General features: G+C 43.9%; 9 protein-coding genes, 3 long non-coding RNA genes and 1 other non-coding gene across 31 annotated transcripts; 7 read left to right on the forward strand and 6 right to left on the reverse strand.

Annotated features, from left to right (window-relative positions):
• Window positions 1-10,223: 10,223 nt before the first annotated feature.
• Window positions 10,224-263,165, forward strand: MDGA2 (MAM domain containing glycosylphosphatidylinositol anchor 2; the record flags this gene model as incomplete). Its single annotated transcript, XM_027795564.2, has 16 exons — window positions 10,224-10,370; window positions 39,343-39,517; window positions 76,221-76,417; window positions 80,110-80,242; window positions 97,357-97,626; window positions 118,238-118,567; window positions 131,914-132,207; window positions 176,695-176,964; window positions 207,126-207,274; window positions 230,147-230,324; window positions 238,820-238,840; window positions 243,828-243,983; window positions 245,096-245,254; window positions 251,760-251,890; window positions 257,251-257,356; window positions 258,101-263,165. Coding segments are annotated over 16 exons (2,805 nt in total), but the record flags the coding sequence as incomplete, so codon positions are not given.
• A 35,160-nt stretch (window positions 263,166-298,325) lies between these two features.
• On the reverse strand, window positions 298,326-843,086 carry FANCM (FA complementation group M). Of its 5 annotated transcripts, XM_055804735.1 has the most exons (24): window positions 842,467-843,086; window positions 841,608-841,780; window positions 839,841-839,918; window positions 839,002-839,160; window positions 815,225-815,356; window positions 814,307-814,439; window positions 812,325-812,453; window positions 811,730-811,831; window positions 806,702-806,895; window positions 805,777-805,983; window positions 802,656-802,890; window positions 797,473-797,630; window positions 796,675-796,833; window positions 780,323-782,084; window positions 778,102-778,181; window positions 777,914-777,982; window positions 777,238-777,375; window positions 774,493-774,649; window positions 773,428-773,531; window positions 770,822-771,382; window positions 769,718-770,102; window positions 767,927-768,218; window positions 767,310-767,462; window positions 298,326-298,335 (listed from the first exon to the last, which is right to left on the reverse strand). In XM_055804735.1, the coding sequence occupies exons 1-23, from the start codon at window positions 842,954-842,956 to the stop codon at window positions 767,315-767,317; spliced, it is 6,045 nt and encodes a 2,014-aa protein (XP_055660710.1). In that variant the 5' UTR covers window positions 842,957-843,086; the 3' UTR covers window positions 298,326-298,335; window positions 767,310-767,314. The 5 variants fall into 5 exon arrangements, 4 of the variants coding, with proteins under 4 accessions (XP_055660710.1, XP_055660718.1, XP_027651364.2 ...); XM_055804743.1 differs by lacking the exon at window positions 298,326-298,335 and having other exon boundaries at window positions 767,213-767,462; window positions 780,323-782,081; XM_027795563.2 differs by lacking the exon at window positions 298,326-298,335 and having other exon boundaries at window positions 767,213-767,462.
• Window positions 531,057-535,318, reverse strand: LOC114013925 (uncharacterized). Its single transcript, XM_055804910.1, has 3 exons — window positions 534,918-535,318; window positions 532,749-532,983; window positions 531,057-532,233 (listed from the first exon to the last, which is right to left on the reverse strand). The coding sequence occupies exons 1-3, from the start codon at window positions 535,173-535,175 to the stop codon at window positions 532,109-532,111; spliced, it is 618 nt and encodes a 205-aa protein (XP_055660885.1). The 5' UTR covers window positions 535,176-535,318; the 3' UTR covers window positions 531,057-532,108.
• MIS18BP1 (MIS18 binding protein 1) lies at window positions 738,440-765,819 on the forward strand. Of its 2 annotated transcripts, XM_013304147.3 has the most exons (16): window positions 738,441-739,045; window positions 741,958-742,083; window positions 743,293-743,798; window positions 745,527-745,603; window positions 747,572-747,702; window positions 752,154-752,241; window positions 752,654-752,814; window positions 754,000-754,166; window positions 755,119-755,227; window positions 756,806-757,634; window positions 758,545-758,717; window positions 761,186-761,328; window positions 763,485-763,648; window positions 764,294-764,378; window positions 765,017-765,074; window positions 765,284-765,819. In XM_013304147.3, the coding sequence occupies exons 1-16, from the start codon at window positions 738,517-738,519 to the stop codon at window positions 765,379-765,381; spliced, it is 3,444 nt and encodes a 1,147-aa protein (XP_013159601.3). In that variant the 5' UTR covers window positions 738,441-738,516; the 3' UTR covers window positions 765,382-765,819. The 2 variants fall into 2 exon arrangements, with proteins under 2 accessions (XP_027651366.2, XP_013159601.3); XM_027795565.2 differs by having other exon boundaries at window positions 738,440-739,045; window positions 765,017-765,819.
• LOC101923896 (heme-binding protein 1-like) lies at window positions 823,136-837,025 on the forward strand. The gene is made up of 5 exons (XM_055804888.1): window positions 823,136-823,472; window positions 829,763-829,854; window positions 831,135-831,276; window positions 832,647-832,830; window positions 833,278-837,025. The coding sequence occupies exons 1-5, from the start codon at window positions 823,247-823,249 to the stop codon at window positions 833,447-833,449; spliced, it is 816 nt and encodes a 271-aa protein (XP_055660863.1). The 5' UTR covers window positions 823,136-823,246; the 3' UTR covers window positions 833,450-837,025.
• Window positions 843,087-843,146: 60 nt separating the features above from the next.
• FKBP3 (FKBP prolyl isomerase 3) lies at window positions 843,147-848,028 on the forward strand. Its single transcript, XM_055804901.1, has 7 exons — window positions 843,147-843,308; window positions 843,388-843,489; window positions 843,565-843,675; window positions 844,011-844,146; window positions 845,140-845,207; window positions 846,819-846,916; window positions 847,786-848,028. Exons 1-7 carry the CDS (start codon window positions 843,195-843,197, stop codon window positions 847,838-847,840), a joined length of 684 nt encoding a protein of 227 aa, XP_055660876.1. The 5' UTR covers window positions 843,147-843,194; the 3' UTR covers window positions 847,841-848,028.
• Window positions 848,029-848,595: 567 nt separating this feature from the next.
• Window positions 848,596-864,860, reverse strand: PRPF39 (pre-mRNA processing factor 39). Of its 9 annotated transcripts, none has more exons than XM_055804818.1 (14): window positions 864,741-864,860; window positions 861,281-861,644; window positions 860,891-861,016; window positions 860,132-860,250; window positions 859,187-859,354; window positions 858,245-858,410; window positions 857,478-857,585; window positions 855,170-855,334; window positions 854,726-854,852; window positions 854,364-854,632; window positions 853,573-853,757; window positions 852,133-852,207; window positions 851,395-851,515; window positions 848,596-849,438 (listed from the first exon to the last, which is right to left on the reverse strand). In XM_055804818.1, exons 2-14 carry the CDS (start codon window positions 861,608-861,610, stop codon window positions 849,388-849,390), a joined length of 2,010 nt encoding a protein of 669 aa, XP_055660793.1. In that variant the 5' UTR covers window positions 861,611-861,644; window positions 864,741-864,860; the 3' UTR covers window positions 848,596-849,387. The 9 variants fall into 9 exon arrangements, with proteins under 9 accessions (XP_055660793.1, XP_055660797.1, XP_013159602.2 ...); XM_055804822.1 differs by having other exon boundaries at window positions 864,727-864,812; XM_013304148.3 differs by lacking the exon at window positions 864,741-864,860 and adding an exon at window positions 863,406-863,468.
• Window positions 854,188-854,272, reverse strand: LOC114013926 (small nucleolar RNA SNORD127). Its single transcript, XR_003557191.1, has one exon. It is a non-coding gene; the product is annotated as a small nucleolar RNA SNORD127 (small nucleolar RNA).
• A 410-nt stretch (window positions 864,861-865,270) lies between the features above and the next one.
• On the reverse strand, window positions 865,271-910,311 carry TOGARAM1 (TOG array regulator of axonemal microtubules 1). Of its 4 annotated transcripts, none has more exons than XM_055804774.1 (22): window positions 908,761-910,311; window positions 897,374-897,530; window positions 895,952-896,086; window positions 893,608-893,901; window positions 891,364-891,629; window positions 889,193-889,428; window positions 887,036-887,136; window positions 883,415-883,573; window positions 881,284-881,382; window positions 880,692-880,861; window positions 879,350-879,518; window positions 878,918-879,052; window positions 878,052-878,205; window positions 877,338-877,443; window positions 876,696-876,931; window positions 872,732-872,890; window positions 872,049-872,175; window positions 871,623-871,741; window positions 869,902-870,091; window positions 868,745-868,964; window positions 867,887-867,973; window positions 865,271-865,814 (listed from the first exon to the last, which is right to left on the reverse strand). In XM_055804774.1, the coding sequence occupies exons 1-22, from the start codon at window positions 910,234-910,236 to the stop codon at window positions 865,561-865,563; spliced, it is 5,049 nt and encodes a 1,682-aa protein (XP_055660749.1). In that variant the 5' UTR covers window positions 910,237-910,311; the 3' UTR covers window positions 865,271-865,560. The 4 variants fall into 4 exon arrangements, with proteins under 4 accessions (XP_055660749.1, XP_055660759.1, XP_055660741.1 ...); XM_055804784.1 differs by having other exon boundaries at window positions 878,918-878,995; window positions 879,350-879,512; window positions 880,686-880,861; XM_055804766.1 differs by having other exon boundaries at window positions 879,350-879,512; window positions 880,686-880,861.
• A 275-nt stretch (window positions 910,312-910,586) lies between these two features.
• On the forward strand, window positions 910,587-925,603 carry KLHL28 (kelch like family member 28). 3 transcript variants are annotated; one of them, XM_055804874.1, is made up of 6 exons: window positions 910,619-910,719; window positions 911,426-911,641; window positions 913,686-914,584; window positions 917,611-918,054; window positions 920,781-920,989; window positions 921,620-925,603. In XM_055804874.1, the coding sequence occupies exons 3-6, from the start codon at window positions 913,686-913,688 to the stop codon at window positions 921,781-921,783; spliced, it is 1,716 nt and encodes a 571-aa protein (XP_055660849.1). In that variant the 5' UTR covers window positions 910,619-910,719; window positions 911,426-911,641; the 3' UTR covers window positions 921,784-925,603. The 3 variants fall into 3 exon arrangements, with proteins under 3 accessions (XP_055660841.1, XP_055660849.1, XP_055660854.1); XM_055804879.1 differs by having other exon boundaries at window positions 911,426-911,583; XM_055804866.1 differs by lacking the exon at window positions 911,426-911,641 and having other exon boundaries at window positions 910,587-910,719.
• A 53,268-nt stretch (window positions 925,604-978,871) lies between these two features.
• LOC129783665 (uncharacterized) lies at window positions 978,872-1,005,781 on the forward strand. Its single transcript, XR_008745444.1, has 3 exons — window positions 978,872-979,531; window positions 1,002,637-1,002,767; window positions 1,005,518-1,005,781. It is a non-coding gene; the product is annotated as an uncharacterized LOC129783665 (long non-coding RNA).
• Window positions 979,527-993,469, reverse strand: LOC129783664 (uncharacterized). The gene is made up of 3 exons (XR_008745443.1): window positions 993,232-993,469; window positions 980,198-988,866; window positions 979,527-979,982 (listed from the first exon to the last, which is right to left on the reverse strand). It is a non-coding gene; the product is annotated as an uncharacterized LOC129783664 (long non-coding RNA).
• A 57-nt stretch (window positions 1,005,782-1,005,838) lies between the features above and the next one.
• Window positions 1,005,839-1,010,292, forward strand: LOC129783674 (uncharacterized). Its single transcript, XR_008745456.1, has 3 exons — window positions 1,005,839-1,006,699; window positions 1,006,787-1,009,002; window positions 1,009,213-1,010,292. It is a non-coding gene; the product is annotated as an uncharacterized LOC129783674 (long non-coding RNA).
• The last annotated feature ends 143,141 nt before the right edge of the window (window positions 1,010,293-1,153,433 follow it).

The following is a 1,153,433-nucleotide window of genomic DNA, read 5'->3' on the forward strand; positions in this document are numbered from 1 at the left end:
AGCATGAGTCTGGGGAAAGGCATTTTAATATTCTTATTTCATGCTAGCTCCAACCTTGTTCTGCTTGGTTGCACTCCGTTGGTTCATCAGTAAGTGCCCCATTATGGATGTGCTGTGCTGTGGACCTCAGCACGGCTTTGAGCAAGGTGTAGTGAAATTGTGGCGTTATCAAATTAACAGGTCCAGGTGTCTCCGCACCTCGGGGTGACTCTCAATGGATCTTGTTTCATTTGCTGCTGTGCTTGGCTGCAGGGGGCACAGGAGGTGCAGGCAAGCTAATTCACTACCAGCTTCTACTAGCAGCAAATGTAGCTTCAATTGTTACGGTGGGACAGGGGAAACTGCATGGACCGTAAGAAGAAGGTCCAGAGTTGGCCTACTCTGAACATTCTTGGTCCTGGGTGAGGTCTGGGGCTCACCTAGAGCTCCTGCTGTGTATCTGGATTCCCTCCTGCCTGCATCTGTGATTCATCATAGTCTCAACTTAATGAAACTTCAGGTTTCTGAAGAGGGACACGAACTTTGCCATGTTCTTTCCCGTGTTGTTTTGCGACCTGTGGCTAATTTCTGTAGCATTATATATACGTGTGTGTCTGCGCAGTTTAGGGGCTGAATCTATCTCCTTGGTGCTGCTTCTCATTAAGTGGGTTACCAGAGTTAAAAATACATTTCTGAAAGATGTTTTGTCAAAATGGGCAAATGGGAGAAATGGTTAAGAATTCAGGATTTGTTTTGAAGAGGTGGTTTTTAATGTGTTTGATTTTCATGTGCCTCTGCCATTTTAGGTGGGGGAAAGTCAATATATTACTGTACGCTCAGAACAGCCAAATAAGTAAGATGTGTTTACTGTTAGACTATAATACTGTTGAAACAGGTCTGGCAACATCATCTGTTTTGTGATGCCAGGAACAACAAAGTGTTGCTTCAATTAAGCCCGTCACTTGTAGATGATTTCTTTTCTTATTTTAGAAGATTCATTGAACCCACTGCCTGCAATCTGTAGGTTGCAAACTCCTCAAAGAGCAGTTCAGGGAGGAAGATGTAGTGTGGGAAGGTTTCCCTCTACACTTGTCTTTACAATTCCCCCCAGATCAGGGCCGTCCTGGAAAGATGCCATATTTATTGTGTGCAGAGGATATATCAACCTGGCATGTTGTGAACTAACCAAGAAATCATGACAGTGTCATTCTCTGAGCATGCTGGAATAAGAGGCTGGGAAGTTTAGAAGTACCAATTGCAGGGGCCACTATTTTAGTGCAGAAAGTATGGAATACACACTTGGAATACTTGCTCTAGGTGAACCTGCTTTAGCAGGCGATTGGTCTAGATGATCTCCAGAGGTTTCTTCCAACCCTGACTGATTCTGTGGCGTAAGAAAACATGACTACTGTGCTAAGCTTTAATTGCCAATTTAAGGGTGTCAAGCGGAAGCAAGACTTGCAAGACAATGTGTCTATGACTTTTTACTTGCAGCCAGGACTCAGTTTAAAAACAAAACGAAACAAAAAAAAAAAACCCCAAAACCTCCTTCTCAGTAACCCTGTCAGGAAATCCCATACCAGAGGGATGTTTTCTCAGTGCTGAGACTCAAGCAGTTCAATTTTTATGTCCAAGGTCAAGAGAGAGACTGTTGCTCTGAGTATGTCCCATGTGTGGTGCTAGTTGAAGTGGAGGTACCCGTGCTGTCCTCAGGTTCCTTTTGGAGAGTAACTTGGCAGCCCAAACCTGTGAATCTTACCAAGACATGTGCACGCTGGCAGTCCTACACCATGGAGAAGAGCAGTCTGTCCCCTTGAATTCAATTAGCTGACCTTTTGGTGGGTGAAAAAAAGAGCAAGATGTAAGCCTGGAGATAAATTCTTGCAAGAGCGTAGAGGAAATGTTTCTTAATTCTTTGCCTTGGCAGGGACACATGATTGTGACCCAGCAATGGCCGCTGCAGTGGTAGCCCTTTGCTCCTGTGGAAACAGCAGCAGGGATGGTGTTGCAGTGAGGTCTCTGTGATAGCTCAGCTGAGGTAGAAAGAGGCAGACTCAATAAAAGAAATGTTTATGCATTAGGAAAAGGGTTTTCTCTGCTGTGTGATGGTATCTCTGATATTCCAGGACAATCCACAAAAGTCCTTAAAAGAAATAAAAATGCACTAACATCAGTTAATTCCACATACAGAAGAGGGAGCTTGTCTTACAGCCATACGTACAGGAATATGTGGTGGTTGGGATCTTACAGAAGTCTTTCAAAGCTGGGCTCTCCCACCAGGGTGGGCATGGTGGTTGTCCTGGTAGACTGAGCAGAGAACAGACTGAGATGTCGACAGGGTTGCTCTGGGTCTTCCCTGGCTGGTTTGGGTCTTTTCAGTCCCTCAATGAAGAGTGCTCTTTGCTTGCCAACTGCTATGTGCTGCTAAACAAAAATAAAAGTTTTAGGACAGAAAAACACTGATGTAAAATAATTACTGAGTTGTTGAATGGTTAGGGCTAACTAGAAACCAAATTCCTGTGCTTTTAGGAGCTATTTCTTTGAGTTCATAGAAAACTGACCTGAAAAGAGCTTTTTGCAAAGGATGCTCTGTATTTGTGCATCCATAATTAACTGGAGGCTGAAGTCATCTGCTTTGGGGGTGCTGCCAGGCATGGAGAACCTCAGTGTTAGTCCCTCCCAAATGCCATTAGATGGAGAGGGACTTTTTTAAAAGGGCATGTAGAAATAGGACAAGGGGGAATGGCTAATTTAGATGAGATATGAAGAAGTCATATGAAGAAGCCAGAGGTGCTGGCCCAGGCTGCCCAGAGCAGCTGTGGGTGCCCCATCCCTGGCAGTGCCCAAGGCCAGGTTGGATGGGGCTGGGGGCAGCCTGGGCTGGCGGGGGGGGGGTCCCTGCCCGGGGAAGGAGGGTGGGACTGGGTGGTCTTTATGGTGCATTCCAACCCAAAGCGTTCCATGATTCTATGATACAATTCTGTCATCTCTGGCCGCAGTTATTTGCTGGTGAAAAGTTCCACTTACACAGAGGTTTGGTGAAGACCTTGTTGGAAAACAATGGTGAGAGGATTAAACTCAACAATGTCAGAACTTGGGTTCTGTAATTATTTCCTTTAATCTGAGCAATGATAAGATCTTTGTGATTTCTGGAACTTGTAGGATTACTGAAAATGTAATTAAAAATGAGGTACATAGGTGAAATAGATGACCCATAATGATTCTGCTGGAAAATGTAGAATGTATTTGTCATTAATAAAATGCTTCTCCTTTTCTGATTGCCTTCCATGGCTGCAGCCCTGGGCTTCCCGCTGTGGGGAGCAGTGTTGGGGCTGGAGTGGGGTACGTCTGCATGCTCAGCCTCTGCCTCTCCACGACAGGGCATCAGCTGGGGATGTACGTGGGCACCTTTGCTTGTTGTTTCTGTTGTGATACTCTGCTGCTTGGCATCAGGAGCCTTTCCATGTAAAACAAATCAGCAAGAGTGAAGCCCCCAGTGAATTTCATGCAGTTCTGCAGCATAACAAGGAGGGAATAACATACATATATATGTATATATATATTTTAGAAAGGGAAGATTTAAAGTTATTGCAAATGTGTTTGCAACTCTCAGAATTAAGTTTTTCCATACTCATATCAGCTCTTAATTCAGCTAATTGCAAATGAAGTAATCAGGAATCTCAGTGGTATTGCCATGAGAAGTGCACTGCCCTATGGCAATAATTCTCATCAATGCATTGTTTAGAGTATTTATGCTGCAGGCAACGTGGGATTTGTGATGTCTTTTTCCAACTGGAGGTTAGGCTCCGTCCGTTAATAAATTTATTATTGGCCCGACTTTTTTTTTTTTTTCCCTTCTTTCCAACTGTAATGTTCTTTGGGGGAAGGCGGGGAATGGGAAATGTTAAACAATTAGGTTTTATTAAATAAATATTTAGGGTATTGATTATATTCTTCATTTTGGATCCCAGCGAGACAAATGCCACGTAGCTAATACAGGAAACCTTCAGCCAGAGGCTGTGTGATGCTGAGCTGCGCAAGGGGCTTGCCCTAGTAAGGGCCACTTGAAATCAGTTGTGACATTCCTGGTTCAATCCATAATGTGCAAAGTGCTGCTGAGCAAGCACAGGTCTTCTTGTGGAAATTTTTGAAATTACTACAGTTGGTTAAAACTCTTAAATAGATTATTTCTCTCTTTTTTCTTCCTTTCTTTGTTCTCTCTCTTTTTTTTTTTTTTTAATAGCATTATTGCTATATGTTACTTTTCAGTAGCCTTAGTGATAAGTGATAGCAGGAGAACGTCCACAGTTTAAAAGGCTCCTATGTATCAGTACTAAATATTTCCTACCTACTTTCACTTTATGCACACGATAACATCTGTGGTGTACTCTCTTCTCCTGAGCTGGTCTTACTCACCAAACCAGCAAGAGAAGGATGAAGTCAGCTTCTTTTCCTCTTTGACTGGGCTGATTTTTGCCACATTGCTTAATATTCACCCATCTTCTGTGACTGAAACTGCGTTTCTGGAGCTCAGGAAGCCTGCTTGATTGATAGCACTAACATAAGAAGGCACCGAGCTAATTAAATCACGCTGCCGCTTCCCAACACCACTGTCACAGGCTGACCTAATTTTGACATTGCAGAGCTTATCGGCAGAGTATCTATTGAGTTAGGGGAACAATAATGCTGTTTCTAGGAGCAGATAGATTTATATCCCCCCTCCTTACATCTCATTACACTGCTGTTTATTGTTCCTCCTGCTGAGCAAGTATTAAAAACTTACGATCTATGGCTTATGATCTCTGTCTGTCGGTATCTGGTTCTGGAATGGTAGGTACGCTCCGGTTCAGAGAGGGGTGGGGGAAAGGCCATGATAACTCTTCAGGGATGAATGTGACCTGAGGTCCTCGTCTTTTTGGAGGACTTCTTTCTTATTTAAAATTTGGGATAGTGAAGTGGTCGCTGTTACATCTGATGAGCATGGCTGCTCTGCCCTCCTGCTAATTGCAGTGAGCTGCTGGGGGCTGGATGAAGCTGGCAGGGACCTCGTTTTGTGGTGGTGAAGCATGAGACCAAACTCCTGCGAAGGTTTTGTTTGTTTTCTTTGTTGTTCTTTGTCTGATGCATGCAAGTCCAGGCATATAAATCCAGGATGGGTTAATACGTAGCTGAAGAGGTGGCTGGGGACATGTGGAAAAGGGGGAGGAGAAAGGCTTCAACTTCCAGCTGTCACTGGAGGTATTTAAAAGATGTGTAGATGTGGCACTGGGGGACATGGTTTAGGTATGGATTTGCAGTGCTGGATTAATGGTTGGACTCGATGATCTTAAAGTTCTTTTCCAACCTAAACGATTTTATGATTCTGTGAAGACTGAGAAGCTGAGGATGCTTTCTGTGGAAGTTACACCCTCTTATAAAAAATCCGTTTAAGCTTTGGTCTGTTTTTAATTTGACAGTGTCATAAAGTGACACAAACAAATATCTCATGCCCTAGACACTTTTGAGATTAACTTAGAAATTGTGAATAAATACTTTTGAGATTCTGAATGTCTTCCATTTTGAGCAGTTAGGAAACAGTGCAATTGCAATCACATAGACTAAAACTTATTTTGCAATAGGAGCTGAAATGGTCATTTATTAATAAGATTACAGCAGTTGAGCTTTCCTTAGAAAAATACCAATTATTGTAAAGATTGTGATTGAGGTCAAGACAATTACCTGCACTTTGAATAGGCAGACTGGAGCACTTCAGTTGTCCAAGGTCTCTTATTTGCAACAGCTCCACAAATGTATTGTAAGACATAAAGCATCTCCTTTCTGAGCACTGTACTAACTCTCACTTGTTTGTTTGCTTTTTCTGTTTGACCAGCCTGGTTTGATAAAAATTCTTTTCTACTTAATCCTGCACTGCTTTCGAAAATTTTTATTCTGCACATTTCCCTTTGAAGTTAGCTAGCTATCTTCACAGCATCTGCTTTGTCCTTTGTCTTTTTTTTATTAAGTGTGCATACCTTCATAATAGGTACCTGCATACATATTCAGCTTTGGAAATTTCTTATTTTACAATCTCACAGAAGTTGTTGCAACTTCCCCCCCCCCCCCCCCCCCCCCCGGCCAGGTCTGTACTGTCTGGGGAACTTGTTGCAAGTTGAAACCAAATCGCTTGTGTAGGCGTGCATGTGCGTGCAAGAGACATATAAGGGAAATAAATTGAAATTGCTGGAAAAGAGCAGCCAATGAAGGGGAACTATGTAACGTCAATATATAAAGAGACATGGTGAAAGGTCAGGCTGGCACCATTTTTCATCCGAGAGAAGAAATCTCATGGCGCCACACAACTTCTTTGCAGCAGAAGCTAGGCAGGGTTGTGCTTGGTTTTGTTGTTATGGCTTTCCCTCCTGACCTGACACTTAGCTTCCCTTGCATTGTGTGTGCATGTTGCCAGGAACAGCACCATGATGGATTCTTTCATGCAATATTTACTGTGTATAATCACAAGACAAATTCTTCTAAAATGCCACAAACAAAATAAATGCCAAGTATATATTACTTTAATGTCTTATCTGGTATTAAGTCCTTGGAGGCATATTTCAAAAGTAGCTGTAATGAATATTCCTCCAGTGGACAGGGAGGTGACATTTCATAATTATGCAACGTCTTCTGAACCATAAGACTTTAAAACTTAAAGAAGTAAGATTATTTTTTATTTTCCTTTATTCGTTTGATCTCCTCTTAAAGCAGATATTTTTCTGCCATAATAATACACAGGGGGTTATTTTTTCTTTTCTGTATTGCCTTCCCAAGTCTAATGGAAATGGAGCAGTGGCATTAGAGACTGAAATAAAGGACACTTCAAATGTAATTTGAAGTTATATGAATATAATATGAATGAAAATGTAATATTAATGCAATACGGATTCAAAAGGCAGCAGGATGTTGGCGTAATGTTGCTGACTCTTCTAATTTTATAAGAAGTCTTATGATCTATGCTGAACCTTGTTTTACCTTTCTGCTCCGTGGTTCTTGCTTTAGCATTTCAGTATTTTGTACTTGTTTTGTGGGACACTGTAAAAGCCCCAGGCGTGGTCCAGAGCCATGCTGTACAGCGGCTGTGCGTGGCAGGACAAGGAGGATACTCCGTGGCCCAGGACATTGAACTCTTCAGGTGTGTGGAGGTGGAGCAGCACTCCTAGCACAGGGAAAGCCACAGTACAAGCATTAGTGCTGCTATTCTATTTAAGAAATAATAACAATAATAAAGAATTAACAGATTCTTTTAAGGTCAGAGTTTGACACATGGGGCTGACTCCTAAGCAAGGACATCTCTGTCCATGCAGGACAAACAGTGAGCTCCATGGGAAGAGCAGCCTGGATCTGTGGTACAAAGAGATGGATAGGTTTGATTTGTTTCTTCTAAGCAGTAAATAGCATCTTTAGCCTTGCAAAGCGACAGCTGTGTAATCACACAGGGAGTGTGCTGAGGCTGCAGAACAGTTCTACTGAGCAGTGGGAAAGCAGAGCTGAGGCAGCTCCTGTGTAGGGATATACTTGTCTGACTAAATGTGACTATGGGCTGAGCATTGTGTGTATATGCAGTCATTGTGTTGTACCTGGAAATAACTGATGCTAGGGAGCAATTTTTTCTGGCCTCATGCTGGGGTTTAACCCCGGCCGGCAGCTCAGCCCCACGCAGCCCCTCGCTCACTCCCCCCACAGCGGGACGGGGAGAGAACCAGAGGGTCAAAGTGAGAAAACTCCCGGGCTGAGACAAAGACACTTGAAGAGGCAAAGCAGAAGCCGCGCACAGCAGCAAAGCAAACCCAGGAGCTCCCCCACCGCTGCCCAGGGCAGGCAGGTGCTCAGCCATCCCCAGGGCAGCCGGGCTCCACCAGGGTGACGGGGGCTTGGGCAGACAAACGCCATCCCTGCCAGCGCCCCCCCTTCCTTCTGCTTCCCCAGCTTTACATGCTGAGCGTGACGCCGTATGGTCGGGGCCGTCCCTGGGGCCAGCTGGGGTCAGCTGTCCCGGCCGTGTCCCCTGCCAGCTCCTGGTGCCCCCCAGCCTGCTCGCTGGTGGGGTGGGCTGAGGCGCAGCAAAGCCCTTGGCTCTGGGCAAGCCCCGCTCAGCAGCGACTGGAACAGCCCTGTGTGCTCAGCGCTGTTCCCAGCACAGACCCCAGCCAGCCCCACGCGGGCGCCGGGACCAGCAGTCACTCCAGCGCACTCAGTTACTGGATTCTCGAGGAACCAGAATGCTTTATTTCAGACTATTGCCATGAGCAGGGATGCGTTGGTCTTTAACCTGTACTCCCCTTTGCTGGCCGGGGGCTGCCTGCAGAAGGGTGGAGAGGGTGAGCTGAGGGGTCTTTGAAACTCGGTGCCTGGTGGCTCAAGGGGCAGAACTTGCTGGAAGCTTTGCTGGAGCGCTCTGCTGCTGTTGGACCTTTAGCTGCTGGGCCACACCTGCACGATGGGAGGCTGTCAGCGTGGGGTGGCAAGGCTTTTTGCTTTTGTGCTCGCTTGTTAGTCTTGAGTGGCTCCACCGAGCTGTTGTCTCTGCTGATCTAGTGGTCTTCCAGACCTGTGCCATCTCGTACCGTTAGACTTGTGAGCACACCAGTAACACAGGAAACATTCTTTCCCTGCACGAGCTCTTCTGCCTGTGCTGTTGCTCTGCAGAGAGGCTTTGCTGAGGACACATTTCTTAAACACTTGTTGAAGAGGTTAACCTAGACAGGCAGATTGAAAAATGATCTAAATATAGTAGGCTGAGATGGATGGGGGCAGTGCAAGGTAGCTGGGAATATCAGGCTTAGTCATTACAGCCTGAAATAATTACTCTCTTCCTGTTCATTTAGTTGACCTAACACTGTCATGTTCAGGGTCCTTTGCTTGAGTCTCATTTTCTTCAGCCTCTGGAGATCAAAGGTTAGAAATCTGAATTATTACCAGGCTGGTATGACTTGTAGGTGCTGTGCAGCAGTTGATAACAGAATGAGCAGTGTCAACTGGGGGCCATGCGCAGGTTGGACCAGTAAGGGCATAGTGATGGTGGGGGGGCAGAGCGATGCACCTCAGGAATCCCATGTGCGCTTGATGTGGATGTTAGCTGAGCAATTGCAAGTTGGTCGAAGAACCAGTAGACTGGTGCCAGAAGAGGTGATGTGCAGCCCAGAGCCCTGAAAACAGAGCTGCATTTTTGGGGAGGGGGAGTACAGCTGTTGCAAGGGTCTTGGGGAGAACACATGGATGTTATCGCAGCAGCACAGGCCTCTTGCCCACGGGAAACAGGTCCAGGAGGCTTCAGGTCTTGTTGGTCTCAGCAGCAATTGTCCTGCTTGCTCGTTGTGATTGAAGACTTCAGTTAGGACTTCACGGTGTAGCCACTTCTACCGAACGGGAGCAGCCCAGTGACAAGCAGAGGGCAAAATACTGGGTCTTTAAAACTCACTAGAATTAAATTTTGTCTCTTCTGCTGTTTAGTTTATGTTACTTTATTTGGTAGTAGGAATGTAACTCAACTTTCTTATCCTATCGATCCGTGCTCTGGAAGTTTTAGTACTCGTGAATTTCATGGTTCAGAAATAAAGAAAACCCTAGCACCAGGAATGTGCTCTGGAAACCTGCCAAAACAGGGTTGTAATTTTTACCTGCTGTATTAGCAACGACATTGCCGTTTTCCTACAGGTACTACATGTAAAACAGGGTAACTTCCCGAGTTCAGGTTGCATATGCAAGAAAATTAAAGTAAAGGTTCTGCTTGAACTTAACCTCCGCCCCAAAGCCTGATGCCTCTGACAGCAATGGGATTTTTGGTATCGACTTTGAAAGGAAGCAGCATCAGTCCCTCTCTTTCTTCTGCTTAATTTTAGTGGTTTAATTAAGGCTTCTCATTAACATTATGAGTGCGATAATACATTTAGAGAGATATATAATAAAAAAGAGCAATAATGCAGAGTTCATTTGGAATTTGAAACAAAAATAACTGGAATGTAAATGAGTCTGTGAAGGTTTCATTCAGGGGATTGCTAGGTATTCATAAATACCGTGGGAACCTCTTCTGCTGCCGAATACGTGTGTGCTGAGTAAGCAAAAGAGTTTTTTCCACAGTGAAAATGCTCAGCTCCAGCCTCGGTCCTCCCAGTTAGGGGGAGGCAGGGGTCCCATGCTGCTGCAGTGGAAATGGCTCTGAGCAAGTCCCGGGGTGCAGGCGATGATGCTCACCTGGTTTCTCTCTCTGGGTCTTGCAGCCCCCCCCCACCGTGCGGATCGTGCACTCGGGCTTGGCGTGCAACATCGAGGAGGAGCGCTACTCGGAGAGGGTCTACACCATCCGTGAGGGTGAGACGCTGGAGCTGACCTGCCTGGTCACCGGCCATCCTCGGCCACAGGTGAGCCCCCCGCTGTGCCCGGTGGCAGCCTGCCTCTGGTCACTGCACCTTTCCTCAGCTCTGTCTCTGAGCCTGTGCAAGCTGTTTTCATCTTCCACTAAGGTCTAGAATGGTGCAGGGTGGTAGGAAGTAGAAATCAATGCGACAGGACCTGGAGATGGGGGATTTGCCCAGGCTGATGGTTTGTATTACCAAGTTGCAGAAGAAACAACAGCAGGAAAGTTTTTAACTTCTTTTGAATGACTGGCTAGAACTTGGTATTAAAATCACCAAGTCTATAACCAACTTTAACATGTGGTCCTGATGTGAGTGTTTGAGATCCGTGAAAGCTGGTAGAAGGAAAGGAAAAACAAATATGAGGACAGGGACGACTGAAGGTAGACAGTAAGCACGAGAGTGAACAGCTGGAGAGGGGGCACAGGAAAGCTCGGGGGAGTCTTGCTGTGTGCCTGAGTCTTGGACGTCATTGGAACCTCAGCACCGCAGCCCCATAGAAGACAAAAGTTAAACAGAAATAAATTACCTTTTTCAAGACCTTAACTCTATTTTATAGCATCCCATTCAAAGCCGAAGAGTCTTGTCAGCTTGTGCTACAGCTGCCCTGGTGTGTGTGTGTCCCACTCCCCCTTTGCCCAGGGTACCCCATTAATAGGTTATTTTAGATCAGGGCCTCTTAAGACCCGTGCAGGTGTAATGCTTTATTCCCTATCTGTTCTGCTTTTCCATTTCCACCTTTTCTTTTGCTCTTTGAACCAAACCCGCTCTCTGTTCCCTTAATGTGGACATTGCCACTTTCACTTCTGCTGTGTCCCCTCACCTTGCTCTGCTGGTAAACAAGCTGAGTACGAGAGCTGAGAATGCACCTGCAATTAGCTGAGATTACCACGTTTCACAGTGCATGCGTTTGTATGTGATTTTGAACGCTACAATACCTAGTAAGGATTTTCTTTGCAAGGTGGTGAATGAGTCACCTCTCTCCTGCAATCATGTGGGACAGGTGGGACCTGTGAAGTGCAGCTGGGGAAGGGAGGTTCACTGGGAGACCTCAAGTCTGCAGATGAGTGATGTTCCTCCAGGAAAGAGAGATGTGCCATTTATTCCATAGCGGTTTCCAATTTAATGAGAAGATTTTAAAATAAAGGAGTTGAAGTTTATCCTGTGCTGGTGCCAGGGAAGGTGTAGGTCAGGCCATCTCTTAGAAAACTCTACTGTAACTGCACATAGTTGCACTCTTCCAGCTGCAGTCACAGTTTAAAGCCATGTTGTAAAACAAGCCATTTTTCTTAGATTAAATGGTCGCTAGATTAAGTGATCTCTATCTAACCTTTGCCAGGTGAAGGGTAACAATAAAAAGGGTCTAAAAAAACCCAGACTGGGTGAAGTATCCGGATTTGATTTGTTTTGATAACACCCCATAAGAACAGTGATGTTTTAAAATCAGGTTGGTACTCTGAAGTTTAATATTCAGTGCCTCACAAGGTATGAAACGTATTTATTGCCCTGCTATTGTATCCTCCCCCATTGCTGGTTGTCCTCTATGCTCCGATGGTGCTCATGCGATGGGGGATCGGTGGCTTGTCGAATGTTGTCAGGGGAGATGCTGGGAAAATGCTGGCGGCTGCTGGTTGGAAGAGCCGAAAGAGAGACCTGCATGGATAACACACCTCGTTCGCAGAAAGCTGATAATAACATTTTAATGAAAGCAGAAAGGGAGCACGTCCCACCTTGAGGACATGCTGGTGCTTGCTAGGGGGTTTGTTATGGCAGAAGGTGCTCTTCAGCCGGGGGCGATGGGATCTGCCCCAGGCTGGCTGCCTCTCTGAAACAAGTCCATGTCTCTTGGTGTCTGTTAGTGACGTTGGATTCATTCTGCCTTCCCAAACTTTTCTTCTCCAGGCTTATTTAACCTCTTTTTAAGATCCAAAGCAACGGGCTCTGGATGTGCAGCCTTTTTGGCATGCTGTCTGTTTGGGTGGAGGCAAATAGCACGTTCATGCGCAGGCAGAAAAGAGCAGGATAAAGGTAGACTGACACTTCCAGTGAGCTTCCTTGAAGATGTTTCTTTCTTGGACCATCTCCATCTGCTCCAGCAAAGCTGACCAGCAGCCTGCGAGGTTTGTGCAGCTGAAATCGAAGGTCCCTCTCAAACCTGCCTGAGAGGCAGCTTCAGAGCAAGTGGGGCTGTTACCTGTCAGGCAATGCTTTGGACCAGTTAGGAAAGGCGCCGTCTCAAGCAGTAACAAAGCTTATGATGCTGCTGAATCAAAAAAACCCCCAAAGCTGTTCAACAAAAATGTCTTACAAGAAAGCAACCATGCTGCTGCTTTTTTCATAAAAATCTCTATTTTCTCATCTGGGATTCAGGATGGAAAATTGATTTATCTTCGTTTTACCTGTTTATAGATTTTCTTTGTCAGGCAGCACCTGGGTCTGCTCTCTCTCTCTCACGTTACAGCTCTCTGAGACTCGCAATATTTTTTGCAGATTAATTGCCTGAGAGCAGGGGGATAGTTTTGGTAGTCTCAGATGGGTGATTCTGCAGTGAAATACAGGAGGCTTGGCAGGGCTGCATTTGAACATTAGCCTTTTTATGACCTTCTTATTAAATTTCCATTCAATTTTAGTGCTCCAGAAAGTAAAAAAAAAAAAAAAAAATAAAAAAAATGGCCGCGGGGGGGTGGGGGCGGGGGCTTAAGACGCCGTGGCTTTTTGCATTGCCGTACTTAAACTTCAGCATGCAGCACTGTGGGAGCTGCAGCCCCTTGGACTGGTTCCCGTGAAATTTGGTTTCTCTCTAACAGGACTGCCATGAATCTCACCAGTGTTTGTGTTGCTTTTGTCAGCGGGGCTGCTGGGGAAAAGCAGCGATTGAGGTCAGGCAGGAGATCAGGGTGGATGTAAAATCCACAAGCGGGTGCTCACCCTTTCCAGCTGTCAGAGAACTACTCTTGCCTGCCAATAATTGCTCTTGGGTATTTTAAATACAGATAGCCCAAGATTTTTATTTATTTTGCTTGTGGAATACATTCTGCTTTAAGGTCTTGGTTCTTTAGGGGGAGGTCTGCAGTATGTTTCTGTTGTGACGAGGAGGCAATGGCTGGCATAAGGGGAGATAAGGCATTTATTTTTAAGCCTTCCTTTTTTATATGTGCAGAATTTATATATGAAACTGGACAATATATTACTGTTGGATTCTCATGTTCAGACAGCCTTCATATGAGATGGGTTTGAGAGGAAGTATCTGGCAAGATGCTTCCTATTCTTGCAGATGAAAGTGTTGAAAATATATTTTTATTTTATCTTTTTCTGCAAGAGACTTCCATCCACATTTTGTTGTAATTGCCAGTATTTTCAGTACTTCAATTTTTCACTGATTTTTGCACAGAAGGTTATCATATTCAGTTTGCAAATTGTATTGAAATTATTTTCAAAATGTTATTTTATCAGACCCTGGGAAGTGAGTTTAGAAAATACGTAATTATGTATCTATTTTACAAATACTTTTCAACTTACATGTGTTTCTCAAACTTTTTCCATTATATTGATATACATAGAAACCCCTTTTGTTTTAAACACTGTAAGAAGTAAGCAACCCTGGACTAGGCATTTATAAAATCCCCCGTCTATGTTCATCCCCCTTACAAAGGGATAACCCTTTGGCTAGTTCGGGTCAGCTGTCCTGGCTCTGTCCCTTCCCAGTTCCTTGTGCCTCCCCAGCCCTCTCGCCGGCAGGGCCTGAGAAACCAAAACCCCCTTGATTTAGTACAAACATCACCCAGCAACAACCAAACCCACCGTGTGCTGTCAGCATTGCTCTCACACCACATCCACACCACAGCGCTGCTCCAGCTGCTCGGAGCTAAATTAACTCCATCCCAGCTGAAACCAGGACACAGGGTTTTACCAGGTGATTTGGATTAATGAATTGCCATAGCCTGTTTTATTATTCTTCTTTAAAGTGTGAGCCTGGGATATACATGCATCCCCTGTTTCTTGCAGTAAACTCAGGTCTTGGCCAGCCACTGTCCTGTGCCACTCCTTACACTTCAGCAAGCAACTGGACAAGGGACTATTAGGAATTAAGTTCCTAAATAAATAAAGGCTGCTGGAAGTATTTTGGAGCAGAAGTGCCACACTAGGGTGGCAGTGGCTGATGCAGGGGGTGAGGATGTTAGCAGGGAAGTGGTGCACCTCTGCAGGGATGCTAACAGCAAGTTGCTCTTTGCATGTGCTGTTCTCTTGCCTGGTTTCTCTGCTAATTGCCTTTGCTTTGGCCATCGCAGGTGATGGCATTACATTGAAGCAGAGGTTGCCAGGTTCCACCCATAAACATGTGTGGTCCCCCTGCATGGAGGCAAGAGGTAAGCATGGGCTTCAGTCTTCTCAAATGTGCTGCTTCAGTAACGGAGCATTTGCTTCTGTTCGTGCTCAGTGAAGTAGGGAAGCTGGGCAGCAGTGCTCAAGTAAAAAGATCATTCAATATGTAAGGCTAGCGTGAGTAACGAGTTTTATTTCGTGTCCTTAAAGCGAAACTGTGGAAGTACCTTCTGCAAGCCTTCAGTTTTGGGAACAGCGTTTAAGAGCATTGAATGTTAAAGCAGAAAGTTCGTCTCGTCATTTGCAAGCTGAGTTTGGTAATTGAGTGCCTGAATAGCTGGGGTTTGGAGCTACAGGTAATTACATCTACAAAATTAAAATCTCTTTAAAATCATGCACTCAAGAAAGAATTTTTTTCTTGGTTTTGGGGCTAATTAGCTGCATTTACCTGCTCTCCTAAGCTCACAGTAGGTCTCCACAGCTATTGAGAGGCAGTTTGGAAGCCAAGTATCTAATGGTTAGTCCAAGAAAATCTCCTGACGTTTCCTCCTCTGAGTCCTCTGAAGGCTTCAGCCAGGTGGCAGGTAGGCATGTGTCAGACCTGGCGATGGGCTGGAGGAGATGCCAGCACTACAGGATGGGTCAGTTTAAGAAGCTGAGCCTAGAGGAGGACCCAGCTGAGCCCTCTGGCTGGCTGTAGAAGACATCAGGTCTTCTTGTCTGATGTTTGTCCAGTCGTTGCCTTCCTGTCAGCCTTAAAAATGCCCAGTGACTCTGGCTGAGAGGTGCCTGTGAGTCCGCCTCAAACCGCTGCTCAGAGAGTAGAGATGGTCCTCGGGGAGTCTCCAAAGGCTCTTCTGTGTGCTCTGCCACGCCAAGCACCTTTCTCCTCAACCTTCTGCATCCCATGGGCCATCGCCAAGGAGAGGAGACCTTGCTGATGCTCTGTCGCAGCCTCCTGTGCTGTAGGACTGTTGTTACCAGCACAGTGTCTGTCTGGTTTTCCTTTCTACCACATTAAAAGTTCCCCTGGGATATAAAGAGAGGAAAAACAGTCTCTGCAGATCTATCTTTCTCCTCTGGTTTGCAAGGTGTCTCCTGAATATCCAGGTTTTGTAGCTAGGACACATTTACATGTAAGTGTGCCTAGACATTAATGCCTGCCAGGGCGTGCTTCTAGCTCTGAAAACTCCGTGGGGAAGAGGACAGGGCTTGAGACCCCTGGAGCGAGTGCGCCTTTCTGCGTGAGAGGGCTTTCACCTTGACCTGGGCAAGCCCCTTCTGCTTGTGCCACGGGCCTGCTATGGTTTGGTGTTACCATATTCATTATTATTGTTATTATTATCCCCATTGGCATGAGGGAGTGTAGCAGGAGGACTGTAGCAGTGGGGAATCAGACCACGCTAGGTGGGACCTGTGTTTTCTTCTCCTTCTTTCACAGATTGGAAAAGGCAAAGAGAAAGTGATGCTCATGGGGCTCCTCTCCTAAGGGGACACTGATGGCTGTAAGGAAACGAAGCCGGTGGGGCTGGTGTGGGTGTGCATGCTGTGGTGCCAGGCCATTTGCTGCCTCCTTAGGCTTCTCGTGACACCCTGCATGACTTGAGGCTGCCCACAGTAGATATCTGCTGCCAGTGGAAGTCTGGGAGAGGGAATGAATGTTTCCTTTTTTTTTTCTCTTTATCATGTCAGTGCTCCTGCGTGCTTTACCAAAGTGCACGTTTATGCCTTTTTGTCTTTCCAGGCATTGCTTTTAACTTTGCGATCAATTGATGTAGTTCTGTGACAGGCTGATGACTTGCATGTGCCTCTTTGTGATCTGCTCCAAGTCATGCTGAAATGATGCTGCTCTATAGGGGCCTCTCTTTGAAAACGTGTCTTCAGATTTTCTCTTACTGGCTTCCCACCATGTGCCACAAAATTCTCCCTACAGTTAGTTACAGGCAGGTAGAGGCAGGGAAACCCCAGGTATTCAGAGTGGTGGTTGCACTCGCAAGCTGAAAACTGGTTTGAAACTTGTTCAAAAATGTGTTGGGGTCTAATCGATGTCAATAAGGCCTTCGGGGAGAATAACGGAAGGCTACGGTAATTATTGCCAGGGAAGAGAATTACAAACACTTGCACACTGTTGTTCCCCAAAACTTAGCCTCACTCCTAATTATACAGAAAGCTCTGAGCACCCCAACACATGATTGCAAGTCTACTTGTAGCCCGTGGAGTGATTGTGTAGCACTTGATATATCGCTGCTGTTCATAATTTGCAGCATTCTTATACACAGCACTCATCACTTGATCTATTAAATGTGCCATTAGTTGCCATAGAAACTAATTTTCCTTGATTAAGTTTTTAAAATGCCACATCCATACTCAGGTGAGGCTAATGGTGGGTGGGCAAATGCAGCCCTTTTTTCATAAATTACTGCTTTCAGGATTTTGCCCAGAGGTTGGTTTGGATTTTTGAACAAAATTCTGTGAAGCCCCTTGCTGTTTGGGGGTGAGGGCTGTGTGACGAGTCCTTCTCTGTCTCTGGTGGTCCATGTTGGATCGCTGGGGCTGGCTGCCGGTCCATCAGGGCAAGGGGCTGCAGTGTCACCCTTCAGACCCATCCATTTTCCAGACCCCAGCCCAGGAGCCAACTGTTGTGCTGTACCCGCCTGTCGGCTCAACAAGAGATGTCTAAGGATGTACTTATCCCTGTGACACAAGTCAGTCATTTGCTGCTTTATGTAGCTGATAGGTGACATTTTATTTGCAGTCGTGAGGCTCTCCTGCACAGCCTACAGAGGGATGCAGCTTACCCTTGGCAGCTCCAGTCTGTGCTGGGGGGGGGGGCATCCAGCCCATGGCAGCAACGACTGTGGCTGTACCAAGGTGACGACCTTGGTTTGGACCAATGTTTGGACCATGGGGACAGAGGAAGCAGCATCTTCTGAAAGAGCAGGGACTGGCTGGGATTTTGTATTCCTGGTTGTCCGCCAAAGGCCTTGTTTGTCCTGCATTATTTTTTTTTTGTTGTTTTGTTTTTGCTTTTTTTATCTGGGTGTTTTTTTCCCTGTGTCTTTCGCCTCTGTGTGCGGTCACACCTTGGGTGATGTTATCCTGTCACGAACGTTCTGAGATGCAAAATATGCTGAATGGAGGGAGGGTGATGCCCAAGTCCTTGTCCAGTTGCTTCACTGTGGCTGTAGGCTGGCAAGGGGCCAGCTGTGGGAGTGTTCTCTGTCCCCACCAGCATGGGCCGATGCTGGTGATGTGGTCCCCACATTTGCCCCCCTGCCCTGACCAAGCTCCAGGAGACTACACATGTAGTCTAGCCATCTGAGAGTTGTGTGCCCTCTGCCCTCAGCAAGCTCTGGGGTTGTGACTATTTTGGGGTTGCAACATGCCCTTGTGAACAACGAGGCTTTTTCTTTTTTTTGCAGAACCATAGCAGATTCCACCTCCTCACATCCTCCTGACATCCTTCTCCTCTGCAGCGCTATCGGACTATATTATTTTATCCCCTTGAAATCAAGGGGCTAAGATGTGCACTTATTGTTGGTTGTGTGTGAAGAGAGTGGCAGATAGCTTGGCTCTCCCAGGAAGTAATGCATGGGAGGATCTGCTTTTGGAAGACCCAAAATTTTCTCCCTGCCTCTGTTTTGCTGTTTTCTTTCCACTTGTAGGAGTGGAGTGCTGTGCTGATGGCCACTCTGTCAACAAGTAGCTAGTCCCCTTGCAGCTGAGAGCCTGCTAGGAGATCCCTTCTGCTTCCCAGGCTTGGTGGTTGCACACCCTGAGCAGAGCCAGGACTGCTGCTCCTCTGGGATGTGTGTGGCCCTGGGGACCTGCAGCCCGCCTGCTGGCAGTTTGGGTGGCCAGCGGGGGTGGTCCAAGTGGCACAGATGTTCTCCCATGGCAGGGGGGCACTGTCGGGGATGCTGAGCTGACTCACGCTGTGTGCCAGCTTGGTCAGAGTAGCGAGGTGCTGGGCACAGCGCCTGCCCTGCAGAAACGGAGGTGGTGGCTGGCAGGAGATGTTCTCAGCGTAGGGTTGGTGCTTTAGTCCCCAGAGGTGCCTGGGCTGACCTGGGCAAGCCACATTGGGTCCAGCCAGAGTTAGCAGGGCTGACCCATTTTGCACCTGCGTTGTTGCAGCTATTGTCCACAGTGTGTGGCACAGGGTTTGTATTGCAGATTTATACTGTAGAAGAAGGAATTCGTTGATTTTAATTATCACATAGTGCTGAGTGATACAATGGGGCTTGAATGGGCAGTGAAAGAAGCAATAGGCAAGGCAGGAAAGCAGTGATAGCACAGTGGGGGAAAGCCTCATGGTGCCTTGCATTTAATTTGTTGGGATTGTTTTTTTTCCTTCCAAAGCAAGCATGCTGAACCTAATAGTAAGAATTAGGTGAGATGGATGAGTCCCCTGCTGAGACATTGGCCAGCACCTTCCTGTGTGATGGGGTGTCTGTGTTCCCCAAACAAATGCAGAGCCTTTCTGGAGAAGCAGAAAGGAGCAAAGCTTTCAAATTTGGGAGGAGGATCAACAGGAAGAACATACGGGTAGATAAAGGACTAGCACATTTGCCCTTATCAGGGCAAACCCCTGGTGCTGAGACCCAGAGGTCAGTGTAGCCCAGGTCATCAGCAGCTTTTGCTCAGTATTCTAAGTTTGCATTCAGAAGCAACAGCAGGGAAGGAAACAAAAAGTTGAGTAAGACCATTCCTTGCTTATTGGAATTCCACCCACCCCCCATCTCATATGAGTGGCAGAAGTAAACCAAACTTCTGGAAGTAAATAGGCTTTTGGTGGGTCCCAGCATGTCTGTGGGGTCTTTACACAAAGCAACATGGGTTAGAGTGTGTCATACGCTCAGTTTGTGATGTTCTGGGATACACAAGGGTCTCAGTCCCAAGAAGCCTGGTGTAACTCCAGGAGTGACTTACTGGCTTGTCTTTCAGTGCTGTCCCTGGCTGTGGGTGCTGTGATTTCTGTCCCAGACTTTTTTCACATTTAACACTTACGTCACTTGTCAAACAGAGCAGAGGAGGCTTGTAGTGGGCACTGAATGTATCTGCAGTGCTCTACAGAAGGTGTGAGTTCAGATGCCTGTACTTTAGGAAGAAAACATCAAATAAACTGTTCATAGCCTCAACAGCAAAAATGGCATGTGAAGTTTAATTGCTTATTACTTTTAATGCTGAAAAACAATGAAGACACATGCCCTTCATAGCTAAATGTGGGCTTTATTGACTCAAACGTTTATGAGGTTTTTTTCAGCATAAAATGCAGGCTAATTTAGTCGTGAGTCAGGCTGGATTTTGTCAGGTGTTCACTGAACATTTGTAAAGTCTTCCCATGAACTGAGGAGTGTCATATGAAATCATCATCAATTTGCCTAACGAGTACAATTACTGTAATAAGGATATGCAGAATGCAATAGGAAAACAGCTGTTCCAGTGTAAGTAACCCCCCTCCCCACAAATTGCGTTCTTTGACCACATCAGCAGTTAATAAGAATTCCTATCAATTAAAATAGAAAATGTAGCATCCACTTTACCTCAGAGGAGCCTTTTATGTTTCACTTGCAGCTGATCAAAGAGGCTATCACGTGGGGTTTTTGTTTTGTTTTTCTGAAATGCTGCTTTTTATATTTCAATGGCTGGAGTGCCAGAAAATGTTAATTCTTTCTTTGCGTGCGCGCTAATAAGGTGAAGATAGGATTCTGTTCTGAAGCGTTAGAGGAGGCTACATTAATCACACTGAGTAATTAAGATGGTATGCAATGTAAATAGTGAAGGTGTGCCTATAATGTGCCACAGTTACATGTGTCTGATGATGGAGGTACCTGGCTGCTTGGCAAGGAGCGTGCTTTTCGGAGCTGGAAGGAGAGGTGAAGTGCAGCTCAGTGTGGTGCGCGTCAGCTCCAAACACTCACAGACGGGCTTTTGCCATGGTCTGTGATATCCCGATGTACCATGGGTGTTTGAAAAGTTACCTTTGCGTGCTTCTAAACTTCATTTATTGATATTGTCGACAAATATATTTTTGTCTCAATGCTTCTGTATAATGTGTCAATGCTAAATCTTAGGTAGCCTCAGCCGTGGGAGGGAAGCTTTCCCGAGGATGACTCTGGGAGCGTTGAAGTAAGAGCAAGCAGAGATGGTGAAACAAGTGAGGAAGGAGACAGGTCCAGAGTTGCTGAGACCCAGAAATTTGTGTTGAACATGGCATTGATGGTGAAGGTTATAAGAATTTAGGCTTCCCAAAAAGCAACCCAGGAGAAAACACAAACCCCTAAGGAAGACATTTTTCCCCTAAAATCTCTTTTGGACCTGAAGTCCTTGCCTAATAGCAATCTAATGGTAAAAACTCAGAGTTAAGTTGTAATTAATATGAGGACTTGGTGGAGTTGTCTTTGTCAGGTGGCAGTTACATAGCCTCTTCTCCCCCCTGCTGTGGAGCACAGGACTTGTAGGGAAGCAGGGGTGAGGAAGGGCCAGCGTCCTTGCTGGTCTGTGTGCCCCTGGGGCACACAGGCTTTCACTGGGACCCTGAGCTGGGTGCTGTGGTCAGCATGAGGACAGCTGGTGCCCTTCCTTGCTGGGGTCCCCTGAGCACTTCCATCTTCAGGATGGCAACAATCTTGTTCCCTCTGTAACTATTAAAATGTAATCTTGTCTTGAACAACATCATTTTGATATGGTAACTCAGCCGTACACTGCACGGAGCATGTAGTCCCACTGAATATTTTGTGAATGTGCCACAGAAAGGAATGTAAAGCCATTCACCCTATCATCTGCAGGAAGCTGGATTAAAAGACACGTGGTTTGCAAGCTGATAAAGAAATTCCTTGCTTGTTTTATTCCGAATAATTTGACCAGTTGTATCTTGGTGATTCTCCTGGTTCCAGGTGGCTGCTGTCTCTCAACAAGAAATATGTTGCAGGTTTCTAAATAGGGCTTGGAAGTGGTGGGGGAAAGAGGTCAGCTTAAATCAAGATAAATGCAGCATCACGGCAAGTGAAGTGTATATTTCAGTCGCACTCTCTTAGTTGAGCATATTGAGCCCAGGCTTGTTAAAGCATCAGCAATCACCGAAATGAGACTATCAGAGAATCACGTGGAGTTGGAAATGACATCCAGATTGGTGATTTTTACCATACCAGTTTCATATTGATGCTTGTGGAAGCTTAAAAGCTGCCTGAAATCCCCTGCAGAAAGTTTCCAATGAACACAGAACACGATCGGTAAAAAGCAAAATTGTCTGGTTTTGCTGAAATGTGGACACTTGTCCTCTGAAGGGATTGCATCTGTCTTCTCGCCTTCCTCTGGATCTTCCCCCCAAACTGTGCTCTGCAGTCTTTAGTTTCTCCCTGATATTGTCAGCTTTTGTCTTCCTTTTCCTTGACGGCACTTTAAAGGTAGGCTGTGGGCTGAAAGGAGGGAGCGGCGGCTCTGGGATGCTGCAGAAGTAGCTGGTTTTCCGTGACTGTTGAACATACCAGTCTCATAAGCAAAAATGAGGTGGGTGGCTTTGGAATGAGGTCTGTTGCTATGAGGTCTTTCTCGCTGACAAAGAATGTCTTTGGTGAGTAAAGAGATAATTTAGTAACCCAGGGAAACTAGCAGCACATGCAGATCTGCTGTGGCTGAAGCAGCAGTACATTCTGGTACCTGGTCTGCAAAAAGATATCTCCTAAAGAAACACTTGAAGATGGTTTTTGTGGAGTAAAATAGGAATCGTTCCCATTGCTGTGGACATAGTGAAGGACATGTTCTCCTACATCTGCAAGTAAAACCTCAGGGCAGTGAGCTCCTCGTATATATTCCCCTAGCAGCAAGAAGTGTTTGTGGCTAGAAAACACTTTGGGTTTGCAGCCCATTTGAGTTCTTCTCTAAAAATGAGATATGTCAGATCCCAATGTCCAACCGTATGTTAGTGCCTCTGAGGATGTGTGATAGGACTACAAACTTGATGCTGGTGTCTCCTATGCTTGATTCCAGAGTTTGTCTCTAATGCTGATGCCCATCAAGGGGAGATTTATTTAACACCAGTGTGTACTTCCATGACTGGCAGTTCAGTCGTTGAACATTAATGCTTGGCTGTACTTCAGAGCCTTTTTCTTACATCCCACTAAATGCAGGGAGCGGAGGGAAGATGGTTCTGTTAACATACTGTGGTTCTGTGTGCAGCGACCTTGGTATCTTGTTTTCCACATATCTGCATATGGTTGGGAAGACAGCACTGTCACAGCAGTAGCTTGGTGGCACCTGAGGACCAGGAACTATCCCCTGCACTGTCTGTGGCGTGGATTGAGGGCAGCTTCAGCAAGCTTGCCAGTGCCACCAGGCCGCGTGGTGCGGTTGACACGCTGGAGGGAAGGGGTGCGTCCAGAGGGACCCCGACAGGTGGGCTGTGCACACCTCATGGCGTTCAGCAAGGCCAAGTGCCAGGCCCTGCACGTGGGTTGGGGCAATCCGGAGCACAAGCACAGGCTGGGCAGGGAACGGATTGAGAGCAGTCCTGAGGAGAAGGACTTGGTGGGGCTGCTTGACAAGAAGCCCAGTGATGTGTGCTGGCCACCCAGAAAGCCAAGCGTACCCTGGGCTGCAGCACCAGCCGCGTGGCCAGCAGGTGAGGGAGGGGGCTCTGCCCCTCTGCTCTGCTCTGGTGAGACCCCCGGGCAGCGCTGCATCCAGCTCTGGGGCCTCCAGCATAAGAGGTGTTTGAAAAGTTACCTTTGTGTGCTTCTAAAGGTCATTTATTTTTATCAATGAATATTTGTTTTATTCTGAATAATTTGACTAGTTGTATCTTGGTGATTCTCCTGGTTCCAGGTGGCTGCTGGGGTGAGCCCAGAGGAGGCCACGAGGATGCTCAGGGGGCTGGAGCCCCTCTGCTGTGGAGACAGGCTGGGAGAGCTGGGGCTGTTCAGCCTGGAGAAGAGAAGGCTGCGGGGGGACCTGACAGCACCTGCCAGTGCCCAAAGGGGCCGACAGGGAAGCTGGGGGGGGGGGGGGGGGGGGGGATGACACGCTTCTTACAGGGGCATGGAGTGACAGGACAAGGGGGAACGGCTTTAAACTGAAAGAGGGGAGATTTAGATGAGATATTGGGAAGAAATTGTTCCCCGTGAGGGCGGCGAGGTGCTGGCCCAGGCTGCCCAGAGCAGCTGTGGGTGCCCCATCCCTGGCAGTGCCCAAGGCCAGGCTGGACGGGGCTGGGAGCAGCCTGGGCTGGGGGGGGATGTCCCATGGCAGGGGGTGGGAACTGGGTGATCTTTATGGTCTCTTCCAACCCAAACCTTTCTGTGATTCTGTGAATTACTGAGGTAGGCTCTTGAGATTGTTGCTTTTGAAATTTAAAGAAAGGAATGCTGCTTACAAAACCTCATCCACCTGAGGTGTCTGATATTGATAGAGTCTGACCAAATTAGGTTGTTTCTGGTATGATCGTTAAACAGCCCCTCTATGTTCCTTTCTGCGTGGTTTTTATCCTCTGCACTGCTGTTCTTGTAGATAGTGATATCCTAGGCTGAGCTCTCCTGCACCTCGGGCAGTTGGCAGGGGCTGTTTTGGGAAGTACTGGGTTTATTTGTGCTGTCATCCACCTGTGCACTGGGATCTGGATGCTCTGCAGAGCGCGAGTGGAGCTTACCAGGCTGGAAAAACCATATGCCTTCTGCTGAAGGATGCTCTGTAATTGAGGCTTACTCCCAAGTGGTGCTGAAGAGCTCTTGTTATGTCAGTTGTGTTAGGCTTCCCCCTTCACCCCCCCAGCCCCAACTTTTGGAGTCAGCGTAGGCAAATGTGGGGATTTTTTTGTTTGGTTTTGGTTTTTTTTTTGATAGGCTGTTCTGTATGTTAGTGAAGGCAAGAAAACTGAACCTGAAGAGGAGAAGTTGAACTTTAAATGAGCTTAACTATTTAATCTGTGTGTAAATGTTTGCCTTCCCAGCCAAAAGCAATTAAAAAGGAGACTCGGCTATCGCTGTCCTAATTCATGTGGTACATGCAAGGTATTTGCTCTGGTACTGTAGTACAAGTTGCACAGCACAGCTGCTGAAATAAAGCTAAACAGAACTGAGAAATGTTGCTGTCCTGATAAGTGTGGCTAAGCTGGTTGTCTTAGAGGTAGCTAAAAATTGCAAGCAGCTTTATAATCCTTTCCTAGGGTACAGCAGCATCTTCCATCAGAACAAACAGGAACAACTTGTGTGAGTTCCTCCCCCCCCCCCCCCCCCCCCCCCTTTTTTTTTTTTGTAGGCTGTTATTCTTTTTAAAGTCAAGAGCATAACTAGACACTAAACAATAAGTATTTTGAGATTATTCTTATTAGTGTGTTTTTACAGAAAAATCTTGCTGCACTGGGTGACTCTGCTCCTTAGTTTTGAGTGCTTTGACTTGTTCTACCTCTGCTTGAAAGGTATAACCTTGGTATAGTCTTGATAGGTCCTTATAAATAATTACAGCAACATTATAGGCTGAATCCTCTTACTCTTGCAGATTTCATGATCCACGAGATAAAAATAACAAGTGAGATTTTTTTTCTTCCTCATATGTCTATCAATCAAAATGATAAAGATATTTATGACTTGCACGTTTTAATGGTGTAATTAGATATAATTACATGTTCAAATGATTACACATATGAACACTAATTACATAATTGAGGACAATTATGCTAACTAGGTAAATACATAATTAACTAAAAATCTCTCGTAAAATCAAGGAAATTTGCACAACAGCCAAAGAAAGTAAAATCACAATAAAAAAATAAATAAGCCTTTCTGTCTGAGAACTCTAATGCTGTATGTTTGTGGAGAAGACCTGGCCATTTAACTTCTAGTGGGCTGAATTTAGTTCAGCTGCCTCTTCTATTTTTAGCCTCCCTGTAAAAGCAAGATGAACGTTAAAGCAAAAAGCTGTGCTGTAGTTGTGTTTGCTTTAGTCTCTGACGATGATTTTCTGACCTCTGTCAGGCTGGATTTTAGTGGTTCATTCAAGTGTGGTTTTTTTTTTTTTTTTTTTTTTTTTTTTTTCGTTGGGGAGGGAATTATTTTGTCTTTATAATTGTGAATTTTTAATATAGAAGGGAGCATAAGCTCAAAGCCAGTTAGGTTTTTTGTCTGTTTTAACGCAACAGTGCAACTTCAACACAGCGAGAACGGGCTCGCAGTGGCAGTGCTGCCCTGCTGAGGCTGCAGGATGGAGGTTCTTTAAAGCCTCATCACCAGCCCCTGCAATACCCTTTCTCCTGACACACCAGCTTGCCTTGCACCTCCTTCCAAACTGCAAAAAGTGGGTAAAGCTCATGCAGTAGAGATGTAGTGAGATATCCACAGCCTCGGTAAACTCCCCAGTGCAGAAGTGTGTTTGGGGATGGATCATTGCTGCATATCAGGCAGCGATGAATCAGTGGCTGTGGCCCTCTTCCCTCTGCTATTAACTTTTCCAGTTTTAAATATACCCTGATTTGAAGCTATTATTATCTTTGTTTCCCTTTGGATATCATCTCAGTTCATCGTTGCTTAATGTTGTGATGATTTCCTTAGCCTTCGCTCTACAGGTCCTTAATCCTGTCCCTTAATCCTGTCATTTTATTTCTAGTTGCAAGCTGAACCAGGTTTTTTTCTTTTTGCTTTTTTCTGAAAGTCTATTTGCAATTCTCTTGATATGTGGGAACTGTTCCCAGATCCCTTTCCTTGGCATTCGTGGGAGTCATTTAAAGGTATGCCAAGAAAGCTCAATAAGATATGAATGATGCTATTCGTGATTACTGGATTTTTCATAAATTTTCTTCTCATTGGATTCTGAATTGGAAATAAGCTAAAATCTCAAAGTCAGTAGGATTCAAACACACACTGTTTCTTTTTCCTGAATAAAGGTCTTGCCAGCGTCGTTCTCAACTGTGCCAGGTGCAGGGCAGAAGAGACTCAGTCATTTTCCAGTGTTGCTTGACATTGTTGTATAGTTTTTCACCATCTGAATTTTCACCAGTTCTTCATCCTCTGAAACAAAGGGGGAAAAACCCCTGTACACAGAAGCAAAAACATGGCAACAGGGGTGTTTTTTGGTGTCTGTCACAGGCACTTTTAAGCAGAAACCTGGGAACTTCCATCCTGACTGAGCCTGGATGTCCCATGTCCTGTCTCCTGGCCAGCACCTGGAGTGTATAGGTAGGATGTGCTTAACCTCGAAGCCTCTGCATGTCCGGTGTTTTGGAATCACCTGATCAAAAGGTTGTATCTCATGTCTGTGGTAACTAGGTATGGATAGATTTAATTCCCATGGATGAATCAGTTTAGAGCCCTGGACTTCATGTCATCATGGTAGTTAATAATTCGTGACTATTGGTTACACAACACAACTATATGTTGTAATTTGAAAGAAAATAAGTGTTATTTTAAAAAACCAAATAATCAAATGTTGCTGTTTGATAATTTCAGTCAAAGCCTCTGATTTCTCATGTTACAAGAAAACATGGGCTTGATGCGGTATCGGTGACTTGTGCTCAGTGGCTGTTGATCTTTTCTGGCCTTAAGTTCTGTTGATAGCATTTCATACCAAGCTGCCTTCTCAGCTGAGCTGCCAACCTCTCTCTTGTCAAGATTTCTTATCTTTTCCCTTTTCTCCCAGCTAACCCCCTTCCCAGTTCTCCCACCTTTTAAGCAAAATAAAATGTCATCTCCTTTCTTTGTCATCACAGCTAAAACAAGCTAAATCTCAGGATCTCACTCTCATTTTTAGCTCAATGAGATTGTAAGGCGTAATTCAGCAAGCAGGAGTGTTGGCTGCTTTGGAATGAAGATGCAGCACAGCTAATGTTACTGGATCACTGAGATTTAGGGTTTAATTCAGAAAGATGTCTGGAAATCAGGCAGGTGTGCATCTTTAGTCTCGGAGGGATGCAAGGCAGGGTGTTCTGTAGGAAGTGCTGATACGGTCCAATGCGAACATAAAGACAGAGCCAGTGCTCATCAGTTTTCAATATTTAGAGGGGATTTTTCTCAGAGTCTCTTCATGCACCAAGTCTGCTATCAGTGGTGTTTGAAATACAGCATGATTTTTCTGGATTACGTTTTATGAAGTTTTTAAAATGGGAACTAGTTTAAGTAAACACACTGATATTGCATTGCAGGAAATCAATAACCTCGGTGCTATTTGCAGAAGAAAATGTAGTGGAAAAAGAGCCATTTAAACCCAGCATTTTATGATGTTCAGTTAAGTGGATTTAATTTGTTCAAGCAAAGGTGGGCCAAAAACGTGTCTGGGTTACTGTCGGAGTGCACGGCGCGGTGTGGGTCTGCTGCCTCTGCAGACTTGAGCTTTGCTGGAGGAGGGGAAGCAATGCCAGGCATGCTGCTGCAGGAGCAGGGAATTAATGATCCACAAAACTTTGCACTGGAGCCCTTGGAGGTACAGGCATGTTCTGGAAACAAAGTTGGTTTTTTTTTTAGTTTGTGCACAAAAGGAAAACAAGTGCATTTTTCTTTACAGTTGTTGGCTTATCCATAGTAAGAGTATGTAGGTCTCTGCCTTGTAGCATTCACCATTTGCACAGAAATAGCTTTCTGTTGCAATTCTATTTTCACCACGCGTGCAGCCGTGCTGGCGTCAGCGGCTGCTGCTTCTGTTTTCTCATTTAGAGATATGTGTATTTGTGACACTTGCCAGTCAGTTTAAAGGCTGCATGTCTGCCCCAAAATATCTCCCCTAATGACTGTTGGAGGAAGTAGCCAAGATTTTTATTGCTGAGAAGCCAGAAGAGAAACGTTTCCTTCTGGCTTTATCAGTTTACTTGTAAGTCTCTGATAGCATTTTGGGTGTGCTCTGTAAAGCTGTTTCTCTTGAACGCTGGTTCTCCCTGGGGTCTTGCAGAGGAGTGAAATGGGTGGAAATGGAGAGAACAAAAAGCAGAAGTAATACCTGCAAGGATTGTTATAAAAGGAAAAAAAAAAAGCATCAATTTTAAACTGCCTGGGTTTCAAGATGGCTTTGTCACTTTGAAACGTTATTCTATTATGAAGAGTGTATTTAAAGCAGAAAAATCCTGTTTAGCAGCCACTTTTCCCTCTCACTGTTTAGACTCCAGTCTTCTGAGCTTAATGACAGAAACACATTTTTATGCCTTTTTGCTCTTGAGGGAGACATATAGTTCTGGGAGCGGGGGAGCTGATGGCTTCTGGTTTCCCACTGCTGCTTGTGCTGTGGTTGAATAGCAGCTCCTCAGACCTTCGTCCTTCTCTTCACACCCTGCCACATTCCTGTCCCCAAACTGGGCGAAGGCATCACCTCTGGGTGCCAGGAGGTGGGGTTGGTACCGCTCCGGCGTTCTGTTGTAACGAATCTGGGCAAAACAGGGCTCTGAAGGGTTGTGCAGAGAAGACCACCAGCCATGTAAGGCATTTTGCTTTCAAAACCAGGCTCAGAAGAGTTATTTCGGGTAAGGTTGGGTTTTTATGGCTTTGGATGCTGTGAGGACAATGCATTGGTTGTGGTTGTGCGGAAGTGCTGTGTGGTGGACATCCACTACCAGGTGATGGTTTGTGCTGCAGAGCTGGTGCCTGCTGGGGAGCACAAGGAGGAGGTTTCACATCCCTGGATCTGTGCTGGAACCACCAGCACCCCCGGCAAAGTCCTTTGGCACTGCTGACTTTGATTTAGTGAAATGTCTTGGTAGGTAGGGGCGGGCGTGTGTGTGGTGGTGGGGATTTTGTTTTGCACAAACATCTTGGGCTGAGCAATTGGAAAATGATTTTTAATCCATTTTATTACTGCCTTAACTTTGCCTTTTATGTTGAAAATTGATCTGCTATCAAATTTCAGTCCCCCATGTGTGTCTTAAAGATGTTGATTGCTTTTGCCTGATTTTTTATTTGATACTGCAAATTTGCTGAGTTTATCACTTGCATTCTTGAGCATGTTTCTCTTATTTTAATGAGTACTGTGGCTTTTCTCTATACCCTTGCCCGTTCTTAAATATCTTCCTGGGTTTATAACCCTCAGAGTAGGAATGTCGCCTTAGATTTTATTCCAAGAGCAATTTTAGGAGCTTCAGGTAGAGACAATGTAAAAGCGCTCATGTATCTGATTATTTTCTGCTTTATACAACCAAAAAAATCTCTCGGCTTTTGGGTTCGTTGGTAATTCAGAGGAGTGGTGGGACGGCATGGAGCACATGGTTAGCTGTGGTACCCATATCTCCAGACCTTTTTAGCAACCACAGCTTCTGAGAAGCACGCAGATGGTGCCTTACTAGGGAGTAACCTTTGCAGAGCATCACTGGAGACACTTTGTCCTTGGACCCAGTTCTCTTCCCAGGACTGGCCTCCAGGTCATCAGCTCTGTTAATGTAGCATTGCTTTCCTAAATCATGTGAGTTTGATTATCCCAGCCTTTCTTTTTTAAAACTGTAAGGATTTTAGGTATTTACTGTACCTGTATGGCAACAATAACAATTTATTCTGTCACTGGGGAAAAAAAAGAAAGAGTAGTATTATTTAGATTGTCCCGGAGGAGAAATAAGAGTCTAGATGTGAATTTCACAGAGTTCTCTGATGGTCTTGTCACCAAGCTGAGTTCTCTGCTAGTGGTAGTAGCTACAAGTTACAAAATGTCTTGCATTTCCCTTTAAACCAGAACTATAGTGAATGAATTTCCAAGCATTTAAGTTATGAACATGTGTTTATGGTATACCAACATCAGAAGGCCACCATAAACATTAATAACCAAGAATTCAAATGGTGCTTTGTCTACTTCATTCTGCCCTTAGATTATGTTCTTTATTATGAAGGTGAAAAGTTGTATTTCGTTTTGAAGCAAATTAATGCTGCTGCCTAAAAAAAGCTGAGAGAATAATAAAAATACAACATTCACAAATGTTGGATTGTTTCCTGAAACTCCTTGAATAATTTAGTTGTTGGACAGTAAAAAATTTCCCATCAGGAAAGTATAACGGTGCAAGACCTTTGAAGTACTATAGCTATTGACAATTTAAAAATGATACTGAACTCAGTAGAAACAAGGCTTCATGAAATTCATTGAACTCAGTCCTTCCCAGTTAATGCTGGGGAAGGTATTTTCCTGCCATGCAGAATGAAAAAAACTTCATCCTTCAGTGAGATATTTATAGTAAAATGTGTATCGATTATTCAGTATAAAAGTGCTAATTTTTGCAGCAGTGAAACACATCTTAAAGTCATAAGGAAAAACATTATAGTCAAACTAGAATAAATTGCTGCAATTAATCATTTAACAGGTTACTCAAAGATGTTTTGAGAAAGTACGTATCGATGTTTCCCCAGACACTACCTCTTCGTAAAGAAACACAGACTAATTCAACTAAGCAAGGTGCTGTAAGGAAGATCTAAAGAAAAATTGTTTTACCAATTTACCTAATGACTGCAATATTCCTGTCTTCAGGATCCATTCATTAATTTCCTCTTAAATTGTTCAGTGATCACTAAAAATTTCTTCACCTACATCCACCTAATCTTTAGGTTTTCAGACTCTGACTGTAAGAAATTGTTCCTCTGCGCTTTGAAAGCCAAATTCTTATTTTTTGGTGTTCATATGTCTTAGACCAGCGTGGCACCTAATTTTCAAGAGTTTTGATGATGACACGTATGTTTCTGGGTGGAACAACTGAGACATGAGCCTTCTAAATTTGAGAACAGTGAAGTGACCTTGCTGCCTTGAAATTGTAGCACCAGAGAAATTGTTTTTAAAAACACAATTTTTGTTGAGGAAAACCTCTCTGAAAGTCAAATGGACAAATAACATGAAAGACCAAAACAACAACAACAACAACAACAAAAAGTATATATTTTTGGGGGGGCATGTCCTTACCTAAAGCACACCCTTCCCTTACCGGACTCCACCATGCTGGTGGGTTCTGTGATTCTGTGCAGGTCTGGACTACCCCATCCCTGTGCCGGCTGCCTGGTGGCACGCCTGGGATGGATGCTGCTCCATCAGCTCCACGGGTGCTGAGCTGCGGTGTGCCAAAGTTCCACAAATACCTTTGCAGCATGTATATATAAATCAATATATATATATATGTATGTAAAAATCAGTGCCAGCTCTGAGAAGGAGTTTGTGGCACGTGTAGGACTTAGATTTGTTGCCATCTTTGGTCTTTTTTTGGGTGGCTATTCTGTTCATTCACATCTGGGAGATTTCTATTAGTGCTAATAGGAATTAAAACAAATTTGGACTGCTTAAGGTGTGTATATGTACCCTATTGCTACATAATAACCTGATTTCTGTCTTCAGACCTAAAACTGGAATTCAGGCCTGCTGTTTTCTTTAGTGGCAGTACGTGATCAACGTGTCATGTTGTACATGGCATGCAGGTTGATTGGCCTGAGGTGATGGGGGGATACGATGATGTTTCACATGATTGCTATAAAAGTTGCCTGACACAAGGAGCTGGATGTGCTGTGCTGTGCTGTTTGGAGGAGCTGTGTTTTGCTCAGAGTAGCCATGAGATGTGTCATATGTGTGCATAGGGTGTCAGTTCATACAAACCTCCTGCCTTTGGGGTACTACGTTACCCCAAAGGTGCTACGGTGGGGTTTGGGTACCATTGGGTAACTTGAGGTTAGGTATAAATCATCTGTCTTGCAGAAGTGCAGGAAGTTCAGAGATGAAGGAATAGCCAGCTTAGATATAGTTTTTATCACATTATCAGATGCTGAAGTCTTCGGTTACTCTTCTTGACCCTTTCATTTATTGCAGCAAAACCATTTTGGAGGCACAAGATTACGGTTTTCATCCATAGACTCCAGCCACAGCGCTCTGTGACTGCTATGTTTTGAGCTAAAGTGAACTATGAACAAAGTTCTTCTGTAGAACTTAATTGCTTAAACTGTGTGGTTTTAATGCTGATTTTCTCTGTAATTAATAACCACAGTTTTTCCTCTGCTGGAGAATAAAAGAAGTCTTTTTTTTTTTTCCTATGTGTTAAAGCAATCAAGCTGGAAAGTAACAATTTCTCTGTGATCTCTGGCACTGCATCAGAGCTGATCATGTCCTGCATGCTAACAGTTACTGTCATAGACTGCTTTTAGTTAGATGAGTAATAAATTGTGCTTTTGCATGCCAGCCTGTTGAAGCATTACTGCTTGTGTAAACATAAGCACACAAGTCGTCCCATGAAGGCAGACAGCATCAGTTGCACGCCTGGCCTGGGGACGGTGCTGTTTTCTTTCTTGTGTTTCTGTGAAGTTTGAGCGGTCCAAGTGTGGAGCAATGAAACCCAGTCTTCCGAGGTGCATGCATCCTAGCTATTGCAAACTTTAAGAAGTACATTTGGAAACCAAAGACTCTCCAGTCCTGCATTTGGTTTCACACTGATGAGAACTTTCTCGCCCTGCCCAAGATAGAGAGTCATCATTTTTTCACAGTAAGCAGGGCTGGCTTCGAGATGGCTGTTTTGCCACTCTAATATTCCACGTAAGAAGTTTTGAACAATGAACAATACTTTTACCTGAAGCCAGTTTCAAGCCCAGTATTTCAGACATGATCATGTGAAATAAATAGGAAGAGAATTTTTTCATACCACTGTTGCATATTCAGAGCCTGTAGCACTATCTATTCCAGTAACGACAAACGTTTTGTAACCTTTCTCTCACCGGGCATGCTGCATCATGCTGCCTCTGGTTTGCTAAAAATCAAAATACAGCATCCCCCTCCCGTTTCATTTAGGTACAGGGGTAGCTAATCCCATAATTTAGACATGTGTATGCTTTCCTTTCATGTATGGTGATAATGACCTGGTGAAAGTGTGCAAGATTTCCTTGAGTAAACATGTCCTTGCAAAAGTAAGTGCAAGGTGGTGTGCTCATGCTGTATCTCCTGGCTTGTGGGCATGATTGCAGGAATAGCTGTGACTTGTTTTAGGTGACCGAGGCAAGAATATTTAGAAATCCTTGGAGGTGTACCTTTGATTTGACTGTCCCTTGAGTCATCAAAAGGCCCTGGAGAAGTGTTTGTCTGGGCACAAGTGAGAGGGCACCTGTTCAGACAAGGAGCTGTTCAATCCACCTGGTGATGGTCCAGTACCTAAAGGGAATGACAGGGAAGCTGGGGAGGGACTTTTTACAAGGGCATGGAATGACAGGACAAGGAGGAATGGCTTTAAACTGAAAGAGGGGAGATGTAGATGAGATATTAGGAAGAAATTGTTCCCCATGAGGGTGGCAAGGCGCTGGCCCAGGCTGCCCAGAGCAGCTGTGGTTGCTCCATCCCTGGCAGTGCCCAAGGCCAGGCTGGATGGGGCTGGGAGCAGCCTGGGTGGGGGGAGGGGGCTCTGCCCATGGCAGGGGGGTGGGAAATAGGTGGTCTTTATGGTCTCTTCCAACCCAAACCATTCTATGATTTGTGCCAAGGGTGTTGAGCAGTTCTGTGCAGAAACCTTGGAAGTGAATTACTTGCTCTCCACTGTGAACCTGGGCCTGTATACGTCTCGAACAAAATCCCTCCCTGCCACTCCTGCAGTGGTGGTTTACATCTGCCCTGCTGTCATTGGGCTGTGTGACTTGCAGGAAGAGAAGGGGGAGCTCACTGAAAAAAAAGGCGGTTTGGGGTCAAAGCATGTTCCACTTGTCTTATCGCACGTAGGTACGAATGGCCTCCCCTGGAGTCAGGCAATGCAAACTTGGATCCAGTGCACTCTCCTGGAGTTTTCTTAGTTTCTTTTTGTGTGTGTGTGTGTTCTATAGAGTATTTTTTTTTTGTTGTTTTGTTCATTGTCCAACAGAGCAGCATATGACACTCTCTACAGGGCTGTGGTAGACCCTGGGCTGCCCCATTTCAGACGAGCTTGGGTACACCGCACAGGGCACTGAGGTCTGCAGCGTGGTGATGTCCCCACTGTAGAGAAGTAGGAGGTCAGGGAGGATGCTTATGTTCAAAACTGCTCCAGGTAGTTTCCTTAACTAAAGGAGCAGAAATCACTTTCGCTTTCATGGCCCCAAAAAAACCGTCTGCTGTGTACTGTGTTCTTGGTGTTGATTGTGAAGGTGGCAAGGGCTTCTTGCCTTCAGTAGCTGCTGCCCCAGTCATTGCTCTCCTAAGAACAAAAATAATAATGGAAAAATAAATTAAGGGGTTTTTTTCCCTTTTTTTGGAGGAGAGGTGGTGGGTATGTTTAAGATGGCTTTTTCCAAAGGCTCTGTTTGCATACAAAGGAGGACTTTAATCTGAGGCAGGGATCTGGGGATTATAACAGTGATCGGGAGGTTCTCCTCATCCATGTTTCCTTACTGATGTCAGAAGGCAGTGACTGCAGTCAGTGGCAGCGGGATGCAATACCAACCCCCAATGCGAGCACCGACTGTGTTTTAAGGAATGTATTTACTTACAGTTGCTCCGTTAGGCAGATTTTGGTGTTGTGTATAAGAAAAAGATTCTCAAAACCTCATTTTCCACCATTTCCATGGGAAAAAGAAAAGTTACCATTGCAAAATTGTTTTTTGTTGGGTTATTCTGGGGGGTGGTTGGTGGTGGTTGCTGTTTTGAACCAAGGAAAATGTTTTCAGAGTAAAGTTATTTTAATATTTATTGTTTTTGATGAAGACAGTATGTAAAACAGAAGTGTTTCATTTTTGTAATGTCAGAATTAAATATTTTACTTATTCTGCTGCTTATTTTTTGGGCATGATTACTTTGTTGAAGCTGAAAAAAGTTAGGCAAAATATTCCCAGAGATTGTTATTTTAATCTGTGTTTTTTAAAATGTAAAGTCTACAACTCCTACTGAAGTTGCAGGAAAGCTCACTGAGAAAACTGAAGCTGTAGGGTGAAATATGACTGTGCCTCTTAGGACATGTGCTTAAGCCAATAATACACTGTCAAAGATATTGATGGTTCGGGAACTTATGGGCATATACAAGTCACACAAGTACATCTGTCGTGATAGGGCAAGATGGGTCATAATTTCCTAATTTGTAAAAGTTGAAAAATTTTTAATTGAATTGTTCATAAATAATTTTTTTTCACTCCTGCATGTTTTGCAAGAAAGAAAGAAAAGGAAAGGAAAAAAAAAATAATTTGTAAATGAAGACCATAGTCATATGGCAGAGCAATGACAATGCATGGGTGGGATTCCCAAGCGTGCATTCGAGTAACAGTGAGTAATCTGGGAAATTGCATCCTTAGAAACTAGCAAGTGAGTATCTGCATAATGGATTAACATTTATTAGTCCAATTTGTGTATGCCATGATGTGCAGACGTCACTTTTTAATTAAAAATGCATTACAAGCAAGAATGGCTTTGAGTTCTTGGTGGAACAGTATTTATTTACTTCTCATGCTATCCACGCTATCTGAGTAGACACACAGAGCACACAGTGCTGCTTCTGCACTAGGAACTGTGAGATTTCAAACAGGAGCAGATTATGAATTGCAAACACCAATAAAGTGCATCTGGGTGAGCCATTGTTTTGTGCCAAGTTATTTGAAAATACTCTATCTGAACTGTGTGAATGTAGAATCCAATGCATTTTTTTTCTTTTCTCCTTTTTTTTCTTTAAGCTAGTCATCTAGAGGCTTTCTGAATCCTCTGCCATAAAGAATCGTGGATGATGCTTTGGGATTTGTGGCTGATACCTGCCACAATGTCCCACAAGCCCACAGTCCCCCTTTGCCACTGGTCCTCACTTTGAAAATGGGACAATGTCAGTGCTGTGGCAGCATCTGCTCTGAAGGTCACAGTGTTAAGCAGTGATGGGGGCTTGGACACTCGAGCCGTGAGGTGCTCCACCTCTGAGGATTGATTTGGTGGTTTCAGTCTTTTAAAAGTCGTTGGATGTCACCCCAAAGCATGAACTGCAGCTTGCAGTGAGTGAAAGCACTGAGGACCTCTCTGAAGGGGTGTTTGGTCTCAGACACCTGGCTTTCCTATGCCCAGTTTTTGATTGCTGCGTTAGCGTGGGGTTTGAGAGTCATCTTTCTTCACAGTGCATTCAATAAATCACAATGCAATATTGATCAGCGTGCTTTTGTGTGTATGTTGAGGTAAAGCTAAGGTAAATAATGAACTGAAGTTAAAGCAGAGGACATTCCTGGAGGATATCTTTTAAGAGAGAATCGAGTTGAGGTATTCCTTTTATTCTTCAGGGGTCTCTATATAAAGTACAAAATTAGTTAATTTAAATAAATTGCTCCCTTTTCCTCTAAAACATACCTGTATACATCAATTTTTTAAAGCTGAAATCTCTACTTTTGTTAATGGGAAAACAGCATCCTGTTAAAATTCCTTATAATAAAGAGATCAATATATCAATGTTAAGATGTAGTGGAGGTGGAAGGCTTTTGCATTGATAAAAATGATAAATCTCTGACAGTATCAAAAAAAAGCTGTGTAAGTTATGTAACATTACCAGTTCCATAGATGCTGATAATACTTCTAACACATTATTTAAGTTAAATGTTCTTTTGATAGGGCAGACTGCCTTCCACTGGAAACTTTCTGTGAGAGAGGAAGGGGAGGGAAAGAGAAGTCATAATATTAATTTTTTTCCAGTTAAAAATCAAGCTGTTTTTACAATTCTGATTACATAAAGGAAATAAAACACACAAGAGATTTAACGAACATCTTAGAAACGGTTTTAAAATACTTTAAATGTATTTAAGATATATATATGATGAAATTGTATTCTGCAGCATGCAGAAGCTGAGTGTGTGTTCCAAAATTATCCTGCAGCACATTTATATGGATGATTTAAAAAGCCCCGAAGCCAAGAGTTTAGAATAGAAGTACAGACAGATTGAGACTGGTAAATATAGCAGTGCTAATAGCGTCTCTCTCACATGCAGACCAAATGTTGTAGATGTGGAGTTCAGGCATATTTGCTTTATCCCAGAGCAGCACAACCATGTGAGAGTTATGCAGGTCACCGAGCAAGAGGGCAAAGCCAGTCGGGCTTATGAATTTAACAAGCCAGGAAGATAATGAAAAGTTTTTTTGAGGAATTGTTTGCTGTAATTTCAGCCTCTGAAGCCCACGCCTGCTCTTATTTCAAGGGGAGAGAATTTACATGTGTTACAGCTGGTCATGAGTTTTTCAGTTAAGAGCCTTTTGTAGAAGATCCGTCCTCTCCAGGTGGAGTTCCCGATGAGAGGAAGACTGACCCCTGACCACCTTGTGCTTTTCGGCAGGTGACTAGGATCCAGAACCTGGTCCTGGGTCAGGACTGAGAGTGGTGGAACTCAATTGTCTCTGCACCCTGGGGGAATGATCTCCCTCCAGCCAAGGTGACACGGCCACCTCGGTGCCCACCAAGGGCCACGTGGCTCAGCCATGGGACCTTCATTCACATGGGAGAGGGCTGGAAGCACAGCGTGCCCAGTGGGCACAGAGATGGGCACTTGCTACCGGTGGCAGGCATGCACTGCCTGCGCTGCCAAGGATGCGACGTCTGGTCCAGCTCAAGGTTGCTTGTAGACAGCCTGCCTAGCAGATCCCAATGGATCAGTGTGTAAATGCTGTTCTTTAAATCATGGCTGTACTCACTACTTTTGGACAATCTTTGTGGAGACTGTAGCTTGGGAACTAGGAGCCAAATATTTATTATCTTGTCTTGTGTCAATCTCATTTTATCAGTGACTACAGAATTGTTGGTCTTCATACTGGCATAGAATTAGTGGATAGGGTTGAGAAGAGACAGCTTTGGAAGCTTCAGAAGAAATATAAACGCCTGTTCATGCAAGCATCCCACTTGTGGCCTCTATAGGCAAGAAAAATGTACTATTTAAAAAAGCTGTTTTGGTCTGGAACTGAATGTTGCTTGTCCTGGTCATTGAATTAGGGTGAAATGAAAGAGGAGGAGGTAGCTGGGGAGTCTCTGGAGGTCTGGTGCATTTGATGAGACAGCTTAGCCCACTGAGTCATGCAGGCAAGGACTGGGGTCATCAAGCTTTGGGGTTAGCAATGGGCATATCCACCTCTGTGCACCTCTTGGTTGTAGTGGGCTGTTACTGGCATTTTTATGGCTTTGCAATTAAAATATTCTCTTTAAAAGTCTTCACTTTTGGAAAATAATTACCAGAGTAAAGAAATCTGTAAATGCTATGAATGACATTTAAAAAAGCAAACCACCTATTTGAATAAATACATGCAAGTAGTTTGTTGCAGTTCCAAGCAACTGATCGTTTGATTCCTTAAAATTGGATTGTACTAAAAGATAATCCATCAGTTGTTTTGAAGGTGCTTTCCAATGTGCCCTCATCTTTCATGAATACGATTTCAGTGAAGACTACCTACGTTTGGTGCCCAAGTACAGCCACTTTTTCTGGTGAGCTCTGCTTGTCGCTGTTCACAGGGAATTGTTCTGCAGCCATTCCAGTTGTGTGTCACTGATGGTGGCATAGAGTTGTTCTCTGTGTCTCTGCTAGTGGCATTGATTTTTTATAGGGTGTTTCCATGAAAAGTAATCAGTTATTTCTAAGAGAGGGTGATAAATACAAGATTACTATTCAGGGGCTCTTGGGTGAAGTGTTTGGGTGAAAGCGTGAGCTATTCAGTTTGCTGGAGAAGTTCCACGAGTCCTCCAACACAAAATCCTGACTGCCGCACATGCGGTTCTCGATTTTGTGAAGAGATCTGGACTTTGCTGACTTTTACAGACTTAAAGTAACAATCTTTTTTGGTGCTTGCTCAGATCAGGTGGACCAAAACAGCAGGAAGTGCCTCTGACAGATTTCAAGATTCAAGTGTCTTCAATGAAACTCTGAGGATATCCAACATTCAGCGGCACCAAGGAGGACGCTACTACTGCAAGGCTGAGAACGGCTTGGGTTCGCCAGCCATAAAGTCTATAAGAGTGGATGTGTACTGTAAGTAAACTGCTTGGGAAGTTCTTACTATGTTTTTTATTATCTTATAATATCTGGCGTTACAAAGAAGTGACCAGGTCTTTGTGAGTTCCGGTTTTAAGCAGCACTGTAGGGTGGATTCTGTTTCTTTTGGGAGTATTTATGGTCAAAAGACCTGTGGCTGCTTCCAGGGAAGTCAGGTGGGGCTGCTCACATATGGAGATACCTTTAAACAAAATCACAATGCTTCTGTAAGAAAGATGAAGCTCAGGTACGACTCAGCATTCTTAGATATCAGAGGAAGATTTGTCTGCAGCTTCCACAGGGTGAAGGTCTGGTACCTCACACAGCCTTTAATCTCTTGTACATTTGGTTGCATTTGCCCTCGAAACTGAGATGGGAGCAAATACAGATGTTATTTGCTATTCTGCTTTAATTGCTGTGGAACAGTTTTTTGTCTTGGTTTGGGTTTTTCTGCTTTTTGTTTCGGTGGTGGTGTGTGTTTTTGTTGTTGTTGTTGTTGTTGGGTTTTTTTTGTAATGTCAATCTCTTCATCTTCCTGTGAACCAGTTTGAAAAGCTGCACTTGAAATGTTGGCCAGTGAAAAATACTAAGTATTGGGATTACGATGGATTTGGCTACCAAAGCCAACAGAATAAGAGGAAACAATTGAAAACATCATACTGCAATAAATGCACAAAATGGAATAATAATAATAAAAATTAATAAAGCCCAGTCTGACTTGCACAGACTGCAGTGTCAGTGAGTGGGCTGGTCAGACAAAGTGTGGCTCTCGCTTGTACCAGGTAGTTGATTGCTGTAGGTTTAGTGGTAACCTTTGCGTCTGAGTCTGTAAATTGTGTGACTGGACTCAGCTGCTGGCAAGTGAGAAGACTGGAATGCCTCAAACAACTGTGGGTTTGTGTACACTTCAGATAAAGAAAAACTGTTCAAAATCTGTCTGACATACTCCAAAGAGAGAAAGTCTTTGCAATGTACATTTGGAGACTCTTCTAATGCGAGTAGTATCGTGTAAACAGATATGTGTACATGCCACATAAATAGTTAAACGAATAACTAGAACCTGAAGTTAACCCTTTAGTCTCTCAAGTCCTATGACTACACAGGCATTGGGCTTGTGTTTCCTCAAAAGTGCCCTCTCTCTGTCAGATGTATCTCAGGATCTATGTTAATTTAGAGACCCAAGTGGTGAAACGTTGTTGTGGATTAGTTATGGGATTGATTGATGGAGGGGGGCAACTGCCTTTTGGGGGATTTTCTTACCTAGTGTGCATTTAGCCTAGTGCTTAACAAGCTGTAACATACCAGTGCCAAATTTCTCAATCCTTTATGAACAATAACTGAATTAGGAAGTGATTGCTCATTATCTTGTTGGAGTCAAATAAGTGAACAGGCAACTGCAACAACTGAACACAAGCACACCACGCACAGCATTCCTTGTCACGGGGCTGGCGCGAGGTTTGTGGTGAGGAGCGCGCAGGATGCCTGGTCCAGGCAGCACTCAGCGGTGCCGGCTGTGGTCTCGGCACTGCTGCCCCTCTGAGCCCTCCACGCACACACGGCTGCTGAAGGCACGTCGTTCAGCCCTCTGTAGTTGTTCAATACAAACCCCAAGAGCAAACATTTAAGCCTCTTCTTTTGGATGCCGTTAAAGCATTTCTCTCTTAGCCCAGCACCCATGTGTTAAATTCTCCTTACTTCTTAATCTTAAGCATGGCTGTGAAACTGATGTTGGCAGGAAAAGCAGTCTCATGACTGGAATACTACGTGGTCTGAACAGGAAAGGCTGAGAGAGATTGGGTTTTGAGATCTGTATTTTTCTTGAATTTCATTCAGACTTCCTCCTGGAATATGGCTTTTTCTTGTAGCATATTTTGTTTAGCCATTAATATGTGGTTTTGGATTTGCTGTCTTGGATTTATTACAGGTTTAATTTTGTTTTTTACATCACATGCTGCTTGTTAATATACCTCAAATACAGATGATCTTTAATTTTGGTTTTTACATCATATGCTGATTGCTAATATACCTCAAATACAGGTGATGTATTTCTGAAACATGACAAACTTAAGGTCCCAGCTATGATCAAATCCTAGGTGATTTGCCTTTGTATGCAGACTCATATTTCACTGGGTATTTTCTTCTGTTAATGGCCAAATATTTGCAGACACACAGTATTGCTGCAGGAAGCTTAAGGTGCCAGTGAAGATTGGATCTAGCTGTGAAAAAGATAGAAAAAAAGCCCTGTACACTACAGAAAAGCTCATAAGAAATCAAAGTATTGGAAATTGAAATGTTCATGTCAACATTTCCAAGTAGCTTAAAATACTTTTGTCTTCTCTTAGTTGAAATTTTCTGGGTTGATTTTCTCTTTGTTGGGTATTTACTTTATAGATCGCATGTTGTGTGTGCCATGTCAAGAGCTCTGGCCAGTACTGACCAGGAGTGTCGGGATGGGTGTATTTTCCTGAATTGCCCATGAGACACCTTTGCTCAGAGACCCCCAAACGAGCCATAAGGATCACAAATACATAGCCAACATTTTCTATTCAAAATGGGTGGTTTTATTAGTGAACACGTATTTAGTAAAATTACATAGAGAAAGACAGTTTATTTTCAGATTTAGGTAACTGTCAAAAACAACCCTGTGGAAACCAGATGATGCTCCTTTTCGAAAGCAAAACTTCATCATTAAAGCAAGAAAGGTTTTTAATTTTTCAATGAAAGCCCCAAAAGAGTTTAACAAAACAAGTAAAATGTTTGTATTTCTTAAAACTGTGTAGCTGAAAAAAATGACATTGGAAGCATCTTGGCTTGTACAGCTAAAGAGAGAAAACAGTATTAAAGTTGTGTTCCACATTAGTTTTGGATCAGGAATGCTTCCTAAGGGCTAATTTAAGTCTTCAGCCTCTAATTTAAAATCTGAAAAGGCACTATATCTGTGTAGTTTGAAAATGCATTGCTCAAAAAATATCCACAGAAGATCTTTGTTTCCTCATTCATCTCCATTATTGACTTGCTGGCTGGTTGGGAACTTGCGATATCAACATTTGGATGTGAAGGCTCAGTCTCCCGTAATTTCCTGTTTTTCATTTTCCAGTTAGCTCTGGCGTTCAGCAGCACTTGGACCCACATTTGCTGCTACTGCAGTAATTAATTGTACAGATATAAGTGGTGAATGAGCCAGAGTGTTGGGCTGTGTGAGAGGAGAGGGGGTGGTTACATTATTTTTATGGACTGCAGTCTGGAAAAATGCTTTTAGTTTTGTTTTTGCAGGAAGGCTCCATCAGAATTTGCCACATGTTTTGCGTGTTGCTGCACGTGCCAGGCGGCTTGTCTGTTAAGGAAGTCTCAGAATACCATTATCAGTTACTCATGATCTCAGATGACTCTGACCAAGTCTTCTGACTGCATGCTCCGAGGTGTTCAAGAGGCTCTTGATGTGTCTTCTGTAAAGAAGATCTAAAGTAAAGCTCTTGGGTAGCTGCAGAGCATTTACAGAAACCTGGCTGTGGTAGGACACCTGTGCTTGTGCTTGGCCTGATAGAATCCCAGAATCCCAGAGAGGCTGGGGTTAGAAGGGACCTCAGGAGACTACCTACTCCAACCCCCTACTAAGGCAGGTCCTCCTGGAGCAGGTTATAGCTGTAGTTTGGGTCTTGCCCAAGATGTGGTTGGGAAAGTAGAGAGTGAACTGCGCTCCTGTGAATATCTCCATCCCTGTCTCTGTTTGGGACAATCTGCAAGGAGTGGGGGCAGGGTCTCAGTTGACAAATTGCATAGCAGGGTCCAGATGGAACCTTCATTCGGTATTTGGAAGTAAATAATATTAGTGTTCACAGATAGATGTGTCTTATTCCTTGATCTCTGCAAGTTCAATACAGGCCTAAAGGTTTACTTGGTATCATTTTCATGTACCCTGTAATTATGATTAACCACTTTGTAAAAACTATCTGGCTGTTATCCCAATTACACGTTGCTTGAGGGCGTAGTATCTTTTTCTGCTCTAAGAAGTTAAACCTCCAAACAGTTTATAACTACTTTCGTGGCTGAGGAGCACAGTTAAGGAGTTAAACTAAACTCATGCAATTATTTCAAAAATAGCCAGGGGTGTAAATCCTCTGCCGGACTGAAGGGAAAAAAGTGCTTCACAAAGAACTGCCTACAGTCAGATCTGTAACTGTGTGTTCTCATGGGCTGGTCTTGTTTGACATTAGCCTGCTAGATGACTAAATCTCTGAGAGCTCAAGGAAAGCCCTTCAGTGCAGCACTCCCATCAAGTTCCATTTAGTCGTGACACTGGTTTTAGTGGTGCCCCGTGGAGGAAAGGGAGTTTTGCTGGCATTTCCGCGGGTGGTGGTACCATACCTACTTGTAGTTAAAGCTGTCATGGATTATGATAAACTAGGCTGCAACCTCTCCTGTTCCTTTAACATACGCATATCTAAGTCAAACCTTGGAAAACGAGCAGTCCCTTTTGGTCTGGTGTCAAAATACTTGAATGCGACAAAGGTGAAGGCGGAGGGTGGGTGGGGGGGGTGGGTGCGGGAAGGGTGGTTTAGTGTTGCCAAAGTTCTCCCTTCATCTACAGCTACTCCTGGAAAGAGAGAGGAGTCCGTGCCTGTTCCTGGGCAGGCACAGAGTCTCCTTCCAACACTTCACGACACATCTTCTTGATTTTCTTTGCTAGTTTTTTCCAGGAAGATCTCCTTTTTGCTGTCTGGGGGAATGGGGCTGTGCTAAATAGGCAAGGAACAATCTCTTCTTTAGAAGACAACTTTCTGTCCTTACTTTAAGTGTCTAAGAAAATAGGCTTTTGCTCTCCCAGCTCTGGCTGAAGAGCCTGGTTTCTCACATCAGATTAAAACAAACGCACTCGGTCCCCTTGGCGGTGTATTCTCAGGAGGGAGGTTTCCATTCTCATTGAGCTACCAGAAGAAACTGCTTCATATATCCAAGCTGTATTCATCCTAGACTTGAACTCTTTTTCTTCTTTTTCTGGAAGTATCTCTTTAAAGTACATCTCATCTTCCCTCTTTGAAGAAAAAGCTTTTATACTTGACTCCTAGGAAAATTTTTGCTTGACTTATGGAGGACACTTTCTCCTTTTATAAGGAAGGAAACTTATGGTATAAATTATTTTTATTCAAAGAAGCAGAGCTCCTACAAGAAAACTTTTCTGCTTATTTCTGAAGGACAATTTGTAGAGGAATTATAGCGGAATGAAGGCAGGTTAATTAACATTGATAATATACAGCTGTGGGCTGGCTTCAGGGGCGGTGGGTTGGCTGATGTGGATAAGGTGCAGCTGTGGCTGGTTCCTGCTAAGGAGTTAAATAGCTCTAAGGGGTAAGAAAGAGGTGGACTGGATGAAGAGAGAGTGCCCCAGATGTAGGAGAGATCCTGGGGGGAGAAGAAGGGGGCCTGGATGAGGAGAGGATGGCTGGGATAGGCGTCTAAAGAAGGATAAAGCCAGATGTGGCAGAGGCAAGAAGTAGAGGGTCTGGCCTTTCGAAAAGGATGAAGAAACAGCACAGACAGTAGATGAACTCTTGAAACCTTGTGGGGCACTGGTGACTGTGCCGGGGCAAGGTGCGGGAACTAGTTATTGAAGTTAACTTGGTATGGGATGGTAAGAGCCTTGTTGCGGCCAGCTGGTTTTGGTAGTGCTGCAACACAATTTACCAGATTTTAAATTAAAAGAAGTACTGATTGCTTCACTGAAGATGTATTTTTGTATTCCTTTTGCTTCATGTATTCTTTTGGACACAAGGGCAGGCGGCACAGCTTGAGTAAAAGAAGGTGGAGTAAAAGGTGAGGTTTACATTTAAAAAATTCTGAAATCCATTTGGTAGTCAAGACGAAAAATGTTTATCAAACAATCAAACAGATATAGTGCACAGATAGGTTAAGCTTTTATCGCATGGTAGAAGAGAGACATGCATTATGCAGAAAGCATTGCTTGTTGTGAAAATCTGTAATTCCAGGACTAAAAGGTTGGTCTGGGGGTTTGGGGGAAATGACCATTTCTTTTGTTGTGAGATTCACATAAATCTTTGCTTGCAGCTCTCTTTCCAGAATCTGTCCCTTTACACAAGATTAGTTAGATCCAGCACAGGGTATTTCTGTTCACATGAAATAAGTGGAGTCCGTCCACCATCAACCACTTCCGTGTGCACTGGATTTTGGCTGCTTTTCCACCGCAATAACATTGCGGCAACTGATGCAGCTTATTTGCAGCACTCGGTTTCTCCTGTGGTGGGAATATGCCCTGGACTAATTCCATTGCCCTGTGTAACCCAAGTGCAGTAGGAGGGGGAAGGTTCCTGTAGCCCCCTCAGGTAGTTCCTCCCAAATACCTGCTGGTGTGCATGCGTATTTGTGGAGTCGTAGTTGTCTTAGATCTCTGCTTACCACCTGTGAGATTTCCCTAACTCTTTCGTTTCCAGGTTCAAATCTCTCATTTCATTTTTTTATTGGTTATTGGATGGTTTCGGCTTCTCTGATGGGTCTCATGGTGTGTGGCTGCAGCTGTTTTTTGCTGTCCGTTGCCTCTTTTGCCACAAGGAAGTTTGTGTTGTTGACAACTAGAGCATTTGCCCTGGGATAGCTGTGAACATCATCGGGAAGCATCAGGACTTTGAAGTCAGTGAGAAAGAGATGAAAGCAGGTCCTAGCTTTGGTCTCAGTTCCAAACCCTGTCTTGATGCCTCACATGTTACGGACCATTTTATTCTGAAGGCTACCCTTTTCATAGGTGTCATGCATGAAAGCTCATCAATTCCTGTCTCAGAATGGAGACTCTGATAAAATACCTCCTGTGGTTGTACCTGTCTTTCGGGCATTTTGATGCAACTCAGCCCTGGAGTCAGGAGGGATGGGACCTCCCAGCTTCAGCGTTCATGATGTGGGATTGACTGAAACATGTTCAGTGCTGACAGATTATTTTAGCAAACAAAGAGCATCGCAGCTTTCCTAGCTTGGGATGACACAAAATGCTGCCGATAATACGTGTCAAACGACAAAAATATCAAACTGCTAATCTTCGGTGTTCGAGTGTGTCGCCTAGTAGCATGTGCAATCACGAGTCTGCAAGAGAAGTGTTATTCAGAGGCAACACAGGGTCTGTAATTTAGAAACTGTGACGCTAATTTCCCTTATCAATCTGGTAAAGGATGTTGCAGGGAAATGTTGAGTGTAGTGCAGGGGGATTTCGTTGTGCTGCTCTCCATCTCTGCCATCACTGAATGGCAGTCATACCGCTCCATCCCCACACCCAGCGGTCCAAATTCACCCCTAATTTTCTGCCCGCTGCACAAATCCTATTGTTAGGTTGCAGAATCAAATGCGATGTTGATAATTATTTCACTCCCAATAATTGCTCTGTTGGGCCACTGCAGAAGTACTCTGCATCATGCCCAACCTCTGCTGCGATGCAGTGCCAGAGGGCTCAGACGTGCCTGTCAGGAAGCCACAGCTTTGCTTTATCTTTTCATAAATGGCGTATACACACGTGCACACACAACTAGTATGGTACGCTCACTTAGGTAGAGGAAAATAGATGTGATAATGAAGGTGCAGTACTGGGAATGGGAATTAGCTGAAGCTAACAGCTACTCCGCGCATTGCTCCATGTCCTTCTCAGCCCTCCCTGGTTCACCGCAGTCCTAAGGAGCCAGAGAAGCTGGGTTTAAACTTTTGCTGGGATGAGGAGGGGGTGGTGCTTTCTCCTGGAGTGCTGTTTTTGTCTGGATGAGATAATTGTCTGTTCTTCTTGAATGATAAGGCTGCCTTCCGATTCTCTCACCACACTGCCAGTACGTGGCCAAGTCTGCCTGACACTGAGAAGGAAAGAGCATGGGGAGTTTTATATGGAAAAGTATTTAAAAATGAGCTTTAACACTAATTCTACTGAAGCAATTAATGCGTAAGTTCACATGGAGGATTTATAACTGTGGGCTATCTATTTTATACATGCAACTTTGGTGATAAAATGGTGCTTTCTGGTGACTCTGGAAGTACCTCCTTAGGTAATTGCCATGTTTTGGTCTTTCAGCATCCCATGTTTTCTAGTTTTCATTCAACAAGAGTTGTAAAGAAATCTCTTTCCACTCACTCAGCTTTCTCTGTCCTAAATAGCCTCTGGATTTTAAAATATAGGCACTGTCAGCTTCCACTTCTGTAGATTCACATGTTATTGTTGCTGCTAGAATGGTTTTGAAGAGAGTGAATGATGCATGCATGGGAGTGGGAGCTCTGTCCTGACCACTATTGTATTCCTTGTTTATTTTCTTTTATTTCTGAGTAACACAGATGTAGCTGTTGGACTATTAATATTAGTATAATACCTGAGTAGCAGCTTAGTCCTTTTTTGCTCTGGGGTTCACAGGGGGAGAATCTGTTGTGATGTTGATGCTTTGGTACCTTCTGAGTGCGCTCAGAGCGCTGCTTGGGTGCTGAAGCACTGGGCTCCATGCTGTCTGTGATGGAGCAGCGTTGGTGCAAGGGGCTGGTTGCAGATGTGCATAGCACACATTCGGCTCCTGTTGTGCTTTGCAGTGGGGATAGTTCCTGCTTGGGCTTGGGTGGCATCTTAATCCCAAGCATTCATGGCACATATTTTCTGCACGCTTCCCTGCAGATGTTTATATCGGTCTCCTGGCCACAGCAATTAAGATGTAATTCAGGGATTGAAAATATACTTCAGCTGCTTCATTATTTTCTCTGCTGTCTATTTGACTTGTGTTCGCCTTGTACTGCCTGCAGTGAATCATGCGTTCTTACTGCAATGACATTTTTAATTTCCATCTCTGGTATATACCAATATTCATTGATATGTTACTTGATCTTCTTTTTTGGCCTTTCATTCATTAGAAGCCCAGTGACACGCTTAAATCCTCATTCACACAGTTGGATGAAAGACCAGAAATAATCAATGCAATTTTTTTTTAAAGAGAAAAATTAATATAAAGCAATAGCATAAGTATTGGCATATAAGGAAAGCAAATATATTCATCTTTCATCACTTTTTCTTTCATGATACAATAAAAGAAGACACTTTGAAATGAAATATTATGCAGATGGAAAGCATTTAAAACCTTTCCAATATTGATAATTGTAATCTTTCAACATGAGAGAAATATAAAGTTAATTTGTGTGTTTCCAGTTATTCCCCCTCTGAGGCCAAATTTGTGCACTGCAACATTAAAGCCTCTGAAAACAGCTGTGCTTGGTGGTTACTGGAAGAGGACCAGTAACCACCAGTCTTCTGGTGGACCAGAGGACCTGCAGATCTCTCTGCAGCACGCAGCCTGGTGGGGAGAGGTTAGGCTGGCTGAGGTGGGCAGCTCCGGCAGCGCTGTGCCTTGGTCTGCACTGGACCAGCACAGGACTGACAGCAGCTGAGGTGTCTGATGATGTCAGAGTCTTCATCAGACCCTCGTTCATTTCTTAATTCGCAAAACCACAAAGGTTTGGGTTCAATCCAGACTAAGTATAGGGGCTTTGGAGCTGAAAATGTGTTTGGAAAGTGAAAGTTTTGCTGTGGGAAGAGGAGAGGGGTGCAAGCAGCCGCTTTAGAGATGCCACGCTTGCATGCACGAGGCTTTGCTGTGGGAGCATCAGAGATGCTGCAGAAAGCTGGATATTGGTGTGGCCGGGTTGGTACTAAGCCGTATTATCGTGGCTTCTTGCACTGTTGGGTTTGGGCAGGTCTCTTGTGACTGTGTCCCTACAGCTCACCTGCATTAGCATCACTCTTGTCCTTGGGCAGTGAGCAGGCACCCTTTGCTCCATGGCTGGCTTGTAGCCACAGTGGGATTTTTGGGTGGTCAGCAGCCTAGGTGAGCCAGAAACAACAGGTGAAGCTATGGGCAGATGTACGAATGCCCAAACTCGCCACACGCTATTTTTGGATCCATTTGTTTTTATTTCCAGCACCACTTTGAAACTCTCTTCTGCTCAGAGAGAAAGGTGTGTGTAGCGTTCTGGGGGTCACTGGAACAGCAGCCAGGGGTGTGCTCACCAGCAGTACCCATGCCTTGTGTAGGTTGGCCACCACGCGACTGCAGCTTTGCTGCGAGCACAGTGAGAAGGTGATGGAGGAGGAAAACAACTGACCCCCAGTGCTGTCAAAGGAGATTTAAAACCCTCCACTCGGCACAGTGTCAGGTGGTGGCTGAGGGGACTCAAGCCCCTGCCTGAGAATTTCTGCAATGGCTGAAGCAACAGAGCAGTAAAAGAGGTAAACGTCTGGAAGAAATTGTGTCTTTCATTAAAAGAAATGTGAAAGGGCCAGATTTCCTCTCCCTATCATCGCTTTGGCTGTTACTTGCTCCTGCCTCTTCCATTATCCTGGGAGAACCTGCTTATCCTTCACGGTCTTTCTAATGAATCATTTGGCTGGACAGTTGGATCGTAAAAAATTATTCTGCCTAACGTTCGCCTGAGGAGTTGCAAGATTGCAGTGGAGGATGCATTTAGGAAGATGCATTTAGGAAGCTGAAGGGCAAATGATGGAATCTCACAAATAGATCAGAGGCTTCTTAGCAGCAGTTGGGTGAAATTAGGTTCCTGCTATGCATATGCACAGCTTCCACGAAAGTAAGGGAAAACGCCCAGACAAGGGTGGGAGTGTTGCAGAATTTCAGAGGGCAATGAAAAATCAGTGAGCTACCCTTTATTGTCCAAAAAGATGTTTGCCTCAGGCATACAGGCAGAAATGCCTTTTGTAAAGATTTGTCTTTGGTTTTCATGTGTGGTTTGGGTTTTTTTGTGTGTGGGTTTTTTTTTTTTATTATTTTGGGGCTTGTTTTGTTTTTTTAATTTCAGTGCATATATATATTTCATGAAGTTTTCTGTAACTTTTCAGCCTTTTTCCTTTTTTTATGGAAAAGTATTTATCTGAAGATTGAAGACTATACTTTTCACTGCACAAGACCTGGTTTATTCCTGCTTTTTATACAGTTGTGACACGTTAGTGTATAGAGGTTTCTGCTTCCCCTGACTGGGGAAATGTCATGTTCCTTGGAGTGTGTTGGTGCTGGTTTCAAGTTGAGGTTTTGCTCCCTGATGTGGGAGAGCAGAGTGAGTGCTCTGCCACATCCAAGCTCTCGTGGAGTTGTTGCAAAAGGAGGTCTCACTGTACATTTGCGTGTACGTTTCACCATTCATGTGAAAGCCACCAGAGTTGAACCAAACATTCCCCTTAAAAAAGTGGAAATCTAAATGATGTACACCTATTTTGCAGGAGCCTCTGACATCAGAGCTGTCCTGTTTCCATGTAGATTTGGATTTTTATTCTTGCTATCTTATATGTCTAATTTGGAAATTGGATATCAAATGCCTGGGAATCTTGTTCTTATGATTTGACCGAGGAGATGAGCAAGTTTGTGGTAGGTGACTGACAGTGGATTTTGGATTAAGACAATTTCATGAATGTTTTTGTTTTGCAGGCAACAGCAGAGCTGGTAAGATGGGGTTGGTGGAGGCATTAATTACTGTGATTGTACTTTGCCTGGAAGTCTTGTGAAACAGGGTGCTGGTGGTGTCTCTGAGGCTATCCTTGGTGGTGGTGCTCGTCATGGCGGCCTGGAGACTGTTTTAGCTAGTACTGGTAGAAATCGCTTGCACCTCTGCTGTTCACCCTAGATGTTTTCCTGACATACGTGGTGAAGAGCTGAGAGCGAGCATGTTGAAGAGGGTGAAGCAAAGCCTAGCACAGTGCACATGGACATTATTCGCTGCAGTGGTCCATGGCAACAGTGTGAAAAAAGTAAGGAAAGATGTAGCTGTGTACTGTGGAACAAGTGAGGTAGCTCTACCATAAAATATTAATGCAAATGTGGAGCGCTTACAGTAATTTCAATACCTTTTACTCCCCCAGCAGACACACTATTCAGACTGAATTAAATAGCTTTGCAGTAACTGTTAAATGTTATCAGTTCCTTACTAGCTTGTGTGCATTTTTATTTTCTACAACAAAAATCTTTATACAAGCGAAAGAAAAAAAAAAAAACAAAACCACAAAACAACCAAAAAACCTGAATTTGTTTGTGCTTAATGCTTGTAAAACAACGAAATACTTGTATGTTCAGAATTGAACCAGAATGATGAAATGATTTGCTGGCTTCATGAGCTGCAAAATTCCTGGTTTGTGGTACGCTTTCAAATCCAGTTTTTCATGGTCACCTTTATTGGTTTAATTCAGCTCAGAAAGGTCTGCTGGGCTGGAGAAGAGTTTTGTATGTGGAGGGGATGGGTGGGGGTGCTGGGAGCAGCTGGGTTCTCCTTTGGGAGACCAGGTCATTCCGGTCTGAACGCTGGGTGCCTGCATGGTGCAGCACAGAGCATCTCTGGTAGGCTGCAAGGAAGGGGGACTGCTGGCTGGCTGTGGGTTTTGTCTTTTTTAAAAAAATATTGTTTTATTTATTTATTTACATGTAATTTAATGTAATTTAATTTTATTTTTTTTTAACTTCCATAACGGCACATCTGATTTTCAGCTCTGTGTGAAACCCCCTGAGCTGACCAGCCATACAGAGGACTCTGAAAATGTACGTGTCCTTCTCCTAAACTGCATTTTAGCCCCTTGTTGCTACTGTTATGCCTTGCCAGGCAGCTTTGCATGCTGGTCTGTAGTGACTTACTGATCATAACAAAAAGGTCTATCTTTAAAACCTATTGAGAAATGGATATGCCGGGAAATGACCCTGAGCTGTGCCTGCTGCCCCAGGCACCACACCCGATTCCTTGCAGGTGTGTTTGAATTCAACCCCAAAGAGAAAAGGAAGATGATGATGTTTTGCCCCATGTGGCTGCCTTCACCTTCCCTCAGCTTCTGCAGAATTGGGCTTCTTTTCTAAAAGTCTTTCACTTTAGGGAGCTTGATGGAGCGTCAAGTTAAGCATACTGACAGAAGACCTTGTTGTCCAAAATAAGGGCATCATTTAGACAGTGTGCCAGGTCTGCATGTCTGTTTTTATAATGCAAACCATTTGCATACCTGCTCTTCCCTGGTTGAAACACACAACTGAAAATGCAAACCTTAAATGATGTTGGCTGGTGTTGAGAATTCCAGCAGCATGTTAATCTGAATCCTGGATGCTCCCAAGCAATGAAATGTATTGTGAACACCTAACGCTGACAGCGGGGAGAGGGCACGGCGGGGTTGCATAAATGCCTGTGCACTTAGCATGGGGCTGTTCGTATTTGATGTCTCGTTGCCCTGGTCAGCTGTTCCTGATCCCGTTGGGAGTAGGGTACGGCGTCTGTGTGCTGCTCTGCAGGGACGACAAACCTTGTTAGTGGAAGCGGAGAGAAAATGGTTACGAAGGGGAGGAGCCGCCTCAAACTTCTGAGACAGGAAAGAGGATGAGTAATATAGCCCAGGAATAGGGTGATACAAGCCCAGCTTACCATAAGCCACTGAGTCTACATGTGTGATTTGCTGTATTCATAATGTTTCCAGGATGGTTTGGTTTGCAGCAATTTTTCATCAGTCTCATGCCTTATGTCTTTGCTAATGTTTTAAGTGCTAGAGAGTCGAAGGACTAGAGAGTTAAGGAACAAGAGCTGAAAGTCAGAAGCACCGGTAATGTGGCAGCCATTGCCTGCATCATATTTTAATAACAAACCCCAAAATTTCCTGGGTGTTGGTAACACAGAACAAGGAAGAACAATTCTTGTGTCTGCTGCATTGGGCTGCAGCTGTGTGACTAAGCACCCCTGTGAACGACTGCTCTTCCAGACATTGTGGGGAGACGGTGGGATTACTATCGTTTTATCTGTTTTCCAGCACTTTTATTGCCAGGCATACTTGGGGTGAGGCTTGCATTTCCCATCACCTGCTTGCTTAGCAAACAAAAGAGCCAGAAGAATGTGAAACCCTGGCAGATGCTGTGAGGGGTCTGGTAGAAGACGGTCTGGTGGAAGACGAGGGAGGTGTGAGGATTTGGCAGATGAGTGAGACTTCAGGGAGGAGATCTGAAAAGCAGTGTTTCAGCAGGCTCTTGGAGCACAGCCTCCTGATTTCCCTGCATTTTTACACCAAGGTGTGTTTCAGGTGCTAATTGCAGCCCCATCAGGTGGGGACCACCGCAAGGTTTTTAGATACCCCTCCAATGCCAGCATGCCTGGCAGCTTCGTTCCAGCTCACCTTTTGCAGGCCAAGTGCTGGGTTTCATCAAAGCTGAATTTCCCGCTTCTCTTGTTTAAATATAATTTTAAATGCAGCTACTATTTTAAGACTTGGCAACCTGCTGACGGCATGATCTGAAATGATGTTGGTTTGCCTAATAGCTTGGGATTTTTATGCAGTAGGTATGGGGACTGCAGAGTCCCTAATAGCATAGTTTAGAGTTCTGATGGATTTTTAAATAGCCTTCCAGCATTAAGGCAGGCTTTCCTGTAATCTGCATTTTCCAGTAAAATAAGAGCCTGGTTACCTACTGATCTGCAGTTTTCAGGAAATCTATTTGTGCTCCTTCCCTCCCTTTTCACTCTCCCCTGTTTTTTGCCTTCATCATGCCATCGAGCTCCACACACAAGGTTGGTAGCATGACCTGTGGTGCTTAAGTGATACATTACAGGCAGCATCCCTGTGGCAAGGCCAGCGAGGAGGAGGAGGAGGAGCAGGAGGGTTATAGGGGCATTACATCTGGAAACCTTAGTCCATGCAGTTCCTTACAGATAATTGAAACTGCAAGCTAATGCATACCCTCCTTCCTTCTAAATAGCCTGCGCTGACAGTAACCCCTGTCAAAATGTACTTTGTTTGGGGGAAAAAAAAAAATCTTCATAAAATCCTCTCCTTGAAATAAAGGAGAATCAGGCCCAGAGAGCAGCGGTGGGTACATAAATGTCCCATGTATTTTATGCTTTGCTACTTACTGACAGGATTTTGGGGGGATTTTCTTTTTCCACAGTTATCTCTCAGTTTACACATACAAATACCTGGTAGGTCACAGGGATAGAACATACCCAAACTTGGAATGCATGCAGATTTTCCAAAGAAATTTCCTGTGTTCTCCACATTTACTTTCCTTCTGTAGAAGTATCAGTGTTGCCTGCGCTTAGGAAAACTACAGTTAAAGTTGTAACACACCCTCCTGTGATGCCCTAATACTGTGAGTTGGGAATTTGGAGCAACCCGTAACTAATGGGCTATAAGAGCATGTGTAGTGTCAAAATTTAACATGTCCCATTGTATCTTGCCCCAGTGTGTGGGAAGCACTGCTCATAAATTAAACAGCCAGTGATTAGTGAAAAACTGAAACGTTGCACAGCCAGGCTTTGAACCAGCTGATGTCTCACGTGGCTTTTTGTTAAAGAAGTGAGGTGACACCAAGCTGAGAAGGACTGCAAGGGGGCAGCTTTGACCTCAGAAACAGGTTGAACAGCTTTGAAAAGTGATGTGTGAAATGTGTTTTGGTAAGAAGGTGGCAGGACCTAGGTCCTTAGCTTCTGCAAAAGAAAATAGCTAGCAGGGAGGGACTGAGTTGTGGTGAGTCTGAATGTGCTGGAATTGTGCTGTACGGTTCTGGAAAGCAGAAATATTGCACTGGGAGGTGAGGGGATATTCCTGTAAGGAATTGAAGTAACCCTTCTGCTGGCGTGTCTCCTGGTCTGGGGAGTGCTGCATCATACCTCGGGGAAGGTGTGACTCAATGAAAAAGGTCAGAGGAGTGATGGATGAGCAGGAGAGGTTTCTGATGCAGGAGTAAAATGATTCACGTGGATTGTTCACAGCAAAGAGAAGGCCAAGGGAGGGTGCAGTAAATAAAAGCTTTCAGATGGGCAAAAGAAAGAAGATTTTGTTCCCCCCCCCCCCCCCCCCCCCCCCGAAGATCCCCAAGAATAAGACGGATAGTAAATAGCTTAAATTGCAGTGAGACATTTAGGTTAGACACAAGAAAAGCTGTTTGATGGTGGAGATGGGCAGATCCTGACACAGGAGCTCCTGGGGACAGGGAGCTCCTCAGGGACAGGCTGGAGGAGCGTTCCTCAGTGCGGGCAGTGCCGGAGCCAGTCCTGCCTCTAGGTACAGGGAAGGATGAGCCAGAGCCTACAAGAGCTTTTCTTGCCCTTTTTTCCATGATTTTGTTCCCAGCGTCAGTCCTGACCAGGGCTGTGATGCGGTTTCCTCACAAGACCATCACAGGCTGAGATGGCATTTCTGCAAGAAGGGTGAATGCAGACGATCCATTGGAACATGCAGAGATGAGGTAATTGAATAATTGAACTGGGAAAAAAAACCCAACCCCTCCCTTCCCCCCAAATACTCCAAACCCCCCAAACATAAGCATATATCGTATCGGATTATATTAAGTAATATGTTTTATGAAAATACAGCTCAAGAGAGTTGCAGAGAGGCTGCTGGTGTGGTTGTGGGATTTTTTTTTTTTGAGTGTGTGTGTGTATGTGAAATAATAATTAGTCTCTTTTGAAAGCAGAAAATGCAAACCAGCCCTGAGGCCATTATTTACTTTATCTTTGCATAAATTTGTCAATGATGAGAGGAATCTGTACATGTTATTGAAGCTTTGGACTTGAATTCCCATGTACTTAAGCTGCTCATTTGCTGATTATATTACTGCTGGATCGAGGAGATCTACTGAAATAAATTAAAAGAGTTGGGCCCACTGCGTTTACGAAATGGCACAGCCCAACACCAGTGCAGTCTGCAAGACTGTGAATGGCATGGGCTGATTTTAAATTAAACAGATGAACATGGAATGTGTTAAAATATCCCAGCAGAGAGCTTATTTGCCAGCTGTTTGATTGTTTTCCTCTGGCATTATCTGCAAAGCAATTACGCATGAATAAAAACTTCTCGAGATGCTTTCAAGGAAATATTGACCGCTAACATTTTAATTAAGGCACATTGAAGTAGAAACATTTGAATCAACAATAAGGACAATAGCAAAGCAGGTTGGGTTTCAAAAAAGGAGGCTTGTTTACCATTCTCCTAATAACACATCCAGTCTGTATCCTTGACTGAAGTGTCAGTTTAAACGAGCTATATGCATCCATTTCCCGCCACTTTGTCTTAAAAATAATAATAAAAAATTGAAGGACAGGCAATTTTAAAATAAGCTTAGCCCATCATTTGCATCGATAAACAAAACATATGTGTGCATTGGACTGTAAGTGCTCGTGGAGTGGTATGGGATGGCCCTCTTGAGTACACCCATCTCTTCACTGCTGGCAAGGTAATTCTGCAGGGCTGGAGGATCACTGGCATTGCTTTACACCGCAGCATTTCTCCATCATTCCTGCTAAGATGAGAAGGAAGCATACACTGAGCAGTTGTCTCAGGAGCTCGTCCTGGGGGTTACCTTATGCAGGTTTGTGCCCTTGCTTCAGTTTGGCCACAGACCAGTAAAGCTGGCACGGTGGGTTTGGGTCTGGTAACTGTGCTGAAGAGTTAATGGGAAAATCACACCTTTCCTTTGCAAGGAGAGGGATGGTTTGACTGATGAGTAGTCCAGTATCCACCCCCCCCCCCCCCAAAAAAAAAAAAAAAAAAACCAAACAAAAACCAACCCTGAACAACCAGCTGCTTCAAGCGCTGGCCTTGCACCTGGGGAAGATCATTGCCCCTAGATATTTACATGTGTTCCCCACATGGTAATTACCAGCAAAAAAAGAAATACACAATTTCCAGAAAGTCTTTAGAAAATTTCCTGCCCCATTTTTTTTCTCCCCTCCCCCAGCCCGAGGTATGTTCAGATACTGTGATGGGGAAAAGATAAAAAGCCTGCATGCCTTCAGTCCTCCCTCTGGCTTAAGCTGAGCCTTGTGCATCACATTGTGCCATTTATGTTGTACCCTGGCGCTTTTCTGAAGGTTCTCGTCCAGTGCAGTCATGTTTGGGGGACCATGATTCCAGCAAATCCTTGTCTTCCCCCCCTGCAGGCACATCCTCCCTTTCAAAAGGGAGATGCCCTCGTTTCAGCATTTTATCCAGTGATTTAATGGCATAAACTGTGTGAGCAGCCTTAGCACAGGAACAGGGAGGGACACAGACCTTCCTCTTCCAAAGGAGCTGGCTAAACGCTGAGCTACAGCCTCATGACGTTATTTTCTGGAAGGTGAAATCATTTTGGGAGAGTGCTGCTTGCCAGAACCACCCAGGGGCAGGGCAGGCTCCTGGGAAGGGGAGGTGTAGATCTGAAACAGGAGGAGGATCCTTTATTGTGATCCCACTTTTTGAGTAATTACTTCAAGCAATGGGTGTTAGATAACTGATTTATTGCTTTTGGTACCGTGTCCTGCAGGGGTTTCCAGGAGCTGGGCACTGGTAACACTGGTATTAGGAGATCCAGCCTAGAAGGGCTTCCCAAACTACGTGTGGCCCCCGCCAAGCCCTCTTGTTGAGTTGCCTCGTGGGCTTTAAGCATTTAGTAGAGAAGCCAGGTATTTGCGTCTGGGTTCTGGACTCCACAAGCCAGGAGGATGTAAGTGAAGCAAGTCTCAGATCAAGTATTTAGGCCTTAATTAAATGGAACAAAATGCTCTTTGAAGGCATGGTAGCATTTAACTTCTCAGGTCACAGAGGAACTTTTGAAAATTACCTGTGATGAATATAGATATTTATAAAAGAAATCTGAAAGAGAGTTTGGGAAGACTGCTGGTCACGCGCGCTGTTTTTCTTTCATCAATAGGATATGATGGGAAACAGTTTTCTTGGGAGCTACCATACCTGATCCATTTGTATGTGGTGGGATACGGGTGCCCACATGTAAATGTCTTTGCCTGAGCCAGTTATTTACATTCTTTTTATTTTTTCCTTCCTTCCTTCTATTTTTAGCACTGGGTAGAAAGGAATGGGCACTTGGAGAGTGCAAGTAATGAATCCTGATGCAGGCAGGTATTGTGTTTAGATGAGACTCACTCAACTGCCTTTTCCTTCTCTTTGCCCTCACCTGTATTTCCCTGCAAGTAATGTCAGCATCGCCTAGAAAAATCTCGGTACAGCATCTCTTAGTGTCAGTGGCAGCTTAACGTATAGTGAATGGCATCTCCTTTTTTAATAAGGTTGCAGTAGCTCTTGAACTAAACAGACAGACACCTGGATGTAAGAGGAGGAGTAATTCATCGTGCTTATATTTCTGTGACGTATTTAGAAGCAAAACAGCTGTTCATAGGCAATCTGCACAACTACTGCTACTTTGCGTGGCTCACGCACTCCAGCAGTTCGAGTCAAGGAGCATCACTTCAGTTTAACACTGCTGTGATGCTGGAGAGATGATGGTGCAGGATTGTTTCTGGAGAAGTTACTGGGAATTAAGGAAAATGAAGTTTATTAACAGCACGTGGAGACCACCTTCATGCTGTGTAACTTACTTGGTTAAGGAAATAGAGTTGCCCCTTGAGGGTGGCACTGGCACAGCACAAACCCATGCCAGCGTTCCTGGGCAGGAGCAGTGCTGGATGGACGAGCCTAGGGATGGATGCTTTGTTGAAGCATTTGTTTTCTAGTTCTGGAAGTTTGGGGTTACCTTTTTGGTTAGCAGCTTGCCAGAACTGAAAAAACTTACACCAGAGCAGAAGAATCTCGCAGCCCCGGTGCCTCATTGAAATTTATGCTGAAAATGTGAATGCACTTTGGGAAACACTGAGTAGAAGGCAACAAATATCCACCCTAACATGTAAAGATTCACAGGAAATCAATTACTAGGAAAAGGATGGGGATTTTTTTCTTCTGTTTTTGAAAGAATAAAAAAAAAAGACAAAAAAAGACAGCTCTGGGCCTGTGAGAATACTACCCCTTTAAATAAGGAAATCACAAAGTGCATCCTAAAGATGCTTTACTGGGTACCATTTGAAATTCAGCCTACGTTCTCCCCATCCCTCCCTTCCACACTGTAAGCCATTATTCACAGTATCTTCTTCCTTACTTGAGGAAATCCTCCAGTGGATCAGTCATCGTTGGATGGCAAATGTTGAGCTTTCAGCAAGGGGCTTGGAGTCCTATCAAAAGTGTTCAGCCACATCTAAATCTCATCTGTTTTTGACATGGGTGATTTGGTGATGACCTGATTTTTACAAGTATGGTCATTATTTTCTGAACTAGAGCAGGACTGGATTTAGCTTTTTAAATGAGCTGTTATGCATTAGTTGTGGACAGTGCAGGGGGTAGCAGAAGCTGAAAGTGATGATGTGTTTAATCAGTTAACTAAGATCTTCTGGAACCAAGCTGTGACCTTCTTAATGGCTTTTTTTAATGGGTTTTTTGGATGGGGAACACAAGAAAAACACATATGCCATCTTAAAAAAACCCTTTACTTCTTCAGAAGACTGATCTAGAATACTAAGGACAGTAGACTATCAATGGTTTAAAGGGAAGACTGGCTTTGTTTGCATGATTTTGGCCTCTGACTTCACTAAAAAGAAAAAGCCAAACCAAAAAGCCCTAAACGTTCCCCCCGCCCCCCCCAAAAAAAAATTTCAACAAACCACACACAAAAAACCAACAAACAAAGAAACAAACAGAAACATAATATTTTATCAGCATTTCTAACTTCGTTAAAATGATATATATGAAAAATACTAGCCACGTGCTTGGAACTATGATTGTATTTATTTCCATAACTTAATTATGAACTCAGTGAAAGCAGTCACCTTGAAGAAAGTCAATACTAGTGAAAAATAGTCTATTTTCACAGGGTTGCTTTTTTAATCCCTGTAAGTCAATGAAATCAGTATTTTGAAAGGAAACTTTGGAGCAATTAAACTGGCTAAGCATTTGAATTAACCTCTTATTTAAATGCATCAAGGGGCATATGGCTCTTAGTGCTGCTTCTTCATCCTTTCTGCTAACTACTCTGTCAACTCCCTCACCTCCCATTCTTGAAGTTTTCTTAGTGACTACGCTACTGCTTCCCCTTTCTCCTTTTACTTGGAAAATGCTGAACAAAGAATAAAATTCCATTAAAACAGTGCCATAACTTCATGAAGGTTGCAGTGCAGCCCATTAGTGTTTGCTGGCCATTTTAAAAATTATTCATTATTATCTAAGAATTTATTAAGCATTATTTAATCATATATAATTATTTTAAAACAAATTATGAGAATCAAATATTAACCTATCGCACGATTAATTTCATGTTAGACTAGGGCAGAGTATTTCAGTTGGAAGTGACCTACAAGGATCATCTAGTCCAACTGCCTGACCACTGCACTTGCTGTTAAAGCAAGTTGTTAAGGGCATCGTCCAAATGCCTCCTCAACACTGACAGGCTTGGGGCAGCAGCCACCTCTCTGGGAAGCCTGTTCTAGTGTTTGACCACCCTCTCGGTAAAGAAATGCTTCCTAAAGTCCAGTCGAAACCACCCTGGGTGTAGATTTGAACCATTCCCATGAGTCCTATTACTCGATACCATTCATAGTGTAAAGATGCAGTAAGATAAGAGGATCCATCATTCAAAAGCGTATGTGGATCCAAGTGTGTTTTTGTTTTTCAAGGACCTCTTGGAGATGGATTCTTGGGAAAACTTGGACATGGTACTGAGCAATGTGCTTCTAGTTTACCTGGTTTTGAGCAGGAAGGGTAGACAGGACAATCACCAGAGGTCTCTTCCACCTCGACTATTTGGTTATTCTGTAAAGTCTTGTAATTAGTGAATTACTGCAGAATGTATAGTGCGCTTTAAACTGGATTAATTTGTAGATTAAAAAAAAACAATGAACAGTTTTAGGAGATTTTAAGATGCCACATATGAAGATTTTTTTTGTTGATGGTTTTATATATATACACTTATATATATAAGCTTTCCCATATCTATATCTTCACTGATTACTCAGATTTCTCCAATTTTCTTGAATGAGAGGAAAGCAAAATGGCTGTGATACAGGGAGGATTAGAGAAACAATGAAATCCAAACTCCATTTACAATGTATGAGTTCTCAAAAAAAAATAAAATACTCCTATTCACAGTAGACCAAAGACGTTTATATGTTACCTCCTCTCTTACATGCTTTGCATGTAGTAGCATCAGTGGATCATATCTTAAGGGGCTGATGAACTAGATTCCCTGATACTTTGCACAGCATCAAAGAGAATCAATCTTGCAACCTGAAAGGCTTGTGCATGTGTATGAAATGTGCTGTTTAGCGTGAGAGACCTTCTCTTGGAGTCAGCTGTGGAAGTAAGAGGAATTGACATCATGACTTTCCATCTTCCCGGATGTGTAATCGTGCAGTGTGCCCATCATCTGTGATGGCTCTTAGCCCATGTCAGTGGAATGGGTGGAAAAAATAACTTTAAAATGTACACGTACCCCTCCCTTATTCTGAGCAGACAGATATTGAGCATCCTGATTGAAATTTTTGTTGACTTTGATTTGAAAGCAAATGAAAGGGAGTTGACAAACTCTACATATAAACCTCTTCCATTTACCATCTCTTTCTGGGAGGCAAATTTCCAAGCCAGCCTGTAAAGCAGGGTCTCCTTCCTGGCATGCACACTGCCAGGGGTTGTGTAAGCCTGGCCAAAGTCATGTGAAAAAACCTCAAGCACCCTAATAAATATGCAATTTGCTATTTTCTTACCCAAATAAGGTGTAGAAGAGCAGGAAACTTCATTCTGGGTCTGTGTGGCCCAGCAGAGCTGAGAGTTGCTGCCGTTGCTGTCGCTGTATAACTAAAAATCCCTGCTAGGGCGGTGACACAGAGGATGCTATAGGACTTAGCAGGATCCTTCTTGGCTTCCTTTGCAGAAGTTTTGTACAGCACCTATGTCATGCAAAGGTGCCTGTATAGGTCTTTGGAGGCTCCCAGCTGCTGTCCTGGGTGTTGGAGGGGCTGCCACAGCTGGTTTGCTAACGTTTCCCCCCTTTCCAGAGGTACAGCTGTAACTGTTCCTGTGATTTGGGGAGCTATTAGGGTAAGGGTGGCTGAACTGAAATGAGAACAAAGTGGACAACTTCTTGCATCTTGGGACAGTTGTCAGACAGAAGAGGAGTCTCTCTGTAGCAAATGCTAAGAGACTGCCAGAGCTCTTGTGGGGAAGTCGGTCATTCAGTTCTGTGTATATCAACTGATACCCAACAGTGGCATTAGTGACAATAATATCTATAAGGAGAGCATGAATAAAAATCTTAATTTTCTTCAGCTTCAGCGGCGTCATTTGTCAGCTTCAGTGTCATTCACTTTAGTATCAAAACGCTTGCAAGGAAAAGCTCAATTTAATTTTCTGAAGGATCTTCTTTGGCTAAGTAGCATTAATTTGGTAACCGTGTGTAACACATCAGTGTAGATAGTGCTGCTGATGCCTGAGTTTGGTCTTGCTGCATGCTTTTCGGCTCTCTTTGACAAGAGGAAATATAAATACACTTTCAAAGGTTTCTCATTCTTGGGAAAATATTTGGCAGATATTTCTAGTTGTTAAAAATTGAGAAAGAATGGTAAACCTCAAATTTGCCAACCTTCTTCCAGTAAAACAGTCAAATAGCTCAGAGTAAGGTAGTGAATACTGATTGGACTATGTGTTTTTCTTTAATTCTTCATCCTCTGGTCTAATTTGCTTTACATGTGTCCATTCCCAAGGGACATTTCAGTGTTCTGTGGCAGTTTCATAACAAGGAACCAGGTAATTTAGCCTGCCTTTGAAATTCTAGAAGAATCAGGAGAAAATTACAGAAGGTCTGTAGAGAACAAGTGAAGAGCTCAAAAGAGCTCTCTTTGAACCAGCGTTAGTTTGGTAGGGCATCCCCAAAAATCCCTTCCAAAAACTCGTAAGGAAGCGATAGTGCTGCTTTTGATTGAGCCTCAGCTGCTGCTATGGATTTGCATTGCACAGCAGGAACCTTCCTGCTCGTTTCCCTTTTCTCCTGCAGCTTTAGAGTTTTATTCTAGTACGTCCAGGCAAATATAAATCTGACTGCAAGGGAGGCATCTTTCAGGCTGTTGATTTTTGGGTTTGTTTTTTCTTTTTTTTTCCTGCAAATCATAATTGCATCATTGAATAGTGTAGGAAATATCTCTATTTTCTTTCTCTCTCTCTCTCTCTTTTCTTTTTTTCCCCAGAATGATTCAGCTTGGGTTTATAGGAGATTTTTTTTAATTCTTCAGGTGAGTCTTAGTCTGTCCTGTAATATCTGCACTGCATCTTTTGCAATCCGTTTAACTCTTGGTTAGTGACAGAACGGCTGAGATCCAAAGCCTCTTATGCCTCCCCTTATCTAATAATAATAAGAATTAAATTAAAATATCTAAAAATAATAATTTATAATAATAATTATTAAAAAACGCTTTTTATAACACAGCCATCATCCAGGGATGGAGCAGTGAAGTTGTGATTTTCTTCATTAGTTTAAACAACCCTGGAATAACTGCAAGGCTGCTGACATGGCGTCACTTCAGGATAGTTATGCACATATTTCCTGAAAGAGAGGAGATTCATTCCACCCTGTACGACTGCTGTGATATTTCGGTGCTTTCCAGGACTGGCTAAGCGATGTGACTTGCATCCGTCAAGTGCAGTTTGTCTGTTGATTACTTACCCCAAATAACTTGTCTATAATCCAGGGCTTGTTCTACCATGCTTTCATTTGCAATCGTTCCACTTACAAGAAGTCTCTGATTTGACTTGACCATTGACCTTGACAATACATATGCTGCACTTCTTGAATCCACAGTTTACTTTCCTGAAATATCACCAGAACACAGTGGTGCTCATTATCTGGGATTATAAAAGGTTTCTTTTGTGTGTGCTTGTTTCTTATGAAGTGGTGGATATCAGGAAGACACAGAAGGCACAAACCAGCAGTAAGAACAGACATTCAAAACCATTAGATTTTTTTTTTTCTTAAATTACAGCAATTTCAATAAAAGCATGTCATGAATAAAGCAAATTCAAGATCGAGCCTCTGGCTCCAAAAAAGGGGTTTCAAACTCTCATATTACTATTTTTTGTCAGTCTTTTTTGTGTTCCAGTGTGTTCCTGACACTCATCATTTTCTGGAGAGAGGGGGAAAAACCCCACTTTATTATGGTCTATTTGTAAGTGTAGGACCGGTGCCGGTTGTTTGCAGAAATTCAAAGAAACCTCACCAAAAAAAAAAAAAAAAAGTAATTAGAAGGTGGTTCAATGGTAGGACAAAGGTTTTTGGTTTCTGGAAGCTCCCTGGGCAGCCTGCAGAGGCAGCTCCAGCATGGTAGGACAGTGCGGGGCTGTGTCAGGAGCAATGCTTCTTTGCATCCATCGTCAGGAACATGAGCTGATCCTGGGGTTTAGTGGAGACCCAAGTGCTGTTGTGGGTTTGCAGCCTGTTGAGCTCCCCGTCACTGAGAAAGCAACATGTTACAATCCCTTCCCGGTTAAAAGAGTCTTCTTAAAGTGTTATCAAAAGACAATGGCAGATGCGGCGAAGTCAGTAGGCACCCGTTAGTGGTTCTGGCCTTTGCTTATATCAGGAGGAGTTAACTAGTACATGGAGTTGCATATATAAAAAAATAAATAAAATAGTGCCTTATGTGGCTATAAAGATGTCTGTCTGATTTGGCAACTGAAGGAGGAGTGCTTGTTCTGATTAAGAATGCCAGGGTCAAACCCCTCAAGGTTTCTGGGGACGAGGAGATCCTGCATTCCATAGGTGAAAATGTGAGCTTGAGAGCCTGGCATCGTGCTGACTGAACTCCCCAGGAGCCCTGGGCATTCATCTGAGTGCAAAATTTGAAGCAGGCCGGTAAAAGTAGTATGAACTTGTTTGCTGATTTAAAAAACCTATGCCATCATTGGGGTTCATTGGCCCCAAACCCTAGCATCCCCCAAGCCCTCTGTACAGCTCCCTGTGACCACCTGTGGAGGTGCAGACAGGCTGGTGTAAGCCATGCCTAGCTCGGGTCATCTGCCTGCACACCAGCACCCACCAGAACTGGCCCTGCCTGATGCGAACCGTGTTAGCCTGTGTTTGCCGTTGGGTAATTTAACTAAACCCAACTGTTTAGAATTAATTAGTGGAGGCTGAAAATGCAGCAGTGTAGCTGAAGTTGGGGACCACTTTCTCAGGTTGTTGCCTGTGCCTTTCCATCGCTTACATTCACTGTTTCGGGGCTATTTCTTGGAGTTTGGGGCTTCTGGAGGTTTAGATTGCACTGTTGCCATTTGCCTGCCTGTGCTGACACTGCTCCTCCAGCAGCAGGGCAGGTGGGAAGACCTCTGCTTTGCTTTGGAGCAGGAGCCCGAAGCACCGGCTTACCCAGCAGGCAGGGGAGTGCCGGTGGGAGCACCCATCCTGATGTGCCAGGGATGAGTGTGCAAAACCAGCTTTGGAGAGACTTGCAAAGGCCCAAATGTGTGTCTGGTAGCCCATTGCCATTGGGGTGCAGAGGTGTTTGCCCTCCCAATGTCTCCTCTAGACACCCGGGCTGAAATGCACAGTTCTCGCACGCTCTGATTTCTTGTGGTTTCAGAAAAGAGGACGACTTGCTGCTCTGTCTGGGTTGCATTTGTCATGTGCTGTCATTTGCAATGTGACTCGGAGACAGAGCACCGGGGAGAGACCCTGACTTGGGCTATCACCCACTGTCATCCCGCCTGAGAGGGATGCTCCAAGTCTGGCCGATGAGAGCAGGGGTTTGGCTGTGGCTGCATCTGCTCACTGCTGGCATTGAGATACGCTTTTCTGTCTGCAGTTCTGTTAAAGGTGTTACTGGGTTAGGGATGCTGTGAAAGGGGCAGTTTTTAAAAGATTCAAAGCTAGGATTATTTTTCCATTTGGTTTAAATATGTGTATGTTATTGTGTCAGTTATGGGTGAATTTTGTCATAAGAATAATACCCATATGGTACTACAGCTATGGCACTGGGGGGATGTATTAACAAGAACACTGACAGACACAGTTTGCATAAAAAAAGAGATAATGGATAGAAGAAGAATACAAGGAATCACAGGAATGGTGCTGGTCAGCAGGAGTAAGAGCAGCCACAGCACACCCACGCACCTGGCTGTTTCTGGGTGTCCAAAGACACAGACCTTTTACAGTAAACACGCTAAAATAACTGACTGATACATACTGACAACCTTGCTGGTTAAAATTAAGAAGTGAAGATTAAATATGCATGCATGCAGGAATGGAAATGCAAAATTTCTATTAGGATCAGCCAAGGAAGATTTTTATTTTCATGTTGAGCTCATTTCAATGATGTTTAATTAGCTCTGAATAGCAACTGAGGAAGTACCTTACAGATTTTATTCAATATAATACTCCTGACATCAGTATTTTTTTAACTGAAGAAAAAAGCTTATGATTAATTACAGAGTATTAATTCCATAATATTACCTGGCTGTGTATGCAGATTTTATTTTCCTCTTTGAAAAAACATATCTAGTAAGAGTGCTATAAGGTTATTTGAATGCCTTTTATGCTATTTCTTTTCTAAATTAAAACTGTCTCTAACACATGATAATAGCTGTAGCTAGATCAGTCTGAGATGAGTACATGTCAGATGAGGTTTAAGATAATTGATGCTGTAAATATCCCTCGAGTGGAAAGATAGACCGTATTAATGGCTTGAAAATTCCGTCTGTTTATAGGAATCTGATTTGAGCTGTAATAGAAACAGGCCTAGATTATATAAAGCACCGAGTTTATGGCTTAGGATGTCTTTCAAATTTGCTATTGCTAACTGGAATACCCCCCTTCTGCCACCCGCATGTATCTGAGAACTTCCCTGGCATATGTTTGTTTTGTAGGCAGCTTCTCTGGGAGATGTGCTTTTGCTGCTATTCTGAAGAGATGTAGTGTGGGTGGTCTGGTTACAACCAGAAGTGCACCCCTTCCCTTGGTAACACTTCTCTGAGGAGCAGAAGGTGCAGGGACAGGCTCAGCCCTGGGACCTGGCATGTGCAGGGCTACCAGGAGGGCTGCAGGAGGCATCCAGCCAAAATGCTCAAGGTCCTTCACCTGCATAACTACATGTTATATTTTTGAGAGTAGCAGAATTAATAAAACTTAGATTCTTACATATGTGTGTCCTTTCTCCCCGCACCTCCAGCTCCCTTCCCTGTCCCTAAGGCTCGCTGTTCCACGTGGTGTTCCCAGTGGCTCTGTGATGACAGGCTTTGCGGAGGGCACCCATGGGTGCTGGGTCTCAGGGTGCTCGCTGCGTGCCTGCTGACCACCGTGAGCTGAGAGTGCAGTGTTTCTCTCAGCTAATCTAAGCCTTGCTCCAGTGCCCACTTCTCCCCGCGTGCATACACCAATTTTATATAATGTGCTGAAGGTTAATTACCTTTGGGATCTGAATCCCCATTTGGAATTTTGCTAAAAAAAGCTAAAAAGGTTTTGGGGAAGGGAGGTTTGGCAGATAGGCAGTCAAATGCAATTACCTGGGGAAGCAAATCTTAGCTGCTTTTTGGGATTCAGCTGCATTTACATGCTATAATAATGTTTTGGTTTGAATTTTTGCTGTTAATGCAAAATTGATGGGCACCATCAGTATGGAGAGAAGCAAGATGTGGACTAGATGACCACCTAAGGGTCCCTTCCAAGGTGGATGGGATTTTAGCCTGGGTTTCTGAAATGGACTGGCTGCGGAATTTCTTTCAAGTTAGCAGAAAGACTTCACTTGTCCGAGTTCAGGTGCAGGCACTAAATATTCTGGACAGGTTCATTTTCCTCTTCCTTTTTGCTGTGGTTTTGTTTGATTTGTCATCTTCATTTGCCTCTGAGGAGATTCTTACATGCCCTCCTTTTTTCATCATCGACTTACCATTATTTATTTCCTCTAGTCCTGGCTTTCTTTTTATTTCTCTCCCCCTAAAATGTGTGTTTTGTATTCTGTTCAAGTAAAACTGGGAAAAAATACGGTCTTCTTTAAGAGCAGAGATTGTGAGAAAGTATGCAGAGCACTGTTGAGATTTCTATGCTGACATTTTTAATGGTAAAGAGTTTAAGGCTGGAAAATAAATGTGAATCTTGGAAGAGCAGAACGTATACGGAGTGGGGAGGAGGAAACCTGACACTTCCTGTTATATAGCAATGGACTATCAAATACATATTTTTTTTCTGTAGTAAAATGGTTTTGTGCTCATTTCAAAACATATGAAGTCTAGGAGAAGGCAATAGGAGAGCAATGGGTGTTATGAGGAGCCCCTGCTCTCCGTGGGACCGCTATTTGCGCTCGATATTTTCAGAATATAGTTTTTAACAGGGAGGAGTCTTTGTGAACTTTGTGAGGAGTCTCTGAAAGAATTTTACTGAAGCCATTGACTGGAGATGGATGTGGTCTAGTACTAGACTTTCTTAATGCAGTTTGATCTTCCTTACCTCCACAAAATTAAGTTTCTTTTGTTTAAAAAATGAAGGAGTGAGCATTAATTAGGTTTGGGATTATGCAACCAATAATTACTTACTTAACATATTAAAAAATCCTATTTGTAATGATTATTCCTAGTAATGTATCATGCATATCAGGTGGCCTTTAGTATTAGTGCCAGTTTCTCCTGGCTTGGTTGCTAAATCCTTTCATTCTTTTGTAATGTAATTTTCCGTTCTGCTTCTTTACAGGTACAAAGAAAATTAAAAAACAAGGTTACTTTAAACAAAAACCCAACTCAAAATAATAACCAGGCAGTTATTGCAGACTTTTTCCTCAAGCAATTGTATATATTAGGATAAGAATTTGTGTTGCTTGAAGACTGTCCATCTCCCGCGTGCTTCTATCTGAATCTCAGTTCGTAAGAGGAAGATAAATCACTGGAAAGTGAAAATCCTGTAGCGGAGTCATACGTCATGACTGCTTTTTTTAAACTGCTGTCCTGATACCCAGCTTTCCTTTCAACGCCTGCAGTGTGAGAGTGCCCTTAATGCTTTTTTCTTACATGCTTTGTTTGGGGGTAGTCATGGTTCATCAACATTTTTCAGAGCCATGTCTGGCAGGGTGGGGAACCAAAGTGTCCTGACACTCCAGTACGGTCTAGTGCAAGTGGAATTAAAAGACAATTTAAATAACTCAATTTTGTTATTCAAGTGTACTTGATTTAATGATAATGATCTGGAATTCTTTAATCTACTCTAATTAAATTTTTTCCCCATAAAATTTAATACTAGAATTGATCACAACATCAGTGTAACTTCACCTCTTATCTTACACTGCTATCTGGGTTTTTTTTGTTGGTTTTAGTTTGGGTTTTTTCCCCCCCTGTTGTTCTTACACTGGATGTAGTAATATGCCCAGGTAGTCTGTTCCTCTGTTCATCTGCTTTATCTTCAAAAAAATAAGTCTGATTCTTTCCAGTACTGAATTTGGCTTCCTTCAGGTTCCAATTATTGTTGCTTGTTGTATGTATTACCAGTAGCCAAAAGAGCTCTTTTGTACCTGCTGTTTTCCCACCACGGGGTACTTACATCCTATGGTAAAGTTACCATTAAGTCTTCTTTTCTGAGAAATTAAATGCGTCTCACTCTTTACATCTTTTACTGCAAGCAAAAGTCATAAGTAGTTTCTCCAGTGCGTAAGGACATTTCTGTTGCTCTTTTCTTTGCCCTTTAATTTCTTAATGTTGCTTAACAGTGGCTGACACCACATTACGATCCTGTACTCAGGTCACCAATTCCATATATGAAAGAAAATTATATCCTCGCTCTTACTGCATGCAGTGATCCCAGCAGTCCCATCTCTTTCAGGACTATGCTGAGAGGTCTTTGCTGGTGTCTTTTTCAGACCATGCCAGGGTACGGTCTTGCGCTCTTAACCTCTGTCCTGAGTTCATAGGTGTGCATTGCCCTGTGCAAGTGACCCACTCTTCGTTATTTGGAAAATCCACTGGTCTTTGTGTACGCACATGCACATACATATAGAAATTCAGTATCATATTTTCTGCTGTTAGTGCTGTAAAGGCAAACCCCTCGGTGCCAGCGTATCTACTGTCCAGGGACTCCACTGCTCATTCAGTCTCCTAGATAATGGGTGTTGGCTCCGTTTGGTGTCCTTGGATAAACCAAACGGTTGCTGCCCTCTTGCAGGGCTGTATGCCCTGTGCCATCCTCCTGATGTCATTAGGATATGATTGTACCAACAGTTTATGCAAGTTTCAATCAAGTATATTTATAACCTCATTAAAAGAATAAAGAAAACATTTCCTCTGTAAAACTACATCACCGAGTGTTTGTTACAGTGCTCCTCTTGGATCCCTTGTTGATGACTCCAACCCTCGATAAAGCACGGCAGGCAGAAATGGTCTCGAGCTGCGTAGAGTATTGTTGATTACTAAGGTCATTCTGTTTGTCCTTTTGTGTTTGAGCATGTTAACAGCCTTCTAGCATGTGTTTGATCTTCCCAAAATGGTACTGGAAATCCATATGAGCTCATCGGGGGTCTCGGAGGGTCACACTCTTAGCCTTGTGGGAGCAAGTGCTTTCTTATAGTATATGGCCTTGTAAATGATGCTTGCTTTCTACTGTGGTATCTGTACTGCACATGCAATACAGCACTGCAGATGCATAATAAATCTGTTTTAAAGGGCTGTAGACAGAAAAATACCTTTTTTGGAGCTCCAGGTAACTTGACTTCCCTGTTTCCAGCTTGTTTGGAGCCCTTTTGTCTCCACACTGCAGGTAGTAGTGGTTGGCACACAAGACAGCTCATTGTCCTTTCCACAAGTATTGCAAGAAATACATATTTGTTGAATTTGTGCACATTTTATGAATCATGTGTAACTGCTTTATATCATGCAGTACCACAAAGCAGTCCTTTATTAAAAAAAGCCAAACAAAACAAACAACAAAAAACCAAAAAGCAAACAAACAAAAAAACCCAAACCTGCGTAATTAATGATAGCTTGTGCCAGGTCAAGGAGGCTATAGTAAGGAAAATAGCATGAAAAACATTGTACGTTTATATTTAAGAACAACTTACGAGTTAGGCAGGCTAAATATATGCGTCATTGCTGTCTCCTTTCTGGGTGTCTTGATGAAGCACTTTCAATCAGTTTACCAGATGCGTGTTTTGTTATTATCCTGACTTCCAAGCATCGCTTGCTTTGAACATCTGAAGACAAAGGCAGCTAATTAACAAATGAAATCAGCAAGCTGTGTAGTCCCAGCAGCTGAAAAAAGATTTTATAGCAAATATAGTCTGTGATCCTGCTCTTCTGTTTGTCTGTGTGAAAGTCTCCCGGAGCCCAGGTGAGGGTTGCAGGAGATGGCCCGTGTTTCCTGCTCTCAGTGTGATGCCTCCAGTGCTTTGCGATTCAGCATCGCAAGGATATTAACAGCATCTGCTACACTTCTGTGCACCTTCCACACCAACATCCCTGACCCTCGTGGTGCAATTCATGGGGCATTGAGATTAGACCCATTTTGAACATCTTATGTTCAAAAACAGGGTTTTCTGTTTGTTTCAGAGCTTAGGGATGTGTGAAGGGAATTCTTCCAATACAGTGTTTAGCATGCCTGTGCCATCTGGGTTTTGGAAACTGTTTGGTTCAATTCAAAGATTAAAGACTGAAAAATTGAACCTAATGGTGGCATAAACCTCTCTGGAAAACATACTTCTGTAATTATTTTCATTTTGATTAATAGACTAACTATATAGCAATACCCATGATTTCAGTTTAATTTAAAGAATGATTAGTCAGTTAACTCTTCATAATTTGATCAACCCAAAATATAAAAAATTAGGGTTTTTTTTTATTTAGCTCTTGTAAAGCACTTCAGAAATTCATCTTGATGAGCTTCCTAATGCTAAATCTTTCTCCACTACAGTAAGGTCTCCCTGTCTCTTCAGTGATTTCCTCTCTTTCCTCATCCCAGGTTAATTTCTGTGCAGTATCTGAAGTCCAGGGCTTCCCTCCCAGACGGCTGAGTCTCCAACTATTCCAGTGCTGCTAGGGAAGAGCAAACACCCACAGATACTTACATGTATGCATAGAGCTTTAAGGAGTTTTTTTAAAGTCTATTTGGAAATTTGAATATTGATTAGTAACAATTCAATTAGACATTGAAACCGGACTTCTGGAGAGCTTTCATGAGTGGTCATGAATGCCATGGAGATCAGGTGTCTTTAAAACAGTTTTCCTAAGGGCAATGCATTTGGCAGTTGCATGCCTCCATTGTAATAACTCTGCAGAAGACCTCGGCAGTATTCTAAAAAGACGCATACTTGTATTATGTTTGCAGCTCTTGTGCTGCCTGGGCAAAATGCAGCCTTACATAACAATCCAGTAAAATATTTCTCTGACCCTGCCCAGTAGCGGGGCAGGCAGTTGAGCCTTCAGTGAAGTCTCACAATTGCAAGCATTATTTTGTCTCCTATTAGCGCTGCTTCTTTTGCTTTGATGCAGCTGTCGAGATCTTTCCAGCACTGCCGATGGAAACATCAGTCAAGTTCTGCAGCGCAAGTTTTCTACTATTTGACCATTATGAAATGCTTTGGCAGAGGGCTTGCTGCATTTGCATTCCCGACTTAAATTTCTTTGAGGTTTCCTTATATTCTTAGCAAAATCCACCCTGGGTCATAGTTCAGCGCCGTGCAGAAAGAGAGTCCCTGGTTCTACCTGTTGTAGAGGAGCACCGGTGTCAGAGGGGTGCTGCATGGGCCTGCTGCAAGGTGGCAGAGAGCACAAACGAGTGACGGCGTCACAGCACGTGGTATCATGGAATAATTTAGGTCAGAAAGGACCTCTTGTCCAGCCCCCTGCTCAAACTGGGGCCAGCTTCACCAAAAAGGTCAGATTGCTCACGGCTGTGTCCAGTCAGGCTTTGAATGTCTCCGAGGGTGACAGCCCGCGGCCTCTCTCAGCACTTGTCCCATTGCACGGGGACATTTGTTTTCACTTGTAATGAGGAGGAATTTCTCTTGGTGCAAGTTATACCTGTCGGCTCTTGGTCTTTTCCTGTGCACTTTGAAGAGTTTGCCTTCATCTTCTCTGTAACTTCCTGGTAGTCGGTTGAAGGTAGAGATTAGGTCTTCCTTTCATCTTACCTTCTCCAGGCTAGCCAAACACAGCTTGCCCAGCCTCTGCCTGTACGGCACCTGCTCCATCCCTCCAGTCATCTCGGTGGCCTCCTCTGCACTTGCTCCAGTATGTCCGTGGCTTGACCTGACAGATTGCTCAGGATGCTGTCTTACAGATATGGGGCAGAGGAGAAGGACCGTTTCCCTGGACCTGCTGGCCATACTCTTGCTGTTGCAGCCTGAGATGTGTTGGCCACCTCCTTTTCAGCTTCATCACCAGGACCTCCAAGGCTTCTTCTGCAAAGCTGTTTTCTGGCCAGTCAGCCTCAGCCTACCTCATGTCAGGGTGTTAATTGCCACTGTACCCTGGCAGCAGGCCTCACAGTCGCCTTAACTGCTGGTTTTAGGCTTTAAATGTTTTATTGTGTCTAGTTTTGAGTAAATTCAAAGCATCAAAATGAAGCTAAGTCAAAACTTGGACTTACTGCGTATTTCACCTGAGAGGATACAAGAGGATGCACCTTCATCTAAGGGTGGGAGATTTGGTGAGTGGTCCCCGGCTCAGTGTTGGAGGCTCTTGGCTGCCAGTCATCCTTGTTTGTGGTCTGGGGATGTGCTTTAATAAGCAGACCCTGGAAAGCATTCATGTCTGAAATGTTCCGTTTTTCATCAAAATACAGAGAACAGGTGTTTTGCCCTAGAAATTGAAGCAAGCTAATTTCCTCCTTTTTATTTTCTAGTGCATGAGTAGAAGATGTAACGTTTTGGCAATCTCATCCCTTTTCAAATGCTACTGCGATTTAAAATAACCTTTGAAACAAAAATGAAACCTCATTAGAAAATGCCATCCTAATTTGGAGCAACAGTTTCATAATTTGTTTCTGTGATATTAAATTAAATGTTTTGTAGAGTAGAACGAAGGTAACATTTACGTTAAATCCATGCACCATTACAAGGTATTATTGCTTGCATTATTCCAAATTTTAGAACATGTTTTGTTTCTAATTAATCCAGAGACTCTCAGACTTTACCCTTGTTATACAAATCAAAACGTAAGCATCTACAGAATATTTTTTTAAGTGCAAACTGCTTTTCAATGTGGATGTTTCTATTCAGTTTGTTAATGAGGGGCTTGCTTCAATAATCGCACATGCCTCTGCCTCACCTTCATTTTTTAAACACTGTCAAACCCCTGGATTGTTCAAGAACTGCTGCGCTGATGGTCCCTTTCACACATTATGCTGTGGTGGTTGCAGTGGTGTTCGAGTGGTACTTGGGGAAGGGACATAGCAGTAAAATGCAGGGGATGCTTTCCCCAAACCAGCTGTCCTTGTCTCCAACACCTTTGAAAAGGGACTAAAGCGTGTGGGCGCCTTGGAGTGTGACGGCGTTCCCTTTGACACCAGTAGGCATGCTAAGATTTGAGCACCTCATTTTGCATTTCTCTGAATCATGGCTCAAATACATCTGATCGATTGCCACTTGGGTAGTTACTTACACAAGGCTTTGCAAAAATAGGGTTAAATTTGTGGATGAGCAGTTAATTAAGCACTACTTATCTATATTTTGTTTTTAAGGAAGAAGCACTGCTGATAAGGTTCTGAAATTATTTCAGTCGAGGCTGAGTTGCGCGTGGGAATGTGGTGTTGCTGGGTGCTTGCAGATCAGATCGGTACATGTTTAATTAGGCAAATTGTTCCTGCTCTCTGTGGGTAACTTTTGGAGCCAAACCTGGACGTACCTTTGAAATGTAGGGGCTGGATTTAAAGAAGCAAACTCCCCTTGGCTGCCAGCCCTCCAGGCAGCGCAACTTCTCCCTGAAGTTCACCAGCAAATTCCTTACCAGTCATTTGGAAGCTGAGTGTCTTACTAAGTGTACTTACTAAGCACATACTTGTACTTAGTAAACATAGCCATTGTTTTTCTTGTTTTGTTTCTTCCCCCCCCCCCCCCCCCCGCCCTTTCTTTGATGTACTTGTTCCTTCAGAGAAAGCTCATAATAAACAATAGTAACAGCCTGCAAACAGGAATCTACTTGTTCCTGATGGAATAAAGCCCAAATAAATTAGTTAGGTGTACTTATATTCCAAAGGCTATCATTATTTCTTCCTTATGTAAGATGAGTGAATTCTGTTGTGGGGGTCTATTTTTCTTTGAGCTGATGCACTGGGAGTAATTATACGATATCTGTATTTTAATCAAGAGAAGTGTGTTCTAAAGCCTGTGATAAATTTACCTGCCTGAAGTTAAATGCATGTAACTAAAATAAGGGAATATGCATTAAGTTACTGTATTAAATTGCTGCTTTAAAGGAAAACAGCTACATGCACGTGATCTGTGTTCTAGTGGATCCTACCATTAGAATGCAAATTAGTCGGTCTATTTATTTCCAAAGCTTTATAAACTATTTTGTCTAAAAGACATTTAAATTAAAATCACAGATAAGAAGCAAGCAGTAAAGATGAAAACGAAATGAAACCTAAGTATTAGTTGAAACGTAACAGAAATGTGATTGGCATGATCATACATGACAACATATGTATTGATTGTTACATCCAGAAGCCTGAGTTGTAAATGAAGAGCCAGTTTTGGTAGGTGCTGTGCAAATGAAAACAAACTCTAAAACTGATTTTTGCTTCAAAAGACATAAAATGCACGTTTGTGGTTTTTAAAGCTGTATTGCCTGTATTTTGCTGTTGACTTGTGTGCAGGGCAATGCTTGTGCTTCCCAGTGCAGAACTGCCATAGAGTCGGCTGAAGCCTGACTTTATCTCAGTTGTTCTTTCTGTTTTTCCAGATCTGGATGATCCAATAGTAACAGTCCACCAGAGCATCGGGGAAGCAAAAGAGCAGTTTTACTATGAGAGAACGGTGTTTCTCAGGTGCGTCGCCAACTCCAACCCGCCTGTTCGGTACAGCTGGCGGCGCGGCCAAGAGGTGCTGCTGCAAGGGTCTGATAAAGGAGTGGAGATCTATGAGCCCTTCTTTACCCAGGTAGGAATGAAAGAACAGTATTTTGGTCCTTCCTTAGGCCACTTGCACCAGATTGTTTGTAACTGGATCTGCCTGCATTTATCCCCGCTGAGTTTGTGGTGTGGGTGAGTGGGCATGCCCTCCAGATAACGACACCCTGCCACAAATGCCCCTGTGTGTTATTATGAAACTTTCTAATATAAAATAATGTCTTTTTTTTTTTGTTTTGTTTTTTTTTGTAAAGTTATGAAATAGGAAATTATGGGAAGATGCACAGTGAGTGCTATCTATCTGCAGGATCCCGTCTGAAGTCCTTTTGCTTGGGCACTGCAAGCCCATACCTCTGATTTGACTGCTATTTCCTAATCTTCGCCAATACAATACAAAGTGATTCTGCACAGGAGTTACAGCCTAAAAAGCTTTTCAAGAAGGCTAAACTCTATGGCAACTCCGTGTGTTGTGGTTTTTTATGTGATTTTTTTTTTTTTTGTTATTATTCTGCCTTTCATTTCTTTGAATATAAGTTTTTGTTACAGAATTACACACTTAAAAGATGAGGGTGGCAAAAATGGAAAGGAATGCTTTTTTAAGTCTTCTGACTCTTGCTCACAGCCATGAAGGCAGACTGGGCCATCAAAAGAGTCTGTCAGATTAGATTAGATTAATTTATTGTTGGGACATTTTACAGTCTCAGAGTAAAAAAGTTGACATATCCTATTGTCTATGAACAAAAATGTGTGATGGTGTCTGCCAAAAAAAAAAAAAAAAAAAAGAAAGGAAAAAGGAGAAAAAATTGGTTTGGCAAATCTCAAGCAATAATGAGTAAAGACAGAAGTGCAAACTGCCTGGTAATTTGGTCTTCATAGCAGAAAGCAACCTGCAACTTTCATAAATAATTTTCAGCTAATGGTTTGAGAGCACCTTCAATTTTTCTTTTTATTGTACTTGACAGCTTTATATTGCTACCATGGCTTGGTATTTTACTGAGAAACATGTAGCCCGGAACCTTGCAGAGATGAGAATTAGATTACATAGTCAAGTCATTGGTCTTCTAAATGTGATGAGATTATTTTTAATTTAACATGTACGGACACAGTTTAGCAAATCTGTGGCTTGTTTCCTTGGACTCAAGTGTGTAAACTGAATTTTTTAGATTTTTTAATTAAAAAGTGAGAGACTTTCTTGATGTGGGACTTTTTGATTTATATTTCTATATGGAAATGTGGATGATTACCTTCCCTATCATCTAATAAGAATATATCTAACAAAATGTGTCACATGAAAGTAGATTCAATATTTATATATATATATATATATAAAAAATTTTTTTTCTAGGTTACTAGGAGCATTCTTCCTAGAATGTCAGTCTGGGCTGAGTTAATGAATAAATCAGGTTGTTATGTTGATAGTTGAAAGCTTATCCATAACCTTTTTACATTTATTGGAGGTCAACTTGAATTAGTGTATCTTGTCTGTGTGCCTACAAGATCTGATATGTGTTTATAAGAGAAGATACAATTGAAGGTTCAAAAGTCATAAACACCTACTGCAGATCTCTGAATAATTGGTTCAGTTCATGATAAGATAACAAACAGTAGGAGCTGATGTGAAGAGGGATAGAGGGGATTTGATTTCAGAGCATCAAGAGATACAAATTTAAGGTGGCATTTTTTTGTTCAGTGCTTCGAAGGCAGGTTATCAATCTGAAAATGACATGAAATCTAAATGAAAACAAGTCGTAACACAATTAAATTTTGTCACGTGTTTTACCCCCCAAAAAGTTTTTCTTACCAGTGTTTTTCTTGTTTTATTAAATCATAAAGGCACCTGGGAAACTGGGCATATCCAGCTAAATTCTTGAACTTTGAACAGGTTTTTCAATGAATACGGTAAAGTCAGTTACTTATTTTAGGTGCCTTGGGGAAAGAAATTTAACAAGCGTACACATTCTCATCTGTTGGGAGTGTTTGAAATACTAAACTTTTCAAAACAAAAATCTTGATGCAGAATTTTTTTCCTAAGAGTTGCATCATCCTCATTGCACATTGTAATTGCACAGCCTGAGTACAAGATTAAATATACTGTATTTACAATAATTACACAATTAGGCACAATTAGACTAATTATCCAAACCAATGAAGAAAATATATCAATTTTTACAAATCTTTGCATTCTGGGGGCATGATCCAGAATTCCCATTGTGAGTTTAACTTGGAGTCCAGCGCTGACGATTGAATTCATAGGATGTAGCTGCTCTGTGTTCCCAGAACTCAGTGACTTTGGTCGCTGTGTTCTTGCTAACTTGGATCGGGCATTTCTGTAGCCCAGATAAACCTCTTCTGAAAGGAGGGTGTTTAGCTTTGGGAGCAGCCTTTCAAAGGCTTGGTCTTGCAAACACTAAATCAGCATGTGCTTCATTTTAATCACATCGTTTCTGTGGGACTGATTACACATACAAAGCACTTCAGTTCCAATACTCCAAACATCTACCAAGCTTGATTTCAACGACTATTTCTTTTCTTGTCTGGCGAGCCATTATCTTTTTTTTTTTTTTTTTTGCTAGTTCTGTACATGCATTTTCACCGAGTACCATGTTTTTGCTTATATCAGCCTGGGCAGTTGGTGCACATGATATTGTTAAAAAAAAGAACAAAAAAGAAGATACGTTGCTCAAGCTGTGGTAATGTTAAAAGTCGTTCAACTTTAACTGGACACTGATAATGGATGTTTTCCAAAGTTTGCTCTTGTGATGCTTTGTGCGCCTGTTCAGAGTGCCTGCCTCCCTGGGCTGGGCTTCTGCCTTAGCCTTGTCTAAGCATAATGCATTTTTAGCTTATCACCGTCAACACAGGCAAAGACTTAAAAGCAAGCAGCTGGAGGAGGAGATTGAAAGCCCGAGGAAGTTTGTTATTTTAATGCCAGAACGAATAATGTGCAGGCTTTAGTACATATAGATTTATTTGATGTTTTTGCAGCCCTCCACGCTGTTGCGTCCTCCTGCCTGACACCCCGCTGTGTTTTGCTGTGCTCCCCATGCTTTCTTCCTCCCTGCACTGCCCCATGACATCTCTGCGTGCTCAGGATTTTGCGTTTAACTCGCCTTTCGGCTTTTTGTTACTTTTGTTCCTAGCAAGGCTGTAAGGTTTTACATTCATATTTCAGCAACTTACTTTTTCTCCTGAGCTTCTGGTTCTGCGGTGCCCATTTCACATAGTACTGCCGCAGAAATCTCACATTTGTGAGTTTTCTTTTGATTGTGTTTGAAGAAACTCCTTCATTTCATACCCTGTTCAGGTCCCTGCTCCATCATTTACACTGCTGGCTAAAAATAAAATCCATCAGCAGCTCATTTTCAAAGGAAAACAGCAGGATTTCTGTACCTTGTGATTTTTTTCATCATGTAGATTGTACCTTAAGATATATTATCCTGAATAATGCTGTGGCTTGCAAGACTCTGTTAAACCAATTTCTCCCTTACTGCTCTTTTCTTTTACCTTTAATATATAAGTGTGGCTATGGTTTTAGGTTGTGCCAGCTGCCTTTCTTTCAGGTAATTAAGTAAAAGATGTTTTCTGGACAGCTTCAACATCTGCTTCTAATGAGCCACCTCTGCGTCTTGCCTTTGCCTCTTGAAAGCCAGTCTCAGTGTTTCCTGCATCCCTGCTTGTTCCTCTGCCTCGGTCCCTTCCTAACACTCTCTCTTGCACGCGCAGGGAGAAACAAAGATCCTGAAGCTGAAGAACCTCCGACCTCAGGACTACGCGAATTACAGCTGCATCGCCTCGGTGAGGAATGTCTGCAGCATCCCTGACAAGATGGTGTCCTTCCGACTCTCTAATAAAACAGGTGGGCTTCCAGCAGCGACCCTCCACAGCCGTTGGATGTCCCCACGGTCATTCATGTTTCGGTGGTTTCTCTTGCTTGAAGCGTTTGCATACAGCAGTAAGAGCTGTTCAGGAGCCAGTCGGAGAAGACATTTTCAGGTGCTTTCTTTTTTCTCACCAAAGTTAGGATTTGAAGAGTTGTGATTTGTTGCTCTCAATTTATCGCTCTCTAGGGTTTGTATCAAGTTTCACATTTCCCCCCAGTGTCAGGGAGGTTCATTGTTACGGGTAAACTTCAGAGAAGATACTGCAGTGAGGTAAGAGGAAGGGGCACATCAGTCAAGGCTGGGCATAAAGTAAAACCAAATACTCAAATACATCAATTACATCTCTCAAGGCTTTGTTGAAAGCTAATTATTTTTGGGCAACATCATATTTTAGGAAAAAAACCCAACCTTTTCATATTCTTATATTGATTTCAATGATTGATTGTATATGATTGATTTCATGTATTCTTACATTGATTTAAACATCATTTCTTACATTGATTTATACAAAAATGTTTTCTTTCAGATTTAATTGGTTCAAATGAAAATATTCAAGCAGCTGTGTTGAATGCTTTGCAGGAGGATAACGAGCCATTTAGCCATAGTCTCTGACCAACCTGTCTCCACGTTATGGCATTTTCTGTGCATTTGCTCTTCTGGTTGGATTTGCCCCTGACCAAGCTAACAGTCAGTTGTATATCTCCCTCTCTTTGTGGCTGTATCACTGCTCTTTATTTTGAGAGCCTCTTGCCAGTGGTTGATCACAAGAAGTGGAATTGGGAGTGCTGGTTTCCAGGAGGATGGAAATTACAGATTTAAATTCTCCTAAAGGCTCTGTGTCCAGGATGTGCAGAGGAGGTGTCTGAAACGGTTTATAAACCTGATGCCAAAGAGTAAAGTTCTCAGCTTAGATTTCTAAATAATTAGAAATTTCAGAGAAGTGTTTTCTGGAGAGCAGTTCTGCAACAAATTTTGTAACAATTGAAGACTTCAGGTTAGATTACATTGGGTTATGCCTTAATAGCACATGCCTCAGGGCACTGAAAGCAGATTGCAAGTGAACAAAACAGTTGAGTCATTAATGTGCTGAGGTTGGCTAAAATGAACTATGAATTGTATTTGCACTTGCACATTTCACGCTATTTCTGTCCACACAGCTTTATTCCAAGGAGTTGCCTTCAGCTTTTTCTGAATTTCTGATTTGACAGCAGGGACTTAAGAACTGTGGTGTGTACCATTACTGTACACAACCAACTGCAAAGGAAATTCAGACCTCAGGTTTAAAGCTGCCACTGGCAGTAGAAGAATTACAGTCAGTTCCGAAAGTTATCTGGCAAAATTATTTGGAAGCCCTTAATTTACTCCCTCATTAATTTTGGCAGGAAAAGAAATATCATAATGTCAAGTTTGTCCCTCATTAGTTGCTCTGATTTCATACAAAAGCCTGTCGCCCACGGAGGGATGTAGCTGATAGTTGGGAGCATCTTTCCTCTCAGCACCGGTAATAACTCATCCACCTTTGTCCATGAGAGCGGAGTATGAGAGTTGTTACTGCCCCCATTTGTCAGCGTGATCGTTCTGCTGTGGGAGCCAGGACGGTCTCTGTTCATGTGGGACCTCGTCTGCAACAGAACTTTATTTGCATTACAGTAACGGGGGAACATCTAATGGCATAAATATTCTGAACTGAGGACAGGTGATCGTGATCTAATTTTGCAAAAAGAACAAATTATTCCCACCTTATGAATGTCATCTTTATTTTGGGAGAAGGGTGTCTTGCTACATAAGGAGGAATTGCTCTTCTGGAGTAATTTCCAAAGTAAAGAAGCCTGAAGAATTGCAGGGATTGACACTGTCTCATGAAGAGCTGGTTGTGACCATCATCAAGGGCAAGATTAGATGATTAAATATGTAATTACTGCAGCCATTCATTACAGACAATGACTGATGTGTTGGTGACTCTGAGGCAGAAGTTTTCTCATTTGCTGTCATATCATCTGATAAAGAAGCTCTTCTGTGGGACTTCAGCTGGTGTAACTTCATAGAAGTTGTACAAATTGTAAATCCAGAATAATCCAGCATAAATCCCAAGTAATGAAAATCAGAGCCTGAACTTGATACTCCGTTTCAGTATAGAGCACTCCTAGCCTGTCCACCTATTTTTAATTTAAAGCTGGAGACATATACTGAAGATACCTACCTAATGGAAATAAAGGGGAGACAAACAGAAGTGTCTGTAAGGTGACAAACATGCACGATATTTACTGTAATTAGTGTGGCTACAACTGAGTTTAAATTCAGCTGTAGATTGTGTGATCATAATGAAAAATTGCTTGCAGCTTGGCTATTCTGCATTTACCAGGTCTGTTAAGCATAACTGGTGTGAGAAGTTTTTGCTGAACTTGACTGTCACTGGTGAGAGCTGACCAAGGAGAATAGCTGAGGCTTTCAGCAGCTGTGGGTTTCCATCTCGTTCCAGCAGCGGTTTGGCTGCCTGGGTTCAGGCTTTTCTTGCAGGATACAGGGACCGTTGCATGATTTGTCAGGCTGCCTTTGATTGATTGACTTGTGGGCAAAGTCAGGAAGGTTTTTGACTGCTGTGGATGTGCACTCCAGCTTGGGTTGCTCAGGGACATCAGCTGTCCCAGCAGCCAGACGGGGTTTGTGAGGGTTTGCGGACCATCTGCGTGGGGGGGCTTGCCATTCACCTTGGTTGATGGACACGGTGCGTGCACGGCGGCTGGGAAGCTGCTGTGCTGCAGGGAGCACCTTGGCTCCCTGCTGGCCCTGATTGATCGCCACCGCACACTGATGCGCAGCAGGACTGTGCATGCTGTAACGAGCATTTGTCACATGTAAGGAGCATTGGCAGATTGTGCTCGAGGAACTGTGCTCAGCAGATGTGGAAAAAAACCCCAATGTCACTATTCCTGTATGCCTGGAAATCCCTCCTGCTCTGACTGTATCTTGCTACCATCCAGGGCCACCGAGGTTCTCACGTATGATAGTCAAGTCACCCGTTGAACGTCTGCTTGACGATCTTCCAATATTGTTAGAGGGTACTGCGACAGAGGTGCGTGAACGCTCGTTTTTGACTATTTCTCCCAAGCACTCTCAAATCTCCCTGCCTTCCCTCACCGAGTGCTATAGGTGGCTTGGGCACGAATGTAGACGCTTGTTCCAAGGAGAGCATTGCAGGTCCAGGTGCTCTGCTGCTGCTGTTCGTGCCATGGAGTCTTTCATACATCTTTATTCCTTGGTACACACCTGGGTTGAGAGGCTAATTTGAGGAACACCAGGTGTGTCTTCGGATGAGTCGTTCAGGTTTCTGTTCAGTGCTGCCTGCCAGCTTGTCCCTGTGACCTTTTTGTTTTCTGTGCTCACTCTGTCTTGCTGATTATTTGGCTGTGTGTCGTGGCATCGCCAAAGTAACGGTCCATTGCAGTGATAGAACCAATCCAAAGGCGTGCTTCTCCTTGAATAATTAGAGGTGATTAAGCTGATGCCATCAGATGAACATGTATTCATCAGTATACTTTGGGCATGGTGCAGGTTTGAAGTGTTACACATAGGTGTAATTAGGAATGCTCACACCCCCTTCATTCAACAGCAGTGCATAAATTACATCTATTCTGCGTGGGTCTGAAGTTTGGACACACCGTGGTCTATCTGTAGGTACTGCGGGAGTCAGAGTGCTTTGGCATCGTTTTTCAGACACACGGATTTCTTTGTTCCAGTGCAGACTAATTTAAAATACAAAAACCAGAGTGGATTTTGTAATGAGAGAAACTGAGAGCATCTCAGAAGCACGTGACTGTGCATATGCTGAAGCCCAAGATGACAATTAGCAGTAATATTGTACAGCAGCAGGTAGAGGCACTTGTTGAGCACAGACCCACTTTGTTTCTAAAGACAGCTATTACTCTGCAAATTTATTATCTAAATAGATGATAAGTTTGAAGGGAAGCAGAAACACTGTGAAGTGATTCACCTGCTGGCAGATTTCTAGTGAGTGGCAGGAGCAGAAATAGAAGTCAAGATGTGAGGAAGAACAGCGACTAATTTTGCAACTCTAATTTGTTTTTAGTAGACCGAGTCCCCTTAAAATCAGCACATAGATGTTAATTTGGGTAAGTTGATGAAAGCAGGAGTTGTAAAACTGAATGCAGCTGCTTTGCAACAAAATCAAGGGGTTATTTTGACAAAGGGGAGGAATCCTGACAACTTTTTCAGTGTGTGTGCTTGAATCCATGCTGTTGGAAGAGGAGCAGCTGTGAGGATGGGTGTCACACTGAGTCGTGACCTCCGTACTTTCTGTCTGCACTGCCCACTTTTGTTGTCTCACTGTGTCCGTGCTGTACTCAAGAAGAAATCAGACTGATCTGATTCTGGCTCCTACTCTACCCGTTGGGCTTTTCTTGGGGTTGCTACTGTCCTCTTTCTTCCCCAAGGCCTCGGAGAGATCGTGCATGGCACTTACACGTGTCTGTTCCCCGTTGATGTTTTTCACCCTCTTAGAGCTCTTAGTGTATTTATATTCCTGAAATCAGTGAAATTTTTCCTCCAATCCTCACAGTTCAGAACTGCAAGAAGCACAGAAGACAGCTGGTAGCAAAGGCAGCTGCTGGGTTGGGGGAGCACAGTGGTACAGGTTGTGTCTTCTCATGGGCATAGCTCCCCGACAACTTTCTCATCTGTTTCCACTTACAAGTGTTTTGGAATCACCACCTTGATTCCTCTATTATACCTTCTCATCCTTTTGCCTTGTCTTTAGTAAGACCTTTGATATGACCTCCTATAATTTCCTTATAGCCAAACTTGTGAGATGCTAATGATTAGTGGGAAATCGACTGGACCTTTGGGCTTGAAGGGTGGCGTGATGGAGAACCGGTGGTCACTTGCTCATGTCATCCACTGGGGATCAAAACCAGGAACAATACTGTACAATGTCATTATTAACACCAAAACCATGGAACCCAGTGCACTTTTGGCGAGTTCCTAGATACCAGACTGGGAGCAGTGGTCAATACAGGGGTCTTGACAGGCTGGAGAGAAGGGCAGACAGGAGTGTTGTGAAATTAGCTGAGGGAAGTGCCATGTTCTGCCCCTGTGGAGAAGCAACCACCCAATGTACCAGTGCATGTTGGGGACAACTGGCTAGAAAGCAGCTTTGCAGAAAGGGAGCTGGGTTGCCCTGAAGACAAGCTGAAGATGACCCAGCAATGTGCCCATGCCAAAAAGGCCAACAGCAAGCAGGGCTGTACTGGCAGGACTGCAGCCAGCAGGTGCAGGGCAGTGATCTGTCTCCTCTCTTCAGTGCTTGTGAGACTGCACTGGACTGCACTGTCCAGTTTGGGACTCCCTAGTGCAAGAAAGACATGGATGGACCAGAGCAAGACCAGTGGAGGCCACAAAGATGATCTGGAGCTAGAGCAAGTGACGTGTGGGAGGAGGCTGAAGGAGCTGGGTTTGCTCACCTTGGGGGCGATGCTCAAACTTTGACTGGATGAAGCCTGAGCAATCTGATCTAATCAGCATTGCTTCAAGCAGGGCTCTGACCAAAGGCCTTCAGAGATCCCTGCCGATGGAGATCATTCTACAGCTCTGTGATTCATTAGAAGGCAAAACACTGGTGTGGAAGTGGTTGTTTGAATTCAGTAACGTCTTCTCTCCCCAGCATGTCATTGTCTATGTAAGAGCTGATGAAAGCCCTGAAGACCTATCGCCCTTGCCTTGGCCTGGACCTTACGTTGGTCAGGAGATGCTTCTTTTTGAAGATGCTTAGCAGGAACAAGCGCAGTCTCCTTTAGAAATACAGTGGTTATGGTATTTCAAGCATAATTCTGCTCTGTGTCAAACATTAATTGTTGACAGATGATATCAAAATCTGTCACCAGTTTGCATGTGACTCACCATTTAACCTTTAGAGCTGGGAACGGTAACTTTAGATACAACTAACTCTGAATCGCACATCTGAGTGCCCAGATCTAATAATAACAACATGAATGGATCCTTTTAAGTTTGTTGTTTCAAAGCATCAGAGAAAAGGCATTATATTTACCCGTAAAGCCACTGAAATTCTGGGCTTCCTATAATATTTCTTCTAGTATAATTGAGTAAAAGCAAATAAAACTTTTATCTTGATCTACAGAGCATTTTTAATGGCACAGATTAATCTGAAAATGTATATTAGCAGCCAGTTCAGACTGCTTAGTGTGGGTGATTATTAATATGTAATATTGAGGATGGGTTTTGGCAGCTTCCAACACAGAAATAATCCACAACAGTAACTTCTACCAAGAAAGATGAGTATTTCAATACGTGACTTTTCAGCTGCATGACATAGTTCATTCAGATCACAGCTGAAGCTGGCATTCTGTCTGGGGCATGTGGTGGGAAACAAATTGAAAGAGGCTTAATTCACTTTTAATCCCTCCATTATGCATTAGTCTGTCACGATAAACTTGCTTTGTTTCCCTTCATTTAGACAATACAGTGTTAATAGAATTATCTCATTTCGAAAAAAAATATTTCTCTTAGCATCCCCTGGCATTCTCAGAGGGTGCGACAGCAAGATGTGATCCTGCATTAAAGAGGCTTGAAATCCTCTTACAAGAAATACAGGCAGCTGTATACTCAGAGCTGAGTACTGAAGGTAGATGGTTTTAATGCTATAGCATAAGGCAATATTAGAAAATAAAGCTAGGAAGGACCCCAGGAGGTTGTCTACCCCATTCTGCATGGCAGACTGCACTAGATCTAAACCTTGTCCCACCAATGTCCCTTTAACCTGGCTGCCATCAGCAGAGGTGCCCCATGGTTGGCAGGCAGTCTGGCCCATCGCTCTGGTCCTGTCCACCACGGCATGAAGAAATTATCCTCTTCCCCTTTGTGGCAACATTTTCTGTATTTGTGGATGGTTACCTTGTCCCATCTCTTCTGCTGGATGACTTGCCTAGCTCCTTAATTTTTGCCTGTGAGTCATACCATCTCCACCTCAGCTGTTCCTGTTGACCTCCTCTGTCCACCTTCTCGGTGAGGTTCAGTGCTTCAGGGCATGTCGAGTACTCCACAGCACCCGACCTCATAACCACGGGGTTCAATGCAGGGCTTGTTCCATACGTTTCCCAACTAAGTTCTTGTTTATGCATCACTGTATGATAACTCCCTTTTACCCAGCAGATACTGCTAATGTTGGCTTTGTGTCCAGATTGCCATCCACCATCCCTGAGGGTCCTTTCTGCACAGCTCCTCGTTAGCCAGTCATTCCTAATCCACTAATGGTGTGGGCGATTGTTGCTGTTGCAAGACAGGATTTGCCTCACCTAACTAGCGGTCTGAAAGCTTAGGTGTCTGTAGTACACCGCTTGTTCAGGGAGCATTGCACTCGGTGGAGAGAGGGAGAGAGATGGCTCTGAAGAGAAATTAATCCCGTCTATTTTTGGAGAGCAGGAATTGTGCTTTAGGGGTGCTTATATCTCATTGAGATACATGACCTCGGATTGCATGCCTGACTTTCGGGTGGTTGAAATTAGCTGAGATGTTTTTAAACCTACATGTACAACCGTGCATCTAAACATAGTGATGAAGGGGACAGTTCCATGATTGGGTTAAGCTGATTTAACACTGCTCTGCTGCTAAAGGGAGGATCCTGCTTTCCCTTCATACCCTCTTGATAAAATGTCCACAGAATGAATAGTTCATACAGTGTGGGAGCTGTGAGCTATTGTAGTCATCTCCAGAGCGTAACCACCGAGGAAGTGCTCTGAATAGCAAACGTATCCGCCTCCCTTCCTCCCTGTTGGAGCTATCAATGCCACATCTGTGCGTGAACGGCAACACGAGCAAAGTGCGAGTCATCAAAGTGCTGCTGCTGCTGGATGAAAAGCAGCCAGGCAAATCGGGAATAAAGAGATGAGTCATCAAAGCTGCATCCCCATTGGTTAAAAAAAAGAGGATTTCAGAAAAAGTTGGAGGAAGAAGAATAAAAAAAAAAAGGCTGTTGAGAATGGAGAGAGAGCACCGGGAGTGAGCTAAGGGTACCTGGGCTGGTGCTCCAAGCCAGCTCGTTCACGTATACGTGAACATATAAAGACCGAGTCCAGGTGAAAATGGAACTTGTTAAATACAATCTTATACTTTGCTTTATTTCTTTCCTCTAACTCCCCTCTCTGCTTCCCCTGCAGCCTCATAATTGTCCAGTTTTGATTGTATGCCCAGACAAAATGTTCCTGCACATTACTCAACTTTTAAGCCTCTCTATTTTGGTGGCAGGCTCAGGGGAAACTGGAAAATATGAGGATTTTTTAATCTCTGACCAGGTAGCATAATCAGAATGAGCAGTTCCTGCTGCTACATGGGGGACACCCCCCCCCCAGTCTGAGGTTACAGCACTAATGGGTGGCTCTGGCAATGGTGGAGGGCAGCTGCCCTGGGTGGGGGGAGCCACCCCTTTGTGTTAGAACAGGTCTGGGTGCTTTTGCAAAGGTGAGAATTCACCCTGTGTGTCAGCATAAAGCTGAGCATATATTACTTCAGAAATGCCATGTATGAAGTCAAAAAGGGACACGTGCTTGAAAGAATGGGGATTTGAGAACTTTGCTTTTTCCTGTGCCCCTGGAAGCACTGGAATTTTAAAGACGATGAAAATTATATGGGAAAAAGAATACATTAAAAATTATTAAAAAAATGGTTAAGCTATATGGCAAACTTATCTGGTTTCTGTATGTAAACACAACATTTTTTAGAACTGGAAGTCATTACAGCTGGAGTATTTTGGTGCTCTTCTCCACATGGATTGCATGTGGCACCTGAACAAGACACCACTGAAGTTAAGAGCTCCACGTGACCCGTCACTGCTTGACAGTGACTTTACAAAGACATGTTTTTACAGTGATTTTACAATGATTGAGCACTGGCAAAGGCTGTCCAGAGAGGTGGAGTCTCCATCCTCAGAGACAGTCAAAAAACATCTGGACACAGCCCTGGGCAACGTGCAGTAGGGGACCCTGCTTGAGCAGCTGGTTGGACAGATGCCCTCTGGAAGTGCCTTCAACCTCAACCATCCTGCGATTCTGTGATGAATTCTGCTCCTAAGCCTGCAAAGAGCTCATGTTTAACTGTCTCTGCATAATTTTTCTCCCTTGGCTTTTTTGCCAACTCATTGCCAAGACAAAAAGTGAACTGCCCTGGGAAGCATTGCCCCTTTCCAGCAGAGTCCGCAGCTAAGTTTGCATGTCCTGAGAGAACAGATGAACTGCTGGCACATGTAGGTGCATGGTTTGCTTGATAATTTGGCCCACCTGATTTTTTTATCCTGACTGGTTCAGTATGTGCTGGCATTTCTGCCTAGAAGAGTTTCTTTTGTCAGATCAACAAGTAGGACTGTCAGATAACAGTCAGAAGATTAAGCTTTCTCAGTAGCAGCAGGGGGGGTAAAGCAGAGAGGATGGGTGTATAAAAATAATTTCCATTGGTATATTCAGTTTTGGGGGTTTTTTTTTGGTGCGCTTTTTTGTTGTTGTGGGTTTTGGGTTTGGAGGCTTTTTTTGGGGGTGGTGGGTGGTGGTGGTGGTGGTTTGGTTTTTTTAAGGACTATTGATGAAAAGAAAGGATCAACCATATTGCAGCATGCTGTGGCTGTGTGATCAATTTTTTATTTTTAACCTCTAATTCAAAATCTGGACCTCAGCTGGGAATTATAATCTATTCTTTCTTGAACTTTACTGAGTAAATAAGTACAGAAGTGATACTTCCAGCCTAGCAGGGACCTCAAATGTTCTCTGGTTTTGCTCTGACTTGAAAGGGACTATTCATAATGTGTATAGCTTGGAGTACATGCATTGTATTCCTGCAAGAAATCACGGTTGTAAATGAAACAGATGCATACACACAGCGAGACGTATATATGAAAGTATAATTCAATTATGTTCTGTCACTTCAGTTCTGCATATAAAATAATTCACAAAACAGGAGGAAATAATGTCCTTTCATTTTTATTCATCATAGATGAGTGAGTTGTCAAGGACATGACTTTCTGCCTCTACTTTGATATTGCTATTAAAGTATTAGTTTTCTTTTGCATTTCCAGTAATCCCTAAAGCCAATTGTGACATGTTCTCAATACCATATACCCAGTCTAAATACATATATTTGTCTCACTGTAATTATAACACACGTTGGCATCAGATTTTTTCTGTATGCTACAGCAATGACAGATACCTTTTTCCTTCCACAACGGTATCTGTCTCAAATACGCATCCCAGGCAGCAGTACAGACTCTGCTCCTTTCAACTTCAGTGAACATCTGTATCGGATCATTGATTAGAAGATGTTTCCAGCCTCCCTGCCAATGATGCTGTGGCACCTCTGTTTCATCTAGAAGCATTTTATTGTGGAGCCGGGTTGTTATGTCGAAGGTGCTTGGTGAAGTGGCATTGTTAAGCATGTATCTTAGAGTGTTAATGATAACTTAATGACTGCTGGCTTTGTGCTGGCTCTGAGAAACTTTTGCCCCAGTTGTTAATCAAAACCAGCGTGGCTTTGCATGCTATTTTATTACTCCGTGAGGATTGGTATATGTTGTAGCCGCATTTTATAGTTAACCTCCATCTGTATGGCATCAGTGTCTAACTTGGGTGCACATGTTAGTACTAGGTAAAAAAAAATAAATATGGATGCAGTTCTGATTTAAATTCTCTGCAGTGGCTTGCCTCGCAGGGCTGTGTGTGGTGACCCGGTGTGCTTCCAATAGCACTTTGTCGTACGCACTATTGGGTTCACAGCCAGGCTCTATGGGCCTAGGAAATACATTGGATGCAGAAGCAGTACTTGCACACGAAAACTTCTGAATTGGAGTCCCTTTAAAAAGGATGCAGCTGCAATATGAATGGGGACCTGAACAGTTTCCCTCGTCATGAGTAGTGCCTTGTTCTTTGCGGGGAAGAGCTCGCAGTGGCACTGCGGCTGTCTTTGTCCCCTGGCAAACCAACCATGACTTTGAAATGTGGGGCTGGCGCTCAGGAACCCCTACTTCTAAAAGGCAGTAAAGAAGCAGAGCTCTTTTGAACACTGAGCCATTCTCATTACGATATCTAAATACGATGTTTGGAAAGCTTGTTCCATGCACTCACCCATGGAAATATTTACCAAAGCTTGCTATTATTTGATAATGAATTTTATTATTCCTATCAGAGAGTTGAGAGAAAGTTTCCACTGGGCAGGTTGCCTGGCTGAGTCTCTGCCAGTGCCCGGGTGAAGGTTCTGGCTGGGAGATGCTTTGCTTGCCAAACCTGCGTGGCCCAGCATTTGTCTAGTTGATCCTAATGGCTGGTGGTCATCTCAGAGAGACCTCAGCCAGGGTGAAGCTTTGGAAGTGGCTTTGGGGGTGGTGATACACTCCATTTAGTACTGACTCCTTTTGACAGGGATATTTTTGTTGCATTAGGAGTTCTGTATAAATTTATCAGATTTCATACATGAGCAGCTCCTGCATCTCCATCAGTTCTGGTATTGTGCAGCTGTGTTGGCTCTGATGCTTAATTTTCCAAACTGGTACTGAACTTTACTTAAAACCATAAAATGTCTTCCACTCTATGTGAAATTGAGGATATCGGTCCTGTATCCACGTCTGTGTGTCAGCGTGTCTCCGTGACCCAAACCACCGTGACCCAGGGTTTCATGGTATGAATAGGTGGAGCTCTGGGGCTAAACACTGAAAACCTGCAGACTGTTTTCCTTAAAAAATTCAGCCTGTTAAGGAGAGGAGATGAATAAGAAGGAAGGCAGCAAAAATACACAAATGACATAATGCGAGATTAGACCAAATGCAGAAGAATACAGCAGCAGAAAATAATAAAATGTATCTCTGAATTAACCCCTTCTGTTGAATTTTGTGGGATTCTCTTCAAGATTTAAGCAGAAACTGAGGAGCTTGTTCTCATGCCAGGAAGCAGCTGCTTAGCAGAGGAAAATTCTGGGCTGGTGTAGTTGTGCATCTTTTCTTTCAATTGCTCAGCTACCTGCTAAGTTCTGGGGGCCTTGGAGCACCTTGCTTTTGAAGTGACTTTCATACAAGAAGATTCCTGTGTGAAAGCGGTGACCAGCAAAGTACCTTTCTTGGTGAAACCAGATTTTGTAAAACTTAAATCATAAAATCAAGATTGGAGGCAAAACTTGGCTTGGCTTACTGTCACTACGATATGTGTCTTTTTGAATGACCTCGGTTGGGACCATGTGGAGGCTTGTTTGTAAGGATGTGAGGGTCTTCACGAGCCTCAGAGAGCTTAGGTTACCTTTCTGTGCTTTTTGAAAAATGAACAAGCAGAATGTCAGCACTGGCTCCAGCCTTGTTTCAGGAGAGCAAGCTGGGCTGTAGAAGTGGACGGGAGCTCGGCTCACACTTTGATGCCTGCTCCCACAGTTGGTGAGGGGAGCCGTTGGGTGAAACCATTTGTACCTTGGAGGCTGAAACCTGACTCCCCAAAGCAATATACATAGAAAAGGCAAACCCAGTGTATTCCAAACTTGCACCAGGAACACACAATTGCGTGTAGCAGCTTTTACAATAGTGTCATTTTAATAAGAGTTAGATCTTTTGGACAAGTCTTTATCTCTTCTTTCTGACTCAGTTCTGTGATTTCCTGCTGTCTAAAAAATATCACAGCTTGAGATGCTGGGACCGCATTGTGGTCTCATAGCTGGGGTTCAGTCATGCTTGGCTGCTTTGCAAATGCAAAGGATGTATAAACACATGTGTGTCCTTTTGAATCAGATCCTGTCTGTCTTGAACAAGAACCAGCAGGAGACATTTCAAAAAAGTGCATAAAAAGTGTGCAGTAGACAGATATGTGATAGTCTGCCCTCCCATTCCAGAAAAGGATACATTTTATACCCTGAAGCATGAGTTTTAATAATCCTTCAACAATATTTTGATATAATCATCCACTATTATAATTGCTCTGGATCATCTTGTCATCTTTATAAATGCCTACTCCATTTTTTAATCATGCTAGACCAAAAAAAAAAAAAAGTGTGGTGATGAATTACACAGTTCAGATTTATTCTGTATGTGTTTTGCCCCAAAAGTTTATAAATAAATAGAAGAAATCCATTTTAAAGTGAGCATTAGGTCAAAGCTTCAGTTTTCTGAAAGTGCAAGGATGTAAGTGGGTTTGAGAAACACTGAGATCAATGTAAGGTTGGCATGTGTGTTGTTAAAAACGGCACTTTCTGCCTCTTCCCATCTATAGGCTCCTGATGAATTTGTAAATCCTCATCCTAAAGGTAGGATTGATGTCACCCAGTCACCCATCTTCTGCCATCCAAATCTCACCTGTCTAGATTAAACTAATCTTTGGGCTCTGCCTGGAGTCTGCAGAGGGATGGATACCACAGGGGAAGATTCTTGCTGGAAGATAGTTCAAGGTAGATAAGAGGAATCGCCTTTTGGCAGTACCTCTTGCTGTCATCGAAACTAGAACAGGGGGAGATCTCATGCGACAGTGAGCTCCATTTCCCTGGCTCAAAGAGGAGCTAGTCCTAAACCTTTTGTCTTAACAGCTGTTTTCACAGAAAATCTAGAGAAATTCTCCAGCAGCACCGACCATCCCAGTCCAGGGCTTACTGTCCCTACTGTTAGATGGGGTTTTGTCATTGTGCCTTCATTGCTCCTTTCTGTGCTACAGCTTTGCATTCCCAGTCTGTGTGGAGAGGCAGCTGTTTGCAGCTGCATTGCTGCAGCATGCTGTGGGGACCAGTTAGAGGTGTGCCTCCAGTTTGGGAAGGGGAAGCATTTCTGGATGGAATCAAACAGGGGAGCTATCCAGTAAAGCAGACCAGCAGAAGACCTACATGCTTTTAATTAACCCAAGTCAATTAATACAGGTCTTCCAGCAGATGACTAAACTTGTGATTTAGCTCCATTTGTTTCCACATTTAGGTCCAGGTTGATGTAGAGAAGTGAATACAAGCACTCTCTAAATTAAAGCTAAAGCTTCTGCCACACCACCATGTCTGAGAACATTGCTGGGGTTGTCGACCATTTCGGATTTTTTGCCATTTGCCTCCTTCATTCCCTGTCTAACTCTCCCTGCTTCTCTCTTTCTGTCTCCCCGTTCCTTACTGAAACAGCCAGTCCGAGCTGTGATGAGAAACCACGGGTCTCCAGCTTGTGTTTGGCACATGAGCAGGTGGGTGTTGACCACCACCTTTCTCCATCCCTGGCTGGAAGGAGGACGGGTCAATGTTGATTGCATAGCGAGTGGAGGTTGCGCTGTCAGTGTGGGGCTGGTGGTGGGGCTGAGCATGCTTCAGCGGTAGAAGAACGAAGTCCAAGTGACCACCAGGAAAATTCAATTCTTTCCATTCCAAGGCCAGAATCTGGCAATGTGCATGTTGTATATGCCGATAATATACATATTTTACATATTACACATGTAAAATAAATACACATAATAATGTGTATGACAATAAATCAGCCAAACAGTGCAGTAGACCCAATTCTATCCTCATTTGCACCATAAAGCTGAAAATAAGAGGTTCTGTGTTATTAGTGTGTTGTGATATGTTGTGGATTATGTAAAGGATTTCAAGCTAAGAAATACCAAAACCATGGCTTGTTGTTGCTGTGGATTAATTTTCTATTCATAGTAGTTATTTGACCCTTTATATACTACACTGACTTTCATTTGCTGAAAACTATTAACAACCCTTCTGAATTTCTTAATGTTCTTTGGTGTAAATCAGGCTTCTAACAGTAGCAGCTGAGAGTACTGCTGAATTTTTGTTTCTGTTTGTCTAGGGGGTAGGCTGTAGTTAAGTGAAATGTGTGCTGTAAGTAAAGAGCTATTGCTGTATGCAAACCGTAATTTTCGTGTACTTATTGTTTCGAATGCTGTGATGAAAGGGATGTATCGCAGTATTTTTATCACATCAGCTGCTACCTTTGTCTCTCTACCTGAAGGGTGGCAAAGGGCCCCCTTTCATCCGGAGGATTACGAGGCCATTATGCTAAACAGCACCACCAGGCTGGGTTGACACTGTTGGAGCTTTCATCTTTTGTTCTAAGTTTTGAAGCATTATTTGTTTTTCTCTTGTTCCCTGCATCATGACTTGATGTTTAGTGAGAGCAGAGAGCAGCTCCTTGGCAGAATGGTTTAGGAAAAATCATTAAACTCGGGAGGGAGGGAGGGACGGAAGGAGAAAGAGGGGCCAGCTGAGTGCTACCCCGTGGCTGGCGATGACCCTACGGGTCTGGAGCTCAGTTCTAGCTGCACAGCAGGTACCTGGATCCCTGCTTCTGCCACCTTCACCCCAGCAAAATCTACTGAAGCATGAAGCATGACATACTGCCCAGTTTCATACCTCTAATCCCAAACCAGGGATTCATCAGCTGATGGATGCATCAACTGATGGAAGAATAAGAGGTCAGAGGATGTGAGCAAGGAGGCACTGACAGAGTTAGTGTGCAGTGCTGACTTGTTTTCTGTATTTTTAGCCACGCACCCAGTTTCTTCACCTTTAAGTTGGTCACGTGAACCCAGGAATTCATGCTGGGAAGTTTCTGCAGGGTTCACAAGGTGAGAGGAGCTGGAAGAAGGGGCCTTGCTTGTAAACCTCTGCTCTCCTGCCCTCTTAGAAGCGTTTCCCTGGCAGGGAACGGGTTGTCTGTTCTCTGTGTATTAGGACAGGTATAAATGATCTGTTTCCCATTTCTGTGCTTTGGCTTCTGAATGCAGAGAAAGCTAATTCCTCTTGGGTGAACTACAAATAAAGAAAACTCTTATTTTATAGTTGACTTTTGTATTTGCGTTCAGTGATTAGTGTGTATTCCTTTAATATTGAAATAAGATTCATAGATAAAGCAGAACACACAAGAATATATCTCTGTAATAATGAAGATAGTGATAAGATTTTTGGATGTAACATTTTTATTCCCTTTCATTTTTCATTGTCACGATTTCTGGCATTCTTTGCCCAGAATTTCAATCCTTCAACTTTATGTCTGTGTTTAGTATTGCTGGTTTTTCTGTACCAGCAGTATGTATTTACGTATTGGCGTATGTCTTCTGCAGTTTAGAGTATGCCTTCAAGCAAAGCCTGAATCCAGCAAGGGTGGATTCCTCAACGCAAATGACAGGGGATGTCACAGCTCAGATTGTGATTTTAAATTCCAGCATCTAAAATGAATTGCCCTGCTCTGTCCCTTCACACCGAGCATTTCTGTTTCTCTTCTTGCATTATATGCAAATATTTAATGGAAGAGGCAAGAAGAGAGAGTGAAATTTAATCACTTGTTTCTCCTTTCTGAGAGTAGCATCATCTTTCTGTTAGCCTGTGCTGCGATGTAGCTCAGCTGGTTTGGTGGTCCTGCCCAAACAAAGCCTCAGCAGCTGGTCATGGGATACTGGATGGAAATTAGTAGGGACCCAGGTCTGTACCTCTCGGGCATGTCTGTGAGGAGATGGAGCTGTGGCCACACTGTCTCTGGTGCTGAGCTGCAGGTTGCACAGCTTATAAGGGAAAGAAAAGCAGCTGTGCTGGATTCTTCAGTTTCTCTGTGTGCCAGGAGATGTTGTTGCAGGGGAGATGGCTCTTCCTGATTCAACAGACCCAACTCAAACTCTACAAATTCACCTCAGTTAGCAGCCAGGTCACAAGGGAGGGGGGTGGCTTAAGAGGGCTGGGTTTCAGTGGGTTGGATCTAATTTGAAGTGAACAACATGCTTTCCGTCCCAAATAAGAAGATTGTTACTAATTCCTTTCTTCCAGGGTTTAAAATCTGGTGTGCTGGCACCAGCCCCATACATTACCCCTTACTTCCCAAGCACAGCCACAGCGGCATTCATACATCCATCCTTGTCTGTGGTTTGACAGCAAGGAAGATGATGGCTGAGCAGGATGTGGTTTCGGGGTGGGGGTGGGGCATCAGGACAGGGGGCACCCTCCTCAGAGGGCACAGAGTTGTGTGAAGAGCGCTGTAGCTGACATGCCTTTGCTGATCTCCCTTGGCTTGAGCGTCCTTGTCAGGACAGAGCCACACCACAGACATCACCCTGCTACACCTTTCTCTTCTGCTTGTGTTTTGCAGCATCTCCTTCAATTAAGCTTCTTGTGGATGACCCGATAGTGGTGAACCCTGGAGAAGCGATCACCTTAGTCTGTGTGACGACAGGAGGGGAGCCGGCCCCCAGCCTGACGTGGGTGAGGTCTGCCGGCATCCTTCCCGAGAAGACAGTCCTGAATGGTGGCACTTTAACGATACCTGCCATCACGTCAGAAGATGCCGGCACGTACAGTTGCATCGCCAACAACAATGTTGGAAATCCTGCTAAAAAGTCCACCAACATCATTGTAAGAGGTAAGTCGAGCTGGCAAACTACTGACCTTTATCTTGGAAGATTAATTGAATCCGGATCTGACAGGATAGCAATAGTGGTGTCCTGTAGGTATTCCAGATGTGTTTCTGGTCATTTCTACTGATGTGTGAGATGAATTAGTGCTGGCCTCAAATAGCCAGTGGCTCTCACACTGGGCTCAAACCCCTGAGCTGGAACAAGGGTGGCGTGGTGCTGCTTCGAGTTGTGAAGATGCAGCAGCTCTCCCATCCAGGCTGGAGACAAACGATCGCCGAAGGACACTGTGTCTTGTGGGCATTACCTGTGCTGATCCCCTGCACGCACTGTCTTGGCAGTGAATGCATCCTGAGCTCCTGGAGATGTCATTACCTACTTCGCCCTTTTCTTCCTCCTCATCAGCTTGAACGTGTTATTGAAATTAAGGTTGTTATGCATGCTGTGAATCTGCTGCCATCAGACGACTGCTCCCTGGGTAGGAGCTTTAGATTAGTACCTATGCTTTAATTACACTAAATAGCAGGATAAATGTCTGTCTTGGATAAAAGTAAGAGAAGAGTGCTTGCAGAACAATTACTGCCAGGTGGAGAGAAGCTCTCCCTGGTTGTTTATCGCCTTCTGGATAACCCCAGGGAGCTGGGCAGTTGGTTTGAAGAAGGAGTTCGATTGGCTGATAGGCATCATCAAAGTGGATTAATCTACCTGAACCAAACAGTTCATCTGAAACTAATTTTCTATAATCTAATCTCTGAATGGTAGTGAAACATAAACTCCCACACTATAGGAACTTTAAATAATAGCATGTGATTAATCATACTCAGGAGAAACTGCTGTGTAAAGTGCCAGTGGTGTGAATATTTTATGAGAGCCATAACCCCTGTTCCCTTCTTATTGCCCAACATATCATGCTCTTCAGCAGGACGAGGGATTGGAAGCTATTTCTGTTCTGGGGGTCAGGCAGAGAGCATTGCATCAGCCTAGGTCTGCAGGAGTTTTATCAGGAGATGTCCACAGATTTATTTGAAGTATTGTATTTCCATTTGAATTTTTGACATTTAGCTTAGGGGTTTTGTTGTCAAGAGGCAAAAGCAGTCTTGTTTCAGGAACATAGCATCAACATTAATTTGCTGTGATTTACAATGATGATGAGGTTGTGAAGGGGAGACGCGAGTGAAACACACACTTGGAATAAGCCAAGGGAGAGGAGAGGCTTTGTGTGAAAAGAAATCTCAATATTTTAATTGACCCAGCAGACAGCACCGGAGAGCCCAGAGGAAAAGCCAAAGCCCCTAGCTCCCCGCAGACACAAATTTCATGAGTCATAGCATAATAATAATGTGCCCTCACATTTTTATTTATAGAAGACCATGCCTATGAGATGCCTAGGAGCTACAAGATGTTGAACAAAATATCATTAAAGCATTTGAGGTGATGCTTTTCTTTTTTCCTCTCTGCTGTGCGGCACTGCTAATTCTGAGAAGGGACCACAACGAGGAACAACCCATTAAGTAAATGAAGCACAGCTCCCTTCTAGCTCCAACATACTGCTACCTGCTATTATTTCCCCCTTATTATTTCTGTTAAAGGGGCAGAACTGTCTTTTAGGAAAAAAAACCACAACAACTTTGTTCCAGACTTGGTTGATTTATCTTTTCTAAAAGTGATGTTGAGTTCAGGAGTGAAGTATGAAAAAAATTTGTATCAGAGTTTTGATTTTACTCAGTGTATATATTTCTTAGCATTTTGTCTGTAGATTATTGCTTCTCTCTATTTAATTTTTTTGTTGTTGTTGTTGTGTATCAGGATTTTCCACAGAGAAGCTGAGGAGAAGAGAGTATTTATTTGAAATAGCATCTAAGCCTTGCAGGAGAAGCATTTAGTAAATGGAATTCGCGTCTCCTGTCAGGTGGACTACCAATCTCAGGATTAGACAATAATCCCCTAATCTTGCCCAGAAAGAAATGCAGCATTGTCTCAGATCATCATCAGGGCTCAGATGAATTTTTTTCCCTTTAAAATTCACTAAATTTCACTGTGTGTTTATCTGAACTTGCCTTTATTTTATATGCTTCATTCCATGGATGCTACCTTACCTTCAGCAGCTCTTGATTATTTTTCTGGCTATTTTTGTGGGTGACTACCCAAGTCTGTGACTACCTACCACACCTGACTTCCAACCCATTGTGAATATCATATGACCATCACACATTGAATAAGATTAAAAAAAAATCTAAACCCAGAGAGAATCCTTCAAAAAGAAACAAATAAAAGTAAATAAGAGTAACAAAACTAATTTATCCTTTTTTAAAGTCAGAAATTATGTGATCAGTAAGCAATAGAGGCAACAGGTGATGCGGTGTTTCAAGAGTGGATTCAGGCACTGAGGTGGTGACGTTGCACCGAGGTGTATTTAGGTCAGCTCTGTGCTCCTCCATCAATCTTTTTAGAGACCCTTAAAAAGTGGGGATAAATATAGTGAAATGGCAAAATGACCAGATATGATGGCTTGGCAGAATATATATCACCTGATAGATGGTGCAAAATGTGCCCACGTGGAAGTGCTGTGTAATGTGTTCTCTGTTTCTCCAGGGTGTAAATAACTCGTAATGTGTGTTCTCTGCTTCTGCAGGTTGTAAATAACTAAGTTTCTGCAGTTGCTGTGTGCTGCTGAAGGAGTGCTGGGATAGCAGGTGCCACTAATGATCTCAGCGCATTGCTTTTCATTTGTTAGCTCCCAGAATTTATCTGGAAGCCTCCTAATATGCATAAACATTTAATGTTCTCTGTTTTCCCACTGTTACTTGATTTCCTCCCCTTCCAGTGAGCTTTGGCACAGAAGGAGATGTTTGTTCTTAGAATAAAGAACAGACTAAAGCTGCCATTGTGGCGAGGAACCCATTTAGTCATAACTCTCTTGGGATTATTGTGGTTTTAAATTTTTTTTCTTCCCTTTTGACCTTATAACTTAAAAGGAATTGTAAATCCTTCCAACAAAATCATGCTGGGTGCTTGCTCCTCAGTTTGGATGAACACAGATCCCTTGCAAAACAACTGGCATTGCACACAGCGGCTGAGGGAAGAGACTCTCATACGCTGCCTACTTAAGCAGTTAAATTAATAATTTCAGATAAAACAATGTCCTTGTTTTAGGGTGCTCCTTTCTTAAGCAAGTCAGAAGCCGCAAGCTCTGCTCCCTTTTTCTCCATTCTGCTGAGCTGTTGTGTTATGCCTTTCCCTTTCAGCCGTCAGATAATGTTAATGAAGGTTTTACTGAGATGATAAAGAGAAATTGAGTACCACAGTGCCGTTCCCTAAGAGGTACAGACATAGTGCAACAGCTTTCATTTCCTCCATTTGCTTTGAACAGGAGCTCAGCAGAGGCAAATCAGTGACTGTGTGCTGTTTACCTGCTGGAATCTTAGTGAGGAAGCCTGTGAAATGCAGCTGTTTTAAAGAACGCAGTTATCAGCTTAACTGTACCCAAAGTTATTGCAACATATTTCATTCCATCAAAGGCATTGTCATCCATCAAAGTGTCATGGGTCAAACCAGAGAAAGAAGAAATGCTCCCTCATTTTAGCAAAGCTGGCTGCTCACCAATCCTAATTACAAAAGTTTCTTTCTAAGTATTTTCTTTAGATTAATGAGTTCTTTAAATGATTGTAAGTCTGCTAGCATTTGAGTATTGGTGGGTGTTCTCATCAGTGGCATCTTCACATCCTGCTCTCAGACTGATGATTAGAATAGTTTCCTGTAACATATTTCTAGGCAAAACCATTAGAAAGCAGAGGAAGCTCCATGGGAATCTTGGCTCCTGTCATTCTAGTGAAATTTGATGGTTTTAATCCTTCTCTTGAAAAAAAAAAATAATAGAAGAGGTGTCTCAAGTAGCAAATCTAACACACCCCTTGGATAAACAAAGTTCTCAAAAACCTCCATGCCTGATGTGTGTGGTTTTTGCTGTGCTCGCTTGGAGGGTGTTCTGTTTTTCTGACTTTTCCATGGCAGAGTGAAAAAGTGTTATTCTGATGCAATGGAAATCATTTGTCATAAAGGCTAACATGGGGAAAGGCTGTTGCACTTCTTTCAGAGTTCTTTCCCACCCAAAATATTTCTGTTGATTTGCTTTCATTATGAATGTGTCTCTGTATGCTCCTGTTGGTCTCAAGTAGAGGTAAATGATGATCAGTCTTCCTATGGATATTTTGTTTAATTCAAATGAGGAAAGACACACACACATTTGCGTTAAAATCAAACGCAAAACCTTGCTGACTCACGGCCCTTAAGCCAGCACACATGATGCTGTGGATATTTCTGCGTGTCCCAGGCATGCACAGCTGGGCAGACAGGGCATCCCATTATTGCCAGGAGCTTGGTATTTGGAGACCTCCCCTGGGACGTGCCCCCAGGCTCAGTTCTTTGCCCTGATCTACCATGGGAAGTTGTTCATCCAGCTTATCCCATGTCCCAGCAAACACCTCTAGCCTGAGGATCTTTTAGATGTTGCTGTTGGAGGTTGTTTTATTCCTTTAAAATTCTCTTTTCAATGCATATTTGGGGAGGGAAGCAAAAGGCATTAGAGCAATGGTAGTATTGGCCTTGTAATCCTTAAGATACTACATAAAAGCATGATCATCACAATACCATACAGATTTCGGGTGACAGTTGGAAGTGTCAAAAGAGGCAGGAATCAAAATAATCAAATGTCTACAGCTTCTGGAAAATTATACATTTTCAACATGACTCAGACTGGGTACTCAGAATTACGAGAGCATGGAAGAACAAATAATCCAAAGGCACTGCAAAGGAGAAAATGAAAAGAAAACCTCTCTGTAGGTACCGGTCTGTCAATGAAGAGTTAAAAGCTTTTGATGATGAAGAACATAAGGTGGCTCCTCCATCCAGTAAGAAAGCAAAAATGCTGGGTAGCATCTTTGAGGGAGACCTGTGCATCAGATTGGGAAGCGGGTAGAGCCAGAGAAATGTTTCACAGGTCTTAAAGTGTAGAGCACTGAAATGAACTGGCAGGGTGTCAGTGTGCACCAACTTGGATATGTTGCCTCATCAGCAACTTTCCTCATCATCTTCTTTAAATAGATCACTTCATCTCTTGCATTGTAGCTCCAAAATTTTTTTAGTGCCATTTGATTCTGACTGTGTCACTTTTCTCTTCTGTGAAGCAGAAACATAGTGTTGGGCTTTAATTTTTCAAAGGGGTGGTATTCCCTGTCAGTTTAAATATAAAATAATGACCTGTGCTCAACATTAGCACAAAAGTTTTTCTGAATAAAAAGCACTCTGGGGAAATGCATTTTAAGGCCAAGATTACTGGAAGTACCTATTCCATTACGACTTTAAAAACTGTATGTGAACTGTGTAGTAGTGTCTGCTAAAAAGAAGGCGGGGGGGGGGGGGGGAATAGAAAAGGCACAGATTGTGAAATGAATGAAAATTTTGTTGCTTTTGTAGTAGATTTAAAAAAAAAGATTAAAAGTCCTGTAATCTGGTATTACTGATGTCTATTCTCGCAAACCTGCTTACCCTTCTGCTTTCTTGCAACAGCTCTGTTTATCCCAGAGCTTTTTTTTCTTAGGAGTTTCCCATGTTGGTTGAGAGCAGTTGCATGAAGTAGAGGATAAAAATAAGTCTGTCTGGTTACACATCAGCACCTCTGCTGTCACCCCGCAAAGATTCCCAAATGCTGTTAATTGAAATGTGAGCAGAGCTCCCAGGGGCTGATGCCGAGTGCCAGAACAGAGGCAAGTCTCACAAGTTCCATCCAAATAGGTGGAAATAGGGTTTTGGCAGCATCCGTGACAGTCATCACCCGGCGGGTCACCCTGGCATCTGTGCAGCTGCTGGATGCTGGCCAGCGGCCCAGCCATGTGTCCGTCTGACATGCATGATCCGTAGCTGGCATCATCTGTGATCGTGGGAGCGCTGGTCAGGGATGCTGGCTCCAGCGTGCCAAGTCTAAAATGTTGGGTTTTCTGTGCAGCTAGCACAAGGACCTTTTCCCCACCCCCACCCCCTCCTTCTTTTCCCTCTCTGTATTCTGGGAAGGTCTCACAGCAGACTGATTATACTAGTGCTTATTTCATGGCTGGAGAAAGACGAAGGTCTTGGCAAATATCCATACACATAAAACGGGCACTGCTACACCACACAGGGGTGGCGACCGCTGCTGACTTCCTAAGGAGGCACTGCGCAGGGGTCGTGCGTGCTGCTGCGCGGCCGTGGGTGCTGCCGCCTGCGGGAGGCTGGCAGGGCTGAGCTCCCCGGGGTGCTTCTGTCGGGTGGAAATCTAGCAGCCCCTGCGCTGGCTTTCGGTAGACATTGATGGTTTTGGTTTCCTTGGGGCAGAGTAGAAAGCAAGGTGGATTTCACAAAAGTGCCAAGGTTTTGGAGTTGGTATTCTGGAATAGAACTGGAAGGGCCCTCCTGGGTCATCAAGTCCAGCTGTCTTTATCTCAGGCATCTACTTCTACTCATCTCACCTCCTGTATAATCTTTTTATTGTAAACTGACCAACACCACCTGCGATTTCGATAGCTTGCTTCCAGCACCCTCCCAGCTCTTCCCAGGAGTCTCTTCCCATATGTCACTGCTCTGACATGGAGATCCTCTCTCATTCCCATCAGAACATGCCTGTGGTGGGTTTGCCATCCCTTGAAAGCAGCTTTGCTGTGGAGTGGCATCAGACAAGCTCTGTGCAGCCTGCTCTGGGAGAATCTGCTTTAGCAGGAGGTTGAACTAGATGGTCTCCAGAGGTCCCTTCCATCCCTGACCATGCTGTGATGCTGTGAATGCCGTGCTGGGATGGAGGGCTGGGCTTTGCCTTTGCTCAAGCACTGTGGCAGCTGGGCACCTTCACCCTGCCAGGGGCTCTCCCTGTCCTCTCTCTTGCATTACACCAATGTGTATTTTTTTTTTATCATAATCATAAGCAATTTACTTAACTCTTTGTTGAAGCAGCACTTACCACCTTGCTTAGTGTCTGCTGTGTCTTGTTGGACAGAACAAACTAACTTCTTCCAGTGTGGGATTTAAATGGACCTTTCAAAAATGTTTGCAAATGTGCTTTGGGAGAGACCCATGCACTGGATGAGGATGAAAAAGTCTCTGTAAATGGGAGGCTGGGCACTGGCCTGATCTCCCACCCCATGCCAGCCCTCCTGGCCCACCTGTGGGAGCTGCAGGCATCTCCCTGGGACGTCTTCCAGCTTTTAAAGACGAGTACAGTTTAGTAAAAAGAAAAAAAAAAAAAAAAAAGAAAAGGAAAAGCCAGCCAATTCTGATTCTTCCATCGAGATGCACCCTGTGAATGGGATTTCAATGTGGAGATTTCAGCCTAGAAAACCTGATCTTACAGCACATCCAGCGTGTTGCTACAGTCATAAGTTACCAGTACGCTGTCCTAAAAGTTTACAACTCTGAGAATGAATGTGTAAAAAAGTTGAGCTTCAGAGTTTAATAAGTCCATTTATTTTTATTATCTGCAATAGCAGTCTCAGTCATGTGCTCTCTCTCCCAGGCTGGAGTGTATCACAGACAAGTTCATAAAACAGTTCCATATAAAAATGTAGATGGTTTATTGATTCTTCTGCCCTTTCATTAGGACTTCCCAGAATTATTTTTTTTTGTGCAGAAATTTTATTTTTAAATATGTTTTCTGCTCTGCAAAACATCATGTGGTGCCTGTTGGGCACCACATATCTATAAAGATGTATCAGAAGAGATTGCAAGCGGTTTCATTTCATCTCCCTCCTTCTGACCTTTGCATTGTGCCTGCTTCAGGTAGCCACGTTCTTTCTTCTCTGGGGGCAAGGAAAAAAATGAACCTTACTGTTGGTTGGCTAAAAATTATTAACTACTAACGCATGATGAATTATTTTGTCAGGGGTGTGGTGTCATAGTTTAATATTGTACTAGATCTTGGCTGATTAATACGTGATGAGATCTGTGTAGTCTTAACATCATTTTGGCAGACAAAAATGAGGGTTTTTTTGAATTTTTGTCTCATCTTGAAGGGAGAGGAAGAGAAGAGAAAAAAAAAAATACAGTGCACAATGTTTTGTTCTGATGTTACCAAGATGTTTTGGTGACCTTGAAATGTCTTTTTAGGTACTTACTTGTATTACATCAGGCAACTGTGAATGAGATTGGTAGGTCTCTGCCCAGTCTGACAAGTCATTTTGGGGAGTTTTATGGGTTCCCAATTAATTTTTGAGGCATTGAACTGCAGAATAAAAACAAACTGTGGAAAGGAAATGCATCCCATGTTGGAATAAAGCCAGGCTCTAATGAAATCCTGCAGTCTAATAAAGCTCTTGAGCCACACAAGAAGCAGGAGATGGGAACAATCCAGTGTGGAAGCCTTGGAAACTGGGGGTTTCCTCTAGGTTTTAGAAGAAAAGCAAGTACTATGTGCTGAGTTCCACTGGCAGTGTGTGGGCAAAGAGAAGAGGGAAGTTTTGTAATACATTACTTTGGGGCATCCAGGAAAACTCAGCAAGTCGTTTTTTTTTTTTTACAGCCTTGGCACAATAATTAATCTTTATAAAGGCATTGGCCCTGGAAAACACCCAGCTGTAATGTTCAGAGGATTTATAATTTGTTTGGCAAGTGCACAGCCCGCTGGGGATTGTGTCAACCTCTCTGGATTGTCTAATTTATATCCCAAATCTTGTCTGGCTTGTGATGAGACTTGTGAAGGTCCTGTTTGCCTGTGAGATGGGCAGTCTGTGGGATGGGGCAGCCCCGAGCCCACAGGTCTGGCCAGGATTGCATGCAGTATCTTGTTGTGGCAAGCTATAACAGTGTGGGGTTTTGTAGCATAGGAAATATTTTGGGGTTTTTCCCCTTTCTTCTGCTTAGGGTTTCAAAAAGTACTAAATGCCAGCTGCCAATTTACACCACTGCTTATTGACCAGCCTTTTTTTTTTTTTTTTTTGCTATTTCACCTTCGTGTACCCCCCTCCTTGATGTGTTTCAGTCATTATCTGCATCTGCTTAAAATCAGAGATGTCCTTGGTAGGACATCACAGTTTCTGTCCCCAGATCAGCTTTATACTGGTGTGAGCCCACTGGGGTGACTCCTGGTTTTCACAAGCAGGGGACCACAGGCAGAAGGTTGTGCAGTCTCCATCTCTGGAGGTTTCTAAGCCCTGAACACCCTGGTCTGAGCTCACATCTGGCCCTGCTTTGAGCAGCAGGTTGGGCTAGAAACCTCCTGAGCTCCCTTCCCACCTGAATATTTCTACCTATCTATATGTCTTTGCTCTTCTAATGATGCTTATTTCTCTTAAATATTTACTTCTAAAAGCAGTTAAAAAGATAAACCACGCTGTGTTTTGCATACTTTGATCAGTGCTTCATCCCCTTATTGGATCATATACTGAATAACTTGCAAACTGAAATCTTCTTCATTATGAAGAGGTATACACCTCCCCTTCCTTCAAAAGAAAAGCAGTGGAAGAAATAGGAGCTAATTAACTAGAGCACACGTAAAAAACACACCTGCCAAATGGCATCTCCAGAATAATAAATTCTTTTCTTTTAAAAATTAGAAGCATTTATAAAAATAGAGACAAAACCTGAAATCTTTCCATAGTATTTGCATTTAAATTGAAAATGTGAATGCATCTGGTCTTGTAAGTGCCAAATAATTACTTGATATTAAAAAGTTTGGAGATGCTCTAGTAGAAGATGCTTGACAACTTAATTGTTCTGATAGCTACAGAAAGTTAAGGTTTTAAAAAAAACTTTAAGCTAAAACCATGTTGACAGAAGCAAAATGAACTGTTGGTAAAATGCTGAGAATATGTGCCTTTTTTTAGCAAGGCTTCAAGTCTGACTATGGATAGAAAGGTGGCTGTAGGGAATGTTTAGGCAGCATAATTTTGTCACAATTATCTTGCAGACTCCTAAAGACCATATTTAAGAAATGTCAGTGTTGGTGCATTCTCCCTAAAAGCTCTGTGAATGTTTATGTAGTTATGCCATTTTTTTAATGTTCACCCTATGACCCCACCAAGGTGTACCCGTTCTGGTCGCTTGGCAGATGTATTTTCTGCTGGAGAGAGTTCACTTATATGAAAACATCAAATAGCATTATCTGCTGCTAATGCAGGTGAAACTAGCTCTGTGCAGAGCTTATGAGTGTGTTTATTTGATGTTAGACTGACTTCTAAATTCTGAGCAAAACATGCAGACCTCCTTTCAGAATAAGAAAGTTCCCGTATCTCAGCAGTGGACCAAGCAGTTATGGGGTTATAGAGATGAGCCATAAGGTAAGAGCGTTCCCTGCTAGAGAAGAAATAAAGCGACAGTATGATGCTGACCTTGGCACAGACCTGATCGGCACCCATCAGCCAAGAATGAGTCTGAGTAACAGAGTACAAAACGGATGCAACTGCTCTGCTGGCAAGCTGGCAAGACTTTGAGTATCTAATGCAAAAAATGCCGTGGGCTGGGGCTATGCAGAAGATGTTGAGGGTTCTGTCCCATCCGCCTTCTTGTCACCCAGTTTGGTGTTTCTGTAAGAGAAGAAAGTGAAGCCCATGGCTGGGCACGGGGTGGTCAATCTAGCAGTTTCGAGCTCCTATGAACTGGATGGAAGACAAAGCACATGGTGGCGCATTTCCACAATTTTGGTTTTTTTTGGGGGGGTTATCTCTTTGTTTGGTTTCAAGAATGACTAAGGAGGGTGACATTTCTTACCAAAAGACATTGAAATGTGTGCTGATTTGGTCTGTATGGTGAATCTCTTGCAGACCCTTCCAGGCCACATCTACCATGACTTATTGACTGAGACCCAGTTTAAACATGCCAGGGAAAGAACGGCTTCTTGTGATCTGTGGTGCGGGATGGTTTTCCAGATGGTTCAGAGACAAAAAGCGAAAGCTGGTTAGCAAGAGGGATCTGTTGCCTTGCAATCACTCTTTGATTAAGAAAACTAACAACCGCAAAACACTGTGGTTATAGTAGCTGAGTGTTAAAATAGCACAAAAAAATACCAAAGGTGAATAGTGGATGGAAGAAACAGAAGGACTTGCAGAAACCTCAGCATATCCAAAGGGAAGACCTCGGGCACCCAAGGCTGCTACTTAGGCAGCTCAGCTTGCGGCTGCTGTGCTGTCTAATTACAAGTGCTCAGTGTGCAGCAGCAGTGTGGAACTGCAGATGGAATTGTGAACTGCAGCTTTTCTGTTCTCTATCCATTATTGTAATTGGTCACCAGCAGATGTATGAGCCTTTAATCATATATTTTAGCCTTTCCTAAATGCATCTTTAAGAAATGCTGAATTTGGACATGCTTTTCCCCCCTCTGTTTATATTATTCCCCCAAATCCATTAACCTCATTTCCCTTACTGTTTGGAAAATTGACTTCTTGAAGCACCAGCTGGACACAGAGGTTTTATCCAACAAATTCACCATTTCAACAGCTGCATCCTGGTAGTAAAGCTTCCTATTCTTTATTGTCCAAGAGTCACACCATGCTCCAAACTCAAAACCACCAAGACATCATGAGGTCCAGTTTCATTAAAGAAAAGTTTTCTACCCCTGACCTAGGTACAGGTCGCTTCATTGAAGTATAACGTGAAGCTTGTGCCCAGGCTAGATCTTAGGTACGTTTGGACTTGAGGCTAAGCTGAGACATTAATTTGCATCATGTGGCAACGTGGCTGTGATGTTCACAGCAGAGTAGTGTGGCCTTAAAAAGCATCCAGTTTTTAAATGCATCCTCCTGTTTATTATCAAAATTTTCCGTACATGGTTGCATATCCATAGCAGCGCTGAGTATGACGGACGATAGTCATTCATCAGAAAGGAACAGAAGTCATTATCTACAGGACACTTCAGAGCAGGCTCGTCTGTGTCCAAAATTGATGTGCAGAATGTCCAGATGTTACAATCCAGATAAACTTCCATTATGGAGAGCTGTGATATCTGCAAACTTTGTAACGTGGAGTGTGATTTTCCTCTTCCATTTTCGAATTAGGCTAGAAGACTGTAACACTGAATGCTTATTTTTTGTTATTTTCCTTTCAAATGTTTTGCTGGTTGGAAAAAGCAAATTTGAGTTTTCAGTGTTTCTTATACACACAAAAAAATGTCAAAACATATTGTGTTGTAACAGAATGAAGTAAACCAGACTACACTGTGGTTTCACCAGTGAGAAAGATATTTTGGACAGTTGTTAAATTGTCTCTACTCAACTTAGCCGTTTGATAATGTAGTTTAAGGCTGTATCCTGCAGAATACTGAAGACAGTGCAGCTTTGTTGCCCATGGCCAAAATAAGCAGAGACTTTGTATTTCTTTGGTGTTTATGATAGGAACTTTTATTTTTACTTCTATTGATTTGATAGAGGTAGACATGCTAATGAAGAAAGAAACATCAGAGAAGGATCGCCATGAGTCTTTCTTCTGTGGGAATGACTTTTTTTATTTAGGGCAGAGATCCATTTGTGCTGGACTTTCACATAAAAAAAATAATAAATAGATCAGACAATATGGACTGCATTGCAGTTTCCAAGGTGTGGTACTGGGGCAGATTGTTTTGTGCATTCATTCATTTAATCATTCAGACAAACAAATCTGAAACCCAGCCCAATTGTGTAGATGTTGGAGGGTAGCTTTGACAGACAGTGTCTAAATTAATATTTGGTTTGTCATTTGCCTGTGTTGCAAGGGAATGTGGTAGGATACTCCCTGTCTCGTAGGAAAACAGTGTTAAAAACTCCTGGTCAGCTGGTGGTCCACGATCCCACAACTTAAACACGGATCTTTTTTCACTTCACAGAAAAGATATGAATATTAGGCCAAGTTTGTGACTGCTTTGCAATTAGTTACGGGTATCAATGTAGTACAGCAAAGCTCAAGTCACAGGAATGATGCATCACAGCAATGACATAAGCTGAAATATGCCTTTCTCTGTGGTGTTTGAGGTTGGAAACAGATTATAGCAGGGGAACATAATTCAGAATTCTTGCAGTAAAACATCACTTGATGTACCACATACACTTTTGTGTGCCTTTAATGACAGTGAGCCAAGTAATTTTATTTTTTCCTTATTTCTCAGTGATGAGATACTTATGATTCAATAGAGATCATGTCTTAGCTGTGGAATCCACCAAACCAGATTCAGGTGCTTACACCACATGTATTAAATACATCCGTTCTGTATGTTGAACTTGTGTATTTGACCGACTGCTGTATTTATTTGTTGCTGAAATTCTATATTACAAAGTTGGTGCCTTAAACCTGGACAGGCACAGGTAAGCTGTGGCTGATGCCTCCACAGCTGCAAGTAAAGTCAGTGAATTGCTCCTTGAAGGGAAGGAGGTTGAGTTTTTATTTTCCGCTGCAAAACCTGGGAGCCTAGCAAAGACTGCAAGTGTGAGCAACAGCATGCAGTGAGAAGAGTTCGCTTCTCAAGATGTCTTGACAAATTAGGAAAAGGGTTTAGGTTTATGAATACACTTTACAAGTCTTTTAGGGACTATCTAAAATCTTTGTTGTAAGGCTGTGAATCTTTTGAATTGCAGTTGTGTGAAAGCAGGATTGCTTTTCCCATCTGTCAGGCTCTAAGGAGATGAGGGACCTGGGGTGATTGAAGCAGGAGCTGGTGATAAGAGTTGACTTTCTTTACCCGCCACCTGCCTTATATCTTTCTCTCAAGAACCAATGAATCATCCCAGTAATCATCTTTTGGTACAGAGATCACAGCAGTAATGTGGAGAGTTGCTTCTCAGTCTTTTAAAGTAGGCAGCCTATGTCTGGATTAACAGGACGGAGTTTCTAGAGAATGAAGCTTGGGTTTGCAGCTCGCTTTCCAAGCAAGCTCTTTCCACAGTGCTTTTTTTCTTTCGATATGAAACAAAAGTCATGGCAAAGGGCTCAAGCCGAAGCACACACAAGGGCTATCATTCACTGCGGTGAACTTTGGATCAGATCTTTGGTCTTTTCCTTGCTGTTTATCTGCAGGCCATTGGCCTTAAAAATGAAGTCAACAGTCTTCCTAATTACCACAAACTCTTTTTCATGCATGCGTGAAGGAAACATCAAGGGGTCAGTAACATGTAAAGGACGGGGAAAGGATTGCTGCCTTGCCTGACCCAGGGGATACAGTTGAAACACAGAACCCACAGTGTTTTTGGCAGATCATGGAAGTGAGCTGGATCTGGAGGTGAAGGTATTGGCACTTACATGATAAAATGCCAGTGCTGGGTGCTCAGAAACAAGTGGCATTCTGGATGCGGGGTTCACCAAAACCCTAAAATTTACTTGTGGTGCTCCAGGACATACGCCAAGTCTTTACATCTGCTGGGCAGTTTTTCAGGCGACATTGTCCTCTTGTTCACTGGGAACAGGTTAAAACAAAATCACTCACGAGTCTTAACAAACTGTGAACAATCAAAATCAGTCAAAGACACTTCTGGTGAGTGCACGGAGGACGGACCTCATGTGGCATCCGACTGCTCAGTCAAGTTTAAAATCAGTAATTTGCACAGTTTGGCTACTTAATATTGCTGTTGCCGTGGGCTGCATGCAGACACAAACATCAGCAAACACCAAGCCAAGCGTTCCCCAATGTCTGCATCAGTTTAGGAAGCAGCCAGTGGCCAATAGTTACTACATCAAAGACTACAAATCATGCAGCAACTAGTATATTCAATTATGGTCTTTGGTGCTATTCACATCGTGAAATGTGTGTTGATGAGATACAAACATTTTGATACACTAAAAGAGCGTTTTGGGTTGATCATGGTGTTGGTGGTAAGGTATGACTTAACCTGATGAATACAAATAGACCGTAGTTGAGATACTGAAATGCATTTTATTACTTTGAAATGTGATTAATGAGGGGTGTGTGTGGCAAAAACAGTTTTCTGAGGAGTTTGAGGACAAAAATAGTTTCATCTTTATTTGATCACATCATAGTTCTTTGGAGAAAGACTGGCACTTTCCTGAGTCTTAAAGTACAGTTACAGACTTGTTTGCACATTTACTGCTATTTTGTATCCCTGTGTGTTGATGATGTTCTGAAGTCTCTGCAGGGCAGCAGCTGTGGTTAGCATATCTGCAGCACCATCTCCCACATTTTGCTGGTTAACCTTGTGTCTCATTTATTTGCTTTATCTAACGCCATGGAAACCTTCCCCTAGTGCCTCAAACGTAACATAATACAGTGAAAAGCCAGAGTCAGAATCCATTGCATGTTTCAATATACTTGGCATTATATAGGGGGATGCCTGTAAATTATGGTCCAAGAACCTACACGTGAAGATAATCCAAACCACTGTTTTATGGGGATTGACCACGGATGCAAACTTGTATGCAGGATACGTAGGAGAATCACTTTTCCATTGCCTGGTGGATTTGTACCAGGATGAGCTCAGGTCTTTCCAAGAGGTCAGTATATGACACAGAATGTAAATCAGTTGGATCCGAAGTCGTTTTGGAGACCACATCTAGCATATGCCTATCTAAGGTTCTACACATTCTTGCCTGCAAGGATCAGCTTTGTATTCCCATGATTTGGAAGGCACAGTCACTCTGGAGTGGTCTCCTGACCTCATGTCATTTTTCTAAGGGCAACCCTGTTAATTCTGGGTCTGAGACTAGCTTAACAGGGCCCTTCATTGCGGTAATATTTTTTTTCAAAGATCTGAGCAGGTTTACCCCAGCCCCTCTTGTGTCTGCTGGTCAAGAGTTCCCTGAACTCTGACTTACATAGTCATCTTCTCCATCTCAGTGTAACTGGAGAGAGGTTCATCTTCTCAGAAGGGTTTGTGACCTGGTGGGTCAGGAAATTTCCAGTATGTGAAATGATTTGGAGACTCATCAGTCTGGAGTGAGAGATCTAGGCTCTATTTCCCCTTCTCACAAAGGGCTCTGGCTCCTCAGATCCTGTAGCACTGTTAGCTGCTACTGACATTTTCAGGATTTGGGGAAGGGAGGTTGATTACTGCCTAGGGGTGGTGGCAGTACTGCATCTTGTGGTGCTTTCCATCACTGAAAACATTCAAGCCCACCAGGAACTTAAATGAGATGCGCTCTAGTTTTTGGGCTGCTTCTGAGCCAAATATTGAGCAACTTGGCACTATCACATCTGGAACCTTTCTGGCCATAGTCCCAGGTCCTAGGTCAGAGGGAAGCATGTCTGCCCATCATGGCCCCATGCTGCTGCCTGCTTCCACTGCCCTCCAGCTCCACTTGCCTGCAACTATCCAGCATCTTTGGGTACCTGTGGTTGGTTTCTTGGGTACCTCTTCCAGGTATGGATGGTGATTTTCATGTGCTTTAGTGGCACATCAGAAATTCCAAGATACATGGGTTAACTGTAGGCATCGCTGTGTTTGTTCTGGTGGCAAGTGAGATTAGGTATTCACAGATACGGATTGTTTAATGATCTTACTTAATTCTGAAAAGGCGTATTTTAAAGTAAATTTCTGCTGATTTCGTTGGCGACAGAAGATAATGCTGATAGCTGCATGGTTTGTGGAGTCTTGGAGAATGGGGTTATAAAACCAGTACATTGACTTTCAACCATAGGTTGTAGTTACACAGTTGTTGGACCATTTGATGTGGGGATTTCATGGCTGTTACTGATTAATATAGTGTGTACGTTTACATGGCTTAAGAGACATTAAAAGGAAGATGCTCAGGGGGCTGGAGCCCCTCTGCTGTGGAGACAGGCTGGGAGAGCTGGGGCTGTTCAGCCTGGAGAAGAGAAGGCTGCGGGGGGACCTGACAGCACCTGCCAGTGCCCAAAGGGGCCGACAGGGAACTGGGGGGGGCTTCTTACAGGGGCATGGAGCGACAGGACAAGGGGGAACGGCTTTAAACTGAAAGAGGGGAGATGTAGATGAGATATTGGGAAGAAATTGTTCCCCGTGAGGGCGGCGAGGCGCTGGCCCAGGCTGCCAGAGCAGCTGTGGGTGCCCCATCCCTGGCAGTGCCCAAGGCCAGGCTGGACGGGGCTGGGAGCAGCCTGGGCTGGGGGGCGGAGGGGGGGGGGGGCGGGGCGGGCAGGTCCCATGGCAGGGGGTTGGAACAAGATGGATTTTGAGGGCCCTTCCAACCCAAACCACTCTGTGAATCTATGGTTTGGGAGAAGGGAGGAGGAGGAGGAAAAGGAATAGAGCAAAGGGACTTTTCACTTCACTTCAGAATTTCTAGAAATTCCCTGAACTTTTTCCATGCAGGGCACTGAGTCACAGCCCCCATGAGCTCCTCGTATTTGGAGGTATGGAAAAATACTTAGCTCGAGTGTATGCTCTGCACAGGGTTGGAGTTTGCTGTGGCAGATCAGGACAGAGGATGATCCAGTCCGCTTATTTCTTGTACCCAGCACTCAGCCTGCATTGAACCAAACCGACAAGCACCAGCCACAAACCTTGCTTGGTTTTGTAGTTTGGTCCATGAGCCAGAGAGCCTTTCCTGGCCCACGGAGTAAGTGGCTTAGGGCCCACAGTTTGAGGTTCCGTACCCCTTACCTTAGCTTGTAGGCGGTATTGTAGCACGAGGCATCACAGAGGACACGTGAAAGTGAATGTGACTTCCCTATTAGACCTTGTCATTCCTTTATAGGAGTGAGAAACTGGTGAAATGGTCTGTGTGAGCACTTGAAACAAAGGAGAAAAAATCAGAAATAAAAATAGTTTATTGAGGTTATTATCAACTAATTTTGGTTGAAATGTGCTGCTCATCATGCGTATTGAGTTATTTTTAATTTTTTCCCTGTCTGAAGAATATTTGCATGATATATTTGCTGGTTTTTGTGTATGTAAGCATTGTTTGTTCTTCCATTTTGAAACAAAAAAGTTCGTCTTGTCTTTCATAGTTACTTGCTCTGGCATTTTTGAGCTGTCATACAATTTATGGTTCATCCTCTTGAACCAAAGCATGTGTTCATTCTCCTTCCTGGGGAACTGGCTGCATCTTTTAAAAGGGTTCGAGAGATGCTCAGTAGAGACTAGTGCATTTTGGTGCAAAAATTGAATCTTGATAAAAGTCACGAAACTTTCTTAAATAGATGCAATAATAATAAATTCTTAAAAAACACATCCAGCACTTGGATTCGTGAACACACATTTGCAACTAAATAGCAGCGTCCAGACAAACACTTTTTGAGCCATACCTGATCAGCACAGCAAATGTAACGGTGTTTTCATTCTCTGATTAAAAGGTCTGCCTTCCTCAGTGGAAGAAATTTCTCACCCCGTGTGTGAGGGGGCGTCCACAAGTAGCCAGATTTTATGCTGCTTTTCCCACATTGAAAAAAATCCCTGATTATTAATTAAACGTTAATTCCTTTCAAAGTTGTGAAAGTGCTAATTCAGCATGGCATTTGCAAGCTCCAAATAGCTGTTTTGTTCAAGGAGCTACTGAGCTAACAAAACTGAGTCTGAATTAGCATTTTCAACCTTGCAGAGATGTAAGGAGATGATGCACCGTGCTTTCTTAGCATGCTTGATGCCTCATCCATTCATTTCCATTTGGTGTTGTTACGCTTTCTGTACGCAGCAAGTGAAAAGTACATATTACACAAAGTATGGGATCCAGGGAAATTTTTAGCTTATAGCCTTTGCTGTTTGTGACAACGACACACTCCATTGGCTGTAAGCATGCAGATATATGAGGGCAGAGAGTGCTGCAAATCGGTTCTTTACTCAAATGTTCCACACGTGGAGCACTGTGCATGGATGGGGTGGCAAAGGGAATAGGGCAGCCTGGAAACTTCTCAAAGAAGTCAGCAGGATGACAAGACATGACAGATTTAAATATTTGTCTTCCAGTCCTTGCATTCAGCCTGGGTATTTGCTTGTAATGTTTTCAGCTGGTATTTTCATTCTGGGACTTTCCAATTGGAGATAGCATATATAAACATACATACATACTTAGGCGCACATACATAGGGGGAGAGGGATCTTGGGATTGTATAAGTAGCATTTTATATTCAGTACATCAAAATATATGTGTATTTGAAAGACTTAATGGATGATCCTGAAGCACTCTTCCAAAAATAAGTATCATACTGACAGTGCTTTAGAGCAATCACTTTATTGATGTAAATGGTGATAGTTTCTGGATAGTTTTATGCTCATTTAGAGTGATAAGAAAAATCAGATAACTGAGTTGCAGTATTATTTTGCTCTTGTGCAGCAGATTGATGAGAGAATGCTAGTAAAAGGTGCTGGTCTCACTGGGAAGGTGGTGGGAAATACCATTTTCCAGAGCTGCTGTGTCCCTGCATGGGTGTAGGGTGCTTCTGAAGCACCGAGCCTGCCTTTAAGATGGCCTCAAAAACCTCATTTGCCTTGGGGTTCCCATCTGAAACGATGAGACTACCTTATCTGCTTTGCTGTGGGTTAGAGAATTAATTGCATTTGTATTGCAGGCTTGAATAGTCTTGGATGCAGATAGAGATCCCTGGGATGCTCTGTGCCTCTCTAAATGATAACGTTCTCTGTGTGCAGCCTTCAGCCTCGGGTTTCTCCTGCACGTACAGGATGGGTTTTCCTCATCTGACAAGACGCAGCCAGGGAACTGCAACCACTTGATGATGATGGGCTCTCCTGCATGGTTACATCTCAGAAGAGCATCTCTTTTGCCTTTTCCCATTGAGCGTTGCCTTTCATCCCCCTTTACCTTTTAGAGCTGGCAGCAGTTTCCCCGCCGCTGCTTTGCGGTTTGGTGGGGTAAGGCAGCCTGCCTCCAGGCAGCTGCGGGGACAGAGGCAGCCCTCCAGGCTGCCATGAGGAAGAAGCAGGGTGTGTAAAATCAGGGCAGGCTGTAGCCTCAGGCATGTGCTTACCTATTCTTATTTAACCAGCTGGCACAAAGATACTTTGCATGGCCATGTTTGTTTCCAGATAGATTGGAGATGACACTGCTGGTTGTATTAGTGATGTTTGGTTGATATCTCTATTTTCTCTTCTCTCAGTGCACTGATAGCATGGAGGTGAGGAAGGGCTTGTAAATACCTCCAGAGACAGATAATAAACATTGAAGGCTCATGAATTATTTTGGTTACTCTTCAGTTGTCAGCAGCTCAGTCTAATTTAGTTGCTGGGACTTCCTATTTTTCATTTTGGAAATTACAAGTACTTTAGCAGTGTATACTTTATGATGAAATTTGTTTAGAATTTGATCCTACGAAAAGTTAACCCCGTGCTAAATGTGTGCATTGGAAGCTTCAGTGACTTGCTGAGCATCATAGAATCATAAAATAGTTTGAGTTGGAAGGGAGCTTGAAAGGCCATCTCGTCCAACTCTCCTGAAATGAACGGGGACATCTTCAACTCCATCAGGCTGCTCTGAGCCCCATCCGACCTGGCCTTGGATGTTTCCAGGGATGGGGCATCCACCACCTCTCTGGGCAACCTGTGCCAGTGTCTCACCACCCTCACTGTAATAAATTTCTCCCTTGTATGTAGTCTGAATCTACCCTCTTGTAGTCTGAAACCATTGCCCCTTGTCCTATTGCTACAGGCTCTGTTAAAATCATATGTAGGCATAAAGTGAAGCATAAGTCTCTGGAAAGTCTGAATATGCAAAATTTGTGCTTTATTATAGTAAACTTATTTTTTTGGCATATTTCAGCCTTAAAAAAAGGACGCTTTTGGATCACCCCTGACCCGTACCACAAAGATGACAACATCCAGATTGGGCGAGAGGTGAAAATCTCCTGTCAGGTGGAAGCCATCCCTTCTGAAGAGCTTACATTCAGCTGGTTTAAAAATGGACGTCCCTTGCGAAGCTCTGAAAGGATGGTCATCACACAGACTGACCCCGATGTTTCACCCGGCACCACAAACCTGGACATCATTGACTTGAAATTCACTGACTTTGGGACATATACATGTGTTGCATCTCTGAAGGGAGGTGGCATATCGGATATCAGCATTGATGTCAACATCTCCAGCAGTACGGGTAAGGAGGCTTTCTTTGATATCAGTTTTACTTTGATAAAGCCAAGCTATGGCTTTCCTTTACTCTGGGAAAAAGGGTGTATACACAGAGCACTTCTCACCACAAGGATATCCAAGCAGATATCCCTAGGTCAGGGGCTGAGTTGTTTTCATTAAAAGACAGAAACCTGAATAAGTGGCATGTGGTGCACTCTCCCAAGGAGACACTACTACCTGATTTACCCAGAGTTGTCTCTTTTACTGTCAGAAAAGTTATTGGCTCTGTAAAAAGACTTTGGCCTCTATTTAGGACTTCAGGGCATCCAGAGTAGGAAAAAACAGCTAGCAGGAAATTACAAGGAGAAACAGGAGGATATTATGTTAACCAAACTGAATTCATCCAGCTACTCCACTCTAACAGCAAGTGCCAAGTACGGAGGAAGGAGCTCTTTTTTCTTGAAGACTACGTGCTGCATGTTGGTGAATCATGCTATTCCCAAAAGGCAAAAAGTTGAAGGTACCTATTACATGTATTTCCAGATCAGTGATTGAAACGTCTGTCTCTGATGAGCTAGACCCTTGGCTATTACTTTGACTGATAGTAAGTATCTTGAACTATGAAGTAGGAATATGTAACACAATAGTACTAGCGTGCTTTTCTTCATCTTATTGCTAATAGCTGGTTTGTAACCAACAGATTTCATAGATTTCTCCGAGTAGTTTACTTTAATAACTTAAGGTAGTCCATGTTAATAAAATGAACTAGAAAACATTCTGAAGGCAGAATTATTTTTTTTTCTGCCAAAAATTAGCTACAAGGAAAAAAAACCAAAAAACAAAAAAGTTGTTGCTGTGTGATTTCTACAGAGAAGCATAAAAAAAGCATTTCTTGTTTCAGAAGACTATTTTATGTTTAAATGCGGAGCCAAATAGTGTCAGTCTTATATCTACTGTCCTTCCTGTCTTTTATATGAAGCGTTGTTGTGCTTTTCCTCTGATTGTGCTTGTTATTCACTGGGATAAGGTACATGGTGCATGCTATTTAGAAGTAAGACAGCAAAGAACACAGTGGGAAACATTTTTATAGCATGGAAGGAAAATGTTTAATAGACATCATCTGACCCCTTTTTACCATACACGTTCAAGTATATGTTTGCTACTTTTTCAGAGAGATTAAATGAACACTTTTGCCTCAGGGAATATAACCACAGTTCTGTTCTCCAAATTTTACAACATCAGTCATAATTTGCAAGTACACGTCATGTCTAAACAATCTTTCTTGCAGCTTTCATGATAAATTATTTTTTATATTTTAATACATGAACCTGCCCTCCATCTTCAGTATGATCCTGGTGCCATGGATCCTTCCTGAGCACCACAGTGTTTCTGACATGGGTCTGGAAGGTTTGCCCACTTAAAGGGTTTAATGAAGAGTAATGTGTACAACAGAGGCGTGAGACAGGATGGACCTGTGGTTTGGATAGGAGCCTGGGAAGCAAAGCCATGTGAGTGAGTTAGGGGCCACTCGAGCAAAATAGAGCTATAAGCCCGTGGGACTGGATGGGATGTATCTAAGGGAACTGACCGGTGTTACTTCAGGGCCACTTTGTTACCTTTGCGAAGTCATGGTTGACCTAAGCAGATTCAAAAAAGTCTGGGAAAACTGAAATTTTAGGCCATCTTCCAAGAAGGCGAGAAGGAGGAGCAGGGGAGGACAGGCCAGTCATCCTCACCTCAGTCCTGCGGAGCTCACAGAGCGTGTTCCTCTAGAAGCCATATCAATCCACGTGAAGGACCAGGAGGTGACTGGAAACAACCAGCATGGATTATCAGAAGTGAACTGTGCCTGACCCAGCCTGGTTGTCTGCTGTGATAAAAAGACTGTCTTTGTGGCCAAGGAGAGGGAGAGGAAAGCTGCTCGCCTTGACCTTAGTGAAGTCTTCAGCGCAGTCTTTTGTAGCATCTTAATAGCCAAAGTGCTGAAGCATAGTGTGGAGAAGTGCCCCGGGCATAAGATGTGTTTGGAAAATGAGATACAGAGAGTTTTGTTCACTAACAGATAGTCAAAACTTGTGTGTACAGAAGTGAACAAGCAGTCAGCATTTGCACAGTTCACCCTTGTGTGTCCCACCCTGAAACATAATGCACGCATACACAAATCTTGAGGGACAGGAGGAAAACACTAATTTTATTTACTTTAGTTAGGTCTTATTTTATTTACTATTTGTTTTCTTTCATGTTAGTGTTCAGGGATACTTGAGTATTTTGCTTCTTTTTGCTATATTTTGTAAGTATAAACAAGAAGTGTTTATTTTTACTGTTGGATAAATCTTGACATGATTTTGCACTGTTTTATGGACTTTTAGTTAACTTCAGAACGATTATGCTGGAGCAATGCAAGCATCTTGGGGAGCTAGTTGTGGAGGGCTGTTCCCTTGCAGTGGAACAGGCTGGGGCTGCCTGGCCAGGGGACAGCTCTGCGGGGTCCCTGTAGGCAGCAGGTGAACATGAGCAGCAGTGTGCCCTGGCAGCGATGGAGGACAATAGATTCCAAATCCAGTTTGGGACCGCCAGTGCAGGAGAGGTTTCAACAAACTGGTGAGTCCAGAAGAGGCTGTGAAGATGGTCAGGAGCAGCTGGGGGAAGGGGGCTTGTCCCCCTTGGAGAAGAGACAGCCCTGGGCCACCTAACAGCAGCCGTCCCCTGCCTGTACTGGGAAGGTGAGAGGCAACGGGAATGAGCTGAAATGAGAAGTTCAGACTGGATATAAGGAACAAGTTTTTCCCCATGATGATACCCGAGTGGGAAACAGAGTCATTATGGGTTCTCCAACCTGGGAGGTTTTGAAGACCTGATAAAGCCCTGAGCAGCCTGGCCTGACCTCTCCTCCAGCCATGCTTTGAGTTGGGGCTTGACCTAGAGACCTCCTGAGCTCCCTTCCTACAGCAGTTATCCCATGAAGTCTGTAGGGATAGCAACACTAACCAACAGATCCATGGACAAGGGAACAGCCTGTCTGTTGGCCCAAAGAAACATCTTCTTCAAGATTATTAATGCACATCTTACTAACAGGTAAAAACCTGAAAGGATTATTATACGGTAAGAGCCACATTCGGCGTGATGGATGGCAGTTGCATGGGAACTTTGTTATCTGCTTGCCACAGCGCAGCGGACAGTGACATTTGTGCAGTCATGCATTGCCCACAAACTTTGTTACCTGCTTGCCAGGATGAAGTGGACAGTGACATTTGTGCAGTCATGCATTGCCCATCTGGCAGACAGTAACCACAATATTATCTGTACTTGCTGGAGAATCATTTGGGAAATTGATAGGATTGATTGGAAACATCCATTAGGTCGTTGTACCTATAAAGCTCATCACAGTTTCTGCAGGCAGTGATGGATTATGTCAGCTCTTAAATTTACTATCCTATAGCACTCAAGAAAATCAGAAAGGGGGAAGAAAAACTAGTGTTTGGGATCAGCCTGATTTAGCATCTTAAAAAGAAATTCTGCCTGTTTGTGTTACTTGATTAAGTGGAAGCTGAAATAGTTTCAGTGTGTTTTTGAAGGTCATTATTGATTCATGAAGATTCATTACTGCTCTGGTAATTATGAACATAAGGCCTAGGCACAAACACATTTTCCAAATGCCAGGACTTGCACAGATATATTAATATCGTGCTGTGTCTGTTTGCTGGATTTGGGGAGAATTCTGTCTTCGTGATGTGCACGAGGTTCCTCCTGGAGCAACCAAGTGAGGTCAGAGGGGCTGTGTCACCTCGTAAGGAAGGAGGGAGATGCTTAGGTCACCTCTGTCCCTCCAGCAGACTGGAAGGGGACATGTGGCAGTGCAACCCTCTTGACATTGCACTTGTTTAGCAGGAATATTTTTTCCCTTGACATTTTGAACTTTCAGCAGGAAAGGCAGAGATTTGTGTCCCGAGTATCTTATATAAATGGACCTGAAGTAATCCCCTAGCAGCCTCCCCCCATCCCTATCTCCATAAAGTAGGTCACTGAATAGTGTGAATGAAGACTCAAATGTTGAATACTTGCCCTTAAAAAGCCCTGTCATCCATAAAACCAACCTTGGGCAAATGTTACTGAAAGACAGGATGGCTCTTCTGTGCGCATGTGCACATCATGGGGGATGTTAAAACAGCAACAAAAAACCCCCAACCCAGTAAAATACGCTTATGGTAAGCAAAAAAGAGGGGTGGATCAGGAGAGTGTGTTTTCCTTTGTAAGCAAGCTTTTTCTTTTTATATTGTATTCAAAGCAGGAAGAGTAAGGTTTTAGGTGATGGATGGCCTGCTCTGTTCAGTATGGGTTCTTATGCTATCTTTATCCCCCTAAAATCAGTGTCAATGCAGTAAGAGATGTAACATCTGTCACTTCTGGCTTATTCTCTCTTCATTTTCCCCCTGGAGGTAGCATTGTGCACTGAAGTGAGCTGTTATTTCGGGGAGGGGGGGTGGGTATTTTACTTTAACCTCTGGTTGCACTGTTCTGAATTGCTTTTCGAAGGGCTGGATGGAGGAGTTGACTGACACCCTTGGGCTGCAGGTGGTGGTCACCCCCTCTTTTCCTAAGGGAGTCCTTTTAACTGTTTCACTCCCACCCAGTGTAGGCACAAATACATGTCCTACATGGAAAGTACGTCAACCAAATTCTTCATCTCTAGGTGAACCTGAAGATGCGCTGAGCGTGTACCACCCCTGGTACCTTGGGGTAGGTACATCCCGGAGGGGGACATGGACTTTGCGCATGAACACAGGGCAGGCTGGTGGGCTCCAGGTCTCCTGTTCCACCTTGGAGGCTAGCCATGTTGACAGATAGATTCAGTTTTACGTAAGTGCTACCAGAGACAGGCAAAGAAATTCTCGAGGAACTGGTATATATGAAGCTGTGTATCCTCCCTGCAGTATAAGAGTGTTTCCCTGTTGAGCTAATAAGCTATCTATTAAATAATCAATTATTTAAACATCCAGGCTGATGTGTAAGGACATGTGGCCTTGATCTGTTTGTGAAGTATGTGTCCTCTGGTCATCTTATTCCTCCTCTGACGATACATAAAAGAGACATTTGTTTTTGTTCTGAATGTTTATTAAAATCACGGTACTACCTCTTTTTTGCATAGTGAAAAAATGTTTTTTGTGAAATAATTAGTGGCCTGATTAAGATATTTGTAAACCTTACGCACTGTCCAGAGTGATCGTTCACGGGCAACCCTAAGACACACCAGAAAATAGACAGAGGTTTCATTATTACAGTAAATTGATTATTTTTCTAAGCCATTATCTTAGGAGTTTATCTTTGAAAGGAATAGGTGAACAGAAGGGACAGATAAATGCTGGATTTTGTTAAAAAGCTTTTCTTTTATAGTTCTATTTTAGTACTTAATGTGCAGAGATTTTTCTTTTTAATTCGATCCCTGGGAGCTGCCGTCCCTTCCCATCACACAGTGCAGCATGGCTGGCCAGGCTGCTCGGCTGCCGGCTTGTGCAGGGAGGAGGGTGAGGACAGACCATCTCCTGCTCTGCAGCCCCTTCTCTCCTCAGCACCTGGTCCCCCCTGGAAATCCGACTTCTCTGGGAGGTGTTCATTCACCGCAGATGGACTTCAGCTGGGGTTCCGGGAGCAGACACCCTCTTTAGCAGCCACGTATTGCGGAGTCTCTTTATTCTTCTCTGGAGGGCTGTGAAGCTGGCTCATCATCTCGCGTTGCATATGGCTCATGGAGCTCCTCAGCATGAGTCCTGCGAGATCACTGAAAGCTAATTTGGCTAATTTGCTGCGGGCTGTGTATGTTCTGCGTTTAAAATGTTTCTCTTCAGAGTCTGACTGCAGATAAGGTGGTGTTTTAAGGTATTAGAAGTAGTTGAGCTATGAGTACTGATTCTGGAATTATTTTAATGCCTAAGTAGATGTCTTGTCCAAGCCCCCACCGTGAAATCCATGGTTGATGGTCATGTCTTCACTTGCAATTAGAGGTGGCTTGTGCCCAAGAAAACATGGGCTGTGGTGCTTTTTCTCCCCTCCTTTGCGGATGGGCAGGACAGCACACAGGCAACCAGAGCAATGAGAAGAGAAAGCGACCATGAAATCAAGACGTAATTTCCTTACAGGTCGCTCGATTTACCTTCCACATGAGTAACCAGGTAGATCCTCTTTCGTGGTGATGAAAGACCACGGAAAAGTTAAAGTAAATTCTCTTGACTTCAGCTGCTTTTCCAATCTTTTGCCTGGATCAGCCAGTCTCCCCCAGGGCCCTTCTTTTCTCACCTCTGGAGACCCTTTTAGTATATGCTCCCCAGTATACCCCAACACTTCTAAAATAAATGCATTTTAAGGGCACGCTGAGCAGTTCTAGTCTCTGTTTACAGAGATGTCTAGAGAACATGGATAATTGTCACTTGTGGCCCTTCAAAGGCTAAGTGATCTTGCTCAAATACGTTTTGTCTAGCAGCTTGCCTTCCTACACCACAGCTCAGTCTGCTCTGTCTTAGCAAAACCCTCCGTCACATAAGGAGTATGAATCGTGAACAGGGACCGAAATGCCTGTCTCGGGCAGAGGATGATTAATACTAGAGATTCAGACCTTCAAATTCATAAATATTGGAGAAGGAGGATAGGCAAATAACTTCACCTTTATCTCCTAGCCAGTACAGTGTGGATTCTTCAACATTCCTTACCCAGGCTGGTTTTAAATTACTTGAGCAACGTGACTTCCAACACTTCTTTTGGGAGATTATCTCTGAGTAATCTCCGGTACAGATTATTTCTTGATATGCAGCTCAAACACTCCTTTGCTCTGCTTGATCCTATAATTACTAGTTATTGCCATTAGTCCATTTTAAGCAGCCTGATCACAGTAGCCCACAACTCCTCCCAGCCCACAACCTCCCCATCACTGCTTAGACTGGTAGTCATTGCTTTAGGGCTAGGGCTTTCTTCTCTGTCTGTTTAAGGCTCCCAAGGAAATACAGAAGTGACAGTAGCCCCTGCCTCACCTCTGCTGTCTGTAACCCCCAGTAGAAAGCTCAGGGGTCGTGCTGCCTCCCCCAAGCCTACCATGGGGTCACCACTTCTAGGGGCTCCTTGTCCTTCTCACACTGGTCGTCTTAGAATGATCGAATCATAGAACAGTTTGAGTTGGAGTGGACCTTTAAAGGCCATCTACTGCAGCCCTCCTGCAGTGAGCAGGGACATCTTCAAGTAGATTAGGTTGCTCAGAGCCCTTTCTGCCCCTTTGAATGATTTCTCTGTAAGCAGATACTTGCCACTGCCATTGCGTCTTTGATAATTAAGCAAGCAAGGGGAGGTTTAAAATAGGGACAGTAACCTGACCCATCAGGACTTCAAAGATCTAGAGCAGACTAGAACTAGGTTGTGTCTACCCAGAATACACAGTGAATAAACACGTTAGGCATTTTGGATTTTTCTTTGAATTAGCTACTTTGGTCCTGTCCCCATTCTGCTATAGAAACAGTGACTATTCTGCATCAAGGATCCTATGGAATCGCAGTAGAACCACCACAGGAGATCAGATGGAAGGGTCTAGTCTGGTTTCCTGTCTCTGGTAACAGCCAGACATGTCTGCTTAGGGAGAAGTTTAACAAAATAAAGAATAGGATAAGAATACAATGATACCTTCTGCCATCTGACCTTCTGGTGAGTCAGCGACTTTGGGAGGCAAAGGTTGTCTCAGATCATTTTATTTGGGAGCCAGGAGTGGACATATATCAACAGTAGCCCTCTTATGCATGTGCCACTGGCAATTTCAAAGGATAATAGTATGTGGTTTTAAAGTAGATGCTACTAGTAACACTAGTAGTGTTACTAATGCTTTTGTTTTGCAGGTGATAACCCTCTACTTTTGGAAACAGATTTAACTGCTAAGAGTATTAACTTATTTTTTAAGCCACTTGCTGCATGAATAAGGTAATGTTTGTTGTTTCAAATACAGGATTTAGCTAATTTATTATTCTGCACAAGCAGGAACAGAACTGACCTTTATCTGCAGCAGGCTCTGTAGCTGGTGCTGCAGGAGACATGCTGATGCACCAGGGAGGAGGGCTGAGCCCCTCGAGGCTCTTCTTTGTGCCACAGCAGCACCTGTCGGGAGAGGGAGCCTGGCACAGCTGAGGGCACCCTGCTCACCTGCTTGGCACTTTGGATTGCTTGGCTAGCACCCCCCTCGGCTCACACCACTGTCAGCACCTTTGCTAGCACACCCTTGTTCATGCACCTTTGCTCTTGCACCTTTGCTCACACCCTTTAGCATGTGCCCCCTTGTTCACCTGCCTTGGCTCATTCATCTTGGCTTGTGCACCCTTGCTCCAGCATCTTTGCTTCTAGCGACAAGTGATAGTATGAGAGGAAACAGCCTCAAATTGTTCCAGGGGATGTTTAGGTTGGATCTTAGGAAATATTTCTTCACTGCAAGGGTGGTCAAGCACTGGAACAGGCTGCCCAGGGAGGTGGTGGAAGCACCATCCCTGAAGGTATTTAAAAGACGTGTGGGTGTGGGGCTTAGGGGCTTAGGGACATGGTTTAGTGGTGGACTTGGAAATGATAGGTTTAGGGTTAGACTCAATGATCTTTTCCAACCTGAATTATCCTATGAATCTATGTTTCTGCACCCTTGCTTGGGCAGACTTGCTGGGCCCTCCTCCACAGCAGGCTCAGCCACCTGGTCCCTGGTCCTGGGGCTTCCCTACATCATGGGTTGTAGCAAAGCAAGAAAAACTTCAAATTATTATTTTCTCCTCAGTTCTCTAGCTTTCCCCCTCTCCCCACCTGACACGCCTTCTCCTCCCATTTTCCTGATTTCTTTGAGGGCATTGCACTGATTTGAGTTTCTTTTGCAGCTTTTCTTAGCTTTATTGCTTATGAAAACAAGTCATACATGATCAGGCTGCCAGTGCCTGTCAGTTGCTGTGTCGCAATCCCACACACCCCCTGATATTTTTTGACCCTGTAGCTAATTTAAGCCAAATTTGACAGCAGAATAGACATCTCAGAGATAATTAAGTACCTGTGAGTCTGTGAAAATAAATAGATGGGTATAAAAAAGGAAAGCCTACCAAAACCCTTCCCTGAGCAAGGATTCAGTGCTGTCCTTCTTCCTAATTAGACAGTAGAGAATCAGCATCTGAGCTAAGGGGGACCTGTAGCCCTAACGGCTGTGATGGGGGCAGAGAAATAGTTTGTGGGAGCTCACTGTCTTGGGCACTGTCAGTCAAATGTGATCTATGAAAATTGCAGCCAGGTGGCATTTATGACATTGCCCATGAAATGATTTGCTTTAATAGATGGCCTTGTCCCTCCTCTCTCCTTCTCTGTTTCCAGAAACAAGAACATTAATTCATATAGTAAACCATAATAATATTTTGGCTCACTTATAATGTGACAGATACTGGTTGTGTTGCAAAATGCCACAGGAGAAGATGAGTCAGAGTATTTTAAGGTATCTTTCCATCTGGGATACTGATACAGCCTATCTTATCAGCCTGCCTGCAGACCTCAGAGTCCATGGTCCTTATCTTGGCAGCGTGCAATTTTTGCAGTACCGTTATCTTTATTTTTTCAGAAAGAAAACTGAGTTAAAGAGAGGGTAAATTACTTGCTCACAGTTGCTCAGGACCTTTTTGGCATGCATCTTCTCCTCCGCCCCCACCGCTGATGCATGTCCTATGCCATTCACTCTTCTTCCTCTCAAATGCCTCTAGAAACTACATGTGACTATAAGCAGGGTGTATTCTTTCCTGGTTTCTTCCTGACGTGATTCATACTTTGCTCTGAGTGTACAGATTTCTGAATTTCCCCTGCCTCTCGGTCTGAGATGCTGTTTCTTGCAGCTGGCAGGCTCCCACATCTGGAGCTCAGGGCTGGTGCCTTCCTGCATCCCCATGGTGCTGTGTGGGAAACAAGTCTTCATCAACCCCCAGTTGCACTTGGACATCTCTGCCCCCCTTCCTCTCTAGGTCCACCTCATGGGACACACTAAATTTGCCTGATTACTCCTCCTGTGACAAACTTAGTGAAGGAGAACGGGCATGTTGTGGGGAACAGCTCCTCAGTTTATTGTGTCCCATCCTTGTTTCAAGTGCAGGGCTGGGTCAGGTTCTGCACGTGAAGTTGGCTTTGCTGCCTCCTCTTTCATTTTTTGTCTCTTTTCGTCATGCCTTGCCTTCACAGGCAGCATCTGCACAGGACCCCTTGCTGTGCTGAAGACAAGTTTTGCTTCTGGCTCAGTGCTTCAGATGAGAAGTTACAGCCCTTGCCCCAGCCAGAAAGTGGATGATTTCTGAGGTGAAGACAGGGTGTGATTTTGTAGTCCAGACCTGTTGCTCTGATGGCAGTGTGAAACCAGCAGCCAGCAGAGCCTGTCCAGAAATAGGTCTACACAGAGAGACACCAAAGGGAAAACTCAAGTCCTGGACCCATCTGCACCATGGGGTTGCAGGCACAACTGTAGATTTCACTGTAGGCTGGTACATAGCAGATGGCAGGCCTTTTCCCTCTTGATAACAGGTATTTTGTCTTGAGAGCTTTGTCCCCATGGTCTTGGCCTCACGGTTCTCACGGTCAGTGAATCCTTGAGATGGGAAGAGGTTGCACTGCCCCAGGACAGCTGGAGGTGCCAGAGGGGCAGGGAGAGGGGAGCTACCAAGGAACCTGCAGCATCCACACCAACTGGGACATGCTTTGATCAAAGGGCATTCACAGCAGGGAGCAGATCTACTGCCCAGGGGGAAACAGGCAAAGTAAATATTTTTTTCACTGATCCAGACAGGGCTGCATATTATTTGCACTAAGTAGAGAAGCCACAAGCCAGGTGAGCTGGAAAAAGTGTTCAGAAGGCAGGCACTGCACAGTGTGCTTTCAAACCTTTCTCTTTAAACTGTATTTTCCTTCCTGGAACAATACCTTTTCCTCAGTTTGGTCTGTGTTTCCATAGAGCATTGCTTTAGGAAGTGGTTGTTCGGTATATATATTTGATGTGCTTGCTTTCAGTGAAGAAGGTGGAGGAGTGCCACCACCAGCACCTGGCTGATGCAGGTCCAGAACAAGTACGGTGTACTTCACGGCAAACGTGTGGGGTGTAGGGAGAGGGAAGAGCACAGGCTTGTGGAGAAGTGCAGTCAGAATATCTCAGAGAACAACAGAGCGGTGCTCATCTGCTCCTTCCGTCTCGTCCCTTGCTGCCTTCAGCACCCTTTTCCCTCTGTATTTTTTCTCTGAGCTCTGGTGGAGCGATCACAGGGCTGCTCTCATGCCTTTGTACCACCCTCCTTTCGCTGGGGTGGGTCACGTGTCCTGCAGCCCTTCCTCACCAGGGGCTTTTGGGCATCTTCGTGGGGGAGTTTTCCTCTGGTCTCCTTCCAAGCAATCCAGATCTCCTGGGCACTAGGCTGTGCTCAGGACTTGCTATGGCATAAGTTAAAAATAAGAATGTTTCACTAATACTGGGAATGTTTTATTAAGCAGGTTTTCTCTTTTTTCTTGTTTCTTTTTTTCTCCACCCCACCCTCTTTTTTTTTTTAAATATAAAATAATTTTTCCTTTACTTTCCTGTAGAGAAAGTTATTTCCACTTTTGCGTGTCCCATCAGATTCAGAAGGAGCTATTAAAGCCTTCAAAACAGCTGACAGGTATTTTGGGACCTATGAAAGCCCCTGATTTAAACCCTGATTCCTAGCAGGCTTGTCAGGTCTGTAGACACGAGCTAGATCCCAGGGGAAAACTGGAACTGTTTCTCACCAGTACAAGTCTGTTCTTTCTGTCTCTGGGGGCCTGAAAAATAGCCTTTGATTATTTTTTCCTGCGGACAGGAGTTATGGCACAGGCTGTATTTTGTCGGTGCTGGCATTCAGACAAAATAGTTGAGGGCAGGACAGCGTGGAGAGGTAACGCTCCTTGGAGGGACTGTTTTAAAACAGAAAGCATCTCTACATGATTCAGAACAGAAGACCCATAAGGCAGCTGAGTTTTCAGAAGGCATGGAAGGAAGGAGAGAGCAGGCAGTGTTTAAATCAGGCTTTTCCATACCTTCACCCACCGCACAGCAGCCCGTGCCCTCCTACGCAAGGGTCCACAGTGCTGAAGGCACCATGTGTGGAGATCACAGGCAGCTTCAGAAACGGTGCTTTTATCTGTGTTGTGCTAGGAGGGGAGTAAGAAATTGGCTATAAACCCAATATAGGTGTGATGAGGTGGGAATGATAATTGACATGGCAAAGCCATTCTTGTCAGTCTGGCGGAGCTTGCAGTGCTTTGTAATTATCCAGTGCTGTCATCTAAGGACTGAGGTAGAGGGGTTGCCTCTGATGGGACTGATGGTGGAAGCTCACTGGGATGCCCATCATGCAAACACCGATGCCTTTGCCAGGGCACCATGCCATTTCTGTCCTGATCAAACACCTTGCACAGCAGCGTCTCTTCCGTGGTGAGTGAGCTCTTCTCCTCACTGCCAAGGACTGGTGATTCAGAGCTGTGGCAGATAATTAGAAGAGGCACTGGGGGCAATTAGAAAGTCTCACTCTTGCAAGACTGTAGAGAGGAGGAGGGATGGGTCCTTGGGCATCGTCAGCTACTCCTGCTCCAAGGGGCTGTCTAACTGCAGCTGGAAACAGTTGTTCACATATCCCTTCTGGATTTGTTAATGCAAATCTCTATGAAAAAAATACCACTTTGATAACCTCCTGTGATAGAAAGACACCAACTGCATTTTGGTTTCAGGTCTTGAATTCTGAGCTGATTTCTGAATTGGCGTGATTCTTCCTCATTGTGTGGCCATTACGAGCTGGATAAAATCAGCAGCCAGTCTGCTATTAAAAAAAAAAAAAAAAAAGTTTTTAGTGCCAAACACCCATAAAGAGGAAAGCTGTAACTTGCAGTGATAAAGTGCGGGCTGCAACCAGTGGTCTGAATGCAGTGATGTACACTGGTACGGTGTGTTGGTGTGTCAGGGACACACAGGGAGGCAACTAAGTGTTGTAGTTGGGGCTGTTAAAACTTATTTTAATCGCTTCAAGCAGCTGAGGACCTGGTCTCCTAAGTACAGTAGCATTGCACGGTCATCCCTGGCAGTGCTCAAGTGCTAGATGGGGCTCAGAGCAACCTGGTCTAGTGGAAGGTGTCCCTGCTCATGGCAGGGGGGTGGGAACTAGGTGATCTTCAAGGTCCCTTCCAACTCAAACCATTCTCTGATTCTGTGATTCCAATATTTGTAGTCAATATGCATTGCTGTCTGTGTATAAATTACTTCTTGATATACAATTAGAACTGTAACAAGCAAGAAAGCCACCTGATGTCTATAATGCTAACTGTTGAATCATCTCTTTTTCTCCTTTGAAGTCCCTCCCAATTTGACTGTCCCTCAAGAAAAGTCACCGCTGGTCACCCGGGAAGGGGACACGATCGAGCTGCAGTGCCAGGTGACAGGGAAGCCCAAGCCCATCATTCTCTGGTCCCGAGCAGACAAGGAGGTCGCAATGCCAGATGGGGGAATGCAGACAGAGAGCTACGATGGGATCCTGAGGATAGTGAACGTGTCCAGGGAGATGACGGGAACCTACAGGTGCCAGACCAGCCAGTACAATGGGTTTAATGTGAAACCCAGAGAAGCTTTGGTACAGCTCATTGTACAGTGTAAGTAGACCATTATTTTCTTTCCGTGTGGTTTTGCTGAGAAAAAGAAGTTATTTCTCCCCTAAATACACAGCAGCAAGAGTTTTACGTTTGTTACATTTTTGGTGCTGTGTTGTTTTGCTCTGTAGTTCCTCAAGTCTATGATTTTAATGTGAATATGGAAGTAAAAATTACATAGGAGTCCCATTTATATATTTTTTTTTAAAAAAAGTGTGAGACAATCATTGTTTCCCAATGCACAGCTTCAAATTTCTTGACAAAGGAACAGGTGCAGGAGACAGGCGGGCATATTTCTATAAATGCAGATCTGATACTGATCTCATTTGTTGATACTGTGTAAAATGACAAAAAAACCCGAGAGAAAGCTGTTCGATCTTAGCTGATCTGCATGCAGATCTGCATAGCCTGCTCTGTCTCTGCAAACCAGCAGCACCAGGAGTGGGAAGGAAAACATAAGGGGAAATCAATTATTTTGGAACGGTCAGTGTTTATTATTGGAAAATAAAAAGTCTGGTTTGATACGGTTTATGGGGAATAATGAGCCATTCTTTGTTGCTGTGTATGATAAAGATGTTCACTAAGTGACTTTCATGTGTCTGTTGTATTGTTGGTACTTACTTTCACTTTTTAATAAACTGACTTGTGCAGCCCTCATTTATTCCAGTTTCAGATGCCCAAATACTATGGCAGATTTGCTTTCTAACAGCATTCTGTGCTCAGCACAACTGACCTCTTTTGGGGCCTCCAGGGATGAGATTCTGCAATATACATAGTTATTACTAATAATCAACTGATTTGTTTTTTCTGAGGTCTGTTGTATAACAAATTATTTATGCACTTGATTACATGTTGTGGTATCTGCAGTGCTTTCATCAGAGCTATTTACTGATGTGCTGGTACAGATTTTTATCAAAGCGTGCTCCTGTCCCAGCCAGCAGTCACGTGGATTAATGACACCAAGAGCCTCCTGAGAGAGAGCAGGCAAGCTGGAGCCTTCGCGCTTGGGTTTCTCCTGGTGGTGGGTTTGACTGCATTAGGACGGTTTTCTAAAGATTAGGACCGTATCTAGACTGGGAGCAGAGATGTCTCTGGCTCCCTCTCTAGAGATTGCAGAAAATTACTTGGATCTGAGATCATCCTCTGGAGAGGTCAGTCTTTCCCTACAGAGCATAAAAGGACCACGGGGGGATTAGTCTCTTCCTGATGCACTTTCAAAGCAGATGGATTTTAGTAGGGAAGACTGGCTCCTGTACAAATGGGCTGGACGAGCCTGCACAAGCTGCCTTAATTAAGAGCTGTGGGAGCACTGGGGAGCCTGTGCTGACACAAGAATTTTTACTCATGTCATTGGTACTAGGATCATGGTTATTCTGATGGTGGCTTTTGTGGGTATCATCACTTGGACTACTCCTGATGACACACAGTTTCTCTTAAGATCTCCTATAACAAGCCATCATCATTATAGGTGTTTAATTTTAGCTGCGCAGAAAAGGTGATTTGCAGAAGGTAAATGTCATGAGAAGGTCGAATATGAAAGACATAGAAGGGCAGAATATAGGATACATGCAAGAAGCCCCAAGTCTGTTGGGCAAAATGGACATGTCACCAGGGCACAGGTAATTGTCAGGGCTGATAGAGCTGGTGGAACTGTGTCCTGGGCCCTCACAGCTTGAACGGTGTGAGAGGAGAGGGGTGGGTGCTGGGGAAAATGCAGAGAGCAGCAACAAAAAAACATTGTGGGGGTTTTCAGTTGCTGCAGTTTATCGGGTGTGTGCACAGAGGCTGGATGTGGTATATTTTGGCTGCCATGGTTTTGCTGGAACGTGTCTTTGCCATCTATTGCAAGTATTTAAAATGCAAGAAAAGATTACTCAATATCATTGTATATTAAAGAAAATCAAGGTTGTGAAAACTTGCAGTGATGCTTCCCAGCCTGTTGCTCTTGGGACATTGTCGGACATCTTGGGAGGACAGCAGCAGCATGGCTGGTAGAAATGGTTGACTAAGACTAGTTCCTCTGAGAGCAACAGTGATGAGTGAGAAAGGTGACAAGGTGCAAGATTTTTGGGTAGCCTGGACACAAGAGTGGCCTGTGTGGTGACTGCAGGCCTTGATGATCTTGAATGGCAGAGAGGAAACGTGAATAATAAACTCAGTAAGTGCTGATTTGCAGAATCCCCTGTCAACAAGTATCACTCTGCAAACAGTGGAGCAATGGTCCTCATGAATAGGAACGTGGCTTCTTTCCCCTTTTCTATCACTGATTTGTTGTGAGAAGTAGAAAAGATTTTATTTTCTGTCCACTTGGATCCTCCATCTTAGCCATTTAGCTTATATTCTCTTTTTTGATCAGTGTACATCATCTTTTCCATATGTCTGTGCAGAATCCAGCATGGTTATAACATCCTGGTGTGGCTTGGTTGTGATGATGTGTGGAGGATGGACACATGCATGATTGACGTGTGGATGCTGGAGGCTTCTTCAAGTCATTCAGTGCATGTACAAGTACACATGTGGAGGGTATTCCTGGTAAAGCAAGAGGCTCAGCGGGAAAGCTCTGGAGGTAAATCCACTCCAGTAACTGCAAACAAACAGCAAACCCACAAAATAATGGCTGAGGCAAGCTGGTCGTCCCAACCCCTGTGTCAAGAATTTCTCATCTCAGTTCCTGGGAGCTTTATGAGCTCAGAGGAGCCCTGTTTCGTGTGGTTTTAGGTAATAAAATAAAACCCCATTTTCAGCCTTTTATGGTTTTCTTGGGTTTGGGGTTTTTTTAATCCTCAGAAGCTCAGTTCACTGGGGGATACTGGAAGAACAAGTACTCAGAAGCACTCTTGACATGGCTCTGTATAACAGCTGTGATATGTCCTACATTTTGCCATTTTGCACTGGAAGAATTTATTTCAAGTCTTTCACATCATAGAAACTCTTCTATTTACCCAGTGAGCTCTGCATTGTTTATCCTGGTCTCTGTTTCAAAGTTTTTAAGCAGATGCTGTTATTTTCTTCAGCAGGGAGGTAATCATGCGTTTCGTGTTAGAGAAGGGGATGGGTTGAGCCTGGGTCTTGGGGAATGCTTCGCAGGATGTGGATGAGGACTTCCCACCAGCTGCACTTCTTCAGGACCTGAGCCAGTCCTCAGTGGACCCAGCGGGATGACTCCTGCTGAATTCCAAAGGCTGGTGGATGCATTGCTTGGATTGCTATTATTTTACAATATTTTGTTTGCGGAAAAAAAACCAAACCCACCCTCTGTTTCTATGTATTTTTAGAGCTGCATTATCTGCAGCATTTCACATATTCTGAAAGAGATTAGAAGCAGCTGGAAAACAGTTATAATAAGCAGAAGTGTAACAGGTACTTACAGGAGATTTTTCTTTAATCTGTTCTTGTTTAAATTTCTACTCACTTTATTCCGACCCTAGCAAGTGACAATTTGGAGATGACTGGACAAAGCAGATATTATGCAATGCTTTGATTATTTTTCTTGTGGGAGGAAAGTATGTGTGTTCACAGCAACTTCAGTATCATTTCCATAACTAGCATAGCATTCATTCAGTTGTCATAAAAATCTGTTCTTTTCAGTAATTTTGTAATATTTATTTTAAATGCTTCTATCAGCTATAAGCAGGGAAAGATACTTAATGAAACATTTATATAACAACTCATTGATTTAACTCTGTATATGGTGTGTGGTATATCACCAGGTATGTTCGTGGACATTGGTAGGTGGGTTCTCTGGGGTGCCGGAAGAGTTTCTGCTTGTGAGAGTAGTACTTTCTGTCTCACCAAAGTGGTGTGTTACTCTGTTTTGCTCCACAGAGCAAATCTTTCAGTGGAACTACTGCTCTAGGTCATACCTGCTGGCTCAAACTGAGGAAAAATTAAAGATAAATTCAAATATAAAGGTTTTTTTTTTTTAATATGGCCCACTCTCAGTTCATCTGATGATTTTTAACAGAGTTTTTCTTTCCCTCTGCCATCGCTTTAACCCCATGCTCAGTGATGTGAGGATCCCAGGCTGTGAATTCTCTAGGAAAGTGGCTGGTTTCTGTGCTTTGTCACAGTTTGGCCTCAAGTTGTGGTTTAAGATATTTGATTTTACCTGTGTACCATCACATTCTGAAAACTGTAATAGGAAAATGAAAATGTGTGATGGGAAACCAAAGGCAGTTTGTAAAAGAAAACTCATCTCTCCTAGCCGTGGTCTGTTGGCCAAGACATGGTCAGTGTGCTTTTCAGTACACTTTGAGCCATGCAAACCTTGTAATGTCCTGAAGTGATTGCTCAACAGTAGAATACAGCAAAGAAAATCCTTGTTTTGAGGTCTAATTGAATAGGTCTTAGGAATTTAACTGAAATTTTATCCATCTGAATGTTAGGTATCTGTGCTCCCTGTGTGGCTATGTAGAGCGAAGCATCAATAGAAAGCAGCAGAGCCTGTCAGAAGGAAAGTGTCTGGGATGTTTTCCTTTGTCCCAGTTCCCTACCTGTAAAATAGAGACAACAGTTCCTACCCTAGAGGTTTTGGAGATGAGATTCTGAGGATGCTGCAGTAATGAAAGACATGCAATATCTGATTTGATCAATACACCTCATATCCTTTGCTTATTGCTGTTATTATCCTGAAGTGTTTTCTCTTAGGTGTGTTGGCACTCGTCACAAGCTATGAGCTTTATGGACTTTGATCTTTATTGTTTGGCAGATTTTGTGAGCGCTGCTAGCTTTTCTCTGAGAGATTAATTAGGATCATGGAAATACAGCACCAACAGCAACAAGAGCCAAACATTTCGGTGGGACTTGTCGCTGTTGTTACTGTGGTGTCCAGCTCCTGTGGGAGATTGGAGAAGACCTCCGGGTGAAGAACAAGAGTAAAAGGCCACTCAGTTCATTTGTTGCTCTTCTTTTCCTTTCCCTGCAGAATGAAAGAAGGAGAAAACTAGTTGTGATGCTAGGGACAGAGCTGAGGGAGGTCTGTCATCGTAGGTGACATCAGCATCAGCCTGGTCTGTGAAGTCCTGCTGGTGCCAGCAGAGATAGCATTTGGAGAGCAGAGATCTTCCCAGGACTCATGGCTGTTATCTTGGGGTCTCAGCCCTGGAGAGGAGCAGGCTGCACCAAACAGCCTGGTTTGCTATGCAGCCAGCTCCCCTTTGCAGGGACTTTCTGCCTGATTTTTACCCAAGACCAGGCTCTTTTGAATGTGCTCTCATCTATAGTACGGTCAACATGTGAGCCCTTCAGAGAATGGCATTTATCCTGTATCCTCCTTACAGATTTTGGGGAGCTTTTTGCATGGGGAAGGCCATTTTCTGGGTCCAGGGGGATCCCTTCAGCAGGTTTAAATGACAGGAGCAGTCTACTGGGAAGGCTGGGCTAACCGTGCAAAACCAGCCTTGCAAAGCAGCAGTGTCAGCGTTTAACTAGTTCGTCTCCCAAGTGTGGTTTGCTGCATGCCTGCGAGTGGGAAGGGGATGCTGAGTAGGGCAGAGGAGGCACCTATGTGACTGTCAGAGACCTGTGCTGGCTCACGGTGACTCAAAGCGCTTGTGCAACGGTGCTGTTGATATTGTTGGTTTGGTGCCGCAATCCACACTGCTCATTTCCTCCAAAACTGGTGCTCAAAGATCAAAGGTGCTGGTCCAGATGGAGCCCCAGCTCCTTCTGAAGCTTGTGCCTGCCCTTGGGGGCCCATCAGAAGCCCTACTGGCCATGAACCCTCCTGCCGTGAGCCCAGGAAGGTCTCTAGGATGTGGCTTCCTTGCTCCAAGTTGAGAGGGTGGCATCTGAAAAGGAAGGACGGTCCCAGACATGCTCCTAAAGGTGGCTTGTCCCAATTCAGTTCCAGAAGGGCACTGAGACAGAAAGTGGAAAGTGGGAATTACGTGCCATGACAGTGCTCAGAGCCCAGCACCCGCTTGGAGTGCTGGCAAATTTGGCTAAATAAAAGTTAAAAAAATCTAATAAATAAACACCTGCTGTTGGCAGACAGAATTCAATCCAGTAATAATTTAAATGCACCAGTTTTATTGCTGGAAGAGAATGCTCGGGAAATAAAAATGCCGTCAGGTACAATATAATCAAATGTTTACATCGTGTACCTTATCAAGTGATGATAGCAGGAAGGACAGAATCATTTTTCACAGTGGACATTGCTGCGTGTTGGGCTTGCGTTTTATATGCTCCAGTTTTACTTTGGTGCTACATAAAATATTGTTTATAATATAAAGTGTTTTCCAAATGCATTGGTCTCCAAGTACTTGTAAAGCCTCTTAAAACATCAAAGATATTTCATGGTAACCTGGTTGGCAGAGCAGTTGGCCGCATTGTGGTGCTCTGAATTTTCCTTTCAGTTTGAGTCCCAGTTTATGTATGTCATTCCTATTCGGTAATAAATTCTAAACAACTAATGAAATCACACTGAAGGGGAACGTTCTTCAGGGATTATATTTGAAATGGAACAGAGCTAATTAGTAAGAAATATGAGGCTGAATTACAATCTCAGGTGTATCATTGCAAATCTGGAGTGTATCAGTGGGGCATAAATTAGTTGTTCGGGTTTTACATTGGCAGGAGAGTTCAGAACTGGGTCCACTTTGCTTTAAATGACGACGTTATTTGCAGCTGAGGATGGTAAAAAATAATCTTTTATGCTTTAGACAGGCAATTTGGCAGCTCAGAAAAATTGCTGTATCTATCCTGTGACTGTCTAAATATGTGCCTGATGAAATATTTATATGTAAATATTGTATAAATAATGAAAATAATGAAATAAAAGGTAGTTGCAGAAGACAGGAATGAAGAGTTCTCCGTCCAAAGTAGAACTAGAATTAATGAGCTTAAAACTCATGGAGATTTAGGAAAGTAATTATGAGAAACTTTGTAACAGGTGGGGTGGTTAATCCCTGCAGTAATGTGCGAGGAGATTTACAGATGCCGGTCCGTGGATGGGGATTTTTTTGAAGCTCGGTGGACAAAACCCTTCAAGGAGTGGGGGTGGGGACCAGGATCGCTGCTCTAGTTTGGAGATGGTCACAGTGACTTTCAGCTCCGGACAAATGTGTCCTTTAATTCCCATGGCCGTGACAACAGCTCATTCCTTGGGAAGAATTTTGCACTCCCCGTTTTTCATTCATACTGCTGGGCAGAGCTGGGCGAGTTAAAGTTACTGTTTTGTGAGTGGGGATCAGCAGTGAGAGTAAAACTCCCAGAGAGTGAAACCTTCTAGATTTTCAAATCTGCTTATAAGATTTTAACTACGAGAATTCATTAAAGAGGGAATCTCCATAGGTGAGAAGAGTAATTGAAGGGGGAAAATGTCTTTATTTTCAAATAATCATTGAAATCTGTTTTTAGGAGGGTTGAAATGATAAAGGAAATCAGTATTTACATTTTACATCCATATGATTTACAACACAGTTACAGTTTTTTCTCTTTTTTTATGATTGAAGATTTGAGTGGAAGAAGCTGGTGAGTATTCAGGACAAGTGTTGCATAACCCGACACATTCCCAGACAGTTTGGCTTATTACTTTATGAACACCTTCCTCCTCTATAGGTAGGATTTGGGTTTGATTTTGGCTCTTTGTGGTGGGAGAGAGGGCAGGCTAAAAGAGGGTTAGAACTGGGCCATGCTGTTTTTATATGTGTGCCATTTTTCATGTCTTTTTGGAGTATGGGAATTAATAAATGATCTTAACTGCAAAACTTCAAAATAGATGTTGCTCCCAGCTGCCTTCATCATTTTGGTTTGCTTTCTGAAGTTGCTTTCTCCATCCTGGTGTGTTGTGTCAGAGGAACCCCAAATCCCTGGGGTGCAAGTTTTTCCCAGGGTTGCTGCCATGTGGCACGGGTACATGCTGCCTGCCTGACCCTAAAGATTCAGCCAGCCCTATGGTTGATATATATTTGGCCACTCCAGGTATTGATATCACCACCCTTGTGTTTAACCAATGGGTTGTTCCCAGCTCCTTAGTTCTTAGAGTAGAAATTTTCCAGAAAACTCTTTTAGTGCTTTTATGTTTTAAAACAATGGTCAAAATCTCTTCTACAAAACCCTCAGTGAAAGCTGATAGAGAAATATTTCAGTGTAGTGCATGAGCAATTACGGTTTTCTGTGTAATTTATCTGAACAGAGCAAGGGATGAAAAATTTATGGAAATAATTGATGGCTTGATCAGCAAAGCAAAATTCTGTGAGCTTTTTCACATTTAGCAAGGTCAAAGGCAATGTGTGTCAAGTGACCTGGAGAGGTAATGAATATGCAAACACTGGCAACATGGAAAATTGTAAATGAAATGAGATAATTTGAGGTTTTTTTTCTTATTTAATGTTAAAACTCTAGTCATTGCGAGATCCTCCTGAGATGTTTCTTTTTCTTGCTAGAAATTCCAAAAGACAGCATAGCAGCAAGTACCCCAGAACCTGAAGCATAAACACAGATGTTATTAGAAAAAAATGAATTATTCATGGCGGTTTATTTTTGACAATTAGTCGTGTAGAAGATAGTCTTACACTACAGAGCAGTTCACAGCAGGGTCTGAGGGCAAGACCAAAGACAGTCTTCTAGACAAAAAGGTTTTTGTTTTTTTAAGAAGTGAGAACTAGAGGAGGAATGGGAGTAGAGGTAAATGTTTGCATCTCTGTATTTTAAATATGAAGAATTAGAATAGGGTGTCTTTGAATGCTCTGCTTCTCCTGGAGATGGCATCAAGGATCTGAGTAAGTCAAACCAATAATCTTGGGAGAACACCACGTTTTAATACGTCAGTATTTCTTTCAGGTTTGTTCACAGAACTTTGCTCTCTCCTACCCATGGTAGCTTTTTGCTGACGCTGGCATATCGGTGCTTCCAGCTGTTTCAAGTTAGCTCCAGGAAGCTAGGCTATCCCCTTGAAACTCAAGATACAGAGGATCAGACTGAAGCAAAGAGCATCTGTGCTCTGTTAAAAATCTTCGGTGCACATAAACAACAGGTTGAAATGTGGTGGAGTTTGGGTTTGTTCCATGATGCAAGGAGAAAACTGCCCCCCCCTGCCCAGAGCACATGGATGCTCTGATCCTGAATGCCACCAAGCTGGACAAGAAGCCTCCAGTACCAATGTAACCCTCTGAAAGTCAGGAAGGTCTTGTACGTGCATCTCTCCCCTGTTGTACAGCGAGTGAGACCAGCACCTTCCCACGATGTTTCACTCTGCTTCTTCCCAACACGGGTTTTAGGTTGCGATAAATAGCCTTTGGTTGATGCCTTTTCTGATAGTTTTATGACTAATGCAGGCGGGTGGAAAGGTTTTGGAAACTTGTGGGGAATTGGATGGAGGCAGCACCACAGAAGCTGTGGAGGAGCGTGTCTGCAAACACTGCTAAATAAGCTCCCTGGCCTTTTGCAGATTTGGTATCCCTGAAGGTCTGGGACACCAAGGGACTTCTGTCTGACTCATGCTTAGGGCTTTTTGGGGGTTAGGATGAGGAGTTTCCAGGGTCACAGTGATGCCCCCTCCCACTTCAAGTGCTGCAGAGCTGCAACAGCTTGTGCTGATCTCGGTTGTATGACACTAATGTCATGATTTCTAGGAGGTTACACTGGCGTGGGAGCCTTCTTCCTAATCTGTAGCAATGAGGGGAGGGGAGGTACTGGGGAGATATGGTGTTAGTCCCTTCACTTGCCAACAGGCAACTCCTCGTCCTGACGGTGCTGTTCTTGTAGAGGGACCTTGTCAGAGGTAACCAGGAAAAGCTGGTAGGACCCATGTTCATTAGCATGTCAGCTTGCACAGCTGCAAGATATGTGGCAGCTCCTGGCAGAAACCAGAAAAACCTGGTTGTTTCCTGGAAGGGGTTTCATGGGCTTTTGAGAGTGGATGGGGATGTCTGCATGGACAGTGGCATGTCCATGGAGCTTTATTTCCTACATATGGTATCTTCAAGAGCAAAGGTTTTCTTCTGGTTTTCTATTGTATGTTAAGCCATGTTTGATTTTATAGGAACTGTGCTGTGATATGATAGCAGGGCCTGTAGTGACAGGGGCAAGGGGGAACGGCTTTAAGCTGAAAGAGGGGAGATGTAGATGAGATATGAGGAAGAAATTGTTCCCCGTGAGGGCGGCGAGGCGCTGGCCCAGGCTGCCCAGAGCAGCTGTGGGTGCCCCATCCCTGGCAGTGCCCAAGGCCAGGCTGGATGGGGCTGGGAGCAGCCTGGGCTGGGGGCGGGGGGGGGGGGGGTCCCTGCCCATGGCAGGGGGGTGGGACTGGGTGGTCTTTAAGGTCCCTTTCAAACCATTCTGGGATTCTATAAAAGACAGACCAGCTTTGCAATTAATAACTAGTTAAGAGATAGCAATCAGAGGGCAAATGTACACAGTGAGACTCTTTACTGGGGCTTGTGATGTTCAGTTAAATCTCCGGAAATTATTGTGAGAAGGTAAATAGCAGGATAAGAGGGAATGAAGGTAAACAGCAGAATAAGAAGGAATATCCCAGTTAGGGAAAACAAAGAAACAAACAAACCAAAACAAACCAAAAAAACGCACAAAGGTCAGCAAACATCACAGAGGAGCTCCAGCAGCTCTGCTGGAGAGGGCTGACAGTGGCTCTGGAGCTCCGAAAGCGGTGGCTGGGGAGGGTGTTCTGAGGTGCTGTGGCCACGGCCAGCCTGAGCAGGGAAATGCCCTTCTTGTAGGACAAGAACTGAGAGTAGCGAGGTCAACAACCAACCAACTCATGGAAGGATGAATTGGAATGATTAAGTTGGCCATTTGTCTATTTTTTTGCCATTGGCCATTTTAACTGAAGAAGGTGCTAAGTAAATACATTTCTTTTTTGTTGTCTTATATTACTTAGGAGACTTATTCCCATAATTACAAAAACAGGCATTTTAATGAAAACTATGGTTGTGAAGTGAAGCATTAAAACTTTTAAGATTATTTGGATTGGCATAGGCGCATAACTAATCCTGTCTGTGAATGCTGCTGTGTTACATCATGTACTTGGTTACATGCTTATTTATTTCGCTCTATAAATCACTGTCTTCCCGTTTAACTTGCAAATGCTGAACTTTGTGGCTATAAGCACCTCATAAAATAGAGTCTTTTAAGGCAGCATTCATATTTAAAGAAAGGTTGCCAGTTTCTCTGCACTCCCTCATGGCAGATTTTATTTATTTTTGTAAAAAATTCTTTATCTATTTTTATCTGCTTACTTATATTCTTTATTTATTTATTAACTTTATTTTTTTATATTATTGTAATTTTTATTTATTATTCAGGCATATTGTCCACTGCTGTTAGCATGAAGTTTTGCAGATGATTTTACTTGTAGGCAAAAAAATGGTGTCAGCAGGCACATTCCTTTTACTCAGCAGCAGGAATGGAATTAGACCTTGATTGTGCTGGTACATAATCAGGTTTTTCTAATGGAGCTAGTCCAGAGGACGCTGGGCTCATTACAGCCATCGCTGCGATGCTGTGAAAGCTAGGAGGATCTTCTGTCGCTGCAGAGAAGCGATCCTTTTTTTGTAGAACCTCATTCTTTGGGTCACTCCCATCAGACTGGAAAAAATCGTGTTGGCCATGTTGCATGAGATCCTCTCGTACTCTTCTCCTCCCAGCAGGGAAATCACGTTATGAGTTAAATCACTGAAGGCAATAGGAGTCTTGCCAGCAGCATCAGCAGAGGAAGGGTTTCAAAGAGCACAGGACATGTAGGTTGGATATCTGTGTCAACGTCTTGGTAGGGTATGGGTTTTACCCTCCTGCTCCCTGCACATTGCCTTGCTGTCCAGCTCCACTACCTGCTGGGGAGCATCATTCTGCTTGGTGCTCAGTCATGCCTGTTGTTATCAAGCAGCAATACTGCACACCGCTCTGACCTCAATTTCTTGCTGTGGGGACCACAGCCATCTGCTGCGGAGGGTCTTTGCGGGCCGGTGACAGCGTTAGTAAGCTGCATAAGTGGCTTTCTTGAGGAAAGTTTATGATAGAAAATACCACATAACAGGATTTCTCACGCCCTCTTCCTTATACTCAGAAGCTTTCCTTGTAATGAAAGGGAAATTTCACACCTTTCATTTATTATTTGGTCTGTAAATAAAATTCTGGAGAATAAACAAAGAGAAGGCATATCCTACATTTTTATTAAAGGAAATGTTATTTCTATGTAGTTCAGGCCCTTGAAAATATATTCAAGCCGTTCGCAATTGATACATATTTCTCACTTTTCCAGGCTCCTTTGTAGTTACCATGCCCATTAATACGTATTCTTATCAATAAAGCCATTATTATCCCTGTTTTAATCGACTGTTTCCCTCAAGGTGTAGCGGCTTATTCAGATTTATTTTATCATTCAGATTTATTATCGGTACAATTTCTCCTTTTTACTCTGTTTGTAACAAGTAATAGACTGTATCTATCCTCATTTCCCTGATTGTGGCAGGACTGGCTTGCAAACAGAGGGGGAGGGGCACAAGAGATGCCCGCTCCTCGTTAGCATGAAACAACAGGGGACTGACCTCAGCAACGAGGGATGGTTATTTTTCCTCTTGGAGGTCCCAGTTTGCACTGGAAAGGCCAACAGATGCAGTTTCTTCTGTAACTCGTTTTGTAAGGGTAATTACGATGTGTTCTGGATTGCAGCATAAAATCATGCCAAGCACTTTCATCGGTCAAGAAGCCCGTTATTTACTGAATTATCTCATTAGATGTGTGGTCCCTGCATTGTCTTTGGTACCCTCAACACACACTATTGTACTTTGAGAGCTATGGAGGAAAAACATAGGCATCGCTACGAATCTCCTCCATTGAAATCTTTGGTGGTACAAAAAGAGAGGCAGTTGGGTTTTATTATCCTTTTACAGCTAAGCTCTGTAGCTCTAAACCTGGAAAACCAGACGTCTCGCTGTAGTGGAGGGAGTTGAAATTGTAAAGCTATATTACCAGAAAAGACAATCTTCTCCATGTGTGCATGCATAGGGCTTTCTGAAATTGCCAGTGTCACGGCTGTGGTGCACTGGTGGAAGCTGCCCTAAAACAGCCCTGCAAGGCATCGGTGGAAACTACTAATGTTCTTCACCTTCCACATGCCCTCTGTCTAGCCCTGCAGCTCTTTATCATTCACACCCCCACGTGGAACTGTTTAGGCCCCTTCCTCTTCGTCCAAGCCTCAGTGGGTATGGAGAGCAGTTGTTCCTCTTTTGGTGGCTCCTTGCCTAGTTAGACTGTTGTCTTGCCAGCCTTCGGATTTCTGTACGATGTAAATGGTCCCATTTCCTGCAATTTTGCCTTATACGCCAAGTTGCTTAGATGTGATCACTGCTTCTACTTTCATCCATGCTCCCTGAGGTTGGCCACCATCCTCCTCAAGTGCAGCTCCAAGGCTGGGCACAGCTGTGCCCTGTTCTGGCTGTGGCTGCTGGGCAGAGGAGATGTGCAGCGGTGGAATGTAGTCCCATTCCTCCATCGCAGACTGATGCACAGCAGCATGACACTGCTCATTCCCGTTCAGCTGTGATCTGCTGTGCAGCCAAGGTGTTGTTTTGCAGACCCCCTTCCCACCTGATGGTTCTCCCTGCTGTCTTTATCCAGCTTTTTTTTCTTTGTCCAAGTAACTGGCTTGGATAGAGCTGGACCCCAGGGCTTTGGACCTGGCCAAAGGTCAGGGACCTCTGGCAAGGGCTGTGTCAGCATGGCTGTCTGAGGAGTTTTACACCACCCTGTGCTCAAGTTTTCCCACCATACCAGGCCACAATTGTGTGGCTAGCTTATGGCAATGTCAGGGCAAACGGCACCAGACACCTGGCTCAGGTGAAGGTGCAGGATATCATCGATTTCTCCCCAGCCACCTGTCTCTGTTACACTCTCAAAGAAGGAAATCAGATTATTTTGACATGATTTGCTGTTGACAAATCCCTAGTGACAGTGACTCATTTTAGTTTTAACTTCCAAGCGCTCACAAATTATTGGAGTGTTTGTTGCAGAATGTTTCTGGGAACTGGAGTTAAGGAGCTCTCCAGCTCCTCCTCCCACCCCACCCCACTCCCGTTTTCAAGGTAGGCACTGAGTTTGTCACTGGATCACTTTCATGTCCCTCACTGTTTCCCCACCAGTTTTCTCTACAGATTTCAGTGGTTAGTTTAGGTCAATGCTTGTCCAGCCCCTGCACTGTGAATATGTGTGTACTCTTTACATTCTTATAAGCTCATTTCTTCCTACAGGTGTGAATTATTTTTAACACCTGAGGAAGGTCAGCTCTTTTAGAAAATCCTACTGCACCAAAGCAATGAAAGAGCTTGCCTCTTCTGTGCCAAATATTATTTGTGTGGTGTGGCTTTAAAACTGGGCAAAAACGTATCATCTTTCCGATTAACTGCAAAGAAATTGCTGGTATTTTATAGTGCCACCAGGGAAAATAGAGTAACCACAAGTCGTTCACATGTGCTACGTATGTTTTTGTTCATACCCTTTGTGCAGACCTAGGTTGGCTTTTTGCTCTCCAGGTAGAGGTCAGAGCCTCTGATTTACACTCTTCTGTTTTTCTTCTCGAAAAAGATAGTTGACTGCAATGTCAGTGTCAATTCACTTGCAAGTCCTCTCTGTCCTATTCACCACCTCTGCCTCAGCCTGATTTGAAGTGGTCCTAGCTTTTTGTCTTTAATCACATAGAAATTAAAATTCATTCCAGGCTTTCATGGAGCCTGGAAGGCTCCAAATTTGTGACTCCTCAGGCACTGACTCTTAAACAACCAAGTCATCAGGTCTTGACGTTCCAGTTCCTGGAGGTGCTAATCATGGAAGTTCCCACCATCTCCCTCCGTGGTTCCATCTCTCCTTTTTGTTAGGCTCCTTGCAGGGTTGTAGTGCCCAAGTGTGAAGTTCAGCCCATGCATGTGCCCAGTTAGCTGTGCTTTTTGCCACTTCAGTCTTTAGCATCTGACTGCCTGAGCTGGGAATTCTGAACCAAAGTGTTGTGTTAGAGCTTGAAGTCCACACTGCAGTTTGCCAACTCATTTCTTTTCCTGATTACTCATGTCACAAGCCTTTTTGAAGCAAGCTACTGATTTTATTCACAGTTATCTTGTATGCTTTTGCTGTGTTTTGAGTACCAAAGCTCAAGATGAAAAAAGCCGCACTGGTGAGTTTTATTTTTTGTATATTTACTGTTTTCAGCTTCGTTAGGGGAGCAAACTGTCTCTTGTCTGTAATAGATTAGAGGTGAAAGAAGACAAAAAGACCTTATAATAAGCTCAGATAACCACAGAGGCCTCCTATAGTTTGGACATATCTAATTTTAAATTTGTCCCTGAATTTCTTTAGTGTGGCCATCATTTAGTGCATCCACAATTGTACTCACATTTTATTTGGACCAAAAGATTTATCTCTCAAAAGAACGAAGGGAAATAAATCTTGGCTTGAATAAACATCCTATTTCATTTAATATCACCAGCCTAGAATGAGTTTATTTTAAGTCCTTGTCTACTATACTGGTATATAACTTTAAGATACAAAAGCTGTGTCTCCTAGTAGTGAACATGGAGATAGCTCCAGTGATTTTTGTATTTTGTTCATATAAGCCAGAAGGGAATTTTGTCCCAGAGGTCAACAGTTGAATTAATATTTGCCTGGGAGAAAATTAATTCAAATCTTTGCTGGACTTCTGACTCGGATGCTAATTAGTCCAGGTGTTATCAGGTCTGTGACTCTCTTTAAAGTATTATCTGGCTTGCTAATTTCTGATCTCATGACCTCGGACGGGGCAGCCCATTTGCTGTCAGTTCGACATTTGACCACACTGAATTTGTTGGTCAAAACAAATGAAGAAGTTGAACCAGTAACAAAACCAGCCTGGTCTTCTCTTGGCTGTGCTTTTTGTCACCAGGTCACGTCAGTGACGAGAAGAAAAGTTCTAGAAAGATTGTTGACCCTTGCAGTGATTCTTCTGGATACACCTAGTAATAATTACTGGACCATACAGAGCTATAAGCCCATGAGCCTTTAATACTAATATTCTTAGCATCTCGTCGAGGCACTCGGTCTAACCCATGAGAGTTTGATCCTGGATCAAAACATCAATGTGATGCAGTGTGTAGGTGGCATGTAGACGTGCTGATGGTGAAAAGGCAAACTAGAATAGGAACACTGATGTTAAATGATCTACAGAAACAAATGAGAAACATCTCCCCTGGGTTGTGCGATCTGTGCCAGGTTGGATACTCACACAGAACAGATCGGTACATATCCAGCCATATTTCACTAATCAACTAATCACATTCCTTCACAGGAGCTCATACAGCTTTGTTACAAAAATTGGTAATTAGCAGCTTATTCCTCTTAGACGTATTATGCAGGGTGATTGCTGTGAACCATCTCAAAACTTTGTGCCCCTTCAGATATTGCTTAGTCTGGGACCAGTCCCTCATAAAGCCTTCTTGAAAAGAATTTGATAGTTGCATTTTTTTTTCTTTTGCAAAAGGAGAAATTTAGCAGTTTATGCCTACTTATAAGGGCGACCTTGATTTTCTTTGCAAATCAAGAAGCGTTTCTGAGAGAAAAAAAATCCTTGTCTGATATATAATCAGTGCCTGTCAGACTGAAATTCAGCAACGTATACTTGCTGATTGCTTGTAGCTAAAAAACACTCCCAGTTCCCAACTCCCTCAGCTAGCTGCGTGTGCTGATATGTATATGTTGTTATTGCACGTGTATGTACAGTAGTATCATCTTCATCACTTGACATACATGAGGACATACCTGCATGCACTCCCATGGGTGCTGTGCCACACGGCATGATTTGCATGCTGAGCATGTATAGGGAGACTGAGGTTGCAGGTTTGAAGTTACAGCTTAATCTTGCTGGACGAGGCTTGTTCTGTGGGGAGGAGAGTGTGTTCGCTGCTCTTTGCTGTGTTTGCTGTGGGGGAGCAAGCAACCTTTTCAAGCCAGCATCCACTTTCTGTACATACCGCATCTCCATCCAGTTTCTGATTAATCTGTGGAAGTATTCTGTACTTCAGGTGTCCAAAGACAGTATTTCCCCATTAATTGCAGCTACATTAGGATTTTTCCAAGTGTGTTGTCACTGGCATTATTGGAAAGAGGAGAATTGTGGCCTGACTGATCTTTCTAATTCTGGTATGCAGTTTTTAGTGAGTTATTACTAGTGATGGAGAGCTAAAAAGCTCAAGCACACATGTTGTATTAAAATAGGTGGTGGTACAGAATACAGAGGCTTTATTTGTTTCTTCATTTCAAAATCATTGCAGAAGCCACATTGGGCACCAGAGAATTGACACAGAAAAGAAGGTAAGAAAGTGCAAGAGAAACAGGGTTCATTACTTCTGCTCTTCATGCAGTGACTTGCTTCATCAGGGTATTATTTTTAGGCTTATGTTGAGTTCTCATGGGGTGTGGAGGAGCTTAGCCCTTCTATTGTAATGCAAAAGTGCTGACTTTATGGTGGTGGTGGTGCTGTGCCTCCCTGTTTCCATTGTGTAGCCTCGAATAATTGTGTTTCAACTGAAATTCCTCTGAATTTTAGTTATTAGAGTTCTTAGGTGGGCTGGCTGCCAATCCGGTAGTAGGACTTAAAGTATGATTGGAAGGGATTCGCACCACAAGTGGGACTACGGCTGCTTTAAGACAGCTTTGGCTCATGGAAACAGTTTATAGAGGAGGTTCAGGAAAGTAAGTTATGTCAGATGTTCAAAAGTGCTGGGATGAGGAAAGAGTGCCCAGGGTCTGCTTTGGAGTTGGGCCTTGCATAGGGTAAGAAAACATGGGACTCAAAGGGTCTTCATTTCTGCACATACTGGATTGGTGGAAGAAGCATCCAGATAACAAGGGTGAGATATAGCTCAGAATCACCTAAGCATGTCTGAAAATAAGTCAATACTTGGAAATGTTCTTCAGTGTTGGATGGCACTGTCTCAAGAAGAAAAAATAGGATGAATGACGTAAGTAAGAATGTGAAAGGAGAAATTACCAGAGTAAGACTCATGAAGCGTTACTTTTGAGTTAAATTTTGCTTGGATGAGGCATTCGGGGTGTCCATATTTTCACAAGAGCTGATTCAGGTCTCATGTCCTGCCGCGAAGTTTCCTAACTAGTGTTTGAGTCAGATGCAGTGAATGGCACAGATAGTCCCTGTATTAGAGATGAAGTAAAATAAATACAATCCAAGCAATAACAGGCCTGATCTCAAGCTTCTGCAAAACTGTCAAAGGAAAACGTAACTTCAGTGAAGAAGTTAAAGTAGCATTGACTGTAATGTTGGCTTGACAAAGATCAATAATATAAGAAGAACTGGTCATTTTAGACTGATAACTTTGAGGCAAGGGAGATGCAGAATATCCATTCATATTAACTCTACAAAACGGTGTTTTAAATGTATTTTGGTAGAAACAGTGAGTTTAGGTGTACTTAACAAGTGACTGAAAGGTCTGGCTCAGGGAGATGCAGCAACAGATGGTTTTTGAAAGAGAAATGATACTCTGAAAGGAGGAGTTCCTCAAAAAGCAGTCCTGGGGACAGTTATGGTTAGTCTCTTGGTGATGGCACAACATATAGGCATGTTTTGATGGAAGCTGCTGATGCCATATCGTAAGGTCCACATGCCCCAGGGCAGTTCCAGTTACTCACTGAAGTCGTGGGGTAGCCAGAAGCAACTTTACGCTATTCCTGCACTTTGTCCAGGCTTTTACTTCTGATTCTCAAAAGTAAAATTAATCAAAGCCTAGCAGCAGACAGATGCTGAGCCTCCATCATTCTGCTTGAACAGAAAACTCTGTGGGCAGTATTGCTCATGTAGAGGGAGGCAGAGTTCTCGTACAGAAAGGACCTCGGTGATTTCACAAATGCAAAGGTTGAAATGAAAGCTGCTGTTCTTTGGAGACCAAGGCGAATGTACTTCCTATGTGGGTTGGTTGTTAGTGTTTGGAACAGATGTAGAGAAGGGTCTGCTTGACTGCAGTAGTTGGTCTGGGGATCACTGAGGCATGGCTGGAAGGAAAGCCTGATCCTGTGGTGCACCAGCAGGCGTATGTTATGCCCAGTGCAGACAAGTATCCCTCTAAGCCGCTCTGTACGGCAGCATTGAGACGTCCTTGGTGCGTTTGAGTACATGTTCTTGACGGCTGGACACAAAACAGAACACGTGCAAGGCAGGGTTTGATATTACAGGAGGAGACCATAGTAATTTGCCATGTTTCGTCTTCCTGAGGAAAGACTAGATCAGTTTGTACTCTGAATGTACACCATGGGGCTGATAGAAGGAAAATAACACTTCAGAGCTCTAAAAGCTTAAAGCATTGATGTGGGAATACGTAGATACAAACTGGCCATAAATACATGCAGATTTTTAATTATGATAGCAGTGAGATTTATGGGGTGGTTTGTAACCTAGTTGACTACAGTAGCCGGCCAGTGGCTCGGTCACACAGTGTATTCTTCAAACTTATGTTCTTGTGATCCTGTGGGCAGGACCTATTTTAGAGGAGAAGCTTGTGAAACACTTGTAAATAAGACAAGATTTTACAGTTGGAAATGCTGCAAGAAACTGGGAGTTTTCTACAGAAATGATCAGGAATATCAAAGATGTGGTTCCTCCCTGTGTCTGCAGGTGTGCAACATGTCTGCAAAATCCATATAAAACGCTGGTCCCTTCCTGGGAAGCTGTTATACTTCTAATTCCAGTGGTGGAGAATCAAATGCTGTGGGCTAACCTCATGTCTCAATTGATTGGTAAGGTTTGTTTGTAGTATTTGAGTAAGATGAAGATGTGTGATAAAAGTCCATTCTTATCTTACGATCAAGAAAGGTTATGCTAGCCAAGAGGTTTTGAGAAAAGTATCCTAAGGCACATGTTGTGATGTAATTAATATCTGCTACATTTTCAAATTCACTGAAATTATGCAGTATCAGATCTTTCATAGGGATATGAAGCATATCAGCATTGAAATGCTGATTTCAATCAGGATTAAAGTGAGATGTTTTCCAGTTACAAATCCTGGAAGGTAGTTGGTATTTGTGTAATGGGCCTGTGGTTTGGCTGGTGCATCTCTAGTGGAAAAGAGAGTTAAGATTGGTGGAGTAGAATGGTGGGAAAAGCAAAGAAAACACAGGGGATTCAGGAAGGATGTGCCAGTATATTTTTCATAGCAATGAGGTAGAATGAACCCAGCAATACCACTAAGTATGCAGAGCTCCAAAATACATCCAACACAGGCCTTGGTGGAGTTCAGAAAGGAAATGAAAATAGAGAAAAACATATTTCTTCAATAACCTTGAAAATTCAATTTTTGAGATAAAACAGAGCCTGATAAAATTGGTTGAGAGGGTAGATGAACTAGAACGGCAGAGGAAACGGCTGGAAGAAAGAGAATAGCAATATATAGATTTACTGAAAACAAAGAGGCAATTATGTGTAAAACATTGGGAAAAAAAAAACCCATACTTAGAAGAAATAACATAAAATTTTATGGAATCCTGTGGGAGAAGGAAAACAATTAAATGTTGGGCTTTATTCCCTTCAGCATAAAAATTGCTGGACACAGAAGACAAATCTGTCTGTCCAAAAAACAGCCCCAGAAACAGAAGCTATAGTCTTTATTTACGCATTTATTTATTTATTTGTAAATTTATTTATTTATTTATTTCAAATTGCGTCTGAATAAAAATCCGGGCCCAAGTTTCACAAGTAGAGCCTGTTTTCACTTGAAAAGCAGTGTCTTATTAGCAGTCTTCTGAATGAGGATTAAATTATTCACAGCAATCAGCACTAGGAAAATACAAATGAACTCAAAAATAGGTTCTCTGCTGTTGTGTGGTGGCAGATCGACTCACAGGAGTTTCATTTCAGAGCAAGTGTCTGGTTTAACGCTAGCCATTAAAGTGCAGTCGTTTGGCCTCAGCCACATTTAAGACATGGGATATTGTGTGCTTCATTCTTTTTAGGTGCTCATAACTCTTTCTGTCCCTGTGGCCACTTGCCTTGCTGCCCCATGGCTGAGGTTTGGGGCTCGTCGCTCACACAGGGCTGGCTCTGGGGTCGCTGGCAGGTTCTGCTGCCTTCTACCTTGGGGGCTTGGGGTGATGCTCTGCTTTGGTAGGATCACAGCAACTGCATCCCTTTTGGGGTCCCCATGGAGGGCGTGAAGCACCAAGGTGTGAGACGCGGCTGTTTTGGGGAGGTGCCGGTGTAGCGGGGTGGCTGACTCGTACCTGCCTGGCTGCACGTTGGAATATTTGGGTTCAAATGGCGTTGCTGTTGTTTCTACGTGGCATCTGGTGGTTCCCCCCCCCCCCCCCCCCCGGATATTCATAGTTCAGTATCCCCAAGATCTACAGACAGGTGGAAAGCAGGAATCTCCTTTCTCCCTGTGTTGTGGTGGCCTATTTGCTGGCCAGGCTGGAGGCAACTCAGAGAAGGGAATGCTGAAAGAGCCAGCACCCAGCAAACACTGTGGCCTTCATTTTGTGCAAGGGCATTTTTCCTCATAAGGAACAACTGAACAAACAGACTTGAAGAGCTCATCCCACCATCACCAAAACAATAAAGAAAATTCCAGTGGCAAATGCCTCCCAGCATTTGCAGATGAGCAGAAGTACGATGGAAGTGGGAGCCATGGGCAATGGAGACAAGGGGCTGCCTTGTCTCTCACAGGAGGGAAAGCTGAGCTGTTGTTTGACTGATTGCTGCTAACAGCTCTGCCTCCTTGAGGGTGCAGATTGAGGCAAATGTTTTTTAAAATAAATCTGCAGAATTGTTTGAAGTCAGTTTTTCAATCTCAGTGTTTGAACCGGGGACTCAGCAGGCACTGACATACAGAAATCGTAGCCTACAAGACTGACAGAGCTGGGTTTCTCTGTTTCTGCGCCTTGTTATCTCAGACCTGGTAGACCCAGGTTTGTGTGTGAGGGGCCTGAGATGGTTCTTCTGCGCCCATTTGGGGGGCTGGGGACAGCTGGGTAGGTGCTTCACACACCAGCGCTGGTGGCTGTTTGCTGCATCCCAGTCCAGGATCTCAGATTTCCCTCTGCGAGGACTGTTTTGGCCCATTGCTGTCCCCACTGTCATTTCCTACCTCCATCGCTGGAGCTTTCTGTCAGTGTTTCTTGTGTTAAAATAATTTACTCCCATTTGAATCTCTCAGGTAAGGGAAGAAAGTGGTTTGGGGAGGTTTTCTTGTTGTGTTCCTGCTTTCTCTAGTGTCTGTTCTTTCCAAAACATATGTTCTGGTCAGCAAAAATGACCCAAATCCAGCAACTGGTTGGTTGTTGGGCAGACCTGTTGTATACCGGTCAGGACTGACTTGTTTTCCTCTTGGTGGTAATGATTGTTAATGGATACTGCAGTTCTGCATTCTAGCCGATGCATGTATTGTGATTGCATTTGCTTTGTTTTATTTTTAGGGAGCCTCACATTTCATTAGAGAGGGCAGCCGATACATTTTCTGCAGTGCGTGTTTTGTTTTGTTTTTCAATTGAATTATGGTATGTTCAAAATCACAAGCAGAGCTGTCATAGCCCCCAGCTCATTAGATGATCTAATACGATGTTTTCAGCGAGATATCTTGTCAAAGCAAAGACTGGCGGTGGATTAAAGTGTCACAAAAGCTTCAGAAACTGATTTTTGGGTTGGCTTTTCTTGGTTTTGTTTTGTTGCAGCTTTTTTTTATTTTGCTTTTTTTTCCCCCCCGATACTGTTGAAGAAGGACTCACACCAAAGCACAGGGTCGTGGTTAGGACATTTGCATGCAGTGTTAGAGACTAGTATTTTTAAGTCCATGCTTTACCTGATTTAAAGGGAGGGTTTGATCTCACACAGAAATCCACATTACTGGGCACCTTTTCTGAATGGTGTAATTAGTAAGTATGTATACAAGCTAGAGCAACAGCTTCTAATTCAATGCCTAGATCCAGCAGCGAGTTGAATCTGGGCTTTTACGATCTTGATGTGCACACTTAAAGGCAGTGCCAGAGCCAAGGTAGTTGTTTTAAGAGCCTTTCAAAACCGAAAAGAGCTATTTGAACTTGAATTGCTGGAGGTAGAAACAAGTGACTGAAATCTTCTAAAGCCAGATTTTCAGAAATAGATACCTGGGTTTTACTCTGAATACAGATACCGAAACATCCTCATAGCTTTGGGGGTCAAAGTTGTTTTGTTTGTTTGGCATGAGTGTTATAATCTCTAAAGTGTTAAGAGGCCACCATTTTCCATCATTTTTCATCCTGACATAGAGCAAATGCCAGCCTCAAAACACAGCATATTTTTCTGGGAAGGGAGCTGTTGTCTTCTGGGCAGGCCCATTAATTAGGTCCTATCTCTGAGTTACAGCAGCCTTTAACACAGCCTCTCTGAAAGCTGGCTAAGTGGCATCACAAAGTTTTCTTTGTCCTTAAGAAAATGCAATTACATTAAGAAATTGCTTTGAGGAGTTAAACAGCGGTGAAATCTCGAGGTGATCATTTCCTGCCTTTCAGTAAACACCACAGTGGTAAAAAATTAATTAGTGGGGACATTCCAGGAGTATGGAGATAGTTGAACTGTTCCATGCATCCAGACATCCAGATCTAACCCTGGGGGAGAGGAACAGGGACAGGATGGGGACAGGGTTCACTCTGTTTTTCTGTCGCTGTAGCTGGTACAGGACTAAGGAGCTGTCCTTAGGAAATGGAGGCTCAGGACAGCAAAAGAAGGGAAAGCTGGGATGTGAGGGATGTAGGATGCTTCCTTTGCATTCATCTCCAGCTTATATTTTATTTAATAAATGTGCTTCCCAGCTATAGATGTGCTTACAGCATGGTGTTGAGTCCACTGCTGTGCCATCTGTGTTCTCCTGTGGCTAATAAAGCCAAGCTTGTGCTTCAGTCTTCCCATCAGTGAGGACATTAATAAGGTCTTGATTCTTTCTCCAGCAACTTTTTTTTTTTTTTTTTCTCGTGAGAAGTGTATGAACTAAATATCTTTGAAGCAGCTTGCTTTCTGCCCTGCTTACTTGATACCGGCCAGTGAATTGGGCACTGGCAGCTGGCCTTATCCCTCTCACAAGCTCTCATGATCACCATTGCCTATTTGATGCAGTTATCGATTGCAGCCTGTCCTGGAGCAGTAACCTGGTTTACCGGAGCATTTATCCACATGCTTTGAAAGAAACTCATAGATTAGTATAATTTGAAGCACTTGCTATAAGAACTGGACAAGACTAGAAGTTGATTTTTAAAGTTCGTTCTTCCATGCTGCCTGAAAGAAGAACATTTCTCCTTCAGCTAGGTACTCTGCCCCCTGGCATGCCACTTAGAGTCACAGAATAATTTAGGCTGGAAGAGACCCTTAAGGTCATTGAGTCCATTTCACAGACACCGAGCCATGCTGAACTGTTCTGTATCTTCCAGATCAAATGAAAACAGGAAAGAGGGTGGGCTTAACTGTAAAAGTGGTGTAGCCTCTACCAATCTGATATTCAATCCATTTATGATACTAAATAATAAAATGATAAATGATACTAATTTCATGGAGCCCTTAGAAGGGGCAAGAACTGGCAGGAAGATGCAAGATGCGATGTGTAGTGGGACAACAGCATCCGTTCCCCTTTCAGGCCAGGGGACTACTTCAGCCCATCTTGTCCCTGATGATTAATCTTTTCTCAGCACATTGACATTCTGGGCTGTTAGTAAGCCACTGGTGAGCCACACTGACATTCTGTGGCTACTGCCAGGCTGTACAGCCGTGGGAGAGGGAGCCATCACTTGAACTGTCAGTTTTGCTGGGTTAAGGAGGGACCCTGCAGTTTAGAGGATAGGATTTTGCACCAATGCATGAGTCTGCAATTAGAAACATCTGCTGTGCTTGCACTTGCTGCAGGAGTTGCCCCTGGTTGCTCCCATCTGGGGACCTCCATCATGCCCTCATGTGCTGCCATTTCCCACAGCCTTCACAGTTTGCAGGACCTGCTTTGTCCTGAGGTCACCCCGGCACCCCCCATAAGACCCTTCAGGTCATGCCCTGCAAATCCCGGTCGCAGGCAAGTGCTGCCCTTAGCCTTCTCAGACCTGTTTATTTTTCAGTTGCTTGTCTGGAAAGTTCAACTTGTGAAGCTGGAGCAGCCTAGGCAGCAGTTATCCAGATATTCCTGAGTGAAAGGCTTGAGTGGGGTAGGCAGAGATTTAGCTGCGTCTGGAAAAAAATTGCACTGGTACTCCCGTGAGGCTGGGTCTAGAAATGAATCTGAAATTTCCAGTGAATGTACCAAACGGTTTTGGCCAAGATTTGGGGAGGAGGAGAAAAAAAAAAAAAAAAAAAAAGAAATTCAGACTAAATCCACATGTCTGTGAGAGGAAGTGATTTTCCTTTTCATCCTATAAAAACAAGCCTTCATTTGCACTGCCCTTCTCTCTCTTCTGCCCAAGGATTTCCACCCATTGTGCACCTTGAAGAGCAAGTATGATCAGCAAAGCACGTGGCATCTGGGGTGTTTTGGCAGGATTGAAAGGATTTTTCTATCTCTTCTTCTGAAGTGCTTGACTGAGGGTGTCCAGGGTGTCCATGACCAGTTCTCAAGGAATTTTGGCATGGACAAGTAATTAATTCCCCTTGTCCTAAGATTTACTGCTGCAGTTCAATATCTTCAGTGTTCAGCAGTGTAATTCCTGCAGCAGGATAGCAGAGAGCAGATTTAAGCATCTCTCCCATGAGCTATAGGCACCAAACACATGATTTCTCCACCTCTTCCCATTCGTGTGCCACCATTTAAGATTTGCTAAACATAGGGCAACTAATTCAAACTGGGTAAACGCACCCAAAAGCGGTCACTCTGCCTCAGCTGAGGACACTTCGTCCAGCTCTTGCTGCTCGGGAGGCACTGAGGAATGGTCCAGGGAGAAGGGGCTATCTGGGCTGAGAATAGGCTTGCTTTAATAAATTCCCATTTTCTCCCTGTCCTAGTGTGTCTCTGAGCTGCTCTCTTCTGGCATTAATTATTTTCTTTCTATTTGCTTTTAAACTTAGCAGACATTGTCTTTGTAACCTGCAAGACAATTTGCCCTCCAGCTTGGATCTATTCCCTCTCATTTTCCATGGCTATAACAGAGTCCCAGGCTAAGCCATCTCCAGGGTTTAAATCCCTGACCTCTGAATTTAAAAACATTGACTTTGGCTGCTAAAAAAATAGGGCCAGTTCAGGCAGCTTCAGTGAGACTGTAGTCTCTGATGTTTTTTATGTGTCCCAGCCTCTAAAGGGGATGGAAACCTAACCTGGCCCAAAGGTACAAGCATAATGTATCTTAATGCTATGACTCGTGCACACAAAATGGCCCGAAGTCTCCCAAGGACAGAGTCATCCTTGACAGAGAAAGAAATAAATTTGTTTTCTTATTGGTAATTCTTTGCTACAGATCAACAAAAGAAAACCCCATTTGGTTATAAAGTGACCTTGTCCACAAGAGAAATTAAGTACGTAGGTGAATAAACTGATACCTGTTTCAAGCCAAATAAAGATTGCTGCAAACACCATCCAGAGCAGCAGTAAATATTCTTTTTCTTGATTGTTTCTAAGTCCATACACCTGTTTTATGTTCACATTTCTATATTCTCTGCTCTCCTCAGACCACCTATTTGCCACCCCTGTCCAGGTAAAAAATGCTTCTTATTGCAAAACATTGTGCAGAAATCTCCCCTAGGTGTTTCCAGGTGTGCTGTGCTCTTTGCTCAGCATGTCTCTACTCTGCCTCCTCACTTTGCCTGTTTTTTCAGATTTATCCCTGTTGCGTTTTGTACCTGAAGCGGTAGCATCCTTCTCCATCACCTCCTGGGCAGTGCTGTGCAGCCAGGGCATGGCTGCAATGCGGTGACCCTGGCAAGGCAGTGGCAGCATCACTGGGAGCCCATGCTCCCACCATTTCTGGGGGATGAAGGTCACCCAGGGATGGCTGAGCTGCACTAGCGCTGGATGTGACTGGTGGCATGTCTCTAGTTATGGGATGACCAAGGCTGCTGGCTGCTCTGCCGGGCTGCCACTCCTCTGCCTCACACTGGAAAACTGCAAATTGCTCTGGGAGCGGTTGCAGAAATGAGGCGTTGTGTTTAAAATGCATGGTTAAATCATTTAGTCAGGGTTCCTGTATACTGCTGACCTAGGTGTCACTGACTGCATCAGTAACATGTCAATAGCTCAGCCTGGTGATAACGACAACCAGTGAATCCATTGCATGCTTTGAGGTTTTAACAGCCTTACTGTTAAAAGTCTCTGTCTTATGTCTACCCTGAATTTGCCCACACACATATCTCACCTGATCTTTCCTGTCTTACCTACAGTTCCTACGTATTGGAGTGCCCTTGTAGGGCACAGCATTTTCATGGTGTGGACATCCAGTCACATCTTTATCCCTGCTTTGAGAACTTAAATAGATCAAACTCTTTGTTTTTCTGCTTCTGCTAAGCCGAGTTGTCTCGCCATCAGATCGGTTTCCTGGCTGTTCCTTAGACTCTCCCCTAGCAACCTTTGAAACGTCGACAGTAGGAGTGTTTGCAAGCAGGTGTCGCTGGTGTTGCCCACAGAGTTATGTCTCCTTCCTTTCCCCCTCTGTCAGCTTCCACAGTGCTCAATGCTGCACCAGGAGCTCGTGGTGAAAGGCTTGTGCGCAGTGATGTCTCCGTTGCCTTTGCAGTCTCCATTCTGTAGGTACGGCCAGCACTTTTCAGAGACACTGGAGCATCTCTATCACCGATGCTACACCAGAGGAGCCATGACTTCTTCAGCCAAGTTTTGAAACCTCCATGAACGGGGACTGCACAACCTCCATGGGTGCCTGTCCCAGTGCTGCGCTGTCCTCCTCATGAAAAGATCTTCTGCAATGCCTCTCCCAGCCCAGAACAGACCCGAGGGTGGCAGCGGTGCAGAGCCTGGGCTGCTTGCACCATGCTCTGTTGCTCTCCAGCAGGTGCTAGAGTAAAATTTTGCAGTTCTGCTTTTGGCTGGAAACTTGCAATTTGGTTGAACAAGTCCAGCTTGCCAGTTAACTTAGCTCTGGGTATGACTGCATTGTCTGCTTTGTTATTTAATATTCATGTATTCTTTGTGTTGTGTGTCCTCTTTCCCAGTTCAAGGTTCCTGCATTCTTCCTGGTCATTGATTGAACCACTCAGGCTGTAATATTAATACTCATGGAATATAATTGAAATCACCCTGTGTACTGCTTCCCCAGTGGCATCCCTCCTCAGGCCATGTGTGTCCATCAGCTATCTGGTGTAGTGTTAACATATGCAGCATTATGGCATATATCCAGCGAGGGATCTGGGTTTTTTGTTCAAGAGCTGGAACTGCCTTGACGTGGGTGACTGGGAAAAGCTAATTCTGTTTAATTTATTCAAGAAAATAAAATGCATGAGTAGATTGTACTCTATATATATAACTTTTTGAATATAGTTTCTGAAAGTAACTGGAGGAAGATCCAGAAGCAAAACTTACTTTTTGAATCACTTAACAACCAAAATATGGTTGTGGAGTCATGTTCATTGTCTTTACGTTGAGCTAGGATGTCTCCTGCAAAAAATCTGTATCTTCCAGCCTAGAGTCAAATTATGGCTCTGACATAAAAATACTGAGTTAACTTCTCGAGGCATGGGGCCACAGCAGCTACTTGCACTTGTCCCTTCTGTTGTTGGAACCCTTGGATCTTGGAACATGTCTAGATAGTTTGTAGGCTCAAGGATCTCAGCATGTTTCATGCATCTAAATATTTCAGCTACAAATTAAAAATCAATATGACAAATTAAGGATTTATTTCTGGAGGATTTATTAACCACCAGGTGACTCAGAAGTCGCCACCACCATGGTTGGTGATGTGAGTTCAGCAGGACTCTCATTCAGCAGTCACGCAGGTGAGCTGGATCCAGCGCTATGAGTGATGTTATGCTAAGCCACCCAAAGTAGTTAATATGCACTCTATTCTAGTGATTCTGGGTGTAGATGCCTCTATCATTCATTTCCTCTTTGTCAATATTAACTGATGTGTTAGTGATTAAGTTCAGCCAAGGCATTATTGTGTCGTCATTAATCATGCCTACATCTGTCATAGAAGTCATTAGAAAGAACCCGTTGCAGCTATTTTTATAACCCATTTAATTTTCATGCAGGCATTGCATTTTAATTCTTGTAATGTATCTTCAGAATGATAAAAATTTGCATATCTGCATTCACTGAAGAGGATCTATTAGCCAAAGCACAAATAAAATGCTATTGCTGCCATGGGGGTTTCTGTAGGAATTGGATTCCAATGACCGTGTATTTATGCCTACATACATGTACTGCATTAAAAGGAATCGCTTTGCAGGTAGAATTACTACCCTGGACAATTCTAATTTGTTGGAAATTAAACATAAGTGGTTGATTCTGGCTGTTACATGACATAAATTACTAGCAAATTGCTCTGTAAGATTTCATTATAAAGTACATGCTGCTGTGAATGATTTGCTGCTTTAGTCCTGAACTTTGTTTGTGCCAGCACTTGAAGGACAATCGCAGAACTTAACTTTTGTTTTAAAGTCCCACAAATCTAGAATTGATGCTATTTACTTGTCTTATTTGGCTTTTCAAATCTTCTTTCATTTACTATTATCCAAAAGCCAAGCACAAAAGGCACTTGTTGAAATATGTTAGGATCTTATATCAATGCCACACAGTATTTTTAGTAAATGCAAAGCAACGTTAGGTTCATGAAAGCTTTTCCTGTGCTGGTGTAAAGCACAGTAGCACTACTGGCTTTAGCTGAGCAATAACAATGCTTAAATTTAGCTCCTGTGAGAATAATCGCCCTGAAATGTGATGATAGTTCCAAGGGGAAGACTTTATATTCATGGATTGTTAAGGCTGAAAAAAACTTCAGCACCATCTGCATAAAAGTTCTCTTGGCAAACCTGGTTTTAAACACTATTCCACTATGCACCATCAAATCATTCTGTGGCTAGTGAGTTGCACTAAAATTTGAAGGCTTTGGCCATTATCCTAACTTCAGTGAGAAGCAGCCATCCTTCCAGTATGAGTGCAGAATAGCTCAGGTACCTCTCACGGGCAACTTGATATTTTGGGGACTTTACCAAGATGCAGGAATCATTTTTCCTACTCCATAGCCTGTTTCTTGGCTGTTTCTTTTTTGGCCTAGGGTGGTAAGGAGGAACTCAAGGGAGAAAGAGAGCCACAAGTCATCTGTCTGCTGAGATGGCCAGAGATATGAATGTAATGGATCTGGCACCACTTCTCTGCTTGGAGCTGTAGGAGGTATTTAATCACTGAGGACAAGTAGAAATAACCCAGTGCTACGCTTTTCCTTATCTAGGATGGTGCCTTTGCATCACACCCTTGTGCTATGTTGGCCTCAAATCCAGTCCTGTGGCTCTTCCAGCAGCTTCCCTAGTTGTTTGCCCACCGTAGGCACCCTGAACAGTCTTGTGCTCTTGGGAAGAGCTTGAGCTGGCTGCTGCTCCTTGCTCTGAGCAGCTCCCTTGATTTCAGGCCTTTAGTGGATACAGTCAACAAGGTCAAGGACTCACTCAGCAAGCAACAGGCTGGCGACACTGGAAAGAAAATGCAGCTTTTCAGGGATGCGTGCAAGAGAAAAAAAAAAAAAGAAATAAGGGCGCCCATGTTGGAAGAGCTGGCATAGCAACCCATGCCACCGGTCATTCATGCTACAGCAGCATCGGGGAGGTCTGCGCACCGACTAGTGACCATGGTATGAAATGCTATGATATCATGGTAATGCTGTGAAAAAAAGTGTTTCCGAAGATTGTGGGATCTGACAGAAGAGGATGGGTTTCTTACAAGAGCTAGAAGATCATTATTCTTTCATGAAAGACTTAACCATCAGGAGATGGCCCTTCTGCAAAATTTTGCTTAAAAGAGGGCAACTTCCTCCTTATTGTTTTGTAGCTTGAATTTTCTACTGAAATATCTAATATTTCCAAAGAACTTTAACTAAAAATACAAAAGCGTAGAGCAGGAAGACCTATAATAGTCAAAACATGCTGGTGCTTCTCTGACCAAAATAAAGGAAATCGTATATATTGACAGAGCTTCCTGTCACTGAAAGACCAGACGGTGACCAGAAAAGTAATTTATTAAAAAACATATTGATTCAATATGAGTATTGGTGATGGTAGTTCTAAAGCCTGCCTTTGTCCTAAATGGATTTGCGTATGTGCTGAACTCGGGATGCAGGTGTGGGGCACAGCCAAAGTTTTATGGTTGGCACAGCGCCGCACGTTGTTGCTCCTTTGCAGCTCCCTGTTGGCACATTGCTCCTTTGCAGCGTGCATATGTGTGATGTGTGCCACAGCTCCCCTGATTCGCACTGTTTCGTCGTGTTTGCATTTCAGAGGGGTGGTTTGGGCAGGGCACCCTCCTCTCTACTCTGTACAGGTTCAGTATCGTAGGGCCTCCTCCTGCAAATGAAGTGCTTATTGTGTGACTGAGTAGCCTAAAAAAGTGATTTTGCTGCTAAATATTTCAAGGGAACTGGTATGAGTCACTTCAGGAGAGAGCGAGGGTGTATCATACCTGTCTGGATCACCGAGGGAGGAGAGCTGAGCGCCCTGGTTCAAATGCACCCGGCAAGGGAAGGTCTTTTACAATATTTACTGTTAGGCTTTTAAGATAGTTGCTCGGTACAGCAGATAGCAAATACTAAGTGAATATTAGCTGCTACTTGAGTATGTAAGTGCTAAAATGTGTTAAAATCTTCTTTAACCTTTCATGTGGTAGTTTGATTTAATGACTGTGAAGGTTAGTCCTTGCAATTAAATACTAGGGACTTTTGATTGAGGCAATATAATATTTAATAGTGAAATATTGAAACTTGTAGTTATTTTCCAGGTGACTTTTAAAGAGACAAATAATATGTGTGAATTAGGGGTCTCTTTATTTAAAAAATCACATTTGTACATAGACCACCTGGATGTTTATGTAATTATCTCTTAGAAAAGCATAGAGGAATTAATAGGAGTTAAACCAATGTGGTTTAGCAAACATTACTGCTATTTACATTAGTTCTTTTACATTTATGTGTTTGCTTTGCTTGTTTTTCAGTTTTTATTTTAACCTACCTAAAAAAAGATGCGGAAGAGAGATATTAAACTATATTCAACAGTACAAAAGAAATATTTTTAAAAGTCACACTTTTTTGCAACACTTAGTAGACTTTTCCTGCAAGGACTTCTGAAAATATACTTCTGAAATAGTATGATGGATTGGCCAGAGAAGGAGAAGCAGAGCCCTTTCTGGTCTTTGCAAGGCAGCAGGGTCTGGGGTTTGGGGGTGGGATCTGAGGAGAGAGTTCCTCCTAATAGCTGGAAGGGCACATCTCGTAGAGCAGGAAAAATAAGCAAATCGAGCACAGGGAAAGGGAGAGAGACAGCAAGTCTCATACCAAAATAATAACAGTTCTCATGTCTAATCAGGTAGTTATGTTGCCAGTTTCTTTCAAGTCACATTGAATCTTGAGTTCCTCCCTAGCCCAGGAGCTTGTATTCACTGATTAAATATCCAGGAGTCCTGTGAAGAGATTTGAATAGTGGAAACAATATAGTTTTAACAGCAGGGAAGGGGATGATTTGATCAACAGCAGTTTGGGTAAGGCTGGTCTGGAGGAATGAGATGTGACGAGACCGAGATGCAGCAGAAAGCCAGCTCTGGTAGCACTACTTTAAGATGTTGCTTTGAGTTGATCTCCACGTAGGTCAGCCCTTTGGTAACCGCGGGAAGTCTGCTCCAGGGAGAACAAGTAAGACAGATATGGAAGTCTTTCCCCATACCTGAATTTAAAACAAGCTTCCTGGGGTTTGACAGATCCCCAGTGCCGTTTTTTTCACAACTTGTTCATCCACTTCCGAAACAAATGCCCTGTTTCGTGATCATCAGTTGCTGGTGGGGAGCAGCTTTGAGCAGAGGCAACTCCCGTGGCTTACAGCCACGCACAGCACGGTGGCTGCGCGGAACGGGGACACGCGGCGTTTGTTTTGCATCACGACATTGTTGTGGGATTGCAATCTTTGATGGGTCCCTAAAACACTCTGAGACCAAACGTGCGGCTAGCAAAACGAAGTACAACTCAGACCTACCGGCAAAGGTGGCAGGTGATGTTTGTGTGCTGTATCTCCTCAGCTGGAAAAGGCTTTGAAGTAATTGCAGAGGTTTTCCTAGCTAGCTCTCGGCAAAGCATGCAGGGTGCACGGGTGTCACCAGTGGTCCCTGCTTCTCCAGAGATGTTTTTTGATCCTGGGGAGAGACAAATGTGGGTGCCATGACTCACCTGTGCAGCGGGAGGGACACCTGTTAAGGGTTGAGGCACTGCTTCCTTCCTGATTTCTTGTAAGGTAAAAAGTGTTGCCACAATTTTCTTCAAGATTTATATTTTCAGACATTACCATTTTCATTTCGCAAAATACAAGGAATAGCAGCACAGCCCACAGAAGGTCATCAAAAGAGTAGACGCTATTGAAAGACTGTGGATTATACCTACTTCATGGCTTTTTAAAGAAACTCATCATTATTCAACAATCACATTCTCGCTACAGCTAGTCAAATAAAGCAAATAATGATTTGCAGATATGTGGGAAAATTGATGCTGCAGCTTTGCTCCTAAGTTATTTCTTGTTTGTTTACTCATTTGAATATTTTTCACTTGCAAAAGTTTCACATGTTTTATAACAAATATTTAATCTTCTGAAATTCAGAGCTGCTGTGTGATGCTTGCTGCTTGTTCATTATTTTCAGAAAATTTATTGTCCTGTCAAGAAGCCAAACCAGGACAGAGGCATCAGCCAGGAATATCCCAGCAAATTTTCTGCAGCCAGCAGGTGCAACTTGAACCACAAAATCAAAGTTATCATATTCTTCAGAGTGGTGACTAGGGTTCTGTGACTGTAAATCCTTCTGCAAACTATGCACTAACCATGTGCTGTTGAAGCCAATAAAAAAAAAAAAAATTGCACTGAAATCTATGTAACTCAAAATCCACCTGACTTAACATTTAGACCTTGTTAGGTCTGAAATTTAGATTAGCTGGAAAACCTTAGACGCCACTGAAAGCCCAGTCTGGCGCATGCTGTCCCTTGCCTGGATGAAGTGTGAGAGTCAATCTCAGTCCTGTGGATAAGGCGGTGCTTTGTGTGCCAGGAATAAAACCCGAGTTGTGTCAAGTCTTTTAACTTCTTTGTTCGGGTGTTGTTTGTGTCTAGAAAAAGACATCACCTTCTCCCTGCACTAAATGGAGTTAACCAAAATTACCCACTGGCATGTCTCTGTAATAATGACCCTGAACGGTGACCCATGGTTTTGACTCGCAGCTCCATTGGGAGCATTCCCTGGTGCTCTGCAGGGGTCACAGCTCATTCTTATCTGAAACTCTGCTCTGCCAGACGTCCCCGGTGAGATACCTCCTTCTCTGGCTGGCTGGAAGTCAGAACAAGAGCGATAAATTTAAGAGATGTCCTTTTTCTTGCTGATTTTGCCCTGTTACATCCTCTTGGGTGTCAGACAGGTTTCACGTGACATAGTGGCGTCAGTGCAGCTTCCCCACCAGGCTGCTGTTACTTCAGTTTTAGTCTATTAAAGGGAGTAGGAAAAGCACCTAAAAAGGCACCTGCTTGCGATTTCTGCCTCGTGTGACCTTTTGCTGCTGTGAGCTCAAGCCTCCTCCTCTTTCACCTTTCCAGCTCTCAGTGAATGCCCTCCCCACGTGCCTTGACTAATTCAAACTGTTAATCATCCTGGAGCAGAAAATGTCGAGTGTTTTGCTGTGAGAATCTGTTGTTAGACCCGCTCCACAGGAGTGTTCCAGCTTTCAGTAACAAAGAAAACCACTATTGGTTTTAACCAAAACCATCTGAAAACTTCTGATGAGCTTCAGCTGATCCTGGCTTTCTAAGCAGCAGTTTGATGAAAAAGAAAATTATTTAGGGAAAGTCAATTTTCTACTGAGATGTTGTTAAGACAGCTCTTGTTGACCACTACCAATGAAAACTGCTATTAAACATTAATTTTACAATGGGAAGGAAAAATAAAAAAAGTGTAGTTAATATCTGCACCATCGTGTTTCTTTGGAAGGAGTTAGACTCAGGAGCTTGCCCATTTTCATATACCATTTCCCCCATACAATTCTCCAGAACTGGCACCCTGTAGGAACCTATTTGATGCTCACTGCATCACCATTAAATTACACCTTGGGCAAAGCGTTGCCCATCCCTGACGCCGTTCACATGAGGACATGTGTGAATGTGCTCCCTGCACTTTTGGGGTGAGAGTTAAACAGTCCTCTCTGCCTCTGGCATTGCTGGAAGGGCATTTGCTCAAAAGCTTAACTTATCTGTCAATTAAAGCATCCTCTGCGAGTGTCAGAAAGCATTCTCTTTCTCTGCAACTCTGCAGAAGTCCAGCTTCATTAGGAGAAAAAGCTATTTTAATATTTCTTTTTTTAAGCTAGAGAATAAAAGCAGATTTTTATTTGTCTGACCTTTTGTACACAGGTAGAGCTGATAAATTTACCGCTATAACCTAAAATAAATTGATCCAATTACCTGAGCGGCTGCAATATAATCCTCAGCATCCTCCTCCTGGCTTGCAGAGATCTGTGCGTGCTAAGGCAATGCCCCTCTCTTGTTTTCCTTTTTTCCAGAGTAATTACTGCTTATACACTGAATTTGGCAACACAGAGTATTGCTAGGCTCAGAGGAAAATATTTTTGTACTTGTTAGTGCCATCATATTTTATTTCTTAGCATGTTATCAGATAGTTGTAATCACTGTTGTGGCGGTGTCATGCTGTGTGGATGACAGGCTTGTTGCTCTGTAAAATGGGTCCTGCTCCAAAGGGTTCAAAATGGGAATGAACCAAGGGAGAGAAACATGGATGGATGTTGGTGCCCGGAGAGACGGACCTGACAGCAAACCAGAGGTGCTGGCACAGCCAGCGCAGGGCTCAGCATGCTCACTGTCAAGGTTGTGGGATTCAAGTTATCTATTCAGTTTTCTAGTTTTCTTTCTAGGTTGTTTGGGGTTTTGTTAAGTTTAAATGTGTGTCATTTCCTTATTTGAAAATACAACTTTTTTAATATTAATCAGATATTTATATTTTTTGGTGAAAATATACCTGAAATAGTTCTACCACAGGCAATGAACTATCTTCCCTTTTTCTTTTGTTTCTAAATAAAGATTTGAAAAATATTTTTCAGTAGTCTTACAACAAGAAAAGGATCTCTGAAAGCCACTTGATGAGGAATTCTGGGGTAGATGCTCAGCTGGCATCCGTAGTTGTATCTCTAATGAAACCCAAAGCGCCCTGGCTATTTGTGCCAGCTGGGCACCTGCCCCGAGTACTGAGGTGTTTCCTGCGTAAGAGATGTTTTCCAAGGACTGATGGGAATACAGTAATTTATGGTAAGATGGATTTTTAAAAACTGCCTGTTAGGATGTTTTTCAAGTGCCAGTGGTATAGTGCAATGATCGATAAACACTGTAAAGAGGGTGTTGGTCTGGGTGCTGCCTATCCTAATTAGCTCTTATCAAAGGTGTGCTTCAGAAACACAGCTCATTGCCTACCATTCTGCATGACAGTGATGGTCCCATAGGTAGCCAGGAGCAGCAGAGGTCCCCAGCAGGGTGTCCCTCCCTGCCCTGGCACTGCTCCTTCCTGACCACACCAAGGAGAAATACTGAGGCTTCATTGTTGTCCCTTGGTCAGAGAATCATTTCGGTTGGAAAAGACCTTTAAGATCATCAAGTCCAACTGTTAACCCAGCCCTGCCAAGCCCACCACTAAACCATGTCCCTGAGCGCCACGTCTACATTTCTTTTAAACACCCCCAGGGACAGTACCTTCACCATCTCCCTGGGCAGCCTGTACCGGTGCTTGGTCTGCTTGTTTGATCCGTCCTGGATTGTGTACATCCTGGGGCTGGTGCTTCAGGCTGGCCAGAATTACAGAAAACTTTGGTGCTGTCACATCCGGAAAGTGAATTTCCATGCAAATAGGGATTCCCCTTGGCATGCCGCGGATCGTTTTCTGCACATAAGGCTGGTTTGTGAATACATGGTTCCAGGTCGATTTTGCAGTTCTATTTTAATTTACGAGTAGATGTGCAAATGATTTTTTTTCTATTTCTGGACATAATGTTTTCATTTCACTGAAATAAATCCATTACCCAAGGTTGTAATATCTGTATCCAAGCTTTGGCTGGAAAATTAATGTTGTCATTTTCATGGGGATCACCACAATCATTATGTACTTGAATTCCCTAAAGCTCTCTGGCCATCTCGTTTGGTCTTCTCTGTGTCCTGGCTTTCAGGTTTCACTCAGTCACATTCGCATCCAACTCAGCAGCTAAGTAAAACTGCAATTTTGACTACAGTAGAGATTCCAGAAATGTATGACCTGATACTTTCACAATCTGGTCAAATTCCTTTGAATTTTCTGTCTAGTTATAAGACCAAGCAAGATCTATGAGCCCAGCACCGTAGGAGGATTCTTACTGCATCAGAAGAGTATCTTCATGAATCTTTTCTGCCAAATTCTTCAGCATTATTATGAACTCTCAATTTTTTTTCACAAAATAAAGACTACTTTATTTTTTTCATTTATTTAAGTATATATGCTTTTGCTTTCTGCAGGCCTCTGTGGGAACCAAGGGAATATTGTGTCCCATAATCTCAGTTTTGCCACCAAACCTCTTGTTAGTTATCTTTAAGCCGTAATGCTATTTATAGTTTATGGCACTTACTGTTATCTTTTTCAATTGTGTACATATTAGATTTTTATTTATCTAGAAGAATATAGTGTTTGTTTAGCTTTAAAAAGATACAGACAGACTGCAGTTGAGAAGCTCGGTTACCCACCTACTTCTGGAAATTGTTGGAGGCATTTTCTTGGAGATCATGCCCTACCTATACACAGGGATAAGAATAGCTGTAAATCACTTTTAAGAGTTGTAATGACTAAATAATTTACCTGTCCAGACTTGCATAGCGCTTCCATTGTTCCCATTTCTGAGTGTTCTTATATGGCACCAAGAAAAGACTGACTCATCGAGTCTTCGCAGGGTGCAAAGCAAGGGTGGCTCTGCAGCAGCTCCTAACAGAGCAGACAGGCAGGCAAAGGTGCTCCTCTGTCCCCTGCCTCCCCAGGCAAAGGGTCCTGGGGTCTGGGGGAGGCGGAGGGGGGGGCTTTGGTGGGTCTCATCATTGGAGAAGCACGGTGGAGGAGGGCTGGCAGGGTGGCTGCTGCAGGCAGAGCTGCCGTCTGCTCCCAGCCACACTGCCTGGCACATCCTTTGCCATCAGAAGGTTTTTAGTGGGTAGTTTGTTTTAGCGGCGCTGGGTCAAGAGCAGTTTAGTGGTCCCAGTTGAGTATTTATACAAATCCCTTGGAAGTGATCACTGTTGAAACGGGAATGCTCTCCAGCCCTTGGCGTCAGTCTGGCTGCTTCTCTGCGGTAGCCAGGAAGCTGATTTGAATTTACCTTTTGGTGTTGTTTTTTACTGCATTAAATAAAATGAAGTCAGGACCTGGAAAGCTTAAAGTGCCATTTCATTTTAGTTTTCAACTGTGTATGAAAATAATCCTCAGAATAACTGCAGGCACCCAGAAAGAACAGGTGGAGGATGGAGAGACATGGGAAAAACGACTGCGTAGGGCTGGAAATCGTGTAAGGCTTTGCCAGCATCGTAATGAGTCCTGCAGTGCAGATGAATAGAGTGATCTTTCCCCCGCATGTTTCAGCATCCAGTGATCTGCTGGAGGCTGTATTCCCACCACCGGTTTTAACTGCCACTCGTAGGCGTATCGTGCCCGGCCAGGTCTGACTCTGCTCTGACTTTAACCTCCAGAACAAAAAACCACAACGAGTTGTCCAAATGGCTGCAGCACTTTGTCTAAAGGAATAGTTCCTGACCTTTGCCTTAAACCTGCTGCACGACATCCTCACTGGATCTCTTCCTTTCGGTTAGCTCTGGACATCACCGTCTGTTTGCACCATTAATGAACACTGAGCTGTTCTCAGAGAATTATCCTGAGAAGCTCCAAGGTCTCCTTCTTGAAAGACACCACATGATTAGGCTCCAATAGCTTGGACTTCATTAAGAACTGGGATTTCCTTTGCAACTGATGAATCCGTTACGTGCATGGGGTTTATTACAGATTTACTCGGTACTCAGTATTCTTCCGCAGCTGCTCTGAGCCACATTCAGATTTAAATCCCCAATGATGCCCCCAGCATTGCAGTCCACTGTATGGCCTGTGAAGGTGAGCAGCACATGTCTTGGGGAGCCCACACCAACATCTGATTGACAGCTCAGGTACTGTGAACTCAGCAGCTCTTCTTTCCCTGTATCACCTGTCTTCAAACCCTTTAATAACACACAGTATGACCCCCATCCACCAGTGCACCCTAATCCATGGGAGCTTGGGTTGTTGTGTTTTGGGGTGTTTTTTTAAGAGGTTTCGCTAAGGGACCTTGTTACAAAAAGAAAAGGAAAAAAAAAAAAAGAAAAAAAAAAAAAAGAGGAAAAACAGAGCTTTACTGTCAAGTCTACTGCCTGCCTGCTATAGGGACTCCAGTAATGTGGCTTCTCTGAGCAGCTTTGCCAAGGAAGTCTGCAGAGTTGTATATCAAACAAAAATGCACAGACTTCCTTAAGTTTTAGGTTCAGAACAAATGGTATTGGAGGAAGGTAAAACTCATTAAAACACTTGAGTAGACATTAGATGTGTTATACTGGCTGTATTGATCTATACAAGCACAGATCAGACAGCAGACTTCCATGCATCTAATTCTGGTTTATTTACACATATATATTAATGAATATTTTTTTTTGTTATAAAAGCACACAAACCCCATCACCAACAATGTAATATGTAATACCTACTTTGTAACCTATAAAATACTCACTGATGTGCCCTGGGAGACAAAGTGCTGCCTCTGCTGGAAGTTGAAGAAATGCCGCACATTTTTCTTGAGAGTAATCTTCAGAGCCTGGGCATGTTATATCAGAGGCACAGGCATAGACACAAAATAAAAAAAAAATAAAATAAAATTGACTGCCTAGCCCAAGCCTTCATTACCAGGCAGGATACAAATCCTAGCAAGTGACTCTGTAACTTTAAAAAAAAAAAATAATCGAAGGAGAGAAGAAAGGCTGCCTTTTTAAGCTAGAATGACTCTGACTTTCCACTGCACATCCCTCAGGCAATAAAATAATTTACAGTATGTTTCAATCAGATATTGGAAACAGCGCTTGCTCAAATTGTCTCAGCTTCACTGGCATTTTAAATACATGGTGGTTTAGCACTGTTCCCCAGCTGGGAGGGTGTGAGTCCCACCTCCCGCATGGCTCGGTCCATCACGGGCTGGTCTGCAAGGTAGCAGTGTGGTCCCCTGCCAAACTAGACCCTCAGGCCTTGGGTAAGAGGGTGTCACAGACCTGATTTATCATTTATTGGTCTTGTTTTCTGTGGTACAAATCCTACCCCAAGAGTATTTAAAGGTTACTCCTTCTCTGTAGCTGACACATATAGTTGCTAGAATAGCATTCCTGTTGGGTGGATCAAAGAAAAAGTGGCCGTGAATACAACAGAAACGGAAGCAGAGGCATCAGGTTTTCGTATTTATTCTTGTTGCTGAAGCTGGGAGAGAGAAACTAATTAATTAGTTTAGCCTAGAATGCAAATTGAAGAAACCAAATCAGCAGGTGAAGTCTGTGCTCAAGGCCACACAGTCAAAATAAATTCAGTGGATGGTATGTTTTCTCCTTAACAAATCTTAAAGTCCATGATACGATCCTCACCATGAAGAGCAGCTGCCTAGTTTAAAACAAGCAAGCATCCTTGCTGTCATTTCTCTTGATAGCTAGGAAGCCTTTATTTTCTATTTTATAATCCTTGAGACAAGAATGTACTTAGGCTAAAAAAATCATTAAACATTAATATAAAGCCTTTTTTAACTTCAGACTGTTTGCTTTCCAAAGATAATTGTTTAGGAGAATGAACTGTACTCCCTTTGCGGCTTTTCCATGTATTTTTCAAAAACTAATACTAGAATTATGAAAGGTAGGAATAAGTACAGCAAAGTAAATTAAATCAAATTGGTAAAGCCTTAGGGAAGAGCTAATGCAAATGAATTAAAGACATGTAAGTTCCAAAAAACTACAGAGTAAGTTTCCTTCTGAGCATCATTACTCTCAGAACATGCCCAAGACACTAGCACCTTCCCTAGCTGTGAAGGCACTATCTTGTAAAAACAAAAAACAGAAAAATAAAGTGTTAGCTCTGGCTACTATCATATATTGTAGCATTTATCATCCTTTTCCTTTTCCATTAACCTTATTACCTCAAAAAGTGTAACTCTGAAATGAGCAAGCAAAGTTAATTTTCTTTTTCTGTCACTGGGTATCATCTGTTCATGGATAGATGGAAATTCTGTATTTTAAAGACTATTTTGACCTTAAAGGCAGGGAAACTTTCATTTAAAAGCTGTTTATAAGGTTAAAGCATCTTATAAGTAAATAAGCCAGGGGAACAAGAAAGAGGGGATGGAGTACCAATATAAGTTAAAAGTCATTAAAGCAGAACTGCCATGGAGAAGTGAACAGATAAATATTCTTCGCTGAATATGGTGCATCAAATAGAAACAGCAAAACAAAAGGGGATGTTATTACAAATTGTGGACACGTCTTGGGTATTCAAACAGTAAATGAGCTTGTAAGTAACGGGAGAAAATGATGGCCAAATCATCCATTAAAGGCTATTTACACATCACATAGCTTTCAGAAAGTTCCTGTCCCAGAGCTGTCCAGTGCCCTCTGCACTCTCCCTGGCCCCCAGGCGCTCAGGACCGGTGGAGGATTCCGGGCCAGGTGGGTCTTCGGTTAGATGCTGTTTGAGCATCCTTATGTTGTATTATTTTATAAGGTAATCTGCGTCCTGCTCAAAGCTGGTGATAATTTCACCTGGATTTAAAAGTGTATTTTGGTGCTGGCTATGAGGGTAAAGGCAGTAGGGTGGAAGAGGTTGGGGATATGGCAGCATCACAGCTGAAATGGAAAGAAAACCAGGAGAGCTTCTCAGGGTGGAGAAATGCCTGGGCAACAGCCAATATTAGTAAATTTGATTAGTAATTTATCTGATATCCACTATATGTCATGATTTAGAGGGTATTTGGAAAGTATGAACAATTGTAAAACAGGGCGGTTAGAGGAAGATATGATAATCTGTGAAAGGTAGGTCAGGCTTCACTAGCTGAACAGCTCTCCCTTCGAAGAAAGCTGAGATCTGACACATTTTCTTTCCCTAGAATAACTTTTATCTTTAAGCCAACAATTCCCTGCAAAGCTGCTGCCTTGGGATGCTATTAGTGAAGCAGAATAAGGTGGAGAAACTGTACAGTGAGGGCAGATGAAGATGCTATTGAGTTGTGTTGAAAGGGCAAACATCAGGTTGGAGAGAGAGAGACTGGTGGAATTTCTTACGGATTTATCTTCTTTTGTATTTTGTATTCTGTACCTGGGTGCAAAGAATAGTTGTACCGTAATGAAATTTTCTGATGACACAAAATTGGGGGGTATTATCAATGGAAAGAAGGCATGTGGTATTGAAGATTTAGGATTTCTGGCCTTTTATTTGCAGTTATTTGTGGCTGTACTGCAGTCCATGGACCAGTTAGGAATCTGGCTTCAAGATTATACAGAGCTATATGGTATTTAATCTACGAAAAAGAAAGGTCAGGCTTGGATCGATGGAGTTTTGAATCGGTAGTTTCCACATCATCTCTTCTTCATCAGTCATTTTTGGGGGAATCTCAGTCAGGAGCAATTGTCCTCAAAGTTAATATCTGCCATTACATCACCCTGTACCACTGAGCCCTGTATCCCACCTCTGATGCTATCCACCACTGCTGCCTCTCTGCTCACCTTGCTGCTGAATCATGGTTGTCTCCCAGTAATTCCAAACTTGGATCGTGATACAAGGCAAATGGTGATTATTGCAATGAGCTACAAATGCAATAGCTGGACGTCATGAGCTCTAAACATGTTGTCTTAATGTGACAGTCTTCAGCATTTACCTTAATTTCAAGTACTCTGTGTTTAGCTGGATTCTTGTCTAAGCAGGAGGTGGGGACCAGCGGTACATGTGCAAGTACAGCTCCTAATTTAGTGGAGCTGAGGGCATCTGTTCACAGTTTCCATTACGTCGGGAATTCAATATCAGGAGCCTGAAGGTTATTGCTATCTGTGATGGGGAAGCCAACCAATGAAGAACCTGAGGACAAGATGCCATTGGAGAGAGAACGGTGAAAGAGAGCTCCTTCTGAAAGGAGCACAACAATGACTCTGTGAAGTTTGTTCTCTTGTCAGGGCTTTTATATTTTTATGTTTTATGTCTGTGAGACAGCTCTTTTAATATGGATGCGGAGATTTCATGTATCTTAGTGGCACAGGAGGCTTTCAAGGTTTCTTCTTTCTCATGGGCTAAAAAATGAGCTGTTTTGTTTGGGTTTTTTTAAGGGGCAGAATGTCTTATTACTCACTGTTTTGGATACAAGTGCAAACACATGCACGTTTTTCACGTATGCTACTTGATCTAAATAACTCTGCTGACAAGAATTAAGTGCCAGCATTATTCTGTCCAGGTTACCCTTATACTTCTGCAATGATTGAAGTTATCAAACGGCAAATGGGAGAGTGAAGTTAGGTTTTTGCATACACTGTATGTTGGCTATATTTTATTTATTTTGTATTTTGCTGGAATCAAAAGTCTGTCAGTTTGTAGCTGCAAATCTGAATTATTTAAAATGCAGTTTAATTCAAGTTATGGGAAAACGGCCCATTCTGTGCTTACTGTAATGTCAAAACTACCACCTGAGTGGATAGAAAAGATTAATATATGATTATGTATTTGTTGAAGCCTGAAGGTAGCTGCTGGGATGGGATGTGGAGGGGTATCTGTGCTGCTTCATCAGTCCATCATCTGCCACTGCAAAGTCAGGTCCCCCACTGAACACAGAATCGCTGCCTCGAGTCTGTGCCACAGTCATTGCTGCCTTGTGCACTTCATCTGAACCAAGCCAGGGCTTTTATCTCTTTTGCTCCCCCTTCCTCTTTCAGAAAGTCCCATGTCTTGCAGTCTGTGGCTCCCCTGTGAGGTCTGGGAGGGCTGAACCTCCCGGGCTGCATGGGCACAGGACCTCTCGATGCATCTCGAGTGATAACATCAGCAAAGCAGCACGATGTCGTTAAGTACTCATCAGAAAACATCAATAAGCAGGATGCAATGCTTTGGATGTGTACATTTCTGTTACTAGCTGATTGGTATCTATTGAGATTGTGTACTTATTGTTATTGAGCTCTCCTCTCGTGGATGCTGGGTGATGCTGCGGTGCTCGAGCCTTTCAGCAGTGGCTGGTTAACTCTGTCTTTCATGCTAATTTGCTTACGAATCTCCTGCTCTCCCTCCTTGTCTCCCACAGACCCCCCAGCCGTGGAGCCCACCTTCCTGGAGATTCGTCAAGGTCAAGGCCGGAGCATCACCATGAGCTGCCGGGTCCTGAGGGCATATCCCACCCGGGTCCTCACCTACGAGTGGCGCCTGGGCAGCAAGCTCCTGCGTACTGGCCAGTTCGACATGCAGGACTCCACCGAGTACACCGTCAGCAGCCTCTCCCGCGACAGCTACGGCATCTACAACTGCAACATCATCAACGAGGCGGGTGCTGGCCGGTGCAGCTTCCTCGTGACAGGTAGGCTCGGCCAAGTTTTGGTGCGCTGAGACGGTGGACAGCGAGCTTCAGGCTTGTGTGTCGTTGGGTAATGTTACTCCTGCTTCAGCTAGGGAATTACTAAAGAGATGCATCCTTCAAAGTAGAGTCATGGCTGAAGGCATCTGGTTTGGATTCTGGAGAGGTTGGTAACAAAATAGGAGACTTAGCTTGTTTCACTGGTTAAAGATAAAGGATAAAGATTTTTATGTGCAAAATGTAAATATCCCTGCTCTGCAGGCATCTGTTGGTCTGCTTTTGAGAGAGGCCTGGGAGAGTCATCAGGCAGCAGATGTCTTTAGTTGAAATTTGAAATAAGGCCTGAATTTTCCTTTTCTTTCGGTACATTCAGCAAGCTCGGAGACTGGAGTGGGCAGACCACAGTCTCAAGCAGATTTGAGCTGCCCGAGTACAGAGGGGTGGTGAGCTTTGTTCCTTTTCTTAAAAAGCAAAGGACGGTGTGAAGTTAGAACACGAGATCACAGACTCAGGGAGGGTGTGCACCCCCTGCCATGTTCTGCCTGTGCTGTATAATTAATGCTCTGGATTTTGTGAAACTTTATATGTATTTTACCTTTAGTGTCTGGGATCTGAATGTTAAACTGAGTGTTTAGACAGGCAAGTCTTGATTCTTCTTTAGTTACCATGACTGGAAGACTCAGCTGCCTGATCCTGCAACACTCCGTGCCTGCAGCATGTGTGGTGCCCAAGCTGAGGTCCTCTGGTCCCTGGAATCCCATCAGCTGTAGGTCCCCATCTGCCTAGTCTGGTTGTCCAGGCACTAATTTAAATCACCGGAGGTAAAAAAGCATCTCTATTAAAAGAACCCTCTCCTCCCAAGGTCTGCGGTGGGTCAGGAGCCCCCTGTTCCTCTGCACCAGCTGTGAGGGGTGTCCAACCACCTGCTTTGTGTGGGCTGTCTCCAGCAGTCTGCATGAGCAGCCCCAGCCCCCCTAGGGATGTCAGAGCAGTAGCCCCATTTCATCTCAAAATCCCTCCTGTCAGCTGCTTGAAAAGGAGTGATGGGAAAAGAAACCAACAAGAAACTCAGAATATCTGGAGGAGAACTGTCTTAGAAGGAACCATCCCCCATTGTAGTTGAGATTTTATTCTCGTTAACCGACTTGCTCCGTCTACAACCAGATCTAAAAGAGGTTTTGCTTTTGGGGTTGCTGGAAGCTCCCTGAACCCTGGCAGCGCTTAGGAAAATGGGCGTTATTATCAGCTTCACTGCTACCAGCATAAGGGGCATGGATTTAATGGAAGAGCTGCAGAGCACCGCTTGGGGACCCTGTTCTGCACAAGTCCTGGGGACCAGGGTAGACCCTCTGTACACACCTGTTCTGGAAATAAAGGAAATAATTTGACTCAAACATCCAGTGTTTGCCAGTAAAATTTGGGTTTATAGGAAAAAAACGTGGGCCTGCTTTCATGTGGATACTTTTGCCTGCTTTCATGTGGATACTTTTTTTTTTTTTTTTCCCTTTTGAACCAAGTTGAACGGCATCTTGCTGGCAGGCATTTCATCGGGCCAGCGGCGCATGGCACAAAGGTGGTGGGAACACAGCGAGCACTCCAGTGACCGATGGCTCTGCTTCTTTCACAATGTAATCAAGCCTTTGGCTGAATTATCATTCAGAGCCTGCATGGAGGTATTTTCGCAACCACCAACTTCTCCAAATCATTGGAGTTTATTCCAAAAGGTGGCTCCAAAGGAAAGCAACGAAACAGTCTTTTTCCTCAAATGAGTAAATGCAGTTCAATTTGCTGTTCATCATGCTTTGGACCCGAGACTGTGGAAACCTATTCTAAGGCAATTATTTTGCCAAGACTGAGGCAATCTGAGTGGCTTTCTGTGATTTATTACCATGCCAAAGCAAGCCACATAACTGAAAATTAGTACTAAAATGGTTTTATTATATACTCTGCCTTGCGTCCCTCCGTGTGCCTTGCTCATTTTCAGTTTATACCATTATGCGAATTTATGCGGTATGGTTGGGTTGAGGATGCTGAAAGTAACATTTGGACTTTCACGCTTTCCTCAGTCCTTTAAGGTTAAAACTGACGTATTCAGTAAATATATTCTTTGACACGTGGAGTGGAAACTGCTCTCAGGAAAGTGCAGCAGCTGTATTCTTGTCCCAAGTCTCATCAGGACAGATGAAGTTAAAGCACTGGGGAACTTGAAATGTGTAGAAGAAAAATGACAAAGTGGTTAAAAAAGAGGCTTACATTTCACTGGGAATGTGAATATTGAAAAGAAATGGGTTACTTCTTAGACACACGCACAGAGAAAAAAGCCAAATAAATAACCCGGTGGCAGGAATCTGGCGATAGCGGAGAGCTTTTCTTTTGGTTGGAATAATGGGAGTTGTTGTAGCCCATTTTTTAGTCAGTTTTATTTCCAGATTTTCATGTGGTAGTGGTGTGCTGCAATGCTCACATTGCAGGGGCTGTGGAGAAGCATTGGTATGCTAAGAGAAAGGTTTTCAGTACAGTATTAAAAGCAGCCTGGATGAAAAGATTTCTACTGGCCCTAGAGTTTGCAAAACCTGTTTTTACTGCATTTGTATTTTGAGCCAGATTTGCGAAGATGAAAGCAAAATAAATCATATGTGGAAAAGGGGGTTAATTTATATCAGGTGGGCCAATCTGAGGCGGATTTAACCTGCTACTGTCTTAACAATAAATAAGAACACACAAGCAAAATTGTATTTGTGGGAAAGCAAAGCTGAATTTATGCTACTCACAGCTTCACTATCTGTATGTTTTATTCAGTGGCTGATAGCACATATCATAGCCAAAGAGCAACACGGCAGTGTGTTGTTAAAACCCTGCCAAGGCTGGAAGCAAAGAGAGGAAAAAAATAAAAATGTAGAGGATGTCATGAGTGGCAGTCACTCTTGAAGCCTCCATGCAGGTGGAGGAAGGATCTGAGGGCTGGAGGAAGAGGCTGGGTAAGCACGGGGAGGGTCCCGCTCCCCAGGGAGGCTGCTGGTGGGGGGTGGTCCTTGAGGGGCAGACCTGAGCCCTCCCTGGGTCACATCCTGGCTCCTGCCAGCCCAGACTGCCTTGGGGACACCCTTTTCACAGTACTTGAGCTTCCTCAAACTCAAGCTTGTTTTCCTTGTGTTTTCCAAGTTTCCAACATGCATGGGATTGGTGAAGCAAGCCCTCGCGTTGCTGTCGGGAGGGCTGGTGCTACAGTGGGGTTTGTTTAGCAATACTCGGCACACCTGGGGAGCTGCTCGGGATTAAGATTACCCATAATTGAGATTACCTGGCAAGTCTTGGCATTACACTTCTGTCTTCGGGTCTGGGAATTTTGGCAATCTTTAACCACTTGCGCTGAAATTTGCTATGCTGGTTGCTGCCGCAGGCTGTTCACAAAAGCTGCTGTCCAAAGATATTTTTTTATGTAAGGGAAACAATATTTTTTTTCATCCAGGTTAGGTTCTTGCAGCTGTTTAATCAGCATGTTTACAGGGGCCAGATACACATCCTTGCATGGTTCCTTAAGTTGCATTGTGAAATCTATCACATTCTTGGGTTCTGGCTTGACGACGCTACTTATAATTTGTGAGATCCTATTTAAATTAGTAATCATAACACTGGGTAGTACCTAACAAAGCTACTAATGGCATTAATTTGACATAGTTATTTTTACCAACTAACTTCTGATCCCAGCATTGAGTGAAGAACGTTTTGAAAATTGATTCTGTTTTTTTTCTGTTCTGTGGATTTATTTTTTTTTGCCACAAAATATTGCATTAATTAATGAGCCAATCTTTAATTATTTACTTACCCAGTCTTGTGTCACACTTTCCGTGCTTCTAGCCAAGAGCAACATCAAGCCAATCAGTTCATAATTATGTAGGTTATAATTGTTAACTACCAGCATGATCACAGCTTTCCCTTTCGTTGGAGCTTCACTGGTGTTGCTGAATTAAAGACAGAGCAGAGCAAACCTGGGGGCATGTGCATACCCACCCGTGTCCGCAGTCTAGCTGGGAGTGTCTGCTCAGTCTGCCTGAGGTTCTCCCACCCTCTGCCTTCCTTTCCCCCATGCTTTAGGAAATTGGAATCTGAGGAGCTGGGCACTGAATCATCCCTTCCGTATGATCCCAGCATCCATACCCAGTAGGAGCTGTGTGATTCCTCACGCAGCCTTGTGGGAGCATCCTTGCTGGAAACGTGTTCAGAAATTCCTGGCTCGGTGTTTCTTCTTTGCCCTTGGCACCATACGTGGTAGCACTGTGGTCTGTGTAACAGCGAGCTGAAATCACATGGGATTTGCCATCCAGCCTTTTGTGAAAGCCGGGATGCTTTTGCCACAGGGCATCGTCTTAAAATAAATTGCAGACACTTGAAATTGCAGGGTGTCGGGTTCTTCTCCATGGCCCTGTTAGCTGAGTTAAACAGTCTCCTGCCATTTAAAGTTTTATAGCTTCATTGATCTTTTTTTTATTAGGGGAAGGACTTTTGCGCTGAACTGAGGACAGAAGTGTATGTTGTTTGTAGCTTTCCATTGTGTTTTTTTCCCTCTACAATCTCTATGTGATTCACATAAAACAACAACCAAAAATCCTATTTTAGAAATCTTATGTGAAAGCAGATTCATTGTACTCTTTTTTTTCCCCTGCAGAATCCCAAAGTGTCAGGATTTTGCCAGTGAACTGTTTTCACTCTACCATTTTTTTTTTTTAAATCAGTGTGAAGGCAGCATCCCAAGCAAGTAACACAGTGCAATTGTCACAAGCTGAACTGGATGTGCGTTGGCTGGAAGTGAATTTCAGTGAATGTTTTCATTAACCTAGTATGCTTTAAAGCTGTAAGAGACCATCTTATCTTCCCGGTAGCACCAGCTGGTCACACACACTTGGTTTAGGGGAGCTGTCTAGGCAACTCATTTAATCGTAACTTAGTGGCAAGCCCAGGTCCTTAGCAGAAACACCAAAAAGTAGGATTTTGACCCATTTGATGTGTGTGCCAATTCATTTTGTGCTCATTTCTAAACAAAACTTTTAACCCAGAGTGGAAGCAAGTGTGGCCTGACTATTCCTCCTAACACTGCCACGTCCTCCAGTTAGCCCTGTGACGCTGCTCTCCTCCCCCCACCGAGAGGACAGATTCTGCAAAGTGAACTGTGAGCCTCAAACATGTGCAAGTAGCGGGTAATAATATGATTTTATGCTCTAATTGTTTGTCTGGAGAACCTCCCGGTAATCATGCTGTTATTTTACCCAGGGTATGAACCTTGCTAGCCGATAGCCTCTGGCTGGTGGTCAAAACCTTTCCTACGCCTGTTCGAGGCTGGGGGCTGTGCTCCTGAAGTCCAGGCTCTGCTGGCAGCTACTGCAGGCGAGCTCCATGCCTCTTTTCTCAAGAGAATTTGGAGGAAATTATGTCGACCTGTCCATGTGAAAAGGTTTAGTGTTGCCAAATGGGCTTCGTAGCTTCCTGAGCTGGGAGGTGACAGGATTCCTGCTCTGTTCCCTGCATCCTCCAGGATGGATGCACCTGCCCATGCTGAAAATACCCAGCCACTGAAACCATCAGCCTCTGCCTGGTTCTGACTTAAAGGAAGGCATCTACTCAAGTCTAAACAGATTCAAGAACCAGATTACAGTAATTTCATATATTGAGTCCTGTCTCTCACCCTGGCTTATTAATAGGAACATTTCCAGTTAATATTTTTCAGACTTAAAGCTGTGTTTTTCTCTCTCCTGCTAATATCCTCAATAAATATACCAGGACACTGACTGCATAGCTGGCTGTCCTGGGTTGATTAACACAAGGTGCCAATGAAAAATGAGATCTGGAAAAATATTTTCCAGTTTTTCTCTTCTACACTGTAAAGTGCTTCTAGATTAGCACTATATAGTGCTAATATTAGCATTTCTATATTAGCATTAAAAACCTGTTTGGTTGGGACAAAATGTGTGTGGTTCAGCTGGGAGTGCCCCTTTAATCTGAAAAATCAGAGGGGAATGGTAAATGGGAGTCACAGGTGTGTTACTGGGACAAGCCTGGGACAGTTCTTGGTCTTTTAGTAAGCTTATATGGAAAAGGCAAGTGCTGTGCTGGAAATACAGACATTTCCTTTTCTCAGAATAAATCAAATATTCTTCTCGGTAGACACACTTCTGTTTCTCTTATACACATTTCCCTCAGTGGGAATTAAGGAATTATATTTGCTTTGTTCTTTTAAATATTTATCTTTTTATTTTAATATGTGACATTTTTCCTCCAAACCGTTTACTGTCGATATTTTTGGCAGGGTAAAACCCTGGTTCAACTGAAGTCTAAAGAAAACTGATCCACTTTGGTGAATTCAAAATTTGTCATGTAAAGCCAGCACCAGAGGGCTTGAGGGTTTGTGGTTTGGGTTTTTTTAAATCAAAATGTTCCCTGTTTATGCTCTCTGCTCCTCTAATACTGTGATATCTCCCCAGTGCCTTCTTGCATCCCTTCTCTGTGTCCTCTCTGTTCGGGCAAGTCCCCACACAGGTGTGCAGGAGCCCTGCAGCAACGTGCTAGTGCCCGTTAGCCAGCTGCCATTAATTTTTAATGTAAAGATCCTCTCTTCAGTGTTATTATTCATGTTTGTGTATTTTGGCGCTTTTTTTTTCCCTACTGAGTTTGGTTTGTCATTTTATCATCTTAATGCAGAGCAGGGCTTGTCTTTGCAGCTGGCTGCCCCAGGGGCTGCTGCTGCAGGGCAGCACAGAGCGGGTCTTCGCCAGCGTTCTGCTGCGTTACGAGAAAATTCAATTTAGCCATTTTCCCCCTCAGAGTATTAGTTAGGCACTTGATCTCATTTCCCTCCAGCTGGAGTCAAATTTAGTGCTCAAACAAAGGGAGAGGCAGGAGGGTGAAGAGGGGAGGGTGACTGGAGGGAGGTCGCCCTCTTCTCTCCCCGCTCTCACCCGTCTCGTCCTCTCACTTCTCCGCTCTGTTCTCCCCGCGTGGCCCACGCTGGTTTCAGAGCATGGAAAACAAAGTCACATGAGGTCAAAGAAGGTCGGCACAAATATACCAACAACATACACACAAATCTCTTTTAAAATAGCTGACTTGCACTGTCAGGTACTTGGATGCTCCTGTCCTTCTGTATTCTTCCATTGCAGTTCTCTGCTCCATCTGCTCCCTGGCCCCAAATCCTCTATTTTACTTTCTTTGAGTGTTAGAAAAATTATCGATTTTTCTAATTCATTATCCTGTCGTAAAGATTTCTTTAAATAAAACAATTTAGTATTACTCTTTAGCATCCAAATAGTCTTGGAGCGTGTACGCAATTGTCTGAGGACATCTCTGCAATCAAAGTGCTGCTTGGACTCTGCCTGTGTTTGTACAGGTCATTTGTGACTGGCTGCTGGCTCTGGACCATGGAGCACTAACCTACTTACTGCTTTTAGATACTTCATCTGCCTCGAGATTAGCCATGACATTTTCCCGAACCGCTGAGATACTCGTGGTAGTTTGGCCCTGGGTCGTTCAGTGGTGCGTTCCCGTCTGTCAGCAGGCACTCAGATACTTTGCTTTAATGGCCAATTTTCTGACGGTTATCCTCTTGAAATCTGCTGGAGTGCAAGGCTGAGACTGAGGTCCAATTCCCTTTGCTCTTTATCTTCTTCTCTTGGGTAGTGTTATTGAGAGCCTTGGATTGAATTTTCATCTCCTTACTGCTGATTTACAGCCTGTACCAAGATGCTATCGCAGTGATGTCTGTTTTGGAAAATTGCTTTAAAACCATGCAAAAGTGGAGAAGAGTACATTTTCCCCGCCCCCCCCCCCCCCTTTTTTTTTTTTTTTTTAAGAATTCAATGCTGGCAAGACTAGCTGTCTTATTTTCATGGTTGTCAGCAAGTGCAGAGCCTGTTGACTTCAGTGGGATGTGTAAGTTGCCAGCAGCACGGAGATGTGAACCCATCCAGCGATGCCAGAGCGTACAGCCCAGCTCTCCTTCCTGAACAGGACACCCTGGAAGAACCTGGTGCATCACCAGGTTGGAGATACCCATGCACTATTTTGTGCCTTGGGCTGAGCTGTGGGGATTCACGGAAGGGATTATGTTGCTGCCCGTGTCTTTTGTTCAGGTGAGGATCCCACTGAAACGATCATGTTTGATTATCAGCTTGGATTTGGATGCATCTGTTCCCCAGAAAGTAAGAACATTTTAAATAATACCGTAGTGACAGACGGATGATTCCTTCCATGTGCTTTACTGAAGAGGAGAGTCCTGGCCATGGTCAAACCATGCCTGCAAGTTGGTGGTCTATCTGAGCTGTCTCTGGTACAGCCAGGACAGGTAATGGCAGCAGTGATGAAGGCACGGTCTCTCCACCCAGGCTCAACCCAAGCACTTGTACCGTGCTCTGTTCAATTTGATTGCTATTTAAATGGTTAAATTCCAGGTGCAAATACAAATATTTGGGTACTGGCAGGTGCCTTTGTCCATGTGTGCTTTGTTCTTGAGAAAGTCAGGTCCCAGCACACGGCAGAAATTTGGTGTCTCTCACTGCAATGTCACCAACCCCATGACCTCCTCACTGTGTGGTGTGGGAAAATGATGTCTGATGTCTCTGAGCTCCTGAAAACGGGGCAAGTTTAGAGATAGGTTAGATAAAAGGTTCAGGGCTAGGTGCGGTGTTATTTAGCAGCCCCAGACTGGTGTACTGGCATTTCCAGGTCCCAAGGTGTAGCAGCTAGATTTTCAGGCATGACAATGTCCCAGATTTTCTTCCCTATTTTCTTACAGTGTCACATTTGTATTTTGAAAACAGTTAAGTGCCAACGTTGCTTTGTTTTAATGTTTGAATGCATGACAGTGAGGAGAGCTTTTCTGAAAGCTCACCCAGAAAACACAATTTAACCATCAAATATGATTTCAAACAAACAAACAAACAAACAACCCCCCCAAATAAGTAAAAAAACTCTATGCCGGTTTTCTGGAGAAAATGCTGTTGGTATAAGTAGAGAATTTTGCCTTCTTCTTCTTCTTTGAGGGATAAATGTAAATGAGTGTGTTGTCAAGAACCTACTTCATGGCTGATATGTTAAACACATTAATTAGGTCAATAACTTCAGGTAGTCTTCAAATGCCAAATAAAAAGGAAGAATATCAGGCAGAGCATGGTCCCTTCTCCACGACACAGACCAAGGCAAAGTCCTTTTCTCCGCCTCGCTGGGCTGCTTTGCTAAGGACCAAAAATTATGTTTAAATGGTATAGGCTGTACAGAGGGTGGGAGGCTTTTGTAGGTGAACAACAGGAATATTTTTTCCGTGATATTTATTTTCCAGAGCTTGCACAGATTTCTGGAGGAAAAGGCTTTCAGATTTTAGATTCAAAAAGAACTGCCACCTTTGGTCGTGATGCAGTTTATGTCTTGACCAAAATCTGCTGTTGTTTACTCCGGTTTATTGTTCTGTGTGGGGTAGTATCTGCTTTGTGTTAAGCATTTCACACTTGAGCAAGAAGGAATATTTACTGCACTGAAAAAACTTAAAACTTTAATAAAGAGAAACTTTTCTTATATATATATGTATTTTTTAATAAAGCAAAGAAATCTTTATAAGGCACACAACAGAAAGCTTTTTAACCAAATTAGGAAGAAATTGAGGCCTTCAAAGATTAAGTCAAAGAGGTTAAACCTGGTAAAATGTAGTATGTTTTTTTTAAAAAATTGAGTTCAAAGAAAATGTAATCAAACATCAAAACAGCTTCCTTAGTGCAGTAAAAGTTTTTTTCCTCAACTGCAGAATTCATATTTGTGCTAATCTAAATAATTTATATGAATCCAGAAATGAAGTCCCATTAATCTTTTCAAACAAGGTTATTTTTTCCCTCAATCAAATCTGTGGCTAGTAAGAATACAGGTGTACTCTGGGAGGAGCCCTCTGGATGCAGGAATGTTTCCTTATGGAGCAGAGGGTTTGGTGAACGGCATAGTTATTTGTTAAATCCGCCTGAAATGCAGAAATATTGAGGATAAAAAAAGCCTAAATAAACCAATGAACTAGATCCAGGGCACTTCAAAAGGTTCATGCCTTCATTTTAGGAAGAATGTGGCCATGGAGTGCATCCCCCGTGGGAAGCACAACAGTGACAGAGGGAGGCCCTAACATCTCTGTCGTACTAGAAGTACCATATACAAAGGAGAAACAAAAACAGCAGGAGAGCATGAAAGTTCCTCTGTCCTCATCCTACCTTCTCCCCAAACAAACGCAACACACATCATGACATGAGAATTCACTCATTGCAGAGCTCAGATAAAGAGAGAAAGGGTTCGGCTGGGAAAGAGGAAGCAGCAGCATCTTTCCCCATCATCAACACTTCCCTCACTTCCAGGTTGAGTGTTTGGGACCTTGTCCTTTGGATGTTGTCTTCAACGCTGAATTGTTTCAGGAATCAGTTTTTAAGAGAAAAAGCAGAGGGAAACATCAATTTTTGCTTTATTTCAGTCAAAATTTGATTTGCATTTTCAGTTAAAATGCAAATCAGCAGTAAGTTATTCACTTAATCCTGATAATACGTGGAATCATAGAGTGGTTTGGGTTGAAAGGACTTAAAGACCATCCAGTCCTACCTCCCTTGCCCTGGGCAGGGCCCCCTCCCCCCAGCCCAGGCTGCCCCCAGCCCCATCCAGCCTGGCCTTGGGCACTGCCAGGGATGGGGCACCCACAGCTGCTCTGGACAGCCTGGGCCAGCGCCTCGCCGCCCTCACGGGGAACAATTTCTTCCCAATATCTCATCTACATCTCCCCTCTTTCAGCTGAAAGCCATTCCCCCTTGTCCTGTCACTCCATGCCCCTGTAAGAAGCCCCCCCCAGCTTCCCTGTCGGCCCCTTTGGGCACTGGCAGGTGCTGTCAGGTCCCCCCGCAGCCTTCTCTTCTCCAGGCTGAACAGCCCCAGCTCTCCCAGCCTGTCTCCACAGCAGAGGGGCTCCAGCCCCCTGAGCATCTTTGGTTTCTCCTCTGGGAGAGCCATTAATGTTATGCACAAACTACTTAAGTAGTTAATGTTAACTACTTAACATTAATTTTGGTGCTCAAATTAACTTTGTGCACCTCTTTTCAATATGCCAGTTTCTTTATTGCATCTTTTATTACAGTTCAACTCCACTGTTGGCTTCTGTTTGCTGGTATCAAGGTAGGTAGATTAGTGTGCCGACTGCCCAGACCCCTCAGAGGTGCGTTCCTTGTCCCCAGAACCAGCAGCACTATGTCAGCTGGCCGTGTCTGCCTGTTCCTGGCCCTGCTGGGTGTGCTCTGGTAGGCTTCCCAAAGTGGATTGCATCAGTCTTCCACCGTGGTTTTCATCTCAGGGCTGTGATAGTTTTCTCCATGCAGGAAAACTCCTAGCTCTTTTTGAGGAGCATCATTGACTCTCAGGTCAAGCATCACTGACTCTCAGGCATCAAGGGGAGCCCGACGCACCAGCAGTACCTGGCACACCACTCGAGGGTTGTGCTGGGATGGCTCCCTGCTGCCTCTCCAACAGCTTTTACCTCCCTGCAACTTTATAGGCCAAAAAAGACCCCCAGCCCTCCCACAAGGAGGTTCCTGAGAAGCAGCCTGGGACTGATCTTATTATCCCTGTCCCTCCAACAAGGCAGGCAGTGGTGGTGGTACAACAAGTCCCCTCCTGGGTGCATGAACAGCTGTTAGTAGCATCCTCTGGTGTTTTAAAATCTCCCTCTCCTCTCCATACATTTAAAAAAAATAATAAAACAAATCACACACAAAAAAAGAAACCAAAACCTCAAATGAACAGACTGATGGCAGTAGGATGTTAAATAAGTGCATGGGGCTCAGCTGTACCCTGACTCAGTCATAATTTAGCAGAACAGCAAACCAAGATGCCAGATCTTGTTGTTCCCAAAGCCCTGCACAATGTCGGGGGCATTTGCTTCTCTTGCCCATCCCCCCATTTTTCTGTTTCATCTCAAATTGGAGGTCATGGTATGCAGATGTCTAGAGGCAGCTTTCAGTGCTGCTGGGATTTTTTTGATACCAAAAAGTAGTGTGAAGATACTGGATGTATGCTGAAGACTTTTTGCTTTTTTTACTCCAGCATAATAAAATCATGTAAGACAATTCCAAGCCTCTGGCAGATACAGTAAATCAATGTAAGAAATTATCTCAATAGTGAGGAACCTTTTTGGCACTAAGATATTACTGACAAAACTCCTTCAGACCTTAGCATGTCCCAGTATAGACAAGTCATAAGGCATAAACCACGGACTATTAATAAGACTATTTTCTGACCAAAGAAAAGGTTTATGTCTTTTCCTAAACTGTCTTTAGTGTATTTTTTTGCAGTTAGAAATTGAGACTTAGTTAAAAAAATGCATTTATGTATGACTATGCAGCAGGATTGGCTAGAGGAGCAGTGCTGTTTTTCAAGGCACCTACTGCCAAAAGTGAGTGAACCACTTCAGAGTCTGGGCAACTCAAACACAATTTTATGCACTTGAAGCAGGAACGGTACAGAATGAAACAGAAATGTGGCAAGAATGAGAGGTAATAGGGGAAAAATGTGTAAAGGGGAGTAAGCTGGAGATTCATAACCTAAAATCCTGTTTGAAACCACACCTCACCCTTGGAGAGCATACTGTATTTTTCTTAAATAGTGCAGCCAAACGCTTGAGCATTGCTACAAGTCTGATGTTTTGATGGAATAACAGTCAGTTTAAATTAATTAAACTCCTCTGAAACCTTTTCTCCACACTGTATCATTGGCTTCTTCGCTATACAAAGACTAAGACCACTTTCGCAGTTGCGTGTTTTATTGATTTATGAGCTCTGATCTCAGGGATACGCTCCTGCCCAGAATCCAGAGCACAAAACAACTCTACCCCTTCTCTAGTTGCTTGTGTTTGATGAGGAAAATTATCCAACAAGCTCTGGCATTTAGAAGAGCAACTAAAGACTGAAGACATTTTTTTGTGACATGACTCCTGTCTTGTAGACTGTGTTTTTGAGTAGTTGGTGGATATGGTTACCTTGCTGGGAGACAGAGCATAGCTTATCCTCAGAAGAGTCAAGAGCACAGATGGAAGCCAGCAATTTGGATTTAAATTATCTGTGCATACAAAAATCTTTAAGTAGCATACTTTCTGGGTTTTTTTTTTCCCCTGGTTCTTAAGTTGCCTAGCCATTTTGAGAAATCATCAGCTTGCGATACATTACAGCAGGTTATCCTCAACTCTGAGCATGAACTACCTTTTTTTGGAGTCCTGTTCCCTGGGTGCAGGATTTCTGATGCCCAGCCCCCGCTTTCACTTGCCCACAGGCAAAAGCAGGGGTTTAGCTGAAGAAGAAACTAGTATATGAGAATCTAGGCTTCTTGAGGGCAAACTGGCATCTAGCCATGGACCAAAGCCTGCCACACACAGAGGTCTACTTGAAGCCTATTCAGGGACACAGAAGCAACGTGTTCTTATTCCAGTAAGGTTCATTCTCCTAAATGGGATGCAGTACTCGCAGAAAGGGTTTGAAAGGATGGAGATCTTCACCTGTGACTGTGACTAGATAGGGACCAACCCGTCCTTGTGCTTCCCTCCTTACTGTCTTGAGGACCAGGCTGCAACATGCCCATGTGCTACATCCTTCTGCATCAGCGAGGATGCATCTCCAGTTGCTGTCTGTCTGCTAAAGCTGGTATTCAATGCTGTCTAGCTCATGTGTGCCGTATCTACAGATCTGGCTGCTGCGAGGGAGGACTCTTTTGCCTGCCCTCTAAGTTTCTTTGATGGTCCCTTTGACCTCACTTCCCTATGAACGAGCCTTGTGAACGCACACTGTGTGCAAGGCTGATGCAAAATAACATAGACATTTTATGTTGTCTTGCAAGTTCACCTCTGTTCCATTTTGCCCACAAAACAGGAAAATTTTCTGTGAAAGGACAATGCAAAATGAAATGAAGAAACACTAGTATGATTATATTTGCTTCTGCACTAATTATGTGGTATGATATGTCTAATATAACAGTTACATCCAGCAAGTTAAACTCTGGGTCTCAGAAAGTCCCACTGAATATACTGAAGAGTTGTGGGTGGACTCTTACCTGTTTCGTTTGCTATCTGGTCTGTGAGGTTGTAAATCCAACATTGCCTTTTGTGTTTAGCTGTTCCTTGCTCAGGTTCATCTGATACTGCTTGCCTCTGTGTGACTCTCCAGGTTGAACTCTACCTTGTAGTTCACTTCCTAGCTGACTTGTCCTACCATTTTTCAATAGCATGGTAGTTCTAGCCAAGTTTTTCCTTAAAGTTATCTGAAAATGATGCAATGTTTTAAAATGGAGAAAATGGGTTGAAACCATGTTTTAAAAACCCAATTGCAAGCACACATATCAGTTTACAATCCCATTTCTGAGCCAGATCCTGGGCAGTGCTATGTGGTGGATCACACCTGATCCCATGCAAAGGTGCCCAAATGGCCAACACAGGCTGCCTGGTGACACCAGTGCTGGTGGCTGATGCCTGCGTGCCTTTCCTGCTCCCCAACACACTGGAGACCTCTCAGCATTTCAGGTAGGGTTTGGAGATGGTCCCAGCACTGTGTTGGTGTGATTTTATTCTGTACTGCAGAACTAGCTTGCTGGTGCTGTCACTGGGATCTGGGTGACATCCCTCTGCCGTCACCGACAGACCTGCCCTGACAGTCTTTGCTACTGGCTGCTCTCGCGAGAAATTCCCAAAAGTGTACACCTCCACTGCATCGCCTCACTGCACGTTGGTGGGGACACATCCTGACATGTGCCCTGGACTGGACTGTTTCTTCCCAATCCTTCCTCCTTAGAAGGAATTCAGATTACACATGCAAGCATTTTACATTATTTACATTTTTGTCTCTTTTTAATGCCACTGTGTGCAGACATGTTCATAACTGCTGTTCTACTTAGGGGTTTTGCCTGCATGCAGATGGCTTATAATTTGCTGGGAAAACTCCCATTAAAGATCTGGATGCCTGGATAAAGCAGAAGTGCACGGAGCAGCAGCAAGTAAGGACAGAGCCAGTGTTGGAAGCAAGCGAAATCCTTGATTTCTGTAGACAAGTTTCTGAGCACAGCTAGGATAGCTGATCCCTGTCAGACCTGTTTCTTCTGTTGTTTGTTTGTTTTTTTTAATTTTGTTTTTTTTTTTTCTTCTATTGGTTGTTTTGTTAGAATGGGCACAAGTACTCGCATGGTGCCTGTGGAGTTTGCTGTGTTTACAAGAGATGTCCCAGTCACTCTGCAGGACGTGGATGCTTTGCAAGTCTGGTTGCATTGGGAGTATCAGTGTCTTGTTTGACGGTGGTGGAAAACTGTCATGGGGAAGCTGAGGGAAGAAATGACCAGGTGTTTAATATCACTGATAGCTCAGTATGTTGTTTTCCCTTTTCTCGGTACAAATATATCTCACGTGCTGGGTCCTTCCAGCCTGGTGGAAAAAGCTCTCTGTTTTGGTGGGAAACTGAGTCTGAGGTAGGGCCTTGAGAGCCCATATGGAGCTGAGGCTCCTCTAGCACCCATGGACTGTTTGATTTAAATATGGAGAGACCCGGCAGAGTGAGTTATTTGAATTATTGCTAGAATTAATGTGTTTCTTTATGAAGACACCCATACAAACTACCTGTAAATCCTTGCTGTCTCTAGCACTGTTTCTCTAAGAAAGATTTGGTTACAAGCTGGCTATAAGTTATTAGCTATAAGTTATTAGCTTTCCAGTAAGTCTAAATGAATGTTACAGGCTATAAAATGACTATATAAATTACAGTCTCTCATGTAAAGCTTAATGATGGTTGTAGTAACATTTATATCTTTCCCAAGGATAAGAGAAAATTTCTTACTGTGTTACTGATTACAATAATCTCATATCCCAGTTTCATGTCTTGAGTCAAACTCGCAGTGTGTTATTTTATTTCCACCCCCCTGCAAAAAATGTCTTTGGTCTGAAACTTGAAGTGCTTTCCCATGCATATTGTTCCCTTGCGAGCATCACCTTGCAGTAGCACTGCTTCCCAAGGAAAATGCGTTGTGGAGCTGGAGTTGGGCATGGACCATCTCTTTCTCCAGGAGAAGCAGCACGTGTCCTCTTCAGGTTTGTTTTTTGTCTCTTGCTGCACTGTTTGCTTCTCATGAGTGGGACACATCTGTCCTCTGCATCTGTGTCTTACGCCAGTTTGGGAGCCTCAGCCTTCCGTAGTCCAGCCACAGCTTTCCCAGCTGCAGCAAGAGCTCTGCTGTATTTTCAGACTTCAGGAATAAGAAGTTGGGCTCTGTTTAGTTAAATATTAACTAGTCAGTGCTTACCTTAATTCAGAAACACATGCAAAAATGTCAGAATTTGTAATTTATCTCCTCACTTGTATATATTTCTCAAGTTTGCCAACCTAGGGACAGTCATGGATGGATGGGAACTCTAGGAAGTGGAAAAAATAGTCAAATACCATATGTCACCTATGTTCTCACTGTGTGGTCTTTAGAATGTCTCCTGGAGTATCACTACCATTTAAAAAAAAACTATTTTTCATTCATCTGCTAGGCACAGTAGGTATTTGGTTTTAATTAAAGACCTTGGAGGCTGTGGAGATTATAACAGTGCTACTGAGCCCGGAGTGTCTTCTAAAAATGTACAACAGCAAAGACCATTTCCGAAACACGCAGAGTATTGATGTTGTTTTGTTTCCCGCTGAACTCGCTCCTGCTGGTGGAGAATCTGAATTAAGAGGAGCTTTGCCAGCCCCCTCAGAAGCAGATTGCTGCCCTACCCCACACGCTTGACCAGGGCAGTTTAAACTGCAGGTGGTCAAATATGAAAGACAGTTCTTACTGTGTTAACAGGTTTTTTTCACCAACCTGCTGGTCCAAAGCCCAGTAGAGGTAGTGGACTCAGAGCCAGACACTGCCTTCTTGACAATTAATTTCCAAACTCGGCAGAGTTTGGAAATTTGGGATATTTATTTTTTGGAGTTCATCGGCAGGGCAGGCATTGCCAAATGTGACCTTTTAGCAAAGGTGACAAGGTGTTATTGCTGGATCTCAACCGTGCTTTTCCTGTCATCTAATAAGAAGAGAAAAATGAAGTTAATTAATTCCATCCTGAGGCTGAAGTATCTAATTTGAGGAGTGGAGGAAGGGGTTATCTGAGGTTCTCACGGTGCTTCAACCTTACTCGTTTTTAATGCAAGTCTGCCCTAGGAGAAGGAAAATAAAGTTAGTTCACCCAAAAAAGGAAAGGATTGTGAATGCAGCAGCTGATCGCACCACTTGAGAAGCTACTGCTTGCAGGTGCTGTCCGGGTTTAGTTGTGTTTCTGTGCGGTCAGGCCTGAAAGCCAAGCAAGGACCGGGTAAGCCTGGCCTGGTTCTCCTTTTGCAGTGCGATGCAGCTGATAGGAGGGAAATGACAGCACGAAGCTGGGTCATAGGCACAGCTTTTCAGCAGTGACCAGCCCCACACGCTCAGCATGAGCTGGAGCCCAGCACAGAGGCACTGCCATCTCCTGCTTCCTGGCCTGATGGCAAGCCGCACTGTAGGTGGCTACCGAGTTGCCATGCCAGGGCGATGGGAAAAGAGTTTCTCAGGCACTGGTGGATGTGGGCTCCAGGAATGTGTCTAAATGTCTGATGTCCTTTTGGTCTCCATGGTTTGCAGTGTTTCAGGATACTAGATTGTGGTCCCAGGTGAGGGAGGCGAGTTGCAGCCAGACATCCCCAAGCACAGCATCACTGCTGCCTCTCTGCTTCGCCACCACGTCCCAGGCTGTTTCAAAGGAGCCTCCAGAGACTGAATTAAGAATAAACACATTCCTTCTTGTTGACCACAGGATGCTTTGTGGAATAATAAAGATGAATGGTGCAGGTTTTGGAGTAGAAGGTTCTTGGTAGCTGAGCTATAGGGTATAGGTCTATATCTGGGGGCCAAACGAGTGACCCCAAGAGCTAGAGAACACAGAGCTGCCTCCCTGGATGATGTAAGTACTTGTGTGTGATGCTCTGGGCTGCTGATAGTTATTTTATGTTGGATAAACAGAACTGAAAAAAACCCACCAAGAATAAAAGGCATCTCTTCCATGGGCTGGCTGCTCTGCTGCTGGAGCAGATGCACCCTAGAGGTGTATTTTTGGAGAGCCTGGAACATGGGAGTGAAGAACATACTCCAGTTTATGTTGGAGCTGAACCAGACCCTCCCCATCCTGACTGCTGTGGTTGCTGCAAATAATTTCAGGAGTGGTTCAAGCCCACAGGGCCTGAAGAAACTTTACTATTTATCAGGGAGCCCTAGAGCATCGCCACTGCAGAGCTGACCCAGGGAGTGCCCAGGGAGGAGTAAAAGTCTGCATTTCAGTATTGCCTGTGGGAAGCAGGAGCAGTTCAGTTACTGGCTGGCATTTTGATTAGTTTCTTCCTCCAAAATGATTGATCGCTTGTCTGATTTGAAGCTATTGTGTGTTGGTTCCGGAGTGGATTGAAAAAAGCTGCAAGATAAAAGCTGCAAGTTTTATTTACCAGGAACTGGGGAGCCCATGGTAGGGAAGGGATGGGGGCGAGGCAGCTGCGTGCCTCCGAGTGACAAGAGGGGAGAGCTTGCCCCTGCCTAGGAAGTCCTGACAAGCTTAGGAAGTATCAGGTGAGCCTGGGTGAGGAGCAGGGCTTGAGCTGGGACCGATGGACAGAGCCATGCAGCATGGCCGTGGGGCAGGTGCAGACCTGCAGTACCCAGCAGCAAGGGGGGCTGCTCGGGAGTGGCATGCAGCGACAGCTCCAGTCTCACCCACAGGCTGGGGGGGCACCGTGGCAGCGGGATGGAGATGGTCCAGTGGCTGCTGCCTGTTCCTTGCATTGCTCCCAAAAGACTGCACAGAGCCATGTAGTCTCCCAATTGCAAATGTTTCTTCTGTGACTCAGTATTGCGTTCTGATCCTGAGATACGTGTTTTGCCAGGCACTGTCAGAGCTTGCCCCCCTTGTCAGAGGCCACCATTTTCTTTATGTGCGTGTAGTGACACGGTACTATTTACGATTTAATGACAGCCTCCTGCTCTCTGTATGACACCCCTTTCCTTACCCTACTCATCCTTCATTTATCAGGTCTTTAGCACTTACTGGCAAGTGACATGCTTTCCCCTTACACGCCTGCAATTCCTGGGGGATTTCTGTAGAGTTCACTTCAGCAACAGGTAAATTACCGCCTCCACCCTGAGCAGAGGCTTCGCTTTCTTTTCTGTTGAGCTGTATTTCACCTTGCTTCGGTAACTGCTTTCCAGTCAGGCACTGACACGTGTCCGCAAACATGCATGCATGGATGCATATATGTAAGGTATATGCAAGTGGGTGCATATGTGGCTACAAAAATTATTACAAGAAATTATGGGATGTCCCTATACACACGTGAGCTTGCAGAAAGCTCTCCGATAAAAAGGGGGCTGTGTGTGTGAATCAGCCAGCTTCAGAGACTGTTCTAAACTGGATTTATTTGTCACCCAAAATGTCATCACACAGGTCACGCCTTGTCATGCCCTGTTTGAAAGGAAATCCAGATACATTGTACCATGTTATAAACCTAATTTCAAATTGTATTGAAGCTTTTTGTCAACAAACATGGACATCTTAGGCCCAAGTGAATTGAAATGAAACTCTGCAACACGTTGTGTTTAGTTCCTGGTGAGATCTGGTCTCAGTGGAAAAAGGAATGATGCTTTTTACTGCGAATGCCGTGTCGGAAGGCGGAGGAACTGCAGAGAGCAATGCGAGCTCTTCCACGGCACAGCCAGCAGATGTCACGTTATTGTTGGTTATTGCTGGCGAGACATTTAATCACAGCGCTGTGGTCCTGGCTGCAAGTGGGAGGCTGGGGATCCCTGCGGGAGAACTGGGGGGAATGGGGAAGGAATCACTAAGGGCACATGGAGAAGGAGTTTCATGGATGAAATGTGTAGTATACTCCATGGCATAAACTTGTATTAGTTTAAGTGTTAACTGGGATGTGGGTTTACTGGTTCAAAGCAGACCATTCTGTCGCTGGAATGGGAACCTCTCAAATCATTTGAGATGGACAGAGTACACATACATTTAATTTTGTGCTCCAGTTAGGCATTTGAAAGTTCCGCTTGATTCCTAAATCGCTCCCTTCCTGCAAGTTGCAATATATTAGTAAATCTGTATACCTCTTGGGAAGAAACTTTTACTGGAAAGTGTGGGAAGGTGTCATTCCCATGTTCACGATGCTGGGAGCAGCAGGTACATGGTCATCTCTTCCTGCAGCAAAAGACTCCCTAGAAGAGCAGCCCCATAGACTTACTTTGTGGGGGTTATTTATTATTAATGCTTGCACTTGATTAGCTTTAGTACTACCATGCACTTAAATGCCTCTTCAGCTGCTCAGCCAAACTGTTCTGTTATGGCTTAGGCTGTCCTTTTCTGGAAACCAAAGCCCAAAGACCTTCCTGTGGGCAAACTGGTTTTGGTAGGGCAGGAGCCCCAGCTTATGGTCTGGTGTTCTGGGCTCTAGTTCAGGCTTTTCTTTGCAGCCTGCTCTGCCTTGTTCCTCTCTGACCAGCAAGTATCAGCATCAACTTTCTTATTCAAGCTACAGGTGCGGACTGTAGAACTGCAACTCTCAGGCTCTGCATTGAACTCCAAACAGTACCAGTCCCTGGAAGTCACTGTTTAGGGGGAATAAGGGAAGGAAGGCCATGTTTGCACTATTTGCTGTCAAACCTCAAGTTTTGGCCAAGCGATACCTTAGCAATGCTGTGCAGATGAAACCTGCAGCGTAATAGTGTGAACGGAAAGATCTGAGGCTCTACAGAAAATTCTGGATGAAATGTATCATCCAAAAGTAAGTGATGTGAGGCTGGTGGTGGTTGCAAGCAGGGGAAGAGGGGATCTGTGTCTGTGTGGCTGGAGAAGGGAATAAGGCAAGCTTTTAATTTGGTTAGGGCTAGACTGCTATGGAAGAAAAAGCACTGCTAATGTCCAGCGTGAAGCTGGTAGCATGTGAAATACAGAATATTGAAGAGGGCTGTAGGTGGAGCCTCTAAGTGGTGTAACAGGGCAGAGGACCCTAGAAAGCCACAGGGGGGACTAATCTGCGAAGCACAATGAGGTTTCAATAAGGAGAAACCTTGCTTTACTAACACTGTTATGGAAACTGGGGAGAACAAGGGTGTGCGGGTGGTTCTGGCACCTGACCAGCTGAAGTTTCCAAAAGGACTGAGGCTATATGAAGATGGACGTTCCCAAAAAATCGTAGGGAGAGCCTTGTGCAAATGTTGAAATGCATTCCTTTCTGCTGTTCATCCTGAACTGCTTGTGTATCAGCCACCTTCCAGCCTGGAGTGGGGCTGGGTGGGCACAGGGTCAGTGACGGGGGGAAGTCCAAAACAGGGGTGTGGAGAGCTGGAAGGTGTGGGAATATAGGGAGGCTGGAGGTGACGGGGATGATTCGGCTGCAGGATTGGGACCACGTTGGGAGGAGGAGCAGATCTAGGAGAAGACGTATGTTTCCTTTCGTATATGCAAATAAAGAACAAAGTATTTTCTCTTTCTTATTGAAAATCCTTCATAAAATATATATCCTGTAATAAAAGAGAGCACAGTAATGGGCAGCATTTTTCATAAACTCTGCGTCTCCCAGTATTTTACGCAGTTAAATATATTGTTTTGTTTAGGATTTATACTCTTCATGCATTTTAAAGATAGAAGGGTCTGGAGCTGTATTTGCCAAAAGGGGAAGCATTTCTAAATCTCTGTTTCTCTTTTATTTTTCCCTAAACATTTATAGCTTCTGTTATAAAGTGCAAGACACCCTGATCATCGCTTACACTGAACTCCTTGTCATGATAAGCTAAAGTGCATACGTGCTACCGATATGGAACAGAGGTGGCAAAGATGCTGCATTTGCAAACCATCTAACGCCAAGCAAATTAGCAGGAATAGATACGGAGATAAGGGGAACATAAACAGACATCACAAGGAGATGATTCCTTTAGTGCTCTGTCTGCGTGTCTGCTAAAGCTGTCACTGTTACTGGTGCTGTGCCTGCACAGTTACTACTGTTTGTTTCTGCATGACAAGCCAGTATAAACACTAACCTGGTACTCTGAAACTCCATCTGGGGTATGTAGTCAGCTGCTATAATTAGGGAGAGAATGTCGTTGTTCAGTTTATTGCCATTGCTTGAAATCAGTGGGTTGTGTTTGCACTCATTACAATTTAAATTTGCAGTGCATGTTCCTGATCTCTTACGTTACTTTGGAAACCATGTACTGGCAACTGAAAACGAAAGGAATTTTTTAGATTATTTTCCTGAGTTTCTAAGGGATAAAAGACTGAGTGATCTGAAAAGAACCATAGGAAGATCTCCTGTGCCTGGTCAAGGATCTCTAATAGGTACCAATTCAGGACCCATTTGAGTAAGTGCATCAACCCACTTCTGTTCAGGACAGTACTTCAGCATTTGCTGAGATCCCAGTGGTGCCACGGGATGCAGCACAAGTTTAGCAGTAAGCACTTGAAGTGGCTTTTCTGTTTGTTTTCTGTGAATCAGTTCCATATTGTGTTTCATACCATTTTTGACCTTACACTAGTAGAGAGTCGGGAGATAATATTTGAACGTGCTGCCTGGAGGAATTCAAATGCTGCACAACAGATGCTAATGACTGCAAAAGGGCTCTGTGAGTGAGAAAGTCTGTTACTGGGGAAGAGCACTGCATTTGTTCTGCCACGCTGGGACCAGTGAACGATTATGTTTGTTCCTCTTCCTGATCCAGTCTCAGATTCATTATGAAATAAGTAATTAGGAAGACTAGGCTTGTAACTTGATGACTCTTAGCCATCAGAAAATGATGATGCTTTAATACTGTCTGCTATAGTATGCTCTTTAATACGGATGAGCTGCCATCACTTCATCTATACATCAGAAAAACATGCATGTCTGCTTATGGTTTGGTCAGCTGTTGCACATTAAATAAAAGAATGATTGTTGTTTAGAAACATGTACAAAGGCATCGTATCAGTTATATTCAAATAAGCTTTTCCTTCTTGTGCGTTAGCAAGTGCCTGAGGAGGCCCTGCTGTAACCCATGCCATGCTGGCAAGTATTTCTGTAAATCAAAAGCAGGAGTGATGAGGCCTCAGAGGCAGTGATGGTACCAGAGCTGTGCAGGCAGTTTTGCAGACTGTTCTCTTACTAAACTTGGGGATTGTAGAATCATGGAATGGTTTGGGCTGGAAGGGAGCTTACAGGTCATCTCGTTCCAAGCCCCCGCCCCGGGCAGGGCCCCCTCCCCCCAGCCCAGGCTGCCCCCAGCCCCATCCAGCCTGGCCTTGGGCACTGCCAGGGATGGGGCACCCACAGCTGCTCTGGGCAGCCTGGGCCAGCGCCTCACCGCCCTCACGGGGAACAATTTCTTCCCAATATCTCATCTAAATCTCCCTTCTTTCAGCTGAAAGCCGTTCCCTTGTCCTATCACTCCATGCCATTGTAAGGAGCAACCACCACCACCACCACCACCCCAGCTTCCAATGGGATATTGCTGTTTGTCATGGGGAGTCTTCAAGCTAGAAAGGAAGAAATAGGCAGCGCACCTTGGCTACCTCGTTCATGAGGTGGTTGCAATGCCATAGCTGTGGCAGAGCTTCTCGTCCTTGAGAAGTGTCCCCAGCCAGCTCTGAGCCATTTCAGAGAGTCCCATCCCTGGGCTGGCTTTGCTCAGAGGAGGTTTGCCTGGCAGGAGAAGGTGTTCCCACTGTCCCCAGGGGAAATGGCATCCTCCTTTGCCTCTGCAGAGTTCACTGCATTCCTCTTCTCCCAAATCCCACTGTTTCCATGAAACCTTCAGCCAGGGATCATCTCCTTCCTGGCAGGCCAGGGTGCATTTCAGTGGGGTTTAGGCTGAGCGGTGCAGCCCATCCCCGTGGCACACACGTTTGAACAGAGCTTCTGCTTGTACAGTGGCAAGCAGTGCTGGTACATCTGTTACTGAAGGGAGTGCACCTAGAACAAATGCAACCAGTCAACAGAAAAACAATACACAGACTTCACATAAAACACCTCTATGGACATATTTTCCCAATTCAACATTGTTAAGTATTTTTTTCCATGGGTTTTCTCCACGTTGCTATACAATGACTAGTTTCTTCCTCATATCAATAGCTGTACAATGCCCTACTTACTGCTTGTCTGCAGGTGCCTGGTGCCAAATAGCAGAGCAGTGCTGGCACGTCCTTGTTGGTGCTTGTTCCTAAGATGCTGAGACCCAATGGTGAGCGCAGGGAAATGCTCCACTGGACCACCGCAGCCTCCACGCTCTGCTTGCGTTCAGAACTGATTTGCCAGCCACCACGTTGGTTTCTTCTGCCTGTGCACATCAGCGAAGCAGCCATGCTGCTTTTGGCACAGATGCTGTGTCATTTGAAGCTGGCTCAGATAACTGCTACTGCCTGCAGACAATAAGCCTTTTTTTTTTTTTTTTTCCCCCCCTAGGAATATACCTATTTAAGTTGTCCCTAGCTGGCTATCCACTAGTTGAAGTACTCTTCAACTGAGTAAGTCCTCACACTCAATACATCTTAGAAGCAGCTATATTCTTGTCCCACCCAGAAGACACATTAGTGTTTGGGAACTGCTACTCAGAAAGGACCTTGGGACATGTATTGCTTTGTGCCATGTTAATTAATCACAGTCATGTCCTCAGATCAATATTTCTTGAGATCTGGTATCACATCTCCCTGAAGTCATATTTCAGACTTCCATAGAAATTAATATGAAGCAAATTTTAACTCCAGTGATAGAGGAAGGAGAGAGGGACTCTCTTATGAAGCCTGTGGCTGCTGCTCTGGAAGAGGGTTTCTGGGCAGGATATTCCCCTGGCTGCTGATCCGCTGGGCATTAAGTAGAGATGCAGAAAAAGCATCAATAATGCCCAAGAAAAAAAGCTGTTTGGCCTCTTGAAATTAAAGACATAGGAAGGAAAAACTGCTGCTCACTGCGAATAATTACAGTCTTCTGCAGCATTTGTACAACTCGGGAGCTTCAGCCAGGCTGGAACATGCTTGTGAATTCCCATGAATGGGAGTGGAGAATTGGGTGCTGGGGTTTTTTTCTTCCCCCTGTGCTAAACTGAGGAGGGAGATAGCTAAAATCGTGAACAACCTCTGTGTGCCCAGAAGCACAGTTAGCCATAATTGATAATCGTAGGCTTCATATGCAGATGCATTCAGGTTGATGGAACAACAGCGACAAGTGCACAGGATGTGTCATTGTGCTGGTCACGCTGGGTGGCCTCCACAAGCGTGCTGGGGAGGAATTCACACTGTATTTTAGCAGTGTAATCTTCAAACATTCGGTCTGTGTATTTATGCATTTTTGTCTTGTACAGGGGCCAACCCAGATGAGCAAAACTGCATTCAGTATTACCTCTCCTTACCTGGCTCCCACACTCCCTGCATGCACAATCCCAACCTTCTTTATTTTGCACCTGCTATATATTCAGAAGGGGGGCGGGGGGGAGGGGGAACATGTTTTGTTAGTGATAGAAAGGAAAACAAACAATATACTCCACATCAAACTGTGTCATGTACCCTTTCCCTGGCAGAGCCCCAAGCATCACTGTTACTTGGATTCCAGCAGCGCGAGCACAGAGGGAGGGATTAATTAAGACTAGTACATGTTAATGGAGCTCTAAACCCAAGTTCAGATTGCCTTAACAGACACAAAAAATATCATGGCATTAAACTCACCTCCCTCGGGACCGGCTGGAGCATGTCAGTGAGAGGCTGCCCTTTCCAGGGATGCAGCATTCCTGGATCCGTAGAAACTGCCTGCAGAAGCTGCCCTGCCTTTGCCCCTTGACTGATGGCCACAGCATGCTGCTGCTCTTGCCAGCCCTCTCCTGAGAACCGAGGAGAGTTTCTCCATTTCCCCCTATGTATCTGAACTGGCACAGACCTGGGGTCCCTCCCAGTGCACCAAAATCCCGTTCCATGGGCCACAGCAGGGTGGTCAGTTGGTCACCGCTACCTCCAGTTAGCTGAAGCCTTGCAAGGTTTGGTCCCAGGGGCAGACTGAACTCCGCCTGCCTGTCCTGAAACGTTTCAATAAATATTTGTATGCTGCAAAAGCTACAGGGAGTGAGGGGAAGACCCTTTTTGTAGCCCGTGCTTAAAAAGGGCAAATGATGTGAGCCAGGGAAATATCGGAACAAAAGAAGAGGTTTTGCCTTTGAAAGGTGAGGGCGACATGGCTGCAGGAAGAAAGACAGGTCGATGTAGAGCTGGCAGCCCCAAGGGATGCCCCATTGGGGTATGAAGAACAACAGCCCTGTGCTCTGTGTGCTTGAGACATCTTTGCAGGTGGGGAATGTGTGATAACCTCTTCCAAGCATGGCCAGGGCTTGAAGCTGGCTGCTGAGCTGACCTGCTGCAGGTGCTTTCCTCCAAGCAAGCTGCTGCCTCCCCACAGTCAAGCTGTGCCAAGCCAAGGGCTATGGCTAGGTCTGTTACACCCTTCATCATCTCCTCATTTCTCTAGTGGAGGATAATCTCTGATGAACAGCATTGCCTTTGGAAGCGGCACGGTTGGGTGGTGGCAAGCTCAGGCTGTTTGTCCAGAGTGAGAGCAGACAGTTATGATGACGGGGGACACCTGCCAAGCCAAGGCAGACTGCCCACGTGTCTCATAGCTCCTGTGCTTCCAAAGGCGACGTGTGCTCTTTGTGTACTCTAAAACACTGCCCAGCTTTCTCATACTTCTGAAGTTAAGGTCTTAATGTTGTGTTGTTAGATTTTGAGCGTCTCCATTCACACCAGAAAGCTCTTCTGTTTGGAGGGATTTAGAGTAATGCAGCTCTTCATGGGTCCTCATTATTTCTCAAAAGGTGACTGTGTTGTTCAAGTGCACATATTGTGACAAGCATCTAATTATGGATCCTTTCTATAGACCCCCAGAGATGCCATTATGTCCCTCTGCAGTAGAAGGAGGAACATTATAATTTGCATGCAGCATGAGCTTTTCTCCATTATTTCCACTGCACATAAATAAGGAAAACAAATCTTACCGACCACTGGTCCTCATTGCATTTATCTTACATTTCGTTTTTCAAAACAGCAGTTTTGCTTTGCTTCTTTTCCTTGGATTATTGTTGTTTGCCACTTCAGCACTAGCATATCTGCTCTAGTCCAGTCTAATTGACGGGGCACATTCACAGTGCAATTTGCAAAAATATCTTGGCTAAAAGGGCTTTTCATCTTTTGAAAAGAAAAGCTTGGCTGGAGGAGATGATACACCTGCAGATAAAAGCTTGATCAATAACTACAAGATTGGTGTATATTCATATTATTTTTCCTTTGCACCTATTCTTTTTACTTTTTAATTTTGAATTTTAATGCGCTTTTCCCCTCTTCTCACTACCTTTCTGATGACTGAAATTGTCAGACTTCTAGGTCAACGTGCCTTCCCGTCCATCTCTATTTACATCTGTAGATTAAAATAGTTTTGAGGAGAAAATACCTAAATACAGTGTGTATTTTGGCACAAGCTCCTAATATCTGAATTAAAGGAGGTGTGTAATGAATGCATACCCATCTCATAGGTCGGCATGAGCAGGCAGACCACATCTTCCCATGAGACTGTCCTGTGTTTTTCATTGCATTTCATAATACTCCCACTGACAAAATCCCTGCAGAAATTGGATAAGGACAGAGGTTTAAGCTTTGGGAGGTGGAAAGACCTCATTCTGCTTCTGTTTTTCTCTAACGGCAAGTCTCTTTTAGACCTTCACAGGAGGGTAACTTCTGCAAATGTTTCGGTTTCCCATGTTTTTTTCTCTTTTTTACATAATCCAAGTGATAAAATGTAGCATTTAATGCAGCAGAGCCTGGTTTGTGTTTGCCCCCGTCCTGTTTCTAATAGCATTAAGCTCAAAAGATAGAGACTCCAGAGAAAGGAGGCAGAGCCAGTCAGGGCAGGGATGGACCTGTTCCATGAAAGCTCATAGAATCATAGAATGGTTTGGATCAGAAGGGACCTTTACAGCCCATCTAGTCCAACACCCTGCAGTGAGCAGGGACATCTTCAGCTCCCTCAGGCTGCTCAGAGCCGCGTCCAGCCTGCCCTTGAATGTTTCCAGGGATGGAGCATCCACCACCTCTCTGGGCAATCATGCCAATTTGCTGTGCTTCACCGCCCTCATCATAAAAACCGTCTTCTTTATACCTTGTCTGAATCCACCCTCTTTTACTTTAACACCATTAACCCTTATCCTAGCACAACAGGCCCGACTAAAAAGCCTGTCCCCATCTTTCTTGTAAGTCCCCTTTAGGTACTGAAAGACTGCAATGAGGTCTCCTCAGAGTCTTCTTTTCTCCAGGCTAAGCAAACCCAGCTCAGACCTTACCTCACAGGAGAGGTGCTCCAGCCCTCTGAGTATCTTCCTGGCCCTCCTCTGGACCTGCACCAAAAGGTCCATGTCTTTGCTGTGCTGAGGACCCCAGAGCTGGATGCAGTAGAGTGGAGTAGAGGGGGCAGAATCACCTCCCCTCGACCTGCTGGCCATGCTTCTTTTGATGCAGACCAGGATATGCTTGACTTTCTGGGCTGCAAGCACACATCGTTGGCTCACATACACTTTTCATCCACCAGTACCCCCAAGTCCTTCTCCACAAGGATGCACTCTTTTTTTTTTTTCCTTTTTTTTGGGTCAGTCTTTGACTTGGGGTTTTATTCCCGTTGTATCAATCGGGGCAAAACCTGGTGGTTAACAATGCTTCCTACGAATCCGGCTGTTAAAACTTGTTTCAAGTCAATCCAACCCTTTTTGTTTTAAGAAACAGAAGCAATGCTGCTTTGTTAGTATGACGCGCTAAAAAAAGTTCACTGCAAAATAACTTAAAAATAGAAAACAGATCTATGTCTCTTTGGCACATGCTGGTGTGTGCTCTAACGTTGTTTGACTTTCCTTTAGGACAAATCTACTGAGACTTTTTTGGGTATATTGGAATTGCATATTCCAGTAGAGTAAGGTTCCCTCAAAGGTTTTTGCAGACACCCCTGCCCCTGCCATATTGTAACCTTCATGGACTCAACTCATTTGCCTGTACAGAGGTGCCCTGTGGTATATGAGATGCTCTAGGATGGTACAGGCAGCTCCAGCTATGGCTCTAGCAGTTCCTGGGTCTCTTTAGCTCTTGTGTCATATCTTCTACCTGGTCTAGATGGCTCAGCTACCCTACTGCTTCTCAGATGCCACTGTGTGCCCACAGTAAGGCAAACAGATTGGGCACCGTGTCATTTTTGCTGTTAGAGACAAATTACTCATTGTGGGATACTCTAGAGGTGCAAAGGTAATTTGCACGTAAAAGTGCTACTAGTATTCATGGGTTTAAGTCAAAGGGAACTCAAATTTAGTGAAATCAAGCTGTGCTTTGTCATGTGTTCAGGCAATCATCCTTAGGTTTTTCACATTTATAAAGCATGAAGGCTATAATATTCTAGTGAAACACTTGTGTACCCAACATGCACTGTGAGATGTCAGTTCCCTCTGTTGTGCAAATCGGTATCTTCAGCTAAATAATGTACTGTAACAGCATGCACATCTGTGGTGTTATGAAGGACGGCTTATGTGCATTTTCACTTGGGAATTTGGAGGGAAGATGTGATGAAGGCAGCAGTTGTTGGCATTATCCATCTTGTATCTCCAGCTCACAGATGTCATTTTGTATTATTTGTGCCAGGTACAGCAGCTGTCACTGAGTCTTCCTCTGCTCAGTGTAGTGCAGATTGTTTCAATATCTCTGTTTTAGTCAGCTGGGCCATGAAAAATTAGTGCAGAGGCATGTTACATCGCTCCAGCTTCCCTCAGCTAGGAGTTCACTTAATTTTTCCCCTCCCATGCCCACACCTGGGCCACAGATGCCACTGAGGAGTGAGTTAAGGATAAAGGCAAACCATTACCATGAACCCTTTTAAGACATGGATGGAGGCAAATAACTCCAAAACATGTTTCTGGAAGAAGATGGTTAACAAAATGACTCGAAACACAGGGGGAGAGGGTGGTTTGCAGGCTGGGCCTCAACAGTTAGCTCCACAACTGGCTGCCTGATCATTTTCTGGTTTCTTTGTTTTCCCCATTTTTGTTACCATCTCCTACAGGCAAAGCCTACGCTCCCGAGTTCTACTACGACACCTACAACCCCCTGTGGCAGAACAGACCCCGCGTGTACTCCTACAGCCTCCAGTGGACCCAGATGAACCCCGATGCTGTGGACCGCATCCTTGCCTATCGCTTAGGGATTAGGCAGGTGAGGAATGACATTTGTTTGTGCAGGATGTGTCTTTTAAGTCTGCTGACTACTGGGCCTTTATTTTATTTTATTTTTTAAAATTTATTCTCATTTGATTTTACTTTTTATTTTATTAACTTTTAAACTGGTTTTACTTTATTTTTTTTCCTCCTGCTTTCCATCTTCTGTGAGTCAGGGTTGTTTCTTCTTCTGGAAGGTTTGCTGCCACCTTGCAGAAGTAGTCCTCCACCGCTTGCAGATCCTGGAAACTAATTTGCACATCTGCAGTGTGAAACGAAGAGACTAAAGAGCTGTTCCTCAGAGGGTTTTCAGACGCTGTGGCTCAAGATATGCTAGAAAGATTACATGAAAGAAACGTGGTGAAATTAAACTTTTTATCTCCCTCTATGTGTCTTATATCTTTTATTAGATCTTCCATATGTAAATAGGTAAATATAGGGATAGCTGGAGCTTCCTATGGAAACACGTGGTGATCCTTGAGAACCGAGACATCTTTCTTGACCAAATTAAAGCCGATCACAGGTGTCTTCATAGATTCACTATGAACTTTGCAATGGGAATTGAGACTCTTAAGAAAGCGTGGGACCAACCCACTTACAGAGGAATTGTTAACTTTACGTAGCCATCTCGATTAATTTTCTCTTTAACAGTTTTAAAAGAAGAATATCATCTGCCTTCTTTGAAGGTTATTGCTACAGAGCTTGAGTTTTTAATGGTCAAAGTGAGAGAACCGATCTGTGTGTTGCTTAAACTCCCATTAAATGGCAACACGTCTGCTCACTCCCCTTTGCCGGGCAAAGTCGTCTTTGTTTGCGCTTGCACTTCCCTACAGCAAGGCCCATACAAAAATCTCAGGTTTTTGTTCTAAGAAAACTGTTGTGCCATGACACTTCTTCACGATCCTGTCCAGAGTCCGTCCATGCCAAACAGTACAGGCGTGCCAGAGATTGACACTGACAGCTTTGGTTTTGGCATCGCTAGGCTTTCTTAAGGAAAAACATATCGTTTGGAAACAACGTGCCTTGCTGTGAACACCTCCTGGGCCACCACGTCCACCTCCGAGTCACATTTTAGCAGCTGGGCTGCCAGCCCTGGTCTGGCTGAGGCATGAGGCCGTGCTGTGGTGCTGTGCCGGTCGGGGTCGCAGGCCTCCCACCACCACTGGGACCACTGGGCATCCCCCCCCCAGCTCCTGCTCCCAACCTGGACCTGCTATAGTTGAATGAAGACATTTTGCTGCTTAGTCACAAAAATCTATCTGATACTGTTTTGGTCTTGTTCTACACTCTGCCACTGAGCTTGATATTCTTTTAATAATACCATAATTGATCAATTTAGAAAGTATATATTTGGTTATTCCATGTCTGAAATAATGGTTTGTGCAGCGAGAAAGAGATCAGGGATTAAGACAGATTCTGAGAGACATGTATTTTTGAAAATGCGAGTGCAGGAAGTATTTTGTTATCCTGCAGATCTCCTACAGGGATGAGCTTTGTAAGCTGCAAAATAAATACGCAATCTGAGCATGTTATTTATGCCGAGTGGATGGGGTTTCGCTTGTGTAACTTCTGTGGCAGTTAAGTTGACTGGGACACGTCCAGGGAAAGGCTTTGATACCTGGAGGGTGCTGGCTCTCCTGAACTGGGAGTTTGTCTCTGCCTGAATCTAACTGATTTGAAATGAAAATTGGTGGCTTTTAATACATGTTTATGCAGCTGTTTGCATCACTGAGCAGAAACCAGTTGTGTTATTCCCAGTACCTGAGAGGAATTATTAAATTAAAAAAATAATTTGCTGAAGTAAAAGAATATATAATGAAAATAATTGCGTTAGGATTTTTAGTTTCTTTTTTTTTCCATTTAATTTTAATTTACTTTTAATTATCTATTTATCTATAGTTACTTGACTCTAATTACCTTGACAACACTCTGTCAAGCTAATCAAAATATTTTCCTTTTGTCTATCTGAAGCCACATTTTAAACATGGGTGATTTAGAAGCTAGTGAGCGGTCCAGGCACACACATCCAGTGTTGCAGTAATTCCCCCTGAAACAAGGGTGGTAATTAATTTATTTTTATTTATTTATTTATTTTTACACCTACCTGTACCAGCTACCAGCAGATTGCCTTCTGAGCTGTTTGTGGCTAGATAGTTTGACTTAGCAATGCATTTTTTGCTGGATATTGCTATGGGTTTTATTTAACAACAAAAGCTGGGATGAGCATCCTTTGAGAGTGGCAAGAAGCACCGCTCGTGGCTGTGCAAAGTTCATCGCAGAAGCAGGGTGGGAGGGTTTCTTAAGTCGAAGTGAGGGTCTGGGCTAGAAAGCAGCCTGCAGCCCAGCGTGGTGCTGTTGTAAAAAGTGCTCTTAATCTCTGTTTTAATCTTCTAATGCATTGCAAAACACTGCCAGCGGGCTGTGTAGTGGGTCAGTGTGTTGGTATCTGCTTCTGATTCGATTAAGACCATTACCTTTATCTGATCAGTAAATTGTTTTTGTATTAAGGATGCTGCAATCAGAGTGCAAGCTCTCTTCCTCTTCACCTGACCTGTACCTGGCTGCTTCCCTTGAGACAGGCTCTAGGAAGTATTTTGGGAATGTTTAGTTGGTAGCCAGTTTAGGCTTGCTGAATTTTCTGTGGAATTGTTGAAGGCTGTAATATTAACGATGTTTTTAATGCCATTTTATAAAAACAAGAGCTTCTTATGAGAGCGGTTTAGCACCGTTTCTATATTTGCCAGGTTGTTGTAGGAAGCAACACAAAGGATGTGCTTAATAATGAAACTTTTAAAGGGCAAAGGAGCCTGATAATAGAATGTGACAGGCTAGAGATTTTCCTTAAAGACAAATTGTTCTGCTAGCGGTAAGTAGATTATACAGTACTATAACAACAGGAAAGAGTCTCCAGTGGCTGGCATACAGGGAGATTGTAGAGCTGGAGACGCCTCTGCCTTGACCAGCTCAGGCAAGCAGAGTTGTGAAAAGTTTCTGGCGACAGAAACTACTGGAAAGAAAAGTCCTGTGCCAGAGGTATAATGCAGGCAGAAAGCAGGTGGAACAGAGAGCCTGAAGCAAAGGAGCCGTGCCGTGCTGAGGGGGGTGTATGCACTGAAAATGATTCAGTTCTCCTTACGAAGAAGTACGAGCAGGAGGTAGGACCTCTTTCACCACAGATGCCAGAAGCAGTTGTTCTGCTGCTGGCACCTTCAGGGTTCTGTGGTTGCTCTGTAACATCAACAATAATTGTTTTAAGAACAAAACTAATCAATTTAAGAAGCGAATTGAAAATCTGTAAGAATCACTGCATTTATGTTTTGTGTATGTCTGTCATTAAGATAATTTTGTAGCTCGACCCCTCCCCCTTTATTTGAAGCTACGACCTGTGCGTGCGGCAGTGATGGTGAGCACAAATCTGTTCAGTGGAGTTTGTCCTGCTGGCATGGTAGTGTGTGACAGGTGCTCTGTCCTGGGAGAATCAGGGAGGAACAGGAATTATTTAGAGCTCTTTGCTTTCTGCTTAAGCCCAGACACTCCTGTTGTTGTGTTTGGGGGATTCGTTCTGTGCTTAATATTATTTTTTTAACAAACACAGGCTCTCTGTGTTTCTCGTTGATGCAGCACGTGGACAGTGGATTCCCGGTGCTGGGGTTTAATCTGCTTTGAGGATGCTGAGCTGCAGCATCTGCCAAGCCTGCTGTGACAGAGCACCTAGCCCCAGGGAGCGGGCATGGCTGTGCTCCTCTCTACCTGAGCAGTGAGAAATAACTGAAAAAACGAGGCACTAACTACATGGCCGTAGAGTTTACTTGTTGAATGACTGTAAGAGCTGCTGTTCATGCGCTGATAGTGCTCAGAGCCCTCAATCATGTCTTGAGGAGACGGCACAGTTCTGCATTATGCATCCAGGCCCTGTCCCTCCAAGGAGTTATTATGGATGTGGTCTTCTTCTCATGGAAATTTCTGGCTTGGTTCACTTAGGAAAAAAAACCAAAACAAAACACACTTTAGTTGATGAAAGATAACAGCAAGGAACCTGGTCTGATCTGCCATTCTTGTAAGACCAGTCTAGACAATTTTTGCAGGGTAAGAGGGACTTGAAGTGGTCAATCTGATTCCTGAAAGGAGGAAAGCCCTTGTGAGTTCAATGGATTCAGTCTATGGCCAGTTCTGCCACCAGCCTTCGGCAGAGAGATTTGGAAGGTGGCAGAGAAAGACCACAATGTATATAATACCTACTTCTCTTTGGCTACTGGCACCAAAAGAAGCAGAGATTAAAGTATTCCTTCCACATGTGTTCTCCTGCAGGTTGCCCAAATTTAGAGTGCATAAAGGTGGTGAACAACCATCTTGGTACATCTGGGGGCATGTGCAAGCACATCTGCCACCTGAGTTCCATGTGCCAAAGAAGGGAAAGAAAGAATTGAGCACATCCATTCTCCCACCCCCCAGGTTTTCAGGAGCTTTTTCCAGGCTGGAAATGAGAGAAGGACACACTCCTCATCCAAGAGCAGCACATTCTAGTACCTGAGAGTATCAGTAGCAGTTTCCCACGGCTGAAGGGAAAATCTCAATACAGATCTGAGCAGGAAAAAAAAAAAAAAAAGTGCTGCATCTAGCCTAAACAAAGGTTCATTTGAGATGCTCATTTAGGACTACCACAGTCTTGTGTGGCAGAGTAAGTTGGAAATTAGGGATACAGCTAGAGCAGGGTATAGTCAAGAGCAATAGATAAGATGTATGGTAGCATGTTGGCAGAGAATGGGGACAATAACGTGTCATGCTTGAAGATACAGATCTGAAAGCAGAGGAAGAACAAATGAAGGTAATTAATCTCAGCAATTCCAGCCTTCCAGCCTAGTCACGGGGAGGGTGGAGGGGGTGTGTGTTCTCCAGCTTCTTCTGCAGGACCATGTCCATACAGCAAGTACACAGCCTTTACCCAGCAGAGCAACTCCAGTTACCTCCTAGACCCTAAAGGGCCCACATTGTCTGTTGCAGTGACCAAAAGGGACAGTGTTATATTAAAAACACAAGGACTTTGACGTGTCTGTGTTCTGTGAATACAGTCTCAGACACACGGGCATGTGTTTGTACTGAATTAGGGCCCAGATTCCACCTTCTTGGTGGTGCTCAATAACCCAGTCCATTGCATGGCCCATTGCCTCTGTGGGACCATCTCTCTCTCCAGGCCACTTTCTCTGGGGCTTGCTTTAATTTTCTTAATATTCCTGGAGCAGCGCTGACAGATTCCACCCTGTATGAACCACCGGAACAGTGTTACACCATTTCTGTCAGATCCTGCTTCTTGTCACTAGAGTTAAAATAAAGTCATGTCTCAGGCATAAGAGAATAATTTAATGGTGGGGAAGCAGGACACAGGAGAAAATTATTTGGCATTTTAAGCATTGATTAAAAAGAAGTTGAGAGAAAATGCCAGAGCAAATGCTAGAGAAGTTATTTGAGAAAAAAAGCAGCGCTTGTTTTAACGATATATCAGGAAGCCAAGAAAGTGAAAAAGGGAAAGGGAAAGTCGTGACAAGTAAAGGAGTCATGAGAACAGAGAAGTGTCATTTTTCTGCCTACAGAGTAAAAATGGAAATAGATGAATGGAAATCATTATTTACTGAAGTATTTAGAATGAAAGTCACTTACGAGAAATTTGTTTATTTTAGCACACTCAAGGCCCCCACCTGATGGGTAGTAGTAATTCTCCAGATGTTCCTTCTGTCAGGATCATGGTGCTGTCATGACACATTCTACTGCAAAGGGAAAGATGTTTGCAAGCTGGTATTTTCATTTGGCTTGCTGGAGAACCTGTAAAATAGCTATACATCAAAATGTGTACAAAAATTCTATTCAGAACCATTCAAAAATAATTACATCTGTAGTAATTAATTTCAGGGGAGGAAGTGAGAGAGTTGAAAATTCACATATATATTGGAATATTTCTGATGTTGTTCTCGTTAAATATTCTAAGTCTTCTTCTACAGAGGCATATAAGCTGTCCGGAAAATTTCACAGCTTGGATTTCTTTTTGGAAGTCTAAACAAGGCTTTGCTTTTTTCCTGTTGTTTCTGCACTTGAGAAATGAGACTGAGAGTTTGGCAAAAAAAATGAGTGCAACATGCAAAGGCACGTTTCTTATTGATTTTCTTGTGTTTGGTAAATTGAATTAGAGAAGCAATGGTTCTGTTTTACAATTTTCAGTTTGCAATACTGGTACCTCCTATGCTTATTTTTCACAAGACTGAGGCTTGATTTTGAAAATAGCAAGCTGAGGGCTGTCATTTGAGATTTGTACCAAAGTCTTTTAATTGCTATTTAGAAAAGGTTACATCTCCCAGTCTGCAGATATATTAGGCAAACACTTACGTATAACTCTGAAAAAAAATTCTACTGATTCCTTCTTAAGGAATTCAGAGGAAAAATTTTACATGTAAATACATCTTTTTCTGTCACGTCCTGATGCTCTGACTTTGATTCCTAAGATGCTCCTGACCGTAACGGCTCTCCCTGGTCCGGGATCTGAGCTGTGTGCATCCAGAGTAGCTTGCTCTGGAGGCTGTGGGCTGTGTTTTCTACAGAGGCAAAGACAAAACATCCCAGGCAGAGCTGTGCCCGTTCACGTTACCACAAAATTTGGACCGTAAAACTAAACTCCCTTTCTTCACAGAAATTTACAGGCAAAACCTAACATATTCATTAAATGCAAGCAATTACTGCCTGCTGGGACTGCCTTGGCTCGATTTTTGTTATATAAGTATAAACTCCTGCTGTTTCATTGCTGACTTTAATACCTAATTCATATTAATGCTTTAGTCTGGTTTCTTAAGGAAACAAGATGCACCAGAATGTTGTAAACTTACTGCCTGTGATTTCTAAACCCAGGTCTTCATTTTGGTCACATCTGATAAGGAAGAGAAGTGCAGCAGGCAAGGAGAGTCCCACCAGTGTTTTGAAAGCATGGGGACCAGTCAAAGCGAAAAACGTAATTACAGAAAAAAAATGGAAGGGTATGATCATATTATTCAAAAAGAATAAAACGTGGACCTGCGGCAGGTTGTATGAATTCCCTAGCTTCATAGCCAGCTCTGTGGAACCCACTCCTGGGCTACTTTACATTTTCGGGCAATATCTAATCCTTCACTTCAGGGTATCTCAAGCATATCTATACATTTCTCTTTGTATATTTTATACATTGCAGGAACCAGAGTTCTCTGTTGCCAAGTCACCTTGACTTCTGCCAACAATGGCAATGTGGTAATTCCCTAAAGTCCAAATCCCACACAGAGAAGAGCTCTTGTGCCTGAAGCCGTGGTGTTGACATAACTTGAGGTTTTTGTTGCACGTTTCACTTCAGTGAAAAAAATACTTATTTGTACTCAGGTGCATATGCTCTCGCCCAAAATTGCCAAAATCAAGCCTCACACTCTGACCTCAACCTGTGCGCAGTGATCACACTCAACTTTATTTTGTCTCAGCAGAAAAATCTGCAATATCAATTGATTACTGATGAGAAATATAGCATATCAGTCAGACTTTGGGAAAGATGCAGGAGAAAATGGAGTGAACTGAAGAGCAATTTAGTGAGAGAAATTACTCAAGCTGGAGGAATTTGGTTTATTATATAAGCTATTTGCTGTTCACTATTTAAACTCTTGTGGTAGGGCTGAATCTCCTCTTCCTGCTCTCCCTGTGCACGTGCTGAAGCACGGCGCTGGCTTTGTGTGCTGCAGCCAGAGCATCAGGAGGAGCAGTTAAGTTCATAGAATCACAGAATGGTTTGGGCTGAAAGGGACCTTAAAGACCATCTTGTTCCAACCCCTCTGCCATGGGCAGCGACAACTTCCACGAGACCGGGTTGCTCAAAACCCCATCCAGCCTGGCCCTGAGCACTGCATCGCACAAATCATCCGCACCACCCAAACGAGGATGTGTTTTTCTTTAAAGTGTTGAGCCACCCCTCCAGCAGAAGCTGGGCCCTTGATGAGAATGTGCTCCACTTACAGCAGAAACAGCAGAAGAGCAGGCAAGGCGGGATGTGAGTTGTCATGACTGCTTTTTCACCCTGCTGCCATGCCCAGTGAATGCAAACAGTGGGCAGTCAGGAGTTCAATGCTGATCAGATCCAGGTTTAAAACTAAAAGTATGCCTTTTCCTAGAAATATCTTAAATTACTCTGTCATTATCTTTATATAAATTTCCATAATGTGAGACTGTTTAAAAATAATCTGTGAATGACAGTAATGGTTTTCTTGTTAGTATTGATTTCCTGTGATGCCATAGAGTTGTTCAGATATATTAAAGGATTTTCAAAAATGAAAACTAACAGAGAAACAAAGCAAGGAAACTTTGAATGTTGAAAATTTATATAAAACTTATGGCATATGCCCTTAGGCAAATGCATGATGAATAAGAGAGTGTCTGGCATGCAGCAGGCTTTCGGTCATAGCAAAATGTAGCATAGATAAATATTTGAAAAGGCCTTTGAGCGTTACAGAAACTTCATTCTGATGAAGGAGGCATGATTTTAGTGAAGATAGTTTCAGAGCAGCATCGATGCCTAAGAATCATAAATTGCATAGTATATTCCAGGTATCCCGTTAAAATATGTTAGGATGTCAGGATAAAACTTGGCAATAGTTGCACTTGCTCAAGGTGTAGGTCTGTTATCCCAGGTGTTTATCAGCACCCCAGATGAGCCATGGGCACTGAAGGAGAGGTGCAGCCCAAAGGGGAATGCAGGTGGCTAAGTGTCTGAGGCAAAGCTTGTTCCTCAGCTGTTACATTTTGTGGCCCCTCACGTACCATTCTTCCCTGAACTGATTGAGTTTCCTTGAGACTATTTGCACTTTTGATCTTTGTATCATCCCATGTCAGTGAGTTCACTGCTGCCTCTGCCCCTTGCATGGAGAGCGAGCATCTCCCCTAGCATGCAGCCTTCATGCACACAGGAGTAGCTTGAAGTACGCTATTCCTGACACTATAAAGTGTCCCAAAATCAAATAATGCCAGAATAGAGCTGTTTTCACCCACTGAATAAATACTGTTCACTGAATGAGCTTCACCTCTTTCCCTCTGACTGTTCCATAAGTGTCCTTATGTCTTCTTTGTTCTCTCATGTTCAAGACCTATTCTAAAGATAGATTCGCTGCGTTCTTCCTGTGTCGGCAGGATACACCCGTGCTTTATTTCATGGGCTGTGATGAACTTCTGTTCACAGCATTCCTCTGAGATAATTTTATCAACCTGAAACTTAGAGAAAGTTCAGAAATATTCACTGCTAGTAGGACTCTCTTTGGGAGAGGGATTTTGCCTCTGTGTATTTGAAGGCAGCATCAAGATTCACCCTCAGAGACACTTCACCTGAAATCTGGACATCTGGTGTCACTGAGAACAGATGCTGTCACCCTCATGCTAGACTTTTTTGTGCAGTGCTTCTCCTCACCACCCTCCTGAGGCATGTCTCAGTGTCCATAGACTTTACGTTTGGTCTCTTGGGCAAGTTATCCTCAAGTTCAGCGCTGCGGCCAGGGGACAGGAGGGTACCATCAGCTCTTGGCAGAATTACAGAGCATAGCCAAAGAGCTTAGATTCCAAGGGCTACGAAACTCAAACATGGAGTTTTGCTGCACAATACTTCACAGCAACAGAAGTCCTGTTGATGTTTTTTCTGTCAGCAGGGTATTGAGTATTTGCTGTATTTCTGGTCTTTGTTAACAAATGGAAGTGTTCTTGCGTAGCAAAGGCGGCTGTCACATTCCTTAGCATCTCCCTTCTGCACTGGGATGAGCAATTCTGACAACCTGTAAAGGGAATATTTATCTTCTGAGCTTTCTGATCTGTTTCTAAGGCCGCTCAGGTTGAATAAGTATCTGCACGTCTAGATGGTGTATGAACCGAAACTATTAAATTTGTTCGAGGTCTGCCTGGGTTTTCCCTAGCATTGTTAATGAGTGCATTTCCAAAATGAACACTGCAGATCATTAGACGTAAAAAAAAAATAAAAAAATGAGGTGAATTGACTACTTACCAGTGACCAAAGCTGAGGCTTCACCAATGTTAGCCCCTGTAAACAGCCTTAATGACTGTATGAGGGGCAACTGGTGCAGGACAGACCCCAGTACTAGGAACTCTGCAGATCAGGGCTTCTTGCTGGGATGCCCCCTTGTCTTCTACCCTCAGGTTTCTGCAAAACCAGCTCTTACCTTTATGTAGTCTTACCTTTGTATTGGTCTTAAGCTAATAGATAAGGAATCCTAGATGTCTGCTAAAGACCTGGATATTTTTTTACTGGGCATAGTCTCACTGTCTGTCACCATAAATTCTGTCCTTACTGAAAGAGGTATATGTAATTTAGGGGAAAAAATAATTGAAAAAAATACGTTTTGCCAATAAAACCAAGAAAGAAGTGCTACTATGAAATGCAATCTGATTCTGCTCCACAGTGATGTACTGTCTGTGTTCACCTGAGACCAGGAAGGATTTCTTTGTTTTTAAAAGTCCTGTGGAAATCTTAGTTGCAGTTTGGAGAGAAGAGATGGTAAATGAGATTATCCTTTTCTTAATAATGCGTTTATGTTGGCAGTTCCTTAAACACAGGTGTTGCTTGCTCCTAGGCGAGGGATGCTTGCAGCTAAATCAGAAAATACTAGCCAATGTACTAAGTACAGGCTTTCACCAAATAACGTGCATTACAAAAATTGTAAATTGTTGGGGTGAGAGTGATTTGTTCCTATAGACAACTGCTCCATCCATTCTTTTGTTGTTAAGCGTGTTCTTTATTCTCTGAAACATACGTATGTTTAAATTGAATACAAACCATATTGCCTTTCAATAAGCAAATGAACATCCTACTGCAATACATCTGTGTTTCTGAGCTGATTTAAAACATCACATTTACATTTTGAGGACTTCGTTAAACATGTAGTGGCTATCTCCTTTCCTCTGGTGCAGCAGTTGTCTTAAGCATTTAAGAAATGGTTTGTTGAAACATTCATATCTGACAGTTGAGCACTTATTTATGGGCAAAAATTCATTCTTACTTAAAAAGTTAAGCAAAATCAGTATGTTCACATTCCTTAGAAATGCACTTTGGCATCATGCACTTGTCTTATCACGTTATTACTCCTTGATCTATTTATGCACAGACTCATGTAGGTTGCTTAAAATGCAGCCCTGTTTTTCCAGTTCATTTACCAAGACAACCTCGCTTGTTCATAGTATTGACTAAGCAGCAAAGCGCCAGCGTGCCGTACTTTCAGAGGGTTGGGTTGGTCGCCTTGATTGCAGCTACAGTCATTAATTTGCCACAATGTAATTATTTTGCATGAAAAAAACATGGTCATTTGTGAACAGCTTTTAGACATAACAAGAAAATGAGTTAGTTCATCTGTTGTTTGAGATCCATCTGGAGAAGGTTGTAGCGTTGTGGGATACTAAGTTGTCCCCGCTGAAATATGAAATGTGTCTTGGGATAGATAGGTTCTTGATCACGGAAATCTAGTCGTTCATATAAACATGAAATATTTAATTTAAACTTAGGAACTTAATCTTGATGCCACTTGGATAATTATACCTCTTGTTGCCCTAATAAAAATAATGGTCTGCCTATTGCAGATAAACCTGCAGCTTAATACGCAAACCCATGTCTGTGCTGCTGGCAGTAGTGTTGCTGGCAGTGCCCGTCTCACCCGTGATGCAGTTGTGCCACATGCTTTGAAGTGTGAGAGTCAGCACCAGCCCAGTTTCCCAATACATGAACTTCAAATTTGGTGTCACTGAGGAGGGATGAGGAAACTTGCTCTGAAAACTAACCTTAATGTGGGTTAATAATTAACCGACCTCTTGTGAATGCCCAACAAAACAGGGATTAAAAATTGAAAAAACTCTTTTGGTAGATGTCTAGCGGTAGAAAAAGAGCAGGGCAGCCTGCTCTGCTGGGGCTGAGAACAGTGCAGCTCCTGTTTGATCCTGGAGATTTTAGTGAATTCATCTGTGAGGCAGCCAATTTTTACATCTTAAAAAATGGATTCTCTTGGTTTATTTCACATTTTAGCCTTTAAGGAGGGTAAAAAAATAAATAAAAAATACATTAACCTGAAGGCAGTGTCATCACATTCAATGTTTTGACTGATTTGAGTCCACCACATTAGAGAAGCGCAAACTGTGACCCTTACCAAGGGCAAAATCATGCTGCCTGCTTTCAGTCGAGGGGAGTTTCCACCATTCCCATTAAAATGCAAGCAGAGAGGGTACATCTCCTGTGGGTCAGGCCAAACGTGGCATGGTGGAACCTAACAGGGTTAGCACTTCATGAGTGATGGTAGCAATGAAGATACTCACTCATTGTGCTGTGATCAGGGCCACATATTACAGCCCTGAATGCATTTATATTACTGAGTTCCACAAGAAGAAAGATAATTATTTTTTTAAAAGTTTTTTATACTTGGCTTCTTAGGAGCATTCACATTTTTATTCAAACTGTAGATAACTGTGTTTCAAGAAGAGTTCCAAAACCATACAGAAAGCAATAGCACAGGCAGTTGATATTAGACACCAATATGATAATCAGGAAACACCAACTTGTCGTACTGCTCAGGTGAGCTTTGATCCTGGAGCAGAATAGACCTCAGCCACAGAGAAGGGAAGTGGCACTGGGGGTGCTATGGCAAGGTCTGGGAGCAAGCAATTGCCAGTCCTGAAGTGCCGAGGGGAATACTAGGATCTTTAAGGTCCCTTCCAACCCAAATCATTCCATTATTTTTATGATAACGCGGTCAGCATGAGGTGCAGCCTCTTTTCTGTGCAACCCTTTGGGCCCTGTGAGTAAAGTTATCTGATGGGTGCAACACCTCTGTCATTAATAGCTGACTGGTATTTGCTTTTTTGATTTAAATCCTGGAGTGAGGTTGCATTCAAACTAATCAGCAATAAAACTGGCATGTGCGACGCCATCAGAACACCTGTTCTGTATCACAGTGTAACTCAGGAGACTATAAATCCTCCTGCATGTAGCATTTATGGAAAAAGCAGTGCAGAGTACAGGAAGTTTCCATTTCTCAGGGTCACCATTGCACACAGCCTTTCATTTTTAACTATCCTGCTCAGCACTCGAAATGAAGGATGAGGACAACCTCGTATGTCTTTCATCATGGTGAACTGCATAGGTTTGGTCACCCTCTAGTTGTTTCTGAAGGTGCTGAGGTCTGCCAAGACATCGTCTGCACATAAGGAACTTTTTTCTGTCTCAGTAATAGCTCTCTGAAGAATATTATGACATTAATGTATTTCAGCTTTGGTTGTGGCTTTGGAATTAGTGACCCAGATTCTTCCAATTTTTTGTATTTCAAAGCATCCTTATACGTGTCCCCTGGTCAGCCCGTGGAGATGGCCAGGACTCCAATAGCTGCTTTCGTTAAATGGTCAATGATAAAGTGGAATTCAGTCATGGGAAGAGCCTGAAACTCATGAAATAAACTAGCAAATACATATAGCATAGCATGCATCAGATTAGGACCATAGGCAAAATCAGAAGTTTGTGGTAAAAGGCTGTGAAACTTCACATGTTGAATTGCCTTGACATTTTCTTGTTTGTTTTCAAAGTGCATACAAAAATGCTCCCCAACGTGGCTTTTTGTTTCTGTACTCCTGCAAGTTTATCCACCCAGAACAAATGCACTTTTGGACCTTACCTTCAAGCTCTTGCTTCACTGAGCACATGTTCCATTTTGCTTGAGCAGCTGTGAGGATCTGTGCTTTTCCGTACCAGCTCCCTAAGTGGGTGCCAGCAGTGGCTTCACCTGCAGCTGCTCAGAACGGTTCTGGTGCCATCTGGGTGTCAGGCAGAGGTGCTCCCTTTCCATAGCTTGTCTTTCACCAAAGAGGGATTCAGGTGGGTTTTGTATAAATGATACCAGTTAGTGCACCCCGAGTTGCACAAGCATTCAAGCAGTGATGAGCGAGTGCTTCCAGCTCTCTGATATTTACTGTCAGCAGGATGAAAGCGAATGAAACAAGTGAGCCTTTCCCAGAGCAGACACAAAGGGTATGTAGCTCTGATCTCCACGGTGGCTGCTCTGCTCCTCAGCAGGCAATAGACACGTTCCCTGCACCGCCGGCAGTGATGCAGCCACAGTGACCTAGAAAATGAACAGCTCTGCTTTAAAGAAGTAATAAAAAGTCAACCGGTACCTGTAAACCAGAGAGTAACTTGTTCAGGCTTGTTATTTGAAAGATTAAAGTTCCTGCCTTTCCTTTATTTTCCGTCTACAGATGTCTGCGGTCCCAGTCAGTTGATAATGAGAAAGTCTCTTCAAGCAGCCCGGAGCAGGTCACTTCTCCGTACGCTTCCTCCTGGTCACCGTTTGGCTTTATTGTGGTTTTAACTTCTGTTTTCATTCAGCAGCGTACAGGGTCAGACATATTCAAATCTATATTATGTGCTCGTGAAAGGGATTTCTGTGAAGGTTGCATGGTCACTGGCTGCAAACTGGAGTCTATAATTTCCTGCCTGTGCCGTAGCACAGTTCTCATACCCGTGCCTGTACAGGTATGCATCAAGTTTGCCACAAAGGAAAAAGTGAACAGGGATAAATTATATTGCCTTTCTGATTAAAGAAAGTCATACCTATTACAAATCCAGAGTTTACTCCTTTTCCCTGTGCGCAAGATCGTTCAAAACAAAGAAACAGCAACAGCCTTCCAGCTATGAAAAATCCTAGATTGGTTTCCTTAGCGAATGGACTGAAGTGTCCTAATTCCTATCTTAAAAGATGGTTTTGTTATCGTTCATTTGTATGGCGAAACAGAAGGCAGTGTATTTTGACTCCAAATAAGAGGTTGCTAGCAGATATTTGTGCCGTATTTTGATTTTCCTCTGATAAAAATGACCTCTCTTTTCTCCTGGGTTACGATTCTCCACCCTGCTGTTAAAACCTGAGCTGTAATACGTATTTAATGAGGACTTAACTGTTGGATCATCTAGCTTCCAGCTTTCACATACCAGCTTTCTTTAAATTGTTCCTTTCTCTTCCTTTTTCAAATATCAGGCCCTAAATTTGGATCGTGGACAGATGTTTCTGACTTCTGAACCACTCATCCATCAACTTGTAGCCCATAAAACCTGCGTCTATAACATTCTGCATCTTTGGACTCCCAGCTCCTAATTACTAAAGACTCGGGGACTTTTAGGTTCTTGAAAAAGAAAGAAAGAGAGAATTCTTTTTTTTTTTTTTTTTTTTTTTTTTTTTTTTAATGCTTTTATGCGTACCACATAAAACTAATTACACAACGTGGTAAACACAAAATAAGTAAAATGAATGGTTAGGAGCAAATACAGAATGAGTGTTAATATAATCCTGCAAGCAGAAAGTTGATTACATGCCTGTGATTGTTCTTACGGATTAGAAGTTGGCTAATTGCAAAAGATTGTGCCCACTGTTAAATGTGCTTCAGATACTCCGTTCTCCAGGCAGAAAAGAGGGGAACAGGAGGTTTATCGTGTCGTGGCCATTCCTGTATGCCCAGACTCCTGATGAAGGTAGGCTGAGCGCTGGGTGCTGGTGACAGCACTCAGCACAGGTCCTGCCCACGGAGAGGTGGCCCTGCGTTCCTCCAGCCCCATGACGGTGCCCAGCCTCGCTCAGGGTGCTTTGGCATGTCTGTGTCCCTGGCTCCAGCAAGCAGACCTGCTGGAGTGCTCACTCTGGGCTCAAACCTCTTGGTCCCTGTTGCCTCAAGAGCAGCTGGTGTCCGTGTTTGCAGGAGAGCAGGGAGCAGGTACCAGCTCAGCATAGAAACAAGCGTGAGGTATTGGCAGCTCCACTTATGGCATGTGAGAATATTAGAAAATAAAAGAGGAGTCAACAAGAGCAGTGTTACATGATGCACAGTGGAAAATAAACTGATGAGGAGCATGGCAGAACATGCTTTGCAGCTGACCTTGTTGTTTTTGCCCAATTTACAGATATTTCTCACTGTGAGTCATTTCAGGGCTGTAACTATCCTTTGAAATGAAGATGACACAGGAGCCACCTACCTCATAAGGTTTATGTTCAAAACCAGATAGCTCTGATTATATTGCTGGGCAAAATTGTTAAAGAAGAGCAGCCACTGGATTTCCGTGGCAGAAATAAGCTAAACACGAAATGGGAGCTTTCCCTCTGCGATGCGTAGATGGAACTATTTGCCCCTGAACTGAACAGCACTATTTTATATATATAGCTGCTAAAGAAAACTCTTTTTTTTATTAAGGAAAATCAATTGTTGTTGTTGTTATAAATTGTAAAGAAATTACCGTAAAGACTGCTACAGTTCTTAATAGGAGTATACAGTAGATTAATTTACATTATATTCAGTTATCATTAATTAAAGAGATGCTTCTCTGACTTTTAGAGTCAATGAAGAAATTTATAGTTGAAATCAATAGGCCAAGTACAATGGACGAAGGATGTGTTTATTTTTTATAAACATAACTGTGCATATAAGCAATCAATATTTAATCATCCCATAGGATTAATTTCTTCAAGAAATCTATATGTTCAAGTCATTTAGAGAATATAGTGTTTCTCAACAACAGGCACAGAATAAATACCCTTTCATTGACAGCACAGAGGAGATGTTTTCAGCCTGCTGCAATAAAACACTGTCACACTTTTACAGTCTTCTTTCTCTGAGGTCAGGGAAACACATTTTGCTTTTCTGTTAGCTTTAGGGAACAAAGATTTCCGAATACTCAAAGGTAACTTAAGAAAAAAGGAGTCTCTGTGAAGCCTTCTGTGCTCTGGATTGACTAAATGTAGGTATGCTTTGCTAAAGGTAAGGCACATGATAATGCTGATAAATGCTCCAGGACTAATGTGATTTCTCCTTAGTGCTTTACAAATATCCACAAACCATTGAAAAGCTGTTGTTTCAGCTTGGTCAAAGTAAATTTCCCAAAATGTATTTTCTCCTTATCTTTGTAAGGCAAAGGGCTTTGATTATAAGAATTTTTCTCCTTCAAAAATTCTTTTTCAAGCAAATCCTGATTCTTACTAATTCTAAAGCTCTGGACACATGAATTGACATGCAGGCAGAGGTGTTATGGTTGTGTGTTTGCTTGTGTGTTCTCTCTTTGAAGCATCAGTCTTGACTTTTTAATGTGAAAAAGCACAGGTGTGCACCATACAGGTGATTTCAAGGAAGCAGCTGATGGGGATTTTCTCTTTCCCATCCAAGGGAGCTGAGAGAGATGCTCGGATCTCTGGAGGCCAGCAGAGAGTGCTGCAGGAGCAAGGGCAGGGGGCTGGGGTGTTCTTGGTGCTTTAATGTCAACCAGCGAGTGGCCAAGAGCGTTGTGTGCCTCCCACGTGCAGGGCTTTGCAGAGCCTCTCCAGTTCCGTGCTAGGAGCCTCAACTGCCCCAGGGCATTGTAGGAACCTAAATCCTATTTTTAGGGTGTCTTGGATGTTTCAGGGTTGGTGTTAGGTGCCTCATCATCACGCAGACCTCTAAAAATATTCTATTAGAGACCCCTTGTTCCTCCACCTGGTTGCATGGCTTTCTGACTCCGTACAGATCCGACCTCCATTTTTTTTCAACTTCTCCTGTACCAGCAAGTAAAAAGCTCGACTGCTACGCTTATTTTCAACAGTTTCAGTATTTGTCAGCCAAAGGTGCCGTTGCTGTTTCACACCAGGTTCAGGAAGAGGCTCCGCAGCGGTGCCCAGGCTGCTAGCAGGGATGGGGCAGGGATGTCCCAGGCTCCAGGAGTGATGCCCCATGCCACCACTTCCCTTCTACTGCAACCGTGGGGTTTATTTTCCTGGTGGAAAGAGAAGGTTGAAAGCCGAATGTGGCAAAAGCTGTGCAGATACTGGTTTTCTTTATGTATTTGCTCAACAGCAGAGCTGAAAAATCAAGCAAGGGGGATATTTTGTGTCAAACCTAGTGACAATTTTGAGATTTTTTTTTTTTTTCTGGTTTCCATGGTGAAAGTAAGAATTAGGACAGCACTGGTGTTGATTGCAAGGCAAAAAGATATGTGTTGCTTCCTATGGAGAAATACCAATATCCAGCACTGGCTTAAGATGCATAATACTGAAATGAAAAATCAAATTGTTTTGCTTTCAGAATGAATAAAATAATGGAGCTTCTTTATTGCTTTTGTTTGTGTGGTGGTAGAAAAGAGTGATGCTCTAAAGCAGCAACTAAATTTGATAGAAATTCATGACTAGTTTTGGTAATTGTAAACTTTAAACATGAAGTATTAATTATTAAAATTATTTGCTGAAGTCTCAGTTTCAGAATTTCCTTATCCAAAGACAAGGTGTAATAGGGAATATTTTTGCAGTAGGAATCAGAAGCATCTCTAAAGCAAGGGCTAGCTCACTTCAAACAACCACTAGAAAGTCAGTAGTAGCTCACACATCTGGAAGCTCTGTTTTGTTAATACAGTACCCACAAATTTAATTGGCAGCCAACATGACAGCATAAAACATGTAGCTTAAGAAAACACTGATGTCTATTTCAAAAAAAGTGGGTTGGTTTTTTTTAGTGTTGAAATTTAGGAAATTTTCTCCAGAATTTTATGTTTCTCTGATTCTTGATCTTTGTGAAAGGGACAGACACAGGCATGAAATTATGTTTGGTAGTATACCGCTCACTTCTGGAGCATAGTCAATAGTTTTAGTCTTCCTTGTGAAGATTACTTGTATTCACCTCAAAAGTTTGATTTAATTAAAAAAAAATTAATCAATTGGAATCTATTGTAATGGAAGTAACATCAGGGAATTTTCCTTTAGGAGGAGCAGTAGCCTTTGTGAGGTCTGCAGAGCAGTGCATCACTCAACTTTTTTTGGGAGCTGTTTAGGCAAAACAAAATAATAATAATAATAAAAAAATAGACCTTAGGTTTCCATTTGTGGGCTGAAATAGTTGCATATAAATTTGTTCCCAATTTGTGAATTCTATAAGTTGCTGCTTATCATTTTCATTTTAAAATCAGCTATGTATTTCAGATAAAATATTCAGTCTTCATGATAAAGCTTTTGAGAAATTGTGCCAGGAACTGCACTAAGTGCCTTGCTGTAATCACTGGCTATAAAAATATAGTGAATTCAGCTCCTACCACAGTTTGGTAAGGCTAGAAATAATGGGTAGAATGGAGTTTTTCAGGATTTCTTTTTCTTTTTTTTTTTTTTTCAGTATGGCAGCCGGGGTGTGTGAATGAAAAGGTTTCACTTTGAGAAAAAAGTTCTCATCTACCTTGGCCATTTTTGCATTTTTTGATATACTTGAAGGACATTTTAAAAATAGCCATGTTGGGTTTAGAAAATGTAAAAGTTATGTTTAAGAAATAAAAACCCCCAAATACTTGCACATTTAAAATAGCAGCTCATTTTACTTGACTGGCTAGGTAACTTGGTAAATACACAAGCATTCACAAAGGCTCATTTGCAGCTTCTCCCCTGAGGGCAGCAGCTTTGCTGTGGGACGGCTTTCCAGTTTGACCATGCTAGGCAAGGCGAGCGTCTGTCCACAGGGCTCCAGCGAGAAGATCCATATGGGCAAATTCCCCATGCACTGCTTTAAAAATACAGCCTAAATCTTCCTGTAATTATCCTTAGTAACTTCTGTGCAGCACACTCATCACTTTGCTCTCAAGGACAACAGTCTACTCAAGACAAGGCTTATCCGTTACTGAGAGGGCTCCCTGACAGCTCGTGAAGGTGCACGGTGCCTTATGCATTATTCAACATATATGAAAGGTCCCAGTGTCCCCTCTGTTTGTGTCTGCAATGTTTTAAATGATCTGTGCATCTCTGTTGTGAGCATTTAGTGCAGATCAGAATTCAATTGCTGTTCTACCTGGCAGGCATAAGAAGCAGAAACACGTCCTTGCACCTTCACAGACTTCTCCACCCATATTGTCAACCACGTGCAGCATTTGTCACTCTGCTCCTGAGCGCCCGGGTTGCAGCCATGCCAGGAAGGTTTCCATGAGGTGGGAGCGGGAGAGGTGCATGTAGCATAAAAACAAGGCTGCTGGTAGGCAGAGCAGGGAACGGGAGGAACCGTTGCCCTGATGTGTTGTGAGCTGTGGGATGTCAAAATAACACGTTGTAAAATGTGAGTGAAGCAGGTTCAGTGGCATGTTCTTATTCATGGGTATCTAGAGACAAGGAGCAAAGACTTTTGTTAACACAGCCTGTACCTTGTGTTTCATCCTCTGCTGGTCTCAGTACTTAGGTACAAAGACCTGTGAAAGTTGGTATCTAACTAAATCTGTCGAATTGAAGTTTTTCATAAGCTCCACTGTGATGATCCTTTAAAGATACAATATAAATGCACATCTTTTCAGTATCTCTATTACCTTTAATAACTCTGTTGTTGCTTAGTGGCCTTGGGAGACCATTAACAGAGGAATGCTCCACAGTCCAGGCTGTCTACAGAGCTGTGGTGGACATTTCATTCGTATCATGAAGTGGGTCATTTTAATGTTTGCCACAGGGGAAGGGTGATGCGGTTGGGGCAGACACTCGGGTGATGCTGGTGATGCTGCTCAGGGCACACGCTGCAGACTGCTGAGCTGCAGCATCTCTGGGCTCAGGGCTCGCAGTTCCCAGCCTGTGCTGGTGTGCCCAGGCCCCTCAGCAATGCACTTAACTCTTGTCCCACTCTACACCCACAAATCTATCCAAAAGCTTTCTGGTGGGAGGGCTGGGGTGCAAAGGCAGGCGGCTGCTTTGTGCACGTGCAGGGTTTGTATTAACCAGCATACCCCTGCCTTGCACATCGGGCAGGCGGCAATATGGTTTTTCCTTATGGTAACCTGTTTTTACATTTTTAACCAAATCTGGGGGGTGGGGGGAGTGGGGGGAGGGGTTATAACGTTTCTCCTATGCATGACTTAACCCCCGAGTGCCCAGCCCTGAAGAGCCACTTGAGCCTAAGGCATGTGCAAGAGCAGAAAACTTGAAATAACATCTCAGATGTGCTCAGCATTGGTCTAACTCAAGCTCTGCAAATGCTCAAAGTGCAGGAAAACACACACTGACTTTGGGGGTAGCAAAGCAAAGCTGGTGTCTAGAGCTGTTCCATCATCCCAGCTTTCTTAAGAACTTCTCTTGCTTTGCAGTCTGAGTTTTATTTAATGGGCGTATAGCTGTACTTGTGTAACATGCTTTAATGATAAAAGTATTGACATCTCTGTCCCACTGCTATGAATTTGAAGGTTGGAGTCTATTAATATTGCTGCAGATTTAGTTTATGTGGATGAAGCATGGTAGATTTAGTACTAGCTTTCAGTGATTTCAGTGTACATGTTTATTGCATCAGCAAATTAAAGTTTTGGAATAAAAGGTTTTCTGTCCTTAATAAGCTCTGTGTTGGTGAACATGTAATGGGTAAGAACTTGAGCACACTGACAGGTGTAGTAAGCTTAGTAGAACATCTCATTTTAGCATCAGTGCACCTGTACAGTTGTCTTGGGACGTGTGGTAAATATTTAATGATTTTTCCTTTGTTTTCCACAGATAGTGTCTGTAATAAGGCAGAGTATTGGCAAGTAATGTTGCAATATCAAGTCACTCTGCTGCCCAAAATGTGTATGATTTCTGCTTATCTATAAACTAGTTAATGTTAGAGGCAATGTGGCACTTTTTTCTTGTGGCTCTGCCTTCGTAATTAGATTTCTTTTTCCTTTTCATTTCTTGGTAAAGCATTTGAATAAAAGACACTGGATTTTGATGCTGAAAACACTGTACAGTCTATAAAGCACAGAAATCTTTGCTTCTTTTTTTTTATAAAATGGTCTCTTGTTTGCTCATACTGACTTTCATTGTTCTCTGCAATCCATCCATCTTTGAGACTATAAGGATGGCTGATAATTATGCACTAAGGCCATTAATGGCTAAACTGTTTCTTTCTCACTCATCAACAGAAGTGGTAAGTGCTTGGAAATGAAACCGCATTTCAGCTTTTCAATGTGCTCTTATTCGCTTCAAATGATGCCTCAAATGATAGCTGTGAAACCTCGTTGCTCTAACGAGGAGGCAGCACCCAACTCATGGAGCCGTGGCTGTCTTACCCTGGTGTGCACAGTGGCAGAAAACACGTCTGCCACTATGGTTCGCCAGTATTTTTTAAAAATCATGGAGGGAATGGGGCTACTAGACAGGAGAAGCCAATTTACCGGGTTGGGTTTGAAGGCCTAGCGTTTGAGAGCTAGTAAATTCAGCATCACTAAGCTGACTAAACAAACAGAACAGCATTTGACTTTAAAGAAGAGAAGCGTTATTTAACATTTTGACAAGTAGGTTTTAAACAGAGGAGCAGATACGCAAAGAAATTTAGTCTACTGTAGATGGAAGAATTCAGTGGGATTTTGAAAACTGCTACAGCACCTGCTTGGATGCTTGGGCGCTTGCATGCCACCACACAGCGAGTGCTTAGTCCTGTGTGAGTGTGCTCACAAACCAGGTGCTGGAGTCTGTGATGAGCATCAGAAATCCTCCTGAACTGACTTAACGCCATACTTTTCCTGCATGCCCCAAATGGTGCTGTACGCTGCCTGCAGCCCTTGCTTGGGTCCGAGGTTTGGTGTGGGACCAGCATGGGCAGAAACAGGCAGATGGCAGACAGGCCTCTTGGTAAAACGGGTTTGCAATCTGTGATCTCCTCTGTTCGTTACAGAAATGCTCAGTAGTGGGTTATTTCAGGGAGGTTCGTGGTCTTGCTGTGTCTCTTAATTCTCCTGGGTCATTTGAAGGTTCAAGGAAGCACCAAGGGATGCACAGGTTGGCGTGTGCTCCTGTTCATTTCTAAGGTGAAGACAATTTCTGTCCCAAAAGCTCTGACATTTGTGTTCTTCTTTTGATTTTAGGCTGGACAACAGCGTTGGTGGGAACAGGAAATTACAGTGAATGGAAATATTCAAAAGGGAGAATTAATTACCTACAACCTAACTGAGCTGATCAAGCCAGAGGCATATGAAGTCCGTCTAACGCCCATCACCAGATTTGGGGAGGGGGACTCAACTATTCGGGTCATCAAGTATAGTGGTAAGCGGACCTTTGAGTATAAGCAAATACATTGCAATGCATTTTGCACCATTCAATCTGCAGTGCAGGGTATGGCCGCACTGGGTTGCACTGTGTGAACTGGTTACCAGTCCTGCAAATAATGCTGCATGGGACGAGGGTCGGCTTCCAAGAAGGAGAGTTGCAAGTAAAACTGGGTAGAAATGAAAGTCTCCACCTCTGGGAAGACTCACAATCACAAAAAAAAAAATTTGTAAAAAAATTCTGAACAGCCAAAATGCAAAATCATGTCAAAGTTTTTGTGAAATAATGGAAAAAATAGCAGAAATTAATGTTAGCTTTGTGAAATAGCTCAGTTCAAAACTCTGTCCTTACTTTGAACACTTTGAAGGGCGATGAGTTTTGAAGAAAAATCTGCAAAAGCAGTATTCTGACAGTGTCAAATCAGTGTCATGTTATCATCAAAATACTTTTTTTTTTTTTTTCCCCCATACGGAGCACTTTCCGAGAAGTTTTTATTTGAATGTGAATGATTTGGAAAAAAAAAAAAAGACCATTGCTACTCCTACGCAAGTGGATAAGGGCATTATACATTTTCCTCTAGAAGGTCATGACATGTCAAAGATTTGTCCACTTTAACAAGAAAAACACAGTATTCATGCATCCTTCTATTCAGTCTTCCAGCATTACCAGGAGTTAATTCCTAGACCTCTGAAAAATCCATCAAAATACCTTTCTTAGGGTATTTATTTAATGAAAGGTGAATCGCTTTCTTGTTTTTCTTCTGCAAAAAATTAAAATTACTGGCCAAGAGGTACCTTAGAGTGAAAGTGGCTCTGCTAAAGGTACCATTGTGCAGTTTGCAACGGGAATCTGATGTGCTGAGCAGGAAGGGTTTATAATCGAAAAAGGGAAGTGTGTGGTGGGGGGAGGGGTGGGGAAGGGATATCTGTAAACATGGAATCATGAAATGAATTTACCGTCTGGGGACAGAATTTTGTAGTAGGGTCTGTTGTGGTAGGTCTTTAAGGGGTAACGGTTTTAAATTGAAAGAGGGTTGATTCAGACTAGATATAGGAGAAATTTTTTACGCTGAGGGTGACAAGGCACTGGCACAGGTTGCCCAGAGAGGTGGTGGATGCTCCATCCCTGGAAACATTCAAGGCCAGGTTGGACAGGGCTCTGAGCCACCCGATGGAGTTGAAGATGTCCCTTCTGGGGGGTTGGACTAGATGGCCTTTAAAGGTCCCTTCCAACCTAAGCCATCCTGTGATTCTATCTAAGAATCTGTCACGCAGAACCTTGATAATCCCACAGAACAAAAGCCAGTGACACACACATCAAGTCACAGCTAGGTCCAATTGCTGCAGGAGCTGGATCCAACAGTAATTAGCGCTATGCAGATGCCTAAAAGAGCCCAAAGCTGGGAACTGACAGTCAGTGGAAGGGCAAAAGCAACGTACAGATCGAGAATTACTTTAAAGAATCATTATCAAATAATTTAATGTTGTGAACAAATCTGAAAAAAAATTAAATGTCTTGTGCATCATATGTGCAATTCTTCATGATCAGTGATTAGCTCAGCTCTACTCAATCTCATCATAAATTATTTTTATCACTGTATTAATATCAAGGGGAAAATTACATTAAGCAATCTCAAGTATCAATTCTAAAGAAGGTAATGGCACATTTCACTAAATGCCAGATCTGCTAATGATGGTGATGGATGAGGTTGCGCCTGTTACAGGAAAATGTTTGCAAAGTCTGCATTTCCCAAAGCTCATGAGAACAAATTCTCAGTCGAAGAAAGGACTCGTTTGCTAGATCTATGAACATACAAATGAGGAGAAGATGTCCACTCTGCTGCAACTCCTGTTGGACCTTGGCTTCTCACTGGACATCTTTACTCTTATAAGTTCCTGTTTCCTGACACTTAGCAGTAGATCAGTCTCTTCGGGGCTCCCCACATGCACAGGGGAAAGACCCAGGGCCTTCCTGAAGGTGATCAGAAGAAGCTTCATTCAGACATTTGGGATTTCTCTGCAGCCATCCCAATCTCTGCGTGCTGCCTGCGATAAGGAGACTTGTGTCCTCACAGCCTGGTCATGCCAGGCAGCCACTGCCCTCTTCCATGGACCTCAAAATTTCTCCCATGACTTAAATACTGATCAGTGCTCCTATAAGGAGAAACTAAACAACATTTAGGTCACTCAGTCACTACTGCTCTTTCTTGTTGGTGGTTGTACTCTGCCAAGTCTCAGGAGGTTGATTGAGGTCGTGGCTCTAGCTCACAACCATGCTGAGTTGGAAGTTTTCATGAAGCGTTATGTGATTTACATTTCTAGCCCCTGGCTGGCAGAAAGAACATTCCCATGCAGCATAAAAGGCATATTTTGTCTACTGAAAAATTTTATGCTAGAATCTGCCATTAGCACAGATGTGAAGAACAGCCCATTTCAAAGGCGCTGATGAGGTGCCAATGCAAAATCCAGCCGCCAGGAGAGAGGAAGCCGTTGCCTTGTGCCCCAGATGGAGAGATGCTTTCGGAGCAGTACGCAGTGCTATTACTCTGGTGCCGACAAATTCACAGCTTCAGAAATCATGAGCCAGATGCTAATCAGTAAGATAAACCTAAAGTGACTTCCCTTTGACGAGGGATTCCAGAACCGCTGAGGGTTTGTGTGCTTAAAATACGTATTTTTATCTCAGCATTCATCCAATGACTGTTGTGTCAGCAAAGTATTACCAGGCTAATTTTAAGGATGCTATAGCTTCAACTGTAAAATAATGATATCACATACATTATTGCAGTGCCATACTTATAATCTGAAATGCTAGGATCTTATAAAAGCAGTTAATGGGCTAGCAGGATGCACAGCAGCAGGCCTGCATCAGTGTAAGAAATAATTATAAAAAATACCCAGAAAATATAAGACATAATGTGAATGTTTCTTAAAAGAGAATTTTTTACATTTTTCTCCCATTACATTTTTTTTTCAGTTGTAAGACCTCAGGCAAGGATAAAAACATTTGGATTTTGATATCTTCAGTAGGATTTGTGTGTTTGTGTGTGTGTGTGTGTGTGTGCACGCATGTGCTTCTGTGTGTTCATTTTCTGTCAGTACTCCAGAAGCACACTGGCCTCTGGCAGTATCAGCCATTCTTTCTCATCCCACCACTTCAGGAATACTTTTTTTGGAGGATGAGGAGTCACAACCATGTCCTTTTAGGTCTTGAATCATCTCCAAGGATGGAGACTTCACAGCCTCTCTGGGCAACCTGTTTGGTGCTCCATGACCCTTAGAGTAAAGAAGTTTCTTTCCTAGGTTTAAAATGCACTGATGTATTTTTTTTATTGCTGGTGAGGATTCCGACTGCAAACATTTTTTGCCTTATTTTTTTAAACTTTAAGCAGACTAATAGGATTTCACCCCATTTTAAAGAAATGCAGCCAGTGTGAAAAGCAGATCAGACACATTGTACAGTTGCTAAAAATGGCAACAGTGTCTTTTGCCTTTAAGAAATGCATTAACTTTCATAGTTGAGTTTCATTTTTGTGCAAATAGAAGATAGAAAGGCTATGCACTACCTAGGTTTTACTTTGACAGCTAAAGCTTGTCTTCTGTAGCAGGACAATCTTGGGTAGGTACCACACAGAACTGATCTCCCTAGAATAGTTATAAAGTGTGTAAGGATCAAGGTGACATTTCCATGTGTTGGTTGCATTTGCTGCCTTGCTAGAAACAAGAAGGTTTCTCCAGTTTTCTTCCAGGGGTTGAATTACCCTCTGGACATGACTGTGTCTCTCCAGTGCCTTTAGAGACACTCCAATGGCACTCTTAGGTGAGGTGTCTAACCTCTAGATTGCTGAAGTTAAGCCACATTAATGCTACCTGTGAAATAATTTTTAATTAGGTTACATTCCTTTGTATGTGATGCAGAGCACATCACCTTTTGAATTAAACCCCACAACTGGAGATTAACATGGAAATTGCTAATATATGAATACAACAGCTTCCAACTTGCTAGCCTGCTGGTAGCCATCTGAAAGTCCAAAATAAGGAGACTATTACAGCAGGAAAACCTGAGCAGTGAGCTCTTTACAGTATACCCTGCCATCCCAAGTGGGAGCTGTAAATACAAAACAAAAATGCGGCAGTATCCAATCCCATGAATCAAAAACTTACCCATGGTGCAAGCATTTCATAGGGAAATCCCTCGCCTGCCATGAATTGTTCTCTCCTCTGCATGCCGAAAGGACAAAAGAAAAGAGCAATCATCACAGTAGAAGTGACATTGATAATTACAGCCAAACATCACTTGACAAATTATTTGGTAGATACATATGTTACTCTGCTAGTGAACACAGTCTGCCGAGTAAATATAAGCAGGGCAATTTAAGTAGCACTAATGAGTGTTTTGTAGGCTAATACAAGCCAGATATGTCTCATAGTAACAGCAGATATGTCTCGTGGTAACAGTTTAAATATTATCTCCATCACTTTACATAAATCTGTGTCAGCCTATTTGATATAAACTGACTGTAAAGTCCTCCAACCACTGTAATTAAATCTTCACCACTCACTGTTTCAGACAGGCACTTGTATTTAAATATTTTTTAAGTTAACCAGTGATTAAAGAAGCAGGTTTAGCTCCCTCCTATGGAAAAAGCCCACAACTTGTTACTACCATTGACATGAGGGTCAGCCCCTTGCGACAGCAGCAGGTAGATGATGGTACCCAGTCACTTTGTAGTACAGCTTGCTTATTTTCGTATGAAGTTCAGATACTCCACATATTCTGTAGGAAAGAAGAGTATGTAATTGTGGTTATTATTTATTGCTATTATACTTATTATTATATTTCTAGTGACAGAAAAATAAAATTGCTACCAAATAGGGCGTAAATGATAGGATTTATAAGTTTGCACCAGCATACGTTTCCAGTGTTATACAGTGTTATAAATAAGTTAGAGTAATTGCTGTTATAAGAATGCCTTGTCCTCACAGAGTACCAATATTTACAGTGAAGATTGCTTTGTCTGTGCAAACCAAGTGCTTAGAGATATGGACTCTTGATCTTGATTAAAGCTTTAGGGTGCTAGTTGTAATTACCACAAGTAACCAGTTCCCTGTGGTAAAAAACACAGCAGCTGATCGTCTAGCATGCTTCTGCTTACCTATGGCTTTATCCTCTGCACAGGTAGGAAAGCTTGCTTTGGAACTATTATTTTAAAAAAGAGACATGATGTTGCAGTCTTTGAAGGCCACCTCACTTGTAAGGTGCAAAAGCATCGGTGTTGGGAAGGATCTGTGGGAAATGTAACTGTCTTTGCATATATGCAGTTGCACCTAGCAGAAGAGCAAGCATTAAGAAAAAACATTCAACCCACATTTTTCAGCTGTGACCTAGACAAATACAGATCAGTGAAAAGTAAAATCAACCAATAAACTGAAATTCCAGCAGGTTTTATTCTTTGCTCACTGGAGGAATGGCAGGAAGACTCAGGGTTCATCCATCTTGGATCTAACCATGCTCAAACACTTCATGACACCTTGTTCTTCTCCTGAGATTCTCTGCAAGCAAAACCTTCCTCCCAGCACAAGCCAGGGCCAGCTGAGCAGAGCAGCAATAACCCTCTGAGGTGCACAGGTTTTCCAGACATTTCAAAGTCACCCTTGGGAATTTACTCCAACAGTCATCCATTAATTTCCCCTTCTAGCTAATTTAGCTTGCTACCTGTGTGTCATGCATGCAGCAACCTTCCCTTTCCACAGTGAGAGCTGGAGCCATTGCACGTTGTCTTACAGCAGCATGCTGTATTCCTCAGACGAGCGGGATTTCTGCATTTTTTTTTTCTTGGTTGTGGTAGTTGGTGTTTGGTTTGGGGTTTTTTGGGTTTTTTTTCTAGTTTATGACGTTAGATAAGTTCAGCCTAACTGCTTTAATCTGTTTTTCTGCTCTTGTCAATCCCTGTGAACTGAAGCTAGTTTGGCAAGAAGCCTTTTTTTGCGCTGCTGTGAGCAATCTGAATAGCATGACTCAGGGTTACACGCTGATGATAGTTTCCATAAAAACCCGTACGTTTAGTTACAAGTCAAGCATCACTAAACGTAGTTCCCAGCAATTTCAGATAATTCTAGGTTCAATCACTCAAGGATTTCACAAAATGAATGTTTCTCAGAGAATGAAAGGTAATTTGTTGGTAAAAGCTATGAAGTTATCTAATATAATGTAATGACTTAAGTTTCTTAAGAAGATTGCACTGGGGCAAATCACGGTTCATTTGTTTCAGAGAAGGCAAGATAAAATGGCAGCATCGCTAATTTAGAGCTGTTTCGAAAACTTCAGGTTGAATCTAGAGCTATGCAGGGTCTGTGACTGGTGTCTCAAACCAGTTCATGTCTGTAAACATGGCATGAGAAGGGCAGCAAGGACACATGGAGCAATGCTCATACTGGTGTCTGGCATTACCAGATGCACCCATTATTTGGAGATAAAAATGTATGTTAAGTTTTCTTTTAATAACATGCAACTCCAACTGTGAGCTTAGCATCCTTCTGTTTCGCTCATGCATAAGGACTGATAGCAGAAGGGCCATTTCCTAAGTCATCCATCCTCAGATTTACCCTTCTGCAAAAAGGTAGCACAGAACTGCGGAGCAATTTCTCATTCAAACCCAATTTCTAGTTTTTAGCATTGTACAGGTTACTGTGGACCTAAACCTGGGTAGCCATTCTGGTGATTAAGATATCTGCAGGTACTGCTGAGGCTGGACTTCCGTTCTGTTTCAGCCTACTAAGGTGTTAATGTAGTACTTAATGTACTTAATGAATAAAGTAGATGAATCACAAAGTCACAGAATGGTTTGGGTTGGGAGAGACCTTAGAGATTGTCTCGTTCCAACCCCTGCCCCAGGCAGGACCCCCCTCCCCCCCAGCCCAGGCTGCCCCCAGCCCCATCCAGCCTGGCCTTGAGCACTGCCAGGGATGGGGCACCCACAGCTGCTCTGGCACCTCACCACCCTCATCATAAATAATGTCTTCCTTATATCCAATCTAAACCTACCCTTTTCCAGTTTAAAAACATTGCCCCTTCTCCTGTTAGTACAGACTGTGGTAAAAAGTGTTTCTCCACCTTTCTTATAAGCCCCCTTTATGTTTTGAAAGGCTGTAGTAGGGTCCCCCCAGAGCCTGCTCTTCTCCAGGCTGAACAAGCCCAGCTCTCCCAGCCTGTCTCCACAGGAGCAATGGAAAAACACACTGCTTTCTAGTTTCTAGTATATAGAGAACATACTCCTTAAATGAATTTCATATGAAAATAAAGCACTGTGAATGTTGAGTGTTTTGTAATTTTGCCAAGGGTCTGTAAGATAAGAGCGCCAGTTTTCCCAAAGATTCCCAGTACCCAGCAGTCCTGCCATGTCATGCAGGGCATTGCACAGACCCATAAAAGTACAGACAGAAATAATATTTTTCAGCCAAGTAACCTCAAAGCTTTTCTGCATTGTTGGCAAAATTATTTTTGATGCCTCCCAAGGTGAGGTGTCAGCGTGGGCTCCTCCTGCCATGGGATGGGGAGTGGGCTGGGATGGGATGCAGGATGGAGGGGATTGCTGCACTGCTGCCCTCTGCCTCCCAGAGCCCGCCCCAGGAGGGCAACACCTGGGATCCAGCCATGCTGGTGGGTCCTGGTCACTGAATGTGTCCTCCAGCAGGCATGGGGGGGCGCCTGCACTGCTGGCAGCTTTTTAGGACAGCATGCTTCACCTTCCTTTGTCATCTTCTTAAACATCTTTAAAGTATATCCTCCCTAGAAGAGGGTTTCTGGGCCAGAAGACTCTCATGTTTTTTCGTGGTTGTGTCTCTTGGTCTAACGAGATCAAACTTCTTCTCTCAAACTTGCTGTGCTTATGCTTTCTGCTATTTAAAAGGAGAATTGGCAATTCTAAGAAGAATGCAAGTGCTGTCTGTTTCTTAAGACTAGTGTACAGATATCTTAAATTGAAGAATAGTATTATTCATTGAGTAGAAGGGTAATTTGTTATGTTAAGTATTCTTGAACAATGCTGAAATGAAATTTGTAGTGATGAATAAGGTCCAATGTGGAACCTCTGATTTTGATGAATTCATCCCTTCTGTAGGTTTTGTAGGATTCCTGTTCAAAGGCATTACCTGGAGTTTTGCTGTACAGCAGTCCCCATTCTTACAATATCTGTGCAAATCATCTAAGTTTGATGCTTAATTACAGCATATCATTCCCCAGGCTGCAGGTACTAGGGATGGAGCGTACACATCGTGGATGGGAGAGGCTATTGTTTCTCACTGAAACTGTTGTCTTTGGGTATCCAGGGAGGCACTCGGAAAGGAAGATGCCAGTTTTGCTGGCTGTCTCAGTGTAGGAGCCATGATCAAGGTCTTGAGTGGGAGGGAACAGTGGGAAATTTAGGATAATCTGCATATTGATGGATAAGAATTTCTTCCTTGTGCTAATTTTATTTTTGCTCTGTCTTCCAGCTCCAGTAAACCCACATCTACGTAAGTATTCTTCTGTTTTGTTAGCTTTTATGTGTACGAGGTACTGTCCCTGCACCCACTGTCCCTCACAGTTAAAAAGTTAATGATAAGTATTTCACTTCCAGTTGCAGCCTGTGGATTGCAGGGACCACCTTAGTTTTGTGTGCAACCTGGGCTGGTGGCTGAAGGTGTCATTCCTCTTGTTCTGCCAAGGTGCTAAAGGCAGAGGACATGGAGGAAGGAAAAATTACAGCTCCAGCTCAACTTTCTTTCTCACTGCCCCAAACAGTTCATCTAAAGGAAAATACTAATGTTCTAAAACTAACCTCCATTTCTGGGTGATGCAGCTCAGTACGTATGGGTGATGTCGTGGGAGTAGCTAAACACCTGAAAGTTCAAGTGTTGTGTAGGAGCTGTGTCTGCTCCTCAGCAGGTATGGTAAAAATATTGAAGAAGTCAGTTTATGAATTTTTCTGAATTCATTTAGCCTTGCATAAGAACTGCATTTGCAGCTCTTGAGTCATTTTGATACTTCCAAGGGTAGTCAGGAGATCATCTGCAGCTTTAAAACAAAAAGGATGTTTTATTCGTTCAGTACATAGAGGAATCATGGACTTCATTTGCACAAAGGAATGTGGAGACTAAAACTGTAACTTGGGTGTGAAAGGGTTTAGGCAAATTCACAGGAGACAGCTCCACAGGCATGACTGAAGATGCAAACTATGGCTCTGTATTTCGTGGTGTGCTGGTGCTCAGGCGCAGGGATGTTGCAGGGTAGAAAGGCTTGCTCTTACAGTGTGTTCTTACACTTTTCCATGGGCACCAAATCCCCAGAAATGCCACTGCCGGGAGCCTCGGCTGGAGCTTTAGTAAGTCCCAGTAAACCCACCCTATTCCTAACAGCCCCCACATCTATCTACTTTGTGATTTTCTTCCATGCCATAGCAAATGCACATTTTGCTGTCGCAATATATTCCACCGTTACTCTTGCCTTTAATAACATACACTAAAATGCCTGTATAGGGGAAGGGATTCAGCCTGTATAGGGGAGGGGACGTATGTGCCTGTCTAGGGGAGGGGGTTGAGCTTGCCATTACTGCTCTGTCGTGCAGCTGTAATCAGGCAGACCAGCTTCTCTCTCTCCATCCCTCCTACACCACGGCTAAGCCTTCCTGTACATTTTAAACTTATTTGCAGATCTTGTGCAAAGCATTCATAATTAATCAGGGCTTAGTTCAAAGCTCACGGGAACTGAAGGAACCACTCCCATTGACTTAAATGAGCAGTAGATGAGACCTTTGCTAATTAATATATTAAATATGTACTCTGTGATGTTAAGAAGAAAATGCATTGCAATCCCAAGTGCTTCACACTATAGTCCTCTGTGGTTTTAAGGTCTGAAACAGTCTTGTTTTCAAAATGTCTCTATAGCTCTCATAGGCACGTGGTAGACTCCAGGTAGCTTCTGAGTGGCCCTTGCGATAGGGAGCGTGTTAGCTCAAGGGACAAGAAAGCATCTCTGGTGACCTGGCCATCCTTTCCTTCATCTGCTTTCTGGGTCCGCCTCTCTGTACTGGTGGGGATGGGAAAGTTTGCCCAGCAGAACTAGAGGGTACCCAACGTAATTTCTTTCAGATGACCAACCTGATGGTAAAATTTTGGTTTGCTTTTTTCTTCCCCAAAGCCTTTTTGAGTGAAATCCTTTGACAGGGAAGAAATCTGGGTCTGCAAAAAACTTGTAAGCAGGAGAAGAGAGATTCTGTCTGCCATAACATAGTCAACCTCATCATTGTCCGTGCTTTCTACATAAGTTCTGTTGTTTTCTAAACCTGATGGGCTGAATTCTAATTTTATTTACACCATTGTGAATGAAGAGTATGAGCTGTATTCAACTGAGCAAGATACCTGTATTGGAAACTGAAGTTGCATTCTTCCTGCTTTAAATCTGTAATAATCATATTGTATAAATCCTTCCTTTTTATGAAATTTCTGCAATACATAAGCAAGTAGTGTCAAATGACTTAAACACGGAGATGTTGCCTCAGATCTACATTTTATTTTGTAACAGATAATATAAACCATTTAATGTAAACCCTAAGGATTTCATATCAATTAGTGCAACTAAATTTTATACCTGAATAATGGAAGATATTAGAAATTAGAGTCGTAGTGAACTTGAATTTTACAGAAATAGATGGGGAAAAAAAAATCACACTTCAATGAAGAGTGTTTCACCTGGAGAACAGTTTCAGATTTTGCCCTAATTTATTTAAATGCTCCTACTTCTTGCACAGGAAAAGTACTGAGGCAGTCCTGGGGAACCATTTCCCATTCTTATTCCTCTGTCATTTTAAAGAAGTGTTTAGTGCTAAGAATATTTAGCACTAACCTTTTCCAATGTTTTCCAAAAGGCATCCCACATGAAACCAGTGTTTTCCTGTTAAATAAATGGCAAACTTTTACTTGCCTTTTTCCATCTGGCCTGATTTTTTTTTTTTTTTTTAACTTGAAGAAAAATCTTTTGTTCTGCTGATTTGGAATTTCTTAATGAAGCTCTGAGGACATGGTGCGACATGCAAATGCAGCTTTTAAGGTACTGGAGGGGCAGTGTTAGAAACTGCTGAATGGCAGAAAATGCTTTCTGTTAATTCACTTTGCTGCAGGACTGGATCTGGCAGTCAGAATTTTTCTCCTTTAATTACTGTTTTTCCCTTTAATTTCATCACGCTGTGTAGAAAGAGCACCATTTTCGCTACAGGGAGGGCTTGTATAACTGGAGGTGGAAGCCAGAGGCACAAAATATAGTGTATGCCGAGTGAATTTGGAGCTCAAGTCACGTAAAAGGTAATCTTGGAGATGAGAGGCACAGCTGGCATTTTGTTCAGAGTGCTTCATTCGAGTCCTTGTGTCTTTCAAGAGCTTTGTCAGGGTCTTTATGTTCTCTTCCTGGCCTGTGGGATAAAGGTGGAGATGTTGGCCTGCATCTATTCACAGGCTCCTATCTGGGAGGACTTTGGATGAAATCTGCCCATGTGTATTCCTCGTGGCCTCGTTCTTTGGTTTTCTCATCTCGCAGGAGGAACCGCAATCAGACCTCTACTTATATTTCTTCTCTGTGGTGCTCATGATGGTGCTCCTCCATTGACTGATTTTTCTATATGGCTACGTCTTCATCATTCAACGTTCAGGATTTAGAAGAGCTTGCTTCCAGATCCAAACCAAGGTGCAAGATCCTGAAACTGGCTCCCCATCATGCCGATGGTTATCAGTTATGTTTGCCAGTTAAGGAAGTGTGCTTTAGGAAATTGATTCTCCTGAAGGCTGTAATAAAGCTGATAGATTTACTGAGAAATCAAGTCATCTCCTTGAGGTGCTAATAGCCACGGAAGCTTCCATGGACCGCGTTTTTGTGATAACCTGGATTATAGAATGGTGCTTTGTGCTGGCTGTTGTCCAGAGGGTACAGTTTTGGTTGCTCTTTGGATGAAGAGAAGCAGAATGAAGAAGACTTAGAAATCACTCCTAATGCACCTTGGGGTTTGGAATGAATTTTTCAAGCCTGCTTTTTCAGTCTGCAGTAATATCTGATTTTAAATAAGCTTCAGACCAGCATCCTTGCTTAGCAGTACATATCCAAGCTAAGCTCCGGGTCTCTCTGTCTTCACTGATTTACAGTGAAGCTCCAGTGGCTTAAGTGGATTTATAGTTCAGTGCAACCCCAAACCTGCAAACATTTATATACCTTCTCAATGTAACACAGATGAATAATCCCATGACGCCTGGTGTTAGAGCCCCTCATAACAATGAATATAAATTGCACCCCTATAAAGAAGGCCATAGCTGACACAGTATGCAGACAGCTGCATTCTCCCTAGAGAAGAGGGATTTGCTTGTTTTCTCAGATAAATCAATTGACTTTGCTGGAAGAGTAAACTCAGCAGGAACTGTTTGTGTGCATAAAATTAAGCTTTTGCACATTTTACTACATGGGGCCTTATTCTCTTCTGAGATGAAAATTGAACCTTGAAATTTTAATTTATTTTGGTTCCTAAATATCTGACAGTAGGACTTTCTCATCCCATCATAACCCAGCAGGTAGGATCACTGGACTGATATGTTTCACAGACCTCTGTTTCACAAAGGAGAGGATCCCAGTAATCCTCTCTGGGGTTCTTGGCATTTTTATTCTTTAGACATGAGCTTCTAAGCTTTTAGCATTTGACCTCAAGTACATAACAGAATTCATAGTGAAAATCTAGGAGATGTCTTCAGGACATGATACAGTCACCTGTCCTGCCCATATAGGTTCAGACAGACCTAAACATTCCTCCCAGGTGTTTATCTAATTGATTATTATAATCTGGTGATGGGGATACAGTGCTCTTCCTGAGCAATTCATTCATGTTCGTCACTGTCCTGATTTTTAGAGATTTTCTTCATGTCTATGCTGAAGTTGCTTTACTCTCATTTTAACCATTACTTGTTTCCCCATCCTTAGTGAAAAGAAGATTAGTTTTGGACATGTTGCTTGGAGAAAATGTTTTCATTTTGAAAAACTGCCATCCTCTTTTCCCTAATGGTCTTATCCCTAAACCAAAATAACCCACTTTTTATTTTTTCCCCAATGGGTCATGTTTCACAGACGTGCTGCCTGTTCTCAGCTTTTTAAAAATGCTGGCTGGGTAAGAAGAGACAGTGTCTCTAAGGGCAATTGTGTACATCTGAATACGTGGGGATGATCTGTATCATAGGATTTGAATATAATTTTAAGTAACACCAACACAGATTGATGACCATGATTTCCTTTTCATTGAGGTTACTGCAAAAAAAAACCAAACATATGCTAAAAGCTAGAAACGGACATAAAACAAATGTATGTCTGTTTTCCAGTGCAGTTAATAAGCATAATCCCACAATGTGTTTGTTATAATTGACAAGTGCTTTGACCAACAATCATAGGATGAATAGCTTCAGCCACTAAATTTCTGCTCATTTGCTGCCTTGGCAGGAGAGTTCCACTGTGGGTTTGAGGATGGTAACATTTGCCTTTTCACTCAAGATGACACAGACAATTTCGACTGGACAAAACAAAGCACTGCCACTAGAGACACAAAATACACCCCGAACACGGGGCCGAACGCAGACCGCACTGGCTCCAAGGAAGGTAAGCTCCAGCGGTGCGCCTGGTGCCGGCACTGGGAGCTCTGCTGCTCCGTTGGGGTGAGGGACCTGTCCAGGACAGCCAGCTCAGCCAGCTATGCTATTTTTCTTGACCATACCAAGAATGGGCATACTTCAAGGACTTATAACAGAAATCGCCGGTGCTGAGGCACGTGGCTGGTCCCTAAGCACAACCCGCTAACAGTGCCATTAACCATCTTGTATTGTTTCTGTTGTGCCATTTTCAAAGCAATTGCTTTCGTGTTATAGTCTAGTGGGGAAGCATTCTGGCACATCTTGAAATATTCTTCTGTTTTATTTCTTCTAAATTCTAACTTGGGCTCCCTCAGACTGTCACAATGAGGCGGGGTTTTGCCCCATTTTTACTTTGGGTGATGCTAAAATATGTAATTTCCAATCTGCTATCCTGGTTAACAGAAGCATGCCATCTTGACTGCAGTATATTTGCATTTGAAAAGTCAGACATATTGTGCCAAATTTATCAAGTACTGCGGTAACTCATGCTATTTCATTGTATGCATCCCGCTTGCACTACCAAAGGGGAGAAAAAAATCATACTGCATTGTATTTGCTTGGTTATATTAAGTAAATGGTATCTTTTGTTGGCACAGGCCAGGGTCAGAATAAATTAATGTTGTCTTCTTTCATGAAAGTGAGCTTTTGAACATGTGATTGGCACGGTCAGTTGAAAATGTTCGTTGAGAGGATTCCGTCAAGATATTTTCCCTTTATTTTACAAGTCCTCCCTGCTCACTCTTTATAGGAACAAACTGCACTCTTGAGACTGAAGTCTGAACCCCATCATAAAGATTTTTTTCTTTTCTTGTGAATGTACAATGTTACATCAATTTGAAGTTGTTTACAAGTACTGACCTGCTAGCCCTGATTTTACTCTTGGTAGAAAACACCTCTTTGAAGCAGTTGTGGAAAACACATGGGCTTAATGCAGAAAAAAGATGTCCCAGAAACCATGGTGATGTCAGATGAATGAAAAATGAACCAAGATGCTTGAGAGAACTGGTGTCTTCTTGCATCTGTATGTGTGTTGGATTTTGAAGACTGCAACCTAACAATTGCCATTTGGACTTCCCATAGGTTTCTACATGTACATCGAGACGTCACGCCCCAGGCTGGAAGGAGAAAAGGCCAGACTTGTTAGTCCTGTTTTCAGTGTTGCTCCCAAAAATCCTTATGGAGCTACGAACACAGCCTACTGTTTTAGCTTCTACTATCACATGTATGGACAGCACATAGGTGAGAGAAAGCCAATGACCTTGTCTTTTCACTTTGGGAAAAATAGCAGGAGAAATGTCCGCTTGTACGAAAGAAAAGCCCAGGAGGACTGCCAACACCTGCAAGGGCCAGTTGCAAGCAAAGCTAGCAAGAGAGGTGCCTGGTGGCATCCTAATTGCTGTAGAAACGTGTTTTTCACTAATCGGCACACTAGCAGGAGCCCCTGTTATAGCTGGAAAGTGGGTTTGTGTGTATGCGAGGTTTTGAGCAGGGAACTTTAGAGCCTGCAAACGGAAAAGGTGATGTTTGCAAGGACTTTGATACTAACACAGTGGTTTGAGTCACTCATCGCTAGATTCAGGCTTGAGCAATTAGCAGCAGTACTTGTGTGCTGGCGCAGCCTGCATACAATGCAGCAGCACACGGTTCTTTTGTAAAAGTTGTGAACAATTTGCTCACAAGCTGTGGGAGTATATATTTTCAAGATGAATCTGTAAGTCTATTTGTAGTCGTAGCTCTTTCAACGCACACACATTTAATTTCTTCATGTAGTATGAGAAAAAGGTGTGAGAAAATATAAAAGCATAAACGATAGACAGCCAATTTTTATAAATCCTCTAAATTCCTGTGGGGTGCTCGGTGCTTACCAGTGTGTCAAGAGGCTTTCCAGTACCAGGCTGACCTGACTTGATGTATTATTATATATACTTGAAGGGCAAACACATCCTCACGGTGCATTCTGGTGCTTGCTTCAGAAAACCTTCACCTGCCTCCAGGCAGAGATCAGATTTTAAACAGAGCAGACAAGTTTGCTTGTTTTTTTGTTGGTCGTCTCTGCACTGTGAGCATGCGAATGCAGTCCCAGGTCTGAATTTTCCTGGCTCTGTGTTGCAGTGAGTGCTTGGCTGTTTATTGGAAGGAAGTGGCTGAGCCATGCCACGCTTAGTGAAATAAATATAAACTGCCCTATATAGTCATGTACCAGGCTGTTTCTGGTATGACAGTGAAGAGCAAAGTTACAAACATGAAAGGTCAAAGAGTCTTTCTGGAATACCTTAGTGTTGGGATAAAATATAAGGAAAACAGCCGCTGAGGCTGACATCTGTCCACAAAACAATCACCTCTCATTGGTGCCGTTTTGGTTTTTCCTGGGGCTACCTTTTCAGCAAGTGTCTGTGTCCTTAGTTTTTCTTGCTGAGATCACCCTTTCCTGTTTATGTGTAATTTCTTGAATTGACATGTATAATGCTGGTGGATGAAGGAGCTGATCCACAGGTGAAGATGATATCCATGATGACTGGCGAACGTTCGTTACGATCCTTGTTACATAGGAGTTCACGGCAATGTGGACACCTAGTTGTCAAAAACCAAAATTGCTCACTATCAGTTTTGTTCCTTAATGCTGAAAAAAATGTTCAAATTTATCTACTTTTGAATAGCTTTGTACAAAATTACATATTATTCTGTCTTTAAAGAGCAGACTGACAGAAAAATAGTAAATAAGTAGCATCAACCATGTGTTTGAATGCACGCTCATACACATTTACTAAAATAAAAATTTTAATTCCTTATGACAGAATGTTATGAAACACATGAGAATGCAACATGCATACAGAAATAAATTATGAAATCAGAAAATATATACCATTTGATTACCCAGATGTGAACTCTGTCACTGAAATTATTCACATGAGGATAATGAAGAGAAAAGAAAAACCTTATGAGTGATGAAATTCTAAGACTTCGATGATTTAAGCACATGGTTATTGTACGAATAGCCATATTGATGAAGCTACTGCTTGAATCAGTTTTTAAAGGTTTGTGCTCTTAGAAATTACTTTGGGTTAGGAAAGGTCTTATTATAACACAATGACTTGCCCAGACAAAGCAAACCTTATCATGACACAGCGTTTCAGAAGATGTGTCCTTGTGGTAAGGATGGCCACCGGCCTCCTGGGCTGCATCAGGCAGACGGAGCCAGCAGGTCCCGGGAGGGGATCCTGCCCCTCTGCTCAGCACTGGTGGGACACAGCTGGGGTGCTGGCTCTGGTGATGGGCTCCCCAGTGCAGGACAGACATGGGCTTACTGGAGAGGGTTCAGCTCAGGTCCACAAAGCTGATGAAGGAACTGGAGTATCTGTCACCTGAGGGGAGGCTGAGAGAGCTGGGACTGCTCAGCCTCGAGAGGAGAAAGCTCAGGGGGATCTCACCAATATATATGAATACTTGAAGGGAGAGTGTAAAGAAGATGGAGCTGAGAGATGCTCAGGGACAGGACAAGAGGCAATGGGCAAAACCTGAAATAGAGGCAATTCTGTTTAAACATAAGAAAAAAAGGGGGGGGGGGGGGGGGGAGGGGGAGTTAACCGTGAAGGCAACCAGACACTGGCAGAGGCTGCCCAGAGAGTTTATGGTGTCTCTGACCTTGGAGTACCCAAAATACAATTGCACGTGGTCCTGGGCAACCTGCTCTAAACTACCATGCTTTGAGCAGGGGTTTTGAGGGGATGAAATCCAGAGGTGCCTCCAACATCAACGATTCCGTGGGAAATATTTAATTGGCAATGTTTTTTTTTCAGAAGAATCACATTTTATGAAGGATTAATCCCCCATGGATAATTCTAAATCTTATTGCTGAAACAGATTGACTGTTTATCACAAGCTGTTAGAAGCCTTGACCCTTCACCGCTGTTCTGGAGTTTGCAGATGACATACAGAAGGTGCTTCTTATCCCCATTTGGGAGTGAGCGCTGCCAGTCGGGGCAGCTATTGGCTGTAATGTGCGCTGTCAGCTCCTTGATTTCTTCACGAGAACAGGATAGAAGCTGCTAACTGAGACTCCCTGTATGATCTCTGTGCTGTGGGATCTCTCTTTTGAATAGCTGTGAGCTGCTGATTCTTGACCTGAATTAATTGAAAGCTGGAAGTGTCTTTCAGGGGAGTTTGGCTCAAATAAATTCCAGCCTTTTCTTTCCTTGGACCTGGGGACAGTGTGTTCATACAAGAAGCGTGGTCATTAACCTTTGATTTTTCATCCAAAGTCCTGTAACTTTATTCAGCAGACTTCATTACATCTCCACTGGATTGCTTTATTCTCCCAACTTATCCATAAGATTTCCAAGCAGTATTAGGGCTATTATTCCCATGTCTCAGGGGCAGAGTACTTTGTTTCTAGAACAGTTTCGGTGCTCATCAAAATGTTTTCTGCGTTTCCAACAAGGTTTTGAAGGCTCCCTAATGAAATGGAATATCGTCCTGGCATGATGCTCTGTTGCTGATGTGGAGTGGTCTTGGAGGCTTAGGGGAAAACCTGCTTCACCCTCCAGTCTTAAAAATGAGTGACACCAGTGACATCAAATTGAGAACATGCCTGTTGCACTATATTGAAAAAAAAGCGACAGCCTGCCAGTTTATCCAGTTCAGCTTCTGCGCCTGCTGTTTGGGTCTTTGGTGTCTCTGGAGAAGAGGCTGAAAATTTTTGTAGTGATAAGGAGAAGTACTTTGGGTGTCTTTGCAGAGAACAGAGCACAGATCTGAGATTAGCACTTAGGCTACAGCACAGCTCTGATGAGATAAACAAGGACCTACATCCTATGCCAGGGCAGTTAGATTCAGGAAGATAAAGTATGTCTTTACCTGAAATAGATGGCTCTTACTTACAATTCAGATTGCAATTCCTGACAGACCACACCGAGCTAACTGCGGGAGTGCTGGCTGCCAGAGAAACTGCAGGTGCTCCGCTCCACACCCTTCAAAAGCAGAAGGTAGCTTATCCCTAAAGCGTAAGAGAAATAAGTTCCCATTACTTGATTTGCAGCAAACAACAAGCCATTGTTGCGGAAGAAGAAGATGAAGAGTCACTGTCCTTATTGTGTCCCTGCATTAAGACAGAAAGAGGTTGTAGTTACATTAGAGCTGTCACCACCTTTTAAAACTGTATTTCAGAGTTCTCCATCTGCACCCCAAAATGGAGCATTTTCAATTGATGCTCCAAGAACAATGAGTTTTCTTGTCATTGGAGACCCATCACAAAACAAAAAGTGGAAGCAGAACATGCTGTCAGAGCACACTGAGGATGCTGTTTGTGTTCACACAGCGATGGTGCTCAAAATGCCACCTGTGTTGCAGCTGGTGATGTCTCCGGAGCACCCTGTGCTGTCATGGCAGAAGTAAACCTTATTCCTTAACTCACAGCTGTGACTCCTGCCTGCTGTTTTTGTCTCCTAGAGTCACTCCATTACCCAATTTGTCTGGAGTTTGGAGTAGTCAGAAATCTTTAGGTGAATCCTTGCTGGCCGTGCCTCAGTGTGAACCCTATAGCCAACCCATCCTCCCACACAGCATCAGCTTTGCAAAGGCCACATAACTTTTCCAAAAATTTTCTGGCAGAATTTCAAGGATAAGCATCTGTTGCATTAGTTAAGTTATTAGTAATCTGTATCATTAGTTAAGTTTTCAGCGATGCTTCGGGCAAGGATGTCTGCATATCTAGCGAAGAGGACCAGGCAGGAATATCCATACCAATCAACATGCTGGGCAGCGAATGAGCATACCTGGTACAGGAACGGCTATTTTGTATTTTAAGTAAGACTGATATCATTCAGCTATTAATTTGAAGAAATTTTGTGACACAGAGGGTCTGAGTATGCTGCGAACAATCTTACATCCCTATAACCTCAGCAGTGATGGAATTACATGCTTTTCATACCTAAATTATTCAGTTATTCCAAACAGCCCTGTGGTATGGGTTATATCAGCCTGCAAAAACAGGTGAAACAATTAGCCAGCAATTCATTTTTTTCTTGATATGGACATTGCTTTTTGTCTTTTAGAAAAATAATGTTACATATAACTCTTATTTTATAACTTAATGTAGTCTTGTCTAAGACCCTGCCTTTATTCAGACCGTAGACCCAGCACAGTTGTTGAAAAAAGTCTTGGAGAGAAGCAGATGGGAAGGAAGGGAGAACTGTTGTAGCTGAATAAGATAAACCTTGCCCAAGAGCTGCTGGTGCCGTTTGGAAGAGGGCTGAGGCGGAGCAGCTGCTTGCTGTATTGCTGCAACGTATTGCTGGGCTGGGCTGCAGGGCTGCTGCAGGGAACCCTCCTGAGCATTTTCCTTCTTGCAAACACTTTCTGTTTCACATCTTTTTCTTTTACCCGGTAGTGTGGATGCAGGCAGACAGAACGGCCTCGTTAGAAGCCGTGTTTCCTTTATGCTCCTTCTGCACCCTCCCCTGCATTTGAGAAATAAAACGCTGCAGTAGGAGGCAGGTGGGAGACATGGTACCGCCCAGTTGCTCCAGCGAGCATCGCTGCCCCCACCTCCTTCAAAGAAGATGTATGGCCTCATTCTGGGCACCCTGGTGAAATAGCCGTGATGAGAATATTTGCTGCTCCATTACACGTTTTGCCTTATGTTTTTCAAGGCACTGAGTTTTGCTATTGCTAGAAGTAAGAACTTTTTATTAGCAGTAGCTGAGTCACTGTGCAGCTGCCTCAGATCTGAGAGGTTTCATTGCAAATATAATTTGTACAAGCTCCCCAGCTGCCATGCCTAACACCATAAAAAAACCAGTAGTCTTATGTGAACTTGACCATCTGAACTTTCTTGAATGAAGGCAAATGCAGTGATTTTCATAGTACAAAGAGACGTCACTGCCTCACACATCTGCAGATAACAGTGGTGGGCAAGAAGGAACAAAATCTCCAAAACCCATGTGAATTACTGAAGTCTGCTAAATGAAGTCAATGCATTTGCTGTCTGTTGGCACACCAAGACCCTTGTTTCTGTTCATGGTCTGAGACAGTGCGATTAACCAGAGAGAAGGGCTGCTGAATGCGGACGGTCTGTTACCTGTTGCAAATAATGCCTGTGCTGGAACCAGTAACTTCATGGTCAGCGGTGGGGAAAGACCCAGGTCTATGAGGTTTTTCTCCACAGGGAGGGGCTTTACTGGGGTTATTTTGACTCGGAGGATTACGTTGTCCTTCAGAAATAGTCGTTAGCAGGCGTAAGGGCATCACATCTGTCTCTGAGATAGACTTGCAAGGCTCTACGGCACGCTTATTTAAATGGTGTACAGAGGAAGCAAAAAGCTGGACAGTCTTTATAAGCACAAGCTAAGGATAAAGCAATCCAGTTGCTTATTTATCCTTGGGTAAAGAGTTTATAAATGCCTGATTTACACTAAAGCACAGAAAAATATTTTCAACCCATCTTACCCTGGGAAGCCTCATGTCCTTCCTGAGGAGCAATGGGTGCGACCACCCAGCCCACAACGGCAGAGCACTCCCTGCGCACTGAGTTTACCTCTGCTGTGAATTCACATCACCAGTTCACAGTGTTCCCAAGATTAAAAGTTTTTGAATTTACAACAAGAAACTCGCCACATCCACTCAGCCCTAGCAGAGGCCCCTGCAAAGTAGGAAGGGGGTGTGAGTAGGGGGTTTCTGCCGTACCCAGCACAGCATCTGTGCTCCATGGGAAAGCCTAACCAATTCCAGTTCTCCACCTTTCTTCTAGGAAGCTTGAACGTGTACCTGCGTTTGAAAGGTCAGACTGCAATAGAGAACCCGTTGTGGTCTTCAAGTGGAAATAAAGGACAGCACTGGAACCAAGCCCGTGTTAATATAAACCCCCCAACTTCGTTTCAGGTAATGGCTTGTGCATCACACACCGGGAACAGGAGCATTTGGTTTTTGGAGGGGAGGGCCTGTGTATGCTGACCCTTTCCTTCTGACACAGGATTTCACAGCTTCATTTCAGGTCTGAAAGCTGCTTTATGGATAGATAATTGCTTTCTTTGCTTTAAATAGGTGAGCACCATAGAGCTTAATAATGCACATTTTAATGACAGAACAGTAGCTGTTTGCTTGAAGGCAAAGTGTCTTTCAGTTTTCAGAAGATGCTGGTAGCCAGTACAAAACATTTTTGAATTTCAGATTAGCGACTGGAATACAGAATTACTTTCTGTGAAAGAATATTTAGGGTCCATGCTACAGTGCCTGTGTTAGAGGTCTCTTGAAATACAAGCATTTTCTGCAGAAAAAGGAATGATCTCTAAGTCTTTGCCAAAGCAGCAGTGCTGCCTGCGCAGAGCTCCTGGCACGGCAGAGCTGCACGCCTCGTTCGCTAGGTACATGCAAGTTATGACAGGTTTTCACACATTTCATTTTTGGTTTGACAGTGAGATGCTGATAGACTCTTATGGGCAGTTCTCATTCATGCTATGAGCTGTTTGTAACTGGAACGGACCCAAAAAGGCAGCTGCTGTGAGCAAGCCCTCGTGTGTTTGAGGCTGGGAGTATCGTCATGGAAGATGGGAGTCACAAGCTGTGCCCTGCGGTGCAATGTTCACCAGGCTCCTCTGTCCCCTCTCTGTAACCTCCAAGTCCCCTGGGGGAGGTAATGGCTTTGGGGGAAAATTAAAAGTCATTCGGTGCGAGTCAAAACTGCTATCTCAAACATGCAGATTGGGATTCGCTTTATGGGTAATTACTGATCCTGACCCTTTGCTTTTATTCCCGTGCATGAGAGGCAACATCAGAGGAGAAATGTTTTGGTGCACGTGATTGCAGAGGCGTTGCATGGAGGGAAATTAGAAGAAAACTGCAAGAGGGGGATATGCGAGGTATAGCATTACATGATGTTTGAGTGGAAAAAAGTGGCAGAACCAGGGAGGAAGAGTGTGGAGAAGAGGGACACGAGTGTTAAAGTACACTCAGAGCATGGTGCCAAGCACAAGGGAGCTGATCAGAGTGGGTGAGTTTGCATTGGTGAAGTCAGGATAAGTCCAAGAAGTCTGAACGGTGAAGGAGAGAAAAATTATTTAGTATCTGAACATGAAAAGTGGACTGGTAAAGGGAGAGGAGAGGTGGCTGGGCAGCTGAAACCAAAGCAATTGCAGTGTTGTCTGAGAGGGATTCCCGAGACCTGGGACAGGCGTTAGCAGAGGTAGGGGAAGGATGAGGACAGCAGCCTCAGCTGGAGAGGGGCAAGGGCTTTGGCACCAGCAATGTGGAGGGGTGGACGAAGGAGATGGGGGGCAAACCCGGGGTCACCTCATCAGCATGGAGAAGAAGGCGTGGCTTTGGGTGGAAGGGAAAGCTGGGGTGTCTGCCTTGCAGGCAGCCATCCGGCGTAAGGCACTGGCAGAGCAACCGGAGACCGCAGCGAGCGGCTCCCTGTGCCCAGGGTGGGTGCTGCTGTCACTGTGGGTCTGAGCACCAGCCCTCACACGGGGCCCCGTTGCTTTCAGAAAAGTTACAGGAGCCACTTCTGCTACCGGTGCACCTTACTCGCATCACTTCAACACCATATTCGCTGGTGCCACTAGCTGGTACACAACATGGAAGCTCCTCTGCTCAGCTGTTTTTCACCTTTTACGTTGTTATGTTTAAAGGCTTCAGCATAAAATGAATGTAAAGTTGTGAAGCTCTGCACAAATATAACAAATAAATGTCAGAGCAGTTGGAACCTTAAATTACTTTTTTTAGCAGCTCTTGCATCAAGCACTTTATTTTCCATTTAGAAGTCTAAGTAGGAAAGAATATAAAGCTCCCAGTTAAATTTAAGGAGAGTGAATTGAAGTGAATCTTTGCAGTAAAACAGTACACTGACAAAGAAATTAAAACTTTTTATAGGTTAATTTATATGGGTAAAAGTGCAGCCCAGATTTGGTTTATACCTTCCTAGTCCCTGTAATATATAACAAAGCTTCTGTCTTGAAGAACTGAGAGGACTATGGTGCTTTGAATCAGAAAAAGTATCACCTAAGAGCTATCTATCTCAGTAAGATAGTCACTTATTAAGTATTTTTAAAGAATAAACGGGGGGAAAGGGAGGGTGTGGGAGCGATACATTGCATGCTGGCGTCTAGGAGGCTGTCAGTTTTAGTTCAGATTTGAGCAGGAGTGTTGCCACTGCCTTCAGCTACGCTGCCCTTGACACCTTCTTGTGTTGAAGACATTTTTGGCAGAAGAGGGACTGGTCTGACCCTGCCAGACCACCGAGATGTTCAGCCCCGTACAGTGAGCGTAAGGGGCTTACACCCTTGCCATCACACTGTCCGGCTGGGGACATTCATGAGTCTCCTCTGCTTCTTATTAGGAGACTGGCCAGGAAGGTAAAACCTGTCTGAAATCCTCTTGAAGAAGAACAAGCTGAATCCCCCGGGGACACTCGGGCTGGCTCTGGAGGCACTATAAGGGCTGATTTCCATTTCCCCCATTAAGAGAGCAGGGTGGCCGTTGCCCTGCGCAGAAGCCCCTGCATTCCTCTGCTAAAAGCAGTATTTTTAACAACAGCTTTGTAAAGTCACAGAGATGTAGGTAATGGGGTTTGCAGGATACTGATGGGGAATTCTGATCATCTGGCACCTCCTGCACATAGCTGTGAACTGCAGGCTGGATTGTGCTCTGTGCCTTGCCAACACTCATCTGTGGTGATTTGTTCTGAGCATGTGGCCAAGCTGGCTAATAGCAACCCGTCTCTGAGGCCCATAAAACGCACTGCCAAATGCAGATTTTAATTAAATGCTGGCCGTTGTATTTGTATAGAGTCCTTTTGTCTGGAAACAGTGTTTTTCATTATCAGGAAAGATTTGACTTTAAACTCCGTTGACTGGTTATATGCCTGCTGCCAAGGAGCAGGGGGAGAAGAGAAGACATTTTCCTCTTGAGCTGAATACTTCCCATCATCAGAGGTAGAGTTGAAAAATTGTCAGAGGGATAATGACTTGATACACTGTCTTCAGACAACAGGGTAAATTATGGAAAAACTTACTGTTTTCCCAATTACAGTTCCCTGTTGCATTAATATCCACCTTGTTATAGTAATTAACCTACAGTGTCACACTTCAATAAAATAACGACGGAGTCTCCTGCTCCAAATGCACAGCTTTCACATTTATTTAGTGCTCCCAGCACAGACCTCGCCGCCTCGCTTAGGACACAACAGACAGGCTGTAAATACATGCCTAGTATTGCCAGCTTACCGCTTCAGGGTCGGGCACCTGCTGGGGATGCTCGGCTTAGCAAAGGGGTGAGATGAGTCTGTGGCCAGGGTTGAGGGATGTGCCCTCCACGGAAAGGCAAGAGCAGAGAATTGCATGTGCAGTGCAGTGGCTGGTGGCGTCGTGCACCGTTGTGATACACTTCTTGGGTGATGCTTATCCAGCTGGACTTGTTACTGCACCCCTGTGATTTACAGGGTCATCTCCCACTGCCCTGAGTGTTTACTCATGATTTGTAATGAAGGGTATTCATTTCAGATGGGCAGCTCTGGTTGAACTGTATTAATGAGCAAAGAAATGTTGGAAGCTGCTGAAAGGTCGGATCTGCGTCCTGCTGAAATCAGTGACAACAGAGAGAGCCCATCTGAGTGCCACAGACATCTCCCTGATACAGTTAGATCATTATGAAGTGTAATTTAAATATTTTGCTGCAGGTGGAATTAATTTTTTTTTCAAATTTACTCTACCCCCAAGAGTTAATGTCTCCATTAGTGCCACAGCACATCCTTATAAAATTCATTGAATATCATGCATATATTGTTGCAGATTAAAGTTAAAGAACGCGTCATCTAAGTTAACCAAAAATATTTCAAAGGACTGAGGGGGAGAAAAAAAGGGAAAGGAGAGATAACTGTGCAAATGGTGCTGCTTGGGAAATATATTCCTTACATAATTTTTTCATCTCTTTAGAAGTGCTTTGATGTTTTCTAGTGAATAAATTTCTTGCAACACAGAATGAGTCCACTCTTCTGCAAAGCTAATTAAGCAGCAGTATGGCAGGACAGCACCACATCGGGCTTGGGGAAGGAGAGCGGCTAACTTGTTTCTTCACTACAACAGTAATCCATATCCAGCAACGAACATTACCGCAAATAACAAGCCACCCATTTCCATACAGGCACCATTTCCCTTCCCAGCTGTTGCAGTTGGGGTTCCAGGCTAGGAATATTTGACAGAAAGTGACTAATAGGACCTTGAAATCACAGGTGTCCATTTAGTGAAGATTAAAGCCTTAAAAAGGAATAAAATCTCTACCCTGAGCCCCTCTGTGATAAAACACACTGCAGTGTCCTCTGATAAATATAAAACCATTCCTAGAAGGGATCAAAGCTTCTAAACATGATGATGAGCCACTAAAAGGGCAAGAGGGGAGCGGGGATGTCATAGTCATCAATAGCTGCCACGGTTGGAGATCTGAGAGGTTAAAATCCATTGAGGTGATCATAGGAGATCACTGTGGGACCTCAAGGGATCCAAATCAAAGCTTCCTGACCCCTTGAGATAAATAAAGCTTTGTGTTATGGGTGAAATGATACAAACCTGCCTCCTAGGAGGTTTCTCCCAAGCTTTCATGGGCCATGGGAAGGTCCCCCTCCTGCTGCCTGCTGGGAAGTGCCACCAGCTGCAGGAGGGGGATCCCAGTGTGGGAGATAAAGTGGGAGGGACTGGCTGGGCCACCTTCAAGAGCTAGAAACCTCATTTTATGGTGGATTTTTTTGGCTCCTGTGTGTTTCATGAAATCTGTGCTCAAGTGGATGCTCAGTCCTTCAACATGTCGCAGATGCTGTCCTTCAAGCTGTGCCTCTGCCACTCACTTCAGGTGGCAGGAATTTCTGGGAAACACACCCCAATTCTCTTTAAAACTCTTTTTCCATTTAATCCTGCCCTTTGCTCCAGGAATTACTATATTTACCTAAGTACACACATTACAGTTAGCATAGTGGCAAAGCTGACCTGGAGACACCAGGTAGACAGCTAGGCAGATGACTAGCATCTCTGGTATTCTTCAGCTCATTTGGAGAAGTACAAGCCTCTATTGCTCACACATCCTCTATGTTCACCTTGCAAGTATGTGTGAGCTCAGTTGCAGGGTTTTTTGTATCATAGAAAGTGATTGTAAATGACTCCAAGCCCATCAACGTAGTTTAATGCCATGCAAAATGCAGCTGAACTTTTTCCATTTGTCACCCTCTGATCTGCTTCTACTTTATTTTTTTGCAGCTCATATTTGAAGGGATCCGGGGCCCCGGCATCGAAGGTGATATTGCTATTGATGATGTATCAATTGTGGAAGGAGAGTGTATGAAATCAGACCAACCAGCCAACAGTAAGTGGCTCTTCCACATGTGAGGGAGAGAATAAATTACGTCTTGTGCTTGTAAATTTGAGATAGTTTCTAAAATGGATTTTCTCCAGGAGAACAATATATCATTCGATTCAGTTGGAGAGGCTTAAAGTGAAACATTTTCCTTGGAAGCAAACTCTGGAGTCAAAATGTCTTTGTTCAGATAGGGAAATGCTGGTTTAGCACAGATGCAAGTGAGAGGCTGATGGGCATTAGGCAGAAGCGAGAGCAGTGGGCTGCGCTCCACGGTGGGGCTGGGCTGGGTGGCCGTGAGTCAAAATAGGCAGACAGATAAAGCAAAAATAAAACAATGTTCAGGGGGGGAAACCAATATGAAACTAATGAATATCAGTGTTGTGATTCCCTGTGGACTTTGTTTTCATCCCTCCACCCCCACGTGTGCGTTACAATACAGACCTTAACTACGCAGCCAGATGTTTTTTTATCCCAGCGTCTCCTGCCTCATTCAGTTGGCTCTTTGCAGGAGGTGACCTTGCAGACCGTTGTCCCTACAGAGACCGGGGCTCTGCCAGGGGAGGTTGGTGGCACTCGGTGTGATGAGTGGAGACAGCCTGGGTGAGCACCCTGTTGTCCTCCCCAGCCACCTCCGCGTTGGTGTGCAGGACAGGTTGTGATGGCCGAGCCCTTTGTCTTCTAAGCCTTGTAGCAATACTGACTGTGTCTGGGCAGCTCTTTAATTCTACCTTTTTTCCCCCCTCTTTGTAGATTTACGATCAGGTGCTGTTGGGACATTAGCGCATATACGACTTACCCCAGTTATCATCCTCATGTGTGTCTTAAGTCATCAGAGGTGACCTTATCCTGGGAGAGGCTACAAAAGATTCACCAGGCACTGGCATGAAGAAAGAGTCTTTGTAAAATGGACATTTAAAAACAAACTACCAAAGATTCCTCCACTGACTGACTCAAAAGTTAAATAAATACATAAATAAATAATAATAAAAAAAATTAAAAAGCACTGGGGACATAAAAGGCATCACGGGAGTGTAACTCACTATGAACCACGCGTGAGAACGATATCTGGCCTAAGTAAGGAAGAGACCTTCAGGTGCTTTTGTGGTCAATAATGAATACAGCATCATCTGGTTGAACTCTCGGAAAAGAGCTATAGAAACCCTTGTCAAAGCACAAAGTCATGGCTGGTTTTGTTTCAAATGAATAGTTTGCTTGTTACCATGGAAACCTAATGGCCTGCCAAAAAAAAAAAAAAAAAAAAAAAAGAAGGAGAGAGAGAGGAAATAAAAACAAGAGAGAGAGAGAGAAACACCTCACTGTAAACAGGGTATGTGAAGAGCTGGCATTCATTTTCCCTTCAAGAAGGTTTTTAGTATAGAGTTAAATAAATGTAGGCCCTTTCTACTTTGGCTGTCACCTCCCCTAGAGAATAACCCTAAATCAGAGCTGTTTTAAGACATTTATGTTTCATTTCTCATGGCTATGCTTGATAACTGTATGCTGTCTCCTTTTGCATGCATTACTATCCAGGATGTGCGACCTGGGCTTACATATTACACAGGCTTATCGGAGTTTGCTTGCGGCCACTCGAACACCCCTCTCCCCTCCCCAACTAAGTCATCTGTTCTAATCAAGTGAAGAAACCAAACCACCGTCTTTTATAAATTGCCATGGAAACCAAGTGCCTTCAATGAAACAAGCCTGATTTAAAAAAAATAAAAATAAAAAAATAAAATAAAATAATAATAATAATTTCAACACAGAAGCTTGCACTGCTAAAATGTGATTTGTGCAAACTATTTTCTAAACAAACTACGGAGCCTGGGTGTGCAGACTGCAGGCAAGGAGATGAAGCCGCTTCTGGAGATGGATGGACCTAAGCTGCTGCGTAAGCCCTTCTGGATGAGATATTTGTTGTTTAACCTTCCAGACAGCCATGGCCTTTCAGCTTATTATCCATTAGAAAATAGCTTCCGTTGGTCCTGGAAATGGGAGCAGCACTTTTTTGTTGTTGTCGGGGTTTTTTTTTTTCAGGTTATCAAGTGGGTCAACCAGAGGAAAAGGTCGTTAAGATACACTTAGCGCAGAAGGTGGTAAAACACAGAAGTGATTTTCTTACTCTAACCTCCATTCGCAAGGCAGTCGGCCCCGGCGTTAGCGGGACGGGGAGGCGTGCATGGGGGATGGCAGCGCGTACCGAGACACCAAGCAAACTGCAGAGCTCTGCAAACCTGGCGCCAGCAAAGCACCGAGGGTGCCGTGCCTCCGCCCTGGAGCCAGACTCTGTGCAGATCGCGAAAGATTATTTTGTTATTATAGCAAAATTAAAAAAATAAATAAATCCACTTTTACAGCAACAAAAAAGAAATAAAAAAGAAAAAGCAAGCTGTACAAATGGTTTTGAGCTACCCGAACACGTACCGTTAACCAGCCAGTTTTCCACTGTATTGTAAAGTTCCTTTACAGTTGGTTATGACAATTTGAAGACCTTTTTCCTTAAATTATCTCAGCTTTTAATTCATTTTACAAAAAAATACTTTTGTCTAAAGAATAGTATTATAATTATTATTATTATTCTGCGTTCTCTCGACACCCTAGGATTAAAAAACCAACCTGATATGCAAATAATTGGAGTACAAACATGAAAACACACAAACAAACAAGTATAATATTTGCAAATACGAGTATAAAAAGCACAACAAGATGCAGTAAAACAATGACAAGGCTTGATTTTTTTTTTATTCTGTAGAGAAATGTTTGTGCAAATTCAGTAATTCAACTGAAGAGATAATTTTACAGCTATGTTCAATAAAGCCTCTTTCCAGGTAAGGTATGCCAAGTGGTATGTGTGTTTGTTGAGCAATGTGCCCATGCGCCCCAGATGGGTGCGACTGGCATGGCTTGGTTTTTCCTTGGACAAACTGGTGTTGTCTGAAGGTGTAATGGTCCATACTCGTGATGCTCGGGGGCTGGAGCTTTCCAAGGACACTGTCGGCTCCATAGTTTGTAGGCAGTTTGTGGTGTCTGTAATTCCCTGTGCCACAGCGGGAAGGCTGCTGGGAAGATGGTGGGAACTCTTGAGGCTAGATGGACTGTGGGGTTTTTGAAACCCTTAAAAAAACCCAAATTTCCCACTGGCAAGCACTGGATTCTAATTGTGGACAGAGGACAGGTCGGGTATGGTGAGATCCTGGTGCAGAGTTTTGCTTAGGAAGTCGGTGTGTCTCCTAATTCAGGATTTGTGGAAACCAAACCTTCACATGTATCCTCCTGCTGATCTCTCGTGAAAACCACAGAACTGTGGGATCGTCCAAGAGGCTACTCTGTGGACGCTTTTGGCGTGGCTGTCTTTGGAGGGCCTGGCTTTTCCCGAGGCTGCTAGGGTCCCTGACAGAAGTGGATGCACAGGGTTTTTGCAGGAGACCTCCTGTTACATTTCCTATCCTGTCTCTGACCATCATGCGATCTGGGCAGCTTCTTTTTGCTCATTTTCTGGTTGGAGCAGCAGCTGCAGCAATGCTCCTGGCTGGAGCTGGGCTGGAGCTGGGCTGGAGCCGCAGTGGGCGCTGCAGGAGGTCCCCCCTGCTCAGGGGGTGGGCACGCACGCTCTGGCTTTGCCACACAAAGCTGATGACAAACCTTGTTCTGCTGTATTTTATGACACCTGATTTCATTGTCTTGATCAGATGAAATGGGGAATATGGAAAAAAAAAAAAAAGAGTGGCAATCTGTCGATCATTTTGAAGTGAAGCATGAAGTATTCCATTTCCTTTAAAATATTTTCCCATTTTTCCTTCAAATTCATCCCTTCCAAAAATAGACTCGAAGTAAACTGACATTTGGATTCCCATTGATCAGCACAGGCCAGGAGAAGCATCTTCGAAGCGCCGGGCAGAGCTCCAGCCACAGCGATGACGGTGGCGGTGCGACAGGGGACTCCGCAGGAAGAGAGGATTTGGAAAGCACCCTGCAATGTCCTCTCCTGCTCAGGCAGCTGTGATGAAGACAGCCTGAAGATAATGAAGTAGAGATTGTGCTTGCTTGTTTAGATCCCAAGCTAAGACTGCAAACTCAAATCTGTATTTCCTCTTTGTATTTTGATTTTTCTTTCCCTTGGTCAAGGACCACATTGAGTATTTGATAAAGGTTTTCAATTGACAGCCAAAGACCACAGATGTCTTCTTTCAAGGCAGGATAATCTGTTTGTCCCGAAAAGCCCAGATCTTTGTGTGAAAGGAAATTTATTCCCCTATTTCACTTCTATTCTGCTTTGCTGCAGAAGAAGGTGCTAAGAAAAGCTGGTTTTCTTTCAGTTGTTGATTTAGAAGTAGTGTTATCTTCCTTTACATTCCCAATATAAGCTACCGAAAAGGCAATGGGTTTTTACTTTGTCTGGGTCACAAATAATAATTACAAACTGAGATATGTATGTACTTCCTAGTCTTGATTTTTTTTTCTTTTCCATTTCAGTTGTGAAAATTAATGTATTTGTAAAATTTTTGGACTGGCAATCAGTCAAAGGGAGTTTGAAATGATGGCTCTTCTATGAAATGTGCTAAATCCTATAATTCAGTTCCTGGGTATCCAATCTAGTAATGTTTCTGATGTATTTTTAAATTGGACATCAAATACATAATTGTGCAAATGTGGACTTTGCAGCAACTACAGCACTTGGCTGTTGGGATTGGTGACCATCATTTCTGTGGGGATGGCTGTGGGAGTTAGCTGGGTGGAGCCCATGATAAAATTTCCATTTTTTTTTTAATTCTTTCTCAGGATGATCTGGAAGCATAAGGACATTATTGGCATAGTCCCCTTATATTGCCTCCCACAAAGCCATGCAAGTTCATTTCTTTCACAAAGCACGTAGTCTGAACGTGAAATCCCACATACGGTTATGAAGCACTTTGATCTCACTGTGCTACCAACCCATCACTTCTGCAGCTGGCTCCAGCCAGGCTTGGATCCTGGATGAGACACAAGGGAAGATAAAAGAGCATAGACTAAAAGGGGGCAAACACATTTCAAATCGCACTACAAATGCACATTTATGGTTTGAAGGCAGGAGCAGCTACCTGAGAGTCCATCAATGTGTTGATGCCTCATGTGATGAAGGCATGGACTAGTGGAGGATAAGGTGTCTCCACTGAGCCCATCTCAGATCAGCCAGTTTTTGCAGACTATTACATAAGGGCATGCTATTGTCAGGCCCACAGAAATCCTTGGAAATGGGAAATGTCTTCTTAATTTGGGAGAGGAGGAGCTGGTTCACCCAAAGAAGATGGAGATGCAGCTGGCAGTCCCTGAACGGCTGCAAGCCCCATGCCCAGGTACCGACCTCCACTGGTGCCAGAGCAGTTTCCTTCTTGACACCCAGCACTGGGCTATCTGCTGCGTTCACCAGTGTGAATTGCGTAATTTAGTTGGAACAGCTTTGGGGGCAATTGGGATTCCCAAACTTTAAAACCAAAGTTGATCAGTTAAAATATCAGCTTATCGTTGAAGTTTGTTCTCTCTTTTACTGCCTTGTAAGGTTAGTGAAATCCCTTTGTAGTGAGTAATTTAGTCAGAATGATCAGATTTTTTTCCACCCTTAGTGGAAGAGGCTCACATGCTTTTATTTTTGGAGGGTTTACTTGCTAGTAATTTTTTTGTCATGTATCAAAGGGTAAGTGAAACTCTCTTTCTCCCCAAGAAGAACTGTGATCCATCAGAAGAATGGCTTTATAGAGCAGTTCAATAAAAAAGATACAGTTTGGTATTATAAGCACTCTCTGCCTATATATGCTAATAAAGATATTGGGTGCCATCTGGATTAATTCTTGTATTTTCTCATAAAGCTATAAAAAGCTATAAAAAAGGTTATTATTACATTTCAAATATTTTTTTTTTCTTTGCAAAAAAAGCAACAGCACAGGAGCGTGCTCCCTCGTTTACGGCTGCCTCAACCCCGATGCCCGTGTCAGTCTCAGCAGCACAGAAGGAATTAAACCAGCACATACAAACCATTTGATTTCCCTTCATGCAAAGGAGCTTAACAACCCAGAGCTCATGCAATCCTGCAGTCATTGGACCTTTGGTCTTCAGTTGCTTTATGTCATCTTTCCCTAAGCCCCCAACTCTGGTGTCACCCCGTAGATCCCATGGGAATGCACCCTGGGACGCAGAGGTGTAGTCAGGGAAAGGTGCTCTGCGGGACTCAGGCTCGGGGGGGCGGGGGATGTGCTGGGCACACCTGGTACCGGCGACCACCCACCATGCCCCTGCTCACAAATTAGTCAATCTTAAAACCAATTAAAAGGTAGAAGACGCAGGACACATTAGATGATTGCCCCCTACACTGCTCATAAGGCTGTTGCAAAACTTGGCTGCTGCGAGGTTTGTCACCCTCATTCTTGTCGCCAGCATAAATGTATTCATGGCTGGCTGAACATTGTTTATTCTTGTGCCAGCAACATTAAAACATATTTTCCGCCCTTTCTGGTGTTAAGCTCCTCTCTGTACCCCCAGACCACCTTCAGGTCCCCCTTTTGGCTGTTTTTGGCCAGGTTACAATATTTATATCTCTGGGTTAGCAAAGATAAATAATAAAAAATAAAAGCTATCATTAACCCAAATACAGGATACTTGGGATACTACATGTAGGTGTGACTTACTAAAACACAATGTACTTTTCCTTTGTATCTGTCAGATTAAGGAGCTTTATATTTTGGGAAGTTTGCTGTATTTTCTCCCCAAAATAAAACATCCAAAGTCTGTGAAGAAGTCATCCCACTTAGATCTGAGTGTTTCCGGATAGCAAGTCCTTCAGAGGTTTCAGTGGTGACACTAAGACTTTTATTTAATAAAATGGCATCTTACCCATACCTCTCAGAGAAATAGTTGTGTTGTGTTGAGACTACTCTAGTGAGAAGAAACTCATCAAGTCTTCAGAGAAAGCAGTGATGCTGCACGTATGGGGAGTAATTCCCTCCTCCCTCTGTGCCCCTCCTCAAATGCCCAAAACCGTCCAAAACCATCCAAGTTCACTTGGTCATTTGCAACATTTTGTAACCTGCTGAGAGCAACCCTAGTACTTTAATTAAAAAAAACTGTGTCAGACAATTGACAAGAAACTGAAACATAAGTAGGAAGATTATGTTTGCGTTCCCTCTGTATATGTTTCTGCATGCATCCTGGTAGCCTCACCTAACGGTCTCTCCTAGCTGGTTCTTTGTATGACATGGTCAGGTTGAGTGTCACCTTATTGGAACTTACCAAGGATCAATGACAGGTGACTTGCAACCAGTTTCCTTCCATTTCTATTCTCTGTAATTTATTTTTTTTTTCCATTGAGAAAGAGACTTGAATGTTGGCAAGTGCTTGGACAAATTGATATGAATGCTTTTCTCACAGCTAAAGTCATGGCTGACAACTGGAGAAATATTTCTGCCGATTCCTTGGGATCCAGGATCTTTGCATGCAACAAGTCTTTGCGTTCTACAGGCTGGAGGTTTGCAGTCCTCCACCTGTAGGGAAGAAACAGGATCACTGCAACAACTGCAACTGTAAACTATTGACTTGTTTTTGACGTATATGACCACAAAAGAGATTGAAGAAACACACATTACTGCGAGTAAGAATTATCAGCCTCAGCAACTTCTCAGGAAAGATCAGATGTGCTTCTGCTTGCACACTACCAACTGCAAAGGGAAAACCCCTGTGTGTTTGTGTTTGTAAATATTATATAAATAACTGTAATTGTATGTATTTAATGTATATATAATGATTATTACATTTTAACGATCTCAAGTATTGTATATAGCCAAAACTTGGTCTCTTATTTTACTAGCACACCCACTGTAGATTTATTTTTTGTCATTGTTGTTAATGTATTGGTTAAATTACAAACTGGTCTCACTTTTACCTCAAAAGGTACATGTTCTTTATGTACGTTTTATAAAGAAAAAAAAAAAAGTCACTCGGTATTTTTTGTTACCTTTTCAATTGCCAGCAGTATTTTCTGTCTTTTCCTCTTTGGCTGCATGCTGCTTTGCTCCTGCCCCCCAGATCCACTGAAGTGAAGAGTGGAGGGCAGTTGGGAGGGACTGGGTTTGGGGGGCACCGTGTCTCACTCGATGTGCCTCTGCCTTCCTGAGAGATGTAAGAAAGGAGGACTCTCTCCCCATCCCATCCCTCCACCTCTTGATAGGTACTGAAAGATTTTGGTTAGACCACAAAGAGACCATGCCACCCCCTTCTCTACTGGGGCCTTTCCTTCCCTTGCCTGGGGCCAGCAGAGTAACAAGGCTTTACACAGCCGTGCAGACAGCTGAGGGCTGAAGTCCATCGCTTTGACTTTCCATAATGCCCACACAATCCCTGGGAAGAAATACAAGAGAAATGTGCGTGCTGTGCCAGACCAGGCTACTTCAGAGCACTCCTCCCCATGCCAGCCATGTGGGTATAGGTGTGCTGGGCCCACATAGCTCTCCAGGGTCTCTCTGCCATTGTGTAATGGTGTGGTGTGGCACAGCAACTCCAGATCCAACCCAGACCTTACTGCAGGAGTCGTCTGGATTTGTCAAGGTCAGTGACTACGTGGTCCACTGTGGAGGTCCCATCTGGACCTCGGCAATCATGGGGTTGATCCCCGTTCTCTGCTGCGTGCAGTACCCCAGGTATTTCCATTTCTTGTCCAGCTCTTTTGTTGAGGCTGCAGGTGGGGCCAGGAGCTACTTCAAGCTCTGTGCATGTACAGCCCGGTCAGGCACACTTTTCCCAAGTACAGTAAAGTGAAGAATTAGAAGAGTTATTTCTTCTTGAAGTATGGTATTAGCTCATTTAAGAACATAACGGCTCCAGGTTTTCACTGGCTAGCTACTACGTATTTTGAAAAGGCCTAAGTAGACCATTAAACTTCTCTGGTGTTGGGTGTAAATCAAGGCTAAAGTGCTGTGCTCTGATTTGGCTGTGTGTGTGTCCGTGCCATGCTGCTGGATAAAATGAATGCACAAAGAGCAAACCAGCATTGAAGAGGGAGCCCTTGCTTGTGGTTCCTTCTGCGGCTGTGTCGCATTGGTCTCTGTGAAGGTAAACGTTTTTACAATCCTTCAAAATGAGAAGTCTATTTTTATTGTAGGTGAAATGAGACTACAATCTACATAAATAAAAGCATACTTTGTTCTTGTTTTGTTTTGTAAATGCTGATATTTCTTTGCCCTTTTCAGTTATGGTGGTTGCCTCCATTATTTTCTTGATTAGATTTATGACTGTCAACTGTCAGCTTGTAACCACATGTTCAAATTAATTCACAGGATGAAACTCTGAGTTTCCAAACAAGTCTTGCTCTCCAGTGGCCTTCACAACAGACGGTGACAAACAGCAACACGCTGAAATTCACAGCATAAAAAAAGAAACGTGCTGGTCTCTTATTTTTCAGCTTAAAAAACTCCACTATCCCACTGGGTCTCACAACCAGAAACCTTTCTACATGCCCTCATCCTATCCTTAGGATATTTAGAACTCACACTGATGGGCTGAAGCACATTCTTAATTTCAGCCACATTGATCTGCTTCCCCTTCCCCCCATGGTAATCATGTCTTAGCTCCACATTGGGCCAAGAAGAGATCCAAGGGCACATACCATGGAGTATAAAAGCAGCCAGTAATACATATATATTACTTTCAGGAGTATTATATATGTATGCTGTATTTATACCCCAGCTAAGTAAAGTATCCACTGTCAAAAACACCGTTAAGTCTCTTGAACAGATTTTACCTGACTTATGGTTTGTGGCAACTTTTCACTGGGATCATTTCAGAGTAAAATTAGCTAGGACTGAGTGGCAAGCCTAGCCTGTAAGACAGACTGCATGTATAGGTCAATGCTTGCTCCTAATCAGTTGCTTATTTTTGTGGAGTTGGTGTATTAGTGCTCTGGACATGAGCAGCACAGCATGTCGAGCTGCCAGTACTGTCAGATCTGTCTCCCTAGGGAATGCCTTTTATTCTTGTTGGAGACTTTTTGGCATGTTGCCTTTTTTTTTTTTTTTTTTTTTTTTTTTAATGACAGGAGGACAGGGGCGTATTTTCAAGGATTAAAGTATTACTGTAGTGGCTGTAGGCCTGTCACAATCCCTGTTATTTGCTCTAATCCCACTAGAACGCAATGCTTCTCTCATATTCCTCAATTATGGAATGAAAATTAATAAAAAATAGCTATAAAAATGTCATTCTGATGGGGGGTGTAAATCCCAGTTTATTTTGGGTGCAGCAAAAATCTGTATTTCTGGTATGTTCAGTAATACTTGACGTTTTCAGCCTAACTCCTCAGGGAACAAGTGTTAGAGTCCTGTGATTTGGTTTTTGTACCTCTGTCCTTTCATTTTAACAAGTCCTGAATTTTTTGTCCCACTTCAAATGGGCTTGAAGGGCAGCCTTCACACAATAACAATTTGTTTATTTGGAGGTAGGGATTTTTTTGTAAATGAGTCGCCAGGTAAGGATGTTCTGTTACTGCTCCCCAAGGAGTGTGAATCTGTAGTGAATGTTTTTTGTGTGGGGAAGATTTAGTGGCCAGCAAATCATCCAGCCTGGAAAAATGCATTGAAAGGACGACAGGTTCTTGCAGAGGCTTGAAAATACCAGCAAGCGCAATCCTGCACTAGCTGAATTAAGGCAGGAAGGTACATCGAGGAAAAATGACGATGGAGAGGTGAGAACCCCTTCAGGTTTAAATATTACTTTAGTTTTTACCTCGCCCACCACCCCAATCACCTGCAGTCAGTGTAGTTACCAGCATCCAGTTCTTCCAATAGGGGCAGAGGACTGGATGCTGAGGACATGATCAGGCACTAAATACTTAGACTGCTAATTAGGCGCTAATAAGGCACCTTAATGACTCAAGCAGCCAGACTTTCAAACAGGCATGCCATGCTCCCAAGCACTGAGCCTGGGCAGGGTTTATGGTCTGGACACTTTCTGCCTTTCCCGTCTGCACAGAGAAGGGCAGAAGCAATTGTGAAAGGTCTCAGAGATGTTTTGTGTGGTGAGAGACACAGTCAAGTCTCTCCAGCCTGCAAAGGAGGCATTGAGAGAGGGTATGAGAGGTCTGTTAAACCTAGCAGGGTCTGGGAAAGAGGTGGGAATGATTGTTCATGTTTGTCATAATACAAAAAGAATCACTTGGCCTTGCAGTAGCTTTTCCTCCCGAGTTTGTCTCAATGTGCAACACACAGTATGTGCCGAGACAGTGCTGTCCTGTGGTGTAGTCTGGCTGCCCTGTCCTGCAATTTCCCACCTATTTCCTAGGAGATCCCACAGGCAGGCACCTTCTGGTATGAAATATAGAACAGAATATTTTCAGTTGTAAGGCAACAGGTAACGACACTGATCATCTAGTCCAACTGCCTGACCATTTCAAGGATGATCAGAAGGTAAAGCATGTTATTAAGGACGTGGTCTAAATGCCTCTTCAACACTGACAGGTTTGGGGCATCAACCACCTTTCTAGGAAGCCTCCTCCAGTGTTTGACCAACGCCACACTAAATAAATGCTTCTTAAATTCCAGTCAAAACCACCCTGGGTGCAGCTTCGAACCATGCCCACACGTCCTGTCACTGGATATCAGTGAGAAGGGCTCAGCACCTCCCTCACCACATCCCCACCTCACAAAGCTGTAGAGAGCCATGAGGTCACCCCTCAGCCTCCTGTTTTCCAAACCAGACAAACCCAAAGTCCTGCTCCTCTTAGGACATTCCTTCCAGCCCTTCCACCAGCTTTGTTGCCCTCTGGACACGTATCCTTCGCTTTCTGGCTTTCAATGAAAAAAGGCAAACAACAGCTCTTGCAAATGGAGTCCCGGACATGGACCAGGACATTCACGCTTTGAAACCTCTTCAGGAGCTCTCCTCAGGCTGATGAACATCTGGTAACAGGGGGTTCTGCCCTGCACATCCTCCTTTTTCCTCCTCTGATTATTATCATCTCTGCCCTTTGATCCTGTTCTTCTGGTTCACTTGTGAAACCACACTGATGCTCTCTTGCACCTTCCCTTCATTTCATTATGCTTAGAAAGACTCTTCCAAGGGGTGAATAATGTCCTTAGACTCACTTTTCCTTACAGAAAGTGAGAAATAAGACAAATAAAAATCCTGTTTTGCTTTAGAGGACAAATGTTCAAAAACTTAGTAATAAATTGTCTTCATTGCTAATAGGTAGTAATTGCATCCTGTGTGAAGGCACTGAGAGAGACTGACTGAGGCTTAAATAGCCTCTAAACCTCTTTCTAATTGTCATTATGGGTCTGGCTGCTCACTCAGCAAGAGGCTTCTCAGTGCAAATCCATTCCCTGCTGGGTTTGAACACAGACGAATACTAATATGGAGCTAACGCAGGGGAGATTGACCACTTGAAAGAAAAGAAAGTATTTGATTTAATTAAAAAAAAATCAAGAGCTCTTTTTAATTAAAGAGACTTATTTATCAGGATAACTGGCTGAAAGTGCAGTCTGACATTTTCCATTTGATGCAGTCTAGGGAACATCTGGGACAGCATCCCTTTGCGTGGTGTGGAACATGCATCCCTGGGTATTTGTTCGATATTGGGTATAATGAGCCTGCCTGATAGGAGCACTGGATGCAAATTTGATATTAGTGCTGTTACCAGTAACAACAGCATTATAATAACAATAGCAATGCTCTGCGGGACATAGGAGCTGTCAGGAAGAGAGGCAGCAGCTGTTTGCATTAGGTTTGACTCTGGATAACATAAGACTTAATCATCTCTCACAAAATAAAGGAAAATAGGAGGATGCTGTAGTTTTTACCTGTCATTGATTCTTTGTGGATAGGGACAACTTTCTGAAGTGGGGACTGACTCTGTGGGCCTGGGTACAGTGTGGACTGGTGGGTGGCTGCAGGTCTCGTCACTGTCCCAAAGCTACATGGCAAAGCTTGCACATCAGGAACTGGCTGTGAAGGTGCCATTTTCATCAAAAAGTGCTTTGGATGCTAGAGGACCACATGTCCCTGCATGTGTCAATGTTGAGAGAATTTGAGTGCTGGTAGTAGAGACGCCACACAGTTTAAATAGACTCCAGGTATGTCTATGAGAGTTTCAATACCAGACCAAGCTCACAGCACCCGTAAGAAATTAATGCAGATGTGCCTGGGTTTGGATACTTGGATTCAGTGTCTATCAAAAAGGGGGTCCAATTTCCTGCTTAGACTCACAGGACATTAGGACAAGGAAGACAAGTGGAGAACACGAGGAAATCTTTTATTTGCTACAGCAGCCCTTTCCTAGTAAAATTAGCATGTTGGCAAGAGTGATTCATCTTACAGTCTTTGTATTTTATTGGAAAACAGAGATTACTGGAGGAGGAGAACAAAGTTCTATGTGTTTCCTACCTAGAAAATAGGGCACTGCCATAAGCAAGCAGCAAGCATCAGGCTACTGAAAATCCATGGAAGTTTATTCCTATACTGCACAGGGTATCCAACCCCTTCTGGCCTCCTGTGGGACCAGCAGTGCCTCCAAAAGCCAAGAGTTGTGTTAGTTACATTAATCCTGGAAACAGGATGCAATTTGCCAGCAGTGTGTAGGTGCCAATACTGAAACAGCTTGCTGGGAGAAATGGTGAGTTTACCGCTGGTTTGGGTGTGTCAGCAAGGTTAGATTTCATCCTAAAAGATAGGCTTTATCCTGGGAACAGAAATCCAGCTACGGTCAGCCTTTGTGGTCCTCTTTGACTTTGGGGTCTGTGATCCTCCACAGCCTCCCACCCACCCTTCATGGGCAAGAGAGGAGAGAAAAGCCTGTCTTGCCCTAAGCATGCTCCAAATGTTTGAATATTGTGATTATAATCAAATCTCATGTCTCATGGCTTCAGGCAATTGCTTGCAGGTGCCAAGAAGGAATTCACCTCCAGACACAGCTGCTCACACTTGTTCTGGCTGTATTTGCTCGCTGTTAAGTTGAAGCAGCAGAGATTTGCCACAGCTGGAGATGGGCAGCGTGGTTGTGCAGGTTGTTCTTGTGACTGCTCTGTCGCAATGCCTGCCAGGCAGTTTGCATTCACATTAATAGTCTAAGTTGGGGTATTTGCAGGTCATGCAGTTTTTGACCAGGTGGAACTAATGGAGATTGTTTTGTTCTTTTCTGCATGCAACAGTCTGGCATGGGTCATCTCTTCAATTCCCTGCCCATGCATCCACGACGTGTTGGTCTCCTGTGGCACGGAACAGCTTATCCTTTTGCGAGGAATGAAAGATTTCCATTTACTTACTGCCATGAGAGTGGATATAGGGGCTTCCGATTAAGTTTAATGATCTATGACATTCGGGTTATGATCCAGCTGATCTAAGAATTTTGTCTGCACTTAAACTGTGTGAATTTTTTTTCTTACCATAGACACTAGTCTCATAGCAGAAGTATTTTTTTCAAATGAGTAATCAGGCAGGATTTTAGATTTGCTATGTGGTTAAAGGCAGAAACACCGTCAAACAATGTAAGGTGCCTTCCTGATGGTAACTCATTCTTTTATAGACCTGTAAAATGAGGCTAGCTAGCTAGAGCTCCTTCTAATGCCAGGATTTAAAACTCACAAATCCATCATCCTGCCCTGGGAATGGAGAGGTACACAGGACTGGTGTTTGTAGAGCAGTTGGCAGAATCTGGTTTTGGTGATAACAGTGTTTAAGTCACCTTGTGTGAAGAATTTATGGTTGCAATTCATCTGTTTCCATAAGCTGCTGTTATCTAATGACCACTATGTCTTATCGTAACATGGTGAAAGCTGAGCATATGAACACTCCAAATAAATGTGGAAGTAGCTGTCAACTTTATTGGGACCAGCCCCACCACTGTGCTCCTCCTCCTCCTTCCTCCACTCTTTCCTTGGAAGATGGTTCTCTGTCTACCCATCCACCACCTCCTGCACTGCTACCACTGCCTCTCCACCTCATTGGACATTGGGAGTCATTGAGGCTTGAAGCAATTTGAGGAGGAAGGGAGCTGAAGGCACTGAGATTTTTTTGGAGCAGATGGAGGCTGTGAGATCATTTCCAACAGGACTGAGTGTTTCAGGGAAAAGTCCAGGGAGTCTGCAAGTGAGAGGTTTGGCTGATCTGGGGAAGCTGGCTGGGATGCTGGAGCTGAAGGCAAAGACAGGAGCCTGGAGATGGGAGCCAGGGCTGATACCAGGGTGTATCCCTGAAGGGAAAGAACAGGTTGGCCAGCGCCTAGGTCCTAGGATGGTATGTGGTGATCAGGCTGCGGACTGGCACTGGTGCTGGCTTGCTCCTCCTGGCTAATCCTCCTTCACTCCCTGTGAGAAATGAGCACCAGCAGCAGTGAGAGGCTGGTGGGGGCTCTGGGTGAGGTTTCCAACCTGTACCTTCAGCCAGGATAGAATGAAACTGACCACATTCGTGCTGTCAGCTTCTGCCCTGGTCCAGTGAGGGTGTTGTGGTTGGATGTTCAAGGGCTTTATCTGATAGAGATGTTTGCACAAGATCCCAAAATTGCAATGAAAATAACCTCAGCCAGATACCACTTACTCCTGGAGTTGCCTGTGCACTCTAAACCTGTCCCTACCACCACACCTTGCAGCCTTTGCACACCATATATAATCCCTGAGCATGCCAAGAACTTTTGGAGTTTCTTCAGGTTTAGCCAGGCTTTTACCTCCAACCTGATCCTCTTCAGGGGATCTGTGGTGTGCAGCCTTAGTCCATACCAGAAATGCTGTGCTCCCTGCAAAGGCAGCTCTAGCCAATTCCTTCTAATGAATGCTTTTGTATCATACCGTATGGCTTCTCACCACAGTCTCTGCAACAGAGAGGCCAGATGAGTCCAGATGGTGGCTTTTCCCCTGATTGCATTTGGCCTGTTCAGCAAAAAATCACAAAATTTGCAGCGTTAAAGAGTGTAACTGCAAAAGGCAGCATGGCTCTGTCCCCTCGTGCATAGCAGGTTCAGCTGAGGCAGGGAGAGCTGCATGCTCCGTCCTCCTACTGCAGCCCATGAAGCAGTGCGTGGGCTTCGGTGAAAGGAGGGGGAGCAAACACTTTGGAGCTACGTGCCTCTTGCAGAGGTCCTCCTAAGCACATTTGCATGGCCCAAGCAGAGCACAGGTTCTGGCTCATTTTGCAAGATGATGGATAACATGATTCATAGGCACACTCCTTGGGACAACGATAATGTCTTCAGTGAAGGATGAAGAATTGGTACCTCAGTAAAACTTCCTTCAATTTTATTAACTGCATTGAATTCTTCCTTTTCTGATACGCAGAAGACCATGTTTTCTTGCTTTGTCATTCCTAATGAAAATCTTCTCACATCTGGGACATATATTATATACCCAGCTGGCATATTAAATGCGTTTTCTCTGTAATATGGAGCTGTTTTTTATTTAAGATGAAAAATTAATTGAACAACTAATCTTCCTGCTTCTGCTGTTGCCGTATGTAGTGAAATTTAATTTCATTACTAAAAGTACATGTTCCATTTCACTTTTTAAGTGGTATATTTATTTTTCTAATAAACTTTAATTTTAGTCCCTTGAGAAACATGATCATATTGAGATCCAGACTAAATTCTGCATTTTGCTTTGAGTTGTAGATGTTAGTCAGAATGTATTCAATTTATTGGTTCTTTCGATTAACCTTAAAGGAGACAGGACTTAATGAGTAATTATCTCTGGAAACATTTTATTTTTCTTTATGTATGCTAATCAGTTTTTCAGGCACACCTCCATGTGCTGGCTGCGTTGCTCAGTCTTCTTTTCATCTTGGTTACTCCAATCCAATGGAGAACTCATGTCAATTCTAATTATTCTAGCTTTGGACGAGTCTTTAGAGTCCTACCAGCACCCATTATGCTTCACTTTAAACTAACTTGGAAAATGCAACTGAAGTTCTTAATCCTGTCACATTTTTGCATATGCTCGGTTTTGCTCAAGTGAATAATCCACTAGAAGGGATCATGTTCATGTATTCATGTGCTTAAATCTTTGGGACCTGGGAACTTAAGGGTATATCCATCAGGCACCATATTTCAGAGAGGTCCAAACTGCTGACCTGACCCAATGTAGATCTAGAAAACGTGGTACAGCACAACTTTATTAGAGCTTATGTCTGGATGCAGAAAAAGGCTCGTTTTCTCTCTAGTGCCCCTGAACGAACAAACCCTGCTTCTTGGCTGTGCTGGCTTTTGTTCTCAAGATCTCTGCCTCCAGCTGTGAATTCTTGCTGAGAAACTCCAGTGCCTCCATGGTTTTGCTATCCTTTCCAAAGCCATCATACACAGCACTCTGGGATATCCACCAGTTTCTTGGCTTTCCTTTCTATGTATTTAGGACCAGAAGCCAGCTGAATTTTGTAAAGCTTCATCCCCCACCCCGCCTCCCCTTCTCTTTCTTTTAAGCTGAAAGTTATTGCATATTCCTTTTCATTTAGGCAGAAATTATCTTATGTTCTTTCCAATTGCTCTATTTGAAAATTCTTTCAAATGGATTATAATTGAGATCCAAGATTTTCATTTTACATATGAGAAAAGCTAAGATTAGCTCCTGCTGGAAATCATTGACTCCAAACTTCAAACCACATTTGTGGTATGAATCACAATTTGTTATGAGAGATGCAGCCAAGGGCAGAGGGGAGAAATGGAAATACTCAGGTAAGGAGTTGTCATGGAATTCCTGGACTGAAATACTGGATTTAGCTATGTCTCAACATCTAGCTGTAAATTCTTTTATTTCCTTTGGGAAAAAAACCCACTGGGTTTAAGCTGGAGAAGAAAAGAGTCCATATGCTCTCCCTCAGCCCTGTGTCCCTTGCTGAGCAGGCAGTGTAGGAAGGTACAGTGGGAATCAGGAGAGGAATTGATGCTTATTACATTTACAATGAAATATGATTTCCCAGCAAAGCAGAGCAACTCAGAGAAAAATGCATCGACTTGCTTAGTGCAGAAAGAAACCATGATTCATCTCCTGAAAATGCTCTGGGATTGTTAGAAAAAGCAGTGTCAACACAAGATGGATGAATGGGCATATGGTGCATAAGACCAGGGACGTAACTACTGCGGTCTGCTGGGCACTGATTAACAGCGGTCTGGAAAATTGTGTCCAGCTTGGGGCATTACAGCACAGGAAATATCCAGAGAAGCTGGATACCCTACAGGGCACTGACATAAATGAAAAGGCCTTTTAACACTTGGCCTTTCTTCCAAGGAAAGGTATGAGAATTGGCTCGGTATTGCTTGGAGGAAAGATGATGGAAGGGAAGTCAGTAGGAGGTGCCAGCGGACATCGATGTGGCACACCAATGAGCAGGGTGACCTGATGATCACTTGAGTAACAGTGATAGTTGTTCTGGATTAGTAACACTGTGAATCTTGCAGCATCTGAGCACTTGTTATAAAAGGAGTCATCCTCTTTCTCTGCCTGCGTCAACTGGAAAGCATGGGGCAGAAGGACTAAGGTGAGCACTGGAGGAGAGGTTGTGCATCATGAAGCCATTCCCAGCTGTGACAGTAAAATCACCAGAATGTTACCTCTGTGGAGAGGTTTCCTTAGGAGCAGGCTAGACCTGGCATGGTCCAGAGGCCCAGGTCAAGCCTAAGTGCAAGAGCTTCAGCAGATGTGTTTGGTGGCCAACTTGAGTTACGTACCACCAGGGGAGCTTTTAGCTGGTTTGAGCTTGGTGAGGTGCATGGCCATTCCCCAAAAGTCTTTTGCAGTGACAAGGTCTAGTTAGGAGTCTTCTAAGAGATGAGCAGTCAAGGGAGAGGCCTGATGGAAAATGCTAGTAAATAGTATTGAATTATTCCATGGGCTGTATCACTTTTAACTATTTTTTAGTGAATAAGTCTATCTGGTTTCCCAGCCAGGTCCTTTAATGGGATTTTCCTGTGCCCTTCTCCAGGGCTTTGCTTAGAGCTCTTTAGGAGGCGTGGTAACAATCTTCAAACTACCACATTTTTAATGATGAGTTCAATTGCCATACCCTAGAGGATATATAGCCCGTGAATGGAAACAGTTTTTTAATTTGTGTAAATCAAGGTAGCTCTTTCTTGCGTGAAAAATTCTCCATTACTCAAAGAGGAGACAACGGGAAGCATTTTCAAGGCCAGTAAGCCACTTAGAGAGACAAGTAGGCATAGCAGCTACTAAAAGATGCCCTGGAATTTTTGCTGATCTAAAGATATTTGGAACCAGCCAGCCACATAAGCAACAATTATTTACAGAAATCGAACATCTGCTTTTCCTTCTTTCATATTTTTTTTCCCTTTTAAAAGTCATAAAGAACTAACGATGAACCAAAAGGGAAAGCCTTGTTCAAACACACCACATGTCCTGAGGGTCTGAGGAGTCACCCCAGTTCCTTCAGCTGACCACATCCAGCGGTGCCAAATTTTGTCTGGAATTGCTTCCCTTTAATTTAAATGGACAACAGAGATTATGTGTGTGTTTTTCATTTCTTTAGGGCTGAGCTTCCTGAAGAGTGAATCCTCCTTGTGTGACATTTTAATCTAAGTGGCTTAAGTTTTAAAGAGAAATATTGTAACTTGAAGCAGCAATTTGAAGGACACCAGTTTGGCAACTTGCATGTCAAAGGTCTTATATTCCTCCATTACCTTTGAATACTGCCTTACAAATTGCAATTAAGACGTCTTCCAGAAAGGCATTTAGATTTTTAAATTTTTTTAAATATTTTAATTAAAATATAAAACTCTGTTATTACAACTTCAGCTTCTTTTGGGAAACAGGGAAGGATAAAGCTTAAGAAGTCTGAAGGAAGATGAAAAGATAATGCTATAAAAATGTATTATCTATAAAATATTTTTTTATTTTCAGAGATTAAACCCAAACATTTTCCCTGGCAGTTGATCTTTCTAGTTGATGACTCTCACTATTAAAAAGCTGTGATTTAATTCAGTGCCTGTTTTACCAGGTTCAGGTGAGGCTATCTTTATCTCTGCTTTGTTAAAAAGATCACATCTATTGTATGGCAGGAGGTTGGAACTAGATGATCTTTAAGGTTCCTTCTGACTCAAAGCATCCTATGACTCTCTATTCTCACTTACCATACACTTGAATCTTAGTACATCTTGGGTGTCTTCCACGTAAAGATTATTTCTGAGCAAAGTAAACCATCATCTTTAAGTCTGCCACGTTAAGGTGGCTTTGGTACAGTGAAATTATTCTATCACTGAAATGCAAAGAGTCACACAGCCATAAAATCTATGCATGTGAGAGTAGGACCAAATTCTCCAGTAGGTGGATGATTTAGTAACCATGAAATACTGATGAATCTGGGAAGAATACAGTTACAACTATGTCTGCCAGCTTCCAGCCAGACAGGTAGCTTATTCACTCTATCTACTTGCAAATGAAGGCAGCATAGTTCTGAATGTCTGTATTATAAATGAGAAGAATTTAAATTATTTACAGCTCTGTTTAAGAAACCATTGACCAGTTAAATCTGGAGTCGTTTCCCTTGTCCTCTATCTCTCTATTTTATGGGCAGCAGCTATGGTGTTCTTTTTATCAGGTGCTGTGGCTGTAGCCCAGACCTATGCTTTTGCACCTTAATTGTTTTGAGCTACCCAAGCTGGCTTGCTTAAAGCTAGGTGAGGGAACTTCTGCCTCTGCGGGACTGTGGATGTATGCAGATTTCTAAAGAAATTTATTGTTGACCTGCCAGACAAAGCTCTTAAGGAATTTATAGGTAACATATTCCTGTATGCACTGACTAAAAAAAGAAGCAAAAATATTGTTGAAGAGCAGAGCCGCCTTCCCTACAAAAGCACATTATGAATGAGTTGGAAATGCTGCATTTAACTAATGGACAGCTAGTAACAGCTTCCTGTACTATTAAGAAGTTCCACCTTCATCAAAGCCCCATATACCATTACACCTCAAACAAGAAGCTATACATTTGTGATCCAAACATAAAACTGATAATCTATTTTATTTAAATGTAGCATTCCTGCTAGGAAATAACTGCGTTTTTACATGCTGGAAACCAGATTAGTGGCTTGTCTGGTTTCATATCCTGTTATAAACTGTAGGAGATATAGAAAGAAATGCATTAGAAGTAAGATAAGGTATGTACAGGCTAGGTCAAATCAGCTTAAAATAACCCCAGATATTGCTGGGATTCTTTTTCCTTCCAATTTAGTACATATATAGAATGAGAAGGATTGTCACAGCACTCTCAAAACTAGCCAGGTACAACAAAGCTTTTACCATCCCAGGTTAACGTCAGTAAACAGTTCACACGCCTTGCCCCAGCACAGCCACCGGTTCCCCACAAAGTTTCTAAGGTTCATCTATTCTTCGTGCTGTTTCTTCACACTCTTCAGGCCAGTCCCTCTGCTGCCTTCTCCTCATCTCTCCTCCATCCAGGGCACTCTCTCTCCTCCCTCTGCTTCTCCCAGGTCTCTCTTCATCAGCTGCTCCTCTTCCCTCCCCCTTAGAGCTATTTAACTCCTTAGCAGGAACCAGCCACAGCTGCACCTTATCCACATCAGCCAACCCACCGCCCCTGAAGCCAGCCCACAGCTGTATGTTATCAATGGTAATTAACCCAGCTTCATTACTCGATAATTCCTCTACAAAGGAGAATATTTTGGAAAGATAAAAATACTTAAGTAAGATATAAGTTTGAAGCTGAAATACTTTGTTTAACAAAGGAACCTCTTCCAGAGTTTTGTATCAATTCTAAACCACAATGTTTGCGTTGAATAAGCCATGAAAATCCTCCAGCTGAGAAAAAAAAAAATAATTTTTAGCGATGTTTCTAAAATAGTATCATTGTCCACAGGCTAACAATGGGAGCAGTGGAAGATCAGAGACCTGATATGCAAACAGCCATCCTGTACCAACCAGGAGCAGTGCATTCCTGCTTCCCATCAGTGCCCATCACAGCCACGGGGCTGTGGGGGTTAGGGGAGAAGATGGACAGCTGGGAGAAGTCCTACCCTCTGTTATTAGGGCAGAGGAAAAGAGCACTTAAGAGCTTACTTGAGAAATAATTTGGAAGTGGTTTTGTGGAGGTTTCTGCAGTAAGACCTCAAAGAAGGGTGTTTTGGATTTTTCTTACATGGTGTTGTGTTTGTGGGCTCCACCTCCAGCCCAAAAGAACTGGTTTGGGTAACTCACAGTGCTTAAAACATTTAGTGTCCCTTTTATCAAATGGTTTGAATTGTACGGTTGCTGCTTTTAAAAGTGCCCTAGGACAGAAAGATCCTTGTTCCCTTGCAAAGTCCTGTAAGTGAATTAAATGGGTTGCAGATGCTTTGGATTGTGCCCTGCGGTCCTACAACAAAATGTTCATGATAACCAATGTGTGTGTTTGATATGTGCTGGCAACATGTGTTTTACTCACTTTTAATAGCTGAATTGCTAATGACACAGGTACACAGTTCTTGGTAATTTAGGTAGTCTTACAGTTCCTGGCTGACTGCTTAAGAATACCGGATTTTTTATTTTTCTCTCCAAGGTGAAGTTGACCTAAAAAAGAATTTAGCTTAAAAGTAGTAATCTCATACTCTCCAAACTCTGAATGGTGATAACTTACATTTTGTCTCCTTCTGACTATATTGTATTTATATAACTATCTAACTTGATTTAGTTTTTTAAAATTTAACTAACACCTTGGAAAAATTATTTTTTGTGCTATAAAAATAGCCAATGGGAATAGTCTGCCCAGCGTCAGCATGCTTTAGTGTTGAAAATACACTTAAAGTACTCCGTATTTTTTTGAAAACCCAAGTGTATAATTAAAAGCACAAATTATGTTAAAACCAAGATCAGTTGGTGTGATGTTCTGACTGTAAGAGGTAGAAAATAGCATTTATCTTTTCATCTTCCTTCAAACTTCTTAAGTCTCATCCTTCCCTGTTTCCCAAAAGAAGCTGAAGTTGTAATAACAGAAAGGGAATGAGCTGCAAAAATGAGGTTCTTTGTATGACTTGCCCAATTTCTCCGTTAATATGAAAGGTACAGGTACATATTCCAATATACATATAAATGCCATAGATTTTTCTTTACATAGCTTTTCCACTCCATTTTTCATTTTTGTCTTTTATCGTTGCTAGTTAGGTCTTTTTTCTGTTTTTCCTGCCTGTACATACAGAATCTAATACAACTGGCTCTACATGCTGAATGCTATGGCAAGAAACTTTACTAATACAAACAAGCAGCATACTGAGCAAATATAGGTTGCCCTGTAATCAGGCAGTTAGTTCACCAAGTTTTTCATTGTTTTGAAGTCAGTAGGCAATGCGACAGCAGTAAGACACAAGCAATGTGATCAGCAATCCCATCCAACCTAACCAAGTTTCAGAAAAGTTTATTGTCTTGAATGTGATCGGTCTGCTTCCATGTTCTTCCCAGTCGTCAGCTCTTTCCTTGTTCTTTCCCTCTCGCCTCCACAGTGTTTTTTATACACATCTGCTAGTTTTATTTAAAGCCATTTATCTCCTGGTGTCAGACAATAATTAATTAGATTTCTTTTTTTCCTGCTGCCCAGTATTCTGGTTGACTGATAAGGGCAAAACCTTTTATTCTTTTCTTTTAAAAAGTTTTTGGTGTTACAACTTTACTTTAGCCGTACACTTCTATTTCCATGAGACAAGCAGGCAGCAGCCTCCTGGTGCATGGTCGTCAGCACTGCTGGTGATATGGTAGTGATTTAACTGTGAACTTGATGACAAATCACTGTTTCAGACAGCAAATCACTGAACTGAGAACCCCCTGGAGTTCTGGGTACAGCTCTGGGCTCCCCAGGACAGAAAAGGTGGGGTCATACTGGATGGAGTCCAGCAAAGGGTCATCAAGGTGATGAAGGGACTGGACCATCTCTCATCTGAGGAGAGGCTGAGAGAGCTGTGACTGCTCAGGCTCAGGGGCATTTATCAACGTAAATAAATACCTGGAGGAAGGGTGCAAAGAAGACTGAGCCAGGCTCTCCTCATGGTGCCCAAGGACAGGATGAGAGGCATCAGGTACTAACTGAAACAGAGGAAATTCCACTTAAACTTTTTTTACTGTGAGGGTGGCCAAGCACTGGTGCGGGTTACCCAGAGAGGTTGTGGAGCCTCTGTCCTTGGAGATACTCAAAAGCCATCAGGACACACCCTTGGCCATCCTGCTATCATTAACCCTGCTGGAGCAGTGGATTGGGCCAGATGACCTCCAAAAGTCCTTTCCAACGTCAACTATTCTGTGAAACATCCTTTACGACAGAAAAACATTATTGTCAGCAATAGGGTTTGCTCTTGATATAGTGGATGTAAACTAAGGAAAGGATTAATTCCATGCAAATTCAGCTAAAAAAAATCATCTACTTACCTAGGCCTAGGATGTCATTGGGGAATGTGAGAGGCATTGCCAAAAAGTCCATTTAATTTTCTGCTTTGGACAGCTATGGCAATGTGGAATGAGCTGCCCACAGGTGACACTTGCTCCTGTTACCTCTACTGGACTAAAGCAATGCGAGCCAAAGCCAGCCTGAGGATTTAGCTGGACTTGGTCCGAGGCATGCTCCAGTTCAAACCCCCAGCTGTGCTCATGCTCTGCCGAGTTTTGCGCTCTGCAACAGGCTCTGGAAAGCTGAAATGTCCTAGAAGCAGCTCACCCCTTATCTATTGTTAAATACATGCACCTTAATTCTTGATTAATAATGATTTAGCAGTTCAAGTACATAAATAATTTACTGAATCCTAGTTGAGTTTGTAATAGCTGCTGTGAAGCATAAAACAGACCTGTACCGGGTACCCTGTGTGAAAAATGGGTCCTTCTGGGGACCAGTCTGTACTTCAGTGAGGCTTGTCCTCTGTTCTTGTAGTACTGTCAAGGAGTTATTTATCAGTGCTTTTTGGATGCCTTTAATTGTGATTTATCAGGTTCACTGATTCCAATGTTAATGTGATAATCTCTTTTAGGGTATATTTTCTCTATTCATTCTTGAAGTCCTTTATCCTCCTTTTCTCCCCACTTTCTCTCTTTCATCATTTATTTAATGCATCGGAATATTTAGATCTTTTACACTGCAATTGTGTCAGCACAGTGCTGTCTCTTTCAGCAGAGCTGCTAAACATTAGTCAACAAAACAACTATGGAAAAACAGAGAGTCTTCTGTTTAATCTCTGAAAAACTTTGTTTCCAAGTATGCATCGATATGAACTGTTTTCCTAATTACTTTTTGTTATGGCTTGAATCAAGAAGACTGATATTTCATTTATAACTACTTTAAATTACTCTGGATTGAAATCATTTCATCACTGACAGTTTTCTTGGCAAGCTTGGAGCATTTAAGTAATCTGGAAAGTTTTGTAAGGACAGCTTACTAGTTAATAATAATTCAGTTCCTGTCCCAGCTAACAAATTGTCTCTGTTTTGTCAAATAGTACATGTGTACATATTGGATCTGGATTCATTCCCTATTCCCGATGGTCAGGTCAAAACCTGAAAATTGCTGTTGTTTTCATTTTCTCAAGGGGATGTAGGGTTACACTCTTGGTCTTTCGGTGTTGTGTAGAAGTGTAGCAAGCTTTCATGTGGTGTACAAAGAAATTGCAAAGTCTTCTACTTGCTCTGTGACTCTTTTCCCCCACATGTTGTTTTTGAAATGCAATGGCTCTATTAAGTGAAATGTATGAAATTAATGTGAAATTAGTGAGAAGTGAAATCCCCTGGTGATGTGCTTCAAGGTGACTGTCATCTTGAATATCCATCCTTTGCTCAACACGGAGCTTTCCTCTGCAGAAATGACTGCCTCCCTGGGTTAATTGCCATGTCCCTGGGACAGTAAATCTAGTGTTCAGGCTGCCTGGAGAAAAGGCAGAACTTCATTCATGGAATAACTGTTCACTCTGCCATGAATTGAGTTCACTTAAGGTTAAATGTTTACCTTTTTACTAAGCCTTTAAACAACACAATCCCATATTAAAAAAAAACAACCAAACAAAAACCCACAAAAAAAACCCCAAAAAAACCAAAAACAAAAAAACCCCAAACACTTCAGGTTTAGCTCTGCTTTTGAATGTGCTAGTATAAATGTGCAGTGATGTGGCATCGGTGACAGAAACTGCATCTCCATGCCACTTGTCAGTGCAAGAGCAGAATCGGGCCTGTATCTTGTCTTCTGCTGTATGCTATTTTGTTTTCCTTTATATTGTAGTAGGCATGTATAAATTGCTTCCATTCTAATAATTTAATAGTCTGCAGCTAAGGAGCAGGGGAAAAATAAAGAACGTGTTGAAGTGATTTGGAAAACTAAAAACATTTTGAAGCCTGTGGAAATTAACTCACCCATGGAGTTTTGACAAAGTTTGTTTAAATACTGTCTGGTGGGTAGAGGCCTTCTAGTTATCCATGGTGAAAGGCCACAGCCTTCCATTGTATGATCATTTGGATTGATTTTATTGATATTGACTGATGGCTTTCACCAGTGGGAAGTGTCTAACCTGCTGAACAAACTATATAAAGAGAATTTGATTTGGCACTGGAATATTTCACCCCTGAATGCGTCTCCTTGTGTTGCTAATGCCATGCAGGCTACAGTTGAGGTTATTTATATGTTACTGTCATACAAATCAGTGCCTTTCACTCTGTAAAAATAATGCACCCATTAAAATTAGTACACCCTTAATGTCTTTGAGGGGTGTGGCTGTATCTTCGATCACCTCAAAAATCTTGAAGTTATACCAAGCTTAAAATGATGCAGGTCTAGAATTTCAGAAATAAAAACAATAGAATACACTTCCTTTTTTCCCTCTGTTTTTTGAAGACCTGGAACAAAAAGCAAAAACGCTTCAAACATGTAAACTATATATTAGCTACAAATTAAACAGATTTTTATTTCTTCATTGCTTCTGCTGCTTTAACCATCCTTTCAGAGTTAATGTAAGAGTCAAGGTAAGAAAAAATTTTCTGTGGGAAGTGTAAGGAGTAGCACGTGGAAAATCAAACTGCTGTGGGTTTGCCACAACAGATCAAAAAGGAAGGTTGCCATCTGCCATTGCCAATGTGCCTTCAGAGGAGACTGGAAGTTACAGGAGCACTTTGGGGAATGCAACTTTGCTCTCACCCTGGACAGAAGAGACAAAGTTTTGGAATAGTTAACAACCAGGGCGGGTTCTTCTGGTGGAGTTGGGTTGCCTTGGCCCATAACGCTTTCGATATAGCCTGGGCATCGCTATGCAGAATAGTGATGCTTTGACCTGCTTGAAGTGTTGTGTCTCTGGTCTCACTCTCCTGGAAGGCAGCATGAAATCAGATGCTGTGTCCTCTGGGAACAGCACTGGGACACAGAGACCTTCATAGCCTGCAGCTCTGTTTTGACCGCAGAACACACAAAATGATTAGTAAAGGGAAAATTAATTTTTCCATTACTAATAGATTTTGTGGAAAGAAAACCACTCCCGCAGCAGCAGATCCCCAAAACTAAACCCACGCCAACTGCTTTACAAGACCACAATAAAGATTTAACAGGCCTAACATGCTGTCCTCAACAGTGTCAATGAGAAATAACAAAGACAGAAATTAAAATGCGTGCGTGCTCCTGTTGCCTCAGAGTACTCCCTAGAGAGCTGTGGCTAGGAGACTCCAAGCCAGGTACCTCTCTACACTATAGCTCTCAATACTTTTCTTCTTTCGTGCATTTATCCAATTGCTCTTTGAGTCCGTGTTAACATTGGCATCCACAAGAACCTGCAGAAATGGATTTCACGGATTACCTATGTGGTGCATGAAGGAGAACCTTTTGCACCTGCTGTAACTCTGTCTCCCATCTGATGCCACTTTGCTCTTTTATTGGAAGTGACAAGAACAATTATCCCCTGCACAGTTTCTTCAGACCACTCTTGAATTTATAAGACTTCTGGCACGTGCTTCCTTCCAGGCTGAGTTTAGGCTATTTAATTATCCCCCATATGAAAGGCTCTTCATACCTTAATTCATCTCTGTTACTTTCTTTATGCATTTTGCGCTGTCCTTTTGACTTGATAGGTTGATAGAAATGAGCCTGAAATTAGGGTGTTTAAATGAGTCTGCATGTGTAAAAGTAAAGATGGTGAGCTTGGAATGGCTGATGGGTTTTGTTCTTTCAAAATTACTTAAATGAGTGTCATAGGCTTGATACCACAGAAATTTTCAGCCACTTTGTACAAAGACCACCAGGACTGGTACAGGCAACAGGTTAAATTTTCATCAAGAGTGTGGCGCATTCCTGTTCCCACCCAGAGCAGCCCATCTTCCCCTGCCTGTATTCGGATCAAGTAAATAGTTTGAGAAGTGGACATTTAAATTGACATAGTCTTCATGCTGAGCACCCCAAGACTGAATTTATGCTTTTCAAAGCCGCCTTCTCAGTGTTCTAGGAGCTGCTCTGTTAGATACTCTGTCTTGGGAATGGAGAATCATTTTTGTTATTTAATGCCAGAACTTTCCGCCAATTAGGCAATTTAATTAGCTGAAAAATTTTCGATGCGCTTGAACCCTTAGTAGGCAAGTAAACAATATGGGGTTTACAGTTTCCTTGACATCTTATTCTTCATGCAAGTGATGGAGATGCTGCTTTGTTTTGCTGCTTTTCCTCTTTTACATCTTTAAGAACATCACTTTCTAATACTAGAAAATGGATCTGAAAACTGATCAGAGAAAATGATGCTGTTTCTCTGTTGGGTCCAAGAGATACCTGTGCTGTACCACAGCAGAAGAGCATTGATGGATGTGCCAATAACACATTCTTTCTTGGAGCAGCAATAGTTATGACCATTTCCAGCAGCGTTTCTTTGGAAAGCGGGGCTGCTGAGCCCTGGTTGTGACCTGTCTGCTGGTGGTACCAGAACCCAGAATACTATTGTACCAGCCCTTGCTTTCATTCACTTGCACTAACTATGCCCGAAAAAAGCCCTGTCATGTCCCTTTTTGCAGTGTTTCAAATGAAACAATAGAATTTTTCAGTTTTCCATTTTAGCAAGAAAAAAATATCACTTTTTTCCCATTATTGATGCACATATGATTCCTTCTCCCTGTTATTTTCTTATGCCTCCTCAAGAAACATAAATATTTTCATCACCCCAATCTATAGATTAGAATTTGGGGATCCAGTTTTATCTCACAGGCCATGTGAGGGTAGTAAACATCAACTTTTGACATCCCTTTATAAAAATATTCAGAGTTTTAACTGAAGCAGATTAGCAGAATTGAAAGAACTTCCAATATCATAATGCCCCACTGTATTCTTTTAAAATGTTTTATAATTGACTGGAGACAGTAGAAAACTATTAATTAAGAGTGCCAGGTATTGATTTCAGCTTCTGATGCTTCTGAGCTGCTTCAGTAGCAAAAACGTCGTAGTTTCACAGAAATGATGGGAGGTTTGTAGCATGCTCAGAGCTGGGTATCAGCAGTGACACAGGTGCTGCCCGACCCATGGTCTGTGGGTCTGTGGCTCCATCTGTGGCTGCTTGGTGTCACATGAAATACTCTACTGCATTTTATGCAGTGCAAACTCCAATGTATATGTACAGCATTATTTCCTGATCGCCTTTGCTGGCACTGGCTTTACTCACGTAGCTGTACTTAGAACAGCTTTTTAACACATTTTCTAATTTACCAAATGACAGATTTAGTGATGCGTTGTGAAGGCAATGGAAAGCAGAAGGGATCTGAGCTAATAGAGAAAAATACCTCTCCCACCGCTGCCGCCCCTCCTCCGCTATTTACAGCAGGGTGACATGTTGACCTCAGCAATCCAGGTCATGTTCCCCAAATAGTAAAATGCCATCTTTAGCTTAATTTTGTTCTTTCCTGGGGATAAGGCACCTGAGCTGGTGCTCACACACTACAGCACTGTTGGTTTTTTTTACTTCTCCCCCCCCCCAACCTCTTCCTCAAAGGGCTCCTAGAGTTTAAAAGAAAAAAAAAAAAAAAAAGGGTTCAGGAGACTCAAATGTGCAGTTGCAATTTCTCACCTCTTCAGTTGAGTCAGCATTGCTCATCATCCCTCCAATATATAGAAAAAAAAACTGCAAAAGAGAATGTAGTCTGATGTTTACCAAAGGAGTGTCTACCTTGCAACTGACATAATGGAAAACAAATGCTTTTTAAAAGATTACTCAGCTTAAAAAATAATTTTATAGAATACAATATACTTCTTTCATTATTTTTTTTAATTAAAAATATATGGTTTTGTTTGGGATTTTCATTTAAAAAACATGTAAAAACATAAGCTGGAGTTGGATCATATACCATCTGACTTTTTTTTTATTATTATTTTTATTTTTTTCTGAGGTTTCCTTTCATTAAACGAGCTAAAAGAAAAGGATGGGTAATTTTTAGGAATATCTCAAATAGTGTTATGGAGGGGAAAGGTGTTTCATTCATTCTTAAAAAAAACCCAAAACCAACCAACTCAAAACCAGTTTGGTCAGCTCCTAGAAGAGCCATGTTTAGGGAACATCAAATATAGACTGTCCCAAACTCTGTTTATTTCTGTTCGTTCCCTATTCTAACTCTTGGTATTTATAAAAATTTCCAGGCTTATGCAACCACTACTATGTCCTACTCTATTTTTGTAATAGATTTTATATGCAGTGCATTATAGGATATGAATGATACAATTAATATCAATATGGTATGTAATGCATATATTTATTATGAAGCTACAACATATTGCAATGGAATGTAAAACAATACAATATTCTCTATTACAAGGCCTCCTTTTATGAAAGGAACTGTGTCATGCAGGAATGGCTTTTAAAGAATGCTCAGGCACCTCACATCCATTGATGTCGGGTTTGGGTCCACAAAATGGTATTTCAAAAGTAGGTCATGTCTCAAGATGCAGCAGGTTGCACGGGTGGGATCAACAATGGTCAAGAAAGGATTTCCCTTCACGACTGTTTAGTAAAACTTGCTGACCCAGCTGGATTAAACCTTTTTGCCCAGAAAGACCCAAATCCTCATACACACTTAATGAAAAAACTCTCCAGGTCATGCATATGCCTGCAGATCTGCCTGCATCTTTCCATGCCTGAGTTTCCTAGCAAATCTGCCTGTTAGGAACTTAATCCTTGTTCTTTTCACCACTTCTGACCAGATTGAAGAGGATATGCTGGACAAGCCTGTGTCCAGCCTGTTGCCATGGGTGCTTGCTTGCACCCAAGCCCAGGGAGCTGAGGGGGGGGGGTGTCTTTGTGCCAGCAGCTAAAATCACAGAGAGTGGATTTTCTCTTGATGCTTCTGAACCTGCCTTCAGCAAGGAGCTCCTCTTCAGAGGCCAGCACATCTTTCATGGTGGGTGTCAAAGCCTTTGCAGCGTGCGTGCTAACGCACTGGGATTTGGCCCCTTCTGACTGGTACTGTGTGACTGGTATATTTATTTAAAACAGTAAGATGTTGCAGCAGCTGGCACTTTATATAAATGTGTGCATTAAGAAATAAACCACCTTCTCTGTGAAGTTGCTTTTAGAAGCTCAAGATTTATGTATTTGAGTGGGATGCTTGTTACAGAGAAAGACTTTAATGTACCTCGGTAGAGCAGAGGAGCAGAATGCAAACAGAGGTCTTGCATCAAGGACGTCCTTGGAGCAGGGAACCACGAAACAAGTGTGTGCTGCTCACAAAGTAACGCAAGCAGCATGCCAATACGATTGGCATAGGCACAGGCCTATGATTAATGGCATTAGTTAGCACATTGGGAGAGGGCAACACGTCTTTCGGCTGCTTGGATACACAAATGGAAGATGCGAATGAAACCTCAGTGACGTGTTTTGGAAGTTGGGAAAAATTCATGGGTGTGAGTCGCTGGCTGCCCTCCACCAGGACTTGCTCCCAAAGGGAAGGTAAGCAGAAAACACCCCCATGTCACCAGGAAAACCCAGCTCCGTGTGGACACAGGCACCGCAGGTGTGAGCCAGCCCTGCTGTCCTGTGGGCTCTCCCTTGTGCCGGCAGGACCTGCCCTGCTGTGAAAGTGCAAGGCATGATGCATTGGGCATGCAATAACCTTCATTTCTTCTGATCAATATGGATTTCAATCTGCTTTATGTGCCAGGCATGAGGGTTTCATAATCTTTGCAAAACTCTCTAATGAAGGCTTTGCTCAAATTTTGTATCTTCACTCTTGTAACTTAAAATCTTGTTCTTCCTAACCTCATTTAGTTCTTTTTTTTCCACTGAGTCTTATCTGACAAATAATTTCTTAGGAAGACAATGCAGTTGTGCCAGAAAATTTTTTCCTTTTAGGGTAAGCTACTTTTCGGGCTAATTCAGTCTTTCCCCATCTTTTTAGGGTTCTCACAAGAGCCACAGTGAAAACTGAAGTGGCTCCCTGCCTGTTCTCCTAAACTGGTGGTTGTTCAACCTACGCTATTGTAAGTAAAATGGCTCCATCACAGAGCCTGAGTTATATTTAAATATTTGGACTTCCATTAATTCACTTGCTTCACCGAATTGTTTCCTAAACAAAGCAGTAATGCCAAACAAAAAGATCCATAATTTATAGTGAAGTCTTAGAATACAAATGGTGTCTTTTCCCTTTTTCTAAATTCATTCAACATATCTATTTTCCTTTGAATTGATTTATAAGAGTTCTTAGCAGACTTATATATAATTCATAAACTATTTCTATTTTTTATATTCCTTAAGCTGGTTTGATTACTTCTTTCTTATCTTTGATTCTTTCCTCACTTTCTCTGGCAAAAGTGGTGCTAGTTGCCATGGTAACTTTTCCTTCCTCCCAGTTTTTTTGATAGTTTGTTTTTCTCCTCCCCTTCCCTCCTCGAAGAAACTTTTGGTCCATTTGCAAACTTCTTCTCTGCACCCTGCCAGCTCAGCCACACCTTCGTGCTAAGCAGAGCCTGCAGGAGACAGTCCGTAAAGAGCATTTCCCAGGCTCTCTCCCAGCTTTGCAAGCCCCAGGGACACCACCCACACCCAGGTACCACTGGCTCTTTGCTGCGGCTGCCTGCCATGCACCTCACACCATGCGGCCAGAGGGACCTGGGACGGACCCTGCAGCTACACACCTGCCCCTATCCCCATCCCCAAACACCTTCTCTCCACCCAGGCTCATCCTCCATCACCATGCTCTCCAAAAGAAGATGGAGAAAACAAACAAATGGACAAAACCCCACAAAAGGTTAATGCTGGCACCTTTGTGTATAGCAGCTTTCCTGTGTTCCACCAGCCCAGTAGGTCCCAGCCTGTTCTTGAAGAGCTGAGCCATGGAGAGGGAAGACGTGGGAGAGTGCCCAAGCTTGTAAATTCAGGACTTAGAGGTCATCCTACGGTGTGTTGACTGATTGAGGTGGGTCGAGGAGAGCTCTGACATAGCACTGTCCTCTGGGTGCTATAGGGCTCTTCTAAGTATTCATTGCTGGGCAAGTCTCTGCTTCAGAGAGTGGCACTGGGTCTGCGCTGGGGTGCCCTGCAGCCTTGGGAGGGGGGTGGTAGGAGGGATATTTCCAGGTTCTGCTCATCCTTTGGCTCCCTCTGTCACTCTGCAGCCTGTCCTGGGCGCAGAGTGAGGATGTGGGAGGGTGAAGGGGGGATTGGCAAACCGTAGAGGGAAGGGTGATGTTTGGGTTCCTTCTGCTGGGGTCCACAGGGAGTGTGAGCCTCCAGGGATTCACCTGTGCTGGTGGCATGTGCTGCATGGGCTTTCTGCTCAAGCTGTGATGGGGTGCATGCAGGACAGGCAATGTCTCACGGTCACGTCAGAAAGACAGCAGCAGTAGGGCAGAAGTGAGCATGCTGTTTGTGTAGCTGTTTGGCTGAAATATGCATTTAAACATAAATAATTTGCAACAGCAAAGTGAGTGGAAGGAGCACATGAGATTCAGCATTTTGATTTTTTTTTAATACATAACTCTGTCATATTCCCATTACACAATGCTCCTTACACTAGGAGGTCCCACCCAAGGTGTCATTTGTTGGGAGCTTCATTTCTTTTGCTGGCTTTGCTCATGCAGTGGGAAAAATGGGAGCACTGGGAGTCCTCTGCTCTGCCTGTCTGTCACAGCTATAGTCTTCAGCTGAATTGGTATTTTTCAGACCAATGCATACAAATGACCACGGGTGCAGCCCGGGACCCTCCCCCATCCCTTTCTGCACTGACTAGAAATGACTGATCCTCTGCAGGGGAATTGCCACCACTATCCATCTGCTGCAGGGAAAAAAACACTTGGCTCACATAGTTTAAACCAAATCAGGGCTGAAGTGTTTTATTGATTTATTAACAACACTTAATTAACTGGCAATCAGTGAACGGCACATTCAGGATCACTATCGGTGATACCATAGGTAAGCCATGATGCTAGACGTTCACTAAATGGTTATAAATGCCTACAGATTTCTGAACACCGTCTTTAAGCCCAGGAAGCTGCATTTGCACATGCACACACACAGAGGACGTGTGTATACAAACCCCTCCTGAATGCTGTGTGCAACATGGAGACTACTCCGTGTGGCCTTGGAGAGGTCATGGTGGCAACTGGGCTGCTTCTGGTAGCATCAGACCAGTTTTTACCTCTTTCCTCTCAAGATTTTTTACCACTGTTACAAATGTTCATGCTTCTTTGCTCCCTCTTCTCAAGCTTCTTCATTTCCAAAGTCTCTTTGTGATCACCAAATTACTGTTTAACCCAGGTGATGGCTGTCTTCTTCCATAACATGGTCATCTTCGGGCCCCAGTGTGCTCCAGAACAGTGCATTTGCTCACACCCGTGTGGTCTGCACCCTTGTTGCCTTTGTGCCGAGTGTTTTGATCCACATCATTTGCCAAGGGTGGACCAGGGGAGCCCCGTCCACCCAGCCACATGCTCTTTAGGGGTGGAGGTGGACATCCAGCAATGGTGCAGCTTGCTCTGCAAAGTGCTCCTGCCTCCAGGGAAAGCCAAAGGAGTAAAGCTATTCCCAGGTGAGCACTGGTTTGTTCATGGCCACATGTGTTTCTCCCCTGGCAGACAAGGTAAGAACTGACATTCCTGCTCATAAGCACCTCATGACTTTGACCCCAGAGTTTCAGGTTTGCATGTCTACACCATGGCAGAGGTCTAGGAAGCCACAGAAGGTGAGTCCATTGGCAGCTCTACCAGTCTAGTATTTTGTTTGCTACTCAAGGTACTGCTTTCAGGTGAGATGCACCTGGTGAACAAAATTGTAAACACTGTGGAACAGAGCCAGAGTAACTTGTTTTTTATTTATTCTTGATGTAAAATTGAAGCTAGGCTTGAAACAGAAAAGTTCTGCTTCAATTAAAAAGCAAAACCAAACCCAATGAAATAAAACAGAAGAAGCAAAAATCAAATAAATGTTTCCGGTATTAATTTGATCATGAAGTTCCCACGAGTCTCTGGTAGCAGCCAATGGGGGAAAATAGGGAATGAAGTAAATTTTTTTCCCACATTATTGAATCTTAAAACAAAATGCAACATAAAATAATCACACTCCACCTTGTCATGTGTGTGAGGAATACTAAGATATTTCAGTCTGCATTACCAGCCTACGGAATTAACATATAAAGCCATTCACTATGAAACAGATAATCTGCAGCATGACCTTGCTTTTTCCTGCTTTAGGAGAGCAGACCAAGGGCCAATTTCTTTTGTGCTGTGTGCTGTTCTTTGGCATACATAAATAATGCATATTTAGAAGGAAAAGAAAAAGCTATTAGCAAACACACAGGCAGCAATCGGGACCTGCAGTAAGTGCATAATATATTCCTTCCATTTTTCTCCCAAACTAAAAAAAGATGGGGTGGGGGCAATGAATTTGCTCTAATGTTCAGTTAATTACTTCAAGCATTCCAAAACATGGGCCTTACAAATATTTGTGCAATACTAATTTAACATATTTAATTTATACCCTATTTAATAAATTCCTGTTGTAGTCTCTTATGACCTGGCTAACAAGCCAACACATGTCAGATGAGCAAAGATTCTGCTTTCTCACCTTGATGACTTAGTTTTTGGGGAATTTCTTTTAGTTGCTAAAGCAGCATCCATTGGCGTGAGTCCAGTGGTGAGAACATCAGCTCTGTTTGTAATTGATATTATTATTTATTATTATTATTAGCAATTATTATTGATTTATTATTATTATTAGAATATTTACTATTATTATTAATTACTATTACTATTGTTACTACTTGCATTTCTGTAGTCATGGAGGCTCTGCAATGCCAGGTGCAGAATGCTGTTCTGATTAAATATTCCTGATCCAAGGAATTCACAGCCTAAAAGGGAAGATAGAAGGCAGGAGAGGACAAAGAGACAAAAAGCCATGCCCAGGGTGCCCATAGCACCTTCTATATTCAAGGGAGCGATAAACCACCAGTGCATGTATGCCTGGGGCCGTGGCTTAGGCTCGGTGATGGGAGCCACACAACGGCTGGAGGTCCCATCTGTCCCAGAGTGCCTCTTTTCCTTACAAAACAGGGCTGTTTGCTTGATCTTACCCCAGATTTCTGTGAAATCCATGAAACCAGCAAATGTAATTTGTACAGGTATAATACCGTATATCTGGATCCGTATTTCTGGGTTGCTCGAAACAGGTTTCTGTGAGTACATAATATTTAGTGTTTAAAAAGGCACAGAATCTGACACTATTTTTGAGCAAGCATGGTTTATTTTGGAACAGAAGTTTGGCGGCTGTTGTGTGACTTCACCTTCTCCAGTTCAATTAATGCAATTTTAACCTGGCTTCCTAAAGAACTAACCCCACTCTGACAGCAGTCCCCAAACTCCTTTGTGTCTCTTTAACATATTTTTCAAATTTTTAGTCAACTTCAAACAAATGAGGCCATGATGAACAGGTATCAGGCAGGTCTATATGCTGTTCATGGAAATTTGTAGCCTACTTGCTCCTCAGTATTGCTCCATTACTGAGAATGGGTTGGGGTTTTATTTCACCCAAATTTAGGCATCAGAGTGCACTTGATGCCTTACACATTCATCACATCAAGCCCAGCTTCAACAGTTTCTGGTGTTCACAGAAGTATTTTTTCTCCACACCAATGAGGTAATCCCATTCCTCGTGGAGCAGCTGGGCTGACGGGAGGTATCCCTGCCATGCAGGTAGACCCTATTGCTGGCTGTTAGGCATTTTTTTCTTTTTCTTGGCTTGACTGATGGTCAGAACTGTGTGTAGGGGCAAAATTTCGTCTAGGGTGACTTGAGTAGTTCATGAGCCCTGTAGTGCTGGCTGGACCAAGCCAGGGTCTTAGACAGCAGTGCAATGGGTCTGGTGATGCACTGCGGGAGCAGGACATAAAAGGGGTCCTGCTCTCAGATCTTGCCCAGGCACCTCATCAGTGTACCTCAGCTCCGAGCAGAACAGAATTAACGTGTCTACGGTCTCTTTGTAGGCTGATGCAGAAGAGGTAAGTTGCTTACAGTTGACAATGGTTATAGGAATCTTAATTTGTATTCCAACGAGTGCAGCGGGGACTAGCGTCATGCTGTTCTGAAAATCCCATCCACAACGCACTTACTCATTCTTGCAGCACTTTCCTTTCTTCTACATTTTGGTTTGGAAGCTGGGGGCAACTCTTTCTGCAGGAGTAGAGGTGAAAATGTTTCCCTACTAAAATCTTTCAGCTTGGCTGTTATTTCTCTTTCCTTCATTTAATTTCATACTTTCAACCTCTTGTGCTTAAAAGTTAGCGTGTATATCAGCTCATATAATTTTAAATCTTTCTTCCTCCTTCTAGACTCTGCCTGGGGACCAGCAGGTAAGTAGGTTTGCCTCATTTCCTTCCAACTAATGGAAAACAAATGAATAGCTGTATATTAGAAATAACCCATATTCTACTCATCATAGAACATGCCTGTCATAATGTGACAAAGCATACCAAGAAGCACTGGACTTTATAAAAAGCTGGCAAAAGCAAAATTGTCCCAGAGCATCACATAATTCAGCAGTATCTGCAATAATGAAAATTTCAGTGTGCAGCAAAAGGCTTAGTTGCTGGACACTGCTGCTGCAGCAAAGCAAGATGTAATAGAGAATTGCAAAGGACAGGGAAATGTATGATTAACTGGTCTCAAAACCAGAACTCACCTGCTGTAGCATCAAATAATGCAGTAATTTTCCATAGACTCGGGTAGCTTGCTTTAAAGTCAATATGAGATGATTTTACGGAGGAAGGCAGGAAACAAGTAATCCGTCACCTGAAAAAATATGAAACTGCTCAAAATATTTCTGTGAAAGATGGTGGGTTTTTTGGAGTTTACTGTGAATTCATATTGAATTCATTCCGTAGTAGGCTTGCCAGAATATACACCCTGGGAGGAATGTGCTGGAATCTCTTATCCACCTGCTGAAATCCACCTCTGAAAATAGGCCTAGCTGCTGGGTATGAAGACCAGTTGCTGGGTTGAAAGAGAGTGCTCTGAAAGACAGTGGAAGGACTGGTATTTCAAATAAAAGATGTATGGCTGTGTACCAGTTAGAGCTGCTTAAGCTTTTAGGGAAGATAATAACGCACAGAGGCTGTTTGTTATAAAACCAAGTGTCATGTGTTCAGGTTGTTTTGTTGTTAAGAAGTGACAGCATGTAGTTTTACAAAAGACTGCTTTCAAATGCAGTATTCACAGCTCATTGCAGGGTGCCAAGTGGAGAGCTGTAGTAAACCAGCCCAGTCTGACCTATTAAATAAGGTAACAGCAACCTTCAGGCTAGTAACAAGACGGACAGACTCTGACCTCCCTTATGGCAATCTTTGGTCCTCATTGCAGCCACCACCCACAGCACTGACCCACGGGGTGGGAAGTGCTGCCAGGAAGTGTGGAGGTAGTACTCCACTTTTTACTGGGACCCCAGCAAGGCTGTACAGCTTCTATGGGCTGTCCCATGACAGCTTCTGCCCCCTGGCAGAAGATTGATGTGAGTTAACAGCAGGTCTTAAAATAGTGGATGGCAGTCAGGTTACGCCATCCTCCAGCTCTTCCTTCCAGGGTCTTTGCAGTTCGGATGAATCTTTCCTCTTTTACTGAATGACAAGGTCCTGAATCTTAAGCATATGACAGTCTCAGAAGCATCTACAAATGGCTATTCCCTCCCCACACAACACCATCACCTTGTTCTCTGGATATAAAATCACAGAATGACTTGGGTTGGAAGGGACCTTAAAGACCCTCTCGTTATAGCCCCCCTGCCCCAGGCAGGGCCCCCTCCCCCCAGCCCAGGCTGCCCCCAGCCCCATCCAGCCTGGCCTTGGGCACTGCCAGGGATGGGGCACCCACAGCTGCTCTGGGCAGCCTGGGCCAGCGCCTCGCTGCCCTCATGGGGAACAATTTCTTCCCAATATCTCATCTACATCTCCCCTCTTTCAGTTTAAAGCCGTTCCCCCTTGTCCTGTCACTCCATGCCCCTGTAAGAAGCCCCCCCCAGCTTCCCTGTCGGCCCCTTTGGGCACTGGCAGGTGCTGTCAGGTCCCCCCGCAGCCTTCTCTTCTCCAGGCTGAACAGCCCCAGCTCTCCCAGCCTGTCTCCACAGCAGAGGGGCTCCAGCCCCCTGAGCATCCTCGTGGCCTCCTCTGGGCTTGTTCCAACAGGTCCATGTCCTCCTTATGCTGGGGGCTCCAGAGCTGGACACCGTGCTGCAGGGAGGGTCTCACTGGAGCGGACCTTAACTTCCTTTTGGTGAATATATAATTTGGTGCTTAGACTCTATGTAGCCAGGCAGCAAAGTGGTGCTGAATTCACTATTGTGTCTGTATGTCAAAAAATATGTGCATACAGAGAATTAATGGATGAAGAAGAATATTCTATTGCTTTAGGCAGGGGATTTGTGTTCTGGAGAGCTGGACTCTGCCCCAGCCTCAGCTGAAGATCCCTCACCATCCTGGCTACTGAAGCAGTTGTGCCTTGGTGACCCAGTGCCAGAGGTACACGCTCTGACTTGTCTCTCTGAACCATGAGTACTTGAGCTGAAGCTGTCTGATACAAAGCATTTGGATAATATCTCGTACAGTGCAATACCAGCCATGGCTGGAGTTCAGTAATACAAATTCAGAATAAGAGCTTTGGGTGTCTGTAATAAGTAGTTGCTCAAGTAAAATTGTTTTCTTTGAGACCTTGTGTCTTTTTGCATGGTATGCCAATATTTTGCAGGCAAAATGCAAGGCTTAACCTCTTAAAACTGTACAGTCTGTTTTCAGAGATGCTAAGTTTCTGGACTTTCCATGGACCAGAAGGTAGAGAGGGCATGGCAGGTCTAACATCTGAAAAGCATGGCAATTCCCCAGGTGCCTAACTACATGGCTTTAAAAACCTTTGCTTTAATATCTTTCCTTCTAGCATTGCAAGAAAAACAGATCTTACAAATTTAAACTTAAATCTCATTAAGGTTTTGCATTGCTTAGGTGTTTTGAGGCATAGTTATTCATACTGGATAGTGCTAGTGAGAAGTCAGTAAAAGCAAACAGTTCACAATGGCTGCTGCGGGCTGTCACTGATGCTTCAGAAAGATGTGGAAGTATGGCCTCTCCTAGATCTTCATGAAAACTTCATAGCTGACGAGAAAGGAAAATTTTGTATTTGAAAATCAGAACTATAAAAGCTGGGTTTTGTGCTTCAGTGCAAAACAGAGCATTTAAAATGAAATTAAAATTGTATGCATTTTTTGCTTAAAAACAACCCACCGTAGGTCATTCTGTGTCAGAAGTATTTTACAAGAAATCTTCTCTTGGCCATAACTCTAATACCAGCTCATGATATATAGTCCATTCTGTAATTGCACTCAAAATACACACTAATCTTAGTTACAACACAACGTTTTTGCTATTTTCCCTTACAGATTACAAGAAAATAACACTGACATTTTGCACATGCCCTGATGACATTCGGCATCTCATAGGATTGGGATGAACAGTAAGTCTCAAAATCCATCCTTCATTGTTCGATTTTTATAATGCTCTTCAGCATTTTTGATTGGCATTAACAGCTTGACACTGCTAGGAGGGAGAGAGGAGCTTTCACTGTCTGTAATTATGAGACAGTAGATTTGATGCTGGATGAATCAATAATTCTATTTCAAGTGAATGCTCAAATTTGTAGCCTTTTATTCCAAGAAATATGACATATATTCAAAGAAAGCATCATTAAATAAAAGTAGTGATAATTGCCTGCCTCTTTTAAAAAAGAAAAAATAGTTGACCCTGCACATAAATTTTCCCTCAAGGAATCCATTAGTCTTTTTTATGTGTTTAGCACAGTTGGTAGTAATGATTCAAAGAATAAATGAACTAATAGCTTTATGCATGATCTGGGGTGACAGACCTGAAATGGCTGGGAAGAATTCATATAAAACCTGGTAAGTTTCATTTGCTGTCAAATGCTCTTTTGACTTTTATCATAGCATCACAGAACAGTTTGGGTTGCAAGGGACCTTAAAAATCTCCTAGTCCCACCCCCCTGCCACGGGCAGGGACCCCCCCCCCTCCCCAGCCCAGGCTGCTCCAGCCCCATCCAGCCTGGCCTTCAGCACTGCCAGGGATGGGGCACCCACAGCTGCTCTGGGCAGCCTGGGCCAGAGTCTCACCACACTCAACTTACTTATATCCAATCTAAATCTACCTTCTGTCAGTTCACAACCATTGACCCTTGTTCCACAGATCTTGGTAGAAAGTCTTTCTCCATCTTATAAGCTCCATATACATTGAAAGACCACCGTAAGGTCTCCCTTCTCTTCTCCAGGGTGAACAACTCCAGCTCTCTCACCCTTTCTTCACAGGGGAGGTGTTCAAGTCCTATGGTTATTTTGGTGACTCTCCTTTGGACCTCACTACATCCGCGCCTTTATCAGTCAGCTCCTTCAAGGTCAAGATCTTGTCACGAGATGAAAGAATTCTTCAAAATAACAGCTTTGGGGAGGCATGATGCTGCCGAAATCATCTAGTTCATCAATGCATTTCTTCAGGATGTCTAACAAAGTCCCCAGGGCCATTGTCACTGCTGTGTCCCTTCTCCCCATGCTGTGCAAGCCTCTTCAAGAGTGGAAGTTGCAGACTCTTTTCACGTTCTTTTCCTAGATGTTTATCTCAAGGGAAGTTATCTGTTATAATTGGGGATATTTGGCTGTAAAAGATCCTGAGACTGCTGAATCAACTAAATTCCCTCACTTGCACCAAACTGTCCTGTCCAAATGTTGTTTGCTATTTCTTTATCCTGGTGCTTATTTTCTTTATTCTGTACACTCATGCTCCAACTTAAACAAAGCAGAGCTGGTAACAGCTCCCAGGGGATGATAGTAGCTCCAAGGTAGATGGTCCTGGTATCATGGACCAGTTCAGGAACTGCACCTCCTATGCAGCTTGGGGCATTGCATTTTCTGCATCTGCTGCTGGTTTCATCAGCATTAAAAGGATGGGCAGACCCATGTGGAGAGAGCCTGGCTTTGTCTGTGGTAGACAGGCCAGCAGAGCAGCATGGCATTTTGCTCTGGCTGATTTTGTCTTGATACCCAGGCTAAGGAATGACTCTGCTTTCTAGCTCCAGCTGACATCTCCATATGGTTGCACTTGGTGGTGAGTGGATCAGATAAGGTCTGTGATAGTCAAGCTTTTCACAGGACTAGAGGCATCAGCTTACATAGGAAGGACCTCCAGAAGCCAGTCTAAAGCACCGGAGTGCTTGTTAGAGCAGAGATTAAAAAAGGTATTTATTGTTGCTGATACCAGATAAATATACTACTATTAACTTTATTCAGCAATTGTTCTTAATTTGCATTCATGATCCCTGCATCCAAATGATGAAATCTTTCTACTACTTTTCCCTCACTAAAGTGCATGTTTCCCTTTTTCTTCTCTGATTTCTAAGCATTTAGAAATCATATTTTCCATCATTGCATGAAAATTCAAGAACTAAAAGCTTTCTTCACATCCTAAATGAGAATTGAAAACGTGATGCTAAAACACAGTCCCAGGAACCCCCATGTCTCTAACAAGGGGATCAAATATAGGTGCATTCTGGCACTGCCGGGTCTGATGGACACACTGAGGAGGGTGCTGGGCTGACATCCTGGCCACAGCCTGTGGATGTGTCCCTTGGCACAGCTTGAGCTTTATGCAGTTTTATAGATTTATCTCAGCTCCACCAACATCTCCAGGAATTCCAAGAGCACAGTAACTTCTCTGGATTGAGATGTGCCCTATTAAATACAAAAAAATAGCTGAAGGAGATTCTGAAACAAGGGTGATTGAATGATGATATTTGCAGAAGCAGAGAAGCATACGGAGGAATGAAAGCAGATCATTTGCAGATTAGCAGTAAAATTTGTACACTCGAGGAATATATCAATACTCAGTCTGTCAGAGAGCTGAATTCTCCACTAATTAAAAGTGCAATACTTAGATGAAATTCCTCTAAAACCTAGAACTCAAGGAGACTTTGCTGCAGCCTCCGCAGTAATCATGGCACTTAACCCTGCCGAGCCATTGAGAGCAGAGGGAGAGACGTCTTCTTCCCCCCTTAGATGATCGGGTTTTCAGCCCATATTTGCCCTTGGTAGCACCTTAATTTTTAATGGTTTCTGAATCTAGGTGTGCACTACAAAAAAATTCAACAGCCATCAACCCTAACCACATGACAGTAAGGGAAGGAGGAAAATGCCTCTTCGATTAAAAGAATAATGAAGTATGAAAGAATCAAGTTCTTAGAATAAGCAGTGGAAGTTCAAAATGGTATTTTGGTATGGCATAAAACACATTACATAGCTGGCTGAATCCTTAAAGAGATGAATAGCTGTGATAGAAAGAATTTTATTATTGAAACATTTTTGGCAACTGTGTCCCTTCTTAAATCTCAGAGTGAAGGGATCTTAAATCTGAAAGGCTTTTTATGCCATCAGAATGTATGAAGGAGCACTTGCCACCACTGGGGAAAGAGTGAGGGACAGATCTGAGATTGCCTGTAGAAAACTAAGTTCAGCACTGGGTTTAACACCATCTTCTTCAATATATTCACCGGTATGTTTTGGGTACGGACAGACACAAGGAGAAACATTTATATATGAAGAAACTGATCCCTGTCTCCCTCTTACTCATTCCCTCTGGAAATTAATCATATTTCAATGGGCTTAAATTTTTACATTAAAGCGGTTGTTTTAGAACACTTTAAGTCACAGTAGCAAACAACTATAAATGCCTTTCAGCTGAATTAACTATTTTCTTCCTTCAAAGTTGGATGAACACTCTGTCCTTATCTCTTGCATGGAACAAAGGGTATAATCAGAGAGGACCCTTGTCTGACCTACTGCTGATGCTTCTGCCCTCCTGCAGAGTCCCTCTTTCTCATGGCTGTTATCCTGAGATGTGTTTACATGTAAGACACGTCAGATTTGTCATGGCATACTACAGAGGGTGTAGGAATGGCCATGGTTAGAACATGATTACAGGTAATTTGAAGCAGTATTGATTGGCTGGGTATTGACAGAACAAAGGGCTAAGAATTATTAAAGAGCAGGGTGGGTTACTTTCGTAACAGCACAGGTAACATCATATCTCTGGCTGTCTGGGAGATGCTGGCACCAAAGGAGAGGAGAGGAGATCCCCGAGGTGAGGAAGGTTTAGCCTGAGCACTAGGGAAAGCATGAAGTCAGATTGTGCAGTGTCCCAAAGGATCTGCTGTGTGAAAGCTGGAGAGCTTTGCAGTATTGACTCTCTTTCCCAACAAGAAAATGAATCGTTGAATATTGTTATTGAAGAGGAAATGACACCAAGTAGAAGCTCGTAACAAATAACTATCTGAATGGATTTACTGGAGCCGAAAAATTAACCACGGGAAAAAGATTTCTCAGTGCTGCAGCTTAGGCAGTGGATTCTCAGATGTGAAGGTTTTTCCTCTTTCTTTCTAGTGAGCTATGCTCAGTCATTATTCATTTCCAAGGTGTCCACATCTTCCATTCATAAATTCTTGTCAGGCTGTTTGATGCTATCTGCTGTGCTGAAAACATCCACCCTCTCCCCAGCCTCCAGCTAAAAAGAAAACTTAGTAGAGAAGAAATTTTAGTGCCAGTTGGAGGGATTTTGACCCAGACAGTTACTGCACAGGAGGGAACTATGCTGTGAGCTTACACTTATCAAAAACCTGCCCAGGGAAGGATTTTAAAAATGAACAATGCCCATGCTAATAGAGGTTGGCTTAGTAAGCTTTACAGAGTACAGTGAAGAGTTGCATTCACTTCATTATCAAATGTGTTTTTTTCTGGGGCCTATAGTACTTGTCCCACTCTTGCAAGCATAGTGCTCTTGTATTACAGTTAGAAATATGCAGATTTTCCTCCAAATTGTGTAAAATCTGAGGGACTCGCTTGCATTCCCATTACAAGTGGTCAGTGACCGAAACCAGCAGATCCTCCTCCAGCCGTAACAAGGTTCATAATCATTTCCAGACCGAAATACACCTCCAGGCTGGGGAGACGTCAGGGGGCCTGTGAGATGATGACAGACACATGCCAGTTGCCAAGGTGGCCCAGAATGGATCAGCCACAGTTTTTGTCTGGCATATTTGCAAGCTAAGCTACCTCCAAGATTTCAGCAGTAAAAAGGAGGGGTTGGGGAAAGAAAGGGACAATGAGCAAAGGGTTCTTAGAGGTTGCCTTTCAGAGCTCTCACTTGGCCAAATCTATGTTCCCCTCTAGTCTTGCTTATCTCTTCCTTTTTTTTTTTTAATTTTTTTTTTTCACTTTCAAGTTTGCTAAAAAAGGAAGGCAGTCAAAGGCCAAGGTGCTCATTTTTCTGTCTCCCCTATGACGAGCAGCAAAGTCATACAAATGATTGGCAGAACTGGCTTGGAGGTATTGGTGGAGAAGCCAGCCATGTATTCTGCTCAGCAAAGTTCATATGTCAAGATTTAAACAAAATGTTCATAGGAAAATAAGTTGATTCATCAGTTGCAGATAAATCTTTCAGATTTTTTTCCCTTCCCTTTTAACAGCACAAGGAAAAAAAAAAAAAAAAGAAAGTGTAAGAATATTTTTGTTCCTTTGGTGTATTATGAAAATAGAAGAGGGCTTTCCTCAAAGACCAGACTACTTGTCAAGAAAGATAAAAACTATGAAAGATGAGAGAGTCATGGGGCAGAGTTGTTGATGAAAAAATATATGATACAGTTTTCTCATTTCTGTCTCTGTACACACTGCATCCTCCATGAAATTATCTCTAGATTTGCTTCCCACTTTCCCTGGTCTGCCATTTGAAGATAAAGATTGCATTTCCCAGATTTTATCATCATGGCTGCATGGGTCTTTGTCTCCCACAAAAGGAATCTTCCCAGAGTTCAACAGCTCTTTATAATCTGTCAGGGTTCTAATTTAATATATTTACAGTTTATTTTGTAATGGCCAAGACACTCCTGGACTACTCTTCCTGCTTTTAATAAGCTTTTGTTTCTCAGCCAGATGAGTTCCCGCTGGTGTAATTCTTTCTTCCTGGGAGATGGAGGGTTAGGATGGGTACATGTTACAGCAAGGAAGATACTAACGGAAGTTTTCTATTTCATTCCTCAGTCCTTTTTGCTTCAGACACATGGTGACCAATTACTTTGATGAATTTGATTTGAGTAATCAAATCACTAACTGTATTGCAGTCCTGGAGAGGACTAGAGAGGTCCTGGAAAAGTAGAAAGCTTGTTAGTTATGTTGAACTGGAGCTCATGGCTCAACGGCAAAGAAGAATAATCATTGCTACTGGTTTGTTTGGCACAAGGCGACACAGACTGGGAGCTGAAGGGTCGTTGGAAGTTGTTAAACTTATGCTTTAGCTTGAAGTCACTGTGGTTAAGGTGGAGAGGAAGGAAACAGAGTCCTACAGTACCCAGTCCTGTGATACCTACACGGAGAGCTGGGAGAGCTGAGGTGAGGGCCACTGAGAGGAGACACAGGTGACGACACAATAGCACGGATATCGCTGTGTATTTTCAAAGACAGCTGTGAGGTTACACAGGGCAAAACCACTTTCTGAGCTTGGTGTGCAAGAGATCAGTAGAGCCACTGCTCTGAATGTATGCTTCTGTCGTGCAAGGGAACAGCTAGAGGACAATGAGAGGTGAAAGCAGGGAATAGGGGATTTAAAGAGGATACGAGGAAGATTGTGGAAGGGTGGACTGTTGCAGGGTTTAGGGACCAACAGGGAAAGTAGAAGAGAAACATCAGCATCTGTGAGTGAAAGAGAGACTCACCTGGTGATGAGAATTTTGTTAGCTACAAGAAACAAAACATTCAATCCAATGCACAAAGTATTCAAATCTGGTGCACAAATCTGAGTACTTGCTAGGGGATTCCTTTCTCTTACCATTGTTCTTCCTTACCTCAAGTTAGGTCTGGAACCTTAAATAATGTCTCACAATCCACTGTGTTATTTCTTCCACTGCTACCAACAATACTACATGAGGTTGTGTGATGAGCTGCGTCATTTTGCATCCTTGGACCTCAGCTCCCAGCTTATCTCTTTGTCAAACATTTCAATTATTTTAAAAACAATCACTGTCTTTTCTGTCAGTGTGTGTTTTTGTCCCCTGCTGTGCAACCCAGCACAGCAGGTCTATGTCCTGGTAGAGACCACACAGAGAAATGCCTTTTCCATTGCAATAGTATTCTCCTCTGTTCTAGCAGATACTGTTCTTCATGTTTTATTAAGGTTGGGCTCTAATAATTTGTGAACTGCCATTGCAGCTTTGCAAAATTAATACTTGCGGCATTTTTCTTGTGGTATAAATTTGATCACTGATTCCTTTCTACCTGCAGAGCTCTGGCCAGCAGAAGTCAGACAGCTTTTTCTATATAGAATATATATATATATATATCTCATTAGAGACCTTTCATTCGCATTGTGTCGTGCCTGAGCTTGAATCATTATTGCCCGTAGCTCAGTGCCTTGGAGGTTGCTGGTTTTAAACATTTTAACGCTATTTTGTTATAACTGTCTTCTAAACCCATGCAGTATCTGTACACAGAGCAGCACACACTGAGTAAACGTCATCAGTCCTAGTAAACAGTAAAATACTTTTTCACCTACAAAGGAAGAGCACCGGTATTGCAGTCATGTTTTTTTCTTGATCTGAACTGTGAAATTTTGATGTATCCCATGTTTGCAACTTTACCACTTGGTAGCATATTCTGCTATGCTGCATTTGATGTTCAGATCTCTTCCACTGCTCAGTGTAGCATGCTCAGTCCTGCTAGCAGGCAGCAATCTTCCAGGAGCTCCTGAGCACAGTGAGGGGCTCAGCTGCTGCTGGGGGGTGGGATGCCCTGGGACCCACCACACCCCTTGCCCAAAGCACATCCATCATTTCTCTTCCTTGGCACCATCGCTGAGAACATAGAGGGTGCTCCAAACAGGGGGGTGGATGGGTGAAGACTTTAAATGGCACTCAGCACACTGTGAAATGCGTTACTCTCAAGGAATGAATAATTGCCCTTTGCCCTCACCGGCATGTCTAATTGTTGCCTGGAAGACTGGAATGCCATAGCCTGGCCGAATTTCAAACATGCGTTTACAAAACCAAAATATATTTTAAATACCCCAAAGGCAGCACCAGGCATGCTGCTGCAGCTTGCTGAGTTAGCATTATCCACGTGTGTAGCACTCCTTACCTTGAGAACGTACTTTTCCTTTAGTTTCACGATGTTGTATTTCTATTTTGTTTCTCTGTACAGCAGGCTTGGTCTCCACCGGTATTTACGCTGAGCCATGACTCTCTCCTCCCTCACAATCATTTTGCTTTTTGGGAGCACGGTGATCACTGTTAGCTTTGCTCTCTGCATGGACTCACTGAACTGGGATACCTTTCCAAATTCCGAGGACAGTGCCAGACTTCTGCAGCGGTGCCTGCTCAGTTACCCTTCCTCTCTCCTGCTACTACAGTTCTCTTTGTTTCTGTCTCCATCACAGCATGGACAGATGGCTTGTTTATACCCATTTATTTTTGTTCTGATGTTTGTTCTTCCTCACTGCAGTTCCCAGGTAAGATTGCTGGTAGGGAATAAACTCATGGGCTTCCTCTCTGAACTGCAGACCATGCACTTGAGCTGAAGAAATAAAGCCAGTGGTGGTGTGCATCTGTGTGAACTACTGGCAGAGGAGCACAGAAAACTTTCATGCTTTGTCATGAAGTGTATCGTCCCCCTCCAGCTGGAATGGCTCCTGCAGTTTTGGAGAGACAAAAGGTCTCACACCTGCAACTAGTGGTGCCTGTGTGCAATGGGACATCCATGGTGGCTTCCCACACTGCTGTGTCATCTGCCTGTGCCGCTGCTTGCTGTGAAGCTCCAGTAATTGCTCCAGCTTTAGGCACCTTATAGCCTTACAGCCCACTCAGCGCCTACTCCTTAACATAAATGCAAATAAGTTCCTCTGAAAAGAGGTAAATCAATACTGGAGCAAACTGACTCTGCAACTGGTCAGTGCAACTTGAGAAAATCACAAACCCAAATGTTAGGAAAAAGTGCCAATATTTAAAACTACTCACATCAGAAATTGTCCTATTAAAGTTGAAACAGACATAAATTGGCCTAGTGGTTTTATAGTAGCAAATTGCAACAATAAAAAAAATCATTAAAAACTTATTGGATATGTCTAGGGCCACCAGTGTGCGATTGCTTGTCTTATTAACCGCGTTAATATCCTTTATATAACAACTTTCAATTTCAGCGACTGTAATTCATGTACGGCATACAAAGAACATGATTAAATACCGAAAGCAAAGTGTGGTTATTCAGAACTACTTCACTGCAGTCCCCACTGTGGCAGTGGTGGGACTCAGGCTGGACAGAGGGACAAGCTCGATGCAGTGGAGCCATTGGTCTCCCAGCCCTGCTGCCCCAGGAGCCTCTTCAGGAACAGCACAGCCTCAGCAAACGACAGGCTCCATTCTCAGGTCCCATCTAAAACACAGCCTTGGTTTCTACTGCAGTATGGATCTTTTTCACAACAACGTAACTCTGAGATACAGAGAGATTTCCTCGTAGAGGAAAGTCAGCACAGAGAAAATATAAATATATATCTAGCTGCTAATAATGTTTTAAAGTGTAGGGAATGGAATTCTAATAATTTAAAATAACAGCCTATTAATTTCTCCTCCTTTGACCTTCTTGTTCTATTATTTAACTAGTTTTAATATTTCTTCCCTCTGTTTGCTGGCTTGTTTCAGAAGTCTGCCTCATCTCTCACAGTGAATCCATCATTTTGGTTCAGGTCATTAATCTCTGCTTTTCCTTCAAAAGATAATACATGTTTAATGGCTGGGTAATGTAACAGACAGTAAGACAGAAGTATTTGACACACTTTTGAAGGACGTTAGAATAATGCTCCTCCAAATTCATTTAGATCTCTATATTTCATTTGTAAGATGTTCAATGGTCTTTCAATGATTTAATGGGTTTACATGCTCCATGGTTATTTTTGGAAGGGATATAAACCCACCTTCCTTAGGAAGTAAGTCAACAGTTTACAGAGAGGAATGAGAAAATGTGTTTTTCTTCCTAATCATTTTCCTTATTTGTTTATAGCAGGACTTCCAACTTTTTCTTCAGTACCTCTATGCAGTAGATGCATCTCAAAGCTGGCATGGTCAGAGTTCCCTCTGTGCAGCCCTTGCAGTGCAGAGGACACAGCTGGCATCCCATGGGCTACAGACAAGTGACTTGGGCAACTGGTATGCAGGAGGAATGTAGGAAGCTGGGGACACGAGCCACAGTCTGTACGTACATGCTGACCATCTTCTTCAGCACCACCAAAAGGAGTGCTGAAGACTTGCTTTAAACTGAAGTAGGGAAAGAAATTTGGGTGGGGATGCCCTGTCCTCTGGGTGGTGGGTTGGAAGGTAGAAGCTGTGGCTCCTCCTTTCACTCCCCAGCATATTGCCCATGCTCTGAGTGTGCCACAGCTCCCCAGACAAAATCACCCCCGCAGGACTGACTGGGACTTTCACACAGGCCAGGACACATCTGCCTTTATTGCCCACCTCAGCTGGGTGCTAGAGGGAGCACCATGACCGTCAGGATTCAGGCTGATCTGGGAAAAAAGTAGGAGCACTATTTGTTCCTTTCATTGAAGGTGTGGCAGTCCAAAAAACAAAAAAAAAAAAATGAGAAAACACTGGGACAGAGAATTCCTATTTCACTAGTGGCTGGCTGTCACTTGTAGAAAGAGGGAGGGGCGTTTCCTTTTCAGGGCTATCTGATATTTTAACCAAACACTACTTAAATTTCACAAAAGTAAGTGGTTGCCTCAATAAATGATTAAGGCTATGTCTGGGGTTAATAGCTAATGTGTAACTATTAATAAGTTTTCATGTCACTGTGCAGTTAAGCAGCATTTGGGGTTTTTTCCTTTCAGTTAAGGCCCATAAAACTGTACAATAGCCCCATGGCTCAGGAACATGGTAACAGTGAATCTGAGTCTTCTCTCATGGAATAGAATCTAGCTCTTGTCTGCATTAAAAAAAACAAACAAACAAACAAACAAACAAAAAAACCCAACAAAACCCAACAAAAACCCAAACCAAAAAAACCCCCAAAGAACCCAAACAAAAAATACACCAAGAAAAGCCCAAGAAAAAGGGGGAGAGGAAGACAGGAATAATTATTATGAAATAGATTACTTTTTCTATCCTTTATTTTAGAGAGAAGAAAAATGTTTCCCAGTTCTGCAAACGTACCTTGATCCCAGGTGGGGTGGTGGCAGGGGACAGCAATGTCCATGTCAAAGGTACAGAACTGAAGGCCAAAGGGTAATTAGAAATATCTTAAAAGTAATTTGGATGCTGAATTGGCTGCAAGTCCTGGGCATCTTAAGGAGAAAATATTACCATGGTTATTTCTCCTAAGGAAAACAACTATAAAGGGATGACAGGTCATAGATGTGAGGTCTCCACTGCTACTTTGGAAAAAGCCTGTAGCTAAATCTTTACATCTGCTGCAGTTTTTTAAGCTGAAAGGCAAAACATGGCCACTATTATTGTCACTGTCTGAACAGTTTATAGCTCAGGGAAAGCAGAAATCTGTAGCACCAGCTCATTTGTGGGGAGGTCTGAGAAACAAACTATGGCCGTGGCCACATCCCTCAGAAGGACCCACTGCTGCACCTTGATCCATGCTGTCCTGGGTAATACACAGCACCATGGTCTCGTGCCTCTTCTTGCCCTGGCCCTGGAGTTTAAATGTATAAAATCTTTGTGGTTGAGTGTAGAACTGGCCCAGCAGCGCTCTCTGGCTCCTGTTACTGAGCAAGGTGATGCCAACAGCCCTGCTCCTCTCCCAGCCTTCAGGAATGGTCCCCAGCGAACTCCTCAGGGCTGGTGCTGAGCCGTCCGCCTTCTCTACTGCCCTTTCCCACAGAATTTGGCTGGCACAGGTCTCAGGACCTTTGCGCTTTGGCAGCAGCTCTGCTCTTGGGGAAAGTTCAGGCTAGAGGCTGGTCCCTCACCTTACACAAACGCCGGTGCCTGCCCAGCCTGGATGAGGGCACATTCTACACCAGCACACCTTGGAAAGAAGCATCAACCTAATTCATGCCCTCACTGCTCAAGTTTTATGTCCGGTAATATCTGTCTGCCTCTGTGTTGATAAATAAGTAAAGAATTTGGCTGGCCAGCACAGTTTTTATAGTAAAAAAGTACCTAGTAGAGAAATAGTTTTCCCCAAGTTTCTCCAGCATGTATCAACTTTTCACTTGGGTATGAAAACCTGCAAGAACAGCAGCAACAATATAATTTAGTTTTCCATAATGGAAACCAAGCACCTGACTTAGCCACCTAGCACAGCCCTAACATTTTTCAAAATTTATTTACCCAAGATATAGTCTTTCCATACTTCTGATTTATCTCCTTAAAGAAATACACATCTTTGTTAAAATGGCCATTTTTCAAAAACAGGTGTGAATGTGAAACCAGCCATTTTCCCTTTAAAATATTAGATATAAAGGTATTCTAATAATAATTGATATCCTAATGGTGTTATGCTTATAATACTTTATTAAAATAAAAAAGACTTACTTACCAGACCTGACACACTGGGAAAAGGGAGCCGTACCACTGCACTTCTTTACAAAGGCAAAGTGACCCAGCAGACTACTAATGATATTAGAAGTAACATACCCAATTTCTGGCTGCTTCCTGAATTCTCATTTCTATGCAATATATTCTGTTTATGTATCTGATTGCTGTAGGAGAATCTGAAACATTTTAATCATCAAAAAGGCCTTTCGCCTTCATTTTTGCATTGACTGAGAGTGGGGTGGCACGGCTGAGGGTTTGGGCACCCTTGTTCCCTGTCTGCTGATGGGCATGTTTATCCAACTGTGCCTCTGAGCAACCACAGTGGATTTAGAAGTGATCTGATATTTTCAGTTATGCTGCTTTATATATATGTCATTTAGAACTTGTCTTCAATCATCCCCTTTTTTCTTTTTTTTTTTTCTCAGAGATGCTTTAACTCCAAGATAATGTGCTAATAATGTGCCTTGCCCATCTGCTCAGTAGGACTGCTTAGCTGATTTTTATCTATACATTTTACTTTTGAGACAGGGACAGAGGCAACAGACCTTGAGCAAAAGATACGGCACAGCAGAGCCTGAGACAAATGCCAGGGTGTGGAGATAGCACTGCGTGCGGCAGGACTGACAGCAAATCCCACCTCACCAGCTCCTCACTGTGAGCAGCTTTTACTCACAAGAATGGTTTAAACTAAAAGGACTATGATATTAGATGGCAGTGTGCAAGCCAGCAATGTGTCCTTGTGGTAAGGGTGGCCACCAGCCTCCTGGGCTGCATCAGGCAGACGGAGCCAGCAGGTCCTGGGAGGGGATCCTGCCCCTCTGCTCAGCACTGGTGGGACACAGCTGGGGTGCTGGGTCCAGCACTGGGTTCCCTGATACAAGACAGACACGGGCTTACTGGACAGAGTCCAGTCACCCGAGGGGAGGCTGAGAGTTGAGACTGCTCAGCCTGGAGAGGAAAAAGCTCAGGAGGATCTTATCCACTGCCTGATGGAGAGCAGTAATGGGGATGGAGCCAGGCTCGCCTCAGTGGTGCGCAGTGACAGAAGCAACAGGACTAAATTCAAAACCACAAGAAAATACACTTAAAAATATGAAAGAAAATTATCATAAGGGTGTTTGAACACTGGAGAAGGCTACCAGAGAGGCTGTAGAGTCTCCGTCTCTGGTGTGGTGGGTTGACCTTGGCTGGACACTCGGTGCCCACCAAGCCGCTCTATCACTCAGCAGAACAGGGGGGAAGAAAATAAGATGGAAAAAGAACCCCAAACTTGTGGGTCGAGATAAAGACAGTTTAATGAAGCAACAGCAAAAGTTGTGCATGCGTAAGTGAAAGAAAACAGAAGATGTAATTCTCCCCTTCCCACCAGCAGGCGATGTCCAGCCACCTCCAGGGAAGCAGGGCTGCAGTGTCTGTAGCAGTGGCTCCAGAAGACAAATGCTCTAAATAATAAATGCCCCCTGTCCTCCTCCTTTCTCTTAGCTTTTATATCCGAGAGCTGTCATATGCTATGGGATATGCCTTTGGTCAGCTTGGGTCAGCTGTCCTGCCCGTGTCCCCTCGCAAGATCTTCTGCTGCGGGGCGATGTTGGACAGACACCCCGATGCTGTGCAGTGCTGCTCAGCAGCAGCCAAAGCACTGGTGTGTTATCAGCGCCTTTCCAGCCCCTGCTACAAGCCCAGCACTGTGAGGGCTGCTAGGGAGCTCTGCCAGGCCCATAGACCTGGTTGGACATGCCACTGAACAACCTGTTCTCACTGCCCCTTGGATGGGTCAATCTCCAGAGCTACCTCCAACCCCAACGATTCCACAATCCTGTGTGTTTCTGTGAATATTTTTTTTTCAAAACAAATTCAGCCTAACTCTTAAATTTGACGGCCAGTTACTTTCTGTAACTCAATTTTGCTCCAAATATATCCATGTAGATGAAAGAGAATGTGCCTCTTCCTGGATTTATTAATCTGTCCATTTTACATTAGCTATCTGTGCAAAATGATGGACATTTCTTTTTTCAAACTTCTTATGGTGAAACATATGGTCTTGTACGTGATGTGAGAATAATTTCAAGTTTCTAAATTCTATCTAGACACAGACGTGAATACCCAATAGGAGCAAAGGAAATTTGAAAGCAGTTTAAACTAAGCCTCGGGTATAATAATCTGCAAATGAAATGCAAATTTCTCACAGCAGGAGTGCAATATACTCTTGTCTCAACAGGGGTACTATTTACTGTTGCTTTGGAAACGCTTCTGAGGGGAAGCATGGTCCATCACTTAGGCAGAGGGTAAAAGGCAGCTCATCCCATCGTTCTGCTCGGCTTCCAAACCTGGTTTTTGAAAGTGGGGTGTTTGCCCGTAAAGGCTGGGTTGTGCAGTAACTAATAATCATTATATTTGTATGGAGCCCTCCGGAAGCCTCCACCCACTCCAGGATCCATAGCGAGAGTCACAAGCACCTTTCACATCCCTGAGTTAAAATGCTCTTAGAGATGCCCTCACAACACTCGTGGACTGCACCACTGCTGGGTGATACATAAACACCACCACATTTATTTGCCAAACTATATATTATATAGCCAAACTATTGACTTATATTTGCCATCATTATTACACTGCTGCTGGGTCGCTGATTAGTGGCCTGATGGCTATTGCATCCACAAACATTCAGCCCTTCAGCCTTTGGTAGCTCGTGCTCTGCCTGGGAGCTTTACACCCTGCCACCTTTATGGCTGTATATAGGGATAATACATACACATTTCCTGCCTCAAAGCCTGCAGCCTGCAACGGCTACTAAGCAAAAAACATAACTAAAATTGTAATCTGCAGCTTATAGCCAATAAAAAGGAAATTCTTATCCTCCATTTAATTAATATTCGTACTAAGAGAATTGTTAAAATCTGGGCAGCTGTTATTGTCCATAGTTTCATTACTTTAAATGTTGATAACATTTGTCCCAGATACTGCAAATCCTTCTGATGCCAAAGCAGCTGTAAAGATTCTATCGCTGCTAATGTTCCCTTTTATCATTGCTCAAGTTAATGTTTAAGTCTGTGCTTTGTGTTACCCGCACTGGCAGGATGTGTTTCACCACTGATTTCTATGACCCCAGAATTCCACCTGCTAATCAGAAGACTTTAAAAACTTTTTTTCAGCTATTTGGTCAGCAGAAGCACATTTTCTCAGTAAGTGATCTTCACTCAGAAGGCGACAGAACTGAGGATATGCAGTGTGTGTGGCGATTTCCCCTTTATTCAGCTATTCAGTGCTAGATTTTAGCTCAGTTGTTGGGTCAGGCATAACAGTGAAGCTCAAACGCTTCTGGTTGAAGGATGTTGGACTCCTTTCCCTTAACTTGCTTCAGAAATGTGAAGAGAGAGAGCCATTTGTGAAGTGCTTTGTGATGCGATGAGGGAAACTGAGAGTTATTATTATTTACTATGGCAGTGAAATGACAAGCCCCGTGAGTACGGATGAGACTGAGGTCTACCATCTCATGAAAGAGAATCAATACTCTGTGTTCAGCTTTCCAATATTTTCATAAATAATCGGTTCAAGCATTCAGGGCAATCAAGCTCATTTCTTAAGTGTCATTAATCATCATTTCTTAACTGATCAGGCAGTAATGTCAAAAGAATAGTAGCAACAAAAGAATGCAGGGAAATATACTGTTGTAAGCATGTAGAAGATATTCTGAAGTTAATTTCAATTTAATTTAATTGCTTTAATGAATGTGACTGCCAGAATGGAAATAGAGTGCAGTTTTCTACATTTTCTTCTGAATCTCCCAGGTATCATAAAAATGACATTTTTCATTGTGCAGTGCTTTTCATGGCAGAGATTTTCAAATAAATAAGTGTGTTATGCCATCAAGTGTCATTAAATGTCATAAATCATGAGGACTGCTGGGTAAGACTGAAATAAGTAGGTAATATTCCGTAACACTAATTTATAAAAGACCAAGAAATCTACTAGTCCCTTGAAAATGACTCTATTGACACAAAATATTTTGTGTATAAGATAAAATAAGACAAATAAATGGTGAAGCAAGTCCTAAGGAGTTACAAAAATGACAGTGGAGTTCAACATCTTTAACTTAAGCTTCATGCTTCAGAATTTTCATTTATGTTAAATAGCATTTTTAACATGTTAATATCAATAATTATTATTGCAATTGTAAAGATGCCTTAGCCAAGACAATCAGGTTATCACAGCAGAGAGTGGAGTTACATCTGGCAGCACAAACTCTGTTCTAAAGCATCGACAGCCTCAGTGCACCAGACAGCCAAAGGCTGAGAGGTAGGAAATGCTGCTGTTCTCATTACAAGGGAAGGAAATTCATCCAAGATCAGAGAAAGGATATTTTAAATAGAATTAAAATTAAACCATGTTTCCAATGTTCAGGCTAGTATCAAAATCCAAGACCATTACTTCACATTGGATTTCAGAAACCTTAAATATTTTAAAGTTCAAGCTAACTAATAAATTAACATACACCACATGAAAGGAAAAAAGAGGTTACTTGGGTAAGTTATGTATGAGCACAAAAATAAGTCCTTTTACGCAAATAGTGTATATATTTCAAAAAGTTCCCTCTGGTGCTTTTAAGCAGTCCTGAGACATTGATAGCACTGTATCTTAATGGATGAGCAAGAGGAGGAGGGATGAAGAGCAGCATGGATTGGTTGCGTGCAGAGGAAGCCAGAAGCTCAGAGCTGGGTGTAGGTTGCCCTCTCTGAGTATGGTGGACAAGGTGGAAGAAGGTGCACGGTGATGCTGGATATTCCTCAAAGCCAGAGAAAAAGGGGAAAAGCTGGTTCTCTCTGCAGCTATAGGCTGAAGGAGGGATGCAGTACTTCTAGGAATGACTTTGAAACAGGAAGAATTTACTGCAAGTCAGATACATCTTTTCACTAAGGTGGGCAAATTGCTGAGGTGAAAGCCTGCAGCTGGGGTACAAGAATCCCAGGAGGAATTTCCCCAATAGAGAAATAACAACAGCTCCTAGTGAGGGTCCTGCTTGCAGGAAAAGGGTCCCTCTTAGTTGAGTGTTTTGTTACCTCTTTAAGTGATAATCGAGATGCCATTTTACCTTCTCTTGGAACAAACAACGTCCCATTCCTTGCCATAGTTACTGAGGAGCTCCCACGAGCTGGTAGCAGTGCCTCTCTTTATGGAGGCTCAAAATATTTGCAGCAGAGCACCAAGTACATTTCTCACCCTATGAAAATCAGGGTTAAGCACTTGCTCATACACATGTTTATATGGTGTTATAATGTGACAGGTTCTCTGCATGTGTCACTGCTCCATGGGCTGCACACTTAAGCCAGGATAGGCAACAGGGAGCCGTGACTCTGCAGCTTGCATGGGGTGGGGGGACACCAGGGTGGGCTCTGCCCTCCTGGACTGGCAGCACCCTGTCTGCTGAAAACTGCACTGAAAATAAGCAAACAGGCACGTATGAAGTGTCCCAGTCCTCCCTAGCAATGACATGCCTGGAAAAGCCAGAAGGAAGGGGGTCCTGGTTTCAGCTGGGATGGAGTTAATTTTGCTCTGAGCAGCTGGAGCAGCGCTGTGGTGTGGATGTGGTGTGAGAGCAATGCTGACAGCACACGGAGGGTTTGGTTGTTGCTGGTGATGTCTGTACTAAGTCAAGGGGGTTTCAGTTTCTCAGGCCCTGGCAGCAAGAGGGCTGGGGGGGGACAAGGAACTGGGAGGGGACCCAGCCAGGACAGCTGACCTGAACTGTCCAAAGGAATGTCCTGGACTATATGGCATCATGCTGAGCATATAAACTGGGGGAAGAAGACATGGGCAGAGAGGGACAAATGGACACGACATTTGGCATTATGGCATTTGTCTGCCCAAGCCCCCGTCACCGTGATGGAGCCTGGCTGCCCTGGGGATGGCTGAGCACCTGCCTGCCCTGGGCAGCGGTGGGGGAACTCCTGGGTTTGCTTTGCTGCTGTGCGCGGCTTCTGCTTTGCCTCTTCAAGTGTCTTTGTCTCAGCCCGGGAGTTTTCTCACTTTGACCCTCTGGTTCTCTCCCCATCCCGCTGTGGGGGGAGTGAGTGAGGGGCTGTGTGAGGCTGAGCTGCCGGCTGGAGTTAAACCACTACAAAGAAGTAGTGGCTGCATTTAATTCAAGTGAAAAAGCTTAGTGACAGGGTCCAAGGACAATTTAAAGAAAAAAAAAAAAATGTGACCCAAAATTTGCATGTGAGGAGGACCTATTTCTTGAACAAAATAACAGAGCAATTCTGGCTGTTATCCCTTTCTCAAATGAGAGAGGCTTTGGTGTGGGAGGACGGAAAGTAACCACATAACTGAGGAGGGAAATAACTGGACAGGCTGCCGGGAGTTTGTTTTCCATTTATTCCCTTGTAAATTACAGCCACCTCACCACTCTTACACTGCAGCAGCACCCTTCCAGAGACAGCATTTTCCTCTCTATCCTTTCAGTATTTCCCCCATCTTTTCCCCTGTTTCTGTCCTCTTCCCTGCGCTTTTCTTGCAGGCCTGATGGTGAGCCAAGACCCAGCTCAATCTTTCCTCCCCAAGAGGAAGGTGCTGGTGGAGAGGGACCACCCAGACTTACTAACGTCATGGAGCAGGAAAGGAGCTGGCGTTTTGATTAGCATGTGCTCAGGCCATTCAGCCACTCTGAAAACTCATCCATGAGCAGGCAGATGCTATGCTTCTACCCAGTATGACCATTTCTTTACACTCTTTAAGTCTGCTCTGTTAAAGCCAGATAACAGAGACGGTTGCAATCACCGACAGCTCAGAATGAAATCAGAAACTCTTTCCGTTTGACTAACAAGTGGCACAAGAAAACAGAAACCTTTAGTTAATATTCTTAATATAGAGCCTCTGAGCAACATTAGTTGTTCCTCTGTATAACCACTTAATTTTGATTTTAACTGTGCCTGTGTCTAGCCCCGATTCATTACCCTTCACATTCATTAGTCAATCATTTCCAGTTTGTTGTGCATCTCTTACCACATTCATCAGGGTAGTCACGCAGACTGATGGCTCTGTACTTAGAACCCTGTTCCCACTTCACAGTGGTAGTGTGATCGGAAGGTGTCCATCTTCAATAATATCATAATGTCTATAAATATGAACAGCAATCTTCCCAAAGGCAGATAATCCCTATCAGTGTAATGACAAGACAGATTTTTCCAATCACTTCAATAAATTATAGAAGTTTGAGAGTGATATGGTCATTGGAAAATACCTCTCAAAGGTACCTTGGGAGCTCTCCTTTTCCATCCCCCTGCTCTAAAATGGGATCTAAAGCTTCTAAGTAACCCTCAGGATATTTTTGTCAAACATAAAAAAAAATTCTTTCGTATCACCCCTAACAATGGTTTCACAGCCACACATTAGCATGTCCCAGATACCTTGTTTCATCATCTGCATGCTAAGGAAAATATTTAAGAGTACTAGATCCAGGGCATCCCTTTGCAAGACACATTTCACATGCCCTAAAATAGACCACTGATAACTAATCTGAGTGTTTCAGCTGATGGCCCATCAATAATGCAAGCTTCACCTTCATCATATTTCATTCATGAGAAAGTCGGGTACAACTATGTAAAAAGAGCTGCTAGAGGAAAACCAGTGACTCTTTCCTCTCTCTCCAATATACTCTTTTGATAAGAGAAAATTTGTTGACTTGACATTACTGCCTTTGAGAAAATCACACTGGATATTTTATCATCTTCCTCTTCTAGTGCTTATAAATGGACTGCTAAACAATGCTTCTGTGTCCTTCTTTACAGAGATTATGCCGGTAAGTCTATAGTTCTGTCTTCTTTTTTTTTTTTTCTCTTCTTAAAAAGAGGTCCTGTATTTGCTCTTTCCTGTACCTTGGGGACCCTACCAGCCCTTTTGGAGTTCTCCAAGGTAATCACTAATGGTTTAGAAATTGCTGCATTTAGTTCCCTAAGTACTCAGATGGATTTCACCAGGTCTTGATGAGTTGAATATTTATAACTCAGATAAATAATGTTACACTAATTCTACGTTGTGTTGCTGTTAGCTACATTAATATTAATTCTCAGGAGAACCTAAGTAGCATGCATATATTTTTTCCATGAAGATGGAGAAAAAACGGCTTTAAACACTCAAGCTTCCTTCTTGCTCATTGTTTCTTCTTGCCTATGAAATAACAAAATGACATTTTTCCTGTCTTTCATTACTTCTGGTGTCTTACTGCTACTTTGTCTTATGTTCTTTCCAGCTGTAACTCTCTCTTTCCTAATGTCTCCCTGTTCTCTGCCTTTTTGCTCTTGCTGTTCCTTTATTCTTGTCCCAGTGCTGTCAGGTGGTGAATGACTGCTTGCACAGCTGAGCGTTTTCCAGACATCCCATGGCAGCAGAGAAGTCAGACCAGGCCAGGGACCTGTTTGTCCCTTGTGGTGCAGAGGCTGTATGTGTCCAGCATGGGCATCTATCTCCACCATCACACAGAGGATCTCCCTCAGGCATGACCAGCCTTCCACATGGGAGCCAGCTCTGTTAAAACAGGCATTCGGGTGAAGTAATTGTGTTTTTTTCTGGACGCTCAGTTCCTTGGGAAATTTTACTTTGTAAGATTGTGTAAATCCATCTAGTTAAAAAGGGCTTTGTACAATGATCCCAGCGTCTTTCTTTTCCCCTTTCTCTCTTTTCTTTCCATGAACTATTAGTTAGAATGGATAACTCCATTATAGAAATCCCATAGTAAATATTTCCACAGGACATCATTGCTCCATTCCCACAAAGTCATTGAATTTGGCTTTCGAACTTCACTTGGCTTCTGAACAGCCTCATCCAGTCTGAACTCCAGCAGCAGATGCTTTTCCACTAGAATGAGTCTGGCTAGCAGCACTGCTCAACCAGCATTTTTATTAGATTGTGAAAGGTTTCTCCAGCCAAACATACTTGAAATTTGTACGAAGGGCTCATAGTTACCAAGCATCCATTATGTAAGCTAACTGAAGGAACACTCTTCCCCTGGGCAGGTTTTGAAAGCCAAGTCTCCGAAGACCTAAGCCCGGGAGAGAGTTGCCATGTCTCTTGTGTCACGACTATATGATATTAAAATATAATTTAAACATGAATCTGAGTGTTGCTTACTAATCTCAGTAATATGAGTAGTGCCATTTTTTATTTTTTTTTTTTTGCATTAATCTCTACATTTTAATGCTCAGGAGTTGGTGGGAAAGTTATTATGTATAATAAACCTTGTTTTGTATGTTTTAACATTTAAAGGAGGAATATGCTTCATATCCTGCAGGCATTCATCTATTAAAATGCCCATGTAATGGATCTGAAAGCTTTGGCAGGGAGAAGAATAGGATTTTTTTCCTTTCTTTGAGCAAGATTGGCCTATCCTGAAAATGATGGATCATTCAGAACACAGACTGGGAATTAATACCTAAGATATGGCTTTGTTATGGTTAAGTGAAATTTATCATGCTTTGCAGCAGGAGAAATCATTGTATTTCTTCTCACAATGCATTTAATACAGCTGGTAATTCAGGAAAGTAGATATGAATTCTCCTGGAACATGGAGACAAAAAACTTCTCTGCAGGTGACTGGTGACTGTTGTTTCCCCAAAGCTTGAAAGCAGACTGAGATGTTCACTGTAGTGAATCCATAGACGATCTTAGGCATAGAAAACATATAGCCAGAAAGCTCAGATGGATTTTTATGTTATTTAAGTCTAAATTTTGTCTGTATGTCATCATATTTGGACCTTTGATTAATTTAATTCTGTGTATTTCATGTTAATTTGGAGCAGCAGTAACCTAGCTGGTAAATGGGGACACCTGCCATCATGCCTCTGTAATAACAGGGGAACCACTCCTAGTATAGATTATGCATTCCGTCTCAGAAGAAAAGAACAGCAGAGAGAATACATATTCCTTATCTCCAAACCATGGAGATATTTCTAACCATTAACAGAAAATTTACTCAGAGATGTAACTGGATACATGTGGGAAGTTTTCAAATCATCTTTATTTGAAAGTTATGGAAAACTGTAGCATTTTCTCTGTGCCTCCTTCCTTCCCACTTTTCTTCTGTTGCTCCTTCCTTCTTACACTCTTCTTCCGCACTGGCATGGGTTATCCCTGGGCCACGTTCCCTTCAGGGTTATACGTGCTCTGCCATGGAGCTCCTGTTGCTCTGACCCTGCTCAAGATGCCTCTTACTGCACTTTCTTGATTTTTTTTGTTCACACACATTGCTGTCCCCTTCTGAAGCTGAAGGACATCAGGAAGAGCCATCCTGTCTACTTTATCTGACAAGACAGAAGAAGAACTAACAGTGACTGTCCCTGAGAATCAGTACTCTCACGTGGAGTTGGATACATCAAAAGGAAGAGATGTTGATAAGAGCAAAATTAAAAGTCCAAATTTATCACAGTCATGAAAGATCTCATGTCCTAAAGTGAGAGATGAGAAAGTCTCTCTGTGCCCAGACTAGAAACAGATGTTTTTGGTCCTCCTCAATAATAAGAAAGATGTTTCTATTCAGATATATTCTGAAAAGACATCTGAACAGACATATCTTCAGGAGAAGATGAACAAAACAATGTCTACATGAAAAGCCTTAGTTTGCTGCATCTAAAATCTCCCTCTGCCAGGTCAGGCTTCTCCTATCTCACATACATTTCCTCAAGGTTGAAGCTGACACTACTATTTGTAAAATAGACAGAGATGACAATGATAATATTAATGGACAATTGAATTTAATTTGACATGGGGTATTAGCAATATACACTGACGGTTGGTAAGAAGCAGTGGGTACATCATTGCCAACATAATCATAGCACTCGCTTGGACAACAAACCTCAGGATTTCCCAGGTTTTGGTCACATAACAAGGTGTCCGGTGCAGTTCCTTTTCTTCAGTAGGACACAAGAAAACAAGTGATAACAATTTCAATATAATAAAGAACTGTGATACCACAAATCCATAAAAAGTGATTATTGTGATGACATTCTATGCAAACTGATGGTTCTTTATAAGTAACAATCCATTTCTAGTTTATCCTAACTCACAGCTGTAAATTTTACTCCAAAAGGTTTGTAATTGTCTATTTTATCCCATTGCTGTCAAGATTGTTTTTCAATAAAATAGCAGATATTTGTTCAGAGCATGTAAGTTGTGACTGCTTTTGTGTTTTGAATATACTGCATAAATCAAGGATTTGAGAAAACGTGATTTTAAAAGGACTTTTTAAAAAAGAACACGATTACTTACAACTCAGGCTTAATATATTGTTCTATTTTCTTTTTACCCTTAGGATAACTTCACTCTTTGTACTGTAATTTGGTATTGAGGAATGGAATGAGCAAAGATGCAAGTTATTTAGCTATTCAGTTCTGCTAAATGAAAAATAATCACTTCCAACAAAAGAGGGACATTATTAGCTACTCATAACATGTACTTTTGCAGATTGTTATCATTCCAGTAACCTTTCCATTAACTTGTTTCACTGACTATCTAGACAGAAAGTGATCTCTGATTTTCTCCAAATTCATCAAGGTGCTCCTAGGGTAATCATTTCTCATTTATAGTTTGAGTGCTCTGCTCAGCTAGCACATTTTTCATGACTGACATCCGGCTATGAATCCTTACGGCTCTCCATAAGGTATCTAAAGGCAAAGAGAACTATGCACTGCGAGACACTCAAGGAGTTACAAGTCTATAAAAGTGCATTAACGCTTGCAATGTCATAGTGAGAGAGACATTGCAGACCTCAACAGTGTTTTATTGCATGTGGGCTTGGGTGTTCACTGTGATACTTTGAGAGTATTTGACAAAACGGACACCAGAGAGTATGGATAAACAAATCTCCTCTTCCAAACCTCAGAGCAATCTTTGGCATGATTAGCCCTGCCAATGTAATGCCAGGAATATTTATGAAACTTAGGAAATGTTCAAGGACATGCTCATACACAATAAGATCCCATGGAAGCAATGAAAATGGTGCAGGGCGAACCGCCCTCGTGGTTCAAAGGGAGCGTGGGATGACCGATAACAGAAGCCAAATGCAGCAAGGGCAAGGAGATGCCCAGTGGGCAGTGGTAGCATTTCTCAAAAATGAATTACAAGGCCTTTGTGGGAGGTAGATCACATGGAAAATGCAGATATATCCAGCAGGTATCTTTTTGCTGTTGTAAGTGGAACGAGTTTTATCTTTGTCAGCAAGACAGGTGAGAGATAGTATCTGCTGAAATCAAACATCTCAGATGAAAGGCTACAAGCATCCCAAAGGTTGAGAAGTTTTGTGAAGCACTACTTTGAAGAAACGCTGGGTTCATACTTAACGGTTACCTGTTATCCAGTAGTCTCAGTGCTTTAAAAAAGATGGAGATATGATCCAAAAGAAAACAGAGAAGCCAGCAGGGTTAATGATATGAAAGGTGGGTGGGGGGTTTTGTTTTATTTTTTTTTCTTTCTTTTTTTTTTCTTTTTTTCTGAGACCAACAAGGTAAGTCTAAAAGAAAGAATTAATACATATATAGGCAAAACTATGGTTTCATGGGAGGCAGCTTTGGTCATATATTTCTGTTGCCTTCTTATGGGTGTGTGTGTTAATGAAAACCAGCATACGAACAAAGCAGTATTGGATTGTTCAAAGGAGAGCATTCCCTGCTCTGCTGTCTCCAGTGACAGTAACACAAGAACCATTTGTGGACATGCAGCAGATAACATATCTCCTTTTCCTCTGATAAAATGGAGAATTACTGGTTCACACAGTAAGTCTCGCCCAAAGAGCTGGTAGTCTTCTCCAGAAGACCTACTGAATTTATTTCTCTGAGATCAAGTACTGTGGGGTTTTTTTTGTTTTGGTTTTTTTTTTTTTTTTTTCTTTGCAGTTTTATGTAGCTAAAATTGAATAACCCAGTTAGGAAAGAATGTGAGAAAAGTATATTGGGATGTGTTTATAATAGCTTGGTTATGAAAATCACTAATTTTGCTTAATTTTTAACATTAAAAGAATATGTGATACCCATGCAAAGTAGAAGAAGGGCAGATTTTTGAGTGTAATGGACTGTCATAGCTTGGGAATCTGAATTTCTTGCTACATTCATTTCCTTCTTTGGAAAGTCTTCGGATAAAGCAGAGATTTGTCTGTTTTTCGGGGGGAAAAAAAACCACCGAACAAACAAACAAGAACAACAAGCAAACAAACAAACAAAACCCCCCCCAACAAACCAACAACCCGAAACATGTAACACTAGGAAATCATTGTAACAACCCTACCTTCCGGCAATGATCACAATCAAATGCCAGACCCAGGGTTTAGCCATTTCCCAGTCTGTACTGGAAAACAGTGTTTGTCCCCAGTGATTGTTGCCAGATTATCTGCTTTCTGCAGATGGCTGAAGGGCTTTAGAGGATAGTTATAGGCTGCACATTTGACACATTTATGTGAAACTTGCTTAGAGATGTGGGATTTAAGGAATAGTGCAAAATGTAGGGGAAGTCTTAAACAAATACCTCCTGAAATAGGAATATCTGAAAGTGCTTAGGAGAGCTGAAGAGGAGCTTTTAGCAGATGTAGTGCCACAGAGATCTGCTTCACAAAGAAGCAGAGACAGTGTGCAGAGCTTTTTATCTTCCATGTAGCAAATGCATGGAGCAATACTCAATAAATTGATCAGACAGCTAAAGGTTAATACTTTCAAAGGTCTTAATAAGGAAATTAACAATTGTGTGCTTGAGGTATTTCAGCATCTTTCCTTTCCTACTTCTAATTCCCTAAAGAAATCACTAAAAGATGATTTTTAGACAACTGTCAGTGGGACTCAGCAGAACAGTTTTAATGACCAGCTCCTGCTTATACATGTATACTGAAGAGGCTAAACGTGGCTGAGGCTGGAGCCACATATATGCATGTGGATCAGCTGGAACTGCATAGCTCATAAATAAAACAGGAGTGAATATGACATTGTAGAAGATATATATCTCCTTTTTACTTGGTTTAGATTTATTTTTAAATTAAAAGAAAGAAAATAAAATCATCCAGTTAATTCAGCCAGGTGATGACTTCAGCAGAGATACTTAAAAGGAGCACCAACAAGCCCAACCAGAAGAAATGTGTTTTTTCTTCTACATACTTGCATCTTTCCTCATTTGTTTTTAGTCTTCTTAAAGCTAGGCTTCTGTATTCAGTTCATTATACCCTGAATTCGTAGCCTTTCCTCAGCACTCAAGCCTCCCCATACTAGAGTTTGAACAACTAAACAGGTGGCAAATAGAAGATAGATGGATAATTCTTGCTATTTCATGTTGTTGCCTGAAGCAACACGAATTTCTCCATCCAGCACATCAATGACCAGAGTGCCCCATAAATAAGGATCAAGTAGTCTCTCAGTATTAGGCAGTTTGCAACACTTCTGCCTTCTGGCTTTGTGTGGTATTCAAATCACTCCCCCAGCAACAAAACACCCAAGAAATTACTTTGCCTTCATGGCCCAGGACCATCACTGGATGCCAAGCTTCTTATAAAACAAAATTAAAAGAGCAACATTAAAGAATATAAGGGATGATCAGAAGAGAAATAAGAGACGTTAAAAAGCAGAGGCAAAAGGCAGAACATAAATCCTTTCTAGCACCTCGATTCAACCACCTGTCAGTAAGTAGTATGCTAGGACAGGACAGTCAAAAATTTATATTCAACTTGTTTGATCAAGAAGACTAGAGAGAAAAAGTTCCTGGCCTGCTGTGAGCCACAGCTGACGTTTCTCCTTGCCTTTGCAGCTGATGGTCCTAGAGATGCCACAGTGGCACTAGGCATGTGCCAGGATGCAGAGAAGCAAATCTGGCTTCAAAGTTGGCCATGTTTCCCAGAAGGCTGTTTAGCCATAGTCAAGATGTCCAGGCGGAGCAGGGACCACAAATTCATGATCCATATCTTCTTCCTGGGCTGCAGTGAGCCCCCTTTATCATCTGATTTCAGACGCTTGACCAGCACTACAGCATCCTCTGCAGAAAGCAACTCTCCCATTCAGTGACTGAAGCTGCAGCCAGATGCACAGGTCTGCTCTGCAATGTCTTGTGTTTGACCCAGGTCTTCATGCTGACGAACTCTTCTTTCCACTAGGTTATACTTCAATGTCCACGTCACCTTATCTTTTCCTAGTAAAGCTAAAGAGCAGTAAGTTGTGCTTTAAAAAAATATTTGATACCCTTTTAAAAAATCATAAAGCCATTAAGGAGATGGCAATAACATAAAATACTGAAGTGATTGACAAAAATCATAAAAGTAAGTCCAAGAAATCTTTGTGTCAGTCAAACACAGGCAGCTTATATATTTCCATGAAAACACCAATATAATTCAGCCTTAAAAGCAAATGGTTGCAATATACTCACTTTGTGATTTAAATACCTTATGCAATCAGAAATCAACCCTGTTGATTGATTTAGTTGATTACATATAAAATATAGTTTAAAAAAGCCTTTTAGCACTACAGTTTCACTCTCTTTTGATTCAAAGAGCTGAGTTATTTTTCCTTCAAAGAAAAAAACTCATATTTTCTCCTGCTATTTAAAATGATAGTTTAGTAGTATCATTTTTTTTAAAAGCCCCGCAAGCAAAACCAAAACCAAAACAAGCCCCTACGACTCCAATAAAGTTTCTCTATTTTGGCCTGAAAAGCAAGCAACGCACATTCATATTTTACACTTTTTACACTACTTGCCAGACATTTATTTACCAACTGGAGTAATATAATAATGCAGGGATACATTTTTCTCCAATCTATACTCTATGTTAAAATTAAATGAAAATCTAAAAATTCTGAACTGAAAATTTAGAATTGGCTAGAAATATATGTTTGGGTTTGTATGCATTTGCAATAACTACCCAAGCCAATTAGTGACTTTACTAAGTCAATCAGCTGCTTGGAGGGTTGGTGAATACAGAGGTAGATTGAGGTTATTCATATGTGCATATAGGGAGACAGTACTATCAGTTGAAAGTTTACAGCCATTTACCCCAGCAACTCCAGGTCCATGAATCCACCTAGCAGGGCTGAGGAGGACACAACGTGAGGAACAAGACCTCAGAAATTAAAAGTTGTTTCACCTCATTTCAAAGGAGTGAAAAAAATAGCGATCATATGATGGGACAAAATCAGAGGGTACGAAGCACAAGATGAGATATTGCAGACACAGAAACATCAAGAAATCACTGTTGAATATGTTAATAGTTAAACAAGAGCAAACTGGTCATCCAGCAATGGAAGTATGAAAACTTCTCATCTGTTAATGCAGGGAAGGTCAAGATTTGCAATGCTTTTCTATAGCTCAACCTCCACCAACCTCAATCCCTGCAGAAATACTGGGACACACCCTGAAACAAGGCATCGATGAAGACTTAGGAGATGTCAAGGCAGAAAAATCCAACATGGAATTCCCAGATCATGTCACAATGATCTAATTTCTTTCTATGACGTTGTTATAAGCTCAATGGATGGGTGAGAGGTATGATAATTTTATATTTTTATTTAGGAAAGCGTTGTACCTTGGCTTTTATGATACTTGTATAAGTAAAATGGAGGAATATGGTGCAGAGGAAAGTACTGCATAACAAATTAAAAAATGTTGGCAAAACATACATGTGTTTTCAGAAGTTCACCTGTAAAATGGAACAAATAGTTTCCAGTGGGGTTTTGTCTGCTGGCACAGAAGAAAACTTAAGTAGCAGCACCACTTCATTTTATCTGTGATGTATCCAAGTCTATTTTAACAACAATTCCTAGAGGTGGCCCATTTCAAGTTACAGAATGTCAGACCAGGTCTCCCATATGATAAATTACTTATTGTTTACTGTATACTGAGATTTCCACAGCTATGACACTACTCTGATATAATGACTGCTCGGTAATGCATTGCTTGACTCTTGTTAGATGTAGCTAAGAGCAAATAGATGACAAAGATACAGCCAGCAGAGATAAGATAAAAAAATAGGCTGGTGGATTGTCTCTGGGGAAAGTATAGTACCTTCTGTCCTGAATTACGAATGCTTTAAGGGTAAAGCGGGCACGCTTCACAAAGTAGCAATGTATCTTTTGCTGGTTTTCCAAAATCTCACTGCAATAGGAGAGAAGGAAATTGTGTGTGGTGGCTCTTCTCTCTGTAATACTTCAGCAAACCCCGAGCACTACAGCAGTTTAGTCAAGGTGCTTCTCCAGACCAGCCGTCCTGCACCTTTGGAGATACTTCCCCATGAAAAGCAAAAAAGCATGAAAAAAAGACAAACATCTGATTATTCTGGAGTAGATCCATCTGCCAGTCTATTCTGTGTCCTAGTGATAAAATATCATAAAGGTGATTGATTCCAGCTTTCACCAGAAAGGAAATTAGCTGTTAATGCTGGCCAATAGAGCAGCTTTGGTTTTATTTCTGGAAGCTAAATGCTTCCAGGCACTGTGTCTTGCAGCTGGAAATGCTAAACTATTTGTCTCGTGTTATCAACATCACCGAGGTGTGAAAGGAAACAACAGTGAATTATGACTATAAACTCAGGACCTCACAAATGACAGAAAGTAAATAATACAATTTTATAGCCTGCAATCTCACCACACCAGATATTCCTGAGAAATGTGTCTGAATAAAATAGGAACTAACCAAAGAACAGTCTACTTTCAAAATCAGAAAAAAAGAAAGAGAAAAAAAAAAGCTAGTTTCTTTTCTGAATGTTTCTTTACAAAATTCTGGTGCTTTTTCATGGCATTTACATGTCATGAGAAAATGAAAATACCAGAATATTTTGTTCTACTTGTGTTGCCTATGCTTACCTTTCTGATCCATTCTCAGATCCACTTAAAAAAAAGAACAAAGTATTTTTGGAAGAGATCACCATTGGTTTGGTTTTGCAGAATTTGGATAGAACAATTCCTTCAATATAAGACATTCTTAACAGCATATTCAATCTACATGTTTAGGAAAATTGTTGTAGTAGTCAGTATAATAAATTTGTGGAATCATTTTTTGCATAATTAAGAATGTTAGTAACTATTTCAGTAGCATTTTAAGTAAAAGTGTGCATTCCAATCAATCGGAAAAGAGCAAAAAGGTAATCCTTTGCTATTTATATTACAAAAGGCAGCATTTTTATTCTCTCTTTATTATAATATTACTTGCAAATCACTGCAGAATATGAAATCCACTTGTATTAGGCTTTGTACAACCATGCACTGAAACATAAAATGATGCCATATGAATTTAAGGATTTTTATTAAAAACAATATCAGAATTTATCCCCTTTTATCCTCAGCTGAAAGTTTTTTCTATCAGATAATGCAGTCTCTCATAAAAGCTAAAAATTTACACAATGACAGCTCTTTAAGGGCATCTGCATGTGTGTTCATAGAAAGCTTTTAAAGTCAAACTGGATAGCAAATTTCAGGAGTTTAAAATTGTTCTTCTTTTATCTCAATAGCTAGGGACTGCTTTCATATCTAACATATTTTGGAAAACAGTAACTGTTGACTTCATATAGTCCTGTGCTCCCTGTGCTCTTCATTTATAAGAAACTCCTTTGGTTTTGTTTCTAAGGACACATGGCAGCTGGCTTCATTGGGCAGTCATTAGAAAAACTTTTTAAACTTCCTAATTATGCTGTATTTCTGAAAGTAAACGGTCATATTCAAAAGCAAGAAGAAGAAAGAAAAACCCCAACCTTTTTTTACAGATTAGTTTTAATTTGCCTTTTTGCTACAGCTTTTTGGTGGACGTACATACAGTCTTGTAAGATGTCCTTCAAAATCTGCATTAGCTCATCAGGTGAGGAGCGATCATCCATGGAAAGGCAGGACAAGATGATGTGCCCAGGAGTTCATGAACTTCCAGGACAGATAAACTGATGAGGCCTGTAGACTAAATCTCATTTTCTGCAAGTGACACACACTAGATCAAAAAAAGCAGAGTATTTCACTGGCTTGTTATGAAAGATGCCAAAACCAGCCAAAGCTCAGAGCAGCTGCGAAGCCAGTGTGGTGGGAGCTGGCAGCCACTCACAGCCTCTCCTAGCTGAAAAATTCACTGGCAATAACGGCAATACTGTGGCTGTGTTTAACTGCATCCACGCTCCCATGGTCTTGGCAGTGATGTCTTTGCATGAGTCTCTGCCTTCTGTTACTGATTTCTTTCCTCCACTGACGTTACGGAGTACCTGGGAAGAGCATGGTTAAACCTTGGACAAGCAACAAATGTCAGTGCAAAGCAAACTGTATTCTGTGGCCTGAGACTTGTGAGAAGAAGCCAATGTGAGGACTCAGTACCACCGGGCAAGGTGACCTGGCAAGCCAAGGGGACACCCTTTGCTGCCACAGGGACAGGAGGAGGGATGGCAGGTTGGAATGTTCCCGTAGAGACTCCCGGTGGGGAGTCTGAAGCTCATTGTCTCTCAGGTGCTCAGCGAACTTTCTAAATGGTGAGGCATGCTCCTGTTCACCGTTTAATGGTCTGCAGGGGTATAAAAAGCAAAAGGGCAGAAGGACACCCCTATGAGGTTATAGGCTGAGGCTTATAAACCCTTGCAGTTCACTGGGGAGACGATAAGGCTTTTGTGACACTGCACAACGCGTGCCAGGTTCTGGGTGTGCAGCTGGTTTCCTTCCTCCTCTCCTGTGTGGTACATCTCGCTGTTTCAGTCATGGAAACCTGACAGAGGTGGCATCCACGGCTGGGCTGATGCATGCAAGAGGGGACCCCAGCTCAGAGAGGGGTGCTGGCAGAGGAGAACATGAAGCACTGAGCTATTCCTCAGTATTTCTGCTCTCACTGCAAATTCATAGACAGACCTCTTTTCTACTATGAAATTGCCTAATCGATTCTTAAACCTACCTGCCAATTTTTATCATCTGCAATGTTGTGAGACCAAGTTGTGCAAGTACTGTGTGCTGTGCGAGGAAGTGCTGCTTTTCCTCTGTCCTGAACAGAGCACCTTCTGCCTTCATTCCGCTGAGGCGTTCATGGCAAGATTGGGCCAAGCAGGTAGAAACACCCCATATGAAAGCGAAGAACCACTCCATAGCCTGCATTTCTGCTGCAGCATCACCCTGCGAGATGCTTTGCCACCGAATCTGTCCTTCCAGCCCAGAAGCTGCCTGTGTTGCTTTCATACTCCCTCTACATGCAGATTTGCCCTTAACCTTTTGGCAGGAGACAATCTAGCTAATGTTTACTTGCTTTATCTCCAACCCTTGCCTTGGTCTGCTTAGAGGACAATATTTGCCGCTTTTCAGGCCAGTGTTGGTTTTGTTGGTTGTTACCCTGGGGCGCAGGGAGTCACTGTGTTTGCAAGACTTCCAGCCTCCCCAACACACCTCAGCACAATGAAAACACTTGCTTTAAACAAATCAAATCCAGCACCCTGCTGCAATCACACCAGGGCACACAGGGTTCATCTGGTCTTGTCGTCGTGTTTGTGACATACAGGTCTTCTCTATTTTCTTTCAGTCCCATAGAAATTGAATACAAAGCAGAGCAGAGGCTCGCCACTGTGCATAGTATTCTATTATAAATCACACGGGGGGCGAAACCAATCTTCCCCTCCAACTATGCCAGCTTTAACAATGTCTAGAATAGAGTGAGAATGATTTTTAACACATATTTCTCATTTTGCATCAGCTAGCAGCAGTGTGTAACCAGTGCATGAGAGGTGTACGCAGCAGCCTGGTTGTCTGCCATGGAAGCTGAGCTTGACCCTGCCAAAGGTCTTCTGCTTACAGCTGCGTATTATGTGTTTTTCCAGCTTATATTAAACCTCTGTATTTAAAGGAAGAGAAATATATTCAAGAGGAAAAATGAATAACTTGACAAGTATCACAAACAGCAATGAAAAAAAAAAACATCTGCTAAAAGAACATTGTATGTGTTTGTGTGTGCACGTTTAATCAAGGCAAATGTTTCATTTACTGCCAATTGAAACGAACCCTTCAGTTCTGACATGTTTGAACTTGTTAAACAGTTATTTCTTTTTAAAGCAGCTGTGGGTTATTGGTTGAAACCAGTTGTTTGCCATTAGCTTTATCAGTTTCAGGAATTTGGAATTTTCTGGTCAAAAATATTTGGCTAAAAAAATAATGCATCTGTTGCATTTTCAGCAGGCATTAACAGGACTCGGTATCTCCAGATCACATTGATAGCTTCCCAGGCCTGGAACACTTTCCCTGCTGTTTCTAAACCTGAAAACATAAAGCTTTAACCAAAATCCATTCCCTTTCTTTTATTAGGAAGTTGGGATGGAGTCTGCAGTGTGGATGTGAGGACAGGGTCCTTCATAAAGATGGATTACCAGAACTAAGACTGAGTTACCAGACTAAGACTGATTAAGTTTCTGAGCTATTTTTTATTACCTTATTTACAGCGGAAAGAATAAAATTTGCTTTGCAGCTTCAATATTTGGAAATTTCTTTTGGAAGCTTTTAGAAATGACATTCTTAATTTTTCTGTATGTTCAGTTTTAATCAATTCAGTTTTTAACATAACTATGAAATCTATAAAAAAAAGATTAAAATTGTTTTCCTTGGAACAGCCAGGTGCTCTTCTTCACAGTGTTGGTTTAAAAACCTGTAGAATCAGCATGAAAAATATAAAGCTGGAGATTCTGAATGTTAAGTTTTACATATTTTTTTTTCACTACAAAATATAGAAGGGTAATGTCAAAATCTAAAAAGGAGAGTTTCTCCAGGACTTCAATGGAAAACAAAATCAGAATTTAGCATCATTCTACAGGAACCTGTGCTGTAAGAAACCCATGGGAAAACACCCATAATTAACACTTCTGTTTAGAAGAAAAAACCTGGTACTTACTTTCTACAATATTATCTCTAAAACCTCTCAGGAAATTGATTTCTTTATTTGGCAGTTCAACAACAACAAAATCCAAATAACAGTAATAAAAAACCAGACCAAAACTTAATGCATTTTTTTAACCACTTAACACAAGTAGCGGCACCCCAACAAACCCTTAGAGTCTCCTCAGGCAGCCAGTTGTGCTTCATTTATATTTCGCTCTTCCCTATTTGAAGTACATTTTGCAAGTCATGCAGCCGATAAGCAGCGCTATATTGGCCAACAGTAAAATAAACATTATACCATACAGATATCTAAATGTAATATCTTGGTAGGATTTTTTCAAGATAAATGGAATTGGATCAAAAGTAATAAAATAGCTATTCAAATAGTTGCAAGAATATTCCTACAGAATACTTTCCAAGCAGCCCAAGAGGAAACCTGGCAACAGAAGTCACATCATCAGCTGAGGAATAGCAGGAGCGGAGGAAGAATTGGGTTTTTTGGTAGTGAATGAGAGGTGGAAGATGAGAATTACAGTTTCAGAAAAACCCGGGGCACAAGAGCATATCCAGGAGAACTGCATCATTATGTTTTAAAAGGAGAAGCATGAAAGTCTTATCCCTATAACAAGTACGTGACCAGCTGAATTCTTTTCCAATTTTCATCCAGAATAACACAATTTTGCCTGCCTTTGCCTCTGTCATTCTATGTCTTCTAAATTGATCATAATCATTGTGGAAAGCTCGCTGTGTTACAGAGAGCAGAAAGGCATAGAAACCAGAAACAGAATATAAGGTCTTGGTCATCACCAATCAGTCACTATCTGAATGCACTACATGTTGTCATACTTCCCTGTTAGAGGTCCTGATGTATTTATTTATGGGCCACCACATGTATTGCGTGTTGAAATAGGTCTTTCTCCCTCGGTTGCCTGACATTGTGGGTAACACCACTGCCATATGATCTTTTAATGAGAACTAGATAGAAATTTCCACACCAAATAAGTGTGAAAGAAATCAGATCACAAACATTCAGGACCGCAGCTTTCGATGGCCTCTGTGCTACCGAGAAGACAACCTTGCTCTTGTGTCTTCCTCAGTTATGTGTGCACTTACCAGGTCACACGTATTTATGTATAGGTGTTCAGAGGTGGATGTCTCTACATAAATTTAGCTCCTGCAATCATCATCCCCATGTCAGTGGTAATTATTCAAAAGGCAGGTAGCCCTGGGATACTCAGATACGGTTTGTGCTGCATTTTCTTTGCACATAAAAGACTCTCTTGTTGCTCATCTGGTGGCACTGTATAAATTACTGACAGACTAATGACATGTGCCAGAGGGTGGGGCAATACATCATCAGAAATTTTCAGGTGCCTGTGTTTCTGTGCTGCAGAGCTAGCTCTGGTTAACGATCCACGCAGCGCAGCCTTTGGTCCCAAACCGAGCAGTCTGCCCCTCTGCATCCCAATAGCACTTGGACATTCGGTGACCTCATTGTCTTGCCTCCACCAGACAAATCAGGATATCCAGATCATTCTGAAGAATTCAAGTTGATCCCCAGTCCAGATGCATCCATGCATCTGCTTGCTTCGCTTCAGCCAGTGGTAGTTAGTTAATCATCAGAACAATACAGCAAAGTCACCAGTGAATTCTCCATTCTGTTAATTTTGTTTTCCAATCCTGTTTTTCCTCTATTCTCTGTTCATTGGAGCTTCAGCTATGTAGAAGACAAAGTGTAAGACTTCAGTGGTCACCTCTGATTTTATAACCCGTACATCTAAACTAGTGCCAGCAGTTTTTGAAACTCTTCTTATTTTTCCTATAAGACTGTTACAGATTCTTTTCTGCTTATTGCTGTCATTCTCTTGCTTTCTAGTGTTTGTCAACAAGAGCCTAATCTATAATTCAATTTAACTACTTTGATTTTCCCTCTTAATGACAGGCTGGTGAGAGACTGTGGTGTATCTGAGATTGGACAAAAATGTAAATTAGCTTAACGAAACCTTTCCTTTTAATTAGAATAATTGTTTTGCTGCATTTCTTACATTCATGAGGATATTCAGCCTATGGATAAGTAAATTAAGTTTAAGGGTATGTAATTCATACTGTATTTTTATTGGACTCTGAGTCATAACTCATTTTTAATCTTAATTAGAACTGCAGTTCCTCTAAACAAGCAAAATGTGTCATAACAATTTAACACATTATGGGGGTGGCCAATATATTTGGTGCTCAGAACACAGTGACATACAGCCTGGGTGAGAAGCCATCACCCTCTTAATCAGCAACAAATTTGTGGATCTTGATGTGCCAGGACAAACAAAGCTGCTGTCCCTGGGTAATGGCAGTAGCTGAAGCGCTGAGTGTTGAGTTGCAGTGGTGAAGGGTCAACAACTAGAACTGGCATGGTAACATGCCAAGGTAGAGCTACATCACCTGGAGATACCTTGTCACATTAAGCCAGTTAATAAACTCAAATAAACCAGAATCCTTTCTCTTTTGGCAGCTGCCAAAAGGCAGGAGGGCCATCATCCATGTTGCTCCGAGTGGTCGTTCAGTCTCCCCATATTGAGGCAGAAGCCTAAGGGGGAGCTAGGACCTAGGTGTTCAGGGGGATTCAGGGTTTGAAAAATGCATATTCCTTCACAAGCTGCTGAGTGTCAGCGTTAGGGTTTAACTGGAGACACAAAAGTTGTAACAGTGAGGGTCACAATACCTTGAAGATAGTGGTGAAGTTTCTGATTTCTAGGGAGTTTTTTTTGATAGGTGGGGGTATAGAGGACCAGAATATGACTTAAGCAACTGGGTCCCCCTCCACAGTCATCACAATAGACCCAGATCAAGGTCAAACTAGCTTTTAGTAAGCAATCCTCATGTTATCCTAGTGCTAGACTGTCTACTTCAGCATCATTAAGGAGCTCACAGAGTCCCAACAAAGCACGGTGGTGGAGCTGAGACACCGTAATTCCTAGGTCTGAATGACATGCTTTTGGCCTAAGGCTACATGTATTTACCCCGCTGTTAGTAAAGACACAGTTGTCACAGCACTATCAAAGCTATCAAGCTGCAACAAGGCTTTTACCACCCCATCCCAGGTTAACTTCAATAACTAGTTCCCATGCCTTACTCCAACACAGCCACCAATCCCCCACAAGGTTTCAACAGCCCATCTACTGTTTGTGCTGTTTCTTCATCCTTCAGGCCAGTCCCTCTGCTTCTTGCCTCTACAGCACCCTTCTCCTTGTTTCTCCTCCATCCAGGGCACGCTCTCTCTCCTCCCTCTGCTTCTTCCAGGTCTCCCTTCATCCAGTCCATCTCTTCCCTCCCCCTTAGAGCTATTTAACTCCTTAGCAGGAACCAGCCACAGCTGCACCTTATCCACATCAGCCAACCCACCGCCCCTGAAGCCAGCCCACAGCTGTATGTTATCAATGGTAATTAACCCAGCTTCATTCCTCTACACAGAGTGACATTTTATTTTGTGGACTGGATGTATTTGCAGCATTATGTGAACTTGATGCAGGTTGTGTCAGTCACAGCTCAAGGAAATCCTTGTGAGGGCAAGCTGGAGAAAGGAAGATGAGGTGCAACTAAAAGATCAGGTGGAGGATGGACATATTGAGACCTCTCAGACAATGTGAGCCCTGAAAGTGGCAAAGAGGAGGAGGAGGAAAAGAGCTGAAATAAGCACTTTAAATACCAGATCTTCCAGGAGAAGGGTGTTTCTGTGGCTTTTAAAAATTTTATTAAGTATTTTATAGAAAAGAAAATCTAAAATGTTTCGTTTGCATCCTCCACCCACCTACCCCCCTTCTTATTGTGTCATTGGAATAAAAAGAAGCAAAAGGAAGAAAAGAAGAAAAAAAGATTAGAAAAAAAAAAGGGAAAATGCCAAATAATAAAACATAACAATAATAAGAAAATTTCTTGCATGCTTTAAATGAAAATGAGATGGGGATTTTAATTTTCTTTTTTAACACAATAGAGAAAACTGATTTTGAAAATTTAAATTTTCTGTGGTAATTCATTACAGGTGGTTTGTTTTTTCCCAGCTCTTATCATACCTTAGAGGACATAGTGCTGTGCTAGTTAGTAACAAGAGTCAATAATATTGAATTTCCCACCTGTTGGTACAGAGATGCAATGCAGCTTTTGGACAATTAGAACAATAATCCATCTGTATCTTTTACTAACCAATTGTGTTATTTGGTAAAGAAATAATTTCCCTATAGCACAAACACAGTTCTTTTAACAAACTAGCTCAGAATAAACATTTGACAAGAGAACAGGTGGCTCCAAAAACAAGGTAGGTGGAATAAAGAACAGCAGACATTACACTGGATGAACTAGGAATGATGAGAAAGAAATGGAATTATTGTTTGAAACTGGTAACACAATTTCAGATTTCAGTTCTGTTGAAGCCTTTCTGCAGATGTAGAACTTAAATTCAGAATATCCACATACAGACCAACCACCCCCAACAAAAGTCCTGTGAAAAGCTTGCTGCAAAACATAAATTCAAATGATAGAAACGGTGCAGATCAGATGTGGTAACTTCGAGATGATGCTCAACAGAAAAATGGAGCGTTGCCAGCCCCGTTATTTGATCAGTGCTGCTTTGGGCACCTGTGGGGAACATCTTCTGGCTAAGGTGAGAGATGAGGGAACTGAGTTCAGGTCAACAATAGCATTGTATGTGCAAGTGGGACTGCTGGATGCTGCCAACATGAAATCTCTTACTGTTCATGACCTTTCAGTGATTGGGAAAGAAAAAAAAAGGGGGGGGGGGGGGGAGAAAGAAAAAAAAGGAAAAATAATTTGTTGCAGTCTTTCAAGTTGAACACTAAGCAGAGCAGAGAAATCTATTTTAGGAATACCAAAAAATCCCACAACATTTTAGGAAGATGATCAGAAGAAGAAAATAGCTGTAAAAATAACACGTGTTAGGTTTCTGTATTACAGCAGTACAATTGTTGAAGATCACAGTGAATAAATCCACGAAGGACCATAGCTGAAATGTTGCTAAGCAGCATCACAGTCTTAATCCCTGAAGTGGCATTTGAAACCATGACTGCCTCTACAAATTGCAAGAGGGCTTTCTTCCCTTCCCACCTTCCCAGCTCATTTTCATTCAGGGTGGTGGAGGCCACAGAAGTTATGTCTTCTCCCTAAACTGAGCTTTTGAGCTTTGTTCCCCAGGCTATTGTCAAAGTGCGAAAACATCAGCAGAGGTGAGCTGTCACGATGGATGATGACTAATGGCTGTCTGATGACCCATTCACAGACAGAGCATCCTCCGGTTGGTTTATCCCATCCGCTACTCATTAAAGAGAGAACTCAGGCAACAGCAAGTAGAAAAAAGACAGATACCTTACAAGATTTTGCACAAGTTATTTTAATTTGGAAGTGAATTTGCATGAGAAGGCTATGAACACCTGAGTGATTTCAATATGCAGATCCTTTGGGGAGTTTGACAGAAGAACTTTCAGGCAGACCTGGAAATTAATGTTTTAATACACTTAAAAGCTAATGCAAAAAACAGATGCTAAACACATTACAGTGACAGCTCGCAAACCTCTTCACTCCTGGTCTCAAATCTGGGACAATTCCCCTCCTCTTACCCTCTCCAGGTTCACGACACTGAGCCCTTGCAATAATAGGGGGAGCCCCTGCAATCATATTTTTTAGTTTTCTTTGCCTCCTTTATTTTTTCTTTTGTGCATGTTTCTTGGAAAACTTACCAAGGGAAGTGAGTAACCATGCAAAGGCTATGTCCTTCTTGCCAGTAGCTCCAACAAGTACCATGGGTCAAGGGTGTCCACAAAATAACCACTATGGCATCATATATATTAGTGTTCAGCTACTTGAATGTCATTGTCAAATCCTCTAACACAGCACACTGCACACAATAACTGAGCATGCTGGAGTGATGCTCTTCATTGGATGCTCTTCATTGCTTGTGTTGTGCCACGTTGCCCTGTGCTATGTGTATGTCCCCACACTGTACCAGCTGTAGCCCTTCTACAGCAGAGGACATAGCAGGGCAAGGGTCATTCTGTACCTGTCCTCATATTCTTTCCCTGTTGTTTGTATAGGAGACAAAACACAGGGCTAGGTGATTATTTGATTGGACTCACTATGGCAGAACTTATTTTTAATGAACAGGTGAAGTGGTCACACAAATTCATGGCACAGCATTAAGCACCTAAAATTTCTGGGGCTAGGAGGGAGGGTAACTGAAAGTATCTTAACAGGGACCATAAATAAACTAATGAATAGTTCCCAGTTGATCCCAAGCCTAGGAAGTCCTCCTGAAATTGGTGTTTGGGTGACCGAGGACAGGAACTGACCTTGCCAGCATGCGGTACTCTGAGGAGAGTTGGTAGGTCTCTGGTCCTGACAGGGTGATATAGCTCCCTCAAAACATAGTGTAAGCTTCTTCAGAGCTCCATCTTTCTCATATGAGTTGACTTATATGCTGTCTTTCATCACATTTCATTGCACGAAACATTAATCTACTGAGAGGAAAAAGAGATGCAGCAGCCTCGGTGGATAACTATATTCAGAACATGGATTTTGCTGAGCTTCAGGTTCCTACCAGGAAAGGAAATGCCTTACAAGGAGCATCCTGTGAAAGACACTGGAAAACTTGCTAAAATGACCAGCAACCTGAGGGATTTTTGCAAGGGCATCTGGGAGATAGTGCAGTATTTTTTACATCTGGCAACGAGAACCTTGAATGTTCCTCTTGAATGTTGTGCTGCATTGAAAGAGGTGAAGAAGGAAGGGAATTACAGCATTTCAAACCCTATGAAAACCAAACTGAAAAGATTAACTAGGAGTCCATAATCAACCCTACTGATAGAGCTTGCTTGTGGTTAATGCAGCTGTATTAACTTTACGGACTTCAAGCAAGGCCATGGAAGAGCACTCCCAGGAGCTCTGATGGGTGCTTTTGGCCCATGCAGAGTTGTCTCAATGTCATATCATTCAGAAATCATGATCCTTCAACCTTCACAGAATCCCACAGAAACAGTTTCTCAAAACTTAATTAATTTAATATCATGGCCTTACTATTGCATTTTAACTCTCACCCCTCCAATGGCACATCAGCAAGCTCTTCTAAGGCACAGCAGACTATAAAAGAACAATATTTCTTGTGCTTGTTTTATTTCTTTATGGACATACTGTCCATATGCTCTAGGTGTTGTGAGGATAACATAAGGACAAGAAAATTCATGTTCAAACATAACCAACATGCAGCAGTGAAACTCAGGCTAATCCACCTAATACCAGCACACCAGAGAAGAGAATAATCCATTCCCTTTTCCTTTGTAACTGTTATACCCCATATTCACATATATGGGACACAGATGATTTCAGGATGAGCACAGACAATACAAGGAAATAATTTGGATATTGGATTTTTTTCTCTCTTTTTTTTTTTTTTTTTTTTTTTTTTCCCAGAGAAATGCATCCTGACAGGTTTGAAGGGATGAGCAGACTGTATCAATATTCAGTAGGCTGAATAAGTGCTGCCGAGACACTTGGTCAGTCCTGCAAGCTCCCAGCCTCCCAAAGGGATTGCAGCTCCTGGGCACACGCCGAAGCCCCGGTCACTGCAGCCACCAGCCAGCCCACAGCTGCTCCAGGCACCGCTGAGCAGGGACTAATGAAGCAAACAAGGTCATGGCAGAAATAAAGTTGTTCCACGGTAGCTTGTGACCTTGAAGAAAGTTAAAACTCCAGCTCTGGAGAGTGCATAATTGAAGAATCATGGTACAGGCACAGCTTTAGCTTTAATGCATTCCCCCATCACTTCCCCCGTGGAAGCCCCCCTGCACCACAACAGTGACCTGAGCAGATGTGGCAGGATGCAGCAGGCATGGGTAGGATCTGCTCCTCACCTGTACAGGGAAACGGATGAATGCTTATCAGTGGGTATCATCTGCTTTCTACATAAAAAATAATCCCTTAAGTTCCTCCATCCTAGTGTCCTGTCCACAGGTGAGCGACAGCAGATGCTGGGGAAGACTGCCTGTGAGGGATCACCTCCGCCCCAAGATATTCTCCCTACTGCCATCAACAAGCAGTTTAAGCTATTTCCAAATCAACATTTTCAATGCACTCCAAAGGACCCACCTCCTGTGAATACGGCTAATCCTTTTTGAAAACATTGCTATTTTGGGAAACTCACTTTAACAATAAAGTCATAATTTAATTATTTATTGCATTATTGAGTTCAGCTGAACTCAGCATTTTGAAGGAAAGTCACCAGACGACTCCAGCTTGGGCACAAGACTGCTTTTCTTTGTGTTTGGGGTATTTTGCTCTGTTTGACATTTACCATGTCAGAGCTGTCATAGTTTTCTGTGCTTATCTGTGACAACCTGGGCTTAGGGCAAGATTTACGTGGTAAAAGGGAAAAGATTTTTTTTCTCCTTTCCTCATTCTGGGACATGTTGCTATAAAGAAAAAAAGGATTATGAGGATGCGATGGAGTATTTGATGCTTGTAATTCCTGCAGCATACAGATCCCTCTAGGGAGATGGGAAAGGGGTTCAGGCAGTCACTAATATTTTGGCTTAACATATGAGACTGTACTCGTTCAGTGCCTAGGGTGCCAAAATGAGATAGCTACTGCTGATCCCCAGCCCAAAGGTCCTCCTGGCCAGTGAAATGGAATAAAGAGATTATCCTTGTCCACTGCAGAGGCTCTGGGATCAGCTTTAGAGGGAGAAAGGTGGGCATGGAGTGTTGCTCTGGCCTCCTGGATGATGGCAAGCCACCAAAAGGTGTCTGCATCACTACTGCCTCTAGCATGGCTCCAAAACCAAGCTAGAATGCAACAAGAAATAACCTCCACAAAAGGAAAGCCCTCTCTTCCACAAGCAGAAACATATTTCAGCCATGCACTCAGTTTGAAATCCACACAAGCCTGAAATCTATGTGCTTGTCCATCAGTCTTCCACCGTGAATTAAGTTAGTATCTTTTAAATGAACTATGTTTAAGAAATGGAGATGAAACGGCCCTAACAGCACAACATTTTCTGGCACTGTCTGCTGTTTTTCATTATAAAAATCTAGGTCAAGATTATTTTAAAAGTAGCTTTCCAAGGGAGAAGTATCAATCAGACATAGAACATTTGCCTGAAAATAGCTAATATAAAATAGGTACAAAACTGCCAGATAAGCACAGGGTGCAAAAACACAGTTCCTGCTCTCAGTAATGTCCCAGTGGCTTCCTACCACATAAAAACTAGCTGTAATCATAAATTTTCCTTTACTTCTCTCTATCACACTGATGGAAAATTTATCCACAGCAGCATATTTACTGAATTGAAATTCTTCTCTAGAGTGGATGCTACATTGCCTTGGAGCGCGATAGGATTTAATTGAAGCAGCATGAGAGAGCTGATGAATGGGATGCTTGCCACAAGGGGACCAGAGCTGGGGCAGAATTTAAACGGAGGAAAAAAAACCCCTGCACTAAGCCATTCTTAGCAGGTAGCAGAGACAATTGAAGATCATCTTCCAAGTGTGTAGACCCAAAGCTATTTATCTCACACTGTTGACACTGTATTTCCAATCATGTACCAAAGTTCTCAGTTTAATTTGGTGTTATACATGTGCACGTGTGATGCAGATGATGCATGTACGAGACACATTCAAGATACTAACAGAGAATACCAAGACCTTGTGTAAGTCATGGAAGATGGGCAACACAAAGACTCCTTGCTTTTACTTTTCTTCTTAGGTAGTGCAGACAAGCTAGCTTCTCTACTGCAGTTCTTAACTCCGCCCTGTAAATGCCACGAAACATCTGTGCTCGTCTTCGGGACCAACTAGCATGTGGCATAAGGGTACGGTCCATTCAGATAGCCTTTGTATAAGACATACTGAAAAAAGGAGTACTCAGATCATGTTTATCCCTTTGCAGAATTTCTCTTAGGGATCTGCTGTTTCATCAGTTACCAGGTTTCAGAACAACCCAGGGTGAGCCTGAAAACATCCCTACCCAGTGTGGTTTCTGTGAGGAGCACAGGATCTGTGGCCACACAGTTGCTCTGGTTTGAGACAAAGCTGTTAGGTCCTTTCCCATGGCCATGGACATCATATCACTTTATTCATTATACAAGTCCTGCCTTCTTGGATTTACGCTGTGATCTCCAATTTGACTAGTAATGTGTCACTGCAGTAAATATTACACTGAAATCTCATTATATGGTCCCTAACATGTTTTTGTTGCCTATAAAATTAGGTGTTACAGGAAAAGTTCTTGTGTTTTGCTCATGTATTTGGTTTGCGTGGCCAGGTTTTGGTAGTTATGGGGCTACAGGGGTGGCTTCTGTGAGAAGCTGCCAGAAGCTTCCCCCATGCCCGATGCAGCCCATGCCAGCCGGCTCCCAGCCGGACCCAGCGCTGGCCCAGGCTGAGCCCATCGGCGGGGGTGGCAGCGCCTCGCGGGTAACGGGTTTGAGAAGGGGGAAGAACCCAAACAAGAAAACCGCAGCTGGAGAGAGGAGCGAGAATGTGTGAGAGCTGCAGCCCTGCGGACACCCGGGCCGCTGCAGGAGGAGCTCCCGGTGCTGGAGCAGAGATTCCTCGGCAGCCCACGATGAAGCCCACGGCGAGGCAGGCTGTGCCCCCAGCCCAGGGAGCCCACGGGGGAGCAGATCCCCCCCCAGCCCTGCAGGACCCCACGCCGGGGCAGGGGGTGCCCGAAGGAGCCGTGACCCACGGGCAGCCCGCGCTGGGGCAGCTCCTGGCAGGGCCCGTGGCCCCGTGGGGAGAGGAGCCAGGGCTGGGGACCCCGTGGGGACCCCGTGGGGACCCCGTGGGGGCGGCTGGGCCTGGGGGTCTGCGGCCCTGGGGGGGACCCACACTGGGGCAGTGTGTGAAGAACTGCAGCCCGTGGGAGGGACCCACACTGGAGAAGTTTGTGGAGGACTGTCTGCCATGGGAGGGACCCAACGCTGGGGCAGGGGAACAGGGTGAGGAGGAAGGAGCAGCAGAGACAGCGTGTGAGGGACAGATGACAGCCCCATCCCTTGCGCTGCTGCTCCATCACTTTATACAAGTGATAGCACAGCTTTATGGGCACTGGGCATCCAGCCAGAGCCAACCCACCACAGCTGGGCATGAGCCACGTCACCTGTCACACTCGCTGGGCATGAGCCACGTCACCTGTCACACTCACCTCATTTTGCATCTGTCTTCATGGTTATATTTTCTCACAGTTCTAAAGCAGTGCTAGTCTCCAGATTATATTATTTCTCAGAGCACCTTTTCTTCATGTGGCAGGTGATTCAGACAGAGCTTCACCACTATTTCCTCTTGATTAATCTTCTATGTAAGAGTATATTTGCTAATCCTGAAGAACCATGGAACACAGATCACCAGTTATTCTTGGCAGCTTCTAGACAGCCATCCAGGCTGGTCTGAAAGGGGGTTGCTCTCCTAACTAAGGACCAGATAAGGACCACATCAGCTTTGTTGAAGCTCCTTCCTCTTGGAGACCTTCAGTTCTGGGCACAGGGGGTTGCTAGCTTGAAGATTCACTTGGGTCACGTCTGTCCTGCCAGAAGCTGAGATCGATTTCTGCTGAGTCCAAACCTTTGCTTCACTCTTAGTACTGAAATAATTATGATAAATTAAAAAAAAAAAAAAGACTTTTCTTACTCATTCCTAGTCCAGGAACATGTATTTAAAATAAAAATTCAAACCACCTGGAATGTAGAGCCAAGAAGAGTTAGAGCTATAAATGGATTGAAAGAGGGAAATTGATAGTTAAGGAATCTGAATGTCTCAACTCTGTCTACACATTAATAACATTCATTGCAATTGAGGCATTTCACTTTTTTCTGTGAACACAACCTTGCTGCTTTTCTTTAAGGTCTATTTAAAAATATCTGTGTATTATTCTACCTATCTGTCTGACCTGAAAAGCCTGTTCTCAGTACACCCATTTGTGTCAGATGAATAGCAATGCTACATTATGTGACCATTCTGACTTAGTATTTATTATTTCTCATTGTGTATTTTTCTATCTAAAACATTTACATGGAAATTTGGTACAATTATTTATCCTGGAGCATGTGGTAGAGAAAAAGCTGATCTATTTATCTAAATGTTATGTGCTGTAGAAAAAATCATTCTCACAGCTGAAGCTTGGTTTCATAAAAGAAGATGGGTCATTTTATTTATTAATTTTTTCTTCTCAGCAGTTGCCCAGAAATTTAAAATGACAAAACAATTTATAGTACAATAGGCCAATTATTATGCTCCTGTAATAACTTGTGGTAGTGGGCATTTTATGGAAAGCTATGCTTTGGAGGTGTTTTTTGTGATGGCATCACATCAGGAATTATTCTGAATTTTGTCCACACTGTTGTCTTGAAGTATACTGACAGTATCGGTGGATTGAACTAGAGTTCTCCCAGAAGAGCCAGAAGATGCTAATTAAAATTCAATATTTTTTTCATTACTTTCACAAATGCAAATAATGTACTTTAAACACTTGCAAATAAGTGTTATTGATCCTTCTGAGTCAGAGCAGCTCCAGTGCCAATAGGACTCTTTGGTAGCCTTCCTACAGCTTAGAGATTAATTGTACTCAGATCCTGGTGGCCCTAAGGTGTCTGAGCCTGGTAACTGTCCATCCCTTGGAAGCCTCGCTGGCCTGAGGATGTCATTGTGCACAAAATTAAGGCTGGAGATATTTCTTATGGTTTACAGCATTGATTTAGAAAGGGGTGCGCTTCCCTGTGCAGCACGCCCCTGTAGCAGTAGCTGAACTAAGCAGCACTGGGCAGGAGCTGTGTTTCTCAAGAAAATCTGGAATGTAAAAAATATCTGGTTTTGAACAGAGCACAGACAAAGCTATTGAAGAGAAACTGTCGCAAGTCTGTTTGGTGTAGGCTGAAAACTGTATTTCAATAAACTGAAATCCTTTAATTCCCTGCCCCCCCCCACCCCCACCCCCCCCACCCCACCCCACCCCCCCGCCCCTGAAATACATATGGGAGCAGTCAGTTTGCAACAGAAGATACAGTTTGCAACCAAAGATACAATGTCAAAACCACTTCATTCTTGTGTGTTAGTTAACTTGCTTGTCTTCCAATAGAAAAAATAATAAAAATCAGCATACCTCCATCAATTACTTCAATTTCTATTAACCAATAGGAGGACAAATGCCTACTGGAAACTACTGATGTAAGCACACTTTCTCAGTTTTGCCCCATCCATGAGTGAGGTTGGAAACATTCTGTATACACTCCTAAACTACTCAAACTAAGAAGCTCTCGAGCAAACCCTACACCAGAGTGTGACTCTGAGTACAACAGCATACCTAGTCATGTCAGTGGAGTAATTACGCTGAACGTTATATATTACACAAATGCTTTCAGGCTTAGAGCCTGACTTTGGTAAGCACAAATTTGGCAACGCAGGTGGTGGAAGGCTGGGGTAAAAACACAGATGAGTCCTACAGGCACATTTGGGAATAGGTGGGGGCAGCAGTGCAAATGCACACTTGTACAATCTGAAGGATCCTGATATTTCATTTTTTTTTATTTTTTTAATTTTTTTTACTTTTAATTGGCTCTTTGATGCCCTTTCTGGCAGACAAGCAATGAACAGCTAGCCAGATTCCCCTTGTTGCAGCAGGGCTGCATCTAGGCACAAGCTTGGGAAAGGCTCCTTTTTACCACGTGGTTCCATGGATCAGGTCAGGCTGCTAGGATGGATGGACACGGCTGTAGGACAGGCTGACGCACAGGCAGTGCTGCTTGGGGGAGCAAAAGCCATGGAAAATGACAACAAGACCTGCTGGGCAGAGACACAAAAGGATTTAAAAAGAGTTATAGGGTGCTTGCTTCGAGGCTGCCTGCAGTCTGGGACCATTTTGAAGAGGATGTCATCACCTGGAAAGGCAGGGCTAATGAGCAGGACTCAAAAATGACAGACCGTCCCAGTACTTTCCAATGGGTTAGCTTTGTTAAAGTGGAAAAAAAATTACATATATGTGTGTGTATATATCTATATATATTTGCCTGAGTTAGAAGCTGGGGAAGTCATAACCAGCTCTGGAAAATTGCTGCTCATTGAAGCAGAGTTGTTAATGGGACTTGCAGCGATGCACACAGCTTGCTGCAGCTGTAGATGAAACACTGTACGTCAGCAAAGGCATTTATCTGTCCCAATGGTATTTTTTCAAATATGCAAAAGAAATACTGAAACCTGGTAAACTACAAAAGTTTGGGGAAGACCAAAACAAGTCTTTTCTAGTTGCAGGAACAGTCTCAGTAAGTCTGTGGGGGAAAATCATAAAGGTAAAGAAAACAGAGCTTGGAAATATTTGACAACTTAGATACAGTATATAAAAAGGTCTAAGTCATGGAAACATTTATAAAAAAGGCCTGACATATGCTTCTGCCTTGAATTAATTTGCTTTAATTGATTGGAGAATTTTATATTCCTGGTGGACCTCTGAGGTATTTAACAGTATTGTTCCATACAGGAGATGTTAGTAAGTCTAAACCATAATGTTTCTCCTCTGGTTCACTATTCAGCTGATGCTCTAGGCTTCCATGAAAACTTTTTTTTTCTTTTCTTTTCTTTTTTTTAAATTAAAAAGTGTTCTGCCGCTCTAAATTTCATTCCTACATGTTTTCATCTTGAAAACAGCAGGTGAATGTGAACAAGCCCAAGCTTATTTTTATTTCATAGTAATTCCCACATGTATGAGGTTTGCAAGGTAACATCCAGGAAACATGCTGATGCTGGTGTGCAGGAGACCTGTGGGCAAAAGTAGGCAGAATTTGGGAGAATAGGCAGAGTTTTAATTTTAAATTAGAACCATCTCAGTCCAACACCAGGGTAGTTCTCATTACAATTGGTAATTCTGGTTTCAATGGTCTAAACTCTTTTGTTCAACCTCAGATCAATCAAGTAAAAAATGAAGTCACACAAAAGTCAGATGAAATGATGATTTTTAAATAATTTATGTGCTCCTGCAACTATTTCCTTATTGGAAAATTAGGCTAATAAAAAAAAGTATTCATTAGACTCTACTCTCCAAACTAAACCAAATTACTCTAATGGTGACTTGCAGAATTTAGGTACCAACTGTTTTTAAGTGCTTTTCTTGTTGGTTTTATTTGTTTATTTTTAAGAAATAGTCATTTTGACCCAGCATATTTAAAATTGAAATGCACTTTCTTGATGAAGTTTGCTCCCAGCCCAGCAGGCTGATAAGCACCCACAGTCAGCTAAAGCATCCTGACCTGTGCTGGAAGCTAAGTGGAGCACTCCGTCCACCCAAAACCTCCAGAGTTGGTCAGGGATCAGTAGCTTGGAAGATTTTGTGAAATATAACCAGTTCTGGGTGAAGCACCCAGGGCGATCAGCAACAGGGCTTTGGCTTCCGTGGAGATTTGACAAATTATTCCACAAAAAAGAAGAAACTGTATCTCTAGGGGTTTTTTGTTTTGTTTTTGTTTGTTTGTTTGTTTGTTTGTTTTGGTTTGGTTTGGTTTTTTTCATGGGCATTTTATTCTCCAAAACAGAAGCTATATTTGCTATTTTGGGCAATGTTCTGAAGGGCTGAGGTGCTGCAGTGCCTGGGGTCATTCATGTACAGAGCTGTGCCTGCACACCCTGCATCTGGGTGGCTCCAGGGGTAAAGCCCAGGGTGCTGCAGGCGTGCTGGCAGGCATCAATCCTGCCCATCCCACAAAATCTCCCCGACTGTCCCTCTGGTGTTGTGGGTGAGGAGGACATGGAACTGCAACTCTACATAATGTCAGTCATGGGGTGAGGTCACTGAAACAGGCTGAGAAAAACTATCAGGCTAGCCAAAAAGTGACATGACTGCAGGTGTTCTTGTTTTCACTTGAGTCAAGTAAAAAAACCAAACAAACGTAACTACTTTTATTTGTAAGGATGGAACCAAACCCCTTAACTATTTCCCCCAGAATTTGTTTTGACTTACACAATAAAGACAGCTAGTCCTGCTTCAAAAACAAAAAGCAGATTGATGGATTTTAGACACTTTCACCATTTAGTAACCACTGAACCATTTTCAGAATCAGGGTTTTGGGCTAAATTTCCCCTGAAAGCTACTTGCAAATTGACGGTCACTCTGTTGCTAGCCCAGGGGAGATATGCCACTTGCAGAGGAAGGTATTATTGGGGATGAATGCAGAACACTTCAGGCGTTCAGGCTAACATTATGGTTTCCTATGGCAAGCGTTTTACTCCCTGGATGTCTGCTCTATCCATCCTCAAAAGGCAGGAATAAACATAGAGAAGCACAAAAAGAGCACTCAGGTAAGGTAAGAAGCCATAATTCTTGACTGACCATCCAAAAAGAATATTTTTTCTCCTGAAGATACTGCACTCAAAGAATACTGGTGGAAAATGAGACTTCTGCGAAGACATAAATGCACCTTTTCAGCTCAGTGCTGAATGATGAGTCAGAGCCTCGAGACTTTTCCCCCGCACACAGCCGCATGCCAAGGCTCGTGGGGATGGGCAGTCAGTCAGGGCGCCAGCCAGTTAAAAAACTGTACAAGTGAAGTCAGTAACGAAGGAGAAGCATTTCAGCTGAGCCAGGCTTTGGGCTGTGACTTAGAGAAGCAAAGCGAAGTGGTTCCAGTAATGATGGATTTTTCAGAGAATCAACTTCAAGGCACAATATGCAATTTGCAATAAATGAGTACAGTAAGAAACAATTAATAGAATGAGAGAAATATAACAGTACAGGAATTAAGGCAGTTTCTTCCTCTGAACAACCTGAAAAATGGCATAACCCAGCGTTGAGGACCGTGGTGTGTTTTGCCATGTGAAGTGCAGCTCCGTGCAAAGCGTCAGAGCTGGGGCCCCGACAGCGGGTGGCTGAGGCTGGCTGACCTCCCCAGGGCACAGCTGCATTGCAGGGGAGAGGAGGCTTTGTGACTCCAACCCATCACTCAGCACCGAACTGAAAAAACGCTGGCTGCACCTTTGCAGGCTTCTCATTTTCTGCACATCTTATTTCTGACTGCTTTATTCTTAGAAGAAAAGCTTTGTGGCTGAATCGCTTATTCTACATCCAAAGCACGTGCAAAGTATATTCCTCTCCCTTTCCTCAACAGATTTATAGGACCGCATTTCTTCTTTATTTGAAAGTTCATTTTTCACGGCGGATGCAGCACATGGGAGCCAGCCCCGGCAATTTACAGCTGGGGAGGTGCCGGGAGGTGGCAGTGGGCTCCCTGCCAGCTTCATAGGATGAAGGCCTTGGGGTGAGGGCATGAAAGCAATGCGGTGCCTCACCATGGAGGCAAAAAGATCCTGTGCAAAGCTACAGCGAGTCACTAACCGCCAAGCTAATCAAAGGTCCATGGCAGGTAAGCGTTTGGCCTCCTGCCCTGACTGGTGTCCTTCTCCCTCATCAAATTCCAGTTAGCTCCTTTCATAAAGTCACTTCACCTGAAACAAAAGTAGCCAGAGGATGGGGACAAGACATTGTGTTTTACTTTAAGCACAGAGAGGTTGGTTAAAAACAAGCTAATCTAACAGGTAATTCAGGGAGTAGTAGGGCTAGATTCAGTGCTTAAAGTACAAGAAGCTGCATGGCTTTGGCTGTATTGGGCTATAGGTAGCAACCCTTTATGCATATAAACCTGGATAGTTTCATTCATCTCCCTCAACTATTTATGCCTTGGTTCTGCCCCAGAGCAGAGCACAAGGAATCTCAACCAAGCCAGGAGCTGGTCCCTTGATTTGCTCACTCACCTCAGGTGCAGAACAACCGTAGGAGGTTTTTGGTGTAGCTAACAACTTTAGAAAATTTGTGTGTGTGTGTGTGTATACATAAATGTAAACCCTCCAACCCTACCCTTACTGAAATATGGGCCCATTCCTTACCAGGAGATGCGCTGCAGCATAGAGTTGGGTCGTAGTCCAGAGGAGTTTCTGCTGCTATCCCTGCTCCACATGTTGACAATAGGGAAACAGTAGTTTTACTAATTGAGCATGTCATGGCAGTGTACGAAAAACAACAGGAATGCACTCACATTTGTTGCTCTCCTTCTCCCCTTCTCACTCAATTAACTGTTGCAATATAAATGCATCCCTGCATAACACCAAAAGTTTAAGAAATGATGTACTGGTTCAGAGCAGTAGTTCACAGTATCCCACCTTAGAGGCTGTAAGGGATACTCAGGGAAGAGAATAACTCCTGCACTTCTCCAGGTAACTCAATCCACTTCCAACCGATCTTTGAGTGGCAGAGAATTCCTTCTTACCAATAAACTTGTCCCATTTCCCTTTCCAGATTCACAATGAATTTGAGCTTAAGCAAAGAAACAGTGAATAAGTATGTCAAGTTTTCTGCATATTTGATGTCCTACTTCTTAATAAGGTCTCTGTTCATTACATACGCTGCTGTGTGCTCTTCCTTTCTTACACTTATGTGGGATGGCACTGGGGCTCTGATCAAAGAGCATCCTGCAGGGATTGATGGGGGGTGGCTGATGGTCCACAATTCCAGCCTTTTCCTAACTGCATGACAAGACATTCTCTCTATGGAGAAACCATGCTGATGCCAGCCATGTATGCAGGGCAATAACCCTGACTTCAACATTGATATAGAGTCTGCTCAGTCATTTCCAGGTGAAAATGGCATTCGAACATGCTCCACACAACCCGTGAAGCACCTTGTGAAGCCAAGGCTGTCAGGGGTGAGAGCAGGTGTAGGATGTTTGCCATTTTCCTTATTGTCACAAACGATTGGCTTAGATCAAGTCGCTTGAAGAACCACCACCAAAGGTATGAGTGAAACAGTTTTAATGGGAATTTGTGGGAGTGTGACTTCACAAAGTTTGATAGCAAGGTTCACTCTATTACTTACTACATAGCTAAATCACACAAAGAAGTCTCAAATTAAAATTAAGCTGGAATAATTTACACAGAGGTTAAAGACATAAAAAGGTAAAGGAGACCCTTGATTTCTAAAGTTTTTAATAGAGCTTAGATGCAGCTAGATTCAGTCTTAGTCTCAGACTTGGACAACAGTTCACATCTAAAGAATATAAGAACTAAGGGAAAATCTGTTGAGAAGCCTCCCATTGAGTCATGAGGTTCAGAGTGGACCACCTTGCTTTCTAAACCCTTAATAGAGTTCAGGTGCAGCTAGATCCAATCTCAGTCTCATACTTGGTCAGTGGTTTATGTCTAAAAATACAAGGAATATTCACAGTTCAAGCTTGATCATAGGATTTTAGCAGCACTTAAATCATCGACGACTTTATCACTTACAAAGTGAATTGAGTAAGATTTACTTAAATTATAGAAGTGGCTTAACTATGGATTCAAAATGGTGATACTTATTATGAGGTTACTAAATCAATTCACACACACTTGCACACAGGCACAAAGGATTGGAAGTATAGCCATGTAGGTACAAAGATGTACCTGGTAAAAGTTCCCCTCGAGTTCAGGAAATACACACATCAAATGTCTTTGCATTTCACAACAAGTGAAGGTTTGAGCCTCAAGAAGCAGGAAAATCAGCCCAGGCCCAAGTGTCAGTTTTCAGCAGCAGCACGCCCTAGCACCACCAACTTAGGAGCTTGGGAGCTGTGGGAGGTGTCCCACTCAGAGGGAGATGCTATTTGCAGCCCACTGTGGTCCAGGAAAGCTCAGAGGGCCTCACTTAGGACCCATTTTTATCACTTTGGAGATAATTGTCTTTAGTCATCAGTAATTTTCCTTCATGGCTGCAGTTCGAGTTAGTAATTAATAAATATTTTCTTAAAAAATGTTATTGATGGTGGTATTGTACCACTCAGAGTCATAATAAAGAGTGTTCCCAGACTTGTTAAGAGAAATTATGTTCTAGATAAGGGATGCTCCAAGGTTAGCAGGTGTTGTGTTCAGGTAAGGGATGTTTCTGGTACAGCTAGTTCACTTTCCCACTTCAGCTGTTCAAGAGTTGCTAGTCCAGTCAAGGGATGCTCAGCTGTTCAACTCATTACACAGAAGCTAAGCCTAACAGGGATTCCTGAGACAGTAGAGTGATCCAAGGGAGGGGGCGAGATGCACCACCCCACTCATGTCGCACATGGTATAGGGCCCACCCCACCAGCAGTTCTGCAAGTCTGAGATCACAGGACTGTTCAAAAACCTTCCCCCTCTAGGAAGCTCCAAGATGCTATGAAATCAGAAGAGCAGCAAAGCACATTTTACAGTCAAGAATGAGATCACATGAAAATGGAAAGCCGATGTGCTATCATTAACCAGTTCGCTTGTAGCTCACATGTCCTCAGAGCATCCTCCGTGCCAGTGAAGTGATGCATAATCCATAGATCCCTGCATACGGTGCTGTTTTCAGGGGATATTCTCAAAGACGGGATTTCTACCCTAACCTGTGCGACCAGCAGCCTGGTGTGCAGCTGTGGCACCCTGGTGAATGTTGCAGAACACATGAACGAAGCCCTTTCAGGTCTTTGAGAGGGATATCCTGAATCATTTAGAAGTAGGCAGCATATCACTGGGTCTGGTGTTTTCTAACTGCTGCAGCTATTTTACCATTTAGACAGCTAAGAGCCACCTGACCCGCCAGCACAGCAGCTCTGGATTCATGCGTTGCGTCAGCCAGTGCTGTCACGCCGGCAGTTAAACACGATGCTCGGGGCAGCCTGGCATGGAAATCCTATGTCAGAGGCAGCAAGGCACGTGCCCCTGTCACACACACACCGCGCTGTCTCAGAAGCAGGGCAGAGGGGGCTGGCAAAGGCAAACCCAGCAGCAGATCCTGCAGGATTTCAGAGCTCAGACCATAAAAATGTGGTGCAAGCAGGATTGTCAGGCAGTGTAAACGCGCACTGCTCCGTGGAAGTCACAAGTGCTACCTTGAGTTATGTCAGGTGAGACTGTGGAGCTGCAGTGAACAGCTGCAGATAGAAACTCCTGAAGTCCTACCGCCGGTTGCAAAATACTTGATACTTAGGAAAGAGAAGAAAAACAGTGGTTCATTCTTGGAACATTTTTGGCACTTCTTTAAAGGAGTACTGGTTCTAGACACCAGAGGTAAAACTGCAAGCAGCAGATTAGTTTGAATTTGTTTAATAATTACTTATTAGATTATTTTTAATCTCTATCCCTTATCCATTTATTATTCTCAAATGGACAGCTTGAATTGAATAATTATATACATTGTAATATGCACTAACTTCAATGGGCAATTGGATTTGGGCTTCTCCACCACAGCTTTTCTTCCCTGTGTCACAGTGACTCAGATTAGGAAGGGAAATAATGTGGACAAGCTCACTCTTTTTTTCTTCTTCTTCTTCTTTTTTTTTTCTTTTCAGGCAGAGAGAAATTTAACATTCTGCATTGTGTAAAACAAAGCAAACTTATGAATCTCTGGCATTTCCATGCTGAATGTCCCACTGCCATCTACTGAGATGGTCTAAATGTCTTGGTTTAGAGAGGAATTACTCAGTTCATTTTAATTGCAGTTCACTGGATAAATTTATTGAGGTCACCTGAGTGGAAAGCATTCTGCTGCTCCAGCCCTGCCGTGAGGACAAGCTCTGCATACCAATCTTGCAGCAGGCAGGAATCGCTCCCCAGCTGCCCACAGAAGGGCTGGGAGACTGGCAGATAAATACGGGCTCTCCTGGAAGAAATGCGGGAAAATCATGTGCCTGGGAATTTGGTGAGGCTTTGGGGACTTTGTGTAGTAGAAGTGGTGCAGAGACCATGACTGGGCCGAAAAACTAAAAATATTCTATTTCAGTTCTCAATGACCTGAAAGTAAATATCTCAGTAAGATCATCTGTTTTTTTATTAGGAGGAGGGCAAAATTCCCAGAGACAATTTCAGCTCTGGAGAAGCACTTTTTCATTCAACTAAAATGAAATGCCTGAAAAAAAAAATCAGTCAAAGAAAATTATTCTTTGTAGCTGCCATGAGCGCAGCAGAAGAAGGGAATTGAACTTTAGGGTGGTGTTGTAGTGGATCAAATGTACGGCCTGGTCTCCTCAGCATTCAGCTTAATTTTAATATTCTTGTTGTTTTGGAATCCCCTATACATTTTTCCAAAGTATATTCATGCATTCAAAAGAAGAAGGATGTAGTAATGGAAATGGTATTTTGTGTGTTCACACAACCAATGTTATTTTATCACATATATATATTATATAGACTATTATATATAATATATATGATGTGTAATATTTATATGCAACATATATATTATATTTTATATATTATATAATGATACATCTATATGATATATAATATCATATAATCAACGTTGAATTGTGTTGGTTTATCCCAATATTAGATTGTGGTTCCAGGCAGCCTCCTGGGCTGTAATGAGAAACAACGAGAGCTCTGCAAACCTCCTCTTCAGAGGTGTAACAAGGCAAAAAGTGTTTTGGCTTTGTCAGGTCCCCTAAGTTGGCATGGTAAAGTGTATCTTCCCCACATGCAATCTGTTAGTCATGGCAAAAAGGAATCGTCATAATTAGCTTTTCTTTAGATGGTGCTCTGATTATTTAAGATGTAAGGAATTTTCCCTCACACATTATCCGCTGTTACCCTCCTCCCCCCATACAGCTAATATTCTGCTTAACAAAGCTGACACATAAACTACTTTGAATGGCTTTTCAGCTGTTAACATTGAGAACAACTTAATTAGGCATGGTGTATTGCAAATGACCTTGTGGATCTTGTAATGCTGTCTGTAAGGCTATTGCCATCCTGCAGTAGCCACGTGTTCCTCAGTACTGCTTTTTCTTTCACCTTTAATAGCTGTGAATATAATTTAATATGGAATAGCTATGTAATAATCTAAGTGCAGGCTGTGACTTGTTCAGCACAGTGAGGTGATTATGCTTTGGACTGTAAGACTTTTTTATGTAAATGCATGATTTAATTAGGAGATGTGGAAGAAGAAAAAAAATCACAACAGGAAAATGGTAAAACGATCTATGTGCAGTGTCCTCTCTGAAGGAGGATGATTTATAAGGCTGTTCTGGCTAGACACGTCTTGGCAGTCTGTGGTCCAGGAAACCAAAATAGCACTAAAGGGACAAAACCCTGAGTTTTGGGAGGAGGGGGAAGGAGGCTTAGAGGTCAGTGGTGTAGAGCCTCACAGGGAGAAAACTCCCAGCACACATGGAACTCCCTGAGAGCAACAATGTGCCCTAGGACCACAGTCTGCAAGCTGGATGACATACTGCCATCAGAGGGGTGGAAGAAGGACTTCCTAAAGTGATCTCAGAGGTCCCAAGACATAATGGCTAAGTATTTTTTTTTCTGATTTCATTAGATTCATATACTATGACTTCTATGTTGGGAAAGAAAGGAGGAGAGATAAATTACATGAGAAGACTGAAAATCTGTGTTAATGAGTGGTCTTACAACTCCAGATCAGCTTGACCTGCTTTTGGGAAGGGAGCAGTCTTCCTGATCCCTTGGGATCCTTTCCCAAGTGGCCAGGTCCTACATACAGAATTGTATTGCTCTGTGTGTGTGCGTGCTCTGCAACATCTCTCTTGCTAACCATGCTATTCACCCTGACCCCATGCTGCTCTGCATCAGCAAATTCCAGTTTTCTACATGACACTCTGTTGTTTCCTTCTTAAAAGCACACCACAGCCCTTGTCTTGGCTGGGTTGCTTCACTGTGATTCTTGTGCCATTTGTACAGTTCAAAACTTTGATCCTAACCTCAAAGATCTTACAGTCCTTCACAGCTGCCATCCACAAATTGTATGGGTGTGCTCTTTATTCCATCATGCAAGCTATTAAGAAAGTATTGAATAGAACTAAACTCAAGACTAAATCCTGAAGGAATTAATTTGAAATGTCCTCTGAATCTGACAACAAAACATCATGCTCACCATATGGCAGTTTCACATAAACCCCCCTTTTTTCAGCTTCTGAAAATGTCATCTGAGGCAGCATCAGATAGACACCTTATTAAACACATCTCACAGTAGCACAGCAAAAATACAGCATAGACACTCCTTAGATATTCAGAAATGACCTTATAATGACTCTGAGCAAAGGTTCCAAAGAGAGCAGTACGCAGCTAGGGGATGGGTGATGGAACCTGTGTGATTATCTCACCAGGTCTGACCCGAACCCAGACCACGTAGACCAGTGCTTTCCAAAAACAATGGGCCAAAGCTTATGGTGCTGCTGGCAGCATATCTTGAGGGTGTGTATTTAAAGCAAGAAGTACAAAGACAGCAGTTTTTAAAAATACCTCATTAGCTGTTCATGATTTCAAAATTGGCTGAATACCATCCTGATTAAAAGAATACAGAGGGCTATGGTATCATGGCAAAGGAAATAAATTAAAAGTTTGAAAAGGGATGTGACTGGATGAGGAAGCTGAGTTAGCAGTGAGTTGGAAAACCCTAAAAGGATTAAAGATAATAAACTGTCATTAGAAATATTAGGGCGAAAAAAACCCTCTCCAGTCCAGGTTTTGCATATAGATCATTGCTACATACAGACTGTAACTCTTCAAGTGGTGATGCAGGAAAGGAAGGCTTGCTCAGTAATGTTTCCATTTTCCCCTTTAGCATGATAGAGTAGGAGTTAAGAAAGGAAAATGAAACAAGCATTTTCATAACACATGTGAGTCTTAAAGGTACTAGCTGAGGATCACTTCTAATTTTCTCCATTTCAGGCACAGAGCACAAGCAGGTGTGGGGTGCTCTTGGATGGCTGGTCATACACGAAAAGTCAGAGTGATGTTCCTAGTAAGAATTTTACCAGTATCAGTTGTGCTAGTAGTGGGTTTTCCTTTAAGTGTAGGCCCTAGATCTCCTCACATCTCAACTAATCCTGTCTCCTCCAGAGTCTTCTATACTGGCACATCTCAGTGACCCTTTTTTAGTCTCATCAGAAGAAAAATGGTATACTTTACATGACTTTTCTGGGCTCTGTGCATATGCATGTGGGTGAAATGTAAAGGGCTATAATGGACAGGAGGTCAGAGGAGAGCTGATGATGGACAGGGACCATGTAAAACACCCTGAGGGCCTCTATGCTGCAATCATAGAAGCACAGAATCATTGAATCACGGAATGGTTTGGGTTGGAAGTGACCTTAAAAATCACCTAGTTCCACCCCCCTGCCCCGGGCAGGGCCCCCTCCCCCAGGCCCAGGCTGCTCCCAGCCCCATCCAGCCTGGCCTTGGGCACTGCCAGGGATGGGGCACCCACAGCTGCTCTGGGCAGCCTGGGCCAGCGCCTCACCAAAATTTCTTCCTTTTAAAATATTAATTCAAAACTGAGTGTGTTTATTTTCATGTACTCTAAGACTATCAATTGAAAATAGGACATAGGATGAAAAAGAAGCATGAAAGGACATGCCTTATGAAAAATATTATTTCCTTTTCTATTAAAAAATTGCTGCTATGGCTGTTCTGCATCCTTAGACAGGTAGTATTTTCCTCTCTTACAGGTTACTGAAGGGAAGTCAGTGTCCTACACTTTGGCATCCATGGAGAAGGGACTCATGGGTTCTTCTTGAATTCACACTCAGCCCCATGCAAGTACTGACAGCAAACTGCAGACACCGAGGGACAAAGGCTGTTGGAGGGTGTTGTTGGCATTTACTCGGTTACATCTATCTGGAAAAAAACATGGACACGATTGGATATATACGTTCAGAATTGCTTTGTAGCACTTTCTTGTCTGTGTACTTAGCATGGTGTTACTTCTGTGGTGTGTGCCTCCATCAGAATAATTTTGTTTACTTCCTGGGGATCCCTGCACTGTAAGCTGATACAGCTCTTTGGAATAAATTTGTTTACTCCAACATAACTCTTTCCCATCCTATAATGAATGCAGAAATGAAGGATAAACTAAGGATTCAGGAGATGATAATGAAGCAAACAAAAAAATCAAGAAATGTCATTTGAGCAACTCCCAGGCTAACATGCGTAGGATATAGGCAAGATAAAGTCTGAAATGCTAGATTTAATATATAAAATAGTACCAGAATACATATCTTGACAAACAATTAGTCTTGTTTGTAGTATGAAATGCAGTTTGCAGCATATTAAAATTCCGACAAGTTCCATCTGCTTAAACTGTGCTTCCTTATAATTTAATTACACAAGGTATCTGTGCCTGAGTCATTAACAGCATTATGAATAATGTGATTCATTAGCAGTGGCCTACATGTGCTGTTTGTTTCTTTTTTCTGTGAGATATGTATCAGTTACTCACAAAGATTTATGTTTTGACAATTGCCATCTGGGCTATTCTAATACAATTTTCCAGGACATATTTGTTCTATTTCAGTGAGTGAGGCATGTTGCAATCTTTCTCTGAGGTATGGGAACAGCTTTGTAAATGCTTAGACAGATGTGTAGTCCCACAATGTTAGTAGAGTAGCATTTTCTCCAAATAAAAATGCCTTTTTACAACCACAAGAAATATTCTCTGTTTCTGTTGGTACTGCTTCAGCCAATATTTTGACTCTTTCTTTTCCTGAGTTGGGATTGTATCTTTGCAGATAGGCAGCAAAATAAACAAATAAATAATCAAACAAATAGATCAACAAATACATAAAAAAATAAATAGCATTTTTGTGCACAGTCAGTATCAAAAAATAGGAAAAAATAGAAATTTCCTGAAAATATTTAATGCCAGGCATCTGCATAAAATAGGTAAACAAGTTAATGATTTCAAGAAAATCTTACCTAGTTCCCAATGTGACCTGTCCCAGTAGCATTAAGTTTGTATGGTAGGTTGTTTCTTTTTAGAATGATCCCTTCCAGTAATATAAATGTAATCATGTTAAGACCTCAAGGGCTTTTACAGGAGAGCTGGGCATCTCTTAACTGAATGTCAGTGGGGAATGATTGCTAACTAAAATCTTTTCATGGTATTAGGCTCTGTTCTCATACACATTTCCCAATCCATTTAGCATTAGTATAGGCCAAACCTCATCCAAGAAGACAGGTTTAGTCACTGGAAATAAGAAAAAAAAAGATGTTTTTCAGCATCTCACTGCTTATTTGCACTGTGTTATACTCTTCCCTAACCATTTCTGTGGGCTGTGGTCGAGGAAGGATGCTGCAGCAGTTAAATTTTGATCTGAAATAATTCAGTGAAGAAGAGCTTTACACAGGTAATCTGATTTTCTTTTCCATTGCTGACTAGAGATAATATGGCCAGCAATTAATATCTTTTCTAGTGCTATGACTGAATCATTGTAAGTGTAGCTGACCCCACATGAAACAGGGGCTGACCTCTGGTTCTCTTCCAGAGGGGGTTTTGGTCTAGCCCTGTACAACAGCTTGTAAAAGCAAGACAAATAGTATTATTTGATTGAGAAGGTGCCAGAGCTGAAGTTGGAGAGAATTTCTTCTTACAAGTTGTTTTGCTGATTGATTGGATACCAAGCAAAAATTACTTACAAATCAAATGCAAGAATAAATGCAGTTTATTATATTGTATTATAATAAAAAATAGATGCAATATGATAAAAGGAAACAGTAGTAGTTATTATGCACAATATGATAAAAGAGCGATAGGAACAGAGCATCAAAGCGTTACTGCAAAGCATTACAGAGGCTAAGGAAAGGATCCATCACCAGTTCCCACCTTAACATCACCCAGGCCCACACTCTGGCTGGGAGTCCGGTTGCAGCCAGCACCAGGAGCCTCTCGATAACTGGGAATTCCTACGCGGTGCATCTCCCGTAGGTGAGGCTTCTGGCCCAGTCCCAGAGCTTGCCTGCCTTAATACTCAGTGAAAAAACAAAATAGTTTACACACCTAGTTTACATAAATTTTTAAGTTTAGGCTAAGTGCAGGTGTGCACCATCTCATGATCCACAAGGTTCACACACACCAGGGACGTTGGCCAGGCACCTGAGAGCAGTGGAGTTACCGCCACGGCACAGCTGTACACGATACTATTGTGTGGATGGTCCTGCTCACATCTTGCTTGTTTGGGGGGCTCAGGACCAGCACCACCTGCTCATTGAAGTTGTCCTTGAGCTCCCTGAGCTCCCTGTCCAAGTTAAACGCTTCCTAATTAAAGACAAAGACTTTTTCATAAGAAGTAATTGATTTAATAAATTTTCACCACAGAAATAGAACCTTTTTTTTTTTTCCCTACAGCTAGTGGGGAACAGGATCCCCCATGCCTTAAGGCATAAAGACGTCTTAAACACAACTTTAGCCTGAATAGATGCACCATATTTTGCTCCTCACAAGGTAAATTTTTCAAGAATGGTGACAAATACCTAGTAAGAAGGTCTGAAGTAGCTGTCAGTCAAGCCAGATGGATGTTCTTATAGTGTCTGCTGCAAACACATCACGTACTTTTGACACATTTGAAAGGCAAAGTTGAAAGTGGAGACGGGAGAGCATGTGGATAGTCCCATAATTTGTCCCTGAAGTCCCCTGTTTCAAGGAGAGATACCGGTACTGCAAAAGCAGAGTGGATTGCTCAGATCCTCAGCAGTCTATAGTCTCAAGCAATTTCATGCCTGTTATTCTCTGGATATACTCATTAACTGCCAGGGGAGGTCCCCAGCAGTCGCATGGTCAGTCTGGGGAGCATTGCAAGAGGCAATGCTGTTGCAAGCGGTTTCAGATCGATTTTTTTTTCCTTTCTGGAAAAACCTGCACATTTGAATTGTTAGGGAATTAAGGGGTGACAAACTGGGTCTGAATCACCACAAATAATAATCTATTATTTGTTACGTAAATGCAACACTTGCTTCTTGCTAAAAATTGGGCAGTTTTCTGGTTATTCTTTAAAAGAGTAGAGCACTTTTGGAAAAAAAGAGCAAGTAACTGCTTTCCAGGAGCTGTCACACAATGGACAGCAATGACTTGAACCCATAACCTCTAAATTACTCTAAGTCAAATGTCTTGGCTGATCAGACAGGTTTTTTACATTTACCTGATGAACACAGCATCTGTACAGATAGTCTTCCAAGAACATCTCGTGTACGTGCTTTGAGAAGCAATGGAGAGAATGCAATAAATATGGTAACTAGCAGGTGATGAGGAATCCGATGAAAATAAATTCAATACAGCTATGAAGACTAAATGAATGTCTCAGTACATATATAAATCTTCTGCTCTTTATAATAAAGTCCTGCAAAGATTTATTAAAATTTATATGGCTTAAAAAATACAAAAGAACTGTAATAATAAGAGGGGATCACATATCATTCACATTTTAATAATGGTCAAATGAGTTGACTATATCTTTTCTGATATGATGAATATTACAGAATATTATATAACTAATATTTGTGGAAAAATTATGCAACTCAAAGATGTTCAGATGGTTCAGCCTTAAACAATAAAAATAAATCATTTTGTAGCCTTAAATATCTTTGGCATCAAGGTTTCTACTTTAAAAGTATGTGATTTCAGCTGTATTTTTATCATTGGTTTTTGGTTGGTTTTAGTTTGTTTTTTGTTTTTTTTTTTTTTGTTTGTTTGTTTTTGTGGAACAAAATTTATACAGGTGCACTTTTATGAACAGTGTAGTTTTGATTTTTTTCCCATACAGTGTAGATGTAACTCCGTCATGTTTATTCCCAGGGTGTGAATGCAGGGTTAGGACCAGATGTGAGCAATGAGCATCTGATCACAGCCATATGCAACAGGGACTTCCCTTAAAGCAAGAGAAGACAACCGCTGGCTGCACGGCACCCTGAGAGAGACCAAGGCAGTGCTCAGCAGCCCATGCCATCAAGACCATATCCAAAGAAATCACATATGAGGAGGCAGAAAGGGGAAACAGCAACGTAAATAGGGCCACAGTGAGTTAAGGTGTAATGTAATGAGTGTACAAATGGCGATGAAAATGTGTGGATGAATAATGGTTAGATCTTGTACATGTGCCGCTTGATAACAACAACTCCTGGAGTAGAGCAAGGATGGTAGAGCAAGTTGCCAAATACTCTAAAAAGACACCATTCAACTACAACGTGCACTACAGCTGAAAAAAAAAATTAATATAGATCTGTAAGGAAAAATTACTAGTTGAAAGTATCTCAGCAAATTGAAAGAGAGCAGCTCTCAAGCTCATTTTCTTGTGTCCTAATTGCTTTACCTGAAAAAATAGGGACAGGCCAGATTCTGCCCTCAGACACGAGGTTCAAGGACACATTGCTTCAGCTGGTCCCTTCCAGCTGCTCTTGTGTGCAGGTTCATCCAGGACTTTTGAGGAAACTCAACTCATCTTGGGCAGAAAGAGCAGGTCACCTTGCAAGCCTTTCTTTTCTGGAGGGTAAGAACTGACCAACCGACGTTCAGGCCATTTGATAAATGGTAACACTCTTGTCACCAAAAGAAGCTGATAATTGCAAACCTTCACTTACATACATCACAAACAGATTTGGATAAAAAAATAACAGTTATTAAGAACTGTTAGCAACAAGAAAGTGTACTGGATGTTTACGGGACCTCTTAATAAGGAAGAGTAAACAAATTGACTGAAGGATGGCTAAGTAGCTGGCAAGTGAAACAATGGGTTTTCAGTTTGCATTCCCATTTCAAATACAATGCAAAATTTCTTTATCCAAGGGCACTTGTCATGGGAGCTCAGAATGAGACCTTGACAGAGACTGAAGTCTCTAAGTAAGCTGTGGAAAAAAAAAAACCACAAAGAATTCAGGAACAGTAAACCCTCATTATAACAAGAAATAAAGTCACATTTCTTTGCTCTGGTGAGATAGGGTACACATGAGGACTACAATGCCAACTTCTTTAAAGAGGAGACGTATAAAATAAGCCATGGATATTAACATATTACATTAATATCAATGAATGCATATTGCAGAACTATCTCCGCCCAGCAGAGATAACTCTGCTAACACTTGTTTAAACATTTGAGAAAAGGGTTTTCCCTGTAAGATCTGAAGGTCATTAATACTTCTTTCTTCCTCAGAAAAGCATGAAAAACACAAAATCCAAGAGTAGGTCACTGCTTCTCTGCAATACTGATAGATGGATTTTCCAAATGTGATTTCTAGATCTGAGTATATTTAAATGTGTGATTTTGGCAACTTGCATACTTGAACAATAAAAGGCACCCAGTAATATCTGTGTATATGTTAATGGTATGTTCCTGTAATGTGTATTACATATGAACAAATTGAAGGGGCCATTTCACAAACCCTTGAAAAATTACATTATTTTTGCCATACAAAGATATTTTGAGTGCATGACTGTCCAGAAAAGAAGCTAACAACAACAACAAAAAATATTAGTGAAGACAGCTTCTCTGTACAGATACAAGGTTACAGACCACTCCAGTGGGAATAAGCACATGAGTTAATTTAATCAACATGTGAACTGTTTGCAAAGTTGGACTTCTTTTCACTGAATTTACCATGAAAGACATTTGCAAAAGGTTGCGCACACACAGATGAAGACAGGGATGAAGTTTCATTGAGTATTTGGCCAGGTGGCCTAATCCAGCAAAGAAGGTGCAAACCTTGTCAGAATAGCTATGGAAGTTTGTGAGGCTAGCCAAGAAAAACACGTAAGTGGTTTGGCTTATTGCAAAATCTTCTGAAAAGTTTATGGAATAATGAGGATCATGGTAGTGGTGTCAGGGTGATGGACAGTTTTACACTGGTACTTTCAAAAAGAGCTGGAGGTGGCTGGTCTGCAACCTCCTCACCTCCAGGAGGGGAGGCAGCAGGGAGGCTCAGCTCCTGTATTCATCCGGCTTGCTCACACAAGGCACATACTGGCACTGTGTTGTATTGGTTGCAGTGATGGTATGGACCATGCTAACTATATATTAAATACGTTTTTGAAGAGATTTCACAATGAAGTGCTAAAGTAGCAGGACATTAAACTCAATGATGCAGGAGTTCATGTGACACCTGTTATTGTTAATGCCAACCATTAATGAAATGCAGAGAAGACATAATCCCATTGTGCTGTTAGTGCTTATCCCACATGAGCCTTGGAAGCTGCTTGTGCTCCATTGTTCTTCCATGCTTTGGCATAATTGAGTTTTATAATTGTTGATATTAATGTTTTCCTGTCCTCCCTGACCTCTACCATCCCCAACGGACATGATCTGGGGCTTGGCATGACAGCCAAATATATTAGTTACATGGTTTATCCTGCCTACCTTCTTGATTAAAATCTGTTGATTAAAAGTCTTTACCATAACAGATCTGGAAAATGTGGTTGTTCTCTCCCTTCCCTTATGGGAGGAAGGACGTTTACTAAGCGCACTGTCAGAAACACCAGCTTTCCATGGCTTGACAGCCAAAACCCACAATCTTTTTCTAAATGTTTTCCTGTAAGAATGAATTAAAGGATCTGTGGAATGAACTGGCTGCCTTATTTCATAATAAGAAATTAAGAGAAAGTGCTGGATGGGAGCACCAAGGCCAGATGGGCAGCAGCAGGGAAGGGGATGCATTTGTGCATCAAACAAGCCAGGAGACTGGTCTTTTTTCCTGCTATGAAAGTCTTTAAATCCCAGTGATCATGGCATCTTCAGCAAAGCTAGGAATGACAGCTGGCAGAGGAAAAAGCAGCTTACAGCTTTCCACTGCATTTGGACCAGACTCCAAACCCAGCCTTAAAATTCCTTGCGGGTGGGCTGCTTAGCCCTCTCTTTAACACCAGCCCTGGCTCTGACGCATGGAGGTGTGTCATCTACCCACACCGCCAGGAACAATTGACACCAGGCCCTTCAGCTGATGCAGCTGAACACGGTCGTGACATGGACTGTATTGCAAACTAGGTCTCCCAACACCCCATATTTTCCCTGGGTGTGCATACGGATGCAGGAAGAACTGCAAATGCCAGGAGCACCACTGAGACTGCGGACTGCAGGGCAGCCCTCTGCCCCACTGGCCTGTTCTAGATGCTGAAGATTTTGGAAAAAATGGTGTAAGAAACAAGCCTAGCCTGCTCCAGGAACATCAAGCCTGTAGGGATATGACAGCTTCACTAGATCATCAACCAGCGGCCAAGGTTCACCATATCCTGTAGACAGAGTAAAAATCTAGTCATAATACAAATCTTTTACTAAGATAAGAAGCTGTATTAACCTGAGGCTCCTACTTGGTTTCTTTTCACTTTATCAAATAATACAAGAAAAAACCCCAACAAACCATCAATATTAAGTATTCAAAAATCAAATGTGGAAAGGAAAGTATTTTTGTTCATGGTCTTTTTCAGGTTTATGTTTCTCTTTACAAGATTTTGGAAACTGATACTAGTTAAATGTTATTCTTCTAATAAAAATTAATCCTTTAAAATGAAGTTCTGATCAGTAACTATTTTTCTCCAAGGCAGCTGGCAGCCTCAGGAAGATTCATCTTGGCCTAATGCTCAGAAACAATGCAGGACCTGAGCAGAGTTTTCCAACTGTAACGCTGGGAGTTTCCTTATTTATTATCTGTCATGCATTTTTTGCCATTGTTATTACTGCTGATTGCAAAGATTTTTAATGCCTTCTTCCTAATCAGTACTCTTTCCTCTTTATTTATTCATTAATGCCACATCCCATATTTATGATCTCAAAATTGTTCCCATGGTGACAAATAGGTAATGTCACAAAAGCTTGATTTAACGTAACTGCACAGACAGGGCAGGAACTCTGGTTAAGTGCAAATGTAATAGCTGCTGGTTACCCACAGATACCCTAATAACCAGTAATGAAGGCAAAGGAAATGTAGGCAATTCAACAGGTGTTTGGAATAATTAATCATAATTTTTAATCTTCCAAAGGTGGCAATGCTTTGTCTTCATGTGGAGCTGTAATACTGGTGTAAAGCTACTTCTGAGAGGCTGTGACATGAAAAGATTTCCATCTAGAGCTGTACCCTGTGTCTCTTGTTTCACATGGGGACATGAGCCAAGACCATCATCTCCTCGGCTGGTGAAGCTCTAGGAGGTAACTGTTCAGTGGACTTAACACGCAGGGGACCTGTGTGGGCAAATGCAGCCTAAAGGGTCAATTTAGAGCAGCCAACCACCCAGCTTTGGCTGCAGCAGCTGTGGAGTGCAGGGGTTGTCTCCCTGAAAAACTTTCTGGGTTTCTGTTTTGACTTAAGACATAAAGTTGTAACCCAGAATTTGTCATTGTCTTATTCTTTGAGGTCCTGAGGTGACCCCACTGTCTGCCCCAGCTCTCACAGCTGCTTCACTGCAAATGTCCTATGACTGCGGTGTCCTACAGCTAAGCCTGAGCAGCCACTGCTCCTGCAGAGGGGCTGAGCCACGAGAGCAAACACCAGCGCAGTACATCACTTCTCCGAACATGCCCCACTGGACATTCTTTCTTGTATTTCAAAAATCCATAATGTGTGTTCAAAAGAAGCATTGGAAAAAGAGTTAAGGAGGGACTGCAAAATTTTGGAAAAACTTTCCTTTTTAGTAAAAAATATTATTGAAGTTCCAGTTTAAGAGATGTACTGAGGACCTGCGTATTTGATCATGTATTGAATATCTTTCTACTCTGAGATTTAATGATATGTTGTAAGTTAAGCCAATGCTTTCTTACTTTCCTAAAGAAGAATATGGTGATATGGCCTACACAAAGAAAGATGATATTTGCCCAAACCCTCCTGTACTATGTACTCTATAGCATCAAAATACAACTGACTTACTCCCCTGTTACTACTCATTTATCAACCAGGGGCCTCCCCAGAGGTCTCCAGAAACAAGTAGGACAAAGCTCTCTCAAGCAGGTCCAGGCTCTAGCTTGGTGGACCTCTCTGTGTCACAGTTAACGAATTATTCTATATGACTAAAATGGAAACTACAAGGTGAGCTGAAGCTAATTAAAAAACATTGATCTGCCCTAAAAATCCTGCAGACGGAAACTGTTAAAATTTAAATGAAAATTGATTTTATGGGTGTTTTTTTTTTCTTTGTCACAGGAAAAGCAGTAAACAAAGAGGATTTGTAGGTAGCTGCAGCTTTTTTTTTTTTTTTTTGAGTATGTAGGCAAAGGACCTGTTTTTACAAAAGAATAACAAAACCCCATAGAAAGATCATTGTGTTCAGGACAGCAGAAAACCACAAGCTGTAGCACATGAGGATTGCACAGTTCCAGTACTTTTTTGGCACTGTAGCTCTCCTGATTCCCAGTTTTAAAAACCCACATCTGCTCCCAAGTTTGCAGTGTGTCAAAGTGGCCAGTACATACATTCTTGTATTTGTCAATGCTACCCCCCACCTCCCAATAATCAGTACATTTCGATATATTAATATTTGTGTATTATAAACTGCTTTTGCAATAGTTCTTATTCTGCTTTCCCACTTCCCTGGAGGACATGCTGTCACCTTCATGGTGATGAAACACTGGGTTTCTTTCCCATTTAAAGATGTAGGATCTAATCCTTTGCTATGAATGTCCTGACTTGTTCAGGGATTCAACTCAGCTGCATCAAGCTCCAAAAGGGACGTCAAAAACACACGTATGTGGCCAAAGGGTAGTATTCTATGGGTACTTTCTACAAAGAAGTGTGACTCAGTGGGTAGAGAAAAATGAACTATCAAGGACCAAAGCAACACCTGCAGATGGCACTTTTAAAATGTTAAGTAGCAACAGCAGGCTTCATGCATTTGCCTTAAGAACTGACCTATTAATATATTGCTACTGAGGAAAGGTGTTGATGAGTTACTTGTGGCAGAAAAATTCAAGCTAGAGTGTTCTGCATGGAGAAATCACTGGTGGGTGGGTTTGGTTTGTGGGTCTGGGTGTTTTGGGGTTTTTTCCTTTGATTTTTTTGCCCCCCTCTATGCATTCATTAACGTCAGCTTCCAGCAATTAATTTTGGAGCATTCACTTTGTATCTTTCAGAAATCAGCAGCTCTTGATCAGCAAGATGCTGACTGTTGACACCCTACCTTACGGTTTGCACTTTCCCTCACTGTGTTTGAACAGTTGCTATCCCTCCTCTTGGCAGCACATCTTCTGATGCTGCTCCACCAGAGTCAGCAAAGGGGACAGGCTGGCGAGACTCCAGGAGATATTGAGACCTTTGTAATGTGAATGCAATGCTAAAATAACAGTAATGCAGGAACAAAGAATCTGGACACAGTTATATTCCCAGTCTTCTGCATTGAACCCTCGTGATCTAATAGGTACTTAATTACCTTATAGAGTATTCCTGAATCGTTCATTCTAAGCAGACAGAAATTACTTTCAAAAAACTTAACATATTTCTATTTCTGCATTTAATACTCACGTTTATTCAGTATAACTGACCATGCATTTATACTGGAACTCTTCCTTTCACAGTGGAAGTTCCAGCATCCTCCTTGTGGGCCACAGTTTCCCCTCAGCAGCAGCGCCGATGTAAATCTGTATTAATTTCCACAAAAGGAATACAGCTTCTACAATTTTACACCGGTACAACTTTCCCTAATATCTTCTTTTATAGAAGGTGCCTTGTGTTTACAAAGCATCACAGAACGTGTGTAAATATCAAATTCAATGAGTTCTACATAATGAAGTGCTACAAGGGGGGACTGAAGGCAATGCTTCCAGTGCTCTTCATCTGGTGCCGAGGGAAGCCCAAAGAGACCATCTGTGCAAACACGCCGATGCACAGCGCTACCTATGCACCTTTCTTGTGTGATGGAGATAGTCCAGCTGTGCTGAATTCTTCTGAAGGAAGCCTGAGAAGGAAATACTGGCCCTGCTTCAGAGAGCAGTTCTGCTCACAACGACCATGCAAAATTTGTGAAATGATGGTGCTTCAGAAACAACCTGTCCACAACCCCCACTGTCCACAACATGCACAGCTGTGACGTGGGGAGGCCGCCTGGGAAGCTGGCATTAGATTTCTTTGCCCTCTCTCCCACACTGTCAATCAGCTGGTGGAAAATTTCACAGTGACTGATTTATTACCTTCTTGGTAACATTTTTTCATCTGAAGCTGTATTCCCTTCATGAATCATGCTTCTCAGATGACTGTGATTGCTTCAGGCTCTTTCACTGTCCCCCAGTGCCTTAGAGCAAACACTGATCTTTCCTGTCCCGGTCACTGAGGTACCATTACACATGGTTTACACCATGGCTGTGCATTAGATCAGAAGGGGAAAAGGCTCCTTCTAGGCTTCTGTCCCACTGTAGATGTCCCTGGCCTGTTCAGCATCTGGGAGAGAACTGGTCCTGTTTTAAACTACAGACGCACGTTTTAGGAATAAGACTCCTGATTGACCCAGGATATTCCCAGAGACCTTTCTTGCTTTTATAAAAGAGCCCATAGTGTGTGGTCTTTTCTTCAGTTCAGCTTGACGTTTCACTTTTATCCAGCCGTGTCCTGTACCAGTTCCCCAGGACAAGCCATGCATTTTGTTCCTTTGCTTTCCAGCACCTCCCACACCTGAGGAGCAGCTCAGCCCTCCCTCCCTCCTCCGGGAGTTGCTCCCTCCATTGAGGTTTCTCCATCACATTAATTCCTCTGAGGAAAATGCCAGAAAAAATTTAGGCAATTTTATTTGCTTAGTAATTTTCAGTTCACCATTCCACTGTTGAGCCCCGACCTAGCAGAAAGTCCTCATTAGTCTGCCTTGCTCATCTTCTATCCCCCATCTTAAGACAAGATGGCTAGCACTGTCTTTGTCAATAACAGCCTTTGAATGCTGATTTTTTAAAAGAATGAGATGGTCAAATATTAATTTTGCAATAACGATAATTGTGTCTGTCTAAAAGATCAGTGAGCTGAAATAAATATTATTTTGGTACATGTAGTTACCTGACAACTGAAGAGCAGCTGGTGATTAACATCTTGAATGAGCTTGTGTCTTGCCAGTGCCACCCTCAGTTCTGGATGGGACCATTCCATGATGCAGTTCATGAAGATAGAGTTCTGCACCTTTTAAACTCACAGTTTTGAAAATATTTTTTCTGCAACAATACTCACTGCCACTGGCCAACCGTCACTAAAGATAGTTAAGTCTCTGAATAACTCTTCCTTTAAGAAAGATTCATCTATTGTCTGATAGCTATGTTGTAACATTTTTTTGTGCTGCATATAGAAATGTCTGTTTGTTCCATGGTAAAAAAATAAAAGAAATTCAGAAAAAAACATTTTTTCTAAATTCTGACATGGATTTAAAAGAAACCTCTCTTCTTCACCATCCCATTTCTGTGCCCTTTCAGCACAGCAATGGACAACACCCGTCTACACAGGACTACATGACAGGCTGCAGCAGAGCTGGTGAAGAAACTCATGGGTTAAAGAGGACCTCGTGGCTTTGGCCAGTTATTAAAGTTTATAAATTAATGCTGTAATTCTGCAGAGGCCGTCAGTGCTTGCAAACAAGAAAATTTGGCTTTAAGTGACTTCCCATTTTCTTTTGTCACATCCTTCATTCCTTACTCAAGATTTTTTTGCAATATCCCTGGCAATTTACGAGAGTAAAACTGTGGACTGTGGAAGGTAGTCGAGATCTGGTTTTAATTTTCATTGCCCTAACAAACTGTTTAGCTCCTATCTGCTAGGCACATATGCACTCACACACTGTTATGGGGAAAATATGGGAAATGGAAAAAAGTGCTGAAGCATTACCAACAAAGCAAATCCAATACTTACAGATGATGACAAAAGACTGGTCCTGACTCTGCCACAGTTGACCTTGTTGTGGTCCCACTCCCCCACTTTCCAAACTGCTCTACTCGGCATTTTTCAGTGTATTTGGGCTTTGGCAGGCGACAAACTGGAAGTCAAACAAAATTGCAGTATCAGTGACAGATGAAGCCATGACCAGTACTGTATGAACCCATCTGCTGGAAACTTTGAGGCCACCAAATACTGTGATCATTTGAGGGAGACTTTCTTTCTATATCTATGCTGCACTTGGGTTCCTTTCTTCAATCTACTTATTAAAATAATGCCTCGGAGGATTAACTGGCGTGTGTACCCACCAGCTTAAGGCAGCTGGTGCTAGTTCTTAGTATATAATACACAAATGAGCCAAGTCCTATATTGTCCAGATTTTGTTTTATGTCCAATTCCTGAATCCCTTAACATTGCTTCTGACTGTAGGAAATAATTGACCAGCTGTTCTTCCATCAGATGCCACACTATAGGCTGCAACAACAACAACAAAGTATTTAGGAATATAAAAGATGTCAGTTAGCATAGAGAAATCATTAAACTTTCCGCGAGGGACATACATCCCAGTGTTTAGATCCAATTAAGAGTGTTCATGGTTGCAGAAGCTCTTTGGGCACTGACAGAGATTATAAACTGAAAACTGTTTGAGAAACAGGTAGGTTAGAAGAAGGGGAACAAGAAATGCAGGATTCATCCACATCATTATACCCACATCATTTGGTCTTTAATGCACACCTTGGGGATGAGCCAGTGAAAGACACTATCTAATGAGTCAGTCCTGAACACTGAGAGAGATGTGCCTGTCATCCCATGGGACTTTTTTTCTCTTCACCTTTTTTCATGTTTCTGTTGTTTCTAAAATGTTTGCTTTTGTAGAAGAAATAAAATGGGCAAAACTAAGATTTTTAATTACTTACTAATACTCTTGCATAAAGCAGTTTTAGAACTCAGCAGAGTCTTGGTTTATGGTTGGTGAGTTTTTTAGGAGTGGTGCTTGTCTCTAACTGGCAAATATGATACCCTAGATGGGTGGCACCACGAGCACAAGTCCTTGCCTCAACTCCTGCTCCACACCTTTCCTCAGACATTCCCATGGAGCCCATCTGAAAGCAGGAGCTCAGTTTGCTGCTGCCTGCAGGCCGTGTCTGGCAGTGAAAGTCTTGGAAAGGCCTCCTGGCCCCATGCTTTATTCATAAAAACCAGGAGAGAATTACAGGAATTACAGACCAAAGAAAAGCAAACGCAGCTTTGTCTAATCTTGATGCTTCTGTAGCTCTATCAGCTTCTGCCAAGCCCCTTAGGACTCCTGTTTGCCATGGGAATTAGAGGTCTAAATAAATGTTTGAGGAGCAGGGTTTAATCTTTCTGTTTTATGGGAAGGATTGTGCTCATCACCACCACTTTCCCCAAAACTTGTTTGCTGCCTAAGCTGCAAAGTCTCCAGCGTGAGAATCCTTCTCAGGGTGGATCGGGGCTGTTCTTTGAAACCACTGCAGTGCAGGTTGTCCTTCTGTGTGATTCATCCCCTCCCAAGGGACGTGTCTAAGGAAGGACATTTTTTTCTCTAGAAGCATCTTTCTGGTTGAGTATAGTGGTGAACTACTTTTAAACTATGTGCCTTAAAATGAAGTCTAGCAGTATGAATGTCACTCTTTGCTTTCAAAAAAATTAGGATACATGAACACTTACACCCTGGCGTCCTGGAGCTGCAGAGGGATTCAGGCACCCGCCTTCTTTTGAGGAAATAGGATGTAGCTGCTGATGGTTTCAGTTATAGCCAGGACATGCTTTGCAGAGGCACAGACCCCCCTGCACCACACAAACCCCTTGTAGGTAAGTAAGCATGAAAGGGTCTGAGCAACAAACAGGAGGTGAACATTGTACCTTCTCATTTGTCCAGGTTCTGCCATCACCAGTGACATCCTCACATATATGGCAACAGAGAAGCCCTTCCAGTCTTCAGGAACAAAGCAATTTCATAAAGAGGATGCTGTAGAGTGTACTCAAAGCATCTGCGCCTGGTGTTGAAAGTCACCATAGAAAGCGTGCAGTGGAAGGTGGGGAAACAAGGGTATGAATCAAACCTGCAGATTCATTTGCTTTGTTCCAGGCAGTGATCTGAACAAAACCCTCAGATGCCCCAAGGAGACCCCAAGGCTATCCTTGCCAGCCAGCTTCAGAGAAGCTGGCATTTCCATTACCACGTCCTGATGGGCAGCCCTGCTAATGTGCTTAGGGGGATTGACTGCAGCAGCTACGGCAAAATAAGTTGCTCTGCAGCAATTCTCTCAAAGCAGCTTCCCTGGTCCTGCTGTATGGACACTCCTGGCTGAAATAAATACAGTTCACTATAAGCAATTAGTGCACTTGCTACCTGAATGAACAAAGCACTGCCAGGGAATCTACCCCAGAAAGCTGCATGCCAGAGCCTTCTGTTGTCCACTTGCATGCCAATGAGCTCTGTGCAATGCTGGCAGTGATATAGGACCATATATGTCACTCTATACTGACTTTACATTAGTGGCCAAGCAAGTAACAACACACCTATCAATTACTTATTACACAAGACAAACAGCATGGTATTTCTGCAGGGTTTCCACACACCATGTGCCCAGTACAGGAATATTTACAGCAAAAAAAAGTTATTCCCATACTGAAGTGCTTTCAAGCCCAATAGATATGACAGAAGCTGGGAGAAAAGAGGAATTATTACACCCATTTTTCCCTTATAGAGTTGAGGACTAAATAGACTAAATGACATGCCAGGCATCCAGCAACAAAGCGCAAATCCTTCTGTCATTTACAGGCCCAAAATGGGATGCTGCCAGGATCCTCCTTTGAAACTAGTCCATTTAGAGACTGCAAATCACTGTTTATTCCAAGCACATGTTTTTGCCCGATATTTCTTTCTCTGAGACACTGGAAATCAGACCTCAGAAAGTGCCCAGTCAGCACTTCAATAATGAAGGTCACTTCTTTCTCTGACTCCTGTTCAAGGGGTCCCTGGGTACCATTTCAGCTACAGGCAGTTCAGCGAGCAGACATGCTTTTCTTTTTCCTTTTTCATTCAGTCTCTCTCTCTTTTTTTTCTTTTTGCAGTGTTTCATAGTCCAAAGCACCTGATTAATTCAGTACTCTCTGCATAGCTCTCAGGCAGCTGTATGATTAGCCTCTGAATGTATTTTAAGCTAATATGTGCCAAACTGCTGTGGTCTTCCATAAATTCTTTTATTACTATGAGAAGCAAGTACCCATTTAATAAGGACAGTGTCCATTAATTCTATGACCCAGAATGCCCCAACACCTTTTTCAGAAAAAAAAAAATAAATGCACCTTTCACCTTGGAATTTTAATAATAATAATACTTTTGCTTTTCCCACCCTTACCTTTGTGTAGAACGTGTTTCACTGTTAGAGATGGGACAGGGTATGGTTTCTCTCACACAACACCCCAGCCCTGCTTCTGCCAGTGTACCAGGCAAATCATTTCATCCTGTCCAGGGAAGTAGGCGATCAACCTATTAAACAGGGAAAAACACAAGTATAACCAACCAGCAGATGGTTTGGGAATGGAGATGCTCCTGCGTGTCAGAGTGTACACCTAAACCAGGCAGAGGAGGCAACTGAGGAAAAAAAGAACAAGAGTGCAGCCAGGTTAATGTGTTTCAGAAAGACCCAAATTGATGAGAGGAGACATAGGACAGGCAGTTACTCTAACCTTTTCCCCTCCCCTCTCCAAAATACTGCTGTTGGAGCTTCCTGCTTTGCAGAGTCTGCAGGCTGGGCCTCTGCAGCTGGCTTTAAATGTCTTTGTGGTGGGGCTTAGGTGTGACCCAGCTGCCAGCACAGTAGTGGCCATGCTTGCAGCTCAGTGCAATGTGACGATCCAGGCCCAGAGCTCTGCGAATCACTCGTGTTGCTAGGCTGAAAGAAAAGCACATGCTAAAGAACATGAAAATTCACAAAGGTGCTGAAAATCAATTCACCTTAAATCCCATAAATGCTGCAAGAAAACTTTGAGAGAGCTGATGACTCAGCTGAAACCTGGCTTTGGACTGCAGCATCTCCCAGGAGAGGGGTGTTTGCTGAGAGACCATTAGGAAAGACAAGAAAAGAACACAGCTTACAACAAAGCTTTCAAATGAGGATGAATGTGTTTATCAGTGGTCAGTGATGAACCTTTGATGTGCCTTGGAGGAGCACAGATCTCATGCATAAAACATAATCGCTGTACAGGGCCCTGATCTGGAGTTGTCATTTATGTGATGCATTTTGCACTTGCATCAAGGCACAACAAATCTGTTAGTGTTTATTCCAAAATACAAAAATAATCTTACATCTAATTTCTGGGACTACTCTGCTCACAGCCTCCCTCATACAGAAACCATTTGATTAGAGTAAATAAAATTATTCAAGAAAGATCTAAAGTATTCAGAAACTGTATGTAGAAAAACAAGGAGTAAAGATATGACAGATTTCTTATCTGGGAGAGGTACAGTTTTAGATTTTAAAAAAGTTTATGCATAATTCCTGACATGTTAGTGTTGCTAGACCTAGGTCACCCTTGCATTGTGCTGGGCTCATACATACAAAGGTGAAGGCTGAGATGACCCGAGAAGCTTATGTTATAAAAAGGTAAATAACAGAAATAAACAAGGCAAAGTAAACCCTGGTAACATTCCACAATTAATCTGCAAATTGAAACTCTATCCTCCAGAAATAGTCTTTCCATGATTTGAGGGCTCCTTGCTTTTGGGCCTGATTGTCTTTCTTAATCTTTTCTGGAGACCTGGATGTAGTGTTGCTTCAAGAATAATCCTAAAAAGTAGTCTACCACCCAGCCAGTACAGATTATGCTTAATCATCACTGTCTTAGATGTTTGGGTTTTTTTTCTCTTTTAGAAAGGGGGCTTTAATAAAAACAACTTCTAAGCTCTGGAGTTGTATTAACAAGCTGGCCAAGCAGGTCACATTTTGGAGGAGCTGCCACTTCTTCGTCCTCTCTGCACTCCTGGCTAGGTGGCCTGGATGGCTGCTTGTATTGCACACACCGCCAACTGATAGCATTTCTGCTTTGCTGTCTTCCTGCTCTCACTCTCGTCTCACGGACAGCTTTTTGCTCTAAATCATGTTTCACCAGGCCTCCAGCTGGAAACTGGGAATGGAAAAAGATCAGGGAGCTGATCCCTTCTTCAATGATTTCTCATAGAAGTTGGCACTTGCAGCTTCCATGGGATCCAACACTCCCAAGTGTTTGACCCAAGACTTGACTCTCAAGATTTCAAAGTGCGTATCAGCAGATAATACAGGTTATCATCAGTATTCTTGAAGGGTAAATATTGTGCACACACTCCAGGCCTGCAGTGGCTTTCCAACTCCCTTCCAGCTGTAATTGGAACTTGCCCTTTTGATCTTTCTCTTGCAGCTACAGTTAACTTGGCCATGCTCTCACGACACATGACTCATTGCTGTTGTTGAGTATCCTGTTTTAATGCTCCTCTAATTTAGTAAAGCTGAGGCAAGAGGCTAAATGAAGAGGATTTGTCTGCTGGAATTGCCAAAGGCTCTCGCTGAATCACATACCCTTAGCTGTAATAATCTCAAGTTTGCTGACATTTATGGATTTTATTTTTTATTTTTTAATTGAGAAGTGTATTTCAAAAGTATGGGCTGTGTGACAGATTTCTTGATTCCTGCAGATTTATGAGGGAAGGAGAGGGATGGAAATGTGATGGGGTAGAATTATAGCAAATATAGGAGGAAGAGTGAGGACATACTTGTTGCTCTGTTGTTCATTTGCTTTTTATGATGGTTTTTATTGCCTCTTTCTATGCATAATAAGTGAAGAGGTGTTAGAAGAAAAAAAAAAAAAAGGCAGAAAGACAGCCATAACAAGCATGCTGAGATGCTGCAAAAGATGAGAAAGAAGTACAACATAAGCACGTCCATCAAGAAATTTAAATTGTTTACAATGAATAAGGTAAAATCCTGGCATTGCCTTTGGCTTGTCCAAGGCCCATGTTGTGGGTATCTAATTATCTGCAGCCTAGAGGCTCAGCAATCAGAATGAGAGCCATTGCTGGAAATTTTCAGCTTATCCAACAAGTAGGTTACTTCTTGCTTTAATAAAAATAATCTATTTTGTCCTAGGTAGTACTACTCTGATTTAAGTGAAACTCCAGCAAACTACAGTAGAAGTGGCTTTTTTTTTAATTTACAATCATTCATAATGGAACTGGATCAAGTGGGAAAAAAAGGCCCTAAACTTTCCTGTTTCTTTAAGAAATTTGTCTAAACATATCATTTAGCCTTTCAAGAAAGGTCTGTGCCCTTTCTAATAAAATGGTAATTTTAAAGTGCTGACACTTCTGCTTGCTTCAGGATATTCCCCTAAAAATGATGTTTGAGCTCTTTAAAATGTTCCACCAGAATCTCCTGTTTCCCAAAAACATATTTACAATAGTGATTTCTTTGTGCTTAGAAGAATTACTCTTGATTTATTCTGATTGATTCTGATTCTGCTTTACATCTCATAATGTAAGAAATTGGTCTTTATTATTGGTAATTCTCCTGACAGTGTTGAGCTGATTCTTATTGCTGTTAACAGCCCAATGTGTAACACATTAATGGTCCACGGCTTTGCCTTAGGAAGGCCAACTAACGAACCGGTTGTTTATGGCTGGTAATGATTGATTTGTCAGTGATTATATTGCTTAATTCAACAGTGGCATGAATCAAAGATGACACTTCTTTCTTTTTAGTCTGTCACTTAGGCTTTAGTGCTCTTCATGGTAATGGCTGTTGAAGGATGTTTATTGTGATGGCCTTTCTCCACGTTTCCTTCTTACAGTGCTGCCATAAACTATTTTTTAGTGCATGTAGCTACGAACATAAACAGCTGATGATTGAATTGCACAGAGAAGGAAAAGGCCCCAGATACCAACCTCACCATGATACCGAGCTTGGACACAGTGCTACTTGTTCTTGGAGCACAGCCACGGGATCAGGTTCAACACGATGCTGTATGTCAGCACAGCCAGAATTGCTGTCCATAAGGGTGTGCATCTAGGCAGCAACAAACAGACTAATCCAACCTCGCTCAGGCTGCAGCAAAGTGGGATTAAACAAGTTAAATTACTCCATGGTGAAAGGTATACCTTGAGCAGCTCTTGAGGCTCAGCCGATGTGTGCCAATCCATTTAACCTCAACAGCTCAGTCAGGCTTCTTAGCAGCCCGTTATGTCAAAGTTGCTTTACACAACTTTGGTAGCCTGAAGATACCATAAAAGAGGTATAAAGTACAGGTTTATGCAGTTTCAGTCAGTTTAAGGACCATTTAAATCCTCATGGAGGTGTCAAAGGCACCCCAGTGCAGCATCACGTTAGGGAGCAAAAAACAACCCTACACTAGCCTGTTCCAGTGTATCATTAACCGGTAAAAGTCATTCCTCCAAAACACCCTTAATGACCACAAGTAGATGCTTCCCCAGCCACAGAGCTCCTGCAGCACGTGGCTTCGCAGCCCTAGTCTGGTGGGGGTGCTGGCATGCTCTTTCCCAGCTACATCCACCTCCAGGAGACCGACAGCTCCCTCTGCACATTCGGAAACTGGGGGGGCAGTGGGGATGACTTTGCCTGCAAGGTACAGCTGCAGCGCACTCAGATTGGTGCTCAGGTGATGTGCAATACCCAGTACTGATGCACACAGAGTTGTGCACTAGTGATGTGCAATACCCACTATTAATTCTGGCAGTCTGGGATTTCTGTTCTCACACTGCTCTGCTTGCTGGGCTGCAGGTTGATACTGCTGATTTCAGTAAGAAACTGAGGTCAGTGAAGACACACTTCTGTTACTTCTTCATTTACGAGCACCTGGATTCATGGAAGAATAAGGATGCCTGAAGAGTGACAGCCCTCTAGTCTTTATCTCCTTCCAAATCTTCCTCTCAAACACATCTCTCCATACGCAAGCCTGAGCACAGTGCTGCTATGTGGGGGCTGTGCTGCAGAGCAGCCTCGACCTCTCAGTCCAGAGAGAGGGGCTGCCAGGAGCATCCTAGATCTGTTCACATTTCCCTACCAGCCCCAGGGAGGGTATGCACAACATTAAAAGAATCTTCCGCTAGATGTGGCTTGGAGCAACCTGGGCTGGTGGCAGGTGTCCCTGCCCATGGCAGGGAGGTTGGACTAGATGATCTTTAAGGTCCCATCCAACCCAAACCATTCCATGATTCTGTGATTCTATGAAAAGGACCGGCCCAGAGCTCGAGAACTTTGCTTTACTACTTTCAAAGTGTTTTGCCTTCTGGACAGAATTACACAAATCTCATGACCAAATGTTGTTAAATTTCCTCCACATGACTGCAGGCGAAATGAAATGGCTATTTCACCTCTGAAGCACACAAAAAAAGCCATTTATCTCTGATGCAGGTATATAAAAGACATTACCACCTATGTATAGTCAAAATCTGACGTTCAAGTGCTTTTAGAAAATTTCTTTGCCGAAGTCTACAAAAAAACCTTTTTTCCAGTACTGTACAAGCCCAGATACACAGCTGAAAATTCTCTTCACCAAAATAGAGACCACAATGCTACCACTTCAGGTAGCCAGATTCAGTGATTCTGTTCCCTGCTGTCTCTAGACACCTAATTGCAAGATGATTAATAGCACAGTGAAAAAGACAGATTCTTCATTCCCGGAGTAGCACAACCACTCATATTTCAATTACACAAAATTGACAGAAAATAAAAATTCTTCAGCTCTTATTATTTCATAGACTAATTTAACTGAAATATTCATGAATTAGCCATGACTGAATCACTTTGGAGACTGCTTGTTTGTGGGAAAAAAACAATTTATTTCAGGCTTTTTTTGCAAAAATCCTCTTGTTCCTACTTTGCAAACTTCCAGATTTGATGCTACGTAGAATATTTGGAGAAAAAAGGATTTTGTTTAAAACAAACTTCCAGCAATGATACCACGTTGGCCAGTGCTAACTAATAACATGGCATCAGTAGGAAAATCACTACTTTCTGAACAAATATGTATCTGGAAATGAAATATTACATTTTCTCAGCTGTTTCTCTGTTCTTCTTTCAGTAACATATGCCTTAGAAAACAAGATTACACATTTACAAGCCTCAGAGGCACCTGATGAATTCACACTTCGCTCCAACCTGTTTCCCAAAGGAACATAACTGTAGACAGTTATAAGTTCAGCATATTCTTAAACTTGGAGACATGTCAGTCAGTCTGGTGAATATATATATATCCCTTTGTTTTAAAGAGGAATGAGATACTTTACAGTGTCTGTGCATATATGATTATATATAAAATCAACTCGTTCTTTTAAAAAAAATGTTTAATTATAGTGGAAATACTGAGAATGAAATGATACAAACTGATGAAATGCTGTGGTGAAACCAGAGATTTGTGATTTTTCTTTCCTGAACATAATTAAGATTGCTTAAATTCAGAGAATTTCATTAGGAACTCAATTTCAATTTGTTTATTAAAACTTACTGGAATTACAGAGGGAAACAAATACCTCTCCTGCAGCTGTGCATTTTGGCTTGGTAGATGTGAAGATTTGGACAGGGAGAGTGTTCAGGTGCTTCTTTAATGAGCTGTAAGCAAGCATGCACTATATGCAGGCTGGGAATGCCAGGAGAAAAAATGATACCAGACGTGTGCAGTGGCAAAGTCCCATCTTGTTTTCTGCTCCACTTTCAGCTACATTTACTTCACAGTGACATTGCCTACAGCGACTTTTAAAATTCCCCTCTGTTTTCACCCCCACCCAAACCCAAACTCCTGCAGTACTGCTACTCAGCTCAGTTTTGCAGTGAAGTGAAAAACTCACCCTGCTATCTACAGCAGTACCAAGTGAAAAAGGGTTTTCAAAGCCAGCCCTGACCTGGGACTTATCAAAGTTAGCATCCTATCTTGTACCAACCTCAGTCTGAGGAAGCAAGAAGATGCTGTGGCCAATTTTAGCTGGTTTAGCTTCAGAGAAGCCCACCTGACCTGCCAACAGCAACCCCCACCTTTCTGCTTGTGTTTGAAGGGCAAGGGGGGGGAGGCAGGAGTGTGCTGGAAGTCAACAGAGTGGGATGCATAAGAGCAGAAGCAAAGAGAGAAAACAAAATACAGTGTATTGAAGACAGCTGAACCAGAGGGACCACAAAGAAAGAAGGAAAGCTGGGGAGCTGGAGGGAGAGGCAAGAGGTAAAAAAACAGCAGGAAGGCAACCCAGGGAGAGCATAACCAGGAACAGAGCAGATCTATCCTGGCAGTGACAGCACACTGCATTATCCAAGGCTTGAAAATAGTCCAGGCAAAAATATATGGCACACCCAAAGGAGAGAAAGCAGGAAAGCCCGAAGGATCTGCACTGCTTTTATTTTAAAGGACAGTAAGACAAAAGGATGAAGTCCAGATCACCTGGCAATGGTAGATTGGATCTGTGATGCATTTAATTATTGTTAGGGCCCTGGGAGCACTAACATGCTTTAACGGTCCCTGATCAGCTACTGCCATGCCCATGTCCAAACATGGTCCATGGTGCTGCAGACCCCAGCCTGCAGATTGACTTCCCAGCTTGACCTTGGACCTACTCCATCACCACAAATTGTCTGATAGTTTCAGCTCCTGTTTAAACCTCACTCAGTGCCTTGTCCTTGCCTGACAATCACCAGATTGTCAATAGGAGCTGCTGCTGTCACCGTTGTGTCATCGCCCCATACTATGGTGGGACAGGCTGGCTGCTGAGCTCCCCACCCTGCCTGCCGTACTGCACTTGGCTTCTCATCATTTTGGGAGCAGCTGGCCCATGCTGTTCCCTGACACTGATGTGGGAAAGGTCTGGAAGCTGCTCACCTCACCCCCTTTGGACATGGGGTTTGAAATTGTGTCAGTTTGCTGTGGTGGCTGTACCACTTCTCTTTGCCTTCTTCCCAAGCTAGTAGAAGCTAAAAGCCTGAATGCAAGAAAACAGTGGCAAATATAATGTAAAACCACCTCTTCTGGAGTTAAGTACCAAAGCCAGCTCTCTCTCAAAAATCACTGCAGATGCTACGCACTTTTGTTACCCACGATCAAATACAAATAGCATTCACCTTAGATGCTGAGGTTTTTAAACCTTTTGGCTACAAATCTCTTCATCCTTCCAGTTAAATCTCTTCTAAGTTGCAGTTCAAGATTCTCTAAAAGACGTCTTCTAGCTAAATACATTAATGTGCATGCAGCAGAAATCTCTGAGTGCTGTGGGAGGCGAAGACCAATGAGTGTGGGCAACCTGGGTTAAGAAACATCCTCCCAAGCTACAGCTTTGCTTCAGAGCACCTCTGCAGAACTGGTTTCTCGTAAGTGGAAGCGCTGTCTGCTCCCTGCATCTGGAAGCTTGCCTGGATGGAAGCTCTCCTCTGCATCTCAGTTAGCAACAACACAAAATAATGAAACCGAAATGAGCTTTTGCAGCTATTCATTTCACCCACTCCTCCAGCAGAACCTGTGAAAAAACTGCAACACAGAAATCCTAAATCTGTGAAGTTCAGGGAAGGTGGGTAGCCTCCATTCAAGCCCGTACAGAACTAGACTGAGGAACCAAACTAAACTGGGAAGTGATTAATCATTGCCCATAGGTACAAAACTCCCACTTAGCAACTAAATGAGTTCTCTCCCTGAGCATGTAGCTTCTTCGTTGCTGAGATCGCCACAATGGCTTTTGGCCATCAGTCCACACACTTAAAATTCATTGACTTCTGCTGTGGAAATAGGACAGATAAAATATAGCCTTTGATTTTCAGGCTGTTTCCCTATTTTCCTGGGTCCCTGGAGCCCTCTGCCTTTTTCTATAGTGTTTTGTTGGTTTTGTTGATTTTTATTTTTTTTTTACTGTTTCTCCAAAAATCATGCTTTATTTATAAAGGACTAAAACAAACATTTGGAACCATTGTGGAAACAAACATCGAAAGGGTCACAGAGAGAAACGGCATGTGCTCCATCCTAATCAGTAGAGATACAACTCCTTTGTTTCTCCTATTGTATAAAAATACCTCTTTCGTCTCTTTGACCACAGTCACGGAACTGAAGCTTGTAAAGTGTCACAGGAGTCTGGGTTTTTTCCCCCAACCCTATAATATTTGATGTCTAGAAATAACTTGTTCGTGTCACAGAAGATAATGTCATGCAGGAAATGCAAGAGCAAAGACACAGGTGAGGAGGGAAGGTCTGGGGTGCCAGGAGCCCAGGGTATTGGCTCAGAGGCAGGAGCATACAAAGCACAGACATCTCATTCAAAGCCTCAGCAGCCCAGGCTGCCAGGGATGCTCATGCTGCAGGGCAAATCCAGCTGCTTCTGGCTGCAGGAACCAAAGGCAGTAGGGATAACAAGCTCGACTTCTTCTGTCCAAAAACCAAAGGGACTTCTGCCCCTAACTCCATACAGCCCTGGGAAGGATCCAGGCTTACAGTTTTTCTTGGCGCTGAGCACTGGTGTTATCACAAATTCGTCCATCCCAGCATACAGCAATGGGAGCTACCCAAAACTGGGGAACTTTAAAGCTCAAAAAGCAACACAGCCTCCATTCAGGAAAACTCAGCTACCACCTGCACAAAAGGTGAGGATTGTGCTCTGATATGGCAGCACTAGCAAGCATCTATTTACATGGGTCCTCAGCTGGCATTATAAAGACCGATATTTATTTTCCATCTACTAACCACACGAGTGGCTTGGTAGCATGGCCGACACAGTCCTGGAGTTATGAGACACACATAGTACATGTGCTCCCAGGTCTGTGAAGTGTTTCTTACCCCAAGACAGAGGTCCAGCATTCAACCCAGCTGTGATGGTTTTGGGTAAGAGCTCACTTGTGTCCCCTGCCTTTCTCTGGCATCGTCTCCCGGAAAAAGTCTTCTGTCGCATTAAGTCTCACTTTTGAACTGAATATTTACCAGAAAAGTTGCCCTCCATCCATGCTTAGATCAAATCCAACCCCTAACTAATTTTGAGTCCATATATAGGGCCAGTGGCATCAAAAGCACACTTAGTGAACGTTGTCTGTGGTTGAAGGAGCTCTAAGATCATGAGATTGTGATTTTTGCTTTCATTGACAGGTGGGAGCTGCAAGTTTGCTGTCATATAAAGCACCAGACTCCAGGTGAATCATCAGTTTTATTTCATGTCTCTCTGTGTCACTCCATCAGCTCATTTGCTGCAATACAGATAATATTTGCTATTCCTCTGAAGGCTCCATCTTCACCAGGAGCATGCCTGGGGAAGCTTAGATACTGGAAAATGAGTAAAAATCCAGAGTAATGCCTGAATTGTGAAAATTCGATGTAATTTTTCTCACCATCAAAGGGGGAGGGATAAAATCTGAAAGCATGTTTATAGAGCTGTTAAAAAGGACAGTATCAGACTATTAAAATACAGATTGGTGCTAAATCCCCAGGAAAAAGAGAGAAATCCAGGTATACTAGAACTAGGTCTAATCAGCAATATCTAATTAAAACTCATTGTAAGGTTTCAATGGGCATTAGCAATTATTTGAATTCAGTCTGGCATTTACAAGCTTTCATCAATGTATCCTTGTGTGCATGCAGGGATACATGTATATGAAAATCTACTGAATGTACTACCTGCACTCAGTACAGAGCAAGAACGCAAGGATGTTAAATAATTCTGATCCATCGGATTAGCTCAAATGAAGCTTTTGCTTTTGTATCATTCCATCTAAATAAGATCACCAGGGTGGGGGGAAAGTGGGAACAGATATGATGTGTGGCTAAAATGATGGTCAGGGAGGAGCTACTCAAATGACAAGCTCTGGCATCACAACACTCAAAGGATGGCTGCATGGTGGGAGTGGTGACAAAAGAACAGCCCCGATGACGATGCTTTGAACTTCTGTACACTGCAAGTACCAGAAATGTCTCAAAATCTCTGCTTCCTGTCTTGCTGGCATTAATTTTACATAGTTTCATCTTTTCAGAGCTACTCCCTTGTGTTTTTAACAAAACTCCTGTTATGTTTTATCATTTAAACCTATTAAGTCCACCTCAAAGCTGTATTTCATTTCTGCTCCTCTGCATCAGGCTGGAGATGGCAATAAGCACATGGCAGGACCGTGCTGGTGCTGGCCAGGGCAAGCCAGGTGGTGAGGAAAGGGAGAAGAAGGGACCAATGGGACTTTTGCTCTGAGCATGGGTGCTAAACTTTCCATGAAACCAGGGCTATGGTATCCCAAACACAGCGTGCAAAATTAGCATATGGTTTTCATTTGATCTCTTTGAGTCTCCATTTTTTTTTCATGTGTGAAGAGGAGAAAAAACATTCCTTTTCTCATCTCAGAGTTTTTTCAAAAAACACATCTACAAAGCACCTCAATCTTGTAGCAAGTGCTCAACCCCTTCCACTTCCAAGAAATTGTGAGCCATTTTCCATCTAGAGCCAGGTTTCAGTTCTGCCTAGTACATCGACATTGAACCCATGGACCTTGTGAACAGGATAAAATAAACCAGAGCACAGAGTTGATGACCTCAGGAAGAAGGGGCAGGCAGCTTGGGAGGACTACAAGGACGTTGTGAGCTTATTCAGGGAGAAAATTAGAAGGGCCAAAGGCCAGCTAGAACTTAATCTGGCTACTGTAATAAAAGACAATATTAAAAATGTTTATATAAATACATTAGCAACAAAAGGAGGGCTAAGCAGAATCTCCATCCGTTATTTGATGCGGGGGGAACATAGTGACAAAAGATGAGGAAAAGGCTGAAATACTTAATGCCTTCTTTGCCTCAGCTTTTAAGAGCAAGACCAGCTGTTCTTGGGGTACCCAGCCCTCTGAGCTGGAAGATGGGGACAGGGAGCAGGATGAAGCCTCCGTAATCCAATGGGAAATGCTCAGTGACCTGCTGCACCACTGAGACACACACAAGTCTATGGGCCAGGATGGGATCCACCCAAGTGTGCTGAGGGAGCTGGTGGAAGTGCTCATTGAGCCACTCTCCATCATTTATCAGCAGCCCTGGCTAACTGGGGAGGTCCCAGTGGGCTGGAGGTTAGCCAGTGTGATGCCCATCCACAAGAAGGGCTGGAAGGAAGATCTGGGGCACTAGAGGCCTGCCAGCCTGACCCTGGTGTCGGGGAAGGTTACGGAGCAGATCATCCCGAGTGCCATCACACAGCACGTACGGGACAGCCGGGGCATCAGGCCCAGCCAGCGTGGGTGTGTGAACAATTTATTTTATGATGGGATGATGGACGAGGGGATGGGGTGCACCCCCAGTCAGTTTGCAGATGACACCAGGCTGGGCAGTGCTGCCCTGCTGGGGGCAGGGGGCTCTGCAGGGGGGCTGGGCAGGCTGGGCTGATGGGCTGAGGCCAGGTGTGTGAGGTTCAACACGGCTCAGTGCCGGGTCCTGCCCGTGGGTCACACCAGCCCCAGGCAGCGCTGCGGGCTGGGGCAGGGGGCTGGGAACTGCCCGGCGGGGAAGGGCCCGGGGGGCTGCTCAATGGCCGGCTGGGCAGGAGCCAGCAGGGTGCCCAGGTGGCCAAGGAGGCCAACACACCCTGGCTGGTGCCAGGAACAGTGTGGCCAGCAGGGCCAGGGCAGAGCCCGTCCCCTGTGCTGGGCACTGGTGCGGCCGCCCCTCGAACCCTGTGTGCAGCTCTGGGCCCCTCACGCCAAGAGGGACGCTGAGGGGCTGGAGCGTGTCCAGAGCCGGGCAGGGGCTGGGGAAGGGGCTGGGGCACAAGGCTGATGGGGGGCGGCTGGGGCAGCTGGGGGGTCAGCCTGGAGAGGAGGAGGCTCAGGGGGGGACCTTATTGCTCCCTACAGCTGCCTGACAGGGGGCTGTAGGCGGGGGGGGTCGGTCTCCCAAGTAACAAGTGACAGGACAAGAGAAAACAGCCTCAAGTTGGCCAGGAGAGGTTTAGACTGGATATTAGGAAAAATTTCTTCACCAAAAGGGTGGTGAAGCACTGGGACAGGCTGCCCAGGGACATGGTGGTGTCACCATCCCTGGGGGTGTTTAAAAAGATCTGTATATGTAGCACTTAGGCACATGGTTAGCTGTGGGCTTGGTGGTGCTGAGTTAACAGCTGGACTTCGTAATCTTAAAAGTCTTTTCCTGCCTAAGTGATTCTATGATTTTATGATTCTGTGCTGAGTGAGCGCTGCCACTTCTGTATCCTTCAAAAGGTCCTCAGTGGAGGAAAAAGGGACTGTATCCTTAAATGCTGTGCCACAATGCACATCCCTCAAGAGGAACAGATAAAACCCCTTAATTCTACCCCTTGTGTCCTGAGGGACTGTCTCTGTAACCTTCACCAATGGCTTTTAAAACAGTTTCTGGATGATACACATGCAGAAATATAATCAAACACTCCTAGTAAACTAGTATGCCCTTTGCAAAAATAACATTTCCTTTATTTTCTTTTATTTACAAGGAGCTTGAACCAGCTATCCTACTCAAAGACCAAGCCCTCAGTCTCTAGAGAGCCACTGCTTTGCTTTCATGAGGCACAAAACTCCTGGGCTCCAGCAGAGAGTTATAGCCATTAGCTGCTCCTCCACAAAAAGCCAGCACAGAAAACATTAGAGCTGCAAGTCCTATTGATTTTACCAAGCATCTTGAAAGAACAATTAGCCTTTCTAACTATGCATCTTTCTTCAAAACGCATCTCAGTTGCTTTTCAAAGTTTGCTTTTAAAAATTAATGAATCAATGCAATTTTACATCTATTGACCAGTTTAAAATGTCAAGGTTCTAGTAGGAAAGAACACTAAAGAGATGCAAATCTCATTATGCAGGTACATAGGCACTGTTTTGTTGGACACTTGATTCTGAACACAGCTCTCAGCTTTGCTTCCTGTCTTTTTAAGTGTTATCTCCTCTAATTCTCTTCAGTGAACATAGTAGATGTCGTATGCATTTATAGTACCTTGGAAAATATCCTGGTGGTGTTTAGAAATGTGTGTGCTTATGTGCATTTCCAGTTATGGAGACAAAATCTGTCACACACAGCACTTATTATCTAAACAGGGGTTCAGCACTTAACTTCCATTCAGGGACATAAGTACAGCTACTTAAGACTGAATGCTACAAGTTCCTCAGCTAGCTCAGAGTCCTACCAGGATTCAGTCCTTATGGAGATCTCCATCTTGAACCAAGTTTTTTTATTCCCTAAGCGCTCATTAACAACATACCAGAGATTTCTTGCACCTTTTCCTCTCCCTAAGCGCTCATTAACAACATACCAGAGATTTCTTGCACCTTTTCCTCTCCCTAAGCGCTCATTAACAACATACCAGAGATTTCTTGCACCTTTTCCTCTTCAGTGTCTACAAGACAACAGGCAGTTTACAGATAAAACTCTGCTCACCCTGCACACACTGCAATATCTGGGAATAATAGAAAGAAAGCAACCAGCACGGTATATTCATGTCATTTTAAACCGGGGTTTTTCCCCCCTTGTCACATGTAGTTTCTGCCTACAGGGGTCCCCTTTGCTGAGGCTGTCAAGCAGCTGGCACACCATCACCTGCTGATTAACACAGGGCAACAAATCGGTTGGGAATGACAGACAGAATGGCACAACTGAAATACCTAGATTACTCAAGGACAGAAGCACCAATCCATGCAGATTTGATGCTGGAAAATAACCATGTTTTAAGACTTCAAATTAGTTAAATTACTGTTCACTTCAGTGGTAGTTTGCTTAATTGAAAGTACAGAAACTACCGCTACAGTGGTAGTTTGCTTAATTGAAAGTACAGACTGAAATTCTCAATAAAGTCCAGAGCTCTCAGAGTCCTAGGGCTACTCCACTGTGTTTGTGCTGGCTCCTGGCTAAAGTTGGTAAAGCAAAGGCAGAAAAGAAAAAAAACCCCAACCCTAAATTCTCTTTATTGCAAGGAAGAATATCCACATTAGTGGTGACAAAATCACCACTTCAGATACCTATATTCTTTGAACTGAAATTAAAAAAATAATAAACCAAGATCCAGTCAAACTACCAAGAAGCCGGTGAAATGATCTCCAGAAATTAAAGAGGATGCAGATGAAGGCAAAGCAGCTTCCAAGAAGATTTTGTGATGGAAAGAGCCTCAAGCCTACTCTCTTGCTTTGATGAGATTCCACATCTTTGCCCTTGAAAGATTTCTTCTAGCTCTCTCATTCCCCTCTGATATCTGCAAGTTTCATCTTCCCCTTAGCTGCTTTCTGCCCCTCCGTGGGAGCCGCAAGGGACATCCCTGTCCCATGGCACACCTGCCTGGTGGCCTGGTGAGCCTTGCTGAGAGGGAACTGACCTTCTCCACTATCAAATGCCTTTCAGAGACACAGGAAGCCCCACAAAAAAACCCCATTTTTTCTCCCAAAGGCATAGCCCATTAGCCACATGCAACCAGATTTTCCTGGAGACCATGAACCCCACATCTCTCTAAGAAAGGACCTGCCAAACTTGGACTTCCATCCTGAAGGTACGGGATGGTTAGGTTATTTTAAATTAAATATCCCCTCAATATAAGCAGCACTGTCACTAGGCTCATTCCTGTGCCCCAGAAAAAAGAGAGGGATGCCCAGCCAGCAGCGGCAGCGCTGGCTGAAGGCACCCCACTTCGAATGGGTGGCCCCTGCGAGGTGTGCAGAATACAGCGCAGCGGGTACAGCCTCCACACGCTGCTCTCTGTTTCCTAAAGAAACATCTGGCTGCCTTAAAACATAAGGCAATGAAAAGCTTAGGCTTCAGAACAGGGACAAAAATTCTGCATGCATCTTAATAACATGCTAAAGTGGCTCATAATTAGCTCATGCTAGGCACTGATGAAGAAAAAATCTTAAAGGAAGACTGAATTTTAAAAGAATTAAGGTGATAGGAATGATCTGCATTTATTTGTCCTATAGATTAGTTTGCTGACTACTTTTTTTTTTTTTTTTTCCTGGAGGGCCTTTTAATTATGCATAGAAATCTCATCAAATACAGATGAAGAAGGTCAGAACAATTAGTATAAAACAAACACTTCAGCATAATGCACCATAATGATTATTTTTACAACAATCAGTTAGCAAGCTCCAAGAACATTTGATGCATTTTAAACTAAGTCATTATCAGATTTTCCAAATAATCATAACAATCTGGCAAATCACCAAGATAAATTCTCCCTGTAAGGCCGTACTGTTTTAAGTAGCTGTTCTGGGGTGTCAAATTTGCTTCACATGCTGGCCTCACTGAAGAAACTGCAGCTTGGCACAAACGATGGTCAGAAAGGAAATACATAAGGATGGAGTAAAATGGTAGTAATGTGTACCTTCGGTTTACTGTTGCTGCCATTCTCCAATCTTTATGAGCCATCTCAAGTCCAAAAACTTCATATTTTCATGTTTTTGTTACAATACAGCTGTTCACATAAACCTGGTATGAAAAAATCCTAATCCTGGAGGATCTGCTGATCCTGGAGGGAGAGCCATGGCATCTCCATGCCATGGGCAGGGTCTGCTCAGCTCAGTCCTAGCTCTCTGCAGTGCTGAGCAGCCCGTCTGCTCTCAGCTGTAGTCACACAGAGAGGGACAAACAACATTTGCAAACATTAAAGCTGGTGTTTCTTGGCTTTTATTTTGAGATCATTTTCTACTATCAGATCTAGGTCAAATTCCTGCAAACCCAAATGTCATGATATGGGAATTCTGGCATTTCTAGGGCTCTGTTGCCCTAGATGCCTGCACAGATAATTTAAGATCTCTGTTATCCCTGCGTGCCTCCATCAAATGCACTCTGAAGTGTCAAATAGGACAGTTCAACAGGTAACAGCAAGAAGGAACAATAGGAAGCAGGATGGAAAATAAATAAAACATTAGGTTTCAAGTTTTAACCTAAGTCTTAACTTCACCAACTTCATGCTCTGCATTGCTGGAGACAGGAGCCCTCAGCCTGTGCTAATGAGAAACTGTGCTCCTAAAAGGTTTGTCAGGCTATAGGCTTCAAATTATAGTTCATTTTTAAGGAATGGTCATGGTTGTTTCGCTGTTAGCTGCCTGACTACCACACTCTCTACCACAGCTCGCACAGCTGCAGCTCCTTTCCCTTTTGCACAGACTCACCGTTGCTGTCCACACATTGTACCTGACGCTCTGCATTTGACACCACCTGCAGCTTCTTGGGAAGCACTCGGCAGGTCGGGGGTGACCAGGGAGGAAGCATACGCAGGGATGACATGCAATAAAATCCCCGGCAGAGGATTTCAGAGACAACAGGTATCAGAGAGACCTCGGAAATGGAGTCAGACCACCCTAGCTCTGAAGCAAGTCAACATCTGCTTTTGCGTCATGATGAATTAAGGGCATGCAGACTGGGGAACAGCTATGAAAACTGCCTCATTTTTTTCTGTCAAAACGCGGTTTCACTAAACCGGAGAACCACAATACTGCAGCTGGCAGTTCAGTGGCTTTTCCTAATGACACACAAACCCCTCTTGACCTCCCACCATGACCATTACTTCCCCGTGACCCTCATGGTGCTGCAGGTGGTACTCAGTGCTTGGGCATGATATAAAAATTATTTCCCTGGAGGAAATGGTCCTCTGCATGGTGGACTTGAGCAGTGCATGTGTGGGATCCATCACCAGTGCTGGGAGGGCAGCAGGGGCACAGGAGTCGCTGACCATTAGAAGAAACAAGAACACTTGTCAGGAAGGCAACAACCCCTTATTATGATGGCTTTCACTCCCCACCCACCTACCATGCATGCCGGACATATTTCAAATACCTGAGAATAACAATGGAAAATGCCTCGGTGATTCCAAGTAAACGGGTATTTGTATGTTATTAGTGTTACAGGAATGACATTTTTGTAGAGCAACGTTAAGAGCCAGATTGTGCCTGTAGGGTCTAATCCAGAGCACACTGGGAGTTAATGGGAGCCTGTCCATTCTCTACAAGGGATTGCATTGGGCTTTTAGAAACAGGGCTGTGCATTGAAAAGGCGAGGAGGACAGGGGATGGAGGGAGAGTGGGAGGGAAGAAGAAGGAGGGAGGATACCTGTGGATGCTCCCCAGACACAGCCCCATACCTGTGTGCCCAGTCACACCCCAGCAGTCACTAGAAGACCTGCCACTTCTGTTGCCTGTTTTTAGAAGTGGCTGAGGCAATGGCTTATAGACTCCCTGGCTGTTTGGAAAGCTGCAGTTGCCATTGCCCACATGTATGTCCCAGTCATGCATTTGCGAACTGCCTCCTAAGACATTTTATAGTTTGTACAGTCTTGGAAGAGTTTGGAATTAATTTATTATTGATTTATGCTACAATAATAGCAAGTCACCAGAGGAAATGCAAATAATTTTTCAAATGGATGCTGTAAATCTCCTTGATTAAGTCCATAGTTAAATTTTGGGAATGAGCTTATACTCTTGTTTATAACTGGCTCATTAGCCTTGATTTTGATTTTCATTAGCTGTGCACCTTAACACCATGGTGATAGTTTTCTTAAACAAAGATAATAAAGCAGCTGCCTACTCCTCTGCACAGTGCTCAAGAAGGGGCCAGCCATGAATCCTTCCCCCACACCTGGGAAGGAAGGGCAAAATCTTCTTGGCCAATTGCTAATAAACCATCTGACATTCACTGTGAAGGTTCCCTTGCTTCTGAAAATCTGGATTGTCCCTGCAGCCTCCTCGCTTTCCTTCTATGCTCCTCACATTCCCTCCTGAACTCCACCTCTGTGCCGGGCTGCTGCCCCTTACCTTTGCATCTCCTTAACAGCAGTAACAGGTAGCAATTCACGTATCAAACCTTGTGGCAGGTACTCACTCAAAGATGACGTATAGACTTCAGTTTGCAAGACCTCTGTCCTTTCCACAAGGCATGACATAAGGAGTACTTAGGGTATCTAGAGCTGAATCACATTTTCCACAAACAAGCAAAGCATCAAAGAGACATTCACATTGCCCTAAGGAATGTGCAGCTTCATCAGACCCCAGGAAAAGCCTTATGAAGTACCTCTGAGCACAACATACTCCTACTTTCAGAAATGCAGTGTATCACAGATGATTTCTGGTCTGCACTGCATGCAGTATACAGTCAACAGTAAATGATTTAGGATCTCCTGTAACACTCTTTACTATCAAGAAGACTCCTGTGAAGTACAGTAAAAATCAGCTTGGAGGGTGACATGGCAGCTCACAACCAGAACACCCTTGTGGAGACCAAGTCATTCCCAAAGTGTGGACACTCCGCAGGTTTCATAAATGGTCTTTCCCCTTGCCCTGATTTCCATCTCACCCAGAACTGACCCCTAGACTTTAATTTGTGGAAGTTTAGTCACCCACATTACACCTGCCTGGATGACTTGACACGACCAGCCCTGTAACAAGCAGATTTTTATTAACACAAATAGTACTTAAAGCACCATCCACCAGCTATACAGATTGCTAATGATTCTGACCTTGCTGAGAACTCATTACATTTTCCCCTAAAACATTTAGTGGCAGTAAATCTCACACAGCCAACATCTGGCAGAAGTACAGCTCTTCAAGCCCTTCAATATGCCAGTTCCTCTACACAGTTATGTTTGTAGAGGTAGATTAGGTGTATATATAAACCACACACATAGATATATATAAAACACACACATATATATATGTGTGTGTGTACTGTAGATGATGTGTATATATAAAACCAATCCAAGAAAGGAACTAATGTACCTGTTCCATGGAGAGCCATCACCAACAGCTGTATCTGTAAATGTAAATGCTGTGCTCATTGCTTCAGAAAACGAATTTCATAGACGAGCTCACTGGGTTAATGCCTATGTCATGTTCTTTTCTTACACACTTGGCATGTTTTTTATCTCCAGATCTCAGCCATTTCATTGCTTTGCCTGTTATTTTTGAAATACAGTAATGAGAACACTGAAAGGAAAGGTAAGCAGAGGACACTGACAGCCTCTAAACTGTGCAATGAGGAAGCAATCAATCCAGGTTTGGTCCACTTAATTTTCAGCCAACATAACGAGTACATTTGTTCTGCTGTTCTTTTAGGCTTTGTTGTCAAGGATACAATGATATCCTCTGTGTCAGAAGATGAATCTGTTATGAAGAACTACTTTTCATTGGCATTTACTCAATCAAACTTGACATGAAGGCAGCATCTGTCCAATAATTTTTTACTTAAGTAAAGTCATCATTTATAATATCCAGCTCGACAACAAAACCCATAAATCTTTCTGAAAGCCAGCTAGAGTGACATTGAATGCTACATACATTTTGTCTGAGAAATGTCAGAAGGAAGGGCTCTGTAGTGGTCAGGCACTGATATATTGTTTTATGATTGAGGTGAAGGGTTCAAATGCAGCATAGACAACAAGGGCAAGAATAAGTTTGTTGATCTATATGCACAGGACCACCATAAATGTGGCTACTGAATCTCACAGCAAAGGGGTGGGGTTGTCGCACCCAGCCTGTAAGCAGCACCTCCATCATGCAGGCTGCACAGCCAAGCCCAAACACTATTGTTCCATCAGCTACATCTGTAACGAGGTACGGTACAGAGCATACCTTCCCAAGTTCATGGGCATTATATCAAGCTGCTTCTGTGTAAAAAACAACAACTCTGTCTATGAGCTTGCCAACAGAACACCGCAAAGCTATAATCTTTCCATCATTCACTGACCACATGTTTGAAAATGAAAATATTAGATGCCCACTCCCTGCTCCTTTTTGATGGGATCTAGGAAGAGGTTTTCTGGGAAATATGTGGCTTGGGCAGCACTTAACCCTCTTGCTCCCACGGGTGATGGCACAGGGAGGCTGATACACTGTCAAAACTTTTTTCCACAAAAACATGTTTTTTGAGGCAGTCTTTCTCCACACCAGAAATGATTGAGAACTTTTCATTCTTAAGCAGTTCACAAAAGCACTGACAGTAGAATTTATCAAAAATATATCTTCCTAGCCAAACCTGATTGTTTTTTCAATAGACTTTTCAAAGAAGATTTAAGGAAACTGTATTGTATTTGGAGTGAAGTGACAGATACTGTCTCAGAGAAATTCTACCTTGAAAACTAATTAAATAAGCTGAAATAGAAGCACTTTCATGTGGGGTGGAAATTAATTGAAAGGCAGCATACAAAAGGTAATGATGAATATTAATGTGCTGAGTTGGTGGCAATATCTAATAGGGTGAGATTTTTGTCTACTGTGGACAGGGAAAAAATACTGAAAGACATTAAAACCCATGTGATTTCAATTAAGAAAAAAATCAGGTTAATACACACATAAGCTTGGAAGGAAACACGTTCAGCAGAAGTGTGAACTTTTAAAATGAGTAGAGATACTTACCATGGGCAGCCAAGATACAGCAGTAGGGGTCAGAGTGAGCACTGACCATCCACAGCTCTGGTCTCTCCTTAATTTGTGGCCATGTCCTGCCCATGCCGCTGAAAACAGAGCTGCTGAGAAGGACTTCGGTGGGTCCTGGGGACACCACAGACACTGTGTCTACCCTGCAGCCTGGAAGCATGCAAATGCCTCATGAAACTGCAGTCTGCAGATGGGGATGTGACATACCATGGGGGTTCAGGGACATCGCTCCTTCCGTTTTTCTTTCAATGTGATACTCCTGATTATGCACCACAGAAATGATTAACATACACATAAATACATGTTCTTCATGATAGAAGCTATAGTCAATTATTTCCCCTTTGTCAGAAGCTATTAAAGAAAAATACAAGACTGAAACCTTTTCTGTTTCACTCAATCGTGTAGGGGTTTTTTTGTTGTTTTGTTGTTGTGTTTTTTCTTCTGTTACTTTACTCTGTATTGTCACATGCACATACATGTATTTCCGTTGAATGAATTCCAAGGCACGTAGAAATTATGGTATGAGAAGAAGTTCCATTTTTACTATTTTGCATTACAAACATAGCTTAGCGCACACCTGAGTACAGAAACCTTTATACCTCAAAGATAACTTTTGCAAAACACTTGAAATCTTATCCTGGAAGATCTGGTAACACCAATTGCCTTAGAGGGGCAGCTGATTTCTGAGGGAGTTCACAGGTAAGGGCAGTCTCAGGTAGCAAGTTATTTTGCAGAATGTGGGCAATTCCAACCTATGAATTAGTAGGCGGAGAACATGCCTGGCCTTGCCAGGACAGCAGCTCTTGGCTGAGCTCTTCATATGCACAAGTGTTCAATTTTTCTATAAAGTGCATGGCAATAAACTCCCATAGCTGTCACCATAAGCCTTAAGACTCAGCTTGCAGGAACGAGTGTAGCACAGGAGTCTCAGGGCTGCGTTCGGCAGCCCATCACCGTACTATCTGTCACAGTATGGACCATCTCTGGGGAGACGCTTGGACTGGGCACACAAAGGATGGCCAAAAAAGCACAACCTGCACAGCCTTTTTCATCTAGAAGCATCTTCAGATCAACTGAGCCATGCTTGAACTGCGTTAATATCAAAAAAATTATGCACTCACATGTCTGCTTGGGCAGAAAGACCGTTTGTTTTTCACTTACTGCAATCACAGATGGAATAAGAAAACTGTTCTCAAACTTTTCCTGCCCTAAAAGCGGCCTACACATTGTGGGAAGGTACAAGAAACACTATGGCCATAGATATAGGTAACGGAGCCAGCCCAGAGACACTTGCATTCATTTTGAAGTTTTTCCAGAAAATTGGAAAAGCAGTTTAGGTAATAATTGAAGATCAGAGAGATCTCTTTGGTAGAAGATGAGGGAAATTAAACAAGGTCACGAGACTCATCAGTTCTCCAAACTGCTGAGACTTTTCTTTGAGCCAAGATATGTAAGGAGTTCAGAAACCTGCAACTGGAAAATACAAATTTTACATCTTTTGGGTTATGCTGGTACTACTATTGCTGAAAAGTAGAAGCTTATTCCAGTGGTGCGAATCACATCGAGAGATCACCCATTCATGGTAAGAAATATAAGGTAGCCCTCAGTCAAACACAGAAGGTCAGGCAGTTGGAAGCTTCAGGTGGAAGCTTAGAAATAATTTTCTAGAGCTGCTTGAAAACAAAAATGTTATTTCTCAGAAAAAAAATTACATTTTTTTTTCCTGTGCCCAAAGACAACCTAGATCTCCTGGAATGCCTCGTCCAGCATGGCCAAGGTCCTCACTGAAAGGTGGAAAGGCGGCACCATGTTCCCTGAATCTGCTGAGGAAAAATACTGAAGATGGTGAGGAAGGAGTGCGAGCTCCCAGAGCAGCTCTGTGATGTACAGCCCAAGCAAGTTTGCTGCTGAGTGCTTTTTGCTGGATTGTGCACTTGAAAACCTTGCGATTTGCATACCTCCATTTGCTAATTACCCACATGATGGTACTCCAGCCTGCTTTGGCACACCTCTGGCATTTAATGTCTTTAAATATTGACAGATGGATCATTGTCTCCTGTTACTCAGTGAAAGCTGGGAGCATAATGCTAAGCTGATTAAAAGAAAGGGGATCACCAGCTAAATCCATTTCTTCCTGTCTTCTAAATGTGGAAGTACCTTCTCATTGCTTAAGGGATATATTTTTGTAAAAGATCTGGCTCCTGAACTAGCAGTACAAACACTCCCTGGATGCTCTTGCAAGGAGCAGACTTTCCTCTTATTCTGCTCTAAGAGCTTTTCCCCCTCCTTATCCTGCTGTGTAAAAAGAACATTTTTTTGTCTCACCTTGCAAAAGAAAGAATAATTTTTGTTCTTTCTTTGGGAAAAAAAAAAAAAAGAAGAAAAGAATAATCAGCAAAGCCTGCTACTTAAAAGAAAAATTGTTTAGCACCTCAAGGTCCAAACTTAAAGCAAACTACGTTGTCCAAACCATTGCCTGTGCCCAGACTGGCTATTGATCTGAAGAGACAAAAGGGAAACACAGGCATCAGGAAATAAAGAGGCCGTTTGAACCTCACCCAACAGGTAAGTGGCAAACCCAAGAAGAGCAGCCAATGCTTCTGCCTCTGTCATGTTGTGTCTTGTTCCCTGGGCCAGATCAAAAGGGTATTTAAACTGGGGTTTTAGAAGCCTTTATTTTTATGCCTCAGAAAATTCTAATCTAATCACTTGTAGGGTTATGAGCCTAGAACTGTCTCTGCAACAACACCCTGACCTCAGAACAGGAGGTGCAAGGGAAAAATTTGGGAACTATTTGTTTTCTTTTCCTATTCACTTGTCAGTATTATACGTGCAGTGATCATAAGATTCTGCAGTAATCAAATGCATTTTGAGTGTAAATACACCTTAAACTGGAAGTTGATATCTATTGATCTCCGTGGTGGGCTCTATTAGGCCCAAAGTGCTGAGCCTGGCAAATGCCCATGCCCAATCTCATCTCCACTCTGAGCAAACAGTTTTACAGACTTTAGCATGTTCCGGTTTGCCAGGTTGCTCCTTGCATTAATTGACCCAATAAAAACTATCAAACAGAAAATTCCACTTTTTTTTTTTTTTTTTTTTTTTTTTTTAAAGTGGAAGCTTACAGTGTGCAGGTAAATGAAGTTGGAAAACAAGTCAAGGGAAACCAAAATTAACACCACTCTTCTAAGAACGTACAGGCATGAATATGTATGGTACTTTATAGATTTGACTGATGAATGACCTGTAACTCATCAGAAGTAATGGTTTACATTGAGTAATGGAGGTTCCTCTTTCAAGATGAAACATTAGTCACTTAAATGTCTTCCACATCACAGTGAAAATTAAACAAAAAAGCCTTTTTGCTATTTAACTTAAGTACTGTTTTCTTTACAAGCCTTTCAAAAAAACTGTTCCTGGTTTGAATATGTTGCCTCATCAGTCAAAATAAGTACTCTGACAGCTATTTCCTTGCATCTTTGGCTTTGCTCTCATTGCTTTGTCAGCCTTCAACAGCTGTTTGTTGAAGGCAGGGGAAGGGGCCCCATTCCCCCTTACCCAGGAGAGAGATCAGGACTAAATGCAGGCAGAGATGAATGAGCTCAGCCAAAGGAGCTGGGATACGGCTAAGACCCAGTTAACACCACGAGTGACCATGCTCTGGTTAGTCAGATGTTCTGGGTGTTCGTGGACCCACAGAGGATGAACAAACAATTCATTACCCATCCCATTATATACACCTAAAGAGTTGCAGGCTCCTTATTCACATTCATTCATATGAATGAATTCAAATGAATTCATATTCAGCCACATGCACATTTTGCCTTTCTGCAGTGGCTCAGCCAGAACAACACAACCAGAACTGCCTGAGCCTTTGCAAAAGAACAGCTTCAACCAGGCAATCAGTAAAAGAGATGTTCCTCCAGACTTGTTCAGCATTGGTAATTGGTCAACCCAGACTTTTTTTTTCTGATCAAAAAGTATATAGGAATTTTGTCCACTCAAAACCTTAATGAAATACTATGCATTTTCTCTGTTTGCTCTGGAGAGCGATGACGACGTCCCACCCAGTTTTCCTAAACAATTCAAGTTTTGGCATTTTAATTTAACGTTTATCTTTCGCTTTCTATTTGCCCCTTAACTTTACATAAAGCTATCCACATCACCATGTCTATTTGCCACCCACCATTACCAGTGCTTTAAAGCAAATATCACACTCCTCCTGAGCTGTCAGAGGAGGAGGAAAACAGGCAGAGAGCCTGGGGTGTCTCCTGCCTTCTCCATGCTCTGTACTTCTGAGCCTCTCATGAATCCTTCTACTCTAAATTATTATGACTAAGTTAGAAGATATGAAAAGGGTCCTTTATTGTTGCTACCATTCATTAAGTGAAATTGATTTTATAAAGGTAATTTTGCTAAGGAATTCACCAAAAATTGAAGAAAATATCATCTGAGGTCAGTTTTTCTACTCAGGTTTACAAAGCAGCACTGGAAAAAGCAACTGCATAATGGTTTATGCTGCATTGTATTGCATTTGCTATTTGATGCTCTGGTAACACTTTAACGGTCTTGAATGAGCATTTAATTTAGATTTAATAGGGCGGCTTCTCTGTTGTAATTAAATATCAATTGATTGTTAAAAGAGCACTTGCTAGATTTAATATATAAGAGATAAACCTGGTTTGCTATATAATTAACTCAGAACACAACAATAAAAGTGCAATTAAATTTCTAGAACACAGAAGTTGTAAAAAAGTTTATCAAGCTGGTGGACATGAGAGGAATTGAATAAAAATTATGTTAAAAATGGTGCTTAATAACGATCCTAAGAGCTCTTAATTAATTTGCTTAACCATCGTCGATTTTGACCTTTGATGTAGAGATTCCTTTGAGGTGGAAATCAAACAATGAAAGTGACTGTTCCCACTAGGCACACATGGTATCAAGAGGCAGTTTCCTTCAAACAGGTATAGAAAAAATGTCAGGCATCTAATGTAATTTTAATGGGTTTTTCTGCATTAATAGTCAGTGTTTATTGTATCTGCACTTTAAAAATTAAGCTTTTTAAATATTTAACTGCACCATAATTTACAAACAGGTAATTAATTCCATTCTATTTTTCTTTTATTTGATTTTGCCATTACTCCTACAGATTTTTTTTAATAGAGTCAGTTACTTGCAAATGGAACAACTGAAAAAAACCAACAGGCAGAGCAATGGTTTTGACTGTTAACCATGAAAAGCCACCCATATGAAGAGCATTAACCCTACATCAGAATCAGCCTCTGACAAACTACCTAGAGAAAGCTGAAAACAAACAGCACAAGCGCTTTAGAAATTCATCTCAAAGCACGTTTACACGGCTGGCATTGCACTGAACTTTTGTTACATATGTAAGGCCCCTCATTACTAAATTAAGATATTGTCTGATTACGAGACATCACCAAGACTCTCTTCGCAACTGTGCTGTCCACATGCATCTCGCAATATGCTTGTAAAGCACTGACCGCACCTGCAACATGCTTTCCTCCCCCCAGCATATGCTGCACACTGAAAAAAAAAACCAATAACGGAGCAGAATATTAACAATTTTGCTCTGTCCAGGGTCCTAGCACACACGACCCAACCCACTGCCTACCGTGCATCTTCAAACATTTTTCTTGCATTCAAATTTAAGGAGGCAAAGCTTTTCTCGATAAATGCCATTCTGGGATGCCCCTTATGAATTCTGTTGGTGTGTATCACATCGATGCATCAGCTATGTCATGACCAGACCCCATGGCTACAGGGGAGCAGGGATATGAATCAGCTGCATGTTTGGCAGGGCATGGTGGGAGCACAGCAAAGCAATGCCTGTGCCTACTCTCGATGACCTTCACAGCTGGGACCTGCTTGTCCCAGCCACAGCAATAGCAACCTGGTTTCATGATGACAAATCCCACAGAAATAGGCTCAAGTGCATTGGCATTTTTGTTTTTGGTTTGTTTTTTTTTTTTTCAGTGGGACTTCTTTTTCATTTTCTCTGAAATTACCTGTCAAAACCATTCCAGGTGTTTGACCAAAAAAAAAAAAGGTAAACCCAAGATTGATTTTTAAGTCACCTGTTTCCCAGAAAAGCCCAAGCCGGCAAAGTTTTATGCAATAAAAGTAAAATTACTAAAAGGAGGGAAATCTTTCGAGGTGCTGTTGCACTGTGCCAAGGGTGGAAGAGGCAGGAAGAAAACAGATTCTTAGGCCAGTGCGATGGGCAGACAGAAGGACATTAATGATGGCTCTTGTCACACAGCCCCTGTGGGTGTTGTGACTTTGGGAAGAAGGGTGGAACTTCCTTTTAATTCACATTATTTCCACTGAAGATGAGAGAAACACAGCCTAAAAAAGTGACTCCAGCGACAGGACCGCTGAGCAGTGGTAAGTGCAGAGAGGACAGCCTCTTCAATCACACCGTTTGGTTTTGTCCAGATAGTGCTTTCAGATGAGTCCGGGTAGAAATGAAGTGGAACATGATAATTTTTCTCACAGCCGCCATACCCGGGCCAGAGAGCTCCAGTTTTATTTACGTTTTAGAGGCGTAACAAGCCCACGTTTACAGCACACTGAAGCCAGCTTGGAGGATGCGGATAGAAGCAGGTTTACCCGCAGGCTGACTTTTATTAGAGCTCAAAAAGCCAGCGAGCAGGGAGCTGGGAAGCAAATATTGCTGCCTAAGAGACAATAGCACATTTCAGACCACGGTGAAAATAATGGAGCAAATTCATCACCACTTGAGCTCTGGCGGCAGCAGCAGCTCTTACTCCCCTGTACCCATCTGTTCCCGGTGGAAAGTTGCCTTTAGGAGTATTTGCATGGCTGAGACATTTGAGAGGAACCAACCACAGCAGAAAACATGGTAAATGTTGGTAAGTCAGAGGGCTGGCTGCAGCCAGACGTTGCAGTGCCGGTCTGCCTGCCCAATTTACAGCGCAGCACATTTCAGCGCTTGTGCCCGTCCACATACACCCACCGCAGTGCACCCCGCTGTCTGCTGACCTCCCTGCTGGCTCTGCTGGTAAGGACCAAATCATCAACCACTTCTGTTCATTATTGTTAAACAGACATGAGGGAGGTGAGATTTATAGAGATCACTTTTATTTGGCCAAAATATTCAGGAGTAAAGAGATAGTTTTTGGACCTGCTGTTAGAAAGATGGCTAAAGCATCCCGGTATCTCTGTTTCCTATGAAAAATGTGATTCAAGCAACCCCTAACCCCCTGGTCCTTTAGCACACACCCTCTTAGGGCAAGGAGCAGCTCTCACTAAAGCCTTACACATCGCTCACCGTGGTGAAGCCCTAAACTGGATAAAGCCTCTAAACTCTAACCTAATTCAAACATTGAATAATAAAGTTAAAATCTTCATTAAGGGCAAATATGTCCTATAATTACTCAGTACAGACAAAGGTAGAATGGAGAAATGTCCTTCTCGATGGCTGGAGAGAAAAACCTGGCAACTCATTCCTAAAACTCAGGAACAGCAACCACTAAATAACACAGGGGCAACTTGCTGTGGCAGGCAACTCTTTCTGCTTACATGGATGAGCTTTTTGCCCTAAATCCCTTCCCAGTCTCAACTATGCAAGGTAAAAACTGAAATGAAACAAAGCACTTACCTGGCATTACTTCTAGCACAACAGCGAGGATACACTTGGACATTTATATTTGAATTTTAGGTCTTATTGCATATCTTATTTCCCCCAAAATCCTTGTGGAAAATTAGCATCAACCTTCTGTAACTCACAGGGTACAATTTACCAATATGTAAATCTTACTTTCACATAGCTAAAAAATAGCAGAGCTTAAAGGCTTTGCAGCTGCAAACCAAACTGATCCAGCTCTCTGGAGAGTTAATGCAAAATCTCCCATTGACTTTTATAGGCATTAGAGCAGACCCTCGTCTGACTTTACAATCTACAAAGGGAAAATAACTGAGATTTCCAGAAAATTGGCTCAGCATTATTTTAACACTATAAATGTTTCTGCTCAGAAACAGTAGACTTTGCATGTTTTGTTCCCAATCCAAAGATAAAACTGTTCCCATAAAAAATACTTTGTTAAAATGCTTTTTGGAGAAGGTCCCATCCTTGAAAGGTCCATTTGCTAAGGATAGCTCAGAAGTGACTTTCTCACTTGAGATCATCTCATTTCCACCAGAGTGGTAATTGCTCATATCATTACTTTCTAAGTAGGCAGTAACTTTCTCCTTCCTCTCCTCATGCCAAAAGCCTTCCACTCTTGTCTTTATAGTTACTTCCCCCCCCCCCCCCCCCAACCTTTTATTACAGCAAGGAAGTATTTAAAACCCAAACATTTCTAGCATTAGCACAACAGGAAGGATATAGATCAAGAATATAGCATCCAGAAATTCTGAAAATTAAGGTGGTTCTTGTAAGTTATGCGGTGCTCCTTCTTCCCCAGGAGCAAGCCATGGTTACAACCAGGAGCTTCAGCCCTCTCCTCCAGAGGCTCAGGACAAGATGTCCTGCTACTCAGGCTCATCTGCGGGCAAGAGTGATGTGATGGGACTTTCCTCCTAATGAAAATATATGTACAGTAATTTGTTAGAATGTAGCAACTGGATCATCAAACTGAAATTTTAGTGAGACAAGACAGATAAAAATCTTAATTTTAAGAATACATGCAGGTATGCAACTACTCTGCCTTCATAGTGTATTTGTGCTAATTTAGAAATTTTTTTTTGCACCAGCTCTTACATTTAGTTTTCAAGAGAGAAACACCGCAATATCCAGGAGAACTTTTGCTGGCCAGACTCCAGGAAAACTCTCTCCCTCACCACTCCCCCCAACTGTTTGCTGTGAACATGTGCTATTTCCTCATTGGAATACCTGCATTTTGACACAGTAACACACCTTCACGTGTTGGACCCCACACCTGTGGCATTTTCCATTTCCAAGTGAAGTTCTGCAAATGCACAGACAGAAAATTAGAGCCCTACAAACCAGCCGGCGGCAGGATACTTCCCGCTGCCGTGCAGATTTCCTCCCTCACCTTCTCCTTTATTTAGAGCTCTGGAAATATTTTGTAAGTGGAGAGCTTGGCTGCAGCCTCTTTGCTAACAAGCACCTTCATTAGCATTCACTTTACATCAGCAGAAATGAAGCTTCCTTTTTTTTTTTTCTTTTTTTTTTTTCTTGCAGGAAGAACAAACAAAAGCTTTATTATTCTCTGCATTGTCTGCAGAAGTCAGACAACCCTTTGGCTTCAATAAAGATCAAACAGTAATGCCACATTCGAAGCAGGATTTTTGAAGCTATCAGCATCTCAGGCTTGTTGAAAACAGTGGCTGGAGAAAACTCTTTACAGAGAAGTCCTTTAAAGTGTGTGATGCTTGCAGATGAAAAACAATAGGTTGTTGAACATAATTTTTTGAAGAAACTGGGGGAAGCTACAGTAGGCCAGAATCTCCTGCTAAATAATCATCGTGGAAACCAGCAGAGGCAGGGATTCATTTTCAGGTATGGAGCTTCAGGAAATGAGCAGGAGGAGAAAGGCTGGGGTGTCCCTTGTCCTGGGGATGCACCGGCCACGGAGCCAGGCTGGTGCTTCGTCCTGATCCCATCCCACAGCCACCAGCTTGGGACAGACCAGATGTGAGAAACAGTGATCGTCAGCTCTACTAAACCCACCCTTACCACTTTGCTGGCTTTGGGCAGTGACACTTATTGCCGGGAAATAACAATTTATTTTCTTTTTTCTCTTTCTTTATATATTGCCACCTCTCAATCCTTGCAGGTGGAGGCGGACGCTTATTTTGTGCATATTCACACTGAACCCTGTGACATGAGAGATCAGGGGGATAAGCAGAAGATGTTTACTACCCTATCTCCCTTCCCAGCCTGCCCATGGCAGCTGCTGAAAACTCTTAGGAAATATTATCTAAAGGTGATTAAAACACTATAGTGACCATACTAGGTCACACCAAAGGTCCACCCAGGCTAAACTTCTGTCCCCAAGCATGGCCATGGCTAACCCAGCTTCTAGCTTGGACATCTGCTGTGCAAAAGGTGTGACAAAAGCCACTGCATATGCTACAAATCCCATTTAAACAACGTGAATTTCCCTTTGGAGAACAGTGGTTTTATTTACAACAAAAGTACTCTGAAAATCTTTCAAGACGACCATAAACACAACATGCATTCCCACTCAGAGGTAGACGGCTAGATGTATTTTGTTTCCGAAGAGGACTACTTCCATTAGGTTGGCTGCTAATTGAAGGGGTTTTTACATTGCTGGATTTACAAACAGATTTCTTGCTCCTACTGCTTTCATTGTACATCACAAAGAAAGCAGAATGTGTTCTTTCAAAGTCCTTAACAATTCCTTACAGCTCTGCAACATCTGAGATCACAGAGAAATAAAGCAAGAGCAAAGTTATAGCGAATGTAAATATTAGCAAGAGACCGCACTTCATCTTCCTCTTCTGTGGGGCTCCTGAGAGCAGACGTTGAGCAATGGATATACTGCTCTCAGTCGTCAAAACCCTGCAATTGCATACACCTGCATAGCAATTACCTGCATGCTGCACTGCATCATCCACAAACTCGCAGTGACAAAGGAGGCAGACTGGACTCCCTCTAATTTTTCTTCTATTGTCTCCAAAAGGTAACCACAAAACCTGATGAAATATATGTTGGTGGAGAACAGCGTAGGGACATCTGATGGCATTAACCCTTTAACAACCACACCTACACAAAACTTTTCTATGCTTTTATGCGCAAGCAATCTGTGTTTTATACTCCATTGACTGTTATTCTGTTCCAAGGACACAGTCAGTGCAGGAGGAATCACAGCACTAACAGACCAAGCAAAAAATGTAAATGTCCAGTTTCAAATCCCAAGCAGTACTTCTGCCTTTGGCGTGACTCAGTTGAGCTTCTTCACCATCCATTCTCTGCATCTGGGCTTATCTTTTTTGGACCCACATGACATTATATGAGCCTTGAAAATGCTAAAAATGTGGGTTTGCACCAAGGTATGACACGGTTTGACTCTTGGTATGGACACTGGGAGCACCCAGTCATCTCCAAGCTGGCCTAGTTTTTATGGGAATCAGGCTAAACAAGCACAGGACAAGGAGTTATCTCCACCTCTAAGTAGTGACAGTGCAGGTAGATCCTCAATCTGAGAAAATGCCCTACTTTCTTAGAGGAAGCAGTATGGCATAATGACATTAAGGAATAAGGAATAAGTCATAAAGGAATAGCTTTTGTAGACAATATACATATTCACTTTTCACAAAGTGATCTCTAAAACCTGCTTCATTCCACCAAGGTGTCACTAACCTCATATAGGTACCAAAGATTTTTCTGTTTCCTGTGCCTGATGTGCTGCCACTGATGTCCTTGTCTAGCAAATAATAAATAATGTTCAAAATAATAAATGAGTCTGTCTTCCAGATGGATATGCACAATGTGGGCACCCTTGTCTGCCTTGGAGATGTCTCAGCAAGCCATCTTAGAGTGGGGGGAAGCCACAGCCCTGTCTGCAGCATTTCCAAACATTCCCATTACTAGGACGTAACCCTGTGCTGTGAACCCCTTCCCTGGGGCTTCCACCCTCCATCACAGTGTAGACCAGAGTGACGACTTCTTGTGAAGGCTGTTCTGGAGCATAGGCTGGAAAAAACATGAGAAATGCAAAGAAGATTTTGAAAGCCCAAAGCGAGAAGTGACACAGGGACCTGCCTATGGCTAGGCAGGGACCATACCAAAAACTGGGCAGCCTGTGGGGCCACTGCTGCCACAGGGTGCCCAGTACGGAGCTTTTACGATGACCCCATCATCTGCCATTTCCCATTGACTGAAAAGCTGGGTCTGCACAGCTCCATTTCCAAACGTGCATTGCTGTATAGGCAAGCAAAGGGAATGATGATGAATTGACATCTCCCTCCTTTTGCCCTTGTGCATTCTGGTATCAGTGTTTTCTCTGCTTGGATTACACTGAATCCACAGAGGTATCCTTGGCACTCAGAGCCTCCTAAAATGATCCGTAGTGGGGAGTGATCAAGACAGAGGTATAGCAAAAGGGGAGATGCAAGAGGAATACCAGTCCTCCAAGGCATGGTACTTTTGAGAATTCCCATAGATTTACAGACTGTAAGACATCTCTTTGTCCTTAAATTAGTAAGATACCACCCCCCTTCAAAAAAAAGCAAAGACATAGATATATATAAAAAAATACATTTTTAAAAAACATATATAAAAATACCCCTGTATAAAGAGGGAGAGAGAAGCAGAAGGAAGAGCACAAAAAAAGACCATAGATCAAGATCCAGCCCAATAGCCATATTAAGCCTGTACTTGTCATGCCAAATCCTCTGCCAGCCTGGCACTAATATTAAGTAAGAAAAATCTGGCTCTTAGCAGCATGCATGAATGCTTCAATGACCTTAAGATGACATTAATTCGTTGCGGCTTCTTAAGGTAGATTTCAATTATTGCAGATTTTTTAATACCGATGGGGAAAACAGAAGCCTGTCAGCATTGGCTGATTTGAAACGTGATGTAATTATCATCAAGCCTTAGTAAAGGATTTTAAATTAAAGACAACTTGGTCTGTAAATACTTTGTGTCTAGATTATTGTTCTCTTTTCCTAATGGCTTTTGGCATAGGCCTTGTCAGTGGTTTATTGTACAACCCTTTGGCTGTGACAGTGTCTTCTATGAATAAATCATATACTTCACTAAGCACCAGACGATGGCAAAATGCAACAGCAGATGAAATAAGCAATAAAGAACCATTACAGCTGCCTGTTCTCCTCTGCAGGTTTACATCACCATCTGATTTAATTTCCTATTTGTAAAGCCGCAGCTCACTGCAATGCCGTTATGAAATAAAATCTTAAACGTTCACACGGGCACAAATGAAAAGTGAGGCACCTGCTTGATTACGAGGTATTTACTCCCTCAGCAATGTTGTTCAGCATCTTATTTGTACACTTGGGTCAGAAAGAGGAGGATTTACAGAGGATAAAATATCTTGGGCATGTTACTGCCACAACTGCAAGATTCTAGACCTGCTTGTATGCTGTGTTTTAGAACCGCTTTTATCACATAAATTAAATGTAAGCAGCAAGAAGAGGGGTTAAAGTATGTTAGACATGCATTTCTCTTCTGGACTTACTGGTAACACCAAGCTTACCTAGGTCTGGAGCTGGAAAAATGTAAATTGATGCTCCTAGGGAGGAGCAGCTCTACCCCTAAGCTCAGGACCTCGGCAAGCTACAAACATGCACTAGAAGCAAAAACATCTGTAACAGCTGTTCTGCAGACTTCTTGTGGAAATGTGGCGCTTAGAAGAACTGATTTTGGTCTCCAATTATTTTCCATGTTTGTCTTCCTAACTCTCCTTCATAAATGTGCGTGCCTGTAACTGTGTGGACATTTTTGCTGACCACATTTGTTTCAGAATGGCTCTGAGCAGACATGCAGCTCTGGTGTGCCACAGCCTGGCACCACTGTAAGTGTATTGGGTTTGCATAGCAAGGTTTTGGTAGCTGGGGGGTTACAGGGATGGATTCTGTGAGAAACTGCCAGAAGCTTCCCCCACGTACAATGGAGCCAATGCCAGCTAGCTCTAAGATGGACCCAATGCTGGCCAAGGCTGAGCTCATCAGCAGTGGTGGTAATGCCTCTGGAATAACATATTTAAGGGGGTGGGGGATGGACAGACAGACACCAAACTGCACAACAGCAATTACAGCTAGAGAGAAGAGTGAGAATATGTGAGACCGACAACTCTGCAGACCCCCAGGTCAGTGCAGGAGGGGCTCCAGGCACCAGAGCAGGGATTCTCTGGCGGCCCACAATGAAGAACATGGTGAGGCAGGCCATGCCCCCAGCCCATTAAGCCCATGGGGGAGCAGATTCCCCCCACCTCACTCCCCGCAACCCTGTAGCCCTGCAGGACCCCACGCTGGAGCAACTCATGAAGAACTGCAGCCCATGGCAAGGACTCACACTGGAGAAGTTGATGGAGGACCATCTGCTGTGGGAGGGACCCTTTCACAGCACTATCAAAACTAGTTGGCTGCAACAAGGCTTTTACTATCCCATCCCAGGTTAACTTCAATAACTAGTTCCCACACCTTGCCCTGGCACAGCCATCAATCCCCAACAAGGTTTCAAGAGTTCATCTACTGTCCATGTTTTTTCTTCAGCCTCTTGAGACCAGTCCACCCTGCTCCTTGCCTCTCCTGTGTCTGAAGTCTTCCTTCTCTGGCTCCTCTTCCAGCCAACCTCTCCTACATAGGGGAGGGAGTAGGGGGTCCTTTCTCCTCCCTCTACTTCTTCCTGGTCTCTCTTAATCCAGACTTTTCTTTACCCCATCTATCTCTTTCCTACCCCTTAGAGCTATTTAACAGCTTAAGCAGGAATCAGCCACAGCTGCACCTTATCCACATCAGCCAACCCACCGCCCCTGAAGCCAGCCCACAGCTGTATATTATCAATGGTAATTAACCCAGCTTCATTCCTCTACAGGACCCCACGGTGGGTGCGAGGAGCCCTCCCCATAAGGAGGAAGGAGCAGCAGAGACACCACGTGATGAACTGACTGCAGTCCTCATTCTCCATCCCCTGCACCCTTCGGGGGGAGGAAGAAGAGAAATCGGGAGTGAAGTTGAGCCTAAAGTGAAGGGAGAGGTGGGGGTAAGGTGTTTTTAAGATTTTTTTTTTTATTTCTCATTATTTTACTCTGATTTGATTGGTAATAGATTAAACTCATTTCCCCAAGTCAAGTCTGGTTTGCCTGTGACAGTAATCGGTGAGTGATGTCCCTGCCCTTATCTTGAATCACAAGCCTTTCATTATATTTTTTCTCCCCTGTCCAGCTGAGGAGGGGAGTGATAGCATGGTTTTGGTGGGCACCTAGCATCCAGCCAGGGTCAACCCACTGCAGTAAGCAGATTAAATTTTATCAACAAAAAATACGTCTGAAAAATCCATCCATTTACTCTGGTGTTTAAATAGACCTCTACATGTCTTTCCTCTACATTTCTTCTCCAGAGGAAAGTACCATCTATGAGATTCAGTTGTGTTGTCAAGAGAAAACAGTGGGGATAAATAGGAGAAAACGGATCCTAGACCCATGTTTGCTCATCTGCAGATTCGTGCCTTTACCCCTGCACACAAAGCATCTGCCAACCCATCAGGCAGTCAGGTCATCTGTCAATGCATGGAAATCTGGACTTCTCAGGCCTTTGCATGACATCAGAGTTGGATCTGGTGGGATGCAGGGAAAGGAAAATGTCAGCGTAGGGTTATATTCGCTCCTCCCAGACAGCATCTAGTGAAAGGCTGTGAGTTACCTCAGCACTAGAAAAATCACTTTTGCCAGTATTGCCTCTGCCAGGCTTCTCTTCCTCCCCACAATGAAGAAAAGCATCCTGAGGGAGCCTTGGCTGACACATCTGGCTTTATTATAAAGGCTCTGGTTCTGGTCAGGTTACTCAATTAGAACAAGCATCTGCTTCATTTGTCAGACTCGTGCAGCCCATTGCACACATGCTCCCCGGGCAACTGCATTTCCATACCCACAGTCAGCGGCGGTACTTGCAAGGGAGGGGTTTACCTGATTGCTAGACACAGCTGCCAACAGAGCCCTTAGTTCGCAAAGTGCCGGAAAAAATACCTTTTTTTTTCAACACAATATAGCTATGACCTGGTCAGAAGCCATGAATTCCTGCTGCAATTTAATGCTTACCAATGCAGAGGATGTTTCTGAACGCTGCCACTGCTATTTGCTTCATAGAAACCTTGGTGAGTATGAATGTGTAAAATTCCCAAAGAGATTCTGTACATAATTTCCATGTAAAGTCTCTGCAATGGTAAACTAGAGCTCTAACATTTGTCCAGGAAGGTATTTTGGGTTTACACTTAAAACACAAGCACTGACCTTTCAAAATATAATTTTTATCTAGTAAAGCTGAGATAGGGACAAGCAAATGGAAAGCTCACAGCTACATACTGATTCATATTTATTACCAGCTTCTGTTAAACTCAGAGAAAGAGCCTCAGCTGCTGTAAACAGAGACAGTTTCCCTGACAGAGTCCTGCTCTTTTTAGAGCAGTTTGGGGTCAGTCCTCTGCCCCAAGAATTAAGGTGACTCCAGATATAATTTTGTCCTTGATTGTGCTCACTGTTTTCCAGTCTTGAGCCACTCCCTCCCACTTCTTCACAGGTAATTGCTAATGATCACCTGGTGAGCTCGGTGAGAATGAAATGATACTACCAAACCAACCTTATGCTACTTTATTAAACATATTTTCCTTCTTTTAGCCTGAGTGCTTACCTTTTTGCTAACTGTGTTGGCTGTTGCTGTTTTGAGCAAAAACGGGAGGAAGAAGAAGCCCTTGTCACTTCAGCCACCTCTGAAGGCACCATCTGTGAGTCCCCCCTCTGTGTTCATCCAGTCATGAACCAGAAGATTCCTGGGCGTCCTCTTGCAGCTAATGCAGCTGCACTTCTGAGTGCCTTTCTACTTGATCTTTGCTTTGTGCTTTTGTCTTTGTGCTTTTTCCTCTATGCTTATAGTACTTTCCTACGCTTTGTTCTTCAGACAGCTGATCCACTTTTCGCTTTTTGTACAATTCCTTTTTGCTCAGAGTCAATAAAAGAGCTCATGATTTAGCCACCATGATCTCTTACTACCCTTCTTATTACTCCTCTGCATTGGGATGGATTGTAGCTGTGCCTTTAATAGCATTTTTAAAGAACTTTCCTGAACTTCTTTTATTTTCATTTGTGCTTGTTTCCCAAAGGATCTTACCAGCCAGTTCTGAGTTTATTGGACTTTGCCCTCTTAAGGTGCTTTTTTCCCCTTGGATTTTGGGAGGTGTGCTGGTTTGTTGGGGGGTTTTTTTGTTAGTTGTTGTTTGGTTTTGGTTTGTTTTTCATTTTTTTTTTTCTCATTTTCTGCACTTTCTATTCTTCTATAGCCTTCCTACAGTTTGTGACCTCTGTTTTTCATGGTCATGCTCATAAGTAACCCTCTACCTTCATGTTCCCAGCCAGTTTGTCCTGCTCAGAAGCAGAGCTGGCAGCTGCCTTTTTCTTATCCAACTTGCATATTTGGATATTAGCTCCAACACCTCTTCCTGGATGGCTCAACAGCCTTTCAGCAGCCAGCTCATCACATCCCCAGGACTGGAAATCTCTGCATGATTTAAGGTTTCATGCAAGCCAGAGAACCTGATCAGGGATTTATCAACAAACTTTTCGTTTTCAGTAAGTTTCTTCCCCGTGAGGGCAGCGAGGCACTGGCCCAGGCTGCCCAGAGCAGCTGCGGGTGCCCCATCCCTGGCAGTGCCCAAGGCCAGGCTGGATGTGGCTGGGGGCAGCCTGGGCTGGGGGGAGGGGGCCCTGCCTGGGGCAGGGGGGTGGGACTGGGTGGTCTTTAAGGTCTCTTCCAACCCAAACCATTCTGTGATTCTGTGACTTCACAAAGTTACATGTTGCTGGGGCATCGGCAGTCCCAGACACAGAGCATGGACAAAGGCAGTGAGCTCCAGGCATCCTCTCCCATTCCACACCCCTGTAGACTCCTGCCTTCGAACCTGGAGAGAAATAGAAAAATCCTACAGTTTTGCTGCCCCACATATGAATAATAACCGTGCAGATACATGCAAGCCTGAAATCTCTAAAACATTGATTTGCTGATGTATTGCAGAACTGAGAAGGGTTTTTTTGTGTGTTTTGAGGAGCTTGGGGGAGGAGGGTTGCTTGGTGCCAGTGGTATGTTTAAGTACCAAGCCACCACAAGGCGTACCCTAGCAAACCCTTACTCGTTACTAACAGCCCAGGGAAAAATTGACAGCATGTCAGCATCAGCCCACAGGCCAGTCTGCTAAGTATATGAGATCACAGCCCAGACCAGGCTTCAGAATCACTCGGTACCTTCTTAGGTACATAAGTAGGAAATTAATTCCTCCTAAAGTCAACTATTGTTTTGTTTTGTTTTCTACATTACTTCTACATGGTACTTTAAAACTAAGCAGTGGTTGTGTGGCTTAGTGGAGAGGAAGAGGGGAAATGGAAGAGAGGAAATCTCCATTCCCCCTCGAGGATCTATAGTTCTAATCCTCTCTCCACTACACTAAAAAACCAAAGCATTCAATGAGGAACAAACATTGGAGAATAATAGCGGATGAGGTCAATCTGTGCTAGTGACCTGATATACAGCCCTGGTTAAATGACTTTTTCTTTCTAAATGCGGCCTGCTGCCTGTGAAATGAGAGGCCTGCTCTCTGCAGGGAGCAGCAGTGAGGATACGTTATTTAGGGACCACGCAACGTGCCCGAGCAGTAAGTGTTACAAAGGTGCTCAAAGACTTCCCACATGAATTACTGGAAACGTCAGGATTTGGCATCAAAAATTTGAGGAAATGTTCCCACAAAATAAATTATTTCCAAAGGGAAGTGACCATACTGCAGTTAGGAGGGAGAGGAAAGGGGGGTCCTTCTATGGCCACATTTTAAAATTTGAAATTTTTTTTTGGTTTAGCTTATTGTTTATATTGCTCCTCTCTGGTGTTTCCAGAGCCACAAACAAAATTGTGTTCTCCAGCCACCATAGGGGAGATCACACTGCAAATAGGCAGCTGCAAATGGGATAATTGCTTACTTCTTGAAGACAACTTTTAAATTATTCCAAACTTATGACACAATTCAGCAGCTCCAGTAGGTTGTAAAGCAACCACAAAGAAAACAATGAAAACTCTAAGCAGACCTTAATGCATTTTCTATTCTGGGTGGCAGAACAGGAGTAAAGTTACTGGGCTTCTGCTCTTGGAAGACTGTGTCTTTTTTAACATGCCCTTATAAATTTTTAAGAGCATCTCATGTCGCTATGAAACACCAAACACAAAAAGTGCATTTGGCAGAAGCCTATGAATGTCAGCAAGATGTTAAGGATGACAAAATCAGTCACCTGTTTTAGTGCCTGCTGTTAATTCCAAAAGCTTTAAGTGCTGTAAGAGGTCAGGTATACTGAAGAAATGTTTGGTTTCCTTCTCAATACCAATTACAATATTAAATGCCCTTTGAAACATCAGGATCTGAGGACAGAAGGGAATTTGAAAAATGATGTATCTCGCATGAAGTGGCATAAACCAGAAACTTTTATCTGCTTTAAAGACATTGCACACAAATTACAGTTCCATAATTACTGGTTAAGAAATATTGTTTGGACAGTCACCAGAGCCACAGTTTTACAGTGCTGTAATAGGTGAATACAGAACTTTTCTCTTTGATTTTTGTAAGTGATTTTAATTTGAAATTACAGTTGTATCACAATACCCCTCTTTAAAGTCTTGTTACTTACTAATCTGGCTGTCTCTTGTCTTTCTCTTCCCAGCCATCACCAGACCCACTGTCAGCTCCTTCCCCTGCCCCTCCGAGCAGCTTGGTCCCTCAGCCCACCTCTGTCCCCTCACCATCCCACAGTCATGTTTTGTTTACAGGATACTGGAATCACAGCCCTGTCGAAGACCAGACACTGGGTCTAAGCATGCTCCTAAACACCAGTCCTGCTTTGATAGATCTGGACCTTCACCTCTTCCCCTGCTTCCCATCCTCTCTTTAACCCTGCTAACTCAGAGCTCCCTGTTCGTATTCTGAACTCACCCTTATTTCTCCTCCACTTTGCAGACTGCTGGATGAAGGTTTTTTTCACCAGTGTCTGCCTGCATCTTTAGGTACCTAATGACCTTCACAAATCTGGCCTGCAGTCACTTCATGCTTACATATCCCAGGGAAAGCCCTTTCTATTTTTTTTTTTTTTCACCTTGGAGGTTTTTAACCAATTGGAGTATCCAAGATATCCAACTTGCATATGAGTCCAGACCAGAATAACTCACAGAGGCACCTGACATACACCATTACATCTCACGCTTCCACATCACCAAACAGCCCAAGCCTACTCTTACCAAGGACAAATGTTTCCAGGGAATTTAAGAAGCCAATTAGACGGTTTTGTCACCACTGTTTAGTGGCTATGTGCTCTCTCTCTAGCCACGTTCCTTACCATTAATAAGGTAGACGTGACCAGCTTTGAAGCTCACACCGATTCATAAATCCTGCTCAGTAGCGGTGAAGCTGCTGAATATACAGATGTCTGATCAGGAAACTGCTCCTGTTGTCAGGAGGAGACAGGAGCCCCAGTTTAAGGTCTGCAAAAACTCTAGAGCTTCACGGGTTTTTTTTCTTTTTAAGGCAGTTGAGGCTTTACAAGAGCACTGCTTTCTGTCTTTATTACTGTTTGGCAGCACCTGTGATTGTGACTACCCTGAAGCTGCAGAGGGGATGAGCTCCAGACACTGTCACCAGCAGTATCTGTCATCTTTTAGTCACTCTGCCTGAACACGTAGGGAGCCTTCCCTGTAATCCAAACTGATAGTCCAAACCCATCATTTTAAATGGGGTCTGTATTATTTGGTCATGCATTTTCCTCTGGATCTTCTCAAATTCCCACTAGCAAACACTCAAGCCATTAAGTTTGCTTGACTAAATAAATGTTCGGCCCCGCAGAGCCACTGGCATACATTACAAGGCTATTTTACCTTCCTGTATACCCTGTTCATTTAATACGTTGAACTGCAAGGCTCCCAGGAAAGGGCTGGCACCTGGGTGCCTTCGGAAAGAACAGGCTGTTTCCATTTCCCTTTCTAGAGCTAGCTGCAAAAAGATGGACATTTTATTTTCTTTTTTTTTTTTTTTTTTTTGTACCTGATTGGGGTTTTTTGGGGTTGGTTTGTTGGGGGGTTTTTTGTTGGTTTTTTTTTTTTTGTACCTGGTTGTTGTTTGGTTTGTTGGGTTTTTTTTTGTATCTGTTAGAGCTGCAGCAGAGACAACTACCTAACCTGGATTAATTATATGGCTTTCTAAATGCTAACTCAATAATGAATTTGACCTCACCTCTGAATTCAGGAAACAACGGGGTCCTTGGCATCAGATAGTTTTTCTATTATTATTGAGAGGATCTAGCTGTGAGCAGGCGCACACACTAAGTGCTGTGAATACAACTGGGTAGGAGATTCCTCTTGCTGCACAAAGATCCCATCCTAAGTGAAACAGAGAAGTAGTGGGTGCAAGACCACTAGCCAAGCGCAGGGAGACTGGATGCATTGCTCAAGGCACAGCCTGGTGCTCAGTCCTTTGGGCCACCAAAGTACCTGAGAAGAAGCCCATGGATGGTGAAATTGCATTGACATTAACTCTCCTGCAAGGTGATGCTGATGCCAGGGATCATTTTGCACTATTTCTCATGTTTGAGCTTCAGAGACCAAGTCCTATCTACTTGCAAAATTGTGTTTCCAGGAAAGTTTTCATGACCCTAATCGGATCCCTAAGTTCAGAGTATGAAGTATGCGCAAAATTAACAAAAATGTCACGTGCTCCAATTAATTCAAACTTATATGAGCAATAAATGCATCATTTGCATTATTACTAACACATACAATTTAGAGGCATGTTTGGATATGAATCTAACATGATAGCTTGTGTAAGTTAATTAGATAATTGCTAAACATCCTAATTGATTTTTAATTACAGAGACTGAAGCTTGCAGCAGAGCCAAGACTGGCAGACTTCTCTGTCATTAGAGAACAAAAGGAACCTCAGCAATGCTTCAGCATCCCCAGACTCAGACGTGTCCTGTTTTCTGTACCTTTTTCTCTAACTTATTTATGAACCTACCAAGATTTCCCCATCCTCTGATTTTCTTACCATTTTTGAGATCTTCAGTCAAGAAAGAAAAAGCTTAAAAAAACTCCCAGGAGAAAGATATTTTCACATTTTAGCTTAAACTGTTTTCTGCCTATAAACGTAAGTTCAGGACCTAAAACAGCCACCTCCATAGGTCTACCACAAGGAATAGCTTACAGTTTCTGTTTTGATTTAGGTTTTACCAATTCTCCTGAGACTATACATATTCATCCTTTAGAAGTCATCTCCAGTTCTCGTGCACAAGCACAGTAATCAGCCTCCCCTCTGCAAGGAGCTGGAGGTGTATTTCATCAGAGAATCACAGAACCACAGACTAACCAGAGTTGGAAGGGACCACTGGAGATCATCTAGTCCAATCTCAGCATATGCCGAGTCTCCCAAGTTTAGGGCAGTGACATATAAGATACTGTGACCACTGAGGTCGCTGAAAAGCTTTCCTCTCCATCTTGCAGACCAGTCTTTAGGAGTAAAGATGCAAGGCACACGTCACCCTATGAGAAGAAAAGGCAGGGAAAAGCAGCTGCTGCCTGGACTGAAATCCCAGGCAGGCCAGTCATTGAGAAGCCTCCAGGGACATGCTTTTGGATGTATTGTGGACATGCATCTCCACGCACCTCCAGGAACAAGGATGGGGCCCAGCCAACAAGCAGCCAAATACCAAACATGAATATGTACCCTAACCGAGATGACCCTTGGTGGTGGGGCAGTGCCCAGCCTTCAAGGCATCCGTGCCATCTGCATGCTCCAGCAGGCAGCAGTGCCATGTTTTGCACTGCCATGCTGCAATATGATAAGGTCCCTAGGAAGGGCTTGGGGAGGAAGGTCCATAATGTAATGACCAGCAGCCCAATGATGAACTTGGGGTTCCCTTGCATGGCAGTTTCTGGCACTTCCATCCTCTAGTGCACCTCTTGTTCTTCAGAGGAAGCCTGGAGACCTCCTCACCTTTCCTGGGAAAGCAAGATGCAACCTCTAATCGAGCAAGGAACCCAAAATGGTGCCACTGTGAGGGTGACTTATCTTGCCCTGCCAAGGGTTACTGCTCCACCAAAAAGGCCCAACTTTTGGTATTCAGCTGGACGACAGGAGCAGGGTTTAGCCTTACCTCCCACCGCTGCAGCCTCACCCTATGAGGGAGGTGTGGAGCCCCCAGGAAGGATGTACAGCTCTCCTCAAGCTCACATGGTGCCAAGTAGTCCTGTTTAGAAAGGATCAAAATCACCATAGAAACAAATCGGTTGCTGTCTGTTGGTAGTCGTCGCTCACTTACCAAGTCCCCTCTTTCATTTGCCACCAACTACTGGAGATCTTCGAGTCCACCTTTGTGTCACCTTTGCTTTGGCAGTCATCCCAGTGAGATTCTTTTCCCGTCACTGAAAGCAAGGCTCTTGAGTCACACTCCTCACACATGAAATTCTCCCCTGACTGCACCATTATCTATGCAAGAAACACACATTTAAAAACAGCTCAAAGGCTTGCCTTTTGCAATACTCTGTGTGCATTTGCCCATGATATGTCACATTATTTTCACCTGTACTTGTTCAACAGATCCCTGAAATAAGGGCATGAGGATGGTCTTAGAAACATGGGCAGCTTTTGGTCTGCCAGCGTGTTTTGCAAGAGGGACCTGAAGCAGAACATCTTTTCCACAACCTTTCTCTACAACCCCTGCCTGACCGAAACCGTCCAGCATGTTAGAGTCTGCTTATTTTTTCCATAGAAAAAGGAAACTTTCTCCCATTTGCTTCTTATGAACTGAAGAGTGAGGTCAGACCCTGAGACAGCCCAAGGGCTGGCCAGAGGGAAGGACCTTTTCAGTGCAAAGTGCCTGGGACTGGCAAGTGAGCGGGAGAGTTCCTGTCAGCCAGGCTGCATTGGCAGGATCACGGCTTGAAGGGCCTTGAAGTTTGACTCAGCTTTGGTGAGCAGATGCATCTGGCTCTGGTTCACCCATGAGAGATGGAGTGCATCAGAATGAAGCTGCTAGCAGCTTCCTGGATTTCTGGCTGACAAAAGCCAATGCTGATAGTCCCTATTTGCCCTGGAGGTGCTGGCTGCTCCACGCTCCCACGTAAAAGTGATTTCCAGTGACAAGAGATGTACACACAGGGAAGCACGAGGGACAGAGAGCACATCAACAGAGGAAAGGGGAGAGAATTTGTATGGGCTTGTGCAGTTTCAGGAAAAAAATAAATACTCTCATGCTAAATATTGAGACAGCTGCAAAGTTCTCCAACAAGCCCAAAATCTGTGTAGAGGAACAGCATCTGTAAATAAAAACGTCTTTCTCTTCAAGGCTTAAAAAAGAAATCTCTGTTGAGAGCATCTCTGGACAAGCAAAGCGCTCTCCAGAGTGGGCAGAAGCCCCCAGACGAGCACCTCTCACCCCAAATGGTGCCTGATGCACAGTTTCCTGAAAACTCCTTAGGGTTGCTCCAGGCTATATCCTCCCTCCCTCCTCCTTTAGCCTGTGAATGAGATTTGGGAAGGGAAACGGGGGCTTTTGTCTTTCCTCAACAGCCCCATGCTCAGCACCTGCCTGATCACAGAGCTATTTCAGCCCAGAGACCACATCAGGATGAACCCTGGTGTGTCCATCCACTTACTACTCATCAGCTGCACTCTCACTGGCACCAGAGCAGCTATAGGTCTGGTTTTTACCTCTCCAGACAAATCACTGCTTGGGAAGCACAGCAGCAAGGCTGATTCACAGTACCAAGCTAAGCTCCTCGTTATGAAGATGCACTATCCATTTTTGTATGCATGTGGATTTCTCCCTGATGAACAACAATGCCTGCACTGAAGCTCACAGATGCTCAGTAAGGGATGCAGCAGCTACAGCGGGTCCTTCTCCCCATGGCAATAGGACTAGGTCCTCCTCTGCCTTGAATAGCTTGGGTATATTTTGGGACTGACCCCAGACTGAACTTTTTCAGACTGCAGCTCACTCCAGATTTCTGAGTCGTGAATCATGAAGCGACACTTCATGGCCGGCAATGGAAAAAGCCAGCAGCAGCCCAGCTGTTTGCTGTCCTGGGCTCCAAGCTGATATAGGGAACTGAGTGTACTGAGGGGTGTGTAGCTCCGAGCAAACCAGGTGAGATTTGGTGGTTCTGGAGAAGAGGTCCTGACATCTACTGGCTTGGCGTAAAGCCTTGGTGTCTAAATTTCTCCGATGTGTTCAGGGCAGCTCTCTTACAGCGTGGGAAGCCACCTGAGAATACACCTACTTTTCCTCTATAAATGTGTCATTTCTGGACTCCTTTGTGCTAGACCAAGAGGGATTATGAAACTTTGCTACTGAAAAGCAAACAGAAAAGATTTTGGGAGGCCTGATTACTACACACATCTGAGATTCTAAATGCATCTTAAAACATATTACTCCAATTCTGCAATCGCACTCGAGAAGGCAAATGTCTGACAGTACATTGACTATCTCATACTTTCGCTTTCCTGCATGCTTCCAAAAAGTACATTTCCAGAAGAAGCTCTCAAGTGCAAGAATCCAGTATTCATGTTCTAGGAACATTTTTCTCATTCTCATGTAAAAAGATTTCTTTCCAGTAAGGTTTCTCCCAGCTAAGTACCTTGGAGGAATAGCTGGTGGAAATGCCAGGAATCAGTCCTCAAATTATGCGTGGCCTTTCCTTGGGCTCCCAGCTCCCCCTACACCCACCCAAAATCCCTGTTTGCGCATGCTTCAGACCAGTTAGTTCTAGTTCAGCCACATGGACCACCTGGTGCACGTATGTGAGATTAAATCCAGTCATCCACCAAAACTTCCCTCGGATGACATGTTTCACCCGATGCACCACCTCAAAAAGGAAGAGGAGGTGAACATGACTCATGAGGAACTTGAAAGTTCACTGCTGCCCTCATCTTGCTATATGGGCTGCAGGATCCCTCCTAGTGGGAAGATATTTTTGCTATAGCTGATGAGGACACAGCATAGCTTAAAGTAATTAGTAACATACCAGACTCCAGTGGCCAGGAAGGAAACTTGGCTAGGATGCTCTTCTATAGCTGAAACACTGACTAAAAGTGTAAAAAGGCCTCCCAGGCCCTACAGGGATGGGTGCTTGATTCTTTTATTCTGTCTCACTCCAGCATCCCTCCACATTTCCTAGCAGCCACTTCTCCATATTGCCACTGTCCAGGCACTTCTGTCACCCTCCTTGGGTCATGACTGAACGTTTGTGTTTATGTAAATATAAACCTCTTCTGAAAACAAATCCTTACTTTGAACAAAGCAAACTAAATCTGCAGAGAGTAAAATGCTGCATTTTACCTTGAGCTACAGGATCAATCAACAGAAAGCAGGACTGAAAATGATGCTCCAGACTGTTCCTCAATGCTGTTTGAACCCTTGAGACTCATTGCACAGCTGTTTAGCAAAATACCCACACCCATATTTCACCCTCCCCTTTCCAACTCTGTACCAAACACCATTTACTAAAAGCTCATATTTATCTCCGCTCCTTCCAAACCCTACAGGCAGCACATATGACAACTCGCTCTCCTCCTCGTCTTTTTTGGCCACACATCTTTCCCAAGCCTCTCTGAGTTCAGCCTACCACAGCTGGGCACCAAGGCCTGATCACATCTGCATTTTGCATGAGGCAGCATCCCAAAACATGCAGATGCGATGGGTTGTGACACACTGTTCTGGCCAGCTGCTACACCGTGGATGCTCTGCACAGGGGTGGAGCTGGTTTGCAGGAAATTCACAGGCAAAAATAGCAAAGCAGTTTGCAGCTAGGAACAGAGAAAGCCGTTCTTTGCAACTTGATGTGGAAACAAATGATTTACACCATTTGTTGGTGCTGCGTGCAAGCAATGCATTTCCTGGCAATTCCCCTTCCACGCGAACACACTGGGTTGGATCTGGCAAGGCAGAAAGCTCAGCCACCTAAGGCGGCTGGGCTCGGCTGTTTGTCACTCTGCGAGCAGGGGTGAGCGCAGCTGGATATGGTTTTTTTAAGCTGTAGTTGAATAAAAACAAGTATTCATATCTCAGGCAGCCCAAGGGCACCAAGGGCTGTTGACTGATGGAAGGATGAAGAGCAGCAGTAGCAGCGAGCTAATGTAGCCAGGATCTCCTGCAGCTTTGCTGCAGGAAATGAGAGGAACATCCACAGCAAAAACACATTGCTGCTGCCCCCAGCCCACGCGCTGCCACAGCAAGGGGATGGGAAGCACCTCCTATCCCTATCAATTCCCTTTTTGTTCTTAAAAAAAAAGACAAGTTAAAGTGACAATCAAATGGACCACCTGTGGTTTATCTAGCCCACAGGCAGCTGGAAATGCGATGGCCGGGCGAGCGATGCTCAGCAGCCCTGGGGATGGTGCAGGATGCGCAGCTGCAGCCCCCACGCCTCTTCTCAGCTCCAGCTCTTTCAGTGGGAGGGCAGATGGGGGAAATTAAAGCTTGGGTGGGGGCAAGGGAAGCAATGCTAGCAGGGCTCCACCATGCAGCTGAAATCATGAGACAGTCAGAGCTTTATTACAGGGAAAATGAGCGCGTTTTGGGAGGCTTCAAAAAAATCATATTTCCACCTCAAGGGAAATCCTTTTGCTTTCTTTTATGGAAGACAGTTACCTAAAAAAACTTGCTTTATATATAGGAATGGGATCCTAGCAGGGTTTCTTTTTTGTTTAGTTTTGGTTGCCTTGTTCCAGGCTTTGGTTGTTAGGGGTTTTTTTGGGTTTTTTTGTTTGTTTGTTTGTTTTCTTTCTTTTCTTTCAGAACAGTACACTGCTTTTTGGAGCAAGACTGGGTAGAGTAAGACCCATCACATACCGTGCCGCAGGAAATCACTGGCAAATCAGAACAGCCACAAAACATTGGGAAAAGACCACTGTTGAATATTTCATTTGAAATTCTGCTCCACTGTGGCAATAGGAACTTTGAGCATTGGTTTCAATGAAAATGGGATTTCAACTTCAGTATTTAAAAGCCAGCTTTTAAAGATTACTAAAACTCCTGTGCCATGGGCAAGTTTTTCATAAACTGCAAGCAAGGCTGCCTTTACTGATGAATGAACAGCAGAAAGATTTATTGAGACAAGGTCTGAAACTCTGGCTGTTTGTCTGAACTGCCTGGATTTCACTCTGCCTGTGCTCAAGAGTGCCATCATCCTTGTCAAATTGCTGCCAAATACCAAAAGGTGTGGGATTAATTTGACCACCCAGGTTGCACTGACTGTTGTTTGGAAAGGAGATGAATCAGTACCCTGGCACATGCCGAGGTGTTCACATGGAGTATTGCACAAGTTCTGAAGGCAGGAAAGCCCTATGGAAAGGAGATCCACTGTGCCCTGTGACACCAGAGGTAAGCCCACTAGGTAACGTATATGCAGGATGGCTCAGACAGTTTCCTGAGTGGGAGGGATTTCCACTTCTTTTTTAGAAAACTGAACTAGAAAAGACTTCAATAGTGTAATTTTGTTTCATCAACATCACATAAATGTTATTATGCAGCTTCTAGAAAGGTTACTGATGTTTCTGGATAGATGCTGGCACATATAGACTTTTCTTTGATATTTTCCCGCTGTGTTTGCTCTTAACTGCTAGCATTGCATCATGTTAAATATTGTACAGGTAGAGGATATGGGAGATACATAAAAAGTTTGTAACTACACAAGAAGGTGCAAATTGCCAGACTAAGTCAGAATGAAGGTTCACCTTGCCCAGCCTTCTTCTGCCAGTGGCCAACTGTAGACGGTTGAGAGGGTTAAGGAAGATAAGGTGTACTGTGATAGCTCTCAGCACATCTTCTCAAGCTCCAGCACTCCTGTCTGCCATCCTCCTCAACCGGAGGTTGTACCTGACAGTTTAATTAACATACTTCAGACAGGGCATGTTATTGCTATCATTGAATAACTATAGGAGACCGACACCCCTATACCTTTCTTGTTTAACAGCTAAGCCCTCCCAAGCCTTAGTGTTAGATCACATCTGTAAAAAACACCTGAAATGATTAAACACTGACCAACAAGTGGATCTTAGCAAACGCTGGCAGCAGAGAACTGCGGAAGAGCTTCCTGGCAGCCTCAGCTAGACACCAGCATATGCTCTATATTCATTAATGAACTGGAAGTACAACAAACTAACAAATCCAGTCTTTTCTCTCCCTACACACTGCCAGGAAGACTTAAAAAACAGACGAGATAGTTATTTACGGCGATATAGTTCATGTAGTGATCCATGCACACAGAAACCATCTTTAAATAGAGCTGAGTATGTGCAAAGAGAGGTGATGCAGGTCGCCCCTGCAAGACTGGAATCCACCCCCTGAAATGACTGACTGCATAAAACACTTTCATAGCAGGCAAGAAAAATAACACGAGTTCACAGAGTGGTGCTGTAGCTAACAAGGCTGATGGGACAGGGGGCAGGGGCAGAAGGAGAAGAGCGTAGGGTAAGTCACTTCCCGGCAGCCTCTTGAGTGCAGCGGAGGGGAAGGACGCTGCCGTTTGCTGGGAGGTCTCTGGCTCGCTTTCCTGCTGAGCCTCCAAGATCCATTTTTGGGCTGAAGCCTAAAAACATTAAATAGCAGAACTGTAACCGGCTTTGCAGCTTGCTGTCTTGACATGGAGAAGACTTGTCCAAGAGGCTGAAAAATTAACACTCACTGGTATTTCTTATGTTAGGTTTGCCAAGGTTACTGCCTGGAGCTGGTAAGCCTTTCGGTTTACCTCTTTAATGTTTGTTTTGGGTTTTTTTGTTTGGTTGTTTGTTTTTTTTTTTTTCCACATGCTTGTTTTTGTTTGGTTTTGTGGGGTTTTGTTTGGTTGTTTTTTCTCTCCCTTCTCTGCAGCTATAACAAACAGTATCTCAAAGGAAAGGGGCCTGCTGGTCACCAGTCCCCATTTGTCACAGATACCCAGGAGGATGCCTAGTCAATGTGAGAGCCCAGTGCTCTGCAGACCAAAAAACTCTTATGAAGGGTGCATGTGACCCCAGTAAAGGAATGGGTAAGTCCAGGATGCGAGCACAGAGTGACAAAAGCTTAAGGCACAGTGAATGAAACAGAAAGAAGCCTCAGTGAAGTCAATGATTTGGCCCATGGTCATCCCTGGATGTGCCTAAATAGGTAAGAAAAAAAAATATTTTCTCTCTGTCTACATGACAGTGGTGTAGCTGAGAATTCAAAACTGAGTATAAGTCTTGTGCTTTTATTTCTAAAAGGAGACTGAAAAATTGGTGTGGAAAAGAACTACAGAAATTACTTAAGGACTGGGGAAAATGCCATGGTCTGAGAGCTCGATTGGAGAGGAAATGTGATTACACAGGATAAGTACCTCTATGGGGAGAAAAATGCCTGGTGCAGGAGGACTCCCTGCCATTCTAGTGAAGGCATAACAGGCAAATTAAAATGAGTAACCAGCCTGAATGTCTTAGAAGAGGCAGGAGCTGAGCACAAGCTCTACCAGTATTGATGGACCCTCCACTTTCCCTATCCAGGGACTGGGTGCCTCCTGGGTGATAACCTTTAAAGCAGAGAGCCACAAGGTCCCAGGGACCCCTGGGTGAAACTCTGACACCCAGGGCACTGAGAGGGTGATGAGACAGTCTGTCTGCTCCCTGAGTCCTCAGCGTTTGAAGTGGTTATTTACACAGGGGAAATGATGCACTAAAGTAGCTGTAAAACTAGGTAAGGCTGGCTGTTGGGAACAGCCAAGGCACCGCAGCGGGGAGCTTTGCTTCACCTGGAGTGATTTATCCTGGCAGGAAGAAACCGTGCGGCTGCTGGTAGCTAAGCTCAGTTCTCTTTGTGCAGAATTATATTTTCATCTTCATCTTCTAACCCGCATTTCCAATAAATACAGAGCCAGGAGAACCAGAGTAGGAGGGTGGAGACTGTTGGCTACACAATGAAGGCTATGTGATTTCCTAGACTCATTGCAAAGATATCCTCTCGGGTTGTAATGCTGACCCATCCAGCCCACCAATGAGGAAGAAAAAAAGTGTCATTAATTAATGTAACAGCGCAAGCAACAAGCTGAGAAACCAGCCACCACCAGCAACATCAGTCCCTTCTGTGAGGTGCTCAGAGGTGGTAAACACTCATTGATGAACAAACCCCGTGCATGGAATAGTGTAGAATATCTGTTTTTCTTTCTCCCTGCGCATTATAACCACGTCACACCTGAGCAGAAAACCTCATGGCTCTCCCTGCTGCTGTACCATGGCTATTATTGCTGAAACCCATCACAAAACACAATTTCTTTTGTGTTGACCAGTTGTTTTAAGCAGCGTTTCTACCTGGTTTTGTCTTCTCACTCACCTGCACATCTGCCCTTAAAATCCCTAAGGCAAGAACTTGCAAATGCTTCACTGTCTGAAGCTCAGTGGATCTCCTGAACTATCATCCCCAGAATGGCTTTTCCAGCTCAGGGGAGAAACCTGGCCTGCCCAAGGTGACATTTATGCTGAACTTTTGATGGCATTCAACAGTTGACTGTGTGTGGGTGAGCAAAGGTCTTTAACAAGTGTGAGTTGACTGTAAATTCAACATGCACATACTATACACGTTCATGCAGACACAGTTTTCAATGGGTGAATAACCTTCCTAAGCTTTTATCCTTTATTCTTTTATTTTCTTTAGGATTTATTTGGCAACACCCCTAAAACATACTAAATTATTTACCCCTGAGAAAAAAATATGAAATGCGAAAATCCAGCTACCACCATGTGATGTAGAAACATAAGACAAGGATATTTATAGGGGTTATCCTGAACTTTTCCTCTTTTGTTTGCAAGAGTCAAAGCTACAGTAGAGCTGCAGTTTTCAGAACAGTGCAGCAGTGGCATTCTGGCGCTCTCACATTCCTGAGGAGGCTCTTGTGGTATGAGATGTTTGACGTGCAAACTTGTATTTGTTAGGTGAAACAGCATAAGATGCTAGGATTTATAATTTTAAAAAAATAAATAAATGGCATTACTGATACAAAAGGTGCTTTATACAGTACAAACCCGACCTGTTCTTGCTGTTTGGCTGGGCTGCTTGAAATATGTTGATGACAGCTGATGACAGGGATAAGAAAACTGCTCAAGAGTACAGAGAGAGGTACGACCCCCTCTGCAGCGCAGCCCATGCACCATGGCTGCCCATGCTGAGCTCCCCAGGGAATTATTGCAGTGAAAAATGGGGCTGTTGCAGTGACTGATCAGCCGCTTTGAATGGTAGATTCATACTAGGGAGTAACAACACTAATGTAAATAATTTATCACTGAAGGATTTTATTAGAGCTATGAAATAAACTCCATTGTAAATGTTACAAATTTGTGAATTTTTGCAGGGCCATTTAGCAGGCACGCTGCCGGCAGCCTGCAGACAGCCCTCATACCTCACCAGCAAGGACAGCAGCCGTGAGCTCACTCAAGAGCTCTAGAAGGATTGTTGGTATAGACTGATTTACACCAGTAATGCTGGAAACATCCCCTGTGTCTTGAGGTTATTGCTGCTGACAGTGATGAACATGAGAAAAATTTAAACACACACTGATGCAAGAGCTCATGAAGAATAGAATGCTGCAGTTCTTAATATTGAAGGTGCTTTGACCTAAAGACCGTACCCTAGTTTTGCTACGCTATGGGTACGAGGTGGTGTCTTCAACATATCCATGACAGCCTACACCTTCACCTTCTGCTGGAGGAGACCAGCACTGAACAGAAAACACCTTCACATGGGGCACAACGACCGACAACACAGCTTAGTCCCTGAAACCCCCAGTTACTTCTCCTATCACTGTTGGTTAAACTCTGCATCACCTAATTCACCCTGACTTAGGTGGAAAGGTGCAAAATTGCTGATGTACATGGGCATTTCTGCTGCAGGAGGAACCTGAAATAGGATCCAAGAGTAGTGTGTTTCTCAGAAAAAGCAAAGTTGGAAGTTTTACAGTGTCAGGGTCAGGTTTTGAAGTTGAAGAAGATGTGAGAGAACAGAAAATAACTTTCCTTCTTTTTTTCCTCCTGTTAAATGTTTGGTTTCATTAGCCTTGAAAGACTCTTACCCAATTACCTATACAGCCATCTCTCACAACACTAATGTCACATTGTAAATTGGGCAATTTTTCATCCTTCTTCCTCATCTAATGCCAAACTTTTGCTGCTGTCTGGAATACCCTTCTGAGGGGATGACTCTTCTACGCCTCTTTATAAAATGGGTTCATTAGAAATATTTCTGTTTTGACAATTGAATTCTGATGTTGGAGCCTTAGGGTTCATTTTTAATTTGTGTAATTTTCCCATTTGCTAGTGATACCTACTCTAAATGTTTGTAAAATCCATTAATTTATCAAGGGGAAAATAATGCCCTAATAGGTATTTCTCATTAAATTTTTATAACGTGGGTTTTGGTTCTCTGGTATGGACAAAACTTTTAACAGAGAAATTACATATAGCAACTTTCTATATTTTGTATTAAAAAAAAAAACAAAACCACAACAAAACACCAAAAAACATATGTAAAGGAAGTATTTGAATTTCCACACTAGAATTCTACATAATCTTGCAGTTCTGGCAAAATGGTTTTGGGTAAATGTTTTAAATACAGAATCATACTAAATATCTGTCCGCCGAAGGAACTTAAAGCAAAAATCAGGGCTGCTGAGAAAGAAATTATTCAGTTGACCTCAATAAAATAACTTACCACTCAGGAACAGTTTCCTTCTAATCCCAATATTTAACAACTAGCTTATTCAATGGTACTTGGGGTTAATAAACCTGCAGAAACTGGGTTTAAACATCATAATTTCTTTTAATCCTGCTAAATTCTTAACCTCCTGCAGCAGTTACTCATATAATCTAAACCAGTACTCTGGCAGTGCTGAGTGCTGAGCAAGTACCTCTGATTCTTCATGTTTTTAACCAGGTCTAATATATTTAACAGCAGGTTTTGGTTGTTTGGTGTGGGTGGGTTTTTTGGGTTTTTTTTTTTTTTTTGTTATTGTTTGGTTAGGTTCTTTTATTTATTTATTTTCCCCTTTCCACACAAGATTTGATGTTGTGGTTCCACGATCATTAACACTGGATCCATACACTACTGCTTTATCCAGATGCAGTACCTTCCAATAGGACCTGTGATTAAAATAAATAAATAAATAAATTGCCCACTTTCTGATTTTCTGAAAGATTTATAAGGGCAGCAGGAAGAAGAGGGTGCATGATGCAGGCACAAAGTTAAATACATTTTAAGAAGTTATCAGAGCTAGCTTATGCAAGATGAGTACTCTTTACCTCCTGTGGCCAGTGTTTTCATCTGGCATTAAAGGTCCTCAAGTCAAATATGACCATGGCCTCATTCCCCTTCCATATAATACTAAATTTTGGTCTTGAATTATTATGTCATACTGCATAGAGCCATAAATGCATGCTTGTGCTATCGGCGTTGATCTATTTGGTCTTTTTGTCCCAGTGTACATAAGCACTAACTCAAGATACAAGCAGGGGAAGCCAGGTATGAGCGAGTCCACATCACTCAGACATTTCCTAGGTTTATTTTACAGCAACGCACTACAAAAACATGCAGTACCTGGCGTTCCTCTCTGTATCAGGTTTCCACCCCTGCTACCAGCCCTTGTGTATGTGCAGCTCAGCAACAGGGGCCCAGATGGTGGTATTTTTCACTCCTTTACCTGAGTCACATCTGGGAGCCAAAAGCCTGATGTTAGACCCACAGCTCTGGAAAATCTGCCTCATATCATTGAGTGCTCTTTCAATCACCAGCGGTCATTGGCTGCATCCTTCCTCGATGCAGGTCTGCTAGACTGCTTTGCTTCTCTCCTTGTAGAAAACTACAAGCCACAAAAAAACTCTCAAGAGCCTCATCCAGCTCTGAGACCCTTCATTCCTAAAACCCTACCAAACTTTCTGAAATTAAGCGTGCTACAGAGTGGGAGTGCAGACCTCCAGCACCTTGCCACTGCTTGGGGTCCTACAAGACTAAGAAATGGGTGACCTGGAAATGTCCGTTTAATCACAGAATCGCAGGACAGTTGTGGTTGGAGGGTGTCTCTGGAGGTTATCTGGTCCACCCCCCCTTGCTCAAACAGGGACACCTAGAGCACAGGACCATGTCCAGCTGGCTTTTGAATATCTCCAAGGGTGGAGATGCCACAGCCTCTCTGGGCAACCTGTGCCAGTGCTTGGTCACCCTCACAGTAATGAAGTGTTATGTTTCTTTTGTTCTTTAAAAGAATAAAGAGTAAGTTCAAGAAGCATAAAGTTGTTTTTTTCAAGTGGGACCATTTTCCTGAGTTGTTAGCTCTTTCAGAAAGCTTTGCACAACAGTTGTGATTGTTGTTCCATCTCCATCTGTTCCAATCCCACCTTCTGTACAGAGTTCCTCCATGAAGCCATTGCTCTCCTTCCCTCTCACTCTATGCTCCTGTGCTCTACAGCAGTTCAAAGAGCATCTATTCGCTCTTCCCTGCAGACCTCTCACTTCAGCTGACAGCTTTGCACATTGCAGGGGAGAGGAGCACAAAGCCAGCACTGAGAACCTGCTCAGCACTGCAGTGTAGAGATGTTCTTTTCCTTTTTTTTTTTTTTCTCCTTTTTTTTCTTGGGTTTTTTTTGTGTGGTTTTTTTTTTTTTTTGTTTGGGTTTTTCCTGTTTGGTTTTTTGGGGTTTTTTTTGGTTTGTTTTTGGGTTTGTTTTTTTTTTTTGTAGTAGCAAGGACTTTTCAGTTTCTCAGGCCCTTCCAGCCAGCAGGCTGGGGAGAGCACAAGGAATTGGGAGAGGACGCAGCCAGGACAGCTGACCTGAGCTAGCCAAAGGGATAGCCCAGACCATAGAACATCATGCTCCGTATATAAACTGGGGAGAGTTGGTCCAGAGGGGCTTATCGCTGCTCAGGGATGGGATGGGCATCAGTCAACAGGTGGTGAGCGATGGTATTGTGCATCACTATTTCTTTTGGTTTTCCTTTGGGTTTTATTCCTTTTTCTTACTACAATTGCTATTCTTATATTTTATTTCAGTTATCAAATCATTCTTACCTCAACCCACAAATCTTACCCTTTTCCTGATTCTCCTCCCCATCCCTCAGGGAGCAGGGGAGTGAGTGAGGGGCTGCATGGTACTTCATTGCCAGCTGGGGTTAAACCATGACACATGGTTACGCTTTGCTGGGTCGGAGCCTGTGCCGGGGAACACTCCACACAAAGAAAAAGCTACTTTCAAGGTCCCTCTGTGCATTGCCAGCACAGCAATTTTATTAGTCCACAGGACTGAGAGCCGGCTGGCCCAGACTGCAGCGTTGGGGCAATCCTGCATCGGGGCTGGCTCTCTGTGCCGGGGAAACTCTGCTGAACCAGAATAACGGCACTTACATTGTTTTGGCAGGAGGTTTTTATTCACCAGTAGCACCTGACTTCTCTCCCCTCCATCAGGCACCACTGTGCTTGATGTTTCCATCTGCACGCAGCACTCTGCGGGCTCATGGATTTTGTGAGGGATCCTGGTAACATGTATTTGTGACCCATCGCTAGCCACAGTTGAGCATTGATGGGCAGTGGAGAGGACAGATGGCAAGAAAAGGTAGCAAAAGGATGAAAAAGGAGGGTTATAAAAACAACAGAAAAGGCTCAGAAAAATATGGGAGTGCTTTCCTGGGGTGTAGGAATCTGTGTGAAAAAGTTGCTGTGGTCCAGCAGTCACGGAAGACTGGGATGCTCGTCAGGAGACTTTAGGACTTTGAGTTAATTGATCCCATTTATTAACTTGTGGTACTTGAGGTGTTTTATTTAAGCAAACATGCCTTTCCGATCCAGACCATGAATATTTGATCACATTAACCCATTGGTTCAAGATAAAACGTGTAGAGTCATGATAGATCATATATTTTAAAACAGTATATCTTTCCAAGCAATTAATAACCCATAATTCTATATCTGAATGCACCGATACTCTCTCTCTTTCTCTCCTAAGGTCCCTAGACTACAAGTATTTGGAATATGGATTGATGCCTAGCCTGCTGCTGGGGAGTACAGCCAAAGGGGCAGTTCAGCATAATGAGAAGATGAAAAAAAAGTCTGCAAAGAAGGAAGAAATACTGAAAGAAGTAACAGCTGAAGACAGGAGAGAAAAATGACTATATTTATTAGGCAAACTTGAGAAAATTTGTGATATGTATATGATTTTCCTGATCCTACTCATTTAGGACTTTTTCGCTTTCAAGCCTGAACTGCAGAGCTGTATTAAGTGGGTAAAGAAACATTTTCCTCCCTATCTCACTGGATTGAGAAGTGTTTGGATTCATATTACAGATTTTTGTGTTTGGTTTTTTTTTTCTCCTTCTCACATGTGGACATAAAGCTTTGGCAGAAAGTGCCTCCTCTCTCAGATTAGCCCTGTCAGGTCTGGTTTCATTATTAACCTTTTACTGAGTCCTCCAGGCAACGCTGGCACATGGGGACCCCTCTACCTTACAGCTGCCTTTGGCACATCACCTGGTTACAAGGCATTAAGGCAACAGGAACCTCTCTGTTGCCTCTGGTGGACTTTGCAAAATCCAATGGAGATGTTGAGGGAATAAATAATTTAAAAAAAAACAGGCAACGGTGTTCCTGAAAGTTGACCAAACTGTTGTTTTTTATTTGCATGGGTTACATTCATGTTGCTATTGAAAGGAGCAGCTGGAAACTAGAAATAGCCTTTCCTACCGATTTATCAAAGACAGGAACAGGAAAAGAGCAAACAGCATGGGGAATAAAAAAATAGGCTATTATCTACAACAGAGAATTTCTGGTATTTTTCAGTTTTGCTTGATGAAACTGAAGCCTACAGAACAGAGGAGGTAACTGCATTTACATATGCTATTCCAGTAACAATCTGGAACCAATCCAACAGCAAAAACTGCCCTGGCACAACCAGCACCCAATCCTGCTCAGGAAACTCTATACCATTCTCTGCAGTATTAATACTACTGCACAGTAACGTCTGGCCATCTGAAAAGCCATTTCAAAGAACAGTGGGGAAAATTTTTGGTCTAAGCAACAGTTTTGTTTTTATTTTTGAATTTTTTTCATTTTTCACGAATTTTCACAGATTTCACAAAAACAAAAAAAAATCATTTATTTATGAAAAAAATCTATATAATTTTTGGAGGTTTAAGAAGTTGTTAAAGCGATTGCTAACCCAAGGCTCTTTCAAGTATTACCTCAGAATTCAGTACTTCCTTTGTCACTGCTAAAAACCAAACAAACAAATATATCCTGTACATGTCTCATATCCATACTTCTTAACCTAGGCTTTGCTTATAGCAGTCTAGGTGGAAAAGTACACAGGATAACTAACAAAGAGGAGTATTTTAAGTCCTGGCATTACAGTCTTTTCTTAAGTATGCTGGGATTGACTGTGATTTTCTATGTGTTTATAGACTCTGGTTATAGAAAACCACACAGAACTTCTTCCCTAATTTCATTTCAGCTAAGCAGTGGAAGTTAATTTTGAAAGTTCGTAGCAGTATCTGTGTTCTAAGTAGATGTGCCCGAATCCTGTTGTAAATCATTAGCCATCTATCCAGGTCTGTAACACATTTGAGGTGCAGAGTTCAGTGGCTTTAACAGATGGCTACTTTTCTTACAAATTTCCAAATGCCATTATTGTTTTCAGTCTTTAATAGCCAAAATGGCAGTTAAGGATATGGAAAATTTGTCATAGAATGGAAAAGTACATATAGCCTATAGAATAATGATGGTATTCAGTGCTTATGGCACATAATGTTTCACAGTTTCAAAACACAGTGTTTACAAGTATCAGCTCAAGAAAGAAATATGCCTCAGGCCTGTTAAGCTCTACTGAACATAAATATGTCCAAATATTGCTGTTGCCCCATAGCTCCTGTCCAGCTTTGTCCTGGTCCTGCCCACACCAGCACCAGAGGTGCAGACACAAGTTGAGCTTTGCAGCAGTGGAATTTCACGGTGCCAGCCAGCACAGGGAGCGCCATGCCATTTCAAATGACACCCCTTTCTGGAAACAAAGAAAGGAAAGATAAATGCATGCTGAAGGCAGGGTTGCAAAACCTATAATGGTCCTTTGAACAGGAATTATGGCACATTAAGTTCCTAATGCGAGGAATGAGGCCAGGTTGGATGAGGCTTGGAGCAACCTGGTCTAGTGGAAGGTGTCCCTGCTCATGGCGGGGGGTGGTGGAACAAGATGATCTTTAAGGTCTTTTCCAACCCAAACCATTTTATGATTCTATGATTAACTCCTGTTCTTGGTTAATTACAGAATTTGTATTATACATTGTGATAAATATGACTCAGAAGAGCCCCAGGAACACCAGCTCACAGACAGTTCCCCAACAGGTCCTGGTTTTACAGCTTGATGGAGCTGCTGATCCCATGGAGAAAAAAAAAAATATTTGAATTATTTAATGAATACAAGTTGCCATCTCCACCAAGGGGACAGTCAGTGACTCAGACCAGAGAATCAAGTCAAGTCACCCTAGAAAATCATTTGGCTGTGTGAAAATATGTACTGAGTGTCCTAACCCAGAGAACAGCCTCTGTGGCCGCCCCCTCACCAGATCTGTGGACAGGTGCATTGGTGGTGGTTGCCCATTTCTGCCCTGCGGACTGGAAACACAAACACCACCTTGTCCTTCGGGCTCGCTCCCCTGCCTCGTACGCTGGTCTGCACGCAGCCATTGTTACACACTGCCTGCGTGTTAAGGACAGGGTACAACACTGGATTCACCCACATATGCTTCTTTCAAACACTGCTAAGGAGGGCTGGCTGTAAATAGCGCTGGGTCTGCATCATTCAGACAGGCTAATACAGACAGGCTCGAGGCTGAGTGTAACTGAGGGGATCCTTACCTCTACCAGCGAGCAGCCCTTCGCACCAACAGTCCAGCAAAGCCAAAACTCCTCTTAAGCATGAAATGAATGGCCAAATGCCTCCTTTCACACTCACATGCCAGATGCACGTTCCCAAGGAGGAGGAGGAAACCCATTAATGCAATTGATGCAGCATAGAAAAAAAAGCTTTAGGAAAAAAAAAACACCCACTGCTTACTAAACAGCTGTGTTGCTGTTATGTTAACAGTATGGCCGTGGCCCATCTGAACAGAACATCTCTGAATACCACCACACCTTCCACTGTTGCTTCACACGATCAGACACTGCAACATGGCAACATCTGCCCCACTCTTAAACGTTGTATGAGGATGTGCCCAGGACACTAGATGCTCCCAGCAGTGCACAGCTTTCCAGGCATGCTGCCTGAAGTACCAAGGCTGGAATAAGCTTTTGGATCTCAATGCATGGCATCCCACCTAGGCCAGCAGCTCCCCTGACCATGTCATCATCTATAGATGGCTTTGGATGATGGCTAGGGGGATGATAGAGAGAGGTTTTGAGACCTTTAGAAAACTGAAAATGAAGATATGTATTACAAATATCAATTTCTTCATCCTTAGAAAGGAGAAATCAAGAAATCAGTCTGGACTTACTCCTGTCTGAGCACAGCAGGAGAGGCAGAAGGCTGCAAACACTGTACTTCATCCTGACAGCAGCAACCAGACAACATTTGCACATCTGGCTCCTGATGGAGGAAGGCAGGGAATGTGCACAGGGCAGGAGTAATCACACTGCCAGCGTTTGATATTGCTTCTGCAGAGAAAGGGGAGAGGTCACTGCAAGTTTAATCCTGCAACGGAGGAAGGGTATTCGTGTTCACATATCAGAAAAAGTTATTTACAGACCCTTGCCTCTGCAGACTCATGAATGGGACTTGGTGGACTCATGCCTTCTAATGCAAGGGCTGAATCTGTGCTCGCTGAAGCAATGTTTTCTTTTCCAGCATGTAGCTGACTGTATGAGATCTCCTATGTCTCTTTTTCCCTGCAGTGTGACACTTAAAAGTGGGAACTGAGGCCAAAGTGACAAGCATCATCCTTATTCCTGGCTTTCACCAGGAGTTTATATAAACTTTTGAAGTATATATTTACATCACACAGTGCACAAAATGAAAAATAACTCAAAATACTCCATCTACCAGGTCTATATACTTCTAGACATTTCCATGGTTTTCCTATTGTAGCTCTGTAAAGAAAAAAAAAGGAAAAATTCAATCCAGCATCACTGGTTGAACTTACTAATCTCAAAGGTTATTTCCAACCTAAATGATTCTACACTTCTGTCACACAGAAGCCATATAACCTTTTGCACTGTATCAGGATTTGGGGATCGTTTAAATGGATTTTGGTATACAACCTTATTACAGACAAATTAAGTTTAATTATTTTGCATGGTAGAATAGAACTGAAGTTCTTGAACACTGAAGATATTCAGGTATAAACAATCAAAGAAAAAAATAAGTGAAGCCCCAAACTGTATCCAGAACAGCTTTGCTGGTGTCCCCAGGTACAACTGTTATGTAGTGGAGCTATGTGTAACATGAAGGAAAGTAATTTCTGCAAACTTCTTCACGGTTTGAAGTCAACCCCTATTACTTAAGGCCAGCAGATCAGGTCCTTAAAATCCAGCCTTCAGGTCCTTTAAAAAAAAACAAAAACGTCTTTAATTCTAGCAAAGGTGTCTGACTTTTTCAGAACAAGGATCTGCCTCTGCAGACTGTTGCCTGTGGTCATATTTCTGTGCCCTTCTGAACCCACAGGCAGGTACAGGATTTCCAGTTAGTGCATTTTCCTTCATGGATCCTGATGCAAAGAGTACAGGTACCTTATAACATATGGTGGATTGTACATGATTCCATACTATTTTACAAGCTTTTAAACATACTTTCAGACTTCCATAGCTTTAACACATAGCATTTTAATAGTACATATTCACTAAAGAATTTCTGATGCCCAGACAGCACTCCTCCCAAACCCCAAAATCTCTCTGCTCTTCCATGTGATAACATTTTCAAAAATACTCTTAAGAGTATATTTCTGAGTGTGTGGTACCACAGTTCAATCCTTTCCCAGAAGGCAGCTGACCGGGGCTGGGGGGGGGCAGAGGGAAGCCGTGATCCCCTACCCCAGCTCCTTTCGGCTGCACTCTGTACACAAGCCCTTGTCCTTGACGCACTCCTGAAAACGACACATTCCTTGGAAAAATATCTCATCTCCCAGTAGCTAAGCAGGCAGAATGCTTAACTGCAGTGGTGTATCACGGGGCAAGGGCTACCACGCAGCTTGGACACGGATGTAAATCTTACCCTGCTTTCTAATTAAAAGCACATAACTACTCACAGGGGTATCTAGGACCTGCCATGGCGCTGTCACACAGCAGGCAAGTTTAAGATGAATGATCTGAAACTCCTTTTTCAAGTGAGATTCATAGTGGGTCCTGCAGATTGTCGTGTAATTTTGCCACGGTGACTGGCCAAAGAATTACTGACCAATTTTAAGCCTGGAAAAGACATTAGATCATTCAGTCTGAACTCTTCTGTAGCACAATACATTAATTTTTACCCTGTTACTTTTGTACAGTGCCCAAGCTTGTGTCTGCCTACAGCACACATTCACGGTATCTTTGTCAAGCACTTCATTCCTTTTACCATACTTTATCGTTATATTTGCAGGTGACACACACTTGACCCCTTTTTTTTTATTAGCACATTAAACCTCGATCAGTCTTTTAAAAATTTCTCCACTATTGTAAGCTCTATTTGCTTACTTGATTTATTAGTCAATAAATTGTAGCATCAAAAATCCCCTCAGTCAATTGTTTTAGGGCACTTGGGAGCAAGCTATACAGCCCTGTTGATTTAAAACTACTTTTTATTTGTAGGTATTGTGCAGTATGTGTTGCACTGCAAAGAACAATAACTTCACACTAAATAAGCGCATCTGCTTCTCTCCAAGCAAAATCCAGAAGTAGTTCATAAATATCAGTATTAATAACCTTTCTATTTCCAGCTGGTAATAAGACAGCACCACTTTCAGGATTTCCTTCATTTTGGTAAAGAGGAAGCAAAAGGCAGTTGATCAAGGCCAGCAGATGAGCTGGCATTTAACTGAAGACACTAACAGGGCTGTAGCAGGGAATACTTAAGATGGAACAGCTTGAAAAGCCTAAAAGCTATGAAAACTCATTCAGTGTTCTGAAATATATGGACATAAAAAGATGCACTCTGAAAAGATGGCCCTGCTCACAAAAGCTTGCAATTTGAGTATGTTACAATCATAATGCATTAGCAAGGGCAGCCCCTCTCCCAGCGCTTCAAATGATGATGTGCCACCATGTGCTTCCTGACAGAGGACTAGCCATTTCCAGAAGTGATGAGATGGGCAGACTTTACCTAATTAACATTTTTCTTTCTTAGTGTAACAATAATAATAATAAAAGAATCTAAAATAATTCACAATAGATATTTTTCTCATAGGGACTTTATATATTCATAAGATTTAGACACAGATTTTACTGGGGCATATTTTGCTTATTTTGGGGAGTAATAAACTTTAATTCCTCCAAAACATAAAAGGATTTAACAGCAAAGGTTCTGATTGTCAAAAGCCACCTATAACTACATGTAAGACTATATATTACACTAATCTATTTAACATGAAAATTATCAGCACACACACATATCCCTTTGCACAACAATCTCTTCATTCCTCTCTGCTCAGTGTACAGAGTCATTAAACGCAGTCAGAAGGTTTCTAAAAATCCTTCTAGCCCCACGGTGCTCTTTCCCATCTATTCCCATCCATTTGTTCAAATGGCCTCAGGGCCACAAAATTCTCTCTGTAATTCAAGGAAGTAAATGTTGATTTACTGTGAAATATCTCCTGTGGCTCACTACCCTATAGCAACAGCAGCGTATTATTTATTCTGTTAAGTAAAACAAAGTTATTGCAAGATAGCAATAGAAAATTTACACTCTTTTCTTAAACATTGTTTTGTTATCCCTTGGTGCTCCACAGCTCCTGAACTTTCTTGCTGTTTAGCACATCAGGGCAAATGCCTGTTTACTCTAAGAGGCTCCACACCAAGTCTCTTCTGTTCTCATTCCTTGTCAAAATTGTTACTCAGCTAGTGATTTTCACTGCCTGCGAGCATTCCTCTGAACAAGTTATGCACAAAATTTCAACAATACACAATTTTTAAAACTTTTTATAAGTAGTGAAAATGAAAGCTAGTTCAAAATTTCCTGAACCTTCCAAACAAGTCACAAACTATTTGCAAGATCAAAAGCATTACAGTGAAAATAATACAGTGCATGTGGAAGCACAGAAGTGAGGAAGGAAGAGGAGTGCATAAGGAAGCTTAATAACTGTTAGCACCAGCACAAGGGAAGCGCAAAGTGAAATGATGCTATCAAACATAACCTTAAGGTACAAACACGAAGAGTGTTATGCCATGGAGATGAACAAAACAGGAGGATGGCACCTCTGGGAGCAATAGCATAGAGATGGATCTGGGAGCAACGGGTGGATATATTAGCATTACCTTCCCATGGGATGCTACAGGAAAAAGATGCCCTAATGTTCCTCTGAGATGGTAGGTACCAGATTCAGCATTTTGAGGCCTGAAATTCTCCTCCAACCTGCTCGCTGGGCTTATGAAACATTACCATACCACCATTTGAGTATAATGAATACAGCAGTAGTTGTATCTACTTAATATGATGTTTCGACAGCCTGTTACCGATCACCACTAATGTTATCAATGACAATGTTTTTAATAAAGTGGTATGAAATAAACTCAACGTATAAAAATAATAACAACAATATTAATACTAGCTCTGGCATAAACATAAGTTCATTTTTTGGAAAGGATTATGACCCTGAAACAGATTGTTCCTTGTAAGAGGATTTGGGTAATATATTTAACCTGCTGTATCTGGAACTCTCTTTTTGCAAAGTGGATATCACAAAATGGTGGAATAATTTCTCTTGGAAGGGATATCTGGCAGTTATAGTCCAACCGCTCAAAGACACAGACCCATATTTGCCAGCAGCACCTTCATCCTATTATTTTATATTTAATTCTTGATCTGTGATGCTAAATCGATCTTGTCTCCACTGAAACTCTGAGGTTTCCAAAGCACTAAGTTGGAGGAACTCCTGACTTGCAAAAACGTTTAGCACTGACCCTAAGGCACCCATCCCTCTGCTGGGCTTTGAGCAGGAAACTCAGCGAGCTACATCTTGCCTTGCCATCGATACATGGATCCCTTTTTCTTAATTGCCACTCCTTCCTCAACTTCGGTTGGCAGCGCTTACAAGGCTTAGAAGCAGAACATGGGAAGCTGTTTAAATTACAAGGGTTTAACTAATGCTTTCTTTATGCATTTTCCTATTAATCTTTGTAACCCCCCACTCAAATGTTGTGACATTGCAGGTATTAGACAGCCTGACCTTTATAACTACCCATTATTGACCAAAATATAACATTAACGCAAACCCCTGTTCTTTCACAGAGGGGAAACCTGCATAGTTAATTGTGAAGAAATGATTCTGTTGGAATGACTGGCTGCAGGTGCTTGTTACAGAAAAGATATTAGAAAATACTAATTCTTTTTGAAAAGAGTTACAGAATTGTAATTTATGAAGGCAGCATTCTTTTAACTAGTTGTAATGATGAAGTATTGTGTTCACAGCTTGAATGATAAGATGCCTGAAGGAGCTCTTCCAATTACGAACAGATTATATGTGCAGCGTTAGGGCAATGCCACTTTATCTGGAGTGATAGAAGATCAAATAAAGGCTATCAGAGCCTTACAAATACAAAACACTGAGGCTTGCAGTGCTGAGGGCTGATGATTAATAAGAGGTCTAAGTTGGAATTTGTAATTGTGAGTCTCTAATATAACAACATGAAAAACTGTAAACGTTGAAAGCAACTGTCATGCTTTAGGAATATCAAATTGCAGCTCAAACCTTGCTGTTTTAGGAGTGTTAAGTCGCAGCCCACTTTGCTGCTTTCACCTGTCTACTGACCCCCAGGGACTGTCACCTGGGGACTCGCCCAGGGACTCAGGAGCAGAGGCAAATGTCCCCCTCGCCTTCTGGCATACCTTTTCACCATGAGGGTGACCAAGTGCTGGCACAGGTTGCCCAGGGTAGCCGTGGGGTCTCCATCCCTGAAGATACTCAAAAGCTGTCTGGACACAGTCCTGGGCAACTGGCTTTGGGTGGCCCTGTTTGAGCAGGGGCTTGGACAAGATGACCTCCAGTTCCCTCCCAGTCTAAACCATCCTGTGATACATCTTCTGATAACTGACTTCCACCACACTCCATCAGAGGGAATAAGGCAAAAGGCAAATCTTGTGACAAACCTGTCCTTCTAAAGAACCACAGATTTGCATTTGATCATACAGGAAAATCAGTTCACCTGTGCCATTCTGTTTCTAGCAGTATTGAAGTCCTGGAGTCCAAATTTGGATTAGCTGCTTTCCAGGAAGATAATTTTTTTAGTGTACTTATATTTACAAGATTGAAGTAATTCAGAGAAAAGAACCACATCTTTCTTAAGAACCGTAGTGTGTTTGCTGTCATGACATCACATGCCAAAGAAGATCTGCAGGTTTCAGCCTGAATGTTACCATTAGTGAATAACACGGTTGTGGCAGGAATAAAGAAATAACACTCTTACATGCAGTCTTGAAACGCTTTTTCAAACAAGGGGCAAACTTTCAGTTTTGGGAGGACTTCTGCTTTGTTTGCTTCCTTCTCTAGCTTCCCTGGTGGTTGCAGTCATGGTAGGAGATGGGGCAGGGCAGGACAACTCTCACCAAGTTTCTTTAACCAAAGACAATTCCCCAAAGCCTGACAACCACCAGGGACGTTCACATCCAGACCTGAAAGAGGGGGTGCCTGCATGCTGATTGCACGTTGGTGATAGATATCTCTGCTGTAGCACTACTGCACAAGTATCAATAAAATGGACAACTTCGGGAGTTTCTTAATCTGATACATCAACAGCATCTTACCAACATCATCAGTTTGCAAAACCTAGGTGCAAGCTGGGAAAGATGCAAAAACTTCAAAGTCAAAACTTAATCCACGGTCATACATGGTCAGCTGGTCTAGCATTGCTAAGCCTCTAAAAGTGCATAAAATCTGGGTCAGTGTGGTGGGTTGACCTTGGCTGGACACCAGGTGCCCACCAAGCCGCTCTGTCACTCTCCTCCAGAGCAGAACAGGGAGGGGAAGAAAAGATGGAAAAAACTCATGGGTCAAGATAAAGGCAGTTTAGTAAAGCAAAAGCAAAGATCACATAGGATGCAAAAGAAAACAAAAGGCTTATTCTCTACTTCCCACCAGCAGGTGATGCTCGGCCACTTCCTGGGAAGCAGGGCTTCAGTATGTGCAGTGGTTGCTCCAGAAGACAAACATCTTAATAATGAATGTCCTCCTCACACACCTTCCTCCTCCTTTCTCTTAGATGTTTTATCCGAGCAGACATCACATGGTATGGGATATCCCTTTGGTCATTTTGCGTCAGCTCTCCTGGCTGTGCCCCCTCCCATGGTCTTGCCCACCCCCAGCCCACTGCTGCGGGGCGATGTTGGACAGACACCCCGATGCTGTGCAGCGCTGCTCAGCAGCAGCCAAGCACTGATGTGTTATCAGCGCCTTTCCAGATCCTGGTACAAGCCCAGCACTGTGAGGGCTGCTAGGGGAAAATCAGCTCCATCTCAGCCAGACCTGGTACCGCCAGCCACCTACAGCAGGTGGGAATTACTTTTCCTTCCCATACACATAGGCTCCAAAAACAGAAGCACACCTTTCAGACCTCACAATCTCCATAACATAGATGGTACTTTCAGACCTTGAAACTCTCTCAATAAATCCACTGCAATCCCTTTTATTCTGCGCCATCACCAAGGGCTAATAAGCCAGCAAATTTCAGATCCTGAAAGGTATTGACTAGCAAAAAACGGAGAGTCTGGGGCTCCTCTGAATCCAGCCAAGGTTACCCGTGGAGGAATACTAAAAAGAACAAACCACAAGCACTTTTAACCCCCCATTTATTTGGTATTGCTTTGAAATACCAAATACTTCAAAAGGTATTTCTATTAATTACATGAATTAATTGATTTTTATTAAGTACTCACAGGTGGCATATTAAACAGGTCTAGAGGCTTTGCTCAGAAAATCAAGCTGATACAGTTTATGAGTCCTGTGCAGCAACTGCACATACTAGTGATTCAGGAAGCCAGGTACATAATTACTGGCAGTCATTGTCTGTAATTCCTACACGCATACAGCTCACAAACCCTTCCTGTCTAAATCTGTCCTTTCCTTGTGTGTTAATTTCTTAGGAGGTCTTGATATTTGAGCTTCATGAATTTTAAAATCAGTTCTGCACTGAGCTGTACAAGCTCTGCACAGCCTTTCCCTGCACTCTGCATGCCCTTAGTGAAGGGAGTTGCATTGCGCTGCAGTTTATGATCTTGGCGGAGTGTGAGTCAATGTATGCATGCTCAACTGTTCCCCTGTGCTTAATGAAGGTCATAAAAACCAGTGAGAGCTGTAATATGTTCTTATTTGCATATCCAGGTTGAAAAATCCTGTTCACTTGTGTGCCTTACTGGCTTGTTGTACAGCTAATCAGGAGTACTAGAAAGAGGAGTTATTTTATTGGTCCAAAACTTGTACAATGAGAACAAAAAATGATCCCTCAAGGCTTTCCTGTCCGACAATTAATCTTCCTATAAGACTGCACTGATAAATAAATAAGTCTCACAGAGCTACTGTTCAAGGTCTTCTCTGCCAGTTATCCGCTACCTAAGTCCTACAACTTCCTGAAGGTGAATGCTCAAGAATATGCATAATTCACACACTATCTTAGTTTATCAGTATCACCATCACCCAGCACAGTCCCTTCCTCCCCTTGAAAATCTTTTCAGAGCCAAGTCTCCAAGAGCAGAGATGAAGAAAAAATACCCAACATACCAACATCATAAAAATCCCAATGTCTTCTGTGCCCGGTGTAGTGTCCATATAGAATGCCAACAGAAACAGAATATATAGAAGATAGCAGGAGACAGTATTTGCATTTTTGTTGTTTGTTGGCTTTAAGTATCTCCCAGCACAAGCTCAGGGTTTAGCCTCAGTTACAGACGGTGGTGTAGAAACCATCTGCGCTGCACAGAGGGACAAATAGGTAACAGTCAACACCTACAGCAGGAAATTCAAATGCATGAAAGCTAGAAGGCACCCCAACAGTGTCTCTTATAGTTGTGAACAAGTTAGGACAATGTGCTGTATTAAACCGTATGTTAGTAAAATTCTAAACCTGTCTTTCCAGAATTCCTTTGTCCACATGACTATAAAAGAGTCAGTGAACTTTTATAATACACCATTATTTTTACAAAGCTGTATCTTAGTGTTGATATGACTGTGGTGAGCACAGGCCTGGTTCTGTGCTTTACAACACAGATCACACCAAAACAGAACAAGTTTGAAAAAGTATCTAAGGTCAAAGCCTTGCAGCCACTTCCACCATAATTACAGATTTCATGAAGCGCACGATGCAAAGATGGCAGCCTGCACAGGGCTTCTGGGCAGGACCATACAGATATCGTACAACTGAAAACAAAACAAAACAAGCTCTAGAGCTCTTATTACATGGAGAACTGGACACTGAGGACAACACAAAGAGACTCAACATGGGCTCTCATCCTTACCTGAACACAACTTCACATCATGTAACTCACTCAAAAGGGAGTTTGTTTTAAAAACTTTCAGACAGTACAAAAACTCAAGGGGAACAGGATGAAGTCCAGGGTAAAAGCCTGTCCCTGCCACAGCATCATCTCTTGGGCCAATATCAAAAGTGAACTGAGTACAAGGGCCAGGAAGATCCCAAATAAGCTGAATTGAGATGAGCCATAGCTACCCAGCCAGTAGCTATGAGCCAGGCATCAAACCTTTTCAGACAGATACCACTCAGATTTGCCACATAAACCAGAAGAAAATACTAGAGAAGTTGCACTCCAACCATAAATGAGAATGTCATGCCTGTTGAATGCTTTGTGAATAACTTCCCATAGTAAAACGAATAAATAGGAGAGAGACCAATTTACTAAGAATATAAATGCGTGACTACACTTAAATTAACATGCTTCCACTGGTGTCGGTGAAAGGACATCACTTGGGATTGGCTGAAAATATGAACTCCTGTAACCAATGCAGAAGTCGCTTCATTTCACATAGAGCGTGTGCCTTGTCTCATCCCACCCTGTGAAGCCAGTACACCAGCGAAAGCGGAGCTGACCTGGAGCCAGGAGAAGGACAATTTCCATTGACCAGGACTGAACTTGAACCAAACCAAACAACACACAAGCTGCAGAGCAGGCCAGAAAGATCCTGCAACACTGCCGGTACAGGCAGCCTTCCCACTATGACTGATGGTAAAAGGAATGACACTGGAGAGCAACCAGCATATGTCCTGATGATATAAAGAGGGTCTGAACCATAGGACACAAAATAAATATATTCCTAACTGAATCCTTCTTGTTTCAATATAGCTGTAGTGGTAACATGACCTTACATGTCATGATGAGCAAGTAACACAGCTCCTAGAATAATAATATGTCTAAGAAATGTGTGTGTATAACAGTAGAGGCAGATAGAGTAGGCTTAAATGGAAATGTTTAACCTCTGAATAATGCATTGGAGAAATTCATACTGAAAGATGTGTAGGGAGCTATGTACTGATGTTTTTTTTATTTTAATGGGAGAAAACCTGGAGAAGATGTAGAAAAGAGCCACCACCATAACTCAAATATGAAAGCAAATATCTTATTTGAAGATACTCAAAGAATTCCTTGGTTTTGTTCATCAAAAAAGGAAAAACAAGAGGGGACGTTATAAATGTAAGCACTTTCATAGGGAGAACTGAAAAATGCTTTAATCTCACGAAGAAAGGCATGGTAAGAAGCAATGGTTGGACACTAAAACCAGGAAAATTATCTGGGGGAAAAAAACCCTCCTTTTTCCAGTTTTAAAGAACAATCATCACTGGAACAGACTACTCATCGCTGGAATGTGTCTTTCACATATGAAGCAAGAAAGCTGAATGTCACATAGCTAAACCCAGGCTAGGACTTAGCTAAATGGATCTGGAGGGTAGCTCACCCTGCCACTCAACACAAAGTGCCTCATGCTGCAAGGGTGGGCATACTCACGAGGTGAAAATGAGAGCAGGAAGGGATGTTCTTCACGAGGGAAAATGTCAGAATTGCTTTAGAAGCTAAATGAACCCTTTAGGGAAACCACCCAAGAAGTGGGTTTGCTGACACGGTTACTTTGTGGTATTCCTCTAAAAATTTGTAGTGTGCTCCAATTTGGAAGAACATGGAAATTGTTAAAGAAGGACACACAGAATCCGATACACTTAGACAAAAAATAAGAGTATAACGGAGATGCACAGAAAGCCTCTTCCAAAATCAGGCCTCTTTCTGGCAAGGTGCTACCAGAATGTGCTGGGCTGGGTGAGTTCCACCACCAGCAGGATGGGACTTTTTGTACGAGGAATGTCAGGAGCAGGTGGGGATGGGGTCTGGGGGAGGAGTTTATGAACAGCTCTTAACCAGCACTAACATACTAGTACAACCACGTGGCTCCTGGTAGAGATGTAAGACAGGAAGGTGGCACCTCTGCCCTGAGGCTGTTGTCCTACAGGGACCTTGCCTGTGGCGGGGCTCTTCAGCCCTTGAGGAGCCAAGGCTGCCCAAAGGCAAGCGTGAACCCTCACACCCTGTGATTCAAATTCTGTGCAGGCTCTTTGAAACTTCACACAAATTTATCTAAGGATTTCATGCCAAATTGGAAGAGTCAAGGTAAAAAAGGTTATGGTTTGGTCCATAGCTGTGAATATTCATTTTCACATCACCCTTCCCTTAGCATCCTAGTCTCAGCCCTGCTTTAGGGTAAAATGACGAGATTGCAACCAAGTGCTCGAAGGTTAAAGAACAGGCAGGTAATCCAGTAACTAAAAAAAAAAAAAAAAAAAGGTTTGTAAGCATGTGAATAAAGAAATATTAATGGTTACCATAAATGCTACAGATATGCAAGCAGATGCAGATAAGGGACAAAAAGAAAAAATGGCAAGTTTCCAAAGATAAACTCAGATATAACAGTGTTATTTCATATGGTTGTCTCCCTGATAAATCCACAGGGGGTGCGGATTAATTTTCAAAGCCCTGCTTGAGGATTTAGCTATGTGATTCCTTTTAACACTACAGCTAAATCCCTGCCCACTATTCCAAAAATCTCATGCCAGAAGTAAGCAGGGAGTGACAAAACAGTTGCAAGATACAGTCAAGGGGCAGAGAAAGATGTGAGTTACCAAATGCTATCTGTAAGTAAGGACTGAAAATGGAACTGAACTGCAAAAATATAAGCAGCAAACAGGAAAGGATTGTTAAAGACGTTACACTAATAATGGACTTTGTAGAAATGTTACATTAAGATCAGTGAGAGCCCACCAAGAAAACTAGGGGAAGATAATTTAGGACAGAGAATTGTTTGTATTGGGTTTACAAAGTCTTTTTCTGCAGTTTTTCTGTTCCTGAGAACGTCAGGTGTGTAACTTGCTCGGTCCTTCTGCCATGCGGAGGCTGGTGCGGTGCCGAAGAGGCAACACCCGCAGCGCCCCGGCACAAATGTTACTGCTTGTTTGGGGCAGGCACTAATCTGAGTTCATAAATCAAGCACTAATGAAGAGAATGAAATAGCATGCTTCTGAGCCACCAGCCTGGGTCACCAGGGCTATGCCAGGCACATGCCGCTGTTAAAGTGATTAAATATCCTTTAATGACCTTAAAAGTGTCACTCATGTAGCCTGCATGAAGCTGAAGGCAGACCTGCAGGGTCAAAGGCATTGACCAGCAGCCCTTCTGCTAATCTCAGATTGCACTAATACTCCTTAAATTAAGGCAAACCAGACCTGAAAATAAAATTGTCATATTCTCTCTCTCTCTCTCTCTCTTTTGTTAAATTACAGGTGGAGTGACAGTGTTGTTTTCTCGACAGGTATCATTACCCTTACCACAAAAGTTCAAGAGCCAACAATGTCATCTTGTTCTTCAATTTAAAATACTATTAGAAATAATTTGTTCCCAAAATGTAAGAAAATCAGAGTTCACAGTAATCACATTTCAACTTTGTTTAAAGTATTTCAGTCGTCTGAAATTAGCATTTCTAATAATTAATTACCAATTTCTTTCTATTTAATTTTCAGCAAATAAGAAAGAAGTCTCCTTTAAAAATACTAAAAAAAAAATTGCTCCAAGTCTTCACTTTCTAAAAATGCATTCTTCACTGAAACAAATGAGATTTTGTGATGTCATCTAGACTGTAATGTCACAAGAAGAATTAGCAAAGAGTGATACTGGAGAGGTGAATGTAAGAATGATGAGAAAAATTTAATTAGACTTGAAAAAGTTAATGAGAAGTTGTGTATAATACATGAAAAAAGCAGCAAAGATTTCAATAAGTGTAAGAGGCATTTCATCAAAGATTTTGCTGCTGACTAATTATAAAAGTAATTAAAATGGTGTTTGTACAAAGCCCCTATCTGGAGGAGAGAACAATAGGATACATAGAGGGATAAATGGATAAGAGTTTAAAGCAGAGACATTAATTAGAAAGTGAGAGTAAAGGATCCCCCCATTCTAACGAATTCTAGTTAATTGCTGCACCATCTTAAACCAAGCTTTTGCACTAGGAAGAAATGTTCAGCTCTACTTACATTGCTGAGGTTAATCTATTATAAGTTACTCTCTGAAATAACTGCAGCTACAGGAAGAAAATGAAGAAAAAGAAAACCAGATTGCACTAAACAGCCAAAATATATCTACTCCCTGTCAGAAACAAATGCAACTTTGAGGAAGAAAAAAAGATAAATTTGGAAGAGTTGCTAGACCACTGGGAGGATGTCGAGGAGCTGACGGGTGGCCATGACACCTATAGCTATTGCTATTCTGCTTGAGGCCAACCAGCTGGGTTGTTCAGCGCAGCCACAGCCCTCGGTGACACTCTCATCCCTGCAAGGTGACCATGCCATGAGCTGCTCTGGGCTCTGCCAGGACCGACTTCAATCTCTCCTCGATATTTCAGCACCTTGTTGGAGCAGTTTTGACTCCCAGTTTCTCTTGGGTCACATCCTCAGCTGAAGAAACTCCAGGAGCACAGAAGGCTAAGCCTTCACCTGCACCTTGAACTTGGAAGTCACTGTGTGTATTATACGGCACGGGCGTAACGTGTCCCCGACTACCACAGAAAGATGGTGCTCCTCAGAAGTCATAGACATTTCTGATCATGCCCTATTGCACAGGGCAAAGAATCAGTTCATGAAACACAGAGGTGGCACTTCTGCAGCAGCACAGAGAAAGGTTGCATGAAAGAGTCTTTTCCATCTTGAATGTCAGGATGCAGGAAAGAGAAACGCACATGCTGAGAATGCCTTTATCTAACACACCATGGCCCTGTGGCTCACGCAAAATGCAGCGAGAGCGCGGGGTCAGAGGGGAGCCAGCCCCCGTCCTGCTTTGCCAGGAGGCAGAGGGGCAAGAGAACTCAATCACACATGGTATTCGCACAGAGAACATACCTCCCTCTGCCCTGAGAAGGTCCTTAAAGTTTTCCCAAAGGTAAAACCATATTTAAGCGAACATAACACATGTAATAATGTCTACAGAAAACCAAATATTCAATGTGCCATACAAAGTGGAAATGCATGCCTCTTTAAAACCAAAACCTATTCATCTGTTCAGAGGTAGTCACTTCACAGCCCTAAACCCCCCAAAAGAATGATAATTTAAATTGCTTTTAATACATGAAACCATTGGAAGTTAGAAAGATTGCTTCAGCAGAGGAAGGGCAGTGAAGATGCCTCCTGCAAGGCTGTGAGCTCTGGTGTCTGCTGGGGAAGCAAATGGGGATGGATTTGGGATCATCAGGTGGTGGGTGGGACAGAGCATGCAGGATGGCAGAAAGAATATGGACCTCAAGCAATCAGACTGGTCAGGGTTGTTTGCATTATCCAAACAGAAAGATCCATGTTTTATTCTAATTAAAATAATAATAAATAAATAAAAAAAAGTTTTTTCCTTGAAGGGAAAATTCATTCAAAAATATTGTAAGTTAAAGGGAAGAATTATTGCCAGATGACAGTAGCAGGAGAAATTAGCAGTAGATGAAACACATTTATGCTGAGGTATGCTACAGAGAGCAATTTTCTGTAGCTGTGTTGTCGTATTTCAAATGTCTGAAAAATGAGTCTAGTGAAGCAAGAGAAAATTGAGGACATAAACACGGAGTTTCCCCACGGCGTTCTGCGGTGTTTAAGCCCAGCTCACTGGAGAGTGACTCACTACCCGCCCTGTGCCACAGCGAGCTGCTCAGTCAGCCAAACCCACCACCAAAGCAAACTCACGTGTCTTTATGGGATGGCGATAAGGTGGAGCAGCTAAAGGCCCAACATTCCGGGTTATTGGGAAAGGAATGCCGGTACCTCCTACCTGTTACTGCCGTGTCATTCTTACCAGAGCAGAAAGAGGATACACATTTCTCCAGCAAAATATATGAAAGAAAAACAAAAAGAGCAGAACCAACATTGCTTCTGTGAACATGCTTAAAAGCATAAAAACATTTTCTCTCTGTCAAAAGCTGAAAGCCTTCAGCTGTTTGGATGAAAGATACTAGTAAAACCATGTTATTTACCTAACAATTAATTCAGGAAGGTCGTTTAATTGACCTTCGTTGCTTGCTTTGTCATTAAAAACTTGGAATATGTATCACAGATCAAAGAAACGGTTCAGCTTAGCCCTGCCCGCGCCATCCCTGACCTTGCCTCTTGCCTCTCCCCACCAACCTGGAGTAAGCATGGCTCCTCACCTGCTGCCAAGCCAGGGAGCAAAAGGCATTATTCAAAGGGCCAGGAAGAAAGAAGAGAGGAGCACAAACCACAGATGATGTTTCCCTGGTGCTTTCCCAGGCACCTTCCACACACACCCCAAAGGCACCATCCCCTGGAGGTCCCTTTGCAAGCAATGGGCTGGGTTCTCTTCACTTTGAGTGTAATGGAAACGAACGTGGGGCCAGTTAACAATGGTCTGGGAAGTATGGCTTTGCCTGCAAGGCTAACAACTGCAGGTCAAGCCTGCAAGGCTGACAACTGCAGGTCAACCCGTAGACGTGGGTCAACGTGGCTCCAAAATTCATTGCAGGTGTAACTGGAGCAGTCAATATCAGAATAAGCCCTGGGGTTTCATTCCACCCAACAGTTCTTTGAATGCACCTGCCTCCCCATACGCATCTTCTGTGTACATTGCTCTCAGTACCCACTTTTTAATGTTACCTCTTTTCCCAGCTCCTCTGACTGTACAACACCTCACCCAAGGGGACCCAGCTGGTCTCAAATCCATAAGCATTGCCATGACTTCACAATGAAGATATCATCAAAGATGCAAGAATGGCACATGCCTGACCTGCTCCTCTGCTACCACATCACGCTGTCAGGAGCGCTTCCACCTTCTCAGTCTTTTTAAGATCTCCATAGCTCTTCCCAGCTCACGTGGGTGATGGGCATGCTCTCTCCAGTGTGGGATATTTAGGCTGTAGTGACCTCCTCCGATGTTGGGGGGGGGGGGGGGGGGGGGAGGGGGCGGGGGGGAAGTATATCTGAATCTGAACTAAACTTTACCTCAAACTTCTGAATTCCTGTGTGAAAACACAGTTCTAGCCTTTATTTCTTAGCACTAGAGAATTCCATAATACACCGCAGTCATACATAAAGTCATGAAAAAGGAAACAGCTTCCCACTGCAACTGAAATGCCTTGAGGTGGCACATATTCTAAACACAGAAAAAATGACAGCATGATTTTATTTTTTCTTTTTTATCTTCTAAACGTCCCTGACATCTTACAGGGATTTATTTATTAATGTCTATTATGAGCACACAGATAATACACAAGCACAGCATTCTTCCATATTTTACAAAACAAGGAAAAAATAGTCATTGCAGAAGCAGCTGCCATTAATTCTGCTTAAAGGGGAAACCAAAATGTCTGACAGCTTTAGTAAGTAAGAAAATGACAATCTGTACAGTAGTAAAGGTATGTAGTGCCTACTGCCAAATTGTCATCCTCTTTTTTCAGATCAGGAATACTCTTTATTATTTTTTTTTCCTGATAAGATGATAATGAGAAAAAACTTAACTTCCTAATTTTGTTCAATCACTTTGACACTTTTCCACTAGTTTCTAGAACTTGTCAGGCTCCTGCTTTTTCTCATGTAAGCAGCCCCACTACTTCACAGGGTATGGATTTACACTGGAAACCAGCAGTTCAGGGGTCACTTTTCATCTGATGCTCTGCTGCATGAGCCTAAGCGTATCGCTTTGTATCTTGTTACATTTCCATTATTTCCCAGAGTTTCACCTCAAGCACAAGTATGAAATTTATGATGGTAAAGTAGAAAAGATACCAGTAATTGTTAGAGCAGAGACTGCCTCTCTACCAGTATTTCTCTCTTTCTGGCTCATGCACTGGTCTTGTTCTTTCTCCCTGATGCCACTCAGTGTTTTCTCCTTTGCAGGACAGAGTCCCAGCAGATGTTCAAGCAGCACCACAGCCACGGGGCTTTCTCCCCAAGGTTTTTGTTCCAGGTATGTCTGAGCACCCAGATGCTCAGAGCTTGGATGAGGAGCAGGAGCTCTGAACTCCAGAAAAAAGGTGCTTATTCATTTCACCTACATCCAGAAACTACTGGTGGTCCTTAAGTATAAGTGGCCTGCTGCTGCTCTCTAAAGTATGGCTGCTTCACAGCTACATGACTTAAGTTTTTGGTGGAAAACAGGTGAGAAATCTTAGATGGAGATGCTGAGCAAGATGATGAAAGGGAGGAAGCTGATAGACCTGGTGATGCCAGAGGGAAGATGGAGGCATGCAACCATTGGCAAGGAAGCTGGGCTGTGCTGGGGATAATGAGGAGTGTCTGCAAGCAGGGAAGTCAGGGAGCTTTCTTAAACCAGCAAGAGACGACAACGGGAAGGAAAGAGGAAGATAGTGAGTGGTTGGAGCAGGGGAGCATGAAATAGGAAAGAAAACACAGAGCTGTTCAAAAGCAAAGGAGAAGCTGGAAGGGGAAGTGGAGAGAAACAGGGCAAATAGGAGACCAGGTTACCACCACTAATGCTATCGCCTAACCCAAAGCAGTGAAGCCTGGGAGCAATAGAAAGCTGCTGAAGATCAGTGCTTGATGAAAGGCCTGTGTGACAGCTGGGCATTACTGCACACAGCTCTGGTGGAGAGGGGAAGAGAAAGAAGAGCAGCAGGGAGAGGGGAACGATGGCAGACACGGTGGCGAGGATGAGCGTGGTAAGAGTGTTGAATGTGAAAACTAGACAGATTTCAGTGATTGGGGAGAACAGGAAAATTTAAGTAGGCAGAAGGGATGTGCAGAGCTGCTGGGGACCATCGAAAGGGAAGGACAACCAGGCTGAGAAGATGTACGCTAAATTTGTGGAGAAAGGGAAGGGAGCAGACAGGCTTTGGGTGAAGGAAAGAATAACACTGACTTGATGATATCACCTTCCTGCAAAATACATCAATAAACATGCTCCCCTGCTCTGATTTTAGGAAGCACATGTATCTTGAGATCAGGCAGCTGAGGTCAGTCTCCGTTGGGCTCAAGCTTGACTAGTTTATGAGACACATCTCTGATGTGGCTGCCTACGGTGGTGAGGTTGAACTTTATGACTCAGCAAGTCTTTTTCTGATCCTACTCCCAATCCTATTCCCCTACCCTTTTGAACATTTCCCAGCTATACACTTGATTGTCACATCTTCACGAACACACTTTGAACTCTCCAGGACTAGGCTTCTTCTGTGCTTCTGGGGTTATTTTCTCTCCTTCCAGCACGTTCAAACTAAACATGAAAAATTAACTGAGATGAGAAAATTATGCCGAAACTGACTTCAAAAGACCTCTGTTTCATAAGAAAACTAGAATTAAAGTTCTCTTACCATTTGTTTTTAGTAGATAGGCATTAGTACTGGGCAGAATGCCAGAATTACTGAGGTGTTTTGAAACAGTAAAACCTTTTACATTTCATGTAAATCACATTTTTCACATCTAAATTTTATGTCTTAGAAATCACTGGCAGACATTAAATCATTTTAGGCACTGCAATTAAAAACAGATTAATACTCAAGATGGGTTTCCTATCAATAAGCAACAAACTAAGAGAACACCGTAAGGACCAGAATAAAAATACAGTTGCAGGATGCAAAGGAAAATATTTAAATACATCTTCTTTCTAAGGGTTGCTATTTCTGCATGCAACTGTACAGCTCCTTGGATAGATTGGAGTATTCAAATGAGCTGCATGGAAGACAAAATGAAGCTCAGTTGCTTATTATTCACTCTAAGAGATTAATTAACAACCAAAATAGAATCATAGGAGGGGTTGGGTTGGAAGGGACCTTTAAAGGCCATCTAGTCCAATCCTCTGCAATGAGAAGGGACATCTTCCGATAGACCAGGTTGCTCAGAGCCCCATTCAGTCTGACCTTGAATGTTGCCAGGGATGGGGCACCCACAGCTGCTCTGGGCAGCCTGGGCCAGTGCCTTGCCGCCCTCACAGTGAAGTATGTCCTCCTAACATCCGATTTAAATCTACCTTCTTTTAATTTAACCCATTACCCCTTTCCTATTGCTACAATCCCTGCTAAAGTCTGTCCTTATTTTCCTTACAAGCCCCCTCTGGGCACTGGCAGGTGCTGTCAGGTCCCCCCGCAGCCTTCTCTTCTCCAGGCTGAACAGCCCCAGCTCTCCCAGCCTGTCTCCACAGCAGAGGGGCTCCAGCCCCCTGAGCATCCTCGTGGCCTCCTCTGGGCTCACCCCAACAGGTCCATGTCCCCCTTATGCTGGAGGCCCCAGAGCAGGACGCAGCGCTGCAGGGGGGGGTGTCTCACCAGAGCAGAGCAGAGGGGCAGAGCCCCCTCCCCTGACCTGCTGGCCACGCTGCTGGTGCTGCAGCCCAGTTCAAGCATTGCTTTTTGATTCCAATCTCCAGAAGAAAATATAGGAGTCTGGTCTATACTGTAGCATACACACATCAATAGTAAAGTGATAGACAACAGGCATTCTTGATTCAGTACCACTGTGGATACATAAACTTTATTATTTATAACCCACCAAAACACTTGCTGAAAACAGCTAAGCCACGTTCCTTAACAAAAAAAATAAAAAATACTTTGAATAACTGAGTTATAGGTCCCTTTGCATCTGTGTTTAAGTACCAGTAACATAAGGTGGGGTCTCAGCCATTCTGACAAACACTGGAGTTACTGCAGTACATAAATAATATCTAACTTTCTGAGAATAACAGCAGCAAAAGCAGTGTACAAGAAAGTCTGACTTATTAATCTAATAGCTCATGCCTGCTTTTCAGTTTATCAGTCTTAGAAATATTAGCAATTTATTCCAACGATCACCAAGAAAAGCATTTCTGCCTTTGCCCTGCTCCACCTGTAGGCTAAAGTTAATTAATGCAACATAGCAAGAAAATGATCAGGCTTTCTCTGCACCAGCTATGCATTTTCCCAGCTCAGACGGGGATTCAAAGACCACTCACAAATGTCCGCAGGCCAATCTGAGTTGGAGGAAAGGATGAAGCTGTCAGAGGTGAAAGATGAGTTGTGCTTAGTTCAACAGAAGTCAAAATGAGAAGAGCTGAGCAATATGCAGGTGGTGGATGTCAGCAGGGAAATGCTGGCTAGCTGTTCTCAGCGAAACCACGCTGAAGTGGTAAAAAGCCACCACTGAGCTCGTTAACTTTTTCATGAACTGAGCCCCACCTTTCAGAACTGTTGCTGTCTTGCTCACACTATTTTACCTAACACCACAGTGGATCAGCCCGGTGGGCTCCCCAGTCCCTCAAACCCTCAAAATCCCAGACTGGTGGGGGCTGGAGGGGACCTCTGGAGACCACCCAGCCCATCCCCTGCTCAAGCAGGGTCTCCCAGAGCGGGCTGCACAGAGATGTGTCCAGGCGGGTTTGGATGTCTCCAGAGCAGGAGACCCCACCGCCTCTCTGGGCAGCCCGTCCCAGCGCTCCGGCACCCTCACGGTAAAGACGTTTCTCCTCACGTTCAGGTGGAACTCCCCGTGTTGCAGCGTGTGCCCGTTGCCCCTTGTCCTGTCGCTGGGCACCGCTGAAAAGAGCCTGGCCCCGTCCTCTTGGCACCCGCCCTTAAGGTATTTGTAGGCATTGATAAGATCCCTCTCAGCCTTCTCCAGGCTAAACAGCCCCAGATCCCTCAGCCTGTCCTCATCAGGGAGATGCTCCAGTCCCCTCACCACCTTCATCCTCAGTCCCATGCTTTGCACGACACTGCCTGAAACCCCCTATTGTCTTTATAAAAGAAGTACCAGGGTTTTCAGATGTTTCTGCACTGTTCTCTTCTTTTAACCAAAAATAGGAGCACTAGTCTACTCCTAAGCACAGGACACCGATTGACTGCGCTCAGATAACACCTACACAGGAACTGGAAAAGGAGGTGCAAGAAACATTTTGGCAGCCAAGGTGATGAGGCCAGACTCTCTCAGAAGGAAACACACCCCACAAAAGTCATGATTCACAGTGTGCAAATGCATGGATCACATCCCATCTTATCAGCCAATGCAAGCTATCTCCAAATCCCTCTCTAGAAGATGACAAGTGATGGCAAGAGTTAATACCACAGGTGTTAAGAGTTAATGTCACAGGCAGAACTATGGTATACTGCCCATCACTGCTAAAGAGTCACAATAAGGATCACAAAACAACACGGGCATCACAGATGCATCACTTCAGTGGCATATGTATGGCACACTCCACTTCTTCCCTTGACCGTACTGAGTTGGAAAAACGCAGAGCTACTTGCTTATCTTTGGAGTTCAATTTTTCCTTGCATTCCTTCTTTTCAGAGCCCGTCTAAAATTGTGGTGGGTTGACCTTGGCTGGATGCCTGGTGCCCACCAAGCTACTCTGTCACTCCCCTCCTCAGCAGAACAGAGGGGAAGAAAATAAAGTGGAAAAAACTTATAGGTCAAGATAAAGGCAGTTTAATGAAGCGATAGCAAGAGTCACCTGCGCGGGAGCAAAGGAAAACAGAAGATGCAATTCTCCCCTTCCCGCCAGCAGGCAACGTCTGGCCACCTACAGGGAAGCAGGGCTGCAGCGTGCATAGCAGCTGCTCCAGAAGACAAATTCTGTAAATAACGAATGCCCCCCATCCTCCTCCTTTCTCTTAGATGTTATATCTGAGCAGACATCACATGGTATGGGATATCCCTTTGGTCATTTTGCGTCAGCTCTCCTGGCTGTGCCCCCTCCCATGGTCTTGCCCACCCCCAGCCCACTGCTGCGGGGCGATGTTGGACAGACACCCCGATGCTGTGCAGCGCTGCTCAGCAGCAGCCAAAGCACTGGTGTGTTATCAGTGCCTTTCCAGATCCTGGTACAAGCCCAGCACTGTGAGGGCTGCTAGGGGGCTCTGCCAGACACACACAAATACATGTGGAACGATTGATCTAGGCAATCTTTATTCCCCTCAGAGATGTTAGATTCAAATTCTGCTCTTATTTACATTGCATGAAATCCCAACAAACTCCAACAGGAAGATAATTTCTTCTCTAGATTTTCAATGAAGAACTCCAGGGAGTTTAGTTTTTTTTAACTTGACAACATCCTTCAAAAATACGAGTCTATCACTGCACCATAGTTCTGCCTCTACCACACCAGCCTTGGTTAGCAGCTGACATTACCAGGTCTGCTTCCACCAGATCTATAACAATGCCAAATTCTGAATTCATATTGAGTTGCCTGCCTGTAACCTAGAGAGGAGCATGGCACAGAGTTGTTTAAAGATAATTGTGGGAATGATTTGATATGACCGCAGATCCAGCATGAGTCTTTCCTCTGATCAAGAATGAAGTTTAAATCAATATTTTTTCCTGCACAAGAAAGTTTGACCAATTTCTCCCCCAGCTGGAAAAGGTAGAATAGCACCTGCAACAGTGACATCAGAAAATTTAGATACTGCATTTCCTAATTAAACTAGTGACTGGGTTGTAATGACTAAAAGATGTTTGTTTAAAAAAAAATAAAATTAAAAAAAAGGCACCTGAACTTTTTGAGCCCAAAAATCCCCTATTATTTCCTTGTGGATAGTTCCAGGGGAAAAAAAATAAAACAAATAAAAAAACCCCAAACACACCCACACACCCCCCCCAGCAAACAAAAACCCCCAAAACAACAACAAAACAAACAAACAAACAAAAAATGCTATTACAAGGAACAAAATAGCGCAGTTTAAATACTGGCGCAGGCAACTCCTCTCCTGGCCAAATGTCTTCCCTGTGCATCCCTATGGATATTTCCCCACAACAGAAACCCCACACCACTATTCCTTCACAGGGGTCTGTAACACTACGAGCAAGTAAATCACCGCCACAGCACTGTTGCTTCTGGCACAAAAAATACCCTCCCTCCCTCCCTCTCTCCTTTATTTTTCTTCCCAAACAGACCTGGCAAGATTATCTGAAGGTATACCATCTGGTAAATCCCTGAAACATTGTATTTACCTTCTGTGTTTCAGATTTCACTCCTCCTAACCTTCCAGGTGTTTTCTAGAAGTTGTGTCACCTTCCCTTCGACTAATTCAATGCAAATAAACTAGAACAGCATCTACATGTTAATTTCTTTTCAAAACAATTATCAGCCAAATCAAAGCAGACCTCTTACTTAGATGAACAAACGTAACGTTTCATCTTTCAGAAGATAGCATATTATATAATTCAATATTAATGAACTTTAATACATGCAGAGTTTTGCAGGGTTTTCTATTTGGTAACTGCATTTGGTTTATGGAACCTCCCCGAAAAATAAAACTTCCAAATTAAAGAAAGCTTTAATAGAATTTATAACTGGAACTCAATTATGACAAGCTATTTTTTATGCTTTGCAGACTAAGCTGATACTTTGCTGCCATTGGTTTATAAAAATAAATCATAAACTCTACAGAAATCATTATAATATATGCAATTACAATCCTCCAGACAGCAGTAAAGAAAAATATAGCAAGAAACAGAATTGTAATTATGGTTGGTTTTTTTTTCTGTCCCCAAGCCCCAGATATTGCATTCCTTCCACTTTTATCTCCATTTTAACAGCTGAGAGTTGCTCATCACAGTCGAAACACATACTGGCTCTCATGACAATCAGAAGACTTATCCAGTAGACCTTTAGGCACTGGCACAGTTTAACCATGAGTGTAGTGAATTCATCATCAATTAGAGCTCTTAGATTGAGCTTAGACATCTTTTGTAAGAGATGCACAAAGAATGGCTTTCGTGAATGTGCTGCATTAAGGAATCATCCCCAGTCCATGTAATACAAGAACAAGGTTCATGTATTTACCTTCTGTATTGGCCAACTTTGGCCAACTCCTTTAGCTTTCAAACCTAAAGACCACCTAAGCTGGTTTGAGTTGCCCCCCACCCACACCTCCTCCAACTACTGTGCCATCATCCACATATGTAAATCTCCTCCTACGCTTTAGTGTTTGAAAGATGGTCTAGATAACCACATAGTGGCAGAGGAAGTGAAAAGGAATTTTTCTGGGCATCAACTACCTGGCTCGAAGGTTTTGGCCTTTGTCTTCACCCATGGCCATTTTTACTATAAGAAGGCTCCATATACAGCTGACTGCCCAGGGTTTCTCTAAAGAGGTTTATGTAGAAAATCCAAGGACTGAAGAAGTTGTTGTCCTGAGTGGAATTAGCATGTGAAATGAAGTTTTGGAAGAAATCTGTGGAGATCAGCTCCATCCGTCCGCATCCTTGTCAAGATATTTGTACCTTCTTCCTTAAAATTAAGTTCTAAAGTGTTCCCTAATAACTATGAGGTTACATCTAGTTCATAAAGGCTTCTTCACTTTCATAAAAATTCCATAAATCATGACACCTAATAAACATTTAAGTTTACTTTTTGCCTGGGATCCTGGGGCTGTTCCTTATTTTCATATCACTTACCACTAATCACAAAGGTGGCAAATACACACATGCACACACACAAATTCCATGGACAAATGAAGAAAATTACATGTCTTATACCATCCTGCTCATCCCAGCATGGTATCCAGTAATGAATTCCCACATATCTGAGCCAGTCTTACAGATCACATAAGGCACAAATTAAAACAAAGGTGATTCAAGACATGTATTATTTGTGGTGGAAGAATAGCAAGCCAAATACCCCATTGGTTGGGCAATGTATTTAAAAGTAGCCTTCGAATCCATGAAACCCTCAAACTCCCTGCTTAATCAGACAGCTGACCTGATGAGATGGCTATGCTGCCTGCATAACCACTGAGTTTTCAGGGAGTCTGTTTTCACTGTTGTTTTTAAACAATGCTCAGCCAGGCTCACAAAAACATAACTGCATAAATAATCAGCTTCCTAGTTAAACAACTGCCCAGAAAGACTGCAGCAAAATTACAGCAAGTGCCTTCAGCACGCCTGAGAAAGACTGTAGGACACTGGGCAGGGGGGCTTCAGCAGATGGAAGTGCTGGAGCCCAGGACTGAAATACCCTCACACCAGATGCCCTCCTGAGGAAGCATGGAAGCTCAGGTGTCCCTCCCTATGTGAAAGGAAGGCATCTGTGCTCAGGCATGCAGTCCCCAAAGTGCAGCTCAGCTCCTGCGCCTGGATGATCTGCAAACTAGGTGAATCACCTCACTCCCTGAAGCCGGTCCCTACCTATCGCATCACGAAGGACCTGACCCCCACCAAACAAGTCAATAGGTAAAACTGAGTCTTCCTGCTCAGGTGAAACCCACCAGGTGTCAGTGTCCATCCTCCCTGCCCCACCTTGGCCACAAAAATGAGCTGGGGTCAGGAAGCCCCTTCTGCTGTTAGGCACCTTTGGGGGGCTGAGGTGAGGGCAAGCCCAGGTTTGGCTCTCAAGATTATTTCCTTTTTTTATTTTTTATTTTCCAAATCCTTAAAACCTCTTCCAGCAGCTCTGGCCCCATGTAGGGGACATCTAGCTGGGAACAGCAGATGGCTGTGACACACCAAGCTACAGCTCCTGCCAGCACTGCTACATCTCCCTTCTCTGCAGAGGTACATTTTCCCAGAGCCAGACACCAGTTTTGTTTTCACGCTTAAGTCAAACCGTAAACCAAGTAACCCCGCAGCCATTGCATGCAGCAGTGCTGCAGTCTTAGGAGCATTGGAGATGCAAACCAAGGGCAAGGCTGCAATGGAAAAACCACAGCTTCCCAGAGGTGACTGCCTTTACCCTTCCTTATTACTGCGTTGGCTCCACACCACCTCAGGCACCCAAAGCCCTTCACAACTGCCAAAAGAAAAGCCTCTGGCAGCAAAAAATCAACAAACCAAAAGCTTTCCCCTGGAGGTAATCTCAGCAGAAAATTCCCTGGTATCACTCTTGGTCACTCCTTATATCAGTGCTTCTGCTTTCATGTGTCGCTCATCACTATTTTGGAGTAAGGTGCTGCTGGGCAGCATCTTCCTTTCCCAGTCTTACTCTTCACAGAGAACTCATACACTCATTACAGTCACCTTGCTACTGTTCAGGTGGCAATAGAAATAGTGCAGCAACCAGCCTCACCAGCTGTGCCAACAAACAGTAAGCACAGTATGTCTGCAGGTCCCATAGCATCCTCAAGTCTACTGCTCTTCTGTAAAGAACAGAGGCAAATCTATAAAAACTCAGCTAACGACTATTCGATTATCCCTACAGATCATCACTTCTGCGTTCTTCTTCGTCAATATGTCTTCTACAGTACGTCAGCGCTGAGAACCAAGCATAACAGTCAACAGATCTTACATCTGGAAAAAATATCTCACTTCGATTATTGATGCTAGCAACAGGGTGGGAGAAGATGAGATGCTGTAGCCATACAACTGCATTATAGTCTCCGATATTTAGTAACTGCATTTTACTGTAAGGAAATATTCAACCATCTTAGACTGAAACTTTGCCAACATACATACTCTAAGCCCTCTAGCAAGGGAAGGTTTTTTCTGTACATCCCACAGCATCAAGAAATTCAGGTCAGAAGGAATCTAGAGAGGTCTCTGGTTCAGCTTTCACTCAAAGCAAATCCAACTCTGAAGTTGGATCTAATTTGAAAAGTAGGCCAGGTTGCTCAGGCACTTGTCCAGTTGAGTTTTGATCTCTGAGGCTGAAGGTCAAACGTTATCTCTGAGCCCCTATTTAAGCCTGTCCACTACCATGGTAGATTTTATTCTTCTAATATCTAATTAGCACTTCCCTTCTTGAAACTTGTTTTCCCTGTGTCACATCCCATCGCTGGGCAACTCCGAAAATTTGTCTGGCAGGACACCCAGATCCTTCTTGGCAGGGCTGCTTTCCAGCTGGCCAGCCCCCAGTTTATGCTGGTACATGGGGTTATCCCTTGCCAGGGGCAGGACTTTGCATTTAGCTTTGTTGAATCTCATGGGATTCCAGGTAGCCCATTTCTCCAGCATGCCCTGGCTCCTCCGAGAGGCAGCCTTGACTTAAAGTATTTCCTACAATCATACTCACATACATGTATCCTTTCTCCTTTCTTATCATTTGCTTCCTTTTTTTAGTTCTACATTTCGCTGAATAGTTCACTGTCAGAACCGCAAAACACCTAAATGTCCTTGCGTTGCAGAGACCTTTCCCTGGGATCCTTCCCCACATCCCCCTGCAGAAGGGCAGATGTTATTTCATCAAGCCTTTGGGATGCAGCAGCACCAGTTGGCAGTCACGTGGCTGCTGTTGGAAAGAAGTATCCACAATCAGCAAATGTGAAGCAGCAGAGCACTGTCATCATCCCCAGCATCTCCACGAAAGGCCATGCCGTGGTGCTGGAGTGTGCCCAGCCGACAGCGCGGTCCATGCCCGGCACCAACAGAGCATCGCTAAGTGAAGTGCACCAGGAGTTCTGCGGTTACGTACACAGTCGTAACCATGGTCTGGCAACTGCTGCTTACAACCACAAAACCTGCTGTTGGGTAAAACGTTTCTCCATGTCCCTGAACAGTTCAAAATTACGTGATTCCCCGAGGTGTGAAAAGGCAGCAGTAACAGCTGTATACATTAACACACCGGTTCTTTTAACGTATTTTCTTTGCAGGGAGAGGGTCGGGAGCAGAGAGTAAGGGCAAGCAGAGGACAGGGTGGGAGGGAGGAAGCCAGGGAATAATTTACATGGCACTGGTCAGCTGTATGAAATTTGCATTCAGCTAAACAATTACAGACAGATGATAATGCTGCAGAGAGCACAGCCTGGCAAAGAGCTTGGAGCTGAATTTAATTTTCAAAAGCAGAGGCAGTGGCATGCATCATTCTACAGTCTGGCCTTTCTAGCAACAAACACCCATATGGTCCAAGAGCGTGGGATCTCAGTCTACTAAAACTGTGGGTGACATGGCAGATGTCTCCTCAGTCTTTCAGCAAGAGAACCAACATGAAATGGAGAAACATGCTGAAGAGGTTTCTTCCAGCCATTTCCCCCTTTCCTCTCCTTTTCTAACGTGTTCTAGGAAGGTCCCACAAATGACAGTCTGCTCCTGACAACTTGCTGTGCAGGTAGAAAGCTCCTCCTTATATGTTTGCCAATAAGAGAACCAGTCTAAATCAGATTCACTACTCATCAGAAATGGAAAGAATCACTTGGAATCAGCATAAAGTGTATGCCAGGTCTTGCAGAGCTTTGCTATGCCATCTCAACACAGCTCCCACCTTACAGCTATGTGCAGCATACAACGGACCAGATAAGCACATGCATGCCAAGGACGTAAGCCCCGATACAAGTGGGAGTAAAATAAAGTAAATTAATTTTTCCATTCAGAAAGAGCAGTGTACAAATTCCTTCTTGCTCACGAAGGCAATCTATGGATGGCTCTCCAGTGTTTCAGGCTGCACAACTCAGACCAGCTATCAGTTTGCATCTCTGAAAAATATCTCTTATTCCTTATCAACTTCTTACCTTAAACAGAATACAAAGCAAAACAGCTTCAGTTAAAAATTTGCCTTTGCTGTTCTAGCAGCATGCACTTTTCCTAAGGGCATGTCATTAGCTATGAGTATTTCAGTCAGAGGAATTATATCCTTTGAACTAAACTCTTCTTGGAGGAAAAATATTCATTACAGCTTTCCACAGTGTCTATCCCCATCACATCCTAGGCTTGGTTTGGAAATCTGCACGCTACAGTAAAACAAACAAAAGAGGCAGAATAATAGCAAATAAGTTAGAATAATTATTCTGCCTACAGTAAATGACTTCCCCAATTACTCTTGGAGGCAAAATTCATTAAATCTGAACAACCTCGGAACCCGATTCAGTTGTTCACGTAAAGATGTTTAGTGCTGCTTGAGGCACCTTGGTCCATCAGAACCTGCTGTGGGATACAGCCCATGACCTACAGGAGACACCTGCCCTCCTGACACAGCTGCTGGGCCCCAGGCAGGGTACCACAGGGCAGCTCAAATAGTTATTTATGTTCAGGCATCCTTCCTCTCAGACACACTCATTTATTTTCAGTTCCTGAAGTGCATTCTTTTCTCAGCCTTCTCTCTTTTTGTACAGTGCTCTTTTTACAGTTGGACAAATGCTCAGCATGTATCTTGCTCTCATTTAAGCCCTGTTTTTTTAGTCTCCTCATTAACTCTGTACTTGTTTTAGTTTCCAAGGTGAAGGAGCAGCCACCTACCCTTCAGCTCCTGTCCCTGCCAGGTCACCATCAACATGAACAAGTCAACACAGTTCTCATACTAATCCCTACCTCTTTTCCTCACTACTAAATTTAATTACTGTAACATTCTGCTTATACTGCACCATAAGCCAAATTTTGAAATTAAATCCAAATTATATGCCCAGAAGTAGTTTTTTCTCTACTAAAAGGAAAAAAATAACAACCACCAACACCTCTCTATAATCTTCATACTATCATTCAAGTACATGTTTCAGTGATGCTCAAAGGATGTTTTCAAACATCTTGTGGATCAGGGAGTCCCGTGTTTGTTTTCTGATGAGTATCTCCAAAACCTCACTGCAGTGCAGAGAAGGGTAGAGTGATACTTCTGTTACAGGAACAGCTGCTGGAAAGCACTCAAGCAAATCACTGAGCAGTCAACAGCAATATCTAAGGGTTTAACGAGGTGATAGGCAGCACGTATTTGCTAAAACCGGAGTCAGTCTAACTGATGTAATTTCATTTGCTAACATTGCTCACTGCAATGAGTCTGGTGGCCAGAGGAGAAGTAGACAACTTTTCATTGTTCTAGAGGGATTTTTGGCAGCACCTCTTATAACAGCAACTACTTCCTCATTCCCTAAAGTACTATGGGAGAAAAACTCCATAAACTTTATTAAACTGACAGAGCAAGGGGAGGAGAGGTATAATTTCCTGATTTTTCTGATTCCGTTCTCTACTTTCCTAAAGGAGCTAGATAAAGAAACAAAAAAGGACATCTACAAACATCTGTGGAAGACAAGAAAGCAGGACATATCACAAGCAACTTTGGAGTCCAGGAACAAAATCTCAGCAGCACTGGCAGTTGAGAGAGAGAATCCAAAAAGGAAAAAGTGACAGCATGAAATTCAACAAGTATAACAGCTCTAGATTTGAGTAAAACTAAAATATACAGAAGGAAGATGATGGAGAACCTTTAGCTCATCATACTGCCACAAACTGTGGGGAGAGGGTTTGAAGAGATCATAAAGGAAAAGGAAATACCACTCTGAGCATTATTAATTAGACCGCTGGACAGCAAACACTGGAGGCAATTACTCGGTTCTGTGCAGCTCTGGTGAGGTCTGGAGCACACGGTCCAGTCATTAGCATCGCTCTTACAAAAATATCTAAAATAATTGGAAAGTGTCAAATAGAGAGAAGGCGACAGATTTAGAGAACGTAACTTCTGAGGCAAGATTAGAAAAATAACATAGGAGAATACTAAGGAAAATGGACTGCCAACATGTAAAACACACTGGTTAAAAGAAGGGTCATCGGCTCTTCTCCGTGCCCTCTAGCTTACACATTAAAGGTAATTGGAAAAAGGTTCATACAAGATTTAGAGGCAGTAATGGCAAGAAGTTTCTAACTAAAAGGTAGTAAAACGCTGGAATAGGTACCTTGGGACAACATGATTCCCCTTCGCTACAGGTTTTACCATCATTTCAGCATCTCTCAGGAAGGTCTGAGCCTCACCAGCAGCTGCCTTGAAGGACAGCTGCTCTCCATGCTTCCATCACCAGGAGGTACCACAGTCAAGCAGCACCACCGCTTCCCGGAGCTCGGCTGAAGTTACCTGGAAAAGGCAGAAAAACCTGGAAGTTCAGAGTTATCCTTTGTCCTTGACTGGCAGCAAAGCTGTCCCAGCCTCGTGCTCTGATTGCCATCCTGCACCTGAAATCTCCCTGATAATCCTAGTGCAGACCTTTCAAGTCAATCGTATTTTTCTCATCAAGCCAATCATTTCAAGAGATATACATCATGAAGGACAACAGTGATAAACCACTTCTAAATACAGATCCATACATTTGTAATGACATATCTAGGGGTTACATCTTTTAAATAAAAAGTCACGGTAACAGAAAAGCAGGAAGAGGTACTTCTTTTGCTTTAAAACATTAAATAATAATCTCAATATGCAGATTTTTAACACTTCTGAAAAAAGTTTCTAAGAAAACTTTTGTTAAATGAAGTTCTGAACTAAGACTGTGACAAAGCCATTGGTTTTGTTTGTTTTCACGCGTTCTAATTGTGTGTATGTGAGAAACATCTTTACTAAATTCAGGTATATGGAAAACCAATACTACACTATAGCCTTTCCAATATGCATCCATTATTTAAGAAAATAACAGTGAAATATTAAACATTTATAAGGTTTAGTTTTCTTTGCTCTTCTGACAATAATATATTAAAATTATACTACATTTGTACTATTGATTTCACTTTTGCCTGTACGGTAGATATAAAATAAATTAGTTGCACATTCAGTCAGCACAGGCTGAGAATCTAATTGTTGTACGGGTTGTGAAACAGAATCTATGATTTTCTCCAATACAGTTAAAAAAACCAACAAAAAACCCCACAAAAAACAACAAACACAACAAGCAGCAAAATGTAAGGCTCCAGTGATTTTGAAGTTTACATACACTACTTAAAATATGATAGAAATAAAACAATGTACAGCCGGGTTACTTTGTTATCTCACTATTGGTCTATTACAGCAGGGATAACGATGTCACTCCTGCATCTATAACAATAGTGTAAACCTGTCCTTATCATGAGGCTTAATTCTGAGTGGCTGATAAGTGCTGCTAAGAAACAAGCTCCAAAGTTAATGTGGTTGGTTCATTTTACTGCCAGAATTACTTCCTTTTCCACACTTTCAGCTCCTGTTCAGACCCTGCACGCATAACAATTTTTACTGGTTTAGGGACATCGTTTTTTAAATTGATTTTTTTCAAACCAATCCAGCCTCTGTAATGGTTGAATCAATTCACAACTGGGTGGCTCATATTGATACGGTGGGCAAATTAAGCCAATATCAAAAAGCCAGCACTAAATCCTTCAAGAACGGCCATGTGAGTGCTGCAGCCTCTCAGCTAAATCTGTTCAACATCTTTTAAAGCAGTACAATTTCAGATAGGGTAAGCAATGAGCCATTCTGCAAATCTTCCCTCTTCTACGTTAAATCCATGTCACTGTCACTCAGACACTTTTGCCTGGTCCCCTTGGAAACACATGGGCTGATCTAAACTGCAGTAGCTCCACAGGAGCTGAAGGAGCTAAGCTGGTTTGCAACATCAGAGGATCGGCTCCTGGCCATCCACGGATGCATTAATATTAGCTGAGCTACATGTACCAGCACTAATAAACCATTTTAAGTCTAGGAAGACTGCCTCACGTTTCTGGTCTAATGCTCTAAAATTTATACACACTATCGTCTCTGGGAAAAGGGACACAGTAACCTTTCAAAGACTAGGGAAAAAATACTAATCTAAATAAGAAAGAAAGGTTGTACCTACAATCTTTTAAGTATGTTAGAGACAAGCATATAAATTCAAGTGACCAAGGAAAGGCAATTACAGTGATGGATCACAGCCAATTCAATAGAGATGTGAAATACTGAGACAGCTCTCAAATACAAATTATTACACAAAATTACCCTCAGCCTACTCAAACTTCTCAGAAAAATTAGTCATTCACATCACCAGCATGTTTGGACCATCTGCCAGAATGGCTTGTTCCATCCTAACGGTAGCCAAGCACCACAGCATCATTATGCAGTTGCCATCTCAACCAGATGAGGGACAAGGGCTTCTCCACGTTCTGCAGCTGACAACTTCTCCCTGTCTTCCAGCTAAACCTCACCTGTGTGAAAGGGTAGCAATTAATTCCACGGGTTTGTTTTCCAACCACTGGGGAGTCTACAAGATGACCTAGGGGAGAAGGGGGGGAAAGAGCACTTGTTTCTGTGGGATTTCTGGGAGCTATGTACCACAGTAAAAGACAGAAAGCCTAGAATTGCAACTGGGGAATACATCCAGCTCTTGCAGTCTTACAAGCCAACCTTAGGAAAAGTCTCTTCATTACATCCCACTTTCCCAGTAGGAGTGTTGGATGTGCCCTTCATGATACAGCACTATTTTACATCTATCTGAAGTTTTCCAACTGAGTATCACAACAGCAAAGGAAATAATCTGTTAATTCCTGCAGAATCCCCATATTTTTCTCCAGAAGAACAAAAGTACAGAAGGAGCCCCCTGCTTGCAGACATTGGACAATGAGTCTTCTTGCTCCCATGGGAATTTCCTGTAACTCTGTGCTAGGTAGCACACACATAGCACATCTGACATTTATAAAAAGCATCATGTACATGCACAGCAGCTGGGGCTAGATCCTAGATCCTGCGTTTGAATCCTAGAACGTGGCACCGGCCAGACTTGCCTGAAAGCGTGGGCGTGCTTGGCATGTCTCAGGATCACAAACACTCTCTGCCAGTTCACTTTCCATGCTTTATAGAGGAAAGAGTATTTGGTAATTAAGAGGTGTTTATTCGACAACAGGAATGTAGGCAACCCATGTCTGTGATGAAAGATTCAAAATGCCACCCAAATTGCTTCCAGCTGCTGTCCTTCGGTGGAGGACAGGAATGAGTTTTATTTATTTATTTACTAAGATGATAAAGAGCTGGAAATACCAGTAGCAGTCACTGATGGATGAGGTCTTTGTGCCCTCCTTCCAGCCCAAGCAAATGCCCTTCCCTCTTTGCAAATCCAGCACAAGCAACAAGAGTAGCAGGGGGTTTTGACAGATGATCTAGTGTAAGACCACCAACTAAACTCATAGAAGTGCCTTCAGCAGCACAGGGACCAAGGAGTAGTCCTCCTCCTCTAACAGGATAATATGCTTTTCCCAAAAGAAGCAGCTGCATCGCTCCAGGCTGAGGGAAGAGTGATGGCCAAGGACCGATCCAGGCAGTGCAGCACAAGCCACGAGCCCCCAGAAGAGAGGCCAAGTTGTGCTCAAGGTGCCTCCATCTCCTCCTCCTTCTTACAGCAGAGCTACGCAACTCAGGGGTGTCATCCCACACAGCATCCTGAGACAGGACATCCTTCTTCAGGAGGGTGGTGGTAGCAACTGCCATGGCAGACCTGCTTCAACGTCCCTCTTCATAGCTGCGTTCTCCTCAGCCTTTTCCCTTCCCTTGTTTTTTTGTTTTTGTTTTGTTTTTGTTTTTTGTTTGTTTAATTTTTTTGTTGCCACTGGAGCAAAACACATATTTACAAGCTGCAACCGTGTGAGTTCTACCCAGGCATCTCTGTTGGTTTACTTTCTGTAAAGCAGGACGTTTTGCTAACACCATAATGAAAGGGATCTGAAAACACATCCTGGTAATAACTCTAACATCAAATTTCTGACATCAGATCAGAAGGCTTTCCATTTAAGAGGTGTTTCAAGATGTTATTTGTCAGGGAACATGGAGTACTGTTTTCTCAGCACCAGTAGACAATGAGTTGTTTCCTTTTTATAGAGTCCTACCTGCATTTTCTCCAGAAGGATGATCCACTGCAGCCATACAGCCATTACGAACCTGATCCAAAGTGAAATGAGGGAAACAGAAATCCTCAGAAACTTCAGTGGGCTGCAACTGAACTGTTAACATCTCAATCAGCTTCAAAGATTTGCTCAGCTTACTTTTCCTAATCTGCTGCAGTCACCGATATGGTCCTTGCTTTCCTAGAATCCTGTAGAGTATGCTCTCTTAAATTGACCTCAGCAGTTCCACCTTATTTTTTCCTCCTCAATTTTCAGTGTTTTCAGCAGCAAATTTACAAGCTTTGCTTTATATATTGCACAGTATTAAGCAAATGAGACTACACTTTCTTTCATATTTTTCTCATACTGAAATGTAAATAATCTTATGTATTTAAAATTATTACTAAATTAAATTGTATTACTCAGCACTGGTGGTTGCATGTTGAAGCATTTTGTCATTTTCCCAAATTCTTTCCCGTTTCATTACTTTAGACTAAAAAATAGTCCTGTGGAACACTTTAAGATCAACATAATTCCAAGAGTCAGATTTCTAGTATGAATTCTGACATCTAAAAATTCAAACTCCCAGGAGCATCTGAACAAACGTCTTTCCACCCCATCCATAGAAGGAGGTGTCAAACATTTTTTAGACCTGACTACCCTTGAGCATGCATAGACACAAGTGCAGGTAGTGAATCCTTGAAAGGCTTTGAGGGGAAGGGTCCCCTGGAGGTCTCCATGCCCCTTCTGTTCAAAGCTGGACCAGTGTGCTCAGGATCTCCCCTTGATATTTTGAAGATCTTCAGGGATGGGGACCATACAGCCTCTCTTGGCAACTGAGTGAGAAGAAATTTTTCCTCACGTCCAGCCAGGATTTTCCTTGCTGCAATTTGTCTTTTAGCATTCACCTTTGAGAAGAGTCTTGCTCCATCTTCTCTACCACTCAGCTTTAAGTGGGGTGATTGGATCTCTCCAACTTTCCTTTCTCCTGGCTGAACAATTTGATGTCATCCACAAACTTGATGAGGGAGTTCCCCATCATCCAACTTACTGATGAGAACGTATTGACATACTGATAAGTTCATTGACATACCAATAAATTCATATCAATATTTCACCTTGAAGCAATGCCACTCATAAATGGTTTCTACTTACACTTTAAATCACTTCTCATTAGATTTTGAGTCCAACAACACCTAGAAAATTTAAGTCAACAGGGAGGTGCTTGCTGAATCCTAATCATCTCTAAGCGGCCTTTGCAACAGACTTCCAGATTGCTTTCTTGGTTTTCAGTGTGTAAAATCTAACAGAGCAATATTTCAGGAGGTTAAATAACTTCAGGCTTTAATCCTGCTGACACTTGATCATGTTTACCTCCACATGTATAATTTCAATAAAGCAATCGACTTCTACATCAAGGAGCTAAAAAGGAGCTCCTTATCAAGGAGCATAAGTCAACACACTTCCCAAGCACATTCTTTCTGATAATCCCAAATAAAGACAACAATTACAAAAAGCAAATTCTGCAAGGAAAAATAAAAAGAATCTTAGAGGAACACTTTTAAAAGTTTATTTCTGTAGGTCCTGTAAATAGTCTATACAATACCATAACATATATAATTCTCTTGTCAGATTTAGGATAATTTTTATTTGTGATAACTTCTGTATGGGTTAATAAAACTTACAATATGACCCTGTTATTTTCAACTACTACAGAGAGTAAATTAGATGTTTATTCAAGCCAGTATCTCTGCAATGCTTGGCGTGCTATTAAATAAGGAATTTAGAGAGACCAGTATGTGTTGCTGAAAAAAAGAGAATGAACACATTTGATTAAGTGGGTAAATACCTTCAAAGGAATTAAAAATATTGGGTTCCAAAGGGTTCTACAATTCAGGAGAGAAAGCTGAACAGAAGCAAGGGTTTTAGAAGCATGAGGCCAGAGAAATTCATGCTATGCAAAGCATGCATTATTTCTAAGAGAACTACTAAAACTAGCCCAGCCTTTGAACCAAAATAAAAGAATACAATTAAACTCCTGGAACAAGCAGCCAAGCAGTAGCTTCTTTGGGAAAAGCCAGTTTTTCTCTCTATGCACTCTGCCTCAGCCAAAACCAAGCTACTGGTTGTGTTACAGGGCTTAATACATGAAATGTCACAACAGGACGTTTTTCAGGAGTCCTATTACATGATCTAATTGGCCCTTCTGCCTTCACACATAATTAGTTTCACATCCTGTCATGCCTATAAGGTAACAGTCATTTAGCAAAAAGTCATGGGGTTCAGAACAGCAAACAAGGGATACCTAGAAAAAAAAAAAAAAAACCAAACCAAAAAACCCCACGCAACATAGGAAAGAATTTTAAAGTATCCAAATGAGACACACAGCCTGTCCACAGATAAGCCTGAAATGTCTCAAGTCAAATTTACATGCAAATAGAAATATCCAATAGCTTTAACTAGGTGCCCACTGTAGACAGAAAGCACTGAAAGCAAAAAATCAATAATGAAACAGTTAGAGTACTATTATTATTACTGATAGTTTTAGATGAAAAAAAATGATTCATTACGTGTGAGCTTAGAGTATCTTCACACAAAATTGAAATGAACTTTGTAATGATACATTATACACAATTTCAAAAAAATAGAATGGTATTGAAATACAGAACTTACGTCTTTCAAAGACAGATACTTTTTTTCATACCACAGCAATTTGATTAAATCTGTCTGAAACAAAAAAAATGTTGTGCTAGACTGAAAAAAACCCACAATTTAGATGCAGAACCTGAGCTGTCTCCAAATGTTAGAGATCATAAACAGTCAGGATTTCATTCAAGAGATTATAATAAGGTGGTATTTAACCTACCAGGACTACCAGAGTGCAAATGGGCACAGTGAAAGCCATTTGCAGACTGGTTAATTACAGGTAGGATGTTTGATAACGCACCTCCAGAATTTCCCTCTCTAAGGGAGAATAATTTTCCCATAATCTTTGCAGACACTGAACAATAGGTGGCCTAGGAAAACCACCTGACATTTTAATCCTGTATTTTTCTCCAAATGACATAATAACCTAAATAAAAACTTCATCCGCAAGGAGCAGTTTTGAAGACTGCTATGACAGTACTAATATTAAGGAGAGGCACAGTCTGCCAAGGAAAGTAATCTAAATATTCTCATAAAAGCCCACAACAGACTGGGATGGAGCAGCAATAAAGCAGTGTTCTGTCATGTGCTTCCAGATTAAAGAGTCACTGCAACAAGGGACATGCCCTTTGTATTCTATTACTTTCCACATCCTCTTCTAGTGTCTGCTTTCAGTCCACTTAATACACAACACTTGAATAAACTTTAAATAAACATGAAAAACTTCAGAAATCGTTAGATCTTTGTGCTTCCAAAAGGAGGAACAGATTCTGTTGTTTAAAAGGACTCATCTCCATCCTAAACACATCCCATAACAAAAATCACGTCATTCATATCATCACTTTGCAAAGCATCCTTCTCTCGTGGCTACGTTTCATATGCTTTCACCGTTAACTTCTAACAACACAAAAGTGCAATTCTGAGCAAATCAATTATCTGTTGGAGGTTTCTCATTTTATTCCCCCACCTTTTATCACACACACACAGTCTTGGGTGGCGTTTAGGTAACTGGGAATGGTCCAGTTCAGCTGGGATTTTCAGCAAGTGACAGTATGCTTTAGGAGATGCAGGCGCTCGCTCAACTTCAGCACTGGCTTTCCCTCAGGAAAGGCATGCTATCCAACCTACTTCTAACCAAAAAAACCCCACATCCTAAAAAAAAGAAACCTAATTCAAGGATTAAGTATTTCTTCAGCATTCTTCATAATGCTATGGTGCTTGAAATGGCTCATTAGTGCAGAGGTCAAATTTGCTGTTAACCTGGTGAGAAAGGTCTGGCAAGCAAGTTAATTTTGAAGCAACGTGTAATGACCTTTGGCATTGCCTGCGAATCACTTAAAGGATGAGTGAGCAGGGGAAAATCATTGATGTCCCAGTATGCTCTCCAACAACCTATTCACACATGTGAAATACTTAGGATTTATTTCTGGCACTCCCAGAAAAATAAAGTTTCTGGCAGTTCTGTACTCTCCCCCATGAACACAGACACAATAAAGCACCATTGGAAGCATCCTATATAACTTGAAAAACTTTACATTCTGATCTAGATACAGCCCATCACTAATCTCTTCAATACTTTGAAAAGGTTTCAGGGTATATTTGGGCCACAAATGTGGTAGGATGCATCCTTAAGGGTGATAAAGTGCTTGCTGTGCATTACAGCTTGATAACAATACGATATACCAGTGATTTATTTCAGGCTGGGGGCTGGTGGATGCACTCTTTTATCAAGTTCATCACTATAATAGCTGCTCACCTTCTAACAGTACGCTAAACAATAGGATTGATTATTTTCACACTCTGTCCCCAAAGACACGCGTAGTAACACTGTCACATTTTATTTCAGAAGGATGTTTCAATGATCTGGGCCACAGCGCCCTTGCAAATGAGAAGTAAATCACTAACCCAGACTTTACGTTCTGCAGAATGTCAGGGTTGGAAGGGGATGGCAGCCGTGAGGCTCCCGCAGGATGGGAGCTCTGCCAGTGGGCAGCACTGGCCACCTCATTTCCTAGCTTGATGCAAACCAAAAAAGTTTTGCCTCTAGAACCATTATCAGGAGAAACTAGTCGACAGGGAATACAAAAGCAGGCAAAAACTGCCTAAGATTTGACTTATTTTCAGCACATGGCTTCAAACTGGGAGCATCGACTCTATCGAATGCTGCTGCTTGTAGGATTTCTTAATCCACAAGTTTAAGCATCACCTGTAGTACTGGGGGTTTGGATGTGCTAAACGACTGGCAGGTTGCCACAGCTCCATGGTACCGACGCCGAAGTGAGTTCCTTTAAAGGTTACACTGATGAGAAATGGCAGCAGGGTGGGAGAAATGTAGGAAACCAGAACTAAACTGACCCAGAGCACAAATGCAGTTTCCCACTAAAAATGATCAGGCACCTCCTTCCAAGAGATACCTAAACTTTTCTAAAGTAAAGAAACTGGTCAAGAGTTTTACTGCTTTGATAGGAAGAACATATTAGCTCAACATTTCAGTCTAAATGCATTAAAAGTTCAGCTCTTGAATAACTTCTGTTCTAATTAACAGCCCTTCTCCTTCCCCCTCCTACTTGGCAATACTACACTCCCCTGTAGCTTTTGATCAACCTCGTAACAGACGTCTCTCAAAAAAAAAAATGGGGGGTGGCATGGGGGGAGAAGTTGTTTGGGCTGAAACATTCAATTCTGAGCTTTCATGTGCAGCTATAAACACTGCAGAAAGTGCAAGTGTCTCACAAGAAAACAGCTTTGTGGTAGGGCTGCATTCAAGGAGAGCATGCGGGTGCGAAGTTATGGGTGCACGTGCTGTCTGGTTCTGCCTTGAAGTTAAATCTGGTCATCTTCCGATCACCAACTCAAACACCAGAAGCTTAGCAGCATTGTTCTCATATACTGAGAGCATTGGTTCCCTCAGATCTGCTACCAGTCATGGTCCCTCTTCCCTGGGGCCATGCTTGCTCAGAATTGATCTCCACCAATAAGGTGGTCCAGAAATGCTGAAAATTGCTACAAACTCATGCAAAGTCAGAAATGTTAGTGCCTACGGGACTTTGGACTGTTCTGTAAGCCCCTGCACTGCTCCTCATCTTTGCTTATCACAACTTTACATAGAGGTGAGGATCTAGAAAGGTCCATAGTTAATAAACCAAGATATCATTTGATCATAAAAGGCTCTCACATAAAATGAAAATCCTTTCCACGTTGCTGCCACATGGCCTTCACGGAAGTCAAAGCTGAACAGGTGGAAATTTTAACTTATAATGTCAATAGGAAAATCCTAAAAAACCCTCGAACATCAGTTCACAGTTTGAAATAGGGAAAACACCAACACAATGTTAGAGGAAAAACATAAATTCACTAAGTGTCCTGAAGCACTGGGACAGGGTCCAAAAAAGATGTGATCTCCACCCTTGCAGGTTTTCCAAAACTGACTGGGCAAAGACCTCAGCAACTTGATACATCTTTGAAGTTATCCCTGCCTGGAACCAGAGGTTGCATTACAGAGACTTCTAGAGGTACTTTACAATGTAAATTTATTCTATGGTTCTGCAGAAAATAAACAAACAAACAAATATATGGATGACAGGATCCAGATACAGTATACGATTCCTGTTACTCTCCCTTGTAAATTCTCTTTGCCATCATTGTTTACTGACACCTTAAACACATGCACATCTTGCAGCCCAGTCTCTGCTCTCTCCTTCCCCAAGATATAGATAGTGCAGTAAATCACAGCTAAAAGGATACTCAGCTGCAGCATAATTGGTGATTTAACTATATCTGGATTTTGTGTTTAAGATAATAAAACCTCTGCAGGTACTAAAAGGTTAATTATTTAAAAGGTTTTCAACGCACAGAGATTAGAGGAAAACAGTGGGAAAATGCACGTGAAATTCACAGCCATTCATGAAAGCAGAACTAACACTACATATGTAATATAAGCTTCTGAAAGTTTTTTTTTTTTCAACCTAATGTTTTACAGTTCAGATCCGGGAAGAAAATTACTACAGAAAATTCACTGGCCTGTAGAAGTCAGGTGGATTTTATATCACAAATGCTTGGGGTTTTTTAACTACCCTACAGGTTATACCACGTACTCCCAGCTTTTGGTGAATTTTACCCTTTTTGATTTTCATATAGCATCATGAAAACATGTTTAATGTAATTTCTACCACTAGCATGAACTCAAATTCAGTATGTTTTGAGAAAGATATCCCCATTCTAATGTTTTACAGTCAAGGCTCCCAGTTCTACACACCAAAAACTAAGGGCACTAAGCTACACGGATATTAAATGTATTAAAAGGTTTTGCTTACAGACATTTTCCTGGTCAGGTTGATGACATCACACAAAACTGACTTTATTGCACATAATAATCCTTCTTTGTCTAATTAATAACAACAGCCTTGACTGCCTTTGGAGTTTAAAGTTAAACAGGAGGAAAATCGCCAGCTTCTCTTGCTAATTTTCTGAATCCTCTCCTCTTTTCTCAAGTCCATCTCCCCTTGCAAAACAATAGAGCAGGCAGCATTTTGGTGGCCATCTCATTTTCCTGGAGACCTAAAGCCTATGTCTCCTTTTCCGGTACTTTCCATCGTAAGTATTTCAAAGATAAAAGGTTATGGAATTTCCTTGATGTCCCTAAAGTTCAACTGCAGTTTTCAATGTGGCATTTTCCTCATCTTAAAAACCACAATACACCTCCTGCATCGATGTAGGAGAGCTGTGCAGAAGAAAGCAACTAAGCTGAGCTACTGAGAAGAGAGACTTCTCAGCAGCTGCTTTATGCAATTTTTAAATAAGTAAAATTGACCATGTCAATGGGTACAAACTTCAAGTAATCCTCCCCCCGCCTTTTCTTTTTTTAACATCTCTGGTATTCCACTACATGCACTTCCTAACCTCAGCTCATTACCTATTTATGCTTAGCTTTTAGCACTTTTTTTTTCTTCCGTCATTACCAGTATTAATAATTCTACCCTTTTTCTACAACATTATATTCTCATAAATTTCTGAGTTATTCTAAGTTATTACATTATATATTTAGGCAGTCATACCTCTTAATTTTAAAATAGCTTTTGTATTTCTAATACAACCCCTATCCTTAAATTCCTCAGTTGATTTCCATAGACCTTGCACATCTTTGACATTTTTGTTTGGGGGGGGTGGTGGTGGTGTTGAGGGGTTTGTGTTTTGTGTTGGCTGAGGTCTTTATTTTGTACACTCCAAACACAGTAAGCATATATAACTATAAAGAGGGGATGAAACAAAAAAATAAGAGTGACTGGCTGTTTGTGCCATACACAGACACGAGACTGCCCATATTTCCATTTGAATTTCCAGCATGGAGCATGGCATATTGGCATGTACAAACCCATTAAATGAGGTACTACAAATGACATTAGGTATCATCAGCAAGATCCGGAAGAGCGAGCAGACAGTGAGCTGACAAGGTTGAAGGGAATTAGTTCAAGATAATCAAATTACTCCTGCTTGTGAAGATTTGAAGGACAATAAAATGGTGGACAAAAGTCAGAATCTGTCATTAGAAAAGAATGCATGTAAGAAACAAAAGTCTGTATCTCTTGTACACAACAATTGATATTACACTAGCCCTTTCTCCAGGAAAGAGACTGCAGAGGCATTGTAGAAAGTTGTTGAAAAACATCAGCTCAAAGCCCAGCAGCAGACAAAAAGAAAACTAGAATATCAAAATAAGGACCAAAGAGCAAACAAGAAAAAAATAAATTTAAAAAAATTATGCGCCCACATCCTGAGCAATTCCCTCAGTGGTGGCCAACCTCTGTGTGACAGGGCAATGCCCCTAGGTCAGGTAGAGTGAAGGATGCTATAAGAGCTACAGGAGGAGAGACTGTGGGTTCCTTAGTTTGAACAAAAGACCAACAGAGATGATAATATGGCAAAGAGCATTACAGTCTTAATAGATGTGCAGAGATTTAATAAGGAATAATTATTCCTTGTTCTTCCAAACACAGCAACCGAGTACATGCAGTGAAGTGATCAGGTAGTTTCAAAACCTCTATTAAAACAAATTAGATATAATGATTTTTTCAGATATTACAGAGGTTCATGTATATTATGGAATTATTCATACTGTGATGGGCAGAACTACAATAAATAAATAAATAAATAATTTCCTGCAGGACAGATCAGTTAAGGTATAAAGAACAGATTAAATATACGGCTCAAATCTGAAAATCCCCAGAGTAATAATTATCAGTAGCTTAGTTCTGATTCAGTACCGTACACATTGGTATCGAATGTCATTCGAGATTATGTAGGGTATCCTCTCCAGTTTCCAGCTCCTACTCTTTAAGGACGGAGGTGGTCCTTCAGCCTTGCATCACCTAGCCCCAGGCAGGTGTCCCTCTTGGATACCCTCCACTGCCATACATGGGCCATCAAATCCTACCTTACAAGATGGGACCAGGGGAAAGGCCAACCCATTCTTACTTTTTGTTTCTGATTTTTCTGGAGCAAGAATAATTACCTACTGCTGAAAACAAAACTACTGAATAGGGAAAATTTTTGAAGTGGCTCAATTTAAAGTTTGTTGTTTTCTCCTGTAAGAAAGATCATCTTTGAAAGGAAAATACGAGCATGTCTAAATGTGCATATAATTTATAGCAGAAAGTTTTTTATATTACTTCCACTATATATGAAATTAGAAATGCTCAATGACTTCTCAGTCATCTCTATTGAAATAATGACATACTAAAATCCTAAGAATATGTGTGAAATCCAGCAGTTTTTTGAGTTTCTGGAAGACTAAATATGTGAGATATGAAAGTTCACATTGTAAGCTACTACTTCAAACGTACTTTATAAAAAGTACGCTTCCATTCCTGCAGAAAGCTTTAATTAAACTGTTGCTGTAAAACAGCCTACAACAGCAAATGCATCCATGTTCCAAAGGAAACTTGGAAGATGGCTTTCCTCATTAAATACGAGGCAGCAGCATGTAGTAGTACAGGTGGTAGTGAGTAGTTCCTGTGTAACATAGGTCTAAGTTCATTTCCTAGAGAAATTAGATGCAAGCAATGGACAGACACTTTCACAGCCAGTGTTGACTGGGTGCTTAAACCCACCACAGCTTTAGCCCATTGGAAGATTTACCAAGTTGGCACTGTTCTGTGACCCCCGTTGTCCAGAATTTGTTGAGCCCCAAGTCTCACAGCTATAGTGATAGTTCAGATTAGATCTGTCCTCCATAACCACCATGACTGTAAAACCTCCTGTGCAAACAAAATCTTGAGCATTTACAGACTATAAATAGTATCCTCAGTTTTTGTTTCCATTAACACAGTCACTGATGTCCAAGAGACCAGCAAGCCACAGCTTAGATACTCGCTTATTCTCTCTTCTCTCCTTGCTTCCATCCTCTGCAGTGTTTTTTTCATCTCTCCATTGGGCCCTGTACCAACTGAAGAATGAATCAGCTACATCACTGTCGGTTACCCAGACACTAATTTTAAGTGCCATGGCAGAACATAGTTGTTTGTTAATTAGTATAGCTGATTTTAACCCACTGTAAATACTTCTAAAGGAAAATATTTGAGTATGCTGTGCCAAACCAGTTTTGATCCTAATCACTTAGTGCCCAAGCATGGTATGCAGCAGGAACAGCCACACATCAAAGTAGCAATAAAAGTAATTTTATATTCATAACACAATTTTTTTAGTGGTTTAATACTTAATAGAGATTTTTAATTTATTGTAAATAAATGATGCATGAAATACTTTTTATGCCTGAAACACTAGATGTAAAATTGCATGGGTAAAAAATAATCTGATTTTACTTTTACTGAGCAGATTCTAAGCATTTTAAGCCCCACGTGCATCATTAAGCAAAATCAATGATACCTCTTGCATTTTCCAATTAATGGCTCTCAGATGAGAATTTCCTTCCCCACCCAGTGCTATACAGTGCCCCATTATCCAATATATAAACAGCCTGGTTTTGTTGCCATTTGTGGCTTTGTATTGCAGTTCTGGGTTTTAAAATAAACTGACACAGACCTCCTCACACAGCAGGTCCCTAATAACACCTTCACACAACAAAGCCTAAAGACATCTACTGTTCCATTCCCCCCCCCCCCGCCCCCCCTCCCTTGGGTTTTATTTAAAAGAAGTTTGGTTTGGATGCCAAGCCTCCAAGGGCCTTAGTTTACAGCACAGAGCCAAAGTGTGATCACAGTCCAGGAGTGGGGGACTTCTGATTGTCTCTTCTTTGTTTAAATTTCAACACCTAATAAAAGGTAACAGGAACAACACAGGAGTTTTTAAGAACCTTATTTCCAGCTGTTAATGGGCTCAGGACCAGGTCAGAGGATCACAGCACACAGACTGTATTTTTTTCCCGTTTATGACTGAGACCCCAACCAAAGCTGGTAACAGTGAGCAAGAAACATGTTAGAGGAGAAGACGTGGCCTTCAAGCTCAGAGCCTCCTTTCACCCAGCTTCATACAAGCACCAAGATAAAAATCCCTTCTACCCTGAAAAATTTACAGCATAAAAGGTCAGTCTCAAACCTGCAAAAAACAGTGGAGAGATGCCTATTGAGTGAATTTGCTTTTGACTAAGCAGGGGAACACCAGTCATCACTGGGCTCCAGACCCACCTCAGCCATCTGCCCACCACACACCAGGGAGTCAATGGCAGGTCCCAGCAAAGCACACCCCAGGACACATCATTAAATGGGGCCTGGAGTCTCCATGTTCCCATTTCTCCAGCTGACAACGCTGACTGCAAATATGACTCTGAGATCCCTAACTCTGCTCTGAACCAAAGCGCTCTCCTTCCAGCTCCAAGCCCTGAACAGGTGCCTCTGTTAGAAGCTCTTAGTTTGGTTTTTCTCCAAAGTTGCTGATCTGAGGAGATCCCAGAGAGAAAAGACAATTTATGCCTGGTCTGAGTGTTCAGCATTCACCTGGGGAGTCCAGGCTCACAGAGTGCCAGCACGCGCTCAGCCTCAGCAATTCAGCCTTGCTGAGAGGGCCTTTATTTTTGTATCTTGACAGCCCTGATAAAAAAGGCTTCCTACACAAGGATCACTTGTGGGTATCTTAAGAATATCACAAACCAGCTCCAGATCTGTCATCTTTCTCTGGAGCAAACAGGGGTGCCTGTCCTTGTTATCACCACCTGATGTGACACATGGTTTTGTTATCACAAGGAATCAGAGAGATACCACCATCCAGCTTAGCTCTTCCATCATCTTCGTATCTGTGTCACTCCTGAGACCAGATGGATTTTCTCCACTTCAAGCTCATGCCAACACGCTTTATTTCTTGCCCCCCTTTCATCACTGTTTCAGAGCCACAGTTACTTCCATCCTGCTTCTTATCCTCCAAGCTCAATGCCTTTCTCTGGAGCATCACCTATTCCTCCTTGCCCTCTAAAAGCCTTCAAATGTTGCTTGATAGGTATAACTTCATGTTGAAAAGCTGCTTGTCCACTCTGTGTTTCTTTCCCTCAACTGCTATGGAGGAGATCTTCTCAAACTTGTTCCCTTAAACTCCCCCCTCAGCCTGGAATATTTCTTGGTAATTAATAAAAAGGTGTTGGTTTTACACCATTATATCATACCATGTGCTTGTACTGTACATCACAGCCCTGAAGGCTAATGACACCTTTGGCCTTCCTCTGCTCTCTAAATTTCACCCTGCTGCCATATCAGCTCCCAGGCAGCTGACTCAAAGCCGTTTGGTAGAAGAGAAGATAACTGAGAAAAAAAAAAAAAAAAAAAAAAAGTTGTACAAACCCACGAACTACAAGAAGCAAAAGAGGCAGTATTGTAACAGGGGAATCTTACTCAAACTGGGGATGCCTCCTCCTTGAATCACGACAAAGCTCAGGCTCCCCACCTAGTTGGAACATCTTCCAGTCTTCCTCCTTGGTTTTATTTTTATTATTGCACCATTCCTCTATTATCTGTGCTTTTAACTGAGCCTTTGAAAGCTCTAAAGCAAACCTGCTGATATAGGGCAACTAGTAGCATTAACGATACCTTAAAACTGCTGTCTAAAATTTCCAGCTTGAATGAAGTATAAATGACTATATCATGTGTTGTGCGAGAATTTTAATTGCTTCCAATGATTGGTCTATCAAATATAAAAAGAATATTTCTACCTGAGTTCCTAAAGCTACTCATGTAATTTGTATATGAGTATAAATGAGTATATCATGTGTTGTGCAAGAATTTTAATTGCTTCCAATGATTGGTCTATCAAATATAAAAAGAATATTTGTACTTGAGTTCCTGAAACTACTCATGTATTTTGCATTGTATTTTACATAAAGCTGGTCACCTATACACAAAGGCACCCAGTCAAGGCACACTCCAACCAACTGATCAAACTGCAGCAGTAGAACATGCAGGTGGGAAATGCAACAGGTAGTTTTCCATTTGCATTGAGTAGCCATATATTTTACAGGCCTTTTTACATCTCTTGCTATGACAATTTCATCAACTATCGTTTACACAAACACTCAGAAATGATCCCATGAAATTCTGGGCTGGTAAGCATGGAGCCTGGCTTCCTACAGACTTTGCTTTCACTTGATTTAATACCGAAAAAGATACAAGCTCTTATTTAGGTTTTTCCCAGTTGAAACATACATCAACGTTTCCTTGATCTCACCCCTCACCTTAACTTTTTAACCACCTGGAGCTTCTGGTACATGGTAAGCAGACCTTTTCCCCGAGTGGGATCACTGCCGAGGCACCTCTCTGCTGTTCAGCCAGCCATTTCCACAGCACTTGTAGGAACACACAAGTCTTTGTAACCCCTCCTGCACCCTTCAGATGTAACCAAAAGTAGTAATGAGCTCCAAATCTACAAATGGAGGCTAGAGAAGGGGCCAGCTAGACACACACCCAGTGCTGAGGCACCTGGGTCTCATACTGTCCTACCAAGAACCTCCAAAGAAGGTCAGTAAGCCGTGAAGGCAGATCCTGTTTTGAAAGGGTCTCCCCAATTAGAAGGTGCAGCCTCCAAACAGGTCCTCAGACACACTGAAGCCATCAACAACTCTCTTCAAACCAAAATGCAGCAAACTGCTCTGGAACAAGAAATTCCCAACCTGAAATGCATCTTCTCTACTACTAAAGTAAATGCCTCCCAGTTGAGCCGTGAGCACCTCCATATCCAGCAACCCCTCCCACAGGCATGCTGCACCCCGTGCACCCAGAGTTCTGCATATGCACTACCAAGCACCTGAGTGAAGTCATCCAGTCTGAGTACAGGAAAAATAAGCCTGAATGGCAGAAGCTGAGCATTTCTCACAAGGAAATCACTCTTTCAGCGGTATCAGTCCCGATTTGTATGGAAAACACACAAACCAAAGCAAGATGGCTTCGGGAGGTAAAATTCATAATTCTGCTTGCTATCAAAACCCACGAGATGAAGACATTAATACCCTGCCACATAACTGTCCCCCTTCATTTCAGCGTCTCTGGGTTTCATAGACCGTAGTATACCTATCTCTCTCTTTTTTTACTGTTCCAGGTCTGAGGATGTGGCTTTTGAGATTGCCTGATTTTTTTTTCTCACTGCACCTATTGGTTTGCCTATAAACTCAATCCCCTCAAAACAACCTGAATTCTAGCTTTTTTCTGCTAGAGACCACCCCAAGAAAAGGAAGGTTATTATCCCAGTTTTCAGCATTTTCCCTTATCAACCATTATTGACTCTGATCACAAACCATGGTCAGATCTTCTTAGATCATGTGAGGGTGGGAAGGGAGGATAAATCCCATTCCTAAGAAGTCGTACCGGGTCAGCTGCATTAATCCTGTACTGGTGTAGAGATCCTGTTGTTACAGACTCCGCTGCTCCTCCATGCCTGGACCTAGCTGATTGGGTTACTCATTTCCAGGAAGGTGGTCACCTTGGTTAATCACAGCCACCAACCATCACAGCACACAGCTATAACTGACAGTACCACAAAACGAGCTTTCCTATCCAAGGTTTCATCTCTGATACACGAGGGAACATCAGAATTCATTGCGACTGCATGAAAAGCCCAGTTCATCTTAGGTTGCCTCCTGCCATTCCCATAAACTCATCTTCCAGACTGAAGCACTTCTAACAGAGCCCTTTGCTCCTCCAAGGAGCAAGATCTTTATGCCAATGCCCTCCCCCAGCAACAGCTAAGTGGGTCAGAGTCGTGTGAAAAGCACCTAAAAGCACAAGATGTAACACAGGCACCGGGGACAGGATTTAGGTCAGTCCCCACAACAGCAGGTAGCAGCCTCTCTGTGCCTCTGGGTAGGAAAGTCTGAACAGCCATGAGTGCTGGAAATGAAATCCAGGAGGAAATAGCAACAGATGTGCATACAGACTAGGGAGAAGCAAAGCAAAACAAAACCACCAAACCCCACAAGGATTTATTTTTACAAGAAAAAGTGTCTTTGACAAGAAATCCATTTTTACAGGAATCAGGCAGAGTTTAGAAAAATAGGTATTGAGAATTAACAAAAGATAAAAAGTGACCACTGATCTGGGCACAGCAGGCAAGCTTAAAATGTTGCTGCTTGCACATAGGCACCCTTGCTTACAGCCATCAGACATGGTTTAAGGGAAGGGAGGAAGGACGCTGATGAAAAAATGTCTGCTGAAATGTCTTCCAATGCGGGGGGGGGGGGGGGGGGGGGCTCAGCTGCAAGAAACCCAGGAGGCAGGGGTGAGAGCTTCTGCAAGTCCCTGCGCAACGCAAAGAGCAGGTGGTGGAAGCACAGGCGAGATAGGACAGCGTGAATTACAGGCTGCGATTTAGCTGAAGGGGTACGTGAATTGTACTGCAGGTCACTCCTGGGGTTAAAAGGAATGCAAGAAAGTTTTATAAACTTCTTCTTGGCCTTCAGTATAGGTAGGTTTGAGAATCTCATCCAGAGGGACAAGATGCCAGGAACATACAGTGCTCCAGCATTTACTTGGATACACAGGGATTTCATTCTTAATGTGAGTCAAACAGCAAGGTTGGTGGCTTTGCCCTTTGTGACCAGCTGAGGCAGCTAGAGCCACTGGAAAGCTTTCAAATTGGTTTTTAAAAACAGTGTTTCTTCTCCATTAACTTTTGAAACGTATGCAGATTGGGGGATAATTGCTGCATGCTGTAAATTGTGACTAAAATGAGTAATTCACCTTCCCAGCAGACAGAATACAGACCAAGCGCTGGGCTCAGTACCGGGGGCTATTACAGGAACAAACCCTCAAGACTGAGCCCACAGGCAAAGGGTCAGCACAGTGCCAGAGCTTGGTCTTCCACAACTTATCCTCACTTTCTCCAGAGGGAAACAAATATTCCGTGAGGATGAAAAAACAGGAGTCAAAACCAGAGGCTGTGCAGCTCAGTCTGGTCTCTAGCGGTGGCAATAGGAGATCCAGTCAGACACAGCTTGCTCTAAAAGTCTTGTACCTTAATTTATCAAATCCCTTTCAGACTTGTCTGTAGGTCTTGTCATTCCCAATTAACTCTTGTACACTTCTGCAATCAGACTCTCCCACTGGTTCCCTTGCTGGCTTCCCACTTCTACCACCCAGCTGGAACATCCCTTGAAGGGTCCTCTTCAAATCCTTTTTTCTAGCCATCTTAATTTCCTTTTTATATCTGACCTGCTGTGATTTACGTGCTCTTCAGTTCTTTGCAATTTTGAAGAGAAACAAAATTCATAAACTTCCAAGGTCAAAACTCATTTCCTGCGAATTCCCAAAGCTTTGCAAGGGCATAAATCCATCAATAAAAGAGGAGTGGCATCACAAACATAATTGCCCAAGTGAGATATTTTCCCCAAAATATGATTAATCCTTCTGCCTTACCTATAAAGTAAATTTGCCTATTTTTTAGTATGAAGCCAACATAACAGATGCCTGAGGATGCAGGAAAGAGGAGGCTGTTTAAAGATGGTGCTTAATAGTGTATCGTTTCTGTTTCCTTGGGCTTGGGATGGGGGTCCTGTGTCATTCCTTCCATGTTAACCCACGCTGATGAAGGTAGGACAGTAGCTCACCTTGGAAACAGCATACTGCTTTGAGAAAGCTGCACTCACCATCTCCAACAAGAAATCACTTAATAAACAGATAGGGTCCGTGTTTTTGTTCTTACACTTACAGAAGATGCTGCCAGTCATGAGAATGTTGATACAAACCAACGGGTTTAATGAGTTTGCAGCTTGACTCAAGCAAATGTATCCATGTGACCACAAAAAATTTCCTGGGTAGTGTCCATGCAAAAGAATGAGCTTAGATAAGGAAGAATCAATGCCACTTTGAAGGTGTTAGAATAAAGTATTGATATTTTAAGTCTACATTAACACTAATGGCAAAACTATAAATCACAGACAGGCTTAATAAAAAGGATCCTGCCTTGTGACTGCTCAGAAGAGGCCTTTGATTGATCTTCAGCATCAGTCAGGTAATTCAGAGATCAATAGGACACAGAATCTACCCATTTGCTTGTTAGTAGCAGAATTAGATTTTGTAACACAGACAGACTCACTGCTTATAAAGTCCATTTCAAGTGTAAAAAATGTGCATCTGCTACCTATAGAATTGAACTTATTTTATACAAATTGTCTGATATAAAATTAGATTTAAATTATGAGCCCTCAGCCTTCTATATGCTTATACTTCAACTCAACACAATGAATAATCAAATCAGTAAAATAAAGTGAATTTAAAAAAGCAAAGCTTTAAAAAAATAAAAATAATTAATGCACCACCATAGTAATCCATACTGTGGCTCCCCAAATACAGCTGCAGACCGACACAAAACAAGCTGTTTCTTCCAAGTAAGACTGCTCTGAAATTGGCTGCTGACAACTACAAAAAAGGGTCACGTTTATTTGTAAAGCACCCAAATGATGGAACAATCTGTCAAGGGATTTTTAAAGTTGACCTGGGAAAAATATATGGCAATAAAAATGAAAATCAATTCAGAAAACTTTCCTTGGGCTGCCACCCAAGCGTTGGTTAGATTTGACCAACGTGGTCTGCATGTGTTTCAGAAAACACGTTCAGACCTATCAACTCCCTTGGATCAAGGAGGCTAGAAGCACGGTAAAACCAGAATATCTTGTGCCCAAGACTCTGGAGTATATTACACACAGCAAGAGAGAAAGCTGTGAAGGCCTCACGTTTCCTTACAGACAAGGTGGGCTGAGTATCTCCTGAGACCTTCAAATCAAGATGGCACAAAAGTGTCCCATAGAAAAGCATCAAAACCGATGGGTGTTCCTGCTGATCAGCAATGGCCCCCTCCATCCTTAGGAATTTGAGAATCTGGGACAAGCTACCACTGCAGGCTTCTGCTGGGCAACATAAAGACATTTTTGCCGTTACTGTAAGCATGCTTCTGCCAAAGAAGCACAAGATGGGACATACTGTTGATGTCAAAACTATTCTCAGTTGTCTCTCAGGGAGGAGTCTGCAGAGTTGAGGGGTTTTTGCCTAACATTTGGTATTCAAAAGCCCTCACGTTCTCAGTGAGCTTAAGATAAACACATTGATTAATGGGCTCTTGTTCATAACACAGGAGAGGGGACACCACACGCCCCCTTGAAAAAATAAAACAACATGCCAGGAAAGCATTATGATACCACTAAGTTATCCAAATTTCAAATGCTATCCATTTCAATATGGCCTGACTGTGACTGAGATCTGAAAATCCTTCATAATGTCACCGGGAGATAGGCTGGGAAGTGGGGAGCAGCAGGAAACTTTTGAAAACAAAGAGGGGTTGATGGTGTTAGAGAGTGACTACGCGGTGATGGGCGTTTCACAGGCACTTCCACACACTGCTGAGGTGAGCCTTGTCTAATCATCTCAGCCACTACTTTTCCTGTGAAAAATATAGGAGAACGGACACTTGCCAAGCTACAATAAATTCTTTATCATGCAAACCCTGGTCTTATCCTCTGCTGCATGCCACACACACACACAAATCCCTCTTGCCCTCATTTTTGCCAGATTTATGCAACCCATCTGTTCTGCTAAACTGCTTCTAGCTTTTAAAGCCAAAGTAATTGCTTATTTTTTTTCCATGTGCTTTATGCATATTTATGATAATTTTACTTTTTCTAGCCAAATATCCCGTTTTCTGCAGAACCAATCATTACTAATCAGAACGTTCAAATTGCATGAAGTAGCCAGAAGACCTCTGATGGGTAGAACATCTCTCCTTTCAAGCAAGCTGCTGTGCAGAAGTCAAAAGAATAAATCAAAATCATAGGCATTTGATGTCCCTTATGGAGGAGGTATAACTGCGCATGAGCAGAGCTGGTAAAGAATTCATCACAAGAGTTCGGTGCAGCCTAATTACTCTCATCCACAATGCAAAAGAAGAACTGGAGGAGCTGGAAAGAATATAGCAGCAGAACATGCTGAAAGTATGACATAGTGGTACCCTCCAGGGTGCGTGTGGATGAAAAGAAAGGTGATGCATATATCTGCTGAAGCCTAACGAAGGGCTGAGGAAGAAGTGAGAGTTCCTTCACCCTGGGAAATCCGACTTCCCAGTTTCCTATTTCCAGTATCATGCTTCTGGTTTGGGGTAGATGATATAATCTGCTCAGCAGCAGCCCTGAGGTGCAGCTTTCAAAATGTCAGTGAGGAGAAACTGCTTTTGTTTGCTCTCTTGACAACAAAAAACACCCTCTGGGAGGAGTGGGATTTTATATCAGTGACCTTTCAGTTTATGGAAAGACTGATCAGATTATAGCACAGAGTTCAAACACGTTTTGAGATAATTGCAACTGCTGAACTGAGAGCACACAGAAGAAAACCATAAATCATGACTCCCAGTTAGTGACCAAGGAAGCCAAGACGAGACTAGGTCCAGGAGAAACTGTGGTTATGTTGCCACCTACTAACACAAGCTCTGGGATTGTCTTTTGCAATAATAAATACTCTAGAAAACATCTCTGTCCCTCAGTATCCAAGATATTTCTGTCCTGCCTATAAGAAGCTCTGCTAAATCTGTGAGAAAGCCAAGGAGAGCATTTTGGGAGACTCAAGAAATCTATTAACCACATCCAAAGTTTACTGACATTTCCAACTACACAAGTATTTCAGCAAATATCAAGACACAACTTCAGGGATTCCACTGTGGTAACGTGGCAATAAAGAGGCACTTTGTGTCAGGTTCTCACCCTCAAAGGAAGACAATATTTAATAAGTGCTCAGACAATATATTCCTGGAAGTTTCTGAGCACTTTGATGCTTCAGTAATTGCCTCCCATTAGCATCGTTCCTAAACTATCACCATCTAGACAAGGTACTTCCTGGAGACAGAGACTGTTCACAGCTTAAGTAAAACCCAAATCCAGTTGGAGAATATACACCAGGAAGGAGCAGCTGAACCCTCTGCTTTTCCAGAGGCTCAGATTAACGCAGAAAAGTATCTGGGCTGCTCCGACTGCGGTGCTCGAAGTCGAAAAAATGCACTGGATTAACATAGCAACCACTGCAAATCCCTTTGGAGTTTAGAGGAGTGCTTGGCCCTATGGCTTGTCAGCCTCTATCTGCCCAGCTGTAAGGCAGCCGATTACCCACAGCTGTCCTCTAGTCCAGGATGGATACAATCTTCCAGAGAAGCTGAGTCCATTTCTCTGTTACATACATTTATAAAAAAAGTGGGTGACTGTGCATGATTATAGCAATAATAATAACAATAATAATAATGTCATGCTAATCCAATAAAAAGGATTATAAATACTTTTTAATCCATGCATTAAAATGCCTTGCCCATGAATGTTTACATAGCAGTTGCTGCAAGTGTGTGACTATTTATCAGCACGTTGAGCATTTTTAAAATCTTTGACTGCAGAAAAATGATAAATAGGTACTTAAACATTGGCTGCTGAAATGCTGCATGACACACTTTACAGCAAACAGAAGAAACGGATTAAAACCTTTCACAAAATTGAGTATTACAGGCAATGTGTTCCTAGATTTTAAACATTACAGCTCAAATTGGAAAGATGTTTGGAAAGCATTATCTAGTGCATGAGTTACAGGAAGAGTGACTTATAGCTGTCATTTAATTAAACAACTGTCCTTCACAGTCACAATGATTTATAGTTGTACAACTCTGACACATAGATTGGAAAAGAAAAATTGCACAGTTTTTCCTGCTTGAGCTGCTAATGAGCACCAGGCTGGTTATGCATGAGGGCTTCAGTGACCATTAGAACACTAGGACAAACTTCCAGCCTATGAAAATGGAAAATAATCAGATTAGGAAAATGAATGCATGTATTTTTGACTTTTCAAACAGCTCAGCACTGAACACAGGAACAGTCTCTCACTCAGTGAAGTCGCTGTGGATCCCTCAAAATCCTGTGGGACTTGGGACTTAATTCAGGAAGAGCTCACAGAAGTTACCTCTTTTCTCTCCCACAGCTAAAATTTTTTAAACACTGTGGGAGGGAACTAGAGTGATGTACCCTGGTTTAAATGATGAGATATAAATAAAGCGAACTACATTAAACTTCAGAAAGAAAAATCTTGCAGGGTCATTTTTTATTCTTTCCCGCCTCCCCCCCCCCCCCCCTTTAACTTCTAGCATTCTTATCATTTTTTTGAATGTGTTGCATGTTTCTGTCAACCTGAGAAAAGCCAAGTGCTAAACTTTGAGAGCAAAGCTGCTCTAGGTGAAAAAAACATGGAAGATGAAGCTATACAAATACCTTGCTGTCTAGGCTTGTTTCCCATGTGGTAACAATCAGATCATGAACACATTCCCTCTTAAAAAATACCTGCTTTAACAAACCATTTCAGCTGTAAGTCTCTTACGCAAGGCGACTTTTTAAATTCTTTCATTAAAAAAAAATTAGTTATTTCTATGGCCTTTTTATTAGCTTTCTTTTGGTTATTCTTAACTTGTGTACTAAAGCAAGTGCATCACCCTGGGAGCCTACATTTCATTGCTACCTGCACTACAATTGAAAAGTATGGATTGAGAATACCCAGCAAAAAGCCCCATCTTATCAGCCAAGAAAAGGACACAGAAAAGGCTTGGATCAGAATTTCAAATTATCTTGAAATTAAATTAAGGAAAGGAATTATTCAGACTTACCATACGATGTGGAATTAATGACATGATTGCATTAAGGCTTAATCGAGCTATTAGGAAAATTTGCTCATTGAAGAGAAAGAAAAGGAAAGTGGAGAGAATGGGAGAATGGTAGAAGAAGCATCATTTTTCAATGGTAGGAAGTGCATCACTCTTAATATTCTGATACAGGTGGTACCAGGACTAGAAGAACCAGGTTTAGAAATAAGAAGATGATATATATTCTTTCAAATCCAAATGTACATTCAGAAAAAAGAGAATAAGGACTTCTCAGAAACTGAATGAAGAATTTCTCACCCATAACTGTACATTCTGGAGGCAGATCTTCTACCTGCTAGAGGCATACGTCAGCAGATAGTGCTCTTACTATCAACTCAGATGAATGAGATTCACTCCCAGTGACAAGCTTTCAATGACACCCCATGACAACTTAATTCCTGCATTTTTCTATATGCAGTAATCTAACCCTATTATTCCAGACGAAAGACTTCAGAGAGGCATTAAACACACATGGGCCCTAGAGAACTAACGTAAAATATTCCAAACAAATCTCATGATAGATTAACAGCTTTCTTTAATCCAAATGGAATTCTCTCATCAAATTATTAATCCACATAATACGGCTAATTTTACTGATACCAACTAACGGCAGGTAACCAATCTCCAATGCAATAAGCAAAATATAAAAGCATAACAGTCAATGCTAGTCTGAAGCTGACATAAGCGGAGTTCATAAATTTGGCTTAGAAAAGCACAGCTGTACAGCACTCCTCCTGGAACTCCTTAGTGAGAGGGTCAAGCCTTGAGCACCCCACAGATGAGCTGACCAGGGACTCAAGGTGAGCAGTCATCAGAAGTCCTTGGCAAGTGTTTAACAGAGCAGTCTGGCTTTTGCTCCTAAACAAAGGCCAAGAGCAAAGTCCTCTACAAGTCCTTCATATATATATAAAAAAAATACACCTTATTCTCTGACTTTTAAAATGTATTTGTACTGGACCATCAGAGGCCCTTGCTGTTTAAGCCATCCACATGTGGAACTGCTGACAAACCTCAGCAAAAGGAGTACATGTCCACCACCTCCAAGGAAACAGGCAAATGTGGCAGTAGCCAGTGTCACTAATTTAATAGCATGGGCTACCACAACACACACAAAAATCAGAAAAGCTTAAGCAAGAATGAAAGAAAAACCTTGTAAAGAGATTTGTAAACATTTCTATGGGATTCTCTACGGGATGGTTCACCTCTACCTGCATGATGTGTGAGCAGAAAACGGCGCTAGGACTTAAATATGTTGTTAGTGTCATCCAGCCTGAAAAACAGTGACTGGGAACAGAATAGGGGTGAACAGATATAGCACAGCTGTTCCTATTTGCAACACAAAGTATAACTAGACTATGCATTTGCTTTCTAGGAATTTTTGCATTCTGACAAAAAGTGTTTTTCACCAAAAGTCACAGATAGTTGGAGAACAATATCAATGCAGAAGTGCTCTCAGAAAGAGCACTGGGAGTCCTCTGCTCACTCCAGCATCCTGGTAGTAGCACTAAATACTATAGAAAATGAAAAACCAGGGGCTTTCAGGGCAGACTCAGCATGCTGCATGGCTTCACTCTTCTGGCCAGGTGGCAGCTGGGACATCACACTGATTGTGCCAGAGATTTTGTTAGCAGATGTCTGGTAAATTAATCAATGCATGTGCTGCTCCTGAGCTTCTATCTACAATAAAACTAGTTATCAGGTTGACAAAAGTCCAATGATACTTGTGATGGTTTTAGATTAAGTACCTGGAAGATGAACAGAGCATGGAAAAAGTTGTGTGCATTTGAGAAATTAACATGAACACAGACTGCAACCTGGAATGAATTTTTTTAAAATCTTGTTTGGGTAGTACAAAGCACCTATTTGGGAGAGCACACGGTTCGGGTTGGGTTCATCCACCTTGCCAAGCATTGTTCAGCTGAAGCCAGTCTGCTTCTGCTAGCCTAAGTGATCTGAGACCGTCAAGTGTCTGTAAATTACACTGCAGCCTGGAGAAGGAGGACTCAGCTGTGTGACATTGTGTGAGCTGGGACTAAACCGGTTATCATACGATCCCCATAGGGTCCCTCCCAAAGATCCCTTGAGACAACATTGGAGGACAACATTTGCAGAATATGAAGTCGTCTCCACACTTGAGCCATCAAAATCAATAAATTAGCAAGTGCCACCCTATATGTATCACACTCCACTAGAAATCTCTTAACTAGCACATAGGTCATTTAGGTAACTAGATCCAATCCTGTGTTATCAAAGGACACTACACCAAAACCCATTTACAAGCTCATTGTGCTCCATCTTACAGCCACTAGACACTTCATCTTCTTAACCCATTGCTCTCAGCAATGTTCTGAGACTTCATTCTTACGGCTGATAAAAAAACTAAATTGTTCATGCTGAGATCTCCATCAGAGAAGGAATGAAGATGACTCAACAGCCTTAGTTGAGAGCAACTCTCAAGGCTGTTGAAATATCAAATTATTCTATCAACATTTCAAATCAAAATGAATATGGGTGAAAGAGACATGGATATCCTCTCATAAGACTTTGAGGACTAAAACACACCCCAGATCTTCATGATATCCAGACTACTCCCCTAAGTCATCAGCAAGGGCATTTTTCAGTATTACCATTGAAAGTATATTGCAAAGGTCATACAACATTTCCAGGTATGACCTAGGATAGAAGGTGCCACCAAAGACGCGTACGCTTATAGCACAACCAAGCTGGGAGAAGAGCCACAGCCTCAGCCCATCCCAAGGGACTCTACTGCACAATTAGGACACCCTAATCCAAGGACACAAACCACGCACCAGCAGCGTGGCCTTTCCATTTCAGCAGGCAGGTTGTCCCATAAAAGCAGAACTAGCAGTACCACAGGAAGGTCAACCAGCTCAGAGCTGGAGCAGACGAGCTCAGCAGTGCCTCACCTGCCTCAGCACCTGCTGCTGCAAAAAGCTTAAAAACATAAACCAAGCAACCCAGAAAGCAAATAAAATCAGAACCTGAAGTTATTAACATTTCACAATTTAAGGCAGTTTCATGGATTTTTAGATTTGACTTGGGATTTTTTAAGTGCCTGGAGCTGGCTGCATTGTAGCTGTGGAGAGGTCAATACTAAAAAAGCCCAGGTCCTCCAAATTCTTTTGAGCAACAATAAATGCTTACTTTGCCCTGTAATTCATCCAAACTACTAGGCTGGTCTTTGGTAATCATACATTTCCTCTGTGCTAGTATCTGCAGAGAGACAAGGCGGCTGCTTTTCCTGCTCCCACACTCACTCTGCTTGGAGAGAATTGCACCGCAGTTACATTTTGGAACCAGCTACTTGTACTCTGCTCTGTAAACCACTGCAGCATCACGTAAAACACTCCTTGGAGTACCATTAAAAGGACAGGAATGCTGCTGGGATTCTGAGTAATTTCATGAGGTTTCTTCATCTAATGACACATGGTTGCTGTTAACAGCTCAGCAAGTCAAAAAAAGATATAAAGAGCATTTAGAGTCTATATCTATACCCAGGCTGAAATTATAGTTCATCATTCTTCATGTCTCTCACGTAAGGGACTTGATCCTTTCCACACTGGGAAATATTAATTAACATCAACAGGCTTTGCATCAGAGTTGAAGTAAACCAGGTGTTAGGGCTTGGGAGAGAAAAGCCAAGCAGTTGCACCTCCTTCAAGCATCATATATTGAAATGTGAGGACTGGAAATGTAATCAAGGAATATTCCCACAGGCACTTTGCTGGGGGTGTTCTTCAAGACCAAGGCTTGGTACCTCCTGCCTAAGCCTTGGTACCTCCAGCCCAAACCACCTGGCTTTCTCCACCACTACACCCCAGTCCTTGCCAAACCCTGCTCATGACCTCCAAACCCCACCAGTACCACCAGCCACCTTTGAAAGCAATGTGCTAACATTTTGGGTTTGAGACACAAATCTGGGCTATTCAAGACCCAGAAAAGCCTTACACACCAACATAAAATGTTCTCAGATCCACCCTCTTTCCCTCTCTACCTCCTCTTTTTCTTTTGCCCAGGGATGCATCAGCCACTACAGCAGGCTGCAGACAGACTCTTGCCTTGGACACATGAGAGATTTTGTCCACTCAGAAAGAAAAAAACTAAAAAAATATCTAAGATTAGCAGGAAAATGCTCCTGGCCTCTAATGCCACACTCGTGCAATGGAGTCCCTTGGCAGCCAGTTGTTTCCCCGCTCTGAGGAGCCTCTGCCTGGAGCAACTCTGGTTTATTCCTACCCTTAAGTAAGCACACATCATCAGTGAGTTCCCTTTTCTCCCAAGGCATTGGGCCGTAGGTCAAGTTGTATTTGTATGGAGCCAGAGTAGATGTATTCAGTCTTAGTCCTGGTCTGATGTACAGACCTCTGAGCAGCTTTTCAAAGAGCATTACAAGCTTAAAAAATAGTCATTGCTTGCAAAACATCACTGAGAAGTCTTTTGACATTTTATACTTACTTTCATTTGCTGCAAGTTTTCAATTTTATTTGTATTGCACATCTACAGGAAAATCCAGATAGTGAAACATGCAAAAATTTACTTTTTTCCGTTTCCTCTGCATGCAATTTCAGCTAAACCGTAATAACACTGGGAAGTGAATAGCTAAGTAAATTAGCATTTGGGGGGCGTGTGTGGTTTTGGTTTTGTTTTTTCCCCAAATTGAGCATTGAAACATGCTCTACTTCACAGGTGTGCTAGCTTCTAAAGGGTTTTTTTATATACATTAATTACAAATGTTCATGGGAGATCTTTCTACCACAAATTAAGCTGAATTTTAGTAGAGACCTCGAACAAAAATGTACTTCCCCCCCCCCCCCCCAATCAGTTTCAAATAAATAATCCCCCTCCCCAAGAAATCTGAATCACAGGAAACATACCTTAGAGCCAGCTTGTCTGATTATATATATAATTTATTTAAGTATACATGAAACAATGCTTCATGTTTCTATTTAGCACTTCTGTTTAGCAGGAAAACTGATTTGCTGTTCTTCCAGTAGTGGAGAAAAGCAAAATATTTTAAAATAGTTCATGGAAGAAGTTTTTATAAATTTCTTTTGGTGAAAGTCTCTCATTACTCTATAGCTGAGACTTAGCTGCCACCCCTGTCTTTCTTCTGTGGGTAACAAAAGAGAAAAGCAGACAGGATCCAATCGGCAGTACTTTTTGACCCCAGATGCCTCTGCGTTTTTTCTTTCTTTTTTTTTTTTATTTTTTGTTTTAAATGATATTTTACTGGAACATCTTCTGTCCCCCCACCCTGGCCTCCTCCTCTCTCCTGCTCCCGATGCCATCTGACCTTTTGGATGCCTCCTCCTCCCCAGCCAGCTCTTCCTTTCACGATAAGGGTGCATTAAACAGATCTGCTCTGAGCACACTGAGGCTTATCATTGCTAGTGCTGAAATGTCAGGAAGTTAAAAGCACATGCAGTTGTTACGTGGGCTTTCAGAGCTCGGCTTTTTGTAGGAATTCAGAGATTTTTTTTGTGTGGTTTTTTTTTTTTAAAGCCAGTTAAAAAAGATAAAAATAATTAAAAAATACAACTCTCTAGTCTCTGCTTCAATTCCTGTAAGAATTTGTTGAGCAGAACCGTGTGTTCCCAGAGGTTTCTAGACACAGTGTGTAGGGAGAGGTGATTTTCTGCCCAGCGTTGGGAGCAGCTCCACCTGCGGGACCCCCACCAGACCTGTGCAAAATTTGCTGCTCAGGCTTCACGTGTGCCCCGAGCACTTCTACCAAAAAGAAAAGATGCAGCATTTCCCCCATAGACATTATAATAACGTCAGTACTAGTGTCTCCCTAGTTCCCATCACCCAGGTCTGGCAGGACGATAGTCTCCAAGGCAGGATGGAGGAGCAAAGCTCTGTGTCGGGGTGGGACACGCTCACAGCCCTGGCCAGGGTTGGAAGCTGGAGGGTGCAGCCCAGCCCCATCACCTGCAGCAAGCGTAACCTGCCAGGCAAAGCACCAGTGTGCAAACAGCCGGTCTTGGCTTTCCTATCACAGCGAAAGTAATCTATCAATTTCCCCTGTTTTCTTGCAGGTATAAATCCTGCAGTTGTGCGAGACAAACGCTTTGCTTACCGTAACTTTTAAACCTGCCATTTTTAAAACTACTGTAATTATCAAAACGTAATCTTAAACAGAGGGCTTGATAACAATGAAGACCAGAGGGATGCAGCACCAACACCCCACCCAGGGAAGGTTTACGGCTTTCCAAATTCCCACAGGCTTTAACAGAATCTGAGCTACAGCTTCAGGTACCGGCGAACTGCCCGGCTGGGGCATAGCCCCCCGAGACCGGGGTCTGCGGCCGATTTCACACAGCGAGATGACTGTGCCATCTAGCTGCAGCTGCACCCCTACTTCAGCACGCCTGCCAGCCCGCTCTGCCTCACAGCCCCACTTCCCACATAAAAACCGCATCTTATTTCGTCCGCGCCATGCTGGATATTAGTGTATGCAAAGGAGGTTACTGTAGCTGAGAAGTAAATTATTACTACGAACCAATCAAGCATATAGCTGATAGGAATATTTATTTTCCTTTTACTTACAGCTTTCTTCTATTACAAGCTTAGCTAGCACTAAGACTGCCGTTTTGCGTTGCTTGTTTCTGCACTGTTTTATGTCTAGTCATTTAAATCCGCCTCTCTCACCAAAATATATTATCCCCCCAATGTCTATCTGATGCCTCCCCTCTTTATGGTCTTGCCGTCCCGTGTACCACATGCAGGCAGCTGCAGCATCTGTGAGCGCACAGCAGTTGATTTTGCAAGATGCAGAGAGGGCGACAGGGCTCAGCTCATATTTCCAGCAGTAAACACAGCCTTCAAAACAAAAATGCAAATGCATGGGGTTTGATTCATCTGCACTGAGGATTATTTTAATGATGCAGAAACAAACTAAATATATTTTTAATTTCATATTTTAATTTGTCAAGAGTATCTCAGTGGCTTTTAAATGAGATTTAAAGTGCATTTTATTCCGCCAGGAATAAATTCAGTCACTGGCTAAAATTAGATTAGTGGATCCATTGCCTAATTAGCAATAGGTTTGGAGGCTGCATTTTGGAACATTCTGGGCCACATCTCATTAACCCATCTTTAAGTAACTTTCTCTGCTCATATACGACTTATACATAAAGGGGGGGAAATTAGGAATAAGACACAAGTATAGGAGACATACACCTATTTTAGAACTAGAAACTGAGGCAGGCAGTCCAGTTAAAGGCTGGACCCACAAAGATGCTGGGCTGTGAGCAGGCAGCAAGCCCAGGATGGGGCTTGGACTGGGGACCCCTGCTCCAGCACATCCCAACCCCTCCTCTGTGAGAAGCCAGGAAAGGACAGATTGTAAATTCATTATGCATCCACTGGAGAAAGGCATGGTGCATTCGAGATCTGGGTGCTGCTCAAAGCTCTCCTCCACAGGGGAAGAGGTCCAGACATGGACCACCAAGATGGCGAGGGGCACCCAACAGCTCCTGGCTGGGCAAAGCCCAGCAAGATCATGGCTCCGCAGCCAGGGAAGAGGATGATATGAAGTCTACAAAAGCACAACCAGACAAAAAATGTTGCTGAATCCCAACCCAGCCAAGACTGGCTCTGCTTCCCACAGTCTGGGAGGGCTTCTCTGAGGACCTGCACTCTTCATGTTGTTCCAGCAAGCAACAGCTATGGCATGAACAGCACAGCTGACTACGTTGACTACACAAGCAGCATCACAGGCAAGATGAGCTGGTTCGTGCGTGGTCTCCCACACTGCCCACAGCAGCACAGGCTGCCCAGCCCCCACTAGGGCAAGGCAAGAAGCTGAGGGAGAAGCAGCGCTCTGCATGTTCCAGGTAGCCACTTCAAACCAACCTAATCATGTTTTATTGACAAGGAAATCTAATGCTTGTAAAAATACTATTGGAGTGACAGTGTCTATATTTAGAAGACGTTAACTACTTTCCTCCAATGAGACCAGACTGCAGGACCACATTCCTTGGACCGAGTGAGGACGCCAGGATCAGATACTGAGCACGACTGAGTTTTGCCATTCAGTGAAAACTAACATGGTGAAGGATGAACCCTGATGAACTTCAGGAAGTCATTAGTGGAAGGAGGTAGGCACCAAGCTTCATGGTAGCTGGCACTTCAGGAAAAGCAGATGAAACAGAGAATGGTGTGCACTCATGTTGTCGTGTTTCACAAGCTAGAGAATAACAGCAGTCATTCCTGTTAAAGCATGGAATTTAAGATCCTGCCCCTAAATCCATATGTCAAATAACCTATGACTCCTCTCAAGCCATCTGAGGAACAGGTATACTCCTGCCTTAGCCAAGACCTTCTACTCCCAGCTCCAGGCTCTGAGCTCCTGGGACGCTCTCTCCCATCATAGGGACAAGGGCATCAGCCCATGTTCCCACAACAGCCCTGAGCTCACTGGTAACAGTGGCAATGCCATTCCAAGTGGGATGTTTCACTGTAAGTGTGGCATGTGACAGGAGCCACATCCTTCAAAATCCTGGTTGAGGCAACGCACACCAAATGTCACCAGGGTCCAAGGACTGAAACAGCCTTCAACTCATGTCCTCAGTAATCACTAACAGCTCATTAGCAGCACAGTCAACACACCCTACCCTCCAAATCCCAACATGATAGTTCAGCTTCGACTACACATTTCTGATTAATGTTTGCCAATGAACAATTTCCTGCCTCTGGCAAAACGATTGTCAGAAATACCCAGGAATATGAAAAATTGACAACAGTTGCTGGATGCTAAATATTGTTCATGCTTGATTGCTGTAATGGCACATCATAGGCTTTGAAAGACAGTTAGGCATTTGTTCCCATCATTAATATGGAGTGAGTTTATCATCCAGCCTCCAAGTTCCCTTTCTCATTTTCCCTTATATTCTCTTACTATACAGCCATTCATTTCTCATTTACATTCTTTTTTCTTAACAGTACAATGATTTGCAAAATTAAATTCATTCAAACTTTTTACTGTCCTCATTTCCATGTATCTTTTATTGTTTTTATTACCATGACTGGGCTGTCTTTGGCTTATATTTCATCACAAAGCGTTTTACAGGATCTCAGGAGCACTCTTGTTTTTCATTTTCTTCCTCATTAATAGATACATAATCACCACATGATAGTGTTCCAAACCTTTTGTTTTTTATAAGCCTACATTAAAAAATAATCTCTTTTTTTGGCAAAAAAAACCCCCTAATCCTGTGTCTCCTGATGGCTGGGTGATCTTGGCAAGAAAAGTATAAGACCATCTGTCTTGTGGTTCCTTATGCTCTTCAGTATATCAGACTGAACATCTGAGCTCAGAATTTCACCCAACCCAAAGTACTTTTTTTCACGTGTTATTTTACGAAGATGAAGATGCTGAGTTCAGCACAGAAGGAGCTTTACTTTAGCGCTTATGTAAAGTTACAGAAATGAAATTATGACAATAATTTCAAGTATTTCAGTACTGTATGTTGTATTTCAATATCTGATCAAGGACAGTAGTAAAACTGAGCTAAAAAACTTGTGTATCCCAAATAGCAAACTTTTGGTGTAAAGACATAAAACAAACAAACCAAAAATACCAACCAAAACCCAATCTCAAAACAGGGAGGGGAAGTGCCACCCTGTAAGAACAAAGTTTTCATGTCAAACCGAGTCCCATAAATACAGAAGACGTTTGAATGTGATTCAAAGCAACAGAGCAGCAAGCACAAGGAGAAACATGCTGAAGCTTTTAAGAATGTTCCAGTAGTGAAAGAATTCAAAATAACTGAAGCTTGTAAAAACACTTTAATTACCCATAAGGAGGTTAAAAATACTCATAATACTGACATCCTACTTCACATTCAAGGAGAAGTTAGAACTAGACATTCACGAGCATCCAAGCCACTAATTTCTTCTGAAAGTCTGGACATGTATTTTGGAAGTTTACATAAAAAATAAACTTGCCTAAAAAAAGAAAAATAAAATTGGTCCCCCAAAAACACTGCAACATTTTATTCATTTATTTTACATTCTTGGCAGCTTAGCTTTTACAAGGATTTGAAACCAGCTCTAGAGTTGGACATCTGTCAGGCACAAACATACTTTAAAAACTCCCCAAACCAGGAACGTTCTTAGTCCTTGGTTTATAACAGCACCCGTGACACAGCAGTTACTGTAACGCAGCTCTGACCAACCCAGCAGAGCTGATCATTCCTGACTTTACAGTTCTGGGATGTTACAGTTTTCCAGATGAGCTGGGGTGAGCTGAGCTGAAGCATCCCTCCGTGCCATTCCCAGAAGCCCTAATGTTGTTTGCTGCCCACAGACACCTGCACATCCACACTGAATCACAGACTTAGCAGGGAGATCAAGCTCAGCTAAGAACCTGGACTTGCTGAAATGTAGCTTATGTTTGCAGGTAGTGCCTGCCATCAGCTAATCTAGATGGCTTTAATATAAACACCATTAATGTTGCTGTTCCATCTCGATCTAGCCTTCTTCCACACTTCCCAGGCTTTCCTCTGAAGGTCTCATTGTCACTCACAAGGTCCAGCATAGCTAACTGCTTTCTCTCAAGATACCTTCTGTGCAAGAGCTAGAAAGATCTTGCTCATTCCTGGTATCTCCCCTTTCGCTTCTGCAGAAGAGAAGCCACATACAGGCTCCCTTCACTCTGAAAGACTCTCTGCAGCACTGCCTGGGCAGTGGCTTACTTCCCAGCATGCAGACTTCATGTTTCCCAGATACAAGTACAATGTCCACAACTGAGATGTTTCATCTTGTTCACACTAGGGGCAAGGACTTGCCTTCCTCTGCCCTTGCACTGACACAAAGGTTGCAGTACAGCAACCACAAACATGTTAAGGAGCAACTCCCGCCCCTCCAAACTAGACAGAACACATAGTGAGGACTGGTTTTTGTTGTTGGTTTGGGTTTTTTTTTTCCCCCTCCCTAACCTCATTACTGTTGATTAAAGAACACTTACAAGTTTAAATTGCTTTTTAAGACTGTTCTAATTACTATCATCTTCTTTGCTGTAGTAGCTACAGCAAGGAAATTAACCTTAACTTGCATTACGCTAGACAACTTTCACCTCGGTATAACTTACAACATGCTCAGTTGGCCAGCAATAGTTGCTCCAGTACCTGGATGTAAGTTATGACAGAAATAAAATTTAAAAAATAAATCAGAAATTTCTTTTAAATGGCTGTACCTTATAGGCCTTCAATTCAGCAATAAAACCACTGTGAAAGCTCTGGCTTACTTGGGTTTATTGCGAGAGGACAGGAGGATGGCAGGGAAGGTACAGGCAGCTCTATCCTCTTACAGAAGTATGGTAGCAAGGTCCATACCCATCCTGACCATGGCAAGCAGAAAAGTTAATGAACGCAGAGTGAGGGACCTCTCTACGGTAGTGGTAAAATGCATTTGTATTGTTGTAACTATGAAAACCAATAAACATAGAAACACCCGTATTTATATATAAAAATATTGTATTTTTTTAGACCAACTCTATCAGTTGCAAAACATAAACAGAGTTTCTGACACTGTCCCTTTCTCAGGTCACCAATTTGTTTTCCAGCTAGGCAACTGATTAATTTTGCATGGGCTTAAAAGAGATAAAAACTCAAATTTCATCAACTAACATAGCTGGAGAAGGTAGACAAGCTTTCAGATATACTCATGTAACAATAGTGCAGCAGAGCTTGGAATCAGCTCCTTCAGGTATTACTTGAAGTGAATCCAGCACAATTGGAAGGGGATGCATAACAATAGCAAAAACAGAGGGAATACAGATTTGTGGTCAATGGCTCAATGTCCCATGGCAGGGGGGTTGGAATGATGTGGTCTTTAAGGGCCCTTCCAACCCAAGCCATTTTGTAATCATTCTATGAAATTAGCCTTTGTAGGAGCACAAGTAGCTTGCAAGAGGTGGGATGTGAGGAAAAAGGAGCCTTTTTTTACTATTTTTGTCCCTTGTCCATATTTCAGTGGAACTGTTATTCTGAGGCTGAGGTCCCATGACCATTAAGACTACTATGGTGTTTTTTCTAGGTCTTCTATTGACACAAACTCAGCTTGTCTGAGGTGTGACCATATGGTCATAATTCTGCAGAATTAGCCAGAGTGCAAAAATGCAGGGTTTTTTGCAAGGCTTACGCTTTCATGCTGGGTCTAAAAATTGCTGCAGGTGGAGATGCAATGTCTGACTCTGCACATAGCTTGTAACAGTCGGGGAAAAAAAAATATTCAAAGTGGCAGTGAAATTATACGGGTCCACTGCATACCCCCACACAGCTGAGGTCCTCCACATGAAGTAGTACAAACACTAAAGCCAGGCTTATTGCACCTTTGAACCATGGCTCCAGAATCCACTATTCCCAGCCCCAAATCGACTTCTGCTGTGTTTATAACAAGAGCAAGTGTGTCCGCAATCTTTTGTTTTCTTTACTGCTTTGTCACCAAAGTACTGATTTTATTTTTATTTTTCTTAAGAGAGTCTGTCTCTCTTGCCTTCTTGACCATCTACTGAAGGAGGTTTCTCCCACAGGTATCCAACACTACTAAAACTCTTGGATTACAAATGGGATCAGTGCAGGCTCAGCCCAGAGTCTAGGCACTAAATTAACGACTGCAAGACTCCCCACTCAGAAAGCTTTCTAACTACCCAGAACCCAGCAGCCTTTAAATATACCTGTAAATTCCCATGGAAAGCTATTACAAGAGCCATTTCCTAATGGTTTTCTATCATTACAGCAATTTTCTCCTAAAGCATTTTCCATAAACCAACTGCAGCAGCACTGTATGCAATTAGTTGAAAGAGAAAGAAAACAAAAAACAAAACAACTTTGCAAAATTCAGCTTCCCTCCCTTCCCCAGCATCACTGTGCAAAAAGATTGACTGCTGGCTGGGGTGAAATCAGTGGGTGATAAACAACACTGTTTAGTGTGAACAGTTGGTTTATGCTTCAAATCAATCTGCATGTCTAGCACGGACACAAGACATGTCAGCACTCTCAGTTGCAGCAGCTATAACCTTAGTTTTGTATAATGCTATCGTTCCTGTTCATTAACACACCTCCTAAGCTCCCTTTGTTCACCCTGCTCACATATTTATACCATACTGCATTCCCACAGCAGAGAAGGCAACTGCATTGTTCGCTATAATCCCATCAAAGGCAGTGAAGTTACATTATGCCTCAGCTTGGCTCAGGAGACATCATTAGCTACTGTTCGGAAATCCTTCCCTTGGCCATAATCAACTTCGGAAAGAAAAATAAAAATAAAATAATGCATAAAGTCAAACTATTTATTATAAATCTTGATGCCAGAAAACCCAAACCAGGAAGGATCCTGCTCCTAACCTCTTCATAAACATTGTTTTCAACCCATTTTGCAGAATACTACCAAGCCTCTCGTACTACTCAATCCAGCCCAGGTGAACACAGTAACAATTTTTACTTAATAAAAGTACAAATCCACATGAAATTGTAGGATTCCTGCATTTCTTCTCCACACTTGAGGACCTCCTAGTAAAGAAGAGCACTTTGTATAGTACCTTTGAGCTAGACCTGGCCGTCTCCAGATAGGAGCTGCACATGCAGAGCCACCACTGCAAGAATTTTTGGGAAGTGAACAAGACTTCTCAACCTCAACTGTAAAAATGTTGTGCATCTAACTCAAGGTGGCTTTTTTTAACTTGAGCTCCTTTCGTGGGTTAGATGCTCTGAAGGGTGGTGCCCACATCCTAAGGACCCACCATCAGCCCTTCCAAAGGGTGATTCTGCCACAAAGGAGGTGTTTTGGAAATGCCAGAAGGATCACCCCATTATCTTGTGCTCCCCATTAACCACAGGGGGAGTCTTACATCAGGCGTTAAACAAAGTTAAGCCAGAGACCACTGGGGTTACAGCATGGGAACAGCTGTGTAAAAGGTAAGTTAGGCACCAAACTTTGGCTTACAACCATGGATTAATATACAGCAAAAACATCCCTCAGAGAACCTTTCAGATTCCAGGCATATTCATACACCAGTGACCAACTTTGGGTCTCCCTCACTTCATTACCCATTCCTCTGCCCCACGCTACTCTCTGTTTTATCTTTGATCCAAAATCTAGCCACAGCCGTTGACTAAAATAACCTGAGCGCAAACCACACAGTATACTGGATGACCATTTGCGCAGGCTGGCCAATGCAATCTCTCGTTTGTCCTTGCTGGAACTATAGAAGGCCCTCCATGGGTAATTAGGGCACTTTTCCACAGGAAAGTGCACTCAAGGCAACGAACAAAATTTGATTTTGACATGACACGCTAGTGCCCCCTCAGTCAATAAGTGATAGGTTTGGTATGTGAATCACAGTATTTGCATTAAATAGAAGATTCCCCCCCAGCCCCAAGCATCTCCTTCCACTGTAAGGGAGCCTCATCTTTTCTTGATACTGTGTTCCCTCCTGACGCAGTGGCCAGCTGTCTCCAAAGAGAGTTCCACTTCATGCACAGTTATTTATTCAACAACTTTTTTTATAAGGAAAGATAAACCTGGTTTCATTTTCTGGTTACATCTGGGAGACCCTAACTTTCCCACAGCTAAGCACAGCCTCCCAGCATCTGCGCCAGTCAAGGGATGGAGGCTCTGGGGGTGCAGACCAGCACAGCCAGGAGGATTTCACTCGCAATTGACCCCAAACTTCAAAAGACCAAGGTAAATAGTCAAAAGGTGAAACAGATACAGTATGGCCAGAGCCTCATTCTAAAAGAGAAAACAAGAGGGGAGACTTCTGTCAAAACCTGGCTTACAGGCTGTGCTGCTGGAATCCAATCCCATCTTAGTCCAATTGTTTTAAGCTGCGAGGACATGTGAAGATGCATTACAGTGACAGATGTGCAAAGACTTCGCTGCATACTTGGCCTGTCTTAGCACATCTGTATCCTTACCAGCCTGACTGGCTAAGAAAACTATTCTGTTGTGCCTGGTTTCCAATGCTAAAGAGAACATGAGTAGTACAAGTAGGAATATCTTGATATAATTTATTTATGCTGTATATTGACTTGGTCATGGAACATTTATCCTATGAATACATTAGTTTGGTTTAGTAAAGTACTGGGAAAGAAAACTTCGAGACATCATTTCTCTGCAAACAGATCAGAGATGCGTTGAAATCGTCCCAAGGACCTGGAAGAGCTACTGGACAGCTGTGGCACATCCCATCTCTTTGGGGCATGAGACACATGGTTTTTTAACCGCGTAGCCCTTTGATACAGCCTCTCTACAAGCTTAGTACTGGGTCTGCAAAAGTCTCTGCATGCACCATTAGGCTGCTCTACCTGACCTTGTCTTGACCTGCTTGCAGATATAGAGATAGATAGATATTTGTACTTAGAAAGACTGCTGTTAAACTAGCTGATCAGGTATCCATGGGTCAATCTGCTTTTACTCTGTATGGTACAGTCATAGATTTATATGGATAGTAATAAAAAGTAGTTATTCTACGTACAATGAATATTTACAACCAAAACATAGATGCAGCATAGAGAAATGCAGATGTGGTACAACAGCAGAAAAGCAGCGAGAAGCAAGGACCTGGGACAAGGCATGAGGGTGGTACAGGCCTGAGGGGATAGAAGAAGATAGAAAATGCACAGGAGACCCCACAGCTATACAATCCATCCACCCATGGTCAGTTAAAGAAATGCCAAGCTAAAGCTAGGTAAAGCTGGTTTTCAGGGCAAAAGAAACAGTTTCTTTGCTTTCATTAACTTTCCTAAGAGCCACCATATATCGTAAGTCAGGATGCGACACGGAGCTGAAGACTCATGAAGAAAGAAATGGTAGAATGGTTTGGGTTGGAAGGGATCTTAAAGATCACCTAGTTCCACTCCTTAACACGTGCAGGGATAGCTACAAAGGTGTGTTAGCAGACCCACAGAAGTGACCAGGTGGGTTCTGGTGTGAGGAAGAAGCAGCCACCAGCATGGACACTGTGTTCCTCCTGGCAAAGGACCCCTGGTGCTGACACTCACCATAACACCCCAGGGCAAAACCCTGAAGGCAGAACCAAGAGGTGTTGAGTAAACCACCACAAAAAAGGGTAGAAACTAAGCATGCTTAACAGTTTTAACTGCATCATTGTGGAAACTTTATCTGCACAGTTATCTTTCTGTAATAAGTATATCTGGAGTACTACCAATTCTTGCATTAAGCTGTGAAGATTTCAGCTGCGTTAACAACAAGATTTGGTTTATGTTTATATGATTCATTTCCTTGAGGTTGAGCATAACAAGTTTATAAAGGCCATTGAGAAGGGCCTTAGAAATATATGGCATTGTGCCAGTAAATGGTCTAAACAACATAAACCCCAAGGATTTAATGAAATAATTTGTACATCCTATTTAGCCCATTTTAAAAGACTAAGAAACACAATAAGGGACTAGACTATCAGAGCCTTGGAGGGGTGATGATCCATACTTTGCTTTCCACTTCCTACTGACTTACAAAATAAAGAGTATTTCACAGTAATACTGTACTTTTGGAGAAACTGAGGATTTAGAAGTTCAGAAATTAATTTTTGAAGGTCAGAAATGGCCTAATTGACTTGCACGTCCTCAGTAAGGAAAAACTCAGCAACAGCTTGAGAACTGGGCATGGCAGCTGCAAGCTGCGTCCTTCCGTCCGCTTTTAGCTCTTTCCTTCCTTTTGTATCTTAGCACATATTGGATAGATTTGGTCCATTAGTTGAAAGAGACTTGTGATACGTGCAATCAGGATAAAAAAAAGCACAAGACAACACAACCTTCAAAGACAGGGGGAAATAGTACTTTGAGTTCCAGCACTACTCTGTAAAATTCTACATCCCTTGTTCATGGACTACATTTAAGATGTCCATGAAAGATAACAAAAAATAGCAAAAGCTGTTCACTTTCAGAAGTTAAGTCCCAATGTACATTTATGGATGTATAGTCCTTCTAATGTATTGATCAAACTTGTAAACCTCACTTTAAAAAAAATCAGAACAGCGGCTGCAAAGAAAGGTAGGGCTTGAACACCAACAAATCTCTCCACTAATGGCATTTCCCTCAGAAAAACTCTACTACACACATACTACTCCAAAAAGCATCGCTTCCTTCACCAGAAGTGAATAAGAGGAACGTGTTTAATAAAAAAACCCAAAAAACATTTTCAGTAAGGTACATTCACTTTTACATGCACCAAAAATAGCCCCGCTAGAAAGAGTCCACAGCAACACTACAGAACGACAAACTGGGCAATGCAGCACTGTCATGGTTTAACCCTGGCCGGCAGCTCAGCCCCAGGCAGCCCCTCACTCACTCCCCCCACAGCGGGATGGGGAGAGAACCAGAGGGTCAAAGTGAGAAAACTCCCGGGCTGAGGCAAAGACACTTGAAGAGGCAAAGCAGAAGCCGCGCACAGCAGCAAAGCAAACCCAGGAGTTCCCCCACCGCTGCCCAGGGCAGGCAGGTGCTCAGCCATCCCCAGGGCAGCCGGGCTCCATCAGGGTGACGGGGGCTTGGGCAGACAAACGCCATCCCTGCCAGCGCCCCCCCTTCCTTCTGCTTCCCCAGCTTTACATGCTGAGCGTGACGCCGTATGGTCGGGGCCGTCCCTGGGGCCAGCTGGGGTCAGCTGTCCCGGCCGTGTCCCCTGCCAGCTCCTGGTGCCCCCCAGCCTGCTCGCTGGTGGGGTGGGCTGAGGCGCAGCAAAGCCCTTGGCTCTGGGCAAGCCCCGCTCAGCAGCGACTGGAACAGCCCTGTGTGCTCAGCGCTGTTCCCAGCACAGACCCCAGCCAGCCCCACGCGGGCGCCGGGACCAGCAGTCACTCCAGCCAAGCCAAAACCAGCCCTAAAGTTCTTTGCCATTTTCAAACTCTAATTCAGATCTTTAGTTTAAACCATAAAATGCTGCACAACCACCTACATCATTGCATTTCCTAATCTGTTAGAGACCTTTCGACATTAAAGGACCTTAAATATCAAAGTTTAATAAATTCAAAGGCTTTTACAATTTTAGTTCTCCCTTAATTACATAATAATATTAAGTAGTAGTAACAACAACAAAAAAAAATAGTTAAAAACCTAGCCTTAGGAATTATGTATTAAGTTGTAAGCAAAGAAAATCCATCTCCAAATGTGAAATAATAAATTTATGTTTACTTTTTATACTGAACTTTCAGATTCATTAGTAATTGAGCTTTTGGAGATTAAGAGAGAAACAGAGGGTGCAGTAGTCTATTTTGTTGCTTTCCTTTCTTACACTGTGAAGGAAATCATTCCCCAAAAAATCCTTTCAATATGAAAAATGTAACTACAGATTGTAATTTACAGTGAAATTAAAGGGATTTGGAAATTCAAATCATTTGGGGGGGGGGGGGGGGAGGGAAATCACAAGTTAGAGAAAGGAGGAGCCACACAGAACTGGAATAAGATCTCTGAACTGTTTTAGTATTTTTTCTTTATGGAACTTTTAATTTACTTTCAATTCATACCAGTATGTGAGAATATGATTTACTACAATAGGCCATTAAAAATTAGTAATTAATATAGAATAAAATTGTATGAAAAGATACATGATCTTACAGTTTTCTGTCTTCAGCTAAATACTGCTGGATTCTGTCTATCTACTCATAAGTAACCTCTGTTACTCATCTATTTTATTCTACTTGCTGCAAATGTATAGAAAACAAGCCATTTTATACTTTAAATATATTTTTAAAAGTCTATTATTACTTTAAGTCTTTCAAGGTGAAAAGGTTTCACATTACCACTTCAAGCTAAGCCTTAATATTTTAAAAAATATTCTTGAAAAAAGGATAAAATTGGCCCATTACTCTCAAAGCACTTAGTCCTTCCCAAAAGGTATTTGCCTACAACGCACCTGGTACAACACAAAACAGCACCCTAACAGGTTGCGTAACAGCAGTTGAGCAGCACGAGATGGGCACAACACCTTCGCCCCCAGCACAGCACTGCATCAAGAAGTAAGAAAGCAAAGAACCGTCTCAAACCCACTGAAGAGGATGCAGAGGAAACTCCGATCGGTTGACCCATAATTTGATTTTTGCAGCCGAGCAGGTCGTCAGTGTCCAGGTCCACGGGGTCCATCAGGTTGCATTTTGATTTGGTTTCGGAGCTCCTGCCCAGTGCTGGCTGGGGCGCCTGGTCCCTGCTACTGCAGCACCATCTCCGCATTGCCCATGTGTTGGCTCCAGAACTGTGACCACAACCCGCAATAGTTTATTTCCAGAGCCTGACATGCCTGACAACAGGGGGTAGGGTTAACCAACCCCAACCCACAGTAGGGGGGATTAAGCAGCTTTAAGGGATGGAAGCTGTAAAGGCTACAGCAGTAGCCAAAACACTTTCTGGACCTTCCTGGGATCAGTCTTCTGCTGGCAAAAGCTGTGCTGGTTACCACCACCCTGTCGTAGACTTTGTTGAAAGTTGCTCCTGTGTGGTGCTGGGATTCAGGATCCCTCTGAATCAGAAGCTGGTACCTGCAAGGAATCATTTTTAAATCATAGCCTACTGTATATAGAGCTCATCTTTTCTCCAAGAGGAGTCCATCAGCAGGATGCCATCCTCTATCCACTGTCCCAGGAAAATCTTTTACTGAACTGCAGTTAGTCCCCGGTACAGCCAGAATTCAAGACTGTTCCTGTACAAAGGATAAAGAAAACAAGACCCACAGAAAAAAAAAAATCTGCAACGACTGGGAGTGCATCTAAACTGATCTGTAGACAAGCCCTGTGACGTGCCCTTGCACCCCAATCCTCTTGGATCATCCAGAGCTCAGTGGGCCACGTCAGGCTGTTGCACCGAGCTTCTTTCTGTCAAAGCCAGAGGGCACGGAGGGGATACACTGTGACATGGAGGTGAAATGTAGGATAGGAAACAGGAGTAGGCTCCTCAGGCCACCTGACTTAGACACCTTAAGGAACCCAGCAACTCATGGTGTAAGGGAACAGTGCTGGAAAGGAGGATGGACTGCAGGAACCCAGCACAACAGAACTTAGAAGTTTTACAAAATTTCTGCCTAGAAATGGCTCAAAACAATTTAACTCACAGGAAAATTACACTACAGAAATGAGTAGGAGTAAGACATACACGCAGATGCCATTTGCTGCAAAAGTGCCCTGAGTGAGCAAAGGGAGCATGCCAGCCGCCTCTGAACTGCGCTCTATAGAGCCAACAGCTCCTCAAGAAGTTGGATGAAGTTCACAGGATCACAGTGCCTGGAAATGTGAGGTCTGACAGTTGTCCGAGTACCCCAGACTCTTGGGTTTCAGGAAACAGAAATAAAGCACTTTGGTATTTCAGCACATGGGAGAGGCTGGTATCTGAGGATTAGTGTCCTGGTTTCAGCTGGGATGGAGTTAATTTTGCTCCGAGCAGCTGGAGCAGCGCTGTGGCGTGGATGTGGTGTGAGAGCAATGCTGACAGCACACGGAGGGTTTGGTTGTTGCTGGTGATGTCTGTACTAAGTCAAGGGGTTTACAGTTTCTCAGGCCCTGCCGGTGAAAGGGGTGGGGTACACACAGGGAACTGGGAAGGGACAGAGCAAGACAGCTAACCCAAACTAGCCAAAGGGTTATCCCATACCATATGGCATCATGCTGACCTTATATAAGCGGGGGCGGCGGATGCAGGAATTTGGCACTATTGCATTTGCCTTCCCAAGCACCTGACACACATGATAGGGATGGCTGAGCATCTGCCTGCCCTGGGCAGCGGTGGGGGAACTCCTGGGTTTGCTTTGCTGCTGTGCGCGGCTTCTGCTTTGCCTCTTCAAGTGTCTTTGTCTCAGCCCGGGAGTTTTCTCACTTTGACCCTCTGGTTCTCTCCCCATCCCGCTGTGGGGGGAGTGAGCGAGGGGCTGCGTGGGGCTGAGCTGCTGGATGGGGTTAACCCACAGCAATTAGTTACATAGCAGAGCAACAATAATAATCCTTTAAGCAGATGAAATCGGCATCTCTAAGGCTTCAGTGAGTTGCCTTGAAAAGATGAAAGTATAACAATTGGTGGTTTTCAGAGGACACATGTATTTATCTACTCCACAATTCAAGGGCATGGTCCGACAAACTGACTGCAGGACTTTATTCTGTAGCATGCCCATCTGACTGGGAAGGGCCAGTTTGGAAGGAATGCCAAGGTGATGCACAACATCCCAGAGAGCACAATTAATGCCACTATCAGCAACTATCTGTGAAATTAACACCTGCCCAGTAGACATTGGACTGAGGGGCCATGTACCACACCATGAGTCAACATAGAACAGTTTCCTAGTTTAAAAAAAAAAAAAAAAAAGAAAAAAAAAAGGCTGGTTAATAACAACTACCCTATTTAAAGCCTCAGTTTTGTTACATCAGAGTGACTGTCATGATTCACTGAAGCAGAAATACATAAAAGTCTTATGGACTGAAGTATATAAAATTTCCCTGAAGTGTTCTGAGTTTGTGCACTGTCTACTCAAAAGTCATCTCCCTTCTTGGAAGAATTTTGCACCCTAGACTGGCACAAAAACTGCACACCACAAGCATAACAGAGTTGAGCCAACATTACTTTGAAAGGACACAGACATGAAAGAGGGAGGGAACCCACACCCTGCCTCAGTTTCCCCAAATGACATCTTGTAATTCTTGGTTAGCCAGTTGCTGTTTGTAATTACTTTGAATCAATGAAAGACCCAGTGAGAGGAAAAAAATACACAAAACCCACCAAACCAAAACACACAAACCCATAAAAAACCCCACAAACAGGTGCCAAGGTCTTGATTATCAAGACACATATCAGCTGCAGCTCTCCCCCCTACATAAGAGCACAGTGAAGGGACTGACCACAAACTTGGTACCATAAACCCATGTCTGCCATACCAGCATACAACTGGTGGATGAAGAGCTGGAACCAAGTGACCTCCAGTTCTAGGAGGCTTTGGAGAGGCAGTTAAGACTCCTTTTACTCAGTTCACCTCTGGACATAGGAGTCCCTTCTGCTCCAGAGTCACTGTTACTCTAATAAATTGTCACAGGGCAGCAGAACCTGAACATGGCACGTGGTCAAATAACATATTGCTGGGGCACACTGCTACACAGATATTGTTAAGTCAAATGCACAAAATGAATTGTACAAATTTAATTAGCATAGATAACGATCCTAAATTCTCCTGAGAAGATGCAGCATACAGATTCTGGAAAGGCAATAGCTACATTTTTTTAAAATTTCTTTTTATTTTAGCTTAAAAAGAAAAATACAAACTCTTTGATGCAACATAAGTTTCAGATGAAACTTCATTCATTTGTAAAGACAGAGGACCCATATGGCTTACATGACAGCTCTCCTGTTTTGCACTGTTAATGTATCTAACAGCATCTAGTTGATCTGATAGTATTGTACTAAATACTTTGGGGTTTTCTTCTTTGTGGAGCTTCTTTTCTTTTAGCAACACAGCTCTTGTGAGCACTATTGATTATTAGTTACCTATGCAGCCTATATAACTAGATATAAACCTGAACAGGGGAAACAAAAGATTAACTCCAAGTGCTCTTTCACGTATAAATGAATTTGAAGATAAAGGAGAATAAGGCTTGGATTTTAAAAGGTCAAGCCTTGAGAGATTGTTGATTTTTGGACAGCCACCACAACCTTCTGCTCAGCCAGGCTAGGAAAGAAGGCTACCTCGGCACTTTTTGAAGAAGTTGAATAAAGTTCACTACATTTTCTAAAGAGCAAAAGGAGGCAGAAGTTTGCTGAAGCTTCCTGCTCTTTATATGTTATTATTGGCTTCCTGACATAAAACGGAAGGTTCTTAGCTAATGTCAATACTGATTTTCTTGCATTCAGCAGCCCTCTGCCTTTTTTTATTTCACCAAATTTACAGCTAATTTATTCTTTTATTTTCTCCTCCCCCTCCCAACAGTGCCCTGCTACAGAATCCCATTGCAAGCTTTGTGTTTGTCCCAACCTGGAAAAGGTAGTTTTAGAAAGAAAACCAGGATCGTTTTGCATGCAGTCAAATCCCCTGGCTTCTCCTTTCCCTAGCACAGCGAGTCAGAAAAAACAAACTAGGCTTTATATTCTGAACATTTTAATGGTTTCAGTGGGAGCCACAGAAAGAAGTTTCTCAAATCCTCACCTGTTTAAGCTTTCCAAACAGCCACGCTGTGATGCTACCTGCCTTCTCCAGAGGATACAAACTGGAAACAGCCTCTCTGTCAAGATATTTAAGAGGTAGATTTTCAGATAGTTTTATGGAGAATTAATCAAGTAACTTCTACTTTGCTTAAAAGGGAGTTAACCAACTCTCTCCTGAACCCTGCTGAGCAGTCAAGGAGATTACTGCACTTCTCAAGAACTCTTCTTAGTTTGAAGAAACTGGCCTTTCCATGTGCACTTCATTATAGGTCTTAATTTCCAAATGGTTGTATCTTGTGATCTTTCTGCCCCACCACTTTGGAAGGTGCTTACAACTGCCTGGTGGCTCCAGTGAACAGGACCAGAATGTGCAAGATCACTTCAGCTTTACCTGTTGATGGCGGAGTCCAGAATTGCTTCCCAGCAGAGTGATGCATTGCAACATCCAGGTGACAACGAGCCATCACTGTTTCTCACACCCACAAGGTCCTGAATATCCACAGCTCTCGCCAGCCCTTGCAACTCAGCCCCAGTATGGACCCATCAGCAATGAGCACCACTGCTGCTTGTGCATCTCACCAGCCTACCCCAGCTGAACAGCCTACATTTTGGAGCATCACTTTACTGGAGAGCAAGCAGAAGTGTCATTGCTTCTATGCAGATGGGTGATTACACCTGATAAAAGATCCACACAAAGTCAAGGAGGAACCAGGCAGCAGAGTCAAGACTTGCACAGAGGCACCTCAACATCTTCTAATTGTTTATGTGCATCATTTCCCTTCATCCAAAAAGGACTCAGTGCAAACTACTGGAGTTTCACACGCACAAATGCTAGTGCAAGAGCCCAGCTCTGTGTCCTAACACACAGCAGCAGAGGCAGTCTCACTCGGTGGTTACCTAAGCACGTTCAAATTTCAAGTTTTATACCCTGTCTGCTGGTTGCATGCCTTGTTATCTCTTATTTCATGCTTACAGACCCATTTGGGACAGGAGCTGCCCTCTTCACAGCACAACAGAGCTCTAATTGGGATACTTTTGGACTGTCCCCTCAAGGAAAGGAAAGAAACTGTTGGAAACCTCCAGTCATTCCTCTCATCCTCAAGCAGGAGCAACAGGACCACAGCAAAGCCACAACAATTAATCTTGGGGAAGTGTTTACAGGCATGATTTAGTCCCAAGCCCCTGATGCATGCCAATGTGACACTGCAGGGCCAAAGTCGGCGATGTTACACCATAATAAAGAGCAAACTCAGGAAGAGGTTTTACCTGCTTGGGACAGGAAGATTGAGCTCCAAGCCAAAGGAGACTACTCAGGTCAAAAGATCAGATGCAATCCTTTAGGCGATTTCCTTTCGGAGCACCTCAGCATCTTCCCAGAGACCATTATCCCTCACTACCCTTCAGCTCTCCTTCATTAACCCCCATTCCCCCAGACACATCAGAACACTGCAATTATTCCAACATAAGTTCTATCGATATTTCTTTCTATTGTTTGGTCAAATTACTAGGGACACCAAGCAAAATTAGGAAGGTTGAAACAGGTGATCTTTTCCCCTAACCATTGCAGTTTGCCTGGCATGGTCATGCAGTTTCTTGCAGAAAGGGAGAACAGCAGTCTACCACCAGGTGGGGAAGACCCAGGGCCACTCTTCCAAACCCTCCTCTTGACACCAGGTACCATCAACTGAGACTCAAACACTCACCCTCAAACCCAGCAGAGCAATAAAATTTCTCCTGCACAAAAAGGGACAGTAAAGCAGTTTCCCTTTGCACCTCTTTCTGCTCCCATCTTCTCAGAAGTGTTCCCCATCTGATCTTGCAGATAGTTTTTGAAGTTGTTTTCTTTCCTGGGCTTGGATTGTCTCAGCCCAGAACCAAAGGTTCTTATCGGGGCTGGACACCTTTTAGGATCATTTAGGTTGGAAAAGACCTTTCAGTTCATTGAGTTCAACTGTTAATCCAGCATTGCCAAGCCCACCGCTAAACCATGTCCCCAAGCACCACATCTACACGTCTTTTAAACACCTCCAAGGATGGTGATTCCACCACCTCCCTGGGCAGCCTGTGCCAGTGCTTGACCACCCTTTTGGTGAAGACATTTTTCCTAATACCCAATCTAACTCCCCCCGGCACAACTTGAGGCCATTTCCTCTCATCCTATCACTCGTTACTTGGTCTATTTTCATACAGCAGGTAAGTAGATTTGGGTAACAAATATATCTGAAGGAGTTACTCCTCCTGGCACTTAAAGCATGAGCAGGTAAAGGTATTCCTAACAGACTGCTGTTTCTAAACACTTACGAGCAGCATATGCATTTATCGGTTGAGAACACTTAAGAACACAGTCTTCAAGAAAGAGAAAAGGAGAGGAATTAAAAGGCAGTGAAGCTGGTTCCCATAGTGGATGAAATAAGAGGAAATAAGTATTGTGTAAAGTCCCATGAGAGATCAACAGATAATTTGGAGCTCTGTGTGTGTTTACAGACCCATATACATGCAAGCACACCAAGGACATTAGAGCTGATTTTGAAAGCAGATTATTAAATCCAGCAGGGATTATGGCAGTTCAAACAAAGCGTTTGATACTGTGGTTTTCCTGTAAGATCAGTAAACCACACTTGAATGAAGGTGGAAACAACACATTAACATTACAGTGGGTAAACAGACGCAAGAGAAATAGGGAGGGAAGGAAAAAGTAGTTTGGCACCAGACCAAGGCATTCCAGCCTAGGGGTAACACTGTGATAAACTACAGGAAAACCAGGACCCTCCTCTAGATGTTCAGTCCCACCACACTCCTGTCAGTGGTGGGTGATGAGAACACGGCAACCAAACAAGCCCCCTCTGTACTGCCCAGGCCCTTGCTCCCTGTGAGCTGTAATTCCCAGCTACAGAGCCACAGGGGTGCCAGCTACAGCTGAGGTGATGCACGAGTACCTGGCAATGGCTGTGAGCATCCCCACCACCTTCACCACAACGAAGAAGAGTTACAGGTGTGACAAGATTGTAATGCAGTACATCAAGAGCTACAGAAAAAGTGGACATCTGTATTACTAGGCTTTTAGCAACCAACCGTAACCTCCTGCTTTGCAAATCAAAGCGTTTCACACCCAGGTTTACAGTTCCAGTGATGGTTAATATTTTGTCATTTCTCACCAAGGCCAGAGGCCCAACATAGGTACTCCCTGCCCCCTCCCCCCCCCCTCCCTGAGGCAGCCCCTCACCTCCACTTCTGTCCTGCTGCTTGTAGGTACAGTGAGGCACAGCCTCCAGGCTTGGGTTACGTGGAGGCATTCCACATAGTTTCTGGATGCAAGTGTAGCCCTACAGTGAATCTCTTCACTCCAAAATCATAAAATCTAGAGCTGCCGTGCAATTTTCCAATCCAATCAGCACTGTGAGGTAACTTGCCAACATCTCTTACGAATGCTCAGAAATTCCTGAGATGCAATATTGAGAGAAGTCAATACAACAGCTGGGGAACCCAATCAAAACTGGAAAGGGCAATAAACCACTCAGCTCCAGTAGCGCAGCCTGCGGTCGTACAAAAAGCAGCAACCAGCCAACGGAGCTATAGCGGGCTGGCGCTGTCAGGTCTGACCAACAAAACTGTAATTACAGTGGAAACACAAAAATACTTTCAGTTCTCAAAACACAGAGCAAGTCTGTAGAACTTACTCATTGATAAGGTTTTCTCTTGTCGTTAATTAATATCAGATTGAATTCCCTAATACTACAGTATTGTTAACATATCAAAAAAGGTATGATTTTGTAGACTCCTTCCCATCAGGCAAGAATGCAATTATCCCTTATCTTTCAACACAGCCAAACCCAGTAAATACAATTACAAAAAATTATGTTCACTGGAGCGTGAAAAAATAAGTCATAAAATTAATATTGTATTTATCCTCTTCCTTATAGTGGTTATTAAAATGCACCAGTGATTTCTTGACTATTCCTTTTTATGGCAGCTCTTGGCTGGAATTAATTTTGACTTTGGTTTCCTGCTTGTTTACAAAGTTTTTCACATTTCTCAGAATTACACAGGCTGCCAGCCATAACCAAGTGCTTTCACTCTTTCTTGATAATAACATAAGCTTGCATCAGTTGTTCAAGAATTGTTTGCTGCTGAAGAAGGTGGTAAAAGCTGTAATTTGTTGTAAATTGCTGTATCCATTGTATTATGCTATTCCATCCCCTAAACAAACAGTTTTGACAATCTTCTATCAGAGAGACAATCAACAATTGCTACCCAGTCCCTTGCCATAGGACCCTGCCCTACAGATCTCTCTCTCATACCCCTCTCACATCATATCAGGCTGAAAATTTTCAGTACCAGATTTTTCCATGCAGAGAGACCTCTCCGTGGCTTGGGCCATCCTTGTCAATAGTCTGTAGAAGTATCCATCAGTTCCTGTCCAGAGGACAAAATAAGGGACCCCTCGGCCACCCAAAGCTATGGGATCTATACCTGGTGGAGAACCCAAAGAAGCTGGATCCTGCTGTACCATGAGTGCAAGCAGCCAGACCATGGCGCGCTGGAGGAGGGCACTTGCTACTTCAGGTCCTCAGTCAAATCAGTGCCACTAAGTACTCCAAGCAAGACATTTCTTCACTAAAACACCTCTAAATGCATTTCGTTTATAACTTTGGCTTCAGTATTTGGAAACAGCTGAACGTATGTTCTCAGAGGAACATTTTAAAGTTGATAATGCACCTTTATGAAGTTTTTAAGCATTACCCAGTTAGTCAAGTATTAAACAAATGCCTCCATTTCATCTCTGTGTTTACAGAACAAAGTCCAGCAGACTGGCATTTTTCAACCTGTCAGGTTTGACTCATAATGAAAAGCATAATGCAATGACAAGGAGGCAAAGGCTTTTCTGTAACTCCCTCTTCTCTCCTCTGGTTTCCCAATTCAAAAGGAAAGAAAAAAACTGCTTTATTACATGCAGACTAGTAACACTGTCGCTGAGTTTACCCACATGGTTATAGCCGTTCGACCATCTTGAACTGGTGCACTTCAAACCAGACAGGCATGACCAGAAGGCAGCAAATGCTGCAAGACCAGCAGCTTTGTCCAAGTGAGTTTTGAATATCCCCAGTGACTGAGCTACCACAGACTCCTCAGATTTCCATGCCAGCATTTCATTGTCTTTGTGAGGAAAGAGTTTTTCCTAACATTTAATCAGATTTTTCCCCTGCTGTCACTTGTGTGGTTGCCTGTCCCCCATCCCTTCACCCCTCCAAGATGAGCCCAGGTCTCTCACTGACACATCCCCATCAGGTTCCTGCTGCCAGCAAGATGCCTTATTGTAAGACCCAGCTCATCCTCATCTCTTTTGTACCAGGGTGCAGAACCAGGCTTATCACTTCAGCTGTGGCCACAAACCTTGCTCCGAGAGAGGGGACACTTTCCCAGACCCACACTCTGGCTGGGGCAGTCCAGTCTGGGAGGACATGGGGGAACCTCACCTGTCCCAGGAGCTCACTGCAGACTCCAGTTGGAGCTCCTGACCTGTTCATGGACACCTTTTTTAAAAAATACCTATTTAGGCCCAGCTTTTAAGTTCATATCAGATTTCTGTTATTTCAGGGGAAAAGCACTGCTGAAAGGAAAAAGTAAAATAACAGTTTTGTTTGGTGTTGGTACTGACAACAAGCTCCATTTTCACTTACTTCCACTTGCTGGAGAAAATGCTTCCCCTATCCCTCCTCACCCCCCAAACACATCAAGTCCAGCCTGTTCAGATCCCAGCCATGACCAGACAGGGCACCTGCCTCCGGGATGACGCTTCCAGGAAACAACAGACCACCTTTCAGAAATCAGCTCTTTGCAAAACAGACTCAGGGAACATCAACTGGATTTAGGTACACGTTTAAGCATGCCAGTGAAAAGTGGTAAATTACTGAGGTGTGCTGCTAAATCAGACACGTTGTGCTGATGCAAGATACATTTGCTGTAGAATTCAGTTTGCTCTGGACCTGCTTTAGTTGTTCCCATCTTTATCCAGAGCCACTGTTTGCAACGATGAGAGAAGCGAGTGCCAGAGCCTCCACGACGAGCAATCAGATGTGCAAGATGGATTGTATTAATCCTGCCAACCATGCTGAGCTGACACCCACCAGACAACGCTGTCTAGTCTTATTATAAAGATTTAATACTACCCTTGGCCCCACACTTTTATAGCAAGCACTGAGAGAGGATAAAAATAGTAGCAAAACTTCTACTTCTGGCACCAAAATAAACATGATATCCTCAGGTAGGCCAGTGTGAGCCATGTGCTGCCGGAAGAGCTGCCCCTGCCTGGTCCTTGACCCCTTCAGCGCTTGGAGATCCGTGTCAGACTTGGTTAAATGCAGGCCCAGCAGGTAGATGACAAACACAGATTGCTTTCTATCCCCAACAGACTTCTGTCTTCCCAGGGAGTTAGAGGCACCGTGAGGAATGGCCTTTCCCAGCTGGATCACACTGTGAGTGATGGAGCCACCAGAGCAGGGTCTGCATCTGAGCCTGTGCACCAAGAGCACAAGGAAAAACCCCAGAGAAAAGGCTGGTGGATACACAAGTCCCCTCAAATGCCTTCCTCACAGGTCCCCAAAACCAGCTCCTTTCCTTTCTCTCTCCTCTTGTGGTCACCTACCACCAGGTTCAAAGTCTCCATCGATATAACCCCCAGGGCAGCAGGTCCTCCCTGTCATCACCCCTGCAAAGGTCCCGTCACTGCAACATCACCCGTGCCGACACTAAAGGCTTAATTGTGCTCAATAGTCAAATGGTCTTATTTAATGAATTTTGCCAGGAAGTGAACTGTCCATTTCTGAAGGCGAGTGGTTGGTAAGGAAACATAACCTGCCACGAGGGAAGATCCGGCTTCACCTGGGTTCCTGCCATCCCATAGTCATGGTTTACCAAGGAATAGTGTCCAACAGTCCAGTTTGGATGATATCGACATCACCCACTTGCCACCACACGTCCTGGCTCCCAAGGACATTCCTTGCTTTTCCAATCCAGACACAAACACAATATATCACTTCCCAGCAGGGCACCGAGTCAAGCCTTCCCTGACTGAAGGAAAGCCTGGCAGCACATTCTTATTTTGTCCAGGAAATCATTATAGACAAAACATCAAGGCTACCCAAAATGACAAGGCTCCTATTTGAAAAGCTCAGGTGTCGCCCACAAGTCATTTCCATTACTTATTGAGAAAAACAAACAAAAAACCCCACAACAAACAAACTCTTAATGTCTTTCTCTGTAAATCCATATTCCTCCTGCTTACTACAGTCCAGCAATACTGTTTTGTCATAGTGTCACATCTCCTCCTACGATTGCCATGATAGCCAGCTTTCCCTTTTCTTTATTCTTGCTTTTAAACCTCATCCCAGTTTCATTAATTTTTCATTCTTATTTTTGGTTAAATTAACAAGCAAGATATTTCCCATAAGGGAAGAAGACAATATTAATGGTCATCACTTTGAAGCACATTTTTATTGCCAGCAAACAGGAAAAGAAATAGTTACACAGGAGTGATTGATGTACTTTCTTAATTAAATCAGCTGTCATCAGGGCACTGAAAGAGAAACATACCGCTGACGGAAACGTGTACATTATGCAAAAAAGCATCTGAGACAGCACACACATTACAAGCTCTGCAGGTAGCATTTCTTCCCTTGGTACTGGAAGGGAAGGGGCGAACAGAGGGTTTCAGTATGTGAGCTGGGGTAGAAGCACACGCTTCGATTTGTGCACGGTGCAGTGAACAGGCAGGAGCTGCTGCCAAATGAGCACGAGTCCAGGAAGGAGCGCCAGTGAGTGCCTGCAGCTGGGCAGCCAGTTTGGGATGGGAATCTGGCACCGGCTGGTTTTGATAAGTCCACACAAAATTCTTTTTCTCTCTTTATGTCTGTGATTATACTTTCCTAAAAAACCACTATAACGTCTTGCTTAATTATGCCAGTTAAGAAGCCTGCAGGGTGTAATAATACCTTTTCTTGCCCCTTCTTAAATGAAGATACCATATTTATAGCCCCCCAGTCTCACAGCTCCATCCCTATATCCCTGTGAAAATATCCAGAGAATCTGCAAAAAAACCCCAACCAACCAAACCCCCAACCTATTGAGCTTATTACTGATGTGCAAGTTCCTTCAGAAATTTGGAGAGGAGATGACCAGACTCTTCAGGAACAAACACACTAAGTTCTTTGATATTTACTTTCACCCCATTATCGCTAGAAGACTGGCAATTCCTCTCTCAGTTTATCACCGACTGCTAAAACTGCCAAGAATTTTGTTTTATTAATCCTGTCTGGTTTGCCATAAGCATACTGCACAGCATCTAGATGGGTAGACTAAAAGTGATCTTAACCAATAAAGTTAAAGTACCTCTGGTAAATACTGCTTTTAAAGAAGTCATTTACAAGCTAGACATTACCCAGCAATGCCTTAAATAAAACAAAGCACCTCATTGTATGGAATGGTCTTGAAGGCAGAAAAATAAGTAAATACACTATGCCTCTGAAATTCAGCGCAAGTCCTTCCGTTTATCAAAATTTAGCTTGAGCATCTCTCTAACCCAGCCAGCACTGCCCTGCTTAGTCATGAACGCTTGTCGGCACAGAGACAGCACCGGGCACTTTGCACCTAAAGCACGAGCAGCATTTCTCTAACTCGTGTCAGAACAGCCCATGTTCGATGCCTCGACAGCACCACTGCAGAGATCAGCAGCACTGAGGACCAGGGGGTCACTGGGTTGCAGAAGCAGTGTGGGTCAGTCAGAGCCCCCCCCACACACACTGCACCAAGCCCTGTGCTCCTCTGGCTGCACCAGACACCCACAAGCAAGAGAAGTCTATTCACAATGCAGCGCCAAGCCAATGATTTCGAAAGATACATATAGTTCTCATGTCCTCTCCCTGAAGGCAGCAAAGAAATCCGGCTTGAAGAGTTTTCAAGAGTGGGATGTTGTCACCAGTCATTCTTGGTAACGTTATCAGCCTGCAAATAATGCTGTTTGCACACTCCCAACGTGAGCGTGGAAGTTGTGTTCTGCAGCTTTGCAGTCACCCTGCTTTTGTGTTGCGTTGCAAGATGTCCCCAGAGAACCTCTGCAATTAGGACTCAAACATTCTTCATGCACTTTAGTCTTCTGAAATTTTCCTCAAGTTCCATGAGGCTTTAACAGCAGTGGAATTTCTGTTTGCTCTTCTTTCCTGCATAAAAGGCTTTTTGTGCTACAATAGCGTTGTTTTTTTTCTTAAATAATTCTTAAGAATCTTTAAAGTTAAGCAAACCTTAAGGACAATGTGGTCTCTTTGTTTTAGCCCTTAGAGAGGTCATTCTTATCTTGGAGATTCATGAAACAGTTATATTAGCATTGCTAGATAAGCAATTAATTCCCCAATTAATATAAATATTTTATATGCAGCTGGGTTCTTATTTAAATAAGCAATTATGTCAAGGTCCTTTGATTCTAAATTAGTACCAAAAAACATCCTGGCATAGGGGAAATTACTCCAGAAGTTTTTGTTTAGATATAAACTATCTCCACGTGCAGAAGAGGAAGAGATACTCACATTACAGAACTTACAAGTAATTAGACTGTTTCAAGAATTCCATGTGCAGGCTTTCAATGGAGATATCACCCTCCTTCCCTCGCAGGCTCTGGAAAACATCTACCTTGATGGGATTGCCTGCTTAAGCATGGGAGAGCAAGCATCCAGCACCTTGGGAAGACGTTTGTGTTGAGCATTCTGCTTTTAAACAATCAAAAGCCATATTATCTGCCATCTTTTAAAAGAGTTTGGATGACAGAATCCACAGAGGAACAGAAGGCAACACGTAGCGTTTGCAGTCCAGAGAAAGGGTTCCCAGGCTGGTTTGCAGCATTTATAGGGAACAAAGCATCAGGATCATGCCTCTTCTTGGCTAAAGCAAGTAGCAAGCAGAGATAAGCACGTGCCCTGCCGGTCTCAAAGCAGCAGGTGTATGCCAATAATAGTACTTCTCTGCAAACTTGCTAAAAAAAGATACTATAATCTGTATTATGGTTTCACTAATCACTCCCAGTGTGATCCCACTGTGGTTCACTCTGCCCTAGCTGAGCCAAGCCATCTGTCTCCAACGCATCAGTGTGGTGGTTGCAGAAGTGAGGACAGGGATGTTGGCCACATGAGCCTAAGCTCCAGGCTTCCACGGAAAAAGACCCCTTGTCCCAGGAGGCACTGCCATCTTCTAAAATCAGGGACCCCGCTGGACTGCCTTCGCCAAGAGCTCAGCCTCAGCCTGCTCCCCCCACAGCTGCAGGGGAGCCAACCTCTGCGCAGGCTGGCTCACCCCAACCCCAAAAACACTTCGCCCCCCACTTTCCTTTCACACATGGAGAGTCAAAGGTCCCAGCACAGTTTGGTCACAGAAGTGGAAAACCTGCCAAGGAAACTTCTGGGGCCTCTTTTTAAATCCACATTGAATTTACCGTTTTTTCAAGCATTTAGCTGTTGGTGTTAACACACCTCTGCAGCCGCCACGCGTAGGTGACTTTAGACAGGGATGAGATGCAGTACAAATACTTTGTGTTTCCGTCACTTTATACACCACAGAACCATCACATCTCTGCCCACGACGCTCCTCTTTCAGCAGCGCTTTCCCTCCAGCTCTTTGGAAACACCCATGGTTTTGCCTTCAATTTATATCTACGGGCCATCAGCATCTTTGTAAGACAAAAGAACCCACAGAACTGAAACACCAAATTACCACGTTGGTTCTCTTCCATCTGTTGGATGCAAGCAGGAGTGTGGGTTGAGTAACGCGCCTGCAAGTGTGGCGCAGTGGCTACCGAGACCTTGCTGAACTCCTCTGGTGGCCCAGAGCGACTGAAGGGCAGCGAATTGCAGCTCAGTGATTTACGCAGGTAACACCACCCGCTGGGTTCCTACTAGACGTTGCCTTTTCGTGCCCTGTTCTGGCTGGGTGTTTCACCAAATACAAAGAGGCTTCCACCAGTAGCATCCAACTGTTTGCCTGCCAGCCCCTTCCCGTTACTGCAAAGTAGTAATTGCTATTCCCCTGCAGCCACCAAGCACCACACAGAGCCCCCTCGCCCCTGGATTCTCCTAAACGGTCCTGGCCAACTGAAAATTACACATCTCTTGAAACAACAGGGCATTTTTAAAGCCTCATTCTTTACTGACTCCTCTTCATTCCACTACCCTTCATTCATTTCTCACTTTTGCGAGATGCTCATACACCTAAAGCACGGTCAATTGGGGAGCAGCACGTCAGGAATTTTGACCCAGCTAAGAGGTAACCAGCCCCAACCTGGCAATGGAGGCACAGGGACCGCAGCGGTGAAGGGTGGTGGCTTATGGATCTACAGAGATGCCTCCATGGCAGTAAACACACCCCACCAACAACACTGACCAATGGAAAAAAGGGGCAGAAGGCTTTCCTGAAGCAGCCCATGTCAGAGCACTGCAGAATGTGCGCCAGTTTCATATGCAGCCACATACAACATCCCCTTGGTTTCCCTCCATTAAACCCCTCTTCTCTCATTGACCCCGGTTTCACACTTCAAATGGAGTTTAATCAATTCTAAGAAACCAAGATAAACTCAGGCAATGCAACAATTTTAAGAAAATAAAAAAAAAATCCAACAGAATAGCTGGTTTCAAACAGTACCTTGTATAACGATTACAACTGAGGAAAAAGAAAGAAACATGCTTCCAGCAGCTTCCTCTGCAAATCAGGGGGTGGCTCTTTAACCTGATGCAAATAATTTTTTAAGCATGGGATGGGAAGTACTAATGATATACGAAGACCTGGACCCACATACCCAGCTGTCCCAACTGAACATTCCCCTCTGCAAATAATGCTTTGATTCTATTCAGACAAAAACTTGAAGAGAATAAAGTTCTCTGAATTTCAGTCTCTGCTCATATATCTAACTTTCTAAAAAGCACATCCCATTGTACTTCAATTGGGATTATACATGCCTCCCCTCAGTCAGGAGAGCTGCATAACATGCCAATGAGCTCTTTTAGAGAGCCAGATGGCTGAGGCTGGGTAACAGACTTTTTGTTAGACATTGGGTCAAGAAAAGGGGAGAAAATATTCTAAATAAGCATCTCTGGTGCACTGTAACTGCTCAGCAAATAAATCATAGTTCATCGTTTCTGCTTTCTGAATCATAAGTACAGATTACAAGCTACAAAGACTGAGAAACTATTATTGTTTTCAATCTTTAAACCATAAGAAAAGGTCACAAAGGTAATTGCTGCAAGAAAAGATCACAGGTCAAAAGAATTTATTTTTTTTCTTGCAATAACAAGGAAAAATGTTGGCCATGGTAAAAAATAAGGAGTATACACCTAGTTTTGTCTCAAATTCACAGAAAATATTGTTATATATGTAAGAAAATAGTTGTGAAAACCACCTTCCAGCCTTTACAGGTGTTATTCAATTGCATAGGAGCCAATGCTGTTTGGGGGGTACACGGTTTCCTGTGCCGTGAAAAGCAATATCGTCAGAGGTGCAGACAGACCTTAGTCTCATTTTCTCCAGTACCTCTGGATGGTGTTGTACATACCTGGTGGCAGGCATGCACACAAGGTAAAGTCAGCATGCAGGGAAATAGAATGATTGCAGTGTGAGGATTTCAAACTTAAAAATACCCGATGTTCATCAGTGAAGCTTGAAAGTACTTAAGGGAAGCCTGGATATACTGACAAGCCAAAGCCCAAGGTTACAGCAAATGTAAACCTTTGAGAAAAATGGATGTTCAGGTTCCAGGTACTGACTAAAATAAGACATTGTTTTTAATGTCAACAGTTTTCATTTTCACTTATACTTTTCATGAGATGTAATCTACTTTCACGACAATCTAATATTTTCCTCGGTAAGTTGGAAAATAAAGGAAATTAATAGTGACTGATATTAAACAAAAATCCTATCAAGATTAGACTACATTAATTCCTGCAAAGCTCATTTTGCTACTGGGTTACATTTCCAAGTAGCAGCAAGATAAAGATACATCGATAATCTCATAGCAGCTCCCTTTGCCATGGAAAGGTTGGGCCAGATGGTCTTTCAAGGTCTCTTCCAATCCGGGCTATTTCGCAATTCTTTAACTTTCAAACCCACCGTGATCCTAGAGCCAAAGGAGAAGTCATGTTCGCCATTTATAACAAAGCGTTGTTTGATGTTGGAGAAAAAATGAGCAAGGGCAAAGGCAGTCATCGCAATTCAGATGTCACCCAAGTACAACAAGCCACATGGGACAAGCAAAGGAAAGCATGTTTGCCTCTGCATTTTTTGAGGAATGCTAACATTCCGAAACCATAAAAGCAAAACTTGAAATTTACTGACGAAGTTTACAGTTTGGTGCAATTTGATTAAAGCATTTTTGGTGCTGGCCACAAGCCATTTCACAGAAGGCGCTGGGCTAAGCACCACGTGGGGAAGGCATTAACACTTCAGCCAAACGCAACACAGCCAGCTACAGCGATACGGCTCAGCACCCAACGGGCCCAGTTGCCCAGGCCCTTTCTGATTTTTAGAGATAGTCAGGCACTGAAGAAGTGTAGGGAGGTCAGGGGATATATATGTTTTATTTCCTTTCTTCCCTGGGCTGGCACCATGGAGGTGGCTGCCGAGCATCCAGCTCTGAGCTGGCCAGGCAACTGCCACCTCTTTGCTCGTGGGGATGGGTCAGGTCAGCACACGCACAGCCCCCAGGTAAGCAGGGGACACAAGGACATGGCCATGAGGAGAGGGGCCAGCCAGCAGGTGGGTCTGCTCTGCATAACGGCTGGCAAACCCCCACCACAGACCCAGTACAGCCCAGCTGTGTCTATTTAGAAACAAGTCAATGTCTTGTGCTTTGAACCCCCACCACATCGCCTGCAAGGCCACCAGGAACCGGGCATCTGGACTCCTGCCTGCAAGAGAGGATTTTACACAGGAGTTCCTAACTTACTAGTTACAGAACTGCCCTCTGTTGCGCTGCTGGCACCACAAAGGGGCTTTTTGTTGATCCACTATGGCAAATTGCTCCCCAACAGAAAAACAAACAACTCCTGGCTTCACTTAAGTCAAAATGCACCTCACCTGCTGCAGCTTGATTTGCAATAAAACCAGACTCTTTTACATTATAAATATAAGTACCAAAGATACCATTTCACTGCAAGCTCAAGTGCACAGAAGTTGTCCAGCTCATTGCCTTCTCCACAGCCCCAGCAAAGAGCAAACCCCACCAGCGCCAGCTTGAGCCAATTAACCACAGAAGATGACAGTGCCATTACTTGGAAACGGTGTCATTTCTTCTAGTAGCCCGGAAAAAAGAAGCCTTCCCCCATCTTAACCTGGTATTTTCCTCCAGAATTATTAAAAGAAAACACATTTTCACTCCACTGAAATTGTTATTAGAAGACTTATCTCATGAAGCGAGCAGCCAGTCCCAGGGCTGCTGTACGCTACAGGCTCATCTGATTAACATTTTGAGATCCTACATTAAAAAAAGAAAGCACTAAGTATTATGTTCCTAGGTGCCTCTCTTTAATTCCAGAGAAAGAGAGCTGTAATACCCAAATGGCATTTAATCTGGCACTAAAAACATCAACACATAATACCTGCAACAGCAAGAAGCAAATTCTGGGGGAGCCCAGCCTCCCCTCATTAAATCCAACCACTCATTCTTCCCTAGCACATAAAACACAGGGGGAAAGCTGAAATGCCAGAATAAAAAAAAAACGGTAAAGACTTCAATCAGGAGGGGGAAAAAAAAAAAAAAAAAAAGGAATAATGCACAAAGCACCACACTTACCACTTCCAACAAGCAAGAGCTGCAGCACAGGACTATCCACAGAGCACCTACAGCTCTCTAACCCCACTCCTCTGCTCCACAGCACCAACCTGGCCTCAAACCCTCATTAGATGGCTTCGTTGATGAAAACTGAAAACACCTGGTTGTAACATTCAAGCAGAGTTTTGATGCAATCATGGGGTATTGCTCCAGACCTTGCTGCTGCTGGGCAGCCTCAGCTGAGCACCCTTGGGGACTGCTGGGCTCCCACCAGCTGTCCTACTGGGTGCTACAGAGCACTCAGCACCCCCCCAGCGCTTGAGACCTCACATCGGATGCCTAGCACATCCAGTTTGCTAGTAAAGAGCTCAAAATACTTTGTTAGCGTTGAATACACTCACTTTAAGGGGGGTTTTGTTCTACATGTACTCTTGGTACCTGCTTCACTTTTTAGGGTGAAAAATCTTAACAGTCACCAGAACTCTCAGCAAGTGGCATGGCCTGATTTATGTGCAAAGAGAAAATCAGCAAGAAAAATGGGCTATGGTGATTTAGCAGCTGGGGAAATAAAGCTACAACGAAGATAAGCCATGCTCATAGTGCTTCCTCTTTGTTCAGGAGAGGTTGGAGTAAGAGTCCAGTGTGTATCCTGGCCAGGGATGTCTTTGGGGAAAAATTGAGAAAACAACCTGTGATTGCATTTGCTCCTACATGCCATGCACAGGTACATGACTGCATCCCACTTCACCGCAGAATCCCACCCCGGGATACTCGAGCTTATTTTTAAGAATAGAAGGCCCACTGATATGAGGAAAGTTCAGTGCTCCTGAGCCGTTTCCCAAGCCACAGATGAATCTCTGCTTCTGTTCCTTAAATGTCTCCATTTGCATAAAATTGTCTGCAAACAATTAAAGTTAATTAAGATAATTTATCACTTGAAAGTAAAGCATCTTATCAGCAGGTATCAGCCTGTAAAGCAAACAAAGAATTACTTGTAGGAAAATAGTTGGGGCCTTATTACCCTGTTAGACATGAAGTGACAAAAAATAATTTCTTTACGATAATTTGTTTGGTCCGGGTGCTATGTTTTCAAAGTAATTAACTGCAATTAGCTAATCATCCTCTATAGTAACTTCATTTGTGACTCTACACTGTAGTATTGACTCATTTACACTTTGGCAGCCTTCCTGCATATAAATTGTGATAAAAAAGATTTGATAAGAGCCCAAAGTTCTCTGTGAGACGGAACGGGAGCTTGGAAGGAGCTTTGGCTGCCTATACAGCAGCACCCATTCTGCCCCAAAAGATGGAAAAGAAAAAGCATAATATTCTGATCCATATGAGGGGCTGGGCTGGGCTGTGTCCTGCCATCCTTGGGATGCTCCTTTTCTCCTCTGCAGCTCCATCTCTGTGTCAAAATGTTGCCTCTTCTTTCGGTTCACTGCTTCCAATGGGTTTCTACTGCATCCTCATCTACGGAGTCTTTGCGATGCTGTCAAGAGTTCTGCGTGCAGAACACATTCCCTCTGAATGGAGTGTAAAAATAATGCACTTATATGAAAAAAATACCCACATAATCAGTCCCAGTTCCACTCGAAGATATCAACACCATGTGTGAGCAAACACAATGCAGTCACCCGTTCCTCTGGATTGAACAGTGGGAACTTGTTTAATCAAATTATGATCACAATAATAGTAGAGACCATATTTAACTTTGCATTTGTGAGATTAGTTACATATTAGTGTTTACAAAGGCATTAACCTGTCAGGGTAAACCAACTTAATGCTGCACAAAAACTCCTAAAAGGCAACCAGGAACAGTAATTTTTAAAATTAATTTAAAACAATTGCTGGAAGTGCCATGGGAAAAGGCAAATCATTAAATGGCCACATTAATATTCACAGCAGCTGTGATGCAATCGGGTGCCTATGTTCAAAACAGCCACATAATGGACTTCCCTGGAGGGGTCTCCTCGGCCAGGTTCAGTGGATGGGAATAGATGATGCCCCTAAAAATCCCACTCCTCCCCTCCAGCTCTGCCCGGTGAGATCCTATTCATTTCCTTTCCTTCCTCTCTTTCCCTCCCTTTGCATCTAACCCCACACTGCAGCAGCCCTCCACAAGGGCCGTATAAGCAAAGCCCGGACCATAACCTCATGCTGCCCACCCTGCCTCTGCTTCCCCCACTGGCCTGCCCTCGGCCAAGCCCTCACAGGGGCCTGCCCACCCACACTGAAATGCTGGAGGATGCTTCCACACCTGTGTCCCTCCAGACTCTGCTGCCCGTAGGTGGCACAGGGCTGGCTCTCACGCCCCAGCTATCCTCCGTGGATGCTCAGAGCAGGGACTGATAGCATTTAACAGGAGAAAGATATTCCAGTGAGATATGTGTCTCAAAGATTTCTCAGGCACCAAGTGCGGACAGGCAGCAAGCCAAAATACGGTCAGGCTGGCGTGAGTCATGTTGCTGTGGTGACACTGTGTGTTCCTTGCTCTTCCTGGTGGAATTGAACTCTCCCCACGGAGCTGCTAGGGAAAAAAAAAACAACAAAAGAAGAAGGATGAGACAGTCAGAAATACATCCTGGCCCTGAGAGCAATGTGTACTGAATTGATACCGCTCCTTCCACATCTCGCGCTCCTCCTGGATGTCTTACTCCAGCTTTTATTGGGAGGGAGGGAGGGAAAGAAATGTTCTGAGAGAAATGCTGCTGAGACTTCACTTCTGACCTTGCCACAAGGTGTTAAACAGTCAAGATTTCCAGTTGCTGGAGTAGCAGGTATTTCTGTGTAGGCACTGTCACTGGTGTGTACTGGTGGGATGCCAGCCATCTCCACACACACGCACACACATACTGCTGATAAGGGGCTGCTCCAGGACCTGCTCTGAGTCAGCCCAGATTCGTGTCCCCTGGCAGCTTTGCCATCTACCATGTAGATCAAACCCCACTCCGAAGCACTCAGCACCCCCCTGTTGCTGCCCTGCCTGAGTACAGGGCCAAGACTGTGGCTGTCCCAGGCACAGGCAGCCCCTCCAGTGCTTACCCACAACACAGCCATTTCTGTTTGCTGAGCATCCTCCTGGCCAGGACCACCTGCGGACTGTCCATATGAAGGGACTGCTGGTCTCCAGGGAGGTCACAGTGTGCCAATGCCGAGCACCCAGGAGGACAACCAGCAAGATCTTCTCTCTGAGGGGGCTCTCGGTGGCAGCAGTATTGCCAAGGCTCTGCTGCAGGAGCTCACCTCGGAGCTGCAGGAGTAAACAATTCTTCCTGACCTGTTCACACAGAAAAAAAAAAAAAAATGCTTGATTATCTCTTCTTCAGGTATGTCAAGTTAATTTTGGAAACAGCACTGGGCAGGTTCATGCATAAAAACACATATATATATATTTACTGCTCCCATTTTCTTTTAACATACATTCATGTTGACCTGTACTCATAAAGACAATAAAACAAGAAGACCACGGGATACCCATGGATTCCTGCGTGCCAAGGGTGAACACAGGCTTCAGCAGACACAGTGTGTGCATGCACAGCAGGGCAAGGCAGGTGGCAGACCCTGCTCTGAAACCACACAGGACTCTCGGAGGACCCCACATCCCACTACCGAAAAACCTGGTAGGGAGTTCTAACCCCTTTACACCACTAAAGCCAGCTCCCCACCCACACCCCCCTCTCCATATGCCAAGTGGGCTGATGAGGTCCAGCCAGCATTGCCATTATCTGCACTGCATTAATTAGTGCACGTATTGTGGGGTTTGCTTTTTGGATATTTTTTTTTTCCTAAAGAAGACAAAACAACAAGAAAAAATCAAGTTGTAGAGCTGTACTATCAGGCTATTCTCCCACCAGCTCCCCACCCACACCCACCTCCCCATATGTCAAGTGGGCTGATGAGGTCCAGCCAGCATTGCCATTATCTGCACTGCATTAATTAGTGCATGCATTGTGGGGTTTGGGGTTTGGATATTTTTTTTTCCCAAAGAAGACAAAACAACAAGAAAAATTCACGTTGTAGAGCGGCGCTATCAGGCTATTCTCTTTCAGCTGAACACAAGTTAAAGACATTTACAAAATAATATCAAACTGAAGGAAAGCCAGGAATGACCCTCTCAGTTGGCCCAGGCATCTAAAGAAGGTATGGTTTAATTAACCATTGCCCTGATGATGGAGGGCCACTGCATTGCCATGGAAACTGGGCTCTGCACTCCACCTGGACCAGCCCTGGGAAGCCACTGGCATTGGAGCTGTGGATTAGAGCTGCATGACACCAGGAGAAGGAGCTTTCCAGGCAGCAATGCTGGGTCCTGATGGCAACTCACAAGTACAGATGAAAAGATATTAACAAACATCACAAAAGATCTTTAGATTACTACTGGATAAAAGTGGGGTTTTTGCTCTTCCTTCCAAAAAACTCTTCCTCACACTATTTCACCCTCCTGTTTTATCTGTATCTCCCAGTTAAAAGCAGTTTAATGTAGGTTACTAACGCAACTTTAGCTTCAAGTCTTTGCTATGGCTTATGGTTTCCCATTCATCCGCTTTGAATTTGTGAAATGCACACAACACCCCCACTTCCCATTTAATTTAAAAGCAGACAACATTAAAGTCATGGATTTCATTTTTAAAGACAGCTTGTGGTTCAATCTATTGGGAAACACAGTTGTTTTGTTTACTTTTTAACTGGGGTCACCACCTTCTCTGCTGTTGTTTCAAGGTTGACAGTGATTTAAACTTGGTATATTTTTACAACCTGCACCTAATCCAGGGTATAAATCATTCTGAAGGACATTTATTTCTGCCTGTCATTTCACAGGAAGATGCTATTAAAGCTGCACTCAGTACAATGCGCAATTCAAAAATTTGTTGCTGATGACTTCAACATGCATTACATTTTCATTAGCTACAGAGAGAGGCAGTGGCAGGGAGGCATGGCAGCCGATTCATCTGAGTAAATGATAATTGCTTTCCCCTCATTTAAGAGCATGTCACTGGTTTTTCTTCATTAATAAAAGGACATCTGCGTTTTAACCACACCTAATTTTTTTTAAATAGAGACCACATAGACTGGGCGCACTGGACACGTATGTAGGAAAGGCAGAGATATCGCTCTGCTTTCCATGATGATCTTCATTCTCTCCCCATGATTTCAGAGACTCGGGGAGATGTGAGCTCAGGTTTGCAAAAGCAATGATAGATTTGGGCTCACCACTGGCACAGCATCCTTCTGTGTTGCAGGCACGCACGCCGACACACGGCACTCACACGGTTCTGCCGGGCTGGCAGAACTGCCCGCCTGCTTCCCCCAGGCCTGCAGGATATATATCTTGGAGATAATCTGAAAAAGTTTAAGCAACAGTAAGAAAGGTTTGTGCCAGCCCTCATCACCTCCTGTCTGTGGCAAGTGCAAAGAGCGTGAGCCTGTCTTACAGACACGCACAGCACACAACATTGCTGGTAGACGCATGCCTCTGGGTAGGAACTTGGCCACGTCTCACCTCAAAACAGAATATCCCCAAACATGAAGTTAACTGTCTGTTTTTAAATGGATCCTGAGAAACCCTGGGTCTGCTCCTCTTCTCCAAAGGAAATTCCACCAGTGACCCTATGCTTGAGACAGCAGCAAAACAGCAGCACTCTAGGATGTGTGAAGACCCCCAAAGCTGGGCTTTCCTTTAGAAAAGGCTTCTTGAGGTTCCCCATCACATATCACATGCCGACGTGTGTCTCTGACCCGTTGTCTATGGCTCTGCATGCTGCAGGTCTCCATGGAGCAGCAGGCATTGCCATCACTTCCAGGTGCTGATGAGGGACTGCTGCCCCACCTCCTTCACTGGCTCTGCTTTTCAGCATCGCCATGGGCTGGAGGCACAATGGTGGGAGCTGGCAGCACCCAAAACCCACCCAGGTCATTGACTTTTAGGGAATGTACAGGGAGAAAGCAAGCATTGTCTCCTGAAAGGAACAGACACGTGTAGCTACTTGAGATTATAGTTGCAGTATTTTCCTACCTGGTTAATTAAAGAGTCTGTTAATGGCACTTGCTGTGAAGCACTGAGCACTGAGAATAAGCGGTGCACATCAACATGTTGTCCTGGTTTCAGCTGGGATAGGGTGAATTTTCTTCTTATTAGCTGCTGCAGTTCTGTGTTTTGGATTTAGAATGAGAATAATGTTGGTAACACACTGATGTTTTAGTTGTTGCTAGGTCATGCTTACTCTAAATCAAAGACTTTTTGGATTTCTATGCTCTGCCAGCGAGGATGTGCAGGAGAAGCCAGGAGGGAGCAGAACCAGGACAGCTGACCCAAACTTATTCCATACCACAGAATGTCATGCTTAGTACATTAACTGGGAAGAGTTTGCCAGGAGGGGTCCATTGCCCCTGGGGGACAGGTTGGGCATTGGTCAGTTGAGCATCTGTATTGTGCATCACTTGCTTTTCCCCTTGGATTTTATCCCTCCCTCTCGCTCTCCTTTTCATTGTGATTGTTATTATTATTACCTTACATTACATTATATCATATTATATTGTATTGCATTGCATTGTATTATATTATTAAATTGCTGTTATCTCAACCTGCAGGTTTCATCTTTTTCCCGATTCTCCTCCCTGTCCCGCTGGGGCTGGGGGCAGTGAGCTGCGGGGGACTTTGCTGCCAGCTGGGGTTAAACCAGAACACTGGTCAGTGGGAGGCAGACGCCAGGGTCAGCACCACTCACCACTAGGTGCCTGGTGCTGCTTGGACCCCAGCAGCCCCCCAGGTGGTCACGGTGAGCTGGGAGTTGTCCCGCAGTGCTTGGGTTAAAGCCCATCTGGGTCCCAGCTTCCCCAGAGCGCTGGACTGGTCCCAGAAGGTAACCTTTGGTGGGGGTGGGATTGGCGGCTCACAGCCATGGGTGGGCAGAAAGGGAGGGTGGGAAGGGAGCACGAGAAAATATCCCAAAGAGGAGTGAAAAGCTTGTTTCACACATCACCACTGTGACACACCAGCCACTAACAGAAATATGTCTGCTCTTGCTGTCCTCCTCTCAGCACCCTCCAGGGCAAAAGCCAGTTCAGAGAAAATTAAGACCACCCCGAACCTCTGTCTCCCATTCAGCTCAGACTTTTTTTGGAGGTTCCCACCTGTTGCCTTTCCTCGTTCTGAACAGCAGAGACACACTCATCAGCCTCAGCAATGAACTGCAAGGCAAACCAGTGCCACGGCTGCAGACAAGACTGAGAAAGAAATGACTTTGCATCTCCCCAGCCCAGCACATGCCTTGTTCTCCTCACCTTTAAACACCAACAAGCACAACAGACTTGAGTGGATTTTAGTAAATATGCCTTAACACCCTTTAGCACAAGCACTCGCTGCACAAACACAAGCTGCGGTGTCAGCGGGACGGGCAGCTGACCGGGCTTTAAACCATGGTTGTATTTCAGGGAGGATGCTGCAGGGCAGCGCTGGCTGGGGCTCTGGCCCATGGGCAGGGGGTGAGGCTAGCAGGGCCCCTCTATCACCTCAACTCAAACAGGATTTGTAATCCCACCCCAGGGATTTGGAGCAAATTGACGCGTTGTGAATCTTCCAGTCCTTGAGACATCTTTGAAATGAACGTTAAGTCCCATGGCAGACTGGAAGAAGTGTTACCACCAGGGCATCACTGTGATACAGGGGGTAGAAATTTAACCCAGCTGGCCAGTTTTGTTTTTACCTTTTATATCTTGGTGGATCTTTCCCATGGAGGCATTCTCCAGGGAATAATAATAATAATAATAATAATAATAATAATAATAATAATAAGTAGTAGTAGTAGTAGTAGTAATAGTAATGATAGTAATAATAATGACAATAATAATAACAGTAACAACAACAGTAATAGTGTTAAAGAAAGCAAAAGCCAATAATTTTAGTTAATTAGCAGGCTACTGTTGAATTTGCCAGATGTACTGCAGCCCTCACTTTGCAGACCCACCACATACAGGCCAAGCCTTAATATGATGCCCGACAGATATCTCTTGACATGCCCAAATTGATGAAATTAAATGCCAATGGAAGGATTTCTTATATTATTTTTAAAAGCACAAAGAGTTCCTTGTACAAATCCCATTAACAACCACTTTGAAACTATAGCCTGCAAAGCCCGTTAAATCCAGAGAGATATGTTTAAGGCAAAAACTATTTGAACTTTGGAGTGTGCGAGAGATCACTTTAATTGAACAGCAAACAGAGCACTTCTAATCCAGCCCAGGTGAGAAAAGAGAGAGCAAAAAGGACACACATTTTAAGAGAAGGAAAATAAATAGCAGTATGGTGCACAGCGTAATGGACTCAAGAGAGCAGTGCTGCAGAAGGACGGGGTTTGCAGAGGTGGAGGTGCCAGCACACGCTCATCATCAGATCACTGCCACTTGAGCAGGCTTCAGAGGCTGCTTTGAAATGGTTATCCCAACTTTTAAAGTCTCAGGGGGTTTGTGGCTGGGACAGCAGCCTTCCTGTGCAGGCAGGGACAGTGCACACCACACACTGTCCCCAGCAACTGCTCAAAAGCCAACCTGACCACCACAGAGCCCCAACCAACCCCTGACCTGTGGCACCAGTGGATGACCTCCACAACCGATCCCAGCACAGCTGACACCCACAAGCACTGTGGCCACGGTGGAGCATTGTCAGGTTGCCTAGAGAAGCTGTGGATGCCCCATACTTGGAAACATTCAAGATCAGCCTGGATGGGGGTCTGAACAACCTGATCGAGTTGAAGATGTCCCTGATCATTGCAGGGGGAGTTGGACTAGGTGGCCTTTAAATGTCCCTTCCAACCCAAACCTTTCTATCCCTCTATGATTCTGTGATCACCCACTGATGTTGATCTTCCCTGGGGTGCAACTCCTCAGTGCAGCTTGGCTTTCACACAGCTCAGGGATGACACCGAGCTTGCACATGGCTCTGGGAGCCAAAGGATCCCTCTTACACTTGTCTGGAGACAGAACCAGAGCATGCCCACCCACCCTGCAGGCCTCCAGACCCTGTGCAATGCTTGCTGCAGAGATGGCCTTGTGCATGATACATCTCCATGCGGAAAAGTAGGAATATCCAACTAGTGCCTTCATTTTTTTCAGCTTTCTGTATATGCTAGAGCTCCTCAGTGACTGCTGTTTGCGTCCCCGGCACTTGACACAGCTCAAAGACAGGTCTGAAGCTTGCTCTTCCCAGAGCTGGAGGAATGGGGCTGCCTGCGAGGTCACTGTTGCAGCGCCAGCCAGCAGCACAGGCCCTGGCTGCCTCCTACCTGCTGCAAACCCCAGTGCTCTGGGGAACCAGTGTCCCCTTTCACAGAGAAGCTACCACACAATAGATGGCCAGGCCTTTTATTGTGGCTGGGGGCTGGACACATTGCAAAGACCCATTTCAGTAAAATCCTTGTTCACTTCTCAGCCACTCTCTCCCATGACCAGAGATTTTTGGCTTTCCTTTTTCATAGAAAAATGTGTGATTATCCTTACTGGCTGTGGTAAGATTTTGTATTTTGAAAGAGATCACTAAAAATCCAGAATCTATTGCCAAAACCACAGTTCTTCCTTTATTGTTTTTCTCCTGGCCATTTCAAATGGTGTAATTTATTTTTTTTTAAATAAAAATAAAAATAAAATTTTAACCCTACTTGCGATTCTGTAAATACTGAGTGGTGCCACTTAATAAAATCATGGTGGGTTAAAACCTGAATGAGAGGAGAAACAAAGCATGAAAACTGTTCTCTCTGCAAAGGAAAAGTGCGTACATTCAGGCAGGGCTGCAGAGCACAGACAAATAACAATACCTTGACTCCGATGTGTATCTGTTACACACTGGCTCAGAATTGCAATATTTTATAAGCAGAATGCATTAGCTCCTCAGCACTAATGCTATAATGAATACACCCATGCTGATAATGTATAGATGAACCCAGAAGCTGCCTCTTCAGATAGGTAGCGTCCTCAAAAACAGCTCTTCACGGAAAATTCCTAATATCCTCCTTGATTGTAACAAGCCACTAAGTGAAGCAGAAGCGAGGTAGTGCCACTGCTCCTGGCTGAACCACAGCCTCTCCAAGAGGCACATGGGCTAGAGGAGGTGAAGTACTGAGACGGGGTGGGAGAAAGTCTTGGTCACATGCAAATGAGTCTGAGATGAAGGAGATCAGCCTTCCCTGTTGTGGTTATTCACACCAGCATCCTAAAGCATTTTGGCACCACAGAGACACTTGCAGTACAAACTCATTCTTGCCCTGCCCCAGCCATTGCACTCTGGAAAGGCTGAGCCATGCAGTAACACTGCCCCTTTCGTGAAACTTGGGGTACCTAGACACACACCGAGACCAGGGCTCCCACAAAACACTGCTTTGGGGAGTTTCCTTCAGAAAACACCAGTGATGGTGCCATGACCTTACAGCCAGTGCCCTCCCCATCATCACCCCTTCCATCCCAAAAGAAATCCCGAGGGTGGCAGGAGGTGAGAAGACATGGACTGAGGCTGGGGGTTTCCCAGGGGATCCCCAGCAAGATGTCCAGCCAGGAGCAACTCGTTCTCCATACTCTGGGAAATAAAACCCAATTCAGGCCATTTACTAAAGCTTTCTAGAAGTGGATGGATACGTCCGACCTTTGGCAGCCCTTTTTCAAATCCGTGCCTGCTGCCTGCAGGCACTCCATTGCAAAAGAGCTATACCAGTGCCACCACGTCCTGCAGCACCAGAGATCTGGCACCTCCATGACCAGGGCACAGCACCGACCAGCACTGTCCCCTCTGGCTACTGCTGAGCTCCTCCAGGGAACAGAGATCCAGGACTTCTCTAAATACACAGGAAACAGTCGTCTGTTAGAAAAGCAAGATAAAAACAAATTACCGGACAAAGCAATGCTTAAACACTAATTAAGGAACGGGTTTGTGCCATTGTTCAAGTGATTAAGAAGATGTACAATGTGCTTCCACAACAGTGCTGTGGAAATTTAGCATCTTTCTGGCCTGCAATCAGGATTGTAGTAGCAAAACTCTTGATTTCCCTTCTTTCAGATGATAGGGCTGAGCTGAATTTATTTATGTTATTTATTTATATTGTCCATGAGAGGAAAAAAAGTACAAAAACTGTTCTCAAACTCCCTCCACTCAATGGCAGCAGTTTAGGCATACCAGGTTTTGCAATGTTGGAAGGGGTTTTGTGTAAGCAGTGGTATGTTTTGCACACACCATGTTTCCTCAGGAGCAGCCCTGAGATTTCACCTCCACAAGCCCACTTTTGGAGAGCTGCCTTTGGTATGGAATTGCTGGGCCCAGCAGGAATTCCCCTGTGCTATACAGTCCTGCTTTCCCTGGAAAAGCGTGGCTCTGAAATGCAAACTCCGAGATCCTGTGAGAGCAGATCCCAAAAGCCCATCCCATCTAGCCTTGGCATCAGCAGCTTCATTTCAGAGCACAAGCTGCACCATTACAGTTTGCAGCAAAAAAAAATACCTTTGCTATTCAGCAGCTCAATGGCGTGTGCTCAGCTTCGCGCATTAACATAGCCCAGCATCGCTGACGAGTTCTTTATGCATTACATTTAGAAAACATAATTATTTCAAGAGCTGATAGTGAAGCTATCCATCAAACCATTGATGCTGCTCTGCTCCCTGACAAATGCTGGAAGTCCACATGCTCCACTCTGTATGTAATTTTAAGTAAGGACTACATGAACTTTCACACTATTAGATGTGTTATGAAGACAGCGATGGTAAATGATCCTCTGCATAGTCCTGGAAGCATTTCTAGATATTCTGTATTGTAAACTTTTTCTGAAATTCTGAAGACTTTTGGGAAAATCATGAAAAACTTTGGCTCACAATTTCCAAAGTGGTTGTATTTCTAATTCCCCGAACAAAAATAAAGCCTCTTGAGTATACTGAATAATGACAAATGATCTGCTCCACACAGTATTTATAATTAAGTGCAAATGTCAATGTATAAGGGAAAATAAAAATGGATAAAGCAGATGAGAATTTTAGTGTGTGACTGCCACTGCATTGCTACACCTGAGAGTGTGTTAGATGTAAAGATTTGGGGTTAGAGAAAAGTCTGTTAACGTTCTGGAAAGTCATTTTAGGTGCAAAGTAGAAATAAAATAAGGGACACAGCTTAAATTATTTATGAAAATAATTAGCACATGTATGTTTAAAGAGAGAGAGTCAATGTAACTACTATAATAACTTTTTTCAATAATACTAATTACTTTGGTGCAATCAGATGTACACCAGGAATGCTGCACCTAGACTCACCTAGGATTAAATATCATTAAGGCTAAAATAAAGCCTTTAAAAGATGCACAGACAAGCTGACAAAGAGCTGTCCTGTCCCCTCCTGTGAAACACTGCAGCACGTTCATAGCAGGAGCAAGGTGGCCCAAAGACCACCACTTAAGGAGAGCCCATGGTCCAGGGCCAGGCGTGATTTAGCATCACACCTGGTCAGCTGCGGGACAACAGCGGACCCGAGGCATGGCAGAAGAGGGTTTCTGGAGAACTGATGCTCTCAGAAAGTGGTATCTCTTCCAAAAGCACAGTTCCCTTTTCTCCACCTGGCAAAATGGGGATGGGCCACTTATGTTTGAAGGACTCGGAGGTAACCAGTGCGGTTCCCAACCCAGCAGCAGTGGGAGCCAAGGCTCACCAGCAAGCTGCCTGATTCACTTCAAACGATCCTGGCCATTTGGCGCCTGTCAGCCAAAATGAAATGGGAGGAATGGAAATCAAACAGGAGCCATGTCGCATTTTCTTTTGATGCATTTCCTCCCTTCCCTGGGACAGGCTGCTGTGATCAGCCAGCATGATGGGGTGAAACCACACTGCCCAGTCTGGGGGACACAAGGGAATGAAGAACCACAGCTGCAACTAAACTGCTGGCATCAGAAGAGGCAAGCGGAAAGTGCCGATTCTGAGAAATACAGGAAAATCTTTCGGACATCACCTCTGAAAAACATAGATGCCTCTGTTTCAGTTTCCATCTTCTGACCCTGAAGGATGAAGCACAACCGCCACCCTCAGCCCGTCTTGCTCCTACCTTGCAGAGGGACCGTGGACACACCTGCCAGTGAAAGCCTGAAGCCAGGCACAGGGCTCACACACAAAGCATCCTCATGAGAAAGGAGGTAAACATGAGATTCATTTTTCCTTCTTATTGTGAGCTGGAAGACTTACACTCCAAGTACAGTGATATAAATTAGAGGATTTGCGTACCAAATGTCAACACAGTATAAAGGAAATCAAATAATTAGCAGTGAGAATCTAACCTAAAGAATCTGTACCAATTTTATTCTACAGGCTCATTTTGCTTTTGTAGAACTGACCAACGCAATTAACAACTGTCACAGAGGACGTGATCTGGGGATGGTTTTAGCCGGTATTTCCTACACACCCCTACAACAATCCTGCTCTCTGCCGCAGGTCCACACAGAGGTGGCTGAACATTTACTAACTAAACCCTGTAAGTTTAGCCAGGCTCAAAGAAAAAGGGATACAAATGGCTAGGAGGGAACTGGATATCAAATGAAAACTTCAGCTGCAAAGAACCAGAGCTGGCGAGGGGGGAGAGATGAAAGCTTCAGTTCAACCCCGTACTCTCTGCAAGAAATTCACTACAATCTATCAAAGCAGCCACGGGTGTTTCCAGTGCAGCCTGTTTAAAACCAAACTGCCTCGAAGCTTGTACACGAACCTATAGGTTCTGAATAAGAGGGGGTGGGGGAAGTAAAAAAATAATAAAATAAAGTCTTCTTTATGGAAAATCGGTGATACACTTTCAAGCATCTCTATGTATTTCTCACTATGCAGAGGCAGGGGGGGTGGGGAAGGGGGGGATCACTTAGAGGCTAGGCTTTAGTACAATTCAGAAGCGGTGTATTATTTGTTTTTCTTCTCATTATTCTCTTTTACATCTCCTCTCTTGTGGCTGTAACAGATGCAGGGAGTCCGTATGACATAGATAGCACCAGATGGCATTAATTTATTGCAAAACTGTTTTCTTTTCTAGAAAGACTTTGTTGATGTCCCTCACAACTTCAGTCAAGTTCGCTTCATTAAATCAGCTCTGTGTATTAAAATCTTGTCTCTGGACATAACGGCCCACCACAAGGAACTCTTAGATTCAAAGACTTTGTTTTAACAATTAAACAGTCATGGGGCTGGATCTGCAACACGATCTTGGGCGGCATTAGGCAGGACTATGGTTGCTGCCAATCTGGCTCAGTTTCTACAGAAAACTTGTTTTCCTTTGCAGAAGGAGCTGCTCCATCACTCAAAGGGTGAAAAAAGTGTGTTTGTCCACTGCCTTTTCCTGGGCAGCATCCTCTGATTCATTAACAGGATCAAGGCTGAGCCAGGGAAGGCCTTCACCAGCTGAGCAGGGCCATCGCCCTCATACAGGTATATTTATGAGAAGATCAGGGTCTGCATGTCTTCAAATAACACAAACAGCAAACTTCAGACACGTGATACTGAAACAAAAAAAGAAAACAGGCTGAGTGTCAGAGATGAACCATTGAGCAGGTACCTGAGCCCAGGAGATGGTACCCTGAAGTGGGCAGTGCTGATAACATGGGGATGTGTTATCGCAGGAGAGTCTTGCAGCTGAGGTTTCAGCTTCAGAAGACATTTTTGGGCTGCAGATGTTACAGGATGACACACTGAGGATACCAACAACGAGAAAGGAAATGAATGATCTTAACTGAACTCAACTGTAAATACCAAGAGAGATTAGTGAAGAGATGTATAGTCATTTAGGTGAAAAATTGTAAGAAAAATGATTCGAAGTTCTGGCAGCAAAAAGCTGTCGATTAACCCTATTTTCACCATATTTAATCTCAGAAAAATTTAATTTAAAAGAAGTTGCATTTTAACTGAGAAGAGGGAAGGGTATGCTGCAATTTCTCATCAGCAGATGACTCCCTCCAACATCCTCCTGGGACCTTCCCATGGAAACATCAAGGAAACAAGCTCTGCTGATACTGGATTTGATGCCTAGATCCAGCTTCTGGGAATATCCTAGAATTTGATGCCTAGATACAGCTTCTTTGAAGCCCAGCTTCGCCAGGCTGTGGCTTCCATCATTGGTGAACAGGCTCCTCTTATTCTGTGCTTAGGTGTGTAATGCAAATAAGCACACCAGCTATTGCAAGTGTCATCATCCTCTACGGACTACTGGAAAGATGGTCAATCAAGGAGAATTATACACAAAAAAATGCAGGTAAGTATTTTTGCTTATGAAACTCCTCAGCTGCAGATGTCCAGCAGTAAGCCAGATTAGCAGAAATATCACTCTGAATTTGTCTGTGTCTCTTCTTCTCCAGGTCACTGTGGGAATGAGGATACTGGGAGAGATGGAGCTGGGATCTGATGCAAGCACAAGTGACCTCAGGCTCGGATGACCACCACACACAAAGTTCTAACAGATACACTATTGAATCATGGCCAATCAACCATTCTGCTGTTATTAATTTCTAAATAGGCCTTACAGATCCGGTGTAATTTGCTCTACAGCAATATCCAAACCATACATTTGACTCTAGAAGAGAACCCCCCTGCGACTTGAGAGCACAGCGCCGCAGCCAGCCCAAAGCAATTATCAGCTTCCCAAAATAGAAGCCAGAAAGGACTGTGCCAGCTGAGATACCAGAAACTCTTAACTGAATCCTACCAGATCCAAATTATTCATGTAGCATGTTACAAACACTTTGAAGCCAAATGGCAGATTCCCTCTGGCTTATAAAAATTCACTGAAATATACCCCTTGTTAATTTGTTGGCAAAATATTGCAAACTTGACAAGTACCACAGGGCAAAAGTCAAACATTGCATACCATGTGATTTTTGTAAAGATATTAAATTTGCAAGAGAACAGCCTTTCCTATAACCTTAGAGATTAAAAAGATGGTGAATATTCTGCTATAATTGGTCTTATTTCTATTTGAACTGCATCTATGAATAATATTAATTCACACACAATCTAAGCCATATGGTGAAAATAAAATTAAAAAGTTACAAAAAGAAAATTACCTGTTGATATGTTTTGCATGTCTTGGAATTTTTGATAGGTATCAACTTGTAAATCTATTTTAGCCTTAAATAAAAGCAAATACAATTTTTTTTTATGATGAAAACAAATTCTTCATTGTCTCAGCACAAGAATAGCCACTAATATCCCTACAAATTCAATTGGAGAGAATGATGTCCTTGCCAAGATATATCAATTCAGCCCTTCACAGAATGGCTGAGGTTGGTAGGGACCTCTGAAGGTGAGCTAGTCCACCCTTCCAGCTCCAGTAGGGTAATCCAGAACAGGCTGCTTAGGACCATGCCCAGTTGGGTTTTCAGTATCACCAAGGATGGAGACTCCACAACCTCTCTGGACAACCTGTGCCAGTGTTTGACACAGAAAAAAAGTGTTTTTTTCTGTTCAGATGGAACGTCCCCATTTTTAGTACATGCTTGTTGCCTCTTGTCCTGTCAGGGGACACCAATGAGAGAAGCCTGGGTCCATCTTCATCATTCCCTCCCACGACGCATTTATCCATGTGGATAAGACATGGGTCTTTTCCAGGCTGAGGAGATCTATGTCTTGGCTGATGCCTCGGCTCTCGCTGCCTCTCCCTATAAGCAAGATGCTCCAGTTCCTTCATAATACTTATGGCTCTTCCTTCAAAAGAAAAACTGTCCAAAAAAGGATACTTATGGGCAAAGCAGGTGTTTATAAGTAATGCATTCCCAAATCACTCTCCCATCTCTCAGGAAAGATGTTTCAAAGAAAGACAACATCTGAACAAAGTCCTGAGCATCCTGCACATCCATGGCCTGACTACTTCATGACTGAATCTCTACCACGGGGTCCCTGCAGGGGTTATATGTGGTTATACGTCTTCCCTCAGTATCTGATCGGTGGGGTTATTGTCGTTTTCCAGTAGAACCACAAAAGCCCATGTGAAGTGTACAGGAAAATGGCAGAAGCAGTTCATCCGCCACCAGGGGAACCGGCACACTTCTGACAGCTGAACCTGCCAGTAAATGCCCAGCAAGCTTACAAATGATGTTTAACAGTATTCTGTTACACTCCTCTGAGAGGAGTCACCCCGTCAGTCCAGATGAACATCAACAGAAACCTTGGCTGGGTTTACCTGCTTCCTACATCTACTTAAGGGAAATTTCTTCTTGCTGTTGTCATCTACTATGTAACATGAATTGTACTCAAAAGGGCATTTTGGAAAATAGACCCAACCACATTTAGAGAACTCAATTCTCTTTGTGTTCCTTTAAGTTGAATTAAATGAGACTAATGTGGTTTAAAAGTTCTTGAGCAATGCAATTAACGCCATTAAAACTCAGTAGTTTGCAATATTGACTTCGCAACTGAAATGGAATTGGTTTTCTCGGAACTAATGGGAATTCCTGATTTTCTAATGGGAGACATTTAGCAGAGACATATGCTTTTTAGAGGTTCTCTCTCATTTGTAAATATTGTAAGATATTTATTCCATGGGTGCAATGCAGCTTTCACCACAGCACAGCTGGTTTTCCTGGTATTTGTCCAGCAATGTTTCTCATGGACCCATTTGTGACTTTGCCGAGCTTTCTCTCTGCCTGCTACTTAAAAGCTCTAGAAGGTTTAATAATAGATAACAACTCATGTAGCATTAGCATGATTAAATGCTCTAGCAAAAGACTAACCAAGTTAAAAAGACCAGACATCTAAATTCAGAAGGGAGAAATCTAATTTTTTTAGCTCATCAGACTGACTTTTCCAAGTATTCATTTTGTCTCAGTTTTACCCTAGGGCTTGCCTTTGCCTTACCAGCTGTTCTGGTTTTCTTCTAACTTCCCTGCCATAAAACATAACACGCTCCTCAGTTCCAGCCATATTCCGGCTCCCCCACCTCTGCAGTAGTTATTTTACAGAACTGCTCAGAGGTCTCAGGTGAGATCAAAGTACCTGGTCCTGGTGACTTCCCACACAATCCTGTGCTGTCACAGTGCTGGACTGATTTGCCACTTTCTCCCCTAAAACAGAGAGGGTGTCCCCAAGGCACGAGGCAGTGGGATGCAGGAGTAATCAGCATGGCTGTTTGTCCTCACCAGGACATACAGGAACACGGTATCTTCAGCCAGGTTGCTTCTGTTCCTGAAGGTGTCAGCTGCTGCTGTATGTCAGACACTTCATGTGCCTAAATAACCGCTGTATCTGTACACAATATTTGGATCAGATCTAAGGAAGAAATTGTTCCCTGTGAGGGCAGTGAGGCGCTGGTCCAGGCTGCCCAGAGCAGCTGTGGGTGCCCCATCCCTGGCAGTGCCCAAGGCCAGGCTGGATGGGGCTGGGAGCAACCTGGGCTGGTGGCAGGGGTCCCTGCCCGGGGCAGGGGGTTGGAACTGGATGGTCTTCAAGGTCCCTTCCAACGCAACCCATTCTGTGATGCTATGATTCCATGACAAGGCTGTATATATAATGGTAGCATCCATCACAGGTGTAAACCAGTCACATCCAGTTGGTTACCTGAGGCCCCTTAAAGGTGTAAAATTCAGGTGACCTAGATGAGACTTTCACTGCAGGAGGAGAACTGCATCCCTAAAGTGTCTGCTTCTCTCCAGTGACTAGGAAGGACCCTAGAAGTCTTATGGGATAAAGCCTCTTTATGGTCAGAAGAAATCCAGCTGATGGTGACACTGCGCCCCAGGGTATGATTCACTTTGTCCTCAAGCAGGCATCTCCACCTGCTTAGATGAACCATGCTCTAAAGGCACCTGCTTCGTTTCCAGGGAAAGGGAGCTGAGCGTGGCCAGCTCGGGTGCGGTGGCTGCAGGAGCCCAGCCGAAGCTTAGCAGAGCAGCAGTTGGTGGTCTCCACCATGACCATCCACCCCTGCTACACACCATGAGCTGCCTGATGACTACAGAGCACTTCATCAGTGTCTTCCAACCTTGTCCTCAGCTTTTTGAAATGCCGGTGGTTTCACTGAGTTACTTCGTTGTAAACAAAGGCAGAGCCATTACTGCAGCAGAGTATTCCACTGAAAGCATGCAGGTGGGGACCTTTGAAGGGTCTTACCAAGAAGAAATCTCTCCTAAAGGGGATGGGATTCACGGGCGAGCAGGAGCAAGGGCAGGTGCACACTAATGGGTCCAAAGCCTTGTAAGCCCCTCGCTTTTGGTGTCGTTACTGAACATATTGTAGCAAGGGTGAGGAGAAATGATGAACAGGAAAGGAGCTGACCTCCCCTTGGAGGCTCAGCGTCGAGGTAATTAGTGAACTCATTACCCCTTTCCTGAACACAGACATGTCTCCTTTTAATCCTGTACCTTGGTACAAAACAGACGACCTTTTGGTAAAATGAAATGTCAGTAAATTCAGGATACATAACAGGAAAAGTTGCTTCACACAATACATGAAATTGCTGCCACCCCAGGTCATCGCAGTGAAGTTGCTCTTTTGTTTTTTGGGGGGGATTTGGGGTTTTTGGTTGGTTTTTTTTTTTAAGAGATAGGTAATTTCTAGCCCACTCATACATAATTTGCAGTTCTCTGACCATCAGTCATCAGTCACATTTTAGGGCAACGCTGATCACCAGCTGCCATAAAAAGAGACTTTCTCCATAACATGTAATTCTGGTCCTAGTGACTGCAGGGGGGTCTCTGGCAGAACTCACAGGCTTTTGATGGAGGGGATATTGAACAAAACAATAGGAAGCCAAAAATCACATTGTTAAATCACTGGAAATTATCATGATTACAAAGGAAATGTCAGACTGTATTTGCTAGGAGCTTTGTTAATATAAATATACCTTTCAAGGCAATGTGGACTAATCAGATATTACTTTTAACAGGTGACTGCAGAGCTGCCTAAATACGTGTGATCTAGAGTTTTGCATAAAAGACACAAGAAAAACCTGCTGCTTTATGCTATGTCAGAATGAACAAAGGGAGTGCTCAGACGATGAGGGTGGCTTTCACTTCACATTTTTTTGATTCATTAAAAGGACCAGCTGCAAATCTTTGCCAGGATGAATCAGCCCCCATTCACACAGATCCAGTACCTGGACCAAAATAACACAATTATGTGACAAATCCAGTTCTGCTGTCCTACCTGTCCTACTTCACAAAGCAGCAAGCCATGAACAACGGGTGCATGTTCTCTTGGGCACTCTAATCTGACAAGCCAGGCAATTAGTGTCTTTCATGTCCTCCTTCCCTTCCCAGAAACACAGGAATACCGCCTGGGCCAAAATTAATTTGAAGGCCAAGCTTAAATGTATTGTTGGCACTCAGTTCAACCCCACGGGGAGAACTTCTGCAACACTATAGTGTGCTACACGCCTAGATTATATCGTTTCGATTCAAAATCACCAAGCACTCCGGCTGAAATCCCTGTGAAAAGAAGGTCAGCAAAAGTGGCCCTTCTCCCTGGAAAATCAGACCGACAGCAGGAATGTAACAATAAACTGCAGGACGTTTTTCTCAACAGCAGTGACATGGACCAGAAGGAAAACTTACACAGAATATTTGAAAATACTAAAAATGCAACATCACTGCCCAGTTTTGGGGTGATTTTCTAAATGGCTTCACATTGCACACTGGTGAGAGAGATTTTCTTGCACTGACCATGGTGGGCACATGCTTAAGTGGAAGGATGGTCCTGCCAGCTGCTACTTTTACATTTGAAACACGATGTGCTTTAAGACATTTGCAAACCTGACTATTACAGTCCCTGTAGGTAACGTCTACATGAGAAAAATTGACCACCACCAAAACACACGCGCAAGGACTGGTCCATGTGGGCCTGGGCTGGCACCTGTGTTGTCTCCAGACCACTCAAGGGCAGTTTTGGGCGAAAGATGTTGGGTGCAGACCTCAGCCCGTGACGAGGCAATGGGCCAGCCTAGGAAAGGGGTTACCAGCACTTCCCAATGAAGCGATGAGGCAAATTTCAGAAGCTGAAGATGGTAACCTCAAGGACCATCAGGTCAGAGTAACTGCAATTTCCTTGCAAGCATGAACAACCTCTTTGTGAACAAACCAGATAAGGCACATCCTGAGCTTCTCATTCTTGAACCTGCTGGCTTAACACTGGGACCATGTGAGCTGAGCCTTTTCTCCTAAATGTATCAGAAACCAAAGCCAAAAATCATGAACGGATTGAGGATCCCAAAGCCTTTTTAGGAGCTCATCTTTGCAATGACTTCATGTGTAACTGAGCTGCTTGGGTTTTTTCAACCTGTATACTAGGATTAGACTTAGAAATGGAGCATGCTTCTTTTGGAGTCTCTGTATCATTACTGCAGCGAGAGATTGTGTGTCTTTTTGCCACATGTCCTATAAAGGATGGAGAATCAGCAAACCTTTTTTATCAATTTCAATAAAATTACTACATGGAGATACAAGCAAAGTAATTTTCTGAAGTTCTGCTGCAACACTAGTACCTATATGAAGCTGTTGGTCCCTGTGTTTCAAATATTCATAGTTAAGTATGGACCCAAAAGGTAAATGCTCATCCTAGGAGCCTAATGATTCTCCTGGAGAGGTGAAGACTTCCTCAAAGAGCTTCTGCATAGAGCTGTCAGCACAGGATAACTGCATTTCACAGACTACAATTAGGATGGGAAGTGGAAAAAGGTGTCAAGAAAAGTAATGAATAGGGCAATTTATTTCTCCTTTTTCTATTCCCGCCTCCCATGCTCCTCTTTAGGCTCACACCTCCTCACAAGCAATTTATTCTTGTGATATGTTATTTTAACAACGGCTCACACTTTTATAGAAAATTTTCAGTGAAAAGAAACCCATGAGAAAATGCTGCTTCTTTTTAAAAGTTGCAGCGGAAAATGGAAATACTTTACTTTTCTCATAAACTTTTAACTGATTTTTTTTTCTTTTCTGTTTCATGGGCTGTGAGAGTTGTTTTCCCTTTACCGGTGACAGAAACATACCCTGTCAACCAACTTATATCTTTGTCATTAAATAACTCATTAAGGTTTCAGACAATTCATGACTGGCAAGGTTTCTTCATAGGGAGCTGAATTCAGTCCCCCAATCATTCACGTCACTGGGATGCAGAATTTGACAGGTGTGAATGAGCCTTTGAGCTTAAAGGAGGAGAATTCTGTTGTCTGTCATAAACTGCATTAAAGTTTAAGCAACCACCATCAGATTGCTGTATTTGTTGAAGAAACACATACATATGTATTTCAGACTTTGCAGTTGAATAACACAAGGGCACTTGTCCCATAGCACACTACAGGAGACTGAAGAAATGTGCTCTCAGTACTTGGAGATGAGAGCTTTTAGATATTGAAGTTTTCCATCAATTTAATATCTCAACAAGCTTTATCAAGTATTCAGTTGAAAATCACATATTGGGAAATAGGAACATTATCATACCAAATTTAACTATGCAATACCACACCACCAGCTTGAAACATTACTGATTACTTAATTTTTTGCTCAGTAAAACTACATAAAGCCGCACAACAGTAGGTCAGATGATTCAAATTAGATGTTAAAAATGCTGTTCTCTTAGGCAATTGAAGGCACTGGAGTGTAAAACAAGATTGTATTTGTTTGAACTGGCTAAGAGGGAATTCTGTGATTTTCCATTGTGGTTCGTCTCTTCAGACAGAGCTGCTGTCTGCCCCAGCCCACTCACACACTTGTCTTCCATGTGCTCTGACTCCTGACAACACACAATAACTCTCAAAGATCAGATTTTTAAATTTTCATGCATGAAGTAACACAGCTCTAAAGCATTTATTTCTCACCTGCCAGACAAGCTACATTACATACAACCACAATTATAATTTGGAATTGAGATAGCGACACATTAACATTTGTTCTTTTCCATTACAGGGGCAAGCACTTGGACCCTGCTACTCCAGAGCACACGCTGTGACTTAGCTGATATTCTTTAGTGCTCTGACATATTAAATGACCTTAAAGTTTCCTCCTATTGACCACAAATGCTGTAAATCTTTTATTATACTCTTAAAAATAAAAGACAAATATCACGATGCCTTGTTTCTTTCATATTCCGTACATCACCTATGATAAGGGAATTGAAAATTGACTTATGGTTCCTAGTCATCTGGAGTAAAACCCTTCGAGGCTATTTTCTGAACACAGTCTCTTATACGTGAGCTTCTCCTAACTCTTGCAGATCAAGTGAAGGAAAGTCTCCTGCTAAACACCGTAATTTCCCATTTGTCTGTTTTGCTGTCACTCATTAAAAAACTTCAGGTAATCTTCCAAGTCTTCAGCGGCCCAAGACTACAGAATTCAATGCAAAGCAGAAAACCAGAAAAGCTCAATTCACTGGAAAATTGTGTACCCCATGGTGCCAAGTATGGCAAGCCAGTCACAGCTCCACCGTCCTCCTGCCTCCACGGATTCAAGGGCTGGAGGTTCATGCACAGTCAGGAGCCTAATGGGAAGAAGAGCTTTTGGGGAAATGTATGTATGAAAATAAAGGAATAAAGACTGGGGATAGAAATCAAAAGTAAAGCTGCAGGGGCTATCGGGCTAAAGGTCACTGATAACAATTAAGAAAACCAGGGACTCCCAAAGAAGACAGAATTCTACAAAGTGCATCAGAGACCTGGGAAGAATAAACCGGGTAAGCTCATGAGTAAGCAAAGGAGGTTAAACAAGGACCATGAGAGATGGTCCAAGAGTCAGTGAGCTGCAAGGGGCAAATGAGAAGGGGAGTCAAGCAGGGAAGGGATGGAAGACACTTAGGGTTGCTTGAAGGGAGGAGGACAGTCCCCTGGAGTTCCTAAAGTAGACAGAGATGGGAGAGCAACTGATGGGGACAAACCACGAGAGAAGCTCCTTGAAGATGCTATGTAGTTGCCTTAACAGAGCTAAAATGTGCTATGCTCCTAAGATAAATGTCTTGGTTTTGTCCTTTACCTTGGAGATGCAGCTTTCAAACTGTTGGTGGTTTAGCTGCATCTGTATTTGCACCCCAAATAACTGAGCTCAGAATTTGGGAATTCTGGTGTTTAGTTACCTGGCAAGTCATGGTGGCTGACAATAAACCACTCTGAGAAGGAAAGGCATGGAAAGCAGCTGTCCAAGTAAAAGCAGCCAGTGCCAGTGTACATCATCTGGATAGCTGGCTCATGGCATTTTTCTGCCACAGCCTGCCCCAAAAGCATGCTTCAGACCCAAGAGGGAGATTTTCTGCTGTCAGCCCCTGCAAGCCACCACTGTCTTCATATAATAGTCTGGACATATTTTTTCAAACACAGCCCAAAGCCAGTGATTAGCTTAGTGTGTAATTATTTATTTCAGTAAGTCTGCAGTTCATATTCTTTGAGAAATTTATTTCCTGAAGGGCTTCTGAGGGGTTTGCAACTACAGAATGAAATCTGTTAACTGCCAATAACTACCGAATTAGCTAATTCATTAAGAGTTAAAAATAACTCATCCATGTCAACCGTAATCACCAAGTTATCTGTAAATTCAAAAACAGCAAAGAAAAAAAAGAATATATACCTCTTTCTCCAACACAGTGGGGACGACAATTGTTGCTGGTGAGGACCAAAGATTTCAGTTGTCAGAGATCATGGTTTCACTGCTCCATAGCCTGTATGGACCCCAAATGGCTGTTGAGCCCTTCGGTTGCAAACACCCTGCACCCTGCCTTTCCTGTCTCGGTGGGTACCACCTTCTCCGAGCTGGAATATCCTCCTGTTTCTGTGGTTTCTAACTCTTCCCCCTCACTGCTTTTACACTCCAGCTTATAACTCTCAGCCCTGTTCCCCTACAGAAGACAGACCACTCCTTGCTTCACCATTTCCCACCCTCTGGATGTGTCCACCTTAGAGCATGCACCACAACTTCTTCTGCTATAACCATCCTGCACACCAGGACTACTCTGATAGCCTCAGAGCTTGCTCAACAGTTAGTTTTGGTTTGGACTTTTCTTTTTTTGAGCATTGCATGAGGAATTGTTTTAGAGTTCAGCTCTTTTCCTAACACAAAATGACAAGACTGATACAAACTCCCTGGTGAACGATGACACTAGATGATGCCAGAAGCTAAGCAGAAATAAATGTACAACTACTTTGCAAATCATTCCCATTTATGAGACCTCTGAATAAATCTGCAGGTCTTGCAGATGCTAGAAAGAAAGCCCTTGCTGTGTGCTGGTTCTCTTCCCCTCTACAAATGTCATTTCTTTCTTCTGCTCTCTGACGACCACTGCATCCTGCCTGTGCATAAATATTTTATCTTGAAAGTCATTTTATTGTACCCTGCATCGCATGGTAAGGCACATGAACAACAGATAGACCGAGGGAAGCAATTTAACAGACTGCAGCATCTCTCAGTGGATTTGAAAAGAAGATCACGTTCACTTGGTGAAATAAGGAAAGCAAATTGACTGCAGGACTATGGGGGGAATCTCTGAGCGTTGGAAGTCTAATGGGTTTATCCCCAAATATAACCAGAGTGGTTTCAAGGGGCTGCAGCAGCAGTGACTTCAGCGGCAGAGCGTTCACTAATTAACAGCACAGTCACCGTGTGACTCACTGCTGAGCACAACCCCTCTGACCTCCACTGTACTTCTGAAAAAGTCATAAAAGCTCAAACCCTCAGAAAACTGTGGCTATTTTACAAATGTGTGAAGGAAAAGTATAAAAGAAAACACGAAGCATAACCTATCATGCAACATGTGTTTCAGATGAAATTCCAGTTGCAGCGGCCAACTGTAACTTCATTATGCAGCACAATCTGCCTTTAACACTGCTGGCAATGCATGCCTACTCTGTGATAAAATAGTGGAGCTTTATCTCTAAATGCAGACAACACAAAGCACCCTGATAAGAGTAAAGAATTTGTTTACTTCTATTGGATTTCTGCCACTGGAAAGAGAAATAAATGTCCTGTCAATTTTAGATAGACATATATACACACACACACACATTATCTATGATATTAATCTGAGGAAGCAAAAGCTGCCTAATAAGAAGCTATAACATTTATTTAAACTTCACAACATACTCAATGATAAAGAGGTACATGCATATTCACAGACCATACACCACCTTCAACGTTTTTGTAACCAATTCTATTATTTTGAAATATTATTTGAGGACATTTGTGATCTCTTTGGATCAAAACAAAAAGAGAGCTTTACAATGCTGCTACATACTGTAAATACAGTAGCTGGGTCAAAACCAAAAGGTTACAGACTTCATGAAGCTTTGACCTTGGTAAAGCAGATACCAGGACTCCTCTCCCAGCAGTATCTGGTAAGAGGATCACTCCTTATCTGAGAACTCAATTCAAAAAGCATCCAAATGAGTAGTGAGACACCTTTAAAGATAAATCTTCGCCAATTATCTGAAATGAGAGTTACCCACAGAGAGACCTGGCAGGTGCATGGAGACCTATACGAATATATAACATGAAAATCTATCATCTCCAAGATGACTTTGCTAAACTCAGGAAAGAAATGGCTGCACTGATAGAGGAGAAGGAAATGCAACTAACAGCCAGGAAAGAAGGGCAGGTAAATGTTCCCAGAAGTGGGAGCAGAGAGGAGTCGGCTGCTGATGGTGGGAAATCCACAGAGAGGAGCAAAATGTGCTTTCTGTGAAGGAAAGCTAAGGGCCCTTCCTCCGCTCACTAAGACTGGCAAGTCAAGGAAGGTATGGGACTGAAACCTCTGCTTTCAGCAAGAAAAAACTCTGCAGAACTTCCATGTGTTTAATCAACTGACACATGCAGCCTAAATAAACTTTATAGCTTCACATTAGACTGACCCCCCCCTGCCTTAGACACACACTGTACATAGCGGTGTCTGTAACACAGTGGGTACGGTGGCCACTGAGCACTCCAAACGACTTCCATGGCAGTCAATAAAATAAAACCTCCCTCAGAAGGAGAGAACAGAAATCTTAATCAGAGAGGAAAACTTTCATAGCAAGCTACATTGGAAAACACATTTCTAAGGCCAAAAGAATCAGTGAAGAGGTGGGTATGTAGGTGAAGAAAGGATTGAGTGCTCAGCCAAAAAGGCCTGCGACATGATGGATTTAACTGAAACACATCTGGATCTCAAAAATAAGTAGGGTTGAACAACTGGAGGTAGAGGCTGGTTAAAAAGCACCACATTAAGTTCAGAGGGAGCAGGCTTAGGTATCACACCAGGAGATAACAGTGCTGAACTATGTATTAGGGCAGTGTGGGACAGAGTCTTATGGGCCGAAAATTGCAAACAGTCATGGCAACCACTTCCATCACAGAAAAGGATGACAGCTCATCAGCAAGACTGGGGAGTGGGTGGGGGATGGGGAGCAGAGAAACCAGATGAAAAAGGCAATTCTGGGAGAAAAGTATTATCAACTGGGAACTGTAACTGTTCAGATGTAAACTGTTAACTCTGTGTGCACCGAATGGAAAAGGCAGTCCGATGTCACCTTGTTGTCACTGGTGGAGCTGCAGCACTTGCCAGGTCACCTCCTGCAAAGCCTTGGTGGAGATGGCCAAGAGCTCACAAATACATCTCCCAGTCTGTCCCATAGCTCTCAGGGACATAATAGGACACTGTGGCTAGTGCTGTAAATGATAAAAAAGCCCACTCAACCAGTGGGCTTCATGCTTATCAAGGCAGATGGGGCATATTCATAGTCTCGTGACCCAGGACATGATACCCCAGGGCCCAAAGGTGACCTCCAAGGACAGCAGTGCTGCAGCACAAGTGTTTTGCAGAGCAGATGTGAATGTGCCACCAGTCCCTGAGCACGGCATGACACAGGAACTGGTGAGGAGCAACGGGCGGTTTGGTCATTTGGTGAATATATGAGATGGGTGTAGACGGAGGTGAGTGAGAGAGGCAGAAAGCCAAGGGGATGCTAAAAAGAAAGAGAAGTATGGAAGTTGTTGATGATGAGATGTAAGCTAGCAGATCTGATCACATTTTCTGGTTTCTCATTTTTTCAATAGAAGTTGTTCATACCAAAAAATGAGATTATGGGACAGAAGATTATTAACATTTGGTCTTCTATTTAAGTAGTGAAGTCTGGAAAAGTTTGGGTAAGGATGTTACCCCATTTTTTCATGCTGTGCTTTACCCTCTTGGCTCACTGGACAGGTGAAAAATGAAAGAAAATCAGAGAAAATGGGGGAGGGGAGGGGAGGTGGGGGGAGATGCCCTGGCAGCAGAGCCTGTTCAGTGCTCTTGGCAGGCAGAGGGCTGCATGGCACAGCTGTGCACCACATCTGGCAGGGCAGCACACAGCTGGGGAAGCCTGGGCTGAGGGAGAACGGAGCACACACAGAATCCCTGGATGTGACCATGTGCTCCCCACTGCATCCTGTCCTCTGTTTCCTGTAACCCCGCTCAGGTGATACCCACCAGTGGTGATTGTGATGGATGCCTCTGGTCGTGATGGCTGTATCTGTCTCAGAGTGGATTCAGGGGAGACAGGTACACACGACAGCCAGGGGCTAATTTGAACAATGTGCCCACCTCCCCCTGGTGCTGGTCAAGGTCCAACTCAAGCCAAGTTTGAAAGAAACCAACTTCCGTAGCCAATATGCAAACGTGGCTGAGTCAATCACCTTCCTCCATAAGCAGTGGGCAGCCCAGGGCCCGCTGAGCTCTCCTGCAGGGCAGCGGCTGCACGCCAGGACCTCCCCTGGAGCAGGGACACCTCCTGGGGGGCTCCTGGGGGCTGAGGGGTTCCTTGCCACAACAGATTCTTGGTAAGCGAATAATAGCATGCTAAACTGACATCTTAGCTAAGTGGTATAAAGAATTGAATGTGCACGTATAATCCTTTATACATAAACAGTTGAACAAGCCTGGGACTAGACCTGGATCCAGCTGCACCTAAACCCCCCTCTGAGAAGGAGTTAAGAACACAAGAGGGTCCTTTCTGAACCTCAGGGCACACCAGGAGAGTCACCCTGACAGCTTTGCCTGAGCCTGTCCTCTGTGCAGCAAATAATCAAGTGCACCTTGCCATCAAATCTTGTTTAACCACTGTTGCATTTACCAGCAGACTCTGTTAAATTGCTGTTTTATACCAATAAACATATTGCTGCTTTTCTTTTACAAGTGAAGTGTGTCATTCATCCCACGACATGGGTGTTTTCCCTCTGTCAGGATGTCCCTGCACAGGGCAGCTGCACCCAGAGATGCCCAGGAGGCATTTTTGTGCTCCCCTGCTTTGAGTGGCCCCTCTGCCCCGCAGGGAACAGTCCCAGCACCACCCCAGCAGGTTTTATCTCCTGCTGTGTATGCTCTGCTCCCGTTTACAGACTTTTTGAAGTGATGAGGCTAATGTGCTTGTTTAGCCTGTCCCGCTGCCAGCTGCCAGCTGCCCCGCTTTTGATTCCATCATACAAAACAATAGGGGCAATAGGAGAATCAGAGCTACAAAGTTATACGCTTTGGTGAAAATCCATGACTGAAGAAGAGAAAGCTGAAAAGTGGTACCCAGATGGAGGCAAAAGCAAGGAAAACTCACTCAATTATATTGGCAGCTGCCAAAAGGCCAATTAGCATGACACAAATCAGCTAATCAGTACCTGGGGCTCTGTGAACCAGCTGGGGTTTGTGCTCTCTCCTGCCCAGAGCCAGGGCCTGGGGTCCCACAGCAAGGAGATGCTGGGGAGCAAAGTGTCAGGATGTGGCTAGGTCACCATGTTCTGCGGAATTGTTTCCATTACAGGTCTGTCGCTCCCTAGCCAGGCATCTGTGGGATGCAAAACACCGTCGCATCTGGTTTGTCCTTGTTCTTAAAAATATTATCACCACATCGATTCAATCACATCCCTTTTAGCTGGGGTATAGTCAAAAGAATAATTTAGGTGAACTTTAAACATTTTCCAAAATAGAAAATCTGAGGAAGAGGAAGAGACAAGCCAGCAGAGTGGACATTTGCTTCTGCGGGGAGCTCCTGGCTACAGCGGGTCTCCGGTGGGTGCTGACTCAGGAAGCATCTGCCGTCCTGCTTTACCTGTCTTTCAGAGCCTTTCCTAGGGACAACTTGACATTTGGGAGCTTCTGCCCCTCCCCATGATGCCATTCAATGGCAACTGTCACATAAAAGGATTCTACTTAAAATTCAGGTTTAGTAATTGAGTCATGTTGAGAAAACCTCAGGGTGCCTGTAAGATTTAAATTCAGGAAAACTGTCAATGTCAGCCCATCAAACTGTTTACAACGAAAACAGTCTACCTCAAATGGCAAATGAATTGTTTTATCTCCTTTGTCAGGGGCTTGCTGCATATAATTTAACACGACAAAGCACAGCACTGGACTTGGAGAATAATAAAAACAGATGGAGCACTTTCTCATTAATGTGACCTTTTCATTCCTTGACTTGATTCAGGCAGTAAATTAGCTGCACTAAGTAACTAGTGCTCCCTATATACACCTGCTCTCTTCCCTAAACACATGCAACCTTTCCTGCTAGGCTGTTTAGTTTAATGGTATCTCTCTGACATCAGACAGATGTGACTTGATGTTGACAGTGCTACGTAAACTGTGCTAATGGAACCTCAAGGCAACCTTGAACAACAAAATGCAACCTTGAACATCAAGCTGACAAATAAAAACTCAGCTCTCGCTGTTACGATTGCAAAAGAAGCCTTGAAAATGTGATCAGGGTGATCCCGGGCAAGTCCCTTCCTCTCTTTGTCTAAACTGCCTGTTGACAAAACAGGTGATGTGAGAAAGGGATAGATATAAGCAGAGCTGTTGGTGTGGACATGAATGTGATAATCAGCATTACAGAGGATGAGAACTCTGCTTCTTGGGGGAGATTTGCCATTTGTTACAACCTGCCAGAAACCTAGACACTTTCCAGGGTTTTCAGGACCCAATGAATTAACAGATGTTTGGGATCGAGGAAAACATTTCATTTTGACAATCCTGAAACAGTGATACCATTCTTACTGTGTCACTCTGAATGAAAAGTCATTTCTAAACTCAAAACATCTTGACATTTTCAGAGTGAAGAGGGATCCTTTGACAGTCTTAGATAATTCACAAAAACTGTTTCCATTTACAGGCGATGCACTTTCTGGCAGGATACTCTTCCAAAGTTTTTTCCAAAGAGCTGTAGCTCTCAGTGCTATGCATCGACACAAAAGCCCCACAATACTTTTGCACTTCCATCCAGCTATGCAGCTCTCATTTGATCTTTTTAAATGGATGCACTTAGGAAACAAAACTTTTTGTATGTCCTTACTCATTAACTCTGGAAGACTGATCTTTTGTCTTGGCTCAGTTTGGCTCCTCTGTGTGTGATCTGTATGAGTTGGAATCCAGCTGGCCGTGGCACCAGTTACCTAATCCAATTACCATAGTACAATTACCACACTGTGTTCCTATTCTCCTTGACATGGAGCTTGTGTCTTCTTCATACAAGATGAAAGACACCCTTTAAAACTTAGCACAAATTAGTTCACAAATTAATATTGCCCAGATCTGCCTAGATCCCTCTGCCTGATTATTGCCACTGTAGCTTTACACTAAGGTTTCTGATAAGGGTGAAAGTAAAGCACAATTACAGCAAGTGTGTGAATAAAAAGTGAGTGATACTGCCACGCTTCAGTTTCTGTAAAGGATGCAGCCGGGGATGCTATGAATAACAAAGATACAGCATTGGAACTGAAAAAAAACCAACAAGTAACTGCTTTGTTTGGACTGAAAGGAACAGTGTTCAGGCCATCAGATTACAGCAGCAAAATGCCCAGGACAAATTACTATTACCAAATTCCGCAGAGCAAACACAGGCTGCTTAAATGCCAGGGACAAAACCATTATCACAACAATCACAACAGCAGGAGCCCTGTACCAGCAAAGAAGCATGATGAACTATCAACTATAGGAATAACACTGGGAGATGAGACCCCTCACCTATTGTCCTTGTAGGAGGAAAGTCATTCTTTGACAGAGCAATGAGAGGAGGTGTCTTGGGTGTACCCACCTCACACAAAATACCATGAAGAAAACGATAAGATTCTCTAAAAACTGTTGATGAAGGAACCCAACACCTGGTGTCCCCCTTACACCACCCTGCTCTGCTCTGACGCCACTTTCTCATGACCAAGGCACTGAAGCTGCGGTGGTGCAGCATGGGGTGCCCACGAGTTGTCCCAGCGCTTCAGCCTGGGCCGCAGGTACAGCTCAGTACGCAGCTGTCCCACACAGCTAGGGCAGTCAGACCCCCGTGAGGGACTTACTGTGCGATGGCATCATCCCATGAGGAGAGGGATGGGAGCTCTGCTTCATTCTGAATTTTTTGTTGATGGGTCAGCCACTGGAGAAAAGCTTTAAATGTCACAGACCTTCATTGGGTTGCTGGTAACAATTTAAAGGTTATTGCAACATTTTTTGTAAAGATGCTACGGGACATCAAATTCATTTTGGACCTGTAAAACTAAGAATTGCCTGATTAACATTTGTTGATTACAATATAACATGATTATACCTCTTGTATAGAACACTTTAATATATTCCACAAAGCAGCGGGAGCCCATAAATGAACACCTGTTAATCAGGAATGAAATTCCACAACGATAAAAGCTATGCAACTGGGTCCTGACCCAAAACTTACAGGAACCAAGGGAGATGGTGCTTTTGTTTTCTGTGAATTTGGGACAAGGTTTCCATTATCTCATAACACCAGCATCTAAAACACACGCATTTCACGCTGTTCTTTGTAAGTAGTTTTGTTCATTTACAGCTCTGATACTAACAGCGTAAACAATATTCATTAATAGGAAAACAAATGATTTGCCAGTACTGCAGGGATCTCAATGAATTTAAAATTTTCAAAACAATATCTCTTGGTCTGTAAGAATTACAGTAGCAAATCGATTTGCCTTGATTCTGGGTATCCATTTATTGGTTTCTTCTAACAAAATGAACACCAAGTATTTATTAGTCTAACAGTTTATTTACACCACTTTTTGTAATGGTATAAACAGAGACTGAGAGCAAATTCTGTACCAGGGAAGGCTGTTACGAGACTGAACAGGCATTTGGTGAGGCTGAAGCTGTTCAAGGAGTCCAGGGAATTAGCACCTGCGTCTGTACAACGTCAGGAGGACCTGGACACATTAATTTTTAGGTTCCTTTGAAACACCATTCCGCATTGATTGAGGGGATGCTGCTGGTAACATTAATGACTCGCTAACAGCAACACATTAGGAAACCTTTCTGACTGTACACCCACTGTCTATGCCCTAAATATGCTGTGCAGTGACAAGAAGAAAGTGCTTCTCACTCAAGCAAAGATAATACTCCGACAGCCAAGAAGAAATGGGACGGCTGCCTGCTGCTTGTATTTGCATCCAATCTGCACACCGTGGGGGACCGCCGGCCAGCAGCGAACAGTCAGTTTGCACCACTTCACAACTTTGCTCTAGACAAGAAGCGCTTACAGAAGCTAACAAGGTCAAATTCATCCCTAATATAACTTTGCTTACTGCAGGAGGATCTCACCGAGGCTGGTTTTGGCCCATTACTGCCTTTAGTATTTCTCATTCCCTATTACTTCTTTTACTGAGCTTTGCTCTAAGCTGAATCCAAAACTTGCAGCTGTGGTTTTCTTGTAGACTTGTGTTGGCCATGACACAGACGTATTTGGGCTCTGCTGAAATCATGAACATAAGCAACTGAGTGAAATTTGTTGTTTTCTAGATCTGCTGTTGTAGTTTTCCTCGCACTGGGCTTATTCCCCATCCCTGCAAACATTCAAGGTCAGACTGGACAGGGTTCTCATCAACCTGATCTTGTTGAAGATGTCACTGCCCATTGCAGGGGGGGTGGACAAGATGGCCTTTAAAGGTCCCATCAACCCAAGCCATTCTATGATTCTATTGTATTTTATTCTCAGGGGTTTAATGTGGAGTTGAAATTCATTCTGGGGGAAAAAAATAGGGAGGGGGGTATAATAAAAAATATGAATGTACTACAAATCACTGCACTGTTCTAGGGAGAAAGAGGTAAAAAAATAGTTTGATATACAACAGCTAGGAGATATTATGTTACATTACATCAGGCATCTGCTCTCAATATTTCCTTATTGACCATGCTATCAGCTTGTTAAAGGAGGAAGAAGTTCCCAAACACTTCCAAGTAACAGTTCACTACTAAAAAGTATTTTTTGGAAAATCCACAAACATGTGGGTATATATATGCTGCTGGGTAAGAGCACAACTGGGGGCATTAAACTGAACCTTATAAAGGCTGGCACTGAATTTTGTATTTTTATTAAGCAAAGGCTAGTTTTTGCCTTCAGCATGAAACTATACAACATTATTTTGGCAGTGATTTGTGCAGTACAGGATCTCAGGGAGGAAAAAGTGTTAAGGCCAAGTCATATGGTGAGCAAAGGAACACTAATATCTAAGGGTAAGCTCCAAAAACAAACTTTCCTGTAAGTCAACACCTGATGCTTTTCCTTCTCCACTTTGACTGAAATATTCAGAAGATTGAACATTTAACTGGGGACAAACAGCATTTTCACAGACAGCCCATTTCCTTAGAGATCCAGGCTGAAAACAACAGAAAATGAAGCAGAGAGCCTCAGCTATTCTTGCGCTAGACTTCCCATGACAGGCTGTTGGAAAGGCTTTGTACTTGCAATATAATATTAAAATCAATTAAAAAACTCCTCTTTCCTTAATTAAGGCCAAATGCATGTGTGAAACTATTTGACAGATTTTTCAATAATTTAGCTAGAGTGGAAAGATGGAAAGAGAAAATAGCATTTGAAGGTATTTAAAGCACAGCATGATAAGCAGCTAATCTGAATAGAAATGGCAGATGTTTTTCCTCTGTGTCCAACAAACCTAATTGCCTAAAGATTAGGGAACAAACACTGCGGTGCAGCTGATGGGAACGTGGGAACAAGAACAGGCAGATGGTACACTCCACCTGACTGTACGCTGGATTGGCCTCCAAGTGGGTACCTCAGCCCTGCTCTCCATCACCTCCTCACCTGCTCCTCCACACTGATTGCTGGCCCTCATGGGTTAGTGCCAGCTGAGTCATCCTTCCAGCCATCCCTCTACAGAGCACAGGAACAAACTCCATGGGTTTCCACAGAGGTAAGTATGGGCAGGAAAAATCCTTTGGCTGCTGCAATTTAAATTTTGCCCCTGATCAGCCAGAAGGAGCAACAGGAGCAGTGCTTGTGTATTTTGTTTTATTTTGACACTTCTAGGGATGTGCCGATGAAACTCGCGGGAAATGAGTCAGTCATTTGTACCAGCTTCCTCCTTTGAGAGTCTATTTCAATTTCTGCTTCATGCTCTGTTTTCTACTAAGAATGATTATATGTGAGAAAATCCCTAAATGTCACCTGTGTTTCCATAAATGTGGTTGCACGGTACAGTTCTGCAGCAGCAACATGCAGCTTGGATTGTATTGCCAATATAAATCAATGATGTTAGTCCAATTTAACTGGAAATGAGATAAGAGAATTTCAAGCACAATGCTTCTGTGAAGTTAGGTTCAGTGCTGTATGACAGAATCATGACAAAGCCAACTCAGAAGTCTTGGGACTGAGCCTAGGGAAGGCTGAAGTGTGAAGTGCCTCACACCCTGCCTAGAACGACAGTTCATCAGAGCCAAGCCCTTTGCAAATCATCTCTCAGAAATTAAAATACCAGCCGCTACCCAGGACCCCGCACGAGAGGCTGCAGTTAAAGAAATGCAGTGGGACCCAAATAAATGGAAAGCAGAATCCAGCTCCGAGAGAACTAGTGAGACACTTTGCATCGTCATCAGCTTTAAACTGCAAAGGGGTCGCTGGAGAGAGCATCTGGAGCCTGCGACCATGAAGAGTCAGACCTCTAAAGCCACATGCCTCCTGGAAGTGTCAACAGCCTTATCAGGGAAATGATTAACATGAACTCAGACAGCAGCTCCCCCATCCACAAATACTCCTTAACCGAAGAACAAGTGAAAACATGGCTAATGGGGTAAATTCCGCCTGCCCAGGTGTATGTCTGTAGGCAACGGAGAACTCGCCCCTAATGAAGATGCTTCCCTGTCCTGAGCCTGCTGATGAATATTAATGGTCATATGCAACAAACCTCCCCAGGAGGTGAGGAAGCAGTTCCAAACCACAGCCTAAGGCTTCCTAAGGAAATTCACAGCCTTCAGCACTTCTTTAGCCCGTTCGAACAGGCCAGGCTGCCTCACAGACTTGGATCTTCTCAAGTATTTTTAGGGAAGCTGCACAATCCCAGAGGTAAAGCTGACCCGTCTTGACCACAGCCAAAGGCTGCAGCACGAGGGCTTGTCCCCCACCCACAGCCGACACCAACATATCGTGCCCCACCACCTCCCTCTGCCACGCTCTGAGGGGTCTCAAAGGTGGCAGAAGATAGGTTCTTTGGGCTGGATTACTGCAATTCTAGTAAACACACTCTGAAGCCTCACTTTGCCCACCCACTGTCTCAGAGGGGGGAGCAGGAGCACGCACTTTGAGTCATTTTGCTCCAGACTCAGAAGCCTTTGTAAACCCACCTGGAATCAAAGGGCAGCTAAAGGAAAATGTATGCCACGTCTGAAAACAGGCACAAGTTGTCTTACACTGAGCCCCAGTGAAATCCAGGCTAGAGTTTATTTCTAGATTCTAGCTGATCTGTTACTTTATAATTTGACTTTTAAAATTTTTACATATATTTATTGTATATGTAATCAAAAATTCCTCCGTAAGAAAGACTTGTTTCAAAATTGCTATTTTGTCCCACATTTGTACACAAGCGCATTAAAGTCTTGTGTCAACGAAATGAAAATTTGATAAGAGTTCCATTTCAAAAGCAAGAAGCATTTCAAAGCAATAGCCTAGATATTTCTGCAGAGCTCTTGAGTTCTGAATCTACAAACTGGTCTAAACCAATTCAGAGTCCTATAAAGGATCTTATTTTATAACTTATAAGCCCATACCCCACAGCCCTGAGCTGTTCAGCCTGGGTCATGCCCATTAATCAAAAACACTCAGTTTATCTGTAATCTCAGGTGGTTAAGATCCTGTTGTTCTGGTGATTTGTGCACAAACCGTACGCACTCCCAGGACCCCTCGCAAGGCTTCACAGCACCATTTACTCCAGATTCCACCACACATACCATGAATCATCAGCCCTGTGTTTAAGCTCTGTACCTGCACTTTCCTTTGCCTGTAACATATGCCATTGACGGCATCAGTTCTCATGTTAACTGGATATAACACAAATCTGTTTAAGGAACCCATAACCCTCTTCTTTTGAGTAACATGGTGCTTGGTAGCAGGCAATGTTTTATACTCTGTGTGGGAAGATAACTGTGAAGACTCAAGACTCTTCTGACCCGACAGAGATGGCAAAGAAACAAAACATTTCCAGTCACTGAAACACAGACCAAAGCACACAAACACTTCCTACTCCTGCGTTCTGTCGTGCAGGGATTTATTATTTCAGGCAATGGTGCCCTTAATCTATAATAAATACAATTCTAGCCCAACGCATCTTCTGTTGTTTGTTCTTTGTGTAATGAAAAGTCATGAAGAAACCTTGAGCCATTTTTGAGATCATCCATTAAAAGCTGATTGCAAATCGAGAGCCTAAACCAATGAAGAATATGATGTGATGAATTGCAATAGCATTTTTAGGGTCATCTGTTTCGAACTTCTATGGGGGGAAAAAACACCTCACTCCTATAAATATAATACATTTCCCTCTGTGGCAAGCACTCCCAGGCATGCTGCCCCAGCATTCGCCTACTGCTTCTCATCATTCTTCAATGCTTAGTGCCTTTCAGCTGCACAACGGCCAAGGTCATGCTGGAACGTTTCAGTGTGAAATGGACAAGGAGTATCTCTGAGACAGTTCTGATAGGAGAATATAAACATTTTAATGAATTGATAATTACCGACATTTGATGCTATGGTTGCCCTTTTGGATAATCTAGGCTTGTGGTAAACTGTTGAAATCTGATGCTCTTTTGCTCAGACAATCTCTTTGTGGTGATTTTCAAAAATGTTTCTCCTCCACCTCTACTTCTGTTCTAACATGTGCCCCTTAATCAGGATCCTTAAGTCCTGATCTTAAAAGTTACTATATAGCACATTATAAGACATTTAATACTATCTAATAATCATAACACATAGGTTTGAAAGGAACCTCCAGTGGTCAACTAACTTCTCCCTGTACCCCAACACAGGATCGAGGAGACTCAGGTTGTCCTCACTGGTTGGTTGTCCATCCATTCCTGTAAAACCTTTAATAGTGATGATTTCCAGGCCCCTCAACACACAGCAGGAAAACAACATTTTTTCCCCTATATCTAGCTCAGGTCCTCTTTGTTGTAATTTTGGCTCATCAGTCCTGGTCCTGCTTGCAAGAGTCATGGAAAGCAGTTTATTGCTTCCTTGGTGGGACTACTGTAAAAAAGACTTGTCCCGTGTCCCGGAATCGCTTTTCTCTAGACTAAACATTTCCAGTTCATTTAATCTTTCTTCCTATGATAGCTTGACTAGATCACTGATGACCTCTGCCAGTGCCCATTGGATCCTCTCCAGCTGGCCCACATCTCTCTTCAGAGGAAGTGTCCAAACTGGACAGACTCTCTAATGTTCTTCAGAGCTCTCAGGGGATCATCTTCATATGAACGAACAGGTTCATCTTCATATTAAAAATGAAGGACTCAGTTATTATTTCATGGGTGAAAAATCATACTGCCCCAGCCTACTACCAGCATACCAGTGTTCGAGTGCTTTGGTCTGTGTTTCAGTGACCGTAGAAGCATTAGTTTTCTTTGCCACCTCTCTTCCATCAGAAAAGTCTTGAATCTTCAGAGTTGTCCTCCCAGACAGAGTACAAAATGTTGGATGGACAAACATGCAATGCATCACACCGATGCCAGGCTATGTGGGAGAAGAGACACCTCTCCTTTCCCTTGAGCTGCTCCACTTTGCATAAATAAACATCATGAAGCCAGAGAAAAACGTGTTATTTCCACTGGAGGGAGGAGGGACCCAAAGCCAGGTCCTGCAAGACCAAGGCACATGTCTCCAGATTGGAGGGCAAGGTATGCCATTCAGGAGATGACAGCTAGGGCAGGAACTGGGCCAAGCCTCAGTGCCATCACACTCCTCTCTTCTTTATACCAGCCCTTCTCAGCTATTTCTGGTTGCAAAATACACTTCTGTGGTATTTGAGACTCTGACTGTTGGCATACAAAAGTGCATTTCTGCACAGCTGTAATTCTTTTGTCACTGATTCAAACTAATTTGTGACCACAATGTCAAGCTGGAGAGCTGAATCATCCTGCCCTGGAGAGGTTCAGCCACTGCCAGTCCCATTCACTTGGAGGACTGCAGGAAGGAGGGCTTGGAGGAGTGGGGCTGATGCTCCCATGGGGCGGGCAGCACCCAACTGGGCTCCCGGCTGCCAGCAATGCCCTGGATCAAGAGTGGCACTGGGGCTAAACTGGGACTGGGGAGAGGAGACTGCAGATCCTCCCCTTCGGAGGAGCCAGTGACAGCAGTGCTTGTTTTTCTTCCAGCCCTGTGTGACTTAATCACTTTCAAGTGTTTGCTTCTGCCACGTTAAAGGCTCTAGTTCTCCCTCAAAATTGCTCACGTTCAAGAGGAAAATAGTACCCATCATTACACTACAGAAGTGTTTCTGTGATCACATGTGTATCTGCTTCACAACCCTTCAGCTCACACCACAGTTAACAGCACAGCAACCATTGCATTCGACCCTCCAAAGCCTGATGGCGTACAGTGTAATGGAGCTTTGCAGGTGCCTCCAGACTACTGAGAAGAGACCTGAGATGACGCAGTTACAGCCAACGGCACAAATCCCTGTTTTCAAAAGGGATTTTTTTTTTTTTTTAAGTCAGACAGGCTTCTCGAGGCACCACAGTAAGACTCAATTTTGCTATTTCAGTAGCACTGCTCAGTGCTTTGAGCTGTACTCGGATCAGGTCCTTCTTCCCTAACTAGGAATAGACCTACAGGGTCAAAAACTGAGTTAACATGAAGTCACGGGACAAGTTTCCTGCAGGCACGCTTGCCACAGAGCTCAGGTAACTCTTTCGTTACACAGAGCTAAGGTAACTTAATCAGAAACTCATTAATTCATTAAACAGTACACTTACATTCCTGCAAACACATCTAGCAGACGTAAGTTCAATAACCCTTAACTAAAGATAACCGTGATATCCTTTCTGTACTCCACTTTATTTGCTCGCCTCACCATCTCTGTCAGTGCTTTAAACACAGTGGGGTATAAAATCTGGTCCTTGGGCTTTGCTCAGCTGGTGAGGCCCACAAAGGTCTTCAGCTTCACTTCCCCATAGACATGGTTGGGTGCCATGTGACAGCTTCTTGCACCACGTATTTCTTTTTGGTCCTTTGATTCTTGAACACCCATCAGCAAGGAGGCAAGGACAGTGTTTGCCATCTTCTGGAACATTAAAACATAACACCAAGCACCTTGTGTAATTTTGAAAGGTATTAACATCTCAGAGCTGCTGCTGAACAGCGTTACTCACTCCTGCAGTTCCTACTTTTCTCACGAGTTTCTGGTCATAAGGGGGAAATATTTCTTCCCCTTCCCTGGGTGCTGTTTTCTCCTCTTCAGCTGCGTGGTTGACAAAGGCCATCTCATGGCCCTCGCGCCCATCTGCTTTCAGACAAAATTAGCTTGCTAGCTTAAATCACAGTCGAAAGCAGCAAGAGCCGACCTGGCGGAGTATGCACTGGAGCGGATCAGGGAGCGCTCGCAGTCACGGTGGTGGCCTCCAGCTGTGCCTGGTGCCTTCTGAGCTGCTCCAGCTGCACACAAAGCAGAGCCCAGCTTCAGCCCATAAGAAAACACTGCTCAGTACTAAGTAACGTTGCCACAAATTGACCCTCGATAGCTTATTCACCATGTTTATACAAATACACCTCTTTGGCAGAATCAGCTGCTCTTCATTTAGTAACAGAGTGCTTGCAGAGTATCTTGACATATTATGTATTTTGCAGTCACTCTGGTCTTTTCAGTGAAGCACATCACCTTTTCATCTCTCTCTGTGCTCAGGTGATGCAGATGTCCATATTTCACTTCTTGAACTTTTCCAACAATCACAAAGAGTGGCATATCTGCAACACAGCTTCAGAGGATTCATGTTCTGTTCATTTTATCATCTGCAGCTAATCTTAAAAGACATTTCTTCCCTTGACACATATCAATAAGTTAGTCCTTTCCACAAGGACAAAAGCAAAATTCTTTTTTTTTTTTTTTCCCAGGACTGCCAAAGTTTTGCCCTCCCCAGTTATTCAACAAGACAATTCTTCTTGGAGCTTTTCTGGGATAACTAAAATTTTCCTTACTTTTGCTGGAGATCGCTCTAGCCAACACAGTTTATCACACACAGCTTTGACACCTCTTCGGCATTTCCCTTCAGGAGGAAGATCAAACACAGAATTGTGCTGATGACCTTCAGCATAATACATGCGTCCAGGAAAATTGCCTATAATGTTCCTGAAGTATGTATGACACTGCAGAATTTAAGTGTTCATCTTTCTTTTACCACATATAACAAAAAGGACTTACCTTGAGTTTGCCAATTAAGAGAGCTGTTTCTCAGGATCATTCACAGTTAGTCGCTATTCATCTATTTCTCCCACAGAAGCACACTAACCTGTTGCTCCCAGCAGATGAACCTTACATTACTTCAGTCTCACCACCAAAGACAGTTCTGGCAGAAAAAGAAAATCCCCACAGAAACTTTGTAGGCTGTAGGTGTTTGATCTAGGGGGACCATTCTGCATTTCTGTGGCTCTGGAGTTCATTACAGATTACCATGCCCCAGTGCCATTGTCATTTGCAAACCACACTTTTATTTTAATATGGGGGGATCTTATCCACGTGGATAAATACCTGATGGGAGGGAATGAAGGTTCCTCTCAGTGGTGCCCACTGACAGGACAAATGGCATAAATTACAAAATAAAAAATTCTGTCTGAACACAAGAAAACTTGTTTCCTCTGAAGGTGGTCAAACACTGGCACAGGTTGCCCAGAGAAGTTGTGGAGCCTCTGTCCTTGGGGATGCTCAAAACCTGACCAGGCATGGTCCTGAGCAACTGTTTCTGGGTGGCCCTGTTGGTGCCGGGGGTTGGACCAGATGACCTGCAGAGAACCCTTCCAACCTCAACCAGTCTGTCACTCTCGCCTCACACCCAATCTGATAAAAAAATACAGAAAGGCACAAAAATCTCATTTCAAACAAAGATTAAAAGGCACTTCAAGCATTTCACTAGGTGGCTAGAGAGGGTGGCCAGCTCCCTGGCAGTGGCTTGTGCACTGCAGGCAGATGCTGCTGGGCAGGACCCCCGGCTGCTGGGCAGGACCCCCGGCTGCTGTGCACCTCCACAGCCCAGCAGCGCTGGGTGAGTCGGCCTGGCAGGTGGTACATAGTCTAGGGGCTTTATGGGGGTCCTCTTGTGCCACACAGTGTGCACCCAAAGCTTTGTTTAGCATGTGTAGATGCTAACACGGCTTTTTCTCATGCTGTTTGGCACCTTGCACACCACACATCTCAGTGGGAACTGGGGAGCCCCATACTGCAATGGTTAGTCCAAGGTATGAATAAGAAGAGGTGTCCATGATCTGAGCTTCCAGAACAACTAAGGAATATTCCTTCCCTTCCCTTCCACAAAGAAAACCCTTTCCATGGTTTTCCATGTCCATTTTCCCCATCCAAGCCCTACCATGCCCAATGTGACACAAGATGCACAAATTAGAAAATATAAAAGGGCTTTAAACTAAAGTTGTGAGCGAACGGGAACCTTGATCAATCCCATTCCTACCAATCTGGTGCCAGTGCCAGCAACAGATGCCCAGAGTCTAGAGAGGGATCACGGATCAGCAGGAGAGCACCTGAAGAGCAGCACAAAGGAACTCCAGTCACCCCAGGCAGTAAGTCAGCTGCATCGGGGGCCCAACATATATGCCTCTATGTAAACATAACACACATAACATGAGGAATAAACAAGAGGAGTTAGAGATGTGTACACACCTACAGGGCTATGATTTTATTGGCATCATGGAGATGTAGTGGGATGGCTCCTATGGCTGGAGTGTTGGAATTAAAGGATACAGGCTCTTTAGGAAAGACAGAGGCTCTTTAGGAAAGACAGGCAGAGGAGAAGAGGAGGAGATGTCACCCTCTATGTCAATGACCAGCTGGAGTGCGTGGAGCTCTGCCTGGCGAGGGATAAGGACCTGACTGAGAGCTTATGGGTCAGGATCAAAGGGAGAATAGAGGCATGTGACATTGCAGTGGGTGTCTGCTACAGGACGCCTGACCAGGAAGACTGAGTGGATGAGGCCCTCTATGGACAGATAGAAGCAGCCTCACATTCACAAGCCCTGGTCCTCATGGGGGATTTAAACCACCCCAATATCTGTTGCAAAGACAACACAGCAGGGCGTAGGCAACCCAGGATGTTCCTGGAATGCATTGATGATAACTTCCTTCTCCAAGTGATAGAGATGCCAACGAGGAGAGGTGCCATGCTGGACCTTGTTTTCACCAACAAGGAGGGGCTGGTGAGGAATGTGAATCCCAAGGGCAGTCTTGGCTGCAGTGACCATGAAGTGGTGAAGTTCAAGGAGGGCACGGAGCAAGCACACTACCCTGAACTTCAGGAGAGTGAACTTCGGCATCTTCAGGGATACACTTCATAGAGAACCATGAGATAAAGCCCCGGAGGGAAGAGGGACCCAAGAAAGCTGGTTAATATTCAAGGAACAGCTCCTTCAAGCTCAGGAACAATGTGTCTCAACAAAGAGGAAGTTGGGCAAAAGCGCCAGGAGGCTGCATGGATGGACAAGGAGCTCCTGAACAAAATCAAACACCAAAAGGAAGCCTACAGAGGGTGGAAGCAAGGACAGGCAGCCTGGGAGGAACACAGAGACACTGTCCCAGCAGCCAGGGATCAGGTTACGAGAGCTAAGGCCCCATCAGAATTAAATCTAGCCAGGGACATCAAGGGCAACAAGAAAAGCTTCTGTAGGTACACTGGTGATAAAAGGAAGACCAGGGAAAATGTGGGCCCTTTCTGTAAACAAACAGGAGACCTGACTACCTAGGGCATGGAAAAGGCTGAGGTACTCAACTCTTTTTTTCCTCAGCCTTCACCAGCAGTGCTCCAGCCACGCCACCTAAGTTGCAGAAGGCAAAGGCAGGAACTGGGAGAATTAAGAACTGCCCACTGTAGAAGATAAGGTTCAAAACCATCTAAGGAACCTGAAGGTTCACCAGTCCATGAAATCTGATGACATGCATTTGTGGGTCCTGAGGGAACTGGCAGATGAAGTTGCTAAGCCACTATCCATCATATTTGGTAGAGCAAGTCCAGAGGAGGCCACAAAGATGGTCAGAAGGCAGGAGCACCTCTCCTATGAAGACAGGCTGAGAGCTGGGGTGGTTCAGCCTGGAGAAGTCTCCTGGGAGACCTGACAGCACCTGCCAGTACCCAAAGGGGCCGACAGGGAAGCTGGGGGGCTTCTTACAGGGGCATGGAGTGATAGAACAAGGGGGAACGGCTTTAAACTGAAAGAGGGGAGATTTAGATGAGATATTGGGAAGAAATTGTTCCCCGTGAGGGCAGCGAGGCGCTGGCCCAGGCTGCCCAGAGCAGCTGTGGGTGCCCCATCCCTGGCAGTGCCCAAGGCCAGGCTGGACGGGGCTGGGAGCAGCCTGGGCTGGGGGGGGGGGGGGGGGGGGGGGGGCAGGGGGGATGGTCCCTCCCCAGGGCAGTGGGTTGGAATGAGATGGTCTTTAAGGTCCCTTCCAACCAAACCATTCTAAGACTCTATGCTACAGAGAAATACTAGCCTCCTGGTCCTGTTGCAATTTCTGTGCCTTTCTACACAAAGCTAAAATGAATCCTAGAGCATTATACTAATCGACTTAGAAATATTAAACTGACCCCCACCGTGCACTCACATCTTTGTCTCATCTCTGCTGAGCACAGGCAGCTTCCAGCTGGCATGGCTTACATCTGGGAGAAATGCAAAAGTGAGGCAGACATCCCCTCAATCCTTGGACCACCAAGACCCCTCACTAAACAGGGCTAATTGAGAAGAGGATGATGCTTTCATGCACTGCAAAACTGAAGCATCATCACCACAGAAAGCACTGCTCACATCTGCAGCGAATGAAGAGACGGGACGCAGCTTGATGCAAGCAAATGTCAATTTATTGTACAGAAGCACGCGTTTTTATACACTTTCAGAAGCTGCGCGTTTTAAACAGATTGGTTCTTGAAGCTAAGCATTGCATACTAGGCAATCCCTGATTGGTGGTTAACTACCATCAATTAACCGCAAGGTGTTACCTTTCCTTGGCGCCATCCTTGGCGCCATCCGTCTCCCACTCCCCTGTGCTCTGTAAACATGCCTCATCATGTTAATTGTTGTCTAGACAAGCTCGAGCACATTCCCCTCAGCTAACTGATTGCCACGCATGGTCCTAGTTTCCAGACCGCTCCTGCACACATCTGTGTTTTGCAACAGCCAAACTGCTCCATAGCATCCAGCTCCTTAGGCTGTGCTGGGGAAGTTGCCTTCTAGCATTTCTCCAGTTCCTAGGTAATGGGCAACATCACCCAGTTTTATGCCTTATCAGTGGGAAACTGTGTCAAGCTCAGTGCAAAGGGGAAAAATAAAAGCCTGAAAAGAGGAACAAACCCATACAGCAGAGCTGAGAGCAGTCTTCTAAGAATGAACTGGTAGCAAAGAAGCAGACTAAACCAATATATGGACAGTACATCTCTCCATATGCCACAGGCCACGATCACTTCCCAATAATTCCTTATTGTGAAACAGCAGAGGCCATAGCAACACAGCACAGGGAGTATGGCCCTCCCTGCTGCCCTCGGGTCTTGTGAGCATGCTGGGACCAAATTCCTTTCCAAACTCCATGGGGGCTTTATACTAGGCATTTAAAATCTTTGCCAATTATATCTTAATGATCCATTAATATAACCAAACCTTAGATTTTTTATGTATTTTCTCTGCTGCTAGAGTCTAAAATTTGGTTGGTGAGCATTCCACGTGCAGGATCTCCTCCAGCTGGCATAAAATTTACAAAGAGAGAGTGAGACTGGAGGAAAGAGATACAAAAACTTCATGAAATAGTCATGTTGAAATATGCATATACTCTCCAGGCAGTGGCTGCCAGGACTGGGTGCTTTTTTCTTTTAACATTAAACAAACAAACTCCTTTCCCACTGCCCTTCAGGTCACAGATTCAATTTAGTATTCTTATCCTCCTGAATCCACAGGGGAGAATAATTGACTCACAGAGTGAGTGAATGGACTGCATAAGCATACAATTTTGTTAATTTTTAGTTCATTATCTGCTAGTTAATATATGAGCTAGCTAGAACTTGCAGTTGATGTAAAATTCTGAAGGTAAATGCTTTTTAAAGTAAGCTTTTAAACGATTAACTTATAAACACAAGTTTAAGCCACTAATTAAAATAATGCAAAACTTGACAATTACACAGAGAAATCATCAAGGACAACCTGGTTTTCCTCAACAGCAGACACCAAAGAAGCAATACATACTTAATAATACCTTTTATCAGTTATATTCTGAGGTACTTGCCTATGAACCCTTCCGGGGGGGTGGGGGGTGGAGGGGGGAGGTAACGGGGCAGAAGAAAGCAGAAAGCAGCTTTGTCTCTTTTTCTGTGCCCGTCATGTCTCTCTCTTTTCTTTTTTGAGGGCATAAAGATGATCTGTGAGCAGATAAGCTACTTGGCTTTCCTACAGAGGTCCTCCATAGCCCAGCTGCTCTGGCAGCTCAGATCTTCTGGTGGGCATGTTGGACAGGAGCCAGCGGGATGCCCTTGCAGCCATGAAGGCCAGTCATACACTGGGCAGCAGATCCCTTCCCACCCCCGGGGAAGGGGGAAGGGATCTCCTCTGTTTGGCACCTGGGAGCTGGCATCCAGGGGTCACTGGCACTCCAGGGAGATAATGGCATGGAGAAAGTCTGGGAGAAGGACACCAGCGTGGTCAGCCCAGGAGAAGGATGCTGGGATGGTCATAAGCAGAGATTAGGGGGACTGAGGCTTGTTCACCCTTGAGGAAAAAAAAAAAAAAAGCTACAGAGGGATTTCTTTGCTGAAACAGAGAACACACCATGACCCTTCCTGGAAGGACAATGTAAAGACCTGGCTGCCTGTTTCCCTGCCACATCGGGGACTTGGAGGAAATCCCCGTAACACCCACAAAGCTGTGCATTACTTCTTTATCCCTCCTTACTACTCTGCTTTGCCGCAGTGCCTATAATTGGGTTGCTGATGCCTCAACCACCGCTCACCACACTGACCTGTGCATCTCCTTCCTTTCTACCCCGCTCTCCCTGCAATTGTCAGCTGCTCCTTTTCCTGCAGAGGCACCTTTCCACCCCGTGCTTGTATAGGGCCTGGGATTGCCAGGGGTGATCCACGAACACGAGTCTGGACACCGTAGCAGTACAAGTTGGTGAGCTCATGAATATTTGTGTATTGTCCTGTGCAGCTGTACTTGACTAAGGATGTGTGTACAGGTACGTGTAACGGTAGGAAAAAAAAGAGTAGAGAAATATGGAGTATATGTCAGGAGCCTTTTTGAAAACCTGCAGAAACTCCTTCTTAAAATTTAAGGCATGTTTTGACAGAATAGTGACTCCTGATCCTGTCCTGAGTCATCAGCACAGTTCCTCTCACACCTCAGCTAGAGCACAAGACCAGCCCATCCATTGGAGACCAACCGCTTCACTGATGCCAGACAGGTCAGGTCTCTCCTTTGCTTCACCCCATCCCTGTGGCTTTTTGTTTATTTTCTCCCTGACAGGGAGGAGAAGGGGCTACAGGCACCTTGCCACAAGTTCATGACTGAGAGGAGGCCTCCAAACTGTAGGGTGCCCAATGAAGGCATGAAGATTAGGGTTGTAAAAGACAATCAACTGGCTGACTTCTCCCTGCCTCTGATGGGTTTTGTACAGCTTCTTCAGTATGGGATGTAAAAACACACAACACTGTTGATCTTTAAGGTCTCTTCCAACCTAAACCATTCTATGATTCTGTGATTTTAAAGTAATGAGTTCATCAGCCTTGGCACATATTATAGCATGCTTCATTAAGCATTCTTGAATGTGAAAAGTTCTTAAATACCTGAACGGAGGAGCTCGGTGAAAATTTTAATATCCTATTGATTCATATTTGAATAGCAATGACACCCTATAGGATTTAGGATGCTGGGATGGTGAGATCTCAGCTCATGGCAAGTGTGACAAGCCACCTTCTGAAAGGCAGGTTGCTAATTTGGGCCATGGCCATGTTGCAGACTATGGCAATTTGACATTGTGGTAAACCTTGACCTCAAGTCCCCAAACGTGGAGTGCCAGATCAGGAAAGAACCCACCTCAGGGGTGTGGTGCCACGGGCTGGGCAGCACAGATCCAGCCTTCCAAGTGCTCAGCAGCTTCTTGGGTACTTCTCATGCTTAAGGCAGTCTGACAACAGCGATGTGCTAGTGTGGCTGAGGGGAGCAACTTTCCTGTTTTGCATCTATGATGACATTTCACTAGATGTCTGCAAAGATGCTTTCCCACCTCAGCCCTACAAAGCCTGTGCAGTTTCAGGAAAGTCACTGGTATCCCAGAGAGTCTCCCCGCTTGCCTCTCCCTCTCTGGAAGGCCAAAAGTAAGAGCTTGGGCGGGGGCTACTGGATGGGAAGGTGGCAGAGATGGACAAGTGCCCAGAAGAAGGAAACTCTTGAGGTTCAACCAGATCACTGGCTAATGCCCTGTGCTGCAGGGGAAAGGAGAGGCAGCAGCAGATGCCAGGAGGAAATGTGCTGGGGTCAGCAAAGGAGAAATCCCTGCCCAACATGGCCTCTCAAAGTCTTCCAAGCTCACCTGAAGCCCCACGTCCCCTCCCGGTCCCCCTCTCCCCCAAGCTGTGCTGCACACAGCGAGCTGGAGCAGCTCTGCAAGGCGCTGCTGCATCACTGCTGCTTTGCTGGATCCAAAACACTGGTACATGGTGCAGGGCTTTTTAGCCAGACTGCAAAATGCAAACCGTATTATTTTTGGATCAGTAAAACAATTATTAATACCTGAAAACAAGCTGTAATCTATTCACATGTAATTTCTAGTTTCGCTGTCAATGAGCTAATTTAAATTTTAAAAAAGTTTGCAGCTCCCTAATTAAATTTGCTAAAAGCATTTCTCTTATCAGAAACATAACGACTAGCATAATTCAGTTTTGGCAGTTGCCTAAGTATAACAACCTCCCTTATGTTAAACCCAGGAGTTACGACTCTACAGCAGCAACATCCCATGCATATCTCAGTGCTCAGCTCAATCCACAGCTGATCCAAACATGTTCTTCTGCACACTAACTAGTTACAACAGTTTGCACATAATTTTCACATAAGTTTTATGATACCTCAGTAAAACTGACAACCATTAAATGAAGTCTTTGTTTTTATACAAGCTCACCAGGAACTTCATTAAATGTTCAGTTTTAATTGTACTTCATTATGAGTAACAGTGGGAACAGACCCTGATCAAAAACTTTGTGTCCAAAGGGTCTGAGCTGGCTGGCTGCTGCCTGGCTGCTGCCGAGCTGGGGAGCCGCATCCCATGCAGCCCCCCCGTGAAGGCTGCACCAGTTCTCGGACACCTCAGCAATCCCCTGCCAATGCTGCCCTCACAGGTGGGCAGCTCCTTCGAGCTCATGAGAGTGTCTGGGCTATAACACAGGCAGGCACTGATGCTGGGAAATAGGCAGCCAAGCAGCAAGGTCAGGGCAGTCCCTTTGCAAAATAACTGCATTCCAACCAAGCCATTTGCCTCATATATTTGAAGACTGTGATTATGAGCAGGAATTTCCACAGCTGTCAGGGAAGAAAAAACCCTGCATCAGCATTAGCATTGACTATACGGGGCATGCAGCTTCTCAGGAGCCCTAGGAAATGTCACATTTGGCTCTGTGTGGTACTTAGGGTATGCGAGATCACCTGCTGAGCAGGCACCACGGGCTGCATGCCCGGTGAGCAGCCCACAGCCGCCCTTCTCCAGCCCTGCAGACAGCTGCAGTGGAGAGGTGAAAAGTAAAGACCTACAAATTACACATCAGAAATTTGCTAGCAAGAGATGTATAAATATTCGATTAACCCACCCCTTGTCAGCAGACCTCTAAATCTGACCGCACCCCCCTCCTTCACTCGAGGAGCCCGGCCGTAGGACTGCTTCCCTGGAATACTCTGAATATGTACGCACGTGTCTACACAAAGAGAAACGTAATTCGGTTTTGCAGTTTGCTGGGTGTAGCATTTTCACTTGCTGTTGCTGAGGTATAAATAAAACCTACAAGATAGTCAGAGAAGCCACCATCTCGATTCATCTCCCAGTGCTGTGGCAGGACACTGCCTGGCTATGCTAAGTGGCTGGAGGAAGCATCTGCAGCCATTTTAAGGACAAAAAATAATAGTACAGGCAATTGAGTTGACAGTGAAATTTTGATATAGAAATGCATCTGCTTAAGCATTTTAAATAAAATGATACCTTGGGTTAGAAGGTGCTTTCTAATACTGAACTTCAGGTGATTTCATTTCAAAGGAGGCTATCAGTTTCCACTTTAATTTGTAAGTGGCAGCTTGGGTTCCCTGAGCATTATTCCCTGATAGGACAAGAATTATGATTGAAATACATGGGTCCACCACACTTCTTAGCCATGACAACAGACCCTGATTACTCCAGGGCAGTTTGGCGCTGCCAGCTGATATACTGTACTCCCTCAGGGAGGCAGAACCTATACATCAACACCGATGTTAATAACTGTCCAGCCCTGACGCACCAAATCTCAGTGCTACACAGCACAGGAGTGATGGAGAACCACTCTGACCCAAGCCCATCATAACCCGTGGCAGTATCTCTGGCTCTGCACAGTCATCCTCGGTAAGGGAAAAATTCGTCAGCAACAGCAGCCTGTGTAGCCATGGGTGGTGGATCTTACTCGGCCGCCTTACTGCTGCTCCATAGGTCAGTCCAACACGGCAAAAGCCTCTCTGAAGTCATTTTTGAGGCTATCCTGAGGAAAAGGATTGAGGATGAAGATAATGTTTCTTGCACTTCACTAGGCTTCAGCTCTCCTGGCAGTACATTACAAATGCACACGGCCGTCCTTTAAACTGGATCTTTAGGTCTTCCAGTGCACAGCTTAGCTGCAAAGAGCTCTCTCCACCTGCCTGTGTTTCACGGCAGCACAGGACAATGATTTCAGACCCAAGCACCCTTGGGAAGGATGCCTTCAGCATGTCTTCCCATGATCCATTCCTTGGAGTTCTGTGAGAAGCTCCCTGCCCAGGACTGGGATCTCCTGCCTCTGCAGCCAGAAGACATGCTTCTCCACCTCCTGGCACAGGGGCACTGGCAGAGGCTTTCCAAACCTCTGCATTCCCTGATGTAGTGTGCCTGGAACATCTGCTGATCCTTGCCATGCATCTCTTTGATACAGCCCCATCCTCCTACCCCTCCTGTCTCCAGTTTGTTACAACAGGTCTACCTGCATTCTCCCCTTTCCATGGTGGTTTCCCCACTCCTTCAATAAGCTCACATCCAGATCCTGGATCTGATCCATTCTCTGCTCTTGTCCTGCTCTGTCCATCTGCCCCAGCCCTTTCTTCAGCTACAGTCCAACCATCACCCTCCAAGACTGCTAAACAGGCTGTTCACAGCCACTGCATAAAGCTTCTCCCCTGAGTCCATAAACTAGGCTGTTATCTTCAGCTGCACTCATATACAGACAGTACCTAATTTATGCTCACTCTTTTTCTCTTGAATAATCTCTCTAAGTTACAGCTCTTCACATCCACTCACACAGGTAAGACCATCAGCAGGGTTCTCGTCTTGATCACTGCAACATCCCTTTTGGGACCTTGACAAATGCAAACTCAAACTATTAAAAAACTGCAGCTAAGACTGTTCTTCCAGGCTCTCACATTCATCACATCTCCCCGGCAGTGGTCTTTTCTCTATCACAAGCATCAGTGAAGCAGTGCTGAATTTACAAGATTTGACAAATTCTTCACACCATCCCTGCCCTAAGCTAATCAGTAATGGAAAATCATCTTCTGCCTATATATGTGTATGTAAGAGTGTACACAGAATCATAAAATCATTTAGGTTGGAAAGGACCTTTAAGATAACAAGTCCAACCACTAACATAACACTGCCAAGTCCACCACTAAACCATGTCTGTAAGTGCTACATCTACATGTCTTTTAAATACCTTCATGGGTGGTGGCTCTGTCACTTCCCTGGGCAGCCTGTCCCAGACTTCACAACCCTTTTGGTGAAGAAATTTTTCCTAGTATCCAATCTAAACCTCCCCTGGTGCAGCTTGAGGCTGTTTCCTCTTGTCCTATTGCCTGTTTCGTGGGAGACCAGACCAACCCCACTCTGACCTCCTGGCGGTGAGAAGGTCTCCCCTCAGCCTCCTTGTCTCCAGGCTAAATCATCTCATCAGATTTACGGTCTAGACCCTTCCCTAGCTTCATACAAGAAAAAAAAATTATATATATATATATATATAAAATTTCATTCTAATACCAACAAGCAAATATGTTTGTTTATTGCAGAGTCATGACCCAAGATGCAACAGGAGATGAAAAGCTGGCTGAGAAGGTGCCAGCACCTTGCAGATGTAGCTGCTTGGACTGCCGCAGGGAGAGAGACCAATTTCTTTCCCCAGGGAGACATGGCATCACTGTCAGGGCACAGCTCTGCAGCCGTGGTGCACCACCACTCACTCACCATCTCACACAGGCATGAGATGGCTGTGTGCCCCAGTACCTTATAATAATTAACCATGTCAAAACTGAAGCTGTGTTAAAATTTGCCTGCCGTAACTTCCCCTTAGGTCCATGGAGCTGTATCATCCATGAGGACCCCCTTTCGCTCAACAGATCTCAACCTGGATGGTGAATTGTGAGGCTGAGGACAGGTCCCTCCAAGTGAGTTTCACTATGGTATTTTACAAAACAATGCTGCAGACAGGAAGCACGTGGGTTTTGTTCTCTTCATAAGATGCCCTGGAGCATGTCTCAGCTTCCGATTAAAATCAAACTACAGCTTGGATTCTTTTTCAAAACTTTTCCGTAGATCTTGATCTCTGGATGCTTAACAGAGCACATCACAAATTATTAATAAGTGAATTACATTTCCCCATACCCTTTTATTAGATTGCTCATCAGAGCCAAACCTTCCATGTCCAAAAAGTGTGATGATTGAAAAGGAATAGGTTATTTATGTAGCTGATGAATCTTCCCTAGACTTGTTCATATATCTGTTGCAGAAACTCTTCCTCTTGATGACTGGATTAACGGTCGAGAGACAGCTTGGCAGACTCGAACAAAAAGGCTTTCCACAGATTTGTTTTGGAGGTCTTGAGTCTTTTAACCGCATCACAATTGTAAAGACTATAAATAAAATTTTAAAATCTAGTTTAAACAGTCTTTAATAAATTATTTTAATGCACTGCTATTGGCCCCTTCTTCAGGATATCACAAGTCTGCCCTTTCAGTCCAACAAGCTAAAATGTGATCTCTGTCAAATTATCAGCTTGGTCTTGTCTTCTGTACTGAACAGAAGCCTTGATGCCCCTGTTTGTAGATGTGGCGCTTAGGGTCATGGCTTAGTGGTGGGCTTGGCAGTCCTGAGTTAACAGCTGGACTTAATGAACTTAAAGGTCTTTTCCAACCTAAATGACTCTATTATTCTATATAGATCTTATCACTAATAATGGTTTAAAGGCAGTGAATATATATACAGATAATTTCTCAGAGCTCAGAGTAATCCAGACAATGGCAATAGCAGCTCTAATTATAGTATAGGATAAATGATTAAACTTGATCATGACATGATAGAGTTTTTGATTCTCAGAGAACTAAGGAGGGGGTCAACGGAACCACTACCTTGGACTTCCAGAGGGCCAACTTTGGCCTGTTTAAGAGCCTGGTTGAAAGAGTCCCTTGGGAGATAGTTTTCAAGGACCAAGGGGTGCAGGAAGGCTGGACATTCATCAAGAAAGGAGTCTTAAACGCTCAGGAGCAGGCTGTCCCCATGTGCCAAAAAAAAAAGCCAGTGAGGGAGAAGACTGGCCTGGCTGAACAGCGAGCTTTGGCTGGAACTCAGGGACAAAAGGAGAGTTTACCACCTTTGGAAGAAGGGGCAGGCAGCCCAGGAGGACTATGAGGATGTTCCAAGGTTGAGCAGGGCAAAGATTAGAGAGGCAAAAGCCCAGCTAGAACTCAGGCTGGCCACTGCTGTAAAAAAAACCAAAAATGTTTTTACAAATACATTAGTAGCAAAAGGAGGACCAAGGATAACCTTCAACTTGTATTGGATGTGGCAGGGAACATCGCCACAAAGGATAAGGAAAAGGCTGAGGTACTCAATGCTTTTTCCCGTCAGTCTTTAATAGTAAGACTAGCTTCCTTCATGGTACCCAGCACCCAGAGCTGGAAGATGGGGACAGGGAGCAGGATTAAGTCCCCACAGTCCAGGAGGACAAAGTTAGTGACCTGCTACTTCACTTAGATACACACAGGTGTATGGAGCTGGATGGGATCCACCCGAGGGTGCTGAGGGAGCTTGCCAAGCCACTCTCCATCATTTATCAACAGCCCTGGCTAACTGGGGAGGTCCCAGTGGGCTGGAGGTTAGCCAGTGTGATGCCCATCCATAAGAATGGCTGGAAGGAAGATCTGGGGCACTAGAGGCCTGCCAGCCTGACCCTGGTGCCGGGGAAGTTTACGGAGCAGATCACCCCGAGTGCCATCACACAGCACGTACGGGACAGCCGGGGGATCAGGCCCGGCCAGCGTGGGTGTGTGAAAGGCAGGTCCTGCCTGACTGACTTGGCCTCCTTCCATAACAAGGTGACCTACCGAGTGGATGAGGGCCAGGCGGTGGATGTTGCCTCCCTGGACTTTAGTAAAGCCTTTGACACGCTTTGTCAAGGCATTTGCCTGGAGAATCTGGCTGCTCATGGCTGGGCTGGGTGTGCTCTGCGCTGAGAGAAGAGCTGGCTGGCTGGCCGAGCCCAACCAGCGCTGGTGAATGGAGTTACATCCCCTTGGTGGCCAGTCAGAAGTGGTGTTCCCAGGGCGCAGTGCTGGGGCCAGTCCTCTAACATCTTTATCAGTGATCTGGACGAGGGGATGGGGTGCACCCCCAGTCAGTTTGCAGATGACACCAGGCTGGGCAGTGCTGCCCTGCTGGGGGGCAGGGGGCTCTGCAGGGGGGCTGGGCAGGCTGGGCTGATGGGCTGAGGCCAGGTGTGTGAGGTTCAACATGGCTCAGTGCCGGGTCCTGCCCGTGGGTCACACCAGCCCCAGGCAGCGCTGCGGGCTGGGGCAGGGGGCTGGGAACTGCCCGGCGGGGAAGGGCCCGGGGGGCTGCTCAATGGCCAGCTGAACACTAGCCAGCAGGGTGCCCAGGTGGCCAAGGAGGCCAACACACCCTGGCTGGTGCCAGGAACAGTGTGGCCAGCAGGGCCAAGGCAGTGCCCGTCCCCTGTGCTGGGCACTGGTGCGGCCGCCCCTCGAACCCTGTGTGCAGCTCTGGGCCCCTCACGCCAAGAGGGACGCTGAGGGGCTGGAGCGTGTCCAGAGCCGGGCAGGGGCTGGGGAAGGGGCTGGGGCACAAGGCTGATGGGGGGCGGCTGGGGCAGCTGGGGGGTCAGCCTGGAGAGGAGGAGGCTCAAGGGGGACCTTATTGCTCCCTACAGCTGCCTGACAGGGGGCTGTAGGCAGGGGGGGTCGGTCTCTTCTCCCCAGTAAGAAGCAACAGGACAAGAGGAAACAGCCTCAAGTTAGCCAGGAGAGGTTTAGACTGGATAGTAGGAAAAAATTGTTCAGCAAAAGCGTTATGAAGTCTGGAACAGACTGCCCAGGGAGTCAGTGGAATCACCATCTGGAGGTATTTAAAAAACATGTAGATGCGGTGCTTCACAACATGGTTTAGTGGTGGGCTTGGTAATCCTGAGTTAACAGTTGACTTGATGATCTCAAAGGTCTTTTCTGACCTAAATGATTCTATGACTCTGATTCTATCTTCTTTTAAATCTAAAGTAGAAACAAAATGCTCACCATCTAGCAAGCTTGCAGTCCATGAACAAAACAGAGGAAAGGAAAGGCTCAGCAGCTAACACCCTAACACTCTGAGATGCTTCAGACAAGGCAAACTACCTACACTAGAAGTTGCAAAGGCAGGCAAGTGCTGCTGTCAGCTCCCCAGCAGCATCTCCTCCATTGTAGGCAAGGCTAGAAAGATTGAGATGTCAGTAACCCATCTCCTTGCAATTTTCTTTCAATACTATCTTACCCAGCTTGAACTCCCAGGGGAATACATTATCCTGTCCTTTGTCTTGTGAAACACTGGATTAAAGAAATCTTGTTAGTGTCATTAAAAACTTCAACAACCTAGCCATTATAAAAGACCAAGTTAATTATTCCTGGTTTTCACCTTTCATATAACAAGTCTTTTCATGAAAAGGAGAAACAAGGAGTTCCCGTAATGAAATCAGAGTGCACATCATAACACGCCAACATCTTCCCTACCCAGGCCCATCAGCTTCTTTTATCTCATTACTTCCGAGTAAGAGATGCGCATGTTAATAGCTTTGTAGAGCAATTTATGAAGAATAATAGACTTCTTAACTGCAACAGTGCAGTTGAAATGTAAGCTTTGAACTTTCATGACAATTCTACTGTAGGAGGAGAGAAAATTAAAGATTCATTAATATGGAGAAAATAATGATAAGACAAACAGTTCCTGTAGTTATTGATGGTCCTATCGTTGATAAATAGGCTGTTAAAATGAGCACTGAGAAGGTTCACATCAAAGTTAGCATGGTCATGGGTGACCTACTGGCAGAGATCAATAATATTGAAAACGGATAAGCAGAAATAGGCTCTATTTCCTCGTCATTAATCACTTCCCCATTGGAAAATGCCATGTTTACCCATGTAAATGCCACTTCAATAAGGCAAACATTAACTCTACACACTTTTTTCCCCTAAAGTCTTATAGAAAAACTACATGCACTAACAGCAGTGTTTATAGATCTCTCTGAATACAAAGCATGTCTGTTGGGGTTTTTATGACCACACATAATTAAAAAAATCTAGATTTGTCAGACCTTTTCCCATCCATAGCAAACTGCCTCGAAATATAAAGCGCTACTTTCCACTGACAGCAATCAGTTCCACTACAAACTAGGCAGTTTTGTTTCATCTCAGGTTTCTTCTTTTTGACTTGCCAGCAGAATTTTTAGTTTCAAATTTAGTTAATACCTCAACATGTAAAATGCTTTAGGGGATGCTGCTTGGAGTAAAATAATTATGGCTTCTTGGTATAACCAAAAGTGTCAGTACCACACTCCCTAGTCACACATGGAGGCATTTCCCAGGGGAGCACTGAGCTTTCTCTAACCCCAAAGACTGTCCATCTCAGGACAGTGTCATCACACCAGGGTTTCCTTCTCCCACCTACTTCTTGATGTGAATTTCCAAACACACCTCACCAGATCTGCAGTTTCCAGTCCCTGACTTTGGGCACCCTGTTCACATATCCATTACTTTTAATTTTTCAAAATTCATTTCAGATATGAAATATTTGACTCACAAAATGCCCAAATGGATTTTTAATTACATATAAAAGCAGCTCCTTCTGATGAAGAACATCCCGCTGTTTGATCAACACAGTGTTTGATCAACTCTACGTGCTAATCATGTACATCCCAGCATGTCCATCCAGACCACTCTTCACACTGCTATTTTCACTTCCTCAGTTTGTAAATATAATGAATGGAATATGATGCCCTGTTTTAGATTTAATAGTGACATTTTACTCCCAGGTTTTTATTAAATCCTGCCCCTTCTCTGACATGCCCACTAAACCCTCCTTCAGAAAAGGTTTCTCTGCTTTCTGTTCCTCCACCATGTCCAGTCTTTCGCTCTTCTGTTCACAACACAAACTGCTGCCAGGCACCGAGGGGGTGATTCAGGACTTCTGTCCATCATCTACTGTGACCAAAACCTCTTCACAGCATTCTGCTAAACTGCTTTTCCTGCGTTCACTTTCATAAGCTGAAGGGCCAGTTTGGAGCTGCAGTCTCCTCCTGACATGCATAGGTATACCACATCCACCATTTCATGCCCTGACCTGGCTCCTTGATTTCCCACAGCGAGTATTTATGCTATTTTCCCTTAGGATGAAATTCACCCCACGTTCAGTGGGGCAGAGAAATGCAGACGTGTCACAGAAGGAGGCTGTGCTGTCCCCTGCAGTGCATGATGGGGTCGGGGCAGTTACAGCTCACAAATACACTTGTAGGGATGCAGCGCGGTTCGAGTCACTCCCAAACAACATGTGGTGTTCAAGAGCTGGGTACCATCCTGCCCTGGTACTGCTGCTGTGCTGCAGCAGCTCACTCATCCCCCATGCTGGTTGTGGTCACCGTCCTTACTCCCTGTACCCTGGGAAAAGACCTTTTCTCTAACATTGGGGTTCACATCATGGGGTATTTTAGTACCGCTGGTAGCAGCAGGACAAGGGGGAATGGCTTTAAACTGAAAGAGCGGGGATTTAGATGAGATATTGGGAAGAAATTCTTGACTGTGGCCCAGGCTGCCCAGAGCAGCTGTGGGTGCCCCATCCCTGGCAGTGCCCAAGGCCAGGCTGGATGGGGCTGGGAGCAGCCTGGGCTGGGGGGAGGGGGGCCTGCCCATGGCAGGGGGGTGGGAACTAGTGGATCTTTAAGGTCCCTTCCAACCCAAACCACTCTATGATCTATGATTTTGATGTTTTCTCCAGAGTAGCAGCAACAGTTTATCTGCAGAAACACAACGAGCAGCGTACCCACCCACAATCTCCCCAAGTTAACATGGTCAGGCACTAAATGTGCCGCCCAGGTGGCCTGAAAGCCATAGGAAGCAGCAGTGCCTTGAAAGCAGCATGGTGCCTCTTCTTCCATTCCAACAAAAGGAGATGGAAAAGGTGGCAGATGGCCTTTCAGCTACAACGGGAGTTCCCCTGGCAGGGCAGCTCTTGAGTATCATGGGCTGATGGCGGGACGGGGTGAAGGTCAGGTGGCCGAGGCATCCTGGCCGCAGGGCAAGGGATGATGTCCACACCACCTCTCCTGGCACCCAGCGAGGGGGCAGGCGGCGTGCCGGCTCCTCCTGCATACACGCCGACCTCCACAGCAGGAGTCAGGCTGATTTAGCTCCACTGATGGAAAGTTCACTCTGACTTGCCCAAGGCAAGAAATATGGTGATGGCTTCAATCGTTCCAAATGCTGCATTTTTTTCTTTAGTTTAGCATAACAGCCATCCTGACATTTAAAATCCTTGTTCAGTCATGACTTAAATTTAAATTAGAGGTCATTCAGGGCTTGTTCTGAACACTTGCAATACTTTACACCTGTTATCTCTGCAAACTCCATAAACACTGTAAAATAAAGGAGGCACATTTCTGAGAAATTCTGATGCCACTAATCAAATCAGTATTTAACCCTATTATATTAAAATTATGAGATATACATACAGCTTGCAAGGTTAATTGTATTTCGCGAGTAGGCCTCCTTGGTAAGCAGCATATAATGTACAGTCTTAGAAATGTGCATGACAGATTATGATCTAACCCAGTACTTTTCTCTAGTTCAAATTCTAAATACAGTGGTTTATTAAACTTTTTTAAAAATTCATTTATGCAGCAAGCACCCGACACCTGTTTGGCATATGATGAAGGTTGTATTTTTCAAGAAGATTGTGAATTTTACCATAATTCTAGGGACCTGTAAATCTACAAGCAAGAAGAAGCAGCTTCACATTTACAGTAGAAGTGGGTATATATCACTGAAAAAAATTGGACCAGCTTCCCCTCGAGTATCCACAGGGATGGCACCCGCTGAGGCTGAGTCCAACATCATATTGGTTAGCTGCTCCATCAGCTTGATGCCACTTGTCCACCGGACAGTGGCAAGCACTGGCTAGACAGGCTAGTTATGAATACTCTGTTGAATAAGTCAAGGAGATACCAACTCATTAAATCAAATCAATGGTAAAATTTAGGAAATCTTGTTTTCCCCTGCTTCCCCAGTTTTGCATTAACATGAGTGACAGCAGATTTGTGTCAGTGTCAATGAGAAGAATCAAGCCAAGTGGTCACAGAAAGCTAAACAGAGAGTGCAAGCCATCCCCATAAGCTACACTGAAGTAGAAATACACAAATCCCAAAATATGGAGAACAAAAGCATTGCACCATAAACCTTCAAAACAGTTTTGGATCAAGTTGATTGCTGCCTGGAGGGATGGAAGTGAAACTTAACGCATTTGTGAAGAAAAATAAAAAAAAATAGTTTGTGATCCACAGCTCCCTTTACATTTTACAGATTCAGTCTCCTACCTACTTTTTACCACTATTTGGTTTATCATTATAATAATCTTAAAGAAGCTGTATTAGCAATTCATTGCCTTAAGTAAAAGAAAGCAAGCATTTAGTAAAGGAGGTCCCTGATACATCCATAACACCATCAATAATCCTGCAAAGCAAACAGGAGAAGGTCCCTATCCTGAATGGCAGCAGATGGAGTGCAGGTGACAACAGAACCTGTGCAGGGCCAAAAACCTGAAATTCAGTGTTCTGAAGTCCATCTGGTAAACAAATTCCCTATAAAAGCAGATGTAAAAGCTTTGTACAGAAACAGGATTTTAGAGGGGTCTGGTTAGATGAAAAAATAATTGATGCTGACAGAGCAGGCAGCAGAGCCTCCACTTTAAAAGTCCTGCTTTTCATGCTTCAGGACAGATATAAAAACTGAAAAATATACAGGTTGGCTCTGTGAGAAAGGCAGTGATCCAGCACTGCCAAATAATGTGTAATACAACATTATGATGATAGATAGGCACTGAGAGCTACCAGAAGTAATGTATGGGCAAAAAATATGGAGTGCTGCCCCCAGAACTTAATCTGGGGCACAAGACTCAAATCCTCTGATCTGCTACAGCTTGGGAGAAAGGGAGAGGGAGGAAAAATCTTTCTTCCAGCTTATAACATCAACAAGTTATAACTTCACGTCAGATCATCTACTCCACACATCAGGCTAACAGCTCACGGAGCTACAGCCCTGTGTCCGTTCATCACCTGCTCCCATCCATCCGGGCGAGCACAGCATCCGAGTCCTCCTTCATCCCCACACGGAGCCCTTAGGAGCCCACGGCAGGGAGGGGTTTACATCTCACCTTGCAAAAGCACATACACCCACATCACAACTGCATCTTTCAATCACAGACTCCCCAGAGGCAGGCACATCTAATTATGTGTTGTGAATGTGCAGAGCATACTTCAGGGCACTATAATAACACCAATAAATTAATGCTTGTAAGGTGTGAAAACTGTCACAGGGCAGGCACCGGAGAAGTACGAAGACAGGTTATTACTGTCGTTGTGGTTCTCCGCACGCAGCCACACAGTGTAGCTATGCAGGTAGAAAAAAAAACCCAACAACCAAAATGGAATTAAAACTTTTGAATAGTTAATTTCTAATTTTTTTCAGAACAGTCACAGAGCTGTTCCCACAAAGCAAAGTCACACACTAAATCTACCAAATGAGGTGCAATATTCTGGCAGTGCTTCAGATGCTCTGATTTATTACTGTATCTTGTTTGCAAGCTGGGGCTGATGAGACCAAGATGGACAGCAGTGGGGCAGCCGCAGGGACCCAGGAGGCTTCTCCTTTGTAACCTCACAGCAAGTCCAACAGCCTGACTATGAGTGACCACAGAGTGGAGTCCAGCTAGCAAGGGCTGGAGACAGCAGCAAGAGACAGCTGGTGATTCCATGAGGATGAACACTCAAGTGTGACCACAGCCAACAGAAACTGCTTTTCAAGAATACCTGCCTTGTTAGGCCCATGAAATCAGGTGTAGAAACCACAAAGCAAAAGAAAACCCATGCAGAAGGCAGGTTTTGGTGCACTCCCTGGGTGCTGGGAGGGACATTAGGTTGCAGGTAGTCCCACACATCTCCAGAGGAGCAGCTGAGCAGATGCAGCACATCCCTCTCCACGCAGAGGGAAGAGAATACAGCCCTGCGCTTTGCTGGCTTGACAAAAGCAAACGAGAGCTGGCATTTAGTTCCCTTCAGAAAACACACGCCAGAATTTTCCAGTTGGACAGAAAAGCACAAAATCAAGGTCTGAATCTGGAGAACAACTCACCCTTCAATTTCTTCTGTATGAAACTGCAGATTTTGGACTGTCCCTGGCAGCTAAAAAATGAATTGTTATGAGCAAGATCATTTTGTCTCCTTTGCCTGTGAGCAGGATGTAGGAAGTACACGAGAGACACAGACTGCTTTCTTGTTCTCAGTGCCTCAAATCCTCACGAGAAACCTGTTTCATAAAGTCTCAGAGAAGACAAGCTCTTTTTACTGTCTTAATTTAACCTTGCATTTACCACCACGCATTTGGGATGAGCACTGTAATGCTCATCTGCCTGGAGTCAATATCGCTATTAAGCAACTAGCAGAGCTGTGGCCATTCCTCCTGTCGGCGCGGGGAGCAGCGCTGGTCCCTGGCAAGCTGGCACGCAGGTAGCACACGCAGGGACTGCGGCACACTCAGTGATGGAAGACAGGCGTGACGGGATGCACGAGTGCTTCTCAGAGATTGCGAATCCTCCTACGCTTGTCTGCTTTACGAATCCAATATTAATAATGTTTTCCCTGTATATTTTTCATGCCTGCCTTCTTTCTAAAACTACTTGTTTTCCCATCCTGTCCATACAAGAAAGTACACAAACTGCTTTCGAGTCATGAGCATGGCAGTGGTGCACTCAAAAAGGCAGAGGCAACTCTAGCGAGGGAGAGCAGGAACAAGGTTGCTGCCCACATCAGCCATCGTGTCAGCCAGGTATCACCTTTCCTGCGCAGTCTGGGATTCAAACTGCCATTTCTGTTTCACATGGCATCATTTCGAACTCACTATACAGCCCACACTTATGTAATATTATCATTTACATATTCAAGGGGCAGAAAGCAGTATATAATTAAAACTTGCAGCAGTTGACAACTGATCCTTTGGCTACAAATTCTATTTGTAACATTTGGCTGTCAAAAATTAAGTTTAGAACAATTTCTGTAGCCAAGTCAGCTCATCACTTGAAGGGTACATGATCCTGCCTGCGCGGCAGGGAAAGGCAGGCTAAGGGCACATGCGGTGGGAAGGCACGACTGCATTCTGTGAGTGGCGCGAGGCAGGAGCAGGTGCCTCTGTCTCACTCCTGCAGCACAGCACACCGTCACTGCACCTGAAGGGACTCACTCCAGCACCTTTCACGACGCTGAACCTGCTGCAGCAGAGTGTGAATGACGAAGGCACGCTACAAACTAAACCCACTACCTCTAACATCCCTTCTAGGTTTTTTTCTCCTTTTCTTTTTCTTTTTGTTGTTGTTGTTGTTTTTAATTTAAAGGAAAACCATTAACAAAATTAAGCTACTTGAATTACTCAGGATTATGTGCCAATAGCTGTCAGAAAGCAAACACTGTATGACCTGTAGCCTAGAGGAGGATGTGGCATTAGGACACTAATGGTTGCAAGATGCAAATTGCTGCCATGAAGTGAGCTGCATTTCCATCTGCCTTTACCTCTGCAATTTCCTCAAACAATTCCATGTGCCAATTAACTGCGAAGAGTCATGCTGTGCCCATTTTGACCCAAAGCTCTCAGAGGTTGTAAAAAGGTTGGTTTGTTTGTTTCCAAAACTGTCACTGAGCTTTTATTTTCTTTCATTTTTTTTTCCCCAGGGTGGGAAAGGCTGCTTTTTACCTCCCCCCACGTCTCAGGGGCAAAGCTGCATTGCAGTTACCCAAAGTTTCCCAATGAGACACGGGAGCTGGACTCATGGTTGGTATTGCTGCGATAATTTCCTGACTTTTTCTAGTTTTCTGGTTTCAAGCACATTTGGACTTTCTAAAGTTACCTGTTACCATCAAGCAGTGCACTTCAGGGTGCAGAGCTGACACCCGCACTGGGAGCAGCCTCCTGTGCATCACTTCGCCCAAGTGCTGTGTCCTGGTTTCAGCTGGGACAGAGTTAATTTGCTTCCCAGAGCTGCTGCAGTGCTGTGGTTCGGACTTGGTGTGAGAATGATGTTGATAACTCACTGATGTTTTTAGTTGTTGCTAAGTAATATCTATATTAGAGTCAAGGATTTTTCAGTTTCTTAATCCCACCCCACCAGCGAGCAGGCTGGGGGGCACCAGGAGCTGGCAGGGGACACGGCCGGGACAGCTGACCCCAGCTGGCCCCAGGGACGGCCCCGACCATACGGCGTCACGCTCAGCATGTAAAGCTGGGGAAGCAGAAGGAAGGGGGGGCGCTGGCAGGGATGGCGTTTGTCTGCCCAAGCCCCCGTCACCCTGATGGAGCCCGGCTGCCCTGGGGATGGTTGAGCACCTGCCTGCCCTGGGCAGCGGTGGGGGAACTCCTGGGTTTGCTTTGCTGCTGTGCGCGGCTTCTGCTTTGCCTCTTCAAGTGTCTTTGCCTCAGCCCGGGAGTTTTCTCACTTTGACCCTCTGGTTCTCTCCCCATCCCGCTGTGGGGGGAGTGAGTGAGGGGCTGCCTGGGGCTGAGCTGCCGGCCGGCGTTAGAGCACAGCATGAGGCCTGTAGAAGCACCCAACAAAACAGTGCATCACCCCATCACGGTTCGCACACGCCACAGTGGGTGGTGAGATGGAGATGGGGCTCAAACAGCTGGCACTGTGGGCGGTAGGGTCAGACTTCTCTTCATGCAACCATATGTTTTTCCTGGGTGCTGAGCCCTGGATGCTCTTGCAGGCTTTCCCTTGGCAGAGATATGGGAAAATTTAGATAGAGCTTAGAGAACTGCCTATAAATTTAGGTGGTCTGCTCTTCCCTTGGTATGTAACCCAAGCTGGATGAAGCCTTTGCTGTTACACATCATGAAATCATACATTGTTAAAACCATGTGATATTTCATCGTCTTGGAAGGTATCATACTGAGAATGCCCAGTGACCCCAGTCCTTCCCAATTAGCCAAACTTCTCTTCCAGCCATCTGGTTGCAACTCAGCTCCAGTGGTCTCACAGGAGACAGTCACCAAGATGACCAGCAAAGAAATAAATCTGACAGTATAATATGCCTTTAGCATACACTACTAAATTAAAGATACCCCTTTCCTTGTGGTGGTGCCATGGCCTGTTGGGTGTGCTCGCCAACGACGTTAAACATGACCTTGCCCAACAAGCCTTCACTTGTGTATGCAAAATGATGCTAAGAAGAAGGAAAAGATAACCCAGAGATAGTAGATTCCTGTAACACCTAGATGAGGCTGGTGATGCGCTTGATAGATCGGTCTATGGTTTTGCATTGGTGGGACCTGCTGCTCAAGCGAGTACCGGTTTTGTTACTCTTTGAGCAATTCAAAACTAGACCGATAAGAGAGAAAAAAAGCTTTACAGTTGTACTTGCAGTGCCCTTCTCTACAACCAAAGGGCTTTTGATTAGTTATTAGATTAATTTCCTCATTCCACTCTAACTACAATGTATGGAGACTAATTTATTACAGGTTTTGTATTAGTCAAAGAGTCTTAAAAAAACACTGATGAAAAAAGTCTTTGAGGCCAATTCCTAATGAGAGCTTGTGTCACCTCTAAACTTCAATTGAACTTGCAGATCCCCTTTGAAGATGCAAAGTATTTTAAAAAGTTTCCTAAGGTGACATAAAACTTTCAGTTTTATATATTTTACAATATACCATATTTTTCTGCTGAACCCATGTAGAGATCTGAAACTATCAAGCAACAAGTCTGCCTGTTAAAGACCCTGCCTTTTGATGGATATTTCACTTGCATTAACTAGGAAATTGCTCAGCCCCATTGTCGATAAGATAAATGTGTTCTCCCTGGAAAATCTTAGCAGATTTTAATAGCAGATTCCGCCTCGTAGTTTCTTGTTTCTTTCTAGATATATAGTTATGGTATGTGCTTTGAAGTTCTTTATCTTGTTTTATCCTTTCTTCTTTAAGGAGCTATTTCTTGTTATTTCTTGTGCTGGAACCAGCCTTTATGTAGAAGAAGTCTGAAAGTACAAAGAATAAAAGTGTCCAGCGTTGCAGAACTGTGAGCATCTGTCTAATAGAAATGTCTGCAGTTTTTCAAAAACAGTGAAACCATGTTACTGCCTTTCAAGTCTCCCCGGATTGTCAGTGCATTGTGAAACGTACTCTTAGAATGACATCTTGGGTTTGCATTCAGTCTCTCTGGGCCCAACCCCAGGGAGGATGGAGTACTCTTGATGCAAAGCATCTGTAGATGTAAATACCATCTGTATAGCTACCGAATAGCTGCTATTTTGAGCAGCTGCTGGAAAGTAAAAAGCAGACCCAACTCTATCCAAAAGGGAAATTTGAGAAGTGCACATTTTCTACAGTAGAAATAGTTTTCACAAAAACCATTGCACTACCATTTTGCAGTGAGAAGGCACCACAGAACCTGAGTATCTGTACAGCCTGCTGGAGCATCAACCAGAGTCGTCGGCTGTTTCCCCAGGCCAGCTGTCTTCCTGTGAGCCAACCACACCATCACTCCACACAGAACACTCCAGACCACAAGGAGTCAACGGAAGAGAACTCAACTATGCAGAGAAAAGGGGTATCGAGCCCTTCATACTCCCAAGACCTTCTCCAGGCACACAAACCAGAATAGAGCCACAGTCTAGGTTAAGACAAGTCGGAAGTGTGTTAAGATCAGCAACCCTGGATTCTTCTCCGACAGCTTTAGGAAGCTAGCTAAGGAGACTGAGTGAAGAACATAGAGTCCTCAGCATCCCACTATAATCCATGAGAAAATGCAGAAACCTGCCAGCAGCACTGACCCACCAGCAATCACAGCATCCACCGAGGTGGCTTACAGCTCCCCATTGGCAGAAGAGGGATCAACCCAGGTCTCATTGTCTTTCCTCAGCATCTTTTGTTTTCAACGTCCCATCCAAATCCATGATTTTACTTTTTCTTCACTGGGCAGTAACACACAGACCTTGCTTGGGACGCTTGACCCTGCTGATTGCTCTTCTGGTATCCAGGGACATTGTCTGTTTGGGAGCACAAGCTCAGGTGATCCAAGGTCCTGCACAGCAGAATGGACACAGCAGCTGGAGGTTTCATACCTTGCTATTCACTAGAAACACTGCAAAGTCACTAATTATTTGGAGGAAAAGACAACCTTTGCTGGGTTAAGACAGGAAGGAAGCAAGCAGGGACCTAACTTGGATGGTGAAAGATCCATTCTCACATTCACTTCCCAGTTTGGCCCAGGGCTGTTCCACTGTGGAAGTGGTCTGCAGCCAGCAGTGCGCTCGGCTGCACCACTGACGGTGTCCCACGGGATGGTGCGCAGCAAAGGCTGCTTTTAGCACTTCCAGAAGTGCAAACCCCATTTGAAGAGGGAACTGGCTACAGAATTGCTGTGCCAGTATTAGCTACTAATGTGAGTATTAAGAGAACATAACTTTTTCCCCATAAAAAATTTAGGATAGAACACATACATATTTATTATTTTTAATCAAACAGAATAAGAAAGTTCTTCTTGCTTCTGCTTTTGGAAACCAAAACAAGTCTGGCCTGACAACTGCTACCTGCTTTCTTTCCAGAAAGAAAATAAGTCTGGTGAAGAACAGATGTTCCACAGGACATCGTTTGGGAACTACTACAGATACAGGCTCAGCACACCAATAGGAATTCAAGTCAGCAAATCCAGGCAAGACCTGACACAGACCTGGGCAACTGCTCCAGCTGACCCTGCTTGGGCAGGGGGGTGGATTAGATCATCTCAAGAGGCCCTGTCCAGCCTCAAAGATTCTGTCACAAAGGATAACAAGGGACTGAAATTAGAAAATAGTCATGTGCTTTGCTAGCTAATAGAAACGTGCTTTTGTCAGTATACATTGCATGTGTATGCCTATCAGCGTATATACTGACTGAACTCTGACTTATATCTATATAAGATCATAAGAGGGAGTCAATCATCCTTATCCCTCTACTTACACTACCTGCATGCCAGGTTCAGACAAGCCATTTGGGTCTAACTCCTTTCGTACCCACTTCCCAGTATGAAATCTGCCTGTGAAGAACTTCAGTTTCCTGCTGACACAAACCACGGCAGGGATGCATAGTGCCTCCAGGAAAAACCAAGGTGAGAACTGTGCCCCTGAAGGTGTCTCTGAAGCACAAGCCCTCCAAAGCAAAACCCATTTGATATGGGTCATGCCCTCCTTGCTCCGGGCTGTGCTCGACATGGGTGATAAAAGCCTGCCTCTCCTGATCTTATACATAGCCCTGTACAGTATTTACATCGAATCTTTGTTCAGTCACTGACACATGACCTCAAGCACTCTGTGAGTAGAGGATCAGGTGTGTTATATCATTGCTAACCAGCTATGGCTGATAGGAGACACGTACACTGGTGTATCACAGCTCTCAATGACCGTGGGCCATGGGGAGGCTCAGCCTGGCCTCTACCCATGGGGGAGTCCCCACGTTCTGACCACCAGGCAGGGCTTGTTGCTTGCTTTCATCCTTTGTTTGTATTTTCAGTTTGGACCATATGCTTTCCTGCATCCTCCTTTCAGACCACGCAATACCTTTTACTTGGTACGGTAGCACAAAAACCGTTACGGCAATTGCTGCAATAGCTCTGCAGTGAGAAGCAGGGTTCATGCAACCTGCTGACTTTGCTGAAGGGCAAACAGAAATGTACCCATCTGTGAGTAAGATTATGCAATTTTACTCCCTGCAAGTAAACAAAATTACTTATTCTTAAAAATCAAAAGATAATCACACTCTTTTCAAATTGTGTGAAAGGATGGAAACTGAATCCCTGTTCCTAAGGCATTAATCAAATCCAGACTCAGTTTAATGATGTTAACAGTCATCCTTTGCTTTCACAATCATTCAAAAGGCTCCTACTGAAGTTATTTGATCTCAGGCTTTTTGTTCACTTTTCAGCAGTATTTTACGAGACTAGTGTGTGAGAAGCTTCATGTTCTGAATAGGGGAGGAATCGCAGGACTAATATTACTATTTATTACTCTTTTTCTACTCAGTCAAACTTAAATTACATGCACAAAACTTCAGGATGATATGAGGCACATAAATGCCCATATTTAGTATTTTGATTAGTTGCAGAAGAAAGCAAATCATGGGCTTGTCTATATAAGTTGCCAAGCTGCTGACAAAGTCTTTCAGAAATAACACTGAAAAATAATGAAGTCTAGTTTATGAATGAAGTTTGTGTCAAGGTAAGACAGCACTCCCTGCAGCATTATAAACAGTGTGCTTTGATGAAAGTTTCATAAATGGTTTAATTTTTCCCTTTTATCTTCTCCCACACTCTCCTCTCTACAGCCTATCCTTCTTCAGAACAGCATCCTCAGAGGATCAGATAGTTTAGGAGATGGGACATGCCTCCTAAAGATTGCAGGCAAAGGTTTCTCACTGGCTTGTTGGAGAAGAGGTAGTTCAGTTATGAGTATCAGATACGACCAGAGAGACAATGAGCCTCGGCCCTGGCACATGGACACTCCTAGTGATGAAAGGTGGCTAAGATACAAAAAGCATCTTTGTCCGTACAGAAATGGCTTAATAGATGTTATCAGTCTGTGCAAGAGTCCCAACATCCTCTGGTGGAGCCACTCTGTGGGAAGGGATGAGTATTCACTGAGAGGTTACCTAAAGGAGGAAAACCACCATCTGAAATGGAAATTATGACACCAAACTGCAGAGAGAGGACGCTGGGATTCTAGCCTTTCTTGATTAATGTTTATTTATAAACAGACTTGTACTACCACAGGAGATTAAGAGCTTGCCTAGCTCCACAAATCCTGAAGCGCTGTGACTCAAGGAGCTGCTAGGGAATACAAAGTGCACAACCATTCCTTGTTGTTGCTTACTGGTGGTCTTCATCTCCATATATCGCTTTCCTCTAGGGACTCATCTTCAAGCTCATCCCTCTGACCTATGCCACAGCCCCACCTTCAGCATCTCTTTTTGTCTTCCTATTTTCTGAAAAATTTACCTCGCTTGCTCCACGCAGTTCATGAGCACTGTGAGGACCTCAGACCCAGAACAGTTTGTTCTTCCATCCCATCAGCTAAATGGTACTTCAGGCTGTTAATGCAGCACGGAAGAGCTAGGAGGCACCAAGCCAGCCCCTGCAGCACCTGGGGACAGCAGGCATGTCCTCTGTGGACCCAGCCCACACGGACAGCAGCAAAACAAGCAGGAGACCACAGCTGGGGCTGTGCTGCCTTCTCCTGCCTGGGAGAACTGAATGCAAAGCCAGGTCTGAATGTGCCTGCCAGGTCAGAGCAGTCAGCTGTGCTCTAACGCCGGCCGGCAGCTCAGCCCCACGCAGCCCCTCACTCACTCCCCCCACAGCGGGATGGGGAGAGAACCAGAGGGTCAAAGTGTGAAAACTCCCGGGCTGAGGCAAAGACGCTTGAAGAGGCAAAGCAGAAGCCGCGCACAGCAGCAAAGCAAACCCAGGAGTTCCCCCACCGCTGCCCAGGGCAGGCAGGTGCTCAGCCATCCCCAGGGCAGCCGGGCTCCATCACGGTGACGGGGGCTTGGGCAGACAAACGCCATCCCTGCCAGCGCCCCCCCTTCCTTCTGCTTCCCCAGCTTTACATGCTGAGCGTGACGCCGTATGGTCGGGGCCGTCCCTGGGGCCAGCTGGGGTCAGCTGTCCCGGCCGTGTCCCCTGCCAGCTCCTGGTGCCCCCCAGCCTGCTTGCTGGTGGGGTGGGATTAAGAAACTGAAAAATCCTTGACTCTAATATAAATATCACTTAGCAACAACTAAAAACATCAGTGAGTTATCAACATTATTCTCCAAACCACAGCACTGCACCAGCTACTGAGAAGCAAATTATCTCAGCTGAAACCAGAACAGTCCCACCAGCTTAGTCAGGTACCAGGGTATGCCAGCAATGGATAATTGGGGAATGGGAAACTTGCTTTACTTTGGCTTGCTCTGGATAACCACTCTAGACACCCTTACGGCATCACATGCCCTTTACAAGAAATAATGAACTGCCTTCTCCCTCCATCCATCCCACCCAGCATGGGGACACCAGCCCTGGCTGAGCCTCATCACTTTCAGCTCCAAATGCTTGCCACCACAGGAAAGCTAAGCTGTGGGGATCTCTGCCTCTCTCACATTAATTCCACTCCCAGCAAGCCAGTATTTGTTGATACCAGAATTACATGCAGATATCACAGACTTCTATTTAGAGTATTACAAGAATTGCTATAATCTCTCAATTCTTTCTTTGCTCCTTATCATACCGGTTCAGCTCTTGCCTGTTTCATGCAGTCACTGTTTTTGTATCACCCTTTGTTCAAATTTGCATTCAGACAACAATTAGAGGACTATGCATCGCACATTTGCGTCGTTATCACACGAGTATTTACTCCTCTGGAAAGCTGGCAGCAACCTGAAACAGCACTTCTTTTATTAATGGGAAACCACTGGAAGGATCACGGCATTCCTGGAGCAACACTGGGGCTCTTGGCTTTGGCTGTGTCTCCCACCATGCTGGCTAAGCCATCGGGTGTTTAGCAAATAAAAAAGACAATAGCTCCTGAAGAGGGCAGCCAGATACAGGCCACAAAGAAGGGTCCCTGGTTTGCATGTTGAATCTGTTCATGGTAAATCTTGGCTATGGACTACAGAAAAAAATATGAAACTGCTTGCTTAGACATACCCTCCTCCTTTCGTTGTGTGCTTCAAAGTTTCTGTGCGCAGCCAGCCTCCGGGAAGGCACGGCAGAGTCTGTCATTGCGGAAAGTGAGGCTTGCAAAGAACTGTAGCAGAACAGAAAGAGAGCCCCGTCTGAAATATGAAAGGGGAAAATGTGCAAGTCCTTCCCTCTCCCCATTGCAGGTTCCCACTTTCTCATCACAACTAAAGCTAAGAAGGAAAAAAAAATTCTTTAAGAGAAAGATTCCTTTAAAACAAGGCAGAACACAGTTACAGAGAGATGAAGGCTTATGATAAGGGCTCAGCCAGCAAGGAACAGTAACTTTGGGAACAATGGAAATTTCACAGGTATTAGATCTGAGTGCAGTTGAGGCTGCTGGAAACTTCAGTACAGGCAGCAGCTGAAAAATGTGCCCAGGCTTTACTGCTAATTTTTCCTTCCTGTCATTTTACTGATAAGGGTGAGGGGATGAGAGGCAACAGAAATATCAAAAATATCCCGATCGAACAGGGAAACTATAGAAGTACATAACAATTGTGTCATCTCTCAAACAAGCATTTCATAAACCAGATGTGTGTTTGTAGATACAAGGAGTGACAGGTGATGGGATGATAAAACACTGATTTTAAGAGGATGGTACCCTGAAGGGACACATTGAATGCAGTCCTCTTGAGGACTTTACAACTTTTAAAGTTCAACACAAAGGTGACTTGTTTTTTTAGGCAACATAAGTGTAAGAGATTATATTTTAACCAGAAATTAGGACTGGTGCTGAAGGAGGTCATCCTGACCTTCGGCAGGGCAGTAACCTGCCCTGGCACAGCTACCGACCGAGCAGTGCTGCATCCCAGTTCCCCAACATCCTGACAGCAGGACATCCTGGAGGAGAGAGTGTACAGACAGAAAACAGCTTTCCCCTAGGGAACTGGTACACGCATTCAAGTCCTTCTTCAGGTAAGAAACAGAGGGGGCAACTTTCAAGACCAGTTAATTATGGTAATGTAACAATTTCAGAGGGGTATCTTAGCAAGGGTAAATTTTCCTGAACAGTAGCATCCCTGTAAACATTGGCAGTAGGGAAGGTCAATGGAGGACTCTAATGCATGGTCTATACGTCTGTATCAGACAGCAATATTGGCACTGATCTCAAATTTTCATCTCCAGCAGAGTTAAGAGCTGTTTTCCAGCCCTCTCCTGGAAGCTGTACTGTAGGACTCCCCTGAGGATCAGGATTGAGAGGTCAAGGACGAACCACTCTCCCATTTCGCTGAAGCTGCCTTGTTTACATGCTTCAATGATCTAAAACACAGTCAAAATGGGGAAGGCAAAATAAACAAAAAACTCAGAATAAAACCAGTGCATTTCTGTTTGGAGTCACTCCCCTTTGGTTGTGCAAAGCCCATTAGGACCATCACACTCCTTCAAAGCCTGCTCACGGTCCAGCACTTTCCGGAGGGCAGTGCTCAAATGGAGATATTGTCTGTGTTCTTGCAGTGCAAACCACTACTGCAAAGCTGCTCTGGCTCAATGGTTGCTTTAAAGGCCAGTTCTGTGATGCAAAGTTTCAATTATAAACAGTTGAGTGTTATTCTTCTTAGGTGATTCCTAGAAAGACAACATAATAGTTGCTGCAAGAATATTGTCTCTCACTCTCCTTATTTTTCTTTTTTAATGTTCTCCAGATGCACTCTGCATGCAACTATTGTTGAGCAAAATATGGTATCATCCATGTGGAAAGCAGGAGAAAAAAGAAGAGTGAATATCTTACTCCCCTGAAAACTTCTACTTTAACACTTATTTCGGAAGTATTTGCTGGTGTAGGATGTCCTATACCATCTTCTCAGGTGTGCTGAAAGAGTTACACAACTGTGCATCAGATTAGAATTAATTTCAGATAACCTACTCCCTTTCAGAACAAAATGGTTGGGAATTATGCTTGGCTGGGACATCTCTTTCTGCAGTAACCATCTCAAATGGAAATAAAGGCTGGGATGAAGTTGGTTTTATGCACCAGAAACAGAAATAAATTTACTTGGACACTCATCTTCCACTTTTCTTCCTGCGCTCACTGCTGTGCCACAGTGCCCAGCATCCAGACCAGTAACATAAGCAGCAAAATTGTGGGGGAGCTCAAAAGGAGGACTGTGCTCCAAGGGCACAAGGAGAAAATTACATCGGCCCACTGGTATCCTGATGGATCCAGGCACTGGACAAGAGCTGGCAGAGTTTAGGGGGATGGGAGGAGAAAAGCCAGATTAGACTGAACCTCTGGTGCTCTTCTGTTTCCATGACCAGATTACTCATATTGGAAAGATTATTAATGAAAAAATCATTTGTATCAGTAATCTTTTCTGGGAGCTATACAAGAGTCCTAATGAGTCTTTTAAATAGAGACAGGCTTAAATTGAAGATGCTTTTTGGTTCAGATTCATTTCTTTTTCTAATGGTTAGATGCTGCCTGCTTTAGCAAACATAGTAGTTTCCTCTTCCTAAGTACTTTGGTAGCATGCAATTATAGTTACTGTAATTGAACAATTAATGTTTCCATTGAAAATGCCTATTTGAAAGCATTTTATTTCCCTCATAAATTTACAGTTGGTTGAAACCCTCAGCAAAGGTTGGAAGTGCCTGGGTGCATTTCAGCAGATGGGAGAAAAGGTGCTGGAAATCACAGGCAGAATGGTAGGAACGCAGGGCCAGCACCCTCCCTCGCACCGCTGAAGCTGGCATGATGCACAGCAGGGTGCCTGCCTGCCAACAAGAGCGGTGCAGGATCGCGCGTCCCACCACATGCCCCGAACCAAAGCAGCCACAGCTCGGGCCGAGCAAACACCTCCCGGTCCCAGCGCTGCGCTGCCACCGCCACCAGTCCTCCTTCTCCTCTGTCCAAAAGACCAGCTCTTAATGGAAGGGTGGACACTGCCTGTTGAAACAAAACAGTTCGGCAACAATTCCAACATTATCATGTTCTTCAGATCGCAGCCACCACCTATTATCATTAATTTTTGCAAATAATATTGAAGACTTCTGTCCCTCTCATATACGCAGCTTTAATTATAACATTAGTTATTAATAAGTACTATCATTACTGTACGATTTCTTAATCATGTATCAGGCTTCCTATATAGCAAATACCATCTTCATTCTGGATGCCAATTACCTCCAAAGATGACAATTAAACATATTTATGCAGATTTATGCAAACAGAAAACAAACTCATCCCCATACACAGGATATGTTACATTTTAGGTTCCTACGGCTATAGCTTGTAACAGCAACACGTGCTCAGCTCACACGGCATCAATTGCAAACAGTTCCTACCAGCTGAATCACCCAAGTTAGCTCAAGACTTTTTTTTTTTTTTTTTGTGTTCAGTTTTCAGATGCCATCAAATCACAGATGCTAGTACTTGAAAAAACTGGGAGAGAACCCAGTCTGTCCCTCTACCTCAGGGCAGAACCAACCACACCCAAAGCCCATCACCAGGGTATGTTCATGGTGGCACTCAAGTTTTGTCTTGCATACAAATTGTCTATACAGCACCAATTTAACCTAGGGCAGGGATTTTCACACTTCACTGCATCATATCTCCCATCATTTACCCTTACGTCCTACTCAGCCAAGAGCTGGAAATCACAGCAATAATATAGATGTTTGTCGCCTTTGACTCTTCATGTCACCAATGCCTTCCTTAGGCATACAAATGCTCAGTAGTCAGAACTACATTATATCAAACCCCAAAATATTTCAGAGCAGTTGCTTTTGCCCTCCCTTTTTCCAACCCAGAAGAGCTAGCGTAGTCCCCCTCTCCTTCCCCTAACCAGGCTTGCCCTACTGACTTCCACAAGGATGAGAATTTACAGGAATTCCCCTCAAAATGGCCCTAAAGTGTGTCAGGGCAGCCCACGTTTTTGAAACACGATAAATAAAGATTTGTTGCTCTTCATTCACACCCAACTCCGTAACAAAAGAGCACCCGGGCCCTGAAGAGCGAGCCAAGGGCCAGCCGTGGGCACCAGCTGCTCAGCCAGGGTGTGACACAGCTGGGCCTGCAGGTCAGAGCGCTCAGGGTGGCGGGCGGCCAGGCCAGGCTGTTGGCCGTTGTGATTTGATTGTGATTTGAAGAATCAGTCAGCAATATGCAGGCAAGTGGAGGTTTTCTATCTTTATTCGGCAGCGCTGGGTGCATGGGGGATCACTCCACCAAAGTCATGCACACCGAGGGGACTTTTCAGCCCCCCCCTTATACAAGCTACTCATACCTATTCATTAGTTTTCCAAGAAATTGTTTACATATTCATTACAATTCTGAGAATTTATTTACATATCTCGTGCCTGCGCAATGTCCTTGAGGAGTTGTCTCTATGCAGACTCTATTCCTTAGCGGTCATGTTTAAAGCCTCCATCTTCGCCACATTGCATGTACAACAGGAATGTAAGACAAAATGTCCCTTTTTAAAGATAACCAACCCAAGGACTTAGCAGTCTGTGCATCCGTCATGTTGCAATAAGGGTCCCTGGACATTTCCCAACTTTAACTAAACATAGGTGCGTCATCCTTCAGATAAGTGGTACAGCATTCACTGTTCAGTTGCTACCACCATCACCTGCCGTATCTCCAGTGCACATGTTCCTCTTTGGATAAGAACGTGTGAGAGAAGGGCTTGCAGAAGGGTGATTACAGCTCCTGCCTGGCTCCTTCAGCTTCAGCCCCTTCTCAGGCCACCAGTCTCATGGTGGAAGCCATCAGATGACCCCCTACAAGGCAGAAGACACTTATCAATAAACTCTTCTCAAGCATTAATAAAACCTGGGCAAAACTGATAGGGACGAAGATCCAGCCCAAAGTCCAGTACCTGGATAGCTCTGACAGCAAGCAGAGCTGGGTCTCGCACAGAAACAAGGATGAGCCGAGCAGGGCAAACATGACCAAAGAGTATAAAACAGAAAACACTGTTTTATAAAAAAGGGGGCTGCAGGAGCTGCAAAAAGCAGAGCCACAGCAGCTCTGCCTGGCCTTTGCGGTATAAAGGAGCAGCTGGGAAGCCACCTCTGCCCTTCCCTTGGTCTGCTGGGACATACCCCAGCAGGCAGTCACTGTCCTCTGCTATCCAAACCAAAGAGCCCGGGACAAAACCACCTGCCTGTTTTTCCCCACGTCCTGACCCTTTGTGGCAGGCTGGGAAGGCAGCACCTTGGCAAGCACCACACCAAGGGTTAGTCCTTTTGGAACCAAGGAAATTTTCCCTTGTCAAATATCTGTAGTCTAATGTGGAGGATGTATAAGGCTGTGGTGAAAGTTTTTCTTGGCTTAGCTACAGCTTGTATAGAACTACTCTTCACTTATTCATTAAATGTCTAAATAAACAATACACAACTGTGCTTCTCTGTATTCTTTATTTTTCTTTTTTCTTTTTTTTTGTAATTTGGATATGAAAAGTTGAAAAATTAAAAAGTTTTACACATAAACCTAACGGATATGTAATCCGCTTTGCACGCTTGTGTATAGGTTTCATACCTTAAGGCTCTGGTGCATAATTAATATGCCCTGCTCCCATTATGCTTTTCTGTTAGAAAAGATTCTGGATGTTATCAGAAAACACCTTCTCTAATTTTAGTATGCAAAATTATAATTACAGTATGAATTTTTTATTTCTTAATTCTTTACCATTTTTATTCACCCTCTGGGTACTGAAATATAATTAATTCCGCTTTACTTTTTCTAATAGATTTATGTGTATTATCATATATATTAAATTTTCAGTTCTGTAACTTTTTTCATTTTTATTGCTTCCCACACTGACAATGTTCACTTCATTAAAAGCATGTAATCCCTGAGCTGTGATCAAGACATAATTGCAAATTTTGGTATTATAATAACATGCATGTTCTTCATATTTTATTAGTGAACGCCCCTGTTACTCTTCTACTACTTAGAGCAACTTCCTGAAGTGCAAGTGGATTCCAAACTAAGGCATTAGGGGCACCAGTGGGATCGGTTTACACGCAATGAAGATGCTCATAGATGGCCATACTCAGAGAAAATAAAATACGGCTTTTTTTCTGCCTCTCAATTCCCTTGCGCCATTCTGCATAGATCAACCACAAGACTGTCTTCACAGCCTTGACCTAGCGAAGCTGTCGCCCACCTGAAACCAAAGGAAACGACACACACAAAGTGTACAGCCAGAAGCCAAGGCAGGTCCGTAATTACACCTCTCAGAAAATGGTAAGGTCCAAGAAGCTTATATTCCTCTTTTTTTTTTTTTTCCTTTTTGAGAAAATCCCCAGTTCAAATAGATTTTTCATAGCTCAAAATAGATATTTTTGTTCAAAGTTCAAGGTAATTAACACCACAAAGTAAATTTGAAAAGAAGGAAACAAATTGATGGATCTTCACCATTACTTTTGCATATTAATTTGCTGACAGTAAGGATATTTAAAATACTGACCTTTCAGTTGGGAATAGGGAAGTATCTTAGTTCATTTTGTTTATTTAAAAATGCTCAACATCTTTTCTAAGGTGGAAACACTTTCCTGATCTCAGAAACTGCCTTCACACGCTGAGTGCTTACTCCATGGAAAAGACACTGATCCACTCGGTTCCAATATCATTGCACTGAGCTTCATTTGCTTGCGACTTGGTCTTAGAAATTTTATTACACATACCACTACTGTTTTTCTTTCAGCCTTTAGGTCATACATTTTTAGAACTCAAGAAAAAGAAAATTTAAAATCTTTTTTTATTGTACACATAGAGAACAAAGGCCAAACTTTTTAGCATTTCATCTAAAGCCATACAGCGTGCCCCTAGTAAGGGAGTAGAAAGGATACTGAAGATGTTGCCTAACAGCTCTCCTCTTAACCATTAAACAATTTATCTGGAACATACATGAGCATTATAAAGTGGAAGGTAACACTGGTCAGCATGTCACACCTGTCCTTCTATGCCTACCACACAGCCATCACCCCTATGCAAAAAAAAAACCCCAAAACAACCCCACATCAAAAAAAAACCCCAACAAAACCAGACCCAAAGCATCACAGGTAATCCAGGCTCATTTAAAATCATTATACTGTTTGCCTCACCTTACCACAACTGCTGCTCAGGCAGCCTCAGAGCTGGCTAAATCATGACCACAATTCAGAAGATTAAAATATTTCCCAGTATGAAGCTAATCCGCTCTATTAACATTACTCACAGTAAATTTTAGTGTCATTCCTTCTCCCAGCCTTTTAATATTTTTTTTCTTGGGATGCTGTACAACAAAAGTTGTTGTTAGTAATTACCTCCTGCTTGTAATAAACTGTCAGAAAGAGCAGGAGAAACCTGGAACAGTCATTTCAAAGCCAATGGCAAGATGTCAGCTCTCGCAGGGAATCTGAGATCAGATCAGAGACGCGTCGTGGCTGACAGGAACAGCACAGACCCAAAGATGGGGTAACTGCTGGCTTTGGAGAACAAACGGGGCTCCCAATTATAGTGATGCTGAGCATGCCAGCCGGTTGTTTCTGCTTTATCTGGTGTGACACCACCTGATATTGCCTAGCATAGCCTGACAGGTTGATTTAATTAATTCATAAGTTAACGATATTACTGGTTTAAAAAAATGGGAAAAAGAGAAAAAGCAGAAATCTGCCCAGAATATGCGTGCTCCCACAACAAGGTGCAGGAGCTCTCACACCAAAATTAAACAACATTCACTTATGAGATTTATTATTATTATTATTTTAACCTTGGCACAAAGAGCAGGGCCTGTACTTGCAACGGGTCCGCCACCAGTCCCAGATGCACTGGAAGGTGCTGGGAGCAGGTCTGCCAAAAACCTTTTGCTTTACATACAGAGACTTCAAAAGATCTGATGAGACCAGCTGCCGGGTGAGGTTTAACCCCATCAAATACTCACCAAAAAGGAAAACTTGCCTTTCACCTGCTGAACCAGGCAGTTCCCTCAGGGTGAAATGATGAACATCGGTAAAGTTACACATGTATAAATATATTTACGTAACAAAACCAAAGATTTTCCACACCCTTAGAAAAAGAGCCAATGGGTAAGCCCCATCTTCCTCTACAGAAATGGAGTCGATTGTCTTTCTCAACAAGACAGAGCTGGCATCAGAAGGTGAAGTTTGGTACAGCTGCCCAGCACAAACAAAACTGGAACTTGGGCACAGATACTGTTGATACAAGCTAGAAAATACCTGGCAGAGACCACTTGCCTGAACTTCAGGAAAGACACTTTTGGAGCCATTCTGCTTTGAACTGCAGAGCCAATATTGATAATTCAGCAAAACCCTCTGATTTCTAACCAAAAAGGTTCCAGCAGGACCTTCTCCAGCACACATTCCTCCTCAACAAACGTCAAAAGCCAGGTGAGCCAGACCCCCAGCTACATTTGTTTTGCAATACTAAGTAATAAAGCACCCATTTTCAAAAACAGTCCTCTCTCCTGCTTTATGAAATACAAAAAATTATTATGAATACAACAAGAGGGAAGACACTCCAAAAAAAAGGTAGGGAGAAATTTAACTCATTCTTCCTATAGTTAGGAATAGAGACTAGAATTAGAAAAGACATGTGCCTTTCTAGTAGGCAATTACAAATGACCTTGTCTTTGACTGACATTTTGACCTGGAAGGATAGGAAGAAAATGGAACACGCACAGTGACGGTGCTACCCTTGCTATGGGTTAAGCACCTCCTGTACCACGCCGATGTCACATCAAAACACCTCACAAGGTCCTATGTAATATATAAATAAGTCATTCTGCTGATTTTCAAAACATCAGTAGAATAAATAGGCCCAGAAAGTCAAAAGCAATATTAACATCACCTGGCAGTGTTACAGAATTAGAGTTGCATTAGTGGTTTTTAAGACGGTGGACTGCTTAATCCCATGGCAAGAAAAGAATCGTTAAGAAAAACATTTTGATTTTCTGACAGAGATACCAAAAACATAGATAAAAGCAGTGCAGGCATATGAAATGGAAGTGTTAGGTCAAGCTTTCATTTAGCTGAAGCCTTACTACTTCTGGTTTAGAGGGAAAAAATCTCTGACAGCATCCTGGATGATATTAAAGACATTCCTGTGGTCAGGACATAAGAAAGCCACAGTGCAGAAGCTGGTTGCCTTTGGGTCTCTCTCTCCATCTTGGGTGTGAAGACCTCCCTCTAAGTCCAAACGAGAGAGACCCAGCCATGTCAGGGCTCATTTCAGACCCCCAGGCAATGACGGTGGACACAGTTGTCCTCCTGCCCCGACATTAACTGGTATGTCTTCCCAGCAGGCTCCACAAATAAACACATTCCTTCCCCAGAAGAAATAATGGGGAAAGAGGGATTTCTGTACTGAATAAATCATCAAAGTTTTATTCCATCTGGCTGGTACTCTACAAGGACATTGATTTCCAGTGGTAGGTGTCTCTGGTTTATCAGTGAAGATTGCAATTTCTGAGGAAAAAAAAAAAAAAGCCCTCATGCCCTCATTTTATTTTTCTTTTGTTTTTCTCTCTTTGCTCTTTTCTTCCACAGAATGTAGGCTGTTACATGGTGTGCTGTGTGCTTCTCTGTGCAGGTAGGAGAGCTGGGCACAGCGCTGAACCTATGACAAGTAGTGGTTGATCCAACCTACAAAAGGCACGTGATGACATACCCTGAGCCAGCATTGACCCCCAGTGCACAAACCACTCTTGCCAGTGATATTCTAGGAGTTTACAGCATTTTTTAAAGTCAGTAATACAACCTGTGTTCCTATGAGGCATAAATGCCGATGCTCTGCTAGAGCAACAGTGACAGTTCGCTCTGTTGTTTGCTCAGAAAACCCCTGAAATCACAAAGTCGATGGCACAAATCCAGAACCAGCAAACCAGACTGCTCTGTGGAGGAGATGAGAAAAGGGCTTTTGCAGGCAAATCTAGGGCAGTTTTCCCAGTTCCCTTCCAGGTGCAAGAGCTCCTCTGATCCACTTCCACCAGGTTACTTCTGTCACTACCTTTGAAATGTGGAGAAAAGCTGTGTTGCAGGTCTGAAACACCTGAGTTGCAGGTGTTTCAAAGGACAATTAAAGGGAAGACACGTCAAGATAAAAAGACTGAACATGTATGAGAAGCTCTCCTGCTGCCAACCTGCAGCTCTTCGGAACGGCTACCCAGCAGAGACCCAGCACTTCATCCCAGCTCAGCCAGGACAGGGTCAGAATGTGAAGGACAGAAACAATGCATCAGAATGATTCAAAATAGAACTGAAAATTAAGAACACAGTAACTACCTTAGGTCGCCTTAGGTTTACAGAGACTAAGTGGAAGCTACCTAGTCAGAAAACAGCACATACATGTGGATTTGAAAGGACAGGAGAAACCCTTGTCTCTTACACTAAGTTAAGATGATCATGTCCGATAGATTATGGCTTTTTAAAAAAATATTTTTAACATAAAAAGAGGGTCAGAATCCAGACTGAATTCTTCTCTTCGCACTGAAGTTCCTGCAGAGCCTCAATCTGCAGATGTGCAGTCTTCTCCCAGAGCCACTGCTGAACTGAAACACGTTTCCTCCCCAGCAGGCAGCTGCCCTAGCTATGTGGAATTACCTCCAGTGCTGATCTCATCTAAGTAGTTGTCTTCATTGACACTTGGTTTCCTTTTCATTCTGTACTCACATAATCATCATTTCCACACATTTCATATCAGCATAACCATGAATCCTATCATATCTGTTCTTCATTGTTCTTACTGTATTCTCTAATGGAATTGGTAGGTAAAATTATTTCCATCCACTAAAGGAAAAGCTTCATATCTTTGGGTTGCCCTCCTCGAGCTCCTATGGTTTCCCAGGTACTGCCTGGGTTCAAAAGCTGGTAGCATGCCGGGATGGCAACGACTGCAGTGGTGACAAGTGCCACTTGTCACTCCAGGAGTGGTACCACAGCCTTTCCTGACCTGTTTTCTCAGCAACACTGCAGCTGACAAGTGAGATTTATTTACTTCTCTTCTTCGTAATACTACATTCAGAAACCCCTGCTAGCCGAGCACCGGCACAGCAGCCACAGGACACACTCCCATCCCCAAGCCCCACAGCTCAAGTCGCTGCCCAGCCAGGGTTTTCTGGGCAGCCTGGCATTTCATCTGACACTAGCCGAGTCTCTAACATCTTTAGGCCTGATGACAATCCTGGCCAAGTTTTTTTCTGTCCAAACTTGACTACCAGAGATGTTATCCAAACAGGCAGTTTGCCCAGCGTTGTTTCACTGGTAAGTGGCTGGTCGGCATCTTGCCGTTTGGGACTGTGCCTTCCTTTCTGTCACCTGGGTTAGACGGGATGGTCGAGCTGCACTAAGCCCATACCAGCACTGAGACATGACCCTTTGGGAGTGCAGCCCCCCCAGCGAACAGAGGAGCAAGCCTTTAAAAACCTTTGCTGTGAGTGAAGGGAGAGCAGACTCTCTGTGCCTCAAACACAAACGCCTTCAGCTGTCAGCCTTGTGCTGGTGACTTCACTCCGCTGCCTGCTCAGGATAAAAAAGCACAAAGCCAGGGGGCTGGCTACAGAAAGCATCACCCTTTGAGCTACACCTGCGCTGCCGCAAGGACCAGAGCAGAGGGAAGCGGCTGGCTGTGCACGTCAGGGCTGTGTGGAGCCACTGGTCTGCATGGCCACACAAGTTCACTGAAAGATTCACTGGGAGACTGAGTAACAGGACTGCGACTGCGATTCAGCCAATTAAAGACATTTCCAGAAGTACTTCTAAAATTCAAACCAGGTTACAAGATGCACAGATGATCCAAACAATGAACTCCGGTGTAGATGCACAGATGATCCAAACAATGAACTCCAGTGTGCTGGGCCAGCACCTTGCGCTGTGCCGCAGCCAGATCACTGCTCCCTCCGCTGCATCCCAGAAGAAGCCATGTTCCCAAATTTGCTGTGACAAATGCATCGTTTGATTGCCAACAGCTACAGAGCCTTCCCCTACCTAAACCACAGGCTAAGGAAAATACACCTCTTGGTGGCCTTCAGCTACTGGATTATGATAAACAAATCTCCTGTCACATCTTTGCCTCTGGATTAGCGCTTTGCTCCTGTTCAAGTGTCACTGCAGTGAAGGAGCCGAGGTGGAATCCAGTCTCAAAACAAGGTGTAGCTCAGCTCCCAGCTGATAGGCAAAGCACCAGAATTCATGGCACTGGGAATGAGGCTGGGATTTATTGCATACTTCAGCAGAAAGACCATTATATCTAAGGAATGAAACGTTATTAATAAATAAAGGACTCTGTGACTAACTCGACTCTCCATTGAACACGTACAAGCCAAACTGCTGCAAGTAACTACACAAATCCCACCCCGCCGTCTCTCAGCAGAGCCCATCAGCACTGGACAGCCAGATGCAACTGCTTTGTCCTTGGACATGAGCGTGCCAATTCCAGGCCATTCCACACTGATCTGGGTTAGCCTGCCATCCAGGGACCATAAGGCATAAGGCACAAAGAAACACCTGAACATCTTTTACACACTGGTAGATGACATTTCTATACTGGCTTTAATACAGGCTTATATTGCTCAGCTACAACGTGCAAGCAAAGGACTACGCACAGCCAGACTTCTTTGGTAATGCCCTTCTCTCTGGAACAGCTACAGGACCAGCTACAAAAATATTCAGAGAAAAGCATCCAACAACACACATGTGCTCACTATCCTCCTGCGGGTGTTTTGCCAAGAGGGTGTTTGAATTCCACTTTCACTTGTTGGTATTAAAGAGCCAATTTCCGAGCCATGCAGGACAGACTGGGGAAAGTGTCTCGTGCCTTGTGCACTATGGCAATAAAACAGAAGCACAAACCACCCCTAAGCATGAGGGCAAGCACAGGGAGCTCCCATGGGATGTGCTTGTCAATCAGATTGCCCTGGGCATCAGTAAGAAGAGGCCCCACAGTTTTGTGGGAAACTGCTGCTGGAGCAGTTTTTAAGAGCAATGTTGAAGGTCACGGTGTCACTACTGCAAATACAAGAAGGTACGGACCTCTGCTTCAGTGGTTGCTACAGGTACTGCTGAGGCACCCTAGGGTGAGACAACACAGCTACATAATCTGACATTTCGGATCCAAGCATGACTTTCAGAAACAGGAGGACATTTTAAATTGTTCCTTACCTTTGCCCTGCTCCTTTCCAAGTGCAACCCATGCTGAGCACACGCTGCAAAGTGGCTGCTTTCCACTGTTACTGAGGGAACTCCCAGTTTCTCATGGCCAATTCAATAAAGCAGCCTCAAGCTCAAGATGAAATATGAAAACTATCAGGCCATTCTGTCCCCTACAATAAAAGAAATAGCTAATAAAAAAAGAACCAAAATAGACTGAAATAAAGCATTCTGGTTCCTCGATAATATGATAACAACCGAGTGTGCTGGTTTTGGCTTGGCTGGAGTGACTGCTGGTCCCGGCGCCCGCGTGGGGCTGGCTGGGGTCTGTGCTGGGAACAGCGCTGAGCACACAGGGCTGTTCCAGTCGCTGCTGAGCGGGGCTTGCCCAGAGCCAAGGGCTTTGCTGCGCCTCAGCCCACCCCACCAGCGAGCAGGCTGGGGGGCACCAGGAGCTGGCAGGGGACACGGCCGGGACAGCTGACCCCAGCTGGCCCCAGGGACGGCCCCGACCATACGGCGTCACGCTCAGCATGTAAAGCTGGGGAAGCAGAAGGAAGGGGGGGCGCTGGCAGGGATGGCGTTTGTCTGCCCAAGCCCCCGTCACCCTGATGGATCCCGGCTGCCCTGGGGATGGCTGAGCACCTGCCTGCCCTGGGCAGCGGTGGGGGAACTCCTGGGTTTGCTTTGCTGCTGTGCGCGGCTTCTGCTTTGCCTCTTCAAGCGTCTTTGTCTCAGCCCGGGAGTTTTCTCACTTTGACCCTCTGGTTCTCTCCCCATCCCGCTGTGGGGGGAGTGAGTGAGGGGCTGCATGGGGCTGAGCTGCCAGCCGGGGTTAAACCACGACACTGAGCCAAAAAGAAGGCTTTGAGTAGGAGTTCTTGCAGGAACTTTTTTTGGAGAAAAACAAATGAACATAACATAATTTATAAAGACTACATTTTTGTTAGCAAGAGACGGAGATGTGCCCAGAGATGTACGGTTTAGTGCTACTTCTAAAAGTCCGTGCCAGAAAGTGCAGCTCCAGGACATCAGCTGGGCCAGCCAGCAACGGGGCTCCAAATGCCAGTGCATGTGGAGATGTAGAGATGGGGCCGGCAGGCTGGACTCTGAGCACCCTGGCTGCTCCCCGGGATGATCTTTCTGAGCCATTCTGCCTCTGAGCACCAGCTGGGAAGACAGCAGAAATGGAGAACTGGGCCTGGGGGTAAGAAAGCCTCCTGGGCAGGAGCAGAGTGCTGAGCAGGGCTGTGCACCCTCGCATGCTGAAGACCCAAATACTCCTCACCTGAGGCTGCTCCCATAACATATCTGATTGCAGAGAAAATGCAACCAACTTGCAGCGGAGGTACCGAATTGCACTGTGCTGGGCCATTAGTTACATGACAGCCATCCTTTAATAATCTCACTCGTTCAGATCAGTGGCTACAGCAGCTGGGAACCTCCAGAGCTGCACAAAGCACCAAAGCCACCATTTGTAAACACAAGGAAGTGAAAGGTTGGCACTAAATGGCGAAAACCTATGAATACCTCAGCAGGTGAGAAAGTACTCCAGAGGAAGGAAGGTGCAAGTGGAAAAGGTTATAAAAATACAGCAGGAACAAACCCTGCCACTGCCGTGTCAGTGCAGCAGGACCCACAGAGCAAGCCTACACACTCAGGCATGCTAATCTGAGACCGATTCAGGGATTAATTTCCTAGTAGACCTGTGAGTCTTGTTTGTGGTTGTCTTTTTAACCCACTGCTATGTAAATACACAAAGCAAAAAATACATTTTGGAAATGTAGAGATGCCTTAGCCACTGAGTAGGTGGCATTAACCACGCTGGTGTTGGCATGCTCTTTGGCCAACAAAGTGGCTTTGCAATAACTCCTGACACCAGCAGCCAACCTGCCTGCAGAACGGGAGAGAGGGAAAGCGCACCAGTGAGCGGGCTCTCTGGAAACGTGGTTTCCACACAGGAGTGCTTCCAACCTGCCGCATGGTTTTGCTCCTGCAACAGAAGCCTCAGAAACACTGGGTGGCTTTTACAGCTTCTGGGTTCACCCAGGCAGAGAGGGTGAGCACCAAAGCTGTGTTTCATGAGCTTAAGTGCTGCACTCTGTGGGAAGACATCAGTTACAACAGGTGAGCTTTAGATGTCTATAAAGGGCAGGTGGAAATTCAGGCAAGTTTGTAAAATATTTCAGGCTGAAGAGTCAACCTTGTCATTTTCATGGTGTAGGAGTCCTTGATCAGACACCAAGTAACAACTCAAGCAAACTTAAAATAAGACACAACATTAATCTCACAAGTACTGTGTCAAGAAGAAGAGCACAAGTAAGAAGTCATCCTGCTCACCATGATCTGTAGGAAAGGTGGACAGTGCCTGAACATTGGACAAAGAAAAAGAAAATCCTTCAGAAGAGCACACAGAGATTGAAAGTCCCCAAAAGTACCTGAAGCGTCAAACAATGAATATCAAACAGCAGCTGTTTGTCTTTGGGACAAGGAAACTTGCAGTGGATTACACAGCCCTGTGAGTCTGCAAACCCCCAAGGACTGTTTGCAATGTGGCCAGAGCTGGACAGATGCAGATGTGAACACTGAATCCATTTCAGATATACCAATGCTGAACATCACACCACTGGGCAAGCTGATAAATTTAATTTGAACATAGAAACCCCCTTCTTAATAGACTAATAAGAAACGTGTGTAAGGAAGAAGCCTAGAAAAGATAAAGCCTCTTGTAATCATAATAAACATGCCCTATGCTCCATTTTACTCAGGAGGAGCACTCATTAAAAAGTAAATTCACTTCCCTGGAAATCAGAGAGCAAGTTAACACACTTACTGGTCATGCATCTGTGTGCCTTTGCTGACTTGCATACACAAAAGGGTAACATTTTCGAGGCCGGTTTCCCATCACTTGCAGAGTTCTTTGGGTTTGTGTCCTGTACTGAAGGCGTTTTGCTGGAAGATACCAGGCACTGATGGCACACACAGAGGTCTGGTAAACACCACGCTGTCTCGAGTCAAAAAGAAGCCTGAGAAGGGCAGAGCTGGAGGCTCCAGCCCACCCTGCTGGAGGCAGAGCTGCCGGACGAAATCCACCCAAGGCATGAACTCCGTGTAAAACCCATCACGTCTCAACCACGGCACCATGTGCCAGCAGGACACCAGTACTGTCAAAAGCAGCTGGTGGTTCTGCACTCCCAGTCCTCCTACAGCCACGACAGAAATTATCGCTGCAGTCTCAGACACAGAATTCACAAACTACATAAAATCAGGTAGGTTTGGGGGACTGAGAAACAGTTTAACACTAAAAAACCCAAACCAACACCCAACAAACCAAAACCCTAACCCAAAAGATCCGCCTGACCCCAGACAAAGTGTGGGCTGTGGCTGGCAGAAGTAGCACTCAGTGATGAAATCTGGCAGATAGCAATTAAGGTGATGAGCACAGAGCAGTCAGCGCAGTCTGCTCCAAGCCCCTGCTATTAAAGTAAGATTGAGCTCTTTTCTTTGTTTAACAGCACCAGGATACCAATCTCTGTTGGGGTTACAGGATTGTAACAAGAACATCACAAAAATATTTAAAAGGACAAACAAAGATAAATTAAGGAATGAAAAAGCCTAAGCAAGGGATCAAAGCCATTTTATATTGGCCTCAGAAGAACTGGAAGCTGTTAAGGCTAGCCTTACAGAGCAGAAGCACAGGACATATACAGCAAACGAGGCCACACCAGTGGCATGGAAAGAAGGCAGCACGGATTTGTTTCTGCTGGCTGGAAAAATCAAAGCATTGGGACTTAACCTTCAGCCCCACGCTGCTGGGGAACTTTAACAGCTGAGGGACTTCCAGATGGGGACATCACTCAATGTATTTTCCCTGGGAATCTGTTCTAGTATTGATTTAAGGTCTGTAATTTTATTACGTGTTACTATTTAAAAGTTTTTAATCCACCTTTAAATTCCCTCTTTGCAGACATGAGCTGAGCACTGATACAGCAATGCCTGCCACTCACATTCAGATAAAGTAGTTGGTGTGGCAGATCCTCAACCACACTAACAGACTAATAAGACACTAAACCTTACGTTTCCTTCCTATTAAATCTGCATTTATTGGGTACACGGCGGCAAGAGAGGTGTGGAACATTATTTTCCTCACCAGCTTTTAGTCCACTCACACATTTCTGAAGTGCTGCTCTGAGATGTAGCTGTACACGTTCACTCTGGGTTTAATGAGTGGGATGAAAATGGTCAAGCCCTCAGCAAGCGATCCAGGGTCCATGTATACCTGGTCTGCAAGAGACTGAGCAAAGGTGCAGTCTTAGATAAAGATCTCCAGACAATAAGCTCTGGATGGGCCCCTTCCCACAGAGCATCCCTGTGTCTTCAAGAGCATCACCAGCTCATGCATTTGTGAAGATAACCATGAAGCATGATGTTCAGACTATCCAGTTTTCTGAAATGCACCAGTGACGTTTTCCAAAGCCCGTGGGAGGCCTGAGCCAGTGAATCGGAGATGTGGACCAATTCAGACACGATCAGGCAATAACCATAAAATCTTGAAGGAGACTTGTACAACACCAACACTGGGGCAAGGGCTTCCCTCGGCTCGCCAGAAAGAGATGGGAAAAGCCACAGTGGAAGAAGATGGAGTGAGAAGCTCCTAGTCAGGGAAGATGTTGAAAGTAGAAAGAATATGAGATACGAAGTCACAGACAATAAAAAAGCAAACATTCACAAAGGAGGTTAAAGAAACTCTAAAATATTGGCAGAAATGCTCTGACAGTGTGCTGCTAACACACACACACACAAAGACCTATGAGTAGGATGCGTGCAGGTGTCAATGAGAAGTGAGGTCACCTTCCTCTCCATAGTCAGTGGGGAGGCTCCTGCTCCCTGTCAGGTCGACAGCCTGTCCCCACGACCGGGAGCACTAAGAAACTGGAGGTGAAGCCCCGGTGTCCCCCTCACCAGCTCCGAGCAGCCCAGCTTGGCTTGCTGCCGGCCCCCCAACAGCAGAGCTCCGAGCTGTGAGGACAGGCTCGGCCCCACCAGTGCCGTCAGGGGCACTGCAGGGGAGCCCACCCAGCCCACCCCAAAGCAGCTCCAGTCACCAGCTGCTCCTCACCTGCCCCTCCTGCCTGCCGGGTTTGCAGGGTGCTTCAGAAAGTGTCTCGAGAGGGAATTTTGGTAAGCTGCAGCACAGTTAATGCTCTGCCAACACTGAACATCTCCCAGGGTTTTCCTCCACCACCATGGCCCCATGACAGACGCCTCTGAGAAGGACCTCATGCTGCAGCACAGTTAATGCTCTGCCAACACTGAACATCTCCCAGGGTTTTCCTCCATCACCATGGCCCCATGACAGACGCCTCTGAGAAGGACCTCATATGCACACAGCAAACAGTCACAATTATTAAAACACAGACAGCAAACAAGGATAGTGCTACAACCTCATACCTTAAAGCAAAGCCCAGCACAAGTGAGAAGAAGGTATGTAGGTAAGACTCATGTCATGAATCCTGTCTCTCAACAAGAGCGTTTTTCATACTTTTGTGTTTAGTTCATTGCTTTTTTGATGGCAAGCCAGCACGACAGGCAGATAAGTGCCATTTCAGTTACGATAAAATATTGGAAGTTATTAAGCATTGTAAGCACAGGTTAAATTAAATTTACAAATGAGATCCATAGGGGAAGGGCACAACGAACAGCAGCTCGACTCTAAAACCTGCATTGGAGCTGCAGCAAAGAAGAGGTGTGCAGACCCTGCGGCACATCTGGCTCCTCCAGCACCCACCACATTAGCCCCTTCAAGGAATGCGGCAGACCACCTAAAAATGAACACTTGACTGAGGAAGGGCATCGTGCAGGTGACAGCTTTCAGCCCTCACACCTGCTGGGGATAAGGGGGCTGGCAGGGCAGGGGAATTACACCAGTCTGGTACCCCTTTAAAATATACTGAGCCTTACTCTTTGCAGACTCCGGTGGTTATTTTGTTTGGAGTCCTCAGAAAATGTGTGTTAGAAACATTTCACCTGCAGTAGTCTGCTGGAAGACTGATGGTTATAACTACGGCCAGCACAGGAATGTGCTCTAAATAACAATGTAAAGGTAGGTAGTCCTCTGGCTGCAAGCAGTGTATCTGTTGCTTCAACAGCTGAAATATTGGAGACTAACAGAGGTATTTCACGTACAAAGTGATGCTGGGACCAGGCACTGCATAGTAGAGGCTGGAGATATTTACTGTGCAAAAGACAACTTCGTGGCACCTGCCAAGCAGTGCCATGGCAAGCAGAGCTATGGAGAATTTCATGCCACCACAGCCTCCTCCATCACCTACAAGAAACACCCCTGCCTGCTGCTCTGAACAAATAAATCTGCTCCCACCTAATGGCATTGTCCATCACAGAACTGATGTGGCTGTTGTCTCCAGACAGATGTTGCATTTCAGGCTGGCATGAAAGTCCTTCAGAGATTTCATAGAATCACAGAATGGTTTCGGTTGGAAGGGACGTTAAAGACCACCTAGTTCCAGCCCCCCTGCCATGCCCTGGGGATGGGGCACCCACAGCTGCTCTGGGAAGCCTGGGCCAGTACCTCACCACCCTCAGAGGAAAGAATTTCTTCCCAGTATCTCATCTACATCTCCCCTCTTTCAGCTTAAAGCCGTACCCCCTTGTCCTGTCACTCCATGCCCCTGTAAGAAGCCCCCCCCCCCCCCAGCTTCCCTGTCGGCCCCTTTGGGCACTGGCAGGTGCTGTCAGGTCCCCCCGCAGCCTTCTCTTCTCCAGGCTGAACAGCCCCAGCTCTCCCAGCCTGTCTCCACAGCAGAGGGGCTCCAGCCCCCTGAGCATCCTCCTGGCCTCCTCTGGGCTCACCCCAGCAGGTCCATGTCCTCCTTACTCTGGGGGCCTCAGAGCTGGATGCAGCGCTGCAGGGGGGCCTCACCAGAGCAGAGTAGAGGGAGAGAATCCCCTCCTGTGACCTGCTGGCCACGCAGCTGGTGCTGCAGCCCAGGATTTGGTTGGCTTTCTGGGTGGCCAACACACATTGCCAGGCCATACTGAGTTTTGCATCCACCAACACCCCCAAGTCCTTCTCGGCAGGGCTGCTCTCAATCCATCCTCCCTGCCCAGCCTGTATTTGTGCTTTGGATTGCTCCGATCCATGTGCAGAATCTTGCACTTGGCCTTGTTGAACTTCATGAAGTTTAGCAAGAGCAGCCTGCTAGAGCGTGCTGCCTCCTGCGTGATGAGCTGGGCAAGTGTGAGCCCCAGGTCCTCCCCAAAATTAGATTATACCCTCAAACCACCTGGAAAGGAAGGGCACTACTAAGGCTTCACTTTCCAATGCACAAGGGGTTTATGTATTAACTTCCTACCAAATTATAAGCTCTTCTAAAATAGATTAAACAGCAATTTTATAATGCTATTGTTGAGTATGATTTATTTTGTTGCATTTTACCTGGCTGTAACTCCTTTCATTGCTTAATTGGCTACTCTTCAACACATCCCCCATCTTTCTGTTTTGGCTCTGAACTTTGGCCAGTTATATTTGGGCCCGTTTTCAGTGTTATTTTACTAACAAGCTTTGTGCTGAATTCCCAGGATGGTTTTGGGTCAGGCTCACAGCCTCCCAAGGGCAGGGCATCACATCCCACCATCCCCACTGGGGTTATCCCCAGGGGGCTTGCGGGATTGTTTCAGCACATAGTGCAGGAGGTCACCACATGCATAGGTGACCAAGGTTTTCTGATAGATCATCTTTGCCCAGAAAGACTAATTAAGAGTTAATGACATTTCTGTAATTAACTGCTTACCTTGTGAATATAATTTTGGGGTTAAATAGTCCTATTATGTTAGATCAACATTTTATCAAAGAGATTCAAAAGTGCTTTGTAGGTTCATGCGTCCCACAATCACATGAGGAATTAGAATAAAATTATAGCACAAATATAACTCATACGTATTCCCTCTGGGTCCATTTTTAATCTCTTGTGCTAAGTTTAGTGATTTAATGTTGGCACCGTGATTTTAGAGAGCCTTGTGACAGCAGCAGCACCTACAGCCGAATTTATGGTACCTTACCGTTGAGGCTGCCTTCAGTCATTTGTGAGCTTCTCTAAACAGTGTCTGCACAGGATGAGCTCCTCTCAGGTTTTGTGTTTACAGTCTTTTCACCCATAACAGGATCACTATTAGCTGTTTCTCATGAAAGACTTATTTTATATTTAAAAATTTTAAAATATTTATATTCATCCTACTCAGGCAGCTCCGGGAAGATCTCAGATTTGCTGAACTGTAGGTTTTGGAGAGGAGCATGATACCTTTTCACTTCAGTTCATCTGCCACTCCCTCATAGAGATGTCCTGCTCTCCTGGGTCTTCACCCCAGGCATTCTCCCCCTGCTCCCATCACCTGGTGCCACATGCCACTGGACCAGCTGCTGGCTGAGCCGTGGCAAGGGACTCGCAAGGGCCCTACGGATTTAGATGACAAGCAGAAGCCGGTGGGAAGATGCTGCACAGCAGCACTGAAGGCAGGCGAAGCAAAGCAGCTCAGAGCTACTTGCTCAGTCAGCGCCGGCCAGCCTGGGCACTATGGGACGGGGGGAGACCCAGCATACCCCTACAAAAGGCCTGTGTATCTTTATGATAATGAGAGGTCACAAGAATTAAAAAATCTCCCAGAAAAATCTACAGATTAAATCAGGGATTTACACGACCTGTTTTAATTCTGGCTGTTTATTTCCCTTTACTCTTGCTAGAATTAATTTGATTTCATTCTGGCTCCTCTGAGCTTGAATTTTACAGTAACGTTAATGCACTTCTTATGTAGTTCTGTGCAGGTCCAATATAACACCATATAATTCTAATTAATAACACTCATAGAAGTATACAAATTCTTCCGTATCCACTATAAGCAGCGCAAAATCTAACGCACTTGTGAAAAACACACCATAGGTAATTGGTTAATTAAACCAGTGTGTATTTCCCAGTGCAAGGCAGGATGTTGGCTCGGGGAACCAGGATGCTGAGCTCAAGAAATAAATGGAGTTAGGAGGGAGCAATCTATAACATCTGACTGACAGACCAAGGTACACGTTATTTATTAACAGAACCTATACCGAAATGGAGGCCAGCATGCTGATGGGGAGCTTCATTAAAAAATAGTATCAGTCCTACATTATCTAAATTACACTTAGATCCATGCTTAATTGCAGTGGATTAGCCTAAACAGGAGTCACCTCTCAGAAAATAATGAGCTTCATACCTGACACCAGAAGAGACGGGGATGAATTCAAGAGTGCTTTGACTCTTAATCAGGCAATTATATTTTCTTCTTGCTTCTGAATTAATTAAAGAAGAAAATAGCTACAGCATTAAGACACTTTTACAATAAAAATAGATTCATGACCATTTGTAAAAGGCAGAGTGACCCATAGAAACAGGAGATTTCCCAAGACTGACCAAGACCAGTCCCCTGCCAATTCCAATCCTCCCAAAGTGATGGAAAGGGGGCTCCCTTTCAGTGGCGCTGGTCAAGTACAGACATCTGAGGCTCATCTTGCCTGTTTGTACAGGGCTAGTAGGAGAGCCTTGCAAAATTAAGAGGTTTTGTATTTATAATGAGAAAAAACAAAAATCTTTCCACCTTCGTTGAGCTCATCTTGACTATTCAGAGCCTTCATACAACCACCTCCAAGACCTTCAAGCTGTCAGCAAGCCAGGTCTGAGCCCACCACCACCCAACATATCCCAGAGCCCAAAGAGCAGTTTGGGGTCCTGTGCTAACAACGCCCTGTCCTCCCTCCCTACACAGGCTTTCACCTTTTAATAGAAGTATCAGTAAACAGATGAGAAAGTAGCAGCTGGTTTCTAACCTCCTTTTAGACACCTTCACAGATGCACCTAAGTGAAATCTCAGCTTCAGCAAAGGCACTGGCTCCATCCTTACTGAAAGAGCTACCTTAGATTTGCTATAGCTGAGAGAGGCTTTACACCACTTTGCAACACTGCCTCACACACCTGAGCCTGTTCTGCTGCTGGCCCTGACCACCGCCCCTGCCTGGCCAGTGCACCCAGCCCCTGCCTGCGTTGAGCCCTTCCACCAGACCACGGCAACCACCTCCTGCCAGATACTTTCCCATTCAAAAGTTCATGAAACCAGTCTGGGATGGGAAGCAAAGCCAAGCACAGCTCTTCTGTATCGCTTCATGGATCAAAAGTGTTGGAGCATCCAGCCCACTGCAGCACATCCACAAATCCCAAACCAAGCCAAGGGGTCATTTAAACTCTACTTTTATTTCGGTAAGAAAGCATGAAGATTTTTTGCTCGCTGACTGAGTGGCAAGCCCATCAAGCAGGCAATATACACCCATACACCTGCTGATTCATCCTGTATGTGCACTCTATGGCTTCTTAAATCTACAGAGACGCAGCAAGCAGAAAAGTATTTTTTCCCCCAGTTCACAGCCCTCAGCTAGTGTGACACCAGAGCCCCACTGATGGCCATCATCTCTGTGGGAGGAAGCTCAGTACAGGCTCATGGTCCTCTTTGCTGAAATTATACCAATTGCTTTGATTAAAGAACATTGTGAGAGCTTTATTGTTTACTTATTGATCACAGCAGCTCCATGCTGCGCGAAGCTGTAAAGGGCTCCTTAGAGCAGAGATCACATTCTGCGCGCTCTCCTTGATGGGACCGACCCCTCGATGCTCCCCACTGGCAGCCACGTGCACACCATGCGGTGGGGCGCTGCTCACGTGCACGTGTGAGGGGAAATAAGGTGAGAATGGACAAACTCTGAAGTTGAAAGCAAGCAAATGTGATTCCCTCCTCTGCCTGCAGACCCTTACCTAGCCCAGCCGTACCCATTGCACGCTGCACAGACCTGCTGATCAAAGCCTCTGCGGGAGGAGAGAGGAAAACCAGTGTTTCTGCTCTAGCTTCTCAGCCCCGTTACTGAAGGAGTTTCCCCTAAATATCAGTTAAAAGGAGATATTTTTTTGCATTAATAGCAGAAACAGTTCATGAGGTTGTGATGACAGATTTTTTTCCCACTTAGGGTCCCATAGAAAAACAACTTTTTCTGACTAGGTCTAAAATCCCCATCTTAGCATCATCTCCTATGTGCACAGCTGTTCCCTGATGCAGGATGCGACCCTCCTCAGTGCCCTGAGCTGGAGCCTCATCACTACACACCCCAGGGCATGGGCAATGTAGGTGGCTGCTTCTGCTCCTTGGCCATTAATAGCGTTCAATCCTATCAGGAGACTGAGGTAGTTCACTACATACAAAGAATAACCCTAAGCCTTCATTCACACCCCACAAAAATGACAGAAAACAGGAAAAAAGGAGCCGTGGGGGTTCCCAGAGCCCGGGGTCCCCAGGAGGCAGCGGCACCCAGTGAGCATGGCTGGTGGCACTTCCCAAGTCACACCTCACAAACTGGTACCGCTAATGCCCAGCCTTGACAGCAGCGAGACATGCTGTAAATGACAAAATGCAACGAGAAAGGCAATGAATCACAAAGTAATAAAAAAGTACAGTAAATCTACCCCAGCCTGTACCAGAGGTGGGCTCTTTGGTGCAGTAAACATGCCAACATCAGAAATTTTTCGGTGGTGGCGTGAGGATTTTTTTTTAGGTAGGGTCTTGTGTAACAGCCCTGCCTGAGAAGCGATGGGTCACAGGTAAGCAGTTCACCGAGTTTGAGTGACATTAAGCTTCTTCTAAGAACAATATATCTTGCAACAGCCAGTTAAAACAGGAGAATGGTTTACACATACACACAAAATTATTAAAAACTCTGCCTAGCTGTGCCCTGAAGAGTCAACACCACTCCTGGAAGACACCGACCCGGCCTCTCCAGCTGAGTATTTAGATGGACGCAGCTACCCCCCAGCTTTATGTGCAGCGTAGTGGTGCTGAGAGCTGGAGGTCCTTGCCAGGCTCAGCAGGTGACGGTGACATGGAACCTGTCCCAGCACTTCTTGCCCAATGCTCCCTGCGGTCAGGGAAAGCTGCAGAACACAGCACAGAAACACTGGGACGTGTCATGTCCATTAAAAGCTGCCCCCAAGATCCAGAGCCCCTCTGGTTCTGAACAGACCCAAACCCCAGTTTTGAGAGGTAAAAACACAGCTGGAATACACTCTGTCTGAAACCCAGCCTTTCAATGAGAGTAGGTCTGGACCACAGCATCAGCATTTTTAGTTACAATCTTTATTTATTATTTTTTTTATTAAGATCAGTTAGCTAGTACTATAATTTTATCTGAACTTGCAGCATTTATTTTTGCTCTCACTATTCAGCATTTCTGCTGTCAGGCCGTCAGGCACTCGCATACCATGGAGAGGAGCAAGCACACCCAAGGGTGCTGTCCGAGGGCAAGCTGCAAAGCCAAAAATCAAGCCGGTGTGTCAGCCACCGATGGCCCTGTCAGGTACAGAGGAGCGGTGGGGAGAACAGCCACCTCTCACCAGCCACAATGGGCATCGCACACGCTCCCAGTCTCGTCAGGAACCACACTGACAACATCCCAAATCATCATTGCTGGCAGTATGACACAGATGGGGATGTCACAGCTCTGACCACACTCACCACTGCAGGGATGGACATCACAGCTCTGACCACGCTCACCATAGCGGGGATGGGGACGTCACAGCTCTGACCACACTCACCATAGCAGGACAGTGACATCACAGCTCTGACCATGTACACCACTGCACAGATGGGGACATCACAGCTCTGACCACGCTCACCACTGCAGGGACGGGGACGTCACAGCTCTGACCATGCTCAACATAGCAGGATGGGGACACCACAGCTCAGCAGCCCTCAGAAATCAAACAGTTCCTTTGCACAGCTTAGGAATAATGTTTTCTTGCAACAGAAAGTATTTTCCTATTGGTTTGCTCATGTTTGTCATTTGGGAACTTTTTTAACTGTAATTTTAATAGCACCATCCCTCCCTGTGCTATTGCACATCAGTGCAGCACAGGCACTGCACAGCAGTGGGAAGGAACGGGAGGAACCTGTCTTTTCCAGTTGTGAAAAGCACTGAGCCCACAGTCCTGTTGACAGGCACAAGTGATCCTCATCAGACCTCCGGGCCTGACGAACCCTGTGGAGACTCACCCCCAAAATGCAGAGGCAGGACCGCTGCAGCAGCTACTGCCCTGCTGGTTGTGACCGTTCGGGTGGTGGCAGTGGGTGACAGGCAGCCCAGGCCAGCTGGTACGGCAGTACTGGTAGTTACTGGTTTTCCTCTTCCCGGGGGGCGGCTGGGAGAAGTGGCTCGGTGCTGCGTGTGGCACTGCACAGCTGCAGCAGCGGTGGCCTGGCCATACCCAGGGTGACAGGGAGGATGGCACCAGCTGCCTCTTCCTTGGAGCAGGGAATTTTACAAGGATATTAACCTTCCTTCAGGCGTGCGAGTCTGGCTGAGAAGGAGCTGGCAAAGGCTGTGCCGCTAAATGTTGCCAGTGAGGGAACACCATGGTGTCGCAGCCTCTTTGCAGGGAAGAATATGGCCTCTAATTTTGGATGGGTGATTTGGACGGGATGAGAAAAATTTGGATTTTTCTCACTTCTTTCCCGGTATGCTTTGTATGTTCTTGTGCTCTGAGAGCCCAGACGCTTGCAACACTATATCAGATGTTAGATTTGCTCTTTTGGTTATTTACTGTTCTTTCTTGGACAGGGGCCGCGTGGCAATGGCTGGCAACTGCTCCTCGTGTCTCTGCAAACCGCAGAGTCGCTGGTGCCACCCAGAAATACGGATAGGAACATTCCCCTCTGACTGACAGGGCTTTGTCAGAAGGGTTTAGGTGGATAATAGCAGTTTTGAGTTACATGAACTAAGGGAAATGAGATTGGTTTCCACTTTTAGGTGGGTTGAAATACATCAGCAAAAATATTTTGGCAGCTCCTAGTGAATGGAAACCAGTAAAACACACCCAGAGCCATCTTACAGCCATGTGCCACTGTTCTGGTCCCTTGAGAAGTCTTCTTCTAATATTCCCTCCACAGACTGGACTCGCAGGTGGAATGGCCTCCCAGCATTTCAGTGTTTAATTTTGGGAACACAGGGCCCAAGGATTTGCAGAATAAGCCTGGGTGATGCTCCCCTAACAGACCTGCAGGTAAGCAGAACTCCAAAGGAAGCCAGGGCAGCCGCTGCCGCGGTGCATTGGAAGTAACGTTTGCTGGGGTGCTCCGGAGTCAGGCACATGTCCTGAAAAGCTGCCATAAATTATAAATCTGCATATGTGCAGTGGAAAAGATGACCCATTAGAAAACCTTTCAAATACAGAGAGCCTCCCAGGAGACAGGGTTGTACATTATTCACAGAAATAACCCTGACGGCACAAAGATTTGTAGAGCATTTCAATTGCCCTGAGATAATTAAGAATTTGTTCAGTGAACAAAACTGGAAACCTAAAAATCACAGCAGCTGAACAAATTATTCCAAAATCTGCCTCATTTATTTCATGGTGATGTAGATTTGCAGAAAAATAACATAAGATGCAACTTCAGTAGCTTAAGTTAAGCTGGGAAACACAAAACACGGGAGCCATACCACGGATGTCCCAGTCACCTTGCATAGGAGATCTCAGCACCTCTACCCATAACTTCTGCTGTAAGCCAACTCTGAAGGAAGCTTTGCCCAGTTTTTGGCCCATCTCTTGAAAAACTACCGATACTGGATTCAGAGCACTGATCTGGTAGCATTTGTATATTCAGCGTATATTCAGGTCTGCAGTTCTCATTTCCAGTCTCTCTGTTGATCGATAACTAGTATCACCAAAGTCCTTCTGGTTAAAACATAGCTTTGGATAATAAACTTGCTCCCTTTTAAAGCAGACCTGGCATCCAAACCAAACAATCCTTTGCCAGAGGGTATTTTATCTAAGGCTGAACATCACGTTTCTAGGTAGCTAACATAAGGCTACAGATCTAACACTGTATGCCCAAAAAGCTAACACCAGGAACTGTTCAGCGATACATCCAGTGCCCTGGAGTTTCATTTCACAACAGTCCTTCTTTTAACCACGACAGGAGTGACACCTGGCTTTTAACTTCATGCAACATGTATGGACTTCATAATGATCCCAAAGATCACTGCTTATATTTCTGAGAAAGCAGAGTGTGTACAATTTTTGCTAGAGGTGGCTGTTTTATTTTGAAAAGGAAGCTGATGTTTCAGCTTCATGAAATTGAGCGTTGCCTGATGCATCTGGCATACTGACAGAAGATCAAAAGCAAACTGACTATTCCAGCCACCTCCGGTCTGGTGAGGAGAACAGAAGATGTGGGGATGAAATGCTACAGCAGCTCAAAATAAAACCAAGCCAAATGCAGGGTACTCCGATCCGGAGCACCCCAGAGAGGAGCACTAGCTCTGCCATCTGCATACTTCATATTTTTCATTTGTTTTTTCAAAGTACCATTTTCAAACGTCCTATAAAAGATGACACTCTGTCAAATTGCTGCTTTGGCGTTAAATCAATCGTAGTACCATTTCTAGGCTCCAACGTACCAGCTCACTTTCTGGAGGTGTTGCACACTCCGTGGTGGCCATGCAAACCTTGGGAACTGCAATTCTGCCCAAGGCATGCCACGGGCTGCTGCCCTTGCTACTATGAGCCTGACAGCTGGCTCAGCAACCCTTAGCACTGCTGCTGAGCTGACCTTTTTGGCTGCTGACATTTAGGGAATTTGTAGAGCAGCAAGCTCCAGTAAATCTTGTCAGAATTAATATAAAAGTAGACACACTCATTAACATCCTCCCTCAAATAAGGGCTGGGTGGCTACGGCATCATTACACCATTTGTCATCATTGTCTGCAATGGAAAGCTGGAAGGTGAGCGATGCACCGGGATGTTGAGCTTGCCAGCACAGGGAGACAGCGTGCACCACCTCCTGTTACCATGGCAAGGGCATGCCTGGCCAGCCTGGAGGTCCCACAGCCAGAAGAGCTACTGGAAGACAGGTACACCCTGCACCCATGAATTCCAGTCCTCTGACCCGCTGGAGACCCATGGTCTCAGTATCAGTAACATCAGCCATGTGGGGTAGACTGTTTCTGTGAATGTTAAGAAAAACACCAAATCTCTCCAGAAATGTTCACTGAGGCACCACAGTTTGTTACGGACTTGTCACCAACCCACTTGTCAGCTCCAAGGAGTTTTCATGCTCCTGTCATTATGCTGCTGCTGATTTCCCTTATTGTGCTTTTGGGTCAGGCCACAGGAGAGAGTCTATCAAAAACAAGTGTAATTAGTGATCTGTGAAGCACTTGTAGGGTCACAAACTGCCAGCCCCCTGACCTCTCCTGAGGAAGTCATCCCACCGGGGCTGATTTCAGATGCAGCCCAACAGCTCATCCTGTGCCAAGCCAGGGTCCTTCCAACCCTTTCCCTCCCCAGCAGCTCTCAGTTCTGCCTCTCATGCACGCATCATCCAAGCATGCCTGCCATTAAGGGATTTTCCAATGACAAGCATCTTTCCACTGCAAACCTCAAGAGATGCCACGCACAGACAAACGTCCTTATGCCTGCCCAGCCCGGACCTGTGAGAAGAGCCAGGAAGGAGCTGCTGCTGCAACAGCACTGGGTCAGCCCAGGATGGTCCGTTCTCCACCCCAAGGACACGAAACAGACTGTGGGCTGAGCCTGGTGGACCCTTGGATCTCTTACTGGTACTATCATCTTACTAATTAAGATCTTATGCTTGTTGGTCGAGGGGTTGGTACTGAACTGTCCCTCACAGTGAAACTCACCTGTTAGGCTATGGATTGGCAAGTTAGTTACTTCCACGTCTTTCAGTTGTGTCTTTCATGAACCACTTCTGAATGTACCTGCAACAGAACTACTACAGTACTGCAAAGGGATATAAAACTGTCTGGTAACGCTCATTTTCTAAATGAGTTTTACACATGCAAGAGGAGACACCTATAAAAATATAGAGAGGTAAAGCTGATGTAAAGGTTGAGGCAATGATGTATGCATGGGGTCACCATTAAAATTACCATTTGTATTATGCCCAGGTCTTTCATTTCCTCGTCAGAGGGACCACAGAACTTTCTTTGATTCAGGTTGTTCAAAATAACCCCAGAAGGGATCAGCAAGCCCCAACACCACCATGGTTAGGGTCCACACCAGTTCCAGACACTACCGATATCTTTCACTTAGACACGTTTTCCTCCAAGTCAAGGCCATCGTGTCACCTCCTGAATCTGCTTCTGGTGTCAAGCTGCAGTAATGAACCGCTCACCTGGACCTTCTCCAGAAAGCACAGTGAGTTCTGTAGAAAATCTCACGGACTGCTGATTTCTGGCAGCTTTTCTTTCCAAATTACCAACAGGCAGGATAGCTGGGGTTCATTCTGCCTTGCACTCACAGTGAGCTCTGGTGCCAGCAGCACCAGGCAGTGGCACGCACAGCGACCCGGCTCCATGCTGCTTGAGCTCCCTCGGTTCTGCAAGCCTCTCATTTCCAGAATCCAGGGGGTTCAAGACCACATAATAAATTAGTAACAAAGGATGGGAACGGCCCCATGCCATCCGTCAGACCACCTCACATCTGATTTCTGGGCAGAGGCAGCCTGCATGATCAATAAGAGCTACACAAAACAAACAAACAAAACAAAACAAAAAAGCAACCAGCAAATGTTTCATCTATGAGGCTGAAGTACAGAATTGGGGAAGGGGAATGACTAAGGAGCCAAAGAGGTGGGGAACTCACCCCAAGAAGACAGAAGACCACCTCTTCAGAGCTAACAGGTCAACACTTAAGCAATCCCATGAACAAATACACAATTAAAAGAGCACAAAAATCCAGACACCTGCTGCAGAGGATACCAGGGCGGTGAGGTCCCTGCAAAGCAGGGAGGGTGGACATAATTACTCCCTACCAGACAATTATCTCCTCCAAACACATCTACCTAAGTATTTTCAATTCCTTTGAGAAGCCTTTTGACAATGGAAAAAAAAAACCGCCAAACAAACAGAAAAAAAAAAAAGGAGGAAAAAAAGAAACCGAGGCAGTAACACCCTTGTTGGCCAGTTAAATCCATACAATACTGTTGGGAAAAAATGGTAGAACAAAATGATTGTCAGGCAGACACTTGAGCTTCCTTCTCTAATATAAGTAAATAAATTAATAAATAAATCTAGTTTCACAAAGTAGAAATCCCCAGAGTTTTCAGGCATCAATTAAACACTACAAAAAGTTAAAATGACTGACCGAATTCTTGAAGCAAGTAAAATTGTGGGAAATTCAACACCTATTGAACAGAGCAGTTAGCAACTAGCACTTGATACCGAGAAACTGAAATTAGACATCAAAATTCATTGTAAGTGCCTAAATGAGGGTGAGGTCATCTCCTTAATTAATTTACTCATTAACATTCATCCACCTGGCCCAATGTGAAACCTAAGACTGCACTATAAGCCTCTCCTGTTTTTCTTCCCATCCACTTCAGTAGAAGCCTCAGTTGGCTTCAACAAGAGTAGATAGCTATCAGGAAAGGCAATGTGCCTGGATATACCTATCCTCCATAAGCGCTCCAGGAGAGCCTTCAGGATATTTTAGCAATTCATTAATGGGAAAAAAAAAAATTAAAAAAATCCTAAGTTATCTCTGTAAACCCTCTAAGGACCTCTTCAACATACAGAGTAAATTCATGCTGGCACAGGGTAGGGCTTAAAACTCCGTTCACTTTGCCTGTAATAATCAAATGTGAAGCTCTGTCAGGTAGAAGACTTCATATTAAAAAGATGAAAACTAATTTCAGTCCTGTGTTTTCACTATAAAAATGTAATATCCCAGCAATATTCAGAAGAGAAGATGCATAATTTCCAGTGGAAGAGCACGAGACAGAACCAGCGGTACCGATGCCTGAGAAATTCCCTTGCGAAGGCTGTCCCCCCCCAGTCGACATGCACATGCACTGATCAGATAATAAAGGAAGATATATGTGATTTCTGCTCATCAGTGCTAGAGCCACAGGAGTTTAGCATTATAAATAGTTCATTATGGCTGGGAAGGGCTTATTGCCAGGTCGTACAGTCCATGCCAGGGGTCACAGCTGAACAACTGAAAAAAAACCTGCTAATCTGGTTAGTTCAGCTCCGGTCAAAACCATGCATGGTCAGTTGTGATAGCAGAGGCTGGGATGCCAGTCTGGGACAGAAACAATGCAGAGGTGAAATAAAGTTTTGCTGTCACCGGAAAAAAAAAGGAAACTGTTGGGTTTGTGCTGAGGTAACCCTCTGCACAAGCGCCACAGTGATGAAGGGCTCCAAGAAGATGCCCTAAGCAGTGCTGCCATTTTGGGGGCTGATGGAGACAGTCAAACTCCAAGGGTATCTGCTCCCCCAGATCTAAACCTGCAGTGCCTTGTCTTTCTTCCCTGTGCCCTATGCAGAGAAGCTCTTCCCATCTTAAAAACAAAACCTCAAACAAAACCAGAACCCTTCCCTTTTTGTGCACTGCAGATTTTGCCAGCAGACAAGCCCGTTCCTGTAAATTCTTCCCTTGTCATTGGGGGGAACCTGGGAACGTTCCGATTCAGCAAGTTTATCAGCCTACGGAATGGTGAGCCATGTAAATGTACAACAGCACCTTGTACTCTGGCAAATCTGCAGGAGTTGTAGCCATGCACCTGGATTGTTTTTACTTTTTTTTTTTATTATTATTTAGGAGGAATGCAGACACATTCTCCTTACATCTCTACCGCACAGAAGCGGAAGCAGAAAAACCTCCCTGGTTGCAGCCAGCCAGAGTAAAGTGAGATGGCAGCTCCTGTGGAGAGGCTGGGCAACAGGCTGAGTGAAGGGACCAGAAGTCAGAGGCAGCTCCTACCAGTGATTCCAAAGCCAAGAGGCCCTCTTCATCCCTCAGCCCCAATGCCTTTGACAGATAGTTTGGCCATCCACTTCCCTAAGCCATCTGCTCTAAACCCAGCGAAACCCTGGCTTTTCTTAAATACACAGCAGTGCCCAAAGAGCAGCTGTGCCCACTGCTTTCCGGCTCTCCAAGAGGAAAGTCCAGGGAAGCAGGATGGGAGGTTCCACCAGCTGGGAAAGGCATGAGCTCGCTCCCCAGCCACACCACTCCAGGGACAGGGAGCACCGCGCCAGGACACACTGCTCCGTGAGAGCGGCAGGGATCCAACTTGGTCAGATGAAGAGTTCTTGGGACTCACCTTCCTAGAAGGAACACCTTCAGCAGAGCAGGAGTCCACCTCTGAAGAGAATCTGCAAAGCAATCAGAAGCTCTGAGCAATTTAAAACTCTTTACCTAATCAGAGTTGCTGCTGAACAGCACAGGAAACAGTGAAATCACCACTTCAGAAGCACTGTCTTGATTTAGATGAATTCAGGCTCTCTGAAACCAAGCATATTAGCCACCCAGACATGCATGGAGGACTTCTGGGAAAATCAAGAAGGTTGATGATCATATTCCCCCACCCACAGGGAGGGAAGCAAACACTGAACCGCAGAGCTCACGGTGAGGGCTGAGCAGATTGCACTGTTGTTCTGCATGCCTCTAAGGAGGAGGATTTGTTGCCAGCCATTTTCCAGGATTTAATCTCTTCCCTCCACTTCCCGTGGTAGACTAGAAACCAATTAGTGCTGAACAAAGTGGTGGAAGTTATCTCGAGTTTTGCTTTGATGCCAAACTGCTGAATCCAAAGACTAAACCAACGTGGCTCCAACTCCCTTGCCTCGCCTCACCTCGAAGGGGCAGGATGGAAGGGAATTATTAATTCCAGCTCCTACTGTTTCCAGCACTTTAGGAGCTTATTCCCAGCAAGAGCACACTGGGTTTTGAATTTGCTTCCAAAAAATCTTCAGCTGTCAAATTCCTCAGAAAGATGTGTTAAGAAGAAAAACTTCCCAGGAAAGCAAGTGAAACCTTTTTAGTGAAGAGACAGAATATATTTATTTTTCAATAATAAAGCCCAAAACATTGACAAAGCCACAAGGGTCAGAATAAAGCTAGTGTTCCTCCATTAAAGAGAGCAATGTTCCTTCTCTGATGTCTCCAAAGATGCATAGTTAGTTAGGCATGCATCTTCCCAGGCAATCCTCTGCAATGAATTTTTTAAATCAGTCACTGAAATCACAGGCAGAAGCACCAACTAACCATTTGGACGTACAGCGATTTTAAATGCAAAATGCCAAATCCACATATATTAGTATTAATTCACATCACAGATGAAAAAAATACTAACTGCAAAGCTGTTTTTGTAGGAACTGAAAGGAAAATAGAAGTATTTTCAGTATAAGAGGACATTAATTTCCCCAGTCCAGATTATTTCCTTTCCTTTAAAGTATTTCCTCCCAGCAGCAGACAGATTCATGGATTAACTCTTCAGCGTACACCTGCTCCTCAACTCACCAGCCAAATGAACCTTATGTCCAGGCATCCCTAAGAACCTGAGACAGTCACAGATGTTATCCAGAAATGCAGGCTGAGGAGATCCACATAACACCACTGAAACACGGTGCTGTGTGGAACGCTGTGCCGTTGGAAATCCCTGCCCATAGACCATGAATCTACCACCACCCCAGCACCTCAGCTGGCCGCAGCTTCCTAGGTACCTCACCTCACACAGCCAGTTTAGAAAACCTCCTGCGTCAAGACTGTCCCTTGCCAGGTGAGAAAAACAATCAGAGAAGCCAAGTCATACTCTTTGAGATCCTCCTGCTCAGTGACACTGCACTTACACAAGGGGGGAAGACAGCAGACTTGAAGATGACACGTCTGACTGTATGGGGAGTGGGACACAGGAGAGCAAGTGAAGCCCTGGAGGTACACGCCAGCAATCCATCTGCAGGTCAGCTGCTCCAGTTAACTCTCATGCGTGGAAAAACTGGCTCTGTGCAATTCACAGCACTCAAGAAACAAGTCCTACCGCAATGCGGAGCATCACAGTTTCATCTCATCCTTTTCCTCCTCCAGCCTGTTTGCGATTTCACACTGAGATTGAAGATCTGCAAAATAGATTGTAATTTTTTCCTTATTTGTACACAGCTGGAGCAATGGGGTCCTCATCCATCACAGAGCTTCCTGAGTGGCAAAGACTTACAAGCAGTGAGTAGTAACCATGCCACCAAGCAGCCTTTCCAATGGGAAAAAACCCCCAGTATCACTCACCACCAGCACTGCAGCCTCCCCAGCAGAAGGCAGTAAGAAGGGCAGCCTCTCTTCTGCCCAGCAACAGTCCTGTTTCATTTTCCCCGCTCCCCAGAATAGAAGCTGATTATTTAGATATGAAGCATTTGAAGCCCCAAACAAGAAAGGCAAGAAAGAAAAGGACAGGCTCGGGGACGCAGCTGCCCAGCGACTTCCAGCCTCAGCACCAGCTCAAGAGTTTGTTTCGGCCTCCAGTGGGAATTTGCAGATCACAACTTCCAAAAAGGGATTTCATGCACATTTCTACTGCTATTAGAAGTGTAAAACAGCCGCTGCTGGTGGAACAAACCGAGCCCATGAAAGCAGAATTTGCTTCTTGAACAACTCAAGTACAGCCAAAAATAACACGAAGAAATCGGCACAAGTGATATGCTGCAGTAAGGAAGAATACAAAAGAAATAGGTTAAAAAAGGGCTCCATTATCATGCAGCATAGAAAACCAAGTAATAAAATAAACTCCAAGACAAACTGGTGGTGAAGAGGGACATTTCACCATGTCATCTAGGTCATGTAAATAAATCTTATGGCTGTGCTTGTGTTTGGAATTGTGTGAACATCAGGACCCTTGCTGCAAAAGCAGCTACGACACAAACACTCAAAGCACGTACTCTTATTAGCTTTAATTCATCAGCATCGCCAGTCTGGGCTATCAAATGCTTTTGGGTGATAGGCTCAAATGATTTGCAACCGCCAAAGTACATTTGAAGAGCCTGTCACTAGCACAAAGGGCCAGAAGTGACACGGGATTTGGAAACACATACAGACACCAAGAGCTAGATAATGTAAGATATCGAGCACAACATCCAAACTACTGTACCCCGTGCAGCAGCAAGTCATGGGCGAAGGAGAAGCCACGGCAGGAAGGAGGAATTTGTAGCCTAGCTTTTTAGGCTATTCCAGCAGCACTGTTACAACCCCTCGGAGAGGTCTGCACCCCAAACAAAGCCGGGCAAGGCAGCTTCTGGGAGTCTTTGCAGTTTCAAGGATGACATACAAGGACTTCTGACACCTTCAGTCCTTTGAGGTTTGAGTTCAATCAAAGCTGGAAAGTTGAATAAGGCATTGATTTCTGATTAGAGAGATACGCTGCTTGCCTGTTTAGCTGTGAAAAGATCAGAAAGCTGACTCTGTGCCGTTCCTTTGCGGATCAACTTCAAGTCACCAGCAGTGAAATGACTCTCCCACTGTCATGTGACTGCTGGAGCAGCACCTGGGAAGAATTAACATTCACAATATAGCTCCTGCAGTTTTCTGTGTTTCACCACAGCTCAGTACAAGACCTACAGAGCAATCTATTTGAGTCACTTATCGCCAGAGCAGAAATAGCCGGTCACTTCTCTCCTCAAATTTATACGTGGTTGGGACAAATGGTGGCCTCATAGGTCACGAAAAGGAAGAAAAGGTGGTTGCACCAGCCTCCCCTGTGACTGACTGGAGAGGACGTAAGCAGCAAGAGGTAAGCCAGACACTTTCAGTTAGGCACAAGTCCTTGCAACATCAGCTGGGCATCAGTAAACCAACCGGCATCCATTCTCACTACCACATGGTATTACAGAAAGATTACTCAGACCTCTCTTCCCAACTCAGTTTGGGAGGTTTTTTTCCTCAAGGACAATCAGAAGAGGCTGATCTTGTTTCTGTCTGCATGTCAGCAACACCAGGTAGAGCGCACAGCGTTCATAGTTGTACGTATTTGTTCTGCGGCACCAGGAGCTCCATGCAGCTCCAGCAGGACCCTACTCAACCACCTGGTGGGCATGCTCACCGGCCAGCCTGCATGTCCCGGGGAGCCTGCGGCAGGAGAGACAAAGTAGGGGTGTACAGCTGTTGTGAAATGCAAGATTTCCAATCCACTTCTCAATCACAGGTGAACCTGCACTCTGAGAGGAGATATCATGCAGACGTTTGAGTATTTGAGCATTCAAGTGGTGAAACAGAGAGAGAAGATCCCAAATCATCTTGCTCAAGTGACTGGTATAGGAGGCAGGGGCTACACTGAGACCTCCTCACAGCGTCACAGCAGGTGGCTCTTTCCCTCCCTACGGTTCAAAAAGCTTTGGCTGGGCAAGGAGCACGCTGGACTCTGAGGACTGCCTTAGGATGGAGGGCACAGTTTCACTGAACTTGTTCATATCGCAGAACCTGGCTTTTCTGATGCACCCAAATACAAGCATAATCACCATGGCGGCAGCAACAGGTGCATGAAGGGATTTATTTTCCCTTGGTTCAGCTGCAACCCCAAACCAAAAAGGGTACCTTTGATATCACCTTATTTTCTATGACTACACAGATGAAGCCAAATTAAAATCAGATTCTTTCTCAGATTGGCTTCCTATTAAACTAAGAAAAAGAAAAAAACCCACAGGTTATTGAGGACCCAGAATATACCTTGATTAGCTACACAATAATCTTTGTCTTAGCTGTTAATACAAAAGCCACACAGTTGCAGGCAGCACAGAGAAACTGGGTCTAACTCCGAGCCTACAGACTTCCCCCTTGTTTGCACTACAGAGAAATCTCAATAAACTCTACACTTCCCATGCTTATGTCAGGACATATGAGACTAGTTTTATTGTTCTCTGTTAAAACAAATAAACTTAAAAAGCCAATCACAAAAACTACTAAGCGGTAAATGTTCAGCAATCTGTATATCTTATCCAAAAAACGCTCGTGTCAGAATTTCCACTGCGTCCCCCAGCGCTAATAAAAAGGCAATATTTTTCAGATGAGAAAAATAATAAAATAATAATTATGCATGTCTGCTAAATTAGGTAAATTATTAATGTTGCCATTATGTCTGGGATGGCAATAACAGGAATTCCACCTGAGCCAACTAAAGGGTGTTCAGACCCATTACCTACAAAAACTGCAGGATCAGAGAGCAGGCAGAAAGCTTTCTAGATGCTTTTCTTAAGAGAGCACCTCCACAGGCTCAGCACAACAGACACATTTCTTGATTAATGAGGCTGCTTCTCTCCCCAGCTTTAGCCAGACAGATCTCATTTGGACTCAGCAGAAAGAAAAATCAGAAACTGTTATAGTTAAGTATCTGGAAGGTATGATTGCTACCTGGAGCGAGAGCTGCGTGAGGCACCCACATAATTCTGCCTCCCAACTGCCCCCAAAGCTCTGGGTTAGTTTTACCCAAACACAGCCTTTGTTCACAGCTCTCCACACAGGCTGGACTGTAAGCTCATCTGTTATCTGTGAAGAAATCCTCCTAACGCCCACCACTTCACTCCAAAGCTGGTACGTGTTCAGCCCAGCATGAAGGACATGATCTCCAACCTTTAGGCCAGGAACCTCACTGTCACCACATGGAACGACAACTCCTCTGTGTGAATTACTGTCCTGGGGATTCGGAGCGAGGTGTTTTGCTCCCTTCCTCCCCGTTCTCAGTTGAGGACAGGTTATTCTTGAGTTGGAGGAGCAGAGGGGACTCACGCCAGCATTATTGCCCGTGTCTGGTAATAGGTAAACCCCACGGGAAATCCTTCGGGTTGTCAGAGGCGATACAGCAGAAGCCCCGTACAGTTGCAACTGATACCCACAGAACTCACATCACAGGCCTGCTTGAACCTGTCACCTTGGGCAAATGACATAAATACATTTCTCCTACAAGGCCCCATAGTGGAGAAGACATCAGCAGGTGTTAGTGCAAAGAAGTATAAAAGACCAGGTGGTTTCGTACTCTGAGATAGTACATAACTCAGCAAGTAACTAAGCTTCCCATGAGACCCATCACCAGTCAGATTTGTCCCTGGAGTGACTGAATTAACATCTGCAGAGTCACCCAGGTACCAGCATCAGCTGCATCCCTCTGCAGAGCCTGGAAGCACTCCTGCAACAGCAAACCCACCATGAGAACCAAGGCCGCCCTGTGAGGGAACCACTGCAATGACCAACCAGATTTATTTGGGAAGTTTTATTTGCACAGGATTTAAATTTTTTATCTACTCCTAAAAGGGGTGCAGATAAACTTCCATTTATTCTAATCATTATGAAGAAAACTCAGGATTCCTCCTTGCTCTTGGAGGATTTTATGGGCAGAGGTAGCATGGCAGCAATTGCCCAAGAATGTTTTTAATTTCACCCTATGTGTGAAATGGCCAAACAAAAAATCTAGCCAACAGAGTCCAGTGAGTTCAACCAGCTTTAAAGCCAAGACCTCAAAAACGACCTCGTGCCCTTTTAGTCCTTTAAAATTAAGAGAGTACTGAGGACTACTATGGGAGACCGAGAGGTCCTCAGCAGGATGCTGAAAACATTAAAGAGAAGACAGTGCTTGTTTTGCCATATTTTGAATGGCGCCCATGCCAAATGCGAAGACTGAGAGCATTAGTGGGATTAGACGATTGCTCTTCTCAACCCAACAAACTAGGCAAGCATCCCTTCATCTGGTGATAAGCCTCCCAGAAATGGGAAAACAGGATCAGAGAGAGGGAAGGCAGTACTGAGTTACCAGGGCTCTTACTAAGACCCAAGGTAGGAGGCAAAGCATGTGGAGGACGAGCAACCCAGCAGCACCTCCAGGATCCCTCTTTCTACATTCACAGAGGGTGGCTGTTGCTCACAGCCTCCATCACACCAAGCTGTCCCAGTCTAGATGCATGAAGCTGACACTTTCAATATTTCCAGGTGAAAAGCTGGCAAACACACAAAAATCCAAGACCTAGTCTGCATACGTAAGAGATTTCAATAAGTAATGTACTGTAAGAAAGAAATCAAACAGCCTGCAATGTTTAATTCATTAACCTTACTTCCACTGGGAATGGATATGAAACCAATCATGGTTTGATTCATTTTGTCTGTTTCTATCAGTCCACCAACACGCAGTGCAAAATTCCAGGTAATGTGAAAAGGTGACACTAATTACTTGGCAGCACGATCCTGCAATCTGTCCTGCTGTACAGCCTTCCCACATGGCCCAGCCGAGGCCATACCCAGTCAGTGACCCAGAGAAATCATCCTCTGTCAAACACCTGCAATTTAAGGCTGGAGGTTTTACAGGGATATTGTGCGGATGCAGTGCGAGGGATTTCCACCAGCTGTACTACTGCAAAGCAGCTAGGAAGTCTGCTCTGGTGAGGAACACAGGAATACACAGGGAAGCCTCTACTTAGGCTGCCCCTAGCAATAATTAGGATGAATATTCCTACAGATTTTTTTTTAGATTATTTTTTTCCAAAATAAAGAAAAGGCTAATATCTATTAGTAGGACTTGCGCATGCTCCTACACGATTTCACAGAGGGGAGGAAGGACAGGATTCACATCACCTAACTGCAGATGCACGCTGCTGTGTTTGCATCGGAAGGGTTTGTTCCCTTGGCTCACCAGACAGCTCCTGTGAAGAGCCAGGCTCCCATTTCACACCGATTCCTAACAAAAACGCTTTAAATTATCCCACCGAGATGTTTATTTCTATTAGGCTGTCTGACCGTGGTAAGATTGGCCTCCTAGCCTGGCACCTACGTTTTTCCTAAACTGGTCCATCCTCCTGCAGGCACACACCAGTCTGCCATGGGCATCATCACAGAAACAACCCCTGGAAAGGCCAAGCAAGGTGAGAGAACTTTCTCATTAAATTTCTCATTAAAACATCATGAATATGACAAATAGGAGGCAAGATGAGAGAGGTCCAAATAAGGCCAAGGGTATGGGGGACATGGAAAGAGGGGCTGACCACGGTCACCTCAGCACATCAGGTTTGGCAATACCAGTCTGCATTCCCCTCCAGAAGGAACAGAAAGTCCCCACCACTCTCACATCTTCAGTCCCACCAGACACTGCATTTGCCTTTCTGCAGCCTGAGTAGAGTTTACCAGTGACTAAACTAAAGCCACCAACTACCATCAGGAAGACCCTGACTCCACTGAAGTCTACAGAACTCTGGCCACAGACTTCACCACAGACAGTTTTGGTTGTTCTACCCTCCAATTTATCTATCAATAAATATATCAAGGGCTCTTCACATTACAGTGTGTCTCACCATCACGGCAAAGTCAATCAGAACAAGAAGGCATGTTGCAAAATGCGTTAAGAATCCCCCTGAAATCTAACCAGGGCTTGCTGAATTAGTCACTGCAAAACCATCATCCAGTATTCTTTTCCTCTCTCTGTTCTGGTCAGAAGCCACAATATAGGTGTTTAATGAGAGTAATAACTTAAACAAATCTTGCCATGGAAGATGTTTATTTGCCAAGACAGAAACTCTTACATGATCTTCTAAAGGCAAATATTAGCAAATCAGCAATTATTTTAAGCTGCTGATGCTGTCTCCCATAATGTTCTCTCTTCACTTTAAAAGAGCCATTTTCCCTCTGTGACAATTAAACTCCTAGCATTACAGGTTAGCACAAATACTTTCTCAATGCAGATACTTTTACAAGCAAGACTCACTAGTAGGCCAGCATTAATATGTCATCCTGTAGACATAACAAAATCAATCTTTTTCAAAAATTGGCCAGCAAACAACATCAAATGTCACAGAGCTAAGTATCATACAGAAAGATAGCGGCTATCCTGGCACACAGAGCTTGTACCTCAACAGCTGGAAATTGAAGCTGTCTTTCAAATCCCAGTTTCACTGCTCAGCTCTGCTAGCAACCAACCTCTTCCCAAGACGTCTTCTGTGGCACCCTCCACTGTCACTCCAAAATATATTAGCAATGAATAAAAGATACTACAGACAAGGTCAAGCGGCAGGTCAATTTGGAATGGGGGCAGTCAGACATCATTTTGCAGTACTTGACCTCTAAATCCCATTGTTACGCAAAAAAAAAAAAAAAAAAAAATCACCTATTCAAGACACAGGCTGAGGTCAGTAGAATGGGTACACTGTTTGAACCTTCCAGCTTCCCCAAGAAGCACAGGTTAACTTTAAAATTCCCCTCATTACCCGTGAAGCCTCAGTGGTTAATTACCCGTCCGCTGCAGGCTGTACCAGATAGGCGAAGCAAGGATTTGGGGAAGTGTGCCAGGCAGGACCTGCTCAGGGCTCCCTGCAAACAGACCCATAAGAAATCAAACTGTCCAGCACACTGGAGAAACTCTCATGGGTTTGGTTGGTTGGATGAGTTTTTTCCCCTGATTCTGAGTGTAAAGGTGCACCAGCTACATTCATACTTGTAAAACTTCCGGTTGATTTGGGGACATTCTTCTTCAGAAATAAATGAAACCATTTAAGCAAGAGGTGTTGAGTTATCTGGGAGCACGGAGTGCATTCAGTGGCATCTAATAGACTCTACATTTGATAAAAACTTTTTGATCTACTAAATGATATGTCATAATAACTGCTTCAAAGAAGAAAAAAAGAAAAGGCTGCTGAAGCTTTAGCTATAACTTTACAATCAATAATGAGCAATGTTTGTGTGGGATTTGATCCAGGATCCCATTTTTCTTTTTATTTGAATGCATTTGCCTGGCAGGTGAATACCAACAGAGGGAAGGCAGAAGAGCTTACCAAGTGTGCTTCTCTATTAATGATTTTGGATTATATGTAAAGCCATCTCAGACAACACCAGAAAGCATCTCCTCCAGCAACGCAGTTATTTTTCTTAAGAAGTTCCAGATGTCCTAAAGAAACATATAAATCATACTGTTACAACCCCAGTCAGGATTTAAGGTCCCTCAGCAGGCAGAGCAGGAGGTTTGTGCTGCAGCTCCTCTTGCCGTGGCCAGCAGGACCTGTGCAGCTGCTGCTGTCCTGTGCTCTGCACAGCCCGGAGACATGCCAGCACTGCACAGGACAGACAACCACAAGCCACGGATGAAGCACTGAGGTGTGAAGTTTTATAGCTCCTGACACAGCCATCACGCTGTCAGTATTTTTGTTTCTAGAGGGAAAAACTTCCTTTCACAGCCTGCTTTCATCACAGTGTTTTATACAGGTATGCAATCTTGCTTTTTCCCATCCTTCACTTTCCCCGTTCATTTTTTCCATTTACCCTCTAACTTCAGGAGGAGAGGGCATTATTTTTCTTCCTCAACTAGTTATCTCCCATCCTTGCCAACAAGACAGCCAGGGCACATCGGTCTGGACAGCTCAGATCAGCCGTGCTGCCAGGGACGGAGCAAGCACCATGCTCATGGGCAGCGTTCGCTCAGGGTCTGCGCACCGACAGTGAGCACTGAGGCACACCTGCTAGCACGGGAGTCTGGATTTGCTGACATTTACAAAGGCTTTTTTTTTTTTTTAAATAGAGCCCTCAACACCTGGAATTTTCTGTAAATGCCTCAAGCTCTGATTTAGCACTGCTTTCACCAGTGCAGCAGAGACTGTTCAAAGGCATGTGCTCCCCAGTCACTTCTCTTAATTTATGCACTCTGCTCTCAGGCAGAGGCGAAAACTGTAACACCAGGCACATCACATCACTACGGCTTCCAAACGCCAGTGTCAGCCAGGACAGTCCCTGCAATCTTTAGCTGGGAAGCCAGCACACCAGCCAGCAGCGCCAACAAAGTGTTTTCAGCTCAGAAAAGAGGAAAGGGGCGCAGCTACGCGTGCCCCCTGCCTGCCCCTCAGCTGCAGCACCAAGCTGCACACAGTGCATGCAATCGGGGGTGGGGGGGTGGGCAAGCTTACCCATGGATGTTAAGGACACGCCACTGATCTCGCTCCTTTCTACCTTTCTTTGGCATATTCTAAGTATTCTCCTTGCATGAGGGGAACCCACAGGGAGCATCTGACCCTACTATTCCTACTGGTTACCTTTGAAATGAGACTAACACCAGAAAGCAGGTACAACAGGCTGAATTAAGACAGCAAAAGTCACATAGCAAGCCAGAAACACATGCCTTGTGTTTATCAAACTGTAGAAAGCGTTTCACAATCCACTGTAATTTAATATTGCCAGTTTGTGACTCATGCCATTACTTACTTTCATTGCCCCGTGTACTGCCAGGGAGGCAGCAGGCACAGCGGATGGAGGGATACCAGATGACAGTGAAGGATGGGGCTGCGAGATCTGGAGCACTGACAACTAAATTAGGGAAAGCAGTTTCTGTTTCTAGCATAAAGAAGCCATGGAGGAGAAGCCAGACTTTGGGATAATCAAGATTAAGTTAATGAGGATTTTTCCCCTTGCCAAGAACAGCTCTGAGTGATGAGGCTGCAACTTTGAGCTGCGCGGCTGCCTGAGGTCCCCATGCCCTGCTCGGGACGCAAGGAACATGGCACAGCAGAGAAGGTACAGGACCTGCGTGCTCCGGAGATGGCTGGCACAGCTTGTGGCATCCTCACGGAAAGACCTGGCATATTTAGAACCAGAGCGCCAGCACTCACTGAAGGTAAGCGTTTGAAAGAGCATTACCTTCAGGCAAGTATCAAAAAGAGGAAAGATGATTCAGCTAGCATGCAACAGCTCTGTGTAAGGCATGATCACTGAAAATTACTTGTCAGAGAGTCTTAAAAGCATAATCTCTCTGACCTGCAAATGGCATTTCTGCTTCTGAATCACGCAAGGGATTGTAGGAGTGGCACTGAGGGTGTTTTGCAGGACAGGAGACAAGAACACAGTGAGAAAAATAAGGATCCAAAACTAAACAGAGTTTACACCAAAAAAAAGTATTAAGAAACAGCTGCTTTCTCCTCAAGCATCGAGAAATCCTCCCTCTTTGCACCACCACCTTCTCACAGACATGCAAAATCTCTGCAGTGACAGTCTGCTGGCAAGGGGCTCCAAATCTCTCTTCCAGCTTCCCGAGCTATCCTGCTCCACAAACCCTGTGAGCAGATCTTCCTTCATCCCTGGGGCTCTCTACATGCCTGGGACCTCAGTTAGTCCCTAGCACAAGGGCCCAGACTGCTCCCCGCTGAGCCCCTGCAGCTGGCCAGACCCCTGCTCTCCACATGGATGGAGAACAGCCACCTCAGGCAAGAACAGCCACAAATGCAGTTCAAGGGATGGTGTGACAAACCTTCTTGTAATTCACAACCATCCTGGTGCCCCTGAGCTGTAACCCCCGCTGCAGCCTCTATCAACCAAAGCATCATAACAGTGCAAGGCAGGTGTCCTCACACTGACCTGCCATTAAATGGAGATCCAGTTTTTGTCTCTCTGAGCAAAGCTCAGAGGTGGCAACACTTGCATTTTTAATTTGGGGTCACCCATCACAGTGGATGTTCATCATCATGACAGAGACAAGTTGCACCAGGAGAGGTTTAGATTAGTTATTAGGAAAAATCTCTTCACTGCAAGGGTGGTCAAGCACTGGCACAGCTGCCCAGGGAGGTGGTGGAATCACCATCACTGGAAGCATTTAAAAAACACGTAGATGCGGTTCTTAGGGACGTGGTTTAGTAGTGGACTTGGCAGTCCTGGGTTAATGGCTGGACTTGAACTTAAAGGTCTTTTCCAAACTAAATGATTCTATGATTTGATGACTCCCAGTAGGGATGATTTACTAGACTTCTGAAGATCAAGACAGAACTCCCCAGTCACAAGTATCTTCTCTCTTGATAGATGATGTGTCCCAATTCTTGGGCAACACACCGGCTGTCAGGTGGCGACCCAATGCAGCTCTTTAGCGTTTGGCCTCTTCAAACTGCAAAGACAAAATCTGATGTTGTCAAGAGTACTTCATCTACATTGCTGCTTCTGATGGCCCAGTAAATGTTAGGGAGTGTTGCTCCAACCTGTGTGTAGCTGCAGGTGGCACTTACGCTCTGTTCTTAAATAGCAGCAGCCCACCAATATCACCAAGGGACAGAGATGGTTCAAGAAGTTCAAGAAAATGGAACGTGTATCATCAGCTTGGTTTAAAAAAAAAAATAAATAATAATCTACTTTTTTGACCTGGTCTGTTTACCTCCTGGCAATCCATTCTCACTCACACCAAGGCACCACAGAGAAACTGCGATTTGGCTTATACTAAGAAGGACCCACAAAATCAAAGTTTCCATGCCAAGATCAAGTGACTTGCTCACTGCTCTCTGGTACAGCAGGACCTCTCCACCACGCAGACCAGGTGGCAGAGTTTCAAACTCCTGGGCCTTTATTTGTTGAAGCTCAAGGAAATATCTTTAAGAGTTTTTTTTTCTCACCCAACTGTAATTATAACTTGGATTTTCACTCATACAGTTAAATGAAACTATTATAACATGCAAACAGGAATTATGAAATTTAGGTTCTCCTATTTCCGTTTCAAACTGTCATTAATTTATGGATGTTCAGAAGTTTAGGAAGTTGTTTGTCATGGATTTCTTTTAAGTGTGGGATCAAAACAACAACAACAAAATCCTTAGGTTACAAAACCACTGTGCAAGATGGACAGATTACATAGTACAAAAGCCCATCATCTCTTCCCGGCCTGAAATAAGAAAAAACAATAAGTGATTGACAGCAAACTATAGTCAACAGAGAAAAAAGTCTTCATACATTATGATTCTGTTTTTCCTTTGTTGACTACAGTTTGCTGTCAATCATCTACAGCTTTTCTTCATTTGAGGTAGAGAAAAAGGTTGCTGTCTCCTTCCTTCCTAGCAAGCTGTCTGTTTTCTTGTGTGCACTTTCTACCCAAGGTATTTAAATGTTCTCATCTTGTACTTAACAGAAATATATAATAAACCTCCCAATTACCTTCCACCCTTTTAAATGTCAAACCAATCAAAAGGTTGAAAGGGGAAAATTAAAGCCTATTTTCAGAAGAGCACACTTACTAATGTATTACTGACCTTCAAGAGACGAGTAAGCTAACACAACTTTTTTCAGTACGTATCCTGGCTTCCAGCCTACAGGATGCATGCCTAAATGTGGGATCTGTTGCAAAAACAACTCTTAGAAAATTTGATCAGATTTAATCCAGGTATCTAACTAAAACTGCAATATCTAATGGGTTCTGGTTTTTTTATTACCTCTGTCACTTTGACTAGCCGCAAGGTAATTTTGTCTAGGAGGAGCAAAGGGAGAACAGAAACAAGTTTCATTATTAGAAGAGCTGTTCAGGATGTCTGTAGAGGCAGTGCCATTAGAAATGCATCTGCTTCCTGATTTCGTTACAAACAGGGGCCATGTGAAACTGGCTGAATTACCGTTTTGCCATGGTACTGGCTGAAAGGGTACGTGGTGGCTGTCAACACTGCCATGCATCACAGAAACGGGTACACCAATGAAAGCGAGCTGTACAGAGCTGCCATTGCCAAACACCTCCCAGCAAGGTGGGACTTGCATCTGGCTCCCAGCCTGGAAAGAAGACAATCAGGCTCTTCTACTAACATACTTTTAAAGCCTTTTTATGCATATTAGAATGGTTTGGGTTGGAAGGAACCTTAAAGACCACCCAGTTCCAGCTACCCTGCCATGGGCAGGGACCCCCCTCCCAGCCCAGGCTGCTCCCAGCCCCATCCAGCCTGGCCTTGGGCACTGCCAGGGATGGGGCACCCACAGCTGCTCTGGGCAGCCTGGGCCAGCGCCTCGCCGCCCTCATGGGGAACAATTTCTTCCTCATATCTCATCTACATCTCCCCTCTTTCAGATTAAAGCCGTTCCCCCTTGTCCTGTCACTCCATGCCCCTGTAAGAAGCCCCCCCCAGCTTCCCTGTTGGCCCCTTTGGGCACTGGCAGGTGCTGTCAGGTCCCCCCGCAGCCTTCTCTTCTCCAGGCTGAACAGCCCCAGCTCTCCCAGCCTGTCTCCATAGCAGAGGGGCTCCAGCCCCCTGAGCATCCTCGTGGCCTCCTCTGGGCTCACTCCAACAGAGACTGAAAGTATACATAGAAGAAAGGAAAATATTTAGTGGATGCACACCCAATCAATGTCACCACAAAGCAAGGACCTGCCTGACTGATGTGGATATTATTAATCCTTTGCAACATGCCATCGCTCGAAACACATGCAAGTGCTTTTGGGCTATGAGAACCGGTGATTTTTTTTTAAGGCTTGGCTCAGCAGCCTTTGGACTCCCGACTCCCACAAGAAACCCTCCATGAACGCACTCCATAAACGTACAAGCAGGGGTGCCCTCACTGTGCTACTGGTGCCACCTCTAACCTGCCTGACTGGCAGATTCCCTGCTGCCCTGCACAGAGCACAGCGCAAGCACCTTCACACAGCCAAGCTACCTGCAAGTCAGACCGGCACCGGGGAGGTCTTCAGGGGAGGCTATGGCTCCTCAAGATCTGCACTCAATATTTGTAAGCATCAAGATCAAGAAAAAATCCTTTTCTGGAGGGAAAGAGGCACACAGAAAAACATAGTACCTCCTTAAAGTCACATTTATCCACATTTCGCTTTGTGCACAAGTGATTTTGTTCTACAAATGGCAAATCTTGTGTTTTCAAGGAGACTCATGTACAGGCAGTTTTGCAGAAATGCACAGAATACAGCTGCTCACAGAAGCATTTTCCCATACACACAGCACGCTGCTAGAAATCACAGCCTGGCACAGGAACTGTCCGTCCCTCAGTATTCAGCCCATCACGCAGGGACGAGCTGAACTATTTCTAATATCCTTGTGCAACGGTATTTCCATACTACAGTCCAGGATCAAGGTCTGGTGGGCCAGAGCGTGGTAGGTGCCATTTGCATTCCTACTGCCTCCTGTCATGTTACTTTCTTCCCCACATAGCAGCAAGTGTTTTTAAGGAATATGCTTACAAGGCCCACAAAATAAAGTCCTACAAAAGCCGACATCCATCCTCCACATCCAGAAGTACTGTACCAATGCTCATGTTTGCCCTTGGCTAACTCTTCAAGGCCAAACATTGCGTTTTCCTCTTTGCCTTCCTGAAAAACCTGTGTTCCTCAGATAAGAGCATAAATTAACCCTGCTAAGACTAGAGGAAGATACTAAATTTTATAATTGTTACACAGTACAACAATATCACTGTTAAAATATCAATTCCAGCATCAGAAAAGCTGTGTTTCCTTGCCTTTATAGGCATACGGAGCACAAACGTGACTACAGGGCACTGTGCACGTGACCAGTGGGCTTGGAGGGAAAGAGAGGAGCACAGGCTGTTCCTCTGGATGGGACAGCACCAGCTGTAATGCTGCAGCCCAAGGAGATTTATGATGCTGTGGCAGCTCCCTGACTTTGAGGGCACGCTGCTCTTCCCAGCATTTGCTGCTGCCTTCCAAATACACGTGTCCTTTATCTGGAAATTACTCTGCCTCGTGGTCGCTCAGAGGTTAAACCTCTCCTCCTCTCTCCATTACCCACCCACCCACCACAGGCTGCAAGGAGTCCCCCAACATGCCACCTGAAGGGTCCCTGGGCCTTTCAAACTTGGGTGGCCATGCAGAGCCTCTGCCTGGACCAGGAGGTGAGCAAGGCTCACCAGACACGGCCACAGAGCCAGGCTCAGACCCAGCACTGACCATTCACAAGCACCTGGCCACCACCTCTGCTCATCTCCAGCCCACTCTTGACCTGGCCAGCACCACTCGCTCCTTCCCAGGCCCAGCAGCACACGTACACCTTGGGGGAAAGGACGGAGAAGTCCCATTCTCACTCAGCCACTGACAGGAGAGAGCCCAACTCATGGGATCACAGCCAGGCTGCTGAGAAACCTGCCATCAGGGCTTGGAGCCTGCAGTCCCACCTCATCCTGGTCTCCTGGACTGCAGGAAAGCCACTCTGCAAAGGCTACATGACATTGCACAGTCTTAACTAAAGAAATTAATATAAAATTTAAGAAAGCACCACATGCAGATGAACCTCTTGCAGACGATGAGGTGGTGACCTTCTCCTGGAATATGCTTCAACTTCGAATAAGCTATTTAAACAGGCTCATTCCTCACAGCTACTTGTCTCCTGGGGATTAAACCGGAGCAGTTGTTTTCTCAAAGGGGCAAGTCTTGTTTCACAAAGAAAATACACCCCCATTAAGCCCTTGCTGGGGCTTTTGCATGGAACTAAAAGGATTTTGAGGTGGGGATGGACATTATCCACCTGGAAGAAAAGCACTGTGCCACCTCAAGCAGGGCTGCCGCAGCACCCAGAGCAGGGTTTGAGCTCCCTGCAGCCTGAAGCACACCGTCTCCCCTGTCCTTGGGGTGTGCAGGTGCCACCAGCCACACAGACCATCACGTAGCCCTGTAAATTTACACAAATTTAAAGAGATTTTGTTTTCTTTGCTGCCTTGGCTCCTGAAATTTATTAACACGGCACTAAATGTCCCCAAGAATAGCACCTGCCAAGTCCATTTCCACTCTCTAAAACCACATTATAAATCATACACCAGGAGAACATCCTGAATGCTGATGACTGGAGGTTATGGCAGTGATGAGGGCTGCCAGGAAGAAAAATAGATTTTCCTCCCCCAGCCCCAGCAGAAGCGTCCAAACGCGCCGCAGCCGCTGCCCTGTTGGGCTGCCGCTCTGAACAAACTGGAGTATGCTTATAGGAGCAATCACCATCTCTGCACTAGTTGTTAACACAGTTAACAAAGGGATGGTTCAGTGGTTTATAGCTCGAGGTCTAACAGTGGTAGTAACAAGAAGAGCCTTTGTTAAGACAGTTTCTTCCATTACAGCACAATAAAACTATGATTAGTTCTATATTCAGATAATAGAGAAAAACAATTTCCAGTTGCTATAAATCTTCTGAGACAGAAGCAGTGCTGCCAAGTTACGTTTTTGCTTGTTTTCTGCCTTTTGAACATTTCTTAAATGGGGCTGCTGTTTGCAGTTTAGCTTCTCACAACACCATGCAGTTAATTAACCCCATCGCGGTGGAAGCACACGTAAGATCAGGCTGGATGCAGAGGAGGTAACCTGGGCTGCACGGAGGCCTCATCCATCCTGCTCCACCACCACACCCCTGGGAAGCCTGCACCGGTCCAGCAGGTCACCAGCACTGGAAGGTCCTTCAAAGGGAGATGGACACCAGCCATTTGAACTGGCCAGACACCTGTGTGTACCAAGCGATCACCTGCTATCAAGAGCTCTCTGTCCACTGCGCATTGGGCAAGAGAGTGGGGAAAACCGTTTACATAAAGATTATCCCAGTTTGATTTGTGTTGTCTAATGAAATCGTTGGGAAGAAATTGGATGAGTTTCTGTGAAGGAAGCAAGAGCAAGGGAGCACCTAAGAGACAGGAAGGAGTATATAATACTAGGACAAATCTCATATGGATATGAATTAGCCATGAACTAATTTAGACTGGAAATGACAAGAAAGCCCCCAGGCCTTGCAGGAGAGGAGCTCTGTGTTTCCAAACACAGTATGGGGCCGGGGCATCAAACTGCTGGGAGGCAGAGGTTGGTGAGCTCACATCCACAGCTCTGAAATGGGACAGCCGAGATGCTGGAGCCAGAAGTGAAAGCTTATATCACAAGTTTTTAGATGTCTAATACATTACAACCCTTACTAGGTACCTCAAGGTGCTTAATTTACATCTCTGGACAATGTTGTATTAATCCCATGCTTCAGGATTTCTATTTGCTGCCAGAAGATGCCTGGGACAACTTTCCTTTTAGGAATAAATTCTTTGTTTTCTTTTCATCTTTCACCTTAGAAGGCTGCTGGCACTTGAGATGGGATGGAACGTGAGACACACTGAGCTCAGTACCAGAAAAGCTTCAGGACACTGTTGTCTTGCTTAGCTGGTCGCCACCAGGAGAGCACCTGCTCAGGTAAATACCCTCCTAGAAATAAAAGTGTCCCACCTTCACACACGACTTTCACCAGTGTACTGTATCATTGCAAGAATTGGAACTCCTGACTTGAGCTCCGAGTACCGATGTCCAACACCAGGTCAGGACTGGTTGACTTTCAGCCAAGTGCTGTCGGTATCACGGAGCTGAGTTCAAGACAGGTTCCTTGCATTGCCCTTGGCTGAGCCACCAATGACTGCTACACCTGCCTACACACCATCCTGCTTGTTCTCTCTACAGTCATGACAGATAACTAAAGACATGCCAGGCTTAGGAGCACTCTCAGCTCTTGCTTCCAGGATAGAAGCACAAGGGCAAGAGCTTGAGGCATAGGGGAGAGTTTCACTGGTGTTAAGATAACAGGAGCAACCACTGGGATCTCTTTCCCAGCAGAGCTGGGCACACAGCCATACAGTTGCAGCAGCCTCAAATGGACCCGTGCTCATCTCCCCTACACCCTTTTTACACACTTCTCCCACACGCAGTCCTCAGCTGAGGGGTCTCCTTATCTCTGTTCTGCTCTGCAAGGCTTCTGGCCTGGGAACAGCAGGAAGGGCTGGGGATAAATAAAAATAGTATTTCTGTTTCTTACCAGAAGGACAGGCTCCTTCACAAAAGATGCAGAGCAGGCTATGTAGAGAGACGGAGGAAGAAGCAAGAAACAAAAAGCAGAGGACCTGTTCACCAGGAGAGAATGAAAAGCCCCACACTTCTACATCCAGCTTTCAGCAGAAGAGAAGACAAGGCAGAACAAAGGCAGAGCCTCCATGCTGGAGCAGCCATCTCTCCTCTGAGCATATCCTCCCTGGTTCTGTGATCCAGGAACCACCCCGGAGCACACAGGGATGGGTCAGAAACAGCAGAAAGCAGATCCCCATGCCCATGTTGATGCAGTGGTGGGGAAGAATGAGCTGCAGACAGATGCAAAACGCTCAGTGCCAAGGAAGAGGATGTTTATGGAAGGAACCATGTGGGGAAAATGGGAGGGAAGGGTGACCCAGCATCACCCAAACAATTTGCTGAGGCGACGTGCAAAACACAAATTCCAATTAAAGAGTAAAACCCACTCGCAGCGCATGCACTGTGGAAACGGAGACTGTGAGGAAGGGCTCCCAGCCCCCCTGGGAGGTGAGCAGAAGGTGCCCATGCACACACAGGTGTGCTGCAGCAGCCCTCGAGCACCAATTCCTCAATTCTTCAGTTTGCGTCTCACGTACTGAGCGCTGCTCTCCCACACGCTGTATTAAGGAACACCCTGCATTAATTTTAAATGCTTGCTTTTTTACAACAATGCCATTAGCACTGGGAAAATGCAAAAGAGCAAAACTACAAAGAAATGTCTACAAAACAGAGGCAGTGCCAGCAGGCAGAGCACCCTGTTGCAGTGCGCACAGAGGACGGCCTTGCCGGGCAGCTGCACGCACACCCCTGGCATCAAACTCTGCCCAGGCGTTTGCAGGGCTGCTGCAGCCCCAGCACTCTGACACACATGCTCAAAGGTTGCTTGGTGCCAGAGCTTCTTGGCAGGTCCCTGCAGACGGGCCGTGCCAGCGCTGGAGCATGGCTTCTATCGGAGGACCACGAGTGCCACCTGCAGCACAGCCCTCAGCCACATGCCGCCCACACTGCGCAGCATCCTCCGGGTACCAACCCTGCCCTGGAACTCTGGACTGCTGAGGATCAGGTCCCCACCAGCCAGGGCTTGCAATGGTTTTAGCACTGCAGTTAACCCCAGCAGTAAGTGCTCAGGGCTTGCCGAGGGTTGAACTTGCACTCGCTAACAGAGAACAGCAAAGCAGGGAGTCCAAAACTGTCCTTTTTCATCCAACTTTCTATTTTTGCAAAAAGACCTTTCATATCAGGACCACAGATAAACCAAAGAGGTAGGACAGGGCAGAAGAAATGCACCATTCCAGGTGTTTTCCAAATTCTTGTTTTCTTTGGGATTGCTGGGAAGTTCCTCTCCACAGCTGGCCATGCACACCCATGCCATGGGAACTGAACAAGGGAAGGCGAGACAGCCCAGCCCCTGCAAGGTCTGAAGGTGACACCCAACTGATTAAAATGCTAGAGAACAGTGTCACTTGAACTGAGACTGTCACAGGTATTAGTCCTCCAACATCCCGTTGCTTTGACTTCTCCAGGCAGCTGCAGAGCTGCTGCATGTGTGCATCCTCCTGTTCTCAAAGCTGGTCATGAAGTTTTAATGTAGTTAGGACCAGAGCTGAACATTTCAGGTCAGCCTCAAGTCAGGAGACAAAGGGTTCATGCTGTCTGGTGTCTCACCTGAAGAGACCACGCCGTTACTATTCTCAGCAAGTTGGATGGACATTTCAACCCCATTGAGCAGCCCGTTTCTGAGGGATACCACTGCTCTAAGATGCCCGAGGAAGCTCAACCCATGGAAAATTTCCATTCAGCTTTTTAACCCCTAGCACAAAACTGAGTTGACCACGATAGATGAGAATTTCAGATACAAATTGTACCAGCTCTGTCAGCTATGGTGTAAGCAGCACAGACATGGCATTTCTCTACTGTCAGGGCAGCAAGGCGCTGGCCCAGGCTGCCCAGAGCAGCTGTGGGTGCCCCATCCCTGGCAGTGCCCAAGGCCAGGCTGGATGGGGCTGCGAGCAGCCTGGGCTGGGGGGAGGGGGCCCTGCCCGGGGCAGGGGGTTGGAATGAGATGGTCTTTAAGGTCCCTTCCAACCAAACCATTCTGGGATTCAAGGCTGTCTTAACAGCCCCCACACACAGCCGAGGCGACAATATGAATCCAAGCAGGCACCAGCCTCACAGACCCTTCTTCTACCCTTCCTGCCATCAGCTAGGACATAGCACAAACTGCTGCCCTGAGGCGCTGCCAGGGGATGCCCCATCCCGTATGCAAGTTGCTATGCACTTCCATCCCCAGCACACGGCAGGAGTGGCACAGGAAGAAACAGGCACTTTTGAAAACTCCACTGTCAAGACATCTTCCACAGCTTCATCTCTTGTGCCCTTGCATTACCCACACAGATCCTCACAAGAGTTCCCTGCTTCAGCGGAGCATCCTCAGGGAAAGCAAGCTGTGATCCTCCTTCCCTAGGATGGTCATCCCCCTGCCGGGAGGGCTGCAGGTGCCCACTGAGAACCTGCAAGCACATCTCAGTCCAAGCAAAGTGAACAGAGAAACCCTCTCTCAAAATCATGCCAGCTACTCCAGCACACTAATTTCTATCAGGATAACGTCTTCAGAAACTAATGCTCAAAGTTTAAAAAGATCGTTCCACATCACTGTTAAGGTTTGGAAATATCTCAGTGCCTGTTAGCACTACAGGTGATGCTGGCACTGGTTCCAGGCCAGTAATCCAGGAATTATTACAGAGGAGCCTTGATATGCAAATATACCAACAAGGGAAAGGGTTTGATGTCCATCTGGTGGAGCTGCATCTTCACAGTCCCTGATCACTTGAAGTCAACACAAGCCACAGCCACCTGGAGACACAAGGTGGAACGGCTGCAGCCCAACACACTCTGGTGAGACAGAGGGGCAATGCTTCAGGTTTCTTTCAAATCCCATTTTTCACATACACCCATGATTCAACTGGCTGGGAGCAGCTGTAAGAGAACTAAGAAAATCAGTTCCAGCTTTAAAACATCTGTTGTCATTTAAGAAAAAGGACTACCAAAAGCTCTCACTGCTCTCTTCTGCACACCGGCATGATGGATACATGCCCATCTCTTGACACAAAAGGATACAAAATGGCTTGGAAATGCCAACATCTCTGCATCAGAGAGAGTTCACCTAGACAAAGTGAAGTAGGAGCCGCCAGTTCTGGAGGCATTAAGAATGAATGAATAAATAAAACCAGCTACACTGGATTGTCTCCTCATGCCCACCATTTCTGCAGGGAGATCACACTGCTATACCAGAAAGGACCGAAAATGTTTATCCAACACTAATATCAATCAACTCTCCATACTGTAGCACATTTGCAAGCACTGGGCAGGAGCACAGAAACAGGATGGAGAGATGAGGTGTTTTGTTTGTATGTGGGAAGAAAAGTCCATTTAGCGGCTTTCATTCAAGTGAAAAGGAGAAAGCATGTGAACAGCCAGGACACCAAGTGACAGCTGTGCATAACATATACACCCACTTAACCCCACTCTGAACCAGCCACACTGTGCTGCAAGTAACTCTTTGAGGAATACAGACACCTGACTGCTCCTTGAAATAGATAAAACCATCACTGAAACGGTGGTGCTGCCTTCCACCTGCATTTCAAAGCCCTAGGTGCTCATTTCAGCACACAAATACACAAATCTGCTTCAAGATGTGGGCAGCTACTGCACTTCCAGAACAGTCGTGTGCGATACAAGGCATCCAGGGCTGCAGAGGAACATGTGTGATTTCCCAGACGCACTTCTTATCATTTATCAGCTTCACCCAGGAAACACAATAAGCACCATGTCTACCCTGATGCTCTTACACTCTCCAACCACCTCTGCCATTTCATTCTCACCTGCTGCTGACCCTTCTCCTCACCCCCCTTCCCCTGCACCAGGCTGCTCCCCACACAGCATCATCCTGACCAAACCAGAGCCCCTCAGCTCCACAGCACTGAGGGCGTGCTGTTAGGGACACCCCTGTCCCCATCCAGTGTGGAACAGTGATAAATGGTTTGCTCCTCTGCTTTTTAATAGCAAACCCCACTCTGCAGGACCAGCTCCTAGCACAGTCAGCCAGCAGCCGTGGCTGCGTGCTGCTCTGAGTGACAGAGCTTATTTTAGCACAAGAGAGCAAGCGAAGGCAGCACAAGGTGCGGCCTATACACATTTCTGGCTTGATGTTTCACAAACAAAAAGCAGGCCAGCAAGTAAAGGACTTTTTAAAAATCAATTGCAGCCAGCCTACATAAAGTCAGACATGTGGGTCCATTTACATTTTCATTAAAATACCTGGTTTTCCACAGCTAAAGAAAGATAAGACACTACCATACAGGAGCAAATTTAGCTACACGTAGTAGTTGCACCTCAATGTAGCCATTGGGTTAAATATTTTTAGCAGGATTTCAGAATACAAATGGCTCATCAGGATATTTAAATAAAAAACCTAGGTATTTCTGATACTAATCTCAAAGTGACAGTCAGATCACGTTCAACTTCTTCATGGGAGAGGGAACATAACATGCAGTCAACACACAGGCAGCTTTATTTTAAACAGGCAATGTTTAACATTGGAAATCTTCAACATCATTAGAAGGAAACAGAGCCTTTCCCACTTTCCATTCAAACCCCGAGGCAGCAATGCTGGAGGTAAATGCAGAGGGCACCTGCAACATGTCCCTTCTGCCAGGCATTGACCCCTCACATGCCACCAGCCCAACCCCACCGAGACGCCTGGGTGATGCTATGTGTTCCCCAGCACACCTCTAGGACATGGAACAATCCCAGCCAGGAGCACTCCATCCGTAGGTAAAGCAAGAGAAAGCACCCTGGCAGGGGCAGAAATCATACCAGCAGCGAATTAATAATGTACACGTACAATTAAAATGCATCACAGCCAGACCAGCTCTTGCCCCTTCCCCCAGCTGTCTGCATGCCACCACTGTCCCCTCGTCACGGGGGGCACCATCTGCAGCAAAGCCATCTCTGTCCCAGGGAAAGGGAGACCTGCTCCAGTCCCCAAAACGTCCCTGCTGCCTGCCCAGTCGGGACGGTGCTGCATCGGCAGGATCTGGCCAGAGATCACCCAAGCCTCCCACACTTCACAAAGCCACGGTCCAGCCGCTGTGCTCCTGCAGATCAGCCTGGAGGGTAGGGATGCCAGGATGCAGCTCCTGGGCCAAATCTGGCCTCATCTCTCTCAGAGGAGCACAACACAAAAGCAACAACAGGGAACAAACTGCTGAGGGGAAGTTAAAGACCCCACGAGACGAGACATGGCTGTGGCAAGAGTGATTATTTTGCTCCACACTTATTCAGGACAGTTCAGCAGCCCTTTCGCTGCACACGACAGACAGTAGTCATAAGCTGCCTTTGCACCCAAAGAGTTAACATTTTTTTTTTTAATTATTTTTATTTTTTTTTACTCAATAGACCTAAGGGTGGGTAGAGCTACCCAGCCCCCAGGATGTCGGTGGGACGCATGCTGGACCTGTGCAGCACGTGGCTGTCCTTGTCCCATGTTGAGTAATACTGCTTGCAGCCTCTCGAGCTACATGTTCCTTCCTCCCTTTAGCAAGGACAGAAATAACAGACATTCTCCAAAAAAAGTACCATCTTGATGAACGGCCAGCAAATAAAGCACTTTGTGAAAGAGTTTCTAACCAGTTCTATTTAAACACACCACAACTGGGGGCTCCCAAAGGGAAGCCTGTGAGGCACCTTGGGTAAAAGGCATAACTACTGCTGCAGAATAGAAATGCCACGTAATTCAACACTCTTCTGCCTAACAAATAAAAGTATGTGAAGCACCGACTGCTTGAAGATCATAGAATCATTTAAGTTGGAAAAGAGCTTTAAGATCATAGAGTCCAGCTGTTAAAAAATAAAGCCAGAAATGTTCAAATCGCACAAGGCATATTTTTAACCACCAGGATGACTCGAATAAACTCTGAGTGGAAAGGCGATTTCTCCATTTCTCATTTCTTCAGGCCACATTTGGATATCTTTCAGGAAAGCTACTTGACAAACGCACAAGTTACCAAGATCCATTCCGGGAGAAAAATTCCATTACCTGCGATTGGGAGGTCACACCAAGCAAGCTAATTTTCCCAACTTCAAACTCCACCAGTCTGAAGAATGTTTTTATTACCTCCAAGTACTTCTAGGTAACAGGAAAACAAGAAAGAAAAAAAAAAACAAACAACCACACAACCAAAACCCAAACACCACCGAACCCCCCACTGTTCGCAGGCTGCAGCTCACACCTCCAGCACTTGCAGGTGTAGTTTGTTGCACAGTCCTCTGCCAGTTTTGCAGCACCACCACATGTGCTCTCCTGCTGGACCAAGCGAGCTCCTCCACAGCAGAAACCTGGGAAACAAAGCCTCCTTGGCATCATGCTTCCTCCCCCTGTAGCCAAGCCTGAAGGGAGGGCATAAGCCCAGCCTAAGGGGCATAATGTCCGCAAACCCAGCGCATCCACGGGGAGCCTCGGGCAGTGGAGATCTCCTGGCACGTAACTACACAGACCCCCAGCCACTCCTTACAGGAAGGCCAATTTCAAATAAGGGATTTCAGCTTTATTTTACTCCTTTTAATGATACATTAACCCCAATAAGAACAACCCAGAAGTGTTTACTAAAAAGTTTGTGAACTACTCCATCCTCTCCTGGGGTATGTAGCTCTTCAGTTCATCTGTATGTTGTTCGTCTTCCAGGCTTCATCCAGATCTCTGTCAATACAGTAATTGTCCCATATTGCCCCACAAAATTCTGACACCTCTAACACTTAAAACAAAATTTCTCCCTGGGGTGGTGTGCCCCAGGCCAGCAGAGTGTGGGTGAACCCCAGCAGCAGCAGAGCAGCCCTCATGCCAAGGACAGCTGGGCACCGTCAGGCCCCCCAGCCTGGAGCCAGGACACAGCCATCACACATCCTCCTACCCTGTCCCACCCACCACTGCTTCAGGCAGAGGCCTGTGATAGGAATACAGCATTTCCAGAAGGATCTCTTCATCCCCCAAAAGAAATTAGGTATCACTTTGGTCAGGGGACAACAAACTGCAAATAGAAGATGAAATAGGCGTCTCTTGACCAGAAGTGGGGTAGGGGGAATAGACATGTTCCTTTTCCCATCTTATTTTTCTTGCTTTCCTCTGCAGTGATGTGATCAATATGAACTCAGCATTAGCAGATCTAGGGCATCTAGTAGCCCCCAAGGACCCACTTACAGTTCATCTAACCATTACTATAACCCCAGAAATCAGGAGTAATGGATGCTTTGCAAATCTGCTTGGATTTCCCCCTCGGAGTGAGGAGATCTGATGCACTCCTTATGCGTCACATTCACGCCTCAGTACAATCAGTCCATGTGCTTTCCATAAGCCCCTTTGTAACACTTAGCCATTGGAAACCTAATTAGTTATAACTACTGAAGGCTTAATCTCAGTCTGTCTGCCAGGGCAAGAGCCAGACAGATTCCTAGGTGCATCACTGCCTGACCGAGGGCCAAGCAAAGCTCCATTAGCATATTTGTCATGCTCGTCCCTCCTGTCCAAACTAAGCTGGTGGGTTGAATACAAACTATGCAAGAAGTTTTACAGAAGTGACAGGGGTATTTTTAATCCCCATTGATTTGTTGTGAAAGAGGAAGCATCAGAATAGCTTGTGTGGAGAAGTGGATTATTTCCCCAAATCTCTCCTGCCCTTCAGTTAAATCTTCTCCTGGAGAAAAAAAAAAAATATCATTCAGCCTTTTTTTTTTTAAAGAAAGATTTCACCCATACGGCTTTGGAACAGTTTCTTTCTCAGATCCTTTTCTAAGCTGAAATTTGTTGACTCATCATTGGGCAGGAGGAGAAGAACAGGAATTAAGCACTGCGAGTCCTGCCCCCAGACGGCTTGGGCAGGTTACACAGTGCTGTTCAAGGCCAGAGGAGCGCAGGCTGGAGAGAGCTGGGAGTAGGTGCCTTACCCTGGCCTTGCCAGAGCCCTGCTGCAGGACCTGGGCTTTTCTGTCCTTCGTGCCTCAGCTTCCCCCTCTGGCAGCATACCTGATGGGCCTGTCTCGTTCCAGAGAGCATGCTGGGCCCCGTGGAAGAACCATGCCGCACAGGAAGGAGTTTCCTTCTGTAACCAAATAGTGCATTTTTCTTCATAGCAAAAGAAATAATAAAATGCAGGTTTGAGCATTATCTAGGATGACAGTCTCCAGGAAAGTGATACTTTCCTGATGTTCTCGGCAAGGATGACTCAAGACCTACATGGGCCAGCAGCCTTTGGTCCCAGGTGAGGCCGCCCAGGGAACGGTGCTCCATGCCAAGATCCCTGCGGCCAGCCTCTGCACCCCCTTTCACCCCGCACACCCGCTGCTCCTGGAGCCCAGCATTGGGCAGAGCAAGAGGTTTGTGCTCAGGGGCATTGGTCAGACCTGGGGGGATCTGTACATCTTAAACCAGAAGCAGTTCGGAAGAGGTGTCTTTAAGAAAGCAAGTGAGATGGGTTCCTGCACTTGACTTCCCCACAAATGGCTGGGAGAAGGACTTAAAGAAAGGCTTTAATCGGTCCCTTGAGGGATCTGCTGGCAAATGGGCTGATTGCGGGGCTGGTGATGGTACCCAGACCCCCTCCTGCTCAGGCTGGCCCAGCCCAGCCCAGCCACACCAAAAGCTGCCTCCCTTTTCTTGTGAAGGATCCAGAGCCGCAGCACTGACGGCTCTGTTCCTATGACCAGACTGTAATCCCCACTTGGATAATTACTCTTAATATAGATATCCAGGGATAAAAGCAAGAAAACCCATCCAGTCAGCAAGGCAACTGAAGAGCAACACAGTCTTCGGAAGACAGGGACAGAAGAGAGGTGAAAGCCTCCAGCCTTAAGGCTTCTCAGTCCCCTAACAACTGTCCCCATCCATTTCATGAGCACCCCCATGTCTGCCTGCCCTGGTTCATCTTGAGCAGCTCAGGACAGAGACTTCTGCCACCCCTCAAGCATGTCCCCAGCCAGCAGCTTGTGGGGGGGGGAAAGTTGTTTTGCTGATGACCAGACCCAGGACCTTGCAACCCGGCAGTTACACCCCACATTAATTTGCCAGCAGGAACACCACACTATTTCCAACTGATGGAAGCATTTTCCTAAGCTTGGGTATCCCTAGGACAGACGCTGCCTCCTATACCCAAGACAGCAGCTGCCTGTTTTGTGCCTTCGCACACACAAAGGCTTCTTCCCTCTCAGCACGGTTCAGCAGGGCTAATACTCCCCAGAAGATGAGATTTTAAACTCTCTGATATTGCCCAGGTCTTGCCACCTGGAAGGTTCATTTGCTCACAGACCACTCAGGCTGAAAACAGATTTTTGACTCTAAGAACTCAAAACTCCAATTACACCATAGTCACTCTGTCAGCAAAATGCCAGTTCTTCCGTGATGACTGGGTTTCCCTGGAGCAGGTATTGCGGAGGTGTTCTTGCTGAGCTTCCTTAAACAAACTCAGTTCTGCATCAGTATCTGTCCTTCATTTGGTTAAATACAACAATTTGTCATGTGTAAGGCGCGGGGGACGACGACAGGGGGGGACATGCACACAGCTGGTCCAGCGTTTACAAAAAAAGGCAGAAAAGTCACAACCTATACTTCTTATCAATAAAAGCCTTCAACAATTACAACTAGGCAGTAAAACACCAGAAAAGGTTGGGCTTTCCTAAGGGACCATCCTTTGACATAGAAGGCAATTTTATGTAAACTTGCCAATTACCATTAAATATATATATACATATATAAAAGAAGCTTTGCTTACTCTGAATGTCAAATCCTAAAAACTTTTCAAACCTCTCAAGCAATATTTATCTATTTGGAAGAATATTGGTAATGATTATGCTAATAAAATCAATTTGTGACAATTACTTAACTTCTACCATTCTTGGAATTAAATTTTAATGTTGTATTTTCTTCTAAATCAAGGAATTGATCCTTACATGAATTAGAATTATACCAGCTCGCAAAATTCACAGACTAATTGAATAGTTAACCAAGTGTTCAATAAACTTCACACCTTAGTATCATACCCCTTAAAACTGCTTAATTAGATTTTGTTCCTTGCATAAATAGCTGTAAATGGAGACCGCTTAGTTTTCCTTTTCAGTTAAACTTTATTCTCAGAGCACATTAACAAAATAACTAAGTGCTTATCAGATTTCTTTACATTTTTCACAATATAGTGCTGATTGCAACAGCTGAAAGATCATAAAATATTTTTAAGTACTTATCAATCAGCTCTACTGCAGCCAAAGTATCCATGACCATGAACCTTGTACACTTAGACTCAGCTCAGAAAAAAACTTAGACGACTGCTCAGGCCCTGCTTCAGCTACCCTGCTATAAGCAAAAGCTCTACTGAACCACAGCTTTCCACGTCTGCATCCTCAAATATTGCAGTGGGTGTTAATATATATAAATATTGCAGCCTTTTCAGGACTTGGCCCTCTGTTCTCCACACCCACACCTTGTCAACCTCTGCTATATTTTATTCACCTTTCAAAAACATATAATATGAAATTCTCCTTCCCCTAGTTTCATTCATTTTTTCTTGAACAGGACAGCTGTGTTTGTGTGGTATTCGGGGCATCGCTGCTGGCCCCCATCTTTGTACTACAGGACGCAGCAGCTTGCTTCTTCAATCTATAACAGGAAGGTGTCTGCAGACTCAGGCAGGTGTGTTCCCATCAGACACTCCCTGATGATATGACTAGAAATTTACCTTTAAAGCTATCCATTTTAACAGCAACACAGACTGTACAGTCATTCATTTTGAGTTTTTCCATTATATTTCCCCCCCAGTATTTTCTTTTGAGTTTCTGGACTCTCCAGAGTCCTGGTGACAACAGGTCACGTGGCAGACCCAGCAAGGAAAGAATTAATTATTTAAAAAATTAAAAAATCAGCATGCTCAACAGCTTAGCACAGGCAGTGGACTTACCAGTGAAGCATACCCCAGCAGAAGATCAGTGTGCAATGCTGAAGAAGAAAGCAGCAGACCAGCAAACAAATCTCCTCATCAGCGTGACGGGGATGAAGTTTCCTCAGATCTTTTGGAAGCTTCCCCAGGGCGTGCAAGGATGTCCTGGCAACATAACGGCTAGGACATCTGTGTGACCTCTGTGCCATGATCCATACTTTCCCCTCAGCCAGCCATGGTTGCTTCCCAGGAAGGCTGGGCAAAATTTGATGTGGAAGAGAAACGGGCATGCCTCTGGGGAAGCATGCGGCAGGGAGAGAGCATCTCCTGTCTCTGGAAAGGGCTCAGCTGATGCCCTGAATGCTGGGGTTTCTGCTACTGCCTCAGTGCAGACCAAAGGTAATCCTTTGTAGAACCCCTGCAAAGTCCACAGGTCACCTGCTCACCATGCGTTATCTTGGTGATGCTTCAGGCTCCACAGTCCAGGTGCAGTGCTATACAGATTTAAGACAGAGCTCAGCACTCCTCCTTCTCAGTGCCCTCTGTATCACAGCCTAGTCCTCCATACCTGTTCACACCTCACACCGGTGCAGCAGCTTCATGGCATGGCACGCTCCTTCCCATCCAGCAGCTTCCCCAGTACCCAGCCTAACAAAACCAGTGCACAGCCTTTGCTTGCATCACTGACTTCATCTTATACCAAAGCCCTTTCTAAAGTGCTTTCCAAGGCTCCACACTGACACCAGGGTCAGTAAGGAGCCATCTCCTCTCCCACACACTTGGGGGAACTTCCCCAGCTTGCTCAGCCAACATCTCAAACCACATCAGCATCCCCACTAAAAATCTTCTCTCCCAGGCTGATGAGGCTGGCAGCAATTACCAGAGGGGCGATGACTGCCCAGAGCCCCACCTGTGGCCACACTGGGGTGGAAGCAGAGGAATTGGCTGTAACCACTTCATCAGATGTTTGTTGTTATTTTTAACATGGGTTTATTAATTACTACCCCTCCTCTTTTATTTTTCACATTCATCTACAGCATAACTGGTGTGGCAGCTTCAAAGCTGTTATGTGTTCAGGAAGACCATTATAAATTCACTTCCACCATAACATCTTATAGACATTGCTCACATTAGGTATAAAAATTTTATGAAATGTACTAAAGTTGGTGCACACAGCAGCAGTTTTTCAAACATAAACATCTTGGACACTTTAAAGATATTTCTTTCTAAAGACCAAGCAGCATTTGGTCACACTGAGAACCGCATGCCAGGAAAATACACATTTTAATTAAGTTCAAAAAAATAGTCAAGCACAGCTCTAAAATAGTTTTTGAAACTAGACACATATTGATTTTTTTAGCTTATACTCAAATTCATTGTGCAAACAATGTGCTTGTGGTATAATTAATAGCATATCTTTCTAGGATATTGAAATATCTGCTTCAAGAGGAGTAATTGAGTATGGAGGTATGAGTGTGTTTCACCTGCGTGCTGAAAGTTGCAGGCAGTTCCAGCAAAGCTTGGCAGCCGCACAGCTCTCCCTTCCAGCTCCTGGGTACCACTGGTGTCACTGGGAAGACACTGCGCAGGAGCCATGCCGGTACCTGAGAAGAACACCTGAGATGTCAGTCCTGTGTCTGGGTGGGAGCAATTTTTACCATAGCCTGGGGTTCATTAATTAAACACACAACAGCTTGCTGCTCCCTTCTCATGCCTGTAACGAGCACACAGGTGTGTGTATTATGGGATGTCTCAGTGAAATCTCTGTATTTGCTGCTCCTCAGCCTAGGAACAAGCACAAAAGCTAACTGATCCAAAGACATGAGTCTAAAGTGAATAAATTAGAGTGCGCTCAGTAATTGTGTGACTCTCCTTGTGCAAAAGTATTTTTGTGCTTTTAGTTCATGTGTAGTTTAATTCTCTGAATCTGTATTTGAACCTTTTATCTTCCTATTTTCTCATGCTTCCATTGCTACTTATTCTCTTTCAAGAAGGATTTGCAGAGATGCTCAGTCTTGCTCATTGCAAAATCTTGGACACAAGAATCCTCAGAGTTTTGTTGCAATGTGAGCAAAGCCGGATATGATTTTTAGGGCAATATATTGCCCTGAACAAGGATATCACCTGGACGCACTCTCTCCCTTCACCAAAACCAGTCCTTACTCCCCCTCTGGCTTCAAACTTTATTTACTTGGGATGCTGAACTCACCAGTGCCACAGCAAAGGCTGTCACCAGCCACAATTTTACTGCTTTTAGGGAGCTGTTGACCCTATTTCTATGAACTGTTCTTTTTCTTTTAAAGCAAACTGAAAAATGTTCTATATTAACCGTAGAAATCAATTTTGAGGGGAGAAAAAAAAAAAGTACTTTTATCAGTTCTACAATGCTTAAAATCCTGCCACACCTCCTTGCTGCAAAACCATTGCTTCACATTTACATCACCATCATTTACAGGCAGAGAAACCCCGCGTCTGAAGCAGAAAGGTGGGGAAAGGGTCTAGAAATGCTCCTGGATTTTTTTATTGATTTTTTGACATCTGCTTTTAATATAACTCAGTAATTGCCACCCACAGCCATGCTGCTGGGGGAGGAGAAGTCTAACAGCAGAGCTGCAAACTGGAGGAATGGCAGGTCCTGGTGCCCCTGCCCCAGTGTGCAGAGCCAACTGCTCTCACGCAGCCACCGCGTGAGCAGATGATGGGGAAAGGCAGGCTGCTCCCCACACCCACGGCACTGGGCACGATGGGCAGTCCAGGCGGGCACCGAGTTCTGCAGCACCAAGCCTTGCTGTGATCAACAAACAAAAGAAAGTGAGAAGACTGATAAAGAGCATGATAGCTGCCCCTGCTTGCAGGGAATTACAATCAGCTGTAGAGGAAGGGCCCAGGACTCTGAGCTTATGGAAACATCTTTAAATGATGATCCCCCAGAGAGAGAATTTTTGCAAGGGCATGTAGTGACAGGACAAGGGGGAATAGCATTAAATTAAAAGACAGTCAATTTAGATTAGATATTAGGAAAAAATCTTTATTGTGAGGGTATGAGGTGCTGGCCCAGGCTGCCCAGAGCAGCTGTGGGTGCCCCATCCCTGGCAGGGCTCAAGGCCAGGCTGGATGGGGCTGGGAGCAGCCTGGGCTGGGGGGGCATGTCCCTGCCCACGGCAGTGGGTTGGAACTAGGTGGTCTTTAAGGTCCCTTTTAACCTAAACCATGCTGTGATGCTGATTAGGCATTGAAATATGTGAACACCCTCAGAACTGGTGGGGTAGGGCAGAGCGTTGTCAGGGTGCTGAGTCCCTTCTATAGGCCTGTCTCATTGGGAGAGCTGGAAGGGGAAGTCTTTTCTGCAGAGCTCAAGGGGAGGTCCTGAACGGTACCTAACACAGCCAAGGCTGATGGGCGTCTGGTGCAAAAAGCAGCTGGACTCGATAGGAGGGTGGACAGGGCAGGGCTGCTCCACTGTGCCCTGCCGCTGCACTTGCTCTTCTGCTTCTGATAGAATACAGGAGGTTTATAACTTATCCATCAACTAACCTTGGCAACAAGCTGACAGTTTCAAGGAACTCCAGCTCTTTGGGAATGGCAAATCCCTGCACAGAAAGAGCAGCCACCAACAGGCAGCGCCTGTGGTGCTCCCAGGCCCTCAAGGGCACAGTGCAAACCCTGCTGCTCACACTGCATTAGACAGGGGAGATGCTCAGAGACGTGCCACAGGGGATCAGTATCCTGGCAGTCATACATGCTGTGTTAGCAAGCAGTGAGGATGTGAGAAACAGCCTCGTACACACGCTCCTCCTCCAGGACATGCCATTTTCAAATGACTGCACCACTGTGAACACTCACAGCCCCATGAAAATGTATACCTGGAGTTCGCACAGCACCCAAGCGCACCCAAGTTCTCATTCAGAGACCACAGCCGACTTACACCTCTGCTCATCAGTTATGGTATCTCTGGTCAGCTTTGTTGGGTTTTGTTTGGGTTTTTTTTAAGATATATATCTGTTTCAGTGGGGAGTAAGTTTATTTCCGCTCAACTGCAATTTTGCACTAACATTCCTAAAACTCTACTAGTTCCTCCTGCCATCTGAAATTATCATCAGATTCAGAATTGCCATGTAAATCAGCACTGCAGATCACCTTTTCCTGATGCCCGAGTGTCCTTTCTCAAATTGGTAGTATTATAAAAAGAAAAAGTAATGGGGAGTTAAGCAGGCAGACAGTTTCTGCTCCCAGCTGGAGAGAGGAAAACAATTAGCCCTGGAAGCTTTACTTTCCTAGGGAGAAGTATCCTTGGCTCCTTTTATACTGCCAATAATAAGTAGATTTATACATGACAGCACGTGTTAACAACACCAACAGTAACTAAACAAGTCTGGTAACACGTGACCAAAGCCTGTGAGCACTCAAGGGATGAACCATGCCATGAAGAAAGAGAATAAAAGCCAACTAGTAGATTCAATTACTAATTTTATGAGCTTGAGTCAAAGCCCGCTAAGTTGACATCTTTTTCCACTGATTTGCAGCGAGGCCTACTGAGGACAGAGTGAAAACAGGTATTAATGAACTATTTTAGTGCCTTTTCATGAGAGGCTTACCTGCACTTTCGCCCTGAGCATCACAAGCGCTGGGTGGGACGGGACGCCAAGGACACCATGCTCCCACCCCTACACAGCATAGGGTCCCACCAGCCTCCCTGCCCCCCGCTGTGGGGCAGGCAACGCCATCAACGGAGAGGCTGAGAGCTGCCATCAGGTGCACGAAACACGAGCACAGGGAGTATGTTCTCCTGCTCCTGCTGCCCTTGCAAGAACAGTCCTTTGTCTGCCCCAACCCAGCAATTTTAGTGGCTTTCTATGCTGAAACAACAGCCATGCCATCCCTCCAGATCCACCAGAAAGAGCAGTCTTCCCTTACTCATCATTTCAGGAATATTCTGCTTTTTTATGAACCCCAAACAAACCCAAAGAGTAATGAACAGGGTGCTCTTCACCATAAAATACGCTAGTGTGGATTCCTGGTTGTGTTCTGTATGAAAAAGGGTGAATCAATACTGCCAACTGCAAGCTGTACATGTGGTGAGAATGGGTCATTAGATGAAAGACATATGGACAACAGGTAAAAATTGTTAAATGAAAGCAACAGGGTATTTCTTTCTTTTTTTTCTACCTGTCTTACTGTACTCCCTGCACAGTAACCTGGCTCTCCTAATTAGTTACTCGGTATCTAAACTTAGTTGGCATAAAACGCTTTTTCCTGCAACCCCCTTCCAGCAAGCACAGCAAGATGAATATGGTGATATTAAGTGGTGTAATGGGTTTTGGATAAGGGGCAATATGTTAAAAATCTGTGATATTACATTGAAAATATTTCTATCCCTAAGTGCTTTTATAGAAAACATTGTGTGTTCTGGTTGAATTTAAAAGAAAAAAAAATTGAGGGAAACAATTGGCATAGAAAAATTTCAATTCATACAGATAAAACTTTGCAAGGAAACCCAAACCTCACGATGAAAATGTTGACAACTTTTAATACAAAGCTATGTCACTTGCCTTAGCTGCAACTTTGCAGTTTTACAAAAGTTAAGATAATGGGTTATTTTCCTAGCCCTTATTCTTTAAAACTGAATTTCCTTTATTTCTTTGTTTTCTTTCTCTCCAGGTTCAAGCCAGAAGAAGTCACTGTATATACTATGATAAATAACATGAACATACACAGATGGAGAAGACAAACAGGACAGCACGCAGCCATGTACAGTATCATCAAGATGAAACACTTACAGGGAGTCTTCCAGTAAAAAAACCACCTCAGGGTAGGTGGTATAGCCCTACGAGCTCAATGGCTACACGATCGGCAGAGACGGGGAGATTCCCCCAAGAGGTGCCCAGGCAGCGCTGAGATCTCCAGCAGCGGCATCAGCCACACCACCAGCCCAAGAGCTCAACTCCTCCGAATCCAGCAGACTGGCACCAGCATTGTGTTTCCTGCCCCCCCCCCCCCCACGAAAACCAGCACTGATCTCTACCTATGCATCCACATCCCTGTGGTCACCTGCGGCTGTGTCCTGCCCCAGGCTAACCAGCCTGGAGAGCAGGAAAGTAGGAGAAAGACTTTGCTGAGACCCTGCCACTGCACCTGCGGAGAGTCATTATCTGGGTCAAGAACTTTTTACAATGCCGGAGGCTCAGGTTAATTACCACTTCAGTGAGCCAGTGGAGGCAAAGGTCTTAAAGACAGTGTGATTAATCATTAAAACACATCTAACCTTGAAACGTGCTTGCAGCTTTCCCCAGGTTCCCTGCACGTGGAAGCTGCTGCAGTAGGAGCCTGAGTGCGTGCCCACCTGCAGTGCTCAGCAAGCAGCCCCTGCACAGAGATCTCTGCCCTGGGCTAACGAAGCTGCAGCCATGGCCCTGCTAGGGGACACCCCGCTTGCACCTGGGACTTGCCAAGCTCTTTCAGAGCAACCCCCTACTTGTACCAGACCTTGGGGAACGGTGCTGGGCATCACACAAAGCACAGAGCAGTACAGAACTCTCCCGAGAGCACATACTCATGACTTTTCCACAGAGACTACTATTCCCCTAGACACCCTTTGTCACCTCCACTGACCAAAGCTGTCCTCTCCTAATCCTCACCCCTCCTGTTGCACCAAAAGGTTCTCTCAAAGAGACAGAAGTAGCTGCTTGGCACTCCAGACAACCCACTGCAAATCCCCTGATAGTGAATCTGTCTCTCAACAGCAACAGCATCGGTGTATCAGAAAGCATGCTGCAGACAGCTCAAGGTATGTTCGTTTCGAGTGTTTTGTAGCCATCAGTAAGACTTTGTTTAAATCTCCCTTGCTATTAATGCCCAAAATCAGACACAAAAACCAGGGGAATTTATATCTTTGTTTTAAGCCTTTTTCTTCCATTTCTGTAGCTGTCTCAATATGGCAACATAAAAATTAAGCGAACATTTTATTAGTCAAACAGAGTACCAGATGCAACAGAAAGGCCTAGGAAGTATTCAGGTGGGAGGTGGGGATTTTGTAAGCCATCAGAAGGAGATGTGAGGAGCCAGGTCCTGCCTGCCCTGGGGGGGCCAGGCTGCCACCCTGGAGGAGCTCTCTGTCCCCTGCAGATGTGCAGTGCTTCCCAGGCTCCCTCCTAGGGAACTGAAGATACTGTAAAACATGTTTTACAATCCTCAATTGCTACCGCATTGGCTTCCTAAATACCCTGCCCTCAACATAGGAAAACTGCATATTTTCTGCATCTGTAAAGTATTTCCTAGAGACACACTAATGGTTAAAGAGAAAACAAAAAAAAAACCCCAAAACAAAAAACTTCCAAAAACCTGCCTTATCTTCATTAAAAGCTCCAGAAAGTTCACACATACAACTTGGACATACAATTTAAAGAAAGACTTCGAGACTCATTGCAGACTTTGCTCTTCATTGCAGACTTTGCTCAGGGAATAAATACCACAAAAGCTAGTGAAACCTAGCTCAGATGAAACCCCTCAAGATCTGCAGAGGTAAAAAACCTCATCTAGGACAGAGATATCCTGCAATACTCAGAGCAGAGATGCGAAGGGCAGAGACCTAGCCTACAAAGGGAACTACTCTGGATTCAACAAGGATTCTACATGAGTGACACGGAAATCCAGACTCAAGGATTACCAGGAAGGGTGTTGGAAAGCAGATGCCTCACACCACACTGCAGCAACAGCTGCTTCCCAAACCCTACACAGCTCAGCCCAGCGTGGGATTGCAGACTCACCACCAGCAGCACATCCCATCTGCCAGTGGGAGCTCAGGCTGGAGCATCAGTGGAGCTACAGCCCTGAGAGCAGATCCTGCTCTTGACAACCTGCTGTCTCCCTGTGAAGCAGAAAGTATGAGAAAGGAATGGGTGGCCTCACTAGAGAGGAGAACCTCAGTGCTAGGCACTGCACAACTAGGCTACAGGAAGGCAGTCTCTGTCCTCAGAGCGTTCGTAATAACAAATGGCCTGGGTGACACTGCCTGGGTGTGAACAGAAACACAGAAAGCACAGGAGGTTTATAGATCGGAGGCTTGGGACACCTCTCATCAATCCGCTGTCAAGTATTTTTGTAAGGATCACCACCTCTGTGGAAGATTGGAAGGGGCAGACACAGCTGCCCGGGCACCTCCAGAGCTCCTCCGTCACAGGGGAAAGGGAACGGGTGGAAAGGTGCATCTCCATGAGTGAGCAGCTCAGCAAAGGAGCAAGGCACATGGGACTGAGCAGCCAAGAGAAGCTGAGAGAGGGAGTGCGGATGGGGCCAAAGAGGTGGGCTGCCAAAGCCATCTGCAGCACCAGGGTCACAGCCAAAAAATCCCCAGTGTGGTAACTGAGAGGCAAAGCACTTCCTTCTCCTCCGCGGTCTGGAGGAGTCAGTGCCCAAAGCACAGACACAGGGAACGGTGGGGAAGCAAGGTACCAGGATAAACATTTGCCTACTTGACATTCACAGCAACACAAAAAAGACTGTGAGGTATGATCTCTTCTGTGAAGGCACTCGCCCAACCTTCCACACAAATATTAGAGGCAAAGTTGTAGCCTAGTCATCCAACAGTCCCTTCAGAACCATCAGAGGTGGTAGAGACTGCAAGTGCATGATTCAGGTCTTGGGTGACCTCAGTTGCCCTGGGCTGGCCCACGGTTCATCACAGCTTGCAGAGGAATACAAGTTGACCATGGTCTTTGTTTAGTCCTTAAGTGCCCTGAGACAACTGAGACGAGTCTGTTCATTGACGCTTGTGAGTAGGGAACATGCCTACGAACAGGTTAGGAAGGTGTTTCTTAGGACCTGGATAGGGGTCGGCTATGGTAACAGTCTTTATAAACCCCAGTCCAGCCCCTCTTTTCTCATTTTGCTGCCAGCAACACATGGCAGGAGGGTAGTAATAAAAGTTGCTTAGTTGATGACCAGGGAAATCAGAGTCCAATGAAAGCAACAATCAAATCAGTATGATACACCGTGAATCATGACAGACGTTACGATACTGACAACTCATAAAAATGACTGAAAAAATCTACAAATCATTTTAATACTTCAGATTACTTTTTTCTACTTGAAATTTGGTTTCTAAGCCTTTTATCTGTACAACCCATGAGCAGAGTAAAGCTTTTAACTGCCACCTGTATGTCCTCAAACTTTTTATTTGGAAAAGGGTCTTCAATTATCGCATGACTAGAATGTTAGCATTTCAGAAAAAAAGTTAATAATATTATATTCATGAAGGAAGTCACACATGAAAAACACTAGAGCCTTTGGCTGTGCTTTGATGGATGCATTTTCATGCAGCTAATCTCCCAGATCTTTAAACAATCTCCACGTTCCCTTTGGGCTACAATGGGCACATAGGTTTGGTGGAAGTGTCTCAGGTAACCAGATGAGCAAATGACCAGCAGGCTGGGGACACCACCCTCCAGCACCTCTGAATGTGCAAGCCAGCATCCCCTGAGTTGAAGTGTTTGTTCCTGTAAATGTACAATCATAATGGAAAATAATGCTGGGGATGGACTGCAAGAGGTCACCTCGTCCACCCTCCCTGCTAAGGCAGATGTAAATCCCAATCTCTCCTAACGGGCTTTTGCAAGCCACTTTCGGCAGTCCGTGATGGTGATGACTCCACGCTGCCCACAGACAGCCTGCTCCAAAGCTTGGTGCACTCTGCTGTTCTTCCTCTTTCTGTTTCAGCCCTAACTACAGCAGAATGGATTAGTCCTGAGAAGGCACGTAACATTTGAAAATGTAGGCTTCCGAAATGGCAACACAAAAGGGGCAATAAATCATGACACCCGTTTGCTAAAAGTCTGATTTACACTTCAGCGCATTGGGTGGATTATTTTTGGAGAAAGCTTCCAACAGTCAAGGCCTGCAACCACTTAAAACTTTTTATTGGCAAAACCAATCGACCTGCCAACATTAAGCACAAGGTATTTAACAGCATTAGCCACCCCATTATCCATTTTCTCACTTATCATGTTCCCTCATATATAGAGTTTTACTGTGCTTTTGCTTCCAGCTCCATTAAATGCTGGTGAAATCACTGTCTTTGAGAAGATCGAAAATACCAGGCTGCTAAGGACAGAGGCAAAATGAACCCACATTATATTTAACTCACTTACAAATTTGTCATTTAAGCTGCTAAGGCCATTAATTTGAAGCCATGATATGCCTATCATTTTAATTTTGGGTTCATTTAAGCTACATGTACATAAAAGAAGTAATTCCCAGGCTTTCCTTCATGTTATCACACAAATGCATTACAGAACCAGTGCTAAAAGGATATGAGAGAAGGCACGCCTTAACTTTGCTGTAATTTAAAAGAGTGATAATTAAACTCAATCTCATAGCATTAACTTGCTCTATGTGATGCAAAATAAATTCTGAAAATAGCTTTTCTTTTCAACAAAATAATTGTAAAAACTTGAAGCGAGCTTTACCAGCAGACCAGCCGCACCTTTGCACCAACCCCTCAGTCATCAGGAGCACCCTCCCACTGCCCAGTCCTTCAGGCCAGGCTGGGGAAGCACCACTGACCTCTCTGAAATTCACTCAAAGGTCTTCAGGGCTTACACCACCCTGCCGTGAGCTCTGGGAGCTGTGCTGGTGCAGCAGTTGTTCTCTTGAGCACTCAGTTACAACTCCTGGTCCACAACTCATCCATGCATCAGTTCATCTGATGGGCTACTCCTTTTTGGTTAAAGAAAGTGCCCTAAAGGTGGAGCCGAGTTATTTGCATCGCAGATTCAGGGCACTTCAGCAGGATGCCAACTCCTCAGGTGACAAAATCACCAGCTGTCATGGTTCAACCCCAGACAGCAGCTATGTACCATGAAACTGCTCGCTCACTCCCCCCGTCTCCTGAAGGATGGGGAGGAGATTTGGGGAAAAGGTAAAACTCTTGGGTTGAGATAAGAACAATTTAATAACTGAAATAAAATAAAATATTGTAACAATAATAATTGTAATGAAAAGGAGAAAGAGGGAGAGAAGACTAAAATCCAAAAGGAAAAAAAACCCCAAGTGATGCACAACACCATTGCTCACCACCCACTGACTGCTGACTGCCCAGCCCCTCTCTGAGCAGTAATCCATCTCCCCAGCAAACTCTCCCCAGTCTATATACAACAGCATGATGTTCCATGATATGGAATATCCATCTGGCTAGTTCAGGTCAGCTGTCCTGGCCCTGCCCCCTCCCAGTTCCTTCTGCCTCCCGCCCCCAGCACTCTCACCGGCATGGCCTGAGAAACTGAAACCCCCTTGACCTAGTACAAATATCACCAGCAACAACCAAACCCACCGTGTGCTGTCAGCATTGCTCTCACACCACATCCACACCACAGCGCTGCTCCAGCTACTGAAAAGATTATCCCAACCAAAACCAGGACACCGGCCAAAAGTACAATGAATCCCTGCCCAGCACCTTGGTCTCTTCCAAGGGGAAGAACAAGTCCTTCCCCACTCGCCTTCGGGACCAAGCATTTCTTTGAGCCGAGACCAGAATTTTGTTTCATATGTTACAGCTTCCACGGCTTGACCACTGAGGATGCTCTCAGGAAGAGCTGGCTGTCCCCAGCGCTGGTCACAGAACAAAGCAAAGCTGGGGCACGTCCCCTGCAGCCTGGCTTCAAGGCGGCTGCGGGTGGCTGGGTGGCCAGCCTTGCTGCAGCCAGGCACGGCCTTTTCCTCCATCCCGTTATCCAGTGTGAAGAAAAACCCCTCTGCTCATGCTTCTGCCACCTCTGAAAAGCAGACCTTTGAAATCATCCTTGGTTTAAGCAATGCCCCAATCACTATTCATGGGAAACTATTTCAATAAAACCATCGCTTCAGTTCTACAGAGATCCTGAAAAATTCTAGGAATAATTTGATGGTTGTTGTTACAACCAGAAGCATTTCTTTATGTCATGTGCCATCAATACCGGATGCACACTCAGCTCTGATAGATGTTAGAGGCTGCAAACATCAACCACTACTTATAGCAAAGTGCCAATAGCTTTTATTGAAATCAATCCTTTGATCACATTAAAACTTTTCTCCCTATGTGGATCATTTTTTAATTAAATTTAAAATAAAGTAATTGTCCACTTCAGTTGTTAAGATTCTCTGGGGGACACTTAAAACAATAACCATGAATATCTGACACGCAGATTGCCATATGCAGCATTCCAGATTGATCCACAATGGGGCACATTAAAAATCAAAATCCAAGGAGACATTAGCACTCCTTTGGCAATTTAACGTCCTAAAATGACTATTTAGAAACATTTAAAGGTGTAATGAGACATGTGTATTATGGCTGGTGAAATAAAAGCTAATGCAAATTGTTAGATGGGAGGAGGTGAAAGTAGTCTGGCAGAGTTACATGGACCACAGTCCCAGCCAACTGGTAGAGCACGCACGAGACTGTGTTTCTTGATCTCACCTTCCACCAAAACCTCTCTACCAGGTACCAGCAGCTGTTCTCATCTGGAGGCTTCCCTGGTAAGAGTACCGCAATGACAGGCAGAGGAACGAGAGCCATCTGTGATTGCAGTGACTGGGAAAATGGGCTGCTGCACACCTGGAGGATCTGGGAGTACACAGGACTTTTTCAAGGAAGCAAAAGTTGAACATCCAAACTCCATTTTATCAGGGTGATACCCAATAGAATGAACTAGGGACCTTTATAACTTTGCAAGATAAAAGCCTAGGATCAAACAGCTCTGCCTCCTGTCCCTCTTCTCCAGGTTGCTCTCCAGAAGACATACACTATAAGCAGCTCAATTATTTAAGTCCTTGCTGTGTACAGTCAATCTGTAGCACCATTATTGATAAAGAATATCCAAAAAAGCAGAATTAAGAGTACCAAGGCTGAGAGTGACTAAGTAAAAAAACAAGAGTATATACAGCCTCTTGTGTCATGACACCATCAGAGAAATAATGGGGTTAAATAGTCCAGTCACTGGATATAGGATTTTTGGTGGCAACAAACACAAATACAATTCTTTTGCTCTATTTCCAAACGCATAACGTGAACTACACAGGCTATCTTCACATCGCCATGCACAATGCCTGTTCTGCACTGGTATCACCCCACTGAATCTGAAAGGGAATAACTGGTTACAGTTATTCAGATTCCATGGATTACAGTGGAATAATGCACATATTATTTCATATACATATATGATAATATATACATAATCAATTCATATGTATATATAATTCAGTATATCATGTTCTGTTTGGTATTCATGTGAACCTTCTTCAGTATTAAACTGTTCTATTTTGAAGGTCTTCCCACCAGATTGCTGAGACACAGTCATATACACACATGGTCCAACATCTACATGCTCATGCTCACTTTTCATGGTTTCTACATGTGAAAAATCAGCACTCACATGCAGGAGAGTATCTGAAAAACACTCATTGGGTTACTGAAAGGAGAGGTTATTTGGGTCCCTGACACCTTTGCCACTCCTCTTGTTAAACCATAGAGGTTTCCATCTCTATTAGAGAGGTCTACGCAGACAGCATCACGCTGTAAGTAAAGAACCTCTAAGATATTTAGGGAAACAATTCTTCCCGCTCCTAATCCTGCCAACACTGATTTCAGATAAAAACCATAAAACCAGCAGTTTATATTGGAATGGATTTAGTTATTACAACTAGCATGTAGGGGGGAAAATCCCCAAAAAACAGAGCACTATGCTAGCAGAGGGATGCATGCTTTGATTGTGACTCGTGGGGTTTTCAGAGGAATAAAGGAAATTATCCCCTACAGATTTCTTCAGTTGTGCTTTATGTTACAGCACCAGGCTATTAACTGTGTACAGAACAGAATAAAAACGATCCATGTCTATTCCAGGGAACAATTAAGCAGGGGAGTCGTCACCCTGATTTAGAGCAATGCAGCTAATAAAACTCAGAATGGCATCATGTCTGAATTTCTTCTCACAAAAAAAAAAAAAAAAAAAAAAAAAAAAAAGCAGAAAGTAAAAGGAAGTATTCCTCCAATCTCTGAAATCCTGGAGACCAGCAGAGAATGTAATGGTATGATATCTAAACTTGCTGGTAGATTAAAATAAAGAAGCACAAGAAGTAGTATATAGTGCAAGGCATTAGAAAGCATCAGAAATAAAGGAATTTTACAAGTATGTAACGTGCTGTGTTGGTTTTGTGTCAAAAGAAATTTAACTTCTTTGTTGTTTTTTTAAGTTTTCAGGTTTTTAAAGTTTTCCTTTTCTATTGCCTCCATTTGAAACATAATCCAAATGCAGTACTGTCTGGAATTTGTTTGAAAAGTTGCAGAGAACATAACCTCGCTCCACAATGCTTCCCTGCTTCTCCAGTAAAACTGCAAAGCTGCTACATAATCCTCGGCCAATAATTTCTGTGTGTTGATTTAAAAGCATGGGAAGAGGGATCAGTCACAAGGTCTGTTGGCAACTTCCAAATGCCAGCTGGTTTCATCCCTGTTGAGCTGGAGGGGGCTTCCTCACCAAGGCTTTTTTTGTGTCCTCTGCATTATTTGCCTTCCAAATGAGAGCACCTCTGCCACCTATACATGGGGAGCGCTTCAGCAAACATGCAAATGCCATCATCTACAGAGCAGGACGGAAACGTACTGCACAGACAGTGAGAACAGCTTTTCCTGCTAAACCTGTAGTGGAGAGGATTGCTTAATGAAGAGGTCTTTCCTTCTATAAACATGCATGTGTTTAACTATAGTCCCACTGAAATCAATGGCACTTCTTGTGGATATAAAATTAAATGTTTGTGTTTGTGCCTGTGGAGCACAAGCACACAAACATTTTATGCCATCTGAAAATTGTATTAATATGGAGATCATTGTGGAAAGCACTAAGGGGTATTATGCTTTTATTATATCTAACATATGGAAAACAGTTTATTATATGAGACACAACATAATCATTATAATTGAATACTATCAAATGAAAAATCCCATATGTGCCTGAAAACTGTGCACCACTGTAATTACAAATGGAAACTAAGAACATTAAGAATAAAAGGCTGGCAAAAAGTATTGTTTTGCTTCATTTTGTTAGCTTTGCAATCCCGGCAACATTTCCTCAGCAAGGTAAGTTCTTGCTGAAAAAGCAGTTAAGTGCACCAGCAAAGGAAGCAAAAAAATTTTTATAGAAGGAGGAGCTTTATTTTTTAAACTCCAGATATGCAAGATAATAAGGGGCCCATCAAAACTTTGCTCTTGAAATGAAGATTTACACTGGCAGAGTACTTGATTATTTTGTAACAAACTTACAGTATCTTCTGTCCTCACTCTGTTCATTCAATCAAAGCAACACAAAAAAATAAGCTGAGACAGGTTTGGATCAAAGACCTATTCTAATACTAATTTTTTTAAACACATATTTAATATTTTTTTCAGCCCAGCAGAGTCTCATACTCACACAGCACAGTGGGGACGTGCCCAGGGTCCTGCAGCCATAGAGTATTCCAGTAAAAGAGTGGGCAACAAGAGGCACAGCTGATACCCTGTCCCTATCCCTACTCCACGCTCACTGAAGCCACACTGGCACAGCATTTTTCCCTTCCCTGCATGCCAGTGGTACAGCTGTTAAGGCAGCGAACAAAACAGGACAATTGAAATAACGGGAACTGCAGTTATCGGGGCGGGCTCAGCAACGGAGCAGGTAACCTGGCTCAAACAGTGAGCACAAGGGTAAGTGACAGTGAAGCAGGTGGTATTGTTGCATCCCGCATGAAGACGTGGAACTACAAAATCCCTGCAGAAAAGAAATGTGACATCTAGGAGAATGGAGGCAGCTGCTAAGACCATGAAGCAAGAGTTTGAAGCTGGCAGTTTGCTTCATTCTAGGCAACCTGGCACTCACATCATAATAGGATACAAGGTTTGCAAGAGCAGGGCGATTCGGTGCACTGGGCTTGCGCCGGCTTCAGAGGTTTCTGTTTCCTCATGGCAGTACCAGCCTCCTTTTCTTGTCTCAGTGTGGTGAGCCTCGCACACGGGATTCATTGTTAAAGACACAATGAGGGGAAGAGACCCAAAAGGAGGACCCAGAGGCAGATCCCTCCCACACGCCGCTCAGCCCAGCTGTACCAGCTGCGGTTACTCCTGGCCAGCCCACCCTCCCCACACCTCCTGCCAGCTGTCACTGCCCCACCAAGACATCTTTGCTGACCCAGTTCACACCAACTGCACAACCAGCAGAGGCCCTAGATGCAAGAAGAGGACTTGTCAGCAAGGCTGGGATAGCAACCCTCCAGCCAGCGCGGCCACCAGCATGGATGTGTAAAGACCAAGAGGGTATTAAGTGTCATCAGCCCACTGCTCACAAGGGCCAGATGCTAGACCTCATTCTCACTGGATAACCACTGCGGTTTGCCAGCTGGCTTGGAAAGAATTCCTGTGTTCCTGCAGAGGGAAACGGGTCTGTCCCAAAGATCAAGGCTTTCTGATGGAGGAAACAAACAGGGCAGTGAGAGTCCTGAAAAACTGGGTTTAACTACAGCGAAGTTAACTGAGAGCATTCCTCACACCAGTTTTTGGCCAGGCGCTATCAGGACGCTTGGTCCCAGGCAGCTAACTAGTAGGTTGGCAGTGGGGACGATCCAAGGTGAAGTCGAAGATATTCCATTTGGAAAACATTGCGCATCCACCTCCCCGCACAGATGCTTCTGCACCGCCTGGGCCGAGGTCACCCTGGCTCCAGGGTAAATACGCTCCCTCAGCTGCTGGGTGAGTTCTTTTCCCCTAATTTTTGCTGTTTGGGCTTCTAGAATAATCAGTGGCAAGAAACCAGCACGTCCCATGCAGACTGGTCCCACCTGGCTTCTCTGGGCTGGCAGGAGAGGAAGCGATGGAGCCCACCCTGCCAGCAAGGCAGCTCCCTGCCCACCCCCCTGCGTACTGGGGTCTTTGCGCTCAGGGACACAGCCCGGGGACAGCTGCATCTGCATTCACAAGCAGGTTTGGTTTGGTTTTTTTTTTCAAAAATCAATTGAGATATAAATTTCATTTCAGTTCTGCTACCCTTGATTGTTGCTTGCAGAAAAACATAAATAATTAATTGCATTAGCAGACTGTCACTCAGCCCGAGTTTTGCTTCACCTGAAGTAAAAAATAACCACTTTAAAGAAAAAAAACCAAAACTGGCAGGCATTTAACCTTATTCTGTGCTGCTGTCTTTCCCCCTGCTTTAAAATCCCCCTGCTTCTCCATGTAACCAAGTAATTATATTTGAAGAGTAGTAGCCATCCTAATGCATGGTGATTTATCAATGGCGATAGGATGTTATCCCAGTTTGACCCGACAGAAGAAGGAGGATGCCACTGACTCTCTCATGAAATTATTAGCGAAAATGTTGACCATAGAAGGCCTGAAGAACTTTTCCAGGACTGACCCACTTCCAGAACAGCTTCAAGACCATTTTTAAAGGACACATAAAAACGTGGGTTTTTTTGGTATGTCTCACAGCTAAAGCATCAAGACATGGAGGGGACAAAGGAGGTTTGAGTAAAGTAGGATCTCATCCACATCTCCACTGGTTCTTTAGGAACATACACAAAGCAGCATTGATGGGATCACACAGAGCTTCTTCCAACCCTTCTCATCAGTAAAGGTCAGTTCATTAACTAATCAGCAAAGAAGAAAGCTCTCCTGCAGCCTGCAAGTGTGCATATCCACATTCACTTCTAGTATGCACAATGGCACATTGACATTAACAAAGTTACACCAGAGAACCTCGTCAGGATGCCAGTGCTCATTACTGCTTGTGGGCTCTGACACAGCAGCAATAAATCCATCTTCAGACTTCTAAAAATCTTGCAGCATCTCATTTTCTATGAAGGCTGATGGAAAATGAAAGGACTGACAGTGCACTGATATCACTAGATTCTGTGTTTTTCTACTGGGTGCTTTGTTCCCTGAAGCAGAAGCTGGGGAATGATACAAGAAGACACGTTTCCAGGACTTGAGAGTTAATTTGCAACTTCGTATTTGCCATATCTTCCTTGAGGCCAGACAGACAAATAGCCACACTTCACTCTGTTCTGTCTCCCTTGTGGAGGAAGACACTGATGTGGTTTCCTATTCAAGCCTAAGTAATAGAAAATCGAGTTTTACACACAGAAATTTGCAGATTCTCAAAGAAGACCATAGCTAAAATAAAAAGCTAGAAACTTATGTGTTGATTTTAACTTTTGGGACTGATGCTCACACAGCCACTTGCCTTGGAGCAGGTACCATATGACGTTTCTCAAAGGGAAGAGCTTAGGCAGTGGACTTACCATTAGTCTAGCTACCCTCTCCATACAAACAAGGGTTCCAAACAAGACAGATTCCATAGTGGACATAACAGCCATTCGGGCCTTGGGAAGGTAAAGTTTTGCTCAAGGATGCTTGATTTCATCCTTTGTAGGACTGTAACACCAGGCTGCACCATCTAACATCAGAGCTTCCAGGCTAGTGTCGATGGGGTGCTGAGAGCAAAGTCACAGAGCCAGTAGTTCTGCCGGTGCCGGGCTAATGAGGGCCCCAAAAACGTACTTTGAAGGGCAGACACAAGCAAGCCTTCCTGCCGTCCCAGCCGGGAGAGGCCACCACCAAGTGGCAGGTCTCAAAACTCCAAACCAAGAGATCAAATAAAAATTAAGCTACTGTTGCGTTTTATTTTTGGGGTGGAGAGAGAGATGGAAAACTTTAAAGGAAAGCGAACGATTCTGAATAACGATGCTGTGGCAAGAGACACCAGAAGTGCTAATGATTTGCTGCTCACTGTAAACATAGGGTGGCCTGAGCAGCAGCCTTGGAGTTCATTTATTCCCATCACCTCCCCATACATGTCCCGGTGCGGGGAATTATTGAACAGTAAGAATGAAAACAAGTATTGAACTGCAGAAAAAGGTTTATTACCCTCACAGCTGGAAAACCAATACACTTCAGAAAGGCACTTTTAACGTTAGACAGTTTCAAATTAGAATCTTTATTCATCTGTCCATTTTGCAAAGTAACTTCACTCCGTGGAAAAAACATTTGATTTCAAATGCTTTAGGACAACATGAACAACAAGCCAGTTAGCTTGGCTACCCTCTTGCTGCATGCACCAGTGTTAGAAAGCCTGGCTGAGATCACACCATGATCTCCTCCCCTGCCTGCAGTAAGCAGATAAATTGATCTACATTGAAATTACTCTCCATTTTATGAAGTAAGGCTGATCTACAGATACTGGTTCCTGAAGGATCCTGTGTTCATTCAGACATTTGAGATTACATGTTAAATTAACACATTGTCTAGAAGAAAGGGAAATGGTGCCTCCACCAAAAGAACAAACCACATGCCTCAAAAGTGTCAATTTAGGATGATGCACCAAAGGTATTTAATCCAGTATGGCACCACGTTTCCTATCTTACCTGACAAATGGGTCTCCTACTTCTAATCTGCACAGGAATTAAAATCCTCAGACTATCTGTACTAGCACAAATAAATTACGTTTGTTTTAATGACTTTGAAATTTCCCTCTGACAAATTCTAAAGGTATAAATAATCTCAGAAGCCTTGCTGGAAGATAAACAGTCATGCTTTAATATTCATAATTCACAGAGCAAACAACGCTGGGGTTTAAATTGAAACACAGCATCATTCTGCCAAAAGAGAGGAAGAAGGAGTATGAGAAGGATTTTTTTGATTGTTTCCTAAGCAAGTCAGGTTCAGATGGGTGCCACGGTGTACAGCATATACCCTGAGATGTCTGGATACAATTTACAAGTCCCAGACAAGATTTCTAGGTAGCTGCCCCTCATGACAAAGCCTTTGCATTTCAGCTCAAGGGGCAGAGCACCACGGGATGGATCGCATAACTTCGTATTAGAATGAAAAACTTAACTTCTCACCAACATGACATGAAGGACTGACTCATAAGGCACCTCTCTTGGGATATATACCCCCCAAAAAGGTGAACACTCTGTCTTTATCTCACTGCCTCTGCTATGAGACAGAAACAAAAAAAAGCAGAAACTGCAACTCCCTTCTTGGCCTCCAGCCCTCCTTTGCATATGGAAAGAGAGTTAAGGACAAATTGCTCAAAAAGATCATTATTTCCTTTGCATAAGAAGATGCAAAGTAGTGCACCCACTAGAATAGTCCTGTGCTGGATGGCATAATCCCTATGCTGGCTGAACCAGGAGCAAGGGTCCCAAAACAAGACCACCCTGATCAGCAAGGGACAGAGTCCCTCACAAACTAATCCTGCAGCAACGATGGCTCTCCAAGGTGACTGAGTACCTATTAGCTGAAGGGGGAACATCCTGGAAAGTAGTCCACAAAGAAAGTTCTTCCTTCCTTCCTCAGGTCCCTCACATTACCTCTTCTCTAGTTTTACACTTGAAGGCAAGATCAAAATAGACCTGACCATTGCAAATATGTCTTTCAAAGGCACCAAGGCCAAGATGTGGGCAGAAGCACAAAGCTTTCAAGAGGTACTGCTGTTCAGCACAGCGATCAGAGCTGCAGGCTGCCTTTTATTTCATTGCACTTACAGCCTCCCCTCCCACGAAGCGCAGAGAGCCTTACTGCACACCACAAAAGGTTTGTATGGCAGAGAAAGGCATTATCCTGCTCCTCGTTTGCAGGGTGATCATCCAGCTGCAGTAGTGCTTTTCAGGCAGCGTGAACTGTCCTCAAGATGCAAACCAGAGTCATCCAAAAGAACTTTCTGAAATATGGCCCACTGCTGTTTTGGCAAAAAGGAGCAGATCTTTGCAAGTGTGCTGCCAAGTAAACTTGGGATCTCCAGAGCTGTAAGACATGAGCCACTGCCCGTTGCTGTAAGAAATCAATGCCTCCTTAAATAAGGCTGAGAACTGTAGAACTGAAGACAGTCCGTAACACGCAAGAGACAGTCAAGCTTATAAGGGCTGGTGGGGTCTAATGATTGTTACTGGCAGAAACCAGGAGTTTTCATTATTGGTTTTCCTTGTCCTTGGTCTCACACCAGTCCTTTCCCTCTCTTCTGCCTCTGAACACCTTCTGAAGAGCTAAAATGAACTTTAATTGCAGTGAGGAAGTCCACAGTGTACTAAAAAATCAAGGCTCACCTTCAATAAAAGCCTTCATCTTTCACTGGCAATGAAGTCAATTTACCTGAAGGACTGACTTTTACCAAGTTATTAAATCTCAAACTCATGGTATTAGATAACTTGGATGCCTTTTATTTCTGGTTTTCAACCATGAAGTGGCAGAAGGGAAAATGAAAACAGCAGAAAAGAAAAACTCTTCCGAGGACATAATGGTCCATTAAGCAAAATTTTAAACCAACTTGTCTTTGGCTCTCTGTTGCTCAAACACATTTCTGTTCCTTCCCTTCAGGCTGTTATTAACACTTTTATAATGAGTAACTAAAATAAAACTCAAGCGAATAAATATGCTCAAGGCATTTTGTTATTTCTGCAATTAGAGACAAACTGCCACAGTAAAGCTAAAAGCATTTGGGAAATTATATTCAAGGAAACACTTACCATAACTACAGTACTCCTTGGGCTACTCATAGCAACTGCAGTGAACGCTGTGAAGAAGCTGGGTCTCTGTCATTAGCTACTGATAAAGCACCATTTGTCATCTGCTATGGCACTGTGTGGCATCACAGAATTAAATAGTGACAAGGATCGAAGTTCTGCAAACTCTTGTATTGGCAGCAATATTCACAAATTGCCATACAGTTCAAAAAAAGAATCCCAAACCCCAAATATTTATTCCTCCTCAGAAGACAAGCATTTGCTCAGGTGGGAAGTGGTCCTGAAAGCGGGGAGCTGCCCAAGTGAAATCTGTATCATATAAAATACATACCTTGAATAAACCCCCATCTGTCAGTTGTTGGTTGAAGACCTGGCTTGCTTTGTTGTTTATACGTCTTTGATAACCAGAAAGCAGGAATAACACAGCCTAAAGGCTTTTTTGACATGATATTGGCTACGACTTTGGATGCTGAGCGCCCTGTGCTCCAGGGCTGTGGGAGCTCTGAGGGGGTCCCCACAGGCACGGAATGGTGTGAGGCTCCCAGTTCTCACCAGCCTACATGTGGCCTGTCGTTGTAACACCTTGGGGACAAGGTTTTATATCAGAACTCACTCTTGTGAGTTTAGTACTACGTGCTCACAGGGCACTGTGCCCAGCATTGCAGGTAACTATTACATTAACTTCGTAATTACTTATTCCAACTAAACACAAAGGGAATTTATTCTTGGAAGAAAGGATGGTAGAAAAAGGGAAAGTAACAGGCAGCCAGGTTTTAGAAAAAACTGATTTTCTTCTGTGACTGGCTAACAGGCTTTTGGAAAACAGAAGACAGTAAATGTCATTTATTTTGACTTTAATAATGCTTCTGAGGCTCTTTTGCGTGACATTTCCAAGCAAGCTAGGGAAACATGGCCTAGATGAAAGAAAGATGAGGTAGGAAGCGAGAACATCATACCAAGACAGCAGTAATCCATGACCCAGGGGAGCATGCTGAGTGTGCTTCTCCATCTCTCTGGGTCTGATATTATTTGACTTTCTCCTCAACAGGGAAAAAGCCAGCACATGTATGCCAGGCAGAGCTGAGACCTGTCTGGGGCAGTCTGTAAGTAGCTTGGTCAACTAGACTGAGAATTAAAAAGAATCATAACAATTGGAAAAAAATAAAACAAACAAACAAAAAAAGCAGATTTGAAAAAAAAATATTTAAATTGAAGAATGAGAAGTGCCCGGTATTACATGAAGCAGTATGAGCTGCAGAAGTACAGGCTGGGGAGGAAACGGGCTGGCCAGAATCACAGAATGGTCCAGGTGGGAAGGGACCTCTGGAGACCACCCAGCCCAACCCCCTGCTCAAGCAGGATCTCCTGGAGCAGGTTGCACAGAGCTGCGTCCAGGTGGGTTTGGATGCCTCCAGAGGAGAGCCCACCGCCTCTCTGGGCAGCCCGTCCCAGCGCAGCCACACTCACAGTAAAGATATTTTTCCTCACGTTCAGATGGAACTCCCTGTGCTGCAGCCTGTGCCCACTGCCCCCTGTCCAAGACCCTCAGAAAGAGGCTGGGTTTACAGTGGCTTGCAAGTGAATTGCATTATTATTTAGTAATTCCCAGTCATTAGGGGAAAAGGCAAAGGTCAGTCTGCGATGCACAAATAGCGGTGTGCTCAGAGAGGGCTACTGTCCTCTTCAGCACCTTCCCTCTCCGCATGGTACGGCCCCACAGAGGACCCGCTTCCACAGCTGGCCACAGTCCTGCCCAAGCCCCACGGAGGTCAGCAGAGCCACCAGGAAGCAGTTTTGGAGCATGACATGTCAGGGCTAACCTGACACACAGGGCTCGGACAGGTTTAGCCTGATGCCACTCCAGTTGCTCTGCAGTGCTGGCACAAGCAGGCTCCTGCTTTTAGCAGCACAGATATAATAATAGGCACAGACATAATTGGAGCAATTGCCTCAGGGACCAGACTGCTACCCACAGTGAAGATCCCAAAGATATTATTCCCCCTACACAATATCCCCCACCTTCAGCCAGCTAAGCCTTTCCTCATTTGGTAGAATAATAAAAGCAGGGCAGTTGTCCCTCCTTTGGCACTGCCTTGCAACCTGTGCCTGCAAACACCTGATTTTCCACCAGAAAGTTTAATCAACTTATCCAAAAAGCACTCAATACACATGATCCAGCTATCATAACTGCGACATGCAGGTGGTCTCCATCCTTATTTCTGTTTTCAGGAAGACAAAACACTCAGGAGCACAGCAGACTTGAGTCCCTACATTTCTAACATATGTTGTTGATGGACTCTGATTGCCTCTGTAGTAATTTGGGTTGTTCTTGCATTTTATGGGCTTTGCATAAATTTCCTTACAGCAAAACCCTGTCTGGGAAATTAAAGAGCTGCTCCTTTTCTCTTTCAGATTCAGATCTTGAGTTGTTAGATTTTGTCTTCTTCTCCCTTTGCCCTTAGCAAATCAAGCACATTTTCAATTTTGACAGTAATTTCTCTTCAAAGAAGAAAATAATTGATCATTTGCAAATGTGTCTCAAAGAGAGTGTAATCTGAATGGGAACATCTAACTGCTTGGAAGTAGAACAGCAAAAGCTTACCGATAATTTCTGTTTCCCTAGGGTCAACAAGGATGAAGTTTCTGTGTGAGTCCCATGCTGGGTGATCTCACAGACATCTCACGGCTTCTGCACATCTAGGAAGGGCTTAATCATTGTTCCACAAGAAGTAGGACCTAAAACTGGCATCCTCAAGTCACTTGTTAATTCCTTTGCAACCTCCCTCTCACTGCCGTTTATGGCAGGATCCATACAGGACACGCTTATTCTGCTTTTGCAGGATGCAATGCCACTGCAATGGAAGGGGTATGGTGCGAGGCGCACACTGGTGCAGCTGGAAGGCATACCAGCACAGCCACAGCTCAGCCCGCCGGGCACCAGCCTGAGCACAAACAGTGGCTTCTCGATCTGACCATGAAAACGGAGCAGGAAACAAAACCAGGTTGAACACAGGTGGCATGGCCACGGTCAGGAATGAAAGTTTCAGGGGCTGCAAAAAGCCAATTAGATAAATCCACAGAAGAAAAATCCATGGAGAATTGTTAAGCACAAAGATACCCCGGCTGATTCAGAAGGTTCCTAAGCCAGCCATAACCTGCTGAAGGCTAAGGGAATACACTGCAAAATTATCATTACAGACCACCCATCCCCGTCCCATGCCATTATCACACCCTTCCCTGAGCAGCCCCCACTGTTACCCACAGCCAGAGGCGGGATGTGGGCTGCATGGAGCTTTGGCCTGGCGCAGGGCAGCTGCTCTGAGCTCTTCGGAGGTAAAAGCAAGCACAGCACTGCCCGGGCTGTGACAGAGCACCGGTCTTCTGGTGGTACGGATCCCGGGAATGGAAATGTCACACTGCCTCTCCTGCACGTCTGCTAGCTAGGCTAGGAAGATAGAGCAGTAATTGGTGTACGCTGCAGGAAGATTAATAACCACTTGAAGTATCTAATGACATCGTGTTTCACGCTATGGTCTGATGGACATAATCTGCCCATGATCCACATAAAAGCTGTTTTATAAATCCGTTAACAGTCATCAAAAGCAACATTGATAATAAATGCATTAATTTTTAGTATTAATGTATTACAGCACTTTAATTCAAAAGATTTTTTGTTTTGTCGCTTACAAATGAAATCCTTATCTCTCTTTGCAGTGGTAAAACATCTTTTTAGTATGATAGATGTGAAATGCTTTCTGTATTTTTCTACTTACAATGTTTTTGTTGCCAGTGAAATTACTTATAATATGGTTCCTTCAGATATTGCTGAAAAGTATGCAGAAAATATCTGGATTCACATTCAATCACTCAAAATATTAATTTCAAATAAAAGGCTAGTTTTATTTTAGGCTTTAAACCTACATGTATATTATCAGACCATTTTCACGAATCATGACTTGAACAGGCTGCAGATAACATGCACAGAGACTGTGTTTGCTGAATGTCAATGGCTTATATAAATTTCTTGAACACTAAACTTTTCTTCTTTTCCCGCTGCGACTCTCAGAATTATATCGCTGACTATCACCTCTGGGTTTGAACTTGCAATAACCTGAGGCAAAACCTGATGCAAACAGGTCTAAAAGCATCACACAACAGCACCAAGACAAGACACGGTTAGAAGAACCAAGTCTCTTCTTCCCATTCACCACCATGCAATGATCCCCATAAGCAAGCAGAGCGATTCACCCTCACCTGGCAGTACGACATCCAGGTTAAAGCAGTTGTCACTGGATTTAATGCTTTTTCTAAAACATGTGGAGTGTGTAACTTGTCCCTGTCCTTCATTGCAATTAAGTTTTGTTTGTTGCCTATTTCAGATCATCTCCCTTGAACAGTGAGGCACGAGGCATGAAAAAGCACTCTTGCTTGGCAATTGGAAGTGCATCTCTGTTGACGGACTGTGTTGGTGGGTAAAGGTACAGCGAGGGCATGTAGCATCTGCTTCTGCTGTGGCGGGATGTCGCATACAGAGACCAAAAGAACAACTCATTGTAACAGGCAAGATCTGCATCTCCAGGCCCTGAATGAGCTGTGTCAGGCTACATTTGCAGGGGACAGGGTTTAGTGGTGGGCTTGGTAGTGCTGGGGTTAACGGTTGGACTCGGTGATCTTACAGGTCTTTTCCAACTGAAATGACTCTCTGATTCTGTGATTCTATGACTCCAGCAAGTTTGCAGGGGAGTCAGTAAAAGGTGTCCCTGGCTGTAGCAGAGACGCTATTATGGTCTTATCTGATGTGACATACCAGCTGACACATTTTATTTGGTATGTCATACCCTCACTTGCAGAGGCTAACAAATGAAATTACAGCTGTCAACCATCCAAATTAAAAATAAATCACTCCTCTGACCCTTGAACCCAAGCTGACAAGTCATTCCCCCACCCAACGGCATCGTGTTCTCTCTCAGTTTCCAATCCTCTGCTATCATTCATTCCTTAATTTATTTTTCAGTTGTGGCCTGGCAAAGCCTTTAGCCACCCGGGTGCAGCTGCGGTGCAGTGACCTACAACCACACTGGTGGGCTCGGGGGAGATGGGACGGACGGCACATGCTGGGACCAGGCTGAGGAGAATTGCCCGTGGTGGCTGGGTCTGGGCATGGCTCCTGCTCCCTGTGGATGTGCCGTTCAGGCGGCAGTCTGAGGAGGATGAAGGGGTCTCATCAGTGCCAACTGCACCCCAGCCTAGTGCCCATGGAGCCGGTGGATCAAGTCCTGCCTGTGGGCCTTCTGCAGGCAGCTGGGGAACACCCTACAGACCGGCCCCAGTACTCATGGATGACTTCAAACAGCTCCATATCTGCCAGATGGGCACTACGACTGGGTGCAAGCAATCCAGGTGATTTCCAGCGTGTATTAAAGATAATTTCTTGATGCAAGTGATTGATGAAATGGGCAAGGTAGATGCTCCATTGGATATGCTACTCAAACAAAGAAGAGAACCGTTGGATATAGTGACCATGAGAAAATGTGAAGTTCAAGATCCTGCAAGGAATGAGTAAGATAAACAGTGGGAACAGCTGTGAGCTTCAGAAGAAAATCATTTTAGCCTCTTCATGGACCTGCTTGGCAGGACCTGATGAGAATATGCCCTTGGGGGGAGCAAAGAGGCCCAGGAGACCTGGCACATCGTCAAGGACAGTCTCCTCAAAGCATGAGAACGGTTCATTCCAATGCACAAAAAGTCAAGCAAGTGTGGCAAAAGGCCAGCATGGATAAATGTGAAGCTCCTGACTGGGCTCAAACACCACAAAGAAATACACAGAAGTGGAAGCGGGGACAGGCTGCTTGGAAGGAAAACCAAAGACACTGCCTGTACATACAGGAATGGAGTCAGGAAAGCCAAAGCTCCGGTGGGATTGAAGGAGACCGGCAGCAGGACAGGTTTCTCTAAGTGCACCATTAGCAAAGGGGAGGCGAAGGAGAATGTGGGCTCACTGCTCAGTGGGGCAGGGGAGATAGTGACAAGAAAAGTCTGAGGACTCAATGCCATCTTTGCTTCTGTTTCCACAAGTAAGGTTTGTCCTCAGGCCTCCCAGGTCCCTGGGCCATCTGGTACTCCATGGGAGCAGTACCCAAAGTAGAGGAAGAAAGAGTCACCAGTCCTGTAGCCCACTTGCATACACACAAGCCCATGGGACTCTCTTGGGCTGTAGTAGTTGGTGTAGCCAGCAGGTCCAGAGAACTGATCCTCTTGGAGTACCACAACCAGAGTGCTGTCTCCTCCCTTATGGGGGTCCTTGTACAAAAAGGATACAGGCATACTTTCTGCCTGACAACATCTACACCAAGTTTATTTTTAGTTATCTCACTTTTTTGTTTGCCTTTCTGTCCTGTAGACTGACACTCTGAACCCATAGTCAGACCTCTCCATAAATGAAGGCAACTGAGAGGAACCAATGTTTTTAATAAAACTATTTCAGACTGTATCCACAGAAGATGATACCATGGTTACACACAAAACCCCCGAACTGTGTTCTTCATTTAAGACACATACTCTGAGTAAGAAAAAAACCTCCTGTATATTTTAATAGCAAAACTCATCAAGAACTCATGTTTCCAAGTAAACTACGACTAGGATGTTTAGCAGCATCAAAAAGACCTTCAAATAGACTACTTAGCAAATAGCCTTGCCTATGAGAACTGAAAGATTTGGCGATGTTTAGTAATTTATGTCCTGCTTTTTTTAGGAGTAGGTAATAAATCAAAGAAGGTATTTTACCTGAAGATACTGAGAGAGAAGGTGCTCTCTGCTCTGCACCTTCATTATTTGTCTTCAGCTTCAAAGCATACAGCCAGTTGAAAGCTCCAAAAGGGATGTATAATGATGCCCTGTAATCAGCACAGTAATCATGAGATGGCTGTGTTACATTACTCTCTCCAGAATATTAAAGGTGCAAGGATACTGCAGACTGATGTGCTACCAAGGGTTTAAAATCCTTCCAAATGGTTTCTTAGTCCATTATTTCTGATGCCATGCTACACTTGTTATCAAGGTTGAGAACAGCAGGAGGAAGGCAGCTGCACAATATTCGCAGCCTGTTGAGAAGCGGTGAAGGCTGTATCTCCTCTCTGCTGCATCTCCCTTCTTTGGAGAGCCACCCACACAGAATGAAAATATTGTGTGTTAAAAAGCAATACGGTTTTGGCCTCCAGAACTGATCCTGGACTCACGTAGGCTTTAGGCTGCCCTGAGAGGTGCCAATCACAATCTATCTGCTCTCACCTGCTTTGCTGGCTGTGAGCCTGTGGTCAGCCCTCACACAGAGCAGCCACACCACCTTCAGGGCAGCCCCTGAGGGGCTGGACCACGGTGCCCACCTGCACTTGTGCTTCATCTGCCCACCCTGCACAGACAACAGACTGGGACTGTCCTATGGTCCCCAGCACATCGGGACTTCCCCTCCAGAAACCTGTGGTGCCTTGGGCTGTGTTCGGCAGAGTGACCCTGCGGTAAGCAGCATGGATGATGAACAGGTCTGGATTTGCAGATGAGCTCAGACCACACTTACAGGGCTTGGGGTTTTGGGGTATCATCAGGACATCAGGGCTCTACAGGATGCAGCAACAATAAGGAGGGTGCTTCTGTGGAAAAATTTCAGGTCACTGCCTTCTGTTAGGAAGCACAAGCGGTCTCCCAGAAGATATCAGGCATTTGATGCATTGAGCAGATATCCACAAACTTTTGCTGGCAGCAAGGGAACTGTTCCCAGAGCTGGGCTGGACTGCTCGGGGACATAAGAAGGTGACATGAGACACGGGAAAGACAACCGCTCCTTGGCAGTGTCTTCACGGCCCAGATCCAAACCACAGTCCATTTGGTATTGTTCAGTTGTGCAGTTGGAAATGCAATGGAAAAACTTCTCACTTTGCTTCTGTCCCTCAGACAGGAGGAGAAGGATGTACTAACACTAAGAGCTTCAGCTGGATTATCTGTACTGAAATTTTAACTTTTACTAAAGAAAATATTAATTTCAAGTAACTTTACACGAGATAACAACTCTTGTCAGAAACCCACGCTAGTTAATGCTGAGTGGCAGCTGCAGCGCAGAGCCATGCAGGAAGAGCTGGAGCCTGCCAGCCACCTGGCTCTGCCCAGGGCTGCTGCTGTCCTGCTGCGTGCAGATGCCAGGGGACCCTCAACGAGGACGGGCTCTGTGACGTGAGCAGGGGAATCAAGATAAACTCAAATCTCTGCCCTGACTGCAGGTTTGTTTGGGCTTTTTTTCCAAAAAAACCCCAGATTTCAGAAAAATGATTGTTTTGTGCAGAAAGTGTTTCTCCAAAAGCCACAGCACTCCAGCTCAGAATATCAAACAAAATACTTTCCACCACAAATCCTGCTCTCATGCCTTGGCACAGCCATCCAAATATGTGCTAATGCCACCCCGCTTAAACACCCCCAACGCCATACACTGTAATGCCTCATGTAGGAAAGGATGCCATGAAATCCAAATGGGAAGGACGCACAATCACAGGAGACTAATTCAACTTAAACCCTGCTCTAGTCAGCAAGACACAACACGCCCAGCAGCATTTCTAGCCTTAGGCAGGTGTCTCCATGTTTCAGGTTTTGCCAGGAAGTTGAGATCATCCCTGGACACATCTTGCAAGAAATGTTTTCAATTTCTCCCCTGAAATAATCACAGGGGGAAAAAAATATTTTTTAGAAACTTATCTCTGTAATTGGATTCAAGTTAATTTGTCAGAGAAGAGGCTTCTTGCTTCACTCTGTTCTAGTTATTTCATTCAGTGCCATTCTCTAGTTAAGCTGTACTAATAACTCCAACTCCTACCAACTTATTTCGTTTGATAAGTCAAAACAGGGCTGGTGTGCAGGGTAACACAGACTTGAAGAGATACTCTCTGACCTCTTTATCTTCACTCTAGCAACATCTCTGACCCGATCTAATTTATTCTCCACAGAGCGATAAAAAATATGAAAAAGAGAAAGTCAGATTGCTGGAGTGGCTTCATGCAGCTGGAAGCTGCTTCACCCGCTCCCATTAATTGCATTTTTCTGTCCTCTCTTTGCATACACTTTCAGCTCCCTGACAGGAAGGCATTTGCAGAGGTAAGGCAGTACAAAAGCCAGAGGTCAATACTGCAGATGTTCTTCTGGGCATGTTCTTCTGAAAGTTTTCTAAAGTGTGTGTCTCCATGCCACCAGCACGGGTACTGCTGAGGTCAGAGGTGGTGCTGAGGCCCTGCAACCCGCTGTGCCCACTGAACCCCGGACCCCCCTGGCCACTGGAGGTCAGAAGGCACCTCAGGAGATCACCTGGTCCAAGCCCCTGCTCCAGCACTGCCTGCTCTTGATGCAGAGGTGGGAGAAGCTGATACTGAAATAGATTTCACCAGCTGAGAGCTTACCTCCCCAGGAGTCCTCCAAGCACTTCCAGGCAATTTCAAACCCTGCCTTAGACTTTTAAGTGCATGAGGTGAAACAAGTGGAGCAGAGAATCCATGACAACCTACCACATGGCGCTTAGGACTCTGCAGCTGAGGAGAACGCTTGCTGCTTGTGTTGATTTTAAAGCCTGCATGAACACTGTGATGTTCCTTCCCCAGGTGGGAAAGGCTGGGGGGTCTGTTCTGGGGGACATGGCATACCCCGGCTGGGGGAAACGTTTGCAGCAGGATCCACACAAGGAGCTGACACATCTTGTCCCTCCTGCCTTGTGATGCTAATGCAAGTGGAAGAAATAAACTCTTTTCTGCCCTCTCTAAGGCTACCTCCTTGCTGTTACCAGCACTACTCCTGCCAGCTGGTGCCGGGCACCGAGCAGGACCTGAAATAAAGACTTTTCTCGCCACCTGGTGCTACTGATGGTAATTACAGGAGAGCAGTGATGGCATGCCCTGGTCCTGTGTTCCACCTGCCTTCTCAGGGAAACTGTACATGAAACTGGACTATCCTAACTGCCGTCAGCAGAACTAGATGGAGAACTAGACGGAGCCTTGTTCAGTGCCACACAGGTACAACGCCAATACTAACACTGTTACTCTGCAGTTTTTTGAGAGAACACAAAACAGCTGCTGTTTCTTCCATTTGCATTGCAAAGTGGATGGCCTGGGATGCCTGCTTCAGTGCAGATGCATTCCCCAGGCTGGATATCTGATTTGTTTTCCTAGTCAAAGCTGCTTGTGTGATGGCAGCTTTGCACCTGCAGAAATGGACCATCTTCTAGATTCAGACATGCTAAATACCTTTCTGCTGTTACGCAGTGCTTTGCTCGCACTTTGTGTGTGTCTACATGCCTACCACGCACTATTTCATCCAGCTTTTCAAGAAGAAATAACTTCAAAGCCCCTTGAAGCTAGCAGAAAATATCCCACTAATATGAACTGGCTCTGCATCAAGGCTCCAGTACTTTGATTCTGAATCACTCTGGGACCACAGCCCAACCCACATCTAGAACACGTCTCCTCTGTGCCACACAAACCCAGTGTTCCCAGTGTTCCAGCATGACACAGGTGCAGTGCAGGAGTTAGATATTTAGCACTTCTGCTAAGCCCTGGACCGTTTGCCAACCTACCACCAAAGCAGGAGAAACTCTCGCATACAGAGACACAATTATTTGGATGTAAGCAGCTACTCTCCTCCTGCCTGTGTACGGGATAAAGGAGTGAAGTGCTGCTGCCTCCTGGCAAAGAACCACACTGTTGTAGCAGCCCTTCCACCCAGCGCCCTCCCATCTCTCCACCACAGCCCATCCACGCACTCACTGTGGAAACTGTTCCCCGTTCCTTCAAACTGCAGAGAACAAATCCCAGAGTGTGACCTGCATGGGAAGCTTCACACGGGAACCTCTCAGCACCATCCCTGTGTGAATTTGGGGTGACAGTGACATGCTGAGGATTTCGCAGATTCTCTTGACTTTCAGTGTTTCCAGTGTTTTGAGTTTCTTCATTCCAGCGACTGTGCTCTGCACCCTGACTACAGAGCTGGGAAATGATCCCAGGGCTACCATTACACGCAGTTCAGAGCACTGGCAGGAGGCCTGTGAGGTGTGAATGCCGCAGACAAGTGTGGTGTCAGGGTTGCACCACATCCACCCACTCTCTTCCCCACTGGGGACTCCGCAGCCCAAGCGCTCACCGGCAGGCAGGCCAGCCGCAGGGCAGCACAGGGAGCAGACCTACGGTGGACTTCAGCCCCTGCTAGGAACACTACTGGACCCGACGGGAAAGGAAGCAGCAGACAACCGAGAGGGCAGAATCAGCATCTGGAGCAATTCAATTTTGGAATTAATTATATAAATTATGTAATGAGAAAAGATTAGCTAAATTAGTGTTTCTGCATGAACTCAGTATGCAGATAGCACAACCACGGCCTGTGCCTTGAGCGCACTCCTGCTCTGCATTAGCACTCTCCATGACTGCACATGCAAGAGCTCATTTGGTGTATTTGGCGACCAAAATATTTCAAGTTTCAGACAAGGATAAACCGAGGTCCTCAGCATTTGCTCTTTCCCCCTAGTTAAGCTCCTGCCAGAGTACCTGATGGCACCCCCATGACACCAAGACCGTCAGCGCAGGGCACAGCAGAGCTTTAAGTTTAACATGAGTGAAGCGTCATCTCAGGCTGACACAGTCGCATAATGGCTGACCTTGGGCTGCTTCTGAAGAAAATGAATTAGCTTACAGAGGTAGTCAAGTGGAAAGCTGAAACTACCATTTTCCAAAGGTAAAAAGCTTCAGGGACAATCTTTTGTCAGTTTCTGAGACTTGATTAACTGCCTTAATTCCACATGATTAATGGCTTTCAAATCTCAGGAGGCCCAAGCCTCTATACACATCGTATGACTGGAGTGTCTTCAAAAAAGCCTTTCTCCAAGACCCCTACAAGCTGCCTGAAAGCCACAGCCACCGGTGCCCCTGACAGACCATACAGCCCTGTGCCTTCCTCATGCAGCATCTTCCTCCTCCTGTCCACCCACTTCACACACAGAGGGGATGATGAGGGAGAGCACATTTCACATCAGCCTGGAAAAGCTTTTGCCTACAGCAGGTGGTCAGCAGCCGTCTCACCCACTGAAATCCTAGAGGGAAATATGTCTGCTGGAAAAATGACTAGTGACAACCCCCTCAACGAGTCCCAGCTTTGAGATGCCCAACACTCTGAGAGCACTTTACAAGGTAGCTCACCAATCTCCACATCGCATCAGAGTGGTACGAGCACAGCAGGACCATGGCAAGGAACGGGAAAGGCAGGTGGAGTTAGCCCAGAGCTATCCCCTCATACGAACTGATGGGACTCTTACAAAAGGGGCCAGGACTGGTGTAAACACCCAAGACCAGTCAGGGGTAGCAGCTGACCAGTGAAACTCCCAGTCTGCAAACGAACAGGGAGAGGGATGGGCCAGACTAGAGAACATGTTGGAAGGATTGCTCCATGGGACATGCCATTGCCCCACCGCTGCTGAAGAACAGCTTTGCATCACAGGCTGAAGACTGCCACCACTCTGTTCCCTGCAACACCAACCAGGAAAGGGACCGCCATGTGCATGGCACTTCACTGAGCAGAAGTTGGATATCCAGAGGGACAAAGCCCACCACTCACCATTTACATCCTGAAGGACCAGATGTTTGCAGCCACGTAGAGAAAAGGACAGACTTAAAAATCAAACTGGCCTCATGTGGGTCACTGTTTACAGCTGTGGCAAGACTATGTTAAACAGCAGTTTGGTGGGCTCCTCCTTGCTTATGTGGGCCCTGCAAAAAGAAAAAAGATTTGGGTTTAGGAACAAAGGGCTGCCAGGGTAGAAAACGCAGATGAAGTCACACAAGTGGTGGCTGGAAGAGACCTCTGAAGGCTTCTGGTCCTACCTCTCACTGGACAAGAGACTGTCACCAACACCAGACCCAGTCATCCATGCCTTTGTCCACTGAGTCTGTAGGGGAGGGAAGCACAGCAGGGTGAGCTGAGGTGAGGAGAAGCCTTTTTCTGAAGACTCAGCTTTGCCAAGACCTGTACGGCCATGCTGCACTACACGTGCCATCACACTACAAACAGGCTCTGGGCAGGGAGTACACTGTCAGCAATCAGAGATGAGATGGCTCTTGTCTTCCCCCATTTTTCTCAGTTCCTGTTGCTTATGTACTGTGTTTGGAAGGCGAAAGCTGGCTTCTCTGCACCTCACTTCAATCTCTTCACTGAAGAGCTTCAATGAGGGAGATGCAGGCACCTTTTAAAGAGGTCTGCTGCACTCAGGGCGGTGGGTAGGATGGGGGAGCAGTGTTTATACCATCTGGCTGGGTGCTTAACCAAGGAGACTGGGTTCTGCCAGTGGAAGAAGGGTTCTAACCCCCCTTCACCAGCCACAGAAGCCTAGTCCCTGTGGTGGGCACACTCCAAGCCTTTGGATAGGAAATTTAATAGGATTTTAAAAATTTAAAAATAAGAACATTTCCTTTCACCAGGATCAAGTCACCCAGTAGAAATGCCTACCTCAGCATCTCTCTTTGCTGGACTTTGGTGGATAACCGCAAGCCACAGCACCTCTCTGTATCTCAGGAGCCAGGTCTCTATTATTTAAGGATGTCCCCTTCTGCTCTCCCACAGAAATGACTCTAGACTGTGAGAAAAGTGTTCAGAGTATGTCTGCATTTCTATGTCCCTTTGAATCACCAGGTCCTTCAGCGGCCCTGGTAGGGGAGCTGCTGTGCTGCCTTTCTAATTCTGCTGACGTTGCTCTTTAGAACCACAGATGATGCCTTGGGTGTCACCCGTGACACCTATACAAGAGACCTGTGACACAGAGCAAAAAAAACAGTGGAAGGAAACCTTAACAAAATTATCAAAACTCTAGAAGAGTTAGCAACCCCTGCTGATTATGGCTGCTGTCCACATGTGCAATAATAGTACCGATTTCATTCTCTTAAGTGATCACTACAGACACTCCCAAAGGGTCAGCAGTGAAGGTAAACCCAGGCAGTATGTTTCTGTTTTGCAACCTGAAGTGGTGGCCAAAATGCAAATAGAAAGAGAAGAACGTGAAAAGAAAGAAGGGAGCACTGGCCTCATCACCTCATATGACTCGCCACAACAGCATGTGTTCTCCAAGTGAATAATGCTTGTTTCACAGTTGGTGATGTAGAACATTTGGACTTATTATTATAAACAGGATCAAATTAATATATTGAATTCGAGTATGAAGTGGCTAAGTACACATGCACCACACAGGCCTTCCACAAGATATCAGTAAAATGCTAGCAGCTGGATCATTAATTGCTTGTCAAAGGTTAAAACAGTAGAGCCTCTAGTAAAAATGCACAGTATTTTACGCAGCACAAGGTCTGTAATGGATAAAAAATTCATCCTGTTTCTGCCCTCGTTAATAAAATTCGAGAACTGTGCATCTACAGGATCTATAAATAAACTACCAAGGCTGACTTACTTCTACTGTACTTAAAGGTAGGAAATTGCATAAAAGAGTTGCTCTGGCAGCCAGTGACCTTGCAAAGTTGATGTGAAGAGAATACATACGGGTTGATTGTGCTCTCCTGAGGTGGGCTTCTGAGTGAGGTTAGAGCAGCAAATATACAGCAGAGCTGCAATTTTCTGATTTGTTATGGAAAGTCAGAATGTAGCTTACACGAACTGAACTGAATTACACGCGTATAGGATTATTACTTTTATTTATTTGTATTTATACAGAAAATGAAAGTGCTACACAGATCAATAGAGTTTGTATTCTCAGAGCGAAACCAAACCTGGCTCTGTGGAAACAACTATTGAACTTCACTGGACACCCACTTGCACACTTATTTGTACCATTTTCCATTAAATGTCTCCAAGCATTTTCTGCAAAATGAATCCCTGCTGACTAAGGCAAGGGGCAGATAGTTTTGGTTAACATAAAGGCAACAGCTCATCTCTGCAGTGCTTCAGTTTTGGGCACTCGCTAGACTTTTCCCCTCTGCCTACAATCGGGGCAGGCAGAAATCCTAACACACTCGGGAGAAGAGTCTGAAGTTAAATTTGCGATTCCTGTCTGGGTGCTCCCTGTCACAGCCCCACAGTGCCCATGCCCGACCCTGCTCCCTGGCAGGGAAAATACTTGATAAAAAGAGGATAACGTTCCATCTAAGGAAGTTACTTGGCGTTTCTCATTGTAGTACCTTGTTTTAATTGTCTATATCTTGGACAAGCTTTTGGCATCTCAGTTTTCATTTCCTGTGCTAGGTCAGTCCCAAGCTGATCTTTCTGGAGCATTTCCACTGCAATAAGAAGGCTATTTCTAAGAACTATAGCAGAGAAAAACATAAGAGAAGGTGAAGGCCCATGGTCTAGGCCAGGGGTCCTCAAACATTTTAACCAGGGGGCCGGCGCGCGGATGAAGTGGCAGGCAGTCATCTGCAGCTGCTTGGTTTCCCCCCCCCAACCCCCAGCGGGGGGTGTGTGTGTGTGTGTCTGTAAATACAGGGGGACCCAACTGGGGACCCTGGGGGGCCCGTATCCGGCCCGTGGGCCGTAGTTTGAGGACCCCTGGTCTAGGCTGAGGAACTAGGATGATGGGAACGGTAACTGGAAGAGAAAGGAGGGAACAGGGATGAGAAACCTGGATGGACCAGGGTTATTTGTGGAAAAGTGCAGGGACTGGAATGATGAGGAAGGATGAAGATAAGCAAAGAGAAGTCAAAAGCTCATGACTCTGGGGGAAAAGGGCAGTGCTTCCTGGAGCACAGCCTCCAGCATGGAATAAAGCTGAAGAACCCTCTAATTCACCATTCGCTGGCATCCCACAGTACCATGCATGTCCTGCTCCCTGCAAGTGCTGCTGTGAAAATCACCCTTCTGCTTCCTTAGCTCTGCTAGCAACAGAGATCTGTACACGGTCTAAATGTCTCAGCTGCGTCATGTAATTTCTATAAAGGCTGTATCACAATGCATATCTCACCCCTGGTTTGTTCAGAGGGAAACCTTTTCTATGTTCTGCACAGAAAAGCAGATCTAATTAAAGCTGTTTGAAGGGGTGGCAGAGATCTGTGCAGAGGCTGAAAGGGTCACAAGGCTGTAGGCATCAATGGGACAACTGGATTTATTTTTCCATAAACACAACTAGTAAAGAAACTTCAGTGAAGTCATAAATCAAGTGTTAAAATTTGAGGATACGTACTGGTCCTGTATAACTAGACCTCTGTTGCATATGTAGTACATTGATGGATGGATTAGTATCACAGAAACATGGAAAAACTCAGGCTGGAAGGTCTCTCGTCCAACCTCCAGCTGAAGGCAGGGTCAGCAGTGCAGTCAGACCAGGTTGCTCAGAGCTTTATTCAGTCGTGTCTTGAAAACCTTCAAGAATGGAGACTGCACAATGTCTCTGGGCAACCTGTTCCTCTCCTGGACTGTCCCCACGGGTCTACAGCCTATGAACCACCACCACCCTCTGAGCCCAAACATCCAACCAGGCTTTTACTCGCCTATTTTTTTGTCAGCTCCAACTGTAATGTCCAAACTCAGAAATGCAAATATTGTAGGACAGAAGAATATTGTGTCAAAAACATTACTAAATTCAAGGTAACTGCCATTTGCTGTTCTGCTTTTATCTGCACATCCAGCTGTTTGATCACAGGAGATAATCAGGTTAGTCAGGCTAACATCACCTTCTTCTCCTTCATGCACCCAGAAGTATGGTCCAAGGTGACTCACTGTAATTTTCCCTGGGATTGTTCCCTGGATTGTTCTTTCGGCTTCTCTTGAAGGTGGATACAACATCCGTCTTTCCCTAGTTGCAAGGGAACTCCCCTTGATCATGATTTTTCAAAGATGACAGCAACCTAGCAAGGACATCACCCAGTTCTCTCAGTACTTTTGGATGCATCCATTCCGGTCCCATGGACTTGTATGGATCAAGTTTTCACAAACAATTCCTGAATAGATCCTTATCCATTGCTGGTAGTTTTTTTCCTTGAACCCCTTCACTACGTACAGAAGCCCAGGACACCTTGCTGGTAAAAGCAGAAGCAAAGAAGGCATGGAGTGCCCCAGCCTCATCTGTATCTGCTGTCACTAAATCACCTGTGCCATCCAGCAACTGGCTCACATGTTCCTTATTCAGATTATTGTTAATCTAACGGTAGAAGCTCTTCTTGTTGCCCTTGACATCTCTTGAAAGTCTCAACTCCAGGTGGCATTTGGTTTTCCTGATACCATGCCTACGAGCCCAGGTAATATATCCAAATTCCTCCTTTGTAGCCTGCCCCTGCTTCCACCTCCCATGTGCTGCCTTTCTGCACAGGACCTCCATCCTGACTCCTCTGCTCAGCCAAGCTGGTCCTGTCTCCTGATGCATATGCTTCTCTTCCAGAATATGCAGATGGACAGTTCTTGTGCTTGAAGGGTGCTCTCCCTAGAGACCTGACAGCTTCCTTAAATTCTTTTGTCCTTCACATGCCTCCCATGGGATCTCACCTACCCGTTTCCAAAGAACCAAAATCTGCTCTCCTGAAGTCCAGGTTCCGTGTTCTGATACCCTTTCATCACTCCCTTCATGATCTTGAATATTTCCTGGCTGGTTTGTACAAGGCTTGTGGTTGATTACCACATCCCCATTAGCAGCAGCTGAGCTCTGTAAGAGTCTGATTATATTCTGTGAGGCTGAGCAGACTGGGACTGCATTCATTAGTGGCTTTAATGTTTATAAAGAAATAGTGTTTAACGATTTATTTTTTATTATTATTATTATTTTGCACAAGGTCAAAACCCTGCAGTGGTAAAACATCTAGGAATGAATACAGTTATGTTATGCCCGTTGCAAGATCTAGGGATTTAGTTTTGCTAAAATGCAAACCAGAAAAATCACAGGAACACAAGCTGAAAGAGTGCAGACTCTGTAAAATGCCACTGCCACACAGAATCCAGAGATAAAGTTAAAAAATGAACTTCCTTTCTGCTTGCTCCTCAGACTTCGCCTGGGGTTGGCAAGTCAAGTTTGGTTCTTGTTGACTCATGTATCTGCAGGGAACCATGACTGCAAGTGAAATTCTGCTCTGTTTCACAAGCAGATTCTCAGTAGCCTTTGGAGACACCAGGGGAAGCTGACACAACACCTATTCTCCATTGTTTGCTTCAGAAACATTATTTCCATCTGCCTTCTGCCCAACCGTGTCTTAGAAGACAGTAACCACGAACTCTTTCTGCTGTTTCTACAATAGGAATGTTACACATCAGCAGGGAAACGGCACTCTGTGGACATCCAGAGAGATAAAGCTGCTTTCCCCCTAAAGACTACTGCTGACTGCAGCACTGCCTGCAGGCTCCCTGAATTAGTCACAGCAACAACTCCCACTCTTGCAAGAAGATCTGGTAATCTCCTGCTCTCTCAGGGCACCATCTAATTTTGGAATGTCAGCTCTAATCCAACAACTGTCTCTTAAAACCAGCAAGACAAATGTTAACCCTTGGTTAACAAATGTCAACCCTTTGCAAGATAAATGTTAACTATTTGCTGAGTCTTATCCCTTTAATTTACAGTGAAACTGGAATGCTCAAAATACTTTGCAAGCGCTGGGAAAAGAAGCACTTTAATGCTTTCAGTTGTAAACTTAAGTTTCCCAAACATGTGGAAAACAAAGGTAACCCCAAATACTGAATGCCAACATGAAGATAGTCAGTGTGGCATGGTGGGACAGGCAGTAATATGTGCTGCCACTGGTTTAGTAGGTGACTTTGGGATGGTCACTCTTGTACCTCTAGCTAGGCTCTTCTTTTAAAAGATACTGGATAAAAAGATTAGTGACACTGGACTCACTTGCAGCGTGCTGTGTGATCTGCAGGCAGTACAGACTCAGGTATCTGTATTACAGTGCTCTTCCAGCAATAAACCAGTCATTACGTCGTGCCACTGCCAAAACCATTCCCCTTTTCCAAAGCAACATGGATCTCACTGAGAGAGAAATGACGGTCCATTCACAGTTTAGAGTTATCAGAGGCTTTGTATGATCACTGTGCTTCCTTCTGATCCTTGCACTATCATGAGTTTTAGTGCCTGTCCAAATTAAACTCATTTTACAATATGCATTTATTTTCCTGCTTCTTAATAGAACAGTTTGGAAACATACCAGACACTTGGAACAACAATACTATTTTTTCTTTATGACAACAAAATGGGTTCTTTGTCTTTCTTTTCTCAGGGAGAGCAGTCAGCACGGGCAGCACCCCAGCTTGCACAAGGATGTGGTTTTTTACATACTGACTGCACACAAAACTCTTTGGCAGTTTAGGACTTCCAATATGTCATTTTGTCACACTACTGTCTGTTAATTTCATTTAGAATTCCTGATATGTGGGAGGCAGAAATTGAATATCAAGTGAAATTTACTTTGTCTCCCATGTAGAGGGCAAACAAAACTTTGCTTATCGTATTGTAATTTCATGACACACCACGTGAGCTAGTAAAAAAAACCCTCAGGAATGTTATTTACCAGTAACATGGAGTGCTGGACTCTTCCTTTAGTCTGTGTTATGACCAAGACTGTAGAAAGGCTCCAGAACGTGTGGCCAGGAGCACAGGGTCTTTGCACCTGGGAGACCACCAACATTGCTTCCAGACTGAACAGTTTCCACATTGCGCTCCCTTCACTCTTCTCTCTCCACACTTCACATATACCCGTGTGTTGTCTGTCATAATAACTATTTTTACAGCTGTTGCCCAGTCTTAAGTGATAAACAGATTTGTGATACTCTGATTATTTCCTACAGTTATCCGAAATGATTTGGGGAGACAGAATACACTGAGATGATGAGAACGTAGGGAGGAGACAATCACCTTATCATGACAGATGTCAGTATGAATAAGAACTTGGAAGAAAAAATATCCTTAATGCAGCTTGGGTGATGTTGCTTTTGCAGGTGTGCCAGCATTAGGGGAATACACTACAACGAAAGCTGGTTTTCTCTGCTGAGGAAAAAAGAAGAGTTAAGAAAAGATCTTGTGGAAACTCAAATCAGTCCCTTCCTATTTTGTTTAAAAATGGCTCCACATCCTCAGGAGTGGTTCACAGCCTGCCACGGTTCAAATGCACCGTCCAAACGAGGCATAAGTCTGGCAGCCTACGTGGATAAACAAAAAGGAAGGAACTTGTCCATCATTATTATTTCACACCAAAGCAGTGATAATTCAGCTCCGAGTTCTGTGGCACTGAAGGCTGTACACACACAAACACAGTCTCAATGAACAAGAGCAAGGAAAGCAATTCTTGCATTTATTTTACAGAGAGGACTAATGCAGAAAGCAAGGAATCATCCAAAAGACCAAAAGACACTTGCTGTTATGCATTAGCTTACTGCCTCTGACTAAGAGGATTGCTAACATGCAGACAGCACATTTCCAAGCTGTCTGTCCATGGTCACGTGAAGTCCTGCCAGTGCGGGGAACTGAATCCAAGATGCTGAGGAGGTGCCACAGCTGCACTGACAACAGTCCCAGACTGCTCCTGCTCCCTGGAGGCACCACCTCTTCGGACACGGCCACTGCTGAAAAAACATGAGGGGGCTGTTTTGAATCTCCTGTTGTGCTGGTGCTGGCCGGGCTGGAGTGACTGCTGGTCCCGGCGCCCGCGTGGGGCTGGCTGGGGTCTGTGCTGGGAACAGCGCTGAGCACACAGGGCTGTTCCAGTCGCTGCTGAGCGGGGCTTGCCCAGAGCCAAGGGCTTTGCTGCGCCTCAGCCCACCCCACCAGCGAGCAGGCTGGGGGGCACCAGGAGCTGGCAGGGGACACGGCCGGGACAGCTGACCCCAGCTGGCCCCAGGGACGGCCCCGACCATACGGCGTCACGCTCAGCATGTAAAGCTGGGGAAGCAGAAGGAAGGGGGGGCGCTGGCAGGGATGGCGTTTGTCTGCCCAAGCCCCCGTCACCCTGATGGCGCCCGGCTGCCCTGGGGATGGCTGAGCACCTGCCTGCCCTGGGCAGCGGTGGGGGAACTCCTGGGTTTGCTTTGCTGCTGTGCGCGGCTTCTGCTTTGCCTCTTCAAGCGTCTTTGTCTCAGCCCGGGAGTTTTCTCACTTTGACCCTCTGGTTCTCTCCCGATCAGGGTTAAACTGCAACACCTATCTAATCTCTTGGAGGAAAAAAAAAAAAAAGTAAGAAAACATGCCCTTTAGGCCCAGAAATTCTGCTAGGGCAAGTCTCTCGAAGCCAGTCAGTCCTTGTGTGAAGACACCCAGGACAGAAGAGCTGAAGAGCTGAGCAGGGACCTGCCCTGAAGCGCAGGGAAGGCCAGGGAGCTGTGCTTCCCATTCCCACATTTCCCCTGGGGCACTCTCCGGTGGACAGACAAGTGTCAGAGGACAGTGAGGACATGGGTGCCCAACAGCCACCAGCCACGGGTAGAAAACAAGGTTTGTCACCTCATCTTCCAGTCACCAGCTCCCACAAGTATGTCTCTGTAAGAGAACAGTCCCCAGCAGCTGCCTTTCTGTGATGGGTCTAAAATTGCAAAGTCATTTGGCAAAGCACACTTTAGCATATAGCGTAATTAATGTGAGGCAGCCATGAAGATAACCTTAGCAAGATGAGCAACATCCACCACAGTGTTAAAACCTGCTGTCAGCGCACTGTGAAAGAAGGTAAAAACAGACTGAATCTGGTGGCAGCCAGCACTGCCTGTGTGCAGCAGTCCTGCCTGCACCCTGCATTTTGGGGCTGGTAAGAGAACAAGACGGCATATTTCTGCCTCCTCAGCTCTGTTCCTACTGCTCTTCGTGCTTAAAAGGAATACTGCAAGCGAAAGCTGAGGTAAAGTGAGATTTCAGGGATTTACAAAGCAATAATTTCAAGAGCAAAGCATGTACCATGAGGTTGCATGTTCTGAAATCCTTCACAGCTACGCAAGAAGGTAGCTGTTTGCCCAATTTAACTCATAAACCCTGAGGAAAGAGATCTTACAAGGAATGCTCTCCTCTCAGTAGGAAAACATAATTTGATCTGCCAGCATCTGTATCAATCAAATGATAAGCCATGCCTTAATTTCCCCAGAAGGGATCACTCAAAGTAACTGAAAGGGCACCACCAGCTAAGTTTTAAGCATTTGTAAAAATGGAGGCCGCCTCTTTATTGCGAAAGACACCTCTAAAGAGTAAAACCATTTCCAAAAAAAGTATCATTCATCACTTCCTGAAATAGAAACCTTCAGTTCTGCAATATCTAAAGGACTAACATTTCAGAATCTCTTTTTATACCTTTTACTAATTCTTTAAAAAGAAGCCAGAGAATAATTCACTAACTTTCTATAGTTAGTCTAATACTAAAATTCTGCTCCTTTCCTTATGCTTCATTATCTACTCATAGGCAGAGCTCATTTAGTCTGGTAAGAGAGTGAGAATTAGGAGTCATCCAAAAAAACCAAACCAACCCCACTACAGATCAGTCCATGAGATGGAAGCATGTGGAATACCATTCCAGGCTACTCAGCAAAGGATTTACCCAAGACTCAAAGGGTATCATTTGCACACTCACCCTTACCTGCACTTCAGAAGAACGTTGTGCCATGGCTGCTTACCTTATGTATCACATTTTGCCTGCTTCAGAGTGCACAGCCTCCGCCTAATGTGCAGTTCAGGAAATTACTGCTTTGTTCTATCTGCCACATGGAAAAACCTCCAAATTAAACTACTAACCGCTACCATGTTGTTCTGTTTTTCTGAAAAGCACAAGCAAGCCTGAAGATCCATAACATAGCTGGCTTTAGCAAGGTTTTCATAATTAAACAATATTTAGAATGTATCTTTTCTGCATTTACACAGAAAGACACAATCGTTACAAAAACCTAATTTCTGCAGAGTAGCTTCACAGTAAACAATGCAACAAGAAAAAATCTTATTTGGTATTAATCACATTCATTATAGAATTAAAAAAACCTACACAAACAAAGGTTTCCTTGTCTCAGACATCTTTCAACTCTGCTTCTTTTGCAAACATCCTGGGCTTCAATTCAGTAAACTACAAAAAAAAAAGACTACAGCACACAAATACACTGCCAAGTCATTATTTCTGTCATTATTAAGGTAGAAAGTTGACACCCTTAGCTAACTTGGAACATCAAAACCAATGACAAGTAAATTGTCTGCACCATGAATGAATAATTCATTAGTCCCTTCCAGGGGGTTGTGCCAGTTCTCATGAAACCAACCAAAATAACGCAGGATGGTGACAAATGTGCATCATCTCTGTTGTTAAGATGTGAGCCTTATCTGCCTAGCCAGCTCATTTGTTTGAAAGTAATCATTGTCTCATGGATGGTTTGTATTCTGGGCATCTGCTCTAGGAGCACGGTGTTACTTAGATCCACACCCTGAAGTTTGAAACTAAGCTACCACTGAGCCTCACAGATGTATAGTGCCCATGCAAGCTGAGGCAGAACAGTATCTCCTCTAACTGGGTATTTCAGGAGCACAAAGGTAGATGAAAATAACGTCAAGAAAGAGAGAAGACTTTGGAACAAGTGAGACAAGAAACAGAGAATGCAGGAGACCAAGACCAGGAGAGAGGATTGCTCTAGACTTCCAGTCAGAAACCCTGGCTCTGGCGACATCAACAAGGGGGTTGTTATCAGACTGGCCAGAATGACCACAGCTAGACCACTCACTGATCAGTAGCCCCACAATTAGGTTAAAGCCGTACTCTGCCCTATGACCGTTCTAGAGCATCTGCAGCACAGAGATGAATGCCCATTCCTCTCAGGACTGCCTCACCTCGGGGAGCCTTCACTGCACAAACCTGAGCCTCTAAGAAGTAGTTTCTGCATGGCCTCTCTGCCCCAAGATGTCTTCACAAGAAAGGACAGGAGAGATTAAGCAGACCTTACGCACCATTCTTTTTACACGGCTTAGGCTTGCACAAGGGCCTCCTCTTCCCAGTGACATGGAAAACGACACAATGTCATTAAACACAATGAATATTTATATTTTAATAAACTGTACAACCACTGTCCAATCCAGCCCTAAACAGAACATGACATTCATGGTATGATACTGTCCCAATAACCTATGTAAGTGGAGCTCTGTGAGTAGAGGTCTGTGTTAGTATCATCTTGACAGATGCTGCATCTTCTGTCCACCCATTCCAGTTCTAATACAGCATGCATTGCCAAAGCTCTTCCCAGCATGTGGGGAACGTCGGGCTTCTCTAGAGGGTGTAAAAATAATACTAAAGTATTTAGAAGAATCCAGACAGGAATCACCAAATGGTTTGGGTTGGAAGGGACCTTTAAAGACCATCTCATTCCAACCCCCTGCCGTGGGCAGGGACCCCTCCCCCCAGCCCAGGCTGCTCCCAGCCCCATCCAGCCTGGCCTTGGGCACTGCCAGGGATGGGGCACCCACAGCTGCTCTGGGCAGCCTGGGCCAGCGCCTCGCCACCCTCACAGTCAAGAATTTCTTCCTCATATCTCATCTACATCTCCCCTCTTTCAGATTAAAGCCGTTCCCCCTTGTCCTGTCACTCCATGCCCCTGTAAGAAGCGCCCCCCCCGCACACACACAGTTCCCTGTCGACCCCTTTGGGCACTGGCAGGTGCTGTCAGGTCCCCCCGCAGCCTTCTCTTCTCCAGGCTGAACAGCCCCAGCTCTCCCAGCCTGTCTCCATAGCAGAGGGGCTCCAGCCCTCTGAATTTCTAGTTTTGAACAAACTTCTCAGCAGAGCAAATTAGCCCCTAAAGGCCTGAGAGCTGACAGAGGTATCTTGTAATGGCACCTGAGTTCTCTCATACACCGCAGGTACATACATACGCAGATGTCAGCCCGATGCTGCACTGCATTCCTACACCAACGCTTCCTCCTTCCTATCTGCTCTGAAACCGTATTTCATCTGAGCTCCTCCTGGCTGGGAGTATGAACAAAGAGGAGGGATATTTTTGTGGTTCTACTGCTTCTTTTGGAAATTTAATAACAATTTTAGAAAAAAAGATTAAAGAGAGTTTTAATCAACTTCAAACCAACAACAGATGTTGGCTTTAATAAAAATGAGTTATGAAAGACAAGGGAATAGCAAGAATTAATTAAAGGATGCTGAGTAAAGAAAGAAAGCCCAGAAATATGACATTTCCTCACAATTAGTTTATAGATTAGCATCCCCTCAGGACAGGTGGATACTCTTTCTTTACTTGCTTTTAATAAAGACAGTATCACATCAGTTTTACCACCACAGAAAGCACAGATCATTAGCTCTGTATTTTACTAGTGCAAACACAGCCCACAGAGCCATCACTCCAGCCCCATGGAGCATCTCTTCCTAAAGCCAAGCAGAGCGCCAGCAGCATGCATGTTTTCTGAACCCAAGCTCTGTGTTTGCAGTGTCTGGGTGCAAACTTCACCACCATGACAGTAAAGGAAGAACAGATTGCTCACACCAGGCTAGCAGGTGAAAGGGAACATCAGTCCTGGTACCCTGGAGAGCAAGGTGATAGGTAATCAGCAGAGAAAAGTAGTATTGTCAAATGAATGATGGAACAAGGCCTGACTTTTTTCTTTAATGACAGCAGACCCTATTGTAGGTCTCTCCATGACCTCCTCTAGTACAGTAACTCCCATGCACTAATAGTGAAGAAGGATCAGTAGTAGGCATCACTGACATTACATTACGCACAAGTCAATCTCTGCGTAAACTGCGGTAGCTGCAGTAGTGCAGAGCTCTCTCCTCTAACGTGGAGAAGCAGTCCACTACAAAATACTGGAATGGGAAAATGTTCATGATAAAAGTAAAATGATATGCAGAATTATCAGATATAAAACCAGTACAGAAAGCTAACTTACTGCTTGTTCCTCTAAAACACACGGACTTGGAATAGAAGACAGAATGACTGTAAAATATTATATGTAGAATCATGGAAGGGGAGGTGCTAGGAAGTAATTCGGAAGTATTCAACTCCCCAGATGAGAAGGGGCTTTTCCCACACTCGGGCAGGACAGCATGGGATGCCAAAGTAAAGCATCCTCTTACTTTAAGCCCATGACTGGCACAGCGGCTAACAGTATCCATGTATAACAGGTCAAAGGCACACACGGACTCATGCAGAAGACTCTGAAGGTGTAACCTAAGGAATCTCTCACTAGTGGGCACCCATGTCCTTTAGTGTCCCACTCTGACAAAGACACCCAAAGTTGGATGATTCTTTGAAAATCCAGGCTCTGATGCTGCATGGCATTATGTGGCTAGTGACTGGAGTATGTCACTGGAGTAACTGGAGCTAAGAGTCTGCTGAAAGTGCTTTGCTAAACAGAGGTTATGAACTGAGCTGTGGCAAGGCAGGGGAAAGGGTAGTGCTGCAGCAATGAGAATAAAACATCACATGGCAGAAATCTCCCTGGGGAGATCCCAGTTCGGCCATAAGCACGGCACTCACTCTGTGTACAATGTTTATCTCTAACCAAACGGGGATGTTCCCCATCATCAGGAGCAAACACCAGCAGCCGGCTATGACAGCAGTCTCTGACAGTGATCATTAGATGGAACTTAGTTTCCTGAAACAAGAGGGTTATAAAGACCTGAGCAGTTGCACCCCTTCTGCCCCAAGGAACTATGTCGCTGATAGAAGCAGCCCTGATTTGGAAATCCTCCACAACCCCTACTGAGCCTCACTGCCCACCAGTGAGCTGCTCTCTTCATCTCCATGAGAACCTGTCCTGTGCAAACCCACGCATTGCCCCTGTGAATAACACCAGCAGCTCCAGCTGCAGACTACTACAAGTGTTACTGGGAGCACCAAGCTGTACCTGAAACTGGTCATCTCATGGTCACAACGCTACCAGTGACCACAGCTGCAAAGCAATACAACCCAATGCTGGAATGAAGACATCCAAACACAGCAACCCGCAGTGGCTATCTATTTTCCTTCTTACTGGATTAGTGCTTTTCTCTTATGCTACTGATTTTCTATCATAGTGTAAAAGCCGCAGGCTCAACTGATCTCCAGCCAGCTGAGATGCTAACGTTCTTTGAAAATAATTTTATTAACAGGCTTTCTTCTTGTCATCTTAAAAGTGCTGCAGTGAACTTGGATTTTGTCTAAAAAGGAGAGAGAAAGGAAAAAAATGGCACCAGTGCTTAGTCTCACCAGACAGCAAGCTGGTGTAACCATTTATGTATGTTACTCTGATTCACTATTCCTATGTGAAAATGGCAGCTTTGTTTTGCCGGGATTCCTGTGACCAGGAGAGCCTGGAAGCCAACAGGTAACTCCCGTTCGGGCATCTGTGCTCAGCCTCGCCCTCGCAGGCAGCTACAGGCCCCTCATCTGCCCTGTGACCCGCTGGTGCTCCTCTCAGAGACAGCAGAAGGGATGGTGGAAAGACTGCAGCTAGCCATGGCACAGAGGGGCACAGGAGCCACTTTGGGCAAGTCAAGTAAGGACCGTAGGACTCAGCCTCTGCTTCTCAGAGAAACCACACAGGCAGCCACCTTTTTCTAAGCTTCACCCACCGGACTTACTGGCTCTCTCCTCCTACCTCACTTCTGCAATATGAAGGGCCCATCGTATAAAGGTCAGCCTTGACCTGTGGTCCAAACAGGTTAATTTAGGGCAAAACTAGGACAAGAGAAAAGCCATACAACTGGCACTAAATTTCATCATAAATGGACTGATGAACTTCACCCTCACAAAAGAAGAGGCAGGTTATTGCTGTCAAAATTGGCTGCCTCCTGCAGAATCTTAATGACTTATTTATCACTTATTTACTATTCTTGTTAGTATGTGAGGAAGAGGGGACAGAGTGAAGAAAAGAAAGATGCATTTGAAATTTATAATAATGTGTACTCCCTGTCATGTTGCATTGATGTTCTGCCAGGCAAGCACTAAATTAGGATGCTCTACAAGAGTTAACTAAATGCAAGGAAACCGATGTGTCATTTTTTTTACACTTGTACATAAGGAGCAGGAACACTTACCCAAGCAAATGGTCTGCTGTGAGTGCATGCACTTAACACCAGCCACACACCAGTTTTGCAATGAGTCCATGTCTGATAACACAGTAGGAATAGCTAGTACCCAGGAACCTCACCTCACCGCAGAGGAACTTACTTCATATTATCATCACAAACATGAAAGGAGCACAGCTTTTCCTAGATAACAAATTTTAACTAGAAAGGAAACTTTCCTGCTTCAGCGTAGATTTGGGCTGCATAGATTTTGGCAAAGAAATTATCACCTACTACCGGAAGGAAAATTCTGCTGGAAGAAAAACAACTGGTTAATGAACAGGACAAGCAAGTATGACGGTCCCGTGAAACCTGTGAGATCATGTCCAAATCAAACATCGTTGTGTTAAGCCATGCCTGATGCATGTTAGAGAGACAAAGTGTTCTAAGCCCTTTGTCAAACAAAACCTCAAAGCAAGGTATACAAGAAGACCGTTTTATCACACACTACCTAGAACTGCACTGGGTAACATCTTCCAGAGGAGAACGTTAGCTAACATTGTCTGCTGAAAGGGGTCATGAACTAGGTTCTGCAGCTTGTAACTACCTTCTGCCTCTTTAGGACTTCTGGGGAGTAGAAGCCTGAAACTTCCTTAAACGGTAACATGGTGTCTCATGAGGGAAAAGGTTAATATCTACCACTACAGAGCCACAATGCTGGTGTCACTGAAAGGATGCATGACCACTGTCTACAGAATTTTAATTCCCTCAGATACTTTATCACTGACAGTTTTTCTGTGCAGTACCAATAGCAAACCATCTTATATGACTCTGGGGCCGCCAAAAAACCAAAATGCAAAGATATTTACATTTCCTCCACATAGCTACTTCATGCAAAGTAAATTGCCAAAGAACATATTAATGCATTCTATATAAAAAGACTTGTTCGCACTGTTTCCTTGAAGGAATTTGAAAATGTTCTTTCTCCTTTTCCTTTAAAAGGCACTTTGGAATTAGTATGCCATTGTGCAGATCAAGACCATTTGCACGAATATAAAATATTCAATTAATAAGCCTCTGGAATATTTAATCATGACATTGAAATGCTAAGGACTGCATTAACATTTATTATTCGCCATAAAGGAAGGATCTCCAGCACTCTGCCTGCAACTATTCTATAATAGCTCTTTGGAGCTCGATGTGGGGTTTTGGTCTCTTTCCTAAACCAATGCTAAAAGGCAGTATTAATGCAGATTAAGCTAAATTTCATAACCACTAGAGTAACACTGCAAGAGAGAGTGAAATCACTAACTCTTGATTTTAAAAACAGAGAGAAACAGTTTTTTTTTTCATTTCCAATTAGCAGAGCTTAGATGGCAGAGAATTATGCAGGCAAGTCTTTCTATTACTGGCTTAGGCCACGATGAAGAGCTATGAGATGCCAAGTACTGCACATCTCAGAGCAGGAACGTACCAGAGACCAACAACTCCAGAAGGAGATGGCCATTTGGATACCACTAAACGAGACCTTCTTCAGGGTTTCAACTGTTTACATCACCTTCAACCACTTGGCCCATCTGTTTGCTGCATTTCATCATGGACTTCAGGTGAAGAATAAAAGTGGCGGTATATACAGATCCTTCATAGATACACAGCTGCCTACTCATCTCACGTACCTGTTCCAAGTTGCCAAATAATTAGATGCTATCCACTAGGGAAGGTAGTTGGAAGAGATACATCTGCCCCACCCTCATGATTTAAGCCACCAAACAGAAGACAACACAGCAAATATTTTCATTTGCATAATACAAAGAGTTGTCTGCCAAAAATCAAGTGATGCAGCCCTACCTAGTGCAGGTAATTTCCCAGCATAGGTAACATGAAGGGAGGTTTATCCACCTCCTCCCTGATACCTGACGCATTCTCCCATGGCATGATGCTTTTCCCACAAAAGCCCATGCTTCTGCCTCAGAGGGGGGCTGGGTGACACAAAGACATGGGCTAGCCAAGGATTCACTTTCAAAGAAAAAAATCATCAAAAGAGTTTGTTTTACCTAAGATACAGGTTATGTGTGGAAATCTAACACTGCCCCCAAACCCATCTAAAGTTTTATTTTTTAGTTCTGAAGAGTCCCAACTTCTGCTGGGGCTGTGTAAGGTTCTTGTAAGGATGCTCACTGCCTCAGAGGAAGGTCCCACCACCTCCTAGGATTTGGCCGAAGCACTGTAGCAAAGCCCATGGTCAAGCCACCTTGTCTGGACACTGTATTTGACACATGCATGAGAACAGTGAACACCACAACCCACATAAGAAAACTGCAGAGCTCATTCTGACTGTGAAAGTGGCTTCAGAAGCCAAGTCCCTTCTTTCATTTGGGAAAGATGATTCTCCTAAATAATGGGCCTGGAAATGAGATTTCCTTCTTTGTAGGCAAATATTAATGTATTGTTACTTAGGTACCATTAAATGTCTTTCCCAAAAAACTCTAACTCTGAGCAGCTCCTGTACAAGACATACTAGTGAACAGAAGGTTGGAAGACAAAAGGAGCAAAATAAAACAGATACACACACACACATCATGCCTGTGGGACTTTTTTAAAATAAAAGCTACACTCAACCCCTGACAGCAGTTACCTGAGAAGGTTACTTGATCACTTCATCTAACTTCATTAAGCCTTCTGTACAGTATTTAGGAGTTTGACTAATGGAAAAACCGACTCTAGACCCATACAACCGGACTGCGCAGTTTCTCCTATGCTGCAAGAGACTGAAATTCCAAGACTGGAAGAGGCTTCCTAGAGAGGCGGTCGATGCCTCAAGCCAGTCAGTGTTTAACAAGCATTTGGACAATGCCCTTGACAACATGCTTTAACTTGGTCAGCCCTGAATTGGTCAGGCAGTTTGACTAGATGATTGTTGTAGGTCCCTTCCAACAGAAATAGCATATTCAAATGGAAGTGAAAAAGATATTACAGATGACTTTAAATTATCTTTTTTAGAACAAAAACCAGATTTTGCTAGGAACAGTAGGGCCCTGATAGTGCACTCGTACCTTCATCAAAGAATCACTGAAATAAAAATTGGCAATAATATTTCCACCTTGGTCATGTAAAAATAAGAGCACGTCAAAGAAAGGTTTGAGACATGTGAGGAATCACAGGCTTCATTCTAATGAAAAGGTCTATAAATACAGCTCTTGATTTCACAAGTTTCTTATTAAATGAGCAAATTTAAGAAAACTGGACTGAGGAGTTTGTATGCATCAGTGACATGAAAGTCTGAAAATGTTAGAACTCCTAATCCAGCAAGGTGAAAACCAAGTAGAGCTATTTATATGAACCAACCTTTTCTAAAAGGATATTGGGAATACAGCATCTACAATCACTGCTTTGAAAATTGCTGGAAAATAGATGGACCACCTGACATCTCTAAAGAGCACATAGAAATATACAGTAATGCCAGAAATGTTAAAAATCAACTGGGTTTAGACCTTGCAAATGGCAGAAAAACACAGGCAAACACATCAGATGAAGTACGGAACTAACCCAAGATGGGGAAATTCTCACAGCCAGCCCTGGCTGTACTAACATACTGATGCCAGGCTTGGTCTTTTAAACTGAACACTTTAGCAGGATTTATTAGCTTTGGGAGCAGTGTCATCCTGCATCTGTCACCAGGCCAGCAAGAGGTCTGCTGGATGAGAGATTTCTGCACCACAATCACAGCATGACCCAAGCAGACCCCCAGAGAGCTTGGCTTATTTCAGTGAGGAAAAAAAAAAAAAACCAAAACAAACAAACAAACAAAAAAAACCTGTAAGAGGGCATTTTTCCTCAGTGTATTTAGGGATACAAACATCAGGGAGGGAGAAGAGATGTTAAAACTAAAAGGCAAAAATGCTTGCACAACTATAAATGGTATAAAACAGTCATAAATCCAGGCTGGCTATCTGAAAATTTATAATCCTGATGGCAGTGAAATTCTGAGACAGCCTCTCAGTGGTACGGGCAGAGGCAAAAACCCTCTGCCATACTTTAAGATGCAGTTTGCTCAGCCCACAAGAATAATTCATGAGAGGGGCTTGTTAAAAAGGTTGGTCAGGATGTGCAAACCAGAAGTACCTTACCTCAGTGCCAGTATCAGAGATGTCCCCATCTGCATGTCAATTCAGTATGTGGTTACCTGTATGTTTACAGGCAGTCCCAGTGTAGCAAAATTGCTCATACAGTTAAAGTCAAGCACCTGCTGAAGTCAGATATATGCTATCATGCACAACTCAACTGGTTACGGTCAGGAGTTTGAGGCCAGGAGATTGGCTGCCTTCTGGATAATTTCTGCTTCAGTTTTATGGTCTGAATGGAGTTATTGATTGGAAAGGTTTCTCCACTGCCTCCCCACTTTCATGCCAAGCAACCCCAAACATGTATTGCCATTTGTTTGGTTTTTTTTTTTTTCTGGAAAAGGCATGAAAGAACTAAAATGCAGCAGGAAAGCAGTTACACAGGGAAAAGGGAGTGAGGAGAGACCCCTTGTAATCCTGGCCCTACTGACTCTGGACATGCGCTTCACCTGCTCCCCTGCCTGCTCTGACTAAATACCTTGGGGAATGAGCACACCCCAGGAATCAGTACTTGGGCCAGTACTGTTCATCACTTTCTTTAATGACCTGGAAGATGGCACAGAGCCTCAGCAAGCTCACAGATGATAGAAAATGGGGAGGAGCAGTTGATATACCAGATGGGTGTGCTGTCATTCAGAAGGTCCTGGACAGACTGGAGAGAGGCTGAGAAGGACTCATGGCGTTCAATAAAGGGAAAAGCAAAGTCCTGCAACTGGGGAGGAATAAGTCCACACACCAATAGAACCTGGGAGCTGACTGGCTGGAAAGCACTTGGCAGAGAAGGATCTGCGGGTCCTGATGTGCAACAACTTGAACATGACACAGCAGCATGGCAAAGACTGCCACAAGCCTCCTGGGCTGCAACAGGCAGAGGTTGGCAGCAAGTCAAAGAAGGGAGCTTACATGGAAAGAGTTCAGCAAAGGCCCGCATAGATGACTGGACTAAAGGGACTGCAACATCTTTCATACGTAGAGAGGCTGAGAGAGCTGGGACTGTTCATCCTGGACAAAAGAAGGCTCAGAGGGATCTCATCAATGTATATGAGTACCTGATGGGAGGCTGGAAAAGAGACGGAGCCAGACTCTTCTCAGTGGCACCCAGGGGAGGGACAAGAGACAATGGGCACACACAAAAATACACAAAATGTCATCTAACATAAAAAAAAAACATTTAAAGCAAGGCTGATAGAACACTGGCACAGGTTTCCTGGACAGGTTTTGGAACATCCACCCTCACAAACAGTGAAAACCCACCTGGACACAACCCAGAGCAAGCGGCTCAAACTGACCCTGCTTTAAGGAGGGAGTACCTGCAGATATCCCTTCAACCTCAACCACTCTGATTTATCCAGGGCATAGCTCTTATGCACCAGGCTGGATTCCCTGAGTGAGGCATGCCAGAAACACACTGTAGTTGCTTGGAAAAGTTCATCTTCCTGCATGGAGATGCTGCACAACGTTTTGCAGGAAACTAAAAAAATAGGAAATTTGGAAAGCTTGAGTGTGACTTGAACTATAAGTGCACTGCATGAGCTTTCAGACCTGAAAGATGACTTTTCCCAGGCAGATGCTTGAGCAAGGCAGTGCATTTAGCAAACATCCAAGGGACTTAAAAATGATGTACTAAAAAAATAGTAACAACAATTTTAAATTGTTTTAAGTGCTCACCAATGAATAATCTGCAGCTATACAACATCTACTTTGCTAATGGCTTTATAATTTGTGTTAAGAACAAGCATTAGCATGGCTAAAGATTCCTGCTTTCTGCTAGATCAAAATGTCTCCTAAGTGACAAAAACAGAAAGCAGCATTGAAGAACTTACCCCTCAGACAAAACAGACGTCACTTTCCCTGTTCTAATACATAATGCACATGTATTTTAACATTTACAGTTAACATTCATAAGTATCAACGCTATTGCAGTTTGTTATTATTTAAAAGCAGCTGCATATAGTTTACAGGCACTAGACTGGTCAAGCACTTTGCCTTTATTTTTAAATTATTTTAAATTGTTTAAACTGGTTTAAATTGTTGTCATGGTTTAACCCCAGCCGGCAACCAAGCCCCACGCAGCCGCTTGCTCACTCCCCCCACAGCGGGATGGGGAGAGAACCAGAGGGTCAAAGTGAGAAAACTCCCGGGCTGAGACAAAGACACTTGAAGAGGCAAAGCAGAAGCCGCGCACAGCAGCAAAGCAAACCCAGGAGTTCCCCCACCGCTGCCCAGGGCAGGCAGGTGCTCAGCCATCCCCAGGGCAGCCGGGCTCCATCACGGTGACGGGGGCTTGGGCAGACAAACGCCATAATGCCGAATGTGTCCCCACCCCATCCTTCTTCTTCCCCTGTTTATATACTGAGCATGATGTTCTATGGTATGGAACATCCCTTTGCTTAGTTTGGGTCAGCTGTCCTGGCTGTGCCTCCTCCGAACACCCCGTGCCCCCCCAGCCCTCTTGCTGCCAGGGCCTGAGAAACCAAACCCCCTTGACTTAGTACAGACATCACCAGCAACAACCAAACCCACCGTGTGCTGTCAGCATTGCTCTCACACCACATCCACACCACAGCGCTGCTCCAGCTGCTCAGAGCAAAATTAACTCCATCCCAGCTGAAACCAGGACACCTGTTTAACACCTGCCTTTGGCAGATGTCCCTGGGGGTAAGCCCAGAACAGCATCTGAGAAAGGGGAACTTCTCCATCCTTTCTGTGCCACAAGATCAACAGGACACATGACTGGGAACTCCTGCAAGCACCAGCCACTGGCAGAAGACTGCACAGTGGGTGAACAACCTGATTTTACCCACTGCAGCTCACTGGTAAGAAGCTGTTACTACTCCTCAGCTAAGAGGGATTCAGCTGCTGTTTACAGGGGAAGGGGACAAATACTCCAACTTGTCCAGTGCTGAGGTGAAACCTGCCTCAGAGAGTGCAGGAGTTATGGAGGTTTGTTCTGCATCTTCTTTCCATGCCAACGTAAGGAAGCTTTCTCTGTGCCTAGAGCTTCCACTCCACAGCTTGTGCCCACTAACTACCCCACCAGCAGAACACCAAGTCTGTTTACTCCAGCGATCAACATTACATTCTACACACTGTTCATTGCCCAGGCCTTGCTAGTTTACCCACAGTCATGTAAATGTGCTTACGGATTTATCTTTTTTCAGTAGCGCCTGTCAGGGCCCAGCTTGGCCTTTGGCTCCAGGGGGCTGTGCTGCTCCACACCTCCCAAACTGGGACACTTCCTCTGCTCCCACCTTGGTCTCAGCTGTTTCCTGCTGTGTTCACTCAGCCCTTTTCCTAAACCTTGCTGCCTCCTCTGGACACACCACTGCCCACAGAGAGATGCAGGTAGAGAGAGATGAGGTGCTTGGTGTGGCTCTGAGGCAGCAGCAGATGCAATGCCAACTCCCATGGGGCCTTCACAGTTGTAGGAAAAGGCTGATCAATCAGAGAGGGCTCATCCAGGAGAACCAACAGAGAATTTGGAAGTTTGCCTTAGAATAAAGAGACTTCAGGAGTTGATCTATTTAGCTTATCAAAGAAGATTAGGGAAAGACCTGATCACAGTCTAGAAATTGGCACATGAGCAAAACCTGTCCAGGAAACTCTCCCATGTAACAGGGTAGAGCAGAACCATCACCAGTACTGGACGGACAATCAGATCACTTGACAGGAACTGCCCCTCCCGCCCTCACAATCCATGTAAAAACACTGCCCATTTTTAATGCCCCTTAAGATTCAAAGCCTGAAGGCTGAAACCAAGAGCAGCTGTGGATGCCCTATCCCTGGAAATGTTCAAAGCCAGGTTGAATGGGACTCTGACCAACCTGGTCTGGTGGAAGGTGTCCCTGCCCATGGCAGGGGGGCTGGAACTAGATGATCTTTAAGGTCCCTTCCAACCCAAACCATTCTGTGATGCTATGAACATAGGTAACAGGAAAATTTGGGGGTGGGGGAGGCACAGAGGAAGTAGTTGCCGAAGCAGCAGAACCATGGATGTGATGGAGTCAAGAACATGGACCACTGTCCTGCAGGCTGAATCTCGGCCACCTTTGTCCCCAAGCTCTACCCTTACAACAGCAAGGGGAAATATCTCTGTCGGGGTAGTGAACCAGGCTATTCTCTGCTGCTCATCCTCCTACAGCTCTCATCACCCACTACCACTGCACCAGTGATGTCAGCAGACTGGCCTCTGTCAGGGGTGATTTTAGATTGATCAGATGCATTTCTAAATGGATAAAGTGGAACAGAGGAATGGACTTCATTACAGAAGAGACTGGACCATGTGATCACAGTCACCACACTCTGCCCTCATCAGCAGTGCAAAATACATCTTCGTGGTAAGTGCTTCTCAGTGACACTGCAAAGTAATTCCACACGGCTTCCGGGCAGAATCGAAATGAACATGGCAATGTTGTTACACAGCTTACAAACAAGATCTTTCTCTGAAAGCTCTTCACACCTAAAACCTCTTCTGGGTTTCTCAAGTGAAAAGAACAGATTTAAAAACACATAAACCCATGCCATTACCATAATTTTCTCTCTGAGATTTCTGTAGGCTAACTAGTGCCCTGACCTACATCACTAATGAAAACAGAAACACACTTTGAGACTGGTTCTGGACAGGTAAACGGGTCTGTGCCCCGAGACTGTACCAATGAAACATTGGTGCACGCTCCACTTGGTGCCTATTCTTTACCTGAGCATTCACTAACAGCTACAGTCAGAGCAAGGGCACTGCCCTAACACGGATCTCTGCACTGACCCACAGTGAAGCCATTGTGTCCCTCTCCAAATACTGGCCTAGGACCTCCAGCTCTGTCCCAGTCTCAGCTCAGTCACTCAAACTAGCCTGTAAGATGGGGTCAGTATGTTTCTTCTCCTCTTCGATCCAACAAGGCTGGAAACCCTTCGGATCAGAAATTAATTTACTGATCTTGTTCAGCATTTAGGACATATCACCTTTACTACAAAAGAATGCAAGAATCAATGGTCTGTGAAGCTCAGCACCCTGGCTCCGATGCTGGCCTAAGCAGGTATTTTGGGAAAAAGAGACAAAACCAGGGAAAACATGGAGGACTCCACCCAAAGCACTGTCCTAGTTTGCACCCTTTTGGGTCAGGGACTTCTTCACACATGTATGTTTTGATATATGTGGTACTCCTGAGGTGATTTCTCTTCCATGAATGGAAATACAGCAATACAAACACTGCTAGGAAATTACTCCCAGCAAAATTCAGTTTTTATAAGACAGCCCTAATTATGAGCCATAAGAATTTTTAAACTTCTATGTTACTTTTGCATAACTTCTTGCAAAATCACAGAATAACATAAAGGTCTGGGTTGGAGTGGACCTTAAACCAGTTCCAAACCCGCTGCCAAGGGCAGGGCTCTGTGGGAGCGGGTGTAACCAGCAACAGAACAGAGCGTGGAGATGAGGCATGGCTTTCAAAATGCCAGACAAGCTTAGCTTAGCTGTGCACAACACAACACATCCTCCTGAACTCTCGCTTATGTTTATGTTTCTAAGATGATGGGCACCTTTAAATGCTTGTAAGTGTTATTCATAACTACGTTTCCAGCAGAAGTCCGTTTCGGGCAGAGCCGGGTGCTGGCAGACCCCTGGTGAAGCACGGAAGGCAGCTCCTGCCATCTCGTGGACACAAGCCCTCCAGCGCCGCTCCGGCATCCCACACCAAACCAGCTGGAACATGCACTGCTTTTCCTCCCTCGGTACCTCCTCACTGGAAACGCTTCTCAGTCGGCTCTTTCCACCTGGACGCAGAAGGAAAACATTCCCTGACGTAAGGAAGCCCCCCACCAGCGCACACAGCATGTACGGCATCAGGGAGAAATGCGGATCTGCTTATGGATTTTGTGAGTCGGTGCTCAGCCCGGTGAGGCTCGGAAGGAAATACTTGGCATTTAGCGGCTGATCCCTACAGCTTAGTTATTTTTGTCTCTACACCTAAGATAGCGAGACTGTCTACGACAAAATCCAATTTTGAAAGGTTTTATGAAGTAGATAATCTCTAACCAATAAAATATTTTCAAGACTTCTTACATCTTACCTATGCAAGATGTTACAAAGCTGAAACTGTCACTTCCTATACAGCATACAGATGTATCTTTGTAAAACAAATTACGAAGTAGCTCCTTTTAGAGTTTAAAACAAGTATATTGATAATGTTTGAGTGAAGCTCAAGGTTTTAAACTTTTTCTTAAAGATGCTTAGCCAAATTAGCACGTTAGCAGCTTAATACTTTAGCTGAAGACATTTAGCTCATTAATAGGATCTCAACACACCAAACAAAACTGGACCAGGGTCCACACTGTATCCATACTTTTCTATCACGGTATATGAATAGGCCTTGGAAATTTTAATCAGCATACTTTAAAAAAGCAGTTTTAGGCTTTAAGTGTTTTTCTTTCATCTGTAAGAAGTTACAAACTGCCATGCTACTCAGTATCCCTGTGCCAAAGCCTGCTCCTAAGCCACTAAACCCTAGAGCTCCGAGTTTAGCACATGCTGAATCACGGCACATACATCTTCACAGTTAAGTAAACACTCCTTTATTCCCACTCCCTTCTCTTTTCTGTCTTCCCTGTCTGGTTGTCAGTGTCACCTGAGCTAAAATCCACGCGTCCTCCAGGAACTCCCCGCTGTCTGTAGCGGACACCTGTTGGCACCCCACCAGTTCTGCCCTTGGTCCTCGTTCACCTCTGCACAACGCCGGTCTTATTCAGAAACCCAAATTCAGCTACCATTTGCTGTCTCTCAGATCAGACAAGAGATGGGCTTCTAACCCAATACTACATCAAATGGATCAGTCTCAGGTCTTTTGCCTCCACACTTGAATTTCTCCATCAACTGTAACTGACACAAGCCAATAAAACCAAGTCTCTGGCCAGGAGTATGGGAGGAACAAGGGATGGAACAGCAACACAGCTGTAGACACAGCACACCAGCACATCTTGTTGCCTTATGAAACCAGCCAAAAGCCTTTATACCTAGACCGTGGGGAAGCAGAAAGCACTGTTCTGACCAACACTGCCTCATTGCTTTTCTCAATTTCATCCCATCCACCTACCGTCTTCCTGCATGGCTTACATGCCTCTAGAGCACTTTGTACAGTGCCTAGCACAAGCAGTCCCAACCCATGACTGTATGTTATAAACATTTACAAAAATAAAACAAGTGTGCTGTAGCATTTCTGAGGAGGCATTCTCTCCTAACCCTGGTTTGCTGAGTGGATGTCCTGAAACAAGAGTATTTGCAGGTTTTATAGCGTTTCAGTTTATCTGTCATGTAATTAAAGCTATCCTGAGCACTCCTCTAGAGGTCACGTTTGTTCCTCTACAGTATTCCTGTGATGATTCACCACAGAAAACTAGTGAAGTGATACACACCCAGCAAGTAACACCAAGAAGTACAACAAAATTCCAAGGCCAAGGCAGAAACATGTTTCTTATTTCAGTGTGACCCTGCCATCAAATCAGTCTTCTGAGATTCATGAAATGGCATTCCTGCTGGAGCAAGCCAAGGCCAGTAACGTGGCTATAAATGCTCCAGCTGAGACAGGCTCCCTGTTGGGCACACACAGGGAGAAATTCACTTTGTCTAACTTCAGCAGTCTACAGCACAGGCTTTTGCACCCACACTGATCATCTCTACACACCCAGTGGAAAGAAACAAGCATTCAGACATCTGCTTTCACATGGCTTCATAGGCTACTTTGATTGCCTCTCCTTCCACTCCATAAAAGAAACCCTGGGAAATAGGCTCAGTGGGTGTCTCACTTCTACCTGCAGGGATAGCCACAGCCTTAGAAAACTCACGCCTTTAGGAGCCCAAAGATACAGATTAACAAAGAAGGGAAAAGGTAAAAGGAAGAGGGTGAACAAAAAAGGGAAAAGGTAAAAGGAAGAGGGAGGAACTCCTTTTACTGTGAGCTGTGCAGCTTGGGAAAGGGAACAAAGGTTTGTAAAAGGATGTGTTGATGGGAAAGGTGTTAAAGGGTGAAACACTGAAGCAAACCAAACAAATTATTGTGTCGTTCACTGAAGGAACATGCTATGGACATCCTACCAAACACAGAAATATAGTCCTGATACCACAGTGAAAAATGCTGTATTAGAAGTTAGATCCTACTGGTGGGCAAAATAAGGAAGTATAGGGCACTCCATGCACCACAAGTTCCCCCTGACCTCTAAAAAATAAAAGCAGGAATTAGGAAGGGAAAAGGGTAGAGAACATTGCTGAAAGGTACTGACAAGAGGGGCAAGGTCTGTACAGAGAATTTAGATACAGCTGTCAGACCTTTGCTGTGCATCATGGAGGGACCATCCAGGGACAAAGAGCTCCTCTTCCATCTTCCCTTCTGCATGCCCCACTCCCACATACCCCATCAATTTCTTCCTGCTCTTTCAGCTTTTCTCTTTACTCTGAGATCAGCCGCACTCTGCAGCACTAACAGAACGCAGCAGAGAGTACAATGAGCTCTGGTCAGTCTGGGATTTCTTGTGATAGAGAAGCGCTAACCACAGGAGCTAAGTGTGTCTCAAATCAGGGAAATGAGACAGTCTCAAGCACCAGCTGTCATGGCTGATATCTGCAGGCCCAGAGCATTCAGCTCTGTTGCTCTGCTTCCTGCCAATATCATCAGAAAACTGCAATTCTTTTTATCCTCTCTTTATTCCTTTGTAAGTGTGTGTTTCATCACAGTCCTCAAAGGTAATTATCACTGGAAACAGAATTAAACAGAACCAATGCCATCTTCCCTGCTAAGAGTTAACTTAATAGATGAAATGGCTTCTACAAATATCCTTGCTTAGAGAAATACGGAGTAATTTGGTATATCTGAAAGCTGACTGCATTTCTGTTCCAACCTGTTTGCAATGTACTCTGTCTGGTCCAGTCCTTTCTCTTTCCTGTATCTCAGTTGCATTCTAGGTCTTCTCCACTTTCTCAGGTGCTCGCTCTAGTGACAAAGGACAACATCTCAAAAGCCTGAGTCTGTGAGCTCATGCATAACCTGTGGATGTAGGAGACAAAGTACTCATCGTGCCATTTCACCACTCCTCAGTGCCTGCACTTTGCCTCTTTAATTTCTGCTCAGCCCACTGCCTTTGTACCAGTCCTTCTGGCACTTTGTCTTTGCATTTACCTTAAATTAGAAGTTCTTCGATCTCCTATATTCAACCAGGGCTCTGATCATGCTTCTGCCTTTGATTCAACGTGCTTTTGGCTCCTGCACCTTCTTCCTGCTCAGCCCTCAGGACCTAATTTTGCCCTTGGCTATCTTTGGCTTCTGATTTCAAACCTCTCCTCCTCAGCTCCTAATCTTTGATCCCAACTACCCACGGTTTGGCTGGGATTCCCTGTCAGGCCTCACACTTCCTCCCCAGGGTTGCAGGGTATCTCACTGGCTTTACAGAACCATAAGCCAACCACAGCCTGTCCTCCATGATGTCTTCCAGGAAAGCATGGCTCTGTTCTGTTTCTAGTTTTCTTTTGAGCTTCCCCAAAAGGATAACAAATACACTGCCAAATGACAAGGAAACAACAGAAGAACTTTAAAAAAAAATTAACATGGGCTATTAAAGAGAGTCTCATTAAAGAGCAGATTGCTCAGTGAAATAACAATGGAAAGGATATGAATGGTTACTAAGGGAGATGGACCTGGCACTGCAGTAGGTGATATTGATATGCCAAGCAGAGGAATAAACAGGAACAAAAATAAAAGCCCTAGAGAAAAGCACAAGGCACATGGCTCTCAGCAACACTGCTACATCAGCAGGAGAAAAGTTCACAGAAATCCAATTAGCAAGGCCAGAAGCAGGAAGAGCAGGCCAGAATGTCAATCAGCACATGAAACAGCCAGGGTGAAGATGGAATGTAATAAACACGTCCAGCCACAATGGGAAACACAGGCAAGCAGAAAGAAAGTGTGCATGGAAAGGACAGAAATGGTCGGCTACTCCTAAAGAGGAAAAAATGCTCTGAAACGCTTAAAACAAGGAATCCAGCAACAGGGGCATAGGGGTGAGCGAGTGGTACAGGGTATATATCACACCAAGTTGCAGTCTAACCCATTACAATTGCACAGACTTAAACAAGTGTCTTGGGATGACTTTAGCAGCAAACTAATTCTTGTGTAGTCCAAAAGCGTTCCTGAAAGCTCCTGACAATCTCCCCTCGTCTGAACGAGCTTGACCTGTTCCACATCTTTTATCAAACCTGGCCTCCTTTCAGGCTCCCCATGGTAGACAACGCTCTCCCATGGGCTTCTTTCACATGCACCAGACCTAGATTTATTTCATGTATTACTTAACTAACTAATTGTGTTGCTTCCACACATTTTTCCTCCAGAAGCCAAGTCTAGTAGTCAAAGACAGGAATGCAAAATGGCACCCACACCTCCAATGCCAGATCATTTCTAACAAGAGTGGTACAATCGTCAAAACAACCAATCTCTTCACAAGACTAAGAGACTTTTGCTAACAGCACAGTGAGAGAGATTCCCAGTGCACACTAATTAAATATTACCTTCTCAGCTCATGTTGACATTCTTTCCAGCAGCTCCAGAACTGGACCAGTAGCTTTAAACCTGGTTGTTGATTTTGAAAAAAGAGCAAAGCATCACTTCCATCAGCTAGTCCAACAGCTCCATCCACCTTTACTGAAGGGCTTAGAACAGAAGCACATTTCTGAAAGTCTTATGTTATTTTTTTAAAATGTAAATCCAAATTGTCTGATGGTATGTTCAAAAGATGAGAAACATTGCCAGCATTCCACCCAGAAAGCCTTCTGAGAAGGCAATATAAAACCAGACTCAGTTCTTTCTTTTCTTTTTATCATTTCATTATGCAGAATATTCTGAAGAACAACAGGTTAGCACACTGGTTAACACTGTCCATGTCATTAAAACTTTCATTCCATTATTTGCCTGAATATCTCTTCAGTCATGAACAAAGCTTGAATAAAGGGCAAATCTTTCACAGCAAAACAAATCAGTTTCACTAACACATTTGTACTCCAACCAAAATTACTAAATAAGCATGAACACTATGAATGCAAATGAATTCACTGTTAATAAAATGAGAGCAAAACTCATGCACCAAATAACAGATTACATATATCCACTGCTAAACAACGCTGCCTGCAAAGTCCTCTTATGGTGTCTACCTATTGATATACAGCTGTCAAAATTTCACATCAAGTTTCACTTATCGTAAGGCGACACACTGCTCTTAAAGGACTGCAACTGCTCTATTAAAATGGTGTTCATACAGTAATTTCACTTGCTATTTTATATGCAACAGAAGAAAGGCTAAAACAGACATATGGTAACATGCTGCAGCTTCCAGTGTGGTCTCTACTTGTCAAAATATTTTGTTTCATAAAAGCCTGACAGGTATTCCAGTTGCAGAGGGGAGGCCTGAGGAACCAACATGAAAAGCATTGGCAGAGGGTATCCAGAGCCTAATGGGAAACTTAATGGTGTCGAACCCTCATGGTGCCATCAATCCTGATGCAAAGCCACTACCTGTTACAGCACTTGCCTATCCCAGATCTGACTTTGGAGAACAACTTTCAGGTCTTATTTCAAAGAAAATCTGTCAATTAGGATGACATTTTCTGAAGAAACATATGGGCCAAAGGAAGCTCTTTCAAAAGATTCTCTTCACAGTGGCCCCTCTTCTTCTCCATTTTAGTTTTAGAGTTAGGTACAATTTGACATGGCCATATACACTGTGTGTAACTGAAATCAATGAGTAACTACATTTAGGAGGAACACGGATAGACTGTCATACAGTCTTGGCTTAGTATTTGTTACGGAGGCTGTGACATTATCAATGTGAGATCACATTTCTGGATTCCTTTACTTAGAAGCTGTTTTCAGGAGTCACCAGAGCATGGAGTGGAACCGCTATACGTGTAAATCTTATTGATGATCCATAAAGTCCTTCAGAAGAATGAACCATCGGGAAAATACAACAATAAGAAAGAAACGGTAAGAAATAAGGGGTTGATGGAAACTCTCAATTTTAATGACAGAATATGCTGGATATGAACATGTTTTGAGGAAGCAAATTTTTCACAGCAATCTGATGTGCCATTTTTAATAAAAGACTTAGCACCTGCTTATAAATCCAGTGCTTTTCCAAACAATATCCAGATCTCTTGAACATAAACAAGTATTATATTCCTGGCTATGGAAAATCTCAAAGGTACACTGGAAATGAGAGCCCAACAAACCTCATTTATGCACAAACTATTTCTGATTTGTGAAAATCACCTAGCTTATCTCGATAAGTAATATTACCTCTGCAAACAAAATCCCTCGGTCATATATCAGAATGAATAAGAGAGCAGTGAAAAAATCAGTTCAAAAGTTTTATTCTGATTCCTACAGGCTTCTGAAAAACCCTTTAAAAGAATCAATTAAGGAAACACAGTTATCAAAGGTGGTAATCACTGTCTTGTATTAAAAGGTAGGTACAGATTAGATACAAAACACATTAAACAATTTTCATGATATCAGATGCCTGAGGAGTAACACTTCATTTATTCATTAATTTCACTTAATATTTTTTTTTATATCCCTAAATGACAGCTTCCTATTCTATTCCCTCTTCCCTCCCTCTGAGCTGCTGGCTGAGAACGTAAGTAATACTATACCATTCAGAGAAGGCAAAAGAATAAAATAAAAGTAAAAAAAAAATAAGATCTGATGGCAGCAACCCGATGTCACCTAAAGACGACAGTAGTGGTGTTTTGTCAGTGACAAGTAGTGCTTTCATTCAGAAGCATTTGTAGAAAAGTCAGTATTTGTTTACTGCTCAAGCCAACATACAGACTCACAAAAGACCTTTTGCTTTTTTTGCTTATAAACCACCTGCTGCCGTGAACAGCTATTCAGTTATCATTTGTTTCTACAGCACCTTCATCCTGGTGGAATATTAGCAGAACTTTACAGAAAAATCAAGACATGCATTTGAAACCTGGATAACTCCAAACTGTGCTAGATTGAACTTAAAAGAAAAAAGAAAATAAACTTAATAATTGACATTTTGCAAGCAGCTGTACTTAGAAGACAAACTGGACTGTTCCAATACCAAAATCTGGAACAGCTTCTTAAATCTGGTTCCCATTTCCAGTAATGACAAGCAAGGCCTTGCAGAAGCCCCATTTTAGCCAAGCTGAACATGACCCTGTCCAAGGAACGCCACTGGGAACTAGAGCATTACGAGCTGTGTGAAGCAGCACTGCTTGAGGAAGCTGCTCTTTTTCTTTCTGATTTTCTTTCAAAGGAACAATAGAGTGAGGCATACCCACACAAATAAGTTTACTATGCTGAAGAGCATTTAAGAGATCGCAAACTTGTATGACAGTCTGCTCAACAATGTAGAGCCTACTCATATATACGATTTAATTCAGTTTTGGAAGGCTCTTCAGAATTTGCCCAAAGGTATTCTCCAAGTCTGACAGGTGGACAGCAATGACATGCTGATGAAGAAATGGTAGAGAAAATGCTCTGTCAAACAGCTATAACCACTGCTTTGAGACTGGTACACGAAGAGGATGCACTGGGACAGTGCTCGCACTGAAGGATGGGGAGAAAAAAAAAAAAAAGGAAAAAAAAAGACGACGACAACAACAAGGTATTTACCAAAAGGCCCCTCCTGTCCAACAGCACAAGTTCCACCAGTTGTCAGGGTGGTCACGTTTAGATTAATTTTAAATTTAGATCAGTGGTACATTCAGATCAATGGCAAGTAAAGGAGCCCACAGGTGAGTGCACTTCAATTAATCAACATCATTTAAGTGAAACTTCAAATCTGATCTAATTTAGTCAATTTATAGCAAGACCTTTATCTAGGGAGTTTGACCAATATTCAAACTGACTGACTTAGCACATGACAGAGAGAGGATTACAGGTATAGCTAGGGGCTTAAGAATGAGAATGTTCTTAAAAACATTGTTAACCATGATCTTTAAATGCAAAACAAAATATAAATGCTAAAACAATGTCCTCAGAGAGCTATCTCCAGTTGCAGGCTTTGGACTGGATCCAACTCAAGACACTTTACTTGTGTCCCACTTTCAACAGATGAGACTTGCATATGAAAACTAAAACCTTTAACGCTTCTCTTTCAAGGACAGCAACAAGTAAAAATCACTCGATGCTTTTGCAAGTCTTGGACAGCAATACTGTTTGTCTGAAATACACCCTGCAGCATAGCTTCACACTGCTCTGTTTTGATGCCAGTAAAGTCTGACTGAGCAAGGCCTCAGCCTGTGAGTCACAAGTGAAAAGTTGCGTAAATGTTGTTTTGAGTACTCCACAGATTTCCACCCTTCCTTCGAATGTTACAAGTGGTTAAACTTATGCTTAACTATCCTGACTAGTCCCATCAATTTACTAATTCTGGCTGGTGTTGAGAAGAGCAGCTGGTAAATTAGTTTTGTGGAAAGCCAGCTCAGAACACAAAGGGCTTTTTACCTGGGAGAAAAGTAGCTCTTTATCTTTGGAAAATGGAGTACAAAATTCTGCAGAGATTTCTCCCAGCAGAGAGCACGTGCAGACATGAGCGAGTCTGATCGGTTCAAAGGCATTCAGGAACCGCAACAGCAAGTGGTGGGAAATGCAGAACTCCCACCACTATGCTTTTTTCAGACAGAATACCCATGTTTTCAAGTGTTGCTCCTGGAGATCTTGAGCATTTGAAATGCTTCAGGCAAACCCTCAGGCTGGAGGGAATCCTCAGTCACAGTTAGCAGGCTGGGAAGAAATGTCACCATCTGCCTCCACTGATCAATGCAGACTGCTGAGCTTACAGCAGTGACATCCTTCCTGAGCTTGGCACTGGCGGTGCTTAGCCACTGCAGGGCTTTATGCTCTTTCACCACAAAATGGGAAGGCCAGCCACGTATCTTCCAAGACAGCAGGTGGCAAGGCACAAGCTTTTTCTACAGGAAGATGGAATCCAGTTATCCCCATCAAAATTTCTTCTGGTAACTGCAGCAAGCTATCACTTCTCTAACATAAACAAAAACATATATGTCTCCAAAACTTCCATTAAGGTCATCAAAAAGATGTAAGAAACCTCCCCATCCCCACTTTGAGAAGACCAAACTGCTGCAGCCAAGACCAGAGTGGTGCAGGAGCAGAAGAATGAGCAGCCAGCCTGAATGGAGACTTAGCCCTGTTACCCAGACCACGCTGCCCCTGCAGCTCAATGTCTCTGTGGACTCCAGCAGCTCTCAGGAGTATCTGGGGCTTTTAATAATCAGGCCCTCAGAAAACTGAATATTCTCTGTGAGTCTGCCCATGAAAATGTTGCTTTAGGACATCTGCTGAACTCTGTCAGAAGCAGACTGGAGACAGCACAAAGTTCTCACAGGGTAACCACAAGACTATTTTTGTCTTGAGGACTCTGTTAACTCACTGAATACCTTCCAACTCTCTGGAAACTGAAGCAAGCTTAGGTAAAGATTCCACAGCTAACAGCTGTAATGAAACAGATTAATTCATTCAAGACGATCCTACAAAGAAAACAGGAAAGTAAAATATAGGCTAGAAATCTGATATGCAGTGAATTCTATCAGTAATTTGCAGTGGGAACAGGTTTAATTAAGCTTAATGAAGGTTATTCTGTATTTTTATATTTTAAAGCCAGTAATAAAACATTCTGTATATACCTATATGTAGACATATATGTAACATACAAGGATTTTCTTCTGCCCCCCCTCCCGCAAAGGAAGCAGTAGGGTATGTTTTTTCAGCCATACAATTCATTTAAGATTTCAAAAATCTGAATGAAGGAAAAAATGAATGATAAAAATGTATGGAAAATTAAGACAACAATTATTTTTCTCTCAGAAATTGGGAGTACGCCTTTCATCAAGAAATGGGTAAAGCGCAGTACGGGTATTGCCAGTAAGTAACACAACAGTTAGCTAGGCAGATGTGTAGATATGACCAACATAATTACTAAGCTACCAGAAAAATAGCTCCAGAAAGGAAAGGAGCTATAAAAGACTAAGCTTCTTCACAGAGCTTCACAATAACTACAGGAATACAAAATAGAAATCCTGAGGGCAAGAAGACATTTCTTTAATTATCAACAGTAATCTATCTTGGCTAAACACGATGCAACAAAAGAGACTCAATTTCAAACAAGCTCCCTCCCTTTGCTCCGTTTCTCCCATTGGAACTTTGTTTTGGGAACACAGAACATTTCGCATTCTCTCACAGGTATTGCAGCCAATAAAGGACTAACAGAATCTGTTTGTCCCCTTGGTCTTTCATTCATCAGGCATCTCTCCAGGACAAAAACATTATACAGAACAGTGACTGCCAGATTGCAATAAGGTAAAATCACTCAGAAGACTCCAGACATTTATCCTTACGCCTCTATACCTACTATATGTATACATAATTTGCAGGATTGCCTCATTGACAGTAGCTGTTAAAAAGACACCACCATCATCACCACCCAAAGTAAAAAGAGAAAACCTTAAGTATTTCCATTAAGAAAATGTGAAAAAGCATGCACCTCTCAGCCAAACAGCATGCAAGTTTTCTTCTTTTTCAGTTTAAACTCATGCTACAGATCTGGCTTTGAGGTTACTGGACTTTACATATAATCTACAAACCAGACTTTCTGGCTCATGTTTTTGCAGCTACTACCAAAATGTCCTACGCCAGACCAGTCAGGAGAATGACACTTTACATGTTTACAGACACATTTGGCGTTTCCTTCCATACAGGTTATCTACGATTGTGGTGGTTGGCGAATCAGCTCTAAGGGGACAACAGCAACCAAGTAACAGAAGCAGGTCTATTGGCTGATACTCTGCTTGAGGCACTGCTTAGAGTAATACCGACTCAAGTTCATCAGCATGGATTGCATCTCCACAGAAACTAAACAGAGGCAGAAAGTCTGAAAAAAATACCTTGGCAACCCCCTTTGTAATGCAGTCATAATCTGTCCTGTGATTAATCCTTTCTTTCCAGAGACTTTTATTGGCATCAGCAGCCTGCCCAAAGAGAACCAATTGTCAGGATGCCAATATTCAGGTCCTTTCTTGTAATTGTTAAGATTAAACTAGATGCATTCTAATCAGTGAAATACATAGGTCTTCTTTTAAGCCCACAGTGCAAAGACCTGATAAGGCTATCAAGCACCCATCACTTGGAGGTGTGGCCTTGAACTAAAGAACTTGCACTTTTTGCCTCCAGCTGGATCTGCTGTCCCACAGAATAAGCTCTCCTGTGTACACAGCTGCTGTTCCAACTACATGCAGTACCTGATACCACACTACCCAATGAACAATCAAATTAATTATATCCACCTTAACAGCTTACCGTACTTAGTCTAGATTATTCTTTCTTCTCTATATAATTAACATGTTTTCTCCTTTATGAACAAAGGATCAGCAAACAAGCTTAAAAATTATTCAAGAAATACTACTAGGAAGCACCACTAGTATCTGGTAGTAGGTACAAAGGGGGATTTGCTTTGCCCTGTTAACAAAATTTATAATAAGCACGGGCACCCACAACTATGTAAATGACAACCCCAAATCTTAAACCTATCTTTTACTAGAAAGAACTAACTACCACTCACTCCTCCTCCAGGTCCTACTTTTTTTTTTTTTTTTTTTTCCTGAAAGGAAGAAAAAGTCTGATGGCTTCTGCAAGTAACGAGCAAAACAAATTTTCTTCGCTTTTGATTACTTAGGCAAAAGCTGATCTGGCAAGTATTTAAGAAACTATGGTAGCAATAAGTTAACATTAGAGAACCCATAAATTGTGGGTTGAATTTAGCTTTTTTTGCCTTTTAAGAGGAGCTGAACCATTACAGTGCAACACACACCACTAGAAACTGGCAATACTACAGCGTATTAAACTGTTCTAGTACTTTTGGCTTACCACTGCTGTGCTAAGCCAGGCTGAGCCCACACCAGCTGAATGGACAGTGAATTCTATACAAACCACAATCAGGCATGTAACAACTAACGTAAAATTAAATACAGCCTTTTCTTGCCATTTCCATTTAAACTTTTTCATGCTCTATTTTAATTTTCCCCACTGCCTTCTCCAAGTGTCCTCCTTGCCAAGAGGGCTACCAGCCCCGTGACTCCCCTGCGGCAGAAGGAACAGCACACAGAGCCAAGGCGAGTGGCAGGCATCAGAAGAGCTAGTCCAGCTTGCAGAGATCCCTTCTGTGACCAACACCTTCTGAAACGCTCGCTCTTGGCCTCCAAGTGTCCATGCACCTCTGCCTAACAGTAGTAACACAGTTTACTCACAAGTTTTAATCTCTGTAGCAGATACTCTTCTTTAACTGGGGAAGAAGCTCAGAAACACATGTAACCATCATGAAGAGGCTTCAAGGCCATGTAACCTATTCTATTCATGTAACCTAAAACATGCTTCTCACTGAACTATTTTTATAACTCATGACCACACTCCCCACAGACACACCTGCCTTTGATTCTTAACACTGACAACTGTGTACCTGGGGTTTTCTCCTCTGCATATGAATTCTTAGGCATTCTAGGGGCAGCAAGCACAGGATAATTGTTTGCTGTATTATCTGAGCCAGTAATTAGCATATGCATTTCCTGGAAGAAGCCAAAAGACTTCAATTACCAAACAAAAAGTTAAGAGTTGAAAAATACCAAATAGAACCCCAAAATATCCCGGCATAACTTTTTCTTTTTTTAATGCAGCTATTCTTCATTAACAGTCATTTGGTCAATTACTGTAAACACTGAAGTCATCTCTTACCCCAAACCGAATTTCTAAGCCTGCCTACTAGGCCTGATCCGAGTCTTGGGCACACCTGATCCACAACTATTCACTGTGCCTCCTCTTTAGGTGGGAGCCTGCCTGCCAGGTGAAGCTGTTGATTTCTGCTATACATATCATGCAAGTAACTGGCCTCCTTTCCCACTTGAAATACAAAACTCTACCACTTAACCTTTCAGCCAAGACAGAGGCAACAGCTCGCCTAAATTTTCAGAGCTCCATTTACAACCCCCATTTAAGGTAATGGTTATAGACTGTGTTTATTGTTGTCTTTAAAAAAAAAGACTACACATAGTTACAGCCTGGAGTCACTTTGCAGGCGAGGTCCTAGAAGCCTTGACACTGCAAAGACGTGGAGATGAAGGCTGCACGCAGACTTTCGGCGTCGTTCCTTTACCCGAGAGCAAGGAGCACACATGCCTGTCCGCGCTCGACTCTGTCCGACCCTGCCCCGCTTCCCTCAGGCCTGTACACTCAGCCACGGGCCTGCCGCAGCCCGCCACGCCCTCCCAGCCTCCTCGCCCTCAGGTGCCCCACTCCTTCAGCGTTCACACGTTGCTGCTAGCAGCCAGGCTGACCAGATGCCGCCTCAGGGGTTCAGGGACATTCACCAGAGCCCCCGGCTCCAAGCTCACGCCCCTCAACGCGGGGAAAGCTGCACCAAGCAGCCGTTAGGCTCCCGCCACCTCCACAGAGGCGCCGCCGCTCGCCCTCCCAGCCGCCCACGGCCGCGGGGCGGGACGGGCCGCACCACCGCTGCCGCCGCCAGGGGGGTTGCACCAGAAGACCGCGCTGCCAACTCCCTATAAATGTCCTTCCGCAGCTCACGGCGGGCGCCATTAACACCCCCCCACACCCCCCGCCGGTTCCTGCTGCCCGCCCAGGCAGGCAGTGATGGACAGGCCAATCAGGGCGCAGCGGATGCGTTCAAATTCTCTAACAGCTAAGGCGGGTTGCGCTGCGGCCCGGCCGTACCTATGGTAGTGCAGCCGCGCACGTATGGTAGTGCGGTCCACTGAGGGGAGCGGAGCGGGCTGCCGGGTAGGGCTCCCAACGGGACTCCGCGACGAGATGATCGTAACAGCTTCCCGAAGTCCCCCGAGAACCCCTGCCCGTCCCTGGAGAAAGCCGCCGTTCCGGTCGGTGCCCTTCGACAGTATCCCCGTGGGTACGCTGACCCCCCTGAAGGACCTGCTGCAGGCCACGAAGAAGAGCAGCGCTGGAGGGCCGGCGCCCAGCGGCGAGGAGGTGCCGGATTACGGGGCCGACCCCGGCTCTGACCTGGAGCGGCAGCTGAAGCGACGGGCGTACGAGTCTCCCGCCTGCGAGTCCCCGGCCAAAATCTTCCAGCGGATGAAGGCCCAGGCGCTGTGGAGGAGGCAGGGCCCGGCGAGCGGCGGCAGCTCTGACGTGATCGTGACTCCCACCCCGCGCCCCGCCAGGCCGAGGCCAGGGCGTGGGGCGCCTGTGCCGGCAGCCCCTCAGGGGTCCGCCGAGGTGCCCTGTGGGCGTGCGCGGCCAGAAACTGGTGAGTTTGGTTGTTTCTCTGAGACACCTGCCTCATATTTAACCTTTGGCTCGGTATGACTTCTGCATTTCGCTCGTGACTCTTCCAGGGTCTAGAAAAAACAACCAATGTGTGTTTGTAGGTGTAAAAAAACATTGGTACCAGGACGGGTTTTCCCCTAGGTGACTGAGATTTTTTTTTCTAAAAAAAAATTGGATGGTGTGGGTTTTTTGTTTTGTTTTTTTTTTAATGCAAAAACGTCTGTAGCGTATTTGATTTCCCCTTTCTTTACCTTAGAATTCCTTCCGTGGTATTTTCTCTCTCTTCTACTCAGTCTGACTTGTAACTTCTCCCTCTGTTGTGTTTGTGGATAGGATTGACCCATTACAACATCTTGAAAACCAGAGAATTAAACTTAATAAGTAAAAAAAAAAAAATCAAAACAATTACTTTAACTACTCTTTACAGTCAATACACAAAGGGGAAAGGTTCATGGAAGAATTGTTTGCATTTTGAAATCGTTCTGGGGCATTTCACTGGGTACTCTGGTGACTTTTCCAGTGCATCTTCTGAGTAGTTGGCCTAATACGAGTTTGCAAGCACCGTGCCCCCTACTGTAAAGGTACTGTAGCCGCTACAGTTGAGTATGAATGGGCTTCCTCCTGGTTCATGTGTATCTGTAAAGGTAACAAAAATTTTTAAAGAGGAAGGTGTCCTGCAGTGGTGCCCTGTTATTCTCATGCTATGATCGCCTGCAGCAGGAGACCCACTGAAATATTGGTTTGTTTATCAGAAGGGTCATGCTTCACCGCTACACGTATTCTTCTTCCAAGTACAGTACTTAAGAATCTCCTGTACTAAACTTAAACAGTTTTGGGTGGGGGTTAAGACCTACTTGGTTTGTCTGTGTTCATTTTAACACATAATTGCAGAAAGCTAGGATAACTGCTCAGCCTGTCTTATCTGGCCAGTAGCATGGGTAGTATGCTGTTTTCACTGGGGTGAAAAGTTACTGAGTTGTTCTCAGAACTTGCTGTTATGAGGGAGGCATGCCCTCAATCTTATGGTTAAATATGAAAAAAGTCTTCCTAAATCATCATGCTGCAACATAAAACCACTTGTTATTTCTGTTGGATAGAATAAAAGTAAGGTTAAACCATTATTGTAGTGGCTGGGGAAAGCAAAACATGTTACCCATTTTTGAAAAGGGTAGAGAGGAGCACCCTGGGAACTACCAACCTGCCAGCCTCACCTCTGTGCCTGGGAAGACCAAGGAACAGATCCTCCTAGAAGCTATGTTGAGGCACATGGAGGATGGGGGTTGCTTTCAGCCACACAGCATGACTTCACCAAGGGCAAGTCCTGCCTGACCAATCTAGTGGCCTGTGATGGAGTGGCTACAACAGTGGACAAGGGAAGAGCTATGGGTGTCATCTATCTGGACTTCTGTAAGGCCTTTGATACAGTCCCCCACAAGATCCTTCTCTAAATTGGAGAAATATGGATTTGATGGGTGGACTGCTTGGTAGATATAGAATTGGCTGGATGGTCGCATCCAGAGGGTAGTGGTCAACAACGTAATGTCACTGATCTCCATCCAGACAAGCAGTATCCATCAGGGGTCCATACTGGGACAAGTACTGTATAATATCCTTATCAGGGACAGACAGTGCACCCTCAGCAGTTTTACATACAACACCAAGCTAAGTGGTGCAGTTGACACACCTGAGGGACAGGATGTCGTCCAGAGAGACCTGGACAAGCTTGAAAAGTGGGCCTGGGTGAATGTCATGAGGTTTAACAAGGCCAAGAGCAAGGTCCTGTATGTGAGTCAGTATCAATACAGGCTGGGGGATGAAGGGATTGAGCAGCCCTGCTGAGAAGGACTTGGTGGGTGGAAAGCTGGATGTGAGCCAGCAGTGTGTACTCACTGCCCAGAAGGCCAACCATATCCTGGGCCGTGAAGTTCTTAAAAAAAGTGTGACCAGAAGGTTGAGAGAGGTGGGTGATTCTTCCTCCTCTACTGCGCTCTAGTGACACCCTGCCTGCAGTACTGTGTCCAGCTCTGGGGTCCTCAGCACAGGAAAGACAGGGACCTCTTGGAGCAGGTCCAGAGGAGACCATGAAAATTATCAGATAGAACACCTCTCCGGTGAAGACAGGCAGAGAGAGTTGGGGTGGTTTGTCCTGGAGGAGAAGGCTCTGGGGAGACCTGACAGCACCTGCCAGTACCTAAAGGAGGTTTGTAAGGAAGATGGGGAGGGACGTTTTAGCAGGGATTGTAGCAATAGGCAAGGGGTAATGGTGTTAAACTAAAAGAGGGTAGATACAGACTAGATATAAGGAAGAAATTTTTCACAAGGGTGGTGAAAATGTTCAAGGTCAGGTTGGATGGGGCTCTGTGCAACCTGGTCTAGTTGAAGATGTTCCTGCTTACGGCAGGGGTGTTGGACTAGATGGCTTTTAAAGGTCCCTTCTGATCCAAACCATCCTATGATTCTCTGAAGTTTTCTTTCTTTTTAACAGGTTCCCAAAAGGTATATTTTTGCTCTTGCATCATCACATCACAAACTGATAAATGGCTTTTGATTGACTATCAAAAGGGGATAGTATTGTTAGACCTTACTATTATGAAACGCACCCAATTTGTAGGCACCTCCAAACTCCTGTTGATCCCTGGGGGTTGGGTTACATCCAGATGTGTATATGCACACCTGCGAGTGTTTCTCACGTGCAGCTGAGGCAACAGAACAGCTGTCTGATGAAAAGGGAAAGGTCATATTGCCCATCTATCTTGGGGAAAGAAAAGAAAACATATTGTTGTATAGTGCAGTTTAGTATCTTATGAAGTATTACCTTCTTTCCACTGCCCCCCACATGAAAACACTTTTCCTCCCCAAATTCAAACATTTCTTTCTATTATTATTATCCAGAATTACTTTGCACTCAGAATCCTGAGAACCAAACTGTGAAAGCACTACCCTCGGACCCTCTTGTAATGGAAACCCCTCAGAATTTCTTCCTGCGTATGAAATACAAATTGCAGCAGCAGCGAAAAGGTACTTGGTATAGCTCTTTAAAAGCTTCCTTGGCTTCAGGGTTTCAGTTCTTGCTTACAGTCTCTTGTGTGCTTTGGCAGAGTATCATTCTTTCTTTAAAGACTGCATACTGTGGAAAATGGAGGAAGAAACCTGCAAATCTATCTTTTCAAACCTGGAGATGGCATTAGACTTGGTTTAACTGTGGCTTAGGTTTTAGGGCTATAGACTTTTGACCGTGAAACTTGACATTATTAGTCTGTTTGAGTGCACTATCTCCTCTGACGACAAAAGCCATCTACCTTCATGTTCCTGATGTGGTTAAGAGTTCTTTAGAGGCTAAGTGTAACACTTTGCCATTTGAATGTGAAACTTGGTGGAAAAATCCTAAACCTCTTACTTGCTGCCTCTTCCTTCCACCCACCCCCAGCTTTTAGTACATAAAGAGAAAACGTTTGGTTCTGTGAGGAATTCTCATGTATTTGATTGTGGTGGGTTTTTTTTTCCATATTGTTACTTAATAGCAAACCTTGCATCATTGCATCACAAACTGAGAAATGGCTTTTGATTGACTACCAGAAGGGGATAGTATTGTTAGACCATGCTACTACGAAATGCACCCCATCTGTAGGCACCTCCAAACTCCTATTTGGTATATGCTTTTGTCCTGTAACTGAGTTTTGAAAATGCAGAGGAAGAAAGTGATGCACGTCAAAGTCTTAGTAGTGTTCAACTTCAAAACTGAACTTAATTTATCTGAAAACTCAAACCCAGATGCTTGTAGCTCCCAGCATAGCAGCAGCACAGCTGCAAGTCCAGATCTTGAAGTCTGGGAAGGTGGAAATAGTTGACATTTTGGGTTTTATGAAAACAGGGGTTTTTTTGCTCTAAGAGGATTAATTAAAGAAAAGACAGGAAGAATGGTAAAGATATACTATTAATATATATGCTATGTGTTAGTTTGGTTTTGGGGGAAAGTGGTGTATTGATAAATGTTTAACCGCAGAGGTATTGGTCTGGTGGTGAGGAAAAGGTAGTCTGAACAAATTGAGTGGCTTGCTGTTAATGTTGACAATTTAAATAGGCAGTTTAACTTTCACAGTTGTTTAGTGCTTAATTGATACAACCTCCTTGTATTAAAAATGGAGCTAGCTTGATGAATGTATTTTTTGGTTAGTTCTCAAATATCACTGATTTGTTTGTTATTCTTTTTATCTTTTTAATGGGCAGATCCAATACCTTCCAACGCAGTCAAGCAGAACATTCCTCCTTCCACAACTATGGAAGAGCCTTTAGTAAAATCTGCTTGTGCTGAGCAGCTCAGGAATGATCCTACAAGTAATGTGGCCACTGATGAGGATGATCGGGATAGTTTCCTTGTGGAATTAATGGATGCTGATGAAGAGAGATCTCAAAATACAGTGACTAGTTCTGTATGTTTATACTCCGCCCCTTTTAAAAATGGGTATGAGGTAGGAAAAAAGCACAGAAGTGGAGAAGCAAACCATACTGAACTCCATCAAGCCATAAGAGAGCTGCAGCCAAGTAATAAGCAAGGTGCTGCTGAAGTAGGAAAGATGCTGGAGACTAATTCTCAAAAGCTCTCACAGTGCTTAGGTAATATGAACTCTCCTCTCAAAGTCCACATTCCAAGGAAGCAAAAGCTGAAAGAAGTCTGTGAAGCCTCTTTGGATGAACCTCATACAAATCAAGTTCCTTGCAAAGCAGACAAAGAGGTGAGAGAACTTATATTTTAGGGCAGTTGGTATATTCCTGTGGGTTGCCTGTAGCTCATAGTTGTGATTTTACTTTTTCCTTGTCAAAGTAATGCACACTCAGAAGACAATAAAGTTATGATTTTGGTAGATCTTACTAGTAACGTTTTCCCATTAAAAGAACTTCATTCTTCCCATACTCCAAGGTAACCACGTTCAGGTGGGGTTTTTTACTGTTTATTGGCATAAAAGATGGCCTTTTGGTTTAGTCTTCACAAGCTGCAGTATGGGCTGAAAGAGTTTTCTAGCTGAAGGAGCCTCCTAATCATCTTTTTGATATGTTAATTGCCCTGTGTTGGTATGATGGACATGAAACAAATCACTGGCCAGTCAGCTCTTGGCTGTCTGCACCAAGCCAAGCAGGAGAGATCCTTCCTAGCTGTAGGCTAGAGGTGGTTCTGAAGTTAACTGAATCTGCACAGTTGATGGTGAGGTGGAAGTCTTGGCTTTCCTACAGAGTTATCTAAGCTGAGTTACATGGGACAGGAATCTGTTCCTACGAGACTAGTCTGCAGACCTTATTTTCAGTTAAATACATGCTGGGAAGTAATTACAACCTTCTGAATAATTCTCAAGGAAATCAGTGTATTTTGAAGTGTGCTGCATGCCTCAGTGATTACCCTAGGAAACGGATGGAAGCATACCTTCCCAAGGTCTGATTTTCCTTTGTTCCCTGGAGAAATCTGTGAGATTGCAGTCCTCTGCAAGTTAATTGTTTTGTTCTCCTTCATTGTTGTCAAGTGTGTTTGTGTTTTCCTGTATTAAAAAGTCACCTTTATGATGAGCTTTGGTTTGGATAAGGAACAGATATCCATTAATACTGAAGGTTTGTAGCAGAGTGAAAGACGCTGAATGAGATGTTGTTACTGGACACTACAGATTTGAGCGTTGGCTATGTGCTGGCTGCCCATGTCAAAGTTAAATCATTGGTAAGATCTTCAGCAAAGTAAAGGCTGATGGTCAGAAGGCTAACATCACTGAAGAAAAGATCTGGAGTTTATTAGCTGAAGTTATGAGGAGAAATGGTGGTAGCTTCAGATGTTAAAAAAAATTGCTTTCTGAGAACCTGTTTTTAAAGCTAAAAAGCATGTTTCTCACACAGTTTTCCAAACTGCAACTCCAGTGCAACTGACTTACTGGCTGTTTAATGCAAAATGAAGGTACTGCAGCTTTCTGTGTGTGTGTGTCAGTAGTCTGACAAGCCATTTATAGACATTTTAATACTGTCTAAATTTTAGCAATAATGTAGCTAATAAATACAACTATTTTTTCATTTTATTTATAAATTCATCAAAAATTATATTTTTATGTCTTCTCAACAGTAATGGATGACAGATGACTAAGTGTAAGAGGTGTGGCATAGTGTTGGTATTTCTTGCGAGGAATTTTTTGGGTTTGCTAGAGATCTCTGCCAATGACTGTCTTCTGAAAGTCAACATTAAATTACTCAAAGTTTCTGTAATTTAAATTCCTGTCTTCACTTGTGTGTTTGACTTCATCTTGATTATGCTTCAACATTTATCTGTACAATAGTTGTTTTCAGTTTTTGTGGACTGGAGGATGGTGCCTAAATACCTTCTCAGGTTATACAGGAGTTAATTTCTATTTTGCTAATGCTTTAGTTGTGTAGCTTAGCCTAATTTAAAAATGATGTTTTGGTTGGTTGTTTTTGTGGTGTTTTTGTTACAGAAAAACATCTCCCTGACCTGTTGGAGAATTGAAGTGATGGATGGTAACACCGCAATATATGTTAAAGGAAGACGGAAGTAAGACGAAGTTTTCTCATCTAAATGCAGTATAAAATGTTGGTGGGCTTTCAGCATCTGAGCTAGAAAGGCTATACCATCGTTGCCAGGCTGAATAGCTGTGGTTTTGAGACTTGTATTCTTGGAATATCTTGGTTGGGAGCAGTTCTGTACACTTCTACTGCTTTACGCCCCAGCCACAGGGAATCTGGCCACTTGCTTGCATCCAAACCCTTGTGACAGTGCTGACAGCTCTTACTGTTTTTTATAAACAGTTACCCATCTCCTGACTAAGCGTGCTGAATCCATTTGCTTCAGAGCCTGCAAAATGGCTCTGCTGGTGCACAAGTGGGTCAGGGACTGCATGGCTGGAGGCTGAGGAATGGTAGGGGAGAAGGAACTGTGGTTGTCCTGGCTTAGGTGACCATAGGAGCTGCACCTTTGTGGAACTTATTTTTAGCGTTTGGTAGGTACAAAGTGATGTTGTAGTTTAAACTTCTTTATCAATGAAGAGATTAATTCACTCCTGTGTGCAAGAGGTAAAGTGCCTACATACAGGAAACTATTTGTTAAAAAATTATTTCAAAGTCCAGTCCTGAGTCAATCAAACTGTTTAAGAGGAATAAAGATAAATGTGTTTATCCAATAGATCCCTCCAACTGGTGCTGAGTAGAGGTCTTACAAATTTCTACTTCACAAAAACTATTTTGTGGCTGCTTTAAGTCAAAATTGGTGTGGACTGCCATCAGCTGTATGTACCTGCCATATCATTTGTGATGGCTCTGTTCCTAGAGCTATACAGTGAACCATGGCAGCAGCTGATATACCTGAAAACTGACTGTGGGTTTGTTGGTTGCTTTTGGTCAGATCCTATTCAAATAGCTCTAAAATCAGGAAAATAAGTGTCCAAATAAAGGAGAGATTTGCCTTGCCATAAAGTTGTGTGAAGACATTGTGAAAATATACCTCTGCAAAATCATTCTGCTCTTTCTGTAGTTACTAACTACCTAACACAGTTACTTACTTACTGAGAGCTCAGAACCTCACTCAACACCTGTAGCCCTGTGAAAGGAAGTAATTCAGTATGCTTACTGAGAGAGGTAGGGAGGCTAACTATCCGGTGGTAGGATTTGTAAGAGGAATTCTACATGTCTCACAGCTCTGAAAATGTCTGATTCTCTCACTTTGCACCCTTCACTACTAGCAACGCATTCTCTTTTCATATGCATTGGTGTGCATCTGATGCATGTTGCTTACGCAAGGTATATATTTCATCTGCTTTACAGGCTCTCTGAGTTGACATCTGTTAATTTTTTTTTTTTAAAAAGCTGTGTGTCTTCACTGTCTTGGGTTTCAGTCTTTAATATTGTTCTGCAGTTTGATCTATGGGTTACTGTTGTAAAAGTATAGTTAAAAAAAACCCAAACAACCCAAAAAATAACCAACCAAAAAAGTAGATTTTTCTACTTCAATGCTTGGGTCTCTTTTTTTTATTTCTCATGGAGAAGCCTCTTAATATTTTCTTAAACTCTAATTTTTGCACATATTAGGCCTCCTTTTTCAGCTGTTCATGTCTTTAAATAGGAAGGCCAGAAGTAAATACAGTAATCCTGGTGAAAATATACATTTGACCTGTATAATGGTAGCTTTGTAACTTGCATAATGGTATTGTGGCAGTAATGAGCTGGATGGAGTCCTTTAATCCATTTTGCTTCTGCAGCCTGATGTCAAGCTAATGTTCTGTGACTAACACTTGCAGTGGTTAACATGCTAACTTTGTTTCCTGTCCAAGTATTAGGCAAGGCCAGAAATGGTTCTCTTCCAAGCCAAGAAAAAAAACCCTAGTGCATCCTGCCAGTGTCTGTATCGCTCATGAAATATGTAACACTGCCAGTCTCATAGGGAATATTAATATCCTAGTTTTAATTTCCTTCTTTTATGGAAACAAGTTTTTTATTTCTGTTCTTAATGTTACCTGTCCTTTCTTAGAGGTATGAAAGATCTGTATTGGCATAGTAATGCAATTACAGAACGCATAGCAAGCAACCAAGTTAAAACATCATCTGGCCGTGTCTACTTACTAGAGGGAAATATAGATTCAACTTCAATGAAAAAAAAAGGTAAGATGATTCAATGTAACATTGCAAACGGAGGAGGGCTTTAGACTTATTTGCTTCAGCAGTAGGTTCAATCATGTTTTTGATTACTCTGCTAATTGGGCTTGGTGGGTATTCAGCACATGCTGGAAAATGACTCCAGCATCAGATTTCTAAATACTATCTTGTGCTAATTGTAGCTGGCATTTTTAGAGTGCTGCAGTTAGAGAGAGGGCTTTCAGAGCATGGAGTCAACTAATGGGTATATTCTTTTAAAGAAACTGATTTTTTTCTAAGATTTGCTTTGTCATTTTGGTCGATGTTTTTGCATTTAAATAGGAATTGTTTATACACTATTGAAATTACTCTGGTGTTCACATTCTATCTGACTTACTATTCAGTAATTAGTAACTAGTTTTGCAATGCTATGTGGAATTTCTGTTTAGAGACGGTTGAGTTATGGTATCAGTGCTTTAGAATTTAGTAAACTGATCCATCTTTAGGGTCTATGTGATACATTTTACCAAATCCAGCAAAACTTCCTGTTTCAGATTGTTTTGAAGCATGTGGAATTTTAAAGGAAATTTAATTTACACACAAAGTTAAAGTTAGGCTAGGCTTTATTCTATTTTTTCTTGCTTCACCTGTGTCCTCTGTCATATTCACTAGTAAATGAGCTGCTGTGTTAGTGTTTGCAGGCAGATCTAGGAGTGTAAAATTGTCTGTGGCATAGATGGAATAAATGCTTGCCTTAATACAGACATGCCTTGTGCACATGCTCATGCTTGTTTTCAAGGAGCATATATGCACTCTTTGCTTTTTCAGGCTTAGCACAAGGCATCCAAAGATGTGTCTGTGGCTTTCATTTTTTTCTTCTCGTTTACAGTACTGAGGTGCATTCTGATAAATGCCTGATTTGGCTGCTCTCTAACTTGAATTTTGTGGGTTTAGTTCCTTTGCTAAATACTTAGTTCTATTTGTATTTTCATATTCTGAGAAGGAAGATTGACAACAGGAGACTTCTGAGCAGAGTGGCTCAAAAGTACTATGGAGGTTTCCTAAGAATTAATGGATTGTGCTAGGTCAGTTCCTCTGACCTTTGCACTTACAGCAAAAAGTCCTTCCTTCTCAGCTTCCCCCTCACCTCCTAGCATATCCCCTGGCACACAAAAAAACCCCTGTTGTAAGGTTGGTGTAGAAAATAGCTTGGAAATACCCTGAACAGATTCAATATTAATATATGAAACAAAAAGACAGGCTAATGTAGGTAGAGAGGAGAAGGAATGCCACATCTGAAGTCTGGCCTGAGTATTTACCTAAACCAGTGGTACTGGCAGCCAGGGACATCTGGGGCTATCAGCAGTGGTATCATTGGTTTGTGAAGAAAGCTGCACCAGTAAAGAACTGCTTGCCTGTGCAAAATATTTGACTGTGTACCATTACTCCAAGTGATTCTTCAAAGCACTGTAACTGTAGTAAGAGCACAGGCTGGGCACTTCTGCCTCATTATCAAAAGTGGTTATTACTGGTCCAGTACTCTGTGTGTGCTACCAAACCCATCCACTGGTCAGTGTTGATGAGACTGCAAAGGACAGTACAGGCTGTTTTAGCTGCAGGCTCTGTCCCTGGAAAGGGGTTTTCTGTGGCTGATGTCCTAGCAGCCCCCCAGCAGGAGTGCTGCAGCAATGTCTTGTGGTGCTCCCTCCATTCCAGCCCAGGGCAGTTGCTGGGCTTTGCCTAGAGCCTTTCCTGATGGTCATGAAATATTTTATCTGGTCCGTGTAGAGAATGAACCTGTGTGCTGTAATGAAGTGCTTTAAAGGAGCTGAAGGATGAAATAACTAGCACGTGAGATCTTACAACAAACCTGTCTTGATGCCTGTGGGCCTGAAAGATGGTTGATGAAAAGTGGTTTGAGTGCGGGGTTTTGGTGGTTTTTTGGTTTGGTTTTTTTTTAATAAAGTTGTTTTCCTGAGTCCCTTGAAATTAACAAATGTGGTGTTTGCATTCATATGAGGTAAACTAATAGAAACTGTAATAACAAGTGGGATTGGTAGGTGTACAGATAGTAAGGTATGGGAGAAGGCATCTACAGTGCTGCTGTAGATGAAATAATGCCTTGCAATGGTGTAAGACTTTCCTGATGGGGCCTGTATACTTTGGGCTTTTAGAAAGACGAAGATTTGTAAGGACGCAAAGCAGTTATGTGACAAGGAGGAGAAGCTTCTGTGGGTTTACATAACAATAGAACACGAAAGGAATAAAAAGAATCCCATGCTGCTGTGGACTGTTGAGTGGATTCATAAGTTCGCAGAAAGGAACGTGAGCTGGGAAGCAGCAGCTGCAATCTGACGTTGCTAAGTTGCTCCAGATGGTAGGGGTGAGTGCTGGCCACAAAGCTTGTCATCAGAGCTTCAGAATGGGTGTTGAAATGGTGACGTTCAGTCTTGATAAATGTAAAACGCCTGCAGTGGTAGGGGAAAGCGTATTGTTAAATATATCACACAATGGTTTCATAGTTTGGTTTGGGAGGGACCTTTAAAGATCATCTAGTCCAACCCCCATATGATGGTATATGATGATCTATCATTGTAAGACCCTCAGTTCACTGTAAGAACTGAGGAACAAGGTTTGGGGGTTTTGATAGATGGTTCTGCTGAGAGCTTAATGCTCACTACCAGTTAAACAGCTTGGACGTTGAAAATGAATGGAGCAACAACAACAACAAAAGACTGCCATCAGCTGTAAAACCTGATACATAAACGTCTTGAACACTGAGTACAACTCCACATCTTTCCTTTCCCCTCCCTGCAGAAGCCCCAACAACTTGCTCTCAAAAAGAATACGCAACAAGTAGGAAATATGCGGAGCAGAATGATGTGTTTAAAGTTATGAAAAGGGCAAAGGACAAGCTAAGCTAAGGCTTTTTGGCCTGCAAAACAGGAAACTGGCAAAGGTGGTGTTGGAGAGGTTAATGAAATAACAAAGGGAAGGGAGGTGGTAAATAAAGATTAGTTGTGTGCAGTCTATTGCAATTACAGAAGGAAATAAAGAAATCCTAGTAGAGGGGAAATAAAGTTTTTCATGCAGCATGCATCTCATTTGTGGAAATCCCTGCACAGGATCTTGTAGATGCTGAAGTTCTACACAAGTTCTGTTGGAAACTGAGCCATCTTCTGGAAGACCAATTCCTTTTGGGTTTTTTAATACCTAGAAATCAGTCTTGAGTTCAGTTGCAGGTTGGGAGATTGCTTGGAGGGAATATTCCTGTATACTCACCTTGTTTCTATATTCTACTTTGGTCTCTGCTGTTAGTATCCTTTTCCTGGTTGGGACTAGATGGACCATTTGTTGTACACTAAATCAATGAAAGATTATTTTTTTTTTCTTTCTCATTTCCCATTATCCTGCAGGAGCTCAGTTATTGGAACTCTGTTGGTGCAGGCTGGTATTAATGGCCTTTCAGCTCCCAAGATTAAGTTTGTGGATGTGATTATTTTTTTTTTTCTTTTGACTCATGTCCTTCTTAAAGGCTTTCCAGTAAAGATACTGGTTCCCAGATCTCAGATAATTTCAGATAAATAGCCTACTACTTAAGCTTGTTTTCTAATCACATTTTGTAGACCCCTTCTTTGGGTAGTTGTAGTAGTTCATGAGTAGTGATCTCATTATCAGAGACAATGCAGCTGGTATTTTACATGTGAGCAGGCAAGCAGTGGCTCGTGGTGTTGTGCTCCTGCACCTGCACAGCTTTCATCTTATCAAGATGGCTACGTGATAGTATCCATGAGTGTGTGTAGCCTTTTGCTCAGAAAGGCTGGAGCTCAAGTGATGCTTTTTTCCTTCTGTGTTGCAGCAAAGGATTACATTATACTTTTGCATCAATATTTGCTTTTAGGGTTGTTTTCCAGTTTCAGAGACAACACTAGAATAATTCTATTTTATCTGTATACCATGAAGAACTTTCCAGGTTGTAACATCGTTGCTAGATACTTTGACCACATCTGATCCTGATGTTCTTTGTCTCATAAGCAGTCTGTATGCTCTTCATCAAACAGCTTATCAAAGCAAAATAATGGTTTTTTTTCTAAGTGGAGTTCCTTTGATCTGGCAAGTCCTGAACAGCTTAGACCTAACCGGAGCCTGAAAACTTCAGGCTTTCTGAAGGATAGCTGGTACTCTGCAGAGACACCATGTGCCAGTCCAGCTAGATGAATTGGGAATCCTTGTCCTCCTATTCCGAGAAAGCCAGCATGCTGTTTCCAGATGACGCCTGTAATTAATGACCCCTTGGTTGACTTTTCTATGAAGTACACTGTTCTCTTAAACTGGGGAAACCTGTCTCTCTAGCATTTAAAGATGTTGCGAGCTTCTGAGGTACTTCCAAAACCATGATTGTACTGGATATTATTTCTATCCTTTTTTATTTACAAGTATTGCTCAGCTATTGTTAATGCTGCTTTTGTTTCAAACAGGATTTCCCTACCGTTTCATCAGAAGATTTACATACGGGTTTTCCAAAAACTGGAAGAAATATGTTGAAGAGTTTCTTGAGGAAAGAAGGTGGTAATTCCTTGGAGATTGTTTCATTGCAGTGTTCTTTTAAGTATTTATTGAGGTTTTGCTTTTTAAGAATACTATACTATAGGAGTATAGAAGACTGTAGATGTGTGCATGAAGACTGTTCCAGGCAAATACTGGTCACTGCTTTGGAGGGATATCCCTCTACCTTTTTTTACTATACTGGTTTGGTTTTGTTCCACCTATTTACGTAGCCTTAGAGCAAACAGAAGCCAAGGGCTTCACTGTTTTATTGGCTTGCTAAATAATTTAGTGTCTGTGTGAGTACAGCTGCCCTACGCAATTGGGCTTTTGCTGATATGAGAAGACTTCAAGTGTATGTAAGTTAATGTGTTGTTAAAGGACAAGTCTTTTAGATGTTTATTATTTCTTTTCTCAAACTCCAAATCATTAGGAAAGAAGGAAAACAAAATACTAGTAAGGATGAAAATGAAGAGAGTTACTCAGAGGGGACTGATGTGTTGAAAAATGCAGAAGGCTCAGCAAGAGATGCAGAGAAACCTGAAACTGGAAAGACCACCTATGAAGTATTATCAAGGAATGATGAAAACACTGGTGAGCATTTAATAATACTTTTCTTTGGAAAAAAGTTAGGGTTTTTTTGATAGTTTTTGCTGGGGAAAACAGCTATGTAATATGTCTGGTTTGTATCTTGTAAATTAGGCTGTATGGAAGAGGTAACAAACTAGTTGGGTGAAGTTTTTTGTTTGTGTTCACTTAGACTGCAATGACCAAGATTGTTGACTTGTTTCTTTATTTCTGGTGTGCTGATGTACAAGAGCTACAGCAAATGCTTAGGGGCTGTTCTGAGGGTTAACCCTGGGAAAGAAGCAGGAGTCTATTTTATTCTGTAGAACCTGAAGGCAGTGACTCGTGAGCTGTTTATTCTGACATCAGATGACATAATTTTTTTTCCATCTGTCATTTTGCGTAACGTTTTCTCTTAGTCCTCCTGGGACACCTGTGGGATTTAGTACCTCTATCAAGGTTCCATCCTTGGGACTGTTGCCCTGCAATGCCCACCCCTTCTTTAGCTGGGTTAGTTCTAACTCGCGTCAAGTCCTTGAGTGGGTTTATTTTATGGCATCTTAATATTTTTGCTACAGTTGAGGCACAGAGTGATAACAATTGGGGATGGATGGTGCAAAAATTCATTCGATTGGCTTTGTTCCTAAAGGAAGTGGGGGTAAAGTCATAACCTGTCGGTCCTGGCTTTTCTTTGCCTTGTAATGCAATCCTAGCTTTATTACGGACCATAATAGCTTTTGGTTTTAACTTTGACTTATTTTTACTATCTTGTCCTAGGTTCCAATAGGGGCTTTGGCCAAACTTTAATATTTGTTAATACTGTAATCAGGTTTTCTTGCTAACAATCTAAAAGCTGTTTTATTGTTTTCCCTCATTATAGTTAAGGTTTGTTCTGTCTGACAACTTTTCTTTATCATGTTACTTCCCTATATGACTTCCACAGTATTTATAACATTCTAAACAAAGTAAAAATATAATTTCACAACAGTGAATTTTATAATTTGTAAAGATTATTACTTCAGTCATGCTAAGGTATGTTTATTTCTAACCTGAGCCTTTAAAAAGAACAATATGACATTGTAGCGAGTTTTATATTTTCCATGTAGTCGGTGCAAATGAGCTGGCTTGCTCTTATGCTTGTGAAGTCTACAAAACTGAATTTTCTGTACAGTATTTGGGACAAAGTTATATTTCTTGTGGTTTTTCTTGTAGATGCAACACCAAAGCACAGTTCTATATCGAATTACTCAAATGGACTTCATACTCGTAGTGGCCGCCTTATTAAACGACCATTTAGTTTCTGGTGTGGGCAACGTGCATTTGTTGATCAGAACCTAAATGTTACTATAGAAGAAGGTGGAACAGATTATTTGAGCATGGTAAGATCCCTTTGCATATTGTTACTTAAATGTGTTTTAAATTATAGCAAAGTTTGCTAGGTGTCTAATAGAAAGAGTCCACCTCTTCTAAGTACCCGAAGAGGCAGGAAATCTTGAAAACATCATAAAAACATGTTAAAACAGAACCAGTAGTCTTAATCTCTGTATTACTAGCTAGTTGATGCATGTAAAATGGGGATAATGGGGAATTACTTGTGGAAAAATAGGTGGTATTTTTAAAGATAAATATATCAAATGGGAAGGTGCACACAGGTACTGGTTTGGGTCACAGAGGTTCCCAGGTAAAACGTGCTGTAATACTGTAACGAAGTCCCTGCTGCAGGGCAGTCACACAAGGGATGTCAGCGCTGCAGGTAAGGTTTTCTGTTAATCTGTTCTGTTCTGGATTCTTTCCTTCCTGTGTAGGGTTTCCCATTCAGTAGGACCAGATACTTCCTCATTTATTGTGTCCTGATCTGTCAAGGTCACCCCAGTTTTGCTGTTCTTATTATGACACTTTAAGCAGCTCTGATAATATAATGGGCAAATTGAAGCAGCTTTCCCTGTGGTAGCTGTGAGCATTTATTTATTTTTTTTTAGTCTGTCCACAGTTAGTCAGCCTTATGGAATGGGGGGAGTACTAACACTAGTCACCATCTGCAGCAGTGAAGGTGTATGTCCAGTTTACCACCAACTCAAGCTGTTCTAGGTCTCAAGATTTTAATTTGCATTTTACAACATCTAAATTTGAAGGGAGCCTAGTTAAGTTGCTTTGCTTGCATGCATTTGTATAAACACCTGTGTTTATCAAATAGTATTTAGTAGATACTGGTCAGCGTAGGTGATTTTTGTATCTACCAACCCTGTAAATATTTGGCTTTCAGAGCTGGCATCAGTAGACTTGATATGTAATCTTCTGCTGATGTTTAGATTAAATTGTTTTATTTTGCAGGTGTTTGCTAATGGAAAATCCTCGGAAAAGTCCATTTCCTTCTCTAAAACAAATAAAAGGAAGGAAGTAATGAAGACAGCAGAAAAAACCGCAAAAAGCCAAAGTAAAGGTAAAAATAAATAAATTTATTTAAACCCGTGAAATTGAGTTGAGTGCTGGAGCAGCATGGTGATGTCCTGTTCATTCAAATAAGTTATTTAAATCTTAATGGTCAATTGCTGCTTCTATGAAGAATTATCAGAGTAGCATTAATGTCCAGTTTTACAGCTCCGAATATAAAACTGTGTTTGTAACTCACTTTTATGTACATAATAGGAACATGCAGAGTTCTTTCTGGAAACTGAAATGAAAGGATTATGATTTTGTTGTTGTTGTTCCTGTTCCTGTACTTTGGATGTCTCAACATAGCTATTGCATGCGACTTGAGAGAGCCTGAAGAGAAGCAGAGTTCACCAGTGCAGTGAACTGTTGGTCTGGCTTTACTTTTTAAGCTGGATGAATTAAAATAAATGCCTATTTAGGAAAAAAAATATTAAGTGTTTTAAAACCTTTATTTTTAATAAAATTTGGGAAATAACAGAATGCTAAAAACCAATATAAAATAAAAGCAGAAGTTTCTCTTCTAAAGCGACCATAGTGTTTCCTGCAGAAAAGCTATTCACAGCACAAGTAAAGCTTTGGGGACATTAGTGTTTGCTCAGTTTCAGTCATAGCATTTTAGCAACATTTCCTGTTTGCTATATTATTCTCTGCCTGCTTAATACTTTCACGTTCCCTACTGTAGCCTTGATAATTCTTTTGGTTGTCTGGAGGCAGTCTGCCATGCAAGTGAACTGGGCAGCAACAGGATGTCTCCCGTACACGAGGAGTCTGCCCCACTGCTGGCTGTGCTCCCTCCGAGCAGGTGGACTGTTGCTCAGAATGAATTTGATGCCTGTAACTGGTTTCATGCTGTGTTCTTTGTAAGAGTTGTGTGTAAATGGATTTCCTCTGCTTCTCTGCAGAGGAATGGCCTGCCTGCTGGGACACGTCTGCATCATGTAGCCTCTTGCTCCTGAAGAATTTAATTCCAAATACATAGGAGTGTGTGAAGGCAGAAGGCCTTGACTTAATCCTTCTGAGATGCATATATGGGAAAGGAGCTGTAGCAATCTCGGGAAGCTTCACTAGGTGCTGGTTTTACTCAGTCATGTTTGGTAAAGTTACGGGCATCCCTTAAAAGCAGAAGTTAGTTTATAGTATCAATCAGGTAAATCTTTTGAAATGGGTTGCAGATTACCTGTGCTACATGCCTCTTAAATGAGGAAGGGAGGGGCAGCACAGAGCTTGATGTAGTGTTTCCTAGGTTCACCAATATCGCTCCCAAGTGACGCTTTGCTGTGTTTTGGAGGGAAGCAGTGTTTTAATTTAATTTTATATTCCAACATGACCATTCAACAGAATATCTCCTTGTCCTGAGGAACTCTACTGTTCTGTTAATGTGGGGAGAGGCTTCTGCACAACATGGGGAGCTGAATGCTGGAGGTGCTGCTTGTCTCTTCCTACAGACTATAGAACAGATATAAGTTCACATATCTTAATGACAGTGGGCTGCATTGCATCCTGCAGCAGGCTAGTCTTTGCTTGTCTGAGAACACAGTAATTTACGTTACAATGTGCAATATTATAGTGACATCATGTCTTTCAGGGAAAAACAATGAAAAAGGAGTAAGTTCCAAAAGAGAAACCAGGTCCACTGGATATAAGGAGGCCAGGAGGCACTTGTTTTCAGATGATGAAGAAAGTGATCATGCAGTCAGTAGTGCAGCATGTGAAGGAGAGCTTATTGTTAGGTTGACTCCCTTAAGCACCAAAGTACTAAAACCTAATTGTAAAAGCAGAAGCCCAGAAAGGACAAAGGAAAAGAGAGAAGCACAGTATGGAGAATTGACTGTGTGTCGGCAGGCTGAGAAGTACTCGGCCAAACAACTTCAAGATAGGCATTTAACAAAAGAATTGTCAATTAGAGATGATGAAGAGGAATGCAGTGAAGATATCCCACTGTCTATCAAAAGGAAAACTAAACCTCCTCTTAATAAAGAGACTCAAAATTCTAAATCTTCCTCTAACTGTGAAAGGTCACAGGATGATGCAAACAAGGTGTTGTGTGAACAAAGGACGGTAAGGCAAAGTACACCCCAATCCACTGGTGGTTCTGATTTCCTTGAACGAAAAACATCTTCTGGTGAGTCTGGTGCTTCCCTCATGCCTAGTAAGGCAATGAGAACAAAAAGGAAAACCAACCCTCCAAAGTATTTCTCTGAATTTGAGCCCGAAAGCAGCAAGGAGGAATTTCACATAAAACAAAAGAATTCAAAAGTATCTGATAAAACCTCAAGATGTCAAGTTTCTAATACTGCCAAGACTTCAGCAGCAGAGTCAAGAAAATCCAAGAGGGAAGAGGTGCAGAAATCCCAAGAACTTTTTCCAAGGGCAACTGATGGTTGGTCTGAAAAGGAGTTACAGAAGCTGTACAGGCAAGTGGTTTCCCTCTCTTCATGGGGCAAAGTTTCCCTGGGACACTGGGAGGCATAATATGTGGAGGGTTCGAATGGTCTGGATTTGGATTTTTCAGATTCAATCTCTTTCACGTTATTTTAAATCTAGAACTTTACATTTTAATTCCCTCTTAAAAAAGAAATTTTCTTAACAAACTGGAAAACAGTGACATAAAGGAGACAACTGAGTATTTTCTAAAATAACTGCAGATGCATGAACCTATAGCAGCCTGTTATCAGTGTAAAATCAGAGGAACACAAATAGTAGGCCAAATTTTGCAGATCTACTCTTCTACCTGTTTTTCAAAAACACATATTTAATCTTGTTAAGTGATAAACATTCCCATTAGTAAAATATAAAAAACAAGAGTAGGTATATAATAAAATAAAAGTATTCATATTTATGATTTAGACAGTAAGTCAGAGGAAGCATATTCTATCTCCTCATGGAATAAAATGGTAAATGTGACATGCTTATGTATTTAAGTTTTGTAAAGGGGAGATTATTAGTTAAACATTATTGCACTTAAATACGTCATCCAATTACTTAAACTACTGGGCAGTGTTTTATACATACATTAAGAAATAAAATGACCATGTTTGGAGAATTTTTTTCTTTCAGATTAGAAACCAGAAAAGGTGTGCGCTCGTGTCTCAGTGGGGTCTGCTGCAAATAAGAAAGAAATCTGTCTTGTAAAGTCTGGCTTAAACTGTTCAAATAGATTTGCACATCTTAATGAATCTGGAAAAGACACCAGAGACAAGTCTCTCTACATACGATGCACAGTGGCCTTTCGAGGAAGGGCAGTTGGTCTCTGGGTATTTTACTTGGCAGTGCTGCGTGGATTATTGTGAGTGGCGAAGGCTGTGACTTTGTTCCCCTTTGCAGGGCCGTCGCTTCATTTCCCAAGCACAAGAAGGGCTTCTGGGTGGACGTAGCCATGGCGGTGGGGTCTCGCTCTGCTGAAGAATGCCATCAAAAGTACATAGAAGAGCAACAGGAGAAAGTTTCCAAAAAGCATGCCAAGACCACCACCGCTTCAGGAAAATCAGAAGAGAAAGGTAGTGATATCTTGTTTCTGGGTATTTTGTTGTCTTTTAAATTTTAAATTCAGTCTGTTTTATATTGAGAGGTACAGACATAAACACATCAAGATCTGATAGTGAAGAACATTATCTTCTATAGTTAATGGTTTGTTGCAGACCTTGGAGGATGTCGCTAACAACTGAAGTAACAAGAAGCAAAATAGTATATTTAGTTTTCTAGTTTTTGGCATGATGAGAAGACTTAAACTGGCCTTGCCACCTAAGGGAAAATTGCTATTTATATCTTAAGAGGCTCTTGGGGGGCCTAGTAGATAATCCAGAGCTGTCTATCCAAAAAGGATTTGGGGTACATAGATGCAGTAAAGGCAATGTAGAGTAAGAACAGCAGAGTTACGTTCTCTGGTGTCTGGCACTGACATGCCTGTTGCTGTTTTCTGTCCAGCTCTGAAGTCAGTAGTTCATGTGTGCAGAGAACAAATATGCTCTGAAGTAAAAAGGGCAAGATGCTCAGTCCAGTTACTTAACACAGAGAAAGTTACAATGGCTTAATAAGTGTTTAGGTAAGGAAAGCCATTTGATAGCAACTCCTGTAGCTGACAAAGAGATGCCGTCACAGAGCTGAGGACTTGTTAATGATGCCGTCATTGGAAGCTGAGGCTTTAAGTGTTACCCAGGTGATGTTTCTCAGTGGTTAAAGCTGTGCATCAGTCTCCATATACTGAAAGCATTAAAATGATTTTTTTCTGTCCAAATGAAATGACCCAGGTTACTCGGAGTTACTGGACTTCACACGGGAGTGCTTGGTTCCACTTCTGTAACCTCTGCAACAAAGACCAGACCAGATGATCTCAGTAGGCTTCCCTGCCCTTGGAGTTGGGGAAACTTATTTTGTGCAGACTTGAAAAAGCAGCAGACTGAGGGTTCAAGTGCAGGACAATGCACTTTCTTACTTGAATGTTTCTTTGAAATGAGTGTTGCAGTTACAGAATTTGTGTGAGAATCTACTGGGTGTTAGTTTTTTAATGAATCGAATGGGATAGGGGTGGTATTGTGTTCTCGAGCATTTTGGAGCATAGAGAGAAACAGTCTTATTTTGACTTCTGTTACGGCATCAAAATCCTGTGCACTCCTGTGGTTATGGAAGTTTTTTTCTAATGTTGCTGTTCATTTCTGCACTGCTGACTTCCTACAGAGAATTTTTCCTGTTTCACCGTGGTGTTTGACACTTTCAGACTGCAGCTTAGTAGAAGACGCAGTTGTTTTGTTTAGTGAGCATTTGTAAAGCGTCAGTCTGCCACAGTGGTTTTAAGGTTTTTTGCTCTGAGGAAAGCAATATCTGGGAGCTCTCTTGAGTTACTTGGGCCTTTTGAATAGATCTAGAATAGTGGGTAGAATTAAATTAGATATTAGGAAGAAATTCCTGACTGAGGGCAGCGAGGCACTGGCCCAGGCTGCCCAGAGCAGCTGTGGGTGCCCCATCCCTGGCAGTGCTCAAGGCCAGGCTGGACGGGGCTGGGAGCAGCCTGGGCGGGGGGGAGGGTGGTGGTGGTGTCCCATGGCAGGAGGGGGTGGGACTGGGTGGTCTTTAAGGTCTCTTTCCACCCAAACAGTTCTGTGATTCTATGAATTCTAACAAAATCTAAAATGACTGTAGCAAAGTGAAGGACTAAATGCAATCCTGCATAATACTAAGCAAGGATATTTCTTGGCAGTTAGGAGCTGTTCTTTGGCTTTCTCACAGAAAGTAAGTGCATCCTGTTAACAACGAATCTTAGCACAGAGACAAAAATACTTTATTCTTCTGAAAATCTGTGGATTGTAGATTAATTTTCTTCTTCACTTGACTGCCTGTGTAAGCAGTTATCTTAGTTTTTGTTTGAAGATGGGGATACTGGAAAGGTGTTCTCCTAAATTTGACCAGAAAGTAACTTGTAACGGAAAACAGAGGATAGGAATACATACGCCAGTGGATGTGACAATGTCTTTTCTTTCCTTCAAGTAGGTTTAATGGCTTGTTGTTTAGGTGCGGTAATTGGATGAAGGTTTGTAAGGAGATGACTGTATACGCTAAAGTCTCAGATGAGCATTCCATAAACCTCATGTCAAGAATGCTGGATTGGTCTCTGTGCAGCAGAGCCTTTGTCTGAGCACTTGATGCCTCTTGGCATGGGCGATAAATCTCAGTGTCTTTTGTCTCTGAAATGCAGGTGCATGGATAATTCTGTTAAAATTGTAATAAAATAGCTGATGTGTGACACTTGCAATGGCTACATAAGGTTGTAGAGTAAGGTTCCAATTAAGATGTAGTAGAGAAAACTTTATTTAAAGCATAAATTGTGTAAGAACTCAAAGGATCACAAAGCTATAAGATGTTTCCACAAAGGACAAACTGGACTCTCACTAGCTTTGGTTGTAGTTGGAGAATTTTAAAACCATGCTACATAACTTAGGTCTTAGAACTATTAATATTGTGATTCATGTAGGTAAGAAAGAGCCGGTTATGATAACTGCCAAAGAGGGGACCTTTCGAAGAAAGCAGCAGATGCGAGATTTCCTGGACCGTTTGCCAAAGGACAACCATGATGATATTTTCACTGCGACACCCTTTCAGAACAGAAGAGTCAAGGTAAATCTGGGAAAACAGTGTGTGTATGTGTATGCTTCTCTGGTTGGTTTTTCCAAGGGTGTGTTACATGTTTGCTGGTTCAGTTCCACCAATAAAATCTTGTGGATTTGGGGGCAGAGGCTTATTTCCTTGATTTGTTGTTGCAATACTTGGAATGCCAGCAGTGAGAACGTGTGGAACATGACTTCTTCAGGCAAGCGTTGCTGCTAAATGGATGTGCAAAAGCAGTCTGTGGTAGGGGTGTGCTTTCTGTGAAGTTTGGATGCTGTGAAGCATTGGTTGTGCAGTGATGTCTGTCCTGGGGATGACCATTGGATCCCCGTGCCATGGAACCAGGTGCTTTCTGAGGTCATGCTGATATTTGACAGGTTTTTCTTTCTTTCCTCTCACACATCTCACAGTTAAAACCACTTCTCTCGATGCTGTCTGTGGGTCGGTTTCTCTTTGGGAGTTCTCTTACCCTCTTGCCCTTGCCTGTTGTTTATGTACTCCCCCCATCTGCTGCCTATTTGGGTGGAAGAGCTGCCCCCTTTTCTTGGTCAGGCTTGTTTTCAGCAGCCAAATCGGGAGTGCCCTCCCGGCCTGCTCCACGTGCAGCCCCCAGAGACCCACACACCCAGCAGGTGCAGCACCAGAGCTGGAGGGATTACCGTACCTGCAGCAAACCTCCGCTTCGCTGTGGCGAAGCGCAGTTATGCATTCTAGATGTTAGTTAACTCTGTTTTCATTTGTAAACAGAAAGCCACTCATTTGTCAAGAGAATGATTTTTTTAATTGTCTTATTTTTTCCATTCTAGAGAATTTTTGAAGTATATTTCGTAATGCATCTTTTTCCTGTTACCTGACCAAGCTAGCTCTGCCTGTTAAAACTAGTGCCTCAGTTCCAGCGGGGACTCCCAACAGCACCTGCATGGCTTTTGACACGTGTTCTTCTGTGAGTTTTCTTTTTAGCAACAGTGCCTTTCTTATTCTGGCACCATCCATAAGTAGAGTAAGGCCATTGCTTGTCGGAAAGCTGAAATTTAAGCAGTGTGAATTTCATTGCTTTCTATAAACTGCCATGTGCTATGGAGAGAGCCCTGCGACTAGTGTAAGCGAATTGGCTATGGAGGAACAGATGCATCCATGTCCAAGACACTGTGTTTTTGCAGAGGGATTCTCCAGGACACTTCTTTTTTTGGTAGAATACAATTTCAGCCAGTGGTTCAAAAGGGTTCCATTTTTTCTTTTTTTTCTCTTTCTTTTTTTCTTTTTTTTCCCCCTCTTTTTTTTCCAAACTCATTTGGCCTAGTTTGTGTGGTACAAAAGAAACAAACCTCCTTCTGCAGTATATGGGGAGAGGTATACTGTGTACCTCCAGAGAGAAATTCTCTGTATTTAGGAGTCATGAGTGAGCTCCCCTTCCATGAACAAGCCCAGCCCCTCCTTGACCCCATGCAGACTCTTCCCATCTGCAATTTTTCGTGCTAAGTTCCAGAGCTGAATTGTTTGCTGTGTGAAGAAGCAATGATCTTTTATTTGTCCTCCTCTCCTCCTGGGGAGGAGACAGCAAACAACTGTCCTGGTCCCTGTTCACCCCTGATGCCAGTTATAGCTATCCTCTGCTTTTGATCATCTGTTGTGCTCCTCTTTGAATCCTTCCAGTTCTCCTCTCTCTTCAAACTGGAAGGACCAGAAGTTCACCAAGTAATCCTGAAATCCTCCTCCTGACTAGTAATGGTCAGCTTTGAGCTTTTAATTTTCATGAGAGGTTATTCTTTGACTGTGTAGTAGCAGCCAAAAAGGGCCAGCAAAATGCTGGGCATCAGCAGGAGGAGTATTAAGAGCAAGACTGAGGCATCATTTGGTTGCGATGTTGAGTCCTCGCATGCCTGAGTTCTGTGTATGGTGCACATGGCTGGTTTCTGCATCTCAAGAGGGACATAGTGGAGTCAAAAAAAGCAGCTGAAGTGAGCAAGGGGATGGAGCGACTGCCTGTTGAGGAGAGGCTAGAGAGTCTGAGACTCCTCTGGGGAAGAGGGACACAGTCAAGGCTCACAGAGCTATAAAGAGGCTGTGTCCTGTTGCTGCTCTGAGACAGATCCACAAGAAGCCTTTTCAGCAGACTTTTGTTAAGAAGGAGACAGGTCATTGACTGCTCTGATATGGCTTTGTAGTTGCCAATGTTCCAGGGAAGCCAAGATGATGATGATGACGATGATGATGATGATGACTTTGAGCTTACAGACAACCCGGTAACACCTTCCTCAGCTCTCTTACCTATGGTGAAAACCCCTCAGTGTGAGCATATCAGCCCTGGTATGCTGGCACCCATCAACAGGTACAAACTCTTACTGCTGTCCCTCTGCTAACCGTTTCCTTTCTCATTGTTGCCAAGATTGTGTTTTGTCTTCTGAGGAAGATCACTCTTGCAACTGGGACACCAGTTCACTTCTCGACCTAGAGCATGCGTAGTAAATCCTGCAGCCCTCGAGGGATTTGTGTAGTAAAAGCTCTTTCCTTGGACAGTGCGTGCTGTTTGAACAGCTCGGCTAACTGTGGGCGACAAAACCAATACCAATCGCATGTCCTTTTGCTCCCAGAGAAGGTAGCGACTTGGCTTCAGTAGAGGTTTCTCTGCTCGTTTTGAGTCTTAACCTGGTAATGCGATTGCTTCAGGCTTTACTGAAGCTGGAATCATCTTGAAACTTGCAGAGTAAGTGGTGTTTTATCTAACGGAGAAGAAATGAACTTCATCTGGGAAGATGATGAAGCTTTGTCTGATGCTTGCATTAAGAGTTCTAGCATGTGATCTGGTGTTGTACTCCCAAAGCTGCTGTTACATTTAATTGACCAAGAACTGTTTTTAACGGCTGTGCTAGTTTTCTTTCTGAATTAGAGCTGTATGTACAGTGCCTTCAACTGTATCCAGTGGGTTCTGTAGGCAGCATGCTGGTGACACTAACTTGCTTGATTACATCTGCAGGAAGGATTATGACAGGCACGTGTTCAGAATGCAGAAGAACACATGGGGCAGAAGAGGCACCTGGGACAAAATAAAGAAGTCATCGGTAATGCTGATTTCCTTTATACGTTGCCTAGTTACACCTTAATGACGCAAAGTTTTGCAAAGGAGCAGGGAGAAGAATCCCAGGATCACAGACTGGTGTGTATATTCAGGATGGAAAGCAGGAACACCACCCCCCCCACTTCCTCCCAGACTGCTGGGGTTTGTATCTACTTCTCTGGGAGAAAAGTTCTTTTTGTTAGAAAAGAGCAGTTATTGTCAGTATTAAGTATGTTGCTTTTTTTTCAGGATTTGTAACTGCTTTTGAATTCTGTGATATTTAGGTACATTGTTTCTGTTATATTCTTCTGTACAATGGGCAAGGAAACTAATTCTCACCTTGTATCAGTCCCTGAATTTATGCATTTATTTGTTTATTCAGTATCCTGGGTTTTGTAATTCTTCCGGCTTTTTCATGAAAAGCTGAGATCCCGGCAGCAGAAGAATGGCTGGTGCCTCTAGTTTAGTGAAAGCATTTGTGGTGGTTAAACAGTTTAAATTTTTAGTGAAAATGTAGCATAGCAATAGGGCAGCTTAATTTGGGTGCAGTACTGAGCCGGTGCCAGTCCCGCCTAGCTGTTTCAGCACCCTGGGCTGGTGCTGGGGCAGCTGTTGGAACGGAGCCTTTTTGTCCTTTCTCAGGCCAGGGGTGTGCTTGGCACACCGGCTTCACGCAGAACCAAGTTCAGTTTTGAGACAGGTAAGTACTTCTTGTTTCTCCTCCTTCATTTCAGGCTCCTTCACTTACTTTCCCATCCGTGCTGGCTTGTTGGGTGTCCCCACCCTGCGTGTTTAACAGCTTTTCTTCCGTCCGTTTTCTCATAAGCATCTTTACTTGTTGGACTTGCTGTAACTGCTTTTCAAGCTTGGGCACACACACTAACAATCCTGTTTGTTTTTTTATTGCAGAAGCAAAACAGACCTTGCTGGTAGGGAAGCTCTTTGAGGCTGAGGCAGCAGAGTCATCAGCTGAAAAAGAGGATGATTCCTATTTTTTTGTTCAATGAACTCTGTGGGTTTTATTAGTTCAACACTTAATGTGCCTCTCAGGTGGAGCCAGAGGGGTCTGGCTGCCCTTCTGAGATGGTATTCCTATGAAAATATGTTTGGGAAAACTTAATGTGTGGTGGTTGTACTGATTTTAACACCATGCTCACCTTGCAGCTCCTTCAGCAGCGTGTGCCACTGTGTGTGTGTACACAATGGTGATTTCACGCTCAGGTGCCTCCTTTCTGCCCCCCCATTTCTCCTGGGGGAGTGAGAATTGTACCCAGGTACCTGTCGCAGGCGAGCAGTGGTTCATTTTAAGTTAAAACACCTTTTTGTACTATGGCTGTACAGCAGGTTTGTAATGGTTCAGTGTAATAATTTGGAATTGCTTTTTAGTTTACTGAGAGTTTGAATTTTTACATTTTCTTAATGTAATAAAAAGGCCTTGTCCTCTCTGATGGATGGGACTCTGGGGGGGGGAAGCAGCGTTCACAAGCCGCCCGGCAGCCCCGTTTGTCTTGCTGGCCCGGCCTGCAGGTTTTGGTCCTCTTTCGGTGTTAGATGGGTGCGTGGGGTGGGTGGGTGGGTGCCGGGAGCCTGGGGCCCGCTGCTCCCTGCCCTTCTGCTCGGGCCTCTTCGGGAACGTGCGCCGGGGGAGGGAGGAATAAGCCCCAGCTGCTGGCGGCAGCACCCTGCAGGAGGGCTGCACCCACGGGAGCGGGAGGCGGTGGGCACAGGCGGGGGCCCGGGGGCAGGAGGTGGCAGCTGGGCGGCCCCCTGAGAGCAGCGAACTTGCTTCCCACCGTCAGCCTGCTGCAGCCCTAGCACCCCTTCAGTGCTGTGGGCAAGGAGAGTAAGGAACAGCAGGGGCTGGGGGCAGCTCTGCGGAGAAGGGCCTGGGAGGGTGGGGGGCAGCAATGTGGGCAGGGGGCATTGGGACCCCGGGGGGCATTGGGAGCAGCATGGCCAGCAGGTCGAGGGAGGGGATCCTCCCCTTTGCTCTGCCCTGGTGAGGCCACTTCTGCGGTGCTGTGTCCAGTTCTGGGCTCCCCGGTTCCACAGAGACAGGGAACTGCTGGAGCAGGGCCAGCAGAGGCTACGAGGATGATGAGGGGATGGGAGCATCTCCCTGGTGAGGACAGGCTGAGGGATCTGGGGCTGTTCAGCCTGGACAGGACAGAGGGGAATCCCATCAATACACACAAATACCTTAAGGGAAAGTCATGAGGACGGGGCCAGGCTCTTTTCAGCGGTGCCCAGCGACAGGACAAGGGGCAACAGGCACACGCTGCAACACGGGGAGTTCCACCTGAACGTGAGGAGAAACGTCTTTACCGTGAGGGTGCCGGAGCGCTGGGACGGGCTGCCCAGAGAGGCGGTGGGGTCTCCTGCTCTGGAGACATCCACACCTGCCTGGACGTGGCTCTGCAGCCCGCTCTGGGAGACCCTGCTTGAGCAGGGGGGTCGCCAGAGGTCCCCTCCAGCCCCCACCAGTCTGGGATTTAATTCCCATTTTTCCTAGGAAACCAGTACCAGTCTTGCAGTAAATGGCAAGTAACTGCAGGTGGCTCCTTCCCCTGTCACCACCAGAAAGCTTTACTTTGCCAAAACACTTCAGCCCTCATTCTCATTTTTAAAGGCATTTTGGAATGATCGCACCCAGCAACCAAAGCGCAGCCACCACGCTGCTCAGAGCCACGTGCCTGGCCGTAACGAAGCTACCAGGGAGGCCCTGGCCTGGGTGACACGGCCGGCATGTGGCCCTGCCAGAGGCAGATCGGTAAAGGCCCAGCAGAGCCTCCCAGTAGGTGCCCAACAGCAGAGGACGTAGCACACTCAGAGCCCCTGGTCATTCTACAAGTGTTTATTTACATATTTTACAGCAAATCAAAACTTAGTAAAGTGCAGTTAAAAGAAAACAGCCTGGGGCCCTGGGAACTTTCACTCGGTTCAGTCCTTGGCGGCTGCATTGCTTTTCCCCTTAGGGCAGAGGTGGTCAGGCAGCATCTGCCTGTCGAAGGGGTAGTGGAAGTAGCGGTAGATCTCCTCTGCCTTCCGCGGGCTGACCTGGGCAGCGGCGGCGATGTCGCAGGGCGAGCTGTAAGAGACCACAGTAGGAGGGCACCTGACCTGCAGCTCTGTGGAGCCCAGTGGAGGATGCCAGGACAGAAGGGGAAACTGCCAGTGAGCAAGAAGCGTCGAGAGAGCAACAGGACCAGCCCGAGCTGCCGGTGATCTCCCCTCCCCAGGCCCCTGAGGGCGGTGAGCACTCCAGACTAAGCAAGCCTAAGAAAACTGCAGTGAAAACAGGGAATACCACGACAAGGGAAAGGAAAAGGTATGGCAGTAGGGGGGATGGTAGACGCAGAGCCCGTGTCATTGCCCTGCTCTGCTTGAAGAGCCTGAGAAATGCACGAAGAACAGGACAGGGGAGCGCCGGCAGCAACAGAGAGGTGTACAAAGGGTCTCCCTGAGCAACCGCCCTGGCAGGAGGTCCCGGGTGAGACAGGAGCGAAAGGAAAGTCGGGCCTGAAAGCACTTGTCACACATCTTTGCTGTTACCTGTTGGCCATCTTCTTCACAGAGCCAAAGTGATGGCACATGTTGAGAGCAGCCAGGTAGCTGAGGTTAGGAATAGTCAAGTAGAAGTTGAGCATTTCCTGTCTGTGACCCTCCACCTCCGTTGGCACACAAATGGCAGCGTTTTTTCCTTGCTCCACCAAAGCCAGGTCTTTCAGCAAACCAGCAGTTTCCTCTTGGCAAGAGCTGAAAAGAATCTGGACCCCAGCCTGGACCAAGGCTGAGAGCATACTGTCATAGTACTGCGTCCTCTGGAAAAATCGTGACATTTCTCCTGCAGAGTGAAAATACAGAAAAACTCACTGAGATTTAAGTGCTAAATTACTGTGAAAATCTAATATGAATCACTCACAAAACAAAATGGTTCAAAGATCACCTGCTTTGAGAACTTGCAACAAAAAACATAAGGGAGAACACCACGGGGAAAGGAAACAAGTAAAGGTCACAGGGGCAAGACTTGGTTACATGAGAGGTACAGTTTAGGAATTAACACAGAAATTGCAAATGAAATGTCATTAGGAGATCGGATTGAGAGGAACACAGGATAAAATGACAGGACAGACTGAATCAGAAGAGGTTTAGTAAAGCTATAGAAGTAACAATGAACTTGAACACTGTCAAATAAGAAACCAGCAGCACTCCAGAAACAGCGTAATGAGAAAAACTGGACACCACCAATGAAAATGAATGACGCCTTCAGCAGCAGGGTAAAAAGGCAGCTCAAACGCAATGCCCTGATCTGTAGCCCCTTCTGAGCAGCTACATCGTCAGTGACCAATTCTATCGTTTCCACATCTGAACTGTCAATTAATTAAATTTATGTCACAAAAACAAAGCTGCGTCCACAACTTGATTTCAACAGTGGTGTTTTATAGCCCAGAGCGTCTGTCATTTAATTGGAATGCTGAGCTCTAGTTGAAGCAGGTGCAAGCAAGACCTCTCCGTTATTTTCTAGATGGCACTGAGAATAGGCAGCGTTAGTAAAATCATTTGATTGCATGATTTGGATTTTAGTTTTAAAACAAATGGCTGGTCCAGACTATATAAGTTAATGAAATAATCTTGAATTTTCCACAAATGTTTAATCAAGTCAGGAGCTGCTCTTGAGACTCCTCTGTTCCGTGCGCTGTGACACGAGGCAATAGCTCAAACGCAGCCTTCCCAAAGCAACTCGTTGTCGGAGTGCTCTTTTTTTTCTAAAATACAATTTTATTCAGCTCATCTTTTGCTTGTTCAAGCAGCAGTCATTACGTGGTTTGGCCTCTGCAGTTTGGAGGTAGGCTTAATATGCGGGGTGCTGTGCTCAGGCCAGCTGCCATTCTCACTGGTTCTAAACCTCTTAGCTTGCTGCTCGAAAAAAGTATTTTTCCGGAGTCCGCTATTATTTTAGTGCTGAGCACAGGTAAGATTGTGCTTGTTCCTTTTTTCTACTATTCTCACCTTCTTTGTTGAAATAATCTTGAAGTTGGGGTATTCTTGCACATATTAATAGGTCAGTTAACGTTTGAGTTAACTTGCTTTGCCCTCCCTCAGTAATTAGTAAGCAGCGTATCCCTCTGGCTCTGGCTGTGTATTTCTGCCTATATTAAAAGGCCCTCAAAAGCAGAACAAATCTTAACGCTCAGCTTATTACTGTAATACTCCTACAGAGGGTAAAATGCAGGTTTTCAATCTACTTTCCATCCTGTATTATACAGAAAGCCAGTGTAGCCAGTGCAAGCCTTGAGCAGAGACCAGTGCGTCCCCGTGCTGCCCCAGGCTGGTGACACCCACCTGTTTTAATCCTGTCCTTTTCCACAATCACACATATTCTCTTAAACATGTTCTGCAGGCACTGGATCCGCTGGGTGACTCTATTCCTGTTCACATAGTTCACTAAGTCTGACAGAAACGTCCTCTCCACCGCCATGCAGTTGCTTACAATGTAATCGCTGCTGCTCAGCGAGCAAACCTGCACCTTTACTCCGTGAACTGCCTTCAAGGAAGAAATCACCTCCGCTCCAGAGGAGATCTCACGACTGTCTACCAGAATACAGAGCGAAGGCTTTTTCTCCAGAGGGTCACATGAAAACAGAGCTGGAGCTGAAGAGGGGTTTGTGGAAGCAGAATGAGACGGGACTGAAGTGCTCCTACAGGTGTTCTTCAAAGAACTTTCCACCTGTAAATGTTGAGAATCACAGTATTTCTAACTGATCGCAGAAGCATAAGGCCAAAGAACAACGTGGGTGAAAAAAAGTTTTCAAATACCTATAGCTTAATAAAAAAAAAAAATACACTTTGTTCCAGTTTATTTTTTAAATCAAATTAATAGAATCTAAAAAGTATTTCTCAATATTGCAAAACTTATTAACACTTTAATCTATAAAGTCTTCCAAATTCCAATGACGAAAGCATGCAGCCTTCACTAAGAAGTTCAACAAAAACGGAATATTATACATGGTAGAAGTCAGCGTACGAGATCAGGAACCCAGCCTCCAACTATGAATGTGTTACTTCAGGACACTGAACAAGTATTTTGCAACTACAAAACCCAGAGAATTAGTGGACACTCTCTGCTATTCAAAACAGATCCATACTCCTCCACGACCGTCAGACTCAAGGTAGTATCTAATGCCCCCATTTTTGTTTCCCGACCACTAATAATACTCGCCAGATTACCCTGTGAGTACAAAAACTTCCGATACCAAAGAAAAGGGAGCTACCTAACGTGGTACAAGCAGCCTGGACCTGCTCCCTTACCACCAGGAGCACGCTCACTCGCTGCTGTATTGCTGACAGCCCTCGAAACAGCAGCGCGATGGGCCGGATTCCCACCGGCTGGGATTCTTTAGCAAAACGTGAGGGGCAAGGTCCTTGGTTTTGAGTTATAACACCAACCTCACTGCGAGCCTGGAGAGCCTCCTTCCCTGCATCAGAACTGGCGACAGCTGGCGGAAAGCACGTGCTCCTGACTTGGTCTGGGTGAAAATCCAGCATTTCCGATACTGAAGCTTTCAAGCTGGGAATCATCTTGCTCTTATCCTCAACAGCCTGGTGAACAATGACTTCCCCAGCAAGTCTTCTGGGCTGCGCAGAAGAGGCTGAAGGCAGTGACTTGGGTACCTGAGCATTTTCCTGTTCTGCCCTGAAAGAGTCTGTTTTCACAGGCTTCTCATTGCTGACACTTATTTCTTCCCCGCTGGAATCACTGACAACAATAATTCGGGACGGTTTCTTCTTTGGCACTGGGACAGAACAGTCCTCTTTCATTCCAGCCTGGTTTAAGTTTTTTCTGCGGCGAGTGAGGTATTGTTTTCTTCCACTAGTGAAACTCTCATGATTTAGGAGATCAAAATCAACACACACTTCCTCCTCGCTAGATTCACTTTTGCAAGTTTCCTCTTCCACCTCTCCAACACAGAAACTGTCTTCTTCATAAGACTGGTCTTGCTCAGGAATCTGGGGCAGGGGGGAAACCCAAAGTTAGTTTTGAAATACGGTAACGATGTTGCTCCTCCGCTCCATAAAGGCACTTTGCTTACCCAACCCACCCTATGCACGAGTCCTGTGGGGCCTAAGGGGCTTCTCACACCTCTGAGAACCTCCGCGCTGAGCACGTTCTGCAGTTCCTCAGCTACTGCCCCGCAAGGCCCAGCACATGTAGCTGTGCTGGAACGCACATACACTCAGTTGGGCCCATGGCTTCTCACCAGAAAGATTTTAAAGGGAATATTACTTGTAGCATCACAATAGAAGCAAGACTTGCTCACTAATACTGCTACCACACAGCTTGGGATGCCCGCAGGAGTATCTCCTTTGCACGTGTCTGCACAGGCGAAAGGACTGAACCGCCACACTGGCCCACTGGGTCGCAGGTTTGCACTGAGGCAGACCCCGCACCCTACACCACATGCACAAGGAACGCCACAGCACACGCGCAAGGCTTGCTGACGGAAGCACTTCATGATGCCTTTGCAATGTGTAAAATGAAATGGAAGTTCAAGCTTTGTGTTTTCAGCAGCACTCTGCCTCAGCTGAAACAACAACAAAACCGACATCGTAAGCTGAGGCTGCTTGGAAATCGAGCCTTATGAATTCTTCTTATCTGCTTGCAAATAATCACTGAGCACAACCTGCATTTTTTTATGGTAATGAAAAAAAAAGTGATTTACCCTTTTCATCCAATACAGATCTCCACTTTCTTGTGCTGAAGGTGATATAGAAAACAGGAATACAAGGTACAGGGGAAAAAAAATGTGGAGAGGGGATAAGGAATGATCCTGAATATCTGTTTTTCCAATTCTATTTGGGTACTTAGTTTTCCAAGGCAAAATAATTCTTTCAAGGGAAAACTGAAGTAGCTAAAAACTGCTCTACAAGTGACTTATGTCACGTGACATACAAAGAGTTCAGAGTAAAACAGAAGCCAGAAGATAGATCTTGTAGATCATCTCAGCTGAGCACCATGCAGCGTTCATGTTGAGGGGGAGCACAGCCAGGTGTGATAGGAACTGAACTGAGCCAGGAGCAGGCACGAGAAGAAGTTATCATTTTGAAAACAGCTCCGTCACGATCATACATTCACCGGCCCTTTTATGAGTAGGCAGGATTTGTGCGTAACGATACGGTGCGTAATAGGGCAAGAAAGTGGCTAAGGATCCGCTTTGGAGAGTCCCTCATGCTCAGTGGTTACCCCATGCAGCAGGGGCACAACTAACATCTGGGGTCCACGGAAAGGGTCAGCCCCAGTAACGCTGGCGACACTGGACAGCAAGAGGCACCCTGCCAGAGAGTGCTGAGGAGCAGCAACAAGCACCGTTAAATATACTAATTTATTTTCTCATAAACATTTCCAAACTTGCATTTCAGGAGCTAACCTAGTTTCTAGAGAAAATGTGATCTCTTGGCACTGCGGCTTCTCCGGCAGCAAGAGCACACGGCAATCTGACATACAACTGGGTAACGGGCAGCGGTGCCAAGAGAGAGAGATTTTCTCCAGCAATACACCCAAACTGCTCCACATCTGCATGGGGCTTGTTTGATTCACCAAACTGGGAAGTCGGTTAAGAGACTGGAAACGTCACACGCTGGGTGAGAGGACTCTTCCTCGGAGGATGTCAGTCAGCATCCTTTGGGACAGCGGAAGGCAGCAGGGACGGGGAGGTCAGCTTCCAACCCTGGAGCATCTGCAGTGTTACATTGATCAACAGTGGTCACTGTAACAGCTCTGCTCTTCAGTGAGAAGACAACTAGGGACTGGGATGCTTTTGCTCCAGACTGGCTGACAGCCTCTCTCTGGCTGAGGAATGGGGTGGGGGTGCTTCTATCAAAGCATAAGTGTCTGCACACTTTAACTTAAAAATCAAAATTAAGTCAAAAGTAATTTGTTGGAACTTATTATTTATCAGCAATAGGCCGCAAGCTACACTTCAGAGTAGGACTAGAACCTAAATACAGTCACACATGACCAGTTTCATGAGGACGGCTGTCATTTCCTTTTGTACCTGAGAGAAAATCGTCATGTTGAATTCACGATGAACCATTTTGTATCTGTTGCCAAGAGCTGGGCTACGCACAGATTTCAGGTAAACTCCTTTCATCTCACAGTCTGAATCAAAACAAGACAGAATATAGGATTATTAAGGATATGATTTTAAATTCATTAATATAGAAGACATGATGGAACAGTAAGTAATTCCTTTATAGTGTCCCAAAAACCTGTATTTCAAAAAACAAAAATTTTCAGTTCTCCAGACATCTATGAAAATCCCAAAGCAAAGGACTGGGTCTACCCTGCTCGCCATCCTGAACGCTGCCACGTAGGTGGTTTTCTCAGCGGGCAGAGCTCTGGAGGCCCATAGCAGGGAGAAGGGCCACACTGCCACAGGAAACCCACATCACTCCCGTTTCCATGTTTTAAGTCTCTCCCAGAACAGATGCAAAAACTGGTTTCAGGAACTGTGTGAGAAAGGGATGGGTTTACTGAAGCCCACACAGGATCTTACAGAGAACAACTCAATGTCAGTGGAGAAGGAAAATCCTCAGCAACACCTAGGAATTTTAAATATTCCAGGGAAGGACAAGGTTCGTAAGCACAGGGGTAAGTAAACCATCTTGGCCAAAAAACAGCAGTACCTTCTCAGCTGTGACAGTGTCGACACTGTAATTTTATCTATTGTTATTTCATATCACGTTTTAGGTTTCTCTGTAACAGAAGACCTGAAGGAATCAGAAATTTCTAAGTGAAATGGAAAACTGTGTTTCTGTTCAGTGATGATGGAGCATTGATGCTTCATAAGAGGTGACAGTCCTCAAAGAACTGACTCCGGCCAGCCCAAAGCCATCACACAGTAGAGACTCCAGTGAGGAACATAGTACATAAGAAACCCATGCGAATAAAAAACCAGAAAAGGTAATAAGAGGTAATGGAAAGCACTCGATTTATCACAGCTGAGGAGGTTACTGCTTACTAGCTGACACATTAGCTGGCAAAACGGCCGTGCCTCTCCCACACCACTTGCTAAGCAACACTCTTTATCTTAAAACCGTAAACAACTCTCCTCACTCACTGTTTAACACTTGTGTGACCTCTGCATCATCGTTCAAGAACTGAGCAAGTGAAGAGTTCAGCTCATCCTCTGCATCATCACTCTCATCAGATGAAACAGCATCTTCATCTTGCTGGGACAGCTCAGCTTCTTCATCTAAAAACTGCCTTGCTGCATTCTAAAAAAGCGAAAAAATCCAAACAAAATTTTAGTTAGAAGCTGGCTCCCAGTTAACTAACGTTACATATGAGACCTCTGATTAAATCAGTTCGTGACTCTGAACATCAGCTGTCTAGGTCGTCACAGCTACTAGGCTTCTGGCTTTGAAAAGAGGTGAAGGAAAGCACGCGCGGGTCAGCGACACGCAGGCCAGCGCACAAACGCCTGTCCCACCAGCACAGAAGAGTGAAGCTGGTGTCCATTTCAAAGCACTGGCCAAAAGCAACCACAGCGTGTAGCACTGTTTACACCCAAGCTAGTTAGTAGTACGGGCAGAGTTTATTAACACGCTGTAGCTAAGCTACCCAAAAATATTAGGTTAATTTGTAACTTACAAATCTAGTTTTACTCTTTTTATTTGCTTTCAGAAATCTGTTCTGATTTCGCAGTGCTGGATTACTCTGAACCCAAGTCCACTAGAAGCTTCAGATACAGACTTCACACTGGTTTGTCCTTCTCTGTTTAGGATTTAGAATTGTTTCATTAATTCATCAGACAATGCCAACTCCTTATGGAGAAATGGTCATGTTTCAGGGAAGATGAAGCACTCACACATGAACTGCAGTCCAGGAGACACGACACAAACCTTGGTACTAAGTTCACAAGAATGCACATGGAAACAAAACAAATGAATTCAGGAAGTTGTTTTCTCAGAGACAGTTTATATTAAGCTAACTTTGTCTCTTATAGTTTCAGCTATAAAGTACTAAAGTAAAACACGAAAAGCCCCTAGAAGCATTATGTATCCCAATTACTCTAGAAGAATGATTTGTTTGCCTTATTTTTACTAAAAAGCACAAAGCTGTAAATTTTAGATGTGTACACAAAAGACTAGGACATTTTGTGCTACAGTAAGTGACACCGCTGATTTTCAGATTTTCCTAAGTCTTTTAATTATTTGCTTATATCAATTAGTAAACCTTAATGACAGGCTTTATTAGTAGTTCCTTTTCTAGAACAGTTTTGATTATTGTGAAACACACTGGAGGTTACCTGTTTACAGGAAAGAACTCTCAATGCTATTGCCAATTAGTCTCAATCCTGTGATTAAGACTATGTGAGGGACTTCACAACTAGTGAAGGACTACGGAGAGGACAAACCCTGTGGTGTAAAAGCGCTGTGACACCAGAAACTAACAGGCAAGAGTCTGGTCACACTTGGGAAACAATAAATTACCAGGTTCTTAAATTCCTTATTGAGTCTCCGAATTCAGTGCCAGCAGCTATTTTGGTCACCTTGGGACTTCTCATAGTCTCAGTTAATCTAACTGCAGATCACTGCTGCACTTACAGCTCCATTACCTGTACTTCTGTACACTGAACGCCGTAACAGGCGGTGGACTGATCAAAATGATTTTGATGTCTTGGATCATCTGTAGACCTGAAATTCTGACATATTCATCATTATGGATATTTAGCTAAGACGATACGTGAAGGAAGAGTAGAATTTCCTAAGTATACACACTCCCTTTCCATGAACCTTTTGGTCTCACATTAAAAAAAAAAAAACATGGAAAAATGGATTTTTCATCTACCTCATTCTTTCTATTCCAGAACACAAAATACTGATACTATAGGAAAGTCTCCATCTCCACATCAATGTATATTTAAGAGCTTTTCAATTTACTATGAATATACGATTCTGGCCCTACATCCTCTCCTGCATCCATTCCTGATGCAGTGACAGATTAAAATGTAAAATGCTAAGTTAAGAATTAAGTTTTGGGGCGAGGGACCATTGCTATCTTAACATGTTCAAAGTTGAAACCATTAGCGTAAGTCGTAAATTCATATGATCAAGTATCCTAATAGCATAAATTCTGGACAAGAAACCAAGCTTCCCGAGTCTGACTAATCTTTGAGTATCTTCTACTTGCAATGTAAATTGTTATTTTCCTTCAGAAGATTATTATGCAGGGCCCTGCAGATTCCTCTGAGAGCCAGGCAATGGATGTGAAGGTTCAGGTCATTACCCAGTGTTTCAAAGATTTCATCTCAAATGTCTGCAATAAACTTGAGTGAAATAGCAACAAGCCTCAACCCTCCTAAACCATGTCTTAAAAACAAACAACTGCCCAGCTGCAGGCCTACTATAATACAGTTGTACCATGAGTGCCTACAAAGGCCATAAAATAGACAGGAGCTCCATTTTTTAGACCATAAAATACATACAGGCTCCAGAACAAGTAATTTAATGACACCGTAATTTTTTGTCTGAAATATGTGAAACATTTCTGGCATTTTCTTTTTTTTTTAATTTAAATATATAGACAAATTAGAAAATGTTTTCAGTTCATTCTTGCAGTTTGAACACAAAGTAGAATCTCACCAAGTCTCTTTCTGTCTCCTTTTTGGTTTTGTTTTGTAACACACTGCTTGTGTTCACAGACACATTCTTCTGAGCTAGATTTTGCAATGTTGCAAATGTCCACTTACACACACACACACGTATGACAAAGCACAGCCATTATCCACATTGCCGCCTGAATGCAAACTGCTCCAAGTACGACCTTCAACGTATTAAGAGAGACGTGTCATGTCACATACCTTGTATGTAAATTTGCTATTGACCTTTTGCTGTTTTGTATTTCTCAGCTGGTTTTTGCTACAGGTTGCTGAGCTGCTCTTCATGGTCCTACTGGAGTTCTTCTGAAAATCCTTGTCATCATCACTGGACATGTCCGACTACAGGAATATTTAACAAAAACTTCAATGAATAAAACTCAAACAAGCAATACTTTAATTACACAGTCAAACTCCGACATCTGGGTTCTTTTAAGCAGCACCTAATCTTTTCGTGATTGATTTGCTATGGCAAAATAATGCAATAACCCCAATTATCTTATTAAATACAAAAGAACAGAAAAACATGTTATTTGGAAGAAAAATCAGGTCAAATCTGACAGGAACTTCCCCCCCCCAATGCAAAGCCTTGTGGAGTAGGAGTTATTTTACTGCCTTTCACAAAGGGAGAGGCTCAGCTCTCCGGCCCATAGCAATACTTCACTGCCAAACAACAACTGCAAAATCGTCTTTGGAGACCTCGGGGAAGAACTGAAGGCAGGAAAGCAATTACATTTTAATACGCTTTAGGTCAGATGGCATAAAATATTTTTAATAAGAACACTTGCCTACCGACTGGAGAAAGAGTAAATGTTTAAATATATACTCCATAAATGAATTTGCATTATTTTCCTTCTGTCACAACAAAGCACTTACTAACCACGTTAAGTGGCTGTCGACGTTTCCTGACGGCACGAATTGGCGATTCAAAATCACTATTATTCATGACCTATGTAAACAGAACATAAGTATAATTGCAAAGAGGATTTCTGTTTTCGTGTTTGACTTCATTTTGCTTCTCTCATCTTTTTGTTGTTTTTTTTTCCTCCCTCTCTTTCCAAGACTCACATCAGGAGACTTCAAAACATTCTTTTTTTTCCTATTTTTTCTCCGGAAAACGATCTCTTCTTCACTCTCACTGCTGGTTCCTACAGAAAAAATAGTAAACAACATTCACAAGAAAATGCATTTTTCACAATACAATATTGCTATAACTGAGCAGTCAAAATCTGTCTCTTATAAAAGTACCTACAAAGGAGATTACTTATGGATCTGTGGCAAATATTGTTCCCTTTAGCCTTGTTAATCAAAATAAATAACCTCCAGCTGAGATGTACAATAAATCCTACTTCCCTGGGGAGTCTCTTGAGTGGAAGTGATTACCCCTGGCAGTGCAGATACAGAAAAAGGGAGGTGAAAAATGAAACCAAGAGAAAAAGCCCTTAAAAGTTGAATAAGAGTTGTGCTTCTGGAAGCATCTTGTAACAACATACCGTTTGGGTGCACTGAGGAACTCCCTAAAAAGTCCTCTTTCCAATTCCTCATCCAGCTACAGCCTTTTTTGTTCTTACAGAGGACTGCCTTTATGAAACACAAGGTCTCCCTTCTCGCTCTGCATGGCCAGGCTCCCGTTCCGCCAGGCAGCCCCCGGGCCTGGTGCAGCCGATACGCTGCCCACGATGACCCCCTTCCTCCCCCAAAGCAGGGGTTAACCGCAGCTACAGCACCCTGGCTTATTTTTAACTCTCTTTCTTCGGGAGTATGGCAGGGTAGGGTGGGATAGAGAGTTGGTTCTAATTAAATCAGTCAAAGCTTTGAATTTCTTGAAGGAAAAGCACAAAACTCCCAAACATTCCACTTCTAAAATAACATCTTTAAATAGCAGTAACTATTATTTCAACAACACATGCTATCCGGGGAGGTTTTCAAGACCCGACTGGACAAAGCCCTTAACAGCCAGACCAAAGTTCACTCTCAAACCTGCAATTCTAAGACAGCAACTTGTTTCTTTCTGTGGTTTTGTTTCGGGGGCGGGGGGGGGGTTGGGGGGTTGGGTTTTTTTTAATAACTATTTTTCATTACACAGATTACAATTTTTGAATTCAGCAAACTAACTTATCAATTTGAGGGTGTGATGATTCAGGAAGAAAGGCAGTATTCAACAATAATCTTCAGAAATCATGATGCCTATCAGACAAATTCAAAGAGAAGGAAAAAAAGATGCTTTAACCATCAAAAGGACTGTTTATGCTTTGTTTCGGTGTTTAAGGACAGTAACAAAATCATTCAGAAAAATTCAGTTGTGCCCTATGAATCAGGCCAAGTACTATGAAGCCTGAAATATTCTGAAAGTAATTCAAGGTTATTCAGAGATAAATAGAACAAAGGGTGTGAACATGATCTGTAAGTGACCTATGGGTGAAGAACAACGTTCATTTATATATTGGTAATATCTGAATATGAAATATTTACGGTACATTGGTGCTAAACCAGAAAAAAACAGAAGAGCAGAGAATAGGGAGGAAATAAAAATAGAACAAAGCCTACAAGCAGTGCACATTTTTAAGACAATCTGGGTTTGTGCTGAAGTTATAATCAGAAAATTTTAAATATAAGTCAGTTATCATGCAACTAAACTGAAGAAATCCATCAGCAGAGTTTCTGTTCCTCAGGAAGAAAGCAAGAAGGTGTGGATTCAGTGACTGACATGCAACAGATCCAGAAAAGATTAAGAAAGGGATTTAAAGGCAGCTCTAGCTCACACAATTGTGTCTCACACGGCTGCACTGTTAGAACTTGTGAAGAGGTACAAGAGGTTTAAATCCAAGTACTTCCTCCAGTACACACGCACTCACTTCAGCCTCAACTGGCTAAGCTTGTATGCCGGGTTAAGATCCAGGAAAGTCTCCTCATTGACCCAGCTTCTAGTATTACAATCATTATTCCCTTTTCCTTTCATCCTTCCCACCTAAGTCATAAAACCAAATTGAGGATCCAAAAGATACTGGATTCTATTTATTTAAACAAGAAGGTATGAACTAACTGCACCACTGAAATCCCTACCTTTAGCAGGAGTCACAGGTGAACTATGAAGGTTGGTCTCTTCCAGGTTTTCAGTTCTTCCTAAAGGGCAATCAAGTGCCTCAACAGCTGAACTTGCAAAGTTCTGCCTGCGTGGGCTTTTATTTACTATATCTGTAAGAGGCACCTCTAGAATTTCCTCCCTGGCACTAAGAGAAGACAGCCATAGGAATTCTTCTGATAGCTTCAATATTCATAACCTTTTTACCTGTTGGAGTAGAAAGTGCAGAAGCCAAAGCTTCAGGTGATCTGCTTCCCGTTCTGCCTCCTGACTCCAGGAAAGGTACTGCAGCGGTACCACCCTCCGTCCCTTCCCTATCACTCATGCTCCCACTCCGGCACGGCAATAGTGTGGAAAAGTCTCTTTTCTCAGGAGTTCTGCAATCCCGCTTCGGCGATGTTTCAAGTCTGGAGCCACCATTCAATAATTCTTTTCCATCTTGAGTGGATTTCACATCTGCATGACTCCCCGAGGCACTCTTTAATTTTATGATATTATTAGTATTTGTATTTTCTTCAAAGATTTTGTTATCACACTCTTCGATGGAAAATCCCAGATCAAAGGTAACAGAAAACAGTTCTTGAGAATAGTCATAAAGACTCTCATTATCCAGAAACAGCTCGCTCACGCTAGTATCACCTGGCATTTCCGTGGCTGTGGTTTTACTGCTTTTTGGCTGCTCCTTGCAGGTTTTGTCAGCACCCACACAGCACACCTCTGAAGGAAACCAGTCGCAGCCTTGCTCTGCAACTGGCCTAACGACACTCTCACCTGAATCTGGCCCGACCACGTGCTTATTGCTCATAGAAAACCTTCCATTATTTGTGCCATAAACGTGTTCATCTTCAAATAAACGCATACTCTTCTGTTCCTCAATAATCACATTGTTCCTGTTAATTTCAAGATCTTCTTTATTTTTTTGAACAAAATACTCATTTGAAGGGTTATTTGTCAGAGTGTGATTTATTGTTGGAGTTTTCTTTTGAATTTCAGTGAATTCTTCATTGTCAAACAGACTACCAAAGCTGTCGTTCCAGTGAAGTTCCTCTTTGGCTTTAACAGCAGCAGTCTTAGGAGTTGATACAGTTTTTGAAAAACATGTACTTACAGAATCACACAATTCACTGGTGACTTTCAGTTCAGGATTTTCAAAGAGCAGCAGTGAACGATCAACTTCTGGGGACACAGGAAAGACTCTGTCCTGCAGTCTCTCTGAATAACTGCCAGAAGTACCTTTTTGAGGAGGACATACTGTTTCTTCATTTCTCATCGTGTTTTCAAAATCACTATTCAAAGAGGGAGGAGATTGGGATAAAAGCCTTCTCACATGGGAAAATTTTTCTTTCAACCATGAAGGCCCCTCAGATGCTGTCACAAGCGCAAAGGAATCCATGTAGGATTCAGGAAGATAAAATAAGTCAGAGAACACTGGCGATTTCTCAGCTGTGAAGCTACTATAACCCGAAGCTGCATGGTTTGTCCCCAGTGAGCTACAAGCCTTATCCACAGTTTTGTATTCCTTTATTGCTGCACTTTCATGAATTACAGTATTTTCACTGTTGTCACATAGGTCAATAAATGCATTTAAGTCAAACGTCACCTCTAGTTCCTTATCCTTTGGACTGCCCTGGTCAGTATTTTCAGGCAGAGCAAGCCTTCTTGCTGAGTAAGAAGCTGAAGTATTAGTATCCGTAGGCAACACAGGCGCTTCCAAATTTAATCCAGAAGTTCTCTTCAGAGTCTTTGCTTTTGTTACTTTAAACGTGGTAAAAAAGTCACTCCCATCATCATTTGTATCAGGTAGAAAGGGTTTTACCTTTGATCTGTGTGCCATGTCTTTTCTAGATGAGCATGCTTTCTGATCAAATGTGGAGTTGGTCGTCAAAAGATGACTTTTATTCCTTTGAACATTAACGTCTTCGAGATGTAAGTGAGGCCGAATCTCCAGTTCATAGCTGCAATCTCCCTGCTGACAAACACAGTGTAATATTTACTATAAATACATACAAGCTTACAGGGACCTGTCCTAAGGATATTTAAAAGAAGTTAAAAAGGTCTTCACACTCCGAAAGGTTATTAGAAAGTGGGAGTGCGGTGTGGGGTGCGGTAGGGTGAAGCGTTTTGCATTTAAGGTCACAACTTTCATTTGCTAGCAGTAACAGCAAATCCGTGCTTGGGTAGTCAAAGCTGAACGTTTTAGGAAGACCACAAGATACCGTGCATGAATAAAGATGGCATTTAGCTGAGCACCACTGCACAGCATTCTGCACTGAGCATCCGTGTCATGCAGTTAAGATGCAGTTCTCAGAACCTTAACAGCAAGCAAGATCACTTTGCTAATAAAATGTGCAAGGCACTTTGTCCTCAGACAGGCTAATGTTTACAGGCTGTAGTTCTGGGAGGACTAGCAAGTTGAGACAGGTGCTGTGAGCAGAAGAAACCCTTACTCAGGCACAGGTGAGCCTGGAGCTCTCTGTTCTCTTTGTACTATTGTTTGTAATTTGGCTATTGCCATTGACGGCTCATTAAGATCTTCTCACTTACATACTCCCAACTTATTTCCCCCTCCCAGATGCTTATTAATCTTCTGTTCAAAATGGCACTGACCTAGGCAATGAACTCTTTTAAAAATACACTTGAAAAAAGCACAATAGACTTTGACATCACTCCCAGTTAGGTACCCATACAAGGTATGTACCTGGACTGAAAAGCTATTTATTTATTGCTCTTCTCACTCTCCCTTTTAAATTAAGATTTCAAAATTAAGGCATGCCGTCTCCAAAAGGAACAGTAAGACTGAAATGAGGCTCTGAAAGCAATGGTTTGAAACACGCCTTCACAGTTCAAACCCGTTTCACTATTAAAAATAAAAACGGGGATGTAAAATCTAAACAGAAGGTACAATTATTTTGTGGCAGTTCAGTAAGATGAATCTCTAGACTCATTAATCCCTGAAATTAAAGAGGACACATTTATAGAACAGTGGGTGATAAAACTGACTTTTACAATAAGAGGTTATCTGCTTCCTATACAAGTAACATTCTCCAAAAATCCTACCATATATAAGTAGGAAAAAATTAAGGTCTTCATAATCGTAGCCTCCTGAACCCTCCTCACTGCCCCGTGAGAACATTATTTGAGCAGTTCTACCTCAGCTTGTGCCGATATTCACTATTCAAACATCATCATCTGTATCTTCCAGTAGCATCCCAACCTTCTCTAGCTCTTCACAAACTAGACCCTTCACTCCCTATCATATGTACCCCAGCAATGTGCAGACTCTTCTCCCATGGGCATAACCCCTGGTCTTCGTTCACAGAGAATATGACTTCTCGTTTCTTCAACACTTGGTCTCTGTGTAATTGAGCTGCTAAGAAAGCTTCCAAAGCTCTTCTAACCAACGACAGTGTGACATCAAGATCTTGATAGAACCAGGACCCCTGGGACAACTCTCCGAAAGAGATTGTGAATAAATTAAATTAGTCAAAGTTTCCACAGATGGTACATCTGGGGTTGTTGTTAAACAACCTTTTACTGCTACAGTCCTTAGGGGACTGAGAGGAGTCAATCGTGAAAAACAAGGTTTGAAAAATACTCTGGAAAGTCATTCCACCCCATCACACAAGGCAGAAATTACCATGCCTAAAAATTACTGCTGCCTGGCTTGTCTTAATGTATTCCTGAAAACAGGGTTCAAAGCTGTCTTCTGAGCATCTGAAGACTGATTGCATCCTAACACAGCTGTGGATCCTTTCTGGTTACAATACATGAAGCATACTATTGAGTACCAACAGTATTTTTTCACTCTCAACGATAATAATGATAACAAATATTTAGATTTTATCACTAACTTCATTCACACGCTACAGAAAGGATGATAATCAGAATAAATAAGGAAGAATCTGTGTACAGGCTATTTTGGCGTCAGGGGCACAGCTGGGTGCAAACCCTGTTTACAGCAACGACACTGGCATCTCAGCGACAACGTATGCAATTCCTGCCGGGTCAGCAGAGCAGGGAGAGGAAGGTCAGCTGCCGGAGAACCGTCTCTTAAGGGCTAGGAAACACTGTCACTACAGAAGATGTTACTCAGCTGCTACACACTTGGTGCCTATGCTTAGGCTATCCATTTATGAACATAGCCAAAGTAACTCAAAGTTAGAATGGTTTAAAAGGAGATCTCCAAGGAGATCCTCAGACTATACCAGCCGGCTTCTAAGAAGGCCTAATACCTAAATGGTGATGAGAACATTTACTATAAGAGAGTTAAAGGAATGTTTTGATACGTGTGCGTTCTAAATAATTAGTTTCCCTCAAGCTCTGTCAAAACACAGAATCAAGATATGGAAGTCCCTGTATGAAATCAAAGAAGAGCAACAAGCAACAACCAACGCAACCTGGTCCAATTAATTTCACAAATGTCATCTGAGGAGAATACACATTTGGTTGACAAGATAACAGGGTTGATAATTGTATGTTTCGATTTACGTAAGTAACGACTGGATGTTGCTAATGTTTAAATTAAAGTATCCAAGCATTAGAAGAGCACAAAGTGTATTAAATGGATTTAAGATTGATTAGCTGCCAAACCACTAAACTTTTTTGAAACAGAAGCAGGTGATGCTCTTGCCTGCCCAGTACACGTCAAAGAGGTGCAGCGCACATCATTCTTGGCTCTACAGTCTTCTGTGGGTTTAGGTAACCCAAAGTAAAGCAACCTAAAACTAATCAGACCTGAAGGAAACGACAAGGGGTGTGAGCGGGTAAAAGGATAATTCAAATCACAACTGGATCAGAGGCAGAGCTGGTAAGAGCAAATAATTTATGTTTTCATATGGCCCAACATGAAGCTGAATGTTTAAGATGGTAAGAGGAGACAGAACTATACCATGTAACCCAAAGGACCTACAGAAACTCAAGAATGAAGTTGCTAAATTGGTAATGGTGGTGTGTAATCTCTTGCCTGTGTACTTCAGGAACTAGGAGGTGGCAAATTGATGCCATTTTGTAATGGTCAGGGAGGAAACGAATAGGTTGCTAACTTTATCTCCATAGTGAATAATTGGTAGAAGCTGTAACGAATAATATTATGTTACTGGAGGAGTGTTCTTCAGAAGGGTCAATATTGCTTTTGAAAACAAACAAAAAAAAACCCCAAAATAATCAGATTTTTTTTAAGAGGTCAACAAGCAAAATAAATCGAGATGCTGTTATGTATACCATCTTCCCACCTTTATGAAAGGCTTTTAAAAGTCCCTGACAAAATCTTTAAAGAAACTTAAACAGAGAGAGCACAACAGAAATTTCTTGCGTGAATAAATAACTGGGGACAATACAGAAAACAGGAGGAGTGAGGAGTTGTTACACTTAAGGACTTCATTAGGCCACTGCATATATCCATGATGATGTTTTAACGTGGAGGGGAGGCAAGGAAGAGTCCAGCAGAACTGCTGTGTACCAGGACAACAGTCCGGAAGACAAATTTAGCATCTAGGACAAACTTTAGTAACCTAATTTCAGGCTTACATGAAGTTATATAACTGTTCTAGTTCAACTCAGTCATTCAAAATACTTTCTCCCAAACAAAATACTTTCTCCCAGTGAGTCTAGTTAATACTGATGGAGTGAAAGGACAGAATTATAATTATCACATTCTAGCTGGAATGTGTACAGCCTGTAGAATCTTAAATTACCTGATCAGTCTTTCTGTAACCCAGTAAGCTCCAGTGCGTACCAGCTACTCGGTAAATAGGTCATGCAGGAGCAGAAAACCAGGCATCTCTCTTATGATATTAAATCAGTGACCTTGCTTAGAATTACTGATTTGGTTTAAAAAACCGATAGCTTTTCAGATACAGAAAACAGAAAGGAAAAAGTAAGCTTAAGATACTAAAATGTTAATTTTTAATATATAAATATACATATAAATACACACATACATGCTGTTTTCTAGCATTTAAATTTAAGGCATCTACTATCAAAATCAGAATTAACCTCTCTCTCCTCATAAGCTGCTTTGGATGTATGTTTTCTAATGAGATTCAGATGCTTGCCAAAACCCTGGCGATTTCACTATTTATAAATGAAAAGACAAGTCTGTAAACAGACAAAATATAGATTTTAGCAATCAACTTCTTCAATCAAAAGCTTGATTGAAACAGAGGTAAAAGCAGCACGAACAACTGGTGTTTAAGTCTTTCCTGACACAAACCAGAACCTATTTTCTGAACAGTTTTTGGGTTAGATCTCAGGAAGAAAAGCTTTTGGATTTTCAGCTTTCATACTGAGTGTTAAATCCCATGGAGTCAAACACAGTTAATCACATGGGTATATTTTCCAGTTAACTTATGCTTTAGCATGAATATTAACAAAAATTACAACAGTAAGGCTGGTGGTTTTCCTACAGTATTTTGCATGAGTAGGTAAAGCAGATATCAAAGCAGCATATTCCAATCTATTCCAATGACAAGTAGTTACAATTTTTCCCTTGTAGGTGATCAGCTGGTCCCTTAATACTCAAGGGAAAACCCTTGTGTTTGCCCTCACACATGACCCTCAACATGCAGAGACAGCCTTTCGTGTATTCTGGACAACAGAATGCTGTGCCTCAAATGCTCTCAGCCATGACCATTCTTACCCACTCCCCACAAACACCTTTTTTTGTTTACAAATATCTCCTAGGCTGTGATTATTGCTTTTAATTTATCAGATATGTCCCGGTTAAACCATGACACATACACTCACTGAGGAAGCTAAACTGCACTTCAATTACCATGGAAGGCTTCTGGAGGATAGAGAAATGACAGCGTGCAGTCCCCCTCCAGCTCCTCTTATTCCTACAAGGAGAGCTTCTGCCTTTCAGGAATCCTGCTCACCTGCTTGGCAAGCTGGGCTGCAGGCATTAAAATACTAAGGTTTAACATAAAAGTATGTACTACATAGTGTTTATTAGTGCCTAGGAACAAGACTGAAACCCAAGAATGCAAGAGGACAAACACCACAGCTGCCAGACAAAGGCTGCTTTAACCAGTCTGTTGTATTTGACCAAGAACTGGGAAAAATATTGGAATAAAGACATTATAGAATGCTCCTTCCCCAAAACATGTCCATCTGCCCGCCTAGGCCACTTACTATGAGCTTACACTGGCTAAAAGTTACATCTACACCAATGACCTTAAGGGCAGTGGATGAATTTCACTATATACGAGATATGGGTATACGACATATTTTAACTATCATGAAGTTTTTTCTGCTTTATTTTATATTCCTTTCCTACAGACTTCTGAAATTCTAAGCCTTTTTTGGAGTAACAGTGATCATTAAACTAACGTTTACACAGAAGTTTCCAAAAAAAATCACTTTTTTTGGGTGATGCAGGTTTCTCCTACACTCAACTTTGAACTTACTGGTATGGAATTTAATTCGCCCACTTTTTAGATCTTGATTCTTTATGATCATCTTTTACTTTTATTACTAAAAATAATTTTTTACTGCTGTAAAAATGATCACTTTTTTGAATGATTTACAAATACGTTAAACAATTTTGATGCTTACATGATTTCATGGCTAACCACCCTGCATTTGAGCACAGGCCCCTATTTATACCTTTCAGGGATGGGTTAGTGAACAGAATAATCAATCTCTCCTAGTCCATGACGGTTTCCAGAAGATACTCTAGGAGAAGGAACACCTTCAAAAACCTTTTTTTGAAATTCAAATATATTATATTAGATGACCCTTAAAAAATATTTAGTTGATTCGTGAAAGAAGCCTAAGGGACATAAAACCCACAATTTCCTTCTACAAAAGCTGTGGTATTTTAATTCCTAACAGTATCACTTTATTGATGTAGTTATTAATTCTATCGCTTTTCTGCTTTCAGGCAGCTTGCCTGGAAGGAATCACTAACTCTCTCACACAGCCACTAACAACTTTCTTCAAAACCCAAGTCAGTGTCCAACACCTCCTACTCCTGCGACACCCGGGCTGATCTAAACAGCTGGGAATTCTTGAAGAGCTACCATCTCCTCCTGCTTAGTAGCAATTGGCTACTATTCATTTGTCTGCTTGTACTTATTTTGCTGATACTCTAATTTGAGAGAGCATCTGCCTACACAGCAAACACAGCTACACAATAAAAACACTCAAAAGATCCCTAAAAAAGAGAGATTTCTTAGCAAAATACGGGGTCTGTATGCTAGCAATTTGGGGAACAGGTATCATTAAAGAGGCTATAGGGGCAAGAGTGAATGTTCAAGACCATCTGAAAATAAGTTAATCTCTGGTTTAGTAACTGCTTATTTTATAAAACTTCCTGGACAGAAGTGATAGCTAGTTAGGATTAGAGGTGTCTGACCTGGTGACTGCAGATGTTCTGTTTCCTGACACTACAGACAGGTGAAGCTGACATTTACTATTTGACTTCCTTAGCCTAGGATGGGATGGCCCTGTGCTAAACGCTGTAAAAATATACAGAGGGAGGGGGGAACCCAGCACGCTACAGGGAGATATACAGCAATGACCTAGACACTGATACATAATTTCCATGAAAATATGGATAGCAAGACATTCCTGAATCTCAGTGACCACAAAAAGTTCCTAGGCTTACTGCATTTCCATGCCAATACTAAAAATACCAGCAACAACAGGTATATCCAAGCAGATAGCAGGACTGCTGCGTCTAAAAGTAGTTTTTCAACTACAGTAGCAGTTCAGTGTTTCTAAATTAATGTGATTACGTTGCACTGAGGTTTGTCACCAGTGCATTATTTTAATATTAAAACCAATTTAAAAATATTATCCCCTCTCAAAACTGAAATATTATCTTCCAAGGTATTTGGTGTGTAGTAGCTCCTGTAGGAGTTCCAAGACTATACGAATGGATGGCCAGTTTACACTTGGCACGCTTACTGTGAAAGTTTTGCCAAATCAGTCTTCTGTAAAAAGTTAAGGAACAGCCAACCCCTTATTCACATATATAAATATTGTGACAGTTTTTGAAAAACAGCATATAACCCTTTTAAATCCAGAAACCTAAATGCAAAATTACTGTACACAGGCACACCCCGCTAAACAAATAAAATAACAATGGAACAAAACCAACAGAAGTCAACAGTGGCCAGAACTGGTATGTACTCTACTGACAGCAGGGAGGGGGTTCAGGAGTGCATACATTACAATAAAAACCTACAAAGGGCAAGCAGCTCTATACAGTGGTGTTAAATATACCATACCACAGAACGCACATGAAGTTTCCCTTCTCTGTAGATTTAAGTTGGCAGCTCTATATTACTTGGTATTTTATTTGATTTCCATAAGATGTAATATTATAGCACATTTTCCAAAAGACTGAGACCATTTAACTTGGGTGGAAAGAATATTTCTGGTTGGTATGCCTGAACCCATGGCATAAAGGCTATGGGAGTCTTTCATGCAGCACTATAAAGCAACACTGAGTCACCCCTAAACACAGTAGATAAGTTATCTCAAATTAACACAGCTAAGCCCTTCCAGGTGCCACGCAGTCTGCTCAATCCCCTTGTACCTTGCACATGGCTGACACCCCAAAATCCTTTGCCTAATCGCTCTTACTTCTCTGTTCTCACTGTGAGCACAAAGCCCCACAGGATCACTAAAAACAGAAAGCACCTGCAATTAGAGGTCTGAACAATCTAAACCAGGTCTCAATTAGCGTTCAGGCTCAAATAATTTGGCAACAAGATCAGAAGAATCAATATGGCACAAAGAAACTATTTTAATTGGAGAGCTGACATTTTTAGGTTCGCAGGGTCTCCCTGGCAGCCTTACTGTCTACGAACAAAACAAACATCCTTCCACCTTCCCGCTAGGAAGTGTGTTCCTGTTGGGTTTTTCTGGAATAAAGAACAAGCTGGGCCATGCCTGCACAGCTCTCTTTTGAGAATCCCAAAACAGATTATTTGCTTTGATTATCTGTTCTCTGTTGGTTAAGCCAGATTCAGTGTCCCGCAGACCAAGCCAGCAGTTCCACAGATGCATCAGTCTGCCTCTCATAAACGCTGTAACTGAACGTCATTTGTTGTCTTAATTTGGTGCTGGTTGGGGAAGAAGTCTTGCCACATCTCAGATCAGGATTTTAACCAGACATACTGCTGGCAATGAAGGTCTAAAAACCAAACAAACATTGCATCGTCCTTATTTGAACCACTTTTAACTTTGCGTTCAGTGTCTCCTGGAAAGTCACAGCTGGCTGGAAACACTGTGTTTTCCCCCAAAACATGTCTGATGTAAAGCTTCATAATCATGCAAAGCCTTTTCCAGTTCTTTGGAATTTTAGGATAACCTAGATACATTTTTCCTGCCGTCAGGCATTTCATCCAATGAATCCTTCAAGGCAACCTAAGACCGATGATAAATGACAGATGATAAATGACAGATGATTTTAGTGGCAGTTCTTCCAGGTTCACCTTCTAAACCCTGTTTCCCAAGGTGTGTGGTATCAGAGATTACTTGAGTGAAACAGAGAGAGAAAAACCTTCTACTGGGAGTCTTTGGGGTTTCTTTTGTCTTTCTCAGGAGGATAATTACTTCACACTTCGAAGTGGGAAACAGACACCCATAGTCTTCCTCCCACATTTGATATTATGACTTTTAAAACCTCCCAGGAAAAAAAAAATGCACTTGGCACTTCAATATTTCCTGTTACTTATCCTCAGAAACTTGAACAAATACCATTTCAATAAAAAATAATACTTTACCCTGACCTTGTTTCCAAACAGTACAGTTTAATTTTCAAAAATGCTTAAAAGCTATTGAATTATTTTGCATAAGGACAACTTGATTTGTTACCATGTTACACAAAAAAAATCCCTGCTCGAAGCTAGTAGAAAATCCAATCCCATCTGCCCAGTTCTCGTTGCTGTAGTAATAAAGCCACACAGGCATTAAAGGCTTTTCTGCAGTGGATGTGACCATCGCAGGGTTCGTATTTAGGATTTTACTTCTTTACTTTTGATTGTGCCAACTTCTTCTCCAAGTTTTTAAGAGCAAGTAAATACAACAGAATTTTTTTCCAAACATTTTCACTTCATCTATTTAAAAGTATCTAAAGCTTTTAATTGAGTTTTTTTAATCTATTATGCAAAACCACAACTGCATAGGAGGTTTCTTGGAACCACTGCATGAACACAAGGAAAGGAAAGCTACACCCCAGTGAATTCCTGAGCTTTCTTCTGCAATAGAAAACACACCTCAAGAACACACAAACACCTCCTGAGCTGGCTCGTATTATTACTAATCTCTGAATGAGATTCTTCCCAAGAAATAATCAGTTTCATCAGAAACCTCCAGATCATTTGGTTATTCATAGTAAAATAATGATTTGCCTGGTTTTCTATTTTATCCCTCAATAAGAAAATAATCAATAGAACTGCGGTTTGAAGTTCAGTATCTTAGTTATTTAAGGAAATAGCTTTGACTTGTATTTGTCTTAAATCCCTCTGCTATTAAGAACTGTAAATTAACGTCAAACAGATTAGCAGTGGTATATTTGGCAACAGAATATTTATAGTAGGAACTTGGTGTGCACAGTGCACACATGCAAAAACCTTTGAATCACTGCTAAAAAAAAAAATATTGTTTCCATAGAAGACTAACATTTTAGGCATAACAGGCTTGATTGGAGTAATATCCCTTTATACCATCCTACTGTTTAATAGTAACACTTCCTGCAATTTCAAAACACATCAAAACACCACAGTAAAGCAAAGCTTCTGAAAGTTTAAACTTGCTATAGAAATGATCTTCATCACGAATGCCTAGGTCAAAGTAGTCCGTAAAACACCGAGCTTGAATTAAGACCATCTGGATCTCTGTGCTGTCTATGGAGTACACGTCATGCGCCGGGGGATCCGTTAATCCAGCCACAGCAGAAGCACATGAAGCTAATGCAGGAGACAGCAGCCGTCTTGTCCCTGAACCGCCTGCGCCTCGGGCAGGCACAATGCATCCGTGGGGTCTCCTGGTGAAATGGAGCAGGATACTAAACAGGCCTGAAGTCAAATCTGGTAGAAAAGCACGATTTTAAACTTCAAGGTTTTCCCAATCCTATGCTGAACTGCTCACAAAACTACAGTGGTGAAAAAGGCTCGGGGCCAGCACTTGTACAGCCTTGCACCCGCAAACACACTTCAGCCAGTCAGTGAGTTTTGCCCGCACAGCTGCTCCCATACCTGACAGCTCAGTCGGGAATACAGCCAGGACACACCCACCTATACAAACACACCTTAGCAGGCGTGCAGAAACCCAAAACACTGCCTACAAATCTCTCAAGTTCCTTTAATTTTGCTCTACTTTTCCATTTTTTCATTAATATTTTCTTCTAAGAACAAGCACTCAACCAAAATAAATAAATAAATAAGCAAGTAAATAAATAAATAAATAGGTAGTTGGTGTAGTAGTTAGTGTCAAAGCAAACCATCCATGCCTCCTCGTACATCTGGCTATGGGCGATGTGGCATAACCACTTTTTGGCAAAGCTTTCTTAATTTTTAAAAGATCCTGATGTGAACAATTTTATATACGATAGTGTTGGGAATACTGTATCGTAAGGAAAATCTAAATGTATGAAATTAGAATGCTACATTAATTTTAAGTTTAAAGCACAAACTTCAAATCAAACTAGTAAGAAAACATTCAAGCTCTCAAGAGAATATCCCAACAAACATACAGAACGCATAGGGATGAAGAATTCCAGACTACCTGTTACAAACACGTAGCCAGCTTTGTGGGCAAGAGAAGCGCAGTGATGTTGTTTCCCTCGGCTTTAGCACGGCTTCTGACATAATCTCCTGGCTAAACTGGCGGGATATGGTTTGAATAAATGGACAATAAAGGTGGGTGGAAAACTGGCTGGACCACCATGATTAAAGAGTTTTGAGGATTGGTATGAAGCCCAGCCAGCGGCTAGCTGCTAGGGGTGTTTCTCAGAGGTTTTTCACGTTTAACATTTTTATTACTGACCTTGACTACAGTACAGAGCGGACCTGTGGTAAGTTTGCAGATGATACCAGGTGAGGGGAAGCAGGTGACATGCTTGAGGGCAGGGCTGCTGTCCAGAGGGTCCTCAACAGGAACAGAAACCTCAGGACAGAAAAATGAGACAGCAGTGTGCCCTTGTGGCAACAACGACGATAGCACCCCGGCTCCATTAGCAGGACAGCTGCCAGCAGGGCAAGGGAAGCGATTATTCTCCTCTGTGCATCACCCGTGAGACCACACCTGGAAGGCTTAGGCTAGATTTGGGGCCCCAGTACAGAAGTATCTCCGACTGGATTAAATCCAACAGAGGCAGCCAGAACTGTCACAGGGCTGGAGCACGAGGATGCACAAGGAAGACAAAGGAACTCTGTTCAGTCTTAAGAAGAGAGGATTTTATTACAGTCTTATCTAGTGTAAAAGCAGAAGGAAGAGGGAGCCAGGCTGCCTGGAGGTATACTGAGGCCAGAGTTAATGGGCGCAACACGAAACATGGGAAATCTCAATTAGATATTAGAAACTTTTTTGCCATGAGGGTGATCAAATGCCAAACTAGGGGCCCAGAGAAGCTGTGGGATTCCCACCTTGGAGATCCTGAAGGCTTGACCTGCTGAAGCCCCAGCCACCTGATCTACACAGGCCTGGATTGCGCCAGAGAGCTCCATGTCCAAACTGCTCTGTGGTAACAGTGACAGCCCTCAAAGCAGCATTTGCTAACAGAAATGGTTTATAACACAGATATTTAAAAAAATAAATTATACTGAATAGTTCATTGGCTTGATTTACTATATAATTATACCCATTTTTCTTTCTGATTCACCAGAACTGAAGTTGTAGGCAGACTGAATTAGGATGAGATTGGTAGTTACAGGAAACCAAAACCACCTTCTGCACACTCACACCTGCTTTGGCGTTAGCAGCATGGAAGATTGCTCTCTTCCAAATCGCAGGGCAAGAAGTTTTTGCTGGTGTTATCTGCCTGATGAGTGGGGACTGCCGCAGTGCAGTGACTGCTCCAAGGCAACGCCACTGCAAAAATCACGCACATCACCCACTTCCCTTCCCGTTGGGGAATTTCAGTGGGAACACATCACGTCTTGGAAAGGCTATTGGTGCCTTTCAGAGAAGTCAAGGATGACTAAAGAATGTACTAATCAAACTCACATATAAGAAACCACTGTCAGTGCTGACAAAATAGATTAAGACACGTTGCATCCTTGGCCTTTAGTGAAATGATTCTGGTGAAGCTTTGATGTCCTTGAACCTTGACAAGTTGGGTTAGATATAAGCACGGAAGTTTAAAAACCGGGTGTCAGTGCCAATTACAGCTTCTGCCTTGTCAACCTTGTCAGACACTGTTACTGCTCGTGCTTTGGTTTTCCCTAGAAGAATTCAACAGGGTGGAGTGATATGTCATGTTGTAACCTCTCGTATTCAATGGAGTCAACAGAAGGTGTTTTCAGCATGCCAGTGACATTCAGTTATGATCTCTCCTCTAACCGATAAGAAAGATCGATGTCTCCGCTATGACCAGTTAAGACAGATCAGAGAAAGCTGTCTGGAAGTCAATCCAGATAATGCATGAAACTTTGAGCTGGGAGGCAGGTGAATGACATAACAGGCAGTCCCAGCCTTTTGACTGCGAGAACATTACCTACAGTGCATCGTGATTCAGCTGACATTCGGCTGCTAAATTAGAAACAGTGAAAACCAACTCTTTAGCATTTGCTATCAATTAATAGCTGTATCCCTTCTTTTCTGATGCAGCTCTTCCAGCATTTTCCAAGACTGCAGACTCTGCAGCACTGCCATGTGGTGTATGCAGGACTGCTCTGAAGTACTTGGGGAGAGGGCTTGCGTGATGGCATGCAGCAGCAGGATTTCTGAGCAGAGCACAGAGAACACATCACCACACACCCTGCCTGTGCTGGACGGCCATCATCAGAGTTAAGCAGAATGTAAACGATGACCACAGTGTAAAAAGCCACAGTTTTGGGCCCCGCCTGTTGAAGGGACATCCTCTCTGTTCACTACACAGTGGAGAGCAGAAGTAGGTGAGCTGGGCTGTCTCATTCCTGCGAGGGACAGCCGGCAGACCTAGCGCTGTAAGTTCTGTAAAAGCTTGCTTGTGAAAGCAAGCATTTGATACTCTGCTTCGCTTATAATTTCTGGCACTTACTTTGGCAGAGTTTGGGGGAGAAGACTGAAGACTCGGTGACAAATAAATTTGCTCGGGACATTATATTAAGGGTGCCAGGTGGTGATTTAGCATCTACAACTTTGAAGGCACTTGGGAGCCTGAACAGACTTCAGGTATCAACACGCTTTCACGAAAGGAACTTAAGCTGCAAATACTTCAAGTGCCTGATTAGATCTTGGGGAGGGAAGTCCTCAATTAGAAACACAATTTTAATTTTTTTAACCATTTCTTTGCCTCCTGACTTCCTTCAACTCTCTATACCTGAGGTCTCCCCAAAGTCCTTTCTCTCTGGCAATATGTTCTTGACCCTAGCTTGGGAACACAGGCTCTCAAAGGAGTCAAGAATGCCATTGTTCTGTGATGAAGTAGAGAAGCTTATCTTAGCTCTGAAAGTCTATTTACAACTTTCCATTAATACACTTCCCTAGCAAGGAGCCCAACTACAATGTCTCTATTCTCTTCCTTGATTAGTCTAGTTATTCTGGAAACTCTGGCAGCTTAGCAACAGATTCTGATGACCTAGAAAATTTCAACACACTAAAAAGCAGTATGTGTGGAACACGGAAGAGCTAAACTGGAGGGAAAAATAGCATGGTGAACAACTGCAGTCTTCAGGTAGTGTCAGTGCATCCACCTCTACACACACTTCCTTGTATGCACCCTTCATTATAGAGGCGTATCTGCTATCCATAACTGTTAGTACACAAAATTCTCATCTCCCAAATGGTTTTCGTCCATGTTTCTTTGTCCGCCCTCCTCTTATCCTTTAATTCTTAGGAGCAATTAGGTTATTAAAGCTTTCACAGAAAACAAACCAAAAAGCCTCAAAACACAATGACCTTAAAACATGCAATATATTCCTGCATCATTTTTATGGAATGCATTTGACGTACATATGTGATATAAAATTATTTCCTATTGCTATTACACTCTGGAATAATTCTAATATCACTTTTGGTGACTTGCTCCTTGACATATATAGTTCTTGTATTTAATGTCCTTTTATAAAAAACCTGATACTTGGATGCATTAAAAAAAAGAATGATTTATGGGTGGGTTTGAGTTTGTTTGTTTGTTTTTTCCTGTGTAGGGAAACACTAACTGTTTTTAAACAACTTCTGTGGAAAAGATTAAGAATTAGAGAATATCAGTGCCAGGCATTTTGAAACAAAATTACATACACATTATTCATTCCACAGTGCTTAACTTAGTTCCACACAAACACTTCCCCACTTTTTGTTTCAGCTGACCAGACAGAACTAGAGCACTCACTATTTTTAAAATATTCTAACTGTGCATTAAATACTTGTGCATGTTTGCACCCAGACGAACATAAACACCTTACCTGTTCATATCTCATCAGTTCTATCATTTCCATAACACTGATAAAATGGTAACAGCGATCGGAGTGATCAACCACAAATGTAGGAAAAGGATGATTCTGCCAAATTCTCCATTCAGACAAGGAAAGTTTGTGAGTTTCCTCCTCTTCATGCTCCTGCAGCTTGAAATTAAGATTGACAAGGAAGTTTTAATCAAGAAATTGTTTAGCAAAACTAATGTCCACTTCTCTGTCAGGGACAATAAATACTCCATATGCAGAGAACTACCTAAACATCACCACAAAGGTTTAAGTCTTGTCTAAACCAAAAAAATTCCACAATTTGTGTTGTCACACCTTTTCATGGAAGACAGGTTATTTTAAGTGGTAAACTGACAGAAAAGCACCATATTTTTTCTGATTCAGAAAAGAGATTGTAAAACTTGGTTTTCATTTCAATAACACTTTTGCAGTTACAAAAGCAAGGGAATGAAAAAGCACAGATACAATACCATCATGATGAATATAGCATCCTGCATTAAATCCTTAGAAACAGGATACTTAATGGATATTGATAATATCCAGATAATAGAACTTAACAGATACTGAGAGGCTCTTTAATGCATTTTTAATTTGGAGACCTAACATCAAAGACCATTTTCAAATATCTAATTCCTAAATTCTTAACCTCAAAAGCCTACATATAATTCTGAAAACTGCATCTTTAATATAGATGTCTTTCAAATTTGTAGTTAACTTTGTTACTTAAGGTATCCTTTAGGCCTCATGTCAAAGGAAACATCATATTTAAGTTAAACTCACTGGTATTTCTTCCATGTTTTCTAAGGTTTCAAACCGAGTTTGAGGCAATATCGGTTCCTTTACTCCATCACTTTCCTTAATCCTGTAAAGTCTGTCCCATGTTTCAAATTCCTCAGGTGACAGAGACCAGTTCTCATGACCGTGTATTTGCTTCTGGCCTACCAGGAGGAAAACAGTATCAGGAAAACATTAACTACTTTAAGAAAAAGGATACACAGAATAAAAAGAACTTTGTATGATACCAGTCAAAAGAAAAAATACCTTCTCTGTGCCACAAGCAAAACAGATATAGAGAATATGATGTCAGAAACAAGTATCAAAATTGTTGCATATGTTATAATTATGGATAAAACTATTTATTAAAATTATCTATTGATTGTTTTGAGGGAAGGCATCGTATAAACAAAGACATAGATTGACAGAGAGATATAAGTAAATTAAAGGGCTATATGTCCCGAAGACAGTATAGCAAACAGGGAAAGCATATGGCTTGAATTTCTAAATATGCGTCTCTTGAGACCCTGGGGAACAAACTGTAAATAAGTAAAAGGTTGCCCCCCCCCCATCTTTTTTTTTTTTTTTTTTTTTTAAGTTACTCTCTAAATACTGGAAAGCAACATTAATTCGTTATAACAAAAATACTTGTTACTCATTTTCTTATTTGATCTCCCCTACTAAGGGCATGCACATGAATAAGAAGACAGAACCAGAAGTACTGTAAAAATTCTCCAGGAGCACAGAAAGGAAAAAAGAGGCTAATGAGTTTTACTTAAGACTCATAACCGTAAGTGGAAAGGTATAGGGCACCTGTGAGCACCAATGCTAGATAAAAACAAAACAAGTGCTCATATGGCAGCTTACTGAAGACAAGGTGCTGATGCAGCTTGGCTCTGGGTGAGCACGCTGCAGTGACCGAGAGAAACGGAGTCAGTTTCGGTAGGCTGGCAGCAAGCCGCGATAACTCTGCTATCCCCAAAAATGCCAAACCCCTCAAAACAGCCATCGGTGCTAACAGCAAAGGAATGTCCCAAGAATCGCTGTTGAGCGTGTTAAGAATGTCATAGCTTTCAGCCCAGATGTATGAAGCTTAGAGAAAAATAATTAAGTTGATGGTCACTCTGCAGACAGGATTTGGGATGAATCTGCAGCGATCGTCCTATAAAAGGAAGCAGCCCATACCACTCAGTCCTCTCAAGTTACAACTGCCAGAGACTGTCACCACAGGATGGTGTGACATATGTGTCAGAGACTCAAAAACTGATCCCTGAGAGTTCTAGGTTCGAGGCCTCTTCAGAAAAGGTCTTTCACAGCTGGAAAAAACTAATCAACACTGAAGTTTAAGGCCATCATTAAAAAACTCAGAAGATCAAAATTGCTACTAAAATATTTTTGATTCAATCCAGAAGAAAGCTGCTGGTGCAAAAGAAGCTTCCAAGTCTCCAGAGGTTCTGCTGGTTTTGCCCTACCGATGCAGAACAGTGCTTCCTTTGCTGGAACTGCGAATGGGTGGGGGGAGTGGGCAGGGAACAACGACAGGTAAAGCAAGGAGCACAATACTTCTGCTGAGGTCACTTTTACCCCGTAAATTTGATATTCATGCTCCCATACACAGCACAAATGGCTTGTCTGGGGCAGACATGACTACAGAAAAAGTTGCAATTGGTATTTTAGGGAAGCCATGTCAGTGACCGAAAAAAAATAATAATTCCAAAATAGGCGTAGCTGAAGTTAGTTAAAAACTCCCACCCACCTCATTAGGAAAGTTTCGTGTAGCTCAAGCAGTGAAAGGTGCAACCCAAGAAAGACAAAGCTAAAACATTCTCAAAAAAAAAATAATAATAAAACACATATATATATAGACACACAAGGAAGCAGGCAAGCGACTGAATTTTCAGATGTAAAAGGCCAGATGCCTGAATCGGATAAAGACATTTCTCTACTGAGAAAAGCAGGACAAGACAAAGCTGGTACAAGGCACATATAAAGTGTTTTATTCTTAACACAGCACACAAAGCAGGGTGTCTTCCTCCTACATGGATGTTGTCAAGACAAGAAATCTGAATTTAAGGAACAGAAGTGCATAAACACATCCTCGGTTAACTGTTTTGGTGGGGGTTTTTTCAAAGAAAATAAACATTGAAAACAGCAGTTTTCTGCAGTATTTCCGTAGTTTTCTGACAATCATTTCAGAAGGTGATGTGCATTACTATGCATGTTTCATTCAGATAGATCAACTCAGAAAAATATATCAGCCATCCAAAGGCCTGGACAGAACTATATTAAAAGACATGGGCAACTGGAAAGGCATAGCTCCCCCCCCCCCAAGGTCTAAAAGAGTAAGGAAGGCATTGGTATATTTTAGAAAGAGACAATAAAAGAAGTGTACTTCGTTAAGATAAAAACAGCAATTAAAAAACCCGATGAAATTATAAAATTGATCAAAAAAACCACAGCTATAGACAACTTATAAATTGATGCAATCTGAAAAAAAAGAGATTTCATCTAGACAAATGCAATGAAAAAAAAGAAAAACAAAAGAAATAACTGATGGCTTAAAAATCACATTCAGCTACCAGGAACAACAGGGTATGCAGAGAGTGCATTTTAAGGCACCTCAGCTATTTTTTATCATGCTCATTGTGGTTTCATACCTCTCACAGAGCAGGAAGATTGGCAAAGAACTTGCATAGATAACGTTAGACACGATTATCCAGACCTTTCAGCACTTCCATCTTTTCAATTACTTTGTGGGACAGTTATTCTCATTAAAAGTAAAAAAAAAAGATGATCATAAAAAAACCCATGAGTTGTCTCCAAAGATATATGTTCAGAGATTTTTCCTCAAATGAGTCTAAGCCATGTTAAGCACAAAGCTATTATTTTTAAAATACTTTTGATTTCACTGCACTTAATAGGCTATTTAATTTTCACGAGCACTGTAAAAAAACACAATTAAAAAACCAACCAAACAAAAAACAAAACAGAGAGAGAAAAGAATCTCAAACTGTAAGAAACAGTATAAGAGGATTGATAAGTAATTGGATTTTTGATCTCGTTGCTACATTGTTGAGGAAAAGCTCATATAACTGAAGAACACACTTGGTTAGTGATGGGACAAGACAAGAATAACGTGTCCTTCTGGTACTGAAAAACATAAAGTTTATGAAACAGGTTGTGAAATGGAAAGATAATGTAAAATTAATAGAAATTGAATAAAATGAAGTACAGGAAATATATAATTTTTAGTAGAAAAGGAGAATGCTTGAAATTACTATGATACTTCTGGCCTTGATACTTCACTTTCTGTGAACATGTATTCTTCCATGGACAAACCTGAAGAACAACTGAACCTCAAGAACAAATGAAAAGTAAGAAAGCACAAATAAGAACATACACAGCTTATTCATTACTATTAGCTTTTTTCAATTTTACAATGTGGAAAGGGCACTGAAATAAGGAGAGGAGAAAATGAAAAAAACAAGACCTTTCTTCCCCTTCTTTCTGAGTTTTATCTCAAAAATCATTATCATTAAAATCAGAAACAGCCACTTGCTTCATACAGTAATGAAGGGGACTTCAACACAAACTGGTGTTCAATAATTTGCACTCCTGTAACACTTGTTTGCAAGACAGGCACTCAATCATGTTCACCCTCAGCAACTGGCAGACCTCCGTGCACACTGTGTACTTCAATTGTGGCAGCTGCTAGGCTATTTCACACAAAAGGAACCTGGTAATTACAGCCTTTGAAGTGGCTGAAAGACAGCAGGAAATAATGTTCCACATATTATCTTCTTTATGCACTTACTGCCTCTCATTTCTCTTTCCTAAGAGTAACTTAGAAACTTTCTAAAACGATTATTTTAGTTCTATGGTTTGCTCTGCTTATTTTCTTGCACGTTGTGTCTGTTTATTCCATCCTCGGTTTTCCTCGCTGGCTGCCACCCGGGCTGTGCACAAACCCCAGAGAAGCATGCCTTACAGAAGGCTCCGGAGGCATAACGGGCACCGTCACCAGGAGCACCATCACAACTGTGCTACAGCTGTGTCTGCAGCATGTGCAAACTTAAAAGTTTGGGCTGAGGATGGCATGTACAGATTGATTTCTTGATAATAATTCCTCTCCGTTACGTCCCTACCCTGCAAAACAGGAGATAGCATGAACTGTTTTGGAAGCCAAAGAGGAAGTTGAATTTTCTTCTGCAATATTTTGTAGCTTGCTTCCTCTTTCTAAGTTCAGCCTTTTGTTTGCCCTGTATGGTGTTTGGAAAGAGATCAGATACAGATTTTTGTAACAATTTCTGTGATCAGAAGCATTTAAAACACACTAATTCTAAAGTCTAAATACTCAGAGATTGAAATACGAAGTTTCCCAAGAGTTTTTATGTGAATATGAAATATGAAGTTTTTAAGAGTTGGGTTTTTTTCTTTCAAGAAGTTGCTATTGGTCTTTACAGAAAGCACTTAACCAAAGAGATCGAGCACAATGATTTCCAAGTATTTACAAAACTTAGCTCTTTCTTCTTATCTTATGATTTTGTACGGTTTGCTGAGCATTTCATTGCCATGTAACTGCATCAACTAAAGAGCCATATCTCTTTTTAGATTAATTTTCTTCCAATATAAATAGCCTACTCTTGATTCCTCCTTTTGCTCCCCTCAAAATCCTTCAGTTTTCAAGCATTTCTGTTTTATTATCATTTACAAAGGTACTTTTCTTTGATTAAAAAATCCACTATTAAGTCTAACTGTTAAAGCTCAAAACCAGATTTGGCTCGGAATTATCACTAAATATTTCAGTGACAGTTATGCCGCCTGACATAGGTCTATCAGAAGCCTTTAAGAAGACGTCTTAACATTTGCCTCTTCTGTTTGTAGCTGGAGTTTCTGACCTTCAGGCACTGACTCCATGAGAAGCTCTATGGAAAAAGACAAAATGAATGTCTGATTTGAAGTAGAGATATTTAAGGACAAGACCGTGATTTGAGGATGTTAAAGGAAAAGGATGAGGAATCAAAGCAACAGTCAGCACAGGATCATAGTCAAAAGGCTACAGCTGACAGAAATTATGCTTTTCCTAGAGACCCAAAACTCATGTGAGCATGCCGGTTTGATGTGCTGTAATATAACAACATGAGATAGCAGCTTACGCAGTGCTTAGAAAAGCACCATAATCCTCTTACCGGTGACATAGGAAAAGAGAGCAGATTTATGCTGCAGGGAACTAGGTCTTCTCCCTTTGGAAAGCTTTCCTGAATTGCTTGGTTCATATTTTTCAGCAGTAATAAACATTTTATGCAACTTTGGATTTACGCCTTCTGGAATCATGCGTGGGCTATGCTGGTAGAAATGAAGCATTTTGTTTCCTGAAATAGCTTTGTGGATGCTCCTTTTGTTAGACTGGCTTTGATTGTAAGTCTGTAAAAGAAAAGATAAATCATATGTTGTTGGATTGTTTTTTCACATGATTTGTTCAAAAGTAAAAGAACATCTGAGTGTCTGTCAGGTTTCTCATTATTTTATGTTCCATCATCAAAATGTTTTTTGGAGGTTTTTTTCTGCAAACACAATTAAAACGAAATATGATGCAAGGCCCCGAGAGCCAGCCATATTGCGTCTTCCCTCAATATCGCCAGGCAGGTCAACATAATTGCTTGTTCAAGTTCTTGAACTAGTGCCAATGTACAGCTTTTTAGTGTTTGTAAATAGATCAGAAGGCGGCACAGCACCCGACAGAAAAAGAAACACAGTCCTTGCCTGTGGGAATTTACAGTCCGTAAGATACAGGCATGATGTCAATTAGATTACATCAGAAACGAAAAAAGGAGGTCAAGCCAAAAAAAGGCATAAGGTTATTTGTTAATGTCATACATGCTCCAAGTTCTTTTAATTACACTTCATTTTTATTGTGCAACAGAGAAACCAGGACAAAGATGGAGAAACTAAGGAAAGAAACTGGGGGCAAAGAAACAAATATTTCTTGTCCTAATATTCTTCTCTGAGTCTCTCTGACAGGTCACCAATGGAGACAGCACACCCAGTTAGACTACGAGCTCTGAGTGTGATGTTATGGCAGCTACACTCTTCTGAGAGGTGATCTTTGGAAGCCAGGGTTAGAGGACACAGACAGAAGAATATGCTCTCTGAATAAAACGGGAAGAGGTTAACAGCTAGCTCTAATAAACTGTCCCTCAGGCATTCCAACATATATCTTTCTAATCCTAGAACAGGCAGAAAACTCTTTTTATGGGAAAAAAACCATGTATTACCAAACTCATTGCTTAAAAGAACTGTTACTTTGCTGTTACTAAGAAAGGATGTTTCCTTTTCCCTTGTTTCACAGAGCTTGGCCTGATAGGAGCCTGAGAGGCTATGAGCTCCCTGGTGCTTCTTTTTTTTTTTTTACTGGTTTAAACCTGCAGCTAACAGCTCCCTCCCAGGCTGATGCACATGCAGCTAAGCTGTCACAAGACATTAAAAATCCCAAAACACAGCACATCATGGAATACAGCCGAATTAGAAAGGTAGACGATCCGTCAGCCGAACGCTCAGGGAAGCCGGGGCATTAGCAGGGTGTAGCCCATGACGTGCAGCGCACCGCTGAGAGCGAGTGTGCATCCACGTGGCACAGCTGCACCAGGCAGGGAAACGTGGGGAGGCGAGTACTGGAACAGAGTAATAAACACTTCTGTAAAGAAGATTCTTGTCGAAAGGCAAACTTCCAGACCTGCATTTACTAATTTTTCCCGATAAAATGTCTTTAAAAGCTTTATAATTGACTTGGTTTGATTTAAAACAGATTCCCACAAGTTAATACCAGACCATTAATTACTCGGCTGCAAGTTATGTGATGGGGAAGAATCCCCACATTAACAGACCTGGAAGGAGACTCAATCAAAAACAGAAAAAAAAAACAAACAAAAAATTCCAAACAAAAGAACAACAACAAAAAAACCCCCAAGCAAAATCAAACAAAACCAATATTGTTCGGCAATTGAATTTACTTCATGATCTCAAAAAAACAAAACAAAAAAAAAATATTATCCTACCTGGGAGAAGGTTCTGCTTCAAAGATTCCTGAGAAAATCTGAAGATTCCAGTAATCTAACTACTTTAGTTGACACTCAAGGAATTTAAGGGACCATTTTAATATTCCATTACAGAGCAGAGCTTCCAGTAGTAACCAGACTTCATATGCAGCAGGAGAAAATATCTACTTACAAATACCATTCACTTTAATAATTTTTAACTGCCATCCCTTCAAAGAGGCTTTTTTCCTCAGGCAGGACTCTTTGTACCTCCATTTAGAACTAAATGCCTGCTACGTGCAAATTAAACCATAGGCACAACACCGACTGGAATAAATGCAATAATAGGAAGACTCTGACATTCTGGGTTTCAAATTAGCTTACACAGATCTCAGACGTCTCTGTCGTGAATTCTGAACCAACTCAGAACCAACCTCACAAGTAACCCAAACCAGCGAAGAATAAAATCAATTTCAGCCAGTGACGTGCACCCTAAAAATGCCCTGCATTCAAACAGGGGGTACACAATGAAAACGTAAAGATGCAGGTTCACATTATTCTGCCCCCATGCTCACCTAGGAGATGCCAACAGGGACTGCCTTGCCTCCTGCTCCTCCTCCCTCACCCGGGCTGTGCCAGCCTCCTTGGCGCAGGCCCGACAACGGCGTGCCCACGGGATGAAGCCGGGCGGCGTGCCAGCTCGGCTGAAACTCCATCCCCCTGCTCACAACTCACGGCTTAGATTGCCACCGGTACATTAGTTTACCAAGGGCAGCCTGCGCTCAAAGATGATTAATTATACTCCGAGTTGAGTGCTGAGGTTCAGAAATTTAGCAAAAGTAGATTTCCACTTAAGCTGATCTCTTCAGACCTCACACACAAGTCTGCTACCACTAAGCACTTGTCCGAAAGCACAGTGTCGTCAGTGGGTCAGAGCGAGACGCTGCCAGCCCTCCCCCTTGCCGAGCTCCAGCCCTATCTCTTCTACACCTTGTTCTGTACCCTTGGCAAAAAAAATAATGGATAAACTGAAATTCAGAATATACATCTACAAAATAAGTGTTACAAAGGGTTCAAGCCCTTCACATCACGGAAGCGCACATATTTTTAGAATATTGCGGGCTACTATACTTACTTGTAGGGGTAGTTAAAATGGTTCTAGGAGTGCTCTGGATTGCTGCGATTTTTAAAAAAATAGTTGAAACATACAAATATAGTATCCTGGAACAGACTAAACAAGTCACTTTGTTTTCCCAGCGAGAAGAAAGCAACTCACCCGTTCCTCCCGCCCTTCGGCGAGGATGACAACGATCCTGCCTCGCCGCCTGCGCCCCGTTCGGCCCATCCTCTGCACAAGGCGAATTGGACTTTTCTGAGCGTCAAAGCAGATGATGAGATCCACTTCTCCGATGTCTAAGCCTTCTTCCCCAACACAGGTAGAGACCAGAGTGTTATACCCACCTTCACGAAAGCGTTTTACCACCTGAATAAGTGATTAAAACTAGATTTAACAGGTTAGCCAAAAGCCCCTTATATACACTTTGCAGGTTTTTTAGGTTCAGACAGAAGTTGAAAAAGTTAATTTATATTTTAAAACTACAAAATTAAGTCTTTGTCAATTTGTCAACTACTAGCTCACGATCAAATGCCACAAGCTAACGTTATCAATGGCAACATATCAACTCTTCAATTCTAAAATAAAGGGGGGAAAAAAGAACACCTTATTCTGACTCAAATCATGTAATTCTTCTAAAACTGATTCTTCCCAACTTTACAATTAAGTATTTTGGGGCATTTTGAGGGGGAGTTGCATTCTGTGGTAGGGTTTTTGTGGTTGTTTGTTTTGTTGTTTTTTTTTTTTAAACTTTGCTAGATCAAAATTTAAGGATATATCTTATTTTTTCTACATACAAGGAAAAAAAAAAAACCTAAGCAAGTATTTGACTATCTCCCCAGATTTTCAAATATATGTAAGTTAGCAGTTAATATAATGTAAATATATAAAATATTTCTACTTTCACATTCTGTTCAGCGAGTATAATTTTGGATACTCCAAAAGCAATTGAACTATATAGGAACTTACTAATGACACTTTAAAATTCAGTCACTGCCATACAATCGCTATTGATACTCATGTAGTTGTTTACACAATTAATACTCTTTATCACCATTTCCTAATACAAGTCTCATCTTTTCTTTACCTCAAGTTGTTCCTTTTGTGTGAAGCCTTTTGTGTTCTTTCCTGTCGAGTGGCCAACAAACATCATTACTCTAACAGCTGGGCTAAGCCTGGAAAGCATTTCTGCAATTTCTTGCACGCTATCTCGAAACGATGAGAAGATCATCACTCTGGTATCCACAGTGTCTGCAGATGTACTTTCAGCTGTGACCTGATCTGTTTAATTTTGAAAAGCCGGAAAAACATTTTTATGCATCATTTAAAAATAATTGCCAATAAAAAAGTAAGGACAGGTCATCCCACAAGCTACACATTCACAGCTCTCATCTCACTTACTGGGAAGATTTTGTAAAAGCATATCTCATTTTGGTTTTTTTCAAAGAAATTTTATTCAAAAGAAATGTAATTAAAAAAATATAATAAATCTAAGTAAATAAATAATAATAAAAAAACCCACAACCAAAACAGCAGGGAAAACTGGCAATTAGGAGCCTCTCTCGGCCTATTTAGGCCAATATCCCAGAAAATGCTCAAACAATTGCTCTTTGGAATCAAAGCAGTATTCTAATTTTGGAGAATGTACACCAACTATGGTGAGGATGTCTGAGCTACCATTATTAATGTTACTTTAAAAACCTCAGGTTTGATGGCAAGTGTCTTAAAACAAGTTTAAGATGCCTTCTTTCAAAAAGCCTACAATTTGACTTTTAAATCTGCTACTTAAATGTCCCCAGGCCAGCTGAGGTTAGCAATATATAGCAATGAAAAACAGTTACCATTAGTCTAGGATACAGCACGGTAGAACAAAAGAGATGTCGATCAACTTTCTATGATTTACTAGAGCAAGCTATCTCTAGTTCTACAGCTTAGGATCCTCATGACAGCAGAAATGTGCAAGAACTTACCTTGACACTATAATTTGTTGCTCTGAATGATCTCCCATCATAGAATCAGAGCCATTTAGGTTGGAAAAACCTTTCAGAAAATCTAGTCCAACCGTTAACCTAGCACTGCCACGTCCACCACTAAACCATGTCCCTAAGTGCCACATCTACACCTTTTTTTTTTTTTTTTTTTAACACTTCCAGGGATGCTGATCACAACTGATTATCTCTTATTTCAACATCAAAGATATCTTTTCCCTTTTCAAAGAAAAGGGAAAAATAATTGCATTGATACAGAATTTTTTAGCAAGGTGCCTTTGACCAAAACCATGTTTCTTAAGTTATACCATCACAGTTTTTGTCTTTGGGCACTAAGTTTTGGGGTTGTAGGGTTTTTTTCTTTTTTTCTAAACATATAATGGTATCTGCCCTCATGAGCACAAGCAAAAGCTATCTATGCAACATGCAAATCTTGAAGAGTCAGCTTCCACTTAACCAAATACTAAACCAACATGCCCATTATGCACGCTACAAAGTAAAAACCTACCATGTTAAAAAAACAGACTCTCAAAGGATACAACCGGTATTGTATTGTATATATATGAATATTTGAAATTGGCACAGCTTGCATGCATTACCTAGCCACAGCCCTCAGATCAAGCCAAACAGATTCCCAGCGATAAAGAACTTTTGCACAATTCTCCACAAAACACCTTTATCTCATTAAAAGAAAGGTTAGACAAAGAATTCAAATTCTCAAGACTGAATGTGTAAAAACCTGTTTCCCGAACATCCAAAGAACAGTCACTTGGAGCTTGACAACAGTTTCACACTATGCCTGTAATTCCAGTGTCAACCTGTTCCTTGAAGTTAAAGCATTAAGTGTAACAGGTAAGTATGTGTATATTTCTGACCAACTATCAGAAATTCCAGTTTAGTTTTTAGTTGCATGCATCTACATGCAGAAATGCTTTCAGCAGCTTAAGTCAGAAAGGAGAAACCGAAGCTAACCATTCTGCCCATTTAAGATGAGCCCGCAGGCAGATTATGAAGATGGCTGCCTCGGGTCAAAACAAATTCACTCTTGAGGCTGACAGCCAAGGAGGTCAGACAAGAGGATCTCCAGAGGTCTCTTCCAACTAGGCTAAATTATTCTGTGATATTGTACTGCACTGTGGAATGGGAGGTCATCTGTCAAATACAAAAACCAGTCCCCAGTGAGGGCCTAGAAATGAAACTGTGCTGTGAATATGATTCAATATTTTTAGCTAGGAACCAGACAATTGCAACACTGATATAATGTGTTCTGCATAATTTGCCATCCAGAGAAGACTGAAAAGCTAAATATTTCATAATAAGTGCAGGTTGGACATATCTTACATGAGTTCATGTTACTCTCCTTCACAATCTTTACACTGAACAACATTATTCTATAGCTATTTTTAGCACAGTCTCATGACTTGAATAGCAATAATGCTCAGTAGCATCTGCCCCTGTACTGTAAAATATACAGATACACTGCTGCCATTACTTCCTTGACTCACCTAAAGCCAGACTTAGAAAATTCAACACGTTAGCAGCCCATAATCAATCTGACAAGTAATCCAGGTATGGAAGATTAACTGGGAGAAGCTCATTATGCTGAGCCTACATTTCTTAAGGGCTGGCTAGAATGTTATCTTGCACTTACCTGAATTGCTGGTAAGTCCATCTGGCAAAGCAGGGGTGATAGCTACGTGCTCAGGAAGCTCAGACATAACCTGGTTGATCACTAGTTGGAAGTGGTTTAGTTTGCACAAGCAACTTGGCACTACTCCCACAAGTTCTCATGTGAGAGGTTTCATTTCAAATGCAGCAAAAAGAGCTAGTGTTGTTCCCGATACGGCTAATGACTTAGAGGTACTGACACTCTCTGTCTCAAATGTATGGCTTTTCAAGGAAAATGCTCTGCAGAAGTACTTATTTGTTTTAAAAATTACATGGGAATAAACACAATAAGTTATGATGCAGAGTAGTTCAGTAATGCATAATTGGAACAAAGCAGAGTTAAGTTCAGGAGTTTTGTTTGCTTCTGATTTTTTTTTTCCCTAGAAATACTACACACTTGCATGGGTTCCTGAAACAAATGCTGCATGTATTTTCCACTGCTCATATAATGACTAAGGCTTTTATTTCAGACCCTTCTGATGGAGCAAAGATACATGCAATTATGCCTGGAATCCTAATAAGTACTCAAATTTTTGTTGACAGACTCATGACAAATTCTTGTCTGGAGGAGGGAGAAATCAGGACATGGGTGCGTACTCTATTCAGCCAGAGTCCAAAACCAGAAATTAGGGTGTAACTACTTGTGTACATGTGAATTTAGAGTTTACTTGCAAGAAACAGGGATTAAGGGTAGAAATATAGGTTTGGGGTTATTGCTCAAAAGGTATCACCAGAGACACCACGACACAGTGAATAAGGCGGCAAATAAATAAATTCAGTGTCTCACTATTTCTGTCTACTGCCCGGTGCATTTGGTTTGGAGATACACAAGCTCTACAGGAGACACAAGCTGGAGCTTACTACATTCCCTAGGTTACTAGAATAGCTCCAACTCTGTGATCAGTCTATGAATTGTAAAGTGCTTTCTGACCTTGCTTTGAGGACTGTTTTTTTGTACTTGCTTGAAAAATTAACTACATGCATTGAGAGAACTACATTCAGGACTCTGCATTATATCCCCCACGGCCTTGCCTTGCACATTAGTTACGAGGATAAAGAAGGTTACAGGGAACAGGAGCAAGGAAGGACAGCAAGAAAGCCGAACACACCTAGCTCAGGATATAACCAAATGTGGTACCATAGCTCACCAACTATGCCACAATATATTATGCATTTCTTCTTTCACAATTACTGTAATTTTGCATTTATAACAGTAAATATTTACGGTTCATGTCTACTCACTTCAGAGGTTCATGCACACAGACACAAAACACAAAATCAAAATATTTGTATATTAATTACCTGTTAGTAATATTAAAAGACATGTCTGACCAACATTGCAAGGTAAAACATATCTGATGGGATTCATATGACAGCAAAAATCCATGCTATCAAAAGAAGATGGAAGAGTGTTAAATATAGAACACAGTTAAAGTAACTCCAGTACAGAATACAGAATTTGAAAACAAAAGGAATAGCTTAGAAAGACACCGTTACAGGAAACAAGACAGTGGCATGGACAGAGGCAGGGAGGACAGAAAGAAGTATGAATGGAAAGGGGGGTGGAGGGGAGAAGTGATTTGATTAAGTGAATTTGGACATATTCTAAACTAACAAACCCAGAAATGACGAAACTTAAAGTCGCCTACTAGAAAGCAGCCATCATTTAAAGTGTATTCTGAGAATCAAGCATCTAAGATAAGAAAAAGAAAACCCCAAACCAAAAACAAAATGGAAGGACAGGTCAGAAATCATCAGAACTTCACAGAGCACAATGATCCAAACAGACACGGAAAAAAGTAAAGAAGCTGCAAAAACAATTAGTTACTGATATCGCCATTCCAAAAGCAGCAACTGGATCAAAAAGCTGAAATTTCCTAATTCCAGAGACATCTGAACGATTCAGAATACTTTGTTTCATAGTCTCAATGCTACCGTATGACATATTTTTGTTCTCCATTTCAGTCAAGATGAAAAAAATGAGACACAGATGAATGCAACTGAAGGTTTTAAACTTCAAATTGATGCCTTAGAGTTTGTCATTCTTGGCAACAGGCTGGATAACAGCACTTTTATCCTTAAGCTCCATAAATATGTTGCATGTAACTGCAGGAGGTAATGGTAGCACTGCACTGAGTGATGGTCTCCAGAACAAATTCTGTGACCATGAAAATCTTGAGACATAGTAGCACTAGGAATGAGTTTACTATCACTATTTTTTATATAAACTGTTCTAACAGCTTAAATCAAATGAATAATAACTTATAGAATGTTTTTTTCTTAAAGTAGTGTTATGGTATAGTTCTTCTGAAGAGGACTTTTCCATACAAAACATATACAAACATACAGAACAATAAAGAAGCACTTGAACAAATTAGGAAATACATTTGGTAGGATATTATTTGTTTTCATCCACAGGTTCAACTGTTCAGATATTTTTTCTTTGACTTGTTACTTACCAGAACATCCCTTTTTCCAGGATTTGAAGTGTTCTATTACAATTTCCTCCAATTTCTTTAATTTTGGATGGCTATAGAAAAATTCCTTTTTATTTTCAAACACTGAAATGGAAATAAAGCAATTAAAGATATAACTAAACCTGCAACAAGTATGAAGGTTTAATGAACATTTCCTCCCATTATCATTATCAGTCAGACATCCAAATTCCTGACATCAGCTCTAATTGCATTGACCTAAACAAATTAGTAAACTACTTACAGAAGTACATTTGTTAAACCAAGTTTTTTAGAAAGCATTGTTACTTTTGTTACAGTCAGACTATAAAAGATATTCAGTCAAATATAAATATATTTTAATTTGAGTGAAGATGAAAGGTTAATAACTTCAAATATAGATAACATGTTTGAAGGTAGCTAAAACCACTGAGGAAAGGTAGACAGATAGGTAAAAGTCTGAGGAAAACAAACTGGAATCAAAAACATACCAGCCACGTGTATCACAATGAGTAGCTTCCTGCCTCTACAAACTATGCAGAGGTATGTGTTTTGTTTAAACAGAAAGCAAATATTCTGTCCCTAAAAAGGAAATACTGACCTGTTCCATTCTTGCAAACATTTCCATTTGCTGAAGCCGCAGATGTGTCTGAAACCATGTCTCTAAGCTGCTGATACAGCTTCATGAAGTCTTCATTACGAGCAAGTTCATTCTTTGTACGAGTTAATCCTTTGTAAAAAGTTGAAATACTTTAGTATTTAATCTCCCGAGCAAGTATCATTTTTGCTGCCTTTGGACAAGCTTTCTCAAAAGTAGCAAGTTCCTTTCGAGAGCCAAGAGAAACGTTAGCTTTAGAAAATGTAATAAATATTGCTTTGCGCCAATACTTCTTTAGGGAAGATGCCATTACAGAATTCAAACGTGAAAAATATATGTACAGACAGAAGCCTGGTTCTGCAGGTAAACTAAAGTTTTACATCAACCATTTAGCACTAGAAAGGCCATCCAATCCAGAAATGAGGGCAGCAAGGCGCTGGCCCAGGCTGCCCAGAGCAGCTGTGGGTGCCCCATCCCTGGCAGTGCCCAAGGCCAGGCTGGATGGGGCTGGGAGCAGCCTGGGCTGGGGGAGGGGGGGGGGGGGGTCCCTACCCACGGCAGCAGGGGTGGGACTAGATGATCTTGAAAGGTCCTTCCAGCCCAAACTATCCTGTGACTCCATGAAATGCTGCCAAGCTACTCAAAGAGGAGGGAACCTAGACTAAAAGCTAAATATAAGAAGTTTCTTGAATGATTTCACGTTGGTGTTGAAAAGAATTTTTTTCTGCTCAAACCAGAAACCAAACTGATCAGAACACCAGCACAGAAGATCTATTTATTAGAACTATTTTCCATCGATCATTTTTCAATAGCAGACAGGGATTTAAGGAATCTGAGAAGCTTGGAAATACATGAAATACTCTCCGCTACCCAGGTCTAACAGAACTATACCATCAGAAATGTAAAAATCTGCATGCACGAAAGGAATAAATTGTAAAAATGTCAAAAACATAAAATTAAATGAGAAATTATTAGTACATGTATACTATAAAAACATATCCTATAGATATTCTATAATATGAAGCAAGCACTGTATGCTTTTGGTTCAGACGTAGGATGAAGCAGTGTCATTTTAATCAAGCAGGGCTGCAGGCAGGCTAGCTTTTCTAAGTTAACACACAGTCACACAGCTAAGTGTAAACCAAAACAAAGCAAGAAACCTGACAGCCACATGGATGAAAAGCCAGAACCTTCCCTTCCCACATCCAGTGTTTAAAAAGCTTGCAGTTGGATTGACATTGCCATGTTGAAACTTGTCGCCTCAAAAAAGGTATCAGCACCAAACCAGGTCTTCCAGATAGCAATGACAACCCAACAGGTCTAAAAATGGCCATGGAGAGTTGCAAAAGACACATAATCGTTAGTGGTAGAACGAGGAAAATGAGACAAGGCCAGAACAGAAAATATTATTGCCTCACTGTATGAATTCATGCTGTATGCAGATTTGGAATAGTGTGCACTGTTGTCTCATTCGAGAAAATGAGAAGAGGTACAGAGAAAGGCAGTAACAGCTTTATATGTTGCTTTGTGAGCACAGAAGATGTTGCACAGCTGGGATAGAACTTCCAGTGTGATGTATCTAATTCTGTAATCCTCTGGCAAAGACGCTCCAAACTCACGCATATATGTGTTTTGCTATAGGGGGGCGAATTGCTTTACAAGACCAAACGATTTCTCAGTGTAAATTGTTTAATGGTTATTCTCCATCTCTCCAGAAATGCTACTGCCACTTACTCTGCGTTCTGTTTGTTCCTTATTTTTTTCAGAACTGCTGCCATATAGACGTATTTGCTTTCCCAAAGATACTCTATCTTTAACATTGTGCTAACATATTTCCAACAGGGATGAGGGGGAACAAAATACTAATTACATCTGCAATCCATCTGTTACATAAGCTCTTTTGGGCACAGTTAGCTGTACAGATGAGGTGAATTAAATGAGAGTGAGTGAACACAAAAGGAAGGATGTTTCTGAAGATATTTCACCTTTTGATCCGTCCATAATTCCACAAAGGTACATAAATAACGATCGTACTCCCATTTGCAGCAGCAGCTCATAACCATGATATAAACTGATAGAAAGTGCAAAATCCCCTTCAATTATGCCTTGATGTATTTCCTTTAAAAAGAAAAGAGTCATCATTAAATTAGGAAGTTGATAAGCAGCAGGAATCATACTGCCATTCTTCTGACAAAAATAAGATTGACATCTAAAAAAGAGCCAAAGCACAAACTAATGCACAGTGAGTAGTCTATCTATCAAAACCTTCAGGAAACAGGTTACACAATTCTTAATGATCAATGAAGGCAATCTTTTTCCACCTCCAGTGTTCTCCCTAAAATACTTGTAATATCTACCAAGATTAGCTCATTACTTTCCAATGCAGCAATACTCAAGATCTGACAGCGAAACCATCAATCAGTAGCTGGGCAAAACAAGACATTTCTAGCATGTCTACCCAGGTTACAAAACTGAAGCCAGGAAAGTTGGCTTGCCTACTGTGAAGTGCATTTCCTAATGTTCTTTTTAAGGTACTCAGTCTTTTTTTGTCTTTTCTTTCTAGATAATGTTCTTTGTAAAGTTTGCAAAATTTGAACACTCCATGACAATTTACAGATAAATAGAAGCACTGATGTAGTTCTGAGGGGAAAGTATAAGATTGTAATTACTGACTGCCAAGTTAAGTTCTCAAAAAAAATTCAGTTTGGAAATTGAGTTCTTCAACTTTTCCTTAACTTTCCTATATTAGCATCAAGAAAGGTCGAACAAGTAAGCATATTTTATTCCAGGGCTAAAAGTAGAATGTTACAAAGGAAATTAACTTAAAATGTATCAGGAAACTTTTTATTCTATTTCTTTCTTTATTATTCACTACTTTAATAACATGAAATAAAGACATTTACCATATTTTTTGAAGAAGGGTTTTTTCTATATTGATCTCTTGCTAGAATTATCTGGTACTTTGTAAGGCTGGGAATATCCCGTCTTGCTAAAACTCCTATTTTAATCAGGCGTCCAGCAAATGTTTCTAGCACCTGCAAAGAAAACACAGAAGTATACAAAAGACGTGAAGGTATGTATTCAGCCCCTTGAAGTAGTTTTATTTTTACAGCTCTTACACAACAGAACACAAGCAGTTCATTTATTTTATTTGAAACACTGGATTTTTCAAAACAAACTACACTGGTTTCTAAATAATTTGTCATTGTACCACATGACAACGCAGTGCTTAGCCTCACCGTAAGGTTCTCCATTATTAGGATGTTTCTAGGCTTATTTACAGATTTTTTTTTAAGACCAGTAGAACTATTAAAACTCAGTTCCCTAAGGATTTGTGCCCTCCATTCTACAGACAAACATCCTCCTGCCCCCAAGAAAACCCCATATCCATCAGATAACTAGGAAGTGGAAACACAGGCTGTGCTTTTATAATCGCACAAGTACTGACCCAGCAGAGAGGAAACGAAAGGGACGTGTAACCAGATACTGAACTCATGCTGCAGCTCCCACTCACTAGTAACCCCTAACCTGAATGGCATTTCAGTCTCAGGAAACCTGTATTCATCTTTGAGAAGTCTAAATTACTGCAGGTGGAGGACCAGCCAACAGGTTAGCAAGTTGTGTGTGGAAGGGATAGGAGTCGGGAGATGTGAGCAGAGTGGAATGAGCATCCGGCAGATGGGCCTGGCACAGCAGCGTGCCCCATTTCTTTCGGAAGCTGTGCCAAAAGACAATTTGTTTTCATACATCACATGTATCTGCTTTCCACATCTGTGAAACAGGGAAAGTGAACTGCACTAATTCATCTTAATCCTGTTTTTCCTCTGTTTGTTTCTCAGCCTTAGGTGGTCAGAATTTTTTTCATAGACTTAGTTTTGCATGAGCGCTAACTCTGTAATAATTGGAGTAATCAGATTTGTTCTACAAAAACTACTTACAATCTGTTGGCCCACTTGGCTAGTAGCACCAAGAACATCTTGGTGCAAAATAACAAGTTTCTCCAGAGGCAGGCTTGGTTTCGTTTGCCAGCAGATGGTTCCCTTACATGCATGCAGTGTTCCCCAAGTCTTCCAGGCATTTTAACACCGGTTCAGCAGAACGACACTAAGAAGGCTATAGCATAACAAACACCTAATCCCTTTATTGCTGGTCTTTCAGCCCTCTGAAGATCAGGTACAACTGAACCAACAGAAACGGGTATAACTTTCAGGCCTCGAACAATACTGAACTAAGTACCTCTTCAGCTTGCAAAGACAAAATGCCCTAAACAGGAAGAGAAAGACAACCGTAAAAGTAAAATGCGTGTTTATACACTAAGTAACAACACTCCATTTGTCCTCGTCACACACGTAGTGTATGCTGGGCTTTTAGAGCCTGTTAGGATGCACAAATATTAGTAACAACCACAGTCTACTCATACTACCCTGGCAATACAGTGGCAGCTTAGTAACTTTGATTATTTTATAATATGGTATTCCTTTAGCTTCTTACTCTGCATACAGTGCCTATATGGCATTAAATGGCCAATCCTGAGAAAAAGGGTGGGAATAATTGCCACTGTCAACTACAGTGGCATCAATCCCCCAAAGAATCAAAAAGGCAAAGAAAACTTTGGAAGGGTGAAGGAAAACTTGCAAAAGCACCATCGAAACTGGGGAAACAATGGGCTGGGGAATTTCCACACTGCCCACTCCATGCCTGCAGGTCTTTCAAAAACAGCTAGTTGGAGTCAGCGGGCTAAGCAGATTACAACAGATAAAGGCTGCTGACAATAGAAACAAAGCCTAAATTCTGAATGCTTTGGGGCATCTTAGGTTGCTCCTCTTCCTTGCTCTGGGCCTTCAGAATGGGATACCACGTCTCGGGCAGCTTGCTGCTTTTAGTTCAGCTCACCTGCTCACGCCTAGAGGCGATGCCCACAGGAGCAGGGACGAGGGCAGGATGATGCTGAGCAGCACTGCCTGCTCCAGGTCTCCTGGGGCAGTAGATGCCAGACCAGCTGTGCGGGCCAAAGAGCCCCAAGGCACTTCCAACCCTCATCTTCAGGTTTACCTTTACCTACAGGGAGCCTGGGTCACTGCCTCACACGGCTACCGGGGCAAAGCGAAGCACAGTCAAGAGACCTCCATCTTGAAGCATTCCTTCTAATTAACACAAATGGATTACTTAGACCAAACAAACAACTAACACTAGTAACTCCAACAAGTGAACACCAACAGAAAACTACACTATTGCTAGGAATTTCCAGAGGAAAAGAAAATACAAAGAAATCAAATAATCTTTTCTTAAAATACAGTCAAGAACATCCACCAAGCCACTTAGAAGTCTAAATGCATAAGAAATTAATATCTCATATTTGGTTTAGTTTTAAGAGTTTAAAATTCAAAACTTCCTTTTACCAAACAGTTTGTTTTTGAATCTGGCCTATATCTGACAAGTCATTTTAAAAGGACAGAAATAGAAATGTTTGTGCCAGCTTATAAAAAAAAAGTATTTCTAAAAATATAAATAAATGTTGACCATGCAAGGGATAACTCAGTGTTCATTTTAATGGGATGCCACTGAAATAGCTCTTTACCCTCCCACCAAACTCTAAACAGTTGGACATGAGGACACTTGAAATGCTGAAGACCAAGTTTAAACTATGTCTTGTGTAGTAGAAAAGAAGTCAGTCTCTGAACACAAATATGTTTCTCTAGAAAAAAAATTATTTTTTTCATTAAAAAGTAATGCCCACATAAGTATAATAGTTCAGCACTGGTTTAGTATTTCCTATAATTGTTGCATAGCTTTTTAAAAAGATATCTCCATTACACGTAATTTTATGTTTCATCCCTTGACCTAGTTTATAACATGTAAGAAAATTATATTGTCACTGTTTGCTCATTGTACACCCCTGTCTGATTTAATCACCTTCTGCAAAACAAACCAAGGAAGACTATTATAGAAGACAGCAGGATCCAGTCACCTGGAGCTTCAAAACTAATAAGGAACAGCAAACATAACCTACTTAGAAGAGACACAGAAACAAGCACTACTCAGAGTAATTACATTTATCTTGCCTCCGTACCTTTATTTTTAATTAAAAAGATAATACTTCTAGAAAGTCTCCTCAATCTTTCCAAAACACTTAAGCCTTATGTTATCCATTTAAAAACAGAACTGTAGAACTAATTTAAATTAACCGCTTACTAGGACTCACGGCTTCTGCTAACTCACTAAATAGAGTTCAGGAAGATGACAGGTTTCCTACCAATATATAACAGACAACGTGGCAAAGTTGTTGCGTACTGCACTAAACTTGACAAGAACACAGAGGTTTTTGCTGAACAAGGTATCTTCCACAGCAAATCATGCTGCTTTTGTGAAGCATGTACCTGAGATTAGCTTAGGACCTGCCATTTGGAGCTACAACATTAGCTGAGGACCACCATGAGCATTACAAGCCGAACTGGCAAGGCAAAGAACCGTTACTGTTTCATCTACACCCCACTAAAAAATCCTGCTATTAATCTCTTTTCTCTTGGCACAGTAAAAAACAAAGGCTCTAAAGAAATGACCCGGCCTAATTATTTTACTGCAGATTTGCAAGCCTTCTTTACCAAAGAAAACCAAGAAATCTGCCACACATAAATAACTGCTTGTATTCCTTTTTTTTTTTTTCCAGAGTGGAGAAGGAGGGGGTTGAGAGAATCCAGCCACTAAGCAGACTGTATCTTCACAAAACAGAGGCTCAGGAGGTCCACTTCTATCCACAGGAAAGGTTAAGCGCCAGAAGCTCTCCACAGCACACCCAGCCTCAACTGATACAACTGACTGTTTGGTTTTTTATACAGTCACACTGTACTTAAATAGAGCTGTCACCTCCCTTCATCTCCTTTCCCTGCTCTCCCAACTCACCCAGCTCCAGCCATCTTCAGTGCCCAACAGACCACAGAGACCTTTCAAACGTGCTGGGGCAGACGCAGAATTGGTGTGCAAGAAGATGAGACTACATTGTGTGGTGGTGAGGTACCATCACACCTACAGGTGTGCGAGAATGTGAACACAGACCACCGACACAGTGGCCTGCCTTAACAAGGGACCACTAAAACCAAGGGCATGGAAGCAACTCAAGCAACTCCAGAACTCAAAGATTTGTGCTGTGGCTGTGCACCACATGGACATCACACTGTTACCACTCTGTTCCAGATTTTCAAGTTTTCAAGAAAGAGGGTGAAGGAAGACAAGAAAGGGAAAGAATCACCTTCTTCCAGGCTCTGGCCCCACCACCCACAGCTGGAAAACCAGCTCAGAAGGTGTATCTATCGCAAGTCTTCACAACAGAGTTGTGATCATACTGTCTGAGGGGAGAGCAAAAACTTTTCAGGAAGGCGTGAATGCAGCCAGGGCCTTCTACAGCTCCAGGGAACAGCAGCCCCAGTGAAGGTCAGATGAAGATCTAGAGCATTCATTGTTTTGTTTTAGGACTGAAAATAGAAAGGTTTGGGTTTCACAAACCATGCTATCTTGAGACGTGTCAGTGTGGAAAACCTGATGTTCCTGAAAGTAACTTCCAGAAGGAAGTCCCAGTAACAAACCATGTTTAGTCACTGCCAACCGTAACTGCAGGCTTAGTGAGAGGATTTTGAGAATCCATCAAAAATGAAAGCACCTGGGGTCACAGAGCCCAGCAGTGATAGGAGAACAGGCCAGCCCCAGGGCGGTATCTCACGGATGAGCTAGGGCAGCATATGGGTATTCTTTACCTGACTAAAGAAAACTTTCAGGCCCACAAAGTACATAAAGTTTGTACTTTAAACATAAACATTTGATGAAGCCTCTCAAACCATAGTATAGTACATCAAAGAAGGGAAGGAGGACAACTATCAACAGAAAAAAAGTATTTGGGTTTCTGACAGGGAAGGCAACAGAGAAAGGCATTTGGAGCTATGACTAGTGCTCACTTTTAGTTATTCTCCCTGTAAAACTTCAGAGCCATGACAAACCAACTCTAAACAAGAAAGAGGAAAGTGCTATTTTGTGTAAGCTTTCTACTGACATTTTCTTATCTTTCCAATAACGAAAATAAAGCAGCAGGGACACAGCAGGGCGCAGTGTTTCTGAGGTGACCTTATAATTCTCCAGAACCAATACTGATCAGCCTAGTAATGATCTTGGCACCTCTGAAAGTTTTGTTGTCAAGTTTATATTAACTCATTCAGACACTTCACAGTCTTCCCACTCTCCAGGAGCCTGTTACACACTGGACCTATACCATTCTTCCCTGGAGGCTGGTATTCATCAAAAAGATATAACACTTTGTCCTCTTCTAGCACCTTGGTTTTCTCCTATTGCAGCATTTTCATTTCTTAAAAGTTACAAAAAAAGGTCTACACAGTTTTTACTTTTCAACTAATTTCACCGAGAACATTTTTACTCTTTCACTTGAGAGTTTATAAGTGGCTCTTCTATATCAATATGCCACCCAGTAAATGTCATCGCTTAGCCATCAGATAGAAAGAAGCACCCTACCGAGGATGCTTCGTAGTCTCAACTTGCAAGACTGAATATTTATTTTTCTTATATATGCAGAGATATAACCTGCCAGGAAAGCACAAAGAATACAGCACTACCAAAACCACGTTATTTCAAGAGTGACTATTTATTAGCCAGCAGTCACAAACAAAATTAACAAGTTAGTGGGGCAAAAACATACAACAGAAATTAGCTTTGCTCAAATCCAGTAACAATCAGTTACTCTATTATCTGAGCTGACAGCAGCATCTAGACACAGCCCACCATACATCTTCAGTACTCTATAAAATGTAGTCCTTTGTACATAATTTCTAAGCATATCACAAACCAAAGACAAAAAAAAAAAATACACACACAGTAATTCCTGCAGGTGGATCTTTAAAATAGCATCCTAAACTCCTATCAGTCTCTCTCTCACAGGTAGCCAGTCAGTACTCTGGCATTTCTCACACAGAGAAATTTAGCTGTAATTTTAAATAATTTTTCTTTTGGTTGTATTTTTGGTTTCTTTTTTCTTCATCTCCAGCAATGATGCTTGGCAATCCTCTAAACAGAAATAATTTCAAGTAAGCAACTATTCATTCTCATAATAAATGCCCGAACAAAAGAGTTGGGACTGTTTTCTGCAAGAAAGTGCCAGAACTATTTATGCAGGATAGGCAGAGGAAGAGTCTCTACACATTGCCTCAAAAAGTCAGCTCTTCAAGAGTAATGGCTTCCTGGAAGAAATCTCCAAAAGTCAGGATGCCCTCACTTGGTAGTAATAATCCAGCTTCCAAAATCATGTGGAAAATTCCTTACCCACAAAACTGAAGTCAGTGTTAGCACTGCACTGAAGTATAAGTAGAAACTACCTGTGACAGGGATCAATTCACATTGTGCCTTACTTCAAGCTACCTTCCTACCCACAGCCACGTAGCTGCCCCGCAGAGGAAGTTCACCACTACATTTGTGAGGAAAATCTGATAACTGCCAGAAAATAGTCTACTTTGGCATGCTTTCAATGAATCCTGTGATTCTGCACACTAGGTAGCTGACCATGAAATCAAATAATCAGACAACCAAACACTTAAGCAAGTATCATCCCCAACATGTGTCAAGGATTTGCCTTCTCAGTGAATTTCAGATCAGAGAGGAGTCTGTGATTCTGACACGCTGCCCACAACCAAGAGGCCAAACATCCTCACGGCAGAACCACCTGCTTCACTTACTACCACCAGTGCATCCCACTTCTCTGCAGAAAAACCCACATGCCAAATTCACTAGGAAAGAACCGTTCTCTCAGGATGTTCCCACCGGCAGTTGTTCCTCCATTTTCAAATTCTCAAAGAAACCAGTCCCTGGCTGGTCAGCTTTAGCCGATAGAAGAAACATTTTATAGGAACAGCAGGATTTCAGTCTGTAGTGTCAGAAGTACACAGTCAGGACTTGCACGTCTCTGGCTTCTAAGGCAATTAATACTTCACTGTCACACCAAGATCACCTCCTGGGGTTAAGTAACCAAAGCTGAGCCTGGGAGAAAGATATTGATTAAAAAAACAAAAAAAAAAGGGGGGGTGGGGGTGGAGGGGGGAGATTAAGCATCACATCACAGAGTCAACACTTCCATCCCTAACCTTTGGCTGTCCTTGAGATGTGCAAGCATCTCAACAGTGTATGGGAGATGACTGTTTTCCTATTATTCTAAAATTCTAAAAGCCCAGAGGTTCCCCTTTCCTGCCTGCACAAGAAGGACCACAACACTTACTTCACGTTAAAGTTGGAATGAAAGACAACTACAAATAGAACCCACACAGACTCCTGATTCAAATTCAGGTCCTGTTGGAATTATCACTTCCATCCCTGTAAGAGGTCTGTTCACCCGCCTCTCTCACAAAGGCTCGCCTCAGCAATGGCAAAATTACGCAGCTGTCACCTTCCACTGCTGGACTTCCAACAACCAGATGACCCATGGCTCTTGCACTCCAAACCGGAGCCAGTTTGGAATGACTCCACAGACACTCCACTCCCGAGTAAAATGAAAGATCTCTCTTTTTGGCGTGGTATGAAAATAGGAGAAGAAAATCACAATGAAGGAGGACTAACAGGACATGCAGAGCAGCGGGGGAAAAAGGCGATGAAGAGAACGGCTAGGAAAGAGAGCACGAGTTAATGCGAAAACACATACGAAACACCAGCTTCTTTCCCATCTGTGCTGCTCGGATCCTGCCTGCAGCACCGGGTGAAGCCACAGAGCACGAGGACTGCCGGCAGCGCCCTGCCCCGCAGCCCTGCCCCGCAGCCCTGCCCCGGGGGGCGCAGCCCGCGGGAGGGCAGGCACACCCCGCTCCCGCCCCCCCGCCCTCAAATCCCCGGGCAGGGCGAGCCCTTCATAAGGCGGCGCGGGCAGCGCTCCCCGGCTGGGCGCGATGGAGACGGGCGGGTGCCGCATGGGCGGCGCGGAGCCGGGCGCCCCGGCCATGATCACCCTGGAGGACCTGGACGGGATGGCGGAGGAGAGCCCCGACTCGGCGTACCACAGCAACGGCAGCAGCCTGGAGGAGGAGGCCGAGCGCATGGAGGACGAGGAGCAGGAGCGGCTGCTGAGCTACTGGCAGAGCGTGGGCCGAGGGCACCAGGTGGACGTGCCCCGGGGTAAGAGCCGCGCCGCCGGGCAGCGCTGGGGCCGGGCCAAGCCGCTTACGCCCACGGCGGCCGCCGGGCCAGGGGCGTCCGGGAGGCGGCACGCGAGCTCGCCCCCGGCGCCGGTATTGCTCACCGTCGGCCGGCAGCTCCAGCCGCTGCCCCCACGCCGGTGACAGGTTCCCGGGCCCCCCTCCCCCTCGGCGGGGCCACGGCAATCGGCCCCGACACCCCAGACCTCCCCCTGAGCCCCGGCGGAGCCCGTCCTCGGGGCCGGCACCCCGCTGCCTGCCCAGGAGAGGGGGCGAGGCACGGCTCCCCGCGCCCCCGGCCGCAGGGCCAGGCTGGCCCGGGGCAGGGGCAGGAGCGGGGCGGCGGGGCAGCCCCGGGCACCGCGGGAGTGCCCGTCCCAGCTCCGCACGCGTCGGTGCACAGAGCCCGGCAGGAGCTTTGCGCAGGGCCAGCCGAAGGATTTCTCTAGCTTAGAGAAGCGGTTGTAGTAGTAGTGGATTGACCCACTTAGACTAAAAGGACTGACGTGAGTTTTCAGTCCTAATTAAATATTAAATTGACTACCTGCAAAAGCGCTCGTAAGAACATCTCCCTGGTACCGATGCAGCTCTTTAAGGAAAGATGCTTGAAATGAAAGACAGCACAGAATTAAACAAGTAAAAGGATGGACTTTGCTTTTTGACAGTAAACCTCCCAGGTTTACCTTATTAAAAAATTATTTTCAACTTTCTGAAAGGCTATAACAAGTCAGGTAACTCCTAACAAGCAGGAAAGAGTAACTGCAAACTTGGCTCATTCAGAAAGTTTAACTCATCTGCTCTGTCCTGCAGACAGAAGCAGAAAAGGATCTTTAGCATCTCTGCTCTTCTGATAAATCCACCCCTAAAGAGGGTGGGAAGCAGCAAATCCCTAAACAACAAATTGCACTAGATGCTACCAAAGTGAAATTATTTACTTAAACTTTTTCTATATTCCAACACTGCAGTCAGGGTACAACCTCCTTTTCAAGTCATGCCTGGAAGTCTCATATTTCTAACGTTTTAACAATTAAAACTAATGTCCTGTCAGGTGCTAAAAGAGCAAGGTCAGTCTGAGCAGAGTTCCATGGCTTGCCTTGTTCCCAGTGCCCTGCAGGAGGGGTCTCTGCGTGCTCTGCACCGGCTGTGCCACCCAGTAGCCTCACAAGCTCCAGCAGCTGTGGATCTGTAACCCGTGCATCGGATCTGGCAGCTTCAGGTTCTGCAGGAGCACAGAGGGAGGGGGAGAGGAGAGGGGCTCCCTATTTACCTGTACATGAGTGAGGGGTGAACAGATGGCTGCCAAGTTGCTCCTTAAGAGTAGCTTTGTGCAGCAGAAAACAAGATTCCTTCCCACAAAAGTATATATTCTGACAACATAGTGAAACGAAGCACTGAAATGTCTAGGACTTATTAGGCAGGATATGAAGTCTAGGAAATATGTTCAAAAGTAGCATTTTACCAGATTTTAGTTACTGTATTATAAAAGGTTTACTCTGTAATGCTAAACAAGTGTTACAAAAATCTGCCCAGGGCTATCTGACAGGAGCAGACTACATCTCAACTATGGCAAACTCTCTTAGGCTGTTTGAGTAGTTTACATGGTCCATTCAAAGTTTAAGTTAACTGTTTTATACCCACCTTTAGTACCCAGTCAGCTAAAATGTACTTGAGCCTCAGGGAATACAGAGGGGCCACAGAGATGACTTTCTGGGGAGAGAAATCCCCCCCATCAAGAGGGAGCAGAGCATCTCTCCTGACTGGTGTGCCCCATCCAAGCAGCTGGAGTCACTGACACCACAATACAAGAAAATACAAGAGCTTTACTTGGCTGACTATTGACTGCCAGCGTGGTGACTGTGCCAACAGAGCACTCAAGACTCTAACAACAGAACACGGTTTCTTGTAGTCTAATGGTAAAGTCTGCAAAATAAGAACATCACCATCCCTCTCAGGCTTTGACACTTGTTTTGTTCTATGGTGACAGTCCAGCTTTCTAAATTATTACTTGCTTCATAGCTTATGTTAGCACCTTCTAAAGATAACAGGAACACTGCAAGCATTCTTAAAAAAAAAATAATCCAAGATATTTTGCAAGATAAGAACAACGGATACTTATATGGCTGGCACTGCACTTTATCACTGTTAGCAAGATCTTAATTCCGTAGACTGACTGACTGGCCTATGCCATACCCTACAACCAAAAGGTAAGAGAAAATTAAAGGCGCAGAAAGGTACAATCTAACTTTCTTGGCTTGAAAACTGTATTTTACCTACTCCCAGTAGAAGCAGAAAACATGCTAGAGCTGTTACTTTTAAATTTCTCAATTCTAGTTTCAATTTATGAACATCCATTAACAAGCAAGCTCAGGAAAGCTGCTACCCATCAGAAACATCTGCTTGCTGAAGTGTAAAGCTGTCTAACGACACTCAGCATACAAACCGGTGTGCTCTGAGGTCAAGTACCCAGGCTCCAGATCAAACTTCAGCTCTGAATGGCAGGTGGTTTTCCAACAATTCCAACATACCCCCCTTGCTGAGGTTACCTCATGTAAGGGGCAGCCCAGCAGCCTCTGTACCAGCCAGAACCCCTGTCTGCTGAAGGAAGTATGGGGGGACAGACTAAAGCCTCTGCTGCTGGAGGTCACCCTGGTGTGCAGCCCCATGCTGAAGCCCAGCCCTGAGCCTGCGTCCCCAACAGTGCTCATAGGCACCTCCCACAGCTGTTTCTGGATTGTTCTCTCCAAGGGGCATGTCTACTAGTTCTCTCCAGAATCAAGATTTTGGTTCCCATCATTACAAAGGCTGTCTCCTCTACTCCAGAACGACAAAGTTTCATGTGCATGTACATTATTTAAGGGTGCAGCTGACAAGTATATCCTGCTTCAGTGATACTCCCAACAGGTCCAGTCAGACACAAATTAAGAAATGCAACAATTTAAATACTGTTCAATCTTGCTGCTATGAACAAGTCTTGTCAAGTGTGTCCTATCTATATAAATCCCTTAGTAAAGATATGCCACTTTCACAATACCTACCTATAGTAGCAACTGTAATCACAATTTTGAAATATAATTGAGCCAAGCCTTTACCTAGCTGCGCTGCTACAGCTCATCGTGCCTTGTTTTGTCACACCACTATTCAAGTTTGCAAGCCTGGATGTGTAAATGGAGCAACTCACTTGCTTTTGGCAGTATAGTCTTAAGTATTGTGCAGATTAAAATACTTATAATCCAAATGTTATACTGTCCTGCCTGACAGGCATGGGATTCACAAACAGAAGAATAAAACTCCTGAAAGGACTTTAATTAGTTGCAATCCCTATCCTGTGCAATAATGGGGGGGGGGGGGGCGGGAAGAAAAACTTTTAAAAGCCCTGCAATCAAGATCCTATCAATAAAGGGATCTAAACATAGAGTTAACTTTTCTAGAGTCCTAAAACATTTCTTAATTATTGAATACTCTGGAAAATTCAGTGCTGAAGTCTAATCTACAATTATTTTTCTCTCAGCCTCCAAAGAGATCAATTTTACATATCAGTTATTACTTAATTTTAAATGTTTTCCAATGACGTTTTAAAAAAAAAATGTTAAAAATTAACTGAAGTGTAGCCTTTCCCCCTTCATTAAAAGGGATCTTTACTACTCCAAATAGTCTTAAACCTAAAACTCCTACACTGGATGGAATGCCAGGAGATGTAGGTTTGATTCCCAGCTCAGCTACAGATTTACTAAAGTGACCAAGGCCACGTTAATTCTCCTGCATCTTAATTCTCCTCTTCTCTGAAACATGGATTATACTCTCCTGCCCCATCATCCTGACTTTTCTACTTAAGATACTGAGGCACTTAAAACACCCAAGAGAAGGGCTCTTACTTCAGTTGAAACTTTAGTCCTTTTCATGCACATCTGGTATGTACCGTGAGGTAGAGTATGGCAGAAATTCACAACCAGACTTTCAAACACTGTACATAAAAGTTTCTAATCTGTATCTAAGTACACAAATGTCTGTTACTTGAACTTTGAAAGACAAGGAAATACTCTTTTGGAAATGAGTCTTTCCATTCTTAAGATTAAACTTGTATATAGAGTTTCCAAGCCTGTCTGTTAGGGAACAACATCTAAGCAGAATTTATTTATAAACTGCAGCTAGAATTGATGTCAAGACAACAACAGTTGCAAACACACCTAATCCAACCACATTTAAATGACAAAACTGTAGGAGAACAGAAGTACTAGAATACGCTAGTATTATATATGCAAGTGCAATATATTTTTGCTCCTTCTATCCATTTGAGTTTGGCTAGGAGTATAATGATTACTACAGACTGGATGACTACTAGTGTCACTACATCTAGAAACAATAGGATAGCTTTGCTATTTCATTCCTTACAAATCACGAGAATCATTAAAGAAGTCACCGCACATTTCAGTTCCATCTCAGTATTGGTGAGCATGCAGGTGCTTAAGAGTACTTCAGCAATTATCAACTATTAACACTCTCCTTCACATAATGATCTGCCACCACAGTGTGCAAACTCAGACCAGAAATGATGACATGTTAGACTGCACTCTGAGTCCTTCTTGTTCCAAAGGGCAAGACAACAGGCAACAGCAAACATAAAAAGCATGCCAAACATACACCATCCCTGTTAGTTAAATGAAGTTGGTATGTTCCATTTCATCTTTACTAATGCTTTATGTGGACTATGGCTATTTGAGAACACTGAAACACTATTTCTTTCCGCCAGATGTATCGGATCCTGACAGCCAGAACACTGAAACTTGCTTTGCTGTATTCCTACCATAATATATATTATGTTATAGTTTTGCTAGAATGTTAGTATTTGCTTTAAGTCAACAGTCTTCTGCCCCTTCCAAACTGAAATAAAACCTTTCATCTAATGTACTTGGCTGATCAGACAGCACATACATATAAAACTACTGCGAAACAAAAAGCAACTGTGTTAGCACAAATCTATGTTCCAATTTCTTTGTTAAACAATCATGTGTCTTGTTAAGAAGTAGTTCTTTAGTGAAGTATACATTGAGGAGTTAAGTTTCCTCATCTTATATTTCTTTCACTTAACAGGACACTTTTCTCCTCCCTCATCTATAATTTCTGCCCTTCAGTCCCCACTCCACACCTCACCTTCATTGTCTGTCCTCTAGCCTGAGCACATCCAGTTCTCCCAGACCCTTCTGCACTTCATCCTGCCCTAACCAGCTGTATCTCGAGTTCATCAATGCAATTTCTGTACCATGAAGCCCCAAACCAGGCACAGCATGTGAAATGCAGCTTCAAGAGAACCAAACAGAACAGTCACCTCCCTTGACTGGCTGACTGCAGTCTTGCTGATATAGCATGTGTCCTGTTCTGTGCGGTCTCCTTCTGAAACTACAAACAAAAGTTCATGTTCTCTACTTCTTAATGAAAACATTTGTTTGCATTTTATTTTGCAGTCCTCCCCTCCTTCAAGGTCTTACTAGAAGGGTCTGCATTAAAAAGAAAATTATATACACACACATACATATATATATATAAAATGCAATTCACTTAAAATGCAAAACTCCACTTTTCATCACTGAAGCTGGATCCCCACAGCTGGAATGCATACTCCATCAGTTTCTGTTTTATCACTTGCAGAGACTGCAGCTGGCAGTGCATCCCAGAGAAAAGCAGTGTGGTACCTGGGCAGCAGGAATGGCCAGGCTAGCCAAGACACTCGGCTAACAGCCAGCCTGGGCTGCACCAATGGCTCCAGCACTGTGGCTTCTGAGCAAAAACACAGGCCTCACACTCAATGTATATCCCAACTAATAGGTAGCACTGAAAAGTGCGTAATTTCAAACATACAGTGAAATATTAGACGTAAGACATCTTTTGGAAAGACTGAGTTTGCACAGTAGTATTTCCTGGGACCTGTGATCAAGAGCAGGCAACTCAATTTACTTCTTCATGCGGATACACATCAATCCACCATGAAAGAGTTGCTAGAATTGGCAACATCATCTGTACAGGGCCAGAACGCCCAGCATCGCCAAAGGCTTCCCATAGGCAGGTGTATATTTGTCATATATGCAGAGCAGGAGTGAAAGCTGTTTCTAGCAGTACCGAGACAGAAGTCAGTTAACCTTTTCCGTTAGTATCGAAGGACAACCTAAACTTGTTACAATGTTCCCTGAAGTTTAACTAAGGGACAGAATGAAACACATTTAATCTTTATTTCTACAGCCTCATGTCTAAAACCGGAAGTGTGGTTTGTTGTTGCAGACATGGCAGAGCCAATTCAGCAGCTGACTAGAAACAACAACCCCCAGGAGAGACAGACCATCCCATTTACTCTGATCCACCGCAAAGAAAAGGTACTGTTTCCCTTCCCAGTTGAAGTTTTAACAATGTTTTCAACATTAATACCTAGCTTCCAAAAATATGTTTCTTTAGAAAATTATTTTAACCATCTAGGATTTTTAACGTCAGAAGCACAAAGCATTACAATGGGGTAACTACTCATTTTTAACAACTCACCATTTTTACATATGAAATTTTTTCCCTTTTGGAAAGCAGAAACTAACTATCAGGGAAGTCAGCAGATGACCAAATTACACATTTATGACATTTTATAATTAATTTAACAAAAACCCCTTGTATTTTGACATTTGAAAGAAAATACCTATTTTCATTTAAATCAATGCATTTGCTTCTTTACATGATCATGTTAATCAAACCTTAGCAAAGAGTACTTGAATGAGATTAATATCTGAACTTAAAGCCAAACATGTACTTTTGTATCATGGATCATTATCAAACAAAGCAGCAATTTCCAAACCCATCTTATCAAAACCATCTTACCCTCTAATCAAAATTTAAAATTAATGTCCAGGAAATTGTTTGTAGCTCAGGAAATGTGCAAACAAGTGTCTAACTTTCAATATATGACAAATCAAGAAAATCTTTACCAACCACACATGAAGATTTCTTGTCACATTTCTTTTAAGCAAAGCTATACAATTCAAACATATAAATATCACAATTTGATTATATTTCATGTGAGTATATTTCACTATACAGTTTGGGACTCCTGGCTATTTATGTTGTAATTAAATGCTTGAAAGAAATTTCTTAGTACTACTGTAATAACTGCAGATAAAAAAATAAGGTAATTCAGTGTTAACTGCAACTAAATGTTTAATACTGCAAGTCCAGAAGATGACAGGTTCTTATTTTAAAGAATGTTGAAATAAGTTTTGGTCCAAGATCAGCAGCATACCCCTTCTTGACTTATATGAGAACTGCAATTCACATTCAAGATCATTTCACTGACAGCTGAAACAGTTGAAAATAGTTATTCTTCCATTCAAGGAAGATGCACACACTGCACTGGTTTTGGTTATCTAATTATATGCCAGCCTAGACCTTGAAATTAAACGCATGTAAGTATTAAATAGTATGCATTTAAGGTACAGCTGGCACAGACTTAAAATCATTCCTTATGCTTGCCATTCTCCTGGTCACACACCTGGAGAAGTTGATTTCTTGATGCCATAAGTAAAGCACTGAAATACTGTTTGACTTTTACTTGTTTGGTTGGGTTTTCTAGATGATTAACTTAAAATACAAAATTGTTATCTTACTGTGCTTGCAGCTTGGAGATCTGCTTTATGAAAAACGTCAATATGGGAAAGCCAAGTGGGCTTGTATAAAAATGAAAGAAAAGCAGTATGAACAGAGCATATGCCTTGGATTCATGAAGCTTATGAGGTACATTTGTGAGCAGAATTCCTCAGGTAATTGGTACCACAATTCTACATTAAAGTTAAAACACTGTATTTATGCACTAGCATGTCCTAACTGGGGAGATACTTTTATTAGCTTTTTCCAAACACACCACCCTGCCTAGAGGGACATCTTCCCACAATACAGCCTTTCCAGCAGAGTCTAAACCAAAGTGCTGCTTCCTCTGTGTATGTGCTAGAAGAGAACATCTGCAGGAAGCCATCCCTGTTTCCAGGGCCATTGTGACAACTGCCTGAGTATTGACAATGGCTATTTTTGTACAGCTGTCAGCTAGAAATAAGGCTTTCACTACAGAATTTTAGTGGTTTAGTTTTCACAGCAGTACTGATTTACTCAGAGTGTAAGGCCAGAAGAGACTATAATGTTTTGCCTCCATTTTAGTTTATGATACTTAAATTGTGCATGTCTGAATGGACACCAAAAATTTATGTGGTCGAAGCATGTTTTCCAGAAAGATAATCCAGTTTTAAGTCAAGAACTTTAAAATAATGGCAAGTCTACAATGTCCTTGTGCCTGCATAAAAAACATCCACCTAGTTTCCAATGCAGTTTGATCTGGTTTCAAACTTCCAGCCATCAGTTCTCATTTTTTCATTCTCCAGTTGACTAAGAAGTCTTGCAATGGCCAGTGTTTTGTTCTGTAGTAGCACGTGGGTTGTAATCAAGTCAAACCTTAATTTTGTTTCCAAGAAACTAAAAGCATTGATCACAAAAGCTTTGCCTTAATCAGGTATTTTCCCCACTCTCCTCATTCTTTTAACACTTTTACATCGTTTAAAAGTAAATTTGGCTCCAGAACAGTGCAGGTTTTGTTTTCAAACTGTGTACAGAACCCACTCCTAGTCATCACTGCTACCTGCACAGTCAAGAAAGCCAACCTTTTCCTATAGCGTTCCAAGAACATAGCAACATTTTGGTAACAGCGAATTCTCAGTGAATTCACAAGGCAGCCCTTTTACCTCAACTACGTTCTTTGCTCCCAAATATTTAAATCACGACATAAGGTCAGTTTACAAGACAAACACAACCCTCTTAAGAGACAGAAGTTAAAACTCCTCACCCTACATGAAGATAGGAGAGCTCACCATATACTGCATTTTAGACATACATGCACACACATTTGCACATGTAAGTTTTACGGAGAGAGATATATATATACACACAGACTACAAAGTATAAGAAAATGCTACTTCCAAGTCAGAATACACAACTCCATTTTCTAAAACATCCTACTGAATTCCTTTTAGTAACAAAACTGCTCTGTGGTACTCACTTTATATTATTCAGTATGAGTTCAGAAGTGGAGCACAGTATGTACACTTTTTTTTGTCTTTTTAAGAAATCACGTATGTCTCCTTAGGACTGTACTTGGGGATAACAATACCCATTGTGACCATAGTCCATACAAATGAATCTCAATCGGCGATGACACAGTCAGTGACAGTAGCGTACTACCTGCCTGAAGTGCTGCAGGATGAGCCACCTCACCCTTTTGACTCTGACATCAGCATTGAAGAATGGCCTTCTACTATTGTTTATAGTAGGTAAGAACCATTTAAATTTTTTTCTGGTAGAAAAGGTAAAAAGATGCAGTTTTCAATTTGGGCATGTTATGTCTCTTGAATCAAGTTCTAAAAGCTAATAAATGGTAAAACTTGATTTTCAGGAATGGTTAAAAGCTGCCTGCTTCATGAAACTGGTATATTCAGGAAATAACGGTTACGAGCTTACTTGGTAAAATGATGCATCTGTAAGTGTGAGATGTAACAAGCATCTCAAAGCACAGACTACTCTGTGTAGCTGGGAACAAAGCGCCTGACATATCACTGAAAATTTAAGAAAAAAAAACCCAACCCTGTTATCTGTTTGAGATCAATCACAGTCAGACAGTATCATTTGTGAAACATGACTAAATGATTTAGGAGGCATGTCTAGGCTCTGGAAAAACTGTGGGTATTAAAAAGAACTTGATATGAAGTTGATTGTTACAGGAGCTTCAGAGGAATCACCAATGAAGACTCTATAATGAGAGAAATAAACCTGTTGGCAGAAATTCTGGAGAGTCCCGAGTTATGTTTGCAGGATACATTCATCATTGCAGGATATACAAACCCAGCTGCTGCCAATCGACACAACGAGATCTGGTTCCTCCAGAGACCATAGCCTCCCCTTTCCGATGCTCGTCAGCCACAAGAATCAGTTCTGATTTACTGGCAGAATCTTACACGTGAATTGCATGAGACTAGATGTCAGACCCTCAAAGATTTTAGACATGTGGCTTTTAGCCAGTTTAGCAAGGCAATCGCTCCAATTTAATAATCAGAGGTAACACCTGAAACAGTTTCCTGTGTCAACTTTTACAGTTTTTACGCAATTTTTAATGGAGATATTTAGCACTTTAAAAGTTAGTTCACCTTATCTTTTTTTTTTTTTTTAACAAGATAAGGGAGACAGAGACCTCTCTCCTCGTCCCCTTACTAGCATCTCTAGACTGCTGGTGGCCTAGGACAGTGCTAGGGGAGACCCTGGAGCCCCCACCCTAGCCACCTAGTGCTGCACCAGCTACACAAGGACCCTGGTGGGGCTTTCAGCGGGACACACAGTAAAACCACCTCACACGTGCAGGCTACGCTTCAGGAAAAGAATGTTCAGGTCTTAATTTCTGAAGGTAACTACCAGATTTAGACCACTGGGATTAAACCAAGGAGTAAGAGTAGGCCAATGCTGACTGCTTTTAACATCATCATCTGTGGAACAGAGATTCTTAATGCTTACCTCAAAAAGCATTCAACCAAAGTACTTCTAACTTTGAGAAGAGGCCAAGAAAGCAGAACAGTCTTACTGCTCACTAAAGTTTTGATAGCAAAAACTAAAGTTACCTTGATCACACACACATAGTAATGCCATGACTATATTTGGCATTCCTTAATAGAAAGTGGTTATTTCTAACTCTTCAGATTTCTGAGCATGTTCTTCTTACAGCTTTGCTGAATGTTAAAACACTGCAGCTGAAGTCATTAATTTGTTCAGTACCTTTTACACTTTTATGGCAGTACCACACTACTAATGTTGTAAGTGACACAAATACTTCACAGAATCACAGAAAAAAATTCAGTAAGAAGTGACCTCTGGCAGTCACCCAGCCCAGCCCTCTGCCGAAGGCAGGGCCCGCGCTGCTGGCAGAGCAGGCTGCTTAGGGCCTCACACCCCCAGATTTTACTTATCTCCAGGGATAAGGAGCCCATAACCCCTCTGGGCCCAACTCCAGTATTTGACCATCCTCACTGTGAGAATTTTTCCCTTCCTAATATCTAATTTTCTATGTTACAGCTTGTTTCTTTTACCCTTCATCCATATGATAACTCTTGAAGCAGACAGCTGGTGGTCTGGCACACTGTGAGTGAAAGCCAAGCTGACACAGCTCTGTGCACATCAGGTCTGAGAGCAGCATGCACACTTTGCTGTTCACCACAGTTAAAGAGTGCCTGCTGCTCTGGAGAATTGGGGGTAGCAAAGTTTTGCTCTCAAAAATCGCTTCTTAATGTCTCCTCTTTCTTACGGATACAAAGGTAGAGTTTAATCTTAGTAGAAGTAAATTAAATTTTATATACAAAGACGTTAAGTGCATCACCAGCACTATTTATGGATTACAGGATTTAGGCTTTAAATAGAGCTTTTGTGTTCTTCAGTTACAACATACAAACTGCAACCAGAGCCAGCGTCTGCTAGCTTTACAGTAGTCAGCTGGCAAGCCAAACCAATTTCTGTAGTACTTCTGAATGAACGTATAGGTCTCAAGAACTTTAAACATCCCAGTTCCATAAGGCGCTCTGCTGCACAAAACCAACTTTATGCTTAACCTAAAACCTCTTGTTGAGCAGCAGGATCAGAGAGTGCTGGCTGGCCCTGGCTGACTGGGCTTAAGCATGACCAAGGTGCCCTCTGGTGATTGCTGCCCACAGATCTGCTGGGGAGACAGCAAGGAGAAGGGTGGGGGGAGAGAGAAAAGCCTTAGTTTTAATACAAACAAACTGATAGTCTGGGGGGAAGAGGGAAAAAGAAAACCCCAAACCAAAACAGCAATCCTCGCTTCTTCTGAACCTGTAGCTGTTCAGATACCCTGCACTAGTCCAGCATTCATAGACATTCATATTGCCACAAATTAACTGGATGTTAAACTGAGGTGGGGGGGATCTCAAAACAAGACAGTGGGTTTGGGGCCTTTCTTACTCCAGCCAGAAAGCTATCAAGTCTGGTTTGCCAGGTGACAGGACAAATGCTTGTGTCAGTTGTGGCCACAAGTAGGAACCGCTTTGTCTGTTGTGCTAATTTAAATGCACATCAAAGGAATTCTTACTTAACAGAAGGAGACTATGAAGGTACCTGTCACGTCTCTTATTCTTCTCAGTTTGTTTGAGATACAGGATCATGGCCCTGAGGAGGGGAAAAAAAAACACCAAAACCAACAACTTCCTTTTCAATATGTTGGATCGTATCCCTCTTGATTTTTATTTATTTTGCTTTTTATTTATTTTTAACATTTCCTCAGACTGCTGGAAATGCCAGCCAGTATTAAAGTGAAAGCTAACAAATTAATGACAATGTTTTTAAAAACAAAGTTGAGTAGAAGGCCCAGGGAGGCATTAAATAACAGGTTTTGGTTTCCCCTCATCTGGCCTCCCAAATATTTTCACAAGAGACAATAAAAAGTTTTCACCTTTGACAAGATTTTATGGCAAACTGAGGAAGTTTTTGCAATTTGATTGCTTTTGCCAATTATATTAATGCTTTGGCACAGCGGTATCATAGCTGTTGAAAGTAGTTAAATCCTCTCACCATAAAGTACTGGTTTGTACATACTTTACATTTTAAATGTCTATTGCAAAAAGCATTTGCTATATCTTATGTCTCTTTCCATAGGCAATCTTCACCTAAATACTTCTGTGACTCAGCTACTTGTCAGTATGTTATAGAAACATTCTTGTTACTGAAATATAAAAATAATTTATCTGAATGTGCTGATATCCTAACTGCAGCAAAGTGTTCAGTGTTGTTTTATGTAAAACTGTGAATTCCAAGATAGTATTTATTTTGACTTATGTTAGACAGCTTCTGCTGCTGGGAAAGAACCCATTAATCTCAAGTTTGAAGATACACTTTATGGCTATGGAATGTCACAGCAACCTCCGTAACTGGCCCTCACAAGCACGGGCATAAAGAATTGCAGGTTTTAACCAACACACAAATAAAGCTTACCTAATAGTTACACCAGTGAATGCCACGGAAACATCACTGTTACTCAAATACATAATTTCAGACAGTTTGAAAACATTATGTCAAGCATGGTTATCTCCTGTTATCGGAATAGGTATTTTATTATCCATCTGTGGCTCTACTTTGTAAGCCATTAATTAATGGATTTTAAATTTGAAGTTATTAGATTTCCACTATTCAAAGGAGATAATAAAACAGAATTCACCCATATTTTTTGAAGATTAAATTAAGTAGCCTTAACAGATAAATGTTGTCCTGCATACTGTGTATTTTTCAAACAAGCATTAGTGCCTAAGAAGTTTACTCCAGCTATTGTGATACTCAGGGCCTTGCTTATTGTATGTACACAAATATAATTTTCCCGTTGTGTTATTGCATTGTGCTGTTTCACACTGTCCTTCATTTTCACTGAAGTGTTGTCTTGTTTACTGTTACTGTTTGTCAAAATTAAAGATAATGATTGTATTGTGCAGTGTACACCTGGCTTTCATTTTTGTAAGACACGAGTCCTTTTGCTATCTTTCCTTTGAATGGGAGCAGCGGAAGTCACAAGTTGCTATTCTGATTTTACAAGAGCTGTTTAAGCCCCAAATTTGAGATGGTCACTCTAAGACATCAAAAAACTTAAATAACTTTCAAAAGCCCTGCACTCTTCGAAATAAACACATACATTTGGAGTCTCTGTGCTGCAGTCAGCAGGTCTGCTAGCAAACTCACTCCTCCTCACTGCAGAGGCCATCTGCAACCCCATTTTTGTTGTGTCCAGCACAGTCTCCCACAATTCTTACTGCAGCACAGGCTAGGGTAGGACTGGTTTCAGAATCAAATTGTAGAGAAGCAATACTTCACAGAGAGTGACACAAGCATTTGAGTTTTCTCTTAAATCCTGACACCATACAGAACATACTTCCTGATTCTTTTGGCAAGGGACAAGGATAATGCAACATATACTTGCTGCTTCTGTGGCTGCACTCACATACCCTGATCTCAAACTGCTCAAAGGCCAGAACGCAGGAGCACAGTAAACGATGTAATTTAATTTCAGGGCACGGACAAAGGTCCACAGGTGTGCTGCTGAAAACTCCACAGCTACAGAAATACTTCAGTTGCTGTGGAGGTATATGAGCCACTTTTGAAAGTGCTGAGATCTTCAAGACTAAAGCTTGGCTTGCTGCCAGCACTAGAAAAGGCTGGGGCACCATCCTTTCATACCTTCTGTGTTTTCACAAGTCGTACTTCCTAAGTAAGGCAGTAGCAATACAAATGCAAATACCAGATCAAAGAAAGGAAATAGAAAACGCTGAAACCACAGCAACAGTTTAGCCAGTGTTTGCCTATATTCCTCAATTACACCAGATTAGCCAAACCTACAAACTTATTTCAGCTTAAATCTCAAGTGAAACACCTCAAATAAAATGCCTGCATTCAACGCGAACATTCAGAGGCACCTGCAGTGATGCAAAATTATCTGTAAAATTCTTGGTAGCTTATCAGTGGAACTTCCTGATTTAAATACACTCTCAGGTTACCGGTTTGAAAAGAGCTGCTCTAATTCAATCTAGAAAATGAACGACCAAGTTTGCCTTCCAATGGTCTTCACATAAACTATACCAAAATCATTTAACTGAAAACATTCTCTAAGGCCAACAGTCTGATACTGACTTAATACTATTTTTTTTTAATGTCTCTAACCAAAAAAAAAAAACCCATGCATTTTGAACTTTTTGCAGTAGTATCTTATGTAATATCATTTGTCTACTGGTACCTCACAGAGAGCCAGTCAATGACAACTTAATGGTCTGTGTCAACAGTTCTGGCCCCTGCTACTCTGTCCTGTATTTGGACATTGCCTACTGGTAAAAAGGAAAAGAAAAAAGCTCTCAAGAGAAAAAAACAAAAACACCAAAACCACAACAACTATGAACAAACCCCAAAAAACAACCAACCAAAAGAAAAATCAAGGAGAACTAAGTATACTTACAGATCACTTAAAGCTCTAAAGAATACTCCCTATTAAGAGAAAACGTTTCAGTCAATATACAATTTTCATAAGGCTGGCAACAACCTGGACAACACAAGCATGGCCATTCCCAGCATCCTAATACTACTAAATTCAGGCAAATTTAGAAGCCCTTGGTTTAGGTCTCATGTCAGCTTGGCAATGACTCCTGAAAGAGGATAAGAAAACTAATTCAACTAAAGTTTTCCACCAGAGCTATTTAAGTAATTACACCAGTGTTACCTGGCAAAATGAAACTGCAGCTGCTGTAGTCAAAACCATGTTTTTTTCTTTGCCTTATACTCAAAGGTAAAGTTAATTGCCTAGAAAAGTGTTACTTTTATAAGATATTGCTAGTCTAGATAGAAATGTTAAAATAGGAAGGGAGATTATGTATTTAGTGACACTGTCCATTTAACAACAAAGAAATGGAACAACTCACCCGGATGTAAGCATTCTGAATTTCTACCAATTCTTCACCAAGTGGAACAACAATTTTTTCCACTTGTCGCTCATGAGAATAAGGCTGAATTTCTGGAGAATCTTCAGTACATAACTCGATGTGAGCAATGAGTAAGTTGGAAATAACTTGCTGCACAGCCTGTTAGAGAAGCCACAAAAAAAGACTATTTGCTTAACACTCCAACAGTGCAAGTCAGTATCACATGAAAGTAACTATTTTCATACTTTAGCAGGCCTTGAATATAATTGTAAGGAAAAGGCACCTACTAACTATAGATGAAAAATGAAAGACTCTCCACTTAAAGATCTCAAGTATTATACAAACAGCCCATATGGTAAGTTCATTAATACAAAAAGCATGCTATTGCACTGGGGCTGGAGCGACAGGACTCTCCCTTTGGCTTTAGGTGCACTATGAAATACCCAGTGAGAAGTAACCTGGAGCTAGCAGCTTAAGCTGAATTTTGATGTCCATCTACCTTAGACTGAAAACATAAGCCTTACTTATATTTACGCAAGTACACCACATGGAACAGAACACGAAACCCATTTTGCAGTGGGAGTATATTCTTTTTGGTTCAAGTAGGTTTGTATTCTCAAAAACTAGAAGGTATTAACTTCCTTTTAGAAAGATCAGGAAATACTAGTCTATAGCATGAAAAAGACAAACCCTTAACAACTAATGGATTGCAAAGAGATTCAGTTTTTATGCGGAATTCTAACAGACTTCAATATTCTGCACAGTGTTCAAACTGGCATTAAACATTAGCTTCTACTGAAACTTAAATTATTTCAGTTATGCAAGTAGTTGTAACTCACCTTTGTATCGCTGCCTGGTGTGGCACTTAGAGCCAAGATCCGAAATTGACTTGTATGTTTGCTTAGTTCCCTTACAACCTAAAACCAGGAAAATTTCCATTAATATCCTTAAAGGAGATTAACTGTATAAGCAAAGGAAAATACCCACTAAGTAGAAAAAGCTTAACAAAATATTCTAAAAAGAGTATATCCAAATTGAAATGGAAACCAGGAAGTGTTCAGTTTATAACCATTTTATGCAAGAACACTTAATCTCAATTAAGTATATTACCTCAGTCCCACTCAGCAGAAACACCTTGGTAAATTATGAAAGGATTTTTCACTGGATTTAACAGAAAAGATTAACAGCACATTAACTCAAGCAAGCTGGGAAAGAGTAAGTTTAAAGAACCATCCCCCCCCCCCAGAAAAAGTAAATCATGGATGATTAGTCCCATGAAGTCTGAACAGAGATTAGATGATAACCACCATGCCAACCAGCATTCAGTCGAGTCTTACTTGAAAATGTTGCATTAGCAATTGGGAAAATGGCTGAATATTCCTTAGACTTCCCATGTTCGCAACCCCTCTCCAAGACCAAAACTGGGACAAGCGCAACTGCTGCTGAACATTCAGGCAACAACCAAATTGCCTCCCTACTTCATTCTCCCAGAGTTGAACTCTGCCAGCTGTCAGTGAACTTCTGACCCACTTTGCAATGCGCAGAGAATAAGCGAACAGAGACTAAAGAGGAATTCCATTTGTGCTGATAGCTCTACTGAAAATCACCCAGAGGCACAGCCAAACCAGAGAACAAAGCGTGCCAATTTCACAGCCCTGGGGATGGACAAGGGGTGACAGAAGAGATTTCTCTCAGCTATAGCTGACGCAAAAGCTAATGAATGCAAGTCTTGGCTCTGTGTTACTGGGTGATTCGCTAATAGCAAAATATTTTAAGAAAATATTTTTATACAGAATTTTGAAATAAAGTAATGCATAAACTGAAGTCCTTTGAAAACAAAGTGGATATAGTTCTGATAAATGATAAAAGAAAACTGCGACACTGGCAAACCAACATACACTGTTTTAACTTGCCAAGCTACTGCCTCTTTTCCAGCATGCCAAGCCAGACAAACACCAAAGAACACCCACTTTCCTTTAAAGAGGCCTAGTAAGCAACTATACATAACTCCACATATATTTAATTTCTCCAGTATATAAAACTAACTTTCTATTAGGTCACCTATTACTATGAGATTAAGTCACAGTATGCAACAAAGTCTTTGCTAACCAATACAAACCCCTATTTTAAAAATTAAAATGAATTCAGAATTTCTAAAATAAAGAACTTTACCAAAAAAGCACACATTTTTTCTTGGGAAAAAAAAACCGAAAAATGCCTTCCCCCACTGAGGAGCTATTCCAACATAGCACAAACACACCGGAGTACACCTGCAAATACAAATATGTCTGAAAAACAGCATAGTGACTTTCTTTTTTGTTAGATTGCTCCAGTCAAAAACATCAGTTATAACAAAAATTGCAATTTTATTCATACAGTAGAAAAACTCTCACCTCACCTTACGAAGTTCTAATACAGGTATTACTTAAAAACAAGGCACTGACGACACAGAGGACTGTTTGATCTGTTTCAAACAAAGCTAAGGACCTAATGGAGAACCTTCCTCCAGCAGTGATGACAGTGACACTTTATTAAGACCCCGTTGAGTGATTCTGGGGGAGGTTTTTTGTAATCTTGAGACAAGAGTGGGGTGAATCCAGCATTACCTGACAGTAGGCGTGGTTTCCAAGGGCTTTGTGGGCTTCATCAATAACTAAACATTTAATCTCTACGGCAGGACATGTCCCACGAGAAAGATCATTGACCATTATTTGAGGCGTAAGGAAAAAGACTCTCTTGGTAGTCCACAGTTCTCTCCGACTGAGAGCTTGGGTTCCCCCTGGAAATTAAAGAAGTAACATTAGCAAACGGTTCTGCTGAGAACAAGCTGACCTGGCAGTGACAGCAGGAGGCCGACGGGGCTGGCAGGCACATACCAGCTTTGGCAAATAAGTGCCTTTTAAACTAGCGCACACCTTGACGCCTGTCCCATTTTCAGGAAAAAAAAAAAAAAAGTCAATGCAATGGCTAGGAAGATTTTTATTTTTTTTTTTGCATTAAAACACTAAATCCAGAACCGTGTAAAATAAGGCCAGAAAGCTCAAGCCACCGCCTAGGCACCCACACTTAAAAACAAGTTAGGGATTCAGTCATTAAGGCTACTACTGCAGTAAGCAATAAACTGCAGTTCGCAGGGTTTGCATATTTAAAGAAAGAAGAAGAAAAAAAAGCCATTATTCTTAGTGTTAAGTTTCACAGGCAGGGAGCTCTCTGTGCAGAGATCAGCAGCGCCGTGAGCCCCGCGGCTGGGCAGGGGAGCCCAGAACGCCGCCACCCTGACGGTGGTGACCTGGGGTTGCAGCGATTACAGAAGCTGGAGTTAACGCCTTAAAAACCTTCTTGTCCTAAAACCGGCCTTTTTCCGCCCTTCCCCCCCTCCCCCCCCACACGCACACTGTAGCGTTACACCTCGCTTGTCCTCGCCTCCAAGCCAAGCCCCGCGGTGCCGGCGGCTCCCGGCCCTACCTGTCATCTCGGCCATGTGCCGGGCCGGGATGCCCATGACGCGGACGCAGGCCTCCATCTGCTGAGCCACCAGCGGCTTGGTGGGGGCGAGGAAGAGCACCTTGCCGCCGGGGAACCAGCGGTAGAAGTTGTACATGACGACGGCGGCTACGAAGGTTTTGCCCAGCCCGGTGGGCAGGCAGACCAGCGTGTTGCCCAGCAGGGCGGCGCGGGCCATGCGCACCTGGTAGTCGCGCACCGGGTAGTTCGTGGGGTAGATCCAAATGGATCCCAACGCCGCGCAGAAGCCCTGTGCCGGGCCCGCCGCCGCCGCGCAGGAGCCCTCAGCCGGGCTCGGGCCCTCCGCCGCCGCCGCGGCTGCCGCCAACAGCAGGTCGTCGTCTGCTTCTTCTTCCTCTGCCGCCTCCTCCATCTTCCTCGCCCCCTCCGGCGCCTCCCCGCCCGCCGCCCGCCAAAGCTGAGGCAAAGTGCGCTGCCGCCCGCCGCTCATCCCCCCTCAGGGCGCCGCCGCGCCGCGCCGCTCCCGCCCGCCCTGCGGCACCGCCCGCCGCCCCGCACCGCCCTCCATTTTGTCCCAGCGCCGCCGCCGCCGCTTGAAAGCCCCGCGGGAGCCGCGGCTTTGGGGCGGTGCCGATCCCCGTCCCACCCCTCGTCCCGTGCGGCGGCTCCCGCGGGGCCGACGGGAAGGCTGGGCGGTGCGTGAGGGGGAGGCGGCGGCGGGCGGGAAAATGGCGGCGGCGGCGGCGGCTCCGGCACAGCCCTGGACGGCTGAGGAGCTGCGGAGCGAGGCGCTGCCCAAGAAGGATATCATCAAGTTCCTCCAGGAGCACGCAGCGCAGGCGGTGCGGGCGGGAAGGGCTGGCTCGGGGGGGGGGTGGGGGTGGCGGGGGTCCCGCCGCCGCTCACCGGCGTGTCTTGCAGTTCCTGGCGGAGTACAAGCTGCTGGGGCAGGTGAAGAACGTGGCGAAGACGGCGAATAAGGAGCAGCTCATCGCGGCCTACACGCAGCTTTTCCACACGCAGGTGCGGGGCCGGGGGTCGCGGGGTGGGGGCCGGGATCGGGCCGCCATTGACGGCCGCCCCTCCTCCTCCCCGCAGCGGTTCAAGGGCACGGACGGCGCGGACAAGGCGGCGGAGAAGGCGAAGCCCGCTAAGGCGGAGGAGGCCAAAGGGAAGGCGGCGGCGAAGCCCGAGGAGGCCGTGGAGGAGGTCGGTGGCACCCCGGCCTCGCGCTGCTGGCCGGTCGCGTCTTCAGAAGCCTGTGACAGCCGTGGGCCGGTGCTGGTACCGCGCCCGCACCTCGCGCGGCGTCTGTAGCGTGCGCAGGGCCCGTCACTAATGCATCCCCCAAAGCTTCAGCCTGCGCTGAAAGCTGCGACGCGGCTACATTTTCCCCAAGTATTGCAGCCCTGCAATAACACGTGAACGTGCTGTCCGCTAGCGCGCTCATTTGGTGCCTTGAACTAAGTGGTTGTTGGATCTCAAATGTAGCTGGGCTGAGGCTAGTTCGTGCAGCACTCATAACTCTGTTTTTAAAAACTTAGGGGCCACCAAAGTATACAAAGTCAATTTTAAAGAAGGGTGATAAAACCAACTTTCCGAAGAAAGGAGACACCGTTCATTGCTGGTATACGGGAAAGCTACAGGATGGAACTGTCTTCGATACCAATATTCAAACAAGTAAGGTCATGTATATACGTTTGGCATCTTGTTGCAAATGCACGTAGGGGAAATTAGCTGGACTCATTAAGCAGCCTTGGGAAGGCATTTGCTTCTGGAAGGTATGCATGGCGGGAGTCCTGACAAACTGCTTTTGCCATCGTCTGGTTGAGCTGACTGAGGGTGTCCCTGCAGCCTGCTCTGGAAACCTGATTTTCCGTGAGGTAATGCAGTATTTTAGGACTGGCTGGTGTCAAGTGACACTGCTGCGTCTTGCCAGACCTCACGTTCAGCATTCTCCGGGCCATAGATAATGTGAAATGAGGGGATTTAATCTGTGCTGAAATTGCTTTGGAGAAAGGATGGTTCCCGCTCTGGAAGCTTCCCTTATCTATGGAAGTTGAGCACCAACAGTGTAGTTAGCTTCTCTAGATGGACACCTCTTGGTGTACGTCTGTAATAAAACCTTAAACATGGAGGCACTGGAATGAGAGTGATGTGAAATAGTCTGGGGTACCACATCCACTGTGGAGAAGTCTGCTGCTATTTTTGTGACAGTTTCTCAATCAGAGAATTTGGGTGTATGAAATTCTGTAGTGCTAGAAATGCTTTTCCAGTAGTGATGCCTGACATTGAGAGGAACAGCAGGGCTGTCACTGGAATACTGTCTGTGAGTCGTTGTACTTGTTGTATGATGTGCATTCTGTGTTAACTATTTTCACTTTGCTAATGTGTTTACAACTTGTACTGTCAATTTTAGTAATTCAGAAATAAGTCTTTGAGGTCCACTGCATCAGTGTCTGAAAGATGCTGATCCACTTTAGCTCTTGGTGCAACATTTCACAACATTTTCAGTGTACAGCACTAAATTTTCCCCTAAAAATCTGATAGAGGGCTAAAAATAATATAAGAAAAGATACTTATATAGAGCATGATCATAATAGTAACTGTAGATGGAAGTGTGGTATGAGCTGGTGTCATGTTAAAGCAAATGAACATCAAACTGTCTTTCAGGTTCAAAGAAGAAAAAAGCAGCAAAACCTTTAAGTTTCAAAGTTGGCGTAGGAAAAGTAATCAGAGGTGTAAGTAAACCATTAATTACTCCCTCAGAATCCGAAAAGAGTTTTCGTTCCGCCAGATTTATGACTGGGGTGCAAATTTTGAGCTGCTGGTTTTATTCTGGTGGCAGTAAAAAGGCAAGTTGAAAGCATTTACATCCTGTGGATGTAATAATTATTCTCTATGGATGCGTGAATCCATCTGCAGTGTAATTCCTCTCATTAAGTGTGGAAAACAGTGTAACAACTACGTGTTCCTTGGGACAGGTGCAGCCTCTTGCGCCTGTCTGTCTAGTGCTTTGCACAGTAGACAAGGTTATCGGGTTCCTGGAGCTCCGTCGCTCATAGTATGCACTCTGTGCTTTAGTCTGTCAGAAGATTGTTTTCTCTCTTCAGCTTTTTTGTATTGGCCTTGGTGCCTCTTGGTGTGTAGATCGGTTCATCTGTTAACTCTGAGCGGGATGCTGAAACTCCAAATTCCCAGTGCTGCTGTGCACTGAACCAAGTTGCAGTTTTGATGCTGTTAACTCTTCTGCTGTGTCCAGTGCCGAGTGCTGAAGCAGCACAGGTAGAAGCTGTGCCAGGGGAGTATCTAGGTGGACTAAGAGCGCTAGGTAGAAGAATGATTCTGCACGCCCATCTGTTAGCTTACGTCTTGGAAGTCAGACCCTGCTGTGAACTTGGTGTGCCTGGGAGATACAGCTTGTGTGCAAAGCCAACGAGGTGCTTAACTCTTACCTCACTGCTGCTGAGCCAGTGCTGAAATTGGTGGCCAGCTGCGCAAAGTAGGAATGCAAGAAGGATCTTACGCTTACCTGACTTTAAAAATCAAAACAAACCCCACCCAGCATAATCTACCATGCTGCTGCTGTGCAGGAGAAAGGCCTTCAGCAGTGATGGGGTTGGGAATGGGATGGGGAAAGCATCCCTGGGCTTGTGGCCAGTACTGCAGAAGCAGCAGTTGCCTGGGTTTTTCTTTAGTCTCTTGGCGCAGCGCTGCTGCGCTTGTGTGGGTGCCAGGTAGCTTCCTTAAGCAGCTACAGGACAGAGCAGCAGCTGTTCTTTGTGGAATGTTGATACGGTGCTAAACGAATACTGGCTTTGGGCCACACGAGAGGGTCTTGAAGAGGGACAAGCACTGAAATAAAATTAGCCCTCGGGCATTAGCCTTAAACAAACACTAGTCCGTTGGTACTGCAGAATGGTGGGGAGACACGGGGCAGAGAGAGAAACCTCCTGGTAGCGTGTGTGCGGTGGTCCGCTGTGAAATGTGTTCTGAGACTGAATACTTAGAAACAAGCACGGTACTTTATTGGTTCCTGAGTATCATCACAACATCAAAGCACGATCTGCACTGTGAAGCACAGTCCAGGCTAACGTGGGAGCAGGGAACATTGGCCAAGGGGGAGTGTTTCCACAAAGAAAAGGGATCTGAAGCTACATCACAGCACCCGCTGGGGGGGGGGGGGGCAAGCCCGCTGGAGGGTGATGTGGTATTACACCAGCATCACAGGAGCAAATGGGAACAGCGTATGAAATGTACATTTTTTGAGGTGCTGGTTAGGCTGATGTGTTCTTTCCTTGTTTGAGTTCAGTTTGGTTTTTTTTGTGGGTGTGTGTGTTTTTTTTTTTTAGTGGGATGAAGCTCTCTTGACAATGAGTAAAGGAGAGAAGGCTCAACTGGAAATTGAACCTGAGTGGGCATACGGCAAGAAAGGGCAGCCGGATGCCAAGTATCCTTCCACAGCCACTTGCTCATTCAGTAACTGGAAGTGCTGGGGGGAACAAAGTGCTTTATGGGCAGGGGTATAGCAGGGGGGAGCGCTCACTGGTTACTTACAGCAGGCTTAGAACATTAACAGCATAGAAAAATTATGTGAACTTAGCGGATAGATGCAATTGCCCATTTGTCTTGAAGAAAAAAGAACTGCAGGGAGTACTGCGGTGGAGAACTTGCTACTTTCTGCCTGCATTTTTATTCTGGCTGCTTCCAAGCGCTTATTCTCGCAGCACCAACAGGGATGCTCAGCAGTGTGGTGGGAGGAGGGGTGACTGCGGGGACAGCAGTTAAACCTTGGCGAGAACCAGTTCCGGGATACAGCCAGAATATGGGATTGAGCGGTGACCCTGCAGAGCACCTTAGGCAGTTCTGTTTCTTTTTGACTTGTGCTTCAGGAGGGAGGATTGTTCTCTCTCACTGGACTCCTATGTCATGGTAATTTAAAGCACTGTCCAGACATTCTTCTTCCCTCTGTAGTGCAGCAGGACAGCCCATCCTCCTCCCAGAGGGAGAGCAGTGACTGTGTCCCAGAAATGGAGGCAGTTCAGGTAAGACAGACGCAGCTGCTCACCTCAGAGGAGTGGGAAGGATGAGAGGCAGGTGTATCCACAGAACTGGTACCAACTGCCTCCCGACAGCTCACATTAGGCAGCAGCTGTGGTTTTGCACTAAATCCAAGATGTTAAAATGGGCCAGTGAAATACAAAACTGCCACAGGAGGAATGGGAGAGCAGGTGGCGAGTCACTTAACACCGATTCGTCTGCTGGGGTGGGGTCTTGGCTTGGAGGGGTTTTTTAAGCTTCCTTAACATGTTTGAACAGGATTCCACCAAATGCAAAACTTTTCTTTGAAGTGGAATTGGTGGATATTGAATGAAATTAAGCATTTCCTTTGCTGCTGGGAATCCATTTATGATCAAGAAAGCTTCTGACAATGCAGTTTTGCTCTTGTAACTTCAGGATATAGTTACAACCGTGGCCTTGTACTGAAACCAAGTTTGTTTCCCTGCTCCCGACTGCTGTACAGTAACACACCACTAAAGAAAACATAGTTTATACATGCAAGTGACTTCACTTTTTCTGTGTATGCTCATCTCCAAGGTTCTTTCTTTTACTAGGGGGGAAGAATTGTCTACATCTCCAGCGAACACTTAAAGAACTAGCCCTATCCTGAAACTGCCCCAGCTGCTTTTATTATCCTTTGCAGTATCGAGCGATCTCTTTTATACTGGAGAGCATGTGCTGCACCCCTAGCTCAAGTCTCCAGCCAGGTACTTCCCTTTCAGCTTTATCTTCTGTGCAGCTGCTGAGTCTTACAGGAGCACTCACCCCACAATTTTATTTAACCTAAAATACTAGCAGAGGGGTAGAGAAGGAAAATTTACATTTATATTCTAAGCTTTGCTGAATTAGGGAAAAAAAATCCACCCCATTTCTCCTTTAAAGGTGTTTTATAGAAGTGTCAGGCACAATGTCCACCCCCTTGTAGAAGGGAACCACACCCCCACAACTGCCCCGAGGTGCTCTGCGCTGCAGCCACAGAAGTTTGTTTCAATAAATCAGGTGTTGAACTGCAACTCTGCCATTCTTACTGCTGGCTTGAATGAGGCAATCCAAGAAAGCTCAGAGGACTACTGAATTCCTTGCTTTTATTACAAAAATGGGAATGATCACTTTGATCAAAATGAAAAAAGTTTGCTCACACTGTGTACATGAAAAACTCTAAATACAAAAATCATCATCCCAAACACAGTTTGTGCTTTTTTAAAAAAGAATGCAACATCATTTTGCACTGCATTTTAATTTTTGACCCCCACATAGAATAGAAAATCCGTATTGCAGCTCTCAAAGGCTGCCACTGTAATCTGAAGAGTTTCATTCGTAGCAACATAAACAAAGCGGCCTGGGATTTGCTCACTGGGCACAGAGAGGATGTCATGATAGGAGCAAGTCGTGACAGTTGGTTGGAGAGCAGAGCAGGCGGGAGAGGACAGCCTGGCTCCCGTGCTGGCAGCCATCCCCACCTGCTTGTTTCCTGCGACGGCCAACACCAGTCAGAAGAACAGCTTCAGGGAAAAAAAACCAACCCAAACCAAAACCCCTGCGGCTTTACCTATTAAGTCTATGGAATCATTAAGAGACTGAAAAAAAATCTTCAGATATCTCCATAAATTAGTGCAGGGCATTAAAAAACAAAATGCATTTATGGTAAACTAGAATTGTACAGAGATACCATTTATCAGTTACCAGCACACAAATCTTGCTTCACACATACCCTGTGAACATCAGCTCATTTTCACATGCAAAAGACCAAAAAGCAGGTATTACAACAGTTCTTTCACATCCCTAATTTAAAAAAATATATTTTTTTTTATTCCATCTTTGTTGAAACTGCAGCACAGTGAACTTCACTCATTCTTCAGATCAAGTTGCATGATAATACTGTCCATAATTCCATGCGTTCTGGTAATTGTACTAGAAACAAAGAAAAGAACATGATTAAGTGATGATGCCGTGCTCCACGAGGAGTGCCTGCTAACAAGCCAGCTATGGCTCCAGAGAGGCACAGATGAGTTACACCCCTCTGTAACCAAGGGCTCTGTGTGGCCACGCCAGCACTGACAGCCCACGTCACACCCATGATGTCGGGGGTTTCAGCACCCCATTACCAGCCTTTGCGGGCAGCCTGTATCTCGCCCAATGCAGAGAGTGGAACAAGCGAGGGTGCGGTTCTGCAGTGTGAGCCCGGGAACTCCGAACCGCCCTAAAGATCCGCTTTATGAGGGAGGGAAAGCTGAAGCATGGTTCAGCTGCAAGTGCAGGGTCAGGTTTGCACCATGGCACAGCACAGAAGCTGGCACTGTTGTCTGCTTTAGTTTTAGTTACTTAATGAACATGCATGTGCTACATCTTCCAGTTTAGGAAGGTCAGAGGTTCACTCGTGCCCCTCAGATCCCTTCTCTGGTACCTGCTCTGGCGCTCCCTGTCACCTCCCTTGCAACACAGTCTCATAAAAGGAAGGAAATAGGGAGGGAGCAGAAGGTGAGGAAGTGTGCTTTGTGTTCCAGCTCCATGTCCACTACGACAGCACATGCCACAAGGCAGGAGAGCCAGGGCATGCAGCTGAACCACCCCAGCACCTCTCCCTCTGAATCCCCCAGTCTGCAGCTAGCAGAGACCAGCACTGAGGCAGTTTCCGTGGTCTTACTACGAGCAGCCATACCCCAACAACCCCAGCTGAGCCAAAGCAGGTATTCAGCAGCAGAAGGTTCTTGGGGTATCCCAAATGCCCCCATTCCCTCTGAAAGGGTTTCTCTCTGCTGCTCTCAATCAGATTGTGGAGTACACAGATGGCAAACAGCAATGGAGTTACCATGCCAACCACAGGACGGAGCTCTACATCAACACCGTAAGCCTGCTATTCCTACCTTCTGTGTTTGAAAACTTGCAGCATTTTTCTTGGCGTAGAGCTGAGCAGTCTCCCCACGCTGGGCGAGACACCTTGCACCACCTGACTTTGGAAATAACACTTGACCTTGATGTGGGCAACCCTGAACCAGTCAGACAACAGCCTTGTCTGCAAACACTGCTCTCGCTGGAGCGGTAGGCTCCTTGCACTCTCAATAGCAGTTCCCATTGAACGGCTTCTGCAAAAGTTTCAGCTGGACCCTCCCTGACTGGTAGCTCAGAAGAACAAGCATTCCAAGCCTGCACATCACTCCTGTCCCAGCGGAGGGACACCAGCAGTGCCCACTTTCCCCAGCACTGATCTCCTACAGGAAGGCAAGTTTTGAAGCTGTGACTTTACAGCCTGTCCCTCAGACAAGGCAGAACACAAAATAGACTCTCAGTCTAGAAGCAAGCAGAGCACGTGCTGGAGGTTGCTGCTGCCACCAGCAAGAAGAGAAAACCAAGGTATAGTATTACTGACTCACTCTTTAAGCCCCTACAGGGGACCAAACGAAATGCCGTGCAAGAATAGTCCCAGAAGACAAGCTACCCAACAGACAGATTTTGCACACAAATGTCCCGATGCAGAACCCATACCGGGATGTTACAGCAACTACTAGTTGGAGCAAGTAAATATCAAAACGCGCAGTAAATCGGCATCCCAAAGTGAGCCTCCTGGGCTAAATGTTTCAGCACACAACAGGTGTATTGCCCTTAGCCACCAATATTCTTAACTGCTGCCGCACATCCCTTCACGTGAAGAGCTAGTCCACAAACTGCTCACCTCGCTCCACAGAAAGACATATTTTACACTTGCACAACAGGCCAAAGAGGTATCAACAGGAACAGGAGCTAAGTTTTTACTCCACGCTGTCCTTGCTAACTGACACTGAGCCACAGATAAAGTCACAGGGAAAACCACAATGTATAAATACTGAGAATTGTGCATGTTAAAGGAAGCAAACAAAGCCTACACCCAACCTGGTACCAGGCGTTGTAGTTATATGCTGCCTGATTGACTTGCATGTCGCCATCCATCATCTGTGCTGATGCCAAAGTTGGGTCATCTGTGAGCATTTTCTTTTCATCTGGCTCCTCCGACCTGTGAAGTTAATACATGCTTATCAACGGTACCTTAGATTAAACTCTGAGCATGTGTTTGTGTGAGAAATGTAGTGGGTAAGGTGAATACTTTCTAACTTGGTGCCCTGTCCAAACAGGATAACAGCATTTGATTTAGAGAGAGAAAGACAGTAGTATATTGTGCTTCAGAACAATAGTCTGGGTTTTAAATTGTTCGGGTGCTCAAACTGAGACAGCAGAAGCGTGTCTCTGCTTAAAGATTAAGTTATTTTTACCACTACTGTTTAGCCTTTCTGTGAAACTTAATTCCAAAAGTTATTTTCCAATAAATCTCTTTCCAAATATTTACGCCAACAGTACAGCCCTATTCAGTATACGCTTTAATGTGATTAAAGAACCAGTGATTTTCTTCTTGCAAGCAGTAGGCTTAAAGCCAAAAAAAAAAAAAAATGTGTATATCTATTCACAGACTAAAGAAAAAATAAAAAAGTCTCTGAGATTCTTCTCTGAACTATTTTAAAAGCATTTCCAAAGTGCTTTGTATCAGCTATAGTCCTGTGTAGCATGTGTTCCAGGTACCCCGTACTGCATTAGCTACCAAGGCAGTTTATACCCTCAGGTGAACAGACTTCCTACCCGTTCTCTGCTCTCCTTTTTAAAGAATCCTGCTCCTTTAGAAGAGCTTGATGTTCATCATAGGCATCGAGAAGCCTGAAGGAGACAAAAAGAAATAAAGCTTTGCTCACCATTTTCATGTAAACGTTTTAAACACATGCCCAACCATTGTAAATTGTCTACTTGAAACTGTAAAAATACAAAAAACATTCTAAGCCGAACTCAATCATAATCAAATTTTAGTAAGTGATCCATCATGAAGGCAGGAAGGCCAAAAACCCTTAATTTGATTCCACGACACATAGCAAAGAATTTTCAGTTAGCTCAGAAATTCCTACCTTGCTCAATACTTCATGCAGTTTTTATAAAGTTCCTTTAGAAATAAGTTTTCTAAACCTTGTTTGTGATACAGCTGCTCCTTCCAGTGACTGCACTCCCCCAGCTGTGTGCTGATGCCATTGAGAGCAGCATTGATATTTAGGAATCAACACTTTTTAATATTGGAAATTAGTATTATACAAAATTACTACAATTCCAAAGTAGCACCTATGGCCTTTTCCCAAACAGCATGGGAAGAAAAGTGTATTAAATGCAGCACAGAAGAGCCCTAGCTAAAATTCCCACAAATAGCAAAGTATCATTTCATCTGCTGCATACCAGTTTACAAGGTATCACATGAAAACTGCTGCTTCTGTCAATATTGCTCTTGGTGAAAAGTTTCTTCGACTTGTTTTACGCTCTAGTATTATTTGGAAACTGAAAACTTCACTTTGCTTAGTGTATCTGGGATCCAAACTTGCAATGCTTGGCTGACACGCAAGTTAGAATGGTCAGAGTCAGCAGAAATTAAGGACAGCTACTGTTAACAGCATATAAAGCAGAAAAACTAACTCAACGTTAGTCCGTCCAAGTTATCTAGCTGCAAAATGAGCATAAAAAGAGCTTGTTTTACAATGCAGAACTAAGACTGAAAAAGTATATCTAGTATTTAATCAGAAAGTGGCACTTTAATATCTGATCCTCCCACATACGCGTACAGCATTGTTAGTACTTCTGAATGTAGAAAAATCAAATTTATGTGGTTTTGGAAACCTCAAGCAGTCGCTCACAGTGTACAGAGCATCAAATGATACCTGTGTCACAAAACACTTCATGTTCTCTCTGAGGAACATCCTCCTTTTAAGGGTTAGCAAGAGAAAACTACAGGAAGAAGTTATGGGCCACACAATTTTTCTCTATCAGGTGTTAGGTATTTCAGAAAAAAAAGGCATAATTTTCTGAGAAGAGATTCCTATTTAAAAACAACAATTTGGTTTAGAAAAGCAGCCATCCCTCAACAAAGAACTGATGGCACAGAAGAAACAATTCAATAGATGCCGCTAACCCTACCCCTTCCCTACAACTTCTACAAGCACTCTTTTGGTGACCCTGTTGTGGCCATTTGCACAGATTACATCTTACTTGTTCACATCAGAACCAAAATCTTCAAGAAATTCCACTTTTCGCTGAGAAAACGTAATCCTCATTTTTATAGACAATGCGCCATTGACAGCTTTATCAAAACAGCTCAAGATGTTTTCTTCATTTTGCTTGAGATCGCCACTGTATTCCATTTCAAGTAAGTTGAGATACAGTTTCGTATTTTCCTGTACAAAAGATGTATTAGAAGTTGTACATCTGTCATGCTGGGTATTTAACACCAAATGTATGTCTACCAGATGCATACTAGAACGTTTACATCATAAATATATGCCAGAATAGTCAAGAAAAAGATTTTCTTTTTACATTTGTCATCTTTAACCTGTTTTTTTCACAAATAGATTAGAAACAGTCTAACACTACAAAAACAGATGTAACACTTCGCTAGAAGCAAGCTAATAGTACTTCGAGTGCCAAATACTGTGGTTATACAGAATGATCTACAAGTACTACCTATACAATCAATTTGGCTTGCCTTGAGATGTGAACATGCCTATAATAGTTAAGATTTGAAAAAGGAAAAACAAAAGGTATGAAGCACATTGTGCTTCTAAAGAAAAAAAAATCACAAATGTCCTGATTTGCAAGCTGCTAATACGGCAACATCAGTTTAGAGGGACTGCTGTCTCCATGTAGTAACAAACATTACATACAGTTACAACTCCTGTCATCATTGTTGCCATATTTTTTAAAAAGAAGGTTCAGAAAGAGAGAAAAATGCCAGGATTTTTTTTGTTTGTTTTTGTTAAATACAGCGAAGAGGGAACACATACTTTGTCAATTTCTATGGCTTCTGACAGCACTTTTCTTGCCTTTGGAAGATTTTTCTGTACTTTGAAGAGGTGTCGAGCTAATTTGATGGCATAAAATGACGATTCACTAATTGATTTGGCATTCCTAACAGCATCTTCAAGCAGGTGTTCAGCATCTTCCATGTTTCCATGTCTGCGTTCTAAGCTTACTCTTCGCAAGCGAATCATTGCTAGCCCTAGAATACACTCTTCAAATGTTTTCAAGATTCTTCTTGCTTCATCGATGTTGCCTAAAACACCGGTGAAGATGCTTTAAGATATGAGACATCCAACAGCCTCTTAAAACCAGAATCCCGCCCAGCAAAAACTAACATTGCTCTTACCCTGCTGTTCCTCAAAGGCAGCCCACAGCATGTGAACCATTGGTTTCTTAGGAAGATGTATTGTGCAAGCCCTGCTGTAGACATGCCTCACGCCTTCAATACTATGATTCTCCATGTATTTGGCATACTATAGTTGAAAACAGAGCAGAGATTGAAAAATTTAAAGCTTGTATTTGTCTTTAAAAACATGACAGAACGATAAAATTCTTTTGTTTAAACCCATTCAGCACCTTTATTGAACCACTAGACTAGTTTCTGTAAGGAAGGACGTAGAGAGGCAACGAAGTTGGCATATGCAGCAGTCAAATCTGGTTGCAAGCAGACCATCTCCTAATGCAACAGATATAGTTATATATGAACAACATTCCACAAGAGTACAAAAGGTTAGTCACTAGATCAATGTATGCAATTGGCAGGAGATAGGTGGTAAACCACTTCCCTTACCTTAATCCAGAAGTCCTCATAGAGGGCACATGAAATAACACATCTTTCAAAGAGGACCACAACTCGTTCATGAGTGCCATTTTCTATCTCAAACTCTAAGTACTCTTTCCAGTTTTTCAGCTGAATTTTCTCCAGAGGTTTTACATGAAAGTAAGGCCTCTTTATCTGCAAGAGTCACAGTACGTCAACCAATCACTAATAAGCATACCACCACGCTGCTTAAAAAACCCCAAACAGCCACACAACACTCAAGCAATGCCATTTAAATAACAGGACTTCAGAACTGATACACGTCATTATCTATTCAAGTAAGTCTGCTGGGGTTACCCAAGTACTGATCAAGAGATTTTGCTGACAATTAAATTCTAGGTTAGTAACTTGATTTTCTAGAAAGCTTTTTAAGTGCAAGTGTTTACAGAAGCTGGGAAGGAACTCAATGCAGTTAAAGCCCTATCAAACCTGCAGTCACAATGTACCAACAACACTATAAAAACCAATGAACACTGTTGCCATACATACATCTAACTGAAGTATTTACTGTCGTACTAGCGTATATTCTACAAATTAAATTCAAGATTTGGTTGAGAAACGTGACAAGGAACAATGCAGCATTGAAATGAACTTCATAGGAAATATTTACACTAAGATGACTATTCCAAGAGCTAGCGAGAGTGCATTCTTACTGATGACTACAAGAGGAGCTGGGTGAGCCAGAGTTTTTTCAGCACAGAAAATTTAAACATTGCTTAGAACTGAACGTAGCAAAGCACCCTTCCAGAGATCTTTTGCTTCTTCTCCCCTTCATCCTGAATTTTACTTCATTATTTCTCTCCTGCACTGCAATTCCATCTCAGATACAGATACATAGAAAGAACTTACAAAAATTAAGGAGTAACATTCAGTTCTTCAGGGCCACCTGAAATTGAAAGCCAACCACCCCCTTCCTGCTTCTCAATGAACACTACTATGGAACCCAAAACTCTTTTTCCATTTTGACAAATTCAGAGGAGTGTTTGCTCCTGCTAAAACAACAGTAAAACAGGTCTAAGCAGTCTCCATCACTTATGTGACACCTGTTGCCCATCTGCCTCACTTCTGTCCGTTACAAACACGTCTAACTTTGTATTTTAAATCCTCATAGATCCAGCACATTGGTATCTACATAGCAGATATACTCTCTTGGTAGGAAAAGTATTGATTCTGGCCAGGAGCAAGAGACGACACCCTGTTTCTCACACATTTTCTGCAGCATGTCCACAGTTTTAGCATTCTTCCAAGTTTCAATGATTTGCAGCTTAAGCTTTCCTGAGCCAGGAGTACCTATACTGACACTGCTTTCCGTAAGACATCAGCAGATTTCAGCCTCACCTACCCTAGGGACACACTGCACAGTCTGCCTCCTTCTGCGCCAGGTAACTGGTACAAAGTGAGCCTGTGACATGTAGCGCTCGCACTGGCACTTCAGGCTGCTGTGGAACAGAATGAGGAACTCACCCCAGCAAGACCATGCTCCAGTCTATGGCACTAGGACTGGCCACATACTATGTTTTCAAGTTCCTTTGCCTTACAAGGGATCTGGCCTAGTCCAGTAACATGCAATAAAACAACGTAACAGTTCTGACACCACATAAGAGGTCTCCAAAAATCTGTCCCCACTGTTTAATACAATGTACTTTCTTTTTTGAAAGTACATTTAAAACAAGAACCATGGTATGCAACATGGTATTTACCTGGAAAGACCAAGAATTAAAAACTCAGGTTGCTTTTTCAAAAGTAACCAAACTTAATTCTACACAGAAAAAGTTCTTTATCTTCAGTGACACAACTTTTAATAAGTTACATCTAGTAGCTGCATGTTATGAAGGCTACTTTTGGAAAACAAAAGTTAACTGACTTCAGATTTGAGTGCATAAAAATACAAAACCATACAGATTTCATTCTCCTTTTAGGATAGGCTTATCTTTCCAGTTAAAGGAACATTCTCCCTCCTATTACTTTGCAACACCTCAGATGCATAAGGCAGTATAAACTTACAAAGCATTTCACGCACGTAATTTAAAGACTGCTTAGTAACTAATCTTGCTTCTCTCCAAATACTCCTCAAAGATTTCTAAATCATCAGATGACAGAGTTGATCTCAGAAATTGCCTTTTCACAAGAAAAATGGCACAGAAGTGAAATTTATCTTTGTTTAAAGCCCCACAATGGTTTAAATTGTAAGGCCTAACTGTTACTCAAATTTCCTAGCTCCCAGTCTTATGTTCAAAACTCGCGCGCATGCTGCCTTACGTAGAAAAAACAAACTTACCGCTTCTTCAAACGTCCACCTCTTACTGACTTCATGTTCATTGTGGTTAAACATTTCTTGATGAATCTCAATGATTCTATGCCTCATGTTTTCTATCTCAGTGATTAGCTAAAATGTAATTTTAAAAAATGTAACACAGGTAGACACTGCATCACCTTTGTAAATGCATCTTATGATGACAGTAATATGCATGAATTAAAATTATCACAGATGTATTAAATATTACCCTGATGGGGCACTGCCCTGATGGTGCCTTGGCCCTTAGCACAATAGAGCTGAACTGGTCTTCTATCTGAAGTTTTGCTCTTATGCTAAAAATGATTGAGATTAAACATGAATCTGGATCCAAGTCAAACCTGGCTTCTGCATGTCTATGCTTTTACAGTCAGCAATTCTCTTGGACAGCTCCAAGTCTCATGTGCCTGTGAAGGCTACCCATCTGCACAGACCACTGCTGTGTCTAAGAGCTTTCTTAGAACACAGTCCTTAATCTGTTAACCTGGAATAATTAATACTCATTCTTAAAGTTCTGTGCATCTCTTCTTTCCTTTTTGTTTTTTAACTCCATTTCTTTATTACCTATGAAAACACTGGAAACGTATGTCCTGTTTGACAAAAGCCATTAGCACATGAGCCAAAGAGCAGTGATATGCAAGAGAACTATGGGAACACCTCAGCTACAGATACATTGAATTGTCCGTAAATAAAGTTGCCTTCAGCCACAAAGTAAGGCAAGAAACATTGACAAACATCATCTGTGTACGTACCTTGGCAGGGTCAGTTATATCTTCAGTGCCAGAGGGCAGGTCATCTCCAGGTTGTGCATCCTCCCCACTATGGCCGTTCACAGATGCCAGTTCTCTGCGCAGCTGGACAAACTGCTCAGTAGTCAGGAAGTCTCGAGGCAAGTTGTTCTGTATATGTTCTTTAAACCTAAGAATAGTTGGAAACAACATAAATTTCATGTTTCATGTTGCAACACGCTGCCTAACCAGAGAACAATAATAAATCCTAGCAGGGTTCTGCATTACTTTATTGATCTAGAGCAACACTGAAAACACAACTTCTGACAACAAACAAAAAAATGCAACTTCTGCTATCTATCAGACTTTAAAAGCTTCACATTTCAGAGAGAAATGAAAGGACAATGAACTTCAGTGGCAAAGACAGACCACTTGCACGTAAAACTGATGACAAAGGACAAGATCAGTTTCAGAAGATGATACCTTATTTCCAAGACCAAAAGACCTGTAGAAATTATGGGGAAAGAACGGTGCACAATTTAAGGTTTCTGGTTCCCTCAACCGCTCCATATTAATGCAGAACTCTACTACCTAAAACTCAACCAAGTATTTCTCTTTAGCCAATTAAATCAGTGCTTCTCCACACGTGAGCGTTACACAAAGAATTAAAGGTTAAAACTGCTCATTCTGATTTTTCTAAGACATCCTCTTTTCTTCCTCACCATTTCAAGGCCTTCCTTTATTCCTCAGCAGAATTTGTGAATTTGTCTAAAATCAAATTCCTAAAACGTGTTATCAGTACTTTAAAACAAGCAGTCAAAACTGTATGAGTACAAAAATAAGTAAACAAGCATATAAAACTATTTCAAGTTCTTGTTCTGAGTGAACATTTTTACATTTACAGATTTAGGTTAGCATATATTAAGCAATTCATAGCATTAACTAAACCTTTTGTTTTCTCTTTACCTCTGAAAGTGATGACTGTAGAGCTGAGTTGGAATTCCAAGGATGCGGTCATAGATGGATGTAACTTCCCTTAGGTTTCCCTGCTCATTTTCCCAGTTTATGTACATTTCCCATAGTCTGTCAGATCGGAAGTCTGTCCCAGCAGCTAAGACCGCATGTTCATAGGCTCTGAAAAATGAAATAATTTTATCGGTGTTTCTGAATGCGATGACAGAACAAGGAAGAAAAGTTCTGGCTCTTACTTAAAAATTATAAGCATCCTCATTTAAGTAATGAATGTAAGTGTTGCAAGTAAATTCTTCAAAGTATTTTCTAGATATCTGTAGCAAGATCTCTACAAATTCAGGAAGTTTGCCCACTTTTTTCCTTCAGCACTACCACAACAGAACAAATAAAGGCAACAGAAAAAGCCACTTGCAGCAGTGCAAGATACTAAGGACATATGCAACCACTACTACTTCTATATTGTAAAGATTCTAGAACAGTTATTACTTCAGCAGTTTGACACACAAAAGCTATACATCAATCACGCAGCTAGAAGCTGCTTCAGTTAAAATTCAGTTAAGGTTTTGGATCAAACTTTAGTCCAACCTCTAACCAGGACCACGACTTGCAACAGATGAGGTCAGATGCAACCTAGCCATACCCTGAAAACCTCCAAGGAATTATATTTCAAAAATTCTATGGGGAATCTGTTCCAGTGCTGCGCTAAGTATTTCCTAACATCTAGACTAACGCTCTCAAGTCACAACTTTTGACCCCTGTACCACACTGTATCGTCTACCCCTTCTCCTGGAATTTGGCTTTATCATCTCTTAAAACTCCTTAAAGTAACTGCAGGCTGTTACTAGCTTGCCCCTTAGCTTAAACATATTAATCCCACCACATGGCTATGTAACTGTATGTACTGGCTTCTTGCTATCACTTAGTCTGCTTCCAACTTACCCTCGAATAGTACTGTTAGTTTCAGGATCAGCAGGGTCCAAGGTCTCCTTTAAGAAGTTTATATAATGTATCCAAAGATCAACACTAAGAGGAATTGCCTGAAGCCCTCTGCGATAAACCTATGAAGAGAACGTGAACTGTACTTCAAATACTTAATGGCGTCCTAATAGAGAGGCAACACTGTGTTATCCGGTGAACCTTAGAAATACTAATTACTGGAATTTTGTTTAAATAATCTACCATTACCATTTGGGTGGAGGTTGGATAGAACATGGCAATGTTCTGATCTCCACGTGCAGAGTCTTGATCTTCAAAGCGCAGCGGTCCCTGCATTCTGATCAGGTTGTGTGGGCAGGCTTTGGGGTACAGACCATAGGGCACAGACCCATTAGAGCATCATTGACAGCGTCTGACCAAAAATGCAATAAGATGTAGCAATTGTGACCAGCAAACCAACTATATTGTTTTGAAAATGAGTAATAAATGTAAGTGACAGAAAAGCCCTGCCCTACTTGTTAAGCTGCAGTGTAATACAGAGGCTTGCACTGCAAAGCTTGACAAACTGTAGAGGTTTAACGCACCTGCCAACAAAGAGAAAAAACATTAGCTACAAATGCCACAGATGTGACAAGTGCAAACAAAATCCCTACAAACCTGACCATACATGGCAGGTACTGGCAGCCAAATGACTTGCAGTAGGTTAGTCATTATTTGGCTAACAGGACCAACGGCAATAGCTGTGCCCAGCTACCTACATACCTCATCAGACTGTTTAACGTTGTCATGTCGCTTTTCAAGGTCTGCATACTTTTTCCAATACCCATAGCAATATGGATAATGCGTGAAAAACCTGTCAAATGCTTTCCTGGCAGCTGGTAAGTGGTTCTGCAAGAAATACACAATACAAGCAATGAATCCTCTCCTTGAAAATAACTTAATTTAAAAACAATTATTGTTTTAATATTGCTTTGAAAACCACTGGGTTTATGTTCTGATCTGTGATGACAACACTGGCAAGGGCAACTGTCTTAAAACGTTATCTACAAAAGCCTGATGTACAGTTCTAGATTTGTCACTGGAACATCTATGACTTGCTTTGGTTTTCTGTTTATTTCTGGAAGTCTAAGGGAAAAGGGGGCATGTACTAACCTCCTGCTCTACATACTGTAGGAGATATACCCATCCTGTGAAATCCTGGGGATTGTCCTCTACTACTTTCCAGAACTTGTCAAAATCTGGAGGGAAGCAAGCCTCAATATCTGTTGTCTGTAAACTTTCAATATTTGGAATTTCACTCTCCTGTGTATTCTCTTCATTCAAGTCAGGGGAACTATCAGGCGATTGTTCCATCTCAGTTACGCTCATGATTTCCGTACTGAAGTCCATATGCTGTTCTTCTGTTGTCGTTTCAGTGCCATTGTCTGTGCTCTCATTGCTTACAGTCGGCTTCTCCTCCTCTGTATTATCTGTGTTCTCCATAGCTGAGGTTATTGCTGTTTTGTAGTACTAGATCCTGCGGAAATAAAAAGATTCAGTATGCATGTAGCAAAGCGCCAAGTAGAACTTGGGTGTGAATTAGCAGCTAAGAGTCTTCCAAGTGCTTCAGACACCCATGTATTTCACCACAAACTGTTATCAATTATATCTGCTTCACTCATGACCCTTATTCACAATTAATAAACTGTTAATAGCAGTCACACGTTTTAAAAACTGCACAGATGGGTCAAAGCCCATCTGTTTTTTTCTAAAAAACTATCACAAGTAGCCAACAAGGTGTAAAAGTGAACCAATATATTTTTCCTGCATGAGTCTAGCGGTTTATTCCAAATAAAAAATTACATTCACATTTATCCAATCCTCCTATTTAGTACAAATCAATAACTTCTTCGCAAAATAAATACATGTTAAAATGTACCCCCAACGCCCAGCTGAGCCGGCTTAAGCGATAACTTTGCAAAGAAGAGTTACTATCAGCACTAGATTCAGTCCGTATCAAGGATGTCTATGTAAACCACCCAGCATCAGAGGGCAACAAAAATGTTTAGGATAGCCTCTTATACGTAGCCACTCGCTCCCACACAAAACTCGTGGGCCAGGTGCTTCCTCCTAACCCTCAGGACAGACTCCCATCTTCCCCCTACTCTTCATTTTGATCTTCCTGCCAAATGCTGCTGCCTAGTTCTGCCCAGCTCTACCCACCTCTGCAAACACCAGTCCAGCCCACCTGGCTGCATGCTGCTCAGCCTCAACTGATCTCGGCCATCAGTGCCTGCAGCCTGGCTGTAAGGCACTCAACAGAACTTTCTCCACACACAACCTAGATCCTACTGACTAACTGATTCTAGGTAATACAACACTCACATCGAATACAATAGCTCTTAGCTGTAAATCTATTTTGGATGAAGAACAGTGTGAGACTATCATCCTCACATGCACTGTAGTAACTGTCATTACTATTTCCCTTCAGTTCTCCTCAGAGAAGATGGCAAATAAGTTTTGCATGTAAAAAAAAAAAAAAAAAGTGCCCACCCCACCCAGTATCTCCAGAATTCTTTCCCACTCAAATCCTGAAGATGGAACAAACAAATCACTTGTTTTCACATCAATAAACACATCAAACACATAGTTCAACCATCAATAATCTAGCGAGGGGGAAATTCTTGACAGAAAGGAAAAGTATTTATATATATCAGCTGCTTCAACATGTGAGATAATTCATGTTTTCCTAGGAGTTCACTAAGCCAAGTTAACTTTGGCATAGCGTTAGAAAGCCCACATGGTCTACTCTGTAAGTTTTCTAATAACAGGTTTTTAAAAGTATTTCTATTCTCCATTGTATACAACATCTGGCATTAGTATAAACACAATTTCTTTCCTTTAAGGTAAACAGTTCATAATTTTGCAACTTTTTATGGTAAGCGTTCAGAAAAAATGAATGGGTCATGCCATTTAGAAGTCACACAAACACGATGTGACTCCACAAAGCACTGTAGTGCTTTTGTTCCATAGGAAAAGAGGATGCTTGTGTAAGACAAGCAGTTTATTTCATTAATAACTAGTTCTTGCCCACATCCTGGCCCACTCTAGAAAGCCTGCATCAAAAGCCAGCTTCTTCAGTGAGTGCTGGAGATGAGTCTTCAGTACTGATTTTGAGAACAAACATAATTTGCAAGTTAAGAAATTAATATCGAAGCAGTATCACTATGTCTTTTCCAGTGCAACATAGAGAAGACATCTGCATCATTAAAAGTAAGTGCTACCATTCATAGCTTACCTCTGTAAAGATTACAAAATTGAGGTGTAAGAGGAGTGCGTTATCCAAACAGCAGCCCTAACACTTGAAAAAAAGTTCAAAGGAAGTTTACAGCTCTAAAATTTGAGAAAATGAATGCAACTGTTTTTAAACATGCAATAATTTATGACCTAAACTTATTCTGGCATTCGACAGATGCTTTCCCCCTCTAGCCAATTCAGATGTATTCCGGCCTAAAAAACCAACTCCCTCAAACCCAGTGGTTTTCAGATTTGAGGGAGAAGCGGTATTGGGTAACCTCTGCAACAAGGTTTTCAACACACTCTTAAGAGTCTATTTGACAGTTCAGTACCAACAGAAGCTGGTCTAAACCACCCCCAGGCAGCCAAGGCCCATCCCAGACTCCCACAGTAACCAGAGGTTACAGTTGACTTTTAAAACAGCCGATATGATCAGCCCTGCCCGGTACCGAACAAGCGCCCGTCAATCCAATCCACGGAGCTACAAAGGCAGCTGAGATGAGGCTGACAGACATCAAGTACAGAAATCCACGTAACAGAGTAACTAAGTTCCTGGCATTTTCGCATGACTCAGGCTAAATAATATGCATATCAGATAACTACATGCGCTAGTTTTAAATCATTTACGTCAACATATATTGTTTAGCCTGCTTCCATTAAACGTTTACTGCATACAATACTGGCGTTTATAAATACTGAACTAACGGAAGGCATCTAGGAAAAAATACGAGCGGGCAGCACCAAAGGATTTCAAGCCTCGCCTCCCGGCTCTCCCAGCTCTCCCGACGCCGTTGCACAACGCCGATAAGCAGCTGCCGGGCCCTTCCCCGGGCCGGGCCCTGCGCGGCCGCTGCCCACAGAACAGCGTTTTGGTGGCCAAAACATAGCAGTAATTCAATGAACAGTAAAGTCCTGTAAAGCTTTGAGTTGGCGTAGTATTCGCTCAGAGATTTAGCGACTATTCTAGCACATAAAATAAAGATAAAAGAGTTTTTTTCCTAACAACAAAATTTACACTATGAAGTGAAAAGGACGGGCACGCTGGTTTGCCCCGGCGCCCGCTAGCAGCTAGCCGGGGGCCGGCTGCAGGAGCCGGCGGGGCGATGCAAGGGCAGGCGTGCAGCTTCCCTCAGGCACAGCCAGCCCGCTCCGCCCGCCGCCGCTGCCGGCCCGGCCGAGTCCCCCCCGCCTGCCGCCGCCTCCCGCCAGGCCCCGGCCCAGCCCCGCTCTCCCCGGGCCGAGGGGCACCTCTCCCGCCCCCGGGCCCCGGCAGCCCTCCCCTCGCCCCGCGGAGGGCCGGTGCTCCCCAGGGCGGCCCCCACCTCGGCCCCGGTACCTGCCGCGGGGCCGGTGACCGCCAGCCCGCTGCGCGCCCGCCGCCGCCAGGCCTCAGGAAGGGCGGGCTGCGCCTGCGCACAGGGCACCGCGCAGGCGCTGGAGCACGCGCCCTCTCCCGCCAAATGGCGGCGCCCCCTCCCCCCGCCCTCCCTCCTCAGGCAGGCAGGCGGCGGTCGCGGCGTTACAGAAATAAATCCGTTTGTTCGCGTCAGGTTCGTGTAGAACGCGTACAGTACCGGCAGCGGGAGGGACGGGGACGGGGCACCGCGGCCGGCGGCTACTGGCGCCAAGGGGAAAAGGAAGAGGGAAAAGGAAAAGGTTCGTTGGTTTCCTCTGCGCTTCCCCGCGCTCTGCCGGAGCTGTACGTTCCCCGGCAACGTCACCGGCTAATGCTGCACAGCTCTGTAAGTGGGTTAAAAAAATACGTATTTCTCACAAATACCACACAAACCCCTGTATAATTATCTCCAGGGTTTTCCTCCACTTATCAACGTATAGCTTAGATGCTAAGACAAGTCAAAACATGACTATATGGTAAGTGTATTTTATTCATTACAACGTGACGTCCGTTACTACAAATTGGGTGCTGTGCTGTTAACTTCTAAAGACAAGTGCAGGCGAGCAGGAGCGCCTGGCCCTCCTTCGGCGGGCTGTCCCCACGGCCGGTTGTCCCCGCAGCAGCTTATCCATGCTAGGAACGCTGTCACTGCCAGCCAGCAGCATGGGGACGGGCCTGCCTGCCTCCATGTAAACAGCTGTCCCTCTGCCCAGGCCAGTTGGTTGAGTGATTTTTCATGCACACACAAGAGACAGTTATTTTAGGTTGCTATTTCCAAAAATTCTTCTAAACTCTTCTTGATGTGTGCTGGCTGAGATGCAGCATGAGTTAACAGGCTTTGACCCATCTGTGCAAAAAGTGCTTTTGATAATTTCGCTGTGGCTGTTCGGATATTTCCTACTGCTCCAGGCAAAGAGCCACTGTTCGTCATATTTCCCAGGAGGTGCCAAAGGACAACGAGAACTTTTTGCTCCACAGCACAAGGCTTCCGTGGGTATAACTCCGTAACAAGATCTGCAAGAAAGATAATAGATTGAGCAGTGTTTTAAGACTTTTTTGTTGGAAGAAGGGTTCGCCAGAGTCAAGAAGACGCTCAATATGAGTTATGCATCTTGCTCAACTTTATTAGTTTCTAACGCTACTTATATAGAACCGATACACATGCACATTCGTAAAGCAGAAATATAATTGGTTAGTAGTCTCTAAACGCGTGCGGTTCTCACACCCCTAATTATCATGACTAAAATAAGCATTCTATCCATGTAGCTAATTGTGTTGCTGTGCTTCAGCCTTGTAGTTTGTTACTCCCTATTTTCCCATACCGGTCCCTATCTTCCTTGGCCCTGCACCTGCTTTCCCAGCAGCTGTAGCTTGTTACAGCCACGGCCTGTTGGCACAACATAATTACTTGGTCTCAGGATTCAAGAATAGCTCAAGGCCACCTTTCTTGTTAACTCCAGCACAGCAACTTCAGTACAATTCTGATTACAGGCCTATTCTAATTTTAAAAATACAGTTCAGAAGTAATACCCTGCTTTGAGGGGTGTTAAAAAGCACTTAATGTTAAATCATCTTCTCAGGGCAACTAATGAAGGAATGCTTGCTATACACATGAGCTTGTTGTTGGAATAGCATCAGCGCTCTAATCAAAAAATTCCCCTTTCATCCTCTCTCAGGAGTTTACACTGCTGATAATTACAATCTTCCATTAAATTAAAACAAGTAAAAGAAATTAAGATTTTTTTAGTTTGGATTATCATAAGGACCTTTATTTCTCACAGTGCACTGTGTAACATCTAATACTTCACGATTTCCCCTCTACCTCAAAAACAGGCAGTAAGTATTTGAGTTTCAGGACCAAAATAGCCTTATACTATAAATATATATAAGATGAAACATTTCCCCTACTTGGATAATTACATCATGAATTAAGTGTTTCTTTTCCAAATTTTTGCCTTTTTGCTAAAATGGACTCTTCTGATATACAAACTACTCCCAAAAATGCCAGCAAGAGATGAATTCTTTAAAGGTTGGTGACTAACACATTCAGACAGCATAAATCTAGGAATGTTTCAAGAACAGACTGTCCATTATGTTTAGTTGAATTTCATAGCTACTACACACCCAGCTGCTCTGAAAGTAAGTCAAATAACATGCGTGGGTCAAGCATATTGCCCATAAAGACATGCCTTGTTCACTTAAAACATCAAAAGAAAATTCAGCACTGCTAGTAATAATCCCCATTATTAAAAAAAATATATAAAATCTAAGTAAAATTTGCCTTCAATTTTTAAGCAAATGGGTCTTTCTGCTTTTGACACCAGTTTAGGAAGATGACCATTATGAAGTCTGCTGTCTTTGTGGACTGCAGCTCAGCTTGCCAGCTTGTCTCCTTTGACTGAATGCCAGTATGTGTTACCAAGAGCCTTAAAATGAGAACAAGACCAACTGCGAAAAGCAAAAAGGTACACAAGTAAAAATCACGAGTTTGCAGGAGCCAGCCTCAGAGAACAGAATATTTTCTGTTCTGGGAAATCTCAGAAAAAAAGAGTCACTCATTCCTTTCATTTCTTCCTGGCAAGAGTATGAGGAATGAGTACTGTGAGAGGGAATATATGGCTTGAAGCAAGGGAGGCACGCAAGCCTCAGCTCCTCGGTCAGCCCTGCACCTCTGGCTCTACACACAAACAGATATGTGCTGGCTGGGCAGAAGTAGGCATGTGGGGGCCAAGCCTCAATATAGTACATCCCACTCGGTTACTGACAGAGTGAAACTCATTAGAAAACAAAACTCAGCTAATTCTCTCCAATTCCATATTAAAGTTACTATAAGCTTAAGGTATTTATACATCTCCCAGGTATTTATCCATCTTCCATCTTACTATATAATAATAATCTTTTGGTTTATCAGCAGTGGCTTAAATTTGCATTGGAAGGAGGTGAAATTTGACAACTGCTGCATCGTTAATGCCCACAATCTACTGTGACAGAAGGGAAGATATATAGCCACCACCATCCTACAGTGGATTTGTCTAATTAGGATGGTACACAAGCAAACAAACAAGCATAGTAAAACACCACTTTACCAGCAAGCTTTTCTGTCATGTCTTGTTTTGCTTTTCCATTCAGAAACTGGGCTTTTGTGCAGAATGGCTGGAGGAGCAAATAGTTGTCTAAATGCAAAGAACAAAACACGTTAAAATTCTTAAACAGAAAATTAAACAGTCTGGTAATAAATACAATATGGAAGAATGTAAATAAGAACCTTACTTACTTAAACTTCAGAAAACACAGTGATATATTTAAGGACATAAAAGCAGAAAAATATACCCTTAACAAGCCCTGACTCCTAGAATGTGGTAGAACATAGTATATTAATTTGTGGAAACCACCAAGATTCTGCTACAAAGCCAAGGAAAATAGTTGTGGCATACACAAATCAGCAAGAATCTATTTCTTGACCTGTTTTAAGAGATTTGGCAGTGTGACAAGCTTCTGGATAATGAAACACAATCACACAGAATGGTTGAAGTGAGAAGAGACCTCTGGAGATCATCTGGCCCAACCCCCTGCTCAAGCAGGGCCACTGCAGCCAGCTGGCCAGGACTGTGTCCAGATGGCTTCTGAGTATCTTCGAGGATGGAGACTCCACAGCTGCCCTGGGCAACCTGAGACAGCACTTGGTCACCCTGACAGCAAGAAGAACCTGCTATAGAAAAATAACAAAACCACCTATGCACTTACAAGTCCAGCTATCTGTATTTCTGTATCAGACTGGCAAAACACTAAGGTGACTTGTATGGTTTAAGAACTGTGAGAGTAAAACCAATAATTCATTACAAAATGTAATGATCAGATGGAAACTATTGGAAAGAGTAACTCTCTACATTTAGAATTTCATTAATACAATTAAAACTCTTCAAAATTAAGAGTAAATTACTTACCTAAGTGTTGACAGAGAGCCTGAATAACGTTTGTGGCAGCTGCATAAATCCCTGGATTTTTGGAGTTCAGGTTGTTGTCTACTATCGCAGGAATTAACATGTTGATCACAGGTGATAAACTGTCTTTCAGCAGTGGAATCATCTTGTGCATCGTCTCCAAAGCAACCTGATTTACCTTACTGTTTGAGTCATGTAAGCGATACTTGAAGGCATCAAAGATCTGAAAAAGTATCCAAACAGCATTCATTGGAATTAACAATTAATGTTTGAGGCAGATATTACATTTCCTGCTTTATTGTTACACTTTAATTGTCCATCTCAGCAAAAGATGGCTCTGGTATGTAAATACCTGAAATACTTTTTTAGCAAGTAAAGCAACATTTGATTACTTTCATACTTTTATCTCACCTTACCTGAATTTGAATCATTCCTATGCAATGTAATGGAGGTAAATTAGCCATCTGTAACTTTCAGTATGACTAATATTTTCTGCAAGTATTTTTAGGAAGACACAGCTCTATTTAGCAAAAAGAATGTTCTAAAGATTTCAAAAACATTTACAGTTAAGACATTGTGAAGTTCCACAAAAGCATTTTGTAGTTTCACAGCAAAGACACTGCACTGTTAGAAGACGATCTTGGTTTTCCTTTCATTGTACCTATTTTTAGTTTACAACTGTTGGACCCCATTGTAGTACTTTTCTCCTAAAGAACCTCCTTTCCTATTAGAAAGGATACTTAACTCAAGCTTGATCATAATAAAGACCTTTCCTCAGCTTCTAGACAAACAAAGCAGGCAGAACTCACAGCTGTGTTTCAAAGACAGTTCTTCAGATCTTTATTAATCCTTGCTGCTCTTTTTGTAACCTGTTTCAATATTTTGATACTTACTCAGCACAGTGGCAAGAAAATCTGCACAGAGTATTCCAGAAATAGTTCAGAGTGCTCTAAGTGAAAGCTTCCAGCTTCTTCCTCCTATTTACTTCCTTTACTAACTTTGTAGCTTACATATCTCCCCCTTGAGCTTACCTCACCTATTCCTCAATGTTTTCCTGTTAATCATACATTCTTGTTGAAAGAGGGAGCTGTGATTTTTATCAGAAAACTTTGTGACACAACTTTGAAGACCTTTAATATAAAATATTTGCATACAGTTACCTTCACAATGTTTGCAACAACAAAGCCTTGATTGTTCTCTGTATCTGATAAGAGCTGCTTAATGCCATTTATTCGATCACGGAAATCTTTTGCATTCAATAAACTTATAATGTTTTTAGCATATTCTTCGCTTTCTAGTGAATTACGAGGAGCTGGTTTTCTTGAGACTTCACAGGCTTCTGTAGCCTCTCTATTGGAAAGGAAAAGTTATTCAGTCAATCCATACGCAAGTTGAAACAGGAGGCTTTAATTTCAGGCATCCTCTTTCCATATAGTGCAAATATGAGAAGTAAACAGAAAATTTTCTGATGAAGGACTTTCACTTTAAACGTGGTGCTATTATTTAAAAAAAAATAAAAAACCACCTTACAATAATTGTTGTTCCTAAAGTCTCAATACACATTCCACTCTAAATGCATCTATACCCATCGCACAAGAGGTAAGCCTCGGCTAGGCAGAAGCCCTGTGCTGTTTCACGTTTCTGGATGACAGCGGCTGAGTTTGTGACCAGAAACAGTTGTGACCTCCCTTCACACCAACAGGTCAAAAAAAAGGTACTGTAGTTTAATTCTTTATTCTTCAAGTGCTTTAAACACTGATCCCAATCAAGGTGGCATCTAAGCCACACGCTGTGCTGAGGTGGTAATTCAACAACTCTTCATAGAATATTTTGAAACAAATTTTCTGTAGTATCTAGTGTCATTACACAGTCATGGAAAGAATTATAAAATCTGTGGAATCACTCCTCTGTCCACATAAGTACCCTGCATTTACAGACCAGTCCAGACAGAGTCACCAGCTCATGCCTGATTCGTGAACAGAAGTCTTTGATGGAGAATGGAATAAGCATCTTTCTCGCATTTTCAAATTCAAACCTATCAGCTCTGCGAGAACAAAAGGCGGCATCAAACTCTCCCGTCCTGCTAGTGTATTACAGGCTACCAAAAGTATCTGAATCAAAGATAAGAGAGTCTTTGGCATAATGCAGTAAATAGCACCTCTTCTAAGGATGCGGACATATAGTTTCACATGCCAAAGCAAAATATACCATCAAATGTGGAATTAGTTATTATTTTGAATAGTAGAGAGTGTGTTAAAGAAATCCTATTCCTGAACAGACACACTTTCTTCAACCTGGAGGCAGTCACTGCCCCTAGGAACTCTGTATTCTTGGATGCAGCTTTTTGGTTTGGTTTAAATTTTGGAAAGGGTTTCTTTTTTCACTTCAATAGAAGACCTATCAGAAGACAAACCAGAAAACTAAAAATGAACAGAGTATCATTTAAAACCTTCAGCATCCCCAGTTAGGAGCTAACTAAATGGTTACTCCACAGGTAAGTGCACAAAAATAGGTAACTGGTACTGTGGCTACCACTAGGCAAGTTTTTTCTACAGAGTCCGAACAGCAGTATCTTAAAGTGATGGTGACATGGATCTACCATGAATTTTAAAAAGTCTCTTGTATGCTGTGTGTTTTCCCAGACAGTCAACAGACAAATTAAGATTAAAAATTCACAAAGCCATTTTAATGTTACTGATTACCCTATTTAAAGGAGTTTACCTGGGACATGTCAACTTTTTCCTTTTCCTTCAGGTATGTTTAATTTTCATAACCCTTTTGTGAATGTTTCTGTACTCTCTTCTTCTCTAGTGAAGATAATAGTGAGACTATTATCCTAACGGTCAAGTTACTAACAGTGTAAAACACTGAGGATCATTACCTGTCAGTGATGTTCAGAGCATCTCTGGAAGTAGATGATGACCTCAGATGTCCAACACTACTGGTATGGGAATGTCTTCCTTTTGCTGACGGTGTATCTAATGGCATCTCCCCCAAACCCTGCACAAAGTTGTAACCATTAATTAACATGTCTGGTACAGTTCTGCACTGCTGGAGACCCTGTACAAGCAAGTCTGATAGTCATGCAAAGCACAGGAGCAAAGTACATTTCATTCAGTGCATCTGCAAGGAGTAAAGGCATGCCCAGGGCTGCTTACAAGCAGTACCTTGCCATGCTGTAGTCACTTGGTTGCTTGTCTTGCTTTGAATGCACTCCCCCGTTCCCTGTAGGTTCACTGTCTACACCTCCCACCCACTAGTACACGTTTACATTTCTCAGCCGTTAAACATGAGCTTTGCCACATACCTTTTCACATAGATAGCTAACAGATTCCTTAATGTAAGGCAAATCCTTGGCTGGCACATACTTTTCAAGCATTTTATCAAATTCAGGATGACTCATCATACTGAAGAGCATCTTTCGACCGTAATACCTGCAGGAAACAGACCATGACATATACATCCATAAACATGGATTTGCTACTGATAATTATAGGTGTGTAAATCCAAAATAAAAAAGCTCAGGAAGACTGCTATCTATATGTGTAACCAGACCCACTTTTCATCCTCTCACAAAGAAACTATGCTCAAGAATCACGATTTAATCAACAATCAAGCAAATCAATGAGAACAATCTTCCATTTCAGCCATCTTTGAATAGGATGACCCAGCCTTGTCAGTTAGATGCCGTGGATCCCAGTGCCAGCATTCCCTCCATGGCCTGTATCCCATCTGTGCCCAGCACGGTATGTCCCCTGAGCCCCTCTTCTTCCTGCAGCCAGGGTGAGCGCAGCTGCAGCAGGCATGCAGGTAGTTCCTGCCACTGAACAGTCTTGGCAGTGCTAGGTTAACAGTTGGGCTTGATGATCTTAAGGGTCTTTTCCAGCCAAAATGATTCTATCCTCCGTCACTGCAGAGGAACACACACCGAGCTAGGCAGAGCTTTCAGCCACCTGGAATGTGCTTATCGTAACTATGAACCTTACTAACCTGGTTTGTTGTGAACTATCCTGTGCAAATCTGGCTATTGCAGGGAAAATCCGATCAGCAACAGCTTTGGTTCCAGACAGAATCCGCTCTGGTCCCATGTGTTCTACAATGTCTGACAGGTGCTGGGCTGTGCATCTTCTCACCGCTGAATGCAGGTGGCTAAAGAAAACACAGCTGCTTAATAAAAACTCATCACAGGAGGTAAACAGCAGTATTTATGTGCTCTAGCACATACGGTACACAAGTTTTCTCATCTTTAGCATATCTACAACTAGTATGCTGCTGATACGCAGATACGTATTCTGGCTGTACAAGAGAAGACCTTGTGGAGCGAAGTCTTTTATTTTATTTACTTTATTTAAAAGGATAATCCATTTGATTAGATTTAATTTCATACACTTAAAATCCGAAACTACAAGAATGCAAATGAAAAAAGAAAAAATATATCCTCTTTGTTCAAAGTCAGTTTCAACCTCTAACTGTAACTTTTGGATTAATAAAACTAATAGTTTTCTTCCTTTTAGAATTTAATTTCTAGTTTTCCTTAAAATAGTTGTAGAATGTTTTAGAAAGCACACTTTCTGGTTGTTCTTTCCATCAATTATACGAAAAACAAGTCACTATGCTCAGAAACACATCCTGTGTATTTTATATAAATTTAGTATTAAATAAAGCAGTATTCTATTGACTTCTAAAAATCCTGCAGAAGTCTATTTTCTACAAAATGGGGGCTATTAAACACCTGTGCTGATGAAAATGAGAGAAAAACTGGAATCCATTTTCAAACTTGTGCAGCAAACTAAACTTGTATAGAAATTCTGCTGTACCTGCCGGTCCCATGTGTTTTCAGAGTACACAATTCTGCAAATTCAAACTTTTCCAAATTCATTTTTGTCTTTGGATGAAAAAATCCTACTTTGAGGACAGTTTCCCTGCACAGTAAATGACACATTTGTATGGCTCATCGTTCACAGGGAAAAACAGGTTTCGAGGAGAGTGCTAAGAATTGACTTGGTAAACCACATCAGCTTTGCAGTTTGACACAGACATCCTCAAGGTGTTCTTTCTGAATGACTGTTGCCATTTCACCAAGATTTTAGTTTTCTGTGGTTGGATAGATTACCATGGCCTCACTGGAAGTAAAGCTGCCACTGGATTATACTGCACAAAGCAGCTTTAATTGCACAAAGGCAACTAACCGAGTCTATCCGAATTGCAAAACGTGGCAGCTCAATACAGTCCAGGCTGCAACATCTTATCCTGTGGCGTGGCAGCTCCCATGCAGGACTCAGCTGCTGCTGGGCACCTATTTTAAGACAAGCTTTGGCTGGTGCTCAGCGCCTGCAGTTAGGTCTGTACGGCAGCCACAGGTCCTGGGAGCTTGGGAGAAGTGTGACAGTAACAGACCAATTCCTGCAGCACGTACCAATGGGGAAACACAAACTATGAGGCTTAAAGGCCTCGCTCCATGGAAACAAATAAGAATCATGGAAAGGTTTGGGTTGGAAGGGCCCTTAAAGACCATCTCGTTCCAACCCCCCTGCCATGGGACACCCCCCCCAGCCCAGGCTGCCCCCAGCCCCATCCAGCCTGGCCTTGGGCACTGCCAGGGATGGGGCACCCACAGCTGCTCTGGGCAGCCTGGGCCAGCACCTCACCGCCCTCACGGGGAACAATTTCCTCCTAATACCTGATCTAAATCTACTCTCTTTCAGTTTAAAAGCACTGTGGCCCTAGTCTTATTACTATAGGCCCTACTATAAACCCTCGCTCCCCATGAATGCCCACTGCTGGTGCAAAATCGTTGGAAATCTTTTTGCCTGCACATAAAACCTTAGAATTAAACAGAATTCATATAGATAAGAAACATGATTTAAAAACTTCTGAGATACAATCACTTTCAGATCTAGTCCTGGAATCATGTTCTTGGATCAAGCATCTGTTCAGAGGCAAATTTACAGCAATAGTCCAGTGTCTTTAGAGCAGCAGCTCACAAAAGCAAACAAAATGTTTTTATTCTTGTTGGTGAAGTCAAAACCAACTTTGTAGCAGATAAGGAATCACTACATATATCTCCTCAGGGTTTCCAGCATTAATACTTATGATCACAGTAGGCTTAAAATGTGTTGAGCAGAAAATAGGTAGATTTTAAAAGGTCTAATGAATCGCAGGCAAAACCGTAACTGTTAACTTGAATATGTAAGTTGGGGTGAACATAAGCAACTCAATGTAGGAGACAAATTTAGAAAATACATATTCTGTGTAATTACACAGTGGTGTCAAACAGAACCTTTCCACTTTGAACTGAAGACATGCCATTTTTTGCCAGATTTCCACTTTGAAAGATAATTCTCATATTCACTGTTGCAGCTTCTAGAGATCACAGCTCTGTATGTGCTGCACAGGCTTTGTTGCTAATACGGCCAAAGCTTCCTGAAGCCAGTACTAGAAAAGCTGAAACTCACAGTGCTACTTAGGCCATCCACTGATGTGTCATGCATTTAAAACATACTGTACTCCACAACTGAGACACCACTTAGACTGAAGTCTTCTGAGCTGTGAAGAAACTAATCCCTGCTTCAAATGCTGTATTTAGACTCACAGCTCAGATAATTTTGATGCTTTAGATATCTGAAAATGTGTCTGAGTTCACAAACTGGAGGGGTCAGATCTTTATAGGTCTAGAAAACCCATAAGGATAGGTCAGTGTGTTTTGACTCAGCCACTGAAAATGCGGAGCTCAGACATTGCCAGTTACGATCATGAGTATTGCTTGGCCAAGGGTTTGTAAAGAAAAGATGGGAGTGTATGAACAGACCGCTTAGCATGGCTTTTTAAGTAAAGCGATGTGCAGTTACTGTCTGCTGCTCTTAAATTCACAAGAACAATTATGTGCGGGCATGATTCATCAATAATTTAAATCCCAAGGCTGATATTTGCCTTTCAGTTTCAAGTGCAGGTAATTGCAGTACAGTTCTCATTGGCTTTCAGGAGACAGGATCAATGTATTCCGCAACAACCAGCTTCCCCAGAAACAAAACAACAAAGAAAACACTTTCAATCAAGACTTACTCTCACAATTTGTAGCTGTGCAGAAAGCCTAAGGATTGATTTATAATGTAGCATCTGAAATATTTAATGAAAGGCATAGGCTACAAGACATGTAGCCTATTAAATGTCATTAAGTGATGACAGGTAGATAAGAGATTAAGTATAAGTAGGTATATATGTCTCTAACATACTGGAATGCCTAATGCCTTAATTAAGTATTGCCATTACAGTGAATGAGGATATAAAAGAACAATATACTTAACAGGGAAAGTGAAAGAAAGGAATTTAACTTCTACTACAGAGTGAGGTAAGCCAGAGGTCAGAAGCAAACCATGCAACCAGAAATGGAGCTTGTATGTTTGAGGTACTCAAGAAAATAATGGCCACCACCACTGCAAAGGAAATTAAAATGCAGACAAAAGACTATTAACCAGCTAAGTCTGCAGAAGAAGAGGAAATGAATCAAGATAGTTGAAGACAGAAAATTGTAAGTTAAAAATCATCTTTCTAAATAAAAAGCATTTCTAAAAACTAGAAAAGCCAGGCATTTGACTGCAGAGCAAGTGAAAAATGAGAATGCTATGTGAGCTTTACCAGGCAAAGCCAAGTAGCAGCTTCCTAAAAATACTATACTAACAGTGAATAAAACCACCAAAGTGTTGCAAAATGACCATAAAATATACTAAGATCCAAAATTAAGAGCCGACTTTTACATAATGTACAGAAAGGAACAGGGGGGTGACAATTTGGTTTCATCCCAACAAACGTTGCCCTGGGTAGAAGTTTCGCAGAGCTGACTTACTGTATTTTCCCATTTCTGCCTATTGTACTTAGATTTTTTTTTTAAAGACTATATTTGATAATTTTAATCTATTAACAAGTTATTTCTTTATAAAGTCTTTATAAGAATTACCTTTGCCCTCCATTTATAAGAGAACAAAGTGCACGTGCTGGAGTCACATTATTAACCATAGCCTTCAGTGCTTTGTCTACCTCTTCCCTTATAAATGTGTTGGATTCACCAGCTTTGTGCAAAAGGACTTTTACTGTATTATCTAGTTCTTGATCCATGCTCTTTTTCAGGTAGGTGAACAAATCCCCTAAACAGACCACAGCAGCTCGAGAAACACCTGAGCGTAAATTCTTGACCTGCACACAGGAAAAACCCAAACAAACAATGAATAATGTTTATAAAATATACGTTAAAATAAGTAAAACTTAATGTTTCCCTTTGTAATTTTTAAGTAACATTAAAAGCAACTAAGAAATACATTTCTAACTTGATTCACAATATGTGAGAATTAAACCACACACACATGAAGAATATTATAAAGTTACAATCTAAATTTTTTTAGTCTCTTAGCAAATCAGATCAAGTGTTGGTAATCTGAAGTGTGAGCTGCTTTGCCAAATGACAAACTCATCCTTTCAAGACTGTCCAACAGAGGAAAACTAACCACAGACGAACATACCATTTCACTTCAGTGTACCTGAGAGCTATAAAATACATATACACACATAAAGCCATTGAAATATTTTGATAGTAAAATTTAACCTCTTGAGCCACAGCCAAACTTGTTTCATGTAGCTTTGCAGTAAGAATAGTCGCATGGTAGGCAGACAAACATCTAACAGAGTTCAGACCTTTGATTTTCTTCTTCCTATGTACAAAAAATATTTAAATTCAAAACATTTGCAAATTTTTATAAAAACATTAAAATGCAGAATTCTAACAAACCAAATAGCAAACAAATTATTGTAAAATAAGGCAGTGACACATAATCTAGGAAATTCTTTCAACGTGAGTCTTTTAATGTGGTAGCAGGAATGTTTTAGCATACCAGTCTCTCAATTCTTTCCTACAGTTCTGTCCACAGCTCCAGTAATGGCAATTAAAGGATTGCTTCCCCCAGTCTGCAAAGGCAGCAGCACTGTAAGCCCATGTCACCAGCCAGAGCAAAGTGAAGCCTTATCTTCCACAGAAAGTGACAAGAAGGTATTGGTGGAGGCCCTCTCCAAAACAGGGCTTAAACTCAGACATCTCTACAAATCTCTGAAGGCTTAGCTATGAAGCCTCAGTTTACAACAGTTACAGTTTAATGCAGATTTGGACTAAAATGACTTTTTTTCTTTTTTCCCATGTATCACTTGCAATCCTTCTCACTATTTTTGAAGTTATGTCCATTTTGCTGGTTTTTTTTTAAAGTAAGTTATCAAAATAAACACCTTCTACATTACATTCAGGTTGTAGGTAGATGTTTATACCTACCAGTCATCATCAGCTAAAAGCGTCAAGGCTTCTGTCAGTGCCAGTTCTGGTTTTGAGAAGGGCTGCAGTTCTGATGGGTCCATTATTTCAGGGCTATGAGTGACCGATGGGGTCTGGTCTTTATAGCGTCCTCGTGCCCCAAGAGAAATTTCATCTGCAAAGTCACGAAGCATAAGAAATAATTAGCATAACCTGAAGAAATGCATTCATTCAAAGGAAGGAAATACAAAAAGTCTGAGGTATAGACTGCTGCTCCTGAGGGACCAGGTTTTCAAAAAGACAGCTTTTCCAGTTACATCCTCGATCTTTCAGCATGTCATTCATGTCAATTAATTTTTTTGCAGACAATCACGAGTATAAAAAAATCACAAACAAAATGTAGTGGGTTGTTTAATGTAAAAGCAGATGCACAATGTGCTAAACCACAGTGTGGTTAAGATACAATACAGTAAAACTTGAAGAGCCACTTGTGAAAATCTGAAGACCCTTGACCATCAGCAGCATGAGCTTCTGTTCTGAAAAATTTCTACTGCACATTTTAAAGGCATCTCGGTGACAAAATGCACCCAGAAATGTTTTTTGGGCAGACAGAAGGGAGACAAGGTGCCATTAATACATTACATCTGAGCAAATAAAAAACCCTTTCATGTTTCCAAAATCTTCCTAAGACATTACAGATGAAAAATGTTTCAAGGGAGCAATGCTGAATTCAAATCCCCTTCACCACCACCCGCAAACTTCTGATCTTCCAGAGCACCTCAGGACTGCCCACTGTACAAACAAAACATATTAAATCTGATTGTGGAACTGTCCCAGTCCACATGTCCAAACATTTTAACAGTCTTTAGTTTACTGTAACAGCTTACCAGAATCTAGCAAGGTTGAACATTTTGTCTTCTTCAAACTGCATGTTCTTTTTAATGAAGGATTGAAGGCCATGTTTTCTAATGACAAAGACACATTTCTTGATGATGTTAATATATCCCCACAGAGATTTAACTCTAGAAAATAGAATAAAATGCCCAAGCTACAAAGCAACATATAAGAAAAAAGGAAAAACCTAGTATTTCCAGTCCCAATTTGTCTCATGAAATTTTTCTAAATTACAGTCTTTCAATTATTTCCCATAAGCACTTTACTCTCCAATATCTGCATTATAAGACTGACAACAAATTAATTATAGTAATACCTCACGTCACACTAAACAGTCATGACTTTTGGTAATTATAAAATTGTAATTTCCATTTCAGCAGCATTTAACAGTATATCATTCATTTAAAACAAACACTAATCCTCACTTTCTGTTGTCATTTGCTCTGGTTCATTCAGTTTAATACTTCCCCAAGGGTTTTCTTCCTTTTTTTCGAAGTCTTTGACTTCCTGATGTTCTTTATGATTGTGTTCTTTTTCTTCTTTTTTCTTCCACCTCATCTTATCCTGGGCAGATTTTGACATGGTCACCTTTATCTGCAAAAAAATAATGCACCCATTATGATATGCAATGTAACATAATGCAGAAGTTACACAGTAACTTATTACCCACTTCTTGATATTGTCTAAGGGAAGCATGGAAAATTACTATTTTTACCATTATTCTACACAGCAAAAGGAAATTATTCATATAAATACTAAACTCAAATCCTGAAAAGAGCTGAATGTAGGCTTTCTGCATGGTAAGCAGTCCTACTGGCAAAAAGAAGCAACATTCCGGGTTTAAACATTTAAGAGAAATAATCATTTACTCTAAAACATCTGAATAGTTAAAGAACTAAGGTCTACGAGACCAATTCCTTGGCAGCGTTGAGTAGTTTCCTAGGATTTTAACTAACAAATGAACAGGCTGGGCTAACTCACATTTATTTGCACAGTTTTTTTTTTAAATGGTGGTCCTTAACAGCATGATCTGACCCTACTCTCTCATATATTTAAGACACAGTTCCTCACAGTTCCTCATGAAAACTTAGTAACATTTAAAACATTCTTCCATTTACTGCTTTGAATTTGATCTCTCCAAGTATTCATCTCTTCAGTGGGAATCAGAAAATTAAGACACTATTAAAAATTAACTTAAAAGTTTTAGTATCTTAAAATGTTATTTTAAATGCTTTCAGAAAGACTTGTCATTTTCAATTCAATTTTTTTAAAATTTGTATCATACTTCATTCAGATAAATCTTGCTCCACATTATAACGGATGAAAATAGTATTTAACAAAGCAGCACCATTCCTCATTTTATGATCTCATATTACGGGACAGATATTCAGACAGTGTTTTTTAAAAAACTTAAGAATGGAGCTATATTAATATATGTCCATCAAAAAAAACAAGACAAGACCAAACCCAGAAAATTCCTCCTTCCACCTTTTATGTGCTGTGGGAGTCCAAGAAAAGGACATTTTCCAGCTCCAGTCCCTCCTACAGCCCTTCTCCCAGAGACTTTCAAGTTAGGTGGGAAGATTCTGACACAGCAGTTTGCCGTTATAAAATATCCAATGAGGAACCAAAAGAAAAAGCAGGCTCTAGGCTATTATAATCAAAACTTTTTTTACCATAACATACAGGCTAAAAAATTGTTATCAAGCTGTATTCACACATATAAAAACATAAAGTGAGACTATAAAAAAGTTTTGAAACTTTTACCTTTTTTTCATTTTCAATATAGAAATGAGAAGCACTGTGCTGCTGGATGCTTCTCCCACAGACCCCTGACGATGGCACAGCCTCCTCTCTGACAGCTTGGTCATCTCCATTCACTACACATGTTAGGGACGGGCTGTACGCTCGTGCAGAAGGAGGCGTTCCAAAAACACCTGAAAGGCATATCATGCTGTGCCCTCACCAAAATAACCATTTTATTCAGCAGAACTTAGTAAAAACTGAAGAAAACTAAAAGTAATTCAAGAAGGAAAAAACACTGCTTTATACCACTAGTGCCAGTTTCCACCCAAAAGTACTCTTCCTTTACTCTACCAGGTAGGATGGATGCACATACATGCGTGCACACTGCGCTCAGCCACAACCTAACCTTCATAATTCATAAAACTGCCACTATTCTTTGTTGGAATGGAACTGCAAAACTTCCAAGTGTAATTCTTTTTATTCCAATTTAAACTGGAGATTGTTCACAATCTGAAATGATGTATGGAATCTATTTCCCCCCCTCCTAAAGGTGCAGTGTCCCTCATTTTAATAACATGATGGCATATAGGAGATAATTTTGGTTTTCTAATACCTTTATGAACAATCACAACTGCATCTTCAGACAGGACACTTGGTGAAATGAAATCTAGATTGTTCATCTGTGGGAAACCAGGCGCTGACTCTGCAAGACCTTAAAGAAACAAAAAAGTCACCCAAAGTAAATCATGCAGTTTACACTTAGGTAGCTGTTTTGTTCTACTATGTCATCATACGCTGACATCTGAATTTATCACCTTTATGAATCAGTATATTTTCAAGTTACTGGAGTTAACAAGATTTACTAAATATTGTTACCCTCAAAATCATGCAAAGATTATAGGAAACAAATTTTTTTGCCAAAAGACCATAAAGAAAACCAATGTTTGTAAGAGAATTTTTAAATCAACTGATTCCACTGGAAAAAACCCACTAGATGTTTCAAACTTGCTTAGTGGAAGTATAGCACTGTTTCGTATATAATTCAGCACAATTTAATCAAACAAGAATTTGCCAAAATATTTTTTACCCCAAACAGCACATAATGCTGTTTCCTGTATAAAGCAGTGCCTCAATTTCTCCACCAAAGTGGATGACATGTATTATGCACTTCTATATTGGCTAAACTAGTTGCAAATAAAAATGCTAGTTTGCAGTAAAATAAGAAGACCATTTGCTTTTGCTATTTAACCTGAAAAAACTGAAATTTCTGAACAGAAAAGATGACGCCGCAAAGCCTGATCACCTACTAGAAAGTCCATAAATGAAGTGGACCAGTGAAACGTCCCTGCTGCAAAACACCCCAGTAAGCTGACAGCTTCTGTCTGCAATGACGACTGCTGTAAAATGCCCTCTGCCAGGCAAACTGCAGCATCCCAACATGTCATTTGGGGCTCTTGACAGCTCTGTTGTGCTTTCTGCTCTCATCTCAGTTTTCAGTTTGTCAAAAATAATCACAGGTAAGAGTATGACAGATGCCTCTTTACTTTACAAATGACCCAGTTCCACAGTTTTACTTTTGGAGCTGTCCTTTTTATACATTATGAGAAGAAAGATCAAGTTAAAAGGTTTCTTCTGAAAGTGTTGCTTTGTCCTTCCACAAACCCAGTCACTGGCTGCTGAATGTTCCAAGTTTTAACATTTGAGAACTGTTGAAATTGGTCTTTTGGGAGTTTCTTGAACATAATCTTGAGGACTCACGAGCAATTAATTCTCCCTTAGACCATAACTGAATGGGCATCAAATACTGGTCCTCTTTGGAACCTACCCCAGATCAGGACCTTCTGTCCTAACCTCAGTTTCTAGCCCAAAAAAAGCAGAAACTTCCATTTCACAGGCATCGCAGGATACGCAGGTGTTAAAAACAAAAACCAGAAGGATTTACAAATCTGATTATAAAGTTTACTTCCATTGCTCAACTTTAGAAGTTTCACATGAAATAGCACTCCACCAGACTGATAAAACCTTGAGAACAGACAAAACTCTCCATGTTGAAACAAGAGATGGAGAAAACAAAAAAACTTATTGGCATAAAGTTCACATTCGTTATTCAATATCTATTTGATTTTCTATTTGTCACTAAAACATAATGACTTGAGATCTATTTTTGCCAGCTCTGAGGGAGATCTGAACAGGAGGCAGTGAAACCACAAGCTCCTTAAGCTGACTTCTACATTTCACTTTTGATGTCAAAAAAAAAAAAAAAAAGTTGCTGCTCTGTTCTAACAAGCTTATAGTTGCAAAACACATCTGTATTGCACACACAACAATTCTGATGTAGGGAACTGTAGCTCCTAGGACACATTAAAATGACACAGTTAAAACTGAGTAAAATATAATGGTTGAAGTTCCTTAATTTTCCCAATGAACAACAGAGTAATTTAAACACAAACTTTTAAAGCTGTTCATTCATTCAGACTGAGATAATGAACAATTTGGTCCTTTTGTCATGCCATGTACTGTCGCTTGACTTTTAATTGTAATTTAATTGGCAGTGTAACTTCAGTTAATGTCAGGAAAAAACCCTACTTGTATAGCATAAGTATAAAGACTAGAAAAGAGGAAACCATGCTAAAAACTTTGAAATGTATTTTCTATATAACCTATTTTACAGAAGGCTATACATAGCCTCAGCTTTTGCCATAAATGAGAGCTCAGATGAACTGCAACGTAACAAACTCACAAACCTTTTGAAAACATAAAGTTTCTTTGGTGTTCCATATTTTGACTTTGAAAAATAGTATGTGACACTTCTTGCTTCTTGTGCTCAGAATCTCCACATCCGTTGCCACAGTTCAAATGTTGGCCAACTACGCTAACCTTAGAAGTCCCCTTATCATCAAATGCTAGCCATACAAAAGGAAAAAATCAAATATTAAAAGAAAATCAGTAATAGTTTTTCCTGTGTACTACAGGATTCTCCAATAGTTACTTTTTCAGAGACCCTCATACTAGTTTTATGCCTACAGTATGAGCATTTTTGCCTACAGAAATCTGAGTGTTTCAACAAAACTGCTCAAGCTTTATTCATTTTTCACATGCAAAGCATGTCATCAACAGATATTCCCAGTTTGAAAGTCTAACTCAAAGTTTGAAAAATTATTTTTTAGTTTAAAATCTTTCAAATATGAACAACTGAATACTAAGTAATTACGCATTAAAAGCCAAATTAAGTCATATGTCAACTAAGTGAAAATAGTAAAATACTAGTTAAAACACATGAAATTTTTCAATTTACATAGCCTAGAAGTCATAAAACACATTTTTACATTACAGTTACAGACAACAGAAATGGAGCATTTTTATGTCTGCAATGCATTGTGCAATGCCATTCTCAATACATTTTAGTTTTGGTTTAAAAAAAAACCAAACAACAAACCCCAACTCTAATTACTTCAAGAATCCTTAAAAGCATCATTTCTGCTTTTTCAAATACCCCTAAAATGCAAATACCTAAGAAGACAAAAGTCCTTTTATATATATGTTTTTACTACATGTTCCACAAATCCCACTGAACTAGCCTCCCATTTAATTGAAGAGATTGACAGGCACGACCCGGGTGACCCAACTCTGGTAATGCTGACCACTGGTGACCAGTGTGCTGCGAGGGCTACTGGGGTGGCCCTGCTTCCCACAGCCGCAGGCGTGACAGTGCTGCTGCCTTTCCTACACCCGCCTGCCCATCTGCCTCGAAGCTCTGCGCTGGCGGCTGTCACTGTTAACCCCCCCCCACATCCACATGAGGTCCAGAGCTGTACTGAAATCCTTACAAAGGTTTCTTGTCTTCTCTTCTTCAGCAGAGAGCTTGGATCAGAGCTGACTCTTTTGCTCTGCTAGGGGACAAAAACTGAAGGGCATGTTTTGCTGTGGGATGCTTGAGAAGGTGCGGCTCTTCCAGCAAGGAACACTGCGGACTGGTGTGAGATGCTCTGGAAAATTACTACATGGCCAGATCCCCGAAGGTCCAACAACTCCTCAACCATGAATTTCTGCACTGTCCCAACGGAGTCTAGTCATTATAGTGTTTCATATATCAACATTAAGACTTCACACGTTAGGACCAATCTTGCTGTATTTAGTATGACAGCACCCTCTGGCCTCTGAAACTGTCAGGATCCCGAGGAAAGATGGGCCACAGAGAGGTTTTCAAGGTGTCGACTATTAAAAGCTGCACAAACTTCCTCTTACAGAAAGAATTTGGGAAGTAAGAAATGTCTGAGAGCTGCCATTCTATTATAACAAAGCTAACAGGAGCTGATAAAATTCATCTCAGAGAAACAGCTGAAGCAATCTGAGCAGAATTAGCAAGTTAATGATAGGTAAGGGACAAATAGATTTCCAGAACAAAAAGGAGCAGAAGTGTAAAACTCTTTAAAAAAAGAATAGAAAAAAAACTGAAGAAGGAGCCAGGGAACGACTGACCCACATGCTGGGCAATTCAGTTCCCAGGGCTCTATCAGGGTAAATTAATGCATTTGGAAGCATCCACCAGAAAACAGCATGATCAGAGAAATCTGGTCTCCTTTTATGACACAGCAACAGACTGTTGGCAGGATCTGGCAGGAAAGAAGCGAGAGATGCCATGTATCATCCCAGGCATTCATACACAGAGTAGTTACCAAAAGCTTCATTCTCCAAATGGAGGGATATATCAAGCAGGTTTCTGCCACAGTCTGTTCAGGATGCACTACTATCCAGCAGTTTGCCCAAACAGCCGGATAATAAGGCAGCACGCTGAATTCAAATAAAGGTTGGCAAATGGGAAGCATACACACGTGCTTGAGGACAGGATCTAAATTCAAGGAGCTCATGATAAAGTAGAACAACAATCCAAGAAGAACAAGACTCAGGAAGGACAGGACTGATTTTGCATGTTTTACAACAAAGCAACCCTTTCAACTCTAACTGTGCAACGGGTATTGCAGGGGTACTACATTGCAAGAAAGACAGATCTGTTGCAAACAGCCTAGATGACAGCAGTTAGAAAGTCCATAGAGTCTGACCTATGAAGGAAGGCTAGAAAAAATAGGAGTTAGTCTAAAGGACAGAAAACAAAAGAGGGGGGAAGAATTAAAAAAAAAAAAAAAAAAAAAGGGAGCTGCTTGGAAGAAGATGACATTCTGTCCTTTGAAATAAAAGTAGAATGCAGTGAGGTAAGTTACAGCAAGGGGGATTTATATTCAGTGCTAGAAAAAAACCTCATCTGGTAAGACCCATTAAATATCAAACTGATTTTTACAAGTTCTCCAAGTTCCAGTGTGAAAATTCAGAGATTTTTGAGATTTGAATTGTGTGATGGGTCGAGTCCAGCCAGCAGTAGGAGCAAATTACTTTTCTTTACCAATTAGCTGCACAGGTCTTACACCAGCCTTATCGGTAGTAGGCTGTCAGCACTCCGCAGGAGGTCCAGTGCTGTGCATTCTGGTTGATCAACTGGCTCAATAAGCAAAATAAATGCACTCCTCATTATTTAACACTGAAGGACAACTTCTCACAGAAGGTCTTTTCATATAAAGAATAGAAAATCATTAACCACAGTATGTATTACTATGTACATGCAGTATTTGCTTTTCTGGCTTATGCTGTTACTTGAAAAACCTTTTTGCTAATTTACCCTGAGAAAAGTAGCCTTAACTGAAATGGGGATCAATAGCTTCAATTTCTCAAAAAAAAGATCGTGAGTCTCAGTAGCAACTACTCGTTTGTGAATGTAATGGCTTTGCAAATTCAGGCCTGTAAGGTGCCCTTCAATCTTAACTAAGTTTTGTAAACTTTTTGGAAAAAATACTTAGCTGCTGAGGCTGCAACGGGGTGCAACAGAGCAGTCTTTGGGAAGAGAGGTCTGAAAACAACTTTGTGGACACAACTCCCTCGGTTCCTTTCGTCCACCCAGTTGAATCAAAATTGTTTAAGCATAAATAATCATAAACAATTGGTTTCTGCCCATTACAGAAATCTGCAGTTACCTGTACTTCACTGTAAGCATAAATAGAATAGCATCACTTAAATTCAATTTCCTACTAGGAAATTAACCGTTTGCAACATTGTGACCCTTCCTGCTCTTACCCAGCTGGTGTCCAATGAATTTACACACATTTTATCCTGACATAGAAAGGCAGAACCCTGGAGTTCCTTCTCACCTGCAGCATCACAGTATAATCTTAATTTGACCAAACAGCATCTAGCAATTACCTTTTTTTAAATGCTGAAGGGATGTGAGTTCATTGAACAATAAGAACAGACACAGCAAGTGACTGTTCTGTTACATCAATGAAGCAAGGTAAATATTGAAAAGCACAGTGCAATACCTGTGCTGGAGTTATGTTCTGCCACATTTGGGTCTCTGTTTCTTGCTGAAGACACTCTTGCAGGCTGTGATTTGCTGCCAAGTAGTGGAAAGGTGTCTGACCTGTGAAAATAGAAAAGGATTTTTTATAGGTACAATTCTACACAGTAGTGAAAGCCCAGCTACATAACACTTTGTAGCAAAGACAACAGATTTCAGTTTCTCATCCCCAATGTACTTGGTGGACAAACATTTCCAGTATACTTCCACAAATGTTCACACTGAGTAGAAAAAGAAAACTCAGTAGAAATTATTTGATGTGCAGGTCCATTATGAAGAACACCATAAAGACAATCCTTAAAAGTAAACTTCCCACTAAGATGAAATTTAACATACATTGGAAAAGCGAAGGAACTGTTTGCCCTAGGGATTGATGATGCTGGTTCCAATCCAGCAAAGAATGGCAAACGAGAGTGACCAAATACACTAACCTTTCACTTCCAGGAATGAGCTGTTTCCAGCTTAGTGTCTAGCAGACAAACATTCACCAGGAAAATGCTGTTATCTACAAGAAAATCTTTAAAATTACGCATTTGACTATTAAAGCCGATGGCACCCAGAGCCCTGCACGGTTACATACTGTGCCTAGCTATGTCATAGTCACAGCGAAACAGCAGCTGTTCCGCTTTCTGCTGGGACCAAAATATGCACAGCTAGGGGACTTGCTTTTAAGACCCTGAGGACAGCACATGCTTCAGAAACTTCACTAATACCAGTATCAAGCTCCCATTTCTCATGGTAGTTTATCAGTAGATAAACCAATCCTTCTAAAAGTAAACAGACACAAAAAGCCTGTGTTCTTGTTGCCCAGCTACACACATTTTGTAAATAGACAATACCAATTTCCAATGCTCACAAAGCACCTGAACTGAACTCTCTGATATTTTATGAACGTTCCAAAGCTTTCAGTGTCTGCTGGGATATATTTTGTCACTTCTACAAATACAGTCTTACTGCCAGATGTCCCCTCTCTTCCTTGCTAGATCAGAATTCCTGTATCTGTGAATTCTGCAAAACATCAAGCTTGTGTGTCACTGAATAATGGAAACGGCATGTCGTATAGGATGTGTCCTTAGCCAAAACCTTGCCTGGAAGAACATAACACACAGAAGTTTATAGTCTTGACTTTTTAGGTATTCTAGCATTTGAATGTGTTGTTTTTACAACTGTGATTCAGCAGTAATGCATACAGGGAAGATATGTATGTATTCATTAGTTCTGAGACTGCATAACTGTGAAAACCTTCTGTTTCTGAATCACTCCAGTCTCCCTCTGTATGAAAAACCTTGTTTTGTCTATTGTCTCTCTTCCTTCCTATTCTGTTAATACAGCTGTATGCCAGTCATAATAAAGATGCATCGAGTACACACAAAAATAAAAGATCCATCTTTGGATCAGAGCTACAAGCAGCTTTCTCATGGGCTCTGACAGCAGAAAAGGAAATTCTGTACTGAAAAATTTGCAAAAATCCTCAAAAACCTTGTTATTTCATTAAAAAATAAAATATACTGCTCATCAACAACTAGAACGTTGCTGTTTAAAGTCACAGCAGCATGTGTTATCACACAACTTCCTTCTAGAACAGCTCTGTGAAGCGTTTTAACTTGACAATAGTCTGTCAGTAATAAAATGGAAATAGTTCATGATCTGCAATAATAAGAAACATCTACAATGTCCTTTTATTGCAAAAAAACAACTCATTCCTTCTTCAATTTCCAAGCTATAATTGGCAAACCTTATCCTTCCTCTTAACACATTTGCCTTCTTACTCATTTGTTTAGGCTATGGTTCACATAACTTCTATGGGAGGCTAAAGTCTTAATAAAATATTTACTACCACTGGCAGTATTTCATGGCACTGTGTTACTATGGCTGCACCAGGGAATTCTTTCAAATTAAAAGCAAGCACAATCTAGAATAATATAGTTAAGCAGCTGTTGTACAGGGCACTATATTTTTAGATAGGAAAATAATTCACATTTAAAAATCAAGCTATTAAGCAAAGCAATCCTATAGAAAAAATACAGTACAGATTTCATCCCCTTTGATATTTAACTAACAACAGCAGAGACTGTGTGTAAGAATTGCAGGGTGGAGTTAACACACAAGTTTCACTCACATTCTTCTTCTCTGGAGGACTATGGACTCAGGTGAAATGACAGACTCCTGGCTGTAAACTCCACTTTCGCTGCAGGAGCCCGCGCTGGGGGAAGAATCATGGGAGGGGGAGTCCGCAGAGAGATCAAGTTTAAGAGCAGAATCGGGACTTTCAAGTTCTGAAATGTTGCTGTTGCTGCTTAGCTTTGCCCTTTTCTTAGCTGCGCTGTTTCGTAGAGATCTAAGTGAATTCTGCATCTAAACAGGATTGAAAACAAAATGACAGGTTTTATTCACTGCACAGGTAAAAAGCTTTTTTAAGCAAAAGAAATTATGTTTCTGAGTGTTGAGTTCAATTCACAGGAGTTCAGTGCACATGTCCCTGTTGGGCAATGTGACTGACCACTTACGTAGGTTATGCAGTATGATAATGATGCTTTTCATTGTTTTACTTCACAAGAATAATTATCCTGCAAGTAAATGCAAATTCACAGCGATACTGTATCCTAGCTTCATTTTGCAAAAAGAATAGATTCCTACAAAAATACATGAGCTGCTCTTCTCTTTTTTATTAGATGAAAGGAAGCGTTTGATGGCTGCTAGTACACACATTGGGACCTTCAGGCTATTCACAACAGAACTGTGCCCAGCTGGTAAATTTGCAGAAGTGAATCCTGAAAACTGTGCCTAGCAAGCAGAGCGCCTACTCAAATAAGAAGGAAAATCTATAATGAATAAAGCTTCATGCTACTGCATATTCTCTCCTCTTTTTGCTAAATATATTTGGTGTAGAAAACATTCTTCCTCTGTCCATTTACCACTACCACCTCAAGTTACTTTCAGTAGTGACTAGAGGATGGAAGATAAAGACAGTGAGGCAAAGCCATTAAGCCCTACTGCAACTGCTCTCAGATCCACAGGGAACAAAGGAATTTGAGATTCAAGCAGTCGCCATGAACTGTGACAGAAATAAGGACATGTTGCGTGGGATCATGCGGAGAAGATGACACAAAATCCATAGCTATGCTTCCCACATAATCAACATTGCAATGGTTTCAATTTGTACTGATGGGGATACTGCCGACACAGTTCCACCTTCCCTGGAAATTATCCAGCAGCCTCGGCAGTATTTTTCTGTGCCTCAGACTGGTGCAGCTATTTGGTATTTCTCAAAAATCAGAGAGACTCGAGCAACAGATTGAGCAACAGATTCCTTTGGGATGCGCTGGGCACAGTGGCCAGGGTTGGCATACGTCTAGGCTCCTGTATGCAGGGGGGTCTCACGAGACAACCCATGCAACTGAGAAACAGCTATGCAGGATGTGCAGCTACACTGGCTGCAGTACTTCATGGAACAGCACACGGAGATGCTAGAATAAAGTCTGTTGAACAAGTCTCGTGTCACAGAAGGTAAATATTTTTAAAGGTATTAAATATTTCAAATATTTTCTAAGCCACAGGTGGAGTGGCACACACAAAGGCCAGAACACTGGCCATTGAATACACATAATTGGCTCAAATTATTACTAGTGGATTCCCACATCCAGGAGGGATGCCGACCTGCCAGGCCTTGTGTCAAATATGTCTGTGTCATACCAAACAGCTGCAGGTGACACCATACTAATCCAGCTTCACATCAGTCCTTCTCATTTGACTCCATGAAAAAATGACCGAATTCTGAGAGGGCTGTGACAAGTTGCGTGGATATCAGTGACAGCCCGCTTCAGCAAAGTCAGGAGGCTGAGGAAGCTCCCAGGCTGAGTCAAACAAACCCTTCATCAAGGAAGTTATTTGCTATTTTGAGCCCCCTATTATAACTAAAGGCAGGATTATTACTTAAATCTGACATGAAATTTAAAATGAAGTAAAGGTAATGAGAACAGAAGCTGTAGAAAGGCTTACAGTTCTGCCTTGGTACTACAACAACTGAAAATATTCAGACTTGAGCTCTGAGAAAAACAAGGGAAATTAAGCTATCTGGAACAAACATGGGAAGAGTGCTTCAGCATCACTTTTCATTGCTTTACTTAGCTTTTGTCAGATGCTCAATGGTTTCTCATCAAAACTTGCTGTAGATGACAGTGTCACAAAATTTAAGTCAGAAACGGTATTTTCTGGCTCTTGTTCAGAAAAAAAAAAAAAGCTTACAACAGATCAACTGTTAAAAGTGTGTTATGTCATATTTGAACGAACCTCTTCTTGGTCCACTTCCTCGCCATCAACATTTAGCTCTGAAAGATCAGTTGCAATCTTCCTATGCACTTCATTCAGCCATATGTCCTCACACTCTTCGTTCCTCCACTTCATCACGTTTAAGTCAATCTTGTCAGGCAGTGGGCTGGTGAGGCGGGGTATGGGGGGGACAGGTCTGGTCCCATTCAGGACCCAGCGGGAGGCTGGGTGTCTCACCAGGGTGGGTTTCAGCTGCAGAGGAGAATGTTTCTCCTGCATATTGTCCCCTGAACAAGATACAAGCAGATCTCAGCCCTTTGGAGGGATGACAGAACACTGCATGCACCAGAATAAACTTCATGTCTCATTTCTGTATCACACCAGAAAACTCCTTTTGCAATGACGTGAGTGTTAAACATAATTATGCATGCAATTTTATCTACTATTATAAATACATTTCAAGGACGTTTTGTTTGGCTGAGTATCAGCAAATGTAAATAAAACCAGTAAGAACATAAAACAGCTGTACTGAGTCAGATGAAAGGACTGTCCCCTAACAAGGTAAGAAACCAACACTTAAAGAGTATTCAGACTTTTAGGAAGTTCCTGGGTCAGAGGCTTGACATAAGCTGACGCACCGTCCTGGTACATACATCGGCTTGCTTTATCAATAAGCTCTTGCTTTTGGCATCTTCAGCAGCCTGCAGCAGTCAGCTCTACAATGAGCATTAAAAAAGCACTTCCTTTTTTATAAAACCTGATGTCACCAAACCCCTTTCTTAGCTCCTCCATGTATGTGTGTATACACGTATTCATGTGTACAAATATGCACACTCACAGATGAAAGTTTCTCACATGAACAAGAGTAGATAGTGAGTCCCTATCTAACTTATTTTTATACCATTCCTCATGTGAGAAGCTTTCAACGTTCCTTCTCCAACATCAATTTCCCAAATGCACCAAACTCCTGTTCCTGAATATTTATTTGCACACATTTTGCAATATTTAATTTTACAAAATCATTAGGAACATTACCAGACTTGCCTCTTTGCATAGTACTGTCTATTACCTCCTGACTCTACCTCTTTCACCCCCCTGCATTCCAAGCTCAGTTGCCAATCTCTTCTACTTAGTGTCTCCTCCTTTTAAAAAAATATAAACTAGTGTTTCATCCATGTGTGTGCCAACATATACTACCTTTAAAAAGTAATTAATTCCTTAATTAAGAAAAAAAGACTAGTTGCTCTAACAACAATAAAGTTACTCCAAAGAAACAGAAAAAAAATTAAATACATATGGACAATGTACAGAAAATCAAGAAGTGATGAACACACACCTAGAAGATAAAGTTACCTGCACTCCAGGGACAGGTGGCTTCCAAAGCATTAACTTAGAAATTTTCTACATATGCACAAGAATACCAGTCTCAATGAAGACAACGTTTAAAACAGTTTTCTTTACATCAGTGCAAAATCTTATGTGGGAACTGTTACTTTGCTTACAGAAGGTATGCCTCATGGGTGATTAGGAATCAATTTAGGCTAAACAGATTGCAAAGCTATTTTTAACCTAAAATAAGATTGTCTTTAGCAAGTATTTGAAAGCAAGATAAATTGTTTAAGCAACCGTAATTAAATAAACTTTAAACTATTTCAGGTTAACCAATGTGTACATGAGGTCTTCAAAGATGGGAAATCAGACGATAAACAGCAGTCTGTGCCATTAGCTGTCAGTGTGAATTGGGATGAAATCAGCACAGGTTCTGCTCATTAGAGATGTAGCTGTTTGTAACCAGGTTTTAAAGAGCTATTCTGAGCATGGGGAATTCAACACACACATTTCTAAATGAGAATAGAGGCAAAAAGGCAAAATACAATGAGTAGTATATTTTTTGCACATGTATTAATTAAAAGTATTAAAAGTAACAGGTATTTCTGTATTGCCTTTCTCTAAAAATGCTAGATTTTGGAGTTTGTTTTTATTTTATTTTAGTTTGAAGAAAAACTTTTCCCCGATACATTACTGAGAAGAAAAGCAGAGCTGTAGCTTATCACGCTTTATGACAAAATACAAAGATTTCACTTTTTAAGAGAAGCATCCAGTGACGTGATTAGCCTAGTGAAGCTATAAACCACATTTCTAACCAAAACTGGGGCACTGCATAATTCCGCATTTACCTGCCACTGTAGGTTTTCTGACCGCTGCTTGAAGTCACTCAAAATGCAAACCTGAAATCAGTTTTCATCATATTGACAGCATTCCTACCTGTATTGTCTCCTGACTTTTGTCTGAGACGCTGCTTCTGTGAACTAGGCTTAGGCAGTCCTTCAAAGCTTTTAAGAGGCCAGGAGTTTGAGAAGCTCATGCCATTATCTTGTGACTTCTTTGGAGAGTCAGCCAGAGAGGTGTGCTTTGGGCTGTTCCTGGGTGATGACAGAGGGTAAGACGGCAGAATGAAGGAGCCCTGGCTCACATTAGAACCTTGGAAGGACATCGTATGCTCTGCTTGATTGCAAAAACTTCTCTGGGTCTTGCTGGAAAGATTTAGGCTGCCACAACCTGAGCAAAGAAAAAGAGAACAGTATTTGTGGTAATTAGCCTCTGACAGCTCTTATAATAATAATTTACAAGGAAACAATATACCATTTAGACAGTCAAAAGCTGAAGATCAGCATTTTACCAAAGCAAACAGGCCAATCAGTTAACTTCATTTTATAAATTGCATTGTTCCTCGAAACAGCAATTTCCTTTTTCTGCATTTGATCCAATGAGTTTAAGCCTAAGCTATTTTGCAGTTATGTTTTGAAGAACTATATTTAAGAAAATGAATGATGCAAGTAGATTGAAAATTGTTCTGTTGCTTGCTCTCTGTATTCCAAGCCTGCATAGCATAAAATTTGCAGCCACTCTCAAAACTCAGTGATACAAAAGTACACATAAAGCACAAATGTTATTATTTCTATTCCTTAAAAAAAAAAATAATCCAAAAATTATTTTCCCAGAAACCAGTAGGTCAAAAATAGAAAGATTAGATTTGGAACTAGACTGTTTTAATTATTCACCATGGAAAATGTTCCCCCACATGCACTCAAGCTTTTAACCGTGCAAGTGAAAAAAAGGACAAGTATTAACACAGTTCCTGACAGCCTCTGGAAGGATCATGGTACATTCAGCCACCTCAGCAATCTTGTTGAGAGAACAGCTCCACAAGTAATTCCACTGGCATAACTGGGAGAATGGGAAAGCAGAGCCAGGGAGCAAGAACAGGTGACAATGTGAGTCAGGCTCAGAGATTATTATTCTATTAATCATCTGTGTCACTCCAAAGAGAACCATTCAATTGTGCCTTTAGTTATAGTTTAAAAAATCCCTTTACAAATCAGGTTGCTCCAAGGTCTCTTATCTACTGCTCCTGCTGCTTTCCAAGGCTGCAGCATCCTGCCGCTCCCCAGATACCCTGGGGCAGCAAAACCAAGAGAACCAAGTCAGGTTTGGGTTGTGTTACTGGAGAGAGGCTCAAGGAACAGTAATATCTGGCACAAAAACTGTTTGCAGAGAAATAAATTGGCAAGTGTGGGCAAAGTACCTGATGCCCTTCTGAAGGCCAAGGCTAAGAGAAAAGAACATTGATTTGTAGAGAGGCAAAAAAAAAAAAAAAAAAAGAGGAAATTTCTTCTTTCTTTCCGTAGGCATGAGAAAACCACAGGATCTAAGAGCCCCTAAGTGTCTAGAAGTAGACAAAGTTCCTATATAATTTCCAAGAAGGCTGTCAGCTCTATCCTTTGTCCAACACATCTGGACCACTCAAAGCAGCTCTGTCCACAGATTCGTATTGTTACCATCTATTAATCCAGACAGTGAGTTTATTCCTTCACTAAGTGTTTATCTGGCATTTACTATTATTATTATTACTGATGAACAGAAAAGTTTCTATTTGTTACAGGTCCTGATTTATCTCAGCCTCCAGCTCTAAGGGTAAGGTGCACTCCATCAAATCCCTAGCCTCACTTTTGAAGCTAGCAGCAAAAGCCACCTGACATGGCAGCGCCCCGGCTATCTGTCTACTAAAAGCTGTAGACAAACCACCACAAATTAAAGCACTGATGTAAGAATTAGGAGTTTTACTTGTACCAACACAGTGTCTCTGCAGCACACCGAGGACATTTCCATCTGGCTGTTGTGCTCAGCAGAAAGGAGCAGCCTGTACCTCCTCCTGCACTCACTCCTGCCGAGACACCTTGACCGCCCTCCACACCTTAGAGGGGACCAAGAGGGGTATGTTAACCTCTGAACAGACCCAGCCCTTGCTGTTAAGCAGGCTGATCTGACCTATAATATTAACAGAAATCTTAAAAATCGGTTTTTCAAGAAAAATTCAGATTCTGTTCCAGCACCACTTTTTGTATAGCACACTGATGCCATCAGATACCAAAGGTGTGGGTTGCAAATTAGCAACCACAAATGAAAAGCACTACACAGGAGGGAGGCACAAATACATCTGAACAGGGACTGAACAACATATTAGTAATAGTTGCTATTTCTTAAGGCAGCATATAGACATTTCCGAAGCAATGTGCACTGACTTACAATACAGTTAGAATCCATATACCTTTGTCTTGCTGACAGTTATTTAATCCTAAAAATTGTAAATCAGAGTCCACACTACCACTCTTCCCACATGTCTGCGTATATCCAAGCATTCCACACTTCCGTGAAATTTGTGGCTGATGAGAGCCCATAACACCTTTCAAAAGAAAAAAACAAGTAATTAGATAAACTTACCATATGGTATTAAAAATATATGTAATAATATTTAATATTGAATTAAGACTCTCTGTCTAACTTCCAGTGTAAAATATAACTACCATCAAAGTATTTAATTTTAGTTTCTAAGTAACCTTATAATACCGTTCATACGCACAAAAAGGACAAATGGCTGGCTGTTCTTCCAGGGCACTTTTGCAATGAGTTTCTTTAGAGTGATGTCACTCACTCATAGCATAACAGTGAGTAAACTTGGCATGCCACACATGCCAGTGCTCCTCGGGAAAAGCAGAGAATAGAACCTTCCGCCAAGTGAAGAGAAGAAATCAGGCCTTGTCTTGCCCAGCCTTTTCACACGCCTTTTGCTATTAAAATACAAATCACTGAGTTTATGTTGCTAGTGTAAATTAAGTGGAGGACCATGCCTATAATCTTCTACAGACCTGGTTTTCAACAAAGTGACACTTTTCATCCTTTAAAACAAACTTTAGAGCTCACTCTCCAGACAGCTTTCTACCCTAGGTGTTTATACACCGCAAAAAGAGAAAAATATGCCAATGTACAATATGTATGTGCTGATCTGCTCTTCTGAACAGCCCACCATACATAAATACAATCTTCCCGACATGTTGCTCGGTTTATGGTTTGATACTTCATACCCTGCCACCACACCTTTTACAATAACAACTGCTATTTTAGCAAACAACGTACTCCTCCTCAAAAGTCAGTAAAATTCTGTGTCTCCTTTTAAGTTGCTACATTACCTGCAATTCACATTACAGTGTGAAAGAACTTTGGCTGAATTACTCTATTGCTGATCTACATGGTACTTTTCCCTAATTCTGCAGAAGCAGCAGAAAGCTCTGTATCTCAGGGATATCCCGAGCCCTTTTCTTCAATACATCTGTTCACGTAACCACACTGTATCTTTTGGGTCTTGCTGTCTGCAAAAAAGGCTGATCTATAAACTCTCTTGTGGCTATCTAAACTAGTGAAAATCTGTGTGTGTACAGCAGGAGTGGAAAACAGCAGTTCTGAGATGGTGTACGCTTCACCAGGGGCAGGGATGGGACTGCTGCCGCTTGCTTCAGCTGGAGGCGTAGCCCTTTGCCTAGTACTCAATTCCTTGCAGTAAATGAAAATAAATAACAAAACAAATAATCAACAGACGATAAAACATGCTCATGAAGCTACAAATTCATTCTCAGGTTCTTCTAAATCTATTTTGTAAATGGGAGATCAAACACATTTTTGTGTCAATACTTACCAGCACAAACAGAAGAATGCTCAGAGTTAAAATCTATACTATTCTGAAATAAATTCCTTGAAGCTCTTTTTCTACTAAAAAATAACTCATCACTGACTGGTTCTCCTTGAGAGGGCCTTAACTTTGGAGAATGAAGAAAATCATTAGATGTAGAGAACTGTAGGAGAAAGGAAAATAAAGAAACAATCATGTGTGTGAAATGAATGCACAACCCTTTTCTGTAAGAACAGCAGAATTACCCACTTAAATGTCATCTAGACCTCATCAGCATGCAGACCTGTCTCTCTTTATAACAAAGCTACACAAAACACTGTCAATATGTTTAAGAAGACAGAATTGACAGAAAATTTTTCTTCCCTATCACTCAGACAACGGAAAGGAAGAGCGTGTGTACATTGAGCCGTATCCACAGAAGTAAATGGGTTTCATCATGCATGTATCCACAGATAAAGCTTAATGAACAAAGAGAGCAAAAAGCAGAAAAGTTTTTTTTTAAAAAAAAAAAAAAGTAGACCCCAAGAATGGTGACAGCAGACCAGAGTAGAAGCTCCCAGTGCCGGCTGTCCCCAGCCTCCCCCGTGTATTTATTACCGTGCACTGCAGTGGTGTGGGGCGTGAACTGCAAAAGGCACCAAAATTAGCACCCATGGACAGAAGCCATCCAGCCATGTATTCCACAGTGCCCTGGGGTGACTTGCTGCTGTGCCACCAGGGTGCCAAGAAGGGGTGAGCTGTCCCCAGTGCCCCTGGCACTGACACAGGGCTGGGACATGGCTCAGTCTGTCTTCAGCCTCACCCTCCAGCAGCCACCTGCCTAAAACCAAAGCACCACCCAATTTTCTAAAAAGAACTAATCCTATTTCCCAACACTAAACAGTCTCACCTAAGCCTTCATTAAGAGATGGGTAAGACAAGATATGAAGCTTTTCACCATCGTGAAACCAAGTGTGATGTTTGTTGCAGCACGGCCAGGTCAGTGGCTTAAAAAATCAGATCCTTCACATGAAAAGACACTGTGTGAGAACGTTTTTAAATCCTTGAAATTTAGCACTGAGCACCACGGGTCATCAATACAAAATGCCACGACTTCCTTTGTTAGTAAAGGCAGCTGATTTTTAAATGCAAAACACTTTCACTAAAGTTTTCTTTAAGCGTTAGAAAGCATTTTAGTTGGTTTACAGGTTGACACTACTCACACTGAAGGGGAAAAAAAAACAACAAAAAAATGGTAGAGAATTGCCCTAGTCATTAATTTTAAAAATTAAATGTTAACATTTTAAATTATGTATATTAGCTATGTAAGTGTTTAAACAGACAGCCGCTACTTGAAGTGTGAAAACAGCACGCTTCAGATTTAGTTTAAAAGCTGCATCTGGCAGTATCAGCACCTTGTAATGAGAACTGGTTATAGGTAAAGGAAACATCTGAATCATATAATTACTTAGCCAAGAAAAGATCATGCTTTATAGAAAGGTTTCTTGCTTTCCGATTTAATTAGTAAAATCGGTAACTTAATCGCTTCCTGGCTATATTAACTCTGTTCTGCCCTTTCACAGTCAAGGCTCCACACAGAGGTCAAAAGAGAAGTCTGAACAGAAATGGAAATATTTATTCAGTATTGGAAAGAACAGCATCATGTTAAGTCTAGCACCCGCCTTTACTCAATATACTGGTTGTGTGAATGGAGAATTTGTCATCTAACACATACACAGTACATTCATTTACAAAAATACATAATTTTTAATTTCACTGAAGATCTTAGTTGACCGTAAAGATGGATTCTCAGACTGGGAACTTCACATAAACTCTTGCAATACGGACCTGCAGTTCTCCATCAGTCCGTAACTCAGTCATCTCCTCAGTGCACAGCGTCCCACACAATGCAGCTTGTGTTGGACAGGGAGAACGCCGTCAGCGCCCAGCTCCGCAGGACACGGCATGCCGCACTGCGCCTGCAAACGGCCACTCTGCTACATCCTCCATGCGCCGGGAGAAATCGCACAGTGATTCAACAGATTACAATGCCTTGAAAGTTAAATGACTAGGTCAAATAAACAGCAGCTAAATGCTCTGATTTAGTATATTGATGGAGGTTAATTTAATACCATAAAAAAATTTTTCACAAAAGCATCACAAAATAAAGCACAGACAACTTGAAGCGGCACAGTCATGACATGAGTAGCATGACTACAAGCGCATACACTAATTGTTTTTAAAATGTTATAAAATTTACTGTGTCACATAGTATCCTAAAAATGGAATTGTTCCTTGTTACAGCATATATACTTAAGAGTTTCAACAAAACCTTCAGGACCCTCCCAAGTAAAGGTGATTCACAACACATTAGCAAGATACACACGCAAGGCAAGAGAAGTTAAATCTCCATACCCAACCAACAAGACTCCTCTTGAAAAAATAAATGCCACAATTCAAACTTTTAAATAACGTATTTCTAGTTTTCCTCCTCCTCCTTTTCATTGAAAAACGAAAACAATAACTCACACAGGGTACCTGTTAGCAGTACATAAATAAGTGAAGCAGCAATTTGCCTGTATTTCCATTCAGTGCTTTAAAAACCCAGCTGGTTCCCAAAGGAACCGCGGTTCTTCCCTGCATTGAGTGCCAAGGTACACAGCTACGTGGACACAGGCTCTCAGATGAGACAGCTTCCCTGTTCCCAGAGACATCTTTGGTTAATAAAAATGGCAATTTGTTTTTTATTTACTTACAAAATGGCACGTTCCAATTTACTGTTACGTACTGCACTTCACGGGCTCAAAGTTCAGCAGATATGACTGAAGTCATCCGCATAGCAAAGTCTTCAGCCTGAGGTATTTTAAGCAAACACACTGAAATGCTCATAAGCTTAAAAATTTACATAAAACCTTCCTTCCTGAAAGCTGGTGCTAATGTAGGACCAGACTTTTTAATTGGCTTTCAGGGATTTGACTCTCACTTAAAATATTTGCACACAACTGCTTAAAGCATATGACAGCGAGGGAAAACTTCAGGAACCTTGATACAAAACGGATCTGTCTAAATCTTATTTGTGATGGAAGAACAGAGGAATCCAGCAGGTACAAAATTACTAGTAAGGCCAGAGCAGGAAATAGGAAGCTTTGCAAAGAAAAAAACCGCAAATTCCGATTGCTGGGTATACAGTAAGAACAATGATTTAAATCACAGCAGTTGCACCGATAACCCTCAGTGCTATGCTGGCTTTTTATCACCCAGGTACCCTGAGGGACACCAGTTTTACTCTACAAATGAGAAAAAAGAAGAGCAGCCAAATGGGTGAAATGGTTTGTTCTCCAAGTTATTACAATTTGGGACAAAAGAAGAGAGGAGAGCTCGGCATTCTTGCTTCTGTGATCAACCGGTCAGAAAACATCACTTTCAATCTATGTATCTTTCGGTCCATAAATAAATGTTACTTGCACAAATTACTTACACCCCATCTTTTCACACAGACAAAACGATATATGCAGAAGGAGCAAAATGCACAAAACTAACATGATTGTACAGCTTTGTTCAGTTGTTCCAACCCCCGCTACAGGAATAAAAACTGTCTGCTTTATTGTATGCAAATTATAATTACAGTGATTATAAATTTCCTAAACATAAGCATGCAGGGTGGTGGCAAATAAATGCAAACCTACAGCTGCCAGACTTTTCATTGACGTAGACCCTGTCAAAGGGATTTCTCAAAAGGTTTCAGGTTCATTTACATTCCACTAGTACCACCAATGTCAGAAAATTTTTTCATCCATCCACCAAATGAAATATTAACTTGGTCACCAAAGCACAGCGCTTGTGAGTGACCCATCACTGACAAATGCTCTGTTCTTACATTCCCTTCCCAGCTGAGCAGTGGCATTGGATGAAACAAAAAGGTTCTCCTAACCAAATAACACCCAGCAGCCATCAGTAACATGTGACCAGGGAACAGATCGACAACAGCACAAGTATACAATGGTATCTCCTCAAATATTCTCCCAGCCTCCAAAAAAACCCACAACTCTCGTCCCAGAGATGGACACTCAACTCACAACGAAAGGATAACTTCATCACACAGGCCTCTGTGTCCCTTTACTCCTCCTTATCACTGTGGAAAACAAAGAGTATTTGTTTCATAAAACTAATTTCACAGATCATTTGAACACTCACTAAGGTCTTCATAAAGTCCACCTATTGAGTTACCTGGTTATCAGATCAGTGTGTAAATGGCAAAGAATTCCACACATATTGCCAAACAGGGCAGCTATGGTAAATTGCAGAGAGTTCAGGTATACTTTGTAACATGGTTTAAAACATCAGTAAAATGTTGAAATGCTTTTGCTTCCCCAGCAAAGGGCACTGCTTTCTACAGCAGGTAAAGGGACCCACAGAGTGTGTTCCACAAGGAGAGATGTTTTCACAGTATCGGGGTAAGATAACTCTAATCCTGCAATAATTACTAGGCATGCTATGTTCTACACGGAGCACATAATACATATGTTTTCAAAATACATAGAGTTTTCAAGGTAAACACAGGAAGGCTTAGCTACCAAAAGATCAGCGAGGAACACCCAGCACACTATTAGCCAATTTTGTGGCAACCAGTTTGTTTTTCGTGTTTCAGCAGGGCAGTGGAGCTAGTAAGGTCTACACAAGTAGCAACGTTTAGTTCTTTAAATTGTACACCAAACTCCAGAGCGGTTTTGTTCTGATAGCTTGCTTAAACTGGAAATATACAAGATGAGAGTTAAAAAGGGAATGGGGGATTGCTAGTACACTGTCCTTAAACTCATTTCTGTGACCCCTCACAAACAGCACAAGCTGCCAAACCACTGGAGAATGCAACGTGTTTGGTCACTGCAAGCTAATTTCAATTACTTAATGTCAGCACCCAAAAGATCAGTAGATCATGTCAAGTCCTAAAGCAAACAACAGAAACATTTTTTTTTTTTAATAGGATCTGGTCTGGATCAGATGGGAATTTTTTATACTTTCAAAAGCTAAACCTAAGGAATGGGAGCAGACATAGCACATCAGTGTCTCCAGAAAGAGAACGCTCACTTCAGCAACTTCAGGCAACTTTATCCATTGGATTTACAGGTAACAGATGGAACATCAGGAGCCTGGCTCTACCAGCTTGAGACTGGAAATGAACAGGACCTTACCAAAGTACAAAGGAAAAAAATCATGGGGTTATACACTTTATTACCAGCCTGTGCTGCCAAGTGTTTCCCATCTCTAGCAAACAAAGTGTTCCTCTGGTGCTGTTCTAAGGCTCCTGTATTTGCTTTAGAATATGCTGCAGGTACTTAAAAAAACCAAACAAACCCAGAACAGTTACCAGTTTATTAATTTAGCTAGAAACCAGAGAAGCTTCAGCCTACCGAGGCAAGCTCAGTGGTGACAGTAACTACCTGTCCCATGTAAGGAGGCAGAGGTCAGGCTACTCAAACCTGGCTTTAGAAGAGGACAGAGTCAAAGGCAGAGTCTGTCCTCAAGCTTTGACAGATGTGTGCAGCTGCCAAGAACCAGAAGCGCAGAAGCACAGATCATGATGCTCTATTTGATAAACTGAGGTTTGGCTTACAGAAAGAAAGAAAAATGGAAACCTGAGGTACTGTAAACAGCTTTTAAGCCATAAGCCTTCAATTTCAATATATAAAGCACTGAAGCGTGAAATCACGCACTTTAACAAAAGATACTAGTTGGCAGAAATAAGACCCACAGATTAAATAAAGACTGGTATAAATGTTTTATTTAACAACCTTTTTAAGAGATGCATACTATACACCCCATGAGTACCACATTTTGTGAGCACACCTCCAGACCAAACACTGCTGAGCTATGTCACTGGTGCCATTCCAGCAGAACTCCGTGCCTCTGTGACTTATTCCCAGTCAGCCACAGCATCAGGGCAAGGCAACTCCTTGGGTGACCACACAGTCCTGCTGCACTCACCACTTCTCTCCAGGCCTTTGATTGCACTCTCTGGCTCTGAAAGAGACAGCTGGAGGCACTGGTTTCCTGAGAAGAACCTTGCAGTGTTTACCTATCCATCCTGTTTTCTTCTGCTGTTACAACTAGGGAGGAGACTCCTTTCCGAGTGCAGAACAAAAGCATCCTTTGGAAGCTGGGGTGGTGGCAGTTCAAGCATCTCTTGACTCTAGAGCTTCTCACTAAGGTGTTTTTAATGTTGAACATAACTACAGTCTCCTGAGAATCTAGCAAATTAAGAAAAACTCTGTGCTTGCATCTCTAGTGCCAGGCTAAGCATCACTCGCCAGTGATATCTCGCTGCTCGAGGTGGCAGCCACACGTGTGACCACAGTCACACCTGGACTGTGCCATACAGAAACACACCGTGCAGGACGGACACCCTTGGTTTATTTTATGTCTGTCAGCACAGTTGGATCATTGTTCTGAATCCTGCAGCACAGCTGGCAGCCCGAAGTTTACAGATGGGTATGAAATAAAATCAGTGCCAAAGGACTTCAGGGATTACAGGAAAACATTTCATCAATAATCTAATTTAACATCACTGACAGAAGCTGCATTTAGACAAATCCTTGAAGGCAATGTGCTTTATCACCTTGTATTTTTAGTACACATTAACTTACACATGTTTTACTTTACATCTTATCTGATCAGGAAAGTCTACACACTGCGTTGGACAATCACTGTGTAACATGACCCTAAAAATACTAGTAGAAAAACAACTTTAAACATTAAGCTCATTTCATGCTTCCTTTCAGCCACAGAATGACTCCAAAAGTTAATTTTTAAACAAATTCATTTCAAAGGAATGTCTGAATTAATAATTAATTTTTTACATTTACATGAACAAATCAACTACCCAAATTTTATGCATGATATACCTTAGTGAAGAGATAAAGAACAAGGAAAAGAACTTTATTTATACAGCTTATGGCAATCTCCTTCAGTTAAGAAGGAATGTCTTCAAGTACAGGAAACACTGTCCAAGTTTACTCATGTCAGTGTGCCTCAAGTGGAAACGCAGTTCACCTACTACTTGCATCGAAGATACATACACTCCATGGGATAAAGCGGTTTTCATGGCACAGATATAACAAAACAAGCCAGCAAATACCATACCAAAAATCACAGCGCCATATAAAAAGATGTCGCCCACCCCGGAGAGCCTTACCATCTATTAAGTAAGACATAACAGTAAGATAAGACAAATGATCATGATACAAAGACAGGGTGGCAAAGTTGTCAACCTACAGAAATCAGATAAATTTCAATTTACAATAAAAATCAATAAATTGTGCTTATATTTCCTTTGCAGTAAAAGTGAGTCTAGTCAATAGGACTCAATGTCTTGAAAATAATCTCATGCTAAATCAGGCCCCTGGTAGCAAAGACAGCTTTCCACAGTCTACTGACTGCACAAACTAGTTCTCCACTGACAGTGGGGCTGCTTAAGCAGTCACCATTCAGGTAACTAAAATGAATCCCTATTCTTTTCCTCCCTTATACATGATGATGAGCAGCATTTGCTTTACCTTCTAATAAAAGGCCTCCCTGATGTGCTTTTTCAAACAAGGCTGTTCCTTTCCCTCACAGAGGGCAAAGATGCAGTAGCTACCTTAAATTATGGTTTTGTCTGTCACAGGAGCAATGTTACAGCTAGACTTATCTTTACAGACATTGAAGTAAAAAGAAATCACTGGAACCTGGAAAACTGAGTACCACCACTATTTCTGAGTGACAAACAAGTGCCACCAGCACTAGTTAAACCACCGCTATTGGAGAGAGATGCATGATGGTTACAGCAGCTAAGCAGACTAAACTGGTATGAGACTGTATATAGACACAAAGCTACTCCCTGAGCCAGGTTCAACTTACATTCAACTTACTGTGTCTTCAAGGAGCTTGCCAAGTGGGCAGCTGTTAATCCACAGCAATTTTTAAAACCACTGCTCCCAAAAGCCAGTTGAAGAGTAATTGTAAAACCTCATGTCTGCCAGTAGTACACTCTGCCCACTGGCAAAGAAAAAGCTTCCATTCTCACATGGACTGAACCAAATTTTTAAAACCCACTGAATGCAAAATATTACCTGCTGTATTGTATCAGCCCTCAGATGTTTCTTTGTAATGATGGGAAGAACACTTTTGACATTGTTCACATCAGGTGAACCAATACAACTAAAATAAGCTGGTAATGCAGATGTAATTTTGGTACTGTGTTCATTTATGTCCAAGTCAAAATTGGCAACTTTCAAATTCTATCAAACATGACATCAAATTGGTTTTTTGTCAGGACTTACCCGCATGTAAGCAAAAAGCTATGTGGAGAGGTGTTATACTTCCATGTAAAATGAATTCTGGTTAACTGGAGGTTTCTGGTTATTCAGACATCTTTCAAGTAAGAGTGCAAAAGGCGCATTAACATGTTTCCTTTGGCAGAGTGCAACTGACGAAGTCTTCAAATTCTGACACCTCAAAGTTATCGACCTGCTTCCTACCAACTTAAATATGCAAGAAAACACAAAATGGAAGTGAGAGGCAAACAGAGCAAGTCAGAAAGCAGAGGGAAGAGACAGGAACAAACAGAATCTCTAGGAGGCACAGGATATCTTACAGAATCAGTCATTAGCTGCAAAAAAAAAAATACTTCTCATTTAAAAGGAATAAATACAGTACATGCCAAACAGGATTTTCTCCGGGAGAAAATCCTGTTTGTCATGTACTACTCCATACTGTGTGCAGCAGCGAAAGCAGAACGAGACTGGTTAACTTACAGCTCAAGTCCCCGCACAGCAGCAAAGGAAAAGAGATATGGGAAAGTAACCTGCACTGATAGTCCCAAGTAGTCCCTGTTCAGAAGAATGCTTTTACCAAATAAGGGCTGAAATTGATTTTGTTCTGATTCTGAAAAAATAGATGGCACAAATGTAACTTCTACATCTGCTCATAAGCAAGAACAAAGTGAAAAATGTGGCATAATAACACAAGAACATAGGAACAGACGATCACAAAGGAAAATGTTAATTTAAACTTGAAGTATTTGCACAATGTTATGTAACTGAAAGAGTCTTTCAAGGAGAAAAGCAGAAAACCTGTCATCCCACCACAATTCAGTCACACAGACAAATGCAGGGATGACGAAGAGACAAGCTAAGCGCTTGTCAGACATAGGAAGCTGATCTGAAAGCCATGTTATTTTATCCTGTTAGGCTTTACGTACAGGGGGTAACTAGCTGTCTCTACACAAGAGCTTCCAGCAGTTGGTTTATGATTTGCACACCTTTGAGAGTAACACTATAAAACCCCAAACCCCACATGTGCACACTTCACACGCCAGATCCCCAGCAGCTGGGCTGGTTTTCATCCCAGTATTATGCAATGGGATTTATGCCCATGAAGCTCATAGTACACATCTAAAAATACGTATCATAGAATGGTTTGGGTTGGAAGGGACCTTAAAGACCATCTCATTCCAACCCCCTGCCATGGGCAGGGACACCTTCCACTAGTCCAGGTTGCTCCAAGCCCCATCCAACCTGGCCTTGAACACTTCAAGGTATGGGGCATATATTCTTAAGAACTTTTATCATTTAGTATCAAGGATGTTCCCCAGTAAGCTGAGTAACTCCTCATCAGTGACTTGAAGCCATGAATATGTAGTTCACACCGTTTCTAAATGCACTTTACATATGCAACATGAAACCATGAAACCACAAATTAATTGCTTTCTCACCTGGGTTGGAAACTTTGGCTCCACCTCCCCATTTACAGGGATAAATCCAACCACAAGTACAAAGAGATTAAAAAAAAAAAAAAAAAAAGGAAAGATTTCCACAGCGCCTAAGGGTGAACTCAATAGAGGGCTGTCTGAGGCAGAAGACCTTCCACCATGCCAAGCAACAGCCAGGTTTTGGTGCATGTACTGGCTTGCTTTTTGTTTGAAGTCTACAGAAAAACATGAACCCAGCCAGCACCAAACAGCAGTGCAGAACTCTGCCCAATTTGCCTAGAGAACGCTGGCAATTAACGATTACTTATACAAGTTGCATTAGTCAATACTGAAAAGCTGTTTCAAACAGAAAACCCTTCTTGATCTAAAGGCATTTCCTACATGTCTTGTGCAGACCCTGTTTGCTTTGTAGACAACCCAGAGGAACTTAGTAGCCTGATTCATCAAGCCAAAAAGATACAGATCAATCTCTTTAGGGGTCTGAATAAGGTAACACACCAACAAAGGACATTGGCATGTGTGCGTACAAATATATATGTGAAGTTCAAGTTTTTATCACTACAATGATATTAACTTGCACTTCTTTTTATTAAGAGACTTCACTAAAAGCTAGCCCTCACCAAGTAGCCCTGTTTATGACCTCATCCAATACAGTTACTAAGCAACTAAGGATTAAATTCTGAATACGTAAACACAGTAGTGAGGAAGTCTTTTCTAAACAGCTTTCAAATTTTAAAAAGATCTACTTGTTTAAACGCACTTGCTGAAGATCAAGTATAAATTAAACCTGTCCAGTTTAAAAAAAAAAACAACAAAACCAAAAACAACTCCCCACCCAAAAAAAACCAAAAAAACACACACAACAGAAAACCCACCACACACAAATACACTCCCAGGTCTTAAATACGTGGACAATACCCGATACAGATGTCACTGAACAGAACTACTGCCAAAGTAAAAAGGACCTGAATAATTTTTCAATGTTTCCTTCCCTTTGCAGCTGCCGACATGATCAGTAACTGATAAAATCAAAATTCCAGTCAATCAGAATTGCTATTTCATCCTGACCTACATTTTTTGTAGTCAAATCTGACTGAGGAAAAAGAGCCACATAGACATTGGCAATCCTCAAGTTTTATTACCGGTCAGTGCACTGCCAAAAAGCACTGGCTGAGCCAAACTCCAGTGCTCTACCTTCAAAGCCTGAGATGAAGTAACTTGTCAGTTTTTGCTCCAAACAGCTTTTGTGTTTAGGACAACCTTTGCAGTCAGTCAAGTACTCTGAAATACAAATATATAAACAGAAACTCTGAAATAGTTTCCCTACTCTTTTACTCATTCCTTGGGTTTTATCTAATCATTGTCAGAGACAGGTCACTATGGCTAGATGTAAGTGTCACATGGAATCTAGCTAACCTAAAAAAAAATATTTTTTTTTTTCTTTTTTTTTGTGGTAAGTTGTCTGGTTCCTACTAGTGTTAAATCTGACATAAGTTCTCAAATTTGTCTTTCCAGATTGATACATGTACAGAGATCCTTGCACATAAAATATTATAGCATCAACCATACCTTGCAAATACCCGGCATTTAATAAGCCTTTGACAACTTTCCAATCCCCCTTTGGAACATGCTTTAGAATAAACGAGCCCAGTAAGCTATGAGTACATACCTGCTCCACACCCTTTGTGGAAGGCATCTTAACTCTTGATCCACCTTCCCTGTCTCCAGCACGCTCATTTTCCCAAGGCAGTTTGTTTTTTCCTTTACCCGCACTCAAGACTCTTCTCGGACTTACACCCAGATCGGCACATGCATAGTGTGAGCCAACGTTATGCAGAGCATCATCCCTTGAATGATACCCACAGTAACTGTGTGCGCTCTGAGTCCTGTTGCCCATCAACAGCCAGTCTGTATCTGCGCCAGGGGGTAAACAGGACCCCCTGTTAGGACCAGATGATGGTAAGGGCACAGCATACTCTACAAACCCTTGGTCCACTAGCTTCGGTAAGGTCTTCCTGGCCAGCCTGGCCTGCACTGCGTGCATCACTCCATCCCCATCATCCTCGAGTTCCACTGCATCCACTGCCTTGAAGAGAAGGGTGGTGTTGCCCGGTCCCATGGAAGATGCCAGCACAGCAAATGCTTCCATGGCAGCATGCCTGACCTTGCGCTTGCTGTCCACCAGCGCAGGAGCCAGCCCAAATGCCAGCCTGACCAAATCCAGCTCCTCACCAGGGTAAGTGAGGAGGGCCATGATGCAGATGTTAACCACCTCCTCACGGACCCTGGAGTTCTTGTGCTGCAAGTACTCTTGCTGCAGCAGCAGGCTCAGCACCTCCTGGGGACCTGCTGCCTTCATCAGCCACAGGAACAGGCAGTTGTACTCCTGCCGGATGGCCAGCTTGTTGTCCCCCAGGACTTTAGCAGCAGCAGAAACCAGAGGTGCCAGCAAGGCCTGAACCTGGTCGCCCAGGCGCAGGGCCAGCAGATGTATCACCTCCAAAGCCCCCAGCACCACCTTGAAGTTCGAATCATCGAGGAGGGAGCAGAGGAACTGGACAAGGCCCAGGAGGCTGGGGGCAGGCGTGGAGGTCACCGCAGCCTGGCTGGCACCTTCAACCACCCTCTTCAGCTCCTCCACGGCTTGCGTGCGCTTCTTGTAGTCCTCCTGGTCCAGCAGGCGAGCGTGCAGCTCCGGCGGCAACAGCCCGAACTTCAGGCCGGTGCTGCCGGGCGGGGCGGGGGGCGGCGGCGGGGCCGAGCCCTCAGCGACCAGCTGGCCCTCCAGCAGCCCCGGCCGGCCGGCGGGCGGGCACGACTCGGCGCCGGGCTCCTCCTCCCGCTGCCCGGCGGGCCCGGGGCCGCCCAGCTGCCAGGCCAGGCTACGGGAGAGCTCACCTAGGCCGCGGCGGGCAGCGGGCGGCGTCGGGAGGGCGCGCAGGCAAGCGGCGGCAGGAGCGCGGGGGGGCCGGGCGGGCCCGCGGCGCCGGCCGCGCAGGGTCTCTCCACACAGCACCGGCCGCAGCCCCCACGGCAGCTCCTCGGCGGCGGCATCACCCTCCCCCGCCGCCCGCCCGCCGCGCTCGGGGCCCGCCGGCTCCTCCATGGCGCAGGCGGCCGGCGGCAGCGCAACAGCCACGGCCATGGGCGGCGCGGGACGGAGCCGCCCCCGCCCCGGCAACGCCGCGCGGCACAACACCGCCGTCTCCAGGCGCCGGCCCGCACCGCGCCTGCGCGGCACCGCCCACGGCGCGGCGGGTTGGGGGAGACCGGCACACCCCTCACCGCCGCCCCCCGCCACACACACACACGGCGCTGCGGAGCGCGGGGGCGCCGCTGCCGAAACGGAGAGCCGCGGGGCGGGAGCAGGCGGGGCCGGGGCTGCGCTGCCGGGCTCCCGGTGGAGCGGAACCTCCTTCCCTTCCCCCCCCGGCGTGTGGAGTGGCACCGCCCGAGCCAGGGGATTGTGCGTGCGCGGCGCTCCCCCGCCACTGATTGGGTGGGGGGGCGGGGCGGTGGCGCCCGGAAGTGACGTTGCCGCTGCCGGGCGCTGCCGTACGAGCGGAGGTTAGCGAGGCGCCTACCGCGGGCCGGGCCTCGCCGCGGCCTGCGCCACCCCCGCCCTCAGGTGAGCCCGGCCGGAGCGGGTCCCCGCGGCCGAGAGGTTCGGTCTGTCCGCCCGGGGCTGCCTCGGTGTCGGCAGCGCCTCCGTGCCCGTTTGCAGCGTGGCGGCGAGCGCTGTTACACCAGCGGCTCCGCGGAGTGCGGGCGGAATGGAGCGGCACCGTGCTGCGGGGCAGGGGCGGCCTCAAGTACTCGGTGGGTGGGGGGCGGCCACCCACCCCGGGAAGACACTGGTACAAGCGGAGCGGTGGCGGAAGGGTGTCAGTCCCGTCCCGGCAGTGCCGGAGCTGGCGGCGGGGTGGCTGGTGCAAGATCCCGGTCCCACGAGCTCCCCGCAGGCTGCCCGGGAGAGGCGGGGGGGTCTGCACTGCTGTTATTTCCGCCGGGAGCCCCTCGGCAGGGCGGCCCGGCTCTGCCCCCGCGCCCCTCCGCCCCCCGGGCAGCCTGCGGGCACGGGGCTGAGGGCAACGGCTCCCAGATCCTAAGATTTCGTAAGCCAGAGAGCTTACGCTTGTAACTTATTTCTTGCAGTTGTCATACGGATTTCTGGTTTTGGCATGCAGAAGATGGTTTTTGTGATGTGTCGGGTGTTTAGAACCAAAGTTAGCTCGGTGCTTGGGGTGGGTGCTTTTGTGGCTTTATGCTGTGTAGTGAGTAACAAAACTAGACGAGTTGCTGACTGCCTCCAACCATTTTGTACCCTAAATAAGGAACTAGCGAGCACTTAAATTCTACCGTGGAACAGAAAAGCGCCTGGAGCTCTTCCTGCTGCTCACATAAAGAAAATGCTGTGCTCTGCATCGCTTACTGGGCATTGTTGCATACCGTGGTTTCAAGAAAAGTAAAAGCCTTCATTAAGTGAGCTTAGGTATTTACACTTCTAGTTAACCTTTTTATTTCCAGCAACTCTTTCCCTGCTCTTCAAGGTAAGTTTTACCTACAGACTGTGAAAAGAATCTGATAGTCCAGAGCCTAGGGGCAACTATTTGATTTTTTTTGTGAGTGCAGATTGTTGGGCTAGCGTACCTTTTTCAGGGCTGGCTAACATTCCAGCCTCTGTCTTCTTGCTCAACAAAAAAATAAATACATGCAATTGTGTGGTGTGGGCGAGCATTGCCCTGCAGGAAGGATGCAAGATACACCAGTAGGCATCTCTACCAAGTTGGTACAAAAAGATTTATTTCTGCAGAATAGCTTAAGTGTAGCTATTTATAACTGTTCTTACAGGTTTTGTGTCTCAACTGTAGTTATTCCTTTTGCCTTCTGTGTAGTATTACCTTGTGTTTTATGATTTCTACATATTTGTAGAATCAAGTTAAGAACTGATTGCAAACATTAAAGGAAAATAAAGTTTTAGCTGCTGAACAGCTTCCCTCCCAAAAAAAAATTTGTGCTGCTTAAAATACTTTCTTTTAGATAGGTGGTTTTTTTCCCCAGTATAGAGTTGTGAACTTGTCTTTTAATGGGTGAGAGGTTTTCTATTCCTAGCTGTAAGCCTTCACTTCTCTGTCGATGCTATTATGTTCTGTATTTAAATGTTGGCAACTAATTTTATTCTTTCAGATTGAGCACTTTTTAGGTAGGCTCACTGCAAATTAGATGTCAGTTAAAGAGCTATAAAAATGAACTGCTTAAGATAAAAGTAGTGAGTCCTTGAAGTTTGTGTAGTCATTTAGTAAATCAAAATTAAATCAGCTTTTCAGTTCAGAAATTGGATGGTTGCAGTGTTCTCTGTAGAACTATTGTTCTGTTTCCTCGTGGTCCAGGATCCTGACACATTCATACTCTCCACCCTCTCACTGGTATAATAATTCAGTCTGAATAAAGAACTGAAGAACTGCTTCTCCAACAGGTAGTGGTGGGCAGCACCATTTGAATTGTAACGATACTGAAATTAGAGCAAGTATCATAATGCCTTCAAGTGTCATGACACAAACTAAAATTTTGTGGAAGAAGTGTTTGGAGGTTTTGTGGAGCTGTAAGTAGGAATGAGCATCCTTCTCTCTGCCCTTGCTAGTGGTGTGGGGAAGTGTGGGTAGCTGCCGGTGCTGTGAGGGTGTGGAAAAGGTGGTAGATACTAGGATGCTTGACCTGCCCACCTGGGACCACGCCTTGCTCACCCTGGGAAGCACCAGCTCCCACCTCTTGCATCTTGATGGTGGTGGCAAGGCCCAGCTCCCGGTCTTCCCTGGGTCTGATCTCTCCAGAGGGTGAGGGCATGTCCGCTGGGGGGTTTTCTGTCACGGTGGAAGACACTCTGTAAGGTGAGGCGAGGATCTTCCCCTTCTCCTGTGTTCCTCTGCCTGTGCGGAGTATAGTAACCTCTGTTCCTGCACATACGGCCCAGCCTGCTCTGTGAGTCTTCCCTCTGTGTGCGGAGGGAGGGCCTTTTCTGTTCTGGGCAAGGAGGTGGGAATGGAGAGCTGGTCCCTGCCTGCCTGGTGGGGCCCTGCCCACAGCACTGGTTGGAGGGGAAGCACAGCAGGGCTTGACTGCACCACAGTAGTCCTACATAGTCCACCAGGCAAGTAGCACAAAGTAGTTTAAAAACTTTTAAAACTTTCTTGCAAATGAGCTGGTTCTATTCTTTATTTCAGTTGCTGTTAGGTTCTCTGAAATACCTGATATAGAATCCTATTGTTTATTAGGTGTTTCAGATAATATGCTTTTTACTCCAGAACAACAAGAAAAAAGGTGGCAGTTGTTTTATTTTTGTTTTTTTAAGTCAAAGATTAATATAGTATATGCTGTTAGTAAACATTTGATTGTCCTGGATTTAACTTGCCTGAAAAAACATAGTGCACAGGGATTGAAAAAGTAAATTGGGAAATAATAAACCTAATTAAGATAAAAGCAAAAATGGAAAAATATTTTTTTTAAATGTTATGTGTGGCATATCTAAGTAACATGACTAATGAAGCTGTTGAAGTGAAGCCCTGAGTAATGCGTTAAAATTCTTGTTTGTCACAGATGGACCAGTCGTCTCCAACCTACATGCTTGCCAACTTAACCCACTTGCATTCTGAACAGCTTCTGCAAGGCTTGAACCTCCTTCGCCAACATCACGAGCTCTGTGACATTATCCTTAGAGTTGGTGATGTCAAGATCCATGCCCACAAAGTGGTGCTTGCCAGCATCAGTCCGTACTTCAAAGCCATGTTCACTGGGAATCTTTCTGAGAAGGAAAACTCGGAGGTGGAGTTCCAGTGCATTGATGAGACGGCCCTGCAGGCCATCGTGGAGTATGCCTACACGGGAACTGTGTTTATCTCACAAGACACTGTGGAGTCGCTTCTTCCAGCTGCAAATCTTCTTCAGATCAAACTGGTAGTGAAGGAGTGCTGTGCGTTTCTTGAAAGCCAGCTTGATCCTGGAAATTGCATCGGGATTTCCCGTTTTGCAGAGACCTATGGCTGCCACGACCTCTACTTGGCTGCTAACAAGTACATTTGTCAAAACTTTGAAGATGTTTGTCAGACGGAAGAATTTTTTGAGCTTACACATTCTGAATTGGATGAAATTGTTTCCAATGACTGCTTGAATGTTGTGACAGAAGAAACAGTTTTTTATGCACTAGAGTCATGGATCAAATGTGATGTGCAGGAGCGACAGAAGTACTTAGCACAGCTGCTACATTGCGTTCGGTTGCCGCTGCTGAGTGTTAAGTTTCTTACGAGGTTATATGAAGCAAACCATCTCATTCGTGATGACCATACTTGTAAACATCTGCTAAATGAGGCCCTAAAATACCACTTTATGCCTGAACACAGACTTTCCCACCAGACCATGCTGATGACACGACCTCGCTGTGCCCCGAAAGTTCTTTGTGCTGTAGGAGGAAAAGCTGGACTGTTTGCATGTTTGGAAAGGTAAGTAATAGTGAAGTTGTAGCAGCGCTTGAGTGTGTGATGTTCCCGCATGTTTGTTATCACCTTGGGTCAGGATTAAGACAGTCATTGAAGAGCTGTGGTCTGCAGGATTGTAGTTACTGCTTTCCTTCATAAGATCTCTTTAAGTAGATTAAAAAAAAAAAAGAAAAAAAAAAAGACAAGCTCTGAATTCAGAATGCTCTTTGGTTTCACCAGTAATCTGTCACAGGGTTTTGTTTGTGCCAACACAAATAGCTATAAAATGGGATTTTAATACTGTTGATTAAGAATTTGGTTAATAATAGTTTGTACATTACTTCTTTATCCTTTCAGGTCTTTTCACTTTACGTAATTTTTTCCCTGATCTATTATTATTGCAGACAATCAGATCATAAAATTTAACCTAATATATGACAAATATGCTTTCTGATAACTCAAAAGTTACTGGAATTAAAATAGACTCAATCAGGAAAGAGTGAAGAGGTAGTTCTTAGCCATGTCACATTCTTGGTCAAAATATAATCATGACTTTATTCTCTGCTGGCAGGAACAGGTACGTACCCATCTTTCTTCACTCTGTTTACAAAATGATTTTATTTTTTTAATTCATATATAGATATATTTATAAATAAATAAAAACAATAATTCTCCAATTACTGGAGTACATCGCTGACACTAGTGATGTGAGCAAAAGGAAATAATAGGGAGAAAAATAAATTTCTTCCCTGTACTAATATGGTTGGGTTTACTGAAAACATTGTACTAACATTACCAGAAATGGTAGATAAACTATATGTGGGTCTGTGTATATCATGTACTTACAATTACACGTATAGTGCTTTGATGTCGAATGTACCATTATCAGCTCGGTAAACGTTTTCTGTGTTATAGCAGATTACCCAGACTGGTTCCATAGCTGAATTCTGGGATAATAGTTTACTCTGAGATACTCTCTTCTGTGACAGTTCCGTGCTTCTGTATATATAAATATACTTAAAAGCCTGGGAAGATCTGTATGTTCTTTTTTGCTGTGCTTAGAGATGTTAAAGTTATTTAAAATTAACCGTCCTGATAATAGGGATCAATAGTAAACTAGATGTTGGGACTGGGAATTGTTGGTTTTATAAATTAAAAAAATAAAGGGAGTTTTGTGCTTAATAAAAAAATCTGTGTGAGTGAATAAACTCCATCCTCTGATATTCCTCAGCTCTGTTTCTTTCACAGCTTCTTCAGTGATTGTAATGATACTACATAACAATGTAGTTTGGATTATTTTAATATTTAAAAAAAAATGCTCTTCACTACTATTAACCATGTTGTAATGTGTACAAAAACTTACTCTTCCTTAATTTATTATCCATTTTAGTCTTTCCTAAATTGTTGTTTCAGTTAAGAATTAAGGTTAAACAATTGCTCTCGACATACAAAAAAAGAAGTCTCGGATGGATTAAACAAACGAGTCCTAATACAATTAAAATTGTGAAGCAGGAAACCTTAATTTCACTATTCTTGTTCTACTTTTCCTCTTGACTTGCAGGAAGGCTGGTTTTTCATTTACAGTTAGCTGCTGCTGCTTCATAATAACAAAATTACTTAGAATACACTGAGTACTGCTCTTTTCTAACCCGGCTGTTGATATCAAGAGCCGGCGTGCTGTTTCGGCAGTCTCTGCTTTTGGGTTCTTGGTGACTATCAATGGCTCTCCAGTGGCTTCATTTTCTTGTACGTTTTTTGAAGGGATCATTGTAGAAGAATGGCTGCAGAAGCGTGGCCTTAGAGTCTCTGAAGATCTGCACAATCCAGGCCTGGTATTAGAATAGGCCTGTAATCAGAATTGTACTGAAGTTGCTGTGCTGGAGTTAACAAGAAAGGTGGCCTTGAGCTATTCCTGAATCCTGAGACCAAGTAATTATGTTGTGCCAACAGGCCGTGGCTGTAACAAGCTACAGCTGCTGGGAAAGCAGGTGCAGGGCCAAGGAAGATAGGGACCGGTATGGGAAAATAGGGAGTAACAAACTACAAGGCTGAAGCACAGCAACACAATTAGCTACATGGATAGAATGCTTATTTTAGTCATGATAATTAGGGGTGTGAGAACCGCGCGCATTTAGAGACTACTAACCAGTTATATTTCTGCTTTACGAATGTGCATGTGTATCGGTTCTATATAAGTAGCGTTAGAAACTAATAAAGTTGAGCAAGATGCATAACTCATATTGAGTGTCTTCTTGACTCCGGTGAACCCTTCTTCCAACAGATCATATTCCCTGTGAACTAGATACTCTTTTAAGTCATTTAAGTAATTTATTAACTACTTAGGTAGATTGACCTGACTTCATAAGTGATAGGCTAAACTCACCGTATTTTAACACTGAGTATAATTGAAAGAAAATGCAAATAAGCAGTATTTTGAAAAGTCTTTTCAAAATTAGTTTGTTCTAATTTGGTATTTTATTTAAACTATACAGTACATGTAAAATAGGTATTTACAAAACTACAAATGGTACTTTCTAAATGTGTGTTTGTACATATGTGTAGGCATGCGCTTCCCCCTCTTAATTCTCCTTTCTCTCCCATCTCTGTGGCTGTTCTGACTTCCACCACCCCCAGTTTACTCTCTGGTTTATATTTTTTGCTTACCTCAGTCACAGCCTATCTGCAAAAGCTGCTGTGGCATCAGCACCATATTGTCTTCCCTTGCGTTATCCATGATGCTGTCCTGCCTTCTCCGTGAGTCTGTCTGGTTTGTACTTCCAAAATTCCATCATCTTAGGTCTCAGACTTAGTGCTGTGGCTTCTTGCTGCGTTGCTGCATCGCACTGGATGGTGAGGCCCTGGGGTTTTAACTCATCAGAACAGTAAACAGCATTTGATTTTAGCTTACATTTGGGCTATTGGAAGCAACAGCAAACATCAGATGGGACATAGGAAATAATCTTAAGGCTATGTTCCTTGATGCTCATTTGCACTTCACAGAGCTTTAGCAAGTTAGGTTTGCTCACATAATCTTTGTCTTTCTGTTTCAGTGTTGAAATGTATTTTCCCCAGAATGACTCCTGGATAGGCCTGGCACCTCTTAGCATTCCCCGCTATGAATTTGGAATATGTGTCCTAGACCAGAAAATATATGTGGTAGGAGGGATTGCAACCCACGTGTGTCAAGGCATCAGTTACCGAAAGCATGAGAATTCAGTGGAGTGCTGGGACCCTGATACAAACACTTGGACATCTCTTGAAAGGATGTTTGAGAGCCGGAGTACTCTGGGAGTGGTGGTTCTGGCGGGAGAACTCTACGCCTTAGGTGGCTACGATGGGCAATCTTATTTACGAACTGTAGAGAAATACATTCCTAAAGTGAAGGAGTGGCAGCTAGTGGCCCCGATGAACAAAACAAGAAGTTGTTTTGCTGCAGCTGTCTTGGATGGAATGATATATGCCATTGGTGGTTATGGTCCTGCCCATATGAACAGGTATGTGCTTTTGATGTGTCTAGCTCAATATCATCGGCTGGAAATCAGCAAAACTCACTGCTAAGCTTACGTTCAGCAACTATTTAAAAATATTCTAAGATAGATTGGAAATCCACGGTGTAGCTCATTAATCCTTGTTGGGCCGTATCAGGTTAATAACTCAACTGGGAAATCTTTATTTTAATTTACCTTTACTTGTTCCAGCTCGGAGCTGGTTTGTCTGTGGTTTTTGTGTGGTGTTTCGTTTTTAAATCCTCAAGAAGGAAAAATAGTAAAGACAAAGACACATACACATATTACTAAGCAAGGTGGTGCAAGACACCTGACCTTGCACACACCCAAGCTGGTTAACTCAGCAGAATAATGTTGTGTGGGCTCATGTGCTCAGGCCCCAAGGTAGTGTCTTTGTGTCTGTCATGCTGTTGCATCTCATTTACTGAGGTCTCTGGAGAGGCTTGCTTAGCACCTTGCCAGTGCTCTGTAAATCCTTGTACCTCAAGCCTGGAAAACACTAGGATGTGTGGCTAGCTTTAACATTGAAAGCATTTGTTGAAATGAGTATCATTTTTCACGTGCTTAATATACACAAAATAAGTGTTTATCTCGGCTGGAATCTTAAAGTAGTCTCAATGATAATAGTAAAGTTCAGGATGATGTTACTGGTCTGGCCCCTGGGTAGAACTAGGATTCCTTCAGGCCTTACACCCACGAGAACGTTTTCTGGTACCAGCACGGCTCTTTCAATTGTTCTGTTCCACATCGCTGTCTACAGATGGACAGGAGCATTTAGTTAGACCAAAAAGTCATTTGTACTCCCTTTTCTTTATTAAAATGGGAACAAATCAGCCATATGGACCTCCAGGAAGCAAATTAATAAAATACAAATCTAAATAGCTGAAGCAAGATTTTTATTATTTATTATAGGAAGGGATACATGGATTGTTTAACAGTGTAGTGTAATGACATTACACTATTCATTAATGGTACTTACTTTTTATACTTGATATGTTTCTATATAAAACAGTTTATGAAGCAAAGGATTGGTTTCCAAATAGGAAAGTATAACTAAGTAGTTTTCATTCCGTTACTGAAATACAAACCAGCAATAAGTTAAACTGTTTGGTATGGTTGTGACAGGATTTTATGAAATGTAACGTGATATCATTCTGATGTTCTATATTTTAAATTGAGCTGTGTGAACAGTTGAAATACTTAATAGACCTGGAAACCATCTCCAAAAGTTTTCTGTTGACTGTAGGATTTCCTTACGTGAGAACTTGACCAGCAGTAATTCAGCTGTGCTGATGCCTCTTGTGGTCGCTCAGCTCTGTACCACCTTTGTACCATACAGAACTATTAGCTTGAGTAGGAGCTTAAAGCAGAGTCAGAAGCAGAGTAGAGCAGGTGTATGGGGAGTTACTGGGGGGTGCTCACTCCACTGCAGCCTTGTTGCCCAGACTGTAACACAGGGAAGATGATCGAGCTCTCGATCTTGCCAGAATTGGTTCCCAAAAGTTGAACACTCAGTGTACACAAGGCTTTTGGAAGGGAAACTTGGTAACATCCTTCCAGGAAGCGTGAGACTTACCACTGCAGCAAGAGGAAATGTCTTTATCAAGCTGGTACCTTTAAAGGGAAAGCTCTTAACAGCGTTAGAATTCTGCAGTAGCCTTACTCCTTCACTCTTTTTCGGTCAGAAAAGAATTGCTAGCAGTTCCTGTAGAGTTAATGGAATCTGTTATTTAATTGTTTGCCTTTTTAAAAGTAATTTACTTTATTGAATAATTTGGGTTTTATTAATTATTCAAGGATGTGAGTAATATGCTATACCATACAGTCACTAGATTCATACAAGCACTACGGTGTAATTAAGCACCTTTTTTCCAGTGCTGTAGTGCTTCTGATTTTCTCCTCCCCTTTTTTCTGCCCCTTCATGCTGCACTTCGGACAGGGAATGGCTGTGTGTCATGAGTGTCTTAATGGCTGTGACCATCTGTACAGCTCCAGTGGTGAAAATTAATAATAATAATTCATTTCCATTTTATCCTGAAGGCCTCTTCTGTCCTTAGTCTTTTCATCAGCAACCTCTTTACTACTTTTCTTGAGGAATATGCTCTCCACATTGGGTTATTTTTTGCCTGTTATTTTCAGGCAAGCCTCAATTAAGTTTTTGATTTGATGTGTTACCCAAATAGATATACTTCAGGTCTGCATTGTGTCCATTTTTTCATGGGTTGCTTTTTTTATAAATAGCAGCAATCATCCTTGGAAGACCTTTCAGTTCTGAGGCCAGCTTTGAAAAATCTTGCTTTGTTTCACTATGTAACCTGAAGATCCAGGGTAGCGGCATGAAGACATCAGAGAAGCAGCTGAACTGCAGTTGCTGTGTTGGGATTAAATATGTTAAAACTGCTTTTTGGCAATGCTCTGCTGAGAACCTCCAGCTGCTTTTTGTTGTCAAAGGACCCTAGGATGTGATTGATTGCTTCTGAAGTGATAACACTGGCGTTAGCTTCTTGTGTGCTACCATTGGGTAGGACAAAGCAACTACATTGCAGAATTTTCCATCAGCTCAAGCCCTTTCTCTTTATGTTGCATTATTGCTGTGTGTGGTAACGCTGGTTGACAGAACTAGATGTACCTCTGACAAATGCAGATTGCTTGTGGAGTGAAATTCAAATGTCACTAAAATCCAAGCCTCACAAGTTATTTGTTTGTGTTTGCAGCATGGAGCGTTATGATCCAAGTAAAAACTCATGGGAGACAGTAGCTTCGATGGCTGATAAACGAATAAACTTTGGCGTCGGTGTCATGCTGGGCTTCATTTTTGTAGTAGGTGGACACAATGGTGTGTCTCACCTATCAAGCATTGAGAGGTATGATCCTCATCAAAATCAGTGGACTGTGTGTCGACCCATGAAGGAACCCAGAACAGGTAGGGGCATACGAAACTCAGCAGTTAACTGTGATATCCATTCAGAAATAAACTGTTTGACCTCAGAGAAGCTGCAATAAAGTTGCAGTGACTTGTCTACAGAGTGTTGCATTTCATCTATAAATATATATCACTTAATGAGCTGTGTGAAAGAATAAGTATTTATTCATTTTTAATTACTCCAGTGTATTAATACAGACCTGTAACAAAAATAATACGTAGTAATATTTCTACTCTACCTTCCATTTCTTCATTGATTTTGAGTGCATTTCAGCAATGCTGTGATTACTGTTCTGCTGTATTTTACTTTACGCTGAGACTCAGTAGTGCATCCCCTCTTCTGTCTCCCTAACAAGGAGCACTGGGACAGAAGATCATTGCTTTTTTTATAGGAAAGGATGCGAGAACAGTAAAAAAGGAGTGTAAGACCAGAACAGAGAGGGACTCTTAATTTACACCTGTTTTCTTTAAAAACAGCCCAAAATAGAGGCTGTGAGAATTTGTCTGTTCAGCCTTGAGCTGGTGTGAGGCGAGGGAGAGTGTTCAATTAGGAACAGAAGTACTACTTATTTCCATGTTTGGTGATCATGCAATCTATTTGAGATTTATTGGGTTTTTTTCCCCCCATAGGAGTTGGTGCAGCTGTAATTGATAACTACCTTTATGTAGTTGGAGGTCATTCAGGGTCATCCTATCTGAACACTGTACAGAAATACGATCCCATCTCGGATACCTGGCTGGACTCTGCTGGGATGATGTACTGTCGATGCAATTTTGGTTTGACTGCACTTTGATGAAAATCAGAACTTTATGGACCTGACGCAAAGGTGGAGCTTAATCTGCTTGAAAACAAACCCTGGTGGCGGAGACCATAAGCTGCATTTTCTGAAGTTGGAAGGTTGGAGGAATGTGGTGAAGAAATGAGGAAGGATTTGTTTTCTTCTGGTATTTGGCCTTTGTTAGCGTAGTGACATGGGCAGAAGAAACGGAAAGCTTATTTACCGGCTGGGTTTAGGTAGCGTCCTGTTAATGGCAGTGAATTTTAGAGAGTACTGTACATGCCTGGGATATGGTTAGAAAACTTACTGTGTATCTAACCCTTTCACTTTCTACAGCTTTCTCTCTTCCTCCTGCCTACTATAAAACATGAAGTTTACTGTGCTTGGGTGGGAGATGTGTGAATGTGTTGTATGACTGGACAGTTTGCTGATTGTTGTCTGGTTGTGTCTTCATATTAAGAAATTGCCAGTGCTTCATAATTTTTTTTATGAACAGTAACTAAAGGGCTGCCTTGTTTCTGTATCTCAAGGTTTGTAAATAATAAATGCCATAGTATGTTGCCTGTACACTCCCCTTTGTTACCTGCTTACTGATAGGAGGGCTGGGATGATACTACTCAAAAAAATGAAGAGGCAAATTTATTGCCTCTTAATGAAATACTTGGATCTGGTGAAGAGAGATCACGTTTTTATCTTTCCCTTATTTTTGTGGATAAATGAGTACTAGATTAAATGACTTGATCTTGCTAGTCTGCTGTGTCTTTTCAATGGTAACGCACGGAAAAATTACAACAGTAATGCATCGGAAGACGCCACAGCAGCATTCATAGCATGAAATAAAATAAATACTCAAAACTGAATCCATCCCATCCTTCTCCCAAGCGCACTTGTGTCCATATTCCGTATAACTTCCTTTTTTAAAAGAATGTATGACTGCTTTCTCAGAGTGTTCAGATATAAAAATGGTGCTAAATGTAGGACTTAACAATAAGGCTGTTACTGATTTTAGTGCAGTATGCATAAAGCATGATTGTTTTGATTGTTCTAGTGTTTTTATTTGCTTGATACATTTGTGCCTATGAAAACTGTCAAGAATTACAGTGTGCTGAACGAGCTCTGTTTGTTACATTAATTTTTTTTTCAGATCTGTTTATTGTTCTCACAAATACATACATAGGGAGTGAATAGTGAGATCCCATCTTGGGTTCTTCAGTCTTGCCTTTGACACAAGTCGCAATGAATGAAAAGCACAGGGCATAGTTCATCATCCCTGGTGTGTCCTATGCCATGGAATACTGAAGGTCAGTTCCCGTGATTAACCAGAATCTCAAGAGATAAAACTTTGTGATAGCCCTAAACTTAATGAAAGTTTGGGCAGAGAAATAGAAAGCCATGCTGTGCGTTACAACCATTATTTAAAATAGATGACTGAATAAATATGAATTTTAGCTAATTTAGAATGTTTCAGTTTGTCTTCTGCTTTTTAACTAGGAATCATGGTTATCTTGAATTTCTGTTTTATGTTTGTATGTGTATTGCCAGGCTTAGTACTGAAGAATTCTTCCTCCAGAGTTATTTTCCCCTTGTTTAACGTTAATTTAATGTTTCCCCCTTTTTTTTCCAAGCCCATATAGTATTATTTTTGAAGGTGCAATAATATTTGAAATAGTTGCTTTAAAAGCCATTTTGTTAAAAGTATGCTAAGTGGAAGGGTTTTGAGTGTACTTGATTTATTCTAAGCTCCTGCAAAGCTAATTGCAGCCAGGCAAACAGTGGTGTTCCTTGTTCTTCCATATGCTAATGTTCAGATTTTAAACAGTCAAGGAGACAAGGGTGTTTTCACCATAAAACATTATTTATTCGTAGGTAACAGGTGTTTGCACAGATTTTACAATCCTGCACGTATTCTTCAGATCTGGTAGAATTAAGCAGGACTTTAAAAGCAAATAAAATAAACAATTTCAGAGTTTTCCATGCAGTTTGACCCACTAAGGATTCTAGTTATATAGCAATAATAGCATAATTTAATTATTCCAGTGAATCTGTTGATAGGACACAAGTAGGTACCTGGTTGTATGTTGTGTGTTTGTGCATGTGGAGGAGAAGGAAGGGGAATAGGTTTGGGGCTAGGGGTTAACAGAGATTTTTCAGCCTGTTGTGTAGATTGCCTTCTCGTTCTGTTCAGGTAAATGCACAAGCGGAATGGTTATCTGTGCTGTTTTACTTTTCAGTCTGTTTCACAGAGATGCCATTGATTCTCAGATTTTCCAATATACACTGGAGATAAAGATGCTTAACAAACTAATATTGAAATAATAAAAATTCCTTGCCTAAAAGAGAAGCTTATGCCTTTTACTTATTGGAGGCTTTCCGTGCAGTTCATTATATGCCATACCTTTTAGAGTTTAACTCCAATAGGAATTTGTGAATGAAGATGCTCATATACATGTTCTGATTGGAAGTATTAGTAAACACTGTTTTCAGTTAGTAGACAGTGATATAGCAAGGTATAAAAGGTGTTTTGGCTTCATCAGAACAAAAAAATACATAGGTCAGGGCGGTGTTGATGGTTATTTAATATGTATATAAACACCTTTGATTTATGGAAGTCAAAGCACTTAAAATGGCAAAATGCTTTATTCTCTTTACCTAGGCAGCAGTAATGTTAAATTAGGTTGTAGAGACTGGACCTTTATTGTGTCACATGGTATTGCTAAATTTAAGATAGCAGCATAAACAATTTTTTAGAATGCTGGCTTGGTATGAAAAATGGGGAAAAAACATGTAATGAACTATACTGCTGTTCTTGAATAAACTGTTTAGCTAGACATGGATTGAACATGGTATCAACTTAGGGATTGTGTCACTTAAAATCATGCCATCTTCACTTTCTGTTCTGGGTGCTTGTCCTGTTCACTGAAGTGCTTGGTTATAGGAAGAGCAGACACAACAATCAGTTTAAATCTGCATTTAGAGTACTCTCATTGTAATGTCTGTCTTGCAGTTTAAAAATTAGGGACCTTCAAATAAGATGTCATACAACTATAAATTATCATCCAGTTCTATTTCTTAATCACTCAAAATTATCTGTAAAGCACTTTAAAATGGGTATGAGTTTATATGTGTACATACAGTTCCTGAATTTTTGCTTTTCTTTTTTTTTTTTTTCCTTCTCCAGTTACTCATCTGTAAGCTTCTTGACAGTCTCTCTTACTAGGAATATGCTTTTCTTTCAGAAAGTCTTGTTGAAATTCCTAGAGGGGAAAATGTGTCCAGTATGCATTACAACCAGTTAACTTGTTCTGGAAGATAGCGTGTTACTTTTGTGAATTTGCCATCTGTAAGTCCCCATTCACTATATGAAACAATGCAAAATGTCCAAACTTGCCTTAAATTCTTGATATTTTAACTGAAACACAAAGAACTGGATGATAATTCCTATTTTTTTGCCTTATGCGCTGTGCTGTATTTTAAACCCAATGATAAGTATAATTTTTAGCAGGATTTAATAATTGTACAGAGATTACCAAATTGTACTCGGAGTTGACCAGAGTGCTTTGGTTGAGAGTATAAAATGATATATGTAGTTTTGTGTATGTAGAGTGTTTTTATGTGTACATCTTTTGTAGCAGCAACGTTCTGGTTTTGTTATTGTTTACAAAAGTGGCATTTGAGTTCAACAGGAAAATAACTGTAACCTGCATTCTCGGTCTTTACTAGTGTTCTCAATGTGTTTGCTCTTGTGATAATGCTCTTGTAAGTATTGTTGTAACTGTTTCATTGAATGTGAAACGATTTAGTAAATAAACATGGGGAAAAAACCCCCTCACTGTTACACTTCTATTGGATGGTGCATATAAATAATGCTTTAGCTTTCTCTTTTAAGCCAGTAACATCTCTGTGAGTTGTTGATCAAAAATGGTGATGCCTCAGTGCTGCAAGGTAACAGCAGACCCAAGGGCAGGTGGGACAGAAGGACAATTGCCCTTTTGGGGGAGGGTTGAGCTGCCTGGAAGACCCTGACCTCAATAACAGTGTTACTGGGTCTTTACCCCATTGGTACTAAAATCCTCTTCCAGAGCTTTTAATATGTGGCTTGCTATTTTCCATCTGCCCCTGTAGCTGTAACTATCACCTCCCTGAGGAACCAGTAACCCTCAAAGGAACAGAAACCCACTTGTTCCCGCTTTCATTGGCGGAAGAGCATGCTCTGGAAAGCTCTCATGCAGACTATTCTCTTCTGGTAAAGACCCAGCAGTCACTGAGTGAGTGCAGAAACATGATCTGTTCAGGGCCTAAGGGGGTTTGCAGCTAAATAATTCTAGTTTGCTGTTAGACAGCTCTGCACCTGTCTGTTAGGTGGTGGTTTCACTCTGGGAGATGGTTTACATGAAGTAACACCAGGCACCCCTCTGTCCATTAGTGAAATGGAAGTTTATGGTTTGGCAGTTGTGCGCTGAAACAATTTTTGTACTGTCTTAACCTAAATACAGGCAGAAACAGCTAATATTTTACATAACCGAGAACAGGAATTAGTGTGTTCAACTCTCTTTCTTGCCCAAGGCCTGAATTCAGCTTCTGGTTGCTGCTGTAGGAGATGCCATTTACCACTGGTACTCGGAGGTACTCAACAACACTGTTCGTAAACCAGACAATATCACGTCATCTATGAACTCCAGCTAGAAAACACTGCCTTTTATAGGCTTAGTCATGCTGAAGCTGGCACAAAAGGAAAATACGCAAAGGAGTTCCTTGGGGTGTAAAAAGAAAAAAAAAAAATACTGCATTAATAAAAGACTTTCAGGTAATACCCATCAAGGATTTAGTTTTAGCTTTCTGTAGGTTTAAGGGTTGCTATTACACATTGATGTAGCAGGTACTTCAAAACACCTTTGGTGGATAGACACAGCAGGTGAGGATTTTTTTTCCCAGTTAAATAAAAGTTACCTATATTTAAAAAAAATAAGATTGTGTCAGAAAAATACAAACACCTTGAATAGTATTTGGCTTCAAACAGCACTAGGCAGTGTAATCCACAGCTAGTGCAGTCCTACTCATTCTCCGGGTCCCAAGTGTACTTAGTACACAGACTTTAATTTTAGGAATCCCCAGGAACATAATGGTAAAAGGCGTGCAGCTTAGAGGGGTTTAGCTGTCTAGTATTAACCAGAGATGGGAGAAAATATAAAAGTATTTATAAAAAAAATATTTCTAAGCCCACCGTAGGTGCATCCAGTAAATATTGATTTGGAAAGCTGCAGTATAGTGCCTTTCTTTATGGAAGAAGTATGGCACCTTCCCATAAATATCTGAAAATAAAGGCTCACAGGGATAGCACAAACATCTGCTGATGGAAAAAGGTGGCTGGCAGGCACCTGCCCCTGCAGATGGGTCATCCCTGAACCCAGCTCTCAGAAACCTGTCTTTTTCCCCGAGGTGGTCAACATGCAAGGCCAGAAGATCCCTTGCCAGCCAAAGGATGGCTTTGGGCTCCCCCAGGCAGCCCAGCGCTGGTCCGAGACTGCTCTGCCCCAGGGAAAAGGCAGGTGCCTGGCACTCAGGTCTAACAGACCTAGCTGCCTATAAAGTTCATAAAGGTTTCATAGGACTGGTACGTTCCTTGGAAAACACCGCTTTGGCCATCTGGGCTCCCCTCTGGCCGTCGATCCCCGGTGCGGTGAGTCAGGCCGCCTGTGCTTCCCTGCTCCTTGGCATCCGGTACCCAGGCAGGACCGCGCCGCCAGCGTTATCGGATGGGAAGTGGTATCTGGGAGATACGGCAAAGTAAACTGGTTTAGTGTTACCTGAAGCTTCTCAAGTGGTGACTCTCTTTGCCACTAAAGCTCCGGTGTAGAAAAACCCCAGAACTGTTTATTACCAGCTGCAGCATGCTCACGCTTCTACTCAGTTATTTAAAAGTTTTGGATTAAATGAGAGTCCAAGTGATTAATCATCTGCCACTTTGCATTAGTATGTGGTCTCCTTCTTGGGTAGGGTCATTCCCATCATTACAGACCAAGAGAAACCAAACAAAAAATCGTCATGTCTCCATGCTCCCGTCCCACCCCATGTTCACTTCCCTCCCGCCACAGGGGCGGCTGGGCGTGCCGGCACCCACCCGCGTGCTCGGGTCTCCTGGCAGAGCTGCTGTGGGCAGATGGGTGCACACCTCATCTGGCACGGGCATGGTGGAGGTCAGATGTGGGCACAGAAAATTTCAGCTGTTGTGATCTTCCCAAGCCAGAATAAGGACTACTAGATAAAAGAAAAAGAACCAGCACGTTTCCATGCTGACCTGGGGATGTCCAGCAGCTGAGTATGGGCTCCATGAGGAATTTCTTGTGAAAGATGGAAATAATCACAATCACATGACCTGGTTATTAAACTGCCATAATCTGCTAGTGCAGAACAATAATGACAATTGTTTCTAAAAGTCATACACATAAAAAAAGACCCATTTTGTGAAAGTTAGATTTTTTTACAGTAGATTAAAGAAGATGTATTTTAAAAGTATTGCTTGCCTGTATCCTACCCACTTTGAAATGGAAGGCAAAAGTGCTAACCTTGTAAGTGACAAGACAAATTTTCTTGACTGATTAATATTTTCATGCATTATTCAAATAACAAGAACGTACATCTCAAAATACACAAAATATTGCTGTAAATTGAAAATGTAGGAGTTTGGTTCTACTTGTACGTAAGGTAAATCAAAACAAAATCCAAGAGCTTCAGCACAGACTGAAACTCTTTACATAGAAAGAATAGGGGAGGACAGGAACAAATTATTTGAAGATCATGTAGGTCAGAGAGGACCTGCGAGGGTCAGCAGTGCCAGCCCTGCCACCGCCCACATTAGCAGGCGGAGCAGGCTGAGGTGGTACTGGGTTGCTCAGGTCCGTACCAGGCCTGGCGATGGGCCTCCAGGGAAAGTACAAGCCCAAGAACAATTGGACTTGATGATCTCAATGGTCTTTTCCAACCTGAGTGATTCCAAGAAGAGGCTGGGTCAGCACACCGCTTGTGCCAGCGGATCTGGCTGAGGGAACAGGCATGGCTGGGGTGTGCACCCAGCTCCTCTCACACCCCTTTCTTGCCGTTTGGATGATTTCCTGAGCGCAGCCACCCCACTGAGCCCTTTCTTGGGCAAACCTCCATCACACAGACATGACCTACAATTGCCTCCTGCCCCCTTTTAAAGCCTGAGCCTTCCTGCACCAAGGTGTGAAAGGCTTTTCTCAAGGCAGTGCCACCCCCTGTACACCCTCGCCTTTTTCCCCTGCAGAGCAGCCAGCTCGTGAGTCAGAGCCGTGGAGCCCCATGTGCTGCAGGGGCTGCTCCCACCTCCGCCCCAACACGCTGCAGTGGCCACTGGCCCCTTCTCCCCCAGTCTGTGAAACCAGTTTATGATCAAATCACTTTTTACCCAGATATTGCTTTAATTTACTATTAATGCAGTTTCACAATCTCCAGCACATACAGGATCAGAGTACTCCAATTTTAAGACTTGACATAAAAACAATTATTGCACTGTAAAATGAGATGTATCCAGCCATTTAAAGTGTCTTCCCATTGCCTTGAACTTTGTCAGAATTGAAAATTGCAATGATGAAGTCTTAATGACTCTGCAAAGTAATTTTTAATAGCTAGAGAACTTACTAGCTGCCCAAACTGCAGACCCCATGCCTGAATATTTCCCAGCATTTCTGTAATTTTGAAACGCCTTTGGCAAGTGAGAAAAAGATTTGGAAACTGTATTATACAGTCCTCAGACCGTGTGTGAGCTGGAAGCACACATTCATCTTCCACAGACAGATTAAAGTCTTTCCAGACATTAACGTATCAGCTGCAAAAAGTCAGGACATTGGCAAAACTGAAATAATTTCATTACATGATACACTCGAGAATATAAATATTCCCCCGGCAATTTAATTGTCATCTTAGAAATAAGCAACACAGCAATGAGTTACTCTCCTTGTAACTGTGCTGTGATGACCATCTGTCCAAATAATGTTGGTGTTTCCATCACACAGTCATGAGAGAAATGCATCCCTTTGGCAAACGACAAATGGCAAACGGCCCAGGTTTGCCCCCGAGAGCCATGCCTGAGCTACGCGGGAGTCAGGGAAGGGGCAGCACCGAGAGGTTTGCCATGGCACGGCCAAGGCGAGGAGGAGGGATGCTCACCATAGCCCATGGGCTGCCGAAAGGAGCTCGGGGCCCCTGAAGCCGGCTGTGGTCAGAAGAGCCAAGTCACCCCTTGTGCTGTAACTGCCCCGAGCCGGCCCCCAGCCAGCCCGTGCTGTCCCGCCGGCCCTGCAGCCCTTGCTCCTCACGCTTCACCTCACCGTGCGCTGCCTGAGCAAGGAGACATTTCGGGGAAACAAGGTGCCCACCCTGCGTGCCCTCCGCCACCGCACTCGCAGCATGCCTTTGGCGGGCACCCAAGCTCCATCAGCCCCCTGCCTGAGGGGAAGCAGCTCCCGCCTGCCCAGACCCTCAGATTCAGGCCCTTTTTGGCCGCAGCATTTTGCCAGGTCTGTCCCCTCGGCCACCCTGGGCAGCTCCACAGTGACGCTGCTGCAGTGGGGAGCTGGAGGGAGGTGGTGGCAGGAGCAGCCCAATAGATGGATTATGCCAGAGCAAGGTAACTGTGTAATGTGACTTCTGTTATTCATCTTTCCAGAGAAAAACACTTTTTCTTAGCTGGAGGAGTCACGTAAATACCTGTTCTGACGGGGGCGTCCTTGGGAAGGCTAGATGGCCGGGCAGGAGCCCGGTGGGGTCCCTGCTCCCTCGCCTCTCTGCCTGGCAGGTGTGGGGCACCGCATCCTTGCACAGACCCATCCTTCACCCGGGCTGGTCCAGCACCTGTGCGCAAAGTACCGAGATGCTGTTCCTCTGTGCATGGCTTGTGCTACGAAGGTGCTCTCACACCATAGTGCTCTCGGTATTATTTTATTGTAAATGAATGCTTCGACTAACTGGCTGTGCTTGCACTGTAATTCCCTAGCTCATGCTGCTGACCCACACAAATGCAGGTAACGAGGTGCACTGTGCTGGCTGGTGGTGACACCCGGCCGGGGGGCTCCTGGGTGGGGTGTGACACGGTGTGACCCTGCCGGTGCTCTCGGGGTGGGTGGGAAGGGGCAGGCTCTCTCACTGCCTCCGCTCCAAAGCTGATACACCCTGGGGCAAAGATGTGCCACAGCTAGGGACCGAAGGGACAGCAGGGCCTGGGGCAGCTGGAGGGGAAAAGGAAAGCGCTTCAGTTTCAAAACTTAGTTTTTCAGAATAGGTAGAACAGTGTTTAGCTAGAAGGGAAATAGCCATTGAAACAGCCATGGCCCTTCTCTTCTCTAGAGGAGAGAAAAAGCACCTCTCTCCCTGCCCCCCACCCCACCCCCCAACGCAGCAGGTTGTGTTCTTAGGTGGTGCTATTAGAAATTCAAGTCCTATGAATTCTGAAGTAGAAAAATGATATTGCTTTTGGTGATGTTACTTGAATTAGAGCTGAGTGCATGCTTGAGTGCTTTATTTAATTGGAGATGAAATTCAAATACTAATAGCTTTGAGCTGCACATTTTGGTAGATATTTTAGTCCTAAACCCTCCAGGCTGCAGAGCAGTTGTTTGGCCCATTATAGATGTTAGGATGCAGCAGGTATTTCATTCTGTTGTAGATCTGAATGTGCCTTGCAGAATCCCTCCATGCTTGTTGAACAGTGCTGAGCGAAGAGATCACCTTCTGCACTATTAATAGGTACATTTTAAGGTTCCTGTGTACGCTAAACTTAAATGCTGTACCTATCAACTACACTACAACTGCAGGCAGCAAAGGGGGTGTGATGAAGGAATCGGAAGTCCTATAAACCCCCACTGCCACCCCCAAAGGGCTGAACTGCACTCTCCTTGCCATCAGCAGAAGTTTGCCAAGGGACATGCCAGCGGTGGGGAAGAAGCTGCCTGGGAGCAGGTATCCCAGTGGGACTCCATGGAACAGGCTGGTTCCCCAGGGCTATCAAGGGTGTGAGGAGAGCAGGGATGAGCAGAAACATCTCATCTAAGGCTGAGGGAGTTGGGGCTGTTCAGCATGGAGAGGAGAAGGCTCTAGGGGGTACCTTATAGCAGCCTTCCAGTACCTAAAGGGGTCTTGTAAGGAACATGAGGAGGGACATTTTAGCAGGGATTGTAGCAATAGGGCAAGGGGTAATGGTGTTAAACTAAAAGAGGGTAGGTATAGACTAGATATAAGGAAGAAATGTTTTGCAGTGAGGGTGGTGGAGACACTGACACAGATTACCCGGAGAGGTGGTGGATGCTCCATCCCCGGAAACATTCAGGGCCAGGTTGGTCAGGGCTCTGAGCAACCTCATCTAGTTGAAGATGTCCCTGCTCATTGCAGGGGGGTTGGACTAGATGGCCTTGAAAGGTCATCCTTTACCCACCCGAACCAATCTATAATACTATGATCCTACAACTGCTACCAATGCATGAGCCCATGGAAGAGACTTCCATAAGCCAGGGAGAAGAAAACGCAGCCTTACAGCCTGGAAAGAGAGGGGCTGCTGTCTGCGGGAAAGTGGAACAATCAAACACAGAAGAAAAGCCCTGCTGAAGCCAAAACCAATTTACAGTTCGGGGAAGTGCCTGGGTAACAGCCTGATTTGCTCCCCTGCCCACGGGAGCAATCGTAGCTCTTTAGTGTGGGTGAGCAGAGCATGCGGGGGGCACGCGTGTCACTGGGCAGCTCCCTCCAGTAGTGCCTAGGGCAAGGGAAAAAAGGGGAAAAAAAGGAAAAGAAAACTCTTCGGCCAGGTCGCTGCTGTTGGACCGAATAAACCCACTGGTGCCAAGAGCATCCCCAGGGAGGTGGATAAGGGGTTGTGGGACCCCTCCTGCCTAACCTGGGAGAGCACCGGCACAGCACCGGGGGCTGGCCTCAAACAAAACACAACCGGGTCACTGAGCTTCCTGCAGAGGGGAAACCAGCTTGGCTGCCCTTCGGAAAATGCTGTGTGTTTCTGACCTTGTCTGTGAGAGCCCCAGTCCATCCCAGCTACAGAACACTGGAGTCAGGAGGGAGGGGGGACCTGCAGGATGCTGCTCCCAGCTGCTGGGATCGCCAGCAGGGTGGGCTGGGCAGGATGGAGAGGGGTGAAGGGTCAGGGAAGAGCTCCACAGCTCTGATGGGAAACCCAGCCCGGTCTATGTCCCTTGTATGGACATGATAAACTACATGTTTCCAGCTTCCAATAAAAAAATCTTCCAGTAACATGGAGTTAACGTTCAGATCCACTGTTTGTTCTGGATGTGCCCATGGGGCTTTATTGTAGAAAAGGGAATGGGAACCCATAGCTCAGCCCCCCAGTCTCCCCGTGCCTGGGCTGCATGGGGAAACGTGGTCTCCCTGCATGAACTTCCAAGAGCAAGGACCTTGGCTGTGCCTGCTCCCCTCATGGTGCTGGCACCCCAAATCACAGCCAACATTGTGGAAGGTGCTCAGGACCTCGAGGGTCCAACCTTTGGGGGTGCTTGTGGGCCCCCCGGACCCATCCTGTCCCCCTCTGCCAGCACCAGTCCCTAAAGGCACAACATGTTTTGTCTCTTTCAGGGAAAGCATTTGAAGATGCAGATGTAAGGGTATGAAAAGCCTTTCCCCAAGTGCTCCAGCCTCTTACCTGCCCCCATGAATAGACCACTCCAGGGTCTGCTTGTGCTTTACGAACAGGGTGATGCACTGCGTGTGTCTGACCTTGTTGCTCTGAGGGCCACCTCTTCTGCATGCAGGTTCTAAAACACAAAAACTCCCCCAAAGCTTTAACCCAAACAGCATTTTAAAGCAGGGAAGCTGTAGACAGCATGGTCACCTTGCACGCCCATGTAGCCAGCATCCTTTTAGATCTATTTGTGATGCAGCTGCTCTCCAAGTAATTCTTAAAATGAAGCTTGCTGCCATCTCTTCTCAGTTGCAGATGCCAGATCTGAGCCAAAGCAGGGGAATTGACCAGCCACTGCACAAATCACGCAGGAAAATGCTGCTGGGAAGTCAGCACTGAAAGAAACAGCATGGAAAATAATGCAGCACCAGGCACAAGCCCTTCTGCAAGCAAAAGAGGACGAGTGGAGGCAAACGCAGCCTCCTGCGCACAAGCGTGGATCTGCTGCCTCGTCCAGGCAGCTGCTGCCTGTTTTGCAGGCACAGCACTGAGCTGGGGCCACAGCCACAGGAGTGGTGTGATGGTAGGAGTCTGGATATGGGTGGGGGCGAAGCCTTAGAGCAGGTAATAATACATCAGTTGCCTGCAACTGCCCTTGTGTGGTTTTGCCGACGAAACAGATGCATCTTGAAGGAGAGGTAGCGAAAGGCTGGAAGGAGTTGGCTGCCCCTTGCCACCTGCCCTGCCCATGGGAATCACACATTATCCTGGTTTCAGCTGGGATAGGGTTAATTTTCTCCTTTGTAGCTGGTGCAGTGCTGTGTTTTGGATTTAGGAGGAGAACGATGTTGGTAACACAGTGATGGTTTAGTTGTTGCTAAGTGGTGCTTACCCTAAGTCAAGGAGTTTTCAGCCTCCTGTGCTCTGACAGCGAGGAGGTGCACGAGAAGCTGGGAGGGAGCAGGGCCAGGACAGCTGACCCGAACTAGCCAAAGGGTTATTCCATACCATAGAACATCGTATCCAGTATATAAACTGGGCGGAGCTGGCCAGGGGCCCCTGATCACTGCTTGGGGATGGGATGGGCATTGGTCAGAGCGATGGTGAGCAATGGTATTGTGCATCACTTGTTTTTTTCTTTTGGGTTTTATTCCTTTCCCCTTCTCCCTCCTTTTCATTGCAATTGTTATTTATTATTATGATTATGATTATTATTTCATTTATTATTTTTTTCTTATCTCAGCCCACAAATTTTACCTTTTTCCTTATTCTCCTTCCCATCCTGGTGTGGGGGGAGCAGTGAGTGAGCAGCTGCGTGGTACTTAGCTGCCGGCTGCGGTTAAACCATGACCTGCATGCACACATATACTGCATGCCCTGTGTGAAGATGTCTTAGTACATTAAATGACCAAAGGAAAATGTACTCATTACTGCTCTGACGGCAGGGAGCGTTATGTCTTGCTGTGCCTTGGCTGGTGCCTGCACTGATGACCTGGCCAGTGCCTGCACTGATGCCTTGGCTAATGCCCTCCCGCAGGCAGGGCCCAGAGCACCCATGGGCAGTGGTCCCTGCCCTCCCACCCATCAGGTTGCTCTGTCTCACAGAAGGAGCCCGGGAAGACAGAAATCCCTGCGGCTGTCCTCACTGGAGCCAAGTGCCTCCTGCTCTGCTCAGTGTTCATGAAGCAAGAGAGGGGAGCTGCGGTCAGAGCTCAGGGGCAGCTCAGAGCACGGTGCAGGGACCCGCCAAGCATGCCCAGAGGGAAGGGGTGTGCGGCCAGGGCTGCAAACCCTCCACTGCCTCGCCACGCTCTGCGTGCTGCCCATGGGCAGCATGGAGGGGCCTTAGAGCATGGAAGCAGCTGAGCTGCAGGTTGGGTTTTTCCCAGTTTGTCTTTAAAGACTGGAGAAGGCTGCATCTCCTCTGTCAGGCTGCTTTTTCTGCAGGGAGCTTTTCTCCCCTCAGCACTGCAAAGCCGGCTGGGCTGGGCATGACCCAGCTAGGCACAACGGGTGTAGATGAATGCAGGCAGGTTAATTACCATTGATAACATACAGCTGTGGGCTGGCTTGGGGGCGGTGGGTTGGCTGATGTGGATAAGGTGCAGCTGTGGCTGGTTCCTGCTAAGGAGTTAAATAGCTCTAAGGGGGAGGGAAGAGGAGCAGCTGATGAAGAGAGACCTGGAAGAAGCAGAGGGAGGAGAGAGAGAGAGTACTCTGGAGGTAGGCAAGACAAGGAGAAGGGTGCAGCAGAGGCAAGAAGCAGAGGGACTGACCTGAAGAAACAGCACAAACAGTAGATGGGCTGTTGAAACCTTGTGGGGGATAGGTGGCTGTGCGGGGCAAGGTGTGCTAAGTACTTATTGAGGTTAACCTGGTATGGGGTGGTAAAAGCCTTGTTACAGCCAGCTAGTTTTGAGAGTGCTGTGACAAACGGGGAGCCTGGGTTTCTCCATCCTGCTTGACCTGCTCCCCAGCCTTGATCCTCCTCTCCTGCCCCACCACTTTCAGCCTTTCCTCCCGCAGGCTTTTTGATACTGGAAGTACCTAAAAGTAGCAGGAGCAGTGGAAAAAACAACTGATGCTATGCGGATCGTGTTTTATACCTTGCAGGGTGTTATCTGCTGAATTTTAAAATCGGGCTCCCTGCAGTTGGTTGGTGCCTCTCCGCAGAAAACCACTGGGTCACCGATGAGATTATCGACCTCACTGCCAGGCTGCCCCCAGCACCAGCTGCCCCATGCCTGCTGGGGTGACACACCGTGCCACGCACAGGGCTGGTGCATGGTGACTAGTGCCACTGCTGTGCCACCCGGCCCTTCTGCTGGCTCTGGCAGCGCTCCCACAGAGAAAGGCTTTCACGCTTCAAACAGCAAAGGCCAGGCTTTCCCAGAAGACAAGCTAGAGTGTTTTTTAAAGCAGAGAAAGGGTGAAATGAGGAGGTAAAACAAAGCAGAAATAAGGGCTGGTTGCAGACAGCTCTGCCTGCCCATCTGCGGGGGGGTACGTGTGTGCTGCCCACCCCGTGTGGGACTGTGGGTCCCCAGCTGAGATACTGGTGGCAGAAGATGCCCGGCAGAGCCAGGCTTTTGGGGAAGACCCTGTTCACCCAGCTTCAGCTTCCCAGAGACCTGCAAAGCTGCTACTGCTTTTGTGGGCAGCTACAGCAGCTACAGGGGCTATGTTATTTTACACTTGCCCACAACAAACTTAGACAATAACACTTGTTACAATTACAGCATGAAACGCAGAAACAGCCAGCAGTGAGTGCTGAATGCTGGCCTTTGGGCCACTTTAAGCCTTTTTTTTTTTTTTTTTATAGATCTGAATGCCTTAGTGTGGCAGTGCAGGTGGGGCACAGGGGGCAGTGTGGGAGCTGGGCGGGGGGGGGGGGGGGGGTGCCCTGTGCCCTGCGGCAAAGCGGTGCCTGGCAATGCCAGGGAGGAGTGGCCGAAACCTCTGCCAGTGGTTCCCCCATCAGTGACTGCTCACTGGTCACATCTCCCATCACCCCCATTCCTCCTCCTTGTTTAACCAGCCACCTTTCCCTGCCTTCACTCACAAAACAACATGCCATTTCATTCTTGAAAGGAGTTCAGCACAATAGAAACTATACATACCTGCCATGAACAGACATAACCTGTTATTTTGGAAGTTTTCTGACTTTAAAAGGGTAAACTTCAAAACACCAAGAGCAAGAAATATGGGTTTAAAGTCTCATCATCACTCTCTGGATAATTTGGATTCAGGACAATGGCGGTTCCTCGCTGGACCTTGCCGTGAAGCAGCAGTAGCTCATTCACTGAATGATATTTTCTAATAGGGGTCACCAGCAGTGGAAATACTCTGTCCTCAGAAGCAAGGGTGATCTCAGAACAATTCCCGCTTCCCAGGAGCTGGATGGACTGGATTTATTTTGACACTAATTTGCTTCCAAATTTTGCTCTCATTAAAAGCAACACTGAGCGCTCTGTTGGGAGGTTTGGCATGGCAGGGAGCCAGTGCTGCTCCCGGCATGCACAGGGTGGTCCCAGCACAGGGTGGCCCTGGGGACCATTTGTTTTGGATCAGCAAATGCTCAGGCTGTGCTGAGCTTCAAGAGAGCCTGGGGGGTGCTGAACCCAGTTATATGGTTGAAAAATGCACCTGAAGCTTCAGGCATCCCCCGCTGTCTGCCTCAGGGATGAACAACTAGATATATTTCCCTAAATACCCTAAATAAAAAGTTAATGTTTCCAAATTACTGATATGCATATTGTCAGGAAAAATAAATTGAGGTAAAGTGTTTGCTTCCCTCTGCACCAGCACAGATACATGTTTGAGTCACCAGGGGATGCTGAAAGCCCCAATCCGTCAGCTCCAAACTGCCGTATGGCAGCGGGCACACAGGGGCTCACAAACACCCATGTTTCAGCCCAGGGAGGGTGGCTCTGCCATGTCCACAGCACAGCGAGAGGAGAGATGGAGGGAGGATATTTTATACTCACATTTATGCTTTTTACACCCATATATTCTCAGACAGGCACCCAGACTACCCCCAAGCTTCAGGCTCTGCTGTGCTGCATGAAGGATGCTGGGGGAGCCCAGGGCTGCGGCTGCACTAGAGGCACTGCAAAAGGCAACAGCCCAAGTGACATTGTGTTCAGGATGTATGACAGCCCGGCAGGCTCAGGGACGCGTTTTTGGGGCCAGAAGGGAGGAGTTCAGCTCCTCCATCCCCAGGCAAAGGGAACTGGGCAGAGCCTCACGCTGCTCCGACACCCCAACATCTGGCTCGCGCTGCTCGAGGACCACCTTGGCTTTAGGGGTGGCAGAGCTCCCTTGTCGCTACCCAGGGCTGGTACCCGAACCGGGGGGTGGGAGGTGATACTGAGCTGGGGGGAGGTACGCGGTGCCAAGGCTGCTGGGCAGCTCAGCACTGAGGAGGGTGCCCGAGGCTGCCCAGGTCACGGCTGCTGGAGCTCCTCCAGCGATGCGCGTCTCTTCCTTGTCGGCTTCAATTCGCTGTGTTTAGAAAGATGGGAGAAAACGTGAGCGTCTCCCTGAGGAACGGGCTTTCAAAGGCTGTTTTCAGGAAAATGAAAAGCCTTTCTTTTAAAAAAGATTTTCTAGCTCTTTCACCGAGTGATGGCTGGGAACAGGAGCCTGCAGTGGGGCTGGGTGGTCACTGGATGTCAGTGTTGATTCATGCAGGGATAGGCACGGGTGGGGGGGTCTCAGCACCCCTAGGCTCAGCCCCCCACACCCAGCCAGACCCCCCAGCCCAGGGCCAGCTGCCGTGAGTTCAATCAAAGCAAACACCACCGCACTCGCGGCGTGGTGCTGTCCTGAGACCGTGGGCATGGATGTCGGGGTGCCCCTGTCACCGCTGTCTCAGGCATGATGTTTCCCCCGACGTCCACGGGTGAGCGCTCCATCCCCCATCAGCAGTGTCCCAGCCCGCAGCATTGCTTGTCCCCAGCTCTCCCTGGCTGCCACCTCCTGTCCCACCAGCTGTCCCTGCTGCTGCAAGGCCACACGTGGCCAGGGAAGGTGGGCAAGCAGGGCCTTCTCCCTGGCAGGACCACCGGTAGCGATTTGGGGAGTGGGCTGTGGGGTGTGATCCATGCCCCCTCGCCGGCACCCCTCCTCGATCAGTGGAAAGGTGCGAGCGTGGGTGCTGTGGGGACTCCTGGCCCTGGGCTGCTGCCAGGGCTGCCCCTGCAAACCCAGCCCTGGCAGGGCGGCGCAGTGGGTCTTGGGCAGCGTTGGGCTGGCAGGGAATGCAGGTCTGGGCTGCTGAGGCTGCCCTTGGAGGCTGAAAAAGAGCCTGAAATGGCACAGCTGGGGCAGAGAAGGACCCCTCAATGCTACCCTCCAGCCCTGGAGCCTGCTGTGGGGATGGAGTCATGGAACATGCTTGGTCTTGGCCCGTGGTTAAAGAAGGAGGAGGAAAAATTGTATCCCCTGCGAAAGCAGGGTGCTAGCGAGCTGCGGGGAGGGCCGATGCCTCCACTCTTCCCAGCTGCTGGAGGGACCGACAGCCCTGAGCATCCCAGTACCGACGCTGGGAGAAGTGCTGAGATCAGGGGGTGCTCCCGTCCTGGGGGGTTCACCCTGCCACAGGCTGCCCCCCTCTCCTGCACAGCCCACCCCTGGACCAGGGTGCAGGTGCAGAAATGGCCCATAATGGTTTGGGTTGGGTTGCTGTAATGGGAGACACTGCCAGCTGGCTGAGAAATGTCGGGCTTCGCAGCTGAGCTGTTGCATAATGTGTTTTAGCTGGAGTTAAACGTACTAAGGCACCAGTGATCTCTTGCTGTAAAGCCTTCTGCTGTAGTGGAGGCATTACAAGGAGGTTTTTCTCCTCCTTTTAGTTACTGCAAAATGTGCTTTAATGACCTGGGCACTTCCCAGCCCATGTCCTGGTGAGCTCTGGGGCTGCAGCAGCACCACCAGGAATTCCCTTCGCAGATCCATGTCTTGATAACAGGTTCCATCGGCTCTCACAGCATTGCTCGCTCATGTCCTCTTCCTCCTCCTCCCCACCAGCTTATGGCTGCCTTTACAGATGGCAGAGGGAATGTGTCAATGAAGGGGGCTCTGTTGTCCAAGTGACTCTTCCCTCAGGCAGGCAGAGGCTTTCTGTGCCACTGGGCGCTGCTGGCATGGCTCTCCTCCGGGGTATGCCCTGGATGTCTCCATAGGGAACACCAACTCCTAACTCCCACCTGGTTCTCACCTGCAGCTCTCCCTGCAGAACTGCTTTGGGGTCCCTTTTTCTCTGTGGGATGCCTCCAGCCCTGCATGCCCCAGGGAGCACCTCCACCTCGGCAGAGCTCCCACCTCTTCTGTACATCTGCTCTCCTTGACCAAGAACCCACGGCAGGACCCTCCTCTCGCTGCACAGCTCCCCCCACCCCAGCCCCTCTCCAGACCTACTGATGCAGCGCACGGGGAAAAGACCCCGTATGGGAAGGTCACAGGCGCTGCCCACCTGGCCAAAGCTGCTGTTTGACTTCAGCCACGCTCACGCAGCCGTCAGTGCCAGCGCTGAGGCATCCAGCCTCCCTTCAGCTCCCACTGGGCAGTGGAGATTATGAATAAGTGTCTCTTAAATACAGCATTCTAGCATCTACTTCATTCCCATGTGGTACTGGAAATCAAAGTTAATATTTGGAGGTATGCAGGCGCATACAGAAAGTATGTTTTGAGTTTTCTCTGCCTTACTGTTGATTTTAAACCCTGAATTGTCCTAAATGAAAAAGTGCTGTACTTGTGCAGATTAATTTGGAGAGCTAGAGATAATAATATTTTATAAATTTAACATGAATTTCCCAAAGGGTTTGTGGTTATTCAGATTAAACTAATTCATTTCAGGCTGGTACCCAACTAGGAAACAAACAGAGTCTTTTGTGTGGTTTTTTTTCTTCAAAATCCTCACCAAGCTCAGCGAGAAATCTGTGAAAACACAAAGTGAAATGAAGGGGTGGTGAAATCCCAGGAGAGGGGAGGCTGTGCAGGCTGAATGTGCCCAGATGCAGGGGACCAGGTCTGGGTCCTTGATGACAGGGTGGGCAAGGGAAGGAGAGGACGGGTGGCAGGGGAGTGGGGTGGTGCCTCATCTTGGCTGCTGGGCAGAGGGGGACAAAGCATCCTCTTGCCCCAGAAACCTTCCCCATGACTGCCCCCATGCCTGAGGCTGCAGGAAAGGGCAAATGAAGCAGGGGCAGGAGGGGCTGAAGGCACCTCGAGAAAGGGGATGTTTGGAGGTACAGGTCCAGGGGGGGTGAGGGCATCCCATCACCCAGCCTGGTGCCTGGACCACCCTTGCTTTGCACCATGGCACGACCTAGTTGGGATGGGAAGGGCATGTCCATGGTACATCCCTGCCATTCCAAGGAATTCTCCACCATCAGCAAGCCATGCAGGGAGCAGGATGGCAGGCATGGGCATGACCCTGCTGTGGGCTCTGCCCCAGAAGCATTCTGTAGAGGTGCATAGCTGGGAGGAGCTGTGTTCACCCCCATCCTGGCATTGTCACCTCCATGCCACACAGGGCATCCTGGCCATCTCCATGTGCTAACACCATCGCTGCCCTGCTAGCAGGCAGCCCATCGGTTGAAAGCACACAGGACAAGGTGCCCAGCAGCATGGCTTGGAGCGGGTGATCACCAAAGCCATGTTAGCATCTCAGCATCGAAGAGAGCTCCCTTGCTTGCACCCAATTCCTGGCATGAAGCTGCTGCTGTCCTCTGTGCCTTGGTGGGCAGAGCCACAAGGGCAGCAGTGACCAGCCTGGGGTCTCTGCAGCAGTGCAGAGGATGCTGCCTCATTGAGGACAAGCCATCCTTCACCATGTCCCTGTCACCTGTCATCTCCAGGCAGTGCTAGCTTGCAGCAGAGTGAAGGAAGGGCGAAAGCAGCTGCCGGCATCGTGGGGGCTGGGATGGTGTACTGACAGTCCCAGTGCAGCATGGGCAAGGACCAAATACTGGCTCTGGGCAGAAACCACTGTCGCCAGCATGGGGACTGGGAGGGCACCAGTTTTCTTGTGCCAGTGCTGAGGTGACTTTCCACATACCAGGGAAGAGGTGCAAATGCCCTGCAGGGTGCTGCAGCATGAGACCTTGGAAGTCTCCACTGCATTCCTGCCATACCCCCCCCCCCCCCAGGGTCCCCTGAAGCCCCGACCATGCCCCCAACCCCGGCAGCCCCCAGCAGGACTGCCAGCAGTGCCCAGCCCTGTGCCTGGCTGGGCTGTACAGTTCAGCATGTGGCAAGTGGAAATCTGGCTTTTGCCTAATTAATATTGAGGTCACATATGCGTCAATGCAGACTTTGGCAGCTCCCCGGTGTCCCTGGGGCCAGCAGCATCCACACCAGCTTGGGGGCCAGGAGGGGTCCAACACGTGCTCCCTGGTGCTGTCTCACCCTGTGGCAGGGCTGGGAAGCAGGGTGAGCAAGCGGCTCACAAAGTGTTTTTAGGCACATCTGGGGGGATGTCAGCTTGCTGATGATCCCCGTCCCATCATCTTAAACAACAAATATTTTGTATTTCTGCCATCAGCGTCAGGAGGATGGAGAAAAAGAAGAGAATGAGTATTTGCAAGAGTTTCTCTGATCACTGTGAATCACTGCAGCATTTAAAATACTTGTTCTGCCTTTGATAGGATGAATAATATGCCATGGTCAGATATTAGCATTCGAGCCGGGTAGCGGGATGGAAGGGCTTTGGCAGTGGGAATAAAGCAGCAGACAGCATGTGCTAACAGCTGCGAGAAACACAGCAAATATTAACGGTGGCAGGTGGAGGGGCTGGCAGAATGGCAATTCCCAGGTGTGCCCTCCCCAGCACTGTCTCCCCTCCTTTGCATTCACCACAAAGTTTCAGCACCACAGGCACCAGATACTGGCCTGGGTGGCAGTGTGGGGAGCAGGCAGAGCCCCCCAGGAGGACAAGAAGGGCACCAGCGTGTCCCTCCTGCCCCCAAAACATGGCTGGCCAGCCTGGGAAGCACGGCAGGGTGGCACACAGCACCTTCATCCTGAAGATGTGCCTTAAGGCACCCAGCGAGCAGCCAGCCGGTTCTGCAGCCGTCGGCAGGACCGTGCGGCCACTGCCTCCAGTTACAGCAGTGTCTGAAGTGGGGAGGACTTCAGCAGGTTAGGGGCTGAGGGCGGTCAGATACTCACCCAAAATCTCCAGCAGGTTTTTTTTTTTGATTATTTATTTTGAGCATTAAAGATGTGAGCAGTGCTGGTAGCACGGTGTGCTCCTGGCAAAGCCGGTGCCTTCCCACCAGCATCGGGTGGCACGTGGAGCTCCAGCTATTCCCAAAGACATGGTGGCTGCGTCCTTCAGTCCAGTGCTCCTCAGAAAAGTACCCTGTTCCCAATGGTAGCACCTGTGGTGGGAGTAACCTCTCCCCTGTCCTTGTCCTCCCTCCCATTCCTCCACTGGTGCTAGGGCTGCTGTGGCCAGGGACCCCGGGCAAGGCACAAGCAGTGCTCACACTCCTCCCTAACCCATCCCTCGCCCACCTCTGGCTGAAATTAGGACCCTTTGAACCTTCTGGAGATAATCTGAGTTTGTCTTTCTTTAAACAGCTCTTCTATTTCTCTGTGTTTTCTTCCCTGGTCCAGATGGGGGACTAATGGTTATGAGATGATGTAAGGCCCAAAGTCTTCATCATCGCTGTCCCTTGTCTTTGCTCCTGGGTATGACATCTGCGAGGTCTGTAAACCTGGCTCTCTCCCCCAGTCACAGCTTTGAAAATCGCAGCCGCTACCAGGGCCGGTAATTGGTGCTTTGCACCCAGAAGCACTGTGCATATGGCCTCAGCATGGAGCTCGTGTATTCCTCCTGGTGAGGGCAAGTCTCTGACAGTGGAGGAAAAAGAATAAAGCCAGAAATGATGGGCTAATCAAAACATTTCCCGCGCAGGGTTAAATGCACATGGTGCAGGAAAGCAGGGCATTTTCTAGGCACTGCAGGATTGCTGTATGGGCTAGCTGTGCGTATGAAGGCATCCTATTTCTGAACAAACAGCCCTACCACGTGCAAGCAAATCTTTTCTCATGCCTGTAGTGTGCACCTGCTGGCAGCGTTAGGAGAGCTGAGGAGCCCAGTAACCTGCTGCTCAGTGTATTTTAGGTGTTATACTGCTGTAAGCATATTCCACATACCCAGTATTATTCAAGCATCCCAGTTGAAAATATATTTATCCAGATGTTCCCCTCATCTGGACGGGCATCCTCCCCCCTTTCTAGCCAGGGAAGCATGCGGGCATGGCCGGGCTCGCAGGAAGGCTCAGCCAACACGTCTGCATATGAGCCTGGTGCTGGGGGGACCTACAGGATCCCCCCACTCCCCTGGGATCCCAGGCAGGCGTCGGCAGAGACCTGCTTCTCAGTGCCCACAAACCACTTGTCCAGGCTTTTTTTTTCTTCCCCCCACAGTGAAACATGTAAGAGAAGGGACTGAAAAAGGGGTTGTGGGAGGCAAAGACACAAGTCCATAAGCACCTCGTTTTCTGAGGGTGTAGGGATGAGTTTGGAAAAAATAATGCCCTGCCCCAGTGAGGTCTCAGAGAAAAAGTAGATTTGTATGAGGTGGGCTTGGATCGTGCTGTGGTGCCCTTTCCAAACAGTGAGGTTTGTCCTGAGTCCCTGGTCTGAGCCAGGCAGTGGGACTGGTGTGTGGGCTGTGACCAACAGGGAGGAGATGGAGCATGGGGTGTGCAAGGAGCAGCAGGCACCGCTCCTAGAAATGCCTCTTGTCAGGTTTTAAACACATTTTTGGTTGTTTGCTGTTGTTTTCAACCCTGTTCCACCTGGCTGTGTGTCAGCAATGGTGCTGCAGCCCACGGAGCCACAGCTACTCCTGGGGATTTGGGGGCAAGACTGGGTCAGAGAGACTGGAGCAGGCAGAGAGGTGGTAAATCTGGAGGCAGGGACTGGAATTAAAGAGAAATATTTCTAGGGACAAGCTGAAACAGGTTGGTGACATTTCACCCTTTTGAGCCTCTTGCCTTCCTGGCACCACCTGTGGGAGACATCTGCCTGCTGTGGTTTTCCCTGCTGAAGGGCCTTCAGCTCCAGTAATGTGATTTGCACAGGGGATAGACGAAGGATCTCTAATTCTGCCTTATGTGATATCCAGTGCCTGTAATCCCAGAGACATGTTTGTCTTCACTGATGGCGTTGACTCATTTTCCCCAAGTTGCCTAAACCCCTTTAGCCAGGCGCAACACTGAAGGGGTCACGTCAGCCCAGCGTAGCTGTAGGATTTTGCTCTGAATGGTCACTACCAATTTCATTTATGACTCAAAGCTGGGTTTTCCAAAACCATCGAACACTTTTGAATGAGCAGCTAATAAGGTGAGTGGGAAAGGTTGAGGTGCTCTGTTCCTTTTAACGTGGTCACCCACCTGTTCCAAGTCCTTATGAAGGCTGGCCATGGCTCTCTAAAGAGCAAAACGTGCTGATGGTGATGGAGAAGTGTTGGTTGCCCGCTCGGGCTCTGGCAGGTGGGCTTCCAACTGACAGGACCTCTGTGCCCACTGTCCCACAGCCCCTTGGGCTCACTGCTTCTGCTGGAATCTCTTTTGCACTGGGACCCCAAATACTGACTCCACGGAGGCTGCACTATAAATATTTGAAGACAACAAAGTCTGATTTGTGTTATGTTACTAAAAAAGAGTCGGGAGGCTAGAGTCAAAGAGTGCCTGCTTAATCCTGGGAGATATCTGGGTATCTGGTTTTTGGTCCCTTTCTTCCTTCTGATGGCTTCTTTCTTCCCAGGGATATTGCATTTTATCTGCATTCGGATTATTACAGGATAAAAAGCAGTCTAGCTGGTTTAATTTAAAGTGACAGACCTTATCACACAGTGTCATCCTGTATTTCCAAGAGGAAAAAGAGAAATAGAGTGAGAAAAGGGGGGTGGGGAGGTAGGGGTGGGTGAGGAGGGGAAAGGAGTGTGTAATAATAATTTTAATACTCCCTGGAGCTGCTGTACAATGAGCTGTGACACAGGGGTCGTTTGGGAGCTGTCACCAGGACTGGTGGCAGTGCTGGGAGCTTGGGGGTGTATGGAGTCACTGGGAACAGACAGGGCTGGGAGCAGATGAGGGGATGAGGCTGGTATGCCCCAGACATCTCCTGGGAGCGAGCAGCCAGGGCTCTGCACGACGCCAGAGCAGCTTTGGGGCTGGGGGCACTACCCTGGGGCATGGACAGGTTGTGGGATGTGGGGGAGAGTATTTTGAGATTGCACAGGATTTAGCTTGGGATACTGAGGGAGGAACCAAAGGTGGAGAAAGGGATGAATGCAGGTGATTTAGGGAGGAACAAGCGTGGGGAAATTGCAGGGTAAAGGGCCAGAAAGGGCCAGTCCCGTGCAGACGGTGGCTGGTGGGTGCACTGGTCTGGCTGTGCCTGTCCTGGCTGCTTGTGGCATGGCCTGAGCCCTGGGTGAGGGGCTCCCAGTGCCTGTGGGCACATGGGGGTCCCTGGGGCAGCACATGCAGCAGGGCCATGGGTGAATGTGGGTGCGGGTGCAAGCAAAGTTCCATCTGGAGCAGCTGCAGAGGAGGTGCAGAGACCCAGGAACGTGTGTTTGTGCATGCCTGTCTGTGTGTACGTGCACTTCTAAAGTGCTTTTGTGGAGGTAAAAGTATTCAATGACTTTTGCAAAGTCATCTCAGTGAGAGAGTTTGGGAGTTGAACATCTCTGTGCTCAGAGGATGCACACACAGTGTCCTTCAGTAGCCCTACCTGTTCCTGGGGTAGGTGCTGAGGGACGTAAACTGTGAATAACTGAGGTGTCAGAAAACAGGGTTAATGATAACCCCCATTCTGGCATTAGGGGGGAGCCTTTCCTCCAGTGAATTGCACCTGCACTTGCCTTCAATGTGGATGTGATGATGGAAAACTTAGTTTATTCTGCAGAAAGAAAAGAAAAAAATATTCTTATTTGGGGCATACCCTTCTTTAATTACTAAAAAAGAAAGAGCCCCACTCAACAGAGAACTTGATTAAAGGTGAAAATTTTTGAGAGGGAAGAAAATTGTGCTTCCAAACTAGGGGATTTTTTCCTTTTATTACAAAAGCATAAAAATTCAAAAGAAAATTTTCAGCATGGGCAAGTTCCTCCATCCCAGAAGGGAAGGAAGTTATAATGCTGCCTGCCCCTGCCACTGCTGTGCTGACTCCCAGCCCTGTATGGCAGGAGTCCTTGCAGCCAGCCCCCGTCTGGGCAGGGGACGTGGGGGGGCGTGGGGGTCGGTGGGATGGGGCCAGGGTGTGCTGGGGGTCTGTGATATTTAAGTCCATGCAATGCAATCGCCCCTGCTCGCCCTCAGCGGGTGTTTGCTTTGCTTCGGTACCAATGCATTTGAGCATGGTGCTGGGGAGGGTATAGAAACGCTGAAAGCATTTCCCTGCGCCCCACAGCTGCTGCTCAGTGATGACTGTGGCCTCCTTCGGACAATGCTGTCACCTGGGGGTAATGCAGGGGTTTGGTGCATTGATCCCATACCGGTGGCAGCAAGGGCAGGGGCTGGGGTGGGTATGGAGGCTCCTTGAGGGGACATACAAAGCCCCGTGGCACGGTACCAGGCACACCGTGGGGTGCAAATCCTCCTGGCATGGTGCTGGGTACACCATGGGGTGCAGACCCCCATGGCAGCATGGGGTGCAAACCCCTGTGCCAGGGTGCTGGGCACACTGCGGATGCCATCCTGCCCCAGCAGCCTGGGGCTCACCATCCCCTGCAGCCTGCTGCCAACCCCTGACCAGCCGAGCTCGGCTGAGCTGTGAGCCAGCGGTGTGGCTAAGCTGAAATGTAAATGCTGGCATGAGCAGAGGGCACCAAAGCTGTGCGAGGAGCGACAGCAGAGACCTGAAGGGATCTGGGGTGTTCTCTAACAAGCCCCAGGAGAATACACAGCGTTAAACTCGAAAAATGTTTTGTGCTGGAATGAAACAGGGATTTGCCTTACAGGTAAGTAGGACTTTGTACACAATGTTTTCCTGTGAAAGAAAGATAAAATAAATCTCCCGATATCTTCTGGCATTATTTTTCTACTGTTTTTTAAATGATGCATCAGTGTTGAAGTGGAAGAGGTTGGTGATGGCACCGACTCATCCCACAGCAGCAGCACTGGAGCTGGGCTGGATGATGGGAGGAGAGGAGGGAGTGAGGGTGTCAAACACCCGGCCTCAGCCCGTGGGATGGCAGCAGCGCGGGGGACTGTTCCCTGCCTTGGGGTGAGCTCAGCAGCTCTTTGGAGTCAACTTTCTGGGGCAGAAAGCGGGTTTCGGCAGCACCAGCCGGAGCAGGTGATTTCTGTGGCAGGCTGGGGCCAGCCGGGAGGGGTCCATGGAGAGCCCTGCTTGACCCCGCTGGGCTGTTTGCTTACTGATGAGACTGTCATGGTTTTAAAGCAATTTGGACAAAAGGATTTTAAGCTCTGAAGGGATCTTACATGTATCCCTGTGACATTTGACATGCTAATCTTATGGAAATAGATTAATTACAAATGCTATTTCTGTAGGCTTAACTTACTATCATAAGGTCATTGCTAAAGGATAAAAGCTGATGAGATTGTACTGAATAATAATGCAAGCCACAGGATTTCTCTGAACCATCAAGCAGTGAATTACAAGTTTCACCAGAGGAGGACAGGGCAGGAATTAGCAGGGAGCTACAGCTCCTCCTGCCTCCAGTGTTTCGGGCTTTGGAGCAGCCCCAGTAGGCGGTGTGGGGCCAGCTGCCCACCCTGGCGCAGGTCCTCACCCTGAGGAGCACCCCTGGAGCGGGTTGGGGGGATGCTGCAGGCAGGCTGAGCACCACTGCCCGGGGCTGGGGTCTTGCTCTCCTCCAGCATTGCTGGCCTCACCAGTGACCCGGTGTGGGATGGCAGGAGGTGGGCAGAGGGGGGGGACTGATTTTCAGTTGAAGTTGAGGACAGTTGCATTCAGTAAGTGTACACTCACTTTGTGGCTTTTGCTCTCCCTCTCTTTTTCTCTCTCCAGTTCCATAGGAGTAATGCAGGCAGATGGGTGCAGATATTGGCTCTGTCACCGGAGCAGACGATGGAATTTGCTTTTAGTCATTTCCATTTTAGTTTATCTGGCGTTTGTACAGCGGTAACGTGTTGCCATGGGATTTGCCATGTGCGGGCATGCGGCAGGCAGTGGGCATGTGAGGGGCACTGCACAGCACCGCTGTGCCAGGGGCGCTGGGGACCCTCCAGCTGGTGCTTGCTGGGACCCTTGTGGTGCTGTCCTCCAGCTCTGTGCCAGGAAAACTTCCTCCTGCAAGCACTGGCCTGGGGTGTTTAGTATTGATCCTCAACATCACCTCATATCCCAAATCCCCTGATTGATCCGCAGATGGATGGAGCTGTAGGGGCCGCCCGCATGGCACCACTGTGCTGCCCGCTCCATCACAGCACTGGCGTGGAGTTGGGTGGCTCCATGTAAGAATAAGGATGAGGTCTGTCCTGTGCCACAGAGAAACAGCAATGGGAGGCAGGAGGTTGGCTTTTGGCAGGGAATCTCCTCGCAAAGGCTACCTGTGGCTCCGTGAAACCTCCCGAGCAGGGGACGGCTGCTGCAGGCGGGCTATTCCTCTGCACTTGCTGTCGCAGGGTGTCAGTCGCTTGGAGACATGAAGCAAAATGCACATGGCTGAACAGTCTGTCTTCTAGAGAGGTGTCTGTGCAACTGCAACTGTGACATCTCGGCTGAGAAATGCTGATGCTCTCTCAGGAAATCAGAGCATGCAGAAAGCGCAGGCACCTCTGCAGTACTGGGTGCCCAAGGAGCAGGAAAACAGGGCAAGGACGGGGTGGGATGCATTCCCACCTTGCGGTCAGAAACCTGCCCGCCATCAGATGCGTCTGGTCCCTACAGCAGCAGGAGCAAGGTGCTCACCTAGCTCTGCTGGGAAGACATGGAGCCAGGGTGGGGAGGGGTGCTGGATGGGCTTGCTGGAACCACGAGCCTCACTTGAGCATCACCTCCTGGGCTTCATGCCGTCCCTGCGGGCAGTGCCACCTTCCATCACTCTCTGTCTTTTCTAAATGAAATATGGAAACAGAGTTATGACGTTCTCATCTCCTCCAAGATGGTCCCTCACCCTGGGCCAGGGGCTGTGAGGTGCAGTGGTCCTGAAGCTGGAGGCTCCAGAAGCTGGTGGGTACCTCCTGCAAAGGACAGAGCTGGAGAAATATTTATTGCATGTAATGTGTTGGCACTGGTGTTCCCTTTGTGGGGCACCGATAAAACACTGCCTTTGACTCTTGGTGCTTGTGTTTTATTAAAAACAGGTCAAAGGGGTGGGGGAAGCTGCCCATGATGGAGCGTGTGACTCTCCGTTTGGGATAGCTGTTGGCATGAGGTCCAGGTTTGCCTTTGGGAATTAAGCCAAGGGACAGGTGAAGCTTCCCTTCAGCTGGCCTTAGGCTTCCAGGTCTTAAAGATGCGCAGCAGCCTGGTGGGTGCCCGGCAGATGGTAGCAAAGCTCTACTGCAGCCCATGGCCTCCATCCTGGGCTGGCAGGCAGCAGCGTGCCGAGCACCTCTGTGCCTTGAATTCAACTGCTCAGAAATGCGCTTCTTTCTAGAAAAGGAAAAGGCGCCTTTGCTCGCTCTCGCTCAGAAGCATCTTCACATTCTGGCTGCAAGCCCGAGCAGGACTGAAGGAGGTCCATGGTGTGTAGACCCCGAACTGATGGCACCAGCAGCTGATGGGCGGCTGGGGTTTGCCTGGAGGGGTCCCTCAGGGGGTTTCAGTAACAACTCCTGATCTCCCTTAAACCTAACCACAGCAGATTTCCAACTTAACAGCTGAGCGCTGGCAAGTATTTTCCACAGCGACAAGTGCTGTGAGACGAAAAGGCATTTTCAGTAGCACGTGACTCCCTCTGTCTTCTTTAAATAGCATTAGGTAAGAGGTTATGTGTGATGTGATATCACGGTGTTTGCAGGGAGTTACACAGAACAGGGCTACTGCAGCGGAGATTAGGATTTGTAACGGTACGTACAGGCAGAAATCACCGGCAGGCTCAGCTAGCTGTGTTTTCACGGATAACGCTGCCACGTGGAGCATCGCTGCCAGGCCCAGGGTCATGCAGATGTTCAAGCAGAAACCTGCTGCCCTGGCAGAAAACCGAGAGCCAAGCTGGGAGCTGGGCACAGCCCTGAAGCCTCCCGCTGGGGCAGGGGTGGGCAATGGGGCAGCCCCTCAGTGTGGGCAGGGGGTCCTATCAGCTCTGCCCTCCTTCGTCCTCACTGGGGCACCCACGGGAGCTGGGCTGCACCCAGAGCTGCAGGGGCTCAGCATGTGCATCAGGAGCCAGGGGTGCTGGTTTCAGTTTGAATTGCAAAGATGTGATTTTCCTTATAGCAAAAAAATTAAGGTAACGGAAGAGGCTCTGATTTGGCAGGAAGGATGCTATTAGTTTCAAAGAAGATTTTAACAAGAGTAGGAAAAATAACCACTTCCAGTGGTAGTAATTACAAATACTTGATTTTTCTCCATTTGAACCTGTTAATGACTTTTAAAGCAGAATCAGTTTGTTGTTTTCATCTTTTTTTTTTTTTTCTTACCATATATCAAACACCTGAAAGGGTCTTTTTCTCCAGTCTTTTGTTTTCTTAGAAAAAAAAAAACCAACCCAGAAAAAACAAACTGAAATGTAGAAATAATATTTCTGGAAAAGTGCTAGTGAGAAGTGACAGCAGAATTCTGTGATTTGAGGGCTGTGTGCCTGTCCCTGCTGCCGGCAGGCAGGGGACCAGTCCTGGCTGAGCCCATGTCCCTGTCTCTGCATGTGTGCATTTCCCCGGAGCACAGAGCCGTGGGGTTGGGGCAGGGACCCCCTGACATTTCCAGTAGTTGCTGGGGGTTTGGGTTTTGGTGATAATTGGTTATTCCCATCCAGGACCCACCGTCAGGGTTTACTGTTCCCCGCCCCAGCAGAGATTGGTGTTTGTGGGCTTCCTTGGCTGCCTGTGGGACGCAGGGCAGTGGGATGGACCTTGGCTTTACCCGGGGAGCTGCTGCCATGCCCCACTGCAGGGAGGTGGGGGTGGGGGACGGGGGTCCCTGCTGCCTCTGGACCAGGCTGGAGCTCACTGCAGGTGTGCTGCCCTCCAGTAAGGCAAAGATTTGATCCCACCTTGAGAGGAGTGGCTGCATGAGGTGTGAGATGGGGGTCTGAAGCTCAGGAGAAGACCTCTCCAACCTGACCTTGGGCAGTGCTCAGCCCAGGGACCCCATCCTCGTGCCAGGCCATTCCCCTGCACCATCCCTGATGGCTTTTTACACCTCGGAAATATCAACTTAGGTTTTGTTCAGGTAAAAAATGTGCGATGTAGGATGAGATAAATATTTCCAATTACCTGATAATGAAGGACTGATTGATAGGAGAAAACCAGAGGCATAGCAGTCGCTATTTGTGTAACATTTCAACTCTATTAGTCAGATTAAAAATTAGATGCACAGTGCTGCTGAACAAGTCTGTGTCAGAAACTTGGTGCATAAATTTACCTGAGAGTGTGTAAACAACCTCGTAGAGAGGAAATGGGTAAACAGGTGCCAGAGGTGAGGACCGGCGTACGGGAGAAAGGGGTGCTGTGGGTCCCTGGGGCTCAGGCACTGGAGATGTGTGTCCTCATACCACAGAGGGAATAGGGGTCTAATATGTCCAGATCTGGCCTTCAAAATAGGAGAGAACCCATATTTTCGGATAAAGCTGCCAAGGCCCACATTGCTCCCAGAGCCTCCTGCCATGCGCAGTTTCATGGTCCCAGTGACCTCACCGTGCCCGGCTTCTGGGTGGACACTTGGAGATACTCCCAGTCTCTGGCTGCATCCCATGTTGTGACTGATCACTGACGGACCCCTGAGAGGGTGCTCACCGGCTACCCGCAGACACCCCCCCTGCCCCCGGGGTGCAGGGTCTCCTGGGGGTGAAGGCGTGAGGGAAGCATGACCAGGCTGTCTCAGTTGTCGATAGCTACATGGCCAATGTCCACAGACAGTCAGATAGTTCCCACCCCAGTTATGCTCAGGGTGTGTTTCTTAAAAACAGGGTTAATCACAATCAGCCACAGAAAGTCCTCCAAAAGCCGCTGGTCCACACAGCCTGTGCGGTGCTCCTTCTCCTGACGCTCTGCATCCTCCCCTGGGAACATCTGCACCCGCTGTCCTCCTCCGGGAGCAAGGCACGGCTGAGGGGTTGTCCTGGTAGAAATCACCCCGCTGGGTGCTGTGTGCGAGGTGGCAGGAGAGAAAATAAGATTGACTTGCTCTAGAATTAGGATTTGATCGCAAACAAATTGGCTCCTTCATTGCCTTTTTGTGGGAGCCAGGTTTACAAGATCATGTATATTAATAAGCTCAGATCTCTCTAAAATGTGATTACAAAACCCGTGTTTGCGATTCATTTTGTGCAGTATAATTTGACAGAAGCAGAAGCATCGTTAAGGATTGTGTATTTCAGGGACAAGGTTTGGGTGAAAAACTTCCAAAGTCCTTTGGCAGCTGGCTGCAACCTTCAGATTTCCATCAGGCCAGAGATTGCTGCCATGGCCAAATGTAGTGTGCTAAAAATAGCCTTTTATCTGCCACGAGAAGGTTCATGATTATATTTGCATATCAGTAAGGCAGTGGGGCCGCAGCCACCTGCCTGCCTCCTTCATACCTGAGTGACCTGGGGCTTTCTTCCAGCTTCCACTGGTGGGAGCAACCCAGAAGAAAATCCCAAGAAGGGCAAAAACCGGGCATTTTCACTGCCAGAGCAATTAGTGGGATGAGCTGGGCATTCCCCTGGGGCCATGGAGACGGTGGAGAAGGACACGGCACCCAGAGGTCCAAGCTGCTGACGCAATGCAAGGTCACATCTTGGCTTGCACTGTGGAAGTTGATGCACATGAGCATACTCCCAGCCCTCCAGCACCACTCTGCACCCCATGCCTTTCCATCCATGTGTAACAAGGTGGAGAACAGCCATGGGAAGATGCTTTTGTGATTTATGTAAATCACCAAAACCCCTTGTTTCCTGAACAGAGAAATAAATAGCTGCCTGACCATCAAACTGAACAGATCTTCTCTTATTTTTCCTCCCTAATTTCTTGCAGATTTCCTACAGAACAGACAGAAGCGGTGACACTGATTACTTGTTACATCATTAATATTTAACAGCTTGCCATAATAAAATATTTAAACTCAAATATATTGATTTTTAGCACTTTAATACAGTTGCAGCACAAACAGGATTAGCAAGGTCTCATATGCAGTACTTTAATTAAATCCATAAACCACACTTTTTTAATAAGCTTGTACACAAAACTTAATTTTAAATAAATGCTTTAAAATAGGCAGGAAATTTGGGTGAACAGGAGGCTGTGCAGGACCTGGGAGATTCGGGTTTGACCCAAGCATTTCCCAATGCTGGCGGGGACCTGTCTTGGGACCTTGGCTGACATTTTGGCCCCCTCCTAGTGGGTACCTAAGTGTTGCCCTCAGGAAAGAAATAATAAGAGCTTTAGCTAGAAATAGTAAGAGTTTAGGCTGAGATTCTGTGTTTTGCTGCCTTGGGGGGCTAAACAGTCCCCACAGATCCCTACACAGGGGCTGACTGACCCTGAAACACAACAGAAGATATTTTTTCCCTAGTATTTACTGCTGTTAGGGATGCCAAGCATTCCTGCCACAAAGGACTCTGGCAACCGTTTGCAGGATGCCTTGGGTGGGCTGTAGAAAATAACGTAAAGGACCGCAGGGTAGCAAACCAGCAAAATAACAAAGCAAATTGCCACCTATTTCCTATTCTATTCTTCTTTTGAAAATACATATGCCATGTTGTCTTGCAATGCCAGTCTCTGTCTCTCTGGAGGCTCCCCAGATAACTGTTTTGATTGGCACAAGTTTGGAAGCTGATTAGAGGTTGTTGAGGGTTTTTACATTGCTTGTTTGGTTTCTGCAGGAAGGAAAGCTGAAAACAGCAGTGGAAATGTCCCGCGGGGCTGAGCTGGGCAATGGGTGATGGGCGACACATTGGCTATTTGCCTGCTGGGGAAACCAGCCACAGAAAATAATTAAATAGTGTTGCTGGAAGAGCCTGACTGAGAGAGAGAACCCATTGTGGTCTTTGACAGAAAGGCTCGATACAGACTCTTTTAGTTCAGACTTCTTGAAAGCAGAATTAAATGGCTACAATGGAACCTCAGCAGCTCACCCCTGGCTTGGCCCATGCCCCCCCATGGGGACGCTGTTTGTGGGTGCCCCACTGTGTGTGTGAGGGAGGGGGCCTCTGCCCAGCTGAGCCCCTACGAGTGCCTGGGCTGAAGGGATGCTCTGCCCTGGGTGGGACGCAGCCCCCTGGGACTGAGGTTTAACGGGCAGAGGCAGTGATTTGGGGCAGTGTTTGATGTGTTTGGTTTTTGCAAAATATTAGTCACGTAAGATAAAAATATTATTTGTATATGATTAAAATATTATATAAGCAATGCTTACACATGTATATGTACATCTAGTTATATAGTTATGTTATTAATTTGCAGAAGATGCCAGCTGTTCCCTTTTTCCCATCTCTTTCTCATCACACCATGGCCGTATTTTGCCCAGTGTTGCCCAGTGGGAAGTGCGGTGCTGCTGGCACCTGATAGTGCTGGCCGGGCTGGAGTGACTGCTGGTCCCGGCGCCCGCGTGGGGCTGGCTGGGGTCTGTGCTGGGAACAGCGCTGAGCACACAGGGCTGTTCCAGTCGCTGCTGAGCGGGGCTTGCCCAGAGCCAAGGGCTTTGCTGCGCCTCAGCCCACCCCACCAGCGAGCAGGCTGGGGGGCACCAGGAGCTGGCAGGGGACACGGCCGGGACAGCTGACCCCAGCTGGCCCCAGGGACGGCCCCGACCATACGGCGTCACGCTCAGCATGTAAAGCTGGGGAAGCAGAAGGAAGGGGGGGCGCTGGCAGGGATGGCGTTTGTCTGCCCAAGCCCCCGTCACCCTGATGGAGCCCGGCTGCCCTGGGGATGGCTGAGCACCTGCCTGCCCTGGGCAGCGGTGGGGGAACTCCTGGGTTTGCTTTGCTGCTGTGCGCGGCTTCTGCTTTGCCTCTTCAAGTGTCTTTGTCTCAGCCCGGGAGTTTTCTCACTTTGACCCTCTGGTTCTCTCCCCGTCCCGCTGTGGGGGGAGTGAGTGAGGGGCTGCGTGGGGCTGAGCTGCCGGCCAGGCTTAAACCACAACACTTGTGCATTGCTTGCGCATGTTGGTATTGGGTGTTGGGTGGGGACATCACTTGGAGAATACCCACGAACATCACCTCGTGGCACTCCACAGCTACTGGTGTGTCACATTAAATTTCCTTGACTGTGTGGTTACGTGTGAGAACTGACTTAATGAAAAGGTAAAAAAGGTTGTGAGTACATGGGGTAACCTCACTGGGTGGTTTGGGAGAGGGAGGGGTGCACTGGGTAGGGATGGTGGAAGGGAGAGAGCATCCTCTTCCCTCCTGGGAAGTGGGAGAGAACCAGCAGGGAAAAGGGTGCGAGGCTTTTTCCCTCCCTGATGTGCTGCAGTGCTTTGGGTTGGGGTTGAGCAGCAAGTCGTGGCTGGGAGGGCACTTTGGCTGTCAGGGCAGGGTGCTTAAATGATCTGGAGCTGCAGGATGCCTCCAGGATGCCTGGGATCAGGCACAGGAGTGTTTTCTTGATTTAAATATTTCATACACCAAAGACTTTGGCTTCATACTCACCTGTGCCCTGTCCTTTTAAAGCATCATGATTTAGGGCACCGTTTCCCTTGTCCATCTCGGTGTCCTGCCAAGCAGCTCTATGAGTGGAGGGTCCCTGCAGGCTGTCAACAGGGAGATAAAATACATTTCAAGTGTAACTGGCAGAGCTCATTACAGGTTTACAGGTAGTCTAGAGTGGGACCTCTTGAGCTGCCCTACTCGCGGGTTTGTGACACAGCATAGGATTGACCACAGCTCGCTCTCTTTTTTCCCCCAAGGATGGATCCAATGACCTCAGTTTTAAGTACCCTGGTGCTGTTCCAGTGGTCCTGCCACCCCGAGGGAGATGCCTGAACAGTTCCCTTGAAGTCACAGATTTCCATGGCAATGCAGCAGGAGCACCATCTGCTTGGCATCCTGCCAGGGAGCATTAAGAGAGGAGACATCAAGACCCAGCCAAACAACTAGGCTTATGCCCAGATGTGAGGTCAGTCCTGAAATGGAGGTGGCCAAAGGGCAGGTGGGACTGGAGCAGCAGCTACAGGTGCCCATGGGCACGGATGGTCTTCATGTTTGAGATCTGGTGCTGTGTTGGCTCTGGCTGTTCTGGCTGGAATCTGTGGGTTTGGGACCACCCAGGCCAAGGTCTTTCTCCAGCTTTCCTCCACCCTCCCTCAGCCTCAAGCAAAACGGGTCTCAGTGGGAATATTTGTTGTTGCTGCTGTCGGGTTGTTTTTTTGCCTTAGCACTTCTGCAACTTAAAAATGCTGAAACTAATTTAGCCTCCCACATTTATTTTTACGAAGTTCCTGAGTGCCCAGGCTGCTTTGCCAATTATACCTTCAGCCCAGGGAGATATTTCCCCACTTCATTAAAGGAAACAACAGCAAAGCAGCCTGAGACAGCCTGGACTGGAGCAGTGTGAGCAGGGCTGGGGCAGTCCAGGAATTTCCCCACCTGCCTGGTGGCTGTAGGTGCTGGGCTCATGCCCACTGGGATCTGGGGACCCACTCCAGGGTGCAGACACAGATGTGGTCCCACTTGGAGGATGCTCATGGGAGGGGATGCACATTTTTCTCAGATGCCTGATCAAAGGAGTTCCACCCCCCCACACACCCCCCACCCCCCACCCAGAGTGTGACCTAAGGGCTGACTTGTACCCACGGGTAAAGCTCCCAAAGCCCTTCCCAGATGCTGGGGTTTTCTTTTATCACTTTTGATCCCAACTGTGGGTATTTGGGAGGACATTACTGGCCAGGCCTTTGCACCCCACTAACATCTTCCCATACTCCATCTTAATACCATTAGAAAAATAATCTAGCATATCTGGGTGGATCGGCATCTGGATGGATGCCCCAGCAGAGTCCCCAGGCCCTTTGTGATGTTACATGTTTCTTTTCCTTTTTCCTTTGCAGTGCTTAGCTTCGTGCAACAGCCAGCTTGGGGGAAGGAAAAAAAGGAAAATGGAAAGAGGAAGCAAAACCTTATTGTTATTGTTCACTGAGCTGCTATGACTTATTTTTACGGTAGGAATCATGTTTCCATTGGAAATGGAACGATACGGTGGTTGCTAGCGGGAACAGAGCATGTTTATGGCATGTCTGAGGCAAAGCAGAAAACAGAAGAGTTTACAGCCCTGCGGTGTGCCTGCCTGTGTACTGCCGCACGGGCAGGAAGGTCGGGCGCTCCGGAGAAGGGATGCCCCAGGCAGCGCAGCAGCCTCCTGCCCATGCAGGGCACCAGGCAGGTAGCGGTGACCCCGTGCCAAAACAGAATCAGAGAATCACAGACTCGTGTGGGTTGGGAGGCACCTTTAAAGCTCATCTAGTCCAAGCCCCCTGCAATGAGCAGGGACATCTTCAGCTGGATGAGGTTGCTTAGAGCCCCATCCAACCTGGCTTTGAATGTTTGCAGGGATGGGGCAACCTGTGTCAGTGTCTCACCATCCTCACAGTAAAGTATTTCTTCCTAATATCTAATCTAAATCTACCTTCTTTTAGTTTAACACCATTACCCCTTTCCTATTGCTACAATCCCTGCTAAAGTCTGTCCTTATTTTCCTTACAAGCCCCCTTTGGGCACTGGCAGGTGCTGTCAGGTCCCCCCGCAGCCTTCTCTTCTCCAGGCTGAACAGCCCCAGCTCTCCCAGCCTGTCTCCACAGCAGAGGGGCTCCAGCCCTCTGAGCATCTTTGTGGTCTTTTCCAGAGTCACTCCAACAACTCCATGTCTTTCCTGTGCTGAAGACCCCAGAGCCAGGTGCCATACTCCTGGTGGGGTCTCACCCAAATACAGCATGTGCCCAGCTACCAATCTCTATTTAGACAAAGATGAAAATTACTTGATTTGGGAATATACAAAGTTGCCTGTTCACCAAAAAAACCCAAAACCAAACCAAAACAAACAAGAAAAAGAAAAAGAACAGCAACTGTACAAAATCTCATTTTTAGACTCACTGTGGCCAAAAGCATCTTCTGGTTTAATGTGATCATTTATAATCTGAAGGCAGAAGTCTCATGCAATTTGATTTACATGAAACAAGTCAGAAATAAATTTTATGAAACTGGAGAGCTCTGAAATGTCAATCGCAAATGAATCGCCTCAAAGGAAGGGTGGTCTGGGACTTCTGACCGGTACTGTACGTCCCCATGGCTGGTCCAGAAGGCTGTTCAAGGCATAATTAATTAGTGATGCTGAGCAGTGTAAGTGCACAGATGGTGCCATAGGCACATAATATTTCCTTGATTATTATCTGCTAAATCCAGGTAAGTGAAGCTGAGATATATGAACCTGGAGGCAGTTTCACATCTGATATCGACGGAGTCAGTTTAAAGATAAGTGAGTGTTTCACATGAAGTGGTTCTTGAGATGCACTTACCCTTTCCCTATGCAGTCAGGCAAAGCAGACTCCTACCTATTTACCACAAGCAAGCTTTAAATTAAATGCAGGGAAGAGCACAAGAAGGGTGTAATGAACATTTCCCTTTTATATTCTAAGCTTTTATTTCTGCAGGTCTTTTCAGTATCAAATTTTGATGAAGTACTGGACTATCTTCTGCATGTGACTTTAGGGAAGTTATGTTTGCCACAGCCATGCTCCATGCAGTGACTGTGGAAATATGCAAAATAAATGTTATGAAAGAAACATGATTAAATTTTCTGACAGTGGTTGCCATGATGTTCAGAAATGCATGAAATGAATGAGAATTGTTCATTGCTTTGTTATCTATGCCAGTTTGCCAAGGAGGAAAAAAAAAAATATCTGAAGATTACAATAATTTTTCAATATGTTAGATAAATATCAGTACTCTGAAGAGGTGTTTGAACAGGCGTGAGAAATATTTCAATTAAAAAAAAAGGAAAGCTTAATCAAATGGGTGTGCACATGGGCTGGCCGTGTGCAGGCAGCAGAGACTGCCTCGCTACCCACGGTGGCTCCGGACACCCGCTGGGTGCTGGCAGTGGTGCTGCAGTGGGACAGGCTTTGAACGTCAGCAGCAGGTCCTCTTGGCTGTGGCAATGCTTTGGGTGTCCCACCCTGTGTGGAGGAACTGGTTCATCTTGCTTGTGAAGAAACATCCCAGACTGGCCTGAGCTTCTATAACCTGAACATTTTAAACCTAAACCCTGCCTTTTACTACATCTCCATCAACCAGTGGAGTGCTTGTACCCCCGCTGTGCATACAGAGTCCTACATGGGTAACTATGGGGAGCAGGGGAAACCTCCTCCCCAAGCTGTTTGCCCTTCAGGCTGCTGTTTTGCACTGAGCATGTCTTACTATGCTGCCTGCCTGTATTATTTCTTTCCCCATGAATAGCCAGCTAAACCTCAAATGCATTAAAATTGAAAGTGAATTTTGAATGCAGCCCAATATATTATATGCAATATGGTATTATGTGTAGTTTGCTTGGCCTGAAGCAGAGAAATAGCTCTTGTCGACTGCGCAGAAAATAAGGAAAAGATAATGCCATGATTTTTCCTTTATTCTGATGGATGTTAAGCTAGCTAAACCCTATGGTTTAACTGTCCTCAGGAGCTGAGCCAGAGGTCCAAAAAGCCCTGAGCACTGTGCCAGTGCACAGCCCAGGTGTGGGAAGGATGCGGCCACGCATGTATGCGAATAGCATAAAGTCCCTGGGGCTGTACCAGCATTGGGCAGCATCATGAGAGGGCATCAGCCGAGACTCACAGGGGGAGATGCTGCAGAAATCTTAAAACATTAATCAGTGACACGGGAGGAGGGAACAGCTGCCCAGGGAAGAAAGCCAATAAGAGATCCAGCTCTGGCTGCCATGTATTTGCTGGCTGCCTCATTTTTCTTCATTAGACATCACCCAGCACTTGGCAGTACATGCTTTTTCCACATGCAAGTTTTAGTAGTTAATGAAGACTTGTTTGCTAGGATATGAATAAATCACAGCAGCACTTCCCCCGACTCCATCAGGGTAGCAGACATCAAACCAGCACCAGACGCAAAGCCCCTGGCTCACCTCAGCCGGCTTCGCACAGAGCAAACATGGTTTATACCAACCTGCCGTGGCTCATAAACCGTTCGTAAAACTCTCCTTGGAAGCCCCCCATGCTCCAGGTGCAGCCCACTCCTGGAGAGCCCTGTGCAGGGGCAGGCATGGCTGAGGACCATGCTGCTGCTGACCACAGCCTCGCTGGCAAGCAGGCTTCTCCCAGGAGAGCTCTGCAGGCTCGTATGGCCGCCGCGGTGTGAGGAACGGCTCCTTGCACGCCTTCCCCTCACCTGCTCTTGCCTGTGCTGGGCGGTGCTCTTTGATGTGCTTTTTCATGCAATAACTGGGGAATGAAAGAGGTGATGGGGAGACGATGCGGGAGCCGGGGCCATGGGGTAGCGTGGGGCGTGTGGAGGAAGAAGGCTGTTTCTCTTGGAGAGGCAGGGCTGCATGCCCTCCGTGGCACGGGCTCACAGGAAGCCCTGTGATTGCTGGGAGCAGATTTGTTTTGCACGGGGGTACTGATATATCTGCCTGATTTCCTGCTGCGCTCCAGGCAGTTGTTAATGGGCATAAGTTTATTTGTTATGACTGTGGTAGTGCGCAACATTTTTTAATGACTCCTATAAAAGATTTAAGGGGAATGGAGATGAGAAAGGGAAAGCATATTGGCCTCAGATGCAAATCTTGGGCCTTGCCGATTTCTAATACTGTTTTTCTTTCAAAACAGAAATCATGATTAAATGTGCTCTGTGGATTGCAATGAGTTTGAATCTGCTCTTTTTTTCGATTCCTTCATGCACAGTTTCACTTTACAAATGCAGTAAAATGCTGTTTGCCTTTTCCTTTCTTCTGCCCTCTGCTGTGAAGCAGGAGGGACGGGGGCTGCGCAGGGACGGACCCAGCAGTGGGACCGCACCAAGCCCAGTGGGCTTCACCCCTGATAACTCAGTGACTGTGTTTAATTCCTGCCTCCCCCCCCCCCCCCCCCCCGACCCGGGGATCTGCTTCTCTCTGCCTTCCCTTGGGTACTCATCTGGCTATGCAGATCGGTAACGAGCTCTTGTTCTCGTTTGTAGCTTGCCAACAGCGAAGGAATTCATGTAAATAGGTCAGATATCAAACACAGATCTGGAAGTCGGGGCCTTTATTCTGTGTTGGGAAGCAAAATCTTGTAAGAGAATGGAAATTTCTGCTGATGCCTCACCATGTAATCATGAGCTTCTTTGCTCTGAGGTTGCTGCTGTGGGGTTCCTGCTTTGCTTGGTGTCCCGTGCCCCCCGCCCCCACCCTGTTGGGGGATACTTCCCTGATGTTTTAAGAGACAAATGATTTCTTGTTGCTAGAGAAATTTTTTATTGAATTAGAGTATCCAGGTAATAAATTATGAAAATCTTGAACTAACCTCTTCCTTCCAGTGAGATGCTTGAGCATTTAGGAAAAAGACTCAACTTGCAAAGTTACCCTGACATTGTAATTTTTGCATACCTAATAAACCATGACCTCTTTAACTGAAAAGCGGGGATTTTCATGGAATGCTACCCTTTTCATTACTGCATACATCTTGGATGTAATTTGGCATGGGACACATCAACCTTGGCTTTTGGAGGCAAGGTTAGAGCCTGCAGAGCATGAAAATGAGTTCTGAATACTTTTTTTTGGTCATTTGCTATTCTATCGGGTGCAGGTTTTTAAAAGAACACAGGAACAGGAGTTGCATTTGACATGGTTTGGTATGAAATTATTAAAGGAGATGTAGTTCCTTCCCTCCGATGGAAACCATCTCATTTTTTCCCTCCAAGAAGACAGAGCTATTTGAGCCACAGAGTAAAGCTGTAGATAACATGCATATATTTTACTGAATATGTTTTCAAATATTCTCTGGTTCTGGAGTGCCTACAACAGCCTTCTGTTCCTCTGTGGAAAATATGATTTTCTCATTATTGCCAGATTATTGTTAAAAAGAGAATATAAAAAAAACCCCAAACAACCAAACCCAAAGCTTTCAGGTTCAGCTAGGTTTTTAGTCAAGTCTGTTGTGGTATTTTGCTACCTTTCCTCCCATGGGGGCTGTGGGGAGCGCAGGGTCCTCTGCCAGCCTCTGTGGCCATGCAGTGATGAGGGCGGAGATGAAAAAAGAAAAAAAAAAAAAAAAGAAATAAAGATGGATATGAGCAAAGGCTTTGGTCTGTGGAAAGAAAACAAAGCAGCACTGCTGCCGTGCTGGGCCCAATCCTGCTGCTGGTGCTGCTGAGCCGGGTGATGTGTGTGCCGAGCCCTGGCACTGCTGGGGCGCAGGGGATGCTCCCTGCAGGGCACTGAGCACCACGGAGGGAGCCGCAAGGGCTGTGCACCGCCAAGGTCCTGTGCCAACAGCATAACCTTGGCCTCCACCTCCCAAAATTTCAAGCCACCCTCCCGAGCAGGGAGGAGGAGGCTGGGAGGAACAGTTTCTGGAGGAGGGCCAGTCGGACAGCTGTGGCAAATTAGTTGCTTTGTTACATGTCGATTTTACTCCATTTGCTTTTAATGAAGTGAGACTGTTTCATGCCCATTTTGTCATTAAATTCGACTTTCCCTGAAAGTGCTGGCATCGCTTTCTCCCAGAGAAGGACCACGCTGCAAGCAGGAGGAATACACCAATAAAAGCAGGGAAAGGAGGGCTCTGCCCGGGGAAGTGGCAGTGCTGTGCTTGGCCCTGAGCCCCTGAGCCCCTGTCTGCTGGTGATTTGACCTTGCCCTTCCCTGGCTGAAATTCCCTGCAGGGAAATGCAGTACTGGAGGCTGGGTAGAGAGATGCTGCAGCCACTGGTTGCAATCAGTTCCGGCTCTGTGCACTGTCCCTCTTCTGCAGCCCTGCCTGGGGGTGCTGGGGGAAAAAGAAGGTGCTGTGAGGGCTGCTGCCCAGGGCACGCATCAGCCACAGCCAGCCACGGCCGTTCTGCAGTGCGCTGTGGTGGGAGGAGAAGCCCCCAGCACATGCCCATGCGTGGAGCTCCTGCTAATGCTGGAGGGCTGCGTGTGCCCACAGGAATCAGCCGCCGCTGTGGCTCTCAGCTAATCAGGCTTGTACCTGAGCCTCCAGTTTTAGACCCCAGAGACTCAGGGTGGAGGAACTCGCATCTGATACGAAGTTCTGACCAGGTTGATTTCTTCTGAAGGTCAGCAGTGTTTGTGGCGCTTCTGCCCGGCAGTCTTGGGACAGCTGAACCTGCTCTCGTGCCACTGGAAGCCTTTACATCGACTCCGATGGCCTTGTGGATCAGACGTTGCAAAGATGGATCGTAGCTACATTTTCCAAATAGCAAACCTCAAAAAAGAGGGATATAGCTTGGCCCTAGTCATGGAAAAAATGCAAAACTATGCTTTACTGAACAACCTGGGGCACATCCTCAATCCCAGAAAATCATTACATTCTCTGTTGTGGAAGTGGCTGTTTCTCTATTGTGGTCCTTGAGTTGGGCCCATCCCGGGAAACCATGTCAGAAAGGGTTCAAGCTGCCTGGGGCACAAATCCAGGACTTTCCTCTACCCCCATCCCTATTCCTGTCCCCATCTGATGCTCTGGTGCCTCCCAGGCATGCGCACAAGCACCGATGTAGCTGCATTTGCATTAAATATCAGGGATGCTGCACCTATGAATTAACAGATAGAACAAACACTGATCAAAGGAGAGCTGTGCCTTCCCCTGCGCTCTCAAGGCAATGGTTTGAGGTGGTGAGTCAGCCAGACCTCAAGGTACAGATTTTACTTGGCCATGGCGAGGAGAGGCAGCACTGCCAACATTGGCATCGCCTGCCTGTGGCGCAGCTGCTGGACCCCTGCGGGGACCTGCTGGGCAGGGCGGGCAGCAGAGGGGAAACAAGGCAGTGCACACACAGCATTAATGAAACGCAGCCTCTTGCCTCCAAAAACCCATTTCCTAGGGCCACCAGTTGCATTTCCAGGGTGAGATCCTGTGCCGCTTCACAGGTTTGGTAATAAAGTGTGTCACCAGGTTAAGCATGGATTACTGGTGATTATGGATAGCAGGCTCACACTGTGCTACTTTACCAGGGCTAATGAACTAAAGTGTTTATTTCATGCTTCATTTCTACAACTAAATGGCTGTAATATATAATGTGATTATTTCAGCCTTTCTTCATCTGCCTGTTTATGGCCATAAGAAATTTGAAAAGTATCATTATCAGGGGGAAAGTGCTCCACATGTATTTCTGTGCACCAATCATTAAGTGTTAAATCAGAACATTTACATGCCATGGGAACAAGTAAACTGAGCAAAATAATATCTAAGGAGTTACTAATACACTATACTGTCATCTTAGTAACTCACAGCAATCTTTTGGACCTATAATTAATGAATGTTCTGCCCACTCTTGAAAGTCGTAATATACTTTTGCTCTGATTTTGCCATGACACACTCTTCAAGCTTTGTTGTTTTCCATGTGATTTATGGCCACATGACTCATGCTGCAAACTCTAAATATTGGTGCAGTAGATGTGTACCTGCCGAAATAACTTCTGTTCACTTCGATAGATTTACTGAGAGATCACCCAAAAAGTCTACAGCCATTACACTAGGGATGGCTGCTGTTCTCCATGCTAACTCAGTTTCGGGGCTCAGAGAAGGTGGTCAAACACTAGAAGAGTCTTCCCAGAGAGGGATTCGATGCCCCAAGCCTGTCAGTGTTGAAGAGGCATTTGGACAATGCCCTTGACAACATGCTTTAACTTTTGGACACCCTGAAGTGGTCAGGCAGTCGGACTAGATGATTTTTGTAAGTGCCTTGAACTGAAATATTCTAATAAATAAATACGTACATACATATCCCAAATATATACATATATATATATATTTGGGATAGTTTTCTGATATTTTCAACCTAGTATATGTTAAAGTATGCATCCAATAATACAGGCATGCACTTACCTTACCTACACAAAATGGGTTTGTGTACAACTCGTGCAATGAGAAACCATCTTCAATATTGCTCATTTTAATTTGAAAAGAACTTGTAGGGTTGAGGAGAGCACACTGCCCTTGCCTCCAAAAGAATTGCACAGATGTACGAAACCTTGGCAGCTACCCGAGAGGGAAAGGGCTGTTATTTGCTTAGACTGACTTCTGGAAGTGTTCACATTTTATCTTCAGTCTCTTGGCTGAACCCTTTTGAATCAATCCTCTCTGCAGGTCTGTGTTTAACCATCTAGAAAAACAACCAGAAAATATTTTTTTTCTGCTTTGCTGATTTTTGTGATCCCAGGCAGTCTCTGTTTTCATGGAGAGGAAAGCTCTCAGCTCGTTCCTGCCAGTGGGGAGGGTACATCACTGCTGGACGAGGTGGGTGCCCAGCCTCCGATGCCGAGGGTGCACCGAGGGGGATCACAGAGGAGCCCACACCACTTGACCCCCAACCCCGAGGCCAGACACGCTTCATGAGCTGTGGGCCTGGAGACCAGAGCTGGGCTCTGGGTGCCCCTTGCTTATCCTAGAGTTGTCTTCTGGCATCTCCCCAGGCAGGCGCAGGCACCCACGGGTGGGCTGGGGCTGGCAATTACCTGTGACTGGTGCCTAATTGGTCTCCTGGTGCAATACCTCTGCCCAGGCCACGCAGCTGAATTTTCAGCCTCAGTCTCTGCAGAGCTATTAAGATGACATAATCAATGTTTTATCAGCTGTGTTACATGTTGCATGCTGTTGTGTCTCTGTTCTCCCTGTGTTACCAGCTTCCCAGTGGGCACGTACACGAGGAATTAACACGGATAATCCTGCCTCCCGTGCATCCACCTTGGGGTTGCTTATGTCCCCGTTACCCTTCCCACCCACCCATGTTTGTGTTGGTGAAGGCTCCCAGTAACGCCTTGGTTGTATGCTGAAAGTTGTCACAGGCATAGGTGGCTTTTCAATATGTTTAATGAAAGGATGACAAAAGAGCTTGAATTTCTTTGACAGAAAAGCACCACCTTAGCTTCACACCCATATGGGCAGTAGCAAAGACAGTCCTCTGCTAGCGGCACATTTTGGAGGAGCCTCTGCCTTGTGTGGTCTTTAGGAATAAGATGGGGTGTGTGCTGGGATGGATGCATGTACTTCCCTCACAGCTCTACACCACCACCGAATGGGACAACATCTAGGGCATTGGGATCAGAGCCAGGACCTTCCCTTTGTCCTCTAACCTGAAATGCTATGGCAGGATGCTGAGGCCAATGCAGTTGGCTCTGCAAAAATAACAGGGATTTACTACATCCTAGCTGCCACATGCAAATAGACGTTTAATTTCTGTTTCCTCTTCTGTTCTGTAGACTGCTTCAGCTCAGCAGTTCAGTTTGCACATTGTCCTGTGACCTGCAGCAGGAGCCAGAAGGAGAGGCAGGATTTCTGGGCACCCTGCATGCCCAGAGATGGTCTCTGCATTGTCGGTCACTCAAAGCACAAGCCCCGTGGGTTTCCAGGAGCAGCCGTTTGCTCCTTGGCTCTTGGACCCATCCCAGAAGGAAGCAGCAGAGCTCTCTGCATGGCCCAGCTCCCCTGCTAAAGTGCTGAAGAGCTCCTTGTGCCAGCACCCTTCATTCGCGGTGCTGCGCTGCTTTTCTGCCCAGCAGGGACAGGGATGGTGAGGCTATGGTATTTTCCCTCTTGGGCTTTTTTTTTAAAAAATACACCTTTTTAACAGACTCTAAAATCAAGCTGCTGATCTTCCTACCCTTCCCTTCTCTTTTATAGTTCCCATCTTCCTACCCTTCCCCATCTCCTCTGGGGGAAGACACAGGAGGCACAAGGCATCACGCAGAGGTACTGTTGTTGAAGAAGGACTGTATGAGGAGTGCAATGAGCCCAAGCCCCCGTGACACCCACCTGGCAGCTCTGTGCAGCCGTGTGTGTCATGCCGTGCAGTATTCACCAGCTGGGGATTTTAGAGTTCCAGGGAGAAATTCAGCCAGCCCACAGCTGAGGGTAAAGTTCCCTCTCCTAAGCCGGTGCTGCTTGTCCCTGGCAAGCTGCCCGCACCTTTCGCCTGGTGCAGGCAGGGTTTGCAGCTCCCACAGCCATTGCCCAGAGTGACTGGAGGCTGGTGCCTGTCCTCTGAGCCATGGGAGGAACAGACACCAACCACGCCACCTCTCCATGACTCGAGACCTTTTTGGAATGGGACGTGGCGGGTGAACTCCCACCTAGCCAGACAGATTTGCCGCTGTAAGCCTTCCTGCTCACTTGCTTCCTTCCAGACCGGTACAAAAGCAGATTAAGACATGAGAGGAACATCACTTGTGTCTCCCGAATCAAGAGACTTAGACCACTCCTGGATTTGTCTGACTTTGTGCAGGGTCTGCAGATACCCAGAGCAGAGCTGCTTTTGCAAGAACCATCCTTTATCTGGGCCTGTTTGCATTTAAAGTAGTGCTGCACTTCCTAAGCAAATTCAACAAATATTCTCACTTTGGATAAACATCAAAGTCTAATTCTGAGAAACATTGACAAGCTCAGGGTAAACTCTTCATGTCTCCTGAATGGAGATGTGCTAAATGGCTGTGTACCTGTGGATAAACAACTCTGAGTTCTGCTTAGGGCAGGCTGTTTACAGACTGGGACCCGAACATCTGAAGAATTGTGGGCTTTCCCTCCTGAAGGCACACAGCTCTGAAAATCTTTCTGTAATCCATCTCTGAGCCTTGGCAGATGGAAAAGTAGGAAGATGCGTTGGTGATCACCTGGAAATTCTACTAATGCTGTGCCCCTCGGGCAACAGCAGGAGAGGAATGCTTTTCAGCTCTGAACATACCTCAGTGAAAGGTGGGAAAAGGAAAATTTGCGTGTGTTTGTCCGAAAGCTTCCCTTCTGTCAGTGATAAAAGCCACAGATCAATGGTAACAAGCCAACGCTTTTGGCGATTGCTTCCACTTCCACAAGAGGTGACCTGGGGGTGATGCTGACCCAGGGACCTGCATTTGGGAGCGAAGGATTTTTCAGACGGTCTCAGACAGAGCTCCCTGTTGAGAGGTGAGCAGAGCCAAGCACTAACTCTGAGAGCAGCGTGGTCCTGTCGGCTCATTGCCATGGCTGTACCTACGCAATAGGCAGCTCAGAAAAATATTCTCTGCTGGTGGACTAAGGCAAAGTTCTTGATGCCAGGAACGGAGGTAAAGCAAGTCAGCTGAGAAGACTGGAGATCCTGATCCACCACAGTTTGCTTCCCAAGGGATGGAGTGAGAAGGAGACTCCCGTTACATGTGTGCATGAGGAACTGCAAAACTCAGCCCTTACAGCCTCACCTGGCGGATGCAAAGGGCTGGATTAGCGCCTCTCGTATTACAGGTAATTTATGATCTTTTGCATTGTGATAGCCCAGACATTTGATGGCATGGATGCTTATGGAAAAAAATACACAGAAATAGATGGTTTTGCTTGAGAACCTGTTAGTCTCTACACTTTTACATCATAACACACAGAATGTATGTGGCTGACATAAATGAACTCATATTCAAATACAGGTACACGTTTGTGGATGTATTTATATGAAGTCTATACAGTGTTGTTTCAGCAGAGGATGTGCCATCTGGTCATCTGCTGGCAGCTAAAATATACTTTTCTGCGGTTTCCCAGCTGTGAAATAGAGCTGGTCTGGGCCCATTTTTTGATATATATTTTCAAACTTGTGTTTTGAAGTTTTGTGTTTGCAGGTTTATATTTTGGTGACTTTGACCATTCACTTTGCAGGAAGGTGAGTGGGCAGGGGGTGCAGTGCCCACGAGAGGCAGCCAGGGCTGCCCTGGGGGTCCCCCTCCCTGCTCGGCTGCTGGTTATTTCACTGATACTGCCAGGCCTATAAACTTTTTTTTTCCTGCTACCTGATGAAAGAAATCACATTTTTAACTGTATACCACCTACAAAGCACTTTGCTTTTTTAATTATTATGAATTCTGTTCAATGATCTTGGCTGAGGATTAATGAATGTGGATCAGACATGTTTGTGAGCTTATTTTCCAAAATAAGCCACTTCAGCTAATACAGAGAAAAATGAGCAAGGGGGGGTGCAGTGCCTTAAACAAAATATGTACATTCTCACTAATGACAAGGAAGAGGGTGGGGGAAGGGAGAACTTGCATGTGCAGGATTAGCGATTTATGCACATGCTAACTACAGGTGTTAAGGTAAATCTCAGTGACAAAATGAAAGCCATAGAATGAAATAAACATTTCTGTAAAGGGTAATAATGATCAAGGTAAGGCAATACAGCATTTACATAGCTACATACTAGTGCTTAGTGAGGGAAGAGGGAGTTAGCGTGATGTCAGCTGATGTTCCCAGTACATATAAGGTAGGAAAATGTTCTAAGGGTGAGGCAATCAACAGACAAACATCTCTTTTGATAAATAGGATGTAATTTTTTTAAAAATTCCTTTGGTGCTGCCACATGCATGCACAATCTGAAAGTTGGTCAGTGTGTCCATGCTTGGTTTGCTGGGGCAGAAAGGACCATGGTGCAGGGGGTGACCAGGGACACTGCTAGGAAAGGGGCTGTGGGAAAATACATGAGGGGCCGGGAAGGAAGGCATGGACAAAAGGAAAGACTAACCTCAACTCCATCATCAGTGTTGTAGTCTGCCTGTCACTGACATGGCCACGAGGCCAGAAAGCACTACAGGCATTGCATGTCTGAAGCTGTGAAGAGCCGCGAGGAAGCCCAGGCTCCTGATGTGAGTGCAGGATGATGAGCTGAGACACATGACCTTCTTGTGGTCTGCTCATTTTTGTCACCTTTGTTCATCTCAGACAGGCTTTAATGCAACCTGTGCATGACAGAAAAAAGCATTTGTGTCAAGTGAGATTTGCAGTTGATGTCTACTGCCACCGAGCTTGACTTAAATGGAGATAGGTCAGCAGGGGATGCAGGAGAATTGGATCTGCTACCTGATTTCCATCTGCAATGGCCATGAATGAAGAACAGGTGCCCACACTGATACCATTAGGTGTGCCAGCCTCCTCTGGCAGTGAGGACTATGAGGTGCTCCTAGAATTTTTTTCTTCATTTCTTCCATGCTGAAAGGCCTGAGAGTCTGACATGAGAAAAGCACTTTTATTCTGGGCTCTACAAGGTGTGCTACATGTTCGCTGCCCTTCCTACTTTGTTCCTGCATCAGGCTTCAAGATGAGAAGAGCTTTTCAGGTGCTGCTCAAGCTTTTTTGTAGTTGAAAAGTGAGGAGACTCTTCCACAGCACAGTCTGATGAAAGCTTTCAGACCAGTTTTCACGATCCGCCAATGTGCTGGGCTGTATCTCTCTTGAGATTTATGGTGTTTTATCTCCATCTTGTTCCATCTGCTCTGAAAGCAAGTGCACTTCTTGCTCTGGAAGATATTAGCTTCTCTGTGACTTAGTCCAGTGAAAACTGAAGTGATTATTGACCTAAATCTTTCAAAATCATAATTTGCTTTTCAGATAGGTGCTGGTGATCCTGGAGTACTGGTTGTAGTTAGTATTTATGAAATTAAAATACTGATTCTTTTCAGTTTGAATTGAATTTCTGTTTCAACATGTCTTGCGGTTATATTTTAATCATTCCTTCCCACCACCAAACATTAGATTTTGCCTGATTCAGCTATCAGATTAATCTTAAATAATGTCCAAATGGTTTGACTTGTAAAACACTGACAGGTCTCATTTTCCTCCTTGAGGAGAGGGCAGGCTTTTTCATCACTCAACTGGTAGAGAGCTGGGAAGGTGGTTTGGGGAGTCCCCTGAGTTCCCTGCAGGGAGGTCTTCACGTGAGCATGGTTAAGACTGGTGGATGGAATTATGTCAGGCTAAAAAGCCCCATTAAAAGGCATCTTGCTTCAAGAGTGTGAGGCACAGTAGATCCCATCCACCATGACAGTGCATGGGGCTTTGTCCTCAGGGTAGGTCTTGAGGAGATGTAATGAAGTGAGCTTTCAGCTCCCAGTTGATTTTCACCATAATATTTTAATACAATAATCTGGAAAAAAATGCAAACTTCATTTTCAACAGAAATAGTTCAGGATGAGCAAAGCTTTTTAAATTTTGGAGCCAAGAAGCTGGTGAGGGTGGCTATGGTGTGTGGCACCAGTGGCTGTTTACAAGAGCAGGTTAGAAAATTTCTGGTGGGGTCTTCTTTCCACAGTCACATGGGTCGGATTAAATAACCTCTTGATCGTTTTTCAGGTTTCATATTTCTAGATTCTGAATTGCACAAAATGTCTGCAAGTGAGCAAAAATTTCATAGAAAATGGTTTTCCACTTTCACACATCACTAATCACTACACTTAGAGGAACATGTTGTCAAATAGCAGATGGCATATTATTCTAGAAATAACTGATCAACATATGTTTACTTTATACATAAAGACTGTGCTTGAAATATTCAAGAATTATTTCATGTATGTATAAAGAAATACTGTTTTCAAAAGGCTCAGCTCCCAGAGGGCACAATTAGCAGATTCAAGTATATAGGTACAAATCAAAGTTTTGCATCTCTACCTGATTTCTACTCCTTTGAGTTGTGACTGTCTTTTCAAAGAATTTCCTTTTCTACTGAACAATCATTTTGGATTAGAAAATTTCACTATTCTTAATGTTACTTGGGTTCCATCTGCTCCTAAAAATTCAGGTACTGTATTGGTATAGGCATATTTTTATATATATATATATATATATATATACACACACACACACACACGTGTACTGGTATGGGGTGTGTGTATATATGTATATATATGTACTGGTATAGAGGGGTGTGTGTTGTGTGTGTGTATAATCTACATAGAGAGGATGGTCAGATGAAGGTAGATCTGGACTGTCTAAAAAGACATTGGTGTCCCTGCGTGGTTGGACATATGAGGATTATGTAGGTCAACACCACGGGGAAAAGGCACAAGCTTCTCCCTTTCATGCCTAAATTTAAATTGCATCTGTGAATTGCTCCTGGCCCTTGTTTTTCACTTTCTGAAACAGAGAGTACCGAATGTATTTTAAAGAAAATATGCCAGAGAGATATTTTTGGAGAAATATGTAAACAAAGAGGTTGAATACACATCCCTCTTGGAGCACACCTGAGGTCCCAGCTGGAGGTGAAGCATGACTTGCCGCCTCGCTCCCCTGTGCATCCCCGCAGCAGCTGAGCGACTGAGGCAGTGGGGACATCTCAGCTGCTCCATGCTCACGACTGAGCGTTGCTTGTTTCTGCTGCTTCTGCTTTTCAGCGATAAATATCGGGAGGCTCAGATGTGTGGTTGAATTCCTTGCTGTAACAATTTTCTCCTCTGCGCTGGAGATGTATACCTAAAAAATATGCTGTGTGCTGCCCGGCCAGCTCGCTATGCAGGTTTGCAGCACCACATGCTGCCTCTGCTGCTTTTATGCTTCAGGATTTTAAGGATTATCTTTTATCATTTCAAAGCATGCATCAGGCAAGAGCCTTTTGTTAGCAAAAGAAATGGAAACTAGAATAAATAACCCAGCCCTCCCGGTTTCATCCAACACACCTGCAGAAACCCAGGCTGAGCTGTGCACACACTGTGGGCAGCAGGGCTCTGTGCCTGTGCTCAGCTCAAGGTGAGGGTGGTGGCACGTCTGTGCACTTTTGCTGATAGATGTCCAGATAATTAAAATCCCCTCCTTCACCACCAGTTCTTCTGTGCTAGACAGTTCTGTCAGATGGCTCCAGAACAGATACTCCACTTGATTTCTTTGGTTTGGTGAGACCAAACATACATGGCCAGCCTGACCACAACAAAGTCCTTTCCCCCTTTAGCCATCACCTAGAGATCTGCAGCCCACCCAGCTACCTCAGCTACCTCTACACAAACGTACTCCTTCAAGGGGAAGAAGTGAAGTGTCCATCATCTACTGATGTATATCATAGAATCACAGAATGGTTTGGGTTGGGAGGGACCTTAAAGACCACCTAATTCCCACCCCCTGCCCCAGGCAGGGACCCCTCCCCCCAGCCCAGGCTGCTCCCAGCCCCGTCCAGCCTGGCCTTGGGCACTGCCAGGGATGGGGCACCCACAGCTGCTCTGGGCAGCCTGGGCCAGCACCTCGCCGCCCTCACGGGGAACAATTTCTTCCTCATATCTCTAAGAACTCATTGCAATTTTTCTTTAGTCCCTCATAATTCCATACTCGTTTTGGAAATATCAATATATATGTAAAAAGGCATATTCTTTAAGTTGTACAACTACGTGTTTCTTTCTCATACTTCGCGGAATATATACAACACATTACATGCACTGTATCAAGTCACATAAAACCCTCTGCCTTTTGGTTTTCCCTCTGAAGTACTCTGTTTCTCCCAGACGTTTGAAAGGATAACTGCCTTCCACCCGAACACCCTTGCAGGCAGGGAGACCCCCCTGTGCCACCCCGCTTGGGGAGCACTGTGGCCGTCGACACCCGTGACAAGCCCTGTCACCAAAAGCGGGGGGGCTCCCTGCAGACCCTCTCCTCCTGCTGCATTTCTCCAGTAGTTCTCCTCAAGATAGTGACACAGTGTAAATGATCCAGATTTGGAAGACATGTAGGAGCCCTGTCCTGTTGTAGCTCTTTTGCTTATCTCCTCATTCTCAAGTTGTTTTAATTAGGAGTTTTCGTTGTGTGTCAGCCATGGTATTGTCAGATGTGGAAATACCTGTTTTTTGGAAAGAGGGCTGGAAGTCCAAGCAGGGCTCCATCAGAATCGTGTTTGAGTGCTGGGACAATTAATTGAACCTTATATTGTTTGCATGCGACATTTTCCACTCAGAAACCCAGCAAGTGCTAATGTTGGAACAATTAATTGAACCTTATATCGTTTGCATGTGATGTTTTTCACCCCAAAACCTGGCAGCTGGTAATGTCTGAAAAAGTAAAATTCACTATAGGCTAGAAAGCAAAGGTTCTGAATACACCAAACCATCAACGTACAGGAAAATGTTTTCATTTTTTAAAGTGGGTAACTGTACACAACCTGAATTTTAAAGGCAGTAGGAGATGCATGTATGAGTGGTAGCAGTGTTTTCTGTAGGAAAAGCTAAGGCATTGCTGTGATTTGTGTGGTGAATAATGGGCCATATACGATTTATTTAAAGAACAGTGTGCTCATGTTTATCTGAGGAGACCCTTACTGTTAACTTGAGGATGTACTAAATCCTTGAATGGGTGACATAGGGAGTGTGCTAATTGTCCAGGCACAAGATATGCTAATACTGTTAACTTGAAGATGTACTAAATCCTTGAATGGGTGACATAGGGAATGTTGTGCTAATAGTCCAGGTGCAAGATATGTTAATGAGTTCCCGGAAAGTTAATGAATAGACATGAGTGATGTGTATAAAGAGGGGGCTGATCCCCCATGCACCCAGCACTGCCGAATAAAGATAGATAACCTCCGCTCGCTCGAATATTGGTAAAGTGATTCTTTAAATCAGTGGCGATCGCGCAGCAGCCCCCAGGAGAAGCCCCTGTGCAGGCAGCGCTGAGCGCGGCTGCACAAAGCACAGGCATGTACCAGTACGCACAGCTGGGATCAGTGGAGACTGATGATGGGAACAACTCTCCATGAGAAAATATCCTTTATGGGACGTTTCTAGCAAATATCCTGGAAAAGATATACTCTCATTCAGGGCAGTAAAAAGGTTTAGGGAAAGGCTATGGGGTTAAAAAATAGTAGGAGGGTTTTCCTCTAGCATTTCCTCATGGCTGCTTGAAATTTAAAGGCAGTCATATCATGCTTAATATCCATCAGCGGATCTATTTTTCCCGAGTTTGTCTAGGCCTTTTGAAACTACTTATAATTTAGTTTCTGCAATAGTCTGTGGGGGAGTGAATTCCACAACTTAATTATGTACTGTGCGATTAACTCCCCCTTAAGCTTTATTTTCAGCTTAATGCCTAATAATTTCACAAGATAACCTACAACCTGTGTAATGAAAAATTGCTCTGGCTCTCTGTGTCTCCCAGGCCCCAGAGCCTGTCTCCCTGCCTTTTCCAGGCTGAGCAAAGCTGGTCTGTTCAGGCACCTGGCAAGAAACCGTGTGCTGCGGCTGAGCATCTCTGAGGTACATCCCCGAACCCCTTTGCCTCCCCCGCTACATCCCTGGGCACCAGACCCGTGCCCTTGATGGGGGTCCGTGGGTTTCCCACGTGCGTTACTTTGGTTGATCAACACTGAGTGCCATCAGCCTTCCTCTTGCCAACTTGTTCTGTACTGTGAAATGTTTTGTCTGTGAACTTCAGTTTTGACAGTGAATAGCTTTGATAATTTTATTGCTTTAACAAATTTTTCCCCCTTGCACGTCTCCTCTCTTGGAGCAAAATAATCCTGCTGAGTGTGCTTCCCTGTACGCCAGCCCCCTGGCACTCTTGTCCAGTGCGATGACTGCCTAGTTGGCCGACTGCCTGTCGTCTTCTCCCTACAAAGTGACCCAGGAGAGAGACTTTCCTCTTGTCCTACAACAGGTTCTTTTCTCCAAAGCTCTTGATGAAAGATGTTTTTAACGCCCAAGACGCTCGACGGACTGACCCACCTTTATGCACAGAGATGTTGGTGTCATCAAGGGGCTGCAACAGATTTTTAAGGCACGACCTTCTCTACCGTAGCAATGTGAACCCACTAATTTTATTATTTTTTTAACAATTTATTTCATTTTGCTTGGTTCATTTTTCCCACCTTCCTTATTTGCCAGCAGTTTACCCACTGTGCCCCAATATTGTTTGGCTTCTGTCACCTATTGCAGTTGTGAAATTTTGTAACTCAGCTGAATTATTTCTAATTATATATGTCTTTTGAGCTCTGGGTTGGTCCCTTTACAATGTGAGATCTGCAAGTGCTCTACTGGAGGAGTTGCACTTATTTAAACCCTAGCTTGATACATTTTGGGGATTTCTAATTAGAGTGCCTCAGGCTCTGGGTTTGTTGACTTCAGTGAGGTTAGAATTAGGTCAGGAGGTATTTTCTCAAGCTGTTCCAGGGTAAAAGCAGTTAGCTCGTTTCTGCCCACTTTTTTTTTCAGACACAAGGTGCACAGTTTCACAAACACAATACAGAGCTCAATTGTGGCCTTATACGCTACAGTTGTAATTGGATTCACAAATCCAATTACGGCAGTTTATAGGGAGCACAACTTGAGCACAGATTTCTCTTTTTCATCATTTTTCCACTTTAGATCCTCCATGTCGCAAATTCTGAGACTGCTGGATGAGAGACTCAAGTAGAAAGAGTGGGCAGAGTGCAGCCTGCTGTGCTGAGATGTTAACTCTTGGAGGAGCATGGTCACTTCTACGTGTAGGCTTCCTCCTGCAACACAGACCTTACAACAGGAGCAAGCTGGAAGTGCAAAGCATTTATCAATCTTTTTCCTGTGAAGGTGGATGGTGTGTGGGGGCCAGGTGACAGTTTAGGAGCACACATCCATCCTGTAAGCAGACATCTGAGGAGTCATATGTATATGCAACAGCCTGGATGCCAGGGACCACTGCTGCAAACGCATCACAGCAGTAAGCCAACGGGGACTGGTGCCCGTGAGCAGATTGATGCCCATCCTCAGGGGTAACATGCCCAAAGAAACAGTGTCTGCATGTTTTGTTAACTCTGAAGTGATGGCCACACCAAATCCACTGGAAATTATCTTGGTGGCCAGACTTCCCAAAATGTGTAGGAATTAGAAAGACAGTCCAGAGAGGAGTGGGTGCACCCACCCTTGGATATTATCCAACTTGGGATGAGCCCGTTTCACCTCAATAAAGCTGAAATGCTTGGGTGCTTTTTTTAGAGACAGAACTGCTGGAAAGGGCATACCTATGGATGACGCAAAAGTGAGATTTCCTGGTGAAATTTCAAAGGGTTGTTTGTCTTCTGAGCAATGGGTAGGTTGGAACAGATCAAATCTGTGTGCCTAAATCCCACATGTTAAGTCCCTGAAGTGGTAAACGGATGTTTGGCTGTATTATTTCAGTATGAATATCACCATCTTCCTTCTCCTCTTGCAAAACGTCATGCAGGTTGCTCCTGCAGCCCTGTGTTGCTTTGATATCTCTGTTGAGCCTGTGGCTCAGTCCCTTAGTGCATCGTTAGTGCTGCAGCGATGCACCAGGAAAACAAAGTTTGTGTCATACCGAGCAATCTTGTCTTTCTTGCTCAGATGGTTGGTGTAGCTGCTTCTGAAGACTTGAGTGATTGATTTACAGTTTTTCTTACAGGTTTTCATGTTGTTTAATTGAACTCTAAAATAACGATCAAAACACTGGTCCTTCATAATATATAATGAAAGTACTCCACGCGCAAACCTGTTTTCAGATGCTTTTATAAAATATGTTAGATAAAAATCCCCAAACTAAGCAAAGCTAGCCATCCAAACAACCTCAAAAAGACACTCTCTAATCCATGTAGGTGTGCATTTCTCCTGTGCTTACTGAAGTGAGAACCCAAGTGTCTGCTTCAAATGTCAAATTTGACTTTCTTGGCAGGAAATTATTGTAATTTTGAGAACTTTTACCTTGGAGGTTTTTTGTAAGTAGATGAGAAAAAATGATACTGTTTTTGGCCTACTTTCAAAGAATAAAGTTTCAAAGTGATTGATAGGTATTTTATATTTTTATATATATGCCTGTATACACACACATATATATCTGTATATACACAGATATCTAGTTCTAACCTGAAACAGCCAATAGTAATAAATCAAAGGAGAAGAGAAAGAGAGAAGATGGAGGAATTCTCCTGCTTTTATTCTTTTTCTGTAGGGAGAAAATACATGCTCAAGATGGTAGTCCCCAGGAAAAGCACTTTTCTGAACTCCCTAGCTGAGGAATGGAGATTTAGTACTCAGCAAATGCAAACTAATTTCCACAAAATGTCAAACAAGGAGATGATCTCTCTCCCCAAAGGGCTGCTTCTGAAATATAAAACAAGAGGCAGAGCCTAAATATATGAGTAGGCAGGGGAAGAAGCACACAGTTCAGCATGGCGAGCTGTGGTCTGAGCACATCAGCAAGCTGCCGGGCAGCCAGACCTTCGCTTTAGCTTCCCCATCTGCATATGTGCAAGTCCTTAATTACATCACCACCACACAGTCTTCTTGTCTCACCCTGATGGTTTCAGTGCAGCTTGGATAACCACTTAGCATCCCCTTTCTGCTGCCCTTCCTCGCCAGAACTAGCTTGCTGCAGTCTCTTCTGAAACAGGAATTTTGGGCTTTGCTATGGCTATTGCTGTGACACCGGGGGGCTGCACAGGCAGCAGTGGAACCACCTTCAGAGCACGTCATGGGATGGAGGAATATTGTTCTGCTGCTCAATGTGGGAGCATCTGCAGCTCCTCCACTCTGCTGCTCTTTTACTTTTGGAGGAGCAATTCCTTCTTCATGGCTGAGGACATCAGGAGTGAGTGTGCTGGGCGCTGGGGAGGGCTGCTGCAGTGACAGGGTAAGTGGCAGATCTTCCATCCTGGGCTGGAGCATGCTTGGCATGGACAGAACATTTGGGAATTTTACTTGGAAAGGCTTGACAAATCTATAGGGAATATGTGTGGATTGTGACTTTTCTGTGGCTTTTCTGAGAGAAGTAAAAAGCTTGGCCATGTGCTTTACCCCATGGTCAATCCTCCACAAAAGTTTGAGTGCTCCAGCAAGTACTAGAGGCTTGCAAAGGAAGGAGAAAACTGCATGTTTTTCTCCAGCAGTACTTTTGGAAGTGTTTCGTCTTTCAAATACTCCCTTTCAAGCTGTGTAAACTCACAGTATTTATATTGCAATGGCCTTGGACCTTCAAGCAGGTTGATGGTGTTGCACAGAGTGGATTTACCAAGAGTGGTGAAATACCGCTGGGTGTTGCTCAGATGACCTCCTGCACAACCAAATGTAATTGCATCTTTACTCTAAAACATTGGAAAGAAATAGAAGCAAGAAAATTCAAAAAGCCAAATCTTACGAGGCTTGGAAGAAAAATACTGATTACAAACCCCACCTCTCTGCTAACATGAAATTCTGCCCATGTAAGTTGGTGGCATATGGTAAACTGGCACTTTGGAAACAGTAAGCTACAGGTAAAGTGGCTATTAGTATAGTTAGTGGCTATCAGTAGTGTAGTTACCTGCTAGTATTTTGAGACTAGGTAAGTTGGTTGCTATTAGTCTGAACTTCATATGTCATTTGACCACTCTGAAGCAAGGTGATCGCAGCTGGGTCAAAACAAAGATGAAGAACAAAGGACTATGTGGTCCTGGTCCCAGGGCACAGGGTAGCACCCTTGGGTGCTCGTCCTGGGATGAGGGCACAGCAGTCCGGCTCCAGTTCTGGCTCTCACACCTCAGTGGTTAATGCACCTGGAGGAGGTCACATCTCTCTGGCTGCCAGGTGAAAGTGGCGGCAGAGGGAACCATCCCCGCCATACCCTGTCATGCAATCGCATGACAATGCAGCGTGCAGCATGAGTGAATTATTTCTTTTCTGGGGCTGGTGACCTGCTCGCTTGGCACGCAGCTCTCACGGTGTGACGCTCCAGCGGGTGAGGAAAGCAGCACCGCTTCCACCAGCTGGGACCAAACCACTTTTCCTTCTGCCTTCGCTCTCTGCATGGGTTTTTTACAGATCTGTTGGGAAGAGCAAGGGTAGAGCACAGTGTATCATGCGTAAGCGTGACGTGTCTGCCGCTGCTTAGAAAGCACTACCCGCTCCAGTTCATTGCAACCTGGCCAGGTCCTGTCACTCCTGGCAGGGCTTAAGGATATTTTCAGGTTTATGTTGGGCACACATCACAGTGGCTATAGCCTGGAGTTTTGGCCTCTACACCTTAAGATTTCATTTGCTTCCTTGGGCACTTTTGCCTTTCAGTAATTTAGCGTCCTTATGTTGTGAATTCACTAAAAAATCTTCTATTAACCTTTTTGTTGCATTATACCTCTACATATACCTGCTGATTTAGATTTAATAAAGCCTTGATTATATACCATGAACTAGGAATGGGGTTTTGTTTGCACTGAGATTTGGGTGGAAATTTGTTTCTGTAGTTCTTTTATCCAAATTATTTTTTTGTCTTACTGCCGTAAAAGATGTTATATGCTGTATGAGCAGCAATATTTAACTGTGACAGAGCAAATTAAAAAGGGATTTTCAGCTGTACATACAGCACAAATGAGGCACACAGTTCATCTACATCTTTGTAGGCAGCCACAGGGTTCTTAATATTATTTTTTTAAAAAAAATTATGCACGTAAGAGTGCAAGATTGTTAAGGAGCAGTATTGGCTCATGAATTACAGTTTCCCCGTCTGCTGCAGATTGTGAGAAGCCATCTCTGCCAAAATACTCTAAAGCAGACGTTTCTCCAGAATAAGCTGAACAAAACAAACAAGCCAGGCAATGAGCTAAAGGTTTTTAAAACCTGAATTAATTTTGCAATTAAACATAAACGAGGGGGTAAAAAAAGACAGGTTATTAATGCAGGTTCTGGGAACACAGTATGGCTGGCAGCAGGGAACAGCTTGCAGGGAGGAATGCTTGGGAAAGTTGGGGGCAGCGGGGATGACGATTAGGGGCTGCATGGGCAGGGGGGTACAAGACTTGGAGAGCGGTGCGAGTGTTTAGCTAGAGGCAGGCTGTGGGATGGGGGGACAGGCTGGGATAGCTGTGGGGTTGTGGAGGCACAGTCTGGGGATAGCAGTGTGGCTGGGGGTGGGGGTGGCAGCCGGGCAGCAGTGGAGCTGTTTGGTGACCTTATAGTGGTGGGAGATTCTGAAGGGCAGGGGCAGGCAGAGGAACCCATCGCCACCACCGGCTCCACACCACCACCAGCTGCCCCTGCATGGGGACGTGCTGGCCCTCATGCCCCAGGATGATCTGCTGGGGAGTGAGGGGGTAAGCAGCCGGTGCTCCCTCACTTGGAGACTCCCAGGTGATGCAAAGGAGCCTGTCCTAGCTCCATGTGTGGGTGCAGAAGAGGGTCCTGCCTGCACCAGCTCTCAGGCCAGCAAGGAGGTGGCAAACAGCAGCCACCAGTCGAGTCACATTTGGAGCAAGAGGGCTCTGGAAGAAACCTCAAGGTGCCCTGCTCAAAACCAGGAGGGAACCATCAATACATAGGATACACTGGTAAACAGGGTGGAAGAGAAAAATTTGGATATACATCCTGAAATGGCTGCAGCAGAGGGGCTGGCATCACAGAGACAGGAGTTGTGGGGTAGCAGCCAGCAAGCATGGGGACAGAAGCATCAGCACCACAGCCAAAACCTAATGGGACCAGAACCAGCAGATGATGCCTGAGAAACTCAGGAGAGTAAAGGTTCACGCAGTAAGATGGGTGACACAGTTCAGCAGCCTGGCAGTGAAATGGATGTTTCTCAAAGGCAGGAACTTTGGGGCCAGGATTCTGAGCTGGAGCAAACCTGCAGACCTGCCCGGGAGCAGGAATATCTGCGGAAAGCATCCCAGTGGTCCCTTCGGCAGGACTCTTGGCACAGCCCTCAGCGGATCTCCAGGAAGGGCAGCCGGCAGCCCCTGGGGCCAGAGTCCTGTCTGGGGGACGAGCCATGGCACAGTGGCTGCCAGCCCCCATGGCAGGAGGTGCCGCTCAGCACTGGCTCCAGGGAAAGACAGGAGCAAGTGCGGAGGGTGGCCTACCACCCCAAGGATGGGATGACCTGGGTCAGCCGAAAAACAACCAGAGAGGTCATGAACAGGAGCCAGCAGATGAGCAGAGTTTGGAGCAAGAAGGCTCTGGCAGAAATCCTGAAGTCCCCTGCTCAAATATCTGAGAGCAGTATTGATGCAAAGAATAAATCATTAAATGGGGCAGAAAGAGAAATTTCAGGTATGTGCCCTGAAACAACAAGATGGCCAGCAAGGCATGGCAGTGAGCAGGTACCAAGGCAGGAGTCCCAGTGCAGCAGCCAGCAGATATTGGGGCAGGAGTCACAGCATGGCAGCTAGCAGGCTTTGGGACAGCAGTCACAACGTTGCAGTGAGAAGGTATCGGGGCAGCAATCACGGCATGGCAGCAAGCCGGTATGGGAGCAGGAGTCATGGTGTGGCAGTGAGCAGGTCCCAGGGCAGCAGTCACGGCCCCACCAGCCTGGAGAAGAGGAGTCAGGGCAAGCCGACAGGCAAAGTGAGGGCTCTGCATCACCCTCTGACAGCAGCCTGCTGCTGGTGCTCAAGCTGAAGTGTGGCAATCTCCAGGGAATAGAGCTTGTGGTGGAGGAGCAAACAGCTAAACCTTGGAGAAAGAAAAATCAGGTGAGAGCAGAACACACCGAGCAGCTCTTCAAGGGCTCCACAGCTGGGCTAGGGGAAGTGGAGCAGACCTGCAGCCTCCTGTCTCTGGAGGGAGGGACCTGGATGGACAGAACAAGGAAAATCCTGATCAGCTGTGATGAAGAAATGGGTGACATTGTAACTCAGAGAATCCATGAAACAGCTCAGCACCCTGCCAGGCAGCAGTCCCAGAGGGAAGGGGCACCAGCATCCCCAAGGTGTGCAGTGAGCCAGATGAGGGAATGCTGCAAGTGGTGGGACTTGAGTCCTGGCACAGTGGTGGGGCAGACAAAAGTGGAGAAGCTGCCTCAGGGCTCCCGGCTGCCTCCCACAGCCCCAGAGGTTTGCTCAGCAGACACAGAGTGTTATTTCTCTAGAGGAAGGGTCTCTGGATCAGGAGAACAGGCAAATTCCTGAAGAATAAAAGCCGACAGATGAGTGTCGCCCCTCTGCAGAAAGGCAGTGACACAGTGCAGGAGCAGAGGGAAGCAGGATGCTGCAGCAGCAGGGAGGCAGCTGGAGGCTGCACATGGGGTGAGCAAGAGTGGGGTGAACCCCAGACCACCCGTCAGGTGTGGATGTACCAGAACTTCACGGGCGAATGTCCCCGTGCAGCAGCCAGCTGCCTCGCCACGGCTGACAGGGAACGGCTGAAGAAATCCCAGCGTGAGCCCCGGATGCAAAGGGTCGCCAGGCTTGGGAGTGGGGGCATTTGTAGAGGAACTGGGTGACAAAAATCTGCAGCTTGAAGAGTAACACAAAAAATTCCCTTTGGTACACGGAAAGTTTTTTCTCCAACCAGCGCAGGCAGGAGAGGGCTACGTGCAGGCTGGCAGGGGCAAGGGCAGGGGTGGATGGGGCAGCATCTGCTCTCACCTCTCCAGCTGTTCTACTCCCCTCGCAGCCTCACTGCCCCCCCTCATGCACACCTCTGCCCCTGACTTAGTAACCTCATTACATTTATAGAAATATAACAGCTTAGCTTGTGCTGTGATGCCATTACAAAGGTCACCAGTATGTCAGCATAGTTTATCCTGTTTAACATCTTTCTCTTGATATACTTTAGGAAGAGAGGAGACGCGTACCTTCTGGCTGTAAAAACCTCACCAGAGGGTTTGAACGATGCTTGTTGCTGCACAGGTCTCTGCACACTGCTCAGAGGGGTCATGGTCTCTAATACCCTCGTCTCAGCTACATCCCTGCCAGTAACAGGATGCACAGACACCATTTACACAGGCATCAGCATTAAATCCTCAGGACGTTGGGTCAGCTCCCCCTCAGCCTCGTGTGGTCTGTGGGCACAGCGGCACTGCTGCCTGGCTGAGCACAAGGTTTGGTTTGATTTCTGCCAAGCTCAGTGGCAAGGCACGGGGCCAGGAGCCGCTTCACGGGAGAGAAGAGCAAAACCCTTCTGTGAGGAGTGACAGCAAGGAAGAGACACTTGCAGGTGATGGGGAAGAGGAGCTGGTAGAGATGGCATGGGCCCAGGGAGTACTGAAATCATCATCTGGGACATGAAAAGAAAAGGCAGAACAGTGAAGACCAAAAATAACAGCTGCAAGTTGTCAAAAGGAATAAACCCACATCAAACAGGAAAAACAATAAAAGAGAATGGAAAACAACTGTATGTAGTCACTGAATTTATCCTCATTACCTTTGTTTGCAAGTCAAGGTCCTCCATCCCACCTGTTTTCCTGGGCTCACTTGCTCAGCCATGGTATTGGGTTTGCACTTCAGCAAGCCCCTGTTGTGAGTTGCAGTTGGACACCAATAGCCAGTATCTGGAGCCACTGGTCCCTTGTGTCCTGGAATGGCCCCACTTTTCCTTCAGACTCTCCTTTTTCATTTTTCCACCCATAAATGGGGACAAGCATGCTTTCCTTTCTCTTGTGCTTTACTGAGATGATGAAAACTTCAGGAGAGCAGCTGTCCTGACCCTCTGTGCATGTACAATGCTGAAAGCAAAAGTTTTCTAAACCCAGCAGAGGCTTTTGGATAAAGAAAAAAAATGCCTTGAACTCTTATTCTGCTGGGGAATATTTTTCTTCCAGACCAGACTCCCACACCCCCTCCTCCGCTGGCAGCTGGGATAGGTCTGCAGTGCATGATGCTGAGGAAGGGGAATGGGGGAAGCTCAGCACAGCTAGGAATTGATAATGCAATCCCAAGGCAAAGCCTGGCTTGCCACATCTCCCATCAAAACCAGAACAGAAAAGCAATATAGAGCTAGACTTACACTAGGCATGAACAACATGAGAAGGCAATATATTCTATTGCATATAAGAGGTCCCTTTCCCTCCCTGCCCGTCACCCGCGCGCTGCCCGTCCTGGCTACACTGGTCTCTCCTCCCAGAGCAGAGCGTGGCCGGGAGGGGTGCAGGGCTCCCTGCCATGCTGGTTTCCCCTGCACGGCTTCGTCTGCAGCCTTGCAGGATTTAGTTCTTTCCTAAAGCACCAGCTCCCTAATTCTTAAGATGTTGTGAGCTTTTTACCCTTCAACACTACTTTTCAAAGGTTGCTTTAAATCCAAAGCAAACCCTCAGCTTGTAGCATCAAGCTTTAAAACACAAATCCTAAAGATTTAGATTCCAGAAAGAAAACAGAAAGTCCCAAGAGTTACTATTGTTTTTTTAGATACCGTGACTTCAAATCATTTTCATGAACATTGGCAGCCTTTTGACTTAATTTTATACACTTAGATGTTGGGGTTTTTTCTGACTTTAATTCTGAAGGGCTACATAGTGCTTTTGGTTTCCCTCCTTGAACTTGGATTTTTATGGTTTTATGTATTTTAAAGGAAATTTACAGCAGCACTAAGCTATTGCTTTTTGAAGTGGGGGATTCGGGGAAAAGAGGGCATAAAAGCATAGTTTGTATTGGAAATCTGCATCCTGCTTTAAAATGCAAGTCCATTTGATGTCTGAAGTTCTACAAAAGACAAAATGTTAGAAACCTGTAGCATAGCATGAAAGTAACTAGAAATACATACACATCTAACATAGAAATTGTAAGTGCAAAAGACAAAAGTATTTCTTACTGAAGGCTTCAGACTCCCTGGGTTACTGCCAGTCTTCCCTGTATGCCATGAGCTGCCACTGCTGTACCCTTATCCTCCAGCTTCAAGTTGAGGGCTCTCTTTACAAGGCAGTTTTCACCAGCTATTGGCCAATTATTGAGGCTTAGTGGGACCCATTTGTGTCTGGGAGCCAGTGCCTCGATCCATCTGCCATGAAATCACCTTGTTTTCAAGCAATGACGGTGCTTAAGCAGCATGCTGCACACTCGTTCCCCAAAATACCAATGTAGAATAATATTCTTGTGGGATTCACAATAAAATTGAAAGTACACAGGGGTTAATGTTTTTTCAGACAGGAAACATCACGCGCTGCTGGCTGCTCATCACAGTGGGATGACCTCAGCCATCAGGTCCCTCTGCTGAGCAGATTTTGCTGCTGAACTTTTGCTGTTTTCCAGCCTTTCCTGTGCCCCCAGCCCTTCCTGTGGGGAGGGGACCTCTGAGCCACCCGTGCAGATGCTGAAGGGGAAGGTGCTTAAAGAAATCTGCATCGTGTCAGACAAAGCTCTTCCAGCCCAGCTGCAAAGATGTACAATGGTGAAGTCCCCAAACACCGGTGCTTCTTTCAGCTGATGGCTGCTCCTTGAGGCTACGCTGAACTGGTGGGTGTCATGGCCAGTACTGATGGCCAAATGTGATCAGGGAAAAAATTTGGCACTGTCTTGTCACAGCTGTTTTGCACTATTAAAGCTGATATGTCCATAATAGAAGGGTAAATGAGCTAGAGTCCTGGCTGTTCATCAGCTGAGGCTCCCAAAGTTCATTATTTTGAGAATTAAGATCTCCAGACAGTTCCTTGCAGATAGATTTCTTCAGGAAGGAAACATCATCTGCTAGTTTGCACTGTGGCCATTGGAAAACAGGCTGTAAAAAGTCTGTGTAATTGTTATCATGTTACTGCATTGTGCCTTATCTTGTGTGTAAAATGACTTTCATAAGTATTTTAAAAGACTTTGGTCTAGTTAGGACTTTAATGTCCTACACTGTTTCAGTGGAATTAGGAAGATACGTGCTAACAACAATTTCAGGTCAAAGCAGTCCAGGGATTTTATCAATGAAGTGTTGTAAAGGTCACCGTGTATCAATTCTCTTTGGATTTCTGACATGTTTTGCACTGGGAAAAAGGGGTTTGGGGGAATCCCTTGGTGCTGACATAGATGGCTGAAGTGATTGACCCAGGATGAGCTTCTCTATCGTCACAGGTGGAATGAGCCACAGGATAAAATGGGGATGGAGGGTCAGTGGGATGGTAGCACTGCCGTTGTCAGGCTTGATGATGTCACTGGGTTGGCATGCGGCCACCCTGGCCCCACTGTGCTGAGGGGACCCTGCGCTCGGGTTTGGACCTGACCACACTGAACATGACCCAAGTTACTAACGCTATTGAAATCTTATTTGCAGAAGGGAGCCAAGAGTGGTGAGACCTGCTTTCACCTAGCAGACCAGCAAAATCAGCTTCACTTCTTTTGTTTCTTTTTTTTGAGATCATGAAGCAGGTCATGTAAACATCATTAAAACCTGCATGGGAATGCTCACATGGGTGATGCTGGGGAAAAGCTTACACTCCTCTCTAACTAGTGAGTCAAAGCAGTAGAAAAGCCAGATACATCTTCACTGGAAGTTATCCCAGATGCCTTGATTATGTATTTTTATTTTCATTTTTCTGTGTGGCTCAGAAAACATTTTTATTTTTTGGGGAAGGCTTTCAGAGGCATAGGGATGAGACTGCATCTGCCGCTGCTACCCCAGCTCTTCACAACAGCAGTGTTATCTCAGTGTGTCCAGCTTCTCTTCGCCCCTTGCCCCTACTTAATGTCACCTTTGGATGGGGATGTTTCACCGGGTGCAAGCAGATGAGCATGGAGGATCCAGCTGTGTGACTGCACTGCCCCAGGCAGTAAAAGGAGACACAGCCACGCAACATACCAAAAAGATTACGGTTTTCGATAAAAACAGCATTAACTGCTGTTTGTGTACTAATGGATCTCTTGTTTTATAAATAACTGGACAATGTTAAAGCTAAACTTCCTCTTTGAAAAACAACATTCTCGTGGAAGCTCCCAGAGTTTCACAGACATGCTGAGATGAAACTGGTTGCCGTCACCTGGCCGTGCGAGGTGACAGCCAACGTGGCACAACCCACTCATGCTTTTCCCTCACCCGCTGCAAGACAGTGAGCAAAGAAAATGTTCTAGAAAATCCTGGTCCATTGGTTACATTCTCAAAATATATGAAAGTAGCTCCTAACCAGCAAAGGGAACCGTGAGCTACCTCTGCCTTTGGTAAAATCTATATTTTGTAGGGACAAGGAGGCCAAACCTTCGCTGTGGAGGAGAGTCAGCCCGCTGCCAGGCACTGTGCAGGGACCCTCTGGCCTGGAGGTGGTTGGGACATTCCCTGATGATTGGCATTTAAAGCAAGGCATTCAGGCTCAACCTGAAAAAATAAAAAATAAAGAGGGACAGATTAAAGTATCCATGGGATTATTATTTGCAGCTGGCAACTGAAACATTAATTGGCAACGCATCAGATTTTGATTTGGAGGACCCTCTCGTAGCTGAAATTAATGCAGGTTCTCCAGCTGCAGTTGAAATGGGAATGAAAGTAACAGACTTACTGAGATTTCTACAAAAGAAATGAAGATGCATCACATCATCTGGCCATCGCAGGGACAAACGCACGGGATGGCAAACTCACCTCCTGCCTATTCCTACAAATGCCATCTGAAAGCACCCTACCTTTTCTGAGCATCTCTCCCAAATCCCTCTGCACACCTGAGCCATGCTTCCAAAAAAGGTGAGGAGAGATGCTCACTCTAAATTCACTTGCAACAGGCGGTTTCTGAAGCAGGAGGAACTGCTTCTGCTGGTGACAGTGTGAGCTGTTTATCTGATGCTGGCCAGGAGCTGAGTATTAACATCAGTGTGGATGAAAAAACATATGTATTCAGACTTCAGAGTTTTGCGTTAGTGATTCTGTTTGTAAGCTCTCAGGTTAGCGAGAAGGGTAAAGTCTAAATGATTTTATATGCTTGGAATGGTATAATATTGCCCCTTCAGAATGGCTTTCAAAAAAATTAGTTTTTTTCCAAAAATGCAAGTACATGGTTCTGGAGGTTGCTCATTTTATTCAGCGTGTCTGCCATAATAGTCAGTGGTCTTATACTAAACAAGAGAAACAAAAAAAGGAAACAACCTGTTCGTAATTAGGGTAGAAACTCTGTGTTCCTTCTTTTGTTTTCTTGAACTCAGGAAAATGTTTCTTGATGACACCTAACAAGCACGGTGTGACAGGAGACATGGCGAGAGGTTTGGGAAGCATGCTTTACCAGGACACATCTCAGGTATCCTAGAGAAAGGACTTAAGATGTGGCTTGGACGTGGCCTCTAAGTAAATCAACGTGGAGAACACTCCTGGTTTAGGAGACGAGTTTAACCCCGCAGGCATGGGCCAGATGTATGGCAGAGGATGCAGCACGGAGGAAACATCTGGAGAAACAGGAATAAGAGAATGGAGAAGTGAAATCTCCCTCCCTTCATGTCTCCAGCTGTGGAGCTGTCCTGTGTTTTGGAGGGGGATGGGGTAGGGCTGGGCAGTGGGGGTGCCGGCACGTAGGCAGAGTGCTGTGGCTCGGGAATGAGGTGAAATTTGGGTGCTCTCAGAGAGGGACAGCCAAAAGGAGGGTTGAGTCTGTGGGTCTCGTGTTTATATGTGTAAATCGTTTTGTGGCTTTAATTCCTAGGGTGGCAGAAAGGTAAAACAGGTAACTTGCTGGTCTGCTGCATTTATTTAAATTTAAAAAAAATAGGAATTTAGTTCTGTTTGGTGAGGCAACTGCTTGCATTTTCCTCTGTTACCTTCAAAGGAATGGGAATGATCTCTCCATGTTTCCTTGGAAAACACAGCTCATGCAACTGCAAGTCCAGCCTTCCCAGATTTGTAGCAAAATCACATACTGTTTTGCAGAGTAAGGTTTCATAGTTTGTTGTAATTGGCACATGAAGATGTAACAGAAAGGCACCCAGCTTTTGCCAATTTGTCTGGCTCTAGCAATTTTCTTCTGCGAGCTGATTGCTAGCACCGTGCAGTGGTACCTTTATTAGCTACCTTTGAACTTTCCCAAATGGAAGTGAGAAAGCAATCATCATGTGTGTTGGAGGTAGGGGAAGGAAGGAATTTTATTTTCTTGTCATAATATTTCAGACAAGAGCTCAGAACCAAGGGTGGGAATTACTTTTTTCCCCTCCTGTTTCTGAACACAGACTAAATGCAAAATCCTGAATGCACCTGCAAATCCTAAATTACCGTGTCCCATTGGCACTGGAACAAGGTGTAATGAAAGACCGCAGCTCATCTGTGATGGCTGTGCAACGCGCTGCAGCAGGAGGAAGATGGAAATGTGCCTCTTGGATGGTCTGAAAAGGACCAGACCGACTATGTCTGTGTAAGGGCCCGGTGAATTGTCATCAGGTTCTCCTCCAATTTACCAGTGCTGCTCCAGGTTTTGCATTCTGCCTAAATGAGATCTGCACCTGCAGGCTGGATTTCCTTCTCATTCAGTGTACTCTCCAAACTCAAAGCATCTCGCAGAGCCGCTGCCCTAACGAGGCAATGCCTGTGAGGTGCAAGAGAAGAGAGCTGGTCAGCTCTTCAGCTGAGGTGATGGAGTTACCTTACCAAGGAGCACTGTGCTTTGGGAACTCTAGGTCTTGTGGTGTAAACAGCAGCTGGACCTGGCGCTGTCACACAGGCAGAAGCTCCACTGGTGTGGGTGGGAGTGCTATCAGAGAAGATGCTCGAGAAGCCATCTCAAGGCAAAATTCAGTGATGGGAATGGATAGAAGGGCAAATGGGTGCTGGTTGATCTGAAATCTCTTTCATGGGGCATAAACAACCAACCTGTGTTAGGCACTAAGGGATGATCCAGCATCTCTGCAGCTCACTGGTGTTACACCTTCAGGGTTGTTAAATAATTTAGGCAGATTTGTTTTAGTATTGTGGTTTGTTTTCTTTCCATGATTTCTCATTGTCCTGCCTCTGTTTCTGACTGAGGACCAGGCAGTTAACTGCGGAGCCCAGGAGGTTCAGGGAAAACTCCAGGGCTGCTCCAAGGCTGGGGCTCTTCTGCAGCGACAGCTGCTTCTGGGCTTTGCCCAGCTCTGCAACTCATAACTCACCCCTGAAAAGTGCAGGATTAATAAAAAGCCCAGTCTGTGATGGAGATGGCTGCACAGCCCTTGCTTTACAGTGGCTCTTCCAAACCGTACTTTTCATATTTTAATTTTCTGTTGCCAAAGAAACCATTCCCCACCAGCTGCATCTTACGGCCTCGCTTCGGGGTGCCCTCAGTGCCCTCCCAGCCCATTTCTCTCCCTGTCCTTGTCCCCCCACACCGAGGTGCGGGGATCGGCGTGGGTGCAGCGGGCGCCCACAAGAGCATCTGCTGTGTCCAGGGCAGCATGGGCCTTCTGTAAGGAGGGCACTGAGGGAAGGAGATGGGAGAGAGGTTTATTTCCCTCCAGTCTGGAGCTCCGTGCTGGTGACTGCAGGCTGCCGAGAGCACTCCCACTCCGAGAGCAGCAATTAGCTCAGCGTTTCCTTATGCTCACAACTGCGAACCATATGCTTAGAGCTGCTGTATAATGAGCAGCATTCCCTGCGCAATAAGCTGCTGGAGGGTTTCAAAAAGCATAGGGGAGAGGGCTCTGCTGCATCCAGGGAAGGGTTTACTGGTGTCCATGGCATTACTGGTCCATCTTGGCAGCTGGGGAATCTCAGCCCAGGGCTTCTGCTGGTGGACTGGGTGCTTTGGCACGGTACGAGCCCAGTCCAGACCAGAGGGATGAAGGTGTCTGACCCACGAGCATGTTTCTGCATGTGCTGGTGTTGCCATGATTACTGCCCCAGCCCCCCCTTACTTTCTCCAGGGGTTCACAGCTCCTCTGGTGCTGCCTCTGGCTTTTCCTGGGACTTGATGGGCTCCGAGGGGCGATTTGCTTTGAGTGAGTGCAAGAGGCTGGCAGCCTGGAAGAACAGCCACTAAAGCAGCTGAGCCAGGGACAGAGCACGAGGACTTGCTGCAGAGACTGGGAAGAAAAGATGCTCCTAAATCCTGGGACTCTAAACCCGGAAACTGGATGCAGTACTTCAACAAAGCACTTTGTACAGCCTTTTTACCGATGTGTCAGTCAAAATCTTTTATATAAAATTTTGCTTTTCTAACTTGCTCAGGAGTCCTGAGTGTGAGCAGAGGCACTGCTGGGCAGGCGATGCACAGCAAAGAGCTGCACGCCTCAGTCTCAGCTCTTCTTTCCATGCTGGTGGGCAGCCCTGGCGGGGCTTACAGGCAAAACACTGGCTGTGGGCTACAGGGTAGGTGTCCTGGTGCCGATCCTCAATCAAGGCATCAACCTTTTTATTTTCTGTTTATCAAAACATTATTTGCATCCTTCAGCACCCTACCTCTTACTGTGTGACAGCCACTATGTGCTTCCTATGCTCTCATTGCTTATCTTGGCATCACCACGTGGTGTGGAGTGGTGGTCTGAGGGCTCCTTCCTGTGGGCTGACCTCCCGGCATCTGCTCCTTTGCTGTGCTTACGTGGGCAAGATTTAAAACTGTAGCTGGCATCCTGCCCCCTTTAACTCGGCAGACATAAATCCCAGTCTTTATGCAGCTCATGAATGCAGCCAAGTGTCATTTTGCAGTTGGAAAGCTTCTACCCATATTTGTTAAATACTTTTAAAGGGTATTTATCTGTATCATTTGAATGAGCGATTAAACTATAGAGAAGATCCTACCTGCTGGTCCCTGGAGGCAAGCATCTCCTTTCAGGATGCAATTGTTGCAAGCAAAGTCTGCATCTGCTGCTGCTTGTGAAGGCACGAACCGGCTGTGGGTCTAATGTAGAACCCTGTGAAAGGGAGGTGTTGCAAAACCCCTGAAACCAAGAGGTCTGGCTCTACCGGCAGCTCGGCGCATGCCAGTGAGCAACGTGCAGCAGCGAGAAGGCAAAAGGGAATCCCTGAGCTCCATGGGGGTGAGCTGGCAGGAAGAGGATCACTCAGGGGAGGAAGCCCAGTGACATTGACAGAGCTAGAGGAGTGCCAGAGCGTTGTGGCTGGTTTGCTTGGGCACTGTGAGCCTGCTTTACTGAGGAGGTCATTTGCTGCAGCACAGCAGGGCAGAAGCAGGCTCCCACCTCTGAGGCCTGCATCCCTCTAGAGATGGCCACCTTGGGGCATGAGCAGGGAGCAGGGCTGCCTGTCTTAAAGGCTGTGGAAGACTTTACGAAGAAAAAAAAACAAAAAAACTTCACTGAGAAATCACATTGTGGATTCAGAAAGAGTTGGAAAGTTAAAACTGCTTCTTCAAAACTCTTTTGTCCTGGCTGTCAAGCAGGCGGCAGATAACCCAAGCCCTGGCTGCCACCGTCAGCGTTACAAAGCAGATCTTTACATGGGGATAAAGTGTTCTTCAGCAGTTTTGCTAGAGTATCAGGCACAAACAGACTGCTCAATACACAGCATGAATGCTTTTGAATATATTTTGGTCCTGAATAAATGACAAGTTGTGGTTTCTGCTGCAAGAAGCTTTGAGCTCCTTAAAAATAAAAACCTGTTATATAACGTAGTTTATTAATGGTGCATCAAAGTGTTTGGCAAGTAATAAATTACATGCCATGATGTATTTGCTGTGATAAAAGTTCGTGGATGGCTTCAAATGTCTTCAGAATTTTATTTTTTGTTAGCCTCTGCCCTTAATGTCAGGGTGCCTGTGTGCCCACCGCACCCCTGCCCGGGGTGGATGTCCCCCCGCTCTGCTTCTGCTGGAAGGAGCTAGTTCAAAAGTTTGGGAGCATCAGCATGACATCTGGCTACCTGGAGATGACAGGGTTCATAAAAGACAAAATAAAATTCAAGTGCAATAGGGACATTGCTTTATTAAAATATTTGCAGGCAAGTGATGGTTTCAGGGAAGGTCTTGTGGGTTGCTAGAAATGGGCCATGGCATTGGCTCATCGGTTCATGGCAGTCACTTTCCCCATTGCTGTTTTCTTTTGTAATAAAATTTACTACTGACACAAACTCCTGGTGACTGGAGTCTGCTCCACAAAGCAAGTAGCTTGTGCAGGCGGTGGGAAAGTGGAGACTTCTGTAGAAGAGTGGACAGATCTGACTGTTTTACTCTTCCACCTACACGTTTCTTGAGGAGTTTTTTGCTTGTTTGGGTTATAACTCACTGTAATTATGGGATAATAAATACCCATTTACCTCCTTAGGAAGATGCAAATATGGCTTGCAGGCAGAGGCAGGCTGAGAAGGAACAATTTCCCTGAAGTCTCATAGTGGATCTGCTGGAGACAGAAACTGGCTGGCTGCTTCCCGAGTCCCAGTTCAGTGACTCAGTGATGAATTACCTCTCCCCCAAGCTTTGTTTTTGAATAGCAAAAATAACAAAAATGCTGAAAGCTTACTAGGGATAGATATTCTTAAATATCTCTATCAGACATTTCTGACCCCGTGCTCCTGGGGGCTAAGGCACGTGGAGATTTCTCTGCTCCCTCCCTGCCGTGCTGTGAATGCCCATTTATTCTCATTGAAGCCAATTTCAGCTCTAGCCTCATCTGCAATAACTGGCTGAATGCTGAAGGGAAAAGGAAGCTGAGTGTCTTTGGCATTTTAGAATAATGTGCCTTTTTTCATCTTGCCTAATTTAATGTGTGGTTCAGATGTTCCTGTCTGAGAGCTGTGATAGATCTTGCCTGTGCTATGTAAGTGCTATATGGTCTGTGCTGCTCTGAGAGTAGCTTGTAGCTATTCATGTCTTGAAATAAAATATGAGTATGTTTAAAATCTCCCCTTTACATTTTGCACAGCAGTTATTAGTGAAAAGAATGTATTTTTTGGCAGTCTTCACTATTACTTTGTGACTATTTGTGTTTAACTAATAGCCTTTCTTTTGCCCTAAAATTCTTCTGATATTCTGAGGTTTCAACAATACTCAAACCAGCAGTTTGCTGTAGTGGCACGGCCTCATTAGGTTGATGCATTTGAACACACATACTAATAAGGCTGTCATAAGAGGAAGGATACTTTATTTTGTTCTTCCCTGGGGTTGCCACTTGAAATAAGAACAATTGCCGATTGTGGGTGGTGCATTTCAGAGGGAGTCCGAGGCAGAAAGGAGGCAAAGGCACCAGGGGCTTAGGGGCTTCAGGGAAGTTGCTTGTTTGCAGGAGAAGTGCCTCTCTCTTGTCTACGGTTGTGGTTTAAGCCTGGCCGGCAGCTCAGCCCCACGCAGCCCCTCGCTCACTCCCCCCACAGCGGGATGGGGAGAGAACCAGAGGGTCAAAGTGAGGAAACTCCCGGGCTGAGACAAAGACACTTGAAGAGGCAAAGCAGAAGCCGCGCACAGCAGCAAAGCAAACCCAGGAGTTCCCCCACCGCTGCCCAGGGCAGGCAGGTGCTCAGCCATCCCCAGGGCAGCCGGGCTCCATCAGGGTGACGGGGGCTTGGGCAGACAAACGCCATCCCTGCCAGCGCCCCCCCTTCCTTCTGCTTCCCCAGCTTTACATGCTGAGCGTGACGCCGTATGGTCGGGGCCGTCCCTGGGGCCAGCTGGGGTCAGCTGTCCCGGCCGTGTCCCCTGCCAGCTCCTGGTGCCCCCCAGCCTGCTCGCTGGTGGGGTGGGCTGAGGCGCAGCAAAGCCCTTGGCTCTGGGCAAGCCCCGCTCAGCAGCGACTGGAACAGCCCTGTGTGCTCAGCGCTGTTCCCAGCACAGACCCCAGCCAGCCCCACGCGGGCGCCGGGACCAGCAGTCACTCCAGCCCGGCCAGCACCAGACATCTGCCTGTCTAACTGTTTGGTCTGCATAAAAATGAATTTCTCAGGTAGCACTTCTAAATCTGTAATGAACTCCAAGTCCATAATTTCTGAGTGTGTGTAGATGAACTGCTGCTCAGCTCAGCAAGCGCTAAAAATAGAACTGCAGAGAAACCCCATGCCAGCTCATGGGCTCTGTTACATTAAATGTTTAATTAACAAAATTTTACTGCATTACTTATGGCTGTTTCTTCAGTCTATTGCTGTGTTTCATGAATGATACTACTAAGTGTGCGCTTGTTTTGTCATGTTTGTCATAAACTTTGAATTAGAGGGTTTTTTTGTAGAACAAAAGACATTGATGATTTTTCTTTTTGTAATGGGCTCTGGAAAAGGTTTTTCTTCCTTTCTCATTATAATGGAGCCATCCATTTCTTTTGATGCATGCACTGTATAAATCTAAAAGGTCTTATAATGCTGCTTTAATAGTTATCCCCATTTTTTGATTTAGAAAATACAAGTGATACAGAATTGCAGTTACAGTAAGGGCGCAGGAGCGGTGTCACAAGCCCCTTGCCACCTGTTGGGTGCTGATGCAGGCACAGGGGGGGCTCTGCCGCTGGCTGGGCTGGGGGCACCCCCAACCTCCCACTTCTTCTGCTTGTCCCCATGCCGAGGTAAGGACATGACTTAAAGCAGCACTGGCTCAGATGCCAAGAAATTCCTTAGCTGAAGCCCATCGCTTTCGGAAGGCAGGCTTTGTGTTGTGCTGTTGGTTATTAGCATAGTAAAATGAGGAGCTGAGGAGAGAGAAAGCCACAGTTTAATTGTGTTTGGGTGGAATTTAGATATATGTGCTTGAGCTGTTGGAAGTCTTCTCTTTTCTTGTGCTTTTCCTATTTTTTTTTCTTTTTCTGAAAATACAGAGGACTCATAGCTAAAGGATAATTACTCACTAATGATAAATGTGCCCCTTAATAAAGGCTGATCTTAATAAATAAAAAGCTTGTGCTATACCTAGCTGCCCTCCTGGAGGCACCAAATTCCTTGCAGGCCTGCCAACAATGGCAGCAGTGGCACAGCCAAGATGGGCATCCATCAGCCCCAGCTCCCCCAGAGCTGTGCTGATGGAGATGCTGCTCCATACCATGGGGAAGATCTCCTTGCAAAGGTCCTAGCGTATCTTGGAGCCAGCTGAAGGAGCTCCACTCTTCACAGTTTTCTGGAACAGGTCTTGCAGTTTTGGCTTCTTTCCCCTTTGCCAATTTCCCATGCGCCTTGGCTGGCTGGCTGCTCACCGGTGGCAGGTCCAGCTCCAAGATTAACAGCTGAGCTGGGTATTTTGTATGAAAGGGAAGTTTTGCTGTTGCTGTTGATCCTTCCTCTAATGGGTTTTCATTTGCAGGTAAGAGCCACTTGAAATCCCCTGCATGACAGACTAAGAGCTGTGTTTACCGTTGAAGCTGAAGATGCATTTCTGTCTCCTAAGAGCATTCCTCATGTACTAGAGGTTTCCTCCTTATGGCAGTGATTTTAGCTTGATGCTCTAATTATGTGGTTTGGGGCACTACTCAAGCATTAATGTTTGGAATGGCAGGAATGACGTGCTGTCCATTCCTTATTCTGCAGAATTCAGTTCAGGGTATTTATTTTTAATTAGATGGCTCTCTTTTATTTTATTTTGGTTTATTTTATTATGTCAATTGGTATAGCTGGAAGAAATAGTGAAGTGGCAACAGTGAAAGAGATGACTTCCTTCTGCAACCTGCCTCTCTTGTGCAATAAAAATGATTATGTGCTCTGCTTTCCATAGGATTTTGACCTCCAATGGAGTGCAGCTTCAGTGGGGACTTATCTTATTGCACAGCAATCAATATTTTCTTTTTCTTTTCTTTTCTTGTTTTAATTGCATCATTTCTAGCTCTATTGTGTATTGCTGAAAACCTGCTTTGAGCACATAAATTTTTCTCTGATCAGCATTATTATGTTGATCTTCATCACTGCGTTGAAGGTGAGCTTCACACAGTCATGAAGCTTGAGTACTTGTGCCTGTTCCTTCACAGGTTTCTGTTACAGGCACCAGTCTCTGCAGGGGTTTGGGTGCACATACGAGAAATGCATAAATACCTGCTCCAGTCTGAATCACACAGGATTAGATGGACAGCTGAGGCCAATTGGCATGATGTCCCTGGCCCTAAATACCTGATGAGAAGATGATGAGCATGCTGCTTACGGTTGGCTGCTACATGACTCTTCTGGTCCTGTTTCTTACACCAGGACATCCAATACCATGAGCAGCACCGTGGCATGCTGTGCCCTGCACAGCCTGTGTGGAGGCCAGGGAGATGTGGTGTGTGAATTGCACCCAGTTCAACACACCTTGCCCCTGCAGTGCTCCTGGATGAGCAGTGCCTCTGCACCCATGCAGCTGGTGGGTCCCGCACTTGCAGACAGATGTGCAGCATGGTAGAGACCTGCAGGAGTGAAATAATGGACTCAACGACCTATCAATCTGATCCTAGTTGAGGACGCTTTGCTTAAGTTTCTGCAAAATTATATACAATTTTCATATCCATACACGTCACCTTAATTCTGTTGGTTACATACACTGTTCACACGCTGTTATAGATATACTAATTGGTTAAAGGTATACAAGCACTCAATCCCATTTTTAGAATTGTTGACATTCCTGTGGTTGTCAGCTCCCAACTCAGCTCCTGTTTTTTCTGCCTGCTCGACTGCCAAAGATCCAGTTTTCTTTGTTCTCGGTGTCTTTCTCAGACAACCTTGTGGCCTTGCTGAGCTGGCAAAGCCTTTAATCATGTCAAGCTGCTAAAGCAAGAGTGAGTTTTGATAGGTCACACGTCCCTTTTCTTCCAAATAAACTGCCAGAAAGACCCATCCCTGAATTTGTGTATGGTCATAAACTGTGTGTGTTTAAGCCTGGTAACGCGCAGTTCTGCCGTTTGTAGGTAAGGTTCCCAGAAAAACACCCCCAGACCTCATCCTAGGACACAACATACCACTTTGACAGCAGCATTATCTGTTCCATGTAGGGGGGTCATGGGGCTTTGGTAGATGCTATCTCCACTTGTGCCTCCATGCTAGTTGGGATTGGTTTTGCAGAAGAGGTGCTGATACACGAGTGGCTAGTGCTGCCATCGAACCACAGAATCATGTAGGTTGGAAAAGACCTTTAAGATCATTGAGTCCAGCCATAAACCCAGCACTGCCAAGCCCACCACTAAGCCATCTCCCTGAGCATCACATCTACATGTCTCTTAAATACCTCCAGGGATGGTGATTCCACCACATCCCTGGGCAGCCTGTTCCAATACTCAACAACCCTTTTTGTGACAAATTTTTTCCTAATATCCAATCTAAACCTCTTCTGGCACAACTTGAGGCCATTTTCTCCCATCATGTCGCTTGTTATTTGGGAGAAGAGACTGACCCCACCCCTCTCCAGCCTTCTTCCTTTGTTGTAGGGAGTGAGAAGGTCTCCTCTGAGCCTCCTTTTCTCCAGACTAAACACACCCAGTTCCCTCAGCCGCTCCTCATCAGACTCCTCCAGACCCTTTCCCAGCTTTGTTGCCCTTCTCTGGACATGCTGCAGGATGTCAGTGTCTGCTGTGAGTGACAGGGTGTAACTGGTTACACACTGGTATCTTCTAACATTGGTGCCAGGGTGCCACAGGGCAAGCGGGGAGCAGGAGTGGCCAGGGGAAGGGCTGCAGGCAGCGCAGGAGTGTGGGCAGCTTCTCCACAAAGCTGTTCCTGCCTAGTTCTTCTTCTGGCTTCTGTGTCACCATAACATGAGTTTATGAAAAATATTAAGGAAATACACTCTCACGGCCTTCACAGGGGTGCCGTACTGCTGGCCCCTGATGGATGTGGCTGCAGCACTGCAATGCACACCCTGGTAAAGGGATTTTTCCACCAGTACTTGGACCATATTTTTCCTTCCTCATTGAAGGAGTCAAACAGCCAATGCAAATGTGCTCAACAATCCTCTGGCAGATCTGCCTCCCTCGGTGGCACCCATGCCACCGGTGCTGGCTCGCCATCGTGGGGTTTGTTAAGACAGTGCCACACACCAGTTTGCAGATCAAATGCAACATCTGCTTTGCTGATGAGCTTTCAAACAGCCATTAGCTTTAAGGATGCCGAAAATCTGCTGATTGTTTTGATTCATCCTTACTTGTTACACCTCATTAAACTTGAGTGGCGGAGCGGAATTGGCAGTGGTGTGCGACTGAAGGGATGGGGTGGGGAGGGGTGCCTGCTCCTGCTTTCAGGTGGGTGGGTGGGCAGTTGGGGGTGAAGCTGAAGAAAGCTTAGAAGAAAACACAACAAGCTTTTTATATGCTACACTGAAAGGTAAACCTGGTTCTAATTTAAATTTCAGTCCTTGTACAAATTACAATACTTGGAAATTTCCATCTTCAAAGCCCTTTATAGACAAGAACAATTTTTTTCTTCTGCCATCCTCATCAGGAAAAAAGCTTTATCTTGGGGAAATTGAGGAAGCAATTTTTAACCAGATCACTGGGGCTGAGAAGGAGCTGAGCCAGCCCAGCCAGCTGCTCCGCAGCCTTCCAGGGATATCTCAGCCGGCTGGAGAGAGATCCATGTCCTTGAAACCTGTTACTGCCTCCACTGTCTGAAATAGAGGCTGATATGGCTTCAGAGGTCAGAGGAGGTGTGAGCAGTGCCTGGGGTGCTCCCAGGCTGCTGGACAAGGTGGTGGTGGCTGCATATCATTAAGAAACCAGTCATGGTCTCTGAATGACCAGCCAGGGGTGTGGGAAAGTGGCAAATCCAGTTTTAGGGTGAGTTTTTGGTTGCTTTGTTGTAGCAATGTCACTGGAGATTGCCAAAGCAATTTCAGGCAAAGCAGAAGTGTCAGGAGCAATGGTTCACCCCGAATTGCAAGGTTGGAAGGGTCAGTGGTTCTTGGGCTCCAAAGAAGGGCTATTTTTTCTCTGAGACATCACCAAATAGGCGATGTGCTCTCTGTCTGCTGAGAAGCCTGTCCAACTGCTTGGCTTTGGGGCACATGGTCCTGGGGCTTCCTCCATGCAGAAGGGCAGATGTACCCGGTCTATCTGATGTGGTTTCTTTTAATGGGAGCCAAAAATGTGCTTCAGTGTCATATAAACACATGCAAACACACATGCCTGCATGCCCCAAGCAAAACCCATCTTGTTCTTGCTCCATTGCACTGATGGATGCTGTCTGTAAGGAGACCAGGTTGGAGATGCTTTTTCCCAGTCTGGAGGTGAGATGTGTGTGAATCCATATTTTATTATCTTGGAGAGGATGTTAGCAGTTTGGCTTCCAGTGGCAGCGAAGAAGTGTTGTCCATCGTTGGGAGTGTTTCAGGTGGTGAAAGGCCACCAGAGATCTTGTGGCCATGAGCCCATGGTGAACAGTGGTGCAGAGGTCCTGAGAAGATGCAGCTGAGCTGTGTCCAAGGGTCTCCCTGCCCTCGTTATGGGGGTACGATGGAGGTGGGGGCTGCAGGCACACTGGGGATGGGACGGATGAGCTCCAGGGGCAGGGAGCTGAGAAAAAATAATTTGCTGGACAAGGTTATGGCATGAAGGAGTCTTGTCAATGTAGGTCAAACAGTGGCTCCTGTGTTTGGTGGCAGTCAGGCCATGCAGGTGTTAATGAAAAAGATTTTTTTCTATTATTTCACATTGCTCCTTTTTAAAGTACACATTGCTTTAAAGTAACACACTACATTATAATGTGTGGCAGGTATTGCAAGTTGTGTTACAGATGCATTTTGCGATAGGGTTGATTCCTACAAGCGAAAAAAACCCATTAATCTGTCACTGCTACAAGGGGGCTGAGATATGCACTCCTTTCTCTGTACAAAGGATACTGATTTATTTTCCTCTGGACTTGTTCCAACTGCTTTGAATCCCTTTGGCATAAAAAGAAAATCTAGTTTATTCTCTTCCTGGTTTTGTGACATTTGCTGAAGGAAGCAGCATACCAGGGTCTGGTGATAAAAGACCATCTTATATAGAGCTGCCCATACCTTGGTGGTGTGTGGGCAGCTTTCTGCTGCTCTAACTGCCCCGAGCGCCAGTGAAGCCCTATGTTCAGAATCCCACAAAGATGGGCTGGTGTCTGAGGACAATCTATAGGTTGCCACACCTGGGGTCATCATCACACAAGCCATGAACCGGTGCACCATTCATTGGCTGTAATTTTTTTAATTCTATAGAAGTAATTGAATGTTTTAATAGATGTGACACTTAGGGAGATGGTTTAGTGGTGGGCTTGGCAGGGCTGGCTTAACGGTTGGACCTGATGATTTTAAAGGTCTTTTCCAATCAAAATGATTCCATGATTCTGTGATTCCAGGATTAGAGGATGAACTCGGTGCCAGGGCTCCTGCCTTGACCCCTGGCCACCGCACGAGACTCTGAGTGAGCAGCCACCATGGACTTCTGGTGCACGTGAACTGAAGCACTCGTCTCCAAGGCCTGGGGAAGGTAATTAACATCTCCAAGCTCTTTCTAAGCTCTCCAGATGAAAGACGGTGAAAGAAAGGAGTCAGCTACTTATTCCACTGCTTCTTTCCTTGAGGACCCCTGAACGTTCTTGCCATGACAGTAACACTGAACAGAGAAGTTTTGTGCTTGGGAGAAATCACCTTGTCTGTCCGTGTCACTCCTCCACAGCCATGTCCTGTTGGCAGGACCGAGGGTGCCACGGGGCTGCTGATGGTTGCCAGAGCTGCTTGTCTCCTGCATCCTCAGGAGACACCAGCCTGTCTGGCTGGGCAGGAGAGCAGGTGACACACATCACATTACCAGTGTGCTCACTGATGATGTGCTGTAAGGTAAAGGGTGCATGTGACAGACAAACTGCTTGAAGCCTTTTTCATCAGCAAAAGGAATCAGAACAAACTGGAAATTCAAGGTGACTTCACTGTTCTGAACTCTCTTGTAAAAGCTGATGGGTGAAACAACACCTCTAATTCCACGTGCATCCTTTTCGGGGGTCTCTGTGTCTGCGCTAATGCTTAGTGCTGAAGCTGGTTTTCTCAGTCAGTGCCTCTAGGAGCTTGTCAGCTGGTGAAGTTTATTTCTGATGGTAATACTTTTTTTTCCTGTGCGGTGGTATCGGTTTTATTCATAGGCTTGCTTCAGTAAAACACTTAGAGATTACTATTTTAAATACTCTCACCCTGGCTTCTTGTACTTATTTTGTTTTATATACACGTGTATTCTGCAGATAACAGAAAGGAATTTAGCTTGTTTCATTAGAAGTGAAAACAAGGAGCCTCGGAGAGTCACAATCTGCACTTAGAAGTAATGAACTCGGTGCGAGCAAGGACAGCTTGTTCCCTCCTCACTTATTTGCATGACAGCAGATGGATATCACAGTGTGCTGGGATCTGTTTTGCAGGGTAGGTGCAGAAGGCATCAAACGTTGCTAAACCAGAGCTGGCAAGCTGTGGAGTCACGTAGGAGTAGAAGAAAATACGATCCCAGGTCCTGAGCTGGGAGGAGGTCAGGCTCTGAGCTGGACCAGCAGCCTAAGTGTCCTACTTGCGTCCCCTAAAAATTAATTCTGTCTAAAACAAGTTGAAATGAAGAGCTTCTCCCTTGATATGAGGCTAAAAGGATGGCTTAATTAAATGAGCAGAGCAGGCACTGAAAGGGGATATGATTGCCTTGGAGAAATACTTTGAGGACTGGACACCAGGGATGGAAGGGAAATATTTGTCCTGAAGGACAGTGTTGGCACAAGGACAAGTGAATTTTAAAATTTCCATGGATAAGTTTAGGCTGGGAAGTAGAAGAAACTTTATGGCTTTCAGAGAAATAAATTGTAGAATAGTTCCCAATAGGAAAAGTGGGGAAAAAAGCGTGTAGTACATTTTAAGATGAAGTTTAGCATTTTATGAAAAGAATCATGTGATGTGATCCTGTGGGGACATATTAAATATTCTAGATGGGTCCTATGTCCTTGCCCAGGAGGTTGACTGGGCATTTACCAGGAATATTCATGGGGACCCAGAGAAATTATAATAAATCATAATTACCCTATAATCTGCAAGTTAACAAAATTTTCCTAAAGACAATATTTCAGTGAGTAATTACTCTCAAAATTAGCTTGCAGTACAGCTAAAACATACTCAGTGCTCTTCAATATTGGACTTTCTTCTTCCTGTGCTTATTTTCCCATATCTGAACTTTATTCGTTGAATGATAAATATACTTTGATATACATAAACAGTGAAAGTACCATATTAAAAGAAGACTGAATATTTAACTGAAGTTTAAACTTGTCATTCAGTGATCTGACAATAAATGTCATAAGATATTCTACTCACAAATCAAATCCCTAAGCAAATGCTTTGACAGAAGGTGCTGATCTGTCCACATGTACAACTTTATTTACTGGAAAATTTCAATAACTAAGTCATAGGACTTCTGCAAGAAACACTAAATCAAGATTTTCCATTGACAAGTTGATCTAGTAATGCAGGTTGATAAAGATTGTCTGATATCTTGAATATCAAGTTATTTCCCAGTGTTCTATTTTTCTTAGTTTGAAATTGTCTCTACCAACTCTCTAAAAAGCCATTTTTATTGTGATAGGATTTTATTTTCACATAATTTTTCAGGTTATTTGCTGTAAATGAAAAAACAATGAGTTTTTAAGAGATGTGATGGACAAATGATGTATACCTCTCCTGCTTGCTCTATTTTTTAGTTATGGGTAATAAATTTCTTCTTTTAAAGCAAAGAAAATTATACAGTAAGGAACAAACCCCAAGAACCCCTCTTCAAGAATCCCTCAGTGCAGCAGTACCTATGGCAAAAGGAACATCTGGGCTGTAGAAATCAGGCCAGGTCTGTAGTCACGTCTTCGGAACGCAATTTTTTGGTGGTAAAATATTTATGACTCTTTCTCCAACTTAGGGGAAGGGAACAGCCATCCATTGCAGCTAACCTTAAACGTTAAATGAGGATCTCTTTTCAAGTCATAGCCAAGTTTTATAAGGCTGCAGAAGCCCAGTAAACAGCAGTGGATTGCCTTTTCTGACCCACCGCTCACCAACTCCTTTTATCTGCTCAGGCTCACACGTCCCGGATCAAGAAGGCAATTTCCTTTATGACAGCCCAGGATGTACAAGCCTCAATAAGCCAGCAGTCATCTTCGTTTTCAGGATCAGTGGACTACAAAGGGAGAAGAAAGAGAACAATTTAATAACATTTCTTTTCCATAGGTGGCTAAGCCTGGGCACGCTTTCTGTTCCTCAGCGTGTGTGGTTTATCCCAGCAGACGTGAGCAAGCTTCTGAGCGAAAAGGTGAGTCTGAATATGACAGCACTGAAAGAAAGCCTAAATAGAGAAAAGTTCTCCCTTTTACCCCCTCTAAAATTCATAAGAAAAGTGCTCAAAGCAATTCATTGTTGTCTAGCTTGCTGTGTTGTTAGGAGGCTGCGTACCACCCTGGGGTCCCTCTTATTTCTAGTCTGTATGTCACAGAATTAAAAAGACTAGGGTGGGAGGGGGGGGGGGGGAGGGGGGGGGAGAGCATAGAAAAGACTGCTTTCATGCTTAAAAAACTTGTTTTCTATTCAGCATGCTGTAGCACAGAGCACTTCTTCTTTCTTTTTTGCTGTGACAGCAAAAAATACCTCAATGGTACTTTTTCTCCCTTGGAGTTAATATTCCAGCCCTGCAGCAGGGAACTGTCCCACCCCCGGTGGAAAGACCCTGCCCAACTGCGACAGGCGTGCTGCGATTGTCAGCTTTATCTCTGAGCCCAGGACATTCCCATTTACTGCTCTCACTGCATTTTGGTGGGACAGAATCCAGATGCTGCAGCTGCAGTGGACCCTGGGGGACATCCCTGTGCATCACCGCTCCAGGGCAAGGGCAGCCTCGTCTCAGGTGTCACCTCAAGCAAAGCTCCAGTGACATCCCCTAGCCATCAGTCCTTGAGGTTCGTGGGTTTTTCCTCTTTCATGTTGCTTCCATATACGGAGCATCCAGCTGGCCAGTGTGGGAGCTTTAGACAAGCCTCCTCCTTCCAAAGCACTGAATTCAGAGCATCAGTTTGCGGCCCTTCCTAAAACTGCAGATTTTTAACAGATGTCTAGTTTCTTCTGCTTCAGGTAACTTGGGGGTTTTTGGAGTTTGCAGAGGGTTGATTTGGAAGACGGGCACGTAGGCACCTCTCTGGCTGAAGGCATCCTCCTCCACAGCTGTGGCACTGGCACTGGCGTGTTCTGCCTGCTCCTGTCCTGCACCATCACTTCCCACTAACTTTTCCAAAGGTGGCAAAAACCATTGATCTTCAATTGCCTGAGCAAAGTACAAATCAAACTAAGCAAGGCACCAGTAAATAGAAAATCGATTTCAGATTTGTCTGCTTTGGGACCACTGGGTTTCAATTCACACAGGTAATAGAAGAAGCCTTAGATAGCTTCTTAGATGGATGGATGGCACAGGACACCAGTGTAAGGCGTGATCACCTCGTCTGCTTCCAGGGAAGGTCACCAGCCATTGGGAGGGTGCAATTACCCATCAAGCAAAGGAGATATGAAGGAAAACTATGGTTTGGATGCTGCAAGTAGCAATATTTGGAAAAAGGAAGATAGCACCAGAAGAGTTCCAACAGCTTTGTACTTGCAAGGTGATGTGGCAAAGCACAGGTCCTCTGATCCTGGGGGTCAAAAAGAATCTGCCCAGCCAGGAGATGATCGCAGGGTCAGGAGCTAACATCTGGCAGTGAGCATGAGCCTCTGTCTCCATGTAAGCTGCAAGCCCAAAAGCCACACTGCATGTTAACATGCATGCTGGAGTCTGCTTTTCTAGGAACTACAGGACAAACAACAAGCAATAAGAAACATTTTACACAACTTATTGCACTTATAATAGTATGTGGCATGAAAAACAGCCAGTTTAGTGAGTAGATACAGGCAGTTAAGGAAGAGACATACTTTCATTTTAATATGCGCTCTTCTCAAGGTGAGTTAATAGAGGCTTTTTGTAATGACCTAAATAAAACTTCAGTTTCTCATGCTTGTAAGCACTCTGTATTTTTTATAATTCATTCAGGTTTGTTATGGGGAAATCAGCCAAGCCACAAAACCAAACACTTTGCAATGCGTTCTCATGTAATTTCTGCACAAGCAGGAAGACGTTTTTACACTGTGAAATGAAGCAAACTGGAATAGCAGTAATGATTTGATAAGAATTTCCTAAGTATTCTCCACCTTATCTCTGCCATTAGCTAATTTGAGCCTGGACGGTTGCCATGGAGATCTGGCTAAGCAGGCAGCATCGATGCTCACGGAGACACTGATAGAGGGAAGAGAGCATAGGGGGGTGCAGGGTTTTTTTCTGTCTTCTGCTGCCAGCCTATGTCTACACGTACATTGTGGGTGTACCTGTGCCCTACTGGTAGAGGTTGGGTTGTTCTTACCCTCTGATATCCCAGAGGGCACATCATGAGTGTCCTGCCTGGTGTCTGGCTGTGAATTTGTGAGACAGAGTATCCTTGGCATCATCTGGGCTCCTTCATGCTGCCTGGTGGAGGCAGTGGACTTCATGGCAGGCACCCATCACAGCGGCCTCGCTTTGCCTGGGTGGTTGTTCAGTACATCACGTCATCTGGGGGTTTCGCTCCTGATCAGTCTGGATTTTCTCCATTTAGTGAATCTCATGCCAGTGGTCTCTTCTAAAGCTGTTTTGCATGGTTTGCATCCACAGAGCCACAGGTATATGCATCTGTTGACCTAATGGAAGTCAAGTCATGCCACCCAAAGAACACCTTCTGGGGGAGGGCATGCCTCTGAGCAGCAGAGCATGATCAGCAGGCAAAAACATCTAGAGTATGGTTTGCAACAAAAGGAAAGGAAAAAAAAAAAAAGAGAGGAAGAGTAAAACTCAATCTGCAGTGTGGAAGGCAAGCTGGTAGAGCCCTGGCAGAACTTCAGAAGATACTCCTACATGGGGGTATGGTCCAAAAGCTTCTCCTAAAGCTCATGGAGAGAAGATAATTTTATTTTGCATGTGAAGGACACTGTGTGGTCTGAAGTAGGTGGAATTGGTGGTACACTTGTGTCTAGCTGTTAGTGATTGAGTAACACTGACCGAATTTTCATCAAGTTCAACTGTGTGCTGCATGACGGTAGAAGTTTTCATCTAGCATCCCCATAGAAATTTTTCTAAATATGGAAGATGAGCTAAGTGAAGCAGCTTGCTTTGAAAACCAACAAGAAATGTTGGATTTGGCCCAGGAAACGTTCCACAAGTCTCTGTTGACAATTTTCCTGGTTTTAATGGGTAGGAGGACTGCTATATATCTATCCATCTAGTCCTCTGGCTCTGCATGTCTTAGTCAAGATAAAGCAAGGAGGACTGCTGGTAGCTGTGATTATGTTGGCCATCTTGACACAGTTCTGGTATCAAGACCTCCTCTACTTATTGCAAAATGTGCTTCCCTGGGAAATGTAATGCTACCCAGACCCTTGGTGTGGTTGAGGGCCAGCAGCAGGAGTCTCAGTCTGTTATGGTTCAGTGGATGGGAACTTGGTTTGTCCTTATGTTCCTTAAAGGACTGGCTGCATCATTCTCTGCTGGGAAGGACCCCTTCCCATGGTGGGGCTGGAACGTGGTATCTGGTGGGATCATAAAAGCTTCCTGCTTTTATGCATTTATGAAAGTGTCCCATGACAAATTCTTCAACCAGGAGAGACAGGTAAGGCTTACAGTGGTTTTTAAAGCACTTTTTTTACCATTGTTTTCAGGACCTATCCTAAATTTCTTCTCTCTCTTTTTTTTTTTTTTTTTTTGCGGGGGTGGGGGAGTTGTTGAGTTCCACCTAACTTATAACTTATCCAACTTTTTTCCCCTAAAGCCTTCTAACTTCTCACTTCTAACGTCTCACTTTTTGTATTAATGTCACCAGCAAAAGCCTTGAGGCAATTCTGAAGGCCACTGCTGCAAATGAAATGATATGGCTTTTGAAAGACAGCTGATGCCCATGTGGACATGGTGACAGCCACCATAGCTGGCAGCCTATATGAGCTGCTGTGGGACAGCATAGATGGGATTCATTAGCAACAAGGATGTACTCAAGCTACATGAACAGCTTCTCTGAGGATGACTTTCGTAGATGATCTCTGCTCAACCTCCATCTCTCTATATGGTGCTTGGTCTTCCGTGGTCACTGCATGGACAACAGCAAGTGATGGTGAACACTTACTGCTGGGTCCTCCTCACTGAACACGTGCATGGAATAGCGCTTGAAGATGGGAAGTTTCTGGTAGGCAGCTCCGTTCAGCACTGAGCTGGTCTGACAGACTGCCTGGCCCACTGGCTTTGCACTGGCTGTTGGTGCTGAGCTGGAGGGAGGGTGGCAGTCCTGTGGGCTTGCAAAAGAGTTACAAAGGGGAAACTGGGGCATCAGTGTCAACACGACTTATCAAAACGGTAGTGCAAGGGCTCCTAGGTGAAATGTCTGTATCTGCTCATGGTGACTGACCATGTTGTGATGACACTAACCAAGAAAGAAACATTAAATAGTTCCTAAATGGGGTTGTTTAGTCTGAAGAAGAGGATGCTCAGGGGAGATCTACTAATACCTGACAGGGGCTGTAGGCAGTTGGGGTCGGTCTCTTCTCCCAGATAACTAGTGACAGGACAAGAGGAAATGGCCTCAGGTTACCTCAGTGGAGGTTTAGGGTGGATATTAAGAAAAATGTCTTCACTGCAAGGGTGGTCAAGCACCGGCACAGGCTGCCCAGGGAGGGGGCTGAGTCACCATCCCTGGGGCTATTTAAAAAATGTAGATGCAGTGCTTAGGGACATGGATTTGTGGTGGGCTTGGCAATGCTGGGTTAATGGTTGGACTTGATGATTTTAAAGGTCTTTTCCAACCTAAATAATTCTATGATTCTAAATATAATTTAAAGCCATATCAGCAAATCAGTTCTCACTAAGGAGAAATCTTCTGTTTACTAGAACCGGAACATAGTGAGTATATTCTTCTACAAAATAAGAAAGCATCTCAGAAGCAAGTGGATGGAAGTGATACTACCTTGTGCTAAGCAGTGTTGTTATTGGCAAGTGATGTCCAGCTTTGACATCAGGAAAGTCAGGAAAGACACTGGCTCAGAGGAGAACCAGCAGAAGGAAAAGTGGGTGTGAGTACGTCTCTTAGAAAAGGATGGTTAGTTCAAGAAAGAGTTAAGAAATAACCTGATCCCTGCACCAGGTACCTGCTTAAGTGTAGGACTGCTATCAATACAGAGTGTTTCCATCAAGGAGATAAATGCTTAATGAGATCTGGTGGCCAAAGCTGAAACGGGATAAGTTCAAATCAGAAGCAAGAAATCACTGGAGGTAATGAAGTACTGCAACATCCTAACAAGAGTTGTAATGGACTGTCCATCACTGGAAATTAATACAATCAAGATTGGATACTTTCTTAAAAGTTATATGAGAATTAATTGAAGGACGTTGTATGGTTTGTGTTATCTGTGTTCCTTCGGACACTGTCATTTAAGTGTTTTTCCCACACTATGTAACACACTGCATGTTCCTGAGAGACTCATGAAGCGCCTCCGATGCTAAGTCGGGGTGAGAGAGGGATATAGGCAGGGGGGTGAAGACGGGAGGGCTGGACATGGTATTCTGAACACTTCAGTGACTCCAGTCTCTGACCTGCAAGAGCAGAATGGAATGGGAGCAGGAGTGACCAGGACAGTGGTGCTGAGCAGCTGCGGGAGTAGAGCTCAGGCAGAGGAAGGGCAGCAAGAACACGGCCTCTGTCTATGCTGCTATGTCCTCTGTTAAGCTAAGGAGCTTCTTGTGCACTGATGTGACTCGAAGAAAGATACAGCAGAAAGGGAAGAGAAAACACAGAAAAAGTAGGTTATAAAGCTTGAAATCCCACCACATCTGGGCATCTAGGTAGCTAGGCACGCTAGCTTCTGCAGCATCTACCCCATCACTTTCCTATTGGAAAAGTGTGGTTTTTCTCATTGCCAATGTAGCATTAAATCATGAAATGAGGCCAGGCTGGACATTCAGGTAGACGAAGTCTGCCTCATTCCTGCACCAACTCTGCAGTGACCACTGGGGTGGAGACAGAGCTCAAGAGCCAACTGCTCTGCACCCAGAGGAACTCACATCTGAGCAGCATGTCTGGAGCATCTCCTTCCCAGCTGTGCAAATGGGACCTCTCCACTGGCCGAGGCTCCATGCTTTAATTACCTGCAATTATCACAGCAGCTTTTTACAGAATTAAAGGGTTATCCTGATAAGTACGTTCCTGTTGATAATTTGGTTTCATTAAGTTTGTTTCAGCTGAACTCCTTTTGAGGCAGCCCAAGAAAGGTTTTGATATTCATCTTGGAGAGGCACTGAGATAATACAGGCACTTGCTGACTCAGCTAATTTTGCTCCCCGGTTTAATCCAGCTGACTGATAAATTATAGAGGATCTTTGAAATATATTTTATCCCTGCTAATTGATGTGCCTCTCATACGACTCTGCACTCAACTTCAGCTAATAAGCACGATAACCAAGTTGCCTTGCACGGAGCTGAGTAATTTGTCCAGCAAATGCCATCAATCTTCTCCAGCCTCCAAACCTGCCCAGGGATGCCTGGCTGCAGCTGTGCTCTCAGTAGATTTACGCCCAACAAGTATTGTCTCCTTTTTACATCCATAACACCAGAGCATGGAATCAAGAAAGTGTGTCTGTGGCTTTTTTGGTGCATTCAGACAGGTCCTGTGATGATGCCAGCCTCTGCGGGGCCTGTTGCAATATTGGACACTGTCGTCATGCCAGCACTGCCATGTCTCCCAGCTGCACTCATTGGTTTGTGTTTGACTGAAGTCTCCTCCCAAAAGACACCTTGCCTGGGTTCAGGGAAAGTGGCTGAAGGCTGCACAGGGTGTTTTTGTAGCTGAGGGCTCCTCCTGGTTGGGGACTGCAGCAGTTCCTCTTGAACTCACCATCCTTTCTGTTTAGGTCAGATAACTTTAAGTCCCATACTCAGCAAGAGCAATGCTTAGTCACCTGAGAAGTGACAGATTTCTGCAATCAGCAGTGGCTCAGAAGAATTGTTGCTTTACAGTTTCTGTCTAATTTATGAAACAATAATGATCTGTCAGTTTATTCAGGTTTAACCTTATTTTAATTTTTTTCCTGGAAGTGAGAGTCAGAACCTAGACCACCTCAATGGCAGGAATCATTCAGTGGAGTTAAGAGCATGCTGCTGCTCAATGCCCCTCCTCCCCAAAGCCCCCTAGCTCCCCAAAGCACAGCCCTTGGAGCAGTTCCCAGGCTGTAGCACAGTGGGATGGCACTGGTGGCCAGCGGGGAGGAAGGAGATGCAGGGATGAGGCTGAGCCATGACAATGGCTTTCCTTCCCAAAGCTGTTCCTAATGCACAGCTGCTTCGACTCCCTGGGATGGGCCCTGCCTCATGCCCTGCTGCCTCCCTGGGGAGGGCTTTGGGGTCAGAGCTGCGAGTCCTGCCCGACTGTTTCTTAACAAGACTGCTTTTTCCAGCTGGACATGTTTGCATCACTTGAGAGCACCAGGATATTACAGAATGTCCTTTCCTCTTCAGGGTTTTTTAATTAACAGTTCTATTATCGAGCTTAATTAGCACATTTCTGGCTTCCATCTGCTTTTCTCTGTTACAGCCTGCTGAAGACACTTTGGTACAACATTATGCATCATATCATGAAGGATAATAAATGAACATTGTATTCAAATTACACAGTTTGAGCTGAAAGATCAGGCCTTGAGGTCGAGAGTCAGCCACTCCTTTTAGCCTCTGGTTTATTTCTGGGTTAACCTCTGGTTATGGGTTAACCTCTGGTTATTTCTTATATGCTGGTCAGAGAAACTGCACATGCTGTGAGTATTGAGCCAGCCAAGCACTGGGAGGAGAGGTGCTCAGCTGTCCTCCCAGTGCTTGTCTAGGCTGCTTCCACTTCAGAAACCCATCAGTTTTTGCTAGAAAAATTCACGGTTGCACTTACATGACAAAATCTGATGTTCCCCCATTGCATGGAAGAGGACAGAGCAAGTAATGTGCAACGACCTTTTCAGAATCTCTGAGGAGAGATGGAAGCTGCCAGTTTGACTTCTTTGAGCCTAGCAGTTTCTGACAGCTGAGTGTAGGTATCGGCTCCCCTTTCACCTCCCATCAGTGGCAAGCAGCCCCCGCATGCCCCAGGGCACGTTTCTGGTATCCTCTGCTCAGCAGACAACAGAGACCTCACCCACCGCTCCACCAGCATCTTCCAGCTACATGCTCCCTGCTGTGCCTCTGGTAAAAGCAGCTCTGGAGGCACAGTGCCGCTCAGTCCCTCCACAGCCATCGGCTTTGCTGTGACCTCAGCTCAAAATTTCTGAGGAACCATGGCAAGGGAGGGCCTGAAAGTCAGAAACAGGCTATGTGAGCACGAGTGCCTCCAGCTTGACCCTCTTGCTCCTCTTTCCTGCTGCATATGTGCAGAGCCTCAGGCAGAGGATTTAGTGGGTCTTCAGGGCCCTGCAGGAACCCGCACAGCTCATATCCAGGATGCTAATGGGTGAGAAAGGAGAGTGCAGGCAAGGAAGAAGAAATCCTTGTGCTACTCAATGCTGCAAAAAAATTAATTTGTCTGCTTACAGCAGACAAAGGGAATCCGTAAAGATGACTGGTGGAGCATCCCCCTCCATCCCCAGCATCTGCTCCTGCACAGCCTGTTCTTCTCTCACCTCCTTCTGCTCTGAAACAGGCTTTGCCGATGCTGCCCCTCTCTTTCCCTCTGCATGCCACCACCACAGCTTCATGCCTGAGTCCTCTTCTCGCAGCACAACGTACCTGTGAGTCATCGATTGCATCATGCATCAAGTTGAGTGTTGTGGCAAAATGAGCTGCATAATACAATTATTTCCATTCCCATTTCCTGGTTGTTTTACTGCTGGGTGGCACAGAGAGTCTGTGTTCTTCTTGTCTCCTTTCCTAAGGACACTTCTGCACAGGCTTCTCAAAGAGCTGCCGTCGTCGGGTGTTTCAGTTAAAGCATCACCATGACTTTACAGTGGGGGTTTCAGCATGCAGTGTCCTGCTGAGTCCCCTCTTATTTTCATCAGAAATACTGTGGGAGGGTTTGTTCTTTGCTGCCCTGGGGTGGTGGCAACACTGATGCTTCAAACGGGCATTTGGGTGGGAAGGTTGGGTTAGCACATGCCCCAGGGTGCACATTCGTTTTGAAAATGCGTTTCTGCTATCGCCGATGTAAGAATTTACTTTTATGTTCTTGCAAAACATAGTAATTTGAAAATACAGCCCTTCCTCTGCTGTAAGTGCATTTGTATATCACTATATACCTATACATGTGAGCATGCACGTATGTAGGTACTGAGTCTAATGACCCTGAGCAAGAATTTCCTTGTTTCTTGCAGCTTGCTCTCAAGGCCCATTCTCTAATATATCTGATATAATTGCTGGTTTCACACATTAAGTCTGGTGGGTTTTTTTCTTTCTTCAGACTTTAAATTAAGTGTCTCTGTTCATTTGAAGTATCTTTCAACCAAGACAAATGTTCCAATGCCAAGGGTCAGGCAGTGATTGTACCCTGCATTTCTTTCTGGTTTGGGGAAAGCTCGGAGGAGCCACTCAGGATCCTGCCTGGTGGCTGCTCCTCTTCCTGCCTGCTCAGGGTGTCTTGATCTCCCTCTTGTAGCTATTTCTGACGGCAGCTGACATGACCAGCTACTCAAGTCACTACTTTTCCTACATTGAATATTGTGCCTTCAAACACCCAATTGTTAAGAGACTGTCTCCTGATATTTAGTTGTTGTATCTTCCACACTTATTATCTTTTGAATAATTGGTTGTAGAAATAGAAATAATCTACACAGATAAGGAGGTTTCATGTCAGAAGAAATTTTTCTTCAAAGCGAATGAAATGACAGCTTGCAGAGGTGAGTTGAACCCTAAACTCCAGATGAAAGACTTACCGCTCATTTCTGAAAATTTTTATAGAAGGGAGAAAAACAACACATCCTGGGCACAAGGGAAAACTTGTGGTTTTGGATCCCACTGGCCCCATTTAATTAATTAGTGTGGATGTGGCCCAAGAGAGGGTTGAAGAAGAGAACAAGCATCTAGGTAGCTGATGTCACTCGTGTGTTATTGCCCAGCTTTGTTGTGGTTGTCTTGCCAATAGCCTGTTCTTTGGCTTTGATGCTGTGTTCTTGTTTGGGTAGGGAGATTAGTGATTTGTAAATATTTCACTGGCCAAAGTGTTACAGGGGCATGACAACTTATGCAGTCTTATATTCCCCTCAGCACGTGCTGACAGCCTGAACGGACATCACCTGTGTGACGGCTGCATGGGTCATCCGCTTTAGTGGGAGGAGTTGGGGAGAGGAAAGGGTGGATTCAGTTGAGATGTTTTCACCTCTGCAAAACAACTCTTGCCCTAATTAGGTAAAGCGGAGTCTGATGTTAAAATCAATCTGCTTTCTGTGGTGGCTCATCGGCAGCAGATGGAGCCGTCTTGGGAGGACCCACATGCCTGGGAAGAGAGCAGTGGACGGGAGGTTTGATGCCTTCTGGCTTGAGCTGTGGAGACTCTCTCCCTGGGCTTCCCAGGAAAGGGAGGGCTGGTCCTTCTTGGGAGGTTGTGCTAAACTTGTCTCAGTGCGCTTCATGCATAAATTACAGCCATTTTGTTTGTATTCTGACACCCCAATAAACTTAGGGAAATATTTCTTATCTTTTCAGCAGAAATTAATGCATTTAGCAGTGACATCAAATATTCAGTACAAACAAGGCAAGGGAAGAACCTTTACACAAGATAAAGCTGTTGGGCTAGATGGCAAAGATAAATACAGTACAAAAGATATTTCTTATTAAACAGCTGGCCCACATGATTTGTTTCCTGCGTTAGTGATGATGCACAGCTCCTATTCACATTAATAGGCAACCATAAAGTATTTTTGTCAGCTGAGTTTTACTTGGAGTTAAATAAAAAATTATAGTTTATGACAGATTTAACAACAGGCATCAACTTTACAGCATCCTGTTGCTCTTCTATAGCAGACTGAACATATGTTTTTTTTAAAACGCCTCTAACATATTGCATAAGCAATCACATTGTTGTGATAACATGACTTTTTAGCTTGATTACACTACAAGATGAGCTTTTAAGCTTTATGAGAACTCCATAAAAGTCAGCAGTGAGATGAAACACCAAAACAGAAAGCAAATACCGTTTTTTTTGCTGAACTTTATTAAAGAATAAATGTGTGTTGTTGAGCATGTCAGATGATAGATGCAAAGCCATTCCGGCAACGATGCAGGCCGAGCTGCTTGCTGGAATTGGGAAGGACCCGCTGGTAGCAGCTGGAGCTGCCGGACTCATTTCCTGGTAGAGTGGGGCTGGCCAGCAGCGTTCAGCACAGGAGCGTAAGGATGAGCAACAGGAACCGGGCAGGTCTGGTACCCCAGGGGAGCACTCCTGCCTGCTACATCGGGAGAACAGCAGGAGGCATAACGTTTGTTTTCCTGCAAAGTAATGCAAGCTCCTCTGAGAAAGCATCTTAGCTCCTTGTAGGTGCTGCTGCTGGGCTGTTGCCATCTGAGAAAAGCTGCTTAGAGGACTGGCTGTGCAAAGCACAGAGCATCTTCCCATCCCCCAGAGTGATCATGGTGGGTAAAGGATCTCCGGGCAAACATGGTGTTTTGGTTGCTAATTGCCCTACTGTGACTGAACGAGCTGCTGGGACAAACCACCCATAAACTGAGTAGATGTTCCATCTCCTGCAGTATTCACATCAGGCGTGGTTACACTTTTAGCAAGTGTGCTTTAGCCTAGCTTATCAAAAGGCTCCAGAAAAAAGAAAAATTACAGCCCCTGAATATTGCTGTAAAGGGAGTAGGAATAAATTACCCAATGCTCCCTTCCGGCTTTGAGCCGGTAAGGTAAGCTAATATTCTTCAATTTTATGTTCTAACTATCTACAAAGGGCTCAACTTGTTATTTTCTAAAAAGAAAGTGCAACAAAAGCAGCAGCTCTGAGGTCTGAGGCTAAGCCGGTGCACAGCTGCCACCTGGGAAAACCTGCACAGGTGAAAGGCTTGTTTCCATGTGGGACTTTCAGTGAAAGCATTTCCATAACACAGTATCTCTAGCTGTACAAAGCATTTGGTATGCAATTAAAGCACACATAAATACCACACAAGGAGAGCTGCATTGCAATGCTCTATTTTCTATTTTGTTGGGTTTTTAAAAAAATTTCAGAAACATGTCCTATGGACTGTTTTGATGGAAGCTCTGAACTGCACGTCATCTCTCTTCCAGGAACAGCATTGTTCTGCCTTTTCATTTTTCAGAAACCTTTAAATAAGTCAAAATCAGTTTAATGTATCACTGCAAAATATTTAAGCTCAGCATAAAGCATGGTTAATATATTTCCAATTAATAGGCTTCCTATTCTTGTATTTCAAGTGGAATATTAAACTTCATGGACTTTAGAAACAAACTGTTTAATTACCAGACACAAGATATATTTTGATCTTTTTCAGGAAAGAAAAAAAAAAAACCAACCCAGAGTGAAAGCCGTGCTTCATTTCTGATAGGGATGAATAAGATCAAAGCAAAATTTGGTATATTTAAGCAGCATTAATTCAAAGGAGCATTGCCAACAGCCTCTGCTCCTTCCGTGTAGAATACTATTATAAAAATATTTAAGGAGCATTAAGTATTTTATTTTTTGACATTCCCTCTTGTGATATTTCTTATTGGTATTATATCGCTCTGATTTCATGGTCCAGAGACCAGATAATCAAACAATAATAACAAACAGCAACAGCTACGGAAAAGAGGGTGAGTCGTTGGATGACAAGATTAAAAAAAAAGAAATAAAAGTGGATAAAATGATTCTTTGGCGTAACAGAGGAACCTGCTCTTGGCCTGTGGGGAGGGTATGGAGGCAGGTGGAAATATGCCCATTTATTGCCTTCATATGGGTAAATGAGAATAAAATCAGTAGAAGAGACTTTATCTTCCCAGGCATAAATAAGACAAAAAAGTTGCAGCAATAATGGCAAGTCAATAATACTTCAGAGCATAGAGTCAAATGATTTATTTACCTGGCAGTCAGTTGATCAATAGGAGATAATGGTATTTTGAGTGTTTGTGTAAGCAGGGAGAACATTGTAAAGAATTGGTGTCTTTTTTGAGAAAAAGCCCTGAACACTTGCAAGTCACTTCAGTTCAAATTACAGTGTTTGAAAGAATTAAAAAGGCTGGAGCTGTGCTGCTAATGAAGAGACTGAGCTCTCAACCAAGCTTTAAATCTCAAAGGGACAAACTGAGACCCCAGGGAGTTTGTTAGTAAAATTACGTGGTCGGAAGAACTCGGGTAGTTAAATATGGATAAAACTCCGATTTGTTTGAGTCCACAGTGCCAAAACTAATCAAAATTGGGTCTCAAGGTAAAAAAATGCAAGTCCGCCTCAGAAAGGGATTAAGGATAAGTCTTCAATGAATGAAGAAAAGAACCAGCTATCAAATCCAGCAGCTCCTAGGTCAGGAAACAGAGAGAGAAATGATGAGTGCCTCAAGACAGGCTCAGCCATGTCTCATAAGGGATATTAAACACTAAATGTTCATATAAATAAAAAGTTCATAGAAGTAAAAAGAAATAAAGGAATAAGTGGGGAGGATGAACAGAACTTACAAGTTACTTGCACACTGGCCAAAACGAAGTACATGCATCACCTCTCTATTCAATAAGGATGGTTTATGTTAAACATAGGGACTAGGGGAAAAAAAACGTTGCCGCTGTACCAGATGGGATATTACTGCTTAAATAGGAGAGGATAGCTAATAATGAAAAGCCCTAATATGACCAAGGAGATGAATAACTGCCTAGAGGAGAGATTAAAAACAACAGTGTTAGTGGAAGCTGTAGGCTTCCAGAGGATTTTCTGAAAGACAAAAGTGAGGACCAATTTTATTTAATATTGTCTTTAGCAATGCTGGTGCAACAACCAGAAATATGCCAAGGGAATGTGTTGGTAACAATGAGCTGGGAGGCATCCTTCTAACAGAGGAAGAGTTGGATGATCTTCAGTACTGGGAAAGCAGAAAGGGGGTAAAATACTAGTATCTGAAGAAATAATAAGAACTACTACGAAACATGGCTTTAAAGAGGCTTGCAGGACTTAAAAAGACTAGAGACACTTTTCTTGAGCTTTTTGCCCTGCTTCGTACTGCAAAAATATCAGCTCTCCAAAGGCTTGATGTTTTTCCTTTTGCAGTATATTTATCTTTATTCTCCTTATTTCCTCAGATGGGTGGCTAGCAGCTTTCCAAGCTAGGTAATATTTTATTCTTCTCATTTCTTTAGGCTTCTGTGTTTCATATTCTCACTGGAAATTAGAGCTTTCTCACTTAACCTCCAGTGGTCATTTGTCAGTACTGGCCAGTCCCTCCCCTCCTCTGCCCTGGAGACCCCACGGGCACCACATGCATCCCCATGCCTCCCCAGGTCTAACACCTTTGAGCAAAGCAGAGGAGAAAGAATTTATTTTGCACTCTTTGATCTGGGCACTTCTTGCTATTGTCACGCACAAATATTTACCTCCATACATATTCCTGATATGGCAAAATACAAGAATTAGATGAAGAGAAAACTGTTGAGTTGCAGCGGTGGGTACCCTCCTGTGAGCTGGCTCACTAAGCACGCTTAGTGTTTAAGCAGATTTTTTCCTGCTATCATGTGCCTTTACTTGCAGGGTAATTGCAAAGCATTACACTCACTCTGTTTCTTAGTAATCTTTCCACTTATGTGAATTAGCAGGGAAATCTATTAATAACAATGCTAACTTAATCACTTTCTATCCACGGGCTTCCAAGCCTGCCTGAAAAGCTATGTCAATATTAGCGTGTCTCTCCCTTCTTTTGCAGAGAGGGAAGAGACAGTACAGAGATGGTAGCAATGCCTCCGGGCTCTCCTGCGGTGTTGGTGATAGGGCTGAGGATAGCAGCCAGCTCTGCTGCTCTCGTCAGCATGGAACCGCCGGTAAAATTAAGTCATCTGCTGTCCCTGCCCCTCTTCGCAGTGCAGTGCCAATGACCGCAACATCGGGTCCCAAGCACAGGCTGCATTTTGCAGTTTGGAGAGCAGGAAGCTGGTACCATCGCCACTGAATCAAGCTCGAGGCTGAAATGTGGCCATTTCCCTCCATACATGTTCCTGATGTGAAACTGGGGAACACCAAAATGCACTGGCAGTGACTGGAGGAGACAACTGCTGTGTCTTGGGAGGGTCTGTGGGGAACTCACAGGCCTCCAGCAAAGTGAGGGGGCTATTTGCAGGTGGGTGGGATGAATTTCTTTGTTTGTCCAGCATGTTTCTCCCACGGGCAGTGGGGATTTTAGAGTGTCAGCCCTGAAGTCCATCCTGTTGCAGAGCGTACCACCGTGCAGCTCTGAACTAAGCGCAACAAGATGCAGGACAGCCTTTTCCCATATCTGTCACTGTCCGGTTGCATTCTCCTGTCCCTTAAAAAAAGCATTACCATACCGTCGATCTCCAAGTGATAGGTTGGGCTTAACCAGTCTCCTCCGAAGCTGCTGGTTCCCACTTATAAAAGGTACAGGTCTCCTGCTGTAAAAATGACACTGATTGCTTTCCCTCTTCAAGCTCAGTGGTGTGGAGCAAACTGAGTTCAAAACACTCTGTATTCTGAGCTGCTTAATACCTGTGCAGCCACTAATTAGCTGTGTGAAATCCTTGGAGGACCCGTTCCTGCAGCTGAGGAAATCCCGGTGCAGCGCAGGGCCCGGGCAGCCCCCGATGCCCACGGTCCCGTCCCTGCACTCCTGGGGAGTCCTGTGGAACTGGGGTCTGCAGCTCACACGCGCTACCAGCCGCTTTCACAGCAGGGTTGTATTGCTTTGAAAACCTGCAGAGCTTGCTGCACTTCTCTTAACTTTCACCAAAAATTTAACCAGGTGGGATTTTGTAGGGAGATGTTCCTCCCTCAGCGACTCCCAGGTTACCCCGCAGCTGAGCTCGCTGTCCACCTTGTGGGAGAGCAGGGAGGGAGAGGACGAGGGGCAGATGAGGCTGTTGCCATTCACTTTGCGTGGCTGAATGTGGCAGATGCTGCAGAGCATTGCTTCTCCCCGCTGGGATGCTGCTCGCTCGTACAGCTCTTACTAAGCTGCAGTCAAAACCTCAACCCCTTGCCAAATCCTGTGTCACATAACTTTGTCACAAAGGCTGTGCTGGCTGCTGGCAGGTGCAGACCCTCGCTCAGGGCTTGGGAGAGGGAGGCAGAGCTGCTGGGCAGCTGCAGGACTGACCTCCACACCCTCGGTGATGCTCTTTCTTGGGTAAGAGCATCATTGTGTGAGACCTGGGATTTGCCTTCGCAGGTCCCCTCCTTCTTTTCAGGCTGCTCTTCCACTTCTCTGGATTTGGGTGCATGTAGAATAGACTTACAGTAGCAACAGGATTTTTTTTTGGAGAGTGAGAGTTTCAGTGTTCGTGAGAAGCAGCGTCGGACACCTTGGCGGTGTCTGTATGGCACTCCTACAGGGGGAGCAGGGGGTTTACTGATGGGTGCTGTGCTCCCTGCCTGGCTTTGTGCACCTTTCCTGCCCGTACAGCCTCTCTGGCTACATGCTGAGTGGCCAAAAGCAGCCAAGCGTGGGCTGGCTGCCTTGTGCAGATGATGCTAAGGTCTGCCTGGGAAGGGGCTAGGGGGCTGCAGCAGGGTGTGTGGAGGGCTCAGGCACTGCTGATGCCCAAACTAGGGACCTGAGGTCTGCCAGACTCACAGTGCTGGGGAAGAAAATTTCCCCTTCCATCTTGATGGCTTGTCACATGTGTGGGATGTACCAGACCCACATGAGCTTGTATTTAAAGACTGGTGCTCCCTGCTTCTTCCACCCAAGAAAACTTAATTTTCAAGGTCTGAGCTACACTGATCTGACCTTGGGACCAGCTAGCTCCTATTTCTCCAGGAACCAGGACTGATCTCAACATGTAACCCCCAGAATTCATATTTTCAAGGAAAATTTGGGATACGCTCATCTCTGGCCCTGTGTCTCATAGTGGTGCAGTTATTGCTGCTCTCTGTGCAGGCACAACGGCCCAGCACCACTCCCCTTACTTTGGCAGCATCGAAGCCATCTGGAAAATTCTGAAATTATTAGCACCACAAATGAAAGCTCTGATTAAAGAAATATGATCTCTAAGCAAGGTGGTGTGAGGAGCAACCACTGTTTCCGAAACAATAATAAATGCAAAACAGAGTCCCCAAAGAAAAAGCTTGAAATGATAATACTGCTGGTACACATATTTCATAGGGATTTGAAAGTAGGTCTGGGTTTTGTTGATATGACAATATCAATCAATCTAATTAGATCTTTTTGCATAATCACAGAAAATTTGCATTAAAAGTATAGCCAACCCAGGAGACAGCTGAGAAAAACAAGGTTTGAGTGAAAAACAGAAACTTTTGAATTATAGCTATTTTTTTAAAGACTACATTGGTTACGATGGAAAAAAAATGTGCAAGTTGCAAAACCTGAGTGCCTGGAGTCTAGATCTGAAAGAATGAAGAACATAAAGTACCTTTTAAGAATGAAAATAGGAAGACAAAGTCCTAAAAACTTAGAAAGCTCCTTTGTGCTCCCGTGGAAGGACCTAGCTGAACATTTTCTGGTAACGCACCTGAATATTGGAAAATGTGAATTTAATTAAGATTTGCAGCACAATGTTTCAAATTCATTAAAGAAAACCAAGGAGGAGGATTCTTGGATGCCAGTAGAGTGCCTGATTTGGGTTTTGCTTCTCCTTTCGTGCTTTATGCATGTTGAACTGTTTCTTCATGCATGTTGAAGTGAGTTGGCTGGGCAGCTGTTTGGCTCAGGCAGGGAGATGCTCAGAAGTACTAGGCAGGCACAGATTTTGCCCCTCATGGGAAAAGATGTTTTCCATGAGTGGAGAGAAAAGTGCATCTGCTTTGCTCCCCCTCCATCTGGTTGTCACTCCTCCTGGTCCCTGCAGCCCTAGACCATTTCATAGACCTGAATGTGTACACCATTCAGAGAATATCTTGAAAAAATAAGCACTGGAAGACTTAATGTCAAGGCCACCCTGTGCCTCTGTTGGTATGTAGCTCAGATGCTGGGAGCTTGCTGGGGCAGACACAGTTTGTGTTATGCTGAGGCTTGGCGTAGCAGTGAGCTGCATTTAGCAGTCCGTTTCCTGGAAAATAACACTACCCCAGCTTTGACCCATGGCCATGCACCCCTTGGACACCCTCAGTCACCCAGGGGATGCTGCACTCCCACCTGTCACCTCTTCCCCTGGCTCTACCACAGCCCCTTGGGCAGGAGGAGCGTGGTGCTCTCATCCAAGGTAACAATGAGAGGGTGGCTGGCCAGCTTCTCACCTCCTCCTCCACACAGACCCGTTTCATTAGCAGCCTCATCAATGTGGCGCCAGCAGTGCTGGGGGCTCTGAAGGGCTCTACCTCTGTTGCATCTCTGGTAGAGCCTCACCGTACCGGGCATGTTCTGTGAACAGGCTTTTCCTCTCATTCCATCCTTCTCAAAAGGACAGCGAGAGGCTTAACTCTTAGCAATGCGTTGGTGTTGGCTGACAGTACTGACATTTTTGCAGATCAGCTTTATAGCATAAAACCAAGTTTCTGAAATAGTAGCTTTTATTAAGAGAAAATTTTAATTTGTCTTCCTTAATAGTATGTGTATTTAGTAAGTGACCTAGATTTAGATTAATGTAGTGAATAATATATTTTTCTCTGAGCTGGAAGGTACTGAGTTATTTTTGTTTTCCTCTTTAATCTTGAAAATGGGTTAGTCTTTAGGTGGATATATAGATTTAAAACTACCAAGCTGATGATACAATAGGGTTATAGTTTAAGGAGTTTAAACATTTGCATATGTACACTTTTTTTGTCTGTACAAAGCAGATAATTCAAGACAAAAGGATCAGAGAAAGTGGCTAGGCTGAGTACGCTTCACAATATAACTGGTCATTTCCAGATACGGGTTATGTCTCACATACAGGCTACCCGGTAGGTGATGTGAAATGCCTCATAAGTAACTACAGGCAGCTGGGGACTGGCTGCCATTCCCATGGTGAATACCCAAAATGTTCATAAACCATAAGAAGTCTGCTCTGAGCATCTGCAGATGTTACCGTGTAAACTGCAGAGGAGCTGGACAGGTTAAGCATGGGGGAATGTTTTTCTCAGGTCCTTGGGACAGGGACACAGCGCTCCTGGTGCTGGGTGGCTTACTCGATGCGCCAGGCTGGTTTCAGCGCTGTCTGCGAACCTGGGCAATGCTGCGGTGGGTCCTGGCTCTCGGCAGGAGGATGGGTGCTCCGTTCAGTGATGCTTCCTTCCTCTTTTATAAATAACACAACACACTCGCCATCGTGGTTAGCAAATAGCAGCATTATCACAAAGATGCCTGAGGACTTTGTTATGTATTTCTAGATGTGCAGGTTTTGCCTCTCTGAGGTCACAGTCCACCAGGCGTGTGGCTCAGGGGAGATGGATAGCAATATTAACTGCACTGGTCTGAGGTACAATAGCTGTGTGTGCAGTTCCTAACTAATCAGTAAGAGTAATTATGTTTGCCACTGGCCCAAATAGCAGTGAGCAAACGAGCTTTCCCAGCCAGACCAGAAATGCCAAACAGTAGGTCATGCTGCATCAGGTGCAGTCAATCTCACACTGGGGTTATGAGGCGATGGGGAACCGCAGGCATCCCCTCTCCAGGGACAGCATCCATAAATCCACAGGGGGGATGCAGCCCCAGCAGAGGCAGCTTACAGAAGATTTGGGATGTGACTGCCATTGAGGCACAGCTGTCCCTCAAACCCTCCTTTCTCAGGCCACCTCCTTATGACCAACAATTCATCACCCATATCATTACATGCACCCCTTGCACGGACCTCTGGGCTCAGAACTGCAGCTGCCATCTCCTGGCCAGGCTTTGGCCTGCTTTGGCAATTCCGCACCACCACCCCCGCCCCCCCCCCCCCAACACAAATTTGATGTCGATGCAGCAGCAAGTGTCTGTGGTACCGGCTCCAAAATGTTCTTTCCCAGCATCACTAAGAATTTCTTAGTTTCTGACTTTTAGTACAGGGTGACTGGGTCTTGCAGGTTTATTATTCACTGCTGGAAATAAACAGTTCTGGGGAAGGTTATGACAGCAGCTCAGGACCAAAGTCAAGAGAAATGTTCTTTTGGTAAACTAACTCAGGAGAATAAAAGAGTTGCTGATTTCTCTTTTTTTCCATTTTCATGAAAAAACTAATCAGGTGACAGCTTAATCTCATATCTGAGGGGGTTGTTCAGGTCCCCACACTACAGCTGCATCAGAGCTGGGGATGCTCTTTACAACATAGACATTGCTGTGTCCCCCAAGAACAGCTGCTGTAAACACCTCTGCCTCCCCGAGCCCATTGCTGATGGTCGTGGTGTCCTTTGGGTTCAAGGGACAGCGGGGACACCTCACCCCCAGCACATTGCTGCCTGGGGCTGCCTGCAGCGCTGGGCTGTGCAGTTTTTGGGTGTTAAACCTCAGGAAGGACCTGTCCCCAGGGGCTTCATGGATTCCTCCTGTGGTGATCAGATCAGTCCACAGGGGGAGGGGAAGGAGCATCTGACAGTCAAGGATTTGCTGCTGGGAAGACCCCAAAAAGGCAAGCAGGGAAGAAGCAGCGTTTGCTCCCCAACACTCCACATCAGCTTTCTGCTTGCCGTGGTGCACAAGGTATGCAGCTAGTGGCAGTGATGCTGACCCCAAGCCTCCCAGCAAGGGGCACCACAAAGTGTGTGTGGCCCTTGTAGGTGCTGATTGTCCTGGCCAACCCCACCTGGAGCCCCACCACCACCCTCACCAGCTCCACCTGGAGCCTCACCACCCTTCAGCCCCACCTCCCTGGCCATGGGCTGAACTCTGTTTAAGCCTCAGCCTGGGTCCTAGACCTGGCTGGGGATTTGCTGTTGGTGCCTGTGCTCAGTCTTCTGGCTCAGCCTAAACCCATGTTGTAGGTTACTGTGTCTTCTGCTGCTCTGGATTCTAGACCTCACCTTGGCTAAGGATGACCAGGTTCTCAGAGATGCCTGTTGCTATCTCCAGCCTGTGCTGTCTGGGATGCTGCTGGATCTGCTAGGTTGGTGAGGGTTTTCCTTGTGCTGTGATCACTCTAAGCCCCTGGCTCACCATCCTTTGTGGAGCAGCCCTACTTTTGGTTCTCCTTGAAAGGATGGACAGTTGCCCAAAGCCTGATGACTTCTCCCTGGTTTGTTCTGCCTCTGCAAGGCTCTGTGTGCCTTTTCCCATGCTGGGGTCCCTTGTCTCATCCCCCTGGGAGCCCTTGCTCAATATGGTGCTGTGCAAGCTGGCTCATGCCCTGCTCTCTCTCTGAGGTATGTTACACTGTGAGCCTCTGGGGTTTTTCGTTCCTCACTAGTCCAACTGATGGCTTGAATGCTTTTGTATACATTTCTAATAGATAGTGGTGAAAACTGTGCTTGGTCTTCTTGGGAAATATCTGGCACCTCTTGTGAGCCCTTTGCTACAAAAGCTTTCCTACAGCATCCTTCTGTGGAGTTCAATTAGATTTCTATGATAAAATATGGTTTTCTGTGGTGCCATAAGTAGCTTCCATCAAGTTATCCCAGTCCCTTGGGTGACAGAGTTCTCCTGCTAGTCCTGGTGTCACCCCAGCATTGCTTCTGACGTTCACAGTAGCACTGCTGATAGTGAGTAAAAGCATTTTCTTGAAAGATGAAGAAAATGAGCCTGGTATTGGGCTTCCAGATTGTAGCCGGGGATTTGCATGTGTGTGACATTCAGCTGGCTTTCTATGCTGATACGCCTTTTATCATGACAATTCAAATCTAAGAAAACTCAAAGCCCATTGAAACCTGCTTTCCAGGTGCAAAGAGCTTCAAGTCTTCGGACCTTCCAGGAGTTACGTGCCTTTATTTGGCAGCTCAAATATGGGAGATTTTGCTCTGAGCTTGTCTAAACCACTGGCCTTGGATGCAAATGTGTAGCAGTCTCTTTGCTCGTAACTTCTAATGCTCCTTTCCCTGGCTGCCTTGTCTCCCCTGTGACTGGTGCTGTCTCCTGGTGTAATATCTCATGGTCTGAGTTGTGCTTTTCCTAAAATCCCCAGTCCTACAGCTCCTTTCAAGAAGCTTGGGAAGCCCTGTGCCAGGTGATGCCTCGGGTACCTTTGCTGCTGCGGTGGCAGCCCAGCTGGAGATGCATCTGCGGTGCTGGTGAGACCCCTGTGCCAGAGCCCTCAGCCTGCGCTGGCTTTTGAGGTTTACTTGGGTTTCACACAGGCATCTGGCAGCTGTTTTAACTGTTTCATTCAGTTCTTGTTGCCAGAATTTCATTATAACTTGCTTTTCCCAGTGGCCCACTTTCTTCAGTGCTTTATAATAATGTCAATAAAAATGCCCCCATCTGAGCCTGCACAGGTTGTGCTGCATTGGCACTGGTGGTCCCCAGGGCTTCAGCAAGCTGGGTGATCCCCATGCTGCCGAGGCAATGCCTGCTGCTCCTTGGAAGGCCCCTGTGCACCTACAAGCTGCCTTGCCTGTGGCGTGCTCTGCAGGAGCATCGCTCCAGGTCGTGGGACAGGTGGTCACTCTTGCTTTGTTGTTGTTTCTCACCTGTTTTAAGTGCAGAAGTAGGACAGAATGCAGCTTTTTTTGGCTCTGCTGGTGGGTGTTTCTAGCAGGCTGACAGGCGATTTTCTTTACTGCCTGTGTTTCAATGCAAATTAGAGCTGCTGGCCCAGAAGGCGTGAGGGGTCCCTGTGAGGGAGCAGCCTTTGAGGACATTTGCTATTGAAAGCTGGGCTGGTAACCGGTTCATCCAAGCTTTCACTTGTCTCCGGGCCTTGGGGGAGGGAAGAAGACTGGAAAAGCTATGATATGAACACAAACAACAAGTAACATTGAGATCTACAAGGTGGTTTTAAGCTTAAAGACTTAGAAAGTCCTGGGGAGAGAAAAAAACCAACCAACCAAACCGAACCTGTGTGTATGGGTGTGAGCAGCTATCGTCTCCTGAGCACACAGCATCACTGGCACTTTATTTGGAGATTTCTCTGTGTAATTTCCTTGGCACAGTGTTTTCTTGCCTCACCTTGGAGCTGGTGCTTACTAGCGGACAAGGGAGGGTGACCAACATGGTTCTTCCATTAAAAAATCAGAATATGACCCTGGGTTAAAAATCTGCATCAAATGTTGGTGGTCCTGTGGGGACAAGTGTGTCTTCCTAGAAATGAGGATGAGCAAATAGGCATTGCAGAATGCTGTAAATCCAAAAAGATTAGATTTTGGCAGTCCATCATCCGGCACTCGGGGAAACAAGCTGACTTTTGGGACTACAGATAAAGCTAATAGAGAACTATTAATAATTAACTATACTATATTGAATTCTTCTTTTTTTTAAGTTTCAGCATTTTTCTCCTTACTGTACTTTAGAAGTACTTGGCTGGAAGAAAAAGTACTTTAGGTATAACTAGGCAGGTGTGCTGGGGGTAGCACGGGCACACTCACTTTAGCCCAGCAGCGCTCTGCTTTCAAAGCTCTTAAGCCCTGTGACCTGGCACCAGGTGGGCAGGCTGTGTTGCAGAGATCCAGACCCAGTGCCTGCTGGGTACCATGGGCAGCTGAGCCGCGCGGGGGGAGTGTGCCCCTTTTGTAAAGCCTGGGTTTGATACCGCACGGATCTCGGTGGCACATGGCTTCTTTGAGCTGTGAAGTCATTTGTGAAAATAACTGCTAGGTTTCAGTGCTGTACAGCTCACTCTGATGCCTTTCTGGTGTTTTCCTGACTCTGGTCTGATGGGGCTGTGCATGGGGCTGAGTGATTGTGCTGGAGCTGATGATATTGTAAAACTACAGAGGAGCTGGGTAGCCTAGCTGGCCATCTCACTTTCTGACTATTGCTACTACTGGTTCTTCCCAGGAGACCAAATACTCAAATGAATGTTTGATCAGAGATGTTCCTACGGGGTTGTGCTGTGAAGTTCTCAGCGTGGAAGCCCAAGCCATGTGGCAGCATCTCTGGGAGATGGGAGCACCCAACAGCTCATGGGCTGAGTTTTGGTGAGAGGAGGGTGCCGCTGCTGCTCCTACAGGCTCAGAAGATAAATTGTCAAGCCCATCACCCATGCTCACATTTCAGCTGGATCCAGCAGTTTTTCCTAGAATTCAGGGACCGGAAATGATGTCTTCAGTGCCTTTTCAAATGCTTTTCACGTAGGACTTCTTTGCCCAGCTGTGGGAGCACTGGGTGTAGCTGTTTGTTAGGATGCTGAGTTCTTCCAGGGGAAAGCATTTTCCAGTCCCGTGGCTGCTGAGATAATTGTGGAGTAAGACTTTGTAAAAAGAAAGTGGCTTTGGGGCTTGTAACTGGAGAGCTTGTCTGGCATTGACCCCTGCTCTGGGTGGTCTGGCCCCTTCCTGGTGCAGAGCTCCTTCCTCCCCTGCCAAAGGTGAGGAGCAACAGGCAAAAACCACAGCATCACAGAATGGTTTGGGTTGACAGGTACCTTTAAAGACTGTCTCGTTACAACCTCCCTGCCATGGACAGGGACACCTCCCACCAGCCCAGGTTGCTCCCAGCCCCATCCAGCCTGGCCTTGAGCACTGCCAGGGATGGGGCATCCATGGGGCAGTGAGTGTGGGAGCATGGTCGTGCCATCTGTGGGAAAGCTGGAGACCATGCAGGCAGGGGGCAGGGACCCAGACCTAGGAAGAAGTAGCCCCGGATCATTCATGTGAGGCCTCTGTCACCTCCAAAGCAGAGTTGAGAATTTCAGCTGTGCAGCTGAACTCAAGGATAAATTCATCATCATTTAAGCAAAGCTACCTGAGGATCAGGTTTAGAATTCCCAGCCTATGATGGGAATAGAAGTGATCCCATGTGAATTTTATAGCATTCTGGAGTGGGAGGCCTGGGACTTGTCATGCCCCAAGAAGGCAGTGTCATCTGAAGATGCTAGGTCTTACCCAAAATTAAGGTGTGGAAAACTGAAATACTCTCCCTTTAATCAGAAAATGGCAAATGTAACATCAGGTATCTTATGAAGATAAAACACAACTGAAAGACTGATACCTAAAAGATTTAAGTCTGTACTTGTATTAACTGGCCACCTTCTCCCGTGCAGGTACACCAGTCCTATCCTCTCTGATCCAAACTTTTGCACCTTTGGTCCAGCTGAGCCTCAGGACCTTCCCCTCCTCCTTGAGTGGTGTTAGACCAAGCACTCCTGGCTCAGCTTCCCATTCCAGGATTTTGATTCTTACTGCTTGTAAACCAGATGTGATCCCTAACAGCATGGGAAGGATTTAAAGCAAAAAAACACCAAAGTCTTCTCAGTTTGACAGAGCCTGAATACCCACCCCCACAGAGAACCCCCAAGGCTGCTAAAGCATCTTCCCTTTGCAAGCTGGGGACTTCTAGCTGGAAATAGATTCTTCAGCCTCATTTTTAGGCACAGAAAACTTGTGGCCTTGCAGCTTGCTAGGTAACACAATTCCAGCGGTCTTGTTCAAAGAAATTTTAGTTGTAATGGAAATGAGCAAATAAATTGCCAGTTTATGCAATTTGGTTTTTATTACTGCTGAAGACTAGACAGAATGACTTGTATCATGATGTTACCTCTAAGCTGCATGGTCACTGCTGACCTCAAGTCTACATAGATAATAGCTGTTATAAAAGTCCAAATGCGCTTTACAGCCTTAATATTACATTCATCTAACAGGAATATTTCAATTTGCACTGTATTAAGAGTGTTTCCTTTCAAATATTACTTTCCTTAATGGCAAGTATTTTATACCTCGGCTCCTGGATGAAGCCGCAAATGTGAGAAAGTGTTAATGGATGAATTTCCCCCCAAAGTGTTTAGGGTATTCTTTCTCTTCAGAAAAGAGACATTCCAGGGAACCAAGGTTTTATTTTAGACAGCAAGGATAGGAGTGACCCTGCAGCAGATGGCACAGGAACATGCTGCCTAGTATTGGAACTTTAGAAACAGTTGAAGATTTATGGTGCGTCCAAAGTGCAGCAACAGAAAATATTTATAATTAAATCTGATTTGAGCTTGATGTGTTGTCTCTGAACTCTTTTCTGGATTTCAACACTTCTTGTTTTGTAGCACTTGAAATCAAGAACTGTAATAATTTGCCACGGAAGGGAGAACAAAAGAACCACAAGGTTTTCAGGTGGGCTGGAGAAAAGTTCTTGACATTAATGGTCCTTGCTGCTAGTGTTGCTTGGTGGTGTTGAGCAAGGACATAAATCTGTATTTTATGTACCCAGTGAGTGACCTGACACCCCACCTATTGGGTTTCTGGTTTATGGGGGGACAAGGAAGGAGATTGTATGTCTTTCCTTGTCCTCCACACCTTTCTCTTCCACCCCAGATGCTAACCAGTGCTATGTGAGACTGGGACCATGGTCAGTGTGCTGAATGTTAGGGTTTTAAGCAAGGTCTCGTGGTCCCAGCCCCACAGGTGTCCATCCCTGGTTGAGTTTGGTCAGTGCCGTAATAGCACTACATGGCATCAGGTGGCCTGGATGTTCCATTTGGCATCTGGGGTAGGGACAACAAACAGCTACTCCTGATCCGAAATCATTTAATTGTGAATTGGTTGAGTTATGAAGGTGGTCAAGCAAAGCAGATCCACATTTTAGAAGCTGGTGGTTTGGGGTTTTTTAATGTTATTTTCAGTATACCAAGTGTAGGGTTTGGAAGGCAGCAAGGACCCCCATGTGCCCAAGGAGCCGTGGTCTCTGGCTGCAGTCTGGCAGAAAACTTTGTATCCATTAGCAATGATATATCATGTTTCCTCATATCAGCTTGTAATTGACATATTCTTCACTGAAATGCTCTTGGCTTTTGAGTGAAAAATAACTTAAGGCAATCTGCAGTTTAGAGGTGCAATGGCATCTCATGTAATTATACATGAACAAGCTTTAAACTAGTCTGAGGGAGCACTGCTACAGGTACAGCAGCTGTGATGCTCTGGGGGCTGCTGCTCCACCCCCCCCCCCCTCCCCAGCCAGGGCATGTGAGGCTGTAAATCTGCAGTTTGGCCTCACTCAGACCCCAAAGCACCCAGCTGTCTTTTGCAGCTGGTGTTTGAGATGTTTCAGGTGCATTAATTTTTCAGCTGTTCTGAAATTTTTACCTAAAGTCCTGTTCCATTAAGGAGGTGGGGGTAAAGGGGGCACGTGGCAGGAGGTGAAAATTTTCAAGTCAGAACCTGAGTGGTATGAAGAATTCCCTGCCTTCTTCAAAGATAACACCATTCTGCAAAGACCCGCTGTAGTTGCTAACCTATTTGAGCTCAGATATTTGCTTGCTTTTTTTTTTTTTTTAATTAAAAAGCTAAGCTGAGAGGATTACATTACTTTAAAAAACCCCTGACTATTGAGCTAGAGTATTAAGTCATATTATTAAAAAAATCAAACATCACTTGGAGCTGTGAAGTCTGGTGGGGGAAGGAGAAAGGGCAGTGATGTATATAAATATATTTACATATCTTTGAAAAGAATTAAAACAACCCAGTTCTCATCACTCCAACTTAATAATTTTTAAGTACATATATTTTTGATTTAGCTGTTTATATAGGGTTTTTTATTTTTTTTTCTCCCCCCAGATTTAGTAATGTGCTGTGAAAATACACTTAGTACTATGCCCTCCTGTGTTCTCAGCTGTTAAAAGTAACAGCAGATGGGACGGTGCATGGCCCATCGCTTGGTCCTCAGCCTGCATTTATGACATGAGGTTATTCTGCTGGTGCCACTGCCCTGGCTGATGGGTGATTTTTAAAATAACCACCATAAGGACAAGGCTATACCCCAAATGCAGAGCCTTACTTGAGAATGGCATGCTGCTGGGCAGCTTCCCTGTGCACATAGCTAGGGGATAAGGCAATTAATGAATACATGAGCGTGTGGTCTGACCCGCAGTGAACGCCTCAAAAATCCATAGATGTTTGGGGATTAATGCTGCTGGATGCTGTGTTTGCGCTGGTCAGTGAAGCCTGAGTCTTGTTTAAGTAGAGGTAGGAGCTACAAGGTACAAGAAATGCATGGGGGGAATGTGCAGGTACTTGATTTAAGGAGTTGTTAGATGGGGGTTTTGGCCAAACTGAAAAAAGGCAAGGGCTCAAGATGGAAGGCAAAAGGTAAAAATGCATCAGAAAATTCTCATATTAGGCCAAAATATATGTAGGCTCAGTGACCCCCAAATGCACCTCCAAAAGAAAATACACCTCCCAGTCAGCAGCATACAGAGCTGCAAGCCACAGTGCATGAGAAACCTGGGCTGGCATGGAGAGGATGTTGTGCTCTGAGCTGAGGCACATGGCTTCTTACGGAGCCATTGGTGTCTTCCTGGGCTGAGGGACCTCAGCAGCCTTCGTGTCCCATGGCAGAAACCTCTGCCTGGGTGTCCACACATGGAGGTCCCGGCTGCTGTGGGGCCCCGCTTCCCGCCACATCTTCCAGTCATACAGCTGTGGTTTCCACCAAGCGGCCATGGCCTGTTTTGGTCTGTGGCAGCTGGTGGTGTCGCCACACTGTCCTGCAGCACTTGTCTCCAGGTTAATGGCCTCTTTGGGGCATCTCCAGCTGAGTTAATCCCCGTGTACACTGGCTGCTGAGCAGGAGGAGGCAGGGAGCTGCTGTTTCTTGGGTCTAGCAGTCATTTTCTTTCACTGTTGAAGCCACCCAGGTGGTTTCGAGGCACAAAGCTTTTTTTTTGGCTGCTCCTCTTTCTTCCTGTAATCTCACCCTTTCCACCCACCTGCTGTGGAAAACCCATTGCCTCCAGTGGGCACGGTGAGGACAGCAGCCAAGAAGAGCTGTGGCAGCTGTGGCGGTGCATGATGGTCACTAATGTGACTTTGGGTGGTTTTGCCCAAATTGGCCAAAGGCACCGGTGGTCACCTGGGGCCTGGCTGACCCATGGATATGCAGGACCTGAAAGTACTGGGAAAACGTGTCCATGTCAATGTCGGGGCAGGTGCCAATAGCATCTCCGTGCAGTGCGGGGAATGCACGGGGAGGGTCTGTTCTGCTCCCCCTTGAAAGCACAAGGGCATGCAGTGCACGGGGGTAGAAAATGAGTGGGAAAATGCTTGATTTCTACCAGCCCTTAGGAGACACCATGGTCAGCAGTGGACAGGGGGATGCTGGATGGTACCACTCCTGCAGTGCAGTCCCATGCCTGTGCTCTTGATGTGTTTTTAGTTTTGTTTCAATTATGTCAATCCTGAAAGTAACATGACTGAGATAAGGGCATAGAAGAAGCAGAAGATGGGTTGTAGGTAGATGTTCGGATTCAGGAGCTTAAGCCTTCCTTGAATTCTTTACTTCTTTGTCCTGTTTATTTTTGTTGAGTTATGAGTCCTCTGTGCTCCTTGGCCAAGGTTCTCTGTCCAGATCCATGTGTCTGTTGAAACTCAGTCTCAGTGTTTTCTTCCCTGCTGCTGCTGCTTTTGAGGAGAAAAAGACTCCATTTTCCATTTTGCAATGTAGATATTTTATTGAATCAGAAGTTGTCAGAACCAGGAATAGCTAACATCTGTGTATATCTCATAGCTTGATGTATCCTTATGGGAGACTCCCACAGGAGAAATTTTACCATGTAGAAAAAGAGAGTACAAGATACATTGGGAGATCAGCAGAGTAAAACCTAAACAAGTTGCAGTACAGGTAGGTGGTAAAATATTAAGTTCAAATATCAAATTTTTATCATGTTAGCCCTCACTATCGTCTGATTTTGCATACTGTTATGTCCCCATATGATCTTTGGATAATATGTATACACACACATGTAGGTATATGTATCGTGTCAAGGTAGTTTCAAGATAAACTACCATAAGCTAACAATTTGTGGTTTAGGCAAACATATTTTCCCTAAATATCTGTAACAACTAAACAGTTGCAAATAACATTAATATAATCAGAATCACCAGACTTTTTGCACACCAATCCAAATATATTGTCTTTCTAATAAATCTTAAGCACCAGCTAACTCCTATCTGTCTGTATTTGTATAAGGGTTCACAGGGTGTTCATAAAGGTTCGTAGCACATTGATGGCATTCAGTCAGAAACTTCTGATGGTATCAGCCATGTTCCACCTTGTTTATTCCTATGTGGAGGTTGGGCACCTGCATTTGGCTGACGCACGTACCCCAGCGACATTCTCAGGCTTGAATGGAGAATGCCAAGGGATGGGGACGGTGCAGAGACCTGGAGCTGGGCGAGGAGCATTGGAGCAGGGTAGTGCACAGCTCTTGGGGAGAAGCAGCTGGTGCCAGCCCGTGCATGGTGTCCTCTCCATGCCCTGCCAGCTCATGGAAGTCCAGCCCAGCACATGGGAAGAGCAGCAATGCTTTGCTCCAGGGATTCATAGTCCTCACCGATAAAGACCATATCCAGGTTCCCTCCTGAACTTCCCATTTCCCTGTGCCACCTTTCTTTCTTGGATGGAAGAACAGGTAATCCCCAGAGCTTTCTCTTACATGCACTCTGCCTTCTTACTTTTACGACACTTTCTCCAGGAACCTGTCCTCCAGCTATTTGCTGCACCTTCTGCAGATTACCCTTATTCCAAAGGGATGAGACTGAAAAAAATTATGAAATATAGTCAAACAGTTAAGACATCGGAAATGCGATGGGTTAAAGAAAGCTTTAATTCTAAATCCTCATTTTCCCTTTCTTTGTAGATGGAGAAAGTTTCCAAAAAGGATCTCTCTGCCTTTTGAAGAAGAAAACAACTTAACTGAGATGGGCTGGCAGCCTGACCCCTGTCTGGTGCTGAAGTCCACTCCTTTTTTCCAAAGCTGAACTGAGTCTGCTCTGGCAAAGGTGACTACTGGCAAAGTCAGGGGCTGTTTTTTCCCCTAAAATAGCTGCATCTTTCTTTCTCAAATACTATCCAGCTGTTGTTTGGTTTCCTCCTGAAACAGAAGGATGATTGCAAAAAGCGAGCGTGCTGACCCTTCAAAATTAGAAGGTGGCAGTCCTGAGTTAATGGCCAGACTTGATGGTCTAAAAAGTCGTTTCCAGCCTAAATGATTCTATGATTCTAACTATTCCAGGTTTGCTCTACAAATGGTGAGACACGGTCTTCTTTGGTGCCACAGATTTCTGGGAATGAATTTGTATTTAATTGCCTTATAGACAAATCTTTGTAAACAGGAAAAAATAAAGCAAAAAAAAATTGAGTTGGGAAAAGAAACATAATGAGGAGTATGAAAACTGTCAGTGAGGTACATCTTACCTGCAGCACTGAAGGCAGTGGCACAATGGGATGGGCAATGTCACTGGAGCGTCTCCTCCGTTTGATGAAGACCCAACTACTGTCATGGTAGGTTTTTCAAACTGTAATAGGACAAACAACTATGATGCTGAAACAAACCCTCTCCAGCCATCCTTCTCCTGGTGCTACTAGCCACTAATAACTGTGAGAGCTTAGAGCAGTGCAGCCTGTTGCTTTTTCCTCTACCAATTAAATTAATTTTTTTGACATCTCAACTATCTGCAGAAGTTTTTTGGTCCCACGTTATCTTTGTCTACCACATGTCACTGCAGCACAGCTCAGATGTTTCTAGTTTTGATCAAAGTTTCTGTTTGATATTAAATCTGACTTATTTTTATGAAAGCAGGTGAAGCCCAAGGATAAGACCCTGGGCTCCATCTGCTCATGCCATGCATGCTTGCCCATTGCGTTCTTCAGGGGCAGATGGCTCTTAGCAGCTCTGCCCTCATGCAGTGGGGTCAGGCACCGCATTCCTGCATGGAGAGAAGGGTGCTGGGGGAGGACGGTTCCCCAAGGCCCCCCCCCCCCCCCCCGCCAAGCTTGATTCTGTTGAGCTGAGCAGGGGTGCTGCAGCCAGTGGCACTGAGATGAGACAGGGTTGGTCTGATGGCTTCAAAAGCTTGAAGTGCTCAAAGAGGAGCTTCAGCTCTTGATGTCTCACTGAGAGGAGAAAGCACCTAATGCTTTCTTCTGTTAGGCTGGGACAGCAGGCGATCTGATCTACCACAATCTGTCCTGAAGTCCTCACTGAGCCCAGCCTTGCTGCCTCGCAGTAACCCCTCTGCTCCTGGAGATGCCTCTTCATTTCTGTTTCATTTTGTTTGTAGGCTGGAGAGCTGCCACAGCTGCTGAAATTAGAGATTTGGTAAATGGAACAGAAAAACTTAGTTTGAATGTTTGAGAAGGAAGCAGATACATCTCCATTAAGGAAAGAAATGATTCAAAGGTGGATAATGGATTTAAATAAGAATTGAGAGGAGGCAACTGCTAAACCAGTGGGAAAGCTTTGGGGAAAATTATACATAGAAAAGTGTTATTTCCTGCCTGAAAGCACAAATCTGGGTGAGTGGTCAGGGCTGGGTGCTGCAGAGAGATTTAGGGCACCAGTCAGCTTAATTAACCCTGTTCAAATAATTTCTGAATACAGATTTTTCAGTTCTGTATTGTTCCCTGGAAGTTACTAATAACCTAGAACGTTTTTCTGCGTAATGTGTATTGGCCTTCCCACTCATTAAACCCAAGATCACACCACATAATTCAGATTTTTACCCAGAAATTATTTCCTCTCACTGCTAAAGCTTTTGCTGAATGTCCACCATGTAGATCTGAAATTCAATTACCTCTCGCTAGCAGCTGGGGAGTTGAGGGCTGGAAAGAGCCAAAGGAAGCTATTTGTTCAAATGTATTGTAGAACTAAATCAAACTCCTTATGAAAGGACTTATATCTTAGTTGATGTAGGCTGCTTTCAGCCAAGACACCAATAAATTTGTAGGTCAGTAAATGGGAAGCACTGAGGTGTGTTTGGCAAAGCCTTACCTTCTCAGAGGTCTCCCTTTCTGGTTTCCAGCTCCATTATTGTGTAGGTTCAGATTTTCATTCCTGGCTTGAAATATCTCAAGTGTTCAACAAGGCTGACCTGTTCTCCTGCTTCTGGTCTGCATTTGCACTGAGGCTGCATTCAGGATGGAAGGCTGCTTGTGTGCGTGATGGAGCAAGACCCAGTCCACCTGGGGAAGGTAGGGAATGGCTGGTTGCTCTTTTCTCACAGCATGCTGGCTCACCAAGGTCTCTGCCAGTCCTTGGTGCTAGGGGACATCCACAGTTCTCCCATCCTCCCATTGCCAGCACTGAACTTCAAGCCTTTTCCATGTGAAGGTGCGAGGGAACCACCCCACAAATTCTTTCAGCAGCAGCAGCTGCCAAAAAGACAAAAAATAAATCATTTCCTAGACATTTTCTTTTCCTTCAAAGCCAAGGCAGTGGCGTGGGTGATGGCAATCCTGGCTCATATCCCCTGTAGGTTCCTCCTACCCTCTGGGACACTGTAGTCCCCAAAGCATGAAAGTGAACAGGACTGAGGGTTTGGGGACCAGAGGGAGTGTTTTGGTCTGGAAGAGGACGGCTCCAGTATCCTCCCCATACTTACAGAAAAATAAAGACAGGTTCAGTGAAGCAGTGGCACACTGATGTCTGTTTCTCTGTAATAATCATGTGCTATATCATAAACTCACTGTGCTTCAAATCCACCAGGAGAAAAGCTGCCTATTAATGCAGACAAATGCACATTCTTCTTTCTTGTTGTTCCCTTGAAAACTAAGTATTTTGAAACCTGACTAGTCAGCTGTCTAGGAAGAGACTGCTTTGCATCCTTCAGCATCCCTACAAGGAGGTGGCACGGCTCTTCTGCTGAACGCAACCCAAGTATAAAACCTCGCAGAGGCTGGGGGATTTTATTTTGGACCACCCTTCCTGATAGTTTGAATTAACGAAACATTTTAATATATTAAACAGAGATTTCTTGGGAGTGTATTTACTATTTTATATGTGTGAAATGATGTATACAAATCTGAATAATGAAGGGAATAATTTATAATGAACAAATCAAGCATGAGGCCAGGGGGTTGCCCCCTCCAAGTTGACTACTCTGTCCTCTGGTCCACCTCTGCCTTGCAGGGCTTAGACCCTGCTGCCTCTGCTGCTAAAGGAAGGGACACCTCCTGTCCAAGCTGGGGTTCTGCTTTGTTAGATCACCATGGTATGAAACTGGAAAATTCTGGAGCTCAGGACAGGCACATCTTACAAGTGGCATTAATTTAAATAACTGCTAGGCATTGAAAATGAAGCCCTTATGGTGCAGGGTTGGAAAGAGCATGATAGCCGTCTGCCAGCCAGCACCAGTGGAGCAGAGGGGAGCAAGCCAGGTAACTGGGAAGGCTGCACACCTTGGGACATGGGGTGGGAGAATATCCTCGAAGCCTGCAGATGAAATCAGTGCAGAAAGCCAGTTGCAAGAGTGGATTTCTGGTCCTGTTTCTGGGGCAGATGCAGAAGGCGGCAGTGCTGGAATCTGTCTGCCAGCAGGACGATGCTTAAGAATCTGCCTATAATTATGACATAACCCTAGGGTAAAATGAAAACAGGACATACTAAATGCTGTAAGATCACTAATGGAGCAGAAATTCCAGTTCTTCTGTACGCAGGGGTGTTTCTCAAAATTGAGGCTTATAGGCAGAATTGTGGATCTGCAGTTCCATCTGCAAATCCCTGGGTGTATCTCATTTAACCTGAAATCAGGCTGAAGAAATGTGCCTGTTGCCAGGTACGGGACGTCGTTCAGGAGGAGTCTCGGTCTGTGACTGGTTTTGCAGCTCTGCCAGGGTTTGCATTAAGCTGGCAGAGCTGCCCAAGGGCTTCGCAGCTCTCCCCTGCCTGCTGCACACCCAGAGCTGCCGGTGCTGGTCCCTGAGCCCCTGGGTTCCTATACCCCATCACCAAGGCATTCACAAAGTACATCACCCACTGATTTCTAGGGATTAACCAAATAACTTTTCCATGGCTTAACCAAACAGCTGTGATGCATGTGCTACAATCTGAGGTCCTTAATTTTAAGCTAAGTGCTAAGCGTATGGGAAAGGAAGCTATAGTGGTCTCAGGATATTAGTGATGATTACTTTTAGAGTATTGTTATAATTCCTACTTTTTAATGAAAACCCATGTGTGTGCCAAAGGGCAAAGACAGAGCAACCATGGTGTGTGCATTCAGAAAATGCAGAATGGGATAGCGTGGAAATTACTGCCTGCATTAGATTTCAGACAACTGCTAAATAAATTAAGGAGGTTAGAGAATAATGTAAATTATATATGGGAAAATAAATATCTCTGCATGCACACTAAGCTTGTGCTACAGAAGCTGAAGCTGTATTGTGAATTTTTAAGGACTTCGATCTAAGAACGTGAGTTAGAGAAAATATATCAGACATCAGATGTGAGGAGGTGAGGAAAAACCCTGGCGTTACACTGCTGCTCACACCTAACCTCAACGGGGCTCTTCTAGAAAACACACCTTTCCTTGACATAGCAAACCTCAATTTTTTTTTTAATGTAATCGTCTTTAATGCATTTATCCATGCCCCATCCTTTGCATAGTTACCTGGGAAGAATCACTGCTAGAACTGAGCCTCATCTGTGTTTTATCCATTTCTAGAGCTGTTTTGAGGAGGCTGGCTGAAGACCCCAACCCAGAGGCATGTCTGCACTTCTGGGAAGGGCTCCTTGAGGGCACCTGAGCTACTTCTGACTGTGCTGGCATGTACCCTTCTCCTCAGCAGGTGAGCTTGGTGGTTGGTGCTACGGGCTGCCATGCAGGTTTCTCCTATATGCATCTGGTACATATGTTCCTTTACATTACCTCTTGTGCCAAAGAACATTTCTTTTTCCCAAGGGTCAAGAAAGTGCTTAAAATAGTGGCTGAAGAAACAGCTAAAGCAAGTGGCCTGAAGTAGTAGATTTTGTTATTACAGATGGGTCAGGATAAACCTACTCAATCAGATGCTCAATTGATAACTTAATTACCAGACCCTGATGAGTTGAAGCACGGGGCTGTCCTTGGGACTGGGTCTGGGTGCTGGCTCCAATGCACTTGGGCAATTTGGAGAGTGAATTTCTCAAGCCCTGCTCATCACACCAGCATAATTTTTTTTTCCTCACCCAGACTACAAGTCCTTCATTTTTCTTTATAAATTGTGAATTATGGAGGAGATTGCCATCTCATATTGGCCATGTCAGATATTAGGAAGAAATTCTTCCCTGTGAGGGCAGTGAGGTGCTGGCCCAGGCTGCCCAGAGCAGCTGTGGGTGCCCCATCCCTGGCAGGGCTCGAGGCCAGGCTGGATGGGGCTGGGAGCAGCTTGGGCTGGGGGGGGATGTCCCTGCCCATGGCAGGGGGGTTGGACTAGATGTTTTTTAAGGTCTTTTCCAACCCAAACCCTTCTGTGATTCTAGATAACTTTCACAGGCAGGTTCATGGTTCCCTGCCTCACATCAACCTTCGTGAGGGCTCCCGTGTGGACCAGCACTGATCTGTCTGTTAAGTACACAAGTTGGCATCAAGAATTACCACCCTTTGTGTGCTTTTGGTGTCTTCCATGTGCTCTGAGAGACACTAGCTGGCTATTTGCTATGGGAAGTGCTTAGTGAAATTTAGAAGACTGTTCCCAGGTGCACATGACATCAAGCTTTCTGCCCTGATGATTAGCATAAAGCAGGCAGGTTAAAAATGTAAGTGACCTACACATATGAGTCTGCTAGTACAAAAAGACAAGAAGCCTGTAATATATGAGTTGGGTGCTATTTTATTTTAATTTAGAAAATTGAAACTTAGTTCTCAATAGAAAAAGGGATGAATCATTTCTGACGGATTCATCATAGCCATTTATGTTCTAAATGCTTACTTTTTCCACCATAGCTGCCTCAGGTTGTGTGAGGAATGTAAAGGTTTTAAATGCCATTTTTTTTTAAACTATTTGTTTTGTTATTTTAAATATAGCTTAGATGTACTTAATATTTTTTGTGTAGGTACCTGGGAAATGATGAATTCTGTGACTGGTTATAGAGATTGCTCTGATTTTATCATAAAAGTTGATTATGTCTCATTGTGGCAGCAGAGAATAGTGTTGGAGTGGGATTTCTGGGGTGTTGCAATGCACGAGGAAGGGTTTTTGCTGCGCGTTACTGAACAAACATGACAAGAGTAGATCTGGCAGTTGCATCTCCAATTTCTGTCTATCCTCTTGAAGCGCTAATTTTATTGACCGAGCCTGGCAAATTTACATCCCTTATTTTGCCTGTCCTCAGAGCAATAAACCTCGAGACAATGATTTATGCTGGCCCTGGTGCACAACGCCAAGGTGCCCTGCGCAGACACCTTTCTGCTCAGCCAGCTGCCTCCTCTCGTGTGGCATAGCTGCTTCAGTGTCGACAAAGCTCCCTTATGCAGCATTTAAGTGACATTTCATAAATGACAGCATTTCTTTGGTAGATGGTAGAGGCTAGTAAAATCTTTCAGATGGAGGTTACTTACTAGTTTTGTCATGCATGGCAATGACGTGACACCTCTGTGGCCTGAGAGTTCAGGCAGGTCTGCTTGTCTGCAAGTGTGTCTCATGCGGACCAGCCCAAGTACACCTGCAGATGGCAAAGCAGAACATACACTACTGATTTGACAAAAGTTTGGAGGTCTGAAATGGAATAAATGGTACAAAGAAGTGTGACCAGGTGTAGGAGACACTTCACCTGCAGGTCCTAAGAGGAAAGCAAGATCCAGGCAGATACCAAGTCAAACATCTGACCACTGTAGTGGGTTGTGTAAGAAGGGAAGAGTAACTGAAGAAGTAGAGGTCATGGGAGGGGATTCTCCCCCTCTACTCTGCTCTCATGAGACACCCCCGCAGTGCTGCATCCAGCTCTGGGGCCCCCAGCATAAGTGGGACATGGACCTGTTGGAGTGAGCCCAGAGGAGGCCACGAGGATGCTCAGGGGGCTGGAGCCCCTCTGCTGTGGAGACAGGCTGGGAGAGCTGGGGCTGTTCAGCCTGGAGAAGAGAAGGCTGCGGGGGGACCTGACAGCACCTGCCAGTGCCCAAAGGGGCCGACAGGGAAGCTGGGGGGGGGGGCTTCTTACAGGGGCATGGAGTGACAGGACAAGGGGGAACGGCTTTAAACTGAAAGAGGGGAGATGTAGATGAGATATGAGGAAGAAATTGTTCCCCGTGAGGGTGGCCAGGCGCTGGCCCAGGCTGCCCAGAGCAGCTGTGGGTGCCCCATCCCTGGCAGTGCCCAAGGCCAGGCTGGATGGGGCTGGGAGCAGCCTGGGCTGGGGGGTGGGGGGTGGGGGTAGGGTGTCCCTGCCCGGGGCAGGGGGGTGGGAATTAGGTCATCTTTAAGTTTTTTTCCAACCCAAACCATTCTATGACTCTATGATGAAATAAATGGGATGGAAAATCTGATTAACAGATATCTTTCTTTCTGGTTTTGAAAGCACAATAAAGAGAGCAGAGTTTCAGTAAATTGTTGCAAATGCATTAAATGTAAAATTATGAAGAGGGTGAGGATTAATATAAGAAGCGTAAGGCAGGTTGGGCTTACAGGAGGATGATGGTGTGCTGACTGGGGTGGAGGGGCATGCTGCAGGAGCTGCTCATTGGAGGCTGGTGTGATGGGGCAGTCCTGCTGTACTGGCACCTTTCCTGCAAACACACAGAAATCTGCTCCAAATCCATGAAACAGAGATGGGACCACCACGCTTTATGCCCATGCCTGCTCCCTGCAGAGTATTTTCTCGTTAATATTTACATAGTATTTATAAATTTATCATGACATTTAGAAAATCATAGTCATAACATTTAGAAAACTTCAGTAAAACTGACAAAAACTGAAGAAAATCAGTGACCTGTTAAATTTGTGCAATTTCTTTCCACCCAGCCCCAGTACTTGCAACCTGGTTTTAAATATTGTTTCTTCTTCAGTTTTGTTCTGCTGTAATTGGGGAAGTGTCTGGTTGCCAGAAGAGCAGACGCTGTAATATGAACACAAAGCATAGCAAGAGGCTTTGAGCTGACAAACCTTTTCACTTTTAAATCCACAGTCAAGTGGGCTCTCCCTGACTGGCCTCACTTCACCAGGTGTTTTTTGCCATTTATTACTGTCTTTTTAAAATATATGTTCTGAAATTCAGATGTGTATATAATGGGGATGATATACAGTTGTACTTCAGACTGAATGTGAGCCATCTGTCAAAAACAAAAGCTAAATTCTGTGTAATAAAAGCCACAAAAAGATTGATATTTCACATTAAAGGGAAAACTGAAAAAGTAATTTTGTTTATGGGCAAACCTGTGTCTGGCACATTTTTCATGTCGTATAAAGATGGAAATCTCACCTTATGGCCATAGATTACTGCTATATTTTAGTCTTTATAATTGTGGACAGATATGCATGTGCTTCTACATTAAGAGAGATAATTCCCCATGTATTGATAACAATAAGTCTGTCTGAGCACCTTCCATCTGCTTCCCAAAGGCATAGTGTTTTCCCGGTTGCTGCCCTTAGCCTATCTGGTGAAGCACGCTCATCTAGGAATTTGACTGGTATGTGAAACTTTTTCAGTACTTCCAGCTCATTTCAAACCTGTTCTGGGTATATGCAGACCCAAGGGGGATGGAGGTTGAGAAGGCAGCAGCTGGGCTGGGCAGGGACACAGGGGCAGCAGGTCGTGTATTCTCACATTACACCAGAGCATGTGAAGTGCTGAAGCAACAGCCCTGAGCACCTCAGAATTGTGCAAACCCTTTAATTACTGACTGTAGTGTTTTGTATATAATTTTTGCTTGGAACTGCAAAACCACTGTGGAGCTGTGTCTGAGTTGCATCGCCTCTGGAACAGGTACCGACCTGTTTGGGAAGTGTGGCCTCAGAGTGACTCTGCATTAACCACACCGGGCTCCTGGCAGTCCCTGCTGCATATAACAGATTGAGACAGAGACTTTCTGCATGTTTATAAACCTCCCAAAGGATAGCCATGTTCTGACCCTACAGCTCTTGTGTGTGTAAGTCACGAGGGGTTGCTTGGGTGGCTCTGGGCAGGTGATAGGATGGAGTTACTGGTGCAGGCTGGTAGGTTTCCTCTTCTGTAGTGCAAGGCTAGCATATTCCTCAGGCAACTGGAAAGGGAGATATTTTTCTGTCTGCCTCCAAGTATTTCATGCAGTCCACGGAGGTTTGAGTAGTGGACCTGTGAGGGTGGTGCACTACCACAGGCTGCCCAGAGCAGCTGTGGGTGCCCCATCCCTGGCAGTGCTCAAGGCCAGGCTGGACGGGGCTGGGAGCAGCCTGGGCTGGGGGAAAGGTTCCCTGCCCACGGCGAGGGGTTGGAACTAGGTGGTCTTTAAGGTCCCTTCCAACCTAAACCATTCCATAATCCCAAAGATGTCACTCAATGCAGCTGTTCTGTGGGGAGTCCTGCAGGAGAAGCCGCTGTTAGAGGATCCTCCTCCCCTGATGATCTGGCTGGGGTTGATGAGCTCTGATCCTCCAAAAGGACCATCAGCCTAGAGGGACTGAGGGGACTTAAGCACAGGAGCAGGTTTCTGCTCTCACCCACCCTGACCTGCAGTTTGGAAAGTGCACTGGCAGGCGAGGCAAGTGCCTAATCCCGCAAAGCAGGTCCCCGGCTGCTGCTGGGAGTGCAGCAAGTTCTTCTCCTTCCTTGCTCTGCCCATGGCCAGGAGAAGGCTGAGCTGCAGGCTACTGGTGGCAGCCCGGACCTGAGCCATTCTCAGCAGTGTCCCTTGCTTGCATCCATATAAAACCTCCTGCTGAAATGACCCTGCTTCGGCGGCTGGGTTAGCAACAGGCTGTGTATTTCACAGACACTTGTGCACTGTACTTTTGCTGCACCTGGCAATCAGGGCATATACATGGTCTATGAATTGAGTTCTTATTAAATACGCTTTTTTCTTTGAGTAATAATTGACACATTTACTGAAAATGCCTTTTTAAGACAATGTCCTATGTTCTCTTTTGGCCTCTGTTACTTGAGACATGTTTTCTAATGGAGTTGAAGCCATCAGCTGGAAGATAGGTGACATCACTGGAGACACTGGGGTATACTGGTGACTGACATACAGCAGCTGTGGGCTGAGGCTGTCCCATCCTTGCTCTGCCACTTGCAGCGAGGAGGTGGTTTTTCAGCAGTATGATCTAGTGACATTGACCCTGCAACTCGGGAGGTGCCTTAGGAACAGTAAGGCTGACTGAGCAGTAGTGGAAAGCTGGCCTAGATATTTTCCAAAGGTCTTTTCTCACCTGGACTACCCAATACCTTTGGTTTAAATATGTTGCTTCCTCCTCTCTATCACTATCCAGTGAAATTTCTTACAGTCACGTCTGCAAAAATCATCCAGCAAATCCTATTATACAAAGGATCATGTAAAATGAGGCGTGAAATATTTTTTGGCAGAAAGACAAGAATGGAAAATAATAAAGGTCAAAAAGAGATTTTAAGAATGGACATAAATTTCAGAAAGCTGTATTAGAAATATGAAAATAATGGAGAGCTGATTTGTAGCCACAGGTAACATGTGGGTTATTTGTCTGTTAAGCAGTTAGAAATATTTTTGAAGTATGTTTTGATCACTGTAGAAGTGTAAACAAGGCTTGGTACCACTAGAAGTTCAGAACCCCAGTTTGTTCTGGAAAAGATTTGATCTTCAGCAGGGAGCCAACAAAGAGCCCGATCAGGAAGGTGACTCTGCATGTGAATCCGTGCAGAGGCTGCATTGGCATCTAGGTGTGAGTTAGATGTTGCTGAAGCATTTCAAGTTTTTGCTAAAAAGCTTTTGTGCAGATCAAATGCTTTCCTATTGCCATTCCCACTAACTGTGTGTAGAGGAAGAAAAATGTATGTATGTGAACTTTTTCCCTCGAAACATGTACCTTTGAGGTTTAAATCTGGACAATACCTGTACCAAAAGCAGTCTCCTTTCTGGAACTCAGTTTTCAAAGTGGTTGCAAGAATTTTGATTAATTAAAAAAAAAATGGAAAAAAACCCAACAACCCCAAAAGAAATCAATGTCGACAAGGTTGCACTGAAGGGTTTCTCTTTGTGAACTCTTCAGCAGGTCCTGCTTGGAGCCAGCTGATGTGTATGGGGGCTACACATTGACGAGTGACCCTGACATATCTTTCGGGAATTCCCATTTTATGCAGGCTGGCAAGTGTCTCAGGGTGTCCTTAGCAGCTCCACGATTATTTCCTTGGGCACAAGCCCTCTCAGAAAGCCAAATCGGGTTGTTAAATCCTGCTGTTGTGCTCTCTCCAGGCTGGCCTCAGTTCGTCGGGTGCAGAGGTGGCATCGAGGGCTCTGAGGCCAGGACAGTGGGTGTGCAAGGACCTGTTTGTCCAGTTCCTGAGCTGGTGGCAGGCTCAGCTGCACTGGGGTAAAAGCAGCATGTCCGATTTGTCGTGTCCGATTTGTCGTGTCTGATTTGCAGCACTGGTTTCACACGTAAAGACGCTGGGGCTTCCTCCAGGGCCTGGGTCTGTGAAGGGCAGCAAGCGTGCACCTCTCTCTTTCCAGAGCACTTTTCTCCTCTGTGTGGTGATACCTGCTGACAATGTCATTACCTTGAGGACATCTGCTAGGAAGCTGTTCCTGAAGAGAGGCTGTCCGTGCTGCTGTCTTTGGGAAATTGCTGTTGGCAGCCCCATCTCAAGGCGCTGCTGGACACAGGTGAGCAGGAGGGAGCTGGCTACAATGCAAAGCCATTTTTATAGCAAACAGACAGTTAAAGCACCCACGTGATATGGAGGTTTTATTTAGTGGAAGATGTTTTACACCAGGTTTAATATTTTTGCATGCAGCATATTCTCCGCCTAGTTTGGTGCTGCTCATTGTTCTTCATGTGCTGTGATGCTGTGAAGAGCACGGGGCAGCACACGGGTGATGCTTCCCCACAGCACTGTGTGGGCGGCATGGCGAGGTGGACCCCACTCCTCCTCGGGGCACCTTCCTCCCAGGAGCATCCCCTGCTCTTGTGGATGAAACGCTGGCCTAGTTCAGGCTGTCAATCTCTTACATAAGCAAAAGGTAATGCAAATTGCACGGCTATGCCTCTGCAAGTCTTTCGCTCCCTGCGTGATACAGACGGATTTGATATGGCTCACTTGATCACAGAGGAAATTCCCAAGGGAGAATAAAAACTGCCAGAGCAATCAAGTGACCATGCCTTGCAAAATAAATATCTACAGTTTTAAATCTAAAGTAAAAAGCCTGATTTGCAAGAAGAGTGGTTTCAAAATACTGATTTTGTGAACTCTCACTGGATCCGGGGAGAGCAGCGAGTGGACTGCAGGCTGCTCCCGTGCTTTGCATTTTAATTGCAGCCAGCCCTTAGTCCTCAAAACCTCCGGGCTGCAGATGTCTGCCGCCGAGCTCAATGCAAGCAGCTGCTCTGTCCAGCTGCCATATATACCTGGTCACAACATCTGCTATGTTCATAGAAAATAATCTCTTTTAGAAAAACAAAGTTTTCTGCTCCCTGACCGTGTAAAGCACAAAACCATGAGCAGTCTCTCGGGTCTTGTAGACAGCTTCTCTGTCTTCCCTGTTCCTCTCTCTCAGCATGGGGAGTTGTGTGCTCTCTGGCAAAGAAGCAGGGGCCTGCAAAGACATCATGTTTCTGTAGCAAGAAAGTCCCCACAGCTGCTGGTGTCCCTGCAGCTCTGCTGCTGGTGAGGCAGGGTGCAGCATGCGCGAGGGCCAGATCCTGCAAGCAAAACCAGTTTTTGACTGTTATACTCAAATTTGCTAAGCAGAATGGCAAGCTGCTTCTGCTGCTTTGTTCACACACTAGGTCAAGACCTTCCAGTGAGTATGTGTCTTTCAGCTGGTGGGGTCACTGTTGGGGTGGGAGTGGAGAACATTGAACTGCATCTTTCAATGTGCCTCCTTCCCCTTCAGGTGACTCCCCATCACCACTGGATTTATCAGCCTTAGGCCACCAGCTTACTGGTTTTATTAAAGTAATATCAGTTTTGAACTCAAGAACAGCAACTTTGATAGTTTCATTCGATTAAAAAATGGAAAATACACTCAATGGGAAGACATACTGTAGGCAAAATAGTTTAATGTTAATGTCTTATTTCTATAATAACTCCTCATTTTTAGTGAAATGGGTGGAAATAAGTCAAGATGAGATTATTTTTTTTTAGCTTGACAATGGATGACTACGGGCAGTGGGTTGTGCAGAGCTGTGCAGTGCAGCACCATGCTAAATGCTGTCATGCCAGAATTGCATGCAATTAAATACTCATCAAACGCAACCATGGAGGGTAATTAACTCTACATGCTGCTAATAACTTCTTGTGGGAAGTGAGTGAATTAAGTACTTACAAACGATCAGGACTGAGGGGCAATCTGACCGCATTAGCAATGGGTAGTTCACACAGTTGCCAGCTGCCTTGCTGAAGGGATGGCTCCTCCCTGGAGCTGAGTCCTGTCTCAGTGCCAAGCAGGGGGGAGCCATTGGCTCCAATGGCCATGAAGAGCTCAGATGACAGAATTGAAGAATCACAGATCAGTTTGGGTCAGAAGGCACCTTTCAAGGCCATCTAGTCCAAACCACCTGCAATGAGCAGGGACATCTTCAGCGAGATGAAGTTGCTCACAGCCCCATCCAACCTGGCCTTGAATCTTTCCAGGGATGGGGCACCTACCTCGTCTCTGGTGTTAGATGTTCAAAAACCATTATTTTTTACAGGGCTCCACAAGCTACTTAATAGGAGATAGACTTGAGGTGTGTGCAGGGATCTGCTAGGGTCCCCAGCAGGGTGGCTTGTGATGACAAGTGTCAAGCTAGTTGCGTGCCTTCATGTGTGTGTAGCCTTATTCAAACAAAAAGAACAGTCTGGGAACCAGGACCTTATTTTGGACTGTGGGAAACCTGAGGCCATTTCTTATGGCAGTCCTGTGCGTTGCTGGATGACAGTCTTGCTTTCTTCTTCCATAAAACTGGACTCCCATAAACACACCGGTCATGAGAAACCCCGACTGTGGTGTGGAAATGGAGATAAAAATTTCAGATAGGAACAAGTGCTGTTCTTTCTGTGGTCTGCAATGTGTTTCTCATGCTTTTCTGGCTCATACCAGACACAGCCGAGGTGGGACCATATTTTCTCTTACGCTTGCGACAGCTTTCGGTCGCACATAGGAGCGTCTGCCAAGTATTTCTATTTCCCTCACTGAGGAAAAGCAGGCCTTGGATGCATGGGATGATTTCTACAATGAAAGATGCAGTTTTGTGGCGCTGAGAATATTTGATCTGGAGTAATGAAGCAAGAGGAGCATGGCTATTGGGCTTGCTGAGGATGGTACGGTCCTGCTGGGCATGGCGATGGAGCATGCTTCAGCCTAGGACCATCCCCAGCCACTGCTCCCACCAGCAGCTTGTTGCTGCCATTTTGGAGTAATACTCGTTATCTGCATGGGTTGTCTTAATGGAGTAATTGTCTGGTATATAACATTGAGCGCTGCTTCTAATCAAAACAGAGTCTGGTGCATAAATATTTTACTCACAGAAAATTGTCAGACCAAGCTTAGCAAATGCTGCTGGAAATCTATGAACTTTAAATAACTTCCACATGTGAATACAGGCCCTATTTATTAGCAGAAAAAGGCAATTAATGCTTTTGGTCAACACATCTAATTCAGTCTTACACATCCCATCTGTCACCAAGTCACTCTGAGACAGTTAAATGCACGAGCGGTGACATTTCATACATTTTAAATGTAACTTGTGGGATATGTTTGCAAATTGGAGCTGTAGAGATAATAAAAGGAGGTAAGACAATGCCCTTTGGGCCCTGCTCATTTATCTTGCAGGTATGAGGGATGTGACATGATGCCTGGCTGGATGCTTGGGGACACCTGCAGTCCCTGCTCCCCTGGGCTTGCCGAGGGGGTCAGAATTGCCCTGGGCAGGAGGCAGAGGAGCTGTGCTGCTTGTTGAATGGTCTCTTGACCACTGAAAGAAAGCCTTGACACTGATGCACAGTCTGCAGGTGCCTGTAGGCTTTCTAAACCCTGATGCATTAAAAGAAAAAAAATCTGCCAATACCAAACTGATCAGGGCAGTTCCAAGTTCTGAAGAGAGCAGTGTTCAAGAGGTTCATGCTTCACGCACACAGGTCTGGGGTGGGTGTTTTTTGTTTTGTTTCTCTTTGCTTTAGTTTGGTTTGCTTTATTTTGTTTTCTTTTGCTTTGCTTTGCTTTTTAACTTTTTGCCATGCACTCACATTATTTGTCTGTCCCCTTTCTTGTCTCTTTGCTCCGTAATTTTCAATCCGCTGGTCAACAGAAGCAAGGGAAAGCAGTTCATGGCATCCTACCTCTTAAATGTCCCAAAAAGGCTAAGCCAGGCTGGAAAGCACTGCTGCTGGTACCATCCTTGGGGGATACCTGTGATGCCTTTGTCCTTTATTGCTGCTCATCCCCACCGGGAACAAAGGACCTGTCTCCCATGCACACACCACAATGGGAGATCGGTGGGAACTGTGGTATCCAAATGATTGGGAAACCAGTGGTGTTGCCCAAGGAGGAGCATCACAGCAGAAGGTGGGAGTCCAGGTCTGGTGGGGCAGGCTGGGGCTGGAGGAGCCAGATGGGCTGCCCTGGGCATGGGAAACTGGTGGTGCCTACAGAGCTGGGTGCACACAGCGACTCAACACTCTCCCTGTAGTTATCTGGTAATAAGCATCTGCTTTAGTATCATCAGATAATATCATTTAAGAGAAATTGATGCCTCAGGGAAAATTGGCATTGATTATGAATATTGCCTCAGCTTCTCAAGTAGCAAAGGAATCGCCTCCAACCATCAAAAAACCCTTATGCAATGAGTTGTGTTTCACAAAAGTTTGGATACACGTGTGCAGGTGATAGTTTCAAGTCATTTTTGTTGTTCAGTAGGGAGTGTAGGCTCACCTGTTTGAATATGCCCAAAAAATAATTTTCCGCTCCTGTTTCCCTTGTCCAACAATAACAGCAGCAGCAGGTCTGGGTCAAATAAATCAGGAGAAGTTTTATCACAGCAAAAGGATGAGAAAATGGCAGTGGGGCTGTGGGGAGTGTGCTTGGCCTGGAGATACCAGGACACCCACCCCTCAGCTCCTGGAGCAGCGATGCAGGACAAGCTGTGGGTGAGCACTGGGGACATCCTGAGCAAGGGGAAAAAAATGGAAGGGAAATACAGAAGCTGGCTACTTTAGAATGGCTTGGAATTGAAGGAAACAGGGTTTTTTTATTTGTTTCTTAAATCTTTGGTAAATTCTGGTTTGTTAAAGAACGTTTTCAAAGATACATTTGATGCCCTCAATTTTTCTCCTAATAGAAACAATCTGGGATGCTTCAGATTTGGAAAACTACTCATTATAATAATGTCCTGCAGTGCTTTTCTAATTAGTAGTCAATGTTAGTTCAGGACCATAACTATCCTAGCAAGACTAAATCACATTTTCACTATAGCTAAACATGTATTTATCAAGTGAATTTTAAATCTTTATCTGCAGTGCTTTCTCTGTCATAATCTTTATACATCCAGTTTTGTAATAAATTAGAAATGGGATAGCTATGGAGTGAAATCCAGTGGCAGCTGTATCTCAGTTCAGATTTGCATGCCCCTTGGGTGTTTTGCTTCACTAGGAATTAGTTTTCAAAGCCTTTTCTGAATTGAAAATTTTAAAAAAATAAAAATAGATGAGACAAGAGCACATCTCCTTTGTGCAGTGTGTGCTTGCATAGCCTAATCATTCCACAGATGAAACGTTACACTGACTCCCTGATGCCATGGTCTATGCACAGTCCAAAATATTCAAAAATACCATATGCCTAAACCACAAATTGTTTCCTTTAACTTAAAATGTAGAAACTCTGGCAAGGTGAGAACATGTCTGGCATCCAGATTCTCATGGGATCATTCAGGGGCATGTTGTGGCAGAAAGACAGCTCTGGACAGAAGAAGGGGCAGCCTCTCTTGCAGCTTTACTGCAGGCAATGGGATCTCAGGGCTGATTTCCCACAGTTAAATCTCAGGGACGGGAGTCATCCATTCCCTTTGAAAAACAACCAGCAAAGCCACCTTGGCCACGGCTCACCCAACAGAAGAAGGGATGAGAGTTCACACCACAGAGGGGCAGGCATTTGGTGGGTTTTTTTTTTCATTTTCAATTGTAATTATTTTCTTAAAATTTCAGTTTTCATTTTCAATGTCTGCATGTGCGATAGATGCAGAGCTTAACTTTCTGCAGCTTGTAAGGAGACTCTGCATGTGCCTGCTGCTGGGGTGTATGACAGTCACAGAGAAATTCACTGTATTTTTGGTAAAACCTGCTAATCTGATAGGTTGAGGGTTTCTTGAAAAATCTTGAGGGTATCCTCTCCTTTTTAATATTTTTTTCCTTTTCGCCTTGAACTGGAAGTTGCCTAAGTGGGATGAGAAAAAGTGGTGAAGTTACTGGCTTGAACAGTTGTGTGCTATCAGTGTCCAGGATCTATTCAAACACTTTTGTACAATAACAATCTCTAGGGATGTGACCAGCATTTAAAAACTGGAATTTGGTTGCATGTGGAAATATTTGAAATACTGAAGGTTTCTTTAAGGATTTTCTTGCCTATGTTTTTGGGAACTCATAAGAACTTAGAGTGGTTAACATTTAATGTTTCCCATGAACGAGGAGCTTGAAGGCTTTTGGCATTGCAGAAGATTCCTCAGATGTCAGAGAGACCGGTGGTCCCTGTCCTCCGGCTCAGCACACAGACCCTGGAGGGGAACAGATGTACCCAGACACCAAGCGGTTGTGCTTGGGTCTGGCCTGGGAAGGGGCAGCTAGAGCAGGCAGGAGCTTTAACCTGCTTTCCTGTAGCCTGTGTTAATGGTACTGACCTCTGTTCTGTACATTAAACATTTAGACACCATCAGGTAGAGTTACATTCAGATATTGCCAAAGTGGTCCCCGAGAATATTCAAAAAACTTTTTGTGAAAGTTATAATCTGGGAATAGCATTCCATCAGTATTTCGGGGTTGGGTTTGTTTTTTTTTTTACCATGAATATCTTCAGTATAAATTAATTTACAATCAGGATTATAGAATGTCATGAAGATTAAATGCATGATAGCTATGAAAACCTCCCTGCTAGACCCTATAATCCAGTTCTGGATTTGGGATGTGCAGGTGCCCAGCACTAGAAAAGAAGGGACTTGTTCTCCTGTGCATATTCTGACTTGTTCTTGTGGCCCCAGTACAGTCACGTTTGAGCTGAACTGCTTAGCGAGGATAAAAAGGAAGCCCCTGAAGTAAAGCAGGGGGAAATGAGCTGGGTCAAGTAATATGGAGTGGAAAAATCTCCTCTGAATCTGAGTGATTTTGAACCATCAGAGTTAGAACAACATCCAGGGCATATCCCATTATCTGCTGCTCTTGTTTTTCTTTCCAGCCTGTCTTTTAAACAGTTTGCTGTGAAATGGCAGCAGCAAGTGCACCTATCTGGGAACAAGGTCCACCATAAACATAAAGGCAAGAATAAGATTTCCAGATTTCACACATCTCTCTGAAGACGGTGAAGGGATTTAATTCTGCCCTCTAGTCTCAATAAGAAACTGATAGCTCCTTTGGAAGACAAACCTGTATTTTTATTTCCATACATATGCATAAGAAAGTCTTGGTTTGGGGCAAATAGGATGCACACCTTCATAAGTAAAGCCAAGAATGCGATGCTATATGATTAAAATCTTAGGAGTCTAATGGTTATCAGTTTAGATCTAATTGTTACCAAAAATGACAAAATACTGCGGTTAAATTGTTATTGCTCTTAATTTTTATTTTTATTTTTTTTCTCCTAATGGCTCTGGGTGTTGATGTCAGAGCCTTGTTCTGGGGCTGGCCCTGGGTGTCACGGTGTCAGCACCAGGGGTCCCATGCTGGAATGAACATGATGTCCATGGATTTTAAACGTGTTTTGCGTGGGTGAACACCTGTCACTCCATGTGGGGAAGATGGCTGCACCTCTGCAGTCATTAGTGTTTAATGAATCATAAAACCGATCAGTTTAAGTGTTTGCAAATAGGCCTTTGGCAAGGCCAGCTACGGACTGTAAGAAGGGCTGTGGGTCCATGGGTGGCATCTTCCTGTGAAGAGCAAAGAAGCCACGTCCTGGCATCCACAAAGCCAATCTCAGTCCTCAGTGCAGTGTAAATCGAAGTGCTCCCTGGAAGCCCTAAGGGAGTTGTGGTGTGGTCAGTAATACACCTTGTAAAATTGCCAAATCCTTTACACATCTACACATCCTTCTCTGGAAAAAAAAAAAAAAAAAAACCAAACCAAAATACAAAAACCCACCCCCCCTCCACCCACCCCACTAGTTTTTATAAAATTAATGAAGGGAATTGTTGAACTAAAGGTTCTTCTCAAGCTGTTCTTCAAGTACATTTCACAACTGTTTCTATTGCTAAGTCATTGTGCTTATAGCATATAATATATTGTTATTATTTACAGGGGTGGGGGGAAAGGAGCGATATAACCTTGTGGTTTTTTTCTTAATGAAATGAACGTCTGATAGATTCATGGAGCTATTAGAAAGGATAGAGGAAGCAATGCTGTGGAAAGCACATTATTATTGCAGCTTGCTGAACATCTATATTTTTTTAATAATGATGTGAGGAGGAGAGGTTGGGGCTGAAGCTGGGGGCGTAACTGTGCAGCTGAACTAACCAGAATGAGATACCTTGCACAAGGAAGGAGCATTTGTTTTTGTTAATTGGGTGGAAGCAGTAAAACTACGTGATATGGCAAGGCAGTTAAAGTATGCATTCATTGACGGACCTGGATGCGTCTGGATTGAATGTTGCAGATTTTTTGACATTAGTCAGGGGAATGACAGTTGTAATAACACCCATCATTTTTCTAAGATACTTGTAGAATCCCTGAGAGCCTGCTGATAATGACTTCTTCTTAATAGGGGAGAGATGAAAAGTGGATAAATGGAATTAAGTATCCTACATGGATATGTGACCACATATGGATTTAAATGAATACAGAAAGGAAATGATTTGAGATATAAAAGAGCAATTCAGAGCTTCCTCTGAAGCAGCACTTGTACCAAGGGTTCATCCCGCTGTTCTGCAAGATCAAAGGACCATCAATGTAACAAACTGGTAGGAGGTTTTAAAATTGAAAACAAAATATTTCTTTGATTTCAAGAATATAAGTAAACTTTGGTTCTCGGTTTTGGTCACTTTGTGACCAGGTAACTTTGTGATTTTTTGGAAAAAATTTCAGTATGATCAGTCAGCTGTGAACCCAACAAAAAGAAAGAGGAATCATCGGGTCTCCAACTGGGTCTAGGATAATCTGATGGTCAACTATTCTTCTGGAAAAAAACAGCAGAATGATATTAAATTTGAATATGCACGTCTAAAAAAACCAGAAACATGTAAAAGTCAGTAGGTTGCATTTTACAAGAAAACTACTAGAAAAATTAAGTCAGGATCAGTTTTCTGGTTTTAATGGTTTTAATACAGATATCTTGGGATTTTTATATTAAAAAAATACTGTGTTTTTTATAATATACACGTTTTTCTGAAATAGCAAGATCTGATTTGTCTCTTCCTAGCCCCAAATTAACACTTTTTCTGAATGTCAATCTTTGAGAAATTTGTATCTTTTCATGTTTCGTTCTAATCAAGGATGAAAACAAATATCAGGATCTTTCAGAAAACGGAGCCTTATCCCTATCTGTGAGATATCTCCTGGGTGCTCAGCATAGCACCTGAAATGACCCTTGGTCACCAGGGGCCTTTATGTGGCATTTTATCATGGAATTGACAGGAACTGATGGAAAGGTTGCAGCATTTCACCAACCAGGCTGGGAAAGTAATTCTGAATATAATCAGAAAGACCAAAGGAAAACACTGGACCGTGACTGAAACTTGTACCAACAGAATCAGCTTTTGTGGTTTATGAGAATTTCAGTTTAATGAAAGGGTATGTAACCTCTGCAAGGCACAGAGGATCATTTAATCAGGTTAGAAGTTCTGCTATTTGCACATCATCAGACAAACCCTAACCGGGCATCAACAGAGGGCTAGTGGATGCTCCCAGAGCAGAGTGCCACTGCTCAGAGCGGACCCTGCTGTAAAAACATGAGTGCACCAGGATGCTCTGAAGTCCTGGCTTAGGCTGTCCAAAGCACAGTGACCCCCATGCAAAGCTCACCTACAAGGATCAGGATCATTTCAGATGGTGTCTTCTGCAAGTGACTGTCCCGTGCACTCGTGCAGGCTGCAGCCAAGCACTGAAGGCACCTGTAGCCCCCCCAGCACCTCTCCGGGAGCGCCTCCCTCCCACCATGCAGTGCACACACCAGGTCCCCCTTTAGCAGTTTCTCTGCATCTGGCTTGATGGGAGCTTTCCCCTGCAGCTTGAATCCCTTCTCAAGCCTTAATTCTAGCCCTGAGTTGCTTTGAAACACTTTTAGATGTTTCAGTTCCTCTTTTTTTGTTTGTTTGTATTTGGGTTTTCCTGCTCCTTTTCTCCTTTAATGAATTCCTCAAAGCAGATGGTCTTCAGACTCTGCCTCTTTCAAGAGACATATTCTCTCATCTAAAAGAGATATATTTCATTCATCTGAAGAGCATACAAGAAGACTCTATTGCCTTGGGGAGGAACATATACACCCAGAAAATGCACATTTTGCAGGGGCTTTAATCCTCAGGTCTTCAGCAAGAAGAAAGAGAGGCTGTGTTTGCTGTTGTTTATGAGGCTGTTCCATTTTTCTGCCTTAGATCTGGGAAATCTTGAATTTGGGGGATCTGTCTGTGTTCAATTGAAACTGTTTCTGAAAGGAGTTCAGAGTCTTTCAGTTGCGACTGCAGTACCAGAGGAGGACTTCTCTCTGGGGCGGCAGAAGAAAGTAACTTCTGCATCTCTGTTTCCTCCTGTTGTGTGATCCTCCAGCCCAAAGTAGTCTGGAACCTCCTGTTGTGAGAGGAACCAGTCATGAAAGCAAAATCCATGCCTCCCCTCCTCCATATCTTGTTGACCGAAGGGAGTTGTGGGCTTCTTCCTCAAGGTCTGCCTCAGTTTGAGATTGGTCTTCTCACACCTCTCGGCCTCCCCACCCCCCAAGCAGAACATGCACTGGTACAAGCCACAGCTGCTCTCTGGTGTGGTGGCACAGCCAAAGGATGTCCCCTTTTCTTCCACTTTGATCTTGGCCTTTTGGGAATGGGGTCAGCGCATTCCCTGCCAGGAACATGTCTTCTCCTTTAGTGTCCTCAGACTCACTCCAGGCAGAGATCCAAGCCCAACAGGTGTTCCTGAAACCTGACTCGAGTCCTTTTTTTCACTTGCACATCTTCCTGCATCAGGGAGCTATCAGAGACTGTTTTCTTCTTCATCCAAGGACAAAGGCTCTCCGGGAGGTCTCGTCAGAAAATTTCTGGGCTTCCACCAGCCTCTGCAATGAAGTAGCAAGTGAGCTCCAAGTACCACTGCAGTCTGTACCAAGTCCTCCTCTCGGTGACAGGCTCTGCATCTCCATCATGACTTGCCTCCCTTCAAACCCAGCCACCTGTAACCAGGGGGGCTTCGCTGGTGCATCCCTGCTGGGCTCCTGCTCAGCGGGTGACTGCCAGATCCTGGTGTCAGGGACAGGTTTTCTTTGCTCACACATGGATTAGTTAATAAAGCATCTTCGGATAGCTTATTTGTGTAGTAATAGGATTAGCAAGGAATACACAAGGGAGGATGCTCAGTGAAAGAAACAAATGTACTCTTTCAGCATGTATTTATATCTTTTTAGTTTGATGTGTGACTCTTTTATATGACCAGGAAAACAGCAAAAGCACCCTTAGATAATTCCGCAGTAGAAGCCCTGATGACACGGCCTGTCGATGCACCGTTTCCAGACACGGGGCTTGTTGCCTGCAATGGTGTTGATTACTTCTTGTAATCTGGTCTGTCATTCTGGTGAGCTCCAAACAGCACTGGGAGATGTCAGTCCACCCTCCCAGACTAATTCCCCTCTCAGAAGCTATTTTGGAAAGTGTTTTTTTTTTGTTTGCCTAGGCATGCCAAGCTATAACATGTGCTTTACATTCCTGGCACTACAACTGCCCCAGCATCTCTGCCTGCTGTCTTTGCAACCTTTGCTTAGCAAACATCTCAGGAGAATCTGCTACAGCTCTCACTGCTCTGCGTACAGGGAATTTGCCTTTTAGATAGGAAAACTCACAAGATTTCATTGTGGATGGATAAGACAATACTGCACCCCAAGCCCTCACTGCTTTCTGAGAGATGCAGGCAACTTATGCTGATTTTGGGACAGATCATGGTTATTTTCCCCCTTTGGTGTTTCAGATCCAGTAAACATCTGCGGCAAAATTCCCATTCGAGTCATGCCTCCTGTCAGGACAGCAGTGATGGCAGGTGCTGCAGTGAGATGGGCACACGCTCAGATCTTCAGATGATGGGCACACGCTCAGATCCTCTGTGCCTGCGGGCCTTTCACCTGCTGAGGAGGCTTGTTAGCATGCAAGAGCCTTGGGAAAGCGAACCGGCTGGGAAGCGAGCTTTTTATCAGCGTCTCTGTGTTCAGCTGGAGTCTGACACTGCCAGTGTGGTCCCCTACATAAGCAAAGCCCACAAGTGGTGTGACCTACAGCAGGTCCGTTTGCTGCCTGGTTGCATTTCAAAAGTATTAAATGCCTTAGCAGACAAGTTGAACTATTTTAGGTAGTTAAAATGCGTGTGGGAGGGCTAGGATGACTCTTGCAATTTATGTTATTTTAATATTGCTTTCTTTACAGCCCAGAGGACCCAGAAGGTCAAACTGACTTCGCATAGAGGATCTAGTAACCCATTCAGATGTGCCTGGGAAGATCCAGAGAACTTTTTGCCTCATACTTTCAAGAGTGTTGCAGGTGGTAAGTCAGAATTTACCCAAGGAAATTTGTCAAAAGTTTAGTTGTCTACAAGGATCACGGCCAGGGTGGTTTCAGGGCTGGCACCTTGTCTCAGATCTGACATCTCGTGTTTTGGTTTTAGTACTAGATTTTTGCTCAGCATTCCTCACATCATGATGCTTGTATTGTCCTTGGGGTTCAGCTGGGCTACTGTTCACCACCAAGAGATATTATTTTTTGTTTGTTAATCTCTTGACTCATTTGCAACATTTTCCTGTGGAGGACGATGCCCCAGTGCAAAATGTGCTGAGGGTGGATGCTTTGAAGAGGAATGCTATGCTGCTGCAGTGCACCAAAGAGAAAGGAAACCTTAATATTTAGTTATATAGCCTGGAGCTTATATATTCACATTGAATTGGGGAATTTTTCTTGCAGCCTGGTTGCTCATGGATGGGAGTTGAATAGTGCCTTCCCCTTGAGGTCATGTACCCCCAGCGCCCGGGTACCTACCCAGGTAGCTCTGGGCTGTGGGAGTCCCACTTCTCTGAATTCCTGTTGTGTTTCTTCTTCAATAGACACACATTCATCCATCTGACACAACAGCTATGGAAATTTTGTGGGTCCATGCTATTCTGGGTGAATTGCATTGCACATGAAGTCATCTGCTGTTTCACTTAACCAGTTTGATAAAGAAGCATTGTCCTTACATCTGTCGATGAGCAGAAACTGTTATTAATTTCTACTACATGAATAGCAGGCGGTAACTGCATTAGAATATTTTAATCCATCTTCCTGGATAATATAATCTGTGAAGACTCTGGGTTTGCTAACTTTTGTGAATGCAAAAGTTTCTTATCTACTCACTCAGATATTTAAATTCACCCCAAGCCATCTCTAACTGTTTCAGGAATACTCTGCATGCAACAATAAATTTCAGTCAGAAAACAAATGATACAGCTATGTGAAAAAATTGTGAAAATAGTTTTCTAAATGTGTATGTACAACTACTTCTGTCAAAAGAATTTACCAGTTTGTCTAATCTTTCCAGCAAGTACCACACAACTTATCTTCAGCTAGATAGCAAAGGATACATTTCAAATACTCATCTACAGCATAACAGTTGGTAAATTCTGGTTAAAAATGCATTTTCCCATGATCACGGATATTCAGCGAGCAGGCAGACTACAGTCACTGAGTTGCTTTGTATAAACCAGTTGCTCTAATAGGTATGATTACATATGTATCTGTGCAGAAATTGATGATAGGACTGAAATGTTTGTGCTGTGATTGAATGGCTATTTTCTGTTTAAATATTGCTAGAGGGTTTCTTTGGGTCATTGATAGCTGTAACTTTTGAATGTTGAAATGAAGTTTTATTTTTCTTGAAAATTTAACTTTCAGATAAAAAATGTGCTGCTGTGGAAGGTCTGCTCAGGGACTGGCAAGAGAAACTGAACTTGGGATTTTTAAGGATATGAGGTATCAGAAATTAAAGTGCGATTATCAGCTCTTCTGCTGTTCCTACGAATAAAAACCTGTATGTTTTCTGTGCTTCTGTAAGCCTGAAGCTTTCTTTTATATTTCTTACTGTTAATTAAAATACAGCATAGAAGATTACAAATGCAGAAATCTTAATTATGTGAAGGAAAGTCCTGTTTGCTTACTGATGCATAGGAAGTTCATATTGGGGACTTACATCTTAGTCATGTCAGTTTAGTTTTATTTTAAATCATGTTCTTCTACAAAAATTGCTTTCATTTTTTCTGTGTGGCATTGGGTCTCCTATTTTCAGATAACACTGGCTATAGGACTGTGTTAATAATCTGTAAATGGTTGTCTATTTGTGATTTAACCTGATATAATGGCGTAAGACTGCTGATCTGTATATACATGGAAATCCTTTGTGGGTCAGATCTTTCCCAGACCAATATCACAAATGAAGAGTTATGGTGATCTCTGGTTTGTGTCTATGTCCCTTTTGCAGATTTAGCTAATGGTTCTTATTCTTCTGACTCGAGTGTTAGTCTCAAGCTTGTTTCCAACTATATTGTTTCAACCCAAATGGCTTTGCTAAAGCAGAGCTCTCTGAGCCACCCTGGCACATTCCCAGCGTGGGGACAGGACCTCCAGGTCTCCCTGGGAAAGGTGCTGGTGGAGAGGGCTTCTGCAGTGCCTGAGAGGAGCCCATCCTGGGGAACAGGGGGGATGCTCTGCTCCTTGTAATTACACTTCAGAAATATTGAATGAAATGGGCTGATCGAATTCTAGAGGATCAGAAACTGGATTGCTTTTTTACAAAATTAGTACCTACTCCTCGGTGGTGACAATGTCTTGTCACCCAGTAACAGCAACCCAGTAAAAGCAGCACTGACTAATTGTTATGTGGATTCCCTCCAATTATTAGATTCCTAAATACCCGAAGTGCTTTCCAAGGTAGTGTTTAGAAATGCATTTACTGTCATCAGTTCTGATAAGTGCTCTTCTGGCTGCCTTCTATAAAAGCAAGAACAACACTGGACATCTTGCTCTGTTTTGCTTGTGGTAAAGGCCCCTACTTCTAGCAGGTGAAGCTTTTCATTAGGCTGTTACAAGAATAATGTCGCAAAAAAAAGATGTTATTTGCCAGCTGACCTGCCTTGTTGAGAGGAGATAGGAGGTAAAGGTGAAATGAAAGGAAACAAACTGCAGTGCAAATCCTTGTGGCTGCATCTTCCACACACCAACTGCTCAGTGACAGCCAGGTTTGGGAAAAGATTCTGTTTCATAGCTGTTGCTGTGCTGCAGACCTGTCATTCAAATACAGGGGAGTTTGCTGCAGGGCTCCATCAGCACCATGAGAGCAGAGTTCATACCAGATTTGACCAAAGACACACTGGGCTGACCCCTGCTTTGGCAGCAGCCTGCAGGAGATGCTGAAGGAAGGGTATGGGGACCAGGGTGGAGGACAGTGATGCTTCGCTGGTAGACAGTCCCAGCATCTATATATCTATAGCTCAGGGGTTCCTGGAGTCAGGTGATATTTTTTTCTTTAAAAGTTTTTAACTTGTTACTCTTCAGTGAATTTACCTAATTCTGTTTTGAACCTAATAGACTTTTTAACGAAAATAAGTGTTTGGTATCCAACTGCTCTCTGACTACATTCTGCTGTGACACACACCTCCTACATGGATGCAGACAAACACAGATACAAATGATTAATCCCCATGGCGATATGCATTTATTGGCATCCAAGAGATTCTCCAGCACCAAGACAAACCAGATCAGTTGAAATTGGCCCTGTCCCCCTGAATAAGTATGATTTCAAATAAGCCATCCTTTAGAAGGTGACCCTTGTACTGGAGAAAGCAGAACTGGATGAGCAGAAGTGGCTCCCAAAGGTGAGAACAAGCAAAAAGGTCATTGCATTTATCTGGGCATGGGTAGTGCCAGAGCAAGTGCTGACCTTCAGAAAGCATGTGGGGCACACGCAGGGTCAGAAGCACTCTGCTTGGGGCACACCAGCTGCTGCCAGGCTAGAGGTGCTCACGCAGCAATGGGTGCATGTCAGCATGGCTTGGTCCAGGGTGTACAACGTGTCCTGGATGGTGCTATTTGCTTCTTCTGTGAAAGCTTCAGGGCAGGAGTTCAACCTGCTCTTCCAAGGGATGGAGGTGCTGCATTGCTGCCCTGGCAGGCTCTTCTGCACTGCTCGCCTGTGTCCCCAGGGGAAGGATAGCTGGGATATGCATTTCACATCATTCCCTTGGTCCCTTCCAGCCATGGTATTTTTCTGATCAAGCTGAAGGGCAAAGTAGGTTTTGCTCAAGCCCAAACCAGGTAGAGTTGGAATGCCTCAGTGGGTGGTAACCCTGAGGGGATCGTGCCCTCGGTGGCAGAGGTGCCACTAGCAGTCCTGTCACTTCAGTTTGTGTTGTTTGGTGTTTTCCTCTAAAGTCCATGACAAATTCCTGAGTCGCCCATTCTGAGAAGGCCACTGAACTTAAACTTCTTGGAGCTCGGTGCCCAAGTGCTTTGAATATAGGCAGGTGAAAAGCTTCCACAGGGCTGGCGATGCTCAGAGCCAACTGAGACTCACCTCGCTTCAGCAGAGTTTTGATTATTAATTGTTTCCTAAATATTCCAATTCATTTATAAATCGTGTTGCCATAGCAACAATAATTTCTATGCATTACGAATATCAGACACCTCTCGAATCAATTTGTTTCCCCTTGTTTCCATAGTGACAGACATTTTGCTAGAATTATTTAGAGAGAAATCCAGAGACCTTTGCAGAGAAGGAGCTGCAGAAGAGCCCTGCAGGGAGCCCAGCCTCCCTCCCAGCCACTCCACCCCTCCCACCTCCTCCTGCCCTGCTCAAATGCTTCCCAGGGGACTGAGTGAGCATTAGCTGGTTTGGATGCAAACAGCCCCCTCAGCTACTGCCTCGTCTCCATCCTTTTCACCTCCAAACTCGAGCACATTGCCCATCCACTGCTAATGGCCATCTGCATCTGGTTCAGCTTTGGGCCTCTTCCAGCCTGGCAGCCCTCAGTGCCTTTCTTCTCTGCAGGCTTTAATGGTTTTTCTTTTTAGATTTGGGTCTTTGGTAGCACCTCAGCCTTCCTAACCACTGTTTTTTAGAACAATACCTAATAAAACAGGTTGGAAAACTGCCTAAAAGTTTATCTGGTATAATTGTTAGTGATGCAGAATAGGTGTGTTTTGAAAAATCCCAACAGCTCATGTAATTGCCTGAGTGGTAGATGAGGTCTCTGAAAATTCTGGCTCACAGTATCCAGCATGCAACCTCTTTTTTGTTCAGAATTGTTGTTGATTCACAGTGGCAGTTCAGTGATGAACTCCCCAGTCAATTTACTGAACCATTTTGGGACACTCTGCCTTTTCCACTTCTCTAGCTCAGATGTTGCGCTGTCAGGATCCACTGCCCTGGGTGAGGTAGGCTCTCAAACATTGTCGTTGCAGCCACTATCATTCTTAGTTCTTACAGCTTATGGAATTTTGGAGTGGAAGAAAAGTCACAAGGAAAAAAAAAATGTCTGAGTACTGTTTGTTCTGTCATCCACATAGTCCAGGTTCTTATAATCTATTATTTAAGAATAACAATGCCATTTTTAGGTCACATCTTATTGACTCCATCTATATTTGGCAATCTAGGAAATAAAATGTATTTGAAAGAATCTGTTATTAAACATGTGAGTGCTTAAATTATAGGTTAGCTTTGGGAAACCAATCTTCTGAGTACAAGTTTGAAACATGCACTGTGGGTTTGGAGGCTCCAGCAGGACCCCAGGGCTGTGCTCCTCTGTGCTGCATGTCGGATGCCACAGGGTGTTTCTGCTTCTTACCCAGGAAAAGCCTGCTATCTCCTTGCAAAATAATATGCAATGCTTCTTGCATTGGAAACGTCTGGCCAGAGGACCCAGAACACTGAAGCAGCAAGATGACATCTGGCAAACTATCTGAGGAAAATACCTTGCAGCAGACGAATGTTTCTCCATAACAACTGTTTTGTAAATCCATCCATCCTCTGTGCTTGCACAGTGCCTCTGGGTGTGCAGTCCTGAGCTTCACTATAGTGCTGCTGGATGTATGAATATCAGCAAGTCAGAGGGCAAAAAGCCCTGAACGGATATTTTTTTTCCAGATTGAAGATAACCACAAAATTGATGTGGTGGTCTTCTTCCTGCATAAGCCACTGGAAGGAGTTACAGGGATTTACAAGGACTGTTTGTGTTGCTCTACCTTCCCCTGCTGTCACGGCTTCACCTACACGCTTACCTCCACTTGGTGGTAGCATTTTCTCTGTCTTCCCTCCTCTCTTCCAGAATTTTGAGTAGCTGTGGATGAGTGCAAGGAGACCATTCCCTACTAAATATGTGACTGGAGTTGCATTATGTACCTTTCCTCTGCTTTGCAGTGAATTTTGGTACTCACATCCTTCCTGGGCTGGGGTTTCTTGCATCCAAAAGACTTTCATCTAATGTGAAAAGGAGAAGAAACACTAAAAACTTGAAAATGCCACCCCATGACCAGCTCTGCCTTGTCCTCAGGCAGGCTTGATGCCCTGTGTAGACCTGACTCTGGAAGGAAGCAGCAGTGGAGGGCCAGCACTCTGCCTACCCCCAAACTAGTCTAAAATCTGATCCGGGTTAAGTGGGAGCCTGGTGACAGGACTTGCTGGTGGTCCTCTCCAGGCAGGTGAAAGCATCCCCATGTCCTGCCTCAGCGATATCTTCCCAATTCCTTCTCTCCTGGCAAAAGGTGTTGGGGTGAAGGACCTGCAGCTGCGAGTGATGGCATAGCCGTTTTGGTGAGCAATCTGCCCGCGGGGTGGGAGGGACAAGCATCCCTGCTGCGGTGCAAGGGAAGTCGTGCAGGAGCACTGCGGGTGCTTGGAGCGCCTGGTGCATGCAGTGATGCCCTCCCTGCCCCGCCTTGGGCATGGCTCTGGTGGCATCAGTACCTGCTGCTGGAGGTGAGCTGCGCTGGGGTCTGCCTTGTCGCCAGAGAGACCGCTGCTGCTGCCGAGGGACTGATTTCCACACAGCCAAGCAGGGTGGGAGGTTTTTTTTTTTTCCATGGAGAGAAGCAAAGGCGATGCTGCAAGAGGAAAACCGTGACCAGCCCGAGCAGTGCTGTGCACAGTCAAGGTTTTCTGCAGACGGTGCAGCCTGCTTAGATCCAGACAGCAAGAGATGATGTCACTGTTGGCCTAATTTTTTTTTATTCTAGCTATTAAAAAACCTGCATAAACGTTCCACCTTGATAATGCTCTGTACTTATTTTGCTCTTACTACTTTTGGCTGCCATTAACCTTTTGTGGTCTGAGCAAATTGCAGTTAAACATGGTGAGGTCTGCTGTGCCAAGGCATTTGCTTCTGTTTCTGTGCTGCACAGGTGCATCTAATTTTCTGCACAGAAAAATTGCAGCACCACCTGCTGTAAATGAAATTATTGTAATATTTATTTATTTATTTTTAATTGAAATGTGCCATTTATAAATAGCCTATCTGAATGACATTTACCGCTGTTCTCTTTCCTAACAGCAGCAGGCTTCAAATCACTGGAAAGTCATAGTTATTAAAACATAGTAAATTGGTTTGCAAGTTAAAAACTTTTTTTTTTTTCCCCCCCCTAAAGAATTGATTGCCATAGGGGCTGATGGAGTTGTGAAATTGGAAGGGAAAGGAAACTTTTTCATCTCCTAATACCTCAAGGACATTGGCAACCTGGATTGCAGGAGTGCTTATTGTGGGCTGTGCCACACTCTGAAACCACCTTCCATGACTGTCATGACTGTGTTTTACCCAGAGGAAAGACAGGAAAGGAACACAGTGGAGAACTTACATGCGTCCTGCTCAAACCCAGCGCTGACAGCTTTCTGCAGCGAGGGGTGGCTGCTGGGTGCCGATAGCAGGTGTTTGGCTCTGAAATGGTTTTGCTTAGAAATTTGCCAGCAGCCTGCGGCACTGCCCAGCCTAGTCCATCCTCCCACAGCCCCGTCCTGGACTGCTGCAGCCCATAATGGTGGACTGTGGCACAGGCACCGGGTGCCCTGCTTCTCCTCCTTCCTGAGAACAGCTCTCTTGTTTTAGAAAATCACCATTCTGCTTGAAAATTAGTGGGGAAGCCCAAGCTTGTCATGATGATAATAGCTGTTCAATGCTTTTGAGAGCTGGAGAGTGGTATTTGGAAGGCAGTACAGGACAGAGGTACGCTGTGGGGCTAAAAATTGTCCACATCTCATCATAGAATCACAGAATGGTTTGGGTTGGAGGGGACCTTAAAGAACATCTCATTCCGCCTCCCCTGCCATGGGCCTGGGCAGGGACACCTCCCAGCAGCCCAGATTGTTCCAAGCCACTATCCAGCCTGACCTTGAGCACTGCCAGGGATGGGGCACCCACAGCTGCTCTGGGCAGTCTGTGCCACCACCCTCTTAGTAAAGAATTTTTTCTTTGTATTTAATCTAAATACTTTCAGTTTAAAGCCATTCCCCCTTGTTCTGCAACTACATGCCCTTATAAAAAGTCCCTCCCCATCTTTCTTCCCCAACACCTTTTAGGGCTGCCCTCCTGCCCATCACCTGGCAGATGCTGAACGTCGCCCTGAGCTTACAGCGATGGAGGCCTGCCCCATGGATGCTCTCCATCACTCAACTGTAGCACATTTTCTTATTTGCTTCTAAATTTGGGGGTTTGTTTCTCCTTCAGGTGCTGGGTGTGAGTAACAAGGTCTTGCACAGCCTCCCAAAGGCAGTGGCAGGGGGAAAAAAAAGGCCACGTGTCCTCGTGCTGCTCTGTGTTGCAAGGGAAGGGGGATATTTAAACTGGAGAAAATATGTGTCGTCTGCGCTTGGTGCTGTTGGTTTCCAGAGTTCACTGGGGAGATGTTGTGTGAGAAAGCCAAAAACCACAGCAGCCTTGTATCGGTGCATATTAGCCTGTAGCCAGGGTAAGTTGGATACTGCAGAATTTATGATGGCTTTATAATTACAAGGGCTACCCATTCTAATGCTGTGCATTAGAAATCATTATCTAGGATGAGAAATAAACCTCTTAACAGATTACTGTTGCAAAATGTATGATACTTGGCTTTCTTGGAAGCAGCCAGCTTCAGTCTCTGTCAAGAGTAGTGTAATTACTGTAATGAGCTTTTGGCAGGCTTTTTTGGAAGTGCAGTTCTTTTTATTCTTCTTTTGAGAAAGCAAAACAAATATGTGTCTCTGGAAAAGTAAGGTCTCCTCCAAACCCCTCGCCCCCACCTTCCTCAATGCCTGCACGCACAAAATGAAAGAGGAGAGGGCTTTGTGAGTGTCTTGCTAATGACAGTTTTTCTTTCAAAGTGATGTCTCAGACTGTAAGCAGCTGTTTTTGGAGAATTCAACCTTGACAAGGCATCTGTTCCGACTGCTTTGGATGTGGCTGGAGGGAGTTTTTTTTTCATAGGGATTGCCTAAACTCCTGGAATTTTGCACTGAAAATAAAGCCAGAGGCCAGTGACATGTGTTTTCTGAAGCAGCAGGGCCAGAGCTAGTGGTGGCATTGCAAAGAAGCACAGTGAATCGTAAGATCATATAAACAGTGACTGAGAGCTAGAAATAGTCCTGGACCCCTATACATGCTCTTACTGTCCTCCCATTTAAACATGCAACATTCTCAGAAATGCAGTCACTGTATTATTCATTTAAAACACTGTTCAAAGCTGTGTTTTCCCCTTTTCAGAACCAGAGAACCTCGTTCTCCTTTCTTTGAATTTGGTCTTTTTTAACAACTAAACATATATGCTTAGGAGGAGCCTGTGCTTTGCTGGAGAAGCGAGGTGCCATGCAGGTGTCTGTGCCATGCAGCCGGCTGATGGTTCCCAGCAGGGACCAGCCTCCTTCCCCATCCTCTTTCCCACAGCAGCCACTATCAGCTATTTTGATGCAAACCCAGGTGATTCCTGCTGGAAAGCAGGGATTTCTGGGGTGATTCCTGGGAGCAGCACCTAGGCTCAGCCGCCCACAGGGGCCAGGTCCTGGATGCAGCCCGTGGTCCCAGTTGCTCCTGAGGTTTCAGTAGGTGGGACGGGCTGCAGCAAGTCAGGTGTAGCCTGAGCATCTCTCTGCTGCTGGAGGCAGAGCCCATGTTCACGGATAGCTGGGATAGCTCACGGATGATGGGTCCTGAAAAGGCTGTGGACTGAAAATCAGCACGTGGGAAACAAAGGGAGGAATGTCCCTCTGCGCAGAGGGCACAGTGGCCAGGCAGCCTTGTGCCCTGGTTTAATGTCCTCTGTTCCCTAGGGGTTTCAAAACAGAAGTGGAGGTTGGTACCACATGTGCAGGCTTTTGTCCACCCTGAAAGAATCTGGAGCATCAAACTGATCTGCTTTAACATGGCTTTCAGTAGCCAAGGGGGCTGTTACACTTGAATTAGCAAATAATTTCTTCCCTGGGAAGGAGTAGGGGCGAGTGAGGGAACACCACACATGCCACCACACACCCCTCCAGACCGGCTCTGTGGTATGTGAGCCTCCCCTCCCCATTGCTGCCAGGTCTCACCCCTCCCCGCACTCACTTTGCCACCTTTTCTTGCTCATAACTTCCCCACTCAGCTGAGGAGGACCAAAAGCACAGCAGGGCACAGGGCCCCGCACCGGGGCCGGGAGGGACAGCACAGGCAGCTGGTGCTCCAGCCTTCATCTGCAGCAGTGGCTCTTTGATCAGAAATGTTCAGCTGCAGGGGTCGTGCTCGGTTTGGAGCCTCTCCATGGGGGTGCACGCTCTCTTGAGCCATCCGGGAGCCCCAACACACCGCAGCCTGTTCCCAGCGCACAGCAAGGAAGGCAGGGGCAAAACTGGGAATTAATAGAACAATAGTCCAATAAATAGGAAAATATACTGGGAATGACCACGCTAAACCTCAGTTAGCACAAGCCAAAGTGCTCTTCTTACTGTGCTGGTCTGCAGCCGTGCAGCCCCCTGGTACCCGTGTTGCAGCTCTGCTGCAGGGAGGAGAAAGGGACTGGGGAGTGTGGCACAGCTCTGCTGCTGGCAGCTGCTCTGGCAGCAGCAACATCCTGAGTTTCTGCTCAAGCTGGTTTGAAAAATGTTCACAAATAGATGGACACTTTTTTCTCTCCCCTGTCAGCTGATGAATTGATGATTTATGAACGTATTTCTGTTATATGACTGGCTCTGTGGCCCCCTGAGGATTATTCATAATAAAAAAGATTGACAGAAAATAAGGAACACAAAAGCCTTTCTAGCAGCTAATGTTGTGTTTTGGGGTTTTTTTTTCTCATGCTGCCACCTCAATTTTCATGGCAGCAAAAAGCAGTGCTTCTGCAGTACAAAACTGATCCTGAAGGCAAATTAGCCTCCCTGCCAGAGAAGAGCGTGGTCTCACGTACAGCACAGGAATACCCCAGGACACCCCTCCTGGAGCAGGTCACTTGTGTGAGCCAGCACAACCCACTTATAATAGGGGTCTGGCCTGTTCATATGCACTCGGAAGTAATTAGCATCAGGACTGGTTGTTCACAAGTTAAAATCGCATCTTCTGGGACCCTTGGGTGGGAAAACGGACCCAGCTTCCACCTATTGGAGCTGGTGATGCTGCACGACCCTGGCCCCACTGCAAGCAGCTGCACCCGGGATTTGCTTCCTCTGCCTGCTGAGAATGCTGAAAATCATTCCTCCAGTGTTTAAAAGCCCTATTCCGAATTTTATGGCTTGAGTTTTTGGAGGATCCATAACTTGTGTCTGTTTTTCACATGCCGTTGCTGCTCCTGCCCGTATGGGGATGGGAGTGTCCTCTGCCCTCCTGTGGGGCACGGGTCCCACAGCCCTTGGGGACCACCCAGCTCTGCCCTGTCCTGGGCAATGCTACGAGGAGCACACTGCAGCTCTGGCAGACTGATGGTGGCATTGCCTCATGTTGAGCCCTTCTGTCTGAGACATTAACAGCCTGTAAAGGAGTTACAGTGCTCCTTCCTCAACAGGGGATTAGTTTGAAGGGAAAGCTGCAGATTCACGCAGCTGAATAACTCTTCATCACAAAACTTTGGAGCAGGAAAAAGTAGTGCTGAGAGAATGGTTTTGTTCACATAGTGCACGTTTTTGATAGTCTGAGAGCTTGAGTTTTTGTACTTTAACCCGATACTTTGATTCATCTGATAAAAGTTAACGCCAGCAACTACACCTTAGGAACATTTTCCAAGGGAAATAAACAGAGCCTTGTTTGTATAACAAGCTTGGAAACAAAGCAATTGAAGGCTACTCAGAGTGTAACGAAAGCCTGTATAAAATGTATTTTGCTCACTAATGTCAGCTTTATTTAAATCTTCAAACTGATTGTTTTGCATTTATGTATCTTCTAATAGCTATCTGTATAGCTGCATGTGAAAATCTTATTCCTGTGAAACATTATTTTCCTATTCAGTGCATTAGGTGAAAAGACTGCACATTTCTAAAGCTAAACTGCCTCCGCGTTAAACAAAACAGCTTACAAAGAAGCTGCAATTGCTACTAGCATTTGAGTCGTGTGCATACAGACTGGTTTCCCTGTGCTGCCTCAAAATTACTTCCTTTGCAGCTCGTGGCTCTTTCTGCTGAGCTCTATGCATTTTGCTGCTCTTCTTTTAGCAGTGCCTGTACCTGCTCTGAAGGCACCTCTGACTTACAGGTTAACAGCGTCGTTTTTTCTGCAGGGACCTGGCTTTTTTTCTGCTGGAGGCCAGATCTTTGAATGTTGCAGCACCTAAAACAAGACCGCCCTTGCAGCTGGACATGCTGTTGTTGTGGGAAGCCTGTTTTCATCCCTGTCCTCCAGGCTGGGTCTCATGGAGTGGTACCCATGTTTTTCATACTCTGGTACAAGTGCAGTGTGATTTCTTTGCATGGTCCTTGTGGTGGCTTGTTCTGTGAGCAGCAAGTGGAGGCCAGACACGAGTGTGCTGTTGGATGTAGGCTGCCGCTTCTTGGTTGCTTGTTTTGAAGCTCTCTGGGTTGCAACAGCTGCAGAAAACTCACCTGGCAAACCCCGAGTGTTTGGCTGCTGGGTCGGAGAGTTGAAATGGTTCATGTTGCAATCAGAGCAAGAGCAGGGCAGAAGGAGAGTCAAACAGGGAGTCAGACATGGGAAGAAACAAAGGGGGAAAACAACCAAAATTAAAGGAAAGTTAATGGGGGTGGGGGTAGGGGGGTGGGGGAAGCAAAAGTATGCTCCCTTTTAAAAATGTTGACTAATGTGGCTTCAGTCATGGCAGAGCGGTTTGCAGCCAGTGCTGGGCAGGGCAACTGAAGCAGTGAGTGCAGGGAGGCTAGCGAGTGCGGGAGTGGCTGTCAGGGAGGAGAGGTAACCCCACATGTCCCTGGTTTGTTTGGCTTATTGGTCCCTGAGGGAGTCTCAGGAGTAAGACAGGTAGCAGGCATGTTTCCCAGGCTGTAGGGAGGTCAGATGCAGCAGCTGGATCACTCATGAATCTTTAAGCAGCATAACCTGCTTTCTCTCTTGGCAGACATCTCATTTACTGGAGCTTGCAGCAAAATGCAGACAGAAGAGGTTCACTACCATGCTGGGAGCATCATCGCAGCAGGGGGAAGGAGGCAGCACTGGGCAGGGCACCCCCAGCTCTGCCAGTGTCCTGAGTCACACTGGCCATGGGCACCAGCACCGTCAGAGCCCTGGCAGGTTTGTCCACTGCTTCCGAAGGCAGCATTGACCCATGGACCGGTGCATAGTGCTGGTGATGCTTTGAGTTACACCATGCACATGATGCCATCTTTCCTATTTTTGCTGACATGATTTAGCTGGCGTTAAATACCAGGTAATTATGTGGCAGGTGCACATACTAATGCCAGCCCAGCCACTGGCAGAAGCAGGGTGCTGAGGGTGAGGGCGGGACAAGGTCAAGCTGCACTTTCCTTGAATGAAGTCTGTGATGATGAGAGGTGGCAGCAGAATAGCTCTGTCTGAATGTCCCCAGGAATTGTAATGCATATGGATGTTGCTTGCTTGAGGGATGGATATGTAAATTTAAGCTGTGGTCTAAGCCTTCAGTGACCTCTGGTCATCTTTTTGTGCCCTCAGGAGCCTGAGGTGCATCTTGAGCCTGAGGTGCATCTTCTCCAGCCCCTGAAACCCACTTCTTGCTCCTCTCCATCATCTCCTCTCCCAGCAGATTGATGTCGTGAATATTTCTTCTTTGTCACCCTTCCTACTCCCACACCTCCTCTCACCCATGCCCAAGAAACAGATCCATGAGCACAGGTGCTTTGTGGCTCACAATTGCAGCTGGTAGAGCCAGCGTCACTGGGCTGGGTGCCTGGTTTGTCATAAGGGTCTGAGCAACAATTTTCTGATCCTGATGGATGCTCAGAACAAATTACTGAGACCCATATTTCCAAAAGCCCACTGGATTTGTGTCTTTGTACTTGGAAAAGCATAGAAGGGTTATTCTGGCTCTACCTTCATCGCTTTTCTTGTGGCACTGCTTGTCCTGGGTCCTTACAGCGATGCATGGCTACCTGGGTGCATGGGTGCAGTATAGTCAGACTCCGAGTGCTTAACTCCTGCGCTATGGATAGCTTCGAAACTTTGGACCCTCATGTGTGTCTCGAGCTCTATTTTCTGATGTCTGTAATGGAACAATAATGGTTTTCATTACTTTACCTGTTTTAATACAAACTACTGTCTGATTCTCCAAGCATCAGTAATGTTGAAATGATTTTCACGATACAGCTACCTTAATCACTGTGCTCAGATCATCTTCAGTAACCTACAGGAGGGAAATGGTCTCTCTAGCACATGGAAAGGTTAAGAAATAGTGCTTGGTCACCTTTGAAAAGCAATTTGAGCTCTATATATGAAATAATAAGTACTGGATGAGAGCTATGCATTATTAGCCATCTCTTATCTCCAATTGACCTTTCCTGGTCAGTTTAACACCCAGTCAAAAGAAATGAGGACTCGCATTTTATGCTAACTTGGCAGTGTGCCTGTAGCATCACCTATTAGGATGTCCCAGAAGCACCTATTACCTCATCACACAGACCATTATGGTCCACTTTGGAGAGCAGGGATGAAACCAAGGTAAAACCATGCCAAACAGGCTGTAGCTGCTTGATGGTGGCAGATCGCAGAGACACCAGAAGAGCAAAAAATGCAATGTACGGTGATGGACCTTGGCAAAGTGCTGGGAAGCTTGAAGGAAGGCATTTTATTTCCTTGGCTGTATCAACTGAGTGGCTGCTGACTCCTGAGCAGACATAATCTGTCGCGATGTGGAGTTATGCTGATGGTACTCCTTCCCTAGACGGCATCGCTGTCTTCTGTGCACTTCTGGTACGTTGAGTTTTGTGACTCTCCTGGCACTATAGCATGATCTCGGCTGACGGTTTCTTCCGCAGGGAAGTGCCAGTCTTTAGAGCTACAAGAAGTGGGACAAGGGCTGCAAGTTGGTCTGCAGCTGGGAAATGTCCTGCTGCGGGTTCTGACCCATCTCCCTCTTTGCCCAGCCTGCTACCCCTCCGCTGCGCTGGGGATGGAGCTCTCTGCGGGGAAAAACTCCTTTATTAGGTTGAGTTATTTTCCATCAGGGCCAATTCTCTGATGTGTGACTCTGGTGGAAGCAATGGGCCATAAATCACTCCGCTACTAGTCACAGCCTTCAAAAGCTGCCTGCCTGCTTGCATCTGAGTGCTTTGGGCAGCTCTCAGGCCCACGCTGACCTTTCCCAATGGCCAGCTCACTGACCTTTCTAGATGGAAACAAAAGTCACTAAAATTTCCTTTCTCTCCAGCCTTCTTATCACACCAAACTTCAAGGGAGTAGTTGTTATTGAATAATGAGTAACTCAGCTTTTAATCAATTTACCCTGGTTTTACATTCATATCAGTTCCCATTTTGATTAGCATTCAATGCACTCTTGAAATGAGGAACCTGCGACAGGATTAATTCGATTAAACTCTGTGTTAGAAAAAAAAAATTCAACTGTACTGTTGCTCGAAGTAAAAATGAAAACAAGATTGGTGGAATGGGGGCAGCTGGTCTAGGACTGCTCCCACCGTAGCAGACATGTCTCTGAAAGAAGGTTTGGGGAAGAGGGGGGGCTAGATTCAAGGAGAGGGTGTGTTTACATGACACAGTGCTATACTATGTAGAGAAATAGGAGCTGTGCAGACATTTCCAGTATTGAACTGAAAGCAGGACAGCTCAAAATCATAAGATAATCTTGCTTGGTTTTCCTCTTCTGGCCCGTTGTGCCAGCCCTTCTTGTTTGGTTGTTGGTCTTTCAGTGACAGCAAGCTAAATTTGTTGTGAACAGCATGTGAGACCAAGTCCTGGAAGTAAAACCAGTATGCAGGACTGAGGGGAGCCCCTGGGTGATGTGACCACATTGACCTCATTGCCAGGCTGGGGCTTAATGAGCAAAGCTTGGCACTTCTGCAAAGCAGTGCATGGCAGCAGTGCTCTGTGGGACAGGCTTGCCCCGGGGTGGTCTGAGAGGTTAGGGCAAGGAGACCTGTAATGGGGACATGAGCACTTTGTCCCCTCTCTTACTGCAGGTTGAAGTGTTTCTTTTAATTCCCATCAGTTTTCTTTGAATAAGACTTGTTCTAACGAGCTTTCATGCTGCATGCTTTTTGGGGAAGTTTCACTTATGTGTTGTTCTGGGGGAAATTCACTGTAAAATGGTAATTAACAGTGAGGATGGAGAGGCAGAGGCATTAGGCTGTGATGGGAAAGGCCCTGGGAAGAAACCTGGAGAAGCAAAGGGAAAATTCTAAGGGCCACTGGAGTCAGCTGGTTCTGATGTGCCTTACCCAATGGTCCAAGAATATGCCAAACTCCCTCAAAACAGATGGAGATACACGTAGGGGAGACCCTCTTTCCGTATCTGGCAGAGGTATTTATCCCTCCCTTCTTGTCTTCTGGGGGTCTCTAGTCCAATTTAGTCTTTCACCTTGAAAGTCCTATTCTGTCTGGCTACCCTCCACTATTGTACATGGAGGTATTTCCACACCTCTGTCATACAAGGAGTCATTTAAAACGTTGAGTTGAAGCAAAGAATTGTTTCTTGTCCATGAAATTTGCAACCACCTCCCCTTCTTTTGGTGGCCAAGAGGTATTCTCCAGCAAGTATGCATCTTCCTTTGGACCTAAAGTTTTCTGCTGGTCCATGTGTAAGAGGTATGATGCAAACCTCCCGTCAGTCCCATCGTATACAGCTTATAGGTGCCTCTTGAGTAAGGCCAGATGTGACAGGAGTCAACTGCTTTGGGTGCCCAGGCATCCAACACTTTCTCCTGGGCAAACTGTAACAGCTGCATTTACATATCTGTGCAGCAAAATGTCCAAAAGACTTATGTAACTTTCCAGGTTATTTTGTTATTTTGGACATTTCTAGACTGAGCTCTGTCCTGTATGTCCTCTGCTTCTTGTTTGAATGCTTGCAAAAAGGGAAAAGAGCCATGGTGCTCCAAGACCAGTAACTTGATTATCCAAATTAAGATGAATGCAACTGGGATAAATGTAGTTCCAGAATGATGTCTCCAAGCATCTGGGAAGTCAACATTAACACACCTCAGTGACTTTGCCTGTGTCCCTTCAGAAAAGGGTGAAGATTGGCTTCAACGCCTTGAAAAAAGTGTCTCACAACCCCAGTGCTCAATGATAGAGGGCACCAGGGCAGCATTTCTGCACACCCCCCCGTGACTTGCTGGGAGGGAAAGGTCTCGTGCAGCCGGAGGTGGGGGCATCTCCCTAGGAGCAATGTCCCTTCTAATAGCTGCCTCTAAGAGTGGGGTTGATGGACAGGAGAAGCGACGGTGCTCTGCTGCCTGCATGGCTGCTATCAAGAAATCTGCTGAGAGGATGATGAATTGACGGTTCAAAAAGGGCTTCGATCAGCTGTGTTGGCAGTTTGACATGTTGTAAGCCTCTTTCATACTTTGAAAAGACAGTGTAAAAGCTATGCTCTTGCCTATCTCTTTTGCTCTTTGCCTTTCACTCAGTATCCTCTCATGACATAAGGACTCCATAGCTCTGCCTGAACTGGCCCCAAATTCTATGTTTTCTTCTAATTTATCATGGTTTTTTTGTGACATAAACAGTATTTATTTGAAAAAGGGGTAGCTCAGAAAAGCATTAATTGTTCTCCTGCTTCCATTTATTCCAGCTCTCCTAGTAGGCATCCCGCTCAGTACCCCATAAATAAATGGGAGTTAAAATCTCATCACAATCTGGCTGTGCTGGGAACTGGCCTTCTGGCTATGTTATACTCAAGGTGGAATTGCTATAAGCAGCTGGTAATTTACCATTACTACCCTAATGAAATATTTAATCAGATTAATCAATGTAGCTTCATTAGTCAGTGTGCTTCTCAGACTGAGATCTGGTGCCATGGCTTCCTCATCCTTTTGTAACGTGCTTTGGAGAACTTGATTTATTTATCTGCAACATCTCCTCTCTTATATCTGAATTGCTACAGCTGGACTACAAAATCTGTTGCTCATTGATCAGCTCCAGGGGAAAGCATTTTCAAGAGTGGGCTGGAGAGGAACCGGTATGTGTTTAGAATGTAATCCAGGGTGCTTCATTTTTTCTTTAGAAAGTCCTAGATTGGTTGCAATAACGAGCCTTGGCCATGAGAGATGTCTGCTGAGTGCTCCAGTGTGTCCCCTCAACATTTCCAGTTGCAGAGCAGGGCAAGGCTGCATAATGTCAGCAAGGGTCGGGCCGAGCTGCTGGAGGACACCCTTGTTTATATATGAGCATTTGTCTGTTTTCAGACCTTTCTGACAGCAAAATGTGCTCTGTGTGAGCTGCTGGGTGACCTGCCACAGCCCCCCTGGGTTGATGGTCTCCAGTGTCGGATTTGGCCATGTACCCACCCATACCCAGTGTTGACACCCAGGGCTCTGTAGAAGGTGTTAAGTGTGAATAGAACAGACAGAACTGGAGAGAGAGGCATTTTTGCTGATTCCTTTTTAAAAGCAATCCTCAAATCCACAGAAAAGTATTATATTTTTATTTCTTCCCACTTCCCCACCCCATGTCTTTGAAGCAGTGCTGGTGATGGCATGGCACAGTCAGTACGGTAACGTGCAATGTTTCTTTCTTGTGCAAATGTTCAGTGTGGTAAGGTGTACTACTTCTTTGCAGTGTAAAAGTAAATAATGAATTAATCATGTGAAATGAAAGGTTGATTTATAGGGACGCTCCTTCCAACACTGACATATGTGCTGTATTATTGCCTCTGTTTTCCCATTACCCGCCAGCAGTATTTGCTCTCTGCCACGGACTAGGGATCTAGCGCCATACAAAAATCTGTTTCACTAGGATTAAATCCTTCTGGCAGGAGTGGCGCATAGCACAAAAATGTTTGCTTTTTACCAGCAATCCCCTGAAGTGCATCGTCCACAGGGAGCAGTTACCCAGGTCTCTGAGGCCAATGAAGTAGTTTGTTGTGTGCCTCTTCCCTTGCCCACCCAGCCATCCATCCCTTGGGCCCTTGCAGAGGCTGTCACTGGGAACAGCGCTGGTTACTTCAGCTCTGCTGACCTCGTTTTGCAAACTGCCACTTGTATATGTTCTGTAAGATTTCTATTGACCTGCTTTACGTTAGTACTATAGCTAAACCAAGCCTTGGAGGGATGAGGCAATGCAGCCAGTGCACTCAAGCCATATTGCATCTGCAGCTTGACTGCTTGTCTCTGTCTTTAGTATTTTTTATTTTTTATTTATATATTTATTTAATTTTGCATCCCTTGGAGAGGTGGCCTGGGGCTGTGGTCTTTCATGGTGGGACAGGGTCTGTGCATCCCGGCTTGGTTCGCCGTGCCACAGCCCGGGATGGGCAAGGCTCCCACTCCTGTCTGCCTCCTGCCCGCTCTCCGGGCGCTGCCCACGTGCCTTGCAGGTACTTGCTGTTAGCAATGTCCTGTCCTTTAAGTGCAGAATTGATTTCCTTGTTTAATTTTACTGCTGCGTGTCACGAATAAGCATAAGCAACATACAACTTCAGCTACTGCTTTCTTGGCAACTAGTAATTTGAAGTTTTACTATACATTATATTACAGACTACAAAGTCGTTGACTTCCTCTGGCTGATCTCAAATACACTTAAATCATGGATGAATGAATGTATTTTTCAAAGATAAGCCCAGAGCAAATGAATTGGATTTATTTTTAATGCTGACTTGTTTCTAATGCCCAGTGACACATGAACAAACGATTGCCATCAGTTGTCCTCTTTCTCTGTAGGATATTGCTTTGAGCAGGATAATATTGATGCATTTAGTATTATAAATCATCCCTCTGGCTTGATATTTCTTCCTCAAGGAAAAGGAAAAAGATTCAGCCTCCAAAAGATGGATCAAACCTTCCTTATTGTCATGGTGCCACTAAAGTCAACAGCAAAACTCATGTGATTTGACTGATTCAAGGACACCGGGGCATAGATGTATCTCAATCAACTGACCCTGCCAAACATTAGGTGAAGACAGGAGAGAGGGCAGTGATGGGTTTGAGTGGTCCCAGAGACACCACCTCCCTGGCCCACTCTCTCCTGGTTCTGGGCACAGGGTGCCCAGCCCATAGGGAGCACATCTGGAACCAGAGCTCAGGGTTTTGGCACGGTCTGCTTATTGCAGGGTGTGAAAGATGTCTGGTCATGCCCTGTGGCTTTTCAAGTCTATTGCACCCTTTTGCAGTTGAGGGACAGTGACAAGGTTCTAATGCCATATTCAATGTACAGGGGCACCACAGTGCCTTATACAGTGGCCTAATAATGTTTCCTGGCTTTCTTTTCCATTCCTTTCCTAGCTTTTAAAAATGCTACTTTGCCTTTTGTGATTTCTGCTAAGCACAGAGCTGGTATTTTCACAGAGGTCTCTTATATAGTATCTTCCAGAGAAGACTGTAATTTCTTTGTAAAGGAAAGCATTTTACTACTTGCATGTGTAAGCCATGAAAAGACCATTCTCTTGTGCTATTGGGAGTGGTGAACAAACTAGGTTAAAATATACCTAAAGCACAAAAAGATTCTCAAGAGTGCATCTCCAGGTGCAACTAAAAAATCAGTATGCTTAAGGACTGCGATCTATCGCTCGTCTGGCCGCATTTTCAAAGGCAAATAAGAAATCCTCCCTGGAGGAAGGTATATGCAGTTTTCCAGCGATGCAGCAGCAGCACCTCAACTGTAAGCTCACTGCTTTTCAGGTAGCATTGCCTTTGGAAAGAAGTAAAAAGGCCTGAGTGTGATACCAGAATATGGATGAGGTGGGGTATAAAAGCATTAAAAAGCACTCTCAGCTCGGAGGCTGTGGCACATGAAAGCGGGGATGCACTTCCCTGTGCCTTGATAGAAGGAGAGGTGCTCGGTGCTTTCTGCCTGGGAATAGCCAGATTCTGCCCTGCTCCCTGGGCAAGCCTGTGGACATCACCCACCCATGGGGTCCACGAGCAGGGTACCATGATCCTGCAGTATTTAGCACAGGAATGAGAAAATTCAACATGGGCAGTAGCTGCTGAAGGTCTTGCAGCCCCAGCCAAGGTGTTGTACACATTGTTTAGAGGAGCCTGTCTTCCTTTTTTTTTTTTTTTTTTTTTTTTTCTTGCAGTCGATCACCTGTTTTTCGACATTTAGACACATTGTGCCATATGTTGTTTTTCACAGCGTAATGATGTGAGGCACCTTAATGATGAAACACTGGCATCCTTCCCAAAAGGTATGGCAATACAAACTTCTTGCTCCTGACAGTCTTTGCAAACTCGGTGGATGGGCTGGCATGAGGAGCTCTGTGTTAACGAGGAACGGAGCTGCCATGCAGAGTGCTGCCCGGGTGCAATGTGTCCTGGAGCCATACCAGGCAACTGTGCTACGAAATGGAAGAAGGAATCTGGAGGGACACGCAGAATGAGGATACCCTGCTTGGATGCTGGCCTGCGTTTCCCTCTCCACGTCGAGGAGTGGGGCTGAGCAAAGTGGCCCGTGTCCGGCCACTGGGACAGATCTGACCCCCCACTCATACCCTCCTCAATGGTGTCAGAGTCTGTTTGCTTTTCTATATATCATGGTAGCATTATTATAATGGCTTTTTAAATACCCTTCAGAATATATGCTAGAGATCTAAGAAGCTATTAATAGAGAGCATTTTAAATCTCTCTAGTATTGTTTATGGCAGCCTCTTGTGAATTTGCAATGAAACGATAACTCTGCTGGGGAAATCAATTATGCCAAACAGTTTGTTACATCATTTTTCAGTGTATTAATTTTAATTTCAACAGAGAAAAAGACACGGTGAATGCATCTATCATTTTTGAATGAGGTGGTGTACAATGGCCTCTTGGGACTCCTCCAGTTCTGCAGTCACTGCTATCAATAAAGGAGAAGGAGAAATTCTGGGTAATTTCCAAATACAAGAAATTATTATAAATTGGAGTGAATCAATGAATGCAATTACCACAGACCAAGTTTATTCTCCATGCTGGAGGTTCATCATCCATTTGGCTTTAATGGAATAAATTAGTGCAGATAACTATTTCTGTGGACTTGTATGCACATATATTTCAACATCAGGGCAAGAGGTCCTCAGGTTCACTGCTGCTTCATTTGTTGTAATCAGGTTTGGAAACCCCTGCCCTTGTTATCTGCAATATATCATTGAACCTGGGCTTCAAGTTCATAGTATTATAAACTATCTTTAAAGAAAAGTCACCTAAAATGTACAGTTTACTTCATAACCATGGCTCTTCCATCTTGCATAGGATAGTTACTATCCTTGTCTCTCATGCTGCATTTAGTGCATTAAAAAAAAAAAAAATTACAGAAAGAGACCCTATATGCCCCACCTATATACCTATATATTATTTTGAGACCCTCTATATCCCACCTTCCAGCCACACAGATTAATGTCCAGGACAAGTAGGATAAAAGCATTTTGTTGGGTTAGTGCAAATATAAAGACTAATATAAGCCTTAAACTATAAGGTTCTTCCTTACCTAGAGAAAGATATTTTCCTTGTATGGGAACTTTTAATACAGAAACAGGGATTTTCTTTTCTTATGCTCCATTTTTTATCACTGCAGTCATCACTTTGCTATCAGTTGTTTCCCTTCTTTATTCCACACATCTCTGTTAGTGCTAAAATGGCAGAAGAGGAGAAAATCAAAGCTTAAATTTTATCTTGTTATTAAAATCTACTATTTTATTATGTAGAAAAGGAAGAATAAATGGTGACATTAATCTGAAAACCAGGAAAATGAAAACTAATTTGAAATATATTTATTAGTCTATTCTCCCTCTTTCCAGCTCTGCTTCTGTTTTTTTGTGAAATTCCCCCATCCTGCATCAGCGCATAAAATCACCATGGGCAAGAGCTGCTACAGGGCCGTGAGACAGAGTGGCAAAAATGCAAAGCTTTTCATCACTGGCTGATGAAAGCTAATTTCATCTGTCCTCCACGTTACTCACTAAGCATGAGCTATAATGAGCATAAGTAATAATACTGGAGTCTCCTGCGCATCTGAAGTGAACCCCTGGGCATGCTGCCTTCTGTAAGGCTGGAATACAGTCTCTACTCAATTCCCCAGTAATAGTGTGAGGAATCACAGTTACAATTCAGTGTATTTCTAATGGGAAGGGAGAGCAGGTACGTATGTTCCGTGTACACACAGCATGTTTTATTACATGTTTCTCTGCTTACAGGGGGTGGGCAGAGGGATGAAGTAATTCAGCCTGCCCATCCTTCAATTCCTATGTGGCAGCAGGAAGGATGGGGTAGGAAGGCAGAACTGAAGATGCTCATGCCCACGAGCAATGCCCAGACCACTGACTCTCAACTACTCCTTGCTGATGACCAGTTCACTTCCCTGAAGTGCTTTGCGGTCTGACATTGAGTCCCATACCCTGAGCTCAGACAGCAGCCTGTCTGCAGTTGCTTTGTAGCAAAATGCTCTCAAATTCTGAGCAAGCTTCATGGAGAAATGGCATTCTCTGCTGAATTGTGATGTTTGTGATACGTTCCCAAGGTGTTGGGTTAGTATTGCTGTGGGCACTTAGCCTTTAGGTGTGCTAGGAAAGGTGTTAGCTCATGTACCTTGTGTGTTCACATGCTGCTGCTGTGGGCTACAGCGCTGGCCACGCAAGTCTCATCCCTCTCATTCCTGCTCCCTGGGTAGGGCTGATCAGAAATGTTCCCTTCTTAAATCTCTCCTGCTGATGGTTTCTCTCTGCTCATTACTCCCCACCATGTCTATGGTATATCTAATTTATCACACTGCTCAGTGATGTTTCTTACATCTACCTTTTCTCCTGCATTCTTAATTCATCTGTTCTCCTCTCTGTGTCTGGGGAAGATGCTCCTCTTCTCCCAGTGAATCCTCTGCAGCCTTTCTGGCACACGGCAAAGCCCAGTGGGTGTGCTGGTCCATGGGGAGCTCAACTGCTCTGGGATGTCCATCTCATGGCGTGGTGCCAGGCACCCAGCACATGCCTGGGGCAGGGAGGGTTTGGTGCCAGGGCAGTACCATGCTCGGCAAAGCTGGCAGCACCTCAGCTCAAGCCCAACCTCTCGCTCAGCCAGAATGTAATCTTGCAGGTATGGGTCCAGCTTGAAAGTTAAAAGCAGGAAGACATCCATCCACTTGAGGTAGGTTGTTTCCATGATTAATTATTCTTAATTATTGGAGAATAGCTGCATTAATCATACTTTGTGCTGCCTCCTTTAATCCTCTGTACACCGCTATCTGCAGCAAACCAGAGCGTCGCTGGGGGAGCGGGACATTGCTGTGACACATGGGAGCAGCATAAGATGGCACATGTCCTCTTCTCCCTACTCCTCCTGCCTAAAATATCTCCCATTCTGTCCTAGGAAAGGGAAGGCAGGAAGAGTCTGGGTTAGCAGGAAACAACAACATCGCTGAGAGGTGACAAGGGAAAGCTACAGCAGTTCTCAGCAGGTGCAGCTCCCCAGGAGCAGGGGCTGAGGTAGGAGCACGTGGGGCAAACACATGAATCATGCAACCCATTAAATGTGGAAGCTCAAATGATTGCATCTTTTCAAGATGTTTGTGTAATACACAAACAAACCATACATATTTAGTTAATACAAACCATGCATATTTAGTTATATATACATTTATATATATATATGTACAGACCATACGTATCTATAAAATCTTCAGCCTAATGGTCAATAATGTACTGATTATTTTTTTTACTGCAATGAAAACATAACTGCTTTTTGTGAAGCTCACTCAGATCAAATGCAAAATTATTCAGGTTAATCAAAATTACAGCTGAATGTTAAGTGTTGCAAAAGGCTCTTATGATACTGAATAACTGTGAAATAAAGTGGCTGATGAAATTTCATTTAACAATGAGCAGTGGTGCCCAGGAGAGAAAAATAACCTTCATTGTACATCTGCAATTATGGGCTCCAGCTAATATTATGCAGAAAAGCGATCTTTCCTGAATAGAAAAATAAACCATTTGCCTGTGAACCAGCAGTGCCAGCACATCTGTAACACCAGGAATGATTCTGGCCACCGCATCTTCAGGAGAAGTAAAACCTGGGCAGTGAGGGACAACAGAGCCAACCATGGCTGTGAGCAGAGCTTTGAATAGGACTGGGTCATCCGGAGCTGCTCTTGTTGGAAAGGAGAATTGGGGAGGGGGAGGACAAAGCTGGTCTGAAATCCCTCTAGAGCCACTCAGCGGGGAAGACCTCATCTCTCCTTGTTGCTGGAGGCTGTGGCAGTGCCCAGGACAGCAACCAAGGAGCTGACTGAAAGAAAACAGCAGGAAACAATTATTCCCCCATGGAGTATTTCTCACACTGTGCTGAGCTGTATTTCTCACACTGTGCTGAGCTGTAATGAAAGCTCAGCTGCATGGGAATGTTGTATAGACCAATGTTTTATTGGGACTGAGGGGATGGACAAATTCCTGGGTGACAGTGCATTGGTGACCATCAGACCTGGAGGTCTCAGTACAGCCTCTGGCTCCCAGAATCTCTGCAGACACCTGCCTGCTGGGGGTAAGGATATCATCCCACTTTCCAAGACCTCCCAAACCTCCATTCTTATCTGCTGTTGATCCCTGTCCTGTTGTTTTGTTAAATCTTTGGGGCTGTGGGGATGTTTCTGGAGGAGTTCTGGTTTCCTTGTGTTCTGTTATTCAGATCCGTGGAAGCCTCAAAAACTGGATATGAGGCGGTTGTTGTTCCTGCTGTGGAAATCTGTTAGCAGAGGTGGCAGGTTGGACGGAACCAGAACTGGGAGGCTGCTTTGCCCCCCTGCTCGCCTGGTGCTACCCTGTCCTGGAGGCAGGATGGGCTGTGCAGTGGCAAGGTGCTGGTTAGGGATGCTCTGGGAGCCCCCAGCGCAGGCAGAATGAGACAGTGTGCTGCTACGAGGAAACAGCCATGGGGTGGCTCATAAACTCACATACCACGAGACTCAGGATGGTGCTCGAGTGCTTAACCGATAAGGAAATTAATTAATTGCAAACTACGGGTGAAGCTTGATAAAGGTTTGACTGAGCTGTGCAGTGTGGGGCACCTGGTTACACACACGTGCCTCGCTCCAGTGGCTATGGTGAGGCAGCTCTGGCTCCATCTGTCCCTCTTCTGCACTTGTCACAAAGGGAAATGGCAGTTTTCCGCAGATGTGAGCCAATAGTTTGTTATCTGGATGACATTTAAAGCTTTTTACCTTTTAAACAGAGATCTGTTTAGTAAACAGGCACAAAGTACAATGCAAACAGGCTTTATCACAGTGATGGCCACAGCATTTTGTTTCTTCCTTATTATCTACTCCTATTGCTTGCAGGTATGTGAAGCAATGAAGTCGAGACTTACCGGCTTGCTGTAAACACTGATCTATTAAGAAACTTCCAGTGTCATTAACCACCAAGAGGTATTTAGCTCCAGAAATTACCTGTAGAGCCGGGGCAGATTCGCCATGACTTGCACATCACGCCGTGCCAGCACTACAGTGGCCACAGCAAGATGGCAAAGCCATGTTCAGCTCACCTGATGTGTGGCTCTGCTCCTCTCTGCTCAGCATGACACAGCTTATCCCTGGATTCGGGACTCTTCTTACCACAGAGAAATGTTTCACCTATCCATTTATTCAAACATAATGTGCTTTTATAACCTTTTGTTTCTTAACTGTTGTAAAATCATAGCAGATTTTTATGGTCTCAAATTTATATTGCACCAGTTGGATAGTTTAATCCCAGGGGGAAATACTCCAGTTGGAAATTCAGGCTTTTTATGCCATCATAAAATCTATCATGGCAGACGTAAGTGGCAAGGGTGGGTATGGATGAGGAACGTGCTGATCTTTTTGCCTATTGAGCCTGTGCATTGCATGTTGGTTAACGACATAACTCATCTTCAGGTTCTTTAAGACATGTGGGTGTCAGTAATTTATTTGTTTTAAGTGATAATTCAATTAAATCAGCAATGAGGAGACACAGGTCACTATGCCCCGAGCCTCAGTCTCCCCTCAGGATCCCCCTGAAGGTGATGCCCGGTTGCCCGGGCTGAGCGGCAGAGGAGAGGTGACGGAAAGCAGGAACGTCTTGGCTTTTGTCCCATGGGGCAATATTACTGCCATCCATCCCCTGCTGTGGCCCCTCCTCTGCCCAGACAGGGCTGGCTGGGGACCCCAGACCCCTGGGCAGGCTCACTGAGTTGCAAATTGCCTCATTTCTTACAACACCCTCCTGGGGGAAGAGCGCACTTCCAAAAGACTCTCCTTGCAAATACAGTGAAAAATAGATAATTGGGGAAAAGAAGAAGCTGGAGCAAAGCAAAGCACCACAATAGGCACAGGAAATTTTCCCCACCGAGTGCTTTCTGGCAACCTCAGCTCCTACACACCAGTTGAGCCAGCCCTCCTGAGAGGTGGTGGACCTATTCTGGCAAGAAAACGGGCTTGGGTGAGGCTTTCCTGTGGCAGCTCTCAGCATTGTCTTCCTGCAGCGCTGGTGGAGCTTGGGAACAACAGGTTTTGCAAAGGGCTTCCATGTTGGGCACTTGGAGACCCAGCACCATCGGGGGATTGAGCCTTCTTCACCCAAAGCCTGCCTGCCTGCCTGCCTGCCTCTGACACTGGGGCTGAGGGAGGGAGAAGGCAGCTGCACGGATGGGACAAGATGGGGTGCAGCTTCAAGAAGCCTGCACACAGCTTGCATGCTAGCTGGAGTCACAGCAGTGTTCTCTCCGAACAGGCACTTTTGGTTGCCAGAAATTTGCTCAAGCCTGTGCCTAGCATAGGGTACGTGACTGCACAGAAGCTGGTCTGTCCTTTGGCACCCAGGCCTGTTCCTTTGCGAACTCTCGGAGCATCACTTGACCTTGGAGTGGAAAAAGATTATCAGCTATAGACCTAGTTTCTTTTAAGTCATTTAAGATAGACCTGATGTGCGCAAGTGCCCTATTGGTTTGAGGATCAAATCTAGTCTCTCTTGTTTGCTCTTTAAAGTTTTTAAACATCCCAATGAGACTGATCAATTACTGTGGATTTATGGGGTTTTCAAGCCACTGAAGGCTATGAGCAGCTGTACGTGCTCTTGCCTCATACTGGTACTGCCTCCCTCCTGCCTGAAACCTGTAGGCCACAGGCAGAGCACAGGGATGCTTTATCTCCACATCCCCTGTGTGTCTTTAGTCCATCTTCACTTTTCCTTCCCCTTAATAGAAATTATGGTAAAGCTGAGTAACTGGAGACATAGTGAGTGTTTTATGTGCCCTGCCATCCAATGAAAAGCAGTCACTGAAAAATTCATTCAATGGTATATACTTTAGAGCTTTTTCTGTATGAAGAGTTTTTGAGCCGTAAGAACACTGGGAGAATGCAATAGTTTTGCTGAAAGCTGCTACAGTTGCTTGCAAGAGCAGATGGGCTAACCGAAGCTGGCTTTGGAAGGGGAAGGAGTTCAGCTTCAAAATGCGCAGTGGCACCAGCCTGGGGGACCCAGCTCTTCCTCCTCATGCCTCATTTTGCTATCAAAATACTTTCCTCTCCTCTCCTCTCCTCTCCTCTCCTCTCCTCTCCTCTCCTCTCCTCTCCTCTCCTCTCCTCTCCTCTCCTCAACAGTACCTTTATCAACTGCAGTTTACAGAAGTGTGAGCTAATTACCAGAGGCTTTCATAAGAAGGTGCTAAAGCCTTCATTGTTGGGGGTTAGTGTATATTTTCATCCTCACCAAAAACACCTTCTTTGAACTCCCCTAGAAATTATTTTCCTCCTGATGATTGCGTTATCTTGTTTTCTGATCATGCATCTCCACCGGGGAACATGTTGCTAAAGAAACACTAATTATTCTGGAAACCCTGTTAGATAATGGCAGTCTGCTACATTAATAGTTTTGAGATTCAGCTCTGGGACTAATTTGGTGGCTGTTGGAAGGGGAATGGTATTGCACTCCTTGTCACATTTAAAATTAAAACTGCAATGAGAGCCGCCCGGCTGAACACACCCCAGCAGGGCTGGTGCTGAGCAGGGCTGCCCCCGCTCCTTGCTGGGTGCAGCACAGGATGGAAGCTGTGGCAGAGCTATGCCACTGCATCCCTGATCTCCCTGAGCATGTTTTGGTGCAAGTGGGTACAACTGTTCGCTTCACCCAACAATGCCCAAAATCACATTGGTGGTGAGGGGAAGATGTGCCTGTGGGGCCCACATTGGGATGTGTCCCCTCCCATGGCCAGACAGCCCTCCAGGGAGCCATCAGGATGGGGGAAGATGCTGGCCACGGCTTCACATGACAGCATCAGCCTCAGGTTCACAAAAAACTGTCTCAGGATGCAAAAAACTATAATTTGTGTTTTAAAAGTAAAGATACAGGTGGGAGTAAAGATACAGGTGAAAGTCAAGATACAGGTCACACAATAGTGATACTCCCCTCAAACTCTGGATGGTGCTGCTCAGGTTTGTTGCTAAATTCTTATTAAGCTGAGCACTCTTTGGTGGTACTTCTTTTTATTAACATTTGTCTAAAAAACACATCCTTCATGAAAGATTGTTTTAAAGTATGTATTGCTCCATCCAGGTGTCTGGATCGACTCTTCCAAGTACATATTTAGATAGCCTTTTGAATGGTGCTATTTGTCTGACAATATTATATAACATTGGATAAATAACACATGCATATTTTAAACCATATATTGTTATTTCCACAAACAGACAGCTGCCTTTATCAATAAAATAAATAAATATTTTTGACGGCACCAGAGAAGGTTGCTCGCATATTGCTGTTCTGTACCTCTTTCTCATGCACAGGGTGAGCTGCTGGGGAAAGGGCAGGCCAGGGAAACGGCTGTAATGGCCCAGGTACCTCGGGAGGCAAAGGGTCGTGGGGCTGCAGGAGTGTGCGTGCACAGAGAGCAAGCCAACATCTTCTCACAGCAGGTGAGATGAAAACTGAGGTGACAGCAAGTACATTTCATTTTCAGATGCAGACCTACCAACTGACTGTGTGGTTGCATGCTTGTGATTTCTTTCTGATAGATTTCTATCATTACTGGCTAAACACATCTTGCTCTGGGTGTTTATTTTTCAGTCTCTGGCCTTTTAGAAGGACCAGTCATTGTTCTACCTGCCTCTGAGCTGACACTCGGGAATTAATTTTGAGTCTTCTGAGCTGACACTTGGGAATTAATTTTGAGTCTTACTGCAAAAATTGTGAATATTGAAGTGCAGGGGAAAAAAAAAACCAAAACCCAAGAAAAGAAAAGCCAATGACACGGAGAAACACTCCCAGTGCCCATTAGCCAGAAGAAGACAGCCCCTGATTGGTTTGTTCAGGTGGGGTACCACCAGGTAACACAGCTTTGGCACCTGTGCAGAGGATGGGAAAAGCATCCTAGGCTGCTTTGTCTGTTAGTAACGTTGGGGTACAGGTGAAACAGGCTGTGGTCTTTTACCATACCCTCTATCTGAGATGTGCAATTTGTTCTCCTAAAGCCTAATTCAAACATTTTTTTTTCCATGCATGTTTTTCCTTCTGGAAAAGGGAGAGGGAAATAAGCAAAGCAAAACTCTGGTTATTTGGAGAAAGGATGGAAGGAAGCACAGGGCATGCAAGAGGAGCATTTACCAAGCTTAAAGGCTTGTTAAAGATTGTACCTGCACAGTTATTTCATTGCGTGTTTTAAAATAGCTTTTCTTCTATCACATTTTTTGTTTTCTCACTGTGCTCGTTCATGTATTATTAATCCCAGTTGTGTTCAAACAGTTTTCTGGGTTTCCCCGGCTCAGAAAACTGTGACGAAGGCACTGTCTGCAATGAAATGCAAAGGGACAAAAAGCAGTTGTGCAATGAAATGTGTAAAATAGATGAAAGCAAAGAATGCGTTGCACAGTGCACTGTTATCATCTGTGGTTTTATTGATGGGCCTCATTGCCACAAGATACTGTTGAAGCTGAGAGTTTATTAGGATTTAAGATGGTTTGAAGTCTCTATGGGTGAGGAGACCATCCCCAGTAATATTAGATAGAATGAAAAATGATGCAGGCACTTTTGCTTCAAAGTATACGTTGTCCACAATTTGAAGAGCATCTGGGAGGAAAATACCATTTACAGGCAATTCCTTTCATAATTCCCCTCCTTTTTTTTTTTATTTTTTTCCCTTCCTTTTTTGGTGGCTGAACAGTTGAGCCCATAGCAAGAAGGAAGGAAAAACTTATTCTACTTATAGGAGAAGACAGTTTACACCTGGGTTGATTGCTCACAGCGTAGGTCTCATTTCCTCATCGTTTCCTCCTGACTGTGTTCATTTGGGCAAAGTATTTGCCACAAAAGCTGGGAATTTGTTTTTTTGTGAGAGATCAAAAGCCGACCTGCTCCTCAAAGCTGGCCTTGGGTTCTCCAGCTGAAGCTTTGCATCATTTTTGCATTGCTCTTGAAACAACCTTCTAGGCAGAGGTGATTCCTGCACTGAGACCAAAAGCATTTTGGTGTCCATCCGCAAAGCGTGTTGATATATGCACATGAGTCTTTGTGCTGTTTCCAGCAGTGAAGAAAGCCTGCCCTCCCCCATGTAGAAACTGGACACAACTGAGAGTAGTGTCTGTGCAAGTGCAGGTAGTTAGCTCCTGAAAAGTGTTGAACAAACATGCTGGACTTGGGGAAAATGGTGTGTTCAGCAGACCGACACCTGCTCAGATTGCTCATGAGCCTTCGGCAGAAAGCACCTGGAGAGACCTGGGGTTGACCTCTATGGTTTTGAAGCCAGAGATATAGAGGATATGCAGCCCATTACACTCCATCTGAAAAAGACCTATTAGCAGCACATGAAGGAATTTGAGCTGCTTCAGCAGTAGTTGGCACTGAAGCACAGCTCCTCTTGGTACCTCAACTGCCAGTGCTCAGCTGGATGCTCAGAGGGAGGGTCCCCTCTACACAATGCCTGGGAATCCCAGAAAGGATCATGGCCCTGCCAAAGGGCCAAAACTTTGGAGTATTGCCAGAGGAAGGGACTCATGCTGAAGAACCCTGTGGGATAATGAATTACCAGAAAATGAAAAGCAATATGACCTGTTTGCAGATGGACCCTGCCGCGTTGTGGGAAAACACTGAAGATGGAAAGCTGCTGTGTGGAATCCTATATGACAAGCCACAGAAACTGCTGAAGGAGAAGGTGAATTGAGTCAGCTTGAAGAGGTGAAAGCTATCCAGCTGGCTTCAGGTATTGCTGAATGAGAAAAATGGCAGGTGCTTGATCTCTGTACTGACTCACGGACGGTGGCAAATGCTGTGTGAGAGTGGCTATGACAATGAAGTGGACTAACTGGCAGTGCAGAGGCAAATGTATCTGGGGTGCTGAATTATGGCAAGATGCTGCTGCTCAGGCAGAGAACCTGGTTGTAAAAACACATCACATAGATGCTCATGTACCCAAGAGTCATGACACTGAAAAAATCAGCAGGTGGACCAGGCAGCTAGAATTGAAGTGGCACAGGTGGAGCTGGATGGAGAACATGAAGGGTGAGATAGTTACATCTCAATGGCTCGTGACACATCAGGACATTTGGTAAGCGATGCAACACACAAACAGGCTTGTGATCAAGGGGCGGACTTGACTATTGATGCCATTGCACAGGTTATCTGTGAACGTCAAACATGCACCACAATCAAACAAGCCAAGTGGCTAAAGCCTTTTTGGTGTAGATGATGATGGCTGAAATCTCCATTTGGGGAAGCCTGGCAGATCGATTATATTACACTACCACGAACCTGCCATGGCAAGGACCATGTGCTTGCAATGGCGGAAGTGATGACTGGATGGTTGGAAACATACCTTGTGAGCCATGCCACTGCCCAGAATACTATCTTGGGGCTTCAAAAGTAAGTTTTCTGGTGACACAGCACCCATGAAAGAATTGACTCAGACAATGGGACTCATTTCTGAAACAACCTCATAGATACCTGGGCCAACGAGCTTTACACTGACTGGGTATATCACATCCCCTGTCATGCACCAGCCTCCAGGAAAATTGAACAATACAATGGACTGTTAAAAACTACATTGGGTGGGGATACACATTTAGCAGAAACCACTTGGCTAGTCAACATGAGAGGATCTGCCAACCTCGCCCTGCCCCATCCAAACCCCTGCACACTATGGGAGGAGGTAAGGGCCCCATAGTAAATATAAGAAGCTTGTTGGGAATAACCAGTCTGCGTTATTCCTTCCTCAGGAAAGGGTAAACCTATTCGCAGTACAGTTTTTGCTTGAGGACCTGGGTGCACTTGGTGAGTAATGCAGAAGGATGGGGGAGTCCAATGTGTACCTCAGGGTGGTTTAATTCAGTGTGAAGATAATCTGTGATTTGTGTTGCATGCTATGGGAATTTCTACAGCAAGAACCCCTTGTTGCCAGCCAGGCTAGGAGCAAGGGGAGGAGATCATTGCAACGTTAAACCCTATAACTGGGCCCAAAGGGACCAGGGGTAGAGATTGTAATGGATATACCTTTAAACTGTTGTAACCCATGATCTGACTTGCATGGTACAGGAATTACTATAGTTGGAACCACTGAACCCATGGAGGACAAGCCTGAGAAGAAGCAGTGCAAGTGCAGCAGTGACCTGACCTGAGCTGGCTTTGGTGCCCAATAACTCCACACAACACACCACATCTTCCACCCTGAGTGATCACCATAACAGATGGAGCCCAAAGTCATGGACTCAATGAACTCAATGGACATTTGCAGACATTTATGGGCATTTTAGAGACATTTCACAGGGGTGGGCCACAAACTGAGGGAATGATGTCTGTGTATTGTATCAAATGATGGGAAGGTAAGGAGCAGCGAATGAAGATCCGTTAGAGAACGTGGGACCTGAACATGATGTAAATGGTACGGAATTGGTTGGGATAGAGTTAATTTTGTCCTATCAGCCCGCGTGGGGCTGGCTGGGGTCTGTGCTGGGAACAGCGCTGAGCACACAGGGCTGTTCCAGTCGCTGCTGAGCGGGGCTTGCCCAGAGCCAAGGGCTTTGCTGCGCCTCAGCCCACCCCACCAGCGAGCAGGCTGGGGGGCACCAGGAGCTGGCAGGGGACACGGCCGGGACAGCTGACCCCGGCTGGCCCCAGGGACGGCCCCGACCATACGGCGTCACCCTCAGCATATAAACTAAGGGGAAAGTTGGCCAGGGGCCACTGCACAAGGACTGGCTGGACATTGGTCAGTTAGTGGTGAGCAATTGTTTTAATTTCCATCACTTGTCTTTCTTGGGATTTATTTCTCTCTTTTTTTAATTTCCCTTTTCATTACAATTATTATTATTATTACCATCATTATTATTATTAGTAGTAGATGTTTATTTTATTTCAATTGTTAAACTGTTCTTTTCTCAACCACAAGTTTTCTCACTTTTACCCTTCCAATCGTTTTCCCCCCATCTGGCTGTGGGGGCAAGGAGTGAGTGGCTGCGTGGTGCTTAGTTGGGGATGCTGTCTGGGTGACAGTCAGGAATCACCACTCTGGCAGGGAGACGCAAGCCTTACTCACCGGTCCTTTCTCCAAATGGGAGATGTCAGTGCAGACAGTTTTGCAATTCTATCTCTTGTCCTTTTTCTGGTCCCTAAATTCACGATTCTGACTGATTCCTCCCTTAGTTTGCCAATTTCCCTTTTGAAATTGCAGATTTTCCATGATAAAGTGATTCTCTGAGGTGTTTGTTGCTCTAACAACACTGTACATATTCCTCCAGGTATTCCAGCCCTGACCCAGGGATCTAGGAGCAGTCTTCAGCAGCAGGCTCCTCATTAAAATGCTTTTATAATTCTTCCATCGTAAGACCAGTACCCAGGTTGATTCTGCTTTATCCATGCTAGTCTTTATACTTTCCTTATGGACATCAGCATTGTTCATTCCTGATTCTTTCCCTCTACCTTTCCTTCTGCTTGGTCTTTGCAGAGCAGACTGCCTTCCTTGAACCCACAAGCACCCGCAGCTTGTAATGCTCCTCAGCCTCCAGCAGCCCACCTCCACTAGTGCTTTTCTGGAGCTTTTTACCAGTCATTGGCAATTTTTCTATAATACTGACTTGATGTACTCTATGGGTCATGACTTTCATGTCCCACGAATGATTTGTCCTAATTATGGTGTCTGTAACACTGCCAAAGCAATATAAATATCTCTTTTTTTCCTTTCTGCCCTTTTATTTGGGTGGCAAAGGTGCCAGCCCAGCAACAGCGCCGTGTCTTTCTAGTTTTACTTCATCCTCAGTTGCAACAGCCACCCAACACCTTCATCATGAATGCAGGCCCTTTGCTTGGTTTTGTGCTTTAGACCCAAAGAAATCAGAAAGACATGTTAATTACTTTCATTTGCTCATATTAATGAGATCTTTGTGCATTCACCCCTCTGGAACAGCCCCAGCTGCAGTGCCCTGGTCCTCCTCTGCCCCATCTGTCCTCCTTTGGCCCCATCCATCCCCCTCTGCCACCCTGCTGCATGTTCCTACCACAACAGTGCGGTGTTTTAACAGGGAAAGATCGAATGACACTAAAATACCATTTGGAAGCACACAGTCTTGTAGTCAAAACCCATTAAGCTGTAGCAGGAATAGCTTATGCTCACACGGACCTTCTGATGGCTAAATTGACAAATTACAGCATCATCTTGCTGCTTACCCGCTCCAGTGTCCCCCGCCAGCAGCCTCAACGCGCCTTGTTCCTACCGCAGCGTATATCGGGTGTCCTTGGGGATCGAGTCCAATTAGACAACAAACACAGGATGCTTTAAGGAGCCTATAAAAATCCAGCTGCCCGCAAAGGGCAGAAACAGTACAAGGTGGCAAATGGATTATTTAAATTGGGAGAAGTTGAAAACACTTTCATGATCTGAGAGGAGAGCTGGCATCGCACTGCACTTGTCACTGTGAAAAGTAAAGATGATTGGTTTGGGTTTTTTTGGTGTGAATTGCAAGGAGAAATAAATGCATTCTGCTGCATAATCATTTATTCATGTTAGCAGATACTTACGTATCTATTTATATAATATAAAAACCTTAGGTGGTGTGAGCTTTAACTCAGCTTGGAAGTAATTCACATTCCCAGTGCAGCGATGAAAATAACTTGTCCAATTGTTTCTGCGGTTCTTAAAAAAAAAAAAGAGGAAAACCCACAGCAGGAACACTACAGAGCAGGCTCATCGGCAAATCTGAGCACAGCCGGTGCCAAGTGCAGCAGCTGGCACAACGCCCGCGGCCCCGGGGCACAACAAATCAGAACCGAACTGGCTGGAGTGGAAGTTGTGCTCATTGGCAGAGAGCTCAGAAAGAGTGGTCCAGGATGCTGCCGGAGCAAGCTGGGTTCACACCTGTTTGCAGAAATAAGTACAAGGTGGTTTCTGTGTGGTTCCCGTACAGCCTATGTGCTTTGACGTCGCTAAGGAATTGCAGAGGTTGGCACAGACCCACGAGCCTGGTTCATGGGCCAGGAGAGGCAGCCCAGGGGGCCGGGAATGTTTTCCAGGGTGTTGCCTAAGCATCCCTGGGTTGTGTTCCTGGGTCAAGAATGTGTACCCCAGGAGGTGTTCTGAGGTGTACTTGTGTGTGTGTGTATCTATGTGTGTATCTATATCTAAAGATATGCATCTTGTCTACATCTGCAACCTATGTCTGTATCTGTACCTACATAGATTATGCAGACACAGATTAGATGTAACTATTTAAAGATGTCTTATCTATACTTAATCTGTAGTTAGATACCTATATCTATACCAAATCTCTATACACAGGTATCTATAATCTAGATTTAGATTATATTAAATATAGATATATGTATATATCTAAACTATAGAGATATAGATTAGATATAGGTATCTATGTGCATGTATATATAGATCTATAGGTATTAATTGGATGTAGACTGGATGTAGATAACTATCTGTGTATATAGAGTGTATATATCTGTGTATATAGATAAAGATATCTAACTAGTTATCAATAAGGTACATATATTTTCCCTGTTGAACCAACAGTAAAGTTGAAATTCCTGAAAATCCCATGGGATGCAAAAATTGTAAAAACCCCTCCACACTGGCAATATCAGAATGTCTTCCTTTGATCATATATTTTTATTTTTTTATTTTTTAAAGAAAAGTCTTTGAATTGTTTCAAGCTATTGAATAAATGCAACAAAAAGTTGTCCAGTATTCATCTGAGTGCACCAGCAATGGTGCGTTGAATTGCCATATTGATAGTGAAATCCTGTTTAATGTTTCAAACTGAAAATACTTTGTGTATGTCAGGTTTTAAAAAATAGAGTTTTCTGAATGGAATGAATACAAGTATTATTTATTTTCAGGAAAAATACTTTCAGCGTTATAAATATATGTTTAATATAGATAACACAAAACTGAGTCTTCATTTTTTGGTATCTATATATATCAATCAGTTTTATAACACAAATAATATATAAAACACACATTATGTATAAATATATATTAATATATGGGTGATGTTTTTGCATCATGTGTATTATGCATCATATATTTTATGTATTTATATCTACATTCCATAGATAGATAGATTGAAATATAAAGAAATATAAATACATGTCTATTGGCTAATGGATTATTTAAATTTGGAGAAGTTGAAAACTCTGCGATGTGAAAGGAGAGCTGGCATTGCATGGCATTTGTTGCTGTGAAAAATAAAGGTGCTTTTTTAATTGTTATCTCTTGGTAAAAACCATATATATAAATATGTATATATAATATATAAATATATATATATATAAAAAAAAGAAAAAGAAACTTATGTTAACATACCCATTCTCAAAAAATTAAGTATGTAAGTATATGTATTATAGAAAAACGTAATGCAACACATATATTATTCACGGATACAATTATGTTTATCATTTGTACACCTAATTTGTATGTACATTATGTAATGTCATTATGTATTTTATAACACTTTATGTCTATTATTCATATGTAGATTTTTACTCTTATTCAGAGTTTAAGAGTCAGAGCAGTGCCCGGTGCTGGCATTGGGGCGATGCCCAGGGTGTGCAGCGAGCCCGGGGTGGGTACAGCAGGTAGGAAGGGACGTGTGGGACCTGCTCGGAGCCAGCCCTTGCAGGAGATAACACGATTCTCCCCAGGCCTTAAACCCCAAGACAGCTGTTCCGTTAAGCCTTTCAAATCCCTCACAAGTTTTGAAATAGGTTTCTGAAGTTCATCTTTCCCTGCAACTCCCATAACGTGAGAAGATTTGAGAGCTTTAATGGTGAATAAGAGTTAATATGTTACAGTAAGTCTGACTGGCATTTTATCGTGGAGTGCCAGGCTCCAGTGGCAAAACCTGGAAATGGAGCTAAAAGAAAACTCAGGATGCATTTAGTTTCCTTCTTGTCCTTTTTTAACATTTCCCTATAAGCTGCTGACCATTTCTTTTGGATGGAGTTAAACTGTGTGAGCAAAATTAACTAAGCATTAAAATAAAGTATGGTAATAGCAAAGACCAGAAGGAGGCAGAGGAAAGGGTTTTAGATCCTCTGCAGAAAACAGATATCAAGAACATAATGAGCAGCATATCAAAACATTAACTTTTTTAATGTAAAAGCCGCATAATGTTGGAAAACCATGGGAACAACACTAGAGAAGATAACCCATTTGAAACATTTGCAGCAGAGAAAAGGGGAGGGCAGCAATACGCAGTTGCTGGTACTTACTTAGAAAATAACTCATTTAGGTAAACATTGCTTGAAACTGGATGGTTTGGGGATTAAAACGACCACTGTGCAGGCAGGGATTGATCAGTACAGGCCAGTTGGATACGTACGACACTGGGTCAGGCTCGCTCTCCTTCCCATCCTGCCAGGCAGGGTGCTGTACCGCTGGGATGCTGGGATGCTGAGCCCCTCCCTGTGCTGGGATGCTCCCTGCTCTCAGGCTCACCCCACCCTCCTGAAGCTGAGATGCACCACTTCTTTGATACTGGGGATTAAAGCACAGAGGCAGGCTAGCGAGCCCCTAGTTTCTGCCTGTATACGCGAGAGCCGGGCCATTTACATTAACACACACCAGCAGAACATAAATATTGATGTGAATCTATCAAAGAGAAAAAGAGCTGGTGAATTGAAACTCTCTTTGAGACAAACAGCTATTTCTCTTGCTGAATGGCATCGAAATACCAAGCCCTAAAGCTTCAAAACATCGATGGCATTATTAAAATGGGACCTTTAATTTTGCATTGAGATCATTTTAACATCGGAATTCAGGAATTTAACTATGCATGAGCCCCAGCTTCAGTGCTTTGCTGAAATTAGTTTGCAGTTTTCATTTGTACTTCTACACCTAACGTGTAATTTAGCCTCTTGTATAGAAGGGCTAAGTGCTGCAATATGACTGTTCATGGTTAGCTGCAGTCATCCCTTTAAAAGAAATGTGCAGATACTGTACTCATGAATAAGTGTGGAAGGTTATGAAGAAAACCAGAAAGCAAGTTTGCAGAGCTGATGCTAAGGAGAGCTGCAGTGAAGGGCACAATTTGAACGCTCTCCAGTATAAACTCTGAGATTTCTTATTCCTTGGCATGGGCAAATACCTACTGTTTTGCTACTGTCGTGAGATGTCAATACAGCAGAAATGCGATGCTGAGCTACCTTTCAGGTGCTCATCATCCCCACTTTCTGTAGTACAGTCCCCAAAGCAGCATTTTCCTGGTGGGGAGCCACTTGCAGCACCTCACCTCGCACATCCCCTGCGCTCCCGCTCCTGGGTGCTTCACAGCCCAGCTGCTAGTGGGACCAGCATCAGTACAGGATGTCCTTCTGCATGCTTGGGCCACTGGTGAGACTGATCTGCTGTGGATGAGTATCAGCTGTTCAACCACTGCCCCGCAGAGCTCTGCTCCTCCACAGCACATCCCTGTGAATGCCTGCGGTGCCTGCTTCCCATCCCTCTGAACAGGGGTCTCAAGCCTTTGGCAGCCTTGGTCTCCCTCTGCCCCTGCCCAGAGCTGCTGTGTGGTGTGCTTTATCATTTCTACCCCATTCACATAATTCCTCAGGTGCAGACAAAGTGGTTGTGCAGGTTTCCACAGCATGAAGATGAAAGTAAAGTAAGCCTCCATCTCATAAATAAAAATATTTTAATTAGAGAATTGTTGTTTTCCCTCTCTGAAATACTACACACAATCTTCTTAAGCTATGAAAGGAATTTGAATGAATCAGACTTTTTAAAAATCTTTTTTATGTGTTGCACCCTGCATGCAATTATTCCGGTAACCCAGGATTGATAACCTGGAACTCCCAAGCCAGGACTGAGGTGCGAACGGGGTCTGACGAACCTGGCAGGGGCAGCCTGGATGCGCGCTCTGGCTCTCCCCTGGCCCACGGCACAAGGCAGCAGCGAAGAGTGGGACCTGAGGACCTGGCCTGGGTCTAGCTGGGAAAGCATCCCAGGATACTGCTCCATGTCCTCCTCTCCCAGGGGGCAGCTCAGGCTGAACCTCCACCTTTCCACCACGGTGGGAGCAGGGAGCTGAACTTCTCTTTCTGCTTCCAGATTTTCCTCTTTCTAATCCATATTACATTTTTGGCAGATGGGTGAGGGTACCTTTTATGCCTTCCTCCTACACATCTGGGCAGGAATCTTCAAGTATTGATTTTAAAAGTGTATCTCCTAGGAAATCTGAAGTCTTCTCCCAGGGGGAAGTCTCTGGGGAATGAAACCTCTCTTCATAAATATATGTATGCTGAAAGAGCAACCAAGTCTGATCTAAATCCAGCTATTTTAGACAGGAGAAGAGATAGCAGCTTAGCTCAGAGAAAAAGGAAAGCAAACTGAATGAAACAGAAAAATCAACATTAAAATCAGTCTGCGCTCCATACGACGTTTGCTCGTAATGCCAGAAGTGTGTCTGTAAAAATAACATCTGCATCAATGTGAGTCAAGAGTCCTTTGAGAAATAGGCAGTGCTTAGGACTGAAGGGAGGAGCAGGGGCACAAACTGGTCATACTGCTCTAGGATACTGACCGAGAAAGTTCAAAACTACAATATTTTGTGGTAAGGATTTTCCCTCTGCACCCATGCCCAGGTCTAACACCTATTCAGCTTTCTGGGTTGGTACAATCTTCACGGTCACTGTTTTGCAGATGCCCAGCTGCCACAGGTGTGAGCATGGAAACATGGAGCAGCAGCTGGGGCCGTGCAGCTTCCAGGTAAATAGGTCGGCTTGGGAAACATGAGGGAGAGGAGATGAGCCCTAAAGCTCCCCGCAGCCCCCGTACAGTGCTCGTACCTGTTATCGATGTAGTATTGCATGCTCCTTTTCGTACACAATGAAATGTAGATGTTTATTTACAGCACCTGTACAATCAGAAACATCAAAGGAGACAGTCATAAATCAGCAGTCTTCTGGCCATGAAAAATTAAAGTTCTCCAAAAGACAATGCACAATTTTAAATAACTTTTTTTTTTGTATTTCATGGTGCTTTAGCATTTCAGAGAGAAAAAATGTAAGTTCAGTATTCCAAGAGGAATTTGGAGGAGCTCTTTCTGGCCCCTTGGTGAGGTTACTTTGGGATGCTCTATACACAGAAGATGATCTCCTCCATGCCGTCTCTGGCACCAAGCACAGACAAGCCAAAAGCTTTGAAACAGCTTGGGGCTGTCAAAGCACTGCCAGGCTGTCCTGCCTGCCCCAGAACCAGGCTCCCCTGCCCTTCTGGGTTGCATGCTCCCTTGAGCAGGAATGTTCACCCACATTGAGCATGTCCTGCCCACGCCAGCGTGGCTGTCCTTGGAGGGCTTGTCCCTTGACAGCCCTCCAGCATCCCTGCTTTTCCTGCACAGCCGCCCACCAGCACAACCCTGCTGCACGCCCCCAGTCATCTGGGTGTTTTGCCCCCTAAATATTGGTGACTCTGCACACAGGTATTACTCACAGCTTTAATTGAGACTTATTCTTGCCTGAGCCTGCTTCCTCAAGTCTGCTTTGAAGACCTCATCTGTCCTCTGCCTCCTTGCTGCAATCCCAAACATTTGAGTATGAGTCTCTCAGAGCCTGATGCCATCTGTTAGACCTTCGCTTAACCTTGCCAGTCCTCTTCTTCATGCCTTTTTTCAGGTTAACAAGGTAAACTTTGATTTGAAACTGTTCAAATATCACCCTGATTAATTTTTTTTTTTTGTTAAGTATCTCTTACACCTGTGGCATTTCTGGAATAATTACATTTCTGGTATTTTAACAAATAGTCGCAAATTAAAGGAGCGTGTGCTGAAGTCTGAGCAGATGGGCTGAATAAATTTATTGATTTGGGAAGAATACTAAAAGAAATAACCTCTCTTTTTAGGGCAAGGAAGAAGAAGGACAAGTAAAATTAATACAATAGTTCAGTTATCTTCAGAAAAAATGCCATGAACTCAGTAGCAGCTGATGGGCTGGCAGTTGTGAGAAGAAAGAGGTGAAAGCAAGCCAGATGAGGTTACAACATTTCAAAGGCAATATGGGCGTGCATGGAGTGTGCATGTGTGCACACCTACATGTACACACGCCAGCTCACAGGCCCTAATACGTACAACGCAGCACATTGTAAAGCAAACTGACCTGACCCAAACCTGGTGAGCCCAAGCAGCCCAGCAGCTGAGGTGAAAGAAGCTCTCCTTGCACTTTACACAGCTGTGTCCAGCTGCCAGGACTAGTTACTTTCACCTGGGGGCTGGGGGCAGCCCCTGGAGCTGAGCAGCTTGTGCTTCAAGCAGGGAGGCAGCAACCTCATGTGTGTTGGGAGCATCGGGGCCCTTTCCTACAGTTTTGTCCATTGATGCAGGTACAAATTCAGCTCTGCTAGGGTGCTCCATGGCGGGTGCTCCATGACGGGCACTCCATGATGGGCACCCCCAAGGACCCTGTACCCATGGGGCAGCCTTGGTTCCTACTGCCAGCGTTTGGCTGATGCAGGTGAACTCGACTCCTGCCAGGTGGTGGTGGCAGCTCTGCGTGCTCTTCTAAGAGCTTTTGCTTTCTGCTTTAAAGCATTACACCTCTAAATCTTCCCCTTGTCAGCTTCTACCTGATCTATGGTTTTTAGACCGAAACAGAGAATTTTCTTTTTCAGTTTTACATTTCTTTCTATGCTGCTTTTGTTCTTCAGCTCAAGCAGCGTTTCACTTCCTTGGTATTTTCCCATTTCCAGGCAGGAATAATACCCATATCACACAAAAAATAGGCAAAATGAATGATGTAAAATAAGGAAAATACTGTCCCGGCAGGCTTTCCCAAGCACATTGCAGGATGAGGCTTTTTGGAAGTTTGTCAGTTCTTCTCTGGTTTGCCCAGATGCTGCCCAGGGGTGCAGGGGCCAGCCCACCTGGGAGGAAAATGGCACATTTCTATGTTTTCCTTTAGCATGTAGGTTGGGATACACAGCTGCCATTGTAGGGGTTTATTTTTCTATTGCAACTAGCAAAACTCTGAAACATCCATTAAGTGCAACTACTTTTATGAAAGTTAAACCTTCCAGTTACGCACTGTGGCCCATATAATGCACAGAGAGTTGTTGGCGGGGTGGGGGGATTACCACCAGGTGACTGTACAGGAACATCTCAGCATAGTCTCTTTTAGATGTCAGGATCTATGAGGCTATTTCCTAGTCTCAGGGATCAAAGAGGTTTTGTATTTCTATACAGAAAAGAAATCAATGTGTTCAGCTCCTCTTTCTTTCCTTGATCACTTTGGTCGTTTGCTGTCAATTTGAAATGCTTTGTCTGGACAGGCAGAATGAACCACTCCTGCAACTTAGTAGAGACTGCAGGAGCTGTCTGAAAATAGTTCCCCTTGCAGGTCTGTCTGGCATTATTACATAGAACTGTAGACGTTTAATCAGCAGAATCATTGCAGTGCTCCAGCCAAACTAGTGACAGGATCTATGCATTAATTTTCAAATTCATTAGGGAATTTCTTATATCTGGGACAGATGAGGTTAGAAAGGCAGTGAAAAAACAGAATACTGGTATCAAAAATGTCTTTTAACTGCTGTTATTAAAGCATTTTTGCAAGGGTTTAGTGGCAGACTGCCGATAGGCATAGATGGATTTTTTTTAAAAGCTATGAAACAGGTAAAGAATTTGAATTGAGCTTATTTAATCTTTCCATTATACACTCAGAAAGAAAGCAGGATGGTTCTTTTTGTTGACTATAAGTGAATACAGTATGCAAATTGCTTTTGGCTTTATCTAATAAAGTCCATTAAAATAGATTTAACTATTTTCTGTAGTCTGGTTATAGAAACATACAAGTACATACTGTAATGGGGAAGGGGGGGGGGGGGGAGTGAATATATTGGCGCATAAAGACAGAGGGAACATGCCAGAGAATGTTTCTGAAGGTGAAAGCTACTTTTTGCACAGTGTTTTTGAAACTGAAGCACTGCAGTCACGTAACACTTAAGAGGATCAAATGACTTTTGTATATATAATGTTTTCAGAGAATAAGCCAGTTCAGATGTATGCATGAGTTTTGAGGACAGGTTAACTGTCTTGCCAAGGAGAGAAGAGGCAGGGATTTTTATTTTGCTTTTAAATTTAATGCTCTCTTTTCTTTTTTTTTCAGAAGTTGACACTGTATAAAATTCAATTCCCATATTAGCTTTGCAGATTAGAAGCACAGAAAGAGCTACTGTACCAGGGAGCTTGCTCTGCTGCATAACCCTCAACACTTGCTGCCCTTTGGGCACAAGTCTGCTTTGAATGATTCTCTTTTAAACTGGCTAAACAAAGCTGATACCAGTTCAGTTGGTTATATATCAGAGCTTGACACGGGCAGGACACACGCAGCTGTGTACTGCTGTTACGGTCCTCACGCAGGCTGGTGAACATCAGTGTGGTGTGTTGAGATACCCTTCTGGTGATGGAGGCCTTGCCACCCATCTATAGATATCTGCTCCCAGGGCATTCCTCGTGCTGACTCTGTCAGCTTTGATTTACCTGCTCTATTTTACCTACCCTTCTCTGCTCCTGCCCAAAGTGATGAATGTGAAACATACTGAGCCAAACTGAAAGAGGTCTGGGCTGCTTCTGTGTAGGCAAGACAGGGTTGGGATACTGCTGGTCCTGGAAACAGCTACAAAGCATGCCACGCTCCCCTTGGTATAGCTCCCTCACCCTGGCAGATTTGTGAGCTGGAGGCAGGTCAGTGTGTCCCACATTGTGAAGCCCAGGCATTAGCAGGCTGCCCCAACTCTCATGAAGACCCAATGGATGCAGCACTGGTCCTTGCTTGGTGCTTGCAGGCTGTCTTTAGGGCCCTGTGCCCCACCACCAGCAGCTTCACCAGTATCAGAGAAGCTTTCTGTTCTGCAGAGCCTTCCAGCACGTTAACATCTGCTTTGGCTGCACATCAGAGTGTGGAGTAGAAATGCTTGAGTAAAGAGGAATTCTGCTTCAGTCACTGCCTGGGAAGTGTGTAGGTACCTCTGAGCCCTTCCTTGTGCCTGCCCTGCCTGAGGCCTGGTGTGAGCGGCAGCGACTGCTCCTGCAGACCTGGCAGCTCTCCACGAAACCCACCCGCTGAGGAGGGGTGATGCTTTGCTTGTAGTGTACACCCGGAGCTGGAGCAATAAGGTCCACCTGCCTTTTTCCACTGTACAGGTTGGGCCAGGAGAACCTGTACCTCAGATGCATTCAGTTCACAACACTGAGCTGCTCCAGCCTTTACTGGATAAAAACTTCAAGTACCTATAAATATCTATATCATATATTTGATATTAATCTAGTGATGTACTGATGCAGCCGTGATTAATGTATTATGGATAGGAAGCCACTTGGTTTCTGATGATTGCTTCAATATTGCAGCAGTGGTAAAATCAATGATAGGACTCTGGCTACACAAATGTAAGATAAACCTTCTGAGCTCTTCTAATACAGTTTTGTATGGTCAAATAAATTTTGTCTAGCTTGTTGGTTCCAGAAGACAACTTTCTGAATATGTTTCTATACAGTCTTTTTTGAGTTTTGTTTCCTGGAAGCTCATTTTTTTGGTTGAAAACAGAAATCAAGAGTACAAAAAAGAGCACTTAGTGAAGAAGTGACTGGATTATAGTGGAGCTCCTTTGGGAAGGAGTACTGTCTGTAGCACTTACACCTGGGATGCACAGGTGATGATGTTCAAGATTTGTTTTGCTCTTCTTAAATATCAGGAGTGCTGAGTGCCTTCCCACAACCTCCCAACACTTGTATTTCCCTAGTTTTGTGATGGCTAAATAATGTCAGATTTAATCTGAGAGGAATAACATTTCCCCAGGCCAGGTGGGACAGTGGCTCACTGTAGAGTGACCTGAAGAGGATACGTGGGGTAGGAAATGTCTAAAACAGAGTTAAAAGCCTCCCAGCGATTTCCCAGGTTTTCACAGCTCTGGTCACTCATATGAAAAGTGCAGGTGTTGGCATACAGGTACGGTCTCAGCCACTTTGTGACCAGCTGAAAATAATTTAACAGGCTGCCTTCCCTTTTGCCTTCTTAACATATGAAAAAAATGGGCCTGGATTAGATGGACTATTGCTGTGTGCTCTCACTCACTCCACTACAGAGTACTCTCTTTACAGAAAATTTGACAGAGCAATTGGTAAAATAAGAAAAAAAAAAAAAAAAAAGAAGACAAGAAAATCCCTCACGGTATCCACTGTTGTAATGAAGTGTAGTAGATCCACTGGATCTCCTTTTTATAAGTAGAAGACCTGTTTCAAAGGAGGCTTTTTTTCTTTGTACAGCCCCAGGCTGTCCCGGTGCTCTTCCTTGGGCTTGCTGCCACCCGGCATGTGTCATCTTCATGTAGAAGATCAACCATCTAAGACTTACAGGTCTCAGCAGAAAAAAAACCCAAACCACTCCTCAGTTACAGAGAGATGTACCGAAGCACCGTGCTAAACTGCAAACGGAGCACTGCCGTCGAGGGGCAAGTGGGAGGGAAAGCTTCCGCGTCCCTGCACTGCTTCTGCTTAGACCATGGCTACCCTGCACGTGAATATATTGTTGGGAAATGTGTTTCATTTCAAGAAGGTTTTTTTCCCCTATTTTGCTCATTAAGCTGTTCACAAAAAATTAACAAATGAGACTATTTGCCAGAAAAATTGGCCAGCTAGTGCTCTTGAATGCTAGCTGGTGCTGCTGGAGGATACTACATTGGTAACAGCTGATAGATGGCCTTGAACGCTACCTCCTTCCTGGTAGTATGTGGGGCTCTTGTTGAGCTTCTCCTGAGTGCTTCCCTTAATATTTTTTTTTCCTTTCCCTTATTTAAATCTGCACATGGAGCTTATGCCTCCCTTCTTGATAATTGCATATAGGTGCCTCCCTGCATCTGAGAAGAACATATGGTTCAGCGTTCAAGGAACACTCGCAGAGCCCTCCTATAGAGCAGGTAACATCTGCTGGCTCCTGTGGGCTGTAACCAACCTTACAGAGGCAGTGCTGTCACAAAAAGTGGCAAATTTACATCCTGGGGCAAGGTGTCAGGTTATTCACTCAATGTGGGACTTAGTACTGTTGGGTGCAAGTGCAATAACTCAGCAGTCACTGGTCATAACCTTGGTATTTGGAAGCAGAATGGAGCTCACTGATGGGAAAATGATGCTCCCAAGGGCTGGCCTGGAGTCCCGCCAGGCTTGGCCTGACCTGAATTCTTCCCCTGTGTCTGTGGGGATCTCATAGGCAGCTACAGAAATCCTGTGTGGTTTAACGAGGCAAAAGAAAGGTGAAGTTTTCCCAGTTTTTACAGGAAAGGTCATACAACCATATTAAATGATTTAGGAGGACATTTCACATCCTAAGTTCCTATATGATGCAAGGGCAGAAGCTTCATACCTTTCTGTGGGTGGTCCCGTCTGTCTCTAACTCACCTCAGCAGGATGATACAAACAATTGGAGAATTAGATCCCAGCAAATATGAGCTCCCCTGCCTCCTGCTCCCCTGCCATGTTATTCTGGGAGGTATTAACAGCGGAGCTCTCTGATGATTTGAATATCTTTAGATGGCTCTCATACTTAATTTTGGTATGCTGCATCTAATCTTGGGAGCTAAACCATAAAAAAAATATATGCATATAGCAGAATCATGAAACAGCAGTAGTAATAGAAGACTTAGAAAGTACTACAGACCAGGAAAGGTGAGAATATTTTTTCCTGGTGAATTTCTGGAGTGGTGGCATACATGGCATGTACCTGAGGAACCCTGGGGAGTTTATTTCTTCAGAGGATTTTAGAGCATGGGACTGTGCTTGCAGAAGGTGACAGTAAGCAGTACAATGTCCTGAGATGATGCAGATGTTCGGCCAGGGTTTAGCTTCTCAATTATGGCAATGGGGGGGTTGTGCCATGCAGCAACTGTACAAACCCCAGCATTTTACGTTCAAAGGTTGGAGAGAAGATGGTGTTCAATAGTAAGAATGAAAGGAGAAGGGAAGGGTGAAATCTTAAATTTCACTGATGATTCAGTTCTCCTAAGGCAAATTGAGAGTTTCAAAGTAACTAAGAAGAAATGTTTACTTTATGAAATCTGTTGAAAGCTTTTTTCACCTTAGGTCTTCCTGGAACTCCATATTTAAGCTGGAACTCTTAAAAGATATATTAGTTAAAATTATTGTCCCTCTAATGGAAGAGGAAATACTCAGAATTGTCAGATGAGGAAGCATCCAACAAAGGCAGAAAGGATATGTACATTTTACAAGCATAGATTTTAATGGAATTTACCTTAAACTATTTAAGTTTATAGTTTAGTAGTTACATGTACACTGATTTGCATTTTAGGCTGCATAAATTTTAATGATCTCCTTTGAACTTAATTCAATGCCTTTGCTACTGACAGTAAGATATCTACCATGTTTCCTCCTTTATCACTTTCAAATAATTTTTCCCTGCTGCTTGTACTCTGACAGAATACACTGATTCTGCAGCCTGATTCTGAAGTTCATTAATATTATCAAAGATTTGTGTGGGGATTGCAGAGATAATTTAAAGCACATGCAGAAAAAAATCTGCTTTTAAAAGAATTATTAACTTCAACTCTTGCTCAGTTCAGGGTTTATCAGCAAGGTTAAGATGAATTGTTTTAAAATCTAGATTTAAAAGGATTGTAGCTTCATTATGGAAGCACTGATGACCTCTAACAAATTAAACACTGCTCTAGTTCTCACAGTGGCTGCAGGGAGCTTTTCTGTAGGTGGAGAGGATTGAGGAGGCCACAACACTTCAAAAAATTCAGTTTTATGAAGTGGTTTTGAGTCGTGAGGTTTCCATCCTGTCCTACATGTCACTTGGGGTCTTTTCCAGGTGCTTCCCCTTGGGCTGCAAAGTCCTGGGCACCTTGCTGGAGGAGCTGCAGGTGCAATTGCTGATGAACCTGTTTAACTGCGGGTCACGTACCATCGGCCAGAGCTGGAGTGGGCAGCAGAAAGCTCTGCAGGGGAGGGGGAAGCACCAAGGTGGGAGAGGGATATTTAGAATCATAGAATCACAGAATGGTTTGGTTTGGAAAAGACCTTAAAGACCATCTTGTTCCACCCCCCTGCCCTGGGCAGGGACCCCTCCCCCCAGCCCAGGCTGCTCCCAGCCCCATCCAGCCTGGCCTTGGGCACTGCCAGGGATGGGGCACCCACAGCTGCTCTGGGCAGCCTGGACCAGCGCCTCGCCGCCCTCACGGGGAACAATTTCTTCCCAATATCTCATCTACATCTCCCCTCTTTCAGCTGAAAGCTGTTCCCCCTTGTCCTGTCACTCCATGCCCCTGTAAGAAGCCGCCCCCCCCCCAGCTTCCCTGTCGGCCCCTTTGGGCACTGGCAGGTGCTGTCAGGTCCCCCCGCAGCCTTCTCTTCTCCAGGCTGAACAGCCCCAGCTCTCCCAGCCTGTCTCCACAGCAGAGGGGCTCCAGCCCCCTGAGCATCCTCCTGGCCTCCTCTGGGCTCACCCCAGCAGGTCCATGTCTCCCTTATGCTGGAGGCCCCAGAGCTGGATGCAGTGCTGCAGGGGGGTCTCACCAGAGCAGAGCAGAGGGGCAGAGCCCCCTCCCTCGACCTGCTGGCCACACTGCTGGTGCTGCAGCTCAGGGTACAGTTGGCTTTCTGGGTGGCAAATGCATGTTGCTGGGCCATGTTGAGCTTTGCATCCACCAGTGCCCCCATCTTTCTCCTCAGGGCTGCTCTCCAGCCATTCTCTCTGCAGCCTGTGTCTGTGTTTGGGATTGCCCCAACCCATGTGCAGGATCTTGCACTTGCCCTTTTTCAGCTTCATGAGATGTTTGCACAGACCAATCTCTCAAGCCTGTCAGGGTCTGCCTGGATAACATCCTTCCTTTAGGGCTCTGTGGTGGGTACTGTATGAAGCTAACAGGTGCTAGAGGCTGGCACTAGAGGCCAAGTGTCACCCGGGGCTGTACCAGCTTGCTGGACGCTGTGCAGAAGGTCTGCTCTGTGGCTTGGCCAGCCCAGTGTGTGATGTATTCATGCCCCCAAGGAGATGGGCTCTTGCCCCACACACTGCTGGTGTGCCCTAGGTGCCCATGGGGACTAGGGACTAACTGGGGTAAGTAGTGCAGGTGAGTATCATGGTGGCCCACCAGGAAGGCTGGTAGTAGTAGGGACACTGCCCCTAGCATGGGCTTCCTCAACAGTGATTTGTGCGTGGAAATATCAATAATGCATTAGAAAATATCAGTCAAAGTTCTGTCGTCTATTTTTCTGAGGCTGAAGCTGGTTTTACATTTAGTTTGTGTTTTGCAACTGCTGGGTAAGTGCCAGGGGAATGATTGTTAAATTGAGGATTTTATTGTGTTGCTGAAAATGGGCACAGCATGGATTTTAAGCACTTCCCTGGGCACCCATATTTCCATATTTTCTCGAACCCCATATAGCTCTTAATATATTAAGCATTTTAAGTAGTAAAAATAACAACTTACTGAATTAAGAGTTTAGATAGCGGAGCAGTTTTGGAAATGTCAAGTTCACTTGCCAATTCTGCTGCAAACTTCTGTAAGACCTCATATGACTGCTTAATTGTTTTGTAGCTCATTGTTTGTAGAAGAGCAATGACAGATCTCCTTTTCTGGACACTTCTTTTATTTGTACTTCCTAAAATTTAGGCACTAGTCTCACTGATGGATTGTTTTCTCTGTAGAAGATGTAGATCAAGTACCCTTTAGTGCTTTTGCTATATTTCAAAACAATGGTTTCTTCAGAAGGAAGGATATGTAAACTATAAATTACATTGGACACTTTATTGGACCGTCAGGATTTTTACACTGAAACATGTGCATGTGTCTTAGAAATTATATACAATCAAAAAAGCTGATTTTTAAAGCTTTTTCAAAATATTTTTGTAATCAATTACATTTAAGGGTTTTACATTAAGGAGGTCACAGAATAGTTGGTGTTGGAAGGGATCTCTAACGCCCTGCTCATGTAGAGTCAGTGAGAGCAAGTTGCTCAGGGCTTTGTCTGGTCAGGTTTTAAGTATCTCCAGGGATGGAGACTCCTCAGTCTCTCTAGGCAATCTGCTCCAGCGATGACCAACCTCACAGCGGAGTGGGGTGGAGGAAGTGTTTTCTTATGTATAAATGGAATTTCATGTAGCTTAATTTGCTACCATTGCCTCTTGTCTTGTCACTGAATACCACTGCAAGGGGACCAGTCTTATTTACATCCCTCTGCATCAGGTATTTATACATGTGGATAAGATCCCCCTGAGCCTCCCCTTCTCTAGGCTGAGTAGTCCCAGCTCTCTCAGCCTCTCCTCATGTAAGAGATGCTTCAGTTTCTTCATCACCTTTCTGGCCCTTCACTGGACTCTTTCTAGTAAGCCCATGTCTGTTTTGTACTGGGGAACCCAGCACTCTGGCTATGTCCCACCAGTCCTGAGAAGAGGGCAGGATCCCCTCCTGGGACCTGCTGGCAGTGCTCTGCCTGATGCAGCCCAGGTGGCTGGTGGCCATCCTTACCACAAGGACATATTGCTGGTCATGGTCACCTTGGTGTCCACCAGGACACCCAGATTCTTCTCTGCAGAGTTGCTTTCCAGTCTTAGGTGCACAGGATTGGTCCTGCCCTTTGAACTCCACCAGGTTTCTGTTGTCCCACTGCTCCAGAAGCCTTTTGTGCTCTGCAATTGGAGACAGGGAAGCCCTCGGTGTTGTCCAGGGTAGTTACTTTGCTCTGGCATGTATGTGGGTGATGGAGGGCATTGATCCCAGCTGGGGCAGAAGAGCTGGGGCTGGCACGACAGCACTGCTCCTTGCTGGAAAACACGTCCTACATCCCTTGTATTTGTAGCAGTTCTAGTTTTTGTCGTACCCATCACTGAATGCGGTGGCACATCTTTCCTGGTCAAGACCTTCCTTTTACCACTTTCTCACTGGAAAGGAAGCCAAGGGGAGAGCTCAGTCTTTGTGAATCAGCGGGCAATGTGTAGACAGTTGGTTATGGAGCCTTTATGGGTTTGATGTGGAGGCACAACCCGAGCCAGGCTAACTTGCATGCCCTACAAAATAGGGAAAGGGACAGCGAGTGTGCGTGGCTGGCTTGCTTCTCTCAAAGCAGTTGGAATGTGTGTTGAATCAAAATGCTGCTGTAAAGGGAAAGGCACGTATTTGTCCATGGGTATATGAGCCAGAAGGGACTGCTTCTGTCATGTCCTTGCTCTGGGTTATATATGAGCAGAAGGCAAAAACTTTCAAGGCGTTAGGAGTATTAGCTAAGCAGATGTAGGGAGATAGCTCCTTACCTCCTTTTCCCCATAGTCATCTGTGAAATTACTCCCTTGGGTGGGTTGTAACCAGATGTGGAAACATTTTCTTTTCAATTTATTTCAGCTATACTAGCAAGAACACTTTAATTTATTTTTACTTACTCTTCGCTTCCCATCCTGGTATAGTGTAGGAGCCACTGCAAATGTAACACTTGCCACCCTTTTCCACCTCCTAACTTAAATGGAGGGAAAACTATGGCTATCTGCCCTGCTACCGTGTAGCTCCAGCAGCTGCTGACTTTGGTAATGTAGTTTTAGGAGCTGGTCCAGCATTTACTCCTGCCATGCCCCTGCAATGCACTGCTCTAAGGTTGGAGTGGAGCATCAGAAGGGAAGCTCAGAGAGGCAGGAAGGCTGTTCTGTTCGCAGGGCAGTAATTCAGCATTCCTTGTACACATCACCTCCTGGCAGCGCATAGACAAAGGTAACCTTTGCACAAAGAGTGCAGGAAAGGCTGTGGATGTTGTTTCAAAGCTGCAGCCATCTCAGATTGCAAGGACACATTAAGCCAGGACACAATTCCCAAGGTGCCTTGCCATGACAGTGGTCCCTGATATCCTTAGCCAGGGCTGCGGATGTGTTGAGGGATCGCAGGAGGTCACATCTGGGGAGGTCCCCACCCTGTAGCCTCCCATTCACTCAGAGAGATGTTGCTTTAACCTGTGGCTGAGCAGGCTTCAAAGTTGTTGGGGCCACTTCTATTTCACAGCACCCTGCTGCAAAGGCAGCAGAACTGTAGGAGAATTTGGAGAAAGCCCAGCTTTTACTTTTGCTTCCACACCCACCATGGTTCAGCAAGGCAACGATGCTCACACTGAGCTCCGTGCTGCGGCATGGTGGCACCAGGCTCCATGGACATCCATCAGGGACTGCAGCATATCTCCCAATGGCCTTGGAGGAGACAGGGCCCCTCTAGGGGTTCAGTTCTTTGGGAAACTTTGCTCCTAGTGACTAAAGATGCTCAAAGTGCCTGAGCGAGTCACGGTAACAGTTTCCATTTGGACTTTCAAGACGGCTTTAGATGCTCTTTTAAAATTTTTTAAACTTTTAAAAGTCACCCCTCTAGCTGCAAATTAGTACATTTCAGGGGGCTGCATTGAAAACTTATGTAGGTGAGGGCAGGAAAAACCAGGGTTTTTTTTTCTAAAAAAACTCACCCATTGCAGTTAAACATAAAAAACTTCATCCCAGGAAAATATTTTATATACCAAATATTCTTTTAAAAGGAAACACAACTTGCAGAAGCTTCATCTTTAAATTACTATTCTACAACCTTGTTCTAACATCATCTACCTCCATTATGAACAAAATCTATGTAAAGGTATAAATTATATCTGGAATTACCATCAACATGGGAACTCTTCTTTTTGTTTCCTCCCAGAGCTTTAGATGCTGCTATGTGTCTCATGCTGTCTTACATAAAATAGGACATTTGATAATGCAGTAAAAATATGCTATTATATTCAACTTTTAAAATATGTTCCAAATCTCATTCTTTTCTGACACAATTCAATAGCATAAATAGGTTTGAATATATGTTAACCCTTGGTTTACATGAGATTCTCCAAGAGGAAAAGCTAAAGCCAAGGGCTGGGGACCATGAGACAGACGAGGGTTATAGTAGCCAGAGGTCTGGTCAGCTGAGGGAGCTTAGAGACTCTGACCTACTGGTATTAAGGCAAGACGTATCGACTCTGATGCTGTTCTTTGAGCCCTTCCATGGCAGAGAGACATACATGCCTTCAGCTCACTGAGGGATAAACCCAAAGCATATCTTAAGACTTAAATCTGTTCAAAGGTTTTAAGTAGCAGCGAGTCAGCTGGGTCTCTTGGTAAATAGTGTTGATGGTAATTATCTTGGTAATTGCAGTAGGAATGTACAAAACAGTTTCTTTTTTTGGTGGAGATGATTCCTCATCATACAGTAAAGTTTCTGTACTGGAAAATTATAAGAGGGAGTGAATAAAATGTTTCACTTGTCCTTATTTCCCTTCTACCCCTGAAGCACCTAGGCTTGTATTGCTTTGATGCCAAGTGACTAGTGTCTTCTACTGCAGAGTTATTCATACTTTCTTCCCGAGTTTAAATTGAGCAAAGCATGTTGGGTCTTTAACTGCTTCTTTTCAAGGTCTGGCTATCATGGCTGGGAAACTGTTGAAGGAGGTTTTCTCCTTTGGGTTCTTTTGCATTTGGCTGGTTTAGAAGGGGAAGGGAAGCATCATTCAAAAGAAATGCAGCCACCAAAGCCTGACAGCAGGGCTTGGCACAGCCCTGTTTTGCAGTGAGATATATGATGAGAAATGCCCCTGGTGTGTGCCCCTCTGCCTCCTGTGCACTTGGGCAGCTGCACTGGCTGCCCTGGGCATCCCCTGACCACAGCCTGCCTCCCCCAGGCACCAAGCACCAAGCATCAAGCCAGGGTCTGAATTCAGCTCCCTGACCTCTGTGAACAAGAGCAGGACAGCCAGTGCCCAGAATTACATGCATGCTCAGGGGCAGAACAGGCAAGTCCTCAGAACGGGGGGATTCACTGGGTGGCTGTGTGGCGTTGTGCTCTCATCCCCATCCTGATCTTTGTTTCCCCGCTCAGGTGATACCAGTGGTGATTGTGATGGATGAGCCTGGTCGTGATGGCTGTATCTGTCTCAGAGCGGATTCAGGGGAGACAGGTACAACACGACAGCCAGGGGCTAATTTGAACAATGTGCCCACCTCCCCCTGGTGCTGGTCAAGGTCCAACTCAAGCCAAGTTTGAAAGAAACCAACTTCCGTAGCCAATATGCAAACGTGGCTGAGTCAATCACCTTCCTCCATAAGCAGTGGGCAGCCCAGGGCCCGCTGAGCTCTCCTGCAGGGCAGCGGCTGCACGCCAGGACCTCCCCTGGAGCAGGGACACCTCCTGGGGGGCTCCTGGGGGCTGAGGGGTTCCTTGCCACAACAGATTCTTGGTAAGCGATTAATAGCATGCTAAACTGACATTTTAGATAAAGTATCGATTGTGCATATAGAATCCTTTATATATAAACAGTTGACCAAGCCTGGGACTAGATCTGGATCTAGCCACACTTAAACCCCCCTCTGAGAAGGAGTTTGGGACACAAGAGGGTCCTTTCTGAACCTCATGGTATACCCTGACAGCCTTGTCTGACCCTATCCTCTATGCCATAAATAATAAGCGTACCTTGCCATCAAATCTTTTTAAACCACTGTCACATTTACTATTAAACTTTGTTAAATATTTCTTTTATATCAATAAACATTGCTGCTTGCCCCTTAAGGGTGAAGTGCAACGCTCATTCTGCAGCAGGTTGCTAAAGAGATGAGACTTTTTGAGCTTCAAACTGGGCTAGGGAGAAATACCAAAGATCCTTCCCCCATTCTCCTGCTTTCCAGAGATAAACCTTGTTATGAACAAACATGATAGTGTACACTAGCAGGTCTTGAACTGCAGACAAAACTGGCTTTTTAAGGGATTGGGTTTGGTGTGATGGTGAGAGGAGGAAACTCATCATGGGAAACAGCTGGGTGCTGAGGTTCCAGAGGTGGTCAGGTAGGTGCCTCCTCCAGTGGTGTGGGTGCTGAGGAAGTGATCTGCTGCAGCCATCGCTCACCTTTCTGTTTACCTGGAGGTGCTGGGATGTATCAATGCTTTGGTGATGTTTTTGTATGGATTCCCATTTATTTTCCTGCTTGGGATATAGGTGCAATAATGAGATTTTATTCCTTCAGGGCACTAAAATGATCCTTTTGACTAGTTCTGAAAGACCTGGTAATTCAGACTTTTTTTTATTAAGGTTTAGGAGAATTGTGGTGGGTTGCCTCTGGCTGGATGCCAGGTGCACATGGAGTCCCCTCCTCAGATGGACAGAAGAAAGGAAGTATAACAGAAGGCTTGTGGGTCAGGATAAGGGCAGGGACATCACTCAGCAATTACCATCATGGGCAAAACAGACGTGACTTAAGTTTAATTTATTACCAATCAAATCATAGTAGAATAACCAGAAATATTACCATCTTAAAAAGCCTTCCTTCCACCACTCCTTCTTCCCAGGTCCAACTTCACTCCTGATTTCTCTCCCTCCTCCCTGCCAGTGGCACAGGGGACAGGGATGGGACTGTGGTCGGTCCATCACACGCTGTCTCTGCTGCTTCTTCCTTCTTATGGGGCAGGCTCCTCACTCTGCCCTGCCCCAGTGTCCCCCCCCCCCCAGGGGCGCAGCCCCCCAGGCACAACCTACCCCAGTGTGGGTCCCCCCCACAGGTGCTGCCCCCAGGCCCAGCCGGCCCCAGGGGGTCCCCACGGGGTCCCCAGCCCAGCCCCAGCCCGGGCTCCTCTCCCCACGGGGCCACGGGCCCTGCCAGGAGCTGCCCCAGCGCGGGCTGCCCGTGGGTCACGGCTCCTTCGGGCACCCCCTGCCCCGGCGTGGGGTCCTGCAGGGCTGGGGGGGGATCTGCTCCCCCGTGGGCTCCCTGGGCTGGGGGCACAGCCTGCCTCGCCGTGGGCTTCATCGTGGGCTGCCGAGGAATCTCTGCTCCAGCACCGGGAGCTCCTCCTGCAGCGGCCCGGGTGTCCGCAGGGCTGCAGCTCTCACACATTCTCGCTCCTCTCTCCAGCTGCGGTTTTCTTGTTTGGGTTCTTCCCCCTTCTCAAACCCGTTACCCCCGAGGCGCTGCCACCCCCGCCGATGGGCTCAGCCTGGGCCAGCGCTGGGTCCGGCTGGGAGCCGGGTGGCATGGGCTGCATCGGGCATGGGGGAAGCTTCTGGCAGCTTCTCACAGAAGCCACCCCTGTAGCCCCCCAGCTACCAAACCCTGGCTAACCAAACCCAGTACGAGACAGCAGGCACTCAGAGCTCCAGAAAGCAGGGTTTTCCCAGTGCCCGGGACTCTCCCATACATGAGCTGTGGCCCCGCTGCACCCTGTCCCAGCCTCAGCATTGTCGCAGGATCAGACCTGCAGCTCCAGCTTCCCAAGCAAGGTCACTGCCAGGATTTGTACTTGTTAGTGATGATCCTGCCTGACTGAATCGAGGTGCTGGGACAAGGGGGATGGCATTCAAACGTGGCACCTGCCCAATAGAGGAGTCTATGTGAGTTTCAGTATATTTTCTTCGTATTTCCTTTTTTTTTAAGTAGTTCTGCCCTTCCCATTTTGCACCTCCCAGGGACGCTTGAGGCTAGAACAGACATACTTTAATCAGAAAAAAAAATATAAAAAATTAGAAACTCATGAGTTCAATGAATTTCTTTTATTTGGAAAAAAAACAACAACAACAAAAACAAAACCAAAAACAACGAAAGAAAACAACAAACAAGTCTCCATATAAAATGTGTCCAGCTCTCCCCTGGGAGTAGGTGATCCCATGCTACGTTCCCAATGGTGGGATTACCGCATGAAGAGTTGCCCCCTAATAAACTACAGCATTCTGGACATGGCACTCAGAAGAAATAGCCCATGTTATCATGGAATTGTTATCGTGCGATTAACAGCTGCAAATTTTGCCATGTGAGAAGGGGGATAAACGTGAGAAGTGATATGGTTACTTTGATCCTTTTTCTGGGTGGATGTAGGGGTGTCTGTGGTTCAGGGCTGCTTCCTGATTTAGTTATTTTATCTACAATGCCAACAACTAAATGAAAGTGATATTGCACATCACAGTTATTTGCTATCTCCATGTAGTCTTTGGGCTTAACAGGAAAGCTGCCCTTGTCAAAAGTCAATGCAAATGCGGTTCTGAGTAGATGAGGAAGTAACTGATGTATTGGTAATGAATTAAATTAATTTTCATGAAATGAGCTGATGGCAGGATTTCCATGAATTAGCGTGGCTCACCCGGGTGGAAGCGCTCTGCTCTGATGGTAGCAGTCAGAGTTCATTTCATCAGCTGCACCTCTGGGACCTGTCACCAGCTGCAGACTTTATTTTCTCTGACTTTTTTCTTTTAAAATAAATTAGCTGGAGATGAACCTGGGCTCCATTTGGTTCAAAGGAGTGGTCCCAGCCCCGCTGTCTGAGGACAGGGCAATGCAGCATGAGCAACGCTACACGGCTGGGGCTGCATTGTCTTACAGACACATTTTCAAGTGGAACTCGGAGTAGCAGCAAGAAATGGCCCATCAGTGTTTCAGAAATACTTTTCAAATATGTTGGCTAATGGAAGAACAGTAATTAATTTTTTTGAGAGTCCTAAAATACAATTTTTTGTTTGTGCATCATTTTAGTCATTGCTTTTGAACAACCAGCCAGAGTGTTTCTCCTGTTATTGCAAGGACAAGCAAGACCTGAATCTCTACTCGTGCATCTCTCGGGAGCAATAGCATCAAGATAAATCCAGGAAACTTGGCTTTATTTAGGTCACCAACTGCTGAAGAAGGTTTTAAAATTAATATTACAAGCCTGAAGTTTTTTCTTTCCCCTCCCTAAAGAAGTGGGAAGCACTGAACAGACTCATGGCTGCCCTGTGCGAACGCAAGAACGAACAGAAAAGGCCCTTGGGAGCGCGTCTCCTGGCAGAGCGTACCTGGGCTTTAAAGCAGAAACGTGGATGCCTTGGAAATAATTGTTTCCTGGGCTTGATTTTGCTTGCTTTAGAAAAGGCAAAGGATATGAGTGGTAATGATGAAGGAAGGATGTTTGGATTTGATATCTCAAGAAAAAAAGAAAATCATTAGGGAAAGGTGATTTTTAGGGATCCACAGAAAATGTAATTAGAGCAAATTTCAGAGAAAACACAAGAGGACATAGTCTTTGATACCTAGAGTTATGTAGAGAGGGTTCAAATGGACTGTTTGAGGAAAAACAACTATTAGCAAAGTGAAGGTGTGGTGGGAGCAGGCTGGGTGACAGTGCTGTGCCCATGTGGGATGGGCAGGGATGGGTCCTGGCTCCCTGCTGAGGCTCTCCTTGGTGTGGCTTTGCTTAGACAGTGGAGATGTCTGTGTGGCTCTTCTCACCTTGTTCTCTCACCATGTCCCCAGTGAGCAGCTTTTCCTGCCCCACTGCTTCAGCAGCCCTGTGAGCAGGTGGTGGGGTCTGGGTGGGGTCTGCTCCCCTGGGTGGGAGCCACAGCCCGTTGGTGGCTCACAAATGTCCCTAAGTACGTTCATTTCCACACGCATGGATGTGTCACCAGAAGCACGTGGTCAGGCTGGGGGCTCTGCAGGGGGCACACCCCACAGCAGGCAGCAGGGGAGGAGTGGGACCTCTGCACAAGGTCCCAGAGCCCCTTCCCTCTAAAACCAAACCTTAGTCCCGCAGGAAGCCCTGAGCTCTGCAGAAGGGCAAAATCAATCACTGAACAGCCCGTTCTTCCTGATTCTTTTTTCTGAAGGCTGTAGGGAAAGTTTTTGATTTTCCCCAACAATTCTCCACTGCGATGCCATATGCAAACGCTGAAGACGGGCTATGTTCTCACTCTGGAGGGACCATGCCTCCTGCCTGTGACAGTGTCACTGCTGTTCTCTACAGAAAGGACCGCTCTGGGCTGGGGACATGCTGCCATGCAGACTTCTCTTGGTCAATGCTGACATAACTGGTAATGCAAGAGCTGTTCTTGCTGTGGGTAGAAATACCTGTGCAAGCTGGGGCAGCCAGGTCCCCGAGCTCGGAGGCTCTGGGTGCGGGGACCAGCTTGGCATCAGTAGGGTAGGAGACTGCCAAAGCTCACCTATATCTTCTTTCTGTGACTACCACCCCGTGTGTGCTTGGAGCCTCTCCATGCACCTTTCACAGCGGCTTTGATCAGGGTCTCTTGCAGCTGCTCCCCTCAGCCATATCTCTGGTAGGCGTTTGGTTGGAAATACATTTAGTTTCTCCTACCTTGTTGTGCTGATGCTTTACATGTGCCAGTGCAGAGCTGGGCTGTTCAAACATTGAAAATCTGTGGGCAGTTCTATAGATCAGAAGGTTCTAGCAAAAAAGAATGAAAACATTCCTTTTCTGCTTTGCTTTTGTTTAACGACCACTTTGAGCTTGCTGATATTACAGCTCTGCAGCCTTAGGAACTGAAAGCAGGAGCCAGCTGGTGACTGAAGGAGGTTCTCCATAAAAAACACAACAAACTTTTTGGGAGGTGCAAAGGGAATTTGTAAGATTATCTTAAACAAAAAACAAAAAAAAACCCCAATCTCCACTCAGACTATTTATTCTATGCTAAATGATCTGTTTAATTTCATTATAACACTTTTTGTATTAAATATAGACTGGTGATATAAGTGAAAAGAACATTGAAACTGAAACAGTTCCTAATGTTTTGATGTCCTCCAATTTTTTCCCCCAAATTATTTGTCTTGTAAGAAACTTCTGAAATGGTTTTCCTCTCTGATTTATATTCCTCTTTTAATTCCTTTTTTTTTTTTTTTCTTCCCCAGGATTTCCCTTGGAACTGAAACTTCAAACCACAGCTGGCTTTGTTAAAAATACATTTGTTAAAACCTTTGGATTTCATTTAAATACATGCTCAGTTGTCTCTGGGCACAGGGATTTTCCATAAAACATCAAATATTGGGGGAAGTGAAAGCTCTGTAGGGGGTGCTCCTGCACTTCCACTCATTACCATGTGGTCTGTACAAAAGAGTAGGGTGATCTTACTCTTTGCTCCAAGGACCAAAGGCATTTCAGTCCTGCACAAGGAGTTCAGCCAGCAGGCAGGTATTAAACCAGATAGAAAAAGTTAAGGAAAAAAGGTTGAACTGGGTGAAAAGGTGGTGTGTGGAATGGTCCTGGGGTCACAGTGCTTGGAGTACAATGGGAAAGGTGAAAGTTGAACGTGTTCAGCCTTTGAGTCTGTCTGTCCCAGGACAGCAGCACCCGGGGTGGGCTTGGGCAGAGCCCTCCAGCCCACTGGGAGCTTCATTGCAGTGTGAGCACCCCCAGACCCCATAAAACCCACCTGTGCTCTGCCCAGCTGGCCACGCCATGAGTCCAAACCTTTCAGGGTCCTACCAGCTTCCCTTTGATCACTCACCTTGGTTTGGTGTCTCCTCCTCAGCGGGTGACTTGTTCGCTACCTCGAAATGGTGGAAAACATTTCTATGCATTAACGTACATTTGCATTGAAGTTATGTGTGTTTGGGCAGTTAAATATTTATTGAACATGCTGTCTCTTGTGCAGCTTCGCTGTCTAAATGAAGTGCATAGGTGGGGGCCTCCAAACCAGAGCATGTTCTGTGGTGATCAGGTCCTAAATCCAAGTATAAGCCCTCTGAATGCTGTAACCACATGGAAATATCTTCATGCTTGTAATTAGGTATGAATTCCTTAAATTTCTGATCTCTGGAAGGGTTGGAAGAACACTTGCGAGTAAATACCATGGGTTTTGTTGATACCTTGATTCTGGCTGTTCATAGGGTGTCTGGGCTGGAAGAAAAGACCTGCAATTTAGTTGCAGATTAGAAAAAAACTTACAGAATTACAAATAACACTGGGCCTAGGTCAGTTGGACAGATACACATGGACCACACCATGAGATAAGCTTGTTTGAAAAATATGGGTATTTTAACACAGCCAAATGGAGAAGTGCTTTTTGAGCAGCCAAAATAGCTATTTATGTGAGGGAGGTCTGGAAACATGTGGGATCATAACAGAAGCTTCCATGTGAGCTCTCAATATGATGCTGGAAGCAAAAGGGTAGCCGTGATCGCTGGAGTTAGGAGTGAAGTATGTGGGACAGGAGGATAGGCTGAATGTGGCTTTGAGATTAAATATCTCAGGCCAGAAGTATTGATCCTCAATATGGACCTGCATTAAAATCTTTATGCATTGGCAGCCCTACGTATCTTTCTCCTGCTTGGAGTTTCAGGCAATGAAATGTTATCAAAGATGCTCACCACTGTTGTGGTCTGTAAGCAGGGCTGGGTGCACCTGCAGGAGACATCTTCTGCCACCTTCTGCATTTCACAGAACAGGAATAAAGCTTTTCATTTAACTGAGGAATGGCAAGATTGGAAATGCATTGGTTTACCATGCTAGCATGCCATGCAGGTAAAATGCACTGAAAATTCAGAGAATGAAAAAAAAAAAGGCAACTGAAATATTTTGTGAGTGTAGTGTCAATAAGCTGTTATGAATACGTTGATATTTAGCTACATGGCTCTATTAAATGATTATTATTTCAAACACACTTTTGACTAGTCAGATGAAGGAATATATGCCATTAAAAAGTTACCTCTAATTTCCAATGTAGTATTGTCATTAAAATTCTGTAAATTAAAATGTGACTCCCTCAGGATTTTAAAGAGATTGTGTGTCAGAGTGAAGACACTGCAGTGAATAAAGCCTGCATGTGTTTAGTCAATATCATCAGGCTCTTAAAATTGAAATACACTGCCATAATTCTGCATAGTTTCTATTTCTCTGGAATGTTTTATACTTTGTGTATGTTGTAAGAAATCATTAGACAATGGGTGGGAATGGATAGAATTTTTGTGGAAGCATTTAGAGAAGAAAACCTTATTAATACTTAAAGAAAATGTTTTGTCCATGTCTGTGTGGTGGTTTGTGCCTTGGTCCTTCTGCGGTGCATGTTGTGGTCCTGGAGGTAGTTGATGCTGATGGGGTCAGGCAGGGGCTTGACCCCATTCCTTCACCAGCCCTGTCCAGGTGCCTGCCACTGCCTGTGGGAAGGGGCTTAAAGTGCTTCAGCAGCCTAAGCCACCCCATCCACCTTGTGCGATCTCTGTATGACCACTGTTTGCTTTGACCTTCATCTGGGGAATGAAAGGGTCATGTGGAAGTACACAGGAGACTGCAGGTCTTTGGCTAATGCGTTTCAAGCCTTTGGTATTGCCTGTTGCTGTATCCATCCTCTTGTCATGGGAGAAAGTAGGGAGAAATAGCATGGTGCAGTGGAGGTGAAGTCCTTGTCCTCCCCGGGAGCCTCAGCCTGCAGCTTTAGGTGCATTTTAGTCCCTTGACCTCCCCCAGCAATCCCACTGGTACTACATCTGCAAGTGGGTGATGCTTCGTGTTGGATCAGGCTCCAAGCCAAAAGCCAAGCAGCCACCATGAGCACATGTGGGGACAAATTCTGCCTGTGTTGGGGTTGGTGAATATGGTTTTGGAGGAGAGACCCTGTGGCTGTCCTGGCTGGGGAGAAGGGGGAGATTTGGGGAGGAGACAGCTCGAGGGATGCAATTTTCCTCCTGTGGCTGTTTGTCGATTCTCAGGGGAAGGGGTGGCAGTGACGGTGACTTGTTTCTCATAGCCTCTGTGTATTTTAAAATACAGTGGTGTGAGACAAAAATCACCTGAGATCTTCCTGTGCCATGACCTATTGGGAATGCAGCAGTCTGGTGCTGCAAACTCCTCCCAGAAATCTTCCAAATCTCTGTTTCTGTGGGAAGCGTACCCATGACTGGGAATAACACAAACAGCGTAACAGGGAGAATTAATGTATTTTTATCATTGCTGAGCACATTTTCTGTACCAATTTGGAAATGTATTGTCTGACTTCAGCTGGAAGCAGCACATATGTTAGAAGAAAAAGGCGAATTCATCTGTGTATAACTCACGTCAGTGTTGCCACTGACATGAAAACCCAAGTTACACAGGCAAGCACAGTCAGGCTGGTGTAAAATATTCCACTCTATGGTCCAACAAAAATTTGGCAAGAAATTAAGTAAACAGTGCCTTTCATCCACTAAGTGTCTAAATATTTCAGGGGCTTACGGCCCCCACGATCGCAGTTTGGCATACAGCTGGCCAAGACTCACTTTTGACTGATGGAAGTTTTGTCAAGCTGTGAAGGCGTAGTGCCATCAGACAAAGTCCGGAGATAAAATGTTTTAATTAGCAGACTCCATGTCCTGCTGTTCTGGCCTCAAACTCTTATCAATGTGAGCAGCTGGGAAGTAGTGCTAGACCCAAGCATTGACCTTATATGCAGAGAAGAAAGTTTCTCCTGTAGTTCCGGCAATAGCTGTGACTTGGGAGCTCAGAAAGTTGTGCCGTTTTTCCATTTGTCTTTGTCCTTGATGGGAAGGATGGGCCCTCCCCTTTGCTCTGTGTTGTGTGTTCTCGTCGTGGCCCAGAGGACCACCAGAACAGTGGGGTCAGGTTGTTCTGCCCTTGTATCATTGCGTGGGAGTGCTCTCCAAGCAGGGCACAGCTTTCAAGGGTCATGTATGGATCAGCCTGGGAGGACTTTGTCAACTCCAAAACCTCTGGAGGCATCCAGGGAGGTGTGAAGTTTGGGAGGCTGAACTAACCCCCAATCCATCCATCCATTAGTCAGGGTGGGCTCCACTGAGCCAAGGAGGACAGGACCATGGTGTGAGATGGGAAGGACACAAGGGACTTGGAGCAAGTCTGCTCAAAGTGGGTGAAGGAGTCATAGGGGTTTATGAGAGAGCAGGACAATTGAAGCATCCCACCACAGAGGGTAAGGCTGTCCCCATGGTTCTGACTCAGCTGAGACCCATGGTGTCCCCAGGGTCTGTGGGGACCCCAGCGTGCAGAGAGCCAGTACTCTCTCTGCAGCACTGGGGTTTCTCAGCTTTGAGAGTGTCAGTCACTGGATCCTTTCAAAAGGCCACAAACCCAGAGGAATGCCCTGACTGTCCCCAGGACAACATGGCATCACCAGAATCCAGATGACCTCTGAGCAAAGACCTCAGTTTCATAAGGGCTGCAGGGACAGACCCAGATGGGTACGGTGTGCGTATGTGTGGAAGTCCTGGGGAATGCAGGAGCTCCTCCAGGAGCAGGAGGACCCATGGAGGTTCACCACCTGTCCTCCTTGCCCCTTTGTCTGATGGGTAGCAGCTTGACTGTGCTGGTCCAGGCTCTGGCACCATTAGTGGAGAAAACTTCCCGGGCCCTGTGGTATGTCCCCGACAGCCTGAAGTTGAGCTGGATTTCTAGTTCAACTCACAACTAGAGGAAGTAAAAATGAATAATGAATCAGTTCCTCAGAAGACTGCGTGAGGAGTCAGAGACCTCTGAGATCACAGCAGACATCTTTAAAGAAAGTCTCATCTTCCTACAGTGTCTGGAGCTAATTGGAGAGGGGGGTCAGATAGGGCTGAGTTAGGAGGGTAATGTTTGAATATACAATTCTGTAATTGCTTTACTCTTGTGGTTTGAGACATTATTATCAGAATTCAACAATGATATTACATCCTTATTAATTTAAACACGTTGTGGGGGAGGAGTTGAGATGATTAATTTTCTTTGGGGGTGATTGGAGAGCTCCTGATGTAGTACGCTTTCGGTTGTCCTCTGATGGCACAGCAGCTAGAGTGGGAACATGCATGGTCTCCCTTCCAGCTTCAGAGGTGTTTCTATTTCTGGCTGAAGTCCCCATTTTGAATGTAGGGAATAACAGTGGAACAGGTTTAAATGAGACTGGTTTTTTAAAGTGATATCCTTATGGCAGAGTCTAAAGAGTTTCTGTAGTATTTTTGAATTGTTACATCAGTAGCAATGCATCGTTCATTTACCCTTCCAGTTAAACAACTCAAAGGGGGGCTCTGTAGTCACCTCCATGGAGATCCCCACAGTAAATCCAGTAAGTCTTGATGAAGCTCTGAATGGTCTCTGTTTTGAGTAACAGCAGAACAAAGTCCTGCGTGTCACCCGACCTGCACTGGGGGGATGCAGAGGGGCTGACGTGTGCAGCCCTGGATCTGGCTGGCACGGGCTGGGCTGCAGGGGCTTCCTCCTGGCACATGCCATGCCTGGCTGGGCGATGTGGGGGGCAGAGCCACGTGTGGTGGGACACGGTGCCAGCTTGCACAGAGAGGGGCTGTGTGCTTGCCTAGCACCTTAGAATTGCTCTTAAAGCAAGGTCAAATTTTTATTTGAAAATGAGCCTTTTTCTACATGAAAGACAAAGCTAAGAAGTTGGCTGCTGTGTTTGGAAAGTTGGAAATAAGGAAGCAAAGTAATATCTCTTATTACCTGGGTATATTTGGGCTGATTCTCCAAGTCTCCGCCTGATTTACAGCTTGCTAGAGCTGGCACCTGGGGCCCCAGGCAAGCCACATCCTAGAGCTCCATCCCCACACTGGAGCTGGGGAAAGCTGGTCTGCTTGAACCTCCCTCCTCACTGGAGTCCTCTGTGTCTGCAAATGCCTCTCAAGGGGCTTCTGCAACCTGATGCTCTTAATTGAATCGATTAGGATGTCAATTGATTAGCCAGCCTCCTGCTAATGAAGTGCTGGCTGGCACTGCAGCAGCTTCTGATATTCAGAACTTTTCTCAAGCATGGTCTCATGCCAGGGAGCTCCATGGTCAATAGACAGTTTGTACCTGCCACCCAAGAGCACCTTTGCTGGGTGAAGCAGTATGAAACTACCTAGAAGGTTACACACTACCAGCCACCTTAGTGGAGAAAATGTAAAATATTACCTGTAAAGCATCATACATGGGCATTGAAGTGCAGTGTTTCACAGCTGCAGCTTCCAGCCCCCTCTAAGACACTCCAGAACTAACTTGGACAGCTGCTTTGTCACAGCTCATGATTTGCATACATAGCATGTTTGTGATTATTGCAGAGAAGCAATGGCTGCGATGCATATCTTCAATATGCAGTGAGCTCAAATGTACCAAAAATTGCCTGACTGGCATGTGCTCAGCTGTGTTTACCCTGTCTGGTAAAGCGGGTGGCGTGTCTCTCCTGATACCTGCACTTCAACTGTGCAAACCCACATTGGACCATGTCATGACTCGCATCAGCAAGCAGCTAACAATGCAGTGTTGGCTCCTGCAGGTCATGGTGGTCCAGGTACCTTTTTTTGTATGTTTTAGTGATAAATGGATTGATCTACACATTAAATATGCTTGCATCCACATTGTGTATGAAAAATTAATTCTCCTTGCGTAGTTGACAGGGGAATTAGAAACCTGCTTTTTGAAGGCAAGAATGAAGAATGGTTTAATTTTTTTCTTGTGGAAGAAGTTAAAAATGGAAATGGAAGCTACTGTATGTTTTTTCCCAATTATGAATGTTCAAGCTGTTTATAAGGCAAGATGACAACAAACTTACTTTCCATTTAATGAACTAAATTACCTGTAATTGGTATACGAGTCAGTCTGTAGAGCCATTAAGACAAGGGTATTGCACCTGCATTTTTAATTGTTTTCAATATGGTGGTGCTAAAATGTCTTTCCTTGCATTTTTATATGTTCATGGGCATCCGTCTGATAACACGGTTACGTGCATTTTTAGTTTAAAATGAGTACCTGAATTTATCCCTATCTAGCAGAATTTGCAATTGGTTTTAAGAGTCCCACAGAATCAGTGGACCTGAAACAGCACTTAAAGCATATGGTTTGGCTGTAGAAGGATGGATGTGAGTCTGTATATAAAGGACATATTTAAGCAGTTAGCTGAACTTACTCTTACAGATGGGCTTATTAAGAAATTTTTACTCTTCGTGTTTTTAGTTAATATGAAGTGTTGAAAGTCTGCGTGATTCAAACTTTGTAACATCTGTAAAAGATATGCTATTAACAGAATGAAAAGGTCCTTAAGATTTTTATACTCAGAGATTGAACTTTAAAGCATTCATTGCACAAGGATCCCCGGACGTGTGACGCTTTCTAGGTAAGTACTTCCTCATGTTGATTTTTCATTTGTCAGCTCTGATTTGGTATATCGAATAATAAAAGGACAATCTGGTGACTCTTTGCCCAGCGGGATGGTCATGCTGGCCTTGGCACTGCTCCCACCGGTCCTGAGAGCCACAGCCAGGGTGGGATGTGGCTTGGGAGGGAGCAGGGGAGCTTTCCACATGGACATACCCATGGTCAGCGCTGGCAGATCTGCCACAGCAGTCCCGGCGAGCTGGTGATGAGAGATGAGTTTGTAAAAAGCACCGCAAAGGGACTAATTAAGGTGAGTAATTTCCCTTTGTTTCCATTCCTCACAGCAGCCTAATTGGAAGGCAGAGGCATTTTCACTTGGAGAAGGATTAATTTTAGCTGATAAATGTCCTGGTCTCGAATAATTTTCTGTAGACTACTGCAGTGACATTATTCAGCACAAAGACGGCTCAGACTGCAGCCCAGCAAGGCACTTTACATGTGAATCTGAGTTTCAGCATCTGAGACGCTCTGATTAATAAAGACCACTTAAGTTAGCAGAAACTAAAGAAGCTTCTTGGCTCAGTTTTGTTCCACCAGTCCTCAGTTAACTTCTCCAGAGCTGTCCAGAAAAGTAGTGTCCTTCCATAGGAAATGTTGAACATTTCCATAACCATAAGGTGTGATGGTCTGAGCTGATGCAGAAGAGGCGTTACAATATCCAGCTTTTGAATGTCCTTGCAATGCTCCTGTTAATAGGTAAGGGAACTGCTTCTGGTCTTGCTCATGAATAACATGTGCATTTTCCCAAGTGGGTGAGGGGCCTAAGAACCCCTTGCTGGTGTGTTGGGACACACATGGCTGAGGGGAGCTGTGTCATCCACCACAGCCCCTGGATGCAGCCGGTACTGGCTTCAGGATGCATCTCTGGTGCTTGGTCACCATGGGTCATCTATTGCATACAGGGAAACTGTCCTTCCCTTTACACCCTCAGCAGCAGTCACCTACAGCACAAGAAGGTGAAATAATTTGGTATTTACTGAACCAGTGGTGCTGATCTCACACAGCTTGGCAGGCAAGTGCGTTACAGCCAGGGTGCTTCGTGGTGCATATAACATTCATGTGGAACAGAGGAGAGCTGTGATCTCTGGAAGGGTTTGCCTGCCTGCAAGGACAGAGCAGTGGAAAGCACAGGGTGAGTCTTGTCTCCACTATGCAGTGGTACCTTGTTCCCCTTGTTCTCAAGTGGTACCTTGTTCCCAAGGCCTCCCTGCTCCATTGCTCTCCCAGGACATAATGCTGCACTGGCTGCACATCTGGAACAAATTATGGATAGTATGTTGTTTCCAGGCCTGGTCTTTTCTTATCTGCAGAATGAAATCCCGAGATATTTTACTGTATATCATGATCCTTCTGTTTTATGAGAAACCTCTCTTTGATTTTTTTAAATGTTCTTTCATGCAGAGAAGGAAAAATCTTGTTATTTTACTGCCTGAGATTAGGATTAGTCTTTAAGCAGTGGGCATTCCCTTTATGACCTGTTTCTGATTTATCTGCCTGGTTTTACAAGAGCACGGTTGATTTGGACAATGTCTTAGGGATGTGTAGCTGGAGAGCCTGTACTATACATGTTGAATTACTGGTATGTACTGGCACCTTCTGACCTCATGAAGTGGGAAACCAGGAGCAGTGCTGCAGAACTGGAGGCAGTAAATGCTAGAGGCTGGAGAAGGGCTCCAGAGGTGTTGGGTGCATCTTCTGCTCCCAGCAGGGATAACGTCAAATCCAGGCAGGCTGTTCAGGGCTTGTCTAGTTGTGCCTTGAACACCTCCAAGGATGGAAATGCCACATCCTCACTGGACCCCTCTACCAGGATTGGACTGCTGTCAGGAGGAAGAATTGCTTTCTAATACCTAAAGGGGTTATCTCTCACTGAAGACTCTGCTTCTTGTTCTTCCACCAAGATGATCCTGGCTCTGTCCCCATCATGGGGCAGTCACAGGCAGCAATGAGCCCCTTCATTGCCTCCTTTCCTGGTGGCACAAACCTGTCGGCCTCTCCTCTTCTGTCTCAGCTCCAGCCCTCACTGCCTCCATGGTCCCATCAGGCTTGCACCAATGGGCTGGGCTGGCTGGTGCTGGGGACCAAACAGAGGCAGTGCCCAGATGGAGCCTCACCAGTGCCAGACAGAGGGGAGCATCCTTCCCATCTTGTCCATATCTCTCCAGTTTGGTTATAAGGATTGTTAAAACTTCTCCTTAGCATCTGGCTGTTCCCATCATCTCTTTGTACTTCATGTGGCTGGACATGGCTTCGAGGAGGTCTGTCACTCTTGGAATTGACACTGCCTCTGGAGGAGATGCTCTGGTCCCTAAGATGTATTGATATGATATAACCAACTCAACTAAAACTTTCCTGTGAGTTATCTTGCCCGTTCTGATCACTTTTCCTTCTTCCACCACCTCAGAGATAGATGATGTACGAACCTTCCCAACTAAGTTGGATATTGATGCACAAAACTTTTCAGCTATATAATTACTTTCAATAGTCTGTGATGAATTCAGGCTGTGTCCCTTGCCTAAAGCAACAAGCAAGGTCAAAATTAATGTGCTGAAACTTTCAATAACAGAGCAATGAATGAAGCTAATTTGTGCAAAAGTAGCAACTAGCTAATTGTATGCTGCAGTAACTGGAAATGCAGCATGCTTCTTGTAAGAACAAATACCTCAGATGCTTAAAATTGCCACGCTTCCGTGTGTTATGCAATTTCTTAGTAGTGGCAAAGACTTAGCTTTTGCCCACAGTGATCAAGTTCACAGAAAAATGTGTTGTGTAGTGCTTAAAAAAATTGAAAGAAAAAGAAAGAATTTGAAGAGCAAGGGATGTAGGGGACGAAAGTCCTTCTCCTCCACTTGAAAAAATTTCTCTGGAATCACTAAAAGTGACTGAACTTCAAGTTTCTCAAGCTCAGACGGAAGCCAAGCAGAAAGAGGTTCCCTGTCACGTGCATAGGCAGCTCTCAGAAAGGTTCCCAGATTAATCCAAAATCAATTTGGCTTTTATATGCAAATCCTGATTATGACTTTGAAAACCAGTGTCTGCAAGTTGTACATCTGTGATCTGTAGGGATTTCGCCGCCTGACTTCACCATTTTAATTGAATTTGTAAGCGCATAAGGATTTCCTTAGGTGGAATATGCTTGGATGGGTGTGATAGTGCTGATTCCATCCACCACCCAGGTCACTGGACTTTTGCTGGATCAGGTGACAAGGCTGATAACTAACTGGTACCAGTCCACGGTATAAAATATGGCAGGTATTTGTTCAGGTTTCTGTTTTTTCTTGAAGACCACCAAGTATGCACATAACCCACCAAATCTGTTGTGCTCACAGTGGTCCCAGAGCTGCAGCAGCAGCTGGAATGAGGGAGATGGCACCAAAAAAAAAAAAAAAAAGAAAAAAAAAAGAATTGAAAAGTAGGGGTATTTTTGGGTGGAGATTGAAGATGCCATGCCTATTACAGTAATAAAGATACTAATACATGTGGAAATAACAGAAATGTTTTGGACTTCAGTTGACAGTCTATACACTGTTGTACTCCTGGCCCAGTGTGACTTCCCAGTTCCACCTTTGCAGGGACCAATCTCTTCAGTTCAATAAGCATGTTTTTGAACTTGTCTCTTTTAAATAAAACTGTCCATTATGTAGTGCATGCATATAACCTGTGGAACACCGTGCCATTGGACATCAGAAAGGCTAGGTAATTTTGCGAAAAGACAAACAATCAAAAAAACCCCTTAAGCCCAGATAGATATAAATGGCTAGTCAGACGTGACTATCCAACACGACTTTCCAAGGGAAAAAGGGTTGGATTTTTTTCTTTTTTTTCCTTCTTTTTTTTTTTCATTCTTTTTTTTCCCCCCTTAGTGAGAAGTTCATGGAAAAGCTGTCTCCTGCAGTTTCCCATATAAGCATCGTACACAATTTCAGACCAATTTGGCTGAAGGTGTGTGTTTGACAGAAAGGCACAGCTGTAATTTCTCAGGCCTAGCTAGGGATGCCAGATAAATCTATATCTTCTTGACAATTATATCTTTACAAAAGCTTTGGAAAGAACAGCTAAAAACTGAACTTATTGACAAGCTTCCTTATTAGAGGAAAGTCCTTTGGCAAGGCCCACAAATGTAGCATTTCGTGATGGATCTCTCAGAAGCAGCAGCTGTGGGAGGCCGGTTAGAAATAGCTTTTTATTGACAAACTTTTATTTTACAGGAAATTCCTCTAACAAAGCCTTAGCTTGAGTCATTTCATGGCGGATCTGTAAAAACAGACGTGAAGTATATGTAATTTCTGCTGGAGCCAAACCACAAAGTAAATTGGCTGAAACGCTTGGGCTGGTGGCACGTTAACACTGGTTCACAAAGGGGGCCCACTTGCAGGAGCTGGTGGATGTGAACGCACGCTGAGCAGGTCTGCATTTCTGACAACGATGGGGGGGGTCACAGGATGGGGAAAACCAACAGCAGCAGCTTGTCAGGTCGGTGCTGCTGCCCCTTTCCCTGCCCCTGCCCCTGCCCCTTAGGCTGGCTGGTATGGGCTCTGCTTGTCCGAAATTGCAGCGGCCCCTGGGAAGCGGGTGACTGGTAGAAAGGAATGGTGACTGGGCGGGAGAGCAGGCCTTATTAACAGCTCCCTGGAGTAACACTACAAGCCAAACGGGGAAGTATTTCCAAAGTCAAATATGAGATTGGTTAATGTTACATGTGATCCGGCTACACAGGAGGGCTAAAGCTTCTAGTGGTACTGCTTGTTCCATGTTTGTGAATTCCCCTGTAGCCACGCTGCTGGAAAGGACAAAATGTAGCTTAATTCAGTTTGTTATTTAGGATGTCTATATATAAACACAGGAATATAGGATGTGACCCTTGGTGGGACATTTATCCACTCCTCTATTTGCCCTACTTCTGGTAATTATCTTTTCCAAGTATGTGCTTATTCACCAAACTCCTCTTACAGTCAATGTCTGTAAATTCTGCAAAATGTATTTTCTGGTGTTTTGTTAAAGGCATCCTTAAACCTGAGCAGATGGCTATTACCTGCCAGCAGGATAAAACTGTGGTTCCTATATGTCAAAATTCTTTCAAATTTCCTGTGCTTTGAAGAGTACCCTGTTGGGGCTGAAGCCTTCTCACCATCCTCCTGGGAGTTTCCTATGCACTGATGTGGCATTTTTTGATTATTTTCAGCCCCAGTGAAGATTCTTCATAGCCTCATAGCAACTTAGCAGAAATTGAGCTGGAGAAATAAGGAGGGAGTTCACCTGCCCAGAGGAGCTTACAGAAATCACAGCCTCCAAGTTTTGTGGAAAAGCAAACAAAACAAAACAAAAAAAAAAGAGCAATATCAATTCAAAGCTGGAAGGAAAGCTTTGACAGTATTCAGGCAGTGGTGAGCACCACCCGGCAGCTGGCCTGCTGGGTGAGTAATATTGAAGCAACAATCAAAGTAACACTCACAGAAGCTGTGAGCAATAGATGAGCAGTCTGAATGATGCAGCACTAGCAGGGCTGGGAGGGAAGAACAGCCTCAGAATAACAGAGGCAGAGCAAAGTGGAGAGAGGGAAGTCTGTTTGTTAAACAGGAAGCAAGCAAAGCTCCTGACGGAATGTGAACATCCACCTAGGGATAGAAATCCAACTGAATGCACATCGGGTTCCATCAGTGCTTAAAAGAAAGCAGGAAAAGCCTTGCAAACTTTGTGCTGGCTCAGGTTAGCTGTCATGGGGGGCATGGGGAGTGCATGGCTTTTTGTAGCTGCTGTGGTAGAGGGTGAGGATGGAGGTTGTGCTTGGCTTGAGCCCTTGCAGCAGGAGAGCTTGAGGTGGATGGAGCAGTGCAATGGACACCTCCGACAGTGCGTGGGGCACGGGGCCAAAGGGAACCTGCAGCAGATGATCAAACCAACCTGCAGTCGTGGCAAAGTACGTTGTGCTGATGTGCAGTGACACAATATTTTATTAAAAAACAGAGTCAAACATATAACTAGTTATATACTTTTGCCTCACAGCACTTCTGTGGATGGAAATCCCTTGCTCAAATGGGAAAATCATACTCTCGTTTTGATCTTTTGACCAGGATCATATCTGGGACTGTAAAATACTAAAGAGGATTAGAGAGGTTGCGAGGATTTAAAAGAAGTAATAAAAGATTTCAGTTGTTTATCAGTGTCATGCACAGGCTACGTTTTTAGGCACAATAAACAATTGCTATTTGTTGAAGCAGGCAAAAAAGAAAAGCAACTGCAATTTAGTCAAAAGAACATGAAGATGGGGCTATAGCTAAACCTGTCAAAGAGCCATATTGTGATAGAGTAAACCTAAAACATTCTTGTAAAAGGCAGAAAGTATATATATATATATTATAGTGATACTTAACTTTAGAAGAATAGCTATATAAAATGGAGTAAGACAATTAAGCAATGAGATAATGCAGCAGAAATGCTTGTGGAAAATTGAGATCACATTGGATACCCCGGGCAGGAGGCTCAGAGTGCCTCATGCCCATCACAGTGCTCTAAGGGCACGCTCCCCTTTCACGTCTTCTTCCAGCTCTTCCCCCATGAGAGCCCTGTGCTTCAAAAGGTGTAAAAGTGAAAAGGCAGTCTTCAAAATGTGGACCTCCTTCTGAAAGGAGGAAAATAGAGGCAAACATAAGCACTGGGTAATTGCTGCAGATTTGCACGTAACAGGAGTCGAAAATTTTCTGAGAGGCAACAGGCTTGGGAACTAATAATAAAACTCTTACTATGGGGCTCAGAATTGAGGTGTAACAGAAACTTGAGGCCAATAGGTAATGCAGGCGTGGAGGCGAAGCAAACAGGGAAGCTTGATGAGTTCCTTGCAACAAGTGCTCTGGGAGAGGCGAGGTTTCAGCCCCGCAGCTGCTCTCTGCAGACAGCGAGTCTGGAGCTGACTCACCTAAAGGTCTTCCAAAAGGCCTCTGAGAACAAGCTGAAAGCACAGCAGAGTACCCAGGGCTGGGCCGCATCCTCCCCAGAGATGAAGGACCCAAGGTGCAGCATGTTTTAACACTGCAAACTAGTCCATAAACTATCGCTTATTTCAGCCTCGATGGCAGGGAACAGAAAGATCTAACACATCCTTTTTAAAAGGATGGCAAAGATGATACTGCAAGCTGCAGGCCAGTAAGTTCTATTTCTGCATCAGCAATTTAATAGGAACAGTGATGAGGAACAGAAGGCCAGGCTCAGACAAATATGAAGTCCTCCCTGGCTTCTGATGGGAGGAATTAAGTGCATCTCTTGCCTGTATGTTGCTGTCCCCTCTACAGCACTCAGATTCATGCGGGCTGCTTTTCCTTTACAGAGACACAGAGTATCCTTCCATCATATTAATTATTTTCACATGTCTTCCAATAAATCACTTTTGTGACATTTTTGGCAGGTTTTGAACTAGACAGGGCTATTTGATCCAGCCTAGCAGGAATACAGGTGTGTTGTGTGTATCCTTTATGCCCAGTACCTGCTTACTGGGATCTTTTGGTCCCACCTATTGGATGGGTCTCCAGGTAAATGTCATATTGAAAAAGCTGCTGCTTTACTGACAGATTATTATTAATTTTTTTAAGTAAGACAAGCTGGTGTGTCCTTTCATAATTTTGTTTCCTATTGTTACTTTCCCAAACAAGATAATGAGTTTTTATAAAGATGTACCACATGTACCTGTATTAATTTATTATTATGGTCAAAGATTATTTGCTTTACAGGAGTCATCCTAGTTTAACTTAGGCAGACTTTAATTTCCTGTTTTCCTTCAGTCTGTTTCAAAAAAGAAAAAACAACTTCAGCCCTGTGCTAAAGACAGCTGAATCCACATTTATCATAATTCCCATTTGACTGTCATTCTTTATAACAGTTGGTTGTGTGTTGAGGAGCTGCAGAGCAGGTTCTGCTCTTTCCTTGTGGTTTGTCAGTCGGTTGTTTGGGTTTTTTTCCCCCAATCCCCTCCTACTTAGGCTCTAATTTTGCCATTTTTATTTACTCCCTGTTGGAAATATACCTATTCCTGGTGTGCCTGTGGTGGTAAAGATGGGACTGTGGGTAGAGTTGAGTGCTGTAGCTCAGCAGCATCTGCTCTTTCTGCAGCTGTACACTGCTCTGCCTGGGACCTCTTAAAGTGGCAACCCCCCATATTTCTCCACAGCATCTAGTTCACTTAGAGAAGCATTTACATATTTGTCTTGTGCAAAGCATTAATTCTCAGTATCTCTTACTTGGTAATTTTTTTTCTTTTTTTTTTTTTTCGCTCTCTTTTCTTCCCCTTGTGGTCTTCTTCCCCAGTGATATATTCATCTTTCACACCCTCCTTTTCCTGATTGCCCTGCACACTCCCCCAGTCATTTGAGTGGTGTTTCTCTTGCCTGCAGTGTGGAGAGCTTCCCCATGGTGTGCAGAATAGGAAGCTCCCCATGGTTTCCTTGGGAGTACTTTCCATCTCCATTGATATTTTGCTGACATGGCACTTCCCCTGTGTTTTGCTCAGTGAAGTGTGCCTCTTGCCTTGTGTTCTGTCACACCACAATTATTTCCCACCCACTTCCCCCCCCCCCCCGCCCCCCGCAGCTTTTAGTGTGGCAGCAAAATCTTGTGGCCCCCACAGCTCCCACTTTTCTCCTTGATCTCCAATCAGTTTGCCTCTTAACAGTGAGCAAGCATTGCAGTTTACTACCAAAAGCATTGACAGGGCACCAGACCAGCACTGTTCATCCATCGGAGCAAGTTCCTCAGGGTCTTAACATCTCACTAATGCCTATGGGGATGTTCAGAGTTGTCCAACAGTACCCCAGTGTTGGAAAGGGGAGTGGGAGAAAGGACCACGTTACACTGCTGACAAGGTGAGCATTCTCTGGCTAGTTTATTAATTCTCAAGGTTGCTTCTTATGTTGCCTTTTCTCCTACATAGTATGCAATGTGGTTTGAAATGGTCCCTGCTGTAAATAAAAGTCTACTAGACTATTTTATTTCTCAGGTGCATATCTGAAATATTTCTGCTTTCAGGAGCTTTCACTATTCCATGTTTGGAGCTCCGTCTGTGCTATTTTGGGAAACTCGGATGACCACCAGTTGTCCAAGATACCTGTGTACTTGGCAGGATTTAGATCTTGGCAAAATGAAAGTGCGATGCGATTATCCCCATGTTAAAGATAGAGAAGATGCCTGCAGAGTGAGGTCCTCCCTGCCTGCCTGTTGTCTCACCCGCTGCCCAGAGCCTGGGACAAGGTGGCAGCAGGTGGGTGGAAGCAGAACATCCACATGGTAGGGTGGGTGTCATGAGCTTCACTACACCATATAGTAACCTGAAGCCCAAAGGTGTTTTAAATTCATTTGGATGCTGCTTCATTCAGGAATTGCCAGTTAAAGGGTTTGGATGGCTAACACCCACTTTTAAAAAAGCGACTTTGGCACCAAGACCTGGAGTTGCAAATCATCTTGTAAACACCTGTAGAAGCTCAGCCTCAATTTCCCCTCATTACCCAGAAACATAACAGGGGGAGGTTTGTTGGGGGAAGAGTGCTGAGCCAGATTCCCCAGCCCAGCGTAGGGGCCTGCGAGGGTGCTGAGCAGCCGGGGAGGGCTGTGCTGGCACACAGCTCCTTCCCTGGACTCCCCGCGAAACCTGTAACCTCTGAGGCTAGGCCACCCTTTCAAGGATAATCATTTAATTAAGTCTTCCAAGGATAAAGAATCTGCTCCATATTGGGTTAGCAACTTCACTGCTTAATTAACTTTATTCCTACTCTGGATTTGTTTAGTTTCACCTTCCAGCCTTTGGCTCTCATTATGACTTCTTTTGCTAAATTAAAGAGCTGCCTGGTATCAGAATCACCTCCCTGTGATGGCACTAAAGAACACAGTGAAACTGGCTGTTACTCTTCCCTTGGATAAATTAAAAAGGTCAAGTGCCTGCAACCTGTCTCTCTGTATAAAACTGGCTTTGCAGCCTTCAAATCACTCTTGCAAGCCTCTGACCTTCATCAGGTTGCATCCTGGTGCACCAGGGCTGGATGTATGGTCTTAATAATGCAATACCATCCCTGTTCTCCCAGCAGCCCTCGCTTACATCTCTTACTGGTCACAGACACCTCGTACTGTCTGGCACATGCCTGTGGTTGGTATTCACCCCGGTGCTTCAGTTCTTCTGAGGATCACAGCTCCCTGAAAAAAACCCAGCATCATGAATAAACATCATGAATAATTTTCTGTGAAAAGCATAACTTTATCACTGACTGTAAGGAGAGGGGCAGGATGAGAGCACTGATTAGAATATTTATGCAAACTGGTCTTGATGAGATCCATCTTGACAAAATAGTCATAGGTCGATCCATCTTAATTTCATGTAAATGCCTTGTTTTCCGGAGTGGCTAAGTGCAGTTAATTACAGATGTTGGCCTGTGTCCTCTTGCAAAACTTCTCTTGGGTTGAAGGGTGCAAGGGCTCCCTTTCTGGTGTGGCTCACAAGAGAGGGATGGTGCCTGCGCAGGGCTCTGGGTTCAGCCTGCAGGTCACTGGGACTTGGTGATGCTGAGCAGGACAGTCCTCGGCTGAGGCTTTGGAAAGCACTTTTAGAATCAGTGTTTGGTGGGTGTTGGAGCATGTGAAAGATGTTTGTTTGTTGTCTCCCCTAAAGGGTTGATTTCATTGTGGGTTACTTCTAGTCATTTGCTTACCAAAACTGGTAGGAACCTGCTTATGATGTGATAACATGATAACCCTCATGAAAAACATGGGAGGTTCTCTGGGAAGGACCAAGAGGATACACAAGTGGGTCCTGCAGGAAGGATCGGTGCCATGACAGAGCGTGGCCGATGCCTGGGATCCTGTACACGTGGGATCAGCTCTGGGAAAGCAATTCTGTGCGTCCTACCGCAGACAAGTGACCTGAGCTTTGTTTCTGCAAGCATAAGCACAGGTTATGCACACCGATGGACTTTAATGCTACTGATCATGAGCATGCAGGTGGGGGGGTTCTGGATTAGAAGTGGGTGTAATTGTAGGAGACTGAGTAGACAAAAGCTTCTGCAGTTGCCCCTATCATCTGTGCCCATTAACTTCAGTTATCTGGAGAAAGTGCAGGCATGCTAATTGTTCCTGCAGTTCAGCCCAAAATGCAATGATGTAGTTTCCCTTCTGTAACCAAAGGTGCAGCCCTGTGGTGTGGGCCATCAAAATCACCCTGCTCTGAGGGCAGACCTGCCTGGTGTGGGAAGAGAAACGAGCCGTCTCTGAAGCCTGAATGCCTGCGCAGCTTCTTGTCTCTCTGGCAATTTTGGATATTTTTTTGCCAATCATAAAACCCAAACAAACAAAAAAAAAGCCAAAATGCAAAACAAATAAAAAAAACCCTAACAGAAATCTATATGTTTTTAAACCTGTTATGTCCCTGATTTCACTGAAATTTTGTAGCAAAGGATTAGAACTAATCATGTGTTTTAGGGAAAATGATAATTTTATTGCCCTGAGTTTGTGACCTGTTTGATTAGATTATTTTTGTCATTTATTTGCACTCCCCCATTTATTTTCTTTCTTTTTTTTAGATCCATTTTTAGATTGTTATTCTTCTGGCTAGTATATAGGACACTTTATATTCTGGTGCTGCCAAGTGTCCCAATCAAGGTCTTGGCACTGAGAGAACACCCATAGGTGTATCAATTCACAGTTTAAAGATAAGAATAAAAGCAATCTTTACTTGGAAATAGGCAAGAGCAGTGAGCAGGGAAGATGCCTACCTCTGGATTTTCAGGTATTTAAGTCAATGGAGATAAATACACCAAAAAAAAAATGGACAGATGAATATATGTGAGAAGGGCAGAAGCATGATGGAGATGAACTGCTCGTGTTACCTTTGGCCACCGCAGCTCCTTGTACAGGTGAAGCTGAACAGAAGAGGTGATATGAGGTTGTGTCTGTGCACGCTGCCCTGGCCGGCTTGCATCTTCTGTCTGAAAGAACAAGGGGTCTCATGCTGCCTGAAGGCCTATGTCATGGACATGTTCCCTCTTTGTATTCCCTCTGCTCTCTGATAAAAATCTGCCTTTTACATCTTTTCCTGAGAGCATTTTCAGGTGTCTAGTCATTCCTGCTGAAATCTCTGACCCTTCTGTTAACAAAGGGAGCATGTGGGTGAGGGGATCAGGGCTGAGCACGGCGTTGGGATGATGGTACTGGATTTACCTGTGCTTATGATAGGAAAACATCACTCTTCACGCTCGCCCTGACCGGTTTGGTGCCTTAGCAGGGCACCTGCCATCTGTTCACAGAAGTTACATCTCTGGACCTTGCTCTGGCTGGGGAATTCCCTGTCCTGCCAAAGGTGGGATTCTGCAGCAGGATGAATTTCTCTGCAGCCATCCCCTGTGACTGTAGCCCCTGCAGCCCCTGCCCAGCTCCTGCTGAAGTCCAGCTCAGATAAGCAGAGCCTTTCTCTCACCCCACAGCATTTCTCACATCCAGGTCTGCTCTTCTCATCTGGCCAGGAGGAGACAGCAGCAAAGCCCAGTCTGCTGTTAGTGCCTCTGCAATTTCTGCTTGTGTGCATGAAGCATTCTTTTATTGAAAAAATGCTGTATTCCTCATTATTGTAACTTATGCTTTAAACAGACAAAGTCACCGAGACATGGCTAACAAGGTAGATGCATGATAAAAAGAGAGTAAATCTGCTAGGAAAAAAAGATACACCTTATTTTCTCTCCAAAATAAATCAGCTGGGAAAATGCTGAGTCAATAAAGTTAATTTTCAGCAAGCATCCTTATTTCTGGTCAGGAGATGTATTGCTTGTATGTTAATTGGTCCTCTAATTGTTCTCTGTGCACTGGAGTGTCTGCCTTTCGAATTCTGCTAGTGGCACTGTCTGCTATTTCTTTGCCTCTATATGTTTGTCTTTTACAGGAATAGTAGCTGAAAATGGCCTAATGTCTTCAATATACACAGAGGAGCTGTGCTGTGCATCATCAGTCAAGTGCTCCTCTACAGGCAGGACTTCAAGGCCACCTTTGGGCACTCCTCCGTGGGACATCTGGAACCCTTGTTCTCTGCTGCTTTAAATTATTTTTGTAGAGGCAGAAAAAATAAGTGGTCCTGGTGTCACATAAGTATTCCCAACACATTATCAGCTATATAATGAAGCAACACAAAGCTTGGCAGCAGTTTAGTTTCTTTGCTAATTAAGATTAAAAGTGGAAGTGGTCCATTACAGGGAAAGCAACTCTTAATCAAAATTTAGAAAGAGTTGAGAAAGAAGGCAAAATCCCATTTTGCTTAAAGGATCAGAAGCAATACAGTGCAGTCCAAACGGCACGTCATATTTTATCGTGCAATATCTATGATTCATCTTGAAAATGAGACCTGTTAACACAGGACTTCTCAGTCAGAGTCCACTGTGTGCAGACTGGAATGAGAATCTTGTGTGTTCCTTGGTTTCTCAGACTCTCTAGGGATTTTCACAGCAAACTCAAGGTGTTGATTTTGGGCTTGGTAGGAAGTGCAGCAGCAGAATTAGCAAAAGGTTGCATGATTCATCTCCCAGAGAAACAAACATGGAGTTTTAGAGCTCAAAGAAGAAGGTGAATACAGTTTTACATAGGTAAGAAGTGTTGATTTAGCTCTTGGTGGGTAGCCAGCCAGCTGAAGGCTGTTGCAGCTCCCCAGTGAAGGCTGCATGTGGTGGAAGCAGTTTGTGCTGGATGATGAGGCTATGTTCAGCTGTGCAAAGTGGAGGCTGACTTTGACATAAGGTTCCATATAGATCTATCTGTTGGACGTAACTTTGCCTGTCATTCAAAGCTTCACATGCCTGGTGAGAGGGAAGGAATGGGAGGTGTCACTGTGCTGCATGGCAAGTGTCCCTTTTGGAACGCAGGGTCCCCTGTGGCACCGTGGTGGGAGTGCTACAACTGTACAAAAACTAGGGATGCTACGTGTGAGGGTTTTGGTAGAAATGGCTTAATGGATTGTGGGGATTATCTCAACAGATGAAAGAAAGTCTGATTGCAACGTGATACAGAAAGAAGAATAAGAAAAAGATCTGTGAGTTTAGACAAAGTATTTGCACTTGAAGAAGTCGGAAAGACTCATGTATGTTGCTATAACATGCATTATATCATCAGTTGTGTGAACTCTCTTTTTGTGGGTCTGTCTAAATTTGTGTAACAAAACGCTATATACTAGCCCTGCACTCTCCAGACCCAACTATGATTGTATACAGGTGGGTTGTTACCACCTTCAGTGTGCATCACACATCATCTACTCGCATTCAAAGTGAATTTGCCAATGATATAGTTAAGCTGTGAAGGCTGTGGTAAAAAGAGATGTGTGCTTTCATGCAAAGTTGTGCACTGAACAGATCCAGTAGGATCTGTATTTCTGCCTTTCCTAATTTCTGGATTCAATTACAATTTTGCAGATAAAGCCCTTTGATTCTCCCAGTAAGCACAGCTAGGTTGCTCCACCTCCTGGGAGCTGCAGGGCTGGTGTGTCCCCCGTGCTGCTGCCCCAGCCTAGCCTTCTCTCCATAATACTGTTTTATTGGTTCTCAATTATTCCTGGCATCCAGCATTGCCTTTGTTGCTGTCTTTGGCAGGGCAGGTGATGCTCCTGGGGAGGATGAGATCCTAAACCCAACGTCTCAGTCATGTGCCTGTTATCTTACCTGTCTGCAGCTTCTTACAGAAGTTACTTCAGATTCCTGGTGTAACAGGTCACCTACCTACAGATTCAAGCTTCTCCAGCGTTCAAGAAAACTCATCTGCAAAAACAGAAGATGCAGCTTTCACCTTCCCACAGAACTGCTACAGTAAAGGAACCATTCTCGCAGGATATTTTCTGTTGGGAATATTTTGTTCCAAGCTGCACAAGAGCGCTCCGCTGAAGAACAAATCACGCTATTAGTCTTGCACTTTAATCTTCCCTTTGGGAACACAGAGGTTCCTAATATAATCTTGATGGTACTGAAAAGCATTATTATAATTTTAATGCACATAACAAATTACCGTTGTCCCCTATTTGCAAAGGTGAAGGAAGATATCTTTTATGCATGCACTAGAATGAATGTAGGGAATTCTGTTCTTGTTTATCCTCATTCAGACCTAGCCCTACTGCAGTGATTTATTTTTTTATTTTTAAGTAAATGTGCTCGGATGATCACCGTGAATTATAAATTTTAAATATGCCCCTACAGGTTAATTAGGGGACACCTGTATATTCTGTGTTATCCTGTACTTCGTAATAAAAGAGGCTCAAACTGGATTTCCAGGCTGTGCTGAAAAGCCTAATCTGCATGTTGATTCCAAAGTTAGCGCATCCCATCCAGATGCTGAAGCTCAGTTCTTGCAAAGGTTTCCCTGCACCCAACTGCCTCCAGTTTCCCCTCTTTGTGAGCAGAAAGCCACAGGAGCCTGGTGTTTCAAACACCTTTGCAGCCTTTTCCTGAATGCTGGGAAATTCCTTCATTTCCTTGCTCCCGCTGCATTTCCAGGGGTTATGGTGCACGCCCAGAGATCCAGCACTGCCTGTCCAGCCCAGTGCTGCTCCTCACCTGGACCCAGGTACCTGGCTATTTCTTGCCTTATCTGAGCCTGCTTCTGCCCCAGTGCAGCCTGGCACCGTCCCCTCTCTCATGGACAGCACCACCCTGCCTAGCTGGGGACTAAGCTGGATGGTGCCCTGCAAAGCACCGCAGTGACGGGCTTCTTCCCAGCCATGGGACAGGCAGTTCTAGCAAGGTTGCTTCTTCCCAGCTGGGAAGATCACAAATGGTCACAGCCTGGCAAAACCCTGCAAGAGACAGGTTTGCTGTTTGTGGGCAGAAGATGGTAACCTACAGTATCCACAGCCCGGGGGCACAAACAGTTTTCATAATGTCAGCCCATGAGGAGCAAATGAGAAAAAGAATCTCCAGGAGTTTCTTGTATTGGTACAGAAATACCTCACTAAGCGAGGAAAATGTGCTTTATGTGGTATTATTCTGTGCAGTTACTATAAGCATCATGTAGCCTCTGGTGGATACATTAAAAAGTACATTGTAAAAGTGCTGGCTTTGAAAATTTGCTGATGTGAACCTCTCGTGCAGCTGAGGCAGCAGTCCAGTTGCAGACCAGAGTGGAGCTTTTCTTCTGATTCAATCTTTTTTATGCTAAATATGCATGTTTATGTTGAATCCAAACTGCAGGACAGTAAGTGGAAAGAGCTGTGCCCTGAACACTGTTTCTATTTTTAAAGGTTCCTATAATTCCACCACCCATGCCGGATTTTAGCTCATGGTGCTTTGCTGTCATTAGACTTTCTTACGAGGGAAACTTTGCACGTGCAGAGGAAGGAGTGGAAAGAGCAGAGGGTCCAGGGGAATTCACTCTGCCTTCAGATCTGTGCTGACAAAATTGTGCCGTGTTCTACTACCAAAGGAAAGGGCATGACAAAAATGCCTTGTGTTCCTGAGCTGCAAGCGGAAGGGTAAGTACGTATCAAGACCTATCTCCTAACTACTCCTCTTTCTTACCTTGTACCTACATGGAGAAGGGGGAAAAGAGAGCAGTGAGCGTACTGTGTTGTGCAAAGCACCAACAGACTAATAACAAGAAAGAGATGGCAACTTTATAAACATCCAGCTATGAAGTATGGCCTGATTTTATTTTGGCAATACCTGCCATCTTCAAACAGAAAATCTACCATTTTTCAACTATGACTTTTATATTTAGGTTTGGTAAATTATTTATTTATTTGTTTATTTTAGATGAGCCAAGTTACAAAAACTAAGCGTTCTATCAGTGATGCCTTTTGTGGAAAAAGAATGACATTTTTAGGAAAAAAAAAAAATCAGCACCACCACAGCAATGCACTATGTATCAGATAGATTTGGGGGAGGGAATTTGAAATCTAGCCTAGCTCAAACCTGAGATGAGAGGTATCTGTGGTGAGGATAGCTGCCTTTGGAACAGCTTGGGAAGGTCCGTGGCAGTTGCTCAGACGCAGACATTTTAAAGGATAGATGCTCCTCTGCAAGTTATGCACTGTTTTGAACAGCCCATTATTGAAAAAGGTTCTATGGCCTGGACAATTGTCTGTTCTGATACTGTGATTTATTAACCTACAACTACAGAAAAGACAGGATATTTGTGGGTCTGTTCTGAGTGCCCTTTTTTTTCTGGGAAGAAGGGAGAGGTGCTCCGCAGTGGAAGGGTGATGGGAGGAAATGCGTTGCCACACACATGCTCTCTTTGTAGCATCTAGTATATTCCGGCATACTTCCCTAAGAGGAAACCTCTGATCCTGCGTCGCTGTAGCCGCTGCCAACTGGCCTGATAAAGCCTGGTTAGAAAAGACTGAGGCAACAACTCTGCCCTGGTATCTCCAGTGACTAGAGATGGGGTTCTGCGGAAATTTCATTAGATCTGAGGTTTTTAGATTCTTTTGATGTATGTTCTCCTAATACATGTCTTTTCTGTCCTCTCTGGCTGTTCAGGAAACCGTTCTCTCTGGGTTAATTTACTTCTTAACATAGCTGGCAGTTCATTTACCTTACCTGAAATTGCTCACTGCATGGCTTTGGGGTGCCATGAGTAGCTCAGGGTCTTAAATATCAGTGGTCTCAGTAACATAACCTATTGAGTTGCCACATCAAAACTAGAAAAAACAACCTAAAAAAAAATCAAACCACAAAAAAAGCCACACTAAGGTAATCCAGAAAGAAAATTGTAAATGTGTCTGCAGAAGGTGGAGACCCCTTTTCCTTCAAGTTGAATCATGTGCTGATGGGGTGACACTTCAGCAGCCCTTTAGAAACATGGATTTGACATCCAGGAGACCGGGAAAGAATTCCTCACCTCCTGGAATGAGCTGGGCGCACCAGTGCAGGACAATGCAGGCCAGAGACTGTTGCCTTCCATAGCCGCTGGCAGCAATGCGGGCAGCTCGGGGGAGGTGTGTTAAGGGACAGGGAAACAGCAGCAGGCAGTGCAGTTCGCTGCTGTGAGATGGCATGGGAAGCAATGCGCGGCTTATCTCCCTCGGGCAGGTACATAAGCACAGCCTGCCATACAGCTGATCTTAACAGAGGGAATACGTTGAAATGCATTGATTTGACCTAGTCTTGCAGGGTTTTGTAGTACAAAAATACCACTACACAATATCAATGAAGCACCTTTAGTGTGGGTTAAAAGCTGGCTAGAAGGCAGATCTCAAAAAGGAAAGTTTTCAAGGGGAAACGTGTTGGTGAGGAATAATTTTAGGGCTCGTCTGGATTTCCTTTGCCAGCCTGGACACATGCATGCTGTCACACAACAAGGCAATGACAGAGGAATCCTGCCAGCTGCAAAGCACTTTGTGAGACCAGCCAGTCCCCTGTGCAGTCTGAGGCAGGACTAGGTACAATCAGACTGTGTTTGATAGGTACTAAACCGTGTCACACCTGTCTCAAAATTCACAAATGAGAGGTTTTCCAGTCACTCCTGAATTAAGTTCTTCCAAATTAAGCTTTCCAAAGAGTTAAAACTTTTTCCCCAAAGCCAGCCTGAGCACTGAGCTTGGCATTAACCAGGAGAGGCTCTGGCTCCCCCAGCCATCCACCAGCCTGTTTGGCCACCCCAGCTTCTTCCAGCCCTCACACAGAACCACGGTCCTGCACCTCCCGGGCATCTCTGGGCTTTCTCCAATGCACGTACCCTTCCTGAGCCGCGGTGCCCTGATGTGCTGTCATGCCCTGGGAGAGCGGGAATATTTCTTTGCATATCTGACACATTACACCAGCTTTTGTCGATCCTGGTATATTACTTTTATGACAAGATGACATTATTAACTCATGTTCAGTTTGTTTTCAGCTGTCACAATTGCTGCTTTTTTCAATCCTGCTGCCTAACAGGTGATCCCTATTCCAGTATTTGAATATTTGTTTTTCTCTCATTTGTATGTGCACTTGTCTCTATTGAATTTTGTCTCTTTGATTTCAGACCATTTTCCAATTTATCAAGATCACTTGGAATTCTAATCCTATCTGCCAAAGCACTTGTAATCATTCACATACTGATGTCATTCACAGTTCCCTCACTTGTGTTGCTGAAGTCATTAATATTTAATAGAAGTACAACCAGTAGGGACCCTGCTCAATAGCGTTTAGTATGTCCGTTGCCAGAGAATTGTTTGTAGCAGCTTTTTGCATGTGTTTCTGGGTCCCTAATCTGTTCTCACAACCAATTGCTAACAATTCAGATAATGCTTTGGTTAACTTAGTATTTTATGATAAATTTAGATCACTGACAGTAACCTCAGGTTGGTTTCTCTAAGTGTTTTTCATGCTACCCTGTGCTGCCATCCTTCTAACACAAGTACTCCTTGTCTTGGTCCCAGATGGAAAAACATATTAAGCCTTTTCCATGGCATTTGATGTGCAACTTCTTCGTTAATGGATAACTTTATACTTTGTTGTACCCCCTTGCTATTTAAGTCCTGTACCTTAATCTGTGAATGTTGGGTTCCTCCTGGTCATCCTCAGCTGTGCATCCCTGAGGTCACACTCCACATGCACCAGAGGTGACAGTGTGATATGTGTAGAAGTAAATGATGAAAAGGAAGCACAATGCACTTTAGTACTTGCACACCTGCAAATTAAGGTGTGCTCACAGGAGAGGGGACGGAGCCTTGCAGGGCATTACTTTGGTAGTGGGTTGGCAGTTGCAGCAGACAAATCGAGTCCCACAGCACAATCCTAGTCCCAAGTAAATTGCAGTCCCAGGTGTTATCATCAGGGAAGCACTGACAGCAGTGAGGGGGACTGAGGGAACTGGGGGGATTTAGCCTGGAGAGGAGGAGGCTCAGAGGGGACCTTATAACTCTCTACAACTACCTGAGAGGGGGTTGTAGCCAGGTGGGGGGTCAGACTCTTCTCCCAAGTGACAAGTAACAGGATGAGAGGAAACAGCCTCACTTTGTGCCAGAAGAGGTTTAGATTGGATGTTAGGAAAAATTTCTTCACCAAAAGGGTGGTCAAGCACTGGAACAGGTTTCCTGGGAGGTTGGTGGAGTCACCAGCCCTGGGGTGTTTAGGACATGTAGACATAGCACTTGGGGACATGGTTTAGTGATGGGCTTGACAGTGCTGGGTTAACAGTTGGACTTGATGATCTTAAAGGTCTTTTCCTATCTAAATGATTCTATGATTCTGTGATTTACATCTGTGTGTGGTGCTAGTGAGACACGTACTGAAATACCATACTCTGATGTGGCTTTATGCTTCTCAAAACTGCATTCAGGATGGTGCAGAGCCTAGATGGGAAGCAGCTCTTGGGTAAGGCCTTCAGAGATGAATGTTTTCTCCTCCCAAGAGAAAGCCACACCTTGCTGTACTAAATATCCCAATCTATGGCAATTGCTTGATAGTGCCATGAGACCATGGTTAAGATGCATAGCAGAGCCCGGAGATGCTGCGTGCCTTGTGTGTACATGTCTTGAGTGCCGGGGGATTGCTCGGGCATTGGGGGTTCCACTGCGCAGGGACTGCCCGCCCTGGATCCCCGATGGGCAGCCCAGGGAAAAGAAAAGATGGAGTGAAGCTTTGGCAAGTCCTGTCTTTTTTCCCCAGCTGAGCACTGAGCGAGTGTGTGACATCCTCGAACCTTGCGATGAGATAAAGGATTCCTTCTCCTTTTCAGTGCATTCTTAATTCAGGTGCACAAGAAGGAATTGTTTCTTTTTTTGCCTTTATAATCCACCAGTACTTCTATTGCACTATCTAATACTTCCATCCTTTCACAGCTGGTTGTGAAATTATAAGAAGCCTTTAAAAAGCAACATTTTACCCACCTTCAGTTTCAATATTTGAAATCAGGTTATTTTCACAGGCACCATCTTACACATCCCCCTTGAGGCTTTTCAGCCCGAGAGCTAAAGATGTGCTGCTTGCGTGTACTGCTGCAGCGCCAGCCCGCAACATCACAGCACCAACACGTGCTGCAGCCCACGGCTTGCAGGTCTTGGTACAGACTCAACTACTCGTCAGATGACGCTCATTATAGCTGGTAGAAAGTGCAGCTTTTCTCTGATACAAGAGTACAACTCCTTAGTGTTTCTTTTTGTGCTGGGCTGGAAAACGTGCTTACATTTCTCCATATGGGGAATTTCTTCAATAATTTTGCATTAGGAGCATCACATCGTTCAGCGATTGATGAAGTTTGGGTGTTAAAGTGTGAATTAGAATTGACCACCACGAAAGTTGAATTAAAATTAAATAAAAATTAATAAGTTTAAATTAAGCTCTTCGCTGCTATGAAATTAGGAAGTGATGCTAGTCCTTTCAGTGTTTTCATCTCAATATGCTGGTTACACTGATACTGTCCACCCAAATAACCTTTCTTTGGTTGTTGAGCAAACTGTAGTTTTTACATTTTATTCCAGCCAGGTCTTTCCTGTTATCTTGGTAAGTTTTGTGACTTGCAACTGCCTCTTTTCCTGCTGCAGCAACAGCTTGGTCTTTCATTGCATTTCAGCCTTTTCCGAGCAGCAAAAGAGAAAGATAAAAATCAAATTTACTTCCCTCTGACCTCCTGGAGCTGTAGTCAGGATGGTCACAGGCACAGGTGGGAGAGGACAGGATGTGTCTGAAGAGCTGGTTCAGCCTTTGGTTTGCCACACAGCACTGGTGCAGAGGACTGGGGACAGTGACCCGCTTGCAGCACCCCTCGGTGCAGCAACACCCTGGGGGAGGCCATGAAAAGAGGAGGGACCCTTCAGCCCCCAGCAGGGATTGATGGCAGCACTTCCCAGCTGACAATCAGCATGGCATTGCCTTAATTGTGCTGAAGAACTTGAGAAAAAAAGTAAGAGAACGTTCTGCACATAAAGCAGAGCATATTTTCATAATGAGTTGACAGGGGTCAGTTCCTTCCACGCCATATGCTGACATCAATGAACCAAATCTGCACAGCCGGCACCCGAGTTTATTGAAGAGTGCCGTAGTTTGCTCTGATAGCAAAGGTGAATCTGCAGAAAGGTGAAAACTAATCAGTTTTATAATGTTCAGCTGGGAACATTAACTAATTTTAGGATGGGTATTTTGCAGAGTAAAATGAATAGCTAATGACTTTACTATTTTAATTACTTTAGGAAAGGTTGCCCTGTAGGTTATCTAAAGGAGTTTGCCTGGTTAGAGGCATATTAGAGCTGAGATTCAAGAAGTGTTATTATTATCATCTATCATAAAATGCATGTGATGTGACCAGATAGTACATACCTCTGATTTTATTAACTGTATTTCAGTGTGACTGATGAGATTCTGACTATTTTGAATAACACCTTTGTCTTTAATGGGGTTGTGAGGCTCTTTCTGTAATGCAAATCTGATCAACAGTATTGACAGGAGGGGCTGAGTTTTGTAGGCGATATCATTAAGTCATGGACTGTGGCATGCAATATACATTCTGTTCTTTATAGTATCCCAGTGGCTTTGGCTGTTGCTGTCCCGACAGAGCTGGCTGGGTGAGGAAGTGTACATGGGAAAACAGGCTGTAGTGCATTGAGCACAGCAGGGAAGGAAAGGACTGTGGTGTGGCTGGAATCTAAAGTTTAAATGTATTTTTTTAAAAAAGTAACCCACAACAACAACAATCAACCAAACAAAAAAAAAAACCCAAAATCCAAAACCACCCAACAACCCCCCCCCCCCGAAAAAACCCCACACCCAAACAAAAAGCACCCCAAAACCTCCTTTTGCTAGCAAATTTGAAAATGCAGCTGATAAAAGCAAAAGGCTGTTTAAATTCAGGCAGCTGATGGAGCAATGCTTACACAACAAACACCGCTTCTGTATGTTGCTATTCTGCCCATGGGGCTGCATGATGGAAGAAGGTCAAGCACGTTGGCACGTGGTGGTTGTGGCATCAGGGTCTTGCTTGGCTTTGAGTGGGCAGGAGTAGCTGGGGAAGTGGTGAAGCTGGCTGTGCTGGTTGCTGGAGGCAGAGGCATCTATGAGCATGCCTGGCCATGTGCAACTGCTCGTGGTTGGCCTTGGCCATGCTCCTGTACAGGAGGATTGCTTATACGTTATCAATTCACATCAAGTCAAAGGGTTGCCTGCCTGTGCAACATTATTAACTTATAAAATTATTTATAGGATTCTTAAAAATACACCTTTCCCAGCTTGCGTCTAGCTTTTTCCTAAGACTCGGTTATTGTTTAAGTATTGTATTGTATTATTTAACTCGGTCAGTTGTTTTCAGTATACTACTGGTCAGTCAGTGTTCACCTAAGAATACAGCAAAAGGTGAAAAACTACTGTAGGTTTTTTTCAGTTTTTTCTCAGGAATTGTCAGACAAGTTAAGAACTTCAAAGGAATACTTTATTAAGAAAAGCTGGAAGTCAGCTCTACAAAAATAAAGTTTAATGGGCTTAAGGCCAGCCTTTTGACATTTTCTGCCTAATTCCGAGCTCTGTGCCATGGCCTTTTATTCAAGTCCCTTGACAAAAGCATTCTAAGTAACTCCAGTATGGCTGCCAGTAGCTATTATTTTGTCAATGGGGGTGGGCAGTTACATAACACAGAAAAACAAAACCAGGATTCTTTTTTATCTTTTAGGGAAGAAGGTCATGTTTTGAAAAAGTTTAATTTGTGCCTGCTATGGAGCATTTTCACTTAAAAGCCAATGTTGCTGTGACACTTCTGAAGTCTAAAGAGGAGTTCCACTTGCTTTTTCCACAAAGCATTAAAAAACTGGTATTCTGAGTTTGTGTAATTATTCTGCAGTGCTGATAGACTGTACTTTTTAATCTTATCTATTGGATGTCAGCAAAATTCAGAGCAGACATGTGCTTCTGTGCTCGCTGTCGTATTTATACCGTCTGCTTACCCACACTTGCTCTGCGTCTCACCATCTTCATGAAACCTCAGTGCCCATGTGCTGAGAAGAGCAGGTGGATTCCCAAGGGACACCTTCCTGGGAATAGCATCATGAAACCATCATGAAACCCAGAGCCCTGAGGAGGGTCCTGGGAGCGATGGGCATCACATCTGCAGACTGTGAGGCTGGAGCTCATAGAAACTTCTGCACTGAATGGGGTCAGTGTTGCAGGGGTGGAGGTTATGAGCCTCAGCCACCCTATAAAAATCAGGTGATTACAGTGCCAGCTTGTACAGACATTGCTTGTGTTGGTCCTCGAGCCCTGGCATCACCTGTAGCACAGTTTGGTGACACAGGTGCCACCCCCAGCTCAGGAAATTATTGTTCTGCTTGGAAACGTCCAGGGTACAAATTACTGCTAAAGGAGAAGAATTAGCTCTGTAAGATGGTGGAGAATGGATATGGCGAGGGGGTTTGTCCCGTGTTGACAAGGTTGGTTATTTCTTTGCTGTTGACAGCAGGAGCAGATGGCATGGGGACTTGGAGACTTGTTGGATGTTCGGGTGGTGGCTGGCATATCCGGGCCATGAACACTGGCTGTTCCAGCACAAGATGTAAGAAAAAAAGCGCATAGGTTCAGGTGACATGGTGATTTTACTCCCCTTTGTAGGGGACTCTGATAACAAGAGGGGAGCTGGAGCCGAGGAAGGCCTATGCCAGGGCTAAGGCTCTGTGGGTGGGAGGCAGCAACCCGCCTTGGGGTGCCAAGCAGGAGCATGTCAGTGTGTTCTGAAAGGGTGCTGGAATAACCGTTTCCAAATAATTTGTCCCAGGATTTGTACACCTACCTGCTGGCCCCTCAGGACTGTTGAATCTCGGTGCTTCTGAGCAGCAATGTCTCCAAGTTTATGCCTGCAGCTCCTTGTTTGGAAGGGTTTGCTCCCCTGACCCTGGCTGCCAGCCGGTGCTCACTGCCAAAAGGATAATTTAGCTCAGTGGGGTGGCAGAAGAACCTAGAGACAGAAATTGTCACTGTGGGG

The sequence above is a fragment of the Falco peregrinus genome, chromosome 1, assembly GCF_023634155.1.
Source record: "Falco peregrinus isolate bFalPer1 chromosome 1, bFalPer1.pri, whole genome shotgun sequence".
Lineage (NCBI taxonomy): Eukaryota > Metazoa > Chordata > Aves > Falconiformes > Falconidae > Falco > Falco peregrinus.

Bases quoted from the DNA above. Each gene is read 5' to 3' on its own strand.
- LOC114013925 (XM_055804910.1), bottom strand. From the start codon at position 535,175: ATGCGTCTACCAGCAATGTTGTGTGCTGTGCGTGTCTGTAAGACAGGC. The intron at 532,984-534,917 runs GTGAGCCCAAAT...CTGTGTGAACAG, and splicing joins AGAAGGATGCTGTGCCAGTG to GTCAGGAAGAATTGTTTACT. The intron at 532,234-532,748 runs GTAAGCACTGGA...TTTTTTCCCTAG, and splicing joins CAGAAATGGCTGTGTTGTGG to CAGCTCCGTGGGGAGAGTTC.
- MIS18BP1 (XM_027795565.2), top strand. From the start codon at position 738,517: ATGGTAGTGCGGTCCACTGAGGGGAGCGGAGCGGGCTGCCGGGTAGGG. The intron at 757,635-758,544 runs GCAAGTGGTTTC...TCCCCTTTGCAG, and splicing joins GAGTTACAGAAGCTGTACAG to GGCCGTCGCTTCATTTCCCA. The intron at 763,649-764,293 runs GTACAAACTCTT...TTACATCTGCAG, and splicing joins ATGCTGGCACCCATCAACAG to GAAGGATTATGACAGGCACG.
- LOC101923896 (XM_055804888.1), top strand. From the start codon at position 823,247: ATGGAGACGGGCGGGTGCCGCATGGGCGGCGCGGAGCCGGGCGCCCCG. The intron at 831,277-832,646 runs GTAATTGGTACC...ATGTCTCCTTAG, and splicing joins TTGTGAGCAGAATTCCTCAG to GACTGTACTTGGGGATAACA. The intron at 832,831-833,277 runs GTAAGAACCATT...TGATTGTTACAG, and splicing joins TCTACTATTGTTTATAGTAG to GAGCTTCAGAGGAATCACCA.
- FANCM (XM_055804735.1), bottom strand. From the start codon at position 842,956: ATGAGCGGCGGGCGGCAGCGCACTTTGCCTCAGCTTTGGCGGGCGGCG. The intron at 806,896-811,729 runs GTAAGTAACAAG...AAAATTAAACAG, and splicing joins CTGGAAAAAGGGATGTTCTG to ATCAGGTCACAGCTGAAAGT. The intron at 802,891-805,776 runs GTGAGTTGCTTT...TTTCTTTTACAG, and splicing joins CCGAAGGGCGGGAGGAACGG to ACTTACAATCAAAGCCAGTC.
- FKBP3 (XM_055804901.1), top strand. From the start codon at position 843,195: ATGGCGGCGGCGGCGGCGGCTCCGGCACAGCCCTGGACGGCTGAGGAG. The intron at 843,309-843,387 runs GTGCGGGCGGGA...CGTGTCTTGCAG, and splicing joins AGGAGCACGCAGCGCAGGCG to TTCCTGGCGGAGTACAAGCT. The intron at 844,147-845,139 runs GTAAGGTCATGT...ACTGTCTTTCAG, and splicing joins CGATACCAATATTCAAACAA to GTTCAAAGAAGAAAAAAGCA.
- PRPF39 (XM_055804818.1), bottom strand. From the start codon at position 861,610: ATGGAGAACACAGATAATACAGAGGAGGAGAAGCCGACTGTAAGCAAT. The intron at 861,017-861,280 runs GTTAGTACATGC...TATTTCTTGCAG, and splicing joins TACAGTATGTAGAGCAGGAG to AACCACTTACCAGCTGCCAG. The intron at 854,633-854,725 runs GTAAGAGCAATG...CCGGTGTTTTAG, and splicing joins TGCCTTTGAGGAACAGCAGG to GCAACATCGATGAAGCAAGA.
- TOGARAM1 (XM_055804774.1), bottom strand. From the start codon at position 910,236: ATGGCCGTGGCTGTTGCGCTGCCGCCGGCCGCCTGCGCCATGGAGGAG. The intron at 891,630-893,607 runs GTAGGAATGCTG...TATCTTGTTCAG, and splicing joins AAAGTCAGGAGACAATACAG to GGGACAATATGCAGGAGAAA. The intron at 877,444-878,051 runs GTAGGTATAAAC...TTTTGTACATAG, and splicing joins CTTTTAGCTGATGATGACTG to GAAGAAGAAAATCAAAGGTC.
- KLHL28 (XM_055804866.1), top strand. From the start codon at position 913,686: ATGGACCAGTCGTCTCCAACCTACATGCTTGCCAACTTAACCCACTTG. The intron at 918,055-920,780 runs GTATGTGCTTTT...TTGTGTTTGCAG, and splicing joins GGTCCTGCCCATATGAACAG to CATGGAGCGTTATGATCCAA. The intron at 920,990-921,619 runs GTAGGGGCATAC...TTCCCCCCATAG, and splicing joins CATGAAGGAACCCAGAACAG to GAGTTGGTGCAGCTGTAATT.